Source organism: Triturus cristatus, chromosome 9 (assembly GCF_964204655.1).
Source record: "Triturus cristatus chromosome 9, aTriCri1.1, whole genome shotgun sequence".
NCBI lineage: Eukaryota > Metazoa > Chordata > Amphibia > Caudata > Salamandridae > Triturus > Triturus cristatus.
Window position 1 is genome coordinate 563,633,265 of NC_140592.1, and position 1,153,433 is coordinate 564,786,697.

Sequence of the window (1,153,433 nt, forward strand, 5' to 3'; positions counted from 1 at the left end):
TCACAAAAGAACAACATACACATTGAGCACAAATGCTAAAAGTTTTTGACACTCAAAAAACAGAAGCCAAACATACTACAATTCTTACATCATTTGCAAAAAACACATTCATGCAGAGAAATGAAAAAGATTTACATTGTACAAAAAAAGGTCTCTTACCAACAGGGGTGGGGGAATCATATCGCCCGATGCCCGAACCAAGTTGTTTTTATCGGTGGGCAAGAAGATTTAATGTCTATTTCGTCCGACGGACAAGTAGACATTAAATCACGTAAATGAAACAGGCTGTGAGCACTATGGGGCTCACAGCCAATCAGAGAAGCGTGCCGGGAGCCTTTGGAGGCTTCCGATTGGCTGGCAGCCCATAACTGGGCTCTAGACAGTGATTGGCTGAGGGAGTGAAACGTCACTCAGTCTCTGCAAGTAGGAGTTTGTGGCCGCCGCGAGGTAAAATAAGGCGCACTAGCATAATGCCCGCCATAGCACTCGTAGAGTGTTCAAAAGGGTTATATTTTGCTCAGCTTGCAGATCGCTCCATAATTAGAATAGAACCGGTGTGCCTGCTGTGAGAGACCGTGTGTAACCTTGTGGTTCCAGAAAGCGCGGGCTCTCATCCCTGCTATTGGAGCGTGAGACGGAGCATAAAACGTGGGGGCGCTGAAGCAGAGGGCACAGTAAAGCAGTGCCGCAGTACCGGGGGATCCGCAAATAAATTGACATTCTGCCCCCACTTTTACACGAGGCCCCCGTTGTGTTGCAGGACCCTGCCGCCGCCTCTACCTAGTCCTCCTGTCCCATGGGCACCCGGAGATCACTGCTGCCACCGGCTTCCGATCCTCATTGCTTCGGGGTTGAGTGAGCGAGAGCCGACTGTGGGGTTTTGGAGGGGCTGTGGCCGAAGCGCTAGCAGAGACCACTGTAAACATCACTGGTTTCCACTTCCAGAGAAGCCCGCCAAAGGATCCGGTTTACGCGGCATTTGCATCAACCACGGTAAGGTGGGAAGTCGGATCGGCCTTTCCAGCCTACAGCTCTTCACGCTGCTGCTCCTGTCTTATCGGTTCAGGTAGGAAAGTTCCATCTGTGTGCTTTGAGGCTGCAGCCCTACCCCCTGTCCCCCCAACCCCCTCTTCCACCTGGTGGATATTGCACTTCAACAGAGGCGCAACTACAGCCAAATTTCGGGGGAGGGGCTAAGAAAAAATTTCGGGGGGGCTGAAACTTTAAGCAATAGGCAGAGTGGAGCTGCAGGGGCTCGTAGAAGAGGTGAAACAACAGCAACAGGCCTCATTAACATGGAAATGGTCTTTTAAAGACCTGTGAATTGATCGGGTGCGGCTGTGTGACTGCCCGGGAAGCTGTCTCATCCCGGGCTGCCACACGCGACGGGGGGGGGGGGGCTGAAGCCATGTGAGTCCAATGGGTGTTGCGCGCCTGCACTTCAAAGATTATCGGGTTTCAAGCCTGGCTTGACCATGAACCCACTGAGTTCCTATTATTGGGGCCCAGTCACTGCGTGTTTATTATGGCTTGTGACCTTTTACCAAATCCTCCCAGCACTACGCTGCCTCAGTTTGTAGGGTTTTGAATATTAATATATAGCTGTTAGCAGCACTTTCATTTCAACTTCCCTTCCCCCCCTCCCGTTTTGTGCTGTGCTGTTGATAACATGTCAGGAAAGAGTGTCTTTGTTGCCCATGCTGTTCGGCGTCAGTGCCCTAGCTCCGGGAGCCCCAGAATTCAGTTAATTCCACACCTGAAGTACCAACAGATGTGACCAACCGTTGCTATTGTAGCCGTGCTGTAAGTCATGCCAACTTCGCACGTTTCCATTGCTATGCAGAGAGCTGATTAGAACCCCCGGGGACCCCCTTTCACACCAGATGTGTGACACAGAATTGCCATACTGGGCAATTTCCCTCACAAATGGGCGATATCTTTCCCATTTGTGAGAGAAAATGCTCAATTGGCCGGTGCCTAGTATTTTAGTGTGTATAATTAAGTCCGTTGTACGCATTTCATTTAAGCTGCCGCAGCGCTGCAGTTTCTTTCTTGAGCTGCCAGGATTGCTTAAATGCTAACTTTAACTGTAAAAGGACACTGGATAATTAATAGGTAAAGAGGTTGTCCAGATTATACCACGTTGGTAAAGCGGGGACGAGAGCTTGGATTAGAAGGCGCATTTTCGGACTCTACAACCAAATGTCCCCTCTGCATAACACATTTGATTTACAGTGCAGTGGCGCCAATTTAATAGTGCTACTTAATAAGAAAAATAAATGAATGTGACAGTCCTTGTGTAAATGTAACTGGCGCTCATGTAAAGCGCTCCAATACCTTCAGATCGAATTCGCGCTCTATAAAACCGCAAAAAAATGCCATTCTTTTATTAGCACTCAAAGTCTTATGCAAGCGTATTCAGGCCATATTAAAATTCACATTGATCCATCGGGTGAAGAAAATGAATGTCCTGCATTTTTTAAGTGCGTGCGCACAACCTAACCGTGCAAGTGGCTGTGGGCACAGGCCATCCGCTCAGAGCATGGATACCCCTTTAAAAGCAAGACATTCTTTCCCTCCTTTATTGTGCCCCAAGGTGAGAGAACCGCACAGGGGGTCTGCATTAGGGACTGCATTTCTGCAAGCCTCACCGCCCACGGGTATTTCCACAATATCTGCACACAGCAACAGAAAAGGCGAAACTTGACCCAGGCGAGAACAGGCAGCGCAATGGCTCTATTTCCATTTCAAAAGGTTGAAGCTGTTTTTTCCTCACCTTCTTATCTGTAACTCAGTGGTGTGCTGAACCTTCCCCCACCCCCTCGCTCTGTCAGCTGGAAGAGGGAGTGAGGGCTACAACTGGGCCCCTCTTAGCCTGTCAACCTCAAAATAAAGAGCAATGAAATAATTCTACTTATGTTTGATGTGTGGACGGGAGTAGGTGGGACAAGTGGATTTTACAGGACATGTAGATCTCAGTGGCATTTTGTCCCATGGACAAGTAGATTATTTTGAAAATTCCACACCCCTGTTACCAAACACAAGCAACTACACAAGCAACAGAACCAAAAGTAACGAAACCGCAACCTGGAATAGTCTAAAGAGCTAAAGCTTTCAACTAGAACAAAAAGGGGGAAAAAAAGCATTACAATTGAAATTCACAAAAAATAAAAGAATTAACATTATATCACACTGTCACTGCCCAATTGGTCAATATGCCAGATGGGCCTTCTAATAGGGCTGTGCAAAAATGGGGGTGAACTTGCCCAAGGGATCGGGTGAGCTTGTCTGAGGGCGGGGCAGAAAACAGCAGACAGAAATATGCCCCCCTTGCAAAAGGAATAAATCCCTGGTGCCTAGTAGGGTTTTCTGCCCCCCCCCTCACGCCTAGGGCAAAAAGGCCACAAAAAAAGGGGCAGATCTGTCCAAAGGAGGGGCAGAAATAACAATAACCAAATTTATAAAAAGAATCTGCCCCCTGAGAGCGACCCTTGCTCAAGGGGTCGCTTCCATTTTAATTTCAAATACGTCCCTGGTGTTTAGTGGGGTATTCTGCCCCCCCCCCCCCCCCAGGGACAAAAGCCAAATACACGGGCCAATATGCCCCGGGGGGGGCAGAATACACATTTTATAAAAATTAGGCCCCTGGAAGCGACCCTTCCGCAAGGGGTCGCTTCCATTTTTTTTAAAAAAAGATCCCTGGCTCTAGTGGGCTTTTCTGCCCCCCGGGCCAGAAACGCCAAAAAACCAAGGCAAACAGTCCCCAGGGGGGGCAGAAAAGACTTTTAAAAAATGTGGCCCCTAAGGTGGCAGAAAGCCAAAAATAGGAGCCGAGCTGCAGAGTACACATTTTGTTTTTAAATAAAAGGCCTGGAAGCGACCCTTCCCCAAGGGGTCGCTTCCGTTTTTTAAAAATAAAAATCCCTGGCTCTAGTGGGCTTTTCTGCCCCCCCCCCCCCCCTGGGGCCAGAAACGCCAAAAAAACTTGGTGATCTGGCCCCTGGGGGAGCAGAAAAGTCTTTCTAATATTAGCCCCTTTAAGGAAGCGACCCTTGCCCAAGGAGTCGCTTCCTTTTAATGACAAAATCATCCCTGGTGCCTAGTGGGGGCATTCCTGCAGCACGATCGCGACGCTGTGCGCGATCGTGCTGCAGGAATGCCCTGTATTGAGACATCAGGGGAGAGGAAATACTCTTTCGTCTCCCCCGATGCCTCGATACTTGCAAAAATCACCCCCGCGGCCCCACCGGAGAACAAAACTTACCTCCTCCTGCTGGGACGCCTGGAAGCAAATGGCTTCCAGGCGTCCCAGCGCTTCCTGATGACGTTGGCGCGCGCTGTGCGCGCTGACGTCATGGGGAAGCGTGTGGGGGTAGGGGGTGTTAGCGGAAACTATTCCGCTACATCCCCCTCTGAAGGGGCAAGATCGATGCCCCAGGGGGGAAGTGCCAGCGCTTCCCCCAGGGGTTGTGCTCATGACGGAGCGGTTCCGTCATGAGCACAGCCCAACCAATGCTCATGACGGAACCGCTCCGTCATGAGCATCGAAGGGGTTAACAACAAAATTGTTTTCTATCTCAAACAGTTCAAAAGTTACAAAAAATGCAGCAACACGTCTTGCCGCACATCTTACCGCATGTGGGGAGGTTCTTTGAAAAGCTGGAATAGGCAACTTTCTGTTTCCCACTGCTAAATTTGGGTGTTAAATTAGTACTAATGGGGTGCACCCAGTGCCCAAACAGTGTTACCAAGTTTAAAAATGGCAAAAAAATGAAGTAATACTATTTCAAAATGTGCCGGATTATGCCGCCTAATTTGACTTTTCTTGCCACATAATTTACTCGCCCTGCCACATAATTTAGCCCTCTCTTGCCACATAATTCCAGTTATCCTGATGTTAGGGTAATCCATGGCAGTGATTTTGTTCCTGTTTATATTTCCCATTCTTTACTTAATCTTGCATTCCTCAAGAGTGGTAGCTATATCCAGCATGTGTGTTTCTGTATTTCATTTCACAGCATATTACTCTTGGATGATGCACCCTTTGTACTGAGTCGCCTCCAGGTGTTTATAACAGGCTACAGTTGGGCACTTTGGAGTTGAGGATGCAGGCAGTACACATTTCACACTGTGCCCGTCTGTGGATTAAAAAGGTGTTCAGGTTACATGATCAATCAAAATATGGCCTCTCTGCAGAGCACAAAAAGCAATGGTCATGCATTCTAGTTGTGATTCTATGCAAATGTGTGTGAAGGAGCTACTTATTGGTCAAAACAACAAGGTGAAAGTAAAATATTTATTGTTACTCATTTAGCTTAAACAGCTAACAACCATTGACAAAACCCAGTCGTGGCCGGCATGACTCACAGGTTCATTTTAATTTTATTTTTTTTAAAACTTTCCTGTGTCCTCACTGCTTAGGGGCCTCACATGTTCCTATTCTGCCCCACATATCCTACGACCGGCCCTAATTTACACTATAAAAATACCACATATATATGACAGGCACCACTGCCTACTGGGATGATTTACACACCTGCAGTTAGGACACCATCAAATAGAAAATGAAGGACTGAAAAAAAGACGACCAATCAGAGCAAAAAGTCTTCCCCATTTATTGTGTTTAGGTAACAGCTGAGTACTCCGCTTTTTCAAAAAACTACAGCCACAACGATAAACCTATATCATTAAGGACAACTTCAATACAACTGTATTTTTAACTCTTTAAAAAACACTACACCCACAAACTAGCCGCACCTCGTATTACTTGTTGACTGTGTCTTTGACCCTATACAGCTCTCTGCCGCCTTTCAGCTAGGTTGGCAAAGAATAAATACCACATACAAAATATTTAATAAAAATACACTTTTCTGGAATCAATTTCTGAACATTTGAAGAACGATATAAGGTTTGGAGAGACCTAGGCCTAACCATGCCATCCTGTGAGGCTAATACAAGATTTTTTTCCACTTAAGAGAACTTCAAAATATCTGTATTTATTTAATTAGGGTTATTAGCTATGTTTTTATTGTTTCACTGATATCTGCACCAGGAAACTCCTTCTTACAAAGTCACTTTAACATGCCAGATGACTAATATTCCATAGATGGCACCCTCTGAGATGCTCGTTTCCTATGATGTCACGTTGTATGCTAATTACAGGTGCCTCCCACTTTCTCTTTCAGCCCGGAGCCGCAAAACATCTTAAAACCGAATGTATGTACTATCGACAGACATGGAGAGAAATCGGTCAAAAGTTACAAACTACATCGCCCTGCATGCACTCTGCGCACAGTCAATGACACCTGTGTAATTATTACCACCTGCTTTCATGACTCAGGAATGCAGAAGGAGGTGCCAGGCTCAGGGTAGAGGAGGGAGTGCTCGATCGAGGGGGAGGGGAATCAGAGGAGACAGGAAAAGAGCAGGATCGTAGCTGCAACTGACCATCCCAAAAGCCCCGTTCGGCCCGGTCTGGAGAACACCCTACCGGTGAGTCATTTGTTCGTATCTCCAGTACCGACGGAGTACTCCGGAAGCAGTGACTTTAGGCGATCTACAAACCTTGGTGGGAGATTGTAATGAATCTTCGGCCGTGTACTCGGGAACAGTAGCCGATTTTACAGTGTTTGATTTTCCGTGAACAACTCTACATACTTTTCGTGTACACGTCCCCCCGCCCCCCCCCCCCCCAACTTTTTTATGTGAGCGACGTTTTCCATTCTCGAATATTCCAATATGCGGTTTCTCCGTTCTCGACCTTTTTGAGTGCGCAACTTTTACTTGCACAGCCAATTAATTCTTGCACCTGAAAAGTAACGTGCAGCGTAGCTGGGCAGGTTATGAATTCATGTGTCTCTTTCATGGCTGACAGGTGACTTGTGTCATATTTCTTACCTCTCTGATTAGATGAAATTGAGAGGCCATTAGCTCTGTTGGGGTGTAAATGAAACTTAGGTGGGCAATTGTCTTTAAAGCTACCAGCTGCTACGGTTAGCCGAGAAGACCATGTCCCCAAGATCGTAGTTTCTCAACTTGTTTTTTCTTTTAAAAACCCAATGCATTCTGAGAGTTTAAGTTTAAGTTAGCTTCCGAAAATTCATGTTAAACTAACACACCTGAAACCAATTATTTGTAAAGGAAAAGTAATTGCTTGAAGTATTGCATTCTTTCTGAAAAAAAGTTGCTTAATTTAAAAGCAAACGCAGACGTGGTCTGGTGTCCCCAGCAGGCCACCATCCCTGCGTTACTGCCAATTTCCAATGAGTCGCAAATTGTGACCTGCCTCGTGAATATTGATGAGGCAGGTCAATTACGACCCCGTTGTCGATTGCTAATGTGTCTGAGACACATTAGTACATTTCATTTTGCGAGCCTCTAATTGCGAGTCGCAAAAAAACGCAATTTGAGACTCACAAAATGAAATTGTGGTACATCTGGCCCCAAGCAGCTCACTAAAAGACAGCAAATAATCCAGCCTCGTCCTCAACCTCCCACACAGAACTTGCATCACACCACGTCTCCGGAATCTCCACTGATCCCGATACACAAACGCACTAAACTCAAACTCCTCCCACACACATTCAAGGTACTACACAGCCCAGGACCCACCTATCTGAACAGTTGCATCTTCTTCTTACCAACCACCTAGACACCTCTGCTCCCCAGGACTTCTACTCCACACAAACCCAGAACCAGATCAGGAGGAGCAACGTTCTCTTACATCGCAGCTAAAGTGTGGAGCGGCCTCCCATTCCACATCAGAGCCTCTGCCTTTTCAATTAACCAATCTACCATAGGCAGGGCTAGGCACCCATATTTGCTCAGTGCCAGGATAGGCGTGCGTTCTACAAATACACATAAGTGTGACCTACACAAAGCAAAAAAAAAGCCAACATCATGCTTCAAAATGCTGCCACGGTTGTTCAATTCTATTAACAAAAATGTTCCTTATGAAACTGTTTCCACATTATTTAGAATGTCTCAAACTTGACCCCGATATATAACCAAACTAGACGTATTGAAGTAAAAAATAGTATATTGTACTTTAACACAATTAATGCTTCAGTTCCATCAATATTCTATCGTATCTATTATACATGCAATTAATATATCACCTATATCTCAACACAAAGCAGTACATACATTTGTCAGTATACTAACACTGGCGTAACTCCAGAATCTCACCGTTACACCAGTATCAATTAATTTCAGGGATCTGGAGAAGCGCAATCCTCTTAACAAAAAATGGTTTCAGCAATCCACTGTTCCATTGACTAATTTTATTAACCCCTTCGCTGCGGCGCGAATTCCGCCGCAGCGCTGGGGGGGTGAGGGGTGAGCGCGGCGCCGCCATGCTCATGACGGAACCACGCCGTCATGAGTCGCGAGCTGTGCTCATGACGGCGTAGTTCCGTTACGACTCCGCCCACTCTCTATTTCGCCCGCACAGGTGGGGAATTAGTGCCGCGTGGGAGGAGCGGCCACCAACAGCCACAGCATGCCGGAACCACGCCGTCATAAGCACACGCCGCCCGTGGCTCATGACGGCGTGGTTCCGTCATGAGCACGCAAGGAGTTAACATTCAAAATAATCCAGTGGAACTTCAATACAAAGTATGACATGATATTAAGATGGATGCATTGTCAACGTTTCGGTCTCAAGTGGCCATATAGGTCCGCGAGACCATCCTCAGGACTCTGCGTTACACCTGTAAGTACTGACATAAAACATATCACATATCAATGAGACACAACACTAAAGGTAATTAAATCAATACACCTAAACTAATCTGTGCAGCATCTTCTTACAATGAAAGCATAAAAAAGTGATCACACATCCACCAAATGAAAACCACGGTGTTGTAGCTTAAACTAGATGAATCACAGCCTACAAATCCCAAGCGAAAAATGAAAAATACAAAGTGGGAAGGCAATCTAAGGTACATCATATCCAGTGTCTGAATATAATCCCATTTACAATAGTACACAATCTCTTAAACAGTACCTTGCTTCCACTGTGATGGCTCCACAAAGGATGCCCAATCTAATACATCAGATGCACTTTGAAAGTCAAAAGTATAATGCCCATTAGGTACAATGCAATACACTCTAACAAAAATGCAAAGTCCCTATAAAGGAACTAAGCGGTCTTACCCAAACATGACTTTAACACAGGCTATCCCGTCTAGAAAACCTAAATAAAGGTAATAAAATTACTGCCAATGTCAGTTTTCTGAGTTTCTACAGCTGTCCGTAGCCTAGCAGTTATTTAGACTCTGTTGTGCAGCGTCTGATACAAATCTCCTCTTATCGCTCAGCTGTACTCGCAAGTCGAGATGCGGTAAAGACGCGCGTCTCCGCACTGTCACGCCTCCTACAGCATCACTTGTGCTGCATCCAAATACACAGTGGCCACTTTAACATGGCTAAAGAAAGCTTACAACAACTGCTTGAAATGGGGCAACCTCTTGCCCCCAACCAGACGCACAGCTGAACGCCGCCTTCTTTCGGAAAATACTGCCTAGTGTCAGGTTTCGGATATTCAAACTGTGCCCATCCAGGCCTCTTGAAAGAATACGAATGATGCAAAGTTCATCACCAGCAGCGTTTTATTAAAATCCCAATGCATTTCGGGCTGCGAAGCGCCCTTCATCAGGGGTCACTATGAATGATAATAAAAATAATTACCAATTAATAATCTAAACACAGGTACACATTTTACATTATCTAAAGACACAAGCCAACACTTTTTTGATCAAACACAGTTTCAAATTAGCATTGCAACTCGATATTTTTCATCAATGCAATATTTTGTCAGCACTCCTGTACCTTTTATATTATTTGCATAATGAGCCAATACCTTCACTAAACCATGTCACTAGGTTTTTACCTCCCTTCGTTTGTAAATATCACTTCATTCCCAAACTACCCTCATTCCTCTTTATCTTTCTTGATGCTTTCCTCACTACACTCCCACCCGCTTCTTCTGAAGAAAGGTTACAGACAGTATTCATTCCATATCGGTGCCCAAATTACAAAGTTACAATAACCGAAAGACTTTCAGGACAGAAAAGAAAGTGATATATATCAACTAAAAATGGTTATGTTGACTCAACAGAGCAGTTGACTTCATCAATTATAAAGTGGTATACCTATCATATCTCCTGACCGAAGTCAAGCCTTAAAATACCGTTTAGATATTTAACAGAATCGTCACCAAACCACATTGAGACATTATCTTTCCAAAATATCGATTTCATCTAGGGGAAGGAAGGAAACATAATGTCCTCTAAACTTGTCAAAGTGTGGCCAAAGTATGCCACTCCACATGTTGGTTCAATCCTTTGTCCACTGTCTTGGACGTCCAAATCCGCCTTTCCTCTTTCATTGTTAGTAGGCGATCCACATCTTGTCTGCATCTAGAGCTTTTAACACCCCCGGCCCCAGGACAAACCATTTAATTAGTGGCATGTGCCATGCCTACATAATGGTCAACTAAAGGGACATTAGCCGCTTTGCATCTTTGAATTATTTACTTTTTTACTTCTTGGGTAGTTTTTCCAATGTAATATAATGCACAAGGACATTCAATACAGTAAATATTTTTTTTTAATAGCAGTTAGAATGTTTTCTCAAAACCCATGACTTCTCATTCAATACACAGGATTTCACTACAACTGTAGTGGCACACGCTGAACAATTACCCACACGGGTAATGCTCCACAACTGGCTTTAAGCCCCAAAGTTGATTCAGTGACATAGGTTCTGGTTCATTATAAACCCTCACCCGGTGATCGCTTAAATTTTCACCTCTCTTGAAGGCAAACATAGATCTTTCCCACTTGGTCTGGGTCATGTCTCATAGATGCCAATTTTTTAAAATGGTCTTTATCATGTTTGACTCCATACCAAAGATAGTTACACAGGTTAAGCTCGTCTGTTGTCGATTTTTAACTTGCCGCAAAGAATCTTTATTGTAGTACCAGACTCGTTTCACTAGGTGATATAGATAGCCTCTCGTCGCCATTTTAGACATTAAGACTTTGACTTTAGCAAAAAAATCATCCCTTTTGGTACAGTTGTGTTTAATCCTCAAAAACTGTCCAAAAGGGAGATTATCTCTCCAGTTTCTTGGTTGATGGTTGTGTATTTTAAGTGTATTCCTGGCCGTAGGATTAGTGTGAGTCTATGCACAGTAAACCATGGTCATTCTACATTTTCAAATCCAAAAAGTTTATTGAATGGTTGTTGCATTCAGTGGTAAATTATAAGTTAGTATCCTGTGTATTAATCAATTTGTTCACATGGTGGCCAAAAAGGTTATTATTAAAGATGCATTTTTCTTCAAATGTGGAGACCTAAAGGTTGGCTATGTCTGGGGCCATTGCCAATTGCCCCCATTGCAGCGCCATTTATTTGGGCTAGAATTCTCCATTGAAGAAGAAATAGTTCAGTTCGAAAGCAATCCTTGCACAATTTGCGATGAAACTAGTTGGTACCTTGTGTGGTCGTAATCTAAACTCTAGTGTTCTTTCAATCCCTAACAATGCCTCTGATTGGGGAATATTAGTATCAAGACTTTCAATGTCCATTGTTACAAGAATGACACAATTGGCATCAAAGTTTAAAACCTCTACTTGTGTGATTACCGCAAAGCTAGCTCTAGTGTACGACCTAGTACGTGGAACTAACAGTTTTATGAAAAAAGCAGTGTACTCGGCCAAAGGTTGTAATATGAATTGACATCCTGCAACTAACTATGGGTCGGATCAGAGAGTGTTTCTCATCCTTGTGGATTTTGGAAAGCGTATAAAAACGCTAGTGGGGTGAAGTACTTTTTATTTAGATAATCAAATGCTTTATCGGCTAAGCCAAAAGCCATTGAGGCCCAGTCTAGTCACATTGGCGATCTCATTTTGAATGGAAGTGGTGGGATCTTTCGAGAGTCTCAAATAGAAGTGTGGATTTTGCAACTGTCTCTGCACCTCTGCGTTATAATCTGTTTTGTCCTGTACAATAAAACTGCCCCCCTTATCTGCAGTTTTGATGATTGATTTTTCTACGGTTTGCCTGGGTGATCAAAGCCTCATTCTGTGTTTTTGTGAAGTTGAATTTTACCTATTTTTTAAAAATTTGTTCTACCTCAGTTAAGATCAGATTTTCAAAATGTAACAGCTCCTTAGGCATCAAATTAGCCGGTGTAAAAAAAAATAAAAAATTGAAGGGCAATGTAGACCTGTAGTGTCTGTGCTTAGGATCGTCTGTGTTGTGGAAATTGGGACTATTTCCAAGTTCTTATTGATGGTATCAGTCTAAAACACGTAATACTGATTCCGGGTTTGCCTGAACCCTGGTGTGTATTGGTTCGTGAACCACCCTTGCCTGCTGTGCTTTACTCAGCCTTGTTAGGGTCTTTAGCTCCGTTGTAAAAAACGTTTGGTTTATGGACCTTGTACAAACCCAGGATAAGTTGCCCCACCTGCAGTACTGTCCCTATCTGAGCCTGAAGAGGCAGTATCGGAAAAAGTAAGTCATTTTTGGTCTCCCCATGTATTGTCAGGGTCTTGTTGGTAAAACTCTTTTCTAAGGTAAGGATACCCGTGTCTCTACTGTACTTTCTAATATCTTGTTGCAGTTTATTCGTTTTCTTTAAGATGTTGGTTCTGTGAAACTCAGCCATGGTGATTAAGCCATTTGATATGAAGTCAGCATCAGCCTCATTGGCCTTATTGTGGAATGCCTGGTTAGCAATATTCAGTAACTAGCTGTCAGCTGCAAGAGACTGTCCCAACAACCGAGAACCCTAAACCTGCACATGATAGAGAAGCTGTACACAATGTTTATCAGGCTGCCACAAACTAGCCAAGAAAATGACTATAATGCAACATTAAATGGGCAGTTCAGCACCCAGTCGAATCCTGACTAATATCCATTCTGTGCCAAGCTAATCAAGGCCCCAATGAACCCGTGGATGCCTTCTACGCCCTGTCTCTGAGGAATAAGCAGCACCTCTGAGTTGGACTAGGTGGTTGAAGAAATAGGGGTAGAAAAAATTAAAGGCTGCACCTCACTGCAACAATGCAGATGAATCCTGCATCAATCCAAAATGAAACTAGCAGCCTTGCTTATCCTTGGCAGATCTCAACTGGCAGAGGGTGAAAGCTTTCCTGTCTTGCCCGCTCAATACTATACTGTCGTAACTGTGTCTGAAGAAGGTGTGGCTGTTTGCAGGTTAACCCTCCAGAAACCCAGCTGTGTGTGATTGTGGGACCCCCCCTCCCCACCCCTCCATACAGAGACTGACTAGCAAAAGGCAATATCTGTTTAGCTTGCGGCAAATCATTTCACTAAGGTGTGCTGTTTATTCATCAGCAAGGTGTAGCCGAGAAGTTGTCAGTCTCCTTCCAAGAAGGAAGTCCGGTGCATAGACAGAATCCAGTCCAAAGAGGCACCAGGCGTACGAAGAATCCACCTTCAGTGAAGAGCAAGTTAACAGTGTATCTTCCCAGGGAGGCGGACAAGTTCAAAAGAAATGCTGCCAGTGCAGCAAACTGGATATCCAAGGTTAAAAGCAATGCTTCCAACCATGATACAAAGTAAACATTTAAGGATTTCGAATAAATGCCTAATTGACAAAGGGGCACCAGTGAACATGATATCATGGAGAACTTTTGGCCTTGCCCACTGCTCCAAATCACACATACCAAAGCATACACATACAGCAGCACATGTCCACTGAACATTGCAGGCATGCTCTGTGTAAGAGTGCATTGTCGTACAGTGTTGTGGAGTGGTTTAAAGGGTGTTATATAGAGTAGATTGCCGTAGAGTGCAGTGGCATAGACTAAAGTAGAGTGGTGTGGAGTGGCACAGAGTGGAGAACCTCACCTTACGCAAATGGCGGTTGACATAGCTGTAAAAATCAATTGGGCACAATAGTTTTCAAAAATTTAGTTTAAATCAGGGTATCAACTGAAGTTACATAAAAACTAAAAGTATGTAATTCCCTCAATTCGTCCATGTCTGCCTTCAAAGATATAAGGGCCTCAATTTTGGCATCTTGAGTACAGCAGTGGTGTGTCAGCAATGCATCCGAGGTACTATCAGGACATGAAGGTGTGCTAAACGGGAGTGATGATATTCTAATGTATGCAGCCACTAGCGAAGAAAATTATGTTTGCACATAGGTTTTACGGCATAGGCAAAGTGGGCTCGGGAGCACACAGTTAACCCTTCCTAACTCTCTAGAGTTATAAAATAATTAATTTGTGTACTTCTTTTCTTGCTCCGTCATTCCAGCCCCTGCCTAAGAGAGAGTTAACAAAATATATATCTATGTAATTCTGGTTAGTGTCAGCAAATATTCTAACCTTTTAAAAATTATAGGCAGAGTTCAGCTGCACAGGTCTTTGCCTTTATTTAGTATGTGCGACTTACTGTGCAATATCATTGTGGAGTTGCTGTCTGACGATGCAATTTTTCTGCCACCTAAGCCAGAATACCTGTCGCTCGCAACACAGGCAGTGCAGTAGACAAATGCAAAAACAACAAGTGAAGGACAGAATGCAGAACAATGTCATACATTCACCCCAGTACAGAGATCTGGGCCTAAATCCATCTTTTTTTTGCTCACCATGCCATTCCAGTTTGAACCCAGCCATATGCAAATCAGTCTTGACCCTGTGACTCATGGGAACAGTCGAGCCCGAACAGCCAAGCTAGGTCCTCCCTGGACTGGAAACAAGCATCCTAGGACCGGTTTCGGGGTTTCACCCCTCTTCAGCCAGGATAGCTTGATTCCAGTGACATGGAGAGCACGGGACCCACGTCTGGGCATACCCGTCCCACTCGGGGTGACAAATGCAAAAACAACAAGTGATGGACAGAATGCAGAACAGTGTCATACATTCACCCCAGTACAGACATCTGGGCCTAAATCCATCATTTTTTTGTGCTCCCCATGCCATTCTAGTTTGAACCCAGCCATATGCAAATCAAGTTTTGACCCTGTGCCTCATGGGAACAGTCCAGCCCGAACTGCCAAGCCAGGTCCTACCTGGACTGGAAACAAGCATCCTAGGACCGGTTTCGGTCTGGACTGTTGACCACGAGGCACAGGGTCAAGACTGATTTGCATATGGCTGGGTCCAAACTGGGGTGGCGTAGTGGGCAAAAGAACAATGGATTTAACCCAGATCTTTTGACTGGGGGAGAATGTTTGCATTGTCAGCATTCCGTCCATCATTTGTTTGCTGTATCAACTAAGACTCCATCTATGAGTGCTGAAGTCCTGTCCTTTCAAATACTTCACAACTTACCAAAGCTCAGGTAGAACTTTGACTGGCTTGTGCGGACCAGACACCGCACCTAGGCTGCAATGGTAAAATATGACATAATTTTCCCACATGGTATCGAAGTTCACGTACCTAAAGAGAAAACATATGCCCATCGATAATAAATGTTTACATATGTGTAGATGTCTTTTCTGTTGTACTGTGGTCTGAAACGTTTATAAAAGAAGATTTTTTCACTAACCAACTGTCTGGGGCTGGACTGACCTGCATTTTCAGCCGCGGACACTTTCGCTGCTGGGGCCCTGACGCTGTGTGTTCTCCCCCGTCGCCGTTGCTCGCAACACCGCACGGCCGCCGTGGGGGGAGACTACAGCTCCCAGCCTGCACAGCGGCGACCAGCACCGCCCACTTACTGCCTGAGCGCGCCCGGAGGCGCTTAAACATCAGCTGTTTCCTCCGCGTCGCGGGCGGCGCAGGGCGAAGCCCGGGCAAAGGGCGGGCAGTCTGCGGGCAGGAGGAGGCAGGGCTGGGCCAGCCCCCTGAGAGCTTATAATGGGTAAGCGAAAACATACTGTAACTACAGACCAGGGAGGTAAGAAGGCTAAGGTGCCTAGACACTCTGAGTCCATCATCTCTTACCTCTCATCAGCGGTGGGTGCGCTTACCAAGGAAATTGCAAATGCTGAATTGGAGCTGGGCTTACCCTCTACCTCATTGTCATTGCCTGCACATACGATCAATGCTGCTCCACTTGCCCCACTAGAGCCGGAGGGGCTTATTTTAAAGGCCAACTCAACCGTAACACCCAATGCACCCACTGCGCCCCTTCCACCTGATGACATCAAGGTCCTGGCTTTGCCTGAGACCACACAGCCACGGTCTCAAGACCCTAAAAAAATCTCGAAAAGGAGGAGGAAAGTTGAGGGCAATCTAGCAACAGCCCAAGTGCGAGAGGCTACTCTCGGAGACCAGTTAGAGACATTGTTCACTGCCCGTATCGAGCCCTTATTGTTGGGTATCGCGAAGGACATCGTTGAGACACTGAACACTTGCCTTGCTGGGTTATTGACAAAATGTTCTTTAATTGATAAACTGGTCAAAGACTTCTCCTCAATCTCCCCCCAATTGACAGGGGGAAGTGTGTTACGGGACCTAAGGCCTAGTAATGCTAGGGAAACATCTGATCCTAGTTTGCCCAGTTGCGGGAGGGTCCCAGTTATGGAGGGGGCGGGAAACCCAACAAATAACAGCACTAACCTAAGCCCAGTGCCAGGGGGGACCAAGCTAAGACCTCAAAGGAGGAGCAGTAATCCAAGAAAGATAGTAGCAGATATGGGGCTAAAGGGCTGCAAATTAAACACCGATCTGCCCCCGGAGGCAGCCCCTCTAGTTGCAATCTTCATTGGTGTACCCCCTCTGGCAGAAGGAACGGGTGAATCGGCCTCTGCTTTAATTACAATGGCAAGGTCATGGTGCGTGGAGGCAAGCAGTGGTGGGACCGAAATCGCCAATAAGGTGATATTTGCTAGCAGGGTAGGGTGGATTGGGAAACGAACAAAGAAAGTGCAGGGCGATTGTGTTATCGTTAATTTTGATCGTCCAGACCTGGCTAATAGATTATTCTGGGATGGGTCCGATATCTCGGGGACCGACCGTTTGAGACCTATTCCCCTGGGGTATTTCTACCCGCCCCCACCGCCAGCCCCCGGTTCTTGGGACAACCGCCTAGGGCGAGTTAGAGGGAGTATGTACTCTATAGCGGGCAGTGTAGGCCCAGTGACATTGACACAATATATTCCTGTGAGGGATTCTGGTACCCGGGCAGTTTTGGCCGCACACCCTGTGCATAAAGTTAAGGAAGGCGAGGGTTTGGCTTTGATCAATTCGATTTTCTCCCCTTTCTGACATCGAGGAAATCGATTGACAGCCAGCCCCAGCACAAGTCATTAGCCCTAGAACCCCCACTCCCGGTGAGCCTGAAGTATGTAAACTGATCAGCTGGAATATTGCAGGGGCAAGAGCCAAGAGGGGAGATTTAGCCTAGATCGAGTTTATTAGTGCCCATGACATCATAGCGTGCCAGGAAACCTGGGATACTTTTTCTAATTTTTGGCTAGACTGCTTTATTACCTTTGCTATCCCAGCTGTTCCTAGTATGTCTGGTAGGGCCAAGGGCGGTCTTATGTCCCTCTTTTCTCTGAATCTGAAAGGTACATTTAGGCAGGCTCAAAGTGGTTCATCAAACCTTTTAATTGTAGAATGGGCAGTTTCACCCAACTGCAACGTTCTCATAATTAATTTTTACAATTCCTGGGATAGAGATACGGAAACAGACCACTTAGATTGCTTGGACAATTTCCTCTCTATGTTCAGTCAAAACAATCACACAAACTTTGAGCTGGTTCTATTAGGCGATTTTCATGTTCATCCATGTAGTGACCTGTGCGTGGTAGGAGATCAGGCGGATATGATGGCTATACAGACATCTCATTTCGAGCATTCTAAGGGGGGAGAAGCCCTTGAGGAGCTGCTCGCTAATTAGAACTTGTATGAAGCCGACATTTCGGAGAGCGGGGCAAGAACCGCCACTTATAAAGGATCAATCCCCGGTTCCATACTTGACTATATCTTCCTGACCCCAGGCTTTTTTATCCAGAGTTGTGTCCTATAACGCAATAGTTTCAATTCACAAGCAAAACAAGATTGTGGTCTTGTGGGATGAACGGCTGGACGTCAAGTCTCGCCTCAGTATTCCGGGATCAGCCTTATGCCCTACAGATCAAGGGAGAAGGCTCAAATGGGCGAATGTGGTGCCCGGGAATTTTATGCAGGAATTACTCCCTAAAATAGAGGGGCTAATGGGGATCTGCCAGGAGAAGGGTGCCCCAGCACACAAAGTCATGGGGGCGTTTGAAGGTATTTGTGCGCAAACTTCCGAAGCCCTAATGGTTAAATGCACCCGGGGGGTGGAAAAAACAACATAGGTGGTTTGATGTAAAGTGGTCCAAAGCCCATAAGGCGTTAATGACGGCCCTGAAAAGCAATCCGAGAGATAGGACTGAGATCGCTGAAGCAAGAAAGGTGTATAAGGCCATCATCATGGGGAGAAAGCAAGTTATAAAACAAGCGGCGTGGGAGAAACTAATGTCAAGCGACGTTTTGCGTGACAGTTCTCAGTTTTGGGCCACCGTGAACCAATCCTTTTTCTCAGATGTGGATAATAAGGTAATGGATTGTGTTATCCCGGATGAAAAATGGCTTAACCACTTTAGAATAGTTTATGGTGCTAGTGACTTGGGTACTCTTAATAATCGGTGGGAGCCCCTAGAGTGTGCACCGTTAGTTTTTACTCCAGCTGAGGTGGAGAGGGCAATTTTGGAGACATCCAAAAAGAAAGCCCCTGGGCCAGTTGGGGTCCCGGGTGACTTTTACATGTACTCCCCAAAACTCTGGGCAGGGGTCTTATGCCGTGTTTTCACAGTTGCTAACAGTAATATCTTTCCTAGTAGCTGGGCCACATCAGTCATCGTGCCAATTTTTAAGAAGGGCCAGCGCGATGACCCGGGGTGCTACAGGCCCATTTCCCTCCTAGACTCTGCTATTAAGAACCTAGGCAGTCTTACTCTACCAACTTGGAGAAAATATCGAGAGGAGGGGAGGACTGTCAAATGTACAGTATGGCTTTAGGGAAAAGAGAGGCACTGTGGACCAGTGCTTAAATCTCCATATGCTAATATCTAAATACACAGTTGCCAAGGGACATTGTACCAATTCTGGGGGCATCCCCCCCCCCCTCACTGAGTTCAAAACGGCAGGGAGAGCAGATATATACAAAGAAAACAAAAGCGGCGCCAGCAGGAAACCCTTCTTAAGCCCATTATATGTTTTGATCTTGCATGATAACCCCAGCGAACCTCCCATCAGAACTTGGCACCAAGTGTCTGTGTGTAATTCTATTATAAGACCCAGAATGTGTTGTGGTATTCCAAGATGGGAGAGGAGCTTTCTCCACAGTGTTTGGCAATCCACTTTGGCAAACGCCGTGGAGAAATCAATAAATGCAGTATAAACTGGCATACTTCTTGCAAAAACATACTTCTCTTCAATGGTCTGTACGACCGCAATATTGTCCAGGGTGCCATGGTTCTTTATAGAAACCAGCTTGTTCTGGTGGTAAGATATTCTCGTCATGGGCCCATTGCTGCAGATGGCATAGTATACTTTTTGCGAATAATTTGCCCGAAGCATCCAACAGTGCAATCTGTCTGAAGCTAGTTGGTGAAGTTTTTGGGCCCTTTTTAAACAAAGGGACTGTAATACCCCCCTTTCAAGAGGGGGGAACATTACTCGTTCAAAAACAGTGGCACTAAAAGGGCTCCCCATGCAATTGACTCCTTTTTAATTAGCACAATTGGGATTCCATCTTGCCCCTGTGCGCCGGAGGTTCTGGCGTTCTTTATAAAACCCACTACGTCCTCCCCCAACGGGGGACCATATTCAAGGAAAGAAGACTCCTCTACGCCAAGCGTTACAGAAACTACTGGGCTGTTGTTTTTATATAATAATGAAATATAATCCTCCCACTCCTTTTCTGGGATCGGTATAGGCAGAGCACGCTGCCTTGAATCACAGTATTCCGCAATCAAATGCCAGTACTTTCTTGAATCTTTGTACCTTGTGGCTTCCCTCAACCCAATCCACTTAGCGTCAAACTCCCATCTCTTTTTGCTAAGTTTACGATTGCTTCTTACTTGCTTAAGGTGATTCATTTCCTGCTGTTGACCCATAGAGAATTGTATATGTTGTTTTCGAATTAATCGGTTAATGACTTGATTTAGTGCTTTCATCAAGGACTTACCCTGTTTAGGCAAACGGGGACCAGCGGATTTAGAGCTTAAATTACGTATCTCTTCCATTTGGCCCTCAAAAAACGGTATGATATTAGCGTAAACATCACCCTACTGTTCTATATAAGCCTTCCTCACTATCGAACCTACTTCGGAAATATTTTTTAACGTCCAAAAAGAGTGTCCATTCGCTTTATTGAAAAACCACCATGCCCTGGCTCGAATTTCCCAGATCCATTACAGGTAGCTCAAAGGCCATTGTCAAACCTACTACATTATGCTCACTCCATACCGATGGGAGAACGAATAGATTTTCACAAGCCCCAAACATTTGATACGAAACAACCACATAGTCTGACGTGCTCTGTGTATAATAGGAGTGAAAAGTAAATTGTGCTATTTTATCAACCGGTACCCTCCCATTTAAATTGACCAGATGTGTACTTTTAATGCTATCAAGCAAGGAATACTCCAGTTTGTCTGTTTTTATTTGTATCGGTAGTAAAGATTCTGGAATGTGCCAAATTTCCTCTTTATCCGTGTTGGTATAAATCTCCAGAGCAGAGTTAGAGAGTTTAGCATTTAAATCTCCCACTAATTCCACGAATTGGCATTCTTCCGTGGTAGCTATCTCCTGAATATATAAGAAAAGTGCACTCGACAAATGATCAAAGTTTCTCCCGGGCGGGATATATGTTTGCCACAAGGGGGGAAAAAGCTAAACCTGCCAGAATCTACCAAACATGCAAACTTCAGGCATATAACAAAGATTTGAAGGATGGCAAAAGACCTTCCGGTTCCAGTTGATCAGGTTCATAAGCCAAATGGAGGCCCCCCCCCCCTCCCCCACTAGCATGTCCCCTTTCAGAGCGCTTAGCATTACAAGAGAAAACAAAATAGCCATCACACTCGCACTCTTTACAAGACCAAGTTTCTTGTAAACATATAATTAAAGGGTTCATGGATTTCAAGAAATTCAATTTCCTCTTATGACCCAAACTGGCCATATTCCAAGACCAAAGTAGCCCCCCTCCAGGCTACCTCAAGAGAACACTCCTTTCTGCATCCAGACAGGTGTTATTCAAATCTCTTGCAACCCAGCTCCACTGGGCCGATTCATCTTCTATGTCTGGGAAGCAGCTGCTGCATCTGACACCAGATTTATTAAACCAAACCTTTTATCCAAGGAGACCACGATATTTTTTTGAATTGCCCAATGAATACTCCAAATCGTGGCCCTTCGTATCTAGCGCCACGGAGTTACAACAGCCCTGGAGGCTTTCGGGCAGTGAATGGTGGAACACATAGTGTGATATTTCTCAATTTCTAAAACAGGTGTTCTATCCAGCCCTTGTTGCAGAAAATGCTCACAGGTCTGCATAACCAGATTGGCAACAATCAAAGAGCAAAAGGTAACTCTAGACTAGTAACAGAGTGTCATGTAGGTTAATCTTCACATTTAAAATATCCCTACTTGCTATCTATCCCTACTTGCCTCTATTTCTGAAAAACAGTTAAGGATGACCCTCCTATTTACCGGGAAGGATTCATTATCAAATAGCCAAGTAAAATTCACAATGGGAGATGGAACATTCTGCACCACATTGACTTTCTTTATAGAATCCCTTGAAGATATCCATAAAGTAACCCTATCGCTATGACTAACTACTTGTGCCCCGTCATTGGACTGAATATACGAATGCGACGCAAAGGTGGAGGTTGGGACCTCTAAATTTCTATCAGACAAAGATGTGGTCCCTGTAAGGGTTCTATTTAACCCCATCTGTGTAATACTCGGTGTTTGAGGCCCCACCTTTAGGTTCTCATCTGCCCTGTCCCCAGGAACACCAGACCATATCTGGTGCGTAGGAACCCCCCCCTCCCATTTTCATTTCTCTTCCCAAAGGATCGACCAGCTCGTTAGTCCGGAGAGGATGAGATACTTGAGGGGACTGCAAGGTCAGGTTTGATGGAGATACTACTGTTCTGGAAACCCCCAGTCTCCCAGCCGGTATCATATGCGCTGTGAGTGGGTCCCTTAGAGCCTCCTCATCAGACGGGGGGTTTAGGACATCCCTCATCCATTATAATTTGAGTGTCACTCTGCCTTTGGCGGATCCGTGACAAATGCAAAAACATCTCATCTTTTTATATTTCTTTTTCATATTTTGTGTTTTTAATTTGAGGCTTCCCCTCTTCCCAGCTTTCAACCCTCCTTTCTCTGACCAATTAGGGAGTTGGGCCTGAGAGGTAGATGGATTAGAGACCTCCCCCTCCCCTGCCCGCCCGACGTGACCCCTAGTTTTCTCAGCTTCTTTAGTGCCCCCTTTCTTACCATTATTGAACAAAGGGAAGGGATTTTAGTAAAGACTTTCCCAAAAGGGAACCCAATTTCAACTCCAAAATAGTGTACTTAGACAAAACTCTTCCTTTTCAAGATTACACATAGGTTCAATGGGATGCAATAAATAGAGGTATTCCTGCTTGAACGGAGACGTCTCTCAACTCTCTCAAGGGGACGGATGAAAGTGGCCTGTCATTTACCAGATCTTCCATATGGGGATGTAACACAGGCATAGGTTTGATGGTATCGGGCTTTGTTACCTTTTGCACTTCAAACAACATTACAGAAATCATTTCCATTATATGATCAGAACTTAATACTGATTTCTCTAATAAAGACAAAATAGAATGGAAAAATGTTTTCAATGCAAACAAGATATTCCGAAGGCACACCATCCCTCTCATTTCCCAACTTCAGTTTTGTACAAAGGAGGAATACATCACGGGCAGACTCCAAAGAAGTACCAATCAAATGACTTGTGCTACAGTATAAGAGAGGCAAATATTAACACCAAGGAGAAGAACTTACAAGAGGTTTTGAACCCAGATTTGCAAATAAGTCAGCGTCCGATGAAACAGGTGTAATAACAGTCATAGAGTAACTTTAATCTGTTCAAGAAAATATGTTGCTGGCTCTGTGGGTTAACACGAGTCGGGACCCAGATTTCCACATAAAAAAGCGTCGGATGGCTGCCCACTTACACCATCCTCAGCGCCTACATTTACCTGGGCCCGGACCCCTTCGCAGGACTGGGTTTGACCACCCGCAAGACCAGAAGGGCCTCCCTGTAATTCCACAGCCGACAGGGGAGAAAGCGTTGTTGAGTGAGAGTTGGAGATCAGACCGTCTTGAACCAATGAAACTGCCTCCGGTGCAGTCCGGGGCATCTTTTTGAAAGAAACCAGTGATGGCTGGGTGGGATTTATAGCAGAGTTTCTGTAGATGTTTAGTACTGCTGTACGATCTCCTTGGTTTGAGAGATCGACATGGTGACGAGGAGAGCACACGCCCGGAGCGTAATTTTTTTGATATTACAACAAATACTTGGCACACGTCAATTATTAAAGTACGGTACAATAAGTAGAAATTGCAGAACAAATATAGGACAAATCAATAATCCACAATATACAGCAGATTTTCTTGATATTCTTCACTCATTTAATCCATGTGATTTACTTTTTTTTGTAACTACTTCACGTAGCTGGTCCGAAATGTCAAAGTTCAAAGCCAACATGTGTTTCGTCGCTTTTTGTATTTATGTACATGCGACTTTTTCAAAGCTGGATACGTAAATTGTAATAAAGTTGGAATGTGGTGTAAATTACAAACCACAAAGTAGCAAGGCGTGCGGTGAAACAAATTACAGTTTGAAAATTGCCACAGGGTACGTGTACGGATCCGAAGTTCAGTGTTCAGCACGATATACAAGCAGTTCCTTCTAATCGAATATCTACCACAATTCCACACGACCCGTATGATGTCTGAGGTCCAAGATAACCTTATTGAAAGCTATCCTAGTGGTAACTATGGAGAGCAGCCTTCAGGCTTAATCTTGAAGGAATGTAAAGCAGATTGTTTTACCAGAATATCACCTCCTAAATGATTAAATGAAAGGAGAACCACACAGTGTTTATATAAAAATATGTATTTATTAATATAACACACTCTACTAGTCTCTACACGAGACTAGGGCACAAAGCACACAATACTAAATCAATAGAACATTTGTAAATAGAGACATACACAGCGGGCTCCAGGGGGAGACCGAACCATATACTTAAAGTGGTATAACAACTTCAATAGATACAGGGCCTAGAGCACGTAGAATCGCTGGGACCCCAAGAAACCACCCAGAGGGGTGACACAGGGAGCCCATGGAGGACGGGTGCAGTGAGGAAACAAATGCGTGCTCAGTACAACTCTATGGTAAAGTCACGGTTTAAAATTTACAAGTTAAGGACACTTCTAATAGGACTTCCCATCAGTGAGTACCAAAGTACCTGTGTTACCTATCCCAGTGGAGCCGGGTGCATAGGGGTCAAGTGGTGTCGGAAACCTTCGTCGTTTTCAATGGAGAGCTGCAAAGAAGTCCTGCTGCCAGGAGAGCGAAGAATGTCTGGTGAAATCCAAGCCTGGATTCGAGGTGAGAAGAACCTGAAAGCAGAGGGGACCGAGTCTGGGTCACTTAAGGTGACCAGGGGCTCGGTAGTCGAATGCCCACCGATGTCGAGTGCTTCAGTAGTGAAGAAGGGTTGCTTGACTCTGCACCCACGGGGACCAGGAGATGTCTAGGACGACCAGAGTCCGGAGGTGAGCTGTCCCTCGAAGGATGTCAAGAGCTGAGGGGTCGATGTCCGGCTGGAGCACCAACAAGCCTTGGCAAGTGCAACCCACGCTGTCAGAGGAAACCGGTTATGGTGTGGACCAGCAAGGTCCAGGGGAACTCTCCAAGCAATGGAGAGTCAGGGCACGTCTGGAGCAACCAGGTAAGCCCAAGAATTAGCATGGTGACCCTTGCCAGGAAAATACCAGCCCACGGGACACTCGTGGAGTGGAGGCTGGAAATCTTCAGTGCAAATGCTGCTCGGGGGCGGGACTACACTGAGTCCAAAGCACAGGCTCAGGAATTGTCACATATGCAACTGCAAAAGTACGCAGTGCACAGGGGTTCGGGTTGCACGGTCCCCACGAGAGATACTGGTCTCAGAATAGCTGAGAGGGCAGATCGACCTCGGGGACCTTTGGGAACCCACCTCCTGGGTTGCTGAAATCTTCGTAGTCCTCAGGAGCTCGGGAGAAGCAAACCGGTCCGATGCGTTTAGGTGCCTGCTTGGGCAGGGGAGTAACTCCTTTACTCCAAGGGAGGTTCTTCAGTCGTCCAGCGTCATGCAGGCAGTCAAAGTACTTGGTTTCTTCTTCGCAGAATCTTGTCCAGGTAAAATCTGAAGTCCTGTAGCCAGGTTACCCACTTTATATCCATGGGAAGGGGTTAGAAATATTCTGTGGACCCTCCTAGGGGAGGGTCAGGACAGAAGGGTGGCTACACCCATGTCCTTTGTCCAGTTTTGCACCAGAGCAGGAGCAAATGGCTCCTAGAACTGGTTTGAGTTGGACTATGCACAGGGACATCAAATGTGCCTCCAGTGCAGACTTTCTGGCACTCTGAGTGCACCCACCCAGCCCCAATGCACTAAATCCTGTCTGGGGTGGTTACACCTCCCTGTGACAGATTGCCTATTGTCATGCCTTCCCCTACGCGTGCTTGGCTCAGCAGCAGGAGAGCAGAATCGTGTCTGTGGCTGACAGCATCCATTTTGTCCTGCCCAGGTCGAGAAAGCTGGTACCGGGTATACCAGTGACCCACATATGTCCCTTTAGAAGGGTGGAATCATACCTCCCACGCCAGTTACCTGCATGGAGGTATGATTTCAAGGTGTTTGACACCAAAAACCTGTTTCTAAGCAGCAGTTTTAAAGTTGGCGTTTACCGCGAGGTTATAATGCACTTAAACATATGTCTGGCTGCATCACAGACCACCCTGGAGAATGGTCTCCGAAGACTGCAGAGGGGCTTTGCTCATGCAGGGGCACTCTCTCACGTAAAACCCAGCACCCTGCCTTCAGGATTGTTAAGGCCTGCCATAGGGGTGACTGATCGGTATTTAATTGTAGTGCTTTAAATAGATATAGTGAACCTATATCTTAAGTGGTGCATGCACCAGCTTACGCAGTCTGCTGTAGCAGGCTGGTCGTGTCAATTTGGATGGCCTCTCAGGGGTGGCACAATGCATGCTTCAGCCCAAGGGAGGCCTCTTGGATACCTATGCCCTGGGTACATGGTGTACCATATGCTAGGGACTGATAAGGGTACCCCAGAATCCAATCGGGAGTGTACCTAAAGTACATGCATATCAATTTACAGGAGAAAGCAGATCGACTTGGGTCCTGGATAGCAGGATCCCAGTCAGACTAGGCCAAAAACAGTGTGACATCAGCAAAAAGTGGGGGGTAACCATAAGAAGCGGATACTATTTTCCTACACAACCCCCCCCAAACGTAAGGATATATTTTTTTTTTTTTTTATTTATTTCTTTATTTCGGCCAATTTGGCCATAAAAGACACATGTATATAAAAAAAAAACTGAGAATCATAATAGCATACATGCAGCAACACTTTAAAATAATAAGTTTAAAAATGTAATACAGGAATAAATTTTCATCTCCTCAATTTAAAACACATTTCATTTTAGGAACAGATTTTTATAAGCATATACGGAGGTCCTACTCAGAGTATCTGACCAAGTTTCCTGCGAATAATATACACAGAGTAAAGGAACCTGCTTATGCTAAATACAATAAACTGGGTTGTATTGCTTTTTATAATCCTGTATGCTGTAGAACAGGATCTGGTTCCTAGGAGAGTACACATGGGTTTTAGCCATTTCTTTCGAGCCTTCAGGTAGGCACTACAACCAAACAACATGTGAACCTCATTCTCCGTACAGGAGTTTAAGCACATAGGACAACACCCGCTTTTGTCATTCAGGCCTCCCAGTCTTTTCTGTGACCAGCGTTCTGTATTATAGTTCAGCATAAGGTTCCCATATCTAAACTTCAAGTAAAGGGACTTTGCAATAGGTGGCTCAATTTCATCCAAAAAGGATTCGAAACGGGGTTCGTCCTTAAAGGATAAAAAACCTTGAATTAGAGACCCAACTCTACTTTCATGTACGAGCCTGTCACTCATGTAGGACCAAAAGGCTCGTTTTACTATAGATTTAGAAAAGGCCGGTAAATTGTCAGGATTCTCCCACATTGAGTACAATCCCAGAAGCATGAACCATTTTTTAATATGCACAAGCCACTGAATAGAGTTAAAAGAATCAAGAATCAACAATTCTTGAAGGCCATTTCTGTATTCGAGCAGTTCTGGGGTAGACCATAACCTAACCCAAAACATTAATGGTCTTATAATGGCAAAGTAATCTGTTCTTTTAAAATTCAAATCGAGCTGGAGGGGTATTAAAGGTGTACTATTCGGGACCCTAACAATAGCTCTCATGAATTTATTATCCAAGCCCTGAAAGCTGTCTCTAGCCCAAGGTCCCCATATCTCTGCTCCATACAACACAGCAGATTGAATTTTAAATTTAAAAAGCTCTAAGACAGGGGTTACACTCTTGCTTGTGCTAGCGTTCAGTCTACGTATAATAGGTTTAACGTTGTGGGCATATGATACCTTACTTTTCTCAACTTGGGCCTTCCAACTTAGTTTTGAATCAAGTGCAACGCCCAAATAGGAAAAGTTTTCCACAGTTCCTAATTTCTGGCCATTCAAAGTCAAAAACCCTCTGTCCGGTTTGCTGGGGTTTAATGCCATACATTTCGTTTTATCAGCGTTTATTTCCAGACCCTTGGTCATGCAATAACAGCTAAAGGAGTTTAAGAGTGCCTGGAGTCCTTTCTTGGTCTGGGATATAAGAATGGTGTCGTCCGCAAAGAGCAACGCAGGCACCCTCTCTCCATTAAGCTGCGGGGAATCATTAGTACAACCATTCAAATAGTTGGGAGCATCATTAACAAACAAGGAAAACAAGGTTGGGGCCAAGACACACCCTTGGCGAACCCCACGTTCAATGGGGATGTTACGTGTCAGTTCACCATTTGGACCCCACCTGATGTTTGCATAATTTCCAGCATGCAGCTCAACTATTTGAGCCAAAAGATACCCTGGCAAGCCTACTTCACTTAAGGTCCTCCAGAGCAAGTTGCGAGGGACAAGGTCGAATGCGGCTCTCAGATCTACGAAAGCTACATACAAATGACCTTTCCTAATATGCACGTACTTCCAGATCAAACAACAGAATCTGAATATTTGATCTATGGTACTAGTCTTGCTCCTAAAGCCGGCTTGAAATTTAGAGATTATTTTTGAGTCCTCCAGCCAATCATTAATCCGAAACAGTAAGTGTTTGGCATAGAGTTTTTGCAGGGTGTCCATTAGACTAATTGGTCTATAGTTTGAAGGTACCGATCTGTTCCCCTTTTTAAAGATTAACACAACTTCCGCTGCACGCCAACTATCTGGAAAGCAACAGCTTGTAGACAGAACATTAAATAAACGATTTACATAAGGAGCCCATACTTCGATGTCGTGTTTATAAAGATCCCCCGGTATTTTGTCAGGGCCTGGTGCTTTGCTATTTTTTAGTTCATTAATCGCCCTTATTGTTTCCTCCAGTGTGAAGTCAAGGGGTTCAATAGGAGGGGGGCACCATAATATCTTGTTGTCATCACCATCATATTGTTTATAAAGGGATGTGAAATGGGTCACCCATGTCATTTCATCCAAAAACGTGTCTTTTACAGCTCTGCCTGCATGCCCCTCATTTGCCACCAACCTCCAAAACCCAACATTATCATTAGTTTTTGCAGCAACTAGCATTTCTGACCAAATCGACTCTTCCCATAGTTTTTTTGATGTTTTTTGGGCACACTTATATGCCTCCCTTGCAAGTTTGACTCCTTCTTTTGATTTGCTTTTAATAGCAAGCAAGAGGTTTCTCTTGGCCAACCTGCATGAATGATCGTACCATAGTTTTCCGTGACTTCCCACTCTTATATTTTGTTGCTTTTTCCTTGGCATTTTTGACAAGCAAGTTTTTAGTTCACTGAAGAAAACATTGTGTAGTTCGATAAAGTGATCAAAGTGGACAGGTAAAAAAGATTGTCCAGCTATAGGTCCAAACATTTCCCCAAAGAGAGAGTACACCGATGCTAGGGCCTTGCCATCAGACAAAATATAGGGCCATTTTACTGCACGTCTATTATTATTTATGTGTACATCCTCAAACATTTTGCCATTGGTGGTCTCAGATGATAGAGTAGCTAGGTTGGTAGTAATATCACTAAACATTTGCACATCAATGTAAAGTTCTAAAGGGTAGTGATCACTTTCCTCCCTACTTGCCACTTTTAAATCAATCAAATAATGCCAAAGGTTAAGTGAAACAAGTATGAAATCTAGATTACTATTGGATTTCGCAAAAGTTGGTTGTTTTGTCAGGTCCGAAGGAAGGCGGCCGTTACATGCTCTTAGACCATGATCTGCCGTTAGCCTAAGCAATTGAACGGCCAAAGTGGAACACTTAACAAAGTTTGAGGTTTCAAGCTGGGGAATTTTGTACACCTGGTCCTCATCCTCAAAGACGTCATTAATACCAGAAACCGGTTCGAAATTACAGTTTAGGTCGCCTCCCAAAATTACCGGGGTATCTCCAACTACCTTTTTCAAAAAGAGATCCAGTGTTTCCAAAGTAGGTGAGACCTTGGAATGGGCAAGTGGTCTATTATAGACGTTGACAATGTAACATTCATTTCCATTTGGGGGTACAATTTTTAGGGCCAGAATATCGGGTGTTCCTGTCTCTATAATTTCAACCCTCATAACCAAGGTGATTTTAAGCCATATGATCAACCCCCCTGACGGTCTCCCCCTATCAGACTGAACTGCCTCAGTGCCATAGGTTTTGTATCCGACTCTATGAGGAACATCTATTGCCCATGTTTCTTGCAATAAACAAAGGTCACTAGTATCAACATAATCGGCCCATTCTGGATCCTTAAGATTTTTACCAACACCAGCAATGTTCCAAGACAAAATGAGAAAACGTGGGGTCAGTCTATTACTGGAACAGGTTTGATCATCAAAAGCCGGCATAAGTACCGGCTGATGATGAACATTACCTAACTGTATATCGGCAGTTTGATTCTCTGTCTCAATGACCACATCTCTTACTATAGTATTGGTTCCCCCATCTAGGCAACCCACATCCAGATCGTGACATACTTTATCAGCTGCTAGAGACCTTTCCTTGCTCTGGTGGTAATAAGACTTATTACCTAGTGTACAGTAGGTGTCATATAACTTGGGAATACAATCTGGCATAGTCCCAAGTCAATCGACAGCATCTAGACAACTGAACCTGTTAAAGGTGGGAATACCAGACCACATATTTCGATCTGCCTGTCTAGCCAAGTTGGGTACATAGCCGTGACACTGTTTGACAGTGTTCCAATTGGACCCATATTGTATGGGCCTAGGTGGGGGGTAAAAAAACGATAGAGGCCTGGCTTCAATGGGTGGTGTATCTCCATATGATTTCCATTTGCAAATCTGTTCAACACTATGGGGTTCCTCAAAAGAAATGACTATGCAGTCACCCATAATTGATTTAGCCATGGGTCCTACCCACGGCACCCTACGAACCATGAGGATTTTACTTTTCATATGATTCGGAATGGGTTTATTCGAATTTAACCAATAGATCACTTTATTTTTTAGAGATTGAAAGTTCTCCTCATATTGGTTTTCTAATTCAGGTACCCCTGTAAGAACAATTACAAATGGGCTTGCGTCAGGTGGTAAATCTATATACCCTCCTTTAAAGTTGTTATAAGCATGGCCAGATTGATTGTTTGGCTTATTAGGAACATTGGCAAAAGATCTATCAGTCAAGGATTTATTGCTGACAGGTAGATTAGATGTGGATTTCTGTGGAACAGGGGTGTTGGGGATAGCAGAATGGGTAGTAGCAACATTTGGTAATTGAGGCGTTTTGCTTTGAACATGACCCTTCAGCAGAGATTTGTTAGAGGTATTTGCAGATGACGAGGTCGAGGGAATTATATTTGATGTAACTAATGTATTTGTTATCGATGTTTTATTTGTTCTTTTAACTATTTCCTCTTTTTGCTGCTGTATGCTAGTTGGATTTTTATTCAGAGGTATCACAGGAGCAGTAGCTGGTGCTTGCATAGACACTATGGGTACATCAGTGCAATTGAGACTTAAGCTAGATAGTGTAATAACACTTTTTTCTACCTCAAGCAACTGATTCTCAATGCCAGTTAACCTCACTTCTAATGGCCTGAGTAGTTTCTTAAGCGTATCCCATACCAATTTTAAAAACTCTTCCCTTCCCTCTTCCTGTCCTACCATGTTCAAAGAATTTCTCTGGCCCTCATTGACAGAGTGGTCAGTCATTATGACCGAGTTTTGCTCATCTGTACTAGCATTGACGCTTTGAACAATTAGAGGCGCTTGGTCAGACATATTATTAGCAATACTTACATTGAGTGTTTGCGGGGCCCCCCCTATAATATTTTGGCTAAAGGCTACCTTCGCCTTTTTTCTAGCATACGCAGATATATGTTTCCGTTTTCTCTTATGTTTTAATGATGTCTTAACAGGCACCTGGCTTTTAATCGGGTCTGTTTCCACCAATACCTTTTGCTTCTCACCATTTTTACTACCCACGATATTCCCTATCAGTGGGTCCGAAGATGGAAAGCTTTCAGATACAACACTGACAGAGGGGCCCGAGGGAACAAAGTCTTGATTAATAGAGGGAGTTGTTTCCTCAGCAGTAGAGTGAACCTCGACCAAGGTGATAATTGGTGTGGGGCCAGTAGTGCGCTCAGGCGTTTTTGAGGAGGCAATACTACCTAGAGAGGATTTTTTCCCCAATACTAGTTCGGTAGAGAGCCTCCTTGCAGACTCCAGCTCCAAGGATACTCTGTGCTGGAGTTTAGTAATCTCATTATCAATTGAAAGGGTAGTCCTTGTGATAAAATCATCCAGGGTCCCTGTAGCCTTTTTCACGGATTTGGTAGACTTACTCCTAGTTTCACGGACAGACATTATTTAAACTATAGGTTGTTTAAAATTAAAACACAAGCGCAACTAAACAACGCAAATAAAAAAAATATAACCAAGAGGGATGGCCCGGTCCGGTCTTAATCGGTCTATAACGGCCTAAAACGGCCCTGTCTTTGCCCTGTCTTTGCCCAGTCTTTGCCCAGTCTTTGCCCAGTCTTTGCCCAGTCTTTGCCCAGTCTTTGCCCAGTCTTTGCCCGGTCTTTGCCCGGTCTTTGCCCGGTCTTTGCCCGGTCTTTGCCCGGTCTTTGCCCAGTCTTTGCCCGGTCTTTGCCCAGTCTTTGCCCAGTCTTTGCCCAGTCTTTGCCCAGTCTTTGCCCAGTCTTTGCCCAGTCTTTGCCCAGTCTTTGCCCGGTCTTTGCCCAGTCTTTGCCCAGTCTTTGCCCAGTCTTTGCCCAGTCTTTGCCCAGTCTTAGCCCCGGTCTTTGCCCAGTCTTAGCCCCGGTCTTTGCCCAGTCTTAGCCCCGGTCTTTGCCCAGTCTTAGCCCCGGTCTTTGCCCAGTCTTAGCCCAGTCTTAGCCCCGGTCTTAGCCCCGGTCTTAGCCCCGGTCTTAGCCCCGGTCTTAGCCCCGGTCTTAGCCCCGGTCTTAGCCCCGGTCTTAGCCCCGCGCGCGTCCCGCGTGCGCGTTGCTATCACTGATTATCAGGGAGAAGAACAGGTGGAGGGGGCGGGAAGAGGACCAGCTGCGGCCGATCAGCGCCGCTGAGCACGCTGGTCCTCGCAGACCCGCCTCTGTCCTTGGTGTCAGCTGTAATGTCCCTGAAGGCGCGTTGGTGCTCCAATGCACGAGTGAAAACCAAGGGCTGGATCCCCAACAAGGTCTCTTGCCTGCGAGCGGCTCCCGCTAAGCGGGGGCCGCGAGGCGTGGCGAAGTGGCCAGAAAACGGACAGGCAAACAGGAGCAGCACTCCCAGCAAGGTCAGTGAAGGATATTAAACTAACCTTAACCAGTTGAGTCTTCATGTTCTAAGTGGAACTATCTAGAGAGTCAATCTGCATTGGCATGATTACTCCCAGGTCTATGTTCCACTGTATAGTCCATCCCCTGTAGGGAAATGGACAACCTCAAAAGTTTGGGGGTTTCACCCTTCATCTGTTGTAGCCATAAGAGGGGCTTATGGTCTGTCTGAACAATGTAGTCCGTGACAAAATAGTATGGCCTCAACTTCTTCAGAGCCCAAACCACAGCAAAGGCTTCCTTCTCAATCGCTGACCAACATTGCTCTCTTGGGGGAGGGGGGGACGGGGGGGGGGGGGGTCAGCCTTCTGCTTATAAAAGCTACTGGCTGATCCTGACCCTCTTCATTCAGTTGTTATAACACAGCTCCTACCCCCAACTCAGATGCATCAGTTTGAACAATGAATTGTTTGGACTAGTCAGGACTTTTCAGAATGGGGGCAGTGCACATGGCCTACTTCAGGTCATCAAATGCCTTTTGACAGCTAACAGTCCACTGAACTTTCTTAGGCATTCTTTTGGAAGTTAGATCATTCAAAGGGGTCACTATGGAGCCATAACCTTTGACAAACCTCCTGTAGTACCCAGTCAGGCCCAAGAAAGCTCTGACCCGAGTCAGGGTGGTTGGAGCAACCCAATCCATTATGGTTTGGATTTTGGTCTGCAATGGTTGAACCTGTCCTCCACCTACAAGGTGGTCTAGGTATACAACCTTACTCTGCCCGATCTGGCACTTGGTGGCCTTGATAGTGAGGCCTGCCTTTTGCAGGGCCTCTAGAACATTTCTCAGGTGGACCAGGTGATTCTCCCAGGTACAGCTAAAGACCGCAATATCATAGAGGTAAGCTGCACTATAGGCTTCCAGACTTGTGAGAACTTTATTCACTAGCCTTTGAAATGTGGCAGGTGCATTCTTCAAGCCAAAAGGCATCACCACAAATTGGTAGTGCCCACTAGGGGTTGAAAATTTTGTTTTTGGTTTTGCAGCCTCCGCTAATCTGATTTGCCAGTGATGCAGTGCGGCTATAGCAAAACCTTTACAAATGACACCAACCCAGAAAAACCCTTGCACCACTTGTTCATCGGTGGGGCCCATAACACCGAAACACACATTCACTCAGTTTTTCTAGATCAGTGATAAGTAGACGAGCTGCAAAATATACAATGTACCTTGTTAATATTTTTACCTAAATAATAGCTATATACATTTGACTCTGGAATTGTCGGTTCTAAACATCACGGTACTCCGCTATTTGGGTTGATGGACCAACTAGTAGGAATCAGTTGATGGCGATTAAGTCCAGCTCAATCGCAAATAAAACCTTTAACAATTATTGATCATATCTTTAATTCTAATAACTACAGACTCAGTTTGAGTTGGCATTACATTTTATCTAGATTAATTGAATAAGTAAAGTTTTATTAGACAAAATTATAGACCTTAATTTCATAAGCATTCAAGTAAAGATTGAAATAGAAATGGCAAATTCTCATTACCCTTGTCCTTAGGGCGATGACGAGAATGATTCACCAGAACATGAATCGAAGATCACAGGATAGGTTCCCAAACTGACTGACTGTCCCTCTAACCTTCTCGGACGTATTCCCTCCCAGGATAGAATCCCGCGACGGTCTCGTTCCTTTTCCCCATCAAAGTTCAAAGTCCATATTATCAAAGTCTTTTCAGCATCAGGAAGAAAAATCGTCTCAACAGACAGCGTGTCGTGTTGAATAGCTCGATGTAGAATAAGTGAGTGCGACCACGTCATTGTAAGTACAACTCTTTTATACCCTTTCACTAACTTGCTATACCCCAAATTGAAACCTTTTTAGGGTCTACATTCATTCTGATTGGTCCATTGGAGGGGTGGCGATGGTTACCTCATTGTCCTCCTTGCCTGAACCGGTTCTGCAAATATTACATTCATACAAACTCTTGTGATTCATAAAGTCCAAATATTTTAACTTTGTTAATGTATTTGCAACATTTTTCAGCAGTTATGAATTGGTTCATCTTCTGGAGTTCGAATCTCCCATCCGTTCCCAGGCATTCATGCAGGGATTTTTGGCACAACTCTTGCCTTGGGTCGCTTTTTCCTTGACATCTCTCACTCCCTCATAGGCCACACACTCATGACTGGAACTTCCATTCTTCTCATGCTCGGGGGCCAGCTTTATTCTGCACACGCAATTGCGTCTCTCGACAGTGCCCATTTTCCCAGCGAGGCCTAGCAGGTCCGAACAGAACTAATATGAAAACAACATAGCAGAAATTAGACACAGAAAATAAGACCTTCTGTTTACCACCCACCATTTTAATGACTCGTTTTAGGTGTTCCCTAGCATAAGCGACATTTAAAGCCATTTTACTTACCATCTGCATTCTTTGCCACAATATATTTTACTACAATCAAGATACATGCAATATATTTCTACTTTCTACACGAATCGCAAACCTATGTGAATTTACTTTCACATTTGTAAATAAAATAGATTTTTGCAAATGCCAGTAAGTTTCCCGTGTATAGTGTCTAATTAAAGGTGCATTTAGTGATGAATCCGTGCATTCAGACAGTTAGTATTTTTAAAGTTATGAGGTCATTAACTTCGAAGGGGGTACACATTTTTTTGTGTATTTCCCCTGCTGCATCAATTTCCCCCTTTGGTGATTTTTAATATCACCACAAAAACCATATCTACCAATTTATCAAAATCATGTTTCTTGTCCTTTTTCATTTGTTTAGTTCAAACAATTGTATAATTCTCATTCTGTCTCTCAGACTTGTACGTTTTCTCTTTAAATTCTTCTAATTCAATCTCTCCCGTTTCTCGTGCTCTTTATTTTTCCCATTTTGTCTTTTTACCTTATTTTCTCCTTTTTCTTTTTCTAATACATACACATGCTAATCTCAGCATTGTCATTAATATTACTATTGTCACTGGTATTAATATTTTCCCAACTAATGAACTACCTATTTCTGCAAACCATTTCTTTACTGAGGAAAAACTCTTACCAAGTTTCTCCAGAACACCATCAACCTCCAGTGGGGTAACTTATGCAATTCAGTAATATTCTTTATATCCTTTTGTATATTCTGACTTTTATCAGGAATGTAAGTGCAACGATAAAGTACCTACAGCATTCCACAGACTCCTCCCTCTTTTGCCAAAAGAATATCCAGGGCAAGTCGATTTTTGCATCACCATAGCTCTCATGGCAACCATCTCGGTAGTTACCATCATGAAACCTCCAGCAGTATTAGTTGACAAACTATCTACTATTGTTGACAATTTCCGAATCTTCTATGCATTAAAAGATATACCCACTGCTGGTATCAATGCTCCAAAAATGTCACCTATTATCTCTGAGAAACTTTCCCTTCTTCTACGTGTTAGTGGTTTACCTATCTCATGAGTTCCTTTAGTTCCCCTATCTACATGAAATATCTTTGGAAAGACCAGGCCTAGATAACCTGTTCCGTACGTATGGTCCGGCAACCTATAGTAAGCTTTGTTCCCACAAATAAAATAGATCCCTGGGAATACTAGATCTTTTCCTCCTTTGAATCCCCATCCCCCCTATAATTCTGTATGTATCTCGCAATTCACTAGCACCCCCGAAATAGTTATCATACATAGTGTTCTCTATGAATGCACAATTTTCCTTGTTGAGGCAAATCTAACCCTATTGCTACATTAGTTTCACTCTTATCAGAACTTCCTTCCTCAAAACCCCAAGGTGATGTTTTCATCTTTTCTCCTGTTACTTTTCTTTGAAACCTAACTCTTCTATCCTCTACCATGTCTAAAAATACTTTTTCGTCTTTCTTTAATCTACAAATAAGGTTGTGTCTAAATGCGTATTTTAATGTTCATTCCTTTGTGTCTAAGAAAAATTCTCCAAAAACTTACCAGGCTTCACCTTGTTTAGTTCAGAAACTTTAGCAAAAACATTATCCCTATCAGTATAGTAATATTCTAGTTTTCCTGTCTTATAAAATAAACTAGCCACACACTGCAAGTTATTCCATACGTCAAAGGAAGGTGATGATATGTTACACCCTCTGTTACAGACGCAGGTAACTGCATACAGACATAACAATCCCTAACATCCATTGTCTCTACATATTCATATAAAAGCTTTGTAAAAACATTCTTAGAAAAATCATTTATTGACCTGTCTCTATGAAACTCGGTATTATCTATCAGTGTTGCAGTATCCTTTGTGTTGTCTTATCACCATTTGGTTTATTGTTCATCACAGACGTATTCGTTGCAGTTAATCTAAGTGAAATAACTATTGCTAAAAGGAACCAAATAAGCATCCGTAAACCAGTACAGTAAAAACACATTCTACACCATCTGTGTAGAAAATTACATCTAGATCTTCTATTTTCATTCTCTGCCATGGTAAACTATAATCTAAGATATGTACAGAAAAATGTATCTCTCCACACTCAGAAATATATGGCCTTTGAACCAACTGCCCTTAGCGCACTGTTTTGTCCTTCAAATTTTCTGTAAGTTAATCAGTTTGTCTTTATTCTGGTTTCTTCACTCTTCAGGATGGGTACGGTTCACTTTCACCCTCCTGCTTATGATTTTCGTTTGAGTTCTCTTGACTGCTATCCACCTCTTTGATGTCAGGCAGTGCTATGTAAGTCCATTCAGGTGATTTGTATTTCAAATTGGGTCTTTTTACTCTTTTCGGTCTCTGCAATTGTCCTTTATCCAAATTTCTATGAATTCTTTGACTTATTTCATTCACTTATTCTTCCTTGTCTTTGTTCAAATTTATTATTTTATATCTGTCCTTTACATTCGTTGTGCCAATTGTCTCCTTTTCTTTGCCTTTTTAGTCCAATCTCAGTTTCTTCTTGTTCCACTTTCCAAGTTTCTTTCTTTGTCCTCTCCTTTGTCTTATTTCTTCTTCACTTTCTTCCGATTCTGTTTCAGATCTCACTTCACTTTCTTTAACTCTGAACTTTATGGTCTCTGATTCTTCGTCTGATTTTAGATTTTCTTCTGTTGCTTCAATTCCTTCCGAAGGGATTTCCTCAAAACTTGTACTTGGTTGTTCGACATCACTGTGAAGTATTTCTCTATCTCCTGTTTCAGTATCAATTGTCTGTCTTTCAGAGTTCTCTGTTTGCTTTTCAATGTCCTCAGTTTGTTTTTTGCCAAATTCAGATTGTTCTGCTTCAGATGCCGAACTGGTGTCTGATATTTCTAGATGTCGACGTACAGGCCCGTCTTCAGGATCTGGGACTTTGATTGTATGACTGGCATTAATCCAATTTTTTCACACCTGGACACTTTACCACTGTGGTAGTCACCAGGATCACTGGTATTGGTCTATCCCAGCGAGGAACCAGACAATTTTTTCTTCGGTGGACTTTTATGCGAACCAGTCTCTCGGACCCGGATCATGAGCTGAGTTTCTTTCAAGAGTAATTGCATCCGGTCCAACCTGATGAAACACAGAATGCACCACATCAGCCAATCCTTTGCAACAGTCCAGAATAAGATCATCAGTTGTAGTCAGCAGTTTGTTGACAGGTAAGAATGCTCGTCTCATTACTCGTCCCATTATTATTTCATAGGGACTCAAACCTGTTTTTCTGTCTGGTATGCTCCTCATGTTCATGAGCACAAGAGGTAGGGCATCTGACCATTGAGTCCTGTGGCTAGACACATTTTCCCCAGCCTGTTGATTGTGCCATTTACTTGCTCAACCACCCCAGAAGCCTCTGGTCTGTAGGCACAATGCAGCGTTTGTTGAATGTCTAATACTTCACATATCAGCTGGATAATTTCATTTTGGAAATGACTTCCTCGATCTATTTCTATCATTACTGGAAAACCATATCTAGGAATGAATTCTCTCAGCAGGAGTTTTGCTACAGTAACTCCATCATTCCTTCTTGTCAGATATGCTTCCACCCAACGAGAAAACAAACAGACAACCACCAAGACATACCTCAGTCTGTTACTCGGGGCATTTCAATGAAATCTAGTTGCATTCTGGTAAAAGGACCTCCTTCTCGTCCTATTGTTCCCAAACTCACTACTGTTTTCCTTCCTGGATTCAACTGTTGACATACAAGACATCTCTGATAAAGGCTTTCAGCTATAACTCTAAATGTTGGGTTGTACCAAGTCTGTTTAAAAAGTCTGATCATTGCATCTCTACCTATGTGTGCCTGTCCATGGTACATCCTTGCCATGTTAGAGATCATGCTATCAGGCATAACTGGTCTTTTATCCCTGTAAACCCAAACTCCATCTTCCTCTCTTCGTCTACAACCGATTTTATCCATATATCTTTTTCCTCATCACTTGCTTCTTCCTGCAATTTTCTCACTTCTTCCCACATTTCAACTGTGTTAGTAAACATCAAAGGACATGAAACATGTTCTTTTTCCCTCCGAATCATTGAGGTCGTATGTCTGGCACAATATTGAGCTATTTCGTCAGCAAACTTATTGCCCTCTGTAATGTAGTCACCATTCTTGTGTGCAGCACATTTATTATAATAATCCACATTTGTAAAGCGTGAACAATCACCCGTAAGGGTCTCTAGGCGCTGGGGGCCGTTGGGAAGATTAAGCAAGCTATTGCCCAGAGTCACATGGTGCTGGGCTAATCTGCCGCCGGGGATCGAACCATGATCCCCAGATTCCGGAGTCAGTCGCCCTGGCCACGGCGCCACACCTCACCACTGCAATCCGTTTAGGCAGCTGTATCGCCTCAAGCAACATTTTCACAAACTCACCATTCCTAATTGGAGATCCTGAAGAAGTCATGAATCCCCTCTGGGATCAGATCTGTCCAAAATCATGTACCACTCCGCAGCCATACTGGCTATCCGTGATCACAGTGATTCGGAAATTTCTCCCCAGTTTACAAGCTCGAATCAGAGCAATCAGCTCAGCAATTTGGACTGAACGTATTCCTCTCAAACAAGATGCTTCCATTATGTCTGCCACCGTACATACAGCATACGCAGCACTTAAAATTCCTTCTTTCGTTCTCAAGCATGATCCATCCACAAACATCACCTAATCTGATTCTTCTAGAGGTTCATCTCTGATGTCATGGCGGGGCTTTGTGCAGAATTCAAGTACATCCAAGCAGTTGTGATCGTCATCTTTGACCTCTGCATTTACTGCATCAGGTAATAAAGTGGAAGGATTCACACTTATGCATCTCACAATCGTTACATTGTCTGCACCCAGAATCACCTTCTCATATCTGGTTAATCGACTGTGTCATGAATTGGGTCTTTGTTCTGGTCGGAAGGATTTCAACTAAATGTGGGACATATACCTTTAACGGATATCCCATCACAATGCCTTCACTCTGATCCAGACTCACACAAGTGGCTGCAACTGCTTTTAGACATCCAGGCAATGCTTTTGCTACTGGGTCCAAAACAGCTGAAAAATATGTTATCGGCCGTCTCATTCTTCTATGCCTTTGTACAAATACCGAAAGTGCACATCCGTCTCTTTCACTACAGTACAACTCAAATTCTTTCTCATAATCTGGCATTCCCAACGCTGGGGCTTCACACAACCTGTTTCTCAGTTGGTCAAAAGCTTCCATCTCTTCCTCATTCAAAATATTTTGATCTTTTACATTACTTTTTGTTAATCTCTGTAAGGGTTTTGCAATCAATGAAAACCCATGTATCCACTGTCGGCAGTAACCAACCATTCCGAGAAACATTCTCACCTCTCTGTGTCATTGGGGCTCTCATCCCTTTGATAATCCTGATTCTTTCTGTTGTTACTTTATTCATCCCTTTTTCAAACGTATGACTTCAATATTGTACTACTTTTTGACAGAATTGCAGTTTAGATGGGGACACCTTATACCCTTCTTCTGCCAAATGATTCAATAATGCAATTCTGTCAGTAATACATTCCTCTTTGGTCCTTAATGCCACCAATAGGTCATCAATATACTGGACCATAACAGATTTCTCAGGCATTTACAGACTTTCTAGAGATTTCTTAAGAATCTGATTAAAAATGGAAGGACTTTCAGTATACCCTTGAGAAATTTTGCACCATGCAAAAATACGCTTGCCAAACCGGAAGGCAAATAATGGCTGGCTATCGGGGTGTAATGGAACTGAGAAAAATGCATGGCACAAATCAAGAACTGTGTACCATTCTGCATCATGTGAAATTTGATACAGTATTACAGCAGGGTTTGGTACAATTGAACAACAGGGAACAATTATTTTGTTCACCTTTCTCAGATCCTGTGCTATCCTATAGGTTCCATTAGGCTTTTTCAATCCCATTATAGGTGAATTACATGGGCTACTCACTATTTCTCTCAGAATCCCTTGTTCAATCATCTTCTCAATCACGGGTGTTATTCCTTCAATAATTTCTGTGGAGTATTTGGGTAAATTGCTTCTTCTTTTACAGTAATTTTTACAGGATCAATTCCTTGAATTAGACCTATAGCTTCACCCGTAAAATCCCATACATCAGTCTTCACTGTTCCTTTCAATTCAGTAGGGATTGTCTCTGCATCAAACTCAGGAAATGAATCACAATTTTCTGGTTCAAGTGCTGTCATGGTCACTTTATACAGAACATCGTCATCTGACGTCTGGAAAGCAATACTATCCGGGGTACAGTAGATGGTGCAGTTCATTTTACAAAGGTTATCGCGTTCAAGCAAATTTACGGGACTGTAATCGCACACTTCAAAACAGTGCATGTCTTTAAAGGGACCAATTTCCACCTCCACTGGTTTAGTAAGAGGGGCTTTAATTTGTCTGTTGGAGACACCTACGACTCGGATGAATTCTCCTGAGAGGGGAAGGTTTGGAATTTCAACTGATCTTACAGTAGAATGGGTAGCACCAGTGTCCACAAGGAAAGTAGCATTTACACCTTTCCATCCACAAATGGACCTGACTGATCTACCTCTAGAGTTGCGCCAAGCACGCACTCTTCCTCTCCTAGGCACTGGAATAAGCTTTCAGCCGATTCATTTCCATCCGGACGTATCCAATACTGTGAAACAGCAGCTGCGCGCGGCAATTTTGTTACCTGCTCTCCATAGTAGAATCCTGTCTCTGCTCTGTTTCTTTGAAGATTTACACTCTTTAGGAGAGGTGGCTGCTTCACCAGACTGAGTAACTACCTGTTGCTGTGGCGGTTGTTGATAACCCACCTCATTCTGCACCTGTGGAATGATTTATTTTCAGTATTACCTTTTGGAGGTAATTTTACACTCGTTTTTCCAATGCCCAAATTTTCCGCAATTATGACATGGCCATTTCTTTTTAGCTTATTCTATATTTATCTGACCTTTTCCTTTTACCAATGTTTGGTTTTATTTTAGTTGGCCCTGCTTCATTAATCTGGTTAATTATCTGAGCTTCTTGCTGTTCTGCAACCTTCACCTGTGCCCACATTGCCTTTTCTTTGAGCTTGCGTTGTCTGGCCTCAATGTAATCACTACAATATTTTGCATACCTTAGTACCTCATCCACTGTACTAGACTGCCAACACATGTGCTGCTTAATCATTTCACTTCTCAGGTCTCAGACCATACACAAATAGATATACAAAGTGACTCCTGTCTTTTTCACTCAAACTCTCATACCCACTGTACTGTTTAAAAACTAGAAGCAACCTTTCATAATAAGCGTGCACAGACTCCTTAGATTCCTGAGTTGTTCTATCGATCTTCACCCAATCTGTTTCTCTTGGAAGAATCTTATTTTTCAAAAATGTGATTACCTTCTCATATTTTCTCATTACTTCTAGGCCTGGAGCTCCTGTTTTTGCGTCTCTAGGATATTCTTCCTTTGGCCAACCAATAGTGATTTTACATTCTGTCCACAAATCAGCAGGTACAACAATCTCAAACACTCCAGCCAAATCTTCCCACAATACCTTTGAAACCTTTACAAACCTTTCCACTTGTCTATACCATTCTACAGGCTTTTCTCTCAATCTTGGAAAATCATTTGTAAATGACAATATTTCCTGTCTGGACCATGGTGCATGTACATAACCTCCTCCTGGAATTTCTCTCATTGGGCATTCTACTACTGTTGGTTCTTTTTCTGGGAAAGCTAAAGTTGCTTTATCAGCCATATCTTCTTTTCTCCTTATCCATCTACTTCTCAATCTGTCTACATTTCCCCATTTTCTCAATAACCCAATTAGTTCTTTCATCTGTGTTAACCGTCCTGAAGTGTTCACATTTTCTATATCTTTCTCACTAAAATCTACTCTGTAAAGGTTTCTGTAATCCTCTAACTTTTGCAAAATCTACTCCCAATTCATTTGCTGTTTCTTCCAACTTTTCATGCAAATTCTTAGCTCTCCAAGTAATACTTTTAGATATAAACATCAATTCATCATCCTGATATGTTTTTAACCGATCTGTACCAATAGTTCCTAGAATCAGTTCTTCCATGTTTATTTTTAATCTAACTACATCCAAAGGTTGTGGTTCTGTATCTTTCTTCTGCAAATTCTTGACCCATTCTTTTAATTCTTCCGCCGTTGGACCCACAGGGGTCATATTTAAATCTACTCTATTCACACTTTTCTCTGGTGTTTCAGATTCTGATTCAGCTACAATAGGAATTTTATTTATTGGACTCTGATTTTCTCGTACTTATTGCATGCTAGAATTGAAGGGAATCGTTAAAGAATGTTAATCTATCTTTTGATTTTCAAATCTGGGTATCACTGGACCTATAGTTACTGGTACAGTTACAGCTTCTACATTCTTTGTCAATTCTTTTATCTTTTCAGCCAATTCTTTTGTTGTTCTTGCTAGTTCAGATGCATTATAATTATCGGGTTTTACAGTCTGTGGTATTTTCTGTCTATTAAATTAACTATTTATTTCAGAAAATCGTTCTAAATTTTGATTCATCACAGTTTCCGTTGGCGGTGCATTTGGTGTCGCCACCGCAGAAACCTGTTGATATGGAGGTTTTTTTTTTTAATTTAATGTGTCTTCCAGCAACTCATGATCTGTATCGCTGGCGCCATAGCCACAACTTTCTGGTACTGTATGCTTCTTTTTCTCTGTACACTTTTTCCCTCCAACTGTTCTAGCAGGAAACATACCATCCGTCATATTAGCATACTGCCATCGTCTCATCCTGTCTTAATGACTCCAACCCCATACTCTTCCAGGAACATAACTATCATCCCTTGTACCTCTGTGTGTGTGTGTGTGTGTGTGTGTGTGTGTGTGTGTCTCTCTTTCATACACCCCATCTTCCCATTCACCTACGGCTTTAAACTGTGTCGGTCTAGGTCTCGGTTCAAGCTTCATCATTTTGTTTCTCAAATTTCGTAGTATAGCTGTACTAAACGAACCAGTTTCTGGAAAAGCCAATACGCCATCATTTTGAGTATATTTTGCCTAATTTTCCAACCAAATAAAAGTATGATAAACCTATTTCGTCATCATGTAAGATGCCGGTGTTTTAGGTGGAGAAAGCACTTCTCCCTCTCTCGTTACAATCCTTTTATCTTTCTTAAAAAGTTTCTTGAATTTCATAAACCATGAAGGTTTCTCTATCTCTCGTCCATCATAATATGCTATATTTCACAATTATTTGCCGAAGCAAATTCACACAACTCCTTTATTCTGCTTGATTATTCTGTCCAATCCCAGCGCGACTCACACCAATGTACCAATCAGAAATCTCTTCATACCTCCGCAACTGACCAATTCCAGCGCTGTTCTTGTTGACGTCAGCCCTACTCCTGCTTCTGCTGACCCCCTCCTTTACAAAAATTATCAGCACTGTTTTATAACTCTTTGATTTGACAAAATTGATTAGTTACGACATAAAACACGTTACCATTGTCCGTTTCTCCAAACAAAAGAGATAGTTTATTCAAACATTCAAGAATACTGTTTCATTCGATAAATGTAGCACTTCCCTCTACCTTACCCTTCTCTCAAGCAACAGGTAAACCAGTTTCTCTGGGGATTAAACACATGTGGAGATTATACTGCTCCTGAGAATTAAGGCCAGAGTTTCACAAGAAAACATGTTGCTATTCCACTCAACGCAATTCACACATGAATTTCCCTAACATAACACAGTCCTGTGTTATCGCCAAATTGAAATCAGACAATGCACAATTCCATGCCTGCTCGCTATATTTAGGAACAAATAAATCTGAAATACAGAGGCTACAGAGAGTCCAGAATGCGGCCGTTAGATCTCTCCTGGGCTTGCGTAGAACCTGCTCAGTAACCAGTGCTATTCGTCCCCTTCACTGGCTACCTGTAGCCAGGCGAATTGAGTTTAAGGCACTTTGTTTTGCCTTTAAAATTTTGAAGCTGGCATCCCCTCTTATTTTGTCCGATCTCCTTCTACCTTATATTCCCACACGATCACTCTGGTCTATGGGACAATGTCTAGCAGTGATTCCCCGGGTAAGGAAACCCCGCGCTGGTGGGCGCTCCTTCCGGCATAGAGCGGCCCTGCTGTGGAACTCTCTACCGGTCCACATTCGGGAGCTTACCAATTATCTCCATTTTAGGAAAGCTATCAAGACATTCTTGTTCCCTTCTTCGTAGGCCTTGAGCGTTTTCTGCGTACCGCTCTTCTGTTGCTTAGCACCGGGACGCCTCTTAGCTGAGGCAGCTGTTGCGCTTTATAAAATTGCTTAACATAACATGTGACTTCTCTCGTCACACAAATCCACTTCCTACTTCCTGGAAGCTTCAAAATTCCGACTACATATAACGTGACACAAACTCAACATGGAGTGTTAAACATGGAAATTAATAATCAATAATCCCCTTAGCTGACCTATAGAAACCATAACTCTGCTACCAAGAAAACTGATGCAGCGCGGCTATAACAAAACCTTTACAAATTAGACCAACCCGGGAAAACCCTTGCACCACTTGTTCATCGGCGGGGCCCATAACACTGAAACACACATTCACTCAGTTTTTCTAGATCCATGATAAGTAGACGAGCTGCAAGACATACGGGGTACCTTGTTAATATTTTTACCTAAAATAATTATATACATTATATACATTTTACTCTGGAATTGTCGGTTCTAAACATCAAGGTACTCCGCTATTTGGGTCGATGGACCAACTAGTAGGAATCAGTTGATGGCGATTAAGTCCAGCTCATTCACAATTAAAACCTTTAACATTTATGGATCATAACTTTAATTCTAATAACCACAGAATCAGTTTGAGTTCGCATTACATTTTATCTAGATTCATTGAATAAGTAAAGTTTTATTAGACAAAATTATAGACATTAATTTCATAAGCATTCAAGTAAAGATTGAAATAGAAATGGTAGATACTCATTACCCTTGGCCTTAGGGCAATGACGAGAATGATTCACCAGAACATGAATCGAAGATCACAGGATAGGTTCCCAAAGTGACTGACTGTCCCTCTAACCTCCTCGGACGTATTCCCTCCCAGGATAGAATCCCGCGACGGTCTTGTTCCTTTTCCCCATCAAAGTCCAAATTATCAAAGTCTTTTCAGCATCGGGAAGAAAAATCGTCTCAACAGACAGCGTGTCATGTTGAATAGCTCGATGTAGAATAAACGAGTGCGACCACGTCATTGTAAGCACAACTCTTTTATACCCATTCACTAACTTGCTATACCCCAAATTGAAACCTTTTTAGGGGCTACATTCATTCTGATTGGTCCATTGGAGGGGTGGCGATGGTTACCTCATTGTCCTCCTTGCCTGAACCGGTTCTGCAAATATTACATTCATACAAACTCTCGTGATTCATCAAGTCCAAATATTTTAAGTTTGTTAATGTATTTGCAACATGTTCCAGCAGTTATGAATTGGTTCATCTTCTGGATTTCAAGTCTCCCATCCATTCCCAGGCATTCATGCAGGGATTTTTGGCACAACTCTTGTCTTAGGTCACTTTGTCCTTGACATCTCTCACTCCGGGCCTAGGCCACACACTTGTGACTGGAACTTCCATTCTGCTCATTCGCGGGGGCCATCTTTATTCTGCGCACGCAATCGCGTCTCTCGACGGCGGCCATTTTCTCAGCGAGGCCTAGCGGGTCTGAATGGAACTAATATGAAAACAACATAGCAGAAATTAGACCTAAAAAATAAGCCCTTCTGTTTACCACCCACCATTCTAATGACCCGTTTTAGGTGTTACCTAGCATAAGCGACATTTAAAGCCATTTTACTTCCCATCTGCATTCTTTGCCACAATATATTTGACTACAAACGAGATACATGCAATTTACTTCTACTTTCTACATGAATCACAAACTTCTGTTAATTTAATTTCACATTTGTAAATAAATTAGATTTTTTGCAAATGCCAGTTTCCCGCTTGTTGTGTCTAATTAAAGGTGCATTTATTGATTAATTTGTGCATTCAAACAGTTAGTATTTTTAAAGTTATGAGGTCATTAACTTCGAAGGGGGTACAAAAAAGTTTGTATTTCCCCTGCTCCATCACCATTAACCAGCTGTCGGGTCAAATGTTCTTAAGAACTTGGCTGGGGCCAAAGTATCAATTAGTTCATCTGCCCTTGGAATTGGATGAGCATCAGTCCTAGTGACTGTATTGAGTCCCTGTAGTCAACACAGAACCTCCAACATTTTCTGGACTTCAGTCCTGATACAGTTCCTGATTTAATCTGGTTGCTTGTAAATCTTATTTTTAACAGGCAGACTGTCTCCTGTGTCCACCTCATGTGTAGACCAGGTAGTCTGACTTGGAGTCAGTGAAAACATATGTCTGTACTGATTGAGGACTTTCCTACAATCAGTCTGTTGCTGTTCAATGAGGCTGCCTGCTAAGGCTACTCCAACTGAACCATCATCAGGGATCTGTGAGAGGAGATCAGTGAGTGGATCACTCTTCCTCATGTCCCTCATCAGTAGCCATGAGAAAGCCCATGTCTGCCCTGTCCACATATGGCTTGAGCCTGTTCACATGGAACACCTTGTGGGGGCTCCTGGGAGTTCCAAGGTCCACCAGGTAGGTAACCTCTCCCTTATGCTCAAGAGTATGGGGCCCACTCCACTTGTCTTGGAAAGCTGCTGGGGCCGCAGGCTCCAACACCCATACCTTCTGTCCTGGCTGGTATACAGTCAAAACAGCCTTTTGGTCATGCCAGGCCTTTTGCAATTCCTGGCTAGCCTCTAGGTTTTTGGATGCCTCCTTCATGTATTCAGCCATCCTGGAGCGGAGACCAAGTACATAGTCCGCTATGTCCTGTTTAGGTGGTTTGAGATGTAACTCCCATTCCTCCTTAACCAAACATAAGGGACCCCTAACTGGATGTCCAAACGGAAGTTCAAAAGGGCTGTAACAACCCCCTTCTGAGGAACCTCTCTGTAGGCAAAGAGAAGGCAGGGAAAAAGGATGTCCCATCTGTGCCTAAGCTTTTCAGGGAGACCTTTTATCATGCCCTTGAGGGTTTTGTTGAGTCTCTCAACTAACCCATTGCATTGTGGGTAATAGGGTGTGGTGAATTTGTAATTCACTCCACACTCCTTCCACATAGCATTCAGGTAACCAGACATGAAGTTTGCATCTCTGTCTGATTCTACCTCATTAGGGAAACCCACTCTGGTCGAGTCAAAAGGCCTCCGAGATGGCACTAAATGGACATATTGCACAAGTTATATACATGTTTGTGTGGTTTTATTGCAAGAAATGGAATGGTATAACACTCATACTTAACATTGAAAATGGGTCACGGGTCTCTATGAAATATGTATTTCTTCATCATAATGGCATCTCCAAAAACCACTTGCAGAGATTCCCCATTGTTGAGTGCACTGAGATTATGCCACAATGGTGGACCAGACTTTGTGATAGGGTTGTCAAAATTATGCAGCAAAAGCTATCAAATTTGGATGAAATTACTAATGTGAAGCAGCTGTATGATAGCCATGTTAATTTATGGATAAACTACTCCACTTAAAACTTCAATTCGCCCAAAACTAAAATGGAAAATGTTGTGACTCAGTAAAAAATTAAGAAATAAAAAAGAGAACAGTACTGAACACTCTTGAGCGTCAATCGAACGAATCAGGAATCCCACTAAGCAAAAGCCGCCTTCACAGAATCTACAAATCAATGAAATAAAAAGCAAAAGGAGTTCACTAGTGAAGCAGAATCTGAAATGCCACGTGCCTCAGTATGGAGCTTCTCAAAGTCATGCAATCTAGAATGCACATCAGTGTTGAATCCTCAATCCCAAAACATCTGTAATTTAATGCCTGGGAAACTCGATTGCCAAACCTAAAACACTGGATCTATATCTTGGAATAAAGCTCCTATAATCAAGCTCTCAATCCAAACTAAAAGCAAGAGGATCTCTCCAAAAACGCCCCCCCCACGCTCGAAACCTTGAGGCAGCTGTCACATTTGAAATTGTATGTCCAGGCTCCCCATTGCACCCATGCATGAATCTTGGGGAATATCCTACTGTTCACACTGATTGCAGTAACTGCAGCAAATTTAGTCAACAATTCCTTACCCACAGGGTAATTATAAGTAGAGTTCAAGATATCCTACATTTGACCACTCATTATGGACACCTACCTTAACCCAGAAGACCTAAACAAGTTTGGGCCAATCTAAAATGGATCATTTCCTGGAAACCTAATTGAAAGCTCAACCATCACCCAGATCTCCAAATTCCTTGTAGATAACACATTATCTGACCGACAAAGAGGCTTCCACACATGGAGAGGTAGATTATCTGGGCTGTTCGCCATCTGGGGTGACCTGAAAAATGCAGTGGATTGAAATATGGGAACAGCATTACTTCTGTTAGACCTATCTGTAGCCTTCAACACAGTGAATGACCCTTCCTACTGAACAGACTAAACTAAATTGGTATCAGAAGAAGAATCCTTGTCTGGATCTTCTCCTACCTTAAGGCCAGATCAAACATTATCCCTGTACCACTATTCATTCCCCCGCCAGTCAAAATCTAGGCAGGGGTACCCAAGGCTCTATTTTTCGCCACTACTCTTGAATTTGTGCTTCAGACCAGAACTCATCGGATCCTTTAACCTTACATTCTATAACTGTTCCCTGATACTGTAAAACCTAGCAATGTGAATAGCTATAGACTAGCACACTACTTCTGTGCCATTGAACAATGGATGGTAACGGCCTTAAAGATTTTCACATGTGGTGATTTCACTGACGTAACGAACGTTGAGGGGATCCCCCTGCAAGGTACATGAAGGGGGCCCCTTCTGGATTGAATCCAGAGCTCTCAGGACTGACTACTGTGCTGAGGGGGCCCCCTCAAGCTTGTGGGCCCTCCCCAACAGCGGGGGATGCGGGCCTGTGTTACGCCATTGGGTGACTTGCGGTCCTTGGACTGCCTGACTCCAGAAGCTAACCTATGGGTACCACCACCAACATTAAAAAGAACTGAGAATTTTGAGTTCTCGTTGGCGGGCCTCTGAATGGGCTTTTAGGTTAAATACGTGAACAAAAGTGCATTTCATACCATGGTGGCTTTATAACCTCTTTCCTTGTTTGACCTTCCTGGAGATAATTCAGGCAACTAACTCCCTTGTTAAAACACAATTTTTTTTTTCCGATGCATACAAAGAATTCAGAACTAATGCATGAGACAAATACTACATGTACCTTTACATGACCAAATCTCCCATATCTTAAAAGCCCTTCACTTTTCCCTGATTCCTAAAGATCTTCTTCAACAATCCTCTGCAGCAACTGCAGTTGTGCAGCTTTTCTACAAGCTAAAGCATAAGAGATTCACTCAGAAAAGTATACTGCAATCCAGAATGGCACTGCAGCTAATAGTACCACTATATAAGAAGTAAATTGGGGAGAGGAGTTGGCCTAACGGCTAGGGCGCTCGACCTCGGACCTGGGGAACTGGGTTCGAGTAAGAATGATGGACACTATTGTACCCTACTAATATAATTTTACTCACAAGGGAAAGAAGAGGCCGGAAAGAATGATCAAGTTCTGACTACCATAAAGAGCAACTGAAGAGCAGCACCGGATATGATTTGGAACAGTCGAAACTGATGTGATTTATTGTTAGGCATGTTGTATATTCATGCACATACTATTGATAACCAAATTGCATGATAGCCTGCAAGATCACTTAAATACTATTTGAGCTATCACTTAAATAACCACCTAAACTCCTTAACATTTAGGACCTGCTGTATTGCAGAGTGGATGACGTTCACGTGACTTCCTTTCTGCCTAACATATGAACAAAAACCTGGTAACAGTTCGGAACGCCCCTAAATAACAAGTTGCATGACATACTGTTTCAAACCACATTACAATTGTGTGATAATCCGCATGACCAACTCATTTCTTATACATGGCACCATCTCTAATGTGGCAAGCATCCACTGGGGTAGTGTCTCATCCGTGCTCCAGTGCCATGTTAGAGGTTTTTAGCTCTATATGAAAAGCTTTATCTTACTCTTATATGCATTTGGCATGGAAATTGTTTTTAAACTTCCATGTATCTATTTGGATTTGCTGCTTAATTACACGGTAGAGAAACTGTTGTGTGGGTTTATGCAGGCTGTACTTTAGGACTGGCAGTGCACATGCTATGTGGGGGAAGGCCTATGCTCACCATAAGGCAACTTTTTCTGGTATACCATGGAAAAAGGAAAAGCATTAGAAGGCGCTTTCAGCAGTCTTGCTGTGCTTAGCTACCATCTATGCATGCCCTTGTGGAGCAGAGCACTGGGGCTCTGTCTGAGGAGATAGCCTCTGTTCCGCCATGTATGAGGGCCCCATGAACGAGGGGGAGAGGAGCTGAAAGCATCCGTGATTGTGCGTTCTTGAGGATGAGGGTTAGTTATCCATCACTTCATCAGGCTCCAGATCCCCTGGCCTGTTAGGTGAATATGTCCATGACTCATTTCAAGGAAATGGGGAAGGAGGGTGCAGTATCTTTCTCTTTCAGTTCGTCTGGCACCATTTTCCTGTGCCCCCATAACCACGGACATTATATCTATAACTCATTCTGAAGGCAGAGTGCTGAACCCTTGTAAAGACTGGGCAGTATTATCCATTTGGTCACCAGTTGCCAGAATGTTGTGCCCCTGGGATAAAGTGGGGAGGGTGCTTTTGACTTTCTGGACGTGGACAGCTAGTGTAGGGTCACCAATATAGGTGCTGGTCATTGGCCAAAAGTACTTCGTTATTGGGAATGGTGGAGACCTATTCGAGCCAAAGATCTATTTTGGTGCAGCGTCCATGTGATTTACACACGCGTTCTCATTACCAAGGGATCCTATGTGATGTAATTTGTTAGAAGGTTCAGTTACTCTAGAGTTTAAGGAGAACGCAAACACAGTAGACATGCAGCTTGTGCTTTAAACGTTGAAGGGAGTAAGTTGTCAGCAGACTGTATATATTTAAATATATCAAGCCTGCTGCCTGCAACCCTTGTTTAACATTGAGTTACAGTCCCAATGACATTAAAGTAAACATCTACTCGGGCACTTTTTGCATTGGAATAGGACGGTGAAAAAAGGGAGATTAACCAGCGTTGTGCAGCACTTCTCGCCAAGAAACTCCACACCTATGACTATCCCAGGATGAGTTTTAAAACTATTGAAACAGAGAGTGGTACTATCTTCAGAAGGAAGTGTAGGTGTCCTTGACATCCCGGAATACATAAGGAAATGCGCGTCTGACCTGCTTGCTCTTACACAGTCCCATTACCAATAAAGGAAGTTTGCAAATCAAAATGTAAAACTGGATTGGCCCAATGTAAAGGTAAATTAATTCACATCCAACTACTATAACAAAAGAACAACTGACACTACGAATCAACAAAAATGTATATTAAATATTTTAAAACAACGTGGGTCTCAAGAAAATATTGCGGCCGATATAAAATGTATGCAGGATTTATACGACAATCTAATTGGATATTTTAACAGGATAAAAAAACGAATTAAGGGCAATATACTTTCAACCATATAAAAATACCCGAGGCAAATATAGAAGGCAATGCTGTTCTAGTAACTTTCTTCAATGAGCTTGATGAAGAGTGCTTGAACTAAGTGAGTTCTTTTTTTTTTTTTTTTGAAACCGTTTATTGCAATCTCAAATATATACAGGTACGGGCCTACAACCTTCCGGCCGGCCGCTAAGATGACAGAAATAAATGACATATATACAATAAGGCACTTGGCGTTACAGAGACGCTAAAGCAGGAGGTATCAGCAACGTGGGCCACATGACTGAGCCCACAATACGGTTTCGTTTTATACAACACAACAACATAAAACCACACCCGCAAGGCAACCCGAGAGCGAAAATGACAACATACGCTCCTCAGATGGGGGGACCCCAACCATACACTAAAATCGAAGGAGGGGAAGGGGAATAGGTCTGGGACTGGGAAAACTCTGTGCCCGGGATTGAGGGAGGGGGTCATCTAGGGGGACGGAGCTGGTGAAGCGGGAGGCAACAATGGCGGCTCGCAAATACCCCCGCGGTAGGCGTTCCAGGGGCCCCACACCTTCAGCCACGCCCCAGGCTTACCCCGCGCCACATACACCACCTTCTCTCGGAACATGCACCAATCCATGTGTTCTTTCCAGGCCGACACTGCCGGGGGCCTCTGGGCTCCCCACAGTTGAGCGATGTCACGTTTAGCAATCATATAACCCAGCGTCACCCATCGCGTCTGCGGAACCGAGTAGTCGGTCGGTTCCCACACATTCAGCAGGCATCTCCTCGCTTCAGGCACCAGCACGACATGCGTAACCGCTCGCAGGACCTCATGCACACCACGCCAGAATCGCTCCACCCTCGGACATTCCCACAGAATATGTAAAAAGGTCGCCAATGCACCGCACCCACGCTTACACAGTCCATCCTCGGCATAGCCCATACGCAGAAGCCCTGGCCCCGTCACGTACACCCGGTGAAGTATCTTAAGCTGGACGAAGCGAAGGCGAGCCGGGATGGCCACCTCCTTCGGGGAGGCCACCGCGGAAATCCAGTCCTCGTCGTCCAGCTCCAACCCATCGGCAACCCAAGCCTCGCGGAGCCCAGTCAGTAAGCCCGAGCGGTCATTAATCAACTTCTTGTAGATGAGGGAGATCGTGCTGTCCGGAACGTGGCCATCTAGCACTCTATCCTCCAGGGGGGAGGACTCCGGGATGGAGGCCACGTCTGGGAAGACAGAGCCCAGTGCGTGACGGACCTGCAGATATCGAAAGTATTCACTGCCCTGCAGCTGAAACTCCGCCTGCAGTGTCTCGAAAGTTTTGAATCCTCCCCTCGTCCAGAGGTCCCCCACTGTACTAATGCCTATCGTGTCCCACCTATCGAAGCCCTTCGAGGTCCATAGGGAGCCCAACCTCTCAGACGCATACAACGGTGACGCCCGGGTCAAACGGTCCTTCCATCCCATAGCTGCATTGGCCGCGTGCCATACTCGCACCATGACACGCGTGGGTCCCGTCAGGCGGGAGTCGGGCACGCTAGTGTAGAGCGCTCGATTGTAATCGCCACCGGGCAGGAGCATCTTGTCCATTTCAAATGCCGGGTTTAAGGCGGGCCCGTAGAGGCCGTGATTAATTGCAGCTAATTGGGAGGCCCAGTAATACCGCTTCATATCCGGGAGGGCAATCCCTCCGTCATACCACGGGAGCGTCCACTTTGCCAGGGCTATACGCGGCCTCCCGTCCCAGAACAGGCGGCGCTGCAAACTCTCCACCTCACGGAAGTAACGCGCCGGGACCAGGTCCATCGAGTTCTGGAGGGCGTACAGAAAGCGCGGTAACGACATCATCTTGAACAATGCCGCCCGGCCGAGCGGCGAAAGCGGCAAGCGCCGCCAGCGCGCGACGTCCTCCTTCAAGCGCTGGAGGGGGGGAAGCAAATTCCGCTCGTAGCGGGCCACTGGCTCCAGCGTAATATAAACGCCCAGGTAACGAAACCCCTGCGAGGCAATCTGGATCGAGCAGCCCCGCGGGAGAACAGGAGCCTCCCCGGAAAGCACATAGACACAGGATTTAGCCCAGTTGATGACAAGACCTGAGTTACGGCCGAAGGAGCGCAGAACATCGACCAGGACAATCAGTGATTTACGCGGGGAGGCTAAGTACAACAGGATGTCGTCGGCGTAGAGGGACACGCGGTCCTCATACTCAGGGGTCCAACGGAGACCACGGATAGAGGGGTGCCACCGCAGCCACTCCGCCAGGGGTTCCAAGGCCAGTGCAAACAGGAGCGGCGACAGGGGGCAACCCTGTCGCGTGCCCCGTCCCAGCACGAATGGGGCCGAGACTCGACCATTCACCACCACCTGCGCCAATGGGTCAGAGTACAACAATTTGACCCAGCTGATGAATCCCGGGCCAAATCCAAATTTCGCCAACATCGCCCAGATGTACGGCCACTCGAGCGTGTCAAACGCCATGGTGGCGTCCAAGGATGGCCGGCTCCCGCACGAATGGAACACGCGCGAGCACCCCGTGCAAGCGCCGCAGGTTAAGGGCCGTAGGTTAAGGGCCGTGTTGCGATGGGGAATAAAGCCGGACTGGTCTTGGTGGACCAGATCGCCCACCACGCCGACCAGCCGGTTGGCAAGCACCTTGGCGAGGATTTTAGGCTCCGCATTCAAGAGCGAGATCGGCCGATAGGATGTAACCCGGTCTCGCGGTCTCCCCTCCTTGTGGATAACCACGATGGTAGCTAGACGCTGGTCCGGCGGGAGGGAGCCCCGCGAGTGGGCCGCAAGGAACATCGCGCGGAGGTGAGGTGCCAGTACATCCGGTCGCAGCTTGTACAATTCGATAGGAAGGCCATTCGGGCCCATGGCCTTGCCCGAGGCGACCGAGCGTATGGCGAGGGCGATTTCATCCGAGGTGGGAGCGGCATCCAACGAATCCCTGTCCTCCACTGAAAGCGAGGGCAGCGCGATGTCCCGCAGCAGGGCATGGGAATCCTCCTCCGAGCAGGGAGAGACCGGAGAATATACCTCGCGGAAATAATCCGCGAAGCAAGAAACAATGCCTTCCGGCTCAGTAATTCATACACCATCCATCCTCTCAATCAGCGGGACCACACGACTAGCTCTCTCCTTCTTATCCAACCACGCAATCAGTTTGCCAGCCTTATCACCCACATCGTACAGTCGCCCCTGTTGCTCTCTGCTAAGGCCCCTGGCCGCCTCCGTGACGAGGGCCCTATAGGCCGCCTGTTTAAGGTGTAGAACATGCAGCGCCGCGTCAGTCACCCCACTCCCCAGGCCACCCTCCAATTCAGTAATTTCGGCCTCCACCCGGGTCCCCTCCTCCTGTGCGCGTCTGCGGGCATGGGAGATAAAGGAGAGGGCCTCCCCTCTGAGAACTGTTTTAAAGGCTTCCCACAGGGAGATAGCCGACGGAACGGACCCCACATTCTCCTCAAAATACCGTTGCAATGATTTAATCAGGTCAGCACGAATAGTGGGGTCACGCAGGTACCAAGCATTGATTGGGGCTACCCTGCCCTCTCCCCTCGGGAAGACACCCAAGTGCAGTAGGAGCGGGGAATGATCCGAAATACCCCGCGCCAGATGGCGCACCTCTCCCACCCTCCCAGCATAAGCCGCAGGGACAAGGACATAATCAAGCCGCGAGAGGCTACCATGGGAACCCGAATGGAAGGTGTACTGCAGCTGGGTGGGATGCTTTAAACGCCAGCAGTCCACCAATCCCAGTGTGTCTAAAAGGCCCGCTAACCACGCCTGTGCCCGGGGGAGGTCCCTAGGGGGATGACGATCCATAGTCCCAGAAGCCACCGCATTGAAATCCCCCCCAACCACCAGAAGCCCCCCCGGGAGGTCAAGGAGGAGGCGCCCCAGATCTGCAAAGGTGGTGGACTGTAGCCCCGGTGGGACGTACACAGAGACAAAGACAACTACCTTGCCCTCCATCCTCCCCACCAAGACAGTGTAGCGTCCCCTCTCATCATGGCGCACCTCGTCTATTTCCAACGGGAGCGAGTTCTTCACCATGATGCCCACCCCCCGTGAGCCCGACGTGAAGCCCGAGTGGGCCACCAAGCGATAGCCACGCCGATTCATGGCACAAAAGGAATTACCAAAAAGGTGTGTCTCCTGCAGAAAGACCACATCAGGCGAAATCCGTTTCAGATACTGCAGGACCACACCCCGCTTGATCCTATCACCCAGTCCGTTAACATTCCAGGACAACAATGTCAAATCCCTACCCCCCATCACATAACGAAGCCATCAATTGTCCCCCCCGGAGCATCTCAAAAACAACAATACAATAACGGATTTGCCTTGCGGTAAAAACGAACCACACCCCACCCCACCCCACCCCAACCCACCCAACCCAACAGAACTCCCCCCACCCTGCACCCCTGCATGAGCCCAAACAGCCCCCCCCAAAGTGCAGTGTGCCTGTCGCCCCATAGATAAGAAAACTAACTAGTCCCCCAGAGGAGGAGGGAGATCCCCCCAAGAGACCCCACACGACCTCCACAGGAGGGGAACTTACCCTAACAGTCAATAGTGACAACAACGCTGTCCAGAGCAAGGCCTACCATTAGTCCCTCAGTCCTGATCCGGCGGGCCCTCCCCACCAACCGCACCCCCCCCCACCCCCCCGGCCCCGATCTCCGGGCAAAGTGTCTAGCCAGTCCCCGGCCACCTCGGGTCGATCAAAAAAGTGCGTGTGGCCATCCACCTCCACTCTCAGCTTAGCTGGAAAAAGCATCGCATATTTGAGATTCAGGTCCCTTAGGCGACGTTTAACACCAAGAAAGCTCAGCCTCTGCTTTTGGACTGCCGGAGTGAAGTCAGGATAGAAATTGATGTCCATATTGTCAAGTTTGACCGGCCCTTGTAGCCTGGAAGTCTGTAGGATAGCGTCTCTATCCCGAAAATTGAAGATCCGGGCGATGACCCGGGGGTAACCTTAGGCCTACCCCCGGGGACCCTGTGGGCACGCTCCACCGCAAAGAATTTACTCAGCCCCCGAGGCTGGAGATGGGTGAAAACCAAGTCCTCAACAAATAGATCCGCCGCCTCCGCCTCGCGTCCCTCCGGCACCCCGATAATGCGAACGTTGTTCCTCCGGGCCCGACCCTCGGAATCCTCCAGCCGACGATTCATCAGGGCGCTCGCCTGGCCAAGCCTGCGCACCTCCTGTTGGAGGGCCGCCACGTCCGTTGTGAGGCCCGTGGTAGAGTGGGCCAAAGAGTCGACCCGGTCGTTGGTTTTAGCCAAATCAGCCCTCACGAGGCCCACGTCCACGAGGACCGAGTCAATCTTCTGGGCCAGAGTGTCGAAGCGCTGGTCCACCGAGGCCTTCATCTCGGCGATGGCGCCCATGACGTCTCGGAGGGTCAGGTCCGTGGGCAGAGCGGAAGCATCAGTCGGGCCCGTAGGGGACCTACGCGGCGCCTCTGGGGATCCCTTCCGGAGGGTGTAGCGGTCCATACTGTTGGATTGCTGGGCCGCGCCACGGCGGGTCGATTTTATCTTAGCCCGATAGCCATCTTGTTTTGTGGACATGGTTTCGATCCCCAAGACGAGTCAGTCTCCTCAAGAAAGGGGGGGGCCGACAATCCAGTTCAAGGGGTCCAGGGGGGAGCGACCACCGCTCCGCAGGACGGACCGCAGCTGGCGGACCGGCAGGGCACCCCAGCGAGACCACACCACCGCACACCGCCCCGCGACCCAACCTCGCCTGGCAGCAAGGAGGGCGCGAAAGTGAAAGTGCAGGGTACGCGAGTCACCCAGCCTTGCCCGCCGCTGTTGTTCACTTTGTGTCCGGATCGCCCCACAACTCCAGTACGGGGGGCCCGTGTGGAGAAGGCCGCAAACCTCAATCGATACTCCTGCCGGTGTCCGAGGTCCGATTTAAAAACGGAAAACGGGCGTCACCTCTGCTCGGGCTCACAAATACAGTCCCCTCATCTGGGACAGGATTCTGTCAGGATTTATGCAGGAGGTCGTGGAGGTCCTCGGGAGCCTCGCACCTACGCGGCCATCTTGGTTGCGCGCTAGGCTCCTCCCCCTAACTAAGTGAGTTCTGGTTCACCTAGGGACCTCTGCTGTCCTACCATCCTAAAATACCTATCCTCAGTAACAAATAATCCTCCGAGAAGCCTTCTCAGTAAATCACTAAATGAATGTATTTTGCCAGAAGCGTGGAAGTGACCCCCTTGATTGAAAAACAAGATGAGTATCCTGAATTATTGAAAAATTATACACCTATAGCTCTATTCCCTTTTTCTGCAAATAACCTAGCTGCTCATATAGCGCAAGAAATTTGCAACTACTTACAGATCACTGATTTCATCCTTCCCATGCTGGGTTTTAACTGTTGTACAGTACAGAACAGGTAGTGATGACTGTTTTAGATGATGTTAAGATGGGACAAGGATCAAAGGCGGGAAGCAGCCCTGATATCATTGGATCTACCAGCGGCCTTTGAAACAGCGACCATAAGTTCTTGGTTGACCGTGTGGTGGAAGTAGGATTTCAAGGAAATTCTTTTGAGCTGGTTTAAGTCTTTTTTTCTAACGGAGAGCGTGCAGAGAGTGGGGAAATTCTCTGCGAAGGGAATTACGCAAGAGTGCGGTGTGCAACAAGCCTCATCTATATCCCATGTTTAATTAATCTATTTACTAAACGTTTATTAACAGTTAATCTCTAGAAGCTGTAGAATCTATAACTACGCCAACAACTCACAGTTGGTATTCCACCTTGATGAAACTGCTGCATCACAAAGTATATTTTAAAACGCAATAAGATTCATCACTGCTTAGATGAGCTCCAACCAGCTAAAATTAAATGGAGATAGCCATACCCAACAAAAAGACTAGCTTCTAGAACCAGCTCTATTAGCCCAGCAAATTGGGTCCTGTGGCCACAATTAGTTTCAGCAACAAGCCTAGGTGTCGTCATCCATGGCAAACTAACAAAGCGACCATAAGTAGGATTACTAGTGTCTAAATGCACTGTCTTACTGAAAATACTGAGGAAAATTGCACCACTCCTCTCCTTTTGAGGCATGAATCGTGATAGAGATGGTGTGGATCATTTGCAGACTCGACTGTGGTGAGTGTGTGTGTGAGTGTGTGTGTGTGTGTGTGTGTGTGCCTGCGTCTGCGTCTGTGTGTGTGCCTGACTGTGTGTGTATCTGTGCCTAGTACTTTCCGATTCAAGCTCCAAATAATTCAACTGTGAGACTAGTTTTCAAACTCCCCAGAAATACGTCGCCTCATTGCTAAAAAAATGCCACTGACTGCCAGTGAAGGAACAAATACACCTCAAAAACAGTTGCATTGTTTTTAAAAGCCTTAATGGGTTAGTTGACACCTATGTCTGTGACCAAAAAAAGTGGAAAGGTTACATTCCTACACATAATCGAAGACCTACACATGCTAACTGACTCGTCCTCCCAAAGTTCTGTATGAGTAGATCTGGTGGGTGCAGTTTTCCAATATTGGCTCCCGCAGGCTGGAATGCGCTGTTGAACAAAATCCGACATGAAGCTGATTGAAAATAATTTCAGAAAATTCTAAAGACATGGGTATTTAAGAAAGCCTATTAATTTCAGTGGTTTATCGGACTCCAATTCCGCCTTGCATGGATGTCGAGCAAAGGACCCAAGAAACCGTTGGTGAACGTGCGCTATACAAGTATGATTAACATCACACTTAGGAAAAGTGACATTAAAAAAAAAAACCTCCAGCAGAACAGAGCATCCCAAAATCAATACTTACCCTTAAACATAGAGTGAACGTTCAAGAGGAGTTTTGGTACACACTTGCCAACAGATCATGACAAAAATAAACTGCCAAAGTTGTAGAGACTCAAACCCCTTACGTGGAAACATAATCTTGAAGTGTATTCAGTTTGCCCCTTCACGATAACTGTGAAATCTTGTGACTATCCGCACTAGGAAAAAATACTTTAGTAGTGATGCAATATAATACATGGTATCTACATTATAATGTCTGTGTACTCTTTTTAAACCAGCATGGCAGCGACTGAGGTGAAAGGAAAAAATGCTGCCTTAATACAGTACTATATTGTTAATTTTCACTTGGAGGATGACTTTCAGTAGTTTGTTCTGGAAAAAGTCACTTGGAGACAATGAGATAATATCAAGATGTTTTTTCTGGCTAATGTCTGAAAGTAATGTAGAATGGAGTGAAGGGACATACCAATGAATCTGACAAAATTAGTTTAAGCATGCATACTACTTCTACCATTTGTAGTTTAGACATACAACAAATATGTGATACACTATATGGACACATACTGTGTTCAATGAAACATGGATGTCACACTGCATAATAAAATGTATGGGGGCTGATGGATCCGGCACCACCTGCAGCTTTGTGTGATGTCTAGTTTATATTTGTGGTGCTGACTGTGTCTTTCACATGTATTTCCTAAACAGGCCCTCGTTCTAGCATAGGCACTAATTGAGATGCCACAAATTAAGGGGTGGACATACAGAGGTGAAAAGATTCAAATTCCATCTGATATCTCCAACCTTAGTTCCGGTTCTCTCAACTTTAAAGTCCCTAGAAGGGGTAATTGCCACAAACCAATATAACACCAATGCTGCCATCATCAATCCTAATATTACCAATACCCATAGTAGTAATAGCACCACCACAGCGCTAGCACCAATTCAAAAAAACATACCATCACTCCCATCAATTCAACCAATACTGGTACCACTACCAATCACTAAATATGAGCAATGCCAATAGGTCTTGCTTTAGAGTATCTATCGCTTATTTTCCCAAGAACCCCTTTCTTAATTAATTGACTAATAAATACCATTACACAGTCAATGAGATTATTTCTCCTTTCCTTTACAGATATTAATTGTTTTAGGGCTTGTGTAATAAGCTTATAGGATAAAGTTCCTGTTGTGGTGGGTTTTTTTTTTTTGGTTTTTTTTTATTTTTTTTTACTATTAGCAGTATTTGCATTATCTGTAGAATGCCATATCACTAGTTGCCAAATGAGACAAAAATGTGATAATTGTTCTTGATATGCACTTTCAGAGAGTAATGGGTGGACCCTGGCCCACTGGCTTAATCATTGGCTCTAGGATCCCATCCAAAGTGTCTTAAACATTTGCATAATATTTATAGGGTTTCTGGACCCTTGTTGCACAGTGAACTACAAAACGTTGTATACACAACTATTGAATTAACATGAAGTTTCCACATATTGATTATATTTTAAACTTGAGAAAATCAGGAAAAGATAATCACATACGGACTGGAATTCACAGGAGCGCTTGAATTGCAATGATGACTTTTCTAAGAACAACATGTACATTTATTTTTTAAATCTTTCCGTTTTGTTGAAAAGACTAGTACAACTTCAGGTAATGCACAACCCTCCAAATAGAATAAAAAAAAAAATAGTTCCCTGAATGATCTTTATTTTTCACTGGTTTATCATTCTCAATGCCTGTAGTTTAATGGAGTTACTCCTTATTAGGTCGAGCTTAGCAGCTCGCATGCGCTGTCTGCAAGACCTGCTGTATTCGATAAAGGACTTTGCTCCAGCCTGCTGCTTACTATTGATTCAGGCCAGTGTCGCTCTTCTTTGCTGCCTCCTAACTGGGTTATGCAGCAAAATGTCACTTCCAATTTTCGCCGAGGAGCACTGCCCAACTACAGTTATCTTCTGCTTGCATTCTTAATCTATTGTTGGAGCGAACTCAATTGTTGCAGCGCAGCACACAACGCTTTATCTTCAAGTATGTGGCGTTTCATGCTCTTGTAGGAGTTTTTGGCGCTATTTTCTGCGTTCCACAATGTTCCCTCCACGTTTTGTTCGTAGCTATTTTCGGCTTCAACAAAGATCACGTATTTCAAAATAACTAATGTGACTTCGTTTTTGGGTGCTTTTTTCCACGTTTTGTTCGTAGCTTATTTTCGGCTTCACCAAAGATCACCTATTTTAAGATAACTTGAGATTTTACTGTTTTAGTGCTCTTTTCCACGTTGGATGATGCTTATTCCACGTTTTGTTCATGTTCGTAGCTTATTTTTGCCTTTAACAAAGATTAAGTATTTTAATATAACTACTGTGATTTTACTTTTTCGGTGCTTTGTTCTACGATGCTTCTACCTCGTTTTATTTGCAGCTTAGTTTTGGCTTCAACAAAGATCACCTGTTTTATTATTAAGATTACGACTGTGATTTTTACGATGGGTAGCATTTCATGTGATTTCGAAGAAAGCTGATGTTCCATTGAATTTTAGGTTGTTTCATGCAAGGCTAGAGGGTTTGCTGCTCCTTCCCTGTGTGATCACTTAACTTTGTAATAATTTGTATTTTTTTTTTATCTTGAATTGCTTGTGATATAAATCTGGCAGAAAAATGTATTATTCCTAGTTAATTTCATTTGATTTGCTTTGAATCTTATTTGTTTTAATGTACGGATTATGTCCTTTCTGTGTTTGCTGTGCAGGTTTTCGATGCTGAGTGTTATAACTAATGTTGTTTTGCAAAAAATGATGCGTGTGTATTACTTTTATTACTGTGTTAGTAAAATAGATGTATTATATACTTAACTAATTTGAAGCCAACCCTGAAATAAACATGACTTTGTTCTGCACTCTTCCTTCACACTACGGTTGGTGTAGTGAGTTATTACGTGCTTATCGGAAGTGAGATGTTATTGTTTTTCACTTGCATTTCTGATGTGTAATTGTTTCCAGGTTATTATTTCGTTGAATTTTGCTTTGTTTTGGATTGAGTTTTATTGTTTTACTTGTTGTTTTATAAATGTTTCTGTACTTGCTCTTGTACACTACTTTAAGATTTTGTTCTTGAGGTGTCCGTGGAGAAAGCCGACAATATCTAAGTGTAGGAATGACTAGTAAATTATTACTTTTCAGTGTTTGAATATCTGTATGTTTTTTTGCATCAAAAAAGGCACTTAAGTGAATTAACAAACAAATGTTATAATAAGCTGGTTGAAATCCCTAGGAGTATGTTTGGTTAACGCTTCCTTTTAGATCATGTTACGTTGTTGTACTCGTTGCTTTAATAAATAAAATGTTTGTGGCATGGCTTTGTTAGCTTTACTGTTATGCATGGTTTTAAGATGGTTTTGACCTAAAGCTGCCATTGGAGCAAACCCGGCATTATAATGAATCTTCCTGAGTTACGTGCAAAATCAGAGGGGTTGGTGTGAATACTGTTAGTCCTCATTCATAGAAGGTATTAAAGCGCTTTACATAAACACCAATTACTTTACACAAGGACACATTCATTTTGAGAAGGCACGGGGAGAATACGTGATTTGCCCAGAATCGCAGGATGTTCACAGGGGTGTGGAATTTAATAAAATATCTACTTGTCCGTGAGGCAGGTTACTTCATAAATCTACTTGTCCTGTAACAAAATCCACTTTTCCCTTTTGTGCCATGTAATGCGGTGACAAATTATGGCAGCAATACCCTTGTATAAGAGCTCCGAAATAGCCTCTCTGAATATGCCAGGGCTCCTTCCGTAGCAGGGTATGAATACTATCAATTCCTTTGTTGCCACGTTTTCGCAGATCTACATACTGGCGCTGAAGTCAAGCAACAGTTTCAGGGTTGGAATGCCCTTTTGAGTCTGTGCAAACCTACTAACTTGCATGTTTTAAGGGTTTTCACCAACTCTTCTATAATCTTTATCCATACTGAGAAAGGTTGGATATTTACTCCTGACAATGGCAGATCTAAAACTTCATCCTGGGTTGGGAAAAAAGTGGTTGGAGGGGAAGTAAACTTGCAAACGCTCTGATTTTCGCATCGCATGAGCAAATCTACACATGCATATTTGCTCATGCTAAAATGCAGATCACAAATATTTTCTAGGAGTACTATTTCTTGGCCTGCTTCTGTAAAGTCTTGTGAATTCAGGAAAGTCGTATATCTGCACTTAATGCAAGGACATAAGTGCACTTTTGAGACTTTACTTAATAATTGGCCCCCTAATTAGGTCTGGCGTTAACCATGACCTGTTGTATTTATTAAAATGTGTCTCTGTCAGTTGGCTAGCTTCACTGTGAATGACAGCATTCTGTTCTTTCACAAGGAGCATAATTGACAGTCGTTTTGTTCAGTGCCATGAACGACTGTGGCAATGTGTACTATTTGAGACCGAAACAATTTTTGCTTTTGCCAATGTTTGTTATAATGATGAGGGCCCAGCAGCACCCACACCAATAAGGTTTTACAAAAAACATGCCAAAACAAGTCACGCATTGATAAAACCAAAAAACTGACCAACAATTTCAGACCAATTGGCTTTACCAATGCTTGTGTATTTTTATGTTTCCCATAATCTTATTAAAACTGGTTACAGTGATTTTCCATTATGAATATATTTTTGGGAAATACTAGCATGCATCAACACATTTTACTGAATGATGCTGCAGAAAAACGCTACCTAAAATGTTACAGGAGTTTTGCTAAATGTTTTTGCTTTTTTTGTGAACATTTTTATCTTGAAAGCTAAGAATAATCAATCTTGCTTTCAAGCGTCTTATATATTTGCATCTAATCAGAGTATTCCGGGAGAAATATGCATAGCCTCATAGTGCTAAACAATGAAAGCATGTGCACCCATTTTTATACATTAACCACTGTCAGTAGTAGTCTGAGTTTACAACATGTACTTTGATCGCTCACCCTAATAATGAAGGTTTTGCATTTATGAACGATAAATACAAGTTTGAACAGAGTTAAAACATGGAAACCAATATTACCTTAACTGCAGGCAATGCTTTCCCTGATCCATCATGTGGGACTATAAACTGACAGTTAAAGGGTTTGTGATGTAGGGGGTTGGGCCTACTTGTCCCAAGGACAAAATACACATGAAAACTTGTTGCCCTTGACCCCAAACAATATGTCCCGGGCGTCGGGCTATAGGAATTCCACATCCCTGTTGTTCAGCAGACACTGAGACTCAACTGGTATCCCCAGTTCCAAAGTTGGCTGCTTTGCCCTTTACGCAACATCTTCTTTACATTTTACTGAATGACTACAACAGTGATTTGATGACCGTAGCAGTACTCAATAATAACATGTACTTCATCGGGTAGAAGCCCATTTATAAATAATATCTACGTGCCGCACCATATAAACTTCATATTTTTACTGTATCTCTATTACCACAACTCTCGGCTATACAGTGAAGTGCAATATTATAATAATGGATATGTTGATATAATGGTTGGAATAATCCTCCAAGTGGTTGTCCCAAATTAAAAAAAAAATAATGCACAGAATTGTTTTTATTTCAATTGTGAATTTTGTCCCAGAAATAAACTTAGTGGGTATATTCTTTTAAGAAGTTTCCCATTCCGCATGGATGTTCTTATACATAGTTAGGACCAATTACTCCATGTCTGCTGCCAGCGAATCTTTACTGGAGCTGAGCAGTATCTTTTGTTAACACTTCAAACTATTCAACCCTGTCTCACCACTCCAGACTCTGTCTCTAAATTGGTGTAGTTTAGGGGGAAAAGGTTGCGCCAGAAGGCTTAAATGTGTAATTTAAATCCTTCAGGCTATCATCATGCAAGCCGATCGAAATACGTTTACACCATTTGTTTACAATGAGAAAGAGCAAGAAAGGTGTCTGGAATGGTGTAAAGTTAAAATGGTTTGTAGTTTTATTTCAAGGCATAAATCTACATAGCTGAAAAGCTCTTTATTGGTGCTCCAATCTGCGTACTTGTGTTTTGACATGTACATTTTCCATACATTTCTCCACATCATCTGATGTGAAGCTTCCTGTTGAGACTGGCACTTAGTTCCTAATCGGCTACGTCATTTGTTGCACACACTATCTGTAATCCAAAATAAAATTGGCCTTGATTTCAAGTCCTCTAGACGGTGCTGCTAGCTGCTCCTCCAGTGCAGTCTGTCATTTCTCATTCGAAGACTTTCAGTGCTGCTAACTGCTATTCTGGTCCTGTCTATAATTCTCCAGTGGTAATTCCTCATTCTAAGTCTTCTAGACAGTGCTGCTAGCTGCTTCCCTTGTCCCAGTGGTAATTCCTCATTCTTAGTCCTTAGGCAGTGCTGCAGGTGTGTCTCTGTTTCCAGTGGTAATTACCAATTATTCATTGTCTAGCCAGTGCTGCAGTTGCATCATCCACTACACTCCAAACCCAAAAAATATAGGTAAAATACATTGTCATTTACAACACCAATAGCTCTAACTCTCACAAATGCGAGACCTACTGCATTGCAAATGTTTTATAAAGTGGAAGCTAGTGATGGGAATGGGGAAGAAATCTACAAGCCTGCCAACTAATAGCTAGCTACACATGAATAATAACTGTTTAATAAATCATTGAAGACAACACCCATGAGAGTATATTAATAAACCGTACACATTTTTTTAATTTAAATACTTTTGATGGGTCACAAAACAAGGTAACAAAACCAAAATCCTAGTTCAGAGCTAAGGTCCGGAACAGGTGAAGAGAATTAGGGTGATCCGCCAGAATTCAAAGTTGGTGGACAGTAGAATACCAATTGTAAAATAAGAATAAAAGGTTTGTTGTTCAGTGAAAATAACATATAGAGGTATAGCACAACAACCTTAACATGTATTTCAATATACTAAAACCAATGAATAATTACTGTTGAAGTTCCAATCTAAAAAATTATAATTCTAAATCTCTAATCTGACTTCAGAGGCTCTAAGGTCGGGTTTATAAAAACAGGAATAGATAATCGTGGCCAGTCACTTAATGTGCTTTGTAAACCTTAAGGTTCTTGCTATCTTTTTGGTAAAAACAGGTCATCCAGACATTGCTTTGTTATAGATGTCTGATATTTTACATTCGGACCATAAAGTTGGAGTTAGTTTTTCTACTGGAGACAATCAACAAAGAATTTATATGTACAAGGCTGCATGGTACGAAATGTAATGTGTCTAAGTAAGTAGTTTCTCTCCTTATTTAAGCTGCACCAGTAACATCATAGAGTAATTTCCTCCTTCTCATTCCCACTTAGGCTTCAGCCTCCATAAGTTAAATTGGCAGATTTTTGGGAGAGTCGAACTACCTATTTGTACTGGAAAGAATTGAAACACTTGGGGCCCGATGTACAAAGTATTCATTTTTGAGGTTCCAAATGGCCCGATTGTCAGAACTGGACTGTTTGTGACTTCAAAAATGCTTAGCTGGCTCTTCCCCACATAACCACCATACTCAAACATAAATATACAGCATATCCCTCTATATAGAAGCATTTATTTAGACAATAGATGTGTACCTACATATGTGTATTGCTTTGTATAAACATGTATAATGTTTTTAAATACATAGATCTTTGTTAGTTCTGCTTAACAAATGTACATATTAATTATGGTTCTATTTTATGTTTAACATATATATATATATATATATAGGTGACTGCATAAATTTATTTATTTTCATATTTGATTTGCTTTTAATTTGACACAATAGGACACATCTAAACTCTGCACTCCAGGAAAAGAGGTAAATGCATTGCTGCACTTTTAAATAACACACGTAAAACAGCACTCCCAAAAGACTAGGTGATAAAACAAGACACAGCACTCTTAAGGCGAGGCAAGAAAACAAATTCAGGTGCATTTAAAGTGACACACAAGTTTATTAGTTCAATATTTTTGAAAGAAAGACAAAATATATTGGTTAATGCAGACTCCCAAATATCAAGTAACTTAGGCAAAACAAATAGCATAACGTGTAGCATATATACATGTAGCAAAGAAACTTAGAAATTATATACACAAAGTAAGTAACAGCTCACCGATCGATCTTACAACATCCTGGCCAACTCAAGCTGGACTAGTCCTTCGACAGCCCAGGAAGGAGTTTGATCGGGACTCAAATCCAGAGTCTTTTTGTGGCTGTACGTCTACTCCAAAGATGAGCTCCTAGTTGCCCGCGAAGACTCCCCACCCTTTAATACCTTTACTCAACATGAGGCAAAGGTTCTAGAAACCTCAACCCCTTTCTTCTGTTAGGAAAAACCGAGCTGACCATACTGGTCTGTGTCAAGGACAAGACCGAAGCTGGCCAGGCCTCTGTATTTTGACTCCGAGACAGAGCTGTACAATCCACTGGCAACAACCATCTCTGCCCTGAAAGGTACCAAGCACGCATCCCACACAACATGTTCCAGTCCACTCTGATCGGTGACGAGCGAAAAAAAGTGAAGAGCAAAAACATCCCCTGCCCACTTTGCAGCTATGTGTGACACAAGATGGAGTCAGATATGCAAACTGGAGTCTATGGTCAATATATCATTCGTAATAGCATTACATTCCATCCCTTGACTATTGACTTTCATAACCTACTGGTCTGAAATCAACTACTTTAGGTCGTAGCGTAGATAAGGGATTAGGCACACACTTGATACAACAACATAATGATATTAAGATACATATTGCTAATATTATCTTGCCTAGAGCAGAGCGAACTTTACCAAAATCCGGCAACCACCCAAACAACCAATCCCACCATCCTTTTTATACCCCCTGTTTGACATCTTTAGCTAACTTGTGTAAAGCTTCAATTTGGGACTGAATTGATTTGGAATGATGTGAAAGAATGAAGCAACATATTCCATCAAAATCTGAACATCAGTGATCATGTTTCAAGAGTAAATAATCGATTGCGGCACTGTTCTGTAAGATACCCTTTCTTGCTCCCCACACATCTAATAATAATTCTGCTAAAGCAATGATTTAATATGTTTCACCATCAAACAACCTAATTCACTAACCGTCCTAGAATTTTATAAATGGTTAAGCCTGGAATTCCTAGTAATGAAGCAGCTAAACTAATCTATTTAAACTTCAATAATAAATGAACTTCAGAATCACAACGGTCACTGAGTTGAATAGCTTCTCTCATATTCCGGACATGTGATGTTGGATTTAATGGGAACATCATGAGGCCTAATCTAGTAAAGGTACACGGTCCACCTGTGATATTTGCTGGAATGTACGTGTATGTAACATTACCACAAGAGAATAACCACTCTACAGGCAATTTAACATGCCTGAAATGACTGGCAGCAGATACTACATTTTTACATGTCATATTGTTGTGCATATTTTTACATGTGCTCTCATTTCGATTTTTGCATAGAGTTCGTTGTCCCCACGTCATTTGTGACTCAGTTCCTTCAAGTCCTATTTGAGCGCACATTTACCAGTGTTAATTAGGTCGCAGGTCAAATATAACAAATGTCTCCTTCAGTGATATTGAACATTCGTTATCACTTGTGTTAGATTATTCCAAGTACCATCAGTAGTTTCTGGACAAAATCGGCGCAACTCCTAAGGTGACAGGTGAGTTCTCGCATCATTTTCCTCCACTGCCCTGTCTGCATTTGTGACATTGAATGACTGCAGTTTTCATTGACGGGAGTAGGTATAGCCTCTAGGCACATGGAAATATTATCCATGGTGCTCTTCATTTTTGTCATGCAAAAGTACGACCTGTTGAGGACTGTCTGCAAGACAGGACCACATGCTGTAGGCTCAAGTCTGCAATGCTGTCAACCTTCTCGGTCGGCTGGCCACTTCGGAGTAAGGGACTCCCTCTCCCTCCCGGCACCACTCAAACATGACCAAACACACTCCAGCGAGCACGAGCAGAGCACAGACACGCCATGCTGTGATCTAAAAGAACAAACTGGTATTATTCGTTCTCGCAAGTAACCTTTATCAGCAGGCACATGTTCCCACTTTTCCTGCCCTGGTTTCATAATTAACAGGACGTTGTCCTTTCCGGTTGCAACGCCTGTTCGGGGCAACTATTTGGAGATTCTACCCACACCTTGGCCCCGGGATTCTTGTCAGTGGAGCGAAAGCCTCCTTCCCCGCGCACGGTGAGAAGGGCTGGGGCAGTCCCCTTCTTGCCTATCCCTCTGTATTCTGGCATGATCACTATTTGAGTGACTGTCTCCAGTTTGTATAATCAAATCAACGTCTCCACTGTTCAGTAGGATAGCCTTGATTTCACCTTGCTAGTCCTTATCAATCACCTCCCCCAACAATTAAATTCCTTTTAGAGCCAACCCAGATCGAGGGGCAATCAAACCAAAGTGCTTCGGTGGAATCTGGATTCCCACTCCTGTCTCAATGAGTGCTATATCTTTTGGTTTGAGTCTTTATAGTTTCAAAGCATGTAAATCAAGACCTGCTGCCTCTGGTGTCACCCGGTACTGAGCCAAAGGTCCGGGAGCTATCTCCCAGTAGAGGATTGTATTGGTGGGCACATGAGGCTGAATCTGCAAGGCTGGGGTTAGCATTCGCATCAGGGGTTTCTGCATTTGCAAGGTGTCTATTCAGTTTTTGTAATGCCTTATTCAAATGATCTCTCCAATTTTTCAATGACCCATCAGACAACTTTCTCAACTGATCTTTCAACAATCCATTCATGCGCTCAATTAGACCCGCAGCCTGCGGGTAATAGGGGAATATGAAAGACCCACTCAATGTTGTGTTGTGCACAATAATCCTCCACCAATTTGCCTTTGAAATGAGACCCATTGTCACTTTGAATCTACAGTGGAATTCCGTAATACAAAATCAACAAGTTTAACGTTTTCAATGTGTTCAACTGAGTAGCACGTTTACATGGAAATGCTATCAAATATCCAGGGTATGTGTTTACAGCCGTGCACACATTGATAACCTCGACTAGTTTGCAGGGGCCCAATGTAATCAATCTGCCAGATCTGTGCTGGTAATTTTCCTCTGCCTAGCTGGCCTCTCACTATCTGTGGGACTGGTATATGTTGGGTATGCAGACAAATAGGACATTGTGAGATTGCAGTTTTAATCTGATCTAGCGGAATGTGTATCCCTCCATTCTCTGCCCACCTGCTTGTAATTTTCTCTCCAAAGTGTCTGCACTTCTGATGTGCCAATTTCGCAATCCCAACCAGGTCAGAATCTTGCTTGGCCACCTCGGCCTCCGAAATCTTAACTTTTTCATCTGTGAGGGAATTAAACCAGCAGTCGAGTGAGTTGGTGGAACAGTGAGCATCTACATGATACAAAATAACTGTGCCTTGTGGCAATATGGTCCAGATCTCTTTCCACACTTCCTTACCCCACACTTCTTTGAATGTATCATCCAGTTATGGGCATGCCACGTGGGAAGCCAAGTGGCGAACCCATTGGCAATAGTTCTGCGAACGGACTACTCTTTCCCTCCCCAGTAGTAGTCAACAATTTCTTGGTCACAGGATTGTATGACACTGCTTTCCAGTGCCTTTTAACCCCTTCATACCTAGCTGAACCACCAGTAAACTACACATGCTGTCTGTCTTCTAAAGACAATTCTTCAAATGGCCTACCCCACTTTATAGGAGATTCCTGTATCTCCGGTACATCATGCAACACCTCTGTATCTCCCATTGGGGCTTGTGCCACGTGCTATGCAACACTGCAGTGCCTTTGGGACCTACGCGGGCCCTGTCCTGTATGTGCCATTTCCACTTGATTAATCTAGCTTCTTGTGCATGTCCTATATTGTGAGTCTTGGGTGGAACTCCTGCATTGTAGCAATCTCAGGATTCACAATCACATTGTGCTCTATGGTCAACTGCCCAGTATCCACCAAGGCCCAATAAAATGCAAGCAACTGTCTTTCAAAGGGAGTGTACCGCTCTCCAACATCTGGCAATTTCTTTTTCCAAAATCCTAAAGGCACCCTTGTTTTTCCCTGCTTCTGCCACAGACTGAAACTACCACACAGTCCTTGCACTGTCGCCTTCAGCTCCACATCCCACTCCTGCACTGGCCATGAATCCAAAGCACGATGTATAGCCTCTTTTGCTGATTCAAACGTTATTTGCTGTTGCTCTCCCAATTCAAATGCTTGTTTCTTGCGAGTAACTTTGTACAAAGGGGACACAATCTGATTCAAGTAAGGGATATGCTGTCTCTAAAAACCAAACCATCCAATGAACCTCTGGGCTTCCTTCCTATTTCGTGACACAGCAAATTCTTTGATCTTTTGTCTCACCTGTGGCACCACCTCTCTGTGTCCCTGATGCCATTGAATACCCAAAAACGTCATACTTTGAGAGGGTCCTTGTACCTTTGCCGGATTTATCTCCCACCCTTTACTCTGCAAATGCTCCACAATCTTGTCCAACTGAATCTGTACTTGCTCTTGTCTCTCCCTGTATCATCACGTCAACAATGTAATGGCAAAGCTGTACTCCAGGAACAACTGGTACCTCATCTAAATGCTCCGCCACCAGCCGGTGACAGATAGTAGGACTGTGCAAGTACCCCATTGGCAATTTTTTGAATGTGTACTGCCTACCATTCCATGAGAACTCAAATTCCTCTTGGTTCTCGGGGGCTATTGGTATAGAAAAAAAAGCATTGGCAATATCAGTAGTTGCATACCAAGTCCCAGGATACTTCTGTATTTTCTCAATTAAGGTAACCGTATCTGGGACAGCGGCAGTCAAAGGAGGTATGTGCTTGTTCAATTCGCGATAATTAACTGTCATGCGCCAGCTATTGTTGCTTTTGCACACAGGCCACATGGGATTATTCCAGGCGGTAGTGATTGGAGTTACAACTCCTGCCTAAATCAAGTCCTGTATGGTTGCACTGATCTCCTCATGCTCTCCTGGAATTATTTACTGTTTCAAATAAATTACTTTAGTAGCCTGGGGCACCTTCACTGGAGGGATCGTAAAGGGACCCACCATTACGGCGCAAATTGAAATGTACTATTTGTGAGAAGTTGGCCTGATCTATGCTGTCCACTAGTTATAGTGGACACCCTGTATCAGTCCAAACAACCCCTTATTGGTTATAGGTTAAAGACAACCTTTATTGAAAGCTATCCTAGTGGTAGCTATGGAGAGCAGTCTTCAGGCTAAGTCTTGCAGGTATGTAAAGCAGCTTGTTTTACCAGTCTATAATCTCTTGAGTCACTAAATGAAAGATATCCACACCAGGTGTGTGTGTGTATGTGTGTGTATGTGTATATATATATTCACTTAAAAAACCATAGGTTTCACACATGTTATAGTTAGGTTAGGCGTAATTCTCATTGGTGGTTACATGTTAGTCAACGTTCGAATCGGTCGAAAGCAGGAAGTGTCGGCCGCCATTTTGTTTGTTTTCAGTGCGAGAGTGAAAAAGGAAGGTGGCGAACGTGAAAAGGGGGCAGGGTAGAGAGTTCCTGACCCCCTAGCCTTTGTCAGGGGGTCGCACGGTGAAAAAAAATAAAATAAATACAATTTTAATACGTAGTTTATTGTAAAATAAATATATCAAAAAAATTTATAATACATCAATAAATTGGCATTTAAAAAAACTTACAAATTCACTGAAAAAACCATAGGTTTCACAAATGGTATAGTTAGGTGGATATTTCACTCGTAAAAAACCAATGAAATTCCCCTGTTATAGTTAGTTCAGATAACTATAACTCGCGCGCCCGCAATCCACTGCTCATGACGTCACATATTACATTACTCATGACATGGTCAGTGGCATCACTCATGACATCATCCTTGTGATAGAGTGGCGGTCGCGCGAGTTTAGTTTGAGACAATTGTTTGCCATCCAGTTATCTACTGCTAGCATACACTCTTGAAAACGACCTTCTACATCAGCCTCGTACTCCGGTGTCAGTGATACCACAATTTGAGTGTCGTCGGCGTATGATGTGAGGCCGAAACCAAAGGTGTCTATTATTGGGGCCAGTGCACTAACATAAACATTAAAAAGAGTCGGACTGAGTGAGGACCCTTGCGGGACCCCACAAGGCAATGAAAAGGGATTGGACTGAAAATCTCCGAGGGCAACAATCTGTTTCCTGTCCTCGAGGAATGACCTGAGGAGTTCCCAGGCCTTCCCCTGAATACCACAGGTATTTAGACGGTTCAACAGTATGGAATGGTGAACCGTATCAAATGCTGCGGACAGGTCTAACAGGATTAGTGCCGCCCTCCCTCCCTGATCCACAGCAACCCTGATTTCTTCCGTAGCCTTTATAAGAGCCGATTCCGTACTATGACCAGGTCTGAAACCAAACTGGGTCGGGTCAAGTACTTGGTTCTCATTCAAGAATAGGCTAAGCTGCTTATTCATGATTTTCTCCACCACCTTAGCTGGTAATGGCAGTCTGGAGATTGGCCGAAAGCTACTAGGATCCGTAACTGGGAGCTTAGGCTTTTTTAGGAGTGGCAAGACCGATGCCAGTTTCCATTGACTGGGAAAGAGTCCAGTTGCAAACATGAGGTTAACAATAGTGGTGAGAGATTCCACAATTGGACTCAGTGCCAATTTCACCACTTTTACGGGGCAAGGGTCCAGAGGCGAGCCAGATTTAGCTTCCATAAGGAGCTGTTGAGTTTCCCTAGAAAGTATTGGCCGGAAATTCCAAAATGTCTGGCTAGACACCTTTGTTATTGTGGAAATCTCGGTGCAACTGTCTACTTTCTCAGCCCTAAGGGAGCTAAAGGCCGTATAGATAGATTCAACCTTGGATAAAAAGAACTTGGCCAGGTCTTCACAAAGTTCTTGACTAGGCTGTACTAACACGGGCTTCGGCACGGTAAGGGCAGTCACTGTCTTAAAAAGTTCTTTACTAGAATTTTTAGCGTTCTTAATCTGTACAGCGAAAAATGTTTGTTTGGCTGCCACTATTGCTTGTTTATAGGACTGCAGGTGGACTTTATACATTTTTTTTCTCCTTATCATTATAGTTCCTCCTCCAGCTTCTTTCAGACTGTTTACACTTAAGTTTAAGGTTCCTAAGTTCCTCAGAATACCAAGGGGCTGAGGGTTGTAATCTCATAGGACGAAGAAGTTTGGTTGGCGCTACACTGTCACAGGCTAGCTCCAGCCACCTTGAATATCTTAGACTGGCTTCATTCACTTCAGAAGGAAGTTGTGTTGTGGTCGAGACCAACACTTCGTTAAAGGTGGCTGCATCCACCTTATTCCATGCTCTTCTCTCAACACATTTCTTTGGGCCTAGGTTTTTTCTGGGCGCTTTTGGCAGCAGAATCTCAAATTGGACCGCCGCGTGGTCTGACCATACCAGAGGGAGACAGCCCTTAAAATGTAAGTTCTGATAACTAGAGAAAATCCCATCCAGGGCATGTCCTCCCCTATGCGTGGACCCCACCACCTGTTGTTTCAGGTCGGCGGTCATCATCAGGTCAGTCAATGTCAATGTCAATGTCCATGTCAGGTGCATGAATGATTGACTCACTGTATGTGTTGAAGACAGCATGTGTGCAGGACTGTATGGGTGGATGAGTGTGTGTATGGGTGTGTTAGTGAGTGAATGACTGTCTCAATAGTGTCTCCATGAGTAATTACTTATGTTTTAAACTAGTATATGTGACTATTGTTGTATATATGTGAGAGTGAGAGATTGGAAGAGTTCTTGTATGAATAAGTATGGGTTTCTATAAGTGATTGTTTAAAAGACTAAGTATGTGTACGTTTCTGTAGAAGTAAGTGTGGTGGTGTGTGTATAACTGTATATGCAAGTAAATGGATGTATGATTCTTTATTAGCATGATTGACTATGTGTGTGAGTAACTCTATGGATGAGTGGCGTTGTGTAACAGGATGTACAGGTGTATGAGTACATATGAGTGAGTACATGTATGAGTGACTGTATAGGACTGTTGGTGAATGAGTAGATGTGTATGTGGATCTTAGAATTACAGAAGAGATTGTTGAAACTGGTATTGGAATTTCCAATATTTTTTTTATTTTTTAGTCTATTTTTGAATGTGTGTATCAAAGGTTATATTAGGGTGTGAGGAGGTCTGCCACTCTACCACAAGGATGATGTCATCAGTGATGTCATCAGTGATGTCATTTGAGATGTCATCAGTGATGTCATGAGTGATGTTATATGTGACGTCATCAGCAGTGGATTGCGGGTGCGCGAGATATAATTAGCTTAACTAACTATAACGGGGGAATTTCATTGGTTTTTTACGAGTGAAATGTCCAGCTAACTATAACGTCTGTGAAACCTATGGCTTTTTCACTGAATTTGTATGGTTTTTTAAATGCTAATTCTTATATTTAACGTGTGTGAAACATTTTTATTTTTTTATCTTTGCAAGGTTTTTTACATTTTTTTTTTTTTTTTTTTTGTTTTACTTTATATTCCCTTTAAACACTATGGTAAAATTTAATAAATTCTGCAATATTTAATTTCACCTTTTTTTAACCCCAGGTAAGATATAGTATTATAACATAGTGAATCTTTTTTACAATTTTTATTTTTTATTTTTTTATTTAAGCACGTTTTGCTTTATGTACGTAATATTTCTACTGTTTGCGTATGGTTACGCAATTTGCGTAGACGTCCGTACTGCGTACGCGACGCGTAAGCGCATACGTTACACGCGCGCGCACGTTACGCGGAAGTGTTGGAGCGTGCCTGTTATGCGCGTGTCTTTTATACGCGCATGCGTACTTTTTCCGTAAGCGTAACGTACGCGCACGGTTGGTCATGTGATCAAGAAACAACACTTTTGATTGGTTAAAACTACTTTCAGTTCTAGAACCTTCCTACACCACACCCATTCCCCTCATTTCTGCTTGTGATCCCTTAGGAGAAGGAGCTGAGTTGTCTTCTTGATACGATGGCAGAACAGCAGACCTCTTCTGAGAGTGAGCCTGGTAGCAGCATCATCAGAGAGAGAAGGAGGAAACAAAAGACTTCTTTTGTATGGGAATATTTCACCTATCCAGAGGGGCAGAAAAAGGTAAATGCTCCTTTAGTCACCTGCTCACTTTGTGAGCGTGTCTTATCTAGAGGGAATCCAAGGAAGAAGTATTCCTTTGGAAATCACTCTATGGTTAGACACATTAAGGATAAACATCCCAGGACTTATGCTAGACATACTGGAGAAACATCTCCAGTAAGTCACCCAAGCACACCTGCAGAAGCTCAGCCGAGTACATCTTCGGCAGCTCAGCTGAGCCCTTCCTCTGCGGTGGGAGCATCACCCTTTTCTGGTCCTCTGGATATAAACCCTCGTTTTGGGAGGGTTGCAATGAGGTGCACAACATGTCATGGCCTTATTGTTCATGCGGAGACCAGTGTTTCCCCTCATAAACAATAGGATAGACCAGCACATCTGTGGTCCTTATTAGTATTCCCATTCTTTCTTTCCTCTTTCCCTTTATGAACACAACGGTTCTTTTAAGAGCCAACCTTACCTCTTAACTTTTTTGAAAACATTTTAAATGACTTTTTTTTTTTTTTTTTTTTACCGTGCGCAATTTTTTTTTTTGTTTTTTTTTAAAACAAAAGACTTTTATTCACCCTACAAGGTCCATGAGGGACTACTACAAAAATGAGAAGAGTAGTGAAAAAAAGTGAGCATTAAAGTAAATGTGTGATAATTTCAGAAATTTCACACTTACCTGACAATAATAATTTTAAGAAAAATAAGTGATTTATTTAACTTTCTATAAAGAAGTTAATTTTTCATATTTTTCCTTTCTCAATCTGTAAAAAAAAGAAAGGTATTAATATTTAACAATACATTTTACCCAGACGCCGCCGGTGGTGGCACGTCCGTCTCTCCGGAGCTGTCCCTGCAGGACATCATGGGCGCCATTGATGGCATCAGGGAGACCATCTCCACGCAGTACGAGGCCTTGGCCCGTAAAATCGACACGGTGGCAATCGATGTCACATTAATTCGGGCGGATCTCTCTAAAACCAACGAGAGGGTTCAAGCGCTCGATGTGCGGACTTCTACCCTTGGTGCGGATGTGTTGGACCTGCAGACCGCTCTTGGCGACATCAAGATGGCTAACGATCAGATGGCCCGGCGGCTGGAGGACTTCGAGGGACGAGCCCGACGCAATAACATCCGTGTCATAGGCGTACCGGAGTCCTCCGATAACCGCCCGGTTGATCTCCTGGTTGAGGAACTCATCCTCCAACAGCTGGCCCCCGCTGGCCTAAGTAAGTTCTTTGCCGTGGAGCGGGCCCATCGTGTTCCGGGCGGTCGACCGCGGCCGGGGGCCCCCCCGAGGCCTATTGTAGCCAAACTTTTCCACTATAGAGACAGAGATGCGATTCTGCAGGCCTCACGGGTCCACGGCCCGGTTCGACATGAGAACTCGTCAATTAACTTTTATCCGGACTTCACCCAACTTGTCCAGAAACAGCGGATGGGTTTCCAGGGGGTGAAGCGTCGTCTCCGTGACCTGGGTCTTAAGTACTCTATGCTTTATCCCGCAAAACTTCGAGTGGAACATGAGGGTCGGACTGCCTTTTTTGACTCTCCCGCGACTGTGAGTGACTGGCTGGACTCGCTGCCGGACAGGGGTGACCGGCCTGGGCCATCTGCCGGTACCGAAGGTGACGGGTCCCCTTTGGAGTGACTTTTGGTCCTTGACTTTGCCATTTTGCACTGTTCGGTTGGGTTTTACTTCTTTTGTTCATTTTGTCTCACTATGACCTGTGTGGGGGGCGGGTGGGGACGGGTCCCTTTCCTCCTCCGGGGTCTTTCCGTAGAATGGGGTTAGTAGGGCGACAGGCACACTGCAAGTTGGGGTGGTTTTTTGGACCGCAGGGGTGCAGGGTGGGGGGAGTTGGATTTGGGGGGGGGTTGGGGGGTGGGAGGAGTTGTTTTGATGTGTGTTTTTTGTTTTCAGGGCGAGGTATTGATTTTTGTCCAGTTTCGGGGGCTGTGCTACTGGCTGGGGGACCTTTGATCTACTGGAGGGGATGGGGGGGGACGGGTTGAGGTTGATGTCATGGAACGTCAATGGGTTGGGGGACCGTATCAAGCGGGGTGTTGTGCTGCAGTATTTGCGTCGTCTGGCTCCTGATGTGGTGTTTTTACAGGAGACGCATCTGGTTGGTAATGTTTGTCATGCAATGAACAGGGGGGGGATACCGCCTCGTGGCTCATTCTGGTTTCACCACAGGTTCTAGAGGGGCGGGCATTCTCCTGCGATCCTCACTTCCGTTGGAGATCACCAGGGTAGTCTCGGATGATAGAGGGCGCTATGTGGGTCTGACTGGGAGGTGGGAGGGGCAGTCCCTTTCCTTGGTCTCAGTTTACGTCCCCCCGGGCCTCCAGAATTCCACCTTTTCGGACTTGGGTCGAATGCTGCTTGAACTTCCCGACAGTCTTTTGCTTATGGGCGGGGACTTCAATTCGGTGCTTTCGGGTGACCTGGATCGTCACCCGCCCAGGGCCCTCCCCGCTGCCCAGGCATGGCTCGGCGGACTATTGGAGACCTTCGGTCTGGTAGATAGTTGGAGATTGATGCATCCGACACAATGTCAGTACACCTTTCAATCTGGGGCGCATGGGAGTCTTTCCAGATTAGACTATTTCCTTATGCCCGCGGCCCAGACTGCTCGGATTCGAGAGGTTAGGCACCTGGCGCGGGGTATCTCTGATCATTCCCCGCTGTGGCTGCTCTTTGACACCGGGTCGCGGTCTGCAGGGCGGATCGCTCCCATTAACCCGTGGTACCTGCGAGACCCTACAACTCGCGACAGCTTGGTCAAGTCGATTGACCAATACTTCCTTGAAAACGAGGGGTCGGTGTCGTCCGCAATGTCCCTTTGGGAAGCCTTTAAAACCGTGCTCCGCGGACACGCCCTCTCCCAGATAGTGTTGGCTAAGAAGATCAAGAGTGAGGCAGTGGTGAAGCTGGAGACTGACATCTCGGGGCTGGAGTCGGCCTTGGAGGCGGGTGTCACTCCGGACGGGCTCCATGCCCTCAGCTTGAAGCAGTTTGAATACAGGTCTCTTGTTACTGATGCTGCCAAGACTATGTATAGGGAGCAGCAGGGTAGATTGTATGACGCCGGGGACAAGGCGGGTAAATTGATTGCTTGGCTGGACAAGAAGGAGAGAGTGAATCGTGTGGTCCCGGAGCTTCGGGCCTCGGATGGAGCGTGTGTGACTGAGCCTGGTGAGATTGTGGAGTGTTTCGCTGACCACCTCCGGACCGTGTACTCCCCGGTGACGGATAGGGATGAGGAAGACTCTCGCCTTCTGCTGCGGGATATTGCTATGCCCGGCCTGTCCGTCGAGGACCGTGAACAGCTGGACACCCCCTTGTCCGTTGACGAGATTGCCGCCGCGATTCGGTCCCTTCGCTCTGGCAAGGCTATGGGTCCCAACGGCCTGCCTATTGAGTTGTATAAGTTGCGCCCCGATAAAATCGCGCCTTTCCTCCGTCGTATGTTCCAGGAGTCCCTCGAGACGGGTTCCCTTCCCGCCGACCAGCGTCTGGCTACTATAGTCGTGATCCCCAAGGAAGGTAAGCCACGAGACCGCTGTGCCTCCTACAGGCCTATCTCTCTATTAAACGCCGAGCCTAAGATACTGGCTAAAGTCCTCGCCAATCGTTTGCTGAGCGTTATCTGTGATCTGATCCATCCTGATCAATGCGGCTTCATCCCTCATCGTAACACCGCTCTTAACCTGCGGCGTCTCCACGGCGCCCTCGCTAGGGCGGAGTACCTCTCCGAACCAGCCGTACTGGTTTCTTTGGATGCCACGATGGCCTTTGATACCATCGAGTGGCCATTCCTCTGGGCTGTCCTGACCAAATTCGGCTTTGGGGAGGGATTTCTTGGCTGGGTGAAGCTTCTTTACACTGGACCAATGGCTCAGGTGGTTGTCAATGGGCGGGTCTCCCGGCCTTTCGCGCTCGGTAGGGGTACGAGGCAGGGGTGCCAGTTGTCCCCTCTGCTCTTTGCTCTCGCCTTGGAACCGCTCGCTGCCTGGCTCCGCTGGGAGCCCTCGATCAGAGGGATCCGGTGGGCCCCGGGCTTCGAGGATCGGGTCTCGTTGTACGCGGATGATATTCTTTTGTATCTCACCTCGCCGCGGCAGCCGCTTAATGTTCTCTTTGATGTTCTTACTTCCTTTGGGAGAAATTCGGGTTTGACGATTAACTGGTCTAAATCCTGTGTCTACCCTATTTCTGGTGGCCCTCCTCTCTTGCCGCCTCGGCTTCCGATCCAACTATCTCTGTCCGGCTTTAAATACCTGGGGGTGTACGTCTCGCTGGACCCGGCGGTTCGCTATGAGCAGAACCTCCTGCTTCCACTTCGGCGTTTGAGGGAGGATACGGCTCGGTGGTGTAAGCTGCCCTTGTCCCCGCTTGGACGCGCAGCACTGTTTAAAATGATGTCCCTTCCCAGATTCCTTTATGCACTTCAGAACTCCTTCGACGTCATTCCGGTGGCCTACTTTCGGGAGGTGGAGAGCCTGCAGAGGAGACTGGTATGGGACGGGCGGGCGCGTATCGCTCTGGCAAAGCTTACTCTCCCCTGGTACGACGGGGGCATCGCGCTTCCCGACATTAGAAGGTACTATTGGGCCTCACAGCTATCGGCCATTAACCATGCCACGTATGCGCCTGGCTTGAACCCGGCGTATGAGATGGATAAATTCCTGCTTCCCGGCGGTAACTATAATAGGGCGCTTTACTCCCGCTCGGCTGGAAGGACCCTTACGGGCCCTACTAAGATTGCGGTAAGGATCTGGAAGGCGGCTAATGTAGCCATGGGCTGGAGTGAGCGCTTAACATGTGCCACTCCTTTATTTGCCTCCGACCGACTGGGAAGCCTCTGGAAAACGAAAGGCTTTGAGCGTTGGGACACGATCGGTATTAGCAGAGTGGGAGACCTATGGATCAAGGGCGCGGTTAAAACCTTCGCGGCGCTCCAGAGTGAATACGAGCTTACTGAAAGGGAGTTCTTCCGTTACGCCCAGGTTCGGCATGCCCTGCTCTCGGTCTTTGGGGTAGGGACCAAGGTCCCGGCTTCTTCGCCCCTCGAGGACCGCATCCTCGATGGTCACGTGCCTGACAGCACTATCTCTCTAATTTATAAAAAACTTATTAATAATCGGGCCGACCTCTTGGTGCGTCTTCGGGAGGCATGGACGGGAGATGGGGTGGAGCTGGACGACGAGGACTGGCAGTCCGCACTGTCGTCCCCTAAGGAGGTGGCCATCCCGGCCCGTCTCCGTCTGGTCCAGCTGAAGATTCTCCACCGGGTTTACGTGACGGGTCCCCGTTTGGTTTCGATGGGATTTTCTGACGACGGGCTATGTAAGCGGGGCTGTGGACTTAGTGCCACCTTTCTCCACATCCTTTGGGAGTGCCGCGAGGTGGCGGAATACTGGCGCCGGGTGCATGTGGTAATGGGACAAGTCACCGGGGTCGCTCTGTTGCCGGAGGTGCGTCGCTGTGTTATGAATGTGTGGGAGCCCAATGATTATAACGCGGCTCAGACTCGGTGGGCGGCCCTGGGGAACATGATTGCCAAGAGAGAGATAGCGCAGCTTTGGGGTTCCCAGCGGCCGCCCGCCGTGTCTGTATGGAAGGAGAACATGGACTGGTGCATGTTCAGGGAGAAGACTGTGTATGTGGCTCGTGGTAAACCGGGGGCATGGGGTAGAATCTGGGGGCAATGGAATCAGTATCGGGGAAATATCTGTGCCCCCCCCTGGTGGACACTTCCGAGGTTGCTTTGTCCCCCTGACCCTTGGTCGTTCCTTGCGTATTTGGACTATCCGAGTGTAGACCTGGCTCTCCCGTGACCCCCCCCTGACCTCTCAGTCCTCCTTTCCCTTGACCGCCATCTGGTGGTCGGATGTAGGGTCCCCCTGCTGTAGTCTGATGCCCACTTTATGTCACTACGCCCCGCCTTTTGTTTTTAGTTGTTATTTATGGTAAATGTATGTATCCTGATTCCCTTAGGAGTATCCGGAGCTTCTGTACTGGGCTGGGGACCATGGGTCGGTTGATACTTTAACACTGTGTGATCCGTTTTGATTCTAGCGGCCGGCCCTGGTGGTTGTAGGCCCATGCTTGTATCCTTTTTTCTGTTCAATAAAAACCTTTAAAAAAAAAAAAAAAAAAAAAAAAATACATTTTAGAATACAGTGCACATATTTTCATATTTCAACATTATTTTTTGCCCTTTTTTTGCTGTTTTCAGAATATATTGCATTTTACTGTAAATCGTAAAAGCAATTGCATTCATCACTTAACAGCGGGCAAAAAAAAAAACAATCAGAAAGATTGTTTAAAAAAAGCCCAGAATCTCTTCTCACTAAAACATACCGTAATAGAAATGAAACATTTGCAATATAAATCTCACGTAAGAACAATAACTAATTTCAGTAAATATCGTCTGAAAATTCTGTTGCATAAGCATAATCACCAAAATAATTTGTGTCCAAGAAGTCCACAATGCAAATTATTACCTTTCCGTAAGGCCAAATGGTAATTTTTATAATAATTTTTGATGACATTTCCGATGGTAATCCAATTAAATTGTAATAATGTTTTTTACAGATGTTGCAATTTCTGTCTAAAATTTTGGTTTCAGAAAAATTAAATAGGAATTTGCTAAATCAAAAGGCAAACGTTGCTTGAAAACCAATTCAGAATCCTTACACAGTGTCTGACAGTAATTCCTCTGTGCTCACAGACTCCTGCTGTGATTTTACGCAGAAAATTAAATTTGCTTGCCAATTTCAAAGCACACTTACTACTGTCTTCTGTGTTTTTAGGCAGAAAATGAAATTTGCTTGCCAATTTCTAAGCACACTTACTACTGTTTTTTCCTGCAAGCGTTAATTACTCCAACAGTCGCATACATTTTCATTACAGTTTTCAGACACCTTTAAACAGCACATGTGCAAACAGCTTTTTCAGACCATGAACATGTGTGACCTTGGTGACTGACTACACTCCAGCAAAATAAATCCGCCTTAGTGATGTTGAATGTATTAGCGTTACTCACTGCTACCTGAAACACCAGTCACTTGTGAATACTCAGCATGATTCTACAGGATAAACTGCTGGGTGTGTGCTAACAGTCTGCTTATGCAGACTGTGTATTTTCAGTTGCAAGAGACATATGCATGGTTACTTCTCAAAAGAACCAGAGAGACACGAAATACATCTCTGACAGCAATTCATCTGTGCTCAGACTCATGCAAAAATCACCACATACATCCCCTCTCAAACTCATAACTCACCTTTAAAATTAGTTAGTTGAGAAAGAAATGTGGCACTCAAACAGCAGACTATCAGAGTCAGAATATCAGAGCTGTACACCTCTCTCCTCTGAGCAGAACCAATTAATGGCAATGTTTCCCTCTCTTTTTTCACACATATACATGTTAATTACAAATCTCTGTGCTTCCAACTTTTTTTCAAATGAAATCATACATTTCTATTGGTTGAAAACTTCAACACTTTTCCAAATGTACCCTTCCCCCAACTTGACTTCTGCCTGCTACCATAGCAACAGCTCATGGAACACTGCTGTGAGGAGAGAGGTCAGAAGTTCACCACACAATGTTTCAAATCGAAAGACCAAGAGTGCTTCACCTGTCCAACCTAACAGCAAATCCAAACTATTCTTCTGTGGGAACACAATTTTCTGAACCAATACAAAACATGCTTCTAAAAATGTACACATACAGCCTAGTTTTTAGTGTAGAATGGTGTGAAACAGCCAATGATTTCTTTTTATTTTAAAAAAATATGTATGCCTCCATTTTCAAACTGTCTTTCATTTCATATTGCCATTCTACTGAAAGACACCTTCAGAGTGCATCCAGATCTCCTTGAAAGATGTTTACAGTGTGGATTGTAGGTCACAGCTATGTCTTCTGGAGTGAAAACTTTGCAGAAAAAAGAGGTATGGTGAGAGACCTTGCTTTGCCAAATGTAGACATTAAATGGATTGGTCAGAGAGGGTTAAAGTGGCACCAATTAATGCCTTTGGTGAAAACCTTTCTACATCTCCCACAGCCTAACCTTATTATTGTGCACTGTGGTGGAAATGACCTAGGCACTTTAACTGGTGTAGGTCTGGAAATGCTTATTAAGGACACCTTTGTGCAATTGATGTCGCTTTTTCCTCATTCTGCCTTTGTATATTCTAACATATGCCAAAGGCAAAAGTGGAACTGGTCCAACCAATTTTGTCCGCAGATTGACAAAGCAAGAAAGCACGTCAACAAATCTGTTTCTGCTTTCCTCAGAGACTATGGTATGGGTTCTATATACCACAACAACTTGCGTTACAACATGCAAGACATTTATAGAGGAGACGGTGTACATTTCAATGATGAAGGGAACAGAGTCTTCCTCTTGAACTTTAGACTCTGCATCGGTACTTACTTGTAGGTACCAAAAAACACCAAATGAACACAACGGCTCTTTTTAGAGCCCCCTAATATCTAAACACTTCGGAAAAAAAAAAAAAAAGATTTTTTTTTTTTTACCGTACGCGTACGGTAAGCTTACCGTACGCGCACCCCGCGATTTTTAAAAAAAACATTTAAATGTATTTTTCATACTTTTAAGGCCTTCTTGGACCCCCTAACAAACGCTAGGGGGTCTGCAACTCTCTTCGTTTCCCCCTTTCCACGTTCTCCTCCTTTTTATTATCAGTGTGAGACACACAAAATGGAGGCCGACACTTCCTGATTTCGACCGATTCGAATGTTTACAGTCATGTAACCACCAATCAGAATTGTGCTCGCGCATGGCAGCGTGCGCGTACGGTAAGCTAACCGTAAGCGCTCGGAGCGCGCCTATAGATGTATATATTGATTTAAATGCTATTTTCTCAGCAAAAACTGAACACATTTACACCAGACCTACAAAAGGCACATCCCTGACCTGAGGACTACCTCTTTGCCAAATTTCAAGTAATTCTGTTCAGCCGTTCGGGCTGCAGCTTGGACTAAAGGTCCTATGGACAAATGCATGGGGAAAATGCGTTTTGGGACCCCCCCCTTTTTCTCAGCCCCCGCTTGACGAACCCCCCCCCCCCGAGACTTTCAGGGAAGGAGCGGAGCGGAGGGCCCCACCTATTTTGAAAATTTCGCCAGGATTCGTCAATCTGCGCCAAAGTTATTCAAAATAGAATGTTGCGGATTTCCTATGGAAACACGGTCCTAACTATATATATATATATATATATATATATATATATATATATATATATATATATATATATATATATATATATATATATATATATATATATATATATATATATATTTTTTTTTTTTTTTTTATTTATTACTAAACACACCCTCCTAGTCTCTTTATGAGACTAGAGGTCAAAACACATAAGTTACACTTCAATAATCACAGTAAAATAGCACAAATACACGTCAGGCCCTTGGGGCGAGCCAAACCTTATACTAAAATAGTGGTATAAGAACCACGACTTAACTAGACACAAGGCCTAGAGCCTGTAGAATCGCTGGGACCCCAAAGAACCACCCAAGGTAGTGTCACAGGGGACCCACGGGGGCCGTGTGCTGTGTGTGAACAAAGCCGCGAGCTCCCGTTAGCTTCTGTGGGGAAAGTCGTGGTTAGATTTTTAAAGATTAGGGACACTTAGAAATGAGTCAGGACCAAACCCTTTTGGACTAAGGAAGTTCTAGGAATAGCACCCACAGGAGCACCGGAGTACTTGTGTTACCTCACCCAGGGAAGCCGGGTGCATAGGTGTCTTTTGGTGTCTGGTTGCGTCGTTGATTTCAGTGGGAGCTGGCGAATAAGAGCTGCTGCCGTGAAGATGTGAAGTGTCCGAAGAGATCCAAGCCTGGATCAAAGATGAGAAGAACCTGAAAGCATAGGGGACAGAGTCTGGGTCACTAGCCAGTGACCAGGAAGGTGATGAGCAGATGCCCACCGATGTCGGGTGATTTCAGGTGAAAGAGGTGAAGCTTGACTCTTCAGCCATGAGGATCAGTAGGCGTCGAGGATGACCAGGAGCTGGATTCGAGCTGTCCCACGAAGGATGTCGAGTGCTGCAGCGTCTGTGCCCAGATTGGACCCAACAAGCCTTTGCAACAGCAACCCACACAAACGAGAAAGATGCTTCGGTGCAGACCAGCAAGGTCTGTGGGACTCACCACTTGGTTGGGAGTCAGGGCACGTTTGGAGCAACCAGGGAAGCCCAAGGAAATACAAAGTTACCCCCTCAGAGACCCACCAGTCAACGGACCAGGGAGCGTGAAGGGACCTCGAGACGAAAGGCCGACAATCTTCGGTGGATTCTGTGCACGACTTCAAGAGACGGCGAAGTCCGTGCACTTGCAGGAATGCACAGTGACCAGGAGTTCCGATTCCATGCTACTCACGAGGGCTGCGGGTCTCAGCTTTGCTGGGGACTCGGGTCGACCTCTGAGATGTCTGGAAATCCTCTTCCTGGGCTGCAAATACTTCGGAGTCTGGCGGGAGCTTCGATAATACAGACCGGCTAATTGCTTTGTTGGTTCCTGCCAAGCAGGGGAGTCACTCCTTGAACCGAAGGGAGATTTCTTTAGTCCTCTGGTCTTGAGCAGAGTGTCGAAGGTCCGGAATTCGGCTTCAGAGTTTCGTCCAGGGTAATCTAAAGTCCTAAGGACTGGCGTCGCATACTTATACTAAGGTAGGGGGTTGGACATACTCTGGGGACCCACCTATGGGACGGTTTGGAAAGAGGGGTGGCTACACCGATTTCCTTTGTCCAGTTTCGCCCCAGAGCAGGGGCTGGAAGCCCCTAAACCGGTATGAGCTGGACTATGCACAGGGACACCAAATGTGCCCCCAGTGCAGGACTTCAAAGCACTCAGAGAGTGCTCCCACCCAGCCCCAATACAAATAAGCCTGCCTGGGAGGTGGTTACATCTCCCTGTGACAGGAAACCTATTGTCGAGGCCTCCCCTGCCAGAGTTTCGGTCAGCCGCAGGAGGCCAGACCAGTGTCTGTAGCATCCATTTTGTGATGCCAGGGCTCTATTAAGTTTCTACCGGGTATACCAGTGCTGTCATGTCTCTACCTCTAGAAGTGTGGGATCACACTCCCACACCAGTTACTGGTGTGGGGGTATGATTCCAAGGTGTTTGACACCAAACACATGTTTCCATGCAGCCAGTCCAAAGTTAGCAATAACCGTTTAAGATATAATGCACTTAAGAGTATATGGTCAGGCTGCACTACTGACCACCCCAGAGAAGAGATTCCGAAGGCTGCAGAGGGGCTCAGCTCATGCCTGGGCACCCCCTCACATATAACAAAGCACCCTGCCTTCAGGATTGATAAGGCCTGCCATAGGGGTGACTGATAGGTTTGTATGTGCAGTATATGGTGAGATATAGTGAACGTATAACTCAGTAAGGGGTGTATGCACCATCTTACCCAGGCTGCGGTAGCAGACCTGTGGTGTCATTTTGGGTGGCTTTCCAGGGGTGGCATAATATATGCTTCAGCCCTTGGTAGGCCTCTGGGGTACCTATGCCCTGGGTACATAGTATACCATATACAAGGGACTTATAAGGGCACCTCAGATCCAATCTGAACTGTACCTAAAGTACATTGAATTATTTTAGAGAGGAAGCAGCTAGGCTGGGGCCCTGAATAGCAGGGTCCCAGCCAGACTAAAGTCGAAAAACAGTGAAACGCCAGCAAAAAGTGGGGGTAAACCTGTGAAGCCGATCCTACTCTCCTACACCATTCTGATCCAAATAGGCATTCCCTTCAAGATATCAATTCCAATAATTTATTCAGTGAGGGGCTCAATCGATATAGTGTACTCTCTTTTTTGGTATTCTCCCTATTTTCTGTTAGACCTTTGTCTGCACAGCTGGTGTCTCTTTCCCACCCAAGCCTGTGATTGTGAAATACTGCCCTTTTAACTTTTTCGGATTTCCATATATCGAAGTGGCCTCTGCTCCGGTGTCTACCAGGACTCGGGCCTTCTGAACATTACGATGTTTCCAATTAATTTTCTATGTCAACATACAGTCTTTAGTCTTTGCGAGCCAATCTCTGTACCAGAGCTTGACCTATTTCCTAATCTACTTTAAATCTGTCAACCCTTGCCCAGGTCAAATCTGGGTATAACCTGTCATACTCTCAGGTAACTCCTCCCCCCCCCTCCTGTTCTCACTGAGCCATTCACTTTCTGAATCTCTCCCTTCCTTCGTACTCCAATGGGCAGGTTTCTCACCCTCCTTTTTCTCTTCATCCACCTCTGGCTTTCTTGGCATTTTATATTGTTTACTCACTCTCCTGCTTCCTTCCTTTTTGTCCAACCCTCTTTTCCGATACATCTCCCACAGACTTAGTCTCTTTTCCATCTATCTGCTCTTTCTTGACTCCTTCATTCAACAAAGCCAAAAGCATGTCTCTTCTAGACAGCCTGTTATTGTCTGTAGGAGTCCCAGACCTGGAGGCTCGTTCAGTCTTTATCCTGTCCCCCAACACAGACTGCCTCAATCACCTGCGCCAGATTATTACCAGTCTGGTTAGTTAGCAAAGTCATCATCACCTGTTGGTAAGCAGGGGGAGCCAAACTGATTATTTTATTTTGCACTGACAGTCAACAGTCCATCCATCAACTAGTGTGCATCATCCAGAAAAATAGCAGTTTTCATCAATTCCTCCTTAAGCCTCTGTATAGGATCTCTCAATGTATACCAATGTTTATCATTCACTGGCCAGTTTGACTCTGTCGGGTATTTATGATTGCATCCAACCACTGCCAATTGTAACAAGTTATTTTGATTATTGCCCCTGTAATTCCTAAACTGCCCCTGCACTATATGATCAGTACTGATTGTGCAGAATTTCACTGCATCTTCGTGGTCCAACATTACCCCTGAGGTGCACATATCAAACAGCCGCACCATCCATGCAAGCAGAGATTCTTTGGGTTTTTGTTGGAATCTGTCTAAAATGTCATTAATCTCCTGCTGAGTAAAATCCTCCATAGAATCCATTGGAACCCCGTGTGGAAAATGTGGACCACTCTGTATTTTCCTACGACGTATGGGCTGCGCCTGAACCACTCTGTGTTCTTCCGACTCACCCTGGCCGTTGGCTTGATCACACCCTCCTCCAGGGTTTGTAAACTCTGAAGAATCCCAAATATTCCTGCCCCACGTTCCTGAGTCCCAGTCGATTCCTACCCTTGCAATATCTAAATGCACTTTTCTCTTGTTAACACTTCCCCCCCCTCCTTTTCTTGTACTGGTATTGTGCGATACCTACTGCAGCCTTTTCTGCCAAAGTTTGGTAAGTTACCAACTTATCTTGTAATAGCTTATTCTGACAAGTTAACATCATAGAGGTATTTTTGGCTTCAATCAATTGTTTTTCTATTTTTTCTTGTTCGTGCTGCAGCTAAACACATTTTTCATGCATTTTACGATAAGCACACAAGAGGATCCAGCCTCTTCACCCTAACGTGCTAAGCTCTTTCCCTTTCTCAACAGGCACTTTTTGCAAACATGCAACCCCTTGTGCTGGCTCAGCATCAGCTAAACACACATTCCAATTTTCACTCAGCCCAGAGCAATTAGCCCACTCATGGGCAAGCAAACCATAAGGGGCTACCTCCCACCCAGGTATTTCGATTGGCATCTGGGAATCTGCCTTTGTTTTTCTGAAAATCATTTTTAATATTCAAATCCAGCAAGTGACACCAAAAAATGTTGTGCTTGTAATTTGACACGATAGGACACACCTATACCCTGCACTCCTGAGAGGAGGCAAATGCACTGCTGCACCTCTAAATAGCACATGTAAAACAGCACTCCCAAAAGACAAGGTGATGAAACGAGACCCAGCATTCTTTTAAGGCGATGCAAGAAAACAAATTCATATGTATTTAAAGTGACACGTTTATTCATTCAATATTTTGGGAAGGAAGGGAAAATATATTGGTTAATGCAGACTCCCAAATATTAAGTAACTTTGGGAAAAAACAGAATAACATGTAGTGTGTATATATACATGTAGCAAAGAACTTAGAAATTATATACACAAAGTAACACCTCACCAATCGATCATGCAACATCCTTGATACCTCAAGCTGAAGGAGCCCTTCGACAGTCCAGGAAGGAGTTTGATCAAGACTCAAATCCAGATTCTTTTTTGTGGCAGTACATCTACTCCACAAATGAGCTCATAGCTGCCCTCGAAGAGTCCCCACCTTTTAATACCTTTTAGTCCACGTGAGGCGAAGGTTCTAGAAACCTCGCCCGCTTTCTTCTGTTGTGAAAAACCGAGCTGACCATACTGGTCTGTGTCGAGCTCAAGACAGAAGCTGGCCAGGCCTCTGTATTTTGACTCTGAGACAGAGCTGTACATTCCACTCATTCCGCTGGCAACAACAATCCCTACCCTGAAGGGGACCAAGCACGCATCCAACACATGTTCCAGTCCACTGATCGGTGGGGAGCAAAAACAAGTGAAGAGCAAAAACGTCCCCTCCCCACTTTGCAGCTACGTGCAAGCACAGAAAATGGAGTCTAATGCAAACTGGAGTCAACGGTCAATATATCATTCTTGAATAGCATTACAATGTCATAACTATTTATCTACATTTGATTCACTATTGAATTACAAAAACAAAAATACTTAATAAAAACAAATTAAGTTTAAATACAGCAACACTTGAAAGTTTGAATTTATTAAATACAACTTAAATCTACATATATTCTCTTACATGGACTTGTTTCTCTTTATGTATTACTTTGCTTCTAATTCAGCTTTTCCAATGCACTACCCTATACCTCTCGCAATATATCCTCTACCCTCTCACTCATCCCAAACACCATTTTAATACAATGATCCCCAAAATAACCCTTTCTAGACTCTCACATTTTTTCCTATACCTCTCTTCATATTTCTACTACATCCACTCATCCCAAACCCCATTCAACTACTATGATCCCCAAAATAACCCTTTCTAGACTCTTCCCTCCTCCACCCCCTCCTTGCATCATCTCCTACCTCTTATACTATTCAGATTTCCCAAACAAGCCTTTCTAAACCCTTCCCTCTGATTCTCCCCCACCTCCCCTTTACTCATCCCAATTCTTCTCCTACTGCTATGAGCTCCCCCTCCAAAAGCTAAATACTTCCCTTTTCTATCCCTCCACTATTCTTTTCAATCCAAATAAGACAAACATGTCCACCACTCAAATTGTTTTAATAATTCCCTCTACTAATTGCCCACTAATCCTCTTTGGTTTCCTGAGTTGCTTGCTACTCACTGAAAAAGTGCTTCGATGCTTTGTCAGAGGTAGTAAGCGCTATATAAATACAATTACAATTTGGTAACCCAAATTGCGATTTGGTAACTGGTTTGCAACCTAAAACATATTCTGTATTTGGAAGTGGTGTGTTTAGAACATCCCTTCCAAATACAGAATGGTTGTGCTCTTCATGAATGTTTTGCAACTGAATTCCGTTCGCAGAACATTAACATGGTATCGCCTTTTCAAAGGAGGTGGTAACCCTTTTTCATATAGGGCCCTGTCACCAAGAGTTGTACTCCCCGTGAGTAGAACAAGGACACGGCTAGACGGTATATTTGATTAGTGGTTTTATTAGCGTATACAAGCAATGTCTCGGTCTCTCTCTCTCTTTCTCTCCCTCTCCGTGTGGGCAGGAGCGTCGTTGTCTTCTCCGTTTCCGGGGTCCTCGTCAGGTGGTAGGCCTCCGGTGGACATGCAAGGAAGGGAGAGCAAATATTTAGTGGTCTGTTCCTTTCTTTTAGGGTTGTGAGGGGGAAAAGGTAGTGAGGAGTCACCGGGGTCCGCCACCAAGAACACACGCGGTACAAGAGGAGCTCTGTGAGCTCCCCGATATAACAAAAGCAAGAAAACTATCTCCCTCCCCGTGTGGACATTAAGCCCAGGATCCGGCCCCGTACCTTTCCCAGCCACGCTCCTCCAGGTGCGTGGCAGGGTGAGACGCCATGTAGGTGGCCTCCTGGCTCTGCAGCTCTCTCGTCTCCTCCGGTTCCGACCTCTGAATCTCGTCCTCCGCTCTTCACCTCGCTCTCCGTCTCCCTCGCTCCTCGCTCTCCGACTCCGACTCTTCCTCCGCCTCCTCCTTGGGCTTTCGCGCCGTCTTCCTCGCGGACTTCCGCCTTACGGGGGCCGATTGTCGCTGATTGGTCCGTTGTTCGTGACGACATAGGGGGTGTCTCCTCGGCCGAGGCGAGCCAGCCTGCGTTAAAGGGGCCGCCTGCACCCTGTAGAGGAGGTGTAAAGGTGCCGTCAAAGAGGGTTTTCTCGTAACCCTCCTCTTCTCCTGAGGCCAGGCGACAGGCCCTTTCCCTTTGAAAATGTTAAATATAAAATAACATTTTGGGGGACCAGGCAGTGATCCAAAGAACCACTGCCTACTCCTTTAAAGAAAAAAAAAACTGTTTAAAAGCAATCACAAACCTGGTGGTCTTCTGACCCCAGCAGGTCACCATCCCTTTGTCAGTGAATTCTAGTGTGTTACAAATTGTGACTTACCTCCTCAATCTCCATGAAGTAGGTCTATTTGCGACCCACTACGAATCTCTAATTTGGAAATAAGGGCCAAAATTAACTTTAGTAAATTAGTAATAGCAATTACCAAATAGTGATTCGCACAAAATCGCTCTTTGGTAATCGCTATTACTAATGTTATTACGTCTGGCCCTTGCATTTTAGGTCTCACCCGAGACCGCTTGTGTACTGTCGCTTAAAAAAAGGGCTTAGAACCCTACCTTGACGTACCATTGGTTAACTTCATCGCCATTGTCATTTCGTTATTTCTCATTGATCAGTGTGTGGAGGTTTCTCTTTGTCTTCGCATGTTGCCTGCTCTGTGGAGCATGGGCCAAGTATAGCTTCGTTTGTGGCCAATCTCCTTCCACCAGGCACGTGCATTTGTAGGTACTTTTTTTATATTTACTTCTAGCTCTCCATAAGTGTGCATGTGTTTGCAGGCAGTTTTCCACCCTCTCTGCACTGCTTTGAAAATGTCAGGTGGTTAGAGGCACATTTTCTTGCCTTTCAGATGATGTGAATGGACTGTTTACTCGGGCTGTGCAGGCATCTGATATCTGGAAGGCAGCATTAGAAAGAGTGCAGACTTCACTTTTGAAGCCTCAACTCACTTTAACTATGGATCCGATCCCTCCCACCTTCCTCTAGTTTACATCATGTTGCTTGACCCTCCTGCCCTTCTTCTTCCGTTGTCCATGGTTGTACTTGGAGGTGGACGAGCCCACAAATTAATATGGAGAGCCAGAATTGAGCCATGGTTCGGGCTCTGATCCTTGAGTCTGTGCATGAGTTGAACCCTGAAAATGTCATGTCAGTCATGCAACAAAACACATAAACCATGATAAAGCTTCTTCCAAGTTTGAAAAGAGTATTTTGTTAACATGTGGAAGCTTTGACATTAATAGGGCACATTATAACACTGCACTGAGAAGTACTTCTTAAAAGTGATAGTTTTGTACAGCGGCAGTCTGAGCTCTCATATTCAAAAGTGCGTTTATACTAGATAATGAAGAAAAACGTTTTGGTGAAATAAAAGAATTGCCTAAGATTACACAATTTCAATCAGTTTTTTTTTTTTTCTTTTTTAAATCTTGGTTTCACTCTGTACAAATCCGTGAGTAAACGGGTATCTATTCGCCTTCCCTTATGTTAAGGCTTTGTAATGCATTCTTCTGCAGTTTTTAGAATACATAAACTCAACCTGAAGGTATTGAAGCGCTTTAACATGCGCACTGGTTGCATTACACAAGGTCATAGCATTGTTTATAGGTATAGGGACAGCCCTGCCAAGTACCGCGCATCAGGCGTTAGACTAACGCTTTTCAGTGGGGTGGTCCGCATCACCACACTGAAATGCCAAATCGTGCATTATAGCGCCTCCTCAGCTATCAAGTGGAACGCTGCTATAATGCATGATACTGACTGAAAGCTGTGGGAGCGCATGCTGCTCCCAGCAGGCTAAGGGGGGCTGGCTCGGCTGCTTGCAGTCTGGCTGGCTGCTACTCTGCTACAATGTAACGTGACACCCCAGCACAGCATTATGACTGTGTTGTCATAACCGAGAGTAGAGAATCGCTGAACACAGAATCATGGTAGCGGAGCAAGGCCACAGCATGTTACGTTTATCCTGCTGTAGTTTACAGTTTCTTCTGTGACTGACAAACCGCGGGTCATCCGACAGACTAGTCTTACCTGCTTCGAACTGCGTAGCATTTAACTCTAACGAATAGATAAACTACTGAGAAACTGTTTATGCACCGCAGAGGCACATGCAGAGCCACGACTAGTAAGCATTTTAGAGTTCTTTTCATAAAATATGATGGCGGAGTTAACAGCAGTGTTTCTATCTGGGGTTACCTTACACTTTGCACACTCTTACCCTCTGATTATCGCCCACGAAGGGGAGCCATTCGTATCCGCTATTACCATGCCTGTGTACATTCCAGGGACCTGAGATTGTCCTAAAGGGAGTGAACGGTGAATGGGAACTCTCTTCATGCAGATATAGGCCATCTGAGTTCTGGGACCGTGAACGGCACTTAGACACCATGTTGGGGACACTGAAAGCAGTGCAAGGAGATCTACAGACTTTGTGGTTGGGAACCAGCACCGATATGCCTCAGATTGGGCTAGTATGTTGCATGCGCGATCCTAGGACTCCACCAAGTATACATCACCCCCACAAGAGTACTGTTAGTATGTCTGTCCATGTGACGTTGAGACTGGAGATGTGATGTAGTAGTTGGTTCTCTTTCACACTGTGTCAAGCAGTTTTTCTCCAGTTAGTGCCGTTCCATGTCTGGTGCTTTACAGCAGTTTACATTTTTTGGGAGTTTCTCATTGCTCAAATGGTTGTAATTCCAGTTATTTATGTTACCCTCGTTTTTATTGCTTGGTTTTGTTTGTGAGATAGCGTCACTCCTAGTCCTTGAAATGTCACTTACAATTACACCGAAATTATCAAAATGTCAAACATAGCAATCTGAAACCCTGGCAGCTGTGTAGGGAGGTTAAGTGGTTTGCCCAGAATCGCATGGTGTTGAGCCAATGCTGAAGCTAAAGTCTGGTTCCTGAGTTTTAGTCTGCAGTTCTGGCTGTAGTACAACCCTCTGGCTCAGATCTTACAGCCTGTGCACGAGCCGAGCCCTGAAAATTTGTGTTCTGTTAATCGTACAATAAACCATGTAAAATGTGATACACTTTTTTTGGAGCTTTGAAGAAACTGTATTTCTGTATCATATGCAGCTTTGATATTAATAGGGCGCATTATAGCACTGCATTGAGAAGTACTTATTAAAAGTGAGAGTTTTGTACAGCTGGTAGTTGGAACTCCCATTTTTTAAAAGTGCTTTAATACGCAATAATGAAGAAAAAAAAATGTTTTGGTGAAATAAAATGTTTGCCTAAGGTCACAGAATTTAAGCAGGGAAGCTGCAATTTATCCAGAGTTTCTGGTTTCACCCTGTACGGATCAGCTAATAAATATATAACTATTCGCTTTCCTTATGTTAAGGCTTTTTAAAAAAAAAAATATATATATTTTAAGTAATCCACTTTATTGAAAGTTTTGCGACAGAACACATCTTCACAATAGGGAAAACATTATGCTTACAACAATACAAGGAGACCGATTTATCCTCCATGCATAAAAGCATTTAATTTACACCGACAAGCCATAAGTTACACCATTTCCCCCACGCTCACACATGTTTCTGGGGACCATCCCGAGCTATAAAATTAGGCTTCTCCTGGAGCGCATACCAGTCCTCTCCCCTGTGCCAACGTTTAATCGTAGGTGGTTTCTGCTGTTTCTAAGCGCATGTGACATCTCTCTTGGTGACTAATCGGGTCACCCCCAAAAAGGCCCTCTCCGCTCGCAAACCCCCAAACTCCTCTACCAATCCCAGCAGCACATTATGCGAGGTTAAGTCCAATGGGTGGCCCAGAACCACTGAGAGCACCCGACCCACGCCCTCCCAGAAAGGACGCAGCACCGGGCAATCCCAAGTTACGTGGAAAGTCTGCTGCAGGAAGTGTGCAACATGTGCATGCCCCTGGGCTACTAGCAGACAGGCCCTTGCAGATGCCGTGGGGTGAGGTATGTTTCATGGAAGGTAATGAAATTGAACCATATGCAGTCGCAATGAGATTGCCAGTTCCTGGGGTGCCATACACACCTCTCGCAATTCATCATCGCGAAGGAACTGCGAATTGGTCAGGGCATAGCGATCCTTCAGAATCTGAAACTACACCAAATTGCCCCCCTTGTAGACGTCGCCCAGGTAGGAGATCCCAATTCGATCCCAGGAAACCAAGCCCTCTAAAGCAGAGAGATGGTGGAGCCAAGTTCCCCGCCACAGGGGTGTCCTCCCCGTGAAACGACAGTTCAATTGAATAAGGCAGAGAGACGCTCTGCAGCAGGCAATGGATAGCTGCATAAAGGAGGGCATCATTGACGATAAACGCGCTCCGTATAGATCAAACAGACCATTTAGGCCCACGGAGTAAATCTCCAAATGGTAGGCGGGATCGTCCCATCCTCCAGTGAACCAGTCATTGGTCTGTACTAAATTGGCGGCTAGTTAATAGAGGTACATGTCCGACCTGCCCAGCCTCCGTCAACGGGGAGTCTACGCAAAACTTGAAAGGCTACTTTGCCTGCCTCCCGCTCATAGAACGTTGGTGATACTGCTGCAGATCGGAGCATATAAATTCTCCCTACTTCCACCGACAGAGTAATTCCACAGTCACACGTACATACACTTATCATACGCTAGGGCCCATCACACTGACATTCATTCTATTACTCTATCCGCACTGAATATACGAGAGAAATCTTAAACAATCTGCATCTATAGCGAGGTCAATGCGACCTAAAAGATCTGTCTTGAGTCATGATTTTAAACATTGGAAATACATTTGAATACTCAATAAATGACACAGAATTAACCACCCGACACTGTGATTCAAACAAAAGGGTTATTTATCTAAATTAGTTCAAATGAAAGTCAATCAATAGCAAAATCATTATTCTCATAATTACCTATTCTAGCTAAATGGGTCAGGACAGGTCTCTCAGTAAAGTCTCCCGAGTCGCCGTCCTCTCAATGAGCGTCGATCCTCTCGAGCATAGGTTCAAGAAGAAGTGGCCTTAGACCCTCTCTAGTCTAACAATATTTATAGAAAAACTAACAAATTGAAAGTATAACAAACAAACTCTAAACGTCCGTTGAGCCATTGAGCAGAGCTAGCAGGAAAGGATGTTGACTTGCAACATTTAAAAAAACCTCCGCTCTCAAATCTCAAAAATAAAAACACGGAAGAAGGAAGCTCAAACTAAAAAAGTTACATCCATGAATGCTCTTCCTCGGAATCATAGTGAAGCCAGCGCAAGTTTATCAGAGTTCATTGTGGCTTTTCTTCTTCTCCAAGGGCAGCTGGCAGCAAGCCTGGAGATGCTGTCCTCACGGAAACTTTTAATACAGTCAGAGGCCGAGGTCAGGTGGTTTCCAACCATGTTCAGCGGGGCCTCTCGTCGAATTTTATTTACTCAAATGAAGGCTGTAAATATCGGCCATCTTTGTTTAGGCCAAAACGGACCATCTTAATTAAAAGAAACACAAAACAACGTTACTACATCATAATGATTAAACAGTGTTAATTCCCACTAACACCCTTATGTGTATGTAATTACCTAGCCATCTGCAACACAAATAAGCATTAAAAGCACGTTATTTTAAAGCGCGAACACATTACAAACAGCACTTTAGCCACACATTTAATTAATTCGCTCACCAATTTAGTTCACGTGTTAATAAAGCAACATAAATGCATTCCCGCGTGTAACTCTTTCATTAGTAAAGTTGGTTAACCAGAAACTACAACAAATTGGTATTTAATAATTATCATTAATTTTAATTATGACATATAAACATAAACTGGAGTTTAAATCTCAATAAATTTTCAATAGAAAACTCTGCTCCAGCAATACAAGGTCACATGCATGGATTATAGGCATTGGAAGATTAGTTGAATCGCATGCGGTTGTGCAGACGCTGAGACTCGAACCTGGTGACCCGATTCCATAGTCGGCAACTCTGGCAGTAACTCTCTATGAAATTACACTTTATGTGGTTGCACGAGTCCAAGCTGTCTTGCATTGTTTTACAGGGTTTTTTTTTTCCAGAGCGGTGCCCCCCTCCCTGAGCTGTATGCCAGGTTAAGGTGGGGCCTGGTATCCGTAAATTATGGGTATATCAATAATCAAATAAAGTGTGTGTATATATGTGTGTGTGTGTGTGGATGTATGTATGTATGTATATATATATAAAATTACCTACTGGCAGTAGGTAGTTATAGTTGGCCCCTATTTTCCATAGGAAATCCGCAACATTCTATTTGGAATAACGTTGGCGCCGATTGACGAATCTTTGTAAAATTTTCCAAACTTTTGGCCAGGTCCGGTCCGATCCTGAAAATTTCACGGCCAAGAAAAAAGGGGGGCTCCCAAAACGCGTTTTCCCCCCATGCATTTTCCCATAGGACCTGTTGACGCAGCTACAGCCCGAACTGCTTAACGGAATTACACCAAATTTGGCAAAGAGGTAGTCCTCAGTTCAGACTCGTGCCTTTTGCTTAAATCGTGTAAATCCGTTCAGTAGTTCCTGAGAAAATTAGAGTTAAAAAGATAGATATATCTGGGCGGAGCCTAACCACACATCTCATCGTGAGATCTGATTGGCTGTCAGTACTTCATCCAAGAAGTGTTGGCAGCCATCTTGTGACCAATATACATGACAGCACCTCATTAAAAAGCATTGCAGTTAATAGAAGGTTTTAAGACTAGTTACATAACAAATCATTTGTTGATGGTACCATACTCATTTTATCAATTGTGGTGTGTTCTAAGGTGAGTTTACCATGTGAAAAAGCCTTCTGCTGTGATATCATGAATCATGTTTGAGAGAACTATTTTCACATGCTTTTCTCACAGAGGTTTGGAAGGTGATCTATAAGCTAAACTGAGAGCATAATTTCTGTAAATTCACATTATCTTTCTCAGGCATGTGAGAATGAAGTCTGACATTCTCAGTAAAACATGTACATCCAACAAGGGCCGAGACTGTCAGTTGATTCCTTTGTGTTCTACTGCAGCTTCCCACAGTGTTCTAAAGAACAACTAGAGCGCTACCAGTCCTACTTATGACAAACGTATTGCACACCTGAAGCCATCTTGGTTGGAATAAAGTGGTAACTCTTAAAACATTTAATTTACAAAAGGAACAAAATAAGGGGGTTCATTTTGCCATAGAAATTATGATTAGTGCTGCAGAAAGAAAAATTAGGGCACATTTTGAGTGACTTCTCAAGTCCTCTTCTATTTCATGAAAAAATTCTGACATGCAGACTAAAACATGCACTTTTAATACCAGCAGCAGACTTCCGTTGTTAGCAGTAGCTTTACTACAGTGATCTAATGAGCAACTAGAGTGCTAACATTCCTTATTTATGGCAAATGTGTGACATATCTAAATAACTTATTGATGGAATCAAAGGAAAAAACTGAAAGCATTTCCTACTGAGGAGACTGCAGTAAATGAGGAAATTAGGAAACTTCATAACAAATGAATCTCCCAAGATGGCCGCCAGAGACAAAAACCCAATTGCAGCACAAATATCACCCAGATGTAGCCCACATGTAGCCCAATGACAGAAGTGTGCAAAACACTTATTTTTTGTGTATTTGAAGTTTTATATAGTGCAGACTTGTCAGGTATTGGAGTGCTTTACATGAGCATTGGTTACATCACACAAGATCAAATTCATTTTGGTTGTAGACATGGGGAGATTAAGGGATTTGACCAGAATCACAGAATGTTGAGCTGAAGCAGAAACTCCAACCTGGTTCCCCAGTTGCAAAGTCTGCAGCTCTGGAAGTAACACCACATCCTCTCCCCTAGGTGCAATATTTAATCAAGTGGTCAACTGGATGAAAAAACATAAAGATTATAAATAATATAAAAGTTCTTTGTCGCTATTTGAAAACTCAGAAAATATGTCCTCATTTTAGTTTTTTAGAGCACTAACCATAATTTTGATGCAAATTAGACCCTCTCATATATGTAATTTCTAAAGGAAATGCTCCAGGTATGACCGTTTTGATTACATCAAGATGACGTCAGGCGTTCCACACTTTTGTAATAAATATAGAATGTTAGCAATCTAGTTGGGATACTGTTGAGAGGCAGAGGCCAGGGGCACGGACTCTGAAAATTGAAGGCAGGTAGGAGAGTGCAGAGGCAACAATTTGACCACACTGGGCAGGCAGGAAGGGCAGTGGCAGCACAACAGACTATGGAGGGCAGTGGAAAGGGGGGCAGGGGCAACGCACCAACAATACAGGACTGGCAAGAGAGGCTGTGGCAATATAGTAGACAATTGTGGGCAGAAGGCAGAGGCAGTGGTAGTACAACCATACATGCCAACAGACCCGTTTCAGCCAGGAAACGGCCAATGTTTTTAAGCTCACATGGGCTTTATTTGATCTGTCTCCTATCTACAATCTCCTCTTTTTCAATGTAACTGGGGAAAATCAATACCTCACAGTTTTTTTTCAATATCTCCCTCTTACCAAGTTCAAAATGTTCCCAAGTATGGTACATTGGATCATGGTAGGCAGGAGGAATTGGGGTAGGGACATGGACTCAGATAACAGAGGACAGGAGGGACATGGAGAGATGCACCAAACTGACCCTACAGGGCAGGCATCAGGGTTTGCAGCAGCACAATACACCACATGGGGCATGCGGGACGGGAGTGCAGCACAACAATCCATAGAAAGCAATAGGGAGGGGACAGGACCATGCACAAGGACAACAGAGAACAGAGGGGAAAGAGGCAATGGTAGCTAGCTGACCATAATGGACAGACGGGAGAGAAAGCTGCAGCATAACAGACCATAAAGGGCAGGAGGGACGGATCAGGGGCATTAGAATGAAACCGACAAGCCAGGAGGGAGGGAATAGGGGTCTGCACATGGAAACAGAGGGCTGGGGGCAAGGGGGCAAGGCAGGAGCAGCAAGATGACCATGGAGGTCAGGCAGGATGGGCACTAGAAACAAGACACACCATGGAGAGCAACAATGAGACTATGATGGCATACACGCAGACCATGGAGGGAAGGTGGGAGGGGCCATGGCAGCACAGAAGACCATGCATGGCAAACGGGAGGGTTAGTGGCAGCACAATGGCTATGATGGGCAAGAAGGAGGGTGCAGTGACCGGTTACAGTCATATGACCATGCTAGGCAGGTGGGAGGGGAGTGGCAGCTCAACAGAACACTCAGAATAGATAGGAGTGGCAGGTCCATGGAACATTGTGGGCAAAAAGGATGGAGCAGGGGCATGCACAAAGACATCGGAGGGCAGGGGGAAGGAGAAAAGGGGCAGCAAGCTAAGCACAGAGGCTAAGCAGGAGGTCAATGATGGGCCATAGAATTGGGCAATGGAGGGCAGGAGGAGTGGACTGGTACATCATGCTAAATGGAGGGCAGTGGCAGCACATCAGACCATGCATGGCAGGAGGCTAGTCATGGATTCAGACAACAGAGGATAGGGAGGAGGTGGATGGTGCAGCAAGCTAACTGTTCAGAGAAGGTGGGTATTAGGAACTTTATTGTTTTTAAAATGTGTGTCTGTGCGAACTACTTAAAATATGAACAAGTATGCAGCATAATCTCACTTTTATTCAGGAAGAAGAGGACGTTTGTGACTGTGACTCCAGGCTCACTTGGAAGAAACACCCCCTGACCCTCCACCCCCCATCGCAAAATGTAATGCCCGTGAAAAGGGTAGGTGGACGCAGTGTTATATAAAACATAGTCCTGGGAGCACGATTGAAAATAGATATAGTATGTGGTATAAACTATACACCAAAAAGTGTGATATAAGATGAACCGGGGCGTGAAATATAATATGCAATACATTGTGCGCAATGACAGATTCATTGGAGAGCGCGAGATAGCACAGGCACTAGCGCGTGCTATGCGGTATGCGCCTTGGCGTGTAATATGCACAGGGCAGTGTTGTGTAACCTAACTAGTCTCTAAAGTCGTAATATAAAATATGTGCTGGGGAGTGTAACGTTGCATATGCACTGTGACAAAGATATGGATCCCAGATTGTAATATGTATGGCATAGCGCTGTGCGTTATAACTTGGGCATCGAGGAAGGCACATTAGATGGGGCAATATAACCCGTGCGAAGGCAAGTGTGGTATGACATATTCACGGGGTGGTGTTACAGTGCACATGGGCTAGAGAGTGTCCTAGCATACGCACTAGCTGGTGGAATACAACACAGAGGTGTGTGGCACTCGGCGGGCACTGGTGGGTGTAACACAGCATTGGGCTCAGCCAGGAGCACGCTGTGACTCTCAAGTGAGGTTCGTCTCCTTTCCAGAGAGTTAAATAAAAAGTATTACACATCCGGTGGTGGATGTGTGTTTTATTAACCGTGAGGGGGGTTTCTTGCATAGTTTGGTCGAATTTTTGTCGAATCCCCTTTGAATGGCTTGGGGTGAGTGTGTATAAAATGTGCCCGTCAATAGCTACCCATGTTTTGTATAAATAATCGACAAGGGTGTCTACTTGGAGAGTACCCACCGGCGGGGGCGCCGGGATTCGGCACGGTAGGGTGTCAGACACGTCAGAGCTTCACTAGCGGTGTAAATACATTCCTCGTGGATTCATTGTATGCATAGTCTCCTTTTAATGAATATCACGCAAATCGTCATGGTGATAGGTACATACGATTTGTCCAGCATGTCCTAGGTGTTTCTATAAATATGTATTTTTTGTAAATCACAAAAAACCAAGGCGGGCCCCGGGGGTTGGGGTCCCCGGGGCCATAAGTGGCCTGAGGAGGGGGGCAACGCAGCCCCCCTCCTAAAGAATAAAAAAATAAAATAAAGCCCAGGACCCGGGGGTGGGGTTCCCCGTGCCGATTAAAGCCTTGGGAGGGTCAAATTAATTTTTTTCAACAAAACAAAATTAGGGTGCAGACCCTGGGGGATGGGGTCCCCAGGGCCAATAAATTAGAAAACGAAGGGGTGCCACACAGCCCTCCTTAAAAAAATAAAAAAATAAAAGACCGGCATTGCGCCGGAGGCCACGCCCCCTCCTTGCAGCACTCTGGCAACGCGCCCCCTGGCCAGTTGTAAGTTGGGCAATTAATTCCCCTTCAATACTGAGGGTCCCTGAGAGCCAAATAGCCCAACGGGTATCTCCAGTATGCGCCAGGGAGCTGCGTTGCAGAGAGGTGGTGCAGGCCGTGCCCCTTTATACACCTCTCTGCAATGGCGCTTACTGGACGTACCTAGTGGTCTAGTTGGACCCTAGGGACCCTCAGAATTCAAATGAACTTAATCTCCCAACTAAAAACGGCCACAGGGCGTGTTTACACAGTGGTGAAGGGAGGGGACGGGGCCTGAGTTAACGTGTGCAAACACGCCCTGTGGCGTGTTTTAAGAGGTAGTTTTAATCCCCTGCCCTATTATATACCAGTGGCTTACAGAGGAGGTCATACTAATCACAGGGGGACCCCAACACATAGTGTTCCCTAGTGTATGTTGCTGTTTTCACTGTATTCTGAGTGTATTTTAACATAGCACTGGCTCTAGGACTGGTTAGTCAGACTCCGTTACCACCAGTATCCGTCTGAAAAAGTTGAGGGTACAGGTTGATTTTGCAACAAGGCTTCTTTCTGCTCTTCTGTTTGTTCTTTCTGCACGTTCTCCTTCTTCCTGCACTTTTCTTCATCTTTGAGGACTTCTGTTGCTTCTTTCTGCATTTCTTTTTTGTTCTTTCTGTGCATTTTTTCTTCTTTCTTCACATGTCCTATCTCTATAGACATAGTTAGAAATTAGCATTTAAAAACCTTAGAAATTCATTAAAAAACCATAGGTTTCAGGGGCGTTATAGTTAGCTGGACTTTTCACTCGTGCAAAACCATTGAAATTCCCCCGTTATAGTTAGTTCAACTAACTATAATTCTCGCGCCCGCAATGCACTGCTGATGACATCACATATTACATCACTCATGACATGGTCAGTGACATCACTCATGACATCATCCTTGTGATAGTGTGGCAGACCTCCTCTCCCCCTAATATAACCTTTGATACACACATTCAAAAATAGAAACTAAAATTTTCAAAACAATGGACATACCAATACCAGTTACAACAACCTATTCAGTAATTCTAAGATCCACATACACATACACTCATTCACCAACAGTCCGATGCAGTCACTCATACATGTACTCCCTCATCATATGTACTCATACACCTATACATCCTGTTACACAACGCCACTCATCCATAGTTACTCCCACACATAGTCACTCATGCTAATAAAGAATCAAACTTCCATTTACTTGCATATACAGTTATACACACACCACCACACTTACTTCTACAGAAACTTACACATACTTAGTCTTTTAAACAATCACTTATAGAAACACATACTTGTTCATACAGGAACTCCTTTCAATCTCTCACATATACTCACTTACATACACCAATAGTCACATATACTAGTTTAAAACATATGTAGTTACTCATAAAGACACTATTGAGACAGTCATTCACTCACTAACATACCCATACACACTCATCCACCCATACAGTCCTGCACACATGCGGTCTTCAACACATACAAACAGTGAGTCACTCATTCATGCACCTATGCATTACGTAATACCCCCCACCGAACCATACAGACACTCATACTGATACTCAAAAAACCAACTAATAACCTATATAGACACTCGTGTAGCTACTCGCCAACCCATGCAGCCACTTGTACACAAAGTGAGAGACTGATACAGATATTTACATATTTAAACATTACTCACTAAGCCGTGTATTCACTAAGATACACTTAGTCAGTTATACAATCAATTTTTCAAATCCTCCATTTAGACACTTATAGACCCATTTATTCTTCCATCGACCTTGAGATATACATGTATAAAACATATGTAATTTTCAGAAAAACACACATTCACTGGATGATGTCATCAGTGATGTAATATGTGACGTCCTCAGCAGTGCATTGCGGGCGCTCAAGTTATAGTTAACTGAACTAACTATAACGGGGGAATTTCAATAGTTTTGTACGAGTGAAAAGTCCAGCAAACTATAACGCTCCTGAAACCCATTTTTTTCAGTGAGAATATATATATATATATATATATATATATATATATATATATATATATATATATATATATTCACTGAAAAAACCATAGGTTTCACACATGTTATAGTTAGCGGAAATTTTACTGATAAAAAACCAGTGAAATTGCCCCGTTATAGTTAGTGCTGGCAACTATAACTCACGCGACCGCAATCCTCTGCTGATGCTAATACTGTATTTAGACACTTATTTGCCCATGTCTTCTTCCATACATTTTTAGCTATACATATATTACAAATATTTTTTTTTCATAAAGACACATATGTCATCAGCAGAATGCCACCAAAAGCACAGGGGGTGGGGTAAGTGTGGATAGTGTTTTTTTTATTTTTTATTTTTTACCGTACGCTTACGGTAAGCGTACGGTAAGCGTACTCGGCGAAATTGCCGAAAAAAAAATAAAACCGTTTTTGCTCTTGGGGGATGTTTGGGGACTCCCTCAACATGACTATGTGGGAGGGAGTTGTCAAAACAGCCCCGTAACATGTTTTTGGGCAACATGTTTGATAAACAACACTCAGTGCGAGAGACAAAATGGCGGACGCCGCTTCCTGGTTTCGGCCGATTCGAATGTTTACTAAGATCTAAGAGCCAATCAGAATCGCGCTCGCGCACGCCACCGTACGCTTACGGTAAGCGTACGGTAAGCGGGCTCAGATATATATATTGATTTAAAGGCTATTTTCTCAGAATCTACTGAACAGATTTACACCAAACCTACAAAAGGCACTTCCTTGACCTAGGGACTACCTCTCTGCCAAATTTCTAGTAATTCTGTTCAGCCGTTCGGGCTGTAGCTCGTTCTAAAGGTCCTATGGAAAAATGCATGGGAAAAACGCGTTTTGGGACCCCCCTTTTATCTCAGCCCCCGCTTGACGAATCTCCCCGAGACTTTCAGGGTAGGAGCGGAGCGTAGCGCCCCACCTATTTTGAGAAATTCGCGAGGATTCATCGACCGGCGCCAAAGTTATTCAAAATAGAATGTTGAGGTTTTCCTATGGAAACGTGGTCCTAACTATAACTACCTACTGGCGACCGTCAGTAGGTAATATATATATATATATATATATATATATATATATATATATATACACTTTACTAACAATCGTTGAATAAGTACGCTGGTGACAGTATAATTATTCTGCACCTGTGTTTTCAAACAAACTAGACATGTCCAGAGATACACGCTCTAATGAAAGTGCTTTGTCTCCGGTGAAGGGCCTCTGTCCTTTTGTTCATGTGGCATGATGCAACGGGCATCTCCGTGCCCGCCAGAGGCCGCCCTGCAGGGTCGGGGACTCCTTCGGAGGGGCTTGTGTGGATTAATTTAAGGAGTATGACCCACTCGCTGCATTCTGAAAACCTACTCCGGTAATGTCACTGTGCTAAAAAGATTGCAACGTTGGAAGGGATTTGGTATGGAGGACTTCCGATACCATTCGCTCTGGGGACGGGAGGTTTTGTCCGGGACATTGATTACTCGGCACTAGCTGGCACACTAACAGCCGTGACTGTGTTCCATTTGGATTCATTACATTGTGCAATGCATGGGGCTGCTATCATGAGCAATTGAGAACTTATGCCTGAATAATGTGAACTGTTCGTAATACCAGCAATTACTGTGTGTCCCTGATGCATTCTGGTAGTTTGATGCTCCACAGTCATGTGACTTTTGTACACCTATAAAATGCATGAACTTACGCACTTTGCTTTGAGCTTCCTAATCTGTGACCAAGGCAGACGCCGAAACTAGTTAGATGTTTGGAAGCGGTTGAGCTGCATTGTCCTGGAATAAAGCCCTTTGTCTCCAGTGATGGGCCTCTGTCCTTTTGTTCATGTGGCATGATGTAACGGGCTTCTCCGTGCTCGCAGGAGGCCGCTCTGAAGGGTCGGGGACTCCTTCTTCGGAGGGGCTTGTGTGGAGATAAATATATGCCACGAACCTCGCCTTGGATATCTTCAGAAGAAGAAAACTAGCGTAGACCCAGGTTTGGTGCAATTGTATTTATCCTAACACCCCACCAGCCGCCATGATGCGTTTCGGCAGATCCCTGCCTTGATCACATGACAACATTGCCCCGTGTATACTCCTTTTAAAGTGACAGTGCAATTACTCGGTGCTGGACATAGCAAACCTACTCTGTGGTTACATGCCTCAATGCATATACATATCGTTGGATTAAATACAATATGCTTTATATCATTTTTCGAAAAATACAAAGGCATTTCTTTCTGAGCATACCAAAGAAAATTGTTATTTGGTTGCTATGAGATAAAAACTTTTTCTAACATAAATGCATTATTTTCAATTGCCTCAATCCGAACTATGCGGAGACCTATGAAATCGATAAATTCAAAAGAGGAGTAAAAAGAATAAAAATACTAATACGTGAAGTACAATGAATTATGCAATATAAAATAGATTTGTGTACCCGTGCCCCGGTTATAAAGTGCAAGTGCGAAGAAAAAAAAAAAAAGAAAAAAAAATACCGTATCCATTGCCTTAAATAGTGAAATCCAATTAAATTTTCATTTGGTATTACTATTAGGCGATAAGACATGTGCAAACTACAGCATGTGCAAAATTGAGTTTTTCATGGGGTCATTCCTTAGAGCTTTTGTATATTTAAGACAAAATGATTCCCACAATCATGAATATATTCAGAAATATGTAAATAAATAGTTCAGAAATAAATACATATAAAATCCATAAATATAATTCATTTGTCCTAAAACCCTTAAATAACTTTTCGAATGTTAAAAGGAATTTTGTTCCATTCTAATATAACTCCTATAAAACAGACATTTGATTGTGGAAAAAAAGTGCAAAATTACTGGGACTTATTTCTTATATCAAATATTGATGACATTAGCTATCTATGAAAGTGTATGTATTTAAAACCAGTTTTCCTCTTCAAATTGCTTCACATAAAGGAAAGCCTCAATATTTAAAGATACGTGTACAGATCCTCGCTCATGTTGAGCCCTGTCGGTTGTTTAGTGTCGAGCTCAAGGATATAATGGGTCTCTAATCTTCTTAGCTTCCCTTTTCTATCTCCATCTCTTCTTTGTATAGGAACAGTATCCAATGACATAATACCTAAGATGTTTTAAATTGCTGTTGTGGTGTTCTTTGAAATGCCGCGCTACCGGGTAATTAGGGTCATTGTTAATAATCACCCTAATGTGCTGTAAAACCCGTTTGTGTGCTGCTAGCTTTGTGCTTCCAATATATGCCAGCTTGCGGCTGCATTCTAAGACATACACCGCAAATTCGGTCTTGCATGTAAGATGGAATTTAATCATTTGGGGCTTGTCTCTAAAGGCGGTCAAATATGATGTTCTGTTGTCTCCATATACACATGCCTTACAATTGGAACTTTTAAAGAACCCCTTTCTCGCAGTTAACCACCCTTCTCCATCCTTATGTTCCAGACTACTTTTAACCAGAGCATTGGTTAAGGACGAAATCCCTCACCCACCTTGGGCATCATGCTTCATCATTGGGATTCTCCTCGCGACGGGAAAACCTAGTCCCGCCATGGGCTACAACCCCCTCATTGAGAGGGAGGAGCTCAAGGATGTTTTGTTCCTAACTTTTGGATATACTAAAGCCTGCAATGAGAAGAAATAAATCAGGTTGGGTAAAGGGCGCAGGGCAAAATAATACAAATTGTGAGGAGAATAATATAGCTAACGGGGACAAAATGTAACTTTATTAACTCGTCCTGGGGCCAGGGTTAAAAACAGAGCACCAGCTGGGGTACCATATGCCAACAAGTAGTGGCCGAAAAAAGGTCGTTATTTATACATTACAACAAAAGAATTCATTAGAGCGTGTATCTCTGGACATATCTAGTTTGAAAAAACAGGTGCAGAATAATTCTACTGTCACCAGCGTACTCACTCAACGATTGTTGGTAAAGAAAAAAATAAATATAGAATATATGGGCTGGTTGGAGGAGCTGATACTGAGGAAGCAATTTGATTTAACCTACAGGGAGAAGGTGGTGTCCTGGTTGCGATACATTGACAATTAGATTTTTCTATGGAATGGAACTGTGACGGAAGCTAAGGAATTTATTGCCCAAATCAATGTTAACAATGTCAATCTTACATTTGCATCTTATACAAGTCATGAGAGTGTTTCATTCTTAGATGTTAAGGTCACAGTAGTCAATAACACCATAGCCACTTCCCTTTTCCGCAAAGAAACAGCTGGTAATACCCTGCTACATGCGTCTAGTGCGCATCCCCCACATTTAATCCATAGCATCCCCTATGGGGAGATGCTGCGGCTACGCAGGATTTGTAGTAATTTTTCAGATTTGGAAAGACATCAATCTGAAAGTAAGACACGTTTTCTGCAGCGGGGATACGGCATTAGAGCTATTGATACAGCCATTCGCAAGTCGCGGGCTTTAGCTAGGGACGATCTATTGCTTTAAAAAGAGATCTACCTGAACAGAATCTATGGGAATTGAACCTGTAATCTTGAGAGTAAGAGTCTCAGACCTTAACCATTAGGCCACAGTAACTCTGTACAAAACACCTTCAAAACAGATATATGACATGCAAACCGAAAACCCAACATGTATGAGAGGAGTTTTCACTCTGTGGGGTAATACCTACTTAAAAAGAGATCTAACTGAATAGAATCAATGGACAGGTCTTAAAAAAAAAAAAAAAAAAAGAAAAAAAAAAAACTTATGATACAAATCCTAAAGCTTCCACAGAACCAGTAAGACTGATCTTGACATTTTCTAGACAGGAACAACAATTGCGCAAAATCATTCAGCGCAATTGGCCGATAGTCAAAGAGGACCCTATCATGGGCAGTTCCCTCCCTAGATTTCCCTCAATCACATATAGGAAATCGGTGTCCATGGCCAATGCTTTGGTTAAAAGTAGTCTGGAACATAAGGATGGAGAAGGGTGGTTAACTGTGAGAAAGGGGTGCATGTATTTTTTTTAAAACTCTGCCACAAAGAAATTGGCTACAATAGAATGAGAAATGTGGCAGTTGGTCTATTCTGCCTAATTGGTTGCAAACTGCATGCTAAAATAGCATATGGGGTAAAGGCACATGCTGCAGAGATCGTTGTGTGCCCAGTAAATCACAGGGAACCATTATGGCAAGTTAACATTGGAGGGTAAGGCTTTTGCCGGAGAGATTGGTGTTTTCTGTAGTCCCAGTTTTCAATCAAAGTAGCATAGAGGGTTAATGTGTCTCCTGCAAAACTTGTCATCTAACATGCAGATGACACTTACCTAGCTACATTAAGAATAAGTGGGTTACTGCTTTGAACACAGAGATCCTTTTGTTACTTTTAGTTCATAACTTTGAATCCTTCAAATCTAGCACAGCAAGCTATGAAGAACATGTTACTCCTACACCTTGTAACCTTCACTGTCTTGTATAACACATTCTGTACATTGATTTACACATTTATGATGTATTGTCAATATATGATGTTTACCTGTGATGTAAAGCTCTGACACCCTGCTTTGGAATGAGAAGCGCTGTAAAATAAGAAAATAGTGTATTTAAATTATTTATGTAAATACCGGGACAGACCAAACAATCTGACCTTTTTATAGTGTTTTTTTTTTTAATTTTTTTTTTAAATGTAGCAAACCTCTTTATTTCCTTTTTATTCACATGGAAATTGTAGGAAGGTGGAATCTGACTAATGGTTGCCCCCAACTTTTTGCCTGGTATTTGAGTGGTTTTTGACTAGTCTGGCTGGGATCCTGCTATCCAGGACCCCAGCCTATCTGCTTTCTCCTTAAAACTGATGTGAGTACCCTAGGTACAAACCAATTGGATACTGAGGATACCCTGGCAGTCCCTTGTAGATGGTACCCTAGGTACCCAGGCCATGGGTCCCTCAGTAGGCCTACCAGGGCTGCAGCACTTATTGTGCCACCCTGGGACAGCCATACAAACGGACCCCACCAGACCACTACTGTAGTCTGGGTAAGATGGTGCTAGCACCCCTTACAGGGACATAGGTACCCTATATCCCACCCCATTACAACACATATACTCTCATAGGTCACCCCTATAGCAGGCCTTGCTAATCCTATAAGGCAGGGTGCTGAGGTATGTGTGAGGGGGGACCCCTACCTGAGTAGGGCCCCTCTGCAACCTTCGGAAAATCATTGCTGGGTTGTTTGTAGTGTAGCCATACCATATACTCTTTACCGCATTATAAGTCTATCGCGATAGTGTGATAACTTGAGAATGGCTACACAGAACCATATCGTGTTTGTTGTCAAACATGTATGAATCATACCCCCAGTCCAGCCATGAGCATGAGGGCACGATTCCCCCCTGCTAGAGGGGCGATATGGGAAAAGCGGCAGAATTTAGACACCAATTTAAAAGTCGACACGTAGTACAAAATGGCTACTACCCGCCACCCTCACGACTCTGGCTGGCTGTTGCTGGGGAAAATCCCAGCCTCGCCAGCTGGACAATAGGGCTCCTGTGGCAGGGAGGTGCTAGCACCTCCCCAGACAGGATATGTGGATTGGAACTGGGTGGGTGCACCATATGTTGCCTTTCAGAGTTGCACGTAGGCTGCTACAGCGCCTACTTTCTGCATACACTGCATACACTGCCTGGAACCGGTTCAGGAGCAACCTGCCCATCGCCCAGGCGGGAAACGCACAAAGGGGAGTGGGGTTTCCTAAGCATCCCAGAGGCCAGTGAGTGTGCACAGCAAGTCTGAGCACCGTGGACCGCGTGGGTGCCGAGATTCCCAATACCCCAGGACACCGGCCACCTCTTGCATAGCACACGACCCTGACCAGTGGGGAAGTTGTGCTTTTGCCCATTATTGAGCCAACCACCAAGCAGCAACTGTGCCAAAGATCAGCGGCCTAGCCCCCTCCGGTGGCCCGTGGGCTCCCTTTTACGCACTCCAAATTGCTGCCTCCTGCGGTCCCTTGTATCTCGACTTGTGGGCCCTAGCGGAGGTCAATCTCGACATTTAAGAGTTCCCCTGGTTGCTCCAGGCCTGCTCTACAGTCTCTCCAAAGGAGACCCCTCACAGACCTCATGGGTCTGCACCAGTAGCTGATTTGTTCATCTTGCATGGGTTGCGGTTGCCAAGGCTTAGTGGATCCAATCCGGACACTAACACCGCAGCGACCCTCACCTGACGTGAGACAGTCGCCCTCCAGAAGCTGGCCTTCCTTGAAGCCTCCCGGAGCCCGTGGCTGCAGATCCAAGCTACACCTCTTTCCACTTGAAGCACCCGACATTGAAGGGCTCTTTCCTTTGAGCTCCCTGGTCACTGTGCCGTGACCCAGACTCTGTCCCCTCTGCTTTCAGGTTCTTCTCTTCAAGATCTACAACTTCATTCTTCACGACATCGACGCTTTTGGCTAGCAGCAGTTTTGTACATTTTCCCATTGAAAATCAGCCCGCGACCCGACATCGAAAGCGACCTATGCACCCGGCTTCCCTGGGGCAGGTAACAGTGGTACCTCGGTACTCTCGTGGTAGTGGGCTCCTCAAAAGCTTAACTCTAAGCCCTTGACTTTGAACTCCTGCTAGAAGTGTCCTTCATCTTTTAAAATCAAACCGCGACATTCTCCATATGCTATAATACAGATCCCGATAGCAGCTATTTCCACTGCACGTGCCGCCCCTGGGTCCCTTTCCTCATAACCTGGGGTGGATTCTTAAGGGGCCAGCAATCCTAAATGCCCTAGGCATTGTCTGTAGAATTGTTGTGGTTCTTATACCACTTTTTTAGTATATGGTTTGGTCCCCCCCTGGGGCCCTGTGATTCCAGTGCTATTTATTGTATCTATAAATGCTTGTTTGAATTGTAACTTTACCTCTAGCCTCATAAAGAGACTTGTGGGATTCTGTTTAGAATAAATACATATATTTTATATATATACCTGTGTGGACTACTCTTTCATTTGGTCATTCAAGAGGTTATCTATGGTAAAACAATAAGCTTAACACTTCTTCAAGACTTAGCCTGAAGGCTGCTCTCCACAGCTACCACGAAGGATAGCTTTCTTTAAAGGCTGTCTTTAACCGATCATCAATAAGAGTCGAATTGGACTGGTACAAGGTGTCCCCTATAACTAGGAGACCGCATATGCCAGGCCAACTTCTCACAGAAATCTTCTCTTCCCTTGCCCACCCTGGAAAAATTGATTGAATCTATCCAGGTGTACAGAATTGCATGAGGATAATTGGACATTTTTTCGGGATATACACAAAGTTATAATTCTGTGGGTGTTTATTTTTTTGTCCACATTCGCCTCAGACCACACTGGACAAACGAGCAGTCTGTACCAAAGCTCGATGATGGAAGAGACGTAGGCTGTTGACTTGAAACCAAGGACAACGCTCTGCCTACAGGTACCGTGACAGGCTCGGCTGTCGCTAGCCCCCAAATGAAGGGGGAAGAGGTCACTCTTCCAATCGGCCTGGGTAAGCCTGGCGACTATTATCGTTGGCCTGTCGGTGGAACTGGAAATGCCCAACATAGTCAGAAGAGTACCAAGGAGGCATAATCATAGGACACACAAATCATTTTAAAGATGCCTAAATAGTTGATTAACTCCCTAATGGTCTCACCCGGCTAAGCCCCAGACCATTTTAACAAAGTCCCAGAATGCTGTGTATTTCCTGCTTAAAGTTCTACACAAATCCGTCTTGGATGTCTCAAACAACAAGGTCAACCAGTCAGAGTGCAAGGGGGGTGTGGGATCTACCCATCTTTTGCATATTTGCCTCCTAGCTAACAATATAGCATAAAATAGGAAGGATCTAGCAGAACCTGTCATTTCATTAGATAAGCCAAAAATTATCAAGGCTATATTTATTTGGACTGGGAAGCCTAAAATATCAGCCACAGAATTTCCTACTCCTTCCCAAAAATCTGCTATGGTCGGGCAGTCCTTAAACATATGTACATCTGAGGCTCCCGCCAACCGCATTTTCTATAGCTGACTGGAGGCCCCCTTCACATTTTAGTCCACCTCAGCGGAGATAAGTAGGCCCTGTGTACGGTCAACAAGTGGTTCCTCTTAAGCCAGGCTGGTTTTACAATGGCAAATAAGATCTTAAACGAGGTTTGTCACAAATATTCTCACTGTTCATTTGGTAAGGGATCCCCCCACAATTCTTTGGCCAATATAAATTCTCCGTCTATGGCCTCCTCAATGGTCCAGTACCAAAAGGAAACCTCCATCCTCCCAACCGGTCTGGCCACTAACTGATGTTCCAAGATGGTACCACCTCCTTTGGGGTTTTCAGGGTTTGGGCCCAGCTCTGCATCTGAATGTACTTGAACCTAGAAAGACTCACTTCGACCCTTTCACAGAGTGATGCCCATGACATAAGCGTACCCTTGTGAGCCAAATCCCCCCCCACACCTTCAAACCAGCTGCTCTTAGAGGTAATGCCAAACTATCCTTCAAACACTCTGGTGTGCCTGGAGAGTCCCAAAGAGGGGCCAAACTAGAGAAGCAATTAAGACCGGCAAGGCGCTTGAGACTGGCCCAAGTTCTGGCCATTGCCTGGAGAACTTTAAGATTGAACGTTTTGAAGAATTTCTGTTCTCTAAATTTAAACCAAAAACCCTCCTCAGATAGGCTAGCACCCTTTAACATTGCAGAAAACGTGGCCCCACCCCTGTACTCGCTGGAGTTTTTAACAGCATCCTGGAATGCGACAGCTGAAATGCCCATGCATAATATTGCAAGTCTGGCAGGGCAAGTCCCCCCCCCTTCTCCCTCCGCCGCCTCCACTTCTTCCAGTCGATTCTAGTGGATCTATATGACCAGACAAGAGTTAATAGCCTGCTGGAACTTGTCAATAGCCGGATTGTCAAAATGCAGGGTGATAGAATTGAAAAGTAAGGTTATCTTGGGGAGCACCACCAAATTTGCCCTCCCAAGAATTGTTAAAGGGAGATAGGCCCAGGATTTCATCAATTTCTGGCACTCCCTTGAGCAGCTTCAAGATTAACCCCTGCAGTCTTGGCAATATCCTGGACTATTCCGACTCCCAGATACCGCATAATAGACTTGGTCTGATGTTGGCTCCCCGCGAGATTCCATGTCATGATCTCAGTTTTCGCGGCATTGACCTCGTAACCCGATACCTGCCTGAAGTCCTGTGCCAATCTGATTACAGCCGGGAAAGTCATAGCAAGGTCCACAGAGAATCAAAATATCATCCGCGTACAGGGCCACCTTCCTCTCCCAAGCACCATGCTTGAAAGGCAAAATGCTTGGCTCCTCTCTTAGCCGTTGAGCAAAAGGCTTGATGTACAGGTCGAAGAGGAGAGGAGAAAGAGGGCAGCCCTGCCTAGTCCCTGTGGTGATCTTAAAAGGTCTGGTCAGGTTGCCATTAACCAGAAGTCTGGCTGACTGCTCTTGATAGATCAACTGGATAGCTCGACAAAACTGCCTACCCAAATTAAATTTCTCCATGACTGCCGTCAGGTGAACCCAATTAACCCTGTCGAAAGCCTTAGTGGCATCAAGTGGCATGGCTGCAAGAGGAAGCAAGTGAGTAGAGGCAATATCTATTGCACCCATGAAATCATAGGTGAGGTCGTATAAGTTCCTACCTTTAACAAACCCTTTTCGATCGAAATGAAGGATGTCACCTGCCACAGAGCCCAACCTAGCCACCAGGATCCCGGCAAAGATTTTATAATCTGCGTTCAACAGCAGGCTGGACCTATAAGACCCAAAACTCGCTGTATTCTTACTGGGTTTCAAAATCAGGATGATTGTGGCTGCACCCGAAGAACCTGGGAGCTTAAAGCCTTCAGATAAGACCTCATTAAATAGTTGTGTCCGGGCCGGTACTATCACCTCGCCCAAAGATCTATAGAGCTCTATTGGAAGCCTGCCGGCCCTGCAGATTTCCCTCTCTTGCAGGCAAGAATAGCCTTTTTCACCTCTTCCTGCGTGATATCCTGCTCTAGATCTTCCTGCTGCATAGAGCTCAGGGGGGTGAGCGTGATCCCAGCCAACCACTCGCTAGCCTCCATCTTATCCACAACACGGTCGTCTTGGTATAGATCCTGGAAAAAATCGAAAAATGCGCCTCCTATCTCTTCATCAGAGGACATAGCAGTTACCCTATCAGCGCTGTCTATTTGTTTAATCTGGTTACAAAGCATATCGACTTAGCCTTCCATGCCAAAAGCTCTCCTGCCCCTTCCCCATACTCAAAGGACAAGGTTGCTTGCCTCCCATCTACTCCTAACCCTAGCTTAGAGAATGGTGTCCAACTTCTCCCTTAACTTGCTGAGTTTGGCCAGATCCTCTTGCTCCCCCTCCGAACCGACCCCCTTTTTTCAGATCCAACTCTACTGCCTTCATTTCCACCTCCTTGAGTTTCACCTCCCCTCTGTATTGTTTATTCCTAAAACTCACTCAACTCTTAATGAGGCCCCTTAAAAAAGCCTTTAGAGAGTCCCAAACCACCGCAGTCATAGCCAAGCCTAGATTCACCTTCAGAAATCATTCAGTCTCTTGAGATAAGTAGATCTCTTCTGCCTCAAAGTAAAGTTCGATCCAAGGTCCAGGCTCTGGGATGCTGGGCCTGCACCAGGTCGACATCTATCGAAACCCCAGAATGATCAGACAGATGATAAGTCAGGTATCCAATGTCCTTGACCTTCCCCCTCAGACATTGGCTGACCAGAATATAGTCAATTCTCGACTCACGGCGGTATTAACTATTACAGTAAGATACTCCTAACTGATGGGCCGATCTTTCTCTCCCAATATCGCAGAAGCCGGTTTACTCCATCATAGACTGCAGGTATATCCGGTAGTTAGAAGGAACCCTAGCTCTGCTACATGCCGACTTATCCAATTTAGGATTCAGGACAATATTAAAGTCCCCGGCCATTATAAAAGGGACTGGGTAGTCTAGGAGATGCGAGAAAATGGTTTTAAGAGGGGAAGGGTCGTCTTGGTTAGGGCTGGAATAGCCGACCAAAGTAAGCAGAAAGCCTGTGATAGTTACCTTCAGGATTACCCACCTACCACCTGGGTCAGCCAAAACGTCTAAGACGCAAGCATTAGCTTGTTTTTTAAACAATATAGTGACCCCCCCCCCCCCCCCCCTGATTTCGGCAGTCTGATTTGAGCAAATGAGAGTCCACCCAATTTTCATTTTTAAATATCTCGGTGATCTCTTCCTTGAGGAGATGATTTTCCTGGAGGATGATGACCCGCGCGGGAGAGTCTTTTTTAAGTATTGCAAATGTTTTGCTCTTCTGGACTTCACGTGCAAACCATTAACATTCCGGGACAGGAACGGAGTTATTTTCATGGGGGTTTAAGCCCAAGATCCCTGACATGGTCAAGACACAGAAGGAACCAGCACCAAACCAATCGCAACCTAGCGGCGGCCGTCTGACCAAACACTAAGGTGAATGAGGAAATGTTGTTTTATACCCCTGTACTCTACACCCCACATCCCCCAGCAACCCCCCTACCCAGTTACCTGTAGTCCAGATGCTGCCTCCCGAAGCAGCCACCCCTTCTCTTTATGTGTAGATAAGAAAAAATAAAGTTTGCGCCCAACAAAAAAAAAGAACCCGAAAATCAGTGACTAAATAGTTATCTTTTATCATATCATATCTGAACAGAGAGACAAAGATTAAAAAATCCACAGCCATGGGCTACCCTAAACGGCATATAGATGAATAGACCAAGCCAATGCCAGACCACGGGGATGGCATTCACACGTTAAGGATCCCCTTCCCCATAATTTCGAGCAGCTCATCCGCCTCCTGGGCTGATCTAACATTATGCATTTTGTTCTTGTGCATAACATTTTCAGAGTTGCTGGAAATTTGAGGTGGGCGACTGTTTTAAGTTTTTTAAAGTCATGCAGCTTCCTGCCCAATTCCCATTGTCTATAAAGAGTTACTCTGGTGAGGTCAGAACGAATTTCAAAAGAGAAGTCCGTAGAATTCAGCGATTTCACCTTTAAGGCCATATTGAGGATCTTCTCCTTTAAGGAGTAAGTATGAAAGTTCATGAGGTTTTTCCTCGGCTTTGTTCTGTTCAGATTTCTGCGGAAGGGGGCCCTATGGATTCTCTGAATATCGTTACTTAGAACCTCCTCTGATTCTTCTAGTTGCAAAGATTCTTTCAGCAGTGAAACCATATAAGACTTGAGGTCAGCCCCTTTACTCGCCTCCGGGACATTCAAAATACGCAGATTGCTCCTTTGAGAGTTATTCGTCAACATCTCCAACCTGTCACGAAGAGCCACCTCCTCCCTCTTGAGGGTCTGGATATCACCTTTAGCAGCCCCAAGATGGTCTTTTAACTCTCCGACCGTATTCTCTAAAGTCTGTTGTATTTAAGAGATCCACTTTCCTCTCCGATGACTCGCAGAAGTTCCTAATCTCTCCCTGATGCGCCGCGGATACCGAGAACCCCTTCTTAATCTGACCTTTTTATAGTGCATGCATATCTCTTGTATACAAGGATTGAACAAAGTAAAAGGCATGCCTCTCAAGAATGAGTGTAACAAGCTGTGTGCCTTGTTTCCCCTCCCTTGCATTTGCATCGAGGTGTGAGCTCAGATAGCTCCCATCCAGGATAGTAGAACAAGAGTAGTCCTGATGACCCCTTAAATTCGCCCTTTGTTTTGGGCCTAGCTGGAGTCTGAAATATGAAAGGCACCTCGCCCCTGCAGGTTGCTGCTCAGAACAAAAGCAGACGACGGGCAAGCGCTCCTGAATGTGGCCCAGTGTCTGAAAGTTACCCCTTGACAAGTACAGCAAACTTCAATGGGCCCCAGCTGTACACCCTGTGAAAATAGTGGGTGGACTCGGTCTACCCACGTGTACTCCCGACTTGTGCCTTACCTCTGTTCAATTCAGCTGTTCGATCTCTAAGAAAATTGCCCTTTGTCACAGCTCTGAATGCTGCTGCATCGCATCCTTTACAATCCACTATCACAACATGTTTAATAACGAAACCCAAAACTATGAAAAACCAACAGCATTTTGTCTAGCGCCCCATATCCCAGACAAGGCCAGAATTGTGCAAAATCATCCTCGATGTACACAATTAGAAGTCAAAGATGTGCATCCTCCCTCTCCTCAAGAAAAACTTTTGGGAGGTTAAGTCATGTCGGTATCATGACAGAATACCCTCATTTTCATTCCAAGTCCATTTCTGCATGGAACTATCGAACACGTATCGATTTAAAACTCATTTTGTCTACAGCTTAGTTAAGAGAAACTGGGATATGTTTATTATAGATTTTGCACGTTTCTCTCTAGCGCCTGCATTGCTAGGAGATCTCTGAGCACTGCCCCCAAAAACACAAACACCACTGTGGAGTCTGGATTGCAGACAATTGAAAACATAAGAGATGTGAAAACCTATCATTTACCCCTTCCATTATTTCCATGTTTAATCGTATGAGTATCAATTAATTAAGTAATAACATGGGTTATAAATGTGTGGAAGATCGCATTGTATAATTATACGGTTATCAGCACCTGGAGAAAATGTTTGTATTGAATGGGAATATGCTATAGGCATGTTCACACTCACTGTATTATTGCACATAATCACTGTTGGGACAGAAACGTGCTCTGCATTGTAAAGACATGTAACCTGACGTGAGTGCCCAACTGTACTGTTGTCTGGATCCCAGATGCAGATTTCATTTGTCATGGGCAAACACAGTTCATAACACAGGCCTGTCTCACAGATTGCAGTCTTATATGGACAGGGAGGGGAACCCAAAGTGCTACCCTCATAGTGGTTGAAGTCTACTGCCTTCACCAGACGTTAAGTAGCATTAACACGGTGGTGGCAGCATATCTTGTAGTAATCAGTGGTAGTGAACAGGACCTTTTTAAAGTTCCGCTGCTGTGTGCTTAACTCACTCTTGGCCTACATCGGGTAGATGTGGGGTGCTGCATAGCGCAGGAGATGTGACTCTGCAATAGTTGTATGTGTGTCTGGGGAGGTTGCGGTACAAGGAGGATGCAGTACAAGTGCGAGTGTATGTATGCCTGATGGGAACATGTTACGTGAGCGATGTAGTACTGTGCAGTGTGTGCACAAGAACCACATGTGCGCTTATGTAAAATACATGAAGAGTGAAGAGATGAGCAGCACACACAGTGTGTGCGCTGGCAGTGCATGTGTTTTAAAATCAGCACACCATGGTTGAATATAGGAACGCTTCAGTACTGAACCATGTGCGCAGATTGAGTTTGCATACTGAATGCATGAGTACAGGCAAATGTACACTGTCTGGAGGTATTAGTGCTGGACAGTAAGTGTGTTGAGACTGTACACTGAGTAAATGTGCCTGCAATGGCAGATAGTATGGAGGACCTTAGATTGGGAAGGCCAGGCCTGCCTGATGAAGACAGGAGGAGGAGTGAAACCCCCCATAGATTTATGGATTGTTGCTGGTTGGGGACACACTGGGGAAAAGGGACAAGGCTCCCTTTACAATTCAAAAGACTGCTCTTTGATTCAGTGATAGATCAGAAGAAAGGGACCTAGATACGTCTCGGGAAGGGAGATGGGGCTGACAAGAGAGTCCTAAAGAGTGGGACTGGGGGTCTCGGATTAACCTGTTGATGCCCATTTCCACTGTGGCCGACATTGAGGTGTAAACTCTGGTCACTCCCATGAATTATGTTGTGGACAATCTGCCTGCTGTGACATATCTCTTGCATGAAGAAAGATGAAAAGGAGAGTGTTGCACTTGGTTCTTCCTGTGCATTGTATTTCCCATGGGTTGCTTGGGTTTGGTACATTGCGAACTGACTGCTTGTCATCGTACCTATTTCTTGCGGTACTCTAAAGTGACCCCCTAGACCTAACCCACAACACCCACACATTGATGTCACTGAGCCATGAGCTGGTCACCAAGTGACTCTCATAATGATTCCCTAGGCCCGTACCCTCCTCCCCTGTATGGCTTCAGACCATATGCTGAACAGTTTGAATAAAGCTTATCGTTCAGGTTGCTCAGATTGTTAGGAGTTAGCCAGGGCTCCTGACTAACATGCAATCTAAGGTTCCAGCATAAAAAACAGAGAACCAGCAGTTGAAATCTGAGTTAAGTCAATATGAACCCCAGGGAGGAGCCATGGGGGAGGATTCCTGGAACCATTCCTAAAGTCCATTCACCATGCATACAACACGGTCATTTTTCAGTACCCGCTCCAGACACATCCCCTTATAGATCCGTTGGAAGCCACCCTTTGAATTTGACTGTAACAATACCAAGTCCGGTCCCGTTCCCAGTGCCAGAATGGTTTAATGGTGACCACACTAAATATAGGTTTTTTTATGAATCCATGTCTCCTTCAGTTTCTTCGTCGCCTCGCTGCCTTTCCTGATGATGTGGCCAAGGTAGCTTTTGCTATATCCTATTCAGCTGGTAATGCTGCTACTTGGGCTGTTCCTCTGTTTGAGGACGACAACCCACTATTGTACAACTTCCCAATATTTAAAGAGACCATGCAGAGTCTTTTCACAAAACATACCTTCGCTGTTACTTGCATGCATGAATTCCTGGATTTTAGACCAGGGTCAAAAGATCTTTTAGCTTGCTTGACAAACTTTAATAGGCTTGTTGTGGAGACACATTGGCCAGAAGAGAAAAGAACTTCTCTCTTCTATCGTAGGCTCCTTTTCAAAATTAAAGATATTCTCTCCCAGATCATGGATTCTCCAGAGGATTGCCCAGCATTCATTGACCTTGTGGTCAAACTTGATCACAGATTAGGGGAAAGAGGAGAAAAATCCAATTAGTGACATGCCCGTGTCCTGATGTTCCGAAGTGAGAAGAATGAAAACGTGGAGAGAAAGGCAGTGAGCGTATGCAAATACAAGGGGTTCGTGACACACTTTCCAATGAAGAGAAAGAAAAGAGACAATGTCATTTGTGTCTATATTGCAGAGGGTGGGGGGGACATTTTGCTAGACTGCTGTCAAACCGAAGACCCCTAGTTGACCTTCAAGTCTCTGTCGGAAAATTAGGACGCTCGAAAGGGGGAGAGTGGCACTTAATGTGCGATATCTCACTATTTGGCAAACACTTTATCATAAGTCAACCTAGTAATCTCTACTCGGCTCCTATAAAAACAAGCCCATCTTCCTGGATTCTGGGGCTACAGAGAATTCTTTAGATATCTCCCATGCCAAAGTATTGGGTGTTGTCTTTGGTCTCCAAAGAACATTCAGAACCTGTCAGAACTGTTGATGCATCTGAACTTTGCTCGAGACTCCTCACTTATCGTTTCAATGATGTGGTCATAGTATGTGACAACAAACATTGTGAAACAGTCCAATCTGATTTGATTGGCACCCATTTTGTGGCCGTACTTTGAGTTCCTTCGTTCCAACTTCATAGCCTGCACATTGACTGGTCCTCTCGCACTGTAACCTTGAATTTACAATTTTGCTTATTACACTGCTATCATGAAGGAGTTGATTGGAAAGCCCCGCTTAGCTGTGTAACCTCCATGACTATGGATTCTTCAAACTTATCCTTACAGTACTTGGAATTCCATGATGTGTTTGACAAAGCGAAAGCCACTGCTCTGTCAACTCACCACTGTTTTGACTGTAGAATTCTATACATCCCAGGGGCTGAGTTACCAGCTAGTCGCATCTGTGCCCTGACTGAACCTGAGACTAAACACTAGAAGGAATACCTAGACTAATTGTTAGCCTCTTAATTTATTCATCACTCTTCAGTTCACATTTCCTCTCGACTGTTCTTTGTTCCCAAAAAGAACACAGTGCGGGCCTGAATTCATTTATATAAGGTTGAACTGCAATAAAAATTAAAAAAATACCCACTACCACTCATCCCCATACTACTGGATCAAGTTAAAAACTCTCCCATATACACCAAGCTCGACCTTAGGGGAGCCTACAACTTAATCGGAGTTTGTGAAGGAGATGAGTGGAAGACAGTCTTCCACACTAAATTTGGTCTGTTCGAATACAGTCATGCCTCCTGCAGCTTTTTAAGTTTTTAGCAACAAAATCCTGCTGGATTTTTTGGGATCCATTTTCATCCTGTATATCGTGTTTTATTTTTTTAATTATTTTTTTATATTTTAATCTATACCCAAATAGAAGAACATGTTGTCCATGTCAAAAAGATCCTGCAATGTCTACAAAGTAATCTCTTGTTTGCCAAACGTAAGTGTGTCTTCCACACAACTAGAGTGGAGTTACTAAGGTTCATCCTCTCCCCATCAGATATTCACATGGACCCCAAGAAAATAACTGCTATCCTATACTGGTCAAGTTCCAGTTTAATGAAGTCAAATCATTTCTTGGTTTTGCCAATTTTTACAGGTAGTTCTTCACCAATTTGCCTGACGTAGTAACATCAATCACAAAGCTATTGCGTAAAGGAACTGATTTTGTTGGTCTGATGATTCTTAGCATGCCTTTACCTTATCGAAAAAAGTTCACTTCTGCTCCAATCTGGAAACATGCAGACCCCTCTCGACCCTATTTTGTTGAGGCCGAGTCATCCCAATTTGCAGTGGGCAGAGTATTAACTCAGTGGATGTGACATCCAGTAGAATTGACCCAATAAGTGTTTTGGAGAAAAAGGCTACCAGCTGAGCAGCATTATACTATTGCAGAGATCGAATTTTTAGCTATCAAACTAGCATTTAAAGAATGGAGATACTATCTTTTAGGCTCACCTTGGAAAATACTGATCTATCCTGACTATAAAAATGTACGTTTTTTTTTATTTTTTTTTATAGATATGCCAGGGCACTTGCACCTCAACAGGTGAGATGGGTTGTTTTTTTTTAGGGAATATGCCTATGCAGTCACATACCGCCCAGGCAAGAAGCAAGGCAGATGCAGTTTCACATCTCAATAAGGATACTGTTACGAAACCTGATTGACAGTCTTCTATAGACCCACCAGAAAAAAATGTAGGGTCATTTGGAGGTAAGGAAGATGAGTCTCATGTATTTCTAGAAGTCCTTTCTTTGATCCTTTAAGCCCCATGAGTGGTTGACTGATACTGATCAAAGTATTAAGGATGGCCTATTCTATTGTGCTAACAAGCTATTTGTCCCAACTCCTGAGTTACAACAGAGAGTCTTGGACTGGTGTCACTCCACACTGTTAGCTTGACATCCAGGAGAAGAGACGACAAAACTAACTTGTCAGTAATGGTTTTGGTGGGATGGTGTGGTAAGAGTTGTGCAGACTTTCATTCCATTGTGTCCCACCTGTGCCCGCCAAAACCTCTCTTTCAGCTCTCGCAGGTTTATTACAAACCTTACCCATTCCTCCCACTCCCTGGCACTTCACTAATATGAATTTCATCACAAACATGCAATGGTCTTAACACTATTCTTGTAGTGGTAGACCTTCTGACCAAGATGATCCATTTTATTCCCTTCGAAAAACTACCCACTGCTAAGGAATTAGCTGAAGTGTTAATTTACAAAGTGATTCTTTTACATGGTCTTCCCACTATAATGGTTTCTGATCGTGGTATGGACCACAATTAGTCTCTAAATTCTGGCAAGGAGTCTGCACAGCTCTTCAGATTGATAGTTTGTCCTCTGCTTACCGCCTCAGACAGATGGACTAACGGAACGAACAAATCAGTCCATGGAACAATATTTACGTTGCTCAAGCACCTGTGCCAGCAATTTTGTGCAAGCAGTTCCGTTAGCTGAGTTTGCATACAACAAGAATACACACACTGCGACCAAGGTATCGCCCTTCTTTTCTTTTGGATATCATTCAAAAGCCATTCATTTGCAAATACCTCAAGAATTGACCGCAGTTTCAGCAGTAAAGATTCACCATGAAAATCTTGTTAAAATTTGGACTAAAGCTTACAGGGAAATGCGGCATTCCAAGAAAATTATGAAAATACACGCAGATCTAATTAGTCGACCAGCTCCTCACTACTTAGTTGGTGATCAAGTTTGGATAGCATTTTAAAACTAGCTGTGTCCTGAAAGCTTCAGCTCTGCTATATTGCTCCCTATAAGATTTCCAAAGTCATCAATCCGATGGCCTTAAAGCTGGACTTGCCAAAAAACTTGAAGTGCATTCGGTATTTCATGCTTCCCTCCCGAAGCCCTGTGGTACTTTCTCATATGCAGAACTACCTCCACCGCCTATAGACATTAGGTGGTCATGTTGAGTTTGAGGTTCTTTGCATCTTGGATTCAAAAAGACAAGAGGACAAGCTTTACTATTTCATTGACTGGGTGGGTTATTACCCTGAGTACAGGTCCTGGGAACATGTTCACACCCCTTCCGTAGTGCATAGGTTCCATGCACTCCATCCTGACAGGCATTGTATTTCCCATGGGTTGCTGGGGTTTGAAACATTACGCCTTGGTTGCCTGTCATCGTGCCTATTGCTTGTGGTACTCTAAAGTGACCCCCTAGGCCTTACCCACCACACCCATGCATTGATATCACTGAGTCATGAGCTGGTCACCAAGTGGCTCTCATAATGACCCCCTAGGCGTGAACCCTCCTACCCGGTTTGTCTCCACATGTTACGCTGAACAGTTTGAATAATGCCTATCATTCAGATTCCAGGGGTTAAGCATCTTGTTTCCCTCCCCACCGCCCCCCCCCCACCCATATCTATGTGGCCTTCCATCCTCGATCCTGCGAGACCTGGTGGTCATCTTGGGCAGTGCTCTGTATAAAAGCTGCGCCCTTGCGCTCAGTCTAGCTTGACTTAACTCTGCTACACGGCGAGGTACTACTCCTGGTTCCCACTTCAACTCTCCTCCATTTCTGGATCTGCGGTCCTGCAAAGCAGTCTCTTTAGCCTTCACCTCGGCCTTTGGTTTTTCTCCCACTGATTGCTATGCTGTGGAAAAAGACAAAAAAAAGGTCCGGGCACTGAACCTTTATCTCCAGCAACATGTAAAGGCAACAAATCATTCACAAGACTCTGTATCCTCTGTATTTGCCCGTATGTTTGGATTGAGCATTGACTCTAGTTTCTCCCTAAGCTAGAGTAGAGCCCCAACTCTAATTATTTCCTGCAAGATCAAGTAAAAACTTAACTCTGGTAATGAGAACCTAGTGGAAAACCTTCCAGAACAGAAATTCGAATAAAAATTTGGCAAGTACTTTTAACTTGCCAAAAGCCCATCTGTAATGTCTACAACAGTTTCTGTGGGAGATATCATCCAGGAATGACTGAAATTCCGAACTAAGAATACCTTTGCCTAGCTGTGAAAGAGGCTGAAGGTTTTGTCTTCCCGTTTCTTGCCCTTCCCCCGTCCATACATCCTTCCCACTGGGGAACAGTAGCCAACATTCCTACCAGTCGTAAGTTGAGGGTTGTTCCTTGAGGTACTGGTAGGATCATCTTCAATCGTGCAGATACTGAACCTCAGGTTAGCGGAATCTTGATGGAGAGGTGGCCACTACAAAAAAAACAGAATCCCAACATGAAACTTCAAAGACGCAGACTCTAAATGACATTTAGTGTCTGGAAAAGGACTATCAGAAGGGGAGGTAGAGTCCTCAAAAATCTGCCAAGCAGCTAGGTTGGCTGTGTGAGAAGGGGAAGCAAGACCTTTGCATGTGACTAGTACTTGAGGGTAGAGACCTGCTAGTCTCCCTACTGGCTGAGCGGACATACCCAGGACACCAAGATCACCTGCCCTGGAGCATCCTCGCCTGCCTGCTTGCCAAGACCAGTATACCCTGTGAGTGAGAGGAGAGCTTTAGAGGGAGCAAGGTCCAGTGGGGAGCCCTCCATTCTCTGAGTGATATGTGAGACTCTGCACTGTTCGGGCCATTCCCTGTGTGCAGTATCTGCTCTGCGACCTTCGTAAACTAGAAGGCTATGTTGTTCTGAGCTGGTTCTGAAGCGCTGGACAGGAAGAACCAAGCCACACCACAATGCCGCAGTGGACCTGTGTGCGAGAGGGGGTCACCGGTGAACTGAGTTTGGGCTATTTGAGTAGGACCTATGATTGCTGGGATTTTTAATCCCCCCCCCCCCCCCATCCCCCTATGCCAGGAGGGGCCGCTGTAGGGAGGACATTCGCCTAAGGAGAGTCTGTACCATGATCGGGAGTAAGCGTCCCCAATTTACAATTACCATTGGGGTGAAGCTATCCAATTTCTTATTCTTTGATTAAAATCACTGTGAATCCACTTATTGAAAAAAAAATTTGTATTATTGGTTGTGCTTGCTCTGGAAAACCGAATGTATCAACATGCCATTCTCGCAATTTCATGAAGGTGAAAATATATGAATAAATAAATTCAAAAGTCAACGAAGGTGGATTTACAGTAATTTTATTCAAGATTAAGAAACTGGAAAATTTCTCCCCAATGGGAATCCAGCAGTGCAATTAAGGGAGGCTTCGCCGGGTGGGGGGGGGGGTGGGGGGGGGGGAGGGGGAGAGGGGGGTGGAGCGCTACTTCTAAACTATTTGGACACACCTTGGATCAGAAAGCGATACACTCCTGCATGCCCAGAATCAAATAAACAAAGTTACTACATACACAGTTTAATTTGGAGTGCGTGAGCGACCTCAAAAGTTAAAGATTGTGAGTAGCACAGCAACCCCATACACCAGGAGGGGCTGCTGGTACTACTGTGAAGTAGAGTTTGTCGTTGTCGTACAGGATCCACACTTGGAAGCGCCTGAGGAGAGGGCACTCACTGAACTGCTGAATACTGCCATACCGCTGGAGCAGGTAAGAACATACACTTTTGACAAAGTTCCTGAAAGGTCAGAAGAGAGCACTCCTGATTATGTCCTAATAGTTTGGATTCCCTGAGGCGGCTACCAGTGAATGGGGAATAACCTTGGACACATTACAGGAGGGTACAACATAGATTTGCCTGACAACTACTAAAGCCCCAATCTCAAGGGACATTGTGTTATTGCTTCTGAATGTCTTATTCCTTTGCATGCATAGAATTGGAAATAAAATACTACTTTTTCTTATAAAAGCACGTTTTTGGCAGGACATTGATTTATTGGTCATACTGTTTGCATTTTGAGTTGTGTTCACTGACTTGTATCAACACACTCCTCCTCTTCTCTCCCCCCCCCCCCCCCTCCATTCTGGGATCCTGGACTGCTCAACTACAGCTGCCATTGAGTGCCAAGTACAGAAGGGGTCATTGGTCCAGATGAGCAGAATCCAAAGTAGGTCGGGCCCTGGGACCCCATTAGTTAAAGGCCATAACCTCCATATTTGAGCCGAGTAGCCCCTGCATGGCCTTTGGCCTTTTAAAAGGGGTTCTGACAATCACCCTACCATTAAAGCTTAATTGTGGGGCACCGTCTCTTATTGCTCTTTTTGTAGTATTTGTGAGGTGCAAGGCATTTCTTAGACAAGGTTTCTAGCTAGAGTAGAGGTGCCTAGCGGGAATATCGCAGCCCACATCAGCCCCTGGCAGTTCCTTACACTTACATGTGCTCATGATGGATCAGTGACTAAAAGACGCTTGTCCTTCAAAGGGGCAGCTCACATTGCCCACTGTCCCTTTCTACCTCATCACATACCAGCCACACTTTTCTCGTCAGCCTGCTACCCCTACCCCATCACCCACCTGCTGTTGTAGGTTTGCTTTCACACAATCCAATGTCCATTTGCTTCCCCTTTCCTCCCACCCCCTTACCTTGTCCGTTTGCTTCCCTTGCCCATCCTTCACTCTCTCTGTTATACGTTAACCTCCTAAGTACCTTCCGCCAACCCTCTGTTGTATGTATGCTTCCTTGCTATCTCTTGCACATCAGTTCCCCACCGGCGTCCTTCTCTACCAAAGTTGACTCTTCCCCCCCCTCACCCCCCCACCCCCAAGTGACTTTCTTTTTTATTATTTTTAAAGAATGCATTCGCACTAGCCACATCTTGGTGGTTTTTCTTTTTAATTATTTCTAGCTATCCTGCTGTACAGCGTGGCTTTTCTTGTTTTCTTGTAGATAGTCAAGACTTCAACCCAATGGGGCAGATTTTGTCTTTCAAATGCAAATGCGACAGTCTCACTGCTAATAGCCTATTACTAACACTCGTTATAACAAGCATTTGCAATGCAATAGGTCTCGCAATTGCGAGATTTGGAGCTGTTGGCATTGTAAATGACAATTACTTTTATTTGTGTTTAGAAAAAAAAACTGCAATAGTAAAAGGCATTGTCATTTTTCATATCAATAGGTCATGTAAAGCGCTCTGATATCTTCGGGTCGAGTTTGTTCTATATAAAATTGCTAAAAAAACAAGCATTGAAAATGCTATAGGTCTTGCCTCTTATTAAGTTAAAGTATTTTTGCTTTGCTATACAATACCATTAGCAAAGCAAATGGCTTTAACTTAATCAAAGGCGAGACCTATTGCATTTTCAATGCTTGTTATTTTATTGTGAAGCAGTTTTATAGAGTGCTGTGTGCCTCCTTCTGGTTACTTCAGGCCGCAGAACTAGATGTACCAATGACTAATTTATGTGACACACAACATGTTAATATTGGGCGTTTTCCTTGTTTATGGTAGACCAGGACGCAGTGTTCGAAGGATTGGTTCCCACCAAAAATCCAGCAGCTTTGCTGCTCCAGACATATTAAAATAAATCCCTGACTGTTCCGACATGGGGAGGGGTGGTAGGGGGGGTAAATAAGGCGCAGAGCGAGGGAACCAATGAAAAACAAATACAACCACAAACGGCTGTTACCGAGGAAAGACAGGGCTGCTAACAGGATGCGAGACCAGCCCCTGGAATGTGGGGCTCTGGAACGTGAGAAGAGGCAGACAGAAAGCCGGGAGTGGTTCTCACACCGCGTGGGCGGATGTGAGCTGTGGGTCTTGAAAGCATGTTCAGATGGGAAATTAGATATCGAAAACACCAAACCCAAAAGTTCCCCTGTAACCGGTCTCTGACTGAAGGCTGTGCAACAGATGTGCGCAGGAATGATAGGATATGTAGTCCTCTTTCCATAGCTGCCAAGCTTGCCTTAGTTATGCGTGGACCATTCAGCAATCCTGGTTTTTAGCAAATTTGCTTCTTGCATGCTGATGTTTTAACATCGCACATATAAATGGTATTGTAATTACAATATCAGGAATGCAGAGTGCTACTGGATGGAAGTCCTAGACTGGCTGAAGTTGTCTCCCATGACACTGGTCTGTGTAATAACTATGCAGTCCTTTGGAAATGTTGTGACCAGCACGTGCAAGTGTTGTAAACCAGGCTGCAGGGGATATGGCTGACTAGGAGTTTTGTGAGTTCTCCACCGTACCACTTTACGCAGGCATGGAAATCGTTTAAGTGTGTTTATTAGTTTTTCAAGAAAGAAATCATATGTAAAAAAAGTATGCCACTGAGGTATAATGACATCTTTCCCTGCCTTCCTTCAAGAAACCTCCATCCTTTAAAAATATTGATTATTCTCTTGATTTTAGATTAATATTACCTATAAGGTTAAACCTCAAGCCTTATCATTGAAAAATTAGCATTGAATGTGATCATGAGTACAGGCAATCGGTGTGTTTAACAGGTACATTATCATTATGTGGGACTATCTGAAAGCACCGCGGCATCAACTTCAAACTGGGAAGAGCCTGTGGAGCCATGTGCAGATCAATGACAGACAGTAAGCACGGATCCTCATGCAAGAGTGGATCTTTACGAAAACGACATAGAAACAAGCGCGCGCGCCTCGCGTATGTAGGGTGTGTGGGGGGGTGAAGTTCGGCCGAGAGCAGGCAGCGTTTCCCTTGCGGGAGCGAGCGCGATATTTGCTACCAGATGGCGCCGCTTGCTCCCGCAAGGAAATCGCCAGACGTGCACGCGTTGCCATTCAAAGCAATGCAGCGCATGCACGTTTTTGCCTGCAAAACCGGACCGATTTCTAAAGGTCTCTTCCTATGCAGCGTATGCGCACTGCGTAGGCGAGACCTAAAACAAATGGTGTTCTTCAACAGAGCAATGCAAAGAGCAACAACTAAATGAGTCCTAAGAGACATTGAAAGAAACTAGCACTGGCAAAGCCAATAAGTCTTGCCTATGCAAGATTTATTGGGCCGGTCAATGTTTTTTGTAATGGTATACAGCAGCATGGTTGAAAGTAAAAAAATTATAATTTCATGTTGCGTGCGGCATATCAGCTGCACTGCTGTACAACATGGCTAAAACAAATTGTCAAAGCCAGTAGACCTCGTATAGGTAAGACCTATTTTCTTTGCCGATGCTTGTTAAAATAGGTTTCAGCGAGTACAGACAGCCTCAAGAAATAGGTTCTGTTGCTACAAGTGAATGAATGTATAGAACTATCAGGCTTATCTGTAAATTCCTGTTGCTACAGGCGCTATGTTGGACAGTATTACTGGTGATTAATTAATAGGTTCCTGATGCCTCAGACAGATATGGATACAGTTGTAAAAGACTAAGGAATCAAAGCGTTCTGTTTTTACGCACTGAAGTTTAAAGTATAACTGTAGAAATAATAGGTTTCAGTTGCTATGAGAGGATCCAGGTGTCCACGAGTATCCGAATTAAAGAACATTTCTGTACTAGCAGTAACTGGATGTGTGATTGTGTGAGGATCAGGAAATGAGCAGGAGTTTAGGGTGAGCGGGAACAAGATGAAAGGGATTGGGAGACCTGGACAGTGTGGTAGTTGGGGACCTGCCTCAGTCGCCTTTAGTTCATTTCGCCATCAGCACAGCAGAATGAGTGAAAGGCAGATGCCTCTAGTAAGGACGAAGTGTGCAGGTTCGCTCCCAAGCGGATGCGCCAGTGGTAGCCTGCAAAGCATGGTTTTCTGGGATTTCAGCCTAGTTCTCTTACGATCCGACTTGTTTTGTGCTGAAAAGGGTCAGCAATCAAATAATCTCTTTACAAAAACAAGCACAGTGACCTCTCACTGCACAAAAATGTGGCGTGCACTTTGGAGTAATGCTGATTGCTAAATAAATCTATGCCGTCTCACAAATAAGCTGCAACCCCTAGCCGGACTGGACAGCAAATCGCTTTATCTCTTGGAGGAAGTAATTTAAGTAGCCTCAAGCTGCCCAGTGTGAGAAGTTGGTCTGATATATGCTGTCCACTAGTTCTAGTGGGCACCTTGTATCAGTCCAAACAACCCCTTATGATGAATAGGTTAAAGAGAACCTTTATTGAAAGCTATCCTAGTGGTAGCTATGGAGAGCAGCCTTCAGGCTAAGTCTTGAAGGAATGTAGAGCAGCTTGTTTTACCAGGCTATAATCTCTTGAGTGATCAAATGAAAGGACAACCACACCAGGTATATATTTAAAATGTATGTATTTAAGATAAGACACACCCCTCTAGTCTCTTTATGAGACTGGAGTTCAAAGTACTTAATTTACAAGTTGGCAATCAACAGTAATAGCACAAATACACGTTTGAGCCCTAGGGGCGTACCTAACCATATACCAATAAAGTAGTATAAGAACCACGACTGAACTAGACACAAGGCCTAGAGCCTGGAGAATTGCTGGGACCCCAAGGAACCACCCAAGGTAGTGACACCGGGGGCCGTGTGCATTGTGTAAACACAACCGCGGGTTCCCGTTAGCTTCTATGGGCAATGTCGCGGTTGGAAATTTTAAGATTAGGGACACTTAGAATCGAGTTAGGACCAAATCCTTTTGGACTTAGGAAGTTCTAGGGCTAGCACCCACGGGAGCACCGGAGTACTCTTATTACCTCACCCAGGGAAGCCGGGTGCATAGGTGTCTTTTGGTGTCGGGTCACGTCGTCCATTTCAATGGAAGCTGGCGAAGAAGTGCTGCTGCTGTGAAGAGAAGTGTCCGAAGAGATCCAAGCCTGGATCTAGAATGGAAGGAACCTGAAAGCAGAGTTGACAGTGTCTGGGTCACTTGAGTGACCGAGGGCAGGATGGACCAATGCCCACAGATGTCGGGTGCTTCCGGTGAGTTGATGGGTGTCTTGACTCTTCAGCCACGAGGTCCAGGAGGCGCTGATGATGACCAGGAGCTGGATTCGAGCTGTCCCACGAAGTCTGTCAAGTGCTGCGGTATCGGCAACCAGATTGGACCCAACAAGCCTTGGCAACGGCAAGTTACTGGAAATCAGAGAAAGGACTGCGGTGCAGACCAGCAAGGTCTGAGGGACTCACCCAGCGAGGGTAAGTCTGGGCACGTCTGGAGCAGCCAGGAAAGCCCAATTAGAAGAAGAGTTGCCTTCGTGGGGACCTACTAGCCAACGGGCTAGTGATCGCGAAGGAGCCTCGAGCGGTCACACTGGAAACTGGTCCACGGGTCACTCGTGGAGTGGAGGCCAGCAATCTTCGGTACAGGAGATGCTCAAGGCTGGGGCTACTCGGAGCCCAAAGCACGACTTTGAGGAAGACCAGGAAGATAGTATTGCTGCAAAAGTTCAGTGTCCAGGGGTCACGGTTCCAAGTCCCCCACGATAGCCACGGGCCTCAGCTTTGCTGTGGACTCAGGGTAGCCTCGGGAAAGTCTGGAAATCCACCTCTGGTGATGCAAAGACTTCGGCGTCCGGCGGGAACTTCAGCGAGGCAGACCGGTCAGTTACTTCTTTGGTGCCTGCCAAGCAGGGGAGTCACTCCTTGACCCCAAGGGAGATTTCTTCCGTCTTCTAGTCGAAATAGAAAGTCGAAGGTCCAGGATATCTGTTGCAGAGTTTCGTCCAGGGTAATCCAAAGTCGCAAGGACTGGGGTCCCATACTTCTACAAAGTTTGGGGGTTGGACATACTCTAGGGACCCACCTATGGGAGGATTTGGAAAGAGGGGTGGTTACACCCATTTCCTTTGTCCAGTTTCGCGCCAGAGCAGGAGCAGATAGCCCCTGCACCCGGTTCGAACTGGACTATGCACAGGGACACCGTGTGACCCCAGTGCAGGACTTCAAAGCACCAGAGTGTGCTCCCGCCCAGCCCCAATACACATCTGCCTGTCTGGGGATGTGGTCACACCTCCCTGGGACAGAAAACCTATTGTCCAGGCCTCCCCTGCCGGAGTTTCGGTCAGCAGCAGGAGGCCAGACCCGTGTCTGTGGCAGAGGCATCCATTTTGTGATGCCAGGGCTCTAGAAAGTCCTAGCGGGTTAGACCAGTGTGAACATGTCTCTCCCTCTAGAAGGGTGGAATTCTACCCCCGCCGCTAGAACTGGCAGGGGGTAGTATTCCAAAGCGTTTGACACCAAACACGACATGTTTCCACGCAGCCATCCCAAAGTTAGCATTTACAGCGAGGTTATAATGCCATTAAGAGTATATGGTCAGGCTGCACCACAAACCGCATCGGAGGAGGTACTCCGAACGCTGCAGAGGGGCTCTGCTCATGCAGGGGCACCCTCTCACATAACAACCAAGCACTCTGCCTTCAGGATTGTTAAGGCCTGCCATAGGAGTGGCTTATAGGTTTTATATGTGTGTGCAATGTTAGTGATATAGGTAGCCTATACCACAGTAAGGGGTGCAAGCACACCCTTACCCAAGCTGCAGTAGCAGACCTGTGGTGTCATTTTGGAGTGCTTCCCAGGGGTGGCATAATACATGCTTCAGCCCCTGGTAGGGCTCTGAGGTACCTATGTCCTGGGTACATAGTATACCATATACGAGGGGCTTATAAGGCACTCCAGAATCCAATTAGATATGTACCTAATGTACATGCAAACCATTTTAGAAAGGAAGCAGCTAGGCTGTGGTCCTGATTAGCAGGGCCACAGCCAGACTAGGGTCAAAAACAGTGAGAAACCAGCAAAAAGTGGGGGTACCCATGTGAAGCAGATCCTACACCCAGGCCTCCATTAGTGTACTAGATCAGGCACCTACTGTGTAGAGGCTGCCCTATGACACATGCCAGGAATAAATAACTTGCACATATTGTTTTGCTAACATTGGTTTCAATGGAACAGTATGCTTGAAGCATCAGTGGAACGGTGCAGAATTAAATGGACCTGAGTAAGAGCAAAAGGCTGCTTTATTAGGACAGGTATGCAGCTAAAACTGATTTACCTTCTAACATGTTATCAAAAACTCCATCTCACTAGCAGGGGCGGCTCCTTCGTAATGGCGGAACAGTGTCACCCCACCGCCTAGAGTCAGCAGAAAATAACACAAAGTTATCATTTCATGTATCGCTGTCTGAGCGGTGCAATGAGTATAAGGTGGGGCCAGGCATGGCAGAGAGGAGGAGGAGGACTAGTGTGCACTTATAAGTGCACATGTCAGTTTGGCTGGCCTGTCTTGGGCTGGCCAAACAGACATGAACACTTCTGCTTCTCCAACCCAGCTGTGTTGCACAGCCAGGTTGGCAAAGCCACAGGCTCTGTCTGAGCGGCAAACGAGGCCGCTCAGACCAATTCTGGCGCTGCCGTCATAGCATGCAGCATCTGGATTGGATCGTGAGTCTGTGCTTTGAGGCACATTCTCTTCCGGGCCAGACTAGAGGAGCAATGAGGTGAGTAAAATTGATAACTTACCCCCACACCCTTAATCCTTCTGCCAACATGAACTATCCATCAACAACCCTACAAACATTTCTCCCCATCCCCGTTCATTCCACTCATTGTCCTCCACACATGCCACAACCATCTCTCCCCAGTATTCCTTCCGGCATGGTCTGCCCTGCAAGGCCCCCAACCCTTCTGGCGTAGCTTGAATTCATGCATTTCTGCCACCTGTCCTACAGCGATAATACAGTATTACCAGAAACCAATAAACCCACCCTTAACAACCAGGCTGTCTGCCAATGCACTCAGACATGGGGTGGGAGGAAGGGAACAAAGAAAACCACCTCTTAACTACCTGCCAGGACCGCATCACTCTACCAAGGTGCCCATTGTCCCTTCAAACTCCCTAACTGTCACCTCGACCACACTCCTTTTTCCCGAAGCAGCCAATCCTGACCCCCCTAGTGGCCCGGGACCTCACCACCCACCTGAAGCTCCCTGGGGGTGGGCACCCGATGGATACCACACCTGGGAGCCCCCATCGGGCAGAACGGCACAGAATGAATAAGGCCAGAGCGAGAGCAAAAGGCCATTTTATTAGGACAGGTATGCAGCTAAAACGTTTTACATTACAACCGGTCATCAAAAACCCCATCTCTCTAATACAATTGATAACTACCTCCCCCACCCTTAATTCCCCCCTCAATATGAACAATCCCCCAACAACCCTGGAAATATTCTTTAACATCACAGTTTATTCCACTCACTGTGCCTTACACGTGCCCCTGCAAGGCCCCCAAACCCTTTCAGTCTAGTGTGCATTAATGGATTCCTGCCCCCAGGAAAAAAAACTGTGAAATGAGTTTTTTCTGTCCCCCCACTTCCTTTGTTATACAACACACACAGTGGCTGTCACCCTAATAGCCTTCCAACATCCTTGTGCAGCAGCTGTCACTCAAACAGCCCAATACCCTTTCAGCACCATCTGTTTACTGCCAGATTTGTAGCCAACCAGTCCCTAATTTCCAGCAAGTATAGCTTGTAGGAAAGTGTCCCTTTTAGGTCGAGCCTGTAGCAGCGCTCATGCGCTGCTCTGGCGAGACTTTTAGTAAGGGGCTTCAAAAGCTCACCACACACGCTCATGCGTGTGTGGCCTATTGCTTGCAGTTACCTGCACGGGCGCCATATGTTTTGAATTATCGTGCCCAGACACGGGCGCGATAATTCGAAACATTTGACCTGGTGCTCGCTCTCACGCGCACTACTCGCGGGATACTGCATTCCTTGAATTCCTTATTTTCGTTTCTCACTACCTCTGAGTCGAGCGAAAGACTACAGTTCACCCAGCCAATAGGAGGGCCTGCACAACCAGTCCCCACCGTGAGCTTCAAAACGTAGCAACATGTCTGTCCGCTCGGCCGAATATTTTTTTCCCCCCCCACTTCACTTCTCCCTCCCCATTGTCATGCCCTGCCCTCTGCGTACAAATATTAAGCTTCTTTGAACAAAATGCGCTGATGCAACCCTGCTACTTGACCTTTTCACAATACCCTGACAGATCTGTGCCGCCGCCCACCTTCCTCAATCTGCTTGTACACCTCGACCCTTCCACTCTATGATGGCTGCGCTCTCTTCTTCCTGGTCGCTCGGGGTATCCCTCCCCCCTCACTTCCCACTGACCACTCTCCTTACTGCGGCAGCGTGGATGTTCATCAGATCACCGTGCGTTGATGATTCCTGACAGCTCTGCTCTTTCTATCCGCGACCCACAGGTTTGTCTAGGAGCGAAAGATCGAGCTCATAACCGAATTATCAGCTGATCGGCTCACACACTTCTCCCCGCTCCCTCAGCACGCCTGTCCTGCACCCATCCTGCCCACAGGAGATCACTTCCCACCAGCAGATGTTCACTGTCATTCCGCGAACCGTCCATGAGCCACAGACAGGCCACAGGACTGCCAGCACCTGAGCTGGCTCCGCTGCACTTGGGACTTACGCAGTAAGTCCAAATCCTTTCAGAATTGAAAAATGTGCCCAGTGACCTGCTGTGTCACGCAAGCATAGCACTGACCACTTCAGACACGGAAAAGGCTTAGGATGGCTCGTTTCCCATTGTTTAGCCTTTGATGCATGTTCTAACTAAAAGTGGTCGGAGCACCCACTCTGACGGATATGATAGCCTGGTGCCTTCGTCAATTTGTGTTCTGCCGTACATGCAAACAATATACCTTGCATGGTCAGTACAGAGACTGCGAAGAAAGTGATCAACTGAACCCACAGTGATGAGTGAGAATAAATGAATTTAAATGTAGCCCTGGTGGAGGCGGAAATGAAGACGATGCAACAATATGACAGTGCTCTGAGACAGCTTCTGCTATTTAAAGCACCTTGCAACAAAAAATATTACTCTATTGAAGTCTAGCGACTTAAACACTTATAATGTACCAAAGGTGAGACCTATTGGCTATGCCCATGCTTGTTTGACATGTCACCCCTCACTTTTTGCCCAGTGTTGGATTTCAGCTTTGACTGATGTGCATCTGCTAACCAGGTCCCCAGTGCCAGTGCTCTTTCCCTAAAACAAGGTAACGGTTCAGTTGTTTCTCAACTGGCAAAACCTTCAGCACCCCTGTAAGTCCCTAGTAAATGATACCCCTGGTATATAGGGCATGGGTTGCTCAATAAGGTCCTTTAAGGGCTGCAGCATGTATTGTGCTACCCTAAAGGACCCAGCACCAAACTCGTGCAGCAGCAGTCTTCATGAAATGGTGCACACAAACGTGAAAACATAAGATGGCACACACCTGTGTGCCATGCCCACAGACACTGCATGCACTATGTATGTCACCCCTACAGTAGGCCTTGAAACCCTAAAGCCACATTATATTACGTGTGAAGTAATATTGCATTGAGCAGATATGCCCCTGTGCTGTGTGGTTCAATTGCTAGATAGCACAAGTGAACAGGGTAGACATCTTAAGTATATATATATATATATATATACTGGACACTGGTCATTACTAGTTTCCCAGCTGCATTATGGCTTCACTGAAAACCTATGGTGTTTGGTATTAAACACCTTGTCTTAATAAATCCATACTGATGGCAGTAGTGAGTTAAGATTTCCACCCAGCGGGCACCTTAAAGGTGCTCCCCGAAAACCCACCAGCCTCTTAGAGTGCTGGTTATCTGCTGCCTTTGATATGTGAGCCCAACTTCCCCCAGACATCCACCCCCTGCCCTGAGGCTCATCTGGCACCAGGACAGGTGGGAAAATAGATGTGCAAATTGGCGTGGTGCACTACAAGGCCAGTCACATCCCTAAGGGGGGGGGGGGGGTGGGGCTGCCTGTTGTGCCCCTCGAACGAAGGGTTCCACCATCTTGTTTTTGGTGGTAATAGACATTCTGGGACAGGGTTATGTCCATTCCCCACAGGAAGTCGTCATATTGGAGGTGTAGTGACTCTAAGGGTAAGTAACCCATTTACTACTACCCTTCACTCCCCTTAACACCCCTAAATGTAGTATTTAGGTGGCCCCCTTACACCAGGGACTCGTATTCACCTGACAAGAAAAGAAGCAGGACCAAGAAGAGCCAGAGAAGTGAGAACTCCGGACTACTGTTGGACTTGGGTGTCAAACCCTGCCTGCTCCTGCTGCTGTCCATCCTCCAAAAGCCTCAGAGGGCCTCCAGCATTCCGCCAAGATGTTAGCATCTCCCTTGAAGTGGAGAAGCCACTTCCCTGCAACCGTCAGGCACCAACTGCAGCTTCTGCGTCCATCGACACAGCGGCCGCCCTGGAGGAAGTCACCGTGCTCCAAGAGGTCAGGTCAGTCTCCGCACCTAGAGAGAAGACGCCAGGTCCAACTGGAGATACCCAGCACCAATTCCTGGGGTACCTGACCCCTTGCAGAAACCAAAGCTTGTTTGAGTTGCATTCGAACTCCAACGCCGCAAAGACTGAGCAGCTGACGAGGGACGTTCGCATCGCAGAGGCCAGCACAGAGTAGCCCAGCGGTCTAGTTTTGTCCCCTTTTACAGGTGCAACTGAGAATAGTGGGTGCCTTTTGAAACACAGGCACCTGCTGACCAAATCGCTCTGCACCCGAGCTCCCTGGTCCAGGTACATGACAACCGACGATGCTCCCCTGCTGTAAGGATTCCCACAAACCGAGCCCCGCCTGTTGGAAACACCCTGACTTGTCCCCAAGTACCCCTCTGCAGCCAATTTCTTGGTGCCCCCCCCCCATTCCCTACGGTGTAGCGCGCAAGGCTTCCAAACACTCTAGCACCTCTGCACCCAGATACTCCAGGCCAGGTAAACTAGAACTGCTGGTGGTACTTGGACTGTAGCCCCCGAACACCTTAAGTCCTAAAGAGGACCTCTGAGATTTGTTTGCAGATACCTGTATGCAATAAATTTGTTTCTCCATAGGAAAGCTTTACTGCGTAAAAACTCATCTGAGTGATACTTTTACATACAATAACTGATAAACTGAAAAGTACTTACCCAATTGCGAAGTTCTTGGTGTTAAAATAAATTTAAAAATACCTGTTATTTTTCTAAAATTGGTCTAGAGTTTCTTCTCGAGTGTGTACCTCCATTTATTGCGTATTCAACAAAAACAATAACACTACCCTCAAATAAGTTACAGCTTGCCTACTCTACCACAAAAGAGAGCATTTAGGATTATTAAAATAAGCCCTGAATGCCAATAAGGGTTATCTGGACTTTCTACATAGTAAGTATTTGTTTCATGACGTTTTTATTTGCATTTGTAAATAAAACATAGTGCATTACATAATACAACATGCAGATGGCTCAAGGCAATACTGAGTCAGGCAGAGCAAAAACTCCAAGGGCCATACATTATCTCATGTCCAGCTAACACTGTGGGCCTAAAATGACATATAGAGCACCAGTACTTGATGAAGGCAACCATGTCGTAAGCAGAGGGTAGTGTTGAACGCAAAAATCTCCAATACTGGCATCTTGGAGCGTCGACAGCTTAGAGGCCGGGACAAAGGCCCTAGGACCTCAGACCACGTGTCGGCGTTTTAGGACTCTGGTTCTATTAAGCACATCTGTGCTGCGTCGTTATGGCGTTGTTGTATCTATTAGCTATACATCATGAATCGAAGATTAACAAAGAAGAAACAACCAATGAGAAGGAGGGGAGTGCAGGAAGGGGATAGCGGGGAAGGGTGAGCGAATGTGGTGGGGGGGGGGGAGCGAAATACGGTTGTGACGCCCTACTACCACTATCCAGACCCACCGTATTACTAGAGAGTGCCACTCTGGCTACAACAGGCACCATCTCTGGCAGCATGCGAAATAGGGCTAAAGGCAGTAACAGTGATTTAAGCGTTGGAGGTCAGGGTGTCCAAGTCATGAAGAGTGTCTGAGGGTGATATGCAGTGTAATCAGTCTGTAGGATTCCAAAAGCCCTCTGGGTCAGTGGGGTGAACTACATCGTCAAACAACTGTAGGGCTCAGCGTCTTGGTGGCAGTAATCTAATGTTTTCCAGTTGCCCAAGTGGTCTATCAAAGGCTTCCAAAGCTTCCGGAATTTAGTATCCCAGAGTTGAAGACGCGCCGTGAGCAACTCAATTGCCACAACATGCCATAAGTGGGTCAACCGCATGTTTATGGAAGGCGTTTCTGCTTTCTTACAATAGAGGGCAACAGTTTGTTTTGCAGCACCCAGCATATGGAGGCTGAGATGCTGATCACGGCAGGTCATAGCTCTCAGGTTCACCAGCCTAAGGCCCAGAATGATTGTGAGCGGATCCTCAGGCAATGGATATCCTAGCACCCGTTTAATATGGTTGAGGACTTCTTTCCAATAAGTAGTCAGGAGAGAGCACGTCCACCAAATGTGTATAAAATCCCCTAATGCTGGAGTACAGCGCCAACATAGGGGGGACGCCTTAGGGAACATTTTTTTATGTACCATTGAGTTATTACTTCGTAGGCGGATTCCTGCTGAGGGATGCTATGAAAAGTTTTTGGGATGTCACTCCAGAGCCGCGCCCACTGAGAAGGGGTAACGTCGGTACCAGAAAGGGACTGCCACCGCTGCTGATATGGATGGGGGTCCAAACGCTGTGAGCGCTGGAGCACTTGATATATGTGAGAAACTAGCCCCTTAAAGGTGCCGAAGGTATGTGCCAACCGCTCGAACGGCGTGAAAGGTCGCGTGGCTGCCAGCGCTAAGGAAAAGCTCTTTATCCAGAGCCGGAGCTGGATTTATTGAAATCTGTCCTTCTGTTAGATGGAATTCTTGCTTGCATTGAGCAAAGGTTTTGAGATAGTCTCCCATAAATAAATCCTGTATCGTTCTACAACCGGTTTCTGTCCAATTTGCAAAATGGGGTGGGCGACACGCGGGGGGGGGGACTGCGGGTTGCGAGTAATTGGAGTTTGTGGGGATAGAAAAGAGGTGAGGCCCCTGCGGACTGCCACTTTGGCCCAAATCCCGAGTACCGTTTTAGTAGGGACTGCCATGTAGGCACTACGATGACGCGCCTCCCGAGGCAGCCAAGCGTGATCCCAAAGTGGGCGACAGGTGACCGCCTGATCCATGTGAAACCACACCTTTTCACTCTCCCATCGCTCCCCACTCCAGAATAAAGCAGAGGTTGGACGCCCAATAGTATTCTATCAGATTGGGGCAAGCTAGTCCGCCCCTGTACCGTGGGAGCATTACGATTTTACTAGAAAAACGTGGTTTCTTACTGCCCCATATGAATGCGGTCAGTTCGCGTTGCAGCCCCTGTACTTGGTGTTCTTGGATGGGCGCCGGTAAAGTTTGAAAAAGATAAAGGATCTTCGATAGTATGGACATTTTAACTGTGTTGAGGCTACCTAACCAGGAGAGCGGCATGCCTTTCCACAAGCGTGAATCAGTAATGACTGAGTTTTTATTTTCCTGCCAATTAGCTTGCGACCAGGTGGCTAAATCCAGCGTTAAATTGAGACCGAGATACCTTATAGACCTGGTCGCCCATTGATAAGGAAAGAGTCTGCAGAGTCGTAATTTCCTCATCCGGGATCGTAATATTAAGGGCCCATGATTTTGTGTGGTTAATTTTAAGCCCTGAGGCTTGCTTGTAGGTTTGGAGCAGCGTATGTACCACCGGAAGCATGCGCAATGGATCAGATCAAGTAAGAAGTAAATCATCTGCAAAGAGGGCAATCTTCTGTTCGATGCCCCCAAGAAAAATATCATGAATATCAGGGGACCGGCGCACCATAATGGCGAGGGGCTCCACCACAAAGGCAAACAATAGGTGCGACAGGGGGCAACCCTTCCTGGTGCCCCTGCGGATGGAGAAAGGCTGCGTAAGCTGACCATTAACTCGTACTCTGGCTAGCGGCGAGATATAGGAAGCCATAATACGCGCTGTCGTCAGAGGACCCAGACCCACTTTCTGCAGAACTGCACGAAGAAATACCCAGTCCACCCGATCAAACGCTTTTTCAGCGTCGAGAGAGCAGGCAGGCCGGTATTCTCCAGTGCCTAGCCTTACCAACAAGGTGGGCTACTCGGCGCACATTGTCCGCCCCCTGGCGTTGGTGGATAAACCCCACCTGGTCCGGTTCAATGAGATTGGGCAAGTGAAGGCTGAGCCGTTTGGCAAGGATGTTGGTGTAAAGCTTAAGGTCTGTATTTAGCAGGGCAATGGGGCGGTAGGAGGAGCAGAGTGTGTGGTCCTTCCCAGGTTTTGGGATGAGGGCAATTTCAGCCATCGCCATGTCCAGAGAAGGCCCGACTGATTCCGTAAACGAGTTGAAGAGGCGTAGGAGATATGGTTGCAGTTGCGGCAGAAAGGCGCGATAGAACGAAACCGGGAGCCTGTCGGGGCCAGGTGTTTTACCTAATGGCAGGTCTTTCAGAGCACTGGTTATTTCTTCAAGAGTGATGGACTCTTCCAGGAGCTTGGACTGATACTCACTCGGAGGCTCCCAGACACATGCATCCAGGGGGGTCGATATCAGATCCGGCGCGGGTGGATCACTAGAGTAGAGAGACGCGTAATAGTAATAGAACGTTTGGAGCTTAGCCGATTCTGTGGTAGCCCATGACCCGTCTCCCAGCTTTAGTTTTGCAATGTGAGCTTTGGCCGCCCGCGTTCTCAAGCGACGTGCTAGGACAGTACCTACCCTGTCCCCATCGTCATAGTAGCGCTGCCGTAACGCAAGTAGAGCATGTTCAGCCTTATTTGTTCTATGTACACAAAGCTGGCCTCTGAGGACAGCCAGACGTCTTTTGTGCGTCGCCAAAGGGCGCTCCTGATCCATTTTCTCAAGCGTCATAATTTCACGCATGAGTTTTTCATATAACTGGGCTTCCTGTGCCCTAGCGATGGCTATGAATGTAAGGGTACCGCGTATCTTAGCATTGAATGCGTCCCATAGGACAAGGAGGGAAGTCTCCGGTAGGTCATTAGTTTCGAAATACGATGAGATAGTAGCCTGAAGCTCCTCCCTGTCCACCGGGTCTCTAAGAATATGGGACGGGAACCACCATCTCTTAGGCCGTACCGGGCGGGAAAGACGCTCGTGTAGGAGTAACTCCATGTGCGCATGATCGGAGATCGATATACTGGAGTGAGACGTCGATAGGGTATATTTGATCGGAGAGTGGGACACGAAGAGAAAGTCAATGCGAGAATAGGAGCAGTGGGCATGAGAGTAGTAAGTGTAATCCCGCAGTCCAGGGGGGTGATAGCGCCAGACATCAACCAGTTTAGAGCAGTGAGGGATTTTTTCACTGCTGCGGACATAGCCCCCAGCCCATGAAAGACGCCCCCACAGCGATCTAATTCCGCATCCCATACCAAATTGAAGTCCCCTCCTACTATGAGATCTGAGTTTACCGGCTCTAGGTGTTCCCTCAATATCCTGCGCAAGATGGCGTCCTGACCCTGATTGGGGGCATATGTTAGAGAATGAGTGTGTGGTGCCCTCTCCTGACCACCTTGAGAAGTCTACCCTCAGTGTCCCGAATCACTTTAGTATCTCCCTGAGAGATGCCCGCCCTGCAAAGAATAGCTACCCCTGCTGTCTTAGTGGCTGCCGAGGTCCAGAACTGATCGGGGAAACGTGGGTGAGACATGCGTGGTACGTCAGCCTTGAGGAGGTGGGTCTCTTGCAAGAAAATTATATCGGGTTTTGCAGTAGTAAATACCCCCATATTTGGCGTCTTTTGTTGGGGGAGTCGAGTCCTTTCACATTAAGGGAGATAATCTTCCAACAGGGTACTGTAGTCATCGTCACCAATCGTTAAGCGCAATTGCCACCTCATGACTCTCCCACGCATCAATATACCCCCCCCCCCCCACCTGCCGAGTGGGTGCATAGGGAAGCTAAAGAGAGGGAAAAGAGTGGGAACAGAGAAAATAACTGAAGTACTGTAGCGGCCAACATGGCCAACAAAGCCTATTCCAGTCAAGGGAGTAGCCAGGCCCATCGGCACAAGCTGTCCCGGAGATGTTACTCTCCCAGGAATAGGAGTGGGGGGTCGGTCATCGTGCTGATAGCGAATCCAAATCACTGGGAAACAGCTCCAGGCCGCCACTTCAGAGATGTAGACAAGGCGCCTGATAATGTGACGTCTGGGGCGTAGGGAAGAGGGGTGAAACAACTGCAGGCTGACTAGTCGGAGCTTATCCCGTTATGGGACAGGTGGTAGGCATGTCAACCAGTGCCAAGGTGAGTCATTTGATGACAGACGCTTGTGATCCTGAGGGCGACGGGCCTCCCTCTAAAGATTTTATATGCTGTATGATGTCCTGCTTATCTTGTGATGATCTGCTGCTGTCGGGGTGAAGAAGGGTGCCTGGGGCGGCGTACCGTGGACCATTGAGGTTTCAACGGGACTCTGGGTTTAGCAGGCTGGCACGAAGGGCTGGTCGGCGGGGTGTCCGGAATTTGGAGCAGTTGAGCTGCCTCTCTATAGGATCTCGGCACGCTGCGTTTGGACTCCCATTGGAACATGAGGGCAAAGGGGTGGCCCCTTTTATAGCGGATATTAGGTTCCCGGAGCTTGTCAGTAATGGGTCGGAAGTCCCTCCAGCGCCGAAGGGTCGTGGGAGCCAAGTCCTGAAACAGTTGGATGGGCGTGCCTCTGCACAAAATCTCAGGCTTGTCTCTGGCTGCCTTGAGAATGGCTTTTTTCAACAAAAATGTGGACCCGGGTCAAAATATCAGGGATGAGTCCAGGCCTTCCAGGTGGTCCCAAAACCCTATGTGCATGATCCAGGGTTGGCGGCGAGGCGTCATCTCCTCTGATGTCATGGAGCTGGTCAGCCATGAACGACATTGTCTGCGCCTTCCGCCCCGATTGGAACACCTCGTATGTGTATGTTGTTCCAGCGCCCCCTATTTTCCAAGTCCTCTTGTTTGCTCTGTAGCTCAACATGCTGTTCTTCCAATGTTGCGAGCCGCTGCCATAGATGCTCCTGGTCTTCTGTGCGAGCGTCTAGGGTCTTTTCCAGGTAGTCTACTCGCCCACCCAGTTCCCCCACATCTTTCTGGAGCTCCTTTACACGTGCTTGTACTTCCGTGCGTAGAGACCCGATTTGAGCTCTTGCATAAACCGTGCCATGAAAGCCTGCGTAACCGGCTCGGAGGGGTTTCCAGCCTGGTTTGCTCTACAGGTCCATGACTAGCGTCTTGGGGGTTGCTTGGGGTTCCTTCCTTGTTTTGGAGCGAGTCATGTTTCGGGAGCGCTAATAGATAGCCCAGTAGTGCGCCGGGAAGGGAGCTGCTGCGTCACCGGCCACCTGCTCCCAGCTGCGCCTGGGCTCCCTGGTTATAGGACGCAGAGACGTTGGGAAAGCCGCTGCCGCAGCAGTCGGGCGTTAAGTCCAGGGCGCAGGCGTGGGGCACTGCACTCCAGGAAACCTATGAAGGCCGTTGCCATGAAGACAGAGCGCGAAGGCTTAAGCTCCCTGGAGCCGGAGTAAGGGCAACACAAATCTTTAGCCCTCCGAGCAACTCGGGTCCTCCGGGCAACCAACCGGCTCAACAGTCTCCCCGGGGGGACCGCCGACGCCACCGACCCTCCGCCCCCGGCTCCACCTGTTAGTCTGGCCTTGTTGCTCGAGGTGGGTGCAGAGAGGGCAGACCAGTGCAGAAGGGGCCACAAACTCGCTGCTCGCAGGCAGCCAGAAGTACAGTGCTGAGGTGCCCAGGGGCCCAGCAGTCTGGGTCATGCAACCACGCAGGTGGGGCAGGGCAGCAGAGTAGGGGGGCGCCACCGCCGGGGAGAATACTATGCCCCAGGAGGATCGCAGGCAGGCGGTGTCGCAGGAGGCACAAGGTTCAAAGGGGACCTCCCAGTGGTGGCTTCAATGCCCCCCCCACCTGCATACCTGGCTATGTTTTGGATCATCTCCGCCGGTGACTGGTCAGCACTAGTCGAGCGGAGCCTGCAGAGAGTTAGCAGCCTCGGTCTCTCTCTTCAGTGACAGCACTAGTCTACATCTGCAGGTCCACAGGTCTGGGCTCACTCCAGGCGTCCCCCCGCACTGCCAGTAGGCTGTTTTCGTGAAGCTGCCTGTGGGGCCTCCGAAGTGGACCCCAGAGGGCCCAGTGGTAACCAAGAGGATGGGCGCCCCACAAGCAGCGGTGCAGAAGATGACCCAGCATCGCTGGCTGGCTGACTGCAGGGGTTTCTAGCCACCAGTCACCCCTCAAGGCTCCAGGGTACCCAAGGCAACCAGCACGCCTCTCACGTAGTCACAGGGTAGAGGCGCCGCACACGCTGTCCCGATGTGGCCAAATTCCAGAGGCGAAGCAGTGAAGTCCGCCCCAGCTAGAAGACAGTTTACCAGGGCCCAGCACCCCGCCACGCACCTATCGCTGTCTCAGGTCTCGTCTGTAATAGTGTTCCCAGGGCCAACAGATCACAGGAGGGTCTCTTCAAGGTAGGGCAGATGAGTGCCCAGGACTACCCAACACCAGGGTGGGGAGGTGACGGAGGGCGGCTAAGGGCAGGCAGGCCCAGTCCGATGTCATAAGGTCCTTGGCGGGCCCGCTCCTGCCAACAGGGGGAGTGTAGAAGGCCCGGGTGCCTCGCCGGGGTCTGAGCGCCACAGCTGGGGGAGCCCCCCAACTCTGATCAACCCGGCAGGGGCCTGACGTACAAGGGCCCAAAACATCAACAAGGCCAGTGACCCCCGGATCAGGCACTCCCCAACCGTCAGGGCCAGCGCTCCTCAGCCCACAAAGTCCTACCGGTGGCTTGGCCTTGCTATTGACGGCAGGCTCCAGTCAAGGCCCCTGCTCCGCAGTGTCAGTTACACAGGAGTGCTTCAGCGCGGGCGATGTGAAATGGCGGGCACTCTCCCGCCTAGCGTCACGGGCAGTCTCTCCGCAGGGTGCCGCCAGGAACAGCAGAGAGAGGGCAGCGTAATCCTGGCCCAGCCCTCGCACCACCTCCAGAGGCTCCGGGGCTGCACCACTGATGCTCGCCGTGCCTTGATCGCAGGTGTTTCAGTTTCACTCACGCGGGGCACGCAGAACCCAGCGCTGTAAAATGGCTGCGCTCGCCAAGGATGAAGCCCTCACCCTCTGCCGCTGCACACTCCGCTGTCCGCTGGTCCAGGGAGTCGCCAGGCCCCCAGGAATCGGCCCGGATCTGTTCTGGAAGCAGTCGTCCCCAGGTAAGGCCCCACTGGCGGTATTTGCAGGCTTTAAACGCTAATTTAACCAGTGGTGGCCCGGAGCTCCAAAAGCGCGCATCTCACTCCCTCTATAGCGAGACCACGCCCCCTAAATCTCTTTTTGGTATACTAAAATAAAAAGCCAGCTTCCTACATTGCTCATTCCCCATAAACGATAAGTGTACTCCGTCTTGGCGATAAAACATGAAGTCCTTTTCATGGATGGATGTTCAATCCACCCTATCCCTTTAGCTCTGCAAAAGCATAGCGTCTCCCTATTTACCTTACGCCTAGCCCTCTCCACTGCATTATACTTAAGAGTGCCTCTCCAAACTTTTCTTGCTACTAACGCCGTCCAAAACGCATACGTCCCCACCCACATTCTGCCAATCAACTCGGTATTTTACATTTCTTTCAACAATCCCAAACAGATAGTTATACTAAGTCATTCTCCCCTAAGTGTATCAGCAGTCATCTAAGCATGATCTTACTTGTACGAAATTTGATAAGCATGGCAACAATTGACCCCATTAATCACAAAGAGGAGGACTAGGAGCTAGATAAAGGGCATCAATTGACCCCACAAATTCCTCCCTCCTCCCGCCCCAACATTCGATTTTTATTTCATCTGTACGAAAAGCAAAAATGTTTTCCAAAAGACGATTTTCTGCTTGCTTTGCTACCCATCTAATGAAAGAATGCCAACAATCTATATCGAAAGAATCACCAGCCTGCTTCCCATAACCCCCCCCCCCCCCCACCCTCCTCCACTGCTCTGAATTCTTGCCAGGCCCCGACCGCGCATATCTAACTCAATACTGCATTGAAAATAACCTTGGCCTCTTTCCCTTTTTAGTCCGTCTTAGATCTTCTCAAGTATAACCTCACATTTCCTTTGTACCATTCAACATAATTTACCTTGAAACCACCTTCTTTATTCCTACCAAGCAATTCTGAAACCCGAAAAATAACCTCAACGTGCACAACTTAAACAGTAATATTTCAAACTGAGGAAAAACAAGCTTTGCTGAGACCCCATTTCAAAGGCACCAACAACTTTGTCAGTCTCTGACCCACCCGTCTTTTCGCCTTTGTCCACTCTTGTAACAGACTTTTGCTGATCTTTCCTGCTGAGGGTTCATGACCCCGTAAGGATTTACCATAGAAACGTATGCAAGCCAGTTTTCCTGCAAATGTTGTGGCTGTAATTCAATGTTACTTATAATTAAGTGCACTTCATCATTGTCTGGCTACCATACTCTCCTCCTCTCCTACCAGAACTTCTGCTAGAAAAATTCTTCCCACATGTGTCAGTATGATGATCTGTTGCTTGGTGCAATAGAATTTTTTTTTTATCCTTTGCAAAATTCTCAGTCTCCTAGATTCCAAATTTCCCGTGGTACCTGTCTTCGTCTGATCTGCGTTAAAAATTTAGAAGACCTAACAACTTTTGTACCTGTTGTAGCTGTCATCTGGACACTGTAATCCCCCCTTCTAACGATAACACATCCCTTTGATCATTTTCTGTGGCAACCTGGCTTCCATTTGCACTATATCTAGCTCAATGCCCAGGAAAACAAGGTATATACTGGGGTCTTCAGTTTTTTTTATAGTGCCATTGGCACCCCAAACTCTTACCATGTTTTGAAATGGTGGAATGATGTACTACATACACCTGTATCACCACCTGCAATAAATAAGAAGTAATCCAAGCCAAGTAATGAGTTACCATCTTGTAACCAAATCTGAATGTAAAGCACCATTGCAGGAACTTTCCAAAGGCCTCAAATAATTTGCAGGAAATCACGCAGCCCATGGGTAGCACCTTTAACCTAGAGCTAATTGTCAAATTGAAGACCTAATCCAAAGGATGTACTGGAAGCAATCAGAAGGCTGATTTGATATCACATTTGGCCAGTTCTTAACCAACCCAACAGCATCTCGCCAGGGCCGTAGCCATATCTGCAGAGGTGAATTGTACTGAATTATCCTTCCATGCTATCAATTCATTTACAGATAAGCCTTCAGCCCAAGAAAGATGATCGATCAGCAAGAACTCTCATTCAGCTTTCTTCGGTACTACACCTAGAGGGTATACCAGCAAATCTGATAGTGGCCAAAATGCCAAGGGGCCTGCCATCCTCCCTTCAGAAACCTCTTTTAACAATGTGTCTTCCAAATCCCCCCCCACCCCTGTGGGTGCTTTCTGACTGACTTTAAAAAAAATAAAAAAATCCCCAACCTCTTCTTACTTGGGCCTTCATAACCTAAACAAAAAACCTCTCTAAACCCCCATTCAAAGATTAATGCATCCTTTGTTAGAGTAAAAAGCTAGCCACATACTTAACACTTCAATATTAACTGGAGCAGAAGCCCTAGTTGCCAGGCTGCAACTAACCTTACCTCGGCCGTGACCTTTGAAGCCATAATTTGCCTGTTCCCCAAACCTCCAGCATGCCCCTGAGTTTGCCTGACCTCGACCCCTTCCATGCACCCACCCTCTGCCCCTGAGGTAGGCCACCCAAGAAACTCCTGATATTGCACTGCTAGACCACTCTGTTCCACAATGCTGGCGGTGGACGTGACAGGTGTAAATCGTCCAGTTGAGGAGGAGGACGACGACTATGTTAGTGGGTGGAGCTTGCCAGCAGAGCAGCAAGCAAGCAGCGGAGCATGGGTCATCGGAGGAACGGGACCTCGCGGAGCCCCAGCGAGCTGTTGCTGCTCTTTCGGACCTGTGCTGTGCTGTACCAGTGCGGTCCTGTGCACAAAGTCCTGTGCACTGAGAATCACTGGTGAGAGCGGTGAGAGTAGCAGGAGGGTCCGTCTGGGTGGTTAAAACAAACTCCGAGACTCTTCCAATCCTCGCTCCCTAGCTGGTGCAGGGTAGTGTGTGGCTGATGCAAGAGGCTGAGGGGCGCTCACTCACCAACGCTCACACCGCCACTCACCACCTAGCTGCTCCTCCACAAGTTGCTTTAAACCATATCTCTTTTAAGTATGCCGAGCACTAGATTCTCAAAAAAAACGCAAAATGCCAATGGACTGCCTGACCAGGGGGAAGCCAGGCAAGGCAGCTGAGGAGAGGGGGTTGAATGAATAAAGAAAGAAATGAAAAAAGAGGACACAATACTGGACACCACTCCACTCAGCCTTTTCTACGAACTGATCTTGTTTCTACCATTTATGTGTTCCTCTTATAACCACACACTTAGATACATTGAGGGGTCATTCCGCACACCTTTGCAGCATATGGTTATATAGTTGTGTATTAACCTCTATAATTTAACAGGATGCATACCACCTTATCATTGCTTTTGATGTAATGTAATGCTCGACAACATGTATGGGCTATTTGACATGTACTTCCCATCGAATATATCCGTTTAGATTTTATTATTGTAACATGATGACGAGCAATTTATGTATTCATCTTCATTACACTACTGTAATATGCTGTCATCTTTGTAACAATTTCTATAACTAACAGTACATGTACTATCTTGTGATTGCAATGTATTTTAACATTCACCGTCAGATTAATTGTGTTCACCACTGGACATCAATACCTCATCAGGTATATCTGCGAAATCCCTTGATCCATTACCGCTATCTCCGATTACAACATGATGAATAGTACCACTTCCCAGCTCTTAAGATGCAGATCGGTTGAAACACTCCACACTCCCAAAGGACTCTAGTGCAGAGTAATTCTACCCTTTAGACCCAATCCCTCCCTTCCAGCAGTCCGTTTTTTTTCACACACTCCCTGCTGAGGTCTTCAGACATGTACTCTCTCTTCCCATGTCCTGATGACGCTCTCCGTCAGCGCCTCATTGGACACACCCATTCGGCCCATGCCTTATCAAGGCATTCTGTGAGGGCTCGTGTGTCTCGTTGAGCTCATAGTCATTCTGCTAAGTTAAGCCGTTAGTCTTTTTTCTCACGATTCATCCAGCTGGCTGAGCCTATGCAACGTGAGTTGGCATTGCTGTGTTTTGAGTTTTTAACTTTAAGTTCACCTTCCACGGATCCCCTGCTTGTTGTGTAACCGGTTTCTTTTCCATCTCGCACCCAGATCGCAGCGTTAGAACCTATTCTGCCCACAATACTCGATTGCCCATTATTATGTTCAGTTCAATCCTTGATTTAAGCAATCCCTTTTTCTTTTCCGTCATTCAGTGATTGATCGCGCGCCCCGCTTTCACGGCGTTAGGTTGCCATCACCCTTTTGGCTTTCCCTCGCTCACTGAGCCTCCCACCTTTGGAGCGCCAGCTTTTCCCCATCCTAGCGGCGTCTCCATGCGTGCCTCCCCAACCCCAGGTCATCCGGGACTCATCAGCCCCCTTTTCAATATACCTTTAAATATACCATACTTGCTGTGGCCTTTTACTCATTCTTTGCGCGCACCCGCACTGGCGCTACTTACTACATTTTACATTGACGCTCTAAGTCCACTTGAATTGTCGGTCTATTGTATTACCTTAGTTTCCTTTCTCGACTATGACTAATGAGAACCTCCTGTTCTCTTTTACCGTTCTAGAATTCATGCAATTTGTTCCCACGTTTGCAAGCCATACATGCTGCATACCTAGGACATGAGTAAGTGATCTCATGCTTACCTCTGACATTAACGCTCTTGTTACTGGTATTTGGTGACCAGCAGACATGTACCCCCCCCCCCCCTTTTCCCCTCCCCCTTTTCCCGTAGGAGCTTCATCAAGCCCACATTCCTTATACACACAGCGGAGGTCTCCCGTCAAACATAGTAGGTATTTTCCAAACCTATTAATCAAGTAGCAAACACCACTCCAGGCCGATTGTCCTCACATTGATATTCTTCAATTACTCCTCAGGTGTTCTTTCCAGTCCTGAAGAAGACCCCACTGCAAGGACAACAACCCGTCCTGCCTATAGGGGTCGAAACGTCGACAACCCATATCACACGAACTCCAGCGACATTATTTAAGAATAATTGTCAAATTGAGTTGTGTATCTTCTGGAACATTTGACCTCACTGAGGCTGGAAAAGAATCACACCATGAAATGTTGATGCACTTATGTCACTATAACCCTTTCCCTGTCCCTTACCTTCACGTTACCACTGAACCCCTACCTCTCTCGTTTTTCCTCTTCCACACTGAGAGCACTGCAGCATACTGTATTGAAATTATATTGAGCAATAGCATTGTCTTTGACTGTTAATGCTTTGAATACAATCGCATTTGGGATTCCTTCCCTTTTTTCTAAATTAAATAATTTGGATTTATACCAGATAAATTAATGTTTTGTGTTTTGCTACTATTACCTCTTTGCTTAAAATAGTACGCTACCACGACCTTATGTTATATACTGAACCCAAACAGAGCAACAACTAAGGATTATCAACCAAAAACACGCGTTAAGCATACGCTAAAATACTCCTGAGCAGGAAAACAGCTAAATTATCGCTGTTGAAGCTTGGAGCAGAGCAAGAAGGCGAGATAGCGGGCAAGAGCACCGCTCAACTAACCAGGCGACCCCTCTGCTCATTCCATCAATCGACTTTCATGGCTTACATAACATTTTTCACTGCCACCTCTAGAATAGACAACCAAACAGCCCCAGTAGCGCAGGGAATGCCACAGAAAGAAATATCCTAGGAAAGGGACTGTGCTCAATGCAATCAATGGCTAGCATTGACCAGCAAATGGCAATCAAACAAGAAAGTAAACGGCCAACGGACTACAAAAAAGATGCGGTCAATAAGATGGGGGGAGCAGGAAAAACTCCATCAAAAACCAAACCTAGGGGGGGAGGAGCCTAGCGCGCAACCAAGATGGCCGCGTAGGTGCGAGGCTCCCGAGGACCTCCGCGACCTCCTGCATAAATCCTGACAGAATCCTGTCCCAGATGAGGGGACTGTATTTGTGAGCCCGTGCAGAGGTGACGCCCGTTTTCCGTTTTTAAATCGGACCTCGGACACCGGCAGGAGCATCGATTGAGGTTTGCGGCCTTCTCCACGCCGGCCCCCCGTACTAGAGTTGTGGGGCGATCCGGACACAAAGTGAACAACAGCGGCGGGCAAGGCTGGGTGGCTCGCGTACCCCGCACTTTCACTTTCGCTTTTGCGCCCTCCTTGCTGCCAGGCGAGGTTGGGTTGCGGGGCGGTGTGCGGTGCTGTGGCCTCGTTGGGCTGCCCTGCCGGCCCGCCGGCTGCGATCCGCCCTGAGGAGCGGTGGTCGCCCCCCCCCGGAGCCTTTGAACGGGATTGTCTGCCCCCTTTCTGAGGAGATTGGCTCGATTTGGGGATTGCGACCATGGCCACAAAACAAGATGGCGACCGGGCCAAGGTGAAGTCGACCCGTCGTGGCACGGCCCAACAATCCAATAACATGGACCGCTACACCCTCCAGAAGGGATCTCCAGAGGTGCTGCGTAGGTCCCCCACGGGCCCGACTGATGCTCCTGTTCCGCCCACGGACCTGACCCTCCGGGACGTCATGGGCGCCATCGCCGAGATGAAGGCCTCGGTGGACCAGCGCTTTGACACTCTGGCGCAGAAGATCGACTCGGTCCTCGTGGACGTGGGCCTCGTGAGAGCCGATTTGTCTAAAACAAATGACCGGGTCGATTCTTTGGCCCACTCTACCTCGGGCCTCACAACTGACGTGGCGGCCCTCCAACAGGAGGTGCGCAGGCTTGGCCAGGCGAGCGCCCTGATGAATCGTCGACTGGAGGATTCCGAGGGTCGGGCCCGGAGAAACAACGTCCGCATTATCGGGGTGCCGGAGGGACGAGAGGCGGAGGCAGCGGATCTGTTCGTGGAGGACCTGGTCCTCACCCACCTACAGCCTCGGGGGCTGAGCAAATTCTTTGCAGTGGAGCGGGCCCATAGGGTCCCCGGGGGTAGGCCTAAGATCGGCGCCCCTCCGAGGCCTCTCATCGCCCGGATCTTCAATTTTAGGGACAGAGACGCTATCCTGCAGACTTCTAGGCTCCAAGGGCCAGTCAGACTTGATAACATGGATATTAATTTCTATCCTGACTTTACCCCGGCGGTCCAAAAACAGAGACTAAGCTTTCTGGGTGTCAAACGTCGCCTACGAGACCTGAATCTCAAATATTCTATGCTTTTTCCAGCTAAGCTGAGGGTGGAGGTAGATGGCCGCACGCACTTTTTTGATCGTCCCGAGGCGGCCGGGGACTGGCTGGACACTTTGCCCGGAGATCGGGGCCGGGGGGGAGCGGTTGGTGGGGAGGGCCCGCCGGATCAGGACTAAGGGACTAATGGTAGGCCTTGCTCCGGGCTGTGTTATTGTCACCATTGACTGTTAGGGTAAGTTCCCCTCCTGTGGAGGTCGTGCGGGGTCTCTTGGGGGATCTCCCTCCTCCTCTGGGGGACTAGTTAGTTTTCTTCTATGGGGCGACAGGCACACTGCACTTTGGGGGGGCTGTTTGGGCTCATGCAGGGGTGCAGGGTGGGGGGAGTTCTGTTGGGATGGGTGGGTTGGGGTGGGGTGTGGTTCGTTTCTACCGCAAGGCAAACCCTTTATTGTACTGGTGTTTTTGAGTTGCTCTCGGGGGGACAAATGATGGCTTCTGTATGTGATGGGGGGTAGGGACCTGACTTTGTTGTCCTGGAACGTTAACGGGCTGGGGGATAGGATTAAGCGGGGTGTGGTCCTGCAGTATCTGAAACGGATTTCGCCTGATGTGGTCTTTCTGCAGGAGACACACCTTATTGGTAACTCCTTTTGTGCCATGAATCGACGTGGTTATCGTTTGGTGGCCCACTCGGGCTTTACGTCAGGCTCACGAGGGGTGGGCATTATGATCAAGACCTCGCTCCCGCTAGAAATAGACGAGGTGCGCCATGATGAGAGGGGACGCTACACTGTTTTGGTGGGGAGAATGGAGGGCAAAGTAGTCGTCTTTGTCTCAGTGTACGTCCCACCGGGGTTACAGTCCACCACCTTTGCGGACCTGGGGCGCCTCCTTCTTGACCTTCCGGGGGGGCTTCTGGTGGTTGGGGGGGACTTCAACGCGGTGGTTTCTGGGACTATGGATCGTTATCCCCCTAGGGACCTCCCCCGGGCACAGGCGTGGCTGTCGGGCCTTTTGGACACACTGGGATTGGTAGACTGCTGGCGTTTAAAGCATCCCACTCAGCTGCAGTACACCTTCCATTCGGGTGCCCATGGTAGCCTTTCGCGGCTTGATCATATCCTTGTCCCTGCGGCCTATGCCGGGAGGGTGGGGGAGGTGCGCCATCTGGCGAGGGGCATTTCAGATCACTCCCCGCTCCTGTTGCACTTGTATGTCTTCCCGAGGGGGGAGGGCAGGGTAGCTCCAATCAACGCTTGGTACCTGCGCGACCCCACTATTCGCGCTGACTTGATTAAATCCTTGCAACGGTATTTCGAGGAGAATGTGGGGTCAGTTCTGTCGGCTATCTCCCTGTGGGAGGCTTTCAAGACAGTGCTGAGAGGGGAGGCCCTCTCCTTTATTTCCCATGCCCGGAGGCGCGCACAGGAGGAGGTGACCCGGGTGGAGGCCGAAATTACTGAATTGGAGGGTGATTTGGGGAGTGGGGTGACTGACGCTGCGCTCCACGTTTTGCACCTTAAGCAGGCGGCCTATAGGGCCCTCGTCACGGAGGCGGCCAGGGGCCTCAGCAGAGAGCAACAGGGGCGATTGTATGATGTGGGTGATAAGGCGGGCAAGTTGATTGCGTGGCTGGATAAGAAGGAGAGAGCGAGTCGTGTGGTCCCGCTGATTGAGAGGACGGATGGCGTGCGTGTCATTGAGCCGGAAGGCATCGTTTCTTGCTTCGCGGACTATTTCCGCGAGGTATATTCCCCGGTTTCTCCCTGCTCGGAGGAGGATTCCCATGCCCTGCTGCGTGACATCGCGCTCCCCCTCCCTTTCTGTGGAGGACAGGGAGTCGCTGGATGCCGCCCCCACCTCGGACGAAATCGCCCTCGCCATCCGCTCGGTCGCTTCTGGTAAGGCCATGGGCCCAAACGGCATTCCTATCGAGTTATACAAGCTGCGACCGGATGTACTGGCACCCCACCTCCGCGCAATGTTCCTTGCGGCCCACTCGCGGGGCTCCCTCCCGCCGGACCAGCGTCTGGCTACCATCGTGGTCATCCACAAGGAGGGGAGACCTCGAGATCGGGTCACATCCTATCGGCCTATCTCGCTCTTGAATGCGGAACCTAAAATCCTCGCCAAGGTGCTCGCCAACCGGCTGGTCGGCGTGGTGGGCGACCTGGTCCACCAAGACCAGTCCGGCTTTATCCCCCATCGCAATACGGCTCTTAATCTGCGGCGCCTGCACGGCGTGCTGGCGCGTGTTCCGTTCGTGCGGGAGCCGGCCATCTTGGCGTCTTTGGACGCCACTATGGCGTTTGACACACTCGAGTGGCCGTACATCTGGGCGATGCTGGCGAAGTTTGGCTTCGGGCCGGGTTTTATCAGCTGGGTCAAATTGTTGTACTCGGACCCACTTGCGCAGGTGGTGGTGAATGGTCGAGTCTCGGCCCCATTCGTGCTGGGACGGGGCACGCGCCAGGGTTGCCCCCTGTCGCCGCTCCTGTTTGCACTGGCCTTGGAACCCCTGGCGGAGTGGCTGCGGTGGCACCCCTCTATCCGTGGTCTCCGTTGGACCCCTGAGTATGAGGACCGCGTGTCTCTCTATGCAGACGACATCCTTTTGTACTTAGCCTCCCCGCGCAAATCACTGATTGTCCTGGTCGATGTTCTGCGCTCTTTTGGCCGCAATTCAGGCCTTGTCATCAACTGGGCCAAATCCTGTGTCTATGTGCTTTCCGGGGAGGCTCCTGTCCTCCCGCGGGGCTGTCCGATCCAGATTGCCTCGGAGGGATTTCGATACTTGGGTGTCTACATTACGCTGGACCCGGTGGCCCGCTACGAGCGAAATTTGCTTCCCCCCCTCCAGCGCTTGAAGGAGGACGTCGCGCGCAGGCGGCGCTTGCCACTTTCGCCGCTCGGCCGGGCGGCGTTGTTCAAGATGATGTCACTGCCGCGCTTCCTGTACGCTCTCCAGAACACTATGGACCTGGTCCCAGCGCGCTACTTCCGTGAAGTGGAGGGTCTACAGCGCCGCCTGTTCTGGGATGGGAGGCCGCGTATAGCCTTGGCGAAGTTGACGCTCCCGTGGTACGACGGAGGGATTGCCCTCCCGGATATTAAACGGTATTACTGGGCCTCCCAGTTAGCTGCAATTAATCAGGGCCTCTATGGGCCCGCCCTAAACCCGGCATTTGAAATGGACAAGATGCTCCTGCCCGGTGGCGACTACAATCGAGCGCTCTACGCTAGTGTGCCCGATTCCCGCTTGACGGGACCCACGCGTGTCATGGTGCGAGTATGGCACGCGGCTAATGCAGCTATGGGCTGGAAGGACCGTTTGACCCGGGCGTCACCGCTGTATGCATCTGAGAGGTTGGGCTCTCTGTGGACCTCGAAGGGCTTTGAGCAGTGGGACACTATAGGCATCAGTACAGTGGGGGATCTCTGGACGAGGGGAGGATTTAAAACATTCGAGACGTTGCAGGCGGAGTTTCAGCTGCGGGGCAGTGAATACTTTCGGTACCTGCAGGTCCGTCACGCGCTGGGCTCCGTCTTCCCAGACGTGGCCTCCATCCCGGAGTCCTCCCCCCCTGGAGGATCGAGTGCTAGACGGCCATGTTCCGGACAGCACGATCTCCCTCATTTACAAGAAATTGATAAATGATCGCTCGGGCTTACTGACTGGCCTCCGCGAGGCCTGGGTTGCCGATGGGCTGGAGTTGGACGACGAGGACTGGATTTCCGCGGTGGCCTCTCCGAAGGAGGTGGCCATCCCGGCTCGCCTTCGCTTCGTCCAGCTTAAGATACTCCACCGGGTGTACATGACGGGGCCAAGGCTTCTGCGTATGGGCTATGCTGAGGACGGATTGTGTAAGCGTGGGTGTGGTGCTTCAGCGACCTTTTTGCACATTTTGTGGGAATGCCCGAGGGTGGAGCGATTCTGGCGTGGTGTGCATGAGGTCCTGCGAGCGGTTACGCATGTCGCGCTATTGCCTGAAGCGAGGAGATGTTTGCTGAATGTGTGGGAACCGACCGATTACTCGGTTCCGCAGACGCGATGGGTGACTCTGGGCTATATGGTGGCCAAACGGGACGTTGCACAGCTGTGGGGATCCCAGAGGTCCCCGGCGGTGTCGGCCTGGAAAGAACACATGGATTGGTGCATGTTCCGAGAAAAGGTGGTGTATGTGGCGCGGGGTAAGCCTGGGGCATGGGTGAAGATATGGGGCCCCTGGAACGCCTACCGAGGGGATATCTGCGAGCCGCCGTTGCTGCCTCCCGCTTCCCCAGCTCCATCCCCCTAGTTTACTCCCTCCCTCAGTTCCGAGCACAGTATTCTCCCAGTCCCGGACCTGTTTCCCTTCCCCTCTCGGGGGTTTTCAGTGTATGGTTTGGGGTCCCCCATTTGAGGAGCACGTGCTGCCACTTTTGATCGTGGGTTGCCTTGCGGGTGTGTGTTTATTTATGTTGTTGTGTTGTATAAAATGAAACCGTATTGTGGGCTCAGAGCCATATGGCCCGCGTTGTGGATACCTCCTGCCTTAGTGTCTCTGTAAAGCTAAGTGCCTCATTGTATGTATGTCATTTGTTATCGTCACTTTAGCGGCCGGCCGGAAGGTTGTAGGCCCATACCTGTATATATTTGAGATTGCAATAAACGGTTTCAAAAAAAAAAAAAAAAAAAAAAAAAAAACCAAACCTAGAATTGGAGGTTCTTCCTGCAATCCTAGGAACTGACTTTACTTTATCGGATATAAACTCTTCACTAGGTCTACACCAACTGTTTTGTACAGTATCTAACGAGACACCACAACCACTCAACAGTACTCCAACTAATGCCTCAGTTTACACGGAAAACTGCTCACGATCACCAGAACTCCCATTCTTCAACGTATCACAATCCCCATACAGGCGAGAACTACTGTCTAAAGCCTTCTTCTCACTACAGAGAATTCTGGAATCTATATTGGCCCTCCTTGAAGAACATAGAAAACTCTGACATGATTCTAGAAACGCTAACTGGAAATCTACAATATCTAGTGGCCAAAAAAAGGAAAGAACAATATAATCAAAATTCCAAAAGCATACTAAGTAGCCCAAGAAAACCTGCGACTCAGGAAGAAGAATGCCCAAATACACCATCCTTTGATCATCTCACAGGAAAAACGCAAAAGGCAACACAGAGGGATTCACCCAAAAAAAAAAAGTAAAAAGCAAGCTTATAAATGATGAAGTTTACTCTCCATGCAAATTATTAGAACAAATCAAGATAGAAAGCACCCCTCATCCCGTGATCCATTTTTAAACCGAAGCAGCAGCAAGGAATACTAACTCAAATGCAGAAGAATCAGGAACATGTCTCTATAAATCCTCCAATAATGGAAGAACCCAAGCTTACATTAAAGCCAAAGGAAAAGAGATGCATCATAATGGGTAAGAAAAGCAAAAAAAAAAGAGCAAAGCGAAAAATCTCGAGACGATCGACTAGGAAAGTAAAACTTCCACAACCACCAGAACAAATAGTTCAGGGTAATGAACGAATCATAAAAAAAAATCTAGAGACAACCCAAAACATAGATGAATATTCCCTCTCATTTGAAACCAAAGGGGCACAGGGAAAAAAAATTAAACTCACCGGTGCCAAAATTTTCACTAAAACAGACAAAGGAATGCCAGAACAAAATATATTCAGGGGAAAAATAAATACATTTTTCTACTAAAAACACACATGGAAAGGGAGACCAAACTGTCTCTTGTACTTTGGAATTAATAGAGCTATTGACCTGCGACATAATTCCTCTAAATCGTGGGAAAATATTAAACTTACTTCATAAGATTAATCGACTTCACTCACTCAAAACACTAGAAATAAAATTCGTAGCGTTTCCGAATAAATCGAATCGAACTGTGGCAAATGTGAAGTTTTGGTCCAACGTTATTCCATCTGTCATTTTAAAAGAGAGAGACGTCCTTCACAAAAATGGTTTTGACGTGGCTGAAGTCAAAGCAAAGGCTACAGAGTACAACAGGGTAAAAGATAACAATGAGAGTAAGATCTACTCGCAGCATAATCACGCAAATTGGGCTCCAAACACTCAAATAAGCATACCAGAAGGTTCCTTAATATCGATCAGCGAAGGCGAGCGACGAATCTGGAACCAGGCTCCTCCAAAAATCGAGCCACAACTAAAAGAAAACTCCTGGTCTTGGATATTTTGAAATTTGAACAGCAATAAACAGGGAATCACACCAACACTTCTTTTTTTAGCAGACGTTTAACAATTATCTCCTGGAACATCACTGGGACAAGCAGAGAAAAGCTAGCCCATATCCTAGAAAAGTCCCCATCGATTCTCTTATTGCATGAAACCTTGTCCGTAGACACTTTAACTAAAATTAAAAAAAATGACTGTGTTCGACATCGCAGCTGAGGCCACAAAAAGGAGGCCTTGCATTTCTCCTATAAGTAGAAATCTATTGGGACCTAGAAATCATTGACTTGCATGTACAAAATGCCCCATGCATTAAGATTGAGCATCAGAACAAAAGTATGAATACCATACAGGATTTGCTCAATTTCAATGTTTACATACCGCTGGGACCCCGCAACGACTGTTTGCTAGCAAAAATATTTGAGAAGATTGAAACGGTAATGGCTCATAAAGGCTACCCACCAGTACTAATTGTTGGAGACTTTATTGGGAAAATCTCTACTACTTTACTGGACAGAGAGGGAAAATGTGAAAAAGAGGAAGCCTGTTTTATTCCAAAGCCACTATTCCCAATAAAGATAAAAGCTAATAAACTAGGGAAACTGCTACTCTCTCATGTTACCGCAATGAATGGAGTAATTTTAAATGGTTGAGTAGAAGGGGACATCCCAGCCGCCTATACCAAATTGGGTACTAATAGTATGTCTATCTTAGACTATGTAATCTGTAGCATGGACTTTTTCTAGAAAGTGCAATCATTGAATGTACAGCATATATATGAAAGCTATCACGCACCCTTGTCTCTGAAAATAGAACTCACACTGCAATCTACTACCCCATGGTCATTATGTTCTTTGAATGGTCATGCTAATGTAGATCATAAAAATGGTAGGATCATCTGGAATTCTAAAGCAATTGAGAGAATGAACGTAATCTCTGCTATGCTTCCAGACCCGTTCAATAAAGAAGTAAACCTGATAATGAATTAGGAAGCAACAGTGTCCTTGGTTGTCGCATATCTTCAGGAACGTTCACACAGGCACGAAAAGAGAAGGAGACACTCTAAAGGAATTAACAAAGATTACAAATTAGTAAAATTAAATAGTCTGATTAGATCGCAATTTTTAAACTTCTCAGAGATGAGACAGGAAGAAATAAAAATGAAGAAAAAAATACAACGGAAAAAAGCGAAAAAACAGCAAGAGGAAAAAGACAAAAACTGGATAGACATTCAATTGGCAGTAAAAAGTCAAAACAGTAAAGCATTTTGGAACCTAGCAACCAAACAAATGGGTATCGGGGGAAAAAAATACAAGCACTCCCAGCGTCCACATCGGCCTGGGAAAAATATATCCATAATTTGTATAAACTAAACTCACAGAAGGCGGGGAAATGGGATCAGCAGACTCTGGGGAAGGATCAGTTAAATGCTGTTGCAGTTGCCTCAACAACTAAACAAATAGCTCACTTTATAAAAAGGCTGCAAGATCTACAGCAGCAATGGGACTGGACAAGATCCCGATTAAGGCTCTTCAATCAAATGCGGACGAGTGGAGTACATTTCTATCCCCCCTATTTCTGGTGCAGAGTCCAAATGTGGGGAAAAAAGGGTTTAACTAGACCAATTTCCACGTCAAATGGTCTAAAACAAGGCTGTCTCCTTGCCCCTTTGTTGTTCTCTCTTTATTTAAGTGAGCTACCAGAGTACTTCACCCAAGTTAAAGAAATTCAACCGAAATTAGCACTGACTGACATACATATTTTAATGTCACTGATGACACTGATATTGGATCCGACACCGATAGGTCTCCGAAGAAACTTAAAAGCACTGAGTGCCTTTGCAGAAGACAACTTTTTAGTCCCAAACATCTCGAAAACCAACATTTGACATTTTAGGGGGAAAAAGCGATTCTGACCTTTTCATTGGGGGGGGGGGGGGGGGGGGGGGGAGAACCAGTAGAGACCATCAAAGAATACACTTACTTAGGTCGAATTTTTACCCAAACTTTACAGAGCTCCTCCCACCTACATCACATAGATCGAAAGGCAGATGCCCACGTAGGAGCACTGTTGAGGCTATACTCCTCCTGTGGAAACGGACACTTCCAACCTTTGTTAGAGGTCTATCGTATGAATATCCCTCCCATTCTAACTTGTGGTCTAGAGTATACACGCACAAAAACGTAGAAATTTGTAAAAACGAGAGAAGGGAATTCTCAACGGAAACTGGTAAGAGTAAACCAAGCTGTTCCGGCCCAAGTACTACGCCTCCAACTCTCCTTAGCTACTTTATATGCAAGAGCTATCTTGAATATATTAAGATGGGCATATCATTTTTTACATGCTGACTCTGGTTCTTTAAGGCACATTTTAAAGCTGGAAACTTTCAGAGATTAGTCGTCGCGGTACACTTTTAATATAAATCTTAATACAGCTTTTAACCTGTCTCACTGCACATTAGCACTTTTACAAACTTGGACACCGGCATTTTTAAAGCTCTTTTTTATAGAATGTGACCCCAAGATTAAGCTTTGACCTGGACGTAGAGCACTGTCTCCAATTAAAACACTATACAGAATACGCAAAAAACAGACTATAAATCCCCTGAGAAATACACTTATTTTTCATTAGATCATAGGGTGCGGGGCTGTATTCTTTTACTGAGGTTGGACATCCTCCCTTTTGAAAGATTACATAGCAAAGTGGAATAACTCTGAAAACACAACAGGGCTCTGTGACTTGTGTAAGGGAGGAATACAAGATCTAATTCATGTAATATCGTTCTGTCCTGATCTAACCCTAGTAGAAGCCCGGTGGAGGTAATTAAGGTCTATTAGTATTGGATAGAACGTCTCGTCTACACAAAGTCTAATTAAGCTTTCTAAATCACCACCAGAATAATTTGCCTGTTATCAACTGTGTACATTTTTAAAGAGTTTTTTAAGTTGTTTTAAGGTCTATGATGTTAGCTCAGATACAACGCTACTTTTTCATAAGATCTAACTAAGCTCTGAAAAATCACCATCTGATGAATTTCTCTGTTATTAGTTGTATAATTCTCAAACAAGTTTTTTCTTAAAGCTGTTTTAAAAGCGGACAATGTTTTTACATTATAAATGTTTAAAGCTGATGCTGCGGGCACCATGATCAATGTTTTAAAATTGTTTGTGTATTTGTTGAGGTCTATATCAATTTTAAATAAATGGGAATGTAACCACAATTCATTGTCCACTTCCCCATGGTTTGTCCGGTTTTACCCCCAGCGTTATCCTAAACTCTTCATCATAATGCAACCATGCAAAGCCACCAAAGTCCATATGAGCCTTTCTGACCGTATCCGTATATTTAAATATCGACATTGATTTCTCTGGAAACTTTTCACAATAGACACTATCCTAAATCACAAATGCTGATGTCCATGTGTCAGTTGTTGTAGGCACCCTAGCCTAGATCTCCTTACTAGCTCCTATGCTTCCTTTGTGAAACCTTCTTATGCTTGTACTTCCCAGTGTAACGATTTGTTAACATTTACAAATTCTTCTTTCCATATTTTCTCTTTTGTTTTTGTCATTGGAAAGATGTGCCCCCAGTTACATTGGTACCCCCATTTAAGGTAATGTTTTCAATCCCTTGGAGGGGGGGGGGGGGGAGGAACGGAGCTTGCCTGGCTCTAAGATGGCTGCAAGAGCCCAGAGCTCTGGTGACCCGACAGCAAAATCCTTCAAGGATCCTGCGCCTACGGCTTGAAACTGGACATGAAAGGGGAGTTACGAGGATGCGGAAAGTGTCGGGACTCAGAAAAAGTCACACCGTCTGGTAATCCTCCATAAGAGCCCAAAAGAAATCTGTCCCGGAGCAGAGGCTGGGTTCAACATTGGCCCGCTCAGTAGCCGCCTACTTTGTCACAGACAGTAGCCAGCTCGCGCACAAGCACAGTGCACAAAAAACATTGACGGGAGTGCTGCAGGACTGGGCCTATGCAAGGAGACTGGAGTGGATCGATCTGCTGAGATGGCGAGAGTCGGCGCCCCCCCCCCCCCCCCCTGACACAGGCATACGCAGGCCTTAAGAGGGACCAAGGGGATCAGGGCCTTGGCCAACGGCCGCATTGGTCGACCAACAGCAGGTGTTGCGACCGCCCACAATTGTGACGCAATAGAGGCTTCATCAAAGAGCAACAGCAATGTGGAGAAGACTAACAGCCCTGGACCGGCCAAGAGCTCTGGGATAATAATCCGGCAGTGTCAGCAGGAACTGGGAGGGAGATGCATGCATATATATATATATATATATATATATATATATATATATATATACACACACATTTTTGAATCCACACAGTAGCAGCAATATAAATACTTCAGCACAGAGAAGAGTACGGAGCTGCCTGCGAGGGGCGAGCTGACAAGCTTGCAGCTCGACCCACCACATATAGCGAGCTTGGGAGGGGATGGTGCCTCTCCCATGTGTACACTCAAGGAGCCACTACGCAGAGCGATTGCTGACAAAATAATAGGAACACTACCGGAACTGAATTAAATACACAGGTTGACTCTACTTCCACAACATGGGGAACCCAGATAGAGCGCAAACAAAGTTCCAGTTTGAGGCTTGCAAGGCCCCCAGGGCAAAAGAGGCTGACACAAGGCACAGAGCCTGAATCTGACTCTGCAGACCAGGCGACCGAGCCTGATCCTAAACATATACTCTCGGAAATGCAATGCAGCCTCACAAAAATAGATGAAAAGATCGACGCGTTGTCATTCTGAATGGACAGGATGACGGAGAGACTCGATAAGCACACAAAGGTTGGACGCAGTCGAGAAAAGAGTTTCGGATGCCGAAGATATCATGTTGGTAGATTCTGCAGCACATAAAAAGATGGACAAGGCACTACAACTGCTGTGAGCTAAAATCGAGGATTTGGAAGCACGCTCTTGGAGGAACAACTTGCGTATCATAGGAGTAGCAGAGACACTGCACCTAGAGAACATGGAACTCTTTGAGAAGCTTTTGACCAACATCCTGGGCAGACGCACGTTCTCAGATATCTTCATCGTGAAGCCTGCGCACCGCTCGCTGGCCCCTAGACCTGTTCTAGGAGCTGCCCCTCACCCAATTATAGATCGCCATTTCAACTATCTGGATCGAGATGCAGCGCTCTGTAAGGCACAGGAGCTGATGACTGGAGCTATCTATATGTGATAATTGAAGGACAACAACGAAAGATAGGAGGGCTAAGAACTCTTGTTTATTCTTCCATCTGATGCACGTATACTATCTTTATCTTTGATCCCACACACGGGCGGCTCTTGAGTTCTTCTGTTCCACACCAGAAGAGATTCCCCAGGGCTTCTTGGATTCTTCTTTTCAGAGCCAAAGCAAACTGTAAGGGGCACGTCCATTGAAATAAAGAAAATAAGGAAATTATCTTAGAAACAAGACCTTGTCAAATGTGAGTTTTAAGGGGAGTAGGTGTGAGGGGGTTGAGAAATCACCCGGTTGCACCACCACCAGTGAAGCACATGGCTAACCGGTGTTAGCTGGAAGGTTTTCTCCACGTTTCTGTTAGGGGCTTTCCCGCAACACGCCCCTTCAACCCCCTCCCTTGTCTTGTGTCAGACATTGCTGTATCGGAGATACGTTTTTTAAACAGCCCACGGATATGTCCACATACCTCACTGAGCCATGCTCTTCCAGGAACATGGCTCAAATTCCTGTGTTGCCGAACGGGTCCGGTTCCCTTCTTGGTCCTCCAGTCCGACTGCTGGGTTCCTCGTTCGCCTCTGGACTCTTCTCAGGACTTCCCGAGATGACTATCTTCTTGCTGCTCGGGTTTCGGGCTGTGTGCTCTTCCTCAGTGTTTTCTCATAGTCTTCCAAGTTCGTTGAACACCTTCCCTGGCGAAGGAGGCGGGATAACTCTCCTGCCGCTCTGTCCGGGGTTCCGATATGGTCATGTGATCCTGTCATGTGGGGTGATTCGGTCTCCAGGAAGCTGAGCTGTTTGAAGGTATTGTCAACTTCGTCCATATCCGTATCTGTGGGAGACTGGAAACGGAGGATAGGAGAGACATAAGGGGTAAATGCTTCCTTACTTTCGAGGCGATCAGGCAAGTAGTGACACTGTATATCCTGACTTCACTCAACAAGTGCAAGAAGTAAGATGGCTGTTTGCCCCAGTGAAAAAGGAAATGTGAGAGTTGCAGTTGGACTATAATATGCTGTGCGCGACAAAGCTCAGAGTTCTGGTGGATGGCAAAGCACGTTTTTTCACGGAGCCGAAGCAAGTCCTACATTTCCTGAAGCTATGAGGAGGCAAGGGTAGTAGAAAAAGCTCAGCATGCGGAAATCTAAGCAGATCAGGTGAAGCAACTAGGAGCTGCCTTTCCCCCTAAAACTCAGAACGATGAAGATTTCGGTATTTGGGACTGACTGCGCACTAGCAATCAGAGATGTAGCTCTGATGTCGAACTGAGGTTGGGATGCCACGGAATCTGTACCAGACACAATATGTATAGGTAAGGCTGTTCTGGCGGCAGGGCAACCTGCGTCCCTAAGACTTAAAACATAACTCTCTCTCCTAGAGTACAAATGTTGCTGTCTAGCACACCTCGTAACTCTACTATGGGCAATATCACAGTAACAGAGACCGAATAGAGTGACTTTGGAGAAGGCCACGAGATACTGGGAACGGGGAGAAGCTTACAGCCTGTTGACTTATTATTGGCCTCTCCACCCGGACTTGTGAGTTGCGGACAAGGCTGTACTATAGGGCAGTTAAGCGGTTGGGCCCGAGGTAACAGACACGCAGAGCAGGCAACATCCGCCCCTATGTGTGCACCACGATATGGGACCACAGGATTAGGGTTGTTATGGGACGGTTTAAGGGTGGATTCACTTTGTCGGGAGGGAATGTTTTCCGCATTGCCAAGTTGGGGGGCAATTAACGTGGGAGGGGGTGAATTGGGAATTGTTCATGTTTGTTACCGGCCTGAAAAAAGCGAAAATGGGACAAATTTTACAAGGCAGCATCATAGCATCGCTACACGAAAGAGACCATAATAGACTTGAGCAATCGGGGTGAACAGGATAGCACAGAGAAACCATACCTCAGGCTGCTCACTTGGAATGTGCTCGGTCTCAATGGCCACAGGAAGCTTGGGAAAGTCATAGCTTATCTCAAATGTCACAAGGTAGATGTTGCGGTTCTCCAGGGAACTCCCCTCCCACAGGATAATGAGATGTTGACCAAACCAAGGATGTGGGGGAATTATTACCCTGCAGGATTTACATCCTACGCTCTAGGGGTCCTCATCTGGGCGGAAAACCAGGCGGAGATACACTTGACAGGCATACAAGCTGATATGGGAGATAGATATGTGATAGCCACATGCCAAAAAGATGACCTAGTAGCAGATCTGGTGGAAGTGTATGGGCCCAATAACTGACACGCAGTTTTACCATAACCTCAATGCCAGGCTAATGCAGAGGGGCAAGTGCCTGCAGATTTGGGAAGGGGACTTCAACTGCACGCTGAGCCCAAGCTTGGACCGATCGGAGCCCCCCCCAGACGTAAATCAGCTGCTCCTAAAGCGATACTAGACATCGCAGCTAACTCAGGCCTGGTAGACATATGGAGACACCAGCACCCAAACGAAGGGGGTCTTACTCCTGATCAATCTGCATATGATGCATATACCCGCATAGATTATTGGCTCATATCCAACAGCTTAGCACCCGGGTAGGAAAGTGCAGGCCACTCCTGCTCACTCTTACCCCTCCCCATTCTCATGGAACTAAGACTCCAACCATGCCAGATGGCCCCATTCACTTGTCTCTTTACTCCCTACTTCTTGTTGGACCCGGTCTTTAGAACAGAGATGGGTCAGACAATTAAAAAATTATTCGCACGAAACATAGGTTCTGTCCCTATCTTCGCCGTGGTGTGGGAAACATTTAAGTTATATAAATCGGGGTGGCGCTCTCGAATCACGTGGGAGTCGTGAGGTCCTTAAGGGGTAGGCTCTCGCACCTTTAAAGGGAATTAGCCGATTTAGAGATGTGACACAAGCATACAGAGGATGCCAAGGCGTGGGAAGAAGTTAAAACCAAATTAGCCGAATATCATGACCTAACTAATGACGAGATCAAACACCTTGGTAAGCATTTTATCGCCAGAACGTACGGCATGAGGGGGGAGAGCCTTGGTGCCACCTTAGCGACACAACTCTGACCTAACCGAGAACAAACAGCACTCATAAGCATAACTGATAAAGAGGGGAGTTTAGTCACAGACAGCGAGCGAATAGCTGGATGTCTGCGCTACTACACAGAACTATACTTCTCGTGTGTTGCTTATAACGAAGCCTCCACAACAGAGTACCTGGAGCATATTGAGATGACCTGGCTCACTGCTGAGGACAGATAACATCTCATGGCACCTCAGGACCCCTCTGAGGTCAGGGTGGCGTTAGCTTGTATGCAGGCGGGGAAGGCACCAGGAACGGATAGCCTAACAGTTGCCTTCTATAAGGCTTTCCAAGATCTCCTCATACCACATCTGGTCACTCTCTATGAAGAGTTGGCGGAGAGTGGGATCATGCCACCCACGATGTGCAAGGCTCTATTTGTCGCATTAACCAAGCCAGGTAAGGACCCAGAGAGATGCGCTTCATATAGACCCATGTCCCTGCTAAACGTGGACATCAAGATTTATGCAAAAGTTCTGGCTAACAGGCTGGCCCTCTTGCTGCCAGGTGTTGTGGGCACTGAACAGGCGGGATTTGTTCCAGACAGAACGTTGACATACAATTTAAGGACACTTTAAGACACCATTCAATATATAGACGTGAAGGCTGCGGCAGTGTTTTTGGATGCTGAGAAAGCGTTTGACTCCATGGAGTGGGTGTTCTTGATGGCTGTCCTACGCAGAATGGGGGTGGGAGAGGTATTCCTCAAGCTGACAGCAGTCCTACACAATGGACCTTCTGCCAGAGTGCGGGTGGGGGACATAGTGACTACTCCAATCGTTGTTTGCAGGGGCTCACAGCAGGGATGCCAGCTTTCACCACTCTTATACGCTATAGTTGCGGAGCCCCGGCCTGCATCCTTAAGGGAATATCGCGGGCACAGAGGCAAACGCTTCCCGGACCTCAACTTAATAATATTGGCAAATACTGATGAGACTCTGCTATATGTTTGAGACCTGGATGTAAAGCTATCCCTGGTGCTGAGGTACTAGGTCTGGTTCGGGGGGGGCGGCTATGGGGATTTCGCATTTATTGGGCTAAATCGCTCATATTCCCACTCGCCCCCTCCACGACACAAATGCAGAGTTTCCATTACAGTGGTCATCTGATCCGATCCGGTATCTGGGAATACAGGTACACACCGACCCCACACAAGTATTTAGTGAGAGCTATAGCAAAGAGGTCAAGAAATCAGAAGACGATATCGACAGATTGATCAAATTGCCTTTGTCCATAACTGGGCGTGTGGCGATAAAGAAATTGGTGGTCCTCCCTAGATTTTTATTCCCATTTCAAAATATCCCCGTGTCACTTCCCTGCTCTCTTTTTTCACTACGCTGTGATCCAATCTCCTCCGGCTGACTTGGGTGCGTGGATGTAGCCTAGGGTTAAGTGGAGCACTTTAGTGCTGCCATACAACATGTGGGGACTTAATGCCCCAGATCTGGAGCTTTACTATAGATCGGCACAGGGCTCTGGCACTCCACTGGCTTCAGGACAGACAGGCTTTACCACATTTGCAGAGGCGTTGTCAGCCCTTCTTCCCTTCCCAGACTGTTGTTTTGCGACCCAGCGAGACATCATGGGGTTCTGCACTTACTCAGCTCCACAATACATGCCTGGAAGCAGATACAGGAATTCTATGCTGGCTCCCTGTTATACTCCCCTCACATGAAACTCACCTGGTGTCACTGGTTTCAGCCAAGTCATGAGGGAGGTGTAGTAAGGGTGCGGCACAACCTTGAGTGTTGAAAAAATGAGAGATCTATTTGACCTTGGTGTGGTGAGGGAATTGGACTCCTTCCCGGTAGCCACCACTACTCCTGTGTTACTTAACTAGATACCAGTACTTTAGAGTGAGGCACTCTTTACAACAAGCATTGGAATAGCCAATAGATCTCGCTTTTGGGACCTTATAAGTATTTAGTTATGCAGCACAATATCCTTGGTGCAACAACATCAACTGAAGCATGACTAAACACTGATAAGGTCCCAAAGGCGATACCTATTGGCTATGCCAATGCTTGTTTTCTCAGGAGACGTGTAAAACAAGAATTCAACACTCTTCAATCAATATAAACGAGCTGATAGGTTTCGGAAGCAGGTGATTTCTAAGAGCATACATGTAGGAACTGTAACTTCCCTCGCAGGGAATGGTGTCCTGCTAGCTTCATCTGGTTTAAGGTGGAGGTAATGTTACACTTTTTGCGGTGGAATGGCCGAAGGGCAAAAAATTACATAATACTTCTAAAATCAGCATTGCCAATCATTCCTGTATAACGCAGATGTGGAGAAATCAAATAATGCAACGTAAACAGTTTTATCCTCATTCTGTGTTTTACAGGCTCTGAACAGAATTAATATATTAAAAATAACTGTGAAATTGGATTAGCTTGTCGGCACTTGCATTAGGATTTTATGGCAATGCGCGGATGCATTTAGCAATAAATCCTTTGCTGCTTACTAGAGCCACCATTAAAGGGCAGAGAACCTCATAGCTTTAGGTGGGATGAAATAACTGGGGGGTCTCTCAAAGGGAAATGTCCGATGTAATTAAGAGTGTGCCTTAAAACACACAAGCTAAAAATCTGTGCTTGGCATAGTGTGCCGCCGGACTGGTATTTTGCTGTTTCTGTCATTGCAACCAGATATATAATACAACAAGTAACATTATTCAGAATAGCCATGGCTATTGGCTTCGTCAACAGTTGTTAGTTGCATAAGATCAATAAGCAACAACAGCTTCGTTGAATATATTATTGAAAATGTTTCAGTTTTGAAATGATGAAACTGTAAAGTAACTATAACGAGTATCTTTGAAGTTACTCAAAAGCAGTGAAGAGTGGTACTGTTGCAAAATTAAGATTTCATTTCCACCCTGAGGGTGAAGTCAGGGAAAAAAATGGAGCGCCTGATAGGGACCCGTCTCAGCACAAGAGTACGTTCCAGAAGTTTAAAGTGAAGTTCTGCCGAAAGGGGGGACACATTAAAAACTCTTGAACGTATACAAAGCAGTAACCAGATGCACATGGAAGGTACAGCAGTTTACAGTGAAAGAATCATGGTTAATTTGATTACATTTCTATTGGCCAAGAGTCACTCACACTAACATATGCTGTTGCTATTAATCACAGTTCTACTTATAAATCTAACTGTGCTATTAAACTAGGTGTCGTGAGGCATTAGGTAGTGCTTCACTTGAAGATGATTCTTCCTATTATGTTCACTTTGACCTTTGCACAGAAAACAGTTTCTCGATGCAGCAACCTTAATTGCCAGCCAATACTGTACTGCTAGTGAGAGGAATGGAATTTCAGCTGCAAAAAGATCCAAAAGCACAAGAAACCAGTTAAAGAATCGGTCTCTAGTCTAGAGCAAACCTTTAAGAGAACTGACCAGTATCTGCAAATGAGAAAAATAACGAAAAAGAATTGCCTTCTTTGTTACATAGCACAAGATGATGGTTTAGGTTAACAGATAAAGCTCTTAATATACAGAATATGTTAGTTGACAATAAATTAGGAACATTCCTGAATGGAAGTTCAGCATATCAGTACCGACGGAAAGATGATATACTAAATGTATTCAAAACCGATTGTAGTTTCAAACGTTATATTAAAGGGTGGCTAGTGTCTGACCAGATTTAACTTCGATGAGGCAATAAAAGCAACATAAATTAGGGCTGCTTTATATATGGGAACGTTATATATGACTGGAGCAGCACTTCATGCGCAACCTCAGATATGGCAGCGCAAAGTTGGTGCTGGTTGGTTTTATAGGCTACGTGGCAGCAGTATTCTGGTTATAAACAATGCGTGTACAAAGATTCTCAAGTGCGTGCACACATGACGAGATTTCAAGTGCTCAGTGCTAGAACGGTGTGTTAGTTGGGTGCAGCATACCAATCCATAGCAGTCCATATAGAACTTTGAACGATCAAGTGCAACACAACAATCCGATTTTAAGGTACACAGTCTTATATGCCTTTGAGTTTCAAAATGTTCATTATCTACATGGTAACCCTCCAATGAGGTTAAGTACTGGCCTATGATGTCACAGGAAGAAATCACAGCTGAAAAGAGGGGCCAGGAGAGCAATAAACAAACTAGCCCAAACGTACATAGAACTAATGTTTTGATTCAAGAAAAATTAATAAGATTCTCGTTAGTTACATGCAGAAGCATATTTTCTACGAAAGTGGATCAAGAAAGAGACTTATGAAGACAATACAGAAAGAAGTTACCATACAGGGAAGCCGTAATTGAATTACAGACATAACCGAAGCAACATGCGATACTTTTAAAACAAACCAGCCCGGGAGTTGTGTGCGTGCGCTAAAAGAAAATCTTTAAAAAAGGACGCAAGTGGTGCGTGCACGACGGCAAAAGTGAAAGCAGCTGCAGCGTCACGTCTGGCGAGTGGTGTGCGATGTGCGCGCACCATGACGAGAGAGGAAAGCCAGATGGCGCCTCTGCTCATAATTGCGCACATAACCGCACGCTCTATGCCACACAAAAAGCTGTCGGCTTTTTAAAGCCCACTCACTAAATGTCTCGCCAGAGCAGCGCATGCGCTGGCTCAGGCGAGACCTAAAAACTCCTGGAAGCTGCTGGAACCTCCAGACATAACCGCAGTGTCGGCCCTGATACAAGCAGACTCCAAAGTCCAACTGGTCAAGAAAATATATTCCCAAACGCAGGAAGCACACAGACGAAAATCATAAAGGCAAGACTGGTATGGCAGAGGGACTTAGACAGGACAATAAACGACCGGTGTTGGAAACGCTGTTGTGCAGTAACTCGCAGGGTGTCGCTGAATTATAGGCACAGGTTAATTCATTTCAAGTACATTAATAGAGTATATTACACGCCAGAGAGAGACTGTTCAGGTATGGTTTACACGACACAAAAGAATACGAAAGATGTCACACAGACAACAATGACTTTCTACATGTATCCTAACTCTGCCCAGAGTTTGCTAGGTTTTGGGGAGGGGTGTTCCACGAGCTGGGAAGCATAATAGGCACCAAATCAGAATTAGACCCCATGCTTGCCTTGCTGGGGTACGTCCAAGAGATTGGCATCAGAGATAGGAAATTGGAAACAATTAGCTTGCTTTTGGCCAAGCGTAAAGTTGCAATGCGTTGGGCAAGGGGCTTCAGCCCTACAATAAAGGAATGGCACACAGACATGGTATATTGTAACTCTCAGTCGGATAGCTATAGTGAGTTATTACCGCCTCAGTCGCGCCAAAAACTACTCCAGCCTGTTCCAAAGGTACTTAGTTAGTAAAGAGATGGGGGAGACCGAAGGCAGGCAAGATGGTAACAGAACAGAGACTCCTAAAACACACAAACAGATGAGTAAACCGAATGTGTACAGAAGTTGCGGTGATCCCAATCAAAGGATCGTTGGGGATACAGCCTGGAGCTATGGAGAAGGGAGGGGTGTAGGCTTACACTCCAAGGCTATAAGATGCGTACCTCACCTGAGTGGCAGCTACTAGATGGTCTGGTCTCACAAGATGTCAATTAGGCTTACAACCATATTTTTGTAAATTTATGTATTCGGTTGTTGTGCGCTAAATGATATGTCCTGCTGTAATATGGTCTGTAGTTCGGTTACTTGTCCCGCTCAATAACCAAAATAATAATAAAAAGTTTCAATCTTTCAGATTTGATATTTTCTTCTACCTTTTTTGCATGTATGCTTTAAGCTGTATTCTGTCTTTTTGACCCCTTGTCTCTCAACCTCAATTTTATTTTTCTCTCCATAGTTGTCCACTTTTTCTGAGTCTTATAGTCCTTTATCTACCAGACCTGTACTTACTCCTTTTTCAACCACTACCATATCCTTTTTGTGACTTCTCATTTTCCAACAACCGCACCAACCTTGCTCAATGGCTAAGAGTCTGCTGTTTGTCAGGGATTTCTTATGTCTTTTCTACGTCTTCTTTGGGCCTTCCTCCAACTTCTTTAACACTGCCATGTGATGGTCTTTGTTTACTTCCAACCGTAACACATTACTACTATTAATAGTCCTCCCTTTTTCTCCCCCAGCACTCTGCTTTGGTATATTGAGGTCTTGCCAGTGTGGGCTCCAACTCCTCTTCTTTGCAATCCAACTAAAAACACTTCATCACGCTGCCTTTTATTTTTTTCTCCCATTCGGGCACTCCATCACCCACACCACACCACTTTCAAATGCTGTCCACTCAATTCCATGCATTGTTACATTCTGTTTGTTGTGGTCCTTCTCCTCCCTTGTCTTGGGATGGTTGTGCCAAACCCCTCCCTTTCTTCAGGCGACTGTACCCAGCTCGCTGTAAACCTGACCGGTGGCTGCCCCCTTGCTCTGGACTCGTAACCTAGCATTGTCCCTGTGTTGTCCTGCATGTCGCCCGAACCTGAGGGGGCTGTGATCCTGGATACTTGCATGTCGCTCCTCCTCCTTGTGTTGCTTTAATTGCATTTTTAACAATAAACTCTTTTTTGTCCATGAAGAAAAGTCTGATGTGTGATCACTTTCTTGTCACGCTAAACCTACGTTTTGTTGTAAAATTAGTTTTTCCTCCCAACATTATATTTTTCTTCCTAGGTTGTTCATTGAATTGCTTGTTCAAAATCTTGCCTGTGTTTATTTTTTTTAATTTATTTTTTACCCCAACAAAATTCCTTGAGTCAGTGAGGAAAAATTTTCTTATTCCCATATTTCTGAATGTGCTTCTCACACCAACAGTAGCCTGACTAACAGTAGGCTTTCTGATGCCCCCTCGTATGTTATGCGAGTGGTCACGTCCTTTCTGACGTGCGAGCACTCTGCACCGCTGCCAAGGTTTCAAATCGCTAATGTGTGACATTTTCATAATTTCAGTGTAATTATGAGTGACATTCAAAGACTGAGTGACACTTGGTCGCAAACAAAATCAAGCAATGAAAAGGAGGGAAACACGTAAATATCAGAAATTACACCCATTTGAGCAACAAGAAACTTTGGTTTGGTGTAGACCACAAGGCTTCCCAGGAGGCGTGGCTCCTCCTTCACCACCCCTTGAGCCAACATCTTACAAATGCTGTACAGCTGAGGGGAAATGTATGCTTCCTCAGGCACACTGCTCCCATAGTAACGTCTTGGACCAAACATTGTATGAAACTAGCTTTCCAGATTCCAGAACAGAGCACAGCAATGAATTGCGTATCCACATTTCCCCTGCATCAGCAATGCCAAAATTGCAGCCTGTTGATTTCTCCTGCCTCTGCTGTAGGAGTTGTACGTTTCAGGCTTCCACAGATCCACTGAATGATATGTTTTAATAAAGTTCCTGTTTTGGCTAAGAATTATGTGTTTCATGTGATTATTATGTTTTGGAAAAATTTGTGCAATCCACGTTTGATTTTATCACATGCATCTGCAGAATTATGTGAAAACATTAGGATTGTCTTTTTCAAACTCGCAGTGATGCCCCGTCCAACTGACAACCCTAAATCTGTAGTCTAAATCATGTCTGGCGTACGTTTCCTTCATGGGGGTTTGTGTGGGCTGACAACTTAAAGTTATCCAATTAATAGGCGGCAGGCCGGCCCTAATGAGGTTATGTGCTCTGACAACACACTACATTTTTTAATATGATCGATATTATCAGCGTTGTGTTGCAAATAACGAAAACACTGCAAGTTAAGTAACAACTAGTTGAAGCACCTCTCGGAACTCCAATGCTTGTCCGGGCTGCGGGGGCCTGAAAATAATTTGCTGGCTCCCATAGAATAATTAAGCTCTCCACCGCATGGGCGGCCTGGCCGCGCTTTAGGTGCGAGCTGCACAGTCAGTGGTGCTGGAAGAGTACCGTGACCTGAGCCAGCATGAGCCGAGCACGTTGCAGCACCATGATTGCCATGGCCATCGCCGCCTCTGCATGAGCAGGCAGCCACAGTGCTTCCTGCCAGTCCAGACAGGATTTTGTCACTCAACTCCGCTTCCTACCTCACTCCCCGTGCTCTAACTTGACGTCACGTCTGACCCCCCCCCCCCCCCCCCCACCCCACCTGTGGGAGCAGCCAGCGCAGGTCACAGGCACGCGCTGCCTGGATTTGCCAGCCACAAACTATTTTTGCCGCTGCAGCACTTGCGTGTGAAAGCTGAGACTATGCATTAATATGCACGACAATGCAGTTCAGTGCAATGATGCAGAGCACCACACTGAAATGCGGTAGTCTAACGCCTGATGCGTGGTACTTGGCAGGACTGACTGCTTCCCCTAGCAGCCTTTGATGACTCAGAGTGCTGCTTTAACCTCTCGTCCTTGCTGCCTCTCCCCGCACTGCTTGAGTAGGCTGGCTTCTTACCTGTACCTGATGGGGAGTGAGCCCGGCCCCTACACTCTCCTAGTGTAGTGCTGTCACCACCTGCAACAGGTAAGATATCTCAGACTTCCTCTTCTTGGCCAAGCCGCGAGTCCCCTGCCATACCGCCATTCAGAATTGGCCTACTTTTAATTTTTGTTTGCAGTGAGCATGCCAGCGCGGCAGCTTGCGCCCGGCCTGCCGCTTCCTCCTTTGGGTGTATACGGCTAATATAGGCTTGGAATAAAATGCCTCATTTTATTAAATCCTCTCTCCCCGTATCACAAATTATTATTTTTTTTTAAAGTTTAAAGAAAAGTTTATTGGGTAGAAGTATAAATTATAACAGTGATACAATACAATATATAATAATAATACAGAAATAGAAAAACTGCTATATATAATAAAGAAGGATAAAATAAGAAGGAGAGAAGTGAAAAAGGAAAAATGGAAAAAAGGGGGGGGAGGAGGAGGAAGGAAAGTAAAAAGAGTTAAACATTATAGTAATACAATTGAAAATATTGTTCCAAAAAATATAACTTGTATATCATAGTGAACTCACTACTGCAAACTTAAGTAAATAGTAAGAATAAGCACAAAATATGACCATATTTAATTAACTATAATCTAAGGAGGTTTGGAGACTTCTTCTATAGCAGGAGAATGAGAAGGTAGTGATTTAGCGGATATATCTAGGAAGTTAGTGACAGGTAGCCACAATAAATCACGCTTAATGGCCAATGTAAGCGGGTGAACATAAGCTCTATCTAATCGATGGTAATAACAAACACCATACCACCAGGCCTGAAAAGAAACGTTTGAGGCATTTTTCCATGATTTAGTGATTTGTTGAAAAGCAACAGCTAAAAGTTAATCAATAATGAGAGTATTGAGGGATGTGGAAGAAGACCAAACTTCTGCAACACTACCTAGAAAAATATGAGAAAAAGGGATACGAGTGTGAAATATTTTGTTAATTTGTTGCCAAACCTGAGTCCAAAATTGATGAATAACTGGACAAGTAAATAACATATGTTTAAGATCCGCAACAGGGGCTGGACAAGACCAACAGGTAGAGGGGAAAAAGATGATTAATCTGATGTAATTTGGCAGGAGTGAATAAACGTCTATTGTATATGAAAAATAATGTTTGTGTGGTATTTGCTGCCCTAGAGGATTTCCTCAACTTAGTCCAAACTTTATCCCATATTAAGGTGGAAAAGGAAGCGTCCAAATCAGATTCCCAGCTAAATTCAACTGCAGATTTAATCCGAGGGTGACCCATGAGTCTCAACTTATTATAAATTTGAGAAGCTGAAGTGTTCACTGTTAGGGATGAAACTGGAACCGGAGAAGGAGCAATCTGTGTGGAAGAAGTCAGGAGTTTATCATAAGAACTCTGAGCAGCTAGGGTCAATAATATATATCTAGGATAACAAGAAGAGGGAAGAGAATATCGCGATTGCAATATAGAGAAGGGTAGGCAGGTATCACATAGAAAGAGCCGATGGGTCCATTTAAGACCAAAATTGAACCAATCTTTCCAAAAAAGAGTCCGATTTTTAATCCTAATGTGATTATTATACCAAATCAGCGATTGCAAGAAACGGTTCCGGTCACCTAAACCATCCAGCATAAGAGGATGAAAAATTTTACGAGTATGTTTAAGAATGGGAAGGGAAAGTTTCTGGGGGGTAATAGAGAAGGATACAAATTCATCAAATGAAAAAGGATAAATAAAGTGAGATTCTATCTCTACCCACAAAGGTAAAGACAACAGATCAGTCGTATTTTGAGATAATAATGAAGAAGAATTTTTAAGAAAGAAAGAAGTATGATAAGATGCGAAATTAACTCCACCTAAATGTTTAGGCTGTTTAAGTCTGGAAAAAGCCATCCTAGATTTTTTGTTCTGCCACAGAAATTTTGATAAAATTGTATATATTTTTTTATAGCAGGCTTTGGGAATGTTAACCGGGAGCTTAGATGAGAAAAATAAAATTACAGGGACCAACATCATTTTTATAGAGTCTAGCCTACCCCACCAGGATAAAAACAAGGGGTGCCATCGCACTGTGTAATTAGTTAACGTTGACTGAAGATTCTTAAGATTGAGAGCTACAGTATCTTTAATAGAAGGAGTGAACCATAGACCTAAGTACTTAATCTTAGTAGGACTCCAGTGATAAGATGAAGAAACAAAATCAGCATGAAAACAATATTTATTTAACGTAAGAATTTCGCATTTGTCTACATTGAGTTTGTATCCTGAAACTGAGGAAAAAGAAGAGACTTCTGAAAGAAAAGCCGGTAAAGAGGACTGTGGATTAGAAAGAAATAAAAGAATATCATCAGCATATGCCGAGATTTTTAAATATTTATCTCCATAAGGGAAACCAGTAATATTTTTGTTCATCCGGATTCTAGATAAGAAGGCTTCTAAAGTCAAAATAAACAAAAGGGGAGAAAGAGGACAACCTTGCCTAACACCTCGAGGAAGTGGGAAAGAAGAAGAAACCAGTCCATTAGCTAAAATAAATGATCTTGGAAAAGAGTAAAGTAGCGAAATATAGGAAAGAAATTTAGGACCAAAACCAAACCAAGTAGGAGTCGAAAAGATAAACTGCCATATAACTGTCAAAAGCTTTCTCAGCATCCAAAGCCACGGCTGCTAACGAAGCTGTATGGGAGTGAGATATACTAAGTACATTGAAAAAGAGGCGAGGATTGTCAGAGAGATGGCGACCTTTAATGAAACCACATTGTTCTTTACCAATTAAATGAGGTAGAACATTGTCCAGCCGAAGCGCAAGAATCTTCGCAAAAATTTTATAATCCAAATTGATTAGAGAAATAGGCCTATAATTCTTACATAACGAATGATCTTTACCTTCTTTAGGAAGAAGGCAAATCAGGGCCTTTTGAAATGAACCTTCAGAACTCCAGGAAGAAATGAAAAACAGGAATAACCTAAGTAATTTGGGGATGAGTAAGTTGGAAAAGTGAATGTAAAACTCTATCGTAAAGCCATCCGGACCTGGAGCTTTCCCCTTTTTAAGTGACTGAATAGCGTTGAGAATATCTTTAGTATCTATAACGGACTCTAGAGAGGAGAAATCTACATCTAAAGAAGGAGGAGGAGGAATAGAGGCTAAATATTGATCAATATCAGATGAGAGGGGTGGAGATTCTGGGGTGTATAATGATTTGTAAAAATTGGAGAATTCCAAAAGGATGTCTTCATCTTTATGAAGGACAGTATTCTCTGAAGATATGATAGATTAAATTTTAGTGCGTTCTTTTTTAACTTTGAGATAATGAGCAAGGAGATTACCAGATTTGTTTTGTGCACTATAGTATTTCAAGTCAATAAGGCTTTATTCGACAATAAACATATCTTAAAAGCATCACAAAATTACATTACACATATATACAAAAACAAAGTTTAAAAACATATTTGCATCAAATAAAAGATTAGGTTAGTTGCTCAAATTTGATCACAAATTAACCATAAATTTTAAGATAGATATTAAACATTTTGATCTAGCCTTTTTGTTCTGATGGACCAAGTCCATGATAAAAACTTATAAAGACCACAGACAAACAAAGGTCGTGTATCCGACATTAGAATCCGAAGTGCCTCGTTATGATGCCTAGCACCCAACAATCTACAGATTGGTTTCAGCCAACTTTTCCGTGGAGATATATGCCAGACAGGCAAACAGAATATGGGCAACAGTTTCTACTTTGTCTTTACAGATAGGACAGTATGATGATGTTTGGAATGGGGGTTTCCAGCGGGCAGTAAATGCACACACTGGAAGAATCCCCACCCTAAATTTAAAATACAAAGCCCTATCAACGGGTTTCCGGACAAAGTCTAGATAAGGTTCCCGAAGTGCCACATCCTTAATTTTTAGAAATTCTTCCGTTAGCCTGCCAGGATTTGATTCAGAACTAGCTCTCGATGCAACCCACCTCCAGTACAGCGTTTTAATTGTTGCCTTAGGGGGAGAGGACCTGCTTGACCAGGCTTCGGTTGAACCCAGTTCACCAAGTAAGGATTTAACATCTTTTAGCCATTTTATTTTATGCCAGCCTACAAGTGACATAACCTCTGATAAGCCCTTAGCATAAGCAGCAAGTTCCGGGACACGCCAAAGACGAGCCCACAGGCGCAATGGCCGAAGTTTTGCTAGGTCTTTGATAGAATGACACCCTAGATCAAGCAGCAAGGGTACCATTGGCGTGCTCTGAGGGAGTAGCATAAGGTCCCTTACAAACTGATTTTCCGACTTTACCAACTGATCAATATTATACGTACCCCACAGCTCGGCCCCATAAAGGGCAGAGCTTACACCCTTTGCTTTATGGATGTCAATAACAGGGGCAATTGGTCTAATTGGGGAGGAGCGCTGTTCCTTAAGAAGCGCCCCCGTAACCCTCTTATGACTTAACAACATTTTGGTAAGATGCGGGGACCACTGCATAGTGTCTGATAAGCGTATACCTAAATAATCAAATACTGTGACCCTTTCTAGAGATACATGGTTAAGTACTGGGGGACGCCCAAGTTTTTTGGGAGGATTCAGTACCAGGTATTTGGTCTTGTCTGTGTTTATTACAAGCCCTCGCTTAGTACAAAAGGCCTGGAAAGGCGCGTCAGCTGGCATTGACAACAAATGCTCTACCACTCCATTAACATATAGTGAGAAAAGGGTGGGAGCGAGAACACATCCCTGCGGACCCCTCTTTCCACTGGAATTCTGGTAGTTTTTTGGCCCTCGGTACCCCACCTCACTTGTGCAAATTTACCTTTGTGAAGCCTCACTAAGATTGATAAGATATTTGATTGGATCCCCATATCAGATAACACTCCCCAAAGACGTTCTCGGGGTACAAGGTCAAAGGCAGTCCTCAAATCTATAAACGCGAGGTAAAGGCTGCCCTTGCCTATAAGAACAACTTTCCAGTAGATTAACAATAATCTAAAGGCTTGCTCTATTGTCCCAGTTCCAGCCCGGAACCCTGCTTGGTACTCAGAAAGAATCTTGTGTTCTTCAACCCATTGTAAGATTCTCTTGAGTATCACTTTACCAATGACCTTCTGAGAAGAATCTAATAAGCTAATTGGACGATAATTGGATGGGTAGTCTCTACACCCCTTTTTAAAAATAGGGACGACCTCAGCCCCCTTCCAAGACTCCAGAATGGGGGCACCATTATCAATGGCTACAAGTAGCGTATGAATAAGTTTCCCCCATTTGGACAGGTCAAAACGGAGCAAATCTCCAGGAATGCTGTCCGGGCCAGCTGCCTTTTGGGGCACAATGCGACTAATCTCATTTTCCACTTCCTTCACAGAAAACGGGCACGATGTAATGTCACCTGGGGGTATATAAAAACTGGAAGCATCTAAGTCACTAGCAACACCCTGCTGGGACATATACAATTTGGAAAAATTAGCAACCCATGACTGGGCGGTGATGTTACATGTGATAAAATTGGTATCAGGGCTATTCCTAGCTCTAATAGTTTTCCAAAAAAGGGCTGGGTCCCTCCCTGCACAGGCCTCCTTTAATGATTGCCAATACTGGTCCTCCCACTCCCTTTTAGCATTTGTTATCACCAACTTCTACTCTTTCCTTGCTTGTTGGATCAGAGGTTGTGACTTTGCCTTTACTGCTTTAATTAAAGCGGTCTTCATTTTCCTGCATTTAGAAGTATACCATCTTTGCCCACCCATAAACCTCTTAGTGCCACTCCCAACCCCACCTCGTGTTTGAACCAAAAAGCAGTTTCCCACCATCTTGGTGATGTTCTGGAATACTGCCGTTATCCTTGAAGGATCATAGCGGTCTGAACAGATCACATCCAGCTCATTTTGTGAGACTGCCAACAAGGCTCCTATAGACTGGATTTTCCCTTCATCGGAAACAACTTTGCACCACTTAAGGCGCCTGCCACAATTGGACAAAGTGACTTTTGAGGTGGACATTACTTCAATTGGTGCTATTAAACCAGGTACATTCGGCCATAAGTGCTTTAGGCTCAGGGAAAGAAGATTGTGATCACTGTCTACGGATGGTAATATGGCCATGTCCAACATATACTGCCAGAGTTCAAAGTCGAGGAGAATATAATCAATCCTCGACGAGTGATTCACCCTGTTATATGTATGAGCCCCGGAAGGATCTGAAATAGTACGGCTGTTTGCTGCTCGTAACCCAAACTCCATAGATAATCCATTCAACTGGATGGCCCTTTGTGTCCATTTTTTTATTGGTTGAAGTGTTAATAGGGGTATACCCCTCCTAGTATCATCCACATTAAGATCTAGGATATCGTCTGTCGCAAGGGGCTCAAATGTACAATTGAAATCCCCTGCGACCAAGACTTGTGTATCAGCATAACAACTTCTAAGTTCACTTTCTAACGTTGCTACTACCAGAGATGGGGACCCACCTTTACTTCCCCTTGCATATATATTAAATATGTCAAGGGATTTACCCTTAGTGGGACCTCTAAGAGTAATCCTTAGAATGTCTGGTGAGTTAGATTGTTTTTGTTTGATAATACAGCCCAATGAGATACTAACCCAAATAAGGAGTCCACCCGAAGGGCGACCCTTCCCAGAGGTAGAGCGTACCGCTGGTATAAAAAAGGTTGTATAGCCGACTCTATGATTAGCTTCTAGGGTCCAGGTCTCCTGAAAGATACAAATCTGAAATGTCTCCAGCAAGATATTCCACTCAGGAAGATCTAACTTCCTGGAGATGCCTGCAACATTCCAGCTAACTATCTTAAGTATTGGGTCGGCCACTACTGACTCCTGGGGGCATTTGGTCATTGTACTAGGTAAATTCGTCGACACAGCCACTGATTCTAGTGCCGAAGGCAATGAGGGAAGAATATTCAAAAAAAGGACAGCAATCTGAGCAGCAGATTGGGCTATTGGGGACAAGCTAGTAGCAGTATGATCAACAAATTTGTCCCTATTATTAATTTGCCCAATCTCGGATTCAGGTTTGTTAATTGACACCTCCAACTCGATACCCTGACAGTTATACTCGGTAGTTAGGGGTGCTAGGGCAGGACCAACCCCCAATCTAATTACACTAGAGGGAGATGAGATGGAAGGGACAGGGGATGTCCTTAGAGAGTAAGTCTTATCTTTGGCAAAGGGCAAAGAAAGGGGAGATGCATAGCCACTGGGTCAATACCCAGTATCTCTATTGTGACAACGAGCTATACCTCTACGAGGGGCAGCGGATAGATATATCTCAGAATCCTCTGGAAGCCTTCCCCCGAAGTTTTTACCATTGTTTGAATTAAATTGTTGGTATAGGGGCTGAAGATAAAATTAGCCCAACCCAAATGTGCCAATTCCAGTACCATCATAAGCTTTCTGCTGGTTACTGATGGACCTTGCAACACAAACGTCCCTAAAGTTGACAACAATACAATCCCCTGAAATATCCTTAGCCCTACTCCCCACCCAACCAATTCGTCTAAGAAAAAGAATTTGACCGTCCAGTTGCCTTGAGAGGGGTCTGTTGTTATTAAGCCAGAATGTAGTTTTATTTTTAAGCTCACTAAAAGATTCCAGTTTGCCCGGTGCTAGCCGTGGGACTCCCGTCAAGACAACTACATAAGGCATACAGGCAGGGGGCAAGTTAATATGTGAGGGGGAGGTGTCGACATTATCAGCCAGAGCAGATTTGGAAGATGATCTCGATAAATTTTCCCCCGCCTCGATACAGACTTACAAATGTGACCACCAATTTGGCTAGATATAGGTACACGCCCACAAGCTCCCTTATTCCCCTTGGGCGATGGTTGTGTTGTTAATTTACTACCTATATCATTTTGTGTGGCTAAGACTGGAGAATTACTTCCACACCGGGATTCAGATACATCTTTTTGTTTTGGGGATACGTAGTTGCCAGTTTTTGGGAGGTCCTCCATAGTAGTTCGTTGCTGTACAGCAGTATCAGAATCGCTTTTGGAGTATAATTTAATTAAAGATTTAACTAAGAAGAAATTATCAAGAGTACCTTGTTCCAAACGGTCTAATCGCTCTGTCAGAACTTTAATCCTCTCAAGCACTGGCAATATAAGATACTTCATAATTTGCTCAATGTGGGCAATAGAGAAGATTTCGTTGGCGGCACCTGAAGGACGCTCTGTTTGAATTATCATTAGGCAGCGGAACAATATTAACACTAGATGGTCTACTGCTTACTGGGGCATTACAACATTTTTTGACAATGGCCTCCATCCTTTCCCAAAAGCTTGCATCAGCTAATATGCCACTTCCATTATCTAGAGGGGGCACTATATCGATTACTTTACTATTAGCAGCGTTCACTTCTTTTGACCGATTCTGTTTAGCAGTCACTTTCTTAAGTTTATTGCCACCTTTATTCCCTTTAGCAGGTTTCAAGTTAAGGCATTCCTTATTAGTAACGGGCTGTGACCTTCGCCTAGCCTTTTGCCCTCTAGTGGTCACACACGAACTACCGAGGCTTAAGCTAGGCCATGAATCAGGAACCAAAATTGGGGTTAGCGGGGTCCCCAAACGCCTATTGGCTATAGGATCTACAGCCAAAAAAGAGCTATCCGGAGTAACTTCATTTTGGCGGAAATTAGGTGTTCGTGATAGCCTTGTAGGTAAGGGAAAAAACTCAAGGGATGTGCTATCCATAATAGAAATTGTGTCCTGATTAATCAAGCCTTGATAGTCCCCTGGGAGAGCAACAGAGGATGACACTAACTGCGGATCCTGTAAATTTGGATTAGGCTCCGATACACTTACAAACGGAAAGGGGGGTAGGGAGCTAGGGGGAAGTGAAAGACGGCGTTCTGTACTTTCGGTAGCATTAGCTACCACCCCAATAGTCTTCTGTAGCATGCGGTCTATTGCAGTTAGGCTAGGTAAAGGGGGAATAGGAGCTGCTTTTTGCATTGAGGCGGGAACAGATGATACAAGACGGGGTTTTCCCATATTTTCACTAGTATGCAAATATGGCTACTAGTAACAAACGTGCTATGCTTACAGCAGACACCAGCTAGGCCAACACTGAATAATGCGATGAACAGCACAATAATGTGACTCTCAGGAAACTATAATGCAATTGTTACAATTGTTACCTTAGGTGCTGCTGTCAATAGTATAAGACAATAAGTATATAGCAATGACACTGGCTGCAAGCGCTCAAGTGCGATAGGGACAAAGGGGGTGGCCCAGCCCGGCCTCTCCGGCCCCTAACGGCCACAAACGGCCCCGCCCTTATCCCGGGCTTCTCTCGGCGCGCGACCGCGCAGCGGATGAGTCAGTTAATTAAATAGCAGGGGCAGGAAGAGGATGCATCTGAAGCGAGTTACGGGGCTGCTGGTCCTCGCAGTCCCGTCCACAGCGTCCACCCGCCAGCAGCAGTCAGTGAATTCTGGTATCAGTCTCAGGGCAAGAACTCAGGTAAGAGCACACAGCAGAGTTGAGCAAACACGCAGGACTCCCACAGCGGGGGCCGTGAGAGGTTATATAGCCACAGGCAGCGGGGGCGGGAAGAGGATGCAGCTGAAGCGAGTTACTGGGCTGCTGGTCTTTGCAGTCCCGTCCACCCGCCAGCAGCAGTTAGTGAATTCTGGTATCAGTCCCAGGGCAAGAACTCAGGTAAGAGCACACAGCAGAGTTGAGCAGACACGCAGGACTCCCACAGCGAACGGCTCCCACGAAGCGGGGGCCGTGAGAGGTTATATAGCCACAGGCAGCGGGGGCGGGAAGAGGATGCAGCTGAAGCGAGTTACGGGGCTGCTGGTCCTCCCAGTACCGTCCACCCGCCAGCAGCAGTCAGTGAATTCTGGTATCAGTCCCAGGGCACGAACTCAGGTAAGAGCACACAGCAGGGTTGAGCAAACACGCAGGACTCTCACAGCGACCGGCTCCCGCGAAGCGGGGGCCGTGAGAGGTTATATAGCCACAGGCAGCGGGGGCGGGAAGTGGATGCAGCTGAAGCGAGTTACGGAGCTGCTGGTCCTCGCAGTCCCGTCCTCAGCGTCCACCCGCCAGCAGCAGTCAGTGAATTCTGGTATCAGTCCCAGGGCAAGAACTCGGGTAAGAGCACACAGCAGAGTTGAGCAAACATGCATGACTCCCACAGCGAACGGCACTATAGTATTTAGCGCTAGATTTAAGTAGATATAAATTTGCAGAATCGGTAGAGACCTTATTAAATGAAAGTTTGGCGCTAATGAGTTCTTTTAAGGTAGATTGGTTTTTTGACAAGTAATAAAGGTGTTCCAGATTTTTAATTTGAAGATTAAGTGTCTGAAAGGAGAGAGAAGCCGCACGTCGCTTTTGGGCAACAAAGGATATGATAAAATCTCTAGAGGCAGCTTTAAAGGAATCCCATACAAGTTGAGGAGATAGTTGAGGGGATTCATTTTCTTCGAAAAATAAGGAGGCAAACTCGAGAAAGGCTGGCGTGAATTTAGGATCCAATAAAAGAGTTATTAAATCTCCAGCGTCTAGTGCCTTTAATGGGAGGAAGTAAGTCCAAACTCAAGGAAACCGGGGCATGATCAGAAATTAATATAGAGCCTATGTCTGAATGAGAAATGTGTTGAAGTAAAGCCTTGGAAATAAAGAGGTAGTCTATTCGGGATTGTGAAGAGTGAGCAGGTGAATAATATGTATACTCTTGTACTGTGGGATGACAGATTCTCCAAGAATCTACAAGAGCTCTTTGAGAAATAGTGGAAATGAATTGAGAGTGTATAAAAGAAGGGATAAATTTGGAGTTGGAGTGTCTGTCAATAAAGGGATCTACAACCATATTACAATCCCACCCCCAAATCAAATATTCATCAGTACATTGCATTAAAAGTGAAAGAATTTGGGGCCAAAATGATCTATCCTGTGCAGTGGGAGCATAAACATTAAAAATAGTGAGAGGCATTTTGTTAATCAGTAGGGAAATCACCACCCATCTACCATCAGTCATTATCCTGTCTTATAAGCTGAACATCTAAGCGTTTATGACAGAGAATAACAACGCCATTACGTTTTCCAGAGCCCGGTGATGCAAAAACATGGCCTACCCAGTTCCGTCGTAATTTAGTTATTTCATTATCCTGTACATGAATTTCCTGTAAAAGAGCAATATCCCCCTTTAAATTTGCAATATGTGACAAAACTCGTTGACGTTTGATAGGAGAACCCAAACCTTTAACATTCCAAGAGATAATATTTAACGACATTTGAATCTTATATAAAACTTATTCAAAACATTTCGAAAAAGCAGTTATCCTGCATGCAAGCCAAAACAAGATAAAGAGTGTATCAAAATAAACAATCATTAATGTAAAGAGATAGTAGTGAGAAATACAAAAGATCACGAAACAGCAGAAAAAGTAAGGATACAGAAAAAGATGGTTTAAATGAGAAATATAGCAGACAAGCTGAAAATATAAATGAAACAGGGGAAAAAGGAGAAAAAGAAGGGAAGAGAGAAGATAACGGAAAACAAAAAGACAAAACAAGATTGATAACAAAGGAGAAGACAATATGATAATAGAAAAACATACCACAAAAGAACAATCAGGATGGGGTAGGTGGCACCACATGGAGAAGGTCAGACGCCGGTTGAGAAACCGCAGGACGAGATGCACACGCAGAGCATCATCCAGGCAAAACGAAAAGAAAACGAAAGAAAAGGGGAACACAGAGACTGCAACCTGTTAAAAGGAAAAAATAAGAATAATAATTAACATGGGAAGTGATAACATGAAAGGTGATAACACCAACGCTTTCACACATGACTAAGACAAAAGAGAATCCCAATCAAGGGCAAGCAAGTAACAAACAGTGAACACATGGAGCTAAGACATTCGTATCAAATTATGATTTAGAAGTATCCATAGAGACTCCTCTACAAGAATCCAAACATTTTTGAAGCACATCAGGGTCTTCATAGTTGGTTGTTTTGTTGTTATAAGTTACTTTGAAAAGGCAAGGATGGAATAAGCCATAACGAGCGTTCATGCTGCGAAGGATTGGCCTCATGTTCAAAAACTTCTTGCGACGATCAGCAGTAACTTTGGCATAGTCTTGGGCAAAAAAGAGATTAGAACCATTCCAAGAAATCTTTCCCCTCTGCTTGGCAGCGTGTAAAACTTTAAGAAGGTCCGTATACTCTAGAAAGTACAGAATTACCCCACGAGGTTTCGTTGAGGAAGATGAAGAGCGGGAATTCTGACCCAGACGGTGTGCACGTTGAATATTTAATGTCGGAGCTTCCGGAAAACCAAGAAGAGTTGGAAGAAAAGATTGAAAATAGGATATTGGGTCAGAACCTTCAAATCCTTCAGCCAGGCCATAAATGCGTAGATTACGCCTATTGCGATTTTCTAACTGCTCAACTTGTTGTTTGAGATGGTCGATTTCTCTGTGGATATGAGGAACTTGAGCAGTGAAGTCCTGAACCGAATCAACACGTTTCTCCAGAACATCAACCCTTTGTTCAGTATGAGACCAGTTGTCTTCCAAACTCAGCAAACGAATATTAGTTTCTTCCATATATGGCTTGAGAGCACGAATCTCTTCAAGGATAAGTTCCAACGAAAGAGGCGAGGAAGGATTAGTGGGAGAGGGCGGATTCACTTTTCCTAGGCGTGGAGGAAGCCGAAGACGGTATTTTGGATCCTTGTTTGGAGCCTAGCCTAGTTGTAGAGGAAAAGGAGCCCTTCGTAGGAGCAGAGTCACTAGGAATATCATCCGCGCCATCTTGAAGGATATTAAAAGGATTGAAATCCTCTAATGTAGCATCATTGGATTGCAGAGCGTCCTTACGGGTAGACCGAGATGCTGCCATGACTAAGTCGAGAAAAAGTGTTCCTCAGCAAAATTCGAGTGAGAAAAGTACAGCAATATAAAGTCACTGAAAGCAGAGTAACACACAATGCCACTGTATGTGTTATAAATGCAAAAAAGGAAGGCCGATAACAGTACCAAGCTTCTTATTCAGAAAGCGGTATCACCCACAATAAGCGGACAGTAGCTGAGTGTGAGAGAATAGCATGAGTGCCAATTCAAACTCCAAAACTGAGGGAATCAGTTATTCTCCAGACGCAAAAAGCAGCAAGCCTGAAAGGAGCCACATGACAACATTGCATCCAACAAGGCAGTAGAGGAGCTGTAATAAAGTGCCTTAGACTCTTCGTTTTAGGACCATCCCAGAAGAAAAATGGATTATTTGGAGAGAAACTGCAAAAAATTTGAAAATTTCATTATGAGGAAAAAACAAAATGGCGGCCGCGAGTAAATCGCGACCTTCATGGAGCCGAAAAGTCTTTTACGCTCACCATACGCCATCACAAGTATCCTGGTGACCGGAGCAGCACTTCAAAAGATGCCTGCAGCAGTCCCTGTGCTCCAACGTCGAGCGAAAACAGCCTGGAAGAGCCACGTCACCTCACGGCACCGCGGAGCTCTCAAAATAGGCGGCCATCTCCTAAAGCGCCGAAGCCACGCCCCCTCCTTATCACAACATTTTTAAAGCCTCCCTTACAGCAGCTCCTTTTCTAGCCATTCTACACCTGGTTCGCTGTGAACCCCTTATTGTAAAAAAGTTTTACCTTGTTTAACAAAGACAACCACCTCTGCCAGGACCACAGCACACAACCAATGTGCCCACTGCTGCTTGAAAGTCTCTGTCACCTGAACAACTCTCCTTTTTCCCTGAACAAGCCAATCCTGACAAACTAGGAGGCTTGGACTGCACCACCCACCCAAAGTTTCCCAGGGTGGACATCTGCTGGATTCCATACCTGGAAGCCCCTGTTTGTTTTCTTCCAAACTAAATACAGAGGCAAACTATGTGATGTGCTAGCTGTGGTGGGGGGATCCTCTCGGTGTCTGGCGCAACCCTCCAAATGAAACCAGCTGCCACTGCTGAATGAAAGCAAAAGCAATGAGGGACAAGGAAGCCAACCAATAGTAAGTAATGTGTGGGCTCCAAGCCCTTTTTTAAAGTTTGCTTTTTTCCCTTCAAGGAACAAGACTTGCAAGCGACAGCGCAATGCGCTGTCTCAGGTGAAACCTAAGAACAATGTGCTGGCACCCCTCTTCCTGAGCTCCTCTTCGGGCTAGAGATTGGCGTAAAATTACAGACTAAAGACATCCTTAACAGATCACCCATGCCTCCACGGACAAGGCCCACAAATTAAGTAGTCATGTAAAATACGGTCAGGTGGTCACCCTATCCACCGCCAACTATCTGCTCAAATTAAGCAATAAAAAGAGGGTCTTCAAAGTCACATTGAGCAGTGAAGTGAAAAAGAGCTGTCTTTTTAGCCGTTCTGAAGATTTCTGCTGGCAGCTGGGATAACAGTAAAGTGGGAGATATAATAAGGTTTTTTATTGTGTTGCCTCTGTTAAAAAAAAAAAAGATAATTGCGAGGTTTTCCATCTGTTTGCTAGATATGTTGTTCAAGTAGTCTTCGTACCTCCCTAAATATTGTAGGGGATGTTCACACATTAAGTACCATCCATTTGTAGGTTTCACCTCATTACCACCATGTAACAGCATGTTTAGGGGAGTGGTGTGACAGTTTGGCCAGAGCGACTGACTCCAGAACTCGAGAGTCACAGATTGATCGCCGGCAGCAGCTCCGCATCATATGACTCTGGGCAATAGCTCACTTAATCTCCCCGACGGTCCCCAGCGCCTTGAAATCCTTAAGGGGTTGATATGTTTGCTCTTTACAAATGGGAATTCTTATTCCTTCTATTATTATAAGTGAAGCGTAAGGTTTTGAATTCAAAGTCAGCATTGGCTTCGGTGGCGTCGAAACATTTCTCAAGATCATCCCTATGTTAATATATTAGGTTGATTGTACGTATGTGAAAGTTCCAATGAGTTAAAGGTCCCCTTGGAAGCCTTTTGGCCTCAATTACCTGCAGTACTTCCGTTCTTTTGCGGTAATGTGATCAGAATGCTTCCATGCCTACTACATCCAAAAATAACATTTGTGCCTAGGAGATCTTTGATACTGTCTGTTGCATAATAAGATTAAGTTGGTGGGCGTAACAGTGCACATAATGGGTATTTGGGGACACATCTCTAATTTTTTTCTGTACTCCAAGGCCTCTACTCATTACAGATGCAAAATCATTGCTTTGTGCAATAACTTCTTGTTTTTGAGGCTGCTCTGGAAAAATCAAGTTCAGTTCAAGCAGTATAGCAGAAGTAATGGTTTCTGCACTAGTCTCTTAAATGTGTGAAACCATAGAACCTCTCCACAACTTTACTGTCATTGTCAAGGTTCCAAAAGTCTAATATAGACTGTGTGTTTGTGGCCACATCAGTGGTGTCATCAGCCTGAATAGCCACAAAGTCTGTGTTTTGCACCTGTTGGAAAATATAGCTTCTCATAATTTCTAGCATACACTCGAGGAGTTCATTTTGGTTCATTTTAGAGGTGCTCATAAAGACTGTAGCACTTGCTAAATGTGCTTCCATTTCCTTGTCTATGCTTGCTATTAAATCCGCAAGGCCTCTGAATATACCAGGATGTGAGGAACTTTTAGATTCATCATGCCCTCGTAATGCCAGTTCAAAAGCACCACAAACAAATGCAATCAATTATATCAATTATTTTTGACAACATGGGTCTATTCCTATCAACTGCTTCATTGTGCTTCTGTATTGATTTGCAGTATGCGTCGCTTATGTGGGCTTCAATTGGTGTCTCCCAACATTCCCAGTTTAGTCAGGCTTTCCATATGGATTCTTGTGTGCATGCTTTTTTGTTTTGTCTGACAAATGCTTCAAGTCTGTTACTCCTTTTTTTGTCCAAGGAATGTCACCACCAAACAGCAAGCAGGGGAAGAAGAACAGAGAATTTGTTGAAGTACACCCTATAAGCCAATCGACTTTTGTGTACCAGTTGTTTGTGAATGTATTTTTGTAAGTCTTCCCTCTGTCTTGAGAAATTTGTTGTAGTTTTAGGTTGTGCCGGTCTTGTCCGAATCGTTTTACAGTTAGTGTGTCTTCAAGTCTCAGTTCAGTTCAAAGAATGTGTGTAAGGACACAAGGGACATTATACTCGCACGCAACCAGGGTACTTGCAGTTAATAAACAGAAAACGATGGTTCCTGTGGGCAATCAACAATTAATAAATTATACAAAACATCACAATCTCAATAATCAGAGGTAAAGATGTCGGAGAGAGAAAAAGCATATAACACGAGTTTTATAAGAAATCCAAGTTGTATATAATATAATCACACTTTTTTTTAAATCAGTGCATGGTGCCCCAAGTGAAGGTGAAACCTATATATCAAGGTTGTGACTTTTTGTGATATAAACACAAGGTTTCAACAATTTGTACAAAAACGACCATTACATCAATACATAATGGGTACTAGCAGCCTCCTAGTACAATAGTAGGGGCTGGAAAATGGTTCGCTTCAAGTTGTCGATGTTTCGACCCAACTATCAATATAGAGGTCTCATCAGGCCCTAGCAATGAATGGACACCTGGGAATGACTGTCAGATCGTGTGGTGAGCACCTTGTAGGAGTATAAAAGGGTACTTTCATACGGCCCAGCCGTGCACCTATTGCAGGGAGGGGTACTGGCAGTCAAGAATGCTCATTAATGTGCAGGCCATAATAGATATGAGGGGATGAAAATTCTTATCCAAAGATTGTGTCCAATGCAGAACTGGTAGTCAAAAAGACTGAACAGTTTGAAGGCCTTAACGAAATTGAATAAAAACCATCTGTGTTCAATTTCAGTGTCAATTAAAGAAGTTCAAGGGATAATCCAATAAGGGGTGCTGTCTGGATTAGCTGCTGAAAGAAATAACGCCTGTAGTATTAGGAGAACGGCTTCCGTCAATGTGACGTGTGAGCGGAGACAGACTGGATTAGCTGCCGAAAGAAATCACGCACGTAGTATTAGGAGAACTGCTTCAGACAGCACCCCTTATGGGCTTGAAAGTAGCTGCTCTACAGTATTCGTGGTCTCTTACCAATATTAAAGTTATCTGTCAATAATCAAAGTACAATGTATAAGATTTGGTGCAAAACATCACATTTCTGTATACATACGTATCTTGTGCATTATCGCAATATATCTCCAACAGCACCCCTTTCCACAATATGACTGTTAAAAATATAGCCTTATAGCCTGCTTCCTCAGTATGCCATACTGAAGGCACTGACACTGCTAGAGCAACAGTGAGGGCCTTTAACAAGCCAAGGGATAGTGCCTTTAACAACCGTTACAGCCAGAGGCAGATGGGCTATTATTACATTCCATCCACTGAGGGTACAATATACAAAATTAACGGGAAAATAGAAAGACAGACATTGGAATTATGTTGGAGCAGAAGGCTTACACCAGCCGTTATTACCCCTGAGCCAATTCAGTGTCTTCAATGGAGCTCTCAGCATTCAAATATATCTTTTAATATTGATTACACAGTTCCATGCCTCCATTGATATTGATGTGCACCAACCCCACCCACCACTTAGACCACATGCATAGCCCTAAACTACAATGTAAAAAAATATATATGGCATCAGTTTCCTCCCCTTAAACGCCGGGCTTTGTTGTTGCAAAAGCAGCAAAGGCGGTCAGGGCTTCTTGTTCTTTACCCAGAAATTAGGTAATGCTTGTTGGGCTTTACCAGGTGCTGAAAAGAAAAATATAACAATTTAGTCAACCAAACACTTAAATTATATGCCAAAGTCCAGCAATGCCTGTGAAAGTTATTTTTGTTACGCCGCAGGCCAACTCGCGACCCTTTGGCGCTACCGGTTTCCTCTTCGCCACTGCGGTACAACCTGCGGCTTCCCTCCCTCCTCTTCGGGACCGCTGCGACCCACTGTGGCCATTTCAACGGCGTTGTGGAAAGCACCAGCGACGCCTGTTGGTTTTCGGGCACGCCTCCTACTTGCACAGCGGCCCATCCGCTTCCAGAAGCACCTTGGGACATTACATTCACCTGATGTGGGCGTCTGGTGATCCCCCTTCCTTGGGGGCCATATTGTTGCTCTCCTCTTCACCTTGCTCCCAGAAGGCAATAGGGTAGGGTTACTTACCTTCCTAACATGGTGATCCTTCTGTAATGCTCTTCACTCTTTTCCCTATCCAAGATGGCGACACCTCTGTATATAAGGGATCAGAACCTTTCCTTCCTTGCGTTGAAACACTCCTTTTTCCTGCTGGAGTGTCCTTGCTCCTGTTAGTTCCGTGGCTCCTCTTTTAGTGATTCCTTCCTGCCGTTGACACTTCTTTTCCCAACAATTCTGTTACCCCACTGAAGAATACTGGTCTCCTAAGGTAATGCCTTTGATAAGAAAGGAAGCCTGTACCTCCGTTAACTCCCTCCAAGGCGTACCAAATCACTGCCATACATACGCTGACCTCTTTCAGAAGCCTGCGAACACGACGTTACCTCCTCATAGGGAGTTTGACTGTTCCATTCCATTGGAACCTGGAGCAACAGTACCCTTCGGAAGAGTATATTCTCTCACTGAACCCGAGAAAGAGACTCCCCGACAATACCTTGAGGAAAATCTCCAGAGTGACCTCTTCTTCGATCCTCGTCACCTTCTGGGGCGCCCCTCTTCTTCGTCCCCAAGAAGACCAAAGATCTACGTCCAGGCTTTAATAAAGTCACCATCAAAGACCGCTTTCCATTGATCTTGATTAAGGATATTCTGGAGTCTGTAAGAGGGGCTCAAATGTTCACTAAGTTGTATCTCCGGGGTGCCTATCATCTCCTTTGAATCAAAAACGGGGGTGAGTGGAAAACTGCATTTCGAACCCTGTTAGGAGATTTCAAATACCAAGTTATGCCTTTTGGGGTGACTAACGCCCCTTCCATCTTTCAAAGGTTCATGGACATCATGTTCTCGGATCTCCTAAACCAGATAGTGGTTATATACCTAGATGACATATTGATCTACTCAGCAGCTTCTGAGTTACATCACACACACATCATGCAAGTCCTGGAAAGACCACGCCAAAATACACTCTTCTGTAAACCTGAAAAATGTGAATTTGACATATCCGAGGTGGTATATTTGGGTTACTGAATCAACAAGACAGGAATAGCGATGGATCCTCAAGTTACAGGCTATTTCGGATTGGCCGTCACCTTCGACCATTAAAGAAAGTGTTTCCTAGGTCTGGCAAACTTTTACCGTCAATCATTGACAACTTTGCTCACCAAACCAGCTACATATCCCAAACGTTAAACAAGGAATATCACCGGCAAGGGTTCAAGTGGACCGAAGCTGCCGAACAGGCCTTCCAGTTCCTAAAAAAAAAAAAATAAAGGCCTTCACGCAAGCACCCATTTTACGACACCGTGACACAACAAACACATTTTTTGTGGAGACAGATGCGTCGGACAGAGCTGTTGGTGCCGTCCGCTTCCAACAACAAGACAACGACGGACTGGAACATCCTGTGTTTTACCCGTCACATGTGCTGTCAGACTCTGAAAGGAACTACTCTGTTTTAGAACGTGAACTACTTGGTCTGAAGCTGACCTGTGTGAATGGAGGCAGTTCCTAATGGGAACTAAAGGACCATTCGAAATCAGAACAGACCATAGAAACCTCCAATGTCTCCGTAACATTCAATGCCAAAATAGCCAACAAGCCCGGTGGGCATACCTTTTTAGCCAGTATGACTTTGTCGTCTCCTATATACCAGGATCTCAGAACACTTTGGCAGACGCCTTGTCTCGTTGCTATCCAGAAAGACCTACGCCCCCACAACAGAACATAATCGAGCCACAAAGGATTGTTGCCATGGTTCTATCCTTTCTAGACAGGGTTAATTCTGAATATGTAAATCCATGAACCAAGAAGAATGGCAGAAGCTAGTCAATCTGGTCAAGCAACATAACACACACTACTACCATGGTAGGGCTTTATTTCCTCCCACACAAAAGGTGCAGCTAGAAGCCCTCCAAATATGTCCCGATTCTCCCGTGGCCAGTCATCGTGGTTTCAAGATTACCCTAGAACTTATACTTCGCTCTTTCTGGTGGCCGTCGATTAGAAAAGATACCAAAGTGATTGTGTCATCTTGTCCTGTCTGTGCCCAAGCCAAAACATTGCATCCTAAACCCATGGGATTGCTTCACCCCTACCTGTTCCACCGACTCCATGGCATACCATATCCACCGATTTCATTCCCTCTCTGCCTCCATCTGCAGGTAACCGGGTTATAATGGGATCAATAGATTCTTTCACCGAGATGGCTCTTTTCACTGCCCTTAAACTACCTACTGCAAGAGAACTCTGAAGCATCTTCATACATGAGATATACCGCCTCTATGGCCTGCCACGGGTGATTTGTATTGGATCGAGGCACAAAACAGTTTTGTAAAGCTCTTCATATGGAGGTGGCCTTGTCCTCTGGGTTTCATCCCCAGACCAGTGGCCAAACGGAACATTTAAAACAAGGGTTCGAGCAATACCTCCGCTGTTATTGCAATGCGATTCAGAGCAACTGGTCCTCCTTCCTACCTGCCGGTGTGTCCTCACTCCTGTTGGTTCCATGGCTCCTCTTTTGGTGATTCCTTCCTTCCGTTGGCACTTCTTTTCTTCTTGCACCTTCTGCTTCAGATTGTCTTCCAGTCTTCTCCTGGTTCCCTGTTGGGCCCCTGGTCTTCCTGTGTTTTCTGCCTCCTTGTCTTCTCCTTCATTCTTGGAGTCTCATCATCAGCGTCCGAGTTTTTTTCCCTCTGGGGTTTTCCTCTTGGGACTCCAGCTGGAGGGCACTGGCTACTTAGGCTTTAATTCTCGGCTGCACCGTGGCTACCGGAAGGGGTCTCCCCTATCTCGGCCAAACCAGGACTTACAAGAACCGAAGCCGGGAACTGTCGCAAACCCTCGAGACTGGTAAGAAAGGCCCTGTAACAGAAACATGATGAAAAGGGTTTCCTTTAGAAAGCAAGTTTCAGGTTTTAGTATTGGCAATTCAGTGGTAGGCATTGGCAGTAGTGCTGGTTCCTATTACTCACTATGATTTTGTAATGTGATCAAATGGACCATCATGCTTTACCCAATACCTGCCCATGCACTTCCTCATTCTGGAACAACTGGGCACAAGGTAGTGTGCAGAGTGTTAATATAGCAGAGGGTTGATATGCAAAGGGCGTGTACCATGCAGATCACAAAAGTGTGTACAATGTAGATAGTTCAACAGGCTACTGCTTTTGTCAGAGATGTTTTTGTTGCAGTTTAAAAATGACAAGCATAACATAGTAGAGACTGCAAGGCATAGGTTGGAGCGTTACGATTTTTTGATCCAGTCATTATCCTAATGTTGCTAATAAGGGTTCAAATCATTTGGGTAGAAATGAATTCTTATTAGTAAAGTCAACACAACCACTGTTACGTTTTAAATTATGAGTTTGTGCTGCTCCAGACCAAATAGTCCGTATTCAACTATACTGCCTACAGTATAGATGAAATGTGACTCCTGCATCTGCACCATGTAGTCCTTTTTGGCTTATGTAACATTTACTATTACTACTACTATTTACATTTACCCACCACATCTGATCCTTTGTCTCTGTATAAAGTGTGTGACGGAAAGGGCTCTGAAACCCTGCACTACACAGCATAAAACAAAAGAAATGCATGTGAGTTAGGGGCTATTGGGGAGATGTGAGGCACTGTTGGAGTGTGGTAGTAAGGGAATCTGCGGAGGAGTTTTTTTGCGGAGGGGAGCACGCACCAGCAAACTGGATCGCACCAGGCGCCACCAGCGCTTAAGCCAGCCCTGCTCGCATCCCTACCAGAACATAAGGTAATCGCAGCCACGAGACACCCGCGCCACTATTATTCCATCCACCAAGTGCCCTGAACCATTAGATTAGGAACCCCACAGTGGTTCCCAAACTTTTTCGACCCGGGGCTCCCTTGACCCATTAGCCATTGTCCGTGGCTCCCCACTGTTACTTTTTTTTGGAGGGTGGGAGGATGTAAGCCCGGCCTCTAGAGTACTTGCATTTTTCTCCCTGAAAATAATTGGGATGACGCTTATGAAGGTATTATGATCATATACGCAGAGTATTTCGTATTTCTAAGGCGGCTCCTCTAACAAAATAGTCCTAGTTACATTTCTTTGCCCATGCCTTTTTTAGAGTATCCTCTTAAACTTTTTAATCCCACTTATAGTGCTAGATAGCACCCCTATGCATGTAGGCCCCATTGCCAAAGTGTTTCTACGCTTGAGGAATATTTGCATGCACTTCCATTTCTACCCATGTCATACGTGCCAACACACCCGTCTCAGCAGGGTGACTCACGATTTTTTTTTTTTTAAACGACATACAGCTTTATTTTTGCTGCCTACTCCCTAGAATTACCACCAAATCAATGCAAGCCAAATAAATTCATCAGATTTTTTTTTTTTCGACCCACCCCTTTCTTTCATCTAAATGGTGGCATTATGCTGTATATGGCGTCTTACTTCCCTGTGCACCAGGAGAGAGCAGGCATGTCTAGAAATGTGTGTACTGAAAGAAATGTGTAAAGGAAGTACCTATGGTTCGAGTACAAGTGTCAATACTTAATAATACTTAATATGTTTAATAGACAGGAAAACTGTACTTTCCTGATAACTTGCATTGATGTAAAATGCATTTGGAAAAAAATGAAACTATTAACGAATCTAACAAAATAAATCGGGCATCTTCCGCTTACTTTTGTAGTGTTGGAATGTGGGGATCCGGTGTACTATGGAGGTCAGCTCCCTCGACATGCCACCAATTAAGCACTACGTTTACAGCTTTAGGCACGTCACTTACAAATCATCGACATCATGTGTTTAAGTCTTATTAGTTTAACTGAAGCCAACAGACCCTTCAACATTATGGGCTAGCTATACGACCATTACGTTTAGCGAGTCGCAAATTGCGCAAAATTGCGACTTGCTCAACTTAATGTACAACAGTGTCTCAGACACTGTTTGCGATTCCCAATGGGGTCGAAAATTGCATGCCTCATGAATATTAATCAGGCAGTCTCAATTTGCGACCCAATTGGGAATGGCTAGCACTCCCAGGGATGGTGGCCTGCTGGGGTCGGCAGACCACCATGTCTGTGACTCCTTTTTTTAATAAAGCAGTTTTTTTTTTTTTAAATGCAACCCGTTTTCCTTAAAGGAAAAAGGGATGCATTTAAAACAAAAACAAAAAAAGAAACATTTCCGTTTCATTTTTTAAGTGCAGGCAGTGGTCCCTGGGACCACTGCCTGCTCTTAAAAATATTTGCAAACCCATTCATAAAGGGGAAGGGGTCCCCTGGGGACCCCTTCCGTTTGCGAGTGGCTTACCACCGTTTGACAAGGCTGGTAAACTGCGACAATGGTACATGGCAATTGCACTCGCTATTAGGAAGGGACGCCCTTGGCACACCCCTTCCTGATAGCGAGTCGCTAACCATATTTTGCGAGTTGCCAATAGGTTAGTATATTGGGCAGACATTTTTTTATGTCGCAAAAGGGCCAAATTCTCCTTTGCGACCGCAAAAAACAGTTGTACATCTGCCCCTAAATGCATTAAAGTGCATGGTGCGCGGCTCCCCTGGCTAGGTTTGACGGCTCCCCAGGGAGCCACGGCACACAGTTTGGGAACCACTGGAAAGCACAGCAAGATACACAGTATCCTTGAAGGGACTAGACGAAGCCCACCACAGACAATACCACCTGAGTACTCTGATTACAGTAAAATAATTGAGTAAAGTTATGATTAAAAAATTTACCAAAGACTTCGAGTCTTTTGTAATTTTATAGAATCTTAATTTCAGGATTCCTCCGGTCTCCCCTTGCCGACTTCCTTCCCCTCAAGGGCCGACTTCAGCACTGGTGGCGTGGGGCCTGGAGCCGTCATAAATTAATTAATGCCTGGCCTGGAAGCTCGTGACGTGAGGTGGAGAAATATAGGAGCCTCGGCGAAGCAGACACAGTTACAGTTTCATCACGAGCAGTTGTGCTCCTCCATCTCCGATTTATTGTAGTCAACGTCGAAGGTGTTTTCGTTCGTTTTTGCTCCAGTGCAATTATCCCATTCACAGCAGTACTGCACAATTTCTTTCTTTCTTATGCGAGTGTGCTCATCTTAGTATTTGGACACATGCTGCTTAGTTTACATGACTCATTGTAAACTAAGCGGCAAGCGCTCCAATACTTCTGTCGAGTTTGCGCTATAATATAACTGCATTAAAAAAATTACTCTCTGTGTGACTCGTCGCTCTCTGGCGCCTGATCTGCAGCAAGCCAGCAAAGTCACTTGCTTTGGTTTTGATTTTGAACGCAAATGCAAACTTTCTTTCCAGCAAAGACAGTATGAATTTGCGTTCAAAATCAAAACCGCCGCAACTGCTTGAAGCAAGTGAAGCCAATAATTATTACTTGTCATGATACCCTCACATAATCTAATCCATCCAGTCCCTGTTTGCCCTGATATAAAAAAAAAAATGATAACTTGGGGGGGGGGGGGGGGGGGCGTGGCCAAGATGGCCGAGTGGACACAATCCAAGAGAACTCCGCTAGATTGAAATGAAAACCACGGGGAAAATGGAGTTGGAGTGCCGCTTATGATATGCAACCGAAGCAGTGGACAAGCCAAACAAAACAGCCCCCAGCAGGAGCGAGGAAACCCTGCCAGAATTGCTAGGTGCCGACAGATGGTAGCGGGGCGGGCAGGGAGCAACGCGGTTTCGAAAGGCCACGGCCGTGACTGGCACAGAGCATCGAGCGGTGCCACTTAGTCAACAGGCCCGGTGATTGCCAGCAGGGGACAACAGTTGTGAGCAGGGACAGACAGACTTGCTCCCCCCTCCTGCACAGACGAAGTTCAATGGAGCACCAGCAGAGAGGCCTAAGTGTCTCTCCCTAACCCCGCAAAGCGAGAAACCACCTCTACCCATAGGTGGCCTGGGAAAGAAGGCGGACCACAACCCACAGGTGCACAGACCTGAAGGTGGGTCCCGTGGAGAGCAGTGAGGCATAGGAGGCAGCTGCGAGAGGGGAGGAGGAGAGGCCCTCCGGTAATCGGCCTTGAGCATGTCTGTGCCTGACTCCCAAGATCAAAACACACAAGATGATGGACGGAATGTTGCACATTGGCAAAACATTCACCCCCAGTCACAGATCTGGGTTTAATCCATCGTTATTTTGCTCACCACGCCACCCCAGTTCAGACATGGCCATATGCAAATCAGTCTGACCCTGTGCCTCATGGGAACAGTCCAGCCCGAACTGCCAAGCCATGTCTTTCCTGGAGTGGAATCAAGCATCCTAGGACCGGTTTCGGGGTTTCACCCCTCTTCAGCAAGGATAGCTTGACTCCAGTGCCGTAGTGAGCACGGGACCCACGTCTGGGCATACCCTTCCCACATAGGGCGAACAGCAAAACACACAAGATGATGGACGGCATGTTGCACATTGGCAAAACATTCACCCCCAGTCACAGATCTGGGTTTAATCCATCGTTATTTTGCTCACCACGCCACCCCAGTTCAGACATGGCCATATGCAAATCAGTCTTGACCCTGTGCCTCATGGGAATAGTCCAGCCCCAACTGCCAAGCCATGTCTTTCCTGGACCGGAAAAACAGCATCCTAGGACCGGTTTCGGGGTTTCACCCCTCTTCAGCCAGGATAGCCTGACTTCAGTGGCATAGTGAGCAGACCCTCTATGTGCCCACGTCTGGGCATACTCTTCCCACATAGGGCGAACAGCAAAACGCACAAGATGATGGACGGAATGTTGCACATTGGCAAAACATTCACCCCCAGTCACAGATCTGGGTTTAATCCATCAAAACTGGTCCTAGGATGCTTGTTTCCAGTCCAGGGAGGACCTGGTTGGCAGTTCGGGCTGGACTGTTCCCATTGGGCACAGGGTCAAGACTGATTTGTATATGGCTGGGGCCAAACTGAAATGGCATGGTGAGCAAAAAAACAATGGATTTAGGCCCAGATCTCTGTACTGGGGTGCATGTATGATATTGTTCTGCATTCTGTCCATCAATAGTTATTTTTGCATTTGTCACCCCGAGTGGGACGGGTATGCTCAGACGTGAGTCCCGTGCTCTCCATGCCACTGGAATCAAGCTATCCTGCCTGAAGAGGGGTGAAACCCCGAAACCGGTCCTAGGATGCTTGTTTCCAGTCCAGGTAGGACCTGGCCTGGTAGTTCGGGCTGGACTGTTCCCATTGGGCACAGGGTCAAGACGGATTTGCATATGGCTGGGTCCAAACTGGAATGACATGGTGAGCAACAAAACAATGGATTTAGGCCCAGATCTCTGTACTGGGGTGAATGTATGACCTTGTTCTGCATTCTAACAAACAAATGATGGACTGAATGCTGACAATGCAGACATTCTCCCCCAGTCAAGAGATCTGGGTTAAATCCATCGTTCTTTTGCCCACTACGCCACCCCAGTTTAGACATGGCCATATGCAAATCAGTCTTGACCCTGTGCCTCATGGGAACAGTCCAGCCCGAACTGCCAAGCCATGTCTACCCTGGACCGGAATCAAGCATCCTAGGACCGGTTTCTGGCTATCAGCCGTCATCAGCCAGGATAGCTTGACTCCAGTGGCGTAGTGAGCATGGGTCCCACGTCTGGGAATACCCATCCCACTTAGGGCGAAAAGCGTTACAACAAACAAATGATGGACGGAATGCTGACAATGCAGACATTCTCCCCCAGTCAAGAGATCTGGGTTAAATCCATCGTTCTTTTGCCCACTACGCCACCCCAGTTTAGACATGGCCATATGCAAATCAGTCTTGACCCTGTGCCTCATGGGAACAGTCCAGCCCGAACTGCCAAGCCATGTCTACCCTGGACCGGAATCAAGCATCCTAGGACCGGTTTCTGGCTATCAGCCGTCATCAGCCAGGATAGCTTGACTCCAGTGGCGTAGTGAGCATGGGTCCCACGTCTGGGAATACCCATCCCACTTAGGGCGAAAAGCGTTACAACAAACAAATGATGGACGGAATGCTGACAATGCAGACATTCTCCCCCAGTCAAGAGATCTGGGTTAAATCCATCGTTTTTGCAAAAGAACGATGGATTTAACCCAGATCTCTTGACTGGGGGAGAATGTCTGCATTGTCAGCTTTCCGTCCATCATTTGCTTGTTGTAACATTGTTCTGCATTCTGTCCATCAATAGTTCTTTTTGCATTTGACTCCCAAGATGGCACCGGATCAAGACTCCTAGTGCAGAGCGAAGCGGAGGGGGCACACAGGCAGCGGGATTCAACCCTGTCCCGAGGGTCTACATTTAAGGAAGAGCTTGCTGGCTATTGCGATCTAGAGGGTGAAGAAGCAGCAGGGACCCTGAGCCTCACTGTTCAGGCATGGGGCGGAGGGCCTCACCCTCCACCAAGGGAAAGACCCAAATGGGTCCTGAAGGGTCTAATCACCCCCCCCCCCCCCGGGCAATAACGAGCGACACTGAGCAGCAGGAGGAGGGCGGCAATGTTCAATTGAAAATGTGGGTGGAGAGCAGACCCTATATGTGCCCACAAATAGGAAAAGAACGGTGGCTACGACCGCAACAGGCCACTGCGGAAAGACTGGGTGAAACCCATGGGGGCAGTGGGAACGAAGACCCTACCCGGAGCCAGGGGCCCACACACCAAATTTGATCATGCAGCCATAAATACAGCGCAATCAGAGACCAGCAAAGGACTTAATCAGCAGGGAAAGCATCAAAGTGGGGGACACCAAAACAGATAACTTTCTACCTTCTATAAGGGCCACTTGAAGTTAGACACCGAACGGTGCAGCTGACAAAGATCATCCCGGGGAAGATCTGACCGATCCGGCCTAACGGCCCACACACCCCAGCGTCGCCGTCTGGCCGCCCCTATGCCACCAAAGACGACCCAACAAAGTAAGGTATCCAGCTATTTCACGCCAGCAGAGGCCCGCCATGCAGTGACCATAGCAGAAACCATGGCCTTAACCAAGAAGGACTTTCTCGTCTCCCTACAGGACTTTAAGAAGGAGTTAAGAGATGAATTGAGAACCGACATGAACGCCTCCATTGAAAATCTGAAAGCGGACATCAATGGACGCATGGTTGCGCTTCAAAACGCCGTAGACTCAGTTGGCACGAGAACACTAGACTTGAAAGCCAAAGGACATGAACTGGAGCAACAGGTGCAAAATATGGAAGAAGCGACTTACCACGTGCAAACTCCACTCCAATCCACCACTCTGAACTGCGAAGACCTTGAATACCGATGTTGTAGAGATAATATATGCATAAGAAATCTGGCAGCATCAGTGGAGGACCCGAATTTGGAGAACTTTGTAACATGAATGTTCGCGGAACTCCTAAATGATGCGAAAACGAAAATGAAAATTGAGCACGTCCACCGGGTGGGTCCACAGCTGGAGGGCTCTCAGAATTGCCCCAGAGATGTTCTGGTCAAACTTCACTCATTTCTGGTAAAAGAGGCCATTCACCAAGTAGCACGTAGGGCAGACCATGTTGCCTTCCAGGGCCTGTCATGCACGCTATTTCAAGATATTTCTCCAGCCACACTGCATCCCGGACGCTTGACCACGACGTCCCCCCAAAGGACGCCTACTCAGATAAGCTAACATGAGATACTAGGGATCTATTGGATGGGTGGGTTTGGTAGCGGTACAAATGGGAACTTCACGAAGACCTAGGAACTTGTAACCCACGTGAAATCATTTCTATATGTTTTTTTTATCTTGGGCTTCCCTCTCGTGCTTTTCCTTCAATTTCCTGTGGTCCAAGAGATAATTATAAATAGGCTTAAGCGGACTCGACCATGAACCAATTAGAACAGAAGTAATGTTACAATAACATAAGAATGCTAGCTCATGTTGCAATGTCAAGTTTAAGGGTATCGTTTTGTATTGGTTCATGGAACATCTAAGAAGGGGAAGACAATGGGGAGGGTCAAGAGTTAGTACACAGTTGCACCTTGCACTGGGGGGAGCGTAGACAGCGAAAATGTACAAAATAGCTGAGACAAAATCAGCCAATAATCACACCCCAAGGTAAAAGTATGGTGATCACAACACTCACCTGAAATGTGAAAGGCCTTAATTCCCCCGCAAAATGCCCAGAAATCTGGAAATACGTTACTGATAGGAGAAATTATGTTATAGCCCTCCAGGAAACGCACCTAAAGAAATCAGAAGAGCACAGACTGCGCCATAGACACTACCCCTTAATATACAGATCATCCACAACCTCCAATCATAATAGGGTAGCAATAATGTTCCACAAATCCTTACAGTTCTCACCAATGGGATATAAAGCAGCCTGGGAAGGACAGACAGTAATAGTCAGAGGCTACCTTCAGGGCAGCGTGTGCACATTCGCCACAGTCTATGTCCCGAACACCAATCAAATCCCTTTTCCATTATCCTTTTTAGATACGTTAGGGGGATTTGCAGAAGGGAAAATCATCCTTTTGGGGGACCTTAAACTGACCTGGGTTTACTTTTTATGTAGTTCTCACCCTACTAGACACGACACGGGCAGCTTCTCCAAGACCCTGAAAGAGAAGTTCGAGGAGCTAGGGATGACAGACTCCTGGTGTAGATTCACCCACCAGACAGGGAATATACCTTTTTTTCGCATTCGCACAGAAGCTACTCACGAATAGATTATACCTTTGTAAGTAACACCCTGGTACAGGCCATACGCATGGCCACCATACAACCCATTGCACTCTCAGATCATGCGCCTCTAGAACTGACTCTAAACTGGGCACCCCCCCCCCCCCCTAAATATAGACGATGGTGCTTCCCCCAACTCGCTGACTCGAGACAGATTGTTACGGGATGACCTACGCTCCTCAATAAAATATTACTTCCTTCAAAACAATACAGAGAACAAATCTCCCGCAATTGTGTGGGACGCCTTCAAGTCGGTGATAAGGGGGCAGTGCATTGCCTTGAACTCTACCTTGAACAAACAGAGGGCCACCGAGAGAGAGGCCCTCAAGACTGAACCCGCCACTGCCAAAAAGCTACACAAAGAGACCCCGACACTAGCCCACCAGCGCAAAGTGACAGCATTAAAAGGGAAACTGAACGCCATCTATAGCAATTGAGCAGCGCTTATCCTCCTGAGATTACAACGGATAGGCTACGACCAGGGTAATGAATCCTCCCAAAAATGTGACCCGAGCGTGGCCAGGCCACAACTGCAACAACACGAGGCCAGGATAGGTGGGGTCTGCGTCGTCACTCGCTACCCGAGGGGGGGAGGGACAGCCAGGCTGGCTGTCAGGGTGAACAGCCAAGTAACGCTATAAATGGCAAATCACTGCATGGCTAAACAATAAGCTATTACAGTGATTGGTCATACTCCGTTGGCAGGTAGAGCCTCCCACCCCCCATTGCTCTCATGCTCACAAAACTGCTACTAGAGGCATAGCAAGTGGCAACCACATCTCAGCCAATACAGATGCAGAGCCAGTATTGGCTAGAGCAGGGGTACTCGCCGCTCATTAGGAAACCAGGGGGTGTGGCATGAATCAACCCGCCCTCCTAATGTGCTGCCACAGTTAAGCCTATAGTGCGCATGTCTGGACTGGTCGGAGAGATTCTCAGTTTAAAACCAACATGGGCACAGCTGTGCGCTCGCTCCAGCTCACTACCACCACCACCCTTATGATGCATCCAGCCATCCGAACGACTGAAGCTGCTGCCCTGCCCCCACCCTCTTCAGAGCCGCTGCCTGCCGCGGGCACCGGCCAGCCGCTGGCCCAGAATGTAAAGTGTTACTGCTTGCCTCAGGTTGTGTTTTGCCAGTTACACTACAGCAGTTAGTTATATTAAATGTAGTGATGTAGGGGGCAAGAATTATAGTGGGGTAACGCCCCAGTGCCCTAATGGAGGCACCGCCACTGCACGGAAGCATGCAGAAGAACAGGAGCAACATGAGCAGCACAGAAGTACCTGGGCGAGAAACAGCAACATGAGCGCTGTTGGGTGACTGCAGCACCCGGGTGAGAGCAAGTGAAGCAGTAGGGCACTGTAGATTCCAGGTGAACAAGGGCGATAGAAGCACAGGTGAAATACCAGCACAGGGGGGCCTGGAAGCACATGAGGGTGACAGCTGGAAATCTCAGGGAGTTCTTAAGCAAAAAGCGCTTCTAGCCCTCTGGGCGAAGACTGGTTGTGGCTGGGGTGCACCATGCCTCCTGGTTGTTGATCAGTGAGTGCCCCCCCACCCCTCTTGACTTTTGCTCTTATAACCCTGACAGTAATTAGACTATATTTTGCCTTGCACAAGGTGGGAGTGCCTATTGCATCCTTCATATTTCAAGTGATGGACTTGGTTGTGAAGGACTTTTTGTCTACTGTTACGTACAGCATTTCTAGGGTGTAGTCCTCACATCAACTTCAGGATGGGGAACAGAAAGCTGCTAGGGGCCAAGGACTCGGCCGGCTCCACGAGGGATCCTCTTAGCACATCCTTGGATTCCTTTCTTGCCAGAGAAGTAGGGATGGTGTTGGAACTGGGGGTCTCTAGTTGGCAGAGGTAGTTACCTTTGACCAAATAGGGACCCTTGCTTCTAGTCAGGGTAAGGGGGTACACTCCTAAAATAACCGCTGCTCACCCCCTTGGTAGCTTGGCACGAGCAGACAGGCTTATCTCAGAGGCAGTGTGTAAAGCATTGTGAACACATATAGTAACCCAGTGGCAACACTACAGATGGACACCACACAAGATGTAGTATAAAAATAAGTATTTTTATATAGACTTAACACAAGACCACAAACTACAAAAATCCACAATACTGGACTTTAAAAATGGTAGAATTAGCTTAGTTGTCTTAAGATGTAAAATGCGACACTTTGAGTTCAATTTCGATGCGTAACGCTGTGCAATGAGTGTTGAAGGGAAGGTGATGCGTCGGTTCCTTACACGCAAGAACAGTGATGCGTTGGGTCCCTACTGGTGTGTAGGGGATGCGTCGGTTCTTCTTGGCGTGGGGAGGTGATGCGTCGATTTCTTACTGCGCTTCCGTGGCGATGCGACCCGCAACGCCGTGATGCAATGAAGATCCGGTGCAATGAAACAAAATGGCGTCTTCTCCAATGTCTGTGCGGCGGCTCAACGATTCTTCGGAGCCGCGACAGGTCCTGCGACACGTTTCCCGCTGATGCGGTGGCGTCTGATGCGACGTCGATCCTCTTCTCCAGCGATGCGAGGCGCTTTGGCAATGATGCGACAACTGCAACGGGGACATGCTTTCCCAGCGATGCTGCGGCAGCGACACGCTTCTCCGATGAAGCGGCAGTGTCTGGTGCGATGTCGATCCTCTTCTCCGGCGTTGCGAGGCGCTTTCGCGCTGTGAAGCGAGAGCGGCAGTTCGGTGACACGCTTCTTCGTGCGTCGCGCTTCAAGCTCCTTGCGACACGCAGTCCCTCAGAAAGCCCAACACAACTGCAGGCACTTCCAAAGAACTCTTGGGGAGCTGGTGGGTAAAATCTGTTGCCCCAGAGACTTCAGCAGGAGGCAAGCTCTATCTCAAGCCCTTGGAGATACTTCACAAGTTGAATGAAAGTAGCAAAAAGTCCTTTCTCCTCTCTTTGGCAGTCAGGCAACCACTCCTCAGCAAAGGTTTCTTCTTGTTTCCCAAAAGTGATCTAAAGTTCTGGGGTCTGGGTCTCTCTTTTTATACACAGTTTCTCTTTGTTCTCTGAAGGCAGAGAGGCCTTTACCTAGTCCATACCAGTTCTGGTCAGTCCTGGAGCACTTTGTTGACAAGACTCCTCCTTTCCTTTCACAGTGCAGGCCAGGGACATCAGACGCACCACAGCAGGTGGATCCACGCAAGCCATACCTCCCTGGAATCCCCCGGGTGTCTAGTTTTCAGAAATGTGTGGGTTTGGTAGGTTTCCCTAGGTGGCCGCCGAGCACCGGGCCAAAAACCCAAGTGACCCCCCTTGCAAAACCAGGTTGTTTGGAGATAGGCAATTTTCATGTCGCCTCACTATGTTTTGGGTCCTTGCCTGTCGCGGGTACTTGGGGCTCCCACACGAGTGAGGCACCGTTTTTATCGGGAGACCCGGGGGAACGCTGGGTGGTAGGAAATTTGTGTCAGCCCGGTGATGCCACAACTTTCCCACACAAAAATGTGTGAAAAAGGTGATTTTTTTCAGCTAAATTTGAGATTTGCAGGGCATTCTGGGTAAGGAAACGTTGGGGGATCCACGCAAGCCATACCTCCCTGGAATCCCCCGGGTGTCTAGTTTTCAGAAATGTGTGGGTTTGGTAGGTTTCCCTAGGTGGCCGCCGAGCACCGGGCCAAAAACCCAAGTGACCCCCCTTGCAAAACCAGGTTGTTTGGAGATGGGCAATTTTCATGTCGCCTCACTATGTTTTGGGTCCTTGCCTGTCGCGGGTACTTGGGCCTCCCACACGAGTGAGGCACCGTTTTTATCGGGAGACCCGGGGGAACGCTGGGTGGTAGGAAATTTGTGTCACCCCGGTGATGCCACATCTTTCCCACACAAAAATGTGTGAAAAAGGTGATTTTTTCAGCTAAATTTGAGGTTTGCAGGGCATTCTGGGTAAGGAAACGTTGGGGGATCCACGCAAGCCATACCTCCCTGGAATCCCCCGGGTGTCTAGTTTTCAGAAATGTGTGGGTTTGGTAGGTTTCCCTAGGTGGCCGCCGAGCACCGGGCCAAAAACCCAAGTGACCCCCCTTGCAAAACCAGGTCGTTTGGAGATAGGCAATTTTCATGTCGCCTCACTATGTTTTGGGTCCTTGCCTGTCGCGGTTACTTGGGCCTCCCACACGAGTGAGGCACCGTTTTTATCGTGAGACCCGGGGGAACGCTGGGTGGTAGGAAATTTGTGTCAGTCCGGTGATGCCACAACTTTCCCACACAAAAATGTGTGAAAAAGGTGATTTTTTTCAGCTAAATTTGAGGTTTGCAGGGCATTCTGGGTAAGGAAACGTTGAGGGATCCACGCAAGCCATACCTCCCTGGAATCCCCCGGGTGTCTAGTTTTCAGAAATGTGTGGGTTTGGTAGGTTTCCCTAGGTGGCCGCCGAGCACCGGGCCAAAAAACCCAAGTGACCCCCCTTGCAAAACCAGGTCGTTTGGAGATAGGCAATTTTCATGTCACCTCACTACGTTTTGGGCGCTTGCCTGTCGCGGGTACTTGGGCCTCCCACACGAGTGAGGCACCGTTTTTATCGGGTGACCCGGGGGAACGCTGGGTGGTAGGAAATTTGTGTCAGCCTGGTGATGCCACAACTTTCCCACACACAAATGTGTGAAAAAGGTGATTTTTTTTCAGCTAAATTTGAGGTTTGCAGGGCATTCTGGGTAAGGAAACGTTGGGGGATCCACGCAAGCCATACCTCCCTGCAATTCCCCGGGTGTCTAGTTTTCAGAAATGTGTGGGTTTGGTAGGTTTCCCTAGGTGGCCGCCAAGCACCGGGCCAAAAACCCAAATGACCCCCTTGCAAAACCCGGTTGTTTTGTGATAGGTAATTTTGATGTCTCCTCAATTGGTTTTGGGCCCTTGCCTGACGCGGACACTAGGCCTACCCACGCAAGTGAGGTACCATTTTTCTCGTAAGACTTTGGGGAACGCGGGGTGGGTGGAAATTTGTGGATCCACGCAGATTCCGGAACTTTCCACCACAGAAATGTGGGGAAAATGTGGTTTTTTTGAAAAATTTTTAGGTTTGCAAGGGATTCTGGGTAACAGACCCTGGTGGGAGGCAGTCAAGTCACCCCATCCTGGATTCCCCTGGGTGTCTAGTTTTCAAAAATGTATAGGTTTGCTAGGTTTCCCAAGGTGCCCGCAGAGCTAGGGTTCAAAAACTACAGCTAGACATTTTGCCAAAAAAGGGTCATTTTTCACTGCGAAATTGAGGTGTGACCACGTTGCGTTTTGCGCCGTTTCCTGTCGCGGGCACTATGCCTACCCACACAAGTGAGGTACCATTTTTATCGGGAGACTTAGGGTAATTCAGTTTTGTAAAGGAACTGTTATTATCTATTGACTTTCGATGCATTTCTGCCTTCCAAATGAAAGATATTGTGTATAAAAGAAGTCACTCTAAAAAATGACTGATAATTCTCATGCTAGTATGAGTATTCCCAATTTCAGAAATGTGCAAATATCTATTGTTTCTAAACTCTATATTTTGTTCCCATTTCAGAAATACATAGGTGTCTTTCATACCGATTTTTCCATGTACACATTTTTACAGAATAATTACTATGTACCCGGTACATAATAAAAAACCATTGCAAGTTGCTGCTCAGTTTTTGGCTCTGGGTTCGTCGGGTTCTTGGTGAACCTACAAGTCCTATATATCCCCACAACCAGTAATGTCCAGCGGATGTAATGGTATATTGCTTTCAAAGAGCTGTCATAATTAGACGAAGTTACATGTGAAAACGTTGACACAAAATGCTGTTTTTTTCAACTGATTTTCAATTTATCCTATATTTAACTGTTAGTTTCTATAAGAAAACCTTGATGGATCTACACAAATGACCCATTGCTGAATTCAGAATGTTGTCGTCTTTTTGAAAATGTATAGCTTTCCAGGATCCATTATTGCTTTTGTACCCATTTCTGCCAAAACTGTGTAAAAAATGTTGGGTTTCTAACAAAAGTCTAGTATCCCCGAAAAGCTGGGAAAATGGTGATTTCAACCCCATAAACCCTTTTTTGATAACATTTGCAGGGAAAAACCCAGATGCTTTCATTTGCAGCCCGTTTTTCCCATGTTTCCGAAAAAAAACAAAATTTTGCTGTATTTTGGCTCATTTCTGTAACCCCTCTAGGAGAATCCACAAACCCTGAGTACCTTTAGAATCCCCATGATGTTGGAAGAAAAGGACGCAAGTATGGCGTGGATACCTAATGTGGTCAAAAAGTTACAGGGGCCTAAGCGCGCACTACCCCAAATAGCCAAAAAAAAGGCTTGGCACAGGAGGGGGAAAAGGCCTGGCAGCGAAAGAGTTAAAGGGCACCCTGTAAGCCAATCAGCTTTTGTGTACCAGGCGTTTGAGAATGTACGTTTGGACATTTTTCCTCTGTCCTGAGAAGTTTTCTGTAGGTTTTTCAGGCTGATTAGGTCCTAATTGATTTAAATGTAGTTTCTCTTCAAGTGGCCGTGCCTGGAATGACCTTGTAATCAGCTCTTGTACTGTATTCATGATGCCGATGCTGGCCTTACCAATATATATTAAAGAAACCTTTCAATAATCAAAGTACAACGTATAAGGTGCGGTGCAATAATTTCATATTTCAGTATAAATGCATATATCTTGTGCAGTACCGCAATAAAACTCCAACAGCTCCCCTTTGCACAACAGGACTGCTAAAAATACAGCCTTACTGGCTGCTGCCTCTGTGTGCCATAGTGGTTGCTGAAGGCACTGAAACAGACACTGCTTGAGGGCATTGAACAAGGCAAGGGATAGATAGTGCCTTTAAGAACCGTTATTGCCCAAAGCACAGGGCTAAGGCTATTAGTAAATTCCATCCACTGAGGGTACAATGTTCAGAATGTGCACCCACCCCAACCCCCATGTAGAGTGACCACATACATAGCCCTAACTCCAATATAAAAAAAATATAGCATCAGTTTCCTTACCTTTAACACTGGTGTTTGCTGGGTCGTAGCTGGGGTGAAAGAGCAGCAAAGGAGGTTGTGGCCTCTTGTTCTATGTCGAAAAATTGCCCCAAAATTTGACAATGTTTCAGGTTGTCAGGCTTTACCAGGTGCTGAAAATAAAAAGATAACAATTTATTTTTGAAACACTAGGGTAATCTGAGACTGGGGGAAAAAAACATAACGCTCCAATGTATTCCTTGCAGTTTGCATGCAGCTCTTAGATGACAGTTAATAGCTCACTGTTGTATGTTAGGATTTTAACTTACAAACTGCAAGTAACAAAAGGATCTCTCTGACAAAAGCAGTGACTCACTGACCTATTTACATCCTGTGCATTTTGTGATCTGCATCAGGTACATGTTCTTTGCAGCAGGCACATTAACCTTCTGCGCTACCTTTCCATGAGTCAAAACTTCCACTAGACAAAACTCTGATCTCTCTCTAGGAAGAACATTAACCATCAGCATTATCATACAATTTTTATTTTCTCTCGTCAGGAGGCCGCTTGCTAAAGCGCTCTGCTTCCCTCAGCCCCACACTGTTCAACGCCACATGGCATCCCTTGCTAACATCACCCAGATCCAAAGAAGCAACATCATCTCCTATGCCAATGAAACTTAGCTCATACTTTCCCTCTCTGACAAAACATCCAGCATCCGGAGCACCCTCACTGTCTGCATGTCTGAAGTCACCAGCTAGATGAAGGCCAACTGTCTGAAACTCAACACAGACAAAACTTAAGCGATACTCTCCAGCAAGGGCACAATATGGAACTCGACGTGGTGGTCAGCAGATCTCGGACCCACACCTTGCCCAACCAGCCAAGAACCTAGTAAAAGTGCTGGACAACCAAATTGGAATAACCTGCCAAGTCAACTCAGTCACATCCTTCTGTTTCTACACACTTCAGATCCTCAGAAAAATCTTTAAGTGGTCCTGATCAACGCATGCAGAACTTCACCCAGGCCCCCATCTCCAACAGGTTGGAATAGGGCAATGCACTCTTTGTCAGCACCACCGGCAACTGGCTAGAAGACTAGTACAGACCATATAAAAAGTGGCAGCCAGACGCACACTCCTCCTCCTTGCTCCTCCTCCCACGCACAAATCTCCCCTCACAACTCCGAGACTCCATTGGCTCACTGTACATAAACACGCACTCAAACTCCTCACACACACAAGGCCTTGGACAGCCTAGGGGCACCTCCTACCTTAGGAGCTACATCAAATTCCACACATATACCAGAAATGTCTGCTCGCCAGCCTCCTTCTTGCACATGGAAAGCCAGAGGTGGAGGAGACTCGCACTTTCTTCTAAGTCTCTCCAAAAGTCTGTAAAAAACATCAACCCAAAAGGGAACGAGGGTGCAGAAAGGAACGTGTGAGAGTAATGGAGCTGACCTAATGCCCATTGCTTACATAATTACAAAACAAAAGCAGAATGGTTTAAAAAGACCACGTTTGTGAATACAGAGCCGCAGTATGCATTTTGTTTTCCAATGCACCTAAGTATTTCAGTACCTCCAGGAATAGTGTGCTTTCCCACCTAGGGAAAACATGGTTGTTCAAAGAGCGAGGAGGCAACAAAAGTAGGGCTTCACTGGCAAACACTGTAATGTGGCGCAAATGTGTTTAGGTGTGAATAAATCAACCTGGCCACCTTGCTTTAGCTAGTTAGCTATTTTTCATATTTTGAATGTTTTATTTCTCTCTACCCTGAGGCTGCACTTAGAAATTTAAAAATGTCAGAAAAAGACTACGTTTCCAGCAAGTGTTTTTCGGATCCATTTCACAAGGGACTGGGAGCAAATAAACAAAAGGAGGAAAGAGAAGGTAATACCTGTTTCTTGTAGTCTCGGTTTTTACTACATGTAAAATTCAGAATTTATTTGAAGACACCTTCTTTATGTACCAGCATAACCTGCAATGAAATATCTTGTGTGCAACATATGGGCTTCTAAACATGCCACAGCCAAGAGTGCCGTTTAGGCCCCAGCTGTGTTATGGAGAGCCCTCTCCCCCTCCAAAAACACACAAAAAGCACCGCGAGTACACAATTTTACTGCGTTTTTCACCATTGACTACCACTCCTTTTGCTAAACTCATTGCATACCTATTAAAGTTAAAGCAACGAAAGTTGTCATCCTGTTCTTTGTGAGCAAGATTACCTTTTGATGGGTTTCTGGTGTTGTACTGATATTACATATATACGCTACGTGCTGCATGTGTATCTTAAAATTACCCCACCCCCCAGAAAAAAAAACAGGATAATGGTTGCAATTACAACATCAACAACACTCTTCACTTCTAATTTCAGGACTGAAAAAACAGACCAAATTGTCCGGCAGTGCTGTTCTCTTTTTTGATTTGCCCTTTTTTGACTCTTCTAGGCGCTATTGACGAGCTTTCGGCAGCCTCTGCCTGCCTGTATCTGCACAGGCCTAGGTTAATCTCCCATAGGGGACCGTTACAGACAGAACTGACTGCGAATATTATGACGCGGACGTTACATCACTTATTTTAATTTCATGAGGAGCATTCTGATTAATTGATGAGCCATTAGGTATTCTATTTATGGATATCATTGCATATCACCCAGAAAAATGCGCTGCCTAAATTAGAAGCATAGGATGAGCCGAAGGAATGTCCTAGGTGGCTTACATGGCAGATTGTATCTAGACTAGTGCTAAAGGAAATGTGATTTAAAGACAAATGGCAAAGAAAATCGTATGGCCATAGCCCTGCAGCAGTAACTGCCACCATACATATCTTTTTAAATTCTATGGTGTATCTTTAGAAATATGTTTTATTAATAGGCGTGGATCTCATCATTCTGAATAATGAAGGGTTTACAATTAGTTTGGCGCTGTGCACTTTGATATGCCCCAACCCTGTCTGTGTTCTGTTTATCCATGGCCTACATTTCCCCAGGAAGTCTGAGCATCGACTAACAGGGTGCTTGAGATGTACGTTTTATCGCCAATGCAGTAATAATATTGTCTTTGGATAATACTTAAATTAATTATCATTTCTCTCGGTTGCATTACAGTTCCCTTGAGATAGATATTTCAGGCTTGAAGCGTCTCTTTCAAAATGGCACACAAAGTAAGGCATGCGGCAGTGGACACATTTACTATAACGTAGGACTCACGCTAGGCCTCAAGGCCTGCCATCCGCACAGCTTTGAGTCATCTCTTCGATTTCAACGATGTGTTTATAACACACTTTAATGGAAAATGAACAAAACCTACATGTTATATAGTAGTGGCAAACACGTGAGGGAGTTGAGTCTGCCTGCTGTGCTGCCTGCGAGCCTCAGCCTGGATGTCACCACCACGACAGCCACCATGGGGACAAGCGACTAAGCGAGTGTTTACAACGGGCTGTAATGTTCTATGCAAAAGCAGAAATGGCGGTGATGAGTGCACTTCATTACTCTAACAGCAGGGACGCGCCCGTCGACGTCAGAACGTCAATGTACAGTTATAGGCACAGGGTCGGGGTTCTAGTCCGCCAGGACACGCTGACAACTAACTAAGTACGTTCATCTCAAACCGTAAAGGCAAAATGATTCACAAGTAAAACACGCGCGCACAAACATAACATACATGATGTACCCTCGGCTACGCCCCAATGGACGCACCGCGCCTGCTTTCTTTACATTTCAGTTGAGCTGGACACTTATAAAGAAATGCACTGGAAAAATAGAGGCCTTTCCTTCTTTTCATGCCTGCTTGTCCTTTCTGCTCAATTGAAAGGAAAACCCGTTGCTGCGCTTGCTGTGGATTTGCGACAAGCATGCGTGAAACTTTTTTTTCCTTCCTTCCCCTCTTGGTTACTTTTCAGCAAGAGGGCCTGCTGTGCATTGAGTCTGATTCCCGAGGTGGGTGCACATGACGTCATCTGATCTGATCAGAGCGGCCTCGAATTAGAATAGAGCAAGTAGGTGTAATATTTAAAATTACATTCAGTAGTAGACAGGCTGCTTTTCATTAGGCGCCATGCCATTAGATTAAGCACACAGAGTCAACGTGCTGCTGTGTTCTCAAGCTTTCACCCGGTATCGTCCATCAAGCCTCAGGCTGGCTTCAGCAGGTAGCAAGCTGGTCATGTGGAAGGGGTGCCAAGGCATGACAATGCATTTTAGTGCGGTGGTGTGGACCACCACACTAAAATGTTTGTCCAATCCCTGATGCGTGGTGCTTGGCAGGGCTGAGAGTGCAGACTCGAGGCCGCTATTCAACGGATTCTTGGGCCGGGGATACTGATGTGGTCAACTCGGTGCTACGTAGTAGATAACTGCACTCATTCACGAAAACTCTAATAAAAAAAGAGAGATTTCACTGAATAAAGATATTCCAGGAGTAAGAGCCACAATTTCTCGCTCCCCCAAAGTACCCCCCTGCTCTCTCTTAAACTTGACCTGGGTATAAAGCCGATCAATGACCTGGTGAGACTACGTCCATTGCTTTTTTTGCATAGATTGGCCACCATCCCAGAATTAGCATCGTATGCCACAGCCTTCAGTGAGGTTTTAGCCTTAGACACCAACCATAAGATTAGTTGGATCAAGCATGTAGACAACCTTCGGACATGCATTGGCTTGCCGCAACAGGTCATAGGCCATCCACCAACCTATACTAGGGACCATGAGAAGCAACTTTATTGGGCATGGGTTGACCAGAACAAATGTGTAAAATCCAAACTGGGCTCCTTAGCTGATACCTTTATGGACTTTAAACCCAATTGCTCCCTAGAAAGCTTTTTTGATGTCATCAAGGTCCCAGCCGATAGGAAATTGTACAATCAGGTTAGGCATGGTAGTCTATCTATTAATGCCTTTACTAACTCTTGGATGAACAATACACCTCTACCCAAGGGTTGTCCTTCTTGCGCTTTTCCATACGAATAACTGGCCACGTCCTTTTTGCCTGCCCAGCTCATGTGACACCAAGGAGTAAATGGCTAGCTCCCGTGTGCTGACAACTAGGGACTCAAAACTCTGAGGAGGCCATGCACATTTTAAAATCAGATGCCAGACCCCTGTTTGCCTGTACAACAGCGACATTCTTAAGCCACTGCTGGGCAATTAGAAGGAAGGCACTGTTGAAATCCTCCCCTGGCCCTGATAGATAAAATGGCAATTGTGATGACCCTGCAGCGAGGACTTATTTGTAATCTGAAATGTACGTTTATTAAATTGTATATATTTGTTTTTATGGAATTATACCATGTACTGCAATATGCTGCTGCTGGTTTTTGTATAAGGGTGCTGCTAAGGGGTAAAAGAGCGATAATGCATCTCTTGGGATAATAATTCTGATGACTGTTTTAGGCAATTGCTGCTAATGCACTAGCACTTTATTTATGTGGCCCCGTTTCCCAGTCCTATCTCGCCGGCGACAGAATAATTATGATATGCGATTTAAACCATGTAACCATGTATGCTAGAGTACTTACCATCATGCACTGTGTATTTCTATTGACTGTTTTATAATTAAGAATGTTTTAACTTGATCTCGGTGGCTGTAGCCTTTTATGGCTTCACAAACCGAAATAAAGTGAATTTGATGAATAAACTAACTGCTATCAAACCTAATCTGCGCCATCCAGTTATTTACAGTATGCCCCTCGCTCGATCACTGTAGAAACTTTAACTTGTGTTTCTGCCCTCTTTTTACCATTAATTCACACCACGGTGGGAATCAGTTCATCTATTTACCCTGTCTCTCACAGATTATGCATCCTGTTTTTCCACATTATGCAAATATTACGGGGAATTTGACATTTGCCCCAAGTGTCTTTTGCTCCTGCGTACATCAGCCTAACTTCAGTATGCCGTCCTTGTATTTCCGACATCATCTAGAATGAATAATCATTTGACTTAATTGCTATTGCCAAGATCTGCTCCATGACCACATAGGAGGTTCAGTAGTATTTTCGTTGACCTCTTCCTTCAGGGTTTATCTTGTGTGTTTTGACGCAGGGCTCTAGCTAGACCTGTGCACACATAATCTTTACACTTGCGGAATATGTAGAAATGACACAATTTCATCTTAAGCAATAACATCAATTGTCAAATTAGGCTAGCGCAAATTACACTATTGTGGCCTTTTTACAGTTTTTGCTGCAGAGGATTGGTTTTAACAGAGAAGTTAAAGCAAATATGTCACAGTGAACGTTTTCTCCATCAGCCACCCCCTTTGACAGTATCTTGAGTGACTTTAACATGTGGCAGTAAACAGGAACACAAGTAAGCAGGAAATATGTTCATTGAACACACCGTACATTCAATGAAACCACTGCTGTCGAGCCCTCTGAACAACCGTTCCAATGGACACCAGTGGAATGCTCCCCACGAGAGCGCCAGCTGTGGAACGTCTAACCCCTAAACATTCTCCTACCTTACTAGTACCTGCAACACAACATAACACCTCTTTTCGATATACAAAATAAGTGCTTTACCACATAAGATATAAAAAACACACTTCTATACAGTAAGGAAATAATACAAAATGAAGATAGACTATGCAGTCCATATGGAGTCAACTGCTCCTTAAAGCGGATAAACTTGTATCTCAATTTCCAAGGTAAAACATTTTCTTGAGTTGACTTACGTAGAACCCTGCTTGCTGAAGATTAATTCTACACTCACCTTTGGCCTAGAGACAGATTTGGAGAGGAAGCCATTTCCTCTACACCAGGACATGGTGGCAGATCTGGTTTCCTACTGTGTACATTGACAATCTTCCCAACATTCCACCAATGACCACCTTCAGCTCCCACTGCATTGCCACGCATTCTTTCCACAGACACTGGTTTCCCTGTAATTGGCATCCCCTTTCTTTACAAAAGTGGATTCACACGAAGAAACATCACAAACCTGAAACGCTTGCTGTCTGCTACGCATTTTGAGATCATAACTCAGTTTCTTCTGTCCATCTTCTACCCTGCTGAACATGGCTTTTCTAGCCACACCAGTATCAAACTTGTCATAAATGGATCTGGATAACCAGGCAGGGTAAAGGATAGATGCTGGTGATCGTCCTCTAAGCAAAACAAACCGAGCCACCTTGGTAACGGAGTATAGGGTGGTACGGTAGAACCATGGCATAGACCTTACAGCTTCTTTGATGCTATTTCCATTAGTCTTTGCCCATTTGATACATTCAGTTCCCACTCTGTTCATCCTTTCTCCAAACCATTGGTTTGAGGATGATAGAGCAAATACTTAAGGTGTCCTACCCCAGACTCTTTCAGAAACTTCTCCATTTCAGTACCCACAAATTGAACCCCGTTGTCTGAAATGATATGGTCAGGGGAACGTTCCCTCGTAAAAATGTCTCTCAGAAATATCATAGCATTACCAGCCATGGGAGAAGAAAAAAAAACGTCTGGCCATTCACTGTGATAGTCCATCACATACGCATAATGTTGATGATGGGTTAAAAAATTGAAAGGCCCAACCATGTCAATGCCAACTTTCTCCCATGATCTGTCATGGAACTGAATGGGTTGCAAAGGTGGTGTGATCACTTTAAGGCCCATCTCCGCATTGCTGCACACCACACATTCTTTAATAAAAGCATCTTTGTCTTTGTCCATGGAAGGCCACCAGTAATGAGCTTTGTAATTGTGGAACCTGAATGCCCCTCATGCTCACAGTTTATCAATAGAGGACGGGTGGTCCCATGGGGAACACTTGTCACCCATCATTACAACTCCATCCTCAATAGATAGTTCTTGCAGAAAGGCTGCAGTTCTGAACGTACATTCCTTTTCTGTGGGACAGCCATCACAATAAATTCTTTGACCTGCTCCATAATCACATTCTCCTCACATGTACTCTTCTATTCAGCTTCATGTTAAGCTCTAATTTCCAAAACATCAACATAATCAACAAAACAGTTATCCTTGTCATCTTCAGGATCTATATCCTCAGAGTCACATAAGCTAGCCTAGACAAGTAGTTCTGCTATAACATTGGCTTTTCCTGATTTGTGTACAACTTCAAGATCATACTTCAACAATACAGTGGTGAGCCAGGCTATGCATGGAGTGGTATATTTAACCTTTTCCCCATTCAGAATATAGATGAGAGGTTTGTGATCAGCCTGGAGAACAAATTTCTTCCCCACCTCTTAATTTTTCAATAGCAGGCCAATAGCTTCAAATCTATGGTGGAATGGTTTAAGTCTGGTTCTCGGAGTACCCTGGGCCCATAGTTTAAGATAACCTCACCACTAACGGACCTTTGGGTCAGTACAGCATCCAACCCCTATTCACTAGCATCCACCGTAATTGTACGTAGAATGCTAGGATCATACAAACTTAATTCCCTAGCGTTTGTCATTTCTGACTTCTCCAACGCAAAAGTTTCCTGGCTGCTTTCATCCCACACAAACGGTACATTTTTAAACATATTAGTGTGATTTTTTTTGGTCTTCGACGCAAAACCAGGAATGACATTGAGAAACCAAATTTACACAGACCAATGAAAGAGCACAGCTAATCATTTTTTTTTTTTAAAGATTGGGACATTCCACCACCGCTTTACCGAAACCCGCCCTGGGACAAATATCCTTGCCCGAAATACTCTGACAGGGAAACTCAATATTTATTTTTCCAAAATACACACTTTCTTCACTACCACCCCTTCATCTGCAAAACTCTGGAGTCATTTTAAGCATACTGTCCTGTTCCTCCAACTGCACATCATACTGGAACATCAGAACTCCTTGCACTTACCCAAACAACTGGTGTATAATGCGCTGAAATACTGAGGTAGCAGATGCCTAGCTAAAGGGCAATATGACAAAATTGGAAAGGGACACATGGTGAATTGAATGTGGTATAATGCTTGGAGACTTCTTCTAAAACTACTTGATGATAGGCAAGATCAATTTTTGAAAGACTCAGCCCCCCAGATTTTCCAACAAGTTAGTGATTCTGGGTAAAGGGTGTGGATTAACACACATTTTCATGTTGATGATTCTCAAATCAACACAAAGCCTCCTGTCACCATTGCGTTTGCAGACTACAGCTAATGGTGAGAATCACAAACTAGATTCAACAGGTTTGTTTACACTGTGCTCTCCAACCTGGGTAGCTCTCCTTCCAGATCATTCCTCATACTGAATGGTACAGATCTGGTCTTATGCTTCAACGGGATAGCACCTTGTGTAACATTTATTTCTATTTCATGTATCGACCCTACAATTTTCTCTAACTCTGTAGAAAACACACTAGGAAACTCTTGTTCAATAGGATCAGACAGTTTCTGTATGATGACCAGAATCTGCTCACTCGTGCCAAGTTTAAGCACAAACCAAAGAGACCCTGATGGAACCAACACAATATTAAGGCCTCTTATAGCAACATAAATTTTGCCCTGAATTCTGCCTCACTTCAACTCCAGAATATCTTCAATGAAACCTTCCAACTCAATCATTCGAGACGAGATTTATCCAAAGGGAACAACTTCCTGTCACCCCTCGTTTTATGGAACAATTCAGATGTAATCATTGTAATCTTTGCCCCTCAGTCTACTAAAAGATGCAAGCGCTTGCCACTCACAAAGTCATCAATATACAGGTCTACACATTGGTTGGGTTCCCCACTCACAACTTTATCATTGATAACAACCAGAGTCATGTCCTGGAACTCACTGATGATAAATGTTGATCACCATCACCAAGTATTTTATCCTCTACCACACTGCTCACCTTGGACAGTGCATTATTGCTTTGACATACTTCAGCAAAGTGTCTCACTTCAGAATACTTTTGGCACACAACATTCCTAGCGGGCCACCCCTTGCCTCCTAAACCATGTGGGTAGTTGCCACATCTAAAACCTATATTGCTCTGTTTAAAGAAGCTCTTATTGTTTTTCACATCCTTCCATATTGACAGTCCCCCCCCCACCCCCAAACCATGTTAACTCAGTCTTTCAGCGTGGCTACATTCAAATCCTAAAGGTATATCTGTGCTAATTCCGCACTTCTAGCTACTTAAATGACATCGTTCAAAGAAGGATTGCCCATTGTGAGCAATTTCTGTTGAATAGGTTTGTCCAAGCTGTGACCAATTAACTGAATGCTGATTATTGGGTCTGTAAACATCCAAAATTTACATTGATTGCACACTTTCACTAAAACACTTATATAAGTATCAACGTTCTCACACATTGTTTGTGATTTTCAAAAAAACAAAGTTTTGTAACACCACCAAACTAGGCTGGATGTCAAATCTTCCCTCCAGTTTCTTGACAACTCCTTGATATTCATCCATTCCTTGACCTCTGCTAATGCTATTTCAGAAAGATGTTTGAATACATTCCTACCTTCAAACCCAAAAGAAAGTAATAGTAAAAATGTCTTTCTTTCTGGCCTGAAGCGTGAAGACCCAATTGCCCCCAGATACATTTCAAATACATTGAACCACTGCTTTCACTGAATCATCAGATTACCTGGAGATTCCAAAAACTGTGGAGGTGGGTTCAATGACTGCATACAGTAGGAAACAACCCCCTAAATAAAATAAGGTTTTACCACATACACAATTATAAAACTGGCCCAGAAGTGAATCCACTCTGGCCTGGAAGAGATTAACTGGCCCAAACTCTTAACAAAACTTGGCAGTCAAACCACATATGTATGTGAATGTTACAGTTGATCCATGTAATTAAGAGACTACGACATAAGGTAGCGGTGTGCCTGTCCCCTTCCCTTCATTAATCCTGGACACGCTACTTGAAGAGAATATTTTCAATTGTAGAATCTTTGGTAACTGTACTAGAGATATGTAAAGTAGTTTTATCCCAAAGAGAGATGGCCACTGAATAATGTACCTCCCAAATGATAAAGTTAGACTAGAAGTATGATGACGCGCTGACTGATTATGGCGCCTCCTCGAAGCAAAATGATGACTGTACACATTGCTCGTCTTCGCGCAGGCTAACTCTAATTAAAATGCTGATGAAATGCATGCAACTTATTTCTTGAGGCGATGGAAATTGTTTGCTTGTGGATGCATCACACTGTAATTGCGGTTACAGCAGGCCCAACTCCGCCCAACAGGTTGTGGAGCCTGAACACCTTCTCCGCCCTCTTCAATGTCTCAGATACCCAGCACATGTTAGCAGTCCAGGTTATCGGATAGATATACTTCCACATAACCTGCCAGAAAGACTTCAAGGCACTGCCCACACACAGACTGCTAAGAGATGACTCTCCTCAGCACCACAGCTGCGGGTGTACACAACAGTCTTCCTCCAAGGACAGGCAGTACTCCCATAACTTGGTAGCATATAGATTCGGGTCCCTGTAGAACATCAAACGTCTTGTGTATATTGTGCTGGATCATCGTCCGTCTGCGAAGGCTTTTAGCCAGCCCTAAATGTGTTTCCTTCAAGTCTGAGGCGCAGATAAGAATAGTGTGGGCTTTAGGGGTTTTGGGGTTCCTCTGAAAGGGTACTCCATGAACTGTAATTGACATCTTTTGTTTATTCTTGTTTTGTAGCATCATGCCATTTAATTGATCTGCCATTGTTTGTTAATGGGTTGGCACTTTCCGATCCTTCAGGAACCCATACCACCCACAAGTAGCAGTGAAGTGACATATTCTCCAAGTCCATGTTAGGTCAAAGCCTTCCAGACAATGCAGGTTGTGAAAAGACATCTTGTGGGCATTCTAAAAGCTTCCCTGGGAATGCATTCCTCTCATCTCTTACTATCGGGTTTGCAGTTTGTAACTCACGCTTTCTGGATTTCTGTTTGCTGGCTTTGTTTTAGGTGTCCAGCATGTCGTTGTTGCTCCCGTGGAGCAAAACTTGCTCACCATTGCTCCTTGTATTCTTTCATGAGTTCTCTCTTTCTGTAAACAGGTCTTTAAATGTTCTCTTATCTTGTCATATTTGCATTGTACAGAGACAAAGTTCAAATGTCAAGCTCTGACTTCAGAGGAAGCTAGGTGTTTACTTTTCTTTTTCTGACTTACAATTGAGATGTTTTATGTGACAATCTTGTTGGGTATTGGGAAAGAAAAGTTTTTTTTTCCAGCACACTACAAAATATAAATGCCTGCAAATGAAGTGTGCAAATATATCAGAAGTAGAAAAGCACAAATGAAGCAAATTGTTTTGTAATTCAAAAGTGTGGTGGAAACAATTATTTGAATACGATCAAAACAAATCAGTACACTAGGGGATGCCATTTTCACACATTTGTGTGCTGTATAGTTTTAGCAGTAAAACAGCATGGGCAAATATAATTGTCATTAAAATTAAAAATGTGTTGTCTGTAATGGCAGTGTGCTACCACACTATGCATACTCCCCAAAAGTCTATGCCCCTCCACTCTGTGCCTCTCCACTCTATGCCCCTCCACTCCACCACACTCCATGTCACTGTATGCCACTTCCCATTAGGTCACTCCTCTCTCCTACACAACACTCCATGGCACTTTACTCCACTCTACACCACTCTATTCCATTCTATGCTACGCCACTCCACGTTACTCCCTTGCACTATACAGCTCTCCACTCTCCGCCACTCCACTCTACAACACTTAATCCACTCTACGCCTCTCCACAATAAGCCCCTCCACTAACACTATTTTACTCAACTATACTCTACCTATGTCACTCCACGACATTCTACACCACTCCACTCTACACCACTCCACTTTGACACTCTACTCTACCACACTCTACGCCACTCCACACTATGCCACTCCACAAATTTATTCTACGCCACCCTACTCGCTGACACTTTATTCTACTCTACGCCCCTCCACTCTACGCCCCTCCACTCTAAACCACTCTAAACCACTAAGTTTTCGCCATGCTGAACAGCAGCCATGCTGGAGTACAACATAGCTAAGACATACTGGCAAAGCAATTATCTTTTGCAAAAGCGAGAACTATCGGCTTTGCCAATGCATTCAACCAAACTTCACTGGAAATTTCAGCATACGTTGCGCATAAATCATCAATTAATGCTACAACACATTCAACAGTACTCTGACAATCATCAGAATTAATATTCATAGGCATCCTTGAGAGATACTCTGATCTCATATTTTTATATCCAGGTATATATTACGTAACAAAATATTATTCCTGTAGTGTGGAAAGTAACCAAACAAATTAGCAGAAGCCTTCCCTGTATTGTTATTGTTGAGCATATAAATCAAAGGTTTATGAGCAGTGTAAATGTCAAACTTTGTTCCCCCACAATTTTTACATTTTTCAACTGGCGAACAGCATGCTAATGCTTCAGGTTCAATCGTTTTATAATTAGTTCAGACTAGGGGTTTGGCTACGAGCATCAAGATGGCGGTCTCACTCTAGGAGTGCTTTGGACCCCTCTGTCATCCGCGTAGAGATTCGGGAGCAGGGAATGCCTACGATCACCCAGTTATGACCTGGTGATCCATTCTTACAGGTCTTGCTGCTGATGGCTCTCGATCGACGGGGAGAGCCGCGAACCGGACAGCAGTTGTGGACAAAAAATGGCGGCACACTGAAAGGGTCCAGTCTCCAGTTGCCTGACTCGCACTGCTGAGGTCCCCCGGAGGGATTGGTGGACTCGTGGGGCCTTTGCTGGTCTGCTCCCACCTCATCCCAACTCCGGGGCTTGCACTGTAACTCACGGCTTGGTGAACACTCGGCTGTACTTGCAATAGTGGACCGTGTGGTCGGCCTGCAGACTTGCAGCACAGACAGGCCTGTGCTGCTGATTCCGTGGCGGCTGATGAATAATGGTAACGTAAGGGACCTGAGCGGATGTCTTCATCGAACGTATTCATAGGTGAGGAGGCCAAAATTGGTGGGCGGTGGACCGGACCGCCCCTGTGGCTGAGGGGGGGAGCTGCTAGAGTTGCACAATTTCTGGGTCGAGGGCCTCCATAGAAGAGCCTGGGTCTTGATTGATGCCATCGCAGTCCCTGCCTGGTAGAGTGGAGATGCTCGGGCGGAGCTTCCTTGGCCTTTGGGCTCCCATCTGGCCACTGTATCCCTGGCTGTGCTGCCCTCCCAGGCGTGAACTGTATTGACTGATCAGCTCCCCTCCCTCCACGACCTAGACATTGGCAAAGACAATGTAGTGAAACCACCTCCATCTCAAACCTGCATGTACCAACACACCATGGGTGGTGCCAACACTAGTGATGCCGCTCCATCTAAGACCCTTCTCCCAGAGGGAGATCTCGCCACTATCCTTCAAGCCATACACACATCACAAAACTCTGTAGAGAACAAGATAGGTGAGGTGCGCGTCGACATGGCCCTCATACTGCAAAATCTCCGTAGCCCTTCAACTAGATTTTCAGAGGCCGAATCCCGCCTGCCCACTGTGGAGGATGACGTTGTGACTCTGAAGGTGCAGGTCTTGTGGCTGATGTCCCATACAACTGAACTACGACGCAAAGAAGAAGCCCAAAATCGCGGTTGTCGGAACAACTTTCGCTTTGTGGGCATCCCCGAGGGAGCGAAATCCACACAATCTGTGACCTTCTTGGACGACTGGATCAAGTCCTGGATGCCATCGGACTGCCTTTCAACATGGTTCGTCGTGGAACTGGCCCACTGAGCCCTTACATCTAAGCCACCGCCGGGAGCCCCACACAGACCAATCATTGCCCAGATCCTCAACTTCAAGGACAGGGATGCCATCGTGCAAGAGGTCCGCTCTCATCCTAACCTGTCCTACCAAGGAAGTAAGGTGATTATCTTCCCCGACTACACCAAGTAGGTGAAATCACCGCGTCGATCTTATAATGCAGTCAAACAAAAGCTACGGGCCCTCAAGCTCCAAAACAGACTCCTGTTACCAGCCTGCCTTAGGGTGGTCTTTAATAACAAAAGCCATTTCTTCCACGCCCCCAAGGCGGCGTAGACCTGGGTGACCAAGGAGTGCCGACTCTATCTACAAAACACCGCTCCCTCTTCCCCCTTGCATTCACATGTCCTATCTACAGCAGGTAGGGATGTCAAGCCTCAGAGGAGACACACCCACTCCCATAGAGGGCACTTCTTTGATGCATGTGGTGGCCACGAGGGGCTTGACTGGATCTTCTGAACCTGCCAGACCACTAAGACTCTCGCAAGATCCAGGGTCGGGTCTGAGATGTCCCGCAGGCGATCTTCTACTCCCCCCCCCCCCCCCCCCCCCCCCCAGCTAGCTTGGAAGACACTGACCTTTCCTGGAGCCCACTGATCTGATGAAGGGTCCAATGTTGTGACTGTACCTGACTCCTGAAGCTTTCTAGATCCTGCATTATGGAAGGGTCCACCACTCCGCTTCCAAATCAGTCTGGTTGTTTTTGAGTTTTCTGAGTTAGGGCGACAGATGCTTCCAAAAAAGAAGTATGGGGTGGGGTGTTGGTTGGGAATTTGTTCACTTACAGATCACCCAAAATAGCGATACCTCCTCTCAAGTCCTCAGGACTTGAAAGCCAGGTGCCCGTATACTCCCCAGACAGAAGGACTTACTCTTTAATACGTAGCAAACATGACCTTGCCCCATTTTGAGGGGTAACACCTACAGATTCTTTCATGGAATGTTAACGGGCTCCTAGACTGTGTGAAATGCACTGTGGTCCTAAAGTATTTACAGAGATCCCTCCCTAGCGTCCTTTTGTTGCTAGAAATGCATCTCATGGGAAATCACTGTCCATTCCTCACACGCCAAGGGTATAATAGAGTTTTTAACGCCGGATTCGCACAAGGTTTTCAGGGTGTGGCGATTCTCCTGCGCCACTCCTTCCCTTTCATAGTCGCCTGGGATGTCAAAGACCCTCTGGGAGCTTTGTGGCCCTCACTGGAAGACTACTGGGGGGGAGCTACCCTTAATCTGGTCTCGATCCATGTACCAGCGACCCTTGAGCCCTCTCTCCACGATCCTGAAGACTTGCTGTCATCCTTCCCCCAGGGACTGACCGTGATTGGAGGAGACTTTAATGCAGTACTAATCCCTACATGTGAAGCTATAGGGACCCCCTCACCATGTCAGCGGGTCAGTGCTAAGCGCCTAACGGAGTGGGCATCCAGTCTTGGCCTGTGTGATATGTGGCGAACATGGAATCCCAGACTGTCTCAATACACCCACACCTCCGCGGCCCATCACACTCACTCCTGTATTGATCTGAAATTGAGGCCCGGCCCTGAATGTCGTGTTGCAGCCAATATCCAAATTCTTGCTTGAGGAATCTCTGACCACTCGCCCCTCCTCCTTCGCTTGAGAGGCCCTACAGATGCCCTGCTTCCCATCTGGGGGCTCACTGCCTGGTTTCTGCAAGATAGGATCTATAAACAGGCGGTGGGTGAGGAGTTTAAGCAATATTTTCAATATGAGGGAATGGGCTGCTCTCTGGGTACGCTGTGGACGGCTGGCAAGGCCACAGTCGGAGGCGTTGCTAAAGGGTATCTCAAGAAGAAACACCTGGCTCAAGAGGAGCACCTTTCCCGGCTAAAAGCTCGAGCTCTCAGTCTGGAACAAGCCACTAACACAGCTGACCGCGAACATGTTTTCCGGCAGCTCAAACTCCTGAGTGAAGAAATAGGCCATGTTCCCTAGAGCCGGCTAAGCAGATATGGAGGTCTTCTACGGCCTGAGTATATGGCTGGGAAGACAAAAATGGCAAGCTTCTTTATTGGCTTGCGTCCCGCCCCCTGGCCAACCAGTTGGTCATAGAGATTTTGAATTTGGAGGGGGCGCACCCAGCTTGCTCCTGCTGCCACTGCGCAGACCTTTGCTGATTATTATAAGCGCCTCTATTGAGCGGACTCATCCTTGGGTCCAGACCCTAACCCTCATTTCATACGAGATGTGCAACTTTCATGGCTCCCAGACACCGACGCTCACCTGTTAGACCAGTCCACTTTGCTGGAAGAGATCGGTGCAGCCGTCTCCACAATAGCTACCGGGAAGACGTCTGACCCGGACGGGAACCCGGTGGAGTACTATACAGTGTTTAAAGATATTTTGACACCGCACCTTCACGCTCTCTACAAGGAAGATGTGGAAAAGGGTACTGCATAAAAGGGGGACCCCCTCTAGGGAATATACTTTTAGGCCAGGGAGCAGAGGGGAGCAAAAACCAAAAACACTGACAGTACTTCCTCGTGGCCTCTCTATTCGCTGTGTTCAGAGATTTAATCTCTCCTGGGCTATATAATACAATTCATCACAACAATGACATTCAACAATATAATTGTCACTTTTTTTATTGTTTTATTTGTTCATATATTTTGCATCTTTTCAAGTAGTTTCTTTTTTTCATTTCATATTTTTTTTTAAATAATGTATACAAAAAAACTTTGTTGTTCAACTCAAAAGACAAATACAATTACTCAATTACAATCAATATATATAATACATATTCGCATAGATAAATTTACTACAAAAGGAAAATACCTCCTGGACACACTCACATAAATACTTTCATATCACAGAAACATTCAAACTCATCCACACTCACACATACTTCTTACAACTGCATCTAAACAAAGAGGTTATGAATGACAAAAAAAACTCTATGACCAGATTGAATTTTATGCTCAAAGCACAGGGCTGAACACGGGGTCTACGCGCGTTTCAGTGGTATATGTTGAGTAGTTGGACCACCTTCATTAGGACCTATTCCGATACCCATAAGAAAATCACAGCAACCAGGGGACCTAAAACAACATGAAGAACGTCACTGTTATGAGCCCATATGTTTTACTTATATCATTAATTGATTGGACCACAACATTAAGGTATACAGAACCAAACCACCATTTCTTCTTGCTCCCACAGATGCAATGGGGGCAATGAAGCCATAAGTACCAACATTTATTGAAAAATACACAGTGTAAAGAAATACAAAAGAAGTTAAACAGATTAAGTACATAGAAGAAAACCTACTTGCCAACAACCAATATAGACCTTTTTACAAAGTCTTCACCCTATAGTGCAAAACCACTCATAACAACTAAAGACAAATTCAAATGTGCCAACAAGCACTCCTTAACAAACATGCATAATCAGACCAGTTATAGCAGACCATATCCCCACAATCACAGGGATCAAATAATCACTAAATCAGGATCAGTGGTATCAGTCCGTACGTTCTAATTGGCAGTGGGGATGTCGCACTATTTCTCTAATCAGAAACCAACACTCCTATCTCTATGGACAAAAATTTATGCCATAATTAATGCATTTAAACGAAAAAAAGCCTCTTTAAGTAATGTTTAGTGTTAGTTCCACATATTTTCTTACCAACACAATGTTTTTTTAGTTTTGGATGTGGTATTCACTTCACTCTATTAATTTATATTGACCCATCCGGGGTAAAAACGGGAAACTCTAAACAAAGGGAGAATATTAAAATAGGAATTAAGGACTTCATTAAACTATACATTTAGAACCCCAAACAAATTCCAATAAAAATACTCCAAAATTACAGACCATCAAACTATATAAACAAATTCAGAACCGTTCTTTCCTTGTTACTCAAAAATCAGCCGGCCACGTTTTCATTTTATGATTTTAAAGCTCCTATCGAGATCGTGCACGAAAGTAGAGCTTGCTGAAATGAAAAAAGAAAGAGAGAATGTCCAAATCAGCGTTTCACAACACATATGCCACAATTCCTGTTATACCTCAAATGCCCATACATATGATTCCCAGGGATATGACGCTAAGTAGAGATCACTCACCTCGCTATCCCCTACCATAGATGTATAGAACCTCGGTCTTGGGTGCCCTCACCTGTATAAATGTTTGACCCCACCCAATCATGGCCGGAGTGCATTTACAAAGTATGTCCTCATTTAGTACAGGAATCCTATACTACAGGCAGTCGGAGGTGTCCGTACTAAGGAAGAAACACGCTTCCATTCTCTTTAAAGATATCAGAATGGACTCTGATATCAACTAAAACAAATCACCTACCCCGTTCGTAAGGGTCTAACAAATTACACTAAGACTTACTCTAGTGCAGCTTACATTAGTCAAGATCAACCACATGGCAGGTAACCAATATCGGCCCACCCTAGCGTCTACAAACAATTTGTGCTATGTATTCACATCTCGCGGTCAGTTCAATCCTCCTTTACAGAACGCCCTACGTCTCGGAAACCACTGCGTGTCTATCAAAGTAAGACGTGTAATTTAAATAGCTCCCGCTTCCGGATAATTGGCGCGAAAAACGTTGTGTCCGTACGTGACAACGTTACAGTCATAGCCATAGAAGTGGGACTGCAACAAGAACCAAAACGCAGTCACCATCTTAGTTTACATGTCTTCCCATATTGATGGCGGTAATACATTTCATATGACGAGTCTGCCAGAGTTCTAAACATTGGTCTACATCGGCACAGCAAAATTGCTTAGTTCTAGGTGCCAAGAAAAACTACAAGCGATCAAGGTATATTTATGACTTCTATAAAGTTCTATTTCTCTTATATCAGTATGTTCCAATCGCGCAAAAATCACGCTGTATCCGTGCGTAACAACGTTGTAATGATAGCCATAAAAATAGGACAGTACCAAATACCAACAGGTAGTCGCCATCTATGTTTGCATATCTTCCAATATGAGTGGCGATAATACAAAATTACATCGGACAATTCTGCAAGAGTTCTAAGCATCGGTGTACAAGGGCAAAGCACAGTTCCTTAATTTAAGGTTCCAACAAAAGACTACGGGCAATCAAGGTATATTTATAACTTTTGTGGAGTTCTATTTATCGTATATAAGTATGCGATAGAGAGTGTTTCTAATTCCTCAATATCATCACCCTCATAAGTGGAAGACTAACATCTCCTGGGGTCCAAAGTATCCTGGCACAATTTTTAAAGCTGACTCAACAACAACTGACTTTCTTATCAAATTTCCCACGAATACTTGGAATAGACATCTAGACCAGATGTCACAAGACAAATCACACCCCCTATGACATGCTTCGCCGAAATCAAAACGTTCCCTATGGGTCCTAGTGCCCTATATCTATGGGCCACAAAAAGGGCTCAGATAATGATACACTTGCTATTACAATAACTGCTACAAAAGGACACAGAATTCCAAGAGTAGTCAAAAATCAAGATATCATACTGTGCTATGCCACGTTAAGGCTGCATAACGTACCACGCTATGTCCTCATTCAAGCCCTTCTTGACACTATTCAGCTGGTGAATCCCAAACGTTTCTCGTTTCTTCAATGTTCTCTCTGTTGGTTGCCCTACTTTACTCTGTACCTTTTCTATAATACACCATCTCACATCTGTTTTCGAGTGTTATTCATCCAGGAAATGTTGTACTAACGGTGTATGTGTTCGTCTAGTTTTTATATTTGATGTATGTTCACTGAATCTGAGACTGAATTCGCGACCAGTTTCGCCAATATAGGCCAGGAAACAAGGGCAAAACAGTATATACACAATATTGCTACTCCTACAGTTCGTAAGGTGTCTGAGTTTAACATTTTTATCATTGTAGCTGAAAGTTTCGGTTACTAGTGCTGCATTGCAGACATGACAAGACCCACATTTGTGGTTTCCTAATATCTGCGGTAATCCAGTGATAGTAGTTTGATGCTGAACAGTATGGGATTTATTTCTCGTATGGACTAAAAGGTCTCTAAGATTTGATTCCTTCTATATGCCACTAATGGTAACTGAAGTTGAGTCCCATTCTCATCCGTGTTCAGAATTCTCCAGTTCTTATTGATCACATTTTTTATTTTATAATTCAAAGAGGAATGATTAATAACACATGTGATCTGATCACGAGGTGCCCGTCTGCTACCTTGTAGTAGAGCGTCTTGATCATAATATTTCGCTCTCTTATACACTTGTCTAACTAGGCGGTGGGGATAACCACGATCTAGTAATCGCTTCTTAAAGGCATCTCCACGTTTGTGGAAGTCCTCCATATTCGTACAATTACGCCGGACATAAAGGAATTCCCCAAAGGGAATAGAGTCCTTTTGGCAAGTCGGATGTAAATCATGATACTGAAGTATCGTGTTCCTAGCTGTGGGTTTCCTAAACAAACTTACCTTCAGGCTGCCATCCAATCCAAAAATTGCTATATTCAAAAATTCCACCTGCTGAGAACTAAAATTGGCAGTGAAATTTAGGTTCTTGGCACTGGCATTAAGCCAGAGAATATACTCCCTTAGAGTCTCAACGTTCCCTCTCCAAATGAAAAAAATATCATCAATAAAGCGTTTCCAAACAAAAACATTCTCAAAAAATGGTGCCGCTTCATTAAAAACATTCCTCAACTCCCACTCACCCATATAGGTGTTCGCTAGGCTCGGCGCGCAGGAAGCACCCATACTGGTGCCCTTAGTCTGTTGATATAGGGACCCATTAAAATCAAAGAAGTTATTCAGAAGCACTATTTCCAAGCATTGCAATATGAAACCGTCCGGTCTGTATCCTGGATTTCTCTGGAGTAGAGATGCAACTGACTGTAACGCCTGACATTGAGGAATATTTGTGTATAATGCCTCAATGTCAAGCGTCACCAAATTATCTGTACTCAAATTGAATGGTAAGCCCTCTATCTTCCTAATAATGTGCCCTGTATCACGAATAAAAGAAGCATAGCTTTGTGTTAGCGGGCACAAGAAGGAGTCCACATATTTTGATAGTGGCTCTGTACTAGAACCAATTGTTGAAATAATGGGACGATGTGGTGGGTTCTCCTCATTCTTATGTGTCTTTGGCAGACCATACAAGGCTGGAGTTACGGGACATGACTTATTCAGAAAACTGCACTCTTCCTCACAGATGAGTCCCTCTTCCAATGCTGCATAAGTCACTTCTTGAATGCGTGGGGTTCTAAATGTATAGTTTAATAAAGTCTTTAATTCCTATTTTAATATTCTCCCTTTGTTTAGAGTTTCCTGTTTTTACCCCGGATGGGTCAATATAAATTAATAGAGTGAAGTGAATACCACATCCAAAACAAAACAAAAATTGTGTTGGTAAGGAAATATTTGGAATTAACAATAAACATTACTTAAAGAGGCTTTCTTCGTTTAAATGCATTAATTATGGCATATATCTTTGTCCATAGAGATAAGAGTGTTGGTTTCTGATTAGAGAAATAGTGAGACATCCCCACTGCCAATTAGAACATATGGACTGATGCCACTGATCCTGATTTAGTGATTATTTTATCCCTGTAAGTGATTGTGGTGCTATGGTCTGCTATATCTGGTCTGATTATACATGTTTCAGTTAAGGAGTGTTTGTTGGCACATTTAAATTTGTCTTCAGTTGTTATGAGTGGTTTTGCACTATAGGGTGAAGACTTTGTAAATAAGTTCATATTTGTGGTTGGCAAGTATGTTTTCTTCTATGTACTTAATCTGTTTCACTTCTTTTGTATTTCTTTGCACTGTGTATTTTTCAATAAATGTTGGTACTTATGGCTTCATTGCCCCCATTGGATCTGTGGGAGCAAGAAGAAATGGTGGTTTGGTTCTGTATACCTTAATGTTGTGGTCCAATCAATTAATGATATAAGTAAAAAATATGGGCTCATAACAGTGAAGTTCTTAATGTTGTTTTAGGTCCCCTGGTTGCTGTGATTTTTTTATGGGTATCTGAATAGGTCCTGATGAAGGTTGTCCAACTACTCAACATATACCACTGAATCGCGCAGACCCCGTGTTCAGCCCTGTTTTGAGCATACAATTCAATCTGGTCATAGAGGTTTTTTTGTCATTCACAACCTTTTTCTTGTTCAGATGCAGTTGTAAGAAGTATGTGTGAGTGTGGATGAGTTTGAATGATTTTGTGATATGAAAGTATTTATGTGAGTGTGTCCAGGGGGTATTTTCCTTTTGTAGTAAATTTATCTATGTGAATATGTATTATATATATATTGAATGTAATTGAATAATTGTATTTGTCTTTTGAGTTGGACAACAAAGTTTTTTTGTATATATTAAAAAAAAATATGAAATGAAACAAAAATAACTACTTGAAAAGATGCAAAATATATGAAGAAATGAAACAATAAAAGAAAGTGACAATTATATTGATGAATGTCATTGTTGTGATGAATTGTATTATATAGCCCAGGAGAGATTAAATCTCTGAACACAGCGAAAAGAGAGGCCACGAGGGAGTACTGTCAGTGTTTTTAGATGTGGAGAAGGGTGCCTTTCCAGCAGACATTGACATGGCCAGGATTGTGGTCGTCCCTAAGTCGCACCTTCCTGATCAGACTACCGTCCAATTTCACTCATTAATACCAAAGTAAAAATCCATGCCACCATCCTTGCCACCCATCTCATACCTGTACTCGCCACTCTGATACATCCCGATCAACTTGGCTTTATTCCTCATCGCAGCACGAGGCACTGCTTGGGGCTCCTGCAGGTAGCATTGGTCCATTGTCACCTCCTCTCATCCTACTTGACCGATAGACTTTGAGAAAGCCTTTGATACAGTAGATAGGTGATATTTAGAAGGTGTGCTGCTTAGAGTAGGATTAGGCCCACATTTCCGGGTATTTATATGCATACTTTACTCCAACCTGTCGTCTCGAGTTCTGATAAATGGTGTCTCTCTGACGTCTTCCCTATCCGTCTGGGAACAAGGCAAGGCCGTTCCTTATCTCCCCTTCTCTTTGCCCTAGCGATAGAGCCACTAGTCTGAATTATCTGATGTGATGCGCAACTACAAAGTTGGCAATGGAAAGGCTCTCAAGAAGATTGTATCGCTTTCTACACAGACTATGTTCTTCTCTTCATTGCGGATTCCGCTCACTCAGGCCCCCGTTGCCTCCGCATCCTGCAGCTCTTCGGGGAGGTGTCTGGCCTATCACTTAACCCAGCCAAATCAACTCTGATACCCCTGCACGTCTCTGGTGATTGTGTGGCATGGCAATCCGACATACCAGTAAGGTGCCTTTTGTGGATCTGGTGGTGCTTTATCCGGAACTTACCTAAACCCTCAACCTCTTCTCACTGCTAAAGAAAACCAAAGACGACCTTCGTAAATGGCAGTCCTTTCCCCAGAATCCTGTAGGAAAGATTGCCCTATTCAAAATGATGGTGCTCCTCTGATTTTTGTATGTACTGCAAAATCTGCCTTTGCACCTCCTGCGCCAGTGGTTCCACGCCCTAGACAAAATAGCCACAGCATTTCTTTGGGTTAATTCAAGACCAACCATGGCCCTTTTTTATTGCCAGCGGGTCCCCTATGATGGGCTGGGGACGACTAACCTTTTCCTTTATTATGTTGCAACACGCCTCCTAGTGATTAATGAATGGTTCCCGGGGGGATGGTCTGATCCGACATGTCAACTGGAGTTTGAGGACCTGGGGTTCTCCCAGATCCAAGCAATGTCTATGGCGCTCCGATTTCCCACACTATCCCGGCAGTGACTCGAGCAGTCCTTCTCGCATGACACTCTGCACTTCGATATACTCAATGGGATGCTAAGCTCGCACTAAAGACACCTTTGTGTCTTAGCATTTGGATGAGGAAGGTGGCTGCATTAGAGGGATTCAGGAATTGGATTTACTTGCCATTACGCAACTTGTGGATGTTTGATTGGGGAGACACCTGCAGACCTTTCAAGATCTACAAGGCATGTACTCCCTTAACTCCACTGAATTCTATAAATTGTTACAAGTCCGACACGCTATGACACTCCTCGTCCTAGCCAGCACCACACTTCTGAGTTTAGTCCACTAGAGGCCAAACTCCTTATGGGTGACCTGGGGAAGGGTGGGGTGTCCCAAATCTACTGTTATCTTATCAACAACACCCCAGCCAACTTGGATCATCTGAGGAACTGTTGCGAACGATGATGGGGCCCACTGGAGGAAGAAGTATGGTGGGATACCCTTATGTCCCCAGAGTGATCTTCATCTCAGCCAGCCTGTGGCTGATCCAAATTTACTATCTCCAGTGCGCCTGTCTCACTCCAGTCAGACTGCACCGCGCTGGGTTTCTTTCTGCCCCAACGATGCCCACTCTGTGCAGAAGAGCCCGCTGAATTTTACCACATGAGCTGGTCCTGCACTACTCTCACCAAATACTGGACAGAGTTAGTGAATGAACTGGGTGTAATTCCAGGGTGGGAGGTCCTGCTTATTCCCTTGGTCCTCATACTGGGAGTCCTGGAGGGTCTGGAAAGCTCTTGAGCTGACAAATCATCTCTGGGGATGGCCTCCATGGTGGCTAAACTTGATATAGCAGCCACATGGAAAGACCCGGCCCCCCATCTCCCGCTGACATGAAGGACTTGATTGGTGTGCCACGCAAGAAAAACCTGTATATGAGACAAGAGCGTGTCCAGTCAAGTATGATTGTGTGTGTGGGGCAAGTAGTTGTGCTACGTGGGCTAACAACAATATGTGATGGACACGGCTGTCTCTGGTCTCATCTCTGTCAAACTATAATGCGATTGCAGTTGTAAATGATCTTTAGATAATTGCAAATTGTACTGTATGCCAAAGTGCTATGAACTATTGTGCCATTGTTTTAAAATTCCAATAATGTTAATGATCAAAAAAATTGGTTCAGTCTGAGTGAGAGACCGAGAAGCAAAAGCAATAGTATTCTCTTTGCCACTAACCCATTGACAAAGGACAGCTCCCAACTCTGATCAACTGGTATCCACAGTCAAGAAACATGCTTTCAATACATCTGGTGAACAGTGGGTCTAAGGGAAAACAATATTTATAGACCTGCCCAAGTTCCAATCCCCTAATACTAAACTGAACACAAAAACGGAATCTGGGGGTCTAGTAGCAAAACAGCACGAAAATGATGAGCAAGAAGGAGCCAAAGTGCACTAAACCAACGCTAACCATGAGCAGAGCATGGATAACCATCAATAGTGCTCAGCAAATCGAGCAAATAGTGAGAGAAAGATGACTCTCGTGATCATTAATCTCATTTGGTAATCCAACTGTTGGCAGAGATATATCCCTTGATCATGGGGATTGTCTCGCAAGTTAGAAGCTCTATTGCTCGAGCTGGCTAGTAAAAATTGGCCAGCAGCACACAAGGTGTGAAGGGTACAGAGATAGGAAAAGATCCTATGAAGTGCAGTGCAAAAAAGAAGATTGGTGAAAGCTAAAAAAGGTTATGTAGGAGGGATAATTCTCAATATTCCAAACAGTCTACACACCTTGATTAAAAGAGTGTAACAAGGTTATAGCAGTGTTGACGAATAACTGCTATGTTAAGGTCAACATGTTTCAGCCAGCAGGGTTGACCTGCCTCCGGCTTTCGTCAGGACCTATGTTGCACAAACACCAGCTACTGCAGAAAGACACATTGATAAGTGTGAAAATGTGACTAACATATATAAGGTTGAGAAAGGAGAAAAATACAACCTTCAGTAATCTAAATCCTCTAGATCAAAGGGTGTAGTCATCACCTAAAAAATAAAACAATTAATGCGCCGTGTGCAGCCATCGAAAGTTCTGCTTGATAGATAAGAATTGATGTAACACGATCCTGGATGTTCAACCAGTATCACACTACAGAATAGGAGAAAACTTCTCTCGAACTCAGATTAATTGATAGTACTTTTAACTGATCTCTTTTATAATAATCTTAAATACTAAAAAAATTATAAAATACTCAAAATCATAACACACAGTAAATAAGTGCAAAACTCAATAAATATGTTTTTGTTGTGATTTTTTTCACCCTCGCTATAGAGCGGGGCCCCTTACACACGAGCATGGTGCCCGGGTAGGTGAGGTACAATCCCAGATTATGTGGGGTAAGCAATGCTTTCTTGCTTTATTATTAATGCAAAGTATGACTCTTGCCTTAATTTACAGCACGTTTTTGTTTGATTTGGATGGCTGCACACGGCGCATTAATTGTTTTATTTTTTAGGTGATGACTACACCCTTTGATCTAGAGGATTTAGATTACTGAAGGTTGTATTTTTCTCCTTTCTCAACCTTATATATGTTAGTCACATTTTCACACTTATCAATGTGTCTTTCTGCAGTAGCTGGTGTTTGTGCAACATAGGTCCTGACGAAAGCCGGAGGCAGGTCAACCCTGCTGGCTGAAACATGTTGACCTTAACATAGCAGTTATTCGTCAACACTGCTATAACCTTGTTACACTCTTTTAATCAAGGTGTGTAGACTGTTTGGAATATTGAGAATTATCCCTCCTACATAACCTTTTTTAGCTTTCACCAATCTTCTTTTTTGCACTGCACTTCATAGGATCTTTTCCTATCTCTGTACCCTTCACACCTTGTGTGCTGCTGGCCAATTTTTACTAGCCAGCTCGAGCAATAGAGCTTCTAACTTGCGAGACAATCCCCATGATCAAGGCATATATCTCTGCCAACAGTTGGATTACCAAATGAGATTAATGATCATGAGTCATCTTTCTCTCACTATTTGCTCGATTTGCTGAGCACTATTGATGGTTATCCATGCTCTGCTCATGGTTAGCGTTGGTTTAGTGCACTTTGGCTCCTTCTTGCTCATCATTTTCGTGCTGTTTTGCTACTAGACCCCCAAATTCCGTTTTTGTGTTCAAGAAACATGCTTTACCAGCTACAAACTACACCAAGACTGGAGCCGAAACAATCAAATCCTTAAACTTAAGGAAGGCTTAAAGGGGCTGTACCACAAAAGCATAGCCTTTTATAAAACGTGAATAATATTCACGAAGACCTAAAAATGATCTTGGAGTGTCCTTGTCCTAGGCGAGAAACATCCTGAATCGCCTGCATCAGAGAAAATGTCATTGTGATATCTTGAGCGGAACCCTGTGTACCAAATAATCCATCTGTTGTGTTAAAAATGTTCATTTTTCTCTCCTCCGGGTTATACCAATCTCTTTGAACACTCTTTCCAGAATTAAATTAGGTTTTGATGGTCTCAGCAAAAATTAGCACTTCCTCTTGGAAGGCCTGCACACCAGGAATGCCCAACAAGAGGGTGTTCATAAACTTTTGAAACCCGCTTGCTTCAGAAACCAACCCAAACGACCTGCGCAAAAACTTGTATGTGCCAAAGGGTGTAATACATGTTAAATCTTGCGGATTCTGTGACAAGCAGAATCTGATGCTACGCTGTTCTGAGATCCAACTGAGAAAAGAGTTTAAACCTTCGCAGGTTGGCCAGTAATTCATGTACTTTTGGTAACTGATGATAGTCAGTAACAATATTTTTGTTTAGTGTGCTCCGGTCCACACATAAATGGATCTCACCTATTTTTATTACTTCTCACAATAACAACTGAGCTAATCCACTCTGAAGAGTTGGTGAGCTGAATAACTATTTCAGAACATAACTTATCCAACAGTGTTTTAAGTTATGGTCTAACACTACATGAGACAGCTCTAATGTTATGCACAACAGGAATAGGACCCTTTTTAAGTTTAAAAACCTTTTCAAACTTAGAGATGTTTTTAATTTTGGGGGGAAATAATAGTAGAAAAATTTCCAGTAACACTTACCACACTCAGGTCCTCATCACTCTCAACCCATAAAATGGGTACGTCAGCCACTACAGCAGGGTTATCGGAGCTGGGAACGAGCATTAACCCCAGTCAGGCTAGGTCCTGCCACCTAACAATGTGTCTAGCCATGATGCTGAACAGTAACAGTGCTTCTTCCTAAGCAAGTCACTGTGTCTTCGTAATAGCCCAACATGTCAATATCTTGTTCTCCAAATGCTTTGAGGTGGTTATCTGTTTTGCAGAGAGGATTTTTGTCCCAACTGTCAAAATATAAATGATCTGAAATGATGGTAATAGGTACTCTAACGTCAGCCATATTTGCTAGTTTCTTTTCACCAATTGTTACGTCAAACCAAGGACCTTTAGCTTTTTCAACATTGCTGCCACCAGACTCAATAGTGAGCACCAGTTTAGACATGTCACTGACGAATTGATTATGATCCGACTAAATACTGTTAACCTTGACTGACATTTTTGAATTCCGGCAAACGCTCTGAAAAAGACCACGTTTACCACGTATGTTACATAGTGTAACAGCAGGACACGCTAAACTATTATTCATATGCGTCTTAGATTAACATCTGAAACCAACACCTGTATTCTTTTTGTGGCCAAATTTAGATAATTTATCTTTGTTAGAGATTGCACCCACCGAGTCTGATTCTGAAACTGAATTACCTTTAGGAATCGTGCGTTCGCCAGTTTCAGAAGCTATTAACCTGCTAGATATAATAGATTGCTTAATGTTTTTAGCCATGCCAATAACTTCAGATAAAGTTGGATCTCTACAGCTAAGTAAACATTCCATTATTTTTTTCTTGACTAAAAATTAATCTCTGATATAAATATTCAGAGCAATACCAACATTGCAGGTTGATGCTAATAACCTTAGTGCAGAAATATATTCCTCAATGTTTTTCTTACATCTGAAAAAATTATATCCATCAAGCAATACAATCGGCTCCTCCAAGAATTTGTTAGAAAGTCTTGCAACAGCCTCTAAATACTCATTCCAGGTTCTGAAAAATCGAGGTGGGGCATCTATCTCCGTTAAATTGTCAAATATTTGTTGGCCTTCCCGTTCCAAATGACTAAAAAGTAGAGTGACTTTCTTTTGGGTTCAAAATGATTAGCATCAAGTACAGGTAAATACTTTTCAAAGGTGCAAAACCATTGTTTCCATGTTACTGGAGGCTTCCCTGGATTTTATATGAAGGGTACAATCTGTATCAACTCTGAATGCAAAGCTGTGTAGAATCAAAATGTTACCATAAAGTACAAATAAATAAATCTTACTTCAGTACGCTTTAAACAATTGTTGTCCTATCTTTTTGAGAGAAGCTGTATCAAATACTGTCACCATCAGCAAGCATAATACGAGAACAGGTTACTCTCTCAGAAGTGTTAACATGTGTTTCCACATTTCCATTAGTGAGAGCTAAATACTTCCTGATCCAAAATGACTGCCTATAACTTAAGGTTGAAACGTTGCTTGATGATGTCATACTTTGACAATGTCCCATAGTGCGTTGCATGCCAAGAAAAGTGCGCGCACGATGAGCTTCTCATGAGCACAAACAGCTTTGGGCATGACATGGAGCATGTGTCGGCAATATGCCAGAGAATGTACACAAGACATAATGGACCATGTCCTACACCGCTTCTGTGCCACCGACATAATGGTTACCACCTCAGCTGTGGCACTGGTGTGCCGGGTGTGCAACCGTCACGTCCGTGACACACAACCCAGAAATCCCTATGCTGTTTACAGCTGAAGGATTATCTTTCTTGTATTTCAGCCGCAGGAGCTGGGGAAGAACTTCCCCAGCCTTAAGACGCATTTTATTTTTCAGTCTCAGTGTAATAACGATCGATCAGATGGCAAGCTGATGTCCTTACATTGAAACTGAAATGAGCTGATCGACTCATAACTTTCACTGCTTCAGTTCTCGTGGGGCTATCTCAGCCCCCCAAATTCACACACGGGGGAGGTATCATTGGAAAGGGGAGAATCTCCAATGGTACCCTTCCCTAGTGGATCCCTGCTTGGAAATTACTGAAGAAGGGCGATCTCCAAGCAGGAATCCACACCTAGACACCAGGGAGGGGGAAGCGGAACCTTGGGCAAAGGCTTTTGCTCCTCCCACCAATGTTTTTGGCTAAATTCAGTCTTTCTGCCCCCCCCCCCCGGGGGTTAGATGGAGGCCATAGCCCCCAAGCCAATGCCCCCACCCCCTAAAAGAATGGCCAGTCATTTTGTCTCCCTGGGGAATAGATGGGGCAAAAGCCTCTGATCTGCCATTGGGAGGGGGACAGAAAGCCCACTAGGCATCAGATATGTCTATGGGCATGTTAGGGAGTGGCCCCTTGGGCAGGGGTCGCTCCCCCTTTTTTGTGCACACATTCAGTGTTATTTTAAGTCTCATCTGTCCCAAAGGGGGGCAGAAAATCACTAGACACTAGGGAAAGTTTGTGTGTGAGAGAACTGGATTTCGACTGACGGTCTGTGTGTACTGGCATTTAGCTGGCTGTGTGTGTACCTGCATTTTGCTGGCGGTGTGTGTGGACTAGCGCTTCGCTGACAGTGTGTGGTGGACTGTTGCTTGGCTAACAATCTGCGTGGATGGCACTAGGTTGGCAGTGTGTTCTTGTCTCTTGACTGACAGTGTGCCTGGACTGTCGCTTGGCTGGCTATGCCCGGCCTATCGCTTGGCTGGCTGTGCATGGATGGTGCTTGGATAACGGTGTGCATGGATGGTGCTTGGCTGGCGGTGTGCGTGGACTTTAGCTAGGCTGGTGATGTGTTGGTGTGCATCAATGGTGCTTGGTGATGTGTTGGTGTGGCTTGCTTGTATTTTCTAGCGTTTTATTACCCAGAATTCCTTGCAAACCTCAAATTTAGCTAAAATAAAGTCACATTTGCTTCACATTTCTCTGTGGAAAAGCTGTGGGATCACCCGTGCCGGCACAAATTTCCCACTACTTGGCATTCCCCTCAGTCTCCTGATAAAAAGGACACCTCACATGTGTGGGTGCCCAAAGCAGTCTCATCCTAAAAACGTATATAATGAAAAACTTAGGGGGAACCAAAGTGGGTCCAAAAGGGCAGTTTTTTTAAAATACGTTGCTAGGCTGACTCTGCTTTGGGCGCTCACACAAATGAGGTATCTTTTTTATCGGGCGGGTGAGAGGTAAGCCGGGTGGTGGGACATTTTATGCCGGCGGTGTAATCTCACAACTTTCCCACCCAGAAATGTGAGGAAAGTTTTACTTTTTAGCTACATTTGAGGTTTGCAGGGGATTCTGAGTAAGAAAATGTTGGGGAATTCACGCAAGCCACACCTTCCTGGACTCCTCCGGGTGTCTAGTTTTTAGAAATGTCTGGTTTTAGTAGGTTTACTTAGATGGCTGCTAAGCCTGGGACCAAAATCGCAGGTGACCCCCCTCGCAAAACCAGGTTGTTTTGTGATCCATAATTTTGATGCCTCCACAATACGTTTTTGGCCCTTCCCTGTCGCGGGCACTAGGCCTACCCACAAAAATGAGGTGCCATTATTATTGGGGGACTTGGGGGGGGGGGGGGGATTGAGTGGGTGGGATTGTTTAGTTCCCTGCAGATTCCAGAACTTTCCTCAACAGAAAAGTGAGGAAAATGAGGTACTCTTAGAAAAATTTTGAGGTTCGCAAAGGATTCTGGGTAACAGAACTTGCTGAGAGACACACAAGTCTCCCTATCCTGGATTCCCCTGAATGTCTAGTTTAAAACAAATGTACAGGTTTGCTAGGTTTCGCTAGCTGCCAGCTGCGCTAGAGCCCAAAATCCACAGCTAGGCACATTGCAAAAAAGGGTCAGTTTTCAGTGGAAAAATGTGATGTGTCCATGTTACGTTTTGGGCCATTTCCTGTCGCGAGCACTAGGCCTACCCACACAAGTGAGGTACCATTTGTATCGACAGACTTAGGGGAACACAGAATTCTACAACAAGTGTTATAACCAATTGTCTATGCATTTCTGCCTTCCAAATGTAAGCCAGTATGTAAAAATAGTCCTTTTGAAAAATGCCCTCTAATTCATATGCTAGTATGAGTACCCACAAATTCAGAGATGTGCAAATAACCACTGCTTCTAAACTCCGTTTTGATCCCATTTTGGAAATACATAGGTTTCCTTGATGCCTATTTTTCACAGTTTACCAAATGAATCGAAAGTTGCCTAGCATAGTAGCGGTAAGTTTCAATTCTATTAAGGACACGGAGGCGAGGATTATGCTTTTCTTCCTTCGCTTTATTATCTATGCCAAACACACAGCAGGCAGAAAATCAGTAAAGGTGACTTTTCCTTCAACAACAGCAAGAAAACATCATTTGATCTCAACAGAAACAATCAATTTTGCTCCATAAACATCAACTCCCATCAGTCCATGGGGTAATACAGCAACCAAGTCCTTCTACACTGTCCATAAATCCTAGAAAGCTCCTCCATCTTGTGAAGCTCTCCTCTTTCTTCGTGCAAGTTACGCCTGAACGTTATTGGTCCTGCTTAGCTCCACCATTTCCTGCAATATAAGGAAACTACGTGAGAATATTTCTGGTCACAATCTCAAGACGACTACACCAACATACTTATAATAAAAGCCTTCAATGCGGGTAACCAATCAACCGACAACATTTCAAACCAGATTACTTGCGTTTGTATGGGTGGGTTCGCACCAGCTGTGCAATGGGAGGGATAATCCTCGCCTCCGTGTCCTTAATAGAATTGAAATTTACCATTACTATGCTAGGCAAATTTCGATTCTATGGCAGGACCGGAGGCTCAGATTATGCTAGTTCAAAGCTTACTTACCACCAACTGAGCCACATCCACCACAGGTTTAACGTAAAACCTCTTAAAGGTGGAATCGGAAGACCAATCCGCTGCTCGCATAAGATCTTCCAACCGCACCCCCAGAGAAAAAGCCTTAGAGGCCATCGCGCCCCTGGCCGAATGTGCTCCAAACTGTTTTGTATCAATACCCGCCTCTTGCATGACCCATCTCATCCACCTGGCTATAGTGGGTGAGGAGACAGCTTTGTGCGGTTTTCGTAAGGCAATAAGAAGTTGTTGTTCGCCCGGAGGACGAAATTCAAGAGTCATTTCTTCATACGTCTTTAGACAGTTCACCACACACAGTTTGGGAGCATCCGTAAAAGCTGGATATGAAATTGTCCTCGAGTCTGATTTGGTATGACGACCCGCTGTGAACATAACCCCTTCTGGGGAGAAGACCCTTGCCGTAACGTCCAACGCCCGGACGTCAGAAACCCTGCGACAGGAAACGAAGCATAACAGCATGGCCAGTTTAGCGTAGAGTTCCTTCAAAGCAACGTACTTATTAAGCTGCCAGGATAAGAAAGGATTCAAGACCAAATTGACATCCCAGAGGACCGAAAATCGAGGTTCTGGGGGCAGCGACAGACGGATACCCCGCAAGAGCCGAAAGACTAACGGATGTTCCCCAATCGGGGCCCCATCTACTGGACAATGAGCTGCAGAGATCGCCGAACGGATCGCATTAATAGATCGGTAAGCCAGGTCGTCTGTAGCCAAATCCGCCAGAAAGTTCAACATGGGAACGATGCCTGCGACCACAAGATCCAGATCCGTCGAAGACACCAACGCATCCACTTAGTCCACGCGGACCGATAGAGTTTCGATGTACTATCTGCCCAGGCCTTGGACAAGAGACCTTGAGCCGATCCCGAAAGGCCTGGGAGCAACCAGCGTCTCCTGAAAGCCTCCATGCCATGAGGCGGAGAGATCCCTGGCGAATTAGGTGGTGCCGCTCCTCGTCCGGATTCAGAAGAAGATGAGGAAGGGGGGGGAGTAGGATTGGAAAATCTCAAAGTTCCAGAAGAACTGGAAACCAAACTTGAGACCTCCAATAAGGCGTCACCACCACCAAATCTGGCTCCAGGAACCAGATCCGGGTTGCCGTTCTTACCACCATCGAACGGTGGGAAGGCATAACCCCTCTCTCAACTCCAATCTTGGAGAAACGTGTCCGTGGCCTCCGCCAGTGTATCGGGCCTCCAACTGAAGAAGCGCGGGAGCTGATGGTCGAGACGGGATGCAAAGAGGTCCACCGAGAATGGGCCCCAGAGACCGTTCAACCATTTGAAAACCAGAACATCCAGCTTCCACAGGCTGGAATCCCTCAGATGCCTGGAATGCCAATCCGCCACCTGATTGGCTTGGCCTGGAAGGTACTCTGCCGTCACTGAGACCTGGTGTGCCAAGCAATAATGCAAAAACAGTTGATGGACAGAATGCAGAACAATGTCATACATTCACCCCAGTACAGAGATCTGGGCCTAAATCCATTGTGTTTTTTTGCTCACCATGCCATTCCAGTTTGAACCCAGCCATATGCAAATCAGTCTTGACCCTGTGCCTCATGGGAACAGTCCAGTCCGAACTGCCAAGCCAGGTCCTCCCTGGACTGAAACCAAGCATCCTAGGACCGGTTTCGGGGTTTCACCCCTCTTCAGCCAGGATAGCTTGATTCCAGTGGCATGGAGAGCACGGGATTAGGATGCTTGATTCCGGTCCAGGGAAGACATGGCTTGGCAGTTCGGGCTGGACTGTTCCCATGAGGCACAGGGTCAAGACTGATTTGCATATGGCAATGTCTGAACTGGGGTGGCGTGGTGAGCAAAATAACGATGGATTAAACCCAGATCTGTGACTGGGGGTGAAAGTTTTGCCAATGTGCAACATTCCGTCTATCATCTTGTGTGTTGTGCCAAGCAATACTCCCAAAACTCCTTCGAGATTCGCCAAAGCACGGGACCAGGGACCCCCCCAGTCGATTGACATAACGGACCGCTGAGAAGTTGTCCATCTTCAGCTGTACGCACAAGCTCGCTTGGTGCCTGGTCCAACAGCGGACGTCGAACGAACCCGCCAAAAGCTCCAGGCAGTTGATGTGCAACTTCTGCTCCTCTAACGACCAAACGCCGCCTGTGGAGAATTCTCCACACCGGGCGCCCCATCCGGACCTGTTTGCTTCCGATTCTGTGACTAGGTCCGGAGCTGAGCCAAAGATTGCACGACCATTCCAGGCCTCCATGTGTGTCAACCACCATGACATCTTTTCTTTGGCCTCTTCCGACAGCGGAACTGCTTGATCGTACGATAGCCCCTTCCTGAGGTGATGTACTTTCAGGCGCTGTAAGGCACGATAGTGAAGGGGACCTGGGAAGATTGCCTGGATGGAGGAGGAAAGAAGTCCTACCACCCGGGCAATCTGACGTAGGGAGGTCTGGAGCCTGGAGATGGTCTGTCTTAAAGTGTGACGGATCTTGCGAGATGGGAGACTCAAGGAGGAATGAACGGAATCCACGACGAATCCGAGAAAGACCAGACTGTGAGTTGGTGATGGGACCGACTTCGTCCTGTTGATGACAAACCCAAGGCTTTCCAAGAAGGATACCGTCTGCTGCAACAGACATCAGCTTCTGGGGACACTGTGCCATGAGAAGGATGTTGTCCAAGTACACAATCATCCTTACTCCCTGACCTCTCAAAAACTCTATCACAGGATGAAGAACCTTTGTGAAGCACCAAGGTGCTGAAGAAAGCCCGAATAGAAAGGCGGTGAACTCCTACACCTGGCCCCGCCAGAGGAACTGGAGAAAACGTTGATGGGGAGGATGGACCGGAACTACCAGGTATGCATCCTTGAGGTCCATCCTGACCATCCAATCGTGTGGCAGGAGTACATCCCGAAGAAGATGGATCCCCTCCATCTTGAAATGCCGATAGACCAACCACCCATTGAACTCTTTGAGGTTGATCACCGGACGTCAGCCACCGTCTGTCTTTTCCACCAAAAAGATGTTGCTGAGGAAACCGCTGGGGTGCAGAGTTGATCGACAGATGGACCCTTTCCTGAGCAGAGCGGACACCTCATCTGGGATGGAAAAAGAAATGGGCTTTGGGAGTTCCACCTGAACTGGCTGATCGTAAAGTTCCACGTGAAACCCCTTTACGGTCTACAAGACCCAAGCATCTGATGTAAGCTGCACCCAAGCGTCTTGAAAGGCCGCCAAACGACCCCCAATACGCTCTTGCTCTGCTGGCATGACACTTACCACTTGACCGGCCACCGCCGGAGTTGTTCTTGAAGCCGCCTCAGAAACGTTGACCCCTGGTAGGGTAGAAGTTGTTGTAATTGGCCAAGGAGATGTACTGCCCTCGCCCGGAGCCTTGTCCCTTGTTAGCAGTCTGCTGCCTGCCACGGCCGGTCGCGCAGGCCCTACTGCGACGGCACCTTGGGAAAAACGAGTTTGGAAAACTCTTTTTATACTGGATTGGGCCTTGTCTAATGAAGTAAAAGTGGCTACGATTTTTCCCAATACTTTTACGACGGGGTCCCCAAAGAGGCCCCCTGAGCCACAGCGCCTGCCTCAGAAGATGCTAAGTCGCCCAGTTTTGGATCAAGCTTTATCAACAAGGAACGCCAGGGTTCTGTTGATAGGGCGCAGTTTGCATTCCCCATAAAAATGATTGCCCTCTGCGCCCAGTTGGGCAGCACTTCGGAGGATATGGTAGAATCCGTTACCTTTGCCTCCTCCGCCATATCCTGGATTTTGGTCATCGGGCCTATGGCATCCAAGAGCTTATCCTGGCAGGAGCACCGGGATCGATCTAACCCCTTGCGGGGGTCTTTCACATATCTAGCAAGGAAAGTAGCAATTTTCTAATCCAATTCGGGAGTAAGGGCTACCTTCCCTTCCGACGTGGACACTCCGCTCTGAGACATCCCTGTGCTTCTTTCTCAAGAGGCTTGCGGAGGCGTCCCGCCACAAACTTGGCCACCTTGTCCCCAAGTGCCCAGGCTGCGGAGCGCGGATGCATAATCTCATCCGGGCCCAGCATACCTGTGTCATCCTGAGGCACTGGCAGGAAGCCAAGAACGTGAAGACCCCTCATCGTCGGTATTTGCCGGGGAACCTCCAGCCTGGGACGGGGAAGGAGGAGCAGTAGAAACTGCGGGTTCCGGTGGTGGGGGAGGCGCAGAAGGAGGTGGACCGGACTTTGCCAAGAAGGCATTCCTCAAGCGTTCGAAGGCGTCCTTGTCCACCCCTTGCGCCTCCTCCGCGCCGCCCTCCCTACGTACCTTCTTGGGGGGCGGGGCACCCTCCTCCGTCAAAGGAGCTGGTGCAGGGGGAACGACACCCAAATGAGCCTGTGCTAACTTAGCGCGTTCCGCCACAATGTGGTTGGAAAGGCGCTCTTCCATAGGGGCCACCACCTCGTTAACACACCTGAAAATGGAGCTATCTACGGCTTCAAATAAGTCATCGTCTAGAGGTAAGTATTGTGTCGCCTCCTCCTCCTCATAATAGCTCCCCTGCTCCATCTTGCCCACGGATACCCAGTAGGGAGTGCTTATTAAACTGTAGAAGCTGAAAATTCTCACTATGTGGGCAAACAGCACTTTCTAGATTAATGACAACAGGGAAAGAAAGACACCACAGAAAAAACCTCTTTGGTTAAATCTAAACGTGGACCGGCAGCGCTTAGGTCAAATTGGGGCAGATCAAAGAGCTGCAAAGGTTCCAGCGCAGGCAGGCCGCTGTGGGTGGCACACATACCCCAAGCGCACAGGCCCTCAGATCCTGACAAGGCCTAACCGCCACCCAGCGCGCTGAGCCAAAACGAAGAGTGCACAAACTTGCCCTCAGGCGATTCTCGGAGTCTCAAGACCGCCGTAATACGGACCCCATCGGGCGTAATCAGTGAGAATGCCCAACAAGCATGAATACACACGCGTGCCCCTGAACTAACGGCCCAATACTTCAGAACCGCAATTAGCACTGAAAACAATCAAGCAATTTCCGAGGTAAGGAAAGGGAACTTAACTGGCTGCGCAGCAGCGAAGAAAGAGGAGGGCTTCACAAGATGGAGAAGCTTTCTAGGATTTATGGACAGTGTAGAAGGACTTGGTTGCTGTATTACCCATGGACTGATGGGAGTTGATGTTTATGGAGCAAAATTGATTGTTTCTGTTGAGATTAAATGATGTTTTCTTGCTGCTGATGAAGGAAAAGTCACCTTTACTGCTGTTCTGGCTGCTGTGTGTTTGGCATAGATAATAAAGCGAAGGAAGAAAAGCATAATCTGAGCCTCCGGTCCTGCCGTAGAATAGCTGTTACTCAATGAAAAACCATTGCAAGGTGCTGCTCAGTTATTGGCTCTGGGTACCTCGGGTTCTTTGTGAACCTACAAGCCCTATATATCTCCGCAACCAGAAGGATCCAGCAGACTTAATGGTATATTGCTTTTAAAAATTTGCCATAGTTAGAAGTTACAGGTAAAAACGTAGGCACAAATGGCTATTTTTTGTTTAACTCAATTTCAATATTTATTTATTACGACTGCTACTTTCTATAGGAACACCTTGAAGGATCTACACAAATGACCTTTGCCGAATTCTGTCTATTTTTCAGAAAAGTATAGCTTTCGGGATCCACTATTGGTTTCATACCCATTTTACCAACTGACTGGAAGGAGGTTGAAAGCACAAAAAATAGGAAAAATAGGCTATGTCCCAGTAAAATCCCCAAACTGTAGAACATTTTGTTTTTTTGATAGAAGTCTACCTGGCAACGAAGGGATAAAATGAAGGGATAAAATAAAGGCATAAAAGAACCGCAGGTAAAAGTCTTGCAAAAGTAATTTCCCGTTTCTTGAACTTCACCACCACCACGGTCCAATGAGCTTCCGCACGCATCAGCTGCGGATGTCTGTGGGCTTTAGCCTTTAGGACAGGCTTCTTATCTCCACCAAATGTGGTAAGGATGGTATGATGACACAGAAAAGTAGCTCAGACTTTATTTGTAGATACATATACAGAAGCCCACAACTGCACCTCCTGCTCGGCTGATGTCCAGGAACAACTAACTCAACAGTAATCCAGAACACTGGCAGGGAACAGATGTGGAATCAACTTTGGACAGACACATCCAGCGAGACAAATAAAAACCATAAAAACAAAGAAGGTAGTAATACTGTTAACTAGCTACTTTGTTTTTTAAGACCAGTGCTAATGCTCATTGGATTTATAGCTGTTTGTAGCTTTTGTTATCACTGGCCTTTATCAAGGAAGTCTTAACAATATTTATTTTTGGTGGAGGTTGATTCACCGTTTATTTGTATTTTTGTCCTGTGCGCCGTCTAGTCACTCTCCCAAGATTCTTTTGTTGCAAGGTTCCTCTGCTTACCGGTCATTGCTGATCCAGTACAGTGCTGTCTCTGCTCACTACGGCTGCAGTAGCTTTGCCCAGCTCCTAAATCAGTACAGCTCCCAGCAAGCTTCCATCCGACTCCTCTGCCTGCATTCCGAGGCTATCAAATTATTTGGGCTGTGTCTGCGGGGTGCTGTCAAAGAAGGTAAAATAAAATTGGGATGCATCTGTAGCTTTGTTGCCGGTTGCACTCAATGCTCTTAAAGAGTTATCCCTTTATCATCTTTGGCACAATGTTGCAGTATCTCCTTGTTGTAAACTACGGACCACTTAGCCTAAACTCTGCTTCAGTACGCCAGCGTTAATGGCACCTCACGCTACAGTGGCGCCTGACCAGCAGAAGAATGATTTATGTAAGAATGCTCAAAAGTCCCCTACGATGTTATTTTATTTTGAAATTGCTAATAAAGATTTACAACTCAAAAAAAAGTCTGCTAATCCGGGATGCGGATTTCTGCCTTCATCTCCGTTGTGAAAAACGCTGCTTTCAATACCCGGCTCATAGAATGTTCTGGAGCTCTAGCAGCATGCTGCTTCCCCCTGAGCACCATTTTGTCTCCTCTAGCAGGGAAAACTGTCAAAAGTTCTGTTTTAGTCGCTGTCCACTTTTGTGTGCAGTTCGATCCAAAGATAGTTGTATAGAATGGGTTTGATGGTTTGATTCTGATGCCTCTGATTTATTCTGCCTTCCAGCAGTGGTGTACCCAGAGTGTCTGGGCCCTAGTCCAAGTAAGGAAATACGCCCATTGCAGCTTTTGATCTATAAAATAGAGCACAAATCAGGGTTCAGTGGTACCCTCAGGCCTCTAGGCCTAGTGCCACTGCACCTTCTGACCAAGTGGAAGCTACACTCCTGCCTTCCAGCTCACTGGAAGTCCGTTGCGAACTGTTTATTATTGCTACTCATCAAGAAATTAGTTGTCGTCAGTACTGTAAAAAGTTGTGTGGCCCATGTGTAGTATTCCCTAGTTTTGCAGTAGACATCTATATTGCCTCCTCGGCCATCTTGCTTACCGCCATTTGATAATGAGACCCCCTACCAATATAAAAAGTTCCCCGTCCCCTCCACAATTATTGTTCTTTTGTGTCTGTAGACACTGAAGGTTGAGGGCAGTGCTCTCACTCCTACAAGGTTTTTAGGTCTCGCCTAGGCAGCGCATGCGCGGTCTCTGCTAGACATACTGTATCTGGTACATTGGCTGGAAGAACCTCCCATGTTTTCAATTAGATCCTGTTAATGCCCTTTGTAAATGGCTGCTTTGCATTGGTGAATGCGGTTAATTTGTCCTGCCTTTTGCTGTTCTGGACCCTCCCAGCAACTACCTCTCTTACAAGTGTTCGTCCTTGTTTTTTTTTTTATTTAACGTTTGTTTGTGGCACAATTTGTTTTTCATCAACAGAGCGCCCACTGCCTTTCAGCTGTTAACATGCCGGGTGCCATCTTCACAGCTCTTGTCAGCATAGGAGAGAGTTTCTGCTCTTCACCCTCCTAGCTGCATTCCCACCGCATCCCAACTGCTTCGCGCTGCACTGCCTCTGCCCACTTGTATTTTTTAGGTCTCGGCTAGCAAAGGCTGCGCTTGCGCAGTCTCGCTCGCGAGATTTAATGTTTTCAGAAGTGGGGCTTTACCCCGCCCCTCTTCTCCATTGGCTGGCCTCTTAAATGCTGGTCAGCCATTGGAGAAGAGCTTTGTCTCTCCAAACAAGCCCCGTCTTTTTCCGATTCGGGGGAGTGTTTTTTCACTTCTTTTGCTTTTATGAAGCCCCGCCCCTTTCCGCCTCCTTTACACGTGGTGGGTGTGTTTTTTTTTTTTTTTAGCGTCGGAAGATTCGTCCATTTGTGCGCGGTCGGAGCAGGACGTGGGGTCGCCTCTTCCTTGCTGCTGGATCGGCGTTTCAAGTCCCGTGAGTAAAAGCGTTAAGGTAACAATGTTGTTCCTGCTTGCATTTCACATGGTTCACGGGCGGCTGAGAAGTAACAGGACTCTGTCTTTTCCTTCTTATTTAGAGAAGGAAAATACAGTGTCCGCTTCTGCTCTGCCGCTTCAGCTGCCCCAGCAGTGTTTTGTACAGCGCCTTCAACGCACACAGGGCCGGCTTTAGTGCCTGTGGCGCCCTGTGCGACAATGCTGAAGTGAGAAGACCCCAGGCCTGCTGCTTCGACCGCGCACTAACAAGATGGAGAGGGGACGGGGGTGGCCGCCTCGCTGCTCACTCGCCCCAACCGCCTACCTAGAAAGCTGCATCCTCTCTACACACCCAAGGCCTGCCTTCGTTACCCAAATTCCGGGCCGGATCAGGCAGGAGAGGCCGCATTCATTTTGTTGATTTACTTCTGCGTTGCCTGGCACTGCGCCTTCAGACAGCAGCGGGAAACGCAGCGAAAGTAGGTACGGTTTTCTGTAGACTAAAAACGTGCTTCACACTGCTCCCCTCGTGTGTCTCGGGCAGTCTTGGTGTCAATTTAAAAGAAACTTCACATTCTGAAAGTTGTGCCTTCTGTTGGCTTTGAGTGAATGTACACATATTTTAAGGAAAACCCTTAAACGCTTACAATTCGGGTTAAACATTTGGCTTGAACTGTTTAAGCCGAATACTCTGGAGAAAGAATTGAGACTTCGCTCAAGGCCGTGTGCATGAAGCGCTCTGTTTTGCACCTGGGTCCACGAGGCCCAGCTTGTATCACAGGGTGTTTCCATGGAAACAGGTGTGCAGCGACAAACGGGACAGAAAGAGCACATGAATAGTTTGCAAAAATAATGCTAATTGTAATCGGAACGCTTCGTGGTCTCGTCAAGGCTCTGAAACACTATTTAGAGGTGCGGCCGTACGCGGAAAAGCCAGTCACTTCAACTAAAACTAAAGATCACCACGATCTGCTATTAAATAGGCTTAATTGGTTCTGATTTTTAACTGCTAACCACTGATTTCGGCCAATGTATACATGCCTTACTGCCTGCCTGACCCTAACATGCCTTGAGTGACTTTACAACTTGAACAATTTTTTTCTGTTTGTATCTCTTATGTAACTCATGTAATCCAAAGTCCTTATGTAATGCGACTGGTTCTGTTGTAAAGTGCTCTGACACCTTCGGGTAATGTTCGCGCTGTATAAAATTGCATTCAATAAAAATAAATGCTTCAGCTGCCCCCTCCCCCCCCACTCTTTCATTCTTCCCTCTCTTTATGTCTAGCAGTTCTTCTCTTACTGAACCTTGACTTCAAGATGGGGTTCTCACTCTCTTTCCTCTACTTTCTTTTATTTGCTCCCCTGTGAAATGGATCCAAAAAAGAAAATCATTTTTGCTGGAAATGTCGTATTTTAATTCTAAGGTTTAGCATCTGGAATAAAAGGTTAAAAATATGAAAAATAACTAAATAAAGTAAGACAGTGGTAGCAAACTGGCCAGATTGATTTTATTCACACCCAAATACATTAGCGCCACTTTTACAGAGTTTGCCAGTGAAGCGCTATTTTTCTTTTCTTGTCTTTGTTTTCCCGGGGCTTGCAACTAGTGTACCAATCCTGGAGGTACTGCAAAGTGTGGATTGGAAAACAAAATGTGTACTGCGGCTCTGCGTCCAGGGATGTGGTCTTTTTACCATACTGCTAACGTTTTGTAAGGATATCAGCAATGGACATTGAAATGGGACCATTCAAGGCCCCTTTCAGGCAAAAACACTCACTGATTTCTGAACAGTGAGTGTCAAAGCGTTAAGGTAACAATGTTGTTCCTGCTTGCATTTCACATGGTTTGCTAAACTTTGCATTCCCCTATGAGTGTGTGCTTTTTCCAGGATGATGCTACTTTTTTTTGTAGGCCGCATATTGCTCTTGTCTATTGCCTCATCCAGGTGTTTATAGCCGGCAGCAATTGGGTTTTAGTTGAAGGCAGTGTGAGTTTTTCTCAGTGGGACAATATGGTGTTCAGTGGGGGAGACGATGTGGCACTATGGCCAGAGCTGCTGAATTTGGAACTGGGGAACCAGGTTCAGCCTTAATAACCAGTCCACCAGACGACTCTCCTGAGAGAGCACAATCCCATGCTAGACCTTAGAAGGCTTCGCAAGACCTTAGAAGCGCTGGTGTCTTAGCACCAGCAGGTGGACCCTAGCACTGGCAAGTCTGGGTTAACCTTCAAGGTTTGTCCACCACAATCCATACTGAAGTTCACCTCCAGTTTTGCTGGCAGGCCTATGAAGCAGCACAGCCAAGAACAACAGTGACTCTGTCACTGAGGTCACAGGACCCTTGAGAAGGGCCAGCACTAGGGCAGTGCAACTGGTGTGACCGGGCGCTGACTTTGGGTGGAGACATTATGTTTGCAAGTAAATTAAGGTTTTAAAAGCGCTTGCTGCCTCCTTCCTGGACTCCAGCAATTTTCGGCAACAATAAAAATGTCATGATGACTCTGGTGTTTAATGTTCTTCCTAGAGAGAGATCGGAGTTTTGTCTAGTGGAAGTTTTGACTCCTGGAAAGGTAGCACATAGGGTTAATGTGCCTGCAGCAAAGGACATGTACCATGCAGATCACAAAGTGCACATAATGTAAATAGGTCAGTGGGCTACTGCGTGTGTGTGTGTGTGTAGGTGGCTCTGTGGGTGGCTCTATTTGTGTGTGGGTTGCTCTATGTGTGTGGCTCTGTGTGTGGGTGCAAATGCAATAGGTCTCGCATTTGAGAGTGATTAAGCTATTGACATTGTAAATAACAATGCCGTTTCTTTAAATGTTTTAAAAACAAAAACACAACCAAAAATAATGTCATGAGCAATGCCAATAGCTCTAACTTTAAAAATGCCGAGACCATTGCATTGTAAATGTTTGTTACGTTTCTTTCTGTTTCTTCTGACCAGATGGTGAGGTGCATTTTTTTACAACTGCTGCTTTTTAGGTATGTGTCCTTAAATACCTCTCACAACCTTTTAAGGTGAGGGACTATGGTGGCTGCTTTCTCGTCTTGGGGGTGCATTTTACATATTTTAGACCTTTCATTCTTACATACCACAGAGCACAAACTCTTAAAAGCCTGAGACCAGCGGCAGAGACTTGCAGCGAGTGTGGATTTGCAGCCCAGCCCCTTCCCCCTCCTCACTCCCCTGCCAAGGAGATGCATGCAACAAGGTAAAACAGGCCCGTTTGTTTCTTCTTTATACTGTAATGCCTTGAGGACTGAACATTTCAGATGAGTCATATTCAATTCTGAATGCGTTGCCTAAACAAGAACTAGACTCTCTCAAAGAATCACTTCATCACAATCCTTACACACAACCTTGTTCCATCGTTCCCTCTTCCACGAACAAAGCCAAGCTGAAGCTGCTACAGTGGCAAATGGTGAGTGGTCCTGGGCGTGCATTTCCAGTGCCAGAGAGATCTGTAACTCTATCTCCAGGAGAATGCATGTAATCTTTTGAAATCGCATCTGTAGCAGGAGTCGACATGGCTCAGATTCAAATTACTGAATTCATCCACCTTAACACCATTACTAATAAAGACAACAAGCATTCAACTACACATAATTAAACACAAGGCCACACAATTACATTCCACACAATTCCACAACACACAAATGTACACCACACAATTCCACTACACAAACTATTTCAACATCTCATAATTCTGCACCACACAATTCAAAACATCAATCCACTACATGCCACATATTGACAATTTACTCCACAAACTTCCACTCCATGCCACACAACTCCACTTCACATAATACCACTCCATGCTACATAATTCTGTTACACTCCACGCAAACCAATTCAGCTCCAAATAATTCCACTACACTTATTCATACTCAAAACTACATAATGATACTTCACACCACATATTTACTCTCCACATGTATCCACTCAGCCCAAAAACCCATATTTACACTTAACAGAATTCAACTCTGCAACGTGAGCCAAATTTACACTCCACATATTCCATACCGCATAACATAATGCACTCCACTCCATACCACATAATTATCTTCCACATAAAGTCTGAAGGAGAAGGGGACAAGGGCCGCATTGCTCCCGTTTTTTAGGTCTCACCTAGGCAGCGCATGCGCCAACTTGACCCATATTTACACTCCACATATTTTCACACCATGCAGCACAATTCCAGGCCACACAATTCAACCCCACACAATTCCATACAACACAACATAATGCACTCCATACCACATAATTAAACTCCACATAAATCTACTCCATGCCACATAACATTACACTCCACATCATGGCACATAAATACACTCTACATATTTTCACTCCGTGCCACACAACTGCACACAATTACATTCCACTGCTGAAAATTCCACTCCACGACACATAATTCCACTACACACCACATGCATCCAATCCACACCACACAATTCCACATCATGCCACATAATTCAGCACTGCACCACATAATTCAACACAAAACATGCCACTCCACAACACACAATACCTCTACACAAGTCCACTACACTTAATACCAAGTAATTACTATACACATAATTCCATTGCGCGCACACACACTCATCCAGCATTTCTTATATTGGTTTACTTTAGGTCTTTCAAAGACAACAGTCAGTCAACTTCACATAAATCATCACATCGCCACACAAATGCCCATCACATAATTCCACTACACAAACCATTTCAACATCTCATAATTCTGCACCACACTGGTCAACTGTACATCATTCCACTACATGCCACATAATGAAAACCCATCAAATTCAATTCCACACATTTCCACTCTGCTCCATGCCACATAATTCCACTTCACATAATTGCACTTCATGCAACATAGTTTCATTACACTCCACTCAACACAATTCAACTCCAGATAATTGCACTACAATATTTACACTCCAAACTACATAATTACACTTCACACTACATAATTACACTTCACGCCACATATTTACACACCACATATATCCACTCTGCTACAAAATACATATTTACTCTCAACAATCTTCATCTCCGCAGCGTGCCCCATATTTAAACTCCTTATATTTTCACACCATGCAACACAATTCCAACCAATGCCACACCACACAATTCAACATCACACAATTCCATACCACACAACCTAGACTCCACTCCATACCACATAATTACGCTCCACATAAATCTACTCCATTCCACGTAACACTCCACATACATACACTCTACAGCACATAATGCCACTCTACATATTTTCACTCATTGTCACACAATTTCACACAACACAATTCAACTTCACACGATTCCTTTCCACTGCAGAAAATTCCGCTCCACAACATAGTTCCACCACATACACTCAATACACACCACATAATGCCACATAATTCAGCACCACACCACATAATTCCACACAATACATCTCACTTCACAATAATCAATCAATCAATCAATCAATTTATGAAAAAACAGCACAAGCCGCACCACTCAAAATGTCCAATATAATTTAAATCAGTCCATATCCATGAGGTTTCTTTTCAAAGCAATCTTCTTTATTTTTATTCGTCATATACACATTAAAACATCCAAAACAGCCAAAGCAGCCAACGCGTTTCGTCCACCTCGGGACTTCTTCAGGGCAAAAGGATTGCTGTATTAATCATAGTATTTATTATATCTTTCTCTATTTCAATTGTCATGTAACTGGAAACCTCAATCTGTGTCATTCAAAGGGGTGTGTGCCTCGATTTCAATTTCAAAGAAAGAGATTATTCGCTAAGTAGCTAAAACGAGTCATGTCCTTCCAGCATTGGTCCTATTTAAATTCTATCCAACGGTGCGAGTGGCAGTATCGCTATTTAAGATGCCCAATTCCGCATCTGTTTTAGGAAGAGACGTCACCCCTGTTGGATAGAATTTAAATAGGACCAATGCTGGAAGGACATGACTCGTTTTAGCTACTTAGCGAATAATCTCTTTCTTTGAAATTGAAATCGAGGCACACACCCCTTTGAATGACACAGATTGATGTTTCCAGTTACATGACAATTGAAATAGAGAAAGATATAAAAAATACTATAATTAATACAGCAATCCTTTTGCCCTGAAGAAGTCCCGAGGTGGACGAAACGCGTCGGCTGCTTTGGCTGTTTTGGATGTTTTAATGTGTATATGATGAATAAAAATAAAGAAGATTGCTTTGAAAAGAAACCTCATGGATATGGACTGATTTAAATTATATTGGACATTTTGAGTGGTGCGGCTTGTGCTGTTTTTTCACATTCACTCCAGAACTTGGAATAGCACTGTGTTGGCGGGTGCTAATCAAGTTTGCACACTCATGGTGAATGAAAATATCACCATTAGATAGGATGGGTTAATCCGAAATCCGGTGCTGTCCCAGAGGGATACTGCTAGCTTTGTTTTCTTATAAATCAATCAATTTATATAGCGCGCTACTCACCCGCTAGGGTCTCAAGGCGCTGGGGGGAGGGGTCCGTTACTGCTCGAAAAGCCAGGTCTTGAGTTGCTTCCTGAAGGAGAGATGGTCCTGGGTCAGCCGTAGGTGGATGGGGAGGGAGTTCTATGTCTTGGCCGCCAGGTAGGAGAAGGATCTTCCTCCGGCGGTGGCTCTACGAATGCGTGGTACGGTGGCGAGGGCGAGGCTGGTCGATCGTCGCTGGCGGGTGTGCGTGTAGAAAGTGAGGCGGTTGTTGAGGTACTTAGGGCCCAGGTCGTGGAGAGCCTTGTGTGCGTGGGTGAGGAGTCTGAACGTGATCCTCTTGCTGACGGGGAGCCAGTGCAGGTCTCTCAGGTGGGCAGAGATGTGGTTGTGGCGGGGGATGTCCAGGACGAGTCGTGCGGAGGCGTTCTGTATGCGCTGAAGTCTTTTCTGTAGTTTGTCTGTGGTTCCCGCGTAGAGGGTGTTCCCGTAGTCCAGTCGGCTGGTGACGAGTGCCTGGGTGACCGTCTTCCTGGTTTCGGTGGGGATCCATCGAAAGATCTTTCGGAGCATTCGCAGGGTGTTGAAACAGGATGACGAGACGGCGTTGACTTGTTTGGTCATCGAGAGGGAGCAGTCCAGGATGAAGCCCAGGTTTCGTGCGTGGTCCGTTGGCTTGGGGGTGGTGCTCAGGGCAGGGGGCCACCAGGAGTCGTCCCAGGCGGAGGGGGATGATCCCAGGATGAGGACTTCCGTCTTGTCTGAGTTCAGTTTCAGGCGGCTGTTCTTTATCCACTCGGCGACGTCTTTCATTCCTTTGTGTAGGCTGGCTCTGGCGGTGGCGGGGTCGTTGGTGAGGGAGAGGATCAGATGGGTGTCGTCGGCGTAGGAAATGATGTTAAGGTTGTGTTGGCGTGCGACGGCTGCGAGGGGGCTCATGTAGACGTTGAAGAGGGTGGGGCTGAGCGAGGATCCTTGAGGTACGCCGCAGCTGACTTCGGTGGCCGTGGAACGGAACGGGGGGAGGCGGACTCTCTGGGTTCTTCCGGCGAGGAATGAGATGATCCACTCCAGTGCCTTCTCTTGGATTCCGGTGTTGCTGAGGCGCTGTATTAGTGTGCGGTGGCAAACTGTGTTGAACGCTGCAGAGAGGTCCAGGAGGATGAGGGCAGCTGTTTCCCCGTTGTCGAGCAGGGATCTGATGTCGTCGGCTGCGATGAGGGCAGTCTCGGTGCTGTGGTTGGCTCGGAAACCGGACTGTGAGGGGTCGAGGGATCCGTTCGTCTTGAGGAAGGCGGCGAGCTGTTTGTTGACGGTCTTCTCGATGACTTTGGCAGGAAAAGGGAGGAGCAAGATGGGGCGGAAGTTCTTGAGGTCGGTGGGGTCCGCTGTTGGTTTCTTCAGGAGGGCGCTGAGCTCGGCATGCTTCCAGCTCTCCGGGAAGGTGGCGGTGGTGAAGGAGATGTTGATGATGTCCCGGAGTTGGGGTGCGATGATGGAGTCGGCCTTGTTGAAGACGTGGTGGGAGCAGGGGTCGGTTGGGGATCCGGAGTGGATGGTGTTCATCGTGAGGGTGGTGTCTTCGGTGCTGACCGGGGTCCAGTTGCAGAGGGTGGTGGTGGGGGGCGTTGGTTCGGTGGTTGGGTGCGGGGTCTGTGCGCCGAAGCTGTTGTGTATGTCGGCGATCTTGCGATGGAAGAATGAAGCGAGTGAGTCGCAGAGGTCTTGCGAGGGTGTGATGTCGTTGTTTTCGGCGCTGGGGTTGGAGAGCTCTTTGACGATGCTGAAGAGTTCCTTGCTGTTGTGGGTGTTGTTGTCCAGTCGTTCTTTGAATGTTGTTCTTTTGGTGGTGCGGATCAGCTGGTGGTGTATGCGGGTGGCGTTCTTGAGGGCTGTCATGTTTTCTGTAGTCTGGTCGTGGCGCCAGGCTTTTTCGAGGGTGCGGCAGTTTTTCTTGGATGTTTTGAGTTCATTGGTGAACCACAAGGCTTTCTTGCTGCCGGGTCTGCTGGGTGGGTTCTTCAGAGGTGCGAGGTCGTCGGCACAGTTGGTGAGCCACTGTGTGAAGTTGAGGGCTGTTTCGTTGGGGTCCGTTGCGCTGGCGGGAGGGTTCTGGCTGAGGGAGGTGGTGAGCTGGTCGGCGGTGATTTTGTTCCAGCTCCTGCGGGGAACCTGTTGCGGGTGGTGGTGAGTCGTGGTTCTCCTGAAGTTGAAGTGGACGCAGCTGTGATCAGTCCAATGAAGTCCGGTGGAGTGGCTGAAGGAGATGTGCTTGCTGGAGGAGAAGACTGGGTCAAGCGTGTGGCCGGCGTAGTGGGTAGGGGTGTTCACCAGTTGCTTGAGTCCGAGGTTGGCAAGGTTGTCCAGCAGGGTGGTGGTGTTGCTGTCCTCGTTGTTCTCCAGGTGGAAGTTGAGGTCCCCTAGGAGGATGTAGTCAGAGGAGGTGAGGGCGTGCGGGCTGATGAAGTCTGCGATGGCTTCGCTGAATTGTGTGCGTGGTCCCGGGGGTCTGTAGATGAGAGTGCCTCTGAGGGTGGTCTTGGGATCGGTGTGTATCTGGAAGTGAAGGTGCTCGGCGGCAGTGAGGGTGTCGTCGGAGTTGGTCGTGATGCGGATGGTGTTCCTGTGGACGATGGCGATGCCTCCTCCGGTCTGGTTGACGTGATCCCTCCGGGTGATCTTGTATCCGTCCGGGATGGCTATGGCGATGTTGGGGGCTGAGGAGGCGTTCATCCAGGTTTCCGTGAGGAAGGCGACGTCTGTTGATGTTGTGTCGAGCAGGTTCCAGAGTTCGACGGCGTGTCTGTGGACAGAGCGGGTGTTGAGCAGGATGCACTTGAGGTGGTTGTTGCTGATGCCTGGCCTTACAGGTGCGGTGCAGGTCCGGAGGCAGGTGAAATTGCAGGCTTGGCAGGTGAAGGGTCCGTGGGTGCGTTTCGGGGTGGCTCGGTAGCAGGCGGGGTTCCGGCCGGGTTTAAGTGCGTTGAGGGTGGCGGCAGCGTAAGTCCGTCGTGTGGGCTGGCATCGTCGGGGGCCAGGGGTCCTGGCGCTGGGCGCGGTCTGTAGACGGGCGTAGATGGGCTTGCCTTTGGCGCACAATCGGCGCGCGCGCTGCGCGTGAACGCTGCGTGTACGCGCTTTCCCCGCCATTTATGGCGAAGTGGGAGGGAGGAGCAGCTGGGAGGCGGGAGCGGGGCGGCGAATGGGGAGCGGGAGACAGGAGAAGGGGGCGGGGCTGCAGGAGAGCAGCGGCGGGGAGCACAGGGGGGTTGGAAAGAGCGGGAAAGCGGAGTGGGGGACAGCGAGGGCAAGCCTGGGCAAGCCTGGAGAGCGAGGGCAGGCCTGGGCAAGCCTGGAGAGCGAGGGCAAGCCTGGAGAGCAGGGGCCCTAAGGAGAGGCGGCAGCAAGAGGGCCGAGCAGGCAGCAGAATCCGGGCACACGGGGGCTGTGCGGTACTGTGCTGGGTTGGGGTGGGCTGGTGGAGGTAGTTTGGGCTTGGGAGACCGGGTGGATTTGGGGGGGTGGGCTGCAGGTTTAGATGCTGGGCGCAGGGGGTGGAATGCCTCTTCTTCTTTGGGGGTGAGGGTTTGGAGGTTTGGGCAGGTAAGAGACAAAGGTCACAGAGGTAGAGTGTCTGGGCAGAGGGGGGAACAGGAGAGGCAAGGGTAGGGGGTATGGAGGAAGAGGGTACTGAGGTCTGTGGAGTGTCAGTGGATGCATGTGTGTCGTCTGCTGGTATGTCCATGGTGATGAGTGTGCTGTGTCTCCCCTAAGTGTGTGTGTGTGGGGGGGTTTCTCCTTGTGTCTGTGTGTTTGTGTGCTGCTGGTGGCTGTTGAGGTGTGTGCATGTGTGTGTTTACGTGTGCTTTGGTCAGGTAGGGTAGTTGGGCCAGTGGATGGGGAAAAAGTAGGAGAGGGGAGGGACTTCTGGAGCTGGGCCACTACACAAGTCCACTACACTTACTACCACATAATAACTATCCGCATTATTCCATTGCACACACACTCTATCTGCATTGCTTATATTGGTTCACTTCAGGTCTTTCAGCACAGTTTCCCTACCATAACTTTTCAAAAAATTCAAACTGCAAACACACGCTCTCCTCCTCTTCTTTCTGTGTCTTCTGCGTATACATGCGCAATCTCTTTATGCATATATAACCTTCTCTCCCCATCATTCTCTTTCTCACTTTCTACTAATCTATCTAGACTTTATTCAGAACCTAATATACAAACTACCTATCCCTTTAAATCTTACTTTCTATTTTATACAGCTCACACCTATGTATTTACCATGCCACATATCTCCGATACATAAATGCCCTACACACCACATAATTCCACTACTAAAAATTCCAATGCAAACCACATATTCCACTATAAAACAACATACATCCTCTCCAACTACAAACAAAAAACATAAGTAAAAATCAATCTCATTTACAACGCAAATAGCTCTAACTTTCACAAATGCGAGACCGATTGTATTGCAAATGCTTGTTTGTTTTAGTGGGTTGCTCTTTGATCTTGCTGGCTCATCTTGTTTGGCGACATTTCAACACGTCCTGGAGTTCATAAATTATGGTTTTCTGCTCCGCTGCTTTCCTTCCTTTGGGAATTTTTCTTGTGGCAGAGGCGGCAGATGCAGCACGGCGTCTTGCTGGGCCAGAGATCTTGGAGCAGTGCCTATCTCGTGGCATTTGGAGGAGGCCTCGAGGGGCATGTCTGCACACGTCTGAGTGGTGTCCTGCATGAGGTGTGGGCTTGGTTTGCCTGGAGCGTCTTGAGGATGTTGGTCCTAGTAAGAAGCTGTCATTTGATCATGAGGTGAATTTTCTGGGAGCAGTGTCTGCACACTTTGCGTCTGAGTTTTCCTTTACTATGGTGCTGTTTCCTCCAGCTGGAGATCTACTGTGCCTTTCTCCGGCCAGGGTGGGTATGTTTTAATTGCCATAGCTCCCTGCCTTTACCGGGGGCTATGGCTCAGGGTCATGGTCTTAGCACTCTGGTGTTGGGGTCTTCACTGTTGCAGGGGTTCGTTCCTGTCTGTCCCCTCATGGGGTATTTGGAGGCTTCTGTTCTCTTTTAGACCAGTGATGTGGCCTGTTGGTCTGGGCTGCCGATGTTGAACCTGAGGTAGGAAGTTCAGGTTCCGGCATCAGCGCTGTGTCCGGTGTTTCTGGGCAATTTAGTGTTTCCCTGTACTTCTGGATCATGGGTCTGACCTCATGTTAGCTTGGCATGGTGCTCATAGCCTACACTCGAATGCCCTTGGGCCGTCTTTCACTCAATAAAACTTTATAAGAGACCAAGGAAGTATGGTGCCAGGGGAATAGGAACTAAAGCGGGTGAGGGGTTGGGCGCGAAAAACCCCGGGATGGAAAAGGTGGGTGATCATTCAGGTCATATGATTGAGGAAGCATGTGTAGATCCAACATCAGTCTGTCATTTAGCTCCACCTAATGACTCTGTAACAATTACACAATTTGAAGACCTGATGACAACATTATTGTCCCCGATTGTAGAGAGAGTAAAAGGGTTGGGAGAGAGGTTGGATAGATTTGAACAGGCAACCTTGGATAATTTCTTCTCTCTGAAAACCCTTATCAAACTGCACTCGAAGATCAGGGAGGACGGACAGGGAGGGGATAGTGGCACCCGGATGTTCTCTGCATCCACACAGGCCACACCTACCGCCTCTAATACAGCAAACACTGTAAATATGTTGGCTGTGGCTAATGTACCTGCTGCACAGGTTGCGGATACCTCAGGCAGTACTAGTCATTCAGGCCTAGCACAACCGAGTGCACCTAAGCCTCTTAAAGTCCCGGTAAAGAAGCCCATCCGGGCTGAGCTGCAGGGTAGGAAGGGACCTCTTAAATATAAGGGAACCTCGAATAGGATTGCCAAAGGCAATGGTCACGATCAAGCCCACTCGACCAGAACTTGTACTAACCTCCCCAGAGAAACCCAGCCAGAAGAATCTTCCCCCAAAGCGGCTCCAAGTATTCCACCGGTGAATTTGCCCCCCGAGTGCCACCCGTATGTCGCCATACTTACTAACGTACCCACTTTGAAGGATGATCATTATGAATCCCACCAGGCTTTAAAAAATAAAACCATGCACTGGTTAAAGACCAATAGACCTCTTCCTGGGGTCTAGATGGGTTGATCCTAGGAGTGAGAAGGGTAGGGTGGGTAGGATATGGTCGCAAGCACCTAGAAGGAGATTGTGTGGTGGTAAACTTCAAAGACAATAGGGTTGCTCAAACTATTTGCAATCAAAAGTATGTAATTGGGGGGGGGGGGGGCAAGCATTGGTGTAGTAGATTTAACCTATTTTTACCCTAGGACTACAGCAAATAATAATGGTTTACATTCTGGCGGGGGTTGGAGCAATAACCCTATTTATCCTGAGAATCCTGTTATCCCTCAATTATTCCAACCGGCAGTCTGGCCCGGGTCTTATGGGGGGCCGTCGGGATATTGAACCGACACTTGCCATAGGGTGGCCTTCAGGGACCAAAGCCCAGGTGATGTTCCTGTGCCAAACGAGTCGGTTGATGGCAATGTCTTTCTTCCCTCTCAGTTAGACGAAGCCACTACCCTACCTCAGGACATTAACTCGCTTGCAGGAAGACTAAGTGGGGGCAGTAGATTAAGTCTTATAGATCTGACGGAAGGGGCACCTAACACCGAGCCCCGCAGGGAGCCGGTTGTGGCGGATCCAGACTTTAAGATTTTTAGCTGGAACGTCGCGGGTATCTCAAGGAAGCTGGGACTACCAGACTGGAACATGCTTGTGGAGGGTTACTCCATTTGCATTTTTCAAGAAACATGGTGCAGGGAGCCCTGCCACAAGGTAGGATATTCGACATATTTTGTTCCCGCTGTACCCCCTGTTTCAGGGAAGGGACGCCCTTCGGGCGGTCTCCTCATATGGGTTGATGTCGCTCTCAATTGCCAGGTGGTTCAGCACCCCACCAACTCTCCCGATCTCCTCAATATTACTGTAAAGGGTGCACGGGGTGGCCTCCTCCTGGACATCTTTAATATCTATGCCAGAGGCACGAAGGGTGGTATACCATCGGCCACAATATCCCTATTAGAAGGTCTGCTCAGGCAGCGCCCCAATAAATCTCGCATCTTTGTGGCAGGAGACCTGAATTGTACGTTCGAGCCTTTGGGCCTGGACGATACATTGGGAAGTGGTGAGGAGGACTCCAGGAGGGGGATTCCTGCCCTAGCGCTGCCTCCCATCAAGAGGTGGACCCAAGTGGCGGTACAGATTAATTCCCTCACCATGGAATTTGACCTTAGGGCTGTTAATGGGAGGTCCAAGTCTGACCTAGTGGGTGCTCATACTTACAATAGGCCGAATCATACGTCTAGAATAGATTATATTCTTCTTGACGTAACTCTATGGAGCATCCTGAAGGATATGGAGATCATACCGACAACTGAGAGTGATCATAATCTCCTCTCACTCGCTCTCTTTCCCCAGTGGTTAACTGATAAGGGGGGATTATCATCTTATATAGCTCCAAACCCCCACGAAGTTTTCCCATCCAATTGTGGTAGACGGCTGAAGTGGGCTAAGCTTATGTCCGAAGAGAAAGTGGCAGATATAGGGGCACTTCTGGCTGCAGCACAGTGCAAATTGGAGTCGCTGACCCGATCGCCTGAGGAGATCATGCTGACCTTCTGCGACTTAACTAGGACGCTGAGCAACCTATTTATTCTCCCTAGCATGGCTCCTCGTGCTAACAACAGGAAGTTGCTGCCCAAAACGCAGGGTTGGTTTACAAAAAAATGCAGAGTCAAGAAAAAAGCGCTGGTAGGGGCTGTCAAATCTAAATCCCAGGTTGCAATTAGGCTCGCAAGGAAAGATTACTCCCAGACTTTAAAGGCAGCAAAAAGAGAGGGGGAGGAGAAGTTCTGGGCGAACCTCTTGGCAGCAAGCTTGGACAGGAACGCTAGGGGATTTTGGTGTTTGGTAAGATCCAGGGAAAGGCCTGTTGGCACATTGCTGACATGTAATATCCCAGCTCAGAATTGGTTTAGCCACTTCTTGTCCCTTTATACCCCTGCCGAGGGGGTCCTTAATGACTCCTTTGCTCTGCTGGTCGAGGCAAGGGACACTGAGGTCGATGCCTTTACTGACAGAGAAGTGGAGGTCGTAATCAAGTCCCTGGTCCCCCTAAAAGCTGCTGGGCCTGACGGGATACCCGGCGACTTGTTACGTACCAATCCCAAGCAATGGGGGAAGTTGGTTTCCACTCTATTGAATGCTATTATGGGGGAAGCATCTGTACTTGAATCCTGGAAAGGAGCGGAGGTTGTCCCGATATTCAAGAAGGGATGTCGGGACAACCCCGCTAACTATAGGCCCATAAGCCTTATTGATTCATCCCAAAAGGTGGCAGGGAAGGTAATTCTGGGGAGGATCCTCCAATGGGTGGATGATAATAAGATTCTGTCAGATTTCCAGGCTGGTTTTCGCTCTGGAACCGGGACCATAGAGCAAGCCTTCAGACTGGCACTCCTGCATTGGAAGGTGGTGGTGCTGGGCAAGGGCAGTCTTTATCTGGCCTTTATCGACCTCAAGACTGCCTTTGACCTGGTACCTAGGGAGGAACTGTGGAGGGTCTTGCAGGGTTTGGGGGTGCCTTCTTATATCCTATCACTCCTGATAAAACTACACACAGGCAATTATGCGCAGGTGCGGTGGGGTAAGAATGGGGAGAAAACCGACAGAATTCCAGTGAGTAGGGGTGTCCGCCAGGGATGTGTGTTAGCTCCCGCCCTATTCTCTCTCTATGTGAATGGTGTGGTTGAGTATCTGCTACAAGAACCTGCTGATGCCCCCTCCCTGGCGGGCACTCAGATCCCCACACTGCTCTTTGCAGATGACACCCTCCTCATTGCAAAGGCCACCCCAAGGCCTCCAAAAACTTCTTAACCGCTTCCAGGAGTTTTGTTCCCTTAGGGGATTGGTGATCAATGTTGACAAGACCAAATATTTGATCATGAATCCTCCTGGGAAACTGGGGCGCCCCCCGGTCTTGAACACTGCTCACCTGGAGAGGGTGTCAGAGTTTGACTACCTGGGAATCCGCCTTAGCGACTCTATGAGTTGGACTCCGCACATCCACAAGATGCTCCTTAACCACAAAAGGGTGGGTGGTGTGTTGCTTAGGGAACATCGTTCTTCCACAAAACAATTTATTGCCCCAGTTGTGGAGATTTATAAAGCTAGAGGGGTTAGTGCTGCCTTGTATGGGGCGGAGCTGTGGGGTGCAGGCAATCTCGATGCAAAATCGGAGAGCAAATTTTTGAAAGATCTGATGGCACACCCACAGTTCCAGTGCTGCTGGATCTAGGCTGCAGTTCAATTGCGGACCAAGCTCGACTTCGTCCCTTGCTCCTGTGGGCCCGCTTGTGAAGGGTGCCCGAATTAGCCTCCTATGCGGAGGGACTGTCTGAGGTGATGTTAATGGGGGGCTGGCATAGGATTAAATGGTTGAGGGACGTGTAACATCTTTTGGGGGAGCTGGGCTTAGGTGAAGCTTGGGTTACTCGATCTGCCCCTCCTAAAGCCACTTTAAAGAAATTGTATTGGGATTGGGTTTCGTTTAAACTCACTGTCGATCCACGCCTATGTAAGTCAACTGTAGCCTTTTTGAGGATTAAAGACGTGGTAGCTTACGAACCCTATCTCGACATGATTTCCATTCCTTTTGATAGGGCTTTATATTTTTAATTTAGAGTAGGGATTCTACCTGTTGGTGACCTGATATCCCGGTGGAAATTGTCCCCCCAGTCCTCCCCCTTTTGTGCCCTCTGTTCCACGCGGGTTGAGACGGTGGCACATATTCTTTTTGAATGCCCTGACTATTGCTCTTCCAGGAGGCGCTGGCTCACACCACTTTGCAGACAGTTGGGAACTCGCTATCACACTGTGGCCCTACGTATTTTATTGTCCGACACATCCACTTTGGTGGCTTGTGGTGTGTCTAAATTCTTAAAGTGGACCTGGTTGATTCGTGCAAAAAGGCTTTCCGTATCAATTTAATCCTGGTTTTAACTGTATTAGTTGTATTTATTAAGTTATTGTTTTTTACCTTCTTTTTCTTCTGGGAATGTGTTTTATTTGTTGTTTTTCTTAACTGTTGAACCGCTTTTAAGATATTTTATGTATCGAAATAAAGCCTATCAATCAATTAATCAATCTGACAATTTGCTTGGCATCAGTCTTATAGGGGAATACTGTTTGAGATCTTAGTTTCTCAAGGTGGAGTTGTGTGTTTATGCCTTGCTGTCTCTGCTGCCCTATGCCTGGTGCATTACTCAGAGCCTCGTGGGGTGTTGGCTTTGTTTGGTGCTGCAGTAGCTAATTAATTTTCTTCCATGCCTAAGCTTTGCGGACTTCAGTCCAGTTGGTGGTTGATCTGGATTCTGCATTATCGGCTGAGTCCGTCCCTGTATGATGACTGATGGGTAGTTATTTTCGGGATTGTTCTGGTCGGCCTTGTTCCTCATGTTGGCGTCATTCTGGGCTTGGTGTCGCCACCAGTGGAGGGGGCTGCTGCGGTTCTTTTCCTGCATTTTGCTAAGCCTGCGGCACTGGCTTTGCCATTGTATCCAATGTTTCGGGTAGATCTGACTTCATTTTTTGTTTTGTTTTGCAGAGTTTTATGTAGCGCGAACTTGACCCGAATCCAATCAGGTATCAGAGCACTTTACATAGCACCAGTTACATTACAGGAGGACATACACGTCATCAGTTTGGTTTGCTTCGCAAAATTCATGTTGTTGTGGAATTTCATGATTTGCACCCTTAAATCATTCATATTGAATACAAAAGAGTTATTCTAAGTTTAAAATTGCGAATGCACCTATTTCTTATGATTGTTTCTTGTATGAAATACATTCAAGATTGTGTTTTGATTTATACTATGTTGTCACCCATGAGGACAGATAATTGTAGTAAAACGTTGAAAAATATCCCCTCTTTACAATTGATTCCCTTGTTAGCCATTAACCTAACACCTCTCAATATAGTTTAAACCGAAGCTCAGAAGGGACTATTGGATTGCCCTTTTCACTTAATTACTGATGTGGTTTTCCTGTGATCTTGTATGCTTGTTCTGTGGCAAAAAAAAAAAACGTTGTCAGTCTAGTGTATTTATCCGGAATGCTTTTTAGGTCTTGCCTGGCGTAGGCTGTGCACATTCGCAGTCTCGCTGGCGAGATTTAATGACTTCGGTTATTTTCTGTAAGGGGCATTAAGCCACGCCCCTCTTTTCCATTGGCCAGCGTCACCATTTATGCTAAATGGTGGCCAGCCATTGGAAAGGAGGTGTTTGTGATGTTTTTGCTCGGCTTTCTGAGCCGTCCCATTTGGACATGCTTGTCTGCCTTCCTTCTGCCGTGAAAGCTTTCTTATCTTTATGGGGACATGTGTTTCAAAACACATGGCCCCATAAAGACAAGAAAGCTTTCACGATGGACCGTGCTTGTTTTGGGTTTCTTACGAGCTGGTACTTGTAGTTTTGCAATACCTGCACTGTAGAAAATTAGTGGGAAAATTGATTGCGAAGTTCATTAGAAAAGAAGGCCTATATTATTATAGGAGTTATTCTGACTCTGACCTACAGACTCGCTGTAGTATCGCCAGGAGTACAATTGAAGGACGCGAGTTGCATATTTCAACCCTCATCATATGTCCCCCGGGGGAGGTGGTGGGGGCTTGAGAAGAAGAGCCCACTCGTGCATGCACATCTGCTCCGCGCAGCCAGGCTTCATGAGCTCTTCAGCCGCTGCGTCACTGCGGCAGCACGCATGGGACCGTGAATGGAGTTATGGGAAGCAAGGGTGTTGGGTTCTGGCAGTGACCTCACCCCTGGGCTTCTGGCCATTTCTGAAAGCCGATCTCTTACTCTTCCTTTATGAATCAATTCGGCACATCACATTACCTTCCATGAGAGATGCGGCCAATCCAAGGCCTTGCGCGTGCTGTAAAATCACTCTTCCGCGTTCCTCATTTGCGAGTGAGGTTTTTGACCGACTTCCCACTTGAAACGACCTCCTAGTAAGCCCGTGAGGTGTACCTAATGAAGGCTCCTTGTTGGTGATGAACATAACGCGTTTCTCTGACTCTACCTTTTAAATGAGTCGCCCTAGTTTTGTAAACGGTCGTACACAGGGCACCCTAAATCCATAGGCAGGGAAATATGTTGGTTTCCTATGGGTTGTCGGCAATGGCTGTTCATGTGACAGACGCCGGTGCGTTGTGTTGGTGCTTTGGTAAACCAGCAGGTTAGGACATGTGATGCAGAAGATATATAACGCTGCCTGTTCTCGCCCTCTCTCAGCACTATCGTAACGGGGAGGACCGTGGCATTGATGGATTCAGCAAAGTGCCTTGAGTGAGAAGAGTGCAGCGCCCAGAAGGGTGGCGCTGTTCAGCGTGCCTGCAAGTTTCAACTTTTACAGGCACATTTGTGTATGGGGATAACTAAGGTATAAAGAGTCTGACGAGCTTGTCAGGCCTCTTGCTGGTAGAGCCTGTGCCTATCCGGGTCAAACTTCACGTGTAGGGAAGAGCTCGCCGTAAAGACCCAACTGTGCACTCATTAGTATGAAGGGATGCTAACTAGAAGGCCCATTTACACCAGGGTTCTCCAACGGGTAGCTCTATGTGCCGTCCAACCTTAATAGCTATGAGAGACTCAGGACTTTCTCGTCACGTTTGAGGGAAGGGGGGCATCATTTTGCATTACGCCGCTGGCCAGGGGGCTCTCAAGGGCTTGCTCTTCAGAGTACAGGGCTCTTCGCGTTCCGCTGGCACAGAGCCCTCACTCCAGACTGCACCAGGTCGCCGGTATACCCTCCCAGGAACATGTGTGTGTGCCCTGTTATCCTGCTCTACCCAGGTCCTTGCTTTGTGCCCTTCTCTTCTGTTTAACGGTGTCCTGTGGTTTCTCCTGTCTCTCTTGCCTATCTCTTCCTTGTTCATTTCTTTCCTCCATCCCTCTGTTTCATTTCACTCTCATCCGCCATCTTCTCTTCATATCTTTCTCTTACACCACCCCTCTTTCCCCGCCCCTGTTCTTCTGAGCGCAACCAGACAGACTAACAACCCCGCCAGCCCCCCCACAAGTGCCAGGTTCCCACCACCCGACCCCTCCCTCAGGCTCCCCCACCAGTCACAGGGCGGTCTGTGCTGCTCGTTACCTTGTAGGGCTGAAGCGCTGCTTTTCACACACTTCTGCTAAAATAACAATCATCACCGTCACTTGGGACCACCGCTCGGTGCCATCTGCAAGGAGGCCCAGGGCTGCCCGAGCGCAGATTATGAACACCTTCATGCCCCACTGGCAGGCACTGTGGGACACTTGTTTACTGTTGCTGCTCATGCACTGTGTGGTTCCACTTTAGCTGGTCACGAAGTGTGCGCCCCCTTCCTACCTGCGCGTGAAATGTATGCACCTATCCCAGTTGTTCATGCATCTGTTTTAGCTGTAACGGGGAAATTATATTATGTGACCAGAATCACAGGCTGTAGACCCGGCGCCGAGACTCAAGCCTGGCTCCACAGTTCTAAATAGCTCTATCGTAATGCCTCATCTTCTCCAGTTTGTTTCCGATATTGGTGATAATTCTGTCTTTCAGGAGCAGTGCAGTTGTGCTACCGTGTGCTTTGACTGTGACCCGGCCTGCGGCCACCAATCTAAAACAGAAAGTGCAAGACTGGGTCAATTTACTGCCCGAAAAAACATCTTTAACACTCATATAAGCATTAGAACATTTAGAAGCATGATTTGTATCTCGAGAAGCATGCTTTGCTCATCAAACCGCTTAGCACTCTGGGACTTGTAGTTTAGTATGAAAACAATAACGTGAATGCGAAGAATAAAAAGAGGGCTGGATTAGCAGCTCGCGACTGAACTGGCCTAACTTCAGAGCTTTGCCTAAAATTATAATACCTGTATAGCTGGCAAGTTTTCCCAGGTCCATGAGCGACTAGTTCTGCCAGTTCTGCTGTTTTCCTTAGAACTGTAAAGCGCTCCGATATCTTTTCTAGCTAGCGCTTTATAACACTAAAAAAAGAATATTCTGGGCCATTTTGTCTTGGTTTTATACATGGTTAAATGAGGCTGCAAGTCGCAGAATTGCAAGGAAAACCGGGCCTAGCCTAACATGTCTTTTTTTTTTTTTTTTAAATCACTTTATTAAGTTTTCATGAGAAGGAGCATTGGGTTACAAATTGCATTTATCACATTAACCATATACGCGGTAGGGGAGAAAATGCAGGCGATAGAAGTCAAACCTGTGACTAAATGTTGGAAGTATAGGATTGCAGCCATATATCACCTCTGGATCCCCAGAGGCCCAGCAACCTGGTACAGTGTAGCGTATAGTATACCCATCTCTCAGTAAATCGTACTCATTGGGGGGGCAGAGCCCGTCGAACATTCCCACAACCCCTGAAACTCCCAAACCCACCCTAAACCCATCCCCTATACCAAAACATGCCGCCACTAAAAATCGGTCTGAGTGCCGCAAGGCATTTCCCTAGGGGGAACAGCGGGGGGGGGGAGGAGGAGGAGAGAGGAAGGGAACCACATCCCACGCCCGCAGTTGTGATAGGAAGGCAGCCACACCACGCCACTCACAGGGAGTATTAGATAAGTGGAAATTCCCCAGAGGGCTGGGGGGGGGGGCACAGGAGGTTCGACCCTCCCAACCTGCATGCGGCCTCCATCAGCCGAGATACGTCTTCATTTAATGCCAGGGGACTGGCTCCAACAAACATCAAACCCAACCGTCCACACACATCCCAGCTCACGCAGGGAGACAACGGGGATCCCGGGGGGCGGCCCCCTCAGACCCAACCACCTCCTCCATCTCACCCCTAAACAGCTCCGTTAGGTGCGCCCATTCCAAGGAAATAGGACGCTTTCTCAGCCCCCGGCTCTCCTCGCGGTATAGGGTCTCGCGCTCTGCCACTGCCCATCTCAACACCTCCTCTCCCCAGGTCTCTACCCGCGGCGGAGCACGGGATTTCCAACGCTGCGTTATTAGGCGCTTCGCTAGCGCGAGTGACAGATTGGCAAAACGACGCAATAGTTTCGCCTTAAGGGGGATAGGTAAAAGACCCAATAAACAAGCCTCTGCGACGTCCCAAGAGGGGCGCTCGGTGATTGCACTTAAGATTTGTGTTATCCTACCCCAGTATCCACGCAACTCCGGGCACTGCCACAACATATGCATCAGGTCCGCATCTGACGCCGGGCAGCGAGGACAGGCCGTAATTGCCGCATTGTACATCTTACCCAGCTCATGGGGTGTAAGGTAAGCCCTATGGAGGATAAATAATTGGATCGTTTTCAACCTGCAATTGCAGGACACCTTTCTGGGGTATTCCAGAATAAGGGACCACTCCTTATCACTAAATGCCCGGGACAGCTCTGTTTCCCACCGCAACCTAAGAGGGGCCAAGGAGATCTGTGTGTGTTCCCAGAGTCCCCGGTACAGCCAGCGAACCAGGAAGCGCCCATGGCCTATGATATGCAGGGAGCGTAAGAGGTGAAACGTTGAGGGTTTTGCAGGTGTCGCGCTCCAGTGCGCCCGGATGTACCGGGAGATCGCCGCATGGAGCAGAAACTGGGTATCGGGCACCCTATTCACCCGCACAAAATCCACGTGTGGCATCATACTGCCGTCCTGAAAAAAGGCTCCAAGCGTCTCCACCCCCTGCTGTGTCCAACTCCGTACTCGCCCGGCACTCAGAATTCCCTGCCTCGTAGGAAGACCACACAGCGGTATGTTAGGGGAATAGGGATTGTGAATCTTAGCATATTTACACGCCGATGACCAATAATGAAGTGCTATTTTCAAGAGGGCCGGGGGATCTGATGGTCTAGGGGCACCGGGGCACAACAGCGACTAACGTGCCGCGTGTCAGAAACGCCGGGGTATAGCCAATCTCAAACAGGTTTTTCCCGGCCAGCCAGTATGCCAGCCACTGCAGTTGACCCGCAAGGGCCTAGCCTAACATGTCACTCGAAGGACCTGCTAAACTTAGCAGCAATGTACATGTAAGATGCGTGGCGCTGAGTGAGAGGACAATTTATATATCAGTCACATTGGATCAAAGGGCTTGATGTTCTTTTGATTTTTGTAGTAACTGACTTTAAGTGTTGTGTAGTGTATGTGGCGTTGGTGTGTGCTGCTGGCTTTTAGTGGTTATTTGCTCTGCAGATAAAAGATCTTACAGCTGGCCAACTAAATAGTACAGATGTTATCTTGCCTGGCAGGATGAAGGACTGAGTTGCACCTGCTTGGATTCAAACGTCAGTCCTCGATGGCAGCAGTGCGCGCCTAACCCACTGAGCAGTCTCGCCCGCTGTTCCCAAGGGATTTTCATTTGCATTCCTCCCAGCGAGGTCTTTGAACCCACTGCCCACACACTCCCGGGGAATCCTGCCGGATGCCCTCTCTGCCCCGTGCCAGCAGACCCCCCCCCCCCCCCCCCCCCAAGAGGACATCGCACCTGTGAGAAAATGCTTCTGAAAAAGATAAATGCTTGGCCATCCATCCTCAGCTGTCACACCAAAAATCTAATTACCCACCCGCTCTGAGTGCTTTTAATCTGCTGCTGGCTGTCTGGGGGCAATGGATTCTGAAGGGCGGGTTTGCGACCTGTATGTACCCTGTGCGTCGCTGAATGTGCACAGAACTCGGAGTGGAGACAGGTGTTATCGCATCCAGGGGTGTAGCTTCAATTGGTGCAACAGGTGCAGTGGTACCATTGCCCAGAGCGGCCCTCTAAACACTAATTTTTTGCTGTATTTTATCATTTCTACATTATCCAGGGGCCCATTTTCTTTGTTGTGTAGGGTGAATTACACACTGCCTACATTACTGCTTGCAACCATCTAGCGCCTTGACTCCCAAATTTGTAGGGGGTGTCTGTGGACACTGATTCGCTCCAATGTTGATTGCACCCTTCAATGGTACCTGGTGTTTCCACTGAGCATCTGAGATGTGGGCAGAACATATGCACTGTCATGCCCAAATGTAATTGATATGTTCAAGTAACTTGACAAGGTTTCACAGCGCTTCTTATTATAGCGCCAGGATGCTAGTCTACAAGTGGCAGTGCGCTTTAGAGATGTTCCATTCATTTATTCATTCATGCCTCTTGCCTGAGCTCCTGATATCAGGTGTGATTTAACCTGGCTACGTGCCGCCCCCCCCTGCAGTCACCGACAGACAGTGAGTGACTCCGCCCATTGCAGTGGGAAATCGTCACATCTTTGTAGGGTCGGCAGCTCATTTTCCTGTATGAGAATAAAACCACTGTTTAATGGACACATAGTTCCCACATTGCTTGTCAGAAGAACCGACTCTGCTATACAATACCATTAGCAAAGCAAATGGCTTTAACTTAATCAAAGGCGAGACCTATTGCATTTTCAATGCTTGTTTGTGAATGGAACATAATTAGTTACTTCTCTAGAGAAATACTTTCGGGTACTTTAGGGGCCTTTGTAACGCTGAATCTTTCAGAACTATTTCTGAACCTTTTAGCTTATATTCTGAAACGTGCTGTAAAGTGCATCTTTTTGTCTCTTAGTTTCCAAAAATGTTTTTTAACGTAAGTCTGAAAGGATTTGTATAAGTAAAACCTGCTATTATACGGGAATACTACTACCAGTAGTACCGTAAGCAGATAAACTAATAACAGTGACCCAAAACGTCGTTTCCTTGTTCCGGATAAACTTTGCAGCAGTCCTGCTACGCTTAGTCCGCAGGTGTCAGCGTTTGAGACCCTTTTCAGCATACGAACACAACTGTGAACCCTTTACCATTTCTCGCGTGGGAAAAATGAAACTTTGCTGTTCGTGGGCGAGTTCCTCTGCTGCCGCTTCCTGTTGCTCATTAGAATGATTACCGTCATCATGCTCCCCGTTATAATTAATAACATCAGTGTGGGCTAATGAGTCATTTATTTACCTGGTCATGAAAGCTGGGAGCTCTGGACCAGTAAGTGGTATTTTGTAACTAAAAATGTATGTACTCGCTCTCGTGCCCAGGGTCATCGTTAGAGTAATCAGTCTTTCTTCTATGGTGGTCCCTCTGAAGGTGAATGGCGTATTTTTCTGATCGTTTTCTGTACGAATTACAGGCGGGTCAGGTTGGTCATTTTTACTGAAAAGAATGGGAATAAATTCGAGCGATGAACTCTAAAAGTTGAAAAAGTACCACAGAGAAAATGTAATTTCGTGCTGCTAACTTCATAGGGGTGATTTCGAGACACAGGAAGAAACGTTATGACTTCTCCTATTACATCAGCGCATTATTGAAATCAATTGAATCAAAAGCTGAATTCTCATTGCTGGAATTTTTCACCTATTGTAATTTGTTTCCTTCTGAACTGGTTATCTAATGAGCGATGTGTATTCAGATGAAACATTGTATTGTATTACCTGATAGATACATTGTTTCCATTCTGCACGGTCTGAATTGACTAGCACAGTTGCCCGGATCTTTTTTAAAAAATATTATCAGTATGTTGTAAGCTGTATATTGTAAAGCACAACGTTGGCAACTTGAACGTTTTTCATTACATTATCTGTGTTTGCAGTACGCTTTCTGAAAATGTTTACTTTATCTTAACAGGTTTTGCTGTAACGTATTGTATGCTCTGCTGGTTGTTTTAAGATCATTGCTCGAAATAAACCTTGATTGTGCTTGAAATTGTAAAAAAAAAAAAAATATTTTTTAATTTCTCATGGATCACCACTACATAGTTGACGAAATTGTGCTACTAGAAACGAGTTGTTCTCCTTGGAACTGATGCTTTCTTTCAAATTAACTGAAAGTGCAGCAGTCCTACGTAGGTACCCGTGGCTTTAATGTACCGCCTCCGCTTGTTTTTTTCTTTTTTTGGAAACATAGGTTATTGAGTTTTATATGGCACTGCAATTCAAATTCCACAGACTTTACTCTTTAAGTGAATATTACATTCTAGAGTCCGTAGAACTAACAAAAGTTTGTTGTCTCCCTACCTATCTTTTATTAGGTAAATATAACTTCCTCCTTTCTTCCCCACCATGAGTCGCAACTGAGTATGTTCCTGTCGTATCGATGTCTCTAATTCAAGGTTGAAATTACTGAAGGGGCCTATAAACCTCATCTCGTATCTGGTCATACTCTGTGCTATTCGCCCTCAAGACGTGCAATAAAGGTGCTATAGCTGTCAAGAAGCTTCCGGCTCAGGTGAGCTCCAAAGGGAGGGATCCGATGCGCCATTTTCTGGATCCTTTAAGCTGTTGGCTAGGGTTTGCGAGGCCCTGGCCACCTCAATCGAACCAAACCCCGGTATAGCCTCTCTTAACAGTACTCTCCCCTCATATCCCGCCCAATTTTCCAGTTCCTTATTCCGTGTGGCTACTTGGAGTCCTGCCGGGGCCTTCCAATGCCTCGCTATTTAGCCTTTGGCCAGGAGAAAAGCAAAATCCTGAAATGTGCTCGTAACCTTGGTTTTAGAGGTATGGGGGAACCAGGTCAGTCAGCAATGAGCCGGAGTGCAGGGTATCTCCTTTTCTCTGACTTCAGCTACCACCTTAGTGGTCTCCTCCCAGTAGCTGTCCAAAGCACATGCAGAATTTCAGCTCCCATCTCGCCACACCGCGGGCAAGCCGCATTCACCATATGGAAGTACTTATTAATTCTTACAGGAGTAAGGTACGCCTAGTACAATATGTGGAAGTTAACAAGTTTGAATCTGGCATTTCTAGATGTCTTTGGGATTCTCTCAAGGACAGTAGCTCAAGTCTCTATCTGTTATGGGGACTCCTAGATCCTTTCTTTAGCATGTCCGCAGTGTCTCAAGGGGCCAAAGCATATCCCCGCATGGCTCTGTATAAGCACGGGACTGCTTCAGTCGTACCCTCGGATAGGCTTCTATACTGACAGACCTTATGGTTTCTCAGTTCTGACTAACCTTTTCGCCAATGATGGCGAAAGGCCGAAGTCACTGTTCTGTGAAGCAAGAAGTCCCCCTGTGGGAGATTGAATCTCAAACGGAAATACTCAAAGGGAAGAACCTCTCACTCTTGGAACAAATGTCCTACTTTCGTCGCCTCATCCCATTCTTCTATCCCTCCCCATTTCCCGCTATGAGGCAAGACTTTCAGCATGGTCCTAGGCAAGTCGGGTGAATATGGGGCTTCTGGAGACATCTGTTCCAGCAGCGCCGCATTATGCGGATCTCCTTGAGGTTGTCAATTGCACCGTCCTCAACAGCACCCTAGTTAGTGCGTCCAGGTCTGGGATAAAAGGCCCCACTATTCGACCCTGATTCAGCCGGCCCACCAACCACTGCATGAAAAATTGGACCTGCCCTGCCAAATATTAAGTCTCAAAGTCCGGGACCGACATCCCTCCGTCAGCCGTAGGATGCTTTAGCATGGATTACGCCACTCTCTTTCGACCCAATCCCCAAATAAAGGCTGTGATAAGGGAGTCCAGCTCAACAAAGCGTGCCCTAGGGATTCAAATGAGAAGTGTCACAAAGAAAATGATTAGTTCAGGTTGCACTGCCATCTTCAGTAGAGGTACACTCCCCTCCACCGACAAGAGCAGAGCCTTCCAGAAATCGATATTGGATTGCAGCGACTGAACAGCCAGTCCCACATTCCCCTCAAGCAAATGTCGGGTGGTAAAAAATCTTAACCCCCAAATAAGATAAGGAACGAGGTTACTAATGCAGGGTTCCCAGATCTTCCAGTGGGTTACGGCAACCCCTGTTATCTGGAACCTGGACTTCTGCTAATTGACTTTTAGGCTTGAAAGGTCTCCGAACTCCTCCATCATTCTCCTAGCTCCTGCCAGATCCTTCTAGTATCGCGGAGGAAGATCAACAAATCATCCGCTACAGTGCTATATTATGGCAATAAGCTCCAGTCCGTATAACTCTATATCGACTCCCAGTTCTGGCTACACCTGCCAGGGGTTCCATGGTTAGCGAGAAAAGTAATGGAGACAGGGGCATCCCTGTCTTGTCCCTCTTTCCACACTCTAGCTCTCCAATATTGTGCAGCCCTTACAGACCCTAGCTAGTGGTCCTGTATAAATCAACCGGACCCAAGTTAGGAAGCCTCCTCCCATTTGTATGCGCTCCAGTACCCCATATAGCAAGCATCATTCAAGACTCCAATGTCTTTTCTATATCTATGGCAAAGATAGCTGCCACCTCTTTATCCTAGTCATTGGCTTCCAACAGCAACAACAATCGCCATATAGTGAGAGCAGTGTTTCGGCCTGGAATGAATCCTGCCTGGTTGGGGTGTATCAGTTTAGTAGTATACTGGAGGATTCTAGTGGCTTAGATTCTACTCAATATCTTAAAGTCTAGGTTCAGTATCCACAGAGGCCAATAGTCACTACAGTTATGCAGTGGCTTACCTGGCTTTAGGAGCGGTACTATCAGGGTTTATTGCGGGGAGGCAGCCCGTTGTTCTGGCAGCAGGATAGTTTCACTATTTTAGAGGCCAATTCCTTGACATAGGTGGCGTAGAACTCAACTGTTAGTCGGTCCCCGGGGTCTTACCCCGTGCCAATCCCTTGATTGCCGCTCTAACTTCCTCTATGGTATCTTCTTCTCCAAGAGTGTCCTCCTCCTCAGCTGTGAGGGATGGGAGGGGCAGCAGCATTAGAAAATCTCAGATCTCCCCTTTATCGTGATCAGTAGCACTCCGATAAAGGCCGGCATAATAACTAAAGAAGTGCTGATTGATGTCTTCCTGCCTATACCGTCTGAGTCCCTCCTCATCTTCCATTTCAACTATGGTGAGCCCTCTTTGTTGGGTTGGCTAGCCAAGTTAGTAAGGATCCTGTGTGGTCTCTCGCAGCATGGGCTTCATATAATGTCTGTAGTCAAAGCATCACAACCTATCGACTTGAACTGCTACTCTTTTGTTGCCGTAAATATAGGTCTGCTGTAGGTCAGGCTGCCCCGGTCTCTGCTTCTGTGTCCCTCAATCCCTGTTCTGCCACCTCTACCTCTTTTTACAAAGTGGTCTTGACTCCCATCTACGCCGATGTACACTGGCCCTCAAACTCTGTCTTCAATGTGTCCCACTCCACCTGAGGGTAAGATGCAGTGCCCACATTCTCTGCAGAGTAGCATACAATCTTCTCCCTAATCTCCTCTAGGTTCATCTGGTTGTCTAGGGATTCCGGTTTGAGTCGCCATGTAGGAATGCAGGGTCGGGCCGCAACCCTCTCAGCTGTAACAGGACTCAGTTATGGTCAGACAATGTACCTGCAAAGTATTCTATGTTGTTTGCCAGGCTATGGATGTCTGGGGTGCATAAATATTAGTCCCTTAAGTGGGGTGGCGGGGGAGGGGGGTGATAGCGGTCTACCTGGGGGTCTGCAATGCAGTTAGTCTCCTCCCATAGTTTTTTGAATGAATCAAGTAGGTTGCCAAGGGTCCTGATTGTCTAGTCATAAAGGTGCCCTAGTCAACATTGGGACCATATACATTTATTATGGCCACATCCTGGCCATGTAGTCTGCCTGTCACCACTACACATGAACCCTCCATGTCTATGACATCCCCTGTGTGTTGGAAGGGACCCCCCTCCCTCAGATATGGCATCCCAAGCAGCCGTGAAACCCCAAGATGGCACCTGTTGAACTCCCCGCAGATGCAAAAGGTGACACACTAACTGTGAGGATGGACCAGCCCGAGACTGCAGGCTCGACACTAAGGGAACCATGGGAGACGGAAAGGGTGGAGACACAAGAGGAGAAGGGAGGCGAGACGGAGACACAGGAAGAGAGAGGTGGCTACGGGCTGACAACAGAGCGGACGCCTCGCAGAGACGACCGAGAGGAGAGTCACGGAGAGCAATATACTGCCAACAGGCAACCCTGTTGTATCCTGCAGCCCCGAGAGAGTGATGACGCTGTGATACTTCCTACTGCAGTCCAGGAGAGCTGCAGTTGCAGGCAAGTCCCATTGTGCCACTGTTTTAAAAACTGGTGTGGAGCTGGGAAAACATCGGATACACCCAAACAATAGTGACAAGGGGGGAGGGGAGCACTTCCTTTCACACCCCTTTTGTTTTTCCTTATACATCAGGTGATGACACTGAAGACAGGTGGTTAAACCAAGAGCAGTAAAACAGCTGCAGTTCTGACATTTTTTTTTAGTCATTTCTTTTGAGTACGCCATTGCCCTGGGGAATGCAGATATGTGGCCAAGGGGATCTTGGATTCTAATGCGGAACACCTACCTTTAATTCCGATCTAGGACTGGAAAAGACCGTACAGACTTCGTTTGCTTCATCTTTTCCCCCCTTTTTGTTTTCTTGCCTACCCTACCTGAAATCTTTATGAAGATCTTTATTATTTTTTTTTGGTTCAGGTGCGATTTACGATAAAAATCTAACAATCCTAATACAGGACCTTGGCCTTTCTTAGGAAGACAGCCCCCTTGACCGTCATAGGTTTAGCGACATATGACACCCCCCAGATCCAGATCGGTGTACCTTTAGCATATGATGAGTCGGTTGTATAGTAGGCCTGACCCCTCCATCTGCATTGCAGCTCTGCCCCCTTCTTAGCTAGCTAGTGAGTCTCTTGTAAAATAGCATTGTGAATCCCTCATTGTTCAGTAAGAGAATACCTTATAGCACTTGTACATGGTATGCATCCCCCTGATATTCCAAGAGAGGACCTTCTAAGTGTTAGGGGTATCAATCTATTCAATCCCTGTAAGATCCAGGGTCTGTACCTCCCCATGGTAATTTTCCCCCTGCAGTAAGGTGACCCCTCTAAGCCCTGAACCAATACGCCCCCATGTTGCAACTCATGCCAATCCCCTTAACCAATTCAAACACTTATAAAACTTACAATTTACTGATTCTCATGGGAGCACCCACGACCTACTGTAGAGTGGACGAAAAAGAAGTCCAAGGCCCCGCCACCATGGCGGTTCCACCCACCCAAAGTATACAAACTCAGGAGTTGTGTCAGACTCAGGGGAGAGAGAAGGAAAGCGTTCCCCCTCCCCCTGTGCTTAGCCCAATAGCGCATCTTTCTCCCTCTCAGGGATTCTTGTGCATCAGCCGCGTCTTAAATAATCTTGTTGGATGCTCCTCAGGGTGACTCTAGGGAGGTCTAGGCTGGAGCTACATGAGATGCTACAACCGTTATCAGAGTGAGTCTTGTGCTGCCATCTCAGGCTTCGGCGACACCCCGGTTGGTTCATTGAAGCCACTGCCGTCATCACTTTTCTCCTTTCTTGTTGTTTCTTGGCCCTGGATGGAGCCGCTAAGATGAGGGGTCCGCACCTTTGCCCAGAGCCGGTCCCACACACTTGGAGGTCCCTGCTGGGACCTGGCTATGGGTGCTGATCCATCCAGCTCCAAACCTCCTCTGGGGTATTTAGAATCTGGTTCCACTCGTAGTCACAACCCTAAGCCTCGCCAGGAACATCATTGCGTGCAGGAGCTCCAGTTGTCAGAGTCTCTTCTTTGCATCCAAGTAAGCGGAGTATTGCTGCTGTACCTCTCTGGAGAAGTCTGGGGAAATTCTGACTGTACGGTTCTCCACTTTGAGTGCTCCCCTTTGCTGAGCTTGGTTTAGGATGTGGTTGCGGTCCTTGTATAACAAAAGTCGGGCCACCACTGGCCACGGCTGCAGCCCTGGAAGTGGTGGTTTTTGCAGGCATCTATGAGCTTGCTCGAAAGCGTAGAAGGGAGATGAGCCCTCTATCGCCACTTCCCCTCAAAGCCACTTCTCTAAGTACACCAGTATGTTGTTACCTTCGATTTTCTCAGGCAGACCGACCACCTGATTATTATTTTGACATGTTCTGTTCTCAGTGTCCTCTGCCTTGAGCTTAAGTGTGCGTATCTTCGCTTCCATCGTAGTAAGCCTCTTATTTGCCAAGGTTATAACCGGAGGAATTTCCCCCGGCTGCTTTTCCATCGATTTGACCTATTCTGCTACGCGGTGATGGTCAGCTCTCAGGAGTCCTAGGTCTTCTCTCTGGGTATCTATTTTAGAATCCACCACCTCCCGAGATGCTGTGATTGCTTGTAGGGCCTTGAAGCGTAGGCCCTCCCACCTATGCATTTTGCGAGGTCTAATGGCCATCGGTCTGTGAAGCATTCCCTGCCTCTTCCAGGTGCAGCCCGCTTGTGTCAGTATCTTTTTTAATTGTGGTTTTCTCCATAGTGGTTATGGTAAAGGAAACCCACTTGTATCCTCAACATGCAGGAGAGTGCGACTGCCGCCAGTCTTGAGTGGAGGCTCTTTGGCGTTGGCAGGTGCAGCGCTCTATATTCTGTGGTCCCCCAGGTCTACTCATCGAGTGTGCCTTTAAGACCCCTCTGCAGGTCAGTAGTCTGGATTCAGTGGCATCCACCTCTCGGGGGAAGCCCCCGGACTCACCAACGTGGACTCTGAGCCTTCCCTCCTAGATTCAGTGAGTGCAACAGCCTCACGTCTCCCTTTTTCACTGCTTAGGGCGCTGGGGCCCGCTCTCCCCGCAAGGGCAGAGCTGCACCCCATGGCTGCTCACCATGAGGCCCCTCAGGGCCAGTCCAGTCACACCTCTAATCGGTCCATCTGCCCCCCACTCAATGGTCATTAGCAATTTGAATGCCAAGTGGGTCCTCTCAGGCTAAGAGTGGCAGTTGATGTAGTGGGCTATACTTGGTTGCTCCCCTTAGGTGTTCCTCTGGTTCACTCCACGGGGCCAGTCAGCATCCCCGCTGCAAAGCTGTGCAGTAAGGAAGGGCCCATCCCCGGCCACAGAGCACCCCACCATTGACCCCAGTTCAGGGCACCACCCGCGGCTTCACCCCACAGACACAGCTTGGGCCGTGGGCCCCAATTCCCCAGGTACCAGGCTCTACTCTGCTCCAGGGCAGTCCGCATCCGGCGCCCACCAGCACCAGGCAATTCCTGCGGTCCATGCCGCCAACCAATATCCAGGGCTCAAGTTGGGCGATCCATCAGGCAACAGGGCGGCCCATCCACAAAGAGCACTGCATGAAGGGGACAGGGTCGTAGCCGTCTCCTCACCACTGGCCACAAACTAGGGCACTTCCCCACCAGCACTCTGAGGAGGCAGCCTTCACAGCAGATCTCGGTCTCTATGTGCCCTAACTCCCTAAACCAGTCCAAGGCTCGTGCCACAGCAGATGATCCCCCTCACTGGGCAAATGGCACCCGTCAGCAGGGCTGAGAACCCCAGTCAACGCTCCCTTGCAGCAGATTGGGCAAGCCTAGAGACCCAGGCAGTCACGGGTGCCCTATCGCCGATCACAGTGTGAAGCGCCCTCCTCACCATTGTTTTGTGGGCTTACAACTCAGTACAGGCTGCTGTCTGGGCCTTGGACCAAATCAGGGGATTCTCGCACCAGGGAAATAGCGTTCCGCCACAAGGGCTGAGCACACCAGTCCATACCCCAGTGTTACAGTGCTAGGAAGCCAGGTGCCTCAGGCAGGTGCAGGCGCCCTACTGCAAATCGAGGTGTAAAGCACCCTCCTCACAGTGGTCCCACGGGGTGTCGTCCGACTGCAGGCCGCCTTTCATTCACAGGTATGCACACCATCCATGGACACCGAGCACCCCAGCGCCCCAGACTGCTCGGTCTGTGATCCACGGTCCTCCAGCCCAGCATCTGTCCTCTCCGGTCCACTGGACGGTATCGCTGGTCGCTCAGCCCCCAATGTGGCAGTCAAGGCACTCTCCAAGGGTCTGTCAGCCTAGTTGATGGTAGTGGACGCCATTTTGTTGCTGCTGCCTCGTCGCGCTGGCACAGGCACCCGACTCCAAACCTCTACACCAGTGTGCCCTTTTAGCCTGATAGGAGCAGCTCAGGTGTTGGGGAGGGGCTCTCTGGTCTATTTTACGGCCCCAGAGTCTGCCTCATTTCATCAGGATGCCACTGGGTAGAGTTTCACCAGCAGGAGCACTGTTTAGTGCAGCCTACTCCATCGGCGCCAAGCCACCCCACCCCCCCCCCTCCCCCCCCCCCTCCCCCCACCAACTTCAGTTGTTATTTATGTTGAGAAAGCAGTGTGGAGCCTGTGCATATGTAAGAGGGTAAAATTGCAGACATACTGTTATCTCCCAATCTAAATGGACGCTATTTGTTTTTTGTCAAACCAATTCATTTTTTCTATTCGTTGTACATGTTTTTGGGAAGGAATACAAAGAGTAAAGTCAATATTTTACACGAATATGTCACTTTTTTATTTCTGAAAAATCAAGCAGTTGAGACGCTAATGAAACACTAGCCGACCCATGTGTTGCTAACTCTTTTTTGCAGTGCAAGATATAAAAGGATGGAAAACCGTTTTAGTGCTTCATTTAAAATGTTTTTGAATAACAATCAAGATTAGATGTAAACAGTCTTTTGCTTTACACGTTTCTAACTGAAGAAAGAAACTCCAGGATCAGTCTTTCATTGTCCATGAGTGTATAAATTGCTCAAGTTAGTACCAACAATCATAAATTCGCCTTCACTGAACCGTTCAGTATTTCCACAAAAGAAGGCCCTCGTCTCCTTTATGATGACTCAGGTCGTTCGGTTATAAAGACACTCTTCCTGATGCATAATACAGTGAACTGTCCTTATCCACTTGTCAACATTGGGTAGCTCCTGAGCTATTATACACCTCGCAGCCAGGGACCCTAGTTAATTAATTCTGTGCTATACAAGGGCACTGTAGGGAAACCTTGCATGGTTACATCGGGTTAGATTCCAGGTTCAGACTTTATGCTAAGCTGCTTTAAAGAAAAGTCTTCAGATATCACAAACACGTTAGCAGCGCCACAACACACGTTCCCATGTTCCTATGTAGGAGCTGCACAGCCAAAGAAACGTTGCCCCCCATTTAATGCAAATTTTCTGGAGCGATAAATATTGGATTGGATATCTTCCTCATTAATAGTGAGTCTCTCCTCCCTCATACTTGTCTAATATAGTTTTAAAAATGTTTAGGCACTTATAAGTATCAGAAATGCCTCCTTTACCAGATACAGATTAGTAAAGCGGATCATGCATTTTTAATTTGCCTCACTCCTGTTACTCTGATCATAATAACTTCTTGATTGTAAGTATCCAAGAAAGCAACTTTGGGCTTGAAACCCGTAACGTTAGTTGATGGGTCACTGACACAGGCATTATGTTGCCAATTTTCATTATTTGCCTTAATTCGACAGCCCCCTTTCTGCCCAGACCGTGAAACAAACATTTGTGAACTCTTCAGGCAGATTGGAATTTAACCACAGCAGGAATTGTTCAACTTGAGCTTTATACCTAGTTGAGGATAAATCTGGCAAAACTCTGTTGGTACTTAGGAACTAACCTTTTTGAAAAAAATTGTAACTTTGGAACGGGGTCAAATCTTCATATAAACCATGTTCCTTTGTCATTTGACTATCACACAATTATAAAGTCCCTGTATTCGAGGGTATTGCAGCCTCTTGAAATGCATACTTTGGCAATGAAAATAATCCTCCATTTCCAGGAGGGCGACAACCCATCCAGCTTTCTTTAAATGTGAGCTTGGATTGTCCATACGTCTTTATCTGCTGACTCAGTAAGTATAGGTTTGCTGACACTTTCAGCTTTGTGGGCCCCGATAAGGGCCCCAGTCCTTTAGTTCAGTTCATGAAAAAAATTAGGCTTGATGGGGAGTGCTGAAAAATAAATAAGTGGAAGAATTTTTTCCGACCATGTGTTGGGTTTTGAGTCCGTACTCAAGCAAACAACATCAAGTACTGTTGTGAGTCATTCACAGTAGGGCAGTGTTTACAGCCGTATCTTGGATAATGTATACTCACTAATCATGAATTTGGGGGGATTATTCCAAAATATTCCCACTAGGGGTCGAAGATCTTCTGGTACTTGTGCAGACATCCCTGTAACTGATAGATCAGTGAATCAACCAGGTAGCAGTTGTCCATGCCTCTCAACCATTCTTGTAACTGAGATGTGTACCAGTGCCTGTCACTCTCAGCTAATAGGAAACCCAGGCTTAATAACCTTACAGTTTTGCCCCCGACTATGTCCAATAGGAATGCCATTGGGTCAAGCACCTTGGGAAATACAACCACTTTCAATAGGATGTGTCCCATCTTCTTGATATTCATGAATGACGAGGCATGCCCTCACCATATGTAAGAAATCACCATGGCTTCTGGACACCATTCGCAATTTGACAAGGTGCCTCAGCATGCCCTCCACAGTTTACTGGGTGTATAAAACACTGGTTAGGTATTTGCACTGTGTCAAATGGAATGGATCAATCTCAAAAAAGAGAGTTTCCAGGGACCAGAAAGGACTGGGTGTCAGATATTTATCAAAAAAGATTCCTTTCCTGACGATATCCTTTTGTACCTAGCCTCCCCGCGCAAATCACTGATTGTCCTGGTCGATGTTCTGCGCTCCTTTGGCAGAAATTCTGGCCTTGTCATCAACTGGGCTAAATCCTGTGTCTATGTGCTTTCTGGGGAGGCTCCTGTCCTCCCTCGGGGCTGTCCGATCCAGATTGCCTCGCAGGGATTTCGATACCTGGGGGTCTATATCACGCTGGACCCGGTGGCCCGCTACGAGCGAAACTTGCTTCCCCCCCCTCCAGCGCTTGAAGGAGGACGTCGCGCGCTGGCGGCGCTTGCCGCTTTCGCCGCTTGGCCGGGCGGCATTGTTCAAGATGATGTCATTGCCGCGCTTTTTGTACGCTCTCCAGAACACTATGGACTTGGTCCCGGCGCGCTACTTCCGTGAGGTGGAAAGCTTACAGCGCCGTCTGTTTTGGGACGGGAGGCCGCGTATAGCCCTGGCAAAATTGACGCTCCCGTGGTACGACGGAGGGATTGCCCTCCCGGATATTAAGCGGTATTACTGGGCCTCCCAGTTAGCTGCAATTAATCACGGCTTCTATGGGCCCGCCCTAAACCCGGCATTTGAAATGGACAAAATGCTCCTGCCCGGTGGCGACTACAATCGAGCGCTCTACACTAGCGTGCCCGATTCCCGCTTAACGGGACCCACGCGTGTCATGGTGCGAGTTTGGCACGCGGCTAATGCAGCTATGGGATGGAAGGACCGTTTGACCCGGGCGTCACCGTTGTATGCGTCGGAGAGGCTTGGCTCTTTGTGGACCTCGAAGGGCTTCGAGAGGTGGGACATGATAGGCATCAGTACAGTGGGAGATCTCTGGACGAGGGGAGGATTCAAGACATTCGAGACGCTGCAGGCGGAGTTTCAGCTGCAGGGCAGTGAATACTTTCGCTACCTGCAGGTCCGTCACGCACTGGGTTCCGTCTTCCCAGACGTGGCCTCCATCCCGGAGTCCTCCCCCCTGGAGGATAGAGTGCTAGATGGCCACGTTCCGGACAGCACGATCTCCCTCATTTATAAGAAATTGATAAAAGACCGCTCGGGCTTACTGACTGGCCTCCGCGAGGCTTGGGTTGCCGATGGGCTGGAGTTGGACGACGAGGACTGGATCTCCGCGGTGGCCTCTCCGAAGGAGGTGGCCATCCCGGCTCGCCTTCGCTTCGTCCAGCTTAAGATACTCCACCGGGTGTATATGACGGGGCCAAGGCTTCAGCGTATGGGCTATGCCGAGGATGGATTGTGTAAGCGTGGGTGTGGTGCTTTGGCGACTTTTTTACATATACTGTGGGAGTGTCCGAGGGTGGAGCGCTTCTGGCGTGGTGTGCATGAGGTCCTGCGAGCGGTTACACATGTCGCGCTGTTGCCTGAAGCGAGGAGATGCCTGCTGAATGTGTGGGAACCGACTGATTACTCGGTTCCGCAGACACGATGGGTGACTCTGGGATATATGATAGCTAAACGTGACATTGCTCAGCTGTGGGGATCTCAGAGGCCCCCGGCGGTGTCGGCTTGGAAAGAACATATGGATTGGTGCATGTTCCGAGAAAAGGTGGTATATGTGGCGCGGGGTAAGCCTGGGGCATGGGTGAAGATATGGGGCCCCTGGAACGCTTACCGCGGGGGTATTTGCGAGCCGCCGTTGTTGCCTCCTGCGTCACCAGCTCCATCCCCATAGTTGACCCCCTCCCTCAGCCCTGGGCACATTGTTCTCCCAGTCCTGGATCAGTTTCCCTCCCCCCCTCTGGCTTTCTTTAGATGGTTGGGGTTCCCCACTTGAGGAGCACATGTCGTCATTTTTGATCGTGGGTTGCCTTGCGGGTGTGGTTTTATGTTGTTGTGTTGTAGAAAACGAAACCGTATTGTGGGTTCAGAGTTATGTGGCCCACGTTGTTGATACCTCCTGCTTTATCGTCTATGCAAAGCCAAGTGCCTTATTAGTATGTATGTCATGTGCTTCTGTCACTTTAGCGGCCAGCCGGAAGGTTGTAGGCCCATACTTGTATATATTTGAGATTGCAATAAACGGTTTCAAAAAAAAAAAAAAAAAAAAAAAAGATTCCTTTCTGTGTATTACTCTTTTAGTTGGTGACCATGAGGCCTACACATTTAGATCAATAACCTTTGATTTTTGACTGTGACACTGGACAAATATTATTACTCCAGACTAGAATATACTTTTTGTTACTCTCAAAATTTATTTTTCATAGGAAAACACTTATGTTCAATAAAATCATATTTTAAAATTGCATTCAATATATACTCTGATTGGGTGCTCTGGTACAGTCTTATATATGCTATCTAACAATTCCGTATTACCGTATCTATCTCAGAGTCACACACAGTTCAAATCATGTACTTTCAAAATTGCAAATTAAATACTACACAAATACATTTCATATGCTTTAAAAAGTCCCACTGTCGACGCGTTTCGGTGCATAGGTTACAATAGTAGCACCTTCCTCAGGATGGACGAGAATTTAAAACCAAAGTTTTGTTCTTCTTTTTTAAGTGTAGGGGTTGAAGTCCTTCTGTGGGTGTTCAGGACGACTTTATCACCTCTCAACTTTTGTGATTTTAGACCACTTGCATCATAGTGAGTGGAGTCATAGAATTTTTTAAAAAGTCACGTTGACACATGTTCAATGGTGTCTTAAAGCAGGTACGTCTTTCGATATGCACCGCCTGTATTCAATTTGTTTAGCTGTGCCAATAGGTTTTTCGCCTAATGTTTAAGTTCAGGCTGTCCTTCCCTGCACCTTTTCAAGTGGTGTCCTGATACCAGTTAGAGCCTGCAATATCTTGTGGCAGCCTGAATCTTGACAACGCTGTCTTCTTTTCTTTAAGCGTTGTCAGCCACACTGTAGGTTTTCTTGGGGGTGTTTTTACTTTTACTCCCAACCTTTAAAAATCGGCGAGCCTGCTAGTCACAACGTCTTGCTTCCACCGCAACTGGTCCAAAAATCAAAGGTTATTGATCTAAATGTGTAGGCCTCATGGTCACCAACTAAAAGAGTAATACACAGAAAGGAATCTTTTTTGATAAATATCAAATGGAATGGAGCCTATGCAAGATGGGAACTTCACTAGGTACCATTTTTCCACAGTTAAGCCCTTGCATCTAGTTCCCACTTTTTTTTCAGTGGTCCAAGATCGTTAGAGGCATTTATGATCTGTGTTTTTTAGGCTTGGGCATGCCTTTTGGCCTCAGTATTACCAACTGTGATTTTAGTCTCCAGTGGACTGAAATTGGGACTGAATATGTAGATGGGCTCTGGGGGCATGTTTCAGCTATATGTATTTATATAATTATGATTTTATGAAGCTCGTATTCGGCCATCAACTCAAAGTAAGATTTGATATGGTCACCTTCCAAACCTCTACATAGGTAGAAATACCAATCTGATACTATCCCTTGTACACTGGAGTGCTGCCACCTTTGGCAGCCAATTACCCAACCATGGAGTTTGCCCATCTTCTTGTGAGCACCTGGTGCCAACACAAAAAGGCCACTTGTGCAGCAGGGGTAAAGACTTCTGGCAAGCCACCAATGTACTGCAGCTTCATCACCAGAGAATTCTCTGTCTCTCTCTCTCTCTCTCTCTCTCCAGCCATTCATTTGTCCTACCCAGTAATATGATTCGATGTCTACCATTACTAGTCCTTCATCGTATGTAGTTTGAAAGCATTTGTCAAGAGCAATTCACAGATCTTTGCCTTGCCACAGATAAGACTGTATTGCATCCCTGAGCTTGGGGGTGAGGCAAATCAACAGCTGATATGAGTAACTTTGAAATATGTTCAAAAGCCAGGGCAGGGCCACCACTTTAAAAAGCTTGACACATGGTAAGATTGAATGTAGGAGTCTGCCTCATTCCTGCAGTTCCTTTCTGAGGATTCAATCAAAGGGTTCATATAGTTCTCCCAGGCTGTCAATGGGTTCCTTGTAATTGTGATCCCTAAATATTTAGTGAGAATTTTCCTATCTCATATCAGTTTGCCAGTCCCTAAATAACTGTCTAACTTGTATCAGAATATAAATGGTGGATTTGTCCCTGTTCGCCAGCAGGCCAGAGAACTTTCCAAAGATTTGTAGGATCTTTATCAGACACCAGTTGTTTGACAGAGTCCTGCATGGCTAAACCAAGCGTGCCTCTATCATGCTGCCTAAACCCCGAATGTGTCTGAACAACTTATTCCTTTACCACGCATCCTTTACCACACAATTTTGTGGCAAAGGCATGACTGGTATAGGGTTGTATGGTAAAGATCAAACACTATCCCACCTGCCCTTAGCCTTAACAACTACCTGTCTTCCTGAGCCCAAAAGCTTTTCTGCCCCCCCCAAGCCATAACAACTACCCTGACCCCCCCCCCCTCCTAAAAAGTACCCCACTCCGAGCCCTTAAAACTATCCAGACCCCCTTGGGCACTAAAAAACTATCCCAAGCCCTAAAAGCTACCTTGAACCCCCCTAAATTTTCCCGACCCCCCTGAGCCTTAAAAACTACCTTGACCCCCACCCCTCCAAGCCTTAAAAACGACCCCTTCCCCCGAAAGCATGACCTACCTCACTGTGTCCTCTCCTGAACCTTCATGTTCCTGCCCCCCCAGCTCAGCATCTAGACCATGCATATGCCTTAACCATACATGTGTGTGGTTAAGGCATATGCATGGTTAAGGCAAGCATGGTTGCGCTTGCGTTGGAACGGCACGCGTGGCTCTGTCCATGTTGTTCAGGCAGTTTCCCTCAGACTCTACTCTGACCAACGAGGGTATCTCAAAGACAGGGGGTGGTGATCCCCTTAAAGGCTACCCTGCCATCTTGTAGGCCCTTCATCCAAATCCCTGGACCAGTGGTTCATGTCAGATCTATTGAGCCTGGGGCTTGAGTGCCAGGGTAATCAGGAGAGGTGACAGTGGCCAACCATGTTGTGCACCTTTCTTGGTGTAAAAAGGGGAGGAAGGAATCCCTCCATTTACTTTTACTCAGGCTCTAGGTTTGTCATAGAGGCTTTGACTGCATTTGGCCTGAGTTCATTTTTTGAGAACTAAAAATAAATATTCCTAGTCGGTATTGAATTTTTTAATTTCCGGAATCAATTAAAATTTAAAGTCCAGTACATGACAGCAAATTTTGAACTCTCCTGATATTGTCTAGTAGTTTTCACTAGCATAAAATCATTTGATTCTGGGTGATGTAGGGATCAGATTTACTCATTGTTGCATCATCTGCTCCTCCGCCGGGATCTTTGTCTCAGGGTTAATGAGTGAAATTTGTCTGTTTAACGCACTGTTGCCTCGCGGGTTCCCAGGTTTCAGCACTGCCATGATTGTGGCAGTACAGAGATATCACCTGAAGCGATTTATGAAAATAATCTCTTGTCCTAGTAGTCTTGCTGCGACATGAGAGATTATATTCATACTGCACTTCAGGCAGATTATCAAGATCCCTCACTGCATACAGCCTTTACCCTGCAGACTTGAAGACAGCTATCCCTTCATGTGAATTACTGAAGAGCCACCTTGTGTGGAATCACCTTAGGTCCGATATCTTGCTGAATTGGCTTGAAAATGCCCAAGGCCTGCGTTCCAACCAAGGGGTGGAACACGTGTTGGCTGTATCAAATATTGCATCGCTACAAGAAATACACCAAGAATAAACGAACAAGGCTAAATCTACATTAATTTACATTATTTTGAATTGGTGTCTATCTATTTGTGTACAATGAATTCATTTATTATATTATGAGTGGGTTAAGGGGGGGGCGGGGTCTTCCCACGAAACAATGTGTCAGTACACCACAAAACATTTCCTCATCCATTTAAACCGGCATCCACATGGGTTTTTTGGGTCCACAAGCTTTTACCCTTCCAAAAGAAATAAAAGGAATGGGTCTCCTTTTTACGGTGCCAGTATTGCCAAGCATCTTGAAGACCTACTGCATTTAATCGTTTTCGGAGCAGGGAGGATCAGTGTGTTCGGCTAACTCCACACGTAGGCAGTCTGTATCAGCATCCATAATGTCATTGTGGTCCACCCACACACTCATGATCAGTGTGTGCTGCATGATCCATTCAGATAGGAAATACATGTTACACTTTCCAGGGTGGGAGTGCATAAACAATCAGGGTCCATTTATGGCCATAGCGAGTTCTTTTAAGTTTCAAATCTCCCTTCTTTGTCCAGCTGGGTACTGGCTACCATGAAGGGAAATTACCTTTTGATAAGAATAGCCTGAATCTCGGGTAAGCCAGCCTGGAAGACTCTAGAGTATCCACATTTACCAAAGGAGTGGCATCTAGTGACCAGCAAGTATGTTTCTTGTAACCTCATCACCTCTGGGTGACTCTCTTAATGTATTGTAGCCATGAACACCTTTTTATTTTAATGTTCAGACCATTGGTGTTCAATATAAATGCCTTTCCTTATTGGTCTCACCATGTACAAGTAGTTTTCAGCCTCACATTTGTGAACAGTTTTGAACAACCATCCCCCTAAACCCGCTTCCCATACTTCACTCCAGAAGAGACTGTTACCTAATGCAAACTTTTCACATTACACACTTTTGGCATCACTCCAAAATGGTAGATAATCACCCCCTAGAACTAAAATATTAACTACTAAAAAAAGAGGGGGACAGCGGAAAGAAGCGGCAGATTGAGAACCGGTATAGAACCTCTGACATTCTCGGTATTACACATCATAAAAGCAAGTTTTTAATTTCACCAAGTCAGGTCGAGTAGGTGTTGGTGTCTTTTTATCACAATATCATATTGACCATCTTCTGTAGTTCACCCTGGCTGACCAGTAACTCTGTCCTCAGCCATGTCTGGCATTTAGTACTGTTTTTTTGTGTGGACCTTGTCAGTTCTTGCTGCTGGAAGGTTGAACCGGACTTCCTTCAAGGCCGGCAGCCGTCACGCCCAGAGACCATGCCATGCCTTCTTCTGTTCCTTTGATTGAGGTGTTCCTTCTTTTTTGCCCCAGCGCTGCTGGGTGCTTGTGAAACCTCCACCTTCACACATTTTGCTCTCTTCTCTCCTCCCTCTTCGTATTCCTCCTCCTTTTTTTGTATTCCTCCTTTTTTCCCCTCTCGCCCCCCTCCCGCATTCCTCCCTACTGTTTGTTTTTGTTAATTTACATTGGTAAAGAGCAAAGTAGGTATCGGAGTGCATACACTAGGTAATATTTATTTTGTTTGAACTGGTAGATGATGTGCTTTTTAGGACTCGCCTAGCAGCGCGCATGCGTTGCTCTGCGAGACTTATTGTAAGGGCTTCAAAAAGCTCACCACACACACTCTTGTGCGTGTGTGGCCACGGCGCCATATGTTTTGAATTATCGTGCCCAGACACGGGCGCGATAATTCAAAACCTATGATCTGGTGCTCGCTCTCGCGCGCACCACTCGAGGGACGCTGCATTCCTTGAATTCCTTGTTTCCCTTATGTAGTTCCTTTCGTTAAGCTTCTCTGCCTTCATGTATTGTTCCAATTCTACTTGAAGTGGGCTGTTACCCTCGTGACTGGGCCAGTGCTGTAGAAATATCTTCAATAAATAAACAAGTAAATAAATAAAGTTCTTTCATCCTGAGAATTCGCTACGAGCTGAATGCAAAATGTATTCAACCCATACTTAGAATAAAGCTTTGGAAAGGGCCGTTCTACAAAGGGCAGCTGTTGAATAAGGTAATCAGTGCACCGTGTTAGATCTGTATGTCATGCTCTGTAAGTAAATTGTTCAAATGCAGCATGCCACAGCGCATTGTTGAGCTTATCTGCAAGTAGCATGTCCGAACCATGAGACTACATACTTCAGAGAACATGTCATGTGACTCTCATTAGTTATGTACTTTTTCGGGGCAGATAAGGTAAAGGTCACATGATGGAGGACGCAATCAGTGACACGAAGAGATGTGTGGGCTGACAGTCCCAGTCCCACACTTTTGGGTTGTTCCTGCTCATCTCAGGGCCTGTTCGGGTGATGACATGCCAAAGGAATGTTTTTCCTGCAGCATGCTACAAGCCATCTTGCATCAAGGATGGCGATTTTCTTCTTTTATTGTTCACAAACTGTGTAGAACCAAGTACCAAAGTTGATGGATGGGACAGACTAATTTGAAACTGTAAAGTTACTATTTTTTGGAGCTTCCAGGCCCCCCAGCACATGTTCCGCCCCACGATGTGCACTCCCCCTTCCTGGGAAGATTACACATGTTTTACCATACGAGATCAAAACTCAACACTTGTCTAAAACTCACTATTTTGTTATTAATTCAGATGAGTCTGACAGTCCTTTTGTGACACCCAGTGAGTGGCTGCGAATGCTGTGTTGGAGTCCTGCAAGACATACAGAGATTGGCCCTGGAGAGAGCATGCTGCAGTCCTGTAGACTACTCTCTGTTTTACACATTAATCTTCCCATTTGGAAATTACGCTCATAAAATGTAATAAGGTAATCCCAATGTTATCCTATGGTAGAGGTACCCCTTGCAGTGGTGAAAAAACAAATTTAAATGTTTAAATACACTGCACACTGCCCTCTGGGCTGGCCAGGGCTAACCTATGGGTGACTTGTATACATTAACAAGCAGTGGCATAGCCAATAGGTCTCGCCTTTGGGACCTTATAAGTGTTTAGTTATCCAGCACAATATCCTTGGTGCAACAACATCAAGTGTTGCATGGCTAAACACTTCTAAGGTCCCGAAGGCGAGACCTACTGGCTATGCCAATGCTTGTTTTGTTAGGTGAGGTGGTCAACTTTGGTGTTATTTTGTTCTCGGTATACGCATCTTTAAAAAAATTTTATTAGGTCGACTGAGATCATCATTGATGTTGGCATCCGCCATGCTATGGGCTGTTGGAGAAAGGCATTGCTTGTTCGTTACACATGTTCAATGTTTTTGATGTCTGCTTGTGCTCCTCTGTGCGGTGCTGCACGCTAGCATGCCACCCGTTCGGAATGAGGGCACCCATCTACCTTCGGTTTACCTCCTTTCATTTCAGGAATATGTTCTAGTATTTGTTTGGCATAGTTAAACCGTGTTGTTTGTAGCCTGGTCATGCGCCACACCAGCATCCGGGTGGTATTTTCACAATCAAAGGGCCTTTTCTTTTGCCCTCCGGATATGAACAGCTGCTGCTGCTGCTGCAGATGGGTATGTTTGGTCCAGAGGCTTCCTGTGTTGACAGGATGTGCCTCAATGGCCAGACCTGCCGACCTTGGGACAGGGGAACCAGGTTCCATTCTTGGTGTTGGCTCAACATCCTGTGACTCTAGGCAAATCACTTAATCCACCTTTGCCATTAAAAATAATTACATTGTGTAACGTAACTGGTGCTCGAATGCCTTCCGAACGAACTTGTTCTTAGTTAAGGTCGTAGTATGAGGTCAAGGATGGGGCTGAAATGTATTTTAATGATCTGAAGGAGGGACGGCCCTTTCGTGTTTGAGGCTGACCTATGGATATTGGCTTAAATAGTATTAACGCCCCAGGTCAAACAGGATTACTTTAGAAGCAATCCCAGAGTCATTGGATGATCATCCAACTACTCTAGAAGTCATTTTCACATCATCAGACATCATCAAGCTCTTGAAGTCATCAGCAGAGTTTAGAAACTTGAGCTTGATGACTTGTGGATGACTTGAAAATGAGCATCTGATGACTTCACAAGGTGAGACTATTCCTGATGACTTCAGGAGGATTTAAGAATGAGTATGCGATGACTTCACAAGGTGTGACTATTCCTGATGACTTCGGGAAGACTTAAGAATGAGTATGCGATGACTTCACAAGGTGTGACTATTCCTGATGACTTCAGGAGGATTTAAGAATGAGTATGTGATTACTTCATAAGATCCAATTGTGCTTGATGATTCGAAAATAAACATCCAAATCTCCACAAGCATCATTTCTTCTTAACATGATGAAATTTCTCCTTATGTTTTGAGAATGATTATACTTCTAGTGCAAGAGGTAAACACCCATTACAACTAATCTTTTACCACTACTACCATCACCCCGCATACCATCACAATGCAACTACCATTACTCGGCAATGCCATTACAACGCATGGCATTACAATGCATATGCATTTACCACACATGCTTTTACAACAAAATTTGTTGTAAATGCATGAATGGTAGAAGCATATGTGATTTATATGTAAGTATAAGGTATGTATAGGGTTTGGGTTTTGGAGTGTAGGGTTATATGTTTTGGGGTTCAGGGGTAATTTTAGGGTTAAGGCGTTTGGGGTGCTGGGGTATTTCTAGGGTTCAGGGTGGGTTTAGGTTTTGGGGTGTCTGGGTATTTTTAGGGTTCAGGGTGGGTTTAGATTTTGGGGTGCAGGGGTATTTTTAGGGTTCAGGGTGGGTTTAGGTTTAGGGGTGCAGGTTTATTTTTAGTGGTCAGGAGTAATTTTCGGGTTAAGGGCATGTTTGGGTTTTGGGATGCTGGGGTATTTTTAGGGTTCAGGGTGGGTTTAGGTTTCAGGGTGCAGGGGTATTAGGTTTTGGGGTGCAGGTTTATTTTTAGTTGTCAGGGGTAGTTTTAGGGTTAAGGGCATGTTTGAGTTTTGGGGTGCCCAGGGTATTTTTGGGGTTCAGGGTGGGTTTAGGTTTTGGGGTGCAGGGGTATTTTTAGGGTTCAGGGTCGTTGTAGGTTTTGGGGTGCAGGTTTATTTTTAGTGGTCATGGCTAATTTTAGGGTTAAGGGTATGTTTGGGTTTTGGGGTGCTGGGGTATTTTTAGGGTTCAGGGTGGGTTTAGTTTTTGGTGTGCAGGGGTATGTTTAAGGTTTAGGTTTCGGGGTGCAGGTTTATTTTTAGTGATCCGGGGTAGTTTTAGGGTTAAGGACATGTTTGGGTTTTGGGGTGCCCAGGGTATTTTTGGGGTTCAGGGTGGGTTTAGGTTTTGGGGTGCAGGGGTATTTTTACGGTTCAGGGTCATTTTAGGTTTTGGGGTGCAGGTTTATTTTTAGTGGTTATGGGTAATTTTAGGGTTAAGGGTATGTTTGGGTTTTGGGGTGCTGGGGTATTTTTAGGGTTCAGGGTGGGTTTAGTTTTTGGGGTGCTGGGGTATTTTTAAGTGGCATGGTGGGTTAGGGTTTTGGGGTGTAGGGGAATTTTTAGGGTTCAGGGTGTGTTTGGGTTTAGAGGTGCTGGGGGATTTTTAGGGTTCAGGGTGGCTTTAGGTTTGGGGTGTAGTAGAAAATTTAGGGATCATGGTGTGTTTTGTTTTTGGGGTGCTCAGGGTAATTTTAGTGTACAGGGTTCAGTTTAGGTTTTGGGGTGCTAGGGTAGGTTAAGGGTTCAGGGTGGGTTTGGGGGTGTAGGGGTATTGTTAGTGGTCAGGGTGTGTTTTAGGGTTCAGGGTGGATTTGGGGTGCCAAGGGTAATTTAAGATTTTAGTGGGCATGGGTATTGGGGTGGTATGGGTAATTTAACAATGTTAGGGGTGTTTAGTTATTGGGATAAAAAAGGCCTTTTTTTGTTTTTAGTTTTAAAAAAAAAATAATTAAAATAAAATATATATATACATATCATATTAAAATATATATATATATATTTACCATAAACACTTTTACAAACTTTATGCATTCACCGTGCACGCCTTTGCGTTGTCATGGCATGCGTGGTAAAGGCATAATATGGTCGACCTTGGAGATGGGTATCTGGTTCGAGCCTCGGCAGGGAGGCTGAAAATACTGTGATCCTGGGCATATCACTTAATCTCCCGGAGCCTAACAAAAAAAGAATGTGTCCGTCTGTATTGTGCCTTAATGTAGAATAAAGTACCTGTTTTTTCCATAGGAGTAGCACTGGGTTGGACAATCACATTATTGCATGGCTGGGTGTAGTGTTGAGTGCTGAGCCTGTGTGCCACCAAACTTACCTCCATGAGAAGCCTGTGACTGCTCACCATTGCTACCACCGAGAAGCTAGTGTTGAAAAGGTTGTAGTTTGCCCAGTTTTGCAGAGTCCTAGTAGAATGGGCCCTGGGACAATAGAGTAAAATGACTCCAGCCTACACACAGCCGTGGCCCATAGCCCCTAACTGCTCCATTGCCCATGAATGGGGTTTAACAATCAGATCACATGTCTAATTAAAAATCAATAACATCTTTTCAAAGTCGGCCTCCTTGCCATTAAAACATATTTTGTTGCTTCCCATCTGGCATCTTCACTGAAGCCCTCTTGGACCTTTTTAAGGTTAACCAATCTTTGCTGGATCCTATTAGTCATGCCACCATGGTGATGCCTTCAAAAGCACTAGGAAGAACGTGGCCCTCTTTTATTTCAAAGCAAAATCAACACACACACACAAACACATACACACTGCAAGTCTCATTAAGGGAGACAAGCCCAGAAGCCTCTAGGATATCTCGCTGAGCCAGCTTCCTGATATGTCCATGGCAGGGGTCATCTCAGCACTATCCAACCTGAAATCAGGATTACTCTATAATCCATGTTCTCCCTCTACCTTAAAATAATTGATGCCTGTTCTTGCCCCAACTCGTTGCACTGCTATCAGCTCCTCTTTTAACATGAGCATTGTTAGTCAGCTTTACAAGAAAGGCATCTTCATTTCACTCATGAAGAAAGCTAGCCTGGATCCTAATGAGCTAAAGATTTAGCGCTCCATCAGCCTTTTCCAAGGTCTTGAAACAGCTGGCCAAGTTGCTTCAACATCTTGAATTGCTTAACCCACTATCTTGGATTGGGAATGGTGATATAGGCCTGGTGTACCTCTTCCTGGGAAACTATGGACCCGAGTACACAAGACAACGGGCTTTATTAGACAACTCATGGTTCTGGTGTCCGCTCACAGGAATCTTCCACGCTTGGCATAAAAGATTTTTAAACCTGCTATTACAAGAGGACTGCTAGTCACAATTAATTGTGCAGTGACTGGGCAATGAACCGTCCCCCTTCCATACTGTGAATTTAATTTGCCAAGACTTTAGGCAGTTTTTAGGACTTCATTGGGGGGCAGGCATAGGACCAGCAGAGGACCCGAGGTTTTTCTCTTCAACAGGCACATGAATCCAATGGACTATCCTACCTGTATGTAAGGCTACTGAAATCATGCGACAGGGTAGCACTAAATTATTTGGCACCGTTAACTAAATAATGCGTCAAGAAAAGGTAAATTATGAAGCATGGCGCAGCACATTTTTGTACAGGATTACTTCATTAGTTTGTAATTTATACATATGGTAATACTGTCTGGGCAAACGTTTGACCTCATTAGTACCAGCTTAACAACCAAACACAAAAATAAACAATTTAAAGATGCCCAGTTAACCTTTGCAAAGGGCTTTCCACAAAGTTCTAACACATTGCCACATTTTTAGAAATGTTTGATCCATTTGAGTTATAAAGAAGATTGTTTTTTTTTTAAATCTGCCGATTAATTAGCAAATGATGGATTATTTGGCAAAGGGGAGGAGATGTGGAGGGGATGTGGTCCGTTAGCTGCGCTGCCCACTTTGGTGCAGGAAACCAGGGTTCGAGCCTCGAGGTCGCGTCCACATCCTGTGATTCTGGGCAGGCGCGCAACACCCATTGGACTCAAAGGGCCTCAGCCCCCCCCCCCCCCCCCCCCCCTCGTGTGTGGCCCGGGAGGAGACTAGCTTCCCGGCGCACACATAGCAGCACCCGAGCACTTCACAGGTCTTTAAAAGACCATTTGCATGTTAATGAGGCCTCGCTGTTTCACCCCTTCTAAGAGCCCCTGCAGTTCCACTTTGCCTATGGCTTAAAAGATTCAGCCCCCCCCCCCCCCCCCCCCCCGAAATTTGGCTCTAGTTGCACCTCTGATTCTGGGCAAATCACTTAATCTCCCTGTGCCTGAATATGTAATGTAAATACGGTGCTCATGTACAGCGCTCCAATACCTTCGGGTCCAGTTCGCGCTATATAAAAGATGCAACAAAAAAAAATGCCGCAAATCTATAATTAGCCCAATAAAATGCAGTGACTGCAGAATCGCATGATTCCAGTGGCCCTGCCTATATGCATATTTTTATACATATACCTGTGGCACCTCTGGTATATAAATAATAACAGAACTTTCTATTGAAAGTTTAAAAGCTTTCGAAAAGCAAAATGTGTCACGTTTTAATTGAACTATAGATATCGTAGCAGTGAAATAACAGTCATACCTAATGAGGTTCACGATAGATGTTTAACTCAATATCATTGTTATAGCTTTATGCGGACTGTTAATTATTATACCAAAAACCCTTTCACTCTCATGAAGTGAATATTTCATTAATAGACTTCAAGAGTATAATGGATTATGATTTTGAAAATGTGCATTCTTCTCGCTGCGTTCAGAACGGCAGCGCTGTCTTCTAGCCTTTGAGTTTTCAATAAAGTTGGTTGACAAATGGAAACGGCCTTTCCTGCAACCAACCTTTGTCCGCCTACTGGCCATTTCGGCCAATCAGCAGGAGGATTGTTGTGTCCAGACCTGCAATCAGGCTACTCGACCACAGGCGGCTCGTGTGTTCTTTGTGCTGCTGCTCAAACAAGGGGAAATGCCGATCCTTCCGAGCTGCGCTTACCTTGCTCCAGGACAAGAAATGGCGCTTTCTTTCTCATTTCAGATGCAAACAGAGGAAGGTGCTTGGTTTGAATTCGAGTGTAGCGCTCTGGCAGGAAGGGAATGAGTGTAGTCGCAATAGCAGGGAGAAACAAAGGCAAATAAGGCACTGAATTCCCCTCCCCCCAAGGTGAGAGATTGACCAGGGTTGCACTTTAAGTAGGGGTCGAGGACTCCTCTCTCGGTCTTGTGTTTTTTTTTTTTTTTTGCGTGTTTCCATTCTCTCCGATAACTAATCATTCTCTTTTCACACTCGAGACAAAAATACGCTTTTCATCTTTTTTTTCCTATGCATCTTTCTTCACCTCTCCACCCAGGTTCAACACTTCCCTCTCGTCCCGGTGAAGCTTGCTTTCTTCCTCCTGAACCCTTGCTCTATTTTCCTAATAGTCGTCCTTTATATTACTACTCTTTCAAGTTTGCTCAGGGTCGGACTGGCCTGGTAGTGTCACAACGGCTGATCTGATAGGTCAGAGTGTGGGGCATTATTTAGGCTGTTTTTGGACTGGTTTTGTGGTTCTGGTGGGCCACTGTTTACTGTTGCTTTCCCAGTTAGTACCACATTGCATGCAGCAAGCACAAAGAATGTGGGTCCCAATACACAGTGTAAATAACCTATACAAATGGCTGTACAAGGTCAAAACAGCCCGATTTATAACTGTGGGCCAATTTTTAACTAGCTGATTTACGGGGCCACTTTAATTTTACTGCCTGGGTCTATTTTCTGTTCAAGTCCGGCTCTGCGTCTGCTTTACAAACTGCACACTCCGGACACTTGGTCGCCATCCTCTGCATGCGCTCTCTACTCGCCACATAGACTGTTCATTCGCATTATGTTCCCTATTCTTCAGTGGTGTTCATTGTCAACCCTCTGTTTTACCAGATGCAGGAAGTGTGGGGTTCTTTTGTTTGCAACTCGGTACAGGGAAGATGGGCGGATCAGTGATATGGTGGAGGGGTGGGTGAGTGAAGGGATGCATGGATAGATGAAATAGTGAAAGGATGGATGTAAGAATGGAGTAGTGAAAGGAAGGATGGGTGGATGTGTGAAAGGATGGATGAGTAAGTGAAAGGATGGCTGAATGAAAGAATGGATGGATGGCCAGGTTGAAAGGATGGATGGCTAGGTTGCAAGGAAGGGAGGATAGATGAAGGTAGGGTGAAAGGGTGGATGAGAGTGAAAGGATTGATGGATGAGTCAAAGCATGGATGTGTGAGTGAAAAGGTGGATGGATAGATGCATGGATGAATGAGTGAAACGAATGTAAGAATGGATGATTGAAATGCTGGATTGATGATGGGAGAAAGGCTGCATGAGTGAGTAAAAGGATGCATCGATGAGTCAAAAGATAAATGGATGGATCAGTGAGTGGATGTATGAATGGACTGAGTTAAAGGGTTAATTGGTGGATATATGGATGAGTGAAAGGGAGAATATATGGATAGCTGGATGGAAGGGTGGATGAATAGATCAATGAAAAGGGTGGATGGATGAGGTAGCAAAAGAATGGATGAGTAAAAGTGTAAATGGATGAGTGGAGCAATGTGTGGAAGGGTGAATGGGTGAGTGAAGAGATGGGTGGCTGAATGAAAGGGTGGATTGATGGATAAGTGAAAAGGAAGATGGATGAGTTAAAAGGTAAATGGATGATGGATGGAGGGATGTGTGAGTGAAGAGGTGGATGGATAGATGCATGGATGAATGAGTGAAGGAAAAATGGATGGATGAGTAAAAGGATGGATGGATGGATAGATGAGAGGAAGGCTGGATGGATGAGGGAAATAGTAAATGGAAGGACTAAGTGGATGGATGAATGGATGGGCTAAATGAAACCGTGAATGGATGGATGTATGCATGGATACATGAAGGAAGGGTTGATGGCTGGCTGTATTAAATGGTAGACAGATGATGAGTGAAAGGCTGAATGGATGGATGAATGAGTGAAAGGATGGGTGGATGAGTGAGTGAAAGGGTATATGAATGGATGAGAGGATAGATGGGTGAAAGGGTGGAATGATGAGTGAAAGGATGGATCACTGAGTAAAAGGGTGGATCAGTCAATGAATGAGTGAAAGGGAGGATGGATGGAGTAAAAGGATAGATAGATGAGAAAAGGGTGGATGGATGGAAGTGGGGATAGACAAGTAAAATGATGGATGACTGAGTGAAGGGATAGATATGTTTTGTGGATAGGTTTGAAGATGAATGAATAGGTTTGCATGTAGATGGGTATATGGATGGACGGAATGGTGAAGGACAGAATATTGGATGGAAGACAGAATGTAAGGGTGAAATGATGATAATCAGCAAGTGGATGGAAGAATGAATTGATGAATGGAAAGGTGCTTGGATGCAAGAGACAAGCAAGTCTTTCTGGGATGGTCCCGATGACTTGCTTCACTTGCTTGGTCTCATAAGAGTTTTGGTTCAAAGTGGGGGTGTTTTAATTTTCTGGCTACTCCCTTGCCCATACTCCTGTGTAATTCCACTTTCTAACCTTTTATCTTCAATCTCCACTCACCAAATCCGATCTCTACCATACACATTGTTGTCCACATCAGGCATCTTCTCTATACTGCTCATGTGCTCTCCACCCTCTACAAGCCATTGCCACCCTATTTATCTACTCTTTACACTATAGTTTTTCTCTCCACCGTTCACTTGTTCTCTTCCCTCTGCACACAACTCAATATATCAGATTAAGGAAAGCACAAATGAAGCACATTTTTTGTAATTCTTTGAAGTATGGTGGAAACAAATATTTCAATATGATTTAGAACAATTCAGTACACTAGGAGATTACACTTCCACACATTGTTTTGTGCACTGTATACTTTAAATCAGTAAAACTGTATGCCTTAGCAAATGTAATAGTCATTTAAATTGCAAATTTGTTGACTGTACAGGCAGTGCACCATCACACCAGGCATACTCCACGCTACACCACTCTACTCTGTACAACACCATGCCCCTCCCCTCTACCACACAACCCTCTACCACACACCACTCCACTCCCTTCTACTTTACAACATGCCATTCCACTCTGACAATACACGACATACCACTCTTATACACCCCTCCACTCACGCTCCTATATTTTTTGCAACGACTCTCTACTTTGATACTCCAATCTTTGACACTTCACTATACTCTACACCACTCTACTGCACTCAACAACCCTCTCTGCCACTCCACGACACTGCCACTCTGTTAAACTCCCTCTACGCCACTTTACTCCACTCCATTCTGACTCACTTCTCTGCTCAATGACTCTCCATGCCCCTCCACTATTCAACACTCCACTCTGCAACCCTTTACTCCACTCTACACTACAACAATCTACTGCACTCTATGCAACTCTACTCTACGACCCTCTACGCCACTTCACTCTACAAAACTCTACTCCATTTTATGCCACTCCACCTCACTTTACTGCACCCTACAACACTCTGTGCCATTCCACCCTAGGACACTATCGCTCCACTCTACAACACTCTACTCCACTTTATGCCTCTCTACGCAACTCCCTCATTGTCACTCTTTCCACCATCTGAATGTGTTCTCCATCCTAAACATCCACTGTAACCCTCTCTACCCATTCTCCAAGCCTCACCTCCTCTTTCTGTCATTTGCATTGGCTCGCCATATCCATGATCTATTTCGCCCATCCTCCCTCTGAACATTAGATCTTCTCTCAGTGCACCACATGGGCTTTTAGCCCTCTACTTCCAACACCCACACTGTTTATCCTACTCCCACACAGGATCTCCACCAATGACATACATAAACTGTCTGCCATATACACTCTCTACCCAGCACATTCACACTCTACATCAGCCCTCGTATAGTACTTTGCACATGCTCTCTCCAGCCGCCAATTGTGCTTGTCACCCTGTCATACGCTCTTTACCTTCCAAATAAGTTTCTTACCCTCGTTGGTCTCTTTCCACCCATCACTTGTTATCTTCACCATTTACTTTCTCTTGTCTGCATTCTACAGCCCACATGTTCTATCCATGTTCCACTTCCACTGTTCATATCTACACATAACACCCGATTACTAAACACTGTATATCTGTCCTCCACATGAGTGCTACACTCTGTACATGCGTTCCCTACATTCACACTTTATTTGCATGTTCGCTTTCTACCATCCATAATTGTATTCTACCCAACACTTGCACTGCTTGTGTATGTACATTGTTCACCCTCTGTATCCACCATCTACATCTGTTGTTTATCTCACATATCCAATCTAAGCCTTCTGCATCCACTCTCCAAGTACTGTATCCTCTCTGAACCCTGTACATCTGTTCTCGACACTTGCTCTAGCCACTCCAAACACCACTTCTGCTCTTGGTGCACTACATCCGCTCTCCACCATCTTATCTGCTAAATACAAACCTCACCAACTCCCAGCCCTTTTCATTCTCAAAGCATTATGACCGCTGCTAACACCATTTAAATTCCCTCTGTGGGTATCTTCTAGCCATTAAATTAATCTTCTACATCCACTCTTCTTCCATGATAGGAGCTTTCCACTTCCACTAAACATTTACTGACACGCCACTTCTACTCCTCTATAGCCTCCAAATGCGTACTCTATTTTTCTCTTAGAACTGCTATCTTGCTGCTAGCCCACACTTCAGATATGCTCTTCATAGAAGCTCTCCATATCCAGTCTCAACATCCACTATGCCCTGTTATCTTTACAAGCACTCTTCAAATCATCTGTCCAAATTTACTGCACAACATATTTCACACGCCTTATCCTTACTCTTCTATCCAGTGCTGCACTGTTCTACCATTCACAAACAGTACTCCACTCTATGTATTCGGCCTTAGCATGACACGTATACACCTAAAGTCCCATGCCTTTTTGTTCCACACTACATATGTTAATATCTCCTCTTTGCAGTCGGCATCTGCTATCCACATAGACTTTCCACATGAACATCCTCTCACACCATATAGCTGCAGAGTTCAATATCCATTTGCACTTAAATCCCATTCTTAAACAAAGCGTCAGAACAATAATTAAACTATTTGCCAACTGGGATTTAGAACACTTCACTGCATGGCTTACTAACTACACACATGTAACACTGTGACTATATACAGCTACACAATCCATCACCACGCTCAGTTATAGTACTAAAGACACCTAAGCAATAGCCAAGAGTGCCCATCCAGTGGATACTCTTGGATGTTACGAATTGGGATTACTTCTAAATAATTCCACTGAGTACTGATGAGGGGATGTACCGTAGTGTTTTCCCAATACCCTTGTGTACATTAACTCCAATTGGAAGTTGTCATAAAATCATACTACAGTAATGCATAATAATTCGGAAGATATTAGCAAATCATCCAGTGGTTGTAGACAGTAACCATGAGGTTGTCCTGAAATCATCCGGTAGTATTTCAAACTCATCCTGCACTTGTCAGTTAGTATTCCTTGAGAAGTACAAGATCATCACGCATTTTTAATTGAAGTAATCAGGACACCATCCTGGAGTAATTCACACTCATCCTGCAGTTGTCAATTAGTATTCTTGGAGTTGTAAAGGATCATCACGCATTTTTAATTGAAGTAATCAGGACACCATCCTGGAGTAGTTTTTGTGATTACAGTAAGAGTCATCTCATTTAAATAGTTAGCCCTGTGGGCAGACTTCAGGATGGCTTGGGATGACTTTCCCAGATAATTACAGGAATAGCCTGGCTGAAGTCATCGGATGACGCTAGAATGAGTCCAGGATGATCTTCCTTTTTGACTTGGGGCTTTAGGTTCATCCAACGGAGTGTGTTTCTTCCAGATTGGTGGTAATATGACGCCACTTTACTTCTGTAGTTAGGCAAACGCTCTCCTCCTTTCTGTGAGCTTTAGCGTGGGGCATTTTACACTCCCCACCTCGATGTCCTTGATTTTTCTTTTCATCCACGCCGTCATGTGTCGGTCTTCCAGACAGATACGTTTAGTCATTAGGCCGGGGCACACTGCGGTTGCATGCCTTTCCTCTCATCTGCTACTATGCCAATACTGTCAGCAATATGACTTTTATATGTATTGTTTTCTTTATATGCTTCCATGCCAGGTCACTAGGGTTCTGGCTGCTACTGCATCCGATTGCGCTTTAATGTTTTCCTTTGATTTATAGGCAAACTCATTAACAAATATGGCTACATTAAACATTAGTTTACACTGGCCTAGATGGCGCAGGGGTGAATGTTTAGGATGGGAGCACAGCAATACTTCGCACGTGCGGATTTAATCGCTGGCAGTCACATTTTCGCTTTTTATTATTATGATTCTACTGTTAGTGCATGCTTCCTTTTAGCCACGTGCCTCAGAAAACGCATGCCGCGTGACAATTTGCCTGAGCTGGTAAAGCAATGTCGAATGTACGTTGGTTTTCGATATGCTCTGTCCGGGCTTCCTTAAGAGGTCGTATGCCTTCATGCATTAAAACTCGGATTTGCTTTTTCAGTATTTCATGTGAAACCAAGTGCTCTAACGGGGGCAGGTCAGACGGTATGCGGCTGTTTTAAAAAAAATCAGAATATGTTAAATTATCCGAGCTGTTTTTGAATGCAGTCCTCGACCCCTCCATGGATCGTATAGGCTGTTAAACGATCAAATTAAATATTTTGAATGACATTTCTTAATACAGTTTGAAATTAATTGTAGCTATAACTTCAGATCATGTAATGTGTTCATTGCAGGGTCAGTGTTTGTCTGCTCATTATAACCACACAGACTGCTGAATCATACCTGGGTTCAGGTGAGAGTAGGATCTAGCTGCCACTTAAACACCATATTCATTACCACTCAAGCACTATGGCTAGAAGGTGTAACCCTGACCCTTTCAAGGCTGGGCAAGTAGATCATACAAAGCTAACTCCTACAACCACAAATATTTACACAGTACACTGTGCCATGGTACAGTAGATCAAGCAGAAAGTTTGACGGTTACAGTAGTATTTTCAAAGCCATCCCACGAATGACCTTTTGAAAAAATAAACGGATGGAGAATTAGTTAAAAAAAACATTGCCATTGTCTTGAGCACAAGCAATAGTTAGAGCCACTGGAATTATGCGATTCTACATCCTTGGCTTTTTCACATAATTATGAATTTACCACATAATCCTTCATTATCTGCAGATTTTACAAAAAACATATTTCTCGTTGAAACGGATCAAAAGTTACTAAAACGTGAGTGTGTGGTCTCACATGGTAGAAGGCACCACGAAAAACGATAGTTGGCCATCCTTTATTTGCTTCTTTCTGTATTTGGTTGTAAGCCTGGTAATGGTGAAGAAAAATCTTTGGCAGAGCACAAAGTAATATATTGTAGTTTTTCATATGCATTCTAAAAACAAATTGATAAATCGCCAAAGCATAAAAATTCAGCAGCAATTTCTTGTCAATGACACTCAGTTGTCCAATTTCCTTGTTATCCGCAGATTTTGTAACTATATGCAGTGTGTGGTACAGTCGAAATCATGCAACCTTACATAAATTCTAATATACACAGAGGACGTATGTATTCAACAACAGTCTTTTGAGCCCCAAGAGGGAGCCTGACAAGCGCACTGGAAGTAGAGATTGGGTTACGCGAGCCAACTGTCTATGCGTCTTTTAGAATAATTGATTATTCCATGCTGGCTATACCTTGACATCTCAAACACTACTTTAGGCAGGAGGCAGCCCTTGCTAAGAGTTACCTGTATTTGCATTAGATAGATTTTACATCAGCATTTGCTAACAGGGCATCCCCTTAACTGGCTGACCTGGCTGAGGTATGGAAGGGCGAGCACTGAATGAGATTTGTCAGTGTATTAATGCTGTGCATGGGCCATCACCTAGGAGCGGCCCACTGGTGCAGAAGGGTACACACTGTAGCAACTCTGCTGGAAACCGATTGGTTTACGTAAAGAGACAAAATCGCAACACATTAATCAAATTTAAGGTGTAACCTGCTGCAGAAGGATCTCACAATCTATAATTAAAGATGCATGCTTCATTGTGCAATGCTTTTGACACACCGTCTATTGTCAAGCTGACCATACATGAAGAATTATTCAATGGGCACATAAGTTAAGAAGGATTTTGGTCTTAACATTAAATATGTGACTTAATCAAGGATGAAGATGGGCAACTAAACTCCTGACAGGCTGACAGCTAGTGAACGTTCTCATTGATTCTAAGGCAGCCATAGTAGGTATTGTAGCGCTTTACATGAATACCAGTTGCATTAGATTGTCGTATTTATTTTGTAGGCATGGGTCAATGAAGTGATTTGCCCAGTCCGATTTGCATAGGAATTTGAGCCCACGTAAAGTGTCCCTGGATGTAAACTACACCCTCTCTTGTTGTTTCAACCCTTCCAGTTGGTTGTGTTGCTTGCTCCGCCCGTGCTGTTTTGCTAGTTTAGTACCACACTACTGTAAGGATGTCCTGTTTTCACCAGTGATGCAAATCGCCACTCACTTGCTTTTCTTCTTGCACCTTCTTGCCCAACCCTCATTTCCCTCTGAGATACCTCTCAAATTCAGTATGTAGCTGTATTTTTGCCCTAGTCCAACATGTCTTGTGTACATAGTCCATCGGTAGACAAAACATGCAGACAAAGTTCAGCATGGGTAAAAACTATTTGGAAATTCAATAGGTCCCAAAGGCGATGATGAGGGCCATGAATCTGTATGCAATTGGTTATAAGCTCAGAAACTTATTAGCAAATAGGTGACTCGAAAGGAACACAGTGGACACAGAAGTGGGCCTGCACAAGGGAGACGTAGCTTGCAATGCGTCTGACATGGGAGTAGGAAGTGTGGGGGACATGGGGGATATATCCACCCTTAGATTTTGTAGTGGGAGGGTCAAAAGAATTCCCCCTCTCTGTTCTGTTAGTCGCAGGGCCATTGGCACGTCAAAGCACGACTTACATTGGCTCTGCAATTGACCTGTGACCTTCGCTTTCGATGTGCTACAAACCTCCATGAATATTTTCTCACCTCGCCACTAGGCTGCCTACATTCTGCACTACCAGGACAAAGGGAGAGAGGTAGTTTGTTGATACTGTGTACATTCTGCCTCTCCTCCCTACCTTATTTGACTGTTTGACAGCTACTCAAAGGCTAATGTTTTGTTGAAAGGTCTATTTTGAGCAGTTGAACCTTGCCTGGGAACATAAGAACAATTAGTATCAGGCATAGCCTACAAAACCTTAATCAATTAAGCACACATCTTGCATTACGTTGTGTGTCAGATGTGTTGGTCTGGCCTATTATTTGCACAAATAACAATTTAATAGCCACTATTTTGTCTTATTTCTTTTATAGCACTACTAAACCAAATCCAGGGTGTCGGAACACTTCCATCACACATACACATTGACAATATCATATGTGTGTAAATCAGTTTACAAGATGGTTACGTAAGATAGTAAGGGTTACAAGGTGTAGGAGTTGCATGTCCTTTCTTTCATAGTACACTGTGCAATATTAGAAGGATTAAAATTTGTGAACTGCAAGTAACTAAGGGATCACCGTGTTAAAAGCAAAAACCCACTTACCCATCTACATAAAATAAAAATCAGTCACCTGTGTGTTACATGATCTACTTTGCAGAAGACATATTAACCCTTTATGCTACTTTGATTCAAAACTGGGACTAGACAAAACACCGGTCTCTCCAGCAAGTGCATAAACCTCCAGAGTTATCTTAACATTATTATTATTTCCTGAGATTTACTGGGTTCATAAAGATCTATGCAGCGGTGCCTCAACCGCCTAAGATATTTTAAAATGCAGACTTTGCAACCAATTAAGCGGGGCCGGACTGGCCGTAGCGGGCATCAGGCATTTTCCTGGGAGACTAGAAGGGCGGGGGCCAATTTTGAAGCAGTGAGGGCCGGTTTTGTTACTGGGGGACAGTTTTGCAGCAGTGCTGCGATATCTGCCCCCAATAACAAAAGCAGCAAATAAGTTTCCAGCCTCCCAGGCCAGATGGTGCTTCCCCAGGGGTCAGGCAGCCATCCCCGACAACCCCCCTCCTCTTCCGCCCAGGACTGGTCTGAGAAAATTTCCAGGGCTGCCTTCGGTTCCAAGTCTGGTGCTGCAATTAAGCAGTATCTTGAAAAGAGCTGGGGCCCCTGTATCTAGGATAAACATGCACTGACAGGGAACAATCATTAAAATGTAAAAGCACACACCTGGATACAGTAGTTAACAAATGAAGCAGGCCAAGAAATTCTAGAATTCTAACATACTACCTGGCATTAATTAATAAAACCAATATCCTGCCAGTGTATATTTATTCCATTTCTTTTTTTTCTTTTTTTAAAGTATAAACAAAGTATCAAAAATTCATCAATGCTTCTTTTTTTTTTCTTTTTTCAATCTATACATAAATAAGATTTTTTGTTATACATGATTGATTTCTTGTAAAATGTTATCAAAACATCATTTTGTGTTGTCGAACTTCTTTTTAAAAAAGAGAGAAAAAGACAATATTGTGATGATGTGCAGAGACTGGTGGTATTTTGTGAGACTACGCGCGTTTCGGCATGGCCTTCATCAGAAATCCGTCACAGTGTCACTAAATGAAGTAATAGACAACATCAATGTCCAGCATTAATGTGCCTGCTATTATATTTACGATAAAAATGTTACGCCACAGTGACAGGTAACACCAAAGGATTCCTAGGAGTAAAGTTGTCTCTTATTGTTGTATCAGTGACGATACAAGGGAGAAACAAATCCACCATGAAGAGAGTTGAAGTATAAAGAATGAATAATAAATAATGCGTCCTTGCATGAAGATCTATTGGTGGTTTAGAAATTGTTTAATGAATGCTACACAGCAAAGGAATAGATATACAGAAGAACAAGAGGTGTGCATTCTCAGCGAGTAGATAACGAGCACCTTATAACCCTTGTTATGGACAACTTAATTTGTCCATTACTCCTGCTGTATTAATATTGAAGATCATACCTAATGTTTTGTACCATGATAAAAGGATTAACTATGGGATATAAAGATGCTAATTTTCATGAATAGAGCTTCTCGCAGGATCACTACTTCCTATATAAATCAAAATTGGAGTGGAAGAAGGGAAAAGAAAATCTGGTAAGCACGTTGATATTTACAGGGATAGCCCCCCTGGGTAATAGGCAGGTGACAATTTATAGATGAAATTACCATTAAATCTCAATCTTTTGTTGGAGTCGGCAATCCCCTATTCTTTGTTTCTGGTCTTAGGGTAGGATGGCATTGACTGGTGGATATTACTGCAATTATGCAGAACAGATAAACTGAAAAGTTTCTCCTTGTTGCCAATTTCTTTTTGGCAGAGTTTTAATTAATAAATGTGTAAGTGAAGGCCTAGAGCTTGCATCACTGTTTTGGCACAACTCCGACGCAAAATCTAATTTGCTAAATATTATAATGCGCTCAAATGTACTCATGATAGACCTGTTTAACATATTCAAGGTCTTAGAATCTGCTGTCATTTTTTGTGATATCACTTCCTGTGAAGTCATGGGTTGTGATGTCACATGCGATGTCACGTGCTGTGATATCACTTACATACTGCCTAACTTGGTTAGTGCCCCCCTTTTTTAGGACTTGTGCTATGGTGGGAGAAGTATAATGGAGAACTGGTGTTTGATGTGTTTTTTTAGGCTAGGCATAATATTAAAATGTTATCCATGCCTTATTAAGAGCCCAATGTAACTCCACAGGGATTAGAGTAATGTGATCGAAATTCAGAGGTAAAGACATGTGTCTAATTTGGCATATAGGACAGTTTTCTGTGGCAAGAGGCAGGCTTTTGAGACGCCCACAAGAACGGTGTGCCCGAAGTCCAGTCATGATAGTATTTTTAGTAGAAAAGAGACCAGAATACTTTAATCTTTTCAGGACCCAGAGGTACTAGTTTACCATTCTAAAGATTGTTTATATGGAGGAGTCAAAACATGATGAAGAGCGATGAGACAGCGGGTGAGATTGATGGGAAGTCAGCAATGTCTGAGTCTATGGGGTTTTGCATTTCATTGTCCGGTAATAAAATCCTGGCTGCTGTGCTGAACTATTGCCCTGCCCCCCCTCCTCCCCGGCATGCAGGGGGTTCTGTCTTCCCTGGACAGGTTCCTTTCAAAGTATACGTTGAAATACTTGAATTTCATGGTTCTAGGGGACCTTAATATATATGTGGACGCATCTTCTGACCCTCTTGGTCAACTTCTTTTAGAGCATATGTCATCTTGAGATATGTCACAATTTGTGACTCAGCCCAATCACATCGTGGGACACACCTTAGACACCATTTTTTTCTACCACTCAAGTTTCAGTACTCAACATTAGTCCCCATACTTGGGCTGACAAAGCTCTCATTCACTTCCGTTGGTCACTTAGGAATACAGGAATTCCTTAGGAATGCAGGTTTCACTGTTCTCTACTGCATCGTAGTTGGGCCACTGTCTCTTCTACAGAGTTTATTCTTGCCTAGAGCAAGCACTCTCCACCTATGACTAAGGACATAGAGGTTGGTGTCAGTCAGTCGACTCCTGGCTTACACAGGTGGCTAACCACATCATACCTATTAAACACACAGATGTTAATTCCTCAAGAAAAAGACAGTCAGTCCCTTGGGTTAGTGAGGAGCTTAAAGTGCTTTGTAAGCACTGTGAGGAAATGGATTGAAGATGCCATTACCTTTCTAATGACAAAGTGCTCTACAAGAAAGCTCTAAATGTGCAATTAAGAAAGCTTAGTATGATTTTTATTTTTTGTCTCAAAACAAGTCCTGGGAGATATTTAAAATCGTCAAAAAGTTTAAGCACCCAGAAGCCTTACTTCGGTCTTCAAAACTTTCTCTTAATTTACGTTCCCAATTTTCCAACTTCTTTGACACTAAAATACAAACCATTGTGGAGCCTTTACATCTCCCGGGCGCTGCCTTGATGAGTATCAGTGACCACTGCAGATAGAAATAGTACCCTCTTGGGGCCAATTGCTACAGAAATTTGCCTTGATTTCACTTGAGTCTGCTCTGTCCTTGAGTGCCTGCAAATCTAGGTCACCAGATGACCCCTGTCCTCCTCGAATTGTTGCCGCCAATTGTACGGCCATCAACCCGGTTCTAAACCAGCTTCTAAATCAGTAAATTCAGTTTGCCAACATGCCCAGTGGTTAGAAGCAGGTCAAGTTGATTCCTCTTTTAAGCAAACATTCAGCAGACAAGACCAATCTTGCCAATGTCCTGCCCATTTCTCTGCTGCCATCCATTACCAAGATTTTAGAGAAACTCATACATGAGCTGCACTCTCTTTTTGAGAACAAAATGCGCTTCTTCATCCAAACCTGTAGGGCTTCTGCACAGAGACCACACTGTTGGAGGTCTCAGATACAATTAGGCTAGCGGTAGATCAAGGGAATCAGGTGGCACCGATTGTCCTTGATCTATCCACAGCTTTTGACACTGTCTTACGTTCGACACTACTGGAGCACCTCAAAGACATAGGTGTCTGCGGTTCTGCTTTGGCTTGGCTGCCTTCCTTTTTGACAGACAGGTCCCAGTCCGTATGGGTGGTCCCATTTGCCTCTGATCCTAAGCCATTGGGTTATGGGGTCCCTCAGGGGTCTGCACTAAGCCCCACATTGTTTTTAATGGGCATATGATCTCTTTGGCGCCCCTAATGGAATCCTTTGGAGTACAGACTACATCTTATGCAGATAAGCTACTGCTCCTCAACCTTGACAGAAATTCACCTAATGCACCGTGAAACCTCCACAACTGCTTGACATCTGTTTCTGTGGATGCTCGATAGTGTCCTCCAGTGTAATACTAACAAGACTGAAATTCGGCTCTTTGGGGTCTCCCCGCCCAGCTGGGATTATGACCATTGGCCCAAGGAAGTCCCCCCGTTGCCTCCCCCTACCGTATTAGCATGCAATCTTGGGGTAACATTTGATACTAGTTCTTCTTTCGCCCCCCAGATGGGGGGGAAATAGGCACCTGCTTTGGTCTGCTAAAAGTGTTAAAGTTCTAACTCCTCCCCCTCCAGCCGAAAACAGTGATTCAGGCCTTGATCACCTCAAGGTTGAATTATGCTAACTCTCTGTACTGGGGCCTACCTGCCTATCTCCTGAAGACATTACAGATGGTACAGAATGCTGCTGCCAGGCTTCTACTGCGCTTGGACGCCTCATCAGGGGTAGTAAGCACTATATAAATGCAATTACAATACGACACTACACCTTCCCAAGGAGCCCACATGCAGCCAGGCTAAAGGAACTGCACTGGTTGCCTATAAAAGAATGTCTGAGGTTCAAAGGCTTGGTTCTGTCGCACAAAGCTTTTTACCACAAAGGCCCTCCCCATTTATCAACATTTTCGCACCTTACCAACTAGCTTGGTCTCTTCGGTCATCTAACTCCTTGCTGGAAGTAATTCCTAATTTCATGCGAAAAAAGTGGAGCGGTTTGATGCTTCTCTTATCTGGCTGCCAGGAAGTGAAATAAGCTCCCAGTTCAGTTCCGACCTCCAAGAGACTTATTAAGACCTGACTCTTTGGTTCTGCCTTTAAGTGCCTCTGTTATTTAAGGATCAGACTTGCTACTTAGCGCCGGGACACTCTTTTGAGTAGCTGTTGCGCTTTACAAATCTTTAAATAATTATGTGTAATTGCTTCAGCAGTGTGGGTTGAAATACTTTTTATCCTTGGAGAAGAACAGCATGAATTATCTTTTTGTGGAGTTAGAATACAGAAGTTCTTTAAATGTTGTAAATACACCAAGCATGTCCAATGGTGAAGACATGTTAAGGTAGATTAGGGTGTTGTCTCCATCCAATAATACCTAGATATCTCTTTGCAACAATTACATAACCTGGTGACCATGGGACCTAATGCAAACCTGTAAAATGAGATGCCACTCCACCAGATAGCTCTCCCAAAATCCTTAGCGAACCTTGCTACTCATTAACCTTCCTCAGAATTTTCCAGTCGTCTGTCTGTCACAGGAGGTGACAGAGGGGACATACCTTTACTTAAGATGAGATATAACAAATGTCACTGCCAGCACGTCACATTGTCTTTGCTATTAGTGTTCATGATGGCTCAAGTTAGCACAAAACCATAACTCCAAGGACCGTAATTGAAACATATTTTTTAATTCTGAACACAGTCCGAACACAGAGTACCCCACCGTAGCATGTATGTGTTAGTTTTATAGAATCCTATATGATTGCATGCCTGCCTAGGTTTACACTATCCAAAGGCGAGTAATAGAGCACTTTTTTGCCCAGTGTGGACAGTGATGTTGTTATGCACATATGTTCACATTTTCCACAGTGATACTGTAAAGTTCACATTTGCCAATGTCGGTTAATCTTTTGTAGTGTTCTTCATTGCTTTTTAGGTCGAGCCTAGGCAGCGCATGCGCTGTCTCTTGACATGTTGTATCTTCTTTTGGGGGCTTTCACCATGCCCATCGCACGCTCATCACTTTCATTGGCTCCTTCGGCAGCCTTTCAAAATTCCTTTAGTTTGGTAGGTAAAAGTTTCACTTTGTCCGCCCTGTGGCTGTTTTGTTCCTGCCCTGCAGACTGACCGTTACATGGATGTTTTCACTATGGCCCATATATACTGTTGGCGCACCACATTCTCTTTTGCCTCAGGTTCTTATCTTCATCTCCTGCTTGTGTTCCAAGCTCTGTGCAGCCCGTTGTTGTGTTGAATTTCCTCTCGCCCCCCCCACCTCCCGTTGTCTGGTGACCACTTTCCTCCTCTTCCCCCTTGTCTAAACCCCAGTGTTTTTGTTTTTTAGTGATAAATACTTTTTAAAAATTAGAATACATGGGTCTCTCGCCGCCCCACCTTCCCCCTAGCAAACACGTTTCCTGCTGCCGGTGCTTCCTGTGCTGATTTTAAAAAGCAAAGAGAAATTTGTTTGGGAAGAGGACAGTACCAGCTGATGGAGAGACCAGCCTTGGCACAGGATCATGGTAAGAAACCAGAAAAAAACAGTTGAGGTAGTGACAAACTTTCAAGAATACCAAGCAGGATGAGCTGTGCAACGGAATTACCCATTCATATTTTTTGAAGAAGCAGGAACAGATCAGATTTCTACTTTCTAACTCCACGTTATGCGTACTTATCCTTTTCTAAAATTTGAGAACTCATTGGCCAAATACAGTTCTGATAGACCACTTTGATCCACCCATTCAATGAGATTCTCAAACTGTTAAAGTTTGCATAGAATCCAGAAACATGTAAAAATAGAGAAAAAAAATAGAGACCGGGAAAATTCAAATGCGTGTAATGTTCCCAGGTGTCTTAACAAGTTCATCTATACAGTCTGATCGCTGACTTGGTCATTCAACTGACACACTGATTTATAGTTTACTATGATTTAACACCTCATTTGTACTTACCGCTTCATGTTTCAATTTTTACTTCTTGTACGTGATATTTAAGCCCTCTTTGATCTGGTTTCCGACCACCCTGCCCGTGTCTTTATCCACTTTTGGTATCGCTAGCTATCTCCTCCGATGTTTTGTTAGTATCAAATAATTTCACTTTTATTGGATGGCCTCTTTTTCTGCACCTTACTTTGGATGACCATATGACTCCTTGTAGGGCACACATTCTTAAAAGCAGTAGGGATATAGCTTGTATGCAATTTCCTGTAATGTCACTTTCATGGAGGGATGCAACAGGAGGTGATGTAATAGTTCATGCAAAAGAGAGCTGACCTATTTACAGTCGAGGCTGGGATACAGTTTTTTTTACAAAAGTTTAAACATATGAATACAAGGTATGTATTCATACCTAAACCAAAAATACATGAATACCTTACTATTGCCTGGGAACACTAAATAGGGAATGTTTTAGAGAATAGGAAGTCTTCCTTTTAAGCATAAATAATAAAATAATACTTCAATTTATAAACAGTTAATAGTTTCCATAGTAGTGCGTCCTGCATAAAGGTATTTAAAGTGTAAAAATATGAAATAAATTAATACAGACCTTGAGTAGGAAGTTACTTGCGCTTAACATTATCATTGGTATTTTGAACTACGGAAGCAGGTAGTGGTTATATAACATCTCACGTTAAAGGCAGTTATGTGAGCTACATTAAAATATGCGATGTAGTGCATGTGGTCTGTGATGATGCCTATGTTTGATTAGCGTTCTGGAGTGGCCTCCCGACTGAATGCGCTCTTTATAGGATATCAAATTAATATAGTTGGACAAATGCATGAAAATAACGTTTTTGATTTCAGTTTTACTTTCAATAAATCACACATTTGTTGTCTGCCTACTAGTGTGTTTGAGCATACAAATTGTAATTGCATTTCTATAGCGCTTACTACCCCCGACGAGGCGTTGAAGCGCTTTTTCAGCGAGTAGAACGCAACTCCGGAACCCATAAAGGATTGGTGTTGAGTTAGTATAGTGAAATATGAAAGTAAATTGAGTGGTGGATAGGTTAGTTAGTCAGTTAGTTGGATTCAGAAGGATAGCGCAGGATTAGAAGAGGGGGAAAAGGGTTGCATTTATATAGCGCTTGTTACCCCTGATGGGGTGTTACAGCGCTTATTTCATTGAGTAGCACGCTACTGTAGAACCCATAAGGATTAGTGGTGAATTAGTATAGTGAAATATGAAAGTAATTTGAGTGGCGGCTATTAATCAATTATTTGGATTGAGAAGGACAGCGGAGGGATAGAAAGGGAATAGGTTTGCATTTATATAGCGCTTGTTACCCCTGATGGGTATTGAAGCGCTTTTTTTTGCGAGTAGAATGCTAGTACGGAACCCATTAAATGCGTGAAAATTACATTTTAAACCTTAGTTTTGAACTTGTTAATTACGTTTTTAGGTCTCGCCTAAGCAGCGCTTGCGCTGTCTCTTCGAGACATGCTGTATTCAGGATATGTACATAAAGCTCCGCCTACCTTCCGCCCATCTTTAATTGAGTCCTGTCCTTTGAAAATGGTGGGTTTTCATTGGTTATTAGGCTTTGTAGTCCCTCCTTAGTACCTACATGTCTCCTTTTGTAACGCAAACACAAGGAGATGATGGACTGAATGCTGAAACTTTTCAGACACTCACCCCCAGTCACAGATCTGGGTTGAATCCATCATCATTCTTTAGCTTACTTCGCCACCTCAGTTCAGACCCAGATATATGCAAATCAGTCTTGACCCTGTGCCTCATGGGAACAGTCCAGCCCAAACTGCCAGCCAGGTCTTCCCTGAACCAGCAACAAACATCCTGGGACCTGTTTCTGGGTAACACCCTTCATCAGCCAAGCTAGCTTGAATCCAGTGGCAAACTGAGCAAGGGACCCATGTCTGGACATACCCAGCCAACTTAGGGCAAATAAAGCAAATACAAGGAGATGATGGAATGAGCGCTGAAACTTTTCAGACACTCACCCCCAGTCACAGATCTGGGTTGCATCCAACATCATTCTTTAGCTCACTTCGCCACCTCAGTTCAGACCCAGCTATATGCAAATCAGTCTTGACCCTGTGCCTCATGGGAACAGTCCAGCCCGAACTGCCAAGCCAGGTCTTCCCTGAACCAGAAACAAGCATCCTGGGACTGGTTTCTGGGTAACGCCCTTCGTCAGCCTGGTTAGCTTGAATCCATTGGCAAAGTGAGCAAGGGACCCACTTCTGGGCATACCCTGCCAACTTAGGGCGAATAAAGCAAACACAAGGAGATGATGGGCTGAGCGCTGAACATTACAAACACTCACCCCCAGTCACAGATCTGGGTTGAATCCATCATCATTCTTTAGCCCACTCCGTCCATCATCTCCTTGTGTTTGCTTGGTTCCCCTAAGTTGGCAAGGTATACCCAGACATGGGTCCCTTGCTCACTTTGCCACTGGATTCAAGCTAGCCTGGCTGATAAGGGCCGTTAGCCCGAAACCAGTCCCAGTATGCTTGTTTCTGGTCCAGGGAAGACATGGCTTGGCAGTTCGGTCTGGACTGTTTCCATGAAGCACATGGTCTAGACTGATTTGCATACAGCTGTGTCTGAACTGGGGTGGCATAGTGAGCTAAAAAAGGATGATGGATTCAACCCAGATCTGTGATTGGGGGTGAGTGTTTGTAATGTTCAGCACTCCGTCCCATCATCTCCTTGTGTTTCCTTTGTTCGCCCTAAGTTGGCAGGGTATGCCCAGACGTGGGTCCTTTGCTCACTTTGCCACTGGATTCAAGCTAGCCTGGCTGATTAGGGCTGTTATCCTGAAAATTGTCCCAGGATGCTTGTTTCCGGTCCAGGGAAGACATGGCTTGGCAGTTCGGTCTGGACTGTTCCCATGAGGTACGGGGTCAAGACTGATTTCCATATAGCTCTGTCTGAACTGGGGTGGCAAATGGAGCTAAAAAATGATGATGGATTCAACCCAGATCTGTGACTGGGGGTGAGTGTTTGCAATGTTCAGCACTCCGTCCATCATCTCCTTGTGTTTGCCTCCTTTTGTAACCTCCCATGATGACACCCCCTATTACATTGTTTTGACACCCTAGGTTTTAATTACAACCTCAAGGCACTATTTTCATAAAGGCCTTCAGACCCGACACTCAATTGGTCCTATACATGGTTGGCAGTGGTTACTTTACACCGCTAGCTTGCGGTACTGCACCCACACATCTCACATTTATATGACACTTTCTATAAATTTCCCTTCATCAGCTCCACAAAGAGTACAACCTAATCCGAAATTAATATAATTGTTTTGTCACATTTCAAAGCTATTCATTGTATATATGGACATAGGTATTTGTGGTACTGTCTTGCATGCAATGCATTAGGGGAGTACTATATGTGACCAAACGTTTGATTCTCACTAGGGCCCTCCAGGCGCAGCTTGTGGTACTGCACCAACATATCTATATTAGACATTCTATAAATTTCCCTTCATCAGCTCCACATAGAGTACAACCTAATCCGGAATTTAAAAAAAAAAAATCTTTTGTCACATTTCAAAGCTACTAATTGTATATATAGATTGTACTGTGGTAATGTCTTGCATGCAAGGCATTATGGGTAGGGTGGATTTACCATATCTTCAAAGTTTGATGCTCACTAGGGACCTCGAGGAGCAGCTTGTGTTGCTGGTAGTGCTGGTGCCTTGCTCACTAGTCACCTCTAGGAGCAGCTTGCGGTACTATACCTACAACATCTCACATTTATATTAGACCTTCAATAAATTTCCATTCATCAGCTCTACATAGAGTACAACCTAACCTAATCCGGAATTAATATAATTATTTTATCACATTTCAAAACTACTAATAGTGTATGTGGACATAGCTATGTGAATGTACTCGTGGTACTGTCTTGCATGCAATGCATTATGGGTAGGGTGGATTTACCATATGTTCAAAGTTTATGCTGCTCACTATGGACCTCCAGGAGCAGCTTGCGGTGCTGCACCTAGACAAGCAGTGCTGGTGCCTTGCTTACTAGGGAGCTCTAGGAGCAGCTTGCCGTATTGCACTGAGACATACAATGCTGGTTCCTGGCTCACTGCGCAATCATTTGCAATGCACTAGTTCTCACATTACTGAAAGTACGAGCTGTTGGCGTAGCATTATTACTTGCAGCACCAATACCTCAAACTATCAGTAACGCGAGACCTATTGCATTGCAAATTCTTATTTAAACTGCTTATGTAGAGTAAATGAAATGTCCAGGTACTTTTTTTTTTTTTTTAATTGACCACTTGCTGTTCAATCATTTCTATGTTGCTGATTAGTGGCGGCTCCTATGCTAAGGCAGAGGAGCGTTGCCCCACTGTTTTTTAGCAGCATAAGAAAAATAAAATGCTAATAACTCAGTTATCATTTTATTTTTTCCTTTTTAGTACATGGCAGCCAAGCTTGGTGAGGCGGGGCGGGGCTGACAGAACAGTTGAGGAGTGGTTTGCTCCCACTCCTAAGTGTACATGACTGTTTGGCTGGCCCTCTCTGGCCGACCATAACAGACATGCACACTTACCCTCTTCTGCATGCAGGCTGCATCACAGCCTGGGTGGAGAACATGGCCAGGCCCGCATGCCCTGTCTGAGTACCACACCACGGCGCTCAGACCAATTGCAACATGGCTTTTAAGCATTGTGATTGGCTCAGGGGAGCCTGGGTGCTTCCAGGCTGATTCCTGTTCCTGCCGGCGGGAGGAGGAGAGACGCAGCAAGGAGGACGCCACAAGCAGCTAGGTTGAACTATTTTTTTATTCAACCTCACAAACCACCACCCCCCTGCCGCTGTCCCTCCACCCCCAATCGGTGCTGGCCCCGCTGTTGCTGATGTTCTTTAACAACCTAAGAAGCAGACGCACCTCTTGTCCCCACCATCTCAAGTTAGGGAAGGGTTTATTGTGAGCAGGACGAGATTCAAAGATATTCCAATCATGTGCCATTTTCACAAATAAAGAGGACGCTGCAAGTGTGAAGAAGGATCAAAAATACCCTGAGGCTACATTACAAGCCTACGTGACGTCATGCGCTGTTCGCATGCTCGACCAGATACACTGGTGGGGGTCAACAACATCTGCATTCTATGGCTAAGGGGGAATCGGCAATCCCTCTCTTAAAATAAAGAAGACAAAAAAGGTGGCCCAGTGTAGGGGGAGGGTAATTCACCCTAATGCGTTACCGGGTACCACACGATTCTAATAAGAAGACATTTGTGACTTGTGCAAAGTTCCTGCGCCCTATTCATAAAGGGTATTTGTATATTCCGAAATTACACTGTCCGTATACCAGTGCATTAGGACCAGGGTTTGTGCATTTGCTTTTGTAATGGCTATTCTGCAGATATAAGGGATGCACATATAGCTGTAGCAAATCAGAGCATGCATTTGATTACAGCTGGCCTGACCAATTACAGGAGAAAAGGGGTCAGTTCTGACAGGAGTCACAACTGACCCTTGCCAACTTGCGGAAACATTTTGGTTTTGCTCAGGTCAGAGGTCGAAGAGGGTGTGATCAGAGAGGCACAACGTGCCCATGCTTTTTTAATTTATATACAATTGTTCCCCCTTTTTTTAGGTCTCGTCTAGGCAGCGCTTGCTCTGTCTCTTCGAAACATGCTGTATTCAGGATATGGGCATGAAGCTCTGCCTATGTTCTGCCCATACATTATATTGGTTCCTTGCAGTGTCTTGGAATTATTTTTATTTCATTGGTTTATTATGTGAGTAGTACCCACCTCCCATAAGGACAGCACCTGTTACGTGTATCTTACTCGTCCAGGTTATTTAGAGACCTTTAACTACACTCCTTTGTTTTTGTTGGTTGTTCCTCTACTCCTTAATTGTTCTGTTTACTTCGGTTCTTCATTTATCAATCTTCCCCACCCCTCCCACAACAGTGCTTGACCGCCTCTCCTAGGTCGCTGTTCTGTTTACTTTGCTTCTGGCAGCTTCATTTGCCGTGCCCCCCACCCCTCCCATAACTCCTTGACCTTGCAGTTTTGTTGTTGATGTTTAATTTACGCTTTCACTTTAACAGTTACCAAATATATAAACTCTATTTTTTAAAGCGCCCCAAGCCGCACATTTACTTAAACAATGGCGTCCGAAAACCTTTCTTTATGCGCGGCTTGCCCTATTCACATTCTAAAACATACTTCACTGGCGCCATGCAATTAACTTTTACGTGCACGGCGCCCGGTTTGATATTTGCAGCATGGGCGCTGCGCTTTGTTTGAGCACGGCGCCCGCTTTTATATAAAAGAAAATAGTTTTCAGTAGTTTTTCTGCTGCTGTCTTTCTTTGTGGTTGGCAGGCTTACCCTCCTCGCCCTTTGCCCATCCCTACCACATCGGTGCCGCCCCGTGGCGCTCCCTCCCCATGTCTTTCGAGACATGCAGTATTCAGGATATGGGAATAAATCTCCGCCCACATTCCACCCATCTTTTTAATTGGCTCCTGTCACTGTCCATTGTAAATGGTGGCTTTTCAATGTTCAATAGGCTTAGTAGTCCCTCCTTAGTACTGCTTTTCTCTTCTTGTAACTTCCCATGAAGACACGTGTTACGCTGTATGTTTTATTTGCAGTCTGTGAGCACTACTTTTATAAATGACTTTCTCCCATAGCTGGCGCGATATGCTGTCCTGCAACCGCTTGCTTTTAAAGCAGCACGGCACCTGTGTTTTATTTCATCTCTTTAGCTTTAACAATAGCGGCCACGCCATTAACGTTGCTCAGGCTATAATATGTTTTTGGGAAAGCAGCCACGCTTTATTTTATGGTCTTTTTTTGTAACTGCACCTTGATGGCTTTTCAACAGCGCAGCATGCTTTGTTAAAAAAAAAAAATGTCAGCCCCATATTTCTTTTGGTATGTGCTGCTCACCCACTGCAAGCTCTCAGTGAATCGTGGCGTCCGCGCACTCTCTCAGGTCACAGCTCTTCTTCAACAGTGAGGCACGCTTTATGTTCAAGAAAGGCGGCTGCGCATTTCTTTTGTTATGCGCGGCTCGCCCTCTGGCAACACAGGACTTTGGGAAGGTGGTGGCAGATGGCACGTGATCACCCGTGTGGGTTTTGTTGTTGAGTAGGTTGATGCTTGAGGCGGGGGCATGCACATTTTTTATTTTTTTGAATATCTTTATTTAGTGTTTTAAGGCAGGTAAAGTGACATGCGAACAAGCCTGTCAATGCCCATGCGTCGCCCAACTGGTCCCACATCTGAAGGTATGCGACTAGTCCCTAGCGTACGTAAACAAAGTGGGCTACAAATGTCCATGCGATAAAGGGAAAATGTCCAGCATGAGGCCCATGTAGAATGACAGACTTGAAAAGGGCAATGTCGAAGTCGGCACCTTAACTAAACCCACCTGTTGCTAACCCCCACCCTCCCTCCCTAGCCCAACTCCCCCAACCTCCCCCCCCCCTTTACCGGTGTGCTGCCGCCCCTTGTGGGCAAGAAGATGGAGTGTCCCCTAAACTGTATCCGTTGAGCATGAGACGTCTGTGAGTCGGAATAATCTGAGGTATTTGGGGCATGTGACTTCATTAAATTCAATCGCCAGCAGTGCCAAGAGGGGGCGCCAGACAGTACCGAAGGAGTCCGAGGAGTGGGTCAAGTTAGCGTGTATGCGTTCCACCCCAATAATGTACCACAGTTTGTGTAGCCACCCAGTATGTGTCGGGTGAGTGTGCGTGCCCTATAGCGATAAGATATGCTGTACTGCTGCGCCCATAGCTAGCCCCATTTGTTTCCCCGGATGGATTTCAACGGGAAGGTAAGTGCATTGGGTAACCCTAGCAGAGTATAGACAGGAAAACTGGGTATGGTCGTGTCGAAGTAAGTATCTATATCATCAAGGACTGATGTCCAATAATCTACCACTTCCCTACAGTCCCAAAGGAGATGTGCCAATGTGCCCTCCTCATCACAGCCTCTCCAACAGGTGGGGCTGCGATTCGGGTTAATTTTATTGAGGCGAGCCGGGGTCAGGTGCCAGTAAAGGGCAACCTTAACCGCTGCTTCCTTGCTGGCTGTGTTCCTGGCAGTATGGTTCGCTCTATGGTAGATCTGATGCCACTCCTTTAGTGAAAGGCTTCTCCCTAACTCCGTCTCCCACCGCCGCTGCCCAGCCGAGCGCTCCTCGGTGGCTGGCGGTCGCAGCATTAGATATAATTCAGAAATCAAATGGCATTCAGAGTGCTTCGATAAAAGCCACTTCTCATAGGCCGTAAGGTGTCTACTCACAAGCGGGCGCGTATCAGGGTGAAGTAACCAATGGCGAAGTTGGAAATATTGGAACTTTTTGGGACGCTGAATGCCGTGCCAGCTAGTCAACTCTGCGTATGGGAGGAACCCATCCACATCGAAGAGGTGGCCTGCAGATTTACAGGTCGAGGCTCGCCATTCTGGAAACGCCCTCTTGTCAAATCCCAGAGGGAAGGCCGGATTGTAAAATAGGGGTGTCAGCGGCGAGGGGAAAGATGTAAGTTGCCGTTGGGTCGCCACCGCATCCCACGTCCGCACCACCGAGCGCATGATGGGAGATCTATTGAGATACCTCGGTCTATCTACAGGATTCAGGAACGGTACCTTCCACAATGAAAGACCTGCCATCGCTCTGTCCTGAAATAACCACCTCTTCTCTGACTCAGGTCTACTCCATTCTACAAGATAGCGAAGTTGCGCCGCTCTGTAGTAGGTCAGTAGATGAGGAATCCCCAACCCTCCCTCGTTCGGGGGACGGTAGGCAATATCTCTACGTACCCTCGGGCGCCTCCCCGCTCAGTTGAAACTGAGCAGCTCTCGTTGCAGAGAGTGGATGTGACACATGGGGGGTTCTGCTGGGATCGTCTGAAATATATAAAGTATTTTAGGCAAGATGGACATTTTAACCGCTGCCACACGGCCAAGCAGTGAAAGGGGATAAGACCGCCTCTTGCGAAGAGCACAAGTGACTTGAGAGTGGAGGACGGAGTAATTACGAGCAATTGTTTGGGCGGTGGACGGGGTAAGAGTAATCCCTAAGTAGGGGATTTCAGGCTGAGGGCACAATTCCCCCAAATCCAACGACCGCGGTGTCAGCAGTAGTCTCATTGAGTCCCAGCGGCAGCAGCATGGACTTCCCCACATTAACTTTAAAACCCGAGACTTTACCAAATTCCGTCAGTTCCGGTAGGAATGCTGGGACAGAGCGATGCGGGGTGTCGAGAGTCGCCAAGATGTCGTCCGCGTACAAATTAACCGTATGGCGTTCCCCCCCCGAACGGAATTCCAGAGATGTCGGGGTTATCCCCGGTCCGTTGCGCTAGAGGTTCAATATATAGCGCGAAGAGCAGAGGTGAAAGAGGGCACCCCTGCCTCGTGCTCCGCCGGATGTCGAACGGCCGGGAACTGACCCCATTGACCCGGATCGTCGCTGTGGGTTGATCGTAGCAGCTCGCGACCCAAGCCAAAGTGAGCCAGTGTCTTATCCAAAAAAAAACAGTCCACCCTGTCGAACGCTTTCTCAGCGTCAACTGAAAACAAGATAGCGTCCAGATCCATAAAGTGGGCCTTGTTGATTAAGTACATTAACCGCTTGGTGTTGTCACTACTTTGCCTGTTGGGTATAAAACCTGATTGGTCTGGTTCGATAATACCCAGGCAGGCGGGTACCCAGTCTGGCAGCCAAGACACCCGTAAAGAGCTTTAGGTCCAGATTAAGAATGGAGATCGGGGGAGGAGGAGCCTAGCGCGCAACCAAGATGGCCGCGTAGGTGCGAGGCTCCCGAGGACCACCACGACCTCCTGAATTAATCCTGGCTATATCCTGTCCTTGTTGAGGGGACTGCATCGGTGAACCCGAGCTGAGGCGCCATCCGTTTTTCCTTTTCGAATCGGACCCCGGACACCGGTGGGAGCACCGATTGAAGGTTGCGGCCTTCTCCGCGCTGGCCCCCCGGATTGGAGTAGTGGGGCGATCCGGGGACAAAGCGAACAACAGCGGCGGGCAGGGCTGGGCGACTCGCGTATCCCGTGCTTTCACTTTCGCTTTTGCGCTCTCCTTGCCCTCAAGCGAGGTAGGGTTGCGGAGCGGGGTGCGCTGGTGTGGCCTTGTCCAGGTGCCCGGCTGACCCGCCGGCCGTGAGTCGTCCTGCGGCCCAGTGGTCGCCCTCCCCCCCCCCGGAACCCGTGAACTGGTTTATCGGCCCTTTCGAGGAGATTGGCACGACGGTGGGAGAGCAGGCATGTCCACCAAACAAGATGGCGACCGGGCGAAGGTGAAGACGACCCGCCGCGGCCCGGCGCCTCAATCCAACAGTATGGACCGCTACACCCTCCAGAAGGGATCTCCGGAGACATCGCGCACATCCCCGGCGGGCCCGACGGAGGCATCAGCTCAACCGGTGGATCTGACCCTCCGGGACGTCATGGGCGCCATCGCAGAGATGAAGGCCTCGGTGGACCAGCGCTTCGACACCCTAGCGTAAAAGATAGACTCGGTCCTGGTGGATGTTAGCCTTGTGAGGGCTGACTTGTCCAAAACCAACGACCGGGTCGATTCCCTGGCCCACACCACAACGAGCCTCACGACGGACGTGGTGGCCCTCCAAAAGGAGGTGCGCCGGCTTGGCCAGGCGAGCGTCCTGATGGACCGGCGACTGGAGGATTCCGAGGGTCGGGCCCGGAGGAATAACGTTCGCATTGTGGGAGTGCCGGAGGGACGAGAGGCGGAGGCGGCAGATCTTTTTGTGGAAGAATTGATCCTTACCCATCTTCAGCCCCGGGGGCTGAGTAAGCTTTTTGCGGTGGAACGTGCTCACCGGGTCCCTGGGGGCAGACCTAAGGCCGGTGCCCCGCCGCGGCCTCTCATTGCCCGGATTTTTAACTTTCGGGACAGAGACGCTATCCTGCAGACCTCCAGGCAACAGGGACCGGTCAAGCTTGATAACATGGATGTGCATTTCTACCCAGACTTTACTCCGGCGGTCCAAAAACTGAGATTGAGTTTTCTCGGAGTTAAACGTCGCCTACGGGACCTGAACCTTAAGTACTCAATGCTTTTTCCAGCTAAGCTAAGGGTGGAGGTGGATGGGCGCACGCACTTTTTTGACCGACCCGAGGCGGCTGGGGACTGGTTGGACACTCTGCCTGGAGATCGGGGCCGAGGGGGTGGGGGGGGTGCGGTTGGCGGGGAGGGCCCGCCGGATCAGAACTGAGGGGTGAAGAATAGGCCTTGCTCTGGACAACATTCCTTTACCATTTACTGATCGTTTATGTTCCCCTCCGATGGAGGTCGTGTGGGGTCTGTTGGGGGCTTCCCTCCTCCTCTGGGGGACTAGTTAGTTTTTCATCTATGGGGCGACAGGCACACTGCACTTTGGGGGGGCTGTCTGGGCTCATGCAGGGAGGGGGGAGTTCTGTTGGGATGGGGGGGTGGGGGGGGGTGTGTCGTTTGTTTGCACCGCAAGGCAAGCCCTTTACTGTATTGTTGCTCTCGAGATGCTCTGTGGGGGACGACTGATTGCTTCTACGTATGATGGGGGGTAGGGATTTGACTGTGTTGTCATGGAATGTTAACGGCCTGGGGGACAGGATTAAGCGTGGTGTGGTCCTGCAGTACCTGAAACGTATCTCACCAGATGTTCTCTTCCTGCAGGAGACACACCTTATAGGTAACTCCTTTCATGCCATGAATCGGCGAGGCTATCGTTTGGTGGCCCACTCGGGCTTCACCTCGGGCTCGCGGGGGGTGGGTATCATGATTAAGAACTCGCTCCCGTTGGAGATTGATGAGGTGCGCCATGATGAGAGGGGACGCTACACTGTTCTGGTGGGTAGAATGGAGGGTAGAGTGTTTGTTTTTATATCAGTGTACGTCCCGCCTGGGTTACAATCTACTACATTTGCGGATTTGGGGCGCCTCCTCCTGGACCTCCCGGGTGGCCTGCTGGTGGTTGGGGGGGACTTTAATGCGGTAGTTTCTGGGTCTCTGGATCGCCATCCCCCTAGGGACCTCCCCCGGGCACAGGCCTGGCTGTCCGGCCTTTTAGATACTCTGGGCCTGGTGGATTGCTGGCGACTAAAGCATCCCGCGCAGCGGCAATACACCTTCCACTCGGGTGCCCATGGTAGCCTCTCGCGGCTTGATTACATCCTTGTCCCGGCGGCCTATGCTGGGAGGGTGGGAGAGGTGTGCCATCTGGTGCGGGGCATTTCAGATCACTCCCCGGTACTGTTACATTTCGATGTCTTCCCTAGGGGGGAGGGCAGGGTGGCTCCAATCAATGCTTGGTACTTGCGTGACCCCACTATTCGTGCTGACTTGATCAAATCCTTACAGCGATACTTTGATGAGAATGTGGGGTCTGTCCCTTCGGCCATCTCCCTGTGGGAGGCTTTTAAGGTAGTTCTCAGAGGGGAGGCCCTCTCCTTTATCTCCCATGCCCGGAGGCGCGAGCGGGAGGAGGTAACCCGGGCGGAGGCCGAAATTGCGGAACTGGAGGGTGACCTGGGGAGCGGGGTAACCGATGCCAAGTTGCATGTTCTGCACCTCAAGCAGGCGGCCTATAGGGCCCTCGTCACGGAGGCGGCCAGGGGCCTCAGTAGAGAGCAACAGGGGCGACTGTATGATGTGGGTGATAAGGCTGGTAAATTGATTGCGTGGTTGGACAAGAGGGAGAGAGCGAGTCGTGTGGTTCCTTTGATTGAGGGGATGGATGGTGTGCCTGTCACCGAGCCGGAAGCCATTGTCTCCTGCTTCGCGGATTACTTCCGCGAGGTGTACTCCCCGGTTTCTCCCTGCTCGGAGGAAGATTCCCATGCCCTGCTTCGGGACATCGCGCTGCCCTCCCTTACGGTGGAGGACAGGGATTTGCTGGACGCTCCTCCCACCTCGGACGAAATTGCCCTGGCTATTCGCTCGGTCGCATCCGGCAAGGCCATGGGCCCCAATGGTATCCCCATCGAGCTCTACAAGCTACGACCGGATGTACTGGCGCCCCACCTGCGCGCCATGTTCCTGGCGGCCCACTCGCAGGGTTCCCTCCCGCCGGACCAGCGTCTGGCCACAATCGTGGTGATCCACAAGGAGGGGAGACCCCGTGAGCGGGTTACATCCTATAGGCCTATCTCGCTCTTGAACGCGGAGCCCAAAATCCTCGCCAAAGTACTGGCCAACCGGCTGGTTGGCGTGGTGGGCGATTTGGTCCACCAAGACCAATCTGGCTTTATACCCCATCGCAACATGGCTCTTAATCTGCGACGCTTGCATGGGGTGCTCGCGCGTGTCCCGTTTGTGCGGGAGCCGGCCATCTTGGCATCCTTAGACGCCACCATGGCGTTTGACACGCTTGAATGGCCATACATCTGGGCGATGCTGGCGAAATTTGGATTTGGACCGGGATTCATTAGCTGGGTCAAATTGTTGTATTCGGGCCCATTGGCGCAGGTGGTGGTGAATGGGCGAGTCTCGGCCCCCTTCGCGCTGGGGCGGGGCACGCGTCAGGGTTGCCCCTTGTCACCGCTCCTGTTTGCATTGGCCTTGGAGCCCTTGGCGGAGTGGCTGCGGTGGCACCCCTCCATCCGTGGTCTCCGCTGGACCCCCGAGCATGAGGACCGCGTGTCCCTCTACGCCGATGATATCCTTTTGTATCTCGCCTCCCCGCGTAACTCGCTGATTGTCCTGGTGGATGTTTTGCGCTCCTTCGGTCGTAACTCAGGCCTTGTCATCAACTGGGCGAAATCCTGTGTGTATGTGCTCTCCGGGGAGGCTCCGGCCCTACCACGGGACTGCCCGATCCAGATTGCCTCCCAGGGGTTCCGGTACCTGGGTATATATATTACTCTAGACCCGGAGGCCCGCTACGAGCGGAACTTGCTACCCCCCCTCCAGCGCTTGCGGGAGGACGTTGCGCGCTGGCGGCGTCTTCCGCTTTCGCCGCTTGGCCGAGCGGCCTTGTTTAAGATGATGTCCTTGCCGCGCTTTCTGTATGCGCTTCAGAATACTATGGACTTGGTTCCGGCGCGCTACTTCCGTGAGGTGGAGAGCCTGCAGCGGCGCCTGTTCTGGGACGGGAGGCCGCGTATTGCTCTGGCTAAATTGACGCTCCCGTGGTACGATGGGGGGGTTGCCCTCCCGGACATTAAACGGTATTACTGGGCCTCCCAGCTAGCTGCAATTAATCATGGCCTTTACGGGCCCGCCCTGAACCCGGCATTTGAAATGGACAGGATGCTCTTGCCCGGTGGCGACTACAATCGAGCGCTCTACTCTGGCGCGCCCGACTCCCGTCTGACGGGACCGACGCGTGTCATGGTGCGTGTCTGGCACGCGGCTAATGCAGCGATGGGGTGGAAGGACCGTTTGACCCGGGCGACACCGCTATATGCGTCTGAGAGGTTGGGCTCCCTGTGGACATCGAAGGGCTTCGAGAAGTGGGACACGATCGGAATCAGCACAGTGGGAGATCTCTGGACGAGGGGGGGATTCAAAACTTTTGAGACGCTGCAGACGGAGTTTCAGCTGCAAGGCAGTGAGTACTTTCGGTACTTACAAGTCCGCCACGCGCTGGGCTCCGTCTTCCCGGATGTCGCGTCCATTCCGGAGTCTTCCCCCCTGGAGGACCGAGTGCTGGATGGCCATGTCCCAGACAGCACGATCTCCCTTATATATAAAAAGCTGATCAACGACAGATCGTGCCTGCTGACTAGTCTCCGCGAGGCCTGGGTTGCCGACGGGTTGGAACTGGACGACGAGGACTGGATCTCCGCGGTGGCCTCTCCGAAGGAGGTGGCCATCCCGGCTCGCCTTCGCTTCGTCCAGCTTAAGATCCTCCACCGGGTTTACGTGACGGGGCCAAGGCTTCTACGTATGGGCTTTGCTGGTGACGGATTGTGTAAGCGTGGCTGTGGTGCTTTGGCAACTTTCATGCATATTCTGTGGGAGTGCCCAAAGGTGGAGCGATTCTGGCGTGGTGTGCATGAGGTCCTGCGTGTGGTTACGCGTGTCGCGCTGTTGCCTGAAGCGAGGAGATGCTTGCTGAATGTGTGGGAACCAAATGACTATTCGGTCCCGCAGAAGCGGTGGGTGACTCTGGGATACATGATAGCTAAGCGTGACATTGCTCAATTGTGGGGATCCCAGAGGCCCCCGGCGGTGTTGGCCTGGAAAGAACATATGGATTGGTGTATGTTTCGTGAAAAGGTAGTGTATGTGGCGAGGGGTAAGCCTGGGGCGTGGGTGAAAATCTGGGGCCCCTGGAACGCCTATCGCGGGGGTATTTGTGAGCCGCCACTGCTACCGGCCGCCTCACCAGCTCCGTCCCCCTAGCCGACCCCCTCCCCCAGCCGCGGGCATGTGGTTCCCCTGTCCCTGATCTATTCCCATTCCCCTCTTCAGAGTTTGGCTGCTGGTTGGGATCCCCCACTTAAGGAGCACGGGTCGTCACTTTGGATTGCGGGTTGCCTTGCGGGTGTGGTTTTTTGTGTTGTTCTGTTTTGAAAAAAAGGAAACCGTATTGTGGGCTTGGAGTTATGTGGCCTGCGCTATTGATATCTCCTGATTTACCGATCTGCACCGCCGAGAGACTCTTACTGTAGGTATGTCATATGCTTCTGCCACTCTAGCGGCCGGCCGGATGGTTGTAGGCCCATACCTGTAACCCTTTGTTAACATGTAATAAACGGTTTAAAAAAAAAAAAAAAAAAAAGAATGGAGATCGGGCGATATGCTGCACACTGTGTGGGCTCCTTCCCCGGCTTGGGAATGACCACGATATCGGCTGCCAGCATATCCGCAGGGCTGGAGCCCGGTCCCTCGAAGGAGTTAAATAGGCGGGTTAAAATCAGTGCAAGGGGTTGGCAGAAGGCTTTGTAAAAACCTGCCGAAAACCCATCTGGCCCCGGGGATTTCAGAGGTTTGAGGCGGGAGATTGCGCCCACAACCTCCTCCACCCTAATGGGAGCGTCCAACGCAGCAGACTCATTCAGTGCTATAACCGCCGCCTGGCCAAGGTTGGCCTCCCCGAGTCGTCAACCGTAGGGTCTCTACTATACAAAGTGGCATAAAACTCCTGAAGGGCTTCTGCAATCCGCTCGTCATCTTCAACCCTCTCACCGGCGGAGGTGCTGAGGGCCGCGATTTTGGAACGTTGAGTCTTGGCGCGAAGTTTGCTCACCAGGAGCTTTCCTGTTTTATCGCCCCCGATATAGTAGGAATGTTTAAGTCGTAGGGCGGCGTACTCCGCCCTGCGAAGGTCCAGGCTAGCCAGCTGGGCCCGGGCGGACTTCAGTTGCCGCCACATTCTCTGGGCTCCGGTGCGGCTGTGAACTCTTTCGAGTTCTGCTACCTTGGCCGTCAACTCCGCTCTCTTCACTCTGCGGGATTTGTTATCTGCCGCGAAAATAGCTATTAGTTCCCCGCGCACTACTGCCTTAAGGGCCCCCATAATGCGGTCAAGTATACGTCCCGGAAATCGTTAGTTGTCAAAAAGTCAGTGATGCATTTACGCACCTGCTGGACGACATCGGGACGCTGAAGCAGGGATTCCCGAAGACGCCACCTCCCTTTTGGATGATGCAAAGGGCGGAGATCAAGCGTGACAGTCATGGCGTCATGGTCGGAGAGAGCCGCCGGGACGATTTCAACGGTCTGAACCAGCGCGTTAAGGTCGGACGACCCTATAAAATGATCCAGTCGAGAGTACGCCTGATGTACGTGGGAATAAAAGGAGTATTGCGTGCTATGGGGATGAGCCACCCTCCAAAGATCTATCAGCCCCCTGTTCCGCAACCAATCCCGTCCCTCACTAGAGATCGCTCCTGCATCCCCACGGCGCTGACCCGATCGATCTTGTCCAGAGTCCATGACTAGATTGAGGTCGCCCCCGATTAAAATGTGTCTGTCGTGGTGACAAAGGATTTCAGATAGGGATTCCATGTGGAACGACTCCTGTCAAGCATTGGGAGCATAGAGGGAGCCCACAATAACGGGGACACACCCCACCCAGAGCCTATAGCCCTTTACCTCCACCAATTTGTCCCCAATACCGCCCTGAAAGTGTCTCGCCAACAGTATGGCCACCCCCCCTTCTTATCTGGCATAGAAGAAAAGAACTGGTGGGGAAACGCCCGAGATCGCATCCTATGCCAGTCTTTGGGTAGCAGGTGCGTTTCCTGCTACTCAGGGGCAAATCGAGGCCCCTGAGTTTTCTAAATAGCTCAGAATTGCCCATCTCTTAATGGGGCTATTTAACCCCTTTACGTTAAGGGTGAGAACCTGGGTTGCCATGGGGAACCTTGGAGTTTGTGGAGTGTGTGTCGGCTATGCAACGACCAGTAGTGGCTATGAGAAATCGACCCAGCGACGTCGCCACCAAAGGGCACACCTTCCAAGGTGTGCTCGTTCTCTTTAACCTTCCCCTGGCAGCACACCGGTACCCCCCTCCCTTCCCCTCCGCAACTCCCCGCCCCCCCTAAACCCCCACAGAACAGTGCCAGAGGCCAACCATTGGTCAATATCCCCAGCACGAGCAAAGGACAAATGGAGAGAAAAGAGCTGGGAGAACATGGCATCCGGGCGACCCGGGCTCCACGCCCGCTACCCCCCCCCCCACAGGTGCGAGAGTTTAATGCGTAGTGTGTCTCCCCATATTGAGTTTACGGAGAGTCTGGCCTAGAAGTGTCTCTTGTGACTGCTGCGAGGGCCGAGGCTCTTTCAGTGGTAATCGTGGCGCGGTCCGGCTTCAGTTGTCACAGGCAATCGACGTCCCATCCGCTGTCAGCCATCTCTGGAAGAACGCTGCGACAGCTTAGGAGAAGAGTCTGGAGTGCGTTGAGTAAGGCCAATTAAGTCGGATACATCTTGGAACGAACGGAGTTGGTGCAGTTTACCGTTCCACCTGAAGATTAAGCGGAAGGGGTGGCCCCACGAGTATAGCACTCCATTGGCTTTTAAGAAGGTGGTTGCATCCTTGAAAGCTTTCCGTTTCTGAAGGGTGATGGAGGTCAAGTCCTGGTAAAGAGCTACGGCGTGCCCCTGATACGCAAGTGGTTGTTTTAGGTGAGCCTCCTTTAAAATGCGCTCTTTCAGTGGAAAGTCCGGCAAAAAGGCCAATATGTCTGGTGGGGGAGCCGGAGCCTTTTGCCCCAGGCCCACCCTGTGGGCGCGATCGATGCGAATCTCAAGATCTGGGCCTGCCCCCTGAATGTCCCGAAAGAGTCCCTGAAGATATTCTGTCACATTTGTCCCTTCCGCTTGCAATAGGACGCCCCTCTCGCGGATGTTGTTGCGACGGGATCTATTGTGATGGTCCTCCGCGTGAGCCTGCAGGTCAACCTGCTGATCCCTAAGTCAAAGGATTTCCTGCTGGAGTAGCTCAACTTCGTCAGATTTAGATTGCTCCGCATTTTCTATAGTTGCGACGCGCTCTCCTTCATCCTGTCTAAAGGATTGCGTCGGGGTGGGGGGTGGAACTCCCCCTATCTCCATTCGCTGACCCCTTCACTAGCATGTCTGTCAAGGAGCGGTCCCCCTTTTTCTTTGTGTTGGCCATGATGGTGCCACTAGCGGGACAACTAGATGGCTGCTCAGTGGGGGTAACGATGAAGCCGCTCGCTGGGTCCGCCCTCAGAACCCCCGAAGACGTGATGGGTTCCCAGCCGCCGTATCCAGGCCTCACCAAGGCGGCCCCAAGCAAAGACGAGGAGATGGGTGACTCGAGCTGGGCGCGCCCAGAGTCGTGATCCCAGGCCCGTTGGGTGTCCCCGCCGCCTCAAGCCCACTCCTTGGTCTCCCCCACACTCCTGGGCCCGGAGAGCGTTCCGTGGGCTCCAATCTGCAGCAAACGAACCTCACCTCACTCTAGGCGCGCCAACTCCAGCCACCACGGGGCGATGAGGGAAAGCAACTTGCCAGTCTAGAACTCAGGGCCGCCCCTCCGGGCTAAAGAAGGCGCACCGGGAGCCCACGCCTGCACAGCCTCAAGGCGCCACCTCCGGAGCACAGCGCCAGGTCACAGACAAGCCCCCGGTGGGGAAGTTAGTTGAGGGCCCCACTCAGCCGTCCAAACACACAGCACTGATGAGGGCGGGGGGAGCGTCTGCCAGGAGAGCTGCTGAAACGGATGCCTCTCCACACCGTCGCGAGTTTCCGGTGGGGCCGCGCTCACCACTCTCCGGCCTCGGCAACGATCTCTGCAGACACCGCTCTCCGGACCGTGTCTCGCCTCCCCCAAGCCGCTACCAGGTCCGACCTCCGGTCCGGCGTGAGTCTCTGCCGCCTCCCGCTGGCACCCCAGTCACAGAGCGGGCGCCATTTTGTGGCGGAGCCCCTGGCCCTCCACGGACCGCTTCGGTGGAATCCGCCGCCTAGGAGGCACGTCGCCTCGCTTCGCCAAGTCGCCATGCCCCAGAAGATATGTAGAAGGTATGCTGCCAAATTGGGGGGACTACAAGCACAGAGTAGCCCGGGGCGAAGGGCAGCCGCGGGGAGCCTCGGCATTCCACTTCTCGTCAGGTCGCCATCTTGGCCACGCCCTCGCATGCTCCTTTTTTGAATGATTGGACAGTCAAGAAGCCGGTCAGCTGACTTCTGCACTGCAGCCCAGCGAGCCAGTAACAAAGGGAACCAAGGGTTTTGTATATAGCTTAAGTCTGTTGGGGGGAGAGGAGCAATCCATTTCTCATGCAGGCATAAAGTTGCTGTTCGTGTTCCCATTGGTGCTAGCAGCATTTAAGTTGCAGAGGTATCCGGCAACACCAAAGGCCTCAGAGCGCTTTACAATACCACTATAACATTAAACAAGTATTTGCAGTGAAATAGGTCATTCATTACTGAAAGTTTGAGTTATTGGCTTTGCGTTATTAATTGCAATGCCAATAGCTCAAACTTTCAATAATATGAGACCTTTTGCATTGGAAATGCTTGTTCTTTGTGTAGGCGAGACTACCAGTTTTTCACCAGCATTCAGTTATCTGCCCAGTTTAGAAGAAGTGGTATGTTTGTTTAAAAACAATATGTTGTATTGTGCGACAGCTCCTCCTCAGACAACCTCATATTTTAGTTGCTCACTTCCAAGACAACAGAAGTCGTTTCCCTTGACATGGCTGAGAGTTTCCCTTACTCATTGCTGTTTGTGTTTGAATTATGCTGTGTTTAATGAGAGGAAAAGACAAGGTCTTTACTACAGCCAGTGTGAGGGTGAAACTTTTTATTCTAATTCTGGCTCCCCCTCCATCTTCACCTCCACTCAATGTTGTATGATTCTGGATACATTGTTCAATCTAACGTAGCTTCATGCACTGCTAATCTCTTAGAAAGTGGCTACTTAGAGGCACATATAAAGTCTTTTAGCCTCTCGTTACTTACTATTGCTTGGTTTTATTGTCACCCTTTTTTATGGATGAGCGCATTTCTACACATGCCGGCTTCACTTCGTCTACATGTTTTTGCTTTCTTCCCTGAAGCATGACCCAAGTACTGTTTCTCAATATCTTCTTATCCCAGGCCAACAGTTTTCCTCTACTCAAAAGCTGGTCAAAAGGGAAATATAATTCTTTCTCTTCTTGCTGCTGGATCTCCCTCTTCACACTTACCAAAAGTTGCAGGTATATATATATATATGGGCCCTTGCTATTTAGGTGGGAGGAGCTCAATGGATCATCACTAAGGACTCTGTGTAATGGACTGAGGCATTTGAAAAAGGCTGTAAGCTGAAACCGGTCATGCCGACTTTCTTGAATAAAGCGTCCTGACGAGCCCCGCTGTGTCCCTGTCTTCTGTCCAGGAGGGAGAAGTTGTTTTCATATTTCGCGCACAGCCTGTGGTGCGCCTAAAGGGATCCTTCCTGATAATGTGGTCGTGGAAAACACTGGCGTGTTGAAACTTCGTGTGGAAACCAATTGTGTCCGAGGTATCGGATATCCACGACACCCTACTCACCTGAGGTTACCGATCGCTGCTGCGGAATGCAGTCCAACACTGTGTGGAGAGGCGCATTCATTCAGTTGTGTCTCCAGCCTTGGTGCCGCTTCGTGAGAAAGGTGGGAAGTAGGGGACCCAAGGACGTAAATTCCCCCAGCAAATCCGTTCAAGATTCCTACCGCAGCTCGTAACATTCCAGCCAGGTGTTTGATGGGATCAGTAGTCCGTGGCAAGGGAGTACTGGGCGTCAACACACTAACGAACTGCAGCTGGGCCCTTGCTATTTAGGTGGGAGGAGCTCAATGGATCATCACTAAGGACTCTGTGTAATGGACTGAGGCATTTGAAAAAGGCTGTAAGCCGAAACCGGTCATGCCGACTTTCTTGAATAAAGCGTCCTGACGAGCCCCGCTGTGTCCCTGTCTTCTGTCCAGGAGGGAGAAGTTGTTTTCATATTTCGCGCACAGCCTGTGGTGCGCCTAAAGGGATCCTTCCTGATAATGTGGTCGTGGAAAACACTGGCGTGTTGAAACTTCGTGTGGAAACCAATTGTGTCCGAGGTATCGGATATCCACGACACCCTACTCACCTGAGGTTACCGATCGCTGCTGCGGAATGCAGTCCAACACTGTGTGGAGAGGCGCATTCATTCAGTTGTGTCTCCAGCCTTGGTGCCGCTTCGTGAGAAAGGTGGGAAGTAGGGGACCCAAGGACGTAAATTCCCCCAGCAAATCCGTTCAAGATTCCTACCGCAGCTCGTAACATTCCAGCCAGGTGTTTGATGGGATCAGTAGTCCGTGGCAAGGGAGTACTGGGCGTCAACACACTAACGAACTGCAGCTGGGCCCTTGCTATTTAGGTGGGAGGAGCTCAATGGATCATCACTAAGGACTCTGTGTAATGGACTGAGGCATTTGAAAAAGGCTGTAAGCCGAAACCGGTCATGCCGACTTTCTTGAATAAAGCGTCCTGACGAGCCCCGCTGTGTCCCTGTCTTCTGTCCAGGAGGGAGAAGTTGTTTTCATATTTCGCGCACAGCCTGTGGTGCGCCTAAAGGGATCCTTCCTGATAATGTGGTCGTGGAAAACACTGGCGTGTTGAAACTTCGTGTGGAAACCAATTGTGTCCGAGGTATCGGATATCCACGACACCCTACTCACCTGAGGTTACCGATCGCTGCTGCGGAATGCAGTCCAACACTGTGTGGAGAGGCGCATTCATTCAGTTGTGTCTCCAGCCTTGGTGCCGCTTCGTGAGAAAGGTGGGAAGTAGGGGACCCAAGGACGTAAATTCCCCCAGCAAATCCGTTCAAGATTCCTACCGCAGCTCGTAACATTCCAGCCAGGTGTTTGATGGGATCAGTAGTCCGTGGCAAGGGAGTACTGGGCGTCAACACACTAACGAACTGCAGCTGGGCCCTTGCTATTTAGGTGGGAGGAGCTCAATGGATCATCACTAAGGACTCTGTGTAATGGACTGAGGCATTTGAAAAAGGCTGTAAGCCGAAACCGGTCATGCCGACTTTCTTGAATAAAGCGTCCTGACGAGCCCCGCTGTGTCCCTGTCTTCTGTCCAGGAGGGAGAAGTTGTTTTCATATATATATATATATATATATATATATATATATATATATATGATATTTAGTCATACTAAACACGATGTACATTATTTGTTGCACAAGACCCCAATCAGCCTAAGTGCAGTGCACACATGTCTACAAAGAGGTGGTTAAATACACAAGGCCATAAAGTACCACAGCCACATGGTTGTATCTATAATGCACTATTCCATAAAATATGGGAAATAGTGTTTGACAATGGCAAAGTGAATCAGTTACCCCTCAATGGCTGAATGTTTTCCATTCTGCCAAATCAAGGGCCACAACCCTGGATTCCTTTCCGGCCTTAAGTATGGAACAGGTGGGTCTTGGCCTAAAAAACATCCAATCAGGGTCACCTCTTGACCCTGCACCCCCTCACATTCTCCTCCAGGGAGGGGAGACGGTTTTCCCCACAAAGGCAGAACTCATTTCGCTATCCCTGAGTTCCGGGATAGTGCCAAATAAATGGAAGCACACCATTGTCATGCCCTTGATCAAGAAACCCCTTCTTGATCCTACCACATTGGGGAATTGCCGCCCCATTTCATTGCTCCCCATTCTAGGCAAAATTACGGAAAAACACGTTAATGGCATAATCTCACAATTCCTTGAGGAGAGTAATAATTTGCACCAATCCCAAATGGGGTTTTGCCCTGAACACAGCAGTGAATCCACTCTCCTTTTAGTCACTAAGAAACTTAAATGGTAGGAGTTTGGATTGTCAATTGTGTTTTATGTTGATGACACACAACTGGTAATCTCAGTGTCTGGCGCTATTAACTCTAATCACCTGCAGCTAGTCCCTTGCATGGAAAAAATCGCTAAATGGGTGGCCAACTGCAATCTAAAGCTCAATGTGGAGAAAAACAAGCTAATTTTCCTGGGTAAAGGATCAGCTGGACAGACAACTGGGGTCCCCCACGCACTGAAGCCATTCATTAAGAACTTGGGGATGTGGCTTGACCAGAATCTCTCTATGGGTACCCAAGCTAAAAAACTCTCAGACACCTGCTTCGGTATTCTTCGCCTAATTCGGAAGATCATAGACCTTCTCCCAGATCAGGCGTGGAGAATGGCGATTCATTCGATGGTGGTCTCTAGATTGGACTACAGTAACTCATTGTACCTAGGGGCCCTCAAATACACAGTCAGCAGGTTGCTGGTTGTTCAAAACGCAGCGGCCAGAATCATACTAAAATTTCCCAAGCAGGAGTCCGTGAAAGACTCATTAAGCAAATTACACTGGCTCCCTATTCAAGCGAGGATCAAGTTTAAGGCACTTTGCCTAGCCCTCAGGCTATGCATGGCAGGGGTCCAGCCCTATTACAGTTTCTCGTCTCCCCATATACATCCAACAGGTCCCACAGGTCCTCGCGCGATTTGCTAATGAGCACAACAAGGATAAAGGAGCCAGATGGGGAGGTATATCCTTCACTCATTTGGTCCCAAAACGTTGGAACTCAATGACCATTGAATTGAGACTCTTGAAGGATTTGCATAGTTTCAGGAAGAAACTTAAAACATGACTCTTTCCTTGATTGCCCCTCCACACCGTTGCGTCACCTTCTCCATGCAATCAAAACATGCATCTCTTAATTCTGTAACCTTTGGGCAAATATTGGACTCAAAGGGGCCAGGTACCAATAATCCTCCCCCCCTCACGTCCCAATATTGTAAATTTATACCACAAAGGGCATGTTTTTCCTCTGCACTTCTTAGCATAAAAGCTAATACACCAACCATACATATGCTTCCAGAAAATGATGTCCATATTCGGGCTACCAAACCAGGTCACTCCCTTTTTTGTTAGCAATAACTATTCCCCAAAGATTACTTCACTGTTAATATGCAACTCTCCAAATATCACTTGTAAATAAATCATCATATTAGTTTTGAGCAAGGCCTCCACACCTTTAATCATTGTTTCAATTAAATGCTAAATATTTTGGCTTGAATAATCTTAGCACAATGCATACTTGATAGTTTTGAGCATTTTATAGTTTTTGTTAGCCTCTCATATAACTAGGCTTTCCTGTTTTCAGTTTCTATTTTTGGTAAATTCTGGTGGGGGTTTTTCAGTGTTTTCAAGTGATTTCAATACCTTAAAAAACAGTTGTTATCAGTGGTTACACATTTGTGAGCTACTAAAAACAACAGAAAAAGTGTTTTTCTGGTGTTTATGGAACGTTTTGCTTTTATTATTGCTTGCTTTTTGCACTGATGGAACATGATATATAGACAGTGTACATGTAGTGTATATGAGGTCCAAATGGATTTTTGCAAATTAAACTTATTGTAGTACACCATACAATACTTCTTCAGTGAGTCTCTGGTCATGTGCGCTCGATCTTTCCTTCCCACATAAACTTTTGTGAAAAGGCCCTCTCAACATTGGAACTTGAGAAGGGCAACGCCAAAACAGCCAGTACACAATTTGTTAAATCTGGCCACTGAGATAGCTTTCCATGCCAATACTGGTGCACTTGAAGATTGCGATTCTCAGGGCAGGTTCTGCAACATTTGCATTGAGCTGGGCACTTATGCCCTAAGAGTTATTGAAGCAGTCAAAAATAAAGCAGCACTTTTGAAACTACGGAGGAAATTCCCCTTTACTGAAGGGATCTAGAACTAGTACAGAGTACCACAGTGAGTTTTCATTGACTTCAAATGCCATTGGTGGTGAAGGGACATTTCTATGCATCATTACAAGCCATTTCTCATACATTGTAAAATAAACGTTCCTGAATTGCTCTTCAACATTGCTTTGCTTACCAAGTGGCAAGCACTCTAACATGGAACATGTTGCAGTGCCAAAGTCATTAAAGGTGCCGCCCAGCCTACTCTCAAGGAGCTGGATCACATCTACACCAATTATGCTGAACACTTGGCAGACAAGGGTTTTTTCAGATTCCAGTTTTTTTTATTATGTCTGCTACAGCAGTTATGTTTTCCTGTAAAAATCTAATAATGCAGTAGAGTGCACTTTTTTTTCACATCACTATCAATATGCGACCAAAGATCCTCACATTTCTTGCCGTTGGCATCATCACTCAGCAAAAAGTCTGTAAACGGTTGCCACATGGATAATATAGCATTCATAGCCTCTTGGACTGAGAACCATCAGCTAAGGGACACAGTTGGGATGATTCTTTCTTTGATGCCACACAAAGCACAAAATGATAAATATTTGCGTTTTAGTTCCAGTGCATAAGAAAACAGTGCACCAGAATGGACTAAAAAGTCAATAGCATCCCTCATATACTCTGAATATTGTAAAGATGCTTTCAGCATACCATCTAACAAGTGACAAGGATCTCCTACAAGGAATCACTTCAGCTCGGGTATCAATTTTGACAGGCCATCACACATTGTTTTCATCTACGTAGCTGAATCACAGCAAATACAAACAATATCACTCCAATCTTTGTTGAACTTGGAAAGAACCTTTTTTGCAGAGCATTCCAAGTGAAACTGCATTCCATTTCTTCCAAAAGTCTGGTGTCATGTTTTCACCACTATCCCAGATGCTTGGTGATAGCGCTCTTTATGCATATACTTGTCACTATACTTTGCATTGAATGTTTAAAGCCTGAGGTGTTGGCAATTCACCTACTATCAATACTGACCTACTAGAAACTGTGGGCTGATGTATTAAGGGTTTTTACCCATTCTCTGTGGGTAAATGTGATGCCACATATTAGGAAAGATTTTAATGAAACCAGCCATTTTACCTATCAGTGAAAAATCAAACGCAGCTAAAATATCAAATATGATTTTGATATTTCCTGATTCTCTACAGTTTATAAAATAATTAAACAAGATCTAAAACCTGCTTCTAAACCCTGCATCTTTAGACCAAAGATCACAAAACTGAAAAAAGCAAAAGGAAGAAGAAACAATATTTTAGTGGCATCTCTAAACAACAAAACTCAAGTAGAACAATGTTAGCCCAGATGTACTTACTGCTAGCTTGTGTAGCAAAGTTACATTGTATTGCCCCTTCAGGAAGAAAAAAAATGACTCCTTCATTCTCTTTCTTCTTTTCTTTGAATGGCATTTAGTTTGTGGTTGTGCAGGTGTTATTTCAGTGTTTATATGTTTTCACTAGTGAGGGATATTTCTCTTTCAGTGGGGTTTTATCAGTTATTATAGGTTTAAACCTAAAACCCCACAGCCTACATATAACAAATTTTTTGTTCTTTAGTGCATCCCATGCACTACTCATTTGTGGCTTCATCCCTCTGTATTCATTTGTAAGCTTCACACAAACACTGTTTCTGGTGTTCATTACTAACATCTCATATCTTAGCTTGCTCACACACCTCATTCTGCATATCTCACTATATCTAGCTTGTGTGAGCATCTCCTGTGTCTTGCACAGCAGACTTTTTACATTGGAAAGCCGCTTTCTTCCACACAAACACTGTACATCTCATTTTTGTGGGCATCCCACAATAGGCTAATTCTTATTGCAAATTTATCACATAGGGCTATTCATATTTTGGTGCAAGATAATTCTGTTTGAGTGCACTCTACACTCCTATCATCCAGCTGCAATAGCTCCACATAGATTAGACCAAAAACTTTTTTTATTGTTTTGTATACTTTGCAACACATTAAGGGTTTCTTCGCGCTCCAGCCACAGGAATACAGGCAATAAACTTTTAGTATTTGAACAACTATTTTTGCTCTCCATCTGGTGCCCTACTAAACCAGGGGCTTCCAGAAGGGATCTGACTGACTTAAATACTCAGACACACAGAATCCAATACCATACTATTAGACCTGACTGCCTTCGGGTGGTCTTTCCCCAGACCCTTTGCCTGCTTACCTCCTTTTTGCTGATTTGTTTTGTTGGCCTTAGGACTCTGTACACTTTACCACTGCTATCCAGTGTTAAAGTGCATTTGCTTCTCCCCTAAACATGGTCACATTGGTGTATACACAATTGGCATATTTAATTTACTTGTGAGTACCTTGTACCATGGTATACCATATACCCAGGGCCTGTAAATTAAATGCTACTAGTGGGACTGCAGCACTGATTGTGTCACCCACACAAGTAGCCCTTTAAACATGTCTCAGACCTGCCACTGCAGAGGCTGTGAGTGCAGGTTTATGCCACATCGACTTGGCATTAAAAACCCCTTGCCAAGCCTTAAACTTCTCTTTTATTACACCCCTGCATATCTGACACAGAAACTCGTGATCTCCGGAGGAACCAGAGACCCCCGATCCGCCAGAGATTTCCTGCTCCAACCTGCACGCTTTCGGAAAAAAGAAACTTACAATCGGGCCTTCTCAGGGGCTGCTCCAAGAATATGGAACTCTCTCCCACCTTGACATCAGAAGAATCCCCTCACTGACTCGCTCTACAAAAGGATGCCAAAACCTTCCTTATGGGCAAATTTCTTGTCTAATATTGCCTCAACTACTTTTATGGCATGACCTATGGCGGCCCACTACCTCCCTTCTGACTACCGGGTCACCCGAAACTTCAGAAACTTGGGACCTGGTCAGAATAATTGAAAACGTACTCTGTAAATATGATATCTCGCTTTGAGTAATTGGTTATGTAAATTGTAAATACATGTTCCTCTTTACCCTATTTATTCCTGCACCATACTGCTACTCGAGCTGTAGTTGGTCAATTCTAAATCTGTCTGTATATTGCTTTGCTTTCCTGTACAGCGCTCTGATACCCTAACAGGTCAAGTTTGCGCTCTATAAAACACATAAAATAAAATAAAAAACATAAGTCACCCCTAAGGTAAGCCCTAGATAGTCCATAGGACAGGGTGCTATGTAACTATAAGGTAGGATTTGTACTTTTAAGTCTTGCATGTCCTTGTAGTGAAAACACCTAGATTCGTTTTTTCACTACTGTGGGGCCTACTCCTCTCATAGATTAACTTTGGGTATCCTTTAATACACTCTTAAGCTGTAATTCATGGTTAGAAAGGAGTAGCTGTATCATGTTTTATATTTTTGGAATGGTAATGATAAATCCTCTATACTGGTAAGGTTGGAATTTAGATTAGTATTTTAGATATGCCACTTTTAGAAAGTCGACATTTCTCTGCTCTTACAGCTCTGTGTGCCTATAGCCTTTCTCCAGTACCCTCCAATATTAGTCCAATTGTGTTTTGAGTTTTAGGTTTTTTTCGTCCCACATTTGCTTGGTGCATGAAGATGCAAGATTCAAAAACATGTTTTTTTCACATTTGGTCTAATTACTTTGTGAATGTAAATAACAATGAAAGCATTCTTGCAAACAGTGCCTACATCCCTTACTTTATTAATGTTTCACCATCAAACTATGCGATTGTATTAGTTTAATGCAGCATACGGCTCTCACAGTGGGCAATTTGTACAGGGTCCCTGGAAAGCCCAAAAGGTTTCCCCCCCTCTTCCAGAAATTTAGTGTCTCTTAAGCGCCTGGTGTCTGACTCTGAGTGACTGTGGTTTGCAAGCTGAGCAAAGTAGATTCACGACGGGTTTTAATTATTTATGTTTGCTGCTTTGTAACATAGTTTGTGCAACCGTACAAACAACTCAGGGAACAGCAATTGGGGATAAATTCAACCTTATTAAAAATAACAAATTTAAGGCAAGTTGCTTACATCTAAAAAGAAGCCAGGATATTTTGTTACTTATTAGGAGTATTGGCATTAAAAAACAAATATTTGCGGTTTATTTTAGTGTTGGTTAGACTTGATATTTTGCTTTGGTGGGGAAAAGCATAAGTTTGGTGGAAGAGTGATTTTTAGGTCTCGAATACACAGTGTGCATGCGCTGCATAGGAGGACCTTTAGCCGTCGCTCTGCTGCTATTGGAAGCACATACTCATGCTTGTGGCAGCATCCACCTTGCGGGAACGAGCAGCAGCGCACATGCTAATTGGCTGTTGCTCGCTCCCGCAAGGCGGACGGTGCCACAAGCACAAGTGTGCTTGAAAACAGCTGCTGCTTCTTTGCACGATCACTTTTACGCCCACGTCGCTTTCACGTCCCCGTGGCCAATGCTTGTTTTTTAATTGTTGTTTTCATGCTGTCGCGGACCTCCATCGGCACTTCCTGCCTGTCTACACTCAACCCCTTAGTGTGTACGGCATAGCGAGCAAAGTTGCTAGTTTCTCTGGGAGACCTCTCATTGATTGTTTGAATTGCTCCCACCCCGTTTAGGATCCTGTACACATTCATGATGCAACCATGTAAGCGATGGGCTTGTATTCTGTCCATCGTGTACATGTCTATTAATAAATGTTAACACTCTCGGAGTTGCTCTTGACTTATTTTCAACAGAGCTCCCTCTCTAAATCCCTCGCTCTCTCTCTCCATCAGTGACGCTCTGGGTTGCTGTTGGTTTCAGCTCTATCATTTAGAAGTGCATTTTGGGTAATTACTGTAAGATCCGTGTTACTGTTTTGCACCCGTCTCACAGCAGGAATGGATGTGAACTTAAGAGAGGGCAGCATCTGTTCTAGGCCGGATCCACCAACCATGCTCATTCTCTCCTGTCACTAACTTTGCAGAATGCGCTCACCATTTTCACAGCTCACCCTCATGAACCACGCGTACCTACTGTTTGTCACCACTTCCACGGACCGCACGGACTCGTAGCTGTCACTGAACACTTAAAACTGTTCCACAGAACATGCTCACCCAAACATCTAGTCATCTCCACAAATTGTTTTAACACACTGCGTCACAGAGACTTTCACACACAGCTCCAAGCACCACAACTATACTAACCGCTTTTATCCACATGAAGGTGTTACAAGGATAACATTGTGCAGCGCCATGTGGGCTGTGCGCTTCCAGCATCTTCTGAAGCTCTGCACATTTTAGGGGGAAGTGGCTGGACACCACAGCCCACATCATTTTGTAGAGAAAGGAGTGGAAGTGGGTCTGACCTACACAGCATTCAAGTACCACTGCGATACCTATTGATATGGTATTTAGCATGAAGCAACCCCGCCATAATAGAAGCAGCTCAGAACCTGATGGCCGCTTTGGCAGTGCACACTACTAAACAGCCCTTTAAGAGGTATGAGCTGTATGCCTACCATGGGAGCGGAGACGGAATGGGCCACAAACTAGGCCAGGGCTAATGACGGGGTTCTGAACTGTCCTAGCTGACCGGTCTCATGGTAGTTACTCGAGAAGCCACTTGCTTACTGCGTGACAGGAAACGTGAACGCTACGGTTTCTAAAATCCTCACTTGTTCGCTATTTAATAAATCAATGTTAGCAGTGATTACAAACTATCGTCTTTAATCAATATTGTCTTAGAGGGTAACATTGCGTTTTGCGGAATGCAGCAGCCAAACTATACTTGGAAGTCTAAAAATAAAATGACTATGGCAACGATCGGCCATTTATATCACATGCGTGTGCTCTGCCCAGCTGCTACCAGCTAACAAGCATTGGCATAGCCAATAGGTCTCGCCTTTGGAACCTTATAAGTGTTTAGTCATGCAACAGTTAATGTTGCAGTAAGGATATTGTGCTGCATAACTAAATACTTATAAGGTCCCAAAGGCGAGACCTATTGGCTATGCCACGTGATTAGGCCACCCAATGAAAGGTGGGCCATAAAAGCTGATACTTAGCTTGCCAGAGCAGCTAACAGGTGAGCTATGCCAGCTAGTGGTCCTTCCTTTGGAACTTGCTAGAGGTGGGCAAGCCAACACATTAACAGGAAGAGCCAATCCAAGGGTTTTAGTTGGCACCAAGAAATGGTGCACGACCTGAGCAATGACATTATTTGGCATATAAATCGAGTACAAACATCATGTAAAATATGTCTCTTCAAAATATATATATTTTTGTATTTAACACATGGAAGCCTAAATACATCAGATCATATAACACTTCATTTCACATCAGATTATATCGCCTCATTGAGTCATTTATTAACAGTGGCCTTTCAAACCAGAACTTAAAAGCATTCATGCTCTCCCTATGACAACATTTCTAGTAAACTAAGAAACAAGTCAATTTTCATGTTCTCCCTGTATGTGGCCTAAGTAAATATTATGCAGGAACAACATTATAGCAAATTCATTGAAACAGGACCGTATTTTGTGCAATGCACACAACCTGAATGCACATATTTCACAGTTCTCTCATATGCAATACGAAGGCACAGTGTAATATAATATTTGCACAGGATCACACAGTTTGGTCAAGCAGGTGGCAAGGGATATGATTTTTTTCTTCTTTTGGTTTCAATTGTGCAATTCAACCACTAGATGGGTATCTCTCTCCTGTTTTACATCAAGGTTTAATGCTTTGTCTTTTAAGTCATTGAGAATGAGGTTAGAGTATGGGTAGCAAGCAGTCCCTTGAAACCTTGACTTCGTTTTGAGCTTGAGGGTCCAGGAGAATCTGAAGCAGAGCCAGGCATCTGTCTGGAGTCTTCAGGGGCTCACCCACTTCTAGTTTTTACAGAGTTTTGCCTGAGTTGAGCTTCCAACGCATTTATTAAGCTCCCAGAAATGTGGTGGTTCTTCTTTAATACCCTTACCTTTGTCATATATCATGCTGTATAGTCTGTACTTCGTTTGGTCTAGTACAGCACCTGTAGGCCATAGGCAGTCCAAGAGGATGTATTCTTGTGATTTTTGATAGGCACATCTTCCAGTAGATTTCTCATCTTAAGAATGTCCCTGTAATCGACTTATTGTACAATAAAACTTTATAAAAAAAAAAAAAAAAGAATGTCCCCCTAGGCATTAGTATGCTCTAGAAAATCTTTTCCCAGTAGTAAATTTCTAGGACTGCCAGGTGGCACTATGTGGTTTCAGCCACCACGCCACTCGCTGAACATGACTACACTAGTATATAATAGAGCCTGTCACTGTGTTTTTCTGTGTCTAATTGACATGGTCTTGAGCTCTATCCCAGTGATTCAATGACAAAAGATCATCAGCTTTGACAGTGACTAGGTCAAATGACTCCTTCAGAGGTTCAAGGTTAAAGCCTTTTCACAAATGCTTCAAAAGGATATCTTCCTTCAGATCCATACATATGTGCATATATTATCTTGGCTCTGAGCACAACACCATGGCATGTGATATTTGCTCCCTAATATACTCGGCTAAGGATCTGCTTCTTATAGTTACCCCCACTTTTTGCTGATGTCACTGTTTTCGACTTGGACTGGCTGGGATCTTGCTATCCAGGACCCCAATCTAGCTGCTTTCTCCTCTAAATTGATTGCATGTACTTTAGGTACACTCCAGATTGGATACTGGGGTCCCCTTATCAGTTCCTAGTATATGGTATACTATGTACCCAGAGCATAGGTACCCCAGAGGCCTCTCCGGGGCTGCAGCATGTATTATGCCACCCCTGGGAGACCATTCAAAATGACACAACAGGTCTGCTACAGCAGCCTGTGTAAGGTGGTGCATGCACCCCTTACTTAGATATATGTTCACTATATCTACTCCATATCACTGCACATATAAACCTATCATTCACCCCTAAGGCAGGCCTTATCAATCCTGAAGGCAGGGTGCTGGGTTTTATGTGAGAGTGTGCACCTGCATGCGCAGAGCCCCTCTGCAGCCTTTGGAACCTATATTCCGGGGTTGTTTGTGATGCAGTCAACCATATATACTTAAGTGCATTATAATCTTGTGGTAAATTCTAACTTTAAAACGGCTGTATGGAAACATGTCGTGTTTGGTGTCAAACACCTTGGAATCATACCGGTACACCCGGTAACAGCTTCACAGACCCTGGCATCACAAAATGTATGCTGCCAGCCACAGACATGAGTCTACCCTCCTGCTGCTGGATGAAATTCCGGCAGGGGAAGGCTGGACAATAGGTTTACTGTCACAGGGAGGTGTGACCACCTCCCAGACAGCCTTTAGTGTATTGGGGTTGGGTGGGTGCACTCTGAGACTGCTTTGATGTCTGCACTGGGGGCACATTTAGTGTCCCTGTGCATAGTCCAGCTCAAACTGGTTACATGAGCCATTTGCTCCTGCTCTGGCTCGAAACTCGACAAAGGACATGGGTGTAGCCACCCCTCTCTCCTGACCCTCCCATAGGTGGGTCTGCAGAGTTTGTCCCACCCCTTCCTTGGGTATAAAGTAGGAACCCCTGACTACAGGACTTTAGATTTACCTGGACGAAACTTTGCTACAGAAACCAAGTACTTCGACTATCTACACTACGCTGGATGACTGAAGAATCTCCCTTGGAGTAAAGAAATTACTCCCCTGCAAGGCAGGCACCCTAAACGCATCTGACCGGTCTGCATCTCTCGAGCTCCTGTGGACTTCGAAGATTTCTGAAACACAAGAGGTGGGTTCCCAAGTGTCCCCGAGGTCGACTAGTGCTCTCAGCAAACCTGAGACCTGCAGCCCTCGTGGGGACCGTGCAACCATGCAACCCGTACCCCTGTGCACCGTGTCCAATTGCAGCAGCATATGCTTTTTGGCAATCCCTAAGGCTGTGCTTTGGGCTACTTGTAGTCCAGACCCCGAGCAGTATTTCCACTGAAGATTTCCGGCCTACATCCACAAGTGTTCCGTGGGCTGGAATTTTGTGATTCAGCTTGAGGTCCCTTCGCGATCCCTGATCCGTCGACCTGTGGATCCCTGAGAAGGAAACTTACTTTCAGTGGGCTTTCCTGTTTGATCCAGACGTGCCCTGACACTTCATCGCTTGGGGAGTCCCCAGGACCTTGCTGGTCCTCACCGAAGCATCTTTTCTCTGACCGTTTGGGTTGCAGTTGCCAAGGCTAGTTGGTGTTCAATCCGGACACTGACCCCTCCAGCACTCGACATCCTTCGTGGGACAGCTCACCTGTGGACTTTGGTCGACGTCTCTTGGTCCCCATGGCTGCAGAGTCAAGCTTCACCTCTTCTCACCTGAAACACCCGACATTGGTGGGCATTCGTCTATGGTGCCACTGGTCACTGTGAAGTGACCCAGACTCTGTCCCCCCTGCTTTCAGGTTCTTCCCAGCTCCGATCCAGGCTTGGATCACACCGGACACTTCTCATCTTCCCGGCAGCAGCACTTCTTCGCATCACGCCATTGAAATCAACGAGCATTTCCAACACCACTTGACCCCTATGCACCGGCTCTCCTCGGATAGGCAACACAGATACCTCAGTACTTTCAGGGGTGCTGGCCTTAGAACCTTCTATGTTCCAAAGGGTTTGCTTGAAGTCCTGTTAAGTGTCCTTAATCTTTAAAATTCCAACCGCGACTTTCCCATAGAGTTGTACGGAGCTCGCGCCTGTGTTCTCACACTGCACGCGTTCTCCGTGGGTCCCCTGTGTCACTACCTTGGGGTCCCAGCGATTCTACGTGCTCTAGGCACTGTGTCTAGTCAAGTCGTGGTTGTTATACCACTTTCTTAGTATATGGTTTGGTCTCCCCCTGGAGCCCACTCTGTATTGTGCTATTTACTGTTGTTCTAGTGCTTTAATATTGTGTATCTTGTTCTCTAATCTCATAAAGAGGTTAGAAGAGAGTGTTTAGTAATAAATACATATATTTTATTTATATACCTTGTGTGGTTCTACTTTCATTTGGTCATTCAGGAGGTTATAATCTGGTAAACCACGCTGCTTTACGTTCCTTCAAGACTTAGCCTGAAGGCTGCTCTTCATGGCTACCACTAGGATAGCTTTCAATAAAGGTTGTCTTTAACCTAATCATCAATAAGGGTCGTTTGGACTGGTGCAAGATGCCCACTTTAACTAGTGGACAGCATATACCTGGCCAACTTCTCACAACCGCTCCTCTGTTTGACTCTGACCCGATGAGGCATCGGCAACAACGCTATCGGGCTTTGTGAGTCTTTGACGATCGTCCGACCGTGGCTGTCGACCCGTCCCTCGGCGGTACCTGTTATTCCGCTTCTCCACTGTGCCATCCCTCAAGCCAGTCCCATGCGTCCTCAGGGCTGGAAAAGAACCAGGTTTTCCCCTCCGCTTCGACACGTAGCTTTGCGGGGAACAGCATTGCGTACTTGATCTCTTGCCCACGCACAGCTAGTTTTACCTCTAGAAAGCTGTGGCGTTGTTTCTGCACCCGTAGTGTAAAGTCAGGAAAGAAAGCGATTGAGCTGTTGTCAATTGTGAGTGTCAGGCTTACTTTTGCTGAGTGTATTATGACATCCCGATCTCTAAAGTTGAACAACCGCGCCAGGAGAGGACGGGGCGGAGCTCCTGGCTTCGGCCTGCCATCTGGCACCCTGTGTGCCCTTTCAATCAAAAAGTAGTTGGATAGTCCCTTAGGTTGGAGGTGTTGTAGCACAAGATTCTCAATGTAGAGATCAGCCGCCTGTGCCTCCGCCCGTTCAGGCACACCCAAAATGCGCACGTTGTTGTGGTGCATACAGCCCTCGTAGTCATCGAGCTGGTGCTTTAACAGTTCCTGGTTGGCCTGCAGATCAGAGTCAGTCACTAGGTCTTTGGTAGTGGATTGCACCTCAGAGAGACTCTCGTTAGTCTTGTGCATATCCGCCCAGATCAGGGAGACCTCAGTTGCGACGGTGTCAATGCGGCCCTCTAGGAATGTACGCACCGTAGTGATGGCCGCCAGAATATCCTGCAATGTAGGTTCTGGTGGGCTTTTTGCTTCTGTGGGAGAGGTCTGTGCGTCTCCCTGTCCCTTCTGCCAAGCATATTTTTCCAGCTTCGTCTGGAGCACATTGCTGCCGCCACGGCCGCTCGCCATGTTGTCTTTGGCGCCTCAATCACAGCCGGGCGAGAAGGAGGGGTCCAACTGGCTACTCACTGCCGCCTGCGTATGGAGTCAATTCCAAACTGGCCTGTCGAGTTTCACGAGCCAGATAGTGCCGGGGTCAGCGGTGACTGAAGCGTGCCCTTCAGAGAGGGGGTGCAGAGCTGCAGCACGACCCCAGTGTCCCTGGCGCTTAAAACATTTCTGTCCTGAGTGTGCACTGTGATGCAAGCAGCAATGGTAGCCCTTGGCGGTGGCGCCAGTGCTGCGTCGCTGTGGCTACCCGCGGAGGGCAAGTCCCAAAAGTATGTCCCAGTTACTGAGCACTCCGGCCGGGAGGTGAGCAAGTGGCGCAAGCAGTCATCCAGCAGGACCGGGGGACAACAAAGGGTGCGGCAGAGATCATACCTGGCAGATGATGAGGGGGCAGCCGTGTGTATTCATCCACTCCACGGGCATCCGGCCATGCAACACAGGATGAGGAGCAGTCGGGAGCTGGAGTCCAATCGCCCCCCACAGGCGCCACGCAGCAGTCGGGACCCTTGCAGCCCCCAGCGCCGTCATCGCAGGGAATCCGCGGCAGTAAGCCGCACTCAGCTGCGCGGTATTTGGTTCGGGGGCCAGCGCTGGCTAGGAGATGTTCGGGGCAGCTGGTAGACCTCTGCGCACCTCCCGCTAGGCCCAGTCAGGCCGTTGGCGTATCACACAGGCCGGCTCCGATAGGTCGATATGCGTGCCGCCCACCCGGCACCCAAATCACCGGGGCTTCACTGCCGCTTATCTGGCCGGATCGAAGCGGCCCCCCAAGAAGCACCAGACGGCCGCACTGTAGCCGCAGATCAGTGGATTTGGGCGGCACGTGCCTCGAGGCCACACCTCGGTCCTCCGTAGCACAGCTCGAGTCCAGCTCCGGATCGGCGGCTTTGTTTATCAGATCTGGTCCAAACGCGGCTGGGCGATCCTCCATCCCCCCGGGAACCATCGTCAGCCGTCTCAGGTATTTTTAGTCAGGGCAATACTGGAATGTACGGATCTTTAGGGAGTGTCGTGAGGGAGCTCCGCTAGTGAGCGGCCATTTACCCCGGCAGTGGGCCACGTACCCCCGAGCCAGTGGATTTTTGAAAATGGGAAAAGCTCACTGCCGAAAGTCATAATAAAAGACTTTCATAGTGGATGCATGAATACGTTGATGCACTATAAGAACTGCTGCTTATTTTTAGCTGACACGCACACACCGCTCTTTATTTTAGGGTACTGAAAATTGTGTAAAGTTGTTGAGCTTCTGTCAGTTCTTGGAGGCTCATTCCTCTTTGCTTTTTCTATTTTGATTCCCCAGTCTGCCTATCTAATTGCAGAGGGAATGTTCTTCGGGCGGCAATCTTTGCTATAACAACTAAAAGAGCCATTTTCAAAGTACCTACTCTGGTTGGCCAGGGTTTTCAGGCTGAATATCCTCCCCTACATAAAGAAAGCAAATCTGCAAGTACTTGCCAAAGGCAAGCCCTTCTGCACCTGCCCGTGCCCAATCGGCACCAGAGGCTCGGAACCCTGGCCGATTTTTAAATAATCCCTGCCCTTACTCCCGTGTGAAGTTGTTAATACAGATGGGAAGGTGTCCTTTCGTTAGTCTTCACACTGTTAATCCATCTGGAGGGGATTTTACTTGTAAGCTGTTGCAATCAAAGATTCCTTCTTGGTAAGTAGGAGTCAGGTAGCCAGTTCACACGGGATAACAAGCTGTAGGTTTATTTAAAAAGTTATAGGTTATGTTACAGGCTACAAGTTGCATAGTAAATACCCCACCAGGGACCGCATTCTTACTGCTCATCCCACTCGCTCTAACTGACACTTTTTAAGGCACTCATCAACATTCCATGACAATATACATTGGCTGAGCGGCAGAGAACAGAGTATCTATGGAGGGAATGCATTACAGCTAACTAGGGTGACCAACTGGCATGGGTGCAAATTCAGGACAGTGAGTGTAAAAATTCAGGACAAAAATTCGGGACAGAAGGTCAGAATTTAGGATAAAGATTTGGGACAAATGGTACGTTTTACAGACACATCAGAGGAGATCAACCAATATTACATAAGTAAAAGACAACCAACACAAGCACAAGTCAAAATAAGTTTATATTAGGTTGAGAGAATCTTGCACTCATCTGTTGTGTGTGCGAGTGAAACTTAAACACATGCGTTTGCATATTCAAAAAAAAAAAATGAAGAAAAAGATCAAACTGAAGGCATCTCCGATCTCACATTCCCCCTCTCCCTCATTTAAAAAAACTCTTTATCGGATCAATCATCCCATGGGGATGTGATGTGTAAAAGCTAAGGTGGCTCGGATGACCATGGTAAACATACAAATATTTAACAGCACAAAAGCAGAAACTTTGCACTATTGGAGACAAATAAATAAATAATAAAGGACAATTGTATTTGTACCATTATCACTGCTTGTATGACAGTTTAAGAGGCTAACGGTGGATACACATGGGTAACATGCGCCAAAAAAATCCATATATTTTTTATAAGAATTTTATCAATTTATTTTTGGGGTGACAACTATTGATTCATTTTGGATGTGTTACCATATATTTAAATAAGAAGGGGGAGGTTTTGGTTGTTTTTTGGTGAAAGGCTGCTATTGGCCCATTATCATTCTGTATGTTGGCATTATTATCACATGCTGAATGATAATGGGCCAAGAGCAGCCTGTCACCAAAAAACAACCAAAACCTCCCCCTTCTTATTTAAAAATAGCCAAGATGAAACCTCCACCACCCCAGAGCTTGGCCCTGGTGAGGTGACAGGAGCCCATAAACAAAAGCAGTTTACCATGTCCTGGGCTCTGGCAGGAGGAGGCCCAGCAAATGTCACTGCGCAGAGATTCCCATTATCATTCTGCATGTGATAATTATGCCGACATACAGAATGATAATGGGCCAATAGCAGCCTGTCACCAAAAACAACCAAAACCTCCGCCCTTCTTATTTATATATGGTAACACATCCAAAAAGAATCAATAGTTGTCACCCCAAAAATAAATTGATTACATTCTTATCAAAAATATATGGATTTTTTTATTATTATTAATACAGCATATATCTAAATTAATTACTTCATCTTTCATGTATACAATTACATTCATTTAAATAACACATGATAGATACACAGAAAAGAAGAGCCCACTAACACAATAATGCAACACACTACAAAATAGAACATTCATAAAATCTGTACACACCAACCAACAAGACGAAACAAATTCATGCACTGCACATTAATAAACAACAACAATTACATATATACACCAAAACAATACAATATAATACAGTGGGTTTGAGAATGATATTAAGCTAACGGAACGAAAATGCCGATGCGTGTTTCGGAACACTGAAGTAAATGCACATTTCTTTCTTCAGGGCGTAGGGATCAATATATGTTCAGTAGCAACAGCCATTTGGACATCTAATATGGTCCACCGAATGTATGACACAAGGGGCTCAATTAAAATATATCGCTTAATGAGTCTGATAGGACAACAAGAATATATTTAAGTAAATTACTATCTAAACAATGAATGATGACGGAGCTATAGAGAAACCCAAAGGTAACCCCCGAGTATTATACCGATGTGGTACGATACCAGAAAGTGTGAAGAACATAAGAAAATAGTAGATACCATGATGCCCAAGAAAGCAGAACACATACTTGATAGTGTAAGAAAGTTTAAAACATAAAGATGAAGATAAAGATAAGAATCGACAGAAAAGAAAATAAGATATACAACACTAACATACCTACGTCCAGGCGATGGCTCAAGGACTGGGTGTGAGCAATGTGGGTCCTGCTATATAGCCGGCAAAGCACCCAAAAGGACTGTGACTCAGTCATCTAAATATCTGGGAATTAAAGAGATATTTTGAGGTAAAATGGACAAAAGCCCAACTGAATACTGACTAATCTTAAGTATTACATAGTATGCAGGTTACCGTTAGATTGAGAACTGATGCATGGAGCCTTGAACAGCGGGCTTCTAACAGAAGGCTTCTGGACCTGCTAATGTGGGTAACCCGTCCAGACGTAAAGATACTAGAGAGGTGAAGAGGGAACCGTAAAGACCTACTAATAATACCTGAGTAGATAATACAACCACTTCCAGCAGGCAGACAAAAAAATGGGAAACAAGTTGTTCCCTCCTGAGCTGCCATCCAGATAGGGCTTGGGGCCTTTAAATAAGGAACATAGAATGGAGTACATCTATTTTAGGATCTAGAATGACCTAAAATTAGCTCAGGGGTCTAGATATATACATAAAAAAATGCCCCAACTAGGTAATGAAACTAGTTAAGCCTTAACATTTTGGGCAAGTAAGTCATTAAATAAAAAAAAAACTAGGTGCAAATCGCGGTGTACACATAGTATTATACTGACTGATAATAATGGCTCGGAATGAGACATAAAAGTACATAAAGTACAAACAGGACGCCATCACTTACAAAAGAAAGTCAATCGTGGCGTCACCCCAGGAAATAAATTTACGAGTTATATTGGGTGTTGGTCCTAAGTAGGACCCAGGGGAGCCGGTCCTCACTCCACTGGACTGGATACTCCTCGGCAAATATGGTCTAGGGAAAACCAAGGATAAAATTACTCCAATTGGAAGGGCGAGAACGCTGTAAATAAAGCGACGAAAGAAATACCCAAGCTTAGGTCGAAGAATAATTAGTATGGTTCAAAGCAGGAAACCATGGCGGGAAACAGGAACCGTCCTCGATCGGAAAGGTGTCGGGTGAACAGGAGATAAACACCGGGAATTTATATACATTGGTCAGTCCATGCTGGCAAGAGCAATAGCCTGCACCTGCGTCAGCCAGCGGGGCATGAACAAAATCTAGACCGCGGTGAAGAAAGTGCGTGCATAAATATGAACGCCATCTTGGAATCGGTAGTCGCCAGGCAGGGTCCTGTTTAATAAAAGGGATGGGGCCAGAATAGATGGGACCAGGAATATGTAAGAATGAAAAAACGAGAAAAGGGAAAGATGAAATAATAAAATGATGAAAAAACGACTCCCAATAGATGAGGAGGCGGTGCGCATATACACCGGTGTGTAGAGCATCAATAAAGAATATAACGATGCCGGACAATACTGATAGCTGCCCCCGGTGGGTACGTCGCGAACAATGAAAGCACCCAAAAGGGAAAATTCCAAATATAGGGCAAAAGGAAAAATACACATGACCGATGAAGGGATGAGGGAATAAGAATAAGATGACACAGACTCATTGCAGGTAATAAAAGCTAGATACCTGGGCATAGGATTTTAACAATGCGCCCAATAGTAGCCTGTGCCAGGTCGGGGAGGGGCTGCTGCAGGCAACTGATCACAGCAGGAGCGCGAGCTGGCCCCTGCAGTGAGAGTTACAGAACTCTCAGGCTGCTTGCAGGGGAGCAGCTCGCTCCAAAGTCCGAAATTACGGACAAAAGGCTTCCATAGAAGAAATCCCCACGGACAAGAGGCCTAAATTATGGGCAGTCCTTGAAATTTACGGACTGGTGGTCACCCTACAGCTAACAGCAGGTTATAACATCTCCTTCCCGTTGAAAAATAATAAAAATACACCCAGACAAATAGAAACCCAACAGAGCCATAAAAGACTCTGTCTTAGATAAGTCCTAAAAATTATACAAACCATAAAATTATTCAGACAGGTCAAATAACAAAACCTTCACCACTAGCCCCCCTGCCGAACACACTAGCTGGACCAGGAACATACAGTTAACACAACCTCTACTGCACACATTTGCATATAGGCAGAACCAGGTAAACAAATGGCAGGACCAGGGAAATACACCCCCCCTCCACTGCACACACTTTTGGGAAACGTACTGCATGATACCGCTGTACTGCATACACTTGCAGGATGAGGGAACAAAAATCCCCACACAGGATAACAAGTTGTTGGTTTATTGAAGAAGTTATAGGTTAGGGTACAGGTTACAAGTTGCATAGTAAATACCCAACCAGGAGCAGCATCCTTACTGCTCAGCCCACTCTCTATAACTGACACTGTTACAGGCACTGATCAACATTCCATGACACCACACACTGGCAGAGCAGCAGGGAACAGAGAATCTATGGACAGAATACATGGCAGCTAACAGAAAAGTTACAATGCTTGTGTTATAACCTGTTATTACCCCCATTCCCTCTACAAGATTGCTCCTCTCATTCCTTCAGAAAAATTCCATATGCTTCTTTAGTATTGATTGCCAGTCTAGACATAAATATAAATCTAAACAAAAATTACACATCTTAAATTTTATAAGTGACCATAGACCCTGATGCTGTATTTTGAACTGAGACTTGGCTCAACGACCATGCATTGCTGGATGTAGTAAAGGCTCTTCCAAAGGGCTGTTGCATTAGCAGACAAGATTGTATTGAAAAGAGAAGGTGGTATTGCCAATGCTGAAAAGTTGACTTTGTCATGCAATATTTTAGATCAGGGTGCTAAATTGCCAGGGAATCACTTTTTGCTCAAATTTCAACATAATTTCTCTTTGGTGCTCTGATCTACTGCTCTCTAGGACCTGAGATTAGTTTTTCTAAAGCTCTCTCGGACGCCATTGCACCATGTGCTCTTAAATTCTCTAACTTTAGTTTGCGATCTCCTAAGTATTTCTAAACTAGATCTCAGCCCAGTTTTGATGAAGTGGATGCAGCGGTGAAAGCTTGGATTGTGTGTACCTTAGACAAAGTAATTTCTTTGACAAGACTATCTAAGACAAATTCTAAACCCTCTGCGCCTTGGTTTAACTGCTTGCCCTGAAAAAGCAACGTAAAGTGTTAGATTTGCCTGGTGCAAAAACCTAGAATTCCATCAGTAAAAGGAAATAAGTGAGTTGATCAAACTCTACAAGAGAGCTATAACGAAAGCTTGCTCCATGTTTGCATAACAATTGAAGGAACTTTTAACTCCGCTAAAGAAATGTATTCACTTGTGAAGGTTGTTTGTTGGAACAACGAGTTCAACGACGACTACCTCAACAAACGCAGTCATTACAACGACTGCGTCTTTACCTACGATTTTTTTTTACCATGCATTCCTTCACCACAAAATTTTGTGGTAATGGAATGCATGGTAAACGTAATCCCTCCCACCCCTTAAAAACTAACCCAAACCCCTCCCACTCCCTAAAACTACCCCGTACCTCCCCTACCCCCTAAAAACTGACCTGAACCCCTTTTAAACTAACCCAAACCCCACCACCCCTAAAAACTATCCCATGCCCTTCCCACCACCTAAAAGCTAACCCGAATCCCTCCCAATCCCTAAAAACTAACCCAACCCCCTCACCCCCTTAAAACTACCCCATACCCCCACCACCTAAAAACTAACCCGAATCCCTCCCACCCCCTAAAAACCCGAACCCCCACCCCTAAAAGCTACTCCGTACCCCCGCCCCTAAACACTAACCTGAACCCCTAAAAACTACCACCACCCCTAAACACTACCCTGAACTCCTCCCACTCCCTAAAAAATAACCCAAACCCCTCTTACCTGTCCTTCGCTCCGCTCTCCCTGCCCATCCCGAACACTAGACCGACTTAGCCTTAACCACGCATGTGCATGGTTAAGGCTAAGTCGTTGTTCGGGCAAGTCGTTGTTTGGCTTGCGTGACTCCAGAACTCATTGTTCCGGAGTCGTTCGTCAGGATGTTTCCCCTTGTGAAGTCTGTTAGATACTAAGTCCAAGTCTCCTACGACTGTTTCTTCCGTGGATAGTCGTAATTAATTTAAGGATTTCTTTTTGAGCAAAATCTGCACTATCCACATGAAGTTCCTGGCTGAGGTTCAATGCAGACTCCCTCAAATTGGCGCCCCTAAATTAAGATGTACACTCTTTGTCGACCTTCAGTTCTATTCAGTCAGAGGACTTCTAAAGCCTTGCTGTCTCTCTTACTCTTCTCCCCTCTTGAGCCTGCCCCACCTCATTTTTAATAAGGGTGCGTCTACAATTTATTCTAATTTAGTACATCAACCCAATTTGTCGATTTTGTGGAAACACCCTGTAGTGAGTCCTCTGTTGAAGAAATTCTCCCTTGATCCAGCCAAACTTAAACTACTGTCCTATATCCCTTCTCCAGCTAAGGTAAGAGAAAAACCTGTCACCCTCCAACTTTCTACCTACCTTGAATCTCCCAATCTTCTCCACCATTCCCATGTTATAATCCATATAGGTATCATAATATAGGCCCCAGTAATCTCATTACCCTCACTTATATTCTCTCCCCACATTACACTTGTCACGGTTTACAGGGACTGACCTTTTACCTAGATATTACACTGCATTCAGAACGCGGGTTTTCCCTAGTTCGAAATCTCATACATTATGCAGGAGGATTCTTGGAAGCACTGCAGGATTACCAACTCCTGTATAAAATCTATGTACAAAGTCCATGCCCAACAACATCCTTAGGCCGACACAGTAATACAGCAAGGTGGGACCCCTGGGGAGACCTATGGGTATATATACAACACATCTTGCTAAGATAAGACCGAGGAGACTTAGACTCCCCAGCCGACACACTGACCAGAGACGCTGAGGTTCCTGCACACTCCAGCTTGCAGTGGTCTAACATCCCTTGTGGGGTGTCCAGCTAGAGACCAGGACGGTGTCCCATAGTCTCTCACTTCAGGTAATGGGGATTCTTGGCTTAACACCTACATACATGCTAGGTACACTTAGGTACATCTAGTTAGGGAGGCATTGTAGGAGTACGCCTCTTTTATCATATGTTTTATATATTCATATGTATTCATGATTATAGTAAGATGTTAGAACTATACCATCCATTTACCTTTATCGTACTGCTAATCATTTATATCTTATACTGCCTAACGTTTGTTGCAGCTCATCTATCCTACACCAGAATAACATTGTTCAATAAATTCTTATTGAAAACGCCCAGCCTGTTTATTCTGTATAATTCTCTGAGACAGACTTAGTAAGAACGAGTGACTAAGCGAAAGGGAGTATATTATTTCCACGGTCCTGAGGGATAAGGGTTGTCATGTTCGATGGTTGCCAAGAACTATTCTCTTCTTGGTAAGAGGAGATTCTAGTGTCACTGTGAGTTAGTTGGTACAAAAAGGGCCAACATACCCAGTGGGGGTTATCGGACTTTGTCTGACATCAATCCTACAGTGTATGTTGTCTAAACGCGCAGATCCTGTATATTTCTTATAGGAACTACACGACATGGCTCCGCCAACGTTGGTTGGATACTTATTTAACTGTAGAATCTGAGTGGTTCAGTTGTGCTATTCTTAGAAATCCAGATTTACAAAAAAACAGACGTCTGGAATGGGTAGGCTAAACTCTGCCACAGCTGAGTAGGCGAAAATACTATTTTATTAACTGTTGGTTAATCAAGGTTGAAGGACACAGTGTTCCTAAAATTGTGAGAAACACCTTCTTAGTTCCCTTGGAAAATACTTCCTTTAAACAATGACTGAAGACTCGGATAACGCGGGAGGAGTTGTGCAAAACTAGCACCTCACAAATGACGAGGAAGATGCGAATGCAATTCAGATTGCAGAAAATATTAGAAATGCAGTCACTCTGAAATTGCTTGCGCATGGTTTAACACCTAGGGGTGGCATAGTAGTTTTCGTGATTGAGGCACACGAATCATACAGAACAGAGGTATTTTATTCATGTATACATTCCCAGCAGCAAATGCAAGAACAAAAACCTTTCACTTCTACACATAAGTCGATGCGCCAGCGGAATATTGTCCATATGAGGACATTGAGGTTCCACTCATGTACCAGGAACATTTATACTGGTTTAAAGGGACCCTCCCCCATACAAGAAGAAGAGTGAGACTCGGCCCGCTCGGATGAGAAGGCGCAACATGGCCAATATTAGCAGCCTACACACCACATCCTGACATCGAAACAATGCCAGGTTCAGACCTACTCATACTTCACAAAGAATTAATACAACTTTACAGAAACATGACACGATATGTCATGAGGACACTTACGGTCCAGCCAGCGATGGTAACAACAAATACAGCTCATGTTCAAAACACAGCAACTAAAATTACACCACAAACATTACATGCGGTAATGGGTAAAATGCCCGCAAAACGTGAACAAATGCCATTCTGGATAGCTCAGGAAATCACACAGCTGGAAGCAGTATTCCCAAACGCTAGCCCTTATGAAAAACACAGAATGCTGACAATCTGCTTGCCCATTTGGATAACACCACAGATAGAGGATTGTACCTCTTGGCATAACGTTTTCGCTGCCATATATACCAGAACTCATGGTATACCGTCATTAGCAGTAATACCAGATGTATTAAGACAGATACAAAATGAGTACGGAACATAAGGGATAAAGTTATAAGGTAACTATGCCCAGGTATCAGCCATATATTAGCATATATTAAAGGGGAGGCAGCATCAGTGGCCATCCGCCAACGCCTAAGGGAGTTCAGTCCTTTACAACAGGAGCACGAACTACCCAAAATAATTGAAACTGCGTATGCAGAGTTAGGCAGGGACAGTTTGGGTGGAAACGTGTTAAAACCACAATTGATGGTTAGGCAGGAGGAGGAGACTTTAAAGCAGACACCTACTTCTTCTAAAAAGAAGTGGAACATTAACAAAAAACAAAAAGTTAAAGAAAACAGATCTCAATCCAGAGGTATATCTCCTCCACAGTAGCCCTCCGAAAGGAGGTATAACCTTAGGAATAGGAATAATATTAGGAAACCTGACAGGTATCAGGATACTGATACACATTCCTCTTGTTCCTTTCAGGGTTCATAGAAAAACAGAGAGGGAATGACGGTCAGACAGACAAGAAGAGCGTACAAAGTCTTGAGACAAGCAGAACGCTTAAGGCTATACTTCCAAAAAAAAAGATAAAGCCAAACCAAAACCACAGTTCAAAAATAAGGTTGCAGGTCTAAAGATCAGACATGCCCAGAATTCTGAGGACTCGACTAATGAACGGGGAATGGGCTCTGAAGATGCTAGACTGTGTGGCAGAAGTAACAATAGCTCGCCAGAACCTGATGGAATTTCTGGTGACAGCGGACTTGAATGATTTTTTCACGGTGGAGACGCCTGATACTTGGGTAAGTGTCCCACACAAATTATATGAAATGACACTCCAAATGTAGGGGGACAAATGCTGGACAATAAGAGGTCTCTTTTGGGAGAACCTAACGTTTGGCTATGACATTTTGTTAGCTGAACAAGATTGGCCGCCAGCAATCGTCATGGACTGCTCTAGGGGAGAAACGGTAATTTTACCAGCATTCTCTGATCAAGTTCTCAAGTATTTAAAATATACATATGCGTGAGAGTGGGTGGTAGCCCAAGCCCCAGCCTTATACAAAAATCATGTTCGATGGGATGAGGATTTCAACCCACCACATAATTCCATTAAACAATACTCTAACTGCACAAAGGCAGTATCCAATAAAGCAGGAAGCTAAGAAACAGGTCAGGGAGATCTTGGCTCAACTTGAATACCGAAGAGTAATTGAAAAATGCACCTCTCAAATGAATAACCCTTTGTTTCCCGTATCCAAACCAGACAACACATCGTCTAGTTTTAGATTACAGACATTTAAAAACTTGCACTAAGACGTTTGCAGTTCAAAATGCACACAGTGCCACATTAATGAATAACATTGTGTGGAAAAAATACAAAACATCACTAGATATCTCAAATTGATTGTTTTGCCAAAATATAGCACCTGAGAGCAGATATTTAACCACATTCTCAGCGCTAGGGTCTCAAAGTCAATTATGTTGAAACACCAGGGGTATAAAAACAGCCTGGGTTTTTTTTCCGGCTAGGGTAACTGAATTACTTCAAAATATGGATGAGGAGGCATTGTCGTATGTGGATGATATTTATCTAACATACGATGACATGGAGAAACACTTGAACAGAGTAAATACCATAATTACAAGTTCAATTTTTAAAAAATCGAAGATAGCCCATCTTAACGTCCTATTTCTAGGATATGAGCTTTCAAGTGAAGGAAAAAGCCTGGCAGCTAACTTTTTAGAAAAGTGTGCGCTGCTTCAACCTCCAAAATCATTTAAAAAAACTTACAATCAATCTTGGGATTCTTGAATTTTGGCAGAACATACATTTTGGATTACGCAGAAAGAGTAAAAACCTTTCTACGATTTGATAAAACCTGACTTTTAAAGTAGACAGAGGAACACACAGATACTCTTCATTCCTTACAAGCTGACATGATAGCTTCAAAACACTTACAGACACGCGTAAATGTACGTAACCTAGTGATCTGTATAATTGCGGGTCAATCTGGATACACCTATCTAACATATAATGAAGGTGAGACAGTACCAATAGCGTACAAATCACATTTGTACACAAATGCTGAAATGCGTTTTAAATCAACTGAAAAAATTCTAACAGCGGTACAGACTGCTGTAGTCAGAGAAAGACAACTGGCTCAAGGGAAACATATAATAGTCATTACCCCAGTTCCAGCCTTAGAGGCTGCGACAAAGGCAAGCGTGTCCAACGCTAAAGCCTTACATCCAAGATGGATACAATGGGCTAATTCTCTCACTGCAACAGATGTAGAATACAGGTACGACCCAAATCTAGAAACACAAGCATTTCTGCAATACGAACAAGAATATCCTCTACCAAACTAAATAATGCCTCTAGATCTGTATAAATACATTATTTATACTAACGGTTCTGCGCAACCGACCATAGGGAGCAAACAGCAATACAGCGCCACAAGTTCTATTGTTAAAGGATGCATGCAGGATGGAAAAGGGAACAGCCTTCACAACGTGGCTGTTACATCTCGTTACTGTTACAACGCGGTCGTTACAACGACTGCGTTGTTACAACGCGATGCCTTTACCACGCAAGTCATTAGATTGACTTGCTCTAGATGGCGCTCCAACCAAAGGAATAGTGTAATTTACTATTCCAACACCTTCCCTACTGTTGCACAGGGTGGAGTTGGTATAGTAAATTATAGTATTCCTATGGTTGGAGCCCCATCTAGAGCAAGTCGCTCTAATGACTTGCGTGGTAAAGGTATCGCATTCTAACAACGACCGCATTGTAATGGAACTCGCAGTAAAAGCATGCGTTGTAGCATGCTATATTCGATGGAAAGTTTCACCTGAAATGCACAAAAACACAGTCTCTAGGAGACTGCACGGTGCAGCTGGCAGAACTAAAAGCATTAATACTGGCACTGGTAAATACAGATCGAGAATTCCCCACACTAATCGTGTGTGATTCCTTTTACTGTGTACAGTCATATAATGAAAATCTACATCACTGGGGACAGAATGGGTTTAAAGATGCAAAAGGTGGCACAATTAAGCACAAAACGCTATGGGAACAGGTAGTGGAGTTGAAAAATGAACTACCAAGGACTTGCGTGATACACACATTGAGTCATCAAAGTGATGGCGTTCACATTGGAGGGAATTCATTGGCTGAAGAAGCAGCAAAGGGGGCTGTACGAACGGCTTCCGTAGCTGCAATCACTTGTTCAAAAACAAGGATAGACGGTGAGATAATGGTTGCGATTATTGCTACACGCAATAACACCGCAGTACCGAAAAGATTTCCACTCAAATACTCCTACAAGTTAGATGCGAACAATGTTCCATTTGCTCAAATTCCTGGAGTGTGGGATAGAGTAATACCAAATATGGATCGAAGGTTAGAATTAATCCTAGCAGCACACGAGGGTATAGGTTCTGCACATGCAGGAGTTTCAGCAACTGTTTCTCTACTGAAACAACACAACCGGTGGCCAGGACTAAGAAGGCAGACGAAAGGCTCCACAGTAAATCATTCAGTGCAGACACCATTACTAATATCAGACAAGCTACTCGCGTGTGTTTATTTGGACTACTGCGGCCCATTATAATCTGATGGGGCTTACAAGTATATCATGGTTGCAGTGGATTCCTGCTCTAGGTGTCTATTGTTGTGGCCCCAGCGCTCGGCTGACGCACGAACTGTTATAAAAGATGTGTGAGTCTTTATAGGGACATACGCAATTGGCACATTACCTTCTGATGTGGCCCCGCGTTTAGCTGTAGGGCTTACAAGGAAGCCATGGAAAGTTTGCATGTAGCATTGCGGTACTCCTCTCCGTACCATTCCAAGGGAAATTCGGTTGTCCAGAGGAAAAACCGGAACTTAAAGCAGTCTTTAAAAGCTAGAGTATTAGGCTGTGGTGGAAATTGGGTAAAACATCTGTATGGCGTTTAAAGGGCATTAAATAATCAGCTAAGAAACTCTCTGGGGGGGTCACTTCTTATGAGGTCCTATTTGGGACGAGTATGTGGGTACCTGATCTTGCTCGTGAAGGCACAGTGGCGGATGATAAGCCTTTTGACATCCATAAACGTTTGGCTGTTTTACAGGACCTAAAGGAATCCAGGGCACTAAAAAATAATGTGCAGACCAAAAGGACCGCCCCCAGGGAAGTAAAAACTGTCACGGCAAGACCTGTCTGTATCCCTAAAGTCGGGGATCTGGTCAGAGAGAAAATAGTGGACAAAAAAGAATTTGGGCCCTCCTACAGAAAGCCTGTACCTGTCCAGGCAGTTGAAGGAACAAGAACAGTACTTCTGCCACCTCTTGCCAGTAAAAAGGAGAAAATATTTGTCTCAATCGACCTAATCAAACCACACTATGTGGCGATACTGAATAGGAGGCCGCGTGGACTCCGGAGTAACAGACACCCTCCTCTCACAACTATACAAGAAGTTCAAACAGAAAGACTCATCACGTTTGAAGGGTCACCTGCACTGAATGAAGGATTAAGCAATAATGCAATGGAACTCGTTCCTCTTGAAAATGAAGTTCAAAATGAGAACTCAGCAGAAAGACAAATTTTTATTCGACCAAAACGGATATCCACGTCAACACGCCCCAACAAGAGCAAGCTACAGTTTCCACAAAACCTGCGGAACTACCGAAAATTGATCGAACTGTATCTGGCTATTTCATTGACTTTGATACTTTTTTATTGGATCCAAGTGAACCTGAAACGACGCCAGCCAAAAGAACTCGTCTACAGCAATTTAAAGATTTCCTGAACTTTCTTAAAAAGACTTACCTGGTATCACCTTGGGTGGAACTCTGGGTAACTACCGGGGTACTCTTCTTTATTTTCTGGATAAGCCTAGTAATTGTCTTTAGTATGCTCCTTAATGGAACTTATCTTCGAGAAAGCTCTGCAGCACAAAAAGTGAATGTCATTCTGAAACCACATCTATCATCGCATCGTGAAAAAAGAGACCGATCATCAGTGAACATTACAGCAGTTCCTCTACGGGACTGTATAGTATGGGACAAGGTTGATTTCGATACATTTGGCACGACTGAACTTTTAAAAATACCACATTTATTTAAGATTTCATTAAGTGAAATAATTACCTCCAGTACATTTTCCGATGATTGGGATTATGAAACTGTAAATAATATGTTGTCTGATTTTTAAAAAATCTGCTGCCTTTTCTAATAATGAAATGTTAGAAGACACATCAGACTTTAAAAAAATGTATTGCTATCAACATTATGGTCAGCACTTTCTGCATAAATCCGCTAATCCCAGAAATGTTTTCACATACCACCAACATTGCCCAACACCGCCGAAAAGCAGTTCAAAAATATTTGTACAAAGTTCCCATACTTTTCAGGGTTTAACAAATCAGACCCAGCCTCATATTATTATAAGGTTGCACCAACACCAGCACGGAAAAATATGTTAACAAATACCAAACAGATTTATTCTGCTACATTTATTGCCCAATTGTCTGAACAAGGTTTCGATTTATGGAAAGACACCATAGACTTAAAATCGGTCTGGGGTACTAGGGAATGGCAGATACAGGTAACAGAGGCACTATTTAGAGCATGCCCTATTCCACAGTAAATAATGTTTTTGAATGAAACAGTGCAGCAAACGATCTGTCTTGGATTAGCCAAGAATAAAGATTTGAATACACCTTGGATGCCCACACCATCACACACTGAGGGTACACTAGATGACATCATGCAATACAATAGATTAGACCCCGATTGGAAGGGATGGTTGTTTTGGCCCGTAGACACAAATAACTGTCAGGAAAGATTCTTGGGTAAAACAAAAGGATTTATTACCAATAGATCCACGTTATGTTCAGGGACAACACCCATGGGTAGTGACATCATAAAGTGTTGGGAAGTTATGCCTCGATTGTCTAAAGACCTCAACACTCACACAGGTGAAACAACACTTATCCCTACTTTCAGAGGATGTGGACCTACTGTATCTTTTATTAGGTCCTAGGAAGCCACATCACAAACGTTTTTATTCTGCTGTCTACAATGAGATTTGGAAAATATCCGAACAAGAGGCCACGGAAAGATTACGAGAAATGGATCGTAAAAACCTAGAGAAAGCTCTAGCAGTGGTCGACAATGGGTTAACGACACTAACCTCCAGAATATATTCACTGGGCAACATTGTATCATCTGCTATCGATGTACTAGAACAAGATTTGTCCATATTACAACACGGGCTATCACAATTGCGTTCTATAATGTTGAGCTGGACGCTGCAATCTTTGCACGCAGGCTATGTGCCTAGGCATTTCATGAACAGCACATCCCTGTTTTCCTCGTACTATCGGATGGAAAAACAGATAGAAATTGCACAAAGGGGAGCGAACTATGCAATGCTGTGCATTGAAAAACTGGACAGATTGTCCTTTACAGTGGCAGAGTCACAGTCCACAGAATGGTTAATCCATGGCCACATAACTCTTCCGGTCACTAATTTTCAATTTCAATATTTCCTCTAACAAATGCAGGCAGACAGATATGACGAAATGGGTAGGGAATTCATCAAGGAATATTGGGAATTACTGTACAGATTTTGATGCCGGAGTGGAGGAAAAAAAGTATTTCTAAGCGGTACTAACTGCGAGAATACTTTAAGTGGATGACTTGTATGCAAGGATATAATGCTTCATGGGGCCTGGAACAGTTCAGTAGCGAACTTATCCTGTCACTTAAAGGGTGCCCCAGCTGCTGTGATCACTCCAGTGTTCAGGCTACTTTCAAATATGAGTTAGATGCTGAACGATCAAGGTTGCTGTGGGATGCTTCCAGGCATTGCATATCTGAGTTCCAGGGTTACTTGCTGTTTGCAAGTATTGTTTCCACCAACACATACAGTCTGGGAGCCGCTGTTATGGCCTTCACTAAATGTTTCATTAAAACGGTTTGATACTTTGAGCAGAATGAAAGCCATGCTTATACAGAAACCTGTGCCCTTAACCTCCGCTTGAGAGACTTTTGATCTTCAAGTAGCAAGGTCTTCGGCAGAGATACAGGCACTTATACATACAAATTGCCCTTTCCATCTCGCAGAAATGGTAAATCGTATCTTTAACATGTCTGATACAACATGCATTGTCCACCTATTTAAGACCAAAGGTTCTGGACTATTAAGGACCTTTCAGACAGTCCTCGGAGTTATACCAAACCTAATACACTCCGTATTTGGAAGCATATTTGGAGGGGTGCCATTGATCCTGTTTCTAATAGCAGGTATTCTGATTGTCGTTTTTCTGCTACGCAATGGATGTCCCAGTAACCAAGGAGATGGAAACAGTACTCCTGGAGAGAAAATACAGTGATCGCATGGTACAACTTCTAGGCACACCTTGCCTAAGAGAAATAAGTGCTTCTTGGTTCTTGTAATTTAGACCAGTCTGGATGGATTGCATCTTACCTGTCCTCCGATTTTTTTTGTTTTTTTTGTTTTTTGAAAAACCTTTATTATTCGCAGTTGCATCATCTTACAACGTACATTCACCATCCAAGGTGTCGAATCAGTTAGACAATAAGCACACGTTTCCAGATGGTAGGACACAGCCATTCAGCCGGCAACCCGGAGGTCCGGCGGCGTTGTGCAAGTTGACATTTTTACAGGAATTAGGTGCGTACATTGTTAAAAGGTAGGCCTATGGTGCTTTTCGGTGTTTTGTTGTGGTGTTCCTTATGCGCGTTGTCAGCAACGGAGGATGGCGCTGTGTTCCAGTCCACACCGCGGCTATTCCGGTTGCCACCCAGGCCCTTAGCTTAAGTCGTACAGGACACCGTGGTTACCCCCAAGTGCAAAGGCCTCCGGGCAGCTTAGCGCCAGCGTCGTGCTCATAGTGTAGGCTGGAGCGCGACAAGGACGGTTCGGTATAGCTCACTGTGGCATATATAGCAACACATATATCCAGCGAGTCCAGCTTGCAGCTTCGCAGTTCAAGTCTATGTGTGTGCTACGGGGCGCGCATCCGTCCCTCCAGCGCTGCTCCCCTCAAGCCGCTAAGTGTCTGGGCACACCTGGTATGCAACACAGTGCGCTCTGGGCAAGATCTCTCTGCACTTTCCGGGCGTATCCGTCCCTTGCAGGGAGTGTGCGCCATCGCTGCCTCATCATCAGTAAGCGGGGCACGCTAGGTAGGGTAGCGCCTCGGGGGCGCCGGACGACGCATCCTTCGCCTGTTATCTGCGGGTAGGTAGGGATCCGGTCAGGGAACTTAACCAATAAACAAACTGTTCCCTGTGCATGTGCGGCGATAGGGGGAATCGAGGTTAGGGTCTTAAACTCAGGCGGGGTCGAGGGGAAGGGGGGAGGAGGGAGGAGGGAGGAGGAGATCATTCTGCGTTGGAGCGGGAGGGGGCATCAATTGTCGAGAGGGGCACAGCGGGACCACGCGATATACGCGGGAAGCAGCAGGCCAGAGGGGGGGGGGGAGGGGGCTGTCAGGAAGGCTGGGATCCCACAGCGCCGGTGCCCGCACCCATTTTCTCTATGTATAGGGCGCTCCTCTGCGCTAGAGAGGGAGCGGCTGGGTAAAGTGGAGTGGTCATGCCTTCCCGTCTGGACCCACAGCCGGACACCGTACGCGTTGCTTCAGACTGCGGCAGCAGCGGTCACTGTGCGCACGCTATAGTTGTACAGCGAGAAGTTCCCGGCAGCAGTCTCATGTAGGGTGGAAGTAGGGGGCACCAGGGGCAAGCAGAAGGGGGCGGGAGCTAACTCCGTCGCGGTCTTAGGGTTGTCACTGCCCAACCAGCAAGGGAGCGGCAAACTCCAGAGACTCAGGTTATCCCTCGGTCTTGGCAGGCCACCTGAAACGCTGTGAGGAGGTTATCCCAAAGCTGGGCGATAGGGAACTTCCGGAGCCCCGCAGTTTCCTCACGAAGAAGGACCGCACTCTCCACCCGCGCCCAATTAACGAAGGAGGCTTTCCAATGTCTGATGTGTGGGGGGGCTGCTGCCTTCCAATGCTTAGTGAGCAAGCGTTTGGCCGTGATAAGACCCATGTCCCAAAAGCGTGCCTGCGCTTTGTTATCTTTTGTGCGCTTATACAACCCTAGTATGCATGCTTCCCATGTGTGCGGTAGTCGTCTGTCAGCGCCGCGCGCGAGCAGTGTCAGTACGTCGTCCCAGTATGTCTGTATATCAGGGCAGTGCCATAGCATGTGTAAGAGGTCCGCTCCCGGTAACGAGCACCGCTGGCAAGTTGCGTCTGTCCGCGAGAAGTATCTGTTAATCTTTTCGGGCGTGAGGTATGCGCGCTGGAGTATGTAGTATTGTATAATTTTAAAGCGGGGGTTGCGTGGGATGTTGGTCGGGCCGGCCAGTATCAGTGCCCATTCTTTGTCTGTCCAGTCTCTTCCCCTGTCTGTCGCCCAGCGCTCCCTCAGTGTTAATGTGGATGGTTGCGAGTGCGCCTGCAGTGCCTGTACTAGCCAGTGTATGATGTGCGCACCATTACCCATAACATGCAGGTATTGTATGAAGGTATGCGTCGGAGGTTCCACCGCCATGTCGCCCCAGGAAGTCGTGAGTGTGTGTAAGAGGGAGGCATGCAGGAGGAACTGCCCCGCCAGGTTGACGAATGTGAGTAAGTCGCCATCCGCATACAGATCGCTCAGCGTGTCCACTCCCACTTGTTCCCAGCCAGCCAAGTGGGCCTCTGTGAGCGGCCCCGTCGGGCCAGGCATGCCCAAGAGTGGCAAACTCGGGGCATATGGCGTAGTCGCGCGCGTAAGACGGAGGCACCGCAGGAAACATCTGCGTGCTACCGCCAGGTAAATCTGTGAGGGGCAGGGCGTGCGGGTTATCGGGTGGAACAGCGTATTTATTTGCGTTGGTGTCCAGGCAGCCGCGTGCGAGGCAGTGTCCTCAAGCTGCTTGCCGCTCAGCCATCCCGCCACCCATTGCATCTGTGCCGCGAGGTAGTACAGTTCCATATTAGGGACTGCCAAGCCCCCCGAATCCGTGGGCATGTATAATTTAGCCAGCGCCACTCGCGGTCTCCCCTTGTTCCAGATGAGGCTACGCAACAGCACCTCTAGGTCTCGGAATAGCTTGGTGGGAACATACAGAGGCATGTTCGCAAAATAATAGAGTAAGCGAGGCAGCACTATCATTTTAGTCAGTGCCACGCGACTAGGCACGTTAAGGGGTAAGGTGTTCCAGAAGCCAACTTGTGCTCGGACAGAAGCGATTGCGCGAAGGAGGTTCCCCTCCAGGACGTCTGCTGGGGTTCTGTAGATCCTGATCCCCAAGTAGCGGAAGGTGGTGGGATGCCATTGTAGCCTATCCCCTCCCAGCCGGATGTCGCATTCAGGCGTGTCTGGGCTAAAGGGATAGGCCCCCGACTTGGCCCAATTGACTCTCAGGCCCGATACCTCCTCAAAGGTGCGGAAGATGTCAGTGAGGGAGGCAGGGATGGCAGTTATGTCCCTGACGTACAGCAGCAAGTCATCCGCATACAGTGACACCGCATGCAGACCGTCCGCCAGTGGGATTCCCCATTCCAGCCCGTGCGTCCTGAGAGTCGCGGCCAGGGGTTCCATGGCCAGAGAAAACAGCAATGGCGACAGTGGGCAGCCCTGGCGAGTGCCTCTGCGGACCCGGATGGCAGCTGAGAGGAGGCGGCCCGTACGGACTCGGACTGTCAGCCTGCCATAAAGCAGGTCAATCATAGCACTGTATCCCCCCAGCTGATACTTCTCTGTGACCGCCCTCAGATACGGCCACTCGACTGAGTCGAAGGCCTTCTCCAGGTCCAGTATCAGGCATCCTGCTCTTGGCCACTGCTGCGTGGCGTATTCCTGTACCCGAAAGAGGCGGCGGATGTTGTAGGAAGTGTGGCGTGTGGGGACAAATCCATTTTGGTCTCGGTGCACCAGAGCGGGTACATGAGGGGCCAGCCTCCTGGCTAATGCAGAAGCCAGGATTTTATAATCCGTGTTCAGCAGCGCCAATGGGCGGTAAGAGCCCACCCGTGTGCTATCCTTGCCAGGTTTAAGAATAGAGACCAGCATGGCTTCATTTAACGTTGGGGGTAAAGCGGCATCTTCCGCTGCCGCGTGGTACATTCGCAGTAGTTCCGGGACGAGGATGTCCGAGCCGGCCTTGTAAAGCTCAGCCGGCAGCCCGTCCGGGCCCAGGGTTTTGCCATTTGACAGGTTAAAGATGGCTTCTCGGAGCTCATCTGACTCCAGCGGGGCTCCTAACTCGTCCTGCTGCGCAATAGTCAGTTGCGGCATTTGCAGGGGGGAGAGATAGCCGGCTATATCAGGATGAGGGACTGATAAGCGGGAGCGATACAATGCGTCATAGTGAGCAGTAAAGGCGTCCTGTATGCCAAGTTGCGTGTATACTAGTTCCCCCCCCCCCCCCTCCGCCCGTATGGCCGCCACCGGGGTCGAGCGGGCGTCTTGAGAGATCAGCCACGCTAAAAGTTTGCCTGGTCTGTCGCCAAGGTGATGTGTTCTCGCCGAGTGCGCGGCATAGTTGACGTTTCAGAGTCGCTCCAAGAGGCGCGCATGTTCCGTGTGGGCCTCGTGTAGTGGGTCCCCGTCTCCATCTATAGCCCCCTCCTCTCGTGCAAGTAAGTCCGACTCCAGTCTAGTTAAGTCCCTCTCCAGTTGGTGCCTCACGTGTCCTTGTGCATGCAGGCAGTGGCCCCGGAGCACTACCTTAAAGGCGTCCCACTCCACCTGTGGAGTGGATGCCGTACCGGCATTATCCTCAAAATATTGCGCGGCGTGCGCAAGCAAGGCATCACGGAAAGCCGCGTCCAGTAACAGCGCAGGTTGTAGGCGCCATGTGGGTACGGGAGGGTGCGGGCGGACCCAGGCCATGGACATGAAGTGTGGGTTGTAATCTGAGTGCGTGCGGCCCATGTATTGTGTGTCTGTCACGTGGGGTAGGAGGTCAGTTGATGCCATGAACCGGTCCAGGCGGACATGTAAGTCGTGAGCGCCAGAGTAGTAGGAATATGTCCGTGTCCCCGGGTTGCGCAGCCGCCAAACATCATGTAGATCCAATTGTGCAGCCCATTCCAATAGTGCTTTCGTGGCTCCCCTTGTAGAGGCGTTAGCCGGGGGTGGGAAGGAGCGATCCAGTGTTATATCTAGAGTGCAGTTATAGTCGCCCCCTATTATCCACGAGGTTGCATGCCAAGGTGCCATGGCCGCTGAGAGCCGCGCCAGGAAGCCGCCCTGATCGACATTGGGGGAATAGAGGGACACCAGTGTAATAAGCTGGCCATCTAGCCTGCCCTGCGCAGCTGTATATCTGCCCTCCCGATCCACTACAGTTTCTGTGGTTTCCCAAGGAGTCCCAGGGCGGACCCATATCAGCGTTCCGCGAGCGTATGAGGAATATTCCGTAGCATACAGTTGCCCTCGCCATCTACGGTGCAGTGCCCGCACCTCAGCTCCATTCAAATGGGTTTCTTGGAGCAGCGCTATGTTGATTTTATGCCGCTTTAGGTATGAGTATATATGATAACGTCTAGCCGGTGTGTGCATTCCCCTGACGTTCCAGGTGCATATTTGTACATTAGCCATAGCAGTCGCGTGTGTGCGCGCCTCCCGCACCCCCCCAAGGCGTGGCCGCCAGCCCAAGGGCCCCCCAGGTCCAGCAGTCCGCTCCCACTGTGCAGTGATGTTGAGCGTCGTGCGCGCAGTGTCTTGATCTCCAGCAGGGTAGGAGGATAGGGAAGAAAGGGAATACATAAAGCCTTAACATGGCAACAAAGTCCAAAATACCAAAAGGTCGGCTGCACAACAGTTCGCCGTCCAAACACTCAAGTGAGCTCGTAAACTATACAGTCTTAGGGGGATCTTGTGGGTTATATCGTATCAGTAATCAAAACAGTACAGTCCTGGATACGCCCTGCATCGCTCCCGGGTGAGGTGTGCAAGCCGCTGCGGACCGGTGGACGTCTAGTGTCTGTCGCTCAATGCCGTGGCAGCTGTACGCCCAGTTACCAGTCAATTGCAGGCAAGGGTGCCAGGGGGGGCATGCCCCTCTCTAAGTGGTTCTTGTGGCAGCGGGCCGGCAGTAGAGCACTGTGGGGCACATTTGCGTATCTGCGAAGTGGGTGAATGATTCACGTGTCTATGATTAGAAAATGTACTTACAGTGTCCAGCTCCGTGTTCGAGTCCCCCAGAGCAGCGACGGTGTGGGCGCAGGTAGGCCCGAGGCAGTTCTAGTGGCAGGCGGGGCAGCTAAGCAGGAACTCAGGGAGGCCCGCGCCACGCGGCAGATGGCAGTCCGCCACCGGGTCCCGTCAACCAAAGACATCCACTGTTCGCGGCGTGACCTCTGGGGGTCCCCCAGAGCTCTGTGTATCCGGGATGCCATAGATCGCCTCATCGTCCGTTGAGGACACTGCCGGGCTAGCGCCCGGGCGGAGCGACGGCGCCGGGGAATTGCTGATTGCCGTCACCCTGCGCAGAGCATCTCGCTGTTCCTGTTGAACGAGGTCCACCGGTGGGGAGTGACTCATGGCTCCTCTGACCAGCGGCGGCGTGGGCGACCTGCGGCGGCGCCGCCGTCTTGATCCTCTGGCCCTCTCTGTTGTGGCAGTTCCCGGCGCCCTTCGCGGCGCGTCAGGCATTCCTCCATCCAGCCAGGCCTCCGCTTCCTCGGGGCTCGTGAAGAAATGTGTCTTGTCACGCGCTACCACTCTCAGTTTGGCAGGGAAAAGTAGCGAGTACTTGAGGTCCGCTTCGCGCAGTCTTCTTTTTACTGCCAGGAAGGAATGCCTCTGTCTCTGCACTCGCGCTGTGTAGTCCGGAAAGAACATCACCGCGGCGTTGTCGATGGTGACTTCCCCTAGGTTCCTGGCTTCGCGCAGTATGGCATCTCGATCTCTGAAGTTGAGAACCCGAAGGAGAAACGGTCTAGGGTTAGAGCCCGGGGGGAGCGGTCTCGTGGGCGCACGGTGGGCTCTCTCCACCACAAAGTAGGGGGAAAGCGTGTTGTCTGGCAGCAGGTCTCGTAGCCAGTCCTCAACCCTGCGGGCGGGATCCGCTCCTTCCCATTTCTCCGGAATGCCCACTAGGCGGATGTTATTTCTTCGTGCCCGACCCTCCGCGTCTTCGGCTCGGCCTTCCAAGAGTTCCACTCTGTTCAGGAGATCGTGTACCTTTTTGTCTGTCTGCGCCGCCATTGGCTCGACAACTGCCATTGTGTCTTCCAGCGTCTTTGTGCGATCTTGCAGCTTTTTATGATCGGCTCGGAGGTGGGTTAAGTCTATCGCCACGCCATCGATTCTGGTCTCCAGGGAGGTGCGTGTCTGCTGTAGGGATTCTTCCATCCGTTCCATAGCAGCCAGGACGCTATCCAGCTTCGCCGCTACTTGCTCGGTATCCATCTTGGGCACTGCTTTCACTTGTTTTCCCCTCGCCGTTGCAGTTCCCGGTGCGTGTTCGCACCCCTCTAGGCATGGAGCTGGTGGCGCGTGCAAGGTATTCTCTCCTGCCGCAGAGGGGTGGAGGCCCGTCGCGCGTGGCGAATCACCTCTGCGACGTCGAGGCTGTCGTTGCGGGCCTTGTACCACCTCCAGGGAGAGGGGCGGCTCACACGTCCATTCCAGCGCAGCGCCGGGTTCAGCTGCTCCAAGCCGCCGGGCCGCATGCAATGCGTCGCGGTCGCCGCGGGTCCAGAGGTTCCGAGCAGCGAAGGGTCCAATGGCAGCTAGACGGATGTCTGATGGCTCCTTCCAAAGGGTTGGGTCGCGCTTGCGTCCCCTTTCTACTCCGCATTCGCGCTCTTCCCCCGCAGTGACCAGAGGCGCAGGATTTGTGCTTTGCGGGTCGAAGGGGTCCAGCCAGGTACCCCGGTAGTACCCTCAGTGCCCTCGGGCAGCGGCGACATGGGCTGCTGTGTTCTGCAGTGGTGCAACCCCCGTCCGGAACGAGTCCGCTCCCAGCGTCCAAAGGCTTGCAGGATACTAGGAGGGGAAGAGACTGTCTCAGTTCAACAGGAGCCAGGCCAGAGCGGGGGGGGAGGTGGAGCCTCTGTGTCCCTTCGTAGGTCCTGGGATCCCTATTGTTGTTGTGGAATCCCGCTCTTCCCAAAGGTCATCCCAGCTCGGCGGTAGCTCGAGGGCATCCGCTTATACGCGGCAGTGGCTAGGCACCATCTTCTCTCCGGCTCCACCCTGCCGCTCCCAGGGCCCCAGTCAAACAACTCACTCATAGGCCAGGCGCTGCAGGCTGCGTCCACTTGTCCACTCTAGGTCGTCCCCAGCTCGCCACCGCCGTCGATTAGCTCTTCGTGGGGGAGGGGGGGGGTCCCCAGGCGTCTCCAATCGTAGTGCCAGTCCTGCGGGGGCACCTCCGCAATGGCCGTGGGCCTCCTTTTGTTGCTGCGATATTTCCCCCGTAGGCCGCAGCTCAAGGCCCAGGGAACCGTCTAAAGCCGCGGACTCGCGTAGTCGTTGTCTCCAGGCGCGCGTCCATCAGGGCGGCCTCAGTCTCGTCGTCGGGGTCGGTGCGGGGTCCCACCTCCGATTTGCCCCAAAGTCAGCCAGGGCAGGCAGCAGTTCCCGGAGCAGGTCCGCCGGCAGTATCGGGCCGTGTAAAGGAGTTTTTAGCGGAGAAACGACCCGGGGCAGGGAGGCTCAAGCGGGAGCTCTACCCGGGCACGTCTGTTCTCATCGCGTGCCAAGCCACGCCCCCCCCCCCATCTTACCTGTCCTCCGATGCTGGTTTTGCAGAGAAGAATGCGTGTTGGATCTCTGTCTGACACTCCCATCATGTGCGCAACTGGACGTTGATGATTTACTGGACCCGATAATGGCCCATGTTCTGCAGTGTCCCCAGCGTATTCCCATGTTGATGGCAACATTCCTAGAGCCACCACGGGTAGTATCTGCTCCTGTTGGTATGGACACCGGCTCCTCCTCTGACACCCAGGCCTTGGATGAAGCACAGGCTGCTCCAGCACCGGCTGTGGACAGTACGGAAGATCATCTGTGCTCAATTGACATAATATGCAAGGTGTTACAGGGACCACCAACTGCGGAGGCAAGCAACGAGAATGTTGCATCTACCAGCCAGGACACATAAACATTTGACTCATTAGGCCAGTCGTGTGCTGGGAAAAAATGTGACTTTTTGGAAAACAAACAGAAAAGTGGAACTCTATATCAAAATTACATTCTTGTTGAGAATGCATGGCTTTCAAATGCTTGTAGTAGTGCAAACTATACCTACGGAGATATTAGAGCTATAGCTTGAGTGTCAATTTCCATTTTTTAACCTCTTTTACAATTTTTTTAAAATCTTTTTTAGCGTTTTAAACATTGTTTTTAAGCATAAAAAGAAACTAATGTTTTTTACTATTTGCGTACCAGTATCTCGTCCGCCTAGTAGTACGTGTAGAATTTAACTATGTTGTCCATTTGGAAGAGGAGTGGGTGTTATATTCCATATAGGTATCATAATATAGGCCTCGGTAATCTCATTACTCTTCACCTATATTCTCTCCCTACCTTACACTGTAGTGTAGTTCCTATTTCCCTTATAGGCTCTGCGCATTGGAATAATATACACTATAGTTGTGGCATAGGACTGAGGTCAGTATGCCTCTATCGAGTACATTAAACTTAATTACTTTGTGTGCCAGCTAACTCAGAGGCCACTAGAAACTCCTTGAATAAACAAGAAGGGAGTAGTTTCTGGCAACCGCATGAACATGACAACTTTGTTTCCCTTTAGAATCGGAACATGTCTCAGAATCGTGAAAACAGATAACAGTTTCACTCAATCAATCATGCATGCTTAGTTTCTTCAGAGTTACACAGAAACAGATAGACGGGAGTTTCAATAAAAAGGATTTACTGAACAGTCTTGTTTCTCGTGTAAGAGATATGAGCTGTTACAATCGCAAGACAGTATGTAAGAAATAATACGTACAGCGTAAGCAGCAAGTAGAAATAATACTGCACTAGCATTGTCTTCTAGCTATGACATATATTCATATACACATACATAAATAACATAGGCTAAAAAGCGGATACTCGTCTGATGCTTCTGAATAGTTCTACCCCAGTTTACCTAACCTAAGTGTAGTACAAGGTAAGAAGTAGGTGCTGTATTCTACAGTATGGTAAGCTATAGTTTTGCATATGCCAAGAGTCCCTCTAGGCTCTAGTCGGCTCCATACCTTAGAATGAGAGCGGTGGGAATCTCTTTCCGGGTCACAAACTCTAACACCCCGCGAAGGGAGTCAGAACACTGGAAGCTGGATTCTCTGCGAGCAGGGATGACGGCGTCTGGTCAGTGCTTCAGGCGGGGACTCGAATTCCTTCCGAACTTGCCGTGGCGAGACATATCGAGCTGTGCAGCCGAGCCGTGGTTTGCCATGGTAAGGGAAGGTATATTTATACCTGGAAGGTGCTAAGGAATGTTAGCATTGACGTAAAGTCGGGCAGAGGAAGACGTCCTGAATGAACCCCTAAGGAATAGTAGTTCATGCATAATAGATGAGTTCTTGGAGAAATCAATAATCCTAGATAGGTAAAGTCCCAAAGGCTTGAGGGTCTGGTTTCTAAGAACTTGTTGTGACATTGGAATAGATGGATGTAGGTGACCATGCCTGTATTTGGATAGCATGACTAATGCCTAAATAAGGACTGGGATTCTATGCCTAAATAAGGGCAATGCGAATTGTGCCTATATAAGGACATGATTTAGGAAAACCTATATACGGACATCTAAATCGAAACACAACACCCACTCTACTAACGAATGATCGATAGTACTAAATGCTAAACATTAAAATGCTAAACATAGAAAATTGAGCACCACATGTTGCTAAAAACATTTGTAGAAGCATACAAATTTTTTTTTGCTGGACATGAAACACAAAGCAAAGTTTCATACTAAGCATATGTTAACAGTGGAAGTTAAATGAATGAACAGAAACATATACACATATGATGAAATGGTTCATTATTACAGACGAAAAGATCAAAGCCATTTCATATCATGTTACAAATTAAATTGTTGTGAATAAAAGGTTATATTGTGTCCCTGGAAGTGTTCAAAGAAGTCTGTTCTCTATGAATAGTTCTACTTTAAGCATATTACTTTGCCTTAAAAAGAAATATTTAAAATTTAGAGAAGAGAAAAAAAATAGTATGAAAAGAGTTCCAAGGCTTGTCTTTGTTTTAAAAAATGAAGGCCAAATTCATAGCTTTCCCGGTACACTGTGAGCCGAATCGAAAGTCAGTGTAAGGGGCTGGTGAAAACATGAAATCCTTTATTCCTGTAGGCAAAAGATCGTCTACCGATGTCAGTGATACTTGGAATACCTCGTTTAGAAGATTAACTGCACATAGATGTGAAGCATCGCCAGTAGCAATGTTCCTTTCCGATGTTACCTGTGTGCCCGTTGATCCATCTCGTACCTCAGCAGTAGCATGTTGCGTCTGTGAGATCTCAACTAATGCCGTCATCAGGATTGGTAGCCTCTGGGGACAACACAGAGCGTGGGCCGTTCTTGGGTCCAGCAGAGTATCGATATCCGTTGGCATAACTGATGGGAGTGTTAGAAAGACGTCTAGCACACATTCTTCACCGCATAGCAGGCAGCGTAGAACAGGTAAGATGTAATCTTGCCAGATTGGTCTGAATGACAGAATGTGGTATTTAATTCTCGTAGACGAGGTAAGCCCAAAAGTTGTACTATGCACTCACGACACTTCCTTTCCAGGAGAGCTTTCTCCAAGGTGCTGGGAGTGATGCTGGTGGATTGGCTTGCCATAGCGTAGTAGTAGGAATAAAAACAGGATTCCTGCAACGAGTGCTAGAATTAGCGGCAGACCACCAAACACCGAGTGCACAAAGTTTGGAATGATTCCGAGGACTGCTTGAAAAGGTGTTAACAGTCCTGAACATATGGTCTTAAATACATGCACAATACCGCTCGTATCAGACATGTTTAAGATGCATCCCAACATTTCTGTGAAATGTGTAGGGCAGTTTGTACGTAACAGAGCCTGTATCTCAGCCGAAGTCCTTGCAATTTGTAGATCATAGTTTTCTTAGGCCGCGGTCAAAGGCACGGTTTGTTGTAAAAGAATTACTTTCATTCTGCTTAAAGTATCAATTCGTATAGAAGAGCTGTTCAGTGAAGGCCATAAAGGCGACTCCCTGACTGTGTCTATTTGGGGGAACAAAACTTGCATACAGCAAGTGACCCTGGAGCCAACCGTTACCAGATATGCGATGCCTGGCAAAATGCCACAACAGCTCTTATCATTCAACATGAGGTAACTTCCATTTGAAAGTTGGCCAAACGTTGGATTAATCACAGCTGCTGGTGAACCTTGCAGGTGGCAGGATAAATTTGCAGTAGAACCGCTACAGGCCCCGTGTAAATGAATATCCTGACATATGAGTGAACCGCTCAGTGCATTTTCACAGTGTGTACTGCTAAGAAACACTTCACGCCCCTCACTCCAACATCTGTGTGTGTAAGGTAAATCTGAGGATGTGTTGATGTATTCTTTACCCAACCTTTCATATTTGCCTGCTTGCATTTGTTTGAGGCAATACTGAAAATGGAAAGTTGTAACAGGCAGAGTTATTTTGCCATGAATGATCCATTCTGTAGCTGTTTTTTCTGCTACTGTTAAATGGCAATTTTTCCAGTTTTTCAAAGCTCAGCACTGTATACTTTGCTCCCCTTTGTGCCAGTTCGATCTGTTTATCCATGAGATTGTATTCTGAAAACAGAGATGACGTGTTGATGAAACGCCAAGGCACATAGCCTGCACGCACGTGTTATAGCGTCCAGCCTAATAACAGAATAGAACGTAATTGAGACTGGCCTTGTCGCAGCAGAACCAAATCTTGTTCCACAATGTCTATAGTAGAGGATACAATGTTGCCCAGTGAATATATCCTGGATGACAGTCGTTAACCCATTGTCGACCACAGCGAGAGATTTCTCTAAATTAATACGATCAATTTCTCGTATTCTTTCTGCGGCTTCTGCTTGGGTAACCTTCCATATTTCATTATAAGCAGCATAGATGCCAGCATATATGAAACATTTTTGACGCGGTTTTCTTGGACCTAGCAAGAAATCCCTAAGGTCTGCGTCTATTTTAAGTAAAGATAAGTGTTGTTTCACATCCTCTAGTGTACATTTCTGTAGCCAATCAAGTCATAATTTTCCTATACTGTATGTTGTTACTTACCCCTGGATGCTGTCTTTAAACATAACGTGGGTCTGGCCTATTGATTGTAAAACCCTGTTTTCTGTTCAGGAGTCTTTCTTGACAGATGTTTGTGTCTGTGGGCCAGAGCAACCATTTTTCCCATTCAGGATCTGATCTGTTGTTTTGTAAAATAGTATGTACGCCGACCTCCCCCTGTGTAGTGCTATTACTTGTAGGTGTAGGTATGGACGGTGTGTTCATGTCTTTGATCTTGGCTAACCCAAGGCAAGACGTTTGTTGGACAGTGTCATTCAAAAACATTATTTGATGTGGGATGATGCAGGCTCTAAACAAAGCTTCTATCCCCCGCGCTTGCCAATCTTTTGTACCCCAGACAGATTTTGTGTCAATTGTGTCTTTCCAAAAGTCGAAACCCTGTCTAGACAGTTGGGCAATAAAGGCTGCAGAATAAATCTGTTTTGTATTAGTTAACATATTTTTCGTTCCTGTTTTGTTCATATTTTTAAATAAAAATGTTTCCTGATTGGATGTATTGTACCCTGAAAACTATGGAAACTTAATTGGAAACGTTTTTGAGCTACCCCTCGGTGGTGTAGGACAATGTTCCCATTGGTTATACATAAATACATTTCTAGGTGTTGCAGATCTATGCAAGAAATGATGACCATAGTGGTTGTAACAATAAAGCTGTTCATAGTCTGTTGAACCCTCTAAGTATTCATGGTTTGAGAATGCAGCAGACCTTTCTAGGTCAGCCCTCATGTTATTAACAGTCTCAAAGTCCAATCATCAGAATAGGTACTGGAGGTGATAAAGTCACTTAATGAAATTTTAAATAAGTGTGGAATCTTCAAAAGTTCCGACGGGCCGAATATATCGTAATCCGTTTTCTGGCAAACTATACCATCTTGTATAGGAACGGCTGTGATGTTCACTGCTGACAAGTCTCTTGCTTCACGATGGGATGATTTGTGTGGTTTTAAAAGTAAGTTCACATTTTTACTTTCTGTGTCCAAGTGAATATATCTTCCATTTATCAGCATGCTCAGAGTAATTACTAAAGCTAGCCAAAGCAGAAAGAAAAGTATTCCAGAAATAATCCATAGTTCAATCCATGGTGAAGCCAGATAAGTTTTTTTCAGGAGATGAAAAAAGTCTTGTGCTCGTTCTTTGAAAGTTCTTTTGGCTGGCATCGTTTCCGGTTCACTTGGATCCTCAGAAAACGTATCAAAGTTAATGAAATAGCCAGAGGCAGTTCTGTCAATGGTTGAAATTGCATCAGGATTCGTTGAAATCTCTGGCACCAGTTGATCACGTGTTACGTTGGTGTAAATAGGTGTATCAGGATGAACTGTTATTTGGGTTTCAAGAGGAATGAGTTCCATAGCATTGTTGCTATAGGAGTGCGTCTGCTACTTGGTCGGAGTCCACAAGGCCTACTGCTTCGTGTTGGCCACATAGTGTAGTTTGATGAGGTCGATTGACACAAATCTTTTCTCCTTTTTTCCAGCAAGGGCTGACAGAAGTACTGTTCTTGTTCCTTGGATGGCTAGGGCAGGGTCTGGTTGTCTGTAAGAAGGGCCAAATTCCTTCTTGTCCACGATCTTCTCTCTGACTAGATCCCCAAGCTTTGGGATCCAGACAGGCCTTGCTGGGACGGCTGGAATTTCCCCAGTGGTGGTTGACTTCGGAAACACGTTGCTTTGTTTCGATCTTAGTTCATTTAAGTCCTGTTAAACAGTCAAACAATCTTTGATTTCAGATGGTTTATTTTCCACCACTGTGCCTTTACATTTGAGATCGGAACCCACATGTTTGTCCCAAATAGAACTTCATATGGAGTGACCCCCCTAGAGAACCTCTTGGCAAATTATATAATGAGTGTTGGACCCCATAAAGATGTGTGACCCACCCATCACCCGAACCTAATACCCTAGCTGTTATAGACTGCTTTATGTCCCGGTTTTTCCTTTGCACAACAGAATTTCCCTCAGGATGAAATGGAGAGGAGTACTGCAATGCAACGCCCAAACTGGCCATGGCTTCTTTGTAAGCTTGAGAGCTAAACACATTGCCCTGGTCAGAATGTAGCGTGCCAATTGCGTATGTGCCGATAAAGACTCGTAAATCTTTTATAACAGTTTGAGCGTCAGCTGAGCGCTGAGGCCACATCCATAGGAACCTTGAACACGAATCCACTGTGACCATGATATATTTACAGTTTCCATCCCTTTGCAAAGGACCGCAGTGATCCAGGTAAACACAAGCTAATGGTTTATCTGAAATTAACAAGGGGTCAGCGCAGGACGTTTCACTGTACAGACTTTCATCTGTTGGCATATTTCACATTCCAAAACATAGTTTTTGGTCTGTTTCCTAATGCCGGGCCACCAATATCGTTGTTTTAATATTGATACTGTGGCAGAAACACCTGCATGGGCAGAGGCTAACCCTTCATGTGCTGCTAGGATTAGTCCTAATCTACGTTCCATGTTTGGAATTACCCTATCCCCCACTTCAGGGATTCGAGCAAATGGAACGTTGTTCGCATCAATTATATACGAGTATTTGAGTGGAAATTTTTTAGGTAACACTGCACCACTGCCTTTGCTTGATGCATTGACAGCCAACAATATCTCACGGTCTATTCTCGTTTTTGAACGAGTGATCGCAGCTACGGAAGCTGTTTGCACAGTCCCCTTCACGGCTTCGTCAGCCAATGAATTCCCTGCAACGTGAACGCCATCACGTTGATGACTCAGCGTGTGTATCACGTGAGGGTTTTGTAGTCCGTTTCGCAACTGAACTACTTGTTCCCAAAGCATTTTATGCTTGACTGTGCCACCTTTTGCATCTTTGAAACCATTTTGAAGCCAATTCTGTAAATATTCATTGTATGATTGAACACAGTAAAAAGAATCGCACACTATAAGTGTGGGGAATTCACGCTCCGTATTTTCAAGTGCCAATTTGAATACTTGTAGCTCAGCTCGCTGAGCTGTACAATCTCCTAGAGATTGTGTTTTAGTGATCACTGGTCAGAATTTACCATCATGCATGCGACCTTTAACGATTGCGCACGCTGCACTGTAAGCTTGCTTACTTTCCATAGCGGGTTGTGCTGAACCGTCAGTATAAATTTGTACTGATCAAGAGTGAGAATCTCAGTAGGCGGAGTACATTCATGTTCATATTGCAGGAATGCTTGTGTTTTTAAATAAACATCAAAAACGTATTCAACATCCATTGCAGCAAGAGAATTAACCCATTGTATCCATCTTGGGTGTAAAGCTTTGGCATTTGGAATGCTCGTTTTTGTAACTGCCTCTGAAGCTGGTACCAGAGTTACGACAATAATGCGTTTCCCCTGAGCTAGAGCTCTTTCTTTTGCTACAGCAGTTTGAACGGCTGTCAGACTTTTTTCTGTCGAAGTGAAGCGCATTTCCGCTTGTGTATACAAATGTGATTTGTATGCAATTGGTACTTTTTCACCTTCATTAACAGTTAAGTAGGTGAATCCGCATTGACCAGAAATTATTCGGATTACTAAATTGCGTGTATTTACGCGTGTTTGCAAGTGATTTGTTGCTAACATGTCCGCTTGAAGTGATCGCAGGATACCTGTGTGCTCCTGTGTCCAATTTCTGATTTTGAAATCAAGTTTGATTAATTCGTAGAGAGTTTTAACCCTTTCTGCGTAATTTAGAATGTAATTTCTTCCAAAATTCAGGAAACCTAGAATCAACTAAGTTTTTCAACGTTTTTGCAGGTTGGAGCAGCGCACACTTTTCTAAAAAGTTAGCTGCCAGGCTTTTGCCTTCACTTGAAAGCTCATATCCTAGGAAAAAGATATTGAGATGGGCAATTCTGGATTTTTTAAAGTTGAATTTATAGCCCTCAGAGGCGAAGCCCAGTATAATGGTGTTCACCCTGTTCAAGTGCCTATCCAGGTCATCGTCTGTCAGATAGATGTCATCGACATATGACAATGCCTCGTCATCATAAATTTGTAGTAACTCTGTTACCCTTGCTGAGAATAACCCTGTGCTTTTCTTGAACGCTTGTGGGAGTCGACAAAAAAGACGCTGAGTCCCCATTATTGAGAAAGCTGTCAAGTACCCATTTCAGGTGCTATGTTTTGACAAAAGAAACCATTTGAAATGTCTAATGTGGTTTTATATTTTTTACGCACAATGTTATTCATTAATGCTGTACTGTGTGCATTTTGCACTGCAAATGTCTTAGAACAAGTGTTCAGGTGTCTGTAATCTAAAACTAGACGATATGTGTTGTCTGGTTTGGAAACATGGAACAAAGGATTGTTTATTGATGAGGTGCATGTTTCAATCACCCCTTGGTATTCAAGTTGATCTAAGATCTACCTGACCTGTTTTTTAGCTTTTTGCTTAATTGGGCACTGCCTTTGTGCTGTAGGTTGATTTTTTAACTGTATCTTGTGGTGAGGTGAGTCCTCATCCCATCCTGCATGATTTTTGTATAATGCTGGTGCCTGGGCAACTGCTCATTTCCTGGCATATGTATATTTTAGGTGTATTGGAACATGGTTGGAGAAGACTGGCATAATTATGTCTTCGCCATGTGGGCACTTCCTGACAAATTCTGATGGCCAGTCCTGTTCTGCTAGAAGTATATCATAACCCCTTGAAAGTTTCTGCCAAAAGAGTGCTCTCACTTTTCTTGGTATGTCTCCCTCCATCCGGAGTGTTATTTCATATAAATTTTGTGGAGTACTAACCCTGGTGTCTACAGTCTCAACTGTGATGTACTCATTCAAGTCTACTAGCTCCAGAAGTTCCTTCAGGTTCTGGCGAGCTATTGTTACTTCTTCTGCACTGTCCAGCATTGTCTGAGCCCATTCTCCGTTCTTGAGCTGTGTTCTCAGAATTCTTGGCATGTCTGATCTTCAGACCTGGTACCTTCTTCTTAGTGATTTGAGGTTTTGGTTTGTTTTTCTGAACGTGTTGATCGTCTTTGGACTTCACGCGTTCTTCTTTGTGGTCCTCTTCTTTTGGATGTCTGTGACGATATCTGAAAGGTACGAGAGGAGCGTGTATCAGTATACTGATACCTGTCAGGTTTTCTCAAATTATCCCTATTCCTGAGGTTATACCTCCTTTCAGAGGGCTCCTTTTGAGGAGACCTACTTCGGGATTGAGAACGTTTCTCTTTTCAATGTTTGTTATTTTCCCACTTCTTTTTAGAAGAGGTAGGATTGTGTTTAATAGAGTCCTTCTCAGAACCTTCAGACAGTTGTAGTTTAACTGGTTTTCCACCCAAACTAGCTCTACCTAATCATAGGATTTTTCTATTATTCTGGGTAGTTCTTGTTGATGTTCTATTACATCAAATTCCCTTAAGCGTTGGCGGATTGCCACTGATGCTGCCTCCCCTTTAATATTAGATAATATTATTGTTGAGACCTGGTCGAACTTTTTTTAGTAATTTCATACCTAAATTCAGAGCAGGCTCTGCCCGGTATTCATTTTGAATTTGTTCAGGACATCCGGTATTACCGCCATAGACGGAACACAATGGGTTTTAGTATAGATGGCGGCAAAGACTGTGCCCCAAGTGGTGCAGTCTTCCAGATGTGGTGTGATCCCCATTGGTAAACAGATTGTTAGGATTCTGTGTTTGTCATAAGGGCTAGTATTCGGAAATACTGCTTCGATTTGTGTTATTTTTTGAGCTATCCAGAATGGCGTTTATTCACGTTTTGTGGGCATTTTACCCATGACTGCGTGTAAAGTCTGTGGAGTAATTGTTAGTGTATTCCCCTGGTGAGGGGTTTGATTTGGAATGGTTAATGGTGGTTGGACTGTGAAAGTCCGCATGACATATTGGACTAACTGTCTGTAAATTTGTATTAACTCTTTGAGTTGAGTGAGTAATTCATCGTCTGACATCTCTTCGATATCAGGATGAGGTGTGTAGCCGGCTAGAATCGGCCATGTTGCTCCTGGTCTAACTAGTGGACCGAGCGTTGTAATGTGATTGTAATGTTTTAGGGCGCCTTTAAACCAGAGATTATGCTCCTGGTATGTGAGTGGAATTTCAACATCCTCGAAGGGAATATATTCCTCAGGTGGTTCATCTTCTTTATAGAAGTGAAACAATTTTTATTACTGGATTTGATTCTGGGAATACTATCCATGAATAGAATACCTCTGTCTGAAAAGATTCATGTGCCTCTATCACGAAAACTGCTCTACCACCTCTTGGTGTTAGGCCATGTTTTATACGTTTTAGAGTGATGGCACTCCTTAAATTTGGATGGATGTTTATAACCCCCTCATCGGTTTTATTTAAACCTGTAAGATTAAAAGCAGTTACGACTTGGTCAGTCGCAGCCTCACCGGTCACGGTATTATTATCCCCGTTTTGGGACATTGTTTTTGAAAAATGTAGAACAAGTTTCAAGGAAACAAAGATAAGGTGCACAATATTTTGGAACACTGTATCCTTCAACGTTGAACAAACCAAACAGCTAATACATAGGATTCTCGTCCTACTCAGCTATGGCGAATATTAACCCTACCCACTCCAGACGTCTTATAGAGTATTATGAGTAGGGGTCTCTGAGAAAAGCACGACTGAGTTACTTCAGTATCTAGCGTTAAATTACTGCCTTACGAAACAAGTTGAGCACCATGTAGTGTAGTTCCTATTTCCCTTATAGGCTCTGCGCATTGAAATAATATACACTATAGGTGTATAGGACTGAGGTCAGTATGCCTCTATCGAGTACATTAAACTTAATTACTTTGTGTGCCAGCTAACTCAGAGGACACTAGAAACTCCTTGAATAAACAAGAAGGGAGTAGTTACTGGCAACTGCAGAAACATGACAACTTTGTTTCCCTTTAGAATCAGAACATGTCTCAGAATCGTGGAAACAATAGATAACAGTTTCACTCAGTCAATCGTGCATGCCTAGTTTCTTCAGAGTTACACAGAAATAGATAGACGGGCATTTCAATAAAAATGATTTATTGAACAGTCTTGTTTCTCGTGTAAGAGATATGAGGTGTTACAATCGCAAGACAGTATGCGAGATATAATACGTACAGCGTTAGCAGTAAGTAGAAATAATACTGCACTAGCATTGTCTTCTAGCTATGACATATATTCATATACTCGTACATAAATAACATAGGTTAAAAAGTGGATACTCGTCTGATGCTTCTAAATAGTTCTACCCCAGTGTACCTAACCTAAGTCTAGTACAAGGTAAAAAGTAGGTGCTGTATTCTATAGTATGGTAAGCTATAGTTTTGCATATGCCAAGAGTCCCTCTAGGTTCTAGTCCGCTCCATACCTTAGAATGAGAGAGGTGGGAATCTCTTTCCAGTTCTCAAACTCTAACACCCCGCGAAGGAAGTCAGAACACTGGAAGCTGGATTCTCTGCGAGCAGGGACGACAGTGTCTGGTCAGTGCGTCAGGCAGGGACTCGAATTCCTTCCGAACTTGTCGTGGCGAGCCATATCGACGTGTGCAGCTGAGCAGTGGTTTGCCATGGTAAGGGAAGGTATATTTAAACCTGGAAGGTGCTTAGGAATGTTAGCATTGACGTAAAGTCGGGCAGAGGAAGAAGTCATGAATGAACCCCTAAGGAATAGTAGTTCATACATAATAGATGAGTTCTTGGAGAAATCAATAATCCTAGCTAGGAGGAGCCTAGCGCGCAACCAAGATGGCCGCGTAGGTGCGAGGCTCCCGAGGACCTCCGCGACCTCCTGCATAAATCCTGACAGAATCCTGTCCCAGATGAGGGGACTGTATTTGTGAGCCCGAGCAGAGGTGACACCCGTTTTCCGTTTTTAAATCGGACCTCGGACACCGGCAGGAGCATCGATAGAGGTTTGCGGCCTTCTCCACACCGGCCCCCCGTACTGGAGTTGTGGGGCGATCCGGACACAAAGTGAACAACAGCGGCGGGCGAGGCTGGGTGACTCGCGTGCCCCGCACTTTCACTTTCGCTTTTGCGCCCTCCTTGCTGCCAGGCGAGGTTGGGTTGCGGGGCGGTGTGCGGTGGTGTGGTCTCGTTGGGGTGCCCTGCCGGTCCGCCAGCTGCGGTCCGTCCTGCGGAGCGGTGGTCGCTCCCCCCTGGACCCCTTGAACTGGATTGTCGGCCCCCCCCTTCTCTTGAGGAGACTGACTCGTCTTGGGGATTGAAACCATGTCCACAAAACAAGATGGCGATCGGGCTAAGATAAAATCGACCCGCCGTGGCGCGGCCCATCAATCCAACAGTATGGACCGCTACACCCTCCAGAAGGGATCCCCAGAGGCGCCGCGTAGGTCCCCTATGGGCCCGACTGATGCTTTCGCTCTGCCCACGGACCTGACCCTCCGAGACGTCATGGGCGCCATCGCCGAGATGAAGGCCTCGGTGGACCAGCGCTTCGACACTCTGGCGCAGAAGATTGACTCGGTCCTCGTGGACGTGGGCCTCGTGAGGGCTGATTTGTCTAAAACCAACGACCGGGTCGACTCTTTGGCCCACTCTACCGCGGGCCTCACAACGGACGTGGCGGCCCTCCAACAGGAGGTGCGCAGGCTTGGCCAGGCGAGCGCCCTGATGAATCGTCGGCTGGAGGATTCCGAGGGTCGGGCCCGGAGGAACAACGTCCGCATTATCGGGGTGCCGGAGGGACGCGAGGCGGAGGCGGCGGATCTATTTGTTGAGGACCTGGTTCTCTCCCATCTCCAGCCTCGGGGGCTGAGTAAATTCTTAGCGGTGGAGCGTGCCCACAGGGTCCCCGGGGGTAGGCCTAAGGTTGGAGCCCCTCCGAGGCCTCTCATCGCCCGGATCTTCAATTTTCGGGACAGAGACGCTATCCTACAGTCTTCCAGGCTACAAGGGCCGGTCAAACTTGACAATATGGACATCAATTTCTATCCTGACTTCACTCCGGCAGTCCAAAAGCAGAGACTGAGCTTTCTTGGAGTTAAACGTCGCCTAAGGGACCTGAATCTCAAATATGCGATGCTCTTTCCAGCTAAGCTGAGAGTGGAGGTGGATGGCCACACGCACTTTTTTGATCGTCCCGAGGTGGCCGGGGACTGGCTAGACACTTTGCCCGGAGATCGGGGCCGGGGGGGTGGGGGGGGTGCGGTTGGTGGGGAGGGCCCGCCGGATCAGGACTGAGGGACTAATGGTAGGCCTTGCTCTGGACTGCGTTGTTGTCACTACTGACTGTTAGGGTAAGTTCCCCTCCTGTGGAGGTCGTGTGGGGTCTCTTGGGGGATCTCCCTCCTCCTCTGGGGGACTAGTTAGTTTCTATCTATGGGGCGACAGGCACACTGCACTTTGGGGGGGCTGTTTGGGCTCATGCAGGGGTGCAGGGTGGGGGGAGTTCTGTTGGGTTGGGTGGGTTGGGGTGGGGTGTGGTTCGTTTCTACCGCAAGGCAAACCCGTTATTGTATTGTTGTTTTTGAGATGCTCTGGGGGGGACAATTGATGGCTTCGTTATGTGATGGGGGGTAGGGATTTGACTTTGTTGTCCTGGAACGTTAACGGACTGGGTGATAGGATCAAGCGGGGTGTGGTCCTGCAGTATCTGAAGCGGATTTCGCCTGATGTGGTCTTTCTGCAGGAGACACACCTTATTGGTAACTCCTTTTGTGCCATGAATCGCCGTGGCTTTCGCTTGGTGGCCCACTCTGGCTTCACATCAGGCTCGCGGGGGGTGGGCATTATGGTCAAGACCTCGCTCCCGCTAGAAATTGACGAGGTGCGCCATGATGAGAGGGGACGCTACACTGTCTTGGTGGGGAGGATGGAGGGCAGGGTAGTTGTCTTTGTCTCTGTGTACGTCCCACCGGGGCTACAGTCCACCACCTTTGCAGATCTGGGACGCCTCCTTCTTGACCTCCCGGGGGGGCTTCTGGTGGTTGGGGGGGACTTCAATGCGGTGGCTTCTGGGACTATGGATCGTCATCCCCCTAGGGACCTCCCCCGGGCACAGGCGTGGCTAGCGGGCCTTTTGGACACACTGGGATTGGTGGACTGCTGGCGTTTAAAGCATCCCACCCAGCTGCCGTACACCTTCCATTCGGGTGCCCATGGTAGCCTCTCGCGGCTTGATTATGTCCTTGTCCCTGCGGCCTATGCTGGGAGGGTGGGAGAGGTGCGCCATCTGGCGCGGGGTATTTCAGATCATTCCCCGCTCCTGTTGCACTTGGGTGTCTTCCCGAGGGGAGAGGGCAGGGTAGCTCCAATCAATGCTTGGTACCTGCGTGACCCCACTATTCGTGCTGACCTGATTAAATCATTGCAACGGTATTTTGAGGAGAATGTGGGGTCCGTCCCGTCGGCTATCTCCCTGTGGGAAGCCTTCAAAACAGTTCTCAGAGGGGAAGCCCTCTCCTTTATCTCCCATGCCTGCAGACGCGCACAGGAGGAGGTGACCCGGGTGGAGGCCGAAATTACTGAATTGGAGGGTGGTCTGGGGAGTGGGGTGACTGACGCGGCGCTGCATGTTCTACACCTTAAGCAGGCGGCTTATAGGGCCCTCGTCACGGAGGCGGCCAGGGGCCTTAGCAGAGAGCAACAGGGGCGACTGTACGATGTGGGTGATAAGGCTGGCAAACTGATTGCGTGGTTGGATAAGAAGGAGAGAGCTAGTCGTGTGGTCCCGCTGATTGAGAGGATGGATGGTGTACGTATTACTGAGCCGGAAGGCATTGTTTCTTGCTTCGCGGATTATTTCCGCGAGGTATATTCTCCTGTCTCTCCTTGCTTGGAGGAGGATTCCCATGCCCTGCTGCGGGACATCGCGCTGCCCTCGCTTTCAGTGGAGGACAGGGATTCGTTGGATGCCGCTCCCACCTCGGATGAAATCGCCCTCGCCATACGCTCGGTCGCCTCGGGCAAGGCCATGGGCCCGAATGGCCTTCCTATCGAATTGTATAAGCTGCGACCGGATGTACTGGCACCTCACCTCCGCGCGATGTTCCTTGCGGCCCACTCACGGGGCTCCCTCCCGCCGGACCAGCGTCTAGCTACCATCGTGGTTATCCACAAGGAGGGGAGACCGCGAGACCGGGTTACATCCTATCGGCCGATCTCGCTCTTAAATGCGGAGCCTAAAATCCTCGCCAAGGTGCTTGCCAACCGGCTGGTCGGCGTGGTGGGCGATCTGGTCCACCAAGACCAGTCCGGCTTTATTCCCCATCGCAACACGGCCCTTAACCTGCGGCGCTTGCACGGGGTGCTCGCGCTTGTTCCATTCGTGCGGGAGCCGGCCATCTTGGCGTCCTTGGACGCCACCATGGCGTTTGACACGCTCGAGTGGCCGTACATCTGGGCGATGTTGGCGAAATTTGGATTTGGCCCGGGATTCATCAGCTGGGTCAAATTGTTGTACTCTGACCCATTGGCGCAGGTGGTGGTGAATGGTCGAGTCTCGGCCCCATTCGCGCTGGGACGGGGCACGCGACAGGGTTGCCCCCTGTCGCCGCTCCTGTTTGCACTGGCCTTGGAACCCCTGGCGGAGTGGCTGCGGTGGCACCCTTCTATCCGTGGTCTCCGTTGGACCCCTGAGTATGAGGACCGCGTGTCCCTCTATGCCGACGACATCCTGTTGTACTTAGCCTCCCCGCGTAAATCACTGATTGTCCTGGTCGATGTTCTGCGCTCCTTCGGCCGTAACTCAGGTCTTGTCATCAACTGGGCTAAATCCTGTGTCTATGTGCTTTCCGGGGAGGCTCCTGTTCTCCCGCGGGGCTGCTCGATCCAGATTGCCTCGCAGGGGTTTCGTTACCTGGGCGTCTATATTACGCTGGACCCGGTGGCCCGCTACGAGCGGAATTTGCTTCCCCCCCTCCAGCGCTTGAAGGAGGACGTCGCGCGCTGGCGGCGCTTGCCGCTTTCGCCGCTCGGCCGGGCGGCATTATTCAAGATGATGTCATTACCGCGCTTTCTATACGCTCTCCAGAACTCGATGGACCTGGTCCCGGCGCGCTACTTCCGTGAGGTTGAGAGTTTGCAGCGCCGCCTGTTCTGGGACGGGAGGCCGCGTATAGCCCTGGCAAAGTTGACGCTCCCGTGGTATGACGGAGGGATTGCCCTCCCGGATATTAAGCGGTATTACTGGGCCTCCCAATTAGCTGCAATTAATCACGGCCTTTACGGGCCCGCCTTAAACCCGGCATTTGAAATGGACAAGACGCTCCTGCCCGGTGGCGATTACAATCGAGCGCTCTACACTAGCGTGCCCGATTCCCGCCTGACGGGACCCACGCGTGTCATGGTGCGAGTATGGCACGCGGCCAATGCAGCTATGGGATGGAAGGACCATTGACCCGGGCATCACCGTTGTATGCGTCTGAGAGGTTGGGCTCCCTATGGACCTCGAAGGGCTTCGATAGGTGGGACACGATAGGCATTAGTACAGTGGGGGATCTCTGGACGAGGGGAGGATTCAAAACATTCGAGACACTGCAGGCGGAGTTTCAGCTGCAGAGCAGTGAATACTTTCGATACCTGCAGGTCCGTCACGCACTGGGTTCTGTCTTCCCAGACGTGGCCGCCATTCCGGAGTCCTCCCCACTGGAGGATAGAGTGCTAGATGGCCACGTTCCGGACAGCACGATCTCCCTCATCTACAAGAAGTTGATTAATGACCGCTCGGGCTTACTGATTGGGCTCCGCGAGGCTTGGGTTGCCGATGGGTTGGAGCTGGACGACGAGGACTGGATTTCCGCGGTGGCCTCCCCGAAGGAGGTGGCCATCCCGGCTCGCCTTCGCTTCGTCCAGCTTAAGATACTTCACCGGGTGTACATGACGGGGCCAGGGCTTCTGCGTATGTGCTATGCCGCGGATGGACTGTGTAAGCGTGGGTGCGGTGCATTGGCGACCTTTTTACATATTCTGTGGGAATGTCCGAGGGTGGAGCGATTCTGGCGTGGTGTGCATGAGGTCCTGCGAGCGGTTACGCATGTCGTGCTGGTGCCTGAAGCGAGGAGATGCCTGCTGAATGTGTGGGAACCGACCGACTACTCGGTTCCGCAGACGCGATGGGTGACGCTGGGTTATATGATTGCTAAACGTGACATCGCTCAACTGTGGGGATCCCAGAGGCCCCCGGCAGTGTCGGCCTGGAAAGAACACATGGATTGGTGCATGTTCCGAGAGAAGGTGGTGTATGTGGCGCGGGGTAAGCCTGGGGCGTGGCTGAAGGTGTGGGGCCCCTGGAACGCCTACCGCGGGGGTATTTGCGAGCCGCCGTTGTTGCCTCCCGCTTCACCAGCTCCGTCCCCCTAGATGACCCCCTCCCTCAATCCCGGGCACAGTGTTTTCCCAGTCCCGGACCTATTCCCCTTCCCCTCCTTCGATTTTAGTGTATGGTTGGGGTCCCCCCATTTGAGGAGCATATGTTGTCACTTTCGCTCTCGGGTTGCCTTGCGGGTGTGGTTTTATGTTGTTGTGTTGTATAAAACGAAACCGTATTGTGGGCTCAGAGTCGTGTGGCCCACGTTGTTGATACCTCCTGTTTTAGCGTCGCTGTAACGCCAAGTGCCTTATTGTATATATGTCATTTATTTCTTTCACTTTAGCGGCCGGCCGGAAGGTTGTAGGCCCATACCTGTATATATTTGAGATTGTAATAAACGGTTTCAAAAAAAAAAAAAAAAAAAAAAATCCTAGCAAGGGAAAGTCCCAAAGGCTTAAGGGTCTGGTTTCTAAGAACTTGGTGTGACGTTGGGATGGACGGATGAAAGTGACCATGCCTGTATTTGGATAGCATGGCTAATGCCTAAATAAGGACTGGGATTCGTTGCGTAAATAAGGGCAATGCGAATTGTGCCTATATAAGGACATGATTTAGGAAAACCTATATATGGACATCTAAATCGAAACACAACACTTGTCACGGTTTACAGGGACTGACCTTTTACCTAGATATTTGTCGAGGGGAGAAAGTGAGCCACACGATGTTTGCATGAGGGGTTCATTTTTATTTATTCACTTAGTTGGAGTGAGTACCACAGCTTTATGTTCAACAAGCAAACAAAGAAGGTAAAAAAGGATTGTCTCTCCTCTCAGGGGGGCGGATTAAGTTTCTCCACCATACGGCTCGTCTCTTATAGCCTTTACTCTCCAGGCATAGGTCAGGGCAACCGTGACAGCAGACAATGTTTAACATGTGAAAGAAAAAGAAACAAAAAGGCACGTTTTAGTGCTGTGGTTTTTCGTAATCCACTTCAGAGGGAAAGGGTGTGAGGGACTTGACACCAGAATCTCTAAATCGGGGCTTGTGAAGAGGGGGTCCGTCACCAAGGGTGTGCCGCTGTTGGTTACGTGTATTAGGTAAAGCGCCCAACACGAAATCACTCTTTCGGTGCCCCCAGCCTCCCAGGATCACCGCCCGTCTCCCGAGTCCCTCGCAAGCGCTGACGCACCTGGTCAAGCCACGTCCCTCCAGGGGCGCGGCTGGGCGGGTCACAGGAATGTTGGCCTCCCGGCTTTCCGTCGACAGGGACCGGGAACGTCTTCTCGCTCTCCAGCTCGATCTCCTTCTCCCTGCGTCTTCCTCCTTCCGGGTCTTCTCGCGCTCAGGATCGGCTGGCCACTCCTTATCCGCTGACGACGTTGCGTCACTCCGCCCCCAGATGCTCGTCGTGGATACTTCCGTGTCCGTCTTAAAGGGCCATGTACCTGAAGCAGTAAAGCGTGAGGATCCAGCCAGGGCGGGCTCCCACTCCGAGGGCTGAAAAGGCAAAGAAGGGGTGGCTTCATCATAAAGGCTCGGGGTTGGGCTTGTGTTGTCCGGACTCCGACAATATTACACTGCATTCAGAACGCAGGTGTTCCCTTGTTCGAAATCTCATACATTATGCATGAGGATTCTTGGAAGCACAGCAGGACTACCATCTCATGTATAAAAGGGTACAAAGTTCATGCCCAACGTCATCCTTAGGCCGACACAGTAATACAGCAAGGTATATATACATCACATCTTGCTAAGATAAGACAGAGGAGACTGAGGCTTCACGGCCGACACATTTGACCAGAGACACTGAGGTTCCTGCATGCAGACACCTCAGGTTGCAGTGGTCTAACATCCCTCGCGGGGTGTCCAGCTAGAGACAAGGACAGGGTCCCATAGTCTCTCACTTCAGGTAATTGTGTTGACTAAATCCTAGAGGGATTCTTGGCTTAACACCTACATACATGCTAGGTACACTTAGGTACATCTAGTTAGGGAGGCATTGTGGAGTACAATGTTTGTATCATGTGTTTTATATATTTGTATGTATTCATGATTATAGTAAGACTATAGTTACCTTTATCGTACTGCTAATCATTTATATTGCCTAATGGTTGTTGCAGCTCATCTATTCTATACCAGAATAACAACTTAGTAAGCATGAGTGACTGAGCGAAAGGGAGTATATTGTTTCCACGGTCCTGAGGGATCAGGTTGTCATGTTCGATGGCTGTCAAGAACTATTCTGTCCTTGGAAAGAGGAGATTCTAGAGGCACTGTAAGCTAGTTGGTACAAAAAGGGCCGAAATACCCGGTGGGGGTGATTAATGTTCGTCTGACACCAATCCTACATTGTATGTTGTCTAAACGCACAGATCCTGTATATTTCATATAGGAACTACACGACAGCCAATAGGGCTTTTGTCCTTACCATAGCAGATTCACCACTGTTACACTACTCTGAAGATCTGTGATGGTCCTTAGATCATTGTGGTACCACTGTCGTCATTCTGCTTTATCCGAGAGCTGCTTTTGACATTGTGTCCCATAATTCTTCACTCCAGAGATTATTGGGCTGTGGGATTAACAAGGCATTAAAGGGATTTGTCTCCTTCTTGAAAGTTCATTGCTTTGAAGTTTTGGACAAGCCTTTTTTCTCATCTACCGTGCTAATCTCCTACAGTGTTCCTCTGGAATAGTCCTTGGTTCCTACCCTACTCAACATACATGTCCATCCTTTCAATCAAATGGGTTTGTAAAGCGCCACTGCTCGCCCATGAGGGTCTCAAGGCACTAGGGGGCTGCTGATCCATTTGGGTGCTGGAGTTCAGTCGAAGAGCCAGGTCTTGAGATCCTTCCTGTATTGGGCCAGCGACAGAGATTGTCTGAGGTGGAGAGGAAGGGTGTTCCAGGTCTGGCGGCGAGGTAGAAACGTCTTTCTCCGATTCAAGTCTTGTGGATCTGTGGGACGGTAGCCAGGGCCAGTTGGGCGAAGTAGAGGTGTCTGGTAAGCAGGTGGAATGAGAGGTGGTCGTTCAGATATGCTGGCTCTGCGTCGCTGAGGGCTTTGTAGGTGTGTGTTAGGAGCTTGAAAGTGATTCTTTTGTTGATTGGTAGCCAGTGGTGCTCTTGAAGGTGTTCGGTGATGTGGCTGCAGCAGGGGAGGTTGGGGACTAGTCTGGCTGCAGCATTTTGAAGTTCATTCTGTAGTTTCATGAGGAGTTTCTCAGTGACGCCGGCATAGAATGCGTTGCTGTAGTCGAGCCTGCTGCTGACAGTCTCTCTGGGCTCGGTGGAGATCCATATGAATGTCTTATGAAGCAGGCGAAGCGTGTGGAAGCAGGATGATGATGATGATACAGCGCTGATCTGGTGGTTTATTGTTGGTGTGGAGTCCAGTATGATGCTGAGGTTTTGTGCATGGTCCTTGGAGAGCTCCCAGTGCTGCGGGCAACCTGAGTTGAGCTTGACGCAACTGTCTTGCATCCAGGTGGTAACGGCCTTCATCCCGCTGTGGAAGCGGTTTCTGGTGGCTGTGGGTTCATTGGTGAGGATCAGCTGGGTGTCGTCGGCGTAGGAGACAATTTTGAGTCTGTGGTTCCTGACGATGCGAGCGGAACCATGTAGATGTTAAAAGAAGTTGCAGCTCAGGTAGGAGCCCTGGGGTACTCCGCAGCTAATCTCTGTAGGTTGTGAGAGGAACGGTGGAAGTCTGACTCGCTGGGTTCGACCGGTGAGGAAGGAGTGGAAACAGGACAAGCCCTTGTCAGCAAAGTGGAGTCTCATGATTAGGCTGCAGTGGGAGACAGTGTCTAAAGCAGCCACAAGGTCCAGAGGATGAGGGCTGCAGTTTTGCCCCGGTCGAGGAGGGAGCGGATGTCTTTGGTGGGAAGCGAGGAGTGCGGTCTCGGTGCTGTGGTTTCTTCGGAAGCTGGACTGGGAGATGTGTAGGACATGGTTTGCATCGATGAACTCGGAGAGTTGGGTGTTGATGGGCTTCTCGATGACCTTGGCTGGGAAGGGGAGCAGGGAGTTGGGTCTGCAGGTCTTGAGGTCTGTCGGGTCGGTGGATGGCTTATTCAGCAGGGAGTTGATCTCTGCGTGTTTCCAGTCGTCGGGAATGTGGCATTTTGGTGGAGCAGTTGATGGTGCGGCAAAGCTTGGGGGCGATGTAGGTGGCAGCTCTCTGGAAAATGTGGTTCAGGCATGGGTCTGAGGGGACTCCGGATTGGAGGCTTTTTATGCTCTTGAGTGTGTCATCTGTGGTGAGCTGCGTCCAGTTGAGCAGGATCTGTTGGGGTGTGGCATGGTCGGGTACGGTCGTGTTGGGCGTAGTGGGAGAGTCTTGGGCTTTGAAGCAGTCATAGATGTGCCTGATCTAGTGGTGGAAGAAGATGCCATGATTGTTACTGAGGTATTGGGAGGGTGGGACATCTGTAGTCTTGCTGTTGGGTCTGGCAAACTCCTTGACGATGCGAAGAATTCTTTTCTTTTGTGTGCTTTGGCATTGATTCTGTCTTGGAGGCTGTTTTCTTAGTGATTTTGAGGAGGAGGTGGTGTGCGGTGACTGTGGCTTTGAAGGTTGTGTGGGTTACCGGGGTATTGTTCTTCCATCTCTTCTTGAGTCCTCTACAGGCGTGTCTGGACTCGTGGAGGGCGGGAGTGAACCAGCTGGCTTTCTTGGACTGTTGCTTGCTGGGTGTCTTCTTGAGGGGTGCCAGGGTGTTAGAGCAGTTGGAGATCCATTGCTGGAGGTTCAGTGCTGAGGTGTTGGCATCAGCGTATGTCGGCGGTGTGGTAATGCTAAGGGAGGCGGTGAGATATTCTTCGGTGACCTTGCTCCAGCTGCAGAGGGGGGCGGAGAGAGGTGAGGACAGTGGCAGATATCGTGAACTTCTTTCTTCTGACCCTAATTATGTTTGTAGACAATAGGCAGCTTGTAATCTTGCTGTCACAAGATCATGGTAACAATCCCAGCCAACTGAGGAACTGCCTGTCTGCTGTGTATGGGAGTCTACTGTCTGAAGCTGAATGGCAGAAAGATGGAAGTGATAGTAGTGGGGAATCAGCCTCATCTTTGAACTCATGCCTGGTGGCCAGATTGTTTAGGCCCCTTCCCTGCCCCTATAGCGACAGTGAAAGATTTGGACAACTGGCTGGATGATGGCTTAACTTTTACAGACAAGTTAAGAAGCTGTCAGCCTTATGTTTTAGCCTTCTTAGGAGCCTCATGAAATTAGTAGGCCGTCCTCTCATGCACTCAAAAAACAGTGATCCAGACTAATATTACATCTCACCTGGACTATGGGAATGGTCTTTATTTAGGCATTGCACAGATTCTGTTAAAACGCCTACAAATCATTAAGAATGTAGTGGCTCGCTTGCTTGTGAGTATTCCCAAAGACCAACCTGTTTCCTCTCAGACAGCCGATTCAACTTTCTACTCCTTTCAGGGATTTGAGGTCCTTGAACTTAAGGCTAGCTATTGTGCCTAGGATCAGAAGACATTTTCTGGTTTCTGTCAGCTAAACTTTGGAATGCACTGTGCTCCAACTGCACCTAAGCCCAAACAAAGCTATCTTCAAGAAACAGCTAAAAACATTGCTCTTCTGATTCTGCTTCTGTCAGTGCTGCTGTGTAGATGATTCATCAGCACCGGAAACCCCTTATTTGGTCAGTCATCTGCTGTGTAAATGCAAAATTTAAGCGAATATCTGTGTGTCCTCATTTCTTGACGAGTCACTTTGATTTTAGAAAGTGTAATTCCTTGCTATGCACATCCATCTTAACCAAAAACGACTCTTTGTCAGTAATTTGGCAATGGATTTTAGGATTTTAAAAATATGATGAATGAACCACCTATAAACAGTAGCGGCTGCTACCGACCTGGGGTGGTGGGAGGGAGCGAGCGAGGGGGGAAATAATTAAAAAAAACAAATAGCACCTACCTCTTTACCACCTGTGGCTGCCGCCTCTTTCTCTATCCTCCCAGCAGCAGAAAACACATAGCCTCCCAGAATCCCCTGACCTATCACAACACTGCCTTAGCAGCATTGTGATTGGTCTGAGCTCTGTGGTTCGGCACTCAAACAGGGGCTGGCAGGCTGTTCATGTTCTCCACCCAGGCTGTAATACAGCGTGGGTGGAGAACATGCAGAGTGCGCATGACGCTTTGGCCAGCCTGAGACTGCCGGCCAAAGTGTCATGTGCACTTTAGGTGCTGTCACCACTCCTCCCCCTGTGAAGCGGTAAGTCCAGCCCTACCCACCTGGCTTCAGCTGCAAGCTGTATACAAAAAAAAATGATAATAACAAACATTACTATCATTTTATTATTTGTATTCAGCCTGCAGCTGAAGCAGTGAGGCGACGCTCCTCCGCCTTAGCAAATAAGCATCCACTGCCTATAACATAGGTCAATGCCCAGTTACCTTTACCGAAGTTGGTAGGAGCCTTTAAACAATTGCTACTACTCTCTTTTTATCAAATGTATTGCCCTTAGGTGTTACAATATATCCCAAAAATGTCACAGTAGTAGCATGAAGAACTCCATCTTAGCAAAAAAAGTGTTCCTTTCTTAACCACTGCAATACTGCCTTAAAATATGAAATGTGAGTTTCCAAAGTACAAGATTAAATCAGCATATCATTTAATTGGCCAATACAGTACACAACCAAATATCCTTTCATTATCTCATTGATAAAATACTGAAATGCAGCAGAAGCATTGCAGAGTCCAAAAGGCATGAGTTGATATCTGAGCAATCTAAATCTTAGCACAGAATGCCCATTTTCTATTCATCACCATCATGGACGTTGACTAGATTGTAAGCTTCTTTAAAATGTAACTGCATGAATAATGTTTTATTTCTGATCTATTAGAATGGGTATTAATGATGAGAGGAACGATTCTTATCGTGATTCTATTGAGGGTTCTGTAGTATAGAAGTCTTTTCAGCGTGCACCTTTGCCACTTCACCATATAATAACTCTTAGAAAAATGTAACAACCCACAGTCTTGGAAGAGTTTATAAACAACATTCAAGAAATAGTTTCAAAGTTCTTTCCATCAACAGCACACACTTCTAAAATACTTCTGTGTAGCCCCAGTGTGCTTCAATGCAAATTCACAGGGTAACAAATTGTTCTTAGGAAAGGAAATCCAAAATCCAAACAGGAAGGTCCTGGCTGCATTAATATTGTATCATGATTGCCAGCAAAGAAGCCTTTGGCCACGAGAAAAACTATATAACCAGATATCCAAGATGACCACAGTGTCTCTAAGTTGTGTAAGAGTTGATGTCCTGCTATTCATTGTAGGAAGCTTGCTTAGTATGTTCTCCACATGAAAAGCCCCGGTCCAGGCAACGCTGGCACTCTGCAGGAAACATTGGGATTGTCTTCCCTGATAGAAACTCGGCATGACTGGTTCTGATATATTGCTGCACTGTACTCAGAAAGGTTTGTGCCTAGGACTTGAGGCCATGAGCTAAGATGGTAGTATGCATTGAATTTTTGTGGCATCGCCTAACTTTATCTTTCTTTACATGCTATGCGATCCATGTGCTAGGCCCGAGTCAGTCCACAACAATTGGTATCCATGTATGGATTTAGTGAGCCCAAGTTCAACCCAGACCTGGTGGTTCTGGGCTCAGTTTCCCAGTGCAAATGTCTTGAGCCATTCAGGTGTGTAAGTTGTACCTGAAGCTACTCAGCACTCTAAGTGACAGGCTCGCAATCCTTTTCTCTGTATTTTGAATTGGTTCAGTTCTAGAGTTAACAAGAACATATCCATTCAGTCCTAGGCAACACGGCTGTTCGTGTGAAAGACAGCGAGTCTTCTAAGACCCTCAATGCTGCCTGGTGCAGGGTTCCACCTCTAATTCACTTTGGGTTCGCTATCAAAATAATGAGGCAAGCGTTGGAAACTGGAAGACAAGAAAAAGGTTTATTTCTCATGAGGAGATCACGTCAACTGCAGACACCGGGATGTCTGAGGGAGGTGTTCTGCTGATAACTCCTTTAGCTCTTCCTTTTATACAGGTTTGACACAATGCATTTGTTTCATCAACATGGTTACAAGCTTGGAGTCCCCGCCCCGGGCAGGTTGTCACACAAGCCCAACAGTATTTCTCTTCCCACCCAGGTCAAACAGACAATCTTATCTTGCAGATGTACATTGCTTCAGGGTCTAAAACATGTGAGACCGGCCAGATCTAAGAGTCCGTTCTGTTGATAAAAACAGGTCTCATTGTTGGTAAAAACAAGTCTTGCTGTTTGCAGTGCAATAAATCATGTTGCAAGAGTCTTTTTGGTGTTTGGAACCTGTTTGTGTAACTAGGTGTAGTGAGGGGTAGAGTGTCCAAAGGTTTGCCTGTAAACAGAGATGAGAGGAAAAACGAGTTTGTGGCAGCAAGTGGCGCTGAGGTTTGTTGCGGCAATAGAGTTTCTAGCCCCCAGCACACATACCAGGTCAGTCAGAGGGATGCTAGTAAGGGCAGGGTGAAACAAAGGTGGCCAACAGAGTATAAAATGGCTGTGATAGATTAAAATGACTGTAGCTTATGTGCACATAGAAATTTCCACCAGACAAGATGGCGCAGGCAATGGTCACGATTGTCGTTTTGCTTTTAACAGTGGCCCCTTTGAACATAACTAGCCAGCTTGTCAGTCTATTTCGATCTCCATAATGTCCTGTATCTCTTGATCATACATTACTCTCATTTTTGTTAGCTGAGTGTCCATAGTCTTAGGGTGCATGGTAGTTATACAAAGAGAACACAAAGGTGGTATACAGTGTATACCCAAACAACAACCACATATTGTCAATACTGGGACCAAGAGAATCATTGATATTTTCCAACCCCACTCCTTCAAGATGCCCCAAAGCCAACTTCCATTTGTCCAGGTTTCTGATCCCTGATGAATTTCTGAAGACAGTCTATGGAGATGTTCGATTGCCTCACAGACAGAAGGTGAATTATCAGGAATGTATATACAGCAGCTGGCACCGATGATGCGGCATGCTCCTCCACGGTCCGCTAGTACCACGTCCAGGACCATGCGATTTTGCAGGGTAACCAGACGGACTGCTTGGAGCTCAGCAATGTTGTTGGTGAGGATGCCAGCAGTGATGTTCAGGGCGGTCTCTACCGCTTGGGATAGATGTCTGATGGCTCGGCTGTTTGCCATCGGACTCCATAGCGGGATGAGCCCTTTTGCTGCGTCGAGGAACTGTGATGAGGCAGTGTTTGCTTGATCAGTGTCTTTAGATCGTTTTTCTCGATGATACTCTGCATGGGCTGTGTAGGTTGGTGGCAAAACCAAGGCGATGTAGCACGTGCCCCTCCAGTTTCTTGGGAGCCAGGTGTAGGCTGTGGTTCCGCAAACAAAGTACAAATTGGGTGAGGCGACAAGCGCAGGAGGGTTGGTAGTGTTCAAAGTCCTTACAATGCTACACGTGCTGTGACCTACATTCTTAGTCCCACGGCCTTCAATGCATACAAGGCCAGAGATGTTCACCACAGATAGGGCCACAGTCAGTGTTGCAGCAGTTCTTTTCTTCAGGTAGGAAAATGTGGCTCTGTTAGGATTATTGAACACTTGCATTTCCACTCGTTCTTTGGAGGGGACATTCATCGGGAATGTCGCATTGAAGGTGTGAGGGCAGAAGGGGATGGCTGTGCTTCCTGTTTTGTTTCGCCAGAACTCGTTGTAGAACTGGGCGATTGTTCCGTCGGAAGTGGCATTGTCTTTGTAACTTTCTTGTAGGAGTATCATCCAGGCAAGGCAAGATCCGTGAATAGAAAAGGGCGAAGGGATGAAAGGGATGGAATGTTCAGTGGCATGTGGTAACAGCCCACAGACCCAACAGTTAGTAGTATTGGTGGCAACATTGTGCTGGTGCAACATCTGCACGAAAGAATTATTCCGGAATTCTTTGCGTCGTTCTCGGAGATGTGGCGGTAGTGTTTTTTTCTTGGTGATTGGTTGCATGGTGGGTGACAATGTTCTGTATGCAGGTGCCTTCTCCTCAATGATCCAGAGTGCGACCATTAGCAGGAGACAGGTGAGAAATGCGGCTGCAAGTGCAATTGTCTTTGTGCTGTGCAGGTTAGCAGTCTTGGTGTCTTTGCGTTCGCTTTGCAGGTGTTCAGTTTCTTCCATCATCTTCGAGGAGCTCAACAACTGTTAGGACCACAGACTTTTGTCTGGCGCTTTCCTGGTAGCGTTGTTTGACTGTGCTACCGATCTGAGACCTTGACTCAGTTAGTGGCCTGGTCGTTGGAGCCCCCTCCTTTTCGTCGATCTTAGGTTTTACCCTTTCTTGGATGGCACCGTGGGGTCGGGAAATTCTGATAGTTAGAGGGTGTCTTCTTGTGGGTAGCAACTCAGAGCTGGTCGGTTCTTCGCGAGTACTTCCTCTTGCACCTCCACCCCTTCACAGGTTGCCAGGGTTGGAGGGACTCGCTTGCAATGATGAGCGTCAGCCAGTTTCGTTTTCCTTCCACTCGAAGGACAGTTCGGGTGGTGATCAGGACTTGCCAGGGGCCCGTCCACCTAGGCTCCAGATTTTTCGTTCTTTGGAAGTTGCGAATCAATACCTGGTCGCCTGGCTTTATTTCATGTCCTGGGCCCCTGGATATGTCAGGCAAGGTATTGCTGCACCTGTTGGTGGATAATTGTTAGCTCGTTTGTCAATTTATGCAAATAATCCGACATTAATATGTTCGGGACATCGTTAATGGAGGTGGGTCTTGGTGCCGCCCAAATGCTCATAGGCCTGCCGAATGCCACCTCATACAGGGTCAGTCTGTGTTTGGTTGGGGTGGAGCGCATTGATAGCAATGCCAATGGAAGGGCGTCGGGTCATTTCAACCCGGTCGTGGCAACTATTTTGGCTAGTTTTAATTTCAATGTTGCATTGTGTCTCTCTACCAGGCCCGCTGTTTGGGGGTGGAAGACGGCATGGAACTTTTGTTTTACCCCCCACCCTCTCAGTATGTTCTGTATCACCTCGGCTACGAAGTGGGGGCCGTTGTCGCTCCATAAAATTCTGCAAAGGCCGTATCGGGGGAAGAATTCTTTCAGCAATACTTTTGCAGTGACTAAGGCGGTATTGTTGTGGGTGGGATATGCCTCCACCCATTTGCTAAAAGCGCACACAACCACCAGGACATATTTTAGACCATGGCATCTCTCTAGTTGGATGTAATCCATTTGAAGGATTTCAAAGGGGTGGTCAGGGACTCCAAACCCTCCCCGTGGTACTACTGTCCCCTTCCCTGGGTTGTGTTGTAGGCAGACTATACACTGTTGTACTAGGCGTTTTGCAGATTCTGCTATCTTGACATCATGCCATACTCTGGTGATTAGTTCAATCATGGGGGTGGAGCCTATGTGTGCTGGTAAATGTGCCATGGTCAATATGGGGATGAGGTAGGCATTGGGTAACAGCCATTTATTTCCGTCTTTAGTTCTCCAGCAATCTTCCTCGTCTTTTAGTTCCACCTTTTCCCATTTGGCCAATTCATCTTGTGTGCATGTAGTCTGTGTGTCCCTTACAGTGGTCCTAGCGTCAGTTCTTTGTTCAGCTTGTGACCTGGTCACATACATTCGTGTCATAGTTCTGTGTCCTGCCGTGGCTCGGGCAGTAATGTCTGCTAGTGTATTTCCCTGTCCAATGAGATCAGTCACTTTCCTATGTGCTTGGCATTTTATCACTGCTAACTTCTTGGGGAGGAGGACTCCTTGCGTCAAGGCGGAGATTAAATCTCCATGCAGGATGGGTGTACCGTATGAAGTCAGAAACCCTCTTTCTTTCCGTAAGATCCCAAAATGGTGAACCACCCCGAAGGCATATTGGCTGTCGGTGTATATGTTAACTGTCGTGTCAGTCGCTAGGATACATGCTCGTGTGAGGGCAATGAGTTCTGCAGCCTGGGCTGAACGTTGGGGAATACGGGCCATTTCCAGAACGGTTCGGGCTGTGGTGACAGCGTATGCAGCTGAGGTGGTGCCGTCAGGGAGCTTGATGCACGAACCATCCACCCATAGTTCTCCTTCTGGTTCTAGAAAGGCGGTGTCTCTGAGATCTATTCTACTCTTTGTTCATCGGTTAGTGTCACACAGTCGTGTAGTGGAGTCACGCTAGGATCATTTTCGGGTAGGGGTAACTGTGTGGCTGGATTGAGGGTGGTGCATCGCTTTAGGGTAACTCGTATCCGGTCAGTCGGGCGCTAGTCAAGTGTTGGGTTTTGGTCTGGTTTAGTAGTGTGTCGACTGCATGGGGTACTAAAACAGTGACTGGATTGGAGAACACTATTCCTTCGCTCTGGCGTATTGATACTGCTGCAGCTGCCACAGCGCGCAGGCATGCTGGCAGGGCTCTGGCTACTGGATCGAGGGTGGCAGAGAAATATGCACAAGGGCGTTGTTTGTGACCAATTGATTGTGTTAGGACAGACAATGCACATCCCTCCCTCGCGTGCGTGTAGAGGAAGAATGGTTTGGAGTAATCTGGGGTTCCTAGGACAGGCGCTGAACAAACGGCATTGCGTAGTTCTTTAAAGGCTGACTGGCATTCGGGGGTCCAGGGTAGAGGCGAGGGGATGTCTTTAGCTAGGAGGGAGAGAAGGGGTTTGACAATGAGGCTAAAGTTCGGTAACCACTGTCGGCAAAATGAGGTGAGACCTATCAAAGAGCGGACTTGCTTCTGATCTTTGGGGACAGGGGTGTCTAGAATTGTCTGGATCCTGTCAGGCGTGAGTTTCCTCCCTTCTTTTGATAAAAGGTGACCCAAATAGGTCACTTGTGATTTACAGAACTGCAATTTCTTTCGGGAGACCTTGTGACCATTCCCAGCAAGAAAATTGAGTAGTTTGATGGTGGCTGTGACGGCTATTGGTATGGTGTCTGCTGCTAGAAGGATGTCGTCTACATATCGTATTAGTGCCACTCCATCTGGCAATTGTATGGCGTCCAACTGTCTTTTAAGCGCCTGGCTATAGATGCTTGGGCTCTCAGTGTACCCCTGAGGTGCTCTGCAAAATCTGTATGAACGGGAGTTTAGGGTGAATCCAAATAGATAGCGGCTGTCCTCGTGTATAGGTATGGAAAAGAATGTGTTTTTGAGATCAACTACAGTGAAGGTGGTGGCAGTGGAGGGGATTCAAGTCAAAATTGTCGTGATGTCGGAAACTACTGGGTATTGTGGCACTACGATTTTGTTTATCTCCCGCAGGTCAATGATGAATCGGTAGGCTTTTCCGTCTCCCTATCTCTTTACAATCGGTAGTATGGGACTGTTACAAACGTTGCTCACTACTTCCTCTACCACCCCTGCCTCTACCAAAGAGTGTATGATCTCTGTCAGTGCATTCTCACCCTCTGGTGATATTTTGTACTGCGGTACTTTCGGTAGGGTTGCGTCCTGTCGTAGTGTTACGTCGTCATTCCTCCTACGTCTGAATCAGCCCTAGCCCATAAGTGTGATGGCAAAGTGTCCAGTAGGGATGCGTCAGTCTCGGAGATGGGAAACATGTGCTGAGAAGGGTTCTCTCTATGGCGCTGGGGGTTGTCATACAGTATGACACGCACTCCGTCTGATGAGCATCTGATAGTCGCATGGAAGTGTTTCAGAAGGTCGAGACCCATAATGGCATCTGGGGTGTTAGAAGAGAGGAGGAATGTCGTCTCGACGCTATTGTTGTCAAGGTTAAAAGGGATCAGTCGGGACAAAGGGTTGGTGGAGGGCGTCCTGTCAAATCCTATTGAGGTCACATGTGAGCCTGACAAGGTTGCCCTTGGAATCAGTTGTTTGGATAGTTTACTACGTGTTGCTCCAGTGTCTACCAAAAATGGCAATTTTGTGCCCAGGACCTTAGCTGTAACATCAGGGCCTTGCTGGTCAACATAGAGCTCGACTGGATCCCTCCCTTGCCCCTGGCTGTCCTATGCAAAATCGTATGTATTGTCATAATCTGTCTGTTGGTACTGATTCTGTTTGGGATGGTCAAATGCGTTCACTCTTCCTGGCCTTTCTTTGTTTGCTTCACTCGCATACCCTCTCCCACGTCCTCTTCCTCTCTGTCCACTTGCTATTTCGCTCGCCCCCTGCCCCTACCAGCTCCTAACAAAGCCGGGCATTGGGTTTTTCAGTGTCCATATTCTTTGCAAAATGCACATTGATCCTGGCCTAGGTCTTGGCGTCCTACATATGAAGTCGATGAATTGTTTCTAGGTGGCTGTACTCTAGGGGTATTCTGCTGGTATCCTCCCTTATATTGCTCCCTTCCTGTATTCGCCCCCTGGAGTTGTGCCATCATCACCCTTTCCTTCAAGTCCTTCTTTTTCCTTTCTGTAGCCCTGTCATTTTCGTTTCTCTGAAGCTCATAGTACTGGGCCATTTGGAGAATGGCCACCGGTTTAGATGCTGCCCAACTACTTTCACTGGCTTGTAATTTCTGGGATACATCTGGCAGTAGTCCTTTGACATAGTTCTGCACAAATAAGTGGTGTCCGGTTGCGGTGGACATGTCTTGTCCACTGTAATCGGAGAACACCGTTTCAAATCTGGAGAAATACTCTGAGACATCATCTTGTGGTTTCTGGCGGCACGCGGTTACTATGGACCAGTCTATCTTTTTCTCTGGGATCAGCGTTTTCACTTTCTGCACTATTTTGTCAGGGAGGTCCAATATTGCTTTAACCGGTTTTTGACCAGGGTTCTGCTGTTTATCTAGTGTGTTGAGTTGTTCCCAGGTATGACCAAGCAGTTTGGTATGGTCTATTTTCCTAATCTGTTTCCACACATCTGCTGGCAAACATAACCCGAAGAACAAGTCTATGTCGGCAAGTGTCATTATTGTTGATCCCAGAGCGGTGCCTAGCTCGGTGTAAAAGGCGGTGTTTTTTTTTTCGTAAATCCGGTAAATATTTACGGAACGTCAAAATGTCCTGTCTGTCCCATGGCTGATACACCCAATTGTAGACCACCCTTCCTTTAGCGTCTTGATGGTTCATATCGTCCTGAGTCCCTTGTCCTCTAGGAGGTACCCAATAAGGGGCAGCTTCTTTTATCGGCATCATGCTATCTGGTTTTTCCACCGGGGGTCCTGCTATCTTAGATGTCCTGTCCTTATCTATCCGTCCTTGTTCAACAAGGTGACGGCATACTTCCAGTGTGGATGAAAAGAGTTCTGTAACATCGTTATCACCTTCATCTCCGGTGTCTACTTTCCTATAGAGAGCCACTAGTCGCTCAGGCCCTACATCTTGGTACTGCTCTTCATATGCAGTAAGAGTGTGGTAACAGAGACGTACAATAAAGTATTGTTTGTGTTTTTCAACATAGGAGTTGCATATGTCAGTTACATGCTCTTCTGTCTCCTTCCTATCTATGAGGGATTTAACTATTTTATCAATGCCTGCTTGCTCATTTGTACTTAATCGCGGGACCCTGGGCGCTCCTTTTTCTTTTGATCCTACCTCTACTACTGTATCCTTTGATGAGTCATTTGGTGTGTGTGACTCGGTGGGAGCAGAGGCGGTGGAGACTGAGGCCATCGTGTCACCTCCGGCTATATTTTAGGGGTCCTGGCGTTGTACTACGTGATGAGTAGGGGCGTAAATGGGTGGCAAGTATATAATTGGGGGACTTAACAATAAATCATCATCTACCCTTTGTTTTGCCGGTAACTCGGGGTAAAGAGTCAAGGGCGTTCTAACAGGGCATTGACCTGATATTTTTGATTCCTGTTCCTTTTTATCAATTTCCTTTTCTTTTAGTTTTTCTTCTAACCTTTTACAGGCTTGGTAAGCTGATTTTCGCGTTTCTTTATCTTGTCTAGCTTCGTCTCTTTTCTTTGGGCTGCCTCTTTTCGCCATAAACCAAAACTGTCAAACATGGCTGGTCTAGTTTTCTTTTTATGGAGAGCTAATTCTAACGTTTCTATTTTAGCGGGATCAAAAGATCCCGTCAGTGGCCACTGATTTACCCGGTCCTTCCTAGTGTATTTATGCCATAGTTTGCTATAAGCTACGGTGGCTAATCCATACTTTACGTACATGTCCTTATTAGGGGTGCCTGCCGGCGGCGCCGGCTGACTGACCTCTAACAAACGGTCCGGTCCAAAACAATTGCAATCAAACAATCTAGAGAAAACAGGCATGACGTATTTATCGGTCAAAATGAATATCTCAGTCAAGCAATTTAGACAAAAAGTCTGCACTACCTGTCCTTCGCTGTCTGCAAAGAGAGAGAATATTCCTATTCTTCGTTGTTTGCAAGCAGGGAATGTCTCCAATAACTCAATAAAAAAGGAATACTAGTATTTCAATCAAACTATTCAATCAATCAATTTGTCGTTTTTTTCACGACCTTACCCGGACCGTGTGGACAGTTCTTCGTCTTCCCCTTCCAGCGCCTGGTTGTCCTCTCACTCCAACAATCAATGCGGCGTTCCTCTAAGGTCCCAGTCAGGACCGCAGGTCACTCGAGAGAGGTCTGTTCGGAACCGGTGAAGTTTAGTCAATCGGCAGCCAGACGAGGGCCTTCTCAGGCAGGTATACCCCAATCGTTTAGTCGTTCACTCCGTCGTTAGGACCTCTCTATCGGACTCACGTGTCGCTGATGGGCCCTCACGTTTGAGCGCCAATTGTGAAAGACAGCGAGTCTTCTAAGACCCTCAATGCTGCCTGGTGCAGGGTTCCACCTCTAATTCACTTTGGGTTCGCTATCAAAATAATGAGGCAAGCGCTGGAAACTGGAAGACAAGAAAAAGGTTTATTTTTCATGAGGAGATCACGTCAACTGCAGACACCAGGATGTCTGAGGGAGGTGTTCTGCTGATAACTCCTTTGGCTCTTCCTTTTATACAGGTTTGACACAATGCATTTGTTTCATCAACATGGTTACACAAGCTTGGAGTCCCCGCCCCGGGCAGGTTGTCACACAGGCCCAACAGTATTTCTCTTCCCACCCAGGTCAAACAGACAATCTTATCTTGCAGCTGGACCTTGCTTCAGGGTCTGAAACATGTGAGACCGGCCAGATCGAAGAGTCTGTTCTGTTGATAAAAACAGGTCCCATTGTTGGTAAAAACAAGTCTTGCTGTATGCAGTGCAATAAATCATGTTGCAAGAGTCTTTTTGGTGTTTGGAACCGGTTTGTGTAACTAGGTGTAGTGAGGGGTAGAGTGTCCAAAGGTTTGCCTGTAAACAGAGATGAGAGGAAAAACGAGTTTGTGGCAGCAAGTGGCGCTGAGGTTTGTTGCGGCAATAGAGTTTCTAGCCCCCAGCACAGATACCAGGTCGGTCAGAGGGATGCTAGTAAGGGCAGGGTGAAACAAAGGTGGCCAACAGAGTACAAAATGGCTGTGATAGATTAAAATGACTGTAGCTTATGTGCACATAGAAATTTCCACCAGACAAGATGGCACAGGTAATGTTCACGATTGTCGTTTTGCTTTTAACATTCGGTCTTGTGCCATTCTTCTGAGCTTGTCCTGTCTTCAAGGTTACATGTGGTACCGTATTGTGTTTGCCACTGAACAGTCACTTAATCCAGCCCTAGAGCTGTATGACCCTGTGATCAGTCACAAGAACAATTAGGCAAAGAGGTGTCCGGTTATGTATCCTAAGCCAGCCAACCCCTTGAGCCATCCAATCTGTTAAATAAGACTGTCCATCCCATAGCCAATCCTAAGCCATCAAATCTTCAAAGTGGGAGGCTCTTGATCTATAAACTATTTTTGGACGTCGATTAGAATTGGATGCACGTTGGCAGAGAGCTATGAATCAGTAGGTGTTTGTGATTGAAAAATAAAAATCAGTGCCTGTCATACATCTGCCTGCTGACAGGGTATGTAGAATTGATTCAGGGCGAGATAGGGCTGGCTTGCAGGTAACTTGATTTATTATCTGGTGCTTTACTACAACATGTTCCTTTGAAGTAATGGTCTGCTTCTTTTCCCTTTCCAGGTCCGGAATCAGGAGTTCTCAGGATAAAGAAAACACAGGTAAGTCATCTATTATTTCCTGCGGTTTCTAATACCTACATCTTCTCCCTAGTGTACACATAAACAGGAGTGCAGGGGGTTTTCATGAATCGGTGTTCATATGGATTTGTGCTCAGACAGAACTTACATGGTTTTACTGGATGCCACTAGTTGTTGTGGTTTAAATAATACAGGTGGTTCACCCCCTTTTTTTTGGCACTCGTGTAGCTCCCTCCAACCCCATTCTCCCTCCAAACCCAAGCCTGCATTCTGGCATGCACCTGCGTTAACCATGCACCTCCAGGTGTGTGGCTGGGACCGTGGGCACACTGGCAGCTCACTCCATTGTCTGGATCCTTCCCAGCATGGGAGTTGACAGGTCTTCCTCATCAGAGCAGTCCGGTGATTACATCGGAGGGTCCCTAAACGTCAGGCGGCTTCTCTTCCTTTGATTCCGGTGCAGCGTTCGCTTAGGTTTGTTCTAGGTGTGTGTCTCCTCTGCATTCCTCTCTTGTCGTGTACATGTCTTCTGAGTCTGACTGCACAGTCAAATAGGAATCTGTCCTCCAGGGCCAAAGATAGAGTCCCGCTCTTTCCTGTTCCGTGGCCTAGTCTTAAAGAGACAGTACTCAGTTGTACCCTGTGAAAGGATGAAAAACTGATGCTTTGGTGCTTGTATAGAATGGAAGGGTCAAGGTACTGGGTCATATAAGCCCTCCTCCTTGTCACACATCCCCTCCCTAGGATTTTCCCAATTGTGGAAAAGGGAAAAACAGGAGAGGTAATTGTCGTTGCCCTGTTCCTTGCCTTTTTCTATGTCGTACCTTAAACTGGAAAGGTGACCGGGACAAAAACCATTGGAGGATCCTGGCATTATTCCCCTTATTCTGATGAAGCCAGGTAAAGTGAGCATGATCTAAATACAGTACAAAGGGCCTTCCCTCCAGGTAGTAACAGAGTATCTTAATTCCCCATTTAAGGACAAGACATTCCTTCTCGGTGGTAGGGTATATCCATTCCTGAGGGAACAACTTCCTACTGATATAGACAATAGGACGTTCATTTCCCTCCTGGGCCAGCTGAGATCAGACCATCCCAATCCTGACATTGGAAGCATCGGTTTGTAGACAAATATTTTGGTGAAATCAGGTGACTTCAGGACAGGGCATATGGTGAGGGCAGTTTACACCTTCTGGAAGGCAACAAGCGCCGAGGGAGGGGCATGTTTGAAAACCAAAGGGGATATTATTTCTTTCAACAAATCCATAAGGGGAGCAAACAACTCAGAGTACTGGGAAATGAATCTCCTATAGTACCCCAGGAGACCTAAAAAGCTCTGATTTCTCATTTTAGGGTTGGGAAGGGAGTTTCCGTTCTAGTATTGACTTTTTTCAACTGAGGCTCTGTAACTCCTTCCCTGTGAGAATAACCCAGGTAACTGACTTTCTGGTGTGCAAATTTGGATTTCTTAGCATTCATGAGTAAATAGGCTTGTTGTAGCTCAGGTAGGATTAACTGGAGATGTCTTAGGTGTTCTGACCAGGTCTTACTATACACAACATCATCCGGATAGGCTGACGTATACCCTTGGATTAAGTTGGAGCAGGGGGTTCAGGAGTCTCTGGAGGGTGACCGGAGCGCCCCAGGGGGTGGGCCTAACCATTTTGTGAGAGATTAACATGGTAAATATATTCCTTCTTAGAAGAAGGACCTAACTGGTAGGTAATTCGACCTAATATTTTAGTGATCTCGTAAGGGCCTTGCCAGTCTGCTCTCATCTTAGTGTTGGAGGTAGGTAGAAGGACTGGGACGCAATCTCCAGCAGCATGTTTCCTCCATTTGTTTTCCCTTGCCATAGAAAAACTTTTGTTTTTGTCGACTTTTCTCCAGTTTTTCCTAAGCCCTCAACTTGCCTATACGGGACTTGAGTTGGTTGTTAAAATTGTTGTGTACTTTCCACTAATCAGCAGCAACTGCACGTTTGTAGGCAAACTTAGGATGGTGCCAGGCTGATTCCATGCACCCCTGTAGGGTATGTTGTCTCCTGGACCAGCTATCTAGCAGTGCCTCCATTAGCCCTACCTAAACCTGAGCAGGGAGCGAACAGTTCTGACACCCACTGAACATGACAACTCCATTTCTCAGGAACCATGGTGACAGACTTCAAAATTGTACTCAGTCACCAATGCTTCCTTGTACTCAGAGAAATATACAAAGAATACAAGGGAGGGGCGATTTCAATATTTATTGAACCATAGTGATTCTTGTTTGGAAGATAGGGGCTGCAATGATTAATAGACAAAAACAGACAAACATTATGAGTGTCAAAACAGTGACTAAAACAAATAGTTCAACCATCTTGTGGTGACCGCTTATATATGCATACATACACAGTAAATAAACCATTTGGCATATTCTTATGGTGCAGAACTCTAACCTATGTGTCTAAGGTGCACATGCATGTTTTGCCAAGGAATTCCCTTCCTGATGATCTAATCCCATTACCTGGTGGGTAAGAGTGTAGGACCCTGTTTTGGACACCCCTCACGGAGATGTCAGTCAGCTGCTAGGAGACAGCTTCAGCATGCAGGGACCCCTCAAAGTCAGCAGAAGTGTCACCTTTGATTATGTTAGGAAACAAAAGGTTATATCTAGAAAACGGTATACTTGCCTTGAGCCGAGTTTGTGATCAGGCTACCATTGTTCGTGTTTCACAGATAGCTGCGTTGCCATATGGGCGTAAGAATAAACACATCTATGTCAGGCACGTGAGAGCCTTGTCCCTAATGCCATGGCAAGAGTAATAGTGTTCTCATGAAGTGCTCCATGTCAGCAGGGTCGGTGTTGTCAAGAAACTAGTCAAAGAGTCATAAATGCAAATGTATGTCATAAGTCGATGGGGCAAAGAGAAGGCAACTTTAGGAAAGGACTATGTACATGTAAAATGGCACTAATTCCTATCAGGCCTAACTCTGGCACATGACTCCCACTCCTCGTATAAATGTCGGCTAAGAAGTTATCTGAAGCAAACTAATATCACCACCAAAAGTACATCAGCATACATATAAAAATGCTAAAAGTGTATATGAAAAAGTGATGATAAAAAAAAATAGCATTAAAAATCAGGCACTCAATCTATTTGGAGGCCCAAAGCATAAGGAAAGCCATATGCTTTAAAAATATAAAAGCATTAAAATGAGAGGCAATTTAAAACCAATTTGGAAGTTGAAAATAGTCCGAATAAAAAGTTCCTACCCCACGGAGACACCAAAAATGAAACCTCTTTCGGCATCGAAACTTTCCGCACCAAAAACTCATTCCACACCAGCACCGAAGTCCTTGGTGCCGGAACTGAAAAATGTTCCTCTGATGCTGCAGGATCTGATTTTCGACGCCCCAACACCCAAATCAGACCCAAAACTAAAGGAACTCTATATAAATCCACATACAGGACGTGTCTTTAATAAACCACCTTAGAAGCACAATCCTGAGTCAGTGGACACACCATATCATATTCCTTTGAAGAGGTAGAATGTAGGTACGAACTCATCTCCTACTCCTCTTCCTCCACTAAGTTCCCCCGCACCATCTTCCCCACCATTGGAGCATTTACTCATTACACCAACTAACTCTCCACCACCTGATGATGATGATGATGATAATGGAGATGGGGGAGAATATTTTACCAATAGATCACTTGAAGGATTACAACACTGATTCACCCACAGATAATGATCCAGATCTTTACCCTGCAAAGCCTTTTCCTCCTGACGACAATGTAGGATATCTAGAATTACTCGCTAGAGCTGCAGAATATCATGGGGTACAGGTACACAAGGAATCACAAGAGGAAGATTTCCTATTTGAAACGCTCAGTAGCACACAAAAGGCTAGCCACACGTTACCTATGCTTAAAGGTATGTTGAGACATGCTGCTGAAATCTTTAAAGATCCAATGCATGCTCGCATTCTCACCCCCAGAATTGATAAAAAAATATAAGCCTGCTCCCTCAGATCCAGTCTATATTAAAGGACAGCTACCACTAAACTCCTTGGTGGTCTCTAATGCCCGTAAACGGGCCAATTCAGACTACAGAGGATGCTCTCTCTCCCGAAAAAGAGTCAAGACTATTAGACTACTCCGGTAAATGAGTAGCCACACAAGCAGCAAATCATTGGCGCATTAGCAACACCCAGGCCCTGCTAGCCAGATATGATAGGACACACTGAGATGAAATGGAGCAATTGCTACAACACCTTTCAGATGACCACAAAGCAAAAGCCCAGGATTTATACCAGGAAGGGAAAACTCGAATCCAATTCCTCAATTAGATGCGCTTTAGATGCTGCAGACACCGCAGTTAGAGAGATCAACATTAGTGTGTTATTAAGGAGACATGCATGGTTAAAGATTTCTGGCTTCAAACCCGAAGTACAACAATCTATTTTAAATACTCCTTTTGACAAGAAACATCTCTGCAAGCCCGAGGTAGATATACTCATCAGAAAAAATGAAAAAAGACACAGAATTAGCCAAGTCTATGGGAAGCTCTGCAGTCTCCCTCTAATCGGGGCTCCTTTTGTCGCTCCTTCTACCATGGAGGGTCGTAAACAATGTCCTCAGACAATACTGCCGCCTCCTACAAAGGCAACAATCAGTCTTCCTCTACAAGGGGCTTCTTTAGAGGAGGATACAGAGGCAACAACAACAAAGGTTGAGGCAGTGGCTTCACACCACGTAATTCCCCCTCCCCAGCAAGCAGTGACTTGCTTACACTTCCCACTGATTATTTAACACCTGTCGGGTACGTCTTCTACAATTCATCCCCATTTGGCAATCTATCACCACAGACAAATGGGTGTTAGGAATTATCCAACATGGTTATTGCCAGGAGCTTACCAACATTCCTCTAAACATTCCACCACTTTCTCACAAAATGACACCAGAACATTTACATCTACTTCAGCAAGAGGTCCAATCTCTCCTGTCCAAAGGAGCCATAGAACCTGTGCTGTGACAACATCAAGGGACAGGCGTGTAGTCCCTGTACTTTCTCATCCCTGAAAAGGACGGCTCCTTGAGACCTATTCTAGACCTCCGAGAACTAAACCTCTGCATATTTTCAGAGCATTTCCACATGGTGTCACTTCAACAAGGGCTCTCACTTCTACAGCAGGGTGATTTTGTCTACTCTAGATGTAAAAGACGCATATTTCCACATTTCAATTCATCCCGCTCATCGCAAATACCTCACATTCATAATAGCGGGTCATCATTACTAATTCAAAGTACTACCGTTTGGAGTCACCACGGCTCCCAGGGTATTTACCAAATGCCTGGCAGTCGTTGCAGCCCATGAGAGAAGACAACACATCCACGTCTTCCCATAACTGGACGACTGGCTCATCAAAGCCAGCACTTACCAAATGTGTTTCCACCAAATTCTAACCACTCTTCACTTACTTCACCAACTAGGGTTCACAGTGAAAGCGTTAAAGTCTCATCTACAGCCTTCCAACACACACTTATCTGGGAGCTACCATATATGCTTAAAGAGCTCTAGCCACTCCCAATACAGCCAGAATTCACAGTATTCAGTCCCTTCTCACTCCGTTTCGGCCCAACAGATCTTTACCAGCAGGAGTATTTATGCAACTGCTAGGAATGATGGCATCATGCATCGCAATTGTTCCCCACGCAAGACTTCACATGCATCCCCTTCAAGAATGCTTAGCAAGTCAATGGAACCTGTCGCGAGGTCAGTTGACCGATCTAGTGTTGGTAGATGGCCGTACCCATTGCTCTCTGCAGTGGTGGACCCCAAAAAATGATCCAAAGGGCAGCCTTTTCTCGACCCAGTTCCACAGACAGTGCTAACAGCAGACGCATCGCTCACTGGTTGGGGCACTCACCTACAGACACACACAATCCAAGGATTATGGAGGCTAAAGTATAGGCGTCTCCATATTAATCACCTGGAACTACTAGCAATGTTTCTAGTGCTTAGAACTTTTCAAACTCACCTAATAGGGAAAGCTGTCCTAGTACACACAGACAACATGACAGCTGTGTACTATATACAGAAACAAGGTGGGACACACACTTTCCAACTCTCACGCCTAGCACAAGCCATTTGGAAATGGGCTATACACAAAATGTATCTCCTGGAAAACATCTTCCAGGAGTAAACAATCAGATTGCAACCCTTCTCAGACAGAGACAGCAAATCCATGAGTAGGAACTTCATCCAGAGATTCTTCTTCCCTATCTTCAAGAATAGGATTTCCTCACATAGACCTGTTTGCCACGGCTCAAAATGCCCAAGCTTCGCCTCTAGGTTCCCACACCCGCTCTCTAGAGGCAATGCCCTATGGATGATTTGGTCAGGGATATTTTCCTACATTTTTCCACCTCTCCCACTCATTCCCCTGGTAGTTCGGAAGCTCAGACAAACATCCCTCAAACTGATTCTCATAGCTCCCATATGGGCACGTCAACCTTGGTTCACCACCCTGCTGGAGCTCTGGGTAGTTCCACACCAAAAGCTGCATCTCAACTCCAGTCTCCTCACTGAGAGCCATGGAGAAATCAGGCACCCAAATCCCCAAGAACTCCACCTAGCGATTTGGCTCCTGAAGTCAGAGTTTGGTTATTTACAATTACCACCAGACTGTATGAATATCATAAAGGAGGCTAGAAAACCTACTACTAGGGCATGTTATGCAGCAAGATGGAAACTGTGTGTTATTTATTGCAACAATAACAATATTGATCCCCTTGATGCTTCAGTGCAAAACATCATCTGTTATCTCTTTCACTTACAGCAATCTGGATTAGCCTACACATCCATTTGATTGCATTTAGCAGCAGTAGCTGCATACTTACAAAACTGACAACCCTTATCTCTATTCAGAGTACCCGTGATTTAAGCCTTTGTGGAAGGACTAAAAAGAGTAATACAACCAAGAGTTCCACCTGCACCAGTATGAAACTTAAACATAGTCATTACAAGGCTAATGGGTCCATCGTTTTAACCAGTGCACAAGTGTCAACTACAATTTCTCTCAGGGAAGGTTGCTCTTCTCATTGCAATCACTTCCTTAAGGAGAGTTGATGAACTCCAGGGACTAACTGTACAAGAACCTTTCTTTTAACTTCACAAAGACAAAGTGGTTCTTCGAACCAATCCCAATATTGTTCCTAAAGTAGTTTCTGCTTTTTCAAATAAATCAATCGGTTGAGTTACCCATGTTCTTTCCTCAACCTAATTCTGTAGCAGAACAAGCTCTACACACACTACATTTTAGAAGAGCTTTACTATATTATGTGGAAAGAACAAAAGATTTGTGTTGCTTTTTCGCCACCACACAAAGGCAATGCCATATCTAAATCAGGCATTGCAAGATGGCTCATGAAATGTATCCAAACATATGTGAAAGCGAGAAGAGCCTTGACAATACTCCCTAGAGCCCATTCCACCTGCAAAATAAGGGCTACTATGGCCTTCTTGCAGAATATTTCCCTAGCTGACATCTGTAAGGCAGCAACATGGTCTACAATGCACACATTCACCAAACAACATTGTGTAGATGTGTTAGTGAGGCAACAAGCTAATGTAGGCTAGGCAGTACTTAAAACACTCTTTCAAACAACTGCAACAGCTACAGGTTAGCCACTGCTTTGGGAGTGTACTGCTGTATAGTCTATGCAAAGCATGTGATCTACAGCTCACATGCCTCGAACGGAAATAGTTACTTACCCACCCGGGTACCTATACCTGTTGCAGTTTCTTACTTGCATGCATACATACGCATGGACATCTTTATTCTACACTTACTAACTCCATTATCGCCCTCTGTGGGAAAACAATCTAACAATGGAGTTGATGCCCATGCGCTCTATCACCAAAAGGAGTCACTCCCCCCCAACTTCGTGACTGGAAAGACTTCTTCAAAGAAAAACAATTTGCAAAAATCCGGACCTAACACTAGATGGCAGGAGTATGCAGAGCATGTGAATTTACAGCTCTACATGCCAAAAACAGATGCTTTTCTGGGTAAGTAACATTTTGATTTCTTTGCAGGTGAAGGTGCAGCCAGTATTAGTCCTAGTCTGTGATCACTGTTTGGAATTATTCTATCCCCCCCCCCCTCCTGAAATCTGAGCATACGGAATGTTTTTTGTGCATCTGACTTGTACTTGAATGGAAAGCCTTTCGGCAGATGTGTCGTTGCGTGTAGCATTGGCGGCCACCATGATGTTTCTGTCTATTCTGGCACTTAAACAAGTTATCGCAGCGACCGTGGCAGTGCAAACTGTTGCCTTTGCGGCTTCATCAGCCAATAAATTCCCTGCAGCGTGCACACCAACGTGTTGATGATTCAATGTATGTATATCATGAGCCCATGGAAAGCATTCTTTCAGCTTTGCCACCTGTTCCCAAAGCAACTTGTGCTTCACTGTGCAGCCTTTCGAATCCCTAAATCTGTTTGGACTCCAAAAATGAAAATACTCATTATGACTGTACACAGTAATACGAATCAATTCAATTAGCTTTATACGATTTCTTGTTTAAAATCATAAAAGCAAACATATAAAAACATTATTCCAACATTTTCTAGCTACAAAAATGAATCTCAGTAATGTTGTATATTTACCAACTATAAAAACATTTGTAAAAAGTTTTTACAAATGGTGAAAATTAAAATAGCAAATTTTCATCAAAGCAATTAAGATATGTGCAGAAATAGCATATATCAATGACACTACGATTCCCATTTAACTCTGTTATGATTTGGAGCAACATTAGATCTTAAAAAATAATTTCTAATATGGCACTACAAAAGATAACCAGCTATTAATATATTAGGCTCCAAAAATCGATACAAATAAATAGGAACGTATCAGGATAGAAGATAGTCTTATACCAGCCATATTATTTTCTTTCATATACCAGATCATCATATAGAGTAAGTGTTTTCCTAAGAGTGATGGCACTTCTAATAAAAGATGAAACGATAAAACAAATAAAATCTGTCTCGAGCCTACACAAAAAAGCATAAGCATCCTTAGAGACAAAAATTCCTTTGATGATGATAAAGGTGTAGAAAGCCTTTCCTTACTGTATTATAAAATGTTCAAAACAAAATAATGTGCATTGTACATTGTGTGTTGGAATGTCTACACAGACACTTGGGGAGGTTTTTAGAGCACACCTCTCTATTTGGGATTGCCACAATATGATATAAACGTAGTTTTGTGAGGTAAAATCATATTTGTAAAGGATACGTGGGCCCCCTCGGTGGCCGCCTGGAAAAATGGCCTGGACTAATGCAAGGGGCTGGAGCAGCCCATCTTTGTGGCCCGGGGATGTCCGCGTAAGCATTATAAAATATGGAAGCGGTGGGCGGACTATAGGGGCCTGTGGCTGGAGCCTCCGATTGCAACAGAGGATATTCCAGTGGAATGAGGGTAGAGACAGGGTGGTTGGGACTGGCAGCGGGGGGTGGGAGGTTGCCTGGGGTGTGTGTGCTAAGATTGGTATTGTCTTTCTTCAGTTCTGGTATTTTGTCTATTTCTTTCCTTTTTGGTCCTCTGTTATCGGCGGGTGGGCGGTCCTCAGTGGGAGTTGCGCAACTCAGGGAGGGGGCTGTGGGGGGGAGTTGGGGTGAGTGGGGTCGACATCCGCAGCGACACTCAACGTCAAAGATTTTGGCTTCTTTGTTTGTTTATAAAAAGGTCAATTGCGGTCATGCAAATGTATAACTGGATACTGCAGTGGCCTCTGGGGTACAGAGCCCTGCGTTTATTGTGCAAATTGACAATAAAGTTTGTTCTTAAAAAAAAATCATATTTGTACATCTGTTACCATCACAAGATAATCCTGCAAGCCATACTGCACGGGCTCTTACAAATATTTGGTTACTGTTACCTTTTGTCTTTCTTTACATTCTCTCTCTATTGCTCGATTGTTAGTAAAAATGACCTTAAGTTATTACCTACCGTACTGTAAAATACTAACTAGACTTTCTGTGGTGATATTATCGTCAATCTCCATAATTATTCTGTTCACATGAGCTAGCCAAGGGATTTTATTGTGATGCTCAAGAGTAAGACAGTCAATTACTTATCTTGAGAATTTCGTACCTTCTTTACTCCAAATACTGTACTAGTCATTTATAGCACTCACATCTATAATTTTATCAAGGTAAGTTATATTCAATTCTTTGAGTGACACTGGCAGGTATTGTACGGGAGACAGCAAGGAGCCTGCACAAAAACGAATTTTCCTAGGTTTGCAGTATACTATGTTGCATCATACCCCAGAGAGTTGCCCCATATGTTACAGTTGGAAACCATTTACTTATATAGAGCTGCAACATTTCTCGTATGGTTTTATTACCGATTTTGGTTGCAAACCTAAACATGGCCTCAAGTGACATTGTACATTTTTGCTTAGCCAGATCAAGCTGTACTATCCAGTATCCAGAGCATGAAAAAAGAACACCCTTATAGGAGAAGGTCTGTACTTCTTCCAATTTGTGGTCCCCCACAAACTAGGTTTTCTTCTTCACACTTCCTCTTCCACACACTATAGTATAGGTCTTACAAATATTGATCTGAAGGTCTTTTTGCTCCATATTTACGACAAATCCATTGACCAGCTTTTGTAGACCATTTGCGGTTCTAGACAGTAGGACCGCACTGTCCGCATATAGGAGCACAGGGGTGAAACGGGATCCTACTCTACATGTGACAGCAGCTAATCCTTGTAGCTTACTGTCTAACCCATTTACATAGAGGGAGAAGAGGGTAGGGGCTAAGACACACCCTTGCCTTATTCCTCTTGTGACTCTGAAGCTGGGGGTACACTCTCCCTCTACCCCGTATCTTACACTGAATGTTAATGAGGTATCATCTGGGAGAGATATGAAACGATGTCCATGGGGGCACCCATTTCGATCAGGGTCTTCCATAAATTGTTATGATTTACCAAATCAAAAGAACTTGATAAATTGGCAAAACAGAGATGAGTATGTCCCTGTTTTGCCAATGTGTACTTACTGGTTATTCACTGAAAAAACCATAGGTTTCAGGGGCGTTATAGTTAGCTGGACTTTTCACTCGTACAAAACCATTGAAATTCCCCCGTTATAGTTAGTTCAGCTAACTATAACTCGCGCGCCCACAATGCACTGCTGATGACGTCACATATTACAACACTCATGACATGGTCAGTGACATCACTCATGACATCACTGATGACATCTCAAATGACATCACTGATGACATCATCCAGTGAATGTGTGTTTTTCTGAAAATTACATACGTTTTATATATGTATATCTCAAGGTCGATGGAAGAGTAAATGGGTATATAAGTGTCTAAATGGATGATTTGTTTTTGAAAAATTGATTGTATAACTGACTGATTAAGTGTATCTTAGTGAATACATGGCTTAGTGAGTAATGTTTAAATATGTAAATATCTGTATCAGTCTCTCACTTTGTGTATAAGTGGCTGCATGGGTTGATGAGTAGCTACATGAGTGTCTATATAGGTTATTAGTTGGTTTTTTGAGTATCAGTATGAGTGTCTGAGTGTCTGTATGGTTCCGTGCGAGGTATTACATAATGCATAGGTGCATGAATGAGTGACTCACTGTTTGTATGTGTTGAAGACAGCATGTGTGCAGGACTGTATGGGTGGATGAGTGTGTGCATGGGTGTGTTAGTGAGTGAATGACTGTCTCAATAGTGTCTTTATGAGTACCTACATATGTTTTAAACTAGTATATGTGACTATTGGTGTATATAGTGAGCATATGTGAGAGTGAGAGATTGGAAGAGTTTCTGTATGAATAAGTATGTGTTTCTATAAGTGATTGTTTAAAAGACTAAGTATGTGTAAGTTTATGTAGAAGTACGTGTGGTGGTGTGTGTATAACTGTATATGCAAGTAAATGGATGTTTGATTCTTTATTAGCATGAGTGACTGTGTGTGAGTAACTCTATGGAACTCTTTGAATGTGTGTATCAAAGGTTATATTGGGGGAGAGGAGGTCTGCCACTCTATCACAAGGATGATGTCATCAGTGATGTCATTTGAGATGTCATCAGTGATGTCATGGGTGATGTCACTGACCATGTCATGAGTGATGTAATATGTGACGTCATCAGCAGTGCATTGCGGGCTAGTTATAGTTAGCTGAGCTAACTATAACAGGGGAATTTCAATGGTTTTGTACGAGTGAAAAGTCCAGCTAACTATAACGGCCCTGAAACCTATGGTTTTTTCAGTGAATTTTTAAGGTTTTTTAAATGCTAATTCCTAACTATAACGTGCCTGAAACCTATGGTTTGTTCAGTGAAATTCAAAGGTTTTTTTAAATGCTAATTTCTAACTATGCCTACAGAGATAGGAATTGTGAAGAAAGAAGAAAAAAAGCTCAGAAAGAAAAAAAAGAAATGCAGAAAGAAGTAACAGAAGTCCTCAAAGACGAAGAAAAGTGCAGGAAGAAGGATAACGTGCAGAAAGAACAAACAGAAGAGCAGAAAGAAGCCTTGTTGCAAAATCATCCTGTACCCTCAACTTTTTTAGACGGGTACTGTTGGTAACTGGGTCTGACTAACCAGTCCTAGAGCCAGTGCTATGTTAAAAGATACTCGGAATACAGTGAAAACACCTACATACACTAGGGAACACTATGCGTTGGGGTCCCCCTGTGATTAGCATGACCTCCTCTGTAAGCCCCTAGTATATAATAGGGCAAGGGATTAAAACTACCTCTTAAAACGCGCCACAGGGCGTGTTTCCACACGTCACCTCAGGGCCGTCCCCTCCCTTCCCCACTGTGTAAACACGCCCTGTGGCCATTTTAAGTTGGGAGATTAAGTCCCCTTTAATCCTGAGGGTCCCTAGGGTCCAACTAGCCCACTAGGTACGTCCAGTAAGCGTCATTGCAGAGAGGTGTAAAAAGGGGCACGGCCTGCACCACCTCTCTGCAACGCAGAGCAGTGGCGCTTACTGGAAGCACCTTGTGGGCTAGTTGGCCCCCAGGGTCCCTCAGGATTGAAAGGGAATTATTTCCCCAACTTAAAACGCGCCACAGGGCGTGTTTGCACACGTCACCTCAGGCCCCGTCCCCTCCCTTCACCACTGTGTAAACGCACCCTGTGGCCGTTCTAAGTTGAGAGATTAAGTCCCCTTGAATCCTAAGGGTCCCTAGGGTCAAACTAGCCCACTTGGTACCTCCAGTAAGTGCCACAGAGCTGTGTTGCATAGAGGTGTAAAAAGGGGCGTGGCCTCAGAACACCTGTCTGCAACGCAGCTCACTGGCGCATACTGGAGATACCTGTTGGGCTAGTTGGCCCTCAGTATTGAAGGGGAATTAATTGGCCAGGGGGCGCGTTTGCAGAGTGCTGCAAGGAGGGGGCGTGATGCCGGTCTTTTATTTATTTTATTTTTTTAAGAAGGAGGGCTGTGTGGCTCCCCTTCTTTTTCAAATTTATTGGCTCTGGGGACCCCATCCCCCAGGGCCTCCACCCTAATTTTTTTTGTTGAAAAAAATTAATTTGGAAGAGGGCCGCGTGGCCCCCCTCCCAAGGCCTTGGTCGGCCCCGGGGACCGCCTTTTTCTTTTTTAATTCCTTAGTAGGGGGGCTGCGCTGCCCCCCTCCTCAGGCCACTTATGGCCCCAGGGACCCCATGCCCCGGGGCCGGCCTTTGTTTTTTATTACTTTAAAAAATATATATTTATAGAAACACCTAGGACATGCTGGACAAACCGTATGTACCTATCACCATGACGATTTTCGTGATATTCTTTAAAAGGCGACTATGCATACAATGAATCCACGTGGAATGTATTTACACCGATAGTGAAGCTCTGACGTGTCTGACGCCCTACCGTGCCTAATCCCGGTGCCCCCGGCGGTGGGTACTCTCCAAGTAGACACCCTTGTCGTTTATCTATACAAACATGGGTAGCTATTGACGGGCACATTGAATACACACGCACACCAAGCCATTCAAAGGGGATTCGACAAAAATTCGACCAAACTATGCAAGAAACCCCCTTCACGGTTAATAAAACACACATCCACCGCCGGATGTGTAATACTTTTTATTTTACTCGCTGGAAAGGAGACAAACCTCACTTGAGAGTCACAGCGTGCTCCTGACTGAGCCCAATGCTGTGTTACACCCACCAATGCCCGCCGAGTGCCACACACCTCTGTGTTGTATTCCACCCGCTAGTGCGTATGCTATGACACGCTCTAGCCCATGTGCACTGTAACACCACCCTGTGAATATGTCATGCCACACTTGCACAGGTTATATTGCCCCATTGTAGTGAATCAGCCACTTTTGTGGTCTGACACCCTATGATGACCCTCAATCACCACCATTCTGTAATGACTTAAGTTTGTTCTGTCTTTTAGTGGAATAGTCTTTCCAAGAATAGAAGGTATGGGATGTTGAGGTGCAGTCTTGTGGGTGGTGGTGCACACATGTGCTCAATGTTGTATACTGAGGGATTAAGTGTATAATGTTATTTGGGTTAGGTGAATTATGACTTTGACCTATTGGCTTTGACATGGTCTAATGTAATTCTGCCTTCTGACTTTACCTTGCTTCAAACTTTTCTGTGTGTACAGTGGTGCTTGTAAGTTGTGTGGATGAGAATTATAGGTGCTCCTTTGACATGGTCTCATGTCATCTTGCTTTTCAATTCCATCTTGCTTTGGGCCTTTGTGTGCATGGCTTAACTAACTCTGAAGCCATTTTCTGTGCCTGCACGAAGCTGCAAAGTGGGTTGGGCATGGTCTGCTCTTTCCTCCTGTTTTTCGCATTTTACTGACTAGCGAGAACTGGTTCTTATCAGAGGAATGTACATGGTTTGACTTTTAGTCATAACAGGGGCCTGATCAACCCTTGCTCTGACCTTGAAGCAAGCTGGTACGGGCTCTCATGAGAACTAGGGGGCGTGGCTTGCTAGAAGCTTCGCTGTGTTTTGAATGTGTATTAAAAAGGGGAGTCTACACTGGCTTGGTGGAAGTTCATCCGTGGAGCAGACGTGCTGTCATGGAAAAAGTGGTGTCACCTCTGAGCTTTCACCCGGTTCAAGCAATGGACTCCCCTTGAGCAAAGCGGGGTGAAATGATGGAGCATTAGGTGAGGTGTCTCTGCTACTAACTGTCTCTTGATTCTTTTCTGAATTCTTTCCTTTCCTTCTTATTTTCTGATTCTTATATCCATACATCTATATATTTATATATATATATATATATATATTTGCCTTGATTGTATGTTCAATCATATTATTGATATGTTAGAGTCTGCTATGATAGGTGCATTTGGCTTACTGTGTGGTGCTATTTACAAATAAATACATCCCAGATATACCAATTCGTCTTTTCCTTGGCCAAGTATTCTGTTGTAGAAGGATGGGTGAATTCCCTTCTAGCAGGTAATTGTGTTATAGGAAGTTGGTCTACTCCTAACAAGTGATGCGCAAATTATTGTTTTCTTGCCTTGCCTTTGGGGGAGTGTTGAAAGTTTGCCCACCTTAGGAAGTGCTGTGTATATGTTATATTCCATAAGTTTGGAACTGATATTCTCTCCCTGGGAAAGTGACGGTACATTCCTTGGTCCAGGGGAAATCTAAGGTTTGTCATTACACCCATCTAACGTGCCTTCCTTGATGCCTATGTTATAACGCACAGCGCTATGGCATACATATTACAATCTGGGATCCATATCTTTGTCACAGTGCATATGCAACGTTACACTCCCCAGCACGTATTTTATATTACAACTTTAGAGACTAGTTAGGTTACTCAACACTGCCCTGTGCATATTTCACTCCTAGGCGCATATCGCATAGCATGCGCTAGTGCCTGTGCTATCTCGTGCTCTCCAATGAATCTGTCATTGCGCACAATGTATTGCATATTATATTTCACGCCCCGGTTCATCTTATATCACACTTTTTGGTGCATAGTTTATACCATATACTAGATCTAGTTTTCATTTCAATCGCGCTCTCAGAACTATGTTCTATATAACACTGCGTCCACCTACCCTTTTCACAGGCATTACATTTTGCGATGGGGGGTGGAGGGTCAGGGGTTGTTTCTGCCAAGTGAGCCCGAAGTCACAGTCGCAAACGTCCTCTTCTTCCTGAATAAAAGTGAGATTATGCTGCATACTTGTTCATATTTTAAGTAGTTCGCACAAACACACATTTTAAAAACAATAAAGTTCCTAATACCGACCTTCTCTGAACAGTTAGCTTGCTGCCCCATCCACCTCCTCCCTATCCTCTGTTGTCTGAATCCATGGTCTAGCCTCCTCCCTCCTGCCATGCATGGTCTGATGTGCTGCCACTGCCCTCCATTTAGCATGATGTACCAGTCCACTCCTCCTGCCCTCCATTGCCCAATTCTATGGCCCATCATTGACCTCCTGCTTAGCCTCTGTGCTTAGCTTGCTGCTCCTATTCTCCTTCCCCCTGCTCTCCGATGTCTTTGTGCATGCCCCTGCTCCATCCTTTTTGCCCACCATGTTCCATGGACCTGCCACTCCTATCTACTCTGAGTGTTCTGTTGAGCTGCCACTCCCCTCCCACCTGCCTAGCATTGTCAGATGACTGTAACCTGCCACCTCCACCCTGCCTGTCCACTTGCCATACCCCTATCCCCTTCCTCCTGTCCTCCATGGTCCATTTTACTGCCACACCCTTCTGCCCTCCCTGGTCTGTTGTGCTGCAACTGCTCCTCCTGCCTGCCCCGCACGGTCTGTTCTCAGGCCCCTTCCCCTGAACTCTCTTGTCTGTGCCCAGGTCCTGACCCTCCCTGCTATCCTCCATGGTCCTTTGTGCATGCTCCTGCACCCTCCTTCTTGCCCATCATAGCCATTTTGCTGCCACTAACCCTCCCGCTTGCCATACATGGTCTTCTGTGCTGCCATGGCCCCTCCCACCTTCCCTGTGTGGTCAGCTAGCTGCCCCTGACCCCCTCCCACCTTCCCTCCATGGTCTGTGTGTATGTCATCATAGTCTCACTGTTGCTCTCCATGGTGTGTCTTGATTCTAGTGCCCATCCTGCCTGACCTCCATGGTCATCTTGCTGCTCCTGCCCTGCCCCCTTGCCCCCAGCCCTCTGTTTCCATGTGCAGACCCCTATTCCCTCCCTCCTGGCTTGTCTGTTCCATTGTAATGCCCCTGATCCGTCCCTCCTGCCCTTTATGGTCTGTTATGCTGCAGCTTTCTCTCCTGTCTGTCCATTATGGTCAGCTAGCTACCATTGCCTCTTTCCCCTCTGTTCTCTGTTGTCCATGTGCATGGTCCTGTCCCCTCCCTATTGCTTTCTATGGATTGTTGTGCTGCACTCCCATCCCGCATGCCCTGTGTGGTGTATTGTGCTGCTGCAAACCCTGATGCCTACCCTGTAGGGTCAGTTTGGTGCACCTCTCCATGTCCCTCCTGTCCTCTGTTATCCAAGTCCATGTCCCTACCCCAATTCCTCCTGCCTACCATGATCCAATGTACCATACTTGCGAACATTTTGAACTTGGTAAGAGGGAGATTTTGAAAAAAAAATGGGGTATTGATATTCCCCTTTGAGTTACATTGAAAAAGAGGAGATTGTAGACAGGACACAGATCAAATAAAGCCCATTTGAGCTTAAAAACATTGAACGTTTCCTGGCTGAAACGGGTCTATTGGCATGTATGGTTGTACTACCACTGCCTCTTCCTTCTGCCCACAATGGTCTATTATATTGCCACAGCCTCTCTTGCCAGTCCTGTATTGTTGGTTTATTGCCCCTGCCCCCCTTTCCTCTGCCCTCCATAATCTGTTGTGCTGCCACTGCCCTTCCTGCCTGCCCAGTGTGGTCAAATTGTTGCCTCTGCACTCTCCTACCTGCCTTCAATTTTCAGAGTCCGTGCCCCTGGCCTCTGCCTCTCAACGGTATCCCAATGAACAACTAGATTGCTAACATTCTATATTTATTACAAAAGTGTGGAACGCCTGACGTCATCTTGATGTAATCAAAACTGTAATACCTGGAGCATTTCCTTTAGAAATTACATATGTGAGAGGGTCTTATTTGCATCAAAATTATGGTTATTGATTCCCTGACTGTTGTGTTAACAGGAGCTTGTTTTTCTTGGATTTTGAAAAAGGAGAGAACGGAGGGAGTAATCTTAATTTTCACTGCTTGTTTACTTAGCGCAGATTTAGAGGATGAGGAGGTGGTAATTCATCCCACCCCCCCCCCCCACCCCCCCGTTCTGATATAACCCCTGCTTATCTCCCATCTTGATGATTTTAGGGATAGTTGGAATTAAAACCCGGCTCTTTCGTGTTGTGCTTTCTGTGTCAAAATGTCTACTCCTTAGACAGTAAATGGTTCCTTGGCCCTGTATCCCTCCCTTGTTTAAATCACCAGGGAAGAGGTGTTTTTGTCCCTTTTTCCCTTTCAGGGCAGCTGTCTGGGTTAAGCGCTCTATAGGGCGAGTTCACTTCTCTTACCTCTCCCCCTGCTGCTTACCGGAGTCATGCATGCCTTCTCTTTCTCTTTTTTCCCCTCGCCGCTGTGATTCCCTAAGTGTCTCTGGCAGTTATCCCAGCCGCTTGCAGGTCCTCGAGAGACCATTCCGGCAGAGGCTCTCCGTCCTCAGTGCAGCTCTTCAGCTGCTTCCGCCCACACTCAAAATCCATGTGCACGCGTCCTCGCGGTCTTTTCCTGGCCCTCCCGGCAGCAATACTGCTCTTTAGCTGCTATCGCCCGCAAGCCGACTTCATGCGCGTGCATCCTCGTGGTCTCTTCCCGGTCCTCCCGGAGCCGTAGACTCGCCACCAACCACACCATGGTGAACTCGCTTTCTCACCCTGGGGAATCTCTCTGCAGTCAGGTGTAAATTTTAACCTTACTAGCTCCTTGCTATGTCCTCACTTCTGGTGAAATTATTGAAGGGAGCCGCTTTGAGGGAAAATACGTCGGATCAGTTTCATGTTTCTACCTTGAGAGGATCGGCACTCCTGACCGGACTGCTCCACCAGCCGCCATGTTCTCCCTGGCTCAAAGACCAAATGGTGTCTTACAGACTGTAAGACTGCACTAGCACCAAAGTCCTGAAGAATCAGATTTCCTCCTTGTCAAGGACATGGTAATTAATAATCGAGCATCAGTTCTGTAATTCCTATGCTGTGTAAATAACAGTTGTTATGGCTAATTTTCTTGTGCTCTATGATCCGCTCTACCCCTTCTAATCTTAGGCACTTTCTTTTATCAAAAGACACTCCGCATTCATAGACCGTGTGGGCACTGGGGCAGTAGGTACAGAATATGTAATGAGTCTCACATAGCGTAATGGTTTGATACACCTGTTGTAGAGAACATGTGTAACCTGAGGCCACCATAGTAAGGATAACGTAGCCTTTCATCCTTCTACTTGTATAAGGTTTATTTTTTTGGAGAAGGGTTCTGATTTTGTGAGTACTGCTGCAGAAACTTGCCCCTGGTGTAAGTTCCTTTAAATTCAGGCTGACAAGGGAGGCGTGTGGTAGAGGTGTGTGAAATTTGCATACATTTTCTTCTGCATGATCCTGTGAAAATTCAGGAAAATTACATGAAATTAAGCGCAATTATGCGAAATGCAAATCTGTATTTTTTTGTTTCGTAATTCTTTATTGTAAACATTTAAGATGTATAAATACATAAATATATAAAAGTGCTGCATACGATTATGGGCTCACAAGGGTCTATTGTCAATAAAAATATCACTATACTACAAAGGAGAGAGAATTACACAAAATAAATAAGAGGAGAGACAAAAAAAAGGGGTCATATAAAAGACAAGAAACCGATCATGGGAGAAAAGGGTATAGTGTATAGTATGTTTGGAAGTTTATAACCCTCGTTATATATAGTCATGGAAAAATTTAGACAGAATGGAACATGAATATTAGTATGAATAGGGAGAGCATAGTTGAATCTGTGGAGCATTAAATATGTAAGATGAGATGAACATTGAAGATAATGGGGACTAATCTAAGTCATAAATAAATAAATAAATAAATAGATAAGTAAATAAATATATAGATAAATAAATGTATGAGGACGAATGAGAATAGACTCCTTACCTGGATAAGGAAAGAGTGAAAGAAAGAGGAAACTGGGGAAAAGGAACAGAGGTAGGAAGGAAGAAGGAAGTGAAGATAAAGGTGAAAGATGCTTATACAATGCAAGAAAAGAAAGAACGGATGGAGGAGTGGGGGGAAAAGAAAAAAGTAAAGAAGAAAGGGAAGAGGGAGAAGCAGAAGGGGAGGAACATTCAGGGGTCTCGGAGAAAAGGAGCCCACACTTGTTGGAAAACGTCCTCAATCAATCAGGTGTTTAAGCGCGACTACTCACCCGTAAGGGTCTCAAGGCTCTTGATATCGATATATTACACATTCATGGGATGGACATTTGCAGAGTATATGGGGGAGGTCACATTTGACTCCAGAACACCTCCAACACTTTGAATGTGGCAGTAATCCTGCTTTTTGCTGTTTCAAAGGTGTCCAGTACTAATCATGCAAAGTTATGAAAATGCTTCCCGAGTTCTCTTGTAAAAAGCTTTCAATACGTCCGACCAGACATCTTCTTCAATGGTAATGCGTAAGCGCTCCTACCATTTCTCACGTACAGCTTTAAGAAGTGGCTGTTAATATAAGTGATGAGTTAAACACAATACAGACCTGACATCGCTCCTTTAGGTCATCTCCAAATAAGGAGATATTCTAATATTGGCAAGGAATCTAATGGCCAGGAGAGAGGACCCAAACACCGCCTCAGGCAATGCTGTAGTTGCAAGTGCAGTGAAGACTGGTGTAATGAACGACCAAACTCCTCACAAAGGAAATCAAAGGATTTTAACCCTCCATTTAGTATGACCTGATCAAGTGCCTGAATTTCTCTCGATTTCCAACTGGGCCAGTGAAGCGCATGACCATTTATTCGAATACTCTCATTACCCCAAAGTGGAGCTTTATAGTGCAAACGGTAAGCAACCTGTAAAAGACAATGTGCTCAATGCCATGGTTGGTATGTGGCTTGAATCACCGGGTGCGGAGGGGAAGATTGTGGGTTACGAGTTCCATACAGAAATTCAAGCTCATCATTTTAAGTAGAGAATGTTCAGTTGCAACCCATTGTGGAGGGTCTGTTGTACCTGGACGTAGATAAACTAGTTGCGAGAGATGCAGGGCTAAAGAATAATGTTCCAAAGATGGGATACCCAGACCACCATGGGAGCGGCGAGCCATTAATTTGGCAGCACCTTAACAAGAACGCATAGATCCCTAGACAAAAGACTGAGAACGGGCATCTACTAGATGCAGTATAAATAAAGGAACTACAATCAGAAGCATTCCAAGTACATAAGGAAAGCGAGGTAGAGTGATCATCCTTATGGCCTGTACTCTTCCCCAGATTGAAAACCCTAAGAGAGACCATTTAGCAAAATCAGTTTCCATTTGCGTTATAAGTGGTGAGTAGTTGTCTCAGACCATCTCTACCAAACCTCGGTTGACCAAAATTCCCAGATATTTTAGTTGCGACAATATCCAACAAAAAAGGTATCCATCAATTGATGCTTTTATAGTACCGGAAGAGAGAGAAAGAGCCTCACTTTTATCCCAGTTTACCTTATAACAGGAAAATAAAGCTGGTAAAGAGTGAGGGAGATCCTTTAAAGTAAGGAGAATGTCATCCGCATATAAATATAATTTAGATTCACCCTCCGCTGTAGGTATATCCTGTATCCGTGGTGAGTGGCGAATAAGTGAGGCAAGGGGTTCTATCACTAGCAGAAATAAAAGGGGAGAAAGTTGACAACCTTAGCAGGTAACCCTTCGGATTGGAATAGGGTCTGAAAGAAATCCATCACAATTGACCTGAGCTAATGCTTTATCATATAGTAGGCGAACCTTAGAAATAAACTGATCACCTAGGCCAAAGCGTTTCATGGTAGCAAAGAGATAACCCCAGTCAATACGGTCAAACGCCTTTTCTGCGTCCAATGAAAGAGACACAGTATCTTCCGTTATCTCTTTTGCAGTCCATTAAGTATGAGACAATGTTTAAAGCTGGTTCCTACAGTAACATCCTGAGACAAAACCAACCTGTGAATGATGTATGAGAGATGGAATGACTTTGCATGTCATGCCGCTAAGATACTTGCCAGAATTTTAACATTTCCATATATAAGTGAGATGGGACGGTGGCTACCACAAGCAAGCTAATCCTTGCCTGGTTTAGGGATAACCGCAATCAATGCCCTATTAGAAATAGGACCAAGCGTGTCTGTCTGAACAGCCTCATGAAAGGCAGAATATAGAGTATAAATTGTTTCTTCCCCAGACCATTTATAAAACTCCGCAGGAAAACCCTCTTCTCCTGAAGATTCATGATAAGGAAGTTTGGCGATGGCTGCAGCAATTTCTTCTTTGCTAATGTCACTGCCAGGTAATTCTCCACCCTCATCTGTGAGGCAAGGGAAGTCAATATCTGCAAAATAGACAACTAATTGATCCTCAGTTACTGAAGTTTCAGGGGTTTCAAGCTTTTTATAAAAAGATGCAAAAGTATTTACTATTTCTTGTGACTTCGTAAGAATTACACCTGCTTCTGTTCGTATTGCAGGGATCGCCATGGCTGCCTCGTGCTTTTATGGCTGTGCTGCAAGTAATCGGCCTGCTTTCTCCCCTTGTTCCTAATGTCAATCTTTCAGACGTTGAAGAGCATACTCAGCTTTGGAAGTATATAGGTTGTTAAGCGCCATTTTGGCGAGTTTTAGATAACGGCAGTTGTGTACTGTGGGACGAGATGAATATAGATGTGTAAGAGAAGTAATGTGAGCCTCTAGTTCAATATGACGAAGGGATATCGACTTATTGTCGCCCCTCCTGTTTGCGCTTGCGATGGAGCCGCTGGCGGCGACGTTTCACAAGGAACTGGCGGATGGCATCCCACTGGGAGATGCGACGCACCAGGTGTCCCTCTATGCGGACGACCTGCTGGTTTTTATCAGAGACGTATCTTGTGTTCCTGCTGGGCTGGAGCGTATCCTGAGCGAATTTGAAGCGCTCTCGGGGCTCCGGGTAAATGCAGCCAAGTCCTGCCTGTATGCATTTGGAGCAGACACTCCGGATCCGGGTTATCGCCTTGGGGGAGTACAGGTGCAGTGGCAGCCGGACACCTTTTGCTATCTGGGAATCCAGATATACCGTCAACCGACAGATCTTGTTGAGGGCAATCTGGGAAGAGCCGTATCTGCGATCAGGGCTCAGATGAAGTTCTGGAGTACACTTTCCCTCTCGGTCACCGGCCGAATAGCGTTGGTTAAGATGGTAATTTTGCCCCGTCTACTGTACTATTTCGCCAATTTGCCTCTATACGTCCCGACGTCCTTTTTTACGGGCTTGACGCGTTCCCTCCGAGACTTTATATGGGGAACTGCGCGGCACAGGGTCGCACTACCCAAATTGTATCTCCCCATAGGTCAGGGAGGACTTGCAATGCCGTGTTTTGAGCATTACTACCTGGCAGCGCAGCTGCAGTGGATAGCTCGTTGGCTAGCGGACAGAAGCCGTGACGACACGGCGACGGCGGCGGACCCTCCGCTGTCGTTGGCTGAGCTACTTAGGATTTTTCACCCGGCGGCAGATGTGATGAGACCGGCGCCGCTGCTGTTGGTGGTGGCATACAAATGTTACCGTAGGTGTCTCCGTCTTACTCGATCTAGGATTCCCTATGCACCGGCCATACCTTTGGAAGGCTCCCCTAGTGGGCGGGGAGTGCTTGGGGCTGTGGAGCTGAGGGACTGGAATGCAGCTGATATCTGTACCTTAGAGGACCTTTACCGAGATGGGGCTCTCCTCCCATTCGCAACCCTTGCGGAAGAGACAGGGCTAGCCCAAGGCCAGTTTCTCCGACATCGGGCCCTGGTGGAGACACTGGCGGGCCACTGGGGAGACCTACGGGAGGAACCAGAACAACACTTAGTGGTACAATATCTCCATGTTATGGGGCGGGGGAGACACCGGATTAAATGGTTTTTGGCGGCGCTACGAACGCACGCGGCGTTGAGTGTGGGGTCGTTGCGCGGAAAATGGGAGACGGATCTTGCTCGCCCCATGTCCGATAAGGAATGGGAAAAGGTGCTACAGGGTCCGAAAAGAGTGCCTAGGAACATGAGATTTCGCCAAATACAATTCTTCATTTTACACAGGGCATACCTCACACCGGCAACCATCAACAGATACTTCCGTCGTACAGATGCATGCTGCCCCCGCTGTGCGGAGCCGGACTTTGGCTTAATTCATATGCTATGGGGCTGCCCAGTATTGAGCGCCTACTGGCAGGCAATACGGGAGGCGCTCCGCAAGTGCACAGGACGGGATTTTCCCTCTGAGTGGTCTATTTATTTGCTGCACCTTTTCCATAGACCGCCCTCTGCAAAAGTTGCCTCTAGATTTATAGATTTGGGGATTGTAGTGGCGAAGAGGCTCCTCACTAAGCGCTGGAAGGCAGACACCCGCCCGCATGTGAAGGCATGGCGTGGCTCATTCCTAGTCTGGGCAAAGGCGGAGGAGGTGGCCCTCCGGAGGGAGGAAACATTGGGACTCCGGATGACACCCATCACATCCCAGTGGGGGGTGATGATGCAATCCCTGCTGCAATTGGGCGTAGCTGATACGGAGGACAATGGAGGTGGGCTGAGGGAGCTGCATTAGTCGACAAGGGGCTGGCTTGCCTGGTGGAGTATCACGGCACAGGGTGCTACAGCTTTGATGCAATTGGTAAGACACAGGAACACATATGCCATTGTCTGCGCAACACTCTAAATGGGGGATGCGGGGGCTGGGGGGGAGAGACCCGGTAGGGGGTGGGGGGGGGGCATCTAGACACATGTTGAGAGCTGCTGTTGTTCTTGTAGATGTTGCTCTGTAGGGGAGACAGCTCCCCGACTGCAGAGATTGGTTATTAATAAAATAATTGGTTATCTGTTTGTTGGAATCACTGAAGGGAACGAACATAACACTAAGGCTGCTACTTTATAGTCCCCGCATGGGGTAAGACTTCAAAACCTGCGGTGCTTCAGTAATTGTACTCACTGCCAAGGAGGCCTTTAATATAAGACAGACTTGAACACTGCCCCCACCGTTGCAGATCATTGCAGTTGACTATATAACATCATGTATATATGTTGTGCGTTAATTGTAACCGTGCACTAAACTGCTCCATAACGTGATATATACTTATTGGTGCAAAATTCAATAAACAGATTTCTAAATAAATAAGGATCAGATTTAAAAGTAGAAGGGGGATACGGGAAAGAAAGAAGTATCATAAAGGTGTAGTGTGAAAGAAGAAAGGAGAAGGAGAAGAAAAAGAAGAAAGTCTATGCTATATGAAATGAGAAAGCATCAGATGTAAAGTACAATCAAACAAGCTTTGCATAACATAGTAATAGCAATTAAATATTAAATATAATCATAGTTAAGTATTATGACAGCTAAATAATGTAATAGTTAAATGTTGACACAGTAAAATATTGCAATAGTTAATTAGTTAAAAATTAGCGGAGTGGAATAGTATCATAGTTAAGTAATATCATGAATACTTGCTAAATAGAGGGGAAAAAAGGGGCAAGGAAAAGTGTAAGAAGGAATCAAAGAAGGAAGAGCATTATAGAGCATGTTATATAAAACAAGTATGCAGAAATTTGAATATATCAAGTGCGGGAGTATGCGAACCATGGTATAAAAAATCGGATTTTAAAAGTAGAAGGGGGATAGTAGAAAGAAAGAAGTATCATAAAAGTGTAGCATTAAGGAAGATGGAGGAGGAGATCAAAGAAGAAGTAGAAGGAGGGAGAAAAAGATGAAAGTGAATGTCATGAAATTATCATATATAGAGTACAATCAAACAAGTTTTGCATAACCTACTAATGGCAATTAAAAATAAAAAATAATCATAGTTAAGTATTTCAACAATTAAATAATGTAATAGTTAAATATTAAGACCGTTAAATATTACCATATTTAAACATTTCCGCAGTTAAATATTACCATAGTTAAATAATATCAAAAATACTTGCTAAACAGAGAAAGAAAGGGAGTGAAAGGTTTGAGAAGGGATCAAAAGAGGTAGAACATTATAGTGCATGTGGTATATAACACGTAAACAGAAATTAGAGTATATAACCAGCCATCTTAAATCAGGTCATATGAAATGTATAATACTAAGAGTTCAAGCAAACTTGTTTTGGAAAACGCTGTGAGGACAATAAGATGTTATCATAGGTACATTTTGGAAAGAAAAACAGGATAAAATAGGAACAATATAAAGCAAGTAATGCATAACAATGTGAGCAAGTGTTCAGGTACTCATCGAATCGTCGTCTTTGGCTGGCAGCAGGCCAGTAAACTTTCCTCAACTTATCAGTGTAGGGAGGTAGAACACTCAACCAGAATACTGAACAAACCCTCCTCGGATGAAGGAGAAGGGTCACTGGAGGAGAGCATGGTAATGCATGACAAATTAACGAATATTTGGGAGCTCATCTAATCATAGTCTTCACGTCAAGGCAATTAACTTCCATCTTCTCCTTAGTTTAGGGGAGTCCATCAATCAGCCACAGTTCAAGACACCCCTTTCTCAGATGAAGGGGTTTTTAGAGGAGAGCTCGATTTGTCCCGGTCTCTTTCCTTTGTAAGGGTAGCTCCTGCCTGAAGGGCCTGTGCACTATCTCCCATAGAACATATAGGTCAATCTAGGTCTCGTGCTCTACTCTGGGAATGGCTTGGGTTACGTCGGGTCTCACCAAAGGACATCGTAGACTTCAATGATAGAAATTGGGATCGGAACTCTGGTAGAGATGCCGCACATTCCATATTTTGAGGAGAAAGATTGTCCAGGAAATGACAAAGGTCTTCTGGATCAAAGACCTCCTTGGATAACCCATCTCTGGTGATCCTTAAATGCACAGGCTTGAAAAGGCCATATTTGATATCCAGTTGACGAAGACGTAGTATAATAGAGAGAAAAGCTTTGCGACGGTTATTATTTTCTTTCGAAAAATCCGCAGCCATTCTGATCTCATGACCTTCAAATTTATATGGTCCACGAGAATGAGCCACTGTGATCAATTTGCGGGCCTGTTCATGTCGTAGGGAGCAAAAAATGAGCGGGCATGGTCATATATTTTTCTCTGTGTTGGGTGGTCCAAAGTGATGGGCTCTCTGCATTTCCAATGGTGGTTCAAAAGTGAGACCTGTGAGCCTTGGAAGAGTTTTTTTGAGAAAGGATTTGGCATCCAAACCTTCTATTTTTCCGGAAATCCAAAAAGGCGGACGTTGTCTCGACGGCTTCTGTCTTCCAGATCTACTACTTTGCTCCTGAGGAAGAGAAGATCTTGGTCTTGGTCTGGTATAGCATCAAGGTGGTTCTCTACCGCTACCATCCGCATAGTTAGACCATCCATCTGGCTCTGGAATCCAGCAATATCTGCATGAATGGATTTGGTTTCAGTCGTTAGAGCAGATATGGACATTTGCATATTTTCCAGTCGTTGTCCTATAGGAGAGATTTCCTGGAGTATCCACACCATAGTAGAGTCAGATGATGATAACATCATAGGGTTAAGATGGTTTGATGTTGAGGAAGTACATCTGAAGTAGAACTACCCTGACTTGGAGCTTCTGAAAAAAGGAGTTTCTTTGCAGGTTTTCCATTCAGCTTACCAGAAGGCATCTTCAATTTCTCAGCGTCAGTCCTCTGTTGTGGAAATGTTACTCTCTGTAAGTGTCTTTTATGCAGCAATCAGTGGGCATAAGGATATGTGGAGCAAACCAGTTGTAGTAGTATCTTTAATCCTGATTTACAACAGTACTAAAAAGTGGTTCAGCTAGGTGAAGGGATCCAGTATTTACTTTGAAGATGACTGAAGTACACACCTCGAATATAGGAGATTTCTGGACATTCCGGCTATACCGTATTTTATTCCAAAAATGCGTGTGATATGGCGTGTCTCCGATTAGAGAATTTGGTCATATCATAGAGAGGACTGCTGAAGAGCAGCAGATAGCAATTTTATTTGATGCTTTTGGGAGGAAGCTCAAGTCCATCATTCGATGTTGCTTTTATGTATTGGGGAACCCCAGTGGGTCCCTCTTCCTCATCTAAAATGCTTATCACAGAAGGTCAATCCGATCACAGAGGTATAAGCTAGGCAGCAGGTGTGGAGGATAGTAGTAGTATGATAATAATATGTAAGATGCTAATGTAGTATTCAGGCCTTCTCAGGGATCGTCTAGTATGCATCTCCACAATAGGATAGCCACCAAGTTCATTAGGAAAAAAAAGCATCTGTGAATAATGTACCTGTTCACTCACATTGTCAAGGCAAAGACTCCGTGGTGCAGGAGGGAGAGCAATGACTGATGTAGTAGGTCACATATCTGTCAAAGTCTCTAGTTGGTAACAGACTCTTCACAGGAAGGATCATCAGTAGCCATCAATCTCAGCACTTATCCAGGGTCAGAATCAGCATTGTATAAACCTGATAGGAAACTCTGCGATCTGCAATGGGACAGGGCTGACCTCTATGAATCAGGCAGGCCACCTCAGATATTTTTTTTTAGTGCAGCCAGGTAACCTCTGCTTCTATAGTACTGTTCATTAATTGAGATAATGTAAAGCGGAAGTGGTATGTCACAGGACGCTACCAATGCTATTAGTCCTGTAATTAAGGAGGAATAGGTAGAGCAAGGTCCGCCTACAACAGTAAGAGACTATAAACCACTCTAGTATGATGCAAGGGGGAAAGCATCTACATCAAACAGTGCACAGTATTCCAGAATGGGTGGATCCCCTCCTGGTCACCAGTGTAGCAAACCCATAGCTGTAATTTAATAATTAATAATTATGGTTCAATAGTTAAATACAGCAGTGCAAATTCAAGGCTCCACACACTATTGTGCTGACAGAGTGACAAAAGGACAGGCAAGGGCTCTGCTCTGCTCTGGAGCAGCTTGAGTCATTGGTTTCAGTGTAGCAGGCAGCTCATAAATTCTACCCACGCTCCTCATATCTGATGGGAGCATGTATCGAAACTAAGGTTTCTGAGGTAAAAAAGGTAAAACTAAACAGCATGTGCTGACTCACCGTCAGAAGGAGTAGAAGTTCACCTCAGGGCCATCAGCAACAGTAAAACAGGAGTCCAGATTCGCCTTAGGTGACTCTCCTCTTCAGTTCTGTTCCCGTGTCATGGGAAACGGTCTTGCGCCTGTCACCCGGGCTCGCTCAACTCTCGGTAAAAACTCTTAACTGGAGTCGCTATGCAGTATGGGATATGACGTCGCCTCTCCCCCAGTCTCTCCGCCGGTCAAAAAGCGGGTCACGAGTCGATGTCTGGTCCTCAAAAAGCTCTTGCCATCGTCAAGGGCTCCTCACAACCCAGAGCTCGGGAATGAAGCGACCATCTTTTCACGCAGCCAGACCACGTCCCCCGCAAATATGTAATTTAATGCAATATTTTCAAACAAAAGGCATCCTTCCATCCATTTTCATCACGTGACCAGTGACACATTTGGTACTAAAAAATAACGTGAAAAAGCCAGTTTCCATGAAAAATAGACACTCACTGCCTGTTCACATTGTTCCTGCGCTATAATTGTGGCATGAACTGTGGTGTAATTATGCGAAGTGGCATAATTACCTAATGTCAGGAATTTTGCGTAACAAACAATGCTAAATACCAAAAATCATGTGAATTACTCCAGTGCAATTTAAATTTCACCCAGGCCTAGTCTTTAGCACTTTCCTTTCACTGTATCAGAGGCAGCTGGTTAATAAATAATATCCCAGCCTTTTCTTGTTAATGCTCTACCGCTTGCTAGTTTGTTACCCTCTCAAAGGTTTTGACTGCCTTCCTCCAAGCAACCCTTTCCTCATTCGTGAAGTAGCTTAGAAGGCTATGAGCAGGAGTTCTGTGGACCTTTTTGCAAGCAAGGAACATGGGCTTCTTTAGCACCTTGTAGAACACTAAAATACAGCCTTAGTTGCTGACCAGATGCATATAATGGGAGTCCATGACCATTATGCAAGCAAGGAAAGCATACCTTTACCATGGGATTGGTAGCAGAAACATCCATAATTGGCTTTCCTAGAGCGCTCCACAATTCTGTGCAGCATTGTCATTGCCTCTGCTGCACTCTTAATAACTAAACCCGTAAGTGGGAGCATCAAAATCCCTGGGCCTCAGTCCTGCTGCACCATAGTACCACTACACCCGCAGTGGTTGGTTGCTAAAAACTTTATTTTGTTCGCTTCTCTGCACCTTTTAGCATCACAGGCTGATAAAAACGTCCACTTATTGTGCTTGTCTAAGAAGAGCAATGAAAACTGCAAACTGGGCTAAAGTTGAGGATATATCACAGAGAAAAAGCGAGCGCTCCAGGGAACAATACATTTTGATCAGGAGGTGATGGATTCATAGCAATGCCACTGGACAGGCCAAATGTAATGTGTATCAAATACTGGGAATGCAAATATGGAATGGGTACTTGGCCACTGGGCGGAACAATTTTCCATGTATATGTGTGTGTGTTTGTATATATATTCACTGAAAAAAACATAGGTTTCAGGTACATTATAGTTCGAAATTAGCATTTAAAAAATCTTAGAAATTCACTGAAAAAACCATAGGTTTCAGGGACGTTATAGTTAGCTTGACATTTCACTCTTACAAAACCTTAGAAATTCCACTGTTATAGTTAGTTCAGCCAACTATAACTCGCGCACCTGCAATGCACTGCTCATGACGTCACATATTACATCATTCATGACATGGTCGGTGATATCACTGATGACATCTCTGATGACATCACTGATGACATCTCAAAAGACATCACTGATGACACAGTGACTGTGTGTTTCTGTAAAGTTTAAATATGTTTTATATATATTCCAAGGTGTATTGAAGAATGAGTGGGTGTATAAGTGTCTGGATGGAGGATTTAGTAGGTGCGTGACTGACTGTATAAGTGAGTGATTAAATGTGGTCTTACTGAATGCATGGGTTAGCGACTAAACTGTGTGAATGTCTGTATCAGTCTTTCTGTTGTGCAAGCTGCTGCATGGGTTGGTCAGAAGCTACATGAGTGTCTATATAGGTTATTGATTGGTTGTCTGAGTATTTTTGGGGGAGATTGTGTGTGGAGGGGTGGGAGATGTGTGACTGCATAGATGTGTGAGTGGTTGATTCACTTGGTGTATGGGTTCAAGAGTACATGTGGTAACAGCTGTATGGGTGTGTGAGTGTGTGTATGGTTGTGTTGATGAGTGAATGGATATCTCAGTGGTACATGTCCAAGTAACTACATATGTAAAAGACCGTGTATGTGAGAGTTGAAGTATATAAATGACTCTACATGATGGTCAGTGATTGTGAGACTGGCTGTATGGATGAGTGTGAACTTGTATCACTGATTATATAAGAGAGTAAGTATGCGTTAGTATCTGTACGAATAAGTGAGGTGGTGTGTGTATAATTCTATAGGTGAGTGTGATTGATTCTTAGCATGACTGACTAGGTGTGTGAGTGGCGGTGTGTGTGTGTCTGTATAGGTGTATGAGTGCATATGATAGTGTTGTATTGATGAGTGACTGCATGTATGAGTGATTGTATGGATGAATGAGTGGATGTGTGTAGACCTAGGAATCAGTGAGTGCATATGTAGTAACTGGTATTGGTGTGTCAATGATTTAGAAAATGGTAGTCTGTATTTTACAGTGGGTGTATCAAAGGTTATATTAGAGCAGAGGTCTTCAAACTTTTGTAGGTTGAGCCCCCCCGGCTGAATTTTTTTAGATGTTGGGCCCCCCACTACCTGACAGAAATTTCTGGAATCTGGTACAGTACATAATCGACCGCCACGCGCATATCACGGGCCATATCCAGCAAATAATGTTCAACAAAATAAGAGTGTTTAGTAAACTGCAGGTTTGTGAGTGGGTGTGGTGAAATGACAGAGGCTTATTATATAGCTCAAAACACAATTTTCCAAGATACAATGTGTGCAAATTGTTTTTACTAGGATGCTTTATTTTACACATGACATAGATTAATAATAACACCACCAACATAAATGTGACGGGTGTGCCTGTTTTTAGCCACATAGACTGTCAATCTGTGGATGGATTTTTGCTACTGCCATCCTCAGGTTGTGCTCCACATCCAGTCTTGAACGGTACTAACAGGCACATGCATCAAAGCAAAAACCGATCGCAAACGGGCAGATTCTCAGAATCTGCCCCTTTGCGACCGGTATTTTTGCATTTGGGATGCATGATCCCAAATGCAAAAATCGCAATTTAAGTAATCTCTAAATTGCGATTACTTAAATAGCAATTGCATTTAAGGAATCTCAAATTGAGATTCTTTAAATGCAATGCATTAAAGTTAAAAAATTAGCGAGTTCGCTAATGGGGGGAGCAAATTACCATGAAGTTGAACTTCATGGTAATTTGCAAAAACTTTGAAAAATGCACTTTTGTGCATTTTTCAAAGTTTCATGTTGCGCACACACATGCCCTTAGGGCATGTGTGTGTGCAACATATACGCACAGATCAATTTCAAGAGTGCAATAGGGTGTCATTTTGATACCCTTGCACCCTTGAAATTGCATGAGCAATTCGCGAGTACCTACTGGTACTCGCAAATTGCTCATGCAATCTCCAGTTCATTCCTATGGGCCTGGAGGCCCATAGGAATGAATGGGACGGCATTCCTTAATTGCGACCCGCAATTTGCGAGTCGCAATTAAGAAATGTGTAGGAATCGCTATTTTTATAGCGATTCCTACATGCATAGGCTTTTGCAATTCCTTAATTGCGATTCCTTAATAATCGCAATTAAGGAATTGCAATAGCCTACGTTGATGCATGTGCCAGTTAGTCTTTATTACCGCAAGTGCTGAGAACCCGATCTCACATAAATAGGATGAGCTGAAAGGCAAGAGAGTTTTGATAGCAGTTTCTCTCAAAGCTGAACATTCTGCAGACATTTTCAGCCAAAACAGTGACTGTAAGGGAGACCGTGTTATCAGATTTTTCGAGCACTCCCTAGTTCAGAGTTGGTACACGAGAAACCATTCTTCTCTAGAAACCATTAAAAAATGTTTTAGGCAGCACTATAATGGGATAATTGCCCACCAACCAGTTATGGCTCCGAAGAGACAGGTGAAAGTCCAAAGAGAGGGCGCTGAACGAACACCTAATTGAGAATTCCTTAGTGGTACGATAAGTTGCTTGCCTGAAACAGTGGGGGTTTAGGACATGTCGGGCTATGTTTAAAAAAAAAAAAGTAGAACTGATAATAAATTAATGATGTTGACTATTTTACTTCAGAGCAATGTTGTCTGATAGACTTTGTGGTGGCAGGAACATGTTAAGAATTTTGGGTGCCCTGGGCCAATACTATTTTGGGGGCCCCTGTTCAGAACAGCTTTGAGATTAAATGATTCACTTTAAGCTCTGCCATACCCTCTTTAGCCAGGGTACTAACGGTGCACAGGCGCTATGGTCGAAATTCTAAAAGTGTATACATCTAATATTCAGAGATAGTGATGTGTGTTTTCACTGTTGTAACAAAGCAGCAGCCCACTAATTTTACAGCGAATAATATCTGGGAAATCCTCGTTTTTCTCATATGTGAGGACCCGTTTTAATCTAAAATAAACTTTTTTATGGTTGTTGCATGAGGAAAAAAACATTTCTCTGCAAATAGTAATAAACTGTATTTACAAGAATCTGAATTATTTCAGGCCAATAGGGCAAAAACAGAACTGCCTCTATCAAGAGGCCCCCTGAAAGGCTGGATTGCAGTGCATGTAAATATGTATTTTTGTAATTTAAGACGAAAACTGTGATGGGGCACGACATGCCCATACTTGGGTACAGGGGCGCAACTAGACCAGAACTTCGGGTGGGGGCTAACACTCCCATCCAGTGCTGGCCCTAGCACTGGTCACACACAGTGCAACGGTCTGTTTTGGTGCCCCTTCCCCCATTTCCTCCTTCTCCATGAATTTCCTCACTACCACTCACCAACAATGCACCCCATCTCTCTATAGCACCTTTCTGGCAAACATTTAATTTTTTTATAGCACTACTCATTGTTTACTCACAGTCAGTTCAGTGATCTGCTTGGTACATGTTCTTTGTAGCAGGCACATTAAACCTCTGCACTGTGTGGGTGGCAGGAGTGCCCATGTGATGGCATGGTGAGCCATGCAACAGTGTGAGAGTAGGGTAAGAGGAGCGACTGCAGGGTGATTGAGGTGACCATATGAATTTCAGTGCGGATGTAAGTGCAGAGTGGGACGATTGAATGTATGGTTAATGATGGGCTTATTTGAGCGAGATTGCAGATTGAGCAGTGAGGGGGACAGGTTAGTGAAGTATCACATGAGTGCAGGTTGAGTAGTATGCTCGTGTGACTGCAGGGTGAGGTACAGGGTGAACAGCGCAAGTGCATTGTGAGTGCAGAGTGATCACTGTGAATTCAGGGTGAGCGGATGAATGGTGTGAGTGCATCGGGACCAGTGTGAGGGCATTGTGATCGCTGTGAGTGCAGAGTGAGTGTGAAAGCAGTGGCGGCTCCTCCATTGGGGCATGGGAGCGTCACCCACTGCTTTCTCGCAGTGCAGTGCGCGAAGCAGAAACATAAAAAGGTAAAACTACCATTTTATATTTCTGCTTCTTGCACTGCGAGAAAGCAGAAGTGCCTGGAGTGCCTGGTTGTGGGAGGGAGGGTGGGCGGTCCTGCTCGAGGGCAGGGGGGGAGTGGCATGCCCACTGTTGTGGGTCCTCACTGCTTTGGTAGGCCCTGGGGCCGGCCAAAGCAGTCATACGCACTCTCCCTTTCCCCTTTGTAGGCTGCTGCATGCAACCTACATAGAGAAAATGGCCAGGCTGGGGCGCTCTCCACTGCACCTTACCAATCACAATGCTGCTATTGCGATTGTGATTGGTGGAGGGAAGGGAAGCTGCCTGTGGGTGGCTTACTGGCTTTCCTGAGGATAGCTGCAGGAAACGCAGGACAGAGGGAGGCAGGAGCTGAGACGGCGCAGACGGTGAGTGCTGTTATTTTATTTTAAATTGTTGTGGTGAGCTTTGCTGGGAGAGCTTTAGGACAGAGGGGTATAACCCTGAACCATTCCCCCGCTCCCCATATCTTTCTGCCCCAAGGTAGCGGGTTGCTTAGGAGTGGAGTAAGTGGGTGGAATCATGTGCAGGCCGCTGTCTCTTTCCACCCCTGATCACTGGCACCGAGTAGCTGCACCCGTGGCTGTGGGTCAGGTTGACGGCTGGTTTATGGATACTTGAATGGGATCAGGCAGCAGGTCATAGCAAGTATGACTGGAGTGGAGCTGCAGCAAATGATAAACTCGTGTTCGGGGTAAGTGCATTTAAACGTTTAACTACGTTAAATTAGTCCGAGTATTGGAAAGCGCCACAAAGAAATGAACATTTTCTAAAATAGGGGATCACTTTTCTGAACATGCTGAGTTAATGTCATCTAGCGCGCTGCATTAGTTTTATGCCACAACGTAAATCCAATGCAGCACACTGTGTGATTGAATCAAATTTTTCTGTTGTATTTTTTTTGGGGGGGGGGGGGGTCGGGGAGGCACTCGGCTCGCCACTGTTTTACAGCACAGTTCTGCAATCTGCCTAAGCCTCGTGTTTGTGGTTCACTGTCTGACTGTCTGCTGAAAGCCTGATCTCTAGCAGTCACAGCCTGATCAGGAGAGGTGGGTGAGTTAGACACAGTGCACCAAGGCCGCCTTTTAGAGAGTGTGTGCCGCACGGCGCTTTAGTCCCTAGCAGTTCAACCGGACACCTGTGCCCCCCTCAGCCTCTCAGCACACGTGGATGGGAGGTGATAGTTTATTTTAATCTGGTGGAGGGGGCTGAAGAACAACCTCCGACCAGATCTGATTAAACAGTAATTTGCAAATCGCACTCCTTGTTACTAGCTGCTTTACTCTACTTTGGACCGTGGCTTCTAGGCACTAAATATATTTTCACATTTGAATCCTTATTCTCCTAAAAATGACAACACTCATTATGTACAGTGTGAGGTTGCAACGACGAGGCAGTCATTTCAGCTGCAATGGGAGGCAAGGAGTCTCCTCTGATATGAAATCGAACACAAAGGAACAGGAGGACTGTCTGTTCGTTTGCTTTCGGTTTTAGCAGAGGAGACCCTGCCTCCCACTGCAGCTGAAGCATTCCAGCTCTACCAATTAACCCCCTCCTGGGAAGGTTAACTGAGCTCTTTACATGACAAAAGCACACATCCTGCCTTATCTATTTCCCCTCCCTCCCCTCAACAACCGTCTGTTACTTACTGTGACTTGATTTGCGATGGTGGACAGTAAAATACCAACTAAGGTAAGATTTTAGTGTGGAGTGTGAGCCCCCCCTGAGATGGTGTCGCGCCCCCCTGGGGGGGCGCGCTCCACAGATTGAAGAACTCTGTATTAGAGTGTGAGGAGGTGCATCAGATTTTCACATGGATGATGTCATCAGTGATGTCACTGACCATGTCATGAATGATGTAATATGTGACGTCATGAGCAGTGCATTGCGGGTGTGCGAGTTATAGTTAGCTGAACTAACGGTGGAATTTCTATGGTTTTGTAAGAGTGAAATGTCCAGCTAACTATAACGTCCATGAAATGTATGGTTTTTTTCAGTGAATTTCCAACGTTTTTTAAAATGCTAATTTCTAACTATAACGTACCTGAAACCTATGTTTTTTTCAGTGAATTTCAATGTTTTTTTTAAGTGCTAATTTCTAACTATGACATCCCCATTAAGTCTCCTTGAATCCTGAAGGTCCCTGGAGGCCAAGTAGCCCACCAGGTACATCCAGTAAGCGCAACAGACCTGTTTTTCAGAGAGGTGTTCTGAGGCTAAGCCTCTTTTTACACCACACTGCAAACCGGGCTTCTGGCGCACTGCTGCTCAGAGGATGAAGTCCATTTGTGTCTTGAGGTCCTCAGGACACAAGAGGACCTCATCGCTCCACCAGCAGTGCACCAGAAGCCACGTTTCCAGAGTGGTGTAAAAAGGGGCGTGGCGTCGGAGCACCTCTCTGCAACGCAGCCCTGTGGCGTTTACAAGAGGTACCTAGTGGACTAGTTGGCCCCCAGAGACCCTCAGGATTGAAGGGGAATTAATCCTCCAAGTTACAACACGTCACAGGGCGCGTTTGCACACTTGTCAAATCAGGCCACGCCCCCTCCCTGCATCACTGTGTAAACGCGCCCCCTGGTGCATTGTAAATTTGGGGATTACATCCCCTTGAGTCCTGAGGGTCCCTGGGGTCCAACTAGCCCACCAGGTACCTCCAGTAAGCGCCACAGAGCTGCGTTGCAGAGTGGTGTAAAAAGGGGCGTGGCATCAGACCACCTCTCTGCAAGGCAGCCCTGTGGTGCATACTGGAGGTACCTGGTGGGCAATTTGGCCCCCAGGGACCCCCAGTATTGAAGGGGAATTAATTCCCCAACTTGAACCGCGCCACAGGGCGTGTTTGCAGAGTGTTGCTGGGAGGGGGAGGGGCCTCAGGCATGATGCTGGTCTTTTTTTTTAATTTATTTATTTTAGAAGGGGGGCTGTGTGGCCCCCCTTCTTTTTCCTTTTTTTTGCTCCCTGGGGATCCCATCCCCCGGGGCATGGCCACATACATTTATTTTTTTAAGGAGGGGGGCTGCATAGCCCCCCTCCTGAGGTCTCTATTGGCCCTGGGGACCCCACCCCCCGGGGCCTACCTTTATTTATTTTTGTATTTGTTTTTTTAGTCTTGGCGGAGGGGGCACGCGTGGCCCCCCTCATGGGCCAGTTCTAGTCCTGGGGACACCATCCCCTGGGGCTGGTCCTATCCGTTGGGGACTGTGGTGGGAGCCCCAATGCCCCCACGGTCCCGCTGGCTCCCTGCCTCCTGCGGTAGCTGGCATTGCTTCTCCACATGGGGAGCTGCTGACATGCAGCTCCCTGTGTGGAAAAGCAATCTGCTTTGGACTTTGGAGGTGAGAGCAGGTTTCCCTGCTCTCGCTTCCAAAATCCAAAGCAATAGAGGTCAGAAATTAAATTAATTTCCGTGCTTTATTTTAATGAGGCCCCCGGCTGGGCCAGGTCCTGGGGGCAATGCCAAAATGAAATAGCGGGGGCACGTGCCCCCCCCCTCCCCGCAGGATGAAGTCCACTTGTGTCCTGAGGACCTCAGGACACAAGTGGACTTCATTCTCCAAGCAGCAGTGCGCCAGAAGCTGCATTTGCAGAGTGGTGTAAAAAGGGGCATAGCCTTGGACCACCTCTCTGCAATCCAGCTGAGTGGCGCTTAGTGGAGGTACCTGATGGGCTAGTTGGCCCCCAGGGACCCTCAGTATTCGAGGGGACTTAATCCCCCAACTTAGAACGCGCCATCGGGCGCATTTGCAGAGTGGTGGAGAAAGGCGGTGTGGCCTCCTCTCAGCAATCCCACTGTGTGGGGCTTATTGGAGGTAAGAGGTAGGCTAGTTGGCCCCTAAAGGACCCCCAGCAGCGAAGGGGACTTCAATCCCCATCCAAGAGCGCTCCAGGGAGCGCGTTTGTAGAGTGGTGGGAAGAGGGGGCGTGGCCTGCTCTTCAAACTTAGCAAATGCTGCTGTGTGGGACTTACTGGAGGTAATAGGAGGGGTAGTTGGCACCCAAGGATGTCCCTGGGGGCCAACTACCCCTCTTGTTACCTCCAGTAAGTCCCGCACAGTGGGATTGCTAAGACATCTTCGGAGGCCGTGCCCCCCTTGCTCCACCATTCTGTAAACGCGCCTCCTGGCAGACTACGGGATGGGGGATGAAGTCCAATTTACTCCTGAGGGACTTTGGGGGCCAAGAAGCCCTACTGGTACCTCCTGTAAGCCCTACGCACCGAAATACCTGAGCACTGGTCGGAGGCCCAACACCCTTTCTCCACCACTCTGCAAACGAGACTACTAGTTAAAGAAGTGTTTGCAATGTAATAGGTTTCGCATTTGCAAGAATTAGAGCTATTGGCGTTGTAAATGCAAAAGTTTTTGGGAGTGGAGTAGATGTACGTTGTGTGTAGTGGAATTAAGTGATATGTTGTGCAGTGAAATTATGTGGATAGAAAGTATGTGGTATTTAGTGTATAGGAATTATGTAGAATGGGATTATGTGTTATGGAGAGTAATTATGTGGTATGGTAGTCTGTGTTGTGGAGTGGTAACCTCAGGTTTAGTCTTCCTCGTTTCCATAGAAGCTCAACTATGAACTCAGTGAGACAAAGAAAGATGGAATCACTGAGGAGCACTTGTGGATCTAGTCAGAGGTATGAGCAGGGCCACTAGAGTTATGTGACTATTTGGCTGCACCGACTTTCGCACAATTATACATTTTCTGCATTAGCCACATAATTAATCATCTGTACCCTAATCTGCATATTTGAACAAAAAATGCCTTGTTTCTAGCTGAAACGAGTCAAACGTTACCAAAAATGCAGCGACAAGTGTTACAGCGTGGTGGAAGGCCCTTTGCAAACCTAGAATGGTCACCTATTACTTATTGCTAAATGTGGGAGTTACATTGGTACTAATGGTGTGCAAGCCACTCTTGCTTCCCTCTGCGCCTCTCTTGCCTCTTTCTGCATTTCTGTTGCTTCGTTCTACACCTCTGTTGCTTCTTTCAGCAATTCTCTTGCCTCTTTGTGCACTTCTCTTGCCTGTTTCTGCACCTCTCTTGCCTCTTTTTGCACCTCTGTAGGCTCTTTCTGCACCTCACTTGCTCCTTTCTACACCTCTCATTCCTCTTTCTGCACCCCTGTTGCTTCATTCTGCACTTTCCATGCTTCTTTCTGCACCTGTCTTGCTTCTTTCTGCACCCCTGTTGTCCCTTTATGCATCTCTTTTGCCTCTTTCTGCACTTTCTTGCCTTTTTCTGCACCTCTCTTCCCTCTTTCTGCACCTCTGTTGTCTTTCTGCACTAACGGCTAGGGCGGTCGACATAGAATCTAGGGAACTGGGTTCGAGTCTCGGCAAAGACGCTGAACATCCTGTGATTCTGGGCAAATCACTTAATCTCCCCGTGCCTAAAATGAATGTAATGCAACTGGTGCTATATAAAGAGCTCAGATACCCGATTTGGGTCAAGTTCGCGCTATATAAAACTCTGTTTTAAAAAAAAAAACTCGTCTTCCCTCTTTCTGTACCTTTCCTGCCTGTTTTTCCATCTCACTTGCCTCTTTCTGCTCTTTTCTTGCTTCTTACTACACGTCTGTTGCTTCTTTCAGCAATTCTCCTGCCTCTTTGTGTACTTCTCATGCCTGTTTCTGCACCGCTCTTGCCTCTTTTTGCACCTCTGTTGGCTCTTTCTGCACCTCACGTGCTCCTTTCTACACTTCTTTTGCCTCTTTCTACACCCTTTGTTGCTTCATTCTGCACTTTCCATGCTTCTGTCTGCACCTGTCTTGCTTCTTTCTTCACCCCTTTTGTCCCTTTATGCATCTCTTTTGCCTCTTTCTGTACTTTCCTTGCCTTTTTCTGCACCTCTCTTCCCTCTTTCTGCATGTCTGTTGCCTCTTTCTGCACCGCATTTGCTTCTTTCTGCACCTCTGTTGTCTCATTCTGCACACGTCTTCCCTCTTTCTGTACCTTTCCTGCCTATTATTCCATCTCACTTGCCTCTTTCAGCACTTTTCTTGCTTCTTTCTACACCTGTTGCTTCTTTCAGCAATTATCTTGCCTCTTTCTGCACTTCTCTTGCTTGTTTCTGCACCTCTCTTGCCTCTTTGTGCACCTCTGTTGGCTGTTTCTGCACCTCACTTGCTCATTTCTACACTTCTCTTGCCTCTTTCTGCACCCCTGTTGCTTCATTCTGCACTTTCCATGCTTCTTTCTGCACCTGTCTTGCTTCATTCTGCACCCCTGTTGTGCCTTTATGCATCTCTTTTGCCTTTCTGTACTTCGTTTGCCTTTTTCTGCACCTCTCTTCCCTCTTTCCTCACGTCTGTTGCCTCTTTCTGCACCTCATTTGCTTCTTTCTGCACCCCTATTGTCCCTTTATGTACCTCTTTTTCCACTTTTCTTGTCCTTTTCTGCACCTCTCTTCGCTCTTTCTGGACGTCTGTTGTCTTTCTGCACCTCATTTGCTTCTTTCTGCACCCCGGTTGTCTCTTTCTGCACTCGTCTTCCCTCTTTCTGTACCTTTCCTGCCTGTTTTTGCATCTCACTTGCCTCTTTCTGCACTTTTCTTGCTTCTTTCTACACCTGTTGCTTCATCAGCAATTCTATTGCCTCTATGCACTTCGGTTGCCTGTTTCTGCTTTTCTCTTGCCTCTTTCTGCACCCCTGTTGCTTCATTCTGCACTTTCCATGCTTCTTTCTGCACCTGTCTTGCTTCTTTCAGCACCCCAGTTGTCTCTTTATGTACCTCTTTTGCTTCTTTCTGCACCTCTGTTGTCTCTTTCTGCACTTGTCTTCCCTCTTTCTGTACCTTTCCTGCCTGTTTTTCCATCTCACTTGCCTCTTTCTGCACTTTTCTTGCTTTTTTCAATACCTCTGCTGCTTCTTTCAGCAATTCTCTTTCCTCTTTGTGCACTTCTCTTGCCTGTTTCTGCACCTCTCTTGCCTCTTTTTGCACCTCTGTTGGCTCTTTCGGCACATCACTTGCTCCTTTCTACACTTCTCTTGCCTCTTTCTGCACCCCTATTGCTTCATTCTGCACTTTTCATGCTTCTTTCTGCACCAGTCTTGCTTCTTACTGCACCCATTGTCTCTTTATGTACCTGTTTCTGCACTTTTCTTGCCTTTTTCTGCACCTCTCTTCCCTCTTTCTGCATGTCTGTTGCCTCTTTCTGCACCTCATTTGCTTCTTTCTGCACCTCTGTTGTCTCTTTCTGCACTCATCTTCTCTCTTTATTTACCTTTCCTGCCTGTTTTTGCATCTCACTTGCATCTCTCTGCACCCCTATTGCTACATTCTGCACTTTCCATGCTTCTTTCTGCACCTGTCTTGCCACAGGTTTCAGGGACGTTATAGTTAGTTGGACATTTCACTCGTACATAACAAGAGAAATTTGGCCGTTATAGTTAGTTCAGCTAACTATAACTCGCGCCCCCGCAATGCACTGCTGATGCCGTCACATATTACTGAATTCATGACATGGTCAGTGACATCACTGATGACATCTCAAATGACATCACTGACGACATCATCCGTGTGATAATCTGATGCACCTCCTCATACCCTAATATAACCTTTGATACACGCACTCTGATATTCAGACAACCATTTTCGAAACCATAGACACACCAATGCCAGTTAGTGCATACCCACTCACTAATTCCTAGGTCTACGCACACATCCACTCATTCACCCATACAGTCATTCATTGTATTGTATTGTAATTGCATTTATATAGCGCTTACTACCCCTGACGAGGTGTCGAATCGCTTTTTCGCCGAGTAGCACGCTACTCTGGGACCCATAGAGCATTCGTGTTGAATTAGTATATTGAAACATGCAAGTAAATTTTAAGTGGTGGATAGGTTAGTCAGTTATTTGGATTCAGAAGGATAGCAGAAGGATAGAAGAGGGAAAGAAAGGGTTGTATTTATATAGCGCTTGTTACCCCTGATGGGGAGTTGAAGCACGCTACTCTGGAAACCCATAAAGGATTAGTGCTGAATTAGTATGGTGAAATATATAAGTAATTTGAGTGATGGATATTAGTCAGTTATTTGGAGTGAGAAGGGTAGCGGAGGGATAAAAGGGAAGAAATGTTTGCATTCATGTAGCACCTGTTACCCCTGATGGGTGTTGAAACGCTTTTCTGGTGAGTAGGACGCTACTCCCGAACCCATAAAGGATTAGTGTTGAAAATTAGTATAGTGAAGTATGAAGTAATTTGAGTGGTGGATATGTTATTCAGTTATTTGGATAGAGAAGGGTAGGTTGTGAGACAGAAGAGGGAAGGAGATTTGTATTTATGTAGCGCTTGCTATCCCTTGATGGGGTTTTGAAGCGCTTTATTGGTGAGTAGCACGCTACTCTGGAACCCATAAGTATTACTGTTGAATTAGTATGGCGAAACATGAAAGTAATTTGAGTGGTGGATATGTTAGTCAGTTATTTGGATAGAGAAGGGTTGTGGAGGGGTAGAAAAGGGAAAAAGGTTTGCATTTATAGAGTACTGGTAACCCTGATGGGGTGTTGAATTAGTATAGTGAAATATGGAATTTGAGAAGTGAACATGTTAGTCTGTTATTTTGATTGAAAAGGATGGTGAAGGGACAGAAGAGTGAGCTTTTTTTTTTTTTTTTTTTTTTTTTTTTTTAGGTCATAGCAGTAGGAGGAGGCTTTTGGATGAGTAAAAAGGGGTTTTTGAGGAGAAGAGTCAGAGGGAAGAGTTTAGAAAGGTATGTTTTGGGGGATCAGTATAGTAAAAGGAGGTGTCAGATGATGCAAGGAGGGGTAGAGTAGGAGAGAGTCTAGAAAGAGTTATTTTGGGGACCATAGGATGTAGAGGATATATTGATAGATGTATAGGATGAGAGATAGGGTAATGCATTGGAAAGAGTAGTAGAAAGAAGTTTGAGATAAGTCAGAAGGTTGGGCCAGAGGATATATTGAGAGAAGTATAGGCTGAGAAATAGGGTAGTGCATTTGAAATGCTAAATAAGAAGAAAGTGATAAAAATATAAATCCATAAGTACATTGAAAGTATATAGATGCATAAATGAGGTAAGTATATTTAGATTAAAGATATTGATAGAGGTACAGGATGAGAAATAGGGTAGTGCATTGGATATGCTTTTTCAGGAGAAAAGTAATAGACACACAAATCCAAGTACTTGGAAGGTAAATAGATGTACAATGGAAGTAAGTACATGTAGACCAAAGATGATTTTTATTTATTTATTTACAAAAACCCAATTATTCTACATGTTTATACAAAGCAATACACAAAGATAGGTACATATCTATAGTGAAAATAAATGCTTCTATACAGAGGAATATGCTGTACATTTCAGTTTGCGTATGGTGCTTACGTGGGAAAGAGACAATTTTTGAGTAGTTTTCTGAAGATAAGGTGGTTGTCGGCGGATCTTATGTTGGGGGTAAAGAGTTCCATAGTTTGGCTGCTTGAACAGAGAAGGATGTGCCACCCATGTTTTTTTTCTTGGATCTTGGGATTTTGAGGCGAGATGCCCCTTTAGAGCGTAGGTTCCTTTGTTGAATGTGTTTGGTGATTTTTATCCTGATGAAGAGCGGTCCCATTCCATGTATTGCTTTGTGGGTGATACAAAGTAGCTTGAACGTGGATTTTCTGGCAACCGGTAACCAATGCAGGGCTTTCAAGGCAGGTGAGATGTGGTCTCGCGGTTTGATCTGCAAGAGTAGTCTGGCAGCAGAGTTCTGAATCCGTTGTAGTCTTTTCATGGTCGTTAATGGTGATCTGTGGTAGAGGCTATTGGCGTAATCAAGTTTGTACAGAACAAGGGAGATGGTAGCTTGGACCTTGTGTGGAAATCCCATATAAGGGAAAGTTCGTTCCAGCGTTTTTATAGTGACAAAGCTTGATCTTGCTAATTTGTCCACTTGGGCATTCATTGACAGCTTGGAGTCCATGGTCATTCCGAGGTTTCTTTCTTCCTTCGATACTTTAGGTGGTGATCCAAGTTCATCAGGCCAGGCGGCAAGCGGGTCATAATGTTTCCAATCGCCACATGTGAGTATTTTCATTTTTGAAGCATTCAATTTGAGATGGCTCCAAGTCATCCACTGATCCACGGCTCTGAGACAACTGAAAATTGGGGATTTTTCAATGTCTTTGGGGCATTGCAGTTGAAGGAGTATTTGCGTGTCATCTGCATAGTTATAGCATGTGAGGTGATATTGATTGAACAGTACCTATCACGACTTCATGTAGATGTTGAAAAGCATGGGCGAGATGATAGAACCTTGAGGGACTTTTTAAATTTTTTTTATCACAACCTGGAAGAGGGACAGGATAACTAGATAGTAGAAAGTTTGTGTGGGGGAAATATACAAGAGTGATGAAAACTGCCCTCACACACAGCAAGCTGTGTCATGCTTCATCATAGGGCTGCTAACACACCTCCGCGCAGACCAACGCTGGAGGTGGAGCAATAGGGAGAGGGAAGACAATACAACATAAATTGAGAGGAACGGGATCACATGTGAGAAAATGTGCAGATATAGTGGTTTAAAACTGGTCTCAGGGAGTCCCTATTACAATTTTAATACTGGGTACCCTGTCCAGATAAAAAATGGACTGGTGGATGCTGGGTTGGGGAGCTTATAATGAGACAACGACTCCTCCACTTTGCAGAACCGTCGACATGTTTCAGCCGGCAAAATGTACTACCCCAGCTTTCATCAGGACCCTCAGCAATATGACCCCTTTTGGTACTGACCCTACCTTCTTCTGAACCAGGAGTAAAGGACAAGCCACCCTACTGAGTCACTGCTCAGTTTAAATGTGGTTGTGCCCCTTGCTCTCCGAGAGGAACCTGTAAAAGAATTAGAATAAAAACAGGCAAAGTGCTGTGCCCTTCGTGCAAAACTCAATACAAAACATCACAGTGTTTCGCCCCCCTACACACACATACTAAACCAAACATTCGATATTGTCAGCTCAGGTCCTCAAGAAGGTAGGGACCTGGCGGTGTGTTACTAGAAAATTGATCGGTCTTACCATTTGTAAAAGTAATCAAAAACTCACAAGGAGTTATAGTTAAATCACGTTGTTTAAAAACAAGATATATACATTGTGGGTATCAAAGCTGGGAGACACACATTAAGCCATTGTTGTCCTTTCTGTTGCACTTACCGAGTTCATTTAAAATCTAGACTTGAACTGGTGGGGGAGTGAGGACAGCTCCCTATAGTCACACTCTGTTGTACAAGGCGGAATGAGAGATGGTTAAGCATAGAAAATACTAATGAAATAGGGTGTGATCGATTTTAAGATAAAGATATATCGATATATCATAGATGGCTTCCTGTCCCTTAAGTTATAAATGCCCAAGTGGTATAGTTTGTCCTGGGGGCCTCCGGAGAGGAGTGGAGGTTGCCGTGTTTAAAAATCACCTGTGTCAGCCGTTATCAAGTTTTAGTCGTGTCTTCTACTGAATGGTTTGACAAGCATGAAGACTGCTGTGAGTCGTCCCTCCAATCCCTCACTTACTTCGTCAAGGGTAGCTGTGGCCCAAACCTTTTGTCTCTCCCTGCGCCGTGTAGAATTGCGTGACGGTGCTGCCAGGGCTCCCGTTATCTGTGACTGGCTCCGCCCACATTTGCGTGAGGACCCCACGTCACCGACGTTCCCCGGGAGAAATATAAACTAGCGCGCTACCTTTCTTATGATTATCATTGCATATTTGGGGCACTAATCTTTAGTCGATTATGAACCTCGTACACCCGTGGTGACTGATATGCTAAGTGAGTATACCCAGCGATACAGTCAAGAGTTGGTAAATATTATACGTGGAGCTACACGGTATGTTTCCTCGTGAGTATCAGCTGTTTCCGGCTCCACCGACAAACGTGTCACCACCCCTCGTGATAGCCATCACTCAGTGAATGCTAAAAACACAGGTAAAATCATTATTGCGATTTCCATACCTTTGCGGCCTCAAGTATGAGCATGGCGAGTGCATTGGGGCTTTATTGCAGGTGGGATTCCAGTAGATAAAAGTGATTGTTCTCTTATTGGTGGCAAAGCTCTCCCAATCTATGAGGTTACTGAGCGTGCCAAACTATCATTTACGGCTGACTGGGGAAACAAGTTAAGGATTTAACTCTGATTGCTACTCATGGGTCGGAACAGAGTAAGATCAGAGACAACTCCTCCATAAAGTTTTACCCTTATTTAAGGACAAGGTTATGTAGGTGTCGGTAGTCAATCATCAGGTGTACTGTAACGGGATACGTATGCTTTATGGATTCTGGAGACTATTCCAGGGGATGTCGTCATTCAACCCCCTGGAGTGGCTGCCAACTCTGTAAATCCATTTTTGTTACCTTGTAAAGAGGGCCCTCTCTGGGTTTCCCATGTTCATGTTCAGGTTGGGTTTGTCTGACAGTCCAGAAGAAATCCTCGGCCGAGTGGTTCTTCTCTTTGTAGTGGTTGGTGAGTCCGCTCACAGTCCGTTGGCATCTGAACGTTGACCTGTTCCGTGATCCTTGATTTTCACCCATCTGGTCTCCATCCCAATATAAATGAGATCACAGGGGCATCTCAACATGGAGATAACGTGGGTGGAGTTACACTTAGTGTGCCTCCTTTGTTCCCAAGGGTGAGTCAACCCGACGTTCACTGTTTTTGTATTGGCTGTCAGGTGGCACACATCGCACATCCCGCATCTCGTGTGGCCAGTCACTGGGGGGAGGATCCAGGTCAATCTTCCTTCATCCGTCCCATCCTGTCTAGGTTGTGGGTTTCTAGGTCTAGTATGGACCAACATGTCTTTAATGTTTTGGCTCCTCTTAAATGAGAACAGGGGCTTTTCAAGTTGTAATCCATTGGAGTTTAGAATCTTCCAATTCCGTGTGATGATCTTTTGGATGCTGCTAGAGGCAGTATTAAATGTGGTGACACATACTGTTCTCTCAGTAGTTGGTTTTTTGATTGATTCCAGGAGAGCATCACGGTGGCAGTTGCTCGCTCTTTTGTGAGCCCTCTTGATGGTCGGTGACGGATAGTTCCTTTGTAGGAGTTTCTTTTGTAAAGTATCTGCTTCCAACCTGTAGTCCACTAAACTAGAACTGTTACGTCGGAGGTGTAAGAACTGCTCCGCCAGGAGATTTTCCCTGAGTGATTTGAGGTGAAAGCTTTTAAACGAAAGCAGGCTGTTCTTGTCCGTTGGTTTATGGAACATTTTTCTCTGCAGACCACCCTCAGCTGGAAAGAACGTCAGATCCAGGAAAGGAAGGCTCTCTTTGGTGAATGCTTAATGAGATGCCCTGGGTGATTCATTCCCCGGTGTTTGATTTGATCAACACTGCAACCTTCTAATCTATTCACTTCACCGCTGAATTAATGCGGACCGCCACCTGAGGGGCTGTAATCCTGACTTCACTTCATCATAGGTTGTTCCTCCCCTCCCCCCCCCCCCCCCTGTCCTGAGGAAGACCCGCCTGCAGAGGATATAAACTACCCTCCATGTGCCAGGCTCGAAACGTCAACACTCTCCCTCAAAGGGCCTGTACCCAACTTCACCTTAACCCAGTCTCATCACAGATGAATAAACTCTGTGCGCCACCAGGAAACCGCAAACACTTGTAAATCCAAGAAAGACAGGCCCAATTGTAAAAACTGGTGTTATTGTAAACCACAATCAGTTTACTAAGGACATTACTAAGTGAAATTGATTGTTTAGATTTATCCGTTTTGATTTCCCTCCCTTTACATCTGTTGTAATTCACAAGCACTCTTTTTCTCACACTCCCCTTGAAGCAACCCTTTCTTCTGTTTTGAAGCATTATTTACAGTGATCGGTTATAAGTGTGAAATTAAACAGTCACTATTGGAGCTATTTTTGGTGCTTGTGTGTCTGTTTGAGGATATATATTTAATTGAATTGAGAATGAATTGGAGTACATTTGGATGCAATTTGATTTCTATATGTACCATGCATATACATTTTGACTTAATGAATACCGTAAAGTCAACTAGAAACAGTCTAGGACCATTGTTTTCTATACTATTATGGGTCACCCCGTTATTTCATAATGGTGGAGAAAGGGGCTGGGCCTCCAACCAATGCTCAGGAATTCCACTGCATAGGACTTAAAAGAGATACCAAGAGGGGTTCTTGGCCCCCATTTGCTTTTAGGGTTATTAACTGATTACTGTTTTATGAGTATCGTTCAATCCTTGACAAAGCCATTCAGCTTGCCTTATATATTGATGTGGTGACCCCTTGACATAGCTAATAGGCCTGCCTTTTATAATTATGTAAAGTGTGGGTAAACCAGATCCCCGCCTGGTGCTAACCTCCTATAAATCCTAGTTACCCTCTAGGGTAAATTATGTACAAAAAAATTAAAACGAACACTTAGGAGATAATAGGATATGCATTTGAAAGTTCTTGTATATATAACAACGTTTATCAGCAAAATTGTAGTACATATTATGTATATATTAATAAATCAGAGTCAAGAACAATTTGACCATTAATTCTTCGAAATTTAGTCACCCAACTTCCCAACAACATATTCTTCATAATCAACCTATGTTTCGCAGACTCCCTGCTTTTTCAAGACTAGTGGAAAAAGCATACATAAAAACAAGTATTTTAAGAATGTTTTGTTCTTTTGCGAATCATGAGACAGATTTTTTCATATTAGGATGATTTTCTACATCAGTACTCCCTAGATTTTTTTCAATTGCAACCCTAGGTTTACAGATTTTCTCGTCGTACATAATGTGTATATTGTACATATCAATTGTATCCCAATAATGATATTCATTTAACAATTGACATGACAGGAACTGAAAAACTATGAGTGAAAGAGAAGGAAAAAAATATCAAAAACACATTAACATTGGAAGGAAAGGAACTTGGATATTGTAAAGGAATGACGTGGAGAACAATGCATGTCTGCATCAACAGACTTATCTAAGACAATAAGTGTCATCAACTATTATGTCGGGTGTAACCCTGATCACATCTTGAATGCTGTTACCAGTTTGTGTCAATGTATCCCTTTGACTGCACATAAAGCCGTCATGTTACACCATATAGTATCTTTAATTGCTCACACTCACCCGGCCATCCCTATTGTCCAATCACTGAGCTGAAAACCATGTTTATATTCTAAAAACAGCGCCTGTGGATTTTCAATCGACGTCAATCACCCAAAATTCTCAAGAACTGCTGAGAGCCTATAAAATAATTTGTTCACTGCATCATATGGAAAGAGAAATGAAAATCCTTTTCTCATGACAGCCAAGGGAACACATCTCACCTCAATTAATCTTTGCTTCAACAAGAGTCTACATACAGTATTCTGAATCGCCAAATTAGGAGCAATTTAGAGTTCCTTCTCAAGTCAGTTAGTATGCCTGAAAGGATAATCCAACAATTTTATACTTAATACCTCAATCTTACAGCAACATTATCTCACAAGGAACTCAGCCTTCTTTGTAATAAACGAGACCCACAGTATTACATTTCATACATATACTATTAACATTTTTCAAAAAGCAGTTGGATCCAATTTCAAAGGAACACTATCTCCAATAGAGTACAGTGCTATCAACAAACATTTGGCAAGGCCCATAATCCATTAGCTTCGTACCACTTTTTCAGCTCATCATATCATTCTGAGGGTCACCCTTCACACAGAACCCGACTGAACGGACCACCAATTTAAGGGTTTAGAAGATTTTTCGTTCCTATTCATATTTAATAAGTGATGTATAATGTCAGAATTTGTACTATATGTTGTTCTAATAGCCGCTCATATGTAAAATGCTGTAAAAACGAGCAACTGCTTCTTTTATTCATTTGACTTCTCGATAACTCTCATGTTTTCTATGCCTCTTTTAATAACCTGGTAACTAGAAGCAAATGATACACACATAACTTGTTATGTATATTGTGTAGACTATATATAGGCCTATTGAGATACGGTTATCTAACCTTTAGAAACTCTGTGTCCATTTAGAATTTTATTGAAATTTGAAGATTTGGCGTTAATACCCAACATTGTTGAATCACATTGCACTTTGTTTTAGTGGTTTGGAATGTTCTTGTTGGAATCACGCGAGGCCCGTGTTGACAGACTTCCAGGCATTTGAAATAATGAGGCAAACGGGGAGTCAGGTTTGCAAATGCTAGTAGTCAAAGGGGATCCCCATGAAGGGTGACTGTCTGAATGATTTTTTGAGCCTAAAAAGTGGTAAGAATCTACATTATCGGCATAACAATGTTTGCTGGTAATATTCTTCTCTATGGACAATCTGTTTAATTTGTAACTGGGTCCAGCTGCTGTGAACAAATATGTATGGAATTGTAATACTGTGGGTCTTTGCTAATTTTCGCTCTAAGGTTGAGGTATTGGGTATAAAAAATGATGATTAACATTATAGAGATACTAAGTGAAGTGAGGAGGAACTCTAAATTGCTCCTAATTTGGAGATTCAGAACATTGTTTTGTTTTTTTGTCCTCCTCTCACCATATAGCCTCTGCAAATATAAGCCAGAACCTGAAGACTGAAGTGCTTCATTGTTCATTGGATCAGCCCTCCCGTACGTTACCAGAAGGTTTCTGGCCAGCTTCTATCTTAGGTACGGTGACAGCGGCGGAGTCGGCCCGTAACCTGGGGATTGTGTTCGAGCCGGGGCTGCAACTAAATGCCTCGGTGAATAAGACCATAGCTACGTGCATGGGCCTGCTTCGAGCCCTACGCAAAATCTTGCCGTTGCTCCCCCCACAGGCTCGAATAGAGGTGGTGCGCAGTACTATACTCAGTAGGTTAGACTACTGTAACGCACTACTTCTGGGGGCACCTAAGTCCTTAGTAGGTAGGCTGCAGAGGGTTCAAAACATGGCGGCCAAACTGGCTTTAGATCGACCTCGCTCTGCATCTTCTTCAGAAGCTTTGTCTGACCTCCATTGGCTGCCTGTTCAGCAGCGTATTCTCTTTAAAGCTGCCTGTGTTGTGTTCAGAGCGCTGCATGGGCTGGGACCGCTGCCACTTCAACACCTTTTTTCGTGGTACCAGGCTGCTAGACCTCTAAGATCCTCCTCGGCTTTTTTTACCATAGTCCCTAAATTTGTTAGAGTGAGGATGGGTGGTCGTGCCTTTGGTTTTACAGCAGCTAAGCTGTGGAATACTCTCCCTCTGTTGCTCAGGAGTAAGCAAGAATTCCCCTCCTTTAAAAGGGAGCTAAAGACCTATCTCTTTCCAAAGTAATGTAGTGTATCGGATCTGATGACTCACCTATGGTCCAGCGCCAGGATACCCTTGGGGTGACAGTTGCGCTCAACAAGAATTTAATACATACATACATACATCCTTCCAACCTGGGGACCCTGGGGTTCTACAATAGCATTGACTGTATGCCTGGCCAGGCCAGCTTCTTCGTGTAAGGCTTGGTGTAATCATTGGACTCAGGGGCGTTGAATCAGTCTCATTTCTCTGCCCCATATTAGGAACTGTGACCAGGTGTCACATCCATTATCGTTCAATTGACCCAAGTCCAAGCGGGCCATGCCCAATGAGGCCCTCAGCCAATTCTCATATAACGAGGGCCGTGGATCCTTCCATAGCTTACAAATCTCCCTCCGAGCAATAAGAATCAAATTCAAAAGTAGACCTTTTTGTGTTATCGACAACAAGCTCATCATATTGTTGTCGATGCCAAATATTACTATGGATAGATTCAAATTGATCTTAACTTTAAAAATAGCACCAAGTGCGCATTCCGCATTCTGCCAAAACCCCTTTGGCATATCGCATTCAAAAAATATATGTAGATCGTCCGCCGGGGAGAATTCGCACCTTGGGCATTTAGAGGAAGATGAAGGGGCAAATTTAGCTATTTTCATGGTGGTATAATATAATCAATTAATTACATAAAAGTGGTTCTTTTTTAACGAGGCAGGTTTAACCAACTTATATAATATCTGGAGGGAAGATTCATACAGGTCGATGGCAGTGGATTCCAGGGCTGACGTGTTCCAGACTACATAATGTGGGGGAAGATCTATGTCATTGGCGTCTGAAAACTTCTTATACCAATACCCCACCTCCTTTTTGATGGGATTCACATTCTGACATCGGAGCTCAACTTCCCAGTTTCCACCGATAGAATCTTTCTCTGCTGTAAAACAGGAGGCAAGTTGTAAATATTTAAATCTTGAGGAAGAACTTCCTGTTTTAGATCTCAATACCTCCCAGGGGTGTACACCATCTGACGATATAAGATCGGACAAGATCAGGATACCGGCCTTCTTAATAGGCAACGCAAGGCTATCCTCAAGACAAGCGGGTAACCCGGGGGAATCCCAGATAGGAGCAAAATCCGAATAGTAACCGATCCCCCATTTTTTCCTGACCCTATACCATACAATCTGAAAGAAACACGTTAGTTAGATTCCTCACCTTAGAATATCCCCAGGCGTCAGACTGGATCCGGAAGATTTTTCGTCAGCAATACCCCTTGCGCGTCGCTAGGCGTCGTCTGCGGCTCCGCGTCCGTCGTCGGCGTCGTGCGCCGGAATGACGTCGTCGGAGTACTTAAACGCCGCCCTCGCGCGCTGACGTCAGTTCTTCTTTTTTCCGTGCCAGTAAGCGCAGATCCGGGAGAGCTACCCCTTTAGTCAATTTTTGACTAACTTTTTGATCCTTTTTGATCCTGTCTATCGACACCGGTGCCGGTAGGATGCCTGGGTTTAAAGCCTGTACGGACTGTAGCCGATTGATGTCGGTTACGGACCATCACCGCCGGTGCCTGTACTGTTTGGGCCTCGACCACGACGCAGAGTCGTGCTCGGACTGTAAGGCCCTGACCTCGAAGGCTAGACGGGAGCGGTCCCGTAAGCTTCTCGAGATTCGCCACTCGGCTCCGCGCGCCTCTCGATCCCGGTCAAGGAGGAGGTCCAAGGATCGGTCGCGGAGCCGCAGCCGACGTCACCATCGGTCGTCGGGATCAAAGTCTTCGGGTAAGTCGAAGCATTCCAAGAAGTCCAAGAGACGACATCGCTCTTCGGACTCCCCTCGCCGGTCGCGCGACTCGGTCGAGGGTCAGGGTGGTTCCACCCCCGCGGCTCCGGCGGAGCCGCAGGCGCCGCGTCCGTCCCCATACCCTCCGGTCCCTGGGACTAACGCGACGCCGGCGGAAGTCAGTGCCTTCCTCTCGGCCATGAGGAACCTGGCTCCGCCGTCGGCGCCCGCTGGTGCGCCTTCGGGCCCCGCGGACCCGACTGGGCTGCCTTGCCAGCCGGCGGCTCCGGCCCCGGCGCCGTTGACGGCTCCGGCCTCGACGCCGCAAGCGCCCGAGGGACCCGTTCTCGAGTCCCCGTCGACGCCGGTCAACCTGGTCACTCCTCCACCGGCGTCGACTCCGGTTCCACCCCCGACGCCGACGTCGACTCCGCTCGACGCCGTGCCCCAGTTTAGTCCCGGTCCGGGCCCGGCGCCGGTCCGGCCTCGATGGACGCCGAGATCGACGCCGCTAGAGACACATTTTGTCTACCGCCCGGCTCCGTTACTTTCTCCTCTACACCAGGAGTCGGATGATGGGGACTACTGGGAGGGATCCGAGGATCCTATGGCCCATCAGGCCCTCTCCGGACACTGGATTCATCTCTCCTCCGACTGTGGCTTCGGAGGAGGGTGCTGCTTTCTCCGTGGTGCTGCGCAAGGCGGCCGCAGCCCTTTGGCTCGAGCTACCTGCCGTGGCTGTGAGGACGAACGTCCTCACTGAGGTGCTTCAATCTGCAGCAAGCTCCACTGAGCCTCTGCTGCCGTTCAATGAAGCCCTCACTGACGTTCTCCAGGGCACCTGGTCCAAGCCCTCCACAGTTCCTCCTGTGGACAGGAACGTTGCCAGGCGCCACCGCCCTGCTCCGGGCGACCCCAGTTTTCTGTCCCAACACCCTACCCCTGAGAGCCTGGTTATCCAGGCCTCCACCTCCCAATCCTCTTTCCCGACCGCCCCGCCGGACCGGGATTCCAAGAGACTGGAGCAGTTTGGCAAGAAACTGTTCTCATCCCTTAGTTTGGGCCTGCGGTCTTTGAACACCGCTTGTCTCTTGGACCGTTATTCCCACTCTCTGTGGGATGCGGTGGAGGACGCGCTGCCCCTGTGTCCGGAGGAGGTCCGGACACGACTTACCCAGGCTCTGGCCGATGGGAGGGATGCCGCGCGACATGCCATACGTTGTGGGCTTGACACCACGGACTCGCTGGGTAGGGCCATTTCCACCACTGTGGCGCTTCGACGTCACGCCTGGCTGCGGTCCACGTCGTTTTCCGGCGATGTCCAGAGCACTCTCATGGACATGCCGTTTGATGGCACTCGCCTGTTTGGCGAGAAGGCGGACAGTGCGCTGAACCGCTTTAAGGACTCCCGGGCTACGGCCAAGTCCTTGGGCCTCTCGGCCCCACGGTCGCAATCTTCCGCTTTTCGCCCCTTTCGTGGCCAAGGAAGGGGTGCCTCCTCACGTGCGCCTAGCCACCAGCCGCAGAACCAACCTGCGCGCGGTCGCGGACGTGGTTTCCGCCGAGGCGGATCTGGAGGACGACGAGGTCAGCCCACATCCACCCCGGCAGCATCCGCCTCAAAGCCTTCCTAGTCCGAGCTTTCAGGCCCATTCCACGCCAGTGGGCGGCAGAGTTCGCCATCACCTGCTCCACTGGCGGTCCATCACATCGGACAGGTGGGTGCTGCAAATCGTCCGAAGGGGCTACTCCCTCCCCTTCGAGACGACCCCTCCAGCCATGCCACCGCAGCACCACCGTATCTCGGGGGATCACTTGCATCTTCTCCGCGAGGAGGTTTCCGCCCTCTTGGCCAAGGGGGCCGTCGAGCGCGTTCCGAGCCCAGAAGTAGGTCGTGGTTGTTATTCCCACTACTTTCTGGTTCCCAAGAAGGGCAAAGGGGGCCTCCGCCCTATCTTTGACCTTCGGAACGTCAATGCCTTCCTCCGGAAGGAAAGGTTCAAGATGTTGACTTTGGCTCAGGTTCTAGCTGCCCTAGACCCCGGAGACTGGATGGTAGCGTTGGACTTGCAGGACGCTTATTTCCACATCCCCGTCCTGCCGGCCCACCGGCGTTACCTGCGGTTCACGGTGGGCCAAGAGCACTTTCAGTTTACCGTGCTCCCCTTCGGCCTCACCAGTGCCCCTCGGGTGTTCACGAAAGTGATGGCGGTGGTCGCAGCTCATCTGCGCAGATCAGGGGTTCCAGTCTTCCCCTATCTCGACGACTGGTTGTTGAAGGCGGGCTCGCCCCAGACAGTCGTCTCCCACCTCCAGACTACGGCGGATCTCCTGCATTTGCTGGGGTTTTCCATCAACGTGCCGAAGTCACACCTGAGTCCCTCTCAGAAGCTCCTCTTCATTGGAGCGGTTCTCGATTCGGCGCAGTTCCGGGTCTATCCACCGGAACAGCGGGTCCGGGATATACAGGCCCTGATTCCCATCTTTCGGCCTCTATCCTGGGTTTCGGTCAGGCTAGTGTTGCGGCTTCTGGGGCTGATGGCCTCCTGCATCCTACTAGTGCATCACGCCAGGCGGCGCATGCGGGCTCTGCAGTGGGACCTGAAGTTTCAGTGGGCCCAGCATCACGGCAACCTGTCCGACCATGTCTTGATCTCGGAGGGCACTGCACAGCAGTTGCAGTGGTGGCTCACGGACCGCGATTGGGTCATGGGCAGAAGCCTCTCCCTTCCCCAACCGGAGCATGTCGTAGTGACGGATGCGTCCCTCCTGGGATGGGGTGGCCATATGGGAGAGGCGGAGATCAGAGGCCTCTGGTCTCCGGCGGAGTCTCGTCTCCACATCAACCTGTTGGAGTTGAGGGCGATCCGACTTGCACTGAAAGCCTTCCTTCCCTCTGTCAGGGGCAGTGTCGTGCAGGTGTTCACGGACAACACCACCGCCATGTGGTATTGCAACAAACAGGGCGGGGTGGGGTCGTGGACCCTTTGTCAGGAGGCTCTGCGCCTCTGGACGTGGCTGGAACACCAGGGCGTCACCCTAGTGGTTCAACATCTGGCGGGCTCTCTGAACGCCAGAGCGGACGAACTCAGCCGCCGGTGCATGATGGATCACGAATGGCGTCTGAACTCCGAAGTGGCGCAAGGTCTCTTTCAGCAGTGGGGAGAGCCTTGGTTAGATCTATTCGCCACCGAAGAGAACGCGCAATGTCAGCAGTTCTGCGCGTTGGAATTTCCAAGGCGGCACTCGCTCGGCGACGCTTTTCGTCACGAGTGGAGTTGCGGTCTGTTGTACGCCTTTCCGCCTATACCACTTCTGCCCAGAGTGCTGAAGAAGATCAGGCACGACCGGGCCCAAGTCATCTTGGTGGCTCCGGATTGGGCACGAAGATACTGGTATCCCGAGCTACTCAGTATGTTGACCGATCCCCCGATACGTCTGCCCCTTCGGGAGGATCTTCTGTCGCAGCAGCAGGGGACGGTCCTCCACCCGAACCTGTCCAGCCTCCACCTCCATGCGTGGAGATTGAGCGGCGGCAGTTGATGCCATTCGACTTGCCTCCTGAAGTCTGTGATATCATTCTGGCAGCCAGGCGTCCCTCCACAAAGACGGTATACGCCTGCCGGTGGAACAAATTTGTGGCATGGTGCACAGCAAAGGCTGTGGATCCCCTTTCCGCCCCTCTTTCTGAGGTTCTCCTCTCTCTTCTTTCTCTGGCCCGGCAGGGCTCTGCCCTGGGCACCCTGAAAGGTTATCTTGCTGCCATCTCTGCCTTCTTGCGGCTTCCTGATCAGCCTTCTCTTTTCAAGTCCCCTGTGGTTACACGCTTTCTAAAAGGCATTACTCACACGTTCCCTCCTGTCCCTTTTGTAATGCCTCAGTGGGACTTGAATCTGGTCTTGACATTCCTGATGTGCGCTCCCTTCGAGCCTCTTCACAATTGTCCTCTTTGTCTTCTGACTCTTAAGACTGCTTTTCTGGTAGCCATCACCTCGGCTAGACGGGTGAGTGAGCTCCAGGCTTTATCTTCAAAGCCTCCTTTTCTGTCTGTTCATCCGGACAAGGTTGTCCTTCGGCCTCGTCCCTCCTTTCTTCCGAAAGTGGTGACTCCATTTCATCTTGGGCAGTCTGTCACCTTGCCCACCTTCTTTCCGCCTCCGCATCCTTCCAAAGAGGAAGAGAGGCTCCACCGTCTGGACCCAAAACGTGCGCTCTCCTTTTATTTGGACCGCACAAAGCAGTTCCGGGTGGACGACCAACTTTTCGTTGGATACGTGGGTGCTAAGAAGGGGAAAGCTGTGCACAAACGGACCATCTCTCGGTGGGTCGTTTTGTGCATCAAAATTTGTTACTCTTTGGCAAAAAAGGACCCTCCTGTTGGGCTGCGCGCCCATTCTACTCGGGCCACAGCGGCTACTACTGCCTTGGGACGGGGAGTCCCTTTGCAGGACATCTGTCAGGCGGCGACGTGGGCTTCGCTACACACGTTTGCCAGGCATTATTGCCTTGACAGCCAAGTCCGGAGGGATGGCTTCTTTGGCCGTTCTGTCCTCCAGGACTTTCTGGTCTGATCTTGGTTCGCAGACCCACCACCGGGGATGGTATTGCTTGGGTATCTATTCTAAGGTGAGGAATCTAACTAACGTGTTTCTTTCAGATGAACAAGTTACTTACCTTCGGTAACGATGTATCTGTAAGAAACATTAGTTAGTTAGATTCCTCACCGACCCACCCATCCTCCCCGTTCTGCGAACTGACATCTAGGGTTAAGGTTATCCTTTTCAGGCCCCTAGATTTTAATTTTGGCACCAGTGTCGGTCTTTGCATGGCTCTGCGTTCCTGGCGCGGAAGGCTATGTACAAGAACTGACGTCAGCGCGCGAGGGCGGCGTCTAAGTACTCCGACGACGTCATTCCGGCGCACGACGCCGACGACGGACGCGGAGCCGCAGACGACGCCTAGCGACGCGCAAGGGGTATTGCTGACGAAAAATCTTCCGGATCCAGTCTGACGCCTGGGGATATTCTAAGGTGAGGAATCTAACTAACTAATGTTTCTTACAGATACATCGTTACCGAAGGTAAGTAACTTGTTCTTTAAGGCTGCTTTTAGAACTTTAAGGCGAACCTTCTTAAAGAACCTTGGAGCCCCGAACTTATATAAGAAGCCCTCTCCTCCTCCCTCAAAGATAACCATTTCATTTAATAACTTCTCCCAATTGGATCCCCCCGTAGTAACAAGTAGTGCCCAAATGTTTTTAAACTGAAAAGCAAAAGAATACCAAAGTATATCGGGGAGGGCAAGGCCCCCTTTCAGAACCTTGCGTCTTAATTTCTTCCATGAGAGCCTAGCGGATTTATTGGACCAAATAAAGCTACCAATTTTACCTTGGATTTTACTTGTATCTCTACATGGAAAATCAAGGGGGATGGTACTGAAAAGATAAGTTAGTTTTGGTAAGATGACCATTTTTACGAGATTTTCCCTGCCGTATATTGTCAAAGGCAAGTTTTTCCATCTTAGGAAGAGGCGATCGATCTCCTTAGACACCTTCTTTAGGTTGACCTTGGCGATATCATCTAAGTTTTTAACTATGGTTATTTCAAGATATCTAAATTCCTTGCTTATTTTACCAACCAAATTGTTGACATTCCAATACATTACCTCTGTCTTTGAGGAGTTGGCAAGATAACCTTAATATGAGTCAAATTCCTCCAAGAGGGCTTCGACTCTAGGAAGTACCTCAACAGGATTATCGGTATACAGCAGCAAGTCATCCGCATAAAGAGCTAACTTGCTGCTATATAGACGGACACAAAAGGGGAGGATTGAATCATCCAATCTTATAGCTTGGGCAAGAGGCTCTATATATAGATCGAAAAGTAAGGGCGAGATGGGACAACCCTGCCTCGTTCCCCTCATTATATTGTAGCTTGATGTTAACATACCGTTTAACAAAATCACTGCTGAGGCACCCTGGTAACAGTTAATCAGTGTCTGTATAAATATTGAACCAAATCCCATTATCTTTAGAGTTTCCCACAGGAAGGCCCAGCACACACGGTCGAACGCCTTGGCGGCGTCAAATGCCGCCACTGCAAGGGGCTCTGACCGAGCCACTGCTAAATCAATACTACCAATTAGCTGTAGGGTCTGTTCCTGAATAGACCTTCCCGGAATGAAACCCTTTTTGGTCCGTGTTTATCAGGTGCGGGCTGGCTTGACCAATCTCCCTGCCAGAATGCTCATAAAGATCTTATAGTCGTCATTGAGCAGGGAGATTGGTCTATATGAATCTGCTTTAAGAGGATCCTTTCCTGGCTTTAGGATAAGGACGATTGTAGGATTCCAGGAATTCGGGACCCTACCTTCTGGGCTATAAACATAGTTGAATAATTCACACAGCCTTGGAGCCAATTCGTCCTGGAGGATTTTATACATCTCACCTGGGAGGGCATCAGTCCCCGCAGCCTTGTTGTTCTTGATCTTTTTGATATGCATTTTTATTTCACTCACTGTAATGGGGGCATCGAGTGAGGCTCGACTGCCCTCAGTTAAAACAGGCAATTCTTTACGCCGCAGCCACTTTTGGATATTCTCTGGGCTGGGGGTGATCTCTTCCCTGTAAAGATCAGGAAACAGGGAAAGGAGACACCTTTGCATGTCTTCCAATTTACAGGAGGTCGCCCCACTCTCATCAATGGTTAATTCACTTATGTTATTCTTAGCTCTATCTGCCCGCACCTTCCAAGCTAGAAGAGCCCCCGCCTTTTCGCCATATTCATAATGCTGCATGTTACAAGCTGACCATTGGGCTTTTACTTTAAGTTCCAATTTCCCCCTATATATTTCTGACGGAGGCTGTCTAGGTCGTTATTAACTTGTACCAACTTTTCGGTAGACATCTGGGGACTACTCAGCCTTTCATCTTCCAACTTACTTATCTCTCTTTCCAGATTTTGAAATTCCAATGACTCTTCCCTATTTTTGGAGCAGGTCAAACTATGAATCTGACCGCGAATACTAGCTTTAAAAGCATCCCAGACAAAGTCTAAGGAGGTCGAACCGATATTAAGGGAAAAATAATCTATTGTAGAGACTTTAAGTGCGCTAATTATCTCGACATTGGTAAGCATTGCCCTTTTCAGAGTTCATCTGGTTCTAAGGCGTTGCCTGCCACCTACATAGGAAAAGAAGATCGGGGCATGATCAGAAAGGATGCTAGGTAAAATAGAAATATCACCGATATTTTCTAAACCCAACCTATCAGTTAGAATATAGTCAATCCGCAAAGAATGACCATATTTTTTACTGAAGAAAGTAAAACCTGTTTTATCATCCTTCTTGGCCCTCCAAACATCAGCCAGCCAAGATCATGAATCATATTGACCATTGCTCGGCGAGAACGTGGGGCTCCAACATGATACCTATAATTAGATCTGTCCCTTAAGGGATTAAGAAGAACATTAAAATCGCCTCTAATTATTATTGCGGTAGTGGTTTCTATTAGTTTAGCCTGCACTTTACAAATGTATGCCGAATCATCAACATTTGGGCCATAGAATGATACTATAGTTAATTCCATACCCCCTATTTCAATCTGTGCTATAATCCATCTCCCAGACTGATCTGAGGAGACTGATTTAATATTACTTTTTGCCCCTGATCTAATTAAAATTGCGACCACCCCCCTTGTTATGTGAAACCTGTTCTGAAGAGCAAAAATTTTCTATCCAACGGTATTTACCGAAGATGGTCCTACATTCCAAATGACTCGGGTGAGTCTCTTGAAGAAGGCAAACCTGAGCGGCTGATTGTTCAAGATATTTCATAACCCGTCCTTGCCAACGTGGACATCTGAGCCCATTGATATTCCATGAAATAAATTTGATTTTACTACTCATTAAGGCTGCAATTTCTGCCCATTAACAATACAACATATGAACCATCTAAGGATGACTTAGTTTCTAAAACAAATGTGAGATTGAGGATATTTTTTTGATTTTCTCCCAATGCAGCCCCACCCGTACTCCCCCCTCCCTCCCTCCACCCATCTCAGCCCCTGTGCCCCCCCTTACTACCCCGGGAAACCCTCCCGAATCCTCCGGACATATGCCCTATGGGCAAGCTCCCCACAATGATATCAAAGACAATTATACATGTAAAAAAAAAACACAATCCTCCATAGGGTACCCAGTGAGATAATCTTTATAATGGTGATTACATTGGTACCCACCCCCTTAGCCTACCTATACCCCACTACCGCTCTTAATTTTATCGATAAGGGCATCCACCTCCTCAATCTGTCGCATATTATACATGTGGTTGTTCCACATAATTCGGAGCGATGCCGGAAATCTCAGTTGAACCTTAGCCCCCAGTGAGTTCAGAGTTGTCATTCTTTTACCCAACTCCCACTGTTTTGTTGCAGTGATATACGATATGTCAGACCTGATAGAGAAAGAGAATGTACTAGAAAAAGAGTTACATTTAACCACACCAGCTCTGAAGGCCAGAGATAAAAAAAAATTCCTTTAAGGAATATGTAAGGAAGTTCACCAGAATTTTTCTTGGCTTTGGTTTTGCAAGATTCCTCTTATATGGATCCCGATAGGCTCGCTGGATGTCCTGAGCCAAATCGAGTTCGGGAGAATCTTTAAGAATTGTATCCTTTAAAAGGAAAATCACAAAATTTTTAATGTCTCCTCCCTCCAAATCCTCAGGAACATTTAATATTTTTAAGTTATTTTTTCTAGCATGGTTCTCAAGACGCTCTGTCGTCTTTCAATTCCCTGTTTTGATGGACTAATTTGTCCACTTCCACTGAGGAACAAAGCAATACTTCCTTTATTTTGGGGATTTCAAGTTCCAATACATCAGTTCTTTGCGATACCACTTTGATTTTTTGGGCTAATATCTCACATGAAGATTGAATTGTGGCTTGGTTGGTTTCAGAGATGGTAAATCTTCTCCCAATATCCTCCCTTAATGCCAGCAAAATATCCGCTAATGATCCAACCCCCACAACATTGGAGGGTTCCTTTTTTGATAAATCTGGTGGGTCAGGAGGATCACATAGATCAGAGGCTGAAGATGATGGTACCAGCGCCATATCTACCGTCACCATTTTTTCCGGTTTTCCCATCCCTTTATCTTGATTCCCTTGGTTTTGTAAGGCCGAGTACCTATTTACTAAGCCGATGGAGGGGTGGATGGTCGCCTGTTGCTCGACTAATGCACTTGGTTCATTCATTGCTCCAGGCAGGGGCAGCGACACAGTAGAGGACAGAGAGGACGGCAAGATGTCTTCTTGAGGTGGGGGTGGATTCTGCTGATTAACTTTCTGTGTGCTTGAAGATGCCATTTTTTAATTTAGTCCCTTATCTGCCGTGGTGGATAATACTTTGTAAAAAGACTTCAGAGAAGGGGTTACTCTAACTTTGGAGGATAGAGCTTTCTTACCCCTTCCCCTCCCTCTTCCACTCCCTGGGGAAATATTCTCCGTAGTAGCACTTCACTTGCCCTGCCTAGCAGTGGCCCTTACTTCTGCGACTGGGGGAGAGGCGCGAGTATAGTTTGTGGAATCAGAGCCTGTATCGAATTTCGCGGTCCTATTGCTCAAAGTATACCGGCACACAGTTGGTTTGAGGCTCTGCTGTAGGCTAGCACTACGGAGGGTACTACACATGAGACTGCTCTCCCTATTATCCATACAACTTTGAGGGCCCACCTGCCAAAGAGTAGTCTAAGCCGCCTTTACCGAATTCGCCTGGACAACGTTGTCTTCATCAAAAACCTCCAGAGCAGTCCTAACAGGCTCCATCAGACCCAAGATACCTGACACACTCCTATACACACTCCCGCTCCCCGGTAACTCCAATGTCTCACTTCCACTTCCACCTGGGGCAGCGCCAAGAAAAAAACGATCTCCCACCTCACCTCGGCTCCCTGCTGCCATCCATCTCGTCCGCTCACTGCCCACGACCCTGCCGTACTCGCAGGTGCTAACTCTGCCACAATGCGCCCTGAACTGCAGGCAGAGAATCCGCCGCCTCCACTCCCGCACCGCGCCAACGGCCCACAGAGGCGAGAGCGGCAAGAGTTCCGGGGGCGGCACACTGCTCCGAACCACACACACCATCCGCAACCAGGGGGGCTAACACCGAAGACACCGTGCAAAAAAAGTGAGTATCTCCTTTTGTCAACCCTCGCGGCAGCCGGCAAGGGTAAAAACTTCACAATCAATACGTATAGATGTTAATGTAAAAAAAAGGGAAGTAGGGGGGCTCCACCGCCAAATATAGTCTAAAAGGTAATTTTTCTGCCTCTGAAGAGCTCGCGGGATCCCATGGGGGCCGGTAACACGCGTCAGGGGAGCTTGCCCGCAGCCGTTTTGCTTCCGGCTGCCATGTTTCCTCCATTTAGATTCAGTACATTGTGTGCATACTGTTATTGTAGCAAAGGTTATCTGAGGTAAGATGTAATAGGCTGTGAAAAGATCTTATGTTTTTTACAGGCACTGAGCAATTCTTGAGAAATTAGTGATTGTGTTTTGATTGAAAATCCACCTGATCAGTTTTTATTATTCAGATATGGTCTTTGAGCCACTGGTTGGACAATAGGGATGGACAGGGTGAGTATACGCGATTATTGATACTATGTGTAAGATGATGGTTTTATGTGCAATTGAAGGGATACTTTGAAACAAATGTAACACCAACATTAATGGTGTGATCTGGGCTTCACTTGACATAATAATTGATGCTATTAATACTTTTTTTAGTGATTCTCCAGGCCTTTTATTTATTATATTCTCCTGGTTTCTTCCCTTTAAATGTTAATAATTTTAATATATATTTTTCCTTTTTCTCCTTCACTCATACGTTTTCAATTCATGTAATTTCGATTGTTTCAATGAACGTTATTGGGATTCAGTAGACAGACCTGCCTTGTATACTGATGTGATCACCCCTTAAAGCCAGTAGGCCTGCCTTGTTTAAAATGGCACCCCCAAATTGTGATGTTGCACCTGGTATAGGTGAGAGGCATTGTGAATATGAGGTTCATAGCGCACTGCAGTGAAATGTAGTGGTTTCATCAAAGTTATTTCCAGATACCTTGTGTATATATAGAGGGTATAATAAATGTACTTTTCCTTTTATAAGAAAAAACACTGACTGGACAATAATTTGACTGTTGCGCACAAGCGAATTGGGGTTGCTAGCCCTTGCCACCTATGATGAGAAGGCCTCAGACTGCTCTGTTTTGCTCCTCAGTCACAATTAAGTGCTATAATGAAATAATTGATTCCCAGTAAAGAGGGAATTGTGGAGCTCTTACTTGTAATAAGATCTTACAGTATGTTAAAAACAAACCTTAGAAATTCACTGAAAATAATAAAGGTTAAAACGACTTTCTAGTTAGGTAACAATGTTGGTCATGGTGTTAAGTGTTAACCCCAAAAAGCCAGATATTCTCCAGTTACAGGTCAGGGAGCTAACTAGACCGTGCATCCCTTGCCATGCACTGCTTATGACCTCACATATTACCTCAGTCCTGACATGTTTGAGGACATCATCCAATGAGTGGTACAGTTTGGTCTACACATATCACACTGAAAGTTATTTTGTAAGCTGCATGTAGAGCAAAAGTTATTTTCCCTTCATATTGCTAATGAGTGTAAGCATTTGCACCATCAAATGGTGAGATGTGGCATAATAGCCGGAGCTGCCACCTATGGGCCTGGGGAACCAGGTTCGATTCTCGATGTCAGCCTCCGCATCCTGTGGTTACCAGCAAATCACTTTATCTCCCAGCGCCTAAAAAATCGGAAAAATGAATGTGTTCTTGTTTAATGTAACTGGTGCGCATGTGAAGCGCTCCAACACCTTTGGGAGGCGAGGTTCACACGATCAGTGGCGGCTGGCATGTCCCAAGGGTGGTGAGGGGGGCACATAAAAAACAAGCATTTGCAATGCAATAGGTCTCGCATTTACGCGAGTTTGAGCTATTGACAATGGCAAATTACAATGCCTTTTATTTTTGTTTTAGTTGTAAAACATAAATATAAGGCATTGTCACTTGCAATGTCGATAGCACAAACTTGCGTAAATGCGAGACCTATTGCATTGCAAATGCTTGTCTGCTTCAGCAACTAACCCTCCCCTCTCCCCCACCCCCCAAAAAAGAAAGTTTCAAATAAGATAAGTAGATTGTATTAAAACAGCCTTTGAAGTATTGTGGTTAACAGCCTGTTTGGTTTCTGCTTGTGAGGGGGTATTGCCTTACATTCTAGGCCCCATCAATCACAGAGCAGATTAGGACATCAGGCACCGCCAGACCTCGGTTAATGCAGAGTAAATACTCGGGGAGCAGATTGCGTTGGCAGAAGGGCCGTCCATGTGGGGCTTCTACAAGCAGGCGAGTCACAGGTAGTCTGCCCACCAGAGCATGAAGTGACACTAGGAGTGACTCGGGAATGCCCCCCCGCCCGCACACACACACACATACTATTCCTTTTTGCAGTTAATAATAATCTCAAAGACGTGGCTATCAGTGATGCAGAGAGTGCAGGGGCACCTGTTCACCCGAGTGTGAGCGGCCTTCTGCACCTAATTATGGTTTGAATTGTACTACGCAGCTGGGGGCAGGGTGGCCCACGTTACTTGAGGTGCCGCGACACCCTTGCTATGCGCACAGGCAAAGGTACACTATGTCCAGATTTGTTAAAAGTTGTTTCATGAAAATACTGCTGCAACCTCTGTTGCGAAGATGCGAATTCCGATGTAATCGAAAGCACCAAAATGAACAGGATTGCAGAGACATGAGTACATGTCGAAAACTAAACACGCACCTATGCGACCTGTAAGGTCTGCATTTAATGTGTGAGCCTGCACCCTTCAGCAACACACCACAAACACCCCGTTCTCTGGCAGTGCTTTGCCTACAAACACTGCGAATACCTTTAAAAGAGTTTTTTTTGGGGGGGGGGGGGGTAGATGATGGGTAGTTCAAAACTCCTGGGCACCCTGTAAATATGGCCGGCGGGAGCTGGGGGGTAGTAGGTGGTCTGGAGTGGTGAAAAACGAACAGTAGGAAGAGGGGGCAGGGTGCTAAAAAACAGATTATGGACAGAATCATAGGGAACTAGAGAAAGATGAGAGAAAGTTAGGGAGAGAACGGGAGGCAGACAAAGAGAGAAAGCAAAACAAAGACAGAGCCAGGCAGGGAGAAAGAGACAGGGAGAGGCAGACTAAGAGCTAAGAAGAGAGCGCTACAGAGAGAACCTAAGAAAATACTGAGAAAGAAAACAAGCGCGCACTGAAGCTGACGAAGTAGGAGGGGGAGTGGGGGCGGGCACGCAGGCTGCCAAATGGTGCGATGAATCACGGCTAAAGTGAAAGCAAACAAGTGGTTGCAGGACTCCAAATGGTGCGCGCGCCCGGACGGGTCACATGCACTGTAGTTGGAGGCCTGCAAAGCCACTGTTTGCACTTCCAAAACGCGCTTACTATAAGTCTCGCCAGAGCAGCGCTAAAGCGCTGGTCAGGCGAGACCTAAAAACAAAGGCACTTACCTTTTCTACGAGCCCAACCTCCTCTTAGATCTTTCTGTCCTCGAGGCAGACAGGCTCCCGACTCCCAAGGCAATCCTGGTGCTGCTCTCTTTTTAAAAAATGTTTATTTTTATTTATTAGACTCGGAGCATTTACAAATTGTTGTTGTACACAAATACCATCATTTACACAATTCATATCTCGTAAAGACGGTAATACATTAAATAGCATTATTAAGAACAGACTTAGTTAATAGTTTCTACAATACAAGACAATGATATCGCCGCTACCTTTAGCCTGAAACATTTCCACTCTAGGTGCGAGCCATGGATCATTCCTTCATTTAGTATTTATTATTAAAAATAAATAATTATTATGGTTTCATAAAAAATGACCCAGTTGATCTGCTGCGTGGTCTATTTTTCCTTTCCAATCTATAATGGGGGACCAGATCTTTTTCCCCAGCTTCCTGGCTCTTCTGCCCCTACATTCATAGAGAGGCATCTCCTGTTTATATATAGCCAGCAGTCGAGCTAACCAGGCCTGAAATGGGGGGGGGTCATCCGAGTCCTTCCACCTGGCAGCGATTGATATCCTAGCGACCGCTACTGAGATGAATATAAACTAAGTCTGTATTGTATTAAGACTCATACTATTATCGTTCCTCAGAATCATAAGAGTTGGGGTAAATTCGACCCTGAGCCCGAACAGTCCTTCCCAGAATAGTTCCATCCCACTTTTAAAGGGTATTAGTTTAGCACAATCATAAAACATGTGGGTCAAAGTGGCTGGACCTTCTAAACATCTAGGGCCCTCATCATCTGTTCTTTTTCCCCATTCAAAGAGTTTAGCTGGTGTAAAGTATAAATTAAATAATGTTTTAAAATGTTGCGCCTTCAGGCTCGCTGATAAAAAATAGTTTTGTGGCTAATGCCAAAGCGTTATCTACATCAACATCCGAGTCACCAAGCTTCTTAGCCCAACTTGTCTCAGTTTTTTCAAGATCTGGGAGGTTTTCTAAAATAATACTATAAATATCTTTAATTTTACATTCATCACGGATGATTACCTCCATCAGAGATATTTTTTCAGTATTTATAACCTCCCTGGTGTTATTTAAAATTTCTCTGATTTGCATATATTTAAAAACACTGAGTTTCTGAGATACCAAATTTTTGCTGTAAAGTGTTAAAAGGAAGTAGCTGGCCTCGGTGGAATATATCTCCTATCACTGTTAAACCACTGCGCTCCCACTGTCTGCCCATTAAGTCATAGAATGGCTTAGGAAAGACAGAGGAGCGCCACAGGGAAGTATAACTGTTATATTTAGGGAAATTCATAACTTTACATATTTTATTCCATATCTTCCATGCATAGAGTATAGTTTTAAAGCGTACTTTTTTAATAATAACTTTGCTCCAATTGCCGCAACAAAAACCCACCAGCCCTTTTTCCCAAGACAAGTTCATATATTGTTGGAAGCATGTTATAGCTCTGCTGATCTGTCCCTTCCTCATTTTCCAACAGGAGTAAAATACGCATTTGTTGTATAATGGCCGCCCAGTAGTACAATTTAATATTAGGCAGTAGAGAGAGATACTTCATAGACCGCCTCACCTTACCATACTGCCAAATAAAGTTGATAATTATAGCTTCAAGGGTCTTTAATATTATTTCATCAATAACCACTGGTAACGATCGAAAGAAATATAAAACCTTAGGCAGCATGGTCATCTTTAAGACATTAGTCCTACCAATAATTGATAAATGCAGCCCATTTATCGGTTTTACATCATCTGATATTTTCTCCATTAAAGAGTCAAAATTTATTTTTGCTATGGTGCTTATTTTGGGGCTGATGCGGACTCCTAGATACACAGCTGAATTGACACATCGAGGATCTTGAAAAATAAGATTCTCTGTACAAATGATCTGTGTTCTGCTTTTATTCAGAGAATAGCCTAAAATCTTGCCAAAATCTTCAGCCATAATTTCTATTTCCCTGATTGCTCCTTCGGGATCTGTGGTGACGACAGCAGTGTCGTCAGCATAAGAGAGGACCTTAGTCTCGTGCCCTTGGTTGATTATAGGCCTTATTATATGATTATTTATGATCTTTTCGATCAGGGGGTTTATATAGAGCCCGAATAGAATGGGGGAACACAGACAACCCTGCGGAGTCCCCCTCACAACCCTTATCACATCTGACTCCTCTCCCATTATTTGAAGCTGAGCATATGGAGAGGAGTACATGGCTTTAATAGCAGTGATTACATGGGGAACAAACCCCTTTAATGCTAATATCTCTTATAAGAACCTCCAATCCACTCGATCAAAGGCCTTCTCTGCATCGAGTAGAGCCATAGCCATCCGACCACCGGCTGCGATGTCGAACAGAGTTCTTGCCCGCCTTATATGGTCCGTGGTGCCCCTGCCGGGGTTAAACCCATGTTGCCATGGAGATACTAGATGAGCTATGACCCTACACAACGGAGTTGCCAAGATTTTAGAGTAGATCTTGGCATCTGTATTTATCAGCGAGATCGGTCTATATGAGGCTGGGTCATCCGGTGCTGCTCTCACAAGAGCCTTTGCTTTCTCTAATCAGCTGTGTTAAGACAGTTGGGCTAGCGAGGTTTAAAAGGTGCATGCCCAGCTGGCCATCGCAAGACGGCCAGCCAAAGAGTCATGCACATTTTAGACTAGTGAGCACAAAGCTCCCTGCTGCCACTCAGGAGCAATGTCCCCACCTCGTCCTGATGCTCAGTTTGGGATGGGTCAGTTGTTGAAAACTAAAATGATGATAAATATATTTATTACCATGTTATTTTTCAGCTCTGGTTTGGAGCTTTTGTTTGTGGGGCAATGCTCCTCCTCTCAAATGGAAGAGCCGCCACTGCACACGATGTAAGACTGCCAAAAAAAGGGACTAAACCAGACGCCTCTCTTTAACTATTTGTAGAGCCTTTAAAAATACATTATGCCTCAAATAACTAAGAACCCACCGCCTCCCCTCATATGTTTAACCCTCTGGTTTCATACCTGCTTTAATATCTCAATGCTCATTTACTTCAGTCTGCTCTTCAGAAAAGGGTTTTAATTCCACAGTTATTATTCCAACAAAATGGTGTTCATGAGTGCCTCACTTTTGTCTTGAATACAAAATGTTAGTGCTCCAGTTGTTTATTAGAACTATGTGGTGACTCTACAGTTGAGTACTAGGGAGTTAATTGGTTGACTGCTGCTGGTGTTGGAAGTGCATGCTTGTCTCTTCATGTCAGATTGTTTTACTGATATGTATGAGGAACATGCTTGAGAACTCCTAGAAAATGTGGTCTCATTTTAGCTTTGTAGGGCACTAGCTAACTTCTATCACAAAAAGAACCCCCTATTGTTTTATTTACAACAGTATTCCTTGTAGTATATATAATAAGCACGCATAACGTAATCATGCAGTATAGTCCTGTATTGCGATCAAAGTGTTCTGATAGCGTCCTCATATTACCATCAAGATTTTCTGGTAACGTCTTAAACTAAGAGGCTGAAGGCGGAGTCCTTTGCAAATGTTACCCAAGCTATTGAATGGCAACATAAGACCATTTTGCAAATTACTCATTATATGTTTCTTTAATATGCGTTTTTAGTTTCAGGCAGTGAGCTCGTAAAATGTGTTATTTTTCCAAACAGGTAAATGTTTTTTAAAAACAGTGACATATTGGACCATTCTGTTGGTTCTTTGTAGAAAAAGAACAAATACTTAATTGTTTGATAAAGAAAGTAACATTTTTAGAAAACAGCACACTTGGCTTTGGAAAGGAAAAAAATCCGGAAGGGAGAAATTGTGGAAGCTGTTCTCTTCCAGGTGCAGCTCACGACAGTTTGGAATTGGAATGATCACGTTTTGTTTACCTTTCATTAATAAAATAATTATGAAATAATGGTAATGTTGTGAGAGGGCTTTAGGTCAGTCAATATATTTACATTTTACAGGGACTTGTGAAATATTTTCGGATTTTCACCGATCTTTCTGAAGTATGGGTTTTGAAATCACTGCGTCATGTGCAATAAATGCCCCCAAACATTTAATATAAAAATAATCTGATTTAGAGAATCTTATGAGGGAAGAAGTTTGTGTGCAAAGTCTATTTAAGGAGACTTTAAGCAGTTCCTGACATCTTGCAGAGTGCTGTCGGTTGTTGCTCAACTGCATAACTAGGTTTAAACTGTGTAATAATCTCCATACATATCACCGCTCATCTTCCATATGTCCGACACCCAGCACTGATGAGAATACTCCTTGCTCAACAAATTTGTCAGTTTTTTCTTCTAAAACTTGATGCGTCTGAATCTGAACTGGTTCAGTTGCCTTGGGAGAAAATGTGGTTTTCGGGGGTTTCTGACGCAGTCTTCAAGTTTCAAGTTTATTATTATTTGCTTTGTTACTCAAAACCATTGCAACATTTTGAAATAGCCAATAGAACTGATGTTGTACCCCAGTAAAACCATTAAAACACATACTAAAAATGCAGTAAAGTGGTTAAAATAGTTCATGTGACCATTAAAATGAATCATTGCTTTGCAGAGTAAAGTGCAGTACGGTCAATTAATGCATTACTAAAGCCAAAAATACGCATAGTAGGGTGCCGTATAGTGCATACATGTTTGGCAGTGACAGCTAATGAGTTTGGCACCTGCTGAGATTTTATGCATTAAAAAGGTACTCTTTTCTTACTTCAACAAAGAGATGCGGCGACCAGCTTGCGGGCCAATGGCTCCACAGGCAACTTATTACTAATGTTGCTGAAGATGGGTTGTCATTTTAGGCATTTTTTGTTCAGCCAGCGTGAGAAATTTTAACCGTTCTGCAGCTCAGTTATGTGGCCCCCGGGTCAAAGCATGCCAGCACAGCTTGCTTCCTGGTGCGAATTCCTTTTTTCTTGAAGGGGGCCTTAAACAGCTGTGACCCCTCTTGCTGCAGCTCCTTGCATGTGCAGATTAAGTGCTGAACATCTCCTTGTTCTGTGTCACACAGCCTGCAGATGCTTTGGGTTGTTGCCCTCAGCCAAGGTGGAAGGTGGTGAGTGCATGGAAGAATGCCCAATGTATGCCTTAGGAATTTTATTTTTATTGGTTTAGGATAACCCTGATTGAAGTATTTTTGAGGTGCGAGTTTATATGGTAATTTCGGATCATCCAGGTGTGAGATCTGGCCGAGAATGTTGCCTTGTCCTCCACCAGTGGGAGTTGTTTTATGCATTTCCAAACCAGTTTTTTAAAAGTTAAATGATGACGTTGTGTTTTCCAGAGTTCGGAGTGCCTGGTGGTTTCCAGAGATTCCTGTAGGTAGTTTCTTGCGGGGGATGTTTCCCTGTGCTGGAGCTCTTGCCAAAGCAGTTGATTTAGGGTGTTTGAGGGGGCAGTTCTGATCTTGTTCCAGAAAATAATGTAAGCTCCATGCCTGGCCTGGGATTGTTGTATTAAGCCGAACTGCAGCCTTATTTGAGCTGGTGAGGTGAAGGGTGGAAGGCAAAACCTAGTTCTGTATGCTTTAACCAGCGTGCTGTCCAGTAAGTTGGCATCTCTTCCCCCTCATTGCTTTGCTTCCATAGGTTATCATAGCAAGTAGTTTGGCTTGAGCTACCTTCAGGAGCAAGCTCGGTGTAGGCCCATCAATTTATTTGCAAGATTTTTCATCAATATTGCTATGACCAACCCTCTCCTTCCTATTCCTTCTTTTTGGCGAGCGAAGGTCCCTTTTTTATCAATGATCACTCCTAGGTACTTGTATTTGGGTGTTGGTTCAAGCTGTGTGTCTCCCAAGTGCCATCTCCTCTGCCAATTTCTTTTGTTATTTATTGTCATTGTCTGTGTCTTACTAAGGGTAATTTTTAAGTTGTTCTCTGTGGCATTGTTCTGCATTTCTGTGAGTAGATGTTGGAGACTGACATAGATATGGCTAAGCAGCACTATGTCATCTGCCTACATAAGATTGGTCAATATTTTGTTTCCTAGCCTATGTGTGTGTGAGTTACAGGTGTTAAGAGCTTGCGGAAAGTCAGCCATGAATAGTTTAAACAGGGTTGGTGAAAGCATGCAACCCTGCTTTAAACCTTTGGTTGTAGGGACTTTTGAGGAGAGGTGAGTCCCACTGCCCAGTTACACCTGAACGCAGTTGTCTGTATGAAGAAGTGACAAGATGTTTAAAATGGCCTGTGGGATTCCCCAGCGCGCCAGGTTCCCCCACAGTCTGCCCCTCTCAACGTTATCAAATGCAGCGCTAAAATTGATGAAGCATAGATGTAGTAGAAGGTTAGCTGTCTTAGCTGCGTCGATGAGTAGGGAGACTGCAAGGATGTTTGTTGTTGTGCCAGCCGTTTTGCGAAAGGTTGAGGGATCCTCTAAAACAGTGCCCACAAAATATTTTGCTTCATTGTCGATCAGTGCTACCATCCAGTAGTTGCTTGGCCGGGCCTTGTTGCCTTCTTTATGTATCGGAACCATTGTCGAGCCCTTCCATGATTCTGGTAGTCTGCTTAGTAGCCTAACCTCCAGGAAAAGAGGTTGCAGGATGTCTGCCTAGTCAAGCTTTGAACAGTGCCGGTGGAATGCCATTCCGTCCCGGAGACCCTTCTTTTCTCCCTTTTGCGATCTGCTTTTTTATTAGGAGTGACGGTGAGTTGCTGGCCTCACAAGCCGGTGTGAGGTTTGTGTCTGGCATGTTCGGCACTGACGTCTCCTTGTGGCCCGCTCCCAAGTGATCTTCTTTTGGCCATCTGTTAATGTCCTGTATGCCAGTGCCTCCCATTTGGTCGTTAAAATGCTTAGTTAGAAATTCAACCCAAATTTCTTCTGTAGTAGGGGATCTTTGTGATAGTCCTAATCTAGTGAATAGTCCCGCCCATGTGCGGGGACCCCGGAGCAATAAAAAATAATCTCTTAAGGTGTCAAATCATGCAGACCTGCATCCACCTTTAAGAGAGAATTTAATTTAAAGACAGATAATGCAGCCTATATCCACAGGCTACACTGCCCAGTACTTCAACTAGAAAATTCCACCAACATCCACAAACACACTGCCTGTCCAGCTTTTCTCCACAAGGGAAAAAACCCTGCCTCTACCAGCAAAAGCCTCTGGAATGATAGAGAGGAAGGAATGGACAGACAAGCCCCATAGGCTGCCATTATGTGGCTCAGAACAGGATACTGTGCCTTTAAGAAAACTTTCCAGAACTTTCCCAGTATCCCAGAATGCACAGCAGGTCCCTTTTGTTTTCAGTTCTTTTTTCCGGCTCCTGCTAGCAGGACCCTGGAGCATTGAGCTCTCCCTTTTCAAGGGTTATTTAGGTCTCGCCTGCGAACGCAGCGCGGAGCGCTGCTTTTGGCGAGATCTATTGTTGCTGACTTGCCTCGGAAGGGGGACAGGAGATGTGCACGCGCAGGCTCTTAGCGGATTTGAATTGGTGTACGCGCTTACAGCCACGCGGCGTGCACATCTCCTGTCCCCCTTCCGACCACATGTCAGCCCACGCAGCGCGAAGCGCTGCTGTCGCCAAGGACGCTGTGCCTCGATCAGGCACCAACAATAGCCCACACGGAACCCCCCAGCCCTTCTTCACTCACCGGGCTGCTCTTCTGGGGGGGGGCTCCTCCTCGCGGCTGCAGCACTTCTCTTGCGGGGCTTCCCTGCACTCCCGGGAGCCCCATGCTGCCGTGGGCAGCCTCGTCCGCCGCAGTCTTCACCCGGGCCCCCTCCTGGGACCCGGGGCTTCGCTCCACTCCGGTCGCCACCGCGGGGCTCCCCCTTCAGCATGGGAGCCCCGCGTTAGCATGGTACGCCGTCTCTCTTCCTGCCGGAGCAGGCCGCGCCCACGTCCCGGGCAAGGGCGCCTGACTTCCGGCTTGTTTGTTATTATTGTTGTGGTTAACCCGCTTCGGGAGCAGCTGTCAGGAGGAGGAAAAGGGCTCGGTCTCCCACTCTGAGGTGCTTTATTTAATCTTCTCCAGTCAGGCTCCTTTATTGCTTCTCACGTTGTAGTTTTGCTGCCTGGCTCAGAACTCTGACGGTGTGGCCACTGTTTGGATGCATGCTTGTACTTTCCATACAGTTTGCCTTCTGCAGTCGCCTTATCCGAAGATGCTTTGTTTTCATGTAGGTCACGCCTCATTTTTATTCACTATTTAGGCCAATACATACGCACTTGGTGTATCAGATCTCTCTGATCAAAATGTAGGTGATTGCGGCATTAGGAAAGCTCCTTTAAATGTCCATGCCCTGTCACTTGGTTAAACTTGGATTAATGCATTTGATGACTGTCTCCATGAATCTAGAACCATATCTTTTTCATTTATACCGATTTTGCTTTTAGTCGTTATGTAGCAGTGTGCTGTAAACAATACACGTTGGTGTTATCTAAATTAAATGTTTGATTAATTTAACGTACACTACACCGTTTATCGACCGCCGCATTGAAGACTCGATTTGGCCTTGCTGTGTTTGACTGCTGCACGCAATGCAATAGGTCTCGCATTTACGCGAGTTTAAGCTATTGCCGTCATAAATAACAATGTCTTGTATTTATGTTTTCAAAACCAATACCAAAATAAAAGGCATAGCCATTTACAATGCCAATAGCTCAAACTTGCGTAACTGCGAGACCTATTGCATTGCAAATGCTTGTTTTTACTTTTCAAGTGATTTAGAAGTGTTAGTAAAGTCCTTGCCTTCTGGTGTTGTCAGCATGCCTGGCTTGTTCGACAAGTGTCCTGATTGTGAAAGGAAAAAGGCTAAGTCAGACCCACACAGGGTGTGCATCGTCTGCCTTCCCCAGTCCCACGTGCCTGAGGAGTGTGAGATCTGCCGCTCTTTTTCAGCCAGGACCCTGAGAGAGAGGATGAAGATCAGGCTCCAGGTCCTGGAGGACAGAAGACTGAAGGCACGAGGTGGGTCTGGAGGGGCTGATTCTGCCCATGCTGAGGCCTCTGGGGGGCTCCCCAGGGGCAGGAAGACCAGCAAGCGTCCCCACTCCCCGTCGACGTCGAAGGCATCGACGGCGGCGTCGAGAGGGATGACTACGGTCTGTTCGCCATCTCCCCAGGGCTCTGGGGAGAAGCGGCGTCGACGATCGGCGTCGAAGGAGCTGAACAGGCCACCGTCGACGACATCGGCATCTTCTGCGACGACGCCGTCGACGTCGTCGTCAAGCCATCGGCGTCGTGATCAGGCCCGGAATCGGCGCTCGCCGTCGAGGGGAGAGCGCCATTCGCCTTCGGCGAAGAGAAGAAGAGCAGATCGACGTCACGCAGATCGACGTCACGCAGATCGACGTCACGCAGATCGACGTCACGCAGATCGACGTCAAGACGATTGCCGTTGAGGAGATCGACGTCGAGAAGAAGATCGACGTCACGAAGATCGACGTCACGAAGATCGACGTCACGAAGATCGACGTCGCGAAGATCGACGTCGCGAAGATCGACGTCGAGGCGGCGGTCACCGTCATGGCGGCGGCCGACGTCGAGGAGGCGGTCGACGTCGAGACGGCGCAGGGGGAGCCCTGACGCCAGGAGTAAGAGGGGAATGGAGTCACCGGGATCGGGGTACTCCGTGGTGTATACACCTCCTCGGAACCCTACGCCATCGCCACCTCCGCCTCCACCACCACGACCACCGACTCCTCCTCCACCACCACTGCCACCACCACCTGCGTCACCACCTCCGTCACCACCTCCACCTCCCCCTCCTCGTTCTATACCACCTCGCACTCCGTTGGGGCCGCCTGCAGTTCCGCCGAGGTCGGTCTCCCTGCCCAGGTATCCGACTCTGCCGCAGGGGACGCCGAGGCCGTGACATCCACGGTCGCCGGGCCCGGCTAGACTGGCGGACAGGCCGAAGCCGAGGAGGTCGCGCTCCCGTTCCGTCAGGAGGAGAAGGTCGCGGAGCCATAGGAGGTCGTCGTCGTCGACATCAGGACGGCGCCATAGGAGGCACAGGTCCAGGTCACACACACGGTCCTCGGCCAGGGATTTCTCACCGATGCTGTCGGACTCACCGGGGACTAGGGTGTCTCCTGTGGACGATCTAGTCTCCTTCCAGGAGGTGCTGCTGAGGGGGGCAGCCAAGTTGGGAATCACGGTGACGGTGCCGACACCCACGACGTCCGTGATATTTGAGACTCTACACAAAAAACACCTGTCTCTCCCCCTGCTGCCTCTAGTGCCGGGACTGGTGGAGCCCGCGTTGGAGTTGTTCCTCACTCCCGTGGTGACGAAATCCACCCCCTCACGGCTCCTGAAAAAGTAGCGGTGACGAAATCCACCCCCTCACGGCTCCTGAAAAAGTATCGGGCCCCGGACTCGGACCCTGCCTTTTTAAGGATGGACCCGAAGCCGGACTCTGTCATCGTGACGGCGGCGAGGAAACAGCATGCGACCGCACCTTCATCGACGGTTCCGCCCGACAAGGAAAGCCGCTGGCTGGACTCGGCGGGCAGGAAGGTGTGTGGGACCGCGTCTACCACCATGAAGGCGGCGAGTGCGGGGGCGCTGTTGGGACATTACGACCGGGCCCTGTGGGAGTCCCTCCAACAGTGTGCGGACTTGCTGCCCCGGGACAGGAAGGAGGACTTCCTGGAGACGGTGCGAGAGGGTATGCTGGTTTCGAACCAGGTCATCAGTGCGGCAGCGGATGTCTCCTTGTTGGCGGCGCACTCCTACTGTCATGGCGTCCACCAGAGGCGTCACTCTTGGCTGCGCCTGACGTCGCTCAAGCCAGAGGCTCAGCACAGAGTAGCCAATCTGCCCTTCTCGGGGGAGACCCTGTTTGGTAAACATGTGGATGATAAGATGGCCCGCATGAAGGCGGAGGCGGAGACCCTGACGGCTGTCGGGTTGGAGAAGGCCGAGAAGAAGAAGCGCCCGTTCCAGAGACGGTTCGGGTCTACGGGCAGAGGGCGTGTGCAGGGTTCGGGACAGCAGCAGCACCAACAGCAGCAGTTCCGGAAACCCTTCCCGAAACGCCAGAGGGGTAGAGGAGGCCAGCAGGCCGCTACTACTACCAAGGGCCCGTCCGGGTCTCGGCCCTGAGCGACTACTTCCCCTGCAACCGTTACCCACTCGAGTGGGGGGAAGCATTCAATTTTTTCCGGCAGAGTGGAGAAAAATTACTCAAGACAAGTGGGTGCTGAATATTGTTTGCAATGGATACAGTCTTCGGTTTATTAGCCCGCCTCCAGCGATTCCGCCGGTAAGCTCTCAGTTTCAGCTGCGAGAGCTCCAGGCGGAGGCAGACATCTTGTTGAGAAAAAAGGCGGTAGAAGAGGTACCTCTGTCTCAAAGGGGAAGAGGTCTGTACTCTCGGTTCTTCCTCGTTCGCAAGAAGGACAAGAACGAGTTCAGGCCCATTCTGGATTTGCGACAGGCAAACAAGTGGATTCGCAGAGAGAAGTTTCGCATGCTATCGTTGCATCAGATTTACCCTCCGCTGCAACGGGGAGACTGTCTCTGTGCCATAGATCTACAGGATGCGTACTTCCATGTGCTCATTGCACGGAAGCACAGGAAGTTCCTGCGATTCCAAGTCGGCGCCAATCACTATCAATTCACAGTACTGCCATTCGGGCTAAAGCCTGCGCCCAGGACCTTCTCGAAGTGCATGGCGGTGGTGGCGGCAAACCTGCGGAGGAACAAGGTGTCTGTCTACCCGTACCTGGACGATTGGTTGATCAAGGCCTCATCCTTCTCGGAAGCGCAAGAACACTTCCGGTGGACGTGCGCTCTTTTGCACAAGCTGGGGTTACACGTCAACATGTCCAAATAGGTCCCGACTCCGGTCCAGTGCATACAGTACTTGGTAGCCTCCATCGATACGCGGTCAGCAAGCGTGTCTCCTTCGGAGGAGAGACGGTTATCACTCCTTCGGAAGGCTCAGGACCTCAGGACTGCTCCATCGACGACAGTGAGGAAGGTGTCTTCGCTGCTGGGATCGATGGCCTCCTGTATCTTCCTCACGCCTCACACACGGCTGCACATGAGACCACTGCAGGAGTGCTTGGAGGATCAGTGGGATCAGAAGACAGGTTCTTGGGACGACAAGATACGGCTGTCTCTACATGCTCTTCAGTCTCTGAAGTGGTGGTGTTCGGCGGAGAACCTCCTCAGGGGGGTTCCCTTCCACAAGGACATTCCCACGAAGAGTGTCGTGACGGATGCGTCTCTCCAAGGCTGGGGAGCGCATTCCGGGGAATTGCAGATTCAAGGACAGTGGTCCCCGTTGGAGTCGACGTACCACATAAATTTCCTGGAACTCAGAGCTGTCTTCCTGGCGTTGAAGGCCTTCCTTCCATCCTTCCAGACCAACTCGCTGCTGATACAGACGGACAATACAACCACTATGTATTACCTCAACAAGCAGGGGGGGTCGAGATCGCGCACTCTGTCGCAGGAGGCGCAGGCGATCTGGCACTGGCTTCTGGCCCGAGGACTGACGATTACGGCCACGCATCTGCCAGGGGTGCAGAATGTTCAGGCGGACGCACTGAGCAGACTGATTCAGGAAAACCACGAATGGGTCATAAACGACGAAGTACTAGGAGAAGTCTTCGCAAGGTGGGGGACTCCAGACGTAGATCTGTTCGCCACCGCCGAAGACAGCAAATGCCGAGACTTCGCATCCAGGTACTACCAGCGGGGGACGCTGGGGAATGCGCTATGGATCGACTGGTCGAACAGCTTTCTGTACGCTTTTCCACCCATTCCCCTGATTCCGGCGGTGCTCATCAAACTGTCCCAGTCAGGGGCTCGGATGATCCTGATTGCTCCGGAATGGCCCAGACAGTGGTGGTTCACGGACCTACTTCACCGGTTGCTCCTTCCTCACATAGGCTGCCGTGCAGGCCGGACCTTCTCACGAAGTTCGGGGGGCAGATGGTGCACCCCAACCTCTCGTCTTTGAGTTTGGCGGCATGGCTCCTGAGAGAGTGCAATATGGTCATTTGAATCTACCAGAAGATTGTATGGACATACTGAAGGAGTCTAAACGGCCTTCCACTAGGACGTCCTAGGCCTACAAGTGGAAGAGGTTCTGTATCTGGTGCAAGTCCAAGAGCTTTGACCCTACGACATGTAAGGAAGATGTCATCCTTCCATATCTTTTACATTTGGCGCAGTCCGGCCTTAATTTCCATTCCATTAAGGTTCATTTGGCTGCTTTGACTGCTTACAGGAATCCCTTCGCAGACTTCCTTCTTTCAGATCCCTGTGGTCAAGGATTTTTTGGAAGCCTTGAAGAAAGTGTTTCCTCCTGTCAGACTTCCCTCGCCTTCCTGGGACTTGAATGTGGTGCTGTCCAGACTGATGAAGGAGCCTTTTGAACCCATTCACAAGGCTTCGTTGCAGCACCTATCTTGGAAGGCGGAGTTCCTAGTGGCCATTACATCGGCCCGCAGGGTGAGTGAACTTCAGGCATTGTTGTCAAGAACCTTGTACTGTATTTCACGCTGCTAAGGTTGTTATGCGTACTCACCCTAAATTTCTTCCTAAGGTTATTTCTGATTTTCATGTCAACCAGACCATAACTTTACCTACGTTCTTTCAGAATCCCTCTTCGCCAGCGGAAAGGTCTCTCCATTCCCTGGATGTTCGGAGGGTGTTGAAGTTTTATCTTGATAAGACCAAGGAAATTCGTAGGTCAGACCAATTGTTTATTAATTATGGATCAGTCAGGACCGGTCTCGCGACCTCTAAGCAGTCCATCTCTCGGTGGATTTTGTCCTGCATACAATTGTGTTATCAAAAGGCTAATAAGACCTTAGGGGGTAAACCTAAGGCTCATTCCACCAGGAGCAAAGCGGCCACGACTGCTTTGCTGCGTAATGTTCCGATTGCAGATATATGCAAGGCGGCCACTTGGAAGTCGGTCCATACCTTTTCTGCGCATTACTGTCTGGACGTGGATGCCAGGGCGGATGCTCAGGTTGGGCAGGCTTCGCTGCGAAATCTGTTCGCACAGTAGTGGTATTGTTTTGTATCTTCTCCACCGCCGTTTTTGTGTGGGGATGGGCTTGCCATTCTATTCACTAGATTATGACTATACACAGAGATCCTTTACTACAGAAGGAGTAGTTTCTTTTCTGTAACTCCAGTTCTGTAGTAGGGGTATCTCTGTGATAGTCATAAGCGCCCGCCCTCCTCCCCGGTGGAGAGATGATTATTCATATAAGGAATGCTACAGGTCTGGCGTGCTACGCCTTCAAAAAGAACTGAAAGTAAAAGGGACCTGCTGTGCACTCTGGGATACTAGGAACGTTCTGGAAAGTTTTCTTAAAGGCACAGTATCCTGTTCTGAGCCACATAATGGCAGTGGGGCTTGAATGTCCATTCCTTCCTCTCTATCATTCCAGAGGCTTTTGCTGGTAGAGGCAGGGTTTTTTCCCTTGTGGAGAAAAGCTGGATAGGCAGTGCTGTTTGTGGATGTTGGTGGAATTCTAGTTGAAGTACTGGACAGTGTAGCCTGTGGATATAGGCTGCATTATCTGTCTTTAAATTAAATTCTCTCTTAAAGGTGGCTGCAGGTCTGCATGATTTGACACCTTAAGAGATTATTTTTTATTGCTCCGGGGTCCCTGCACATGGGCGGGACTATTCACTAGATTATGACTATCACAGAGATACCCCTACTACAGAACTGGAGTTACAGAAAAGAAACTACTCCTTCTGAGATCTGCAACAAAATTCCCTCATTATGAGGATGGATTATGTCGTTCACCGTTTTCCAGAAGGGGGTGCTGTCATTATGGTTTAGCGTTACAACAAACAAATGATGGACGGAATGCTGACAATGCAGACATTCTCCCCCAGTCAAGAGATCTGGGTTAAATCCATCGTTCTTTTGCCCACTACACCACCCCAGTTTAGACATGGCCATATGCAAATCAGTCTTGACCCTGTGCCTCATGGGAACAGTCCAGCCCGAACTGCCAAGCCATGTCTTCCCTGGACCGGAATCAAGCATCCTAGGACCGGTTTCTGGCTATCAGCCGTCATCAGCCAGGATAGCTTGACTCCAGTCATTATGGTTTAGGTCATGAAAAAGTTTTGCCCAAGTTGCATTATCTTGCTCTTTAATTTCCATTTTCAGTTTTTTAGGTCTCGCCTAGCGATGCAGCGCATGCGCTGCTAGCGCCTTGACGAGACCTATTGTTGTCGGTTTGGTGGGCGAAGGGGGACAGGACATGTGCACTTGCCTGGACAGCCAATGTAAACGCGCACAGCGTCTCCTCTCTGGCGATGTTAGCTTTCACGCGCTCCCACTGCGCTCTCACTTTCGCAAGCTAGATTTAGCTTTCACTTTCACTGCGGCGCTGACTTCACACAAGGCAGACACATACATTTCAAAGCACAAGCATATGAAGATCTTTTTTCCCCACGCGTATTCTTTTCACATTTCAGATTTTGCATCCTCTACGCACATACAAACAACACCATATAACCTGCACATGAAAACATGTACCCTAGTTGGTGGTCTGTATCTCTAGACATGCTTTCTTTCCTTGTTGCAGACTTGGAAAGTTGTTTGTCGATTCCCGCTGAGGGTCGACCAACTGTCCGCCATCACATTTGCCTGCTGCTAAAATGGTTCACTTTATGCCACGGAGGCGTGGTCGGTGTATGGCGTGGATGGTGGGTCCACGCGGGAGGGGTGTGTACAGAGACTACACAGGAATACAACTCTGTGTTTAGGAGGCATTTCAAGTAAATCTTTCTCAGCACCAGTGGCTTGGAGGCTATGATCTGTTGCAGATTTTCCAGCAGCTTCTGCTCCACACTAAAGCATTAAATACAGCCTCTTGCAGTGGGCACCATGCAGAGTGCCACTGCATCCGTGCACTGCAGTACTCTGCTAGAGGCACAGGTGACGGCCAGGATGGCTTCTTTCCCCCACAGTTCTTGTTCAACATTTTTACCAAGTGCTTTGTGCAGACAATGTAGTTTCACTTGACAGCACTTCACACGCCTTGCTTGGTATGACGAGGGTCAATGAAAGAAAAAAAACAAGCATTTGCAATGCAATAGGTCTCGCATTTGCCAGAGTTTGTGCTATTGGCATTGTAAATGGCAATGCATTTAATTTGTGTTTTGAAAACCTACAAGCGATGCGTAAACACGCACTTTGTACTTATAGCCATTGCTTACGAGAAGCCAGGCTGGCAGTAAAAGAGGCGCAGTTACTGCCAGGCTTGCTTCTAGTAAGCAATAACTGTGCACTGCTTGCAGGTTTTTCAAAACACATATATAAAAGGTATTGTCATTTACAATGCCAAAAAAACTCTCGCAAATGCAAGACCTATTGCATTGCAAATGCTTGTTGAGTGAAGTCCTTTGATTCCTCAAAAGTGACCGGGTGCTTGAGGCCCCTGGGTGTCTTCTAGGCATACTTTAAGGTGCTGTTTATTGATTTTTTGAGGAACTTGAGGCGGTCTCTCTCTTTTTTTTTTTTAACACACTTTATTGATGACCTCTTTGAATGGTACACAACATAAATCTTTAAGCCAAGTCATTTTTAACTATAAGCAGCTAAATTGGAGCAGCGTACAGACATTGTGACAATAACATTCCTGGAACAGGCACAACCTATTACCACATGTAACAGAATACGGATAGTACGTACGCAATGATAGTTACATTATCGGAAGTGAGCATTTAGTGCCTTAATTCGTATGCCAAAGAACAACAATGTCTGTCCACTCCCCAAAACCATCCCCCCCTCCCTAACCCTCCCATTCCCTCTCCTGGTCGTGTCTATACTGATGATGGGTAAGTCAATTAGGTTATCATTAGTCTTATGGCCTCGAAATATATACACTCTTGTCCAGTTGTTCTGGAAATACCTCCAGTGAAGCATGTCAAAGAAGGGGGGGGGGGGGAGAGAGTCGGATCTGAGCCAGCCCTGCTGTTTCACTGGGTTTGGGACTCCCGCGTTATTGTAAAGTCCATGGAGGCCAGTTGTTGTAGCATGGTTTCCCATTCTATCGAGATGGGTTTCTTTCGATGTCCCCTATCTTCCTCTCGGCGTAGAGCAATCCCCTCAGCTCGTCCCCATTGAAGCAGCTCCGTTTGCCATATAGACAGTGTCGGGCACCTGGGGGATTTCCATCTAGCGGTCAAGGCCCTGGCCGCCAGTATAAAAGCCAGATCTAGGAATTTCAACAGTGCCTTTTGTGTATCTGATCTTTTGCGTACTCCAACCAGGCAGTGTAGTACATCAGTGGGAACAGGGAGATGGGTGATTGTATGTAAAGTTTGGCAAACCTCCCCAAAGTAATTTGTCAGACAAGAGCATGACCACATCATGTGCAGAAAGTCAGCGTCATCCTCTTTGCAGCGCGGGCAGCAGTGCGGGGAATGCGGGAACATGCAGTGGAGCCTCTTAGGGGTAAGGTATGCTCTATGAAGGATCATGGATTGGATACATTTTAGTTTTGCATTCCGTGACACTCGTTTCGGATGTTCAAGCATACAGACCCAAGCTTTATCAGTCAGGTCAGTATGGGCGTCCATCGACCAGCATGTTCTAAGAGTTGTGAGGGAGGTCGCCGCATGTGTGCAGATACCGGTGTATAGCCACCGTACTAGGTGTCCCCCAGAGCCCATGTAGTAGAGAAGGTGTACTAGACTATGTTTCGGCGGCTCTACGCGTTGCGGCGCCCAGGTATTTTTAATAAAGTGTGTCACCGTGGCATGTAGGAAATACAGTTGGGGTGGAGTCTCGGTGGCTTGTATAAACGAGGCGTAGTTTAGTAGAGCCCCTTCCTCAAAAAATTTCCCAATCTCCTCCACTCCACAGTCTGCCCACTCTCTTGTTCTGGCCCTAGTAAGGGGACCCTGTGGTGTTGGAATACCCAATAGCGGAATATTAGGAGAATAAGACGCTATGATGGAGGTGTATGTTAGGGCTCTCTTCCAGCATTGGAGGGCGACCTTTAACAGAGGGGGCAGTCCCTAGGGATTTTGCTTTAGGTAGTAGCAGCGTGTGTAGGCCGCCCCTGTCCACTCTGTACGGTGCAAACCCTATTTCTTGTAGGTTCTGTCCTGCAGCCCAGTAGGGTAGCCATTGGAGCTGGCTCGCCAAGTAATATCCCCGGAAATCGGGCACTCCCAAACCCCCACTCTGGGTCCCCAACTGTAACTTCTGTAGACCAACCCGTCGGCGTCCCGCTCCCCAAATAAGGTATATGAGAAGGGTGTTAAGTGTGTTGAAAATGTGCTGTGGGAGGACCACTGGTAAATTCACGAAATAGTAAAGCAAGCGGGGTAACATTACCATCTTAGAGATGGCAATCCGTCCCATGATCGATAATGGTAAGGAGGTCCAAAAAGTAATACTGGCTCTCAGTGATGTAATGGTGCGCATGATGTTGTCGTCAATCTGATCTGCTTGTGTCCTGTATATGTATACACCCAGATATTTGAAGGTGATAAGGGCCACCGGCAGCATGTATTCTCCGAACCTCAGTTGGGAAATATCCGGGGTGTCGTGAAAGAAATAGGCTGTTGACTTCCAGGGGTTTATGGTTAAACCAGATAAATGCGCAAATGTATCAAATATCTCAGGGAGCGGGGCGTTATCAGCCGAGAGGCTCCGTAGGAACAATAAAATGTTGTCTGCATATACAGACAACAAATGGTCCGTGCCCTCCAAAGGAATGCCCAGTTTGTCCGCTGAGCCTCTCAGCGCCAACGTCAGTGGTTCTAGAGCCAGCACGAACAAGAGAGGGGAGAGGGGGCACCCCTGTCTCGTGCCCCTATGGATAGCATATTCTTCCGAAATGTACTGACCAGATCGCGCCCTGGCAGTGGGCAACGTGTAAAGTAGCCTCACCCATTTGAGGAAGGAGTCTGGGAACCCAAACCGCTTCAGTACTGCGAACAGGAAGTGCCAGCAAAGTGAATCAAAAGCCTGTCGAAGGTCTAGCGCTATAAAACCGGCCAAGGGACAGTCAGCGGGAGTGGCAGTCATGACATAATGCAGTCTCCTGATGTTCAGGGAGGTGCTTCGATTCGGTAAGAAGCCGCATTGATCGTAATAAATAAGCTTATGAATGAATGGTTGGATCCGGTTAGCCAGAGCTTTGCTCAGAATTTTGTACTCTGTTGCCAGCAAGGACAGGGGCCTGTAATTTGCCATTTCAGTACTATCCCGGCCTGGCTTCGGTATGGACGTAACCAGCGCCTGGATAGTAGATCGCGGTAGACGGCCAGTCTTAAAAGCCGTTTTATATACAGAGTCCAGCATGGGCACCAGGCACTCCGAGTAGGTCTGATAGAATTGGACCGGCAGGCCGTCAAGTCCGGGCGCTTTATTACTGTTTAGGCCTTTAATTGCCGCTCTGATTTCCATTTGCGTAATGGGGCCATCGATAGTGGCACGTATATAATTTGAGATCACGGGAAAGGGAAGATCCCACAAGAAGTCCGTAATTAAGTGTTCCTCCACCGATGGCGGAGCGGCATAGAGTGTTGCAAGGTAGGAGTGAAAAGCTACATTGATTTCTTGTTGTGTATGTACTAGTCGGCCCTCAGGTGTGCGTACATTAGTGATAACCGGCGTTTCTGGTTTGTCCCTAATCAATCGAGCTAATAAAGGTCCGGATCTATCCGCCTCAGAGGGTTTACGTCTAATAAATGAGCTGTAGTCCATTGTTCTCAAGGATTCCATGGTGGACGCGTGATCTATATGAGCCTCCTGCAGCGCCGTACGTTTATCCAGATCAGTCACGGCCTCTTTCTCCAGCCCATTCAGGCGTTGTTCTATGTCTCTTAACCGTTGATGTATCTCCTGCCTGGCTCCTACCAGCTGCCCAATGGCCGCCCCCGTATTACTACTTTCATGGCGTCCCAGTCAACCAGATTTGATGAGGCTGTATTCCAATTTTCGGCTCGATAATTAGCGAGGGCGGTAACTAGGTGTGTACGAAAGGGAGCATCCTCCAGGAGCTGTGGCTGCAGCGACCAGGTGGGGACCCGGGTGGGCACCCTCCCCCAAGCCAGCGTCCGTGTAAGAGGGAAGTGGTCCGAGCAGGTTTTGGCCAAGTAAGTGGAATGCTGTGTTCGAGTGAGGAAAGAGCTAGAGCCCAGGAACCTATCAATCCTTGTGTGTAGGTCGTGTACATGCAAATAGAAGGAGTATTCCCTGTAAGTAGGGTAGAGGCAGCGCCAAATATCAACCAGATTCCACCTCGCAACCCATGTCTGGGACTGTGTAGCCATCCTCTTCGTGTTAGCGCCTGGCGGGGGGGGTGTGATCTATCTAAAGCAGTGTCTAACACGGCATTCCAGTCTCCTCCTAGTATCCAAGGGATACCATCCCAGTCCGTCAGTGCCTCCCCCAGACGCTGAAAAAACAGCTCCTGTTCAAAATTTGGGGCGTAGATGCTGCCCAAAATTACTGGGGAGCCATCAAGGGTGCCTTTTACTAGCATGTATCGTCCCTGGTCATCCATCCTATGTTCAACTTCCAGAAACGGAACCCCATGTCTGACCCAGATAGTGGCGCCTCTAGCAAAAGCAGAATAAGTTGTAGAGTATAATTGTCTCCTCTATTTCTTGCGTAGTTTGTGAGTTTCGGACTCGACAAGGTGGGATTATTGTAGGAATGCGATGTGGATTTTGTGACGAAGGAGGTATACGTGGATGCGGTGACGCTTCTGTATTGCCCCCAGCCCTCGCACATTCCAGGTGAGCAACGTGTAGATCCCTATATTATGAGTAGATTTCGACCTATATATTGTATTACTGTTCTATACTCGGAAGATTTGTATTTTGTGACCGACCAGGAGACCCTTATTCCCAACCTAACAACAAACCATGGCGCAGCGCCAGAACCACACTGTGCCCAACGATAGAACATAAACAAGAAAAAACATATCACGTTGCATACGCGGCTGGGGAGATAGCTAACCCCCATCCAGATCTGAACTGGAAGCTGGCGGTTACTCCAGCGGCTCAACGGTCTTGTACCCCCGGGGGAAGGACTTAGTGGCAAAAATAATTAAAAGTCGTGCAACCAGCCCTCGGACCTTTAGCATACAGAAACAACTGTGGACCATGTTAGCAACAAGGCAGACCGGACCAGACCCACAAAGCCCGGCCTCAGCAAAATTGTAGAGGCAGAGTATCCCCCACTGCCTTAAGTGAGCCCGTAGAACAGGATTAAGAGTATGATCCCAAGCATTTCAACATACAGAGTGGCATGGCCCATTGTATGCGGGAAGTCAAGTTCCACTTCTAGGCGGACGTTCGATCAGCCCTGACCAAGGACAATACAAAATATTGCAAACTTTTAACATTACGGTTTCAGGCATCTAGGACGTCGTCCGCAGTGCGAGGGGTCACTGATGGGAACAAGTTCGGGCTATGTTCAGAGTCTGAGTGGTGCACACTGTCTGCAGAGTCAGTGTGCAGCTTGTTAGAGTTTTCGCGGAACGTTCCCACCATCGCAACCGCATCGTCTTGGTCCCGTCGTTGCTGCTCACGCGTAGGTCCCACACCGCCATCACTCTGAGGCGACAGTTGGGGTCTGGGTGAAACACTTACGGAGCTTAGGTCCGAATGTCGCAGAGGATTGTTCGATCTGCCGCCTTGGCTGGGGCCGATCGCCATCACCTCCATCCACTCCTCGGCATCCGCTGGGCTCTCGAAAAAGTGGGACTTGCCATCGTAGACAATCTTCAGTCGGGCAGGAAACAGAAGTGCGAATTTAAGGTGCGCCTTTTGTAATTTCCTTTTTACCGCTTGATACGATGATCTTTGACGTTGCACCATAACCGTGTAATCTGGATAAAGCGATATGCACTGGTTCTCAAAATGCACGGTAAATTTTTCTCTGGCCTTTTGTAAAAGTAGATCACGATCGCGGTAATTAAGGATCTTTACTATCAGAGGGCGAGGCAACCCAGTCGGAATCCGGTGGGCGCGTTCCACGCAGAAGAAATCCGAAAGTCCCGTCGGTGCAATATGGTCTCTGAACCACTTCTCCATAAACTCAGTTGCCTTATCCCCTTCGCTGCGTTCCGGCAGACCAATAACACGTATATTATTGCGTCGACTGCGGCTTTCCGCATCCTCCACACGATCTTGTAGTCTCGACATTTGTTGTTGTAGGTCTTTAATAGTGGAAGAAAGGGTTTCAACCTTCGGAGTAAGGTCCAGAAGTGTCCTGTCCTGATCTTTGACCTTATCAGACAATGTGCCATGATCCGCTCGAAGGAGAGTAAGGCCAGTGGTGAGGGTTCCAATTTGTGTCTCTAGAGCCGTTCTGGAGTCTCGAATTTCCTTCAGGATAAGGTCTAGTTTATCCGGGGCCCCTGTTATTTGCTCCTCATAGCCCCCAGGCCAGGCGTCCCGTTGACGTGCAATAGCAGGGGTCCCGACTGACTTCGGTCTCGGTGCTCCACTGGTGGTTTCGTCCGGGTCCTGCCCATGTTATGACTGCTGGGCTCGGGGCCAGACCGCTCCCAACGTGTCCCCAAGGTGGTCCCAGGATTCGTCCGGTGTTATCAGCGATACATCCCCGTAGTCCCCTCCAGGTCCCAGGCAAGACACCCCAGGCACAGGTGCTTCCAACCTGGGAAGAAAACGGCGGGGCGGCCTCCGTGAGCGCACGAGAGAAGGCCGGAAGCTTCACAATCGGAGCAGAGGGGGAGGCCAGGTATAAGCCACACACGACATCCAGCTATGTCTGGGGAGCTTGAGTGTCTCCACCGCCCCAGGAAGGGAAGTCCGTCTGTCACCCGGAGCCGCACCCTCACCACTCCTCTCACAGCACGGCAGTGTCCCCAGTTCACATAGCTACCGCGGACTCACGCGGCTGTCCCACGCGCAGGACCAGGCAGAGCTCAAGCCCAGGGGCAGGGGGCTCTCCTTCAGTATTCCAGAGACCCTTCACCAGCACCGTCACAGCCTCAGCATATGTGCCGTCGTACCTTCGTGCAGGCTCCGGACGGTCCGCTGGGCCCTGCGTGTCTCCTCCGCGCCGTCCTTCCTCACACATTTCAGAATGGGGGCGGATAGGCCATGACGTTTTCCGCCAGTCCGGCACAGCTGCCGGGCACCCGCGTGGAACCGCGGCCGGCGGTACGAGGAAGACACCAAGGAAGTCGGTCACGTCAGCCAGGGGCCCACCTCGCGTCGGGGTTAGGTTCGCTCTGCTCCACAGCCCGTCCGGCACCCGGGCCGCCACGCCAGCCCAGCTCGCGGCTTCCATCGTCCTCCAGGCCCCACGGCTCCGCAGTCATTCCCAGGGGTCATTTCATGCCCTAAAAGCGGCAATTGGGTCCCGGGCATCGGGGTCAATGTGGAAGGTCGTCGTGGCAGCCGCACGGCAGGTATTGCCTCCTTATCCCCCGGGAGGACCGGAGCTCTACTAGATCACGTCCGCCATTTTGGGCGGTCAGCCACGCCCCCCCTTGAGGCGGTCTCTCTGTGCTTTCTGGATCTTATTTCTTCATCTTTAGGCCTGGGAGTGAATTCTTTTGTTTGAGGGAGCAGCCTGACTTCTAGTAATGTGGCTGTAAAATGTTCCCAATGGGATATTTGGTCTTTTAAGATTGTCGCTTGTGATTTGAAGAGTTTAATTGCAGCTTCTGACAGGGATTTTGCATTGGATGCTGTGCATTTGATCCTCCTTAGGTTTGAGGTATAGATGGGCCCCAGGGCTAGTTCTCGCTGGATAGGGATGGGTGCAGTGGCTATTAGCAGCATTTTTAGTGGACAGTGGTTGCTCTCTTACTTGTCCCCCATTCTGAACCCCAAGATGTGTGGAAACAGTGAGAGGCTTGCAAACGTACATGGAGCTTGTTGTGGGAGAGTAGTAAGATGGAACAGGAGGCGAGTCTTCGGGGAATCTGCCATTGAGTGCTCTGAGGTTTAGGTGTTCTAAATCTTCCAGGAGGCGGGTTTACTTGCGACTCTTGCTTCCGTATGTTGGTGCGCATTGGGGGTTGGAATATTGTAAATTGCAGATTGCATGCAAACCTCCTCTCCCACAGATGTACCAAAGAGATATTGATTTAGGTCACCAGACAGGATAAAGTTTGAGATTTCCATCTCAGTTGCATACTTTGTTACTTAGTCGGTTAGCCTTTTTGAGTGTTTCGCTTTTTATTTTGGGTGAATGTATGTGTTGATTAAAACCACGTCTGTTTGTTCGCCCTGGAGGGAGATCGTGAGCTTGACTGCTGTGGTAGCTGCTGAAAAAGAGCCCACAGACGCTGCCGATGTTATGCTCGTCATAGATGCATAAGTTGCCAGCCCCCCCGTGCGGTGTCAAAATTTGCCTCCCTCTGTGGCCGATGTGGGGAAGCACATGAAACCCTGGCTGTGGTGCGGGTCGGTGAGCCAAGTTTCCTGCAGCATGATTATATCGAAGGCCTTGTTGTATTGCAGGAAGTCCAGATCCTCAATTTTTGTAGATAGACCATTAATGTTCCACGAGTATAGGCGGAGTGGGGTTTCCTTTGCTCTTCTGCTGCCTTTGTTCTGTGTGAAACGTCATTACACCACCGCAGAGGTGGTTATGGTCCGGGTGATTGGCCAAGTATATGAAGATCTGCTCCGAGAAGCTGGTGCTGCCCAAGCTCTATCTTGTAGGTCTGCCAACACATTAGCCCTCTGTTGTGGAGATCTTCCCAGTGCCCCTCTGAGCACAGAATTTGTGTGATCGTGTGATTATGTGAATTCAGGACTTAAGTTGCAGGCTAAGAGGGGTTTGTTGATTTCCATGTGGCCTTAGTTGCCTCTGGCATTGAAGGATTTGCTGTATGGATGAACTCTATATAGAGTGAGTCAGTTGAACTCAGGCCTGCAAGAATTGGATTGCCTGCAATAGCCTTATGATGTTACCTGTGTTCAGAGTATCCTGGTGGCCTTTGGAAATATACATAGGGTAAAAAAGCATGACCCATGTTTCCTGCTTCATGGTACTTGGTTGTTGTATTGCCAGTGGTTGGTCAATAACTGAAGCCGTTATTGCAGGTTGGCGGGGGAGGCTAATTACTTCCTTTGGCCGTGTTTCTGCTCCCTTGATCGTTGATCTTGCATTCCATGGCTTTGTGTTGGTTGTTGTTGGCCCAGAGCATGCCTGCTTTGAGGCTTGCGTGCTGTTTTGTGCCTCCTGGGCTATGTGCTGCCAGCTGAAGCAGCTGTTAGTCAGTGAGGCCTGGTTTCCCTCATTGAGCGGTGTGTCCCAATTCGGCCTTGTTTTGTTATCTGTGCATTCTCCTCTGCGCCCATTACTTAGGTTCTTGTGTGTTGCTTTTCCCGTTGTAGCTGCCGGCACTTGCTCCCCAGAATGTTCTTCCATTACAGTTGGCTGTCGAGGCTGTTCTGGGATTGAGTTTTGTGGGGGGCCCTCCAGTAAGATACAAGCTTTGCGGCGACTGTTGGCAGCTGCCCTGACTGGACTTTTTGAGTAGAGACTTAGCTGTGTTCCCCTGTCCCTTTTCTTTCCCGTTTTCCGTGTGTACCCAGTCTATATTCAGTGTGGGTAAGATGCCTCCTTGTTCTGCTAGGTTGTTAGAGCTGTTGGGAGGCCGCAGGGCCTTGTTTTGTTTGCTTAATTTGCCTTGCTTGGTGTCCAATTGTGTGTGTTGTCTGGAGAAGATGGGAAAGTAGGCTGTTGAGTTTGGGGTGATTTTCCAATAGCACCCTTTCCTTTTCTGTTGACGACGTTGTTTGGAGTTTAGCTTGGGGACTTGAGCTTCTTCTAGGAGATCTGTCATCGATTCGGTGCACACTCCTTCTTCACCAGGCGCTGCTGTCGTGTCAGAACCCTCCTGCGGGTTGCAATGAAATGACTCCCTATTTGTCAGATTTGCTTGTTGGCCGTTGGCCATGCCCCATGTGGTTTGAAAATTATCTGGAAGCTTGCTTGTGAATCCAGAGGTTCCGTTCCTCGTATGCTTTAGCATGCTGTTTAGCATTGAAGGAAGAGTGGATAGTTTGTCAACTATGTGGCTGCAGCTAAGTTGGGCGTCGGATTGAGCACTCTTGATTGGGCTGTTTAAATCCCCAATTTCCTATCAATGCCTACCGTAAGGAGTGCCAAGGTATTCAGTAGTGAAAGCTGAATGTCCATCTTTTCAGACAGGTATTGGAGTGCTTCGTCGGCCAGTTGTAAAGTGTTTAGGAGAAAGGCCCAGGTGCTGCTGGCTTGTTCATTGGGGGTCACACCCCCCCTTGGACTCGTTTTAAGTCAGATCCCTGGACGGTTGGCTAAGGCTGTGGGAGGTCAGTTGGAACTCCCTGGGCGGATGCTCCCTCTGTAGCTGGTCTGGCGAGTGGGTAGCGAGCATGTTCTCCCATTCTTGTGTGTTCAATTAGGAGATGATTGCCTTCCCCTCCTCTTGCTGAATTGGGTCGGGAGTCCCTTTGAGTATCCCGCCTGAGTAGAGTGGCGGCCAGGTTTGTGCAGACAGTGGTGCTGTGGTTGATGCATTTGTGTTTATTGCCCGTGGTGTCGATGCGGGGATACTATTCGTGCTGTTAACCATGATCGGTGTGAGGCTGAGAGCGATGTCCAGAACTTTTTCTGCCAGAGATCCACTCCCCGTGCCACCTATGGCATCGCTGTTGTCTTTTGTCATGGCGGCGCTAGCCTCTGTGCCGAGCCCTGGCAGTGGGGTCTGCATGTTTCTTTTGTGGTTGGGTTCTTCTTGTGAGAGATCCTCTTGTGAGAGACCCTGTGGGACAAAAACTTCTTTTGGGGGAGGCGTTGGGCACACAGGTCCCTGTCTGTAGCCGGAGGTGGTGCTAGTGCTGCTGCTCGGTCCGAAGCTGGATTTATTAGGGGTCCAGGCTTGTTTTGGGCTTGTTGCCATGTTTGTGGTTGTTGATCAGATGGTATAGGGTTTCCTGGGTGCTCTGGTAGCCAGGTTGGGAGCAGATTTTTTTTGCATTGATAGGCATGTCCCTTTGTATCCCCGGCTGTTCAGAGCAAGACGTGCAAGGGGATCTCCTGGGGCAGCATGCCTCTTGAGTCGTTAGGCAGAATTTTAGGGTGTGCTGGTTTATCGTTGCATTTGCCGTTGCGTTGCTGGGCACTAGTGGGCTCTTTGGATCCTTAGCACCCTGGCGGGGCTCCTGTGGTGGTAGTGTGAGTGAAGCAGGCAGCTGAGACTGTAGGGGTAGCAGGGGGGTCTGCAGACCTTTGAGGGTGGCGTTACTTGAGCAGAGAACAGAACCTGCATCCCTTAGAAAGCTGAATTTTGTATTGATTTTCAGTCGGTTTGAATGAGTTAAATGCGTTAAGCCGCTTGATGCTGCCATGTCTCTTTATTCCTGGTCTGTTGCAATTAGTTGTGATTCGGCGCTGTGCTGTGCACTAGGGCATGAGTTTTGTCTCCTTACTTTTCTCCCCCTGCCCTGGGGAGAATGGCCACCCTGGTTCTCCCTGACCTCATCTGCGTCCGACGGACATGGGTGTGTAGTGCTGGGGGTTACTGGTGGTTGTTGCTTTCAGAGGCCGCTGGGTCCTGGACCTCTGCGCCAAGGACTTAAATTCTTGGGACTTGACAGGGCTTTTGCAAACTTGTGGAGCCGTGATTGTAATTGAGAGAGGGGAGTAGACCAGATTTTGTTGGTATAATTAGTTAGGCGCAGTCCTTATTCCCCCTGGAAGATCGGCACCGTGGGACCGCAGGATCTGAAGGGCTGCTGCTGTTGTCCTGCCGATGTCCTCTGTTACCTTTTTTTCTGCCCCCCCCCCCCCCCCCCCCCCCACTCCCTGCCAGACAGCTCTGGCTCAGCTGTTGGAGTATACTGTCTAGGTAGCCAGGCTGACCGTGAGGCTGTCCAAGGAGCTAAGGGGCTGGTGCGACAGCCTACCGGCCTGTGTAGGTGGGGGCTGAGGCTGTGCTGCTGGTGTTCCTAGGAGGTCAGGCACTTGTCCCAGGAATGAGGCTGCTTGTGTTTCAAGGTCAGGCACTTATCAGGCACTTGTCCCAGGGTTAAGCTGGGCTGGTTCACAGGACACTTGGGTGGGAGATTAGTGCGGGAGGCCTGCCCCCCACCCGCTGCTCCTCCTGCCCCCCCCCCCCTGCTCCTCCTGCCCCCCCCTCTGCTCCTCCTGCCCCCCCCCTCTGCTCCTCCTGCCCCCCCCCTCTGCTCCTCCTGCCCCCCCCCCCTCTGCTCCTCCTGCCCCCCCCGCTCCTCCTGCCCCCCTGCCCCCCCCTCACCTGTTGCTCCATCTGCCTTTCCCTTGCTAGCTCGGCCGGGCTCGATGCCTGGTGTTATTGGGCCATTACTGGGCGGTGATTAGGTGGTGAATAGGCTTCTCAGCTAGGAGGGGTGGGGAAGGGAGCCCTAGCGGGAGCGCTCAAGATCACCGCAAGCCACGCCCAGCCTGGCCGGGCTGCTTCCACTGGAGTCCCGGGCTCGCTCTTGGCAGTGGAGAGTAGTCCCCTGCACTCAGGCCCCGTGCCTTGGCACCGTTTCCTGCTCCCGTACAGAGTTTCAGCTATTTCCGCTTGGGAACGGCACAGCACGGAAACACGGCTCGGCGCCTGTGGCACCCTTGCTGAGTTTCCGATTCTCTGCTTCCGCGACAGGATTCTCCATTCTCCTGATAGGTAGAGAATTCAATAGGACGCAGTCTTCACGTTTCACAATCTCCTCTTTTATTTCGACCACCTTTGCACTTTCTCTCCATCTGATGAATGTCCTGTGTTTTGGACGCTGGTGGGTAATGACTGCCTTGAGTGCAATGTAGCGCCTTTGAGATCTTTGCGTAGGACAGCTGGCCTAAATAGGGATGTACCCTGATTTACGACTTCTTGTATAAGAATGGAGCTTATGGGAAGAGGGTACATAAAGAAGGATTGTAAAGATCATGCTGCTACCGTTTCTGTTAACAATTTATTCTGCAAGGTTTTTTTCTCAGTCATTTTTGCAGAACGTGTTCCAAGACCTTGCACCCGTTTTTCTTGTTAGACTGCAAACATTTTTACAGCTGTAAAAGATTTGGGTTGGGACTTGTGTTGTAATCATTTTGTGGCCATAAGTGGTGATATAAGAAGGGCAGGGACGAATAGCCAGTAACAAGCAGTTCTTTTGTGTTGTTCCGTACACACCATAAACCTAATTGAAACTATTACATAACCATTCTCTTTCTAAACCAAAATACCAAACAATGTTGTGCAATTTGACAGCAACCATGAGCCACAGGGCGTGTTTCTGGCATCCTGCGAGTATGAGGAGTTGGGAAAGGAGAGATGTTGTGAAGAGGGTTGGTGAGGAGGCCGGGTGCTGATGGCTTGTCCTTTCCGTGCCATCTTTGCAGGGTGTTCCAGAAAGGAGTCATGATTTAGATTTAGATTTCTGCCCCCACACCCATGTGGTATGAATTGAATACAAAAGAAATTCAGGGATCAAAGTGAATGCCACCCAGTTCTATTGTACTAATCCACGTTTCAAAACAGTCTTCCTCCATTTATGTATGGACCCAGGTGTCACATTGTGGAAATTGAGGCAACATCACGGTGCAAATTTAAAATAGAGGGTGCTCCTGGTACATCCGTACTCCCCCGAAAGGACAGTATAACAGAGCTAAAGTTCAGTTGTCACTGGTCAGGTCTTTTGTGCTGTAACTGGATGCCTTACAGCATAAGGGCACCACTCCATCTAATGTATTGCTACGCTAACGTGAATTCACTGAATTGAGATCCAGAGTCTATCTCCCCCCCTTTCAATTCCCACCTTTTTGCTCTCTGTATGATGGAAACTGAAGTCATCGATAAACTATGAGACCTGTCTTCGACAGGTGAGTGCAGTGTTATAACAAAAGAGGATATGTTTACAGTTTTCTATAATCTAGTGGTTTATTACCTTGTCACTGTGTAACAGAGACAGAAAGACACTCCAACACCTCAGCCTTTGTCCAGTACCCATGATGAAAAATAGTTTTGAATGGGTACATTCTTCATATATGAAGTCAGTGAGGTAGCACATAAGGTGCAGTTAGTATGCGGTGTCTGTTCCATACCACTTTGTAAGGGTTTAGCAAGATGAAAAAGGCAGGGAGCGGGTGGTATTTTGTCTCAAAATATTTTTATTTCAAAGCACACAAAGTTTGAGTCTCAAACCTAAATTGTCCCTCTTTTTCTTTCTTTTCTCTTCCTCTAGGATCCGCGGAGGTTCCTCTTCTCCCTTCTGCCCAACGGTACTTGTGGCTCGGTAAGAAATACAGCTCTCCCTATTTTCTAGCTTTTTTTTAATTTGAAAAGGAGTGGGAAATTTCACCCAACACACTATATAAAAAAAGAAAAATAATCTTCCAGCAGTGATATAAGGGTTCCAGTTAATGGTCGTACTTGTTGCCTAATACTGCATGTTTAGGTCTCGCCTGACCCAGCGCATGCGCTGGTCTGGCGAGACTTATTGAGAGGGCTCCAAAAAGTGCTACCAGGCCGGCCTAGAGCCACAGTGCATGTGCGGGGGCGCGCGCGCCGCGCTTTACCGCCATTACTTTCGGTTTCACGGCCGCTTTGATGTTTGATCGTGATCGCGATCACTTTCACTTTCGCGGCCGCTTTGCATAGCCAATAGGTCTCGCTTTTGGGACCTTATAAGTATTTAGTTATGCAACTGTTGCATGGCTAAACACTTATAAGGTCCCAAAGGCGAGACCTATTGGCTATGCCAATGCTTGTTTTCTTTTCCCTTTTCCCCCTTTGTTTGGGGCTTGCTTGTCCTTTCCTCCCGCCTCCCCGTCAGGCTCCGTAAGCGAGTGCGTAACTGGGAGAGCCACGCTCCTCCAGGAACATGGCGGAACACTTCCCACACCATCGGCTTCCTTAAACTTCCCCGGCTTCGGCCTAAGACTCGGCAATGGGCGTCTCTTGGTTCGTCGAGGACGGATATGGCGAGTTCCTCCGATGGGGTTTGTCGGTCGCTGTTCCTCCCAAAAGGGTTACTCTGGTCTTTTCCTCGACGTTTGTTCGCTTACAGCTTTATTTCCGCACTCTAAACGTTTTCGTTTCTCTCTCCCTTTCCGGGTTTTTGAAAATCCTCCAGACGACGGAAGATTGTCATTGGTTCGTTGGTCTCTGTAACGTAATGAAGAAAGTCCAGCTCCTTAAAAGGACCATCTTCTATGTGATCTGATCCTTTCTTGAGGATGACGGTATGTGATCGTGGGGCTGTGAATAAAGGAGAGGAGTAATGTAATGAGGGAATTGATCACCTTCCTCCTGCTTCTCATTTACGTCATGGAGTGGATCCGCCACTTCGTGACACACCCCTTGTGACTTTTGCTGAATGGGAAAATGGGGAATACGGGAGAAGAAGTCCATGTTCCCATTGTAGGAGCCTTTACGGTGCCTAACTTCAAACACAAATGGCCGGAGTGAGAGGAACCAGCGAAGGATACAAGGGTTATTACCCTTTTGCGGCTCATCCGCAACAAGGGGGCATGATCTCTGTATGTTATCAGGAGACACTTCCAAATAATACTGCAACTTTTCCACAGCCCATTTGAAGGCAAGACACGTTTTCAATTACAGGATAGTTCCGTTCCCGGGGAAACAGTTTGCGACTGATAAATAATAATAATGGAGACCTCAATACCCTTCTTGGATAGCTGTGATAAAACTGCTCTCAGCCCGGTTTTGGAGGCGTCTGTCTGCAGGATAAAGGGTTTGCTGAAGTTGGGGGATACCATATTGGGACTAGAGGTTATGGCTTTCTTGAGCTCTTGGAATGCTTCTTGTACGACTCGTGATGGTTTAACGATGTCTTTTATTTTCACCTCCTTCTTTTGGAGATCGGTTAGGGGTCCTGCAATCTGGGAGTATGCGGGCACAAACCTCCGGTAGTATCCCAATAACCTTAGGAAAGCTCACTTCCTTCTTGGTGGTGGGGGGAGGGATGTTTCAGGATAGCCTTTATATTTTCTTGTTGGGGTTCTATTGCACCATCGCCTCAGACATATCCCAGTTATTTGACTTTGCTGAAACCCATTCTCAATTTCTTTTTGTTGACATGCAACCCTGCAGTTTTACAGCCTTAAAAACCTGCTGACCATGGGTGAAATGTTGTTTCAATGATGGACTAAATATCACAATTGTATTGCCTTGCCCACTTGCGTAATCTAAACTTACGCACACCGCTTACTTACACAGAAACTCCAACACTCCTCTGGAGGTAAAATGAGCTTTATTAGTATCGTAGACAAGGGCAATAAGTCACTGAAGCTAGTAAGTTCCTAGGCACCAAGTGAAACAATGAATACACCACATTATATATATACAGATATGCGATCTTGAATATAGATACATATATAAACAGTTAATGTACAAAACACCTCACCAGATGCATCTGCACCGGAGTCTTCAACATCCCTGGCCAAGCACCGAAAACACCAAGTCGGGAACCCTGTAGAGACTGGGGCACAGGAAGTAATCTCTCCGGGCACCAAAGTCGTCCCGCGAGAGCGTCCACTCCAAGACTGAGTTCCTGAGCTCCACCTCACGGACACCGCTTTTTATAGTTAAATCAACATGTTCGAGAACCCTCTAGCAGGCGTTCTCGCCCATCCATCCATCATAGGTGCTGGCCGCATCTCTGCGTCAGACCCACCCATACAGACCTGGCCAGATTCTGCTTGGGTGCGCCGAGGCAAAAGACATTCCTTTCCCTATCTCCGGCCTTGGAGAGACTTGCACAGCGCATCCTCCCTATGTCCTAGAGATAAGCATAGAATGCACAAAAACAGGCTCAAGGCACAAAGTAACCTCACGAGGTATGTCTTGCACCAGCTCGTACTGGTTTACGTGAAAAACATGTTTGTTACTGCTAAAGTGTAACTACAGGTCAGAGCAGCACAAATTGGAAATGCAGTACAACAAAATGGAAGACCAAAGCATCACATGGAATCGAGGTCAATATGCAGTTTAGCACGTGTAACGTGTAAAATGGCAAATGCAATACATTCCACCCCTTGACCCTCGATTCACCCATCATATCCCATTGGTCTAAATACTATAGATCTGGGACGAAGAAGGGAGAGAAGATTAGGAATACATTGAATACAACAGCATAATGAAATAGAAACACCAATAATCACTACGATAACACCCAGGATATAACGAAGCTGTCCAAAATTAGGTAGCCACCCAAACAACCAATCCCACCATCCTTGATCAACATTTTGGGTAACCCCTTTCACTAAATCTTTTAAAGCATTAATATGTGCATGGATAGATGTAGAATGATCACATAAATTGAAACAACAGAGCCCATCAAAGTCCTCGCAACCGTGGTTGTGTTTCAACAACAAATAATCCACAGCTGCCCTATTCTGCAAAACAGCTTTCCTCGTTCCTTGAACATCTAATAGCAAATTAGCTAAAGCGGCAGAAGTATGATTGAGATTCTTCGCAATTAAACAGGCAAGTTTAGCAATAGTTCTTGCATTATAAACGGACAGTCCTGGCACTCCTACAATGGAAATAGCCAAACTAGTATACTCTGCCCTGGAAAGCAAGTCAATGTTAGAATCACAATCCTCAGGTAATTGAACAGCAGCTCTCGGGGAGCGAGTATGTGTGATAGACTGCAGAGGAAAAAGCATAAGACTTAATCGTGATAAGGCACAAGGTCCTCCAGTTATATTAGCTGGTATGTAAGTGTATGAAATATTGCCACACGAAAAAAAGCCATCCCTTAGATAATTTCACATGGTTAACATGGCTAGCGGCTAATACTGTATGATTACAGACCATATGATTGGTAACATTACTGCAAAAGCTATCATGTCGTGACTGACCTAATGTTTGTTGATCAGTGGTCAATTGTGTGCTTTTCTCTAATTTCAATTGGGCACACTTGCCAATTTTGGCAGGGTCACAAGTTAGTTGATAGCAAACGTCTCCAGTAGTGATGTTGTAGGTAACAATACTGGTCATGTTCCTCCAGAGATTATCTGTAACCTCCGGGCAAAAACGACAGTACTCCTAAAGACTCAGATGTGTTTGAACATCAGTTTCCTCCACTACCCCATCAAAGTTAGTTTGGTTGAAGATGTGCAGAAGCACACATGCAGGGGTAGGTACGGCAACGAGACACGTGGATATCATATCAGCTGTACTCTGAAGATTTCTCATACAGAAGTGGGAAGTGTTCAGCACATTCTCGGCCAAGTAGGTCCAGATGTTATCTGGTTGCTGCAACAATGCTGTCATCCGACTCGGGCGGTTGATCGCCTTCGGCATCCCCGGGCCCTCCCGGACCCCTCCGGACACGCCCAAACACAGACCACACAGCGCAAGCATCGCAGCGGCAAGCCATACTGTGATCTAGAAACAGAAAACAAACTGGTATAATCACTCTCGTAAATAACATTTTTCAGCAGGTACATTTTCCCACTTTTCCTGTCCGGGTCTCATGATGACACGGATATTATCCTTTCCTTTAGCGATTAAGTCTGCAGGTTCAGGAGGTTTGTTTGGGGACTCAACCCATACTTTCGCCCCTGGGTTCTTGTCAGTAGATCCGAACCCGCCCTTTCCTCGCACAGTTAGAAGGGCTGGGGCCGTCCCCTTCATGACATTTCCTCCATAAACCGGCATGATGACCATTTGGGCAACTCGGTCACCGGGTTGCACAATCAGATCATTGTCTCCACTGTTCAGCAGAATAACTTTGATCTCCCCCTGGTAATCGGCATCGACCACCCCTCCCAAAACCTGGATGCCTTTAAGGGCAAGCCCAGATCGAGGAGCGATCAGTCCGAAATGCTCTGGGAGAATTTGAACTCCAATTCCTGTCTCAATCAAGGTAATGTCTCGTGGTTGCAGTCGATAGACTTTCAGGGCATGTAAATCAAGACCAGCAGCTTCTGGTGTGGCACGATATGGAGCTAGAGCTCCGGGAGCTGTCTCCCAGTACAGAATCGTATTTGTGGCCACATGGGGCTTGATCTGCAAAGCTGGGGTCAACATGCGCATCAAAGGAGTTTCTGCATTAGCAAGGGGTCGGTTGTTCAAAATTTGCAATGCATCAGACAAGTGATCCCTCCACCCCTTCAATGACCCATCAGACAACTTTTTCAACTGCTCTTTCAACAAGCCATTCATTCTCTCAATCAAACCCGCTGCCTGTGGGTAGTAGGGTATGTGATAGATCCACTCAATGTTATGCTGCACACAAAAATCTTGCACCATCTTTCCTTTAAAGTGTGACCCATTGTCACTCTGGACCTGCAAAGGAATTCCGTAATACAAAATCAACAAATTCAAAGTTTTCAGAGTGTTAGACTGGGTTGCTCTTTTGCATGGAAAGGCGATGAGATAGCCAGAATAGGTATCCACCACCGTGCAGGCATACTTACATCCTCGACTCATTGGCATTGGCCCGATGAAATCAATTTGCCATATTTGCCCTGGCAACTTCCCTCTGCCTAGCTGGCCTCTCACTACCTGTGGAACCGGTCTGTGTTGGGTATGCTGACAAACGGGACAGTGAATGATCGCAGTTTTAATCAAATCTAGGGGAATATGCATCCCTTTACTTTCTGCCCACCTGCTAGTGGCTCGCTCGCCCAAATGTCCGCTTTTCTGATGCGCCCATTTAGCCATGCCCACCAAGTCAGAATCCTGCGTCGCCACCTCAGCTTCACGAATCTTCGCTTCTTGGTCTGCAAAGGAATTGCACCAACGCTCTAGTGAGTCAGTCGGGCAATGAGCATCAACATGATAAACTGTGACTGTACTCTGGGACAACAATTCCCAAATCTCCTGCCACAACTCTTTTCCCCAAACCTCCCTATTGTGAATCATCCAATTATGAGCATGCCATGTGGGAAGCCAAGTGGCTAACCCATTGGCCGTGGACCATGAATCAGTATAAATGTGACATGTACCAGGGAGCTCTTGCTTTAAAGCCTGGTAAACTGCGTACAATTCTGCAAACTGACTACTTCTTCCCTCTCCAGTAGTCGACAGCAACTTTTTGGTCACAGGATTGTATGACACCGCCTTCCAATGTCTCTTGGTCTCCACATATCTGGCTGAGCCATCTGTAAACCACACATGCTTTTTGTCCTCCGCGGACAACTCTGAGAATGGCCCGCCCCATTTCACTGGGGACTCTTGCACTTTGGGTACATCTTGCAACATTTCTGCATCTGCTACTGGAGTTTGCGCCACTTGCTCATGCAGCACTGCGGTACCTTTAGGACCCACTCGTGCCCTGTCTTGTATGTACCACTTCCACTTTATGACGCTAGCCTCCTGTGCATGCCCAATCCTGTGTGTCTTGGGTGAGCTCATCACCCATTGCATGATAGGAATTTCAGGTCTCAAAAACACATTGTGTCCCAAGGTCAATTGCTCGGTATCCACCAGAGCCCAATAACATGCCAACAACTGCTTTTCGAAAGGAGTGTACCGCTCTCCAGCATCAGGTAGTTTCTTTGTCCAAAACCCTAGGGGCACCTTCTGTCTCCCCTGTTTTTGCCACAGGCTCCAGGTCGCATACTGATCCTGGACTGTTACATTCAAATCAATACTTCCCTCTCGTATGGGCCATAGATCCAGAGCACGCTGTATAGCCTCTTTCGCTGACTCAAATGCCTGTTGCTGGGCCTCCCCCCACTCAAACTCATGCTTCTTCCGTGTAACCTTGTACAGAGGGGCCAAGATCTGACTCAAATGGGGAATATGCTGTCTCCAAAAACCAAACAATCCAATGAAGCGCTGCGCCTCCTTCCTGTTTCGCGGCACTGCATACTCCTTGATATTTTGCCTTACTTGTGGCAGCACCTCTCTATGCCCCTGATGCCACTGAATACCCCAAAACTTCACACTTTGGGAGGGTCCCTGCACCTTCTCTGGGTTAATCACCCACCCTTTGCTCTGCAAATGCTCTGCAAATGCTCTACAATTCTGTCTAGCTGAGCTTGCACCTGTTCTTGGGACTCTCCTTGAATCAACACGTCATCAATATAATGACAAAGCTGTACTCCAGGAATGAATGACACCTCATCCAAATGCTCTGCCACCAACCGGTGACAGATTGTAGGGCTATGTAGGTACCCTTGAGGCAAAGATTGAAAAGTGAATTGTCTACCATACCACGAGAAGGAGAATTGCTCCTGGGACTCGGGGGCAATTGGAATTGTGAAAAAAGCATTGGCAATATCAATTGCCGCATACCATGTCCCATTGTGTTTCTGAATTTTCTCAATCAAAGTGATGGTGTCGGGGACCGCGGCTGTCAATGGGGGCGTATGCTTATTCAGCTCGCGGTAATCAACAGTCATACGCCAGCTTCCATCCGGTTTGCGCACGGGCCACACAGGGTTATTCCACGCCGTGGTAACCGGTCTGACCACCCCCGCCTCCACCAAGTCCCGTATGGTTGCGGTGATCTCATCATGTCCCCCTGGGATCCTGTACTGCTTCATGTGCACCACTTTCGTTGCTTGGGGCACCTTCACTGGGGGAATCTTCAAGCGCCCCACCCTCACAGCAGCCACAGAGAGGTACTGCTTTGACCCAAACTGATAGCATCCGTCATCTAAATATAGGGTAAGGGTGGGCGTAGTTCGCGAAGTAGCACTTCGCGGAGCTACGCAAAGTGAAGTTCGCACTACGCGAGCTTCGCGTAGCACTTCGCGAACTGCGAAGTAACATGTTCGCACTGTGCAAGATGTTGTTTTCAATGATTGCACAGTGCGGACAAGCAACCGGCACTGTGCAATCATTGAAAATGGCATCTTGCACAGTGCGAGCTGTAGTTTTCTGCTGCTCGAGTAGATTTTTACTCGAGCTGCAGCTTTCTCAACGCGAACTGGTAGTTTCTCATCGCGAGCGGTCGCGAGCATACGCGACCCCTCGCAATGAGAAACCTGACCTTCTCGCGTTGGGAATCTCGCCGGGAGGTTTATTTTCCATGCTCGCGATCGCGAACAAGGAAAAAGTCTCGCCAGGATGTCATTTTGCTTGCTCGCGGTCGCCAACTTGACGTTGAGGACCGCGAGCAAGCAAAAATGACCGCAGCACTACGCAACACTACGCTACGCGTGTTCGCACTGTGCTACGTGCAGTTCGCGTAGCGCGAAGTAGCGCGAACTTCGCAAACTACGCGAGCGTAGCGTAGTGCTTCGCCCAGGCCTAATATAGGGTCATACCTTTCAAAATGTCAATACCAATAATGTACTCTGGAATGGGCACGATCAATCTGAATTACCGTTTGCACTGCTGGTGTCTCCTGTCCACCCAAACCCGTGATAGTAAAATACTGTCCTTTAAATTTTCGTGGATTGCCATGTATCAATGTGGCCTCCGCTCCGGTGTCTACTAAAGCTCGCACCTCCTGAACGTTTCTATTTTTCCAATAGATCTCAACCCTCACATGTGGTCTATTATCTTTGTGAGCCCATCCCTGCACCGGAGCTTGGCCCATTTCCTAATCTAACTTTCGCCTGCGCAGCTCTGCATCTGCCCGGCGCAGGTCCCGGCGCAGATCTGAATACAATGTCGGGTAATCCTTAGGGAACAACTCCTCCTCTTCCCGATTCCCATCTGAATCTGTGCAATCTCGGTCCCAACCTTTCTCTTTTGTCACACTCACATGAGATTCCCTCTCTCTCTCTCCACACCTGCCTTGTCATGCTTTTCCTCAAGCTCTGCTTCCCTACGACTTACTTTCTTGTTATCTTTTCTATTCACATGCCTACTCCCCTCCTTTTTATCCAGTCCTCGCTTACGGTACGTTTCCCACATGCTTTTGGTTTCAATACCATCAATCTCACTCCTCGACACCCCATCCTTTAACAGCGCCAAAAACATATCACGTCGGGTTACTCGGTTGTTATCAGTGCGGGACTCTGAGCGCGAAGCCCTGTCTGGCTTATTCCATTCCCTAAGCTCTCCCAGCTCACGAACTGCCTCGACTACTTCTCCTACGGAATTACCAGTTTGATTGATCAACAGAGTCATTATCACCGCTTTGTATGCAGGGGGTGCCAAACGAATGATTTTGTTCCGCACTGACACAGTCATTCTCTGACCCATCAAATCATACGCCTCACCTATAAGGATTGCCAGCTTCATTCCCTCCTCCTTAATTCTCTGCGAGGCATCTCGTAGGGTAAACCATGGTTTTTCATTCCCAGGCCAATCTGAATCTGTGGGGTACTTATGAGTACATCCCTGTGCGGCTAGCTGCAACAGGGTAATTTGGTCATCACTATTGTAATTCCGAAAATGTCCCTGCACAGTGGGATCAGTACTGAGAGTACAAAATTTGGCAGCATCTCCACTGTCTAACATTACTCCAGAAGCGCCTTGATCATAAAGGCGCACCATCCAAGTTAACAGTGCCTCGCCAGGCTTCTGTCTAAATCTCTCTAAAACATCACTAATCTCCTGTTGGGTAAAATCCTCCAGACTATTTAACATAATTCCCTGCGGGTTATGTGGACCGGACTGAAGTTTCCGTCTTAGAATGGGCTGCACTTCCACTCTCTTACTATTATTTACCTCCTCCTCCCTTTCTTTCTGTAAAGGCTGCTCTCCATCTGAGGAGAATTCTGATGATTCCCAGATGTTAGAGTCCCAGGTGGATGGATCAAAATCTAAGCCTGCTTTGGCAATCGCTAAATGGACTTTTCGCTTACTCACTCTACCCCTCCTTTTCTATTATCTGTATTCAGCGACACGGACTGCAGCCCGTTCTGCTATAGTCTGATATGTTTCTAATTTGTCTTGTAATAGCTTATTCTGACAGGAAAGCATCGTAGACATATTCTTAGCTTCAACGAGTTGTTTTTCTAAGCTTAACTGTTCCTGCTGCAGAGATAAGCATTTGTCAAAAACTTGACGGTAGGCATGCAACAGAGCCCAACCTCGGCGGCTCACGGTATATAATTCTTTACCTTTTTCTATAGGAACTTTCCGTAAACAATTTAAAACATCTTCTGGCGTTGCTTCGCCCAAACAGTCAAACCAGCTCTCACTTAATCCTGTTCTTTTAGAATACTCACGCGGAGTACGGCGTCGCCTCCCATCCAGGAATTTGCATGGGGGCAAAAGGAATTTCACTTGGTGCCAAGGAACCAAAACCACCTTTCGTCTTTTTAAACATGTTCCTCCCCACGTAATTTACGAATCCTGCCACCGACTACGCCAAAATGTATTGCCTTGCCCACTTGCGTAATCTAAACTTACGCACACCACTTACTTACACAGAAACTCCAACACTCCTCTGGAGGTAAAATGAGCTTTATTAGTATCGTAGACAAGGGCAATAAGTCACTGAAGCTAGTAAGTTCCTAGGCACCAAGTGAAACAATGAATACACCACACTATATATATACAGATATGAGATCTTGAATATAGATACATATATAAACAGTTAATGTACAAAACACCTCACCAGATGCATCTGCACCGGAGCCTTCAACATCCCTGGCCAAGCACCGAAAACACCAAGTCTGGAACCCTGTAGAGACTGGGGCACAGGAAGTAATCTCTCCGGGCACCAAAGTCGTCCCGCGAGTGCGTCCACTCCAAGACTGAGTTCCTGAGCTCCACCTCACGGACACCGCTTTTTATAGTTAAATCAACACGTTCGAGAACCCTCTAGCAGGCGTTCTCGCCCATCCATCCATCATAGGTGCTGGCCGCATCTCTGCGTCAGACCCACCCATACAGACCTGGCCAGATTCTGCTTGGGTGCGTCGAGGCAAAAGACATTCCTTTCCCTATCTCCGGCCTTGGAGAGCCTTGCACAGCCTTGCACAGCGCATCCTCCCTATGTCCTAGAGATAAGCATAGAATGCACAAAAACAGGCTCAAGGCACAAAGTAACCTCACGAGGTATGTCTTGCACCAGCTCGTACTGGTTTACGTGAAAAACATGTTTGTTACTGCTAAAGTGTAACTACAGGTCAGAGCAGCACAAAATGGAAATGCAGTACAACAAAATGGAAGACCAGAGCATCACATGGAATCGAGGTCAATATGCAGTTTAGCATGTGTAACGTGTAAAATGGCAAATGCAATACACACAATATCGTCTAGATAGGCTAAGGAGTTTGGTGATTGTAGAGTACCTTGTTCATCAGCCTCTGAAAGGTGGCTGGGGCTCCGTGTAGGCCAAACTGAAGTACTGTGAATTCATATAAGCCATTTGGGGTGGCGAAGGCGGTCTTTTCCTGATCTTGTTATCTGACTGAGTAGCTCTTCATGAGGTCTAGGGTTGATATGTACTGGGCTTCTCCTAATTTCTCAATTAGCTTATCGATTCTGGTAGAGGGTAGGAATCAAATTTTGATATAGAATTGACGGCCCTGAAGTCAATGCAGAACCTTATTGATCCGTGTGGCTTTGGGAACAACAGTATGGGAGAAGACCAATTGCTCTGTGAGGGTTTTATGACCCCCATTTTTAACATGTTGGCTACCTCAGTGGTAATGGCTTGTCTCCTTGAGGCAGGTATCCGGTAGAGTCGTTGATTTATTACTTCATCTGGAGGGGTGACAAAGGTATGTTCTACCAAGGTTGTCCTGTCCAGGAAATTAGAGAACATAGAAGAAAAGGGGCGTAACACTTCCTGCAGAGGTGACTTCTGTTCTATGGTAAGGGCGTCGTTTATAACCAGCTGATCCAGAGTGGAAGGTTCGGGGTTGGGCTTAGGGAGGATTAGGTGGGTGGTTTTTGGAAGGGGACCTAACCATTTCAGTCCCTTTAGAGGTTTTAATGGGGACCTCTGCTAAAGGGTAACTTTTTATATCGCCATGGACACACCGTATGGACACTTGATTTCTAGGAATGAATTTGGTCTCTTCTACTAATCCTCCTTGGATGACCAACTGACGACACCCTAAGTCTAGTAGGGCTGTGTCCTCTTTTTTTTATTCACCAGGACACTTACGTAGAAGCAAGATCCTAACTCTTCTGCGCGACGTGATGCTGTTTTTAACTAGTCTGACTGGGATCTTGCTAATCAGGAACCCAGTATATCTGCTTTCTCCCTAAATGTTTCAGTTCATTAGTTAGGTACGGCCCAGATTGGATACTGAGATACCCTGGTCAGTCCCTAGTATATGGTACCCATGTACCCAGGGCATAGGTACCCAAGAGGTCCCCCATGGGCTGAAGCATGTATTATGCCACCCATGGGAGACCATTCAAATTGGAACTAAAGGCCTGCCATTTCAGCCTGTGGAAGTTGGTACTTGCACCCAATACTAAAGATATAGGATTTCTATATCTTGGGTCACAGCACTTAAAACCTATAAGTCACCCCTAGAGCAGGCCTTTACAATCCTTAGGGCAGGGTGCTTGGTTCTAAGTAAGAGGGTGCCCCTGCATGAGCAGGACACCCCTGCAGCCTACGGAGTCCATTCTCCCCGGTTGTCAGTGAAGCAGCCATATACTATATAGAGGGGCACCGGGTAATTACGAGATGACCACCTCGAAACTGGCTGCAACAAATCTTATAATGTTTGGTATCAAACATGTTCGACTCATATCCCCACTCCATAAACGGTGTGGGAGGTATGATTCCAAGCACTGGAAGAGCCCTCCGTTCGGTTCTCAGTTTTCCCGGCACCAGCCTTCTTGACCCGAACAGCACAAAATGGTTGCTGCTGACCAGAGACACATTTCTGCCCTCCTGCTGCTGAGCCAATCTCTAGCAGAGGAAGGTGGAACAATAGGCATCCTACCACAGGGAGGTGTGACCACCTCCTAGACAGGATTTAGTGTATTAGGGCTGGGTGGGTGCACATGCCAGTGCCAGAAAGTCTGCATGAGGGGCACATTTGGTGTTCCTGTGCATAGTCCAGTTTAAACCAGTCCTGGGAGCAGTTGGTTCCCGTCCTGGAGCAAAACTGGACAAAGGACATTGCAGTAAACTCCCCCCTGTCCAGACCCTACCCTGGGAGGGTCCCCTGAATCGTCCCAACCTTTTCCCTAGGGTACTTAAGGGCTTACCTGGGTAAAGGTCCCTGGATTCATTGTAGGACAAGATTAAATTCCAATACCACTTCAACTAAGACCATCTGGAACTCTGGACTTCGTAAGGGCCCGACTTCATCCCACTGCTTGTCTGCTGCATCATCTGTGACCTGACCGTACTTCATACAGAAACCCTCCACGGCCTGTGAAGCATCAAAGACCCTTAAAGGAACCTCCCTTGAAGTCAAGGAGCCACTTCCCTGCATTCACAGGCACCTCAACACTGCTGACTGATCTGCTGATCCCAAGCTCCTGCGGCCTCCGAAGGGTTCAACAACACAGTTGGTAGTTTTCTATGTCCCTCGAGGCCTGAACTGTCCTCTCGCAGAGTTTGAGGCCAGTATCCCTCGTGGGAGCTGCAACAACCAAACCCCTGTGCACTGCATACTTTTGCAAATGCAAAGGCTTGTTGGCAACTTTGCAAAAAGTGTATCGGGCTCCAAGAAGCTCCAACCTCTGGCAATTTGTTCCATCAAGATCTTCAGCCACATCGCATCGTGGCCTGTTGCTTTGGTAAGCTGCCCGATGTCCGCCTGTGACTCCAATGCCTTCGGCCTGTGGGTCCTGTGGAGAGTCATCTATGACTTAATTGGGCTCCCCTGATTGCTCGGGCCTGCCCTGACTCTCCTGCTTTTGGTGAGTCTCCTGCGCCTTGCTGGTCCCAACTTTGTGCTTTCTTGACTTCCTGCATTTGCCAAGTCTTGTTGGTGCTCCTGCCGGACACAGACCCCTCAGCAGTCAACATCCTTTGTGGGACAGCTCATATCTGGCTCCTGGTCGTCCTCCGCATCCGTTGTTTCCCACAGCTGCAGAGTCAGCTACATAATCCCTGAAGCACCCGACATCGGAGGGCATTCGTCTTCCAAGTCTCCTGGTCACTCCTGAGTGACTTAGACTCTGGCCTCTCTGCTTTCAGGTACTGTTCTTCAAGAATCCACATTTGGATTCCTGCAGACACTTTCTCCTCTTCCAGCAGCAGCACTTTCCTGAAGTCCTCCATTGGGTTAGACGGCGGTTTCATACACCACTTCACCCCTATGCACCCAGCTTCCCTGGTGTAGGTAACGTGGGTACTAGGGTATCCATGAGTGGGGTGGCTCTCCAACCTTGTCTTCCATGGGGATTCTTCAAGGTCTATTGGGAAGGGTCCTTAATCTTTAAAAATCCAACTGCGACTTACATGTAGAGTTGTACGGAGCAAGCGGTAGTGTTCCTACAGTGCACACGCTCTCCGTGGAGTTCCTTGGGTCCCCAGAGATTCTACGTCCTCTCGGCCTTGTCTTGACTCTAGTTGTGGTTCTTATATCACTTTCTTAGTATATGGTTTGGTCCCCCCCTGGGGCCCACTGTGTATTAGTGCAATTTATTGTGATTTTTGTGCTAAAGTATTGTGTGCTTTGTGTCTATCGCCGTGTTGGAGATACTGTAACATGCTAGATAGTGTTCTATAATAAATACACATTTTTATAAATACCTTGTGTGGTTCTTTTTCATTTAATCTATACTATAAGATTGCATTCTGGTAAAACAAGCTGCTTTACACTCCTTCAAAACTATGCCTGAAGGCTGCTCTCCACAGCTACCACTTGGAGAGCTTTCTAAGGTTATCTAAGATCTCTTAAATCACCATAAGGGTTGTCTGGACTGGTGCATGGTGCCCAATTTCATTAGTGGACATCATATACCAGGCCAGCTTCTCACATTCTGTGTATAAGATAGACTTTGAGAGATAGCTGACGTCCATCGGTTCCTCCGTTGTTTTCTTGTGGGGGCAAAACTAAGCAATATGTCCCCAGTCCGCACAATAGAATCATTGTGGTCCTCTGGATAGAAGGGTTTCAGGGTTAATGTTCTGGGGATTTACTGGTTCAGGAATAGGCTTGGGGTTCCTCCTCTATTTTCCCAGCTCCAGTAATGGAACAATTAGGTTTATCAGTTTCCCAAGGGCAAGACCTGGGTTGGGCTCGTGCGAAGGTTGTGGCCATGTCTACGGCTTGTTCCAAGGTTCGGTGAGTGTGCTGCAGTAGCCAACATTGAGTGGAAAAAGGCAGAACCTCTAAATATTGCTCTAAATAAATGAGGGCCATTATCTCCTCCTTGCTATTTTCCTGGGGCTTAAGCCACTTGTCTGTGGCTGTTTTTAGTTTTTAAAAAAAGAGCCGTAGGTTATCTCCAGAAGATCCTCTTTCTTTTTCGAATTTGACACTATAGGCTTCAGGATCAATACCTAAGTGATCCAAGATAATTCCTTTGATTTCTGCGTATGGGACACTACCAGCAACGTTGGCTACCTGTTACGCAGCTTTGGCCTCCCCGGTTAGGAGTGGAGCTAGGAAAAATTGCCATTTTGCTACTGGCCATCTACAGGCTTTGGCAGCTCTTTCAAAATTCAGTAGGAAGGCGTCTGGGTCTTCCCCCTGTATGTACTTCTGGAGTGCTATGTTCGAAAATCCGGTGGGTCCTCTCTGGGGATCCTGAAGTTGGGTAGTTAATTGAACTTGATCCTCCACTACCTTATGTATGTACTCTACTTGTTGGGACATAGAATGCGTGAACAAGTCTTGGTCGGTCTGTGCCGAAGTCATTTGCCTTTCTAGGGCCTATTCCAGCTTCTCCTGCCCTTTTATTAACTTCTGAATAAGGTTCTCCATAGTCCTAGTCTAATGGAGGGTTGCCCGCGCTCTCCACTACATGTAAGGGATTAGCGAGTTAAAAAGGGCAGGGAGTAGGTGGCGTTTTGTCTCACACTTTATTTATTTCATAGCAGACATAGTTTGGGTCTCAAAAATAAATTGTTCATCTTTTTATTTCTTTTCTCATTCTCAAGGGTCCGCGGAGGTTCCTCTTCTCCCTCTTGCCCAACGGCGCTTGTGCCTTCGGAAAGAAATACAGAGCCAGGTAAGTGTTTCAGCTGTCCTTACTTTCCTGCTTTTTAAGGGAAAGAGGGGTGGGGAATTTCACCGGACACACAAAAAAAAGAGAAATAATTTTCCAGCAGTGATATAAGGGTTCCAGTTAATGGTCGTACTTGTTGCCAAATACCGCATGTTTTTTTCCCCTTGCCCCCTTTGGTTTAGGACTTGCTTGTCCTTTCCTCCTGCCTCTGCGTATGGCCCCGGAAGCGATGCGTACCTGGGAGAGCCATGCTCCTCCAGGTACGTGGTAGGACACTTCGCAACACCGCCAGCCTTCTTTAAATTCTCCGGCTTTGGCTGATGACTCTGCATTAGGCGTCTCTTTGTTCGTCGAGGACTGATACAGTGGGTCTTTTCTTCTGAGTTCCTCCGATGGGGATTTTCGGTCGCTGTTCTTCCCAAATGGGTCGCATGGGTCTCTTCCTCGACGTTTGTCCGCTGGCAGGTTTAGCTCAGCGCGCTGAACGTTTTCATTTCTCTCTCCCTTTCCCGGTTTTTGAAAATCCTCCCGACAAGGGGAGATTGTTATTGGTTCGTAGGTCTCCGTGACATAATGAAGGAAGTCCTGTTCCTTAAAGAGACAGTCTTCTGCGTGATCTGATTCCTTTTCAAGGATGACAGTATGTGATTTGTGGGACCAGGGCTTTAAGTGGGCCGGGTCTCGCCGGGTCTGAGCACCGGCAGTTTTTTTAAGGGGGCACCGAAACGGGTCTCTATCGGGCTCTGTTTTGTGCCCTGGCACAGGCGTTCCGTTTTTTTTCGAGCGTTATAGGGGAAGGGAAATCCGTTAAAGAGAGTCGTTTTCTCTCTGGATTTCCCTTCTCTTTTTGAAACTCAGGAGCAGCAACATTGTGGTGGTGTCACCAGGACTTTACGTGGAAGCTTTTTCAATATTATATACAAGCCACAGTTGCTGCTTATTTATCTTATGCAACTAACAACCATTGACAAGGCCAATAGTCCTGACTTGTTGTAGATATGATGTTACTTGTTGTATCATATATCTGGATGCAATGACAGAAATAAGCTTAATACCGGCACACTATGCTAAACACAGATTTCTAGCTTGCGTAGTTTTAAGCCACGCCCTTAATTACATTGGCCACACCCCCTTGAGAGACCCCCAGTTTTTTCATCCCACTTAAAGCCCTGTGTGGGACTGTGAATAAAGGAAAGGGGTAATGTAATGAGGTAATTGATCACCTTACTCCTCCTTCTCGATTACGTCATGGAGTGTATCCGCCACTGCGTGGCACACTTTGAGAGTAAATTCATGTTATTTAAGCTCACAAAATTATATTCTGTTTTCAGACAAAGAAACTAGAACAAAACACTGAGGGCATTATAACGGCGAGGAGCCTGAAATCTACAATATACACATGTAGTGGATAGAAAAAAACATACACCTGTTACATTCAGATGTATGTACCATATATGTAACCCTCATGCATTTAGGTGTGAAGTGGCATTCACTCATATCCCAGAATGTTCTGTCTTTTAATAGTTATATTCAGTTTTAAAGATTTTTCCCGTTGGATAGGACATACTCACATTTAAACAGTCTTGGAAATTTACAGGGCCAAGTGTATTCCCTTAGTAAGTTACGGATGCGGAATATGGGGATATGGACGGGTAACCCACTCCAGGTAGCAGAAAATAAATTTCTAAGAGGATTACTAGGGGTCTCGCAAAGTGTTCCCTCCGAAATTGTTCATAGGGAGCTTGACTTAGACTTTCCTTTTGATCAGCTATGCATTGGCCCCTTAAAACTTTGGAAATCAATCTGGTTAAAGGAGGAACTTAGTTTTAGTAGGACGATTTTGCAGGATTGTCTATCATTGGAAAATCCTTTTTTGATCCCATGGCCAGCATATGTGGCCTGCAATCTGCGTGCCCTAGGGTGGTCCGATTTGTATGACAATCTTTCTGTTTTAACTCGTGTGGTGGGCAAAAAGGTTGAATTTGCATGTAGGGACAAGTTGGCATCTGATCACAAGGATTTGGCACTAACGAAACATACTATGCGACATGCTATATTAGTGCAAACCATCAGCCATATTGAACCGTATTTAACTTGGAATATGACACGCTACCAACGTCACTTATTGACCCATTTCAGGCTGAATTTCTTTCCACCCCTCATTGACTTTCATTATGATTGTTTCTCTAACTCAGACCTGCCCCTTTGCGAATGTGACAATACAACGGTTAATGACACTTTACATATCACTATGTTTTGCCCAAAATATAATAATCTGCGGCATAAATTCCTGTTTCCTATCCTAAGGCCAATTAATTTTAACCAAGTCAGGTCTGCTCTGTTGTTTTTACAGTTCTTAAACTCGCCTTCTGTTTGCTTTTATCTTGTGCTTTTTTTGATGGGGGTTTTAAAACATAAAAGAGTAGGATTTTGATTACTGTAAGCTAATTTTAACAAAAAAAGAAATTAAATGCTGAAGAACCATTTTTATATGAATTTTTCATAATATGTTATTCCCCTTGATTAAAACTGAAGGAAGCAGGGCTCTTAGTTAATGTCATTGATAATATTTTTAATAATTTTTAAAAATGTTTTTAAAGCTGTATTGGTTATAATGTTGTGTGGTATTATGTGCTTTTATGATTTGTTTTTGCAAAAATTGAAAAAGCTTTATTGATGATTGTGTGTATAGTATGTGTATAATTCTCTTCACGTTGTAACCCTTTGGTTTGTGGAAAGGTGCCTTGTCCTCCACTCCTGGAATATGGTAATGACAGGATAAACTCTATAGTCTATCAAGTCCAACCTTCTAGAAATGCTGTGGTATAACACAGACCAAATGTAATTGTGGTTGATTAAATGAGAGTCTTATCTGCATAGTGTAAGTGTAAGGTTCTCCTGAATCATAGCATGCTCGCTACTGGTTAGTATGGCAGACAGAAAGCAAGTATTATTTAATCTTCTCTCTATGCACAGTGAAACATTGAGACAGACTGGTCTCATGGTTTATCTAGCTTCTTTCCACCTTTAATGTGACAGATGTTAACTCTTGGTATAACTGATTTATCATGGCAGCTCCCACCATAAGTAGGAGTTATTCTTACATCACGGTAGTGGGCATACCACATTGAGACTTGTCGGCTGAGAGACAAAGATGCTGTCAGAAAAAATATGTGGTATAACAATAGATGGCACTGCAGGTTACACCCATTTCCCTCATTCGCTCTATGGGGATAATCTGAATGATATTCTGTTCATGAATTGTATACTCTATCATTACCTGTAGATTGTACCTTTAATGGGAGAGGGGCACATACTATTATAGATTATATGCTAGCACTAAACGGGTATTTACCTAGAGTTAAGAGTTTATAAAACACATAATAACCTCTTAAGTGACCACTATCCACAGAGCATAAGCCTTAACTAATGGTTTCTCCCTAAAGTAGTCCAAAGTTGATCCTGTCAATTTTACCAAGCAGCTTGTGGGTAAGCATTACAAAGCTTTTTTAACCTGCCTGGACCATATTGTGGATAATGTCAAGACCCTAGAAGCCTTCCAATTGATTACAACAGGGATTAACAAGCATTGAAAATGCAATCGGTCTCGCCTTTGATTAAGTTAAAGCCATTTGCTTTGCTAATGGTATTATATAGCAAAGCAAATGGCTTTAACTTAATAAAAGGCGAGGCCTATTGCATTTTTAATGCTTGTGTTACAACCTCTGATCAAAGATATCCATCAACGCAGCCTTTTATTTTTAAGCGACAAAGAAAACACGTAGTTAGCAGCGTGGTAATGGGTGATACCAAACAAATGAATATCTGAGTGCCAATAAATGGTGTTTTAGTAACAAAGTGATATTTATAGCGCTAAGAAGGAGCAGAATTGATATATGTAGTGCCTATGTACGCATATTAGTATTATATTGCTTTAATGATATATGGGCGAGTCATAGCGCATGTATGCTCTTTCTTAGTATCCAAATATCAGATTACGATTTATTATTAATGATGAAAATAATAATGCTAATAATATAAAACATGGGTGCCTTATATCGCACGTTGCACTTTCTTAGCACTACAAATATCAGGATTATTATTACTCATAATACTAATAATGATAAACTGCTTAATTCATGCCAACATTTATTGGGAAAGCCAGGCAGGCAGACGCGGATGACTCCGAGTGAGGAGGCCCCCATTTTGACAAACAGTAATTCTTACATCATGAGAGAAAGGACGACACAACAAATGCAGCATTTACAAGCATTCGGGGGAGGGGTTTGGGGCTTTTGAGTGGGCCTGTAAAATAGTCGGACATACCAGTAAGTGTGGGCACCCACACATTGTTAAAGACGTTTAGTCTAGGCGCTAGGACAGCAGGCAGACATCGGGGCTTAGACGTGGCATGCTAAGGGAAATTACTGTCCCTGGGTGGCAGCGAGGAGGGGTTATTTGTTTACGCCTTCCTCCTCCACTGCAAACTGCTAGACAGTTCATCTCTAGGCTCTGGGACATGTATATCTCGCACTGCAGAAAAACCGGTTCGGGAAAACTCATAGGTGAGTTAAAAACAACTTCTCAAGCACAGGGGAAACTCCATCATTGCGTTAAACTCATCACACAATAGCAGGCGACGAAACTTACTGCCCTTTTATGTGCCTGTTTATTTTGCATTTATGAATGTATATTAATTTTTAATTCATCTTCTAAAGCGCATTTTGTCTTACATGTGGCGAGAGCTCGTTTTATATAGGGTTGAACTGTTATTGTCTTCTTTACAAGGGAATGCGGTCAAAGTATGCAGTTTTAACGAGCCTGCCAATACATCGATATTATCTTGCTTGGTTTGCCGTTATTATGTATTTATTGTTCGCTAATTACAATTCAGATCTAAGCGCCAGCATGAACATAATACGTTTCTTGTCTGGCGCTCAGTTAAGTACCCGAGTCCCCCATTTCGAAGTGCGCTTCTCACCCCCACCCGTGGTCGCCCATTTGAGCTAAAAACCGATCAAAAAATTTACCGAGGAACAAACAGATAAAGTGATTAATCCAGGATCACACGTTTTGATTAAGTGTCTGGAAGCAGAACTCTGATCTTTTGTCGGAACAATTCCGCGTGTGCGGGAATGGCGATGGCAGAGGGGGTGGAGTCTCGCCACACCTGGCTGAGCTGCTACGGCACGGTCTGCTTTCACTTTCGTCCTTCGCAAAGCTTTCTTGTCTTTATGGGGCCATATGTTTGAAACACATGGCCCCATAAAGATAAGAAAAGCTTTTACCATAAACGTAAAGCAACCGAGCCAGTCCTACTGGGACGGCTCTTAAAGAGAAAACTGTACGTCACTAGACGCTCTTTTCCAATGGCTGGCCACCGTTTAGCATAAACGGTGACGCCAGCCAATGGAAAAGAGGGGTGTGGCTTAAAGCCCACTAGAGAAATCTACCCTAACACATTAAATCTCGCCAGCGAGACTGCGCATGTCTGCGCAGTCTACGCCAGGCGAGACCTAAAAAGGGCTTATTGGAAAAGTGAATAACAGAAACATGGATGGTTTGACACAAGATGCACCAAGGCATATAAGAACTTGAATTATGCGCTACACAAGCCATCGAAATCCAAGCAAGAAATAAAAACATGTAGATTGGAGTATAAACTAGCCCTTAGAGAACATGAGAGAGGATATATGGAGGGCCCTGCAAGAAGTCACTTTGGTTAGAGATAACGTGTTTTGGCGGGCAGTAAATGCCCCCTTTATGAGTCCTCAAGATATCCCAACTATAGAGATTGCGATCAGTGATGAGGAATGGGTGAACCACTTCTCTAACATGTACAAGCTTCCAGTAGGGAATACATGAACTTCTAGTTCCCCAATATCTACAAGGGTCCCCCCCCCCCCCCAAAACTGCCAATAAACCTTCAGTTTAACATAGAATAGTTTACTCTAGTGTTAGAAGCAAGTAAAGGGGGGAAAGCATCTGGACACGACAGTATACCAGTAGACCTTTTTAAAGCTAATATTGCTCCTTGGAGCTCACTACTGACACAAGTTATGGCAGCATGTTGATTGGTTTTATTGATACCTGGTCAGAATCACTTTTAGTATGATATATAAGAAAGGTGACTGCCATAATCCTACTTGTACTGGACTCATTGGTCAAGGTGGCAGGATGTGTTGTACTAAACAAGCTTCAGGACTAGGATGAAGCCAATGAATTTTTATCCGAGCTGCAATTTGGCCTTCGACCAGGTCTTGGTACATTTGAGCAGGGACTTCATTTGTACCTAGTAAGTGGGAAATATATGTTGGCCAAACAGGGTAGGCAGTTTTTGGTATTTGTCGACTTATCATTGGCCTTTGATTGTGTGGAGCACAACAAATTGTGGACCATAATGGCTGATCTAGGCGTTGAGCCACCACTACTAGAATACCTGAGACATCTATATACTGGCATTAAGGCAAGTGTTCGATATGGGGCTAAGGGTGAGTGCACCACATCATTCAACATAGAGATAGTGGTAAGACATGGATGTATTTTGGCACCCTTTCTTTTTACATTATGCAACAAAAGTATGGGCACACACTGTCTGATCAGTGCCCGGACCTACAACAAATTGGACTTCACCGAATACCTGCCCTCCTCTATGCTGATGATGCAATGCTTATGCCACGCACACAGATGGGGCCCCAACCAATGTTCCCTTTAATTTTGTTCCTCTGTATAGGGCAAAGAAGGGTGTTTGTGCACCACAGCTAAGGTTACGTGCAGTGACATGCAGCAAATCCCTACGCAAGCAAATGCTGTGTATGAGCTACCAAGTGCTTATTGTGCGTTTTGATTTGATTCCAATTACCCTCTAAGTCGTCAAAGGGAGGCAAACATCTTTAAATTCATTTGTAGGCTTGTCAGTCACCTCTAGTGGTTTCTGGACTTAAACATTAGCATATATAAAATCCACCTGCGTGGAATCAATTGAAGAAATGACAGCACTCTACTACTTGTTCAATTTCAGAAGCTCTCAAGCTCTAGTCGGCCCTCCTGGAATGAGTAAGGGTAATCAACAATTGTCAAGATTGCCAAAAAGCAAAATTAACTGCTCCCTTAGCAAAGGTCCATCAGGTGCAGGTGACAGGATGTAACAGGAGGTGTAGGCAACCCAATGTACTATTTCTCACTCACATTCACTTCCATGCATAAATGCTCCTACAGACTGACTGCATCTCATTGGAGCACACCTTCAACCTCACTTATGACACTAAACCTACTACATTTAGGTCAGTGCAAACACACACTCTGCCAGTTATACCGCACTACAACAACTTTTCATACTCATCCAGAAAATTCTTTGGGGCCTCCTGAGGGTTATCGTTTGCTGTACAATTCTACAGTACAATAATATATCATAAAACACTTGTCTTCAATTTGATCAATTTAATGAGATCACTTGAAAATTAAGGTGCATTTCTATGGAACAAATGTGGTTTAGGGTATTAAACATCCATGAGGGCCTAGAATAATTAAGGAGACACAGATTTAGACTATAAATATGGGTGCAAACCTTAACTGGGAGATAGTGTATTGCTCTACAGGCTGAGACATGATCCAGCTTCATCAAGCCCTTTGCTGATGTTCTGTCCCGCATGAAGACATAGCTGTACAAAACAAACAACTGGTATTCCATTGGAAAGACTGTCTCAGGCAGTCCGAGATGAACAATAAGCAACAGTATCAACCACAGACTCAGCGACTAACCACTGACAGATTTGGTGTTCCAATCTCAATGCCCTGTCATTATTACTTTGTCTCTGTCATTGGCTCAATTTGGGTACTAAATGCTGTAAAAGAAGACCTTCACAGGAGCCTTCAAACGTTTAGCAGCAGAGTGGTGTGGGCATACAACACCACACAATATAGGCCTCCCCGTTTTGCTAAATGATATGCTCTTGGGTAATCACTATTTCGATGTTTTCTTCTGTTACCATTTTACCAAATTTGATAGTACTTAGAATCAGCCTAAAGGTTGCTAATACGTGCAGGGCCGAACTGGGAACCAAAACCCGCCCTGGCAAAGTGCTCGCCCCCCGCAAAGGGTTAATTACCCGAAATGCATCAGATTAATACCAATATCCAGTCATCATAAGTTATATAAAAAATTGGATTTAATACCTTAAAAAATTGGATTTAATACTTTGAAAACGAAAAGTATTTATAATGAGAACTTCAATAAAGCAGCAATTGAACCTCACCCGAGAGTTGAGTTTAATTTGAGGAGCCTCACATGGACCAACCGTAGTGCCCTTGGGGAACACATGGCTTCATATTATGAACAGCCGAAATCCCTAGAACACATCATCAGAAAAGATCCTAAAATAGAGTGTATGGTGCTACTGGAGACTCTTAGATTATCCTCAAAACTATTAAAGCCAAGTGTTTGTAATAATCAAATTATCTTGGTCACTTAGGATAACCATATATATATATTTGTTTTTAAATTTGTTTATTGAGCAGCTTGCAGAGCAATACACAAGCCCCACTGAGGAGCCAACAATACCAGCATTGCATAGTTCAATACAAACCATTTTGGTTCCAAAAGTTGCATCAGTAGTTATAATACAAAACATAGAACAATCAACTCCTGAAAACACAAGCGAACCCTTCCCCCCCCACCCCCACCTTCCCCCCGGCACTTTGAGTGATGTTACATCGTATAGTTGTTGGATCCTAATCACTGTAGACACACATGTGAGATAACTCGTGTAAATAGTTCCAATTACATTAATTCCCAATAAGGCACAAAAAAGAATGCATGACTCAATAAATACACTGTCAGTGGGGCCCCAGAAGTCTTTGGGTCGTGATGTCTCGGGTAGGTCCTCCGCATAGGCCTCCAGCTGTTCCCTACAATAAGTTAGGTCTCGGATCAATTTCTGGACTGTGGGTGTCCTCTTCGCGCCTCAACACTGTGCGACAGCTCGCTTGGCCAGTAGTGTCGTGACAGCAACCAATCGCTGATTGCAAGGTTTCAGATACTTCACTTTACCCAGAAGGCATACCTCTGGTACACATCGCACATGTTCTAACACAACATCCGTCAGCACGCTCGCAACCCTAGCCCAAAATGCAGCTATCCCTGCACACTGCTATGCTAGGTGCAAAAAATCGGCGTCAGCCTGTCCGAACTGCACACAACAAGACTTGTCACGCAGTCCAAATTCCCGCAGTTGCATTGGAGTGTGGTATAACTGGTGTAAACATTTTAAATGAATAATGAGGAGATTGTAGTTCGCCGTGAGGCGCACAGTTAACGCACAGCAGAATTTCCAATGATCTGGTGACAAGGTGGACACCAGCCCTGCATTCCATTTGAGATATGAAGGGTGTTCATCCGGCTCCATCTCAAGTAGTGACGCATCATATAGCTTAGTTATCAGACCCTTACGCACCTCTCCAGCTTGCACCGCCTGCAGTGCTCGCAATGTCTGTGGCTCAGCTGGATAATTAAGGTAGATAGCTCTGACCGCTTGACCCACCCTCACGTATGTAAAACCCAGCATCAAGCCATGAGTCCGACCCGCCTGTACATTTTGCAAGGAGCGGAACTGGCCCTGTTTGTACAGGTCACCCATCTGCGTAACCCCAACAACAGTCCACGGAGTCACCTCTTGGGATGATTCTGTTGGACGCAGAAAAAGCATTTTACAGGGTCTCCTGGAGGTTTCTGTGGTCTGTTCTCTAATGGAAGGGGATATTTTTAGATTCTATCCAAGCTATACAGGCACTGTATGTATTACCTGAATCATGTATTCGAATATCTGGACAAGAATCCAATATGTTTAGCATAAGTAGAGGCACCAGGCAGGACTGTCCCTGTTCCCCATTGCTATTTTCATTATATATAGATCCTTTTCTCAATAAATTGGAGGCTAGTCTAAACATTAAAGGCATAAAGGCTAACAATAGTGAGTATAAATCATTGGCTTATTCTGACGATATTTCGATATTCACGACCGATATTAGGACTGCCCCCCCCGGCAGTGAAGGACCTAGCTGAACAATTTGGTGCTGTTTCGGGTTATAAATTAAACATCGACAAAACACTGATCCTGCATACGGATATAGGGCTCCCGACAGATATTTTAACGGTTCCTGTAGCTGCTTATTTGGGAGTGAAGATATCCGCATCAGTGGAGGGTATACCAGAGCTAAATATTTTCCCAGTGATCAGTGAGGTTAATAAGACATTGGAGAGATTGGATCATTTACGCCTTTCTATGTATGGTCGAAGTAACGTAATTAAGATGACGATCTTCCTGAAGTTTTTGTATCTGTTCCGGACTATACCTCTGGAAATTCCATTATCTTGTATTGTTAAAGCAGAAAGAGCATGTTTTAGATTCTTATGGGGATATCGCAGATTTAGAAGGGCCAGCAAATGGAGGAGGCTACCATGACTGAGGGGCGTCCGGGGTGTATCCAGTCTTCTTCTGTATCACTGGGCAACTCTCTTACAACACATGGGGATATTGTTTGTAGGGGCAAAGGCGAAAGTTCCGCTGACTGCTGTCCCAACCATCTATGAAATTGCCTTGGGGGATGAAGCCAGGCAATGCTTAGTAAAGATCTTAGAGCCGAGCTACTATAAAAAGACAACATTTAAAATAGTTCAGTCGGCCTACTCAATCTGGCGAAAGATTCGTCGTAGGTTTAGAATTCCCAATATTAATGCATAGACTCCTTTTTAGTCTTATGCCCTGCTACCATCTATATTTCAAGATCATACCATTTTCAGGTGGTTGAATTTAGGAATTAATACAGTAGAGGATGTCTGTTCGGATGGCCAAATCGTCTCTTTTACTCATTTGCAAGAGAAGTTTGGTCTTTCTCGTAATGATTTTTTTGAGTTTTTGTAGATCAGGAGTTTTTTGGGTAAAACTGCGTTACGGCTGGTTATAAATGTGTAAAATCGCTTTGATAGATATAATAGGGAATAGAGATCGGATTGGGGTAATATATCATAAGTTATTGGAAGGCCTTACTGATGACCTGAGTGTTCAGAATATTAGGTGGGAGAAGAAGTTTGGAATATAATCTGTGGATCTAGAGGGGTCTCTGGAGTTGGCTAATAAAATTGTAACAACAGGAAGCTTGAGGACCCAACATTTTATGTCTGTTCTTGATTTATATTATAAAGGTTTCTAAATGGGGGGGCTCACGGGGCAGCTCGTGTAGCAGGTGTGGGACTTGGGATGCTGATACCATACACATGTTTTTTGCTTGTCCTAGTTTAGCTAAATATCTACAGGACATTGAATCCTTTATTAATTCGGTTCCCGATATAACAGTAATTTTAACACCTGATTTAATTATTTTGGGATTGGAAGGACATTCGGTAGTTAATGCCCAGACTAGCTCGGAGGTTGGATTTGTGTTCTTAGCAATGGCTATCGTGAGACTATGTATAACTTCTCAATGGATTAGCCCTGATCCTCCCACATTTAGTAATTGGCGCGCTAGGTTATTAGCTGTATATAATATGGAATCCGCTGTATATAGATTGAAAGGCCGCAGGAGGTGTGAAATGGGTAGGAAAATCTGGGCCCCAATTACCAGATGGCTGGAGTAAAACAAGCTATGACTGTGGGCTTGCCCCATAATGTTTTTCTTTTCTCTCCTTTTTCTCTCTTATTCCCTTTGGGCCATTTTTCTTTCTCACATGCAATGATCTTTTCTGTTTTATTTGTTTAAATGCTACATTATGGCCATTTGAATGAATGTCTGGGAGGATATCACAGAATTGAACATGTATTTTTAGTAATGTATGTGCCATGACAATTTGTACAAGCATTTAAAAAAAAAAAAAAAAAACCCCGACAACCTTCAGTGCACGTTGAGCGGAGTGCTCCTGTGCCGCCGAGATGTCTGGATGTGCCGCTATTGGTAACGTCGGGGCATATAGGTAATCCAGCTATGCCCTCTTGGCAAGGGCCTGCCAGGCCCAGGCAGTACACTGCACAGGGTTAATTTCTGTCCTGGGGCCCCTGCCTCCACCTGAAAGGGCTGCCGCCACAAGTGGCAGCGGGAGTATTGCATCGGACTCAATCGCCATATGGGGCCGAAACAGTTGCGGGAAAAAACAATAATGCACAAATTGTACCTGTGCGCACAGATAATATAAGCGCATATTGGGTACCTCAAAGCCACTGCGGTCAAATGGCTGTACGAGAGTATTCCAACTGCATCAAGGCTTCTTGCCCCCCCCCCCCCCAAACAAATGACAGCAGGGCTGACTGGAGCATCTTGAATAGAGAGATATTTAGACGGATGGGAATATTCACAAACAAATATAGTAATTTAGGTAAGATAGACATTTCTGTCACCGCAATGCGATCAGCAAGCGACAGGGGTTGCCGGACCCACCGTTCAGCCTTGTCTGTAATCTGTGTGATAGCACAACCATAGTTCATAGAAATTACCTGATAAGGGTCTCTCTGCAGACATATTCCCAGGTATTTCACCGGGTCCACGTCAGAGGGAAGTCCATCTCAACCACACAAGTGCCCGCCGTTAATGGAAACAGCGTCGACTTAGCCCAGTTGATCCCTAGTCCTGAGCAGCCCTCAAATTTAACATATTCGCGGAGCAACTCCGGAAGGTAGGTTGCAGGCTCGCGAATATATAGTAGCATGTTGTCGGCATACAGCGAGACCATGAGCGGTCACTGCCTGAAGCGCAATGCATGCCGCTGGTGAAGTTTTCAAGCAAGAGGCTCCAATGCCAACGCGAAAAGCATTCGGTGACTGGGGTATCCCTGCCGTGTACCCCTGCCAATAGGGAAGGCCGACGACACCCAGCCATTGACCAGAACTCTGGCCACGGGTTCGGTATATAGAACCCTGATCCACTGGAGGAAGAACTGGGGAAGGCCCATTCGTGTGAGTACAGTGAACATATAATCCCACTGAAGGCAATCAAAGGCGTTTGCTGCATCAAGCAGCACCTCAAATGCCTGAAAATCTGGGTCAAAATAATGTAGGTTGGCGAAAAGCGTGCACAGATTATGTGTGGTTGACCTGGCAGGCACAAACCCTGATTGGTCAGGGAGCACCAGCAAGGGGACAAGAGGCTGTAGCCTGAGAGCGATCATCTTTGCTAATATCTTTGCATCGATATTAATAATTGAGAGAGGCCTATAGGAATCACAACGATTAGCAGCCTTATCAGGCTTTAACAGCATAACCAGGATGGCTTCTTTCAAAGAAGGCGGGAGACGTCCAGTGTCATACGCCTCCGCATAAGCCACCAGGAGTCTGGGGGCCAGATCATCCAAATAGGTCTTATAAAACTCACTAGGGAGCCCGTCCAATCCAGCAGCCTTACATGTGGGGAGGGACATAATAGCAAGCTTTACGTCCTCCACATCAAATGGTTGTGTAAGATATTCCCTATGATCCAAGGATAGCCATACAAGCGCAATGTCATCCAGATAGGAGTGTATGTCCTCTGGCTGTACCGTGGCCTTGTTTTCGTAGAGTTTGGCATAGAAATCAAGTATGGTCCCACTAATCGTGGGTGTGGTGTAATGGGCTGCCCCCACATCATCAAGCATCTCTGTGATATACTCCTGACTACGTGGAACAGCTAACTTCTGCCCAAGCGAGCAGCTGGGCCTGCCCCCTCCCCATAATATCTAGCCTTACTACGTCGGGACCTATGAACCAACTGTTGATCAACAGTATCGTTATGTTCAGTCACTAACTCACGGATCGCGGATAATGTTGCTGTAGAAGGGTCTTTCTCATAGGCGCGTTCTAAGTTGGAGATTTCTGCAGCTAATTTATGTCTCTCAAGATACCTGCCTGCGCCCCCATACAGACACCCTTAATAGTCACCTTAAATGCTTCCCACAGGACACCAGCGCTGTCAACCGAGCCTGCATTCTCCCTAAAAAAAATTTGAATGGCCTCCCCAAAATGGTGCCTAAAAACTGAGTCAGTTAATGAGGATGGCTGCAATTGCCATGTAAACGTAGGTCTCTTGCATGCTGGTACCTGCAGCTCCAGAAGCACAGGAGAATGATCCGAAAGCTTCCGAGCCATATGGCTAACCTTAACCGCCCAAGTACAAGCAGCCTCAGTAACAAGCCAGAAATCCAGGCGGGACCACGTCCCATGTACAGAGGAAACAAAAGTACTCCCACAAACCCCAGGATGCCGCAATCGCCAAACATCATGCAAACTTCCTGCGTCCATCAGTCCCAGCAACATCTCAGAAGCCTGCTTAGACCGTGTCATCCCACTACCCAAACGGTCCACAGCATCATCCAGACATACATTAAAGTCGCCACCCCAGAGTATCTCCGCAGCGGGAAACCCCAAGATGCGGCGCCAGACATCCTTAAAGAAGGCAGGATCATCAATGTTCGGTCCATACACATTCACCAAAAGCACACTTGCTCCACCCAGCTGGCCATGCACAAGTGCCATTCGGGCTAGGTCATCTGTTTCGGCTAGAGTGACCGTAAATGGAAGCCCCCGTTTAACCAGGATCATCACTCCCCATGCATAGCTGGAATATGAGGATGCTACTCGCACCCTTGCCCACCGACCACCCACATTTTTCTCCGACAATTTTGTGAGGTGTCTTTCCTGTAAGTAGGCTATCTGGATGTCCATCCTGTCCAGATTAGTCAAAACAGACCGAATCTTTTTGGGAGTGTTCAAACCGCGAACATTCCAGGTCAGGAACTTCACTTTACTACTCATTGGATCGATATAACATTAAAAACTTTGCAGTTGGATATATCAGAAACATGTGTCCACAATCACCGGAAAAACGAGGAATGCCACTGTACCACAGAGAGAAAGTGCCGGCATTCCCACCCTCACCCTCCACCCCCCAGTCCCCCATCCACTTCAGCGTCCCCAACTCGCTAAAGCCATCCCAACCCTGTCTATCCCATCCCCAACAAAGAAAAAACGAAGCAAAGCATAGATTGGGTTCTCCCATTTGGGGGGCGTCAGAGTACTACTAGTCTCCCATCGAGTAGGAGGTGGCTCAGCAAAACTAGTATCTGTGCCTGATACAATCAAGTAGATTACATTACAAAGTATTCGTGCATACGTAAGAAGGCTTGACAGGGTCCACCTGCAAAAAAGGAAGACATGTAAGTGTCATAGCATTGCACAGATCAAGGAAAGTTAAACCTAGAAAAACCGTATAGCGGGTCATACTACATGAGATTATCCCACAATGCTACTGTTCTTCATTGTCCGGAGTCTGGGATTTGCACAGACTCCTCTTCAGATGTTTAGCATGCTCCAGAGCCGCCTTGGGATTAGTAAAAATTTCGAGTCTTCATCAGGGCCTATCCGCAAGCGGGCAGGATTGAACATCGCGTAAGGAACCCCTTTGGATTGTAAAAACTTTTTGACAGCCCCGAACTCCCTCCGCGCAGCCTGAATAGTGACCGTAAAATCAGGGAAGAACGAGAGTGAGTTGCCCTGAAGTACAATAGTGCCCTTGTCTCTAGCCATGCGCAAAATAACATCCCGGTCCCTATAATTCAACAATCGCGCAATAATCTGGCGGGGTGGAGCGCCTGGGACCGGCCTCGCTGCAAGGGAGTGGTGAGCCCGCTCAGTAATAAACATGGTGGAAAGTTGGTCAGGACCAAAAATGTCCTTAATCAAATTTTCCACGAATGTCTCCATTTTGCCCACATTTGTTGATTCTGGCAGCCCTATAATTCGAATATTATTACGCCGGTAATGGGCTTCTAAGTCTTCATTCCTGGCCTGAATAAGGTATAGGACCTTCTCCATATTAAGTGTCTTCCCAGCGACCTCACTCAGACCATCCTCTGTCGCAGACACCCGCTGCTCAACTTCTCCCATATGGGTGTTTTGCTTCTTGAGCTGCACCCATGTGATCTAGGCGGTGATTCACAGCCGCCATAGTACCCTCTATAGATTGGAGGCTACATTGCATGGCAAATAGTGTTGTCTCGATAGTGGAGGGCCCCCCATCCTGAGCGTCTGCCTCCGAATCAGAGGCTGCCTTTTGTAGAATTTTGGTGGATTTGCACGCCTCAAACGTGAGGCGAGGTTGAGACTTTTCAGCCCTCCCTATATTGTCCGCAGCTAGAGCCAGGCTATCTAATAGGGAGTGGAGATGAAGAGGAAACCCCTCAGATGTGCACCACCCAGGCCTCGGGATCAGTATATATAGGGCACTTGCAGCAACCAGTCTAGCGGATCCACTGGCATGCAAATAGAAGAAGTGCCAACCACCTGCACACCACCCACACCAGGAGGGCTAGGAGAGTGAGAGCACCATCACAGTTCAAGGTACCAACAATAGCCCACCTATGCAAAAGCAGCACGTGGCGCAGGCCCCCAACAGCAGGGCCTCCAACAGTCACAATAAAGCAGAGAAATAGGGGCCTCCGCAGTTTTGGAAGCGTAGAGCGAAGCGGTGCACTAGGGCCCAGCAACAAAGGTAATCCAGCAGAGAACTGCGCAGCAAGGCCCAGGCCCGGACAATCCCAACACAGCAGAGCACAGCACAGGCACCAACTTGCCAAATTACACAAAGGGCAGGCCCAACAGTCTCAGGGTGCACGTTATCAGCTTAGTGCCTCATGGTATACTGTGTGTGGAGTAGTTTGCATATATAGAACAAGGCCCCAAGCATAGAAGTAAAAGTAAAAGGGGTCCAACGAGACACTCAACAGACTGCCAGGGAGTTCCACGAGACAACACACATATGGGAGGGAGCAGCCCAGGCAGCAAGAAAGGGCAGTGGTAATCACACCACGTTCTTGCGGTAGGCAGCAATCACAATGCAGGCTGAGGTGAGCCGGCAGTAGCAGTGAGACCCACACGCAGTTGCAGGCCCCCAGGCGATGACCGGTTGCACCGGGGAAGCAGTGTATTAGGGACAGTCTAAAGCAACCGGTCGCAGCATGGGGCAAGATCAATGGAGATGGATCGCCGTAGGTACTCCAGACATGACATCAGCAGCAGAGGCAGATATTCCCACGTCGCAGTGCAGCAGCGCCCCATACAAATGCGGCCCGTGAGCCCCGCACGCGCCGGCACCGAGCGGTGGCTCACAGGCTGCGGCCCACACCAGGCCCGCATCCGCAGAAACAGGCCCGAACCGGGCCGTGCCTCACTCACCACCACCAGCACTGGGCGCACAGGAATCACCGCAAGGCCCCTCTGCCGCTCACTCAGGCCAGTCCGTTCCGAAAGGCCCCCTCCACCGCCTCCGGCCGAAGCTCTTCTCCTGACGTCAGGGCCCCAGCACTTCTCCACCATGCGTCTCCCACCGCTTCAGCTCCTCAGGTAGCAGGCGAACTCCCACTGGCTGCGGGGGATGCAAACCTCCGGATTCAAACGCCGACCTCAAGGCTTCGCGGGCGCTGCCATGTTTGCAGGCACTCAGCCGGGACCGATCACGCTCGAGTTGCGGTAGTTGCAGCGGTCGCAGGCAGTCAAAACTTTACCCAATGCAGGCAGGATATCTTTACACGCGTGATGCGTTTGTTGTAGCGCCTAGATGTCGGTGCTCAGCCGGGCAGAGCCTCACTAGAGGGCAGCCATTTTTCCGTGCGCCCTCTAGCGCCCCCTCATATATAACCATATTTACAAGTCCTGATGGGGACACAGGACATATTTGTTTTAGCACGTTTTAGATTGGGCATTTTCCACCTACTAACATGCTTTCCTTAGATAAATGACTGGTCACATTGTCTTTGTAAGTGTCCCTGTGATGGTATGTCACAGCAGACAACATTTCATGTTGTGTTCTTTTGTACTTTTTATGAAAAACAGCTAAAGATTTAGGTTTGACTGATTTTAAGGTCGCTTGGGGATAGGCAATGTCGTCCAGCATTTTTACTTCTACAGTCTGTACTCTAAAGAGAAATTTTGGAATTGAGCCCTCACTAATTTATTTATTTCCCTATTTAAATGTATTGCTAAATCCGGATATGGTCTCCACCGGATAGGTAAATAATTAGTCTTACAGGCAGAAATCAGAGTTTTTATACAGGGTCCATGTGATACCATTGGGTCTGGCAGAGAAAGATGACGCTCTCCCACTAATATTGTCAATGTCTCTTTTAACTTAAAAGATGCCTTGGTATTCCAATACATTCTGCCGTTTGATTTTTTTTTTTTTTTTTAAAGCTTCTGATTTATCTTTAAAATTCCAAGGGCCCACTTTAATTATGCTCACGTATATGTCACAGGAGATCAGTATATGATCGCAATAAGTATTATCTTACACTTCCATATGTGACAGCCTATTAAAAGTGACAGCTGAAACAATTATGTAATCAATGATATATTGCCCACAGAGATGGATTTAAGAGTAACCTTCACTGGGGTGCAAACCTCTTTTATCTGCCCGACTATTGTTAGGAAAAATAGCTGGAGGAATTTAAAAGCTTTCTCTTTCAGAGCATTTGCAAACAACCTTAAACTGTGGGCTGTAGCTTTTGCATCCAAATCACCAACCAATACTAAATGTGTGCAATCTTCTGCTGCCATAGTAGTAGAGATAAAATCATACAGATCCTTCAACAGGTGAGAATGAGTGGTGCCAAATGGATCACTTGGCTTTGCCATGTAAATTTCTGGTGTAGTTCGCTGGGGATGATTCATTTGTGGGATTGACTGGAATGCATTAGCAAGAATATTGCCACTGTGAAAGCGAAGTACTGGGCATTTGTAGAAGACAGGTATGTGACTAATAGATCGGGGGCGTCTGACTACTGAGTTTTTAAATATCAAACCCATTCTTGGGTTTGAGCCTCTTTATGACCAGATCTCACCACCTACTGTAAAAAGTAACTATGTGAGATTCAGATTTGGCTGTTTACTCTTAAGGTCATTTAATGTATGGGAAACAAACACCGATACAACTGCATGCCCAGCTTGTGATTATGTACTAGAGACAGTGGAACATGTCCTTTTTTTCTGCAATGAATATCATTTTCATTGGAAAAAATTGATTCGGCCCATTTGTTGTAAGTTGGGAATCAGACAATATAGGGTGGCACTGAGGATGAAAGGATGTGGCCTTACGGCTAGAGCTGTCGACTTTGAAGCTGGGGAATCAGGTTTGAGCCTCGGCGTCGGCGCAACATCCTGTGATTCTGGGCAAATCACTTAATATCCCTGTGCCTACCAAAAATGAATGTGTCCATGTGTAACGTAACTGGTGCTCATGTAAAGTGCTCCAATACCTTTGTGCCGAGTTTGCGCTATATAAATCTGCAAAAAAAAGATATTGAAATCTGATACCACACTACTTATTGTATTTGCTGTAAGCAGATTTCTGTTGAGTGTCTGGTTCAGCTGCCAGAAGTTCCTGTCCCAGGTTGTTCGCGAGGTTCCAGCCTTAACTGAATTGCAAGTGTAGCCAGGATCTAAATGATTGCCAACCTAGGAATGCCTATGGAGGAATGTTGATGTTCTGAGATGGACAATAGCTTCTGATTATGAGTTGCAATTGTTTGAAAATAAATTGAATACTATTATATTAATATCTGGTAGCATGGATGATTGGTTAATGAGGCATCTAGTACTTTTTAGACTTGATAATGTAATATAGATATGTTTTAATTTATGGATGTTTTTATATTGTTCATATGACTGCATAAAAATGCAACATTGGCGACGTCACTGTATAGCAGATATATTGCTGTATATTGACCGATAGAAAATTAATAATCTTGTACCAGCCAATTTTTGATGTACCATGAATACGCAGGTCTGACGTGAAGATGAAAGTTACCTTGCACATTCTGGTCGATAAGCAGACACTGTTTTCGACAAACCTATTTTATTATTGTATATATCAATGGCATTTTAATGATTATCAATTTTTTTAAATATGTTAACGTATTTATTACTGTGCACTTTAATGGTCGTGTGACCGAATAAAGTTAAACTGAGTGGATTCTGGAGGGATGTAAGCATTTACAATTAATAGTGAACCAATACTTTCATGATTCTCATTAAATCCTATTTTAACAGCCTGGATTAAATTAGAAATATATCTTTGTATAGCCATCTGAAATTAGTACTGAGCTATATGGCTATACCTCCTTTCGCATGTCCTCTCTTAACAGGGAATGCAGGATGGCTAAACACAATATATTCTTTCACTAACCAATTCTTTACAATCCAAAATTCTTAAATACACACTATGAGTTCTTATTTTTTTCAAGAATACCAATTTATTTCTATCAGTGAAATTAATTAATTTAAGACCCTGTGATCCGTCGTCGTGGAACCGCCGAGACTCACAGATGGCCGCACTCTTTTCTCCACCTACTCGCGTCAAGAGCAGTCTAGTTTTCCAGACGCACATCAGCATGATGTCTGCAGCTAGACCAGTGGGAGGCCGGCTGGAGGTTACGCGGCTGGATGACCAGCAAATTTAGATAGACCATTGACCCGGATGACGTGGTGAAGGAAGTGAAGTAAGAAAGCGACGGTGAACCGGAGAGGGAGGGCGACTAAGCGAGAAACTGGAGCAGGAAGACTAAAGCGGACGGGACACACCGACCCTACCAGAAGGCTGCGGTATACTCCTCGAGGGAGCGAAGGGTTTCCAGGCGGCTACACGCACCTGCCCAGTAGGCAAAGGACACCGAGAAGCCTCTTGCCACAACCCCAGAGGGCCGTGGTTTTAGGCAAGTACCATTTTTTGGGTACTTCTCACTAAAGCAGTAGTGGGAGGGAAGGCCACGGGGCACTCCTATGAGAGACAGTCCTGAATTTCATCAGGACATAAAATAGTGTAATCAGTGACACCAGAGCACGAAGTGTGGCTACCTAGAGCATAAAGCACACAGGTGTGGTGACGGGGAAAGCAGAGCGAGCACAGGCACTAAACTGACATCCACTTCTTTACCCCGAGGGACTATTGATTCAGAACAAGAAGAGGAGTGCCTTGGTAGCTCCCTAAACTGAGAACAAGAAGAATGGGAAAGTTAGTTGTCTGACACAAACCGTTTCGCCCGACCTTACCCAAACCTGATAAGTTTTTTCTATTGGTAAAACAAACACCCCAAATTAAACCTTCTACCCATAAAGAATTTCCACTGAGAGTTTTCAATTGCATGACCACAGACCCTTACTAGGAGCAATTTGTTTCCTTTAACCCTATAGAGCTGTTAGAATTCACTGCCCCGCAACCCAGCTCCATTTCCTGTCTTCCTCTTCTGGAGCCAGGAGTTGTTTATTCTCTCTCTCTGGAAGAAGAGAGACTCTCCTACCTCCTTCTCCAAACGAGACCCCCATTTTACATTCCCTCACAAATTGAGGGGCATCTTTGGGAGAAAGCCCAGAATAGCAGTTGACCTGGCCATTAAGACCATTGAGATTATATGAGTTGATTTTAGTGGCTCGCTCCATCTTTGGCCCAAGAACATCAATACCACGACAGTGCAACTTGTTGCTGTTCAAGATTACTAAATTAGAAATCACCTTGTAACAAAGTCACTCTAGCCCCTCCATTCCTACTGTGATCTAAAACTGGAACCAGTGCAAGGTCACTAATCTGTACCATTTGGAGGTCGGGGATACCAGAAAAACAACCAAATAGGAAAGACCTCTTCAAATACAACTTCTGATGAAAGTGGAGAAAAATTCTAAAGACCAAGGTTCTAATAACAGATGATTAGATTAAATATCCCTGCCAAGGCCTCTCCCATTAGGATTATAAATAACCATTACCATTATTGACTTTATTACAATCTCAAAGATTCAAAAAAGTACATCGCAGCACAGGTTCCATAAGAAATACATAAAATCCTTAAAGACAATTTCATAAAAATGTTACACTACACAAGATACAGCAATTCATTTTCCTATTGATACAGAGTCATACATAAAAATAAATATCTAAAAAAGTTCATTGCATTAACTTTCCCCGCCTGATCCACAGAGCATAGAAAAAGCGAGAAATACCATTAATCTGCGGGTATCTGTAGACAATAGCCTCAAAATTTCAAGGTTAGGACCCGGACCAAGAGCTCTGCATAAGGGTATTATCCATTTCTTTCTCAATAGGGCATAAAAGGGACAGAAAAAGAGTGAATGAACAATAGATTCTGCGCAAGCTTTACACGCAGAGCATAGATCAGCTACTGGGGGACACATGCACCACCTAGAGCAGAAAAGATTAGTGGGTAGGTCTTGTATCTAAACTTTAGAAAAAGCTTGTGTGCCAGCCGAGGGGTAATTTCCTCTATTGATGTTTCAAACCGTTGAACACTATTAAAGGATAGAAAATCTTTTGTTAGACCTGAGAAATGTTCTGTCAATTCCATTTGGAGTATTTTTTCCCAGTATATTTTTTTAAACTTCTCCCTCGAGATGCTACTCATAGTTTCTGGGCTAGACCAGAAGCTTTCCATCCCTAGTCTCCCCAATAGATTACGCAGGCAAGAAAACCACCTTATTGATTCAGACTGGGGGAGTCTTAAGAGATCCTTCAAGGCATCACGGTAGGGATCCAACTCTTCTGTTGTCCACAGCCTAAACCAAAACGATAAACTTTTATAATTTACTTTATGCTTTAGTTGTTTGTGAGCAATGTCGAAGTAGAAGGGAATCAGGGGGGAACTGACAGGAAGGTCAACCAATGATCTAAGAAAACGATTTTCTACTGTAGTTTAGGAAACTTGGGTACTCGAGCCCCAGAGCTCAGCACATACAGTACCCCGCCCAAAACCTTAGTGTTATAAATTTCGAGGGCTGGCGCGATTTGCCTAGATACAGTCCTCTTATGAATTTTATTTATGTGTGCACATTGTTGGATTATAAATAACATTATCCCCCATTATAGATGAAAATAATGTGGGATTGGGGTTTAAATTAGAAGTAGGAGACACCGTTACTGGGCTAGAAACAGTCTTGCTCTTTTCCCTACTATAGGGCGAACCTGCCTGAGTGTTGAAGTCCTTGCAACTATAATTTGAGGCAGCATTCGCTTGGCATGACATATTTAAGTTGGAGCCACAGTGATAATGTTGGGACAGACATGCACTTTTAGAAGGACCAGATTTATTAAAAGATTTAGCAAGAGGAGAAGTAGCTTTTGTCAACTAGAGTTCTTTGGTCAAAAATTAAACATTTTGTTAGGGACAGAATAGAATCCAAAATGTGATCAGAATTGGTCACAGATTTCTCCATCAGAGCCAATATTGAGGACAAGACTCTTTCTAGACCTTGCAGAAAATACAACAACAAATCCTTGTTCCCCGGATGGTTACATAGTGAATGTGGATTCAAACACAATGCTGGAGTGACTGACACCCTTGAATTTATGAAGGAATTTCCACAGTGTGTACTGCTAAAAAGCTGCTTCGTGATAGAGGGACTGATAAGTGTACCCATCATGTTTTCCACTGGATCTGAAGATTGTAGGATATCAGTGAATAGTCTAGATGTCTGGGCTCCATTAGTGGCAAGATCAATGTCAACTTCTTCCCTGGTTATAGCTCTTGGCTGGTTCAAGTAATCTCCGAGTGTATTAAAGATTTGGTTTGTCCTAGGTAGTGTTTCAACTTCCACCTCAGATTTTTTAATGGGCAGTTTGGACCTATTCTCCATTGCGGCCACTTCATTTGTTCCTGTCTCTGTTTTAGAAAAAAGGTGGAAATAGTATTAAAATCTATTAGGGTGTTTTTTTTGCAATGCCTTCTATCTCAGGGGGTTAACATCAGTCTTTTATCAAGCTCTTATGAAGACCAACATCCCAGAGCGCAACGTCTTGGCAGTCTTACCTTGATCCTCAGCAACTGACCATATGCCCAAATGGGCTCAATTTCGTCAGACTCCTTCCTGGCTGACGCTACCAAAGACCAGATTCATCCAAAGATTAATACTCGGTTAGCTAAAAGCTGAGGCAAATTGGAAAGATATCAAATTATTCACAATGCTTCTCACTCTGACTCTCACTGAGCAGTCTATACTCTATTAGAGCCACTCGGGGGCACGAAAGCAAAAAGTGGGGAGAGGGAGTGCGGCAGTGAGCCCACTGCAGGAGCAAGCTTCACCGAACTAATGTCGGCCACTTTTGCGCGTGCTATGGGGAGGAAAAACGGCTCTGAACCTCACCTGCTCTCCCAAGACCACTCACACAGTCTCTAAGGCCTCACTGATTTTCCACAGTCTCTCTATACCTCATACCATGTTCATATTCCACTCGGAGTCCAGCAGAAGAGGCTTTATATTGGCCTTTATTAGTTAGCAGCTCCTCATCCCTAGTACACTGCTATTGACACCACACGAGGCCCCCATATCGCCATATAAACTGGCGAAAACCTCTGATGCCACTGAGCTGGGACCCTTCCGGAATAAATAGCGCTGGAAACAATCAGTCGTAGAGGCCCTGTTCAGCCAAGACACAAAAGCACTAGAGCGCCGGCTCCGCTCCCGGAACTGCCACTTCTCCACACAGCGGTCAATACAGCCCGGACCCGGAAACTCCAAAGTGCTGGCCGATTCAGCCGGGACACGGGACGTGGAAGCACCTTAACACCCGCCCTCTCCCAGTGCTACCACTCTCCTACACAGCGTACTCACAAAACCACATGACGGATCACTTCCACAGACACAGCATGCCTTCGGATCCAATTGCACCAGCAGCTGTCCATATGGCTTCCTCATATGCACACATATGCGGATAGCAACTCAAGTGCTTTGATTTCTTGGCAGCCACTATTTGAGATACCAAGGGAGTAGTCACTTTTACTGTCTCTACTATTCCAGCGGCATTTAACTTCTCAAGTCCTTGTTCTACCTGAGTTGATACGTGGAACGGAACTCTTCTGTGTGGAAGCTCAAAGGGATGGATGGAAGGATCAATGTGGAGTTTCACAGATTTGTCCTTCAGACACTGAATGCCTTTGAATATTTCTGTAAACTCTTCCAGATTTACTTTGACTCCAAACTGTTGCACACCAAATACAAATGTGATCACCTTCAAGGGTGCTGCTGCACAGCAGCTGGCCAACATGGTCCCTTTTCAATTGGTTTCAAAGAAACGTGCAGTGATAGATTCATTTTGTTTCATGACTGTGGTCAAACACACTCCTGCTAGGTCAATGGGGATGGAGCTGCCATTTGCATAGATCTGTGGGGAAGTTTTCTTTAGTGCCTCAGTTAGACGAAAGTTCTGATAGTTGGCTCTGGAAATAATACATACAGTGGATTGAGTGTCTGTGAGACTAGTCACAGGGTGTCCCTGAATGTACAGCTCGCACTTTGGGTAAGATCACCTTTAAGTCAACGTTGGATTATCAGTCACTGAATTGAGGTGGTCTTAGTCTGGTGATACCATATAATTCTTAGTCTGGTGATACCATACATATGTCACCTCTAAGGTAGGCCGTAGGAAGCCCATAGGACAGGTTGCTAGGTAGCTAAAATGTAGGATATATAATTATAAGTTTTATGTGTCCTGATAGTAGATAACTTCTAAATTATTTTTTCACTACTGTGAAGCCTAACCTTCTCATCGGTTAACATTGAGGATTTCTTATTACATCTAATAAGTATAAATCCTGATTAAGGAGGAGTAGAACTGTCATGTTTAGTAACTATGGACTTGTACTATAAACCCTCTTCTGTGGTAAAGTTGGATTTATTATTGCAACTTTAAAAATGACTCTTATAGAAAGTTGGCATTTTTGGGCTCTTAAACTGTGTGCTTTGCTGGCTGTCTCCAATACACATCTGGGGTGAGTGACAGCTGGGCCTTGTGCATTCCCTCTAGTCAACCACACACAGAAGAAGCTTAGATGTATCTGATATGCCATTCACATCCTGATGGGTTATCCTGGGTAGGATGGGAGGCAGGAGTTGACACACCTGAATAGGCGGTGTCCTGCTTCCTCACAAAGGATTGCTTAACCCCCTGTAGTGAGTCTGGAGCCAGGGCAGAGAGGGAGGATCTCTGTGCACTTCAAAGCCTCGTTTTAAATTCTCTCCCACTTCAAACGCACCACTGGGTATATTAATGGACTTCCAACCCTGCCAAATCAGTACACTTCGCGGCTTGAGGACTTTCTACCAGGAAGGACTGCTGTGCTGCTGAAAGGACTGTCACTCTGCTGGACTCCTGCTCTGCTGCCCAATGCCCTCCGTGTCTGGGAGTGAGGAGGACTGGACCCTCATCTCTACATCCCCAGAACCAAAGTGACTCCAATGGCTTGCCTCCTGTTTCGAAGTATCAGGGACATCAAAGACTGCCAACAATCCTGCTACCGGACCCGGACTCTGCCAACTGTGAGTCTTACACTGTCAAGTGGTGCCAATCCAGTCCTTGGCCCTTGAAAGTGTGTTTTTCTGTGCTGTACTTGCAAAATCTGCACATCGCCATAGTTGTGCCGGTCGGAACTGACGCATCTCCCCTCAACGCCGATGCATTGCCACTGCCGCCGAGGATGAAGACACCGCATCGCTCGTCGACAATGTATTGCCTACATCCAGCGCGGCTCGATGACTACACATCCCCGATTTGTGCGGCTCGATGATGACGCATTGCCTATATCCTAAGGATCGGAACCAACGCATCGCCTCCTTGCTCCACCCATCTCACCCTCGACTTTGGTGCATCCTCCAATAAGGTACTTTTTCAGCAGGACAAGGTTGGTCCCTGTATCGGACCTTTGCTCCATCGGAGGCCCAGCGAACTTTTGAATTTGACCCAGTGAAGCGCGACCAGATAGCCTTGGTTGCGCTTTATGCTTTTCAGCAGAATATTTGCAGAAATTCTTTAAAAATTCATAACTCCGATTCTACTTATTGGATTTTTGTCATTTTAGTCTGGTTTTGTTCAATAAAGTAAGCTCTATTTTTCTATCCAGGTGTAGTGTCTTTTTGTGTGCTGTTTCCACTGTTTTAGTTTAAGTGTTTTGCACAAATACTTTACACATTGCCTCTTACGTTAAGCCTCACTGCTCTGTGCCAAGCTACCAGAAGGTGATCACAGGTTAATTTATGCTGTGTATCTGACTTACCCTGACCAGGATTGTGGTTCCTGCTTGGACAGGGTGCATTCCTGAACCAACCAGAAACCCAATTTCTAACAGACTGGTACAGGAGACAGGGGTCTGGAGGGTCAAACTCCTCATCATCACTTTGTAGTGTCAGGCTTCTGGCCCGGTGCAGGTTGCTCCACATGGACAGCTAGATATTCTACTTGATGAGAAACTGATTAATGCACTGCACACACAACTGCTCCTAGCTGGGATGTACCGTTTATTTATATCCATTATGGTGACCTAGGGAATGTACCAAATGCACATTTGTGAGTGGGGAGGGGGAGAACCATGGGTGCTTGTAACCTATTGAAAATGAAACAAGTCTGATATTATTTCATTTTACGCAACACTGACTTCTAAGCAAAGCTGAAATACATTCAAATTATTATTTCCAGCTCTTCTCAGCAAGAATGCTATACGCTTACTGGGCCAATACCACCAACTTTTGTCGGGCTACATTGTAATAGAGCAGTGCAGGACATCTCAGCAGGGGGGGGCTTCGCCTGTAATTTAGCTTAAACAAAACTTATGACAGTAAAGTACAGGGTGTTCCAAGAGGGACAGTATAAAGTTTAACCACCACTTCTCAGGAGGAGGATGTCCTGCTTTTAATTGGAGAACATTGGTTCATCATATAAAAGAAGGGTATTGTAATTGTATTTATATAGTGCTTACTACCCCTGACAAGGCGTCAAATCACTTTTTGGCGAGTATCACGCTACTCCGGTACCCAAAAGAATTAGTAGTAGATTTGCTTTGGAAAATATGAGTTAATTTGAACGGTAGACATGTGAGTCCGCTAGTTGTCTTGAATAGGATAATGGAAAGATAGAAGAGGGAAGAGTCTAGATAGTGTTACTCCATATAAAGGAAACCATGCACAGACCCGTTCCTCCTTATTGTAGCACTGTGTTTTAGTAACACAATTGATTTTGGATGAACTCATAATCTTATTAACAATACAGTAATTTAGTTACTCATGCAGCAACGAATATCACAATCAGTTGTGCAACAATACTCCAAAATACACTTTAATTGTTGTTTACTCTAATTAAATCCCAATTATTTGGATGCAGCATCCCATGCAAATCTATAGAGAGCCATTGTGCCTTGCCCTTTGTTGCTCTGCTGAGGTTTCTGTTGTTTTTCTCTCACTGAACTTGAAAAGCGGGTGAGCCCAATGAGGGTTCTCCCTATTTCATGGATTAAGACCCATAGTCGTGCTTAACATGAGGGGGCAGCAGAAATGTATCCCTCCTTGAGAATGTGTTTGCGTCACTCCCTAATTGGGCTTTGTGGATCTGATGGTAATGGAAGATTGATCATTAATGAAGGGTAGGCTCCATGTTCTTTTTCAGTCTTCCTCAACAAGGACCATTTACATCCACAGATGTGAGATATATTTGGAAGATGCATATAAACGTTTCTGTAGGTTGTGAGTGTGAAGTCTCTATATGCATTACATAGAGCACATGGTGGAGTCCATTTTGGGATTGTGCATCAGTCAACCTAAAATGGCAAAAAAGTCCTTGTGCCAGGCAGGCCAGGTTTTGTTAGCCAGGGTACCCATTATAATAAAACGAATATTTTCACGCCTAAGACCTACAGGTGTATTTGAATTTGCTGCAGTCCCTCTTCCAGAGTGCTACTCGCTCCCCTTCCTGCCTCAGCTGCATCTCTGTGAGATGTGGCCTGCTACGTGAGACCCAATGCATATTCGACCTGGGCTGTCTAGAACCGGGCCAAGGGTAACTCCTGTTGTTCATGGCCTCTGCATTCACTGATCAAACATTTGAACATTGCAATAGAGCGCATTTATCCGTTGGCTTCATAAATACTGGCCATTTTGACCAGTACTTTGTTCTAGAATATCAGCATAGGAAGGATCTGCACACCAGCGTAGTTCTGTGGGTGCAGGTTTAAGTCTTGCCTAACTTTATCTTCCTGTTAGACTTGTGACCGGTCTGACCTGCATACCAGTTAAAGTGCCACTGGAGTGCCTTGCTAAGAGAGAGCCATGCCTGCTTTTTAAAAGTTGAGTCAGTGATTGGTCTCCGCCACTCGAACATGAGCCACAGACCTGCTGTTCAGGAGAACAGCCAGCACTTAATCTGTGCCGCCTGGGACCCAGAGGAGAAGTTGTCGCCTATGGCATTTGTTGGTGAGCCTTCTTTTTTCCAGACCATGTCTAGCCTACAGTCAAGCTTGTGTTTATCATCCAGTTGAACAAACAAGCCTTGAGGAACACCTTAAATCCAGCCCTTGACCTGGGGAGTCAGGAAATAAGGATAGGAGGTCCCCTTGAGTCCAGAACAGTTGACCAAATCAAAATCCATTCAGCGGTTTCAGAAATATTTGCTTTTGGGCTCCTGGTCACTTGTCTCCAGCTTTTTCCTGGTAAGAGAGTGTAGTATTCTCATGTTATGCAATAATATTCCCTTTCACCTTGTTCCTAGCTGCTCAGCCCGTGTGAGTGTTCTGCGTAGAATGTTAGTGTGATTGACATGTATGGAAGGCTTGGGTGCCTGGTGTGAGTTAGTCAGTTGAAAGATGAGCTGAGCAGCAGGAGGCTGCTCCTGGTGGGGCTTGCTGTAAATACTTCTTAAGGACTTAATAAACGACATGAAGGGATACTTACCAGCCTGGGGGCATCGTCGTGCAGCCTCTGCTGCCTCCGTGAGGTGAACGGCTGGTTTCTTCAGTTCCTGGCTGTGAGGGGAACGGCCCAACAAAACTACATCCCCCAGAGGCACTCGCCTTCCCGCACCTGACATCGCGCCGGGGGGGCGCGATAAAAGCACAGCGGCCCTCCCGCAGCGCGGGACGCGCGTGGGCGTGCCCGGGCTAAGCCCGGGCCAAAGGCAGGCCCATCTGAGATCGGAAGAGGCTGGGCTGGGCCACCCCTCTAACTTCAACTATGGGTAAGCAGAAACAATTATGCACCCAAGACCAGGGGGGTCTAAAAGCAAAAATACCAAGAAAGTCGGTGTCTATTATTTCATATTTAACCTCGGCGGTGGGAGCCTTAAGCAAGGAGATAGCTAATGCGGAAAAAGAACTGGGTTTGGAAACGATCCAAGACTTGAGGGAGGGTATTGTTATAACTGAGTCTTCGACTAATATACCCGTTCCCCTGGAGCCAAGGGTGTTGATAAATACACCGATAGTTGGGACTGATGTGCCTAATCATGAGGTTGTGTTGATTGGGGGCAAGGAGGACGTGGATGGTGCAACCAAAGATCTTGACTTGAAAAGGGTATCAAAGGGGTTGACCCTGGGGCCTCCCGGGAAAAAAGAGGGCCAGTAGAAAAACTAATAAACGGGACAAAGGCTTGAAAAAGTGTATTGCTATGCAAGAGAATACTGTGGATGAGGATCCTCAACTAATACTGCGGAAGCTGGTGGAGGACTTATTTACATCGTGGCTAGAATCTACACTTACTAGCAGTGCTAAAGATATAATTGACACTCTTAATATCTGTGTTGCGGGCATTCTGAATAAATGCGAGCGCATTGACTCCTTCTTAAGTAAACTGGGAATTCCGCATGATATACCTAGTCTAACTACGTTACCCAAGGCACAGTCAGAAATCAGGCCTTATACTAGTAAGAATTACCCGGGTAGTCAATCCCAACCCCAATCATGGGCTGATTCATCCCCTGTTAGAACTGTGGCAGCCCAGGACTCCGCGGAAGGGGTGGGGATACCCAGCCATACTGTCCAGAGACTTCCAAATCTATCAGTTAATGGCACGACTTTGGCCACTAAGGTGAACACAGCTTTACAAGAGAGGATGATATAACCAAATTGCTGTAGACTTAACCTTCGCCCAGAAGCCACCCCTTTGGCGGCGGTTCTTGTAGGGTACCCCCACTTAGTGATCATGACAATGAATCCACCCTGGCTTTATTACGAAAAACTAAAAATTGCTGCGACCAACAATGTTTTGGAAATGCCGAGATTTCCTCTAACATTATAATGGCTAGACGGGTGGGGTGGGGTGGGTTGGTAATCGTCCCAAGCAGGTAGACGGTGATTGCATTATCGTTAATTTTAACAAACGGAATATAGCCGATAGGTTGTTTTGGGATGCTTCTGAGCTGGAGAGGGGGGGTATTAGGGCTTTGTCGTTAGGTTTCTTTTATCCCCCAGTAAGACGTCCAAATGTACCTGTTAGTCCCCAGTTTGAGGCATATACAAAGAGGCCCCATCAGACCTTTAATTACCGCTCTCGAATTACAGAGCCTGTGTCTCGACCAGTAAGTTCTTGCTGGAGAGATGCACCAGCATCACAATTATTACCCTTGTCATCAGGGCTCGAAGGAGCTGGTCTAGCTCTAACAAATAGATTTTTCCCACTTTCCCAGCTGGACGAGAATGATTGACTGGAGATACCCAAAGATTGCTAACCTGCACTCAGCCACAATGTTCAGGTCGTGGATATAAAAACTGTTCCCAATTGCAAGATCATTAGTTGGAATATTGCGGGTCTTAGATCCAAAAGAGATGACCCAAGATGGCTGAATTTTATAAAAACAATGATATAATTGGTCTACAGGAAACGTGGGAAAAGACGATCAACTTTTGGTTGGATGGGTGTAATACTCACTGCACACCTGCACGTCCTGTTCCGGCAGGGAGAGCAAAAGGGGGCCTAGTGCTCCTCTTTTCACTAAAGCTAAAAGGGTCTATAAAGAGGCTGGAGGCGGGCTCCCACAATTGATTGATAGTAGAATTAACCACTCCTAATTAACCTAAATTATTAATTGTTAACTTCTATAACTCTGGGTAAAGTGATTTTAGAAATCAACATCTATGTTATTTGAAATATTTTTTAGAAGATTAAAGGCAGAAGCAATCCACTTTTTATCATACTATAATTATGGGTGATTTTAATATTCATTTGTGTGATCTGAATTGTCATGTTGTTGATCATCTAGGGCCTGCCTATTCAGTGACACCACACTTTGAGCACACGCAACAGGGGAAGGGTTTGGAGGACCTTCTGGCAGGAGCTGATCTCTTTGAACCCAGCTTTAATGATCGTTCTGATCGGCTCCCCACATTTAAGGCCAAGGAGAGGGACACCATTATTGATTATATATTTTGTCCCCCATGATGCTAGCCAGGGTAGTGTTTTATAACGTCAGGTTGTCACCCTTTAGTGACCACAATCCAGTGGTCCTAGAGTTAGATAAATATTGCGGTTTTCTGGGGATAGCGGGTAAGAAATCGGGTGCTAACTGTGTAGTGACAAGCGACCAGGGGAGGAGACTAAAATGGTCTAATATAGTACCTGAATCCTTTTTTGCTGATGTATGCGAAAAGGCCAAAGAAAATATCGCAAAATGTGTAGATTATACCACCCCAAGGGCTGAGGTTCTTAGAGCCTTTGAAGATATTTGTAGAGATATAGCATCTGACCTGACTGTTATAACCAAACCCAGATTAAAAGTGGGAGAAAGGTGGTTCGATAACAACTGCTCGCGGGCCCACCAAAATCTAGTCCAGGCTTTGAAAAATAAACCTCGAGATCGGGAACTAATTGTCAGCCTAAGGAAGCAGTATAAGTTAGCGATACATACACAGAAAAATGAGATTAAGGAAGAGGCCTGTAACGCACCTTTTTTTTCTGACACAGAAAATGATGCCCTGGAAACTAACATCACAGAGGGGCAGTGGCTTGCTCACTTTGAGGCAATCTACGGATCTAATATGGTTTTGGACCCCTCAATAGAAACTCAGTGACTTACCCTTGTTGGTTTTTAAAGAGGAGGATATTGAAAGGGCGATATAGAGACATCCAGTAATAAATCACCAGGCCCGACTGTGTTCCAGCAGACCTTTTTAAATGTGACCCTAAATTCTGGGCTAAGATTTTAGCTAATGTTTTTAATGCATCCTGGTCCTTGTCGACAATTATACCAGTTTTTAAAAAGGGACAGAGAGGGGATCCACGGTGTTATAGACCAATATCATTGATTGACTTTGCAGTTAAAATACTAGGCAAAGTGATCTTAGCTAAAGCCACGGACTGGGTGGACGACAATGAGGTTTTATCGAACCTACAGTATGGTTTTAGAAAAGGCAGAAGCACCATGGATCAGTGCCTTAATTTACATCTATTAAAAGGCAAATATGCTATAGCTAAAGAAGGTTCCTTGCAGCTGGCTTTTATGGACCTCTCCTCAGCATTCGATCTGGTTAACAGATCGAAGCTGTGGACTATTTTGCTTGATATGGGCATCGATTGTTCCCTAGTTTACTTCTTGGCAGATTTACATCGGGACCTTTCAGCAACAGTTAGGGTTATTCAGGAAGGCAAATGCACAAGGCAATTTAGATCGGGTAGAGGCGTTCGTGAGGGATGTATACTGGCGCCACTACTTTTTACTCTTTATATCAATGCATTAGATAAGACCTTAGATCAGGCAAGCTTGGACATTCCGCGTGTAGGAGAACGGACTATTCCGGTTCTTCTATACGCGGATGATGCTGTGTTACTAGCTCGTACTGCTATAGGCCTCCAGAGGCTCCTGGATGCCTTTGGGGAATATATGCAGTCATTGGACTTGATAGTGAACATCTCGAAATCACATGTCATGACTATAGGCCTAAGAAACAGAAAAGCAAAATCTTTTATCTGTAATGGAGCTGAGGTGTCCAGGGTGAACTCTTTTACATACTTGGGGGTCCTATTCGATGATAGATGTTCCTGGGTTCCCCAACAGAAAGCTAAAAAAAATGCAGTGCTTAGATCAACAACAGCTCTCCTAGGATTCTCACAGCGCTTGGGGGCTAGGCCATTTGAAGCTATGCTTAATATTTATAGATCTAAATGCCTGGCTATTGCTAGGTATGGCTCAGCCATTTGGGGTTATAAACAGTTGAAAGGGGTACAGACGGCTGAAAACAGATTTTTGCTTACCCTCTTGTCTGTACCCCAATAGACCCCAACTTTTGCTATCCATCAGGAACTGGGGCAGGGGTATGTGACTGATTTGCTGAGAACAGCTTCGTTGGTCTGTTGGCTTAAAACTTGGCTTAATCCTGATATAACCCTGAACCATCAGATTTTGCAGGATTGCTTTACTCTGGAAAAAGCTAGTAGCATCCCGTGGTTGGCCTATGTTAAGTTGATGTTTCTTAAACTGGGACGCCCCGAACTTTTTAATGCCCCGGAAGGGATTAAAAAAGAAGATGTTAAATGGGTTAAATCTCAATTTTTGAATATGACGATGGAACGGGAAGAGCTGGAGCTACAAAAACCCCTTGTCAGGACTCACTATCTGACAAAATCCTCTCCATTAATTGAGCCTTATTTGAGAATAGTGACTGAGCCTTTCCATCATTGGCTCCTGACTAGGTTTTGTTTCAATTTAATTCACTTCTCTATGGGCAATCTCCCGGGGTGGTGTAAACCAAAGGACTTAGGCCCTTGTCAGTGCGATAATTTTTCACCACAGGGCACACTGCACTTTATGATGTTTTGTGACTTTTACAATGAAATTCGCAGAAGGTGTTTAGTCCCCCTATTGAGGGGAAAGGGCTTCATACAGGTCAGACCAGCGTTACTTTATCTGCAAATGCTTGATAACACATGGAACATCTTTAATATCGCTAGTTTTCTTGCTGAAGCTGTACGCCTTAGGAAAAGAAGATACCCTATGCTTAACGATGCATGATCTTATCTATTTTATACCTTAATGAAATTTTGTCTTTACCTGATTTTTTCTCTTAGCCTTGATTTGATGAACTATACAATTGGTGCAGATGTTTTTCTTTTTAACCTCGCTCATATGTATTTATTCGAAAAATTAGATTCAGTTTATTGTATATTGTGTATTGTATTTTTATCCTGCAATGTACTTTTATAATTTTAAATAATCGAATAAAGTGGTTTGACTGACTGACTGAATGACTGAAGTACATCTCGGTCTCGTCTCCTATGTCCCTTGTACACATGGGACCAGCCCACTACAGAGAGGTAGCCAGAGTACATGCTCCTAACTTGTGGACACAAAATTCCAGCTGCCACCAGTGGTTTCAAAATGATAAGTTCTTTAGGCCACTTGAATATTTTGTAGCATAGTACAGGGCTTTTGCAGCAATGGCACAGAACCACCTTTAGTCCCCCAACGTCTAGTCCATGAACTGGTGGACTTCAATGGATTGTGACCAGGCACGTGGGACTGAACGGTGCCCCAGACACTTCTAAAGTGACCATTGTAGTACGCCATCCTTGCACGATCTCTTCAGACATTTTTCGACTGGTTTGTGGGCATCACTTTGGGCCAGAGAGGTTTCCTGGCATTTGTTCCAAAACCTTGTTTACATTTCTACACCAGCAACTGAAACTCCTGTTTGTGGTGCGTAAAGTAAGGATACATTGTGAAGATTAGCAGTACGAACCATTACTTCATTTCAATAGTATCTTTTACAAGACTGTGAAACTAGCTTCTCTGTGTTGTGTCCTTGCGGAAGTACCTGTGCCAAATCTAAAGACCTGAACTCATAAGCATGCTTTGACCGGGGCGAAACCGCAGCCCTCATCCTACTGGACCTAAGGTTGCAGGACGATAGGATTCTAAGGACGACAACTTCGCAAAACTGAAGGACCTTATCATGGCTCCTTAAGCAGTATCCACGGGAGATTTAGCTTGCTGGTGACTGTACGTATCTTTACTTGGCTCGAATGACAAGAGACATTCATTACTTCTGGATCTAAGAACCGGTGTTTCTAAAATTCTTTGGTGCATTCTTTGCCAAACTCTACAATACCACGTCTGGTTCATGGAATCTGTATACTCAACAGAATTTTGAAGGTTGTAAACGGCCCCATCACAGCATAATATGTTTTACTACAGACTTGAAGATAAATAAAGCCACGATTCTTGCAGACTCATCGAATCACTCCCTGGGGACCTCGGAGATATATAGGGGATTGGGCCTACCATAGCCATTGCCAACATTTATGCGAACATCATATCTGAAGCCTTGAGGAAGTCACGGTGGTGACGAAACGCGTGTTGGCTGTTTCAGAGAGAACACTCTACGTGTCAAAACTTAGCAATCATAAGAACTGCAAGATTTGGGACATACATGTTAACAAGGGATATATTCTTCTCTGTCTGATGTTCTGTTCAAGTTTTGATGCAATATGCTAAGATGAAATGCTCTGTGCTTAAAAACCATTGAAACAAACTCACAGCATATACTTGTTGGTTTTCTGATATTCCGCATGTGAATTGGTTCTTCTCTCTATGACTTGGTACTTGTAGTGTGTATGATTAATTTCTAACGAATGTGTATTGCGTATAAATTAGTTGAGTGCCGGGGTCTTCCCCTTTTGCTTCTATTACAGACCATGTATGGCCTGTCTAACTGATATCCTTGGTAGTGGGATATCTGACCTCGATTGGCACCTTCCTCATATTCTGTTTCAATTGGATATATTTATTGTATTGAACTGCCCCACTATCTGAATTAAATAGCTCAAGTGATTGTGCGACTCATTATCCACCACTACCTTGTGTATGAACTATATCCTACTGGACCTCTCTGCCACCTCCGACATCGTCTCCCACCGCACCCTAATCATGAGAGTCTACAATGCCGGCATCTGTGACAAGGCACCAGACTAGATCCACTCCGTACACAGCGAGGCCGACTACCCCCATTCCTCTCAGAACCTACAGAGATCAGCTGCGGATGGCCCCAGGGTTGCTCCCTGAGCCCAACCCTCTTAAACGTCTACATGGACCCCCTTGCAGCCATCATCCAAAGCCACGGACTCAACATAGTCTCCTACACTGATGACACCCAGCTGATCCTCTCCCTCACCAACGAACCCATAGCCACTGGAATCAACTTTCACAGCAGGATGAAGGCAGTTGCTACCTGGATGAAAGAGATCTGCCTCAAGTTCAACTCGGACAAGAACAAAGTACTCATCTTCTGGGACGACTCCTGGTGGCCCACAGCACTGGGAACCCCTACGGACCTCTTACGCAACCTCAAATTCATACTTGACTCCTTGCTCACAGTGAACCGCCAAATCAACACAGTAACCTAATCCTGCTTCCTTAGGCTCAGCCTGCTTCGAAAGACATTCAGATGGATCCCCACAGAAGCCAGAAAGATGGTCACCCACACACTCATCAATTGCAGTCTACTACAGCAACACACTCTATGCTGGCGTCACACAGAAACCGCTACGGAAACTACAGAACATTCAAAACGCCACAGCCAGACTGGTCCTTGACATTCCCCACTGGAGCCACTTCACACAATACCTTCGACAACTCCACAGGCTCCCAGTCAGCATGAGAATCACCTTCAAGCGCCTCACACATAGCTACAAAGCCCTCCACGACGCAGGACCAGCATATCTGAACCACCTCCTCTCATTCCCACATAGCCGCCAGACAACTCCACTCTGCCCAACTTGCCCTGGCCTCCATCCCTAGGATCCACAAGACCAGAACTGGAGACAGATCCTTCTCCTACCTCACCATCAAAACCTGGAACACCCTGCCCCTCCACCTCCGGTAATCCACATCGTTGACCCAACTCAAGACCTCAAGACCTGACTCTTCGAATTGACCTCCACACCCTGTTGGATCCGAAGCCCCCCCATACGCCTAGCGCCTTGAGACCCTCACGGGTGAGTAGCCGCGCTATACAAACCCTTGATTGATTGATAAGCATGCTTGCTCTGTTGTCTCATTTTAAACAAATGGTGATAGGCCTGTGAGCTGGTGATTGCAAACATTTTCATATGCTAACATTTGCCAGTAACATCAGCAATACATGTAGTGCTTGGTTCATAAGTGCTATATCATGTGAGGTCAGCTGTCTGGCTGGGAAAAAATTAGAGTTCTTGATTTGTTTGGTCAACTTTATTTCATGGGCAGTATTTAGTTAGGCAGTATTTAGTTCTATGTATATTAATTTATTTGTATAAAGGAAATCAAGAACTGGAATTTCAGTAATTGAGAGTGTTTTTCTCCAAAGGTCAGACTGCATCAGTGTCTCCCAGGTGACTGAATTAGTAGTTGTGACAGAGTTATAATGTTTGACCATCGATTCTTGTGTTGCACACAAAATGCCATACTTAAAGTGGATCTTTCTTGGATCACGTTACTTTCCTCCAAGTTTCATGCTGCATTCAAACTGCTCTAAAAATGTAGCACACTTGAGACTCAAATCTGAGTAACAGTTCCTGTTATTCATTCTGTTGATGAATTTTGTAGTTTAATATTTGGGTGGACATTAATGTTTTTAACATGTGTCGCTTTAGGTATCATCAATCAATAAGCACTTATAAAAGTACAATAAAAAGAAAACATCAATAAATATAATACCATAAAATTGTCTAAAAATGTAAGATATAGGAGGGCTGATCTTGCTTGGTTAAAATTCAAAGGCACCAGGAGTGCGCGTATATACTTTTGTCACAAATTGGCCTATTTAGGGCAGATTAAAACAATATGTAAAGTGTCTAGTGCAGAGAACTGATCACATGTGCAAATGGGAGCATCGTGTGGCTTATGCCATCCAGCTACTAGTTGAGGGAACATATTCAAACGAAAATTAGTTAGAAGTTTTCTGTGGTAACCGGCATATCCTATGTTAAATAAAATTCCATTTTATCTATAGATTTCACCATGGCATAATGTGTCCAGCAGTGCTTGTGCTGTGAGTCTATAGTTCTCCCTTCATGGGTATACACCTGAAATGCCCTCTCAACTCCTACAATATCTGATTTTGAGATTAGCTCTGGGGAATTAAAGAGATGAGATATCCCTAAATTTGCCATGGTAGTTTTTATACACCTAAGCCAGGATATACGCGAGCTATGGTCCAAGTGCAGACAGTCTCTCAGTATTCCGCTATTAAATTCGAACTCTTTTTTGGTCCAAATCGAACACCATAAAAGTAAGGGGCGCAGGCAAATATAGTCAGCTATATAGCCTGCACCTATCTCATCGTGTACTATTTCTGCCGGAAATTCTGTGGCATTCGTAACAATTTCCTTAAATATTTATTTTCTGCCATTTGTATAGAAGTAGAAGATTTGTAGACACAAATCTCCGCTCCAAAGGCTACAGTTGGAACACAATTGGCATTATAATGATATAATATAGACTTCATATGACTTTAGCCTAAACGCCTGGAAAAAGCATCATGCTAAAGGCAACCCTATTAACGAATTGTGTGTGAGATTTCAATAATGGGTCACAGGACAAGTTATCCTCCAGTAGTATAACTAAATCGCTAAACTTGTCTACCTTACCCATGTTGTTGTCCTTTATTTTTGTTTTTGTTTGAATATCTTTATTAGTACATTTTTTTTTTAATTTCCTGGTACAATATATCCATTGTCAAGCATCCATAAGCGTCACTTTCCTTATAACATCTCTTCTTCTATGACACTGTGTAAAGAAATCAGTGTATGTCCTTCACATAAACTTGGTGTCATTGGTAACTACAGTGTATGGATGCTCATCCAGTTGTTAATTGTCTTGGGCATTGACAGCCCGCACATTCTCTCATCTCCAATCGAGCGCCAGGATAAAAGTGTGTAGTATGCCTATTTCCGACAGTTATCCATAGTGCGACAGAGGCAAGAAATTTAAATCAAAATAAATGAAAAGTAAGCGACACTCATATGAAAAGGCTATTCATTGTGGATCGCAACTGTTAAAGTATACCTTAAAACATGTCTAGAATAAACAGATCCATATATAAACATAAATGTCGCATCTACTCACAAGATATCTCTTTTCTCTTTTTGACATTCAACCAAATTCTTTTAATAACCAATAGTAAATCTAAACAAACAAGAAAAGTCAATATGCCGAGGGAATATGTGTCTAATACCTGGTGTGTCTTTTTTGGTGTTGCCATGCCTAGATTAGTGTGTCATTTTTTAGCGTGGACTGCTACTGCTATTGCCTATGCGGGCGTGTGGCCGTCAGGGTTACGTCTGCTTCCGTTTAACATCTTCAAGGAATGCGAGGCTTGGTCTGATCCAACCACTGTGGTTGGGATAGCATACAGGTGCAGCACATCCTCTACTTTCTGGTGATACATCAAGTATTAGGCCCTACCTACTGTGCCGGCGGTGGCCGCAGGAGCGCACGAGCGTTCTGAGCATATCATCCTAGGTCTGTGCAATAGAATTCTTCCTCGACCCCGCCGTTTCTTCTCTGTGTAGGGTGGTGCTCTCTGCCTGCGCCCACACTTCTAGGGACTTCTTCCATTGTAATATCTCTGGCGGATCCTTGTGTTTCCATCGTTTGGTTATGAGCCGTTTTGCCGCTATGAGTCCTAGGTCTCAAAATCAGATGCCCACTCTGTGTTTTATTTCTTCTGTAAAACCCCAGGACACAGACCTCCCAATTGGCATGTATTTCCATGTTAGTGCAGGTAGTGAGCATTTCCAATATCTCACGCCAGTAAGTGTGAAGCTTAGGGCAAGACCACAGCATATGTAACAGGTTAGCACCCAAGAGGCGGCACCGCGGGCATTCAGAGGTGTTGATATTAAAATATTTGTTAATTTTATCTGGTGAAAGATACGCCCTATGTAATATATATGTTTGTATTAGTTTGAATCTTGAGTTGACTCGTTCCCAGTCTTTATCTGTCCAGGGGCGGCCTCGGTCTTCAGTCCAATATGCACGAAGCCTCTGTAGCGGCTTCAATGTATGACTGAGAAGGGCTTGCACAAGCCAGTGTATTATATGCAACCCCTCCCCCATCACATGCAGATATTGCAAGAATTGATGCACCGGCGATTCATTTGTGATATCCCCCCATGCTAGAGTAAGCGTCCGTGTAATAGTTGCATATGTGAGAAATTGACCCCTTGGTAAACCAGTATCTGCTGTTAGTATCTCAAAAGTCAACAAGGTACCATCTACGTATAGATCTCCAAGTGTCTCCACTCCCGCCTCAATCCACGGCATTAATGTCATGTCAGTTATAGAATCTCTGCCCCTAGGCGTCCCTATAAGTGGTAGTTTCGGTGCATATGGGAGTGTGTCTTTCGTGAGATGGAGGCTCCTCCTGTAGCATCTGTGTGCCAGTTCGATATATCTGCGTCGGTCGGGGAACTTTTGCCAGTGGGTGAAACAATCTGCAGATCTGATTCTGGGTCCAGATTGTTGTCTCCGTCGCCATGTCCGTTAGATTTTTCCCGCTTAGCCACTTCGCGACCCACTGTAGTTGTGCGGCTATGTAGTAGAGCTCCAGATTTGGTACTGCCAGCCCTCCACTTTCCGAGGGTGCGTATAGTTTCTGTAGTGCAATTCGGGGGCGCCCAGTGTTCCAGATCAAGCCTCGGATTAACCCCTCCAAGTCTCTAAACAGTCTAACCGGGACATATACTGGAAGATTTGCAAAATTATAGGAGTCTAGGCAATACTATCATTTTTATTATTGCGCTGTGCTCTTATAGAGGAAATGGCTCGAACCAGATTACCCTCCAGCACATCACCCGGGGATCTGTATGTGTGTGTGTATATATATATATATATATATATATATATATACACCTAGGTATCTGAACGTAGTTGGATACCAGTTTAGCGCAGTCCCGTTAATTACTATATCTGCCTCGGTCACATTCTTACGGAAAGAGTAGGCGCCTGACTTGGCCCAGTTTACCCTAAGGCCCGAAACTGCTTCAAACCTACGGAACAATGCTGAAATTGCCGGCGGCACAGCATGCAAGTCTCTTATATATAATAACAAATCGACAGCATATAGTGACACTGCGTGTAATCTGTCGCTTAAAGGGATGCCCCAATCCGCGCCACCCTCTCGGAGGAGAGCTGCCAAAGGCTCCATAGCCAGAGAAAAGAGCAGCGGGGACAAGGGGCATCCCTGCCTAGTACCTCGTCTCACCCTTATTTCGTCCGACAGGAGCTTGCCCGTGCGGACTCTCACTGTTGGGCGTTGATACAGTAATTGCACTAATTGTAGATATTCATCTCCTAGCTCATACTTGCGCAGAACTGCCGCTAGATAAGGCCATTCCAGCGAGTCAAAGGCCTTCTCCAGGTCTAATATCGGGCAGCCAGACCTAGGCCAGGTCTCCGCTGCATATCTCTGAATTCTAAACAACCTGCGAATTTTGAAGGAAGTGCTTCTGTTGGGAACAAATCCATTCTGATCTGCGTGTGCCAGAGTCGGCACAAACGGGCTATACGCTTGGCAAGAGGGGAGGCAAGGATTTTGTAATCTGTGTTTAACAGAGCTAGTGGGCGATAAGAGCCCAAATTCTCAGGGTTTCTGCCAGGTTTCAATAGTGAGACCAGTGTGGCTTCATTTTGTGTGGGTGTGAGAGTTGCACGTTCCAGAGCCGCCTCATAAACCCGCAGCAGTTCTGGTATTAGCACATCTGAGTATGCCTTATAAAATTCAGCTGGCAGTCCATCAGGGCCCGGCGTCTTGCCATTTGAAAGCACATAAATGCTGTCTCTTATTTCCTCCAAAAGCAGAGGGGCACCCAAATCCTCCCGCTGATGGTCTGATAGCTGCGGCAGCGTTGTGGTGGATAAGAAGTCTTGTATGTCGGTGTCCGTGGCTATCGAGCAGGACCTGTATACTGCGATGTAGTGTTCCACAAAAGCGCAATGTATGTCCTTCTGGGTATGTACCTCAACCCCCTGTGTTGTTTGTATTGTCGTCACGGGCGTGGTCGCCACGTCTTGTCGTATCAGCCACGTCAGCAACCTACCAGGTTTGTCTCCCATATGATGTGTGCACGCAGAGTGGGCTGCATAGTTTAAATTGCGGAGTCGATCGAGCAATCCCGAGTGTTCTTCTCCAAGGTTCTCTAGAGGTACAGCATTGCCTTCCAGCGCTGTGTTCTCCTCTCGGAGCAGTGCATTTTCTAGGCGTGTCAGATCTGCCTCCAGTTGCCTCCGCATGCCCGCCTGTGCTCCAAGGCAGTCCCCCCTGATGATAACTTTGAATGCATCCCACTCTGTCTGAGGGGTCGTGGCTGTGCCGGTGTTATCCCCAAAGTATCGTGTGATGTTGGCCGCGAACAGGTTTTGAAAAGGTGCATCTAATAGCAAGTCTGGTTGTAATCGCCAGGTCGGAACCGGCGGATGAGGTTGTTGCCATAACAGCTCTATTATATGTGGTTTATGGTCAGAGTGCGTCCTTCCCAAGTAATAAACTGCTGATATGTGGGGTAGCAATGCGTCCGTGAGCATGTAGCGATCCAATCGCACATGCAAGCCGTGAGCCCCTGAGTAATAGGAATATATCCTGTCCTGGGGGTGGCGGTGTCTCCAAGTGTCTTTCAGGCGCCACTGCGTTGCCCAATTGTTCAGCGCCTTCATAGCAAGATATGTACTTGTGCTCGGGAGGGTCGGAAATGACCGATCTAGTGAGATGTCAAGTACACTTTTGTAATCTCCCCCTAGTAACATTGGAGTGTCATGCCATTGCGCCAGGAGATGTAATATCCTATCAAAGAATGCAGCCTGCTCTGTGTTTTGGGCGTATAGTGATGCAATTACTATATCTCGGCCATCCAGTGTGCCCTTAATGATCACATATCTCCACTCCTGGTCTATCAGCGACTGTGTGACCTGAAGCGGAACCCCCGACCTCACCCATATTAATGCACCTCGCGCAAAAGCTGAGTATCCCGAGGCAAACAGTTGTCCTCGCCAGCGGCGATGTAATCGCTGCGTCTCCACTTTGGCCATGTGTGTCTCCTGCAATAGAGCTATTTGTATATGATGCCTTTTAAGGTATGAATAGATCTGATACCTGCGTGATGGCGAATGCATACCCCTCACATTCCATGTACCTATCTTAAATGAAGACATAGGCCCTGCGACACCTCCAATTAATATTTGCCTGTAGCAGCCCTACTAACACTTGCATAAAGTATGACTTAGTTTGGCACGTCCTATCTAGCCCGCTGTCTTGCAGCATGAGACATTGCATGGTTCCACTCATAGCATCTGACATTGCATAAAAAAAACAATAATACAAAAATATAAATATAACTAATACCAAAAGGGCGAAAGTGCAATTAGCAATCGTCCAAACTTCCAATTGGAGATAACAGTCAAAATGATCCAGGGGGTTGCACTTCGTGCTGCTTCTCTATTTTACCCACAGTACGTGCGTCTGGCCCCCCAGAGGCTCCCCAACAGCAGGTAGACTTACCATACAGACGAGGTGGACCGTCTACACTAGTGTAGGTATGCTCCCCAATGGGAGCGCATGCATTTACGCCCTCTGCGTACAATCAAAACCTATTGGACCAAGGCATAACTCTGCTCCAGTCACTTCTGTAAGTGGACCAAGAAGGGCTCCAGCGCCACACCTCACGATCTTTAACAGTGCTGCCTTTAGCGTGTCCCCACCCAGCTACCTCAATACCTCAGTTCGTGTGTCATTCAAATGCAGGGTCCTACAGTGGTCACATAAGGAGGTCCGCCATCTGCATTGTCGTTCATTTGAGTCTTGCGATTCCGGCATGCCATATATCTGTTCATCATCACTATACATGTCCCTCTGACTGGAGCCAGACGCGCTGCCCGTCGCCAGTGAGCCGCCGATCGCTGCCGCCTGCAGGGCTTCTCGCTGTCCACTCAGGATCAGCTCCGGGCGGGGGCCCACCGGTGGTGAAGGCGGTGTCCTCCTTCCTGTAGATCTATGCTCTCTCCGGCGGAGACAAAATGGGTCTCTCCGTTTTGGCAGTGCCGCCGTTGCAGCGCTATCCTGAGGCCTCTCACCTGTGAATGTGTCCAGCCAGTCCTCCGCTCCTTCCGGCGTATCAAAAAAGTGTGTTTTGTCGTTAGCGACCACCCGCAGGCGGGCCGGGAATAACAGAGAGTATTTCAAGTCATTTTGCCGGAGGCGTTTCTTCACTGCCATGAATGAAAGTCTGTCGATGCACCTGAATGGTATAATCCGGAAAAAACATTATTTTATGATGGTCAATTTGGACATCTTGGAGCTTCCTGGCTTCCTGCAGTATGGAGTCGCGGTCTTGATAGTTAAGGATTCAAAGGAGCAGGGGTCGGCACCCTATGAGCGCGTTCTATGACAGTGTGGTGAAAGGGATCCCTCCAGCAGTAGATCTCTGAGCCAAGTTTCCACATGTAAGGCTGGCTCTTTCCCTTCCCAGCGTTCCGGAACACCTACCACCCGCACATTGTTGCGCTGCGCCCGGCCCTCGGCATCCTCAGCTCTGCCTTCCAGGAACTCCACTTGTTTCAGCAAGTCTTGTATATGTTTATCTGATTGTACCACCTGCGGTTTGATGTTGGCGAGTGCAGATTGCAAAGCAGTGGTTCGGTCCGTTAATTTCCGATGGTCTGCATGTAAGTGGGTGAGGTCAATAGCTACCTTGTTGATTTTAGATTCCTGGGAGGTGCGGGTATGATTCATAGTCTCTTCCAGCCGTTTCACCACCGCGAGCACCGAATCCAGCTTGTTCGCCGTTTGATCCATGTGCCCCTGCTTGGTCATCTTGGACTTAGTTGGTGGCGGCAGGGTCTGCGTGCCCCCTGCTCCGGTCCGCGTCCGGGTGCCCTCCGACATCAGAGGTAGTGACAATACACCTATGCAGCTTTACACCCCGGATGATCCCACCACAATGTCTCCAGGACCCAATAGGTACTGCAGTCTTTGGTGTATGAACAGCAAGTTGTGTCCCTCAAACAACCAACGGGTCCAGTCTGTCTCACGCCAGGGGCCGCGCCACAGCACACACCAAGGGTTCCCAGGCGATCGTACGCCGTCCCGAGATCTCAAGCAGGGCTCAACCTCCTGTTCGGCCACAGACTGTGCCCATACAGTAACTCAATCCCCATCACTACTCACAGGGGCCGCCTCACGACACCCAGGGATAGAAGTTCTTAACAGTAGTGTGCAGCAGGTCGCCTCATGAAAACCGGGGGAGCACTGTTGATCAGTCCGGTTAACTTATCTCTGTCTTTGTCGCCTTGAGGGACAGGTGAACCAAGGGACCCCAGAGTAGTCACAGAATATTAATATTTTAGCTGGGTCCCAGTCGTGTTCCTCCGACCATCAGCGTACACATGTGTGGGTAACAAGACGCAAACATCCGTTGCCTCTTAGTGTCCAGTGGGGGGGGGGGGCTCACTGTTTTCCAGCGCTTCGTGTGTGCTCAGTGCGCTCAATCTGTGTCACATCACATCCCAGCAACAGGGGAGCTCTCCATCTAAAGCGCCTCAGGCCCCAGCAGTGCCCTCAACACAGGCAGCGCCCGCCTGCGCCACGTCTCCTCGTTTCCCGCATCAGCATATGGCACACCTGATGGGATTCGGAGCCGCGAACCACTCAAGCGGCACCACTCTGCCCCGGTCTTGATGCAGCGCGGAGTGCAAAATCCCTCCCTACTGTCACGGACTAAAGATCTTACATACACACACTATCCATACATTCGCTGGTGGGACCCATAACACCAACATACACTCACCATCAGTCCGTGCAAGAGGCGATTATCCTTCCAAGTGCTGAATAATGAGGGAGGAAGATACCACTTCTACCCTAATGAGCAACAAACCTGCAAACCCTTCTTATACTCATTAGGCCCTAGATTCCACATTTGGTATTACCCTCATAACCGGGACGGATCTGTTAGTTGTAGTTTAAGTGAAATTCTAATATTTTAATTAACCTTTTCATTAACACATTTCAATGAATAAACAACCCAACTCATTTCTGTGGATGTTCAAATCCAATTTATATTAATATTGCAGATTAAAATCATTCATTTGATCAAGTTGCCATTCATATTTACCTATTCTGGCTAAAGTCGTCCTCTATGTCAAATTTTTCAGTCTCGCAAATCTATGCCCATCAATTTTAGCAGATTCAGTTCATCAGGAGTTTGGGCATTGTTGGAAAACCACTCCCACACTAGAAGGGGTGGTGGTGGACCTCCCGAACACACTGTGGTAGCTTGGCTCGAGTGGTCAGGAAACAGGCGCAGTGCTAAGCATACAATATACCCATACAATAACCATGCGTGCATCCGTTCCAAAAACGACTCTACACCGTAAAAATTATGAAAATATTCTTTCTTTATCTTTTTCTCTTAGTTGCTGATTGGAAAAATGAATAGGTCAATCACAATATACAAATTTTAAATAGTGCAGGTCAAATAAATATTATCTGAAGATTCAATAAATAGGGATGATCATAAATACAAGGGACATAAATATCAGTGCAGGTAATACAGGCAATTAAATATTTTGAGGCAATAAATACTGTACCAATAAATATTGTACACCATCAAGTCCTGTGGACCTATAAATATAGTGAAGCAATAAATAGGTAAAAAACTCAATAAATACAGTACCCCCAATAAATAATTAAAAGTATACAGCAACACTCATGTAATCAGATGACTTTTCAATTCCTAAGGGCTGATTTGGCCCAGGCACAGCTTGTAGGGTTGTGGAAGGCTTGAGGGGGGGGCTACTCCCTGGCTGGGACAAGGCTGAGGCCTAAACTGAGGTAGATCAAAGGGGGGAATACCAGTGCCCTGGCTTTCTCTCTCCACACAACCTCTCTAGGTTAGTCCCAGTTCACCCTAGGCACAGTCAGGTTGGTTTCAGCACCTCCCTAGCCCCTTAGAGCAGTCTCTCAGGTCTCCACAGGGCCTTAGGCGCCCTCTACTCCACTTACTGCCCTTTTTCTGATGTTCCGACGCCGCTGGAGTCGTGTCGACGCCGTGAGGCGGTTCCGGTTCGGTCTCGGCGGCCTCGGCACAATGTCAGTTCTTTGACGACGCCGGTAGGCGGTTCCGGTCCGATGTCGGTGGCCTCGGTTCGATCTCGACCTCCGATTCGACGGCGTCGGGCAGTCTCTTCACGATGTCGACTTCGGGCGGCTCCGGTCCGATGGCGCTCTCGGCTCCGATGACGTCGGCCGGCCTGGCCTCGATGTCGACTTCCGGCGACTCCGGGGTGCGATCCTCACCCCCGACCTCCGGTGCTCCTCCACACAGGTTCCGGGCGACTCCGGAGTGCGATCCTCACTCCCGACCTCCGGTGCTCCTCTACCTCGGTCTCCGACGACTCCGGAGGGCGGACTTCACTCCTCCGATGACGCCGCTCGCTCGACCTCGGTTCACTTCCTCCTCGACCTCTGGTATTCCTCACGACCTCCGTCGGCGCCCTCTCACGACCTCAGGCGGCTCCGGGTACGACGTCTGCTACTTCAGTCAGCGCCGCTTCTCCACCTCGGGCTCCAGGTCTTCAGGCTACTCGACGCCGGACTCCAGGGAAACCAGTTCTCAGGTCAGAATCTTGCTGTTTTCTTGGTTCTAAGGCCTGTTCCTGCTGTCCAGGTCCTTAGGATAAGTTTCTTCTGTCTTCTTCCCACACAGGGCTATAGGCTGGGATCCATCAGTAGGGACAAGTATCAAGGGTGGGTTTATGGACCCCACTCCAGGCACAAGTTTCCACCCCTGCTGCTTCACTCCTTCCTCCTTCACTGTTGTGCTCCTCTCTCTTCACCAGTCAGGTGCCAACTGCCAGCTCCAACTGCCAACACTCTGTCTTAACCTCCCAACATTCTAAACCGCCTCCAACTGTCACAGAGTTCTGGAATGTTCTGGAAGGTGCTGGTAGGTTCCAGTGGATGCTGGTGATGTCACAGGTGGCCACCATTTTGTGCTCCAGGCCCTCAGACAGAAGTTTCAGGGTTAGCTAAAATGGCTCCCTGAATCTGTAGCAACACGAAAAAGTCTGGTGGTTCCCAAAAAGGAAAAATTCAAACAGGGTTTGAGGCAAAAGTGGGACAAAATAAATAATGATGAGGAGGGACCACCCAAAGGGCTGACAGGTCTAACACGCGTCCCCCCCAGCTGAAAGTAGGGAGAGCTACCCAACCCCTTGGGAGTTCTCATCACTAAGGCGGAAATACCTTGAGAGACCGTCTGCATTGGCGTGGTCCACTCCAGGCCGATGTTCCACCTGAAAGTCCATCCCCTGTAGGGAAATAGACCACCTCAACAACTTGGGATTCTCCCCCTTCATCTGCATCAGCCAGCGAAGGGGTCTGTGGTCGGTCTGAACCAGGAAGTGCGAGCCAAACAGGTATGGCCGCAACTTCTTCAGAGCCCATACCACTGCAAAGGCTTCACGCTCTATTGCACTCCACTTCTGTTCCCTGGGAAGTAGTCTCCTGGATAGGAAGACCACGGGTTGATCCAGGCCCTCTTCGTTGAGTTGCGATAACACTGCCCCAATGCCATGTTCTGATGCATCTGTCTGGACAATGAACCTCTTGGAAAAGTCTGGGGCCCTTAAGACCGGGGCCTCGCACATGGCTTTCTTCAATTTCTCAAAGGCTTGCTGACAAGCCTCCGTCCAGACTACCCGTCGAGGTTGTTTCTTGGACGTGAGCTCCGTGAGGGGGGCTACGATGGTACCGTACCCCTTCACGAAGCGGCGGTAATATCCCGTGAGGCCCAAAAATGCTCGGACCTCAGTCTGTGTCTTGGGGGGTTCCCAGGCCATGATGGCCTCGATCTTCGCCTGGAGGGGTTGCACCGCTCCCCTACCCACCAAGTGTCCAAGGTACACTACCGACCCCTGCCCGATCTGGCACTTGCTGGCCTTGATCGTCAATCCAGCTTGTCTCAGGGCCTGGAGAACAGCTTGCAGGTGACGCAAGTGATCCTCCCAGCTGTTACTGAAGACGGCTATGTCATCCAGATAAGCAGCAGAGAAACTCTCCATTCCGGTGAGGATCTGGTTTACCAGGCGCTGAAACGTGGCAGGTGCGTTCTTGAGCCCAAAGGGCATCACACAGAACTGGTAGTGGCCATTGGGCGTGGAGAAGGCTGACCTTTCCCTTGCTCCATCAGTCAAAGAGATCTGCCAGTACCCCGAAGTAAGGTCAAAGGTACTTAGATATTGGGCAGCTCCCAGCCGGTCAATCAATTCATCCGCCCTAGGGATCGGATGAGCATCAGTTTTTGTCACTGAATTCAGTCCCCGGTAGTCCACACAGAACCTCAGTTCTGGTTGGGCACCCGGTGGTGCAGCTTTTGGTACTAACACCACCGGACTAGACCAGGGGCTGCTAGAAGGTTCAATCACTCCTAGCTCCAGCATCTTAGTGACTTCACTATGAATGCTGGCCTTCACCTTGTCTGACATCCGGTAGATCTTGGACTTCACAGGTGGGCTGTCTCCTGTGTCCACGTCATGGACGCACAGGTGAGTCCTACCCGGGACAAGGGAGAACAACGAAGAGTACTGCCCCAGGACCTGGCGACAGTCCTCCTGCTGTTCAGGAGTTAGAGATGGGGAGAGAATCACTCCCTCCACCGACCCATCCTTTTCTTGAGACGCAAACAGATCAGGGAGAGGCTCGCTTTCCACGTCCTCTCCTCCGTCAGTCACCATCATCAAGATGACTTCGGGCCTCTCGTGGTGGGGTTTGAGGCGGTTGGCATGCAGCACCCGCAGGGGCTGACGAGGGGTCTTCAGGTCCACCAAGTAGGTAGCCTTACCCTTCTTCTCCAACACCTCAAAGGGTCCTGACCAGCGATCCTGGAGGGCACTAAGCTCTCCTGGTTCGATCACCCACACCTTCTGGCCAGGCTCCAACTCCACCGGGTGAGCGTTGTGGTCATACCACGCCTTCATCACTGCTTGGCTGGCTTCCAAGTTGTCAGAAGCTTGCTTCCACAACTTAGCCATTTGGCTCCGGAAGGCCAGCATGTAGCTCACCACATCCTGGGGGAGCTTTCTGGGAGTTCTTTCCCATCCGTCTCTCACCAGGTTGAGAGGTCCACGTACAGGGTGCCCATACAGAAGCTCGAAGGGGCTGAAGCCCACTCCCTTCTGTGGCACTTCCCTGTAGGAAAAAAGTAAACAGGGTAGGAGGACGTCCCATTTCCTCCGCAGGCTTTCAGGCAGACTTCTGATCATGCCTTTTAAGGTTTTGTTAAACCTTTCCACCAGACCATTGGTCTGGGGGTGGTAAGGAGTTGTGAACCGGTAGGTCACTCCACACTCCTTCCACATCGCCCGCATGTACGCTGACATGAAGTTGGTCCCCCTGTCGGACACAACTTCCTTGGGAAAACCCACTCGGGTAAAGATTCCCATCAGGGCCCTAGCCACAACAGGTGCTGTTATGGTCCTCAGAGGTATTGCCTCTGGGTACCGTGTGGCATGATCCACCAGAACCAGGATAAACCTGTGACCAGCTGTAGTCGGTGGATCTAACGGACCCACAATGTCGATGCCCACCCTTTCAAAGGGGGTGCTAACGACAGGAAGTGGTTCCAGGGGAGCTTTCAGCTTCACCCCTGTTTTCCCACTGGCTTGGCAAGACACACATGTCCGGCAGTAGGTATCGGACGACACTTTCATCTGAGGCCAATAAAAGTGTGGGACAAGACGGGCGAAGGTCTTGTCTTGCCCCAGGTGTCCTGCCAATGGTATCTCGTGAGCCAACTCTAAAAGGAAGGCTCGATAACGTTGAGGGACTACCAAGGCTCGTGACGATCCATGTAGGGGTGCCTTGGGTTCACTGTAGAGGAGGCCATCCTCCCAGTAAACACTGTAGTTCCCTTCAACGTTCCCTGCTGCCTGGGCTTCGGCCTGTCGCCTCAGCCCCTCAAGGGTAGGGCACTCCCTCTGGCCCTGGCAGAATTCCTCCCTGGACGGGCCTCCCTCCACGTGCCACTCGGCCGGGATGGGTAAGTCCTCCAGGTTGGTAACGTCCCCCTCCGCAGACTCCTGGCTCACCACCTCCGGTGGCCTATCCGTCCTACGGGGTGGAGACGCCGAGGCAGGCTCCTCCTGTCCTCGGTTCTTCCCTTGACTGGCAGCTGGCTGGGCCTTTGTTCCAGGCTCCAGCCGGAATGAACTCCCTCTTCGGGTAGTCTCGGACCTTGTGCTAACACAGGCCCAGTCAGGTGTACCCAGCATCTCGTGTGAGTCCGGTATTCCACCTCCTTCCAAGCGTTGTGCTCCATGTCATTCCCCAGCAGACAATCGACTGGCACGGCAGGGCTTACGGCAACTCGAAGTGAACCTGCAACCCCCCCCCATTCAAAGGGAACCTCGGCCACGGGATAGTGGCCTGTTCTGCCGTCAGCCATCGCGGCTGGGTGGAGTACATCGGGAATTACCTGCTCTGGAGACACCAGCTGGCTACGCACCATAGTCATACTGGCTCCTGTGTCTCTCAGAGCCTCCCCTCTTTGGCCGTTGATGGTGATCCACTGCCCATACTTTGCGGTATTTGCGGGCACCTGGATCTTAGGAACCATCTCCCGTTCTCCCAGGGACACTAAAGTGACACCCGCCCACTCCCTTCCCTTAGTTAAGGGCATCTCCTCCCCGAGCACTACACTAGCTACTCCGGGGGGCTTTCCTCCAGTGGGAGGGGGTGATCGTTTCTGACACTTCGGATCTCCTTTATAGTGTCCAACGCCACCGCACTCGTAGCAATGGACAACCCTTGGCTGCTGACTCTGGCCAGGATTAGGGTTTCTGGGTGGGTTAGCCTTAGAGGTAAATCCTGTTCCCTTCCCTTGGAAGTTATTTTGGGGGCCTTTGGAGAACTCCTTTTTCTTTTCCCCTCCCTCTTTCTTCTGGGGGGCGCCCTGTCCGGCCTTTTGAGTATCCCCTCCAGTCCCCCTTGTGGACACCCGGGTACTAGCCCAAATGTCCGCCTCCTCAGCAAGCTTCCGGGGACTGGTCAGCTTGCTATCCACCAGGTGTTGCCGCAGTTCAGGGAAACATTTCTCGAGTAGGTGTTCCTTCAGTACTAGGTCAAACAGCTCCTCGTAGTTCCTTACTTCACTGCCCTGAATCCAACCTTCCAGTGCCTTCTTTGCATAGTCCAGGAAGTCCACCCAATTCTGTGTGCCCAGTTTGTGACTACCCCTGAACTTCTGTCTGTACTTTTCAGGTGTTAGTCCAAACTTTCTGATGAGCGCCAGTTTCATGGTGGGGTAGTGGGTCTGCTCATCCTCTTCGAGGGCCAATAAAGCATCCCTACCAGCTGGAGGCATGTACCTATACAATCCTCCTCCCCAATACTTCACTGGAACCCCATGGGCCCTCAACGAGACCTCATAGGCTGCTAGCCACTTGGCGATGTCGTCACCCGCCCCATAGCTAGCTACTATGTCCTTTGGCAGGTAAGGTTTGGATTCCCTGGTGATTTCTTGGTCTTTGCTGCCACCATTAGGAACAGTTGGTGCCCCAATTCTTAGGATCTGAAGCTCTATCTCTTTCAGTCTTATCTCATGAGCCATCTTCTCTTTCTCCGTCTCATGAGCCAACCTCTGTTCCTCCTTCTCCTTCTCCAGCTTTGCTAAATCCCATGTGAGCTGTCTTTTCTCTCTCCGATCTGCTAACTCCACGCTGGATAAGCCCCCGCTAGAGACAGTGCTGCCCTTCCTAGAAAGTGTCCTGGGCCCTGCTGACAGGTTCCCCACCTCAGGTTGGTACATCTCAGCCCCCTCGGGGTCAGGCTCTCCATCCCTGTCTTCCTCCTCAGCCTTGCTTTCTCGGCGTGCCTCCCCCCAAGCCCTTAAGCTGGTTTGGAGTGCACCCTTCTTTGCTCCTGGGGGACAGTACACCCCCTCCCGCTGGCAAAACTCCCTGAGTTGGGCCACAGTGTACGTTTCTAGATCTTCCAGTACAAACTCCATCTTGCCCACTCAGGTTAGAGGACAGGTTTTGTGCAGTAACAATGCAGGGGGGTACCTTTAGTAATACCTCCTCCCACCACCAGAGTAAATTTGGAAAAAACAAAAACCCACAATTAGGAAGGCCGCTGTGAGAAAACTCCCGGTGTAGGCCTATGGACTACCCACAGTTATTGTTGAGTATATGTAGGCACAGCTCTATCCCACCGCTGCCACCAATTTATGTTGGAAAACCACTCCCACACTAGAAGGGGTGGTGGTGGACCTCCCGAACACACTGTGGTAGCTTGGCTCGAGTGGTCAGGAAACAGGCGCAGTGCTAAGCATACAATATACCCATACAATAACCATGCGTGCATCCGTTCCAAAAACGACTCTACACCGTAAAAATTATGAAAATATTCTTTCTTTATCTTTTTCTCTTAGTTGCTGATTGGAAAAATGAATAGGTCAATCACAATATACAAATTTTAAATAGTGCAGGTCAAATAAATATTATCTGAAGATTCAATAAATAGGGATGATCATAAATACAAGGGACATAAATATCAGTGCAGGTAATACAGGCAATTAAATATTTTGAGGCAATAAATACTGTACCAATAAATATTGTACACCATCAAGTCCTGTGGACCTATAAATATAGTGAAGCAATAAATAGGTAAACTCAATAAATACAGTACCCCCAATAAATAATTAAAAGTATACAGCAACACTCATGTAATCAGATGACTTTTCAATTCCTAAGGGCTGATTTGGCCCAGGCACAGCTTGTAGGGTTGTGGAAGGCTTGAGGGGGGGGCTACTCCCTGGCTGGGACAAGGCTGAGGCCTAAACTGAGGTAGATCAAAGGGGGGAATACCAGTGCCCTGGCTTTCTCTCTCCACACAACCTCTCTAGGTTAGTCCCAGTTCACCCCAGGCACAGTCAGGTTGGTTTCAGCACCTCCCTAGCCCCTTAGAGCAGTCTCTCAGGTCTCCACAGGGCCTTAGGCGCCCTCTACTCCACTTACTGCCCTTTTTCTGATGTTCCGACGCCGCTGGAGTCGTGTCGACGCCGTGAGGCGGTTCCGGTTCGGTCTCGGCGGCCTCGGCACAATGTCAGTTCTTTGACGACGCCGGTAGGCGGTTCCGGTCCGATGTCGGTGGCCTCGGTTCGATCTCGACCTCCGATTCGACGGCGTCGGGCAGTCTCTTCACGATGTCGACTTCGGGCGGCTCCGGTCCGATGGCGCTCTCGGCTCCGATGACGTCGGCCGGCCTGGCCTCGATGTCGACTTCCGGCGACTCCGGGGTGCGATCCTCACCCCCGACCTCCGGTGCTCCTCCACACAGGTTCCGGGCGACTCCGGAGTGCGATCCTCACTCCCGACCTCCGGTGCTCCTCTACCTCGGTCTCCGACGACTCCGGAGGGCGGACTTCACTCCTCCGATGACGCCGCTCGCTCGACCTCGGTTCACTTCCTCCTCGACCTCTGGTATTCCTCACGACCTCCGTCGGCGCCCTCTCACGACCTCAGGCGGCTCCGGGTACGACGTCTGCTACTTCAGTCAGCGCCGCTTCTCCACCTCGGGCTCCAGGTCTTCAGGCTACTCGACGCCGGACTCCAGGGAAACCAGTTCTCAGGTCAGAATCTTGCTGTTTTCTTGGTTCTAAGGCCTGTTCCTGCTGTCCAGGTCCTTAGGATAAGTTTCTTCTGTCTTCTTCCCACACAGGGCTATAGGCTGGGATCCATCAGTAGGGACAAGTATCAAGGGTGGGTTTATGGACCCCACTCCAGGCACAAGTTTCCACCCCTGCTGCTTCACTCCTTTCTCCTTCACTGTTGTGCTCCTCTCTCTTCACCAGTCAGGTGCCAACTGCCAGCTCCAACTGCCAACACTCTGTCTTAACCTCCCAACATTCTAAACCGCCTCCAACTGTCACAGAGTTCTGGAATGTTCTGGAAGGTGCTGGTAGGTTCCAGTGGATGCTGGTGATGTCACAGGTGGCCACCATTTTGTGCTCCAGGCCCTCAGACAGAAGTTTCAGGGTTAGCTAAAATGGCTCCCTGAATCTGTAGCAACACGAAAAAGTCTGGTGGTTCCCAAAAAGGAAAAATTCAAACAGGGTTTGAGGCAAAAGTGGGACAAAATAAATAATGATGAGGAGGGACCACCCAAAGGGCTGACAGGTCTAACAGGCATTAATTCAGTCCGTCAAAGATTCAGGCTAACAGCTGTCCTGCAGTGTCACCGTCCTCTCCGTCAGCATATCATCAGGAATCGAAGGAGCGACATCGAATCGATCTAATTACCTCTCTATTCTACCATAATTTATAGTAAAATCAATGTTAAAAAGTATCAAAGTTTGGGCATCCGAGTTCGCTGATTGGACGATCAGGGATCATCCTTTTGGTTTCTCACGAAAGTGTCTTTTGGGTTATGACCCTTGTCAGTTCCGGTTCACACAACAGTCTTTGTTCGGAAAACTTGGACGACGTCCCAGACTGTCCTTGAAAGGTACATGTTCATCTGGGGTCAGGTCCAGGCCACTGTGTATCTGTTGTCAGCGCAGGCGCACTTCACCTAAGCCTTGTTCAGCGTTGGCAGTCGGGTTAGGCACCAAAGTCAGCCATCTTTCGGCAGGCCAAAATGGTCAACTTAAGCAAAGAAACACAAAAACGTAATTAATACATAGAAATTACTAATTAAATGTTATTCCCTCGCTAACACCCATATGTGTGTGTATTTATCTAGCCAAAAGCAACACTCAATGCGATTTATACTTACTAAATAAAGCACGAATCACAATTACATCACCAAAGCGACATATATCATGCAATGTTCTAATTATCTATCATTAGTATGCGTACGAAATTTAGTTCACGTAATTAATTAGGCCATGCAGATGCAAATCCCACGTATATTTCAGTCATTAATAAGGTTGATTAATTATTTCCACATCACTCCAAACCATTAGTACGATTATAATTAATTAATTAATCTAATTAATAAAACGACATGCACAATGGGGTGGGTATACAAAATTTTGCATAACCCGCTCCAGCAGTCTCACCTAGTCACTTATTCTCAAGCAGTCTCGCGGCAGGGGATCAGGCACTCGCTATGCCCCAGAAGGCAGTCCGGGCATTACTGCCGCACTCAGCTCTCCGCACTCTATGTACCTGTCAGTGGGCAGTCCCAGGCCGCAGCAACGGAGACAGGTGGGGCACAGAATTAGGGTCTCTGGTAAGGCACTTAACGGCTAGTGGCGAGGCAGCAGCCGCTTCCGAAATCCACCGCTTCCCATCTACCTCAGCCACGCCATCCTCTGCGGCCCCGTGGGCGGGGCCAGTCCTCTGGCTCGCGTAGTTGTAGTCTCCCCAATCACCATCACGGGGCGCGCGGCCCCCTGAGCCGCACACCGTACATCAGGGCCCAGGCAGGCAAGAATTCACCGCACCGCTCCGGGACAGCCTCCTGAGACCAGTCTCCCACGCGGCATCAGCAGGAGGGACCTCCAGCACATGTCATACAGGGGGTCTTCGTGGGTGATTGCAGGGGCCCCTCCCCGTGCTCTCTCGCAGCTAGCATGACAATTATGCCGCCTCGTGGGTGAAACAGAGCTCTAGTGTACACTGGCAGTTCCCCCCCCCCGCCTCCGCCCGCAGTGAGAGGTCGCACTCACCGGGGGTGTCCAGCGTACCCGGCGGGGCCCCAGGTAGGGTCAACACTCCGGTCAGTGCAGCAGGCAATCCAGGAGATTCTATGCCGCAACGTGCCAGCGGCGCCTCGACGCACCAGGCAATGTGGAGGCAGCGTCGGTCCGGGCGAGTTACTTTCCTTTTCGCCCGACGATATCAGGCTCTCCGCCCGGGTGCAGAAAGACAGCGGAGAGTAGCGGGAGGCCCTACTCCAACCACACGAAGGTCACGCAGTTCCCCCAAGTCTACTGGTGGAGCTGTCACCACGGGGGGGCTGCGGCAGCTACCTCCGGCCTAGCTCCTTTCGAGCCGCGCCATTTTCCATGGCCTTGTGGGCGGGGACCAGCCACGGGCTCTCGTAGCCGGCCTCGCCTGCTCACCGGCCGCCCGCCGATGTGAAAGTCACGATGCAGCGTGCGGGGTCCGAGCAGGGCAAGATCTTCAGCGGAGCTTCAGGGTACACATTTGTAAGCACAGGCTTATTCTGGATCCCTCCGGATGTCCGCAATCGGAGTTCGGTGCCTGGTGAGGGGAGCCTCCGGCAGAGCTCTACCCCGGCACGTCTGCAGCCATTGCCGTCGTAGCCATGCCCCCATGTTGTTGTCCTTTAATATATGGGTTTTAGTCTTGGTACCTTTAGGTCCTATGGTGATGGTATATGATTTAGAATAATTAATTTTAAGACCCAGATTTTCCATAAAAACGACATAATAAAAGTTGCAGGCCATTGGCTGTACAGGTGATAAGAACTGAATCATCCGCATATAAAAAGGCTGGAACCGTTCTTTATCCTATCCTCAAAACATCTTCGCAATGTTCCCTTAAAAACTGGTCTAATCTATTGATACATAAAATGAAAAGAAGTGGAGCTACAATAGAATTCTGCTGGACCCCTTTCCCTAACCAAAAGTACTCAGTGCATTCTCCGTATGGGCCAGATCTTACAGATGGTTCAAGCTACAAGTGCAAATAATGCAAAAATGCCACTAAGGCCTCCTCCACCCCATGTCCCTCAGCACAGCCCACAGCTTAGACCTCACCACTGTATCAAAGGCTGTGCTGAGGTCCATGAAGGTTAAATGTATACTTTCCTTTTTACCCACAGTGTATTTATTAATTAAAAAATATAAATTCAAATTCGGTTCTATAGTGTCTCGTCCTGACCTAAATCCATACTGAATGTCTGACAGTATATTGTTATTATTAGCCCAATCTGTTAGACGCTTCAACAAGACCCTACCCAGCACTTTTACTTCTGTGTCTATCAATTAAATATGACGATAGCAGACTGGATCGTCTCGATTCCCTTTTTTGAAAATGGGAACTATAACTGATTGCTTCCAAGAAAAGGGAATGTGACCCCATGCTGCTACATTCAGATGTTGGGTGAAAAGGTCCCCTGGAACCCCATCTGGGCCCGGTGCCTTCCCTGATGACCATTCCATTATGCTTTCCTTCACCTCTTTGTTTTTTTTTTTTTAATTTGTTGTTTAAAATATCTTTATTGGTCTTTTTCATATTATTCCACTGCCTTACAAAACATGACAAAGCAAAATTGTGAAGAATACAATATACATCCGCATGCAATCGTCATCATAAGAACATTATAATAAGATAGCTGCTCCTACTACCGCAGCACGATTTCTCAATGCTTTCCCTCACCTCTTCTAGCGCAAGATAGACAGCGGGTCCTTTAACAAGACAGTGAGGCATATTAGTTGGGGGAAATTCATCCCAGAGGACTTTCTAAGGAATTTGGTCCAGAAAAACAGACGTGAATTTGAAGTGTGTCTAAATGTTGCCGCTTTGGTTATTTTATTCCTTACTCTTGCCCTCAATAGTGCTTTCAGGTTGTTTGTATGTTGGTCTTGAAATCATATCAAAAAATGAAATAATAACTGAAAGTGCTTCTTTTTATAAAAATATTTGGTAATTCCTTTCAGTGTGTCCTCTTTGTGAACGTAGAGCATGGACCAGAGAAGGCTTGTTTTAATGGGTCGTATGCCTAAGACAGCAGGTCCTGTGGGCCCCAGCTGTGCTGCATTACCTTGATGAAAAAAAGAAACTTAATTGATGGACGGAATGCAGAACAAATCAAAACATTCACCCCCAAGCAAGAGATCTGGGTTAAATCCATCATTTTTTTGCTCACCATGCCACCCCAGTTTAGACCTGGCCATGTGCAAATCAGTCTTGACCCTGTGCCTCATGGGAACAGTCCAGCCTGAACTGCCAAGCCAGGTCCTCCCTGGACTGGAAACAAGCATCCTAGGACCGGTTTCGGGGTTTCACCCCTCTTCAGCCAGCATAGCTTGATTCCAGTGGCAGAGTGAGCCCAGGACCCACTTAAGGCTAAGGCTAGTAAGTAACTGATCATTAATCTTTTCTCAAGTTAATGCTGGAAAGATTCCTATGTAGATGAGTTGTTAAACAATTCATTCTATTGAATATATTTAATCATTACTTTTGTGTTCAATGTAATGTTTTTCCAACAGTCTCGGTTGCTGTATGACCCTAGAGAATGGAGTGGGAAAAGGATGTATTGAGACTGGTTGGTGAATTTCTGGGGAAGCTGATAACTTTCAGAGTGATTATCAATTTGGATAGTAGTAATTTTATTTAAAATGGATGCAGAAATAAAAGTATAGTCCAGCACTGCTAGCCTTGTGTTCAAAATGTGTGTGTAGAACATAAGCTGATTTTCGGGGAACCTGCCAATTAAAGTGTGGAAACCCATACTTTCATGGCCAGGAAGAAACATTCTCACCAGTTTCTCCCATTTGAGCCCTAATGGCCTAGGAAGGAATTGCCCTCCCAAGCATCGAATTTATTATTGTGGCATTCTCAAAGTGGGTTAAATGTCAGATTTAGATTGAAATCTCTCCTAATAATCAGAGGGATAACAGCATGGGTGAGCAATAGTTCTGTCAAATAGTCTTCTATCTTATTGACATTTTTAGACATATCTTTTGCAGTAGGGTTAACATATACATTTGACAAAATGATAGAGCCTGAATGAGAGCCAAAATTCCATTTGTCAATACTAATGGTTAAGAAATTGGGGAATATTTTATGTAACTAACCCTTTGATTAATACATATATAAAAAGATCGCCCTTTGCATGCCTTTTATTTTTCGTTCTTTCCACAAGTACACATAATTCTGAATTAGCCCTCTATTGGTAGTTCTTGTTCTATGTTTCTTGGATGCAGATAATGTTATGAAGGTTAAGAAGGCATTGCTTCACAAACGGAACAGATTTTTTCCCATGCCAGTCACATTCCAAGACAGAGTAGTCACTTGCCTTTTAGGTTCTTTGTACCAAGTGCGTTGGGGGATGCAATGAACAAGTGCAGTCACTTTCTCGAGGTTTCAGAGAGAGCAGTTGCGATCCAGCCGCAGTCATCTCTTTGAGCTTTGCTTGAGTATATAATGCACAACGTCTTCCCTGCAAATTTGACCATGAAATTATAAGTGGACTGATGATGGTGGATTGAGAAAGCTGATCTGAGTAAACAGCATTTTTTTAGCATTTATAATTTGGGGTAGGATGTTAACTTTGGCAGTGCTTGGTACCAAGATGCACTTTCCTAGTTTTGTAGAAACATGTGTTGAGAAGAGAGCCTTGTGGGTTTTCACCAGGATTCCCCTTTCTTCAAAGATATGCTTCTGGAGTATTAAGCTAGCTGCTTCTTCCGTTGTCACTAACCACCACGGCTTCTGTTTTTTTTTCTAAGCAGATGAAATTGTATTGTTGCAATATTGGCGATATTGCCTCCATTCGAAATGTGTGTTGCCTTTGGAAATGTATTTTGGAAGGAAGATTGTTATAAATTTGGGATTTTTGCCAGTATTCATTAAAGCAGAATCTATGGTGCTGCTTCCTGCCAAATTTGAAATTGCGGCCCTTTCATTTTAACGTAGATGCTGATTTATCTCCAGGAATATATTTTCATTGTTGGCTGTGACAAAGGGTGACACATTACCACATATCTGGTTGTTATCAGTGGTTATTGAGTGCTTGATGAAAGATCTGCTGTCTTGGGGGAAAGAAGTAGGTGATTCTTTTGTGAGGGATTGATGATTACAAGTGAGTTCCATTAGTTCACTCGGCCCTTTTGCTTCAGGAGAAGTGACCATGTGTCTTTGTAATTGTGGAACAAGTTTCTTCTGCTGCTTGGGTGGGTTTTAACTCTTTGAGAGTGATAGAAGGTTCTGTTTTTTTGTGCTGTAGTCATCAATGATTTGAATATCGGAAAGAATTTTGCTAAATCCGCATTTTGTCTATTTTTTTGTCCTGCCACCTTTGTTTCATTTTCTTAACCTTCCTTTTGCATTTGAACTTAGTAGGAGGGTTCATTTTCTCGAGCAACGATGGAAAAGTTGTATTGATTTGCTCCTTTTCGTCAATGCTATCAAATGTATTGTTTGAAAGCTCAATAAAATTAGTGTTTGAGTTTAGGGATACAATGGAAGATAGAGCTGCATGGATTTCGGCACAGTGAATTATCAGGTTACTGTTTGGACACTCGAGGGCACAATTGAAGACTTGGGTATTACGAGGTTTGTTGACAACGGAGCTTCTGGTTTTTTTTTTTTTTTGACAACAAACTTTATTGGCATTTGTAAGGACACCGGGGAATTTGTCCCCATACACGGTACCAAGATGAAGAAAAGAACAGTGAGAAGTGGCATCCTTGTTCAGCCCCCCCCTGGTCTGCAGAACATCAGACCCCCAAACCCTCCCCCCCCACCCGCACATCACACCCGCCCACGGTCCAACACAGATATGCAATATTTCCTATCCGCATGAGCTCCATATTCCGATTACTCATCCACAATGCATAGGGCCCGGGGCCCCGAAGGGGGACCCACCGGGGCTCTGATTAGCCTCTCTATTGGGTCCAATGGCACTGCATCCCCCCGCACAGACGACACAATACCCCAATATCGCGCCCATCTCTTCCAGACTTGGAGCTTCTGTTTTTTAAGTAGTTTGTTTAGAAAAAACTTTCCAGGTGGTAGTTTTTTAGAGCTTTAACTTACTGAACTAAATTGCTGACAATCTATGAAATAGTGGTTAATTTCTTTGAAAGGAGAAAACATAAACAATCCTGAGATGGTGTGGGGATTTACTTCTGTGTATTTATTAATACTTCTTGAATTATTGTATTTGGACAGTCAAGGCAGAGATCGAATGCCGACATGTATTTTGCTAAGGTTTCTAATAGAGATATTTGTATATCGAAATTATTTGATTGCAATTCGTGTGTCTTGGCTGTAGCACAGAGTGTGGTGAATAGTCGTCTCCAAGTCTCCTGTCCAATGTTCATTAGTGGATTTGCTTCTGCGGAAGGAGTATCATGCTGGCCCATAAAAGTCATTTGCTGCCCTTGGTCTAATTTCACTGTAATTTTCAGATTTATGAAAGATTTTTCTCATTTGTTTTTAAATAGGTGCCTCATTAAGAATGAGATTAAGAGTTGTGTGCATTGAGGGTTGGTGTTCAGGATTTTTACGTTGTGTATTCTCCCTGAGCCTGGAGCATTGGTGCCCTGAAGCATTTCATGTTTAGTCCAAATGAGCAGGATACATTGGCTCTGATCCCCCTAGGCGGGGTTGATGATGGAGACACATTTACTGCTACGAATTTGTAATTCCAGTGAGACTCCCTGAGGATGGAATAGTTGTCGGGAGTCTGAAACAAGATAGTAAATCTTTCATGTGCAGAGTTGATTTTGCTCTACTGGTGGCAGCAGTTTAAAGGCTTGTTGACATTTTTTTCATTTGTTCTTTATTGCTCCCTGTTTTTGTGGCTCGTATACTCGAATTTAGATGCACTAAACTATCTCTAAAGTCTGTTTATTGGTAAGCCAATATGTAGACTGAATGAGTCTTAGTCTCAGACTAAGGTCTGCTTTGATCAAAGCAAGATCCCAATGAACATTTCACCCAGGCAGCTTTGTAACTGCCTCATGCTATAAAGCATTTGCTACATATCTGCCTCCAATAATGGCTGGCACTGCTCCTCCAAGTAAATGTTTTCCATTTCCTGTACGTGACATGATCTATAATTTTCAGATTTTTATATAATTTCTATCATTTTCTGAGCTATTGCACCTTTCAAAAAGTTGTAATGGGAATAAAATGCTATCTTTTACTAACTTTCTCCAAGTTAGCATGATGGGTAATCTGCATGTCCGCTGTACATTTTACGGCTATTCATTTGTGAATAATCATCGCAAAAAGCTTCACTAAACAATGCTGTACTGTAAAACCATAACACCATTCTCTAATTAACTTGTGTAATCGGCCCCCTCGGCCATACATGCCACATTAGCCCCCCTCAGTGACTTTTGTAAGGTGTGTTGTGCAGTAAATTGGCCGTAGTTTATTATGCATACAAAACATACCATCTCATGTCACCTCTTGCAGGCAGGAAGACCATTGTAAGACAAACTTAGCATTATGATTTCACTGATAAACATAATTTGTAATCTTTCTCGTTTCTGGGAAGGGGATGTCTTTGCCTCTCGTCTCTTACTCTGTAGATTTCTGGGTTCAGCTGGATACGGTCTGTCAATCTGGTCAATGCACCTGGCCCCTTTGCTAGGATTTTGGGCTGCAAGTACTGAGTCTGTGTTACCTTGCTGGCCGGAGGTTTCCCTTGGGTCCTTTTTGTAGTCGTTTACCACCTACCCCTCAACCCTCTCAGGGTCTGGCGACTGTGATTCTGCCTCTTCTGGTTCTAGATGTTGGGTGGGTGGCACCAATTTCTTCCGGGGCGCACAAGATGGCCAGGTACTACTTCACAGTTTGCCTCTGTGTTGGAAGCTCACCTTTGGTGCCTCCTTTATCTGTGTCCCCCCGCCTTTACAATTGGCTTATTTGTAGGTCACCAGCCGTACTTGTCCAACCTAGGTGCTAACTCAAGTTGGGCTGACATTCATGCCTCTACGTTTCTTCATCTACTTCGTCCCAGGCTTCCCCTTTGGTGTGCTTTACCTGCTCCTTCCACTATTCCCTGCTAGTTTCTGGGCCTGCCCAAGTTTTCCACATGCCCCTTTGCCGGACTTGTCCTGGAACCTCAACCAGGTCAAGGCCACAGCTGTACAGAGCCAGCTACATCAGCTCGGCCTACACATTTTACTTACTTTAAGGGTGAGAACCCAACCTGCTGTGCCACTCTCTTATGTTGTCAGTAACAGCAATCATGCCCTCCTTCACATATACTGCGGACTGGCTTCCACCTGTTTTCTTTCATGTCTCTTACTGTGATGATGTTAAACTTTAAAATGCAACTTAGTTCGTGCCTCCTTGGCCTTGTTCCCCGTCAAGTTGTACCAATCATTTCCTGTATATTATTATTTGTTGAGTGACGCACTATGTACTGCCACGAGTTCCATGTGTACTTGATCTAACACACTGCATTGGCTCGAGGTTATAGTGTGCTTAATGCAGATGGAACGTAGGAATGTTGTGATGCAGTTTGGGCGCTGGTATTGCATGCAGTGTTTGTTTCCTGAGAACTCATTTTCTCCTGGAACTAACACCTATAAATGCCTATGGTAGGTGTTTGCTGATGGCACGGCTCCAGAAAGAGCCAGGCTCCCTTTCTTCACTCCTCTGCTGAAGATGAGATTTCCGCAGGGAATTATCCAACCCACTAACCTGTCATTATTCACGAGCTGTTGAGGACTCCACCCAGTGCTTCAAGCTCATTAGAGAGCACGTCTTATGCCGCAGTGGGACATTTTTGAAGTGAGAGTGTGAGGGTGAAAGAAGCAGGAGCAGTTCGAATTACCCTTGTATAGACTTTTTAGAGCTGTTGATTCTCATCTGCGGAACTGAGAACTGAGGTGTCCTACCATGGTGCAAACCTTCACGGGATCAGGGGGGCCCAAGCGGTCTCGTTATGGGAGCATAAATTCCCTGGTGATGCCAAACCACATGCGGACTAAAGTCTGGTAAGTGAAAGGGAGTGTTCTGCTGAGTGGTTAAGAAGAGGGTCCCTATTCAAGGTGTATGATGGCAGCTTTTGCTGCAAGACACCTGTTCCCTGATTTACAGACTTGGTTTGTGATCAATAGGAGAACATGCCTCTAGAAAGGCTGCTGAACAGACTTTCCTTTTTCAGTTTTTTGCTTGTATTTCTGTTTCATCACCAGTTCATAAATTTAAATATACTTTGCTGTCTGATGAGGGTAATGCTATGTTGGCTGGATGATTGTGATCACAAACTAGAGCGAAGGACCAGATAAAATGCTGCTTAGGAAGATCCACCCATGAAGCTTTTGAATGCACTGCGACGTTTGTGTAAACAGCACCATAAATAACTGGAAGTGCAGAGGAGATCGCAGATCTTTACTGTGATTTCTCCTTCTAATTCATAGATGGCAGCTGACCCAGTAGTGCAAAATTAGTGTGCGCAGAGGGTCGGTGCTATTTATCTCATGGTAGCAGTGCTGCAGTCCTGTGTGTTGTGCATATGGTGTATAAAAGGAAGAGCAATACGTGTCAGAGTCCTAAAAAAATGCACTGCAATGCGTGAGATCCCAGTGTGCACACATGGTAGTGAATGTTACAAAATGTGTTCTTTATGAATGTGTGTTGGGTTGGTGCCCAGATAACGCTCTGAGAATAACTGAGTGGTATTGTTATGAGTCCTTGGGTGAGAATTCACATATATCAACAGTAACTTACTGTTACTCTCTTGAAGTGAAAAACGGGTTTGAAATCACGAGATGATGCAATGAACCTCAAAAAGAGTGCCTTCTTTTATATGTTGTGTGTCAATGTACAAACCAGGTAATTCCCACTGTTTTCTAATGCTGTTCCATAAAGGTGTGTCAAAACTTTAAAGACAAATGCAAAACGAGGAAATATAAACATATGCATGTATAGAAAGGTTGTAAAACGGATAGTACTATTTATAAAATGCATATATATTGAGTATGAAGTGGTAAAATGAAGTGTAACTGTATATATGTTTTGAATCCTGTAAATCTTGCACTCCCTCCTAATTGCTTACCTCCCTTACAGTGCACATTTCCTCCCAGTATCCGTGCTGCATTCCTGCAGGCTCCCAGTCACCAAAGCCTGCTGGGAGTCATTTCCTATTCTGGGTGTAATATGATAGTGTTTTTGCCTTGGACGCATGGTTATGGCATTCTAAGAGCTCCTCAGTCTTTATGAGCTCTTCTCAGAAGTACCATTGTGCCATGGATGCCTTCAGAGTGCTAAGAAATGTGCCCATGCTTCCAGGACAGCCATTCTATAATAAGTAGTGGTTACTATTATGCCATTGATCCCCGCAAGATGTCAGGAATGGCTACCATTTGGTCATAACTAGCATTATGCCTGAGATAGGCACCATCATACAATGGATGCCCATAATATGCCAAGAATTAACATACTTAATCCCAAGAGTGGCACAATCACACCATAGATGCCCACCGTGTGCCACAAATGTCCCCCATTCTGCCAGAATCAGCATGAATGACCACAGTATGAGGGAATGTCCTAGCTCCCAAGCAACCCTGAGCCCTCCTCTCACACCTGCCCAGACCCCTTAAGGATTTGCTGGGTGAACCCCAAAACATTCACCTCCATTTTGTGAGCTACAGTTTCCCTATGCCCAAGATTTCAGTGAACCAAGGACCAGGAAGTGGTAAGAAGGCAGACTTTGTGCTGTCTCTTTACTGAAATTTAAAAGTGATTTTCCTATATCAGTGAATGCATCATTTCACCTGTTTTGCTTGTGGTTGTTACAGTTTATAAATTGAAATTTTTACCTGCCTGTGATTGCATCATTTGTCACCTGTTTTGTTTAAAAATCTGAAGATTTACTTGCCAGTGACTCTCATTTTACCTGTTGCATTGTAGGCTTTGCAGTCCAAAATCTGATTTATTTGCAAAATTGCCAGTGACAACCAGATTTCCCTCCTAGTTTCTACCTTGATCTGTGCTCAGACCAGTGTGTTAAGCAATCCACCCACAACTTCCATTTTGTCGTAGCAAGTGAATGAAACCAGATTAACTCCCCCCTCCCCCCTTTGAAACAGATATTAAACATCAGAGACAGAACAGATGGTGCTTTGAGACCGCAGTCATCTGCTGTCAGTTGTTTAAACTGTGTTTGGGAGGGGATTGTAACATTAATTTTTTGGCTAGGTAAGCGAGTTGTTTTACGTGTTGGAAAGGCAATATTGCTAGAGGGCAAAGTTTTTAGGCCCTTGCCTGCAGAACTCAAGAGTGTGGATTGAATCTATCTGGCACCTAGGAGATTTTGAATTAAGGAGCTGCTTCCAGCCCAATGCCCAGCAAACACTGCCTGAGGTCGCAGGCACCTTATATAGGCTGCTATTGGAAGTTACATGTGTGCACTGATTGGTGGCTGTATATGGTTTTTCTATTGGATTTGGGTTAGTGCCCTCATTGGTTGAGTATTTAAGGGTGCTGATTGGTTCCTGCCTGGGTCACTGATTCTATTGACGTAGGGCTTAGTGATTTGATTGGTTTAGGGTTTCTGATTGGTTCCTGGGGCTAGGCTTTCTATTGAACGTATGGCTTAGGGTTTCCTGCTAGATAGGCTGCTGGGAACAGGTTTGGGACTAGGGCTGGGGCTATGCTTTCTATTGGACGTAGGGCTTAGGGTTTCATGCCTGATTGGCTGCTGGGACTATGGCTGTGATTGGCTATAAGAGGCTGCTGTCCAATTGGTTCTAGGGCTTAGGGCTAGTGTTGTGATTGGTTAGGGCTAGGATTCCCATTGGCCGAAGGGGTCACCTGATTACTAGGGCTATTTGAGGCCAGGTTTCATGGCGTCTCAGCCCAGGCATCGAGGCGGAGGGCAGAGAGGACAAGGGCAATTGCCTGATTGAGACTGGTTGCTATTAGTGCCTTAAATGCTGCCCACTTTCATATACACCAACCCCACCTCATCCACAATCAGAGTAACACACTCACAGTAAATGTACTCCACTCATTTACTGCAAACCAACCCAAGACAAAGTTCAATGTCAGCACCCACTACAAAACTCCAGAAATCAAACCTATATACACCCTTCTTTCTCAGCTACCACACATTTGCTCCATAACCTACAAACAGTACATTACTCTATCCAATACCACTAACCCATCCTCTCATCACTAACACAACCCAAATCCTCACCATACTTTACTATATCCCATCCAGACACACACTCTTTGCTCTAATTACTCCTAACAGACCCCTTTTTTTCTCTAACAAACCTATACTCAGCCTTCCACCATTTCTCTGACCAACACCCTCCTCTTCTTTCTACCACAGTAACACAACCCCACAACACTTACACTCCACTACACAAATTACATCTTGCAGCAATCATATCTAAGACAAACACTCTTAACTCTACTTCATCCCCTCTTACACACAACATACACTCTGTTCACAAACGCATCACTACCCCTTAACCATACAACTTCCCCTCACAAACAATACTATTCAAACAAATCCATCTCATAAAACAAATCCATCAGTACCTCGTTTCACTACTTCGCAAAAACAGAACCCTTCACGCACACCAGCGCAACAAAATCTCTCATGTGCAACACCTCATAATACTTTCCGTCACAAACTATAGAAATACACACACCTTTCAGACTACCCAAATGAACAAACTCCAATGCCAAGCCTTCTCTCTTCACCCACACCTAACATTTATACAGCAACACAGCAACTCTTTTAACCGTCACTTGATCAACTAGACAATTTAGAACCTTACATGACCCACATGCTGCACCACCACCCCTAACTCATACACTTTCTGCCCCTAAACAGATGCAAACAAAATAAGCAACATGCCACACCTCACAACTTCGTTTCTCTGTGTCCACTGCACAACAAGGTTACACTACAAAAACAACACAGCTCACCAACTCACTTTCAACCACCGTCTCCACCACTTACACACACAGACCCGTCAAATGTGTTTTAAGCCTGCTGGATGAGGAACACGATACAAAACAGCTACATGATTGCTATCCTCATACAGCTAATACCAAAGCCAAGGACACACCTGTTACAAGCGCACAAACTACTGCTCACTATTTTACAAAACAAAGTCACACTATTATCAAAGCACGTTCTCTAAACAGTCTACTAATACATGTTTGATCGCTCTTTAAAAGCAAACATCACATCTACGACCTTCTCACTGACTTAAAACCTGACATACTATTCATAACTGAATCATGGTTGGGCGATAATATGGCTCCACTCCTGCGTGAAGCCATTCCTCTAGGCTATCAAACTATCACCCAAAATTGTATAGACAAAAGTGGAGGTGGCCTAGCTGTTGTATTCAGACAAACATTACATATCACTAAAGCTGACGACATCCCCATAAAAGATTGGGAGGCTTTTTTCACCAGATACCATCCTACACCATCTTCCTTCTGTAACTTCTTTCTCCTTTACAGACCTCCACCTAGCATTGCAACATTCCCAGATACACTTCTAGACATGGTTTCAAACCTGATAACACTACACTCCAACTTATGCATTCTGGGTGACCTCAACATTTGGTTTGACAAACCCCAAATGCCCCATCCGAAAACAATCAACGCTGGCCTAGACGCACTGAACCTGCATCAGATCGTCCACAAACCCACACACATCGCTGGACACATCCTAGATGTCATTTTTGCAAATACAGAACTATTCACAGCAGCATTCACCCAGATGTCACAATTCACTGAAGATAATGCCATACTTTCAAACTTTGAAACTGGATTCCGTACAGGAAGAGGCAAAGAATCTGCCCTTGTTGCCATCTGGGATGACCTTAAGAACACAGTTGACCATAACGGGGATGCTGCACTACTTCTCTTGGACCTCTTAGCTGCCTTTGACATGGTTGATTATGACACTCTGATACAAAGACTCTACAGAACTAATGTCATCCATACCCCCCTTTCTCGTCCAAACCATACTTCACAAAAGCAGGGGTCCCTAAAGGTTCTATCATCTAGTCCATTCTTTTCAACATCTACATGAAGTCATTACCGGCACTGAATAATCAATGTCACCTCATGTGCACAAAACCTGTGTTGTAAACGTCTGGAGCAGAACTGGAGGAAAGAAAATAAAGTCACGGAGAAAAATATCTATAAACAAAGCCTCAAGATATACAAACAGTTACTTTTCAAGACAAAGAAGGGGTTCTTTGCTAACCAAATTAATTTAGCAAAAAACTCAGCCAAAGAGCTCTTCAAAACAGTAACTAGCCTGGCGCATCCTCGCCCAGCGAATATCTTAATGAGCCAGGGATTATGCGACAAAATCGCCAAGTTTTTCTTGGAAAAAGTTGAGGCTATCTTTTCAACATTCAAAGTACCAACAACGGTCAGGACAGTGGACTCAACAGAGGGTCATAGTTTTGATAAGTTTGCACCACTATCTGTTATGGACACTCATATTCTTTTAATATCGACAAAATCAGGATCCCCATATGATCCGTGTCCTGTTGCGGTGTCGAGACTGGCCCCGGAACCGATAGTAAGGACACTTACCTCACTATTTAACGCAATGTTTCTAGACGGGTATTTTCCTAAATCCTGGAAATTGCATCAATATTACCACTGCTTAAAAAACCTAAGATGGACCCTAAGGACCCGAACAGTTTCCGACCCATCTCACGTCTCCCACTCCCAGCTAAACTGGTTGAGAGAGAAATGAATGCACAATTGAGTTCTTATCTGAAAGAAACTCATGCCCTGGATCCTACTCAATATGGTTTTAGGGAGGGGCACAGCACGGAGTCTGCGCGCCTAAAATCTACGGAAGAGATCAGGGCAGCTCTAGATCAGGGAGGCAAGGCCGCTATGATTATGTTGGACCTTTCCGCAGCTTTTGATACAGTCCATCATGATTTATTGATGGACCGGTTGCGGGATTGCGGAGTCCATGGTAAAGCATGGAAACTCCTGAAGTCCTTCCTCTCGGACAGATCGCAAACTGTCTCTTTAGGCAAATTTTGCTCCAAACCTTTTTCTCTGCCTTGTGGAATCCCATAGGGGTCGTCCATGAGCCCCACACTCTTTAATGTGTGCGTGTCCTCCTTGGCCCCCCTCATTGACTCCTTTGGCTTTTGCCTCACCTCCTACGTGGACGACACACAAACTGTGGTGCCGCTGCTTCCAGGGCAGGAAAATTGACTAGGTAAATGATTCCATGACTGTATGGAAGCAGTGGGGAGGTGGATGTCTCAAAATTGTCTGAAACTCAACTCCAGTAAAACGGAGGTGACCTTGTTTGGGAATGATCCCAGCTTTTGGAGCCCAAGCTGGTGGCTGGTTTCTGTGGGTTCTCTCCCGACACCCACTAGGAAAGTAAAAACTTGGGAGTCTTTATAGACGACAGACTCAATTTTGGTGACCAAGTCAATGCAGTAGTATCGGCCACATCATATGACCTTAGAACATGCACCCCAAAAAAAATTCTGCCCTTTTTGCCAAAGGAGAGTCAGCGGACGGTGATTACATCACTAACCATGGCTAGGCTAGACTATTGTAAAAGTCTTTACCTGAACACCCAGGTACCCTTTCTGCACAAACTCCAATTACTGCAGAACGTGGCCGCTAGACTGCTTTCCGGCACATCTAAATTTGCATCGGTCTCTAGTGAAATCCGGAGACTCCACTGGTTGCCCTTCAAGAAACGAGTACAGTTTAAATCCCTCTGTATGGTACACAAAGCCCTACAAGGCATAGGACCAGATCATTTAAAGAGGCAATTCCAGTGGTATGTGCCAGAAAGACCACTCCGCTCCATGGGAGCAAAACTGGTGACTGTACCACGCACAAAAAAAGCCAGTTGGGGTGGGAGACTTTTTTTGCATGTGCGGCAAAGGCTTGGAATGACCTCCTCTTCCATCTGAGGAGCATTTCTGACTTACCGGTATTCAGGAAGTCCTCAAAACTTTGCTTTTTTGATTGATTGATTGGTAACCCAGTCATGAATCATATTTCCTTCAGAGGAATGTAGCTAGCGCCTGGACACCCTAGGGTAACAGTTGCGCTTAACAAGTTTCTCTAACATAACATAACATATGCAGATGACACGCAACTACTCCTTCAACTGGAATGCCCCAAAGATATTGGAAAAACTACAATTTTCAGTTGTCTCCGAGCCCTGGATCAATGGATGACATGAAGCCATCTCAAATTGAATGCTTCCAAAACAGAAATACTCTTGTGTGGCAATTGGAAAAGTTGTGACCCGCTCACTGCTTGGCCTGATGATCTGGGAACACCGCCTTAAGTATCCAAGGAAGTAAGAAACCTCAGAATGATCATGGACTCCAAGCTATCAATGCATGCCCAAGACAAACTCGCACGATTAAGCTTTGTTACTATAAAAACTCTGCGAATAATATTCCCCCATCTGGGATTTCCACACAAGGTCCATGCTACCATCTCTCATGTTGTGTCCAAACGAAATTACCGTAATAGCCTCTACCACGGATCACCTTTAACAACTATAAAAAGACTACAACTGATTCAGAACTCGGCTGCCAGACTGCTCTTAGATATAACGCAGCAAGACCACACCTTCCCTGCCTTGAAAGCCCTCATTGGTTACCAGTTGCCAGAAGATCCACGTTCAAGCTGCTTTGTATTACCCACAAAGCGATAAGTGGAACAGGATCGCTCTTCATCAGGAATAAAATCACCAAACAAATTCAACAAACGAACCTCGCTCTAGAGAGACACCTCGCCTCAAAATCCCAACGTACAGGAAAAAAAACATGGGGGCACATCCTTCTCTGTTCAAGCATCCAAATTATGGAACTCTTTACCCCCCAACATAAGATCCTCGGATAACCACCCGATCTTCAGAAAACTATTTAAGAATTGGCTCTTCCCCACAAAACTACCATACGCAAACAGAATTATACAGCATATCCCTCTGTATATAAGGATTTATTTGGACTATAGATATGTACCTCTTTATGTGTATTACTTAGTATAAACATGTATAATAATTGTTTTTACAAAATATAGATATTCGTTAGTTATGCTTAACAAATGTACATATTACTGATAGTTACATTATTCTATATTTTTAACATGTATATAAGTGACTGCATAAAGAAGTACATCTTTTATCATAACTATTTATCCAAAATTGCTTCACTATTGAATTAAAATAATTTAAAGTACAACACTTGAAACCTGGAGTTTATTAAATGCATCTTTAATCTACATATACTACCTTCCATATGCAAATATATACCTTCCATGTACTTATCTATCTATATAATTATCGCTTTTCTTCTAATTCAGCATATGCAATGCACTACCCTATTTCTCATCCTATCCCGATCTCAATATATCCTCTACTTACACTCTCCTACTCATCTCAAACCTCATTCTACAACTCTTTCCAATGCACTACCCTATTTTTCACCCTATACCTCTATCAATATATCCTCTACTCTCTCATTCATCCCAACCCCATACCACAGCTATGACCAAATAGCCCTTTCTAAACTCTTCCCTCCTCTACCCCTCCTTGCATCATTTCATACCTCTTTTACTATTCAGATCTCCCAAAACAAGTCTTTCTAAACCGTTACCTCTGACTTTTCCCCCTCCCCTTTACTCATACAATGACCCCTCTTACTGCTATGAACTCCAAAAAAGATTCAAGGACCCTTCCCTCTTCTATCCTGCCTTCCCACTTCTATGTCTCCACTATTAATTTTCAATCCAAATAACAGACTAACATGTCCATCACACAAACTAATTGCATATTTCCCTATACTAATTCACCGCTAATCCTTTATGGGTTCCAGTTTAGGATGATACTCACCGAAAAGCACTTCAACACCTCATCAGGGGTAGCAAGCCCTATATAAATGCAAACCTTTTCCCTCTTCTCCACTATCCTTCTCAATCCAAATAAATGACTAACATATCCACACTTAAATTACTGTAATTTTTTTTGGGGGGGGAAGTTTTTTTTATAGCGCTAACTAGACCCAAAGGTATCAGAGTGCTTTACTTGAGGGCCAGTTGCTCTATAGACAGACACAATCCAAATAACTAACATCCTCTACACAAATTACTTTCATATTTCACTATACTAATGCACCGGTTTTGGAATAGCGTGCTACTTATCACGAAAGTGCTTCAACGCCTCATCAGGGGTAGTAAACGCTATGTAAATGCAATTACAATACAATACAACTACCAACATACCAGTGTCAGCAATTAACTAGGGCTAAGCCTCATGTCATGGATGCCCACAAGTTGCCCCATAATGCCAGGCCCAGCATTTTATATGGGGTGGTTATCTTGCCCTGGATGCCCACAAGTTTACCACTGTTATGCGAGGAGGAGTTTTTAACATGGGATGGCCAAAATGTTCATACACATTCACATACATGCGCAGAAACACAAAAATCTAGATATTTTTTATACTTAACATTAGCATCCTAACTTATACTGGTGTTCTTATTCAGGATACCTGTACTGAAAAGGTGGAGAAGGGGAAGGCAAGTTCTTCCATAGTGGAATTTTTGGGGTGAGAAAGGTTGTAGGTGTTCTCAGATGGGGTAGGGGCAGAAGTGCCCAATGATGGGTGCAACTCTATTCTGGTGCAGGAATTTATTTTTCCATCTCTTTTTCTACTCCTGCTAAAAGTGAAGCAGCAGTGTTTATTTATCATTACAATGCAGGGGAGGCACTAACATCAGCCAAATCAGCTTTATGAAAGACCTGCAACTAACATAGAATAGAGATTTGTAGTAAAAACGGGGAGAAAGAGCAAATGTTAGAACAGCAGGCCATGTACCTCGCACTATGTTGTCAAATACTATAGAGTCTGTTTTGGGTGGCCAGTAGTCCTGCCACCCAAGGGTGTGGGTCATAATCATTAATGAACTTTATAGTGGTTGACTAGCAAGCATATTGGTACACTGAAATGCTAGTACTTTTCATAAGAGCCAGTTGCACATTTTGGTATCACCCCATGCATGTTAAATGAGCTACATCAAGATCAAATATCATGCCCCATCCGTATAAAACCCTGACCCGTAGGTTCGATTTCCAATTGAGAAAGCTGGAATGACCACAATCCACCATTCCCATAAACCATTAACTTATTAATTTCTTATTGCACCAATCAACCAGAGACAGCCAACCAAAACTTTGCTATCCTGAACCACGAACCCAGGGAGAAGGCCCTGAAAAAGTAGGTGGTTGGCTCATCAGTGACTAATTATATTGTTTTGTCTTAGAAAGAGATGTTAGCTTACTAACTATCCTTCAGTTGAAGAGGAATGATTCTATTTTCCAGTCTAAGCAGAGGGAGAAACTCTGCTAGATATACATTCTATATTCAAGCAGTCATTCAGTCTTTATTGACAATGGAGCATTTTTTTGTCACAAAATAAACATTACAATACAATGCGACATAACACAAGAAGTAAGATAAAAAGGAACGAGTAAAATACTAGTTCATAAAAATAGTTGAAACAGCGTAGTACATTTTGAATAACTATCACTTTTCTTTCTGCCATAACAGGAGCAAGTTGACACTCTTTGGATCCTCAAATGATAAATGGGGGAATGTAGTAATCTAAAATATGAAGATACCTCCCCTGTGCCATTTTAGAGCCAATTGAGCATTCAAAATGCACAATGCAGTGTATCGGGAGAACGGGGATAGATTGTTTGATTTCTTTATTAAAGAATATGCAGGTAATTTCAACAATCTGTAACATTTCTTATTTGGGAACACTTTGTGCATAATTTATGGGGAGCCTGTAAAAGGGGACAATCACAACCTAAATGGCTTTATTCAGTGTGATTGATTTTTATGAATGCCCTCTTCACATGCCCTATGCATTCGCTCTTACATATGGGCACCAGTGTTTTCTTAAAATCATAAGTGGACCTGAATAAGAGAACTTTTGTAAGAGTTTCATAAATCACTTGGACATCCGCAAAGCAGAGACGATTCAGTTTCTTTCCTGGCACCTGACTTAGCTGTGATTGGAAATGTGCAGAATCTGACCATTAAAAACAGTCTTTGTGTGTGTTTCATAACCATAACCTATTTATGCAAGCAAATATATGTACAGTATTCCAGCTTGTATATACACCACGCATTTATGTCTACAATTTTTTAGCCTGTTAATGCAAAAAAGTACATTCTTGCCATGCAATAACACATAAACATGTATATTAAAGAATGCTTAATACACAGTCACAAACAATCCTCTTGAGTCCAGGACCGAGAAGCGGCACTGGTGCGCGTTGTGATAGAGGAGCCCCGTCAAAATTCAAAGTCGCTTCCGATGGTGCCACTGCAATACACAGAGCATGGACTCGTCTCCGATTCAATTCAGAAAGAACATTAATTCATAAATCCTGCTTAATGTTGTATTTTAATCCATGAACAAACCCAACGCGTTTCGGCGTCACCCACGCCTTGATCACTGGTAGGGCAGGTTTAGAAACTTAACATTTGAAGGTGAGTATACAACATTGAGAAAGGACACATACCATTAAACAGTTCATGGTTGCAAAAACAAGGCAGATCTCTTCGAATGTATAAACTGCATTGCACTGAATGTTTAAAATATACAGTTCTTGCCTGCAAGTACATAGAGAGCAATATCCAGGCAACATAGCCCAGTTATATATTCATAAATCATCCATATAAATAAATTGAACTCCTCCTTCTGCAATGTTGGCAGGCCAAAAGTACAGAAATACTTAAGGAAATAGGACAAAAATTCATTATTGCACAAACGCACCCTAATGTAATGTTATTTCCTAAATCGGGAAGTAACTCCTGATGGTTATACCAATATAATACACCCCAATGGGTTAATTCTGTATTGGCTATAACTAAATTCACCTGATTCTGTATAATCGCCCAACTTAAAACCGAGTTAGGGGTTGCAGCTCAATACTATAAGTCAAAAATAATAAAAATATTTATAACAAAATTTGATTACAAAATAGAATGAAAATAGAATTAGTAAGCAAATTGGCCCCAGTGGGCAAATATCCTTTATAAAATGGATTTTGCATAGAGCAACAGCATAATAATACTGTTCACGGTCAGGCACAATTCAGCTCCTGTCGGCAAAATGCGTGTAACCACAGGTAACTCCGCATATGGTAAAATCAACAATTCATAAGTAGGGTAAATAATCAATGTAATCATTGTTAATGTAATGCCCTACTCCTAGGCTGATTGAGGTTACATCCTGCAGCATTCCAAGACTTGGGGGAAGGGAGATTCATTGCATGCAGTGCTCCCTATATGTACCGCATATTGTTAACCGTCTGACGACAGATCCTATGTGAACCAAACAGAACACATAAACCTGTTAAAACCAACATTTACAATTTGAGTTGAAAAACAATTCATTGAGGAGTTAAATCGGTAATTTCAAAATAGTAAATAACCTATTAATGCAAAGGAATGGTATATAGGATGAAAGGAGTAGGCAGCAGAAACAGAGAGGAAAAAACGGAGAAAAAAGAGAAAAGAAAAGAGAGAGAGAAAGATCCTAAATCAAACATTATAACCAGATCCAGAGAAAGAACAGGAAGGGAGAAGAAACAGAAAAAGAAAAGGAAAATTCTGATTAAACCGGGTGTTACAGACCAGAAAATTAAAATAAAGAGGATGAGAACCAGATGAGACAGAAATTAATGTGTTCAAATTACATATTGAACAGTACATCTGAATTGTGCACCACTTATTGTTACATTTGTCATCTATTTATTTAAGAAGTGCATTAATCTCCTTAATTTCAAGATATGTTATATTTTCACGACAACGTTGCGCTTGCCGAGGAGAAACCGAGAATACCACTTGTTTTTCACAAAGTATAAAACAAATATATAGACATATATTACCTAAAGTTTGAGTCTAGCTGTTTAGTAATATATTATTTTAACATTCCCCTTTGTATTCATTTGTCAAAAAAACTACATCAAAATCACATTTTCCTTCTTCACAGCAACACCGGAGATCGCAATGACATCAGTAGTCATGAATACACATGCCAAAGTTTAAAACGGATACATAGACATATTTTCCAAATTAATTTCAGTGCTACAGGTGAATTCACATTGTTCACAATTATTGTTCCATTTATAACTTAAACCAAATGATTCATTGATATTCACATCCTCTTCCTCAAATAGTTGTAGCATTACTATTAAAACTTCTTGAGCATCCTGCTGAACATTTTGAGAAAACACTACTAATCCAGTTTTAGACTTACACTTTTAGACCTTTCTGCAGCACTGTTGGTGGTAACTTGCCTGTATTTGGCTCCATACAGACTATAGCCTGAAATGCTTGTATACTTTAGAAAAGGATAAAGATTTAAAACCTAGAAGTGGTTTTGGAATACAAACCAGGATTGACTTGTTATGCATAGCTCTAGCTGGCATTTTATTATCCTCTAATTTATTGTAACAGTACTTTATATATATATCTTACTGTGTGGAGAAGACAGAGTAAAGCGTTCCTCTACAAATAAGAACACAGCAAATTTTTGCCGGTTATCATTATATTCTTTTTCACTTTCTACATTCAACTCAACAGTCCATGTTTCAATCTTGTAGTGAGTGTGTGAAAAACATATACAAAGTACTCTGGTTTTTCAGAGCACACTGTGTTAAATTTTGTAATCTAGTCTTCAAAGCTATCAACTACAATGCCTGTGTCCTGTTCTAACTCCTCCTGTTGTTAACTCTTCATTTTCCATAGAGTCCTGTTCTGGACTCAAGAAACGAAACTGCACATCATCACAAACCTTTTCTACCCCTGCCACAATGCCATAGAAGAGTGTTCTATTCATTTCTTCTAAACATAAAGTAGCAATTTTAACATGATATACCTCTTAACTAAACTTCGCCTTGTTGAGAGGTGTACAGCTTACATCCTGAAATTATGAAAGGTGCTTAGTAACACTATCTTTGATAAACAATGTACTGAGTGTCCCTCCAAATTTGTATGCTTTCTAACTTTGCAAGAATCCAATCCTTGTAAAGTACTTATTTTGTGTTTTAAACTTCACCTTAGATAGATATGTAGAAATGTTCTTAGTATATCAATGGATTACTGTCAAATACTGCAAACACTATTATACCATTTGTATACAGGGCCTGACTATGCCTTGCCTGTACCTCTTCTGCAGTAACTTGTTCTACATTTCTAGATACCATCACCTTTTTTGCTATAGGAGTGGCATTCTTCATTTCATAACATTTTACTCTTCCATCAATAGCATAAACTAATGTGTTATCCTGGAGACAGCTTTCTTCATTAAAGAAAGGCTCTATAGTAGAAGTATGTATCCAGTTGCCACTAAACCCTGTTCAAAAGCTAATCCTATTGACTAATCTTTTCTGCTGGTTTTGTCTCCTTATGTACAACACTATTTTATCAAGAGTCTTCAATATCTTTATAATCAAAATGAAAAGCTTCCTTTTCAAAGCAAAGGCCTTATCAACTCCTCCTTCACATTTTTCTTTCTGTTTCAGTGCCTCTCTCCTTCTTCAATACCTCTTCATATTCCTCCATACATTTACAGCCACTCTACTTCGAAACTTCTTGCCTCTGATTTGCTTAAACTGCTACTGTCTCCTGGTTAAGGTGTGTCTATCTTTGTTACATTCTTTCCTGTTCTTGTATTATAGATTCTGTCCACTCTTCTTGTTTCTCATAGTTTGGCTTTTATTTACATTATTTTTAAATCTTTGCATGTGTCCAAATATATTTTTAAGAAATGACTTTGTCCTCTAATCAGTGGCTGTTTTTTCTTTCACTGCTCTTTCTGCATTTTTCCCTTTTTGTGTATCAGTTCTGCAGAGATACTGTATTTGCTTCTGTTGCTTTTTCCTCTGAACTTTTGCATGCATTCTAACTGTAGTTATGTATATATTGTACTGTAAAAAAAAGTATATTTCAATGTTTACTGTAGCCAGCATACCAACTACTTTACTTCTGACTTACACATCAGAATCAGAAACCGCTTTATTCGATTTTAAAAACAAAACCATAAAAGCACACATTAAAACAGTTCATTCGTAATACATCATGATTAATAAACAATTTATCCTTAACAAACCGATTTTTTCGTTAAAAATGACCTAATTCATGGAAGTCCTAAATCTAATAATGGTTTTAAGGAACATTGACACCGAGGTCATGAGCAATTCATCATCTAACATTTGTAGTCTGATCAGTGCCACTCTACATTGTCTCAGGCCAAGTTTTTTTAAGACAGGAAGTAAAATACCTTTCCTTGGTTCTGAGTAAAATTTACAAAAGAGAATACAATGAAGGGAGGATTGAGCGGAAACCAGATCACAAGGGCAGGGAATTAATTCTTTTGACCAACAATTCATCTCAGGGAAGGTAACTAATCTAAAAAAGGTATCTACCCTGAAGCGAGTCAATAACATACGGGAATAGGAGCTAGGCACTGTCGTCAAATATGGCTGAATACCTCGATTTTGTATAAGTAAGTAGTTAGCCATAACGGTGCTCTTACATTTCTCTATCTGCCAGCGTTTTTCTGCTAAGAGTTGCAGGCACGTTTCCTTGAACTTCTTCCTTGACAAACCTGCCATACTATTTGGTATATCAAAAAATTCCTGGCATCTCATATCCACAAGGAATTTTTTTTATATATTTGAGCCAGGAAATCTTTGTCGCCCCGTCAAGACTTAAGCAATCCCTAATTATATCCCTATTCAAACCTGTCTCATTTGAGGACCAAACTTTGTGCCACAATAGAATGGGATCCACTTTAATAAGATCCATGATGTATGGTAGGCCTAGCTCTTGATGGCATACATAAGAAGAGGTGGACCCGGGCACTGCCAGTAGATAGCGAAGAAAAGCATTCTGACAAAGCTGTATACTGGAATTGTTTGCTATCCCCCAAATCCCTGCACCATATAGCGCCGTGGTTACACATTTAGATTTATAAATGTCTATTAGGACTGGTACTGGGCGTCCTCCCACCTTGTTAGCAAAATTTTTAACAGCCCCAATTGCTCGTGAAAACGCTAATTTTCTTGTTTCACCTGCTACTGTCCAGGAGCCCTTTTTTTCAAAATTGATCCCTAAATAGGAGAAAGTGTTTACGGTCTCAATTTTTGTGTTGGATAAAAAAGAATTACAGATAATATTCTTATTTTTAGTACAACACATATTAAAGGTTTTACTTATATTAATCTTTAAGCCCCTAATTCCCATGTAATCAGAAAAATTATTAATCGATCTCTGGAGGCCCACTTGAGTCCGGGCCATGATCACGGCATCCTCTGCGTATAAAAGAATGGGGATATAAGTTTCCAATTTTAGGATAATCTTGTATGTCTTCCAGGAGATGAGAGGCTACCGAATTAATGTATAAATTAAACAGGAATGGAGCGAATATGCAGCCTTGTCTCACACCCTTTCCTATTGGAAATTTAGAAGTACAATCCCCCTTGTCCCCATAACGTACCCTGGCACCTGCCCCTCGATATAATTCTCTAATAAATATTAGAAGGTTTGGGTCCACTCCCATTTCCTGCATTGTTAGCCAAAGTTTGTTATGATTAAGACAATCAAAGGCCGAGTTTAGATCCACAAACGTAAGAAATAAGCTTTCATTTTTTGCCTCAACATACTTGGCTACTAGAAGTGCTAAATTCAAGCCTTGCTCAATTGTTCCCAAACCTTCCCTAAAACCATATTGAAACTGTGAGAGAATGCCTCTATCTTCAGCCCATAATTGCAATTTGTTGAGTATGACTCTCCCAGCAACCTTCATAAGCGAATCCAGTAAGGAAATCGTTCTATAGCATTTTGGGTCATTACGATCACCTTTCTTAAAAATAGGAACCACGATGGCTTCCTGCCAAGTGGGTGGAAATCCTATTTTGCTAAAGCTGTTTAAGACATTAGTTAAAAGCGGGGCCCATAACTTAGTATTGGCCTTAAAGATGTCTACGGGAATTCCATCTAGGCCCGGGGCCTTCCCGGCCACACTCTTGTCGATGGCTATCTGGACATCCTCCAGTAAAAATTCAACATTTATTGGGTAAAGTACAGACTCCTGTCCTGTTAAGTTCAGCCCCTTCTCTGAGACTACCACGGTATCTGCTTGATAGAGCTCCTCAAAGTAAGTCACCCATGACTCTTCTGTAATGGCTACCTCAATAGAATCTGTTAGATTGTCATTAAAAAAGGGAGCATTTACCGCTCTCCAGAAGGCAATGTTATCTTTTAACTGGCAGGCTTTCTGTAAGGTCTGCCATGCTTCCTGTTTAATCTGTTTTTTCCTATTTTTCACTGCCCGTTGGTAGGCAGATCTAGCAGATCTGACTTCAGCCATGACCCTAGGGTCTCGTTTTAGCTGTATCATTAAACAGGCATGAGTCTTGCTACACTCCCTGTCAAACCACCTCTTCGTCCTACTCGCCCCGGATTTCTGCGGTTTTAAAAGTAACTTTCGTATTTCTTCAGTGATACTAAGAAATGCATCATGGACATTGGAGGGACCGTCGTTCTCAGAGAGACAGGTAATAAATTCCAACTCTTTGGAACGAATTAGATTTCTTAAAAAAGCCACAGGTTCCACTTTGTCCCATTTTAGGGTGTAACCGTTCTTCCTAGCAAGTCCCAACCTATAGTTATATACGTTTTGAACTGTTGTATTCGACTTGCTATTACCCCCCGCAATAATAAAGGACATACTAAGTGGCAAGTGGTCGCTTATTGCTATCTCACATGTTTCAAACGAGCAGATGTGGCTAGAATACCGTTTGGATACTAGCATAAAATCAATAACTGATTTACAACCCCTTCCTATAAATGTGGTGTTAAAAGGGACTGGAGGAGAGCAGAGTTTGTTTACAAAACCCAGGTCCAAACAAAAAAGTATTTCATTTAGATAATTTCCCAGAAGCGTGTGGGAAAAATGTGCCGAGGGGACATCCTCAACCTCCCCCAACCCACAGATATTTAGATTACTAAATGGACATAGAAAGGAATTGAAATCGCCCGTCCAGATCACACAGGTATCAGGTGGTTGTTTTCCATCCATGTTTTTAAGAGTCTCAAATAATTCTTTAAAAGTCGGGGCCCATGCATCTCTCGGGATGTTATTGTAAAAATTTATCAGGGTTGTGTTTTGTTTACCCCCAAACGTAATTGACAATATATGGTAAAAGACAGAAACAGAAGAAAAATGAATTTTGGTTTCTTTTAAGCAGTTTTATACATAAGTACAAAGGCCTCCTTTGTTTCTCCCTCTTGTCGTGTAAGATGCCGGAGTGTGAAAGGTACGATAACCGTTCATATGAATAGGGTCCATCGTCCAACATTCCTGTAAACATATAATCGAGAACTGATGTAAGAAAGAAATACAGTTTATATCCCCTAGCCTGGCGGACAGCCCTGCGACGTTCCAAGTCAGGAGTGCAAAATCAGGAACTCTGTCAGCAACTTTAGATGGTCTCACGTTGGAAATTTCAAGGGGAACCCCTCTTTCAGAGAATCCTTTTGGGGTTTCAAACAGTGAAAGGTAATTATTTTTCTCTCCATCCTCGGTAATAGGGGAGGTATTTTCAGACTTATCCTGAGGAGCAATCGACAGTTGGACTGGCGAAATACCAGAGGGTACATTGTAATCACTAACTTGATTTAACCCAACCTTAATTACCACCTCCCGTGTAATTTCGGATGCAATAGGTTTTGGGGGTAGTCAATCAACCATATCTAGGCATCTATATCTGTTTGTTCTCGGGAAGGCCTCTAGCCAACCCTGATCAACTGGGGCCATCCTACATCTTTGGAAATCAGTGTTTGTTTTACCCCTCCCTACCTCTTCCCAAATACTATTATTTGTTTGATAAGGATTAAAACCATAAAAGTAACCAAGGGGAAGTGGCCTAATTCTTGTATTAGGCAAAAATGGCCGTACCTGCTGCATATATTTTACAGCCTGTGTATCCTTGAAGTTAACAACAATGCAGTCCCCAGGTATATCTTTGTTCCCCTTACCCATCCAACTGACTCTCCGGGCAAACAAGATTTTACTATGTATATAGGGGGAGTGGCTGATTAGTATTGAGCCAGTGCATTGTTTTATTCTTCAGCTCATGGTATGTTTCAGTGGTATTTTTTTCCACAACAGGGACCCCTGCCAATACGATAACATACGGAGAAGATTCTGGCGGTAAATCTAAATTAGGTAACAGGGAAACTCTATTGTTATTGCAAGCGGATCTATTTTCCAACTCATTAGGATTCAGTGCCATGCCACAATTTGCTTTTGCATTAGCATCGGAAAGTTTTTGAAGAGGCTTTTCTCTTATAAATAGGTCTTTGAGTCCATTAACATCTGAGGGGTTTTTAATGCATGAAATATCCTCTCCATTGACCCGATGTGCTCCCTTCAAAGGTTCTGAAGAAGGGATCAGGGGCGCAAGAGTTTTCCCCGTGGGCTTACTTGCCTGATTGCCAAGGGAAAGCTGTTCGAAGGGCTCTCTTAATAAGCCTGTCTTCAGCATTTGGTTAAGTTCAAAATTAGACAGAGCAATTTGTTCAAGTTTCTTAACCCCTTGAGTGCCCCGCCCTTTCCCCGCCCTGTGCCGGCCCTTTCATTAGTGGGTGGGGTTCATGACGAGATAGTCTCGTCATGGGCACAGCGCAACCGCGGCCCATGACGAGACCATCTCGTCCTGGGCACTCAAGAGGTTAAGGCGCTCTTCTATCAAATTAAGTCTATCCAGGATAGGGCGAGTTGCGAGAGCAAGAAGTTCCCCTATTTTTGAGCAAAGACCGTCGTCCTTTAGTCAGAGATTGATCGGCGGCACCTGATAAATTACTGGATGCCAATTTAATATTTTTAGTTTTCATCAATCTCAGTTGACTGCCCTTTTTTCCCCGCTGGACAGGCTTCTGTTTTGGTTTGGCTCCTAAATTTTGACCCGAGGAAGAGATGGTGGCCTCAGTAACAGCATGTAATTGTGCTCGGGTGGATACACCTTCTGTTTGATTGACCATAACGTCTGCCGTAGTGGTTGCAAGCCTAGCGGTACTTCTACCTTCCTTACCGCTCTTGCTTTCCAGAATTAAATCCGTGCAGACATCATCACTATCATCCTCATTAACCGTGGAGTCAAGTAGGGTAGGATTTTTTGTATTTGCCTTGGGTGTAGCAGACAGTGCGATTTTGCCCAAAGATGAACGTTTGAGAAAGAGGGTCTAGGGAAAGACGACGCTCTGTAAGATCAATTTCACGTTCAAGAAGGGTAGCAGCTCTTACAATGAAATTGTCCAACGTGCCTGCCATAGTAGTACCAACTATAGCGCTTTTACCTCTAGTCATTCCACCCGCCATTGACATGCTACCTACTTCTGGCAGAATTCACTTGTTCACAATCTGTGTCCGGAGCGGAAATGTGCAGAGGATGGCCCAGCCCAGTCTCTTAGGTCTCGAACGGGCTCAAACGGGCCCGCCCTTGGCCCGGGCTTCGCCCAGCACGTCCCGCGCAGCGGCTGGTGCCTGTATGTATAGTGACGTTGGAGGCGGGGCGGGAAGAGGAACCAGCTGAAGTTGGTGTGGACTGCTGGTCCTCGCAGTCCCACACCCGCCAAAGTCCGTAGAAAGCAAAGACACGTCAGCCAGCAGCTGCGAGCGGCTCCCGCGAAGCGGGGGCCGCGAGCCGCTTTGAAGCACCAGGGAGGCGGGGCGGGAAGAGGAACCAGCTGAAGTTGGTGTGGACTGCTGGTCCTCGCAGTCCCACACCCGGCAAAGACTGTAGAAAGCAAAGACACCTCAGCCAGCAGCTGCGAGCGGCACCCACATAATACAATAACTGTTTTTATGTTATGTTGCAGTTTTGAATCTTAAGATGAACCTAGCTATATAACTTCATGCACTCAATTCAATATACCAAATCCAAAGCAAAACGCAAAACTTTATTTATTAGTTACCTTTTAACATTATAGCACCCTTTCCTACAACATAGCTGCACAATTTCTTAGTTCTCACTTAAACATGGTTAAAGACCAGTTTATCCCTTCTGTAGTACCTTTTAAAATAAACATCAACCAAAGTGTAGAAGTACATACAGTGTCTCAACACTGTAAATCTGAAAACACAGCATAAGACCTATTTGTGTGCCTCTCTACCACTGCGCAACTGGTATGTTTACTATCTCAGTACTTTTCTACTTAAATGTATCACATTTAAAGTTTGCCAAACGGTCCATATAAAAATCTGCACAATAATCTCTATCAGAGCATAAAGCTCACTGATTCTTCAGAGTACATGCGAAGAGTGTGTGACGGGTTCAATATATATTTCACCAGATGGTTCTCAAAGACTAAATATTCCTCACTAAAATTTATAAATTCATTTATTTATGGTTGAATACATGAATACTCCCTGGATGATTGAATGGGTGCATAGGTAGTGCATAGGTGATTCCTTGAGTATACAGGCAGTGCCAGGATGATTCCCTGAGTATGTGAGAACTCCATGGGTTCTTCCATATCTGCATAGTTACTGCCTGCATGTTTGCATGAGTATATCACTACTATCTAGGTGTTTGGATGAGTAGTGCCTGAATAATTTGGAAAGTGCATCACTAATGCCTCGATCATTCAATGCATGAATTGGTTGGATGATTAAATGAGTGCCACTCTAGTGCCTGGATGATTGCAGGAGTACATGCATAGTATATAGGTGATTTATAGAGTGCATGAATAGTGCATATGGGATTGTTTTTGTGCATACATAGCACCTGGCCGATTGGATGAGAGAATGAGTAGCGTTTCAGTGATTGCATGAGTACCTGGCTGCTGCCAATGTGTTTTGTTTGAGTGAACAGGTAATGCATGGGTGCTTGTATAAGTACATGGGTAGTGCCTGGATAATTGATTTAGTGCATCAGTGGTGCCTGGCTGATTAGATGAGTGCATGACTAGTGTCTGAACGATTGCATTAGTCTATTGTTAAAGTTTGAGTGATTGCATGAAAGCAAGTGTATTACTGGTGTGATTGTATTAGTGCAACAGTATTGCCTCAGTAATTGAATGAGTGCATAGGTACTGGATGGGTGATAGGTTCACTGCAATGGTACTGCCTGCATAATTGGATGAGTGCACCGGTTGTTCCGCAGTATATCAATGAGTGCATAAGTTGTAAGTGGGTGTTTGGATGAGTGCATGGGTTATGCATGGGTGTTTGAATGACTGCATAGGTTCAGCCTTGGTGATTGTATAAGTGAATGATTAGTGCCTGGGGGATTGGTTGAATGCAGGGGTAGTGCCTGCATAGTTCAATGACTACATAATTAGTGCCTGCATGATTGCAAGATAGCATATGTGGTGTCTGGGTAATTGATTAAGTGCGTAGACAGTGCGTCAGTGTTTTGATGAATGCCTTGGTAGTTACTGACTGATTAGATGAGTGCCAGAGTAGTGCCTGGCTTACTGTGAAAGTACCTCCTTTGTTGTTAGAAACATAGCAGTTGTGACTATATCTATGACTCATTAAATCCTCCAGTCAGTATGAAACTACCTGTTTTAGTGTATCTATCCTTCTCTAGTGAGCTATGTGTTAAGTCTAAATATCCCATTTGATATAAAATTCGATACATGGCTCTCTAGGAGCATACATTAATCTGTTACTCATGCAGATGCATCAGTACGTTTCTAAACTGAAAACAACAATTCTCACTTTTTCAAAGCACAAAACCTTTTCTTAATGGCATACCTACATCATTTCCCAAATATTGCTTGTCTTTAAAACATATATTGAGCATATCTCAAAGAAAAGTTACACACCAAGTGAAGCTAGCACAGGAACTCTGAAGAGATATTTTGCACTATTAATCTCCTCAATTTTAAACAGAACATGCTTAAAGAAATGCACCACACTCACAAAAATACATATTTTCAACAACCTTAAAGAACATAGATCACTATGTTAACATATATGTGAGATCAGATGCATATACCGCTTCATGCCATCTTTCCAAACATATATAGTTCTTTACATCTTTAATTAAACTCAAGATTCTCATTGTACATATAACTATCTGCTACCAGAAAAACCATATCTCCCCATCTAAACATATGCAAACCAGTCACGTAAGTGTAAAAACACATTGACAAACACTTTCCTAATACATACCTAACCAGTATTACTGCCTTACAATTCATATACAGGTGCAGCACATTTTCTTATCTTTTATTCATGACTACACTAATAATGTGACTAAAAGTACTATAGTTCCCAGAATGCAAATACCATAGATCAGTCTGTTCTGCGCAAGATGCTTAGACATTTAGAACATTGTTATTTTTAAAGGCAGTGCTCATGGTAACTTTCAACATTGCTAACATCTTAAACACACATCCTCTGCCAGATACAGTTCATCTGATATATTTTTTTTCACATTACTGTGATACTCTTTTTTTTTTTTTTATCAAACTGCCATATACATCTTCATTTTTTAATTTATTAAACAGTTATATACATACCATTGAATTGTTTGTAGATTATATTGTTGTTTTATCTCTTTCTGGATAGTTTTGACACTGTTAAGATTTGTAGAAACTAAGCATATGAATGGTACACCACTCTCATAGAAGGCAACTCTAAAATGTCCACCTCGCGAACTTTCCACCATGATCATGAGAAAGGTAGCAAATGAAATCATGTCTTTCATTTTAGACTACTGTATCTCCACTTGTTAATGGTTAGCATCTGTTAACCCGAGGTTCGGTCTCCATGTGTTCACGAAGTTTTCACAATGGTCTCGGAGTAACCGCGAAACAAAACTGGAGTTGAAACCGATATTTAGCTTCAGTTTAAAAAAATGTATATACTGTACAGCAGTTTATTATAAAGTCCTGAGTTGGAAATTGAAGTTTACCAATACTTAAATTGCCATACCTCCTCAACTTTAAAAAAACAGTTTTCTGTCTCCTTAACACCCTTCCACCCCAATACGCTCTTAGCTCAGTGTACCCAGCAACCCAGTGGCACCAGTAGGTCACAAATTCACAGCACATTCTAGAAGGAACATGCTACTTCAAAAACAGATACGGCAGATGAGGATTACTTCACGATTCAAAAGCATATCCATATCTGTATTACATTTTTTTTTTAAACAACCAATGATAGGCCTTCTTGCTAATGCATCCAACACACTAGCTAATTTTATTCACTTAGAAGCTGACAGCATCTAATGAAATATATCTTTTTTCTAAACCTCCATTTTAACTGCTTTTCATTCGGAAAACTACCTAATTTCATCTCCCGTGTTCTCCTGACTGCTATTGCTCCTTCACTTCAAAATGCTTAAAGTGTGGATTGTGGGCCACAGCTATGTCTATTGGACTAGAGAGGGTGCAAAAAAGAGAGGTATTGAGAGGAACTTGTGTTTGCCAAATGTGGATATTAGTTGGTTTGCCGAGAGAGTCACAAAGTTTAATATGTTAACACACAGTGATTGAGGTAGAGCTGGAAATCCTAACGAAGGATACCTTTGCTGAACTGATGTTGCTTTTCTCTCAATGGAAGCGGTCAAATCAATTCTGTCCTCAAATTGAGAAAGCTAGGAAATATGTTAATAAAATGGTTTATGCTTTCCTCACAGACCATAACATGGGCTCTATCTTTAACAACAATCTGCGTTTTAACATGCGTGGGATATATAGAGGTGATGGAGTTGACTTTACAGACTAAGAGAACAGGGTGTTTCTAAGCAACCTGAAACTCTGCATATAATCTTATCTGTAACACTCTCAACACAAAGCCTCTTGTCAGAGCCACCCAAAACATTGTTCATTTTCTTGTAAGATTGTTGTGAGTGTTTGAAATTCACGACAACGTTGCGCTCACCACGATCACGTCGCGAAATCCCAAAACGAAAGCAGACATTCAACGACCACCACCAAATTAAAACATTTTAACTTAAAGTAATTCTGACTATTAGAATACACACATTACTAACTTAAAGAACATGTTTGTACACATATATTTGTAGTAACTTTAAAAACAACTGTGTTGGAACCCCACTTCCTGTTTTCACAATGACGCTGATAGTCACAAGGACTTCCGTAATCATGACCATTGCGCCTTCTTTAAGAGGTGTTTAACACATACATGCACACATTTGACAGTATTTTAGACACTTGGGATCTATTACTGCACTGTTTAAAGTCATATTATTTATATGGGGAGTTTGTACAAAAACAATTGTTTAAAGCAATTCTCCATGTTCGCGAATACTCAAGAGTATCACAAAGACGTCAAAAACTGCGATGATAATGCCTTTTTTATTAAAGTGTAAAACACATATATGCAGGTATTTTACAGTATTTTAGATATTAGGGGTTTATTAGTGCACTGTTTAAGATCATAATTTTTCATGGTGGCTTGTATAAAATTAATCTTTTAAATTCGATCTCCCGTTTTTGTGGTGATGCCAGGCATTGTGGATATGTCGATACCCACGATGGTACACAGCTGGTGGTCATAGTGACGTCACATATATTGTGTGTGATTATAAAAAAATCCATTTTGGACACAACTTGTGTCACTAATATCCCCATTTGTCGAACATGGGGTCCGAGTACCTCTACCCTGACTCCTTAAGTCACTTTTAAAAAATTGTTCAGCCACGGGAACCGTCCCTCAGTACATAAAATGGTGGGCGCATCTTTCTGTTCAGGTTGCATCCAGCCAATCTCAGCATACCCGTTGGCGCGCTTTCGCTATTCACCTCAAACACTGTTATATTCCATATAGGTGCCCCGATATAGGCCAGGGTAACATCACACCCTTTCACCTATATTCGTCCCTACACTTCATACATAACAGGCTGCTAGGACTGACCCTTTACCTAGTTTCAGCACTGCCTACAGAATGTGGGATTATCCCTGAACAATAGCCTCATACATTATGCATGAGTATCCTTGGATTTTTGGAAACTTAGCAGGACTACCATCTTCTGTATAATAACTATGTACAAGGTTCATTCCCGACGTCATCCTAAGTCTGACAGTGGTACAGCAAGGTAGAACCCCTGGGGATACCTTTGGGTATATAAACATCACATCTTGCTGAGCTAGAGAGAGGAGATCACAACTTCCATGCCGACACACTGACGCGAGATGCTGAGGTTCCTGCATGAAGATACTCCAGCTCGCAGTGGTCTGAAAATCCCTTGCGGGGTGTCCAACTCGAGACCAAGATGGGGTCCTACAGTCTCTCACTTCAGGTAATGGGGTTGACTTTATCCTAGAGAGATTCTTGGCTTAACACCTACACACATGCTAGGTACACTTATGTACATCTAGTTAGGATTACATCGTCGGAGTACACATTTTTATTGTCATGTATTTTATATACTTGCCTATGTTCATGATTATAGCAGAATGCTAGAAATGTACTATCCTTGCACCTTCTAATTGTTTCTAATTATTTATATGTTACTGTCTAGTGGTTGTTTCAGCACACCTATTTTACACTAGAATGACGCATGTTCAATAAATACTTATTGAAAAACTTCCATATTGTTTATTCTGTGTATCTCTCTGAGACTAAGTGAGCACGAGTGACTGAGTGAAAAGTATTGCACTGTTTCCATGATTCTGAGGGATCAGGGTTGTCATATTCGATAGTTGCCAAGAAATTTTCTTTACTTGGTAATAGGACTTTCTAGTGGCACTGTGAGCTAGCTGGTATACAGGCCAACATACTCGGTGGGGGTGCCTGGAATCAGTCTGGACACCAAGCCCACAGTGTAGGTTGTCTAAACGTGCCGATCCTGTACAGGTTTTATAGGAACTACACAAGAACACGACGCGATGCACCCGCGATCATCGCGAAACCGGCGCAACTTTCTGTTAAGGTTGCGCCTAGCCAATCAGAGCGAAAACACTGCAAAACATCCGTGACCAGAGATATAACTATATTGTCCAGATTTAATTTCTCAAAAACTACTGAACCAATTTGCACCAAATAACAGAAAGCACAATCTGCATAACATCTACCTTTCTGCTCAAATTTGGTATAATTCCGTCCAGCGGTTTGAGCTGTAGGTTCGACAGCCATTCCTATGTGAGTCAACATTTCAAACATACCCTTATTTCATGCAACTATTGCTCAGTCCCCACTGCACGGATCAGGCCCAAACTTTCCATGACACACACAAACTTCTTCTACACTTTTCTCGGAAAAGTTCATGAAGATGGGTCAAACAACGCAAAAGTTATAGGCAAGTCAAAAAACGCTTTTCCTATGGAAACTAGGTCCTAACTAGAACTACCTACTGGCGACTGTCAGTAGGTGATATATACACACACCTCTCGCCAAATTAATACAACTGCTGTATCGTGTCAAATGCGCACTATGGGGGATGTGTGTGGTTCTCTATCCAGGGATCTCATTAGTTTGGGCTCATGTTCTGTGTTTATTGGTGCTCCGAAGGGGCTCTTGATTTTATGAATATTATACAAATTCAGCAAGTAAATTGGATCCTATCACACAGACATGAAAGGAACTTTTGAAAGTTATCTTATCACCATACTAGGAAGAGTTTAGCTTTTAAGTGAAATGAGAGGTGAGCTTGGTCACCATATTCAACATGGATTGGCAAATGCATTTGGAGTGTCCTTCATTGAGAATTCAATAATCATTTAGTTTGCAAATGTATAGCAAAAACATGGGGCAAGAATATTAAAATACAGGAGTAGCACAGCAACACAAACCCAGGTACTGACGTGTACTCTGCTGTAGCGCCACTGTGCCCATTTGTTTAACAAACCCTTTATCTCTTAGCACTACACTTCGGGTTCATTTACTTGGCCCTCCGATGGATCTTGCTTCGTGCTGAGGAGTCGGACATAGGGGATCCAATTCAGTTCCAATGAGGACTAGGAATTGGGTACCGGACGTACAAACCCGTAATTAGATTAATGTATATCACCTGTGCAAGTAAACTGTTATGCTAGACTAAATCTTCTAAAGAAATTCTGTCAGGTCAAGATGATACAATCCAATAAGTTAAAGCTATGCCGAATAACAACATTAGTATCTGCGTCCAGAGATCTCTTTATTGGAATTCTCTTCCCTCATTAATAACCCAATTGTAATTATTAGAGACAAACTATGGAGGGACAGAACCAGGATATAGTGAAGTTAGATATCTATCCTAATTATAAAAGCAGTGAATGCACTAATATCAGGCACTTTAAGTCTAAGAAGTGCAGAATAATCAAATAAATTTGAGGATAACATTCGTTACCAAACCTCTGGAAAAGTTCAGGAAGGGACATGAGCCATAACCGCTCGGAGGTACTCTCCCATGAGGGAAAGAAGTCCGGGAATAGCGCACACAGCTTATGCGTCAGCCGACAGGAAAACCAATAGAGTCTGCAAGGAAGTTTCAAAAGCAAGGAGAAGCAACAAGACCTCTCTCTCCAAGAGTGCGCAAGCTAGACTGTCCTTTCGTCACATCAACTTATAATATAATTCTTAAGTTCCGGGGTGACACCTCCTATGTCACCTCATCTGATCAGACCACTAAGTCCACTATTCAGTTCGTATAGCGTGATTGTCATGCAGCATAAAAAGTCCCCTTATAGCAGAAAGGTGGTGATCATCACGTAAGCTGTCAAACCATCCTGTGTATTACATTCAAACAATAGTCCTTTTGTAAAAGCTTGAGTGAGTTCAAGAGGACAGTTTCCCATGGCAGATGTTCCCAAAGTACCTTAGAACAGCTTGACATAGTAATAGAAGGTTTATTTAAAGAGGGGTTGATCTTAATTGGTGGCGATTTGAATTGCCACTTTGAACCAATCAAAGACCTTGATGACTCCTATGAACGGGAAGTAGATGAGATTTGGGCAATCCCTGAGATTAATAGCCCCCTGGCTCGTGCATGGTCAGCTTTGGCCCTACAAATAAAAGCTTTGACCCTTAAATACTCTCTTCGGGCCTGTAATGGCCGTTTTAATTCTGATACCCCTGATAAATGCACCTACAATAGAATTGGACATGAGTCAATCTTGGACTACGTCCTGATTGAATGCAAGGGCTGGTCTATGATTGCTGATTTTATTATACTTCCTAGGCATGATAGTGACCATAATGCCCTAACAGTATCTCTACCATGTCATATACATAGTGGCCACACTGAGCCAGAATATTCAATCAGGCAGTATTTATTTCTCTCCAATAATAAGAGGAAGGTAAAGTGGTCACAGGTGGAGAGGTGTGACAAAAATATGGTCACACTATATGAGAGTATAATTCCTGATTTTGAGCAATTGTATGACCACCTGGATGCTAGTATTAGCCCTGATCTATTTTCCAAAGTTGGAGCTGTGAATGATAATATTTTTTGTAAACTAAGGCAGGTATTTAGTAAAGCAAATCCTACCTCTAATAGGGGTTACAAAAAAGTGGTGACTTGGTTTGATAAAAGCTGTGCCGAAGCCAAAAAAGCCCTCATCGCAGCGATTAAAGATAGGTCCCAAACCAATATTAAATTAGCTAGGGCCCAATACAAAAAGAGCATTATTGCGGCCAAGACAACATGGGGTATAGCACAGTGGGACAAAATGAAAAGTGCCCTTGAATGTAAGGATGTGAAGGGCTTTTGAAACTTGGTTGCTACTGGATCTAGTGAAGGGCGGACACCCCTGGAACCCAATATTGCGGCTGAAAGCTGGGTCCTTCACTACCGGGCCCTTTATTCTCTGGAGCCTGATAGTGCAGTTTATATAAGTCCAATACCTAATAGTGCCCACAGTTTAGAACTAGATCCTCCCCTGATTTCTATCAAAGAGGTAGAAACCTCTATTGATAGAATTATTCCAGGAAAAGCGCCAGGTCTAGATTATGTCCCGGGCGAACTCTTTAAGAGAGAGAGCCTAAAATTTGGGGTCCATTTTTATGTGTGATTTTTAACAATATTTTACTTGGGATGGATATACCTGAATCTTGGCTAGGGGCAGAGGTTATCCCTATATTCAAAAAAGGCTCCCCACTTCTCCCATGTAATTATAGGCCAATTAGTTTGCTTGACGTCACGCAAAAGGTCTTCTCCAGAATTATCATAGATCGAGCCCAAACCTGGCTAGAGGAAAACGAAATTCTGTCCCATCTCCAGGCTGGGTTTAGATCGAAAATTTCAACATTAGATCAGGTATTTAGGCTCCAGCTCCTCTACTGGAAAACGGTGGAGGTAGAAAGGGGGAGTCTCTATCTGGTCTTTGTTGATTTGAGAAGTGCCTTCGACATGGTACCTAGAAAAGCACTCTGGAGGGTGCTGCGGGAGCTGGGGCTTCCCCCCTACCTCCTTGAGACAATAAAACGCCTCCATGGGAACTATGCAAGAGTGAGATATGGGAAAAATGGGGATCTTACCAATTCTATCCCAGTAAAGAGGGGAGTGAGACAGGGGTGTGTCTTAGCTCCTACACTTTTCTGCATATACATCAACGGTCTGGTGCACGCCCTGCGCCAATGCGAGAACATTGATGCACCTAGGTTGGCGCAGGGTCTTGTACCGGCGTTGATGTTTGCAGACGACACACTCCTTCTCTCTAAATCCCCTATGGGGCTCCAGAGGATTTTGGACGGGTTTTTAAGCTTTTGCAAGGATCGCGGTTTAGACATCAATGTACAAAAGACTAAATATATGGTCTTTAATCCGCGAAAATACACCCATCCTGGTCCTCACCTGAAAGGAGTTCCTTTAGAAAGAGTTCAGGAATTTGAGTATCTGGGGGTGACCTTAAATGAAAAAATGCTCTCGGCCACCCAATTAACCAAGGCCAATCTCAAATTAATCCAAACTTCAGGGGGTGTAGCAAAATTTTTTAAGAACACACATTACAAACCACTAAGTCCCGTGATAGAAATTTATAAAACCCAGATAAGAAGTGCTACTCTATATGGTGCCGAGATTTGGGGACATTCTACAACTAACTCTATTACAATCACCGAGAACAAGTTTCTCAGGCGGTTAGTTGGGCTACCACAGAGCACTCCCTTGCGCCTAGATCTTGGCGTAAGACCTATCACTAAAGAGGCTGGTTGTAGGCCTCTCCTTTACTGGAGAAGGATTTGGACAGCCCCGGAACTAGTGTCATTTAAAAATGAGCTGATTGAGATCCTTAGTACCCCTGGGAGTGGGAGATATCCGTGGCTTGCATACATTAAAAAATATCTAATTCTCATAGGCCTTGGCGATTTATGGGATAATCCAAGTGTCACTTGTTTTAATGTCACACGTAAAAAACTGATTGAAAGGTACTGGGAGGTGCATATGAGTGATATGAATACAGGTACCAGATCTGGGCCCATGTCTTTTACATTTTTAGAGTTTAAATGTATATATGCCCTGGAACCAGTCCTTGATGTGATCCAACCCACTCTCGCCAGGAAACTTTTTCTGCAGTTCCGTCATGGATGTCTCCCGCTCCATGCTGTGACGAATAAATGGTCCAACGGTACAGATAAGGGTTGCCCTGCATGTTTAGCTAATGAAGAAACTGATTTACATGTTCTGTTTTTTTGTGAAGGCTATTGTAAAATTCGACGGAGTGAGCTCATAAATTTATGTAGGAATTTGGGCTCTTCACGTTGTATGGAAGTTTATAGACTGCTAAAAACAAATACTGATCTTTCTATTGTCTATGCAGTATCCAGATTTTTATATCTCATGTGGTGCATCAGGGCAAATCTTCTGAAAGAGAAATAATTTTTTACTTATTCTTAAAACTTGTAAATATTTTAAACTTGTTTTTTATTTAATGACTTGTAAAATGGATTTTGTACATTGATGTCTCTTTTATGGCTTATGCCGAAATAAAGATATATTGACTGACTGACAAAGTAGCGAAATTGTTGCAAGCAGTCCTCATATGCCAATGGAAACTCTCCCCATGAGACCTAGTTTCTCTTCACATTGCAAGTTTACGAAGACTTTTCATGAGAACAGAATCAAGCAAAGTACTAAAATGCAGGCCTAAATTAAATTTGGTACATGAAATATGGAATATAAAATAATGGAAATATACATTTCATTTAGAACTTTTGGGACCTTATATATTTCTTTCAACTTATTTGCACTCATAAAGCTATTTAGTTACATTGTAAATAGTATGTGCAACTATGACATATTACAGCATTTTCAAAGTACCAACGTGTAAAATTATTTTTTTTAAAACATAAATTAATATTGTTTCTAGTAATTTCCTAAAAGTTTCAGAGCACTGGGTTTTAGCATAAACGTGCAGCACTCTTTTCTCACTTGCTGCACAATTTCACATATGCAAAATATAGAGTTTAGAATGAGACTCCTCAACAGCACGCATAATATACTCTAGATTACATTTGTTTTCATTCATTCTTCACACATCATTTCATAAATGTAAAGAAGAAAATGTCCTAACTATGTGAATTTATCACTTAACATCTTCTATTGCATTATGGAACGATACACCAATACTAGTAAATAGAATACATTCTATGTTATTCAGATGACTACATTTAATCTAATTTCTCATCTGCATGCTTTTATGATGCAGTAACTAAGTTGTCTCAAGATTTTACTCCTGTTTCCTCAACGTATGGTTAGTTCAATTGGTGCACGTTTGTCAACTTTTCTCCCAAATGTGACATCGATTTTGGGTCAGTCAAAAAGGTTCAGCAGCTTATCTGCTTTATCAACTCCTTTAGAGGTGGCTGGGTACGTGTTTAGGCAAAATGCTGTTATTTACAGTTTAATACCATCAGTGGATGAAGTATGCTGACGCAGTGACCTGTTCCGTGGTAGGTGGGTGCAAAAGTGAATAACACTTGAAAAGGATAAAAGTGAAAGACCCTGCTGTAATGTCTTGCGAGTTAAAATTAAAGATGACGGGACCCTTTAGGTTCCTTACTGAATCTGAAGAACAGTGATGTAAGTGCGTGGGTGATAGAATTAATGATGTAGAATGTTCAGTTAATGGTTACACGCTGAGGAATAAAGACGTGTAATACTAAGCTGTGTCTATGGCGTGATCCTTTGCAATGTGCCTGGGCTGCGGAGGACACTACAACTGGCGATAAGATAGGCGATTACAAAAACCCTGCAACCTGAAGAACCGAGAGTGCTCTCCTGGAGGGGTTGCCGTGGTCACGCAAACTGCTCGTGTGTTCCACGTGTGCATCAGTCGAATTGAAAATCGGCAGGTCGCGTGTGTAGAGTCAAAGCCCCACTCCAGCCAGTGCAAGGCCTGTGAAGAAAGTGAAGGCATTACAGAAAGTTTGTCATCTGCTTGAAATTTGCTGGTAAAGGTGAGACAAGAGGTACTGCGGCATAACTCAATACTGTACAGAACATTAACATTAAAGAGACAACCAGGAAGAGAGAAGGGCTATAGGCAGTGGTAGCCGAGTGCAGGAAAGCTCTAAAAAGGAGATTCATTTCTGACACAAAGAAACACTTAAGGCAGTAGAATCTAGGTACAAGGCAAAGAAGTGAGCAGGATGAAAACCCGTGCAAGAAACAAAGCTGCTACTCTCTGCCAAAGAGGAAGACCGTGCCTCACAACCAGATATCTGGCGCGATGACCCAAATGTCAGCACGCGGCTAGTGCTTGATGAAGGTGCCAGTCCAAGTGGGCAGCAGATGCTGCAGAAACGAGCTCCACTCCTGACAGCAGAAGGTTCCACAGACTATGATGCTACCACGTTACTCAAACCACCTCCTCTCTTTTATACTGCCAAAAAGCAAAATATTGACGATAAATGAACTGCCTGGATCGAAAACGTTGATGATTTCATTGATACGCTGAAAGAAGTAAATGGCAAGAAGATCATTAAGTATCTGAAGAATTTGGTGGGTGAAGGAGTAAAAAAAAGTGATAAAGAAAATAGCATACAGTGGTGAAGTAACGTACTGTCAAATCAAAGAGGTGCTGAACAGTAAGTTCAATCCAATGCCAAATGTTGATTATGAAAGATAGATCTTTAACCAAGAAAGGCAGAAAGCTGGCAAAACAATGAATGAGTTTGTAGAAAGACTTGATTCACTCATCAAGCATTGCAAATTCAACAAGTTCAATGATTTTTAACACAGACTTTGAGTTTTCAAAGGGAAAAAGAATATTAGAGTAGCATCATATGTTGGTATGACAATCTGTTTACAGTATAGATAGTATCTTTGCAATCAGTGGTTTGCTCCTCGTATAGAAGAGAGCTCAGCAAATCTAGTTGTCTGCATCTGAATGCTTGAAAAGCTGAAAAAAAACAATGAACAATATCCATCCCACCCCCAACCTGTTAACTGTGTCAACGAGTTCAGTGATGAAAAGGCCATGCGTCTCAGTATAATAGATGCTTGTTTCTCCGATTCCTTCAGACAACGAATACTGAAAGAGACACTGAGCTTGGAGCAAGTACTCATGGCTGCCAGAGCGGAAGAAAGAGCTGACAGACAATTAGGTAACATGGAGGCCAGAACGGCCCAAAATATAGTGTGAAAAGTAAGTTAAGATACAAGTAGAAGAGCCATAAAGTAATGCCTCCAAAGAAAATCAAGTTGTGTTTTCAACGTGGATTTTCCTTTCCGCATGAAGACGATGTCCCGCCATTGGACAGATATGCATAGAATACTGGAAAGAGAACCATTTTGTAACGCTTTGCAAAGCGAGAAAATGATAAAGTGCGTCACATCAAGAAACAAAATGAAGGAAAGATCAAGTGTCTTGCATTGCGAAAACAAAATGGATGCCAGAAAGTTTCAGAGACGTTCCAACCATGCCCACAAGCCCAAGCATCAGTTGAGGCAAGTAGAAACGATGTCGATTGTCATCAAATTACTTGTCTAAAAGTTGGTCACCTTCATTATCAAGCGACAGTGAGGAAGATTGGAGTGTGATGTCAGTGTTGACCACTGGATGGCGTGTGCATGTAGGATTAGCTTATTGCTTGGAAGAATGCTGGTCAAAGCTGGATCCACAAGTTAAAGAGTAAAATTAATTTGGACACTGTCCCAAAATCACACTGAAAGTGAATGGGTGCTACATACCTTTTTATTATAGACAGTGGCGTGTCCATAAACATTATGCCAGAGGAAAAGTATTATGAACTGTCTCCAGTACCCCGTTTAATGTCGTCGAAAACCAAAGTGAATACAAGGGTTGCTTCAACACCACTGCAAATTCGAGGTTTATTCACAGCAACTGTGAAGCATAAAAAGATGAAAGTAAAAGCACCAATTCATGTCCTGCAAAGCACTTCATCAAGTGCATGTTTCAGTACTGCTGCAGACATGGGGCTGATTTTTGTAAACTACAATGTCAAATCCTATCGAGAGATAATGAATCAGTTTTCCTCCTTGTTTCATGGACTAGGATGACTTAAGACCATGAAAGTGCAACTTCTCATAAATGAGGACATCTGTCCTGTTGCTCAACGACATTGGCAAATTGCCTTTTATTTACAAGAGGCTGTTGAGAAAAAACTTGACACTATTAAAGCAGGACATTGAGCGATCCACTGGTCCAACACCATGGATCACCCATAATGTTAGTTTCGAAAAAGGATAGTGGAGGAGACGCTCTCATCTGCATTGCTATGCACCAAGCGAACAAGGTGATTTGAAACAGAACAGCATCCAGGTCCATACATTGCTGACATGATTGAGTAGCTGAATGGAGCTAAAGTCTTTCCCCACCTTGATTTGAACAAAGTCTATCACCTACTTGAACTTGAGGAAAATTGCAGGTACATTACTAGCTTTTCAACTGAAGTACATTTATTCGATATAAAAGCTTATGTTTTGGAGTGTCATCAGCTGTAGAACTCTTTCCGAATGTCATTTGGCTCATAATACAACCAGTCAGAAATGCTTTTAATTACAGTGATATCATACTAGCATTTGGGGCCACACCAAAGGAGCATAAAGCTCTTACACAAGTGTGTCGTATACTTGCCGAAGCCGTTCTCACTTAAAATGCGGCAAACTGTGAGTTTCATAATACCAAACTCAAATTCTTTTCTGATGGGGGAATGACTCCAAGTATTTCTCACCATTTTCAGAAATCCTAAAGCCAAGATGCCCCCCTGTATTTGAGAGGTGAGGGGTTACGATTGCAGGAGTAGGATTATACCATTGTGCATCGTCCAGGAAACTTATGTTAACTTCATCGTGAAGTCCAGTACTCCTGCTGCCAAATCGATGGGCCAAATCATTGACCACTGACAGATTTGCTAATACTCAAAGACATTGTTACGTATCAATTGTGGCGAAAATATACTTGACCCCTTCATAATTACCCTAAAAACCAGCAATTCAAAAATGTACAGGAAGAACTTCGTTATCCCAGAAGGCATCATCTTACAAGGGTCGAGAATTGTCATACCAGATAGTCTGAGACAAGTTGTTAAACTGGCCCATGAGGGACATCGTGGAGTTGTTGCTACTAAACGAGTTCTATGAGACAGAGTGTGGTTCCCTCAGCTTGATGAAAGAGGAGTTACTGGCATGTCAGTTGTGCGACTGCTTGTCATCCAAAACAACCCCGCATCTGTTGAACATGTCTTACCTTCCAAAGCATGCATGGGAGAAGATTTCTATAGATTTCTTTGGACCCCTTGACAATGGACATCTACTAGCAATTTTTGTTGAATATTCCCGTTTTCCACTTGTGGAATATTTGTTGTCAACTACTCGTGACAGTCATTGAGAGATTAGAAAGTATTTTTGCAACATGGTGTAATCCTTGGATTTTGAAATCTGACAACGGCGCGCCTGTCAATAGTCGAGAACTTAAAGATTTTCTCACTCATCTAAATGTCAGGCATTAGAAAAGCCACATCCCTCTGGCCACAGGAGAATGGTGTTGTCGAGAAATTTATGAGCACCCTCGAGAATAATGTTCGTAGCGCTCTGTAGGAAAATTATGAATAAACAAGATCACCAAGCAGCGTCGGAAAGAACATTACTGTCCACATAGGTAAGTTCCACCAATGCTTACAATGTTGGCTCCTTCCTGAAACCACCACCATTTGATACAGCCAAAAAGCTGAATATAGGCGACTGATGGACTGTTTAAATAGAGACATTTGATTTAGTTCATGCGCTTGAAGAAACAGAGAACAAGATGACCAAATACCTTGATAATCTAGCTGGTGAAGGTGTGAAAAGTCAGAAACAAAGTGCCTCGAGTTGGCAAAATTGAATACCGTCAAATTAAAGAAGCCTTGAATCTCCAGTTCAATCCAATGCTAAATATAGATTACAAAAGGTACATTTCTAGTCAAGAACTACAGAAAAAATTGTGAAAAAATAGACAAATTTGTTGAGAGACTGGATACACTAATCAAACACTGGAAGTTCAATTAATTCATTTATGAGGAAACTATACACCTCAGAGTTATTGACTGATGCCTGTCAGATCCATTCAGATGACGAATGCTGAGAGAAACTCTTACTCGGGAGCAAGTTCAAATGGCTACCAGAGCTGAAGAGTGTGTCGATGGACAAGCTGCAAAAAAAGACCTCAGTAGATGACCCATAAACCAGGTTGAGAACTGGGTAGATCAATTGTAGCAATCAACAATGTCTCAACAGGTAACGTTTGAATAGGCAGATTTACAAAGTAAAACACGTAAATTACAGTTGCATGGAAAAAAGGAAGACACAAGATTTGTATGAAATATGTACTGCCATCTGTATTTTGAAAATTCGATATACATCAATAGTTACAGCAGCCCTATTTCCAACATGTGTACACACGTACTCTTTCAAGAAGTGATCGGTGCAATTGACACGTGAAATAACGTGAAAAACATCTGGAAAACGGCCCTGGAGATTTTAAGAAAATGGTTACAAAACAGAATATTTGAAGTACAAAAATGAAACCACAATTTTTTTTTTTTTTTTAATTTCAAATATTTTTTATTAAGGAAACAGAGACAATACAATAACTCTTCCGTGTACCAAGATCAAAATAGTCATGTCATATGTACAAATACGAAAAAATAAATGAGTGACAAGACAATAAATGAAGAATAAAACACCAATCCAGCTCGTATCAACAAATACAGGTACATTCCCATTACATTGCTTCATGTGTGGCGCGCAGCGCCCCGGGACTCGATGGGTCAGTCACACCTCACCCAACCACAACCCCACGCAGAGGGACAGACAAAGTATACCTCTCAGGGTGGTTCGTAATGAAAGGAGGATGCATCCAATGATCTCCAAAGCTTTTTGTTTGAAGGGCTCCAGGTAGAAGCCTGAAGCGCCGGATTACTAGACCCCCTCAGGAAAGATAACCACTCCTGCCAGATTTTAAAGCTCACTTCAGACGCATTTTTCCATTTGCAAAGAATCACTTTACATGCCATTGTTAGCATTAAGTCCATCAATTGGCGATCTTGGTCAGTTGTTATTTGTGGGTCCAGTGCCCCCAGAATGACGTAAACAAATTCCTGTACAGGTGTTATCTTAAAAACATGGGAAATGCAATTGTAAGTTGTATGGCCACCCTGACCTATGATCGACCCTTTTAGGACAAGAGCTAACGACACGGGAGTTATTATGCTGGTTGTTTATTGCAGGTAAAGGGTATGGTTGTTTAGGGGTAACTGATAAAGTCCATCAAAAGAAAGGGGAAACAGAAGTCCGTGAATATATAAAGACAAAGCAACAGGTCCGGTAACCGCTTCTGCAGGTCCCTCTGGTGTGAGCAACTTCAGGTCAGTTCCTTGAGAGGTCCTCAGGTTTGTTTTGGCGTCCCCGGGAGATAAAGGAAACACAGAAAGAACCACCCGTCAGTAACAAAGTCTTGACTCTCGTGACTGTGTGATTCACCCACCACCTATGCATCTATTCACCAGGGTTTGTGAGGAAGGGAAATGTGAGGAGCAGGACGGACCTAACTAGTGCCCGCTTTTACTGGCTCTCCCCGCTTTCGCCCTCCCAGTCCAGCGTTTAAAAGAGTTCAGGAAAGACACTGACCTGGAGCTACAGTCCTCCAGGACCGTAGCATTGGGTGTCTCGGCGTCCTGGCTCTCCGAGGGACGACTGGACACGGTAGCGGTACCAGCTGGGGCCTCGCCGCCCGTCGCGTCTTCCTCTCTGCTACTTCGGCTCTGCTGTTCGGTCCTCTGTTCTCTCTCTGGATTCGTCACTCCTTCGCTCTCCGCCGTCTTCTCCAACTTCCCCTTCGCTTCCTCCCTTTTTGTCTCCACCTCGCTCGCGTCTCTCGTCTTCGTGCGGGGCGTCACATCCGCCCCTACCTGGAAGACTAGACCGCCACCGCCACTGCCCTCCGCTTGGAATTCGGACGTCGCCATCTTGAAGGGCACGGGAACGGCGTTTCCGGCACTGTCCGTATCACACTGCCTTTCTCCCCGGGATGGCCGATCGGGCCATTCAGTGACAGGGAATCGGGAGAGGTAGTCCGCATTGCCTTGCAAACGCCCGGGAATATGTATAGTCTGAAACGAAAAGGGTTGTAATGCTAAGAACCATCTCAGTATTTTGGCATTGGTGTCTTTATTGGTGGCTAACCAGGTCAGAGGTGCATGGTCCGTTAGGAGAAAGAAATGTCGTCCCGACAGGTAATATTGTAGTGATTCTATGGCCCACTTAATGGCCAAGCATTCTTTCTCCATGGTGGCATATCGGGTTTCCCTGGGGAATAATTTCCGACTCAAAAATAATATGGGTTGTAAGAACCCTTGAGTATTTGGTTGAGAAAGTACAGCCCCTATCCCTCTATCCGAGGCGTCGGTTTGTAGTACAAAGGACTTATTGAAGTCCGGACAGGACAGAACCGGGGCACTACACAGGGCAGTCTTTAGTGCGCTGAAACTGTCTTCCTGCCTCCTTCCCCATTCTATTTTGGTCTTGCTGTTTTTGTTCTGCAGGAGGTCCGTGAGGGGGCTCGCCAGCTCGGAGAATTGTGGGACGAACCTGCGATAGTAACCCGCCAGTCCCAAAAAAGCTCTAACCTCTTTTTTTGTAGAAGGGCGGGGAATCTTTTGTATAGCTTCTAATTTGTTGTGTTGTGGCAGGATCGAGCCCTCTCTGATAGTGTAGCCCAAGTATTCGATTTGGTGTGTTCCTAGAGTGGTCTTCTTTGGATTTAGAGTAAGACCCGCTTGCCTCAAGGTTTTAAAAACGTTATTGAGATGAGCTAAATGTGTGTCCCAGTCGGGGCTATACACCACTATGTCGTCTAAATAGGCGACAGCGTAGTCCCGGTGTGTTCTCAATAGAACGTCCATAAGCCTCTGAAACGTTGCAGGTGCTCCGTGGAGACCAAACGGCATCACCTTAAATTGATAGAGTCCGGACGGGGTTGAAAATGCAGTCTTTTCCTTGGCTGATTCTGTTAACGGAATCTGCCAATAACCTTTTGTCAGGTCGATGGTGGACATGACTCGTGCCCCACCCAACCTCTCGATTAATTTGTCCACCCGGGGCATTGGGTAATTGTCGAATTTGGAGTGGGCGTTCACCTGGCGGAAGTCTATGCAAAAGCGAAGACTTCCGTCCGGTTTGGGCACTAATACAATGGGTGACCGCCATGGACTGTGAGACGGTTCGATTATGTCCGCCTGGAGCATGGACTCTACTTCTACTTCTACGGCTTCTCTCCTAGCCTGTGGTATCCTGTATGGTTTGAGGTTCACCACTATTCCTTCCTGTGTAACGATGTCATGTGATACTATTGAGGTACGTCCTGGGCTCCCCGAACTTAACCCTGGGTGTTGACTCAACAGATCACATACTTGTGCTCTTTGTTTGGGAGTTGTTTTAGATCCCATCTGTGGCATGTCTTCTCTGGACATCCCCTCCCTTTCCATGCATATTTCTAATGGTTTATTGAGGGTCACTTGACACACCGGTTGTATCCCTTTATCCTCTCCGGTACAGGCCTGTTTCTCCTCCCACTTCTTTAAAAGGTTTATATGGTATGTTTGCCCTTGGTTGTTAGTGTGGGGTATCGCTATTCTGTAAGAAACCGGAGTGACCCTCTGGGTCACGCTATAGGGGCCTTGCCACGTTGCCAACAGTTTCTTATCTGAAGAGGGCAACAGAATCAACACCTTATCTCCCACTTTCAACTCCCTCATTCGGCTGGCACGATCATACTGTTCTTTTTGGTTAGCCTGTGCTTTCTCCATATTTTGATGGACAGTGTCCCATAGAGTCGCTAAGGTTTCCTTCAAGGTGTGTACATAACTTAACACGGGTTTCCCTTCGTCCTCCTCTTCCGTCCACTGTTCCGCGGCCATGTCTAATAGAGTGCGAGGTGTACGTCCAAACAGGAGTTCGAAAGGACTGAATCCTGTGGATTTTTGTACGTGTGTTCTGATGGCAAATAGTACCAAAGGTAACTTCCGGTCCCAGTCCCTTCCGGTGTCCCCAATTAGTTTCTTTAGGATAGTCTTGATGGTTCGGTTGTACCGTTCCACCAGACCATCCGTTTGTGGGTGGTACACTGAGGTTCGGATTTGGCGTACCCCTAGTATTTTACAGATGTCTTTCATCAGTCTGGCCATAAAAGGGGTTCCCTGGTCCGTTAACAGTTCTAACGGGAAACCTACTCGAGAAAAGAATGATACCATGGCCTGGGCTACGGCTGTAGTGGTCATGCTGGTGAGGGGTATAGCCTCGGGGTAGCGAGTTGCATAGTCCACCAAGACTAAAATATACTGGTGTCCCCTTGCTGATCTAATAAGGGGACCCACTAGATCCATGCCTACCCGCTGGAAGGGAATGTCAATGATGGGTAACGGACACAGAGGTACCTTTTTGTCTTTGGAAGGGTTGATCATTTGGCATTTGGGACAAGCTGCACAAAATCGAGCGGTTTCTTGATATACCCCTGGCCAATAAAACCGTTCTAACAGGTATTTCAGGGTGTGTTCTTGGCCATAATGACCCCCTCCCGTCTGACTGTGTGCTAACTGTAGGGCCTGTTCTCTAAATGCTATCGGTATCAACAATTGATCACACCTCCGTCCAGGACCACCAACGGCTCTATAAAGCAGACCTTTTTTTATAAAAAAATATGGGCCTACCTTGTTGGGGTCAACTTCCTGAACGTGCTTCCAGGCTTGTACCAAGGTGCTGTCATCTTTCTGTGCCGCTCGAAAGCTGCGGGCAGGAGTATTGATGTCATCTGGGGAAGAAAGCATACATGAAAACATACCAGGATTGGTCAGAGCGTAGTTTTCTCTGTCCCTTCTTTTCTCGCTACGGGATTTTTTTTCTCTGTCTTGGGGCTGGGATATAGGTTCGGTACGGAACGGGGCCTCGTGTAGCCAGTCCTGTTCGTCTCCCGATTGCATGATCCCGGCTAAATATTCATGGAAAAGGGGAAGGTCGGTACCTAACAATACTTTTTCGGGTAACCCAGGTACTATTCCCACTTTTCTCACTTGGGGGTATCCGTCTATTTCTAGTAAGACTTCAGCTAAGGGATAGGACCGTACATCGCCATGAACACAGGAGACTAACACCGTTTCTCCCTCACACTCTTTTGCTCCCTGAAGGATTTCTTTGGCCACGACTGTATGGTGACAACCCGTATCTAATAAAGCGTCAATAGGTCTCCCATTTATCCTAACACCTTTCTTGTATCTCTGTCTAGTGCCTCCTGTTAGTAACACCCTTCCTCGGGACCACCCGACCTCCATGGGCTCGGGGTGATCGGTGTTCAAGGGACAATTCCGAGCTATGTGCCCCCACTCAGCACACCGAAAACACTGAGGGCCTAGATGTGCTGACGTTGGTTTTGGAGTGGATTTGGGAACTGGTTTTGCAATGGACAAGGGTCGTCTGTCTCCTTCACTGGTGGATTTGGTAGGGGTTTTAAGGGAAGTCATCGGAACTCTAGGGTTTTGAGCTTTAAAGTCCGGTGATCTGTGGTATGCACACGCAAGTTCAATGGCTGTTTGTTGAGTCAAGGCCGGATGCTGTTTCAGCCAGGCTCTCGTATTATATGGTAGAGCTTCCAAGTATTGTTCTAAGAACACTTTCTCTACCACCTCCTCTACTGAGGCCGTGCTGGGTTGAAGCCATCGTGTCCCCAAATCTTTAATGCGGTAGAATAAGGCTCGAGGATTGTCACCAGTCACCCATTTTTCTTTGCGAAACCGGGCTCTATAATATTCGTGATCACATCCCAGTCGTTCCAAAATGGCCCTTTTTATGTCTTGATAGGGGGTCACACCAGCGGGGTTGGCCGCTTGGTAGGCTGCCTGCAATTCGCCTGACAACAGTGGGGCGATGTACTGACCCCACCGCTCTGGGGGCCAAGCAGCAGTAGTAGCTACTCTTTCAAAGTTCGTAAAGAAATAGTCAGGGTCCTCCCCTTCTTGGAATTTCTGTAGTACACTCCCAGGGACGTGCGGATGCACCCTGGTGTGGGCTATCACATCCGTAAGTCTTAGTATAGCTGTGTCTTGCACCTGTTGGTTGTTTGTTAATAGCGACGCCTGGTCGGTCATGGCCTTCTGAAATGACTCCCTTTCCTTCTGTGCATTTAGATTTTGTTGTTCCAGGACTAGTTGCAAGTGTCGCTGACCCTCAGCTAGCTGTGTGATAATGTCCTGTAGGGTCACGGGTTGTGTCATCTTCAAGCCTCAGATGAGATCCCACTTCTGACACCACTGTAAGTTGTATGGCCACCCTGACCTATGATCGACCCTTTTAGGACAAGAGCTAACGACACGGGAGTTATTATGCTGGTTGTTTATTGCAGGTAAAGGGTATGGTTGTTTAGGGGTAACTGATAAAGTCCATCAAAAGAAAGGGGAAACAGAAGTCCGTGAATATATAAAGACAAAGCAACAGGTCCGGTAACCGCTTCTGCAGGTCCCTCTGGTGTGAGCAACTTCAGGTCAGTTCCTTGAGAGGTCCTCAGGTTTGTTTTGGCGTCCCCGGGAGATAAAGGAAACACAGAAAGAACCACCCGTCAGTAACAAAGTCTTGACTCTCGTGACTGTGTGATTCACCCACCACCTATGCATCTATTCACCAGGGTTTGTGAGGAAGGGAAATGTGAGGAGCAGGACGGACCTAACTAGTGCCCGCTTTTACTGGCTCTCCCCGCTTTCGCCCTCCCAGTCCAGCGTTTAAAAGAGTTCAGGAAAGACACTGACCTGGAGCTACAGTCCTCCAGGACCGTAGCATTGGGTGTCTCGGCGTCCTGGCTCTCCGAGGGACGACTGGACACGGTAGCGGTACCAGCTGGGGCCTCGCCGCCCGTCGCGTCTTCCTCTCTGCTACTTCGGCTCTGCTGTTCGGTCCTCTGTTCTCTCTCTGGATTCGTCACTCCTTCGCTCTCCGCCGTCTTCTCCAACTTCCCCTTCGCTTCCTCTTCCTCCCTTTTTGTCTCCACCTCGCTCGCGTCTCTCGTCTTCGTGCGGGGCGTCACATCCGCCCCTACCTGGAAGACTAGACCGCCACCGCCACTGCCCTCCGCTTGGAATTCGGACGTCGCCATCTTGAAGGGCACGGGAACGGCGTTTCCGGCACTGTCCATATCACAGCAATCGAATATTCTCCCCCAATAATCCCCTAATGAAGAACAGGAGAAAAGCATATGCGCAAGATCCCCAGTACCTGACTGACAATTCCAGCACACAGGGGAATCTCTTAATTTACATCTGAAAAGCCTGTCGGGTGTCCAATAGGCCCTGTTGAGAAGCATATATTTCGTCTGGAATAGAATGGGTGAGACTTTATGTGTGAGAGCTAACTTATGAATCACCTCCCAGTCAAAGGATATGCCTGATGGATTTGGCTCCGCTTCCCATACGCTTTCCACTCTTTTGTGTTTTTTCATGGGTAGGGGCAACAACAATTTATATATCTTCGACACAAAGTGACCATCATGTATTAATCGTGGAATATGCTGTATTAGCCAAGGGACATAAGGAGAGAAGCTGTTCGCTGTCAGAATCGATTTAAGTTTTAGGAAATCATAAAAATCCATCGGGATAAGATCATGCCTACGCTGTAAGGTCGAGAATGGCAGAGGAACCCCATCCTCATACAAGTCCTTCACCAAGTTAATGCCCTTCTTGGACCATGACTCCCAGAATATACTACTACCCTTAAGTTTAAGATGTGCATTCCTCCACAGGGACATATACAAAGATCTGGCGACTGTCAAGTTTGTTTTATGTGTTTGATCGAGTCTAAGTAAGGCCCTTCTAGTATTAAGCATGATGTACTTAGAGTGAGGAAGGTGTGACAGGTCCATCGTAAGGAGGGCCTCCAAAGGCGCGTGATCCACCAGTGCCTCCTCAATATTTATCCATAGTGGTGTGTATGTAGGGGATTTTAACAGCCACTGAGCGCCCTGTTTGCACAGAAACGCTGTCTGATAGCACCTGAAGGAGGGGAGACCGAGACCGCCTTTATCTTTTGCTAATTGTAACTTCTTCAGAGAGACTCTGGCCTTCTTGCCCTGCCACAGAAAATTCCCAAACACCTGATCCACCTTAGTAAGAAAAGCATTAGAGAACGTCATAGGGAGCATACTGGCCAGATAATTGACCAACGGAGTCGACATCATTTTAAGCGTCTCTGCTCTACCCCACCAGGAGAGAAACTTTGGTGACCAACCGTCTAGTAATGTAGAAATCTTTTTCAAGGTCAAGTCTTCATTTACTTTCAGCGTGGAGATCAGGTCCTTGTCGAAATCCAGCCCAAGATATTTAAAGCACCGCGGTTGCCATGTAAGCCCAGAGTCTCCAATAATCCCCTTATCCCCAACACTGTTCAAAAGTTTGACCTCCGTTTTATCTTTGTTGAGTTTGTATCCAGATACTCTGGAAAAATCTTCAATGTCAGCCATGAGGGCCGGAATCGCTTCATCCGCTCTCTCCGACATTATCAGCACATCGTCCGCATAAGCCGTTAATTTTATAGTGCAATCACCAAACGGTATACCGGCTATATTTGGGTCATGCCTTATATGATATAAGAACGGTTCAATCGCCAACAGAAAGAGTGAAGGAGACAGGGGGCAACCCTGTCTCGTGCCTTGTTGTAAGCGGAAAGAAGAGGAAAAGGATCCACCAGCCCTAACACGCGCCGAAGGGCAGCAGTAGAGGGACATTACCAGTTTAGTGAATGACTCTCCTAGATTGAATTTACAGAGAACAGCAAGGGAGGAAGGACCAATCCACCTTATCGAATGCTTTTTCAGCATCCAGTGTTATTGCTGCAGTCGGTGTGTCTAAGAGTTTCGCCTTTTCTAGTACATGTGCCAGAATTCTTGTGTTGTCACTGGACAAACGATTCTTAAGGAAACCAGCTTGGGATGGGTGGATCAACTTCGGGAGAACCCCCTGCAGACGGGCGGAAAGTATCATGGCCAGGAGTTTGCAATCAATATTAATCAATGAGATCGGTCTATAATTTTTCGGTAGCGAGGGGTCTTTCCCATCTTTAGGAAGTACAGCAATTATGGCCTCAGCCAAAGTACCTCTAACTTCACCAGATTTATTAATACCTTGGAATAACTGTAGGAGGGGGTCGACCAAAAGGGAGGGGAAAGTTTTATAAAATTTTGCCGTGAATCCGTCAGGGCCAGGGGCTTTCCCAACCTTTAAGCGTTTAATCGCAGCCTCTATTTCTACAGAGCTAATTGGACCATTAAGATTGACCCGATCCTCTTCCGAAAGCTGTGGGAGATCACACGCATCTAAGTATTCCTTAATTCTAGGTTCCTCCACCGCTTCATTTTTTGCATAGAGGTCCTCATAGAAAACTCTAAACACCTCCGTTATTTTGTCAGGATCTGAGTGCGAGTGCCCAGAAGCATCCTTAATAACACTAATAGAGTTCTTCTGAACCTTGAACTTTAAGTATGAGGCGAGGGACTTACCTGCCTTATTAGACTCACAAAGCTTAAATCGCCTGCCCTTGTCAAGCCAGACTCCCGCCCTCTCACTAACTATTTTATTATAGTCATATTTTATTCGCCAACGCAGCAAGAGACATCTCATCCCTATCTTTTAGATGTTTAATCTCTAGATTTCTAATGTCCATCTCCAAAGCCTCCAACTTCTCATTATAAGATTTATTCATCTAAGACCTAATTTTGATGCACACTCCCCTTATAGTACTTTTTAGAGCCTCCCACCTAATGAGATCGGACGTGTCCCCTTGTTTATTAATCTGAAGGTATGATGATATCGCCTCCTGTACAGTGGCCCGGTGCTTGTCACTAGTTAGGATTTCATCATTCAGCCTCCAAGCTGTCTGACGAGAGGATGGTTTAACATTCGTGATCGTTAATGAAATGCACGAATGATCCGATAATACCCGGGGCTCAATGGTTGTAGAGTCTAATCTAGGAACGCCATTCTGTGTGATAAGGAGGAAGTCAATCCGGGAATATGAGTCGTGTGGTGGAGAGTAGAAAGTATAATCCCTCTCCGTGGGATTCTGGAGTCTCCATGTATCTACCAAGTGGAAGCGCTTACACATACTAAGAAAAGCTTTATGAGCTTTCGTTGATTTAAAGATGCATCGTGAATCTCTATCTAAAATTGCATCTATTGGAAGATTGAAATCCCCAGCTACTATGTGCAACGCATTATCCGGGATAGTTTCAAGGTGTTTATTCAGTTTGTCCCAAAAGACCAGATCGCTAGTGTTGCGTGCGTACACGCTAGTGACCTAGAACTCTGTATTATCCTTACTCATCTTGGCCGTGACCCATCTACCATCTGCACTAGCTTCAGACGATAAAACCTCCACCTTAGATTTCTTCGCAACAAGTATCAGGACACCATTCTTTTTATTCACAGCCTCTGCACCCACCACCTCATTATAAAATTTATTTCTCAGGTGGTAAAACTGCTTTGCCTCAAGCTTCGTCTCCTGGAGCAAAACGATATCACCCTTCAGTCTTTTAACATAATCTAATATCTTCTGTCTCTTCACAGGCTGGTTCAGGCCCTTAACGTTGAGCGACAGTACCTTCAGTCTGTCCAAACTACATGCTCCCACCGGCGAGCTAAGTGAGTTATTTATCATCAGGAGGTTGCATCATCATCACATCAAATACATACTTCACAGTGTAATCGCAATTAAAGCCGCAGTAAAGCCCAGTACCCCCCACACCCACAAGAAGCAAGAAGATGGAGACCATGCAAGCCGGAACAACCAACAATAAAAGTAAAAAACAAAGAACACATACCTCTATCCCACAAACCCCCAGCCCCCCACCCTTCCCACCCCAACTGAACGAGTTAGACATGGTGACTGGAAAGAGAATGCATCGGAAACCCCCCCGTGCATAGCTTGTACTGAGAGATAAGAACCATGGACCAGAGGAACTATCCCCCTTAGATTAAGGCCTGTTACAACCCTTTAGGCATCAACACCCCCCCACCAGCGCATCTTACGGGCACCTCATCAACCATTCAGACCAGTCGTTTAAGCACCCCGTCAATCGCTACCAACCCACTTAATAAACCTGTGGAACATTATGCATAACCATTAACTATCTTGGCCCAGTAAACTGAAACTCCTCTATTCAAAAGGTAATAATTCTAAAACATATCACATGGCTAGGTATCCTAAGCATCTGCAACTGCATACTGCCAATAAAACTGTTTTGGAAAGAGCCCGGAGGCAGGGAATATGCCCTAGGCAGCCTGCCCCATCAAGTAGCATTAGACAGTACATAGCTGTGTTCACTTATAACCTGAGGCTGAAGCCTGCGCTGCTGCCCCCAATGAGGCACTTGTATCCATGTCCTGATCGTTCGGACCATCAAGCATGCGTTTCAATTTCAAAGGATCAGAGAAGAAATGAGGAGACCCGTGGATCAATACACGGTACTTTGCAGGGCCAGCAAACCCATACTGGAAGCCCCTTTTCTTTAGCATTGGTCGCAGTGCCAAGAACGCTTTCCTAACCTCCACCGTCTCTTTACTGTAGTCCTGTGAGACGTACACCTTGACCGATTTCCATAAAATATGGTTGTTTTTCCTCATGAAGTCAAGAATCTGTTCCACATGTTGATATCGTAATGGCTTGCACACAATCGCTCTGGGCCCTTTCTGGTTTTTACTTATCTTGCCTGGTACTCTATGAGCCCTATCAAACTCCAGTGGATGGTGAAAGGACAGATTAGTAGCCTGGGAGAACCAAGACTCCAGGAAAGCCCCGCAGCTAGCATGCTGATCCTCCGACCCCTCCGGAAGGCCAAAAATGCGTAGGTTCCCCAGTCTGTTCCTGTCTTCCAATTCCGCCAGTTTCCGCATAGTTTGATCCGATGATATGCATAAGCGGTTGATGGCTGCACACGACTTTACTTCTAGATCCTCAAGCCTGCTGATCCTCGACTCTGCCTCCACCAATTTTGCATTGGTTTCACGATTATCCTGCCTGATAGCCGCCACCTCATCTTTAGTAGCCTTAGCTAGCTCCCTAACTTCATCCAGCTTATTAAGTATCAGTTCCATCGGATCGGGATTACCTTTCGCTCCCTTGCTGGGTGAACTAGGATTTGATTGATCAGATTTGAGCCTCTTCATGCTTTTCATCGATTCTTTACTATCAGCCATGGTAGACCGTCGAGTAGATACCTTTGGCAAACAGAAAGTCCCAAAGTACTTCAGCCTACTCCAGTGGAGTATCTCTTGGTAGCCGTTCCCTCTGCCGACTAAAATGGCGCCTTCCCGTCTTCTAGCAATGTGATTGGAGGATCTCAGAACATGGCGCTCGTGTTACCCACCAAGCGCAGGGTGCGTGATCACATCATGGAAACCAGTGCAGACGAACAGGGAATGGCCGCGCCTCCACTCGTCGGGACCATGGTGCAAGGCAAAAGATTGCAGGCGAGATCACCCAGTGGCAGGGAAGTCATGCAGGCTCAGAGCAACACAATCGCAGACAAGAAGTGGAACTCCGTATTCACTCTGTAGGCCTAGCTCCACCCTGGAGGGAGCCGTCTAATCCATGCGTTCTGCCACGATGCCATATACACCATCATCATTTTTACACAGGCAGCACTGAAGGTAATAGAATCAGCCTCACAACTCAACAGCTCACAGCATCAGGGTAGGCACACATCCCTCGCGGAATGCGGATAGCTCGATATGCTCAAGCGCCCCACAGACTCTGCAGCAGAAGCTTGAGGGCTCTCCTTTTATGTCGCGGTAGCCGCCATTTTGTCAATGCGACATCCATCAACGATTGTTAATCGCGCTGCGCAGCTCCTCCGCCTCACCCTAGATGCGCTCCTGCGCATACACCGGCTGAGTTCCGATAGCCGTCACACTTGGCCTCGATCCACTCCGGCAACCGCCCTGCCTCCGACACCTCTCCCGTCACGCGGTCCCGTAATCTGCCGAAGTCCTCACAGGCATCGGACGGATCGCGTAAGGCTGCGGCCGAGCCGCTTCCCATCAGCAAAACGGCTCCAAACTTCTCCTCTCAGGCCTCCTCACCTTCCGATCACTTTTTCCGCCATCCGTTGCTGGAGAGGAGCGGTGAGGCCCGTTCCTCTGCCCTCATTCGTTCAACGCACGGGCAGAGAGAATCACCGAGCCGCCATCTCCTTCGGCGTCCAAACCACGCCCCATGAATCCACAATTATAACCCCTTCAGTGCTCATGATGGAATGGTTCCGTCATGAGCACAAGTTCTAGTGTGTTCATGACGGAAGCATTCCGTCATGAGCACATGCTCAGGAAATCTCTCTGCTGTAAACAGCAGAGGGATTTCCCTTTTTTTTTTTTCTGGGGAGGTGGGGAAGGGCTTCCCAACCTCCCCAGGCCGCTATTTGTATTTCATTGAAATGACGATCGCATGCATGGCGCGCTATCGTCATTACAATGAAATCTAAACTGAAACTTAGTTTCAGTTAATCAGTTTCAGGGCTTGTGGGGCTATCTCAGTCAGTCTTCCTGCCCCCCCCCCAGGGGTCTGTCAGACGGGGCAGTAGCCTCAAATCTGCCCCCCCCCCCCCAGGGGAGCAGAAATCCCGCTAAAAACCAGGGATTTTTTTATTTTATTGATGGTGTGGGGGCTGTCCAAAAAGGGCATGCCAATGTGCCCACCCCCCCAGAGAAATGTCAGTCTTTCTGCCCACCCAGGGGTCAGACGGAGCAGTAGCCCCCAATCTGCCCCCCCGGGGGGGGCAGAAAGCCCATTAGACACAGGGATTTTTTTTTTATATTGACGTTGGGGTGGGGTTGCCCAAAAAGGGCATGGCAATGCCCCCACCCCCCTCTAGAGATATGGGGGGATGGGGGAAGGAGCCCCCAATCTGCCCCCTAGGGGGGGCAGAAAGCCCACTAGAAACCAGCGATTTTTTTTTTTTGATTTTTTTTTTTTATAATGTTGGGGTGGGGCTGCCCAGAATGGGCATGATAATGCCCCCACCCCAAAAACAATTACCATAATCTTTCTGCCCCTCCCCGGAGGCATATGGGGGCAATAGCCCCTTATCTGCCCCCCCCCGGGGGCAGATAAGGCTACTAGGTCTCAGTATTTATTTATTTTTAATTCAGGGGTGAGGTCAACCCAGAATGGGCATGCCAGTGCTCACCTCTCCCCCTTAAAATGCCACAGTCTTTCTGCCATTCCCCCGTGGGGCAGATTGGGTCAGTGGCCCCTGATCTGCCAGGGGGGCAGAAAGCTCAATAGGCGCCAGCGATTACTCTGGCTTTTTTTATGCGTGAGGGTGGGGCTGCCCAGAACGGGCATACCAATGCCCCCACCACCAATAAAATAGCCACAGTCATTCTGCCCCTCTTGGGGGCAAATCGGGGTAACCCTCCCCCCGCCCCCTGATTTCCTCCCAGGGCGGCAGAAAGCAATGTGCCTACCAGTGGATCTTGGGCCCTAGTGCAGCCGGCACATAGGAAAACGTAGCAAACCTGTACATTTTTGAAAACTAGACACCCAGGGGAATCTAGGATGAGGTGACTTGTGTGCCTTGCAAACCTCAAACTTAGTTAAAAAAACACTTTTTCCTCACAATTCTGTGATGGAAAGTTCTGGGATCTGCGTGGATCCACAAAATTCCACCCATGCCGCATTACCCAAAGTCTTCCGAGAAAAATGGTACCTCACTTGTGCGGGTAGGCCTTGTGCCCGTGATAGGAAATGGCCCAAAACGCAACGTGGACACACCAAATTTTCATAGTGAAAACTGACACTTTTTTTGCAAAAGTGCCTAGCTGTCAATTTTGAACCCTAGCTCTGCCGGCACCTAGGGAAATCTAGCAAACCTATACATTTTTGAAAACTAGAGTGAGGTACCATTTTTATCAGGAGACCTGGGGGAATGCTGGGTGGGAGGAAATTTGTGGATCCACACAGATTCCAGAACTTTCCCACACAGATATTTGAGAAAAAAGTGATTTTTTTCAGCGACATTTTATGTTTGCAAGGGACATTAGGTAGGAGAATGTTGGGGGACCTACGCAAGCCATACCTCGCTGGACTCCCCCGGGTGTCTAGTTTGCAGAAATGTGTGGGTTTGGTAGGTTTCCCTAGATGGCCGCCGAGCCCCGGGCCAAAAACTCATGGGACCCCCTTGCAAAACCAGGTTGGTTTGTGATAGGTAATTTTGATGTTGCCTCAATAGTTTTTGGGCCCTTGCCTGTCGCGGGTACTTGACCCACCGACGCAAGTAAGGTACCATTTTTCTCAAAACACTTTGGGGAACGGGCGTTGGGTGGAGATTCCAGAACTTTCCACCAAAGAAATGTGAGGAAAATGGTTTTTTTGACAATTTTTTTAGGTTTGTAAGGGATTCTGGGTAACAGAACCTAGTGAGAGCCAGTCAAGTCACCCCATCCTGGATTCCCCTGGGTGTCTAGTTTTCAAACATGTATAGGTTTGCTAGGGTTCCCTAGGTGCCGGCAGAGCTAGGGTTAAAAAACAACAGCTAGGCACTTTGCAAAAAAAGGGTCATTTTTCATTGTGAAAATGTGGTGGGTCCACATTGTGTTTTGGGCCGTTTCCTGTTGCATCAAGCGAACAAGGCAATTAAAAGAGAACCACATCCAGGTCCACACATCGCTGACATGATAACCCAATTGAATGGTGCAGAGGTCTTCTCTCGCCTCACTTTGAATACAGGATATCATCAGTTGGAATTGAGGAGAGTTGCAGGTATATTACAGCCTTTTCTACACACATTGGTCTGTTTCAATACAAAAGACTAAGTTTCGGTGTGTCATCTGTAGAACTGTGTCAAGATGACATTCGACATAACATACAGCCTGTCATAAATGCATTTAATTACAGTGATGACATATTGTTTTTCGGAGCTACACAGAATGAGCATGATAAATCTCTCACTCAAGTGTGCCGTTTACTTGCGAATGCAGGTTTGTCTATGAATGCTGACTGTGGTCACACCTTCCTTCCCGTGGATAGACATACCCAGTTGTAGGTCAGTTTCTTTTTCCTTTCTTTGTTACTTTTCTAAACTGTTTCTTTCCCACAGTCACTGCCTTAGTGGCACCAAAAGGTACACCTGTTTTAGTATCACTTCCTCTTCTTCTCTCTGGCTTGTCAATACTCATCAGGGTTCTCTCTCCCTTTTTCGACTCTTCCCCCTTACTCTCCCGGTCCAGAGATGAGACGTTTGTAATGTGGCCCTCTAAAACAAATCGGATGCCAATTTTGAAAAAAAAATCCTGGCTTTCTTCCTAGAGAGCTCTCTCTAGTACCTCCACTGAATCCATGAAACACAAAGTACCCGTCACCCACACATGTTTCACTACCACCACTGGTTTCTTTAATCGAATGTGACCCTTAGTCAAGATGAGCTTCTTCCCAAGTCCCTCCACATAGTCAAGCGCTGAACGTATGATTATGTGCTTCCATGCATCCAAGAGCTGATCGTATGGTTTAGCGCCTTCCTACCCCTCCTGGGTCACAGAGTCTGGAGTCAAAGCATCCGCCTGTACTCTGGGACTACTGCACTCGAGGGGAGTATTATTACAGTGGTCTCCCTGCCCTAGCCGTGTTCTGATATCACTCTTTCTGCTCCTCTCCCCTCATTACACGCGGTCCCCTCCTCCCTGCAGGCCTCTCCGTCCGCCCCCATCTTTTGTTCGTCTCCTACTCGTACCACCAACAAGTTGCTCGCCTTGCTATTGTATGCCGGTCCTGCCTTTACATTGCTGACAGCATCATGAGGCACAGGACGCCCTCTGGTGTGGCTAGGGTGCTAGCGTTTGTGTCAGGTCGTGTTGCGCCGACCGGTCCTCAGGAGCGGGTTGATGATCGAGGGGTCCACCTCTTGATCTAACCAAGCCTGATTGCCTTAATGGCACAGGTCAGCGGAAGGATCAAGCGAGGAACGGAAAGGAAGGGAATGCCAGGGAGGGAGATCTGTAACAACAAAAAGAACAGGGCATACACCAGTAAGAATCACCATAAACATATACAAGGAGCGATACTGTTTCTTGGACCTGTAATCTCCCCCTTGCCCCTATACCTGTAAAGGAAAATAACATCCATTCATATCATGGCGATGGTAACGTAAAGTTGAAGGTGGGTTGAACTGGGAACAGACTGTGCTTGTGGTGGGAGGTGTTTCTGTGGCAATGACAAATGAACAAGGTCAACCCCCACAACAGTACCCTTCTCTGCACAATGTGAATCTAATGCAGGAACCAGGACCTACCCTCCACTCGACTCCACCGTGCTTCACAGGGGTAGAGCGTAGCCCTCTACCACTCGTGAGAACCCCTGTTAAGATAGAGTCGTAAGGTACACCAGTTAGACAATAAGATACTGCTTTAATCACTGTATGCCCCAACAAGCAGACACCACACTCCTCACTCGAGTCCAAGCACTAATGACAACGTAAGCTGTACCCAGTGGTACGTGAAATCAAGAGGTGGCAAAGCGCCACGGAGCTTCCTTAAGATGGAGCTCTCTGGTTGCACAAAACCGTGCACGAGATTCAAGGTTTGATTCAGGCTAAGCGCCCCACCCCGCCGGCCGACAAAGCAGGCCGATCAAATCCCTGGTGAGAGCCTCGCTCTCCCCGCCTGCCGATAAATGCAGGCCGAACAAATCCACAAGTTCACCACGAATGCCTTCGTAGGAGCACCCGCTCAACTACGGAGGTTTGAATAAGCAGTCGGTGCAAGCACCCTTACCATACTCTAGGCTGCTGTCTGGTAACAAGGATCGGACAAGAAGATGCATCCACACGGGAGAATTTCCGACATCGGGAGGCCGGTGACTTCCTGTTTTATGCGCCCGGGCGCGTAGTCTCGCAAGACGCGCAACGCCTCATGGGAATTGTCGGGCGGCTCCGTGTGCGCGCGTCAGTGTCGCGCTGCCAGCGCTCGTCGCGGGAGGGGGGTTCATGACAGGTCGTCTGCCCAGAGCGGCCATGTTGGAAGTCCCGGGCGCTGCAGTCTCCGGACTACATGGACAAATTTGAGTTCCATAAGACAAAGATACAATTCTTTGGCCATATCTTTTCTGAAGGGGGCATGACACCCGATCCAGCTAAAGTGCAAGCGTTGTCAACTGCCAGTCCCCCACAAGATGTTTCCATGTTACGTTCATTCCTTGGCATGGCCAGCTATTGCTCTAGATATATGCAAGACTTTGCCACCGCAATTGCTTCGCTGAGGAATTTGATGAAAAAGAATGTTTCATTTCATTGGTTTTCATAAATGTGAGCAAAGCTTCAAGAAGATCAAACATGTTATTGAGAATGCTACTGAAATGACATACTTAGATTGAAAGCTTCATACAGAGGTTGTTGTTGATGCTAGGCCAGTCTGGTGAAGCGCAACCCTGGCACAGTGGACACCCAAATGCGTGAAGGCACATTGTGGCGTATGCAAGTAGAAGTCTTTCCAAACTGAACATGCTTATTCATAACCTCAGAATTTATTTTTAGCAGTGGCTTGGGCTTGTGAACATTTCCAAATATTCTTATATGGAAAGCGTTTCATGCTCGTGACATGTAATCAAGCGTTGTTGACCATCTTTGGCAATCCAAAGGCCAAGGTGCCTCCTTGCATTGAACGTTGGGGTCTACGATTACAAGAATGCAACTACACAATTGCGCACCGTCCAGGAAAGATCAAAACCCTGCTGATTACTTCTCACAAGTGCTTCGACAGTGCCATGGTACCCCTTTAAGACAGCTGAAGCCTACATAAATTTCATTGTGAAATCCAGTACACCAGCTGCCATGTTGTTGGAACAAATTGTCACTGTCACGAGTCAAGATAGTGACATGTTAAAACTGAAAGGCATTATTGCACAAGAGTCTTGGAACAAGGACACCCAACCTCTACCCAGTGACAGTGAGTACCAAAGTTTAAAAATGTCAAAGATGAACTGTCTGTTACTCAGGAAGGCATTATTTTGGAAGGTTCGAGAATTGTTATTTCAGAGAGTCTGCAACAACAGATAATTGAAGTAGCCAATGAAGGACATAGTGGAATTGTTGCCACAAAACGAGCTCTCCAAGACCGAGTCTGGTTTCCCCATCTTGATGAGAATGTTGAAAGAGAATTGAAGGGCTGTCATCTATCCAACTGCCTTTCATCGAAAACTACTCAACACACTTTAAACATGTCAGAGTTGCCAAAGCATGCATGGGTAAAGAATTGCTGTTGACTTCTTTTGTCCTCTTGACAATGGACATGACCTGATGGTGATTGTTGATGAATACTCCTTTTTTCTATTGATAAAAGATCTCTCGTCCATCACTCAAGAAAGTCATTGAGAGATTAGACAGCATCTTCGCGACATGGGTTGTTCCTGTGATCTTAAAATCTGACAATGGTCCACATTTCAACATTCGAGAATTTAGAAATTTTCTCAGTCATCTTAATGTGAAGCATCAGAAGAGCACACCTCTTTGAGTCCAGGCCAGTGGCCTTGTCAAACATGTCATGACTACTCTTAAGAAAGCTGTTCAGCGTGCTGTTCTGGACAAGTTTGACCTTTAAAAGGTTTTTTAATTCTACTATTCAAGCTTACCGTTCGACCCCTCACTCGATCACAGGTGAAAGCCCTGCAACCTTCATGTTCAGGAGAGCCATGACGACCAAGTTACCTTAACGGACCACCACAAGATCACTGAGGAAGAAATCGGTGTAAAAGACTTGGATCAGAAAAGAAAAATGAAGGCCTATGCAGACAAGCACAGATATGCAAAAGACGTCACTTTCACTAGAAGAAATTGAATGCTTGCCCTTCAGTCAAGAAAACAGACATCTGATGCTCCTTTCGATGCTGAGCTCTGTCATGTTGTGACCAGTAAAGGACACACGGTGACTACCCAATGTCCTGGGAAGTCAATTATGTGGGATTCCTCATATTTCCAACGTATGGCTCCTCGCTTGTCAGGCACTGATGTCAGTGTAGAGGCTGATGGGATCCAGAGCTGGGGAGTAAAGACGCACTCCGTTTTAAAGCTCCCGTCATCACAGACCTGCAACATATGGGGTCACAGAATAATCAATCAATCAATCAAGAAATTTGTATAGCGTGCTACTCACCCGGAGGGTCTCAAGGCGCTTGGGGGGGGTGGAGGGGGGGGGTGTCTGTTACTGCTCGAACAGCCAGGTCTTGAGTTGCTTCCTGAAGGAGAGGTGGTGTTGGGTCAGACGAAGGTGGATGGGGAGGGAGTTCCACGTCTTGGCTGCAAGGTAGGAGAAGGATCTTCCTCCCATGGTGGCTTTTCGGATGCGTGGAACGGCGGCGAGGGCGTGGCTGGTCGATCGTAGCTGACGGGTGGGAGTGTAGTAGGTCAGGCGGTTGTTGAGGTACCTGGGGCCCAGGTCGTGGAGGGCCTTGTGTGTGTGAGTGAGGAGTCGGAACGTGATTCTCTTGCTGACGTGGAGACAGTGGAGGTCTCTCAGGTGTCCGGAGATGTGGCTGTGTCGGGGGATGTCCAGTATGAGTCGTGCGGAGGCGTTCTGGATGCGTTGGGAGTCTTTTCTGAAGTTTGGTTGTGGTTCCGGTGTAGTCCAGTCGGCTGGTGACAAGGGCCTGGGTGACCGTCTTCCTGGTTTCGGTGGGGATCCAACGCAAGATCTTACGGAGCATGCGCAGGATGTTAAAACATGATGATGAGACGGATTTGACTTGTCTGGTCATTGAGAGGGAGGAGTCCAGGATGAATCCCAGGTTGCGTGCGTGGTCCGTTGGTTTGGGTGCGCTGCCAAGGGCCGGGGGCCACCATGAGTCGTTCCATGCAGAGGGTGAAGATCCGAGGATGAGGACTTCCGTCTTGTCTGAGTTCAGTTTCAGGCGGCTGTTCATCATCCATTCGGCTACGTCTTTCATCCCTTCGTGTAGGTTGGTTCTGGCGGTGGCTGGGTCGTTGGTGAGGGAGAGGATCAGCTGGGTGTCGTCGGCGTAGGAGATGATGTTGAGGTTGTGTTGGCGTGCGATGGCCGTGAGGGGGCTCATGTAGACGTTGAAGAGGGTGGGGCTGAGTGATGATCCGTGTGGTATGCCGCAGATGACTTCGGTGGCCTCGGATCTGAACGGGGGGAGGCGGACTCTCTGGGTTCTTCCTGCGAGGAACGAGATGATCCATTCTAGAGCCTTCTCTTGGATTCCGATGTTGCTGAGGCGCTGCACTAGGGTGCGGTGGCAGACCGTATTGAACGCTGCGGAGTGGTCCAGGAGGATGAGGGCCGCTGTTTCCCCGTTGTCGAGCAGGACTCGGATGTCGTCAGTGGCTGTGATGAGGGCGGTCTCGGTGCTGTGGTTGGCTCGGAAGCCGGACTGCGAGTGGTCGAGGAATCCGTTCGTCTCGAGGAAGGCGGCGAGCTGTCTGTTGACGGTCTTCTCGATGACTTTGGCAGGAAACGGGAGGAGCGAGATGGGGCGGTAGTTCTTGAGGTCGGTGGGGTCTGCTGATGGCTTCTTCAGGAGGGCGCTGAGTTTGGCATGCTTCCAGCTCTCCGGGAAGGTGGCGGTGTTGAAGGAGCAGTTGATGATGTCCCGGAGTTGGGGTGCGATGACGGAGTCTGCCTTGTTGAAGACGTGGTGGGGGCATGGGTCGGTTGGTGATCCGGAGTGGACAGTGTTCATCGTGTGGATGGTGTCTTTGGTGCTGACTGAGGTCCAGGCGCGGAGGGTGGTGGTGGGGGGCGTTGGTTCAGTGGTTGGGTGCGTGGTCTGTGCGCCGAAGCTGTTGTGTATGTCGGCGATCTTGCTGTGGAAGAACGAGGCGAGCGAGTCGCAGAGTTCTTGCGAGGGGGTGATGTCGTTGGTTCCGGCGCTGGTGTTGGAGAGCTCTTTGACGATGCTGAAGAGTTCCTTGCTGTTGTGTGCGTTGTTGTCTAGTCGTTCCTTGAATGCTGTCTTCTTGGTGGTGTGGATCAGCTGGTGGTGTTTGCGGGTGGCATGCTTGAGGGCAGTCATGTAGTCTGTAATCGGGTCTTTGCGCCAGGCTTTCTCGAGGGTACAGCAGTTCTTCTTGGAGTTCTTGAGATCGTCATTGAACCAGGAGACTTTCTTGCTGCCGGGTCTGCTGGGATGGTTTTTCAGGGGTGCCAGGTCATTGGCGCAGTTGGTGATCCACTGTGTGAGGTTGTTGGCTGCCTGGTTGGGGTTCGTTGAGCTTGCGGGAGGATTCTGGTACAGGGATGTGGTGAGCTGGTCGGTGGTGATCTTGTTCCAGCTCCTGCGGGGAACCTGTTGCGGGTGGTGGTGAGTCGTGGTCCTTCTGAAGCTGAAGTGGACGCAGCTGTGGTCTGTCCAGTGGAGTCCGGTGGAGTAGCCGAAGGAGACGTACTTGCTGGAGAAGAAGACTTGGTCAAGCGTGTGGCCGGCGTAGTGGGTGGGGGTGTTCACCAGTTGCTTGTGTCCGAGGTTGGCGAGGTTGTCCAGCAGGGTGGTGGTGTTGTTGTCGTTGTTGTTCTCCAGGTTGAAGTTGTTGAGGTCCCCTAGGAGGATGTAGTCAGCGGAGGAGAGGGCGTGTGGGCTAATGAAGTCTGCGATGTCTTCGCTGAATTGCGTGCGAGGTCCTGGGGGTCTGTAGATGAGGGTGCCTCTGAGGGTGGTCTTGGGGTCAGTGTGGATCTGGAAGTGAAGATGTTCGGCGGCTGTGATGGTGTCCTCGGAGCTGGTTGTGATGCGGATGGTGATCTTGTGGACGATGGCGATGCCTCCTTCTGTCTGGTTGACGCGGTCCCTCCGGGTGATCTTGTATCCGTCGGCGATGGCGATGGCGATGTCGGGCGCAGAGGAGGCGTTCATCCAGGTTTCCGTGAGGAAGGCGACGTCTGGAGATGTGGTGTCGAGTAGGTTCCAGAGTTCCACGGCGTGCCTGTGGACGGAGCGGGTGTTGAGCAGGATGCAGTTCAGGTGGTTGCTGTGGTGCTCGGCTTGGCGGGTGTGGGTGCGGTGCGGGTCCGGATGCAGGAGAACTTGCAGGATTGGCAGGTGAAGGGTCCGTGGGTGCGTCTCGGGGTGGCTCGGTAGCAGCCGGGGGTCCCGCCGGTGTTGAGTGCGTTGAGGGTGGCGGCGTCGTAAGTCCGACGGGGGCCAGGGGTTCTGGCGCTGGGCGCGGTCCAGGCGTGGACGGGTGCAGACGGGCTTGCCTTTGGCGCGCCTTCGGCGCACAATCGGCGCGCCCGCTGCGCGCATCTGCTGCGCGGTTGCTCCGGGGGCGACATAAGAGGGGAGGAGGGGTCAGCTGGGAGGCGGGATGGAAGAATCCAATGGGTGTGGGGGGGCGGGGCCGCACGGGAGGCAGCGGCAGGAAAAACGGGGCTGAGGAGCCCGGAGGACGAACCTCTCACTCGGGGGTACAGGAAAGAGAATGGGGCGGGCAGGCACACGGGCACTCAGGCAGTCCAGGCGGGGGAACAGAAAAAAGAAAATGGGGCAGGCAGGCACACGGGGGCACTCAGTCCAGGCGCAGGCAGTCCAGGCGGTGCTCGAGCAGGGTAGGAGAGCGCCGATCTGGAGGGAGGAGCTGGAGGCAAGAAGACTGGCAGGCGGAGCAGCAGCGGTGGGGAAGTGACCTACCTGAGGGTTAGGGTCACTGTCTCTGCCGCGCTGCGGACACCTTAAGAGGGGAGGAGGGGTCAGCTGGGAGGCGGGAGGGAAGAATCCAATGGGTGTGGGGGGGGCGGGGCCGCACGGGAGGCAGCGGCGGGAAAAACGGGGCTGAGGAGCCCGGCGGACGAACCACTCACTCGGGGGTACAGGAGAGAGAATGGGGCGGGCAGGCACACGGGCACTCAGGCAGTCCAGGCAGGGGTACAGAAAAAAGAAAATGGGGCAGGCAGGCACATGGGGGCACTCAGTCCAGGCGCAGGCACTCCAGGCGGCGCTCGAGCAGGGTAGGAGAGCGCCGATCTGGAGGGAGGAGCTGGAGGCAAGAAGACTGGCAGGCGGAGCAGCAGCGGTGGGGAAGTGACCTACCCGAGGGTTAAGGTCCTAGAATACTAGGATAATCGTACCTAGCATTCATTTGCAAAGCTGGTAACTATTGTATCCCCTCACGTTTAGAACCAGCATTGCGGTAGTGTTGGAATTTAGATACTCTCTCTGAAACTATCGGTCCTGACGAATTGCCACAAGACCAGTTAGGGGCTACCATAGGCCAGTAACATGTCGACCTTCGACACCACACATGCCCTTTAGGACCATTGTATCCGGTTAGGGATCCTTGTTTTTAGTTAGGTTAGTGAACCCTAGGAACAAAATTTAGGCAATAGGGTTGCCCTAAACCTATTTTAGACACCACTTTTCACTCACTATACTATCTATTCCACACACCCACATGCACCTAACCGCTTCTTCCAAATTATCACCGCCAAAGAGTCTCTTTGCGGGTGCCCGTCGGGCATTGCAGCCCCAGCCTGACGAGGAGCAGGCCCAATGATGAAGCATGACTTCCTTCGGGGTGTGTGAGGGCACTTTTTCTCAGACCTGAACACACACACTTGCACTTATGAACTGCTTATCAATCCGATATAATTAGTTCACGTTTGGGAGTATGTGTGCAGGACCTGTTTAAACAGCTCCCGGTTCCTCCCTTTTGGAGAAATGTAGAGACTGGGTCAGAAAGGACAAGTGAAAACCCCCCTGACTACTGCTGTTCCAAATTGCCAATGCAGGTCTTGGACACTTCTATACTGTCTCCAGTTTCTGAAAAACTGTCAGGATGTGTGATCAAAGCGCCGCAAAGACTATTAAAGAGCTTTGATTGTGTATATATTTGTAGTTTTTTTTTTTTTTTTTTTTAATTTAAGGTACGGGGAGATGTAGTTTCGTTTGAGTTAGCAATGATGGAACCCTTATGCTTCCTGATGGACTCTGTAAAACTGTGGTGCAAGCCTTAGAGTGTAGCGAAGTGAATGCAGGTTTAGAATGTTGAGTTTGTGTTTTAAAAGCAGAAGAATAAAGACATGTTATTCTAAGCTCTGTTAGTGGCATAGTCATTAGCGGGTACCCAGGCTGGGGAGGGCGCTACACCACTCACAACCAGAACTCACTCAGATATATAGCGGAGTATTTTCTCAGTACGCACTGTACATGAGTACTTTGTTGAATGCAAAATAAACTACAGAGACCGAACACCCTGGAAAAAGCCAACACTCTTAGGCAATACAAGTGTAAGTACAAAGTGCAATTTAAACCTGAACAACATCTCTGCTCCCACGCAGTGTCTGCTTGTGGAACACTGGAGGGAAAAAAATAATTCTGTTCCTGAATAGTTAATGATGAGCTTGACCTGTTCAAGGCTGAGGTGGAAGGTGGGATTGCCTCCTGTGTTGTGAGCAGAAAGGAGCGACAGACAGACTAGGGAGCTGAGGACAGGAATGGGAAGTCTTAATGAAAAAATTAAATCGGACACAGGATTTGCTGCAAGTGCTCCAGCTGAGTTAACTGCAGCTGCACATGGCAGGAGATGGCTTGCATAATCTCTTGTTCAAAAGCCTGAAGTAGGTCAAAAGGAAGTTCACTTTTGTGGGTGGGGATGAAACCAGAGCAAGTGCCAAAGACTACAGAGTGAAGCAGTAATACTGGGAAACACCTCAAAAGAAAGCAATTATCTGCCCAGCTACCTTTTCGTTGTCTTTCACTGTTAGCCTAGAGGCTCCTCCCAGTTGGTAATGTGTTGCTTTAACCAATGAAAAATGCGTAATGGCTTTTGTGAGACTGGTCTTTCTTTTGATTGTTTTTGGCACAAGCAATTTTCAGTCTGTTTATAGGCATGCCACTAGGAAAGCATACACTAATCCTCCCTTTCCTACAGTTCCTAACTTTTGGCCCAGTCTTCAGGTATGCCTTAGCCCACCACCTACCAACATTCCCATTTTCAATTCTTGTTGGAAATTTGTTTTTAAATTGTTAGTTTAGATTTAGGGGTTTGCAGGGTACATTTTCAAATCTGATACTACAAAATGCTTTGATTTAATTTCCTCTTAAGATTATGCCAGCCAATCACATCGTTACATAAATGGGGAGCAGATTGACCACATTCTCTGCTCAGGGACATTGGTAGAATGCGGGAGCGAGAGGAAATATTTTGCTGGTGACACACCAGCCAGAATACTGCCATCTCATACACACCCAGCAGCGACTCCTCTGGTATGGCGGAGAAGCATCGCTCCCCCTTCCTTCCCCCCCATCAGCAGCTGCAAAAATTGAAAAATAAAATAATGGTAAAACAGTTTTATTATCATTTTATTTTTCTTCACTGAACCAAGCCTTGGCAGCAGGGCCATACTCACCCAGGACTACAGCAAGAACAGAAGATTAGTGGTGGGCACTGCTGTCAGTGCATATGTCGTTTTGGCTGTCTCTCTCAGGACGGCAAAACCGACATGCGCACTGACATCTCTCCAACCTGAACAGCATTGCCTTGTGGAGTGAACTGCAGGCGCAGCCTCCCAGTCCCCGAGGGAGCAGAAAACCAGCCCGCTCAGTCCAATTCCATCGCTTATCTCACCTGTATTAGAGAAAGGCTGGGATTGACCGTAGAGGAATCTGGGTCTGGGAGCCTCAGCCTGTGCATATCAGTCAGCAGAAGAGTGGTGAGTGGTAGCCAGGTACGTTTTTTGATTTTCTTTTCGCGCTGCCTTACCACTTTCACCTGATGCCATCCGCTACTGTACACACCATGAAGACAAAGACATCCCCCATGTAGCAGATAGAGTAGTAGCAACAAGGCGAGGTACTTTCACTGAGGCTGAAATCACTGGGGTTTTGTGGGTCCAGCAAGGGACAGGGCAGCTGATAGCACTGTGGATGATCCTACGACGCAGGCAGGTCAGCACCCACCTCGGCGGGCGACTTCATGCTTTATTGCAATCCTAAGGTCAGTTTTTCTAAGGATGGGGTAGACAAGAAGCTTGGTGGACTCTGTTTGGCCGGGATATGAGGGGACAGTAGGAAAAGAAAACTTAAAAGGCAGGGACATCAGGGGTAAATCTAATGGACATGTTTAAATGAGGAGAGACCTGGAAGCTTGCAACAGAAAGGAGCACGTGGGAAAGACACATCAAGGAGTAGGAATGCCGCTGTACGTTGTGCACATGGGCAGCAACTGGTGGGTGAGAATGAATTCAGGAGACAGGTAGGGGAGCCAAGGTTAGTAGAGAGCTTTTGAAAAGGAAAGCTTTTGGAAAGGGGTATGATGCAAAAAAAATGGGTGTAACAAGTGCGGTACAGCATGACCTACCTATCAGAGAAAAGGCAGGTGACTTTAGAAGGAAGATGAGGTTGGTGTGCCACCACACACGGAGAAGGATAAATAGTAGATTAGAAGCATTTATTAGGGTAGTAATTAAAGTGGGAAGGTGAAAGGAAGATACAGTACCTCTGCCCCCACACTACAACCGCAAACTTAAGTGTGGTTAGAGTTTGCTTTTGTGCTGCCCTTTAGGAGATAAACCCAATGTACCCAGATCAGGAGTTGTATTGAACTCAGGAGTGTTGCTTGGTCAGTAAGATTTGGAGGAGGCAGCTTCAGTTTTTCCAACAATAACCCAGGCACAAAATGTTGAAAAAACATTAAGCTACTAGCAAGGCGCATGAGAGGGGCTTAAGGGGCAGTGGAGAGGGAGAGGAATGTAGCTTCGTAAGTGGGGGAAAACAATATTTTGTAAACAAACCTAATTTTTGAAGACTTTCAAAACAGAAAGAGAGAAGGTGTGTGGGCCTTTGTTTCTTTGATGGATAACTTTCTGGTGAAATTCGACATACCACTCACCGTACCTGACTGAAAGCATCTGCACCCAACTATTTACCAGATAATACCTTTATTTTTGGGGTGAAACATCCCAAACACCCCCCCCCCCCCCCCAAGCTACATCCTTTATCGTTCTAATGATTTTCTGTAGCGCTTTCCTTCCCCTGGGTGAGTACCCAAAGTGCTTAGTAGATGAGAGGCAAAAGAGGGTTTAGCGCTGCAGTCCTTAGATTTTAGATGGGTGATGCTGATGGAGCGAGACAGGTGAGGGAAATGAGAGAAGTGCAGCCTAGAAAGCTTGAAGGGCCTGTTGCGTCGTGGGTCCTGGGCCCACATGCTGATAATAAGGACACAGACACATGGTAGTGATATACTGGAACTGGCCACGAGCACGTGCACTTGGGCCCTTTTATTAATAGGCTCACGTCACTCGTGACGCCTGTGATGGATGGGTGTGGGGTGCATGTGTGTCCACTCCCCCAAGGGAGTGGTTAACAAACTCCGTGTCTGCTGAGACACTAGAATATGTCCAGCAGGACACAACATTCCTCCCAAATTCTAATTACAACAAAGCAATCACTAGTCCAACCTGTAGGGATAAATAACATTCAAATAAGCACCACAGGGTCCATCAGCCTCACGAGTCGGGCAGCGAGAATACTGCAGACATGGGCTGGTGATGGACTGCAGCAGGACACTCTTCGCTGGCACTCATAATTTAACCTGAGTGGTTCAGGACATGACTTCTGGCTTGGAGATGTCAGCTGCATCCCAGCAGCATACCGACGAAACCATGTCTCTAGGTTCAACGTTGCTCCACTCCGGTGACATTGAGGATAGTCTGTGGTGGGGGTTTAACAGTTCATTATAACAGGGTGTGTCGAGAGCATGGCTGGAGTCCATGGTGAAAGCTCACAAAGGTGTTCCTGGATCGACTGAAGTCTCTGTTAGACTACTTTGCTGTATCTGGTAAACTGTCGGTGGGGCTATTTCTAGTCCAACTCTACCGCCGGGGCAGCCCTTTTGCCGGGGTTGCCGCGGGACTGATTGTGGGCTGTGCTGGGGCTGCGTGTGTGCCGACTGGGGGCAGCTGCAAAATCACCGAGGAGCCAGCACCGAGTTGCTCGCACAACCCTCAGGGGTGGATGAGCCTTGGTCAAGACATGCTCTCGCTGTGGCAGTTCAGGTGTAAGCCAGGTTTGCCGGTAGTCTCTGGGTCTTCTTGTCGGCGGGTGTGGCACCACTGTGGGACTCCAATCCATCAGTACTATGGAGATGGTAGTGCTTGACGCGTTTGACGAGGACTGGTGTGATGGCATTGCCAGCCGTGTGGTGAATCTGGACACCAGTTAGTGATAACTTGCCTTGATGGTTGCAGGCCTTCATTCTTGAGTCGACCACCTGGAGTGGGGGTCGCCAGGTGCCTCCATTTCCTTTGGGGAGGCAGTTACATCCATGCACTTGGTCTTCTTGGGCTACTAGGACGTTGGTGACAGTGGCGTGATGGACATACGAAGAAATGTGAGGCATGAGACTCGGTTCGCACAGGCTTGTGGCTTACTCTCGGTCTCCCGCTGGGCGGTCGCCAGTTCATTCTCCGGTTGTCATCCCCTTCACTTGCTGTTTGTTAGACCTGTCAGCCCTGGGGTGGTCTTCCCCTACATTTCTTTGCCTTCTATTGGACCCATATTTTTGTTGGACATTAGGACTCTGGGCCCCTTACCACTGCTAAACAGTGCTGAGGTGCAGGTGCTCTCCCTTTAAAACATGGTGACATTAGAGGATCAGCTACAGGCCTGCTACTGCAGTGAGGCCTACCCTTCATTTACATACTGGTAGTCTGCATGTTCTGGGACTTTTTGCTACTGTAGCCTTTTGTCCCTGGTTGACAGACAGGTAGGGAAGGGAACAACCCAGAGCCTCCTGGATTTTTCCAGTGATTTCCAACCCCTGGATTCTTCCAGAAGGTGCCACCCCTCCCGGTGACCTGACTTTAGGGTATATTAGGGAGGGTTCTGGCCACACATCCCTGTTACACTACTGGACCAACGTTGCCCCTGAAGACGCTGTGGTGAAGCATTGTGCCTGTGAAATCACTGCTGCTAGCCCGGACGGGGCAAGTTACTGGGAACACCGCTGCGGCACTGTGCGCGGGTGTCTGCACTCTACGGCCGGACTTGAAAACTGCATCCGTGTTTGCAGCTGGACTGGATTGGGAAGCCCAGGCGCGTCATAGCGAGAGCCGCGCTGGGATTGTTGCTGGCGTCGGGAGGGATCCTCCGCATTGAGGGAGCATCCTAGCGAGAGCCGCTCTGGGATTGGTGCCGGTGTGGAGTCGCTCAGCAATGGAGAGCGTCATCGGGGGAAGCCTCCCGGCTCCACCGCTGCCTGAGGGAGTGGCGTGGAAACTGCACGGAAGCGACGCCCAGCTACCGGAAGACTCCCGTCAACCAGCTGCTGCTGGAGTGACTGCCTGCCCCAGGTAACGGTCCACGTGGGGTGAGGCGGGAGACCGTGTGGGCGGTGGTGTGAGGATCGGGACTGCCCCAATTGAACAAGGCTGCCGGGGGCCATGGACATATAATATTGGGCCTGAAACCATTTAAATCCCAGTCTGTCAGCGCCACACCGATCGGGCCTGAGAGGGCTTAAACCTACATTAATTCTGACGCCACAATACCGATTTGGCCTGATAGTCATTACGGACCACCACCCTTCCTCAGACTGCTTCTCCCAGAGCCCGTATCAGCCGTGGGAACCCAGTGTTAAATAACTCATGATTGGGGGCTGATCTGGACAGTTCCAGCACACAGTTTTCTTTGATTATGCCTACTTGAGACTGGATGGGTGATTTCCCATGAACACTGGCCTAAAAAGTTCCCCAGAAAGACTTTCTGAGCCTGGAGAGACGGTTACTACCAGCCTATTTTGGAACAGAGCCCACAGACTCATTTCCCTTGATGCTACTTGCCTTAAAGACCTTATTACTGAAAGCCTCTGATTTTCTATATGAGGAATCTACTATTTTGGGGATCTTGCATACGTTTCAGATAAAGACCCTTATGTTTTCTATGTAAAAACTGGTGTGGTGTCCTTTGATGAGTGCTTTTACTGTGTCACTGTTGGTGTATGTTGCGCAAATACTCTACACATTGCCTCCTGCGTTCCGCCTACCTGCTTTGCGCCAGGCTACCCTTTCGGAAGCGGTGGTCCCTACTTGGACTAGGGTGCATACCCCTGCCAACTAGAGACCCCGGTTCTAACACTATTGGTGTGTCAGGATGCGCTCATTTAGCAGCTCAGGTTCTCTTCAGCGTCCTGCCCGGACACTCCCGACTTCCCCTCCGGAACTTGGTTGGTTGTTCGATTCTTGGTGTAGACCCTCCGGTCACACTTCCACATTTCCTGCTGAGTGCGGTTTCATGCACAAGGCAATGATGATGTAGTTGCCATTGGACCTGGACAACATGTGGTGACGACCTTCTGGGAGAGGAGGTTCCTGGAGGTTCCTTCACCTCAGGCATATGCGGTCAGGAGCAGGGATGCCGTCCAACTTATACTGCCGACACTCTGGGATGGATGGTCACACTGGGAAGCGTTGGGGAGAGACATTGGTCACGCTTGCTGCGGCTTACGTTTCGTTCTCCCATGGGGCTGTTTCCAGGGACGTCAGTCCGCCTTGGTGGCTGTCTGGTGTCTCTGGGTGTGCTCTTGGCTTGCGGTTGTACGAGTCCTTTGTGATTCTCCTTTTGTTCTCTCCAGTGCACCTGTATTTGTCCGGTTCTTCATGGTGACAGGATTGTTTATCTTCTTATCAATTCTTCTGGGTGCAATAGTATGCACTTTCTTCCAACTAGGCCAACCGGGCCTATCAATTTTAACAGTTTCTGGATCATGCAGGCAAGACCTCCAGTCGCTCTTCTTCCCGAGTGCTGGGTGGCATACACCCACTTGACTTCTGCTTGTCTTCAGGGATTTCCACGTGGGTCCGCTGCATGGATGGCAGGTTCCTCTTCGCTCAAGGGCTTCGTGCTGGGGCCTCGAGCTTGCGTCGTCTTGGCGCCTGCCCATATCTCCATGCAGGCATGCTCAGTGTGGTCGGTCACTTTGTGTGACGTGCTCCATGTTTGCATGCAAACATGGCATCCAGCCATGTGTGGATTGTCCTTGGAGCACAGGTTGCAGTGGTAGCTTGCCACGTGGAGTGTGCAACTCTCCTTTTGCCTGTCTGGGATCACTGGCGACTCCTTCTTGAGGCAGTGTGAGGGAGTACACTCTTGTCTTCGGCCCACTGTGAGGCTGCTTGTGCAGTAGAGATGTGGAGGCTCTTCTTGCTGCCTTGAGCCTTGCTTCTTTTCTGTGGAGAGGTTTCTCTCTCCTGGGCGTTTGCCCGTGCTGACACTCTTCTGATCACACACATTGCACACTTTGGCGGTGCTCTGGTTCCTTCTTCTGGGCGCCCTCTTCTGACGCTTTGCGTGTTTGCACGTTCTGCTTGCGTCTCACGGTTTTCATGAGGATTGCTTGGTGCCTTCGGTCCTATGACATTTGCTGTGCTTTGCATGGTAGCTTGTCTTTCTGCCATTCAGGCCCACCAAGGCTATTCCCCCCCCTTCTTTTCATGGGAATGCTGCATAGTTGGTTTTTTAGGTTTGGGCTACTTGCGTGTTATTTGCTTGATTGTCCTCCTAGCAGCTTTATTGGTGGGTGTTACTTCAGGAGAGTTGGCCTTCTAAGCTGATTTTCTTTAGAATCAAACTCATTCCGGGCAAAAGCATCAGCCGTGCACCCAGTCAACATTCTGCCGCTCTTATCACTGGTGGCCATGTGACTCGAAGTGGTAATCTATGGCCCTACTGTGCTTACTCCCTTCATTACCCTTTGAGACTGCAGGGCTTACTGTAAACCTGCCATGACTCCCTGTTCCTCTTTGCAATCTGGTGAGGGCAGTTGCAGCAGGTAACAGTCTCTTCAGGCGGTGGCTGCAGGTGGCCACTGGAGGGTGTCCTGTGCCCTTGCGCCTGTCTTGGCTCTTTACTCTTCCAGGCGCTGTACGGGTGTTCCAATGGACAGCAGCAGCTCTTGTGAGTTCTATGTGGTTGGGTGCAATGGCAGAGAGCGCTTTCCCCCATGTATTTCGTTGGCAAAGGCACAGTGGGCTGTATACTGTTGTTTAGGCACTGTGCTGCTTGTATTTGGCCTAGAATGAACGAACCTTTGAGCCTCTCTTTGCCGAGGGTTAGCCTTCAAACAGCACAGTACCACCATTGGCTGCTAGGTGGCACTGTTATCGTCCTCGCGCTCTGCCAGAGGGCCAGGGGGATGCGAGAGGGCCTTTCCCTTTATTTTTTACGGCAGCCTTTGTCATGTTAGCTCCGCTGGGCTGGACCCGCCGATGTCGGGCCTCGAGACCCCTCAGTTGCTCAGCAGCTGCGAGGCGGCAGGCGTATTTCTAAGCTGCAAGCATGGTGGTGTCTGTTCATAATTTCATTTTCAGAGCAGATGGCGGAAAGCTGCACCATCGACGGACATCTCAGCAGGTAGGAGGGCACTTCTTGTGCCACGGTGGCATGTGTAGCGCTTGCTCTGCACTGGGGTAGCGGCAACACGGCAGCCTCGGGACACTGTTCTTCGCCGTCACCACCTCCTTATTACCTGCTTACACCACAGGTAGGGTAGGTTCCGCCATGCACTGTGGGAGGCGAAGTCACACAGGCACTGCCAGCTCCTTGTTCGTGTCGGGAGGCAGCTGCTGGTAGCTTTTGCCCCTGAGGGCATGCCGGTGTTCACCCCTATGCACAGGGGTGGCAGGGCTGCTTTGTCGGCCCTGTGTCTCTCCGAACACAGCAGCGGGTTCATGCAGGCACCAGGTATGTGCTTGCAGCTCTCCGTAGTTGAGGGCCACGCAAGGGGTGCGAGTGGCAAACAGGGGTTACAGATGCTGGCGCTACAGGGCGGCTCCACCTGTTGGAACTCTCCCTTGGTCGTGGCTTCTCTACACGATGTGCCAGAGTCACTACCCTTTTCTGCCTGGACTACTGCATTACGGGCCACGTCTTCCTTGCCGGCTCAGGTTTGCTCCCTCCAGAGGATGTGTCGTTCCCAATGGACACTGAAAGCTTCTGCATACCCCTCTCACCTGCAGGCACCTCAGCCACGATATTGGCGTCTTTCCGCACTCACCGAGCTCTTCAGGGGTGAGGGTTGTTCGGGCAATGAATCACATCGCAGTCTGATGGGAGTTAGAAGGTCGCTTTTATTTAGCAACAAACCAAACAGAATCATAATGCAATCAATAACTTTCAATGAAAAATACCCCGCCCCCGCCACCGCTCCATGATACCCCAAGAAAAATCCCCAAGCCGATCCCCCCAATGAAATTTCCCCCAATGAAATTTCCCCCATATCGATCCCCCAAGAGATCTCCCCCATACATTTTTCCCCCCACATAGATCCCCATTTCTCCCCCACCTGGAACCTCTACCCCATCCCCTTATCTCTGTTTCCCTTCTGTCCTAAGCTATTCTGCCTGCCCCAACCCTTCCTACCTGCCTCAATCCCGACCCAATCTGCCACCAGGGAAAAACCCTGTGAAGGTGTTTTTCCTGAACCCCCCCCCACTTTTTTATTTTATTTTATTTTTTTAATGTTTGGAAATGAATGATAATCAGATATCATGCTACAGCACTTCCCCAAAAATCATAGAATCATCATTGCAAGAATAACCAGAAATTCTTTAATATCATATATGTCCCCCAAACAAGAAGGAAAGCCGCTTATGCAAACCTTCAACCCCACGGACGCAGTCCCAAAATATAAGATAACTTATCTTTGATATTTACAATGTACAATTCATTTGCAGTGAAAGTTAAATGTACCCCATCTGATCTGAAAAATTGAAAGTCATCTTTACTGATGTCATCATGTGCCAACCATGAAATGTCATTGATGAGGCAGTACTGCCGTAGTTGTCTGTTAAATTTACGCCGGGCTCTGTCGATGGCAGAAAACTTCTCGGGCCCCTCCAAACCCACCTTGGTACAAGTGCAGTAAAAACAATTTTCGTATAGGGCCAAGAAAGCACTATTTTGGCTAAGTCAGCTTTAACCTCCAGAAGAAGTCCCAGGCCAGACAACTGTAATAAATCATTTTTGCACAAATTAATTAATAACACCTTGGTTAAAGGCTTTGAAGAAGCTAACTAGTTTAAACTGGGTAACAGTTGACCCCACTTCATCCCACTCGTACCAAACCATAAACTGTCCTTGTCTTCAAAACTAAAACCTACATTTGCACCATAGTGGCAGCTGTCTGCTTGTTTGCCTGCCCATCTGACGAAAGAGTGTCCTACAATCCATACATTCGCCATGGATGGTGATGAAGGTATGTGGGGACCCAGAAAGAGATACATATTAACAAAAGCGAAATGGATGTTTAACAATCATTAAAATTTCTAACATATTTCAAACAACAATTAGATGACCAACGGCCGAGCCTATGCAGCTGTTGTAAAGAGAAACCCCTCCTGGCGGATTTAGCCCTATTGCCAACAAAGATTTCCTCAGTACCGCCAAAAGCTGAGAAGCAGTCAGCTCAGAGTCATCCTGGTGTTGACAAATGCAGTTGCTATTAGGATAATGAGGAAATTCTTGAAATTTTAACCAGGCAAACCATGGGCATAGCGGACCGCTAAGTTTCTGCAATGCCACAGTAGCCCCTTTACCTCTTTGATCTGTTGGGATGACTCTAAAGGAATTCTTAGTGAATCTGATGATGTAGATACATTTGAATATCTGAGACCTTGAATAAATGGCTTTCCTAAAAGTTTAGATACTCTAAAGGCACCAAAAAATAACCATAACATGCAAAGTGTAAAGAGCGCAACTTCAAACTTGGAATAGCAAAGTGTGGGCAACGTTGTTATCCTCCAACTTCCAATAAGTCAAGAGAAATAGGCTTGCGCAGTATTGTCCCACGTTTCTTTACCTTGGACCAACCTAACTAAATTCTTCTACCCAACTCTCCCAAAGACAGGTCATAACCCCAAAAACATTTTCCGTAAAAGGATATTCCTGATAGCTTTCCTGCAATGGTGGCAGCTGCTATGCCCTTTTCAATGTTGTTCAGCACAAAACGCAGAATGTCATCATTATGTAGTAAAGAGCCTGCATGATCATTGTTACGACAAGCCGCACCTGACTATAGAAATTCCGCCCATGCCCTCCTGTAAGCTAAGCGTGTGCTGATAGCCAGAGAGTGCTCCACCAACATCCTAATCGTCAGTCTGCTAGCAGCCATAGCTCCTGAGGAATTGGAGTCTTTTCTGGATCTGCTGTGGGTGCCAAACCACGGAATCTCTGCCACTGGTAACGATAATGCATCCACTATATTATTATCCATACCAGGGAATATGCTTCACTCTAAAAGTTATATTCAACATCAAGCAACTCAGCATGAACTTCTGCAATAACTGAAGCAGGCGTTTATCCCTTGCTTTCTGACCACTGACCACATCAACCACGGTCCTGTTATCAACATGAAAGAGCACAGATTTGTTAGCTAGGAACTTACCCCAGACTGACAAAGCTACTATTAAGGGAAAAAAATCCAAAAATGCGATACTGCACTTCTCAATGACCCAGTGCTGAGGCCAAGTTTCAGCACACCATTTCCCATCCCAGAAAAGACCAAAACCGTTAGATCCTGAAGCATCAGAAAATATCTGTATAGACCACAAAAATTGTTTGTCCACGGACCTAATAGGAACACCATTAAAATTTTCCAGGAAAATCAACCAGACCTCAAAATCCGCTCTCATGTGAAGAGATACTCTGACCCTGTGATGTGGTAATGACACGCCAGCCATGGCAAAACCCAGTCTCCTGCAAAACGACCTCCCAGCTTTTACTACTCTGCAGGCAAAATTCAAATGTCCCAACAACCGTTGCATCTCAAATAGAGTCAGTTTTCGTGCTGCCTTAGCATAATTTAGCAACTGCACGATTTCTTGCACTTTGCCCTTTGGTAACCTAGATTCAATTTTTTCTGTATCAATTTCTATGCCTAGAAATATTAGACAAGTTTCTGGTCCCTCTGTTTTCTCTGTCGCCAACGGAACACCTAATTCCTGCATCACAGTTTGGAAAAATTGGAGGGCCTTACCACATAAACGTGAGCCCTTTTTACCAACAAAAAGAAAATCATCCAAATAATGCGACACTTGCATGTAGCCTGACCTGAATGAGAAAAGCCATTGTAAAAAAGAACTGAAATCTTCAAACAGTTGACAGGAGACTGCGCATCCCATAGGTAACACTTTGTCAACAAAGAAATGTCCTTGGAAATGAATGCCCAGTAACTCGAAGTCTTGGGGATGTACCGGAAGCAACCTAAAAGCTGATTTTATATCACACTTTGCCAACTCCGCTCCTGAGCCGGCCTTTTGAACTAAATCTTGAGCTACATCCACTGAGGCAAATTGCACTACAGTATCCTCTTTGGCTATGAAATCGTTTACCGATAGTCCTTGAGGCCAAGACAGATGTTGAATCATACGAAGTTCTACCTGCGTCTTCTTGGGAACCACTCCTAAAGGAGAAACAATAAGATTGGGAAGGGGCCAAGAAAAGAAGGGGCTGGCTATCCTACCTTCAGCAATTTCAGAGCATAACTTGTTAGCAATAACTTGTGGGAATTGCTTTGCAGATTTTAAATTTTGTGCAAACCTACGTTGCCTAGGACCCTGATAACCGAGTTTGAAACCTTCTTTAAACCCCCACTCCAATTTTAAAGCTTTCTCCCTGGGAGGGTAAAATTTAAGCCACTTACATAAGTTGGGAATATCAATTGGTGTAACTGCCTTTGAAAGGAGGCTGGACAGGGGCGCCTCTTCCTCTGCCGTGACCTGTATAAAAGCTGGAGGTTTGTTTGCTAAAACATTGTAATACGGCATGCTTACCGCCGCATTTTGAACATTCGTGCCTGTATTTGCATGGATACTTCTGACAGAAGCCCCTCTTGAAATTCCAGCATGCACCCGTGGCATTAGCTGTGTTCGTAGCCCATGACTCCACCCCTCCCGGAGTGGGTCTATTAAGAAAGGGCCGGGGGGTAACAGCCAATCTGCTGGCAGTATGCAATGCAGGAGGAGGCCTCTGGGGATACATCTACTGGACCCACAACTCGTTATCTACCTCGCCCCAGGGTTTTTCGGGAACTAACACTAAACAAGCTCGGAACTCCTCGTCATAGTGTAACCATGCAAAGCCTCCAAATTCTGCCTGAGCCTTTCTAATAGTATCCAAATATTTTAAAAGTGAGACCGAACGGTCCGAAAACTGTTCACAGTAAACACTTGCAAAAATCAGAAAGGCTGAGGTCCAGGAATCAATGTTAGTGGGAACCCTGGGTCTCCTCGCTAGCTCCCATGCCTCCTCCCTGGAACCTTCTTTAGATTGAAGCTCTCTATGTAGTAGTTTAAAAACATCTACAAATTCCCCGCTCCAAATCTCATCTTTAGTATGCTTACTTAAATGTGAACCCAAGGGCATGGACAACCCCATATAAGGTAACCTCTTTAAACTTGTAGTTTTTTCTTTTGCATCCTTTTCTTCCTGAGAAAATGAGCCAGACACCTTATCTGGAACTGTATCTGTTTTAGGAGATACCTGCTCCTGCAAACTTGCAAATTCGCAATGACAACAGACCTTACCACCTGTGATTGACTCAGGAACTGTGATTGCTTTACCTTTTTTAACATTAAATAAAGAACTACAATCACCAATTTTCCCACCTGTTTGAAGGGGATTGTCCAATGCTGCGTGATTCCTTGTATGTATTACTTCCGAGGCCTTGGAAAAATGCTCTAGCCGCTTCCAACTCCTTTCGGATTCTTGCGTCTCTAAAAGATCAGCTTGAGAAATATGATTAACAAGCCCCCCCTGTTTGGAAGGAAAACAGTCATTAGAAAGGTTCTCTTGATTAGGGATCTCACCCTCCTCCAGTTCTGATAAGTCGTCATCATCATTATCATAAGAGCTCTGCGCGGCACCACTACCTGAAGGCCTAGCCCCATCCCCAACACCACCATCGAAAACCCTCCAGTTCACCGCTTTTTTAAACTGTGAGAGCCTATAATCAGGTAAGGAATTTGGAAAAATCTCTTCAACAGCTTTTTCCCGCGTGGAAAGAGGCGAGCAAGACGCTTGAAACTTGCTCAATGGCTGTCAGCAGCACCAGCTGCCCTTTTGCAGCATTGTCGAAGTGTCAGCCTGCAAGCCGCTACTACTTGCAGACAGGTGGGGTCCTTGAAAGTTACCAGGCACCGCGTGTAAAGGTGAGCAATACGCTGGAAACTCGCTGCACCTGATGCCCTTCTGCAATCTGTACGCAGGGTTGGCCTGCAAGCCACCACTACTTGCAGACCAGTGAGGTTCAGGCACTGCAAGACTGCCTTTATTTTCCCCCCCATCCAAACCCACCCACCCGCACCAGTAGGCTCACTCGCTGACCTAAAGCGGCTAACGTCTGCTCCGCCAACATCAGAAGTAGAACAAACAGCCTTTTTTAATTCCCTGACAGGAAAAGCCAAATAAGTCAAACCAGAAGACACAACAGGAGCACTATTCTCTTCAACCCTTGCAATGGGAACATTTGGGAAACTTGGACCATTCGCTGATAAATTACTGGTATCGGAAGACATGGCGGGAGAAAGAGGCCGGTTACAAGAAACCTAATTCTCAACTGTTGATAATAACATTTTTGTATTAAAAATAGGAATATCGGAGGAGCCAAGATGGCGACCGGGACGGCAGCGTAGATTCCCGGCTCCGTGAACCTCCGCATCCCGCACGGATATCCTGCTTGAGATCCTTATTCTGCGCTACGAGATCGTGTTCGTGAACGAAAGTGGCAACCGATTGTGTGACTCCGAGGTCTCTGACTGCCGTACGACCGGAGAAATCAGCGGTTGAACTCTGCGGCCCGTGCGGTCCCGAAGCCGGGACCTCGAGTGGACGCCTTGGCCGGGTGGCAGTTGAACAACAGCGGCCTGTGGTGACTGGGTGGAGTCGGTCCACCGAAGTGGAGCTCCCTTCGGCCTGTATTTTGCTGCGGCCGCTCCCCCCTGCTGAACGTTGCGGACTGAGGACATGCCCGGGTGTGCAATTCTCGGACTCCGTGGCGCTTGCCCCCTGCCTTTGATGGTGAGCTGCCCAGATGCCGTCCCTGGCTCGCCCTGATCCTTGCGGGCTGCTCCCGGCTTTTCGCGGGAGCTGGTCCGTGGCGGAGACGACTGTTGCCCGTGACCGCGCAACGGCTGAATCTGTGCCTGCCCCAGGATCCCTGTCTTCAGCGACGTGGACCTTGAGGAGTTGTTCCCGGGGTCCTGGCCCAACTACGAGTCGGGCCTTCCCAGCGGCCATTTTGTCGCGATGCAGCCTACCATCCTGTCCGCTGGGACGCAACGAGACTGGGGGTGTGTGACTTTCGGGAGTGTGGCGGAGCGAGCGGAGGGAGCTGCTCTGGGATACGGCGACCTCCTGGAGGCCCTTGGTGCCCTTCATTACTCCTTGGCTCATGGCGCCGGGGTCCTGGAGGGGAAGCTAGATGTTGTGGTAACAGCGTTGGGACAGTGGCGGCATGCTGGTCCACAGGTACACAGTGGCTTTCCACACTGCACACAAGAGGAAGATGTTGCGGCCCCCCCCGCGATTAGTGTACAGCCGTACACTCCGGACAATATGCTACCGTGTGGTCGGCTAACTGTGGACTTGATTTGTTCCGGAGGTATCGGACCTGAGCGGAAGAGGGTGGCCTTGTCCCGTGTGCGGTCTCCGGCGGCCCAGGGACAATTCCAGCAACGTGTGTCTCATTTGGCTGATTCAGCCTGTCTGGACCTTGTGTGCAGTGCAGATCCTGGGGCGACACTGGAAAAGACGCCCCTCCATGAAGCGGTCTGTGCGGATGCTCAGAGACTTCCACCCCATCTGTGTGCGGCGCTTCCCGACTGTTTTTGGACACTCCTGTACCTTGGGACATCGGACATGGTGCTGGGTCGAGGGACAGACATGGGCAGAATCGTAAAAAGCGGTCAAGGCTGAGGCTGATCCTTCGGGGGTGGTCACCTAGTAGACAGGCGGACTCATGGTTGCGCGCTCTCGTGGTTATTCGCATGGTTGGTGTATAATGCTCCCCATTCCCCCCCCCCCTTTTTTTGATATGGTCGATTTGGTGCTGCTAATCGTTTGCTGGGGGGAGACTTCACCGTGCAGGAGGGAGAAGCCGGGGGTATGTTTTTAAGGCCCTCCTCCAGTTTATTATATCCTTTCCGCCCCCCCGTCTGGGGGGGCTCTTTCTCACTCTCTTTTTCCCTGTCTCTTCTATATTTCGGGTCTAGTTCCAGGGCGACAGGCACACTGCTGGGGGGTGGGGCCATACTCATTCGCAGAGGTGCAGGGTGGGGGGATGGGGGAGGGGACGCTTTAGTCTTTATCTCTTTTTCCATGGCCTCCGTTTTCTTTTCTGTTTCCTTTTGCTTTCTTTTTCTGGGATCAGTGCGATACACCACCCTGATTGTGAATCGTTTGCTCTTCATGTGTGCCACAGTTTCCGGGGGGTTCGTTGGGCTTGAGGTATGGGGACCTGTAGGCGCAACTATCTTTGATATTTCTCCTCATCCGTACTTTCCCGCGCCTGCGCCATTGATTTAATGTAGTGCTGCTTATTGGTTACGTCTCTTATCCTTGCCCCTTCTCGCTGTTTGGAAATTGTTTGGCACCTGATCCTACTGTTTTGTCTTATCATAAAATGGAAAACCCTTTCTCTCCTGGTGTCCTACCTACGCGGCTCATTGGCCGGACTATATTGGATTGAAGACTTTGCTCTCCGAGGTGCCGCCTGTGTTGACATTTGCTATCATTATCCTGGTTACTTAGCGGCCGGCCCCGGGGGGTTGTAGGCCCATGCGTGTAAATGATTGAAACATCAATAAAGGTTTTTCAAAAAAAAAAAAAAGAAAATAGGAATATCATGTCTCACAGACTGTTCTCCAGAAACATTTTTCATAACATTGCCAGAATCGCATAACTGAACGTCGCCACTAGGTGGCGCCAACACCTCACTATTAACAGTGTCAACAACTTCAGACATCTTGGATATCCCTTTAAGAAAAACAGGTTTCCTAACCCCTCTACCCCTCACTGAGTGTGTGCGAGCCCTCCCCTGCCTTTCACCACAACAGGAGGAGCTGAATGCTGTAAGGATGTAAGCAGGGGAGCCTCCCTAGATAATTTATTCAAAGACTTAATTTTTTTCTTCAGGAACCACTTCAGGGGAGCTGTCTGACAATGTGCAGGCAATAACTGCAGCAGACACACCTTCAGAGGAAGCCCTCCTTTTAAGGGTTAATCCAGTCCAAACTTGATTCAAAACACCAGAGGCCAATAAATCATGCCTCCCTGCTTGGCACAACACTCTAAGCGCCTCCCTGACTTTTTCAGCTGCTTCAGCCATCGTAAAAAGCCTGTTAAAAGCCTCCCAGAGCGCAAATAAAACCACAGGGGCGGCGCAAAACGAGCGCGCCTCCTGCCTACCTGCCTCCTGGACCTCCAACTGGCATTAATTAGAACGCGGCGTTTGAAAACGCCACGTTCTAAAGCAGGCACCTGCCTGCGCGTGCTCGGTCCTGAAGCTGCCCGGGGGTGGACATTCTTTGAATGCCATCCCCAAGCCCCCATTTTTCTCCTCGTGTAGCGAGGAGAGGCAACGTGGAGGCACCTACAAGCTTGGTGCTGCTATGACGCTTCTCTCCCCGTGTATTATGTACGGCATGAATCTGCCGTCAGCATGTGTAGGGGTGCTGCATAGTCCGCCTCACGAGGAATAGGTGGGTGGCATTCATCTCGCATGCGGGATCAGACCTGCCTCATCGCCAATGTTGTGTCGTGGGCCCTGAGCGCACATGCTGCTAATAAGGACACAGACACATGGTAGTGGTATACTGAAACTGGCCACAAGCACGTGCACCCGGACCCTTTAATTCACAGGTTCACGTCACTCGTGATGTCTGTGATGGATGTGCTGGGGTGCATGTGTGTCCACTCCCCCCAAGGGAGTGGTTAACAAACTCGGTGTCTGCTGAGACACTAGAACGTGTCCAGCAGGAAACAAAATTACATACGTGCTTAGACAGCATTCCCAAGCAATGTGTACATGTTAGAACAATTTCTAGAAAATCAACTCCTTTGAAAGCAAATTGTTCCTAAATTGTAATTGGAATTTTATTTATATAATTTCCCCAGACGAGACATTGAAGTTCTTTTTGGCGAGTAGCACTCTACTTCGAAACACAAGGTGGATTACTGGTGGATAACTATAGGGAAATGCAAGTTGTTGATTGGAGCGGTGGACATGAGTCTGTTAGTTGGATTGAATAGGATAAAGGAGGTATAGAGGAGGGAAGAGTCCAGAAAGGGTTAGTTGGGAGATCGTAGTAGTAAATGAGGTTTAGGATGAGTGAAGTTTTATAAAGTGGTTTAGTCAACAGTGCAAGCTTAACCCTCATAGTACAGGTATAAATAGGAAAAGTCAACCTCCTCACAGAACCGGTTCTGCATGGCAGAAATAAAACACGCTTCCCGCCTTCAGAGAAGACCGCAGCCATGCAACTTGCTGTTCCCAGCAGAACGGGTACAGCCCAACAGCAGTACTTGAAGCTTCCATTGTTCACAGAACATACCCAATTAAGGCATCAGCAGCATGTGGGTCTCACACAGATCTCTGGAGCAGGTGCTTAATCGATATTGATGAGTGCATAATTAGGTTTGTGAGTGAATGTGTGAGAGCAGCCACTACTTAATATCAACTAACATTTCATTTTTTAGCACCCTCGGGTCACTTCTTCACTCCCTCGCAGCACTGTCAGTGATGTGGGTCAAGTCCTGATGTGATCACTCTGATCCTGCTGTCTCCGCTGCAATTTCTATTGTCATATCCTGCAATCTTGCGGCTGTCACTGCCTGTAGATCCCATTGATGCTTTCCATGTGCACATTTCACATGAAACTGTAAAACTCATAGGCTGAGGACTTCTTGTACCCACACAGAAACCTCCTCTATTGAGTGAATGGGGCAGGGATAGAGGCTAGGGTCCTATAGGGCCATTTAAAGGTAAGGTGACAGAACCACAAATGAACTTCTATGCTGTACTCCTCATGCCTGCCTCCAATGCTATTTCTGATCTGCATATTGCCTACCTGTTTGTTCCTTCTCACTCGCGCTCTATCCTTTCTCAGTCCTTATGCTCCCTTCCTCTTCCCTGGCTGCTCACTCCCTACTATTCACCTCCTGGACTGACATTTATCTTTTTAATGTGTTCTCATCTACCTCCTGATTCGTCTTCATGTCTTCTTACCCTTGCATCAACGCATTAATTCTCACCTGACTTCTCTACGGTTCTCTTTCTTCCCATCCTCCTTACTCTTTGATCCTACTCCCATACATACTGTCACATTCTTCTCACTTTGTCTACCCCCAATCATTTCTCGCTACCGCATCTTCTTCTACTTCCTATCTCTTCCTGCTATCTTCCTCTCCATCACCTACAGCTTCAGCCAGAAATCCTACACCCTTGGTAAGTTCAAATCTTTCTGTAATACCCCTCATAGCAGTTGTGGCTCATTTGCTGCTTGTATGTGAAATATGACCATTATAAAGAACGGGGTGACCCAAAGTAGTCCAGGACCTGGGTATTATATGGTACAAAAGACAATGGTCCTGAACCTTTATTTCCAAAAATGAATTAATCTAGGATTATGATTTAGCGTATTAGAATAATCAACATAAAAAGTGCAACAAAAGACCCAAAAAAATAATAATACTGGGTCACCATATATTTATTAAAGCAATTTTGGTGAAGGCCAGATAGTACAAAATACAAATAGCAATTTCAAAAAAGGTTGTTCCAGAGGGAGACGTGCAGTGAAACAATCGACAGAAGGTATATAGAGATTTCAATATGTCAATTGCAAAAGAGAAAGGGGGGACCGGTTGTAAATCACCGTCCTTAAGTAACCTGGCCCAGTTATATTCATACAAGATTATTTTGTCAATTCTCACTAGAAATCAATTCTAGGATGGCACGTGAAGGAACAAACAAGGAGGGTCCAGGTTAAGTTAATGAGGCGTCGACGTTTGGCCAAAAGGGGGGTAATTGATTCCTCGGCCGTGCGGATCTTCATCAGGACTGATCTGGGCAACCCATCAATTCTGAATGAGGACAGGAGTCCATGGTTCCTTTAATGAATCCAACAGGGGTGCGTCTCCAGCGTAATCTTCACACTTAGTCAAAATCAATCTGTCCGGTATCCAAATGTTTAATGCGATTTCCAGCAACTATCAGGAATCGTGAGTTCAGTTCACACCGGGAAAAAGGGCACAAGCGTCTTGACTGGCCGCGGAGTCAAGACGCTTGTGCCCTTTTTTCCGGTGTGAACTGAACTCACGATTCCTGATAGTTGCTGGAAATCGCATTAAACATTTGGATACCGGACAGATTGATTTTGACAAAGTGTGAAGATTACGCTGGAGACGCACCCCTGTTGGATTCATTAAAGGAACCATGGACTCCTGTCCTCCTTCAGAATTGATGGGTTGCCCAGATCAGTCCTGATGAAGATCCGCACGGCCGAGGAATCAATTACCCCCCTTTTGGCCACAAGTCGGATCGAAACGTCGACGCCTCATTAACTTAACCTGGACCCTCCTTGTTTGTTCCTTCACGTGCCATCCTAGAATTGATTTCTAGTGAGAATTGACAAAATAATCTTGTATGAATGTAACTGGGCCAGGTTACTTAAGGACGGTGATTTACAACCGGTCCCCCCTTTCTGTTTTGCAATTGACATATTGAAATCTCTATATACCTTCTGTCGATTGATTCTTCTTCATCACTTCACTCTTGAGCACTCTGTTTCACTGCACGTCTCCCTCTGGAGCAACCTTTTTTGAAATTGCTATTTGTATTTTGTACTATCTGGCCTTCACCAAAATTGCTTTAATAAATATATGGTGACCCAGTATTATTATTATTTTTTTGGGTCTTTTGTTGCACTTTTTATGTTGATTATTCTAATACACTAAATCATAATCCTTGATTAATTCATTTTTGGAAATCTAGGTTCAGGACCATTGTCTTTTGTACCACCACTGTATGTGAAATATGACATCCTCCTGTTAGTGTGCCTCTAGACAGCCACCTAGTATTCCCTTCCCACCCCATACTGCTTTCTTCTCTGTTTCACTCATGGTGTCGCTTTCTCAAGTCAAATCTCTTGCTCTTTTCTATTTTTTCTCCTTCCTCCTCTTAAAAGTATGCATCTTACCCCTTTCACTTTCTCAATCACACCCTCTCTTACTTACCCTCCTATCTTATACCTTTTCTTGTACGCCTAATCTGTCGCCATCCTTTCACCTGTCTCTTTCTCCCCCCTTTCCTCCAAGACAGACCTGACAGGCACAGTTGGGTAATATCAACTTGGAGGATTTGGTGATCATGCCTGAAGAGAAAATCTCATGCACGATTGTAGACTTAAATTAATGTAGTGACGCTTTCAGGACGAAATATTGATATTCATTTGTGAAAGAGAACCAGATTGACATTTGGGACTGCTTAAAAAATGCTGGACTTCTTTGGTTTTCCACCTATTGAGAAGCAGCCCAGTCACCTCTAAAGTACCTACTCTGAAGTTAAACATGCACTTGCCAAACTCAAAGTTTTGAATGGATGTGCAGAGGAATCCTTGCAATACCACCCTCAGTGATACTGGAGGCTGTCATATTAGATGGCACTGCGCAGTGAAAGGGAAGTGAATGTATTGTTAAATACGCATTTGCGCAGGCAATAGGTCTGGCCTTCGCTGGTGCAAGTGAATTTTACATTTTTATGCTAACAAAAACCACAACATGAAATGGAAAAACATGGTTGATCTATGCTCGCAATACAAATAAATCTTAATTTAAAAAACATTCACTGATGTTGCCCAGCTTCGCTCCCCCATCCTGCCAATTGATGGCCCGTTCAGGCACACCCAAGCCCTCTATTGTGTGGCTGTCAGGGAGGAATAAACAAAGTCTAGTTGTCAACTTAAACGAGTCATGTGACCCGAAAACAGGATGCAGTTACCAAAATGAAATTCTCAAAATTGTAACTTAAAATCAGACACAAAACACCTGTTCCCACTCAACACTTAGCACTTATTAAATGCAAAAAGGCAACCAAGTGTCATCCTGTGAGAGAGGTTGACCTCACAGTAGTGAACAACGAATTTAGGTTTTTTTCACTACAAGGACATGTACAACATGAAAACACATGCCAACTTTTTAAATACACGGCACTCTGCCCTATGGGCTATTTAGGGCCTACCCTAGGGGTGACTTATATGTATTGGAAAAGAAGGTTTAGGCCTGGCAAAAGGTTTATTTTGCCAGGTCGATTTGGCAGTTTCAAACTACACACACAGGCTGCAGTGGCAGCCTGAGATATGTTTAAACATCTGCTTAAGTGGGTGGCACAATGAGTGCTGCATGCCCCTTAGTAGAATTTAATTTACAGGCCCTGGGTACATGTAATACCACTGTAGGGGTATACAAGTAAATTAAATGTGCCATTTTGATGTAAGCCAATGTTATTATGTTTAAAGGAAAGCGCACAAGCACTTTAGCACTGGTTAGCAGTGGTAAAGTGTGCAGAGTCCAAAAATGAAGTGAGCAAAAACAGAAGGCTGGAAGGCAAAAAGTTGGGGAGAAAACACTGCCAGATATGTTTGGTCCAATAGCTATGTTCCTCTTGTTTTATTGATAGTGACATGGAGTTTGGATATTTATAATCTATACCTCCGTGGCACAAGAGGGAAAACGTCAAGGGTGTTGGATACCTTGGTTAGCCTTATAGAAACTAAATCGTGTAACAGAGACTTGATTGTTGCAGGAGACTTCAATGTCACATTTGAACCCCTACTAGATCCTGATCTAGAAAGTGGCCTTGATCCCGAAGAGGATAGTTTATGGGGCATCCCAGCACTCTTACTCTCTCCCATTAAAAGATGGTCACCGGTAGCAGTGCAGGTAAATGCACTCTGCCTCGAGAGGGGCCTAAGGGCCCTGAATGGTAGGACCCCAGGGGATAGGATGGGATCTTCCACCTTTGACAATGGCCGCTCAATGAGCAGGATAGATTATGTGCTCTGTGGATTGAGCATGTGGTGCAAACTTATTGATATGGTGGTCGAGATAAGATTAGAGAGCGACCACAATCCTATTTGTGTCTCCCACAGTTGGTGGGGGAGAGATCATTCGAGATGTGAGGAGACACCTATGGTTTCCAGTAGATGTGTTGTGTCCAATGACATGCGGAGGTTAAAGTGGTCCCAGGTAATGACCAATCCCACGACCATTGCCAGTATTGACACTGAGCTTACCGCAACCATTTTGAGGTTGGAGGACGCTTCGAATGACAAAGGAAATAGTGACCAAGTTACCAGAATACATGAATCCTTCTTCAAAGGCCTGCGCGTTTTTTTTCTCAAACCACTCAATAAGGGCAATAAGCCACTGCGCAAGCAACTGAGGTGGTATGATAATGAATGTAAACGCGCTAGAAGTACTCTTTCACTAGCTGTCTCTAGCGGAAACAAGGTATACATTCAGCAAGCCAGGTCCTCGTATAAGAAGTGTATAGATAAAGCTAAGAAAAGATGGGACGAATCTTTTTGGCTAGATCTGAAGGAGGCTTGTTATGCCAGGGACACTAGACTGTTCTGGAATGTGATCAAGTGGAACAGAGGTGGCTCCCCCGAAAAACCTTCAAACCATGTCACCCAAGAAGATTGGCTGGGGTATTTTAAACCCCAATACGCATGTGACCCCCTCTATAGTTGCCTGAGGACAACCCCATATGTTTTCTATTCGCTTGGCCCTTTTAGTCCTAAGGACGTTTTAGCTGCTTTGGCTCGTGTAGCCGCCGGGCGGGCACCAGGGGCAGATGGGGTCCCATCTGACCTTTTTCTTAACAACAAGATACCCTGGAGTAAGTATATTGCTCTCCTGGCCAATGCTGTGGCTGAAGGTGCCCCGGTACCTAAATCGGGGGGGGGGGTGCTATTATAATTCCTATTCACAAAAAGGGAGATAAAACCCTTCCAGGAAACTATAGGCCTATTAGCCTTATTGATACTATCCAAAAAGTTATTGGGAGGATGGTATTGAATGAGTTACTGGTCTGGATCGAAGATAATCAGATCCTTTCTAATCTCCAAGCAGGCTTTAGAAAATTTACCAGCACCGTGGACCAGGTGTTCCGCTTTGAACAACTGCTTTGGAAGACAGTCACGTTAGGCAAAGGCAGTCTCTATGTCACTTTCGTAGATCTAAGAGCTGCCTTTGACCTCGTCCCTTGTGAACAACTGTGGTGGGTACTAGCAAAACGTGGCCTTCCTATGGAACTCCTGACTTTAATCAGGAGGCTCCACGAACCTAATTTTGCCAAAATACAGTGGGGAGGCTTGGGGGACACAACCCCCGAGTTTCAAGTCGAGCGTGGTGTGCGCAAAGGGTGTGCCATGGCGCCTACACTCTTCTCTTTGTATATTAATGGCATAGTTGACTATATGCTTCAAACTAGCACCGATGCTCCAAAGTTGGCTGGAGTCCCTACCCCAATATTAATGTTTGCCGACGACACCCTTATAGTATCAAAAACTCTGAGTGGCATGCAAAGGGCTTTGAAAGTCTTTGAAGACTTTTGTAACAAACATGGTCTGGAGGTCAATGTGACCAAGACCAAGCTCAAGACATTCAACCCGCACTCAAGCTATAGAACAGGTAAACTTACAATGAATGGCCAAGTCCTCGAGGTGGTAAATAACTTTGCCTATTTGGGCATCCACGTGTCAGACAACAATAAGTGGAATAGACACCTGGAGATTTCTGCGTTGAAACTCTCACAGATCACGGGAACATTGATCAAAGAGCATAAAAAATCATCCACCAAGCCGGTCAAGCCCGTGCTCCAGGTTTACGAGGCAAAGGCCCTTAGTGCAGTGTTGTATGGGGCAGAGCTCTGGGGTTTTGACGTATTATCGACTCTTACAGTTGTTGAAAACACATTTTTTCGCTGTATAACAGGTCTCCCACAAAGCACACCTTTGGTCCCACTGCGCTATGACCTAGGAAGAAAGGCCCTCAAGGATTTGGCCAAACTCCGTCCAGTTCTATACTGGAGGAGATTGTGGACTACGCCAGAGCTTCGGCCATATGCAATGGGTATCATGGATGTAATGCAGGCCGACAAGTTTCATAAGATAGGGTAGCTTAGGAATCTACGGGATACTTTGGCAGATTTGGGACTGACAGATTTATGGAGCGACCCCGCTACTGCTGCCTTTCCCGCTAAGAAGCTTTTGAAAACGCTTTATTGGGAGAAGGTAGATCATAGGGTGTGGAGTGACTCTGCCCCCTCTTCGCCCTTTTTTAAAGTTGCAAGAGGCATTCGTCAGGGGTGCGTCCTGGCTCCGTTTTTATTTTCACTTTTTATAAATGAAATTGATTTAATTTTAAGTAAATTGCCTTCAGATGCCCCTGTGATTGAAGGAAGCGTTACCCCTGTTTTATTATACGCAGATGATGCGGTTCTTTTATCACGAACACAGAATGGCCTTCAACGTTTAATAGACAGATTTGTGTTATTCACCAAAGACAGGAAGCTGATAATCAATAAAACTAAGACCTTCGTTATGACCTGTGGAAAGAGGGTAAAATCTAACACTTCATTTTTTATCGACAAAGTTAAAATACAACGGGTCAACAGTTTCTGTTATTTGGGGATAACATTCTCAGGGGATGGGAAATGGAAGAATGAGGACGAGAACATAAGGTTAAAGATGAGCAGAAACACCAGTAGTATTTTTAGATTTTCGGCCAAATTAGGGCAAAGAAGAACGAAAGATATGTTGGCGATTTACAAAGCTAGGTGTATACCATCTGCCTTATATGGGGCAGGAGTATGGGGACATCATTCTGTTATTAGCCTACAGAATGACGAGAACAAATTCTTGAAGAAACTGTTATGTGCCCCCTCCTCCGTCCCTAATATTTTAACTCATATGGAAGCCGGTATTGACTTTATCATGGACCTAGCTGCCTTACGCCCATTGTTACTCTGGCGCTCTATTTGGTCCAAAACCGAGACGTTATTCACCCAAGCAATCATCAAGGATTGTATGAAACTCGATCACTCGTCTCGGATACCATGGCTTAGATACATTTACTACTGGTTTGACTTTCTGTTTGATTGTAACATTCGTCTGAACCCTGAAGCAGCTGCATTAATACCCAAAAAAGTCATTAAATTGAGGTTCCTGGCACATAAGAATGCTGCCAGAGAGAATAAGACTAAGAGTTTAATAACTGTTGCCTCCTAGCTTGATTTAGATTTAAGGAGAGGTTTCCAGACATATCTCTCGACTGTGACTCGTAACTCCCACAGATTCGTCCTTACCCGCTTAAGGTTAGGGATTGTACATCTTTTAGTCTCATTCCCGGTCATGAAGACCAAATCAAGCATGCTGTGCCCTTGTGATAACATCTCAAAACAAAGCTGCTGTCATTTTTTATTGTTTTGTAAATTTTACAGTTATTTTAGGAAATTTTATTTAAAACCTATCCTTTTAAAACACAAGATACGTTCGACTAAATCAGCAATGAAGTTTTTAACATCCCTGGAAAGCCCTGACACCTGTTTTTTTGTGGCATCTTATGTGCTCAAATGCATAAATATAAGGAAGTCTATAGTCAGCATCGAATAGTAATTCTTGTTATGTGTTTTGTACACCTAGGTATTGTCCAGACTTTTCTTATGCATTTGTAGCTCAATGATTTTTGAATGATGAATTACTGGACCCGTTTTAGGATCTGCATTCTTTGCACATTTGCACATACTAGACACTTTTATGGAACATGCACTTTGTTAAAAATATAACGTAGATGTTTGTAGATAAATTAGACTAATTTTGCACTGTTTACGGTGGTATTATGCACTTTAACAATGTTGATACATTGTTCTCAGTCATGTCTAGTGTATAATGTATTTATTGGATGTTATGTATTTTATGTGTTTTGATCTGCTTATATGGTTGTATTTTACATACCGAATAAAGCTTTTGAATTGAATTGAATCCCAGACGACGGTGGCTCACTCCTTTGTGCAAATTATTGGGCACAAGGAGTTCTGCTGTCGCTGTTAGGATTTTAAGCACAAGCACTTTTCCAGTCCACTCAATCGCCTTAGCTAAATACCTGGGATGGGCATGGTCCTTAAGATGTAACGTTATACGGGGAACAGAGGCGCCGCCTTTATAGGGTTCTATCCTGGGACGCTATATTGTCCAGTTGTTTTATCTTCTTTCTTTTAATACTTTGCTTCATCTGTAGTCAACTGATATGTTTAATTCTCAATTTAAAACTGTTTTTTAATATTTATTGCAAAATTCTGTATAGTCTTAGTGAATTGGATTTTATACTCTTGTCTTGTGTATATGTTTGTTTGTGTCTTGTATGAATTACTTTTAATTCGAATAAAGACTATGATGATGATGATGGTTAGAGAAAGGGGTTGGGTGTTATAGTTTTTTAGCCTGATTATCAGGTTGTCACTGGATTATGGGGAGGATTTCTATAACACTTTATAGCTGTAGTACATTTTCCCCTTTAGTAGATGCTGTTGTGCCTCTGAAGGCAGCCTTAGGACAGGCAGTGGGAGCCTGGGTCCCTAAACGTCTTATTCATGTTACACGGTGGGATGTGTTTGATAGTGTGTCTCAATGCTACACACATTACCCTTTCCCTGTTATCTGAGGCACTCTGCCCTAGCGAGGGAGAGGAGTTGCTTTAGCCTAGCATTGTGCGGTCCTTCCATTGCCCCGTCATTCCTCTTTCCTGGCCATAGGTAAAGAGCTAACATTAGTTTATTTCTCATATTATTGTACAGTCTCCTCACCCAAGATGGCAATTACTTTGCTTTGTGGGGATGGGTCTTTGTCAGTCTAGTCCACAAATAGTCTTTGACTTCTTCATCCTGGAGTTCAGAAATCTCTCCAAGCCTACCGATTTGGATACAGAAAACGGAAATTTACAGCAGTATGCCCTTTAGGTTCTAAACAGTTTTTTTTACTGTATTTTTACTTTGTCGTTTTAGGACAAACAAACAGCACGGCTTCTTGTTACCAATTTTTAAAGACAGAAAAAATGGGCTTTGGCTTCACCCAAAGGACTAATATTGTCTCATCTCATGTGTTTGGCTGTTGTTTGAATCATTCAACCTTCTGTGGAGTGCTAGTATAGTAAAGTGTAACGAACTATTTTAAATCTCAAAAATATACTTCCATATCACACATTAAATTATTTATCTCTTAGAGACGTAAAAACAATATTTTTATGTTGTTTTCCACTGCAGCAGCCTTTCCGTTATTGCTTTTGTTGGGAGTCAAACTGCAAGCCATATCTATTGGCATTGCCTATAATTAGTACTCTTGGACCAATCGCAAGTCTCTTTTTCATGAAAACCTCACTCGTACTCCCTGCACCAGTGAGACCTTTCCATTCTTAAACTTTTCAACCACATTCTGCCTTACAAAAGAGCACAGGCAAGGGTTGATGTGAAAGACTGCAGTCATGCTGATACTCAGGGCTTTAAGTGGGCCGGGTCTGTCGGCGTCTGAGCACCGGCAGGTATTTTCCGGGGGCCTCCAAACGGGTCTGTATCGGGCTCTATTTACGGGCCTCGCAGAGGTAGTCCGTTTTTTTTTTTTTCTTGAACTGCAGTGAGAGCATGCACATTGATGTGTGCATGCTCGGATGTCATGTGAAGATGACAAGTGGAATGTATTCTTTAATGGCACAAGGACCCCATGAAGAGGCGCAACTAAAGACAAATTTCGGCGGGGGGGGGGGCTACTAAAAATTTCGGGGGGGGGGCTGATTCTTCCAGCAATATGCAGAGTAGAGCTGCAGGGGCTCTAAGAAGGGGTGAAAAACAACACAGCCTCGTTAACAAGTAATTGGTCTTTTTAGAGACCTGTGAAGTACTCTGGTGAGGCTGTGTGTGTGCCTAGGAAGCAGTCTCCGCCGGGCTGACACACACGACGGGGGGCCGGAGGGAGTTTTTGCCTTGAATTCTGAGCTACATCACCTTCAGCTGCTGCAATCACAATTTACGGCTTTCAACCAATCAGAGCATGAAATTCACTGAACATTATTCTCTGCCATAACCCCTGAGGTGCTGATTGCGTCCTGCACTTACATTATAAAGCAGAATAAAAGGGTTTACAACTTTTACCAGTCCTCTCCGGATGTCTACAGTCTGTCTAGTAAGGAGGGGCCGGCTTCTTGGGGTGCTTCTCGCTTGTTCTGGAGGACCTGGAATCTATCTGGCTGGTCCAGTCACCATGGGTGTGGGAGGGGAGATTTACTGTCTGCATCAATGTGTAATTGGGGGTGGTGACCGCTAATATAGAGGCTGAAATAGACCCCATCCCTCAGTGTACTGTAAACGCTGCAGGTGGACTAACGGGAAACTGAGTACGATTAGAACTGATCAGCTTCCAGCTGCTTATTGAGTCTGGAATGACTGTCAGCCAAGGTCGGATTGATAAGACAGGCACTCAGGCAGGGAGGGATGGGCCGGTGACTGAGGGCCAGTTGTGAGCCGGTCTTTTAGATGCCATGTTGGCCCTTTTGGTGTCTTTCCGTATCATTCAGCTGTCCTACGCGGCCCGAAGGGGGCCTGAACAGCCTCGCTGGGGACAGTGGTCTCTGCTCCTCTCTCCCACCCAGATAGAGGCCCACACTGTTCTTCCCTGTCCTCTGCCGGGCCGGCTTGTTCATGTGCGGGACACTGGTCCCTACTGCCATGACGTCATGCCATGTGAGCTGCGCTGTAGGAGGACTCTGTGGCATGTTTTGACGGGGTGATGGCTTCGATAAAACTCACCCCTGTGAAGCCGCATTGCCTTCTGGGAGCAGTGCTTCTAGTACACTCAGCCTCATGCGAAGCCACCCTTTACGGGAGGTGTCTGCCTGGGCATTTCCCGGGATGACGACACCGGTCTTGGGGTACTGGGGAGGGTGTATGGCGTTATCCATATATAGCCTTAATGGAATAAGGAGGGGAGAGAGCGAGCCTGGGCGGGGAATTCCAAATCTGATGACACTCCGAGGAGTCCTAGAGCTGATGGCTTGTCAGAACAGGGGGTACTGCTACACTAGTTATCTTTATTTAGACCACGCCCCTACTTAGGCCACACACCCTTTGAGGTTTGCCCCGCCCCTTTTAGAGCACCCCCAGTCCCGTCCCCCCCCCCCCGCCCCCCCCCCCCCCCCCCCACTTAAAGCCCTGCTAATACTTCTGATGACTCGGGCTGAAATCCTGTCTAGGTATCCTCTTGCGGTAACCAGAATGTTGTGCTCCAATCTTGCTATCTGTTTACCCCACCGACTGATGCTTTGTTTGCATGGCCACAGCAATTCCTGGGTCGACGTGAACTTAGAGTTGCATCTAAAGCAAACTCCCCTCGGTTGTTGCTGCTCTCAGCCACAGGGCTCCAGTTATTGTCACATCACAAGTATTAGATGTGGTCTTCCTAAGCATAGATAATACCAGCAACCTGACTCATTAAAATATAAAGCTTACTGTCAATACCCAAAACTGCAGTTAGTTCACCTTCATCGGGAGAGCTATTCTTTGCTCTGATCTTGTACAAGTTAAATGCAGGTCTAAGACTTCTTAAATGCAAATTCACTTTTAATATAATTCTTTCCACTTACCTGTGGTGAAAATGTATCAAATGAGTTCATTGGATATTCCTCGTTACATGGCAAGGGTTGAGTATGCTGTCAAAAGCTGCATGCATGGAGACTCATGTATGTAAACCTAATGATAACCTTAACAGTATTATCTCGATTTGTAGACCCTAAACTGGCAATTGATATTTATTGCCTTTCAAAAACTAGTCTTTGTTTTTTAAAGCATAATTCTCGTAAGCTATATTATTTCAATAGGAGGGTCTGCTGCTTGTCCCCATTCCAACTTGTCCAGAGCGGATTTAGCTTCCCCCATAACCCCAACAAGAATGCAGGTTCCCCTTTGCTTAAAAAAAAAAACAGTAAAAGACTTTCAGTATGCAAAAGTCACAACTATAAATTTTTGTCAGCATTTGTAAGATATGAGGGCCATTTCTTATCACCACGAAGTGTGCCTCTTCTTTGGGGTTGTTGTGAGATTTAGTTCTTGTCTCCAGAAGTTATCTCAGCGCTCCATCACAGTGCTGGAGCCAGAGCTGTGGGAAAGCATCTATCCTCCTCTATTTCCTTCATTGTAGGCGAAACCTTGTGTGCTCTTAGCTTCCTGGTAGCCTCCCCTTGTGGCAGGAGCTCTACTGGGCCCTACCTTCCAGCTCTAACAGTAAACTCAGTTTCCCCCTCTCATTGCTTCTCCTGTATATTGTTTCCAAACTAGTGATTCTTGGCATAAGGCCGCATTGGAATAGTATAATCTTACATTCAATCAAGATATTATACCAATTACTGATCGGTGTATGAAAAGTGGTATGCGGTCATTTTGTTTTACCTTTTGCCCGGAATCGGATTTAAAATGAATCTCCAATACAGTATACATAGATTGAATTTGGGTCCACCCTTTGCTCCTGATTGAATGCCTTATTGTCTATTTCAGTTGCATGCTTAGGACTCAAATACTTTTCTAGCTATCTTTTTTTGTCCTGTCCCTGGAGCGTTACCTATTTAAAATCCCTTTGACTGGATGACTTGTATACTTCCACTGCTGATGTCAGGAAAATGGTTTCTTTTATTTTTATCACTCAATGGAATTGCATATCCTGCATTGCTCTCCTTTTGAACCCGCTTGGTCCCATCACATTCCTTCTTCCTCCCACCTTCGTGTCTCTTGCTCCACCAACACTCCCACTTCTACTTGAGTTTTAATTTCTATTTTTCTTATAATTTTCAGAACTTTTGTTGAAAAAAAAACACTTTATTTGAAGCCTTGGCTGCTGCCTTCTGCTTCTGAGCTACTGGTTTCTTTTTTTGTATTCTGGTGCAGTTTTGTTGTTGTTTACTTTACTGCACAAAATCGGCTTTTGGCCATATAACGGTAAATTTAAAAGCAAAACGTCAAAATGGGCGATGTAGCGCAATGATGCAGGTGCATTTGTTACATCACCACTCTCACACTACCAGCCATCTTGGTCTGATTTTTTTGTTTGAGAAAATCAATTCCATGAAGGCCCCCTTTGCATATGCGCATTCTTCGTGAAGCGCCGGTCACCATCTTGGAATTTGTTTTCTCAAACAAAAAGCATTCCAGGTTGGCGTCAGGTGCATGTTTATGCATTGTAACGTGCAAGTGGCCCCAATATATATATATATATATATATATATCTGATGGCACGAAGTAAAGCAAGTGAGCCTGAGTCACCCTAGAAGAGCTTATTGTCTGTTCCATCCATCCAGTCACACATGCCATCCTTTCACACCTGCATCCATCTGACTTTCCATTCACTCATCCTTTCACCCACTCATCAGCCGCTCACTCATTCCTCATTTCTATCTCCCTTTCTACCTTCTTTTTACCCTTCCTTACTTTACCTTTCCTTCTAGCTTTCCTTTCAACCCATCATTACAGCGTCAATTATGAGCCTTTGTTTGTCCTGCTGCAAACAAAAGAGGCCCATAAAGAAAGCCACTCCGCTGCAGCTGCTAAAGCAGGGGGTTCACAATGCCTCTGAGCAAAACTCACATTTTAAAGACACGAACTGTTGGTTTTGCCAGTGCTTATTTTACCTTCCTACTGTCTCACTTCTATTAACCTACTAGGCAAATATTTCTTTCATGTTTGCACCGTGTTGCTTGGGGGTATCCATCTTTTATTTATTGCACTTTTATTGAATTTTATGTTGATCTGCTCTTAACTCAGAAGTTTCAACTGCTTACCCTTACGCACTTCTGCTAATTTTCCCCTTCAGGTTTTTCTGCCCTTGTATCTCTCACTCTTTTTTCCTGTAGCAGTCTTTTTCGGGCATTGTTAATCAAGCTAGAACCTCTGCATAGTCTTCTGAGATTAACTTCTTTCTTCATGCTACCACATGATAATGCATATCTCTAGTCAAGTCAAGTCAAAAGAAGCTTTATTCAAAATCACGCCGTGAATCATATATTGCCACAAAACTATAACAATTATCGTGGTTAAAAATCAGTTAAAAGATAATAAAAGCACAGGACAAAAAAACAACTGTAGATAAAAAAAGATATCCCCTCTAATCAATAAGGTTTCTACAGCTGTTTCCTACATCTTATGACAGCCCGTAAGAACCGTGACAATGCAGCACATATGTACAAATTTGGAAGCAATTGGAGATAAATAAAGGCTGGTAGACATTGTACAAATCCAAGTTCTTTCAACAAAGGCTTAATAAAACATTTTCTTAGGCCTGAATAAAATTTGCAAAAAAGAGAATATAAATGGTACTCTGCATAGAAATATTATCGCATAGGCATTTCTCAGGGTCATGCAACCAGTTATTGATGGTGGGAAAGCTGGTAAATGATGGAATATGACCAGCCGACATTGGGTCAGCACAAATCTGTGACACGGATTTTACACGTTAACTAAATAAAATTGCATATTATAGCTGGTCAGAATCATCTGGTTCTTCAAAAGGTTTTGTAATCTCTATGAATAGCCTCCATTCCTTTAGTAGTGATAGACATTTCAATTTAAGAGCTTTGCTTTGGATGCTAATCAAGAGCTCAGGGTGATCAAAAAACTTGGGGTGGCAAATATGGACCAAAAGGTCATTCACGAATCTGAGCCAGGGCATTTTAAATGCGGAAGTGGATCTAAGGCAGTCCTCTATGATGGAACAGTTGAACACTGTGTTATCAGAGGACCAGCTCTTGTGCCATTTTAAAACTGGCTGAATCTTGATCACGTGTGCTAGATAAGGAACTCCCAGTTCGGAGTGGCAAATGAAAGTTGAGCAGCTTTTCAGGAGGGCAAGGAGGTTCCTTAAGAATGCATTTTCTGCTAGTTGGATTAAATTGGCATTCACATATCCTCAAAGCTCAGAGCCGTACGTGGTGGTTGGTCTGCATTTGGCCTTATAGATGGTCATGGCTCTGGAAGGCACTCAGACATTGAGGTTTCTATTGTGTTTATTACCACATCATCATTAAGTTGATTCATTCAGAAACCAAAAGGTGCCAGACAAGTCTAGCGTAACAGTCTACTAGGAGTGCAGTGTAACATAGCAAGTTTGGCTCCTGCTGTGGAGTTCAGGCCAAAATGTTGATAGTAGCCCACCAACTAGGAATATTTGTGTGAGAAATTGGTTTTCTGAGCAGGCTGAAGCAGTAAACATTTTTCAAGTGTCTCTTGGCGCTGTGAAAACTCCTTTAGCTTAAAGTTAAGTTCTAATTACAGCATGGTTTATGCTATAGATTAACCTGTGTTTGTGTGTATATGTGTGTGTATGTATGTATATATATATATATATATATATGTGTTTTCCACAAATTTCCCCAGAGATGAGGCCGCACTCCTCCACAGGTCAGTGACATCACTTTTAATTCATAACAGGCTGATTCACACTCCGTAATGGTGCCCCCCTGGCCTGACGCGTTTCAAGGACTCAATCCTCTTCCTCAGAGGCCAGAACACAAACTGCCACATTTGCGTGCGTCTGCACTGTCCCATGTTAAATCATTAGTTGCTTGTAATTAGCCTCAGGTGTGCTGCTTTCCCAATGCTTCCTGGGACCTGCAGTCCATCAATGCACATTTTATCCCTCTGGTGGGCTTGGCGCTCGTGTCATTTTTCAGGGGCCAATTCACAGCTCTCTATTAAGCCCCCGAGTGAGACGCAGTCCGTTAAAATTAGAAACCTGCTTCGCCGTTCACAAAGAAAAGTTCCTTGCTCAGACCCAACTAGATTCCCGGGTGGTGCGTCGCCTCCACGGCCTGGAAGCGCCGTGATTAAATGTTTTCCACAAATTTCCCCAGAGATGAGGCCGCACTCCTCCACAGGTCAGTGACATCACTTTTAATTCATAACAGGCTGATTCACACTCCGTAATGGTGCCCCCCTGGCCTGACGCGTTTCAAGGACTCAATCCTCTTCCTCAGAGGCCATATATATATATATTACCTACTGGTGGTCGCCAGTAGGTAGTTATAGTTAGGACCTATTTTCCATAGGAAATCCGCAACATTCTATTCCCAATAAGTCTGGCGCCGGTTGACAAATCCTCGTGAAATTTTCCAAACTTTTGGCCAGCTCCCACCGCTCCTACCCTGAAAGTTTGCGGTGATCCGTCAAGCAGGGGCCGTGAAAAGAAAGGGGTCCTAAAACGCGTTTTCCCCATGCAATTTCCCATAGGATCTGTTGTCGCAGCTACAGCCCGAACCGCTGAACGGAATGACACCAAATTTGGCAGAGAGGTAGTCCCCAGTTCGGACTCGTGCCTTTTGCCTATATGGTGTGAATCTGTTCAGTAGTTCCTGAGAAAATTAGGGTAAAAAAGTTAGTGATGTCTATGGCCGGGGAGGATCCGCGGACCCTACCCGCTCCGTAAGCGCACCCTCCCTGAACCGAGCGCGCACCCTCCCGATCGCGCGCTGAATGCTAATTGGCTGTCGAGTGTCTCTCTACATTCGAAACCAGGAACTGTTGGCGGCCATTTTCTGCCTCGGTAGAAGCGAGGCTGAAGAAGCAAGAGGAATAAGTGTGTAAAACATTTAAAGGGGGCAGAGTGGAAATACTCTGACCCTCTAGAGGTGCTTAGGGGGTCCCAGAAGGGGGCCCCCTTTTTAAAAAAAAAAAATACGGCGAAATGCGCGCATCCTATCGCGTTGGATGCACGGATTCTCTCGCGGTGGGTGCGCGGATCCACGGCAATGTTTTTTTGAAAAACGACAAGAAATTATTGGTTGTATGACAACTTTCTACACTGAAAGGTAGGGTGTATATTTATGTTTTTTAAAGGTATGATTGTTATTGGTTAACAAAAACAGATTGTAAGGAACATTATATATGATAAGCTGATATGTTGATATGTTGAAAAGTCAAGCACACTTCCTGTCTTGTGTAGGAACATTGTGTGCTGAACTTGTGACCTGTGAGCTCAGTGCAGTGTTCCATGACCTGATTCTTTGGTAATAGGCAGAAGGCAGATTGGGGGAAGGGTTGAAATGTATTTCAGTTGGAAAGGGTTGAAATGTTTAACCAATAGAAATGTGTTTGCTTTTGAGTTAATGTGTGAAGGATTGTGATTTGATGTTTACATGTATATGTGTGGAAAATGAAAGGGAAACTTTTCCATTCTTTGCTTTTGCTGAGAGGTGCACAGTGCAGAGATTCTGTAAAAGAAAATATGGTGAGTGATTGATATACTTTTAAATCTACAAAATAACTTGAAAGATGAGTTTTTTAATTGTGAGGGGATGTATGTAGACTATTTTGATTTTAATCAGACTAATGTATTTTTCCTGCTAAAGTGTAGGGAGTATTTTTTTCTTTACAATCTTATTGACAATGTGTGTGCATGTGGAAACCATTCTGTGATAAGCATTTGTGTTTTTCATGTGTTGGTAGAAAGATAACTGTGCTGTTTTTATATTTTGGTAGAATTAGAAACCAGTCATTGTTTATGAATTTGTGAAATGAGTTATGTTTCTATACTAAAATGTAGTACTACTTCTAGATGAAGAAATGTGTTTTGGTATAGTGCAAGGGATAGTGTTGTTTGTCTAGAATCACACAGTGAGTCTGTGTGCATTTGGGAACCACTGTGAGAGAAGCGTTTGGTAACATCGTGTATTTGCTGACAGATAAATGTTTTAAAACATGTCATGTTGTCAAATTTTAGTAGCATTAGAAGACAGTTATGGCTTATGCTTTCATTAAATGAGTCAGGCATTGACAGTAAATTGCAGTCGTGAAATATATAGATTGTGTGCAGTTCCCTTACCACTTGCACTGTAGTGAATGAGTTTTGGTAAACTCCTAGGGATAGTGGTGCTCGTCTAGAATCACACTGTGAGTTAGTGTGTATTTGGCATCAGTGTGAGAGAAGCATTTGGTAACATCATGTATTTACTTACAGATAACTGTTTTAAAACCTGTCATGTTGTGAAGTTTTAGTAGCATTATAATCCAGTCTTTGCTTATGCGTTGATTAAATGAGTCATGCTTTGACACTGATGTGCTGTACTTAAATATGTAGATTGTGTGCAGTACCATTAACTCTTCCAGACAAGTGAATGAGTTTTGGTAGACTCCTAGGATAGTGTTGCTTGTCTAAAATCACACTGTGAGTCTGTGTGCATTTGGGTAAGGATTGTGAGAGAAGCATTTGGTAACATCGTGTATTTGCTGACATATACCTGTTTTAAAACCTGTCATGTTGTGAAGTTTTAGTAGCATTAGAAGCCGGTCTTTGCTTATGCTTTGATTAAATGAGTCAGGCTTTGACATAAAAGTGCAGTCCTGAAATATGAAGATTCTGTGCAGTTCGCTTACCACTTCCACAGTAGTGAATGATTTTTGGTAAACTCCTAGGTATAGTGGTTGTTGTCTAGAATCACACTGTGAGTCTGTGTGCATTTGAGAACCACTGTGAGGGAAGCATTTGGTAACATCGTGTATTTGCTGACGGATAACTAATTTCAAACCTCTCATGTTGTCAAATTTTAGTAGCATTAGAAGCTAGTTTTTGCTTATGCATTGATAAAATGAGTCAGGGTTTGACACTAAGGTGCAGTATCATGTACTATTCTGTTCACTGTGGCAGAACTGAAAATTTAAAAGTTTTACCTAAGCACTGTCCTAGAAGTAGTCTGATTATTTAGTCAGTTTCTAAGTACCAAATAGACTGCTTCAAATGTCTATGCAGTATGCATGTAGTGTTCTAACATACTATACACTTGTCTTTTACACCTTCAATTCCCTAGTCAGTATCCATACACTTCCAGGAAACATCCTGTCACTTCCTTTGCAGTCCTCTAGAGACCCATTCAACAGCATGTACTAATCCATTCACTGTGCCAGAACCCAAACACTTATAAATTCACAAAGACACTCTCTTTCCAGTACTCTAATGATTCAGTCACTGCCTAAGTATTCATGCACTGAGCCAGGTCTTAGCACATGGACTTCTTCAAACCCCTATCCACTATACAGGCAGTCCTCTAAGCACCTACACACTTGTCTTTCACACCTTCAATTCCCCAGTCAGTATCCGTTCACTTCCAGCAAACACCCTGTCACTCCATTTGCACTCCTCTAGTGACCCATTCAGCATCATGTACTAATCCATTCACAGTGCCAAACCCTAATAAATTCACCCAGGCACTCTCCTTGCAGTACTCTAATCATTCAGTCAGTACCCAAGTACGCATCCAGTGACCCAGGCCTTAGTATGTGGACTGCTTCAAACCCTTATCCACTATGCATGCAGTCCTCTAACCACCTACACAATTGTCTTTCTCACCTTCAATTCCCTAGTCAGTATCCATACACTTCCAGGAAATACCCTGTCACTCCCTTTGCAGTCCTCTAGTGACCCATTCAGCACCATGTACTAATCCATTCACTGTGCCAAAACCCAAACACTTATAAATTCACTAAGCAACTGTCCTTGCAGTACTCTAATCATTCAGTCAGTGCCTAAGTATTCATACACTGAGCCAGGCCTTAGCACATGGACTGCTTCAAATGCCTATCCAGTATGCATGCAGTCCTCTAACCACCTACACAGTTGTCTTTCACACCTTCAATTCCCTAGTTAGTATTCATACACTTCTAGCAAACACCCTGTCACTCACCCAGTGTGTCTCCTTATAGTACTGTAATCATTTAGTCAGTTAGCATGTAGTCTTTTAGTGAGGTAGGCTTTAGGGCATGAACTGCTTCAAAGTAGTATGCACTATGCATGTAGTGTTTTAACCATCGTCACACTTGTGGTTCAGGGCTATAGTTTCTTAGTCAGTATTTATATAAAATGTGTTTATACAGTAATGGAATAGTATAAATTTGAAAGTTATTAATATACATTTATTTGTGATTCTTTTTTACAGATACAGAACAGGAGTGTTTCTCATCTGTTTGCACTCTTCTCGTGCAAGATTGTTTGGATGAAGGGTCCTTAGTTGTTTCATTGTACTTGCTGTGCCGCACGAGTATTTTTTGTTAGGATCCCCTCGTAACAGAACTCTTTGGCAAATCTTGCGAATGAAGAAGGTGGCATTGGTCTTTGTTTGCCCCTTGGAAAAAGTTAAAAATGTCTTCACCACTGAAGAAAAATGTTGTGGGCGTCGTGCCTTCTGCAAAAGAATTTCCTCAGATTCGGTAAATATTTTAAAGCGGCAACATTTACAGTTTTTGTAAGTTAAACTTATAAAATTTTGTTAGCTGTATGCATTTGATATATCTGTGATTTGTTTCTTGTGGTATTTTGTTGAGAATACCATATTGTTTTTTTTTTTTAACAATCTTTCTGATTTTGCTGGTCTGTCGACATCCGTGGTTCCCACAGGAGTGTTCCGCCTTGTTGTTTTGTATTATTGTTGTTACATTTTGTTTATTAGTTTATTGTTTATATTTATGTTAATAAAAAAATTAAGTTTGAAACTAGTTTATCGTTTATATATTTATTATTATAAAAAATAAAGTTTGAAAAAAAAATTAATAATGTTTTTGGTTGGTCTCTTAACTGCTGTGTGACTCTTTCTTGTTCTTATTACTGTTATTTGATGGAGTCCACCATGGTGTTAAATTTTGGGGCACTTATCGCTGGAATACTGGTGATATATGCAGTTTGCACCAACTTGTGAATAGTGTGTTAGATTTATCTCAACTTTACTTCCGTTGAAGTGCTGATAATGAAATGGAGAGTAGCCGCTCCCGTGCAAAAAGGCACGAGGTGCACCTTTGCGATTTATTCTAAATACTAAAATCCTGTATTGTATTGCACTGAGGTATTGGCTGCACTTACAGTGTACACACAAAATCTATTAAGAAATGGCATTGTATTTATATTGATTGGGAATAGTGCATCACGTGCTGGATCTTGACGAGATACACTGCTCAGTTAGTAAATTGTTGTGCACACGAAAAACATCACATCACAACTTTCACACCAATTGCAATGCAAAACAAATTCCGTCGATAAGACACGTTAGCACCGGGGATTTTACACCTGCTTTCTGCTGGTGTTAAGCAGGACAACTACCTGCACCATGAAAGGGAACACAGCCAAGAGCCACACCAGAACACCCACAGGTGCCATAGAGTCAATGAGCATGATACAGGGATACCCATGAGGGCCAGAAGACTCATCTCAACAACTCCAGGACCGCCAGTGCCCCCCAAACCCACATCTTAGTAAGTGTGTCCCTGTGGTCATTGTCTTAGCATCATAGGCACGAGCCCTGCAACATCACATTGTGCTGTCACCTCAGCGTTGGCAGTGAGCTTGGATGTGTAGCTACGTACGCATCCTCCTGCATGCACAACTGGCGTGTGCTGGTCTGTCGTTCACAGGTCAGTGCAGGGCTGTGCCTATCCGGCAAGGCGAACGGGGTGTCTCGGACATGTCCGTGTACAGGAAGTGCGGAAAGTGTGTCTCTGTGTTCTGGTGTGGCCTGTTACAAGAGCCGCAGCAGTCGATGTTGTAAAGTGGCATGCACCACCTCCAAACGGCACTGTGATGTTGTAGTTGGAATGTAGCAGGACATGCGCAAATAGGCATTACAATGGCGTGCCGTACAAGTGCACGAGATACAACAGCTCACCGTACAAAAGTGTGGGGGCTCGTGGGAGGGAGGAGCAGGCGTTTGGCAACATAACACACAGTGAACTCGACCATGTGCCACATGCTGGGCATCTCATCCATGATGACCACGGTCTCAGACATCCCACAACTCCAACGACTGACCTTTGTACACATCCTGTATGAATGCAGCGTGGTTTTAACTTCTATGCTCGTTCAGTGGTGTGATGTTGGCAGGTTGTGCGACTTTTGCTCCTTGTTGGTGTGTTTCATTTTGGCCATTGTTAGTCTATATGTGTGTTGTACTTAATTGTGCATGTATGCCATTCTGCCCATCTCCCCCACTCCCTGCTTCTTCCTCTTCCTAGTGCTGTCATGTCTATAGTTTTGTTGCTGCACACATAAATACATGTAAAGAATAAATTACAATAGTTCCTTGATTATTTTAGGTTTCAAAACTTCTCTATTGGTTTCTTTTTAATTTTCTATATGAACCGTTTTTTTAAATATTCAACAACACATAGAAGTCAGAAGTGCAACGTATTCTATCAACACACTTTCTAGAAAATTCTACAATACATGCAGGTTAAAAGTTCATAAATTTTTAGAAACTTTACGATATTTTTTTGTAACATTTTCTTGAACATTTAACGACACATGCAGGTTAAAAGTTGACGATTGTTTTAAGTTCGAACAGTGCCTTCCAAATGCAAGTAGCAGGTGTGGTTGAGCTGAGCAAATTTTATCCTATGATATGTACTCCATGTTGAAACTGCTTTTTCTTAACCAATCACAAAGATGCTTTTCCTCAAAACTAATGTGCACCCTACTTTTAAAAAAGAATGCTTTTCATGATATCTTCAGAGATAAGTTATAGATAGGAATTAGCATTTAAAAAACCTTTGAAATTCACTGAAAAAAACAAAGGCTTCAGGGGCGTTATAGTTAGCTGGACATTTCCCTTGTAGAAAACCCTAGAAATTCCCCTGTTATAGTTAGTTCAGCTAACTATAACTTGCGCCCCCGCAATGCACTGCTGATGACGTCACATATTGCATCACTCATGACATGGTCAGTGACATCACTGATGACATCACTGATGACGTCATCCAGTGACTGTGTGTTTCTGTAAAGTTTAAATATATTTTATATATTTGTAGTGAAAGAACCTGTGGAAGAATGAGTGGGTGTACAAGTGTGTGAATGGATGATTTTCTAGGTGCGTAACTGACTCTGTGAGTCATTAAATGTATCTTACTGCAGACTAGTGACTAAACTGTGTGAATGTCTGTATGTGTCTGTGTGTAGGTGTTTAAGTGGCTGCATGGTTTTGTGAATACCTATATGAGTGTCTCTATGGGTTATTGATTGGTTGTCTGAGTATCGGTATGGGTGCCTGAGTGTTTGTGTGGGTAGGGTGTGTGTGACTCTATGCATAGATGTGTGAGTGGGTGATTCTATGGGTGCATGGTTTTAAGAGTGCATCTGTGATGGACTGTATGGTTGGGTGAGTGTATGTATGGGTGTGTTAGGGATTGAATGTATATCTCAGTGGTACATGTGTGACTAACTACATATGTGAAAGGCAGTATACATGTGTGTAAGAGTATATAAGTGGGTATATGTGAGTGTGTGATTGTGAGAGTGGCTGTATGGATGAGTGTGTGCTTGTATAAATGATTGTATAAGAGCGTAAGAATGTGGTACTATTTTATGAGTAAGTGAACTTGAGTGTGTTTAACTGTATAGGTGAGTAAATTCGACTGTGTTTAATTACTTGCACGACTGACTAGGTGTGTCTGTACCTCAATGAATGATTGGTTATGACCAAAAGGACCTGAGAGGCGACTGTGTCGTACTAAGCTTTAGGTCCCCCTTACTGGTAGAACGCATCCTGGAGCAGGCAACACACCTTGCTTTCTCCAAGGATGAGATTCTAATCCTACCTTTAGGCTACTTTTATAGACCAGTGAGGGCAATACCCCTTATGCCACAACGTGCCCCTCTTTGTGTCCCTCTAATAGGATCACAGCCAATCAGGTTAATCAATCGCTTTGCTGCATTGTCCACTCTGGAGGAAAACGATTGACAGGGGGATAATTTAGTGTTGACCTCCCCTGTTATAAACGGGAGTTTAATGCGTGTCTGCCGGGAGCCACTTCACCCCCTGCAATCCTTGGCACAAGCCAATGAATCTGCCCCTTCTGCTACCCCCGTACACATGAGCATACCTTTTGTCTGCCCTATTACTGACCCCACTTTGGAGTCACGGCTAATGAACCTGCCAAATGCTAATGTCAACTTATCTTTTTCTTCCTGGAATATAGCCGGTCTCCATTCCAAACTGGCCTCTCCTGACTGGGTGGAGTTTGTAGACCAGGTTGATATTTGGTGTTTCCAGGGAACATGGGCAGTGGACCCGATTTTTCGTGTAGGGTACGTAAACTTCCATAAAGCAGCCATGAGGGGTATCAGAGGTAGATCGGTGGGTGGATTGTCAATTTGGGTACGCCAATGTGAGGGCATAGAAGTAAGTGAAGTCCCCACGGATAGTCCCGACATATTGGCCATACATGTTTCCTCTACTAAGGGCCTTAATATTTACATATTTAACATCTATCTTAGGGGAGTTCCCGGTGGAAAATGTCCCCCCCCTGCTTTTGTATTGGACCAAATACTACGGAATTTACCTAGAGCTGGTCATAGGGTGGTGGCTGGTGATTTTAATGTCTGTTTCGAACCACTTGGTTCCGACGATGGGTCTCTTACTGAGGCTGAGGACTCAGTGTGGGGTATTCCCCAACTAGAATTAAACCCTATTAGCAAATGGTCACAAATAGCCCTTTTTTTAAAGGGGCTCTGTTTGGAAATGGGGCTGCGGGCTGTCAATGGAAGAACCACCTCCGATAGGGTTGGCAATTTTACCTTTGATAATGGCAGAAGTAGGAGTAGAATTGACTACATCCTAGTAAATTGTGAGCTTTGGGCAGATGTCATCGAAATGGTGGTGACGGACAGGTTAGAAAGTGATCACAACCCTCTGATGCTGTCCCTATCCGATAGTAGTTTTTCAGGATGCTCTACGGATGATGTACGCTCTCAGCACGCGCAAGCCACCTTGTCAAATGATTTGAGAAGGGTTCGCTGGCCCAAGATTGCCCCTGACCCGTCTGCCCGGGCTGCTATTAGGGAGTTGGTTAACGTCGCCCTGTTTAAATTGTCCAGCTGTGACCCAAAGGAGGAGTTCATTAATTGTATTCCAGCCATTCACTGTGAACTATTTACGGCCCTTAAAAACTTTTTTATAAAAAATGTCCCAACCACTGTTAAACCTATTAGTCGGCGGGAAAACACGTGGTTTGATGCAGGGTGTAGAAAGTCACGTAAAGCTTTAATCCAAGCTATCAAATTAAGGGAGCCCATAATGATCAGGAGTTGTAGAGCCGCATATAAATCTGCACAAAGGTCAGCAAAGTTAAACTGGGATGAATCCCGCTGGCGTGAGCTATTTGAGGCTTGTGAGGGAAGAAACATGTGCCACTTTTGGCAAGTCCTAAAATGGGGTAGAAACCCGCAGGCTATGATTCCTGCCAATCATGTTGCACCTGCCCAGTGGGTTAGTTATTTTGAAAATCAATTCAAGTCCTCAGATACAACCCGAAATGCCCCGCCGTTTCTTAGCGACGCAGGCGTTTTAGAGTTTACCTGTAGTGAGATGACTCTAATTTTGAAATCTCTCCCCATTGGTAAAGCCCCAGGTCCCGACTGCATACCTGCCGATTTATTTAAACAGGACCTGGATTTATGGGTACCCTATCTAACATACTTAGCTAATGCCCTGACTAGTGGTGCGTCGGCTCCAGAATCGTGGTCTGGGGCTGAAATCCTGCCAATTTATAAGAAGGGCGATCGTTCAGCCCCTGCCAACTATCGCCCAATTAGCCTCATAGATGCGGCCCAAAAAATTACTGCTCGGTTGTTGCTGGGCCGCATTACCAGTTGGATTTCTGATAATGATGTCTTGACGCCCTTTCAGGCTGGGTTCCGGACACATGTCTGAACCATAGACCAAGCCCTTAGGTTCACACTTTTATATTGGAAGGAAGTCCACTTAGGGGGGGGGGGTATGCTCTTTGCAGCATTTTTGGACTTAAGGTCTGCATTTGATCTGGTGCCAAGACCTAAACTGTGGGAGGTCCTTCGGGAGATGGGTATGCCGGCCGAATATTTGAGGCTCTTAGTTAAGCTGCACACCAACACATATGCCCGGGTTAGATGGGGTAAGCCTGGGGAAGTGACCATGAGATTTGAAGTGTCTAAAGGGGTCAGACAAGGGTGTGTTCTGGCCCCTACACTGTTCTCCTTGTTTATTAATGGCGTAATTAGCTACTTTTCTGATTGCCCGACTGATGCCCCCTCGTTGGCAGGAATGAAAGTCCCCTTGCTCATGTTCGCGGACGATACGCTCCTCATTTCAAAAACTAGACAGGGGCTCCAACTGGCCCTTTCTAGGTTTGAGTTATTCTGCTGCGAACATGAGCTCGAGGTCAACGTGGTGAAGACCAAATTTATGGTCCTCCGAGGCCCACGCCCCGTTAAAGCCAGAGTTGACATGGGTGGTGTAAGGCTGGAACAGACCCCCACATTTACATATTTGGGGGTCACCTTTAGTGACAACTTAAGCTGGGGGCTTCAGATAGAATTGCTTAGCTTAAAACACTCACAATTAGGTGGTGCTCTACTAAAGGAACACAGGCAATCCTGCACAAAACCCATTGCACCCGTGATACAAATTTATGGGTCTAAAATCCTCCCTGCAGTTATGTACGGAGCTGAGTTATGGGGGTTTAGTAAACTGGACTCCCTGAGGGTGGCCCAAAACAATTTTTGGAGGTCATTGACAGGGCTACCCCCCTCTACCCCGCGCATCCCCCTATTATTCGACCTGGGATGTCAACCCATTGAGGACATGATCCGGTATAGGCCCGTGGCGTTTTGGCGACGCCTATGGACTACCCCGGAGTTATCCCTTTATGCTAAGGCGCTGCACGAGGTAAAGGATATGAGGGGCTCCCATAGAATTTGTTGGCTCTCAGAAATCAAACTAATACTGACAGAAATGGGCATGGGTGACCTGTGGTCCAACCCTGCGACGGCTGTCTTTCCCCCCAAAAAAACCTTTAGGGAAGCCTACTGGCTATGGGCCTCACATAAACGACACACTCTTGCTACTGGTAGCTCCTTAACCACAATCTATCTGTCTATTAAGGATCAACCAGCTCTTGAAGCATATTGGGATATAATTACCAAAAAGCTGGATCGTAAATTATACCACCAATTCAGAATTGGTACCCTCCCTCTTTGCTCCTTTACCTCTAGCTGGTCATTAAATGGCACAGATAATTGCCCTAGTTGCAAAAACTTGGTTGAAACAGTAGACCACTTTTTATTCGTATGCCCAGCTTATTATCTTCCTAGACGAGTCTGGTTGCGACCTGTGTGTCGTGAACTAGGTGTTAGATCAGCCCAGGCCGCTAGAAGGATTTTAAAGTCTGACACAAGCTCTCTTGTGGTCACCGGCTTAGCCAAATACATTAGTTGGGCGTGGCTTCTTCGGAAAACATGAAATCTCACCATTGGTCATATATATTTAAGCGTAGCATTAAGCCCTTTTGTAGATGAGGTCAAGTCGATGTTATATGTAATGTTTAATACTTTTTTATCACAATTTTAACATGATATTTATTAAATTGATTTTATTTACTCAATGTAATAATTTTTACATCATTTTTAACTTTATTGTTGTATTTTAATATGTCTTTTAAGATGAAATATTCGAAATAAAGACTATTCTGACTTGACTTGACTTGACTTGAATGATTGGCGGTGTGTGAGTGTTTATATAGGTGTATAAATGCATATGATAGTCTTGTACGGAGTGACTAAGTATGAGTGACTGTACAGGTGAGTGAGTGGAGGTGTATGTAGACCTAAGAGTTAATGATTGGGTATTTAGTTATTGGTATTGGAGTATCTATGGTTTTCAAAATGCCCGCCTGAAATTTTGAGTCGGTGTATCAAAGGTTAAATTAGGGTGTGAGAAGATGCAGTAATTTATCACATGGATGATGTCATCAGTGATGTCATTTGAGATGTCATCAGTGATGTCACTGACCATGTCATGAGTGATGTAATATGTGACATCATCAGCTGTGCATTGCGTGGGCGCAAGTTATAGTTAGCTGAACTAACTATAACAGGGGAATTTTTAGGGTTTTGTAAAACGGAAATGTCCAGCTAACTATAACGCCCCAGAAACCTTTGGTTTTTTCAGTGAATATATATATATATACATATATTTATATATATATATATATATATATATATATATATATATATATATATATAAAAACACAAGTTTCAGGGACGTTATAGTTAGGCTGACATGTCACTCATACAAAACCAGAGAAATTCATCTGTTATAGTTAGCTGAGCCAACTATAACTCACGCCCCCGCAATGCACTGCTGATGACATCACATATTACATCACTCATGACATGGTCAGTGACATCATTGATTACATCACTGTTGGCATCTCAAATGACATCAATGATGAAATCACTGATGACATCATCCAGTGACTTAGTGTTTCTAAAAAGTGTAAGAATTTTAAATATATTTATACGCTATATATTTATACGCCAAGGTGTATTGAAGAATCAGTGAGTACATGACTGATTGTATAAGTGAGAGATTAAACGTGTCTTAGTGAATGCACGGGTGAATGACTAATTTGTGTGAACGGCTGTAGCAGTACGCAGTTGGTGTGTAAGTGGCTGCATGGGTTGGTGAGTAGCTACATGATTGTCTATATGGGTTAATGATTGGTTGTCTGAGTACATGTATGGGTGTCTGAGTGTCTGTGTGGGGGTGGGTGACTCCCTGCATGGATGTGTGAGTGGGTGTATGGGTTCATGAGTACATGTGCGAGGGGCTGTATGGGTGAGTGAGTGTACGTATGACTGTGTTGGTGAGTGAATGGATATCTCAGTGGTATATGTTTGAGTGACTACATATGTGAAAGGCAGTATATGTGAGTGTTGGAGTATATAAGTGACTAAATGTGAAATTGAGTGATTGTGAGAGTGGCTGTATGGATGAGTGTGTGCTTGTCAGTGATTGTAGAAGAGAGTAAGTATGTTTTAGTATATGTATGAATAAGTGAGATGGTGTGTGTATAACTGTATACGTGTATAAATGGCACTATGATTGATTTTTTGGGCGACTGGGTGCCTGAGTAGCTCTATGGGTGAGTGGCAGTGTGTGAGTGTCTGTATGGTTATATGAGTGCATATGTCAGTGGCTGTATTGATGGGTGACTGTGTGTATGAGTGACTGTATGGGTTAGAGAGTGGATGTATGTGTAGACCTATGAATCAGTGAGTGGGTATGTACTAACTGGTATTGGTGTGTGTATGATTTTGAGAATGGTAGTCTGTTTTTTAGAGTGGGTGTGTGAAAGGTTATATTAGGATGCATCAGATATTAAGTGGATGATGTCATCTGTGATGTTATCAGTGATGGCACTGCCCATTTCATGAGTGATGTAATATGTGACATCAGCAGTGCATTGCGGGGCGTGAGTTATAGTTAGCTCAGCTAACCATAACAGATGAAGTTCTCTGGTATTGTACGAGTAACATGTCAGCCTAACTATAACGTCCATGAAACCTGTGGATTTTTTTAGTGAATTTCTAAGGTTTTTTTAAATGATAATTTCCAACTATGCCTACATAGGTAGGCCATGAACAGAAAGAGGAAGAAAGGCGCAGACAGAAGCAAGATAAGTGCAGACAGAGGGAAGAGGGGTGCAGAAAGAGGCAAGATAGGTGCAGAAAGAGGCAAGAGGTGCAGAAAGAGGCAAGTAAGGTCCAGAAAGAGGCAAGAGGTGCAGAAAGAGGCAACAGAAATGTAGAAAAAACAGAGGTGTAGAAAGAGGCAAGAGAACTGCAGAAAGAGGCAAGAGAATTACAGAAAGAGGCAATAGAGTTGCGGAAACAGCAGAGAGGTTCAGAAATAGGAAACAGGGGTGCAGACGGAGGCAAGAGAGGTGTAGACAGAGGCAAGAAAGGTGCAGACAGAGGCAAGAGAGGTGCAGAAAGAGCAAAGAAGGGTGCAGAAAGAAGCAAGAGAAGTGCAGAATGAAGCAAAAAAAGTGCAGAATGAAGCAAGAAAAGTGCAGAATGAAGCAAGAAAAGTGCAGAATGAAGCAAGAAAAGTGCAGAAAGAAGCTACAGAGGTTCTGAAAGAGGCAAGAGGGGAGCTTAAAAAGAGGCAAGGGAAGTGCATAAAGAGGCAAGGGAAGTGCAGAAAGAGGCAAGAGGGGTGCTGAAATAGGCAACAGAAGTGCAGAAAGAAGCAACATAGGTGCAGAAATAAGGACCAGAGGTGCAGAAAGAGGCAAGAGAAGTGCAGAAATAAGCAACAAAGGTGTAGAAAGGGGCAAGACAGGTGCTTAAAAAAGCCAGAAAAGTACAGAAAGATACAATGGGGTTGCAGAAAGAGGGGTGCATAAAGAGGCACGATAAGTGCATAAAGTAGCAACAGAGGTGCATAAACAGGTAAAAAGGTGCGGAAATAGGGAACAGGGGTGCAGACAGGCAAGGGAGGTGCAGACCGAGGTAAGAGAGATGCAGACAGGCAAGAGGGGTACAGAAAGAGGCGAGAGGTGCAGAAAGAGGCAAGAGGGGCGCATAATTGTGCAAGAGAGGTGCAGAAGGAAGCCAGAGCAGTGCAGGAAGAATCAACAGAGGTGCAGAAAGAGTCATGAGGAGTGCAGAAAGAGCTAACGAAAGTGCAGAAAGAAGCAAAAGAGGTGCAGAAAGATGCAAGATAACTGCAGAAAGAGGCGAGAGGTGCAGAAATAGCGAAGAAGGGTGTAGCAAGAGGCAGGAGGAGTGCAGACAGAAGCAAGAGATGTGCAAAAAGAAGCAAGAGAAGTACAGAAAGAAGCAACATAGGTGCCGAAATAGGGAACAGAGGTGCAGAAAAAGGCAAGAGAGGTACAGAAAGAGGGAACAGGGGTACATAAAGAGGCAAGAGAAGTGCAGAAAGAAGCAACAAAGGTGCCTAAAGGCAGGAGAGGTGCAGAAACAGGCAGGAGAGGTGCAGAAGGAAGCAAGAGAGGTGCTGAAAAAGTAAGAAAAGTGCAGAAAGATACAATGGGGGTGCAGAAAGAAGCAAATGGGGTGCAGAAAAAGGCAAGATCAGTGCAGAAAGAAGCAACAGAGGTACAGAAAGAGGCAAGAGAGGTGCAGAAGCAGGTAAAAAGGTGCAGAAATAGGGAACAGGTGCAGAAAGAGGCAAGAGAGGTGCAGAAAGAGGCAAGAGAGGTGCAGAAAGAGGTAAGAGGTGCACAAAGAGGTAAAACGTACACAGAGCGAAGAAGGGTGCAGAAAGAGGCAGGAGAAGTCCAGAAAGAAGCAAGAGGTGCAGAAAGAGGGAACAAAGGTGTAGAAAGAGGCAAGAAGGGCAGAAACGAAGGAGAGGTGTAGAAAGAAGCAAGAGAGGTGCTGAAAAAAGCAAGAAAAGTGCAGAAAGATACAACGGAGGTGCAGAAAGAAGCAAAGAGGGGTGCAGAAGAAGGCAAGAAAAGTGCAGAAAGAAGCAACAGGTGGAGGAAGAATCAAGAGAGGTGCAGAAACAGGTAAAAAGGTACAGAAATAGGGAACAGGGGTGCAGACAGAGGCAAGAGAGGCTCGGGAAGAGGGATGCAAAACAAGGTAAGAGGGGTGTAGAAATGTACAAGAGCGGTACAGAAAGAAGCAAGAGCAGTGGAGAAAGACGCAAGAGGGGTGCAGAAAGAGGCAGGAGACGTGCAGAAAGAAGCAACAGAGGTACTGAAAGAGGCAAGGGAAGTGCAGAAAGAGGCAAGAGAAGTGCGGAAAGAGGGAACAGGGGTGCAGAAGGAGGCAAGAGAACTGCAGAAAGAAGCAACAAAGGTGCAGAAAGAGGCAAGAGAAGTGCAGAAACAGGAAGGAGAGGTGTAGAAAGAAGCAAGAGAGGTGCTGAAAAAAGCAATAAAAGTGCAGAAAGATACAATGGAGGTGCAGAAAGAAGCAAAGAGGGGTGCAGAAAGAGGCAAGAAAAGTGCAGAAAGAAGCGACAGGTGGAGGAAGAATCAAGAGAGGTGCAGAAACAGGTAAAAGGTACAGAAATAGGGAACAGGGGTGCAGACAGAGGCAAGAGAGGCTCAGGAAGAGGGGTGCAGAACAAGGTAAGAGGGGTGTAGAAATGGACAAGAGAGGTACAGAAAGAAGCAAGAGCAGTGGAGAAAGTCGCAAGAGGGGTGCAAAAAGAGGCAACAGAAGTGCAGAAAGAAGCAAAAGAGGCACAGAAAGAGGCAAAAGAACTGCAGAAAGAGACAAGAGAACTGCAGAAAGAGGCAAGAGAGGTGCACAAAGAGAGAATAAGGGTGCAGAAAGAGGCAAGAGGGGGCTGCAAGAAACAAGAGATATACTGAAAAAAGCAAGAGAAGTGCATAAAGAACCAACGGAGGTGCAGGAAGAAGCAAGAGGGGTGCAGAAAGAGCCAAGAGAAGTTCAGAAAGAAGCAAGAGAGGTGCAGAAAGATGCACCAGAGGTGCTGAAAGAGGCAAGGGAAGTGCAGAAAGAGACACGAGAAGTGCAGAATGAAGCAACATAGGTGCAGAAAGAGGCAAGAGAGGTACAGAAAGAGGGAACAGGGGTGCAGAAGGACACGAGAAGTGCAGAAAGAAGCAAAGGTGCAGAAAGAGGCAAGAGAAGTGCAGAAACAGGCAGGAGAGGTCTAGAAAGAGGCAAGAGTGGTGCTGAACAAAGAAAGAAGTGCAGAAAGATATAATGGAGGTGCAGAAAGAAGCAAAGAGGGGTGCTGAAAGAGGCAAGATAAGTGCAGAAAGAAGCAATAGGGGTGGAGGAAAAAACAAGAGAGGTGCAGAAACAGGTAAAAAGGTACAGTAATAGGGAACAGGGGTGCAGACAGAGGCAAGAGAGGCTCAGAAAGAGGGAAGGGGTGCAAAACGAGGTAAGAGGGGTGTAGAAATTTACAAGAGAGGTATAGAAAGAAGCAAGAGCAATGCAGACAGAACCAACAGAGGTAGAGAAAGGCGCAAGAGGGGTGCAAAAATAGGCAACAGAAGTACAGAAAGAAGCAAAAGAGGCACAGAAAGAGGCAAGAGAACTCAGAAAGAGGCAAGAGAGGTACACAAAGAGGGAAGAAGGGTGCAGAAAGAGGCAAGAGGGGGCAGCAAGAAGCCAGAGAGATACTGAAAAAAGCAAGAGAAGTGCATAAAGAACCAACGGAGGGGCAGGAAGAAGCAAGAGGGGTGCAGACATTTGCCAAGAGGGGTGCAGACATTTGCCAAGAGGGGTTCAGACATTTGCAAGAGGGGTGCCGACATTTGCAAGATGGGGCTGCAAGAGGGGTACAGAAAGAAGCAAGAGCAGTGCAGAAAGGACCACCAGAGGTGCGGAAAGAGGCAAAAGGGGTGCTGAAAGAAGCAACAGAGGTGCTGAAAGAGGCAAGAGGGGTGTAAAAAGAGGCAAGAGGGGTGCAGAAAGCAGCAACAGAGGTCCAGAAAGAGGCAACAGAGGTCCAGAAAGAGGCAACAGAGGTGCAGAAACAGGCAGGAGAGGTGCAGAAAGAGGTAACGGGGGTGCGGAAAGAGGCAAGAGAGGTACAGAAAGAAGCAAAAGGTGCAGCAAGAAGCAAAAGAGGTGCGGAAAGAGGCAAGAGAACTGGAGAAAGAGGCGAGAGGTGCAGAAAGAGGCAAGAGGGTACAAAAGAAGCAAGAGAGATACTGAAAAAAGCAAGAGAAGTGCATAAAGAACCAACGGAGGTGCAGGAAGAAGCAAGAGGGGTGCAGAAAGAGCCAAGAGAAGTTCAGAAAGAGGCAAGAGAGGTGCAGAAAGATGCACCAGAGGTGCTGAAAGAGACACGAGAAGTGCAGAATGAAGCAACATAGGTGCAGAAAGAGGCAAGAGAGGTATAGAAAGAGGGAACAGGGGTGCAGAAGGACACAAGAGAAGTGCAGAAAGAAGCAAAGGTGCAGAAAGAGGCAAGAGAAGTGCAGAAAGAGACCAGAGAACTGCAGAAAGAGGCAAGAGAGGTACACAAAGAGGGAAGAAGGGTGCAGAAAGAGGCAAGGGGGGCAGCAAGAAGCCAGAGAGATACTGAAAAAAGCAAGAGAAGTGCATAAAGAACCAACGGAGGGGCAGGAAGAAGCAAGAGGGGTGCAGACATTTGCCAAGAGGGGTTCAGACATTTGCAAGAGGGGTGCCGACATTTGCAAGAGGGGTGCCGACATTTGCAAGATGGGGCTGCAAGAGGGGTACAAAAAGAAGCAAGAGCAGTGCAGAAAGGACCACCAGAGGTGCGGAAAGAGGCAAAAGTGGTGCTGAAAGAAGCAACAGAGGTGCTGAAAGAGGCAAGAGGGGTGTAAAAAGAGGCAAGAGGGGTGCAGAAAGCAGCAACAGAGGTCCAGAAAGAGGCAACAGAGGTCCAGAAAGAAGCAAAAGGTGCAGCAAGAAGCAAAAGAGGTGCAGCAAGAAGCAAAAGAGGTGCGGAAAGAGGCAAGAGAACTGGAGAAAGAGGCGAGAGGTGCAGAAAGAGGGAAGAAGGGTGCAGAAAGAGGCAAGAGGGTACAAAAGAAGCAAGAGAGGTACTGAAAAAAAGCAAGAGAAGTGTATAAAGAACCAATGGAGGTGCAGGAAGAGGCAAGAGGGGTGCAGAAAGAGGCTAGAGAAGTGCAGAAAGAAGCAACAGATGTGCAGAAATAGGGAAGAGAAGTGCAGAAAGAGGCAAGAGAGGTGCAGAAAGAGGCAAGAGAGGTTGTAGGAAGGTGGAATCTGACTGCATGTGCCCCCACTTTTTTCCTGGTGTTTGAATGGTTTTTGACTAGTCTGGCTGGGATCCTGCTATCCAGGACCCCAGCCTATCTGCTTACTCCCTTAAGTGACATGGAGTGCATATTAGATGCACTAGTGATTGGATACTGTGGTACCTTATGAGCCCCTAGTATATGGTACCTTAGGTACCAAGGGCATAGGTAATTCACAGGCCTACCAGGGGCTGAAGCATGTATTATGCCACCCCTGGGAAGCAGACTTAATCTTACACCACAGGCCTGCTACTGCAGCCTGGGTGAGGTAGTGTTAGCACTCCTCACTGTGGTATAGGTTCCCTATATCTCACCTTACACACACATATAAGCCTATCAGTCACCCCTAAGGCAGGCCCTATCAATCCTGAGGGCAGGGTGCTTGGTTTACATGTGAGGGGGTGCCTCTGCATGAGCAGGGCCACTCTGCAGCTGGCAGAGTCTATTCTCGATGGCTGTTTGTGGATGCGGTTAAACCATATACTCTTAAGTGCATTATAACCTAGCGGTAAATGCTAACTTTGGGATGGCTGCATCAAAACATGTTGTGTTTGGTGTCAAACAACTTGGAATCATACCCCCACACCAGTAACTGGTGTGGAAGTATGATCCCACCCTTCTAGAGGGATAGACATGTACCTACTGTGGAAACACGGTAGAAATCTGAAAGAGCCTGGCATCACAAAATGGATGCCACCAGCACAGACACTGGGCTACCCTCCTGCTGCTGACTGAAACTCGCAGTGGAGGAGGCCCAACAATAGGCATCCTGTCACAGGGAGGTGTCACCACCTTGCAGACAGGATTTTGTGTATTGGGGCTGGGTGGGTGCACTCCTAGAGTGCTTTGAAGTCCTGCACTGGGGGAGCAGTAGGCACCTCTGTGCATATGCCAGCTCAAACCGGTTCAGGGGTTACCTGCCCCTGCTCTGGCGCGAAACTGGACAAAGGGAAGTGGGTGTAACTACCCACTCCCCTGCCCCTCCCAGAGGAGTGGTCATAGAGCTAGTCCCTCCCTTTCCTTTAGTATAAGATAGGGAACCCTTGCCATTGCAAACTAGATATCCCAGGACGATGCTCTACAAGAAGAATCCTGGACCTTCGACGTTCCACTACCTTTGGAAGACTGAAGAATCTCTCTTGGAGTCAAGGAGTGACTCCCCTGCTTGGCAGGCAGCAAAACTTTGAATCAACGGTCGCAAACTTTCCCGCTCCCGCCGGAGTCCGAAGTCCCTGCAGCCCCGGAAGTGGATTTCCTGACTTCTCGACGGCCATTGTGAGTCCCCAGCAAACCTGAGGCAAGTGGACCCCACGAGTGACGAGGAACAGCAATACCCGGATACCGTGCACTATTGTCGAGTGCAACCCCTTCACGACGTTCTACGAACTTGTGCATTACAAGCCTCCAGCAGGATTTCCCTCGAAAATCAGAGGCCTACCTCGTCCCGAGTGACCGTGGGCTACTGTGAAGCGAATCCTCACGAGGCGTCTTCGTGATCCCTTGCCAGCTGGCTTGTGGGTCCCCTGAAGACTTTCTCATCGAACCAAAGGGCTCCCGTGGTTGCTCCAGGCCTGCCCGGACTTACCCTCGCTGGGTGAGTCCCACAGACCTTGCTGGTCTGCACCGCTTACTTCCTTTACATTCCACGAGACTTGCTGTTGCCAAGGCTTGTTGGCTCCAATCCGGTTGCCAACACCTCAGTAAGCTGCAGACTTCGTGGGACACTCCGAATCCAAATCCTGGTCATCGTCGAAGCCTCCTTGACCTCGTGGCTGAAGAGTCAAGACAGCCGTGAATCACCTGAAATCACCCGACTAACGTGGGCATCCATCTTCCTGGCCCCGGGTCACTGGCAAGTGACTGTGAACACTGTCCCTTCTGCTTTCAGGTCTTCCTTCTTCTGAATCCAGTCTTGGATTCCACCGGACACTTCTCCAGTCTCCACAAGCAGCAAATCTTCTTCGGCTTCCATTGAAAACGACGCCGCGACCCAACACCAAAAGACACCTATGCACCCGGCTTCCCTGGGTGAGGTACCTCGTGCACTCCGGCGCTCCTGTGGGTGTTGGCCCTCGAAGTACTTACCTTGTAAGTGGCTTGCTTGTAGACTCTCCCGAAGTACCCTAAAATTTTAAAAATCCAACCGCGACTTGCTCCATTGAAATCAATAGGGAACCCGCGGCTGTGTTCTCACACTGCACGCGTCTCCCGTGGGTCCTTTACTTACCTGCCTTGGGTGGATTAGTGAGGCCCCAGCAATTCTAAAGGCCCTAGACCTTGTCCCCTTGCAAGTCGACATTCCTAAACCTCTCTTTTAGTATATGGTCTGGTGCGCCCCTAGGGCCCCAGCCATAAAAGTGCTTAATTTGTTGTGAAACATTGATTTGTGCATATGTTCCTGACTTCTAATCTCATAGAGAGATTAGTAGAGTGTGTCTAGAAATAAATACATATATATTTGATATATATACCTGTGTGGTGTCCTTTCATTTGGTAATTCCTCTGAGACTTAGCCTGAAGGCTGCTCTCCACAACTACCATAAGAGTCGAGTTTGACTGGTGCAAGGTGGCCACTTTAACTAGTGACCAGCATATGCCAGGCCAACTTCTCACGGTACGGCTAGCCCCTGGTTGTAGGAAAATGGGTGTTTTAGGGGCAGTGAAGACCGTTCTCACGCAACAACCACAATCCTTGTCAGGATGAACCACAAAAGTCACTAAATTAACCTGTTCTTAATGCTCTGGTAACTTGGCACAAAAGCAGTCAGACTTAACTTGTAGGCACTGTGCAAGTATTTATGCAGCACTCGAACCGTAATAAAGTGAAAACACGAAATAAGAAAATCCCACACCAATTTAGAAAACAGAGTGAATTGTAATAAATAAAATGGTACCAGAACAACAAAAATCCAATCAGTAGAACCGGAGATATTCAATTTTAAAGTTTCAGTCAAGTATAGTGCCTCAAAGCACAAAGGGCCATCTGGTCTTGCTAGACTAGGGGAAAATCACAATTTTAGGCCGAAAGCTATGGAATTCAGGCAGGATTCAGAGACCATGTTAGTCTTGTTGGAAAAAAGTTAAATACTCAAAGTCCGGTATGAAGAGTCCAGTTTGGTGTGGAGGAGGGAGCGAAGAGAGCGTTGGGGATAGTCGTCATTGGAGTGTGAAAAACCGGTGTTGTGTCGCCGACAGACGTCGCTGTAAAACGAAGATCCGGACTGGCTATGCAGATGATCGTTGCTGGAGATTCGCATTGGAGGTCACCGCAGGCTGTCTTTGCTGAAGTGCAAAGTGCAGACCTTGCATTGCGGGTCATCGTTGGTGGTTGCTATGGCGCAGAGTCTGGTTCACCAGAGCTTTGCCCTGGCGGTCACTGCGGGTGATAATCTCGGTGTGAGCAGTCCTAATCGTGGTTGCGAAGAGCTCATAACTACAGGATTTTTAATTTTCTTCTAGAGGAGTGCACCCTGATGCTAGCTAAGGGTCCGGGACGGGGGAAGGCACCTCTTGGGGATCAGGGACTCACTCTCCCTGAGGCCATTAGAAGGCCGGTCTAGTTGGAGGTCCAGGCAGGTCCAGTTTTAGCAGTCAACTAGGCAGTTGCAGGGAGGCCTTTGGAGCTTGTTGTGTCCCTAGAGTTTAGAACAAGGGGTAGGCCAACTGACCCTTGGAGTAACTCTGGTATTCTTGAGAACAAGGAGATGGTCCTCTATCCTTCAAGCAGAAACACCAACCTCAAGCGGCAGGGCAGTCATTCAGAATTCTACCACAGGTCCAGAAGTGTAAAGAAGAGTGGGTCTGAGGGTCTAATATTCATGCCTGGTACTACTCTTTGAAGAGGGAGAAACTTCTAGGCCTTTCTACATCTGGTTTTGGAAATGTCCTTCTTCCCAGGCTCCAAGAGGTCTAGGGTGACAAGACTGGAGTCAAGTTCTTTGTGAGTGTGCTGGAGGCAGCCCCTTTGAAATGTAAGTGGGACAGGTATTAGCTCCACCCCTCCCAGCCTGACAATATGACCTATCCTGTCAGTATCTAGTCCCCCTTTCTCTCACTGTCCTGGAGGAATATACAAAGGCCAACTGTCAACTACATCCAGTCATGTGACCCTGGACACAGGCTGTGGGCACCAAATAGTCAGGACAAGAAAATGCCAACTTTCTAAAAGTTACATTTTCAAAAATGTGACTTAAAATCTGACTTTACCTTTAAAAAGGATTTTAAATTAAAATTCTTTTACAAGACCAAACATGACATTTCTACCAGTTCCCAGTCTAATGTTGTCACTTATTACATTTAATAAGTTAAACCAGTGTTATTCTACGGCAGAGGTAGACCTCACAGTAGTGAAAAACTAACATAGGAGTTTTTCACTACCAGGACATTTAAAATGTAAATAATTGAGTCTTTCTTTTTAAATACAATGTACCCTCCCCTAAGGGCTGTTTAGGGCCTACCGTAGAGGTGACTTGTATGTATTAGAAAATTGATGTTTAGGCTTGGCAAAATGTTTATTTTGCCAAGCCAGTTTGGCAGTTAAAACTGTACATAGGCAGAAATGGCAAGTCTTTGACATGTTTTAAAAGGCTACCTCACTAAGTGGCATAATAAGTGCTGCAGGCCCACTAGTAGCTTTTGATTTATATACCCTGGGTACTGTAGTACCACTTTACTAGGGACATGTACGTAAATTAAAGGTGCCCATTGGGTGTAAGCCAATTTTGCCATATGCACTTTTAATCACTGGTTAGCAATGGTAAAGCGCACAATACTAATGCCAACAAAAACTAAATTCATAAGACAGGAAGGGTGAAGGCAAAAATTCTGGGGTTGACCCTGCCAAGTCCAACACTGGTATGCTGGAGCAGTGTTTGAGGTTCAGGGCGGTCAGCAGTAACACATTGAGAGTGAATCTCAGGGCACCCTTACTGTATTTTTTAGGATCTTTTCTTCATTTTGTGATACATCACTCAAATGGAAACAGAAGTATGGCTGCTGCTTTTGATATCACTATGAGATCTGAAAGGCCAGAAGCGGATATGAAAACAGTAATGAGTAAAAAGATGTTTTATCACTGCAGCAGAAGAGAGAGAGTGGTGCAAATAATAAGTATTTTTGAATGTACATCGTTTTTGGGTGTTTATGTAACATGAAGCCTGAATATGGAAGAACATATTAATTCTGTCGCACAAAGGGCCTTCTACACTGTTAACCACATAAAAAAAACTCAAACCTTTTATCTCCTTTGAGAACTTGAAGACTGTAATCCAATCCCTTGTTCTATCCAAGATGGACTACTGCAACGCAACAATCATGGGCATTCCAAAAACCTACCTTCTGCCAATGAAGTCCACACGCTCTGATCTCTGTAGAGTTGATTCAAAAACATCACTCCCACCCTCAAACTCAACTGGCTACCAATGGAAGCAAGAAGTATATTCAAAACGGCCAAAGGTCTCCACTCTGGTAATCCCACCTACCTCGCTAACAAACTCACTAAAGCTGGCCAAAAAAAGATCACTACGAAGCTCCATCACCCTTTCCAAATTCAAGAAAGCTGAGTTTTTTACTCGATCCTTCTCCGGTAACAGCCTGAGAATTAGGAATGCTGTTCCTAAAGAACTGTGACACAACTAATCCTACCTTCACTTAAAGAAAATAAATCGTAAAACTGTCTCTGATCAATAAATTCCTAAACTAATACACCTAAACTACCCTGCCTGACCTACCAAATACACAGTTTAACAAACTCACTGATCCCTCCAAATCACCTAATTGCCCTAAATGTAATGCACAGGATGCAGACTTTTCTCAAGTGGCTTGATCCTGTCCCTAGGTCCTGCCATTCTGGGTGGAGATATTTCAAACGATAGCAAAAATAATTGCTGCTCCTCTCATCCCCTCTCCACGACTGGGACTGTTGGGCCTGGTCAACCGTATTAAGCCTTGATACCGTAGATTCGTAGCCATTGCCTTGATGCTTGCAAAAAGAGAAATAGCAGTCCATTGGGGGGCAAAAATCAGACACACGAAAAAGGCATGGGCACGCAGCATGGCCTATTGCAGCTTACAAACTGAGACTTATGCCATGCTTCAGCCCCCTACCTCAAGACCAAAAGTCTATCACACATACTTACAACAGACCCCTGACACATCCTGAGCTAACTCACCAAGTACGCATGCAATCCCCGTGAGCGTAGAAGCTGGATCAATCCCTGATGGTGATCGAAGTCCTGATGCAGTAACACCACTCCCTCTTCCATTGCCACGGCACATATCCCAGCAGATGAATGCCAATACGCTTTTACCACACTGGCTTGACTAATCGCTCAGCAACCATGTTGTATGGAACCCCCTTCCCCCTCACTTCCCCCCAATGGTTCAGATGGTTGTATAGGATTATTATTTTTCTTTTTTGAGTTGTATAGTATAATTGTATTGCTTTATGTTTCTTTTTCAGTGTCTTTTTATTATTGAAGTCTGTATGTTGGTCTCTCTTTATTTTCAATAAAATATTTTTTTTAAAACAAACAAAAAGACAACTCACTGATCACTCTGAACTTGATCTCGACCCCTCCTCTGGATTCCCCACTACCGCCATATATTGTACTAATATTTGCTCTCCTCCTTTATCCTTACTCTGTAAACGAGCCCTGTTTTCATGCTTCTTGCACTATATTATGTCTTTTTCTCTATATTGTATGACTCTTTGCTGTGCCTACTGTAAACAATGCAAATGTGATTCTTGTAAAACTGTTTGCTATGGTTATAGCTCTTGTAATCAATATTTATGTAATTCTTGTAACGCTCTGATACCCTCTGGGTCTAGTTCGGACTATAAAAAAAACTCAAAACAATGATGTACCACACTTCCACCTTGCATTACATTTAAAATGCTTTATGTAAGCTGATTCTTCATGAGCTCAATGTTATGCCCTGAAAAAACAAAAGGAGAGAAAAATGTTATGGTTAGCTTTGGTTATAAGACCTTAACAAAAACAAAACACAGGAAAAATCAGGCCTCACTCTGACCTGCCTTTCCAACCTTCTCTGAGTTACCAACCCACACTATGCGCCAACCGTTGTTTTCTTGGTGAATTTGTTTTTTTAATCATATACTACATTGAACTGTGCCTTGTGTCTAACCTCCTGTTTATAGGCAACTCCCCCTGTCCACCGCCTCTAACATAGAGTCTTAAGATAGGCCAGGGTATGCACCCAACCCTTTCTGCTTTTAATTTTTTTTATTGTTCTCGGATTGTTATATATGAACCTTTACAGGCTTGACTTGTGGACCTATGTTGGACCTTCCGAGGGGTTGGCAAACCTGGTTTCAGATTCATTGAACCTGCAAATGTCCCAGCATAAGCCTCTGAAGCTAGCTATGGATGTGCTATCCCTTGCCAATGAACTTTCTACCAAATTTGCAGGACTCCACCAGAATCTGTGGTTCTCAGTGCTGCCCTTGGGCTAGCTAATCCAGCCTTAAGACCTACGAAACCCTCTGCAAAATTGGCATTTAATCGGGTACAGCCTGTGGGTCCCGCTACATGAGCCTGGGGGTCATGGCATGCTCACTCTGCCTTCCTCTGTGCCCTTTCATTTTTTTATTCTGTACTGGGGGGCTGTGTCTATGAACCTGGTAATGCCCCGGTTACTTACCGGTAATCTTCATTACTCTGAGTATAGTCTTCCTCGCCACATGATTAATGAAGTGAGCTTCAGATCCACACCAGAACCCGCCAAAGTAAGCCTCCCATCCCTTCCCAACATGGCCGACCCCATCACCCTTGACCTCTATAGGAGGAGGGCTGGCCCAACCCTCAGCCTGAGAATTACCAAGCATAAACATGAAGCCGATAGCAACACAGGGAGGGAGGTATGGGAACTCATATGGCGAGGAAGACTATACTCGAAGTAATGAAGATTACCGGTAAGTAACCGGGGCATTACCTCCTGGTAAGTCTTCCTCACCACATGATTAACGAAGTGAGCACATACCAAAGCCAAGCGGCTTCATGGAAACTCACAAGAAACCAACAGACCAGAAGGGGATGCCAAAGAAGCAGGGCAAACCCAAAAAACACAGACGAGTGGAAGGAACCACCCAAGAGAGAGGCAACCACGAGCAGGAAGAATCGGCCTGGGACAGAGGGACAACAGGAGGGCCGAAAACCCGGACCCCCGAGACCCGTAAGGCCGCCAGAAAATCCGCCAGAACCAACGACCAAAGGAGGACAGAGAAGGCACGGAACCAGACAATACTGAGCCAAAAGCAAGAACAAACTGGCACCACAACTGAAAGAGGCAGGCTGGCCCAAACACACCAAGACTGCCCTATGGACAGCTAAAAGTGAAATGGAAGCAAAAACCCCAGACTCCAGAACTGAAGCAAAAGAGGGCAACACCACCACAGAGACAACAAGATGCCATAGCAGCCAAAAGACGCAGTCCGACTCAAACACAGCAACACTGCACGTCGGACCACCAACACCGAGAGAACAGAAACCACCCCAAATCCATTGATCGGAGGGAAAGAAAGAAACAAAACCTATCAGGCCCAGCGGACAACTAAGAGAACCGAGGAACCAGAAGCAACCAAAGCGGACCGGCAGGAGCCGCAAGAACAGAGGAGAGCGCAGAAAGGAATCCTGCACCCCATCTGACCAGCAGGAATGAAGGCCAACAAAACACCATCAACAGGGTGAAAAACAGGCAGGCCACGCACCCCAGCAGCCCAAAGGACTCCCCGGAAGGGAGCACAACACCAGCGAAAGGACCCAGGAAGGCACAAGGCAAAAAACAGCCCCCGGAAGCCACAGTAACGACCCTGAAGCAACCCGGCCACCAAAGGAACCAAAGCGGCCAACAGCAGAAAGCGGAAAGCCCGCAAGGACGCCCAAGAAGGAGCAAAAACAGAAGGGACCAGGCCCAAGGCCCAAGGCCCAGCCCCCAGAAAGGAAAGTGAAGGCCCACCACAGGTCCACTATGCACAAGGAAGCATATAGCACCTGGCAGCATGGGGAACGCTACACGAATGAGCGTGACATCCCCGCGGAGGGGCCAAGCAAACCGACCCTGCAGCGTCTCACTTGTAGAAAACGAGCCGACGAAAGCGAGAACCCAGGAGGCCACTCAGTCAGCCACTAACCAGGCCCGACCCGGCTGAACAACAGAGAGCCGACAATAAAAAGGAGGGTACAGGGAGGCAAGGCCACAGGCAGAAACACACCAAAGTGAGAATGATAGAAGAGCCGGGCGAAACGAGCCCAAAGCGAACACCTCCAGGGAGCAACCCCGAGCCCGCAGGCACCAGCACCCAGAGCCAGGGACAAAGAAGAAGAGGACACAAAATTCCGTCAGGAAGGGAGGGCCCCGCAATGGGGAAGGAAGAACCGGGAGAGCCCAGCACTCCCGGACAACCAACACCCACAGCAGCGGAAACCAAGGGAGAAGAACCCAGGTGAGTACCACCAACAGGTCAAACGCCCCATCCAGGCCAAACGAGCCCAGAACCCGGGTAAGCAAAGGGAACAGAGGAAAAGCGCCAAGCCGGGAGCCCGGACGAGGAAGCTAAAAGAGCCACCACCAGGGACCCAAACCGAGCCTGGAACAAAAGGAACCCGGCTGCTCATAGGAAGAAGGAAGCCACGGGAGAGGAACTGTCCCGAGTGACAACCCCCGGACCCCAGCCAAGGCCAGAACAAACGAGCCAAAAAACCAAAGGGAGCAAACCCAGCAACCCCCCTGGATAAACGAGGCAGGGGAAAAAAACGCCCAGGCCAGAAACAAGAAACCCCGGCAGGGCAAGGGCAAACCCCAGACAAGCCAAGAAACGGGCAACAGAATCCAGACGAGAAACCCATCAGCAGGGGGACCAACCGACCCCGCCCCAATCAGGAACCCAAGCACGCCCCCCAGCCCCACAGCCTGGAAAAGGCCGCAACCACCCGGGAAGGAGATACCAGTAAAGGAAGACCATAGGCCGCACCTGCAGACAGGGTGGAAAGGGAGCCGAGTGCTCAACCCGCGACCTAGAGGAAGGGGAAGAGGATGGACGCCACCAACCCAGACCGGACCGAAGCCGTGGAGCACAACCACTGGCATATCGGAACCGTGGGCAGGGCAAGAGAAAGTACACCCACAGGAACAAGTGAAGAGGAGTATTAATCAGAACCCAGGATGGCCCAGTAGCACAGAGACCCACCGTACAGGATGAGCCCCTAAGAGAAGGACGATGCAAAGCACTGCCCGCCAACAAGGCACAAAAACACTCGACACACACCCCGCAGAGGATCCCGACCAAGGAAGACAACCCCAACATGAACACCAGTAGGGCAGAGGGAAAACCAAGGGGGACCGCCAGGAATCGGAAGAGCACCAGGACCCTACCCGAAAACAGGAAACGGACGAACCAGCCCTGCCTGAGACGAACGTTGGAGACAGCCCAGAGCGACAACGGGGCAGCTTGGCAGCGTGGCAGTAGGCAGGACCCACGGAACCGCGACAGAGGCCACCCAGGATGGAAGGAGAGGCAACAGACGGCCCCCAACAGAGCCCCAACGGCCAGGAACCGAGGAGAAGCATGACATGGACGGGGGCGTAGCAGCTGCTTGTCGAGCCAGGAATCAGGAAGAGAAAGGGGTGCCATGGCCGTGGCCCCGGACAAGAAAGGGCAAGCCCTGCAGAAGCGGAAGCAACACCCACATGGTGACCACAGAAGCAGCCCAGAGAAGGATGGACAGGCGCCAACAGCAGCCCGCCCCCATCAGACATGCAGCCGGCAACAGCCCACGGAATCCCCAGGTGGACGCTCAACCAGGGACCAACCAGGCCAGACCCCGCACATCAATGGAGAGCCGGCGGGAATAGGAGTTTACTGGACGGAAGGACCGCAGGCCCAAAGCCCGGAAGGGAAGAAGGAGTAAGGACAAATACAGCAAACAAAACAAATCTGTGGCCCGCAATACCCTCCTAAAGGTACACAAAACACCAGTACATGAACACACAACCCACAGGGCAAATGGTCAAAGTATGTGCTACCACCAGTACATTAATGGCAAATTATACAGCTCTACAATTAAGTGCGTATTACTACCCCATGGAACCCCTCTTGGCAACCTTAGAATAAAGAAAGATTGCGAAAACACCTGGAAGGGACCAATGCTGTGTTATGCAGTGCATGTTATAAAGTATGTATGGCTCCTTGATGCTGCTTCAAATAATCACTAATCCGCACTACAAAACTTGTCAACAATGACCAGCAGGTAATAAAGACAAAGAATTATAGCAACAAAAGTAGTACGTAGAGGACCAACTTACACAATGCTAAAATTTGTAATTTGCCAGTTACACACTGCGCTTAGAAGCAGGTCCGATAACACTAGTCTATAATGGGGGGAACCAATGATAAAACTGCACCCAGATTGGAAAAAAAAATCACTACCATTATCCAATGAAAGCTGCGAGGCAAACACAGACCTACCACTGCAACTGGTGTCTGAGACCCCTCCAGGAATTGTAAAACATATATATATATATATATATTCACTGAAAAAACCATAGGTTTCACACACGTTATAGTTAGGAAATAGCATTTAAAAAACCTTGCTAATTCACTGAAAAAACCATAGGTTTCACACATGTTATAGTTAGCTGGACATTTTACTGATAAAAAACCAATGAAATTCCCCCGTTATAGTTACTGTAGGCAACTATAACTCACGCGACCGCAATCCTCTGCTGATGCTAATACTGTATTTAGACACTTATTTGCCCATATCTTCTTCCATTAAATTTTAGCTATACATATATTACAAATATTTTTTTTTCATAAAGACACATATGTCATCAGCAGAGGATTACGGTCGCGTGAGTTATAGTTGCCTACAGTAACTATAACGGGGGAATTTCATTGGTTTTTTATCAGTAAAATGTCCAGCTAACTATAACATGTGTGAAACCTATGGTTTTTTCAGTGAATTAGCAAGGTTTTTTAAATGCTATTTCCTAACTATAACGTGTGTGAAACCTATGGTTTTTTCAGTGAATTTGTACGGTTTTTTAAATGCTAAGTTACTTTACGCCATTTGTGGCGTGCGCTCCCACTTAACGCAGTTCGTTCCGTGCACGGTTTTTATCAACTTTAATAAGCCCTGTACATTTGGTGGCCTTCGCCCACCAAAAGCACCGGGGGTGAGGTCAATGTGGATAGTGTTTTTTTTATTTCGATTTTATAATTTCATGTTGCCAAAATTACGTTTTTTTCCTCTATTAATAAGCCCTGCACATTTGGTGGCCTGCGGCCACCAAAAGCACAGGGGGTGGGGTAAGTGTGGATAGTGTTTTTTTTATTTTTATTTTTTTACCGTAAGCGTACGGTAAGCTTACGGTAAGCGTACGGTAAGCGTACGGTAAGCGTACCCCGCGAATTGCCGAAAAAAAAATAAAACCGTTTTTGCTCTTGGGGGATGTTTGGGGACTCCCTCAACATGACTATGTGGGAGGGAGTTGTCAAAACAGCCCCGTAACATGTTTTTGGCCATCATGTTTGATAAACAACACTCAGTGCGAGAGACAAAATGGCGGACGCCGCTTCCTGGTTTCGGCCGATTCGAATGTTTACTAAGATCTAAGAGCCAATCAGAATCGCGCTCGCGCACGCCACCGTAAGCTTACGGTAAGCGTACGGTAAGCGTACGGTAAGCGTACCGTAAGCGGGCTCAGATATATATATTGATTTAAAGGCTATTTTCTCAGAATCTACTGAACAGATTTACACCAAACCTACAAAAGGCACTTCCTTGACCTAGGGACTACCTCTCTGCCAAATTTCTAGTAATTCTGTTCAGCCGTTCGGGCTGTAGCTCGTTCTAAAGGTCCTATGGAAAAATGCATGGGAAAAACGCGTTTTGGGACCCCCCTTTTATCTCAGCCCCCGCTTGACGAATCCCCCCGAGACTTTCAGGGTAGGAGCGGAGCGTAGCGCCCCACCTATTTTGAGAAATTCGCGAGGATTCGTCGACCGGCGCCAAAGTTATTCAAAATAGAATGTTGAGGTTTTCCTATGGAAACGTGGTCCTAACTATAACTACCTACTGGCGACCGCCAGTAGGTAATATATATATATTACCTACTGGCGGTCGCCAGTAGGTAGTTATAGTTAGGACCACGTTTCCATAGGAAAACCTCAACATTCTATTTTGAATAACTTTGGCGCCGGTCGACGAATCCTCGCGAATTTCTCAAAATAGGTGGGGCGCTACGCTCCGCTCCTACCCTGAAAGTCTCGGGGGGATCCGTCAAGCGGGGGCTGAGATAAAAGGGGGGTCCCAAAACGCGTTTTTCCCATGCATTTTTCCATAGGACCTTTAGAACGAGCTACAGCCCGAACGGCTGAACAGAATTACTAGAAATTTGGCAGAGAGGTAGTCCCTAGGTCAAGGAAGTGCCTTTTGTAGGTTTGGTGTAAATCTGTTCAGTAGATTCTGAGAAAATAGCCTTTAAATCAATATATATATCTGAGCCCGCTTACGGTACGCTTACCGTACGCTTACGGTAAGCGTACGGTGGCGTGCGCGAGCGCGATTCTGATTGGCTCTTAGATCTTAGTAAACATTCGAATCGGCCGAAACCAGGAAGCGGCGGCCGCCATTTTGTGTATTTCACTCTGAAAAAAAAGAGTGAAAACAAGGAAAGGGGGCAATGAGGAGAGTTACAGACCCCCTAACATTTGTAAGGGGGTCAAAGAAGGACAGAAAAGTACAAAGAAAACATTTATTGATTTTAAAAAAAATCACGGGGTACGCGTACGGTAAGCTTACGGTAAGCGTACGGTAGGAAAAAAAAAAAAAAAAATGAAAATCAGATTTAAGTGTTTAGATATTAGGGGGCTCTAAAAAGAGCCGTTGTCTTTATGAAATGATTTTTTAGTGGTACCTACAAGTAAGTACCGATGCAGAGTCTAAGGTTCAAGAGGAAGACTCTGTTCCCTTCATCATTGAAGTGCACACCATCTCCTCTATAAATGTCTTGCATGTCATAACGCAAGTTGTTGTGGTAAATGGCACCCATACCATAGTCACGGAGGAAAGCAGAAACAGATTTGTTGACGTGCTTTCTTGCTTTGTCATCGCACTGCGTGCCCACCGTGCGTGCACGGCACTAACTGCGTAAAGTGGGCGCGCGGTGCGCGAAGCGCACCGCGTGCTCACTGTGCGCGCGCGGTGCGCGAAGCGCACCGTGCGCGCACGGAACGAACTGCGTTAAGTGGGCGCGCACGCCACGAATGGCGTAAAGTAACTTAGCATTTAAAAAACCGTACAAATTCACTGAAAAAACCATAGGTTTCACACACGTTATAGTTAGGAATTAGCATTTAAAAAACCTTGCAAATTCACTGAAAAAACCATAGGTTTCACACATGTTATAGTTAGCTGAAATTTTACTGATAAAAAACCAATGAAATTCCCCCGTTATAGTTAGTGCAGGCAACTATAACTCACGCGACCGCAATCTTCTGCTGATGACATATGTGTCTTTATGAAAAAAAAATATTTGTAATATATGTATAGCTAAAAATGTATGGAAGAAGACATGGGCAAATAAGTGTCTAAATACAGTATTAGCATCAGCAGAGGATTGCGGTCGCGTGAGTTATAGTTGCCTGCACTAACTATAACGGGGGAATTTCATTGGTTTTTTATCAGTAAAATTTCCGCTAACTATAACATGTGTGAAACCTATGGTTTTTTCAGTGAATATATATATATATATATATATATATATATATATATATATACTCACTGAAAAAACCATAGGTTTCAGGCCTGATATAGTTAGGAATTAGCATTTAAAAAACCTTAGAAATTCACTGAAAAAACAATAGGTTTTAGGGGTGTTATAGTTAGCTGGACATTTCACTCGAACAAAACCATTGAAATTCCTCCGATATAGTTAGTTGTACTAACTACATCTCGCGCGCCCGCAATCCACTGCTGATGATGTCACATATTACATCATTCATGACATGGTCAGTGACATCACTGATGACATTTCAAATGATATCACTGATGACATCATCCAGTGAATGTGGTTTGGTTCGTTATTTAAATATGTATTATCTATATAGCAATTTGCATTGAATAATGAGTGGATATATAAATATAAATATCTGGATGGAGGATTTAGTAGCAGGTGATTTACTGTTTACTTGACTAATTTATAGTGTCTCACTAAATATACTGGATAGTGACTAAACTGTGTGAATATCTGTATCACTTTGTCAGTTGTTGTGTAAACTGCTGCACTAGTTGGTTACTAGCTACGTGAAAGTCTATATTATTTATTGATTAGTTAACTGAGTATTTGTATGGGAGAGTGAATGTGTGTGTGGTTCGGTTGGAGTTGGGTGACTGCCCAAATATGTGTGAATAGTTGATTCAGTAGGTATATGAAGTTAAAACGACATGTTATCACAGTTGTTTGGGTGAGTGAATGTCTTTATGGGTGTGGTGATGAGCAAATATATGTCTCAATGGTACATGTCCAACAAACTAGAAAAATAAAAGCCAGTGTATGTGTCAGTTGTTGTATATAAATAAGTATACATAAGACTCAATGATTGTATGAGTGACTGTATGGATAACTGTATAGTTGTAATAGTGATTTTATAACACACTAAGTATGAGCTATCATCCATATGAATGAGTGAATCTATAGGTAAGTGATTAGATGTGTGTATAGATCTAGGAATCACTGAGTGGGTGTTTAGAAACTTGTATTGGTGTGTCAATGGTCTTAAATCTGGCACTCTGTATTTTGCAGTGAGTGATGAAAGGTTATACTAGTGTATGATGAGGTGTATCTGATTGTCACGTGGATGATGTCATCAGTGATGTCATTTGAGATGTCATCAGTGATGTCACTGACCATGTCATGAATGATGTAATATGTGACATCATCAGCAGTGGATTGCGGGCGAGCGAGATGTAGTTAGTACAACTAATTATATTGGATGAATTTCAATGGTTTTGTTCAAGTAAAATGTCCAGCTAACTAGAACACCCCTAAAACCTATTGTTTTTTCAGTGAATTTATAAGGTTTTTTAAATGCTAATTCCTAACTATATCAGGCCTGAGAACCTATGGTTTTTTCAGTGAATTTCTAAGGTTTTTTAAATGCTAATTCCTAACTATATCAGGCCTGAAACCTTTGGTTTTTTCAGTGAATTTCAAAGGTTTTGTAAATGACAATTTTAATGTATTAATTGCTATACTGATTTTTTTGATACTGATTTACTACATTTTTTAAACTGTTTATTTTTAGATATTTTATTTTTTAATTACATTATACATTACAATACAAAATATACTTTCTCAGAATGAATTACTTTAGTTTAAATACTTTGCAAATAGGCAATAGACTTTTAAGTACAGTAGTTACAGTTGTTGCAATGGGCAACACAATTTCAAACAAAAAGCAAATTTGAGCTCAATGTGAATTTCTAGTCAAATGCAATTAGTTACTTTATGGATTACTTTTCTGACCACAGGACTGGATCCTAGATTCAGTCCTTGGACATCTCCTGTAAACAGTTGAGTAAAAGCGTTTTGGTTACAGTAGTAATTTTTAAGGATTATTATTGTATTTTAAAAGTTGACACTTCGAAAAAATTTCACATAGAATCACCAATGTTATCCTATGGCAGAAAATTCACTTAGCAGGTAAGTAGTGTTATCGTTACTTTTTCTTACTCAGTGGTGGATCCTGGATCCAGCATTGGCCAATCTCCTGTAAACAGTTGAAAGAATGTGTTTAAATCATACAGACGATTTTTTAGGAATATTTTTAGTTTGGGAAAATAGACACTTAGAAACTTTTCTGGTGAAAACCATACAATGGATTCCTATGGAAGGAAATACAAGTTACTGGTAAGTACGCTTAGACTTACGTTTCAGGGTCAGTACTGGGCTAAAAGATGCAGCACTGGGTGCTCTCCTGATAACAGGTGAGTAAATCGGAATTCGTAGTTCGGCTGATTTTAGAGGAATATTTGTACGTTTCAAAAATGGACACTTAGAAACTTTTCTGGTGAAAACCACACAATGGATTCCTATGGAAGGAAATACAAGTTACTGGTAAGTACGCATAGAAATACTTTTCAGGGTCAGTGCTGGGCTAAAAGATGCAGCACTGGGTTCTCTCCTGATAACAGGTGAGTAAATCGAAATTCGTAGTTCGGCTGATTTTAGAGGATTATTTGGACAATGGTGAAGGAAGGGGGCGGGGCCTGAGGTGATGTGTGCAAACACGCCCTGTGGTGCGTTTTAAGTTGGGGAATTAATTCCTCTTCAATCCTGAGGTTCCCTGGGGGCCAACTAGCCCACCAGGTACCTCCAGTATGTGCCAGGGAGCTGCATTGCAGAGAGGTGTTCAGAGGCCACGCCCCTTTTTGCAACACTCTGCAACGTAGCTCCGTGGCGCTTACTGGAGGTACCTGGTGGGCTAGTTGGCCCCTAGGGGACCTCTGGATTGAAGAGGAATTAATGTTTGCACACATCACCTCAGGCCCCACCCCCTACCTGCACCACTGTGCAAACGCGCCCCATGGCATGTTTTAAGTTGGGGGATTAAGTCCCCTTGAATCCTAAGGTCCCCTGGCGGCTCACTAGGCCACCAGGTACCTCCAGTAAGTGCCATGGAGCTGCGTTGCAGAGAGGTGTAAAAAGGGGCGTGGCCTCATTACACCTCTCTGCAACGCAGCCCCCTGGCGCATACTGGAGGTTCCTGGTAGGCTAGTTGGCCCCCAGGGACCCCCAGTATTCAAGGTGAATTAGTTCCCCCTCTGCAAACGCGCTAGGGGAGCGTTTGCAGAGTGGTGTAAGGAGGGAGCGTGGCCTCCGGCCCGATCCGGTCTTTTTTTTTTTTCCTCTGTTCTTTAGAAGGGGGGCTGTGTAGCCCCCTTTCTTTTTCGATTTTTTTGGCCCTGGGGACCCCATTCCCCAGGGCCTGCCCCCAATTTGGATTTAAAAAAAAAAAGAAATCGGGAAGGGGGCCGCGTGACCCCCTCCCGAGGCTATAATTTGCCCCAGTGGACCCAATCCCCCGGGGCCGGCCATTGTTTTTTTTGTTTTTTTTAATTGTGGAGGGGGCCACGTGGCCCCCCTCCCAGGCCACTTATGGCCCGGGGACCCCATCCCCCGGGCCTGGCCTCCATTGGGGGCCGTGGGGGGGTCCCCAATCCCCCCACGGTCCCAGACAGCTCCCCGCGTCCTGCGGGAGCCGGCATTGCTTTTCCACATGGGGAGCAGCTAACATGCTGCTCCCCATGTGGAAAAGCAATCGGGTTTGCTTCATTGAAGCGAGAGCAGGTTTCCCTGCTCTCGCTTCAATGAAGCAAAGTAGTTTGCAATGACAGAGTGGGAGCCGCGAGGCTCCCGCCCTGTCACTGCAAACTACAGTGTCCCGCGGGTGGGCACCCCGGACACTGCAGGAGCCGGCCCCTGGGGGGTGGCGGTACCCAGGGCCTATACAAGGCTCCAGGAGGGGGACCGCGTGGCCCCCCTCCCACATTGACAAGTTGCCCCAGGGGGTGGCGGTCCCCGGGGCTGGGGGGCCGTGAGCCCCCCCTGATATACAATGTTCGAGCCCCTGGGGGTGGCGGTCCCCGGGGCAGTGTGGGGGGAATTGAGACCCCCCCCACACTTTTTTTTTTATTCTGCCCCCTGGAATTGGCCCCCTGGGGGCAAATTAGCATATTCAGCGCCGGAGCCCACGCTGAAATTTTTTTTTTTCCAGCTGAAATTCGCGCTGAGTGCGCGAATCTCGCCGATTTTTGTTTTTAAAAAAAATCTTTTTTTGGCCCTTGGGGTCCTTGTTGGACCCCCTGAGCAGGCCTAGGGTGTCAGGGTGTTTCTACCCTGCCCCCTTTTTGCGTTTTTCACGTTTGTTTTTTAGGTTTCTTGTGCCTCGGTTCTATGGAGGCACAAGATGGCTGCCAACACTTCCTGATCTGGAGTGTTGACAGCCAATTAGAATACAGCTCGTGCACGGCAGGGTGCGCGCTGGGTGCGCATAGGGTGCGCAGATCCTCCGAGGCCACAGATATATATGTACTTTTAACTCTAATTTTCTCAGGAACTACTGAACGGATTTACACCATTTAAGCAAAAGGCACGAGTCTGAACTGAGGACTACCTCTTTGACAAATTTGGTGTAATTCCGTTCAGCAGTTCGGGCTGTAGCTGCGGCTCAAGGTCCTATGGGAAAATGCATGGGGGAAATGTGTTTTGGGACCCCCCTTTTTTCTTGTCCCCCGCTTGATGAACCACTGTGAAATTTTTAGGATAGGAGTGGACCAGAGCTGGCCAAAAGTTTGGAAAATTTCGCGAAGATCCGTCAATCTGCGCCAACGTTATTCCAAATAGTATGTTGCGGATTTCCTATGGAAAATAGATCCTAACTATATCTACCTACTGGCAACCGCCAGTAGGTAATATATATATATATATATATATATATATATATATATAGCTTATCTACTGGCGGTCGCTAGTAGATAGTTGTAGTTAGGACCTAGTTTCCATAGGAAAAGCGTTTTTTGTTTTCCCAATAACTTTGGCGCCGGTTGACGAATCTTCATGAAATTTCCAAAACTCGTGGGGCGCTCCGGTCAGCTCCTATCTTGAAAGTTTCGGGGTGATTCGGTAAGCGGGGGCCAAGAAAAAAGGGGGGGTCCCAAAACGTGTTTTCTCCATAGGAAACTTTAGACACGACTACAGCCCGAACTGCTGAACGGAATTACACCAAATTTGGCAAAAAGGTAGCCCTTGGTTCAGAAAGAGACCTTTTTTTCAAAAGGTGTAAATCCGTTCAGTAGTTCCTGAGAAATTAAAAAAATAGAGGTCAAAAAATCTATTTCCCATAGGAAACTTTAGACACGGTTACAGCTGAAACTGCTGAACGGAATTACACCAAATCTGGCAAAAAAGGTAGCCCTTGGTACAGAAGGAGTCCTTTTTTTAAATGGTGTAAATCCGTTCAGTAGTTGCTGAGAAAATCAAAAAATAAAAATATCGATATATAGAGGCACGGTGGATCCGCGCACCCTGCCGATCACAAGCTGCATTCTAATTGGCTGTCAACACTTCATATAGTGTTGGCAGCCATCTTGTCTCCTGTGCTTCGTTTAATTGAAGCCCCGGGGTGGGCCAGGTCCCAGGGGCAGTAATCCCCCCCCCACACTGCCCCAGGGAGGGCCACCCCCCGGAGCTACGTTGCAGAGTAGTGTAAAAAGGGGCGTGACCTGGCCACCTCACTGCAACGCAGCGCAGTGGCGCTCACTGGAGGTACCTGGTGGGCTAGTTGACCCCCAGGGACCCTCCGGATTGATGAGGAATTAATTCCACAACTAAAATGCGCCACAGGGCGTGTTTGCTCACATGTCACCTCAGGCCCCGCCCCCTCCCTTCACCACTGTGCAAACACGCCCCGTGTTCCTGCCTTGCAGCACAGGGCCACCACGACCCAAAAACAATGATTTGTAAGAGTCCGAAACGTGACCGCAGCAGAAGAGCCGAGCAAATTCGAGAGCTCCAAATAGTACTCGCTCGCTTTCACTGCCAGCTTTAAACCAGGTTTTCAGTCTTGCTGCGAGAGAAGAACGTAGTGCGTGGGTGCAAGACACCTCAAACAAACCCCATACAATGAAAGCCAGGTGTTTGAATATGAAAGTTCTAAAAAAGCGGAGCCGCGCAGCAGCTCGCGCTGGCCACCAGCCCCTCGGGACTGAAACAGCGTAGGCCACAACCAGCCACAGACTGAACGAACCACAGACCTGCACAATGGCATAAAAGAGGTGAAACAAAAAGAAGCCACGAGTGACCGGCTGCACCTGAGGGGATCAGCCGCACGGGAAGCCGGACAAGCCCGGCCCCGCCCATCAGCGGCTGGGCCATCATCGCGGTCGCAAGCGGCCCCCCGTCCCATAGAAGACCAGTGGGAAATTCCCGCAGGAGAGGGAAGAGGACCGCCAGGGAGATTATCGCGGAAGGAACAAGCCTGCGCCGGGAACTGCACTCGCCCCGGTATCAAGCAGGTAAGCCCTTTAGCTGCTAGGAGCTCGGAGAAACCAAAGAGAAGAGGAGCCCCGCTGCAGCCTGTGCCGAACGCCAGCCCCACGGGACTGACACAGCGTCGGCTGCAGCGAGGCCCCTGCGGACGTCACCCAGGGCTGATAACCTGCAATCATAAAAATGGGGGCGCGGCCGAGGATCGTTGGACGGTCCGCCGGGCCCCCTCTCCCAATACCCTTGCCAAATGTCCACCTCTCGCAGGGATGCCCTCCAGCCTGAAGGACCCGGAGACTCTGGGAAAGCCGCCTGCGCCCCTTCTCTGTGACAAAAAAATAACTCCCAGATCCAAGGAACACCGGGTGGCCTGGGCACAGACAATGTCCCATAACTATCGTCAACACGGCTGGGGGGGTCAGAAGGGGCCATTAGGCAGAGCCCCAGACAACCCGTCTGCCCCCCCTGTAAATCCTTGGCTCTCGGCTGGGGGAGGTCAGAAGGGGCCATTAGGCAGAGCCCCAGACCACCCGGCCGCCCCCCCTGTAAACCCTTGGCTTGCTAAGGCAGAGCCTAACCAGCTCTGAAGGATATTGGGGGAAGGAAGAGGGGAGGTCCTAGATCCCTAGGGCCCACTAGAGCAAAACCACCAACCATGGACCCATGTTCCTGCTACAGCAGGAACCACTTACCTGACAGCGCATCTGGAGAATCATTGTGCCCAGAACTAAAAAAAAAACAGCCTGAGGGTTGGGCCAGCCCTCCTCTTATAGAGGTCAAGCGTGATAGGGGTCGGCCATGTTGGGAAGGATGGAAGGCATGGGAGGCTAACTTTTGCTTTGGAGGGTTCTTGTGTGGAGCTGAAGCTCACTTCATTAATCATGTGGTGAGGAAGACTTACGAGGAGGTAATGGTGGTCACAACATTTTTCCTAATGTTGCAGTCAGCCAATTAGAGAGCTTTAGTAGGCACCCTCATTCAGTCGCATTTGAGTATTTTTCTATTTTATTTTAAGAGCTTATTTTATTTTAAGAGCTTGGGACAGCGAAGGCCTACACATTTACAGTTCAAATATCCCTACAATGTAACTTTTTCTTGCCCAAATCAGGACACTATTTAAATGCTACTCTCTTAAAAACTTCTAAACTGATTTCCAGCAAATGAAGTTAGAGCACTTCCTAGAGGAAAGGTGTGCTTGCATGCCAGGTTTGATGTAATTCCGTCGATCTGTTTTTCCTGTATTGAGGAGCTAAGAATCCTATAAGAATTAAAATGAGAACTGTCACTTGGGACCATCGTCACTTTTTTGGCCCACTCTTGAGTGATCTGCATAAAACTTGCCATGAAGAACCTAAAATTGGTTCCATTTCTTTTGGAAAATTCGTGCAGATTCGCCGTTAGCACAATAATAAAAAAAAAGCCTATTCTACAGAAATTCTGACTTTACCATAGCTACATATGCGCAAGTGCCGCTCGTGTAATGTGCACTGACATGCAAGGTGCCGCCTATGCTGAACATGCAGGGGAGGGATCATAATTAAAACGAGACGAATGTCCCTGAAACAGGAGAAAATGTACAGTTGATATGCTATCCAGGCGTAGCTTTAGAAATGCAGAGTATAGGACGCACAAGGTGTGCCGCAGTTTCTGGGGCCTGTTCGGTGTCTTGCGTGGCACGAGCTAAGCTTGTTGTTTCCATGTGCGCGGATCTTTAATGCCAGGGTGGGGGAGCTATTACAGAGGCGTGGTAACGTAGCATTGGCGTTCGCTGTAGTTGTGCTGTAAATGTTAGGAAGGCAGATAATGGATAGTTGTGAACGAAATACTTTACAAAGGGAAGTCCGTGTTGCCTTCCTTTTCGGCACAAGATTAGCACAAATTGCAGTTCGGTGTATCATACCTTTGCATTGAAACGTTTTCCAGAATCTGGCAAATGTGAGAAAGTAGTTGCACTCTATGCAGCTCTTGTTTTCTATAAACTATTTAAGTGTACCGTCTACAGGTAAAGTGAACAGTGTTTCTATCCGCTTCACATATCTAAATATATTACTAGCTGGGTGAACCTAATAACTGTAGATCTATGTGTAACTATATCTATTGCAAGTATACATATATTCTAGCCATGTAGCTATATTGTGCAACTGTGCACAATGTTTCATTGTACTACAGTAATCCGCACTATGTAACTATCCTAACTCCAACTACACAAAAGCATTATATAACTATTTGCATTGACATTTAATTGAGTCTTGAGAATTCCGACCAGAAATGTACAGATTCTGGAGAAATCGAGGTGAACGTTGAATAGTAGGACTACAGCAATAAGAGGCATTCCAAACCAAAACAGTCAACAATATCTAACCCATTACTGTAAGTAGAGCGGTCGAAGTGAATAGGGATACGACGTTCCCAAGCTTTCTTAATTTGGTCAAAACGGTTCCCATACTTTGTGTTAAAAAATCAACCGCCTTGTTGCATTGCTTAGGTTGAAATGGCAGAAGAAGGGACTCGTTTTCTATGTGAAGTGTGAGCATTGCATTTTCTATGCAGTTACCTGTAGGTGAAAGGGCAACAAAAAAAGTTACATAATAGTTTGTTTTGTTTACCCACTTCTCTGACCCCGCCCCCACATTTACTTACCCCGCCCTCACATTCACTAACCCCGCCCTCATTGTACACAGGATCATAAACTTTATTTTTAGGGGTACTCACTCTAGACACATTGACTTGAATTTGCTAATTCTGTACCACCTGTGGTTCCCTAACCCCCTCCCCATCTAGTGTCTGCCCTCCCCACCTTTTAGAACTGTTAATTTCACACCTACTCAGAGTGCCTAACCTTCACGTAACCCCAGTAGTATTTCGATGTGTGCAGAGGTGTAGTTACAAATGGTGTAGTGGGTGAGGTGCCATTGGAGCCCGGAGGTACCGCATGTGATGTGGTCACCGCCATTTCCCAGAAGGGGTAGCGATTGACTGCCCGGTGTATATATAATCGGGTGCTAATTGTTTGCTTATTAGGGGTGGGGCTTATTGATTAAATAAGACGCCTGGTGTGGCCAGGATATTGAACAGTCCACATCCTGTGTTTTGGCTTTAATGACCTTTCGACGCAACATTTTGGCGACAACGGCGGGTGTTCCTGTGTGTCCTGCTTTTCCTTCCTGCTGTTTCCTGGATCCTTGCCCTCTTATTGCTGCTGGTGGCGCCCTCTCATTGCTGCTGGTGGTGTCCTTGTGCCCGCGGTGTCTCGTTTTCTCTTGAGAGCTGTGCCTGGCTTTCTGGGTTCTTTGTGTCAATGTTCGGCAGCCCCGGCTGTTCCTGGGGGCGTGGCTTACTGGTGGCTACGTGCAGCGTGCTGCTGTGGACCAGGTGGCTTGTGTGGGCGTTCTGTTGACCTGTGGAGCGAGAGCGAGGAGGTTCCCCGGCTGCTCTCATTGCTGATGCCTGGCGATTTGTGGTGTCCTGCTGGATGTGGAGGTCGTTTTGCTCCGCTGCTGGTGCCCCGTGTCGTCCCCTGAGCCCCTGAGGTGAGAGGGGCATCTATTCGGGCTGTGTGGGGTTTGTGCCTGCACTGTGCCTGGATCCTGGTGCTGGGATCTTTTAAGCCCTGGCAAGTGTTGCTGAGTTTGGCCTTTGGATTCTGGTGGCCATCTCCTTGGTCTCAGGTGGTGCCTGTGTGTGGTGCCCTGATCTGTGTTCCGTTGGGTCGTCATGTCGGCCATCCCTCCGGTGGAGAATTTTCTGTTGGATGGTCCTCCGTCAGCTCAGGCGGCCCGCTGGAAGGAGTTGGTGGACCGTTTTGATACCTATTTTGATGCCATTGACCTGGAGGAGGAATGGCGACGCCAAATGTTGCTGCATCTGGGGGGCGCAGCCATTCACCGATTGGGGAGGTCGGTGGTTGAAGGTGGACCACCGCATACCTATTGTACCTTGAAGCAAGCCCTTACCGCCCATTTTGAGCCGCTGGACAATCCAGATTACGAGCGGTTCTTGTTGCGTCAGGCCCGGCAGTTGCCTGATGAGTCTGTGGACACTTTCTATGCCCGTCTACGTGAATTGGCCAGCACCTGGACGTTACCCAATGCTGCGGATGAGATCAGGACCCAATTTATCCAAGGCTGTTATTCTAGTAAATTATGTGAAGCTATCCTGCAGGTGCTGGGCATACCTATGGCTAATATGTTGACCCGGGGCAGGTCTAAGGAACTTTCGAAGGTGCGAGCGGCCCATATGGAGGCAGCTCTCCAGCACGTGGTGAAGGTGGAGCCGGTTAATGCTGTTTCGGCCCGAGTCTCTGACAAGAAAACTGCAGAGTTGGGGGAAAGTGGAACGACCACGGCACTGTTATGGTTGTGGGGGTCCTTTTCCTCATTAAGGGACGTGTCCTGCTACTGGGAAGAGGTGCTCCAACTGCAGCAAGTTCAACCATTTTGCGAAGATGTGTCGCTCTGCCCCTGCACGAGGTTCTGTCCCTGTGTCGTCTGCCCAGGTGTATGTTGCTGCTCAGTTGCCGGCAGAAGGAGACATTGATGAGGAGGTGGATGGGACTATACATGTCATCCATTCTCTGCAGCTTGGGAGTTTGGTACCAAAAGGCATTCCAAAATGTCATGTGATGGTAGACGGTCACCCGGTCCCTGCCTTGATTGACACGGGTGCTTCGATATATGTGATGGCCAAATCGTTGATGATGACACTGACGATTTCTCCTATTTTGAGTTCGACCACTACAAAGGTTTTTGCCTATGGGGCCTCTGATCCCCTTCCTTTGGCAGGTGTTTTTACTGCTGAGGTGACGCATGGTTCTCATGTTATAAAGACACGGATATAGGTCACAAAAGGGGGGCAAGGGATGTTGTTGAGCTGTCGGATAGCGGAGAGATTACAGTTGGTCACTTTCGCTTTGAGTGTGCATCAATGGAACATGGAGGATTTGTTGACCCAGTTTTTGCCGTTGTTTAACGGAATTGGCTGTTTGAAAGGTTGTATGATCAAGCTTCATATCGATGACTCCATCTAGCCAGTGGCATTACGTCACAGGAGAGTGGCCTTCCATCTTCGGCCGATGGTGGAAGCAGAACTGGTGAAACTGGAGATGGCGGACATCATTGAACGGGTGGATGGTCCAACTCCCTGGGTGTCGTCCCCTATTGTGGTAGCTCGTAAACCTAAGCAGCCTGGTAGGTCCGCATTTGTGTGGACTTGTGGTTGCCTTATCTTGCGATTAAACGTAAACGGCACCTCACCCCTACTGTGGACGATATCGTGGTGGAAGTGAGTGGGTCACGGTGGTTTTCCAAAATGAATCCTTGTGCTGGTTACCATCAGTTGATGCTTGACCCTGCTTCCCGTGCGATCACCACGTTTTCTACACATGTGGGTTTGCGGAGGTATAAGCGTTTGAGTTTTGGAGTCTCTAGTGCGGCAGAAGTTTTTCTGGACACGATCCGTGGGGTTCTTTCTGGACTGGATGGTGTGATCAATATCAGTGATGACATCTTGGTGCATGCCCCTACTTTGGATGAGCATTTCATTCGTCTTCGGAATGTGTTTCAGCGGCTACTGGATCATGGATTTACGCTTCATAAGGAAAAATGTGAGTTCTTGAAATCTGACATTTCGTTTTTCGGATACCGTTTTTCGCAGGAAGGTGTGTCACCGGACCCTTTGAAAGTGCGAGATATTCAGACTGCTCCTGCTCCAGTTAATGAGTCTGGTGTACGGAGTTTCATGGGGATGGTGAACTATTGTGGCCGTTTTATCAGCAATCTGACTGATTTGACGGCTCCTTTGCGAGAACTTACTAAGTCCAACGTTGCATGAAACCGGGGTCCAGAGCAGGAATCTGCTTTTCAGGTCACTAAGCAGGCCTTCTCCACTGATACCACTCTGGTGTATTTCAATCCTGCACTGGACTCTGAATTGCCAGTGGATGCTAGTCCCAGTGGCTTAGGGGCTGTGATTTCTCAGCGACAGAGTACTGGGGTGGTGGATCTGACCCATTTGGCTCACCAAGGGGCTGTGAAAACCAAGTCCAGATTGAGAAGCAAAGTGTGGTTTCCGGGATTGGATGCCTTGGTAGTGAACACTGTGTTACGTTGTGCGCTCTGTCAGGCTGCTGGGGCTGGTGACTCTCCAGCTCCTATTCTTACGGAGGACATTCCCTCATTTCCTTGGCAGCGAGCAAGTGCTGATTTCGGAAGTTTATCGGATGGGCATCATATGCTGGCGGTTATTGATGACTTCTCTAAATACCCTGAGGTTGAGTTATTGGACACTACCACCGCTTGTCGCACTATTCCTTTGTTTGAAAAGATCATGGCAACACATGGCTTGTTCACTGAGCTTCGTACTGATAATGGTCCTCCTTTTTTCAAGCCAGGACTTTGCGAATTATTTACAATCTAGGGGTGTTCGTCATCGAAAAATCACTGCTTTATGGCCTCAGGCAAATGGGGAGGCTGAACGTTTTATGCGTACCCTTAATAAAGCCATTAGGATTGCTGTGGCCGACCGCCAAGACTTGGACTGTGCTATATATACTCTCTTGAGGGAATATTGGATGACCCCTCATTCCACTACGAAGGTCAGTCCGATGTACTTGTGTATGAATCGGCCTATGGGTGATTTCATCTCTCAGATGGAGGCAGTGTCTGCCAAACATGCATTTGTAGCAGATGAGCTACGGAATCGAAAGCTATTTATTTATTTGAATTATTTAAACAGTTTTATATAGCGCTGGCTAGACCCGTAGGTCTCAAAACACTTTACATAAGGTCGACAATGTCACAACAATGATAACAATTACATGTTACATCAAATATAAGAGACACATTAGAGGGAGAGAAGGATAGACAAGTAGAGAGGGAAGGGAGGAGAGAAGGGGAGTGAGAAGGGAGAGGACGAGGGGGACGATGGAATAAAAGACAAAGGGAAAGTCGGCCCAAAGACCAATGGGTAGGTGATGGCCGAGGAGGTAATCCAAAGCCAGTCTCCCCTATAGCTCTCAAGGAAGCTCCAACGGGCATCGGACAGACAGATGGATAGAAAGGAGACAAGGAAAAAGCAGAACGGCAGAAATATGATGAAGGGGGGGTGGGCGAGACAGGGAGAAGGAGAGAAACTGTGCCCAATGTCCGGCTGGGCAGGTGACGGTCAGGGGATGAACCAGGGCTGATCTCCTCATTAGCTGAACAGAGCAGCTCCACCGGGCGTCGGACATAATGCTCAGACTCCGCTGTCAGAATAGGGATCGAGTGTACTCAGGGAATGTCAGAATAGTGTGGGGGGGGAGCCATGGTCCGAGAGAATTCCAGACGTCCTCTTGAGGTCAGGCACAGTCCTGGGAGGGTTGTGTAAGTAAAAATTCAGTTCAGCAAGGGGGAAAAAGTCACCACTGGTGGCCATGTTGGGGCCAGGCATCCTGGGACCCTTTGCCACACCGTGAGTGTGCCGAGTATGACAGTAGTTTACAGGGCAGGGGAGGCCAGTCTCCCAGTAGTACTTAAAAATGAAACAAGCGCTCCTTTCAATTAACTGTCAGCATCAGCGCAAATGGATTAAAAACGCCCGGACTTCAATGACGTGGTAGCGCGCCCCTTCAAGGTTGGTGAGACACAGGGAGCTCCCAGCAGTCTACTCACCCCCTCAAGACTCTTTGTCACTCGCCGGTAAGCTCTCCGGTGTGCACGTCTCCCGTCTGTCTTATTGCCTGCACCCCTCCCTTCCTCCTTCTTATGGCCTCCTAAGTGTCCTAGGAAGCGCGCTGGCTCACCTCCTATGTTTGCTTCAGCCACTCTTTTGGCTGTGATGCTGGCCTGATCGGTGCTCCCCTCACCTGTATATAATTTGTGCCTGAGTCAGCTTCGGGCAGTTTGACTCTCCCAGGACCTGATTGTGTCTGATGTCATATGGGGCCATGTATTTGTCTTGTCCCCTTTGCTTACGGTCTCTGCTACCAGCGCTGTTCACTTGGCCGTTCCGCCGCCGTCTCAGCCTCATTCTCGCCAGCCTCGGGTACTTGGCCACATACCAGTCCTTCCTTCTGTGCTGGTCGTGCGGCGGTTGCTCTCCGGGCTTATGCACTATGATTTCCACCGCTGCTCAGCAGTTTCACTCGGCACCTGGGTCCGTCCGACATCTCTCTATCCGCGCCTGTGACGGAGCTGGGCTAGCCCCGTTGCGTTCAGTGGGCCCCGCCCTTCAATCATGATGGTCTTGCGCCTTGATTCCGGGAGCTTGGGAATCTGAGTAGACGATCCGGCGCCAAATGGATAGCTCTCCTCTCGGTTCTTCTTTTGCGGCGACTTAATGCTGCCAGGGACCAGGCTCCTTGCCAGATATTTGGGCACGGACGGGAGCCTCTCTACCCTGCGGACATCTTGGTGATGACAATACGAAGAAAGCTAAAGAATGATAACGTGGCTGTCAGGCGTGGTGCAAAACCCAGTTCTTTTAGAGTGGGAGATGCTGTGATGGTGAGGAATCGGCATCCAAGAGGGAAGTTTAGTTTGCCTTTTGAGCCTGAGCCATGGATCGTTCAGTCTGTTCATGGGACTAAATTTACTGCGGTGAGGCATGGAGTGAGCATCTCTCAGAATGTGTTGTTTCTTTAAAACCTACTGGGCTCCTGCAGGCGCTCTGTGACTGAACGCGTGGCACCACCAGATAATGAGTCTTGTTTCTGATGGGGAGTCCACGGATGGTGTGGACCTGGGAAGCGGGAGGCCGTCTCCTGTTCCGGTGCTGGACGATGACCTTCCGGGGGGGGGGGGGTCGTGTAGTGCCTGGTCACCACACCTTTCCCCTCCTGGATACAGCTTGCAGACAGTGTGGTGTATTTTCATCTGCCATGCCACCTTGTGTGGGTCCGGAGTGTGATCTGCTGCCGCAGCCTCCTGAGACTCAGGTGCCTGAGTCTGGTTCCCAGCGAAGGGGTGTTGAAAGATACCAGCTTCGGCCTTGTCCTGCTAGGTCTTCGAGACTAAAGAACTATGTGACCTATTAAGGTGGACTCGGGACTCGTTTTGCTATGTTCTATGGTTTTTAGGGTTTTTGTGTTGTGGTGGGTTTTTTGTTTTATCTGTTTGTGTTTTTGTATTTTATTATTTAGTTTGGGGAGTAGTGTGATGTGGTCACCGCCATTTCCCGGAAAGGGGGGTGTTGGACTGCCCGGTGTATATATAATCAGGTGCTAATTGTTTGCTCATTGGGGGTGTGGCTTATTGATTAAATAAAAGACGCCTGGTGTGGCCAGGATATTGAACAGCCCACTTCCTGTGTTTTGGCTTTACTGACCTTTCGACAGAACACCGCAGTTATAGCTACATTTTACTGTCTAAGCTGGATGGGGTACATTTTACCTTTCTTGCATTCGCGCCCATTGCACCCTTGCTACGCCACTGGATGTTTGAACCTGAAGTCCGTGTTTTGGCCTGCCCTTCCTTCATGGCTAGAGAGGTTTCTCTGTTTTCAAAGTGACAGACTGGAGATCCCTTGCAGATGTATTTTTTGTAGTTCGTTGTAGCACATAAACTCGAACAAGGCGCACGTTCTTTCCGCATAGTAAAAGCTGCCCTTCAACATTTCCCAAAAAAAAACTTGGGGTGAGGCACATCCTAAGGCCATCTGCCCATACTCGATCCTGAACAGTTTTCCTTTATCCCCCCTTCCCCTCCTGCGCCCCAGAACTTTTTGCTGCTGTGCACATTGGAGGGGTTTGGGAAAATGTAGCTCTGTCCGAATGTTGATTGCGTGTGAAGTCACTAGTTACGATCAGAGGGTGAGTGGGTTGTAATAATGTCTGGCCTGTGCTCTCATCCCACACGCCCTCTGGCTAACTGTTAAGCTCAAGGTCCAATAATCCTCTGACTGTCAGTGTAACTCGTTGGCCGCTGTCGCTGGCCAACCTTCTCGTCTGAGCCCACGGACCGCTGGAACATGACTGACTCCGTTTTTAAACCCTCAGCACATGCGTTCGATTACCCAGGTGAAGGTTCCGTGGGCTGTGAGAGGCTCCGTAGGTTGGCCACAATAGTTTGAGAGACTCCAATGTTTGCCGTCACAGCAGCACTCTGACCAATAGACCATTGAGTTGTGTATTGCAGAGTGGTCTTGTGACACGAACACACCCATATAAAGGTAGAACTTTCATATTTCTAGAAAGTTGGCTCTGGGCTAAAGGTAAACAAAGCAGACTGGTCAGCGTGCTGGGAGCTCACCGTTCCGAGGCAGCTGTGCGGAGCTGCGCACCTTCTCAGGTATTTCCTCCTGCTGACTCAGTCTGCCCCGCCTGTCCCTGCCGGGGCGGGAGGAGGGCCACCGGCTGTGCTCCTGGGGAAGCTCTTTAAAAGCTGGGATTCAATCTTCCTTCCAGGTTCATGTCCGACAGAGCAGGCACGCGGGGTCCTGTCGCAGCGCCTAGACACTGTTTAGCAGTATAAAACACTATATACCACTGTTGTTAACCTGCTCATAGAACAGGGGATCATCCTTTCCGGTCGGCGTGTTTTTAATGCACGTGCCTGGTCGATTGCCTCGTTCTTCGCTCTTGTGACCAGTGAAGTTATCTCAGATTTCATGCCGCTTGTTGTGGCTCGCGCTCGAATCTTAACATTTTAGGGGTGCAGTTGGATCTTGGACTCGTTGTTTGCTATTTAATTTTGACATGGAGGTGCTTATTCTCCCAAGGTCGAAGCTCCTGAGCTGGAAGACATCCACCATCGAGGCGCTGGATCGCAACTTCCGAAAGATGGCCGGGGAGCAGATGAGCGGGTCCCAGTCCATGATGAATCTCAACTTTCAGTGTAAGTGCTGGCTCTGGGATGTACGTGGGAGAAATGTTCCTCAGGTAGGATGTTACGATATGATGTATGGGGGAAAGTCTGGAGAGGGATTCTTAAAGTGGACGGGAACGGATCAGGATATATGATAGGAAACCAGATGGGGTGTCGGCAGGGGCGCAACACCACCCCTGCCAGACCCTGTGGCGCAGCCCCCCACCCAAACATACCTTATGAACCCCCAACTAGGGTGACCAAACGTCCCGGATTTACCCGGACAGTTCCGGTTTTTCATCAGCTTTCCCGGCCGATTTCGGCAATTTTGGCTCATGTCTCGGTTTTTAGAGGAGGTCGACTGAAAACTGTGAGAGACACTTTTGTGGTTGTTCTAACGCTGTGCTAGTTAGCAGCTGTTATAAGTAAGCAGTTTGATCAATATGTATGATGTTGCTTCTAGAAATGACATTTTATGTATTTTCTTAATGCATCTGCTGTGATCCAATGTTGATTAGAGCTGTCATTGTGCGCCATTCCATGGATGAAAAATGTAGCCCTTCTAATCTTTTTCCAAAATGTCCCGCTTTTCGGTTCTCAAGATCTGGTCACCCTACTCCCAACCCTTCAGGAAGCCTCTATTCATGACCCCAAGGTCAACGATTATCTGAGATATGGGAGACTAAGGGGCCCCTCGTTACATTCTGCAGGGTGCCCCTCCATTTTACGCTGCACCACTGTGTCGAACCGATATGAACACGTTATAAAAATGTGAGTGGTGGGGAAAAGAGGTCAGAATATGAGATAACTAGACCCAACGGAAGTAATGCTGAGGGGTAAGATCGCAAAATGCTATCAGGAGCTGTCAGAAGTAAAAAAAAAAAAAAAAACGCAATGTATGATACTGGTCGGAGGTTTGGGAGCCAAGGTGTGTTGTAATTAGAATGCAGAAGCTTGTGTGTAAGAAGTCACAGTGTGTATCTTGAAGTGGGGATAAATTGTGATGCTAGGAGATACTATCGCAAACTAGGATCAGAGAGTTAACCGGCATATAACAAGTGAAACATTTCTGAAAAATGTAAGGTCTGAGAACAAATTTACAGCCTTAAGTTGGGTGGGGGACGGTGAGCCAGCTAACCATCGCCTGCCTTATTTTACAAGGCAGGTATTGCTCCCCAGGGGAAGCGAATCTGCTTATTCTAAGCTTGGGAGAGAAGGGCGCAGCACGCTCGACAACAGCACGTGTGTGGCAGGATAGGTGGGACGCATGTCACTAATCTGAGAGCCGCGTGAAGCGCCCTGCCTGCCTCCCGGCAGGGAGTGAAAGAGGATTGGATCACTTGGGCGAGTGCCCCGGAAAAAGGAGTACTGAGGCGGCCTGAAGAAGCCAAACCGGATCAGGGAGCACGGGCAGATTAACTCATTCCTGCCCTGACTGCCAGAAGCAGCAGCCTCTGGACAGTACCCAGCCCATGCCATGATGTGCTGCTGGCCAAGGCGCAGGTGTCTGTGCCGTAGGCCAGATCTCTTTGAAGGGTGGGTGCCCATAGGGAACCTCATCTCCCAGGGGGTGTAGAATGGCACCCAAGGCAAGTAAACAAGGATTGTAAGCAGTTTAGTCTGCATCATTGATAGCAAGAGGGGCCCTGCTGTTGCAGGACTTTAATACAGACAGCTCTGTGTGCCCCTTGAAGACTGGGGCCTGGGCTCAGCTCGCCCACGCCAAAGTCCGGCCCTGGAGCCAGGTGACCATCGCCTGCCTTATTTTACAAGGCAGGTAGATATGTATGCGGAGCGGGCGCCTCTGTTTAATGAAGAACAGGGTCCCAATTCTTGGGCTATAAATGTACAGCTTCGGCACCACTTTATTGAACTCGAAGAATAGCCCTTCCTATAGGGAGAAGTTTGGGTTTGCGTATAGCGCACTTATAAGCGCCAGTCTTTTTTGTGAGCTAGAAAAGTTTTGTGAAGTAAAATCAAGAAACTCTTTTTAGTACAGGAGCAGAAAAAAAATTAGATTCAATTGACATTTTTTAAACAATTAGTTAAAGTAATTAATTTCAAACGCTCATATTGGAGTATATATAATATTACTTTAAGAACATCTATGAGGTTTAGCGATATATTAACAACAGATATACTTATGACTATAAAAAAGAATACTGTAATTAAATAGAAACTTTTAGAGTCATGTAAACTTGCTACAACCTTGAGAAGTTTCCTTAAAAAGAACTTGGCATTCCGGTGCCATTTATGGACTGGTCATTCTTCCACTCTTTCATTTCCCTGGTGGACTGCAGATTTCAGGGTAGTGTAGGCGGCTATGATCAAGGCATCCCCCCGTGGCCCTTTCTATCCGCAGTCTGCGGAACAGTTGAATATTTTTGCCAGATCCGAGTTTGAATTCCAGTCCGGCCCTGGGCAGTTAGTCACAGGTCGGGTTTCGGGAGTGAAATGACCAAGACATGGGATTATTCTACGGGTGAGACTAGTTCAGCAGTTGTGCTTGCCATGACTGAAGGGTTAATACAAAGGTACATATAAGTTGTATAGAAATACCTAGGTACACGCGCACTATGATACGTAATAGAAGGTCAAAGACACTGTTACACGTCAGAGTGTAAAAGCACCCTCATAGAGGTAGGTAGTACTGATGCAGCCAGTCAACATTATTACACAGGCTGTTAGAAAGCACCCAAAGGCAATCCGTGATCGGAAGCCTAGGAGCAAACATAGCTCGTAGGAGACCATATCAGAGTAAACAGGAGTGCAGGCAGACCTTGGTGTCACCTGTATACCTTACCAGCTCAGCTAGGATGCACTGCCCAAGAGGATTGCATGCTAGCCCTTTTGAGGAATTTCTGGGTAAATATGGCATCACAAGCTTCTCTTACACTGATGCCAGCTACAAATAGCATTCTGTTGGTATGTCACCATGGCAGGCCCGTGCTAGCCCTCTAACTGTAGCGTCATCTTATCTCTACAGCCTTTGCCACACAGAACATCGACGAGAAACAGATGGAGCTGGACATGGCGGCTGCCAAGATGGACAATCTTACGAAAGAGCTGGAGAGTATCTGGTCCGACAACTCCCGTTCGGCCTCGAGTCCTGTTCCGGGCAAGGTAAGTCTGACATCCAATCAGGGGCTTTGTCAGACGTGGAGCTCCCTCTGGGATGCGCAGTTCCGGTGTGGGCTGGCACTGACCTCAGTGGCGGGAAGGGCTTCCTCTCATCTCCTCGCCCCTTGCTGGCAGTGCTCCCATCAGGAGGAGTCTCTCCATACCCCTGTACTGTTAAATGTTCTTCTGAAGGTTACAACAATGCGTATGCTCTTGACATGTTACCGTAGCCAAATAATTTTCTCTGGTATCAACATGTGTGAAAGTTCTGCAAGAAATATGTATAAAAAATGTGATAAAGTTCTGTGTCAGGCCTTCCAGTAAATTGGATTTTCCCACGAGAAGGTTCCTTGCAAATATGACAGAGCTGAGAAGCTTTTTGGAGCTTGCCGTGTTTAACTCTTTGATAAAAGTAAGATACTATCCATTTCAACAATCTTCAACATCAGACAGGCACTTCTTTGAGTTGTGAATGTGATGATGGGATAAGTTTGAGGAACGGGCTTGACTGGCTCCTTAAAAGACTTGGGAAACCAATTTTGATCCTTTTTGCCCTCTCCATGTTGCTGCTTTCATAGCTCTGTCATTTGAGGAAGCACAAGGTTATCACCCACGCACTTTCTGCTTGCTCCCTAAACTGTTATGTGATTCACTTTAGTACACTTCAGATTGGATACTGGTGTACCCTTGTCAGTCCCTAGTATATGGTAACCATGTACCCAGGGCATAGGTACCCCAGAGGTCTCCCATGGGCTGCAGCATGTATTATGCCACCCATGAGAGACCATGCAAAATGGAACCACAGGCCTGACATTGCAGCCTGTGTAAGTTGGTACATGCACCACTTACTAAATGTATAGGTTTACTATATCTAAGGGTCACTGCACTTAAAACCTATAAGTCACCCCTAAAGCAGGCCTTTACAATCCTGAGGGCAGGGTGCCAGGTTCTAAGTGAGAGAGTGCCTCTGCATGAGCAGAACACCCCTGCAGCCTTCGGAGTCCATTCTCCCGGGTTTTCAGTGAAGCAGCCATATACTAATGTAGAGGGGTATTATGTGACGCGTGATGGCTATCGCGAAAATGACTGCAACTAACCTCATCGTGTTTGGTGTCAAACATGTTGGAATCATACCCCCACACCGGTAACCGGTAAATACATATTTTTATAACTACTGTGTTGTTCTCTTTTCATTTAATCTATACTATAAAATTGCATTTTGGTAAAACAAACTGCTTTACACTCATTCAAGACTAAGCCTGAAGGTTGCTCTCCACAGCTACCACTTGGATAGCTTTCTAAAGGTTGTCTGAGACCTCCTAAATCACCATAAGGGTTGTCTAGACTGGTACAAGGTGCCCGCTTTAATTAGTGGACATCCTATACCCGGCCAGCTTCTCACAAGAGGGCATTGTAACTAACATTTTAGTATTGTAAATTGTAATAACAGACAAGGAACAGGCTGCAGCTTCCCTTTCCACTGAAAAGCAGCACACATAAAGTTAGTGTTTGTGCTGTGAGCTAAGTTTACAGGATATTGCTGGAACTTGTGGAGGTCTTGGGCTTCTTCAGCAAACCTTAGCCCTGGCCTTCAATGACCATGTTGTGAAGTCCGAGTACAGGCCCTCCACTGTATTTTAAAACTGGCTTTGGCACGCCCAATCTTAGCCAGGTAGAAATAAGTTGACTTGCAATAAATAGGCAGAGAGGCCCGCTTCCAGCACTGTACATCAGTAGCGTCCGTGGAGGGAGTGCCGCGGGGCGGGGTGGGGGAGGGGCCGACCGGATTAATGTAAGTAAATAAATGAATAAAATTAAATTCATTGCGTGCGCTGAAGCGCCAAATGCGTTTCATCGCGCGCAATGACATTCGTTTTATTCATTTATTTACTTACATTACTCCGGTCGGCCATGAGCTGGAGTTTACTACCCCCCACCCTGCCCCTCCCCCGCCTCACCACCCCGCGGCACTCTCTCCACGGGCCTCTACTGCTGTACATGTTTGGATATAACCTCAGTCAAGCCTCTGGAAGTGTTGTTTCTAGATGCATGGCTTTGACAAGCACACAAAATCATGTATGAACAGTACGATTCATAGTGTAAGGCCATTTATTTCGGTAATGACAAATGGTAAAATTTGCAGATGAGACTTGATGGGTAGCTTTGCTGGAAAGACCCAAGCCTTTAGAAGCTGGTACTACAAGAGGACGCAGCTGCCTCCTGCGTGAAGCTATAACGTTGGTGTAACAGGATTTAAAGCTGCTCTAAGTCTGTCAAATCTCTGGACCGTTTCGCTAGCCTATGGCGTCAGCTAGTATGATTTGCGTGGCATCTGGGATCGCACTGTGGTCAATAGGAGCCTTTTAATCCTAGCTGCAATGCCACAACTTGTTGATTAGTCAACACTGGTGACATCACCACACCTCTGCTCTAAAATATCATGGCAACCCCAACAAATAACATGTTACATCGGTAGGCCCAATTCTCTGTATAGCAAACTGATGCACAATTGTTTTAACTCGTGTTTTTAAAGAGAAATCGCACCCATTCCATACAGGACAGACCCTTCACAGTGCTGCTTTATTGGGGCAGCTAATTTTATATGCCACTGTATCAGGATTCGATGATAGCGCTACTCTTAATTCCATCTCAGAAAGCATGGCCTCAATCCAACGCTCTCCATTTTGAACTACAACCACAATTGAGAACACATACAACATTAGGAGAGCCTCTCCGAAAACCTGCTATCAAACAGGTGGAGCTGGTTTAAATACAAACCTAAGCACAAATGGTAATTGTTAAACCACATTGTTCTTTGCTCCAGAATGGACATATACCGCTGGGACGAGAACTACAGGTTCCCTTCCCATCTAGCCACAAAAAAGTTGCGAAACTAGAGCTGTCGTCAAGTACACGCCCCCAGAGTCCATCTGCGTTTGGGTAGGAGCCCCGCCCGTGGGCTGGGTAGAAAGTAATAAAACTGATGATTTTATAAAATTTTAATTTCAAACTAAAACCATGTACTCGTTTTTTTCTTGCCATACTTCCATCTCATGGAAATCCTTTTACACATTGTTTCAGTTTTTTTGTGTAAAGACATAGAATAGATTTATGCTTTGCGTGTTGCAAATCAATGGGCCCCAATAACGCTTTTTATCGGCACAGCAATCCTAAATCTTAATTTGTAGATACATTATTGCAGTACAAATAATCAAACGGGATTTTATTTCACTGTGCTAATGACATCTGTGTTGTGGTTCAGTACGCTGCTCAATAACTTTTACTTATGAAAAACAGTTTGGCATGGATCATATGTGCAGATCTAGAGACTAGTGTGCTGTGCGTTTATTACCAGCTCTGAATGTGGTGAGCGGCCATCAGTCAAGAGAAGCAAAACGTCCAGTGGATCAGTCATGATGTTTATCCGCTCTATCAAGTACGGTTGATGCCACACCGTTTGGCATATGTAGCAGCAATAAGCAAATGTATTTGACTATATTAAGAGCACATGTGGTTAAGCCATGTAGATAAAATCACAATAAGTAAAGCTTTTGAGAGCCCCCCCCCCCCCAAAGCTGTTTTCTTCTATCAACTTACTCTAAAATGTTAACTGTGAGACAATACAGGACTGATTCCCCAAGTGACTTAACTGGCCTGAGCGATAATATGGAATTTGACCATTGCACTGTGGTAATAAATGAGTGAATGTGTATTTATTAATGCGCTTGTTCGAATTAACGTGTTATTTAGCCCTGTGTATTTTCACTGATATGGCATAAGCAAGGTAATCAATGTGTACAAAGGCTGTTGGGGGGGGGCTTCAGCACCCCGTATTAACATAATTAATCCCTTCACAGAAAGGGTCGTAAAAGCATGGAACAATCTTGCAGCATTAATGGTGGGAGATTACGCATAGGGTACTCCCGCCAGCAATCAGCGAAATCTGAAGATGGGATGGGCTGCAGATATTATTCCTACCATCTATATACAAAGCCACCGCTTGTTGTGGTAGGTCCATATCATCATCTACATTACTCTCTCCCCTCGCACTAACATCCACCTACACCCTTTTTACATGGAGCTTAGCACTTCTTGGGAAGGAAAAGTTCAGGCAACGATGAAACAAAGGAACTGAGCCCATGATAGGAAGAAGACCGGCACCAGAGTACAGGTAGAGAGCCAATGACTCGGCCAACCACAGCTTTGGGTCCCCTATGATTAACTTTACAGAGCCAAGCCAGCGCACTGACCCTCTCTTCTCTAATTCAATTTTATTACAATACTAAAACCAGTGCCATCCCTTCAAACAATGCTGCGCAAACAAATTATGGACAGAATGCTGAACAAATCAAATATTCACCCCCAGTCAAGAGATCTAGGTTAATTCTATTGTCCTTTTGTTCAACATGCCTCCCCAGTTTGGACCCAGCCATATGCAAATCATTCTTTACCCGGCTCCTCATGGAAACAGTCCAGCCCGAACTGCCAAGCCATGTCCTCCCTGGACCAGAAACAAGCATCCTGGGACCAGTGTCGGGGTATCACCCTTCATCAGCCAGACTAGCTTGAATCCAGTGGCACAGCGAGCAAAGGTCTCACGCCTGGGCTTACTCATCCCACTTAGGGCGAGAAATGCTGCACAAACAAATGATGAACGGAATGTTGAACAAATCAAAGATTCCCCCCGTCAAGAGTTCTGGGTTAAATCCTTTCTTTTGCTCAACGTGCCACCCCAGTTTGGACCCAGCCATATGAAAATCAGTCTTGACCCTACTCCTCATGGGAAGAGTCCACCCCAAACTGCCAAGACCGGTCCTCCCTGGTAGCTCAGCACATCTCAGGAAGGAACAGTTGAGGCAGCGTTGAAACAAAGGAACTGAGCCCCTGGTAGGAAGAATACTGGCACTAAGGTACAGGTAGTGAGCCGATGACTCTGTCAACCACAGCTTTAGGTCCCCTATGAATGACTTTACAGAGCCGAGCTAGCGCACTGTCCCTCTCTTCTCGAATTACATTTTAGTACAAAACTAAAATTAGTGTCATCCTTTAAACTGATACACATGGTTAGATGGCGCCCACCCACTATTTTCACAGGGTGGACACCATCTTAGCCAGGTAGTTTGAGTCCCACTGAACTAGCAGCCAGGGAGTTTGAGCTCCAGTGAAATTTGCTAAACTTGTCCTGGCACATTCAGCAGTGCCTGTAGTTAACTGCTTTCTGTTCTGACAGCAACATGCAGACATAAGATTTTCTTTTAAAGTCAAAGCCAAACAGACAGCACAGATTGCTAAAGACATATTGGGTTCATTCAGAAAGTTTCCCTGGGAATACATCCCGCCCGTTGCTTACTATTGGCATTGTAGTTTGTAACTCACATTTTGGCTTTCTTTTTGCTGGTTTCATTTGTTTTAGGCTGTTCAGGTTCAGCTTGACCCACCCAAGGAACACACTACCTCTAAACAGGCCTGTAAATAATATTCCGTTGTGGCTCAGTCACTCACACAGCTACTAATACACCTACACCGACACTCATCACTGGCACACCCATTCAGCCACTAACATACCGACTCACAGACCTACACAGCTACTTTCTCTCATACACCCAAAAACTACCCGCTCACCCACTTACAGATCCACACAGCCAATCACACACCCACTCACAGACCCATACAGCTACTCACAAAACTGGTCACACACCCACACAGCTACTCACACACCCACTAACAGACCCATACAGCCACTCTCACTCACAGACCCATACAGCCACTCAGTCACACACTCACTCACCGACCTATGCAGCCACTCTCATGCCCAGTCTCAAAGGTTACAGGTTACATTTAGGAAATAAAATAAAGGTTACACGGATGTTATAGTTGGGAAATAACATACAAAAAAACCTAGAAACTCAATAAAAATAACCATAGGTTACAGAGACATTATAGTTAAGTTCAGATTTCTCTCATTAAAAAAAAAAGCAAAGTTCAGCAATTCTAGTTATCTGAGCTAACTATAAATTACGCCCTCCGCAATGCACTACTTATGACCTCACATATTACATCACTCTTGGCATGGTTAGTGACATCACTGATCACATAACTGCTGGCTTCTCAAATGACAAAAGACGCACAGTTGATGGACGGAATGCATAGCAAGTCAAATGTGCACCCCAGTCAAAAGATCTGGGTTAAATCCATTGTTCTGACCTCACTAATGACATCATCCACAGAATCACTGACACACCCACTCATAAACCCACTCACACATCCACTTACAGACCCATACAACCACTCGCACACCCACATACATACCCAAACAAACACTCACGCTCTCACAACCACCCACACAACCACTCTCAAACCCACGCAACCACCCTCGCACCCACCCATGCAACCACTCACACACACCCATGCAACCACTCACACCCATGCAACCATTCACACAAACCCATTCAACCACTCACACACCCACTAAAGCACTCACAAAACCATTCATAGACCCATACAGTCACTCACATACCCAGTGACAGACGTATACAGCCACTCACACACCCAGTGACAGATCCATACAGCCACTCACACAACCATACAGCCACTCATACACCCACTCACACTCTGATACAATCACAAAACCATTCAGCTGAAATGTTTTAGAAACAGTATCACTCAGTAGTACAGAAAGAATAGTAATTTAAATTATACTGTAGCTTAGTATATAACTTTAAGTCTCACAAACGTTACCAAACACACTCACCGGATGATGTCATCAGTGATGTCATTTGAGATGTCACAAGTGATGTAATCAGGGAGTCACTGACCATGTCATAAATGGTGTAATATGATAATACAAGTGAAATCTGAGCCTAACTATAACGTTCCTGTAACCTTTGTTTTTTTCAGTTAATGTCTAAGGTTTTTAAAATTGTATTTCCTAACTATAACATCTCTATAACCTTTGGTTTTTTTCAGTGAATTTTTAGGTTTAAAAAAATTATATTTCCTAACAATAACGTCCCGGTAACCTTTGTTTTTTAAGTGATTTTGTAAGGTTTTTTTAAATTCTATTTCCTAAGTATAACTTGCAACCTTTTAGAGTGAGTGTGTGACTGAGTGCTTGCGTGTCTCAGTGGGTGTGTGAGTGTGTGAATGTCTCAATGGGTTTGTGAGAGTGGTTGTGTGTGTCTAAATGGGTCTGTGAGGGGGTGTGTGAGTGTCTAAATGGGTGTGTGACTGGATGTGTGAGTGCCTGAGTGGGTCTGTGAGTGTCTGGGTGGGTTTGTGAGTGCATTCATGAGTGTCAGTCAGTCTGTGAGTGACTGCATGAGTGGGTCTGTGAGGGGGTGCATGTGTCTCCGAGTGGGTCTGTGAGTGGGTGTGAGAGTTCCTAAGTAGATTGTGAGTGGGTGAGAGTATGAGTGATTCTGCAAGTGGGTGCATGGGTATCTGACTGGGTGTGAGAGTGTCTGAGTTGTGGCATAACTAGATGCATGAGTGACTGGCTGTATCCTGCTTGTTCTCTGCTCAGTTTCTGACTCTTTTTTTTTAAATCTTCTTTTATTATAAAGCTTAGAACCAAAAGCACACGATATATCGCCATCATATACATTTAGTACATTATCACATATGACATTCCTTTAACAGTGACTCAAAATCAAACCTCCCAACTTAGAATTCACTGACCTCCCTGTGGTTCATCCCCCCCTCAAGGTCATTGTCATCTCCATCAACGCCCACGTCTTCCATCACTCTTGACGGTGCACATATGTACCCCCTGAACTTATTCCAGTTCCCACATACCCTGCTCCATTTCTGTGGACAACCACGACTGATGTATACCGTTTTCTCCGCCACCATAGCTGAGTCCATATCCTAACACCAAGCTTTAAGTGTTGGCGAGTCTGCTGCTCCCCATTTTTGTGCAATATTACGTTTTGCAAACATGATCCCCAGTGTGGCCCAATTTTGCGCTGTGCGGGTGAGATCATTTGGCTCCCAAATATTTAATAAACATCTCCTAGGCTTAGGTATAAGTGACGCATCCTCCGCCTGTGAAATTGTTCACATCACCTTAACCCAGTACTCCTTGACCTTCGGGCATTGCCACATGGTATGATAAAACGTGCCCTCCTCCCCACATCGCCTCAAGCAGTATGGGTATGATGCAGAACCTATTTTGTGTAACAGGAGCCTCGTGTACTAGGTCCGATGCAGTATTTTAAGCTGCACTAATCTGAGTTTTGAAGGTATTCCTGCCTCTCTCGGGGACACCAGCGCCTCCTGCCACTCTGTGTTATCAAGGACTCCCACATCTCGGGACCATTTTTCACGAAGCCTCTTGGTAGGGTCAGGTAAGTTGTTAATTAGCTTTTGGTATGTGAGAGAGGTAGCCCGTCTGTGCATGCAATCTGTCAGCAATCTATCCTCCAGAAGGCTTGCCTCTGGGATCTCAGCGCCTGGCGTCAGGGCCGCCTGAAGCGCGTGCCTCACCTGCATGTACCTAAAGACCTCAGCAGTTGACAACTCATCCTGCTGTTGGAGACGCTCGAACGTGATTACTTTTCCCTCATGCCACATGTCTCCCACTGTGGAGATACCAATTGTTTCCCAGCGTGTGAACCCCTTACAGCTCCGGTGGCTCCCCAGCCTATTCGCATCCCAGAGCGGAGTAAGTTTTGTTATGACCCCCCTGCCAGCCCAGTTTGGTGTGCGCTGTGTGCCATAACATAACTGTGTCTTGTGGGCCCTATTAAGGAGGCGGTTTGCTTCTTGTTATAAAGAGCTGACAGCATACCTTCTGTTCCCAGTCCCGATCTGTCTGCCTTAAAGGCAGGGTCCGTCTGAGGGGCATGTATCCACTGATTAATTACTTTCAATTGCGCAGCCCAATAATATAACTGTATGCTTGGGAGTGCTATCCCTCCATCATACCAGCTCTTAACCAATTTATCCTGCGCAATACGTGCTGGTTTGTTCCCCACAGTAGAATGGCGACCTGTGTTGCTATCATTGTAAAGTAGCTGTGTGGCACTGGAAATGGCGTATTCTCCAGTGCATATAGGAAGCGAGGGAGTGCCATCATTTTAAAAGGCGCAGCCTTACCCAGCAGCGACAGTGGTAGCGTTCCCCAATGCGCCGCATCCCTTTTCAGACGCTCCAATGGGGGTGCCAGGTTCCGTTTAAAAAAGGTATCTGGATCAGATGTTATATATATACCTAGGTATTTAAACGTGTCCACTTCAAGTTGTAGTGGGCAGTCTTCTGGGAGCTGAGGCGATGGAGCATATAGGACAAACATGATCAATTTAGACCAATTTATAGTGTATCCGGAATCCCTAGCAAAGATTTCACAAATATTTAGGAGTACCGATATTGAACTCCTGGGCAAGGTCATATACAGTAGAACATCATCCGCATATAGGGAGATGCGGTCCTCCCACTCTTCCGCCCATCGGATTCCTCGGATCACCGGCTCCCACCGAATCCACGCCGCCAGCGGTTCCAATACATGGGCGAACAGTAGTGGCGACAGAGGGCACCCTTGACGCGTGCCTCTTGTCAGCGGAAAGTTCCCGGATATATGACCATTTGGCGTCACATGCGCTACCGGTTTAGTATATAAGAGACGGATCCAAGCACAAAATTTAGGGCTAAAGCCCAAGTGCCGAAGCACTGCGAGTAGGAAGGTCCATTCAACCATATCAAATGCCATTCGGGCGTCTAGCGAGAGTATGACCGCTGGCTCCTGAATGTACGGGACACGGGCCATCACCCCATGAAGGCGCCGTAGGTTTAGTGCTGTGCTTCTGCTTGGCATGAAACTGGATTGGTCCGGATGTACTAGTGACGTCAAATGTGGCGCCAGCCTGAGCGCAAGTAGCTTCGCAAGAATTTTAGCCTCTGCGTTAATTAATGATATCGGGCGATATGAAGTACACTCCTCGGTCGGGGGGCTTGCCAGTTTTCGGAATTGTTATTATAGCTGCTGTTCGCTGATCCAGCGGGAGCTCCCCCGCCTGCAAACTATCATTATACATGTTTAACAGGTGTGGGGCCACAGTCCCAGCCACCGTCTTATACAGTTCTATTGGTATACCATTTGGGCCAACCGCCTTCCCTGACTGCAGTGAGCCAATCGCCACCTTCAGTTCTTCTACCGTGAGATCGGCCTCCAGCTCTCGAACCGCCTCCGGTGTGAGTTTGGGCATGTCAATGTCCTTTATGTATGACATTGTTTCATCCACAGTCATCACTGAGGACGCCTCATACACCTGCTGATAATGTTGCGCTTAGGTGCCCACTATCGCTTCTGGGTCTGTCGTCTCCTGCCCCTCCCGCAGTCCGAGTCTTGCTATCCATTTTTTCGCCCGCTCCCTTTTACCCAGCCACGCCAAGAGCTTACCGGCTTTATCACCTATGTCATGAACCCTGTGTTGTGTAGCCCGCCATTGCAGCTTAGTAGTCTCCCTGAGAAACTCCCTGTATTGTTGCTGCACCAGACGCAATTTCTGAGAATTCGCCGGTGTTGGGCTATTGGTGTGCTGAGCCTCGGCGTTATGTAGTTCTTGCTCTAGGTTCTGCAATTCCTGTTGTTTTTCCCCGTTTATGCCCTGCGATAGAGGCAATTGCTTGCCCTCTTATAACTGCTTTGTAAGCCTCCCACAGAGAGGTCGGAGAGCCAACGAGTGGGCATTTTCTTGGAAGAAGTGTTGTGTCGACTCAACACTAGCTTTTCGGATCTTAGGAACCTGCAAATAACCCGGGAAAATAGGATATACGCGCTGCCTCATTCTATGGCGATATGTGTATGTCAATAACATTGGTGAATGGTCCGAGATACCTCTAGGACGAATCTCTACCTTATCTACGTTTTCTAAACTATCCGCGCTGGCAAAGAAATAATCTATTCTCGACAGGCTGTCAGGAACCCCAGAATAGAAGGTGAACTGTCGCGTTGTGGGGTGGTGACTTCTCCAGATGTCAGTAAGTCCCAGCGCGTCTAGAAAACTCCCAAGGCGCGAACTGCTTTTGTGGTAATCCCGTACAGGGTATCTGTATATAGACCCATCAGTGATTGCATCGAATTCCCCCCCCCCCCCGATCAACAGCTCTCCGTCCGGAAGGTGTTCTGCTTGGGTTTTCGGATCAGATAGAACCCGCTCATCAGAGCCTCTCTAACCCAGCCAGAACGTTACCCTCTCCCTAGGGCCTCTTCACAACAAGTAACCACAGATATATACCACCTAAGGACAGGGAATTCCTACTATATATATATATATATATATATATATATATATATATCTAGACCTCTTATAATACAAGTGGCGGACTCGCGATCCCAGACGGACCCAGGACTTCCTACCCAGACGGCAGCCTCAGCCTCGCGGTCCCAGACGGACCCAGGACTTCCTACCCAAACGGCAGCCTCAGCCTCGCGGTCCCAGACGGACCCAGGACTTCCTACCCAGACGGCAGCCTCAGCTTCGCGGTCCCAGACGGACCCAGGACTTCCTACCCAGACGGCAGCCTCAGCCTCGCGGTCCCAGACGGACCCAGGACTTCCTACCCAGACGGCAGCCTCAGCCTCGCAGTCCCAGGCGGACCCAGGACTTCCTGCCCAGACGGCAGCCTCAGCCTCGCGGTCCCAGACGGACCCAGGACTTCCTACCCAGACGGCAGCCTCAGCCTCGCGGTCCCAGACGGACCCAGGACTTCCTACCCAGACGGCAGCCTCAGCCTCGCGGTCCCAGACGGACCCAGGACTTCCTGCCCAGACGGCAGCCTCAGTACAAGTTCATCCTATGATTACCATAAGATACAACAAGGGAATCAGTTTTACTATTTATCAGATCACACAAGAACTGCCAGTTTGAGCACAACCTGTTCTCTGGTTCGAGGGGCTCCTCTCTCCCTTATTCAGTTACCACTTACCTGATCAGGGTTAACATCTGTTCATGTCAAGTCAGAGCTGACTAGAAGAATAGGCTACCCTCTTATACAAGAACACGCAGCACATGTTGATTCACTACAAATTGGGTATTTTATTACTCATTACATACGCAATCACATAACATTACTATGTAACACATAACCTGCAAAGAAAAGTGAAAGATTAGGTTGTACACTCTAATAAGAAAGGGGTCGACATCACCTTAGTCGTGTGTAGCCTGCACTCAATGGTCATCTAGGTTCCCTTCTCGTCTGTGCCTCGGCTCGCCTGGAAGTCACACCTCCGCAGTCACGGATCTGTTCCCTTCTCCCTTCTCCGAGTCACTGGGACCTCTTCCTCATCGGCTACTCTCTCCTCTCTGGCTATTCTGCTAGAAGAGTATCTGTCTCTCGGTTTTTCTCCGCCTTCAAGTTTGTCATCTGTCTTCCCTGGAATAAGTAGTAGCTTTACTGCTAACGGCTAGATGCCGCCTACGGGCTGAAGTAAGTGCACCGTATCTGCCTCAGACTTTCACTAATATAGAGGTGCATTTCCTCATGGAAAATTCCGGCCCGTAACCTGCCGCCCACCAAATTCTTGTACCTCCCCGTACCAAGGACACGTTCCCAGCCGGCCGGCCTGATGTAGTGTCTTCGGCATGAAGAAAAATACAATCCTTCGATAAGGGCTGGCCTGAACCGGTTCTCTCCAAGCGAATAACACCTCATAACTAAAACATCACCCTTAACCTAGAAGCATCTCAAGCTGCCGGAGCAGAAAGAAAGATGGAGTCTCTCCCGTTTGAGGCCTACCAGGCCTGAATTCAGCACGGCTCCATGAAATACCCTCACTACAGGACAGGTTATCCCTAATACTAACGAATCTATCCCCTAGGATATGTGTGCAATCCCTGATCTATGGGGAAGAACACAGGATCATGTCGAAGTGCCTAGTAAATAGGCTCCATTCACTACTCTAACCCTTAGACTTGGATGGTAAGAGACTGAAGTCATACTAATCACCCGTCAACACAATAGGGCCGGGAAAATCGAGCAGTACAGAAGGTCAAGCAGAAAGTCACTTGGAGCCGGGAAGTTTCTTACTTTTTACGCCCCTATCTGACCATTATTTAGCCTCTTTCTGCTCATTGCTGACCTTTACTTTGCATCTTCCCCTCATTTCTGACCTTTATTTTGCCTCTTTCTGCTGATGGTGGCCGCTAGTTTGCCTCTTTCTGCTGATTTCTGATCTCTATTTGGCCTCTTACTGCTCTTTGCTGATCTCTATTTTGCCTCTTTCTGCTTGTTGTTGACCTCTAGTTTGCTTGTTGACAGCCTATATTTTCCTTCTTTCTGCTCGTTGCTGACCTTAATTTTGCTCTTTTTTGCTCTTTATTCTGCCTCTTGCTGCTCGTATCTGACCTTTATTTTGCCGCCTCCTGCTCGTTGCTGATCTCTATTTTACCTTTTTCTGTTTGTTGCTGATCTTTATTCTGCCTCTTTTTGCTAGTCTCTCACCTTTATTCTGCTTCTTGCTGCTCATTTCTGACCTTTAATCTGCCTTTTTCTGTTCATTTCCGCAGGAGCCTTGAATTGCTTTCACACTTAGGGAGCTGCTAAAGATGCAGTTCTCTATGTGTGTGAAAGCAATTTGTCTGTTTCCCTGCTCGCTTGACAGCGGGTAGTGAAACAGACAAAAGCTCCGCTTCCAGCAGGTGAGGGTATTTTCACAGTGCTCGCTTGCTGAAAGCAGAGTGTTTGCGGTGACTTGGTGGGAGCTGTTAAAGCTTCTGCCAAGCCACAGCACACAGCTATGTACTGGGGGTGGGCACCCTGGGACATTGCAGGAGCCTGCTCTGGGAGAAGGGGGGGGGGGTGACGATCCCCAGGGCTATCTATGGCTCCAGGAGGGGGGACGCTTGTCCCCTTATTTTGAATGAATTGCCCCAGGGAGGTGGCGGTCCCCAATGCTGTAGGAGTGCATTGCGTGCCCCCGGCATTACTTTATAACATTTACCCCGGGGTAGTGACAGTCCCTGGGGCACGGGGGGTGCCACATGGGCACCCCTGCATACATAAAAAGCAATGCCCCCGGGAGGTGGCTCTCCCTGGGGCTTTCATAAGCCCTAGGAGGGGGACTCTGGGCGCCCCTCTCCTATTTTTATTGTGTGCCTCAGGGACCCGGCCCACTCGTGGGCTATTTAAAAGCAATCTTTTTCCCAGCAAATTCGTGATTATTGTGAATACACAGCAATAATTTCTTTTATGCTTTTAAGCTGTGGAAGGATCCCAGGGAGACCCCCAGACCAAGACTTGGCGTTCAGGGTATTCCTACCCTGCCCCCTTTTATTTTTTGTATTTTTGGGGTGAGACCTGGCTAAAGACGAGTCACAAGATGACTGCCAACACTTCCTGGTTGCAGTATTGGCATCCAATCAGACTTCTGCATTTCCCTGCACGAGCTCGTTATTATTCGTGAAATCTTCACGGCCACATACATCACTAACGGTATCCTCTAAATTTCTCAACAACTACTGAACGGATTTACACAAAATAACAAAAAGCACAATCTGCGTAACCAAATCTACCTGCCAAATTTGGTGTAATTCTGTCCAGCGGTTTGGGCTGGAGACGTGTTCAAAGGTTCTATGGGAATTAACATGGAAAAGCATACTTTTTTGATACCCCTTTTTCTCGGCCCCCTCTTGACGGATCACCTGGAAACTTTCCATGCGCAACAAGAATCACTGGCACACTTTCTATGGAAGGTTTTGTGAAGATTCGTCAAACGGTGCCAAAGATATAAGCAATTCAAAAATGTTATTCCTATGGAAACATGGTCCTAACTATAACTACCTACTGGCGACCGCCAGTAGGTTATGTATATAGAAGTATGTATGTGTGTGGGTTTTATATTCACTGAAAAAAAACATTTCAGGAACATTATAGTTAGGTTCATATTTAACACACACATAATCATAGAAATTCAGCAATTGTAGTTATATCAAGTCACTATAACTCCTGTCCTAAGGTAACTATAACTTGCGCCCTCGCCATGCAAAGTTTTCTCATCAATCATTTCACTGCAAATGTTGCAGTGATATCATAGATGATGTAATGAGTGATGTAATATGTGGGGTAATTAGCAATGCTTAGAGAGGTTGTGAGTTAGTTACCTTAGGGCAGGAGTTATAGTTACTTGAGATAACTATTAATAGTGAATTTCCATGGCTTTGTGTAAGTAAAACATGAACCTAACCATAACACTCCTGTAACCTTTGGTTTTATCAGTGAATTTAATTTTTTTTAATGTTGGTTCCAACTATAACATCCCTGTAACCTTTCGTTTTTTTAGTGAATTTCACCATTTTTGTTTTAATGTAAACTGTACTATAATTTGACCCATAAGGTCAATATACTAATATACATTTTCACAAGCTTACAAATACATTTTATTCCCACATTCATTCTTATTATATATTTTAAAACTAAAAATGATAAAAATAAGTGTACTTATGTAGGATTTCTATAAATGTAATGCGACTCGCTAGCCGCTGCGCGGGACGCGAGCGGGACGCCCTGGACGAAGCCCGGAGAAAGGGCGGACAGTCCGGGACAGGAGGGGGCTGGAGGAGGCTGGGTTGGAGTCAGCTGTATGTAGGCACAGCCACAAGGTACTTTGACATTCCAATAGCCCTGGTTAAAATCGTCGTGCTATTGTTGTGTTAACATTTGTGACCTGTAGGTAGCCTCTAGCTGGTGGGTGCGATAACCATTGGGTTGTGTCTATAATGTCGAAAGTTAAAAACGCTATTGTGTCGACGACTATGGACAACTATTTCGTTAAAATGGTAGATAAGATCAACCAAGAACGCAGAAAGTCTTTGGGGCGTGTGGACCCCCCTATCATTCCCTCCCCTACTTCTTCTGTATCCGTCCCCTCGACTAACTCTCCTAAGGCTATTATTAATTCCACAAATCCGGACAAATCTATTTTGGTGGTGCCTCGAGACCAAGTTCAACTTGATGGTCTAAATTCGGGGGTTGCTATCGACTCAGAATTACGTTTGGCTGGTCATGTTGATTCTCCATTGCCATGACCTACGGCAACAAGATCGCAGCGAGCCCCACGGGGTTGTAGGAATACTACAAAGAATGTTCAATCTAAGCGGGGGATGAGTCGAATAAACAAGAAAGTGATTCTACCCCCATCTAGTGGTGAGGGAAATTCTAATGTAGCTTTGGCCCCTACCCCGGCCACCTTAGATGGAGAGTTATTTGATCTTTTGATCAGCACCCTTGAAACCAAGTTCGACTTGATCGTTAAACCCCTTCTGATCAAGTTGAACACGGTTAATGCAGAGGTTGTAAGATTAGGAGGTTTGTTAGAATCATTTATGAAGCCCAGTACCGGCGAATATGTTAAGGATAAGGTAGCAGGAGGCCCTAATTCTAAGAATGCAAATGAGATTCCTACAACGGTTATGCCTAATATTCCTATGTCTCCTTCTGGTGGCACTTGTGAGAAGGGACCTACTGGGTCTACCCCCCGTTGAGTATAGGATGTAATTCTTCGTCTAATGTTGTTTTAGGGAACCAGGTGACACAAAGCTCTGGGATAGTTAAAAATAATGCTAATTCCCAGCCTGACTTACCACCGGACTGTGCACCCTACGTGGCAGTTCTCACTAATGTACCCCCGGTTAGAGAGAGTGGTCAAAATAATTCTTATAGTGAATCGCATGCCTCCTTGAAAAACAAGACAGTGGATTGGCTCCATAGGGAGTGTGGTTTCCCAGTAGCCCTAGCTGACGAAATCATATGTACCAGAAGAGTCAATTGGATTGGTAGCTCGCGCAAGAATTGTGTTGGCGACTGTATAGTTGTCAACTTTAGAAACCCTCACCTTGCCTCCACCGTTCTGAGTAAAGGTAGTTCCCTCCCCTACCGTGGTCAAGGGATTTATCTTCGTTCCCTTGGTTATTTTTATAGGCATTTGTATAACCAGATTAATACTGATCATGAGAGGGTGGGGACAAGAGATTTAAACTTGTTTACTACCTTTAATGTAGCAACATCCAATAGATTCCAGTCTCTGAGCGGTCTGGATTCTAACGATTGACTGGGTACCGACCAGGCGAACATAAGGGAAGAAGATGTTTCTTTTGAAGGTTTGGGAGGTGAGGTTAATCTAGGGGTAGTTGACCTAGTGGGACCAGGAGTTAACAGTAGTCCTGTGGATGATATTATTAAGGATAACAGATGCCGCGAAGGTGTGAGCCTGGGCTTCGACGACGGGGGTGGAACTTCTTCTTTGATTAGTGTTTCGCACAATCATTGTGGCCCAATTCCTTTGAGTCCAATGCACACTAAAAACTCTAACCCCCGGATATGTTCTATTGGTAGTTGGAATGTAGCAGGTATTTCCTCTAAGGATGCCTGTTTGGGTTGGCGGGAGTTTATCAAAGTTTTTAATATTATATGCTTTCAAGAGACCTGGTGTATGGACCAAATTAATTACAATGGGTACGTTTCCTACCATTTACCAGCTGTGGCATCCCTTTCGGGTAGGGCAAAAGGAGGGCTTCTGGTTTTGATTTCAGTGGATGTGCCCATTGTGGTAAAAAAACATATTTTGGTTGGGGTCCATTCCCAGATATTATGGCTTTATCAGGAGCATGGGAGAAACGTTCTTTTAATAAATTTTTATAATAATGTTTTTGATAACACTAGGCATCAGGTTGTGTTAGCACTAGAGACTGCCCTGGCTGATATTCTAATGGAGTATGATATTGTTTTTGATTATATTTGGGTGGGAGATTTTAATATTGCTGTCTGTCCACTTTCCTCTCAAAGGGTTTGTGGTTATAATGATAGTCTAGGAGATGAAGTTCCCCATTTCCCACATAATAAATACGGAGAAGCCCTGAACAAAATCCTAACCACCTATGATATGGAAATCCTGGTTAATGCTAAAAATGATTTTGGAGATTTAATCCCTACCTTTAGGGGAAGGAATGCAAATACTGTAATTGATTTTATTTGCATATCCTCCAGTCTTAGTCCTTGGTGTTTGACTCCGGTGGTCGTGGATAATGCACTTAGCGACCACAATTGTATCACCATTGAGACTTTTTTATGGAAGGTGAAGCAGGGCTCTAACACGTGTACCATTGTTAATATTGAACCGCACCGACCTAATGGAACCAGGATTAGATGGAAAGGGGATAAAGCGGAGCTTGTGTCAAACTCCATTGTTGCAAGTTGTCTGGTAGAAATTTCTGCCATTTTAGAAAGTAAGGTGGTTACTGATCAAGTTGTGCATAATTTTATCAAAATTAATCATTTTATTGATAACAAGTTTACGAAACATGGAAAGGCTAAGGTATCCAAACAAAAGGGGTGGTTTGACCATGCCAGTACTATTGCATTGAAGGGGCTTAAAGATGCTCTGCGAGCTAAGCCAAGAGATAACAGCTTGGTTAGAGACTTGAGAGCCACCTACCAGGCTGCAGTTAAGAACAGGAAGGCCGAATTAAGGCAGGAAGCCTGGGATAAACTTGATCTGGCAGCAGTCACCTCAGATTCTTCTTTATTTTGGGATACGGTTAATAGTCCGTTCCTAAAGGATGACAAGATGCCCGAATTAACGGCTAATGTAAGTGAGGCGAACTGGGTTTCCCATTTCTCAGAGATCTTTGATTCAGTAAGACAGAGGGGTGGCCAGGAAGATGATTGGCCTATCATACCTCTGAATATCTCTATAGCCGAAGTACTGGGAAGTATCACCTTAAGTAACGGCGGAAAGGCCCAGGGTCCCGACGGGGTGCCTATTGACCTGTATAAATTAGCCCCCGAGTTGTGGGGCCCATTGTTTTTTTTTTTAAACCGTTTATTACAGAATCCAAAAAATATACAATGATGGGCCTACAACCTTCAGGCCGGCCGCTAGCAAGCAGAAGGAGCATGTGATACAGACAATAGCACGCATGCTGCGGCAGAGGGAAAGTCACAGGAGTTGGAAGAAGCGTTGGCAGCCACACCATCCGGACCCCACATAACGGTTTCTTTTTAATATAAATAACAACAAAAAACAAATCCGCAAGGCAACCCACAATCGAAAACAGCAGCATGTGCTCCCCGAGGAGGGGGGCCCCACTAGTCCATAGGAGTATCGAGGGGGGGAAAAGGTCAGGACGGGGACTAAGTAGACTCATTGCCCAGAACCGGGAAGACAAACTGGCTAAGGAGACGGGGCCGGTGACGGATCGGGCAATAACGGCGGGGAACAGATTCCCCCACGGTAGGCGTTCCAGGGGCCCCATACTTTCACCCATGTCCCAGGCTTACCTCTCGCAACATACACCACCTTTTCCCGAAACATGCACCAATCCATGTTATCCTTCCACGCCGAGACAGTCTGCAACCTCTGGGAACCCCACAGTTGAGCAATGTCACGTTTGGCCACCATATATCCCAGAGTCACGTGGGGCCCATTGTTGACTAAAGTTTTTAATGCGGCAATATGTAAAGGAGTCCCACCTACTTGGGAGGAATCCATCATTATTCCGATTTATAAGAAGGGAGACAGGGGTGATGCGAAGAATTATCGTCCAATCTCCCTATTCGATTCCTCTGTAAAAATCATGAGCAGGGTGCTTTTGGTCAGGTTGGAAGAGTGGGCCGATTCTAACAACATTTTGGCCAATTGCCAATATGGTTTTAGGAAGGGTCAAGGGACTATTGAGCAATGTCTCAACCTCGACCTCCTAATCGAAGTATACGAAGGCCAAGAAAGGCTCTCTATCTCTGCTTTGCAGATTTGAGCAGCGCCTTCGATATGGTGGACCATAGTATATTATGGGCCAAATATAAGACAAGGGTGTGTTCTTGCACCCCTTCTCTTTACCCTCTTTATAAATGAAGTTGATTCAGTCCTAAAAACAGTGGTGGCAGATGCCCCGAATATTAATGATTTTAAGGTCCCGGTTTTACTTTATGCAGATGATGCCGTGATTTTATCTAGGACGCCTATAGGCTTACAACGTCTGATGGATAAGTTTTCTATGTTCATCCAGGATAGGAAACTATTGATTAATAAATCCAAAACCCACATTTTGGAATGCGGTTTGGGTTCCAAAAAACCAAATTCCTATTTTATTGATGGGCATAAAGTGCAAACGGTGAATTCCTTTAACCTCTTCAGTGCCCATGACGAGATAGTCTTGTCATGGAGCACGGTTGCACTGTGCCCATGACAAGACTATCTCGTCATGAACCCCACCCACTAGTGCACGCCCGGCACAAGAGGGGGAAAGGGCGTGGCACTGAAGGGGTTAACTATCTTGGCATTAATTTTACCAAGAACGGCTGCTGGTCTAGTGAGATTACTTATGTCCGGGCCAAGATGGCCAAATGTGCCAACGGGGTGTTCAAGTTTGCCAGTAAAATTGGGGATAAGCGGATCAAAGACATGTTAACAATTTATCAAATGAGATGTCTTTTGATTGCTCTTTATGGTGCTGGAGTATGGGGCCATTATTCGGCCCGAAGTCTCCAAGTAGAGGAAAATCTTTTTCTAAAGAGACTTTTGTGCCTACCTATATCCGCCTCTAACGAATTGACGCATAGAGAGCTTGGGATACAATATCTTTTAGACCAAATTACTTCAAGACCTCTAATGTTATGGCGCGCTATCTGGTCCAAGGAAGAGACATCGTTAAATAGAGCAATCATTAGTGATTGTTTTCTAACTGATGACCACATGAAGATTCCCTGGATCAAATTTGTAGTCAATAGCTTCTCAGAGATTTATGGATTTGACATTAGAAAGGATATGCACATTGCTTCTAGTCTGTCAAAGGGTGAGATGAAGCTCATTTTTATGAGCCATAAATCTGAGCGGCGGGAGATGTTGGGTGGCCATTCTTCTACTGGTTTGGTCTATGGAAGGTATAGTGAGACTGTTGGCTACCAACCATATCTGAGCTACGTTAACAGAGTTTCCCACCGCTTCGTATTAACCAGATTAAGGTTGGGGATTGTGCACCATCTGGTAGCTTTCCCCATCATTAAAAAATATCCGATTGGCCCTTGCCTATGTGATCACTCATCTGCACAAAGCACTATGCACTTTTTACTGTTTTGTAAATTCTATGGTAACCTTCGTTCAGTCTTCCTAAAGCCCATTTTCTTAAAGTATGGTACACGTAATGTCCATGATTCAATGAAGTTGTTTTTTTAACCTAAATCCTGATGTCTGTTTTTTTACTGCAACCTTTCTCCTACAAGCGATCAAAGTTAGGAACAGTATGATATTTTAATGGTTTTTTAAACTTGTATTTGATCTGTATTTATGATAATTGGTTATTTTGATTTTGTTTTTTTTGATGTTTGTATGCATGTGCTTTTATGAACTTTGTGTTAAGCTCCGAATAAAGCTTTATGAATTGAATTGAATTGTAATGCAACAAGTTTTTCTTTTTTTTAAATTCATTTTATGGATCTGCAGATCAGTTGCTAATCCTTGGACAAATAAGGGTTCACCTACCAGTTATACCACACACATTCAATTCCAAAATAACACATTTAATACAAACATATGCTTTTGCAATTTCTATAAATGTATCTCTATCTGTGTGTGAGTGACTGTGTAGGTGGCTGTATGGGTGGGTATGTGGGTAGGTATGTGAGTGGTTGTGTGGGTATGTGAGTGGCTGTGTGAGTGGGTGTCTGAGTGGTTGGGATCTTACGAAGGAGGCGGAGCGTGTGGAAGCTGGACTACAAGACGGTGTTGAGTTGGCAGTTGATTAGGAGCAAGGAGGGCAGGATGATGCCGAGGTTTCATACGTGGTCCATGCGTGTGGGGGGATACAGAGTGCTGCGGGCCACCAAGTGTTATGTTTCGATTTAGATGCCCGTACATAGGTTTCCATGAATCATGTCCTTATATAGGCACAATTCGCGTTGCCCTTATTTAGGCATTGTATCCCAGTCCTTATTTAAGCATTTGCCATGCTATCCAAATACAGGCATGGTCACCTACATCCGTCCATCCCACGTCACAACGAGTTCTTAGAAACCAGACCCTTAAGCCATCGGGACTTTCCCTAGCTAGGATTATTGATTTCTCCAAGAACTCATCTATTATGCATGAACTACTATTCCTTAGGGGTTCATCCATGAAGTCTTCCTCTGCCCGACTTTGTCAGTGCAAGCATTCCTAAATACCTTCCAGGTATAAATGTCTTCCCTTACCATGGCAAACCCCGGCACGACTTGACTGCACGGTTCGCCACGGCAAGTTCGGAAGAGACCATATCCCGGTCTGACGCACTGACCAGACGCTTTCATCCCTGCTCACAGAGAATCCAGCTTCCAGTGTTCTGACTCCCTTCGCGAGGTGTTAGAGTTTGAGACCTGGAAAGAGATTCCCACCTCTCTCAATCTAAAGGTATGGAGCTGACTAGAACCTAGAGGGACTCTTGGCATACAAAACTTAGTATATACCATACTATAGAAAACAGCACCTACTCTTACCTCGTACTACACTTAGGTTAGGTACACTGGGGTAGAACTATTTAGAAGCATCAGACGAGTATTCACTTTTTAGCCTGTGTTATTTATGTATGTATATATGAATATATGTCATAGCTAAAAGACAATGGTAGTGCAGTATTATTTCTTCTTACTGCTTATGTAGAAATCAAAAACCTTTTAAGGGGTTCACTGATGCACCTGGTCCTTAAACCAACAAAGAAGAGATTGGCATGGAAGCTGGAATAGTAAAACACAAGTTTATTAACCTCACATGAGGGAGACTGACCTCACATGAGGGAGACTGCGTCAATACGGTACCCTCAGGCCACTGTAATGAGACAGTCTAAGGAGTACAGAGAACATGGGTCTTATATACACATTTATTGCATAGTCAGAATGTGACCAAGGGGAGGTACTGGCACATACAAGAATAGTTATTGACTAATATGGGTATACAAAAATTGCTTGCTCAACAAAGTGGGAGGAGAGACATTTCTCCTTACATCAGTTAAAACAACCTGACAGTTAAACGCTAAGAGCAGGTGCATTCTGGCAGCTACAGGTCTTTCTGAGCATGTTCAAGGCCCTGGCTCAGTGCTGAAAGAGTTAACTAGATCACATGACACAAGCAGAATACAAGGGCAGGCAATAGTGAAGAGGGAGAAAGCACATGGAGAGCACATGGCTAACTAAAATGGCTGCCAAAAACAAAATGGCTTCAGCTGATGCTAACAGCTATTGCAGCTAGTTTCCACACTTACGCTGTGCATATTATATTTTGTTTACTGTCTAACGATTGTAACCGCTCACATCTCTTACACGAGAAACAAGACTGTTCAATAAACCCTTTTATTGAAACACCCGTCTATCTATTTCTGTGTAACTCTGAAGAAACTAAGCATGCACGATTGACTTGAGTGAAACTGTTATCTATTGTTTCCACGATTCTGAGACACGTTCCAATTCTAAGGGAAACAAAGTCGTCATGTTTATGCGGTTGTCGGAAACTAATCCCTTCTTGTTCATTCGAGAAGTTTCTAGTGACCTCTGAGTTAGCTGGCACACACAAGTAACTAAGTTTAATGTACTCGATAGGAACATACTGACCGTAGTCCTATACAAAAACTATAGTGTATATTATTCCAATGCGCAGAGCCTATAAGGGAAATAGGAACTACACTACACAAGATTCGTCCCATGTGGAGGGGGGAGCCCAGGAGAAGGACTTCACTCTTGTCTAAGTTAAGCTTGAGGCAGCTTTTACACACAAGCAGAGCTGGCCTTTGCACAGATATCGCCCTGGGGAGAACCAAAGTTGGCACTCCTTAATCCCTCACTTTTCATCCTAGTTGTATCCTGTAACTTGAGATATACAAGGGGCAAACTGTTATCTCCATTAATTTAGCAATAATGCATTTTCTTTGCATCCTAATAGTTGAAGTCATGTATTTATAGTGAGGAGTAACAAACTGCAATAGCTAGAATACAAACAGAAACAGTAGAATTAAATAACATACTACTAATTGAGCAGGAGAGGCTCCTCCGGTAAGGTGGAGGAGCGTCGCCCCACTAACAAAATTGCCCCTAGATAAGGAGAAATAAAATAGTAGTAAACTTCATTAATTACCATTTTATTTTTCCAAACCCCTACCTGAGCCGAACGTCAGGACGGGGGGTGAGGGGAGGGCCTTTCTGGTTTCTGCTGCTCCCAAAACGTATGCCCAGACGTGGGTCCCGTGCTCACTACGCCACTGGAGTCAAGTTATCCTGGCTGATGACGGCTGATAGCCAGAAACCGGTCCTAGGATGCTTGATTCCGGTCCAGGGAAGACATGGCTTGGCAGTTCGGGCTGGACTGTTCCCATGAGGCACAGGGTCAAGACTGATTTGCATATGGCCATGTCTGAACTGGGGTGGCGTAGTGGGCAAAAGAACGATGGATTTAACCCAGATCTCTTGACTGGGGGAGAATGTCTGCATTGTCAGCATTCCGTCCATCATTTGTTTGTTGTAACGCTTTTCGCCCTAAGTGGGATGGGTATGCCCAGACCTTGGTCCCGTGCTCACTACGCCACTGGAGTCAAGCTATCCTGGCTGATGACGGCTGATAGCCAGAAACCGGTCCTAGGATGCTTGATTCCGGTCCAGGGAAGACATGGCTTGGCAGTTCGGGCTGGACTGTTCCCATGAGGCACAGGGTCAAGACTGATTTGCATATGGCCATGTCTGAACTGGGGTGGCGTAGTGGGCAAAAGAACGATGGATTTAACCCAGATCTCTTGACTGGGGGAGAATGTACGCATTGTCAGTATTCCGTCCATCATTTGTTTGTTGTAACGCTTTTCGCCCTAAGTGGGATGGGTATGCCCAGACGTGGGTCCCGTGCTCACTACGCCACTGGAGTCAAGCTATCCTGGCTGATGACGGCTGATAGCCAGAAACCGGTCCTAGGATGCTTGATTCCGTTCCAGGGAAGACATGGCTTGGCAGTTCGGGCTGGACTGTTCCCATGAGGCACAGGGTCAAGACTGATTTGCATATGGCCATGTCTGAACTGGGGTGGCGTAGTGGGCAAAAGAACGATGGATTTAACCCAGATCTTTTGACTGGGGGAGAATGTCTACATTGTCAGCATTCCGTCCATCATTTGTTTGTTGTAACGCTTTTCGCCCTAAGTGGAATGGGTATGCCCAGACGTGGGTCCCGTGCTCACTACGCCACTGGAGTCAAGCTATCCTGGCTGATGACGGCTGATAGCCAGAAACCGGTCCTAGGATGCTTGATTCCGGTCCAGGGAAGACATGGCTTGGCAGTTCGGGCTGGACTGTTCCCATGAGGCTCAGGGTCAAGACTGATTTGCATATGGCCATGTCTGAACTGGGGTGGCGTAGTGGGCAAAAGAACGATGGATTTAACCCAGATCTTTTGACTGGGGGAGAATGTCTGCATTGTCAGCATTCCGTCCATCATTTGTTTGTTGTAACGCCCAAAAAGGCAGCAGCAGAAAGCAGTAATAGGCAGGGTACTTGGGTTTAAACTATGCATGTCTTTTTGGACGGCCATCATGTGACGGCCTGCCAGACATGAGTAGTTTAATCCTCTCTAACCCAGCTGTCTTAAGACAGTTGGGTTAGAGCCTGCATAGGGCTCTAGAGCCTTCGAGAGCAGTGAGAGATGCCGCTCCCTCCAATCCTGCCTCTGCTTTCATGCTGCAGCTTCCTGGTCCAGTCGCTTGGAACCTGATTGCCTGCCTGGACCAGAGCGAGGAGGACGTCGCGCCATGATCCAAGGTATGTGTATTTTTATTTTGTTTGTTAATAGCTTATTTTTTCCCACCTGCCCCTCTGTGGCTGGCATGTAAGGAGGGTATCCTTACATGCCAGCCCCCACTGTAATCGAGTCACACAGTAGTTGCATATTTGTCAGAATTATGTGACCAGAAAGATGCAAGATGTTTCATATTTAGAAAACAATAATTAGAATGTAGTGTTATACCTTGTCAGTGAACTGCTTCCTTTCTCGCACATCTCCACCTGTTAGCTGCGGCCCCTGACCCTTGCAGGTCTGCAAATTTGAGGCCCTGTGGGGAGCCTCTCTGCTTTGCCCTCTCTGCTTTCTGTCTTTCTGATCTCTTTTTCCTTCCTTTCTTCTTTTCTGCTTTCTGTCACTTTTTTGTCGTTTTCTTTCTCTTTTGTCTCTTTTCACTTTTTTCTCCTTTTTCCTTGCGTTTCCCTGCCACTGCTCTTCCCCAGCAGCCCTGCTCCCTTCAGCGCAACTTTTGTGCCTCCCAGCTGGCTAGCCCTCCCATTAACTCTAACTAATGGCGATCGCGTCAAAGGCACGCCAAAGGCAAGCCCGTCTGTGCCCTTCCACACCTGGACTGCGCAAAGAGTCACAGCCCTGGTTCTCAGGCCATCCACTGCTATGACTCAAGCAACCTCCATGCCCTCAACACCGGACGCCGCACCGCCTGCCGCTAAGCATCGCCAAATATACCCATGGCCCTTATTCCCGTTGATACTGCAGCTGCACCTCCACCTCCACCTATTACCACACACCAGCCCCACCCACTGCACGACTGACAAATACCGGACCTGACCACCTCAGCTGTGTCCTGCTCAACACACATTCTGGGACCTACTCGACTGTCTACCCCGACATCGCCTTCCTCACGGAAACCTCGAAGAACTCTGCCTCTGCCCTGGACATCGCCCCCACCATCCTGGGCGGCTACAAGATCATTCACAAAGACCGCATCAACAAACCAGGTGGAGGCATCACCATTGTACATAAAAGCACCCTCCACCTCACCACCCGTTCGGACGACAACTCAACCAACATGGAGCCCCTCCACATCCAGGTCTAGACCAACCCGAACGCCACACTCCACTGCATCTTCATCTACAGACCCCCGGGACTCCGTCCACCATTCAGTGATTCCATCATCGACTTCATTGCACGACAAGAACACCTCGTTCCTGCTGGAGAACCTTGCCACCATCTCCAAATAACTGGTCCCCTCCCCAACCCACTCAGGGGATAGACGCTCGACCCCACCTTCTCCACTAGCGACAGCATCACCTGCCGCCACTCCTCCGAGCTCCTTTGGGCCGGCTACCACTGCGTCCACTTCTCCTTCACCAAACCCATCACACACCACCATGCCCACCGCTACCCTCACAGAAGTTGGAACAAGGTCACCGAAGAGCAGCTCACCAGCTCCCTCAGCAAAACCCCACTACTGACATCCACTGACGCAATTTATTTATTTATTTCTAAAGTTTTTTTTACAAGTAAAAATGAAAAAGTTTACAGCGGCACATTAACATCGCACAGTGTACAAAATCATTAGTTGTTACAAAGCGTCCACACTTCATGTGACACAAGAATATAGCAACACTTCCAGGGGCTTAACGGCAGCGCTGGCCAGGGGCCCTCTGTACCTGCTCCTCAACCTGCACAACATTGGCCATTAATAGCATTACATCACACAACAACCTACCGGGCAAGAGACCACCCATAATACCTTGCAGACCTCCCACCAGATTATCAAGGTTAAGCAGGGCCCTCACCTTCAGTCTATCCCGTTTCCTTCCCAACTAGATACTGCTGGTAAAGACCCCAGAAATTCTTAGGACGGCTCTGGGGAGGTAATAAATGTGAAAAGAGCAACTTATGGACAAAATGCAGAACAATGTCATACATTCACCCCAGTCCAGAGATCTGGGCCTGAATCCATCGTTTTGTGCTCACCATGCTGTTTCAATTTGGACCCAGCCATATTCAAATCAGTCTTGACCCTGCGCCCAGTGGGAGCAGTCCAGCCCGAACTGCCAGGCCAGGTCCTCCCTGTACTGAAAACAAGCATCCTAGGACCGGTTTCACTCATCAGCCAGGATAGCCTGACTCCAGTGGCACGGAGAGCACGGGACCCACATCTGGGCATACCCGTCCCACTCAGGGTGACAAATGCAAAAAGAACAACTGATGGACATAATGCAGAACAAGGTCATACATTCACCCCAGTACAGAGATCTGGGCCTAAATCTATCGTTTTTTTGCTCACCATGCCATTCCATTTTGGACCTAGCCATATGCAAATCAGTCTTGACCCTGCGCCCAATGTGAACAGTTCAGCCAGAACTGCCAGGCCACGTCCCCCCTGGACTGAAAACAAGAATCCTAGGACCGGATTTGGGGTTTCACCACTCATCGGCCAGGATAGCTTGACTCCAGTGGCATGGAGAGCATGGAGATGTGTGACTAGGGGAGAGTGGGGGTGAGTGTCTGAAAAGTTTCTGCGCTCTGTCCATCATCTCCTTGTGTATGCTTTGTTCGCCCTAAGTTGGCAGGGTATGCCCAGACATGGGTCCCTTGCTAACTTTGCCACTGGATTCAAGCTAGCCTGGCTGATGAGGGCAGTTAGCCCGAAACTGGTCCCAGGATGCTTGTTTCCGGTCCAGGGAAGACATGTCTTGGCAGTTTGGTCTGGACTGTTCCCATTAGGCACAGTGTCAAGACTCATTTGCATATAGCTGTGTCTGGACTGGGGTTGCGAAGTAGCTAAAGAACGATGATGAATTCAACCCAGATCTATGACTGGGGGTGAGTGTCTGAAAAGTTTTGGGTCTCCATCCTTCATCTCCTTGTGTTTGCTGGGGAGGTAATAAGTCATTATAAAATTAAACTTGTGTTACAATACATCATATCTTTGGACCAGTCTGCTACTGATGGCGCCGGTCCACGCGCCCAGCACATCGTGATCCTACACTTAGCAAGCAACAATCCCATGTCTGTTAATCGGTGCATCTCTTTCTGCAATTTCCCAGTGTAACTAAGCAAGGCCAGTAGCGGGTCCATTGATCGCGAAAGGCCCGTGATTTCACTCACTGTTTGAAAGATCTGTTCCCAGTACTTCACAATCCCTGGACATGACCAGGCAATATGCAAAAACCCAGCCGAACCAGCTCTGCACGCTAACATTCCGCAGTGTCCCACAGGCCATATCAAAACAACCTCTCCGGTGTATAATAAACTCTGTTAAGAAATTTAAAGTGGATAAGGCAATGCCTTCCATTTAGGGAGACATGCTGTGTAACTTCACAGCAGTACCGCCAAGTAGTGTCATCAAGAGCTACCTCCAAATCAGTCTGCCATTCCAATCTAGCTTTAGAAAAGTGGTTTCTTCAATAGTCCTGTTTTATGTCATAGATGATAGAAACAATCTTTTTGGGGAAGGTGGCGCGCAGGAGGTGAGACAGATACTAATTCAGGCTCAGTAGCGGCTCATAGTGGGAGTGCTGCGGGGCGGTAGGGTGAGATGGGGGAGGGGCAGGGTGGGAGATAGTAAACTCCGGCATACGGCCGACTGGAGGGAAGTACATAAAAAAATAAAGCGAATTGCATTGCGCGCCCTGCAATGCCATTTGCATTTCAGCGCGCGCAATGTAATTTGTTTTATTTATCATTTATGTACTTACCTCGGGTCAGCCGTATGCCGGAGTTTACTACCCCCCACCCTGCCCCTCCCTGCCCCGCCTCACCGCTCTCAGCACTCCCACTACGAGCCGATACTATTCAGGCTGCTCAGACATCTCGTCGCCCAGTAGTTCACGAAGAGGATGTCTCACCCTGTGAAAGTGAAACCGAGCTAGTGGCATATAGTCTTGCCTCTCGGTCTCAATCTCAGCCCACGCGCGGGCTTTGCCCTCAGAGAGCAGGTCGCCAATCTTGGCGATATCAAGTGTCGCAAGAGCCTGCACCACCTCCCTTTTCCCGCAGACTGGCAACCAGTGACACCACTCTTTCGGAGTCAGGGACCCTGCCAGCCTGCCTCTTCAATAAATTCTGCCAGGCATGCGCTACTGAGTTGACGGAGTTCAGAATACTAGTCCTCCTGGAGGGAGTCTTGAACAGCAGCAGTGGGAGAGGAGAAGGCGCCTCCGCCACCTTTTCGATCTGCAAGTGCAGGAGTTCCAGTCCATCATGAATCCAGTGGTAAGCATGTGAGCACTGTGCCACTCTGTAATATAACTCTAGAGCCTGGGCCCCAAAGCCCCCTATAGAGTAGGGCAACGTGAGTATATCCCACTTGACATGAGGATGCTTCCCTGCCCAGGCCATCTCACTAAAAGGGAATGAATTAGCTTAAACATATGCCCAGGGAGCACCATTGGGATATTTAAGAATAAGAATAAAAATATGGGGAGTACCACCATTTTCATAAGGGATATGCATCCCAATAAGGACAAGGGTAAGCTGATCCACCTCCTCCTCTAACCTAGAGATCGCTTTGCTATATGTTTCACTGAGAACCAACTCAGTCTGTATGGACCTGTATGCCCAGATAACAGACCGGGTCTGAAATCCACTGGAGGGTTAGTCTACTTTGATGTAGACCATAGCTGGAGACCAGGGATCTCTAACATGCAGAAGCGTGCTGTCTGCGTAAGCTGACATGATAAAGTTACATTTAGGGAACCGAATCCCCCTGTGACCAAGGTATTCCCTTAGGGCGCATGCAAGAGGCTCAGCCACTAAGGCGTATAGCAGTGGGGACAATGGGCAACCTTGCCGGGTGCCCCTCAAACTTTTGACCGTGCCTATGTCGCCAACTCTAGCAACAGGGGAGTTAAATAGCACTGCCACCAGTTTAAAAAATACTTCTCCCACCCCCATGCGTTTCACCACAGCATAAATAAAGGTCCACTCAACAGAATCAAAAGCCTTTTCTGCATCCAGAAAGACTGCAGCAGCTGTAATCTCAGGCTTGACATGCTGTATTGTGCAGAACTCAGTTCTAAAATTGTATGACAAGTTGCACTTCGATACAAATCCCGACTGCTCCAGCCCCACCAAAAGCGGCACCAGCAGGCCAAGCCGATTAGCTAATATTTTTGCACAGAGCTTAGTATCAACGTTCAGGTGTGATAGAGTCCTGAAGGACGAACATTCATTCAGGGGTTTACCCGGTTTTAATAATGTTACTATAAGAGCTTCTGTCATTGAGGGGGGCATCATCCCATCTTCCCCATCTCTTCAAAGAGAGTGATCAGGTGCAGGATGAGCAGTTCCTTACATTCTTTGTAAAATGCCACAGGAGCACTCCCGACTAGCATTGGGTTGAGGTTGGGTACAACAAGCACCTCGCTTGGGTCAAACGGCTTCATTAGGTGTTCCCTATGCTAGTGAGTCAGCCATGGTATCTGAATATGTTCTAAATACTCTAGAATTACTGCCACGTCAGCCTCTGCCCTAGAACGATACAATTCTGAGTAATAATGGCTGAATCTGCTATCTCAGCAAGTTCGCTCAACAGCTCACAGCTCCATCACAAATCCTGTCTCCCTCCTATCACACAGCAGAGCAGCCAGCACTGCACCCTGTCTCTCTCCCTCCCCGTATGTCCTAACGACTGCATATTTCCCCATGTGTTTTACTTCGCTATCTGCGACCTCATGATACTCCTCAAGAGCACTTTTCAAGTCTTACGACGCATGGACATCACTGCCAGCAAGTATAGCCTGCTCTATGCCCGCAAATCGTTCCTCTAAAACCACCAATCTCCTCCTGATTGATCGGAGGACCCCAGAATGCTTAGACATAGCCACCTACCTAATGAAAATTTTAAAAGTCTCCCAGAATGTGGAAACCTGCCTGATAAAGCCGATATTCGTGTCAAAAAGCTCTCTATGGCCTCAGCCAACTCAGACTTGAAGACACTATCCAGCAGGGAGTATGGAGGGAACCTCCATGTGAAGGGAACAGGTTTCTTCCTCGGGCTCTCAGTGTCCAACAGTAATGGGGAGTGATCAGAAATTGAATGGGAAGTATCGTTCAGGCGCACACCTGCAGAAACAGAGATCTAGAGATAAAGCAATAATCAATTCTTGTGTGCAGGTCATGCTGGCCGAATAATGGGTGAAACCCCCCACTCCCGGAGAGCGCTCCCTACAGACATCCAGGAGATCCAGCTGAGTAGCAGTATCACATATAGCTCTAGCCGCTGTCGAGGGATGTCGCATGGGGCCCCCGGAGCAATCCAGTGTCGGTTCCAAAACACAATTTAAATCACCCCCCCACACACACAGCTGCTGCAGAGCAGCTTTCGCACGCATGCGTTCAAGTAGATCGTGCTAAAACTGTGAATTGTCATAGCTAGGCCCATAAACGTTGATCATATGCAAATCAACCCCCTTCCCATAGCACCGTGAGATCACATATCTGCCACCTGGGTCCGCCTCAAGTGCCTCTAGCCTAGCGCGATCCCTGATCTCGGGTTGACGCAGGTGAGTACCCCCTAGCGTGTGTAGTGAACCACGCTGCATGGAAGAGGCCGTGTAATCGCCTGGGCGTGAGCATATTACTGCCTATGGGCAAATGGGTCTCCAGCTGTAAACAGAATTTTCTAAAATCGTTGAGGCCCCTAGCATTCCAGGTTAGCAGGCGAACTCTGTTACCACTACCCTGCGCCATAGCAAAGTACCCCTGTCAGATCTGAACAGCCTGCACCAGTCTTGTGCCTCCAAATCCCTCCCAGGAGGCTGCGTAATTCCTGAATATCATATATGTACTGTGCGCCCACTTTAAAACAAATGACAACATTCCCCCCGCAAACCCCAACTTGGCATAGACAATGCTTCTCCCAACCCTCCATAGACAATTGTACTCTAACGCCAGCTACAACATCAAAATAACAGTTCCGCCATATCACCATACAGCGGGTAACACACAGGGGCGGAAGTTACCAGCAATGCACTTAAATTTGTAGGAGCAAAGTGAGAAAACGTAGCCATCTGTTCAGATTTTGTCCATCCAATCAAGATCAGTTAGCTGGGCCCCAAGAGAGTTAAGTTAGTCCATCGTATACCATCATATAGGACCCCCTAAAAGGCCAAAGTGATCCAACAGCGACTGATGGTGCGGGCAATGTCACAGTCTATGTTCCATCGCTGCTGATAGCAACATCAAACAGTCATTGCTGGTGCGCCCCAGCAGACCCCCGGCCGCCAGGCAGCTACAGCCATCAATTAGGCACCACAGTCAGCAAAACATGTATAACATAACTGTAGGGGCGAACATAAGAGGGCAAGTGCACAAACATACCAGTCTTACTCTTCCAGGTCGCCTCGGCCTGCTCCTCCGACGATCGCTTCTGGGCATCAATCTTGGTGTATTCTTTGAGGACCTTCTGTAGAGACTTAGGGTCCGTATATATTCTTGATTTACCGCTCATAATGACCCGGAGTTTGGCCGGATACAGCATAGCGTACTCAAAGCTGTGCTCCCTCAAGGTGCACACTGCCACCTCGCCTCCTGCACCTTCATGGTAAAATCCGGAAAATGTGAGCGCGATGATCCCTCAAACTGCAGATCGCGTAATTCCCTCTCTCGTTTCAGTGCAGCGTCATGACTCTGTAATTGAGCAGTTTAGCAATCACAGGGCGAGGTGGAGCGCCAGGCGGAGGCCTAGGGCTCAGGGAACAATGTGCACATTCCACGATGAACATAGCAGAGAATAAGTCCTGGCCCAGTAGAGTCACCAATAGCTGCTCAACAAAAATCTCCTTATTGCCCATAGCCGTAGTTTCAGGAAGGCCCGTAATGCGAAAATGACAGTCCCCTGACCTGGCCTCCAAATCCTCCGCCTTGTCCTGCAGGGCCATGAGTAGCTTCCCCATCTGCTTCTGCGTGTTGTATGTCTCCATTTGGGCGTCTTCTACCTTGCACACCCGTCTCTCCGCCATGTCTAGGCGCTCCGCATGTTTGTCAATGCGCTCAGACATACGGTCCATCCGATAGGCTAGGGAGGCGATTTTCCCATCTATGGTGGTAAAGCTCTTTTGCATGACAGTCAGCATTTGGCAGATATCCCCTTCAAGCTCTTCAGTAGTGTCCTTCTGCTCAACAACTGCCATGCCTGCTTCTCCCTCCCTGTGCCTCGAGTTATGCTTCTCAAACTGCAGCTTAGACTGGGACTTGTCCACCTTGCCCATGGTCTCCCAAGGCCTAGCAAGCTCAGCAAAGACCACCGGTTCTCCCAGATCGCAATGATAAGCCCCCCTCCAGCCAGAGGGGTACAGGGCAGTACTCCATCCTCAGTGCAGCTTGTCACAGATAACTGTGATGACCCACAGCGAATTAAGTGGCAGTGTAAAGCAAGGGAGCAGTAGTCTAAAGGAGAGCCGTCCTCCCAACAGTCATGACAGCACCGCAGGTATTCTGGGCCTGTAGGGAGGCTGGGGCTTCACGTGCAAATCTCTCATCCCAGAGGGCTCAGCAAACTCCCCTACTCCACACCACCCTCTATCGGAGCGATCGCGCCCCAATCTCCAGAAGGAGATAGCCATCACCAGTATCCGGGTGTCGTGCACGACCCCAAGTTGCAATCCGCCTCAATCCCTGGGGCATCAATCTCCCAGTCGCTCCTTCTCCACCCTAACTCAGGGTGCAGGCGTGCTCACCAAGTCCCCACGCGCAGCTCTCCGTGGTGACTCAGCATAAAACGCCCGGCTCCGCACTCGGTAGGCCCCAGGCTGCGCTGCACTCTAGGCCAGTCTGTGCAGTCTTCGGTCCATACCGGGCTGTGCAGCACTGCCCCCGCCAGACCCAGCTGGCCAAGTCCGGTGTACTCACTGCATTGTGATGATTCCTGGTTTTGGGCTCCAGGACTTACAGGCGCCGTGGGGAGCATTGCAGTCTCGCCGCAGCTGCAGGCCAAGCCGTGTCCACCCGCTAGGCCTCCAACAGTCGAGCCCCAATGCCACCCATCGACCGCACGACTAGCAGCAATAAAGGCACCATCAGGAAGGGCCCACCAGGCGCTTTAAGCGGTGACGTGCATTGAGCGAGTAATCCACAGAAGTACCAGGATGCTGTAAGGATAGTGTAGAGGGCTTACGGAGCACACTCAGCAGCGGCCATCTTGTAGCCAGGCAAACTCCGCCCCCACATCCACAGACGCTAATACCTCAGCACACAACCTCTTCTGATGGATATCCAACTGCGCCTACACACTGGCTCCCCTAAAGAAAGCCACAGGCAAGCGATACTCCAAGAAAGCCAGCTGGTTCTCTCTCGCCATTCATGAGTCCAGACGCACCTACAGACGGCTCGAGAAGAGATGGAAGAGAGCAGCAAGACGCCCGAAGCCCACTCAGCCTTCAAAATCGCTGTCACTGCACACCACCACCTCATTAGAACAACAAAGAACGCAGCCCTACAAGAAAGGATCAAACCTAACTCACTCACTAGCAAAGAACTTTTTGCCGTGGTTAAAGAATGCACCAAAACCAGTACAGAGACAGCAGACATCCCACTCTCCCAAGACTTCTACAGCAACCTCGGCACCATCTTCCACCACAGGATTAAGGCGCTATACGAAAGCTTCGACAGCCTCAATACCCAAGACCCTCTCACCCCACCCACAACCACAGCACCCAATAACACCGGACCCCAGCAGACACTGCTGAGCTGGACCCCCCGTACCGCCGACCACACCCTCAAGATCATGAAGAGAATCCACTCAGGAGCAACCTCGGACCCCTGCCTGCATCACATCACATGTTCAACAGAGCCGGCACATCCATCACCCTGAACTCTACCGCACCATCAACTGCTGCATCAACTCCGCGACCTTACCGGAATTCTGTAAACCTGCAGAGATCAACCCTTTGCGGAAGAAACCCTTTGCTGACCCGACGAACCTCAAGAACTTCAGATCCTTCTCTCTGCTCCCCATCCCCGGCAAGATCTTTGAGAAGGCCATCAATGCCCAACTCTCTGAGTTAATCGAAGCAAACCACATCCTGGACCACTCCCAAACCAGCTTCCAAAGCAACCACAGCATCCAGACTGCCCTCCTTTCCCCCACATACAATGTCCGTGCCAGTGCTTTAAATGGGAAAAAATAAGTGCAGGTACTCCATTAAAATAGAGGTGTGGCAAGTGGGTGGGGCTAGGGGCGGGGCTAAGGGCAAAATATGACCATACATAATGAATTCTGTACCAGTTGCAACACATATCAAAACACACGAGAAATGCGTTTGTCAATAAAACAGATGAACTCATTACACATAATGAAAGACATGATGGCACTTTCACCCGAATGGTCGCTGCGCACCTGATTGACAGTACTGGGTCTGTTTAGAGACCCTGTCCTGTTAATCACTGCGTGACACAAGCCCTCTCAAACCCCTGCGGTTTGGGGACATTCAAATGGGTGCTGCTGGAATCTTCAACAGCAACTTTGCAAAAGGATACTTCACGGCTCGGTTAATTACAAGCTCCAAGGAAGCAGAGCGGCATCTGTCCAGCACTGGAGGAGAAACCTAACCTGAGCCTGCCCTGCCGTGGATCAGGGTACCGGTACTCTCCCTGGCTACCAAGAAGTGCCGCTACTGACAGCATAAAAAATCGGAAGTGCCGGTACTCAGTACCGGTGAGTACAGGCCCATTTAAAGCACTGGTCCGCACCCTCCTCGACAGAGGCGAAACCTCAGCCCTCATCCTCCTGAACTTTTCGTCCACCTTCGATATCGTCTGCCACCACAACTTATGCACAACACTCCACGACGCTGACATCCCCAACAAAGCCCTAGAATGGATACCCTCCTTCCTCACCAGCCGAACACAGAGTGTATGACTACCACCGTTACACTCTGAACCCACAGAGGTCATCTGCGGAGTGCCTCAGTGCTCCTCCTTGAGCCCCACCTTCTTAAACATCTACATGCCCCTCTCACAACCATTGTCAGGAACCACGGAATCAACATCGTCTCCTAAGCTAATGACACCCAGCTGATTCTCTCCCTCACCAACGAACCCGCAGTCCCAAGAACAACTTCCACAACAGGATGAAGGTTGTTGCCACCTGTATGAAGAACAGCTGCCTCAGGCTCATCTCAGAGAAGACCGAAGTCATCATCCTGGGCTCCCCCCCTCGCCCACCTGGGTTGGCTCCTGGTGACCCACAGGACTCGGAACCCCCCAGAACAACAGCCCACGCACAAAACCTTGGCATCATCCTGGACTCCTCGCTAACAATGAATCGCCAGATCAACGCAGTCTCATCATGCTTCCACATGCTATGCCTGCTACGAGAGCTCTTCAAATGGATTTCCACAGAGTCCAGAAAGACAGTCACCAACGCACTCATCAGCAGCAGACTCGATTCAGGCATCACACTCTATGCCGGCATTACCCAGAAATTCCTCAAGAAACTGCAGAACATTTGGAACGCCTCCGCCAGACTCATCCTCAACATCCACAGCCACATCATCGGCCACCTGAAAGACCTCTACTAGCTAGCAGTCAACAAAAGAATCATTTTCCGGCTTCTCATACATGACTACAAAGCCATACACTATGCTGGACCTGCGTACCTTAACCACTGCCTCGCATTTCAAAGACCCACCAGAGACCTCCGCTCCGCCCAACTGGCCCTGGCCACTGTCCCACGTATCTGCAAGACCACAGCCAGAGGAAGATCCTTCTACCTTGCAGTAAAGACCTGGAACACCCTTCCTCTCCACCTCAGGCAATCACCGTCACTTGCTTAATTCAGGAAGGACCTCAGGACCTGGCTCTTCGACTGAACCAAAGTGCCTTCGGTGGATCAGCAGTAACTCCTCCTCCCCCACCCAAGCACCTTGAGAGCCTTACCGGCGAGTAATCGTGCTTTACAAACCACCCAATTGATTGATTGATTGTTTGTTATAGAGATTCAGCTGCTCCTAAATAAGTTCTTCACTCCCCAGCTGTCTCCTGTAAGCCCATTTTTTGACCCATGCTGCTACTAAGTAAAATTTTACCACGGGGTGGGCAGTGTAGTATTGAGGGTCGGACCATTGATTTCAGTCAGATTTCAGCTCATTACACAAACTTGCTCACTCATCCCCTATACTCACCTGAATCACCCACAGCTCAGCCTCTTCCTGCAGGTGCCAAAATGTAAATGAGGTGGGATAGAGGGTGAGGTGATAGGAGAGGGAGCGCAATTTATTGGGGCGCATGCAACCTGCACAAGACAAAAAGAACGATGAAACACAATGTGGACTGAATCACTGGAGCCCAAAGCGAGACTGCAGGGCTGCATGACCTGCATGAAGACCGCTCCCTGCGCCCCTCTGAACGTCGACGCCATGGGCCTAGCTCGCTCATGCTCAAGGCTGGCACTGCAGACAAGTTATGCACTTAAACGACGCTAACCCCCCATGTGTTTGGGATACTTTGTTAGTATGCCTCTCCCTTGAGCCAACTGCGTCTTTTGAAGACTCGTGGCTTTGTTGTGGGCTTTGCTTTTAATCTCCGGTTTGCGATGCCCAATTCACGTGCATTTTTCTTTACACAGAGCCACCCTAGGCGGAGGTTTCTGGGTGGAACGGATGGCGGCTAACCACAATATTGTATTAGAAGTTCAGATTGTTTTTATGAGTTTGTAATTTTGTTCGAGTTACATAACAAAGGGCGTCGCTCAGTCGAACGTGATAAGTCACGTGTAGCGCATCGAAGAGCAGGCGTCCTTCTGGTATTTCTTGGCTTTGCTCTTCTCGGACTCGACGCTGTGACTCATGTTCTCACGGGCTCTGATCAAGGGCTGGCCTAGCAGCGCAATGGTAAACGAAGCTTCTGCTGGAACAAAGGCATACCTATGCATGCTTCCTTTGTGGGGTACTTGAGAGATGGTATTGCCTAATTAGACCTTTCCCACGTGTTGGAGTATTTCAGCTTCTCTTGATGAGTAACCACCGTGGTGACAACAACTGCGGACTGCATGTTCTTGTGTTTGTGACGGGATTTTTATTTTAAGAATCGGAGGAATTAACACATGCACAAAACTGCACTTAACACAGCAACCCAGGGAACAGAAGATACACTGTTAAAAATACACCTGGTGCCACCTTTCTACCCGAGCACAGTCGCACGGGGCACTGCCCTACCAAGCTTGATTTTTTTGGCAGCATTTGCAGCCACATTAGTTTAGTGCCTGCACAGATCTATTTAGTTCACTACAGATTGTTTTAGAAATCTATAAATAGGCTTCAGTGCTGTACGAGAACCGGTACGTAATTTTTTTCCCAAAAGGACCTCGATTTTGACAGTCTTAAACAGCCAAAGTGTACACTGTGACTGGCTACAATTCATGTTTTACTGTTCGGCGAAGGTAGAACATCATTATTCAGCATCAAAATGCTAAATTTTAAGTTTGCTGTGACCTACAGATTTTTTTGGGTATTTGGGACGGGAGTGCAAAAAAAAGATAATAAGGGGAAATACTGCATGATAAACACTATTTAAAAAATGTTAATAGCAGAAAGGCTATGTGTGAAGTCCATTTCAGCAAGCACTGTCAATGCCAGTTAGTCTGGCTTTATTGTGCTGCATCTTGCACTTTAAAAAGACACACTACTGACCCAGCACTTAAAAGGACCGAGTATTTCACTTATTGTCTACTGACAACTGGAGTGAATACCGAGCATCTAATTGGTCTGGAGCGATGTGACATGGGCACCACCAAGAAGAGTACATGGAAAGAGGAACAAAGCATGCGAGAGGGCACTAAGGGCTGAAGCCAAGAGCCGAGCTACTCGGGACAAGTGCCTTGAACCCTAAAATGTCTTAAACAAGATTCATTTTCCTACTAGTAATCTGTGGAGGATAAATCTCTCTGAGGTAAATTAAGTAACACACGTAGCAGCTACCTGTAGCACAATCTGAAGGCGACACATACGATATTTAAGTGAGCCAAGCAAGATTACAGTCCTGAAATCCAAATAGGATTAGATATCTGCCTGGATTGCCAGCCTTCTCCCTTCAACTAAGGGGCAAGCAGCAATTTTTCTAATGCTCCCCAAAATGGGGTAGTGTGTACTAGATATCTTGTTGCCACGCAGACAGAAGGTAAGATCAACCCTGATAGTAAAACCATCATTTTTGTTCATAGTAATATGGCTGGGAGTGGGCCAAGAGCCACTGACAGAGGTCAAGGGTCAAGGATGATCACCCTAAAACCAATACCTCAGCTTTATTTGCATTAATCTTCACAAGGCTACTGATTGTTAGATATGCAACTGAAGCAAGACATTCCCAATGTTTAAGGGGAAAGTCAGTGTTACTGCCACCTTTTTGCATCATTAATTGAATATCAACAGTATGGGTAAAAAAGTAAAGTCAAAAAAACAACTTGACCTTGCAGATATGGATCGAGCTTTTGATTCACTAAGCTGGGAGTATTTATTTGCCCTCCTCCGCAGATTGAATCTAGGACCCCGCATTCTCTCCTATCTGACTTCACTCTACACTGACATAACGGCGTCGGTGCGCGTGGCGGGTTCTGTCTCGTCAGTCTTTCCCTTTGGTCGGGGCACCAGACAGGGCTGCCCCCCTGTCACCATATTTGTTCGCCCTGGCAATGGAACCTCTGGCCGCATGGGTGCGTATTGATGCGCAAGTGGCTGGGCTTGAATGGGCCAACGGACTGTCGGATTGTTTAGCCCTATATGCGGACGATGTGCTGTTTTTCCTTACGCAGCTGGATAGTACTGGCCCGCTGTTGCTGCGTATCATGCAGGTGTTCGGGGAGACTACTGGCCTTTATATGAATGAGCGAAAGTCTACCCTTTGGGTCCTGGGTGGAGGGGCGGACCCTGGTGCCTGGGCCTCTGCGGTTGAGGTGGTACGTGGGGGGCTGAAATATCTGAGCGTGTTTCTCTCAGACGCGCGGTTGACCGCCTGGGAAGGGAACGTGGTGCCGGTGTGGAACAGGGTGCGTGAAGATCTTAAAGTTTGTTCCCACATGCCCCTGTCTATATATGGTCGCTCAGCCATCTTCAAAATGGTTTCACTTCCTCGCCTGCTTTATCAGTTGCAAAATCATCCATATCCTATTCCTCCGGGTTGGTTCCGCCAGGGTTGGGCCAGTTTCTATGGGGCGGGGGGGGTTGTCAGGGTGGCTCTTCATACTTGTTTTAAATCCACGTATTGTGGGGGACTTGCTACTTCGGACATTCTATTGTACTATAGGGCCTCACATCTGTTGGTTTTCAATGAATGGTGGTATGGCGATCGGTCAGACCTGGACTATGCCTTGGAGCGATATTTGATGGGGGAATCACTCGTTACATATGATCCTCTACTCTGCGCCCCTGCGGCGCTCTCTACCGAGTGTGACACAGCTGGTGTTTCGGGTTTGGCGGCAAGCATTGCGGAGGATGGGATGGTGGAACCGCCTAACTTGAGAGACGCCGCTATGGCGCAATGGACGTCTGCCGCAGCTGGCGGCCTTGCCTGGCTTCCAAGATTGGGATGCGATCGGGATCTCCACCCTGGGGAATGTTATGAGGGGGCCCGTCCTGAAATAGTTTCAGGGCTTGCAGAAGGACTTTCAAATGCCGCGTACTCAATTTTTTAAATATTTGCAATTTCGGCATGCTCTCTCCCCTAGCCTGGTGGGCCTGGAGGAGTTAGCTGAATTTAGTCCGATAGAGGCGAAAGTTTTCATGGGGGATCTGCATGACCATAAAATCTCTAGGATCTACTAGTCCCTGGTTACACACTGCTCTTCTTCCTTGCAGCGTCTCCACGGGGCATGGGAGGAGGATGTGGGCCCGCTCGAGGAGGAGGACTGGACGGAGGCCCTGGCCTCCCAGCGCGGGGCGGCTATCGCTATGAGCCTTCGACTCATTCAGTTTAAATATCTCCATCGGATCTATTTTACCAGAGTCAGACTGCACAGGGCTGGTTTAGTGGCATCCCCGAAATGTCTCTGCTGCCTGCATGAAGAGGGTACGCTGCTGCATACTATATGGGATTGTTCCGCACTCGCTAGGTTTTGGAGGGTGTACTGGCATGCCTCTCAGAGGTCCTGGGTTGGGATCTCCCACGTTCCCTTAAATTAGTACGCCTGCATGTAATGGATGATATAGGGGGTAACATCTACAAGCGCCACCTGATGCTCCTGGGTTTCACCCTTGCCAAGCGCAACATTTCTAAGACCTGGAAGGCTACTGCCACACCATCTGTTTTGGTATGGAAGGCGGGACTGGATTTCTGTATGGGCCTCGAGGCCTCCATCTTTGTAGCACTGGGATGCCCTCGTAAACATTATAAAATCTGGAAGCGCTGGGCAGACTACAGGGGCTTGGAATTGGAGCCCATTCCAGAGCAGGGATTGTGTGGGTTGTAGTCTTTTCCACCCTTGTCTTGGACGTGCCTTCATTATACGTGTATTGGGCGGTGGGGTGTCTCTTGGACATATTTCATAGCAACTGTAGAACTGGTGCTCCGATCATACCTGCTAATTTTGCTGGGTTGCCTCTGCGATGGGGTGTGGGGTGTTATTTGTTTTGTTGTATAATATAGCTGTATTTCATATGCACGCCTCTTCATTATTTTGGTATTATATGAGAAAACTGTCAAAGTCAAGATATTGTCTATTAATGCTTTGGAAGACTCTGGGATACAGAGCTCAGCTGTATGTGCATTTGACTAATAAAATTTGTTTAAAAAAAAAAAAAAAAGAACAACTTGATTTAATTCCTCAGTTTTTCAATTTGAAGTGTTCCATAAAATGCACATTAATTCTTAACCAATGTCCAGTGTTTTGTTTACTTTTAAAAAGAAAAATAACTTAAATGCATAAACAACCACACACTAAACGTAAACTTAAAAATATACATAATGAAATTAAGACCTCTCTAGCACCACCTGAACTACAGATCTGCTTAAGAAGCAGTTTTAGGGGTAAACAGAGGATAGACCTTCTGTGTGGTGCCAGGCAAGGAGTTCACAATAGGATGTTATTTTTACCGTAGTTGTCACAGAGTTCTCAATGTAAAAGCGATAGGTTTTCTGCTTTCCTTGTTCTTACGCGCTCCTACTACAACTGATATTTGGGTTACTGACTAATTTTTAAAGCTTGTGTTTTTATCTACCAATGTTGTTTTTAAACATCTTACCCATCTAGTTTTTATGTGTATGTGTTCTGTGCCTTTTAAGACATGCTTTTAGTCATTTATGCATTGTGTTGCCGTAGTGAAATAATCTTTATTAGTATCGCCTGGTAAATTGGCTAGACAGTGTTAGTTTCACTTACTTATCAGTCAATAGCTCCCCCAGTGTTCCGAACAAGCCTTGTTCCACCGCGGCAGGTGCCGATTGCGGCGAGGGCTTTGGAGGACAGGAAACACTTGGCATTGACTTCCGGGTCATAGGGGGCATCCGGTGTGTGCGCGCCAGTTTCCTGTGGTATTCTCTACTTAGGCAGGATGCTGGTGTGGACGCGCAACGGGTGTGCCGCTGGCGAGCCAAAGGCAAGCCCGTCCACGCCTAAACCGGGCTCAGGGCCACAACCCCTGTCCGATCCATATCAAATAAGGGGCCTAGACTTACCTACTCTAAAAACGCACTTTTGAGTCTCAATAGGCCTATTGAGACTCCCACTGGTCCTCAACTTGATCTATTCAAGGAGCCCAAATCATGCTTGTACTGCTCCTCAAAATTTCTTTTTAGGAATGCAAAAGCTTGCATTAGTGTGAAACAGGTTCACCCCCAACAAGCACCTTTACCCAAAACGTTCTCAGGCCTGCTTATTAACACAAGGTCTCTTATCAAACATATTTTAGAATTTGCAGAGCTATTGACAACTCACAAGATTGACATGGCATTTGTTACTGAAACTTGGGCGGACAGTACTCCCGATTTCGAACTGTTCCTAGCTATCCCATCAGGATTCACAATAATCAGAAATGACAGACAAGACAAACAGGGAGGAGGCTTAGAAATCATTCTTAATGACACTATGACAATAAAGAGTTCCACCACAGGACGTTGTACTGACTGTGAACTGCTATCCTTCAAAATCACTAAGTGATAACTATATGTTCAAAGAAATGTTATTGTACAGACCTCCTGGTGCGAAAAATAGATTCGCAGAAATTATTAGCCCTGTTATAGAATAGAGTATTGAATCAGAGGATTTTTCAATATTAGGTGATTTTAACTACCATTTAGAAAACCTAGAAGACCACAACACAGTTTCCATTGTGGCTATGATGGCTAGTGCCTCGCTGAAACAGAAGGTCAAGCATTCCACGCACGAAGCTGGTCATACTATAGCTGGACTTTTCACATCGAATCCTCATCTAAAAATCCAAGAAATGTTCTCAATCGCCTGGTCAGACCATATAGCCATATTGTTTGCAGTAACCAACACACATCATATCCCCCGCCCCCATAACTCTCATAGGACACAAAAAGGGCGCAACTGCAGGAATATCGACCCCCAGTTGCGGCAATCTGTTATGGCATCCTCAAAGCCTTACCTCACATCCTGTTGCCTTGTTTGCCTCGGAAGTTTCACCAACTGGATTGAAACTGCAGTAAACACATTAGCCCCGGAAAAAAGCTTCACTACCATGTGTAAGAAAAACTCTGAACCGTGGTTCTGTGACGCGTTGCGTGCACAATAACAACTTTTTAGAGAGTCAGAGGGACGGTGGAGAAGGCAGTACATTGCAGCTGATAAAATATCACATGCTCAGACACTGACTGACTATAAAAAATATGATTCTGGAAAAAAAATAACTATTTTTCAGAGATAATTCTGTAGGCAGGCAATTCTAGCAAAGTAGTCTTTGTAACATTAAAGACGCTAGTCAAATCACCGGAGATATCAAAAGGGGACAGCAGTGTGTAAATCTGTAACCAACTTGCAAGGTTTTTCAAGGACAAAGTGCAGACCGCCTATAACTCCCTCACAGATAAGGGCATTAATAGTGCAGACAACACTCTAACAAAAACACTCCCCTGTTCTGATAAAGTTCTGGCATCTTTAGATCCTTGGAATACAGGACAAATATCCCAGGTAGTCAGATTACTAAAGTCCGGAGCACTCACTGACCCATGCACCCCCCAAAATATTTCCGATGGCACCAGGTATCATCAGTGAACAACTCCGCATACTCTTCAAATAAATAATTTGCTCTGGCATTTTCCTTGACTCTTGGAAATTGGTATCGATTTTTCCCCTTATAAAAAACCTAATCTGGATCCCAGCGAGACTAGCAATTATAGACTATTGCTAGGATCCCATACCCAGCTAAAGTCCTGGAAAAAATCCTAAACACACAATTAACAGCCTTTAGTTCCTCGGTGGACCGGTTAGATTCATCACAATATGGCTTCAGACAGGGGCACAGTACGGAAACTGCTCTGGTTAAGGCAGCAGAGGAGCTCCAAGCAATACTTGAGTCGGGTGCCAAAGCCGCCCTGATACTTTTGGATCTATCGACGGCTTTTGAAACCGTGAGTCTTGATATCCTAATCGGAAGGCTCATAGAGGCAGGAGTTAAGGACTCTGCCCTCAATCTGATTAAATCATATCTGAACAATAGATTTCACTATGTGCAGATTGGCGATTCATGCTCAGAACAGTTTATGCTTCCTTGTGGGGTGCCACAGGGCTCATCGTTGAGCCCCACATTGTTCAACTTGTATGTGAGCCCCTTGGCTGACATCAGGCAGTTCGGCTTCTCATTGGTTTCCTACGCGGACGACACTCAAATAGTGGTGTCCATTTCATGCAATTTGGAGGAAACTGCGGACCGTTTTAATCAGTGTATGTTCCATGTAGACCAATGGATGAGCGCGAACTGACTAAAGCTGGACGTAGGAAAAACAAGGTTCTCCTGCTGGGCTCCGATATCTCTTTTTGGTCGCAGAGGTGGTGGCCTGCCGGCATGGGTGATCTTCCAGTACCAGTCGGTAAAGTGAGGAATTTGGGTATCATCTTCGATGATAAACTGCAGTTTCATCATCAGATTAATAAGGTCTCATCTTTGGTCCTCCTGACGTTAAAGACAATCAGGAAAGTTTGCACTTTTATCCCCCCTAAAGCAGTAAAAACACTGGTGACCATTCTAGCCTTGGCCAGACTCATTTACGGAAATGCATTGTATGCGGGCCTTCAAAAACAGCATCTGCTCAAACTCCAGCGGGCACAGAATGCAGTCGCCAGATTGCTGTTAGACATCCCTAAATTCCAGTCTATATCCCAAGTGTAGGAGAGTGGCATCGACTGCATAGTTGCCCCCAACCTTTTGCTGATGTTTTTGTTGTTTTATGACTCTAGCCAGGCTGCTTCCTCTGTTAAACGATCTGAGTACCTTAGGTACAACCCAATTGGATGCTGAGGATGCCCTGACAGTCCCTTGTAGATGGTACCCAGGGCATGGGTCCCTCAGTAGGCCTACCAGGGCTGCAGCACTTATTTTGCCACCCTGGGACAGCCATACAAACTGACACCACCAGACCACTGCTGCAGTCTGGGTAAGGTGGTGCTAGCACCCCTTACAGGGATATAGGTACCCTATATCCCACCCCATTACAACACATATACTCTCATAGGACACCCCTATAGCAGGCCTTGGTAATCCTACAAGGCAGGGTGCTGAGGTATGTGTGAGGGGGGACCCCTACATGAGTAGGGCCTCTCTGCAACCCTCGTAAAATCATTGCTGGGTTGTTTGTAGTGTAGCCATACCATATACTCTTAACAGCATTATAAGTCTATCGCGATAGCGTGATAACTTGAGAATGGCTACACAGAACCATATCGTGTTTGGTGTCAAACATGTAGGAATCATACCCACAGTCCAGTCATGGGCATGAGGGTTCGATTTTCCCCCCTGCTAGAGGGGCGATATGGGAAAAGCTGTAGATTTCGGACACCAATTTAAAAGTGCACAAGTAACACAAAATGGCTACTGCCCGCCACCTACACGACCTTGGCTGGCTGTTGCTGGGAAAAACCCCAGCCTCGCCAGCTGGACAATAGGGCTCCTGTGGCAAGGAGGTGCTAGCATCTCCCCAGACAGGATAATGTGGATTGGAACAGGGTGGGTGCACCAAATGTCCTTTCAGAGTTGCACGTAGGCAGCTGCAGAAGCCTCATTCTGCATACACCGCTTGGAACCGGTTCAGGGGCATCCTGCCCCTCGCCCAGGCGGGAAACACACAAAGGGGAGAGGGTGTAGGCACCCTTTCCCGCCTCACCTCTCATTGGTGGACACTACTCTGGACACTCCCCTAATCTTGGGGATAAAGGTGAATAACGTGGCCCCAGAGCCTCAGATTAATCTTGAACTTTACAGTCTTGACCTTCGACTTGCTGCTGCCCAGCTGACGGAAGAAATCTTCCTTGGGATAAAGGAGTTATCCCCCTGCTTGGCAGGCACCTGAAACACTGCAAGTGACCCGGTTGGAACTTCGCGGCTCTCACGAACTTCGACGACTTCCAGAAACCTTGAGGTGGGTTTCCAGCGCATCCCAGAGGCCAGTGTGTGTGCTCAACGAGTTTGGGCACCGTGGACAGCGTGGGTGCCGAGATCCCCAATACCCCAGGACACGGGCCACCTCTTGCGTAGCACACGACCCTGACCAGTGGGGAAGTTGTGCTTTGGCCAGTTTTCGAGCCAACCACTCTACAGCAATTGTGCCATAGACCAGAGCCCTAGCCCCCTCCGGTGGCCCGTGGGTGCCCTTTTACGCACTCCAAATTGCCGCCCCCCGCGGTCCCTTGTCTCTCGACTTGTGGGCCCTAGCGGAGGTCTATCTCTACAATCAAGAGTTCCCCTGGTTGCTCCAGGCCTGCTCTACAGTCTCCTTGAAGGAGACCTCTCCCAGACCTCGTGGGTCTGCACTGTAGCAGATTTGTTCATTCTTCGTGGGTTGTGGTTGCCAAGGCTTAGTGGATCCAATCCGGACACTAACACCGCAGCGACCCTCATCCGACGTGGGACAGTCGCCCTCCTGAAGCTGGCCTTCCTTGAAGCCTCCCGGAGCCTGTGGCTGCAGATCCAAGCTACACCACTTTCCACCTGAAGCATCCGACATCGAAGGGCTCTTTGCTTTGAGCCTCCTGGTCACTTTGCCGTGACCCAGACTCTGTCCCCTCTGCTTTCAGGTTCTTCTCTACAATCTTCACATCTTTGATCTTCACGGCATCATCAACGCTTTTGGCTAGCAGAACTTTTGACTATTTTCCCATTGAAAATCAGCCCGCGACCCGACAGCAGAAACGACCTATGCACCCAGCTTCCCTGGGGCAGGTAACAGTGGTACCTCGGCACTCTCGTGGTAGTGGGCTCTTCAAAAGCTTAAGTCTAAAGTTTTAACTTTGTACTCCTGCTAGAAGTATTTTTAAACTGTTTATTTCCAACCGCGACATTCTCCATACGCTGTAATAGAGATCCCGATAGCAGCTACTTACACTGCACGCGCCTCCCGTGGGTCCCCTTCCTCATAACCTGGGGTGGATTCTTAAGGGGCCAGCGATCCTGAATGTCCTAGGCATTGCCTGTAGAATTGTCGTGGTTCTTATACCACTTTTTTAGGTTTGGTCCCCCCCTGGGGCCCAATGTTAATAGTGCTATTTATTGTGTCTATCAATGCTTGTTTGATATTGTAACTTTGCCACAGCTTCATAAAGAAACTGTGGGATTCTGTCTAGAATAAATACATATATTTTATATATATACCTGTGTGGGCTACTCTTTCATTTGGTTATTCAAGAGGTTATTATGGTAAAACAATAAGCTTAATACTCCTTCAAGACTTAGCCTGAAGGCGGCTCTCCACAGCTACCACTAGGATAGCTTTCTTTAAAGGTTGTCTTAAACCTATCATCAATAAGAGTCTAATTGGACTGGTGCAAGGTGTCCCTATAACTAGGAGACAGCATATGCCAGGCCAACTTCTCACGCCAAGGCTTAAGAAAACTTCACTGGCTCCAAGTGAAAAAGCGGATAGATTTCAAATCCCTATGCTTAGCTTATAAAGCTCTGCATGGGACTGGTCCCTCGTACCTGAAACAACACTTCATCTGGTACCATCCTGCAAGAAACTTAAGATCATCGCCACGCAAACTCCTCCAAACCCCAAATTTAAAAAAGCTCATTGGGGAGGTAGAAGCTTTGTTTTGGGCACAGTGAAACTATGTAACTCACTTCCGATAGACATTAAGAACAGCCCTACGTTACTCTCCTTTAGAAAAATCACTAAAAACCTGGCGGTTTTCCAACTAAAGTTCAATCGTTTCTGTAAATTCCGGCAAACCTTTCCGCATAGCACCTAGATGCCTTCGAGCATTCATGTGCAATATACATTTTAAAATCAAATTAAAACTATTCTCTATTGCGCTTTTCAGAGAGTTAACAAGGTCTCTTCCTAGCACACTTGTCAAAGAGTTCATAATGTAAAACATGTTTCATAGAGTATTGAAGCAGAGGAGTTTCGTGCTGTCCCAAGTTGCTGTTGTGCGCTTGAAACTCAGAACTGAGTAACACACAATTAATCAACGTCCAACCACTGCTTATATTTGAAAAAGAAAAGTACTTCAATGCTAAATAGCTAAAAACTATACTCCAAATTACAAATACTTAGAAGATTTCAGGTGTAATTACAAATTGTGAACCCCTTATGGGGTTTCACAGGTTAATAAAGGTGCAAATCCTATATCCTAAAAAAAGATCATAGGGATACCTAACCCTGTAAATTCAGTCGGCTCCTTTTATCTGTGAAATATTATGTGGTAATGTGCGCACCACCTGGCTTTAATCATAAAAACTAGCAGTGATCCTCTATGAACTTACTGGAAAAATGAAGCTTTTCACAATAAAACATGGGGGTTTTGCCTAAAGAGACCCCTCAAGTATCTTATGCAGCCCCAAAGTATATACTGAGAGTAACCTAGTCTCCCTCTGAGAGACCACTATTATGTACTGTGGCCAGACATAACAAAGGCCCTCTATATTTAAACCCCTCCCTACTGCGTTTGTTAGCGAGTTTACAATATAAAACAGTTTACTATTATGTATCACATAGTTCAAAATGTAAAGCCCCATTCTTTGGTGTTTGTCATGGCCCTCACAACGTAAAATCCTTTCCTATTGTATTTGACAGAAAACACACAATGTAAAACTCCTTGCTGTTGCTTTTTTTCAGACAGTTTACAATGTAAAACTCCTTCCTGTTGCATTTGTCAGAGGGTTCACATTGTAGAGCCCGTCGTATGGTGTTTAGAAAGTTTTCAATGTAAATACCCTTCCTACTAAGAGTAACTGACTGGTGTTTGTATCGATGGGAGGCTATAGCCATTTTTCCTGATATTGGGAGTCTATATTATACAGTGCATATTGCCAGGATGAATCTGGGACTCCTTTATCAAGAGTTGAAAAGACTGAGTATGAAGGAACTGAAATCCTGAAGAAGCAAATTAATTTCGTGAAACACGTGTTGGCTTGGCTGTTCTGTACCACTACTATGTGAAGTGAATTTTGTGATCAAGCATATGATGTACTTCAAATGTTACTTCTACCAAAGTTGAAGACAACTTTTTCATGTCTGAACAATAATATTGCATGGACACTTATGATGCAAAGCGTGTGTTTTTTCTCAGTGCATACCCTAACCCTTCCTACTATATTTGTCAGAGTTCACATTGTAAAACCCTTTCTTGTTTTACTTGAGAAATCTGGTTTAGGAGGACCCATGGCAATAGGAAGTTACTAGCCCTAATAGTGTCAATGTAAGTCTTGAACCTCTGATGTCTTAGGGCCTTTGGACCACAGAACTTTAAACTGTGGGCCAAGTGCCCTTTGTAACACTTGTTTCTAAAGATAACTCTGTAGAGCAGTACAAGACTGACTCTGTGAGGTGCTGTGGGCTACAAACTCAGAATACAGCAACACGCAACATTAAAACTCAATAAATTAGTCTCTAGCCTCTGCCTTTTAGGTCGAAGCCTACCAGACATCGCAGTTATCTGGTTTGCTAGCGAAGACTTGTGGGCATTCTGAAAGCTTCCATCAGAATGCATTCCACCCTTTGCTGGCCATGGGCTTTGTGGTTTGTAATTCACATTTGCTTGCTTTCAATTTGCTAGCTTTATTTGCATACCTGTCAACTTGAAGAACAATCTCACCATGTGAGAAGGGGGCAGGGCCTCGTACAGAGAAGTACCTATGGGGCACTTTTGAACCACACCCTGCCCCCAAGCCGCCTCCCCCCCTCAAAAATAAAACCTTGCTGGTGCTCCTACCGATGTCCTGTGGTGTTTTCACACCCCTTAATGGGCGTCGGCAGTTCACAGCTTTGGAAAACATGTTGGAATACCACTATTTACAGTGGTTTTCAGCTTGTTTTTCCTGCCACTGTGTGATATTGGCTTCTCACCAGGAAAAAGTGTGATGGGATCCAATATTGTTTGTCGCACGGTGGCACTGTGTGAGCAGGCAGGTATGTATTTGTTTTAGGACATCCAGCTTGAGTTTGTCTGACCGGTGGAGCATTGCTTGTTTACTGCTGTATCCTTCAGAGTGCTCGTTTTCTCTAAACAGGTCTTTACATCTTGTTCTTATCTAGTCACATTTGCTGCTGTACATACTAACACAGCGATAAAAAATAAGGCTCTGTCTTCTGATGGAACTTGGTGTTTTCTTTCTCTGACTTCAGAGTGAAAGATTTTATGTGACAATCTTGCTGGGAAAGGCTTTTGTCTAGCACACAAAAATTAACTGTGCTCATTTCTAAATATATCAGGATAAGGAAAGTACAAATGCAGTTTAGTTTGCAATTCTGAATTTTTGAATGCGATCAAAACACATCAATACACTAGGTGATGACATTTCCACAATTTCTTTGTGCGCTATATAGGTTTATCATTAAAACTGTATGTTTGTGCAAATGTAATGGTCACATAAATTGAAAATGTGTTGTCTTTAATAGCAGTGCGCTACCACACAATGCATACGCCACACTACGTCACTCTACACCACTCCACTATACAACACTGTACTCCACTCTATGACCCTGCACTCTACGCCACACCACTACATTTTACCACATTCCACAACATTCCACTCCACCTCCCTCCAAAAAACTCTACGGCACTCCACGCCACAACATGCCACTCCACTCGATGCCTCTCCACTCAGAGACCCTCCACTCCACTCTACCACAATATACCCCTCTCCACTCCAGTCAACCCCACTCCAATCTAGTCTACCACACTCCAATCTACCTCACCCCAATCTACCTCACCCCACTCCACCCCAATCTATCCCACTCAACTTCACTCCAATCTGCTCAACTCCACTCTGCCCCACTCCCTCACTCCACCCAAATCAACACCATTTCACTCTACTCTACTCCAATCCACCCTACAGCAGTCTACCACAATTCTCCCCACTCTACACCAATTCACCTCATTGTAACCAACTCCACTCCAATCTACGCGACTCCACTCCAATCTACCCCACACCTATCTACCCCAGTCTACACCACTCAAATCTAGCACAATCTACCCCACTCCAGTCTACCACAATCTACCACATTCTACTCCAGTCTACTCCACTGCAATCCACCCAATGTACTCCACTCTACCCCAGTCTACACCATTCTCCTCTACCCCAATCTACCCACTCCACTGTTCCTTAATCTACCCCACTCCAATCTAACCAACTTTAATCTGCCCCCTCCATTCCAATCTAACCCACTCCACCCCAATCTACTCCACTCCAATCTACACCACTCAAATCTACCACCATCTACCCCACTTAACTCCACTCCTGTCTACCCCACTGCAATCCACTCAGTATACTCCACTCTACCCCAATCTACTCACTCCACTCTCTCACAATCTACCCCACTCCACTCAAGTTTAACACACTCCACCGCAATCTACCCCAATCCACCCCAATCCAATTTACACCACTCAAATCTACCACAGTCTACCCCACTCCAATCTACCCCGCTACAGTCCACCCAGTCTACTCCTCTCTACCCCACTCCTCTGTACCCCAATCTACCCACTCCACTCTCCCAAAATCTACCCCACTCCAAATTACCTCACTCCAATCCATACTCCACCACAACTACCCCAATCCACCGACTCAAATTTACTCCACCCAAGTCTATCTCACTCCAATATACACCACTCAATTCTACAACAAATTACCCCACTCTACTCTCCATCAATCTACCCCACTCCAATCTAACACACTCCAACACAATCTACCCCACCCCAATCTACCCTACTCCAATCTACACCACTCCACTGTACCCCAGTCCACCCTAATCTTCCAGACTCCACTCTACCCCACTCCACCCAAATCTATCTGACTTCACTCCAGTCTACCTCACTCTACTCTACTCTACCACAATCCAAACCTCTTTATTCCAATCTACCCTACTCCAATCTACCCCACTCCAGTCTACCTCACTCCAGTCTATCCACTCCACTGAAATCTACTCCACTCCATTCCAATCTACCACACCCCAATCCACCCCAATCTATTCTACCCTACTGTACTCGACTCCACTCCACTCTACCACACTCCACCTCAATTTACTTCACCCTGCTATACCCAACTCCACTCCAATCTACCCTACTCCACTCCACCATCTCCTGTCTACCATACTCCACTCCAGTCTACTCCACTCTAATCTGCCCCAGACTACCCCACTGCATTCCACCCAATCTACCCTTCTATCTCAGTCTGCCCCACTCCACTGTACCCTGGTCTACCTACTCTACTCTCCCATTATCTACCCCACTCTCAATCTATCCCACTCTCATTCTACCCCACTCCACTATAACCCACTACATCACAATCTACCCTAATCTACTCCAGTCTACCCCACTCCAATCTACACCATTCCATTCCAATCTACCCCACTCCACACTACCCCAGTCTACACCACTCCACTCTACACCACTCCACTCTACCCCAGTCCACCCCACTCAACTCTATCCCCCTCCAATCTACTCCACTACAGTCTTCCTTATTCTACCCCACTCTGGTCTACCCCAACCTACCCTCCTCCACTCCAATCTAACCCACTTCACCCCACGCCACTAATGCTTAGCCAGTCTGAACAGCAGCCACACTGCTGTACAACATGGTTAAAACACATTGCCAAAGTCAATAGCTCTTGCATAGGTCAGACCTATTGGCTTGCCAATGTTTGTTCTTTAAAATGGAAAAGTAAGTTTACTGCGCACACCTAAATACTATAATCAAAATGAAAAATATTAACAAGAGTTCATGAGAAATTGCAAGTTAGAACCACTCCTTTAGAGGCTTCACAGACTAATAAAGGTGCAAATCATTTCTTCTAAAGAAGTATCGCATGGGGTCAACTAATCCTGTAAATGTAGTCTGCTCTCATTATCTGTTAGGTGACAATTTGTACACTGGCAGACTCAAATCATAAAAACAAGAATTGAGGTCTGCTGCTTTTACCACCACATCTAAAAATCAATAAAGTAAGCCTGTGGTCTTTGCCTAGAGAGATTCATAACACTGTAGGCAGAGCCCAAGTATACTTTTACATGGATATTACCTCCTTTTCTGAAGACACCAAGGGCCTGGTTCACAAAGGGAACTTGTACTTTTGAGTACATCTGCACTTTTGAGTAAATTTACTACTTTTCGGTATTCACAAACTCTGAGAGTAAGTTACTACTAAAAAGAAACATTAGTAAGTCCAGCAGTACACATGGCCAGCCACTGGTACTGCAACACCCTCCCATAGAAAACTTTGGAGGTAGGGAATCAACATAAACCTCTAGAGGAAATAATGTCAAATTACATTATTTAAAAATAGAAATAGAAATTAATGTTATACAGGCATATAAAAATAGTTTATATGTATTATTTAATTATAAAATATTTGATTAACCTAATTTGAATTTAGTTATGTTGTTTAAATTCAAAATAGGTTATTACACATTTTATAATTAAATATTAAATATGTACTATTTATATATTTTTAACATGAATTTATATTGATTTATATTTGTCTATTTCATTAACATGATTTCCTATGGGATTTTATATTAACTCCCTACCTCCATTATTTTCTGTGGGTGTTGCAGTACTAGTGGTTGGCCCTGTGTAGTGCTGGACTTACTACTAAAGTGTAAGTTACTATAAAAGGGCAGGTTGTGCGTACTGAAAAGTGGCAAACGTACTAAAAAATGTAAACATACTGCAAAAATGCAGTTTGTGAATCAGACACCAAACATTTTGTGTGGCCGGGTCTAAAAAGATATGTATCTCTATTTGTAGTGTAGTTCCTATATCCCCGATAGGCTCTGCGCATTGGAATAACATACACTGTAGATTTGACATAGGACTAAGGTCAGTATGTCTCTATCGAGTATATTAAACTTAATTACTTGTGCGTGCCAGATAACTCAGAAGTCAATAGAAACATCTCGAATATACAAGAAGGGATTAGTCTCTGAAAACCGCATAAACATGACAACTTTGTTTCCTTTTAGAATCGGAACAGTCTCAGAATCGTGGAAACAATAGATAACAGTTTCGCTCAGTCAATCGTGCATGCTTCGTTTCTACAGAGTTGCACAGAAATAGAGAGACAGGCGTTCCAATAAAAAGGGTTTATTGAACAGTCTTATTTCTTGGAGAAATCAATATTCAATCTGAGGGAAATTCCTAAAGGCTTAAGGGTCTGGTTTTCCAAGAATTCGTGTGACGTGGATGGATGGATGTAGGTGGCCATGCCTGTATTTGGTTTGTACGGACAATGTCTAAATAAGAGCCGGATTTCTATGTCCTAATAAGGGCAATGTGAATTGTACCTATAGAAGGGCATAAATCGGGAAACCTATATACGGAATCTAATTCTGTACACAACATATTGATTCGTATATATATTGGTCATGTGATCAAGGCTGTTCTACCGGCCGAAACGCGTCATGGCGGACTGAATTGGTGGCAATAAACATCTTGCACGAACTCTGGGTCTATGCTCGTTTTTTTCAGAATTTGGAATAAAGCTGGAGCAAAGCTTTGTGATATTCTACTGGCGGTTGCCAGTAGATAGTTATAGTTAGGACCTTGTTTCTATTCAAAAAGCGTTTTTTCTTTTCCCAATAACTTTGGCGCCAGTTGACTAATCTTCGCAAAATGTTCGAAACGTTGGTCTCGCTCCAGTCAGTTCCTATCCTGAAAGTTTCGCGGTGATTCGCCAAGCGGGGGCCGAGAAAAAAGGGGGGTCCCAAAACGTGTTTTCTCCATGTTAATTCTCATAGGAAATTTTAGACACGACTACAGCCCGAACTGCTGAACCGAATTACACCAAATTTGGCAAGAAGGTAGCCCTTGGTTCAGAAAGAGACCTTTTTTTTAATGGTTTAAATTCATTCAGTAGTTTCTGAGAAATTCAAAAAATAGAGGTCGGAAAATCATTTTTCCCATAGGAAACTTTAGACACGGTTACAGCCAAAACTGCCGAACGGAATTACACCAAATTTGACAAAAAGGTAGTGCTTCGTTCAGAAAGCGCAGTTTTTTTAAAATGGTGTAAATCCATTCAGTAGTTTTCGAGATATTAAAGGGAAAAAACCTTTATATATCTGGGCGGGACCTAACTACACAAGCACGAGCTTTGCTCTAATTGGCTGCCAACACTTCAATCCAGGAAGTGTTGGCAGCCATCTTGGTGCAATGTTTTTTAGGTCTTGCCTAGCGACGCAGCGCATGTTCTGCGCACTACACAAACACCACTGCACTGCCTTAAACCCTAAAACACTACCCCAGCACGACCCCCTATATGGCACGAACACCACTGCACTGCCCTAAATCCTAAAACAATACCCCAAGCATGACCCCCTACACTGCCCGAACACCACTGCACTGCCCTAAACCCTGCAACACCACCCCCAGCATGACCCCCTACACTGCCCGAACACCACTGCACTGCCCTAAACCCTGAAACACCACCCCCAGCACGACCCCCTACACTGCCCGAACTCCATCGCACTGCCCTAAACCCTGAAACACCATCCCCAGCTCGACCCTCTACAATGCTCGAACACCACTGCACTGCCCTAAACCCTGAAACACCACCCCCAGCAAGACCCCCTACACTGCCCGAACACCACTGCCCAGCCCTAAATCCTGAAACACCACCCCCAGCACGACCCCCTACTCTGCCCGAACACCACTGCTCTACCTTAAACCCTAAAACACCACCCCCAGTACGACCCCCTACACTGCCCGAACACCACTGCTCTGCCCTACACCCTGAAACACCACCCCCAGCCATCGTATAGGGTGCGCGAAGGGTGCACGACTTCTGTATAATATTTTAAAAATAATAATGAATATAGTTTTCCTAACTAAAAATTATTAAAAAAATTAAAAATATATATGTATGTGTGCATATATATATATATATATATATATTCACTGAAAAAACCATAGGTTTCAGGCACGTTATAGTTAGGAATCAGCATTTAAAAAACCTTAGAAATTCACTGAAGAAACCATAGGTTTCAGGGGTGTTATAGTTAGCTTGACTTTTCACTCGTACGAAACCATTGAAATTCCCCCGTAATAGTTAGTTCAGCTAACTATAACTCGCGCGCCCGCAATGCACTGCTGATGACGTCACATATTACATCACTCATGACATGGTCAGTGACATCACTCATGACATCACTGATGACATCTCAAATGACATCACTGATGACATCACTGATAACATCATCCAGTGAATGTGTGTTTTCTGAAAATTACATATGTTTTATATACGTATATCTCAAGGTCGATGGAAGAGTAAATGGGTATATAACCGTCTAAATGGATGATAGGTTTTTGAAAAATTGATTGTATAACTGACTGATTAAGTGTATCTTAGTGAATACATGGCTCAGTGAGTAATGTTTAAATATGTAAATATCTGTATCAGTCTCTCACTTTGTGTATAAGTGGCTGCATGAGTTGGTGAGTAGCTACATGAGTGTCTATATAGGTTATTAGTTGTTTTTTTGAGTATCAGTATGAGTGTCTGAGTGTCTGTATGGTTTGGTGGGGGGTATTGCATAGTGCATAGGTGCATGAATGAGTGACTCACTGTTAGTATGTGTTGAAGACGGCATGTGTGCAGGACTTTATGGGTGGATGAGTGTGTGCATGGGTGTGTTAGTGAGTGAATGACTGTCTTAATAGTGTCTTTATGAGTAACTACATATGTTTTAAACTAGTATATGTGACTATTGGTGTATATAATTGAGTATATGTGAGAGTGAGAGATTGGAAGAGTTCCTGTATGAATAAGTATGTGTTTCTATAAGTGATTGTTTAAAAGACTAAGTATGTGTAAGTTTCTGTAGAAGTAAGTGTGGTGGTGTGTGTATTACTGTATATGCAAGTAAATGGATGTTTGATTCTTTATTAGCATGAATGACTGTGTGTGAGTAACTCTATGGATGAGTGGCGTTGTGTAACAGGATGTATAGGTGTATGAGTACATATGATGAGTGAGTACATGTATGAGTGACTGTATAGGACTGTTGGTGAATGAGTGGATGTGTATGTGGATCTTAGAATTACTGAATAGGTTGTTGTAACTGGTATTGGTATGTCCATTGTTTTGAAAATTTTAGTTTCTATTTTTGAATGTGTGTATCAAAGGTTATATTAGGGGGAGAGGAGGTCTGCCACTCTATCACAAGGATGATGTCATCAGTGATGTCATGAGTGATGTCATGAGTGATGTCACTGACCATGTCATGAGTGATGTAATATGTGACGTCATCAGCAGTGCATTGCGGGCGCGCGAGTTATAGTTAGCTGAACTAACTATAACGGGGGAATTTCAATGGTTTTGTACGAGTGAAAAGTCCAGCTGACTATAACACCCCTGAAACCTATGGTTTCTTCAGTCAATTTCTAAGGTTTTTTAAATGCTAATTCCTAACTATAACGTGCCTGAAACCTATGTTTTTTTCAGTGAATTTCAAAGGTTTTTTAAATGCTAATTTCTAACTATGCCTACAGAGATAGGAATTGTGAAGAAAGAAGAAAAAACGCACAGAAAGGAAAAAAAAGATTTGCAGAAAGAAGCAACAGAAGTCCTCAAATACGAAGAAAAGTGCAGGAAGAACGATAACGATCAGAAAGAACAAACAGAAGAGCAGAAAGAAGCCTTGTTGCAAAATCATCCTTTACCCTCAACTTTTTGAGACGGATACTGTTGGTAACTGAGTCTGACTAACCAGTCCTAGAGCCAGTGCTATGTTAAAAGCCACTCAGAATATAGTGAAAACACCTACATGCACTAGGGAACACTATGCGTTGGGGTCCCCCTGTGCTTAGCATGACCTCCTCTGTAAGCCCCTAGTATATAATAGGGCAGGGGATTAAAACTACCTCTTAAAACGCGCCACAGGGCGTGTTTGCACACGTCACCTCAGGCCCCGTCCCCTCCCTTCCCCACTGTGTAAACACGCCCTGTGGGCGTTTTAAGTTGGGAAATTTAAGTCCCCTTGAATCCTGAGGGTCCCTAGGGTCAAACTAGCCCACTAGGTACCTCCAGTAAGCGCCACAGAGCTGCGTTGCATAGAGGTGTAAAAAGGGGCGTGGCCTCAGAACACCTGTCTGCAACGCAGCTCCCTGGCGCATACTGGAGCTACCTGTTGGGCTAGTTGGCCCTCAGGGACCCTCAGTATTGAAGGGGAATTAATTCCCCAACTTACAACTGGCCAGGGGGCGCGTTTTCAGAGTGCTGCAAGGAGGGGGCGTGGCCTCCAGCACGATGCCGGTCTTTTATTTATTTTATTTTTTTAAGAAGGAGGCCTGTGTGGCCCCCCTTCTTTTTCTAATTTATTGGCCCTGGGGACCCCATCCCCCAGGGCCTGCATCCTAATTTTTTAGCCAGTAGGTAATATATAAAAAAAAACATAGGATTGAGGTACATTAGACTTACAAAGGCTGTATGTTTAAATTTTTAAAAGCATGTTTTGTATTGGTTCAGAAAAATGTGTTCCCACAGAAGATTACTTTGGATATGCTGTTAGGTTTGAAAAGTCAAGCACTCTTGCTCTTTGGATTAGAAACATTGTGTGCTGAGCTTCTGACCTCTCTGCTCACACCAGTGTCCCATGATCTGTTGCGATGGTAGCAGGCAGAAGTCATGTTGGGGGTAGGAATCATTTGGAAAGGGTTGAAATTTGCAACCAATAGAAATGTGCGTTTCCATTTAAAAAAATGTGGGAAGCAATGTGATTTGAAGTTAACATGTATATGTGTGAAAAAAGAGAGGGACATTTTGCCATTTAGTGGTTTTGGTGAGAGGAGTACAGCTCAGAGATTCTGACTCTGATAATCTGCTGTGTGAGTGGCACATTTCTTTCTCAACTAACTACTTTTAAAGGTGAGTTATGAATTTGAGAGGGGATGTATGTGGTGTATTTTGATATAAATAATAGAAATGTGTTTCTTCTTTTAAAGTTGTGTTTTACATTTTATGTTTTGGAAGATATTTAACTGCCTTGAACTTGTAAGATATTATGGAGTATGTCTTCACCATAAGTTAAGGTGTACTGTTATCACCCAGGATTACTGTTTTGTGCCTAGAATCACACCATGAGTCTGTGTGCACACAGGAATTGTTGTCAGAGATTTAATTCGTGTTGCTCTTGTTCTGTAAGACTTGCACTCGTAGGAAAGGGGCAGCTTGTTTTCTTGAACTGTGATGGTTAGCATTCAGCACAAATCACTATCTCACAAATGAGACAAATGCTAACACATTTGAAAACAACAGGGTAGATTTTCCTTCCACTCCTGCAATGGGTGAGGTAGTTCCTACATGTTCAAAACTCCAATTAACCCTTACCACAGGTGATCTTACATACATCTCTGCAGTCTTTATGCAGTTGTGTAAGCGTCCATGCAGATCACTCTTGCACCTGACAATACACAGTCTCCAGAAACACACTCTTAGCACACAGGCAGCTGTTTCTCCTGCACGCCCATGCTTACTATTCAGCACTGTGTGGTATTTCAGATAGCAGTGTGTAATGCTAACACATTCAACATCACCAAGGCTCATTTCCTTTGCTCTAGTCTAATCACTCACCCAGGTTCCACATGCTCATGGTCTCAAGTAGCTGTTAGGACATGTGCTCTTTTCTGCCTCTCTAAACTATATGGAAAATGTGTCAGGCTGTTACAGTAAATATCACTTGCTCTACCACAGTATTAAATGTGCTTTGAAATTGCCAATCAAATATCGTTTTCTGCCTAGAATCACACCATGAGTCTGTGTGCACACAGGAATTGTTGTCAGAGATTTAATTTGTGTTGCTCTTGTTCTGTAAGACTTGCACTCGTAGGAAAGGGGCAGCTTGTTTTCTTGAACTGTGATGGTTAGCATACAGCACACATCACCATCTCACAGATGAGAGGCAAATGCTAACACATTTGAAAACAACAGGGTAGATTTTCCTTCCACTCCTGCAATGGGTGAGGTAGTTCCTACATGTTCATAAGCCCAATTAACCCTTACCACAGGTGATCTTACATACATCTCTGCAGTCTTCATGCAGTTGTGCAAGCGTCCATGCAGACCTCTCTTGCACCTGACAATACACAGTCTCCAGAAACACACTCTTAGCACACAGCCAGCAGCTTCTCCTGCACTCCAATGCTTACTATTCAGCACTGTGTGGTATTTCAGATATCAGTGTGTAACGCTAACACATTCAACATCACCAAGCCTCATTTCCTTTGCTCTAGTCTAATCACTCACCCAGGTTCCACATGCTCATGGTCTCAAGCTGCTGTTAGGACATGTGCTCTTTCTGCCTCTCTAAACTATAAGGAAAATGTGTCAGGCTGTTACAGTAATTCTGTAGTTGGGGATCTCTGTGTATAGTCAAAATCTAGTGAATAGTCCCGCCCATTTGCGCGGACCCCTGAGCAATAAAAATAATCTCTTAAGTTGTCAAGTCATGCAGACCTGCATCCACACTTAAGAGAGAATTTCCAAAGACAGATAATGCAGCCTATATCCACAGGCTACACTGTCCAGTACTTCAACTAGAAATAATTCCACCAGCAACCAATAACAGCACTGCCTGTCCAGCTTTTTCCATAGAGAAAGAAACCTGCTTCTTCCAGCAAAAGCCTCTGGAATGATAGAGAGGAAGGAATGGACAGACAAGCCCCATAGGCTGCCATTATGTGGCTCAGAACAGGATACTGTGCCTTTTAAGAAAACTTTCCAGAACTTTTCCAGTATCCCAGAATGCACAGCAGGTCCCTGTTACTTTCAGTTCTTTTTTCCGGCTCCTGCTAGCAGGACCCTGGAGCATTGAGCTCTCCCTTTTCAAGGGTTTATTGGTGTTTTTTGTCAATTTTTCAAGAGTTTAGTGTTCTGGTGCTGTCAACATGCCTGGCTTGTTCGACAAGTGCCCAGAGTGCGATAGAAAGAAGGCTAAGTCAGATCCACACAAGGTGTGTATAGACTGCCTTCCCCAGTCCCATGTGCCTGAGGAGTGTGATATCTGCCACTCGTTCTCAGCCAGGACCCTGAGGGAAAGAATGAAGATCAGGCTCCAAGTCCTGGAGGACAGAAGGCTGAAGGCACAAGGTGGGTCTGGAGGGGCTGATTCTGCCCATGCTGAGGCCGCTGGGGGGCTCCCCAGGGGCAGGAAGACCGGCAAGCGCTCCCATTCTCCACCGGCGTCGATGACGTCGACTAAGGCGTCGAGAGGGATGACCACGGTGTGTTCACCGTCCCCCCAGGGCTCTGGGGAGAAGCGACGTCGACGTACGACGTCGAGGGAAATGATCGGACCACCGTCGACGACTTCGGCGTCGACGCCGTCAACGTCTCCGTCGAAGCATCGACGTTGAGATCAGGCCCGGCGTCGGCGCTCACCGTCGAGGGGAGGTCGCCGTCGGCGAAGAGGAGGCGTTCACCGTCGAGGCGTTCGCCGTCGACGTCGAGGAGACTATCGACGTCACGGAGGCGATCGACGTCACGGAGGCGATCGACGTCACGGAGGCGATCGACGTCACGGAGGCGATCGACGTCACGGAGGCGATCGACGTCACGGAGGCGATCGACGTCACGGAGGCGATCGACGTCACGGAGGCGATCGACGTCACGGAGGCGATCGACGTCACGGAGGCGATCGACGTCACGGAGGCGGTCGACGTCGAGGAGACGGTCGACGTCGAGGAGGCGATCGACGTCGAGGAGGCGATCGACGTCACGGAGACGGTCGACGTCACGGAGACGGTCGACGTCACGGAGACGGTCGACGTCGAGGAGACGGTCGACGTCGAGGAGGCGATCGACATCGAGGAGACGATCGCCGTCACGGAGACGGTCGACGTCGAAGAAGGATTCATCGACGTCGAGGAGGCGCAGGGGGCGCCCGGACACCAGGAGTCCCTCGACGGAGTCCCCGGGATCGGGGTACTCAGTGGTCTATACGCCGCCTCCTCCTCCACCACCACCGCTGACGCCACCACCGCCAACTCCTCCTCCTCCTCCTCCTCCTCCTCCTCCTCCTCCGGCGATTCCGCCTCGCAGGCCTTTGGGCCCACCACCGGTTCCGACGCGATCGGTCTCATTGCCACGGTATCCGACGCCGCCGCAGGGGACGCCTCAGCCACGGCGCCAGGGTAAGCCACGGTCGCCGGGCCCGGCGAGGCTGGCGGACAGACCGAAGCCAAGAAGATCGCGCTCCCGCTCCGGACGGAGAGGGAGATCGCGGAGCCGTGGGCGTTCGTCCTCAACATCGAGACGGCGCCACAGGAGGCGCAGATCCAGATCGTGCACTCTATCATCGGCCAGAGACTTCTCTCCGACGCTGTCGGACTCACCCGGGACGAGGGTGTCGCCGGTTGACGATCTGGTCTCCTTCCAGGAGGTACTGCTGAGGGGTGCAGCCAAGTTGGGAATCACGGTGACGGTGCCGACACCTACGACGTCCGTGATATTCGAGACGCTGCACAAAAAGCACCTGTTGTGAGAAGTTGGCCTGATGTATGATGTCACTAGTTATAGTGTACACCTTATATCAGTCCAAATACCCTTATGGTGATTGGTTGTAAAGTCAACCTTATAGACCAGCTATCCTAGTGGTAGCATGGACAAGAGCAGTCTTAGGCTAAACTCTGAATGGCATGTGAAGCCAGCTGTGATACCATATATAATCCCTTGAATACCAAATGAAAGGACACCACAACAGATATATATATAAAATAAAGTGTATTTATTCTAAGCAAACCCTCAGCACTCTTTATGAGTTTAGAGGTAAGTACAACACAGTCTTATTAATGCATACAGTAAGTCACACAGGTAAGTAATACAGTTAGGCCCTAGGGGCCACGCAAACCATATACTAAATAAGTGGTATAAGAACCACTGTCACGGAAATAGAATAGGCCTAGGCCTAGGGAATCGCTGGGGCTACACTACACTAGCGTTAGTTAGGAAGTGGGAGGCCCACGGGATTCGTGTGCAGAGTGGAAACACTCACGCGTAATGCGTAAAAGTCAATAGCAATGTTACAGTTTAGAAATAGATAGATTTAGGACACTTCCGGAGTAGCTAGGAAGTTGAGACTTGAAAACTAGACACTAGGATAGTCACTATTCTGATGAGCACCGGAGTACCCAAGTTACCTAGCCCACAGGCTGCGGGTGCATAGGGGTGAAGATGCGTCGTTTTCGTCGTCGACTCCTATGGATGCCTGAAGAAAGATGCTGACAGGCAGTCAGGGGAGAGTGTCCGGTGGATCCCAAGGCTGGGATCAAGAAGAGAAGAAACCTGCAAGCAGAAGGGACAGAGTCAAGGTCACTAGCCAGTGACCACGTGGAACCAGGAAGGAACCAGGCGATGTCGTGAAGAGTTGCAGGTGAAGGTGAAGCTTGTCGCTGCAGCCAGGAGGACCAGGAAGCGTCGAGGACGACCAGGACCAGGAGGCGAGCTGTCCCCACGAAGGCTCTTGCTGTCGGCGGCGTCGAAGTTGGACTAGGACTCACCAAGCCTTGGCAAGCGAAACCCACGAAGAACAAGGGACTTGCTTCTGGTGCAGACCAGGAAGGTCTGGGGTGCTTCTTCTTTGCAGAGAAGCGGGAGCCAGTCTGGAGGAGCCAAACCAGCGCAGAAGATTTCAGGGAGCGTCGTCACAGAGGCCACTAGCCAGCGGGCAAGCAACCGGACAGACGCGGCAAGCAGGAAAATGCTGAAGGGCCCCACGCAGGACTCGTGGAGTGTGGGGGGCTGATCTTCGGTGCAGATGGTGCTTGGGGTTGGGGCTTCTCAATCCCCGGTGCACAACTTCGAGGGTACCTCAGAAGCTGCGCTGTAAGTTACTAGCCACTTTTCCCAGGTAGCCGGTCCCACGTCGCTAGTCGCCTCCACGGATCTCAGCTCTGCTGCAGATGTGGATGAGGGTCGGAGAAGTCTGGAAATCAAGGCTCTGGTCGGGCTCTGCAGTCGGTTCCTCGTCGAACGTTTCACAAAGCAAAGGGTAGTCACTTGATGGTGCCTGTTTGCACAGGGTAGCCACTCCTTGGCTACAAGGGAGATTCTTCAGTCTTCTTCTTTCGTCGAATGTCGAAGGTCCAGAGTTTCTGTTCAGTTTTGCAGGTTCAGGATAATCTAAAGTCTTGAGGCCCAACTCCCACTCTTATACTAATCTGGGGGGCTGGGATACCTGCTAGGTCACGCCTTATGGGTGGGACCTGGGAGGGGGTGGTTACACCCACTTCCCTTTGTCCAGTTTCGCGCCAGAGCTGGGGCTGGAGTGCCCCAGCGCCGGTTTGAACTGGACTATGCAAGGAACACCTTGTGTGCCCCAGGCATGTCTCATTCCTTTCAGCCCACCCTGCCCCAATACACTAAAGGCTGTCTGGGGAGGTGCTAGCACCTCCCCAAGCAGGAAACCTATTGTCCAGGCTTCCCTGGCTGGGATCACTCCCAGCTGCAGGAGGTCAGACTTGTGTCGTGGCAGCAGCATCCATTTTGTGATGCTGAGGCTTTGGTCAGAGGCTAACAGTTGAAGTATGATTTTAACATGTCTTTCCCTCTAGAAGGGGGGAATAATATTCTCATGTCCAGAAATGGCATGGGGGTATTATTCCCGAGTGTTAGACACCTTACACGACATGTTTTGATAAAGCCAAACCATAGTTACCATAACCGTCTAAGATTATAAGGTACTTTAAGAGTATATGGTAGGCTATATCATAGAACAGCTATAAGGACATGGTTCCGAAAGCTGCAGACAGGCTCAGCTCATGCTAGAGCACCATCTCACATGTTACCAAGCACTCTGCCTCCAGGATTGTCAAGGCCTGCCATAGGAGTGACTGATAGGTACACATGTGTCTATATGTAAGTTAGGTATAGGAATACTACACCTAAGCAAGGGGTGATTACACGACCTTGCCCCAGCTGAGTGATCAGCCAGTTGTGTCAAAATGGAAGGCCAGGCCAGGGGTGGCACAATACATGCTGCAGCCCCTGGTAGGCCTAGGGTACACCTATGCCCTGGGTACCTAGGGTACACTGTACAGGGGCCAATAAGGTGATCCTATCCAAATGGGTTATGCACCTAAAGTACATAGTATTAATTTAGAGAGAGAACAGCAGGGCTGTGGGTCTGATTAGCAGGCCCACAGCCACATCTAAGTCGTAAACCAGTAAAGCAAAAGCAAAAAGTGGGGGTGAACATAGAAAGCAGACCCTACTCTCCTACACAACCCCCCCCCCAAACTTAGGGACATTAAACTAACCTTGACCAGTTGAGTCTTCATGTTCTAAGTGGAAATATCTGGAAAGTCCATCTGCATTGGCATGGTCAGTCCCAGGTCTATGTTCCACTGTGAAGTCCATCCCCTGTAGGGAAATGGACCACCTAAGAAGTTTGGGATTTTCACCCTTCATCTGATTTAGCCACAAGAGGGGCTTATGGTCTGTCTGAATCTTGAAGTGAGTGCCAAACAAGTATGGCCTCAGCTTCTTCAGGGCCCAAACCACAGCAAAGGCCTCCCTCTCAATAGCTGACCAACGTTTCTCTCTAGGGGTCAGCCTTCTACTTATAAAAGCAATGGGCTGGTCTTGACCATCTACATTCAGTTGTGAAAGAACAGCTCCCACACCTAACTCAGAAGCATCTGTCTGGACAATGAACTCTTTGGAGTAGTCTGGACTTTTCAGAATAGGTGCACTGCACATGGCCTGCTTCAGGTCATCAAATGCTTTTTGACAGCTTGCTGTCCACTGAACTTTCTTTGGCATCTTCTTGGAGGTCAAGTCATTAAGTGGTGTCACTATGGACCCATAGTTCTTAACAAACTTTCTGTAGTACCCAGACAGGCCCAAGAAAGCTCTGACCTGAGTCTGGGTAGTTGGAGGAGCCCAGTCCTTTATGGTCTGGATCTTGCTCTCCAGTGGTTGAACCTGACCCCCACCAACTAGGTGGCCCAGGTATACAACCTTGCTCTGCCCTATCTGGCACTTAGTGGCCTTGATAGTGAGGCCTGCCTTTTGCAGGGCCTCTAAAACATTCCTCAGGTGGACCAGGTGATCCTCCCAGGTGGAGCTAAAGACAGCAATATCATCAAGATAAGCTGCACAATAATCATCCAACCCAGTAAGGACTTGATTCACCAGCCTTTGGAAAGTGGCAGGTGCATTCTTCAAACCAAAGGGCATTACCACAAATTGATAATGTCCTCCTGGGGTCGAGAAAGCAGTTTTGGCCTTTGCACTCTCAGCTAGTCTGATTTGCCAGTAGCCTGCTGTTAGGTCAAATGTGCTCAAAAACTTAGCAGCTGCCAGTCTGTCAATGAGCTCATCTGCCCTAGGTATTGGGTGGGCATCTGTCCTAGTGACAGCATTGAGACCTCTGTAATCCACGCAAAACCTCATCTCTCTCTTACCATCTTGGGTGTGAGGTTTTGGCACAAGGACTACAGGACTAGCCCAAGGGCTCTCTGAAGGTTCAATGACTCCCAGCTCCAACATCTTTTGTACCTCAACTTTTATGCAGTCCCTGACATGGTCAGGTTGCCTGTAGATTTTACTCTTCACAGGCAGACTGTCACCAGTGTCCACCTCATGGGTGCACCAGTTTGTCTGACTTGGGGTCAGAGAGAACATATGTCTGTAGGCCTGCAGAACTTGCCTGCAGTCCTGTTGCTGATGGACAGTGAGGCTGTCAGAAAAGACCACACCATCAACTGAGCCATCATCAGGGTTCTGAGTCAACAGGTCTGGGAGAGGGTCACTCTCTTCCTCCTGCCCCTCATCTGTAGCCATGAGTAGCCCCATGTCTGCCCTGTCAACATATGCCTTCAATCTGTTGACATGAAGCACCCTGTGGGGGCTTCTGGGAGTCCCAAGGTCCACCAAGTAGGTGACTTCTCCCTTTTTCTCAACAATAGTGTGGGGTCCAGACCATTTGTCTTGGAGTGCTGCTGGGGCCACTGGCTCCAACACCCACACTTTCTGCCCTGGCTGGTAAACAGTCAGTACAGCCTTTTGGTCATGCCAAGCTTTTTGGAGTTCTTGGCTTGCCTCAAGGTTTTTAGAAGCCTTCTTCATATACTCTGCCATCCTGGAGCGGAGACCAAGTACATAATCCACTATGTCTAGTTTGGGTTGTCTGAGAGGTCTCTCCCATCCTTCCTTCACCAAACACAGGGGTCCTCTTACAGGATGCCCAAACAAAAGCTCAAAAGGGCTGTAGCCAACTCCCTTTTGTGGGACCTCTCTGTAAGCAAACAGAAGGCAGGGTAAAAGGATGTCCCATCTTCGCCTAAGCTTGTCTGGTAATCCTTTTATCATTCCCTTTAGGGTCTTGTTGAATCTCTCAACAAGCCCATTGCACTGTGGGTGATAGGGTGTGGTGAACTTATAGTTAACACCACACTCCTTCCACATTGCAGTCAAGTATCCTGACATAAAGTTGGCACCTCTGTCAGAAATGACCTCCTTTGGAAAGCCCACTCTGGAGAATACTCCAAGCAGGGCCCTTGCCACAACAGGAGCTGTTGTGGTCCTCAGGGGAATTGCTTCTGGGTACCTGGTGGCATGGTCCACTATCACCAGTATGAATCTGTGCCCAGATGCTGTTTGTGGGTCCATTGGTCCTACAATATCTATGCCCACTCTTTCAAAGGGGACCCCCACCACAGGTAGTGGTATGAGGGGGGCCTTTGTGGTGCCACCTGATTTGCCACTGGCTTGGCAGGTGACACAGGAGCGACAAAACTCCTTAGTATCTTCTGACATATGGGGCCAGTGAAAGTGAGGGACAAGCCTGTCCCAAGTCTTGTTCTGGCCTAAATGTCCTGCAAGGGGAATATCATGGGCCAAGGTTAGAAGGAAGCCTCTGAACTTCAGTGGTATGACCAACCTCCTGGATGCACCAGGCTTGGGGTCTCTAGCCTCTGAGTACAGTAGCCCTTCATCCCAATACACTCTATGGGTACCTTGAGCATTCCCTGCAGCCTCAGCAGCAGCCAGCTGTCTGAGGGGTTCAAGAGAGGGGCAGTCTAATTGAGCCTGCCTCAGATCTGCCCTTGAAGGTCCCCCTGTCCCAAGAAACTCAACCTGATCAGGTTCAAGTTCTTCTAGGACAGTTCCTTCAGGGCTCTCAGAATCATCCTCCTGGGAGGGCTGATCCACCACCTGAGGCAGGGGGGAAGGCACAGCCTTAACCCTACTGCTCTTTCTCTTGGATTGTGACTGGTCCATAGTTTCAGGATCCAGCACTTGTTCAGTGTTGCACTTTTTGGCCTGTGACCTGGTCACAGCAAGGACATGTGCATCTATCCCCAGCATTTCTGCATGGGTCCTATACTCCACTTCAGACCAAACTGAAGTTTCAAGATCATTGCCCAGTAAACACTCTACAGGAAGGTCTGAACTAACAACAACTTTCTTGAGGCCAGTTACCCCTCCCCAGGAGAAGTTAACAATAGCCACACTATGGGAGGTAGTGGCATTGCTAGCGTTGGTCACTAGGTAATTCTCACCTAGTATGATCTGTCCAGGGTCCACAAAAGCAGGTGTCACCATTGTGACACTAGCCCCAGTGTCCCTGTAGGCCTGAGCCATTCTTTGGTTGATAAAAGGTGTCTGTCTGTACTTGCCCAGGTTACTGGGGCCTACAGTAGAGGACAAAGCTAAGTCCCCATCACAGATCAGGACAGCCTGAGTAGGTATTCTGACTAGGCCAGAATCCTCCTCAGTTCCCAGGGTTAACCCTACTACACCCTTTTGCTGGGAACCACCACTTACAGCTGAACTAGGGGGTACAGTTGCCTTAGGGGCAATGGTGGCTGGGGGCTTATCCTTTTTGGTGCACTCACTAAACCAATGTGAGGTAGACTTACAATAGTTGCACCATGGTTTCTTTTGGCCTTCCTTCTTCTTATCCTTTTTGGAACCACCCTCCCCCTGAGCCTTTTGGGGGCCTGGTGAAGACTTCTGGTCTTTTTGTTTCTGCTCATTACCCTTCTGGTCTGCCTTTTTCTGATCACCGCCCTGGTTCTGGTTTTTCTGCTTAACTCTAGTCCTGACCCATCTATCTGCCTTCTTTCCCAATTCTTGGGGAGAAGTCAGATCAGAATCAATCAGGTGTTGATGCAATAGCTGGTTTTGACAGTTGTTAAGTATTTGTTCTCTCATGATCAAATTATACAATCCTGTATAGTCCTTAACCTTACTTCCCAATAGCCAGCCTTCCAGAGCCTTAGTGGCACAATCTACAAAGTCAGTCCAGTCCTGAGTCTGTGTCTTCTGGGTATCCCTGAACAACAACCTGTATTGTTCAGTGGTTAGGCCAAACCCATCAATCAGAGCACTCTTCAGGACAGTGTAATTATCTGCATCCTCATCACTAACTGTGAGGAGCTTGTCTCTTCCTTTCTCAGAGAAGGAGAGCCACAAGATAGCTGCCCACTGACTTTGGGGTACCTGCTGTACTTTGCAAGCTCTCTCCAAAGCAGTTATCCATTTGTGGATGTCATCCCCACACTTGTAGGGAGGGACAATCTTGCTCAGGTTTCTATTATCATAGTGCCTGTCTCTATCTCTAGGAATGTTGCTGCCACCAGTGGGTTCTAACCCACTTAACTTTTGTTCTCTAGCCAGAGCAAGCTTTTCTTTGGCAAGGGCAAGTTCTTCCCTCTGAATCCTCAGATTAGCCTCCCTCATTCTGGCTGCATGCTCCTTTCTCTCAGGTGAAGTCATTCCCCTGTGAGAGGAAGCATTAGAGATGTTAGAGACATGGGAGTGGATGGATTCCCTTGAAGGGGATCTGTCCCTCCTGTTTCTCTGTGAATGTCTACTTGTGGGTCTGTATGGGGGGACCCCATGCAAACTCCCATGTAAACTTAAGTTAGCCTGGCTAAGTCTCCTTACTTGGCTCTGGCTGTCTACCTCCCCATCTGAAGCCCCATCTGACTCCTCTGTGGTGGGTAGACCCTCCTCTGTGCCTAGGGCACCTTCCTGTGATGCCCTCTGAGCATCATACTCCTCTAGGAGTTGTCTTAACTGAAGGAGGGTAGGGTTTGCACCCTGTTTTATTCCTCTGGAGGTACACAATTGTCTCATCTCCTGGAATGTTAAGGTATCATACCTAGAGGGGGTCTTCTGCAGACCTGCCCCTCCTGAGAGAGCATCTACTTGATCTCCTCCCAGAGGCATGATCTAGTGAGGGTGTGGTGTGTGCACCTACCTACACTAGTTGTATCTACTAAACCTTTCTAGTAGTTGTAGTCAGGGTGTGTTATTCCCTTCAACCTACAACTACAAAGTCCAGTAGGACTTAAGTATAATAATCTATGTTATATGTACCTAGACAATATCTGTGTGATCTTTCAATTTAGTATCTCAAGATTACAATGGTATTACAACAGCAAGCTCAGATCCCAACCGCTGCTCACCAATGTGAGAAGTTGGCCTGATGTATGATGTCACTAGTTATAGTGTACACCTTATATCAGTCCAAATACCCTTATGGTGATTGGTTGTAAAGTCAACCTTATAGACCAGCTATCCTAGTGGTAGCATGGACAAGAGCAGTCTTAGGCTAAACTCTGAATGGCATGTGAAGCCAGCTGTGATACCATATATAATCCCTTGAATACCAAATGAAAGGACACCACAACAGATATATATATAAAATAAAGTGTATTTATTCTAAGCAAACCCTCAGCACTCTTTATGAGTTTAGAGGTAAGTACAACACAGTCTTATTAATGCATACAGTAAGTCACACAGGTAAGTAATACAGTTAGGCCCTAGGGGCCACGCAAACCATATACTAAATAAGTGGTATAAGAACCACTGTCACGGAAATAGAATAGGCCTAGGCCTAGGGAATCGCTGGGGCTACACTACACTAGCGTTAGTTAGGAAGTGGGAGGCCCACGGGATTCGTGTGCAGAGTGGAAACACTCACGCGTAATGCGTAAAAGTCAATAGCAATGTTACAGTTTAGAAATAGATAGATTTAGGACACTTCCGGAGTAGCTAGGAAGTTGAGACTTGAAAACTAGACACTAGGATAGTCACTATTCTGATGAGCACCGGAGTACCCAAGTTACCTAGCCCACAGGCTGCGGGTGCATAGGGGTGAAGATGCGTCGTTTTCGTCGTCGACTCCTATGGATGCCTGAAGAAAGATGCTGACAGGCAGTCAGGGGAGAGTGTCCGGTGGATCCCAAGGCTGGGATCAAGAAGAGAAGAAACCTGCAAGCAGAAGGGACAGAGTCAAGGTCACTAGCCAGTGACCACGTGGAACCAGGAAGGAACCAGGCGATGTCGTGAAGAGTTGCAGGTGAAGGTGAAGCTTGTCGCTGCAGCCAGGAGGACCAGGAAGCGTCGAGGACGACCAGGACCAGGAGGCGAGCTGTCCCCACGAAGGCTCTTGCTGTCGGCGGCGTCGAAGTTGGACTAGGACTCACCAAGCCTTGGCAAGCGAAACCCACGAAGAACAAGGGACTTGCTTCTGGTGCAGACCAGGAAGGTCTGGGGTGCTTCTTCTTTGCAGAGAAGCGGGAGCCAGTCTGGAGGAGCCAAACCAGCGCAGAAGATTTCAGGGAGCGTCGTCACAGAGGCCACTAGCCAGCGGGCAAGCAACCGGACAGACGCGGCAAGCAGGAAAATGCTGAAGGGCCCCACGCAGGACTCGTGGAGTGTGGGGGGCTGATCTTCGGTGCAGATGGTGCTTGGGGTTGGGGCTTCTCAATCCCCGGTGCACAACTTCGAGGGTACCTCAGAAGCTGCGCTGTAAGTTACTAGCCACTTTTCCCAGGTAGCCGGTCCCACGTCGCTCGTCGCCTCCACGGATCTCAGCTCTGCTGCAGATGTGGATGAGGGTCGGAGAAGTCTGGAAATCAAGGCTCTGGTCGGGCTCTGCAGTCGGTTCCTCGTCGAACGTTTCACAAAGCAAAGGGTAGTCACTTGATGGTGCCTGTTTGCACAGGGTAGCCACTCCTTGGCTACAAGGGAGATTCTTCAGTCTTCTTCTTTCGTCGAATGTCGAAGGTCCAGAGTTTCTGTTCAGTTTTGCAGGTTCAGGATAATCTAAAGTCTTGAGGCCCAACTCCCACTCTTATACTAATCTGGGGGGCTGGGATACCTGCTAGGTCACGCCTTATGGGTGGGACCTGGGAGGGGGTGGTTACACCCACTTCCCTTTGTCCAGTTTCGCGCCAGAGCTGGGGCTGGAGTGCCCCAGCGCCGGTTTGAACTGGACTATGCAAGGAACACCTTGTGTGCCCCAGGCATGTCTCATTCCTTTCAGCCCACCCTGCCCCAATACACTAAAGGCTGTCTGGGGAGGTGCTAGCACCTCCCCAAGCAGGAAACCTATTGTCCAGGCTTCCCTGGCTGGGATCACTCCCAGCTGCAGGAGGTCAGACTTGTGTCGTGGCAGCAGCATCCATTTTGTGATGCTGAGGCTTTGGTCAGAGGCTAACAGTTGAAGTATGATTTTAACATGTCTTTCCCTCTAGAAGGGGGGAATAATATTCTCATGTCCAGAAATGGCATGGGGGTATTATTCCCGAGTGTTAGACACCTTACACGACATGTTTTGATAAAGCCAAACCATAGTTACCATAACCGTCTAAGATTATAAGGTACTTTAAGAGTATATGGTAGGCTATATCATAGAACAGCTATAAGGACATGGTTCCGAAAGCTGCAGACAGGCTCAGCTCATGCTAGAGCACCATCTCACATGTTACCAAGCACTCTGCCTCCAGGATTGTCAAGGCCTGCCATAGGAGTGACTGATAGGTACACATGTGTCTATATGTAAGTTAGGTATAGGAATACTACACCTAAGCAAGGGGTGATTACACGACCTTGCCCCAGCTGAGTGATCAGCCAGTTGTGTCAAAATGGAAGGCCAGGCCAGGGGTGGCACAATACATGCTGCAGCCCCTGGTAGGCCTAGGGTACACCTATGCCCTGGGTACCTAGGGTACACTGTACAGGGGCCAATAAGGTGATCCTATCCAAATGGGTTATGCACCTAAAGTACATAGTATTTTAATTTAGAGAGAGAACAGCAGGGCTGTGGGTCTGATTATCAGGCCCACAGCCACATCTAAGTCGTAAACCAGTAAAGCAAAAGCAAAAAGTGGGGGTGAACATAGAAAGCAGACCCTACTCTCCTACACCTGTCTCGCCCCCTGCTGCATCTCGTCCCGGGACTGGTGGAGCCAGCTATGGAGTTGTTGTTCCTCACTCCGGCAGTGACGAAATCCACACCCTCCCGGCTTATGAAGAAATATCGGGCTCCGGACTCTGACCCGACCTTTTTGAGGACGGACCCTAAGCCAGATTCAGTCATTGTGTCGGCGGCGAGGAAGCAGCATGCTACCACCCCCTCATCCACAGTCCCGCCCGACAAGGAAAGCCGCTGGCTGGATTCAGCAGGCAGGAAGGTTTGTGGTACGGCTGCCACCACCATGAAGGCGGCAAGTGCCGGGGCCCTGTTGGGGCGTTACGACCGGGCTCTGTGGGAGTCTCTCCAGCAGTATGCGGAGCTGCTATCTCGTGACAAGAGGGAATACTTCTTGGAGACTCTGCGCGAGGGGATGCTAGTCTCCAACCAGGTGATCAGTGCGGCAGCGGATGTGTCCCTGCTGGCGGCGCATGGGTACTGTCATGGAGTCCACCAACAGCGGCACGCGTGGCTTCGCCTCACCTCGCTCAAGCCGGAGGCTCAGCAGAGAGTGGCCAATCTACCTTTCTCGGGGGAAACCCTGTTCGGGCAACATGCGGACGACAAGATGGCCCGCATGAAGACGGAGGCGGAGACCCTGACGGTTGTCGGTTTGGAAAAGCCAGAAAAGAAGAAACACCCCTTCCAGAGACGGTTCGGGTCTGCACGCAGAGGGCGTGGGCAGGCCTCGGGACAGCAGCAGCACCAGCAGCAGCAGTTCCGTAAACCCTTCCAGAAACGCCAGAAGGGTAGAGGGGGCCAGCAGTCCGCTCCGGCTACCAAGGGCACTGCCGGGTCGCGGCCCTGAGCATTTACTTCCCCTGCAACCGTTACCCACTCCAGTGGGGGGAAGCATTCAATTTTTTCCGGCAGAGTGGAGAAAAATTACTCCGGACAAGTGGGTGCTGAATATTGTTTGCAATGGATACAGTCTTCGATTAATCAGCCCTCCTCAAGCGATTCCGCCGGTAAGCTCGCGGTATCCACTGCGAGAGCTCCAGGCGGAGGCAGACATCCTGTTAAGGAAAAAGGCGGTGGAAGACGTACCTCTGTCTCAAAGGGGAAGAGGTCTGTACTCTCGTTTCTTCCTGGTTTGCAAGAAGGACAAGAACGAGTTCAGGCCCATTCTGGATTTGCGGCAAGCAAACAAATGGATTCGCAAAGAGAAGTTTCGCATGCTGTCGTTGCATCAGATTTACCCTCAGCTGCAACAGGGAGACTGGCTCTGTGCCATAGACTTACAGGATGCGTACTTCCATGTGCCCATTGCACGGAAACACAGGAAGTTCCTGCGATTCCAAGTCTGCGCCAATCATTATCAATACACAGTACTGCCATTCGGGCTAAAGTCTGCCCCAAGGACCTTCTCGAAGTGCATGGCAGTGGTAGCGGCGCACCTACGAAGGAACAAGGTGTTTGTCTACCCGTACCTGGACGACTGGTTGATCAAGGCCTCATCTTTTTCGGAAGCGCAGGCGCACTTCCGGAGGACGTGCGTTCTCGTGAACAAGCTGGGGTTACACGTCAACATGTCCAAATCTGTCCCGACTCCGGTCCAGTGCATACAGTACTTGGGGGGCCTCCATCGATACACGGTCAGCAAGCGTGTCTCCTTCGGAGGAGAGATGGTTAGCGCTCCTTCGGAAGGCTCAGGACCTCATGGCCGCTCCATCGGCGACAGTGAGGAAGGTGTCTTCGCTGCTGGGGTCGATGGCCTCCTGTATCTTCCTCACGCCGCACGCACGGCTGCACATGCGACCACTGCAGGAGTGCTTGGAGGATCAATGGGATCAGAGAACAGGTTCTTGGGACGACAAGATCCGGCTGTCTCTACATGCTCATCAGTCTCTGAAATGGTGGTGTGCGGCGGAGAATCTCCTCAGGGGGGTTCCCTTCCACAAGGACATTCCCGAGACGACTATCGTGACGGATGCGTCTCTCCAAGGTTGGGGAGCGCACTCCGGAGACTTACAGATACAAGGAAAGTGGTCCCCGTTGGAGTCGACGTACCACATCAATTTCCTGGAACTCAGAGCCGTGTACCTGGCGTTGAAGGCCTTTCATCCGTCCTTCCAGACCACCCCGTTGCTGATACAGAAGGACAATACAACCACGATGTATTACCTCAACAAGCAAGGGGGGTCGCGATCGCGCACTCTGTCGCAGGAGGTGCAGGCGATCTGGCGCTGGCTTCTGGCCCGCGGATTGATGATCACGGCCACGCATCTGCCGGGGGTGCAGAATTTTCAGGCGGACGCGCTGAGCAGGCTGCTTCAGGAGAACCACGCATCCAGGTACTACCAGAAGGGGACGCTGGGGAATGCGCTATGGATCGACTGGTCGAACAGCTTTCTGTACGCTTTTCCACCCATTCCCCTGATTCCGGCAGTGCTCATCTAACTGTCCCAAGTCCAGGGCGCGGATGATCCTGATTGCCCCGGAATGTCCCAGGCAGTGGTGGTTCACGGATCTGCTTCACCGGTCTCTCCTTCCTCACATGCGGTTGCCGTGCAGGCCGGACCTTCTCACGAAGTTCGGGGGGGTGGATGGTGTATCCCAACCTCTCGTCTTTGAGTTTGGCGGCATGGCTCCTGAGATAGTGCAATATGGCCATTTGAATCTACCAGAAGATTGTATGGGCATACTGAAGGAGGCTAAACGTCCTTCCACTAGGACTTCCTATGCTTACAAGTGGAAGAGATTCTGCATCTGGTGCAAATCCAAGAACTTTGACCCGACAACATGTAAGGAAGATGTCATCCTTCCATATCTTTTACATTTGGCACAGTCTGGCCTTAATTTCCACTCCATTAAGGTTCATCTCGCTGCTTTGACTGCTTACAGGAAATGCCCTTCACAGACTTCCTTCTTTCAGATCCCTGTGGTCAAGGATTTTTTGGAAGGCTTGAAGAAGGTGTTCCCTCCGGTCAGACTTCCCTCGCCTTCCTGGGAATTGAATGTGGTGCTGTCCAGATTGATGAAGGAGCCTTTTGAACCTATTCACAAGGCTTCGTTGCAGCACCTGTCCTGGAAGGCGGCGTTCCTGGTGGCCATTACATCGGCCCGCAGGGTGAGTGAACTTCAGGCGTTGTGTTGCCGAGAACCTTATACTGTATTTCATGCTGCTAAGGTTGTTATGCGTACTCACCCTAAATTTCTTCCTAAGGTTATATCTGATTTTCATGTCAACCAGACCATAACTTTACCTACGTTTTTTCAGAATCCCTCTTCTCCAGCGGAAAGGTCTCTACATTCCCTGGACGTGAGGAGGGTGTTGAAGTTTTATCTTGATAAGACCAAAGATATTCGTAGGTCAGACCAATTGTTTATCAATTATGGATTAGTCAGGACCGGTCTTGCTACCTCCAAACAGTCCATCTCTCGGTGGATTGTGTCCTGTATACAGTTGTGTTACCAAAAGGCTAATAAGACCTTAGGGGGTAAACCTAAGGCTCATTCCACCAGGGGCAAAGCTGCCACGACTGCTTTGCTGCGTAATGTTCCGATTGCAGAAATCTGCAAGGCGGCCACTTGGAAGTCGGTCCATACCTTTGCTGCGCATTACTGTCTGGACGCGGATGCCAGGGCAGATGCTCAGGTTGGGCAGGCTTCGCTGCGAAATTTGTTCGCACAGTAGTGGTATTATTTTATAATCTTCTCCACCGCCGTTTTTGTGTGGGGATGGGCTTGCCATTCTATTCACTAGATTATGACTATACACAGAGATCCCCTACTACAGAAGGAGTAGTTTCTTTTCTGTAACTCCAGTTCTGTAGTAGGGGTATCTCTGTTATAGTCATAAGTGCCCGCCCTCCTCCCCGGTGGAGAGATGAATGTTAAATGTAAGGAATGCTACAGGTCTGGCGTGCTACGCCTTCAAAAAGAACTGAAAGTAAAAGGGACCTGCTTAACTATTCACAAATCTCAAGGATTAACTGTAGATAGTGCTTTTGTAAACATTGGATCTAGTGTGTTTAAAGAAGGTATGGCATATGTTGCTTTGTCACGAGTGAAAAAATTATCTGGTTTGTTCATGATAGACTTTGATGACTCAAAAGTTAGTGCTGATGCAAATTGTGTAAAGGAGTATAATAGATTAAGAAGAAGCTATGCTCCTAATTTAGGTCAGTATCCTGTGTTTGAAAAACGTGTTTGTCGGAAAAGGAGAATTGAGAATATCTGTAATGAGGATGTACAGAAGAGAAAACAAAAGGAGAGTGATGTGATTGCAAGCAAAAAGAAAAAGGACAATGTTGAAGAGGTTGTTGGTTGTCATTTTGAAAATAGCTCTGGTGTCAACTGCTACGCTAATGTAGTGCTGAATGTTGTATTTTATCTTGAAATTTTGCAAGAGCAGATAATACTAAATCATGAAAAAAGATTTTGTTCTCTGCTGAGTTTCCTTTATGAGAAGTTGAGTAATGATAAAACTAAAATAGAAAGTGCTTCTGATGTTAGAAATCTTTTAGAGGTATGTTCTGGATGTACACAGTTTACACAAAATGTCCAGCAAGATGCACAGGAATTCTTAATGTATATGCTTATGGTACTGGAAGATGAAGGGGTAGAAATAGAAAATAGTTTGGTCTCTCTTATAAATGGGAGCATTGTTGTGAAAACTGTATGAACACATGCAGCACTAATGTTGATTCTGAAAGGTTCATACATTTAACATCACCAGAGAGTTAATCAGTGACTTTTAGTAAATTAGTTAAAGATGCAAATCACAAAATGGAATGTTCTCAATGTAAATCAGAAATGTTATCAACGTTATTTTTATAGAAATATGGACAGTATATAATTTTAATGATGCAACGTTGTAGAGCTGATGGAACAAAATTGGACACTTTAATAAAGAAGTTTGTAGGAAATCAATTATCAATATCAGGAAACACTTTTGTTGCAGTTGCAATAATTTTCCATGATGGACCTTCTATAACTTCTGGTCATTACACAGTTTATCTAAAATGTGAAAAAGGCTGGACACTGTGTAATGATTCTCAATTGATTTTCAAGCAACGTTTGCCTTAATTTTTCTAAAACCAAATTTTAGATACAAATTGCAGCATCTGAGGAAACCATTATTTCGATTTTATAGGATTACCATTGGATATTTCACCTAAAAAGGGTTTAAAAATTACCATTTGGCCTCATGGAAAGGTAAATGTTTCTATTGTGGACTTCTTTGACAGATATTATTTTGGTGTATGTGTTTAAGCAACAAGATTTACAGACGTTATTTATTGCAAATAGTTATTGTTCTTAGAAGATATTTGTAATATATATGTTACATTTCTATCAAGGTATGTTTTACTGAGGATAGATTCAGTCCTTTTTTAAACAATCTTTCAGATTGTTTATTTTTTTGCCCGCAGTTAAGTGATGAATGCAATTGATATCACTATTTTCAGTGAAATTCAATATATTCTGAAAACAGCAAAAAAAGGGCAAAAATTACTTTGTTAAATATGAAAATATGTGTACTGTATTCTAAAATGTATTGTGAAATATTACTACTTTTTTTCTTTTTTTTCAGATCTAGAAAGAAAATTTAGGAAATTGAATCCATTTTTCTTGTAATTAAAAAAACCCATTTATTTCTAATTAAGTTATTTTGTTGGTCAGGTAAGTTTAAAATATCTGTATTTCTCACCCCTTCACTTTCATGCTCCCTTTTCTTCACTTCTCCTCACTCTGCTTTTCTCATTCCCCTTCCCTCTCTCTTCTTCTTTTACTGCTCTTTCGTAACGCCCTCACTCCTTCTCTACTACTCCCCTAGGTTTACTGCCTCCATCACTATTTTTTCAACCATGTTTCTCTCCCTGTCTCCATATGTCTCAGTCATTCTAACTGCCTTACTCCTTCTCAGTTCCTTGCTCTCTGTCTCTGTTTCTGTCTCTCTCCCTTTGTCTGTCTTACCCTTAATTTCCTTAACATCTCTGTTTCTACCACTCCTCCTCTCTCCATCACTCATTTTCCATCTATGTTAATTTTAACCTTCTCCGTCATTCTCCTTCCCTCACCTTCCCTAACTGTCACTATCCTTTACTCATAGTCACTCCTATTCTCCTACTTCACTTCCTCCTGTCTGTATCTCACACCCCTTCATCTTTTCGCATTCTTTCCTTCACTCTCCCTCACTCTCCTTTGCTCATTGAAATCCTGACTCCCTTTCTCTAACTCCAGTTTCCTAAATCCCTCCATCCCCTCACTCCCCATCTGTCACTTTCCCTTACCCCCTTTTCTAATCTTCATACCCCTTATCTCACCATCACTCCACTTCTCTTACTTTCAATCCTTTTACCCTGCTGTACTTCATCCGATTCATCTGTTACTCGCTTTTCCTATCTCCGTCCCTTACTCCCCTTTTCTCACTCCCCCTCCATCACTCTCCATTACTCCCTGCCATTCCCTTACTCATTCACTCTTCTTACCTGTATCCTCTACCCTTAGTCCTTTTGTTGCAGTGAGTCTTTCACTTCCCTTTCATGACTGATCATACTTTCCTTTTCTCACTCATTCTGTCTGTCCTTTCCTCCTCTTCACTCAGTCATTTCAATCATTTCAATCATTCATGTATACACTACACATTCATTCAATAAAATTACGACACAGTATATTAGGAATATAGCTCTTCTTGGAGAAGTGAAGTGAGTTCTGAAAAGAACTGTTTTTTGTGTCTTTTTGTTTTGTCTTTTTTTTTTTTTTAGAGCACCCAAAAAAAACTGGTAATGAAAAACTGTTCAACAGGACCAAAAAAAAGAAAAAAATTATGGGCTGGAGCATGTGTGCTGCTGTATTCTGTTTTCAATCAAGTTTATACTGCTCTCACCGTAGCAAAGAATAGCATTGCACACATTGCAATGTATGTGCACCTTCTGGAAAAGGGGGCGGATGTCCAGTGGACTGGTACACGGTGAATCTGCGGCCGCAGATGATGTGCTCGGCTGAGCAGGTGGAGGGTTGTCCCTTAGGGCTCTAGTTGTTTCTCGAGCATAACGTACAAGATGCACTGTCTTGAAGTGTCTCAGCATTGAATAAATACTAAAGGAGTATTTCTTGCTGGGATCTCCTCTAGATAAGACACTTCCACAAATAGTGCATGCCACCTTCGGCGCATTCACCTTCTTTTGGCCCTCTGGAAAGGTGAAGTAATTCCAGATGAAAGAGTGTTTTTGTTTGCTCTTCCTTGGTGGTTCTACAAAGGTCTCCTCCTCACTCCCTGAAGTTGACTGCTGTTCTGCCATTTTCAAGTAAGATTTCACTCGAGTAGCTGTTCAGCTCCTTGTCCCAGGAAATAAGAAGAAATATTAAGGGGAGTGGGTGTGGTGTTTGAAGATTCTGGAATAGAAACTACTATGAACCAATGAAAAGTGTTGTTTCGTAATCACATGACTTGCCGTGCGCGCACGGTCTCGCACGTATACGCGCACCGTGCGCGCACGCATGCGCGCACGGTGCACGCATGCATCAGAAATGAATTACTTTTAACCCGATTTCTAAAACATGAAAAGGAGGCAGGAAAGACACTCCCTGACGCCCTAGACCTTCTCAGGGGGTCCCTAAAGGCCCTCGTGAATCAAAAAAACCCATTTTGTTTAATAAAAAAAATTGCCGGTGCACGCGCGGTGCTCGCACGCATGCGCGCACGGTGCACGCACGCATGCGCGCACGGTGCACGCACGCATCAGAAATGAATTACTTTTAACCCGATTTCTAAAACATAAAAAGGAGGCAGGGAAGACACTCCCTGACCCCCTAGACCTTCTCAGAGGGTCCCTAAAGGACCTCGTAAATCAAATAAAACCATTTCCTTTAATAAAAAAAATTGCCGGTGCGCGCACCGTGAAAAACCCTTAAAAAAAAAAACATTTTAAACTGTTTATAAGTTTATAGAAGATATTAACTATGCTGTTCAACTTTATCCAAATAAAAAAAAAAGAGCTGAGCCATTCCATATTACAGGATACAGTCAATCTATAACTATATACATAGGTAGTTTATTGTAAAATATATAAAAAATATAATAATACATAGATAAATTAGCATTTACAAAACCTTACAAATTCACTAAAAAAAACGATAGGTTTCACACACATTATAGTTAGAAATTAGCATTTAAAAAACCTTGCAAATTCACTGAAAAAACCATAGGTTTCACACACGTTATAGTTAGGAATTAGCATTTAAAAAACCTTGCAAATTCACTGAAAAAACCATAGGTTTCACACACTTTATAGTTAGGAATTAGCATTTAAAAAACCTTGCAAATTCACTGAAAAAACCATAGGTTTCACACATGTTATAGTTAGCTGGACATTTCACTCGTACAAAACCATTAAAATTCCCCTGCTATAGTTAGTTCAGCTAACTATAACTCGCGCGACCGCAATCCACTGCTGATGTCACACATCACTCATGACCTGGTCAGTGACATCACTCATGACATCACTGATGACATCATCCTTGTGTAAGAGTGGCAGACCTCCTCTTATCCGAATATAAACTTTGATACACACATTGAAAAATACAAACTAAAGTTTTGAAAACTATAGAGATACCAATACCAGTTAACCTATTCAGTAATTCCAAAATCTACATACGCATCCACTCATTCATCAACACTTCTATATAGTCACTCATACATGTAATCAGTCATCATATGTACTCATACACCTATACATCCTGTTACACACCCACACTCATACATAGTTACTCACACACATACTCACACATGCAAATAAACATCCATTTACTTGCATATACAGCTATACACACACCACTACACTAACTTCTACAGAAACGTACACATACTTACTCTCTTAAACAATCACTTATAGAAACACATACTTATTTATACAGGAACTCTTACAATCTCTCACTCTAATATATCCTCACTTATATACATCAATACTCACATATACTAGTTCAAAACATATGGACTTACTCATAAAGACACTATTGAGACAGTCATTCACTCTCTTACTCACCCACACACACACTCATCCACCCATACTGTCCTGCTCACATACTGTCTTCAAAACACATACAGTGAGTCACTCATTCATGCATCCATACGCTAAGTAACATCCCCCACTGAACCATACAGACACTCGTACTGACACTCTAAAAACAAACTAATAACCCATATACACACTCGTGTAGCTACTCACCAACCTATGCAGCCACTTATACACAAAGTGAGACACTGATACAGATATTTAAATATTTAAACATTACTCGCATATACTTGTATTCACTAAGATACTGTTAATAAGTCAGTTATACAATTAATTTTACAAAAAAAAACATCCATTTAGACACTTATTTACCCATTTATTCTTCCATTAACCTTTAGATATACATATATAAAAAATATTTATTTTTCAGAAAGACACATATTCACTGGATGATGTCATCAGTGATGTCATCAGTGATGTCATTTGAGATGTCATCAGTGATGTCATGAGTGATGTCACTGACCATGTCATGAGTGATGTAATATGTGACGTCATCAGCAGTGGATTGCGGTTGCGCGAGTTATAGTTAGCTGAACTAACTATAACGGGGGAACTTCAATGGTTTTGTACGAGTGAAATGTCCAGCTAACTATAACATGTGTGAAACCTATGGTTTTTTTCAGTGAATTTTTATATATATATATATATGAAACAACCAACACGTAAAACGTGTAAAGCGAAGAGCACTCGAAGCAAAATCCAGGGACAATGTTTCTTAAAGCATAGATGCTTTATTTAGCAAGTTCCCCCCACCGCAATTCCCCCGAAACGCTGACAGACGCGTTTCGCCGACTGGCTTTTTCAATGTCAGTTTCCTTTGCATACAGCGGGCACATTTAAACTTGAATCACATATCACATGACAAAAATATTGGCATAGAAGATGGACTAGCAGCGACATTGTTCGTAAATTCATGGCGGCCATCTTATAACGACAAATATAGCCAAGTAAAGTGCCTTACATTAATGCAAACAATACATATAAAAGTTAAAATTAAAAGTTGGACGACAGTGCAGTGTGGCAAATAACTCTTTTTGTATTTTCATGTCAAAGAGATTAGGGAGAGACACGTAAATGCAGAATGGCAATGTTCCAAGCTCATATATATTACCATATATAGATTTCGATGTGTTCTCAATACACCTAAACACCTTATATGTTGCTTCAGATTAGTGTCATGAGGGGCAAAGAGACAAACAAATAACAGTATTATTATTTTTAATTTATAAACATAATTCATCTGTGTCTCGTGTTGCAAATAAGCCCCCCCTTTTGGGCATCTCATCCGTTTTGCCTGGTCATCTGCTTATATGTGACAATAGAGCCCTGAATGGGCATAAAGCCAACTACTGAGAGAGAGTACTCATGTTACTTGGGCCATAAAACAGAAAATAAGAAAACAGATTTTAATTATTTTTGTTTAGGAATAGATTTTAAAGCGGCAGACCCAAAAAGAGAGGGTATCTAAGATGTATTTTAAGAAGTACCCTTGTAATCTAAGTATATTATCTACCTCATAAGTGAACCCATAGTTCCTCATCGTTGTTAAGCCCTATAGGGGTCTTGGTCTGGAGATCTATTATGTAGGTTGACTCTAGAATACGAAGTGTTCGTACTCTATCACCACCTCTCTCCGACTTGCCAACTTGATCAAGACAATAAAATTTTAATAGGTCACGGTTGCTTTGATGGTACTGTTCAAAGTGTCGGGCAACCGGATATGCTGGGTCTTTATTAGTAATTCCCTGCATGTGTTCCAAAATACGTTTTTTAGTGGGGTGTATGGTGCTCCCTATGTATCTTTTGGCACATGGACAAGTGAGGCAATAAACAGTGAAGTCTGAGTTGCAGTTGAGGAAAAGTTTTATCTTGCGTATAGGTCTAGAGTCATTGGGTCTGCCTAAGTATGTAGTTGTTTTTTCACTAAATTTACAGGCTTTGCAGTGGTTGCAGGGATAAAATCCTGCAAGACCTATCCTGTTTTTGATTTTGGGGACTGGATCAAAGTGACTATGGACAAGGTAGTCACCTATTGACAGGCTACGCTTATAAGTTATTACTGGGCGTGCCGGTAACTTTTTTTTGAGGATGTTGTCCGTTTGTAGAATGTGCCAGTTTTTCTTGAAGATCTGCATTACCTGACTGGACTTCTCATTAAAGTTGGTTATCATCCTAACCTGACCTTCATCTGATTCAGTGGGTTTCTTGGTAATTAATAGATCTTTTCTATTAATATCTTTGATTTTAGTTTCAGCTATGGAAAGGTCAGCGATCCTGTAACCTCTTTCCCTGAATCTCTTGGTGGCTTCTGTTTTGACCTGATCATAGTCTTGTTCTTTAGAACAGTTTCTTTTGAGGCGTAGGAATTCCCCGAATGGTATGTTTTTTATGGTGCTGCGTGGGTGGTGGCTGTCAGCATGCAACACAGTGTTGCCTGCTGTAGGCTTCCTAAAGAGTTTAGTAGAAAGTATGCCATTGTCTACATAAATCTCAAGATCCAGATATGTAACTGGCTTGTTACTGATTTCCCCTGTGAATCTTAAGTTAAGTTCGTTCATGTTTAGAGAAGCCACAAATTCCTCAGCCGAGGTGCAGCTGCCACGCCAAATTATAAAAAGATCATCTATGTATCGGGCCCAAAGAGCGATCTTTTCCACCCAACATTCATTGGCCTCGCCCCAGGCCACGTGCTTCTCCCACCAGCCCACGAAAAGATTTGCGTAGCTGGGGGCGAAGCACGTTCCCATCGCAGTCCCCCGCAATTGTCGGTACAGTTTTCCTGCAAAGGTAAAAATGTTATTCGTGAGACAGAAAGTAATCATTTGTATCAGCATCTTATTGTGTTGGTAATACTTGATGGGTCTTTTGTTCAGAAACCAATCAATAGCAGTAATGCCATTCTTTTTTTTTTTTTAAAGATTTTATTGTGCATAAAAAGGGTTACAAACACGGGCCTACAACCACCAGGGCCGGCCGCTAGTAGTCGAAGTGTTCCAGCATATCAGAAAACAATGGCTGGCCCGCAGGGGCTCCGCACTATCACAGTAAATCAGACTGCACATAAAGGAAATCAGAATACACACTTTTAGTATAAATAACCACAAAAAAGAAAAATACAAAAATACAACAAACAAGGCGAAACAACTTATGAAGGGCGGCGAATACCAGCCGGGGGAGTCAACACCCAACCACCCGAGGGCGGTCAATAAAAGAAGACCTGAGAGGGAGGGGGGGGCCACGAGAGAACCAAATCTGTACTCCGAAGTACGAGATGTACAAGGAACCCTCAAGGATCAGGGGGACGAGGCAACCCCGGACGTATCTACCAAAGGGGGAGCACAGATAGACCCACGATACGCGTTCCACTGCCCCCAAATTTTACCCCAAGCCCCCGGTTTACCACGGGCCACATACACCGTTTTCTCCCTGAACATGCACCAGTCCATGTTTTCCTTCCAGACGGACACGGTGGGAGGCCGCTGGGAACCCCAAAGCTGCGCAATATCTCTCTTTGCAATCATGTTCCCCAAGGCCGCCCACCGAGCCTGAGCCGCATTGCAGTCATTGGGCTCCCATACATTCAGCACACAACGACGCACCTCCGGCAGCAGAGCGACCCCGGTGACTCGTCTCATAATATCATGCACCCGGCGCCAGTATTCCGCCACCTCGCGGCATTCCCATAGGATATGGAGAAAAGTAGCACTGAGCCCGCAGCCACGCTTACAGAGTCCGTCGTCTGAAAACCCCATCGAGACCAGGCGGGGGCCCGTCACATATACACGATGGAGAATCTTAAGCCGGACCAGGCGGAGACGGGCCGGGATGGCCACCTCCTTAGGGGATGACAGTGCAGTCTGCCAGTCCTCATCGTCCAGCTCCACCCCATCTCCCGTCCATGCCTCCCGAAGACGCACCAAGAGGTCAGCCCGATTGTTTATCAGTTTTTTGTAAATCAGGGAGATAGTACTGTCGGGGACGTGACCGTCGAGTATGCGGTCCTCGAGAGGCGAAGAAGAAGGGACCGTGGTCCCCTCCCCAAAGACCGAAAGCAGGGCGTGCCGAACCTGTGCATAACGGAAGAACTCTCTGTCACTAAGCTCATACTCGCGCTGAAGCGCCGCGAAGGATTTAACCGCACCTTTAACCCACAGGTCCCCCACTCTGCTGATGCCGATCGTATCCCAGCGCTCGAAGCCTTTCGTTGTCCAGAGGCTTCCCAAGCGGTCTGAGTCGAATAGAGGAGTGGCGCACGTTAAACGCTCACTCCAGCCCATCGCAACGTTAGCCGCCTTCCATACACGGACCGCAATCCTGGTAGGGCCCGTAAGGGCCCTACCAGCAGACCGCGAGTAAAGCGCTCTGTTATAGTTACCGCCGGGGAGCAGGAATTTATCCATCTCATATGCCGGGTTCGAACCAGGAGCGTACGTAGCATGATTAATGGCAGACAGCTGGGAGGCCCAATAGTACCGTCTAATATCAGGAAGCGCGATGCCCCCGTCATACCAGGAAAGAGTCAGCTTGGCCAAAGCGATACGCGATCGCCCGTCCCAAACCAGTCTCCTCTGCAAACTCTCCACCTCCCTAAAGTAGGCCGCAGGAATGACATCGAAGGAGTTCTGGAGTGCATAAAGGAATCTGGGAAGGGACATCATTTTAAACAGCGCCGCGCGACCAAGCGGAGACAAGGGCAGCTTACACCACCGAGCCGTATCTGCCCTCAAACGCCGGAGTGGAGACAGGAGATTCTGCTCATAGCGGACCGCCGGATCCAACGAAACGTACACCCCCAGGTATTTAAAGCCGGACTGAGATATTTGGAGCGGAAGCCGAGGCGGCAAGAGAGGAAGACCACCAGAGATAGGATACACACAAGATTTGGACCAGTTGATTATCAGACCCGAGTTTTTCCCGAAGGAAGTAAGGACATCAAAGAGAACATTGAGCGACTTCCGCGGTGAGGTGAGATACAAGAGAATATCATCCGCGTACAATGAAACCCGATCCTCGAAGCCCGGGGCCCACCGGAGCCCTCTAATCGAGGGCTCCCAACGGAGCCAGGCAGCGAGCGGCTCCAGGGCGAGAGCAAAGAGCAGCGGGGACAACGGGCACCCCTGCCTAGTTCCCCTCCCGAGAGTGAAAGGCCGAGAAACCCGCCCATTGACAACCACCTGAGCCATTGGTCCAGCATAAAGGAGCTTCACCCAGCCAAGGAACCCCTCCCCAAACCCAAACTTCGCCAAGACGGCCCAAAGAAATGGCCATTCAATGGTATCAAAGGCCATCGTGGCGTCTAGGGAAACCAATATGGCCGGTTCAGCAAAGTACTCGGCCCTAGCAAGGACGCCGTGCAGACGCCGTAAGTTGAGAGCGGTATTACGATGTGGGATGAAGCCACATTGATCCGGATGTATCAAGTCACATATAACGCTCAGCAAGCGATTAGCGAGGACCTTAGCAAGGATTTTGGGTTCGGCATTCAGCAGGGTAATAGGCCTATAGGAGGCACAGCGGTCACGTGGCTTACCCTCCTTGGGAATCACTACTATAGTAGCCAGACGCTGGTCGTCAGGAAGGGAACCCCTCTCGAGCGATTCCTGAAACATATGACGGAGGAAAGGCGCGATTTTATCCGGGCGCAACTTATATAGTTCAATCGGCAGGCCGTTGGGGCCCATAGCCTTGCCCGAGCGGAGGGAGCGAATCGCAGTAGCTATCTCTTCGACAGACAAAGGGGCATCCATCAGCTCGCGGTCCTCGACGGATAAGCCGGGCAGGGCAATATCCCGAAGCAGAAGACGAGAGTCGTCCTCATCTCTATCGGACACCGGGGAGTACACTGCACGGAGGTGGTCAGCAAAACACTCAACAATCTCACCAGGCTCAGTCACACACACTCCATCCGACACCCGAAGCTCCGGGACCACACGATTCACTCTCTCCTTCTTGTCCAACCAGGCAATCAGCTTACCCGCCTTGTCTCCGGCGTCATAAAACCTGCCCTGCTGCTCCCTATATATAGTCTTGGCAGCATCAGTGACGAGAGACTTATATTCAAACTGCTTCAGGCTGAGGGCATGCAGCCCATCCGGGGTGACACCCGCCTCCAAGGCTGCCTCCAGCCCCGATATTTCAGTCTCCAGCGTCACAACCGCCTCTCTCTTGACCCCCTTGGCCTCCACTATCTGGGACAGGGCATGCCCGCGGAGCATTGCTTTGAAAGCTTCCCACAGGGACACCGAGGACAACACCGACCCCTCATTCTCAGAAAAATATTGATCAATCGACTTAATCAGGCTATCACGGATCTTGGGGTCTCGCAGGTACCAAGGGTTAATAGGAGCGATCCGCCCAGCGGACCGCGACCCGGTGTCAAAAAGCAACCACAGTGGGGAATGATCAGAAATACCCCTGGCCAGGTGTTTGACCTCTCGAATCCGAGCAGCCTGGGCCGCGGGCATAAGGAAATAATCCAGTCTGGAGAGACTCCCATGGGCCCCAGAGTGAAAGGTGTACTGACACTGTGTCGGATGCATTAACCTCCAACAGTCCACCAGACCGAAGGTCTCCAGGAGCCCGCCCAGCCACGCCTGGGCAGCAGGGAGGGCCCTGGGCGGATGACGGTCCAGGTCACCCGAGACAACCGAATTAAAGTCCCCACCCATAAGCAAAAGACTGTCAGGAAGCCCAAGCAACATACGACCCAAGTCTGAGAAGGTGGAGTTCTGGAGGCCCGGGGGAACATAGACCGAGATCAAGGAAAGGGACTGCCCCTCCCACCTCCCAGTCAGAGCCACATAGCGCCCTCTATCGTCTGGGACCACCCTGGTGATCTCCAACGGAAGTGAAGCTCGCAAGAGAATGCCCACCCCTCTCGAACCAGTGGTGAAACCAGAGTGGGCCACAAGTCGATATCCCCCCCTGTTCATAGCCCGACAAACATTGCCAACCAGATGCGTCTCCTGTAAGAACACCACATCAGGAGTCAGACGACGCAGATATTGCAGCACAACACCCCGTTTGATACGGTCCCCCAATCCATTGACGTTCCAAGACATCAATCTCAACCCGTCCCCCCCCATCCCATCCAGTAGATCAAGGGCCCCCTAGCAAAGAGCTCAACACCCAAGGATGAACCATAGCCAATACTTCGCCTTGAAAACAAAAAACACAAATGCAAACAACCCCACCCACCCACCAACCCCCCCCAAACTCCAACACCCCCCACCCTGCACCCCTGCGGTCCAAAAAACCACCCCAACTTGCAGTGTGCCTGTCGCCCTACAAACCCCATTCTACGAAAAGACCCCGGAGGAGGGAAGGGACCCGTGCCCGCACCGCTCCCCACACACAACATAGTGAAACAAAATGCACAAAAGAAGTAGAACCCAGCCGAACAGTACAACCTGGCAGAGTCCGGGACCATAAGTCACTCCAAAGGAGACCCACCACCCTCGGTACCGGCAGAGGGCCCAGTCCGGTCACCCCGGTCTGGCAGCGAATCCAGCCAGTCACTCACAGTCACAGGAGAGTCAAAAAAGGTAGTCCGATCTTCATGTTCCACTCGGAGCCTTGCAGGATAAAGCATAAAGTACTTGAGACCGAGGTCCCGGAGACGCCGCTTCACCCCCTGGAAGCCCATCCGCTGTTTCTGGACAAGTTGGGTGAAGTCCGGGAAAAAGTTAATGGACGAGTTCTCATGTCGGACCGGGCCATGAACCCGTGAGGCCTGCAGAATCGCGTCTCGGTCTCTGTAATGGAAAAGTCTCGCAACGATAGGCCTCGGGGGGGCACCCGGTCGCGGCCGGCCACCTGGGACTCGATGGGCCCGCTCCACAGCGAAAAACGTACTCAGGCCAGCGGGAGCAAGATGTTCGAGGATGAGCTCCTCGACCAGGAGATCAACCGGGCGGTTATCGGAGGTTTCCGGAACGCCTATGACGCGGATGTTATTGCGGCGGGCCCGTCCCTCGAAGTCTTCCAGCCGCCGGGCCATCAGATCATTGGCCGACTTGAGATCGCCGAGAGTGGCCTGCAGGTCAGACACGTCCGTACCAAGGGAGGACGTCCGCACATCCAGCGATTGAACCCTCTCGTTGGTCTTAGAGCGATCCGCCCGGATTAGCGCAATGTCAGTGGCCACCGTGTCGATTTTACGGGCCAGGGCCTCGTACTGTGTAGCGATGGTCTCTCTGATGCCCTTAATGGCGCCCATGATGTCCTGCAGGGACAGATCCGGAGAAACGGACGGGCCACCACTGGTGTCCTCCGGGGGGACATTGGCTGTCCCGGGGGATCCTTTACCCTGAGTGTAGCGGTCCATGTTGTTCGTCTGGACCGGTCCCCCACGTAGGGATGTCTTGGTCTTACGCCTCTCGGGGTCTCCCTTGCCTCCCATGAGAACATCGATCGCCGAAGGGGACCACCGAGGAAGCGTCGAGGTGGCACAGGCCAGGCAGGCGCGTGTCGCACCACAGGCCGCAATATGGCGGAGCGAAGGGACCACCGTCAATGAGCACACTGGCAGCAGACGAAGCCACCGGCATCAAGCGAAGGCAAAATGGAAGCCCAGTCGCACCAAGCAAGTCCACAGTCCAGCCCCTCAAAGACCAAAAGTGAAACCGAAAGTGATGTGACGGCCACTGGCACCGCTCCGCTGCCGTTGTTGTTCAACTACGCCCCGGCTCCACAGATCACCCTCGCATCGGGCACAGCCGTAGGGTGGGCCTCAAAAGTTCAAACCACCATAACTCCGGATTGCCAGGTCCGATTTGATTTCCGAAAGGAGTTTAGTGTTCAGCCAGCATTCGTCTCCCAGATTCCATCAACCGAGTCAGGATAGATTCAGGATAAATTCCGAGGAGCAGCGAGGGTCCGGGGAGCCCTGTGCTCACGCGACCATCTTGGATGCACGCTAGGCTCCTCCTCCAGTAATGCCATTCTTATGGTCAATACAGGTGTATAGACTTGTGATGTCCAAGGTTATAAGTAGCATATCTGCTTCCCAGGCAGTACCTTCAATGAGTCTTAAAAAGTCTTGTGTGTCCTTGATATAGGAGGCCAAGTCTTTAACTAGTGGAGCCAAAAATAAGTCTATATAGATAGATGTACTTTCCAACAGACTGTTGATAGACGCCACTATGGGTCTGCCAGGGGGGTTGGTTACACTTTTGTGCACCTTAGGAAGATGGTAAAAAGTTGGAATCATAGGTGTTTCACATCTCAGGAATAAGAATTCGTCTTGGTTCAACAGGCCATCAGCTTTCCAGGTTTGCAAAAGATTGTGATATGTGTCGATGCTTTCAAAATAGACTGTTCTAGATATTGGCATATAACAGTCCTTATCATTAAGTTGTCGCATCGCTTCTTCCTGGTACTGATCTTTATTAAAAACCACCATGTTTCCTCCTTTATCCGAAGGTTTGATTTCAATGGTTTGATCTTTCTCTAAAGATTTTAGGGCCTCCCAGTGTTTCCTAGGGATGTTGTAGCGACGCTACAAAAAACAAAAAAAAAAAATATATATATATATATATATATATATATATATATATATATATATATATTTGTACCAATCATGGCAAGGGATGGGCTTGATGCATTTAATGAACATGTGGTCAATCAAATTAAAAAACTTAAACACAGAGTCAATAGCCCGGACAGGAAGTATACCAATAAAGAAAGAAAATATTACCAACTCATTGCAAAATTACAAAAGGAAGACATTGTTGTCAGGAATTCAGACAAGGGGGGAAATATTGTTTTATGGTCTATGGAGGAATATCTCAAAGAGGCTTACACCCAACTCAATGATGAACAATGTTACAGGAAGAGCACTCCCGCCAAATACAAGAGCACACAGGAAGTGCTGGCCAAATATCTGCTGGCATGGAAAGGCCTGGGATTATTGAGTGGGGATGAGTACAAATTCCTCAAAAGAGAACATCCTACGATTCCATGTATATATTTCATACCTAAAGTACATAAAAACATGAATAAACCCCCTGGCAGACCAATCATTGCCGCTTGCGATGGACCACTGGAAAATCTATCTAAATATATAGACTACTTTCTGCAGCCATATATGAGGAATTTAAAATCATATATTCAGGATACGTGTGATTTTTTAAACAAAATTAAAAATCTAGAATGGAGCACAGATTACTTACTGATAACCTTAGATGTGTGCTCACTATACACATGTATACGTAATAAGGATGGCTTGAGAGCAGTAGAGTATTTTCTCAGTAGCAGATCCATCGTGTATGCTCAACACACAAAAATGCTTTTGGACATGTTATTATTCAGTCTTGACAACAATCTCTTCCTCTTCAATGGACAAATGTACCAACAAACGCAGGGTGTAGCCATGGGGGCCAGTTTTTCTCCCAGCTATGCCTGCATTTTTATGGGCTGGTGGGAGGAGCTGGTCCTCATGCGACAATATGAATACACCTATAACAACAATGTTATTTGTTGGTTCAGATTTATTGATGATTTGTTTATTGTTTGGAGGGGAACTGAGAGGGAAGCTGTTGAATTAATTGATCAGATCAATAATAATGATATTAATTTAAAATTTACTCATACCATCAGTAAACAAACAGTGTCCTTTCTAGATGTGCAGATAACAGTAGAAAATAGCGGTTTAACCACTACATTATTTCGAAAGCCCACTGCAGGGAACACTATCCTCCATGCATCAAGTGCTCACCCTCCTCACTTAATTAAAAGCATTCCATACGGGGAAATGCTACGTATTCGGAGAATATGTAGCAGTGAGGAGGAAATGAAAATTAAACAGCAGGAGAGCCGTACCAGGTTCCTAGCTAGAGGATATAATGTAGGAGTGGTTGACGCAGCCATCAGAAGGTCACGTTCCAAGGCAAGAGAGGAACTTTTAATTTACAGGGCCAATCGTCCTGAGCAAAGGGTCAATACTTCCGCCCAACCGGTTAGATTGATTCTGTCATACTCTAAACAGGAAAGGCAGATCAGAAATATCATTAGGCGGAATTGGCATTTTATACAAGATGACCCGGTGATAGGAGACAATATGCTTACTAATCCCTCCATCACTTATAGGAAAACAAAAAGTCTGGGTAACAAATTAACAAACAACAGTCAGGATGTGAGTCGCAAGGATATGTGGCTCACTGCTAGAAAGAGTTTTTTCAAGTGTTCTACTTGTAAGGCGTGCAAATTCGGTAACAACGCAAAAACATATACTACAGCATTCTCACCCAAGATCCGGGAGATCAAGCAACATCTTACGTGCAAAACGGAATTTGCAGTATATGTTTTGGAATGCAGTTGCCATCTGAAGTATATAGGGAGTACAAGATTAGCTGCACACAAGAGAATATTGCAGCATATACGAGCGATCATTAACAAAGATCAAAACTATCCAGTCGCAAGACACTTCCAAACCTTTCATGACAGTGATCCTAATCATTTAAAATATTTTGTCATAGAGGCTATCCCGGTCACCAAAAGGGGAGGGGACAGAGAAGCGAAGCTTAGGCGGCTAGAAACTCATTATATACTAGAATTTGACTGTAAGCACCCAAGAGGACTAAATGCAACCGAAGACCTCTATACTTATTTGTAATCTCCTACTGTACTAGAAAAATGGATTGTACCTGAAATAAGGAATTTGTGAATTATTTGCTATGTACCTTTGGCCCTGTCTATTTATAGGATATCTTATTGCTCTTAAATCAATATTTATTGTATTTTAAACTTTTTAGACTTACATTTTAGACATATGGTTTTAATACTTTTTATGTCTACTGTTTGTTCTGATGGTTTATAGATCAAGGTTATCATATGATATAGCAAAACACCAGCCTGATCATCCTGATTCCCCTATTAGCAACGCTATTGGCATGTATGTAAAAATATCAATTCCTCTTGTTTTATATATTTTTATTGGCTCATCAGAACCGATCAGCACTTTCTGCACTTTTTTCTATTATTGAGTGCCTCTGGTTTGCATCAATGAATTTACAATTTGTAAATATGGGAATTTAATGCAATGATTATTTATCAATGCGCCTCTCTATTGTATTCAACATTGAAGCCCTTAATACAGACAATTGTCTTCAAATTGCAACCGAGGCAGTACTCAAGAAGTAGTTTATACAGATAAACGGCAAGTAGATTCCAATCACTCACTTAATAATTCTTTTTCACAATCACACATGTAAGTAGGAATAGAACGACTGAAAATTTTTCCACGAAGGTTATTTACTTATCTGTATTTAAACAGTTATTTGTAAATGCCACAATGATTGAGAATAGTCCTATAAGGGTTATTTACCGCTTTGTATTTAAACAGTTAAATTGTGAATGCCATCAATGTTTTAATTGTTATAATTGCCTTCATGGGTATGTATGATATGTACTAAGGAGGTATTTTACCAATATTGCTTTTCATTGTATTCTCACAAATAAGTCTACAGTACATGAACTACATATGTGGATCCTCATTAACAGGATACAAGTTCAGTCTTTTTTCATTGTCTATCAACTTAAACATGTGTGATAGGTTGGTTTTGGAAGCACTAGCACATTAAATATTGAGAACAAATCTCTGAACATTGTCATGTGATCAAGGCCGCTTTTGACGGCTGAAACGCGTAATGGCAGACAAGGAGAAATAAAAATCTTTGAATCACACAACGAGGTCCACGTTCGTTCTTGTTTTTCTTGGAAGAAACGTGTGAGCGAAGCAAGCTCATATATATATATATATATATATATATATATCAGAAAAAGTCTCTCCAATACCCACAGAGAGAGGACGAGAAGCACTCTACTGCCAGCATATTTTTATTTCAAGACAGGACATCAAACAGGAATGCCCCCCGACGCGTTTCGATATGTTCATCTTACTCATGGGGTAAAGCGGCAGTTCAAACCATGTGTGCTTAGCGACTCATTTTTTATACTTTTCAAGCAGACGACCAATGATATTCAACTCTCATGCGAATTACGTTCCCAGCGCATTGTGGTCCCAATAGTCTCTTGAGCACAGCGCTAAGCACACATATTGTAAAACCCAAGTGGGATCACCTCTTTAATGTCCATATGAATTTCCCAAGTCTTGCAGTCCCGAATGCAGCGTTACATCAAAGCTGCCAGGCCCTCTACGCAGACAATCTGCGATGGCTCCATCCGTCCGTAATTAATCCAGGCGGTGAGTGCCATGATTATCGAGGTGGTGCTGTCTCATGGCGGCGTCGGGCTACGTCGTCAATAATATCAGAAAAAGTCTCTCCAATACCCACAGAGAGAGGACGAGAAGCACTCTACTGCCAGCATATTTTTATTTCAAGACAGGACATCAAACAGGAATGCCCCCCGACGCGTTTCGATATGTTCATCTTACTCATGGGGTAAAGCGGCAGTTCAAACCATGTGTGCTTAGCGACTCATTTTTTATACTTTTCAAGCAGACGACCAATGATATTCAACTCTCATGCGAATTACGTTCCCAGCGCGTTGTGGTCCCAATAGTCTCTTGAGCACAGCGCTAAGCACACATATTGTAAAACCCAAGTGGGATCACCTCTTTAATGTCCATATGAATTTCCCAAGTCTTGCAGTCCCGAATGCAGCGTTACATCAAAGCTGCCAGGCCCTCTACGCAGACAATCTGCGATGGCTCCATCCGTCCGTAATTAATCCAGGCGGTGAGTGCCATGATTATCGAGGTGGTGCTGTCTCATGGCGGCGTCGGGCTACGTCGTCAATAATATCAGAAAAAGTCTCTCCAATACCCACAGAGAGAGGACGAGAAGCACTCTACTGCCAGCATATTTTTATTTCAAGACAGGACATCAAACAGGAATGCCCCCCGACGCGTTTCGATATGTTCATCTTACTCATGGGGTAAAGCGGCAGTTCAAACCATGTGTGCTTAGCGACTCATTTTTTATACTTTTCAAGCAGACGACCAATGATATTCAACTCTCATGCGAATTACGTTCCCAGCGCATTGTGGGTATTGGAGAGACTTTTTCTGATATATATATATATATATATATATATATATATATATATATATATATATATATATATATATATACATACATACATACATACAGTTTTGATGCCTGAGTTGCCGTTGTGTCCCAACGCACAGGTACGGACCGCTTAAAATTCTACAGAGATGAAAGAAAAGCCGCTTCAAACAGCCGGGGTAGCTTCTCAGTATAATTTATTTAGCCATAGTAAAAACCAGACAAGTGTCCGCCCTAGATATATATATACACTCAGCTTGTGAGATGGAGTTTTCTTGTATTCAGTACCGGAGGAGCTTCGCCGGTATCAGCAGACCCCTCCTCCACGAAGGGCCGAGCGGAAAAGCCCAAGGCCCCCGAGCAGCGAAGAAACCCCCAGCCGTAACAGAGGGAGACGAAGAACCGTGTCGGAGGACCAGTTGTCGTCGGAACCCCCTGGTAGGTAGGGGCAGTGCACTGACTCGGTGAAGGAGTTGCCACACGGATCGTACACGGGAGTGCCCGAGGGGATTCATAGTGGCAGCGGGAACATAATAATTTAGACGCCATGTTCGCCGATGCGCTTCGAGGCAGGGAAGCTGCAGCATGCACAATGTTCGAGGATTCCCCCAGCAATGTGGCAGTAACGCCAGCACAAGACAGTGCAGTGAGGGGGGATAATACCAGTTTAAAGGAACAATTCAGGAAGCTGGAGAAAACCATGCGCGCCGAACAGGCGAAATGGTGGGAGCACAAATCATTATCCCGTTATTTGGAGGTTGGTAGGATCCCGAGGGGATTAAGAATCATGCTGGCCCCAAGTTATGAGAAACCTGATCCTGCGATGCTAACTGAATGGGCCACTGTCAATTTGGATTCCTCTAGACGGTTGGTTGAAGTTCTGGTTAAATATGCCATCAGTGATCCGCAGCTCATCAGGCATTGACCGATCGCGCCTTCATCCCATGTCTCCTACATTGCACCGAGGTATCTCCCGTATGTGCACCCTCTACCGACCTCTATAACCGTTAAGGCATTCTAACATGGGCAATTTAACTGTGTAGTCCTGATGATGATCCGAAATCCCTCAGATAAGGATCGAAACGTCGTCGACTGTGTTGCCTACCTTACACATTTAGAAACTGTGTATACAATACATTGTGAAGGTGGCAAAATCTGTATTAAGATGTTTCACTACTTTTTATCAAACGAAACATCATTATAATTGCCTGAATTTGTTTCACAATTGTATGTCCTCCTGATATGTAAGTCGCTGGATACAGGCTTGTGTCCCACTATAACTGGACTTACATCCCTTGAATTGCTGATAATTATTCCTACTTATTAAAGCTCCCAGGTCCGGCTGGACACTGGCAAATATAGTACCAACCTTGGCTATATTTATTATATGTGCAAATATTTTCTGTTTTCAGGGACCATTGTCTCCTGTAATACTTGACTTCCCAAGGTCCCTGTCATATTACTTTGGGTGCCCTTGTCCTCTTGTTTACACAGTGATCATGCGGCATTGCAGAAAGAAATAGAGGACATGGAAAAGATAATTGCGGAATTTGAAGACACATCAGAGAAAATTAAATACAGGGATGAAATGATTGCACGCTTGCGTAGAGATGAGGAGGTGATCAAAAAACGGAAAACCTTCAAGTTCCAAAGGGACAAATCTGACTATGAACAAGGGCGAGTGTTTACGTTTGCCAAAAAATATGACGCAGTTAAAGCTGGTGTATTGGCAAAAGGTCCCAAGATTCACCCGCGAGCGGATGAGGAACTTGCATCCTCATTAACAACCGACCTCAGCTCAATCGTTGATAGTGAATCAGATGGTGAACAACTGAAATCCAATGCGGGATTGGGGTTTTAACGAGCGTCGCTTGCTCAGGAAATCAGTTGCATGCGACAGGATCGGAAACAAACCCTGAGACCTCGTGTCCCCATTGTCTCAGCCACGCAAGCGACAAAAACAGGAACAACAAAAAGCGCCGGTCAAGGCGCCGTCAAAACCGCAAGCACAAACGGTGGCAGCAAAAAATCAAACAGGGGATGGAAACGCAGATAACCAGCACTAATCCAGCCACCAATAAGTCTGTAGTCAACCTAACTAATATCAATCTTACACAGGAGGAAACCAACATCCTTGCTCTAGGGTTATCATACAGCCCTAAGGCGGATTTCAAATATTCAGAGACAAGGATTGATATTTACAAGTTTGTGCGTAAGTTGAAACTGCGCAAATTCTTTGCCCTCCAAGGTCCAATGAATGCACCTGAGGAACAATTACAGGGCTTGGTTGACGCTGGAAATGAACACAATAATCTTGATGCTGAACGTGGGAATTGAGTCCACCACCAGTAACTGAAAGCCTCCAGTTTGCTGGCGTGGTGCTCCTTAAAGTGGCGTGCCACCGGGTAAGTCAAGTCCTTATTGGTAATTGCTCGCATGTGCTGGAGTACCCGCTTATGAACCTGCAGCTTGGTACTACCAACGTACCGCAGGCCACAGGAGCACTCCAGCACATATAAATCCATCCTACAGTTGAGATATTTGGAGATTGGGACAGGTTCTGGAAGGAATGGAGTCAAATATGTTCTACAGTTCACTCCAGGTCTGCATGCTTTGCAAGAATTGGAGCGAAAAAACCCTTTTCTTGCTGTTAACCAGGATTTAGACTGACTTAGTTCAGGACTGCTGCTCACCAGCAAATTGCTCATTGAGCGTGCTTTCCTAAAAGCAATCTTGGGTTTCTTCGATAGTTGATTACCTAACACTGGGTCAGCATGGATTAATGACCAATTTTTGTTAATAATTTTGCGCAAAGATTTATGTTGTGCACTAAATGTTAGTATAATCCGTGTATCCTCAGTGGTGCCAACTATTGGATCGTGTACTGGGGTTGCTTTTGGTGCCAGTGCCATCATTCTGGTTATGTTATTAACTTTCAGCACTGCTCTAGAGAGTATAGATTCAGAATACCCTCTCTCCCTGAATTGGTCCCTGCAATCACATTGTGCTTTAAAAAAAGTCAGCCTCAGTGCTACAGATGCGTCGCATTCTTAGCATTTCACCAAATGTTGTAGGTGATGGCTAAATGCATGTAGCACTGTGTTCCCCGCAGTGTCCTTTCTGTGTAGTCTAGTTTGGAGTTGGTTATTGCAAACAAATATTTCAACATCTAAAAAGAAGACTGACTTATTGCTGGTTTCAAAAGTAAACTGCAGGTTCAAATCATTGATGTTAATTGCTACAAGGAACTGTCGGGCACTACATTCATCCCCCCGCCATATCAAAAACAAATCATCAATAAATCTGTACCAGCAAATGATACTGGATTCCATGATTGCGTGGTATTTGGCCATGAGGACCCTCTCCTCCCAGTAACCCATATGCAAACATGCGTAACTGGGAGAAAAACAAGCCCCCATGGCCACCCCACGCGTTTGCTGGTATACCTGATGTTGGAACAGAAAGCAGTTGTTCTCTAAACACATAGAAATCATAGTAAGCAACATCTTATTATGAGAGTACATTCCCATGGGTCTACGGTTTAGATAGTATTCACAGGCCCTGACCCCATCCAAATTTTGAATACTGGTGTAAAGGGTCGTGACATCCATAGAGATGAGTAACAGATCTTGACTCCATGGAACATTGACCACCTTCCTCAGAAAGTCCCCAGTGTCCTGTATATAAGATGGGAGACTTTTCACATGTTCTTGTAGAAAGTGATCAACATACTTTGACACATTCTCCAACAGGCTACCCCTGGCTGAGATGGGCCTGTCCATTCTTTTATGTATTTTCGGGATGAAATAATTAACTGGAGCAATAGGGTGGTCAACTTTCAGAAATCTGAATTCATCCATTGAAATCAAACCTGCCGATTTCCAAGCTAGTAACTTACTGTAACAGTCCTGACGTGCTGCATTCATCATTTGGTGAGAACTCAATTTATAGCAGTTACGATTATTGAGGTGAGCAAGGGCTTCTTCCATGTACTGGTCCCTGGGCCATAGGACCACATTTCCGCCCTTGTCCGATTGTCGCACTATGATTTGATGAGGGATTTACAACAGCTTCAAAATGAGCAAGCAGGAGTCATGGGAGATGTGAGCTGCACACCTCTGAGTAAATCAATGACTAAAACTCCCTTTAGACCTAAATCCACCTTTTATCCCCTCATGTTGAAAGATAAGCTGGATTCATTCAGTGAAAAGGTTGCGACAGATCTTAAGAGCCTGTATTCTATGACGGCCAGGGCACCGAGGAAATACAGTAAACATGACAATCAGTATTTCCAACTTATGCAGAAACTAAGAACTAATAATAATGTCATAGTGCGACAATCGGACAAGGGCGGAAATGTGGTCCTATGGCCCAGGGACCAGTACATGGAAGAAGCCCTTGCTCACCTCAATAATCGTAACTGCTATAAATTGAGTTCTCACCAAATGATGAATGCAGCACGTCAGGACTGTTACAGTAAGTTACTAGCTTGGAAATCGGCAGGTTTGATTTCAATGGATGAATTCAGATTTCTGAAAGTTGACCACCCTATTGCTCCAGTTAATTATTTCATCCCGAAAATACATAAAAGAATGGACAGGCCCATCTCAGCCAGGGGTAGCCTGTTGGAGAATGTGTCAAAGTATGTTGATCACTTTCTACAAGAACATGTGAAAAGTCTCCCATCTTATATACAGGACACTGGGGACTTTCTGAGGAAGGTGGTCAATGTTCCATGGAGTCAAGATCTGTTACTCCTCTCTATGGATGTCACGACCCTTTACACCAGTATTCAAAATTTGGATGGGGTCAGGGCCTGTGAATACTATCTAAACCGTAGACCCATGGGAATGTACTCTCATAATAAGATGTTGCTTACTATGATTTCTATGTGTTTAGAGAACAACTGCTTTCTGTTCCAACATCAGGTATACCAGCAAACGCGTGGGGTGGCCATGGGGCTTGTTTTTCTCCCAGTTACGCATGTTTGCATATGGGTTACTGGGAGGAGAGGGTCCTCATGGCCAAATACCACGCAATCATGGAATCCAGTATCATTTGCTGGTACAGATTTATTGATGATTTGTTTTTGATATGGCGGGGGGATGAATGTAGTGCCCGACAGTTCCTTGTAGCAATTAACATCAATGATTTGAACCTGCAGTTTACTTTTGAAACCAGCAATAAGTCAGTCTTCTTTTTAGATGTTGAAATATTTGTTTGCAATAACCAACTCCAAACTAGACTACACAGAAAGGACACTGCGGGGAACACAGTGCTACATGCATTTAGCCATCACCCACAACATTTGGTGAAATGCTAAGAATGCGACGCATCTGTAGCACTGAGGCTGACTTTTTTTAAAGCACAATGTGATTGCAGGGACCGATTCAGGGAGAGAGGGTATTCTGAATCTATACTCTCTAGAGCAGTGCTGAAAGTTAATAACATAACCAGAATTATGGCACTGGCACCAAAAGCAACCCCAGTACACGATCCAATAGTTGGCACCACTGAGGATACACGGATTATACTAACATTTAGTGCACAACATAAATCTTTGCGCAAAATTATTAACAAAAATTGGTCATTAATCCATGCTGACCCAGTGTTAGGTAATCAACTATCGAAGAAACCCAAGATTGCTTTTAGGAAAGCACGCTCAATGAGCAATTTGCTGGTGAGCAGCAGTCCTGAACTAAGTCAGTCTAAATCCTGGTTAACAGCAAGAAAAGGGTTTTTTCGCTCCAATTCTTGCAAAGCATGCAGACCTGGAGTGAACTGTAGAACATATTTGACTCCATTCCTTCCAGAACCTGTCCCAATCTCCAAATATCTCAACTGTAGGATGGATTTATATGTGCTGGAGTGCTCCTGTGGCCTGCGGTACGTTGGTAGTACCAAGCTGCAGGTTCATAAGCGGGTACTCCAGCACATGCGAGCAATTACCAATAAGGACTTGACTTACCCGGTGGCACGCCACTTTAAGGAGCACCACGCCAGCAAACTGGAGGCTTTCAGTTACTGGTGGTGGACTCAATTCCCACGTCGAGAAGGGCAGGCAACCGGGAGGTCGCACTCAGGAGATTGGAAACCGAGTATATTCTTGAGTTGGATAGCAAGAGTCCCTGAGGATTGAATTCGAGCGAGGACTTTTACACTCATTTATAGACTGGTTACTTATTACTCAAACATTGTGTGCAGGATCATAGAACTTTAACAAGTTCTAGTTATATGCTGCTATTTCCCTGTTTTGTAAGTAACACTAAATTTTAACAAAGTTTTTTACACACACTTTTTACACATAGGGTTTATGTCTTTATAAAAAAATAATAATAAATTGTACTGTATATTTATTAACAATAGATGTCACGGATGTGACCTCCAGTTATGGATATGCACACTTGCACGAATTTGCACAATTTGCACAGTCACTTTATTACAGCAAGGGTTTCAATAGAAGGGCTCCGTGTGGGCCGTATTACGAAAAAAGCAACCTGTCTTGTTTACATAATCTAATTGGGAAGAACTACTTTCTTCTCTTTATTTTTGAATGGAAATTTTGAAAAACAATTATTACGGTGATATTAAATTGCATTATGCAGATCAATAGGTTAAATCTAACGACCTATACGCCATATGTTTTTACAATGAGCATTTGTTTATTTATATTTTTTTAAACAAAATTTCCCCGTTTTTAACCCCTTCAGTGCCCATGACGAGCTGGACTCGTCATGGGCTGCGGTGGCGCTGTGCCCATGACGAGTCCAGCTCGTCATGAACTCCGCCCGCTAATACAAAGCGCGGCACTGGGCGGGGAAAGGGGCGGGCATGCAAGGGGTTAATAATGCAACTGTAAACAGTATTAAGCTGGAAATACAATGTATTTATACAGTAATTACAAATGTGTGGGGTAGAGCTCTGTGAAGACAGACTAGCATTGAACATGTTGCGTGATTGTTTATTTCTATGATTTATTCCTTGTCGCACATGTGACTCACCCAAGCGAATATAATTGGTAAACCCGTTGTGTTGCGCATCATGTGACCAAGGCATGTGACGGGCTGAAACGCGTAATGGCGGCGGTGGTGTCTTTTATATTTAAATAAATTATTGGATTCTTTCACCGCACCTTGGGTCTGCTTCCGTTTTTTGAGGACCCCTCTTCAGCTTGTGAGACGGAGTTTTTATATATATATATATATATATATATATATTCACTGAAAAAACCATAGGTTTCACACATATTATAGTTAGCTGGACATTTCACTCGTAAAAAACCAATGAAATTCCCCCGTTATAGTTAGTGCAGGCAACTATAACTCACGCGACCGCAATCCTCTGCTGATGCTAATACTGTATTTAGACACTTATTTGCCCATGTCTTCTTCCATTAAATTTTAGCTATACATATATTACAAATATTTTTTTTTCATAAAGACACATATGTCATCAGCAGAGGATTGCGGTCGCGTGAGTTATAGTTGCCTGCACTAACAATAACGGGGGAATTTCATTGGTTTTTTACGAGTGAAATGTCCAGCTATCTATAATATGTGTGAAACCTATGGTTTTTTCAGTGAATTGGCAAGGTTTTTTAAATGCTAATTCCTAACTATAACGTGTGTGAAACCTATGGTTTTTTAAACAGCTCTTTTTAGAGCTCCCTAATATCTAAACTCTTAAATCTGCTTTTCATTTATTTATTTTTATTTTTTTTACCGTACGCTTACCGTAAGCTTACCGTACGCGTACCCCGTGATTTTTTTTAAAATCAATAAATGTTTTTTTTGTACTTTTCTGTCCTTCTTTGACCCCCTTACAAATGTTAGGGGGTCTGTAACTCTCCTCATTGCCCCCTTTCCTTGTTTTCACTCTTTTTTTTCAGAGTGAAATACACAAAATGGCGGCCGCCGCTTCCTGGTTTCGACCGATTCGAATGTTTACTAAGATCTAAGAGCCAATCAGAATCGCGCTCGCGCACGCCACCGTACGCTTACCGTAAGCGTACGGTAAGCGTACCGTAAGCGGGCTCAGATATATATATTGATTTAAAGGCTATTTTCTCAGAATCTACTGAACAGATTTACACCAAACCTACAAAAGGCACTTCCTTGACCTAGGGACTACCTCTCTGCCAAATTTTGAGTAATTCTGTTCAGCCGTTCGGGCTGTAGCTCGTTCTAAAGGTCCTATGGAAAAATGCATGGGAAAAATGCGTTTTGGGACCCCCCTTTTATCTCAGCCCCCGCTTGACGGATCCCCCCGAGACTTTCAGGGTAGGAGCGGAGCGTAGCGCCCCACCTATTTTGAGAAATTCGCGAGGATTCGTCGACCGGCGCCAAAGTTATTCAAAATAGAATGTTGAGGTTTTCCTATGGAAACGTGGTCCTAACTATAACTACCTACTGGCGACCGCCAGTAGGTAATAGATATATAGATATATAGATATATATATCAAATCCACCTTCCGTAGTACCAGCCGGTACTACTAAAAGACACGGACACGAATATGCTGGTGCAGAAAATAGTGCTCAGTTTATTTCTCCACAAACATGATTCGGTTCAGACGCGTTTCGACCGTCACAGCGGTCTTGATCACATATATATATATATATATATATGTTAAACCCATTCTTATTGCATTTGTAAAATAATTCACAACATAAACTCCTTCCTATTGCCTGTGTCAAAGTTCACAGTATAAATCTTCTTTCTATTGCATTTCTCCGATGGTTCACAATCTAAAGGCCCTGTGTATGGTGTTTGTAAAAGGAGTTCAGAATATAAAACTTCTTACTGTTGTGTTTGTAATAGAGTTCAAAATGTACAGCCACTCTATTTTTTTTGGTGGGGGGGGGACTGGGGGGGAACTGGGGGGGGGGGGGGGGAACTGTTCCATAGAAACTTATTCGATTAAACTTGCTGTTTACAATAAATAATTTGAGCCTACTGCATTTGTCATAACCTTTCATAGTTGGGGACGCTGTTGAGCCCACAGGAAGATGGCCCTGCTGTAGCGTTGCTCTGCCGGACGGGAACGCAATCCAACAAAAATCGTCTGCTCAGAACACAGGGAATGCATAGAAACCCCAGCCCCGCATAAAGTGGGAGGAAAAGAACTGCTGACTCACCAGCTCTGCGGCGAAGGTGAAGACCCAGGCCAACCTTCTGCAAATGGAGGACGCTAATGGCTGCTCGTGAAGGGAGATCGGATTTGCGGGACCGAGGTGAGGTTTCGACGCTGCTCTGGGTCCCCAGAGACACTGCCGGGACCTGCGACGGACCTGAGGGACCCCAGTTGGAAAGAACCTGCGGCGACCCCCCCCCCCCCCCAACATGGCTGATATAATCAAAGAACTAGACTGCTTGCAAGGCCTAACAAGAGGAGGTGCCGGGAGACTGGGGTTGAGAAAACGTACAACCACGAGGGAACCCGCAATAATAAAATTGCTCTACCTGTGCCGAAAGGAGCCTGACCCTGCGCGGCGGTTAGTGAACTACAAGCCCAGGTGGCAGATATAACGTGGAAAACCCAAGAGTGCATAACAGGGGTCCAAGTGCCTGGTACTACACGGGCGCTGGTCACCCAGTGGAGGTGAACAGAGAAAAGAAGGCCTCCCTGCCCCAACCAATAAAGAGATGGCAGCCACTCGAGAGGCGCCCTCCTGGCCCATGTGGGAGCTCCATTACGGACAGCCGCGCTGCTCAGGCCAACCGCTACTAGAGGTACACGGTGGAAGCAGCACAAAGACGCAAAGGACAATAACTCCAGGTGAGGGGCCCACAGCAACATCTTTGCCTAAATAAAAATAACCAAAATGGTACGCGCACAAGTAAAGTAACGTCCTTCTGGAGCCCTGCAGTGAGCTAAGTGAAGCAGCACATTAATATAAACCACCCTGTCTCTCAAGATGGGGAAAACGGACAGGCAACATACTTGCCTCACTTTTGAAGCAAAAAAAAGCTCCCAAGATTACGCACTATGCTAATTTGGACTCTGAACAGGACCATCCTTCGCAGGCAAGCGAGTCATTGTTCCGCTTTACCACTTTCGTTTGGACTCAGACGCCAGGACGCTTACACTTGTCGGAACGGAGTAAGTTTGATATTAGTTTAACTTGGGATGGTTATCCCCAAAAAGCTTGACAGACGTGGTTGCTTGATATGCAGGAGATTATTAATATGTGCATTTGGATTTGTTTTTTGTTTTTTTCGATAGGTCTTGGATGGCACACACACGTGTTTCCAAGTGATTAATAAGGAACCCTGTCCTCTGAGATATGTAAGTCCTCTTTTTTAGGGTAATATATGGTGTTTGTTGACACTTGGTGTTCGATATCGGTATAGTTATATTAGAATGATTTGTTTCTCATACGTTTTAGGTAATTATGATTATTTGCTGTTCGTTTTTGTACTGGCGTCATTTACCTGGATTAAATCCTGTTTTAAATGAGGTAAGCTGAATATTTGTTGACTGCGACTAAAGTTTGGGACAACTGGTGCGCTTTAGCGGCTTTTGGGCTCGTGATTTGGGTCCTGTGAGTATGGTGAACAGTATTCTGATAGTTTGTGCATCTTTTTCTTCTTTTAGAATTTTGAATACAAATTTAGCTCCAGCCTGTGTATCGACAAGGCTGTTAGTTGAATAAGCCGTATTCTGGTCTACCTTATTGAATTCATATACTTTCTGTGGTGGATTATTTCCTGTTCATTTTGGGTAAGATGAGTTTGTCATGAATTTTTTATCTATGATTGTGTATGTCACATGTTATCGTTAGGAATTGTCCGGTTTTGGGTTCCCTCATTTTTTCACATGATTGGTCTATTTTCTTTCTTTTGGTCTCCACGAGTGTTGGGTGCTTTTTTCTTTTTTTCTTTTCTTTTAATTGAAGGAAAGGCTGATTTTATGACTCTGAGATTATAATGTTTTTTGTTTTGCTCTTAAATATTTGTTTGTATCATTTCCAGCCCTGAAGAGTCAGAGTTTTACATTTACTCTGATGAAATATGTGTCGGCTGGCTGTTTTTGCTCTTGTTTGATGACCTATTAAAGAAAATACAAAGATTGCTATGCTGAAGTATCTTCATGTCAAATTCAAGACACACTAACTTTGTGTAACTGATTATTGTATGAGTGCACGGGACTTGCCCTATTCGTTTATGTGTTGGATTTTTCTTCACTGATTGAGGGGTTTTAGGGTCTTCCCCTCCCTGTTAGCACCGTACCCGATTTTTCCACTGTTAAACCTATTGCGTATATTTGGGTAGAGCACCACTTTCTTCCTGTACATAAAAACCCTTTCTTTTGTATACAAAAGCGAGTCATTGGAAGCCACACTGCAGGCCATGCAGCAGAGTCCGCAATCAATTGACAGGAGAATATACACTTTCAATATCCGAATAGACAAGATGACTTCCAAGCTAGAAAAACAAGACCGCAGACTCACCGAAGACACCATCCAAGAATTGACCCAAAAACAGCAAAATATGGACCAGGTACTAGTCGTCATCCAAGCCAAAAATGAGGACTTGGAGGCGCAGTTGCGCCTTAACAACCTGCGCATAATAGGTGTTCCCAACTCTACCAACATGGGCTGGATGGAAAACTATGTGGAGGAAATGCCGAGGAGTGTCTTTAGCAGTGAGGAACTGTTGGAAGTGTTTATAGTAGAACAGGCACTTAGATTCCTACAGGCACGACCCCCTCCTTGGGCCCCACCGTGTCCGATTCTAGCTAAACTATAGAGACGGGCACGGTGTTATATCCCTTCTGTGAGCGGGGAACTATCAAATTTGATGGCAATAAACTGTCCTTTTACCCTGATTACACTGTTGCGGTGCAAACAACACAACGTGAATTTGGGCAGAAAAAAAGAAGCTGCAATCATTGTGCCTGAAATACGATAAACTAATATCCAGCTTGCCTGAGAGTGGAACAGGACGGCCGTCCTATCATACTCCGTGCTCCTGAAGCAGCAATGGAGTTCATCAAGAAAATTGGGAGGCCACAGGCTCTCTCCTCGAACGAAGGGGCAGATGATTGTGGACCCCCACCTCAGAGACTGAACAATATCCATGAACTGTATGAACAGATAAGTGAAATCAAGGGGGAATATGGGTGGACTATACAGATGCTGCAAAGTGGCACTATGTTAAAATTCCCCGCTGCACAGCAGAAATGCAGGGAGGATACATGGGTCAGAGATACGTATGGTACTCATCCTCATCTAAAGGACTAGGAACGATGTCCAGGGTCCCACTTACAATATTCCCGGCCCCCTTCGTACCAAAGATGGGTAAAGTGCCCCCCCCCCCCCCAACGAGGGTAGACCCCCACCTAATTTGAATGTTTTTCATGTCGCGGTCTTTTGCGAACCTATGACATTCTGTTGTTTAAAAGTATTTGTTTTGTGCTGGGTATGGCTTTGGCACATTCCTTTTGCCAGAGTGGGCGGGGGGATGGGATTGTTATTGTTGATATGTTATAGTCATCCCGAGTACATCTATCTTTACACTACAGCACACTTGAACACAACCAGATCTGAGAAATACCACCCTTGTAGCCGGACACAACAATGGGATTTTAAATGATCAATAGAACGCAAACCCTCAATCTAGTCACATGGAATGTAAGCGGGCTAAAAAAAACAAGAAAGTCAGTCAGGTCTTCGCATACCTAAACAGGTACCAGATAGATATTGCGCTCATTCAGGAGACGCACCTTACACCACAAACATATCGGAACACGATGGGTATACGAAAGAGTGGCATCCTCATACTCCTCTTACTCAAGGGGGTACTCACCCTGATCTGTAAGGGAATCTCCTTCACAACTATACACTCCGAAACTGATGACCAAGGGAGATTCATTATATGGCAAGGGAACTGTAGAGCCACAACACTCACCCTTATAAATCTGTATGGTCCCAATGTGGACTATCCCGAGCTTTTCACCACAATATATAATAAACTATATAAACTACAACCTTCTACCATTATATGGGCAGGAGATTTCAATTTCCCACTAGATCCGGCTAGAGACGGGTGTGGAAATCAAGTAAATCCAATCAAACAAGCAAGCAGGGTACTCAAAGAGGGAATGTTGGGCTGGGAATTCCGTGACATCTGGTGTCTTCACAACTCTGGGAAAACCGAGAGAACATACATGTCGACTGCACACAATATGTGGTCCCAACTAGACTACTGGTTGATAACCCATAAAGTGAATAACTGGGCAAGTGGGGTCAAGCACTTGCCCAAAACGCTATCTGACCATTCCCCAGTGCTATTGTCATTGACCCTGCCCACTGACACCCCAAGAACGTTCCAGTGGAGATTGCAGGCCTCAGCCTTTACAGATGCAATTTATAGGGATGGAATAAAGACGGCTAGTACACAATACTTCAAGGAAAATGAGGGATCTGTAGACTCAGTGAAGGTACTGTGGGAGGCTTTCAAGGTCACCATATGGGCTGCATGCATCGGCCTCAGGGCTGATGTCCTATCGTCACTACATGCTAGAATGTCCTAACTAGAAACACAGCTCCGGACGTTCGAGAGAGTAAACGAAGTGGATCCTAAACCTCAAACACTGGCAGATATCAGAACACATCTTCAAGAGTACACAGAGACCGCGCATCAAGAGTTTCGCTTTCTATCAAAAAGATGGGAGGCAAGGGCGTACAGGAAGGGAGGGAGACCGGGTCACAGTCTAGCCACCAAGGTAAAAGGGCCTTGCGATATTCCCCACATCCAAACCCTTAGCACACATGATGGCACGTGGCTGCATGACTCCCAGGAAATACTTAAAAACTTTGTGGACTATTATGCGGACCTGTATGGGGGCCGACGGTCTGCCACGGTGTGCGAAATAAATGCAAACTTAAACGACACAGCGTTAGCATGGCTATCACCAGGGCAGAGGGGGTACATGGTGCAGCTAATAACAGAAGAGGAGGTGGGCGATGCTATCCGTTCCTTACCTAATGTCAAGTCGTCTGGCAGCAAAGGAATTCCAAGCGAATTCTACAAAGCCTTCCCAGATCGCTTGATACCCCATTTATTGGCTATGTATCAAGAGGCGTACAATAAACAATATCTCTTCCCCCCCCCCCCCCCCCATGCGAAGCGATATTTATATCACTATCGAAACCCGGTAAGGCCCTCGAGTAAGTGGATTCATACCGCCCGCTGTCTCTAATTAATGCAGACGTAAAGATACTGGCAAAGATCATTGCATCGAGGATTCAGCCGCTGTTACAAGCCTTGGTGCTACTGGACCAAGCAGGTTTTATACCTTCGAGGTCCACCACACATAACCTCCATACACTATTCGCGGTTATTCATCAAATAAACCCCTCATTGCCTGCGATGGCAGTCTTTTTAGACGCTGCCAAGACGTTTGATCCCATGCAATGGCCATAGATGTTCATGGTCTTGGCCAGGATGGGAATTCTGCAAGCAATCTTGAACTGGATCCAATTGCTGTACACAAACCCGGTCGCCCGGGTCCGGGTCAGTGGTATAATACCAGAGCCAGTTAGCATATGCAGAGGAACACGGCAGGGATGCCCACTGTCCCCAATCTTATTTGCTCTTGCTCTAGAACCTCTGGCCTGCATCATATGACAAAAGCACTCATCTGCAGCCCTGGGCTTCCGGCAACGGCCTCTCATGATCTCACTATATGCGGATGACATGGTGGTCTATATTGGAGATCCGGGCACACACGTGGAACCTACGCTAAGGGAATATATCAAATTCGAGTGGCACTCTGGATTGACTATCAATTGGAACAAATCATTGGTGTTCCCTCTAACCCCGATAACCACACCTCACACAATAGAGTGTCCGTTTGAGTGGTGTACGAAGTCACTAAAATACCTGGGTGTTTGGATAAGCAGGGACCCTGAAGAAGTCATACGACTAAACTATGGCACTGCCATTATGAAACTACAGGATCAAATAGCACGCTCGATCAGGCCCTCTCTGTCCCTTGCCGACAGACTGGCAATAATGAAGATGGTCATCCTGCCCAAATTTTTATATTTGTCAACATCCCCATTCCCCTAACGCTAGATTTTTTTTTGACACTGCAGTCTTGCATGACAACCCTTGCCTGGGCAAGCAAACAACCCAGGATAAGGTGGCAGACACTCACACGCACCTACGCGCAGGGGGGGTTCGATGCCCCAGATTTATACTTATACTATCTACGTGCCCATGCCCACTTTGCTCACTACTGGTATCATGCCCAAAGATACATTGCATTCTTCAGAGTCACACAGAAATAGATAGACGTGCGTTTCAATAAAAGGGATTTATTGAACAGTCTTGTTTCTCGTGTAAGAGATATGAGCTGTTATTATCGCAAGACAGTATGCGAGATATAAAACGTACAGTGTAAGCAGTAAGAAGAAATAATACTGCAACAGCATTGTCTTTTAGCTATGACATATATTTCATATACACATACATAAATAACACAGGCTAAAAGTGAATACTCGTCTGATGCTTCTAAATAGTTCTACCCCAGTGTACCTAACCTAAGTGTAGTACGAGGTAAGAGTAGGTGCTTTTTTCTATAGTATGGTATATACTAAGTTTTGTATGCCAAGAGTCCCTCTAGGTTCTAGTCAGCTCCATACCTTTAGATTGAGAGAGGTAGGAATCTCTTTCCGGGTCTCAAACTCTAACACCCCGCGAAGGGAGTCAGAACACTGGAAGCTGGATTCTCTGCGAGCAGGGATGACAGCGTCTGGTCAGTGCGTCAGGCCAGGATATGGTTTCTTCCGAACTTGCCGTGGCGAACCGTGCAGTCAAGTCGTGCTGAGTCGTGTCGTGGTTTGCCATGGTAAAGGGAAGGCATATTTATACCTGGAAGGTGCTTTGGAATGCTAGCATTGACGTAAAGTCGGGCAGAGGAAGACGTCATGAATGAACTCCTAAGGAATAGTAGTTCATGCATAATAGATGAGTTCTTGGAGAAATCAATAATCCTAGCTAGGGAAAGTCTTGGTTTCTAAGAACTCGTTGTGACGTGGGATGGACGGATGTAGACGACCATGCCTGTATTTTGTTAGCATGGCTAATGCCTAAATAAGGACTGGAATTCTATGCCTAAATAAGGGCAATGCGAATTATGCCTATATAAGGACATGATTCAGGGAAACCTATGTACGGGCATCTAAATCGAAACACAACACATGTTGCGGGCTACTAGATAAACTCACTTTAAATTGCAACCTAAATATTTTTCATTTTAAATACTTACAGCAGGCCTACTATATACCCCCAGCAACTTTATAAATATGGGTTATGTCAAGATTCGAAATGTAAAAGATGTGGGGACTCATAGGCAGGTTTCCTCCATCTTTCATGGACTTGCAGCCCAAAAGCGCAATACTGGAAACAGATAACACAGATAATGACGGAAATGGTGGGAATCAGAATTCGATGCTCCCCAGATGTCTGTTTACTAGGTCTTCTCAAGTCTATACCAAGCTCACAGTGAATACTTGTGGCTGTAGCTCAGTTACTGACCAAACGCAGAGTATCTATTTGCTGGGGTGGGAAAAAGGTACCAAAACAGACAGAGTGGATGCGAGATCTGGTCTAACGCAAAACACAGCTCGAAACATACGCAGAAGAACTGCCTAAAGCATCAAAGCCAAAATACTTTTGGGCCCCATACGTGTCGTATCTGCTATCCTCAAATAGGGAAACAGAAGACTGATCGTAAAGTATGTTCCCAATGTGGGGAGTAGCTTAACATCGTCTGGAGGGTGTGGCGCTGTTTTCTGAATAGGGTTGATAGTTCCTTTGCTAGTTTCTTCTAGGGGGGATAGTAGTATTAAGATGTATTACACATGTTATGCCCGTCTACAATGCAAGCACTATACGTATAGTTAAATGTACATTGTACTGACGTGTACCTGTTATATAAAAATGTTAATAAAAAATAAAAAAAACTTTCATAGTTAACTGATCTGACATATGGCCTCCTACATGACGTTTTGCAATGAACTAAGCTTGTCACTATAAGCAACCCGGGTCTACCATATTTTGCATCATTTGTGTACTAAAGCACTCTTTTTCTGCTGAAGCACAACTGCTGCTCAATTAAATTCAGTAAAGAGGAGGATCAACATGTAGGTGAAGGCAAAGCGCCTTTCACAGTAGTGCCTCTAAAGTTGTACTGAACTATAGTGCATTGTGCTGCAAATGCAGTCTGAGGAGTGGCTACTTGATGATTAAACATGAAGTAAAACATTATGCTACACCTTGGTGTGTTTGAAGTATTGTGTTCCCCTCTGTTTTCGGTGTTATTGCCTCTTTGCCATAATTGCCATCTGCATATTCATTTTTAACGTTGAAAGTCTGTTTTCTCTGTTCTTGCTTCTAGGACAGCAGGTACAATGCTGGAACGCTGGACTCCCAAGACCAGAATAAGTTGAGCTTGTCTAGCACATCTCTCTCACCTTCTCTGTCACAGCTGCCCACTCGCAAGATCATGTCCTCCAATGGAGGTGAAAATTATGTGCCATCTCTGAGCCGCCCAGGCCCACTCCCTCCCTCCTTGAGCATCCCTGCTTCTACCCACAACTTGCCACTTGGTTCACCTGTGCAGCTGAGTCCCTTACCTATTAAAAACACACTGAGCCGCAGTGTTTCTCCTTGTCCCAGGGTGTACCTACAGCCAGAGCCGAAGCCACTAGTGGACCGACCACAGTCGCCTAGGCCAATGAGTAACTCTCCAACCTATGAGAGCCTTACCATAAGCCAGCAAGGGCGCTCCTCTTCCCCCCGCCCACTTCACATGCGGTCCATTGCACCAGTGGATCACAATGCTGCCCTCCGCCCTGCTATGGGTAGTCTGTATGATTACCCTCCCTACTCTGGCCAACCTGGCAGGATAGCTTCTCCCCGACCCATTAGTACTCCTACTGAGATTCCAGTTGTGCAACAGGCCTTCTTCGGAGAACGGATGCAGGCCCCTCGACCAACTGTCCATCAGGGCTATGAGAATACACAAGTCTTCGGCTCCGCGCTGAACGCTGGCTTGAGCGCCTTTGCACCGTTCCTCTCGCCTGGTAAGCGTAAGTTGCAGTCCACTGCTTTTGTTGAAAAGTTATGAAGTTGAACAGCCATGCAATGTGTCCAGGGTAGTGGTAAGACGGAGCTCCAGGGTATCTGTAAAACAGAGAGCCATGGCAGAGGTATAGCAGAGCTGCATGGCAGGGTTGCCCAGCAGATCTTCATGGCAGGGGTATGGCAGAGCTAAATGCAGAGGTGAGACAACTATTTTACGGATATGTGAGCAAGCTGCCAGGCACTATGTGGTAGAGCTGTACAGCAGAATTTTGGGCAGTGCTGTACCTCAGAGATATGGCAGAGCTAAATGCAGAGGTAAGACATAACTGTTTGGCAGATATGTGGGCGAGCTGGCAGGCACTTATGTGGTACAGCTGTACATCAGATTTGTGGGCAGAACTGTACTGCAGAGGTATGGCAGAGGTAAATGGTAGAGGTAAGACACAGCTCTTTGACGGATGAATACTGAGCTGCAGAAGTACAGTAGAGATGTACAGCAGAGGTATGGTAGAATTGTATAGGGGTATGATAGAGACTTACAGCAGAAGTATGCGAGTGCTTCATGGAAGAGTTATAGCACATGTATGGCCGAGTTCCAGGACAGAGGTAAGGCATTGATCCAGGGCAGGGGGAATTCTGAGGTCCAGCGCAGCAGCCAGGAATTTCTCCTGCAAAGTAGTAAGACAGATCTGTGAGACAGATATGGATGTGGACCAGGACATATGTAAGGTAGAGCTCCTGGTCCGATTACAGAGATTTCAGCTTTAGCCCGGAGACAAAATACAATTTGAAAAGGTTGGTGCAAGGCAGACTTCATGACCTTAGAAGTTAAAGATGAAGCTTAGGAAGCAAAGTCCTTGAACGAACTCAAAATCTTAGGTTCTAATTGGTGTTGGAGTCAAAAGTTCGAAGACTGAGCGTATACGTCTTCAGCATAGCTTGATTTTGGTCCCAACACTGATCTTAAGCTTAAAAGTGGGATATGGTTTTAAGTGTATATTTCAAAAATAAACGTGGCTTTGAAAAGTCCAGGAGGAACTAGAATGTAATTGGCTTAGGAAGAGGTTGAGCATAGTGCTGCAAGAATTAGCATAAGCCGTGGGGTCCAAGACTAAGAATCAGTTGATAAGTGCACAGTGTTACACAAAAGCAGAGGCTGAACATAGTTTTCTCAGAGATCCAAGGCAAAGCTTGAGCATAGAGACACTCAAAAGATATTGGGCAAAAAACTGAAAGGACACCAGTATGTGCAGATTTCCTAGCTCTAATCTGAGTTGAAAGCCAAGCGGAGTACAATAGAGCTTTTCATGACAGAGTTAGAGTGAATTGGTCCTTGTTGATGCACAACATGCAGAAACTTGGAGAAAGTGGTACAGTCAGTGCTCACACCTGTGTCTCATTTATTTGCCCAATTCACACCAACTAGTTGGACTGGGAGAAGTGTAGTACCTCAATGGATCTGTCTCTACTTATTAAATTTCACACATTAAGATGAAGCTGTAAACATTCTCAATAAGAATGACAGACAATAGCTAAAGTTTAAAATGTTCCTTAAAGAATATAAGTGCAAAAATTGATTAGATGGATCATCAATCAGTTATGCATTTTGGCATATAAATCTTAAGGACAAGAAAAACTCAGTAAAGTTCTATGGAAAATCCAGCATCAATTCACCTTCTATGAAAGGGAAATGGGAAGGGTCACAAACAGAAAATGCAGGTCTTTTTTATAGGACTTTAAACAGGATTTCATAGATTCACTAGACCAATACATAGTTCTCAGGGCATGCACCAATGGGAAACGACCAAGAAGAAACATTTTACTACAGAATGCATTTGAATATTCTGTCCTATTTCTACTACCATAGATTCATATGTTTACAGAGTCTATTCAGTGACATGACTTAATACATGGTGTGGAATTCATTCTGGGATATATACATTGTCTTTGATTAGGTACATCGCATTCAGTGCGACTGGGAAAGTCTCCATCTTTCAGTGTAAAACCCACAATTTTTTATTGCAGCAAGGAAAGCAACAGCGATCCCGTGATGCATTACAATGACAAATCCAAACTGTAAGAGAGCACAATTTGACTTAAGTTAGCTCAAGCTTGATTGCTCGTTAACTAAACACTACAAACCAATACTACCAACAGTAACATATCCAATAACCCACCTCTGAAGATTTCTAAATCATCACATTCATGTATTTATCACAACACAGTTGTCATCATTTTATGATTCATCTGCTTGGATCCTTCCATTGCCTTCATGGTATCATAATGTTCACTCTGCATCTTTTCAACCTTTACATCAACTTTCTCTTTCTTCCACTCGTTGCTGACTGCTTCTTCGTCCCACATTTTAACCCACCATTCGGTAAAATTGCTTTACAAAGTTTTATAAAGAAACGCACACATGCAATGCAAATTAGTATGACTAAAAGAGGTGTCATAAGCAATTTTAGTATTCTTCCACCTCCTAACCATTCACCTATCTTAGCAAGTCCTTTTCCAATAGACCTGATTATGTCACGATTCCTTCCAAGAACCTCTGTCTTCTAATTTATTTAGTCCACAGGTAATGTTAGTGATGTTGACTACATAACTATCAAATGCTAGAAATTGGGTCTCTAGTTGACAGAGGTATGCACCCTGTCCAAGTAGGGACCACAAGCCTAGTTAAGGTAGGTCACAGCACAGCCTAAATTATCCTATACATACCCTCTAGCAGCTTGACACAGGGCTGTCAGGCCTAACCTAAAAGGCAATTTGTAAAGTATTTGTCCAACACCTCATACAATAACATAGTAAAAAAAACACAAATAGACTCCACATCAGGTTAGAAAATACAATATGATTTTATAAATAAAACAAGATGAAAACAACAAAAAATCCATCAAGTAGAAGTCAAGATACAAATTTTTAAAGAGTAAATGTCAAAATAGTGCTTAGAAACAATAAACGCTTAAATGGGTTGTCTGGTCGTGCTAGACCGGCGCAAAGTCAAAAGTTCAGGCAGACCACAATGGAGTGCGGGCCAGATACAGGGACCCGGTTGAGCCCACTGAACAAAAGTACCTTGAGCCGAAATGCGTCGGTGTAGAGCCATTAAGTGGACGAGATACATCAATTTCCTTCATGCAACTGCGGCAATGCTGTGGTTCCGGATGCAAGGCACCGGGACAGGATACGATGTGCGGCTGCTGCTCCTACAATAGGCAATGCGTCGATTCTGATAGCAATGCACTGGTTTTGCTCAACACAACTACGAGAATGCGCTAGTTCCAACACGCACAAAGGAGAAGATCCGCCAGTTCCGATGAGGATGCGTGGATTCTGGATGAAGCAGCACCTTAGGCCTCATTTCCAAGGGTCCAGGACTGGGGTGGCACCACTTGGCTGGGTAGACTCGCAGCTTGCAGAGGTCAGGTGCAGGTGGTTCAAGCCTTTGATATCCCTGAAACTTGGGAACAGGAGGCAAACCAGCAAGCCCTTGGAGTCACTCTGGGTTCAAGTGATGCAGGTTCAGTCCTCACCCAGGCAGGAGAACAGCAGGGCAGCTCAGCAACGCAAGAGCACAGCAAGGCAGAGTTTAGAAAAGCAGCAGTACAGCAGTGGCAGACCATTCAGCAACACAGCAGCTCTTCTTCCTGGCAGAGTTGTCAAAGGTCTAGAAGTGTACTGATCTGGTACTGCCAGGGGTGCCTTTGAAAAGGAGGAGACTTCAAAGAAAGCTTTGAAGTATACAGAGGGTCTCCCTACCTGCCCTGGCTCCAGACACACTTCAGGGGGGTTATCAATCCTTTGTGTGGTGACAGGACACTGCCCTTTGAGGTGTAAGTGTCAGCTCCTCCCTCCCACCCTGATCAGGATGGCCCACCTGCATGCAGATGACCACTCAGGCACACCTACCCTTCCTTTGTGTGTGGTCATCTAGAGAGAATGTAGGCAGCTAATTATATTGTTTTATACTTATTTTGAAAAGTCTTTAGAAAATGTGCCGATTGTGAAGGGATACAATATGTATTTGGGGTCTATTAAACATGCTTATCGTTTTTCCAAAGCTTTTAAAAGAAGGGATCAGCGTGAGTATATGATGACATTCTTTACCTCTGTGACTAACGCAATTGCTACTAACCAAAGCATGCAACACCTAACTTTCAAAACTAGCAAGGATGATGGAAATGTTCTAGATTAATTAAACAAACGAATAAGGCATGATGGAGAGCAGGAGACCCAGAACGTTGATCCGCAACACACTACTGGAAAGAGTAGAGGGGATCTAGAGGATCCGAATCAAAGGTTGAGCATTGATATCCCCACAAAAGGAACATTGTGTATGATAGGCGAATGGGACTGTTGAGATAGTGGGTTGGAACAAATGTGAGCATAGCTACCTAGTTAGTGTAAGGAATTTTGTTGAATTAGAGGCAAGTAACAAAGGTATATATCATGTGTGTAGTAAGTCTGCTTATTTCCAGTTGCCACACAATTGGATAGTTGCTATGCAGCTTTAGTCTGTCTTAAAATCTATCAAACTAATGATATAGATTCACAACTTGATCGCTAGCAGGCACAGCTTTAAGCAGATACTCAGCAATATTTTTGGAGTTTTAATATCCTCAGTGGGAGTAGTGCTAAATTATGTTAAGATTAGGAAATTGTCAACCCTAGTTGATAGGCTAGCTACTACTACAGCAGGTGCATTAACTATCATTAAATAAAGAATTGCTTGCTATGAGAGCCATGATAATACAAATTGGCTCGCCTTAGACATGCTTGTCGCAAAGGATGGTGGAGTTTGCAAGGTAATTAAAGCTAGAGAATGCTATGCTTATTTCTAATATAATCAGTTTGATAGTGTTGGAAAAGGCCCTTTCTGCGAGGTCACCCCAAAATTTTTGACTTCCTCTTTTTTTATTCCTCATTTTTGTTGACATTACAGTTTGCGTAGATTCAGACCTTTTATTGTCTTTAACTCATGGAGGTTCGTTAGTGTCAGTCAGACATTCGTTAGATTCAGTGTCAATCCTGGTGAAGTATGTCCAATCTGGACCTGAATATATGTGATTTGCCTTTCTCTCCCTTTTGGATCTCTTGGGAATTACCAAGTCAAGACACTTGTTATCCGTATCTTGTCATTCTGAATGTTGTTGTTCCTCTGACTTACTAACTTCTTTTAAAATATCTAGTCTCTTAGTTGTCAACAGTCTCTTTCATATGGTCCTAATTTTTGGCCACTCTTTTTCCATGGATGCCAGATTCTCAGAGGTATTTCTGCTTTCTGACTCAGATACGCTTTCAGAGGTGGGATTTTCTAGCTCCATACCACACTCTGATTCTGGTGCACTTGTTTCAGTCAGATTTGATTCAGCTCACCACAAGTTCCCACTATCTTTGCGAATGAGCACTCTCAGTCTAGAGTCTGCATGGTTGATCCGAAGTGTGATACTGACATTCTGCTCTGACTGCTGTAGGTGTTCTTCTCTGTAAGACTGGGAATTTTTAGACTAGCTTTCCTCTCCAGATGCTTCGGAAACCTCAAACCTGGGAGGACTTGAGGAATTAGTGGATGTTGGCTCTGCTTTGTCCTCTGCTGGTCTCACACTTTTGGTATAAGAGGCAGGTATCCAGTTCACCAGTCCTGCACACTTCACAGCCGTGTTGGTAACCAAGATCACTTGGTATGGGCCTCTCCAACATTCCTCCAGGCAGCTGCAGCCTGTGCAGGTGAAAGCGGTGGGCTGTGTTGGGGGGGAGGGGATACGAGAGACAACCACGAGGGAAAATTATTTATTTATTTCATTTTCCCTCATGGATGTCTGTCAAATCCCCCCCCCCCCCCCAACTTGGCCCCACTGACCTACCGCCCATACCTGAACTGGCCACGGCTGCCTCCAGGCACATGACTTGTGAACGTGCTTCTTCACGTGAACCCAATCACCATAGATCAGGTCATGACATGGCGTCTCTCGTCCTTCTGGATTGGTGACATCAACCTAGTTGGGGATAGAGCGTACCATGTCAGCCAATCCCTTGCAGTATTCGCGGGCCAGATCATCTGTAATATTCACAAGTGCAGCAGCTGGAACAGAGGGTATTCTCATGGCTCTGCCCATCACCCTTCATGAGGAAATAGTACTGTTCGCTTGCACAGCGTGCTTTGAATGCTCATCCATACATAGGGAAGTGCATCTGGCCTTTTGAGATATGTTGATGTACACATTTTTGTCAATTTTGCTTTAATTGTCCCATTCAATCTTTCAACCATACCTGAATCTTCTGGTCTTGAACTACAATGGAATCTTTGGTCTATCCCTAATGTCGTACAGAGCATCACCTCGTTCTTGAAGTGGGTTCCTTGATCTGATTCAAGATGTACTGGCATCCTCAAAACTCAATAGCATGTCCCACAATAGTAGGTTGGCACCTGTCAGACTGTAACACCTCCTATTGGGATAGGACTACACCCAACGTGAGAATAGACATACAATTACAAGGATATACCTCTTCTGGTTGCATTGGGGTATCTCCCAAAAAATCAATCTGGAGACGGTTGAAGAGACCATCAGACTTCTTTATGTGGCTCGTGGTCACTTCAACCTTCTTGCTCACTTTGCGCTTCTGGCAAATCACACAACTCTGGCACTGGTTTTCTACGATCACACAAAAGTGAGGATTATGCCAGTTCTGCCTAAATGTCATCACAATCCCTTCTTGGCATGTGTTGGCCTATGAATGTGTCTCATCATGGCCGACAACATTTAACCCGGAGGTACTGGCTTTTTCTCAGTCGATACCCAGATGTCACTAGCATCCTTCACACATCCCATTCTTTCCTATCTTGCCTTTTCAATTTCAGGAACTGTATGCTGCAATTCCCTAAACCCATTGAAAGTTTGCACAGTGTTTAATAGCAGGTTTCCCTCAACACTGCATGGTTCATCCATATGAAGAGTGCTGGACTCAAGAGCGTAAGATCGAGCAATCTCATCCTCATAGCGGTTGCCTCTAGGTACAAAGTCATCACCACTTTCATGTGCAGCACACTTCATCACAGCAATTTCTTTCAACAACTGAAGGGCTTCCAACACGTTTGAGACCAACAGTTCTTCTTTTGATGAAAGAAGAACCAACAGAGGAATCCTCTCTGACCACATTTGGCCAAAGTCATGCACCACGCCGATTCCATACTTGCTATCAGTGTAAATGGTGACTTGTATGCATTCTGAAGTGCAACAAGCTCCAGTAAGGGCAATCAGTTCCGCTAATTGTGTAGAAGTTACATGACACAGGTAGGATGCTACCACAACCCCACATGTTGCAAACAGCATATGCAGCTCTTGAAATGCTGATGTGTCTCTCAAACAAGAGGCATCAACAAACATGGTGTGGCCAGATTTTATAAGGGGGACATTCAGTATATCTGGTCCCACGTTTGTGCATAACTCGGTGACATTTATCCAGTCATGATCAAACTCACATTCCTCTTAAGTTGGCAATAAAGAAGCAGGGTTTAGTGTATTACACCTCCTCAAAGAAACATTGTCAGCAGCCAAATTTGGTCTCTCATAGTGACTTAAGTAACTGTTGGTCAAATGCTGAATTTAAGTGCGAGTCAGAAGAATCTGAGTGGAATGGAGCACCATAACGGTGATTGGGTTACCCATCAGGATTTCTTCTGTTTGCTGAATGCTCAGACTGCAGCTGCTGTCATGTGGCCCGTGGGAACATTGTCGTCTCCCCTAAGCATGAACACGCTGCAGACTCCTCTGCTTTGCACACGTTTCTACATGAGCTTATTTTGCACATGTTTCTTTTGCTATTATCACATGAGAACCCACTGCTGTGTTCACGCTTTACAGCTTCCTGGGATTTACTCTGAACATTGCGAACCAGATCGAACAACAATGCCCCTTGTCATTCTGTTCTGGCCAGGCCCGAGCACCTAGACAAAACATACAGATGCAGCTGTTGTTTGTGAATACGTACTTTGGTCTTATTGGAATACACGGATAGGTAGCACCCACTTGGAGCCGGACCTTTCCAGGGAGCAGAGCATGACAGCACCTGTGATGTAGAACTGCCATCTGTAGACTGATGTACGGGGTCTGCGGATAACACCCAGAGATCTTCTAATATATAATCATCCTGTGTCTGTGCAAGGGGAGGGAGGTTAGGCTAATCTGTCTCTCACCATGATAGCTCCTTTTATGATCTATGGATTACTTGCTATGCTGTGCTATGCTGACCGTATTTATTTTTATGCATTTTTCGGCTTATTGTGGCACGCATACTGCATATTAGAGCACATTAGTTAAAAAAAAATATTTTAGGTTCATGTATCTGTCATAGCTTATTGTGGACAAGTACAAGAGTGTGTCTTGTAACTGCGAATCCCTGCAACACTGTGACTGCTTTGAGACAACCAGGCAATGCTACAGCTACTGGATCAAGAGTTGCAGAGAAGTAGGCAACTGGTAGTTTAGCCTCTCCATGGGTCTGTGTCAACACAGGCAAAGCACACCCATCTCCCTCATGGCAAGAGTATGAGCTCCTTGGTGTAGTCTGGCATTCCAAGGGGGGGGGTGCAATGCAAAGTCCATTTATAAGCTCCTGAAAGGCTTCCATGCTCTTGTTATCTCTTAGTACCAGGTCATTTACATCAGCATTTGTCAGCCTCACTAAAAGCTTCGCCACAAGGGAAAAGTTTGGGATCCATTGTCTGCAATAGCCAACTATACCCAAGAGCATTCTCATTTCTCTCTGTGTGGTCAGAAATGTCATCTTAAGGACAGTTTCAGTGTGCTCATGAAACATTCTCATGACTCCCTTCTTGAGCTGATGTCCCAGGTACTTAACTTCCTTCAGACAGTACTTCAGCTTCCCTAGGGAAACCTTATGCCAATTGTTGGAAGTTGGATTATTAGTAGGGGCAAGTGTGCACCTACTACTAGCAATAAGGCCACCAACACAATATAAGGCCCAGACATGGTCTCAATAAAGTATTCCCTTGCTCAACCCTTGGTATCTGGCAACGAGTAGGCAGGCTTCCCTTAGGAAACAGGTGTGTAAAGCATTTAAAAACTCCAATACATTAAGTGAGATTACACACAATAAAAATCCAACCCCAATTTATAAAAATAGGAAAACAAAATGTCTTTAAAATGATACCAAAATGACAAAAATTCAAATTGGGGAACCAGAGATATGAATTTTGAAAGAATAACCCTTTCTGTGCTCAAAAAATGATAGCACCAAATTGGGACGTCGAATCGTTCTTGACAGGGACAAAGTTAAAGTTTGATGCCTACCGTGATGGAGCCCTGGTCGGATACACTAAGCGAGAGGCCTCGGTCAAACTTTTACCTTCGCACTTAGAAACTTTTTTGGAGGATTTTTTCTCCACATCGAGCGAGCCTCTCCAGCAGGCAAGATTTGCAGTGGCTTTATCGGCTTGGTTCAACTGGAGGCCCCGGTCAACTCCAGGAAGTATTGAGCTCCGCAGCTTTCAGCGGGACAAACCTGAAATCCAGGACAGGTCATGCTTCAATGTAGTCTGCTCCACGAAAGCCGACTACATGGAGCTTTATCCGAAAGTAGCTCCAAACATCTGGAACTTCTTCCTGAAGGTCCCCTTGAGGGTTTACAATGTCCAATACACAAATCCAAGGTTCCAGAGTCTGAGTTGCTTCTCAGAAGTTGGGGCTGCAGTTGCCACAATGCACCTGGCCAAATCCTTAAAATTCAAGATGGAAAAACGTTATCCTCGGTGTTAAGATCTGGCTAATCCAACCTACTGGTGTGGCTCATTTCCCTTAACACTCCCAAACCCCCTGCAAATTCCATTCCTGGGGCTCCCACCTAGTTCGGGGTTACAGGGAGAGGGGTTAAGCCTGGCTTGCAACCTTACTGTCCTGCAATCTCTGAAGACCAGTTTATTTACCCAGTCCCCTTCTTGGCCTGTTCTCTGCAGCTGTAGATCTCCCCCCACTAGCTAGCCATTTGTCTCTATACAGGCCACTTATTACCTCATCAAAGCAGTTTGGCTCAGCCAGCAAGACTGACCAATCCGGAGAGTCTGCTAGAGGCTGGAATTTGGCTCACATAAAATAAAGTTCTATACTTTTTTTCTGTTTTAGTTATGACCAATTCAACGGTGGCAAGTTTGACTAATCATTAACAATCTTTTACGTCCTTGAAATATTATTTTAGCTCACTCCAGTCAATAGTTGTACTTTATTCAAGTATTCTCATGTTAGCCTATGGAGCTAAAATGTACAACGGGGTAAAACTAAATTGGCAGTTTGTCCCTCACAAGGGCGTATAAAACATCTTTTACAATGTCTGTGCTTATTTTTAGATGGCGCCATACCTTGGGGACACTTGGGTAGACCTTAGGGGTGACTTGTATGTAAAAATAAAGTTGTTTACTACTTTGGAAATACCTTCAAATCCAAAGTCGAATTTGCATATAACTTCAGTTTAAAAGCAGCTTCAAAGCAGGACTGACTTTTAAAATGACAGCAGGCAACACAGCGGTGCACACCTAAGTGCGGGAAATTTGCTGGGCCTCTAAACCTACGTGCCCTAACATATACTAGGGACTTACAGGTAGGTTGTCAGTGGCAATTGTAATACCACTCAATTTGCATATACCTTTTTAATCGGAGCACTGGCCCTGGACCTGGCTAGCAGAGCTCGGAGCACAGTTGAAGTCCGTTACCACCAGTACCAGTCAAAAAATGGGGGCGATCAGGGCAAAAGGGATTACTTCCTCACACCCATTCTAAGCAAGATGGTTGAGTAGGTCCATAGTGGCCTGCCTACAAGCTTCTTACGTCATCGAAAGCGACAAGTGGGTTGTCAATGTATTGAATTATGGTTGAACTGCATAGTAACTGTAGGGTCTCTAAATTCTTCTTGAGTATGTGTTTGAAATATTATGGGCTCTCTGTATACCCCTGAGCAGCGCAACACCACCGCATTTTCTCTTGGAATCTAAAAGTGGAGAGAAGTTGTCTCTATTTGTGTAGGTAGACAGAAAAGAATGCTTGACATAGGTTAACAACTATGATCCATTCCACCTCCGAGGGAATTTGGAATAGGATTACAACAGTTTTTCGGTACCACAAAGTAGCATGGAATGACTATTTGGTTTATTTTTCCAAAATTCTGAACTATCCTCTATTTCTCATTCGCTTTTTGCAAGGCCATAATCTGAGAGTTCCATGGACTTCCAATTACGTCCTTGAGAATTCCCTGTTCTATCATAATTTCAATTACAGGGGTTTTATCCTGCAATGGCTTCTGTAGTCATTTTGTAAGGACGTGTCTGAGGAAACACTGCATTGACCTGAGAGTCATCTTTAGAGGTTTAGCACCCTTATTCAACTAATATCCTTTCCTGTAAAATCCTATACATCATCTCTGACCAATTCCTTTAGCTCTGGATGCAAGTGTTCCTTGGAGAGCACTGGGTATAATCTGACTACAGATTTCAGTGCATGCAATTTGAACTCTGCATCAGCTGCTTGAATTTTCAATCCTACTCTGTCGGGAGTGCAATATATTGCACAGTTAAATTTACACAGTAGGTCCATCCCCAATAAATTTATGGCACTTGAGTCGACAAACTGATGATGCTCTTTGATAGCCCCAACTTTGTCGTGGACTGTGGCTGAGACCTGAGTCATATGCTCCTGATTTGGGATGCCTACCACTTTGACTTCTTTTCCTGAGGGGAGCGAGGGTTAGGTTCGGGACCTCAAATATCCGAGCAGTTGAACAAGTGGCCCCTGTGTCTTATCAGAAAATACACAGGGTGTCCATTGATCTCTCCATCGACATATGGGCCAGTCTGACCCACCTCTAAGTCTGCACCAAGCATGTACTCTTCCTCCTCCCGCGAGCACAGTCATTGGACCTGTTTGAACTCTGTGAAACTTCCCACAATGATGGGAATTGTAGCAGACTGGAATGTAAATGAGCTGGGCTGAGCTTGGTTACTGGGTTGGAACTGCGTATTCCCTCTTTGCATCTGTATGGCCACAAGTGGATTTTTATGTCAAACCTGGCTTCTGCATTCATGAGGATGTCCTAGGCAATTTTGGTACCAGGAGACGTTCTCCCTGCATTGCAAAATTTGAGGCTTGAGCATCGATCATTGCTCAGTCAGGGTTATATCTGTATTCTCGCATCCGGGTGGCCAACTTTGTTGTGAATGTGATGAGAGGTAATCTTCTTTGAAGCGAATATGTTGGTTCCCAACATATTTCCTCATCACCTTCCTATTTCCTGGGTATTTCCTCCATAAGATACGAGGCCTCCCTGCTTGTTTAATCCTACACTGAGATCAAGGTCTAGCTCTGGACTACACATTTTTAACCCTTACATGCCTCTATTCTGCACCAGATGGGTCTGTACAACCAAAAACGTTTCCTTCAACCCTCTTAGTTTAGCATCAAACATGTTGCTGCAATATTTTGCATACTGTAAACTTTCGCCTACAGGCTAACTTTGCCAGCATGATCTGATTACTGATTGTGGGTTGTAGTCCTTGCACAAACGAGGCAAGGGACCCTCCCATGTTCTCTCTTAGTGGGTCTTTTAGACTGCTAAGCACCCTATACACCTGCATTAATCTCTCAAAGCATGCATTTACAGATTGTGTGCGCTCTTAGGATGTTTGGAAAATCTTGGGCCAATTAATTTCCTTTTGTGGTACCTAAGTCTTAAGGTGAGCAATGACTGCATCATATTTAGTTTTAACCAATAGCGATGGTGCATTTATATTTGGTACTCTTATCTTGATGATCTTTAGCAATTTTTTTCTTTGTGTCAGATCAAACCTGCATTCATCTGCCACTTTCTCCATTCTCACACTCATTCTTACTGTAATGTCCCAAGAAATCTAATCCTGCATTTCCCTTTGCAGTCTCTTCCAATTCAGTCTTCAGTTGGGTTCTCTGAGAAGTCTTTTCTGTGAGTAGCAGGGTGATCTGTGGAGTCATGTTGGTCATAGTGCTTCCTATAACAGGAGTTCCTAAGGCCTCTTTCTGTGGAGTAGCTGAACCTAACATACCGAATACATCTATAGATTTCGGAGGGATACTCAGAAGGGTATACTTCTGTGAGATGATTGAAGTAATGGGGGAGATACTCATGTTAGCTGATGATTGTGTCTTACTGAAGGCAGCAGGTGTCGAGGTCTGGATAGCGGGTGAGTTGGTAGTATCAGTGTAACATGGGGGTGCGCTAGCATCCGGAGGGGTTGTAGTGACTGCACCGTTTTCAGCAACTAACCATGCGGTAGCACCTGGTGCCTGTGCTGCATTATACGGGGTGATCTTATTCTAAGGAGTTCATCTATGAAGATGTCATCCTCCTCACTCTTTACTTCTGTCTCATGCCTCAATTTCTTTTTGTTAGTACGTTTTATCTTCTCTCCATCAGAGGGCAAGCTCACAATGTTTCAATCACTTCCTCATGCTGTACTCTTAGTCAGGAATAAGCCTTTCCACAGACCCTTAACCCTTTCTGCACTGCGTGGATTTTCGCGCTGTGAGGGCCCCCGGCCGTCCTCTACACACGCCCATCGTGATGTCAGACGGCCGGGGCCGTCCGAAGCACACAAGGGGTTAATGCAAATTTATTTCTGCTTCTTTTTGTTTGCAACCTGTTCTCAGAGATTCAGGGCCAAAAACTGTGTGGTTCTTGGCTGAGGTTTTAAGTCATACATTCTCCTTCTCAAGTTCTTTATTCTTGGTATGTGGAAAATGTCACTTAGTGGAAACCATAATTCCCCAGCCTGCGCTGTGTATTCGTGCCATTTGCTGAGCCGCATGTGGTTGTAACCCTTCTTTGCCGGCATTTCCCTAGCTGGAGTGCCTTCAGATGGAAATTCCTCTTTCTTTTTTGCATTGTTCCCTTTTTTCAAAAAGGATTTGCCATTCTGTCAATGTTCTTAGTCACTCCTTGTTCCAATCCCTTGCACTCTCTACACTGCTGAGCTCACGATCTTCCTGCCAATACCAGCGCATCTCAGTCAAAGTTCACCCTATTGCAGCACTGCTTTGACGTTCACCAGCCAATCTTTGCATGGCACCTTATGTTGTAAGCACCATTATACTGCCAGCTTCTCCTGAAATCTTTCTAATTTTCTCACTGTCATTTGTCTGCTCCTTCTTAAACGGAAATCTCTACAAGACAGAGGACATTATTTACTTTCACACAAAACCAAACTCTCAACCTGTGGGCGTCTACCTTACCAGCATGCTCACCCCATGCACCAAGGAATGAACAGCCACTAAGTTTGTTTACTACATTTGCACAATAAAAATGTTACGTCCCTATCTTGGTGTGACTGCTAACACTTACAACACACCTCACCTTAGCAGATAATTACAATAACTTGACAAATCAAACTGCGGTACCTGTCTACAACTTTATGGCTTACACATAGGCAATTCACACACTGTAGCTCTCAAAAGTCGAAAAAGATAGTCTAAAATACAATAACTGCCACAAGTCCAAGAACTAATGCCTCATTATAGTTAAATTCAGACTCCGTCCACCACATTTCACCACATGTCAAACTAAAAATCCCACCATGCATTGCTTTGCCTCGTTTCTCATTCAGCTTCTGCACACCTACAAATCCCTATTGATAATCACGTCACTCTTTCCCCAGTTACCGAAACAACCACCTCATCACCCCACAATCTCCAGGAACCAGGATTGGATTGGGTCTTTTTCAATCTGCAGGCAAAACCGCCTGAACCATGAAGGTGCATTGATCGGTTCTATGCTCAATATACCTCATCCAACTGAGTCCAGTCAGTACGGGATGACTCCACTCAGAACCATCACCTCTGCTATTAGATCTATCCGCACCCATTCCTGTGTCTCATTTACTTGTCCAATGCAGGCCAACTACTTGAACCGGGAGCAGTGTAGTCCCTAATAGAGTTTGGTGCTCCCAGATGGGCCCTTTTCTACCTATTAAATCTCAGACATTAAAGTGATGCTGTAAACATTTTCAATAAGAATGACAGACAGGAGCTAAAGTTTAAAAGTTTACTCAAAGAATACAAGTACAGAAATACATAGGCTGACTCATTAATCAGTTAAGCATATTGTCATATAAATCATAGGTACAAAAAGAAGTCTGTAAAGTTCTAAGGAAAATCCAGCATAGATTCCACTTTTAAGAAAGGGAAAGGCAAAGCTCACAAACAGAAAATACAGGTCTCTTCATAGGACTTTAGACAAAAGATTTCGTACATTCACTACACCAGTACATGGTTATCAGGGCATGCACCAATGAGAAACAAACAAGAATAAACATTTTACTACAGAATAAGCGTGAACATTCTCTCATAGTTCTAAGTTTGAAACAGAAGTTCCCAGTGTCTATTCAGGTGATACGACTTAATACATAGTATGTAATTCAGTCTGGGACAGCTAGCTTGTCCTTGATTAGGTACATCACGTTTAATAATGTGGTCTTTGGCTTGGAAGAATCGGTGCCTTTTGTAAAATCCCACAATACTTTATTGCAGCAAGGAACACAACAACAATCACATTATACATTACAATGTCATTTCCAAAATGGTAGAAGCACAATTTGACCTAAGTTAGCATATGCTTCTCAAGGTGGAAGGGGGTGGGTCTGCAGGGGGACTGTGAGACGACTTGGGCCGGCACAGATTGTGTTCAGCAATGGTGGACTGGTAATATTGCAGTATATTCTTTAGTACATTTTGGTATCTACAACTTTAAAACATGCATTTCTTATAGTTAGGGTTGTAAAATGTATACTTAAAACTTCAATAAAGAAATTCGATTAAAAAGAAAGTTTGGATAAGCTTGATTTCTCATGCACTAAAAACTACCAATAAACACTACTTACAGAAACAGATCCCACAGTACTGAGTATGTGTTTTGGAGTTTCTGATTGCTTTCTAACTTCTACATCTCGCCGTAGATGACCAGGCAGCAATGAGAAGGAGGAGCCAGAAGAGCTGGAATGAGTCTGATCTGGACGTGGCCTACGAAAAAAAGCATTCCCCGCATGCAGGCTATGAACGTAAGCCAAATAACAGTACATCATTCATTGGCAATTGAACTGATCTTCTCTGGCACATGTTGGGGTGAGGCAAGACCTCCGAGCCCTTCTAATTATGCTTTAATAGACATTATATCAGCAGAAGCTCGACCCTGATGTGTTGAGAAACAACAAGTGTGGCTTGTTGGCATTTTGTTGAAGTCACTTTCTAATGCATCTAGCACTGAATGTACGACGGAACAACGCATGCCTTTATCACGCAGACTTTGCAACATATTGCTTTTGTCACGCAAGTCTTCCCCCCTGCATATGCCTATACTACGCATGCCTTACAAATGCCCTTACCATCCAATACCTTTACCCACTTTTGAAACCTAAAAACACCCCAACCAATACCCCCTACCTACCCCAGACCCTAAAAACACCCTTACCACCCAATACCCTTACCCACGCCTAAAATTAAAAGCACCCTTACCTCCCAATACTCTTACCTACCCCTAAACCCTAAAAACACCCTTACCATATATATATATATATATATATATATATATATTCACTGAAAAACCTTGCAAATTCACTTAAAAAACCATAGGTTTCACACAAGCTGTACATTTCACTCGTAAAAAACCAATGAAATTCCACGTTATAGTTAGATCAGGTAACTATAACTTGCGCGACCGCAATGCACTGCTGATGACGTCACATATTACATCACTTATGACATGGTCAGTGACATCACTCATGACATCAATGATGACATCTGAAATGACACATTGTGCATTGCGGTCGTGCAAGTTATAGTTACCTGATCTAACTATAACGTGGAATTTCATTGGTTCATTGGCTAACTATAACTTGTGTGAAACCTATGGTTTTTTAAGTGAATTTGCAAGGTTTTTTAAATGCTAATTCCTAACTATAACGTGTGTGAAACCTATGGTTTTTTCAGTGAATTTGTACGGTTTTTTAAATGCTAAGTTATGTATTTATTTTTAATTTCGCGCACCGAGCGCCCACGTTGCGCATTTCGTACCGTGCACGCCTCGCCATTTTTTACAAAATATCAATTGTTTTTTTCTCCCTTGGTGGTCCTTAGATCGCTATATTAAATGTGATTGTTAATTCTTTTTTTTTTTTTTTTTTTACCGTACGCGTACGGTAAGCTTACCGTACGCGTACTCCGCGATTTTTTTTAAAAATTATTAAATTTATTTTTCATACTTTTTGGTCCTTCGTGAACCCCCTGACGAACGCTAGGGGGTCTGCAACTCTCTTCGTTGCCCCCTTTTCATGTTATCAACCTTTGTTTTTCAGTGCGAGAGACAGAAAATGGCAGCCAATACTTTCTGATTTCGACCGATTCGAATGTTTACAGTCATGTAACCACCAATCAGAATTGAGCTCGCGCACGGCACCGTACGCGTACGGTAAGCTTACCGTAAGCGCACGGAGCGCGCTTACAGATATATATATTGATTTAAATGCTATTTTCTCAGGACCTACTGAACAGATTTACACCAGACCTGCAAAAGGCACATCCCTGACCTGAGGACTACCTCTCTGCCCAATTTCAAGTAATTCTGTTCAGCCGTTCGGGCTGTAGCTCGGACTAAAGGTCCTATGGAAAAATGCATGGGGAAAACGCGTTTTGGGACCCCCCTTTTTTCTCAGCCCCCGCTTGACGAATCACCCCGAGACTTTCAGGGTAGGAGCGGAGCGTAGCGCCCCATTAGTTTTGAAAAATTCGCGAGGATTCGTCAACCGGCGCCAAAGTTATTCCAAATAGAATGTTGCGGATTTCCTATGGAAACACGGTCCTAACTATAACTATCTACTGGCGACCGCCAGTAGATTATTTATATATATATATATATATATATATATATATATATATATTCGAGGCATATGAGCTGCAGATTACAGACTGTGCATAGATCGCCATCTGGTGTTGGGCCCGGATGTTTGCACTTGTTTTTGTCGAGGATGACTGCGGTGGAAGATGTGGGTCTCGTAGCACGGCGGTTTCTGTAACAGCCAGCATGGGATCTGTGTTTTTTGCCAGCAAGAAATGCCTTGCCCGGAAGACTGACACCAGCTGGTAATTGGGCACTGCAGACGCCAACGCCGATGCGGTGAGGTGGCTCTGGCGCTATCAATTTTGCTGATGGGTCCCCCTCAATCCCGAGGTTGTACTTTAATGAAAGTTATTTTATGTTGGCAGTTATTGCGGTGATTTGACATTTGCCTTCGCCTTGGAATGAATTATTTTGTGACCCTGCAATATACAGCTGCAGTCATTTGTCCTGTTAATTATCCTACCATACAGCTGCATTATGGGATATGGAGTTTCAAGCGCTCTACAGACTTGGAGTTGCAAGTATACTCTTCGTCTGCAAGCATAATCCCGTCATTAGACCATAATTATCCGGTCCCGCAGCACGATGAACATTAGCGCTTTAGTATTCTAATTATGGCAGAAATTATCTTGATTCTGCAGTTTGGATCGGAGGTCATGCCTGCATAGACTTGGCATTTGCCTGGGTGAACTTTACATAGCATCGGCAGTAACTATAAGACACAAATTATAACGGCTGACATTTTCTTCTTTTTAACAATTATTTTTTTTATGATTAATGTTTAAAATGACAAGACAGGATTACGAGTTTGGTGATGTACCTTTAAATGTCCGCAGTAATCCCATCGTGACAAATGTTTTATGTCATTTCTATGATTGATTAATTTATGCTGTCTGCATTTTTCGGTATTATAAGCAAACGAAAATGCAAGCATTGTATGTAATACTTATTTTTATTGTTATGCCTTACCTGTGTTAGTGCCGATTTTCGGCTGTGGACAGCATCTACATGACGCACTTGGGCCGTTAGTGGAACACATACATTATAGTATGTTTTCTATGTTTATACATCAGTCAAGTGGGAAGGGCCTTATAAGTGAAGCATTATAGCATACCAAATTAGATTGACAAAGGCCTCTTGAAGGCTGAAACGCGTCTCTCCTGGTGCTTGGGATTGAGGGCGACAATTAAATAAAGCTATGCCGAATCCTGAACCACTTGTGTCCGTGCTTCCTTCCATGGTGTCGCCGTGGGAGGTGGATTGTTTGTTTGTTCATATATATATATATATATTCGAAGCATATGAGCTGCAGATTACACACTGTGCATAGATCGCCATCTGGTGTTGGGCCCGGATGTTTACACTTGTTTTTGTCTTGGAAAGTCTTTTGAAGTCACGAGGTATAGTGCGCATGGGCATCGGCTCCATCCTCAAATAGTTTTTTTCCGCCATCGGGCTCGGATGTGTTCTTGCGTTCCAGTTTGGAACCGTTAATGGTTTTCTCTTTCGAAGCGCAATCCGACCCTTCTTGACGGTATTGTTTCCATCGCGTTTTCCAATCACACGCGACCCTTCAACTTCGAAGTCTTCGATTCCAGTCGTCGACGAAGGTCTTTGGGGGCTTCCTGGGCCTCATCTCCGGCTCATGGAAAGGACGCCATTCAAAAAGTGTCCTCGATGTGGGTCGAAGTTTCCCCACACCGACCTACATAAGGTGTGCAACCTCTGACTCTCACCGGAGCACGAGGCCAGAGACTGTCCAGCTTGCACCTCCTTCTGCTCCAAAAAGACCATCCGGGACCGACGAGCTCGAAGAACAATGGTGCGCTCGTCATCCTCGATCCCCGACGACCTCTTTTAAGAGGGCATCGATGTTCCGGAGCAGGTTCGGGTCGAGGAAGCCATCATCAGCGCCTCCGAAGCAGATGATTCCGACGTCGAAGACATCACTCCAGCTCAAAGGGCCGTGAGTACAGACATCAACCCCGACCCTCACCCCCCCTCGACACTCTCAAAAAAGGCTTCGGTACCACCTCCTCCTTCGGGCCCAGATGCACACTGCTTCCCATGCCCCGCCTTCGGGCCCGGTAAAGAAGCCTATTAAGCCTGTAGGCGACTCGAGCTCGAGTCCGCCTACCCTCGGTACCGAAAAACAAACTCAGGCACCGAAGAAGGCAGCGTCCTCATCCACGCCGACTGCTGCTTCCACATCAAAGCACTCTGCGTCGAAGGCTAGCACCAGTTACTCGGCACCGACAACACCCTCGGAGCCGACTAAAAAACACCCACCAAAAGGCCCCGATTCTTCCAAGCCAAAGACCTCGGAACCGAAAAAACAGCAACCGGTTCCAATTCATAAAGATACTTCAAAACTACATGGTTTCAAGCCTAGAACCGCTACAGAGTCAACGCCGAAAAATCTTCCGGCACCGAAGCCCTCGACTCCGAAGGATCTGTCTCCCACAGATGAACTGTTTAGTCCAGATCCTACCCAAAAGACTCTAATGAAAGATCATAAGACTGGTCATTTAATGCTTAGCATCAAGAAAAGACCCCTGGAAACGCCTGCGCCCGCACCGCCACCAAAGAAGAGAGACTTTGCTGCCTGTCCTCCTCCCCCACCACACCGCTCTCCCACACCATCACCTACCCCAATAGATGATGATGACAAAACCTCAGATGATGCACGGGGAGGTGCGGACGATCAACCCCTTGGGGACCCCACCTCTACTGGCTCCCCTGACCCCTGGGATGATTAGTGTCCCAGATGTCCCTTACACCCCACAGGAAGATATTTATCCCTCCAGAGGACAATATCGGACTCAACCAGCTCCTTCACAGAGCTGCCCAATACCACGGGGTTGCCCTGCATACAGACCCAGTAGAGGAGGATTTTCTTATGGACACCTTCGATACCACACAAAGGTCCACCTCAACACTGCCCATGCTTAAAGGGGTCATTAAGCACGCACCAGAGATCTTTAAAGACCCAGTTAGAGCTCGAGTCATCAACCCGAGAATAGAAAAGAAGTTTAAAGCTGCTCCCACTGACTCCCTAGTAGTCTCTAATGCAAGGAAGAGAGCAAATTCCCAAACATCAGGTGACGCACCACCACCAGACAAGGAATCAAAACTCCTAGACGCCTCTGGCAAACGCACAGCGTCACAGGCAGCAAACATTTGGCGCATTGCTAATACCCAAGCGCTACTAGCCAGGTATGACAGGGCACATTATGATGAGCTTCAGTCCATAATGCAGCACCTCCCTGACAAATATAAAAACAGAGCCAGTGAACTCATCCCAGAGGGTAAAACCATCACTAACATCTCCATCCGGTGTGCCCTAGATGTAGCAGATACTGCCTCAAGGGCAATAAACACCAGTGTCCTTTTGCGCAGGCATGCCTGGTTACGCATATCAGGTTTTAAACCTGAGGTCCAGAGTTCTATACTCAATCAGCCTTTTGATGAGCAACACCTATTTGGCCCCAATGTAGACGTATCCCTTGAGAAAATGAAAAAGGATACAGACACTGCCAAATCTATGGGAGCCTTGCAATCGCAAGCTCCCAGGCGGTCCTTTCGTCACTCATCCTTCAGAAGCACCCATCGAGGCTACTCCTCTGATAGCCCCTCCACCTCTTACAAAGCTCCCACCCAATCCACCTTTACTAGAGGTTACCAAAGGGGTGGTTACAGGGGGAACAACAGCAAAGGCAGAGGCAAAAACAGCAACTCCCGCCCTGCCTCCACCCCTACCCCATGACTTCCCTCCACTTCCCCCCGACCATTCCACTCCAGTCGGGGAAGACTCCACCAATTTCTCCCTGCCTGGGCAAACATCACTTCAGACAGGTGGGTCCAGCAAATAATTCAATCAGGCTACTGTCTCGAACTAACATCTACCCCCCAACCATACCACCCAAACACCGTCCAATGTCACAAGAACATCTGTTACTATTAAAGCAGGAGGTAATCTCCCTCCTACAAAAAAGTGCAATAGAACCAGTTCCCCTGCACCAACGAAACAAGGGAGTTTACTCATACCAAAGAAGGACGGATCTCTAAGGCCTATTTTAGCCCTCAGACCCCTAAACCTATACATACACTCAGATCACTTTCACATGGTCTCACTTCAGCAGGTCCTCCCTCTGCTTTCCCAGGGCAACGTCCTTGCTACTCTAGACCTCAAGGACACCTATTTCCCCATTTCCATTCACAGCGCTCACAGAAAATATCTCAGATTTGTAGCGGACAGTCAGCACTATCAATTCAAAGTACTCCCATTTGGAGTCACCACAGCACCAAGAATGTTTACCAAGTGCCTAGCAGTGGTGGCAGCACACCTAAGAAGACCACACATCCATGTCTTCCCATATCTAGATGACTGGCTCATAAAAGCCAAATCATACAATCAGTGTGTACAACACACTCACGACACTATTCAACAACTTCACGACCTGGGTTTCACAATAAATCATGCCAACTCCCAGCTGCAACCGTCCCACACACAATACCTCGGTGCCACAAAAGACACCTCAAGAGCGCTAGCCTATCCCAGTCCCGCCAGGATAGCGAGCATGCAAGCTGTTCTGACCAGATTCCAACCGCAACACTCGCTTCCAGCTCGAGTGTTCATGCAACTCATAGGGATGATGGCCTCTTGAATATTCATAGTGCCTCATGCAAGACTCCAGATGCATCCTCTCCAAGAGTGCTTAGCACGCCAATGGAACCAGGCTCAATGTCAGCTAACAGATCTGGTGTTGTTAGACAGTCGTACCCATCGCTCTCTGCAGTGGTTGAACGCCAAGACCATTTCCAAAGGGCGACCGTTCCTCGAGCCAGTTCCTCAAATAGTCTCAACAGCGGACGCCTCGCTCTCCGGCTGGGGAGCTCACCTACAACATCACACCATGCAGGGCAGGTGGACACCTCAACAAAAGCTACTCCACATCAACCACCTGGAGTTACTAGCCATATTCCTAGCCTTAAAAGCATTTCAAAAACAAATATCAGGCAAGACTGTCTTAGTCCGCACCGGCAACATGACAGCCATGTATTATATCCAAAAACAAGGTGAGACACACTCTCTGCAGCTCTGTCAGCTCGCACAGAGCATATGGAGGTGGGCTATACCTCAGAATATTTTTCTCCTAGCCCAACATGTCCCAGGAGTCCAAAACACAATAGCTGATCTGTTAGGCCGTCAAACACAACAAATCCACAAGTGGAAACTTCATCCACAAGTTCTTCGCCGCCAGGTATCCTCACCCATTGTCCAAAGGCAATGCGATATGGATGAACTGGTCAGGCAGATTTGCGTACGCTTTTCCGCCTCTCCCACTCATTCCGCTAGTGGTGCGCAAACTACAGCAACACTCATCGTAGTTGCTCCAACTTGGGCCAGACAACCATGTTACATCACACTGCTGGAACTCTCCGTAGTTCGGCACCAAAAATTACACCTCTCTCCACGCCTCTTAACCCAGAACCATGGAGAGATCAACAACCACACCTAGGCCCAGCTCAGCTCAACGTAGCTATCTGGCTCCTGAAGTCCTAGAATTCGGTTACCTTAACCTTCCTCCTGACTGTATGAACGTCATCAAAGAAGCTAGACGGCCTACCACTAGAGCATGCTATGCAGCCAAGTGGAAAAGATTTGTGATATACTGCCATAACAACAACACTGATCCCCTAGATGTGTCTATCCAACACATCATAGGCTACTTACTACACCTCCAAAAATGCAACTTAGCCTACACGTCTATCAGACTGCATCTTGCTGCCATAGCAGCATATCTACAAAATAAACAACAGCTCTCACTTTTCAGAGTACCTGCCATAAAGGCCTTTATGGAGGGACTTGAGAATAATTCCCCCCAGAGTACCACCTTCGCCTGTGTGGAATTTAAACATCGTTCTCACAAGACTAATGGGGCCTCCATTTGAACCTCTACATAAATGCGAGCTACAATTCTTAACATGGAAAACTGCTTTCCTAGTAGCCATTACTTCTCTACGAAGAGTTAGTGAACTGCAAGCACTAACCATTCAAGAACCCTTTCTGCAGATGCATCTTAATAAGGTTGTTCTCCGAACTTATCCTAAATTCCTCCCTAAAGTCATTTCTCCCTTTCACCTCAATCAATCTGTGGAGCTGCCCGTATTCATCTCGCAGCCACAAACAGTCGCAGAAAGAGCTCTTCACACCTTAGATGTCAATAGAGCACTACTGTACTACATAGAGAGAACACAACCTTTTCGTAAGACCAAACAACTATTTGTGTCTTTCTCACCACCACACAAGGGCAACCCCATATCAAAATCTGAGATAGCTAGGTGGATTGTCAAATGCATACAGATTTGTTACCACAAAGCAAAACTTACATTATCTGTTCCTCCTAAAGCCCACTCTATACGAAAGATAGGGGCTTCAATGGCATTTTTAGGGAACATTCCCTTAGATGACATCTGCAGAGCAGCTACATGTTCTACACCGCACACATTCACAAAACACTATTGTGTCTGTGCAAACTAAACAACAACCTAGTGTGGGCCAGGCTGTACTCAAAACACTATTTCAAACTACTGCAACAGATACTGGTGGTCGCCGCTAGGAGGGTATACTGCTATACAATCTATGCACAGTGTGTAATCTGCAGCTCATATTCCTCGAACGGAATATGCTACTTACCAGTATGCATCTGTTCTTGGCATGTAGAGCTGCAGATCTACACACGCCTCCCCGGCTACCTTTATCTGTTCCAGTATTATCTTACTTAGATACAGCATACATGGGCATCTTTCCTGTTTCTTACTAAGCTCCATCATTTTCTTGCTGGCGAAAAACAATCTGAGGATGGAGCCGATGCCCATGCGCACTATGATCCAAAGGAGGAGTTGCATACCTCGTGACTTCCAAAGACTTTCCAAGACAAAAACAAGTGCAAACATCCGGGCCCAACACCAGATGACGATCTATGCACAGTGTGTAGATCTGCAGCTCTACATGCCAAGAACAGATGCATACTAGTAAGTAGCATATTCCATATATATTCACTGAAAAAAACATAGGTTTCAGGAACGTTATAGTTAGTTGGACATTTCACTCGTACAAAACCATAGAAATGCCGGCGTTATAGTTAGTTCAGCTAACTATAACTTGCGCCCCCGCAATGCACTGCTGATGGCGTCACATATTCCATCATTCATGACATCGTCAGTGACATCACTGATGACATCACTGATGATATCTCAAATGACATCACTGATGACATCATCCAGTGACTCTGTGTGTTTATAAAGTTTAAATATATTTTATATATACGTGAAGGTGTATTGACGAATGAGTGGGTGTATAAGTGTCTGGATGAAGGATTTAGTAGGTGCATGACTGACTGTATAAGTGAGTGATTAAATGTGTCTTACTGAATGCATGGGTTAGTGACTAAAGTGTGTGAAAGTGTGTATCCCTTTGTCTCTTGTTGTGTAAGCTGTTGCATGGGTTAGTGAGTAGCTGCATCAGTGTCTATATGGTTATTGAATGGCTGCCTGAGTATTTGTATGGCTGCCTGAGTGTGTGTGAGTGGGTGGGGGGGTGCGAGTGTGTCCATTGTTGTGTGAGTGGTTGATTCACTGGGTATATGTGTACAAGAGGGCATGCGAAAACAGCTGTATGGGTGTGTTAGTGTGTGAATGGATGTCTCAGTGGTACATGCGCAAGTGACTACATATGTAAAAGGCAGTATATGTGAGTGACGGTGTTATAATCCGGGTTCTCTGGTTGACACAGGTAGGTACTTGTGTCAAGCAGGGAACCTTTCCTCCAGTCAGTGTAGGGGGGTACACTCCAACAATAACCCCTGCTCACCCTCTAGGTAGCTTGGCGTGAGCAGACAGGGCCTATCTCAGAGCGTTTAGGTTAGGCATTTGTGAACACACACACAGTAACTCAGTGACAACCCCACAAATGGACTCCACACTGGGATATATAAAAAATAACACTTTATATATATATATATATATAGATTAGGCTTAGCACAAGACCAGATAACGTTTAAACGGCCCACAATACTTATTAGACAAAGAGTTCTTGGGTTTAGCGTAGTTTTAAAGTTCTGTACGCTTCGTTCCTTTCCGTACGCTTCGTACGTGGTAAAAACTGCTTGGGAACGGGTCTCACGCGCACTGTAGGCGCTTCGGGATGAAGCGTACACCCTACGGTGCGAACAGGCACAGTACCTTTATCTTTTGGTGAGTTCGTCACGGATGCTGCGCTGACATCAAGCGCGATGTACGGTGCGTTGTCCTCCTGGTGCGGTGCGTACTACGGTACGTTGGACCTTGGGCGTGCAGGGCTTCAGGGGACGGTGCGTAGGTACGGTGCTTTAAATATTCGTCGCGGCGTTCGCGCCGTACCGGGAGTTCGGCACTCTTGAGTTGAAGTGCTGGACACAGGCGAAAAATACGCTCCGCTCGGGGGAGACATACGTGACTACCGTACGCACCGCAGCCTTCCCAAAGCAGGGGAAAGGAGCGTACGCTGGGCAGTACGGTTCGTAGGGGATAGAAGCAATTACGGTTCGCAGTCCTTCTGTTACGGTGCGAGCTACGGCTCGTAGGGGCCTGTTAGTCAACGCGACTAACAGGCCCCTACGAGCCGTAGCTCAGGCCGGACGATACCTTCCTTTGCGGTGCGAGCTACGACTCGTAGAGGGGCCTCAGATGCTTTGTTCGGGCCGGACAGCGGGATACCAGCTTGCAGGGGGTACGCTGCGATAAGCGAGGCGTGCGCAGCAGTTCGAGTCGAAGATGTGGGGAAAACGGTCCGTTTTCCAAGGCGATCTCACGGCGGTGAAGTCCACTGGTCCTGGGACTTCGTTCAGGGGGCAAGCTCACTCACAAGCCCTCGGAGATCTCTCAGCACAAGTCAAATAAAAGTTTCTTGAGTCTTTTCTTCCTCTTCTTCAGCAGCAAGGCAACCATTGCAGGCTAATCCCCCAGGTCAGGGACAGTACTCCTCCATGCAGCTTTTCCAGTTCCTTCAGGTCGGACAGAGGTTTCTTCTTAGTAGGACAGGATCTAGTTTCTTAGGGGCAGGGCTCCTACATTTATACCACAAATCCTTTGTTCTCCCAGGCCAGGGGGGCCCTTGCCTAGTTCAGTCCAGTTCTGGAGCACTTTGTTGATGCGATGCAGGCTTCTTCTTTCAGGGTGCAGGGCAGAGCCATCAGACGCTCCACAGGGGGCGGAGCCAGCATTGTGGTGGCAGAGCACAGCCCTATTCAGAGTCCAGGTGTACTCCTCCCACCCATCTACCTGCCAATCTTCCTATTCACCACCAGGCTACCTAGCCCTGTCCATCTGGGTTTCCCCAGCCCTGTCACTCACACAAGTCAGACAGCAGATACACATCACGCAGAGGCGGGCTGAAATGGTTAGGTAAGCTAAAGGCCAACTTTCTAAAAGTGGCATTTGCAAACGCAGAATATTAAAATAAACCTTACTAAAAGATGTACCTTATTATTCTGAGTTCAGGCATAGTAAACTCGATTTTCTACCATGTTCCCTGGGTCTGTTAGGATCATATGATGTAACAATCTTAACAGCCCATTCTGGCCTATGAGAACAGGGTAGCCTTACAATAGTGAAAAACGAAGATGGCTGTAATTCACTATTAGGACATGCCACACACATCAGGGCTTGTCCTACCTTATGCTACAATGCACCCTGCCCTTGGGCTTACCATAGGGGTGACTAACATGAAGTTAAGGGAAGGTTTAGGGACTGGCAAGTGGGTGCACTTGCTAGTCAGCATGTCAGTACCAGACTGCACGCAGGTTCTGTAATGGCAGACCTAGACACATTTTACCAGGCCGCTTCTGTGGGTGGCACAACCAGTGCTGCAAGCCCACCAGCGGCATTTGTATTTACACGCCCTGGCACTCCTGGTGCACTTTACTGGGGTCTGATAGTAAACCAAATAAGCCAATCATGGAATCCAACCAACATATACATTTTACCTAGGGAGCACTTGCACGGTGGCACTGGTTGGCAGTGGCACAGTGCTCTGAGCGGCCAACACCATAAAAACACATGAGGCACAGCGACAAAAAAGTGGAAGGGAGACTCACGCCAAGGTGCCAGGTCTAACAGACGATATATATAAATAACTATATGTGAGAGTCCGTGATTGTGACAGTGGCTGCATGGATAAGTGTGTATTTGTATCAGTAATTCTATAAGAGAGTAATTATGTGTTAGTATCTGTATGAATAAGTCAGGTGGTGTATATAATTGTATAGGTGAGTAAATGGAAGTATAATTGATTCTTTGCATGACTGACTAGGTGTGTGAGTAACTCTGGATATGTGGCGGTGTGTGAGTGTCTGTATAGGTGTATAAGTGCATATGATAGTGTTGTATTGATGAGTGACTGCAAGTATGAGTGACTGTATGGGTGAATGAGTGGATGTGTGTGTAGACCTAGGAATCCGTCAGTGCGTATTTAGTTACTGGTATTGATGTGTCTATTGTTTCGAAAATGATAGTCTGTATTTTAGAGTTGGTGTATCAAAGGTTATATTCAGGTGTGAGGAGGTGCAGCAGATTTTCACGTGGATGATGTCATCAGTGAAGTCATTTGTGATGTCATCAGTGATGCCACTGACCATGTCATGAATGATGTAATATGTGACATCATCAGCAGTGCATTGCGGGCGCGCAAGTTATAGTTGGCAAATGAAAATGCTGCCTCCTGATAGGTTCATTGTCAGCAGTCTTCCCAGGCATTCTGGTAAATGTAGTGTAGCGCTTTAATAAAACCCCTGGATGGTTGCCGTTGTCACACACAGTCACAGATGCCAATCCTGAATGGGCCTCAAATTCTGCCGAGTCTTTATTTCCGGCGCTGGTCCCTTCGGTAACACTGGGCACAATTTCCCAGTTATGTAATATGTGACGTCATCAGTAGTGCATTGCGGGGGCGCGAGTTATAGTTGGGTCTACTAACTATAACGGCCGAATTTCTATGGTTTTGTACGTGTGAAATCTCCAACTATAACGTCCCTGAAACCTATGGTTTTTTCAGTGAATTTCTAAGGTTTTTTAAATGCTAATTTCTAACTATAATGTCCCTGAAACCTATGTTTTTTTCAGTGACTATATATATATATATATATGTGTGAACAACATCTAGCTCTCACAGAAACATCCATTATAACAGGCACGGACTTCAGGCTGTCAGGATAAGGCATTAATTTAATGTCATAGGTCACCCTCAACCCATGAGACGAGACGCTTTTCGGCTTACTAGAAGCCTTTATCAATCTGTTTGGCGCCAAAACTTACAGCATTATATATAGACCATCCCCTTTGAAAGGTATACATAGACAGAGAAAACATACTGTCAAGTATGTAACAAAAATATGCAACCGATATGGCATATGAAAGCTCTCAGCAACTACCTGTCCGCAAAGTTGCAGGTAAAGATAATTGTTAATAAATTGCATAATGCAACTATAAATTGACAAAATGTACCATTGCCATTTTTTTTTTGAAAACGTATTTTTATTGCAGAATTAAGTGTGAGAACTCCATAATAACTTCCCATGCCCACAATGTGTCCCAAAGGCTCGCATCCTTGTAACACTTTACACAGCCATTCAGCCCACATCCCGGAGGCTGGGCGGCACAACATTACTGGCCCCTAAATATCATAACCAGACTGACCCCATCGAGCAGGTAAATTTCCCATGGCAACAGCTGCTTTTCTCCCATCCTCCTCAGTCCCCGGTTGTCCGTCAATATATCCGCACCACACCCCGAAAACTCCCCCCCCCCCCTCCCGCCCACCCAATACTGCTGGCAGGGGCCCCTATCATGAAATCTAGCTTACTATTGCTACTGCTACCGGATATTCGCCTATAGCCTCCCGGCCTCATGGAGCCCTTCCCTCTCGGTCCTCTTGCTCAGTGCTGTCCAGCCGGTAATCTTTCAGAGCCTGTACTATCTGCTCCCATGCCCTCACCCAGTCCAGCCCCTTCTCATCCCCTGCCCTGGTCGCCTGACGCCTCCTCAGTACACTTTCACAGCTCGCCCACTTCTGCAACTCAGCCATCCATCTCCCATATGACGGGCCCTCCCGCGATTTCCAGTGCCACGTAATTTCTCTCTGGGCCAGCAGGAGGCCCAAGTCAATGAACTTACTGGTCACTTTCGTCTTCGCCGTGTGTGGGAACCAGAGCAATAAGCAGGCCGCCATATCAAACTCCACCTCCCGGTCCGTGACAGCATTCAGAAGCTCCCCTACCTCAGCCCAATACGTCCCTAGCCGGGGGCACCCCCATAAGAGGTGATCGAGCTCCGCTCCAAGTTCCAGACATCTCGGGCACGCCGCATCCTGTACCTTAAAATACCGTTTTATCCTTCCCGGGGTCAGATAAGCCCTATGCAGTACAAAGAAATGCACCTGCTGGAAGCGGGCGTTCCTACTCCCTTTCCATGTTCTCCTTAGAATCTGACTCCATACCGTGTCCGGGATGGGTTTTCCTATACTACTCTCCCACTTCTCCTTCAACGCCGCGAGCGGTTCCAACCCCTCTCGTAGCAGCCTGGAAGGGATGCAGGTGACCGCCTTAACTCTCCCTGCCGCCATCACCACGTACTGGCAGGTCTGAACCACCGCGGGCTCCACCAGGCCCTCCCTCCAGTACCGCTGTACCGCCGCGCACACCGCCGCGTGTAACAGGTAACTCCCATCCGGGAGGCCAAACTGTTTCTGCAGCACCCCAAATGGCGCCAACGCCCCGTCCACATACAGATCTCCCACCATTTGCAATCCCAGCTCTTCCCACTCCGCGAGCGGTGACCAATCGCCACCATGCGGCAACGCTGTCAGCATCCCCAGCGGAATCTCTGGCGCGTACGGGTGCACCGCCTTCGCTCTCCTCATGCTTCTGCGCCAACACTGTCGGAGTGTCCTCTCCTCTACGGTGAGGTCTCGTAAGCCCAGCGTCTGGTTCAGGACTATGTAGGATAAAACATGTCTCTGGATCCCGGAGTCCCTCTCATGCTCAGGGCCTCTAAAGACTCTAGCGACATTTTGCGTCAGTACCTGTAGCTGCGCCGCCAGGTAGTACAATTCGAAATCGGGGACCGCCAATCCGCCGTCAAGTTTGGGTCGCACCAAGGTCTCCAAGGCCACCCGCCGCCGTCCGCCCCCCCACAGGAAGCCGACCACCAGCGATCTCAGCTCCGCAAAGATGCGCTGGGGGATCCAGATCGGCAGGGTGCGGAAATAATAAAGCAGCCGCGGCAGGGCCACCATTTTCAACAGGGCCACCCGGCCCAGTACCGACAACGGGAGGGAGGCCCAAAAGGACATGCATCCCTTCAGGGCCCGTATTCCCCGACCTATGTTGCCCTCCAGCAGGTCCCCAACGTCCCGGTAAATCCTGACCCCCAAGTAGGTGAAGCACGTGGCCTCCCACGCCACCTCCTCCGTGAGTGGGGGGTACGGGACATCTGCCCGCAGCGGGAAGACACAAGTCTTGTTCCAATTAACCCGGAGGCCCGACAGTTCCCCAAAGCCCGACAGCAGTTCCATAGCCCTCCCCAGGGCCTCCTCCGAGTCCTCGAGATACAGCAAAAGATCGTCTGCGTACAATGAGATATAGTGCGTCGTCTCCCCTCTCCGGACCCCGCCAAAACTTGCCCCCGTCCTTGCCCGCATTGCCAACGGTTCCATCGCCAGGGCAAACAACAGGGGAGACAACGAACAGCCCTGTCTCGTACCCCTGCTCACCGGGTACTCCGAGGAAACCACCGATCCCAGTCGCACCCGGGCTGAAGCCGAGGAATAAAGGACCCTCGTCCACCGCCCAAATCCATCCCCCAGGCCCATTCGCTCCAGCACCGCATCGAGGTAGCCCCACTCTAAGCAGTCGAAGGCCTTCTCGATATCTACGGAGAGCACTGCCGGCTTCTGGGCAGGGTCCCAGACACTGTCCACTATGCGGACCAGGCGCCGAATATTCATGGCTGTGCTCCTAGTGGGGATAAATCCAGCCTGGTCCTCATGCACCAGCCGGGTCATGTGTGGTAGCAATCTAGTAGCCAAGATGCGGCTCAATATTTTATAGTCGACCGTCAGCATGGATAGTGGCCCATACGAGGTCACATCCGAGGCGTCCCGACCCGGTTTCAGCAGCGGCACCACGAGCGCCTCCCTCAGCGACTTAGGTAATCTCCCCACCGTCAAGGCCTCCGCATAGACCTGCAAGAGCCTGGGCACTAGTACATCGACATATTGAACATAAAATTCAATCGGCAGCCCATCCACCCCCGGCGTTTTGTTTCTGGCCATATGTTTGATAGCTACCCTGATTTCCGAGAGCGTGATGGGTCCCCCCAGTTCCTTCGCCGTCTCGGCCTCCAGTCTCGGGAGAGGAGTAGTCCCCAGGAAGTCGGCCACTGGGGGGCTCCCCGCCGGCTCTCATAAAGGCCCGTATAATAAGCCCGAAAGCGCTCTAGGACCGCCGTTTGCGTGTACACTACCTCCCCCGTCTCAGTGCCTATACTCATTACCGGGCAACCCCTGGGTTCGGGATTAGCAATCCTGGCCAGGAGCGTCCCCACCTTGTCCCTCTCCGCATGCACTCTCGCAGCATACAACTTGTAATCGAAACACCTCAGGCGCTCCGTCTCAGTCGCCACCAGCTCCTTCGCCTCTAGCAGTCTGTCTTGCAACTCCGGTCGCTCAGGCCTGCGCCGCTCCAAATCCCTCAACAACCCCTCCGCCTTCGCCAGGTCAGCTAGGACAGTCGCCCTCACACTCGGAAACCGGCCCATGCAAACTCCTCTGACCACCACCTTCATGGCATCCCATTCAATCGCTCTCGTGGCAGTCGATCCTTCATTCTCTCCAAAGTATCGTTCAATGCCCTGCAGTACCGTATCCCTAAACACCGGATCTTCTAATGTTTCTGGACGCAACCTCCACGTCGGTATTGCCGACCTTTGCCTCTGCCATTGCAGCGTCAGCAACAACGGATTATGATCGGATACAGTTCTCGTTAAGTACTCCGTATGTGCCATTTTGGAAGCCAACGACCCACTACACAGAATGGAGTCTATCCTGACATGTAGCGCGTGTAAAGCGGAAAAAAAGGAGTAGTCCCTATCGCCAGGGTGCTGCTCCCGCCACACATCCACCAGTCCCCACCTCTCCTACCAGTCCGCCCTGTGCGCCGCTAACCGGCGCACCGGGGAGTCCGCCAGCGGCGGATGCGATCTATCTAACTCCACATCCGTTATCGAATTAAAGTCCCCTCCTATCAGAATGGGGCCCGCCAGGAAGTGCGCCAGCGTTCCCGTCAGGCCGGCAAAGAAGCGCGCCTGTTCCACATTAGGTGCATGGATGCTACACAGTACCACATCCTGGCCATATAACCGCCCCTCCACCACCACATATCGACCTTCAGGGTCTACCAACTGATTCGTAGCCTGGAATGGGACCCCCGCTCTCACCCACACCAACACTCCCCTGGCAAACGCCGAGTACGTGGTGCCAAACACCTGACCATGCCATCTCCTCTGCAGCGCGGCATGTTCTTGCTTAGTTAAATGCGTTTCCTGCAAGAAGGCTATTTGGATGCCTCGCCTCACTAGCTGGGCATGCACTTTATACCTCCTCGTCATAGTCCGAAGCCCTCGGACATTCCACGTGAGGCATTTCAGATTAGGTAACGTCCCCATTGTAGCCATTTCTCAGCCAATGAACCAGCGCCCAGTGGGCACCCCCAACCAAGCAGTAGAACCCCTTAACCAAAACATCCCAACAAACTCCCCCCTCCCCTCTCCCCAGAACAGGACCCAATAACACCATATCAGCCCCCATCCAAACCAAGAACCCACCAAACATTCCCGACTCTGTGGTCGTCCCCACAGAAAGCCTTAAGGGCCACAAGGGGTTGCCTCAGAGCCGACCCAGACCGGGCCCAGCCCTCGCCCCCAGCCCAGGACCCCACATATCCATCAGCACAGTACCTTCCAGTTCGCAGAACGCCCGGGCGCTCCACCGGGGTCAGAGCCCCCAGAAAGGCCCCCCCCCCCCTCCCAGCGTCAGCCATTGAAGAGTCCATCCGCCGTCTGTGGGGTGACCGCCGGCCTCCCCGAGCTTTCCACCTCCGAAAGTTCACCGCCTGATTGTCCACCATCGTCACCAGTGTCCGAGCCCACCGACATCCGTTCTTGCGGGGATCCCGTGAGGATCGCCGTGGCCTCCAGCGCCCCCCGCCTGTCCTCCGCCAGCTGGTCCTCCCGTAACCCTCTCCTGAGGTTATCACGTTTGCGGATGCGTTGGGATTTCCGCACTTGAGTCGGCCGGCGCCTCTCCCTCGCGCCTTTCCCCTTGCGGTCCGTGCCAGCGCGATGCAGCTCGAGCCATGCCCCCGCTTCATCCGGAGTCTGAAAGAAGTGGGTTGCGTCGCCCACAATCACCCTTAATTTCGCCGGGAAAAGCAGGGAATACTGTAGCCCCTCGGCCCTCAGTTCCTTCTTCACTGCCAGAAAAGAAGCCCTATGCTTCTGGACCTCCTGCGTGTAGTCGGGGAACACCGTCACCGGGCTATTCGCCACCTGAAAGGGGCCCTCCGATCGCGCCCTCTGGATCAACAAATCTCTGTCCCTGTAATGCAAGAGTCTGACCAGCATCGGCCGGGGCGGGCGGCCCGGCGGCGGTGGGCGGGCCGGAACCCTGTGCGCCCGCTCCAGGGAGAAGAAGGGGGAGAGCCCCTCCGGGGCCACCACTGTTTTGAACCAATTCTCCATGTACGCCACCGCATCCTTCCCTTCACTGTTTTCCGGGAGGCCCACCACCCGTACATTGTTCCTGCGATTGCGGCCTTCGGCATCCTCCGCCCGTCTCTCCAGCATTGCCAAGCGGCCCAGGACGTCGGCGAGTTTGTGGTCCGCGGCCGCTACTGCAGGGCCGAGCTCCTGTAGCTTCATCTCATTGTCCTTAACTCGATCCGACAATTTGGCATGGTCCGCCCTCAAGAGACCCAGTCCAGTGGCGACCTGCGCAATGTCGTTGTGCAGGGCCTCCTTAGTGGCCGTGATCGCCTCAAGAATACTGTCCAGCCGTGCGTTCAGGCGCCGTTCCTGCGCCGAGCCCTCCGAGTCACCCTGGGCACCGCCATCCGCGGCCGACTCCGCGCCCGGCATCTGTGGCGCAGCACCCCGATTTGCCATCTGCTCGGCGGGGATCCCCCCTCAAGAGGGCCGTGGGGGGGGCCCCCACCCAACCGCTCCGAAGTCCGCCGTCCTGCGCGGCCGCTACACCCGACGGCCGCTGCAATCGCAGCCCGTGCGCTGCCTTCGGACTGCCAGAGGGCCCCTCCACGTCCGGCTCCCCTCGCTCCCACTTCGGCAGCTCTGGCCAGGGCCGTTGTTCGCCACTCTAGATCCCTCCGTCTGATGTCCCACTGCTAGTCAGGCCAGAGCGAGCCGTCCTGCGGGGTCAACACTGTGGTCCTGGGGTGCAGCACTCCGCCGTCCCCCTCGCCTTCCCTGCTCTCCGTCGGGCGCCGCGCCAGCCCAGGCGGCCGTCGCTCTCCACGCGGGGGGAGGGGCAGCTCCGTCAACTCGCTCCCCACTCGGGACCGGGGGCCTAGCCCCCAGCTCTCAGTCCCAGGGGCACCCGATAGCCGCCGTCGTCCCGTTCAGCCGAGGCCGTCCCCGTCACCCTCCGGTCACGTTCCTCCGTCGTCCTCCTCAGAGCTCCGAGGTCGGGGCCGCCGCCATCTTGCCCGCTGATTACTGCGCTCCGGATCTGCGGCCTCGGGCTCTACACCGTCCTCCGCAGTCTCCCTGCTTGCAGCCCCAGCAGCCCCGGCGCTCCGCACCGGCAGTCCGTGCAGCCGATAGCCCCTCTCGGTAGATTATCAGGAGTATTGGCGGGATCAGGCTCGGAGCTGCAGGCTCACGCCGCCATCCCGATCGGCGTCCAAGCCACGCCCCCCAAAATGTACCATTGCCATAACGAGCATAACTAAAATTGGACTGCATACACTACTTTTATAACTTCAACACTCAAGGGAAAATATATACATTTAAATGCGATGCCAAACATTTTATCTCGTGTCACCTGAATTATTAAAACGAAATATATAAATGTGTTAAAACTGCGTGCTGCTGAAAGTCACTAAATTGTCAAAATAAAAAACAGCCTCTGACCTGGGATGTCTGCTGAGGTTCCTGGCAAATCCTCCCAGTTTACGACCTCTGACATCTGCACGGAAGCAGTCTTAACTTCAATCTTGTTGCGAATACCACTTTCCCTTAGCAAATATCGAAAGGCATTGGGACAAAATAATGGTAGTTATCCCACGGGATCAGATTAAACACCATTTGTGAACTAAATGACTTTAATGTCAAACTCCAAGCGCGTGCTTGAAAACCAAAGAGACTACCAATCCCATAATATATATATATCCACTTCTACACTTTACCTGAACTATAATTACCATTTCGTTCTAAAGGCATGTGTGGTAAGGGCACTGTGTGGTAAGTACCATGTTGTAAAGGCGGTTTCCCCAAGCACCTCATAACCTGTACACATTTACAGGTAGTTGGGAATAAGTTGCACACAGGTGGGTATTTATAGAACTGTCAGGGCAACATCAGAGGGAGCTTGCACTTCAGGGCATTACTGGGGGAAGCACGTGCTACGGTCATACTGACATAATGAGGCTGGGGGAGTCCCCATGATATGGTGATTAAATAGAGGTGGGTGAGCCAACAAATTAACAGGGAGCAAGGAACTGGTTAGGCTCTTAAAATCATGTACACAAGCTAGACCATGAACACATCTGGCCTGTATATCGCGCAACAAACACCATGTAAAAGATAAGTCTGTTCAAAATTCCAAAAGTGTATTTATATAACGTGCAAATATTTTGCCTCAGTGCATCAAAATATATTACTGCATTGAGAAGAATTTATTAAATGATACATTTTAAACATGAACTTGGCAACATTATTTCTTCCTTCCCTGATGACAATCCCATTAAGGAACTAGCAGTCACGTTAGACTCAATTTGGTCAATCGGACAAACTGGATTTGATCCTATTTTCTTCTGGTTTGCATTGTTCAAGTCAGTGTCTAGATGGGTATTTCTTTCTCTCTTTTGTTTCACATCAAAGGTTAATGCTTGGTCTTTGTTTTTAGCTTATAAGGTTAATGCCTGGTTGGCAAGCAGAACAGTTGTGTAATGCAAAATGATTGCCCCCTCTGCAGAATTTGATGAGAGGCCCCTGATTCTCCCAAATGTCACAGATATTCATTGCAAAAAGAACAATTGATGGACAGAATGCTGATCAATGTCAAACATTCACCCCAATACCAAGATCTGGGCCTAAATTCATCATTGTTCTGTTCCTCATGCCATTCCAGTTTAAACCAGCCATATGTAAATCGGTCTTGACCCTGCTCCCCATGGGAGCGGTCCAGCACTTACTGCCAGGTCAGGTCCTCCTTGGATCAGAAAAAAGGCATCCCGGGACCGGTTCCAGGGTTTCACCCCTCATTGTTCTTTTTGCAATTGTCACCCCGAGTTGATCGGGTATGCCCAGACGTGGGTCCTGTGCTCTCCATGCAACTGAAGTCAAGCCAGCCTGGCTGATGAGGGGGTGAAACCTCGAAACTAGAACCGGGATACTTGTTTCTGGTCCAGGGAGGACCTGGCGTCGAGGAAGGTCAGATTGAAGGGATTACACATTGTATTCCACTTGATGTACGAAGCGCCTCCATCCTTCCCTTCCTTGTCGCCCCAAGCAACCACCCACATCGATAAATTGGGCGCTGTGATCCTATCTAGCTGTCTGTTGGCAGAAGTTTTGTATGTCTGAGAGATTGCTGGTCTGTGGCCGAGGACACTTGTTTGCCCAAATATCAGAACACTTAACTCTTACGTTCTCTGAAATCTACAGGTGGTGACCCCAATGCCAGCTTCCGAGCTCAGACTGTGCCTATGTCTGGTCCATGGAGAGAATCCAGTCTCGATGCAGCAGCGGTGTCCAGCAAGGTCAGTCAGGGAGGGTTGTTTGTTGGGGAGAGACTGGGGCTCCTTACATTCCATGCGCTCTGAGTGTGAGCAGTTTGGCAGACATGTTCTTGTGTTTTTAGATGAAAAGTTGTCAAGCTACTCCAGGGTAAGAATAATGACTCACTCTCGTGTTACTGTTTTGAAAGCCGAAAGGCGGCCGTTCTATATCAGAAGTGTAACCTATTTCTCTGGGCAGATGCGTAGCCTTCATTACTGCAGCTGGCGCAGTGGTGCTGGAGCCTGTGGGTGTGAGTAGCCCACTACCCCCAATTATCGGTGCCCTTTACTTCCCAATCAGGGGAAGAAGGTCATTTAACTTATTGTTTTTTCGAACCCAAGCACCTTTGGCCACAAGTGTGCTGCCTTGATTCAGCCCTTAAATAGTGTACTGGACTCGAGCAGCAGCAGCAGCCGCCACTTGGCTTCCTGACATTTCTCTAAGAGAGTCAAAGGCAGATTCGGGGTAAAGTGAAGTTTCGATCAGCAGCACCCCCCACAAAACAGTAGGCGGTATCAAACCCTACTCTACCCAGCTGGTGTGCCACAGGTACAGGCCTGTTCGGGAAATTGTCGATTAGCTTTTACTCTCTTTCTAGGCCTCGTATGGGAAATGGTCAGGGCGCTATCTTGGTGGGAGTATAGGAAACCTAAGCAAAATAAATTAAGATGCGTAGGTGGAAAAGCCCAGCTGGCAGCTCAGATATCATAGGAAAATAGCTGCAAAGGAATATCGTGTGTGCTTGCACAAAAAACCTTGATAAATGATATTAGTGTTATGCACGTCTTAGGCCCACATCACAGAATCCACTGCTAGGCGATCCAGCGGGAATTTCCCAAAAATATAAATGAACAAACATCACCTAAGTTACCCTAACTTTGCTAAGGTATGAAAGGACAATCGTTACTACAAGTATACAATCAAGTAGGTAAAAGAAATAAAAATAGAATCTGTGTACCCACTTAGTAAAAGCTCTGAAGTTTAAAACATTCTCGACCTATTTGTAAGCTGTAGAACCCACTAAATTAGTTTGTATAAAAAAAATCTACCTTCTGTGTAAGGTGCCCCTCCTAAAGTGCTATCCCCTCTCTGTAAATAAGAATGACCCTTCATGCTACTAATAAAATGTCCGCATGGCCATGTTTTTAAACATTTACATCAAATCTCTAGCACAGAGTGTTGCATATTTTAGCTCCGAAATAGAGAAGAAACTGTCCCTACCAGCTCCGAAATTGGTATGTAGAATTGTTAATGAATACTAGGGAACCGAGCCCAAGTTCTTTGTTGGCTGATATCTGGAAATGTTGCTTTTAAAATATTTAGGACCAGTATTTATCCTTTTCCATTAAATGTGTGCTTGCACCTGTACAAATTTAATTTTTTGTAGCTGGTTCTGTTCTTGGTATCTTGGAGAAAACTGTTGGGGACACTCTGAACCTTTTATGATCTCGAAAGACCAATGTAATAGGCTGATATACCAACAAAATGTCTGTAGCACACGTGCATAAACTACTATATATCAATATTTTAAAGTCCGCTACACGATTACGTTTATTCATGTTAACAAAGATTTTATCTTCCTGATGAAAAAAAATGAGTACACATCCGCCCAAATCGGGTAATTCATATTCGTGCCATCTGCAACAAAACCCAAATAAAATGTCAGACGAATAGCCCATTTTCCCCAAGCTCTTGTTAAACTCCCGTTATAAACAGCCTGTAAGCGTACATGTAATCTTCATTTTTCTTACCCCACATTAATTGCCTGCTTTGTAATCCCTCCTTCTTCCCGTGATGCCTTGCTGGTTTGTTTTTTTTACCACCAGGAACACTTTAGCCTGAGACTGCGGTTTTTGGGTGGATGCAAGAACGTGCAGATCCTTAAACCAATGTGCCATGCTGGATGTTCTTGAGGTAGTTTTCCCCACTGCCTCGTTGCTGGTTTCACCCACGGCGGCAGCCTATAATTGTCAAGGTGCAGAACTGGCCATGTATAGGTGTACCCTCTTCTTGCTGCTTCTCAAGTTACTGCGTATAAAGTAGTGCATGGGATGAGCCAGGCGAGAAGAACCCTGAGCTCCATTTGTGGCTGTTGTGAATGGAAATCATAGCACATTTGCCCTGAAGTTGTGAATTGTGCCTTGGGGTTTGATTAGATTTTTCTTTTCCATGCTATAATCAGTCTTTTTTCTGTTTAGGATGATCATTATGGACAGAACAGTTTTTCCACGCTACCTAGAAACTACAAATACAATCCTGCCACAGGTGACAGGCGGATTGACCCCAGTGTATGGAGATCCCATTCAGGGGCTGTCCCAGGCACACTGCCCAGGAACTGGCAGACCCAGCAGCCTATCTCGAGGATCCCCATTCCACCTTCGAGCCCTCAAGGTGGGCTTCCCAAGCAGCAGAAGCCAATACCTCTTTCGATGATCTTCAGACTGCAGAATGCCTTCTGGGAGCAGAGGACCCCATACTCCATGGGCAACATCCAAGGGCCTCCTGGTGCCCCGACCCTTGGGAAGCTGCAGCAGTCTCAGCCTCACACTGCTCAAGCTCAGAGTCCTATGAGGTCATGGTCCACGTCTGATGGTAAGTGCTCATTAATCTTTGGGCAGAAGAAATAGAATGGATGCATTCAGAATATGTTCTGCTTTTCGCTGCACCAGAATTCCTGTGCTTGATTATGCTCTGTTGACCATTTAATCTTGTGTAATTCATAACATCTCCTAGCACCACTTTTAGAAATATGTTAACCCTAATTATATGCACTCAGTACAGAAAACCTTATTTATTGATACATTAGATGAAACCCATATACGGATGGACATTAATCTTATGGGTTAAATTATGCCCCTGCACAGGGTGACATTCAACATCTAAGGGCTGAATTTTGGATCCTACAGAATAGACATACAAAGGTAGTGAAAAAGCCAAAGAAAATTGAGAGAGAGAAACAGAGACAAGACACATACGTTAATTCACCAGTGTTGTCAAACTGTTCATACCTTATTATGAATGCCCAGTTTTATCTTGGAAGTTAGGGCTGTGGAAGGTTGTAGGTAGAAATGTATAGATGTGAACAGGGGCTCAAAAATTAGTATGTCAGATTCTTTAGTTTCATGCCATTAAAGTTTTGTTATACCCTGGTGAAGGATGTCCCATGCTTTGTTGCTGGACTATATTATTTTTCCATCAGGAAGTGGAAAGGTATCGACTTTGGAAAGAGCCCAGGAGCTGCAAAGGATGCCCCCAGGTCTGCCAGAAGCTGGAGAGCTGGAGCATGAGCTGTCAATATTTCTGCCCACCAGTGACTCACAGATAGAGGAGGTTCCACGTCCTCTTAGTCCCACGCGTCTCCAGCCAATGCTGCCACCAGAGGCCCAAAAGATGCCAGAGATGGATGAAATCCGTAGAGTCTTAGCAGATATCCCCAGACCTCTGAAGAGGCGAGGGTCCATGGAGCAGAGCGTGGCTGTTCCCCAGCCAGCCAGCAAGAAACAGTATCAGCAGATTATGAGCCGTCTCTTCCGCCGCTCTACTCCCAAGGAAACAGTGAGCCTTGTAGGGGAAGGAGCTCCACAAATGGAGATGCCAGTCATCATTGAAGGATCAGAAACAAAGGTGGGCGCCACCATAGCCCAGGAAAGGTCCCCATCACCCTCTTCACCAGCACTGTTGATTGCACCCACCACTCCAATCTCGAAGTCACCCAGTCTGGTAAGTTGAGTGGAAGTGATATTGGGAATTTCTGTCTTAAGGGTTCTATCCCGTCTGGGTGTTGTAATGTCCAATAGAGAAGAACGGAAATGCATTCATTCGGGGCAATGGAATCAAGGGAGTAAGATGGTTTGGAATAACAAAGGCAGCTAGCTACTTTACTCTTAAATCTAACAGCGAGATGTCCCATCAGAGTAGGGTTGTGCTCCATTAATGGTGAATAGTGTAAGCCTTTGATTCAGTCGAAATATATTAGAACAATATTCCTATGTAGCAAGGTGTAGTGTTCATGGTAAAGTGTGTGTATGTATATACTCAGGTGGGCAGGTTATTCTGGCACATCCACACCGTTAGTGGTAAAGTATATGACAGGCACTGTGTTTCCAGTGCAGTCTTGCATTCTACATCTCAGTGTGGGAGTAGGTCTTTTACGACTAAGTTCGTTCGGAAACTGTGATGGGAGTCATGTTTTCGTGTGCGAGGATGTAAGAAGACTACATGCATAGGAGTATGCCTTTCATCTAGTTGCGCAAGTTCTGTGAGCATCTTCAGAGAAGAAATCATTGGACAAATTTGGTTTCTCACTAAGACCCCCAGAGTTTATTGTTTTTTATGTACCACACTCTGACGAGACTCACCTCGGTTTCCCCACATTTTTTGAAAGCAGGAAATAAGATCTGTTTTGAAGAAACACTCCTCCCCAATGAAGACTCGTACGAGGAGGGCACGACTGAACCCGCTGGTGCTACTGCTAGACGCTGCACTTACTGGCGAGCTTGATGTTGTCCAGCAAGCTGTGAAAGAGGTAAACACCGAATCCTCTAACTCACTTACCACAGTCTACTCTGCATGGCAGGCTTACATCATCATCTGTACTAAAGGTTGGAAGCTGATTAGGCTGCAGAAATCTAGTATCATTGAATACTATATAATTAATAAACTAAAGGTCCCGTGCTTAGATATCATCAAGACGTAATTGCACCTACCTGAACAACTTCATAGGAAGGATATTCGGTTCCCATCAGATAAATCTAATTGGGGGGGGGGGGCATTTTTGCAGCATGAATCATGTATACTGTGCATTGTGGGGTGTGCTGTGGGATACTGGACTATGTCTGTGACCTCTCATTTGGTCATAACAGGTACTACTGTTTACCACTTATGCAAAGGCCCTAAGTACTGTTGCATTCCAAAATGGTAACCACGTTACTTCATTTCTACAGTTTACTCTGTAACAGCAGTGAATTAAGCAGTAACTCTAGGAGGTGGTGAGGTCTTTGGAACTTAAATGAGATTATATCAGCAATGAAATACCTTAAAACACGCAGCAACATTGTAGTAATCACACCAAACTAAGGTAGGTTCAGGTTGATTTTTTTATAAAGGCTACACGGTAGACAGGTCTTCACAGCAAGCTTTCCATCCAGCTCCAACCGCCCACATTCTTTAAACAATACACTCCTAACAGTAATGCTACCTGGCAACACTAGAACTTCAGGGAGAGAATGGAAAGATAGCAAAGAACTCCCTTCTTCCATCACTATGCATGAACACAACATATGGACATTAAATTATCCTCCTTCCTCATAAACAAAAAAACCAAAACAAACTAAAATGCAGTGCACAACACCAACCCAAGTTTAAACATGAAACCTTCTGGGAATGACTCTGGTTCTAGAGCTTCTTCTAACGGAAACCCCTCTGGAGTCACCCACAACTTCGGTTTCGCCTGCACTCTCCTGATTAACCTTCCTCTTTACCGTAAAAGTTCTGCCCACATTCCACCATTTTCCACCTTCAATCTGGATAGCATTTCTCCCAACCTTTACCACAGTAATCGGAGCACCAAACTTGTCCAAACCCTTTTTCACATGGACAGGTGACCTAATCAGCATCAAATAACCCACAACCACAGTAACAGTCTTGACTCCTTTCTTTTGATCGAAACAACACTTCTGTTTAGTCTGTTTTTCCAACCTATTCTCTTTCACAGTATCCATAAGACTCTCCACATCAGACTGACTTGATCCACTTGTTCATCCATTCTGGTTTAATACTTGTGTTGGCTCTCCTTCCCCTCAATACTTCAAATAGAGAAATCTTGGTCGTGAAGTGAGGGGTACCATTGTCCAAAACCAGCACCTCAGGAAAACCCCTCTCTGGTGCAAACCTCCTTGAGAAACAACACTAGGCTGGATGCACTGGGGTCCTTTACCCATCTTGACTTCTGGCCACTTAGATGCATAATCTACCAGCACAAAAATACAGCGGGAAACTCCGGGTAAGGACTTGAAAGGACCCATAATATCTAAACCAACCTTGACCCACAGCCCTGAAGGACAATCATTGGGAAGTAGGGGCGGTGTGGCCACTTTCAAACTTTTGTCTGCCAAACCACACACTACACAATTCTCCACTGCATCACTGATCTTAGCATCAATGCTAGGCCACCAAAAGGTCTAGCGGATGCCACGTTTGGTGAAGGTTGCTCCCAGATGACCTTCTTGGGCCTTGTGATGATGTCCCTCCCAATACCATGAGGAGGAATACGTTTATCTGAGCTTAGCTACAGCCCATCTTTTAAGGATATTTCCTCTTCAACCTTCCAATAAGGTTGTAGAAGCAGAGAGAAGACTTTCTCCCTGGGCCAACCCGTTCTGACTAGATCGCAAACCTGCTGTAAAACCACATCCTGCCTTAGTGCATTCATCCAATTCTCCTTCGAGCAAAGGTTAAGGTCTGATAATTACAGGGCATCTACGAAAAAATCTTCAGTCTTCTTCGCATAGTTCATGAAATCCCTGTCCATCAGCTTTATCACTGCTCAAAGGGAACTAGGAAAAAAATCAGCCCTTCCATTCCTACCACCAGAGATATGAATGACAACAAATTGATATTGCATCAACCGAGAAGCCATTCTCATTATCCTTGGTGTACAACACTTGTTATTACCTGTGCTCAGAAGATTGACCAATGGTTTGTAATCTGTCCGCAGCAGAAAACGTCTACTCCATACATAGGGGAAAACTTCTCCACTGCCCATAGACAAGCCAACAGCTCCCTTACAATCACAGGATACTGTAACTAATTTTGAGAATTTTGTGTCAAATCTGTACTCAGTCCAACTTGGCTAGCGTCTACAGTTATGCAACATGTAAAATCAGGGTCATAAGTCTTGAGAGCTTTACTCTCGTTCAAACGCAGCTTGACTTGCTGGAAGGCTGAAGCACACTCATTGAACCACTCAAAATGTACTTCTTTCCTGAGTAGATAGCCAACAGGGCATACAATGGTAGCAAAATCTGTAATAAAGCGCGAGTAAAACTGGAAGAGACCCAACAGTGACTTCACACCTGTCTTGTCAATAGGTGTAGTGGCACCAACAGTGGGATCTAAAAGAGCTTTCCTAGGTCTAATGCCTTCTTTAGAAATGAGATGACCCAGATATTCCACCTCTTCACATAACTTACATTTTTCAATCTTAAGCACAACACCATGCTTCTCAAAAATATCGAAGACCCTGCACAAAATACTGTCATGTGACTGAGCATCTTTTACATGAATCAGAACATCGTCTTGAAAGACCAACACACCTTCCACAGAGCCTAACAAATTTTGCATTACTCTCTGAAATACCTAGGCAGCGGATGCCTAACCGAACGGCATCCGTTTGTACTCAAAAGTTCCTGAAGGGAAAACAAAAGCTGTCGAGGTTCGCGAATCAGGATGTCATTCAATCTGGTGATAAGCACTAGCGAGATTCAGCTTTGAGAAATACTTAGAACCTCTGATGCACGCAAACACTTCACAAATCTTGGGACGAGGATGTGAATCCACTCAGATTTCTTTATTAAGAGACATCAAATCAACACACACACACGTGATTTTCCGCACCTCTTGTGTGCTACCACCAAGGGAGACAACCACAAGGATGACTCGGTGGGTTTGATGAGCCCCTGATCACACAAAGACCTTAGTTCTTTGTCCACTAAACGGGATACCCCTCAGTTTGTTTTTCACAGGTGAAGCGCCATCTTTCACAATAAGTTTATGTTTGAAACCAGGTATTTTACCTAGACCTTCACCAAAAACTGAGGGAAATATGTTCTTCCACTTGTACCCCACCTCATCACAATCAACCACTAAAACCTGCTCCTTGGCATCTGGTCTCAGAACCATACAGAACACCCCCTGCTGAAGCCACCCTAAAATATTTAATACTTTGAGGGCAATGTAAACTTTACCTTCGATCCTCCTTCCTTTGATCACAAGTACATCCGCAATATAACCAAGAAGTTCAATTCTGCACACTTCATAGGAAACCGGTCTGATGGCAAGAATACCCTATCGCCCCAAGTTTCCTCGAATAGCTTCTGGGTAATCATCGTAATTCTGGCACCCGAATCAATGAACAAATTAAAAACTGTGCCCCCAACAGTCACCTCAACAATGGGATCAACACATGGTCAACACATGGTCTGGCCGTGCACACCCTGGAACAACAAGTGGAACGTTGGATTAAGCTTCCCCTATTACTAGCGGGGAGGGTAGCGATTATAAAAATTGTTGTTTTAAATTTTTATATCTGTTTCAAAACATTCTCATGCCCAATAGTTTTTTTTAGTACACTCCGCACACATCTTATCCGGCTGGTTTGGGGTGGGAAGAGAGCCAGAGTCAGCTGGGACACCTTGACACTACCATACGATAGAGCTGGGTTGGGGGTTCCAAATTTTCAGATTTATTTTTTGGCGGCTCAATGTAGTTATGCACACTCGTGGTATCATACGGATGCGCGAATCCCGTATTTAAAGTTAGAAGCGGACCTAGTAAGCCCGACCCAATACTACCCAAAGGGTTCCCTAAAGACCCAAAAGACATCCATACAGTGTCCACTACTAGCTGGGCATGGAGGAAACTTGCACGGCTAACAGGAGGCCACAAGTTATATTCCTCTGTGCTCCCCTTGCTTAACAACCCTTGTCTACCCGCCACCACAGAGAAACTAGTACAACACACTCTCGCTACATATTCTCTGGATACTTGTGGTGAGTTGTTCCCAAACTGACACATTTTCCATTGCTCAGAAGTTATTAGATTTAGTGAAGCCTCATTTATGGACCGCTTCCTACTAAATAGGCTCCGTTGCTCGCTTTGGTCCTTGTTACCGGAGTTCCCTATTGAACTAGAGTCATTCCCACCCTTGACGCTGGTAATCTCTTATGCTGGGGGGGTGCGTTTAACTTCCAAGTTATATAGGGCCTGCATGCAACTTATGCCCACCGGGATGACAAAATTTGCGAGATCTGGGAACAAGACTTGGAACATCCCATAGAAGACTCCCATTGGTCATACTGTTGTACCCAAATAAAAGAAGTATCTCTAAATAGCCACCACAAGTTGATTCATTTTAAATTCTTGTGGAAAGCCTAAATGTCCCCTGCCAAACTTAACTCGATTGACCCATCTATGTTGTATAACTGCCCCAGATGCAAAGCACATAATGCTGACTTTGTCCACATGACCTAGACTTGTGAGAAGATTAGAGTGTTTTGGAGATCAGTATTTGTGCTCCTCTCTAGGATGACACATCTGGACCTATTCCCTACACCAGAAGTGGCCCTACTAGGCTATGTTAAGAACATTCCCAAAACATTGCGTCGTTACACTTCTCTCGCGCTACTACTGGCTAAACAAGAGATTGCACTACACTGGGGAGATAAATTTACGCCCACCACCAAGGCATGGCTGAACAGTCTCGTTTATTGTAATACTAATGGGGAATTGTTTGCGTCTACACTACCTGTCACATCACGGCCCAAAGGCATCTGGGGACCCTTAAAGGACTATTTACAGGAATTAGAGTCTGCTTCCTCTCGACCTCCTCCTGGAGTTGTCCCCACCGATGTGGATTGAATCTGCCTCCCGGCATGGCCATCCAAACTGGATAATTGTAAAGGAGCCAATTGGTGCTTAGATAACTCATAAATTGCTGGATTGTAATGCCGCTATATTTAGGTTTACACTGACTGGTGATTTGGTATTGATTTGTAATGTATCTACTTTCAATGTATGTCCTGTTAAGCAATGTTTGTAATTGTCCACAGGCAACAGATTCGCTCTCCAAATTGTGGTAAACTGTAGATGAATGGAAAATGTTAAATAAAGTTAAAAAAAAATAAACAATGGGATCAACACAGTGTGGGAGATTGCCCTCAATAGGTTTAACTCCATCTGCCAACAAACCCACTTGAACATCCGTCACAGCCGAAACAACCTCTGAGTCAGATTCATAATCCGACTCCACCACTCATGCCACAATTGTCTTTTGGCTCTTTTTCTTTAGAGATACCTTGGCAAAATGTCCAGTTTTCGTGCAATAATTGCACACCAAGTAGGCTGCGGGACATCTTCCCCCCTTTGGAGTGTGAAGGATTACCACAACGAAAACACATTGTTTTGAAACTGGTGTTCTCAACTTCACACTTACTTTTGACATTAGCAGGCATTCCATTACAAAAATCTCTTGGTTTCAACTTTCCACTCCCAAGCACAACATATACAGGCTCAAGAACTTTATCATCTAACTCTTTCAACTAAATTTGGTAAATTTCAATACTTTTGGCCACTTTGATAGTTTTGTCCAGTGATGGGTTTCCCATAGATAACAATTCTTGCCTGATTTGTTTGTCTTTACACTTGGAACATCTCAAATTGACAAACTGATGCCAGCCTATGTAACACCGATACATAAGCATCAACATCTTCACCCACGTCCTGTTTTCTTTAAAAAAATGTATTCCTAAGGACCATGAGACTAAGTTGTTTGTCAAACCTAGTCTTAAGCTTGGTAATGGTGTCTTGGTAGTCATCTATGATATCACCGTCTTGATCTATTACTTCAGTAGATGTTTGAATATAGATCTCCCCTCAGAACCCAAAGAGTGTAGCATCAGACATTTCTTTCGTTCAGCACTGTATCTTGAAGCACCAATAGCCCCGAGGTAGGTTTCAAATGCGTCGAACCCTACCTCCCATCTAACTAGAGGTTTGCCAGGATTGTCTAAAAATGAGGGAGGAGGGCAACAGCTTGCATGGTACACATGGTGTTAAATAAAGAAATAGACTATACTGGTAGCAAATGTAGATCCTATAAAATGATAGTGCCTTGCAGTACTTATAGAAAGGTTATAAGGGGATAAAGAGGACCGTCACAACTATAGGTACTCTTGGAAAATGTTTACAGTGGTTGGAAATTAGTGTGCAAATCACTGATCCGCGCCGACCAAAAATGTGTCAGGAGAACAATTTCAGAGATGTATGGTTTCCTAAGACTGACGTGAAAAGAAGTGTGAGAATCACTGATCTGCGGGGAACAGAAAACAAGTGTACATAAAACAGTGATAGAAATCACTGTGATCCGCTAGCTTGCCAAGAAGGTGTGTGGATCACTGTGATGATTTTACTCAGAATGAACACAACTAGAGCTGTGCGAATCACCGTGATCCGCCTACTCGTAGTGAGTAGCATCAAAGCCTGACGGGGAGACCCAGGAGCTGCGTGATGACATATACGAGTGTGGGACAATGGTGTGCGAATCCCCATGATCCGCCTTCTAAGAGGTTAGCCGGGAGAACACAGCAGCTGTGTGCCGTCACAAGAGAAACTGTTGCCAGGATACTCTGCTGGAAACAATAGTGTGGTGACGTCGGGCGCACAGCCCAGGCAAGACGTGGAGGGCCTCCGAGTGATGGGAGACGTTGCATGTGTCGTAGGACGCACAGGCCAGGCACGGCGAGCGGGACAGATATTGCGAGGAGGAGCGTGCGTCGCTGCCAATCCCACAGGACTGCCGCGCGGTCTCCTGCCACGAGATATCGCTTGTAAAACTCACGTGCGGGTCCACACTGCACCCCAAAATCCATAAAATGGCACATGTAGAAAGGTTGAAAACAGCTGACCCGAGTCCTCTTGGCAAGCGGATACAGCGCTGGGGAGAGCAAAGGAAGTCTCCGATGAAGTGCTGTCGATCTGTATGTCGCATTGAGTGCTGCAGCTGAAAGGGAGAGTACAACACACCGCGTAGTTGTGGCGAGGGTGGGAAAGAGCTGTGGGGTGATCTGGAAATCAGGTGGAGCTTGAATCAGAGAATTAAAAGAAATTTGACAGCTTGAAGATTGCTGCACGCGTCGGATTCGAGGTGTAGCTAACTCGTCGCCATATTTTGTAGTAATCACTCCGGAAGAAGGTAGGTTTAAGTTGATTTATTATAAAGGCTACACGGTAGACAGAACTTCACAGCCAGCTTCCCATCCAGCTCAAACCGCCCACAGCCTTTAAACAATACATTCCTAACATTAAGGCTACCTGGTAACACTAAAACTTCAGGGAGAGAATGGACAGAGGGAGTGAACTTGAATCTGGACATACATATCCAATGGGTCTTTAAAGACAGAGCTGAAAGATCTATTTCAGCAGCACTGCACTTTGAAAATTACTTAACTCCCTTTGTCTCACCTTGTGTGCTCAGACTGCTTTACATTTTAAACATGTTTCATCAATTAGAAAGATGTAAACATGCTCGGCCAAACCTAGCCTTCCAATAATGGTAGTCAGATTTATCTTCCTTGTGTGATCTATGGAAATTTGTTACTGTGTGGCTACCGTCATAAAACGGACATTTATTGACACTGTATTAGCCCTCTGACACAATGTTGGTATGGTATCGTACTATTTAAACCTGCTAATAAATACATAAATTACATAATTGTTATACAAAAGTGAACTTTAACCGAGGCTTTAAGTAGTTCAGTGGTTCTGTCAGTAATTGACCCACAGAGTCGAGAAGGATGTGTACTGCTTTAATTAAATGAAGCACACAAAAGGTGATGGGTGGAGTGCTTGCAGTTTGTCTAACCACTGGCAATCGCTCGAGGTAGCATCCCAACCCATTGTTATATTGCTTACCATGTGTGAAAGTAGGATCTCTTTCCTGGTTACCCCCACTTTTTGCTGGTGTCAGTATGTTTTTTGACTAGTCTGGCTAGGACCCTGCTAATCCGGAATCCAGCCACTGTGCTTCCTCCCTAAATTTGACATGGTAAGTACTTTGGTACCTCCACAATTGGCTACTGGTGTACCATTCTAAGTCCCTAGTATATGGTACTAAGGTACCCAGGGCATAGGTACACCAGGGGTCTCCCAAGGGCTTCAGCATGTATTATGCCGCCCATGAGAGACCACTCAAACTGTGACTACAGCCATTTTGATACATACAGTAACCATGCTTCATTCCGCCATGGCTAACTATATAGTGGCTTGGCCGAACCTGGGCATGTTTGGCATCAAACATTTTGGAATCCTACCCCAACACCATTAAAGGTGTTGGAGATATGATTACATGTACTGGGGCCTCTTCTGGGAAGCCCCCAGTACTGCCGGTAACAGCCTTCTGCCCTCTTGCTCAGCTCGAGCAGGGTAAGGTAAAACAATAGATGTTCGAGGCATATGAGCTGCAGATTACACACTGTGCATAGATCGCCATCTGGTGTTGGGCCCGGTTGTTGCAGTTGTTTTTCTCTTGGAAAGTCTTTGGAAGTCAAGAGGTATGTGACTCCTCCTTTGGATCATATTGCGCATGGGCTTTGGCTCCATCCTCAGATTGTTTTTTTCCGCCATCCGGCTCGGATGTGTTCTTCGCGCTCCAGCTCGGAACCGTTCCGGTTTTCCTGTTCGGCGCGCAATCCTCCCCTCTTCGACGGTATTGTCTCGATCGCGTTTCTCCAACACTCGACGCGACTCTCAACAATCTAAGTATTCGATTCCGGTCGTCGACAAAAGCCTTCGGGCCTACCTGGGCCCCGGTCCTGGCTGATGGAAAGGACTCCATTTAAGAAGTGTCCTCGATGTAAGTCGAAGTTTCCCCACACCAATCTCCATGAGGTGTGCAACCTCTGCCTCTCCCCAGAACATGAGGCAAGGGACTGTCCAGTTTGCGCCTCCTTCCAATCGAAGAAGACGATCCGGGACAGACGAACAAGGAGAACAATGGCTAACTCGTCGACTTCGATCCCAGACGACATATTTGAAGAAGGCGTCGATGTCCCGGAACAGCACACCGAAGAAGGCCTCGTCAGCGCCTCCAAAGCTGACGACTCCGACATCGAGGACATCACTCCGGAACAGAGGGGCATGAGTACAGACGTCGACCCCGACCCTAAACCCCCCTCCACGCCATTCAAAAAGGCTTCGGTCACGCCTTCGCCTTCAGGCCTAGGTATGCACCAAAAGACTGCTTCCCATACCTCGCTTTCGGGCCCGGTTAAGAAGCCCATCAAGCCTTCAGGCAGCTCAGGCTCGAGCCAGCCTACCCTCGGTGCCGAGAAAACCTCATCGGCACCGACACCGAAAAAGAAAACGCCCCTTTCCTCGTCCGCGCCGAGCTTGACAACAAAGCTCTTGGCGCTGAAGACTAGCACCGGCTCCTCGGCACCGATGACACCCTCGGAGCCGAGCAAGAAGCCAAAAAGCCTCGACTCCCAGACCTCGAAGCCGAAAGCCACCTCAGAACCGAGGAAGTCAAAAGACACTGCTAAGCCCCACGGTTCAAAACCAAGAACCAGTGCTGAATCGATGCCGAAAAAACCCACGGCTCCGACACTATCGGCACCGAAGGATCTGCTCCTTACAGACGAACTGTTTCGACCCGATCCTTACCAAAAAACCCTCGTAAAGGATCCAAAGACTGGCCATTTGTCGTTTAGCACCAGAAAAAGATCACTGGACAAGCCTGCACCAGCTCCACCACCAAAAAGGAGAGACTTTGCCACCTCCCCTTTGAGGATTCATTCACCTCCTCCTCCCCCTCCTCCCCCTCCTCCCCCTCCTCCCCCTCCTCCCCCCCCTCCTCCTCCTCCTCCTCCCCCACCACATCATTCTCCTACACCATCTCCAGATGGAGAAGTGTGACTCCATGATTAGAGCGGCAGACCCTGATGCAGAGGTCTAGCCCGCGACCAGGGTTGAATTCCCCACCTCGGCGGATCTTGGGCTCAAAAATTCCACGGACCTGATAATTCTCGCCTCGGTGCTATTCCAATCATGGAGTCCCACTCTGCAACTCTGAGCAATAGCTTGCTTAATCTCCACAACGGCCCCCACAACGCTAAGGATGCCTGGCCTCCTCCTTGGGGGTGCCCAGGAGTGGACGCCTCACAGGGAAAGCCAGGATGGGTTCCACAGCGGTATTCGTACAAGCGCCTTGAGACCCTTGCGGTTGAGTAGTGCGCTATACAAGTATCAATTTACATTTACAGATAAAGATGATGATGATGACATTATACACAACACAGGGGACGGGGCGGACAACCAACCAACAGGGGACCCTACTCCTACAGGCTCCCCAGACCCATGGGACGACTACAACATCTCAGACGTCCCTAACATCCCACAGGACGATCTTTACTCTTCCAGACCCTCCTCCCCAGAGGACACCATGGGCTTTAACCAGCTACTCCATAGAGCTGCCCACTACCACGGGGTTGATCTCCACACAGATCCCGTAGAGGAGGACTTCCTCTTAGATACATTCGACACTACGCAGAGGTCCACCTCAATGCTGCCGATGCTTAAGGGAGTTCTTAAGCATGCACCAGAGGTTTTTAAAGTCCCAGTTAGAGCCAGGGTCATTAACCCACGAATTGAGAAAAAGAATAAATCCGCCTCAACAGACCCACCCTATATTAAAGGCCCTGCACCACTAGACTCCCTAGTAGTCTCCAATGCCAGGAAACGTGCCAATTCCCAGGCATCAGGTGAAGCTCCACCGCCAGATAAGGAGTCTAAACTCCTAGACGCCTATGGCAAACGGACAGCGTCCCAGGCGGCCAACATCTGGCGTATCGCTAACACACAAGCGCTCCTAGCCAGATATGACAGGGCACATTATGAGGAGGTGGAGGCAATCATGCAACACCTCCCTGACAAATATAAACATAAAGCCAATGAATTGATTCAAGAGGGTAAAACCATCACAAACACTTCCATCCGTTGTGCCCTCGATGCAGCTGAGACCGCCTCCAGGGCAATAGATACCAGCACCCTTCTGCGTAGGCATGCCTGGCTACGCATCTCAGGGTTCAAACCTGAGGTTCAACGTTCCATCCTCAACCATCCCTCAGTTGAGAAACATCTGTTTGGTCCTAGTGTCGATATAGCCCTCGAAAAAATGAAGGAGGACACAGACACAGCAAAATCTATGGGAGCCTTACAGTCGCAAGCTCCCAGGCGCTCCTTTTGCCGTTCCTCCTTTAGAAGCAATACCAGAGGCTACTCCTCCGACAGCGCCTCCACTTCCTACAAAACCCCTACCCAATCCACCTTCACTAGGGGTTATCAAAGAGGCAGTTACAGAGGTAACAATAACAAAGGCAGAGGCAAAACTAACACCTCCCTCTCTGCCTCCACCCCCACCCAGTGACTTCCCTCCACTTCCCCCAGACTATTCCACTCCAGTCGGGGGCAGACTCCACAATTTCCTTCCTGTCCGGGATACCATCACCTCAGACAGATGGGTGCAACAAATAATCCAATCGGGCTACTGTCTAGAGCTAACATCTACCCCCCAACCATTCCACCCAAACAGCGCCCAATGTCACAGGAACATTTGTCACTTCTGAAGCAGGAGGTAATCTCCCTCCTACAAAAAAATGCAATAGAACCAGTTTGTGCCCACCAACAAAACAAGGGAGTCTACTCCCTATATTTTCTCATACCAAAGAAGGAGGGCTCTCTCAGGCCCATTCTGGACCTCAGACCCCTAAACCAATACATACACTCTGACCATTTTCACATGGTCATACTCCAGCAGGTGCTTCCTCTGCTCTCCCAAAACGACTTCCTAACCACCATAGACCTCAAGGACGCCTATTTCCACATTCCCGTTCACACCGCTCACAGGAAGTTTCTCAGATTCGTAGTGGACGGTCACCACTACCAATTCAAAGTACTCCCCTTCGGAGTCACCACAGCGTCACAAGTGTTTACCAAGTGCCTAGCAGTAGTGGTAGCACACCTGAGAAGACAACACATCCACGTCTTCCCATATCTAGACGACTGGCTTATAAAAGCCAGCTCATACAGCCAGTGTGTACAACACACTCACGCCACTATCCAACTACTTCACGACCTGGACTTCACAGTAAACTACGCCAAGTCCCATCTGCATCCCTTCCACGTACAACAATACCTCGGTGCCACCATAGACACCTCAAAAGCGTTAGCCTACCCCAGCCCTGCCAGGATAGCAAGCATACAAACTCTTCGCGCCAAATTTCAACCTCAACACTCTCTTCCAGCCCGAGTGTTTATGCAACTTATATGGATGATGGCCTCTTGCATATTCATAGTACCTCATGCAAGACTCCAGATGCGTCCTATCCAAGAGTGCCTAGCATGCCAATGGGATCAGGCTCAAGGTCAACTAACAGATCTGGCGTTGGTAGACGGTTGTGCCCATCGCACTTTGCAGTGGTGGACCACCAAAAACCTTTCCAAAGGGCGACCGTTCCTAGAGCCAGTTCCACAAATAGTTCTAACAGCGGACGCATCGCTCTCCGGCCGGGGAGCTCATCTACTACATCACACCATGCAGGGTAGGTGGACACCTCAACAAAAGTTACTCCACATCAACCATCTGGAGTTACTGGCCATATTTCTAGCCCTGAAAGCCTTTCAAACACACGTCTCAGGCAAGGCTGTCTTAGTCCGCACAGACAACATGACAGCATTGTACTACATCCAAAAACAGGGCGGCACACACTCTCTGCAGCTCTCTCAGCTAGCACAGACCATATGGAGGTGGGCCATACCTCAAAACATTTTTCTCCTAGCACAACATGTCCCAGGAGTCCAAAACACCATTGCAGATCTGTTGAGCCGTCAAATTCAACAAATTCACGAGTGGGAACTTCATCCACAAGTTCTTCAACCATTCTTTCAAATGTGGGGGCAACCACAAATAGACCTCTTCGCCACCCACGAAAACGCCAAATGCCCAAGCTTCGCCTCCAGATATCCACACCCATTGTCCAAAGGCAATGCGATCTGGATGAACTGGTCAGGCAGATTTGCGTATTCTTTTCCGCCTCTCCCGCTCATTCCATTAGTGGTGCGCAAACTACAGCAACATTCCCTAACTCTCATCCTAGTTGCTCCAACTTGGGCCAGACAACCGTGGTACACCACATTGCTGGAACTCTCCGTAGTTCCGCACAAAAATTACACCTCTCTCCACGCCTCTTAACCAAGAACCATGGAGAGATCAGACACCCGGACCCAGCTCAGCTCAACCTTGCGATCTGGCTCCTGAAATCCTAGAATTTGGTTACCTTAATCTTCCCCCTGACTGTATGAACGTCATTAAAGAAGCTAGACGACCTACCACTAGAGCTTGCTATGCAGCCAAGTGGAAACGTTTCGTGATTTATTGTCACAACAATAATGTCAATCCCTTAGATGTGTCTATCCAACACATCATAGGCTACTTACTACACCTACAAAGATGCAACCTAGCCTACACGTCGATTAGACTACACCTTGCTGCCATAGCAGCGTATCTACAAAATAGACAACATCTTTCACTCTTTAGAGTAACTGCCATAATCCAAAATTCCTTCCTAAAGTCATTTCTCCCTTTTACCTCAATCATTCTGTGGAACTGCCCGTATTCCTCTCTCAGCCACAAGCCATTGCAGAAAGAGCTCTACACACCCTAGACGTCAAAAGAGCTTTACTCTACTACATCGAGAGAACACAACCCTTTCGCAAGACCAAACAACTATTCGTGTCTTTTCACCACCACACAAAGGCAACCCCATCTCCAAATCTGGGATAGCTAGGTGGATTGTTAAATGCATACAGATTTGCTACCACAAAGCAAAACGAACACTATCTGTTCCCCCAAAAGCCCACTCTACACGTAAGATAGGGGCTTCCATGGCATTTTTAGGGAACATCCCCTTAGATATCTGCAAAGCAGCTACATGGTCTACACTGCACACTTTCACTAAACACTATTGTGTAGATGTGCAAACTAAGCAACAAGCTAGTGTGGGCCAGGCTGTCCTCAAAACACTGTTTCAAACAACTGCAACAGATACTGGTGGTCGCCGCTAGGAGGGGGTACTGCTACACAATCTATGAGTGTGTAATCTGCAGCTCATATGCCTCGAACTGAATATGCTACTTACCAGTATGCATCTGTTCTTGGCATGTAGAGCTGCAGATCTACACACGCCCACCCGCCTCCCCGGCTACCTTTATCTGTTCCAGTTTTATCTTATTTAGATACAGCACACATGGGCATCTTTCCTGTTTCTTACAAAGCTCCATCATTTCCCCGCTGGCGAAAAACAATCTGAGAATGGAGCCGAAGCCCATGCGCAATATGATCCAAAGAAGGAGTCACATACCTTGTGACTTCCAAAGACTTTCCAAGAGAAAAACTGCAACATCCGGGCCCAACACCAGATGGCGATCTATGCACAGTGTGTAGATCTGCAGCTCTACATGCCAAGAACAGATGCATACTGGTAAGTAGCATATTCCTTCCTGTCACGGTGAGGTGTGACCACCTCCCAGACAGGGCTTAGTGTGTGGAACAAGACTCAAGCCTAAAACCACGTCACACTTCGCTCATCTGGACACTTGGACTATGCTGGACTTTGCCTGAAACCGAGACTGCATCAAGGAAGGCTCCTGCTGCTCCTGGTCTCGTTGTTCTGCAAGTCTTCTTCGTCGTCTGTGTCTGCACTTCTTCCAGGATCTTCAACAGACCAGTGGGCATCAAGGGCACCCAAAGTAATCTCCCTCGGAGTGAAGGAGTCACTCCTCTGAATCTGCAGGCACTGCAACAAAGCTGACCAGTCTGCTTCTCCTGACGTGCCACGGGCTTCAAAAAGCTCAGCAACACAGTGGCTGCAACTTCCACAAGGCCTGCACTGTCTTCGTCCCTCGTTGGAACTGCTGGGACTGAACCCCTGTGCACCGTGTAGATTTGCCGCTGCCAAGGCATGTTTGCTCTGCACTCCAGAGAACTTCAGACTACAAGACTCATCAGCCTCCAGCATCTCTTCCTTCCATGATCAGCATCCTCTGAACCGTGGGCCTTCTTTGGTGAGCTGCTCGCGGATCTCTTTCGACTCCTGTGCCTTTTACCTGTGGGTCCCCTCGAGGGTCTTCTCCAGCTTGCTGTGGGCCTCCTCTGACTCTCCTGCACTTGGTATCGTTTTCCACGTCTGTTGCTGCTGCCAAGGCTTGTTGGTGCTCCCGCCAGACACCGATCTACTTCCGACATAGGACAGCTCCTTAACCGCTCCTGGTCTTCCTCCGCATCGCCTGGTCCTCACAGTTGCAGCGACAAGGTCACAGTCATCACTCCTGCATCTTCCGTCATCGGTGGGCATTACTCTTCCATGCCTCCTGGTCACCTCTGAGTGGCAAAGACTGTTTCCTCTGCTTGCAGGTTCTTCTCTTCAAGGATCCACCCCTGGATTCCACCAGACTCTTGCATAGTCTTCGCTAAGTGGCATCTTTACTGAAGTCCTCCATTGTGGTCTACTGTGGTTTCCGACATCACTTCGCACCTATGCACCCTTCTTCCCTGCTGTAGGTATCCTGGTTCCCTGGGGTATCCACGGGTGGGGTGCCTCTCCAACCTTCTGTCTTCCACAGGGTTTCTTCAGGGTCCACTGGGAAGGGTTATTCGTCAAAACTGCAACCACAACTTTCCCGTTGACTTCTATTGAGTAGGCGGTCCTGGGTACTTACCTTGGGTGGTTCCTTCGGAGTTCAATGGTCCAAATCCCAAACTACTGTCTAGGTTCACTGTCCACTTTCTTAGTATATGGTCTGGTCTCCCCATGGAGACCAATGTGTGTTGTGCTTACTTACCTGTTTGCATTTGAAGTATTGTGTGTATTTGTGCTGATATCTCCAGGTAGGAGATATACCAATGTGTCAGTGTGTGTTGTGTAATAAATAGACATGTTTTTATATATACACTGTGTGGTTCTTTTTTCGTTTATCCTACACTATATGATTATTTCTGGTAAAACGAGCTGCGTAATACTCCTTCTGGACTAAGCCTGAAGGCTGCTCTCCACAGCTACCACTTAGCTTTCTGTGGTTGTCGAAGACCACTAAAATCACCATAATGGTTGTCTGGATTAGTGTGTTGCAGGGATTCTGCCCAAGAACAGAATTATGCATAGGATTATGGGACCGCAGTGCGCAGGGACTGAGTCATCCTACCACCTTAGTACCCATGAACCCAAGACCGACTAGCTATACTGTCTCACTTGCCTTCTTACTCACTCACAGAGAAACAAGTGAATAAACACCCTAGAATACAACACTCACGACTCACGGCTGCAAGACACACCCTTTCGCTCGCACTCTTGTACCTGTCCACAATAAGATCTGACAGAGACATGAAACAGTTTAAAATATTTAACTAACGTGCCCTAACATGCTGTATACGGGCCACAACAAGCTGGAAAATGCATAATACAAATACAGTCAACATAGCAGCTAGACCATATATCATGAAGGGAGATGTCATCGGTGCTGTCTCGCTCTTCTACCTGGAAAGGTCCCCCTCCAAGTCGGTCTTCCCTATGCATGTATCCCCCTAATACCAAAGTATGATTTTCAAACAACAGTTGCATTGGTATGTTTTGTCTAGGTGCCAGGGCCTTACCTGGACAAAATAACAAACAACATTGTTTACTGACCTTGCTCACAATGCTCAGACCAAATTTCAGGAACTGGCAGAGAATGCACACAGCAGACAGTTCTCATGTGAAAGGACAAACAAAGTATTTGCAAGAATAAAGCTATGTAGTAACTTGTGCAAAGCAGCGTAATGTCTGCAGAGCTCATGCTAACTTAGTGAAGACGACAATGTCCCCCTGGGCCATGTGACAAGTGCAATGTGCTTCACTTGAATAAGTGTGCACCATATACTAAGCCAGCCTCCTACACCATGCCTTTAATTAAGGCTAGCCATTATAATGATCCACAGCACATTGTTAGAACCCCCACCATGCATTTATATGAACATTCAGTGGAATGCACAGAATGCATTTTATAAGGAATGGGTATACAGAAGAAACTACACATCAATCTGTTTTATAAAGCTGATCAATCGTAACTATGTACAATAAACCTTTTGACATACCTTGTATCACAAAATACTCATTTTTAGGTTTCGCCTGCAACAGCACATTCACTCTTGCTTGCAAGAGGTATTGTATACAACGAGGGGCTTGCAGCTCACCCATGGCTTACCATCCGTTAGCGTCATTGTCACTCGCAGTTTCTGCCTCATAATTGGGCAGAGCATGCCAGCTGACTTCCTCTTCTTCCACCGGAGCTTGGACCAAGCACAGATTGCTTCAGGTTGTTTAGCGTCCTTCACTCATTGGGCTTTGACTCGGGTACTATTTTTTTGTGTGTCGCGTCTTCCCCCTCACATCCCACACCTTTGTTTTCATATAATCTGGTAGTTGCATCAGGAGGTTACTTATTGGATGCTTTGGTTCCAGGTGTCCTTTACACAACAATAGGAGTCGGTTTCTTCAAAGGTGGTTGTAGAAAGTCATGTGGCAGCCCTGCCAAGTAGTACGTAACAGGTGTTAGACTAACGCAGTTCAGTGTGGTGGTCCGCATCACCGCACTGAAAAGGAAAGTCACGAATAATAGTGCCTCATCAGCTTCCAAACTGGAGCACTATTAGCACCACTGACAAACTGGCTGGCTCCGCAGTGCTTGCACCAGGCGTGGGAGCTGGGTCAACTCACTCTGGACTGGCTTAGGCAGTGCACAAACAATGTAACCTTTTCACCCGTAGCATCAGATTCACTGATGTCACTAGTCGAGTCAGTGATGATTTGCCCAGTAGGCTGGCCCGGGCGCACGCGACACGTGCAGGCGGCAGGCAGTTATTTTAAGCAGTGCACGCCACATTGTTTTGCTGTGCGGCCGTGATGATCTGCCGCGACCTGGATTGCGGCTGGTGTTGTGGTGCCCCAGCAGGCAACTGCACTGCACTGCAGCAGCCATGAAAATGATTCAGCGCTATTCATTGAGTCCTGAACCATGGCAGCTGCGTGCTGCCTTGAAAGGGGAGTCGTCACTGGTGGGCTGGCCCTTACCGCTCATGGCGTTGCGTGTGTCAGGTCCCCACAACACTTACTGTTTATTTGTGGAGTAATCCCGCAGAGACGACATGGATAATGCCCTACGGCTTCTAGACACGGCTGAATGCTAACTAGGCTGAAGAGGGGACCGGGGAGGCAACCAAAGTAGGGTGTAAGCAGCGTAGAAGGATGCTGGGAGTGATCTGCCCTCGGATCCTCTTGGGGTCTTGTGGTGGACACCGCCTAAGGGATGGAGCAGATGGGTAGCATACACGCCAGACACAGGTAACAAGGATAAGTGACAAAAAATAATTTCTGCATGCTGAGATTTTAAGCCAGTGCTTACAATGTGTATACTAAAACTACAAGTCTTAGAATGCAATCTACTGCTAGCCAAAAAGGCAGCACTAGTTATTTGTCTCACTCCTGAGATAGGGGTTATTTATCAGCTGTGCACTGACACCAATATCTTTATTGACCTTTACTTCTAGTCAACGTTTAACATAAGGTGTATTGTAAGGTTCTGGATAAGGTTCTTGTTTACTGTAAGGTACTTGATAAGTCTTTTAATTTTAGTCAGATATTTGTGTACAGAATGTATGGTGATGCGTCAGCACAGGTTTGGAAATTTGGTGGTATCCCTTATTTGGAGTATTTTGTGCGGTATGGTATTCTAGCAGAGGGATTATTTTAGAAGTATTCAGCCACCTTTATGGCTTTTTTTGTTGGACAATGGTATGCCCTAGTTTGTTACAAACCAGTGTCCTCTGTGAGCGACCCATCAGCTGGTTTTAACACCATAAGAAGGATATATTGTTTCCAGCTGTTTCCTTGTTGTTTTGAGCAGTCAGGCTATAGTAGTGAATGCTTTCACATCATGAAAACTGGAGTGAAATAAAGACCATAATAATAATGAAAAACTTAAAATGTCATTGATTTTATTATATTGGAGAGCTAGGAAGCGGCTGAGCTAAAGTGAACCGTTTTCGAAATAATTACTGCCTGTGTGCCTCAGCCTGTTACTCTCCTAAGTTAAGCTTACCTAGTTCTTCAGCAGGGCTGGGCAGCGCTCCGAGTTGGGAGGTCAGCTGACTGTAGTGACAGTAGTTATGATAATTAATTGCTAGCTGAGATCATCTGCTCTGCATCCTCTCTTATCCTGTTTGGTACAGTCAGGTTCTAAGTGTCCATCCATTTTTGGTGCTTTGCAGCAGTTTTAGGATCTTCCTAGAGTTTCTCGTTGCTCAAATGTGTGTAATTTCTGCTATTCATATTTCCTTTGTCTTCATTGCTTGATTTTACTTACGGGATAGTGTCGCTCATAGTCGTTGAATGTCACTCATAATTAAAGTGAAATTATGAAAATGTCACACCTCGCAATCTGAAACCTTGGCAGCTATGATGTGGATAAGTAAAGTGCTTCTGTACAAGGCGTAAACATATATTATATCCCAAGAGAGATACAGGAAGTAGGGAAAGCAACCACATCGGAAAGGTGACCGTGATTGAATATTGGTTTCTGTCTTTCTTCTGAACACGTTTATACAGTAACTACAGCTAACTAAAACGCACCTTGTCGTTTTGTTAGGAATGGGCTTGTTTTCTGTTTATCTCTACAAAATGAGCTGCACAAGCCCTGTCCGTGGCTAGGCAGTGGGAGGCCCACGGGATTCAGGTGCAGAGTGGAAACACTCACGCGTAATGCGTTAAAGTCGATAGAAATAGTAGTATTTAGAATTAAAGAGTTTTAGGACACTTCGGAAGGAACTAGGAGTTAGAGACTTGGAAACTAGACACTAGGATAGTCAATACCCTTGTGAGCACCGAAGTACTAAAGTTACCTAGCCCACGGGCTGCGGGTGCATAGGTGTGAACTTGCATCGGGTTGTAATCAGGAAGGAGGATACCTGCAAGCAGAGGGGAAAGAGTCTAGGTCACCTGCCAGGAGCCGGGAAGGAACCAGGCGATGTCGTGAAACTGCAGGTGAAGAGGTGAAGCTTGTCGCAGCAGCCACGGGTACCAGGAGGCGTCGAGGACGGCCAGGACCAGGAGGCGAGCTGTCCCACGAAGGCTCTTGCTGTCGGCGGCATCGATGTCGAGTTAGGACCCAACAAGCCTTGGCAAGCGTAACCCACGCAGGAAGGAGGACTTGCTTCTGTCGCAGACCAGGGAGGTCTGGGGTGCTTCCCTTTCACAGGGGAGCGAGTGCCAGTCTGGAGGAGCCGGACCAGCAAAGCAAAGTTGAAGGTTCGTCGTCACAGAGGTCGCTAGCCAACGGGCCAACAACCGGACAACACGTCGAGCAACTCAGGTGCAGAAGGGCCCCACGCAGAACACGTGAAGTGTGGGGAGCTGATCTTATTTGCAGATGGTGTTCGGGATTGGGGCTTCTCAATTCCCCAAGCACAGCCTCGAGGAAGCCTCAGAAGTCGCGCTAGTCAGTTACTAGCCACTTTTCCCAAGTCGCCGGTCCCACGTCCCTCGTCGCCTCCACGGATCTCAGCTTTGCTGTAGATGTGGATCTGGTTCAGAGGTGTCTGGAAGTCACGGCGCTGGTCAGTCTCTGCAGTCGTCCCTCGTAGGATCAGTCGCAAAGCAAGCAGCGGTCGCTGGATGGTGCTTGGTTGCCCAGGGTGGTCACTCCTTGGCCACAAGGGAGATTCTTCAGTCTTCTTCCGTAGTCGAATGTCGAAGGTCCAGAGTTTCTGTTCAAGATGCAGGTTCAGGATAATCTAAAGTCCTAGGGACTCAGCTCCCACTCTTATACTAATCTGGGGGGCTGGGTTACCTGCTAGGTCCCTCCTATGAGTGGGACCAAGGAGGGGGGTGGTTATACCCCCTTCCCTTTGTCCAGTTTCGCGCCAGGACTGGGGCTGAAGTGCCCCAGCACCGGTTTGAACTGGACTATGCATGGGACACCTTGTGTGCCCCAGGCAGTGTCTCGTTTCATTCATCCCTCCCTGTCCCAATACACTAAGGCCTGTCTAGGGTGGTGCTAGCACCTCCCAAGGCAGGAAACCTATTGTCCAAGCCTCCCTCGCTGGAAGGCCTCCCAGCAGCAGGAGGTCAGACTCGTGTCTGTGGCAGCAGCGTCCATTTTGTGACTCTGGGGCTCTGGTTAACTTTAATCGGGTAGTAGGTCCTCAACATGTCTTCTCCCTCTAGAAGGGAGGAATACTATCCTCACCGCCAGAAATGGTGTGGGGGTAGTATTCCAAAGTGTTAGACACCTTACACGACATGTTTTGATAAAGCCAAACCATAGTTACCATAACCGTTTAAGATTATAAGGCACTTTAAGAGTATATGGTAGGCGATATCATAGAACAGCTATAAGGACATGGTTCCGAAAGCTGCAGACAGGCTCAGCTCATGCTAGAGCACCATCTCACATGTTACCAAGCACTCTGCCTTCAGGATTGTTAAGGCCTGCCACCATGTGTCTATATATAAGGTAGGTAAAGGAATACAATACCTAAGCAAGGGGGGATTACACGACCTTGCCCTAGCTGAGTGGTCAGCCAGTTGTTTCATAATGGAAGGCCAGCCATGGGTCGCATAATATATGCTGCAGCCCCTGGTAGGCCTAGGGTATACCTATGCCCTGGGTACCTAAGGTACACTGTACAGGGTCCAAAAAGGTGATCCTTACCAATTGGGTTATGCACCTAAAGTCTCTGGGCTGTGGGTCTGATTAGCAGGCCCACAGCCACATCTAAGTCGAAAACCAGTGAAGCAAAAGCAAAAAGTGGGGGTGAACATAGAAAGCAGACCCTACTCTCCTACAGTCACTCTCTGATCTTAGACCCATTTTGTATGAGGTCACTAGATGTAGTAGTGAAAGAGACACCAGGTGTAATCTATTAGTGAGCTCCCTGATTGAGAGTAAAACGAGAAGGCTGGGGGGATGTCACCTTTAGTGCAGCTGTTAAGAGCTCGTAGCCCCAGGTGCTTTCGTTTCTCAAGCAGGGCCAGGCCCATCTGTTCCTTTCTTCCTGTGTGAAGTTGGGTTCGTATTTGAATGGCCCACACCCGTTGCTGGGCCTCTATGATTTTGCTGCTGGTGGTTTGACCTAACAAATTCATATTGAAGTCCTCTGTAACTATCAGTGGAGTACTTGGGTATTGCCCTTCTAAGCCAATTAGCTCCATGCGATCTTTCTTTGTTGGTGGCACATAGAGATTTCTCAGCCTTAGCTGCTGTTCCTTTCCCTTGACTGTGATTGATAAATGCAATATCTGAAGTCTATCATGATCTATTGTTTCTGTCGTGCACCTTATCTTGAGCGTGCTTGATTTGTATACTCCTAGACCATCTTTCCTGCGCCCAAATTTAGCATCTCTGGTGGCCTAAGTTAGAAACCTGAGTAAATCCAGTAATTGGTATTGGTTCTGATGCCCAAGTCTCCTGGAGCACAATTATGGAGAATGAATCAAGGGAACTCGGCATGTCAGGATCGCTGATTTTGGGCTTCAGGCCTGAATGTTCCAGGAGCAGAGCCTTAGGTTGGGGGCCATCTGGTTCGTACCGGCCTCCAAGGCATTAGATCAGTCTGTTGCAGGCCGTCGATTGAATACACCTGCAACCCACCACCATTTGTTCCTAGTGGGCTCAATTCCCGGTTGATCCGGTGGGCAGGTGAGCAGGTCGTCTCATTTTCCTTGGTTGTTCCGCTTGGGAGAGGTACTGATTACATTCCTGAGGACCGAGTTTGGTACAGATAAGGACGTGGGTTTTTCTAACAGAGTGCCTTTTGCCAATGTGAAGGGTTGCGGGTACCCTGATTCAAGATTGATTTCTACTAGGATCCCCCAGACCATGAACTGTTTGCTTTCATCCATTATTTTTTTATTAGTTCCAGGTGACCCTGGTGGAGTTGCTATATTGCCCCGGGTCAGCGTTGATAACCTGAACAAATTCTGTTCTAGCTGAAGAGACCCCTGCTAAAGTGTGGATGTGCCTCCGGATTCTCAGTAGATTCCCTCAGTTTAGGATATCTTCATGTCCCTGTGAGCGGTATTTTGGACGAAACAGGGTGGTACTTCTAGACCTTTGGGGGTTTTCTTTGGTGTCCTGATCGAAGCCTGAAGCCTTTGGTGGTCAGCTGGGAGTGGGATGCCTGTGGTATTCTCCCCAGGCCTGGCTGGCCCGCTCTCAGCTCTTTTAATCCCCTCTGTGGTGTGCGAGTTAAGAGATGAATCATCGCCCAGAGCCCTTTGGCGAGGGGTGTTCCCCCATCCTGCTATTTGAGACCATCCTGGTTAGTCCGAGTGGTCTACTGCTGGATCTTTTGCGTGTATTCTCTGAGTCTTGGTTATGAGGCTCCCTGTTATCTCCGCCCCCCTGAGAGGGATTGATCTCTGACCTGATATTGCTTTCCAGCATTAATAGGGGTGATGGTATAATTGGACCTGGCTTGATGTGCCTTGCAAAGGTAATGGTGTTTTCAATTGTTTCTTGAAAGGCAGTTCCTTTAGAGTCTGTTGAGTCATGGAGAGACTTTTTTGTGGTTTCTGGGTCTCTGGTCATGTTTTCAATTGCTCTGCCTTCGACCTCATTTTGGATGGCAAAGTTCCTTCCTTGTTGTGGGGTGCCTTCCATGGGAGCTATTGTCCCAGAAGTCTTAATTGGATCGATCAATAAGTTTGTGGTTGCTGTGGTTTTTGCTCCTTTGCTCCCCTTGAGCTCTTTTCACCAATTGAGGTCTTGTGCAGCTGGTGCCCGCCTCCCTGGAGATCCTTCAGGTGATTTTTCTCTGCTAGGATCCCCAAAGCTTGTTCTGTTTTGGGTGTGGTTCATTAGCCACGTTGTTTTGAGGACATTTTTGGTCCGAGATTTCCTTTTTTTTACTCCTTTTTGATTTTATCCTGTTTTCAGTGTTGCCAGAATTTCGATTGTCCCACTTTTTTTAGATGACTTATTTTACTGGAGATTTATTGTGCTACTTGTGATCCCAGTATTTGACTTACAGGTAGGTTCAGGCAGTTTCTTTGTTACGTGACCTTCATGAGCAGGACTGCTTTTGATGGGAGGCACCTGTTTCCGTTAGTCCTCATCAATGCCATTGGATTTGTGTCTGGGTTTGGCTCGGTGTCTTTATGTTGTTGTGTAACTTCTCCGCCTGTGGTTGTAACATTCCCCATGTTTACGTTGTTAGAAGCTTTTAAGTCCTCCAGGACCTTATCGAGGACTTTAGGTAATGAGCTTCGTTTCTCCGGGATTGGGGAGTGTATGCACTTTGGGCTGAGTTCCATTGTGTTAACTTGTGCTCTCTTGATCAGGTTATTCAAGTTGACAATTTTCAAGCAGATCCCTGACACAGAAGTTGCAACGGTGTTGAGCACCTCAATTTGTATGTCCATTTTAAGTGAGTGATACGTTAGTGCATTGCCCATTGACTGAATTGTTTTTAACAGAGGGGGCCAAGTGCCATTATCCGGGTGTTTCTTTCTTTTCATCAGGTGTTGGGTGCAAGCTCCCCTGTGTAGAGACGACTCCATTTGACTTGTCGACACCTCACGTTTGACTTTCAGTCCAATTAGTGTCTGTTGTATAGACTGTCAGGAGGGCATTCGATTCGTCCTGTGTTAGATTTGAATAGTTTGTTTCTGCTTTTAGCTTAGTAACCTGTTTAGAGTGTTTGTGGTAATGGTTGATGTCTCCCATTTCTTACTGCCTGTTATAGGACATGTTCCATCCATGGTTGTTCCTTGGCTAAGATCATGTGTAAAATTAAGGGGTCTTTGACCTGCGCCTTTCCCCAGTCCCGGTGCTGCGAGAGGGATTTGTATGGGTTTTGTCCTTGGTCTTCAGGGGATGGCTGTGTGAGCATATTTGTGATGGCCTGCTACTGCTGGACTGGAATGGCCGGCCCCCTTGAAGTGCCCATTCTTTGCTATTGAAATTTAGACTGGTCTTGCACCAAGGGCTTTTGGTTGAGGCTGCTGCTGGATTGGCAGGGTGATCTATGGGACATTCATGTTGGCTCAAGTTTGCTCTGCCAGCACTAATTAAGATGTTTTGTTTAACAGTTCAGGCTAGATCTTGGTTATTGCCTCCAGTCTGTGTTGTCATTTGGTCTTTACCCTGTATGAGGATTTTCGGTGTGAGTGGGACCGAAAGCCCGTTAGTTTGCAGGATGGCTAAAAGATGACTGCGCCAGCATCTTTTAGAAGTGGAAACTTTGCTGTGATCTTTAGTTGGTCATTCGTGGAACTTAGCGTTCTGGATTCATTGACATGGACAAGCGGAGTCGTGCATGTGCTTGTTTTTGTCCGTTTGTTGCTCTGTTTTGGTATCCTTCTCAGTTTACCTGATCTCATGTTGATTTCCTGCTCCTTAGATAGGCTAGGGTTGATTGAGTTAAATTGGAGCTTTTGTTGAAGCCTGTGTTGAGGCTTTACTTCCTGTGTTGGAAACTCACGTGCTATTGTAAACATATGTCGGCCTATGTGGATGCCTCCTGTCATTTGCACTTGGGTTAAGGAAGATTCCCTTTTCGATGGGGGCTAGTTGGCAGATTAAGTGGTGTTGAAAGGCCCCTTTTCCTTATTTTTGTTCCTTGTTGTTTATTGTGGCCAGGACATCTTCCGGCCTCAACAGGATAATTTGTTTGTGTTTCAAGCCTTACCGTGGAATTCTAGGATTGCTGCTGAAGCTTGTCCTTGCTTTCCCTTGGTTGCCCTTGAAGTTGCAACTGGCGAAGGTCCCTTGATGTTTTTTGGGGCTGTTTGCCCCGTCCGTGCGCTTGCTCATGCCTCCTCTCACCCATTGGCCTACCGGCCGTGCTTCTTTGGTCCTTAGTTTCCTGAACCTGCAGCACTTGTGTGGGGTTAGTTGCAGATTCGGGGGGGGTCTGATTTTCAGGGGGGGCTCCCGCTTTAAAGCCCTGCATCACTTCTCAGCTGTGGCACAATGAGAGCTTGAAGACGAGGCTGAAGAGCTGGGCGGCGTGGGCAGGGGTGTGCAGATGTGGGGAGATCGGCAGGTCCTGGAGTTATAATGGCCAGGGAGCAGGAGCAGGAGGGCAGAGGGTAGTGAAGGGGGTTGCCCAACCGCTGATCAAGCAGCACTGGCCTATCACCGTCCCGAGAACCTAGCCTGTCTGCTCGCCGTGCTCTGGGGTGGCTGCTCCGTCTGGCCTCGTCTTCGGTAGCAGCCTCCTTCTGGTGTGCCTGGGTGCCATGCGATGTGACCGGCGCTTGAGTGGTAGGGAGGGCTGGACCGACCCGGCTTGGCCTCTAGTGAACAGGGGCCAATGAGTCGTCCCTCAGGCCACGCCGGCACCAGCCACAGTCAGCAGACCGCTCCTGCTTGCTCCGCACCGCCCCACGCTGCATCTCCGCAGGCCATGCCCCACGCCCACGAAAGCTTGCAGAGAGAAAAAACATACATATATTCATTCCACCAGTTTTTTTCCACAGTGTATGCTCACGGTGCCACTGTGTGACGCACTATGTCGGCTCCCATCACCCAGAGAGAAGCCGATATCACTATGTGACAGAGAAAACGAGCTGGAAATGTTCAGCTTGTGTTCCGGAACTGCCAACTTCCTATATTCAGGGTTGTTTTTGGAGGATGGTTCTTGGGGGCAGGCCAGGGTGGGGGCAAAAGTGCCTCTTAGATACTTCTCGGAATTAGGCCCTGCCCCCTCATCACATGGTGAAATGTTTGTTAAAATTGGCAGTTATGACTCTCGCTATGCCGTACCAATAGCCCCAGCAGCACTGTGCACAGGCAGCAGCTGAGAGCTCTTTACTGTGTCCGTAGTGGTGGGGACTCCATGTACTTTGAAGGGGATGCCCTCTAGTTTCGTTACATCACTGGTTTGCATTGGTATGTCACTGGTTCTCCGTTGCCAAAGAGCTTTGAAAACAGTGCCTGCAGCATATCCCTAAATCTTACCAAAAGTAATAAAAGGTGGCTTACATTGCCAAGCATGTGCGTAGCTGCTTCTTGCCGCGTGTCATGCGTGACCTAAACCTTACTAGCCAATGTCTTCTCTTCTACCAAAAGTAATAAAAGAAGGCTTACATAGTCAAGGATTTCCGTATCTGCTTGTGGCCGCATGTCATGCGTGACGACTTTAACCATTCCTGATTTCTAGCCGATGGCATTTACAACACTGGGATTTTTAGGCCTATGCATATGATGCTAAAAGTAAAACTCCAAATTTCACCAAGCATAGTGCTGTTTGCTTAATGTCTAAGGCTGGCTGAGGGTTTCACACATAACATGCGAACACTTGGCAGCTGCAGTTCTGCTTTGAGGTCTTTTATAAGACGTAGACTTCAATGGATAACTTTTTTTAGGGTAACCAGACCGATCAACGTTCCCAGGCCATATTTTTTCCAGTACTGGGCTCAATTTAACGAGTCATTGTATTCTAGGAGTTGCAGTCTTGGTTCGCTTCAATTGCATTAACCCGCCTTATAAAATGGTTTACTAAAGAAAGAACCTACACCTGAAAAAAATGGTGTCCAGATGACAGAGACCCAATTAGTCAACCTACCAGTACACAACGCAAAACACTATCCGTTTTTCCGTATCTTCCTTCCAATGTATTGCTAGCAATCTACTCCATCAGGGTACATGATGAAATTCAATTCTAATAAAATGCTGGTCCTGGGGGAGCTAGAGGTCGTGCAACTAAGATGGCAGCACTCGTGTGAGGCTCTGGCAGCCTGGGTATAATTATCCGTCATCATCCTGCTTTTGAAAGAAGAAACATTGGCTGAGCACCAAAAATAACGCATCGGAGTGAGCCTGGGGCAGGTAACTGCGATCGGATGGCGCGGAGCCCTGCCGATCGACCGATCGAGAAACAGCACATCCCGCTCCGCCACTGTGAGGGCGCGGCTGTGCGGCCTCGGACATACGCAGCCAGGAGAAACCCCGGGGCGCGTCGCTGGGGCATAGCGGTGCAAGCCTCCTCTCTCCCTGAGAACTTGAGAGCTGCGCAGTTGGCTGCGACATCTCTCGCCTTGTGGACTGATGGAGGCTGTGACCGAGAGAGCGGAGAGCGCCCGCCTTCCATCTCAACTTGCAGAAACGCACAGCGGAGATGCTGCGGATCAGTCGTACTGTGGAGCGCTATTGGGGGATATACGATGCCAGGAGCGAAGTGGGCTGCGAGGAAGGAACAAACCAGCTGTGAAGTGACATAAGCTATCATTGTGGGGGAGCAGGCCTAGCAGAGGCCTAAATGAAGACGTAGGGGGGGCCTACTGAGCAGCTGAACTGAGCACATTGCTCTAAATAGCTAAGTACTTGCAAAGAGGCAACACTAGCACTGGGGGCATTGAGCCCACCAGAGGATTGTGAAACACTCTCCCCCACACCAAGAGAGCATGAATAGCAGATGGCAACTGATGGGCCCCACCCGCGACTCACCTCCATACTGAGGCCTGCTGAGAACATACAGGCGATTGTCCAGACACTAACGCTGCCCTCATATTTCAGATAGAAGGATTATTACCATTGCTGCATATTACATATCTTGACAGACCTCGCAGGGGACTTGAGGTCCCCCAACCTTGGAGTGATGCCTCTGCCTGTCCGCTACTGTGCCCACGATTAGAGAACCTTTAGCATTGTCGAGTGCATAGCTGAACTGGGTGAATACAACATAGCGACCAAGCTGCACTTTGCGCCGAAACGCCTGCAGTGTCACTATCTACTCACAGGAGGACCTAAGGAGAAGAGAACATTTTGATTCTCTGGACCCCCCAGGACATCTCACAGCCAGAGCAGCCCTGTGGCGAAACTATAGACCTTTAAGTCTATTGAGACTCCTACGAAAGAGGGTGGATAGGCTGTGATTGCACACGATCGGCAAAACGGACCCAAAGCAGCAGAAAGTGACCTTCGAAGCCCACAGAACGCCGAGACACCAGAGCGATTTTGAACAACATACCGAAGACATGCCACCCTCAGAAGACGACTTAAAAGCACTGCTTGTTACTTTGAAACATAGCTTAATCTCTATAGAAGCTAAAATGGACACTATGTGCAACAGACTTGATCTAATGGCTTGAAAACATGACGCGCAGATTGAAGAAGCAGAGCACAGAACCTCAGACTTGGAGGACACGGTGACCTCTTCGGGGAAGCAGATGGCAAAAATGGACAAACTACTAGAGGTCATAGCAGCTAAGGACGAAGACCTTGAGGCGCGCTCCCGACGCAACAACATCTCCATTTGGGCTTCCAGAGGGTGCCTACACTGGCAAAATGGAGGAATAAATGGAGAAGATGCTACGCAGACTCTTTGGCCCGGAGACCTTCTTGAGCCTATTGGTGGTTGAGAAGGCGCACCGCTCTCTGGGTCCCAGACCTCACCCTGGGGCACAAGCTAGACCTATCATTCCCAAACATTTGAACTACAGAGACCGAGACATGGCTCTGCGGTTAGCGAGAGCGAAATTACCTTTAACCTACGATGGGCATACGGTGGCTTTATATCCGGACTTTACCATTGCTGCCCAGGAGGCCAGAAAGAAGTCTGTACTGGTGAAGCGGAAGCTCATGCAAGCACATATAGATTATGCTATGTTGTATCCTGCACGCCTGCGAATCACTCATCAGGGGAAGCAGCACTTTTACACCAATCCGCAGTAGGTGGAGGACTACCTGCAGAAACTGAAGAAACAAAGATCCAATCTCGAAACTAGTGACCCAGAAACTGGATATCCTCTCAGATGTCGGACAACAATTGACTGCGTCTTGTGAGGAAAATGCTATGAGCAGCGAAACCTGGAGACGAGGAGTCAAGATGAGGTGCTTACCAAACTGACCAAAGACTCAGTGTGATCTATATAAGCATAGAACGATCTACCTTAAGGTATATGATAGAATAACTTTACTATTGAGAATGAGTGAGCGCCCGGCTCCCTCTGAACTCCACACCACAGAGGAGGGATAGCGGGTGGACGCGCCCTCTGACGTTAACCCACAGGGTGAGCCTTGAGTTTAAGTTAGTCGTTAATGGGAACACGTTTACAAAATGTTTTTTTGGGTAGGGTGGTAGGGAATGTTCTTTCACGACAGGTTTGGAATGTCGGTGTGGGTGGGGGAAGGGGAAGGGGTTTGTTTGAATACCTAGCAGCACGACACATAGCTGTTATAGAACTTCAGAACGGCATACAAGACATATTCACTGACATATTGTACGACACTCACAGAGCTGCCCACTGCGTAGTTGACAGGAGGGAGCACACTCCTTCTGGACAGAGAATAAGGGACATATCAATCCTACCAAATGTCTAACCCTGGTACGAACCCCCAGCTACGCCGACTGACCTGGAACATCCGGAGGCTGGGTGACCCAAGAAAGCGCAGGCAAATAACAGCATACCTCGATAGACACTCTATTCAAATAGCGATGCCCCAGGAGACCCATCTAAAACCCAAGAAACCGCAAAGATTTGTGGCTAAGTGGGCGGGCTATAGCTGCTTTGCATCCTACTCCACTTACTGGCGGGGCACGGTCATACTAGTCCGCAAAAACACTCCATATGTACCTGCAGGAGAGGTATCGGACCCGCAGGGCTGGTACAACCTGATGTGGGGTGCGCTTGCATCACATTCGGTGACACTGGTCAGCTGTTAAGGTCCTAATATAGATGAACCCATGTTCTTTGCTACACTATTGGGGGAAATTGTAGATATCGGCTCTACACACTTGCTGTGGGGTGGAGATTTAAATATCACTCTGAATCCGCCACTAGATAGGTGTAATTCGCAACCACACCACTACACCCGGTCCCAACGTCAAATGAGGGACATCTTTACAGAGTGAGTCTTCTAGATGCCTGGAGATAGATGCATCGGGGAGGAGGGAGGGCACTTGCCGCTCGGCCATGCACAAGACCTGGTCGCAGCTGGACTACTGGGTGATCGCTAGGGGACTTAGCACATGGATAACCGGAGTGGAGCACTTAGCATACACCTACTCCGATCACTCCACTGTACTTATGTGCATATCGCCACCAATCGCACACACTCCATACATAAACTGGAGCATGAAGCCCACCCTTCTGTTAGAACCGGCGTTCTGAGCCGAAATGGATCAAGAAATACAAGAATTCTTTCAACAAAATCTGGGTTTGGTTGAGCACGTGACGACGAAATGGGAGGCATTCAAAGTCACGGTCCGGGGGCTGAGCATTGCAAAGGGGGGGGGGGGGGGGGGGGAGTACTTGGAGACTTGCGACAGATACTCACTCGATTAGAGAACAAACTCAAGCGTATTGAAGAGGACATATCACGGTCACCATCCCCGCAGAAATATATTGAGCTTAGGGATAAGATAACTGAATACTGTGAGGAATCAGACAGGGAGTGCCGATTTAGAGGGACATATTTCAAAGTCCGGCGCTATGGGGAGGGTGCGAGGCCAGGGAAAGCTCTAGCCGAGACTATACGGAAACCCAGATTTTCGAGTTACGTGTTAGAGGTACAGACACTAGAAGGAGGCAGTGTAAAAAACACAACAGATATCCTTCAAACATTCAAAACCTTTTATACCGCGCTATATACGTCGGCTAGACAGAAGCTGATATCCTTACAGCAGTACCTGGAGCGGATCGCCCTGGAGGGGTTGGGGAACTCGTAGAGGGAGTTTATCTCCATTGAGTTCGAACTAGATGAAATAAGAACTACCATAATGCAACTCCGTTCTGGCAGGGCCCCTGGGCCTGACGGCCTACATGCAGACATTTACAAGTCATACATAGGGTACCTAGAGCCAATACTTAAACATGTATTTGATGAAGCCTTGGAATTAGGGGAGCTGCCACCATCCATAAGAGAGGCCACCATAATCTCCATACTTAAACCCGGAAAGCCAGCAGATAAATGCGATTCGTACCGGCCTCTCTCCATGATCAACTACAATGTTAAAATATTGGCTAAAATATTTGCGAACCGGCTAAGTCTCCTCATGAAGGCGTTAGTGCTGCCTGATCAGGCGGGTTTTGTGCCAGGATGCACTACCTGCGCACTCTATTCGCAGCAATACAGGACATATACCCTGACTTAGAGGCAGCAGCGGTATTCCTCGATGCCACCAAGGCATTCGACTCGATGGAATGGGACTACCTGTTTGGCATACTGGGGCAAATGGGGATGCTAGAATGCTTCCTGGCCTGGATACGGCTGCTATATACGCGGCCACGTACAAGGGTCATAATAAATGACGCCAGCTCACCCTGGATCGAGATCACAAGGGGAACCCGACAGGGATGCCCACTGTCGACGCTTTTATTCGCCTTGGCTGTTGAGTCCATGGCCACTAGACTCAGGCAGCTACATCTGCGAGTGGGCTCTTGAATACCCAACATGACATGTATTAGTTTCGCTATATGTGCGAGAACCCCAGACCAGCCTTAAGCTGATATTGCAGGAGTTTATAGTGTTTGGTGAGTTATCAGGAATTAAATTAAATTGGGCGAAATCTCAGATGTTCCCGCTAACCGATGCCGTGCGTCCTTGTCCCTTCGACTACCCCATTGAATGGTGAAATTAAGTATCTGGGAATAACAATAACTAGAGATGGCACGGAACTCTTGCGTGATAATTATAGGAGGACGATAGAACATATCCCGTAATCTGTGGGGAGATGGATAGCGCTGCCCCTATCCATGGCGGGAAGAATCTCCCTAATGAAGATGGTGATCCTACCCAAGTTATTGTACTTATTCATTAATATCCCCCTCCCACCGGGACCTTCCTTAAAACTTAGATAATATGCCTCGCATAGGGAGGGCGGCAACCCAGACTGAAGTGGGAAACTTTGATGCTGCTGCCATTTCACAAGGGGGCTATGAGGCCCCTAACTTTGAATTATATTATTTAAGCGCGCATTATGCGACCTATTGGTTCAATCCACCTCCCTTTATGCCACACTTGGCAATAGAACAATATTACATGCAGCCCACCCCACAATCTGGATTTATAGCAACACAAATGCAGATGCGCAAACTGAATATAGAAATGATTTACTCTCTGCTGCTCCCAGCGATCCACCATCCTGCCCTAGAGGTTACACAAGAAGTGCAATGCCGTCAACTTCTCACTAGAACGAATATAGCCACATGGGGCGATTTCTATACAGGCGGCACGTTTCGCACCAAAGAACAGTTCTTTGCAAATGGGAAACCCAAACCGATAAATGTATTCATTTATCTTAGGCTGAGACAGAGCGTAAGAGCTGCAACCCCTTCCTACCCTGATGAACCCCCTATGATGGGCCCTTTACTTTGCCTCCTGCAGAGCACGAGCTCCGCTCATGTAGTTTACATGTAATGTTCCTTTGATGGGAAGAGGAAGTTTCTGAGGTGGGAGTATCAGGCAAGTGACACTACTCAGGCTCCCTCTGTGCGAGTCTTCATGGAGAATCCCTCATTACTTCCATCACCTAACCCCTGACTCTGCAGCGCACTCCCTTACAGGCTTGATTATCCACTACTCCTCTCCAGTGCACCTTATCTCACAGCTGACCTTGGGCCCCAGCCCCATATCAGGCACCATCGGGCTCCACTTTCATTTTTCCCAGTAAAAACATTAGTAAAATCACCTTCAAACTTAAAACATTGAATATAGCAGTAAATATAATTAGCACGCACTTTAAAGTATGTTCCACAGTCGCCCTTATGACCCGACTGCTAATTAAACAAAAACGGAAAGGCCATGACAGGGCCGGCTTCAGCGCTGATGTGAAAGTCTTTTTTGGCGCCGCACCAATAACCTCTTTCTCCGTAAATAACCTTTACAACCACCTTCCAACAGTGCCCCTCATCCCTCCATGGACCCCCCTATTGCCCTCCTCCTCGGACTCTCTCACTCCCACACGCCACAAGTGCCCCTCATCTCCCCATAGCCCCTCCCCCTCATGACCTCCTCCTCGGATTCCCTCACTGCCACCTTCCAGCAGTGCCCCTCATCTCTCCCTAGCTCCCCCCTCCACCCCATGACCTCTTCCTCGGATTCCCTCACTGCCACCCTCCACCAGTGCCCCTCATCGCTCCATAGCCCCTCCCCCTAATGACCTCCTTCTCGGATTCCCTCACTGCCACCCTCCAACAGTGCCCCTCATCTTTACGTAGCCCCTCTCATATGCATTTCATTTGTTGTACAGCGCTACTCATATCAGTGTAGTGTGTGTCAGTACTTTACACCACGCACACATTATACAGAGACAATGAATCATACAAGTATGTAAATCAGTCTACAGGGAATGTTACATAAGCCAATGAGGATTACAAGGTGTATGAATCACATGTCATCCATACTGGTGGGCAAGTATATTTTAAGAGGGTTTGGTCTGGAGAAACACAACCTTAGGATTTAAAGAGTATTCCATGATGGTCAGCTTTGCTGATAAAAATGTATATCTGCCCAAACATACTCATTTTAGAAACATTAGAATAATGAAAGACTGGGGAAGTTCTAACTATATCACAAAAAAAGAAAGCGAAGTTCTAACTATACCATTCATGTTTGTATGCAGCTCTTTGGTGACAGTTCATTGGTCACTGTCCTATGTTTGGATTGTAACTTCTGAACTGCAAGTAACACAAGGATCTCTGTGACAAAGGCAGTAACCCACTGAGCTCCCACATAAAATACAGTTCATCTGCATGTAAAAACTACTAACAGACAAATGATTGCTCTCCAGCAGGATCATTAATCAACAGCGTTATCTGGGCATTTTGTATTGTCTTATTGTCCTGCATCAGCCATGATAATGATAAAAACTGTAAATGAAGCACTCACGAAGTATGTGTTCTGCTGGGCCTGTGCAAGTTTTAAAAAGAAAAACATATAGTAACACATTCTCTTACCTACTTCATTAGTCAAACTTTGTGTCACAGCCTGATGGAATAAGCCGCTGCAGGGGTCAGGAAAGGTGAATAGGAATAAACAAACTTATTTTCTCCTGCGCTGCATAGAAAAAGAAATATCCACGTAGCAGAACATTGTGGCCTTTGCCATGTGGAGATGAAGGGGTGAAACAATAAACAAAGCCTTGTTAACATGTAAATGGTCCTTTAAAGACCTGTGAATTTAAAGTTTGCATTGGAGATCTCCTCCTATGACAAGAACAGACATTGATATATGCAGAACTACTGCCCTCAGCGTCGAGGCCAAGAGATATTTAGGACCCACTGCATGCATACCTGCTTTTTAGGTCTCGCCTGACCCAGCACATGCGCTGGTCTGGCGAGACTTATTGAGAGGGCTCCAAAAAGTGCTACCAGGCCAGCCTAGAGCTACAGTGCATGTGCGCCGCGCTTGGCCACGATTACTTTCACGGCTGCTTTGATGTGCGATCGCGATCACTTTCGCGGCCGCTTGGCATAGCTCTCGCTTTTGGGACCTTATAAGTATTTAGTTATGCAACTGTTGCATGGCTAAACACTTACAAGGTCCCAAAGGCGAGACCTATTGGCTATGCCAATGCTTTTTTTTGTTGTTGCATATTTATATAGCGCGAACTCGACCCGAAGGTATTGGAGCGCTGTACATGAGCACCGTATTTACATTACATATTCAGGCATGGGGAGATTAAGTGATTTGCCCAGAATCACAGATGTGGACGCAACCCCAAGGCTCGAACCCTGGTTTCTAGCACCAAAGTCGTCAGTCTAGCCGAGGGACCACATCCTCTCCTTACAAATCCGGAGGAGACTAGTGATACTATGAAGCTCCTCACCTCCAGCGATTAGATCAGAGGAACCAGGCATTACCAAACTCGGAACATACACACTCAGAATGCATGTAATCTCCCCCTCCCCTCACGGGAAAACAGCTAAAAACAAACACAACACGTGCTCCCTGAAACTTGAGGCTAGAGGGTAATAGGAGAATATACACCCCTGGACTACATCACTATTGCCGCGCGAGTCGGCCCCGCACCGCCATTACACATACTCTGCCGAGACTGTTCTGAGCGGTGATCTCCCCAAAATGGAAGAAACAGGCAGGTGTTCATTTATGTATGCTAATGTTCATGGAACTCTTTGAAATGGTAATATCCTACGTTTCTAATGTACGCTGTAATGCGGAAATATTAATAAAATAAATTATAAAAACAAATGCTGGCCCTGGCAGCAAGTGTTGCCACTTTCACATATGTAATAGCAAGACTTCTAGGCTTTGTCAATGCATGTTTTAATGGGTAACAAGATTCTGTCCTGGCATGACTCCGGCTTAAATCCATAATCGGAGATGGACTAGAATACCAGATTTGATGCTATGGAGATTCAAGCCATTCTGAAACCCGCAGAGCTTGCACTGGAGTTTATTGGAAACGCCATTAGTGGCCCTTAAAAACTTGTATGTGCATAGACGAACGTGCTGCCGGAAAGTCTTGCTTTGCACTTAATAAGAGTATAAGGATGAAAAACGCACAACTATCAAGTGACCAAAAATGCCACCCTACCTGATGCAGGCGCCAACCCTGCTCCCTCGAAATGCTGCGAATGATGCTCTGTGGCCTTTTTGCAAGTGTTCAAGCAATACTTTCAGACGCGCTGCTGACACACACAGAGCTTGCAGTGCAACGGGGTGGAAACTGAAGCAGGAGGTTTCATATTTTGTGTACCCCCTTTGCAGTGAATGGACATTTTCCTGTCCGCGCATAGCCATCAAAGCACTCTTGCGACATCAAGTCCTTTAAAACTTTCTGGGGATCCTCAAAAGTCTGGCCACGCAGAGCCTTGTTTCTCGTGGCCACTCCTTCACTCAAGCCAGCATTTGCAAAGCCTTCCATCAATTGGACATTGTTCGATGCCCTCCTGGCCTGCTCCTCTCCACAGAAGAGGCAGTATGGCTTCGGGTAGCGGGACATGTAACAGCAGAATTGTTACTGCGCTCCAAGGAACGGGAGAGAAAAGGTGCCCTGTCTTTGGCAAATATTTCTCCAGGCTGGGGGAGACAACGTACAAGTACTGGAAAGCTGTGCGACGAAATTATCTTTCTATGGTAGTGCACCATGGCACCCCAGCCAGCCACATGGTTGCAAAGTATCACACAGCCCAACACAAAGGGGCGAGGAGCCATGTACTGGTAAACAGAAGTTGACAGTTGGGGAAGCAGTTGTGCATATTCGAAGCCAACACCTCTACAGAATTCATTGTGTCGCCAACAGCATGCAAGATGTCTCTTCCACACAGGACAAAGGCAACTTGTCCTGTGGGGAACCACAGTTCTGCAGGCACTCACCTTACAGCCCATATGACATCGTTCACACTGCGAACGGTTTGGGTGTCACTCATTTGTGTAACATGGTACTCGCACACACATTATGAGGGTGAGGAGGGCAGAAATGGTGGCACTGAATCGATTGTGACGGGGAGGGCTTTCAGCTGTCTTCCTTTCCTCCTTGTGTACGTGAAAATTCACGTTACCATCAAATATACCATCAGCCTCTCCATAATCTGCCATGAAGATACAGTAGCTACCCTGTACTATGCTTGGCGATGCCATAGGGATGCACCAACTGGCGAATAAAATTCAAAATTCTGTTGCTGAAAGTAAGCAAAAATTATTGGTCACGTTCCACTGGGGGATTAACAGGGCATCAATAAAAAGTGAAAACAGGGCCATGATGGGCCAGATTTCCATCCATGCAAGATTTTCATACGTACAAAGACGAAAGACGTAGGAAAGGGACATGCTGGTCCTAAGGACAGATCTCACCAACATGAACAATTTAATAGGAAGGAAGAAAGACGCTTGGATTGAGGAAACATGATATGCTGGGGTATGTACTATTACTTCTGAAGTTGTGGTTTTCTGAAACTGCAAAACGGGGTTCCAATGAACAAATCACATTAAGCTTTGATGAAAAAGTATTAAATCAGTATTTAACCACTTTTCCCCTCTTCTTATCCCCCCAGATGAATGACCCCAGTCAGGCCAATGACGAGGGCATCACAGCTCTACACAATGCCATCTGTGGCGCAAACTATGAAATTGTGGATTTCCTAATTGACATTGGAGTAAATGTGAACTCTCCAGACAGCCATGGATGGTGAGCAACTGCATTATAGGTTTCCCTAGACACCCTGCATTCCCGTCAAGGATTAGTATGTCCCATCATGGTCATTTTCCTCCTGCCAATCTATTTATATTCCAGAGGTCTCCTTGACCCCTTCAAAAGCTTTTTTGTCACATGTAACATTACTAGGAAAGAAAAAGAATTCCAACACGTTCCTTAACTACACCAAACCAAATGCAAACAAATGCAAGAATAATTCCAGGAGCCCTTTTACCCCTTTCAGGTTTGGGGTTGGTAGTTTAGGATCTCAGTCCTTGGAGTGGCTCTCATTCCTCTCTTTACTTTACGCCTTCTTATGATCACAGGTGAAGAACCCATAGTTGTGTGGGGTTCCTTTTGCTTACTATATATAAAGTCCGGGGCAAGCCATGAAAGGAAAGTTGTTTTTCTTTCCTCACTTTTTAACCATCCTCTCCTCTCTTACTTCTGTTCTAGGACCCCCTTGCACTGTGCAGCCTCCTGTAATGACACTAATATTTGCATGGCATTAGTGAAACATGGCGCCGCCATATTTTCTATGACGTTCAGTGATGGTACGATGGCAGTCGAGAAGTGTGACCCTTACCGAGACGGATATAAAGAGTGCAGCTCATATTTGTCAGGTAAGAGAATGGAGAGAGAGAGCTTCATTCAGAAGTCTGACGAAACTGGGTGTGTTGGGGCTCTGGTGCACCCAAATAATTCACGTGGGTGCTTTGTTGCCTTTATAGTGCACATTTATGTTCTTTTGAAATTACATCAGGTTCCTGCATCCACAAAGTAACCCAATCTAAGTGATGGGTGTAAGGCGCAGGTATGGGTACTGGGCACACTGTGCCATAGGACTCAAGCTGCACCTCACCGATGAGGCCTAAGTAGGCCAAAAGCTGGCTGTGCTTGCTTGTGTGTCTGTCCCAGGCAGACTTGGCTGTTCGGTCAAGGTTCACTAGTTCCAGTTGGAGCAGATTAGACAGAGTTTATGCAGCCTGGCCATTGTGTAGTGTTTCAGTGGATGAAAAATTATGCACTAGAATATGGCCCATGCAGTCACTGGTGGGTGAGCATTATTTAAGCATTCCTTCCATTACTTTGTTGTTTCTTCCTCCTACCACAAATCACCTTCCAGCTGCTCTTATTGTTTCCATTGTTACTCTGTTTAATTCATGGCTTTCCTATTCTGCCTTACTCCCTGCCCCTTATCTTCCTGACTTTTCATTCTCTCCAAGTAAGGCACGTTTATCCTTTGAAGTTGTGTTAACTCTTTTGCATGTCTATGTTCTTCCTAGAAGTGGAACAGAGCATGGGGCTGGTGAATAATGGAATTGTTTATGCACTGTGGGATCACATCACAGAAGAAAGTGATGAATTGTCCTTCCGCCAGGGTGATACTGTCACCGTCCTCCGCCGTGATGAACAGGATGAACCTGAATGGTGGTGGGCATCCCTGTACGGGCGGGAAGGATACATTCCAAAAAACTACTTTGGGGTAAGAATCTTAAAGATTATTAGTAATGTACCCTATGTGATAGATTTGTGAATAGAAAGTAACCCTAATAACTGGAGAGTTTATTAGATGGGGCATATACGCAGGAGAACTGGAGATGAAGTTTAGGGAGCTTGTGTTCTATGTCTTGAGTGAAGACCCTTCTGTCATTGTTATAAACTGCAGGTAGCTCACAATCATGCTTAATCTAAGAAGCCTCCATCAGATACAGTCCGAGTTTGTGCATTTTAAGATGAGTGAGGGCAAGAACAGTGTTAGCACCCTATAGTGGGAGTAGGTGTTCCCAAATGTGAGATGTAATGCAGGATAAGCGGCATACCTATGCCTTCAGTGTGCACGGGATGGTGGTCATAGCAAGTATTTCTGCTTTTCAGTTACAACTGATACAATCCAACTAAAGGGGATATTTGCTTTTCATTGTAAATCGAAAACACTGAATTTGTCCGTGCTTATTCTGATTTGGTGCCCTCTTGCATAAGTGCAGGCTTTATAGTAAGCATTTTTCTGTGGTAGAAGATCGGCTATGTCCCACTTGGGGCCAAGGTAAATCACCCCATAAGCCCTTGTAACTGTTCCCCAAGCCAGTGAGCCCATGGAACTACTTCTATTTCCCGTCCCTGCCGTTTCGAAGTCTCATCTAACGTTAACTCCTCTGTTCTCCGCAATCTGGTGTGTGGTGGCGAGCACGCCCACAGCTGAACTCTGAGCAAGCTATTAGGCCATGGCAAGAAACACCATCATGATATTATGAGTGTGGACCATAAAGTGCTGCACCTAACACTTCTATTCGTAGACTTACACCCTGATGGGGTCTAAGAAGCATGTGACTAGGAGCAGCAATATCCTGCCCAGAATGGTCTTTGGCCGTATCATGAACAACTTCATCTTCCATGTGCAGGATCAGAAAGCATATGTATACAAATTTTGCGGAAAATGCACTCTACAGCACATACAATAACTTAGAAATCTGGGTGTAAGTACATGGCCTTGTAGGCAGCATAGCTAGGAAACACAGAGGCAACCACTACACTGTGTTTCCAAGCTGTGCCGTCTGCAGCACATCTTCTAAATCATACTTTTCCCGAATAATTGTATTTGTTGCAGACACTGCAACTTCAGAAAAAACTGGTGTATGTATACCGTCTGGGCCCGCTCAGGGGCACAGAAAGGGTTTGTGATGAGGCCCCAGGATTACAAGATTTCATTATCACCATATCCAATATCAAAGTTTGGCCCTAATGGGACCAAAACCTGTTTAGAGACATTGCAGAATCACCTGCTCAAACTACTGTGAGTGCATTAAATGTCAAAATATTAAGCTGTGCTTGGTTTTTCCCTACAAGACGAATTTCTCCTCCACGGCTTAAAATGTCTTTACTACCTCAACTGTTTTTTATACAGCATCACAATTGGATGTCACAAAAATTCATATGGCCAACAGTATATTAATCCCCATAGTAGGCTTCTTCAGTTTGTCCAGGGGAGCAGGAAGAGTCCCAGTGTCAGACAAAAATAATATTTTTATTAGCCTTGACCTTCCTTGAAATCTTGCGATAGGTAAATAAATGTGCAAGATGACACTGGGATGCAGTAGCATCTATTTCATAAACCTCATGACTTGTGTAGAAAATCTTATATCAGCTGATCATTGTCATTTAAGTGAAGAAAACAGCAGTAGGTACTTTAAATGGCTGCCATTAACTTATATGTACTACAGCCAAATGTTTTTCAGGGGAAACGGCCTTTAGAACTCGGGCTGAGCCACGAGTGCCCTCTCACCGCAAGCGTAGCAATGCTTGCCTGAACCATGCATCTGACTTAACCATGCATATGCGTGGTTAAGGCAGACAGCGGTCTAGTGTCCCAATGGGCGGGGAGAGGAAGAGGAAGCGTCGGAACAAGAAGCTCCGGACGCACACAGGAAAGTGGGGCTGGGCCCGGGTTTGGGAGGGGTAGTTTTTAGGGGTGGGGGCAGTTTTAGGGCTCAGGGGCAGTTTTAGGGCTCAGGGTGGGGTAGTTTTTGGAAGGGGGTAGGAATTTAGGGCTCAGGGCGGGGGGGGCTGGAATACTTTTTAGGGCTCGGGCTGGGTTTGGGGAGTAGTTCTTAGGGGTGGGGTCGTTTTAGGGTTCAGGACGGGGGGTCAGGGCAGTCTTTTTAAAAGGGGGCAGGTTTTTAAGGCTCAAGGAGGAGGTAGGGGGTCGAAATAGTTTTCAGGTATGGGTTTGAAGGATGGATTTTTTAGCGGTGGGGTCGGTTTTAGGGCTCGGGGAGGGCAGGGCAGTGTTTTTAAAGGGGATCAGGGTTTTAGGCCTCAGGGCGTGTGATGGGAAAGGGGTAGGTTTAAGGGCAGCGTGGGGGTACATTATAGGGCGGGGACGCTGGGGTAGGGTAGTTTTTGGTAGGTGCAGGGTTTTAGGCCACAGTGTGGGGTTAGGGGAAGAGGTAGTTTTGAGGGCAGGGTGGGGGTAGGTTTTAGGCATCGGGGCGGGGGGAGGCGAGGTTGGGAAATAGTATTTTAGGGCTTAGGATGGGGGGGTGTCAGGGTAGTGGTGATCTTTACAACGCATATCCCCTTACCAATAATGCCTTTACAACAAATCTTTGTAAGCACTAAAAAAAAGAATTGTAATTTGTTTTCAGCGCAAACAATGTAAACATTGATAACCACTGATTTTTATACGTTTTAGAAACCCTGGAAAACGCTATAGCCGTGTACATTGTAAGAAAGCCAATATGTCTGCAGGGTACTGTGAGAGTGCTGTACTCTACATTGTAAGTCTACTTAGACCAAGGCAGTCTATATTTGTCAACCTTGATAAGCCTTGCCTACATTAAATGGTGAGTTTGCCCATGAGTCTGTTGTGTCCTTCAGCATACTCCATCACTGACTTCTTTTATATTATATATTCTTGCGTCTGGTCAGTGTTTGGTTGCGAGTCCTGGATTTTCCAAGATACTCCAGGCACTTTGGCTGGCTCATAGCATTCATTCCCAAGTTCCATAAATTCACTACCTCCTAGCTGCATGCTCCCCCTCAATTTTGCGTGGAAGCAGTAGGGAATAGATATCATCAATCTCTTAACCAGAACGATTTCCAATTACACAGACCAACCCGTCTTGCTTATTCCGTTTTACAGATGCAGCCAATATTGGGCACCAACATATGTAGGTACTTACTCAAGGTCCCTCAGCACTTATGACAGGAGCTACATTACTTTAGCCTGGTTTTCTGAAATTCAGCCATTGCCTGCAAATTTTAGCATAGAGATCCGGGTAAGATGTCTTTTGCTGGAGGTCTAAATCAAATGGTTAAAGCAGTCTATGGAATCTTCTCTTTGTAGAAACAGCGCAACACATTAAGGTAAGGAATGCTTTATTGTTCCAACATAGAGAAGATTCCACCTAGTAGAAAAGCCTGGCCAAATCACCCCATTAGAATCTTACTTTCATTCTGCCTTCCCATTCCATCTTAAAATTTAAGTCCTAAGGTTCATACCAGTGTTCCCATAAAGATACCACCAGGTATAGGAGGAACTGGTGATGAGCTATACTACTAACCTAATTGGAGTTTTTTAAATTCTTTTTTAAAATAAAACGTGACCACCATCTTCTGTATTCTCTTGCGCTGCCAGTATTGCACCTAACTAGTAAAACAAGCATTGGCATAGCCAATAGGTCTCGCTTTTGGGACCTTATAAGTAGTTAGTTATGCAGCACAATATCCTTGGTGCAATAACATCAACTGTTGCATGGCTAAAAACCTATAAGGTCCCCAAGGCGAGACCTATGCTTGTTTTTAAAGGCCTAGCATGCAGTTTTAAATGTGGGCTGGTAAGAAAGGTGCCAACCCGAGGGGCAAGGTCTAGAGAGAAATAAGATAGGAAGAGAGGTGAGTTATAACTGGGGGCAGAGAAAAACTCAACTCTTAGGTCTTGTTTACAATATAAATGCTCAGTCACACAGACGATTACATAGCTCAAGGTCCCTTAAAATTTGTCCTTTCGTAAATAAGCCGTCATATGCACCCGGAGGTATCAACAAACGTTTGCACAGTAACAACACCAGCCAGATTCAACTGGATTTCAGCACCCAATACATTCTTCAAAGGCGATTTCTTCCCCTACACAGTAAAGAGTTACGGACATTCGACACAAGAGGATGTACCAGGGAGTATACTGGATTTGGGGGATTCAGCTGTCCACTACTTACACGGCCAATTCAGCCTAAACAACCGTTCTCTGTTGCGGATAGTTTTTAACGGATGCCTTTTGTTGTATGTAGTTTCGAAACTTCCAGGTGGCATAACAACCAATGTCACAGTCCAACACTTTCTGCAAGTCGTCTGGAAGTGGATGGTACTGCTTAAATGTAAGAGGGCCTAGGATTGTAGCATTGAAGTCACACCAGCCAATCCTAGTGCACGCCACAGAATTTCGAAGTGCTGGTTGGCTGTGGAGTCCGCACGTGCCCTTTTTTCGAGCTGTCCTCTCTTACAATCGTTGGGCGCTGTAGATGTATTTCTGTTTTAAGGGTCGTCTGAACTAGATTGTAAATGTATGTCTCGTGCATGCCAAACTAAGCTGCGGACACACATGATGTTCTTTATGAGCTGGAAGAAAGGGGAGACGTGTTTAAATGGGAGGACTGGTCAGTACGGGTGAGCAAGCAAATTTATAGGGACTACAGAGCCGAGGGTTTAGGTTGATCGTAAGAGCACGATCCAACCCATCAAAATCTTTTGGCAGATAAATCGTACAGCTAAAATCACTTTTGCATAGGATAAAGATGTCAAGCGTATTTCTTTATAACGCAAGAACGGTTCATTTTAGGTCATCGTCTTGTTACATTGAGTGCCTTTATTTAGAATTGCTGTGTACGCGAGTGGTGTCTCGCCAGAGCAGCGCATGCGTTGGCTCAGACAAGACCTAAAAAACAGAGGGGTTGCTGGTGACCAAATGAAAAATGATTCAGCAGACTGCGAGTTCTTTTCCATTCAGTCTTACAGTCAGAGGCGAACACTTTCATCATACCCAGAGTATCTTTGTTCCATGCACCATTTAGTTTGCATGTCCTTAGTATTGTATGCTCTGATAAGCTACTCAAATACCCTGCTGCACAAATGAACAGTGTATCTAGAGTGAGAGGAGATCGCTCTCTTTTCAAACTTCAAATTTCCTGACCATGTGATCATCGTGATATGATTTGTCCTGGATACAATCTGACATTCTTAGTATTATCTGAGTATTATCTGTCCACATGCTCTCAGCCCAATATTCTTTTTAAAAGGACAGTGAATTGGTAGTTATACATTTCATTTACATAGAATTCATGTTCTTTTTAAGTGATTTTGGGAGTTTGGGGGAATGAGCCTAGGGGGGTTGAGAGGATGCAAATACATTTCTACAAAACTAGACTTCAGAATAAGATGAGGGGAGTTTCTGCCACACCACTGATGTTTTGATTTTTGTTCCTTCTCTCCCCTTCTAGCTCTTTCCCAGAGTCCGAGCACACCGCTCTCCCTAAGGATTCCGTTAACCCCCTCTAAGAAGATGGCATGGAATCTATATTGCTACCTGAGAAGTTTGCAGACCCTAAAGACCCTGACATACCCTCCAAGAAGATGGCTTAGTGGGGCAGAGCACATTTGACAATTTAACGCTGGGAAGCAATGCACTGCTCCATGACATTGGAGAAGATTAAATGATAGGGCAAGATCTTTACCTTCTGAACTTCCCATGGATGTCACATTAGTGGTATAAGCAGCTTCTCATGCTCTCTGCTGCTCCTCTTTTAAGTCTTGCAATACCCATCATTTGGCACACAACAGTGTTGTGGATGAGGAGATAATGTCACCCTGCGAGAGACTGCTGCTGATGCTTTGCACCACTAATTTGTAAGAACTAAACTGAAATAGAATAGGCTAGCCTGGCTTACTTTTTCACAGTAAAAACAGCAATATTTTGGGGTGGAATTGCAGGGGTTAGAGCATAATACAAGAGTAACAACCGAAACATTGCACTGCTGTGTCAGAGTGCGTAATATTTGACACACACTAGTTAAACTCCTGAATGACGAGAGAGCGTGAAATTGAGCTTCATCTGGAGTTTCGAGAGCAAGGCACTAGTGTGGGACAATAGTAAAACTTCTATATGAGTACAGATCAATAGCAAAAGGTAGAAGTATAATTTTTGTGAGAGTTGGTGTATCACCATAGCATGAAACAGAAGTATCGTAGAGAAAAGATGGCCAGATTCTTATTTTTGCGTGATGTTCAAAAATATATATCTGAATTTAAGCCAAAAGGATTTGTGCCACATACTGAAAAGGACTGAAATCCAGCCAGCAAGAAATACATCTACTGTGTCAAGGCTGGATAATTCATGATGGTTACTGCGTAATTACATTCAGGTATAAATTGCCATGTGTTAATTTAGGTGAAATATTTCCCTTTGCACAATACTTATTGATAAGATGTATACAGCGCACAAACCATATTCCTATTGGTGTTCTTAGTAGCCTAAACAGTGGTACTCATGTTCTGACCTAGAAAAATATGAGGCTCTATTTGCACTGTCCCGACTGAAGTCAAACATTTTGCAGGGCAGTTGATTATTTGACAGACCTATCTTACAGGTTGTACTTTGGTGTATTCACTTTCTTCAGTCACAGAAGAATTGCATTGTAAATCATTAGATCCTCACATGACTTTTGTTTGCAATACACTCCAGTAACAACCCTGTGCAAACGTGCCAACAGATGTAGACCTACAAGACTTTCATTATCATGCCATTCTGCCTGATATTCTAACCACTGAAGACAGTTAAATATATATGAATAAGAATGGTGTAACAATCATATCTAAAAGAGTAATTTTTCACGCCTTTTGTAGTAATCTCATGCCTCTAATGAGTGGTGCCCTATTCTCCCCTACTTCACATTATGGATAAGCCATGCACGCACATGACTGTATTTGAGTTTTAACTTTAGAGCTACAAATTTAGAGAAAGACGGGTAACTTTTGTGTTGCAGCTATCTGTCTAAAGCTTCCTGAATTGCCAATTAAAGTACTGTGTTGTCTGTTGTATAGATCATATTTGCTGCTTAGCATTGGTATCACTTGATGTTTATCCACGCTAATGAGCAAAGATGGCCATTCTTGGATGTCCTTTGATTGCTCTTCACACAAATGTCGCAGCAGGACACAATGCCACATTGCTCCTATTCATTGTCTTCTAATTATTTGCAAGTAATATTCTAGAATATACATGCTCTGAATGTTCAATTAACTCAAGAACACTCAGCCCAGGGTCTAAGCTTTGATTGTAACCCCAGCTTCCCTTTGGAGCCAACATGTGCATTAACCATTATTGGTGGGGCCGACAAGCCCTACTTAATTGAAAGATATCCCAAAGGCCCTTCCCACCCACGTTAGTATCCAGAAGTTCTAAACACAGGTCAGCCCTGAATTATGGTCATCTCCAGCTACTGTCCACCCACCCCCTCCCTACCAATGGTATTTCCATCCATATCAGAGGACCTTTTGGTATTGTGCCACCATCCAAAGCTTCCTTCTGTATGTATTTTACTGCTTGAACAATAATTCTAGCTTTATCCTTTGGTTTTGATTTTCGTTTCATCTCTACTTTTTTATTGTTTGTATGCATTTTGTCTTGATTTTCTTTCTTTTTTATTATTAAACGTTGGTAAAATGTATTTTTTTGTACTTTTAATAGATAAGTTCTGTGAAAGCAAACATGTTAATGTAGAATATCCTAATAAATCTTGGATTTTGTTTTTTAAACCAGCATTTGCACAATCAATAAGTTTGGCCTTTTAAAGTTTTTTAAATTACTGCTACACTGAATGGCACATTTGGGTGTGTGTATCCTTGAATACCAGAATGGTATGAAGAATGGATGGTTGACTGAGAACAAGGATAACTAAGTGGTTGATTAAATGCGTGAATGGATAATGGACCAAAGGAGTGCATATGTATACATAACTGCAAGTGTTGAAGAGGGCGAATAAGTGCTTAGAAATGTTTACATAACCTGGAAGCATAGCTTGTTGTCAAGCGTTAGACGTATGCTTCCTCTGTTCCTCAATAATGCGACCCAGAGTGCTGCAGAGATCCATGTGATACATACAGCGTATGTTTAAAATTGCTCAATCTTTGTGATGTATGAGCCTCTAAAAAGCCGAAGTCTTGTGGGTCATATTTAATAGAGATATTTATTTTCCCAAAAATAAAACTTGTGGTTAAGGTAACCTTGTGGTCTTTATACTTTGACATGTATGTTAACTTGTGCTTGGAACAACTGAAGCAGAACCACGCCTTCATTCATTCATACCCTCTAACATTACCTTCTTCGGTGAATTTCCTTGATAGCAGTCTGCTTCAAGCTAAGTGGGCTGCGAATTATCCTGAATTTATTTTATTTATTTATTTAACCATTTGTAGAGCGCATGGTTACACCACCAGTGTGTCCCCGTGCTGAAACGTTTCCCCAGGTTTTGCTAAAAATATCCATTACAGAATTTAATAATTTCATATATGAAATTCTACATTATCACACCATTTAAATTTATAATTGACATTGGCATAAATCCAAAAGGAAAACATTTGCAATAAGACGGCAAACAGGTACACAAATTATTATGCTGCTTAACCTCAGGAAATGATATAACAACTATGACCAAAAGTGAGCTTTGTTAGAAATAGACAGCTCAAGAAAACATCACCTCCAGTGTTGGTTACTCAGAAAAAATTAGGTGCCAATGTATTAGCATCCATTTATTTATCTGTACTCTGCCCTTGCCTTCGAAAGTCATATACTTAATATTCTTTTTTCTTAAGCTTAACTATTTAAACATAATCATACATATCTTTTTACATTTACAGGCATCTTTTGTCAAGATTACTTTATCTTCATTTTTTCCAAAATTAAGTGGTCCAAACACTTTGTTCTATCAAATTATTTCCAGTTTCATTTATTGAAATATCACAAAGCTACAATATAGTCAGTGTGTGTTGTTCCAGACATCTGAACGTCTTCAGGGCTGCAATTCATATATACAAACTTAATGTAAATATCCATATAAAAAAATAATATACCCTCAATGCAAAAATCAAACTAGATCCTACTTTAGAATTAAAAAATCCATTGACTAATTAAAACGTTTTCCATACAGTACTGAGATTTTCTTAAAATGGTAAGTCACAATCCTATTGCAACGATTCAGTGAGCACCATCTGTGACACAAAACAACTTCACCCAATAGCCCTCTAAGAAAGAAGAGAAAGATGAGCATTTTATTAGTTTACTGCAACAGAAAAGTCACATTATTATGATTCAAATGCAAATATAAAAAGAACAATTGATGGACAGAATGCAGAACAATGTCCTACATTCACCCGAGTTCAGAGATATGGGCCTAAATCCATCTTTTTTTTGCTCACCATGCCATTCCAGTTTGAACCCAGCCATATGCAAATCAGTCTTGACCCTGTGCCTCATGGGAACAGTCCAGCCCAAACTGCCAGGCCAAGTCCTCCATGGACTGGAAACAAGCATCCTAGGACTGGTTTCGGGGTTTCACCCCTCTTCAGCCCGGATAGATTGACTCTAGTGGATTGGAGAGCATGGGACCCATGTCTGGGCATACCCGTCCCATTCGGGGTGACAAAATGCAAAAAGAACAGTTGAGGGACAGATTGCAGAACAATGTCATACATTCACCCCAGAACAGGATTCTGGGCCTAAATCCATGTTTTGTTTGCTCAGAATGCCATTCCAGTTTGAACCCAGCCATATGCAAATCAGTCTTGAACCTGTGCCTCATGGGAACAGTTCAACCCGAACTGCCAGGCCAAGTCCTCCCTGGACTGGAAACAAGCATCCTAGGACCGGTTTCAGGGTTTCACCCCTCATCAGCCAGGATAGCTTGACTCCAGTGGCATGGAGAGCACAGGACCCACGTATGGGCATACCCATCCCACTCGGGGTGACAAATGCAAAAAGAACAATTGATGGACAGAGTGCAGAACAATTAAACACTCACACAGAAGGGGGCCCCTAAGTCTGATGGCTGGCAGAGGGAGCAGGGGAAGAAGAAAATTAACAATACAAAAAACACCACTCTGCCCAGAAATTACTTGAACTGGTGCTAAGAAGTCACTGGTAGAAAGAACAAGGTCCTAGAAACCAATGGCCCTCCGAATTAAGATATATTCAATTGAGTAGAGAAAAATATATATTTATTTACATTATTTAGTCAGCACAGTACAGTACAAAAGACATAAAAGGATGACCGGCCCCACGTCTACAACGATAGTACTTCCTTGGGCGATGCTCCCCTGGGCCGAGGCTGTACATGCACGCAGATCAACTGATTGAAGACCCCGTGAACAAAGCAGGAAATACGCCGGCTGCCAATGTGCCCCCGGTGAATAAGTGCACTTTTGTTGTACGGACATTCTTTGACCAGTGCCCACACACTTCTGGTGAGGCGGGAAAACCGACAGGCCGCGCGTGGAGTGAGGTCCTGCGGAGAGGCAGCGGAGACTACCGACCAACGCTATATTATTCGGACAACGATGGGGGGCAGAGGTCCACGCACGACCTCTCAGGTGAAGCTAGATAACTACATATATGCAAGAGACTTCCCTGCTCTGCCGGAATGCACAGATGTAACGGACAAGGCCCCAGATGGCGAAGGAGTGGGTAAAGTAACGCTGGAAGATATCATGACTGCTCTCACTAAAGTGCAGTCGACGGTGGGTTTCATTTCCACTGATGTCTGTTTTTTGAGGGCTGACTTTCAAAAAATGACCGCCAGGGTGACAGAGCTGGAGCACATGACGAAATCCCTGTCTAAAGACTCAGCCGCACTGCTTCAAAAGGTCAGCCACCTGGAAGCAGAAAACAGACTTATGGCGGCAAAGCTAGATGACCAGGAAGGGCGCTCCCGCCGCAATAACGTCAGAACCACGGGCATTCCCGAAAGCAAAGGGAGGCCAGCCATGGACCTTTATATTGAGGATCTCAAAAAAACTAGACTCCAACCCAGAGGACTCTCAACCTTTTTCTCCGTGGAAAGAGCACACAGGGTACCAGGGGGTAGGCCCAAGCCTGGGGCGCCCCCAGACCAATCCTGGCCCACATTTTCAACTTCCGCGATAGAGATGCCAGACTACAAACGGCGAGAGTGGCTCCGCCACTACGCATTCAAAACTCGGTGGTGTCCTTCTTCCCAGACTACACGGCGGTGGTTACTAAACATCGCAGGAGCTTCCTTGAAATAAAGAAAGAACTTAGACGGGGGGGAACTACCTTGCTCCATGCTATTTCCGGCGAAGCTGCGGGTGGTAGCGGATGGAAAGACATGGTTATCGACACACCGGAGGAAGCCCGCGACTGGCTCGAAGGATGGAGGCGAGTGGAGGGGTCCAGACGGTCGGAGAGATGCCAACAGCAGCGGAGCAAGGAAGCTGACTCCGGAGACCGAAGAAAAGAGCAGGAGGAAGACGGTGCGCAACGGTCAGAGGCCGAGGAATGATGACCAGTGATAGTACACAATTGGGACTCACCAAAACTAGGTGACGATTAAACGGCTTGTGCATGTATGTGAAGAGGACTTCATCACAGAAGGGGCTTGGAGAACCTGATTTTCCCCCCCTGCCTGGGGGTGAATCAAAGACCACGGCAGTAGAATTGCCGAAAAGATGCAGTAGAACTTTGTTGAAAGATCGTCTTTGGGGTGGGGATAGAATACGGCTTTCCGCGGACTTCTCACCCCCTACACGCAAGTACTGTTCATGGGATTGTGTATTAAGCACTCTGCAATGTTGGGGTGGCGGGTAGTTTTGATTTCGTCTAGCAGGGAGGCAGGGAGGGGGGTGGAAGGACTGGGATTGTTTTTATGGTTATGTTTTTTCTTTATTTCAGTTTCTAGAAAGGCACTCTTAGACACTGGTGGACACATACACTGCGCATATGATTCCGTAGCACTACTTCTACACTATGCCAGCTATGACAGCACAGGACACACTAGACCCTGATCCGAGGACGTTTCCCATTTCCCAAGTAGCTCCCCTGCCCTTGATTACATGGAACGTACATGGCCTGGGGGACAAAATAAAGAGAGGCTTAGTTTTACAATGCTTAACCTCTTCTGTGTCCATGACGAGATAGTCTCGTCATGGAGCACGGTCGCGCTGTGCCCATGACGAGACTATCTCGTCATGAAACCCGCCCACTAAGGAAACGCCCGGCACAGGAGGGGGAAAGGGCGTGGCACCGAAGGGGTTATAACGGTGGTCCTGTTGCAAGAGACGCATCTCACCGGTACCACGTGTAAGGCGTTAGACAGGTGGGGGTTTAAAATGATTGCACACTCTGAGTTCTCTTCTGGCTCAAGGGGTGTGGATATCCTAGTCAGAAAACAGTCACCACTAATAATGCATAAAACAAAGACAGACGACTACGGTCGCTTCGCGGCCATTGTAGGTCAATGGGAGGGGCGAGCTATCAATATAGTGTCAGTTTATATTCCCCTAGCCCTTCATGCTGTAACGCTCCCGGCTCTTCGTGACTTTTTACTTGACCTTCCGGAGGGGGAACTGCTGATTGGGGGAGACTTTAATGCAACTATAGATGGGACCCTAGACCGATACCCCGCGAGGATACACACAACTGGCGTTTCTTGCCTTGAGAACTTTTTAGAAGCGCTTGGGCTCACTGACATATGGAGAAGTCGCCACCCCACAGCACGAAAATTCACTTTCCACTCTGGGGTTCATAATAGCCTATCTAGAATAGATTACTTTCTCGCTTCCGCAGATAGTTTGAGAAATGTTGAAAATATAGGGATTAGGCCCAGAGGTAGCTCTCCAGTGCTGTTAACATACACATATCGCCACAGGGTGCGGCAGCGTGTTTATCCCATATAGCCTGGTTATCTGCAGGTCCCCAAGATCAAGAAAGCTATCATTACGGCGACACAGCACTACTTTCAAGAAAATGTTCTGTTGGTCCGCTCCCCAACTACCCTGTGGGAGGCCTACAAAACTGTCCTCAGAGAGCCGGCCATTGCTTCTACTACAGGTCATAAGCAGGAAACACAGCAGGAACTGCATGCTATAGAGTTAGAGCTACATAACGCTGATTCCCAACACACCAATAACCCAACGCCTGCTACATCCCAGCATTTGCGTCTTAAACAACAACAGCACAGGGAGTATCTTAGGGAAGCGACTAAGCTGCGACTGACGACCACACAACATAGGGTATACGAAATCGGGACAAGGCCGGAAAACTTCTGGCATGGCTCGATAAAAGGAAGCAAGGGAAACAATGGATAGCACGGATCCGGACGGGGGAAGGTCAGGTGACGACTGACCCGCGGGAAATAGTACACACACTAGCACAACACTTTCAGCAGGTATATACGTCATTATCCGCTATGACTGTGGAAGAGGCACTGACGTACATAAAGGATATTGGTATGCCCAAACTCACATCGGAGGCGGCCCTTACGCTTGAGGCCGATCTTACGGTCGAAGAGCTGCAAGTGGCGATCGGTTCACTGCAATCTGGGAAGACAGTAGGACCAAATGGTATACCTATTGAACTCTATAAAAAGACGGCTGGGATCATTGCCCTACACCTGCTGCATATGTATTCCGATAGTCTGCAGGCGGGTGAACTCCCACTAGACCAACGATTAGCCATCATAGTGGCGATCCCTAAACCTGGAAAGGCCCCTGAAGAATGTACCTCGTATCGCCCAATATCTTTAATCAATGCAGGGGCTAAAATTCTTGAGAAACTCCTTGCGATTAGACTGACGCTGCACCTTACGACCCTGATACATCCGGACCAGTCCGATTTCATGCCGGGCAGAAACACGGCTCTGAACTTGAGACGCCTGCACAGTGTGAGGGCCTGTATCCCATATATTCAGGAACCAGCTGTCATACTCTCCCTGGATGCACAAATGGCGTTCGATATGGTTGAATGGCCCTTCCTATTCGCTGTGCTTACTCACTTGGGCTTTGGCCCATAAATTCTGCACATGGCTACGTCTACTATGTACTAAACCGGTGGCCAATGGTCATATTTCTGGAGGGCATCTGGATACACCATAAATTGGTCCAAATCGATCCTGTTTGTCTTACATGGCCCACCACCTAAACTCCCAACAGACTGCCCACTACAGATCGCAGAAGACGCATTTAAATATTTACCAACCAACCCAGATAACTTCTTCAAAAGAAATCTCGTGCCTCCCTTGGAACGTTTACAAAGGTATGCGATACATTGAGGAACACTACCACTGACACTGCTGGGAAAGGCAGCACTTTTTAAAATGATGGCGCTCCCTCGATTCCTGTACGCACTGGAAAATACACCGTTCCCAGTGCCACCAAGTTACTTCAAAATGATAGCAGCTCAGGTTTCTAGTCTGCTGTGGGGGAACAAACCAGCACGCATAGCGCAGGACAAGTTGGTTAAGGGGTGGTATGACGGTGGAATAGCACTCCCAAACATACAATTATACTATTGGGCAGCTCAGTTGAAAGTCGTTAATCAATGGATACATGCCCCACAAGCGGACCCTGCACTCAAAGCAGACAGATGTGGATTAGGAGCAGAAGGTATGCTGTCTGCCCTTTATAACAAGAAGCAAGCCACCTCGTTAATAGGGCCCACAAAACATACAGTTACCATATGGCATACAGCACATACTAAATTGGGTTGGCATGGGGTTATAACCCAACTCACTCCTCTTTGGGATACGCAGCGATTGGGAAGGCTTAGGAATTGTAAGGGGTTCGCTCAAAGGGGCGCAATTGGCATATCCACGGTGGGCGACATGTGGCGCAAAGGAGAAGTAATCACATTCAAACGTCTTAAACAACACTATGAGCTGGCACCCTCCGAAATCTTTCGATATATGCAGATAAAACATGCACTGCAAGCTGCCTTGATACCTGGTACCGATATCTCGGAGGCCACTCCCCTAGAAGATAGGCTACTGACAGACTGTATGCATAAACGGGCTACCTCTCTCACCTACCGAAAACGAATTAACAACTTGCCTGATCCTACTGTGACACTCGGGGAAAAATGGTCCCGTGATGTGGGGGAACTTGACGACACCGACTGGCAGGAGGTACTAGCTTCCTCGCGGGAGGTGGGAATACCTTCAAAACTCAGGTTGGTGCAGCTCAAAATACTACATCGAGCCTACTACACTAGGCTCACCCTTTACAGGATGGGTACAACATCGCACCCGTATTGCCTAAGACGATGTGGGGAGAATGATACATTTTACCATACACTGTGGCAATGAGAACAATATCAATAAGGTGATGAGAACAATATCACAGGCAGAGGAAGTGTCATTGGTGCCTGAACCCAAGAGATGTTTGCTAAATGTTTGGGAATCGAATGACCTTAATCGTCCAGCACAGAAGTGGGCCACATTGGGGATAATGGTCGCAAAACGTAATATCGCACAAAAATGGGGCTTGGCAGAATTGCATGCATGGTGCAAAGATATGGACATAGCTATGGTGGCCGAGAGAACGGTGTTCGTCAGTCATGGTTGTCCTCGAAAGTGGAGCAGGATTTGGGGGGGCCTGGAATAAATTCAGGGGATACATATGTGAGCCACCAGGGGTGCAGGTGGAAGAGGGCACTGATGATGAACATGAGGAAGGGGTAGGGGATTAAAATAAAGGGGGCTATTAATTACTATACTGGGATGATTTCCTATAAGCCAATGTTACAGGAATGTTCAATGCTGAAATGCAATGTATGTGTATACTATCTGAACGATTTGTGCCTTGAGTATAATGAATATAATAAAAAGAATTAAAAAAAAAGGATAAACCCATTAAAACTAGAGAAGGAATTCTTATCCCTCCCCAGAAAACGCGGCATCCTACACGATGATGGAGAGGGGCTATCATACCTGTGTATGGTTAGAAAATTGGATAGAATCTACAAAAGATGATGGAATATTAGCTTTCCCAGAGTTTGGAACATTTAATGGGAGAATCTTACATAACTTACACACTTGAATGAATGAATTAGAACCTAGACCGACTCAGTACGAAGCTTTAGAAGAGTGGGAAACTGAAGCATTTGAGCATGATAGATCACGAAGTAACAGAAACCTAAGTAGATATTATCCAAAATTTCCCAGTGAAACCCGAGATAGTCAGAAGAAACACTGGAGACAAGCCATGGTGGCTCAAGGATTATATCCTGTATTGATGGCAGAGGAGCAGACAGGAGGAAAATGCACAGAGAAAACAAAACATTTAACAATTACAGGTAGTGGAGACTCAGAAGAGGATTATTTACAAGATATTTTAATGAAAAATCCTCCACCTTATCAAGAAAGACCTAACAGAACTACCCCGAGTGCCCCAGTTCTAGAAACACCTTTAGTTCCACACGTAGTACATGAGAAAACAATGGAGAGGGTACTTCAAGAAAGAGAAAGGGAAGCGATAAATAAGAATAGAAGCAAATTAATACAGAAAAGAACTCAGTTAAACAACCATCCTGAAGCACTGACTATACCAGTGACTATAGGTCTTGTTGTCCCATTGTATGGGGATAAATCAAATTGTCCTAAGACACCTGTCATGACTACTCCCATCATTGAACCTAGAAAAGAAAAAATAATAATTGATGACCAAGTCAGTGAGTCAGTGATTTCATTCATGGAATTAACGATAAGAGGACAAATAAATGACACACCCAGAAGAGTCACACCAGTTTGCTCGCAAGACGTACGAATAGAGACATTCACAGGGATGAAAAGTGCCACAATAGTAACCCCAGAAGAAATAGAAAGATGGGCACAAGAAATAGAGAAAACAAATCCACCACCGAAAATATTGGACCAATCGATCGACATCCAAATATTTGATTAAAGAAACAGAGAAGGCTGAAAGATTGTACCCAATGAGAGAGGTTCCAGGAGGGGGATATGTACATGTCCCATGGGCCCGACAGGATATTTTATAATTTACTAATGATTTCCCTAAATTGAGAGAAAAGCCAGTGGAATGGTAAAGGCAAGTTGAGAGGTTTGTGAAGGTTTCAAAGGTTTTGTTGAAAGATCTGGATGGTTTATTTGACATAGTGGTGCCTGCTGATCTGTGGACAGAATGTAAAATTACAGTTGATTGGCCAAGTGATGAATCCCTGAGAGATGAAAAGACAGGAGCCCCGTCAGAATAGGTTAATAAGAAGTATCACCAAGTAATCACTTTCCTAAAAGAGAAAATTCCACCAAAAGAAACATATTGGATAAAGATAGATAGAACAACCCAGGAGAAAGATGAGTCCATACATGCTTACTATGAGCGCTTTTTACAGGTGTTCAAGCAGTATAGTGGATTTGAAAGTATTGGAGATAAGGACATGACTCATTTTGTGTACAGATTTCTGTCAGGGTTAAGGCAAAATATATCCCAAATGATTAGGCAGCACATGCTGTGCTGGCAAGCGAAGCCCATAGATGAAATCCTCAAGTATGCAAAATACTGTGGAGATGAGAGGAGAAAGTGATGTGGGCCCAAGTGAAATTAGCATAACAGCAAGAACTCCAGCTACAGAATCAGACGGGAAATACAGGAAGGGGGCAAAGTAATGGTGAGAATGACAGGGGTAAACTAAAAGGGCAATTAAGCAGAGAAGAGGCAATGGGGGGCGTGGCTAGCAGCCGGAGATGGCGGACGTCTAGAAGACGAGCTCCGGGTTGGGGGCTGCAAAATCCTGTAATTGCACACATTTCTAGGCGCTGCGGCAGTATCCGACTCCCGGGCTCTGCCGATGGAGGCTGGGGAGCTGTCCGGTGTTCCCGAGGCTGCTGAATGACTCGCCACCGCCGGCTGAGACGCTGTTGCCGGCAGCGTGCAGATCCGGGCCTGGTGTGGTGGAAGCGGGCTGCGGCCGCGGAGCTGTGGTGAGGGTCAGGCCTGTGAACGTGGTGCGGAGTGCGGCGTTGGCCGGCAATAGACCCCCCCGGTCTGCGGCTTGGTTGCGGAGCGGATGGTGAGCGGACTACGCAGTGCCTGCCTGCCGATCATCGGCTACTGCAAGCGAGGGCTTCCCTGAGGGACGGCCGAGGTGTCCAGCGTGCCTGCACCCGCTCTGGGGCCCTGAATTGTGGAGGAGCGGTGTTCGGCCTGGCGGGCCCCCCCCAGGCGGAGGTACCTCTGAGCACGCTGCGTATCCTGCGACCTGAGGCGACCCTGCAGGAGTGCTGGCCCTGGGATTTCTTCGCGCCAGGGCTCGTGAGTGGTGGTCCGGAGGCCCTGGGGCGCTTGTGACATACTCCTGGTGAACTACTGTACTGGGGCGACGGCGAGGGGCTCCCCGCGGATACCGCTGATTGCTCGTGGATGGGTGCGACTGCTGGTGGCCCCAGGTGTTGCTGTAGGGGTCCGAGAAGAGCCATCTGCTGGGTGACGACCAACATTGACGGAGGCTGCCGTAGCGACCCTGGAGCCCGTGAGTAAACACCCACTTGGACGACTTGGCTGGCCTGACGATTGGTGTGGTGCTGCTGCGGGGGATACTGAGTGGGGATGGCGCCGGCGAGTCCCGTGTCGGCGGCCCTCATCGCGCCGCATATCGATGGCAAGCCGGCGTAACAGCGGGCCGATGGACCACTCTTGGGGGACTGCTTGTAGTGGTGGTTGACTGAGCTTGGCGCCTGAAACCCTGCCTGTGAGAGAACAGTAGCGGGCGTGCCACAGAGAAGCCCCAAAACCAGGAAGACTTTGGAGGCCCCGGATAGCCTAACATTCTGTTGTGTAGCTCTTTTCTCACACCGCCCTCAGTACTAGATTACCGAACCTACATGCTGCCCTGCCCGCCTGGTGGGGACTGGCGTCTGGTCCGGGGGAGGCTGTGGAGGTGCGCTTGGGGGCTTGGATCGTTGCCCTTCCCTCTGCCTACCGCAGGATATAGCTCCTGGAGCGGGAATTAGTGTGGACGCGCTCGGACATCCCGGTTTGCTGCCTCCCTTCCGCCTAGGCAACGTTATGGGCAGGGTCAAGCCCAGGGCACCTGTGCGCCCGTCCAGTGTGTGCACTATGTCACGTCCCCCGGTTTGCGCTGACAATCGCCTGGACCGATCATCAAGTGGGGAATTGCCAGCTAAGAGATCAGGGACACTCGTTCGGCGCTGGAAGGCCAATTGGGAGCGATATCTGTCGACCTGAACCTCCTGAAAGATGACCACCGGAAGCTGGTGGACAAGGTGCGACACACGAACCAGACGGTGGAGCCCCTGGTATCACAGGTGGCAACTCACACCGAACAGCTCACCCGTATGCGCCAGGAGATCGATGCCCTACAGGCACGTGCTGACGACGCGGAAGGGTTCGCGCGCCGCAACAACCTCCGGATAGTGGGATACCCGGAGGGTGTGGAGGGCCCGTACCCCACGATCCATATTAAAAAATGGCTGAAAACGGTGGAGGCCCCTACTTGTCTCTCCCCCCACTTTACTGTGGAAAGGGCGCATCGGGTCCCTCCGCCGGGAGCCAACCCCCGCCCTATACTAGCACGTATCCTCAATTATAGGGATCATGACCACCTCCTGCGCGCTGCCCGGGACAGTGGCCCGCTGCGTGTAGATAACACCCCCGTCCTAATCTTCCCGGACTACACACAAGCGGTGCAGCGGATGCGCTTCTCCTTTATCGAAGAGAAGGCGCGGGTCCGCGCAGCGGGCCTCGCCTTTGCGCTGCTTTTCCCAGCCAAATTGAAAGTGGTCCATCAACAGAGGTCTCTCTTTTTCGACACACCGGACAGTGCATGGGACTGGCTAGACAGAAACTTCCCGAAGGTTCTCCCGGCTAGGAGGCTGGATTCTACAGTGCCGCGATCGCAGAGACCCCCACAACGGCGGAAAAAGACTATGCTAACGCAGAGCACGTCCTCCAGCGTTCCACCGCAGCAGCAAATCCGGGAGGGCCAACGTGAGGCACTGTGCTCGGCCTCCTCCTTTCACTCCACCCAGCCTGCGATCAGTACTAGCCCATCCCCAGGAAACTCTATGGACTCTGACACGGAGGGAAGTGTAACGCTGTTCCCTTCGGACTCCACTCACCTTAGCAAGAACCTCTAGAGAGCCTACCGGGCTGATATTCTGGCTTTTGTTTCTTATTGTGAGGCTTGCTCTCCGGAGGTGCGCTTGGGAGTGTACACCCCTTCACTGTTCATCGATGGCATCTCCTATGCACTTTGCCCACCTCAGTGGGACATTGGATCAAATTGTGTAATCCGGTCATGTATGGATAGTTCCCCGGCCCGCCCTGTTTTGGGCGCTTCCACGATTTGCACACGTTACTGATATCTCAGTGTGTCATTAACCTATTCCCCCATTAGGCGATAGCACTGGTTTAGGTTCTGTAGTTATGTTCTGTTTACAGTTTGGTCGGACGCGGTTGGGGTGTTGGACCCAGTATTGGATAACAAGTTTTTTTTTTACATGGTTGCCACATGGTCTGGGGGGTGGGGCAGGGGGGTTGGGGTTGGGTGGGAGGTGGTGGGGGGCTGGGGGGAGCGGGGGGGTTGTCTCCTGCCACGATGACGGCCCCTAGGTCATATGTTTTTATATCCTGGAATGTGAGGGGCATGGGCTCCATTAAAAAACGCCACAGAGTAGTAGCCCAGTTGCACCGTCGCAAGGCTCAGATAGTATGTTTTCAAGAAACCCACCTGTTACATACCGAATCCCTGAAATTGCAAAAACGTTGGAGGGGTCAATTATATGCCACTTCATACTCCGCCTTTTCTAGAGGGGCTGCAGTGTGGCTCCACACAGGGGTCCCCTTTTCCTTGTTAGAAAGCCGGGTTGACGATCAGGGTAGATATGTGTTGTTGCGGGGTCTACTAGATGGCTCGCCTGTGGTGCTGGGCTCCTTGTACGCCCCTAATGTGGATCATGCACAATTCCTTTCCCGGGTCTCCGTAGCCTTATCTGACTGGAGTGATTGCCCATGGTTGCTTGGTGGAGATTTGAATGCTGTCTTTGATGTTGAGCTGGATCGATCTCACCCTCCCTTGGCTGGTGCTGCTGCGCGGGCCCGAGCTGCGGCCCTGGGTCAATGGGCACGGGGTTGGAATCTGCTAGATCTTTGGAGATCGCAACACCCGGTGGCTAAGGAGTATTCCTTTTATTCTTATCCTCATCAATTGCATACACGCCTGGATTACTTCTTGGGCTCGCCGACATTGTCCTTTGCGATTTCCCATTGCACTTACTTGGGCAAAACCCTATCCGATCACAACCCCATCGAACTGTGCCTTGGGTGGGGCCGGTCCCCAGCGCCGATACCGACTTGGAGGATGCAGCCACTTCAGTTAGAGGACCAGGTCTTCCAATACACCTTGCAAAGGGCGATCACCACATATTTTACTGTTAATGAAGGCACCGCCTCGACACGCTCCATAGAATGGGAAGCCTTTAAGGTGTCTATACGGGGGGTGTCCCTAGGTTCCCTGGTGGGGGCCCGTAGGGAGGTGGTCCGGGACCTGACGGAATTAGAGGCTGCGTTCCAGGAACAGGAAGTAGAGGCCCAACGGGACGAACAGGCTGAGGAATCCTTACAGGCGGCCAGAGTAAAATATGCGGAGGCTCTGGAGCGTCTTCGTTTATTAGATTACAGGGCGTACACTCAGCGCACACATTCGGAGGCTGATAGGGCGGGCCCATTACTGGCGCGACTAATTGCCCCCCCCGACCTGCCCGACTCCCATCCTGGCCATTAATACCGGGAAACACGGACAGGTCCAAACCCAATTGGGGATAAACTTGGCGTTCCGGACCCATTATGAGTCACTCTATGGGGCACACCCAACGCCAGGCACAGATGCTGTAACTGAGTTTCTGTCGCAGGCGAACTTACCAGTGCTCTCTGCGGCAGAGATCCACGACTTAAAAGCACCAATTACTCCGGCCGAGATTAGAGTAGCTCTCAAGTCCCTAGCCCGGGGAAAGACCCCTGGTTCTGATGGGTTGCCCATCGAATTTTACTCCGCTTCTCTTTCCTATTGATCCTTAAACTACACCAACTCTATATGACATCACTCGCAGAAGGGAGGCTGCCCCCTACCACTCGGGAGGCGATCGTCACTTCCCTCCTAAAGCCAGATAAGGATCCCTTAGATATGACATCCTATAGGCCTTTATCGCTCCTCAACACAGAATATAAAATTCTTAGTAAACTCCTTGCTAACGCCTTCTTCCACTCCTTTCGCGACTGATCCATACAGACCAATGTGGTTTTGTCCCACGACGGAGTACATCGCTGAATCTTAGGCGCTTTCATGCCATCTTGCACGCCTCAGGGCTCCGCCCGGAGGGCGCGGGGTGTTTAAGAGGTAAAGTCAGGGAAAAATAATGACAGTAAAGGTGTGCATAAGATATGTGAACCAACCATAGACAAAGAGCCCTTAATTTGCAATGCAAATGATATTGTCATGTAACAACAATTTAACAAAACCACTAGTCAACTTACACGTGATATTTATTTTCCTCTTTTTTATTTATATTTTAAATGGGTTTTTTGGGTAAATGAATAAATATTCTATTTCTTTCTTTGTATCAAAATTGTTACATGTTTTGTTAATACACAAAAATATGCAAGGGCATGAGACATAAATATTCAAAAAAGGTTATGACAATATCTTTTTCACAAAATTGTTCACAAGACTAACAAAATTACAAAAACACAAACATTTGACAACACCTAATTAATAATGGTGGTTTGTTAATGATGATTATCTTCACAGTTATAGACACGAGAAAATATGACAACAACCAATTGATAATGACGACTATTGATGATAATTGTCTCCACAACGCGTTTCGGCATGTGCCTTCATCAGGTGTCCACTCTTTACAAATTTGCTACATGGGAAGACAAACACTTGATTGATAAGTCAATCCACAGAAACACAAGTTGGTCCACAAATTAAACATATAGCACACATGTATAGATATAACTGATACTGGGTGGTAAGGGATTCCAGTGCAGTTGGCCATGAAGAACATCTGATTACCAAACCCAATGTGAAAAGAACAGTATACAAGAATAATAATAAATATATGAAAGGAGAATAGCACCTAACACCCGTGAAAGCAGAAATAAAAATAGAAGTGAAAATATACCCGGGATTATGAGCCAAATGAAGATAAAAAATAAAAATAAAGGACTCGAGAGTGAACCAGAATAAAAGAAATATAAGACAAGCCAAGTTTACCTTAATGTCGACTTTACATAAGCAGAAATGAGACTAATAGCACTATGAAGCATAAATGATCACCCAGAACTGGGGTCCAAACTGATAAAAGAAACTAGTGAAAAGAAAAAAACAGGATAAGGTAATAAGACAAGTGTTCTAGATTATATCTAAATGTTACTTGTACAAACTCCATGAACAGGGATATACCTTAAACCAGTTGATAATCTAAATTATCGCTCGAATTGCAATCATGGATTGCTAAATGTGCACATAACGGAATTTATCAAGCTGTCTTGAATATATAACACGATGAGTAAATACTTGGAGTATTGTTCCTCCTACACAGAAAAAAGAGAAGAAGAAACCTATGTGTAGGTAAATGGTCTTAAATACGATAGAATGCTTTATATGAATGTAATGTCTGTTTTGACAAACAATAAAAAATAACCTTGTGGCAATACTTCAGGTAAGGAATTGATACCGAATTTTGAATCCGTTCTAAAGGCTAGTGACTGATTGCAATATGCTTACTTTAGTCCTTGAATAAAATGCAACTGAAAAAGTGAAATAAAAGATATGTCAGAAATGATATCTATAGTCCATAAAATCCAAAGCATGTACAGCATGCTGGCATAAGCTCCCCTAATTCCAAACACGTCTACATAATTAAATGCATGAAGTTACGTAAATTTTACATCAGCGTTCTGTAGTATGCGCAGTATTCGCAAGCCTAACTACCCAATATTGCTTATTCTGACTGTGATGATGATTATAAGAATACGCAACAAGACAGAGAGAAAATTACAAGACACAGAGAGAAAATTGCTCCAAATGAGGGTTAGCAACAGATAATATATTTAAAGTAGGTTATATATAATTTTCGCATTCTCATGCTTAATCACGTTGCCAATGTGTCTATAGAAATACACAACAGAACACATGCATAGATGTAAAATAAACATGCATGTAGCGCTTTCTACATAACCTTAATGAGACCAAAATTAATCCGTGAGACACTCGCCGAATAATAGACTCCTACAGATACCCTGATGTGAATGAGTGCCAACCCAATCGAATTGTACTAGAGCTGAGCAAACAATTGAAACTCAAACGCTAGATTAATAACGGATCTTAAAAAAGGGAAGAAAAAGATTTTTTGAATACCAAAGAGAAAATAATATGAAATGACCCTAAGGCATTAAATATACCAACTGAAAACGCAACAGGATGGAGCATTAATTTCACTTACTTTCCGAGGACGAGTGATCGCATCAGTTCTGGCGCGAAGCTAATTCACTAGCGCCGATCTATATTTAAACGTACTCGACGCAATGGGCGTGTACCAGACGTCAGACAGTCAGGTGAGCAGGTATGGGAAAGGAAAGGGGACTGGTGAATGAACCGGTTACTATTATATGGTTGACGCCATGTTGGAAAGGGGACTGGCATGAAAAGAATAAAATAATGACCCGTAACGTGTAAACTAATAATAATAAGAAGTGCTAATAATATGAATGCGATACACCATAATGAATAACGTTTATAGTATCAAACTAATGCCTGTGGTGCTGGGCTCCTTGTACGCCCCTAATGTGGATCATGCACAATTCCTTTCCCGGGTCTCTGTAGCCTTATCTGACTTGAGTGATTGCCCATGGTTGCTTGGTGGAGATTTGAATGCTGTCTTTGATGTTGAGCTGGATCGATCTCACCCTCCCTTGGCTGGTGCTGCTGCGCGGGCCCGAGCTGCGGCCCTGGGTCAATGGGCACGGGGTTGGAATCTGCTAGATTACTTCTTGGGCTCGCCGACATTGTCCTTTGCAATTTCCCTTTGCACTTACTTGGGCAAAACCCTATCCGATCACAACCCCATCGAACTGTGCCTTGGGTGGGGCTGGTCCCCAGCACCGATACCGACTTGGAGGATGCAGCCACTTCAGTTAGAGGACCAGGTCTTCCAATACACCTTGCAAAGGGCGATCACCACATATTTTACTGTTAATGAAGGCACCGCCTCGACACGCTCCATAGAATGGGAAGCCTTTAAGGTGTCTATACGGGGAGTGTCCCTAGGTTCCCTGGTGGGGGCCCGTAGGGAGGTGGTCCGGGACCTGACTGAATTAGAGGCTGCGTTCCAGGAACAGGAAGTAGAGGCCCAACGGGACGAACAGGCTGAGGAATCCTTACAGGCTGCCAGAGTAAAATATGCGGAGGCTCTGGAGCATCTTCATTTATTAGATTACAGGGTGTACACTCAGCGCACACATTCGGAGGCTGATAGGGCGGGCCCATTACTGGCGCGACTAATTGCCCCCCGACCTGCCCGACTCCCATCCTGGCCATTAATACCGGGCAACACGGACAGGTCCAAACCCAATTGGGGATAAACTTGGCGTTCCGGACCCATTATGAGACACTTTATGGGGCACACCCAACGCCAGGCACAGATGCTGTAACTGAGTTTCTGTCGCAGGCGAGCTTACCAGTGCTCTCTGCGGCAGAGATCCACGACTTAAAAGCACCAATTACTCCGGCCGAGATTAGAGTAGCTCTCAAGTCCCTAGCCTGGGGAAAGACCCCTGGTTCTGATGGGTTGCCCATCGAATTTTACTCCGCCTCCTCTTCCCTATTGATCCCTAAACTACACCAACTCTATATGACATCACTCGCAGAAGGGAGGCTGGCCCCTACCACTCGGGAGGCGATCGTCACTTCCCTCCTAAAGCCAGATAAGGATCCCTTAGATATGACATCCTATAGGCCTCTATCGCTCCTCAACACAGAATATAAAATTCTTAGTAAACTCCTTGCTAACGCCTTCTTCCACTCCTTTCGCGACTGATCCATACAGACCAATGTGGTTTTGTCCCACGACGGAGTACATCGCTGAATCTTAGGCGCTTTCATGCCATCTTGCACGCCTCAGGGCTCCGCCCGAAGGGCGCGGGGTGGTTATCCTTGGATATATCGCAGGCCTTTGATACGCTCAGCTGGTCTTATATGTTGGAAGTATTGGGAAAAATGGGCGCTCCCCCAGAACTATGTGCCTGGATTCAGCTGCTCTACACCGCCCCCACGGCCAGGGCGAAGACAGGCTCGATTATCTCCTCAGCCTACCCCATCTTTCGGGGTACACGCCAGGGTTGTCCACTATCACCTATATTGTTCGTCTTGGCGCTTGAACCGTTAGCCCAGAATCTCAGGCGAGCCATGGTTCCCCATGGCATCCTGATGGAAGGCGTCTTGCATTCGGTCTCGCTTTACGCAGACGATATGCTGTTGTACTTTCGTGATCTCCAGGCCGACATGGGGGAGGTGGCGGATCTTTTTCTCCGCTTCGGGTAGATCTCCGGATTGCACCTCAATGCTTCCAAGTCTGTAGCCTATTCTTTCAGTGGCACGCTCGCAGCTCCGGAGCTCCATTTCGGGCCCTTGTCCTTCAGAGTGGCGCCAGTCACCTTTAGGTACTTGGGGATTAATATCTTTCGTTCCGTGCCGGATGTCATTGCAGGCAACCTGGTGCGCACCATCTCTTCCATACGCTCCCAAATTGCATTTTGGAACACATTGCCCCTCACCATAGCGGGGCGGGTAGCGATATCCAAGATGGTAATGTTGCCTCGCCTGCTTTACTATTTCGTCAACGTCCCGGTGGCATATCCCGCTTGGATCTTTCGTGAGTTGGATGCACTGCTGATCTCGCTGATCTGGGGTCTGGGGAGACATAGGGTTGCGTTAGCTAAGATGCGGTTACCGAGTGGAGCTGGAGACATGGGAGCACCCGACTTTAGGGCATACTGTATTGCTGGCCAGCTGAAGTGGTTGGCCTACTGGCTGGCCGGAAAAACCTGTTTGAAATTGGCTATACCCCGACCCAACTGGCACGAGGTGCCTTGCAATCGCTGTTGTGCCCCGGCGCCCCTAAGCCATTAGACCCACCGGCCCTGCTGAGGATAGCGCTCCATTACTAGACAAGGGCATGTAAATATGCTAAAATCCAAAATCCATATTCTCCCAACATGCCGCTGTGTGGCCTCCCCACGAGGCAGGGAATTCTGTGCGCCGGGCAAGTACGCCCATGGACACAACAGGGGGTGGAAACCATAGTAGCCTTTTTTCAGGAGGGCAGGTTGATGTCCCACGGTAGATTTTGTGGGGTCAACGGGATACCCGACACCCAGTTTCTGCTCCACGCTGCGATCTCTCTGTATATTCGGACACAATGGCAGGCGACACCTGTAGAGCCCTCCACATTCCACCTTTTGTGATCCCTCCAGATAATGGGCCATGGACGATTTCTGGTTCGATGGTTTTACCGGGGCCTTCGGGAGGACACACAGGACACGGTGGGAAACAGATTTGTCCCGGACATTTAGTGATAAAGAGTGGGCCTATATATTGGAGTACCCTAAAAAAGTATCCCGCAACTGCAGATTGAAAACTATTCAATTGTTTGTCCTCCACAGGGCGTACCTTACTCCCATACACTGAGTAAGATGTACAATACAGCGGTTGCGACCTGTCCTCGCTGCCTGGCACCGGACGCCGACCTGTTACACATGCTGTGGCTCTGCCCGGAACTGCGGGGATACTGGGGTAGGATAACACACGTCTTAAGCACGATTGCCGAACGCCCCTCCTGGGGCACAGCAGAGGCTTGTTTATTGGGTCTTTTACCGCTCCCCCTTAAAGCGAAACAGCTGCGCCGTTTCGCCAACCTGGCATTAATGCTAGCAAAACGCCTGATAACACAGCGTTGGAAGTTTCGCACACCGCCACGTGTAGAGGCATGGGGAGAAGAGGTGTTGAGATGGTCGGTGGCAGAGCGAGAGGCGCTGTATCGTGAGGAAAGTCGGGGGCTGCGCAAGCGTCTTATATCCCTGGAATGGGCACATCTGGCAGAACTGTTTAAGAGCGAGGTGGAGGGGGGGCTGTGGTGACCAACCCCCGGAGTTCCCCCGCATAAGCTGTAGTGCATGTTGACGGATGTGGGTTGCGATAGCTGAGAGCGAGAATCTGTCTCCTGGCTCTGAGTGGTGTAGTGTTTCGGGTGGTTAAGACCGCTTCCTGGTGGGTGGTAGTCGCTGTGGGGGGGGGCTCACCCCCCCCCACACTTCATGGGGGGGTTCTTGTTTATCCATTTAGTTCCCCCTCTCTTACTGCACTGATCGACCTCCTTCCTTCCCCTGCCGCACGCTTGGGGTGGGGTTGCCCTCTCCTCCGGTCCCCTCCCCCAGGAGTATGCTCTATGGCCCCCAGACTAAGAATTCTTTCTTTGTGGCATGGTTGGTTACGGAGGGTGGGTTCAGGGTGGGATTGGGAGCTGTGGGACAGTTGAGCGGACACCGCTCCCCTCGAATACAATAGCTTGAAGGCTGGGAATGTAGTACACAACAATGTGCTTGACTGGTGACCTTCCTAGCTGTCTTGGGACATTATCGGAATGTATCGTAGACAATACTACATTTTGTACAGATTGCGCACAATGCCTGAATTGTATCCTATGCCTTCTACATAATTAATGTGTTCACTGCAATGTGTAATACGATGTACCTTCACATGAAAAAGCTTAATAAAGTTTGTTAAAGAAAAGAAAAAAAAAAGCAGAGAAGAGGCTAAGAAAAAGTTTCCCTGTCATGGGTGGGGAAAGTTGGGACATTGGAAAAACGAGTGTAAAAATATACAGAATAATAATGGCCCAAATCAAAATTTAAATCCACAGACGCAGAATGAGGTGATAATGAGCAACCGCAGCAGGTTATAAACCTACAGAGTCAATTGCCACCTGCCCCTATGCCAAATTTTGTGAGTCAAGCCAAGTTCAGTACTGACACAGGATTTCAAGAAGGAAATGGTTAGAAACATTTTGTAACATCGCAGTTTCTTTTGCACAATTCTTATTTTGATGATAGCACCTTATGACGGTGCCTGAGGGGGGGAGGAAGAGGAGTGCGTACTTGGCGCATCCTTGCCGGTAGATCAGCCAGGTCCATATATTGATGGTAAGGTGAAAGGAAATGACATTACCTTTTTGTTGGCACTGGTGCTACCCATTCTACAGCAGACATCCCAAACCTACCCCTCTTGGGAGAAGCGATCCAAGTAATGGTCGTTTCTAATAAACAAATTAGAACCCCTATTACAAAAGCAATGGAGGTATGTATTGGCAAATTCAAAGAGATGCTTACATTTGTAGTGTGTGACTCCAGTCCTGTGAACTTATTAGGAAGGGATCTACTGTGCAAAAGGAATTGCACTATCTTTTGCACACCGGATGGTGTTGCAATCCAGGCCCCAGACGAAGACGGAATATACAAAATCATGCTAGCCATACAGAAGTAGATGAATTATTTTCCGGGATGACAAAAGATGAGTTACCAAAGGAGGTCAAAACAACAGTAAATCCTGAAGTGTGGGATTTTACAGGGAAAGAAGTGGGATTAATGAAAAATGTAGATTCCGTGAAAGTGACTATAAAAGAAGGTGCAGCAGTTTACCCAAATACTCGACAATACAAAATGAGTCCTGAAATAAAAGCTGGTGTTGCAGCAGAAATTGGTTGAACAAGGCATTCTAAAAGAAATAATGAGTAGTCCCTGTAATTCGCCTATATTGGCATTAAGAAACCTAACGGAGGGGGCGTGGCTTGACGCGCGACCAAGATGGCTGCAACCCTGTAAAGCTCCGTCTCGTCGGTGCCCTTATCCTGCGATTTCTCCTGCAAGGGGCCCCTCCTAGGAGCTGTGAGCCGGGGCAGAGGTGGCCCATTCACCCCCGACAAATCGGCGTGACGATCGGCACGCGCAGTCCCTGAGCGGCGGCCCGCGACCGTCTGCGAGCTGCGACCGGCGGCTGTGAGGTGGGGCTGGAGCTCCGCTGCCGGCCGTGCACCCTACCTCACACCGTGGCTTGCTGAGTGCTCCCTGGGACGCGGCGGTTGAGACGCCGGAAGTGGCGGCACGGCGGCGCGGCGGCGATTGTGGCTCAGAAGGGACGCCGTAGGTCTGCAGAGGTCTGTGCCCAGTGCGCACGCCGTGAGGTGCCGGCGCCTGGACGATAAGTGAAGCGGGCGGTGACCCGCGCTAAGGGTGCTGGAAGCAGTCGGCCCTGGACGGAGGTCTTCTTGGATGGGCACGCTGGGAGCGGGATATGCCAGACGCTCCAGCCGGAGGCGCTCAACAGTCCTGAACCCACCAGTGCATGGTCGCCTTGAGGGTCGTGCTCCTTGGTGCGGCGCCCGGCTGCCTACCCCGCGGAGACAGTGGCGGACGTGGGGAATGCCTGCACCCCTGGACGCTCGACCCCCGTGGGGGAACACTGTGGAGGTAACAGGGAGACCAGAACGTGGGGCGCTGCGTGGCGCCCACGGATAGCGGCCATTTTGCTGTCACCCCCACTGCAGACGCTGGGAGCGAGACGACCTGTGACGGGTCATTGCTGGAGGCTGACTGGCGGTATCCCGACGCTCATCTACAGACAGCGGAGTGGGGGCCCCAGCTGTGCCTCGCTGCGAGGTGAGGTGCCAGCAGAGCCCGGGTCCCCGAGCGTGGAGGTCCATGCGTGAGGGAGTGGGGGCGTGGAGGACCACGGAGAAGCTTGGCGAGTGGCCTCTGGGGGCCGCGGCGGTCCTGTACCCAGGGAAAGTCGTGGAGTACGTCGCCCGATCAGAGGCCGCCCAGCTGCCCAAGTTCGACTTGGACACTTCCCCCCTTTTGGCGCTGCGGCCCCACGAGTGTGGCAGTGGGCATGAGACGGCAGCGACTTTGGAGAGGAGAGACCCGCTGCAGCTGGGCTAATCTTGTCCACTGGCTGCCTAGACTGCGGGCGGATGCCCACTGCGCAGCAGCTGGTCATGGGCCGGCTACACAATGCCCCGAGGGACAGCCAGGCACCGGCGGCCAACCCGGGCCACGTCTCGGCGCCTGGAGACCCTGGCACGACCCCACACACTGAACTGCTGGCAGCTAAGCTGGATTCGGTGCTGGCCGCAGTGGAGCAGATCGGCTCCTCGCTCGAGCAGACGAGATCATCGCTGGAGGCCCGCATCGATAAGGTCACGGTTGACTTCACATTGCTTCAAGCGGACCACTGCAAGGGGCAAACTCTTCAGGAAATGCAACCTGTCGTAACAACCCACACAGCCGCCCTCCAAGACCTAATTGACCACGTCCATGCCTTGGAAGACCGAGTGGACAATGCCGAAGGGCGTTCTCGGCGCAGCAATGTGCGAGTGGTGGGCCTGCCAGAGGGCGAGGAGGGGCGACAGCCGGAGCACTATGTGGAAGAATGGCTGCGTAATTTGATAGGGCCTGAGAAACTCTTGCCGCACTTCGTGGTGGAACGAGCCCACAGGGTCCCAACGCAGAGGCCCAGCCCAGGGTCCCGACCTCGACCCTTCCTGTTTAAGCTCCTTAACTCCCGGGACAGAGATGTGGTGCTCTGCGAGACCAGGAGGATTGGCGACATCACCGTTGGCAGCGGGCAGGTGCACTTCTTCCTGGACTATACCGCCTTGGTGCAGAAACGCCGCAGTAACTATCTGGCGGTAAAGCGCCGCCTGCGTCAACTGGAGATGCTGTATGCCCTACTGTTCCCCTCACGTCTGCAGGTGGTTACCACTGATGGCACCCGCTTTTTCGATACCCCATCCGCGGTCTGGGACTGGTTGGAAGAAACTGGGCGCAGTAATGGCCAGCGACCGCAGAGTTTGGAGACAGCCTCGCAGCGCGGCAGGAGGTCTCGGCGACGCAAGGGGAAAGGACACCGACGAGAGGAGGGACGGGGACTGGGGGTGGCTCCCAGCCCGGAGAGGAGTAGAATGGAACGACGAGAAGCACTAGCAGCGGTGGCCACCCTTGGGTCCCCGGACAGTAAGAGAGGAGAGACTGCCCGGGAGCGGGGAGACCTGATGACCAGCGGCTCATCTTCCCCGTCCACCGTGATCTCGGATGACCAGCTGATGCCACTGGTCACCCCACAAACATCGGACCAAGTAATGTGCGAGAGCAAGGGGGAGGCTGGGGTCATCGCAAAGTGTAATCCCCAGAGGCGGGTTCTGAAGCCCGCAGACTGACACCTCTTGGTTCAAGCTCGTGTGGACATCGGAGTGGTGAGCTATGGACAGGAGGGGGCTTGTTATTGGATCTCTGGGGGGTCGGCAGGGAAGGAGAGATGGGGAGGCGGCCTGGCTCATGTTCCCCTGCGGCGGGGTGGGCACCCGAGATGATGTATGTTCGCACCCGTAAGATTCTGTTGCGGGGGTCCCACACTCCCCAAGCTTGCGCTGCGCCACGGTTCCGGGAGTCCCTTGCACCACATATACACAGGCACCTTTGTAGGGGAGCACCCACGCACAGCGACTACAACTCGCCTGCCCCGTTAGCCGCAATTGGGCTTAGTTACGCTTTGTGAGCATTGCCTCATGTTTTGGACGAATACCCGTAGAGGGGTTCGCCCTGGTGGTCACTTTGGCCTGTTTGGCTTGTTTATGCACACAGTTCCATGTTTGTGCGTTGTTATTTTGATGGGTTTATATTGCAGCTCACTAAATAGTCAAGTGAAGGCCCTCCGCTCCCCGCCCTGGAGGGGCGCCCCTAGCCCCCGCCACAGATTTACACTTAGGATTTCCGCATGGCCGTTACAAATGTAGTCACATGGAATGTTCGGGGTATGCATACGCCGGCGTGTAGATACTCAGTCTATGCATACCTGCAGCGACACGCAGTGGCCATAGCTCTCCTGCAGGAAACACACATGACGCCGAGGGAACTAGGCAGGCTGCGCGCGCGCTGGAGGGGGCAGGTGTATGGCACTACATGTTCGGCGCACGCTAGAGGCACGCTGATATGGGTGAGGGCGGAACCCCGTTTGTCTGTTTGAAGGTGCTGGTAGACCCGGGTGGGAGGTACACCCTAGTACAAGGGAGAATTGATGGGCAGCAAGTGCTACTGGGGTCCCTTTATGCGCCGAATGTAGAACAGCCCTCCTACCTGACCAGTCTGTCGGCAGTACTGGTGCCATTCGCTGGCCTTCCCTGGCTCCTGGGGGGAGACTTTAATTCCGTACTTGATTTACACATGGACCGGTCCTTCCCGCCCCTGCGGGGCACACAGGTGGGGTCGAACGCCAGAGCCATGACCACCTGGTTGTCGCACTGGACTCTGATTGACCTGTGGCGGAATGCCCACCCGGACGACCGCGTGTACTCATACTACTCAGCGGTTCACGGCCTCCATGTCCGGTTGGACAGGGTGGTGGGCACCCATTCGGTGCTTCCGTGGGTGATTCGTGCGGAATACATGGGCCGGACGCACTCGGACCACAACCCCCTCATCCTGGGGCTTCGGTGGCAGCCTGATAGGCCTCCGGTTCCGACATGGCGCCTTCAGATGGTGGCCCTGGAGGATTCGGAGTTCCGAGCCTCCCTGGGCACAGCGATTGAACAGTATTTTGACCTTAATGAGGGCTCCACTGACAGCGAGCTGATAGAATGGGACGCCCATAAAGTATATATTAGGGGGCACTGTTTGGGCGCGACGTGGAATATTCGAAAGCAGCTGGCAAGTGCTCTTGCTGCCCTGGAGTCCCGCCTCCTCTCGTGCGAATTGCGCGGGGAAGGTGGGGGTACGGACTCGAGTCGCTTGCTGGAACTCCGGGCACGCCATGCCGAACTCCTAGACCGGCTCCGCTGCCTTAAATATGCGGCTCACTCGGCCCGGGTGCATGCTGCGTCAGATAGGGCCGGGCGACTCCTGGCTTGGCTGATTAGACAGGAGACTGCTCGTACCCCAATAATCGCCATTGCTGGTCCTGATGGCGCACTGGTCCATACACAATGGGAAATTCACCAGGCGTTCACGGCGCACTATACCTCTCTGTACCGGTCAACGGGAAGGAGGCGAGCGTGTGACCTAGATGAGTTCTTGGAAACGGTGGAATTACACAGAGGAGCATCATGCATCCCTTGAGTGCCCCCCCACAATAGACGAGATAGGGGATGCCATCTCCTCTCTAGCTACGGGGAAGGCGCCGGGGCCGGACGGGCTTCCGGCGGAATATTACAAATCCTACCGAGAGTCACTGATCCCAAAACTCCACAGCCTTTACTTGACCGCCCTAGAGGACGGCACTCTAACAGAATCGTTGAAGGAGGCCTATCTGATTTCTCTACTTAAGCCAGGACGAGACGCCACTCAGCTGGGGTCCTATCGCCCGCTCGCCCTGCTCAACACAGACTATAAAATCCTGGCCAAGATACTGGCGGAGAGGCTGGCGCCAGTGGTGCCCATGCTGGTGCACAGCGATCAAAATGGCTTTGTGCTCAAACGCAGCACCTCTCTTAACTTGCGGCGTTTTTTTCGAGTAATGGCGGAGAGTGCCCGACATTGGCCCAGAGCAGGCTGTCTGGTCTTGGACCTGGAGAAAGCCTTCGATTGTCTGAAATGGGGGTACCTGATGACGACGCTGTCGCGATTCGGACTGGGGCTTGGCTTTCTCCAGCTAGCGGCTCTTCTGTACAAGGGCCCTACGGTGCGAGTGCGCACTGGTCCATATATCTCGGACCCCATCAAAGTCGGCCGTGGCACTAGACAGGGATGTCCACTGTCACCCCTCCTGTTTGCGCTTGCAATGGAGCCGTTGGCGGCGACGCTCCGTAGGGACTTGGCAGATGGCATCCCGCTGGGAGATGCGACACACCAGGTGTCCCTTTATGCGGATGACCTCCTAGTATTTGTTAGGGACGTGTCTTCTATCCCTGCGGGGCTGGAACCTATCCTGTCCACCTTCAAACAGCTCTCGGGACTCCGAGTGAATGCAGCCAAATCCTGCCTATATGCATTCAGAGACGACACTCAAGACCCTGATTACCACCTCGGCGGGGTACGGGTACAGTGGCGGCCGGACACCTTTCACTATTTAGGTGTCCAGATCTATCGCCAGCCAGCGGATTTGGTGGAGGGTAACCTGGGACGAGCCGTGACAGCGATCAGGACTAAGATGGCATTCTGGAGCACACTTGCCCTCTCGGTCACCGGCCGAATAGCGCTAGTCAAAATGGTAGTACTGCCTCGTCTGTTGTACTACTTTGCCAATCTGCCGTTGTACATACCGGCGTCCTTCTTCACGAACTTCACGCGCTCCCTCCGAGACTTTGGATGGGGAGCGGCGCGCCACAGGGTGGCACTGCCCAAGCTGTGTCTCCCCGTGGGCCAGGGCGGGCTCGCGATGCCATGTCTTGAGCATTACTACTTGGCAGCACAGTTGCAATGGGTGGCCCGGTGGCTGGCGGACAGATGTCGTGAGGACACTGCGACGGCGGGGAGCCCTCCGCTGGCGTTGGCTGAGCTCCTTCGGATCTTTCATCCGACGACTGGTGCTCTGCGGCCTAAGCCACTGCTGTTAGTGGTGGCGTGTAAATGCTACCGTAGAAGTCTCCAGCTTACCAGTACCAGGCTCCCTTACGCCCCGGCTATACCCTTGGAGGGCTCCCCTTGTGGGCAGGGCACGCTTGGGGCTGCGGAGCTGAGGGACTGGCATGCGGCTGATATCCACACTTTGGAGGACCTATACCATGAGGGAGGCCTTCTGCCATTCGCGACCCTTGCGGAGGAGACGGGGCTGGCACAGGGCCAGTTCCTCCGCCATCGGGCACTGATAGAGACGCTGGCAGGTCACTGGGGAGACTTACGGGAGGAGCCGGAACAGCACTTAGTGGTGCAATATCTATTGTCATGGGCCGAGGGGGGCACCTGATTAAATGGTTCGCCGCGGCCTTGCGAGCGCATGCGGCGCCGAGCCTAGGGGCATTGCGCGAGAAGTGGGAGGTGGACCTTGCCCGCCCTATGGCGGATAAAGAATGGGAGAGGGCGCTACAGGGGCCGAAGAGGGTGCCCAGAAATATGAGATTCCGCCAAATACAGTTTTTCGTCCTGCATAGGGCCTACCTTACGCCGGCTGTCATTAATAGATATTTCCATCGCGTGGATGCATGCTGCCCCCATTGCACGGAGGTTGATGCTGACCTGGTTCACATGCTGTGAGGTTGCCCGGAACTGAACACATACTGGCAGACAATACACGGGGTGCTCCGCAGGTGCACGGGGCGGGAGCTTCCCTCTGAGTGGACTACTTACTTGTTGCACCTCTTTCATAGGCCACCCCGGCTAAGGTTGCCTCTCGTTTTATAGACCTGGGGATCATAGTGGCGAAGCGACTTATCACTAAGCGCTGGAAGGCAGATGCTGCGCCGCATGTGCGGGCATGGCGCGGCTCTTTTCTTGTCTGGGCAAAGGCGGAGGAGGTGGCACTTCGGCGGGAGGAAACACTGGGTGACCCTGGCAGGGGACAGTGGTGAGCTGCAGGAGCTACGGTAGACGCTAGGGGGCTGTCTGACCTGATGGGGTGTCACGACGCTGGGTATAACTACTTTGACACCGATGACAGTGCATGCCGCGGCTCGGATAATAGTAAACCAGGTACTCCTGGAGGCGGGGCTGGGGGAAGGAACCTGACAGGAGAGGGGTGTGGAGGGAGGGGCTTCTGGAATAAAAACTGAGAGCTGCTGTTAGATGTTGTTTTAGTTGCTACGCTGTGGAGGGTACAGCTACCCAGTTGCAGAATGGGGAGTTTAGCACTGTTTGAATATCTGTTTGGGGGTGCACTGGGAAACGTACGCATTTGGCGACAGAGACGCCGGTATGATGATCTCCACAAGTGCTGAGATCGCAAAACCACGCGTGGTGATAGATTTATTCATAGCCTCACAGTTTGCAACTTTGGACAATGCTACATGCCACTCATTTGGTATAACATGTTCAGACTGTATGCGATGTGTCCTGAGCCTTTACCATACCATGGATGTAACTATGCTCTCTGCCAATATGAGATGTACTGTATGATGCTAACTGCACACTTAATAAACAGATTTCTAAATAAATTAAGAAACCTAACGGAAAATATAGGGTAGTAAAAGATGTACGCAAGATAAACAAGATTGTTGTGCCATGTTGCCCTATAGTACCTAACCCTGCGGTGATTTTGTACCAGATACCATGGAAGGCAGGATGGTTTACAGTCATTGATTTATGCCATGCCTTTTTCTCTATTCCATTGCATCCTGATAGTCAGTTTTTATTTTCTTTCAAATTTGAGTATCATATTTATGTTTGGAATTGCGTTCCTCAAGGGTATACTGAGAGCCCTTAGTTTTTTAATCAAATTTTGAAAAAGTGTCTTGAAACATTAGTGCTGCCTAGGAAGTCAGTCTTGGTACAGTATATTGATGATCTGCTGGTCGCATCGAAAACAAGGGATGACTGTGTTACTGATTCCATTCCTTTATTGAACCATCTAGCCAAAGGTGGACCTAAAGTGTCCCCAGAGAAATTACAGTTTTGCCAAACAGCAGTTAAATACTTGGGACATCAGATAGAGCGAGGACTAAGTAAAGTGACCTCTGAAAGAATAAAAATAATAAGTCAAATGAAATTGCCACAAAACCAAAAAGAAATAAGGATGTTCCTCGGTGTCGTAGGATATTGCAGACAATGGATTTTAGGGTTTTTCCTATTGGCAAAAGCCCTGATACAAATGACAAAGAAGCGAGTAAAAGACCGAATAGAATGGGATGATCAAAGCATGGAAGCCTTCGTAAAATTCCGAAAATGTTTGTGCGAAGCACCTGCTTTAGGTATACCTGACTATTCAAAAGAATTTGCATTGTTCTGTTGTGAGAGAGATAATTGTGCACTCTGTCTTAACACAGAAACATGGTCTAATGCGACGTCTGTTGGCATATTTGTCTGCTACCTTGGACCCTGTAGCATCTGCATTGCCTGGTTGTCTAAAAGCTATAGCCGCAACGTGCATGAGTTTGGAACAGAGCGATTCCATTGTGATGGGACACCCTGTAAAAGTGTATGTCCCACATGCAGTTGTAATTCTTTTAACTAGAACCCAAACCCAGTATCTTACCCCTATTAGAATGACAAAATACGAGAGGATTATACTAGGAGCTGAAAACGTGACCATAGTCGGATGTACTGTCCTTAACCCAGCTACCTTGTTATCAGATCCATACAATGAGGAGGTGAAGGATGAAGTCGAACATGAATGTCTTGACGTGACAGAACTCGGTACCAAACCTCGTCCTGACATACAGGAGGCACCCTTGGAGAATGCTGAACATGACCTCTTTGTAGATGGATCGTGTATGCGCCACGAGGAGGGTGGACTAAGTGTTGCTTATGCTGTTTGTACATTGGCAGGAATAGTTGAAGCATCCTATTTATCAGGAGTCAAGTCTGCACAAGTAGCCGAATTGATAGATTTAATTAAAGCTTGCAAAAATGAGAAAAATTGGAGAGTAACCATTTACACTGATAGTCTGTATGGTTACGGGGTTGTGCACGACTTTGGCCAGCTCTGGATGCAAAGAGACTTCTTGACTTCTTCATGGTCTCCCATTAAAAATTGAAATTTTGTGAAAGAAATGCTTGAAGCAATACAATTGCCAAAAGGAGTGGCAGTGGTCAAGTGTGCTGCGCATCAGTCAGGAAATGACCTTGTGATGGCAGGTAAGCGATATGCTGACCAGGTTGCCCAACACTGCGCCAAATATAAAATAGCAGTGAACAAGAAATTTGAAACATGTGAATTCAGCTGCCAACTTATGCTACTTTCAGGATTATAAATATGGAAAGATGTAGGAGAACTTCAAGATGAGGTGGAAACCAGAGAAAGAGAGGCGTAGGAGAAAATTGGTTGTCAGAGAAGGGCAGAATACGGTGTATGGGTTTGCTCAGATGGCAGACCAGTAATGCCAGACTGTATGCTCGCACCAATGGCTAGGATGTATCATGGAGACACCCACATAGGCAGAGATACTATGATTAGACTTTTCCGACAAGATTGGTTTAATGCAAAGTTCAGGAATGTTGCCGCGAGTCTTTGCCAGAGATGCTTAACCTGTCAACAAATAAACCCAGGCAAGAATACGATAGTCAGTATGGGAAGGATTGGAAAGGCGGAAGGTCCATTTGTAAGATTTCAAATAGATTTCATTCAGTTACCTGTTTGTCGAGGTTTGAAATATGTACTTGTCGTAGTTTGTTTATTTTCAAAGTGGGTGGAAGCATACCCCACCAGAAGAAATGAAAGCTTGACAGTGGCCAAACTCCTATTGAGAGAACTCATTCCTAGATTCGATTTTCCAGTAACTATTAAATCAGACAGAGGGTCTTATTTTAATAATGAAATAATTCAATTAATTTGTGAAGCATTTAAAATTGAACAAAAACTGCACTGCGCATACTGCCCAGAGGCTTCTGGAATGATAGAACAATTGAATGGCACAATTAAGTCAAGGTGGGAAAGGTGTGTGCATCCACCCCAATGGACTGGCCTGATGCTTTACCTCCTTGTTCTGATGGAACTCAGAAGTATTCCAGACAAGAATACTGGATTGAGTCTCCATGAAATACTCATGGGAAGAGCAATGAGACAGGCATGCATACCAGGACACAAGCTGTTGAATATATCCGATGATTTGGTGCTAGAATATTGCAAAGAGTTGGCTGACCAAGTGCGTTATATCTCTCACCAGGTTGGAGAAAACGCAGTCGCCAGGCAGCCGAACCAAGCACATGATCTGAACCCTGGTGATTGGGTGGTTGTGAAGAATCACACTCAAGAATCGTGCCTAGCACCAAGGTGGAAAAGCCACATCAGGTTATATTGGTTACAACGACAGCAGTAAAATGTGAAGATTTGCCTAATTGGATACATGCAAGCCATACCAAAAGAGTACCAGCACCTGACAAGGAGGGACCTCAACTGACTCAGCAGTTGGGGATGCTGAAGGTTGTACAGCTGAAGGATCCAGAATAACAGAACCTGAAGTAGCTGACCAAGAACAAACAAGCACCAGTCAGGATGATTGGATCCCAATAGTAGAAATACCTGAAGTAATTGTAAGAACAAGAAGCCAAGCCAGATTAGTTAGTCAGGAAAAGAGTGAGGACCAGATAGGAGCAGAAGAACGCGCTCAGAAAAGTGAAAATACTACAGTTAGGGAACCTGAGCAGGAACAGTCAAGGAGAGAACAATCTACTCAGACAGAAGAAACTGATACCACAGCTCTTGAGTCTGAGGAGGGACAGATAGGCTTAGAAGAACGCATTCAGGCGGCAGAAAACCATAGTGCAGTAAGACTTGATCAGGACCAGACAGGAAAAGGAAAACGAGTTCAGGTAAAAGAAGGAGAAAAACAAATTGAATTAAAACCTGAACATGGTCAGATTAGGGAAGAAGAACGCATCCAGGCAGATGATACTAAGGCAATAAGCCCTGGACAAGGTCAAATAGAGAGAGATTCTGAAGATGAAAATAACCAAGTTGTGCCACAAACCCATGAAAACAAAAGAAAACTTGATGAAAGTGAGCGTGCAGTGCAAGCCAAAAGAATCAGAAAAGGCGATAATCGGCCTAGTGTTACAAAGAAAGTGCGATACCGACTCAAAACAATAAGTGAGGAACGGCCCATATAAACGAAGTAGCCAGTCAGTCTGAACCACAAATTGAAAACATCAAATGAAGAAGCCCAAGATTGAAAAGACTGAATAATAAATTCAAAGGTCCTGAATGGCCGTACGTTATTCTTGAAGACTTCGAGAATCTGGAAATAAACGAAGGAGGTTATGAAGAATTAAAGGCAGAGAAAATTGATGAAGAAGTGAGACCAACCTGAAAGAAAATTTGTTAACCCAGAAATACCATCGCAGATTAAAAATTCTGAATTAAAGAAGAGAAATCTTCTTATCCAAAAGAAAACGGCTGACAATAGAACTGCTGGAAAACCGAGATGAAATTGTATAAAGAAATGTTGTAGAATATGTATATGTAGCAGAATGTTAGTACTTGTAATTTGGTTAGCACTAACAGTTGCCATTCCTTATATAATGGATACAGTAGAAAAGAATAACATGCACACATATGAGAAAATAGCTAACACTAAAAGAAATAGGGTAGCCTTAGAAGCACCAGATGAGAATAAGACAAGACGAGACAAAATAGATTTAGAAGCACCAGATGAGTTGGACATATCACACACTGTGACAGACAATGACACTGCTTTAAATTTATTTACAAAGTTATTAGTACAGTATGTGGACACTATGGAAGTTAGTGATTGTTATGTGTGTATGAAGTTACCAACATCAGTAGCAGAAGGTGTGACATATCATATTCCATTAACATATGGTATATCTTGTAGTGTACTAGCAAGTTTATTTTATAGAACAGGAAAACTACAATATTATTATTCTAATGTAGATGTGATCTTTTCCGAGGTTCCTATGCGAAAGAACATGAACCCAGTTCTTAGTACTAAAGACGCACAGTTTATGGGAGAATATTTTCTAACAATGAAGACAATAGATATAGCTGAAGCACATAAGCACAATTTAACATGTAAATTACACGAAGAAGAAAATATATTTTTGAGTTTAGTTGAGCAAAGGGGACAGGACTTCTAGAGAAGGGCTTCTGAACCGAAATCACAGATACCTCAGTGGGCTGAGAAAGACGAAATTTATAAAACTGGCAAGACTCATGCTGCTATGTCCCTGGACTTTGAAAAGAAAGGGAAGATCTGCCTCCATAGATTAAAGACTGAATATAACAATGTATTTATTGGTTCCAGTGAATGTAAGCATAATTTCTTGGTTATTGGGGGATGGGGACTAAAAGGTGGAACCGATCCAGTATTTCCTGAAATTTATTATGTATGTGGCAATAAAGCTTATTTCAGTTTGCCTGATCATTGGTACGGGAGTTGCTATTTTGGAATAATCTTTACAAAAGTCTATCATGTAAAAAGAGTCACGGGAAGCTCTGAAGACGCAAAGGAAATAACACATATAAAAACAGCTTGTGTTTCTGAAATAGTAGGTGAAATTTTTGGTGCATTGATACCTTAAGTGGGAGTAATTCTGAATTCTCGTAAGATTTGTCAGCTTTCTACAGTAGTGGATCGGTTATCTACTGACACTGCTGGAGGGTTCTTAATGATCAATATAGAATTGTTTGCAATCAGATCTATGGTTTTGCAAAATCGACTTGCTCTTGATATATTATTGGGAAAAGAGGGCGGAGTCTGTAAAATGTTGAAAGCGCAACATTGTTGCACTTACATTCCTGAAATGTGTTGAAATTGGAGGATATATTAAATATATTACGAAACTAGAAGAAAAATTGAAACCACTGGAAGTTGACCATGTATGGAAAAAATTAATAAATAGCATTTCTACTATAGGTAGTTTGTTTTCTAATATAGGTAAAGGTATTTTAGGTCAAATAATAATGCCAATAATGGGAATAACATTATTAGTTTTAGCAATTATGTTTTGGCACAAATGTTGCAAGAAACAAAGGAGTATGGAGTGAATGAGAAGGGAAAGAAGAGAAAATACGAAGAAATACAGCTGGAAGAAATAAAGGAAGATTTTTACAAAAGAATGAAAGGGTTACAGTACAAAAGGGAAAAAGTAAGAAATTAAAGAGTTGAAGAAGAAAATGAAATGGAAAAGTGCTAAAAGTTGGCATCTGAATTAGTAGTAGAAATTGGTGACTGCATAAAATGCCATCAGAGAGGGAATTGATGGAGCAAGGTTTCGTAAAGAAGAAACTTGCTCGGATGCAATCCCCTCAAATAACGTATAAAACCATAATCAATCGGTTTGTGAATAGTTATATCGCATTACACACATTATACTGTATCTAGGGGATGCTTGCCTATGTGTATTAATAACAAGTAACCCGAGTGTCCTAAAATGGCCAACAAAACGATGGAATTTCACTGCGCATGCGTCTACTGCATCTACGTAGTATGACGTTTTCTGTGCTTGGAGGGAAAACTTTGCAGCTGCGCGATAGCTTCTAAAATGGCTGCTTGAAACTCACATGTTAATGCGCATGCTTTGCTTTAACTAAACCTTGCAAGTGCTACTAAATTGCTAATGCGAAAGATATATATAAGTAAATGGGAATAGAGTAATAATACGTGGTATACAGTGAATTCATTTATTTTCGTATTCTACCATGTCTTTCTCTGACTTTATTATTAGTTCGTATTTGGGCCGAGGAAGGTGACTGAAATTCCTACCCCACCTGACCTATGAGCAAGCGCGCTAAACCCTGCCTGGAACTATGATGACACAGTTGAAACCCAGCCAAGGTCAAACTGGCAAGAATCTCTTGGGAACTTAACCCATCGACCTGGACAGAGGAAACAAAAATTACAATTTATATAAAATGTATTGATCATAATGTGAATTGCTGGTGGGAATAAACCTTTGGGAAAGTAAATTAAGGGGCGGGAACATTGAACAATGAAGGTAAACTAAAATATTACATTTAGCATGGTGTGATGAACTCACCTCCTTGCCCTGTCCAATCAGAAATAGGGGATTTAGCGATATTGAAACATTTGGGGGTGGTACACGAACACAGAATAGTATAATTGAGGAAGGTTAGTTAGTTAGATGCCACTGACCCGTCACAGACCCGACACAGATGCTGCCACAGATTCTGTCAGAGACGCTGTCTCAGACCCTGCAGATGCCAGAGATACTGCTCGAGAGACCGAAATATTGATCGATAATCCAATCTAGAAGGGGAATCACGAAAGAAAATCGAGGAGAGGAGTGCCAGAGAGGGGTGCGATGCTGGCGATGCACTTAGAAGAGGTCACCTTCCCGGTCCTGAACCTGTCCTGATCCTTTGTCTTCCACCTGTCCTGGTGGACTCTATCGGACTCATTTCCAAGGAGTTGGGTTCATCTATCATCTTAGGTAAATATAATTCTGTGAAATCTGTCTTTGTACCTGCTCTCTGTTTCCTCCCTCTTCAGGTACTGTCATAACAATACATTAATGAGGCTTATATTGAACTAAACTTGAATTTGTTCCTGAATGAAACCGATGTTGATATGTATTTGATCTTTGACTCACAAAATTTCGATTAGATAAAACGTTTTAAAACTCTTTTGAGTCTGTGGTTATTGGAGAGAGCCTTAAATGTTATTTCTACCTATTCTACTAACTACTTGATTCATTGACCAGAGGAAATTTATTGTCAAGGAGATTTGGATAGGTAAGATTTGGGTAAAGATAACAAATCTTGTAGGTAAACAAAATTGACTCCGGCGGTACTACTAGATTATTTATATGAATGTTTATGGGCCCAGGTGAGTATATGGTATGTGAGTAACTCAAGCTGGTAATCCACTGGCTCACCCCTATGTTATTGAATGGTTATCCAATGAGCTGGCACACTGACCCTTACCAACTATTTTGTGTGGGGATCTGAATATTATTCGACCGAGTAATTGAGATATGGGAGAACATCAAAAACATATAGGTCGGAAACCCAAAGTGTATCGTGCCCTTAAAGATATCTGCAGGGATCATGGATTATGTGATGTGTGGAGTAAGAAGAGACCTTTAGAGCATGGTTATACGTATTATTCAGTGCCACGTCAATTGCATGCTCGATTAGATTACTTTTTGATGTCAAATGTATTTACATAACACTGTGAAAATTGAGTGATACCGTTGTCTCTTATCGGATCATAATCCCCTAGTATTGGAGGTTCAGGGAATTGAGATTAAAATTAAAACCTTGTGGAGCTTCGAGGGAGCCCTGATGGTAAACAAGGACTACTGTAGACATATGAAAAATTGGATCCCTACATTTTTTAAAGAGAATTCTGGAACTGTTTTAATTGGTGTGGTTTGGGACATGCTGAAGAGGGTGACTTGTGGTTTTCTCTGAACCGTGGGAAGGAGGAAAAATGAATCATTCCAGTTAAACAAGACATTTTAGCCGCAGCAGAAGAAAATATGGTTATGGGATTCTAACAGGGAAGAGAAGTGGGGGAGGCCCAACTAGAGAGAATTTCTGCAAGGGCAGCTTAAAATGAGACCTTTGCAAATAGGCCAGCAGATAAGCGAATGGTATGAAAAGAAAAAAAACATGAGTGTAGCGAACAAGTAGGGCATCATTTGACTGTGAGAACAAGACAGAAAAGCACGGCTAGTGAAGTGTGAGAAATTAAAAATACCATACATGGATTAGTCTTCGACTCTGTTAAGATTAGGGCTGCCTTCCAGACTTATTATCAACATTTATACTCTGAAAGTACTTAAAGTGATACCGAGCAAATAGCTGACTTTCTTAAGGCAGTACCTTTAAATAAATCAACTAGAGAAGAGATTTATTCCGCTATGATTAGTCTCCCCTCTGGTAAGGTCGATCCCCTCGCAATTTTATAGAACGTTTGCAGCCCAATTTAAAGAACATATGACAATATTATTTAGCCACATTTATTGCAGAGCTCCCCCCCCATCCCAGGGTCCTGGTCTATGGCCAAAATTGCTGTTTTTCCAAAAAAGAATTAACCTGTTGTAGAACTTGAATCATATCGCCCAATAACTTTAATTAATGGAGATTCAAAATCTATTCCAAAGCCTTAGCCGTATGGCTAGCGCAGGTGATTCCAAATATAGGGCCGGATGTACGACCATTTTATTTTGCGCCTTGCAATTTGTGACTAATTGCGAGCCGCAAAATAACATGTACAACAGTGTGTTGAACACTGTTTGCGATTCCCAATGTGGTCGCAAATTGCAAGGCTCATTAATTTAATGAGCCTCTCGCAATATGCAAGCCCATTGGGAATAACAGGCCCTCCCAGGGATGGTCGCCTGCTCGGCTCAGCAGACCACCATGTCTGCGACTGCTTTGAAATAAAGCAGTTTTTTTTAAATGCAGCCCATTTTCCTTAAAGCAAAATGGGGTGCATTTTTAAAAAAAAAACGTTTTCTTTTCATTTTTTAAGGGCAGGCAGTGGTCCCTGGGACCATTGCCTTCAGTTAAAAAATATTTCTGCATGCATTTCCAAAGGGGAAGGGGTCCCCTGGGGACCCCTTCTCATTTGCGAATGCATTACCCCCTACTTGAAGTAGGTGGTAATTGTGAGTGTTCTGCGACCGCAATTGAAAAACATTACTGCATGGTTTTGAGACTCGCTATTTGGAAGGGAATGCGCCCCTTCCAAATAGCGAGTTGCAAAACCTATTTAGCGAGTCGCAAATAAATTGTGACTTGCTAAATAGGCTTTGTACATGGCCCATGATGTTTTTGCATGCCCAAACGGGTTCGCAAACCCTTTGCGCATGCAAAAACGGGCCGTACATCCGGCCCATAGTCTCTAATCCACAACATGACTTCATTTCTAGCATGGACACCACAACTCGTACTAGGAGAGTTCTCTCTCTTTTCAATGCAGTGCAATTGTCAGGGAACCCTATGGCTTTGATTCTGGTCGACACAGAAAAGTCTTTTGATAGGATCTCCAGGGACTATCGTTGGGAGACAATGAAAACAATTGGTATCGGACCAGGGTTTATACAGGCAACAAAAGCTCTGCATTATAAGCCTGTAGCTAATAGCTTTGTTTCGGGTGATACAACTGAACGATTTGAGATCTTGTGGGGGACACAACAAGGATGTCCGTGCTCTCCGCTTTTATTTGCAATATAAATCCCACTGGTTATAGCGCAAGGATAGGAAACTAAAATCTTAGCATATGCAGATGACATTGCTCTTGTGACCCCCATATTAGAAATAGCCCTTAAAATAATTGAGAAAGAAGCATTACAATTTGGGGAGATCTCAGGATACTCAGTGAACAAAGAACAAAGACCAGACCCAAATTGTTACTAATAACAAGATATTAATGGTAGACAACCGAGTGGTAAAAAAATGCGGTTTATCTTGGTGTTAGAAATACAGCCAATTTAGGTGAAATTATTAAAGAAAATTTGTATCCTCTTATTGGAAAGACCGAAAATTAACTTGCTAGACTGAATAATTTACACCTTACAATAGTAGGAAGATGTAACATAATCAAGATAATCTTTTTTTCTAAAATTGTATTTCTTTAAAGCTTTCCTTAGAATTTTCAAATTATTGGTTGGAGATATTTGATGGTATATTTACAAGGTTACTTTGGGCTTACTCCAAACCTAGAAGGGCACTGAAATATCTTGCTGTTCCGAAAGAGATGGGTTGGTGGGCTTTACCAAATCTCAAGCTGTATTATTGGGCTACCATGTTACAGTACAACACTATTCTATTTCGGGAGCTACTTACTAGTGAAGCGCACAAATGTATCCCCTCCACATATGAGTTGTTAATTGGCAGAGAAGTCTGGGGCTGCCTGTCTGGGCAGCTTGAGCTTAGCTATTATAAAAAAGTGCAATTCAAGTGCCTTCTGAGTGCTTAAAAGGTATGGGCGTCGGTTCGCAGACTGATGAAATTAGGTAGGTTGAACTTCTCTACGCCTCTCCGGGATAATTGGAATCTACCAGAGATCTTAAGGGAACAGTGTATACAAAGGTGGATTAAAGCGGGGCTGTGTAGAATAGGTGTATTTTATCGGCATTGTAGAATTTGACGATCTTAAAAAAAAAAATGTTTGGTATCAGTCAAAAGGAATTTTTTAAGTATCTTAAAATAAGAGATTATCTACAACGTAAAGGGGGTGGTCCCGCAGGTTTTTCAGACATGAGTTTTGCTAGAGAAATTAATTGCGCAGAGTAAAAGTAGTATTGGAACATTATATCATCTGTTGAACTCCCAAATGAAAGATTATCTTGGAAAGTATTCCTTAAAAACTTACAATAACGGAAACTGACTTTTTTAGAGCTTTTACATTATCTCAAACTGTTTTGTCAACAAATTTGCAAGCGCAGTTTTAAAAGACTTGTTTTCTATTATATTACACACCATCTAGGATTGCGAAATGGGGTGCTGGCAAAGTGACTAGGTGTCCCCGGTGTGCTTTTTTTTAGTGCAGACATAGTACATATGTTTGCTTTATGTAGTACCTTATTCCCTTTGAAAAAAATAAATCACAAGCTTTTTGTACTCCAAACTGGAGTTAAAAGTTTATTTAACTCCAACATTGATTCTATTAGGAATCCAAAAAGAAGAAATGGTATAGCACTCAGAGTACTCTGTGTCTTGATATCTTTAGATTAACTATCGCCTGCGCATAACTGGACTTAACCCTTCATCGTTTAAACAATGGCTGGCCTGTTTATTTTCAGTTTATAATCTAGAAAAACGTATGCTAGAAAAGGTAATCAGGCAAGATAAAAAGGATTAAATATCTGGGCGCCTCTAACCAAGTGGCTGAGGTGATCCATTACTTTTGGGAGCTTAGGTCCCCTGGAGAGGCACATGAAAACCTTTACTTTAGCACTTTAAATTACATGAAAACAGGATCCAATGGATCAACTGATAAACCGAGATTTAAGATGTATTAGTATGTAAATGAAATTAAGCTATCTTTCTTGTTATTTATGTGCTATATATTACATGTTAACAGATGGTTCTTTGCTACCCTTGAGCATGTGGGGTTGGGAGGGTGAGGTGGATGTTTAGTATGTATTTATTGAAAATGTGCAATCAAAATGGTTAATTTATCCAAAAAAACTAAACAATTTACTGTCTAAGTAAACAAGGGATGCAATAACATTTACATTGACATTGAAGACAGCCTGGCTTCACCTGCCCTTATTTGTCTCCTTCACTTTTAGCACACACTTTTCACAAAAGTAAGTCAGACCTACTGACTTTGTAACAGCATTTCATAATAAACATATTAAACATGGAACATGACATAATGTTTCGCAATGAAATAATAAAGCTTACAGTTGATATCATTGGCTTGTCACTACTAGCTTGACACCATAACCAACTCAGGCTTACTGAAGTGGACATAGTCTGTCAACCATCATGCATGCAGTTCTAAAATTACAAATATGGACAAAATAACTGTTGGCAAAACAATATACAAACCCTCTCAAAAGGGCCTAACAAGGGTTCTCACCTTGAAGATCTACCACCAGACTTTATCAGAGTGAGTGACCAACACCAAAACACTTGCTTAGTGTAAAATCTGTGAGATTTCATGTACCATAGTTCCATTTTACAGGCTGTAACACGGTGTGATAATTATTCACTGTTAAAGGCTCATTGGCTTTTCACAATAAATAAGCCAGGCCTACAGCCTTTGACATCAATGTAAAAATAAGCAGAGTAAGTCTATAACCTTGATCATTAGCTTCCAGTCATAACTAACTCAGTCCTGTTCTAAGTGTAAGCTTCCAAACAAGGCATCCATCGGCATACAATCCTACAATTACAAATGTATACAAAATTGGAGTTGAAAAGCAAAATACTCGTTTATTAAGGGACTAAAGGATTATCATAGTTAAAATAATCTTCTATCTTGACTGTTTGTCACAGGGCATTACCTACAGCAAAACCCTTTCATACCACAGTAATCTGAGATTTCATGTTACAAATACCTCTCTGCAGACTTTAATACAGAGTAATAACAATCTACCCTTAAATTTCTATTGACTTTAACACATGCTATTCACAATCAATACATTTAGCCTACTGCCTTTCTCTTAACTTTTTATTATGAACAGCTCAGGCCTACATCCTTGATCATTGGCTTGCCATCATAATTAATAAAATCCAAGCATTCTCACAAGATAAAAAGTGCAATACAAGCACTCTTTTTCAATTGAAGCATGCCATGTCCGCCAAATCAAATGCTGTAATCAAGGGCATTAACATATCAATGGAGCATAAGCCTTCCTCTCTGTAGTGCTTCTTAAAGCCCTCTTTCTGCTGATCACATAAGTTATATTGACACCTCCCCTCAAGCCAGATCTAATATATATATATTCATATTCATATGTTTACATACCATATTCACGGCTGTGATTGGATGTAAAAAGGTGTACTTTGCACATCACACTTTCCACTTTATATTTAACCACAAGAGGATGTCGGGGCCCACTGGGGCGGACATTTAAGAATTTTATGCATGTAATGAGTTCTCAATGTTGCAATAACTCGGTTAATGTTCCCTAGAGTTGTTGATATTATCTTTTGACATTTAAGTCTAAACTGAAGTGATGACAACCAAGCTATATATGTTTAACTGTGTACCCTAGAAGTGGATTGGATTCGCAATTATGCTGCCAACTCTATGAGGATAAATGGTTTTAAATGACATAACGTTTTAGCTGAGGATTTTTTAGCATTTTTATGGTATTTTATCAATGCTATCATTTTATCCATGAATATGTATATATTTATATATTTATTTATGCATGTATTTACCGAGTTCAGCACTATTTTGCACACTGATATTTATCATTGTACTGTATTGCGTTGTATTTTGCACATGTATGGAAACACATTACTAATGCGAGGACAATCTGTTTTCTATGTCCATTAATTCCTGTGGGAGTGTTTCAAACACAAGTTTTTGCGCACTAGCACTTTAAAAGAAGAAAAAACTCTCCGTTAGCGTATCATGTGATCAAGGCCTCCGCGAGGCTGAAACGCGTAATGGCGATGGTGCAGGGCATTCAAAAATAAATCTTTGAACATGCACAAAAATCTGGGTCTATCTCCGTATTGTGGAATGGATGTTGGTGACGGAGGAATGGAAATATATATATATATATATATATATATCACCAAAACCGATTTCCTTCTGCTGAAGTAACCAGGAGGGACACAGCGGGTATACCAGGGAACAGAACTTTATTAAAAGCAATCGCATGATGCGTTTCAGCGTAATGCCTTTATCAAATGCCATAAACCAACAAGTTCCCTCACCAGCTGCTTTTAAATGTTCACTTCTACTGCGTCGGTAGCGACAGTCCAGTTGAACCGCATTCACTTAATGAGATTCCACCACAGTCTGCGTCGGCAAACAACAGTTCCCAGCAAGCACTTCCCTGGCTTGCTCGGTAAGTTTCCCATCGCGGCTCGATCCTGTAGTGAGCGCTGGAAGGTGACAGGTATGCAGAGCGTGGAAAGCACACTTTAGGTAAAAAAACAAAGTTGCTGCTAAAATAGTCTCCTCCTTGGTCCCCAACGCCCAGCCGCATGAGCCAATGTCCATGGTGCCCTGAGACTTTGAAATAGTATTCTTGGCCTCTCTGTGAAATCACAGACTGTAACTACAGTGGAGCAACATTGTCCTATATATTACAGCCAAGAACTCTCCGAACCTCCACAGCAGCGCAACAGCAGCGGCGAACAGAGGGAAACACGAAGATATCTAAAAAGCTGGCTTTGTATAAGTATATACAGTTGTAGAAGTGCATTAAAAAAAAGTATGGGAACTGTCCTTCCCAGAGGACTGGAAACACTCTGAAGTGAGGCCTCTCCTGAAAAAACCACCCTCAGATTGCATGGACTCAACAACATCTATGCCAACGACACCTCGCTCATGCTCTCGTTGTCAGAAAACCCATTTACCACTAAATCCAAATTTCACAGATGCATGATGAACGTTGCAGAGTGGATGAAGAACAACTGTCTCAAACTTAACACAGACAAGACAGAAGTCTTTATCTTTGGGAACAACGCCACGCCATGGAACAACGCATGGTGGCCCATGGACCTCGGCCCACCTCCCGACCCAACAGACCACGACTGCAGCCTTGGCATCATCCTGGATAGCAAGCTATCCATGAAGACACAAGTCAGCACATTCTCATCTGCCTGCTTCCATTCCCTTCGCATGCTCCTCAAGATTTTCAGGTGACTCCCAGTCAACACCAGAAGCACCGTCACGCAGGCCTTCGTTACCAGCAGACTGGACTAGGGAAACACACTCTACGTAGGTATCAATGCACGCTTCCTGAAGGGACTCCAATTCAAAACTCAGAGGCAAGACTCATACTTGACCTCCCCAGAAGTACCCACATCACACCCATCTCAAGAAACTACAGTCGCTTCCGATTCAGAACAGATGCCAGTTCAAGATGCTGATCCATGCTACAAGGCCCTAGGGCCAGCATACATCAACAAACGCCTGACCGACCAGACACCTCCAATCCACTTTTCTCACAGAACCCCACTGATCCGTCAAACCATTGCTCCTTCTCGCACCTGGCAGCCAAGGCATGGAATAACTTCCCCCTGCACCTCAGGACCGCACCGTCACTCCATCAATTCAGGAAATAACTAAGGAGCTAGATGTTTAAATGATCAAATCACCAGGCAGCAGCCAACATCTCCAGCGCTCTAAGACCCTCATGGGTGATTTCCTGATCTTTATAAATATTTGATTGATGCTGCATGCAATGGGGGCGGTGTCAGTGAGCATGGGGGCAGGGTCAAAGGTATGCTACAGTCCGTGTCAGTGTCAGGAAGCTAAAATAATGCGCTGCTTAAATTAAAAATAATGCGCTGCTTAAATTAAAAATACATTTTAAAAAATGATACTCAGTAGGAAATGTACTATTGTACATTATGAAACCTCTATTAGTTAATGCACTGCAGAGGTCTGTGTGTAACCAGAGAGCTACATAATTAAATCTTGGTTGGTGGGGGGAGGAGCCAAGATGGCGACCGGGATGGCAGCGTAGGCTCCCGGCTCCGTGAATCTCCGCATCCCGCACAGATATCCTGCATGAGATCCTCAGCCTGCGCTACGTGCCTGTGTTGGTGATTGAGAGCGGCAACCGATCGTGTGATCCTGAAGCTTCTAGCGGCGGTACCGCCCGAGAAATGTTCATTTGAAGTTTGCGGCCTGTGCGGCCCTGGAGCCGGGACCTCGGGTGGACAACATGGCCGGGCGGCAGTTCAACAACATCGGCCATTGGTGACCGGGTGGAGTCGGAATACCGAAGCGGCGCGAATATTGGCCTGAATCTCGCTGTGGTCGCTCCTATCACCGAGAATAGCGTGACGGGTGCATACCCGGGGTGACGATTCCAGGGGTTATCGGCGATCGCCTGGACCCTCGCCAGTGGACTGATCGGACGCGGCCTGTGGCTCGTCCCGATTTGCGCGGGCTGCTCCCGGTTTTCGCAGACACTGGCCCAGGGGGAGAACGACTGTCACCTGTGACCACACACTGGATACACTTTTTGCCTGCCTCCGGACCCTTGTTTCCAGTGACATGGAACTTGATGCGCTTGTGCCTGAGACCCGGTCCCCATCTGGGGTGGCCCTGCCCTGCGGCCATCTTGATACGATGGACTCTATCATCCTGTACACTGGGTCGCAGCAAGATTGGGAGTGTGTGGCGCAGAGGAGCGTAGCGGAGCGAGCGCGGGGGGCCGTGCTGGGGTACGGTGACCTTCTCGATGCTCTCGGAGCCCTTCATTCCGCCCTGGTTCACGGCGCCCGGGCTTTGGGGAGGAAGCTTGATGGTATTGCGTCAGCGTCGGAACAATTGCGGTCGGCCTGTCCCCAGGTACATAAGGCTCTGTCTCACCTTCCACAGGAGGAAAGTACCGTGACCGCCTCTGTGAATAAGGGACAGATGGAAACTTTGGACACTGTGGCAGCGTGTGGTCGGCAGGCTGTGGGGTCGGTCTGTTCCGGAGGTTTTGGACTTGGGCGGAAGGTGGTGGCTTTGTCCCACGCGCAGCCTCCGGCGATCCAGGCAATCTTCACGCAATGGTCGATGACTGTGTTGGTGTTCCGAAAGGTCCTCCCCACATGTGTGTGTCCCTTCCTGGTCTTCTTTGGACGCTCCTCTTCCTTGTAACCTTGGACATTATAATGGGTCGATGGGTCTGCATTGGTGGATTCGCAAGGATAAGGCTGATCCTTCAGAGGTTGTCATTTAATAGGCGGGCGGGCTTGGGGGTTGTGTGCTTTCACGATGTAACTAATAGTGTAGTCGGTGAATAATGCTCCCCATTTCTCTTAGATATGGCCGAACTTTTGCTGTTTACTGTTTGCGTTGGGGAGGAAGATGTTGTGCGGGAGGGAGAAGCCGGGGGCATGGTTGAAGGCCCTCCTCCAGTTTATTATTACTCTCTCCCCTTTTCTGTTAGGGGGGGTTTCCTCTCTTTCCCCTTTTTCTCTGTTTCTTCTATATTTCGGGTCTGGTTCTGGGGCGACAGGCACGCTGCGGGGGGGGGGGGCCGTAGTCATCTGCAGAGGTGCAGGGTGGGGGGTTGAGGGAGGGGCTTCTATAGTCCTTTACTTTGTTTCTATGGCCTTCTTTTTCTTCTCTTATTCTTCTTTGTCTTTCTTTTCTGGGGTCAGTGCGGTAGGTTTCCTTCGTGGCCAATCATTGTTTTTCATTTGCGCCCCATTTCCGTGGGGTTTTATGGGTCCTAGGGCAGGAGACTGCAGGCGCAAACGGCTCGTGATATCCCTCCACATCCTGAACCTCCTGTTTCAGCGCCATTGACTTGATAGATTGCTATTTATTGTTGACGTTCACTATTCCGCCTGCCATTTTTCGCTGCTGAGAACTTGATTGGCACCTGATCCTTCTATCCTTTACTGTAAAATGAAAACCTTTTATATCCTGGTTTCCCTCTTGGGCTGTTCAGTGGATAAGAGAATACTAGCATGGAGAATCTGCTTCCCGAGGTGCTGCATGTGACTCGAATCTGCTTGCTGTTACTTCCACTGCTTAGCGGCCGGCCCCGAGGGTTGTAGGCCCATACTTGTCTTTATTTGCAATGTCAATAAAGGTTTTTCAAAAAAAAAAAAAAAATCTTGGTTGGTGCAGTGGAGAATAGTGACTTGTGTATTTTTACTGCTACGAGGTCACAGCATGTGATGGAAAGCACTGTTAATATGTAAGCAATTATTTAAACTTGCATTACACACAGTGTAAGATAGCCTGCTACAAAATGTGGAAAATGTTTTAAGATGAAATGGTGCTTCCAAAATCTAGATGTGAGTAATTTCCAGACTGTATGTGATGCAATTTAACTTACATAATTGTCCCTTCAACACCTCACCAGGGGTAGTAAGCGCAATATAAATACTTACAATTAAAATCATGCTCTTCACAGCTTAGTTGTTAACTCTTTGCACTGTCACTCAAAAAGAATAAGTCTTTGTTATCACAAAGCTTGGAGTGATTCAATTAATTAAAGCCAGTACAGGCTCCCAACCATCCTTTACATTGTGCAGATTACCCTTTACAATTGCAGATTAACTTGAAGCGCAGATTTGAATTTCTTTCAGGCAAGCAGGTACCCTGGCAGGAAGGCATGGTTAGCTGTCTGCCCGGCTATGGTTTCACAGCACAGGAGACTCCCGGAATGACACTTCAGCTGAAACAGTTAAACTATCAGAATTAACCGTCCCTGGACAGTTGCCTTTTTACAAAAAGTAGGGGAACGTTTTTTCATAAATCAAAAAAGTTGGGGCACATCGTTCCACTCCAATCCCGCCCGCTTCAACTTCTGCATTTATATTGTCTCAAGTTCTTTAGCCTTGTACGCTGATCTAGTAAATGAGGAAAGTAAGGCTACCTTGGTTCTGTTGGCCGATAGCTGGGTGCATCAGAGCGTTCAAATTCTCACTAATCTTAGCCCTCAAGCCTTGGAGTAGGAGTGTAAGACGTACATGTTCATTTGGAAGATGGATTATTTAACAAGCATTGGCAAACTAAACCCAAGGGTAAGGGCCTCTCATCTAGACCTACTAATGATGCTGCCGACCTACTAATGATGCTGCCACTCCCCCTATCTCTCTCCCTCATGTCGGATTGGTGCAAATCCTCCCAATATGTTCTCCAATCAGATCAAATCCAGAGATAGTATCTCCCCTAGTGCTGTCAGAGAACTTCCCTCCACCCCCCGACCTCTAGCATCCGCCAATAAGTCTACGCCGCAGCCCCCTGCTTCCTATCCCCACTACTCACCCTCTCGCCTAGTAACTATCAATCACCTCGCCCTAAGCTCACCTATCTTTCCCCGCAACAGTCCCAGAACCCCCCCAATGAGCTCCCCTAGCCCTCTTCCCTCCCCTCCTCCCAGTAACCAAGCCTTAGGGGGTTCGAGCTCCCCCACCTGGCCTCCCGCTCCTGCCGCCAGACCTGGTCCTGACCCCCTGGGCCCTCACCCGCTAGTACAACCTACACCCTTGGACTTTGAAACCCTGAACACTAGAGCATCCATCATAGTTCAGAGAATCCAGAAAGCCCTATTAGACTTGAAGCACATTCTTCTCCTCAGTGAACACTCTATTGCCACCCTCAAGCCCTCCCTTAACTCAGTCCTTCCCCTGCTCACCATACCCACTCTCCAACCCATGCCGCTGGCCAGCAGACACCTTCGCCCTCGCAAACATCCCAAATACCTTTCGGAGGAGGAAACTCAAGCCCTCCTCTCATCCTACATGACCTCCCCTGGCACTCCCGTCCCCTTCTTACAACACTTGTCCTGATGCCCCACTCTTGCCTCCTTATTAACTGCCGTTCAGCTGTGAGACATGCCTCCGACATCGCTGGCCTAATCCTAAGCCATAAAAGTGATGTAGCTATCCTAACCGAGGCGTGGCTCAATGAATCTTCCTCCCCTTACCTTGATTTACTGGTCCCACCAAACTATAACATCATTAGACTTGATAGACAAGTAATAAAAGGGGAAGGCATTGCATGCATCTACCGCTCAGACCTCCTTGTCACAGAACTCCATGCAGAACCCACGGACTCCTGCGAATATCTTGCCCTCTCCATTAGTAACAACTCTACTCAGTTATGCAAATTGCACATCTTCTACCACCCCCCAGGCAAGAACAACACATTCATGGATCTCCTCAAGAAAATCATTACTGCTAAGGTCTCCCCCATTCTAATGACATTTTCCTCTGGGAATTTAATCTGCATTTGAATGACCCCAATGACTCCCAGGTCAATGCTGTCAAAGCCTTCCTCGCTGACCAATCACTCACCCAGGCCTGCACCCTGCCAACCCACTCAAAAGGCTCCACGTTGGATTGGATCATCGCCAAGGCAGCGGCGGTCAGGCTGAATTAAATTTATCCATGCGACTGGTCAGACCACCATGCCATCACCTTCCTAATACCTGACTGCCGCATGAAAAGACCTGGGCAACCGGTGAAATCTGAAACGTTGGCTCAGAGACACTAAGAACTTTGACCTCGAGAAGCTGACTGCTCGCTGCGAGAACGACCTACATCCCCCACTACTCTAAGGTCAACCACCTCACAGAGCACTACAACTCGACTATGTCCAACATATTGGATGATCTGATCCTGTTAAAGCTCAAAAGGTCCCAAATCAAAGTCAAAAACCCCTGGTTCAGCGGACACCTCAATAGCGAAAGAAGAGCTCTCCGACTCAAAGAAAGAAACTGGAGACAGCACCCCTCAGCCTCCCTACTTAAATTTCTCCGTCTGACCAGAAATACCTACAACAAGAACATCCTCACATCCAAAAACTGGATAACGCCAATAACAGACCCTGCAAACTCTTCAAAATAGTCAAACTTCAATCAAACAAACTAGCGAAGTCATCCACAGAAACTACAAAATCCCTAATAACCTGTGATGAGTTCTCCTTCTTTACAACCAAAATGAATTTGCTAGGGAACAAACCTAATGCCACCTCAAACTTCCCTCCTCCTCTTACCGCGACTCATCTCTCCTCTCCTCCCCCCCAGGCAACACCCTAAAACAAAGCTCACTGGTCCAGCTTCGAACTATATGATGACCATTCCATCTCGAAAATTCTATCCTCCTTAAAACCAAATACCCAATTCAATGACCCTCTCTACCTGCCAACTGATTAGCAGCGACCTCCCTACTCATCGCTCCTATTTGGACTACAATTATCAACGCTTCCCTTCTCCAAGGGTCCATACCTGACTCCCTGAAAACCGGGCAAGTCATTCCCATCCTAAAAGAACCGACTCTGAATTCATCAATTCCAGGCAGCTTCAGACCAATTTCTAATATTCCTCTTCTTGCAAAAGTACTGGAGAAATGTGTGCAGCTACAACTAAGCCAACATATTGTTAATTTCAAATTGCTTGACGATTTCCAATCTGGGTTCAGGCCTGGGTACAGCACTGAAACTACTATTCTTCTCATTGTTGATGATGCTCTCCAAGCCCTTGACCAAGGCAAAACCTGTCTCATGGTCCTTCTGAATCTTTCTTCGGTATTCGACACAGTCAACCACGAGAAACTTCTCAAACGCCTCGAACACAGGATGGGTCTAGGAGGTACCGTTATCAAATGGTTTGATTCCTTCCTCCAGAACCGCACCCAGAGATTCTTAGTCAACAGCAACCTATCTGCTCCTTCCCCGATATAAATTGGTGTCCCTCAAGGCTCTACTCTGTCCCCTACCCTCTTCAATCTCTACCTTGAACCATTAGCTGAAATTCTTCGCACGGCCAACATCTCCTTCCACATGTACGCCGATGATACCCAGATATACATCAAAATCTCTTCTCTTTAGGAGATTACCCATCTAAATGATGCCCTAAAACTGACTTTTCAATGGCTCGCCAACAACCAGCTCAAACTGAATGCCCAAAAAACAGAATCTGGAACTCGCTACCATCCTCCATCAGAAGAATACCTTCTCTGTCAAGCTTCAAAAAGGAAGCTAAAACCTTCCTAATGAGCAAATTCCTCCAATAACTCTTTTGTCGCGCATACCGCCTTTTATCATGGCTTTTGTTTCTGTGCATAATCTCCTGTACTGCTCGGCCCTCTCTGTGTACCAATTTTCACTCCTTTAAATGTTCTGCCTGTTCTCTCTGCCATTTGTTATCATTTGTCCCCTCGTATACAATTGCTGGTTTTCCCTTTTTATCTCTGACATGTCGCTCGCTGATTTTGGTACTGCACTGATTATTGTATATATCTCTGTTCTTGTCCTATTGTGTTCAATTCCCTAACCCCCATTCCTTGTATTTTGCCTATGCCTAACCTGTATGTAACATGTTTATCCCTGTAAAGCGCTCTGATACAGATCACGTTTGTGCTCTATAAAACCTCAAATAAATAAAAAATAAATAAATAAAATAGGCTTGGTGTTGGCTGTCAGCCTTTTGTGTTTGGCGTGCTTGTTTTATTTTGTCATGATCTTTGTAAAACGTTATTGTTGGGGGAGTTGCTAGTCACTCACCAGTTTATTTAACAAAAATTCGAAAAGCAAAAGTATTTTATGGTCTTAAAAGGCATACATTGCCATAGTAGTCCTTGACAATGATTTGTGCTACATTCTGTAAGGATGTGTTTCTTCTGAAAGAGCAGAATGCTGCCACTCACCGTGAAGTTAGCCAATGACTGAAGTGGGCAGACCCATGCTGTATTGGGTGGAAGAAAAATAAATTTGAATAGAACAAACCAACAGATGAAGACATAATTGGGTTACCCAGCGTTTGTGGGGTAGCACATATGCCAGGCAGAAAAACAGCACATGCAGATCAGTTTCAGCCGTTAGTTTACAACTAGGGCACACACTCGAAGTCTCCGGAGCCCATGAACTGGTGTACTCTGCCAAAGGTAAATTCCCCCATCTAAATTGCGCATATAGTTTCCTTGCCATAGGTGGCTGGATTGCATCCAGAAAGGGTTCCTTCATGTACACCTCCTTTACTTGCAAAAACTCCCTTGTCAACCTGCCCTCTTTAGCATACTCCTGTAAAGACAGCAGGTTGGATTGCCTAAAATGTTTTACAAGGTCCACCCTGGAAATCATGGGACAGGATAGCTCAGGTGATGTCCAAAGCTCTGGTCTCCCAAGCCTATTCGAAAGGCTTCTAATATGGGCCAACCAAGGTGTTTTACTAGGATTGAGTCTGGGGAGGAGCTCCTTCAGCTCTTCTTTAAATGCATTCAGCTCGGGAGTTACCCATAACCTCCGCCAAAAGTAATTATCATAAGCAGTGTTATATCTACTGATGCTTAATTTCCCTCTCTGAGGCCAATCCAAAGCCTTTGCGGGATTTGTTCCTCCCTTTAAATGGTTTTCCTTTTCAGCATCCCAAAATGTTGCTTCCATCTTTTCCCCAGATACTTTTCTTTGCATCTTAATTCTCCTCTCCTCTACCATGTTCAAGAAGGTTTTTTCTTCTTTCCTCAGACTACAAGTAAGATTATTCTTAAACACTTCTTCTAAAGTTAATTCCCTAGTTTCTAAGAAAAATTCACCTAAAATTCTACCAGGAATCACCTTGTTTAGTTCGGGGACTACAGGTATCTGTGAGAAAACATCATCTACATCAGTATAATAGTATTCTAATTTCCCTATTCTATAGAACAAGCTTGCTAATACACTACAAGTTATCCCATATGTCAAAGGAAGGTGATGATAGGTGACACCTTCTGACACCAATGCAGGTAACTGCAAACAAACATAACAGTCTCTAACTTCCATAGTCTTTACATATTCGTACAGCAACTTTGAAAAAACATTATTAGAAAAATCATTTATAGACTTATCCTTATGGAAATCTGTTTTGTCTACCAGTTTAGTAACATGAGTATCATAAATCTCTCCTCTATTAGTCCTGATGTCTGTGTGGTTTTCTACCCTTTCAAACGTTACTTTAACTGAAACCACTATTGCTAATATGATCCACACAAGCATTAGTAATCCTGTACAACAAAAACACATTTTACACTATCTTCGGAGAAACGCACATGTAGGTTTTCTACCTTCTGTGTTTGCCATTTCGGAAATGATCAGTGTATTTTGACTTAGCCTCTTTTCATTCACAATTTAATTTTGTCTAAACCTAAGGCTTTGAATGCCTACTTGGTTCTTTCAGTTACGTGTCTTGTCTAGTGTTTTAATTCTTAGCGTCTTTTCTTTGTCACTTCAATCTGTGCATGGATCGTCTTTGACTCTGTTTTCACAATCTTGGTTCAGAACTTCCTGATCATCTGTCTCTTCTCTGATATCAGATAAGATAACTCTCAGGATTTCCGAATCTTCTTCTTATTCAACCACTTCCTGTACAGACACTCCTAGACTTCCTTGGCTGTCTGCTTCCTCTTGTATATCAGGAAGTGCCACATATGTCCACTCTGGTGACTTGTACTTCTGGTTTGGTTTCTTTATCCTCTTTGCTCCTTTCAAGTGTGCCTGATCAGTGTCTTCTAATTTCGCTTGACTTCATTCACTTGTTCAGCGTTAGAAGATTTTATTCTCTTTAGTCGGTATCTCGCTCTTTTAAGTTTATCAGGCCAAATTTCCTCTTTCGACGGTCTCTTCAACCTGTTCCCCTTCTCACCTTACTCTGTTTTCCAAGCTCTTTTCCTCAAAGTTCATCCTCCTTGGCTTTCTCCTTCACTTTCTTCAGATTCCGTATCGGTTTGACTTTTACTTTCTTTGGATTTTATTCTCAGGACCTCAGGTTCACTATCTACGTTTATCCCTCCTCGTGTTTCTTCCACGCAGTCTTCCTGCTGACTAATTGTCCCTTTTTCTACCTGGATGTGTGTCGTCCCTACACCTCCTCGGGGGTCTTCCACAATAATCTTACCCTCACTCTCTGTATGTTATTCCTCACCTTCTATGTCTATAATTTCAGGCGGAATTTCTCTGGTGCTTGTACTTGGTGGTTCAATATCGAAAATTTCTTGTTCAGTTTCTTCAATATTTTCTTTTATCCTTTCTTGTATTCCCACCTGTTCAGTCTCTGATTCGGAGCTAGTGTCGGAAATTTCCAGTCGTCTCCTTAGTGGTATATTCTCCGGCTCCGCAACTTGGCTCAAATCCGCTTCTCCCGTTCTTGAGGTTTGTCTTGTTCTTGTTTCTTCTGATTCTGACTCAGAACTGGTATTAGACTCTTCCAAATACTCTTCCTCCGGTCTATTTATAGGACCAGGGACTCGAAGAGTATGACTAGCATGAATCCAATTCTTTACCTTGGCACACTTCACAGCAGTCATCGTGGTCAGAATCACTTGACGGGGTTTCCCCAAGCGTGGGACCAGACAATTTCTCCTTCTATGTACTTCGATTCGTACCCAGTCTCCAGGACTCAAATCCTGGGCTGGCTTCTTTTCAAGGGTGGTTGCATCTGGTCCAACCTGATGAAACACAGAATGAACAGTATCAGCCAACCCCTTGCAATAATCTAAAACGAAGTCATCAGATATAGGCAGTAGTTTGTTGACAGGAATGAAAACTTGCCTCATTGCTCTACCCATAATAATTTGATGGGGGCTTAGACCAGTGCTCCTATCAGGAATCGACCTAATAGTCATGAGCACAAGAGGCAAGACATCTGGCCATTTTAGACCTGTGGCCAAACACATTTTTTCCAATCTGTTTTTAATGGTGCCATTCATTTGTTCCACTACTCCAGAACAATATGGGCGATAGGCACAATGTAGTTTCTGTTGTACATTCAATGCTTCACAAATCAATTTTATAATTTCATTCTGGAAATGCTTTCCTCTATCTGATTCAATCGTTACTGGGAAACCAAATCTAGGAATGAATTCTCTCAATAGGAGTTTCGCTACAGTAACTCCATCGCTCCTTCTGGTCGGGTAAGATTCTACCCAACGTGAAAACAGGCAGACAATTACTAGGACATATCTTAGCTGATTACATGGGGGCATTTCAATGAACTCAATCTGCATTCTGGTGAAAGGACCTCCCTCCCGTCATATAGTTCCCAAACTCACCACCGTTTTTCTTCCTGGATTATATTGCTGACATCTTTGACAAAGGCCCTCAGCTGCAAGCCGGAACTTGGCCGTATACCAGGTCTGTTTGAAAAGTCTAATCATGGCATCCCTACCTATATGTGCATGTCCATGGTACATCCATGACATGGTAGAGATCATGCTATCAGGCATTACTGGTCTTCCATCACAATAAACCCAAACCCTCTCTACCTCGCGTGGTGCACATCCTGATTGTATCCACGTTTTCTTTTCCTCCTCTCCTGCCTCTTCCTATAACTGCCTCCCCTCATCCCAGGTACTGACAGTGTTAATAAAAAGCAAGGGACATGAGTTCATTTCCTTTTCCCGATTCCGATTCAAGGAATTTTGGCTCCGCGTACAATACGGCGCTATGTCATTTGCAAATTTGTTGCCCGCTGACACGTAATCTGTACTCTTTGAATGGGCGATACAATTTAACAACTGCAATTTGCTTAGGCAGCTGCATCGCCGCTAGGAAATTTCACACCACTTCAGCGTTTGATTGGAGTTCCACTCGACGTCAAGAACCCTCTCTGGGACCAAATCTGTCCAAAATCATGCACCACTCCAAACCCATACTGACTATCAGTAACCACAGTGACTTGTAGGTTCTTTCCCTACTTGCATGCTCAGATCAGTGCAAACAATTCAGCAACCTGAGCTGATTTGACTCCTTTCAGGCAAGACGCTTCCAACACAGCCGCTACAGTACATACTGCAGAATTCCCTCTCCAGTTCTCAGACATGACCCATCCACAAACATCACATAGTCACTTTCTTTCAGAGGCACATCTTTTATGTCCGGACGCGGCTTAGTGCAAAAATCAAGCACTTCCAAGCAGTCATGATCCACATCATCCTTCACTTCCACATTCACAGCATCAGGTAGCAATGTTGATGGATTTACATTAAGACACCTTACAAGGCTCACATTTGTAGCACCCAGAATGACCTTTTCATATTTAGTCAGACGACTATGCGTCATAAATTGTGTGCGGCTTCTTGTCAAAAGGATTGCAACATCATGGGGAACAAACACTCTCACAGGATATCCCATCACAATTCCTTCACTCTGCTCCAGACTCTTACAGGTAGAAGCCACTGCTTTCAAGCAACCAAGCAAAGCTACAGCTGCAGGATCTAGTACAGCCAAAAAGTATGCAACTGGTCATCTTAATTTTCCATGCCTTTGTACTAACACAGAGAGTGCACATCCATCTCTCTCACTGCAATAGAGCTTGAAATCCTTTTCGTAATCAGGCTTTCCAAGAGCTGGTGCTTCACACTAGCTGTCTCTCAGTTGTCTAAAAGCCTTCATCTCCTCTTTATTTAATTCAAGGGGATCTTTCACATCACTTTTTGTCAAGCGTCCCAAAGCTGCTGATCCACTGGTGACAATATCCCACCATCCCAAGAAACATTCTCACTTTCTCTGAGTCATTGGTGCTCTCATTCCTTTTATTATTCTGATCCTGTCTGCAGTCACTTTCCTTAGGCCTTTCTCAATCTTATGACCTAAGTATTGTACTTCCTTTTTACAAAATTTTAATTTTGATGAGGATACCTTGAGTCCTCTATCCGCCAAATGATTCAACAATGCAACTGTGTCCACCACACATGCCTCTCGTGTCTTCGATGCCACCAATAGGTCATCGATGTATTGCACGAGCACTGAACTTTCGGGCATTTTCAAATCTTCTAGGGACTTCTTTAGAATCTGATTAAATATTGATGGACTTTCTGTATACCCCTGTGGGATACAGGACCATGACAAAGTACGTTCGCCAAACCGAAACGCAAACATTTGTTGGCTATTGGGGAACAATGGGATAGAAAAGAAAGCATGACACAGGTCGATGACTGTGTACCATTTCGCATCATGGGGAATCTGATATAGGATTACTGAAAGGTTTGGTACTATGGGGCAGCAGGGAACAACAATTTTATTCACTTTTCTCAAATCTTGTATTATCCTGAAAGTTCCGTTAGGCTTCTTTAAACCCGTGATCGGAGAATTACATGGACTACTCAGTCAGAAAACACTTTATTCGATTAATTAAAATCATAAAAGTACAGATTTCATACAATAATAAAAAAGACAAACAAAGTCATGAGATATACCAACAATATTTACATCATATCCACAAAGTTAAAAATGACATTCCTAAAAACAAACATTAAAAGGTCACTCAAGAATTGCACACATTAGGAAGAATTTTTGATTTGCAGCGCACAGCTGCCGCCAGGAAATTTGCCACACTAAATATAATGCGAGTACTGCTCAGCTGCAGAAGAAATAACAAGGCAGGTCTAACTTGTACGAAGCTGGCTTCCTTCAAAATTAGGAGAAAATATTTTTTCCGGCTTGCAGAGTAAAACTCACAGAGCATGATAAAATGCAATGTATCTTGAAAAGAAAAATTATCACAGTGGCATGGCCTACTACGCTCAGGTCTACCCCAGGACGGATAAAAACCAAGTGAATACTGAATCAAATTGAATCTAAATCTCAACAATAAAAATCTATGATGTGGATTAGAGACAATGCTTAGATACGGTTCCAGCGAAGGAGATAGGAGAAGCATAAAGTGCGCTCTAACACATGGTTTTAAAAGTTCCCTCTCTTCATGATCCAATTTAACCCTATCTATAAAAGACTGCTTAATCCAGGTTATGTCTGCCTTCACAATGTGTGATGGGGATAAAAAGAGCTCAGGACGCCCAAGACGGGAAAACGCCACTCTGACGTACTCCAGCCAGGGTATTCTTTTAGCAAGGTCCATAGCTAAGATGTCATTGAGAATCAGATGGTTGAGAGTAATTTCCTGATTTAGCCAGGTTTTCACCCAACACATCAGTGGGGCCATCTCCAGCTTGTCGGTGACATAACCCAAACCAACCTCCGAATGAATAGAAAAAACAGGAGTCGATTGGGGGACTGAGAGCAAGTGTCTCAAAAATCTATTTTCAACCACTTGGATCATATCCTGCTTAACATAGCCCCACAGTGCCGCACCATAAGTAGCAATAGCCAAACATTTCGAAGTATACACTTTCAGCAGGGCCTCCACTGGTCTTGCCCCCAATCTTTTGGCAAAGCTCAGCAGCGCAGAGGTAGACCTGGCTACAGAATTACTTTTGAGCTTGATTTGCGGGGCCCAAGTACCATTCTCGTCAAAGAGGACACCTAAATAGCAGAAAACCTTTACTCTCGTGATCTCTTCCCCGTTACAAAAAAAGGATCTAGATTTCATCTTTTTACCCTGTTTCCCCACCACCATAAAATGAGATTTCTTTATATTCACCTTAAAATCTAAGGCAGACATAAAGGCGCCAAAAGCATCCAACAGTTTCTGAAGCCCCACACCGGTGCGAGCCAAGAGGATGGCGTCGTCCGCGTATAGGAGGACCGGTATAACTAGATCCCCCACACGCGGCGCATCCGTCCTCGGGATCCCCAGGGCCCTTTCCAGGCCATTAATATAGATGGTAAAGAGGAGTGGGGCAAGGATACACCCCTGCCTCACCCCTCTCTCTGACCTAAAGTGCTTAGTGCGTTTTCCGTCCTGAGTGACCCTCACAGAGGCAGAAAGGTCCTGATGAAGAACTGCTAAAAAACTTACTAGGGGAGGGTCAATACCCAAATCCAGCATAATAGATCATAGCTTTGACCGATTTACTAGGTCAAAAGCAGAAGACAGGTCCATAAAAGCCATAAAAAGGGACCCGTCCTTCGCCACCGTATATTTACTAATTAAAAGCTGAAGATTAAGACATTGATCCAGGGTCCCCCTATTAGCTCTAAACCCATACTGCAGATTAGACACGAATGCCCCGACTGTCTAAGGCATCCCTAAGTTTCAGAAGTAAGACCCTGCCCAAAATCTTCACAGCAGAGTCTAACAGGGAAATAGGTCTATAGCAGGAGGGGTCTCCACGATTGCCCTTTTTAAAAATTGGGATAATTACCGCCGTAGCCCACGAAGCGGGGAACCTGTAACCAGAAACAGCATTAAAAACATTTGCTAAAATCCTTGCCCATAGGTTAGGAGAGGAGCCATATAGGTCTGCTGGCACACAGTCAGGGCCCGGCGCCTTGTTTCTGGCAGAATCCTTAATGGCTCTCTCCACATCCAAGAGATCAAAGAAAAAACAAGGCAAGGAATGGGGTTCTAAGATGGTGTTGCTACTTGAGGGACTTGGATCACCCGCCCCATACATGTTACTAAAATGGTCAAACCATTGCTCGTCCGGGATAACGCAATCCAAGTCAGTGCCCTCGTTGCCCGAGAAAAAAGGGAGATTAACTGTTGCCCAGAACTTACCACTGTCCCGAAGGACATCAATAGATAGAAGGTTGTCCCAGGCCTCTAATTTTATTGCCTTTTTCCGTTTGGCGAATTACATGGACTACTCATTATTTCTCTCAAAATTCCTTGTTCAATCATCTTGTCTATTACAGGCGTCACTCCTGCAATTATTTCTGGTGTCAGTTTATACTGGGGAATATTCGGGTAGTTTACACCTTCCTTTACAGTTATTTTCACAGGATCTACTCTTTTCATCAACCCCATATCTTCTCCTGTGAAATCCCATACCTCTAGTTTCACTGTTTTTTTCAATTCCTGAGGCAATTCCTCTGGATCAAATACAACAAATGCCTCAGTGGTTTCAGATTCCACATTTGCCATTGTCATTCTATACAGTACATCCTCATCAGGAGTTTCAAAAGCTATGCCATCAGGGGTACAGAAGAAAGTGCAATTCATTTTGCACAACAAATCTCTCCCTAACAAATTCACGGGGCTAGTGTCACATACGACAAATCGATGCATGTCGGTGAATTTCCCTATTTTAACTTTAACAGGATCAGTAAGATAAGTTTTTATCTATTTGAGACTCCAACTACTTGGATTGTGTCACCAGAGAAAGGAAGATTTTTAACAGCTGATCTAACAGTTGAACGAGTAGCACCAGTATCTACTAGGAAAGTGATATTTTCATCATTTACCTTTCCATCCACAAAGGGTCCTGTCTGGTCTACCTCTAGAGTTGCGCCAAGTACGCACTCCTCTTCCTTTCCTAGCCACTGTCAATAATTCTCTTCTGACTCACTCTCATCGCGCTGCAGCCAATACTGCGAAACACCACTAGCACGCGGTAGCTTCGTTACCTTTTCGTCGGTGTACAATCCTATCTCATTACTATATCTCTGAGGATTTACGCTCTGTGGAAAGGGTGTCTTTGGCACCTGACACAGTTGGGTAACAACCTGCTGCTGTCGCGGTGGTTGACAACTCACCTCATTCTGCACCTGCAGATTCAATGATGCATTATCACCATTAGCCCTCGGGGGAAATTTATACTCGGATTTCCAATGCCCTAATTTTCCGCAATTATGACATGGCCATTTCTTTTTTGCTTCCTCTAAGCTAATTTGTCCCTTTCCTTTTCCAATATTAGGTTTTTGTCTAGCTTGGCCCATGCCATTAGATTGCTCAATCAGCTGGGCTTCTTGTCTCTCCGCTACCTTAACTTGTGCCCACATTGCCTTCTCTTTCAGTATGAGTTGTTTGGCTTCGATTACCTCACTAAAATATTTGGCATGTCGTAACACTTCATCTATCTTTTTATTCTGCCAATCCACTGTATGCTGTTCGATCATTTCGCGTACCTCAGGTCTTAAGCCATAGACAAATCGATATACAAAATGACTTAAACGCTTCTCACTTAATTTCTCATCACCACTGTATTACTTAAAAGCTAACAGTAACCTTTCATAGTTAGCATGAACAGATTCTTTAAGCTCTTGGTGAGTTCTATCAATTTTTTTTTTGATAATCAAATTTTTATTAATGTTTTGCAAAACAGTTTCTTTTGGCGGCACTTTATTTTTCAAAAAGGTAATTACCTGTTCATATTTCCTCATTACCTCTGGATCAGGGCTCCCGTCTTAGGATCCCTAGGGTACCCTTGAGTTGGCCTACCTATTGTAATTTTACATTCTGCCCATAAATCTACAGGTACAATTATATCATAAAGACCATTCAGATCCATCCACAACACTTTCGACAATTTAACAAACCTTTCTACCTGTCGGTACCATTCAATTGGTTTTTCTCTTAAGCTCGGGAAATCATTGGTAAATGACAAAATATCCTGCCTAGTCCAGGGAACAGGTACATAACCCCCTCCTGGGATCTCCCTCATGGGACACTCAGTTACTACTGGCTCCTTTTCTCTTATCGGAAATGCCAAAAAAGCCTTATCTGTCGTATCCTCTCTCTTTCGGAACCAACTACTTTTCCACCCATCTACATCACCCCATTTCCTTAACAAGGCAATCCGTTCTTTAATTTGAGACAATCTTCCCGCAGTATTCAGATTTTCAATATCCTTTTCAGAAAAATCTACTCTATATGGTTTCTGTAATGATCTTATTTTCTCAAAGTCAATACCCATTTCACCCGCTGTCTCTTCCAGTTTCTCATGCAAACTCCTCACTCTCCAAGTTATACTTTTGCAGAGAAACATTAGCTCCTCGTCCTGATATGCTTTTCATTTTTCAGTTGGAATAGTCCCTACTATTAATCCTTCCAAGGTTACTTTCAATTTTGCCACATCTAAAGGTTGAGGTTCTGTATCTTTTCGCTGTAAACTTCTTAACCAATCACTTAATTCTTCAGAAGTGGGACCTACAGGGATTGTTTCACTTCTTATTCTATCCGTATTTCCCTCTGGGGTTTCTGTTGCCGATTCTGTTGTCATCAGTGTCTTACTTGCTGGACTTTGATTTACAGTCAGATTTTTAGGAGTACTTAAACCTGATGCTCCTGACATATTTTCCCATGCATTTCCTCCAGATCCACTTCTTTCTGTCTCGATTTATTTACTACAATTGTAGGGAACTGTTAAACAATGCTCACTATCTTTCTGTTTATCAAAGACAGGCATCACCGGCCCTATAGTTACAGGTACCGTCACTGCTTCCATATTTTTGGTTAATTCTCTAATTTTCTCAGTTAATTCCAGAGTGGTTCTAGCTAGTTCAACCGAATTTTCAATTCCAGTCCTGACAGGTTGTGACATGTCAGAGTCTCTAAATGGATTAATTTTTCCTAAATCAGGTGGCGTTTGCTCAAGGTTTTTATTTAGCATGGTTTCTTTCACTGGCGCACTCGGCGTCAGCAACGCAGAATTTGGTTGATACGGGGGAGGATTTTTATAAAACATGTCCTCTAGCACTTCATCCTTCGATTCACTCACACCATATTTATAACCTTCTGACCCTGTAGTGTTTCTCTTTTCTGTACACTTTCTGCCACTTGTCTCTTCAGTATTTCTCAAAGGAAACATGCCTTCAGTCATGTTTGCATTCCGCCATCTTCTCATTGTGTCATCATGACTTTCCTGCCCACACTGTCTACCAAGCATGTAATTATACCTTCTTCCACTCCGATGCCTTTCCCTTTAATACATCTCTTCTTCCCATTCCGTCAAAGCCTCGAACTGAGTAGGTCTAGGTCTCGGTTCTAACCTCATCATTAGTTCTCTTAAGTTTCTTAATACAGCCAAACTAAACAAACCACTTTCTGGAAACGCTAGATCTCCATCCTCTTTTGTATACTTTGCCCAATTCTCTAGCCAAATACATGTATGGTACCCATATTTCGCTACCATAAAAGATGCAGGCGATTTCGGTGGAGGAAGTATATGTCCTTCCCTAGTCACAATCAGCTTATCCCTTTTAAATAGATTTTTAATTTTCCCAAACCATGATTTTTTCTCTTTCTCAGGTGGATCGTAGTACATCATTTTTATTTTTCCTAGTTCTGAATCACTAGACTTTTCAAATCACTTCCGTTGCGACTATTCCGTATGCTCTCCAATCCTAGTGCGACTCACACTAACGCACCAATCCTGTGCATCTACGTCACACTGGCAAATTCTCCACTCCTAGCGTGGCTCACACCAACACACCAATCCGTAAAAGCTTTTTCTCTCTACAGCTGGCCAATCCCAGCGCGGTCTTTCTGACGTCAGTTTTTCTCGCTACTCCTGCTTCTGCTGACCCCTCCTTTACAAAATGTTATTGGCAATGTTTTTTACGTTTTCTTTAATCAAAATGTGTTAGAAACAACATAAAACACCACCATTGACTGTTTTGCTAAACCAAAGAGATAGTTTTGTTCATTTACACAAGAATTCTGTATTTCAAGTAGGCAGCGCTTACCTCTACCCTACCACAGAATTATTCCGTCTCGCCGATAAAGTAGCACTTCCCTCTACCTTACCCTTCTAACAAGCAAAAAGGCTAACCGTTTCTCTGGGGATAAAACACACGTGGAGACTACAATGCTCCTGAGAATTAAGGCCAGAGTTTCACGAGAGAACCTGTTGCTATTTCACTCACGCACATTCACACGGAAAATGTCCCTACCGATAACACATGACGATGTTATCAACTCCAAAACCAGACAATGCGTTGTGTGACTTCACTTGCCACACATTTCCCCGTCTACATACAGGGCAACCAGACAATGCACTGTGCGACTTCACTTGCCACACATTTCCCCGTCTTCATACAGGGCAACCAACTTCCTACGTCCCGGAAGTCTTTAAAACAATTGACAACATAAAATGCAACACAACTCAACATAAAGTGTTAAAACATAAATCAATAATCAGCAAACCAATGCAATAAACCCATTACTAATCACCAAACTAGCCAAAAATAACCATAACCCTGCTACCAGAAAACTGCTCCAGCGGAAAAGAGCAAATTTACATATTCCCCTATGTCACAGACTCGTCACCTCACGAACTCATTCATACATTCATTCATTGGTGGCGCCCATAACACCAAAACTCGTACGTCTCACTCGAATCTGCGCACAGGAGAAAAAGAAGCGCTGAACATGTGGGGGTACCTTGTTACCTATCAGAAGTTATTCCTTTACATTATATGCATTTGGACCAATTAGTTGGACTGGTTGATGGTGATTTAGAACCAGCTTAAACACATGTAAAGCTTCGGAACCATTCGGTTAACATTCAATACCTTACTAAAGAATCACAAATTCCTTTCTTATTAATCAATTTTTGTTTATCTAATTTAGTTCACTCTGTATTGGTATATTCAGGATTACAGTTCAAATAATTTCTCTATATAAGAGACTTCTAATCTTTGATCTTTAACATAAAATTGACATAACATTAATATTGACCTAATTTTGAACATTGGCGACCTTCCAACCACCCCGAATATTATTCCAGTCTCTGCGACAATCGCCAGAAGAACCCATCAACCCACAGCAATAATCAAAACCCTTCAGATGGAATCGTCCTCTTGTAATCAAATAAAACCCAGGTAAACCAGGAAATCTTCTTCAGCTTGACGCAGTCCCCACGAATCAGCCAAATGACCGGATGATCGAACCAACGAACCAACAACCCAACCCTTCCATATCCCTGACTTTTTATACCCTTTTTTTCTCCTTACTTTTAGGTCAATGTGCAACAATTTAGGGGTAGAAAGTGTTCTGATTGGCTAAACCCTTTGCAACTTGCAAGTCTCCTGAATGTTCCCAGGTTTGGTTTTGGTAATTCACAGGCAAAAGTTCTGAAGTAACAACTTGCAAGCCTTCTTGCACAGGTCCTTCATTGTCCCCTCGGTCATTCACACTATTCTTCATCTTGGCAGTCCTCCATGTTCCTACCCTTGACAAGGAACACTTCGGTTCACGTTGGAGGTCGCTTGGAGATCTCCAGAGCCATCCCATTCTGCACAGTAGACATCGCGCTCACATGACGGTGGCAACTTCAGAACTCCATCTTAAGTACTGTGGTCTAGTAGGCCCGAATGCCAACTTAAGCAAAAACAAACATAATAGTAGTTAAAATATAGAAATGAAGATTCTAATGTTTATGTTTAAACCCACACTAATCCCAATATATATTAGTATTTTCCTAGCTTGTAGCAACATTTAAAGCAATAATACTCACCATTCTGCAGCACTGGAAGCACAAACCATCACAAAAGCAACATGAATCATGCAATTCTCTATTTCACCACATTCTAAAGTTAGTTTGCGTACCACAGATAATCATTTCATTATTGGCCATACAATTAGCATTTTAGTCCCACGTGTATCTCGTGTTTATTAAGGTGCAGATGTTGATTAGTCATGCCTCTTTACACTAATTAGTACAAGTTAATATTTAGAATGATTACGTAATTAAATTTCATGCAAAATAGAGGAGGTATATAAAATTTTGCTTTACCTGCTCCATCGCTAACATGTTTGGTGTTTCCCCCACATAACTCGAAGGCCTTAAATTGTCACTCAGTTAGGCCTAGCAATGCGTTTATTTTCAGTTCCACGCACTGTGTGAGCCAGCTAATTGTCAAGCATGTAATCTGTAGAGTTACAAATGACTCTGCTGAACCTCCTGCTTGGGGCTACTGAAGACAGTATCTCTTATTAAACGCACACAGGGGCTACTCACGCGGATTGGCCAGACTGCATTGTGTTAGCCTGGCTCCTCATGGAGTCTCTGTGCTAGGGCACACTGAGTAGAAAGCGGAGCACCCCTTCACAAACTTTGCAAGTCACCTAGAAGAGCTCATGATGGAAACACCTGACTCAACCTTCTGACAGTTGCAGATCAGTCCTCAGTTCCAGCCTGCCCCAAGCACCAAATAAAGAACCCCAGAGTGTCCAGGACAGGTCCCGGTGGTGGCTCTGCAGTGTGGCGCCGGTGTATCCTCTCTACACGATATTCAGTCTTTTGGCTGGCATGAGTACTGAGTCTGCAGGCACTGCTTACTGACAGTTTGAGGCCAATGATTTCAGGAAAGCCGAAGACCGAGAATAGCACGCAACGTTTTCATTAGACAGTCAGGAAAAGCGTGAAAAACCTGCTCCCCTTTTCTGCCAACCCAAACCGAGGCAGCGATGGCCTGGCACCACTACTGTGTTGTTCACTTATTAACTGTCCACCTCCTCCAGGTCTCCAGAGGCAGTTGCGGCAGAAAATTGGCAAACATTCTGAGAAAGCAGTTGCTATATCCAAGAATGCAATACAGCTACCTTCCAAAGTTAGAATGCCAGTTGCTTGAAAGGAATTTTTCAGGCGACGGGAGATTGTATCAGATCCAGTATTCACAAGAAAATATGTAAATTTTGAGCCAGGGACTGCAAGGACTCAATGCTTACGAAAGGCAAATGAACATCAAGTGACCAGATCTGATGAACAATAAAAAGCGAGCTGATAAAGGTGAAACATTAAACCTTCCTCAATAAATACTCTACCAAGCCAGAAAATCAAAGTGAATTCTAAATCATTGGTATCCTGTGGAAAATGAACCAGAATTGAAGAAACCGTTGAAAAAACGTGAATTTCTTATTAATAAAACACATTTGAAGGTTATGATTACTAAAGCTGAGATAATACAATTCAAACAAGCTACCTTAAAAAAGGTAAGAAAGGCACATATCCCTGTTTATACTGTGTACATTGGGGTAATAATATAAAAGGTCCGTACATTTATCATCATTCAACAGGAGAGAAAACTGTCCTGAAACAATTTACCACATGATGCTAAACAATGCATATACTTGCTAAAATGGCATTTAGGTAAAGCCTAAGTAGGTAAACCAGAGGCAAGGCTCTGCTTCTCTGAACACAAGAGCAATATCAGAGACTCCATTAAAAAAGCCCCCATGGCTGTACATTGGGTGAAATATTGGCACAAGATTTATCAGCTACAATTCCAAAGTCTAGAAAAAAAACAGTGGCGTCTTCGAGAGGAGGAGGGGTAGAAATTGCTATAAAAACAATATTACCGGATACACCAATTGAACACACTTCACCTGATTGGGCTCAATGACAAAGATGATACGAAATGGTTCATTTATTTGTTATACAGGTAAGCATGAAAGCCTGTATGCAGTGTGTCAAAGAACGTCTTGGTTTTAACTTAACATTCTATGGCAGTTGAATTTTAATTGTCTTATATTTTATTGCTAATTAGTTTCATTATCGATATATTTTTATGCAATCCTGTTATTTCTAGTGACCATTGTTTGTAACAACTACAATGCGAGAGACTAATTCTAACTGATATGATCACCTTGTAATGTCTTTTCTTGCAATTGAAATTGATGCGCCTGAAGTAAAAGTACTTTTAGGCATTCATAGCTGTCTTTTACTTACATAATGCACGTTTGACTCAGACATGCTACTATTAGTTCAGACTAACACAACGTACAAAGGTTGATTCTCAGAATACATTATGAAGGCACGCATTTCAGAGTTAGAACCTATGAAAAAAAGCATTGTCAAAGTCAATAGGTCTCGCCTATGCAAGAACTATTAGCTTTGATGTTGTACACCAGCGTGGCTGCTGCTGTTCAGCATTGCTAAAAGTTAGTGGGATGAAGGAGAGTGGAGTGTTGTAAAGTAAAGTGTAGTGTGATGTAAAGGCATAGAGAGCCGTGTAGTGGCGTAGAGGGTTGTAGAGTTGAGTGGCATAGAGTGTAGTGGTGTAGAGGGTTGTGAAGTGTCTAGGAGAGAGTTGATTGGAGTGGAGTAGACTTGTGGAGTGGCCTAGAGTGTCTGGAGTGCTGTAGAGCAGAGTTGAGTGGTATAGAGGGTGTTGAGTAGAGTGGAGTACAGTGTTGTAGAATAGAGTGACATAGAGTACAGTAGATTGTCGTAGAGTGGCACAGAGTGGAGTAATGCAAGAGTGATATGGCATAGAGTGCAGAAGACTGGTATAGAGTTGAGTGGCATAGAGTGGAGTCTAGTGGCGTGGAATGTAACAGTGGAGTGGTACGTCATAGACTAGAGCGGAGTATAGTGGCATTGAGTGGTGTAGAGGGAGTTGTGTAGAGCGTCATAGAGTAGTGTTGTAGAGTGGCATAGAAGGTAGTAGATTGTCAGAGTGGAGTAGAGGGTAATGGAGAGTGGACTAGAGTGAAGTGGCGTGAAGTACAGTGGTGCCGAGCAGATTGACATACAGTGGATGCATGGGATTTTGTGGATCCATGCAGATTCCAGAACTTTCCATAACAGAAATGTGAGGAAAATGTTTTGGTTTTTTTACAAAGTTTGAGGTTTGCAAGGGATTCTGGGTAACAGAACCTGTGAAAAGGCACACAAGTCAACCCATCCTGGACTCCCGTTGGTGTCTAGTTTAAAAAAAATATAGAGGTTTGCTAGGTTTCCCTCGGTGCCGGCTAAGCTAGGGGCCAAAATCCATAGGTAGGCACATTGCGACAAAAAAGTAATTGCCTAGCAGTGGGCTTTCTGCCAGCCTGGGGGGGGGGGGGGAGTTGCCCCGATATGCCCCCAAGTGGGCTAGAAACACTGTGGCAATTTTTTGTGGGGGGTGGGGGCATTAGTATGCCCATTCTGGACAGCCCCCACCACCACGTATAAAAAAGCCAGCGTAATTGCTGCCGCTTAGTGGGCTCACTGCCACCCCTGTGGGGGCCGATCAGAGGCTACTGCCTCCTGGAGGGGTAGAAATACTGTGTCATTTTTTGGGGGGGTGAGGGATTTGGCATGCCCATTCTGGGCAACTCCCACCCCTGAATAATAAAAAAAAAAAAAATCCCTGATGCCTAGTGGGCTTTCTGCCCCCTCCCCAGGGGGCAGATAAGGGTCTATTGCCTCCTCCTACCTCCTGGTGGGGGGAGAAAGACTGTGGCCCTTTTTTGGGGTGGGGACATTGGCATTTCCATTCTGGGCAGCCCCCACCCCATGTATAAAAAAAAAAAAATCCCTGGTGCCTAATGGGCTTTCGGCCCACAGGGGGCAGATCAGGAGCTACTGCCCCTGGAGTGGGGGGGGGGGCAGAAAGGCTGATGCAATTTTCTGGGGTAGTGGCCACCCCTAAATCAAATTTAAAAACAACCCCTGGTTTCTAGTGGGCTTTCTGCCCTCCCCGGGGGGGCAGGTTGGGGGCCACTTCCCCCATCTGCCCCCCAGGTGGGGGAAGAAAGACTGTATTGCACAAAAATATTTGGGAGGAGCAAAGACCCTTACCTAAAGGGGTCACTCCCCCATCCCTGGTATCTAGTGGGTGGATCCCTGCTTGGGGATCGCCCTCCTGGGGATCCACTAGGGGAGATTCTCCCCTTTCCAACGATACCTCTCCCGTCTTTCCATGTGTTTGTGGGAACGAGATAGCCCCCGAGCACATAGGAAGTGAAACTGAAATGAGCCTAAAGGCTCATTTGAGTTTCAGTTTCTATGAAATGATGTCAGCACGACGTGCGGGCTGATCTTCATTTCACAGAATCCAGGGGGAGAGCATTAGGAGCTGGAGAAGCTCTGCCCCAGCTCCCGACGCAGTTGGGGAGAAAAGGAAATCCCCCTGGTGCCTGCACCAGAGGGATTCCCTGTGACATGTGCGAGGTGGGCCGGGGGCCGTCCGACGCACACGAACACTGTGAGAGCATAGAAGGGGTTACATTTACCTATGAATCAGTCCCCATGGTCTGTAAACTAAATACTATAAGTGGGCTGCTGCACACCTTGTGCCACCCACTAAAGGAGCTTTTTAAAACATGTCTTAGGCCTGCCACTGAAGCCTGCAGTGCAGTTTTAAACTGTTGTTTTGACCTGACAAAATCAACCTTTTGCTAGGCCTAAACTTTCCTTTTTTAAGTCACCCCTAAAATGCGCCCTAACGGTTCATAGGCCAGGGTGCATGGTGTTAAAAAAGCAGGACATGTAAGTTTAAGTTCTACATATGCTGGAATGGAAAAACTCTAAAAGTAGTTTTTCACTGGTGTAAGGCATCTCTCCCAAAGACTAACACTGGGTTTCCTTATTACTGTTAGTAAGTGCTAACTTCAGTTTGGGGCCAGATAGAGAAATGCTGCTTACACTCAAATTAATTGTAATTTAAAATACTCTTTCTTGATAAAGTCGGATTTTAAGTCACTGTTCTAAAAATGACACTTTTAGAATGTTTAAAGTATACAAACAAGTGATGAATGGAATGCTTGAATAAATCTCAGCCGTTGGTAATTACTCGGGCCGCATTCCAGTCCATCATTATTTTGCACACCATGCCACCTCAGTTTGGACCCAGCCAGATGCAAATCATTCTTGACCCAGCTCCAGTGGGAACAGTCCAGCCCGAACTGCCAAGCCAGGTCCTCCGTGAACCGGAACACCAGCAACCCAGGATCAGTTGCGCCCAGTTGAGGTGCTGCAGATCGGCGCATATAAATTCTCCCTACTTCCACGGACAGAGTAAATCCACAGTCACACGCACATACTCTCATCATACGCTAGGGCCCATCACACTAACATTCACAACTATTACTCTATCCGCACTGAATATATGAGAGAAAACCTAAACCAATCTGCATCTAATGCAAGGTCAATGCGACCTTAAAGATATGTCTTGAGTCATGATTTTAAACATAGGAAATACATGTGGAACTCAATAAATGACAAAGAAATAACCACCCGACACTGGAATTCAAACAAAAGGATTGTTTATCTAAATTAGTTCAAATGAAAGTCAATCATTAGCAAAATCATTATTTCATAGTTACCTATTCTAGCTAAATGGGTCAGGATAGGTCTCCCAGTAAAGTCTCCCGAGTCGCCGTCCTCTCAATCAGCGTCGATCCTCTCGAGCATAGGTTCGGGAAGAAGTGGCCTTAGACCCTCTCTAGTCTAACAATATTTATAGTAAAACTAACAAAAATAAAAGTAACAAACAATCTCTAAACGTCCGTTGAGCCGCTAAGCAGAGCGAGCAAGAAAGGATGTTGATTTGCAACATTTAGAAAACCTCCGCTCAGAAAAATCACAAAAATAAAAAACACGGAAGAAGGAAACTCAAACTGAAAAATGAAACATCCATGAATGCTTTTCCTCGGAACCATAGTGAAGCCACCGCAAGTTTATCAGAGTTCATTGTGGCTTTATTCTTTTCCAAGGGCAATTGGCAGCAAGCCTGGAGCTGCTGTCCTCACAGAAACTTTTAATACAAACAGAGGCTGTGGTCAGGTGACTTCCAACCATGTTCAGCGAGGCCTCTTGTCAAATTTCAATCACTCGAGTGCAGGCTGTAAATAGCGGCCATCTTGGTTTAGGCCAAAACGGACCATCTTAATTAAAAGAAATACAAAACAACGTTAATACATTGTAATGATAATACAGTGTTGATACCCACTAATACCCTTATGTATATGCAATTATCTAGCCTTCTGCGACACAAAGAAGCATTAAAGCACGTTATTTTAAAGCGCAAACACAAAACAAATAGCACTTTTGCGACACCTATTTAATTAATTTGCACACCAACTTAGTTCACGTGTTAATTAAAGCAACATAAATGCATTCCCGCGTGTAATTTCTCTCATTAGTAATGTTGCTTAATCAAGAACTTTAACAAAATTAGTAATTAATGATTAATTATCAGTAATTTTAATCATGACATACAAACAAAACTGGAGTTTAAATCTCAATAAATTTTCAATAGAAAACCCTGCTCCAGCAATCCCCCCTTTGGTGATATATATCACCACAAAAATCAACCCAAAAAAAAAAATGTAGTCCCCATTATTAGTAGAAATTGAAATGTCTGTTTTCTTTATGACACTACACACCAGACTCTCTTTCATCATCCCTCTTCAACTCCAAGTAAACACTCTCCCTCAATTCTTCTAATTCTATTTCTTGTGGGTCTCTCTTTGACCTCTTTTGTTTCTTTTCAGTATTCTGCCTAATTATTTTCTTTTTCCCTCCCCTGTTTTTACAACACAAACACCCTAATCTAAGTATCAATAAAGCAACAATCACACATGTCAAAGGAAATAATATCTTACCAATAATGGTACTACCTATTTTAACAATAAAACTCTTAACAGCAAGTAACTTATTAGCCATTTTAGTCCAGATACTTTCAGCTTCCAGTGGTACTAATTCTTCATGCAAATCAGTAATATTTTTGATATAGACCTTTAGATCTCTGCTTTCATCAGGAATGTAAGTGCAACAATGTTGAACTTTCAGTATTCCACAAACTCCACCCTCTTTGGCCAATAGAATATCAAGGGCAAGTCGATTTTGCATAGACATGGCACGTACGGCAATCATCTCCGTATTTACCAAAAGAAACCCTCCAGCGGTACTTGTCGATAAGCGATCCACCACTGTTGACAGTTTCCGAATTCCATATGCATTTAATGAAATTCCCACTGCTGGAATTAAAGCTCCAAAAATATCACCTACAATTTCTGACCAAGTTTCTCTCTTAAAGCGTGTTAGTAGATTAATCTGTTCTACATCTTCTATCTTATCTATATGGAAAATCTTTGGAAAGACCAGGCCAACATAACACGTGCCATACCAATGGTCAGGCAACCTGTAATAAGCCTTATTCCCACAAATATAATACACTCCCGGGAAAACTGGATCTTCTCCTCCCTTGAATCCCCATCCTGTTGCAATAAAGTATGTATCATGGCACTCACTAGTCCCAACAAAATAGCTATCATATTGGGATTTCCTTCTGGTAATGCACAGTTTACCCTTCTGTGGTGCATCTAAAGCAACAGTTGGACTGGCCCCATTCCTCAACTCCTTTCCCATCTCAATATCCCATAATGTCTCACTCACTTTAAATTTCCCTGCCTTTTCATGCATGCTCACTCTCACTGGTTCAGTTTCTCTCTACCATGTCTAGGAAAGCCTTTTCTTCTTCTTTCAAACTGCAAGTTAAATTGTTTCTAAAAATGTAATCTAATGTTAATTCTTCTGTCTCAATAAAAATCTCACCAAAAACGTTAGCTTCTTTAGCTGGATTCAGCTTTCTATTCATAGGCAATTGCCCAAAAATGTTATCTTTGTTAGACATCTCATAATCTATTTTCCCTAGCAAATAAAAAACACTACTTAACACACTACATGAAATTCCATACGTAGCTGGTAAATGATGATAAGTAACACCCTCTGAAACAGATGCAGGTTATTGCATACAAACGTAGCAATCCCTAACTTCCATTGTCTTTACATATTCGTACAACAACTTTGAAAAAACATTGCTAGAAAAATCATTAATCGACCTATCTTTATGTATGTAAACGTTACTAATTCTAGTTGGAATTACTTTTTGTGAACTCTTCTCTATGTTAGTCACATTCTCAGCATGTATTCCAAAAGTATCTATTGTAACTCTAAATGTAACTAATAAAGCTAGTATACCCCATAATAGCATTAATAATCCTGTGCAGCAGCAGCACATTCTACACCATCTTTTCAGAAAGGCACATCTACTTTTATTATTCTCTGTGTTAGCCATTTTACTACTTTGGCAGTGTCTTTTGACTTAGCCTCTACTACTCCACTACTGAATTTCTAGAACTCCAGATTATTTCAAGCAGCTAATTTCAGATTTTCTTCTTTTCACTCCTCTCCAAGTGACTCCTTCAGTTCACTCAATTTGGATTTTCATCACTTTTCACTTCTTCTTCAGCAACATCAAACTGTATCAGATCTTCAACATCCTGAGCATCTGACTCTTCTCCAATGTCAGTCAAGATAACTTTCAGGATTCCAACAGCTTTCTCCTCCTCAACCACTCCTCGTAAGGTCTCCTCTGGATTTCCTTGACTTTCTGCCTCTTCTCCTTCAGACAGTGCCACGTACGTCCATTCCGGTGACCTATACTTATGGTTAGGTTTTCTGATTCTCTTGATCTCCTCTGGTTCTTTTGAGACCTTTTCTTTCTCACCTTTTGCTTGATTCTGACTAGACACCTCGTTCACCTGTTCAGCTTTCAATGAACTTGAACTTGCACTTGCTCGTGTCAGTCTGTACCTCAGCCTCTTTATCCTGTTAGGCCAAAGATCTCCTCTTACAACCCTTTTTGGTCTCACTTCTTTACTATTTCTTTCTCCGATCCAAGTTCTCTTTCTCAGAACTCGACCCTCTGTTTTCTCATTCTCACTTTCATCTGATTCTGTTTCATTTGCCTCTTGTCCATGAACAATTTTCTTTTGCTCCACAGTCTTTTCCACCACCGATTGAGATTTCCCTACTTCTGTCCCTCCTCGGGTCTCCGACACGCAATCTTCTTGCTGTCTACTTGTCCCTTCACCTAGCTTATCAGGAATGTTCCCTACACCTCCTCGGGGGTCTTCCGCAATCTGTCCCTCTCTATCTTCTTCTGACCCTACTTCTTCAGGAGTAATCTCAGGTGTATTTTCAACCTCTTCATCTGATTCAGGTGTAGTCTCTGTGGATTTGTTCTTTTCTCTTCTTTCTTCACCACTCGTTGTTGGAACTTCAGGCACTCTTACAGAATCCGATCTCTCCTCTGAAACCCTCAATGTTTCTCCTGAAGCCTCTCTTGGAAAGAAAAAAGAATCACCTGACTCTCTTTCTCCTTCCCCCCTTTCAGGGTTCTTTTTTCTTCTCACTGGTTCAGTTTCTGCATCATCACTGGAATCTGACTCTTCAAAATACTCCTTCCCAGTCCCATCCTTTGGATTTGGAACTATGACTTGCATGAACCCAGTTCTTTACACCAGCACACTTTACTGCAGTTGTCGTAGTCAGAATAACTTGTCTTGGCCTTCCCCACCTTGGAACCAAGCAATTTCTTCTTCTGTGCACTTTTATCCTCACCCAGTCCCCTGGACTCAGATCATGGGCTTGCTTCTTTTCAAGTGTGGTGGCGTCTTCTCCAACCTGGTGAAACACAGAATGAACTGCGTCAGCCAGACCTTTACAGTAATCCAAAATCATGTCATCAGTTATTGTCATCAATTTGTTGACAGGCACGAAAGCATGTCTCATGGCACGGCCCATCAATATTTCATGTGGACTCAACCCTGTGGTTCTATCTGGAGTAGACCTAATAGTCATTAGCACTAGAGGCAAGACATCAGGCCATTTCATTCCAGTGGCTAAACACATCTTACCAATTCGGTTTTTGATTGTGCCGTTCATCTGTTCAACAACACCAGAAGCCTCTGGTCTGTATGCACAATGTAGCTTCTGCTGTATGCTCAATGCTTCACAAATTAAACCCATGAGCTCATTGTAGAAGTGTCCACCTCTGTCTGACTCAATTGTCACTGGGAACCCGTACCTAGGAATCAACTCTCTTAACAGTAACTTTGCCACTGTTATTCCATCATTTCTCCTAGTCGGATAGGCCTCCACCCATCTTGAGAACAAACAGACTACCACTAGAACATACCTCAATCTGTTCACTTGGGGCATTTCAATGAAATCAATTTGCATTCTGGTAAAAGGACCTCCTTCTCTGCCTATTGTTCCTAGACTCACCACTGTCTTCTTTCCAGTATTGAACTGCTGACAAATCAAACATCTCTGACAGATGCTCTCTGCAATCAGCCTGAACTTTGCATTGTACCAGGTTTGTTTAAAGGACCTAATCATTGCGTCCCTCCCCAGATGTCCCTGGCTATGATACATCCTTGCCATTGTTGACAACATGCTATTTGGCATGACTGGTCTTCCATCTCTATAGATCCAAACATGATCTGTCTCTCTTGGGGCACACCCTGCCTTAATCCAATCTCTCATTTCCTCATCTCCTGCTTCATCCTGCAACTGTTTCACTTCATCCCACGTTTCTAGGACATTAGTAAACATCACAGAACAAAAAGACATTTCCCTCTCTCGTCCCCGGTTAATCGAATGATTGTTCTTTGCACAATACTGTGCTATGTCATTGGCAAAACGATTACCAAGGGTAACAAAATCATCTCCTTGTCCATGAGCAGCATATTTTACAACTGCTAGTTCTTTAGGCAGCTGTATCGCCTCAAGCAACTTCCCAATCACTTCAGCATTCTTTATTGGAGTCCCACTCGACGTCAAGAAACCTCTCTGTAGCCAAAGTTGGCCAAAATCATGAACCACTCCAAATCCATACTGACTATCAGTCATCACAGTCACTCTCAGATTCTTCCCAATCTTGCAAGCTTTCGTCAATACCACCAATTCAGCCGCTTGAGCAGATCTAACTCCTTTCAAAGACGAAGCCTCCATAACTTCTGAAACTTTGCACACTGCATATGCTGCACTAAGCACACCCTCATCAGTTCTCAGACATGATCCATCCACAAACAACACATGATCACTCTCAGGTAATGGCAAATCTCTTATATCTGGTCTGGGTTTTGTGCAGTAATCAAGCACATCCAAACAATCATGATCAACTTCATCTCCCACACTCACATTTTCAGCATCTGGCAAGAGTGTTGCTGGATTCACATTTACACATCTCTCAAGAGTCACATTCGATGCTCCCAGAATGATTTTTTCATATTTAGTCAGCCGACTGTGTGACATATATTGAGTCCTGCTTCTTGTCAAAAGAATTGCCACATCATGAGGTACGAATACCCTTACAGGATATCCCATTATTATACCCTCACTCTGTTCCAAGCTTCTGCATGTAGCAGCTACTGCTTTCAGGCAACCTGGCAAACCCACAGCTACGGGGTCAAGTGTTGATGAGAAGTACGCAATCGGCCTTCTCAGTTGTCCATGTTTCTGAATCAACACTGAAAGTGCACAACCATTTCTCTCACTGCAGTACAACTCAAACTCCTTTTCATAATCTGGCATTCCCAAAGCAGGAGCTTCACACATTCTGCTCTTCAACTCCTCAAATGCTGCCATTTGTTCTGCATCCAGTTCCAATGGGTCTCTCACCTCACTTTTGGTCAACTTAATCAGTGGCTTCGCTATCAGGGAGAAATTATTTATCCACTGACGACAATAACCCACCATCCCCAGAAACATCCTCACTTCTCTCTGGGTCATTGGGGCTCTCATTCCTCTGATAATCTTGATCCTGTCATCGGTCACCTTTCTCAGACCCTTTTCAATATTGTGTCCAAGATAATGCACCTCTTTCTTGCAAAATTGCAATTTGGCTGGAGATACCTTTAACCCTCCATCTGCCAAATGATTCAGTAAAGCTATGGTATCTACTTCACAAGCCTCACGTGTCTTCGATGCCACAAGTAGGTCATCGGTGTACTGCACTAGTACTGAGCTTTCAGGCATGATCAAACTCTCCAATGATTTCTTCAATAACTGATTGAATATCGATGGACTCTCTGTATACCCCTGTGGGATACGACACCATGCTAAAATACGCTGTCCAAACCGAAATGCAAAAATCGGCTGGCTGTCATGATGCAATGGAATTGAAAAGAAAGCATGACACAAATCAATCACCGGGGTTATTCCCTCAATTATTTCTGGTGTTAGTCTGTACTGTGGGATATTAGGATAAACAATTCCCTCTTTCACTGAAATCTTCACTGGATCTACATTATTCATCATGCCCACATCTTCTCCAGTAAAATCCCAAACTGCTGTTTTCACTGTGTGTCTCAACTCTTGAGGTAAATCATCTGGATTAAACACAGCATATGTACCAACAATCTCACTCTCTCTATTATCTAGAGTCATCCTGTACAAAACATCCTCATCTGGTGTCTCAAAAGCTATTCCATCCGGAGTACAGAAAATTGTGCAATTCATCTTACACAATAAGTCCCTACCTAACAAGTTCACTGGACTAGTGTCACAGACTACAAATCTGTGCATGTCTGAAAATTTCCCTATTCCTACCCTTACTGGTTCAGTAAGACGAGTCTTAATCTGTGTATTTGCTACACCAACCACTTGGATTGCTTCGTCCGAGAGAGGAAAATTTCTTATATCTGCTGACCTGACAGTTGATCTCGTCGCTCCTGTGTCTACCAAAAAAGTAACTCTCCCCATTTATTTTCCCATCTACAAATGGTCCTGCCTGGTCTATTTCTAGAGTTGCACCAAGTATGCACTCTTCCTCCTCTCTTCGGCACCGTCAATAATCCCCTTCAGACTCACTCCCCTCATTCTTTAACCAGTGCTGCTCTACCGGGTTAGTACGTCTCGGTTTGTTTACCTGCTCATCATTGTAGAATCCCGAGTCCTGGTTATATTTTTGGGACCCTCTATTTTGCGGCAAGGGCGGCTTTGGCTCTTGACTCTGCTGTCTGACAACCTTCTGCTGTTGTTGCTGATGATTACACCCCTCGTTCTGCACCTGTTGATTCAATGATTTATTCTCATTACTCACTAATGGTGGATTGGTACACTCGGATCTCCAATGCCCCAATTGTCCACAGTTGTGACAAGGGAACTTTTTCTTCGCTTCTTCTAGATTCCCCTTTCCCTTTCCTGTACCATATCTGGGCCTATTTCCTGGATTGTTTGCTTGTTCCACCAGCTGTGCTTCTTGTCTTTCTGCAACTTTCACCTGTGCCCACATTGCCTTTTCTTTCAGCTTTCTCTGCTTTGCCTCAATCTCATCACTGAAGTACTTTGCATGTCTCAGGATTTCATCAATCTTTTTACTCTGCCAGTCAACTGTGTGCTCACGAATCCTTTCACTGATTTCAGGTCTCAAGCCATATACAAACCTGTATACAAAATGACTCAAATCCTTATCACCCAGGTGTTCATCTCCACTGAACTGTTTAAAAGCCAGTATCAGGCTTTCATAAAAAGCATGAACTGATTCTTTTGCTTCCTGATGTGTTCGATCTATCTTTACCCAGTCTGTCTCTTTCGGGGGTACTTTATTCTTCAGGAACACAATAACCTGCTCATACTTCCTCATGACCTCTGGGTCTGGAGCGCCTGTTTTCGGATCTCTTGGGTACTCCTTAGCAGGCCAATCTACAACTATTTTACATTCTGCCCACAAGTCTGCTGGAACAATTATATCAAACAGACTATTCAGGTCAATCCACAGCACTTTTGACAATTTCACAAACCTGTCTACCTGCCTATACCACTCGACGGGCTTTTCTCTCAGTCGAGGGAAATCATTCGTAAATGACAAAATATCCTGTCTAGTCCATGGGACATGTACATATCCTCCTCCAGGAATCTCTCTCATAGGATAAGCATCCACTGTTTTTTCTTTTTCTCTCATGGGAAAAGCTGAGTAAGTCCTGTCCACTGAGTCTTCCCTTTTCTTGTACCATCTATCCTTCCACTTTTCCACATCACCCCATTTTCGCAATAAGGCAATCATTTCCTTAATCTGCCCTGTTCTGCCAACACCATTTAGATTTTCAATGTCTTTATCCGAGAAATCCATCCTGTAAGACTTCTGCAAAGCTTTCACCTTATCCATGTCAACTCCTAGTTCACTCCCTATTGCTTTTAACCTATCATGTGTACTCTTAACCCTCCAGGTAATACTTTTGCACATGAATAACAACTCTCCATCATTATGGTTTTTCAATATTTCTGTAGGAATTGTTCCTGCAATAAGCTCTTCCAATTCTATGCGCAACCTGGCTACATCAATTGCCTGTGAATCTTTATCCTTCTTTTGAAGAACTTTCAACCAATCATTCAAATCCTCAGCTGTTATTTCTGTAGACTTTTTCACTGCACCCACTTGTTCTGCCATCCTCTGTGGTTCCAAAATTGATCCTCCTAAACAACCAGCATTCAATCCTGAATTAGGCTGTACATCTGATCCTCCACTACATGTGTCATGTCTTGACTGTCTCAAATTATTTTCTCCCATCCTCATTCCTGATTCCTCCAAAGAACAAGAACCAACCAAACCATTTCCAACATAGGGAACTGTCAAACCATTTTCACCCATTCTTTGCTTATCAAAAATAGGCACAACCGGACCTATGGTTACAGGCACTGTAACAGCTTCTAGATTTTTCGTCAGCTCTCTAATTTTCTCAGTCAGCTCAGATGTAGTTCTGGCTAATTCTCTTGTTTTCTCATCACCAATTAGATTCTCTCTCTCTCGCTCTCTCTCTCTTTCCCTCTCCGTGAAAGAGCTACCACTTTTCAAATCAGGTGTCACAATTTCTGTTTTAACAATTCGCAAAGTATCTCTGATAGGAGTAGCAACTGGCGTTCTCTCTTCTGGTTCTGGTCTATATGGAGGTGGTCTCTTATAGATCATGTCATCCAAGACCTCATCTTCATAATCATTAGCCCCATACCTTCTCACTTCTGCATCAGGCACCTTTTCCGTACCCTTACTCTCTTCCGTCTCTTCAACAGTTCTCATAGGATATAATCCCTCTGACATACTAGCATCTCGCCATCTCCTCATTCGATCATGATGAGTTTCACGATCATATTTCCTCCCAAAAATATACCTATAATTGCCTCCACTCCTCTGCTTTTCTCGCTCATGCACCTCATCTTCCCATTCCACCAACGCCTCGAACTGTGTCGGCCTTGGTCTAGGCTCTAGACACATCATCTTTTCCTGTAAATTTCTCAACACGGCCAGATTAAATGAACCATGTTCTGGGAACGCTAAAACACCATCCTCCTTAGTGTACTTAGCCCAGTTGTCTAACCATATACAGGTATGATACCCATATTTCGCAACCATGAAGGATGCAGGAGTTCTTGTCGGAGGTAGCAATTCGCCTTCTCTAGTTATTATGTTTTTATCCTTGTCGAACCACCTTTTTATTTTACCGAACAAGGATTTCTTTTTCTTCTCCTCCGGTTGATAATACATTTTAACGATTACCACTATTCTCTAGACCACAGCTTTCCAAACTTTTCAAGTTGGTGACACACCTTTTAGAGAATCTTCAAGTAGGGACACGGTAATGCGAGCGAGCGCAGCGAGCGAGCCCAAACCACATCAGGGGGGTCCGGGGGGGTTCTCCCCCCGCGAAAATTTTGACAAAATAGTGGCCAAATGGTGCATTTCCAAGCAAATTTGAGAAAGCAGGAAGGTTAATAAAGCAATTGTGAAGCTGTTCTAACAAAGACAGTGACTGGCAAAACTGGGTGTAAGCAAGATTAGGTTTGTGCCTGAAACAAGAATATAATCATGCACACATTGACACATTCCCCAGTGATTTACGGCACAAAAAGGTGGGGGGGGGGGCACGCACTGCCAACCCTTTCAACCATGCACAAAGTCCACCTGTTGCCTTGCTGAATATGAGTTATACAAAAATCCGTTCAGGAAGGGGATATTGCGAGTGGTAAAACTATCATTCAACCTATCAGCCTGTCTCGGCGCATTGAACTCAGGTGGGACCGCTTTCCTCATTGCAGCGTGCCAAAAGGCAACAGAAAATAAGACAAGTGATATGTTTTTCCATTCAGTACTTTCAGGTAAAAATAACCGGATATAAGACAGAAGGATAAATACTTACATGCCATATAAATTGCAACTATATCAAAATGTATGGGGACACAACATATCTCACGAAAACCTTTCATTGATTTTTAAACTGAACTGATTTTTAAAAGAAAAAAATAAGATTTGTAATATAACACACATATATTCCCAAAACATGTTGTCCTTTATGAGTAACAATATAAATATGTGCAAGAATGAAAAACTTTGAATAAAAACAACAGCACTTACTATTTTATTGAGATGAATGAGGTGGATAGGATGAACACAGCTGGTCAATATTTCGCATTTCGGCATTAAGCATTTTCATGGGTTTCAACATTTGGTAAGTAATGATGAAGGTTCTCTCCGAGCAATGTTAAATGGTCAACAATCAGGGGGCTGATATCACATTTCAGCAGGCACTTAGCAGTTTTGGAAAACCTTTCAAAATTTCCTCCTTGCGCTTTGCTTTTCCAAATTGCTCTTTTGTCTCTCATAGCACAAGAATTACAAAATTTGAATAAAAACCAACAGCACTTGTCTTACTATTTTAATGAGAAATATGAGGCTGATAGGATGAAACTGGAAGAATTCGCGTCTCTGGGAAAGACGCAACTTAAACAAGATTTGAGCGAAAAAATGACCCCTGAAGAAATGACCAAAACTCTTGAAAACATCAATGGTCAACTTGACAAGTATCAAACTGAAATTAATGAAACAAAACTACGGAAATTCAAGAGAGACACCGTTGATTATAAGCTGGGAGAGGTGTATACATGGGCAGACGTATATGCTACACGCAGACAGCAAAGACCTTATAACCGGTCTACGGATGGCGAAACAACTTCATCTGACGACTCACAAACGCAACCCAGGAGACCTATGTCCAAACAAACAACGGGTCTAAGCAATAATCAACCATCTACCTCTACTGAAACCCCCAATGAATCAGTTCCTTTTTTAGGAAGAGGCTCATCCGCACGAGACGAACCAGGAGGTCCCAACGTAAGAACAAAAGACACGCCTATAGCGAAATCAACAAGGAGCCAGAGAACCTAGTTATTAACATCTCCAAAATAGCTCTAACACCTCAACAAATTCAAACACTGCAAAAGGGGTCTTCTTTTGTACCTACTTATAACACCAACAATTTGGAAACTCAAGTCAACTTGTTCAAGTTCATGCGAAACCTTCGACTTAAACATTTTTTTACCAACGTCATCGAACCCACCACTACTCAAGACAAAGGAACACTTATGGACTTACGTCCAAAAAGTAAATTCATGGCCCCTACAAGTCATAAAATTCTAGATAATTTTGAATTGATTGTAGGAAAAGAGCTAACCCAACTTTGTTCTGAACAACAACCTAAAGTTAGTAACCTGTCCACTAAAGAACATAACACCATCCAACAACTATCAAGAGACAAAAACATCACATTTTGCAAAGCGGACAAAGGCGGGGCTCTTGTTATTTTGGATACTTCTTTTTACATCGACAACGTGGAAAGTCATGTAAACGATTCTAACACCTATCAAAAACTTATGTCTGACCCCACCACAGAATTCTCCCTTATTTTGTCAACCATCATCAACAAGGCATTACAATTTGGTACCATCAACGACAGAGACAAACGTTTCCTCTTAGTAGAACATCCTAATGTTCCGTATCTGTACATGATACCAAAGATTCATAAAAATCTGGAGAAACCACCATTCAGACCGATTGTCTCCACCAGGAACTCAATTCATGAACCTATTGGTAAATATCTTGATAGACATCTGCAACCGCTAGTTCAATCTATGTCTACGTACTTGAAGGACGCTACAGACTTTCTTAACAAACTCAATCACATCCAGATTCAGGAATCCGATCAGCTCCTTTTATGCACCATTGACGTCAAGTCTTTGTACACTTCTATCCCTCACAATCTGGGTATACAGGCCATTGAATCTTTTCTGATTGACACTGATCAAGATGAGGACATGAAAATTTTCTTACTCGAGCTGATGCACTTCACTTTGTATCACAGCTATTTCACGTGGAACAATAACTACTATATTCAACTCTCCGGAACATCCATGGGAAATTGCGCTGCTCCAGCATACGCTAATCTTTTCATGCACCGTTTTGAACTTGATCACATACTAACACAGGAGGCTTGGTCAAAAAACTTACTGATGTTCAACAGGTATATTGACGACATCTTCCTAATTTGGAAAGGTTCCAAGATGGAATTACTATCCCTCATCACCCAACTCAACACCATAAATGAACGCATTCAATTCACCCATGAAATCAACCACAATCAGATCACCTTTCTGGATGTTGACATTTCCATATCTAACCATCAATTCATTACATCTGTGTTTACCAAAAGCACTGATCGCAATAACTTATTACATTTTTCCAGCTTTCATCAAAAATCACTCAAAAAACACTTACCATATTCCCAACTCTTGAGAATTAAACGCATTTCGTCTTCGGATGAGATCTATCAAGAACAAAGCCTTCGTCTTATTGACAAATTCAGGAAAAGAGCATACCCTGATCCCATCCTTCAAGAAGCTGTGGTAAGAGCAGAAACCAAAAATCGGAGAGAACTTCTACACCCTCAAGTTTCTACTACTCCTAAGGACTCACGTACAGTTTTTGTATCCAAATACTCTAGACAAAGTCAAAAAATCAAAACCACCATCCGAAAATACTGGCCGCTGTTACAATCTGAGCCTGACTTTAAAGGCATCTTTAATGAGTTGCCTATCTTTGCCTACCAAAGAACACATAATTTACAGCAACTACTTAACAAGAACCCTCCAGACTCCGCAAAAACATTTAAAGGCACCATCCCTTGTTTAAATTGTGGCGGCTGTAATAACATCATTAAGGGTACGACCTTCATGCATCCCTCTAAAGGCACACCCATCAAACTCAGGGTTACAGCTACATGCGACAGCAACAACGTAGTGTACCTGCTCAAATGCCCGTGTGGACTCCCTTATGTGGGCAAAACAGAAAGAAAAATGAAAACGAGACTCATTGAGCACAAAAGTAACATCAGAACTAAGAACATCAAATCAACTGTCGCAAAACACTACATGGAGAACAATCATAACTGCAGCCAACTTAGATTCCTGATTCTGGAACAAGTCAAAACGCAAAGAGGCAAAGACAATGGAGCTGTGTTATTACAGCGTGAACTTTACTGGATTCACAAATTGAACTCAGTTTACCCATATGGGCTCAATGAACGCTTTGAATACAGCTGTTTCCTGTAATTATGATCCTGTACCCTCTTATGCAATTTTGTCGCTGTACCTCTCTCAACCTTTACCCCTCCACTATTTTCATTCTTCGTTTTTCCTTTTACTCAAATTTATATGTAACTTGTTTTTTTCATTTTCCATTATTTTCTTTTTTTCACTCACGTATTTTATTTCCCATCCTGATATTCTCTTTAATATTCGTAATTTTCACCGTCGTATTATTTTTGTCTTTACATTCAGTCTCTCGTTTCTACTTACGTTAGTCTTTCCTTTAACTCTATTAACCACGTGACCAACTTGCGCGTTTTTTTTTTGGGTTTACTACTTCCTATTTTGGACTTACTACTTCCGGGTTACACATATTTAGTTCCGTGTTTCAGGTGGCTTAGTTTCAATCATTCCGAGGAGATTTCTTCACCGCTCACACGTTTGTGGCCAATCAGGTATTGATCTGTTCGCTTATAGCCTGGGGATTACCTTCTGTTGCACTTGTTAACTACACGCTTTGTCTCTACGACCGGCACTTACGCCACTCGAAGTATGTTGCATGCATCACTTCTCGGTAAATCTTTACTCACGTCGTGAAAACCGACATTTGCCTTTCTCCAGTTCTGTTCACATCTTGCTTAACGGGTTACCCCACCCTTCGACTCTATTTTTGTTTTACTGCACTGATCACCGATCTCTGTGCCTTTATTAATTCACCGCTCTCACCCCGTTTTATAACCGTCACTCTAGTTCCGTTGATTTTTTGTATTCAGTATACGTCCTGGATCTTTGGCTTACGTCCTCTTCCATCTACTTTTTTTCGTAGAATTCCCCCTGACGAAGGGCATGTCCCGAAATGCATCGGGGATATCTGTAAATAATTGGCTTAACATTCCCTGATGGATATACCATAATTTTGTGGTCTCAAACCACCATTACGTCAGCATGAATCATAAAATACAATGTGAATATCATATGAACCTAATATGAATTAAAAAGTACAAACTCACGAAACATCGTTCGCATTACTTTATTAAAGCGGCTCCTCCGCTACAGAGTGCTATTGTGAGGTCGTCTTTCCCAGAGACGCGAATTCTTCCAGTTTGATCCACACCTCTTCGATTAGGAGGTGGTCTCACCAGCACCTTAAAATTTTCAAACAGATACGACCCAACTAACTTCATCCACCTGTGAGTGCAACCGTCCTATCCATATTTCTAATTTGATCCCTCTAATCGACACGGTTGGCACCCGAATAACCTTCAACATGTCCTACGATGATATCGCCAAACTCACCGCAAACAAAGCAGAAACTTTTGGTTTTTCATCTGAAGAGACAAGCAGGATTTACGCCCTAATCCAGGACCCAGAATGCCTCACCACTAATACCGCTTCAACACAATCGATTATCAGACAGCTTCTATTCACAGCAAAACGAGAGATTAATCAGAGACTGCATGCTAGTACCCTTATTCGCTACCACAAAGTTCAACGCATACCTAGAGGATTACGCATCCCATTGAAGTCAACCCTTTGCAAAAACAACACGAGGTTCACTGAGCGCTGGTACGCCATTCTAAATAAGTGTTCTTTAGACCTTATCCTTCTGATAGTTGAAGAACTATCTATTCTTCTTGAAGAACTGGACAAAGAAGTTACGCAACTTAAACAAGATTTGAGCGAAAAAATGACCCCTGAAGAAATGACCAAAACTCTTGAAGACATCAATGGTCAACTTGACAAGTATCAAACTGAAATTAATGAAACAAAACTACGGAAATTCAAGAGAGACACCGTTGATTATAAGCTGGGAGAGGTGTATACATGGGCAGACGTATATGCTACACGCAGACAGCAAAGACCTTATAACCGGTCTACGGATGGCGAAACAACTTCATCTGACGACTCACAAACGCAACCCAGGAGACCTATGTCCAAACAAACAACGGGTCTAAGCAATAATGAATCAGTTCCTTTTTTAGGAAGAGGCTCATCCGCACGAGACGAACCAGGAGGTCCCAACGTAAGAACAAAAGACACGCCTATAGCGAAATCAACAAGGAGCCAGAGAACCTAGTTATTAACATCTCCAAAATAGCTCTAACACCTCAACAAATTCAAACACTGCAAAAGGGGTCTTCTTTTGTACCTACTTATAACACCAACAATTTGGAAACTCAAGTCAACTTGTTCAAGTTCATGCGAAACCTTCGACTTAAACATTTTTTTACCAACGTCATCGAACCCACCACTACTCAAGACAAAGGAACACTTATGGACTTACGTCCAAAAAGTAAATTCATGGCCCCTACAAGTCATAAAATTCTAGATAATTTTGAATTGATTGTAGGAAAAGAGCTAACCCAACTTTGTTCTGAACAACAACCTAAAGTTAGTAACCTGTCCACTAAAGAACATAACACCATCCAACAACTATCAAGAGACAAAAACATCACATTTTGCAAAGCGGACAAAGGCGGGGCTCTTGTTATTTTGGATACTTCTTTTTACATCGACAACGTGGAAAGTCATGTAAACGATTCTAACACCTATCAAAAACTTATGTCTGACCCCACCACAGAATTCTCCCTTATTTTGTCAACCATCATCAACAAGGCATTACAATTTGGTACCATCAACGACAGAGACAAACGTTTCCTCTTAGTAGAACATCCTAATGTTCCGTATCTGTACATGATACCAAAGATTCATAAAAATCTGGAGAAACCACCATTCAGACCGATTGTCTCCACCAGGAACTCAATTCATGAACCTATTGGTAAATATCTTGATAGACATCTGCAACCGCTAGTTCAATCTATGTCTACGTACTTGAAGGACACTACAGACTTTCTTAACAAACTCAATCACATCCAGATTCAGGAATCCGATCAGCTCCTTTTATGCACCATTGACGTCAAGTCTTTGTACACTTCTATCCCTCACAATCTGGGTATACAGGCCATTGAATCTTTTCTGATTGACACTGATCAAGATGAGGACATGAAAATTTTCTTACTCGAGCTGATGCACTTCACTTTGTATCACAGCTATTTCACGTGGAACAATAACTACTATATTCAACTCTCCGGAACATCCATGGGAAATTGCGCTGCTCCAGCATACGCTAATCTTTTCATGCACCGTTTTGAACTTGATCACATACTAACACAGGAGGCTTGGTCAAAAAACTTACTGATGTTCAACAGGTATATTGACGACATCTTCCTAATTTGGAAAGGTTCCAAGATGGAATTACTATCCCTCATCACCCAACTCAACACCATAAATGAACGCATTCAATTCACCCATGAAATCAACCACAATCAGATCACCTTTCTGGATGTTGACATTTCCATATCTAACCATCAATTCATTACATCTGTGTTTACCAAAAGCACTGATCGCAATAACTTATTACATTTTTCCAGCTTTCATCAAAAATCACTCAAAAAACACTTACCATATTCCCAACTCTTGAGAATTAAACGCATTTCGTCTTCGGATGAGATCTATCAAGAACAAAGCCTTCGTCTTATTGACAAATTCAGGAAAAGAGCATACCCTGATCCCATCCTTCAAGAAGCTGTGGTAAGAGCAGAAACCAAAAATCGGAGAGAACTTCTACACCCTCAAGTTTCTACTACTCCTAAGGACTCACGTACAGTTTTTGTATCCAAATACTCTAGACAAAGTCAAAAAATCAAAACCACCATCCGAAAATACTGGCCGCTGTTACAATCTGAGCCTGACTTTAAAGGCATCTTTAATGAGTTGCCTATCTTTGCCTACCAAAGAACACATAATTTACAGCAACTACTTAACAAGAACCCTCCAGACTCCGCAAAAACATTTAAAGGCACCATCCCTTGTTTAAATTGTGGCGGCTGTAATAACATCATTAAGGGTACGACCTTCATGCATCCCTCTAAAGGCACACCCATCAAACTCAGGGTTACAGCTACATGCGACAGCAACAACGTAGTGTACCTGCTCAAATGCCCGTGTGGACTCCCTTATGTGGGCAAAACAGAAAGAAAAATGAAAACGAGACTCATTGAGCACAAAAGTAACATCAGAACTAAGAACATCAAATCAACTGTCGCAAAACACTACATGGAGAACAATCATAACTGCAGCCAACTTAGATTCCTGATTCTGGAACAAGTCAAAACGCAAAGAGGCAAAGACAATGGAGCTGTGTTATTACAGCGTGAACTTTACTGGATTCACAAATTGAACTCAGTTTACCCATATGGGCTCAATGAACGCTTTGAATACAGCTGTTTCCTGTAATTATGATCCTGTACCCTCTTATGCAATTTTGTCGCTGTACCTCTCTCAACCTTTACCCCTCCACTATTTTCATTCTTCGTTTTTCCTTTTACTCAAATTTATATGTAACTTGTTTTTTTCATTTTCCATTATTTTCTTTTTTTCACTCACGTATTTTATTTCCCATCCTGATATTCTCTTTAATATTCGTAATTTTCACCGTCGTATTATTTTTGTCTTTACATTCAGTCTCTCGTTTCTACTTACGTTAGTCTTTCCTTTAACTCTATTAACCACGTGACCAACTTGCGCGTTTTTTTTTTTGGGTTTACTACTTCCTATTTTGGACTTACTACTTCCGGGTTACACATATTTAGTTCCGTGTTTCAGGTGGCTTAGTTTCACTCATTCCGAGGAGATTTCTTCACCGCTCACACGTTTGTGGCCAATCAGGTATTGATCTGTTCGCTTATAGCCTGGGGATTACCTTCTGTTGCACTTGTTAACTACACGCTTTGTCTCTACGACCGGCACTTACGCCACTCGAAGTATGTTGCATGCATCACTTCTCGGTAAATCTTTACTCACGTCGTGAAAACCGACATTTGCCTTTCTCCAGTTCTGTTCACATCTTGCTTAACGGGTTACCCCACCCTTCGACTCTATTTTTGTTTTACTGCACTGATCACCGATCTCTGTGCCTTTATTAATTCACCGCTCTCACCCCGTTTTATAACCGTCACTCTAGTTCCGTTGATTTTTTGTATTCAGTATACGTCCTGGATCTTTGGCTTACGTCCTCTTCCATCTACTTTTTTTCGTAGAATTCCCCCTGACGAAGGGCATGTCCCGAAATGCATCGGGGATATCTGTAAATAATTGGCTTAACATTCCCTGATGGATATACCATAATTTTGTGGTCTCAAACCACCATTACGTCAGCATGAATCATAAAATACAATGTGAATATCATATGAACCTAATATGAATTAAAAAGTACAAACTCACGAAACATCGTTCGCATTACTTTATTAAAGCGGCTCCTCCGCTACAGAGTGCTATTGTGAGGTCGTCTTTCCCAGAGACGCGAATTCTTCCAGTTTGATCCACACCTCTTCGATTAGGAGGTGGTCTCACCAGCACCTTAAAATTTTCAAACAGATACGACCTAACTAACTTCATCCACCTGTGAGTGCAACCGTCCTATCCATATTTCTAAGCTGATAGGATGAACACAGCTGGTCAATATTTGGTTGAATATTTGATAAAGACACTCGCATTTCATCATCAAGCATTTTCAAGCACCCACGTTTCAGTGTCTTTAAGTTTGTCATCGTTGAAAAGGATACTTCACAAATGTATGTAGTAGAAAACTGCAAGAGAATATGTAACGCTTTTTTACCTATGTTTGGATGCATTTTTGTAACACGAATCCAAAAGCTGTCTAAATCACCCTCTGCATGCATCATGAACATACTTCGATCATTTTTTATTTCAGCTAATTCTTCTTCTTCAATTAGTGAAAAGTTCCCAGTTGCAAGAAATGGATTTCTGATCCAATCATAGTCTTGGATTTCAACATTTGGAAAGTAATGAGAAACTTTCTCTCCCAGCAATGTTAAATGGTCAACAATCAGCGGGCTGATCTCATTTTTCAGCTGGCACTCATCAGTTTTGGAAAACATTTCAAAACTGCCTTCTTTCACTTTCCTTTCCCAAATTTTTACTTTGTCTCTGAAAGCACAAATTTTATCTACTGCTGTTAAGATATTTTCTCCTATTCCTTGCATACTGGTGTTAATTTTATTCAAATGTTCAAATATGTCAGCAAGATATGCCAATTTTGTGCACCAAAGTTTGTCTTGAATTAGATCGCAGAATTCGTGTTGCTGATTTTCCTCAAAAAGCTTCAGCATCATTTCCCGTAATTCGTATACACGACAAAGCACGCGACCTCTTGAGAGCCAACGAACGTCTGTGTGCAGTAGGAGCTTTTTAAACCTTGCCCCCATTTGTTCACAAATATGAGCAAATATTCGTGATTTAAGAGGTCTGCTTTTAATGTAATTGACCATTTGAATCACTTTGTCCATAACTTTTCTTAATTCATTTCCAATGGTTTGCGCGACTAGTGCCTCACGATGTAAAAAGCAATGAGTAAATATGATATTTGCATTTTCTGTCTTTGCTAAAGCTATAAAACCTTTTGTTGAGCCGACCATTGAGGGTGCACCATCCGTGCATATCCCAACACAATTTAACCAGCGCAAATTATTTTCCTTCATGAAGCAATCTAAAGATGTAAATATATCCTCACCTCTAGTTCTCAAGGGAAGTTCTAGGAAACACAGGAATTGCTCAATAATTCTGTCACTATGAATGAAACGTATAAAAACCAGTAATTGAGCTAACCCACTGACATCCATAGATTCGTCTAATTGCAATGTAAAGACCATATTATCGTCTTGGAAAATATCCTTCATTTGTAACTTAACGTTAGCAGACATATCTTGAATACGTCTTCCAATTGTGTTATCTGCCAAAGGGATTTTATTAACTTCCATCTCAAATTCTGGCCCAAACATTGTTCGAACAATAGCACAGCAAGATTGCCTTATGGTGGTTTCGGCAACAGTGTGTGGTTCCTTGTTTTTGGCAATTATTTGAGCAACCAAGTAACTTGCCTTTTGAGCTTTCTCTGATGTCTTCATTCTCTTTGTGAATGATGCAGACTGCTTCCTTGTAGATTTAGAAAGCTCAATAAAGTATTCTTCTGGTTTTTCTGACAAATGGCTGTGTTTTGTGGTAAAATGTCGTTTTAACTTATTTGGTACCATACTTTCATTTGCAAGTATTTCCCCACAAACTAAACACTGGGGGCAAGGATGGTTTTCATTACCAGAAAATGTGAACCCCAGTTTCATATAAGCTTTGTTATATAAACGAGGATTGGAGATTTTCCCCTTACACTTCTTACGTGCTGAGACAGACCGCTCAGTTGATTCTTGGGTACTTTGTTCAATAGCTGCTACATGTTGTTCTTCGCAAACGCCATCTTCACCAGCTTTTCGCTTCCTAATTATAAACTTATCCATTTGGAGTTTGTTTGCCTTCCGGGAATATGAAGAAATGTGGAAATCTAGAGATAGGAAGAACATGAGACACGGAGTTTAACATTCTTACGCCTTGCTTACAGTCCTCATTCTCTCTAGTATCCTTGAGTAGTAGACAATCATGTGAAATCAGAGCTCACAGCATAGGGGTGACAGAAGTAATAACTGCATTGACGCTGGCTTTGAGAGACTCAGGATGCCAAGTGAGCTGTCCCGAACCCACAATTGTATTCCATCCTTTATCAGAAGGCCCTTACATTTCCATGCCATGGTCTTCCCCGCCAAACTAGATTGCTTACTTTCCTAAAAAACAATTTGTCTCATTTTTAAACTACCTATTTGAACAGGAAGCAATCAAGAGATAATCACATAAACAACCACATATTCTTCCGCTATGATCCTGAAGCCTTTTTGACTGGATCAGAGACAGGCAAACTAAATGAGGTAGCAGTGCGGCACGCGGAAAACATGACATTGAAGGTGGAAGAGCCACGCCAACATTGCCCACGGGAAATTGTAATTAAGTTGGAGAACCATGTTTCTGAAACCTCAAAAATGGTTAGGAAATCAAAGTGTTGCCCGAGCTGTGTTGTCATCTTTCAATAATCTAGTTCTAATCTAGTCAATAATATCAAAGGACTTAAGATTGGTCTAGAAAACAACGAAGCAAACACAAGGAGATGATGGACGGAGCGCTGAAACTTTACAGACACTGACCCCCAGTCACAGATCTGGGTTTAATCCATAATCATTCTTTAGCTCACTGTGCCACCTCAGTTCAGACCCAGCTATATGACAATGAATTTACACTGGAAGAGCAAGCAGTAAACACAAAGCTGGAATCTCAACCAATTTTGAAAGTCAGAAATATAAACAAAGCATTTACTTAACAGCAAAAAAAAAAAAAAAACAGCTTGCTTGAAACGTGACTTTCGGAATGTACAAACAACCAGAGTGCAACACTACCTTGATGGCTAACTGACCAACTCTAGTTTTACAGTTATATACACAAACATCAGAGAAGAAAAGTGATGTGAGCTGGCAGGTTGCTCAGTGATTGTTGCCATTGTGCCCAGGATTTTGATTAGTGATTGCAATCCTGCATTCAACTATGGTGGCAGCTCTCCAGGCAAGGGAGCTTCATGTATGTGGTTGGTTGTGAATAAACTCTATTTCCCCTGTTGCAGTTGCATGAAGTTTACTTCAGTAGCACAGAAAATTAAATTAAACTGATCCACTGAATTAAATTCGAAATGCTCCTCGTTTTCCATTCTGGGCTCCAGGAAGCACACGCAGAAGTGATTTCGCTACAGCAAAGTGCCACGCAGAAGAGTGTATTTCTTGGCAGTGGGGCATGTCTCCCACTGCGCGACGCAAGGACTTTATTTTCTGAAAGGTGCCTAATTACTTACTGCTGGGTTACAGTGGCTTCAGGGCAGCCATGGTTTTAGACCAGAGGCTCCACTGACCCATATTCATTTGTGCTCATGGAGGGGGGCTGTTAATTTCGTGCAATATCAGCAAACCACCTACATTAAAACCAAGTACACAAGGAAAGGGCACGTGTTAAGGGAATAAAGTTCATGTGTTAAACATCTGTTTTGGGGGGGGAAAAAAGACTATGAAGTTGCAAATAAAATACAGTGCTTTGTCAGGAGCTGTTCAGAAATGAAACACACCACGAGCGGCTCAGGAAACAAATATAATTACAGTGTTTGTTTTTAGCATTCAAAATATGCTCATTACGTATGCTACCAAACACTTAGGAATACTAAGCATTAGCTACTCTGAGTCAAACTCATGGTCCATTTCTTTAAATTTGACCTGTACTAAGGTGCTGCCAGCACGAATGTGAAGAAAGACCACGTTACTGTAATATGCAAGGTTCTGTTGTTAAAAGTGATATTGCCGCTTTGCATAGTAAGAGTCTTGGTTTTGTTTATCAAATCAAATATAAATGCTGCAATTTAAAAACAATGGCAATGATCTCATTCATCTCACAGCCCTAAACTCCAATGGCAAGTAACTTTACATCCCTGCACAATTACCGCCGTGATTAGTCTCTCTCGTTGACTTTATCAGAACACCCTGCCAGGCTCCATCCTTTGATTACGGAGAGAGGGTTGAAACACTTTTCTGGGAAAAACGTCGACCTGACCACGGATTCTCTCACTAGCACCCTTTAACAGTGATCAAGCCTCCATAACCACACTCTCTCAGATGCATTGAATTAGTTATATAGCGCCACTCATACCAGTGTAGGGTGTCCGAGCACTTTGCATCACACACACATAACACAGAGACACTCAATCAAACGTGTGTAAATCAGTGCATAGGAAATGTTACATAAGCCAAAGGACTAAAAGTGTAGGAGTCACATGTCATCCATACTGGTAGGCAGTATAGTTTAAGAGTGCTTAGTGTGCAGAAGCACAAACGCACAGTCGAAAAAGAAACAGCATAGTTAGGAGTTTTTGTTTAATAATATGAAATCGATTTCTCGCCAAATCAACCCTTTTTGCTACATTAATCAATGTTCTAATAATGTATACTTTGCAGTGTGTATGCAGTTCTAGGATGAAAGTTAATAGCTCACTATTCTATATTAGGACTTTGTTATAAATTGCAAGTAACAAAAGGATGCCTCTTTTGAAAGCAGTAACCTGCTGATCTGTTTACATCACACGCACTCTGTAATCTACTTGGTACACGTTCTTTGCAGCAGGCATATTAACCCTCTGCACTAACTTCACATAGGTCAAAACCTCAACTATACAAAATGCTGATCTCTCTCCAGGAAGATAATTAATCACGAGTTTTCTTGACATTTATGTGAGGCCTGGTAATTGCCGGTGGAAAGAAACGCTGCAACAGGTGCTTCAAAAGCATAATAAACTTTCCAATACGGCGCCCCTAGGAAGCCAGCACCCGGTACGGTGGCACCTGTCGCACCGCCCTAAAGCCGGCCCTGCTGGGTTCCCTTTCCACACTTCAAGTTAAAATCGGAAGAATGTAGAAAATTCCCGGAGACTCGTTATGTATTTTATTTGTGGCTTTACAATTACATTTCAAAGGCTAAAAAAAGCTGGATTTGCATCGTTAGCTCGAGAATGATAAAATACCCAGGAGCCAAGCAGCTTTGACCTGCATAAATCTACGCTGGAGGGGGTGGGGGTCGTTCGGTCTTTAAATCAACTATAATTACAGGGTGTTCTGAAATCTGACCCACTTGCAATCCCGGGAGGCCTAAATGGAGTTTCAAAATAACAAAGATTTCACTTACCGAGTGCCTGGGGAACAGAGGCAGCTCCGTGGTGTCTCTGTGAAAAAGGGAACAAGGCCTCACGCTCGCCTAACGCTTCTTCTTCCTCTCCGTACGTCGTCGCTGTACTGTACTGCGTCACTGCATGCAAGCTGGATTAGCCTGAATATGCCGGCCGACGTCATCGCAGCGCGACACACCCACACACTAGAGGCGACACAGCACTGTGTCGGGACACACACTTTGGAAAGCACTGCTCTAGACCCTTCCGCAACTGTACGATCTTTTGTCCAATAACAGCGCGACTCACACCAACGCACCAATCCTGGAGCGTCTACGTCACCCTGTACTCCTTCCAATCCCTGCGCGGCTCACACCAACGCACCAATCCCAGCGCGAGCACTGTTCTAATCCACTGTCCAATCACAGCGCGGTCTGTCTCTGACTCCCTGACGTCAGTAGTCGCTGCAGACGCTTCTTCTCCTGTCACTCGTCTACCCCTCCTTTACAAAGCCTTCTCAGTAGACTTCGTTTCAGATTCTACAAAATATATTAGTTACAACATATAAACATCTCCATTGTCTGCTTCGCTAACCATAGAATAGTAAAGAAAATTCTTTCTCACAAGAATCCCGCTTCTCTCTAGAACAGCGCTTACCTCTGCTCCACTACGGAATTATTACTTTCGTTGACACAGTAGCACATCCCTCTACTCTGCCCTTCTAGCATGCATCCATTAACTGTTTCCTCCAGGAATGCTCCAAAAGAGTCTCACAATCAACTAAATGCTCATACATTCACGCACTTTCACACCAGGAAATGTAGTACATCCACACAGAATCCTGCCCTTCCCGAGAACAGCGAACAGTCTGTCCCACTACAGAATTATAACACACGTTAACCAAGCAGCGCTTACCTCTGCCCAGTCCTTCAGACAAGCTCAGAGAATACCTATTACTTCTCCAGCAGTAAGCTTTAACGGCAAACCTTACGGATCCCTGGGACTTAAGACCAGAGTTTCACAGATAACCTTCGCTACCATACGCACCCCTTTTATACTGAAAATATGTCTCTAATAGTAACACACGACGATGTCACGGATTCCGAACCCAGACAATGTGACGCGCAACTTCAATTGTCACACGTTTTTCCTGCATACATACAGGTAATTCCAACAATCCCGTCTTTCCCGAGAGCAGCACTCACTTCCCTCTGCCCTACTACGGAACTGTCACCAGCTCCCCACGTTCCAGAAGCCGTACACACTACATAGAACTCAATACGACGACTTCAACATATAGTATTAGTACATATATCAACATCAATCAATAAATCAATTAATCAAAAGCCTATGTACAAGCAATCTATCTGATCAAGACAATAATCTAACCATCATACTGCTACCAGGAAACTGCTGCAGATCGGCGCATATAAATTCTCCCTACTTCCACTGACAGAGTAAATCCACAGTCACACGCACATACTCTCATCATACGCTAGGGCCCATCACACTAACATTCACAACTATTACTCTATCCGCACTGAATATATGAGAGAAAACCTAAACCAATCTGCATCTAATGCGAGGTCAATGCGACCTTAAAGATATGCCTTGAGTCATGATTTTAAACATAGGAAATACATTTGGAACTCAATAAATGACAAAGAAATAACCACCCGACACTGGAATTCAAACAAAAGGATTGTTTATCTAAATTAGTTCAAATGAAAGTCAATCATTAGCAAAATCATTATTTCATAGTTACCTATTCTAGCTAAATGGGTCAGGACAGGTCTCCCAGTAAAGTCTCCCGAGTCGCCGTCCTCTCAATCAGCGTCGATCCTCTCGAGCATAGGTTCGGGAAGAAGTGGCCTTAGACCCTCTCTAGTCTAACAATATTTATAGTAAAACTAACAAAAATAAAAGTAACAAACAATCTCTAAACGTCCGTTGAGCCGCTAAGCAGAGCGAGCAAGAAAGGATGTTGATTTGCAACATTTAGAAAACCTCCGCTCAGAAAAATCACAAAAATAAAAAACACGGAAGAAGGAAACTCAAACTGAAAAATGAAACTTGTGGCTTTATTCTTTTCCAAGGGCAATTGGCAGCAAGCCTGGAGCTGCTGTCCTCACGGAAACTTTTAATACAAACAGAGACTGTGGTCAGGTGACTTCCAACCATGTTCAGCGAGGCCTTTTGTCAAATTTCAATCACTCGAGTGCAGGCTGTAAATAGCGGCCATCTTGGTTTAGGCCAAAACGGACCATCTTAATTAAAAGAAATACAAAACAACGTTAATACATTGTAATGATGATACAGTGTTGATACCCACTAATACCCTTATGTGTATGCAATTATCTAGCCTTCTGCGACACAAAGAAGCATTGCAGCACGTTATTTTAAAGCGCAAACACAAAACAAATAGCACTTTTGCGACACCTATTTAATTAATTTGCACACCAACTTAGTTCACGTGTTAATTAAAGCAACATAAATGCATTCCCGCGTGTAATTTCTCTCATTAGTAATGTTGATTAATCAAGAACTTTAACAAAATTAGTAATTAATGATTAATTATCAGTAATTTTAATCATGACATACAAACAAAACTGGAGTTTAAATCTCAATAAATTTTCAATAGAAAACTCTGCTCCAGCAGAGGTCATCAGACAGGCATATCTTGGTTTCAGTGCAGTGTGCACTGGAACCACATCTGGGCATGCCTGTTCTACTTGGGACAAAACGCTAAAGGATACAAAAAAAGTGTTGGATGGAATGCTTGAATAAATCTAAGCCACTTGTAATTACTTGGGCAGACATAGAGACAAAAAGGCCTTGGGTGAAGAGGGTGTTGCTTTCCTGAGCAGGACATCCTGGGGTGTTGTACTCCACCTACTCAGCCTTCCTGAGCTTCAAAGTGTAGCCTCAAGGCTTGCCCATCCCCTTCCTGACTTCTATGGGCTGCCTGCCCTGCCACTGACAAACTTGGCTCACACCTAGCCCTTTGTTACCCTAGAGAGTCTAGAGCCAAACACAGGAAGGTGGGAAAGTTAGACAATGGGGACATCCCCTACCCACTGAGGATAAAAGTGGGACATTCAGAACCTCTCATCAGAAAATTCCTGGACCGGTGGAAGATTCAGAATGACTGCCCGTAGATGGAAGAATGAACATGCTTTCCTTGATCCTAGGATCCCCAGAAGTGACTCCAAGGGTCAGTTGACTGAACTCCTGTTTGAGCTAAAGGGGCACAACAAGCTTCCAGGGGCCTAACCGAAGCTTTCCAACTGACCAGCACCAACTGGACGTACCTAGGCCCTGCCGCTGGGCTCTGCTGGACTGAGTCCTGATCCCCAAGGGTTGCCCACCACGTCCTTGACCCTTGGCTGGCATCAGTGAGTACTTCTGAAGAAAAGGTGAAGCTACAGAAGGTTTGGGCTCCTCGTGACCGCGAAGTGACCTCTCCACTCAGAGAATTTACCGATCTAGTCAACTTCCATTGTGAAGCTCCAGTAGGACCGGCTCTTCGTGTCGACAGTGTCAACAAACTTTGACTGCTAATGCGAATCTCCAGCGACGATCGGTTCCTTGTGCTGCAGCAGCGACCATCCCCGATGCCTGACCTGCCCCTCGGACCGATAACCTCCTCCTCGCGGGCCATGCCAACGCGGACAGCATTTTTTGCATGGACTAGAGATGGTAATTCTCCAGCTGGACTAACCTAGTCCCTTTGTCCAACCCATGCTCCATTGCGGTCAGCCTGAACTTGTGACTTCCCCCAGTCCAGCGTGACCAGATGACCACTATGGGTGGTTTGTGCTAGGCACTATTTTCACCAAATATTTCAACACTCATATCTCTGGTTTTACTGATTGTGTTTTTGTTGTTTTGCTGTCATTTTGCTTATAAAATGATAACCAATTTATCTGACTTGTTTAAGGTTTTTCTTGTGTTATCACTTTATTACTGTTAAAGGCAATGCGTAAAGTATTTATGCAGCACTCAAAGTTAAGCCTACTGGCTTTTTTACCCAGCTACTAGAAGGTTAAGCACAGGTTAGTTTAGTGACTTTTGTAGTTCACCCTGACAAGGATGGTTTATTTGAGTGAGTTTTCCACCCTTCTCAACTAATAACCCGATTTTTTAAACTATTACTGAGCAGAGAGTAGTTTTTTTTCCAAAGTCTTACATGCTTCATTAGTTCGGTAGATTGCCTACCGGTTTGTGTTTCTGCATTTGAAATATAACTAGTGAGTTTCATAAAGAACACTGAGTATATATATTCCCCATAACAAGTGAGGAAGAAAGGAGACTCAGATTCGCAGAGAAAATATGGAGGCATGAACCCTCATCAAGGCATCAAAAACATCTAAGAGACATGACAAAAAGTAAAATAAAAGCTAATATGGAATGCCAAAGCTTTATTCATCAGATCCCAACTAAGCAACACCAGAAAGGGATCAGGCAAACTCTTCAAAATGATCAAACAATAAACTGGCACAAGCAATTCAACCGCAGTCAAAAAGACATCCTCAGAGAATTGGAAAATATTCTCTAGATTCTCGATGAGAAAATAATGAAAAGCAAAAACTAATTTTCTATCGACAGAGTTATGGTCCAGGATTTGGGTATCCGCACACATACCGCAGAATGGGAAATAACAGCCAAGGAGGGGGCGCAAACTTGCCACCATCCCATTAAGACCAAAAATGAGGCAACTAGGAGCTACTTCAGAACTCTCAATTAAAACAAGATCCTTAGGATCATAGCATCAATGAAACCAACCTCTCATTTCAATGTCCCAATCCTGTCAGCAGTCATAAACGCTATCAGCCAATTCTTCCTCCCTGTCTGGAAAATGATTGTAAAGTCCTGGCTTACCCATGGCACAATCACAGGACTATTGAAAATGGGCCAAGTGACTCCTTCTGAAAAAATCAGGCACTGACTTGATGAGTTTTAATATTTTCCATCTAGAGTCAAACATCCCCTTCCTCATGAAACTGTCTGAAAAGTATGTACAAACTGAACTCTGGCAACACATTGAGCAGTTCAATTTGCTTGTTGAGTTAAAATTGTGATTCATACCAGGACACAGCACAGAAACAGCCATCAACCTCACACACAAAATCCTGGACCAGAAAAGTCCTCCTACTCAACTTACTTGATGTTGCCTCAGCATTTAAAACAGTCAATCACACAAATATTTTAGAGTTACTAGAACACAGATTGTGGCTGTTAGAAAATGTTCTTGAATGGTTTACCTCATTTCTACAAAAATGATCTCAACTGATAAAATTAGGTTGCTCACTATCACATGCTTCACTAGTTAGACTTAGAGACCCTCAAGGATCCATCATCTTCAACGTTTACATGAATTACTCGCAGAGATCCTTAACAAGCGAATCTCGCATACCACGTGTACACAGATGACACTCAGCTGTATTTGAAGATGTCCTCGCTAGAGGATCATCCAACTAAATGACACACCAGTAAAAACCCAGTCCTGGCTGGCACTAAACCACCGCAAATTGAAGCGCCTAAAACGAATTTCTACTCATCTCCCCACACCACAGCTCGCCTTCCCAATAATAGATCAACCACCTCGACACCCTAAAATGACATCCCATTATCACTAAATCTACAAAATCCCATGGGATAAACCTTGATAAGAATCTCTGCACCAGTTCATCCACACCCAATACGTTTCTTAATCTTAAACTACTCAAGAACGTCAAACCATTTATACTGACAACAGACTTCAAGATGACATTTCAATACCTAGTTGTAGCCAATGTAGAATTTGGGAGTGCTGCCTTAACTGGATTACAAAAATTACATAATGCACCGCTCAAGGTAACCCTTAATGCAACAGTGAGATTGATAGGATTGAGATGTTTTGACTATATCACACCCTTGCTCAAATCTATGCAATGGCTCCCCTTCATAGCCAGAATCCAGCTGAAGATAGCTTGCCTGATTCACAAAGCCATGCACTCTTGTAACTAGCACAAAAGCTCACAATCTCAGGAGGCAGAGCTTCCTTGAGAGCACCAGCTCCCCTTGGCTTCAACCTCTTAGATTCAGGAAAAAGAAGTCATAAGCATCTATCTTCTTCAGATCTGCACTGAGAATATGGAACTCTCTCCCGTCTATGCTTTCGTCAAACCTATTGCTTTTAAAAGGCTGTTACTTGAACAGTTTCTTGCTATACTCGTCTGGGTCATGATAGATGCCTGGACAGCTTCTGTTTCGTAGACCAATAAGCTAAACATAATGTTATGGCTTTTCTCTGTATAGCTCTATGAACCTAAAATGATATGTAACATATGATGTTTTTTTACCTTTTTCGTCCTTTGATATCCTTGGGTCTTGTTCGCTCTAAATAAAACACTCCAAATAAATACGTGCACAATAATGCACAAAATGCATTGGGAACGAAGAACAATTATGAAGTGGGAGTGCGCAACCTAATTACCAATAAGTAAAAGTGATAAAAATGTAGATGTCTCCATCGCTATGGATACTGAACAGCTTATCATGCTAGATTTACTAGAGTCTAGAGGAGCGGCAATATTGTTTATTTGAAACCTTCCACTAAAGGTAGATACATTATTATCACAGGAACCCAACACAATGCACCTATTGCATTATTTACACTTTATGCACCCCCAAACCCATTTGCATTGTTCTTAGCCATATCAGTAGACGTCCTAAGGGTAGCCCTTACAGGACTGACCGTTATAGGGGGTGATTTCTGCTGATGAACTATGATCTAGTTAGAGTAGGAGCACCATTAATAGCTCATTTTACATCTCTACTCCTAGTGACAGTCTCAAAAGCAAAGAGACTGAGCGATGTATGATGTCACAACTACCCAGATGTCATTGAACACTCTTTGTTTTCAGGTGCACACAGGTCTTTCTCCCACTTTGCCTACTACTTCGTTCCCACCAGTGACGTGCACTTAATAGGCATGATCTGTCTGCATGTTCGCAGACTGCGTGACGATTCACCCTTAAAGATTTGGATACACAGTCAAACCCCAAAAACTCATACACAATGGAAATTAAGTCCTTGGTGACGGACTAAGACGAAATACAAAGTCACACCTCACTGACCTTGTCTGCGTGTGTTGCTCCCCCGCTGCGCAGATCCACCTAATAGTGGTCTGCCCCCCCTGTGCCCGAGTCCTGAGTTTGAGGCCCTCCTTCACCTGCAGGCTCCCTCTTGTGCCTCATCCCTAGTGGTCCAGTGGTACGTTTAGTCTGCCTTTATGTATTTCTTTCTGTATTTCTCTACTGTAGTCTCTTTCTGTGCTATTTCTTTTAATTTCTCCTTCTTTGAGCTTCCTGCCTTAGCTACTGCCTGCCCCTTTGGCCCCACCCCCTCCAAGCATTGCTTCCTGCCTCCCAGCTGACCAATATCTCCCCACCACTACTTAATGGCGACTGCTGGAGCACCAAAGGCAAACCCATCTGCACCCATCTTTGCCAGGACCGAGCCCAGTACCAGGGATCCTGGTTCCCGTGGCCCCCACCACTACGAAGCCAGCACCCTCCATGCACTCAATCCCAGACGCTTCACTGCCTGCCGCCATCTCGTGTCTCCTAAGGACAACCAGGGCCCATTCATCTGCCACAACTGTTCCTTCTCCTGCCTCTGCACACCAGACCCACTGACGGCACGACCCTCGAGAACAGGACCCAACCACCTCAGCTGCATACTACTCAACACCCGCTCCCTCAGAAGACATGACGTAGAGATCTGGGACCTGCTTGACTCCATCTCCCCCCTACGTGGCCTTCCTCATGGAAACATGGATGAGCCCCACCTCAGCCCCCGACATCGCAACCGCCATCCCCAACGGCTACAAAATCATCCATAAGGACCGCGCCAACCCACCGGGAGGAGGCATCGTCATCGTACACACAAACAACCTCCACCTAACAGCCAGCTCCGACGACCACTCACCCGACATGGGACAACTCCACTTCAAGATCCAGACCAACCCAGACACCACCCTCTGTGGCACCCTAGTCTAAAGACCCCCCGGACCCAGCCCCCCTTCAGCAAAGCCATAGCCGACTTCATCTCTTACCATGCTCTTGCCTCAATAGACTACATCCTCTTTGGTGACCCCAATTTCTACCTGGAAAACCTTGTTGACCACAGCACCTGATCCCTACTGGAGAACGTCGCCACAATTGGACTAAAGCAACTGGTGACTTCTCCAACCCATTCAGCAGGACACGCGCTCGACCCCCTCTTCTCCGCAAGCAACATCTCCATCAGCCAAACCTCCAAGCTACATTGCACTGACCACCACTGAGTCCACTTCTCCTTCATCAAACCCACCGTACACAACCACAGCCACTGCCATCTTCGCAGAAGCTGGAATAAAGTCACCAAACACAAGCTGACCACCTCTCTCAGCAAAATCCCACCACCGACATCCATGGGCGCCAATGCCTCAGCACGCAACCTCCACCATTGGATCTCCAACTGTATCAACACACTGGCTCCCCTAAGTAAACCCTCAAGCAGGAAGCCCTCCAAGAAAGCCAGCTGGCTCCCTCCTGCCCTCCAAGAATCCAGGAGCACCTGCAGATAGCTCAGGGAAAAAATGGATGAGCAGCAAGATCTTGGTAGACCTCGCAGGCTTCAAAACTGCCATCACCACACACCACCACATCAGAACAACAAAGAAAACAGCCATACAGGATCGCATCAACACCAACACACACAACAGCAAAGAATCCTTCACCGTGGTTAAAGAATTAGCCAAACCCAGCATGGAGACAGCAGACATTCCCACCTCCAAAGACCTCTACGACAACTTCGCCACCTCCTTCAATCGCAAGATCAAGGAGATCTACGACAGCTTCGCAACCCAAGACTTATCCACCCCACCTGCAGCCACTGCACTCAGTGGCACCAGACCCTAGCAGACCCTGCCCAATAAAACCACCCTCACCTCTGATGACACCCTCAGAATCATGAAGAGCAGCCTCTCTGGTGGCCCCCGAATCCCTGCCCTCACCACATCTTCTACAGAGCCAGCACCTTCATCGCCCCGAACTCTACTGCAGCATTAACTGCTTCATTGAGTCCATCACCTTCCCCGATGACGCTGAGATCAACCCCCTGTTGAAGAAACCATCTGCCGACCTAACAAACCTCAAGAACTACAGACCCAGCTCTCTTCTCCCCTTCCCAGCCAAGGTCATCAAGAAAGCCATCAATGCTCAACTCTGAGTTCATCGAAGCGAACCACATCCTGGACCTCTCCCAACCTTGCTTCTGAAGCAACCACAGCTTGACCAAGGAGGAACTGCAGCCCTCATCCTTCTGGACCTCTGGGCCTACTTCGACACCGTCTCCTGTTATCTCCTCTGCGTAAGACTCCACGACGCTAGCATCAGCGACAAGGCCCTAAAATGGATCTGCTCCTTCCTCCCCGTCTGTTAGACCTGTCAGCCCTAGGGTGGTCTTTCCCGGTGTTTTTGCCCTTGCCTAATTTTTTCCACCCTCTTTTTCGTTGGCTCTCCGAGCGCCTTTCCATTACTAATCAGTGTTAAGGTGCAGGTGCTCTCTTCCCCCAATATGGCTGCCACAGGCCCCTGCTACTGCGGAGTGGCCTTTTTAGTAGCACCCTAGTTGCCAGGAGCTGGCTGGGACCCTACACCATTGTTGCGACACCAGCCCGCCTTTTTTCTCCTATAGCTAGAGGGGGGAAGCTCCTGGAACTTGCTGGAACCTTCTAGAAGAAGGGTGGGGTTTACTTTTGCCGCCTTAGAGAGTGGTCACCCGACCTAGGGATACTTAAGGAAAGGAAGGAACATTTATAGTCAGTTGGGGCGACGCAGACCTGGGGGAACCTACGCAGGAGTTTTAGGCGGTAGGGCCTAGTCAGGGACCTATGCCACTGAAAGTGACAGGGCTTAGGTGCTGCCTTTTAAGTTGAGTGAGGGATCCTGAACTAGCCCACTGATCTGGCCCAGCGGGAGGGGAACCCAGGGACAACCTACCAAGCCTGACTGAGAACTCCCTTCAGTCACCAACTCAATCTACTCCTGCCCCGGGGTGATCCATCGTGGGTCTGCTGGGTCCCCTACTGCCCGGAACGGGCCCCCCACATCGGCCGATGGCCGCAGATGCTCTTGCCGGTGGAGGGGCTAACCGTAAGCCATCACCAGAAGTAGGTTTGGGGAAGAAAAAGGGGGGGGGGCTGTGTATCGCCGGAGCTCGGAAGACGGCCTCCTTCCGCCGTGACTCTCGAACCTCGGATCTCCGACCCTGGTTACTACCCTAGGTCAAGACTCTGACTTAAGACTGTGCTTAGCGCGGGGATTTCGTGCCCTAATTAGCGCTGTGAAAATTTGCCATGTCTAGCGCCTCGATGAATTAAATGGTTAGCGCTTTCGATTTGGACTATGCTCTGATTTAACGCTGTGATGACCTGACATGGCTATAGTGCTCTGAGTCCTTGCCCAGTTTAGCGCTTCAGGGAAATACAATGTTTAGCGCTTCAGTGATAGGCAATGTTTCACGCTCTAAGGAATTACCCAGTTAGCGCGTTAATGAATTGCTATGTGCAGCGCTCTGCTTAAAATGTCATGTTGGATGCTTTAATGAATTGCTATGTGCAGCGCTCTGCTTAAAATTCCATGTTGGATGCTTTAATGAATTGCTTTGTGCAGCGCTAGGCTTAGATGCCATGTTTGAAGCGCTAATGAATTGCCCTGTGCAGCGCTCTGCGTAAATGCTGTGTTTGACGCTCTCCAGGATCGCCAGGTGCCGCGCTTTGATTCACTGCCAGGTTTTGATGTTTTAATGAACTGCCAAATCTATTTCTACTGCACTGCTTGGATCCTAATGTTGATCTAGATAAAGCTTATTGGTTTTATTCAACCTACCGGTGTGGTGTCAATTATTGCGTGCGTTCCCTGTCTCAGTGGATGTGTGCGCTGTATGGTCACTTTACACATAAGCCTTTAGGTGCCTACCTGCTCGCGCCACGCTACCGCCATAGGGTCTGGTGACCCCCGGTCCTACATTGTTGGCGAGCGGTGAGATAAGGACCTGTGACTATACAGCACCCTCCAGTGAGACGGAGGGCGCCGCAATTAGACGCCTATTGTGTATTGTATTTCTGAATCAATTGACCCCCACTGTCTAGACTGAGTGTGTGGACTCCTGGTTAGCCCAACACGGTTACTCACATCCTAGTATTTTTTTTGCCTTGATGTCTGGGTCCCCACCTGTCACAATAGAGTTCCAGTTAGCCAACCTTGAGGGGTATACAGCAAGGCAGCTGAGAGAATTCGGGCAGGGGATAGGGGTGCCTGGGGTGCGGAGAGCCAAAGGACCGGAACTCCGTGCAGCCTTGAGGGCATGGGTAGAGGCCCACCCAGAGGGTAGAGCGGATGGGGGACAGGAGGGGCAGGGTGCACCTCAGGAGGAGAGCGCGCAGGAGGAGCTAGACCTGCTCAATGTTGAGGTTTCTGAAAACTTGCCACCAGGGAGACGTTCCGGGGCAAGCAGTAGTGCAGGGTCTAGGAGGAGTGCATCGCCAGAAGAGTATGAGGACAGGAGGAAGGAAAGGCAGTTGAAGTGGGAGCTGGCCAAGCTAGAACACGAAAGGCAAAATAGACGATTAGCGATGGAGGAGAAGAAGCTGGCGCACGAGCTTCAGCTTAAAGAGTTGGAGCTGCAAGCTCTACAGTTGAATGCGTCAGGTAATGATAATGGTGGCAGCGTACCAAAGGCTCAACAGGAGCCAAAATGTTATCTACCCAAGGATGTGATTGCCAGTTACACGGTGGGGGATGACATCGCCAAATGGCTGGAGGCGTATGAGGTGGCCTTGAAAGCCCATGGGGTACCTGAAAGCAACTGGGGGGGTGGCCTGTATCGCTACATACCTCCCAATGTCAGGGACACCCTTTTGTACCTAGCAAAGGCGGATCAGGTCAGGTATGCCCCCATGAAAGAGGCGCTACTTAAAAAGTTTGGCCTCAACCCTGAAAGGTATCGGCAGAAGTTCCGTGGCAGCCATAAGCTGTCCACGCAAAATTGGGTGGATTTTTTTGATTATGCCCATAAGGCTCTAGATGGTTGGGTGCGTGGCAGCAAGGTGCATGATTACTAGGGCTTGTACAATCTAATTCAATTCAATTCAAATAGACTTTATTCGGATTTCAAAAACCATCCATAAAAGCACAAAGTAAATTTTAAAAATACACATATAATACTGCAATTTTGGGCCACAACTTATCATTTACAAATATAATTTATAAAAACAGCAATGAAAACTCAAATGGCCTTTATACTGTACAATGCATAAAACCACCTTAAATACAATATATAGCAGTGTATAGCAAAGGATAAACATAGGTATTATGAAAACAAGACAAATGCGTTATAACACATTAGGTTAGTGCAGATCATGTTTTAAAGTGCAAAGTGCATATCTTGGTATAAAATTAATCAATTCTCAAGGACCTGCGTGAGCATACAATAGCATTAAGAAAATTGCTAACTCTAAAAATTAATTCATCAGATCCCAACATTAAAAAATGTCTATAAGCATGATTGAGATCGGTCAAATCGTGTTTTCTACAATAGGGGTTAAATAGTGCCTTGTAAACTTCATGTAAAAACCACAGCCAAAGATAAAGTGTAACATACTCTGGGTTCCACCATGGTCACATGGGCAATTTAATTTTTCCAGATTTTTAATGTAACCCAATGGAAAACAGATAAGATTAATAATACTCCGGTCCCTGAATCTGAAGAGTAAGGTCCTCTTCCATCTGCCCAATTTTTTACGTAAATAGGGCTGAGGTAACATCGAGAATTCAAGAGATGATTCCTGGATTTGTAAATAATTGATAGTAGATGGTTTCACAAAATCTACTCTTTCCCTCTCTTTGTGGTAATGCTGATAGAGTGCCCTTCTCACTAAATTTTTGTGGGAGCCATCAATCTGGTCGGGGTATGTAAAAAGATGACCATAAGGCTCTAGATGGTTGGGTGCGTGGCAGCGAGGTGCATGATTACGAGGGCTTGTACAATCTGTTTTTGAGAGAGCACCTCTTGGATAAGTGTTTTCCGGAGCTGCGCCAACATCTGGTGGACCGCAAGATGACTGATCCCCGTGAGCTTGCGGAGGAGGCGGACATTTGGGTTAGCACCCGGGTGTCTCACAAGGGCCCCGGGAGAGATGGCACGAAAGGCGGACAGGGTTTCCCCCAGAAGAAAGAGGAGGGAGATAAAAAGGTGGAGTTCTCCCGAGGCCCACAAACTAGACAGTTTGGGTAAGGAGTAGGGACCCCACCTCAGTCCAATACCCCAAAGCCCACTTACCCTGACAAGAGTCAGCAGCCAAGGATTGTGCGGTGCTATGAATGTGGGGAGATTGGACACTACAAGGGCGATCCTCAGTGTCGCAAAAGACCCCCAGCCCCAACGGGCGGGAAGAGCCCCGGGGTGGCTAGCGTAGCGCTTGGGGTGGAGCTGCCCCTAGATAGGGAAGGGGAGTGGACAGGCCTGACCCTGGTTTTACTCAGGGATAGAGAGATGGTCCCAGTGGTGTCCCTACCCCCGAACACTGCTAAGTACCAGCAGAGGGTGAGAGTTAACGGGGAGGAGGTGGAGGCACTGAGGGACAAAGGTGCCAGCATGACCACCGTAGTGAGGCGGCTGGTGTCCCCTGAGCAGGTGATCCCTGAGGAGATCCATCCGGCCGTGTTGGCTGACGGCAGTGTGAGTCACTATCCAGTGTCTCGAGTTCCCTTTGAGTGGGGAGGAGTCAAAGGCCTATTGAGAGTTGCGGTGAGCCCTGCCTTGCCTGTGGGGTGCTTACTAGGGAACGATCTAGAGCACACCGACTGGAAAGATGTGGAATTTCGAGCCCACACTGAGATTCCGGGGTTACCAGGATGGGCTTGCGTGGTCACGAGGTCCATGGCTGCCCGGCATGGAACTCAACCCGGGTTGGAGCCTGGGATAATGGCCCAACCCAAGGCCGATTTTGGAGAGGAGAATGTGGTGTAGGACATGCCCCGTGTGATGGATGGGGAGCCCGCGGAGGTACCCCCGGAGTCCGCGGAGGTGGATGTTGTTCCCGTGGGGGACTTGCCGACCCTTGCCGACTGGCATGTGGAAGGAGGGCCTACCCGGGAGGAATTCTGTCAGGCGCAGAGGGAGTGCCCCACGCTTGATGGCATGCTGCGGCAGGCCGAAGCCCAAGCGGCCAATCAGGAGACTGGCGGTTGTCACGTGTATTGGTATAAGGTTCCGGTGCATGGATCTTCTAGGGCCTTAGTGGTCCCCCAATGCTACCGGGCCTTCCTGTTGGAATTGGCGCACAAAATACCCTTAGCCGGACACCTGGGCCAGGACAAAACCTTTGCGCGGTTGGTCCCACATTTTTCTTGGCCCAGGATGAGAGTTGCCTCTGACACCTATTGTAAGAACTGTAAGTCTTGCCAGGCGAGTGGCAAGACTGGGACTAAACTGAAGGTCCCTTTGGAACCGCTCCCGGTGGTCAGGACCCCTTTTGAGCGGGTCGGAATAGACATTGTTGGGCCGTTGGACCCTCCGACCTCAGCGGGACACCGGTTCATTTTGGAATTAGTGGACCACGCCACTCGGTACCCGGAGGCTATTCCTCTGAGGACCATCACTGCACCGGTGGTGGCGCGGGCCCTGTTGGGGATTTTTACCCAAGTGGGATTCCCCAAGGTCGTGGTGTCAGACAGGGGCACGAATTTCATGTCGGCCTACATGCAGGCCATGTGGAAGGAGTGTGGAGTGACCTATCGGTTCTCCACCCCTTACCACCCCCAGACTAACGGGCTCGTAGAGCGCTTTAACAAAACTCTAAAAGGGATGATCCGGAGCCTGCCAGAGGACTTGAGGCGGAAGTGGGACATCCTCCTCCCTTGCCTGCTGTTCTCCTACCGTGAGGTGCCGCAGAAGGGAGTCGGGTTCAGCCCTTTTGAGCTGCTCCATGGCCATCCCGTTAGGGGGCCCCACAGCCTGGTGAAGGAGGGGTGGGAGAAGACTTCGAAGAAGCTTCCCCGTGATGTTGTCAGCTAAATGCTGGCATTCCGCAGCCAGATGGCCAAGCTGTGGAAGGCAGCCTCAGATAATCTGGAGGCTAGCCAAGCCGTCATGAAGGAGTGGTATGACCGCAACGCTCGGACGGTGGAGTTGGACGCTGGACAGAAGGTGTGGGTCATGGAGCCTGGGGAGCTTAGTGCCCTCCAGGACCGGTGGACAGGTCCGTACGAAATTGTGGAGCGACGAGGCCAGACTACCTATGTCGTTGACTTGAAGACCCCCCGACAGCTCCATCGGGTGCTCCACGTCAACCGCCTGAAGCCGCACCATGAGCGATCTGAGCTTGCTCTCCTCATGGTGACGGATGGGAGCGAGGAGGAAGAGAGTGAGACTCTTCCTGACCTTCTGGCGGCCCAGGAGAAGGATGGATCGGTGGAGGGCGTGATCCTCTCCCCATCCTTGACCCCAGAGCAACAGAGGGACTGCCGCCAGGTGTTGGGGCAGTACGCCTCGTTGTTCTCCCTCACGCCTGGAATCACTCATTTGTGTACACAGGAGACAGCCCACCGGTAAAGAACAAGTCTTACCGGCTATCTGACCGAGTGAAGAACAGCATCCTGAGTGAGGTGGCGAAAATGCTGGAGCTGGGGGTGATCGAACCTTCCAGCAGCCCGAGGGCTAGTCTGGTGGTGTTGGTGCCGAAAGCGGCCCCACCGGGCACCACACCAGAACTGAGGTTCTGTGTGGACTACAGGGGATTGAACTCTGTCACGAAGACAGACGCTCACCCGATCCCATGAGCAGACGAGCTGGTGGACCAGCTCGGAGCAGCCCGGTACCTCAGCACCATCGATTTGACGTCAGGGTACTGGCAAATTGCCATGGCCAATGGAGCAAGGGAGAAAACAGCATTCTCCACCCCGAGGGTCACTTCCAATTCAGAGTGATGCCCTTCGGGCTCAAGAATGCTCCGGCCACTTTCCAGCGGTTGGTGAACCAGGTGCTATCTGGCCTGGAGTCCTTCTCAGCGGCATATCTGGATGACATAGCTGTCTTCAGTAGCACCTGGGAGGACCATCTGCAGCACCTCCAGGAGGTACTGCAGGCTCTGCAACGTGCTGGTCTGACTATCAAGGCCAGCAAGTGCCAGATTGGACAGGGATCTGTCGTTTACCTAGGACACCTGGTGGGCGGGGGTAAGGTGCAACCCCTCCAGGCCAAAATTGAAACCATCATGGCCTGGGAGCCCCCCAAGACCCAAACTGAGGTCCGAGCTTTCCTCGGCCTCACTGGGTATTACCGCCGTTTTGTCAAGGGATATAGTACCATCGTAGCCCCCTTGACAGAATTGACGTCCAAGAACTAGCCACGAAAAGTAATCTGGACGGCTGCTTGCCAAGAGGCATTCGAGACTCTGAAGCACGCGATGTGCACCACCCCGGTGCTTGCAACACCTGACTTCTCAAAAGAATTCATCGTGCAGATGGACGCCTCTGAGCACGGCATAGGTGCGGTGCTCTCGCAACTCAACAACGATGGCCAAGATCAACCTGTGGCCTTTATCTCCAGAAGACTCCTCCCTCGGGAACAACGGTGGAGCACCATCAAGCGAGAAGCCTTCGCGGTGGTCTGGGCTTTGAAGAAGTTGAGGCCATACCTCTTTGGCTCTCACTTCCTGGTTCAGACGGACCACCGACCCCTTCGCTGGCTCATGCAGATGAGAGGCAAAAATCCCAAGTTGCTAAGGTGGTCCATTTCCCTACAGGGGATGGACTTTCGGGTGGAACATTGGCCCGGAGTTGACCACGCCAATGCTGACGGTCTCTCCCGGTTTTTCCGCCTTAGTGACGAGAACTCCCTAGAGGTTGGGTAGCTCTCCCCTCTTTCGGCTGGGGGGGACGTGTTTTAGACCTGTCAGCCCTAGGGTGGTCTTTCCCTGTGTTTTTGCCCTTGCCTCATTTTTTCCACCCTCTTTTTCGTTGGCCTTAGGTCTCCGAGCGCCTTTCCATTGCTAATCAGTGTTAAGGTGCAGGTGCTCTCTTCCCCCAATATGGCTGCCACAGGCCCCTGCTACTGCAGAGTGGCCTTTTTAGTAGCACCCTAGTTGCCAGGAGCTGGCTGGGACCCTACAACATTGTTGCGACACCAGCCTGCCTTTTTTCTCCTATAGCTAGAGAGGGGAAGCTCCTGGAACTTGCTGGAACCTTCTAGAAGAAGGGTGGGGTTTACTTTTGCCGCCTTAGAGAGTGGTCACCTGACTTAGGGATACTTAAGGAAAGGAGGGAACATTTTTAGTCAGTTGGGGCGACGCAGAGCTGGGGGAACCTACTCAGGAGTTTTAGGCGGTAGGGCCTAGTCAGGGACCTATGCCACTGAAAGTGAAAGGGCTTAGGTGCTGCCTTTTAAGTTGAGTGAGGAATCCTGAACTAGCCCACTGATCTGGCCCAGCGGGAGGGGAACCCAGGGACAACCTACCAAGCCTGACTGAGAACTCCCTTCAGTCACCAACTCAATCTACCCCTCCCCCGGGGTGATCCATCGTGGGTCTGCTGGGTCCCCTACTGCCCGGAACGGGCCCCCCACATCGGATGCTCTTGCCCGGTGGAGGGGCTAACCGTAAGCCATCACCAGAAGTAGGTTTGGGGAAGAAAAAGGGGGGGGTGCTGTGTATCGCCGGAGCTTGGCAGACAGCCTCCTCCCACCGTGACTCTCGAACCTCGGATCTCCGACCCTGGTTACTACCCTAGGTCAAGACTCTGACTTAAGACTGTGCTTAGCGCGGGGATTTCGTGCCCTAATTAGCGCTGTGAAAACTTGCCATGTCTAGCGCCTCGATGAATTAAATGGTTAGCGCTTTCGATTTGGGCTATGCTCTGATTTAACGCTGTGATGACCTGACATGGCTATAGTGCCCTGAGTCCTTGCCCAGTTTAGCGCTTCAAGGAAATACAATGTTTAGCGCTTCAGTGATAGGCAATGTTTCACGCTCTAAGGAATTACCCAGTTAGCGCGTTAATGAATTGCTATGTGCAGCGCTCTGCTTAAAATGTCATGTTGTCAAAATGATACAAACGGTTCTGTCGGGTAAACAATATTACTTCTAGAAAAAACCTTCATTTGTTTGCTTATACGAACACACATAGAGACCATAAATAGTTTTCAAAACGGCTTTATGAATTGCATCATTCATAGATAACTAATTGCAATGGCTGTCAAAAATTAAATGTGAAACATATTTGTGACAAAGTGACATATAGTGCTCAGTGCTGTGGTGAAAAGTGCGTAATATATACAGTGTGACTTATGGAGGTATTGATAATTTACAGAGGCCAGTTAAGCGAATATTTGACAGCCATTGCAATTAGTTATCTATGAATGATGCAATTCATAAAGCCGTTTTGAAAACTATTTATGGTCTCTATGTGTGTTCGTATAAGCAAACAAATGAAGTTTTTTTCTAGAAGTAATATTGTTTACCCGACAGAACCGTTTGTATCATTTTGATAATCTGCCCAGGTTCTGAGGGATACTGGGTTACCCCATTTTGATATTATTAAAATGTCATGTTGGATGCTTAAATGAATTGCTATGTGCAGCGCTCTGCTTAAAATGCCATGTTGGATGCTTTAATGAATTGCTTTGTGCAGCGCTAGGCTTAGATGCCATGTTTGAAGCGCTAATGAATTGCCCTGTGCAGCGCTCTGCGTAAATGCTGTGTTTGACGCTCTCCAGGATCGCCAGGTGCCGCGCTTTGATTCACTGCCATGTTTTGATGTTTTAATGAACTGCCAAATCTATTTCTACTGCACTGCTTGGATCCTAATGTTGATCTAGATAAAGCTGATTGGTTTTATTCAACCTACCGGTGTGGTGTCAATTATTGCGTGCGTTCCCTGTCTCGGTGGATGTGTGTGCTGTATGGTCACTTTACACGTAAGCCTTTGGGTGCCTACCTGCTCGGGCCACGCTACCCCCATAGGGCCTGGTGACCCCAGGTCCTACACCGTCTGAAAGCAGACATTCAGAAGTCCACCGTTCCTCTCAGAACCAACAGTGATCAACTGCGGAGTGCCCTAGGTATGCTCCCTGAGCCCAGTCGCGGCCCTTGCAGGTAAGAGCTGCGGTGCGGGGGAGAGGTGGGGTTAAGTCAACAGATGAGGGTAAAGAAAAAGAAAACAACTTACTTTGCGTGGCGATGCAGCGAGCGCAAGGTAAGTGTTTTTTCTTTTTTTAAATTTTATTTTCCCTCATTGTCTGTTGACTTCCCACCATCCCCCGCTCCACCCCACCACTCTTACCTGCAACAGTTGCGACTGCCTGAGCCCCACCCTCTTCAACATCTACATGGTCCTGGTTGCAGCCATTGTCAGAAGCCACGGACTCAACATCACCTCCTACGCCGACACCCAGCTGATTATCTCCCTCACAGACAAACCCACAACCGCCATGCGCAAGTTCCACAGTGTGATAAAGGCAGTCGCCACCTGGATGAAGGACAACTGCCTCAAGCTTAACTTCGACAAGACTGAAGTCCTCATCCAGGAATCCAACCCCTCTGCATGGAACGATTCCTGGTGGCCTGCAGCGCTCTGGACCCCCACACACACACACCAACGGACCACGCACGGAACCTCAGCATCACCCTGGACTCCTCGCTCTTAATCAATGCCGTCTCATCCCCTTGCTTCCACATGCTTTGCCTGCTTTGGAAGATTTTCAAGTGGATCCCACCGAGTACAGGAAAATGGTCACCCAAGCGCTTTTCAGCAGCAGATTAAACTATGGCAACGCACTCTATGCTGACACCACCAAAAAAAAACGAAATAAACTACAGAACACCTCCACCAGACTCCTCCTGAATATCCCCCGTCGCAGCCACATCACCGGTCACCTTAGAGACCTCTACTGGCTCCTGATCTACAAAAGAATTTCCTTCATAGCCCAATTAGGGGCATCACCATTTCCTGAGTCATACGTCTATATAGGCATGTGACCGCTTTAAAACTTCCTGCTGCCGTTACTATGTATTAGCACCCCAGTGATATCAGCTGTTCAATGAGGCCTCTCTGCCAATGTTTACGGAGGGCCGCTGTGAGTGCAGAGTGCAGTAAAAAGTCCCCGCTGTGCAAAATCATAACGGTCCTGCAAGTCGCTAAAGGGGAGCATAGATCCATCTTCATATAAGTTCCCTACAGTGGCCAGACCCTTCTCTCTCCAACTCATTAATCCTCTCCAGGTACCCCCATGAGGCAGTGCCTCGCAGAAGGCTACTGCGATGTCTGGTGCATATAGGACGTCAATCTGTACCCGTCTTAGACTCCTATTCCAACACTGCGTCACTACTTTAAGGTCCCCTGGCAGGTCTCGGGTTCGAACAGGCAACTTCAGCACAGTTTGGGAGAGAACTCGGAGCGCTGTAGAACTATCCCTCACAGCTCCCATCCCTCGGAGCCTAGCCGCAATCATCTTCGTGAGCCACTGCAATTGAGCTGCTAGGTAATAGGCCTCAAAATCGGGCACTGCTAGGCCTCCCTCCGATCGCGATCGCATTAGATCTGTCAGCGCCACTCTCCTTCTACCGGTACCCCATAAGAATCCCGTGACCATGGTCTTAAGTTGGGTAAAATGTTGCGTTGGAATCCAAACCGGTAGGGTCCCAAAGTAGTACAGCAGTTTTGGGAGGGTTACCATCTTAAGTAAAGCGACTCGTCCAGCTACTGACAGCGGGAGTGCCCCCCAAAAGTTGAAGCTGCCCTTCATTCTCTTTATTGCTCTACCTATGTTGCCCTCCAGCAGGTCCCCCGGCGTATGATATATTTGTGTCCCTAAGTATGTCAGACATCTATACTCCCATTTCACCCCAGCAGTCTCTTGTGGGCCATCCTTATCACTAATTGTCAAGAAAAGGCAGGATTTCGTCCAATTTACCCGAAGCCCCGTTACCCTGCAAAGGTCATAGAGCAGATCTTTTGCTCCACGGAGCACGTCACTCGAATTTACCAGGAAGATTAACAGGTCGTCCGCATAGAGGGCAATATGATGAATCTGACCATGCACCTGTAGGCCTCAATAGTGTTAACCTGTCCTAGCCTTAGCTGCCAGTGGGTCCACTGCCAGAGCAAATAGGAGGGGGGATAGTGGGCATCCTGCCTGGTTCCCCGATGTATTTTACAGACGTCTGAGATCAGTCCACCTGTCTTAACCCTCGCCGTGGAGTGCTTGTATAGCAGAGCTGTCCATTTTATGAATTTTTCCCCAAGCCCAAATGTATTCATCACCTGAAACAAGTAAGGCCATTCAAGACTATCAAATGCCTTTTCAATGTCCACTGCAAAGACAGCGGCCAGGTCCTTCGAATAGGTGTCCGCTTCTAGGATCCGCAGTAATCGTCGAACATTAATAGCCGTATTTCTTGTCGGGATTAACCCTGACTGATCCTTATGGACTAATGCAGTCATATAGGGAAGAAGATGGGTGGCTAAAATATGGCTCAGGATCTTATAGTCCGTGTTAAGCATGGAAAGCGGGCGATATGCTGACCTGTCCCAAGCCGGTTTCCCAGGCTTCAGTAGTGGAATAATAACAGCCTCCCGAGTCGTTGCAGGGAGCTGTCCTAATTGGTTTGCAGCATTTTATAGTGTGACTAATCCAGGGGCTAACTGTTCAGTGTACATAAGGGAAAATTCAATCGGTAGGTCATCTGTCCCTGGTGTCTGGTTCCTAGCCATGTATTTAATAGCGTCCCACTCCACTAAGGAAGACGTCGCCGTGCCAGCATTTTCTTGGAAATACCGAGCTTCGGTCGTACCCACTGTTGCACAAAAGACTTGGTCTTCTAAAACTGCAGGACATAGGCGCCATGTAGGTATTTTAGGCCTTGTGCGAGTCCACTGCACTCGCAGTGGGAGAGGATTATGATCGTACAATGTTCTGGTGAGGTATTCACTATTCTGCACTCCAGCATGTACATCCGGTGAACATAAAATCGCATCCAGACTAACATGAAGTTCATGCAGGGCAGAAAAAAAGAATAGTCCCGGACCCCGGGATGCTGAGCCCTCCAAGAATCTATCATCCCCCATTGTTCCTGCCAACTGCTGCTAGCTTCGGCTATCTTATGAATGGGTGCGTGAGAGAGCGGCAGGTGAGAGCGATCCAGGACAGTATCAGAAATGCAATTAAAATCCCCCACAAACATAACCAAGTCTGTGGGAAGGGGCACCAATTTCCCAGAGAGCTGCGACAAAAAGGCAGGCTGCTCTGTATTAGGAGCATATATGCTTCCTAACATTATGTCTTTGCCATCCAGTGTCCCGGTGACCACCACTTACCTGCCTTCTGGGTCCATAATTTGATGAATGCATTTGAATGGCACATTCGCCCGTACCCAGATCAGCACCCCCCTAGCGAATGCAGAATAATTAGTATAAAACACTTAGCCTCACCAGCGGCACTGTAGAGCCGCTCCTTCCTGCGCCTGTATGCGAGTCTCCTGAAGTAGTGCAATCTGAACATCCCTGTGAACTAGATATGCATGTACTTTATAACGCCGCAACAACTGCGAGGGGCTATCACGGAATTCTTTCGTATAAACCAACCACAGGATACTTCTCCCTTGAATAATTGCGACGCTTTCAAGGCGGTCGTAAGGGGGAAATGTATGGAGCTTACCTCCGCTCTAAACAAACAGAGAGCCAAGGAGAGGGAAGCTTTGGAGGCGGAGCTGGAGGTTGCTGAAAAGGAACACAAACACAACCCTTCTCGCCCCCTACTACTCAAAATGAGTGCCTTAAGGGGGAAAGTGAAAGCAATCTATGCTAATAGAGCCGAGTATACCCTTTTGCGGATGTGCCATGTTTCTTATGCACAGGGCAACAAGATAGGGTCTCATCTTGCATGTCAGTTACGGGAAAAGAGAGAGAAAGAGTACATGGGGGTATAGTGGACTCCAGGGGAATCCTAATGTACGCCGACAAGTACAAGGCAAAAGCCTTTGGAAACTTCTACAATGAGCTGAACACTAGAGAGCACCTCGATGTGGCGGCACAACGCCGCTTGTTACAGTTGCTTAAGCTTCCACAGGTTCCCCCAGACCTGGAATGAAAATCTTATGCCCCCATCACAGAGCAGGAGGTGGAAAAGGCGATTGTGGCACTGAAACCTAATAAATCCTTGGGGCCTGACGGCCAACTTTTACAAAACATTTGCGTCGGACATCATCTCACAGCTTACAAAAGTATTTAATGCAATGGCGGTGGGCTCGGTAGCCTCGCAATCAATGGCGGAAGCCGTTATTTCTGTCATCCACAAGCCTGGAAAAAATCCACAAAATTGCACCTCGTATAGGCCCATAGGGCACCTGGACGCTAAATGATACTCCTCGATTTTGGCGGCGAGGCTAGAGGACCTGTTACCAAGCTTTATCCACCCTGATCAATCCGGCTTCATAAAGGGCAGACAGACTCAACAACATCTGTAGGACCCTTCAGTTGATCAAGAAAGCATCCAAATTTATGATACCCGCGGGTGTGGTGGGTCTGGATGCTGAGAAGGCATTTGACAGGGTGGATTGGGCATTTCTCTTTCTCACGCTCGAAAACTTTGGGTTCGGCAAGCCATTCATAGATATGGTCAGGGCTTATCACGCGCCTCCGCGCTCCTTAGTCCAGGTCAACGGGATTAGCTCGGCCCTCTTCTCTGTAGAGACGGGGACAAGAGAGGGCTGCCCGCTCTCACCTCTGGGTTTTGCTCTGGGCATAGAACCTTTGGCGCTTCGAGTACGGGTGGCAGCAGATATCTGAGGTATTCCCTTTGGGGGCGAGGAACATAAGCTGTCACTTTTTGCTGACGATGTGTTGTTATCCCTCACCTCGCCTGCACAACCACTACAAGCACTACAGGGGGAACTGTTGGACTTTGAGGCGGTGTCGGGCTTTAAAATAAACTTGACAAAGTCATTCATCCTGAACCTCACACTCCCGGAGGGCGAAATCGCTAGGCTGAGGGAGCTCACCTCGTTGCAATGGGTGAAGCATTCATTAAATTACCTGGGTGTACATTTAACTCCCAGACTGGAAGGCTTATTTAAAGCTAACTATCCCCCACTTTTGCTTCAAATCCAACAGGATCTCAAACATTGGAAGCCTCTCTTTATATTATGGTTGGGACGCATCCATGCTATAAAAATGACTGTCCTACACAATCTGTTATATCTGTTCCAGGTCTTACCAATATACTTAGAGCGGAGGTTCCTGCCCAGATTACGGACTCTCATTATACGTTTTATATGGCAAAACGGCAGCGCGCGGCTTACCTTTCAAACACTACGACGTCTGAGAAACGAGGGAGGGGTGGCGCTTCCAGACTTTGAGCTATATTTTAAAGCCGCTTAGTCAAGAAGTCTGACAGAATGGTCCAGGAGAGAATCCGAAAAGCATTGGTTACACATGGACAGGGCAATAATGGGTAGAACGATCTGGAATGTGATATGGAAGCCTAAGGAAGATAGACCACCAAACGTATACCTTAGTACCCCCACAAGCACCACACTCAAGGTCTGGGATGAAGTGCCCAGGGAACGGGAGTGGTCCTCATTTCCCTTGCCCTACATTTCCCTTGCCCTACCATTTTAACCCAGAATTCCCCCCAGCGCTCCACGAGGGACCATTTGATGTCTGGAGGGAAGGAGGGTTCCTTATGCTCTCCAACCTATTACATAATTATGATATCCTAACGTTTGACAGTTGCTAGGCAAATTTTAACATTCCGCCAAGTGAACACTTTCATTACCTTCAACTTAAACATTTGGCACTACAACCACAGGTCCGGGAGGCTGCAACACGAGAGAAGATACCAATAGAGAAATTCGTACAGAGGGTGGGCTCAATGAGGGGATTGATTTCCTTTCTATACAATCTTCTTCTCACTACCACACACGCACCGAGACCACGATACATGCAGACATGGGACCAGTGGGCAGGGAGAGAGATCTCAGAGGTAGAGTGGAAGCAACTGTGGAGGGACATGGCCAAAGATAACCATTCATTAGATCTAAGGGAAGCACCATAAAAGATTCTCTTTGTTTGGTACCTATATCCTAATAAACTAAAAAGATCTTCCCAGAGACATCAGCTTTGTGCTGGAGGGGATGCAGTCTCTTAGGGGATTTCTGTCATATTTTGTGGGATTGCCCCATAATACGTCCCTTTTGGGTGGAAATCCTATTGCATATAAAGGATATGCTTGCATACCCTACTCCAACAATCATGGAGGGTGCCTCGCTAGTTTTAAGAGGTCCAGAGCTAGAGTACCAAGCCAAAGCGGATAGGGCCATTATGGGGGCTTGCTTGGGTGCAGCCAAGATAGCATTAGCAGCGGCCTGAAAAAAAAGAAAGCGCTGGCACTTTCACAGTGGCATTCTCGCCTCTGGAAGATTCTGACCATGGAAAGGATGGCGAATATCTTTAGGGATGAGTATAAAAACTTTGATTATAAATGGTGCCTGCTTGTCGCCTATCTGACAAAGGGTCTCCCCTTAGCGGTCTGTCCACCTTCACTACGTGATATGCTCTTGTTTCTGTTTTAGTTGAGAGTCGTGGGAGCACCCGGCAAGGCCAGCCAATCACCGGTAATGCACAGAATGACGATGGTCACATATATTAGACCTAGAGACCAATACTCGCAATTTCTACTATTTGTCCTCTATATGTTCTTTTATTTGGGGAGGGAGGTGTGGGCTGGGTGGGGGACATAATGTTATTGGGACTGTTTGATACATTTCTCTTGTAAAGTCAGGATGAGCGAGCATGTAAAGAAGAGGTTGGGCCAATCCCCTCATTGCTAGAAACTGTAATTTCGTTAGATTGACCTCCTATCAGGTGCTATTTCTTTGGCAATGTGAAATGCAGCCATCCTGTATTTGGTTAAAATGCTTAATAAAAAGAACCTTGAAGAAAAGGCTTTCCTCTCCTGGGACTAGTTAGTTTTTACTATTGACACATGTGAGACTTGGCCCTAATTCCAGCAGATATACTCACTTGGTATATAATGGAGTATTTGTCGGGGAATGAGGAAGGGTTGACCAATGTCACCACTGTTTAACACCCTAGCTTTTAAAGCTTTATTGAAAAAACTAAGACAGATCCAACAAATCATAAGAATCAGATAGTCTGACGGGTTGTAAGAAAAAGTGTTGTTGTATGTTGATGATGTCTAAATTTACTTGAGTAACCCAAGCACATCAGGACGAAACTTTAAATCATTTGAGAATACCAGTCTGGATTAAATGTGAACCAGAATGATACCTCGCGGTCCAGCTACTGATGACTCAACTTGGGCACAAGAAAATGAAATACTGACCAATGCCCTTTACTTTAAGTATCGATGCATACAAGCAGTTAAACTGCAATGATAGCCAGAGTTGAAAATATACAGCCTGTACTAGAAACTATACGAAAAGACCAACACCACTGGCCCACTCTTCTGGTCTCGCTCTGCTCCTGGTGGTGTCATTCATGTATCTATCTTACTTGAACTCAACCCTCTCCTAACAAAGCTATGTGTCTGTGCATTACTACCACTTATCTTGTGTTACAAGATGTCCTTCCAATGCTTTCTTATCAATGAGATCCTTTATATGGCAGGGTGAACCTCCTAGAGCTGCTTTGGCTAAATGCTTTAAATCCACCTACGAGGGTGGTCTTGGCATGGTCAACCCCTTATTCTATTACCAACCAGAAAATCTGTTTACAATCAATTATTGGATATATTGCCCAGCATGTATTTGGCATATAGAACAGAATTATGGGCTCTGGGCAACAGTCACCTCCTGCATTACCTCTATGGGGGAAAACTCCCTTCTGTCACTAAAATAGTGTTTGACTCCTGGATCTCATTCATGTAGATTCTATGGACCAAAAAATTACTGGTGAAACCCTGCTCTGGCTGGGGAACCAGTTACCTCAAATAGTTGCATTAAATTGCTTAAAAGAGTGGTACCACTTGGGCATCTAGACTTTATAGCATAATAAGAACAAACACAATATAATCCTTGGATAAATTACATGACTAGTTTGGTCTTGAAAACTTCCAGTTCTTTTATTACTGCAATTGAGTCATGCCATGACACCACATCTCACCAACATTGAAAAAAAAATACAGGCTCCACCCTACTTGAAGCCGAACTGATTATGATTCAAAAGCCATTAAAGGAAAGAACATCAGCAGTCTACTAACCTCTCACCCTAAACAGCCCAGATGCTTTTGATAAATGGAAACCGGTGTCTGAGGTGGATTTGAGTCTACAGGAAAATGAGGAGAGGACTTTTGCTATGGTGGCACGTAGAGAGGTTGTGATATCCTCCTGATATACAATTTAAATAGCTAAATCAAATACTCCAATTCCGTAACGCGTATAGCGGATGCACCGTAACCCTAATGCGACATGCTTGAGAAGTCAAACTGAGGAGGGTGAATTTCGGCACACAACGTGTAAGGGTAGAATTATCCGTCCCTTCTGAGAGGCCATAACCAACATATTACACCGGATCCTGGGGCTCCTGATCGACCTTAACCCTCTTTCTGGAGGGCCATGAAGACACCATTCCTAACCACTCAGGATGGCCCATCAATAACAATTGCTATCTCGGAGGAGGAATGGATTGGGTATTTCTCACAGGTATATAATGGCATTGATATTTCCTGTACTGCATCTGACGATTATTTAGAAAGCAATTATCCTAATGATGACTTATATTTCACTTTAGATTAAGTGAATAGAGCTCTACATTTGAGTAACATTGGAAAAGCACCTGGTCCTGACGGTATCCCTGTAGACTTGTTTTAATCGAATATTCCATTATGGGGGCCTATTATAACGCAGGTCATTAATGCCAGCTGCCAAACTCAATTACCAGAGACTCGGGGAGTGTCAATAATAGTTCCCGTTTTCAAAAAAGGGGACCGCCATAACCCGGGTTGCTATAGACCAATCTCCTTATTAGATTCCAAAGGTGAAAGTGGTGGGCCACGTGATTTTAGAGCGCCTGCAGGATTGGGCAGAAGAAAACCATATTTTCTCAGACTTACAATATGGCTTTCGCAAGGGGCTCGGAACAACAGAGCATTGTCTAAACCTGGCCCTGCTCATAGGAAAGTAAACCAAGGCAAAAAAGGGCAGATTGTATATGGTTTTCGTAGACTTAACTGCGGCCTTTGATTCTGTGAAGCACGCAAGACTGTGGGAGGTCCTCGAGGATCTGAGAGTAGAGCCCAAAATTATTGCTTTTCTAAGGAACCTTTATAGCAGAGCGTCAGCTAGTGTGCGCTTTGGACGAGGGGGGAACGTACGGCTACCTTTACTGTTAGAAGGGGGTTGAGACAGGGTTGTGTGCTGGCCCCCTTTCTTTTTAATTTGTATACTAATGGGTTAGGGGAAGCATTAGTAAGAACTACACATGACCTTCCATAAGTTGCAGGCCGACCCATCCCGGCACTCCTCTATGCGGATAACGCAGTTTTGTTGGCAAGAACCCAAATTGCTCTCCAAAGGGTCCTTAATGGATATTCTGTTTCTATGAAGGATTTAGGCCTCAGCATTAATATTTCTAAGACATACGTAATGAGATGTGGCCAAGGGACCATGAGAGCGAAAGATATTTTCATAGAGGGACAGAAGCTAATTACAACTAAGAACTTTTCATATTTGGGTGTATTGTTCAATCAAAACGAATCATGGGTTCAAATAATAACTGCAAAAAAATTGATGTTTATCCGGTCATCCAATGCCCTGGTAACCTTTTCTAAGAAATTGGGTCAGAAACCTCCTGGGGAGTTGATACAAATTTACAAAGCAAAGTGCATTACAAAAGCAATGTACGGAGCTGGGGTGTGGGGCCTAGCAAATACCACGCAGCTGCAACAAGTTGAGAATTATTTTTTAAGATTTATCTTATCTGTTCCCCCTAGTACCTCATCTTTTGTTTGCCATGAAAAATTGGGTCTGTCTTTTATTTCTGACTTAATTAAAATAGAACCAATACTGTTGTGGCATAGTATCTGGTCTAAGGAGCAGACACAGTTAAACAGGGATATTTTAGATGACTGTCTTAAATTAGACGGAGCCTTAAAGATACCATGGATTAGATTTGTTTGTGATTTTGTGAATGATTTAGGGCATCCAAAATATTTTTACGACCCGAGTTCCTTACAGATGATTTCAAGGGAAGCATTAAACAAGCATTGGCATAGCCAATAGGTCTCACCTTTGGGACCTTATAAGTATTTCGTTATCCAGCACAATATCCTTGCAACATCAACTGTTGCATGGCTAAACACTTATAAGGTCCCAAAGGCGAGACCTATTGGCTATGCCAATGCTTGTTACTTTAGTACACATGCTCACCGTACAAGTCCTCATTAGTTTATTTTTGCAATTATAAATAGCGCGGACATGGCCCAAAGAAATCACAGCGCTTGTACGTTTCTGAGCAACTTGTTTAATGGACCACGTCACACCCAGAAAGTGCAACTCCCCTCCTCCCTCTAGACGGTCATTTCCTTTTACGCCCACATTCCCCACCTCCTTGCGCACGATTCCCGAAGACATCCTTTCCCAGCTACCGCCCTTTGGGCAGCAAAGGAGACTGCAATAACGGCTCGCTGAAGACATGACGTCACAGCCTCACGTGAATTATTCAGCAATTTTAAATGGAAATATTGTATGCGAACGGACTAACTGTATAAAGCGAACCTGTGACATCATTCCTGAAAGGAAACCGGTTTGTGTAATTGGCTTGGTGATTTTCAAATTTTTGGGAGTTAGCGCAGATTATTTTGGGAGTTAACCTGTTATACCGTACGAAAACCTCAAATTAAGAAGTTTCCGACTATTCTTTTACCAAGCGCTCGCCATGACGTTTTTTTTCCCCTTTTTCTGCGGTCCCAGGCCTCACCTGCTAAAAGGTTTCTTATCTTTATGGGGTCATGTGTTTGGCCCCATAAAGATAAGAAACCTTTTACGCCAGCAGTAAGTCAGGGCAGTCAGTCCAAGGTGGACGGCAGAAAGCGAGAAAAGAGTACGTCACACAGAGCTCTTTCCCAATGGCTGGCCACCGTTTAGCATAAACGGTGACGCCAGCCAATGGAAAAGAGGGGCGGGGCTTAACGCCCTTTACTAAAAAATCCCCATTTCATTAAATCTCGCCAGCGAGACTGCGCATGCGCGCAGCCTACGCAAGGCGAGACCTAAAAAGGAGGGCCTTCACATGCTGGAAGGGGTCAGACTGTCTGGTGAACAATTGAAGCCCACTGTTAACCAACATCAATCTATATTAACTACATTCGGCATGGAGCCATACTTGTCATTTGTCCCTTTAACTTATAATAGAATATTATTGCCCAGATTTAGGCTGAATATGTTTCATAGACTGGTGACTTAACCTAAAATGAACGATTGGTCAAGGCAGCTTCCTTTGTGTCCTTGTGACAACCAATCATTTCAGTCTACCATTCATTCTGTCCTTTTCTGCAAATTTTATTCAGAGCCACGGAAAGTGTGGCTAATTCCACTCTTAAAAACCCAGGGGTTAAGGCAATGTCGCCCTGCTTATTTAAAACTTCAGCTGATGGATAATGAACATGTAGTATGGAGGCTTGCTATGTTTTTAAAGAGTGTACTCCGTGTAAGGAAAAGTCTAACTATTACAGATGAATTTTCATTTCTTTCTAATCGTTTTTAAAAGCCTTTCTTCATGTGTTTTACTTATGTACGCGTTTGTTTTACAAAACCGTTGCTGTTCCTTAATTCTCTTTTGATTGTAAAGCGATATATATTTTCTTCTGTGCTTTTATGATTGTAAATTCATAACAGTCGAATAAAGCTTTTTTGATTGATTGAGTATGATTCAAAAGCCATTAAAGGGACGAACATCAGCAGTCTACTAACCTCTCACCCTAAAGAGCCCAGATGCTTTTGATGAATGGAAACCGGTGTCTGAGGTGGATGTGAGTCTATAGGAAAATTATGAGAGGACTTTTGCTATGGTGGCACGCAGAGAGGCTGTGATATCCTCCTGATTTACAATTTAAATAGCTAAATCAAATACTCCAATTCCGTAACGCGTGTAGCGGATGCACCGTAACCCTAATGCGACATGCTTGAGAAGTCAAATTGAGGAGGGTGAATTTCGGCACACAACGTGTAAGGGTGGAATTATCCATCCCTTCTGAGAGGCCATAACCAACATATTACACCAGATCCTGGGGCTCGTGATCGACCTTAATCCAAAAATAGCCATTTTAAATATCATACCACGTGAGGTTACCCTTTCTGTCCCCCCTTCTTCTTCTATTCATATTATTGAGTCTAATGAGGATGATAGGTGTCCAATCCTCCATGTCTTCAATCAGATGGCTTGTAGAGTGCAACTACTCACCAGTAAGGGTCTCAAGGTGCTGGGAGGTGAAGGGGGGGTTGACTGCTGTCTGAATTGAGGCAGTGACGGTGATTGGAGATGGTGGGTGTTGCAGGTCTTTGCTGCGAGGTAGGCGAAGGATCCACCGACCGTGGTCTTGCGGATACGTGGAATGGTAGCCATGGCCAGTTGAGCGGAGACCGTGTTGATTTAGTGGCTCATGGTGAGCGAGGAGTCCAGGATGATTCTAAGGTTTCGTGCGTGGTATGTGGGTCTAGGGAGGGGTTCCAGGTGCTCCTGGCCACCAGGAGTTTTCCCAGGTGGAGGGGGTGGAACCCATGATAAGGACTTCAGTCTTCTCTGAGTTGAGTTGAGGCAGATGTTCTTTATCCAGGTGGCGACAGCCTTCATCCCGTCATGGAAGTTGTTCTTGACAACTGTGGGTTCATTGGCTAGTGAGAGAGAAACAGCTGGGTGTCGTCGGCATAGGAGACGATGTTGAGTCTATGGTTCCATGGTGAGTAGGGCTCCATGGTAAGTGGGGCTCAGAAAGAAACCCTGAGGCACTCCACAGTTGATCTCTGGGAGTTCAGAGTGGAACAGTAGTAGTCTGACTGTGTGTTTGGCCAGTGAGGAAGGAGCGGATCCATTCCAGGGCTTTGTCGCGTATGCCGGAGCCGTGGTGTCTTATGCATAGGGTGCGGTGGAAGACGGTATTGAATGCCGCCTAGAGGTCCAGAAGGATGAGTGCTGTAGTTTTGCCTTGGTCAAGGAGGATGCAGACGTCGTCTGTAGCAGCGCGGAGGGCGGTCTTGGTGCTGTGGTGGCTTTGGAAGCTGGATTGGGAGAAGTCCAGGATGTGGTTCGCTTTGATGAACTAGGAGAGTTGGGCATTGACAGCCTTGTCGATGACCTTGGCTGAGAAAGAGAGATGTGCCTGAAGTTCTTGATGTCCTTCGGGTTGGCAGATGGTTTCTTCAGCAAGGGGTTGATCTTTGCATGTTTCCAGTCTTCCGGGAAAGTGGCAGAGTTGATTGAACAGTTGATGTTGCGGCAGAGTTCAGAAGCAATGATAGTGCCGGCTTTGTTGAAGATGTTGTGCTGGCAGGGGTCTGAGGGTGCTCCGGAGTGGATGCTGTTCATGATCTAGAGGGTGACGTACGTGGTTAAGTCGGAATGTGGCTCGTCTTGCATCAAAATTACTGCTAACCGATTGGTTAATGCTTATAAAATAATTTGAAGTGCTTTTGTTTCAGGAAACATGGCTAGTGGAAGACATGTCAGTTGATGGCTTTGACTGTTATTTTGTTCCAGCAATAGTCTTTCTCTGGGGGGGCTGCTAGGGGATTGGCCATTTGGCTGTAATTAGCTTTGGGGGTGCATGTTAAGTCCATCCCATTAATAATAATAGCTTTTAAGTGCTAAAATTCAAGAAGCAATTGTTTTTATATTTCATTAACGTTTATAATAATGATTTCTGTAATACCCCAACACAATATTTACACAGGTTTTTGAGCATATGATGGAAATACAAAATGTTGTGGCAGTCAATGGTCTATCACCTGCATTTTGCCTGGTAGGAGACTTTAACGCTAAATTGGGTATAGATAATATCCATACAGTTCTTTGTAGCACAGTGAAAGAGTAAAGCCATAATAGAGATATTTCTGGTATCGATGCTCGAGGAGCAGAGCTAAAGAATCTTTTGGATTTGGTGACTTTTTTAAATGTAATGGATGTTGCTGGCTCCAGCTAACAAGCGATACCTACATATAGGGGTAGAGGGCACCCTGCCACGAAAGATTATTCCTTTGTAACATCTAATTTGGTTGATCTTGTGTTACTGGGGAGAGTGCTGGCCTCTACTTTAGGGGACCATAACCCTCTTGAGATTTTACTTCCTCTACCTTATAAGTATGCCTTAAGTGTGGGGCATCCAGCTTACATATAAACACTGATGGCCAGGGCTGGACTGGGAACGCAAACCAGCCCTGGTAATTAAGTCTGCCTGGCCCCGGGGGAGTTGGGGGGCAGGGTGTTCATGGGAAACACTGCTGCTGCTTTTGGTATGGGCTGATATTGCAGCATTGCTGCAAAACCGGCCCCCTGTTCCAAAACTGGCCCCCACCGGTCCAAAACCGGCCCACACCCTTCCAGCCCTCTGGGAAAACGCTCGATGCCCACTACGGTCAGTCCGGCTGTGCTTGTAGCCTCAGACTGAAATGGAGAGCTATCGACCAAGCCCAACTCTTCTACACTATAGTTTGCGAAAATATGGCCTTGTTGAAGTTTGCTTGGATAATGACGGTGCGAATCATGGCGTGATTTGGGTTTTCACTCACTTGTGCCTAAATATTAAGAGCAAGTTGCTTTATACCCCACAAGTTAAATGCTTTAAACCTAGATGGTTTGATCAGAAATGTTCAATGGCTAATCACAATTTAAGAAAGGCATTTACATCTATCCCGAGGGATCCCAAAGCAGTGGCTGCATGCCGTAAAGGCCACTGCAAGTAGGAAATGGGCAATGTTGCAAAATCAGTGGGACTCGCATGCACTATATGCGCCTAAAAAAAAAACGCAATCTAGGGGGGAGTGGCCAAGATGGCGGACGGGAGAGACGTGCCTTAGTGTCTCCGCTCCTCGCTGCAGGGTCTGGCTGCCTGACAAGGTCAGAAACAGCAATTGAGCATCTGGGGAGAGCGGGCTGGAGCGTGGAAGCGGCGGAGATTATCTGCGCCCCCGTGGCTTCCTCCGGGTCGAGTGGCGTCCCCCTGAAGGCAGCGACCCCCGGAGGGCCTACAATCGAGGGCGTTGATGACACATTGACGACCTAGACCTGCGGCTCCAGTGAGAGAGAGAGCCGAGGGACTGCAAGGGTGCCGGTGTAACTCAGCACAGCCAGCGACGGGGGAAGGCCTATCTGCCTGGTAGCGCCCCCCCAGATTCAAGGAGCCTCGTGCCGCAGTGATGCTGAATGATGACTCCGGCAAGGAGCGCAGGGCCGCGGCTACAGCCTGACCGCTACGGAGCACATCTGCGGCTTTCCCTGGACCCCTTGCACGCTCAAACCTGGAGCATACCCAGATGAAAGGCGGCAGCAGCAAGGGGTAAATGGCGGTGCAGGCAGTGGCTAAACATCAGACGAGAGTAACAGGGCAGCCTTCAAATTGGGCGCAAACGGGATCCCTCCCAACAGGATGGCGAGGCTTCTGAGCTGCAAGGCAGGAGGGCCTCCACGAAAGAGCAACGGCAGTGAGATGTGGTCCACAGCAGAGCGCGGAAAAGAAGCCTGGGGGTAACCCCTTGTGGCAACATCCTGACATTTTAGCTGGTAGTAGGGGGCTCAGATTAGAGTCAGACTTGCCCTCCTGCTGGTGCAAGGAGACCTTGAGCAGTAGTATCAGAGGAGGGCGTGGGGCTGCCACTGCTGTTTTCCTGGCGGGAACCACCTTGACAACTCTCCCTGGGCCTGGAGTGCGTCCCAGCACAGACGAGGACCTAACGGTCTGGCCAAAAGGTGAGAACCCCAGGAAGAAGATCGGGGCCCGGGTAGCAAAAAGTCCCAGTCTGTGCAAATGGCAGGAATAGGCGAAGGGTTCCCCTGGCACCCTCCAACCTGAGCACTGCAGCCTGAGGGTGATATGGCAACCTTAACCCATACCCAGATCAGCCCTGAAAAGCTCAAAGAGTGAGCCCCAATGGGACCCAGCATGGGGTGGACTGTAGAAGGGCCATATAAAGGAGGAAGCAAAGAAAAGGGTCTCGCTACCAGGAGCAACACGGTGGGGGCTGCTTGTGGTACAGAGAAACATCAGCCCAAGAGCCTTACCATAGGAGCCGAACAGCACAATCCTTAAGCGCCTCTCACCTGCAAGGTGCAATAACTTTTGCAAATCCCTCCTTAAGAAGAACCAGGCCCTGCGGCTACAAGTTGATCGCTGGTGGCGGCCCTCCCCCAGTGGCGGTGGTAAGACTCTCTCGGCCCCTTGTCAGTAGCAACCCTGCTTGGGACCTGAAGTTGCGGCAGGAGGCACTGGCCTCCACACAGTACCTACTAGTTTGGAAACTGCAATTTCCCTTGGCCCCGGAGCGAAGGCCATTGGGGGTCTCTGCTGGCTCTTAGAATGATGACAGCAAGAGCGAAAAAAGACTGTAATTTAAAAGACATGCAGCTGAAAACCGTGGGGACCTCTGGGGGGGACGCACCCCTGAGAGAGACTGAGGGGACATCAGGGCCCGCGGAAGAACCAATCACTCGTCCTTATCTGGAATCGCTCTTGTCCTCCCTGCGAGAGGACCTTCCATCCTTCAAGAAAGAAGTTTGGTTTTTTCAACAAATTTTATTACGTTTTTCGTATTTCGATAAATCATCGATACATTACAATATCATAGATACATGACAAATTACAGTTATGAGAAGAGAGTATGAAAAGGGCTTTGGTAGCCTTCTTTTGTACAAAAGCAGAAATGAAATATATTATGTAACAGCCACTTCATCACATGCCCAACAGTCCAATACTCTAGCAAGTGCTATGAACTTTTGCTGTACCATTTATCATTGTCTGTCGTATGTACGTAAACTACATCTTTACATATCACTAACAATTAGTAAATTAACCTCTTTCTTAAACACGCCCTCCCCCCTCCCACTAGTCCTATATACATTTATGATGTCGGCTTATTTGTACTGACCCGGTTGTGGCTCATTACAATACATCTTGCAATAATCGTACATCTTGTTCCAGTCTGTTCGGGTTAGGGTCTCTGTCCTATGGGCCCTATTGTGTATTACTAACGGCACTATTAAGATGTATGTCCAATACTTTACAGGTTTCCAGCATAACATCCCATTCTAGTGCTATTGGAATTTTTCGCAGGCCTCTCACCTCCTCCACTCTCTGCCCCAGCGGGTTAATTCGCTGTGCCATATGTGTTCAGTGGGTGGTGTCTTTGACTTCCATCGCATAGTGATGGCCCGTGTTGCTAAGATAGGCGCCAGATTTACAAATCGATTTTGTGCTTTGTGTTTGGCCGTGTCTTTATGCAAGCCTAGAATAAATTCCTCTATAGTATTATGTATCTCCCAGAGTGTGATCGCTTTTGTAAGACGCCTGACAGAGTCACAGAACCCTCGTATGCGTGGGCAGGACCATAGCATGTGTGTGAGGTCAGCACCTTCTGTATTGCACCTGGGGCAGTGATGCTGTGTCTGTGGAAACATTTTGTCTAATTTGTGGGGGTAAGATAAGCTCTATGGAGGATCATGGTTTGTATAAATTTAAATTTCGCATTTCTTGATATCTTTTTGGGATGTTCTACGATTTTCGCCCATTCCTTATCTTCTAGAGCCCTCCCTATGTCCTCTGCCCAGGCATTACGCAGTGCGGTTAGATCAACCTTTGTGTGGGAACGTATCCCCACATATAACCACTTGATAAGATGTCCACCTCTGCCCATGTAGTAAAGTGTTTTGACTAGTTCATGTGTAGGGGGTTCCTGCCCCTGTGGGGCCCATTGGGCTCTGATGTATTGTGTCAATGCAGCATGTAATAAATACAAGTGGGCAGGTGCTCCCGTCTGTCTAACAAAATGATCATGATCCAATAGTATCCCGTCATTGAATAAGTCAGCCACCGTGCTGATCCCTTCGTCTAACCAAGGTGTTATCCTACGCTTTGGTATTTGTCCACCCAACAGTGATATTCCCAGTAATGGGATATTACCGGCATAAGCAGGAGGCGTGCTTGTAGATTGTAATGCCGCTTTCCAGAACTGTAATGCTGTGCGTAGCAAAGGAGGGAGATGTTGTGGGGTTTTGCTTCAGGGCAGTAACAGGGCATGTAAGGCTTCTCGGTCTATATCCTGTTCCGTGAATGCTATCTCTCGTAAATTACATCCAGTAGTCCAGAAGGACAACCATTGTAGTTGACATGCGTAATAGTACGCTCTGAGGTCGGGTACACCCAAACCCCCTCCATTTGTGCTGAGTTGTAATTTTTTTAGACTTATTATCCTTCAAGAAAGAAGTTGCGCAAGAATTAAAAGAAACCAGACGACACCTAAACGGGCTGGGCGAAAGGGTATCCACGTTCGAGGACCATGAAGGAAGCAGGGACGAATGAATTGAACAACTTCAGCAAGAGATCCTGCGACCTTAAAGATCAAAACCTGGACCTCCAGGCTCACACAGAGGACTTAGAGAACAGATCCCGCCGGAACAACATACAAATCTGGGGCGCTACATCCGGATCAGAGGGATCTGATATCACATCAAAACTGCAGGGTCTATTCAATTCTGGAGGAGGGCCCTGAGGTGACAATTCAACTGGACAGAACCCATAGAATAGGACCTGCATGCTCTGTCAAGGCTCCACCACCAAGCATACTCACACATGTATCCACGACTTTTCACTGAAAGAGAGAATCCTCCAGAAAGCCTCAGACAAAACACCAGTGCTGTACCACGGGGGCCACTTAGTTCATTATCAAGACCTCGCAGCATCAATCCTCCAAAAGCGGAAAGACTTTCGTCCTATAACCGCACATCTCCGAGCAGCGGGATGCGCTACTCCTGGGGTCACCCATTCCGCATCATTTTTCATCATGCTGGAAGGCTTCATCAAATTAGATCCATGGAAGAGGCACATCGAGTATTGACTTTGGAGGGGGACACTTCCGATCCTGCGTGCCATAGCGGTGAGGACCCTGGGGGCTCCATTCTTCTCCACTAGGTTTTTGGGTCATTTTTTTCTTCGTATTTTTGGGGGCCGGACCTGATAATGGTATATGCGCATCACCTACCCCAATACTTTCTAATAGAGTCAAACATACTACGGCAACATGTTTGGTTCGTCCGTTCTAAATATGTAACCTCCACATAGCCCGCTCGACTCCAACACGATGTCGCACAAAGTAAATATACTCACATTAAATGTCAAAGGCCTTAACCCCCCCCCCCCCCCGAAGCGAAGCTTCATACTATCTTACTTGGAAAAATCAAGGGCGGAGATATGCCTATTACAGGAGACCCATCTCCTTCCCAGAGACGAACAGAGGCTCCACAGAGGCTCCACTCTAAACACTTTCCACATCAATATTTCTCTTCCCAAGCGAATAAAACAGCAGGAGTGGCCATTTTAATCTCCTGACATTTTAATGGCAAGGTTATTGCTAAAGAAGCTGAAATAAAGGGCAGACTATTGGCATACTCCCTACGAATCGGCGAAGACCTAATCACAATAGCTTCCATATACTCGCCCAATGAGAGACAAGAGGACTTCTTAAACAAGCGGTTACAGAGACTCTAGGAGCACCAGGCTGACTGATGCTGCTGGGGGGAGACTTAAACCTTGTCTTTGACAACATCTTGGACAGATCAGCTCAGCGACATGGGCAGAGGGGGGTGCTTTCCGAAAGGGGTAGCAACTGGCTCACTAGCAGAGGACTCATAGAAATCTGGAGGAATACGCATGGGCAGACTTGAGACTAGACATTCTATTCCTTTGCAAAGAAAACCTACGCCAGGTTGGATTACTTCTTGGGTTCTAGAGACTTAGTAACAAAGGTAAAAGACGTTGCCATAGAGCCCAGATCATTGTCCATTCAGAAGTGACCATCACTATTGATCTCCCTAGCCATAGACTAGGTCCGAGAATATGGAGCCTGCGAGGCAGCCTCCTACACTGCCCGGCTAATGTTGAGCGACTGACTAAAATGATCACTGAATACCTGACTAATATTGACAATCTAAATACCGCGGTTTCCATGGCTGGGATGCGCTAAAGGCGGTGGTGAGGGGAGAACGGATAGCCTCATCGTCGGCAGAAAACAAAGAGCGTAGGGAAAAAAGAGAGGACCTCTCCTGTCAGGTGGCAGAACTTGAACACATCCATAAATGCACGGGGCCACTAGGGTATGAAGACAGCTGGAGTCAGGTAGAACTCAATTAGCAGATCTGGATATAGATAGGGCTTAATACTCGTCACTTCACCTAAAACATCACTTTTACATCAGGGGGGAATAGGGCGGGGCGCCTTCTTGCTAAAAGGCTGCGCATTAAAGCCAGGAATAGAGAGTCCGGGAGGTGGTGGCTCTGAGGGTCAGGTCCAGACAGAAGACCCGCTCATTGCAAATATTTTTAGGGAGTACTACAACCACCTATATACGGGACAGAATCTGTGGCCGGAGGACATTCAAACGTATCTTCAGGAGGGGCACACATCCTCTAGCTCCCCCGAACAGAGGGACGAGCTGGACAGCCCAATTAAGCTAGAGGAGGTTATCTCCTGTATAGCTAAGCTAAAGCTCTCCAAATCTTTGGGGCCAGACGGCTTTCCCGCCATCTTTTATAAAAAGATTTGCCACATTTTGGCACCACTTCCTACTCAGCTGTTTAACACCCTTGGTACTTCAGAAACAGCCCCCCTCTATGAAAATGGCCTCTATCAAGGTAATCCCTTAACCAGGGAAAGACAAAACTCAATGCTCCTCCTACAGGCTGATCTCCCTTTTGAATGTCGACTTTAAAATCCTTACTGGCATTTTGGCGGCGTGTCTCAAATCCTTACTCCCGGGTTTGATCACTCCAGACCAGGCAGGGTTCATCCCACAACATCAATATGGGGACAACATACGAAGAGTACTCCACCTGATAGACAAAGCTCAGAGACACAGCCAGGAAAGCATCCTTCTCTCTGTCGACGCTGAAAGAGCGTTTGACAGAGTCCAGTGACCTTACTTAGAGGCCACCCTGGGGCACTTTGGCTTGGGTGACAGATTCAGGCAGTGGATCGCTAGTTTATATGACGGACCTACAGCAGCGATCCGGGTGAACGGTTACTCTTCCCCCCACTCACAATCAACAGAGGCACCAGACAAGGGTGTCCGTTGTCACTGTTGTTGTTCGCCCTCTACATGGAGCCTCTGTCTCATAGAGTTTGCTCCCACCCAGATATCAAAGGAATCCAATTTGATGGCGAGGCCCATACTAGTAGCTTATATGCGGATGACGTTCTTGCCACGCTAGAGTCCCCAGCTACATCCCTGCCAGCCTTCCTCAACAAACTGGAGGCATTTGGACGAGTGGCAGGGTTTAAAATAAATATCCAAAAATCACAAGCACTAAATTTAACAATGCTACAACAGACACTAACCTTACTCCAACAGGCCTTTCCCTCCAGTGGGCTACTTCTCACATTCGGTACTTAGGGATACTGATGGCCCCCTAGATGTCTGAGACGGTGATTCTCAACTATCGCACACTACTCCCACAGATACGAGCCGAGCTACGGCGCTGGCGGCAACTTACTCTCTTCTGGTTAGGGTGGAAAGCGGCGGTGAAAATGGCAATCCTCCCCAAAATCTTATACCTTTTCCAGACACTGCTGTTGCCCCCCCCCCCCCCCATCTCCATTCCATTAAGACACTTCAAACCGATATAAGTCACTTTATCTGGGCTGATAAGCGTCCTAGACTCAAAAAGGAGTTGGTCTATAGGCCCCCCATGGAGGGAGTATTGGGAGTCCCTGACCTTGTGCGCTACTTTCAGGCTTCGCAGTTAAGAGCCTTCGTCGAATGGTCACAGGCGGAGTCCAGGAAACATTGGTTATTTATGGAAAAGGCATTAGCCGCTCAGCCCTTATGGAGAATCCCTTTCCTCCAAAAGGAAGCGCGCCCTCCTAACCTATATCTGTCATCCATCACTGGGTCCCCACTAAAGGCCTGGGATAAGGTGGCAACCCGTAGACAACTTACGTCCTTCTCCCCTCCACTAATCCCCATAGTAGGGAATCCCGACTTCTCCCCGGCCCTCGCAGATCCCGGATTCTCTTGATGGTCTCAACCTGGGTGCAGATCAGTGGGACACCTATTTGATAAGGAAGGTCCCGTCCCTTTCGACTCCTTCCGTCAAGATTTTAACCTACCCGAAATGAGAGATAGCACTACATCCAGATACGGCACTGGGTGATGCAACCTACAATTAGACCCGGCGCTCAATGTCTCCTCACTCAATACAATCAATGGTTGCTATCCACCGCGACAAACTCACGTCTCATCACACACCTCTACAAGCTTTTGACACTGGAACTCCCATCAATGAAATAACCGGGTCAATGGCAGTGGGAGTAGGAGATTGGGAGGGACTTGACTACAAAGGAATGGGATGAGATATACTATTGCGCTCGACATACGGCTTGTAATGCCCCGGGGATCGAAACGGCCACGAAAATCACAACATACTGGTACCTCAAGCCCAGCAGACTGCATAAATTCACTCCATCCGAGTCACCAAACCGTTGACGTCAATGCGGCGCCCCAGGCACGCTAACACATATACTATGGGAATGCCCTATATTGACAACATATTGGTCCCAGGTCCGGGATGACATTGATACTCATCTTGACACCGATCTCCCCTTATTCCCGGCTTATATCCTTTTAGGGATTCCTAACACTCTTAACTTCCCCCTGCTATCTCACAGAGGTAGGCAGATAGGCCTCACTCTATTACCAGCGCTGCAGAAACTTCTTGTACACTGGGGTACCCAAACTCCCCCAACACACTTGGGCTGGCTGCAGAGGCTTTGGTACATAATGGGGATGGAGCCTATTAGTCTTACATTGAAAGATCAAAGCTGGTCATTCCCAAAAATCTGGAAGCCCTTCTTAGCTCTATTGTCGACACAATTCTGAGAACTAACCTGTCCCAAGTATCTTCTTCGTTTGTCTGACCCGGACAGAGCAATAACACATATCCCTTACCAAGAGAATTGGGCGGCAGGACTCGCTTTTGCATGTTCCCCATCATGATTTTATTGGTGTAACCAGGTCCGGGAGGGTTGGGTGAGGGGCGGAGGGAGTTTTTGAGGTTTGAATATTATTGCTGTTATCATAGAAGGTGGTACTTCCACCGGTTGTATATGATGTTTTTTTCTGAAAATAATAAAGACATTCTAAAACTAAAAAACAGCAATCTATTTTGGTGCGAGGTATCTGCATTAAGGAGAGCGAGCTAACCGGTAACAGCATTAACATGTGACATTGCTAGTGTTACTTGGGAAGCACACTTTTCTAAAATCTACACAGGTGTTGGCAACCCTAGTATGGAAGATGTAAGGGGCTACTGTAATGATATGTTGTCTCCTTAGAGGAAGTGGAGGATGCAATCGCTCAAAGTTTGGGTGGCAAGACACACGGACTTGTCCTAATATATCTTTTTAGGCACTCTGAGTTCTGGGCTCCCTTGTTAGCAAATGTTTTTAATGGTCTGACTCACTTCCCACGACCAGAATCTTGGTCAACATCTATCATCGTGCCAATTTCTAATGAATATGACTTTTCCTTCTAGTCAATGGTTCTCCTTTGCCCACACTTTTGTACTCAGATGATGCAGTTTTAATGGCGCAAACGCCTAATGCTTTACAACGATTGGTGCAGGGTTTTGTTTTATGGACACTTTGGACTTCCAAACACATTTAAAAAAATCTTTTATCTTATCAGGGCTTGTGGCCCAAAGAAACATCACTTATCTTTTATTTCTGCAGGCAATAATAAAAAGTTATTACAGGTCAGCACTTTCTCTTATCTGGGATTATCATTTGCAGCTTCAGGCTCATGGGCTCCCAAGGTAGCGCAAAGTAGGTAAAACAAACAAAACCTATTGTCGTTTTATTCTCTTTACCGCAACCAAGGGATGGGGGAGCTCTCTCTCCTTTAGTGCAAATATACAAAACACAGTTTTTGCCTTCAGCCATATATGGCGCTGGTGTGGGGGGTTTTCAGAAATGCATCCCAGTCCAGCAGGAGGAAAACGGATTCTGTAGTGAGGCCCTCATGGCACCTATTTCGTCTTCTACTTATATTTGTCGTAGAAAAATAGGTATCCATATATTGAGGATTACATTAAGACCCAACCGCCGCTATTATGGCTTGCCAATTGGAAAAATGACAAAGTGTGCCTAACCGGGCATATCATTAAGGATTGCCTTAAATGTAAGAAGGGGATTGAGATTACATGGTTAGCTAGTTTAAGATCCACATTTTGTTCTGTTATCTTAGAGCGGATTTTTGTTGACCCACTCAGCAACTTAGATATTAATAAAAAACAGTTACAGCATTTAATATATATTCAGGCAAACTCCAACAGATTGCGCAAGGAAATTATGAAGGAGAGCGTGGCCACTTATATGTTGTCAGCCCCCCAGATACCATAGCGATGTATTTGACCAGAGTAAAAGGGTGGTGGGAACAAAGTCTTTTGATTCAATGTAGGGCTGGTACAGCGAAATATGTAATGGTTCCCATTGGGTTTTAACATCCATCTGGACTCTTTGCCATGTCCTTGTGATGGCAATTCTGGACAATCACTGTTGCATTTTATGTTTTTTTGTGGGTTTAATCTTATGTTTTCTAAACATTTTCTAGTTCCATTGAAAGGAATCAAAGCCCTAATTTAGATTTAGGACCTAATTATTCTTCTTACCTGTCACTTGCCCACAAACTGTGAAATATTATGTAAAGACAGAAAAACTGTAAAATGCTGTTTAAACGTGCATATTAAAGTTGCACAATTGTATCTGGAAATAACCTACAGTCTGCTTTCAAAAAAAGGTCTAAATGCGGTCTGGTTTAAGTGTTTTTTCCTTTTCATTGTATTCGGGCTGAGAAGCGTCCTGTCTAGAATATTTAACAGGAAATTCAAAGCAGCAAGAATGTTTCTATTGTAATCTGTAAATTTGACGTGAGAAGCCATGAACACAGGAAAGAGCTGTTCTTGAAATAAATATATGTAATCTGGGTGTGACATAACGGATTTTTCTATTGTGAACATTGTATTAAATATGAATCTAGGCCAAAATTAGTATTATAACAGACATAGCCGAATAAAAACAGCTAACCCCCAACGATCCCAACTCAGACCGGCGCTAGTGACGGTGTCCCCATTCCACCCCCCATCTTGTCTTCCCCAGTAACCTTGTCCAGCATGACAGATAGGTTCCCCCTACAACGGCACTTATCATTTTCTCCATTGATAGTGATGCGAAATAACACATGCATGAAACATGAAATATGAAACAACGCGACCACACCCGATTGTAGACTCCAGTATCTACCCTGGAACCACGTTTCTCCCCTCAGGTTGTCCCCTCATATGTTCCTCCTAAACCCTCTGGAGTGCCTGGAGTAGACCTTCCCATTGAGCAGCTATTGGTTCCTTCCTTAGTCCCAACGTTTCCTCCCTTCTAATGGCGGTCCCCTCTGCCCTAGCCCAGGCATAGAGCGAGTGTCTCCACACCTGCACGTGGGGAGGGTCCTGCGCCTTCCATCTTTTGGTGAGCAACCGTTTGGCAACCTCTATTCCCAGATCCAGAAACCGTTCGGACAACTAATTTAATTGTGCACGATTTGAGGAGGATGACAGACGCCCGTTGAGACGAAATATCTGTTTTTTGGACGACAGGGGTACCGGTCTGGGGGACGTCTGCAGCGACCAGTTAAGGCAGGAAAAAAGGGCGATCGTCGAATCCTTTTGTATTGATCCACAACTGTTACAAACGGAGATGTGTATTTAGTCAATCCTGGCAGACCTTTGTTTAGGAATCGTCAGAGAGGGAGAGAGACAATTAAATGTGTTTTGTTGATCCTGACAGACCTTTTGTTTAGGAATCGTCAGAGAAATAGATGTTTCTTTAGTTAAACTTGGCAGACTGTTTTTCTTTTAAGCTGTTTGAACAATGAAGGTTTCCCGCTCCACCGAGGGAGCCTCGGGCTTTTCAGCGCCTCCGGGCGCGTAGGAAGTGTCGTCGGCCGCTAAGGTACCTGGGAGCTGTAGTCTCCCCCTGCTCACAGCCGCGCGGTGGAAAAGCGGCAGCAGGGGAGACAAACAGCGTTGGACCCCCAGTAGCGGCGAAAGAGCAGGCGAGTACGTGGCGGGCCCCACGGGTGATAAGCTATGAAGGTTTCCCGCTCCACCGTGGGGTCCTGCCACATACTCGCCTGCTCTTTTGCCGCTACTGGGGGTCCAACGCTGTTTGTCTCCCCTGCTGCCGCTTTTCCTCCGCGCGGCTGTGAGCAGGGGGAGACTACAGCTCCCAGGTACCTTAGCGGCGGACGACGCTTCCTACGCGCCCGGAGGCGCTGAAAAGCCCGAGGCTTCCTCCGCGTCGCGGGACGCGCGCGGGCGAAGCCGGACGAAGCCCGGACAAAGGGCGGGCCGTCTGTGGCCGTCCGGGGACGGAGGAGGACGGGACTGGCCACCCCCTTTTTTCATCTGCATGTGGATGTGACACTGACAAGGCAACGCCCAGAAAGGTACTGTTGTGATTAAGATCCTATCTGCTGACCCATTCAGGGTTGAAATTCAGCTATACACCTGTCTTTTGCCCGATAGTGTTTGGTTTTTCGTTATATTTGTACAATATCTTTTGTGCTGTCAACTGTAAAAATGATTAATCGGGGCAAAAAACTTAAAACTAAAACCCCAGCTACACGGTCATATACTAAGTTGCTGACAGCAGGGGGGGCGTGGCCAACCGGGCAGCGAGATGGCCGCTCTGTGAGTGAGCTCCGCCGGCTGCACCCAGTAATCCTGTAAAAATCCTGTACCGGACACACACGGCGTCCCGTTCTGCACACCAGTTGGCGGCGGAAGCCCCGGTGCCTCACCGATCGGACTCTGGCGGTTGCCGGATGTGGGGGAGCTGAGTTATGCGCCTGGATGTCCTAGCCAGTCGTCATAGAGTCGGCAGCCTGCCGCCTTGGAGCCTGAGGCGGGCGCGGGCGGCTACTGTGGCCCGCGGAGTGGGGGGCCTGAGGGCAGACGCCGGGGCGCGACTTATCAGCCGAGCTGCGCGAGCGGAGCACCCCGGAACAGCACTGGTGGGCCACTAGAGTGCTGGGGCTGCGGCACCGGTCTCCCTATATCCGTCTGCCGCGAGCGTGGACACAGAGATCTCCATCGGGCCTGGTTTGGGAGAGCCCTGCAGGCGAGGCCGCCATTTTGAGTGGGAGCTCGGCGGTTGGATGGCGGCTGTACGCGGAGGCGATCTACCCTATCGGGCCTAGGAACGGCCCCGAAATGAAGCACTCACGTTGCGGAGAAAGCCTGTAAATTGCTGTTGTGGACACAAACAGACGGTTGCTGCCGGAGGGTGCCCTCCCGAGATCTGCGACCTGACGGTGAGAGCGGGGGGCGCGGGTGCGGCATTCCCCCTTGGTTGGCGACTGGCTCTGGGGAGCGGCGCCTGTGCGGGGGGACCGCGCGGCGCCCGTCCCTGCCCCGCTGTGGGTGAGATCGTGACATTTCTGAAACGTGCTCCTGGTTGCAGCCAGGGCTGCGCATATTGGGGATCTCTGCTGAATGTGCTCCGCCTGTCCTATCGCTGGAGACATCACTGGTGTAATCGCCATGACAGACACGCAACTCTTATACCTACGGTACATTGGCTGGGAGCAGTGCCTTGCGAACGCCTAACATAGCCGGGACGACACGGAGGCGCCCCTGATTCCCTCCTGAGGACGGCGCCTACGCCATGTAGCATGAGTGCTGTGCTGCGCAGCGTCATTCTACTGGATGCGGGAGACACGGCGGGCATATTCACCAACTGCAGGCTGACCGAACCTGCGGACACCAATGTGAGTTGTATAACCAGGGAGCAGCGGGGCTGGGACCTAGGCCTCGAGGGGCACTTGTATGTGGGTGCACCAGGGACGGCACTGCGATACTGTACACTGATAATTGGTCCTGCAGGGGTGTGGACGCTGCTGACCTGCCGCGGCGCACAAAGCCGAGTCTGTGACACTGGGCGTTGAGTCATCTGCGTCTTCCTGGACGGGCCTGGTGGCCGAGAGAGGAGGGGATCTGCCGCTGACACACATCCCATTGAGGAGTCTAGTTGAACCTGGGGCTGCGCCCGGCGATCTTGGTGGCCCTGTTGTGGCTAGGCAGGGAAAGTGTGGAGAGGGAGGTGAACCGCTGGGGCGCCGGGTGCTGCCTTTGACGCTGCCGTAGGGATAGGCAGCTCTTGAGCATTGGTAAACAGCTAGGCCTAAAGTGTAATCCTGCAAGTGGTCACGCCTGGGGTGCCGCAATGGGGGGGAAAAATTATGCTAGGCAGCCCAAACTCTCTTTTGAACAAAAGCGCCAGGCCAAACAACACGCAGCGGTCCTGGAGTCGGCGGAGTCGTCCTTGCAGGGCACTGACTCGGACGTTGACTTCAGGGCTCTGATGCTGGAGGTCAGATCGAGCCTCAAGAGCATCGATACCAAGCTGGACGCCATGTCCTCACAACTGGAATCGGTTAAAAAGCAGGTGGACACTCACGAAACCAGGCTGGACTGCCTGGAAAACAGGCACACTGAGTGCTGCGAGTTCCAACAAGATACCAAACGAACTCTTACAACTGTAGAAAAGGAGCTGGAGTTCCTCCGGGCTAAGACAGATGATTTGGAAGCACGCTCTCGACGATCCAACATTCGTATAACAGGCATTCCGGAGACGACGAACACTGGCAAAATGGAGGTGTATGTGTCCGACCTGCTTCACGAACTCTTTGACCCTGCGCTCTCACAGGTATTCACGGTCGAAAGGGCGCACAGATCGCTTGGGAAAAAGCCGCCGGTGGGAGCGGCGCCGCGCCCCATTCTTGTTAAGATACTGAATTTCCAGGACAGAGACCTTATCTTGCGCCTGGCTCGAGAAAAAGGTAAAATCACGCACAGGGGCAACAGCATCTCCTTCTACCCTGACTTTACGCCTTTGGTGCAGGCCGCCCGGAAAGAATTCTTGCCTGCCAAAAAGCTGCTACTTCAAGCAGGCGTCCAGTACTCACTGCTATATCCTGCAAAATTGAGGGTGTCGCATGAAGGCACCACACATCATTTCACAGATGCCAAATCGGCACTGAAGTTTGCAAAACATATTTGTATTGCTGGGGCGAGAAAGGGGTCACCAAGAGTAGGGGAAGGAGACGGACATCTGAGTGACAATGACTGATCACATTGTGAATGTGCGGAGTGTAATATACCCATAGGCTGTCTCCCTCGGATGGTCAGATCGAAGCTCCCCTCAACCCAAAGTTGCCCATGTGGCCTGTTTTTTTATTCCGGGAGGGTGCGGAGATGTTGCTCCTGTTCTTGGTGATTTGTTGCTGGAATAAGCTAACAGTGTGAGGCTATGCCGGGGTGCGGGTTGTGAACTGTGTGTAATGGCCAACGCTGATGCTGTGAATGGACTGTTATAGTGCAGCCACCCTGTGCAAACGGGGGTGTACGCTTGGAGCACCACGCCCCCATGGGGTGTCTCCCACTGTGTTTGTGTTTAGTGTGCCAACACGTTATGCGTGTATTTGGAGGGGATTTGCCACAACCTGATTGGGGGGTTGGTGCGGGTGGGGGGGGTTGGGAAGTTTCAAGTTACTCATGTATTGGTACGATGGAAATGGTTTCTTACAACGTGTCAGGGTTATGCTCTATCCTTGTACAGGGTGCACATCCCGGTTGGTGGATACTACGATGTACAGCAGCATAGTCCATATTACGCGGAGCGGGAGGTGAGATGATGGGCGCTAGGATATTGACATGGAACATTAGAGGCCTCGGGGACTACAAAAAGGCTAGATTGATGCATGGGTTCCTCTCTAGGCATAATGTAGATATATGCTTCCTCCAGGAAACACATATTAACTCCACTCCATCACCTAGACTGAAACACTCACGGTGGGCACGGGTATACTCCGCCATTTACTCTAACTACTCTAGAGGGGTGGCGATCCTCATTCGCAGTGGGCTAGACTGGAAAGAACACCGCACTATATTGGACAAAGAGGGTAGATACGTTATAACACATGGCACACTTCAGGGGAGAACACTGGTGCTGGTGGCCGTATACGGCCCTAATGTAGATGACCCAGAATTCTTCAGGGCTGTATGGGCCCAGATCACGTTACTAGATTGTTCGACAGTTATCCTGGGTGGAGACTTCAACGTGGTGCTAAATGATGCGTTGGATCGTAGAGGCGCAGGGGGGCCTACGCATACTAGAGCCCGTCAGGCTATCTTGGATATTATGGAAGAGGGGCTGTTGGCGGATGTGTGGAGATCTAGGCACCCCAATGTCACTGTGGGGACATGCATAACGAGTCAACATGCAGCTTGGTCTCGCCTGGACTACTGGCTAGTGTCACCTGATGTGGCTTCCTGGGTGGTGGGGGTGGACATTCAGGCCAGGTCGCTCTCAGATCACGCCCCTTGCTTATTGGAGATAAAAGTGCCTGATGCCCCTACTCGTGCATTCTCCTGGCGTTTACCCCCTCATGCGCTTACCGACTCCGCCTTCACTGAAGAAATCAGGGCAGACATTGAGGAATATTTTGCAGACAACGCGGGGTCAGTGTCCACCGAGGCCGTCCTGTGGGACGCGTTTAAGGTGGTGGTCCGTGGCCAGTGCATCTCAAGACAGGCGGGCGTCCTAAAAGCAATCCGCCAGACTCTAGGCAAATTGGAGAAGGAGCTACAAGAGTTAGACGTGCACTTCTGCAATGACCCTTCACCCGAGTTAGCGGTACAGATGAAGGCCAAACTGCTGGCATTCAGAGAAGAGGCACAGCGTGAGGTGATATTCCTAGGCAAGCACGCAGAGGCACGTACATACGGGGAGGGGGACAGACCGAGCAGAACCCTAGCGCGGCTCCTATCTCCACGCGCACAGTCAAACTATATACACTCCATTAGAAACAGAGAGGGGACACTCATTGTTGGGCAGGAAGCAGTTCTTAGCACATTTGCAGAGTTTTACTCGACTCTATATACCTCAAGACAGGCTACCGCTCCGGAATCCCTAGACGGTTTCCTGGACTCAATAGCCATAGTATGGTTTAACGACTTCCACCGTCGGTATATGGATGTCCCATTTACTGCCAAGGATATAGCTCAGGTAATAACGAGTATGCCCGCAAACAAGGCCCCGGGCCCAGATGGTCTGACGACAGCCTTTTACAAGGCCTATGTTGGAGAACTGGCCCCCAGACTCCACTCTGTCTTTGCCGAGGCCCTGGAGACTGGCTCCCTACCCGACTCGATGCGCGAAGCATTAATAATAACGCTGCTAAAGCCGGACAAGGATTGCCAGGTGTTGGACTCGTACCGTCCCTTATCCCTAATTAACGTTGATGTTAAAATTTACGCTAAAATCATCGCGGACCGACTGCAGCCCTTGCTCTCCATGGTGGCACTGCCCGATCAATCTGGGTTTATCCCTGGCCGAGCCACGTCGCACAACCTTAGAACGATATTTTCAATATTACACTACTTACATCCTTCCATACAGGCGGCGGTAATTTTTTTAGACGCTACGAAAGCGTTTGATTCGCTGGAGTGGCCCTACCTTTTTAGGATTCTTGGTAGGATGGGTTTTAGCCCCCTCTTCATCAACTTGATTAGACTGCTATACGATGCGCCCAGGGCGCGAGTGCGTGTGAACGGACTGGTATCCAAGCCATTTGCCATCTCCCGCGGGACTAGGCAGGGTTGCCCCCTATCCCCATTACTCTTTGCTATAGCCATGGAGCCTCTTGCGGCTAGGGTCAGACAACATCACACAGCGAGGGGCATTGGATTCAGCTCTCGCAGCCTGCTGATTTCCCTATATGCGGATGATGTCACGCTGTATGTCACCAACCCCGCCGAGAACTTAAACCCATTGTTGAGGGAGTTCATCCGTTTCGAAGGTCTAGCAAGGGTATCCATCAACTGGTCCAAGTCTGTCGCGTTCCCTTTGACAGATACCACATCGGAAGTGCTATCTGATTATTCCCTACGCTGGGAAGCTGACTCCGTCAAATACTTGGGGGTCTGGATCAGCCGCAACCTGAACTATCTCTGGACTCTGAATTTTGGCAGGGCGGTAGACTGGCTGGAAGGGAAGATAGAACTTTGGAACAGGCTCCCCCTGTCTTTGGTCGCGAGAATAGCCTTAGCAAAAATGGGGGTCCTTCCCAAATTCTTATATCTATTCGTAAACCTTCCAATACCCCTGACTGCGCACTTTCACGCCCGGGTGCGATCACTGCTGTTGACGCTGGTCTGGGCTGGTGGTCAGGCGAGAGCATCTTGGGCGCTGCTTACACTCCCGTTGAGGCAGGGTGGACTGGGGGCCCCCGATATGCAACTGTACTCGCTATGTGCGCAAGCACAATTTCTACATTTTTGGCTTTTTCCCACCCCTTGTCAGCCACATGTTGCGGTGGAATTGGCTGCCGCGGCTCCATTGCCGCTGAGTGTGGCACTGTACGGGAGGGCGCCTCGTCCATCAAAAGATGTGGACACAGTGGCCATGCTCAGATGGACATGGCGGGAATTACAGAGGAGGGCAAAACTCCCACTTCTTTATGCGCCGGCCATTCCCCTGCGAGGCAATCCAATGATGCCCTGCCTACAGGATAGCGGGGGTGACGTCACTATTAGGGGGGAGCCCCTGCACACTTTCGCTGACATCTACCCCAAGGGCACCTTCAGGGATCCCGGTTCTGGAGGGGCGGACCCACCCGAGTCCTTTTCTGACCTCTTCACTTACTATAAGCTCAAAGAATCCTGTAAAGCACTGTGGCCTCAGTTTCCAGAAGAACCCCCACAGCTCCAGGCGCTACAAAACTTGCTCTCGAGGGCATCTCCAAAAAAACTTGTGTCCCGGTTATACAACTGTATGCTGGAACAGTCCCCTGTCGTTGTACCTTCTTCCATGCATGCATGGAATGCGGAATTGGAAGATCCCTTGTCTGAAGACCAGTGGACCTTCTGCTGTAGACAGCTAACGGAACTATCGCCTAATTACAGGTTGCGACTGGTGCATTTCAAGTTTTTACACAGATACTATCGTACACCAAAGTCGTTGCACCGCATGGGTCTTAGGGAAGACGATACGTGCTGGAAATGCAGATCCGAAAATGCCTCTTTTATGCATGTTGCATGGAGCTGCCCGAGGCTCGAGGAGTACTGGTCAAACATTTTTATGGCTATTAATCAAATTTTACTCAGAGCCGATACGCCAACTCCACACCGCGGGTTGTTGGGGTACGTTCAAGATACTACACCGAAGAATAGGAAACTACATGCGCTATTGCTCCTTTATGCTGAGACAGGTGGCGGTGCGCTGGGGTCGTAGATCACTGCCAAAAGTCTCTGAGTGGGTGAAGGATGTGACGTATGGTAACACACAACTCGAGCGCTATTGGGAAATGATGCCAGCTGCTTCCCGGCCCAGAGACATCTGGGAGCCTTTCCTGCAGTGGTCGCGAGAAAGAGCAAGCTCCCCTAAGTCCACACATTCGATGTCTGGAGAGGTCTCTGATGATATGGGTTGACGCTGTCGGGCGGGAGGCTGCGCTCGCCTGTGCCGCTGGGCCCTGTGCACTTTCACATTTCATTGATATCCTCTGAGGGTGGTGGGATTTAGTTTGTGCCTCGTTGTCTGGGGGGTGTACTGCCAAGACATGCCTGACCCGGAGTCCGGATTCCACTGTGCGTAGTCCTGCGCCTCTTGCAATGTACCGCAGTCAGGTCTATATGTGTATTTTTTTGCTGCTGTGTACAAATACTAACTCTGGGATATTTCCTTCGTAGGTGTTGACCCTCTATTGCTAGAGAAATCAGTTTTTTTTTTCTATGATGCTTTCCGTTTGTACCATCGTTTGTTTTGTTTATGTTCATCTAAAAGTGGATTTGGGTGTAAAAGAAAATCGATATTTGTGTACATGATATTTTACAGTGTCAGATTGGTTTTGAGTTCGCATGTGTTTGATGACGCCGTGAACGTACGCAACTGTAATGTCATTGATTTGCTAACCTGAATAAACAAATTTTTAAAAAAAACATTTAAAAAAAGTTGCTGACAGCAGACCCTCAACCTCTACCTACCTTGACCGCCATTGATAAAATGCTGCAACAGACCATTGGTGTTGTGGCGAATGCCATCGAGAATACAGAGAGAAGGTTATCTATTACACCATCGTTATGTATGTCAACTCAGGGAAGAGATACTTCGACTACTTTTACTGATGCGTTGGAGGTTAGCTCCTATATGACCTCATCATATGTAGATTTGCCCTGTAGCCAGATGCCTGTAGAAGTTCCTATAGACCCCCAAGATCGCCCAATTACTTTGACCCCCCCCCTCCTGAGGAAAGGCTAGATGTATGTAAACCTTGCCCTAGGAACAAGAGAGCAAATATCCTAAATAAATCGGGCAAAAATAAGCTTACAAACCACGATCTGGTGACCCCGTCTAGTAACTTAGCTGATTCATCATCAGGAATACCATGCTGGGTCGCTAATATGGTTTCGGACTTACAAGCATCTTTGGAACGGACCATTGTCACCCAACTCAAGCCCCTGGTATCAAAACTTGACAAACTCATTTCCATCATGAACACTAGGGGGGGGAGGGACAATTGAGTCAGTTAAATCACGAAGAACCCCTGCACCCCTTGCTACTGAAGCTTTATTACAAAATGCTCCCTGTAACATAATAGCTGGAAATAATAGTCCCCCAGTACAGATTACCAACGTAGGAGCCATGTTAGGTACTCAAAAACCCACACCTGTTCCACCGCAAGCCTTACTTAGTACTGGTTTCCAGAAACAGAGTAGTCAAACTGCAAGAAATCTGGCAAGTGCCACAGACAAAATTCCTACTAAGGCAAAGGAAGGTGAAAAGGGGGATAAAATTAATTCATTATTGAAAAGTAATGCAATATTAAGATCTACCTCCCAACAGTTGCCAACAATTAATTTACCCCCTGAAGGCCAACCATATGTAGTAGCACTTGTAGGAGTACCACCCCTAAGTGAGGGGAAAAGAGAAAGGGAGGATGAGCTTAAAAACAAGTGCATCCAGTGGCTCACGGTAAATAGACCCTTGCCAGCGAATGCTTCAGGCGAAATCCTGCTGGCCAGAAGAGTGGGTTGGATTGGGAGGGACCCAAAGACAGTAGCAGGTGACGTAATAATTTTGAATTTTAGGGATGTCTCCGTTGTAGAGTATATTTGTAATACTCCTCCCTATAGGCAAAACACTCAAATATATCCACTGCATCTCTCATATTTTTATCCTACCCCTAAGTTTGGAATCATACCGCCCCAGAGTCAGGTTTGATAACAGGGGGTGCCACCTTCCATCCCACAACCCGGAAAATGGGGGGACATTTAGGGAAGGTAGGCCTACCCATGCCCCCCTCTTTCCGCTACAACCGCATTGGAATAGGTTTAGCTTATTGGAAGAGGTGGACAGACTCAGATCAGGAGGAAATCCAATCCCAGAAGTCACCAATGAAGCCCCTAGTAAGGTAGGGACAATAGAGGGAAATGTTTTATCATCAACCTCCAGGGAGGACTCAAAAACTGACCAGATACCTGTGGAAAGGACTAGCATTAGAGGGAGTACGGCAATTGAGGGCTCTGAAAGTTTGGTCGAAGGTTGCCTAAAACTGGTCTCATGGAACATAGCCGGCCTAAAAAACAAGTTACATACTCCGGAGTGGGCCGCATTTATGGCAAAGCATGATATCTGCCTAATGCAAGAGACTTGGGCACTGGAAAAGAGTTCCAGCCCGACTTTTGCTACTTTTGATATTTTGGCAGTGTCCGCAGGTAAAGGCCGCCCATCCGGTGGATTATCAATCTGGATAGGTACACATCTGGGAATCCAGGCAACACAAATTCAAACAAAATCCCTGGATATCCAGTGTGTTTTATTAAAACCTCCAAGTAACCCATCAGTAGCATTAATAAATGTTTACTTGAGACCAACTAGAAATGGCCAAGAATCAGACACAATCAAAGATTTGGGCTCTTTTATTTTGGGGTTAGACCCTTCTACCGCTATAATTCTTGGCGGGGACTTCAACTGCCAATTCGAACCACTGGGAAGTGTCGAGCTGGGCGAACAGGATGAAGTAGATGTGCTATGGCACATCCCGGATCCTAACATCGCCCCAGTTAGAGCATGGACACCCTTGGTGCTACAAGTAAAATTCCTCTCCCTTGCAACATCCTTGCGGGCTTGCAATGGGAGAGTGGACCCTGACCGCCCAGCAACAGAAACATTTAATCGGGCAAATAAAATATCCATCATTGATTATGTAATGGTGGATGCCAAAAATTGGGATAAGTTGAAGGAATTTAGAATAGTAAAAAGACACGACAGTGACCATAATGCCCTGGTCTTAACTTTTAATCCAGGGTCTTTTGGATTAACTAATCCTGACCCCAAATTGGCTATGGCAATGCCCCCCCTCGTACTGACTAATAACAGAAGGAGGGTGAAATGGCCTCATCTCGCAGAGTCACCTTCACAGCTTGCAAAAATTTATCACATTGCAATACCCCTTATAGCCCAGATGGGTGAATCAACTGGACAACTGCAGGCATTGGAAATACATAAACAACTAGCTATGGTTTTAGGGGATGTTTTTAATCCCGTAGGCAGAACCAAGAGGTGTGTGCTGAAAACCCACCCCTGGTTTAATGACGCCTACAGGAAATCAAAAAAGGAGCTTCTTGCAGCAATTAAATCAAAAAATAAAGTGAATATTAGGGCTACTAGGCAGATGTATAAGAAGGAACTGTCTAGCGGCAAGAAAGAATGGGAAGAAGCTAGGTGGAAAAAATTGAGGGATGCCCTAGTGTCAAAGGATGCTAAACTATTTTGGGCATTGGTAAACTCTGTCACGAGAGATAGCGGGGAATCTTTTTTTACCAAATATTGCTTCCCCAGTGTGGGAGGCACATTTCGCCGCACTTTACACTTCTCCTTTGGTTGTTATACCTGAATATCCGAATAGGGCTACGATACTACAACAAGATGATCCTCTCTGTACTCCCCCGGCCCTAGACCTCCCGCACGAGTATCGACTGCGAGGGGCCTCAGACTGGGGAGATCAGACAGGTCATTCGGACGCCGGGTGAGGCTGGCCTCTGGAAGTGTTGAGAGTATCTCAGTCAAGGAAGTCGAATCTGCAATTGCTAGGCAGCTCCCTAATAAAGCACCAGGCCTTGATAGGGTACCAGGTGATCTCTTTCGTTCCCAACCAAAAATTTGGGCACCGTACCTAGCCGTATTGTTTAATGCGGTATTGCTGGGAGCTAAATTGCCGGACACCTGGGCAGGAGCCGAGATTGTTCCCATTTTCAAAAAGGGCTGCCCCTTAGTCCCCTCAAACTATAGGCCGATAAGTCTTTTGGATACCACCCAGAAACATATGGGCCGGATCCTTCTGGATAGAATACTTAGGTGGGTGGATGAGAATGAAGTAATAACTACTCTTCAGGCTGGTTTTAGATCTGGGATTTCAACCCTGGACCAGCTCTTTAGGCTACAGGTCCTTTATTGGAAGACTAAGTATTGAGGGTGGTAGCCTCTACTTGGTCTTCGTAGATTTACGGGCCGCCTTTGACCTTGTGCCCAGGGAAAATCTATGGAGGGTCTTGAAAGAACTAGACCTTCCGCCTTACCTATTAGACGTCCTGAAGTGCTTCCACGAAGGGAATTATGCCCAGGTCAGATGCGGGAAGAATAGGGAACTATCGGCCCGTTTCCCTGTAACTAGAGGAGTGCGTCAGGGCTGCGTTCTGGCCCCTACGCTCTTTAGCCTCTACATAAATGGTCTGGTGCGTGAGTTAGATATTGTTAGGGATAGTGATGCCCCTTGGCTGGCATCCGGACGGGTGCCTGCTTTGATGTTCGCAGACGACACCTTACTGTTGTCTTGAACTTCTACAGGCATCCAGAGGGTACTGGACGGTTTTGTATCATTTTGCGCTTCGCGGGGACTTGAGATCAACCTAGAAAAAACGAAGTTTATGATCTTCGGTCCCCCGAAACGCACCCGCCCCAGCCCAGTCCTAAATGGTACCCCACTTGAAAGGGTTAGAACTTTTGTATATCTGGGTGTTACCCTGACTGAAGATTTCGGCTGGGGCCCCCAGGTAACCAAATCTGCCCTGAGGCTTACACAGATAGCGGGAGGTATTAGTAAGTTTCAGAGAACAACCCAATTTAAGCCAGTTTCCCCAGTCCTTGAAATTTATGGCGCCCAAGCTAGACGTGCCGCAATGTATGGCGCAGAACTTTGGGGCCATACGTGTATATCGAGCCTCTCCAAGGTTGAGCACGCATTTATTAGGAACTTGTTAGGGCTCCCCCAGAGCACTCCGCTTATACCTTTGAGATTAGATCTAGGTCTAGAGTCTATCTCAGAACTCCTAGCGACTCGACCTCTTTTGTATTGGAGAAGGCTGTGGACAGCACCTGAACTTAGTGACTATAGAGCTGAGTTCTCTGCAATTTGGGGCCAGCTGAAGAGTAGAAATATACCCTGGCTCTCCCACATTAAAGCTGTTGTACACCAAATAGGCTTACCTCAATTATGGGAGACCCCAGAAGAAAGTTGCCCAGCGGTGCGGAGAACTGAGCTGCTGGCTCTACTCAGACAGCACAATTTAAGTTTGCTGCATCGCTCGCCAGTAATGGGTAGGTTGACCATAGAATTTCTGCAAATAAAACTTGTGCCCAGAAGAGAGGAATTCTTAGATTTAATTCAACCCCCCATGGCAAAAAAGTTATATATACAATTAAGGCATGGTTGCCTCCCGATTGGGGCAATGATTTGCAAATGGGCTGGACGAGGAGAGGGAATTTGCCCAGTCTGTAATGAAAGTAAAGAAGATATGATTCATGTTTTATTCTTCTGCCCTGCCTATAGTGCAATACGTAGATCCTGGTTGGCACCATTGTGTAGAAATCTGGGCCTAAAACAATGTACCCAAGCCTGTAGGATTCTAAGATATGACACCTCACCTCCCATTGTGTTTTCTGTCTCTCGTTTTTTATATGGTATGTGGCGGAGGAGGTCTGCCATGATTAATTGTTCTTAATATTGATAAATTGAATTGTTTGTCATTCTTCCTTGATATCCTGTTTAATAACCTTTTAAATTTAGGTGTTTAAATATTTATGTATTTTATCTTGTATGTATATATTTTATCTGTGCTTTTATGGTCTCCGACCGAAATAAAGTTACCAAGAAGTTTTTCTTTTTTCTTTCCCTTGGGGAATTATTAGAGAAATAGGAATTATATAAGAAGTTTATCCTGACAGTTTGAATTAGGAAAAAGTCAGAGAAAGAGAAAAAGTTGACATTTTGTATTAATATGTTATGCAAGTTGTTTTTCTAAACAAAATATATATATATATTATCTACTGGCGGTCGCCAGTAGATAGTTATAGTTAGGACCGAGTTTCCATAGGAAATCTCAAAATTCTATTTTGAATAACTTTGGCGCCGATTGACTTATCTTCGTGAAATTTTCAAAACTAATGGGGCGCTCCGCTCAGCTCCTACCCTGAAAGTCTCGGGGTGTTTCGTCAAGCGGGGGCTGAGAAAAAGGGGGGGTCCCAAAACACGTTTTCCCCATGGATTTTTCCATAGGGACTTTAGTCGCAGCTACAGCCTGAACGGCTTAACATAATTATGTGAAATTTGGCAGAGAAGTAGCCATAAGGTCCATGAAGTGCCTTTTGCAGGTCTGGTGTAAATCTGTTCAGTATTTCCTGAGAAAAAAGCATTTAAAACAATATATATATCTGTAAGCGCGCAGCGTACGCGCTGGGTGCGCGCACTCGGCACTGCGCGAGCGCACTTCTGATTGGTTGTAAGAAGTAAGTAAACATTCTAATCAGTGGAAATCAGGAAGCGGCGGCCGCCATTTTGTCTCTCACATAAAGAGGGGGTGAGAAACAAAGGGGGAGAACGTGAAAAGGGGGCAGAGTGGGGAGACATTGACCCACTAGGCATTGTAAGGGGGTCAAAGTAGGACCTTGTAGGGCTAAAAAAAAAATTATATTTGGAAAAAAAATATCGCCGAGTGCGCGCACCCGAAAAAAAACTTTTATAAAAAAAGAATAAAAAAATCGCATTTAAGTGTTTAGATATAAGGTGTCTCTAAAAAGAGCCCTTGTGTTTATTGTGTGTTTTTTGGTAACTACAAGTAAGTACCGATGCAGAGTCTAAAGTTCAAGAGGAAGACTCTGTTGCCTTCATCAGTGAAGTGTACACCATCTCCTCTATAAATGTCTTGCATGTTGTAACGCAAGTTGTTGTGGTATATAGAACCCATACCATAGTCTCTGAAGAAAGCAGAAATAGATTTGTTTACGTGCTTCCTTGCTTTGTCAATCTGTGGACAAAATTGGTTGGACCAGTTCCACTTTTGCCTTTGGCATATATTAGAATATACAAAGGCAGTTTGTGGAAAAAGCGACATCAATTGCACAAAGGTGTCCTTAATAAGCATTTCCAGACCTACCCCAGTTAGAGTGCCTAGGTCATTACCACCACAGTGCACAATAAAAAGGTTAGGCTGTGGGAGATGTAGAAAGGTTTTCACCAAAGGCATTAATTGGTGCCACTTTAACCCTCTCTGACCAATCCATTTAATGTCTACATTTGGCAAAGCAAGGTTTCTCACCATACCTCTTTTTTCTGCAAACTTTTCACTCCAGAAGACATAGCTGTGACCTACAATCCACACTGTGAACATCTTCCAAGGAGATCTGGATGCACTCAGGAGGTGTCTTTCAGTAGAAAGGCAATATGAAATGAAAGACAGTTGAAAAATGGAGGCATACATACTTTTTTTTATAAAAAGAACTCATTGGCAGATTCAAACCATTTTACAGTTAAAACTAGGCTGTATGTTTAAATTTTTAAAAGCATGTTTTGTATTGGTTCAGAAAAATGTGTTCCCACAGAACATTACTATGGATTTGCTGTTAGGTTTGAAAAGTCAAGCACTCTTGCTCTTTGGATTAGAAACATTGTGTGATGAACTTCTGACCTCTCTCCTCACAGCAGTGTTCCATGAGCTGTTGCTATGGTAGCAGGCAGAAGTCAAGTTGGGGGAAGGGTACATTTGGAAAGGGGTTGAAGTTTTCAACCAATAGAAATGTGTGATTTCATTTGAAAAAAAGTGGGAAGCACTGAGATTTCAAATTAACATGTATATGTGTGAAAAAAGAGAGGGAAACATTGCCATTTACTGGTTCTGGAGAGATGAGAGAGGTGTAGAGCTCTGATATTCTGATTCTGATAGTCTGCTGTTTGAGTGGCACATTTCTTAAATAACTAACTAATTTTAAAGGTGAGTTATGAGTTTGAGAGGGAAAGTATGTGGTGATTTTCGAGATAAATATTAGAATTGTGAATCTTCTTCAAAAGTTATGTTTTACATTTTGAGGTTTGGGAGATATTTAACTGTCTTGAACTTGTAAGATATTATGGAGTATGTTTTCACCATAAGTTAATGTGTACTGGTAACAATGAGGAATACTGTTTTGTGCCTACCATCAAACCATGAGTCTGTGTGCAGAGAAGAATTGTTGACAGAGATTTAATTTGTGTTGCTGTTGAAAAGTAAGACTTGCAGTTGAAAGAAAAGGACAGCTTCTTTTTAATTGTGATGGTTAGGATTTAGCAGAAATCACTTTGAAAGAAAAGAGGAAAATGGCAACACATTTGAAATTAGCATTAGTTCTGTAAGAATTGCAGTCCCAGGAAAGGGGCAGCCTGTGTTTTGTGCCTACCAACACAGCATGAGTCTGTGTGCATATAGGAATTGTTGTCTGAGATTTAATTTGTGAAGTTGTTGTTCTGTAAGAATTGCAGACCCAGGAAAGGGGCAGTCTGTCTTCAAAATACAAATTAACTCTTACAACACATGCACTGTTACATACATCACAGCAGTCTTCATGCAGTTTTGAAAGTCTCTTTGCTCATCTGTCTTGCACCAGACAATACACAGTCTCCAGAAACACACTCTTGGCACACACGCAGCAGCTTCTCCAACACTCCCATGCGTAGTACTCAGCTCTGTGTGCTGTTTCAGATAGCACTGTGTAACGCAAACACATTCAACGTCACCAAGGCTCATTTCCTTTGCTCTAGTGTAGTCACTCACCCAGGTTGCACATACTCATGGTATGAAAAAGCAGTAAGGACATGTGCTCTTTTCTGCCTCTGTAATCTACAAGGAAAATGTGTCAGGCTGTAATAGTAATTATCACTTGCTCTACCACAGTAGTAAATGTGCTTTGAAATTGCCAATCAAATTCTGTTTTCTGCTTAGAATCACACCATAAGGCTGTGTGCGTATAGGAATTGTGGCCAGAGATGTAATTTGTGTTGCAGTTGTTCTGTAAAACATGCACTTGCAGGAAAGGGACAGCTTGTTTTCTTCAAATGTGGTGGTTAGCACTCAGCAGAAAACAGTAAAACGCAAATGAGAGTCAAAAGCTAAAACATTTGAAACCAACAGGGTAAATTTCCCTTTCAAAATAGCAAAGGCACAGGTAGTTGCCATATGTTCAAAACTGAAAATAACCCTTAGCACACATGCACTGTTACATACATCCCAGCAGTCTTCATGCAGTTTTGGAAGTCTCTTTGCTCATCTGTCTTGCACCAGACAATACACAGGTGCCGATTACGATCCTGTAAAAACCGGATACGAACCGTCGGACGGAGCATATTCTCCGTCCGACGCGTACCCGGTCGTCAAAATATACAACCATGGAATTACGATTCGCACGGAAACACCATTTCCGTACGAATCGTACAAAACCCCGACCGACGAAAATAAACATACAAATGCGATCCGGGAAAGCGCCGACGTGACGTCGGGACGCACGCAGCCTGCCATTCACGAACCAGGAATTACGATTCGCACCGACGTCATCCCGCACGGAGAATATTTTCCGGCTGCCAAAAACTGCCGGGAAATCAGTACGACACAAACCAGGAGTACCTGTACGCGACGGACAGACATGGACCCGAACCTACGTGTCATCCCGGCCCTCATAGCAGTCGACCTCCTCTACAGGTTTGGACGCAGACGCCGCAGAAGGTCAGAACAACAAAGGGGGGGGGGGGTGGCAGGACCAGGGGCAGGCCACAAATCCCCCACAAAAGTCACACAGCACACATGCCCTGGACATACCTGACCCTCAGGCCCTGGTCACTACGAGGGGGTGGGGGCGTGTCCAGCAAAGCCAGCGACGGCCACAACGGAAGTGCTTGACGACGCGAACCGGCAACACAACAATACAGGTACGTCCCGTACCCACGCCTTAAGAGCGTGGGTACGAGTCGTACCACGCCCACACCTAAGTCACCCCAACAATGGCGGGACGGCTCGTACCCACGTGGCAAAGGCCTGGGTACGGCCCGCACAAGCATTCTACAGCGTGGGTACAGATATGTACGGACCGTACCCCCACCCGCGCATGCATGGAGCGTACCCCCCACCCCAACAGTGTAAGTACGACCCGTACCCTCACTCGCGTATGCATGGAGCGTACCCCCCACCCCAACAGTGTAAGTACGACCCGTACCCTCACCCGCATACGTATGGAGCGTACCCCCATGCCAACAGTGTACGTACGGACCGTACCCCCACCCCAACAGTGTAAGTACGACCCGTACCCCACCCGCGTACGTATGGAGCGTACCCCCCATGCCAACAGTGTACGTACGGACCGTACCCCCACCCCGTATGCATGGAGCGTACCCCCACCGCCACCGTGTATGTACGACCCGTACCCTCACCCGCGTATGTATGGAGCGTACCCCCACCCCAACCATGTATGTACGACCCGTACCCTCACCCGCGTATGTATGGAGCGTACCCCCACCCCAACCGCGTATGTATGGAGCGTACCCCCACCCCAACCGTGGATGTACGGACCGTACCCCCACCCCAACCGTGGATGTACGGACCGTACTCCCACCCCAACAGTGTAAGTATGACCCGTACCCCCATGGAGCGAACCCACACACGTGTATGTTCTAAGCGTACATATTGTTAAATAGGAGGGGTGTGTGCAGAGTCCTCCCAGCAGTGCCCAGACACAGGAGGGGTGGGTGCAGAGTCCTCCCAGCAGTGCCCAGATGCAGGAGGGGTGTGTGCAGAGTCCTCCCAGCAGTGCCCAGATGCAGGAGGGGTGTGTGCCTATCACTCCCAGCAGTGCCCAGAGACAGGAGGGGTGTGTGCCTATCACTCCCAGCAGTGCCCAGAGACAGGAGGGGTGTGTGCAGAGTCCTCCCAGCAGTGCCCAGACACAGGAGGGGTGTGTGCAGAGTCCTCCCAGCAGTGCCCAGACGCAGGAGGGGTGTGTGCCTATCACTCCCAGCAGTGCCCAGAGACAGGAGGGGTGTGTGCCTATCACTCCCAGCAGTGCCCAGAGACAGGAGGGGTGTGTGCAGAGTCCTCCCAGCAGTGCCCAGACACAGGAGGGGTGGGTGCAGAGTCCTCCCAGCAGTGCCCAGACGCAGGAGGGGTGTGTGCCTATCACTCCCAGCAGTGCCCAGAGACAGGAGGGGTGTGTGCCTATCACTCCCAGCAGTGCCCAGAGCGGCCACGTGGAGAAAGTGCCAGCCTAGATAACCTTGTGAAGGAGTGACTACACACAGACCAGGGAACACATTGCAAGGAGGGGAAGGGAGGCAGGAGAGCACAGCTATACAGTGGGTAACTGGATCTGCACAGCACCTTTAAACCCTGGCAGTGTATCCATGCAACTGTGCACTTACAAATGCTGGTGAAACACAACAAGCACACATGTACCTACCCCCTTCCTGCTGCTGCATCTCCTGTAAGCGCCTCTCCAAGTCTGGAAAGACCACCGGCAGCACACGCTTGTGGATGTGGATCAGTCGGCGGCGCCCGCGGTTCTTATGGCTCTCAGGTGAGTCCCCCAGCAGGACCCGTGCAATCCTCCGCGTCCAGCACCGGATATCCTGCCAGCGTTTCCTCACCTGGGACAGGTGCCGCTTCCGACCATCCGCACTCCTCACGGCGCTGACGGCGGTCAGCCATATCTGCTCCTTGGCAGAGGCGCCTACCTGTGAGGATGAACAAGTGACACTACATCAATACACCTGGCACATGTCACAGAGACACATATTTGAACACATTTGCTGTTTACAACAAGGCATAGTATGCATCCAACGCATTGCACCTTTGTCATAGGGACATGATCCTCTGGGGAAGGGCAAAAGCAGTACGTGCCATTGAAAGTACACAGGTGGAATGAGGGCAACTACACAATCAATGATCCAGGCTCACACTGTGCATCACAAGCTACACCAGGATCATGTGCAGCACATCTAAGCAGTCACATGCCACAGGCCACTGACGCTACCGCAGCAGAGTACACAGACACACACAGGCACAGGACATTCACCTGCCATTGCCAAATGCAGCGACAAACCTCACTCTGCACATGTGCCACTAGACTGGGGGGGCTCGCAGGTGTGGGGCTGGCTCTGCACGTCAGACACACAGCACTGCTCCCTGCTCACATCACATGTCCAGGGTATATCCATCCCTCATGCAGCTGGGGTGCTACACTCCACATATGCACCCACCCACATGACAGGGGAATTACACACACACCGATGTCCAGGGTATGAACACATCATGTGGACACTCTCAGCACAGGTACACAGAACTAACACACATCTGTGGGTACAGTCACCTGTCACACTGGGCTGACCACATAATCACATGAGGACTGTAGAGGCAACATTCCCAGGAGGATAAGACAGGCAGAATGTGGCATGCACCATGCAGTGATTGTCACAGTAAACACGATGCAAGTGAGGACGGCAGACATGCACCACTGCATGCTCTGGCTGGGAGACATCAGGCATTCCCCCCCTGGGACCCCCCCTACAGTACATAGCATGTGTGAGACACCTGGACACAATGCCAGAAGTCACAGTCACAAAAAAGGGACACAGTCTGTGCCAGTGGACTCTGCACTCACCTGATACCCTGATCGCCCATACAGCAGGGGGTACTGTGGGAGGATCACATCCAGCAAAGCCAGGTTCTCCTCCAGGGTGAAGGGCTGTGACCTCTCCACAGACCTTGACATGGTTCCAGGGAATCAGTAGCAGCAGCTGGGTCATGGAATCCAGAGTTGTGCAGGCAAGTGCTCCCTTATGGGACCTGGCTGCCTTATATCTGCCTTGCTGGCCTGTTTCATGCACAGGAGTACAGAGTGATTGGTCACTCACATTTGCATCCTATGTTTCCTCCAATCCCTTCAAACCTAGCACAGTCAGTGGGTTCTTATTGTGTTTTTTTCTTCAGCATGATGTCAACCCCACAAACACATTTCAACAAAGTAGATTCATTCCAACTGACTTCTGCTGTGCACCTTCCAGAACAAATTCAAACTTTAAACTTGGTCTCCATGACAACCAGCATGCATGTAGGCCTTAATACTTGTCCCTCATGTGTCCCCTATGTAATTTGGAGCTTCACACACAGGTACGGTGCGTTCCGGGGCCCTAGGGCACCCCAAATGCATAGCAACGGCCCGTACAGGCGTGTGTACGGTCCGTACCACTATGAGTACGCATACGTACAGCAGTGTTCCATGAGCTGTTGCTATGGTAGCAGGCAGAAGTCAAGTTGGGGGAAGGGTACATTTGGAAAGGGGTTGAAGTTTTCAACCAATAGAAATGTGTGATTTCATTTGAAAAAAAGTGGGAAGCACTGAGATTTCAAATTAACATGTATATGTGTGAAAAAAGAGAGGGAAACATTGCCATTTACTGGTTCTGGAGAGATGAGAGAGGTGTAGAGCTCTGATATTCTGATTCTGATAGTCTGCTGTTTGAGTGGCACATTTCTTAAACAACTAACTAATTTTAAAGGTGAGTTATGAGTTTGAGAGGGAAAGTATGTGGTGATTTTCGAGATAAATATTAGAATTGTGAATCTTCTTCAAAAGTTATGTTTTACATTTTGAGGTTTGGGAGATATTTAACTGTCTTGAACTTGTAAGATATTATGGAGTATGTTTTCACCATAAGTTAATGTGTACTGGTAACAATGAGGAATACTGTTTTGTGCCTACCATCAAACCATGAGTCTGTGTGCAGAGAAGAATTGTTGACAGAGATTTAATTTGTGTTGCTGTTGAAAAGTAAGACTTGCAGTTGAAAGAAAAGGACAGCTTCTTTTTAATTGTGATGGTTAGGATTTAGCAGAAATCACTTTGAAAGAAAAGAGGAAAATGGCAACACATTTGAAATTAGCATTAGTTCTGTAAGAATTGCAGTCCCAGGAAAGGGGCAGCCTGTGTTTTGTGCCTACCAACACAGCATGAGTCTGTGTGCATATAGGAATTGTTGTCTGAGATTTAATTTGTGAAGTTGTTGTTCTGTAAGAATTGCAGACCCAGGAAAGGGGCAGTCTGTCTTCAAAATACAAATTAACTCTTACAACACATGCACTGTTACATACATCACAGCAGTCTTCATGCAGTTTTGAAAGTCTCTTTGCTCATCTGTCTTGCACCAGACAATACACAGTCTCCAGAAACACACTCTTGGCACACACGCAGCAGCTTCTCCAACACTCCCATGCGTAGTACTCAGCTCTGTGTGCTGTTTCAGATAGCACTGTGTAACGCAAACACATTCAACGTCACCAAGGCTCATTTCCTTTGCTCTAGTGTAGTCACTCACCCAGGTTGCACATACTCATGGTATGAAAAAGCAGTAAGGACATGTGCTCTTTTCTGCCTCTGTAATCTACAAGGAAAATGTGTCAGGCTGTAATAGTAATTATCACTTGCTCTACCACAGTAGTAAATGTGCTTTGAAATTGCCAATCAAATTCTGTTTTCTGCTTAGAATCACACCATAAGGCTGTGTGCGTATAGGAATTGTGGCCAGAGATGTAATTTGTGTTGCAGTTGTTCTGTAAAACATGCACTTGCAGGAAAGGGACAGCTTGTTTTCTTCAAATGTGGTGGTTAGCACTCAGCAGAAAACAGTAAAACGCAAATGAGAGTCAAAAGCTAAAACATTTGAAACCAACAGGGTAAATTTCCCTTTCAAAATAGCAAAGGCACAGGTAGTTGCCATATGTTCAAAACTGAAAATAACCCTTAGCACACATGCACTGTTACATACATCCCAGCAGTCTTCATGCAGTTTTGGAAGTCTCTTTGCTCATCTGTCTTGCACCAGACAATACACAGGTGCCGATTACGATCCTGTAAAAACCGGATACGAACCGTCGGACGGAGCATATTCTCCGTCCGACGCGTACCCGGTCGTCAAAATATACAACCATGGAATTACGATTCGCACGGAAACACCATTTCCGTACGAATCGTACAAAACCCCGACCGACGAAAATAAACATACAAATGCGATCCGGGAAAGCGCCGACGTGACGTCGGGACGCACGCAGCCTGCCATTCACGAACCAGGAATTACGATTCGCACCGACGTCATCCCGCACGGAGAATATTTTCCGGCTGCCAAAAACTGCCGGGAAATCAGTACGACACAAACCAGGAGTACCTGTACGCGACGGACAGACATGGACCCGAACCTACGTGTCATCCCGGCCCTCATAGCAGTCGACCTCCTCTACAGGTTTGGACGCAGACGCCGCAGAAGGTCAGAACAACAAAGGGGGGGGGGGGTGGCAGGACCAGGGGCAGGCCACAAATCCCCCACAAAAGTCACACAGCACACATGCCCTGGACATACCTGACCCTCAGGCCCTGGTCACTACGAGGGGGTGGGGGCGTGTCCAGCAAAGCCAGCGACGGCCACAACGGAAGTGCTTGACGACGCGAACCGGCAACACAACAATACAGGTACGTCCCGTACCCACGCCTTAAGAGCGTGGGTACGAGTCGTACCACGCCCACACCTAAGTCACCCCAACAATGGCGGGACGGCTCGTACCCACGTGGCAAAGGCCTGGGTACGGCCCGCACAAGCATTCTACAGCGTGGGTACAGATATGTACGGACCGTACCCCCACCCGCGTATGCATGGAGCGTACCCCCCACCCCAACAGTGTAAGTACGACCCGTACCCTCACTCGCGTATGCATGGAGCGTACCCCCACCCCAACAGTGTAAGTACGACCCGTACCCTCACCCGCATACGTATGGAGCGTACCCCCATGCCAACCGTGTACGTACGGACCGTACCCCCACCCCAACAGTGTAAGTACGACCCGTACCCCACCCGCGTACATATGGAGCGTACCCCCCATGCCAACAGTGTACGTACGGACCGTACCCCCACCCCGTATGCATGGAGCGTACCCCCACCGCCACCGTGTATGTACGACCCGTACCCTCACCCGCGTATGTATGGAGCGTACCCCCACCCCAACCATGTATGTACGACCCGTACCCTCACCCGCGTATGTATGGAGCGTACCCCCACCCCAACCGCGTATGTATGGAGCGTACCCCCACCCCAACCGTGGATGTACGGACCGTACCCCCACCCCAACCGTGGATGTACGGACCGTACTCCCACCCCAACAGTGTAAGTACGACCCGTACCCCCATGGAGCGAACCCACACACGTGTATGTTCTAAGCGTACATATTGTTAAATAGGAGGGGTGTGTGCAGAGTCCTCCCAGCAGTGCCCAGACACAGGAGGGGTGGGTGCAGAGTCCTCCCAGCAGTGCCCAGACGCAGGAGGGGTGTGTGCAGAGTCCTCCCAGCAGTGCCCAGATGCAGGAGGGGTGTGTGCCTATCACTCCCAGCAGTGCCCAGAGACAGGAGGGGTGTGTGCCTATCACTCCCAGCAGTGCCCAGAGACAGGAGGGGTGTGTGCAGAGTCCTCCCAGCAGTGCCCAGACACAGGAGGGGTGTGTGCAGAGTCCTCCCAGCAGTGCCCAGACACAGGAGGGGTGGGTGCAGAGTCCTCCCAGCAGTTCCCAGACGCAGGAGGGGTGTGTGCCTATCACTCCCAGCAGTGCCCAGAGACAGGAGGGGTGTGTGCCTATCACTCCCAGCAGTGCCCAGAGACAGGAGGGGTGTGTGCAGAGTCCTCCCAGCAGTGCCCAGACACAGGAGGGGTGTGTGCAGAGTCCTCCCAGCAGTGCCCAGACACAGGAGGGGTGGGTGCAGAGTCCTCCCAGCAGTGCCCAGACGCAGGAGGGGTGTGTGCCTATCACTCCCAGCAGTGCCCAGAGACAGGAGGGGTGTGTGCCTATCACTCCCAGCAGTGCCCAGACACAGGAGGGGTGTGTGCCTATCACTCCCAGCAGTGCCCAGACACAGGAGGGGTGGGTGCAGAGTCCTCCCAACAGTGCCCAGACACAGGAGGGGTGGGTGCAGATTCCTCCCAGCAGTGCCCAGACACAGGAGGGGTGTGTGCCTATCACTCCCAGCAGTGCCCAGACACAGGAGGGGTGGGTGCAGAGTCCTCCCAGCAGTGCCCAGACGCAGGAGGGGTGTGTGCCTATCACTCCCAGCAGTGCCCAGAGACAGGAGGGGTGTGTGCCTATCACTCCCAGCAGTGCCCAGAGACAGGAGGGGTGTGTGCAGAGTCCTCCCAGCAGTGCCCAGACACAGGAGGGGTGTGTGCAGAGTCCTCCCAGCAGTGCCCAGACGCAGGAGGGGTGTGTGCCTATCACTCCCAGCAGTGCCCAGAGACAGGAGGGGTGTGTGCAGAGTCCTCCCAGCAGTGCCCAGAGACAGGAGGGGTGTGTGCAGAGTCGTCCCAGCAGTGCCCAGACACAGGAGGGGTGTGTGCAGAGTCCTCCCAGCAGTGCCCAGACACAGGAGGGGTGGGTGCAGAGTCCTCCCAGCAGTGCCCAGACGCAGGAGGGGTGTGTGCCTATCACTCCCAGCAGTGCCCAGAGACAGGAGGGGTGTGTGCCTATCACTCCCAGCAGTGCCCAGAGACAGGAGGGGTGTGTGCAGAGTCCTCCCAGCAGTGCCCAGACACAGGAGGGGTGTGTGCAGAGTCCTCCCAGCAGTGCCCAGACGCAGGAGGGGTGGGTGCAGAGTCCTCCTAGCAGTGCCCAGATGCAGGAGGGGTGTGTGCCTATCACTCCCAGCAGTGCCCAGAGACAGGAGGGGTGTGTGCCTATCACTCCCAGCAGTGCCCAGAGACAGGAGGAGTGGGTGCAGAGTCCTCCCAGCAGTGCCCAGACACAGGAGGGGTGGGTGCAGAGTCCTCCCAGCAGTGCCCAGACACAGGAGGGGTGGGTGCAGATTCCTCCCAGCAGTGCCCAGACACAGGAGGGGTGGGTGCCTAACACTCACAGCAGTGCCCATGGAACGCAAAGGGTGGAGTAGCCACAGATACCATGCCCACAAATTTATGTCAGGTGCACAAAGACCCTGCAGTACATGTACCACATGTGTGCGAGGCTGGGAGTATACGCATGCATAGCGCTGAAAAGAAAACATGTCCACATGAAGTCATGTCAATAGTCCACATACACAAGTACAATGACTACCAAGGATGCCACGAATGATGCAGGTGGAGACATTGCTCAGCATGCATGTGCAAAGTTGAAGGAGTCCGTCACACACCCAGCTAATGTACACACAGCTCAGCGCTAAATATTGGGAACACCCTGCAGGGAAGATGTCAGGGTACACAGAGGAAGGAATACACCTTTGGACAATGTCACCATGCAGCAACTGCTTACATGAACAGAGAAACCTAGCTAACACCGTGTGATGGCACACAGATCCCAGGGTCCCCCCTATGACCAGCACACTACTACATTTCCCACACACCCAACACATGAACACCACCCAAAACCATGTAGCAGCCCCACCAACAGCAATACCAGCAAAGCAGTAGTGTTCCAAGGGGAAAAAAATAAATTGCTTTATTCAGCATGAACCAAAAAATCTTGTCTGTAGGAAGTTCAATATTTACAAAGCCCATAGGGCAGTCCACAAGTCACAGCTGGATGGGGGACACAGTGGGATGCGTGTCCCCTAGCTTGCCTGCACAGTTAGATTCCGTCGTCTTCCACAGGGGTGAGGGCATCATGTGGGGGGGAAGAACCAGGCACCGCAGGGACAGGAGGGCGAAGGGTAGGCGTCGTGGGTGCAGGGATGGAGGACTCCACCACAGGGGGTGGGGCAGGGCCAAAGGCGGAGGCCAGGATCTCGCTGCACACCTTAGCAAGGTCCTCCAGGGAATACCCTGCACCCGAAGGAACCACAGGCCCCAAGGGGGGGGGGGGGTCAGAGGGATGGGTCGCAGCGCCACTGGGGGAGGGTGTAGACAGGGGGGGGGACCCAACCACCCTGACCGGGGACTCCCTTGACCGCTTGCGGGGTGGTGTCACTGTGGGGCTCAGGGACAGAGCGGCCATGAAGGAGTCTTTGTGTGAGATGTGGCCAGGAGAGCTGAGGGGAGGGGATTTGGAGGGAGTGGATTTTGTGGAATGCGGACTCCCACTCTGGCTGCGTGTCTTACGTTTGCCCCCCGACCCAGTGGGTGTGCCTACTTCACCCTGTGTGTGCGTGCCAGGAGGTGTGCGGGTGACCTTCCCTGCTGGTGTGGTGCCTGTGTCCGTCGTGGTGGGTGCATGCGGACGTCTGGGTGTACGTGGGACAGGCATGGGAGTGGGAGGTGTGGATGGGGCAGGGGTAGGGGGTTGGACGTAGCGCTGCAGGAGACCCACTGCTGCAGTCAGTGTCGAGTCTATCGACCTCAGCAAGCTGCGTTGGTCAGCCTGATATGAGTGAATGCCCTCCAAGTATGCCTCCATCTTGTTGAGGACCTGGCTGTGGCCATGGAGGACATTAAGGATCGCAGCCTGACCAACCTGCAACTGCCGCTGGATGTCCACAGACTCGGCATTGGTGGCAGCAGTGGAGACAGGGGCAGGGGGTGCGGTGCCTGGCAGGAAGGAGACATGTGGTGACCGGGCACGTTGGGAAGGGACACGAGCAAGTGGGAGGCGGCTGATGGCAATGGAGGGGGAGGGGTGCGATGTTATGCCGCTGTCAGATGGTGGTGCAGCCTCCGCCCACTCGGAGAGATCATCCTCGGACCCGTCCGCTTCATATTCGGTGGTGCCAGTGGACAGGTCCTCGGCCTCACTCTCCTCCACCTCTGTACCACTCAATGTGCCAGCCACGATGTCAACGCTGGCACTGGTGCTCGGTCCCTCCGCTCTGTCTGTGCTCATGTCTCCCTCCGTGTCCCCCGACGATGCTGTGGGCAAGGTGAAGAGACAGCAATTAATCACACACCTGTATACATATGTCACATGAGTCCAATCTACATAGGTTACAGTGCATAGCCTGAAAAGAAAGATCAGTAACATCTACAAAACAAGGTACAGATGTAGGGCATGCAACACACAGTTGGTTGACCCACCATGCCACTGAAAAACTATGGAGAGCATGACACAATAGCAAATGACATGAAATGGATTTTGACAGAGGAGCCAGGCCCTGGGGACAATCCAGCACTGCATCTGCACCACACAGCGTTGCCGAAAATAGGGATGAGCAGGGACCATATCCATGAACTTGAGGCACATGCTGCATTGGTAATACTGAAAACATGCCCAACATGACTGGCTCACTGCACCTTGAGTGTATGTCCAGACAAACATCACACACTGGCCAGACCTAGCAAGGAGACATCAGGATTTGACATGTAGGCTTTGCTCGCACCAACCACCCCCTACATGAGACAATTTGTTGAGACACAGGAAGCACTTACATCTCTTAGTCTGGGTGAAATACACAGGGGCTGCATAAATGCAAGATTGGACGCCAAATACCCAAGGTGCGCCTGTCCAAATAATCATGTACAAATGGGCATCATCAGATGATTGTAACAAGACACACAGGCACTGGCCAACGTGAGTATGAACCAGGAAAATCAGGTCAGGCTGTACAGTGGACACTTGTACTACATTTCACGTCAATATACATGGTGCCAGGGGACAATGGCACAGAGCACAACCTATGCTGTAGACACAGAGTGTCCACGTTTTTTGATGACACACATGACACCTAGGAAAATATGCCCCAGGGGACAGTAGTGGCAACACAGCTCCATGGTCCTGAATGGGAATGACTGCAACACACGCCACCATCCCTGCACTATGCGTATCGCACACTCATGCACATCATGTCACAGGCCACAACATAGGACATGCGCACTGTAAGGCATGACACTTGTGAGACTAACTCCCATGTCTGGACTCTGCATCAGTGCCAACTGACATGGAACCCACATGTACTGAGCTGGACAGGGCACAGGCAAGGTCCCAAAACCTGTTACACACCACCCCCACACATGATGCTACAGGCATAGTTCACGTGGAGAAAGTGCCAGCCTAGATAACCTTGTGAAGGAGTGACTACACACAGACCAGGGAACACATTGCAAGGAGGGGAAGGGAGGCAGGAGAGCACAGCTATACAGTGGGTAACTGGATCTGCACAGCACCTTTAAACCCTGGCAGTGTATCCATGCAACTGTGCACTTACAAATGCTGGTGAAACACAACAAGCACACATGTACCTACCCCCTTCCTGCTGCTGCATCTCCTGTAAGCGCCTCTCCAAGTCTGGAAAGACCACCGGCAGCACACGCTTGTGGATGTGGATTAGTCGGCGGCGCCCGCGGTTCTTATGGCTCTCAGGTGAGTCCCCCAGCAGGACCCGTGCGATCCTCCGCGTCCAGCACCGGATATCCTGCCAGCGTTTCCTCACCTGGGACAGGTGCCGCTTCCGACCATCCGCACTCCTCACGGCGCTGACGGCGGTCAGCCATATCTGCTCCTTGGCAGAGGCGCCTACCTGTGAGGATGAACAAGTGACACTACATCAATACACCTGGCACATGTCACAGAGACACATATTCGAACACATTTGCTGTTTACAACAAGGCATAGTATGCATCCAACGCATTGCACCTTTGTCATAGGGACATGATCCTCTGGGGAAGGGCAAAAGCAGTACGTGCCATTGAAAGTACACAGGTGGAATGAGGGCAACTACACAATCAATGATCCAGGCTCACACTGTGCATCACAAGCTACACCAGGATCATGTGCAGCACATCTAAGCAGTCACATGCCACAGGCCACTGACGCTACCGCAGCAGAGTACACAGACACACACAGGCACAGGACATTCACCTGCCATTGCCAAATGCAGCGACAAACCTCACTCTGCACATGTGCCACTAGACTGGGGGGGCTCGCAGGTGTGGGGCTGGCTCTGCACGTCAGACACACAGCACTGCTCCCTGCTCACATCACATGTCCAGGGTATATCCATCCCTCATGCAGCTGGGGTGCTACACTCCACATATGCACCCACCCACATGACAGGGGAATTACACACACACCGATGTCCAGGGTATGAACACATCATGTGGACACTCTCAGCACAGGTACACAGAACTAACACACATCTGTGGGTACAGTCACCTGTCACACTGGGCTGACCACATAATCACATGAGGACTGTAGAGGCAACATTCCCAGGAGGATAAGACAGGCAGAATGTGGCATGCACCATGCAGTGATTGTCACAGTAAACACGATGCAAGTGAGGACGGCAGACATGCACCACTGCATGCTCTGGCTGGGAGACATCAGGCATTCCCCCCCTGGGACCCCCCCCTACAGTACATAGCATGTGTGAGACACCTGGACACAATGCCAGAAGTCACAGTCACAAAAAAGGGACACAGTCTGTGCCAGTGGACTCTGCACTCACCTGATACCCTGATCGCCCATACAGCAGGGGGTACTGTGGGAGGATCACATCCAGCAAAGCCAGGTTCTCCTCCAGGGTGAAGGGCTGTGACCTCTCCACAGACCTTGACATGGTTCCAGGGAATCAGTAGCAGCAGCTGGGTCATGGAATCCAGAGTTGTGCAGGCAAGTGCTCCTTTATGGAACCTGGCTGCCTTATATCTGCCTTGCTGGCCTGTTTCATGCACAGGAGTACAGAGTGATTGGTCACTCACATTTGCATCCTATGTTTCCTCCAATCCCTTCAAACCTAGCACAGTCAGTGGGTTCTTATTGTGTTTTTTTCTTCAGCATGATGTCAACCCCACAAACACATTTCAACAAAGTAGATTCATTCCAACTGACTTCTGCTGTGCACCTTCCAGAACAAATTCAAACTTTAAACTTGGTCTCCATGACAACCAGCATGCATGTAGGCCTTAATACTTGTCCCTCATGTGTCCCCTATGTAATTTGGAGCTTCACACACAGGTACGGTGCGTTCCGGGGCCCTAGGGCACCCCAAATGCATAGCAACGGCCCGTACAGGCGTGTGTACGGTCCGTACCACTATGAGTACGCATACGCAAGAACACCCATAGTGGTACGGCCCGTACACGCGTGCGTATGTTCACTATCACTATGGGTGTCCTCGCGTATGCGTACTCATAGTGGTACGGCCCGTACACACGCCTGTACGCTCACTATCACTATGGGTGTCCTCGCGTATGCGTACTCGTAGTGGTACGACCCGTACACACGCCTGTACGCTCACTATCACTATGGGTGTCCTCGCGTATGCGTACTCGTAGTGATAGTGAGCGTACAGGCGTGTGTACGGGCCGTACCACTACGAGTACGCATACGCGAGGACACCCATAGTGATAGTGAGCGTACAGGCGTGTGTACGGGACGTACCACTACGAGTACGCATACGCGAGGACACCCATAGTGATAGTGAACGTACAGGCGTGTGTATTGGCCGTACCACTACGAGTACGCATACGCGCGGACACCCATAGTGATAGTGAACGTACGCACGCGTGTACGGGCCGTACCACTATGGGTGTTCTTGCGTATGCGTACTCATAGTGGTACGGACCGTACACATGCCTGTACGCTCACCATCACTATGGGTACACATACGGCAGCACTCCCATAGTGATACGGGAACGTACACAGGCCCTCTTAGCAGAAGTACGGTGGTTTTCACACATCACAGTGGTGACAGGCAGCACACAGGAAGGAATAGGGCTGACATACTTGTCCATGGATGGACATCAAGGCATTGTCTGGGCAGTACTACATGTGTGGGGCACAGGTGTGAAAGGCTGTGATGTGGCACATTACTCCTGAGTGGAGAAGGCACCAGATGTATGATGAGATGTGTACACATGTAATGTGTGACGGTGCAATGTGTGCCAGGCATGCCCTTGACTCCTTTGACATGTGTGCATGTCGTACTGCACACTTGGGATGAGCGTCACTGGCATGGCACGGACACCAACACACGGAAGTGTCCCCTGAGGCCCGGTACAGGGGTTACCACACCTGACATGTCACTACCCACGGTGCACGATGTGACTATGTCATGTATGTGTGGGGGGTTCCCATTAGGTTGATGTTGGAGCTCCCTCAAAAGCTGCAGCTGTTGCAGCAACCAACATGTGTCTGTGTGTAGATTGACATTGCACACTGTTCCGCACACCATGCCACATGTGGTATCGGATGTGAGGTGTGTATGTATGCATGGGACACGGAGTAGCGTAACAAGGACATGTCTGCATCCTCTCTATGAATGTGTGGTGAGTCATGACATGTACACCTTAATGGCAAGGTGTGTGGGCTGTCCTAGTGTAATGTCATGTGACCTGTGGCTCTAGTGTTCCGCTACCAGTCTCTGCAATCGACATCCTACTTCTGCTGATGTGTGGATGTATGTCACTCCTGTGTTGCGTCTGGCTGTTCACTTACACTGGGACACAGCTAATCCCATGCCATGGCATGTGGAGGTTCACAATCTCCGTGTGTAGCTGGGTCTTGGTAGGAGTGTCACCTGGCAGCCATACGTGTCCAGGGCATGTGGCACATACCTGACTCCGTATGTAGCATATGTGTATAGACAGATTAACATGTGCTCAGTACAAATAAATTGTTGTTGTGGTGCACTCACTCTTCCTTGTCACTTCCAAATTACTGCAGAGCGCCGCCTCTTCCCCGACCAATTCCGGACTTGGCTGCCATGCGGGAGAATGACTGTATCCGGTGCTACCGCTTCCCCCAACGGTTGATTCTGGAGTTGACGGCGAGACTGGCACCACACCTGCTACCGCTGCACAGGTATCCTACGGCACTGACACCCAAGCTGAAGGTAATGACAGCCCTACATTTTCTAGCCACGGGTACCTTTCAAAATACCATAGCTCATGTTGGTGGCATGTCCCAGAGCATGTTCTGCCGTGTGCTGCATGATTTCTTAGAGGCCATGTTGATTCACCTGGATGACTTCATCCATTTTCCTACCCCTGAAATGTTGACTGGGGTCAAGCGTGGATTCTATGCCCTGGGAGGGATGCCCCATGTCATTGGGTCCATAGATGGGACACATGTGGCTTTGGTACCACCACAGGCACAGGAGGTAGCGTACCGGAATCGCAAGCACTACCACTCCATCAATGCCCTTGTGGTGTGTCTGTCCAACATGGTGATTTCACATGTCTGTGCTCGTTTTCCAGGATCAGCACATGATGCCTACATCATGAGGCGTAGCAGGGTACCTGAAATGATGACGCAGCTGCGCAACGAACGAGCATGTGTTGTTGGTGGGTACACTCTATCTGTCCTGTATTTTGCGTAGACTTCCAGCACGACCGCTTCTCCTGTCCTACTTATGTCCATGTGCTTTCCATGTAGGGGACGCTGGCTATCCCAACATGCCATGGCTGATCACACCTCTCCGCAACCCCATCACGCCGGCCCAGCTCCGCTACAACACCGCCCATGGCCGGACAAGGCGAGTGATAGAGAGGACGTTTGGCCTCCTGAAGAGCCGATTCAGATGCCTCCACAAGACCGGCGGCGCCCTCCCATATGCCCCGGCGAAGGTCTGCAAAATCTTCATGGTCTGCTGCATGCTGCACAACATGGCAGTTGAGAAAGCTGTGCCACTCATCCTGGATCAAGATGACCAGGACCATCCACCCGTGGAGGACGAAGGGCTTGGCAATGGGGCTAGTGATGTGGAGGATGTGGAGCCGCAAGAGGACATCCGGACTCGGCTCATACGCGACTTCTTTGCTTAGTGGTGAGTACCAGTGTCTGAGTGTGCACGCATTGGTCCCCGTGTGGCATGTGTTGCGATGTGTGTCTCCACCTGCATGTATGGCACGTGAGTCAGAGGTGTGTGTGGATGTGTCACTGGAGTGATGGTGTCAGTGATGGGTGTATTTCCCCAGTCCTAATTGTGACCTAGCATGTTGTCATCCATACATGTGTCGAGTACATGCACATGCAAGTGGCTGTGCTTTTTGTGGCTGACTTCTTGTGTGTCTCTCTTCCCCAGGTACTTGCGCATGCCGTCTGCTGGTTGCATTGTTGTGGCACTGCTATTCCTCATGGACACGTCATCGTGTGCTGACTCAGCGTTACAGGCACGGACACGTTTGGAAGTCTCCTTAGGGTAAGGGATGCATCAGGGGTGTATTGGGTGTGGCAGTTGTTCACGATGTATGCACACTGCCCCTGTCGATGTTTGGTTCCTCTGCAGACATGTTGCATCACCATGGTACACATTACATGCAGCTGGGTACACCTGAATAGATGGTCAGACTTGTTGACAGTCATCAGTGATGGGATTGTGGAATGTGATGATGGCATCAATGTGTGTAACACTGCCCTCGGACACATACGGTTTGCATTGGCTTGACATGCTGTGGGACTTCCACATCAGCGGATCAATGGTGTATGGCAGGCTCTCCGTGAGCAGCAGGGGGTGTTTAGCTGTTAGCCGACACTTGTGTGCCAGTTCCATGGCTATCACGCATTTGTGCTGCAGAAGGGGGGTGCCAGTGTTGGACCCACATGTTACTCCACATGAACTGTTCATGTGTACTCCGAGTTGCCTCTGCAATCCCGAATACATGACTAATAAAGGTGTCCCTATGCCTCCAAGGTGCCTCTTCTCAGTCAATGCTGGTGTGTTGCCACGGTGCATCCGGCATGTCTGGCATGGTTTTCCGTGATAGTGGCTATGTGTCTATGTGTAGAGTAGCAAGATGCAAGCTGTTTGTGTGGGATTAGACTGTGTATTGTGCATGATGTCCATGACTGTGTGGGTATTGTGACATGTGCCATCCCCATGCATCCAACGTTGGCCAGGCCACCATTCTCTGCATCCACCTGACTCAAGCTTGCAGGACATGGTTCTGCCACCTGTCTAAACATACCTGGGTGCCCCCCAGGACACTCGACATGATCCCTGACCTCTGCGCATGACTGTTGCTGTACTCAATATGTCTGTCGGCACGGTTGTGCGGCCACCCCCTCATCTGGTTGGGCCCATCACGGGTGTGTATGGTGCTCCATGTCTGTCTTGCCTAATACACTGTGACCCGTGTGTCCTGTGCCAGACTCAGGCCCCAGGGTGTGGATGGTTGAAGTCAAAAGAGAACTCAGGCATGTTTAGACTTTACAAGACACATGCAAGACAATAATGCAACCAGCAGGCATCTTCTCTTCATGGTGTGACTTTTTATTTTAGTGGGGGGGGGGTTTGACATGAGGGGCTTTCCGGGTGTGTGGAATCCAAAGTTCACTAGGGGAGTTGGTGTCCTTGCCATTAGAAATCCTCAGAGTCCATGCCACAGTCAACATTGGTCAGACAGTGACCAGCAAGGCCATGTGGCAGAGAATGTCTTTTGATGCTGTGCTGCTGTTGCTCCAGTGGGCCAGGTGCCAGGCCAGGTGTCCTGGGAGATGGTGCTGTTGCGCCGACCCTCACGGTCTTTTCCGTGGACGACCCGCCCTCCTGCGGGGACCCTCAGAAGCAGGCCGTGACGATGTTTGGGATGCTCCATCGGATGTTTCCTCTTCCTCCTCCTGATCCCTCCCTGTGGGTGGTGATGTTCTACGCCTTCTGGCACAGGGAGGGTTGCCTATGTAGTCGGCCATCCGACGGAGTGTACTGTTAATTCCCGTGAACACCGTCACGAGCTCAGCCTGTCTGTCCTCCATCCTCCGTTGGTGTTGCAGTAGACAGGCATGTTGCTCCGCATGTTGCTGGGCCTGCTGGGTCTTGATCCCCTCGAGGATGGACACAACCTGGGCCATGCCCGTGGTGTCCTGCCGGTATGTGTCCAGGATGTTTCGGACATGGGAATATACCGGTTCCCCAGCCAAATGGTCAGGCTGGCGCCTCCGCCGTCCTCCACTCCCACCACCCCTGCCCACTTGCACCTGGCCTGCCCTTGTGGGCACATCGGGTCTCCGGGACCCCTGAGGGGTAGCATTGGCGTTGTCGCCTGCCTCCTCCTGGGTGCCCGGGACACCGTGTCCCTCCTGGCCAGCCTGGCTGCTTTGTGGTGGTGGGGCAGGGATCCTGGGTGTCTCCTGGGATGTGGCAGGAGTGGGGGTGGTGGTTGGCCCCGTTGTACCCGACGCAGGTGCTGCAGGTTGTTGGACACCAGAGGGGCCAGGTTGGTCGGGGTCGTCCACAGAGTGGTGAGAGTCGTCGCTGCCGGTGGGATCGGCATCCCGCCGAGCCGGGTCCTGTGAGTCTTCCCCCCCAGTGTTGGGGGGTGATCCACGACGTTGACCTGTGTGTGAGAGAGACAATGTTAATTTTGTTCCATGCAACATCCATGTTTCATTAGTTTCAAAGTTGGAACATTTCCTCTGGGAATTTGGATCTGTCTTGCATTCCACTCACAGTGCACTTGTGCATGGGTATGTCCCTTGGGCACAGCTTTGGCGACTTTACCTATGTGTGGCACAGTCTTACTTGCTGCGTCAAGTGTGACTGCAGTCAGCAGTGGAGTGGGCAGATGTGGCGAGCCGTGCATTGGCGCCTTCTGTGTAGCACTGTACATGGGCACATGAAGTTGTTCCACACACTTATATGATGCAGGTAGCTGTCGTTGTGCTCGTGCACAGGTTGTGACATGGCCCTGTGTTTTGCCATGGAGGAGAGGGGGGGTGCTGCCACTGGCCACCCTTGTCTACATGCACGCAGTCCACCTGCTGACGAGCAGACATTCCCACACACCACAAGGCTGATTTGCTCTCCCTGTGTGTCCCTTTCTCGCTCCCCCTCTGTCCCCCTCTCCCTCCCTCTGTGTGTCAGCCTCCTCCCTCTGTCCGCCTCCCTGTGTCTCCCTCCCTCTCTGTCCCCCTCTCCCTCCCTCTGTGTGTCGGCCTCCTCCCTCTGTCCGCCTCCCTGTGTCTCCCTCCCTCTCTGTCCCCCTCTCCCTCCCTCTGTGTGTCGGCCTCCTCCCTCTGTCCGTCTTCCTGTGTCTCCCTCCCTCTCTGTCCCCCTCTCCCTCCCTCTGTGTGTCGGCCTCCTCCCTCTGTCCGTCTTCCTGTCTCTCGCTCCCTCTCTGTCCCCCTCTCCCTCCCTCTGTGTGTCGGCCTCCTCCCTCTGTCCGTCTTCCTGTGTCTCCCTCCCTCTCTGTCCCCCTCTCCCTCCCTCTGTGTGTCGGCCTCCTCCCTCTGTCCGTCTTCCTGTGTCTCCCTCCCTCTCTGTCCCCCTCTCCCTCCCTCTGTGTGTCAGCCTCCTCCCTCTGTCCGTCTCCATGTGTCTCCCTCCCTCTCTCTCCCCCTCTCCCTCCCTCTGTGTGTCACCCTCTGTCACCTCAGCCCAGCTTCCTAGGCACACACTTTTTGCAGATCTTTGACTGGCCCTTGGCTTGTTGATGTGAGTTTGTTTCTGATCAGCAGGCACCCATTGGGTGTAGTGTCTGTGTCTGCGCTGCTGCTGTGGTGGTGTGTGCTGCCACTCTTTCACAGTGTTGGCTGTTCATTAGCTGCTGTCATGTGCAAAAAGTGCCGTCACCCCCATGTGTTGATGCAAGGCGTGTGCCATTTCCTGGCAAGTCTTTCCTGTGTGGGGACACACTGTTTGTCTGGCTGTGACCTAGGCCATATGGGCAGAGGGCATTGTTGTCTGCTTCTGAGTTGCACTATGTGATTTTTGGGGCCCACACTACCGCCATCCGGGTTACCGTGTCTTGTGTTGGTGTTTTCTGTGGCCTGTGACTTGACATTGTCCAGCTGGGTGCATGGGGCATGGTGGCATGTGCGTGTTCATGGAGTGTGGTTGAGTCATGCAATAGCTTGGGGTGGTTGCGTGCCTGTTTGTGAGTTTGGTTGTGGATGACGTTCCCCCCATGTGAGGTGAGTTGTTTGTGTACTCACCCGGGTCTCGGAGTCCGTCTAATCCGTCCACTGCCTCCACCGGCAGTATGGCCATCACCCTCTCCTCCCAGGGATGGTAGTGTAGGGGTCTGCGGGACGGCCCTCCTCCAGTGACGTTGGCCTGGTTGTGTTCATCCGTCATCTTGGCTCGGACCCTCCTCCGCAGATCGTACCACCTGGCTTGGCATTCCTGCTTGTTCCTTCTGGTGTCTGCAACAGCATTCACAGCATCGACGATGGTCTGCCACATGGCTGTTTTTGCTGAAATGCTGGTCTGTCTGACCAATGTTCCAAAGAGGTGTGGCTCGACTCTGAGGATTTCATCGACAAGGACCTCCAACTCTCGGCTAGTGAACTTTGGATTCTTGTTAGTGGGCATGGTGAGGGGTGTGGGTGTGGATGGTGGGGGGTGTGTGTGTGGATGGTTGTGGGTGTGTGGGTGTGGTTGTGCAGGTGTGTGTGTGAATGTGATGAGGGGGTGTTTGTGAAGGTGTGTGTGTGAAGGTGTGCAAGTGTAATGTGTGGTTAAGGTTCTAGTATGGTGCTGTAGGTTGTCTGTGGGGTCTGGCAGCAGTGAGTCTGTTGCAAAGGCTCATGGTTTGTGTGTGTGGGCCCTTTTTATTGGTCCATTGGTGGGTGTGGCTGTGTTTGAACTTTGGGTGGGTGTGTTATAAGGAGTGGTTGTGTTTTGGGCCTCTGTTTTGGATTTTGGCAGTTGCAGGTCAGTGATTGTGTTGTTTTTGAGCTTGTTGGACATGTTTAGTGGCTTTGTGCCATTCGAATGGTGTATTCTTGTGTTGTTTTGCTTTGTCCTGGTTGTGTATGTGCGTTTTTAACGTGTGTACGGGCATTTTGTCGTACAGTGCTGTCCTTGTGTCTGGCTTGGTACGACTCGTACATGCGCGATGTTGTGTGAAGGTGCTGGTGTTGGGGCCTGGGGTACGCTCCATACGTCCGCGGGTGAGAGTACGGGTCATACATACACGGTTGGGGGTACGACACGTACACTGGTGTACATGCACGGGTGGGGGTACGACTCGAACGTACACGGGTGTACATACACGGGGGTACGACACGTACACGGGTGTACATACACGGGGGGTATAACACGTACACGTCTGTCCATACCCGGGGGGACGACACGAACGTACACGGGTGTAAATACGGGGGGGTACGACACGAACGTACAGGGGGGGTGCGACACGTACACGGGTGTACATACACGGGGGGTACGACACGTACACGGGTGTACATACACGGGGGTACGACACGTACACGGGTGTACATACACGGGGGTAGGACACGTACACGGGGGTACATACACGGGGGGGTACGACACGTACACGGGTGTACCTACACCTGGGGGGGGGGGACACGTACACGGCTGTCCATACCCGGGGGGACGTCACGAACGTACACGGGTGTAAATACGGGGGGGGGGGGGGGTACGACACGAACGTACACGGGGGGGTAGGACACGTACACGGGGGTACATACACGGGGGTACGACACATACACGGGTGTACATACACGGGGGGACGACACGAACGTACACGGGTGTAAATACGGGGGGTACGACACGAACGTACACGGGGGGGGTACGACACGTACACGGGTGTACATACACGGGGGTAGGACACGTACACGGGGGTACATACACGGGGGTACGACACGTACACGGGTGTACATACACGGGGGTACGACACGTACATGGGTGTACATACACGGGTGGGGGTGTACATACACGGGGGGTACGTCTCGAACGTACGGGGGCTGGGGGGAGTGTTGGGCGCCTATGCAGGCACATGTCTCCATGGTTGCTATGGGAGTTCGGTACGGACGGTGTTTTTTCCATACGGTTGTAACATCGGACGCACGGGATGGATCGTGATTCCGCGGTCGGACTTCACTTTTCACATTTGTACGGTAAATCGTCCGAGGACGTGTCGGACACATTTTCCGACCCGAGGACGTGTGGGGAATTATTCCCAATGCGATTCGTATGGTCTTTTTCCCATGCGAATCGTAATTGGCAGTTTGTACGGCACTTGTACGATTCGTACGGGAAAAAGACCGGATACGAGTCATACGGGGAACATTTTTACCGGATCGTGATCGGCACCTAAGTCTCCAGAAACACACTCTTGGCACACACGCAGCAGCTTCTCCAACACTCTCATGCGTAGTACTCAGCTCTGTGTGCTGTTTCAGATTGCACTGTGTAACGCAAACACATTCAACGTCACCAAGGCTCATTTCCTTTGCTCTAGTGTAGTCACTCACCCAGGTTGCACATGCTCATGGTATGAAAAAGCAGTAAGGACATGTGCTCTTTTCTGCCTCTGTAATCTACAAGGAAAATGTGTCAGGCTGTAACAGTAATTATCACTTGCTCTACCACAGTAGTAAATGTGCTTTGAAATTGCCAATCAAATTCTGTTTTCTGCTTAGAATCACACCATAAGGCTGTGTGCGCACAGGAATTGTGGCCAGAGATGTAATTTGTGTTGCAGTTGTTCTGTAAAACATGCACTTGCAGGAAAGGGACAGCTTGTTTTCTTCAAATGTGGTGGTTAGCACTCAGCAGAAAACAGTAAAACGCAAATGAGAGGCAAAAGCTAAAACATTTGAAACCAACAGGGTAGATTTCCCTTTCAAAATAGCAAAGGCACAGGTAGTTGCCATATGTTCAAAACTGAAATTAACCCCTAGCACACATGCACTGTTACATACATCCCAGCAGTCTTCATGTAGTTTTGGAAGTCTCTTTGCTCATCTGTCTTGCACCAGACAATACACAGTCTCCAGAAACACACTCTTGGCACACACGCAGCAGCTTCTCCAACACTCCCATGCGTAGTACTCAGCTCTGTGTGCTGTTTCAGATTGCACTGTGTAATGCAAACACATTCAACGTCACCAAGGCTCATTTCCTTTGCTCTAGTGTAGTCACTCACCCAGGTTGCACATGCTCATGGTATGAAAAAGCGGTAAGGACATGTGCTCTTTTCTGCCTCTGTAATCTACAAGGACAATGTGTCAGGCTGTAACAGTAATTATCACTTGCTCTACCACAGTAGTAAATGTGCTTTGAAATTGCCAATCAAATTCTGTTTTCTGCTTAGAATCACACCATAAGGCTGTGTGCGCACAGGAATTGTGGCCAGAGATGTAATTTGTGTTGCAGTTGTTCTGTAAAACATGCACTTGCAGGAAAGGGACAGCTTGTTTTCTTCAAATGTGGTGGTTAGCACTCAGCAGAAAACAGTAAAACGCAAATGAGAGGCAAAAGCTAAAACATTTGACACCAACAGGGTAGATTTCCCTTTCAAAATAGCAAAGGCACAGGTAGTTGCCATATGTTCAAAACTGAAATTAACCCTTAGCACACATGCACTGTTACATACATCCCAGCAGTCTTCATGCAGTTTTGGAAGTCTCTTTGCTCATCTGTCTTGCACCAGACAATACACAGTCTCCAGAAACACACTCTTGGCACACACGCAGCAGCTTCTCCAACACTCCCTTGCGTAGTACTCAGCTCTGTGTGCTGTTTCAGATTGCACTGTGTAACGCAAACACATTCAACGTCACCAAGGCTCATTTCCTTTGCTCTAGTGTAGTCACTCACCCAGGTTGCACATGCTCATGGTATGAAAAAGCAGTAAGGACATGTGCTCTTTTCTGCCTCTGTAATCTACAAGGACAATGTGTCAGGCTGTAACAGTAATTATCACTTGCTCTACCACAGTAGTAAATGTGCTTTGAAATTGCCAATCAAATTCTGTTTTCTGCTTAGAATCACACCATAAGGCTGTGTGCGCACAGGAATTGTGGCCAGAGATGTAATTTGTGTTGCAGTTGTTCTGTAAAACATGCACTTGCAGGAAAGGGACAGCTTGTTTTCTTCAAATGTGGTGGTTAGCACTCAGCAGAAAACAGTAAAACGCAAATGAGAGGCAAAAGCTAAAACATTTGAAACCAACAGGGTAGATTTCCCTTTCAAAATAGCAAAGGCACAGGTAGTTGCCATATGTTCAAAACTGAAATTAACCCTTAGCACACATGCACTGTTACATACATCCCAGCAGTCTTCATGCAGTTTTGGAAGTCTCTTTGCTCATCTATCTTGCACCAGACAATACACAGTCTCCAGAAACACACTCTTGGCACACACGCAGCAGCTTCTCCAACACTCTCATGCGTAGTACTCAGCTCTGTGTGCTGTTTCAGATAGCACTGTGTAACGCAAACACATTCAACGTCACCAAGGCTCATTTATTTTGCTCTAGTGTAGTCACTCACCCAGGTTGCACATGCTCATGGTATGATAAAGCAGTAAGGACATGTGCTCTTTTCTGCCTCTGTAATCTACAAGGAAAATGTGTCAGGCTGTAACAGTAATTATCACTTGCTCTACCACAGTAGTAAATGTGCTTTGAAATTGCCAATCAAATTCTGTTTTCTGCTTAGAATCACACCATAAGGCTGTGTGCGCACAGGAATTGTGTCCAGAGATGTAATTTGTGTTGCAGTTGTTCTGTAAAACATGCACTTGCAGGAAAGGGACAGCTTGTTTTCTTCAAATGTGGTGGTTAGCACTCAGCAGAAAACAGTAAAACGCAAATGAGAGGCAAAAGCTAAAACATTTGAAACCAACAGGGTAGATTTCCCTTTCAAAATAGCAAAGGCACAGGTAGTTGCCATATGTTCAAAACTGAAATTAACCCTTAGCACACATGCACTGTTACATACATCCCAGCAGTCTTCATGCAGTTTTGGAAGTCTCTTTGCTCATCTGTCTTGCACCAGACAATACACAGTCTCCAGAAACACACTCTTGGCACACACGCAGCAGCTTCTCCAACACTCCCATGCGTAGTACTCAGCTCTGTGTGCTGTTTCAGATTGCACTGTGTAACGCAAACACATTCAACGTCACCAAGGCTCATTTCCTTTGCTCTAGTGTAGTCACTCACCCAGGATGCACATGCTCATGGTATGAAAAAGCAGTAAGGACATGTGCTCTTTTCTGCCTCTGTAATCTACAAGGAAAATGTGTCAGGCTGTAACAGTAATTATCACTTGCTCTACCACAGTAGTAAATGTGCTTTGAAATTGCCAATCAAATTCTGTTTTCTGCTTAGAATCACACCATAAGGCTGTGTGCGCAAAGGAATTGTGGCCAGAGATGTAATTTGTGTTGCAGTTGTTCTGTAAAACATGCACTTGCAGGAAAGGGACAGCTTGTTTTCTTCAAATGTGGTGGTTAGCACTCAGCAGAAAACAGTAAAACGCAAATGAGAGGCAAAAGCTAAAACATTTGAAACCAACAGGGTAGATTTCCCTTTCAAAATAGCAAAGGCACAGGTAGTTGCCATATGTTCAAAACTGAAATTAACCCTTAGCACACATGCACTGTTACATACATCCCAGCAGTCTTCATGCAGTTTTGGAAGTCTCTTTGCTCATCTGTCTTGCACCAGACAATACACAGTCTCCAGAAACACACTCTTTGCACACACGCAGCAGCTTCTCCAACACTCCCATGCGTAGTACTCAGCTCTGTGTGCTGTTTCAGATTGCACTGTGTAACGCAAACACATTCAACGTCAACAAGGCTCATTTCCTTTGCTCTAGTGTAGTCACTCACCCAGGTTGCACATGCTCATGGTATGAAAAAGCAGTAAGGACATGTGCTCTTTTCTGCCTCTGTAATCTACAAGGACAATGTGTCAGGCTGTAACAGTAATTATCACTTGCTCTACCACAGTAGTAAATGTGCTTTGAAATTGCCAATCAAATTCTGTTTTCTGCTTAGAATCACACCATAAGGCTGTGTGCGCACAGGAATTGTGGCCAGAGATGTAATTTGTGTTGCAGTTGTTCTGTAAAACATGCACTTGCAGGAAAGGGACAGCTTGTTTTCTTCAAATGTGGTGGTTAGCACTCAGCAGAAAACAGTAAAAGGCAAATGAGGCAAAAGCTAAAACATTTGAAACCAACAGGGTAGATTTCCCTTTCAAAATAGCAAAGGCACAGGTAGTTGCCATATGTACAAAACTGAAAATAACCCTTAGCACACATGCACTGTTACATACATCCCAGCAGTCTTCATGCAGTTTTGGAAGTCTCTTTGCTCATCTATCTTGCACCAGATAATACACAGTCTCCAGAAACACACTCTTGTCTCACACGCAGCAGCTTCTCCAACACTCCCATGCGTAGTACTCAGCTCTGTGTGCTGTTTCAGATAGCACTGTGTAACGCAAACACATTCAACGTCACCAAGGCTCATTTATTTTGCTCTAGTGTAGTCACTCACCCAGGTTGCACATGCTCATGGTATGAAAAAGCAGTAAGGACATGTGCTCTTTTCTGCCTCTGTAATCTACAAGGAAAATGTGTCAGGCTGTAACAGTAATTATCACTTGCTCTACCACAGTAGTAAATGTGCTTTGAAATTGCCAATCAAATTCTGTTTTTTGCTTAGAATCACACCATAAGGCTGTGTGCGCACAGGAATTGTGGCCAGAGATGTAATTTGTGTTGCAGTTGTTCTGTAAAACATGCACTTGCAGGAAAGGGACAGCTTGTTTTCTTCAAATGTGGTGGTTAGCACTCAGCAGAAAACACTAAAACGCAAATGAGAGGCAAAAGCGAAAACATTTGAGACCAACAGGGTAGATTTCCCTTTCAAAATAGCAAAGGCACAGGTAGTTGCATATGTTCAAAACTGAAATTAACCCTTAGCACACATGCACTGTTACATACATCCCAGCAGTCTTCATGCAGTTTTGGAAGTCTCTTTGCTCATCTGTCTTGCACCAGACAATACACAGTCTCCAGAAACACACTCTTTGCACACACGCAGCAGCTTCTCCAACACTCCCATGCGTAGTACTCAGCTCTGTGTGCTGTTTCAGATTGCACTGTGTAACGCAAACACATTCAACGTCAACAAGGCTCATTTCCTTTGCTCTAGTGTAGTCACTCACCCAGGTTGCACATGCTCATGGTATGCAAAAGCAGTAAGGACATGTGCTCTTTTCTGCCTCTCTAATCTACAAGGAAAATGTGCCAGGCTGTAACAGTAATTATCACTTGCTCTACCACAGTAGTAAATGTGCTTTGAAATTGCCAATCAAATTCTGTTTTCTGCTTAGAATCACACCATAAGGCTGTGTGCGCACAGGAATTGTAGCCAGAGATGTAATTTGTGTTGCAGTTGTTCTGTAAAACATGCACTTGCAGGAAAGGGACAGCTTGTTTTCTTCAAATGTGGTGGTTAGCACTCAGCAGAAAACACTAAAACGCAAATGAGAGGCAAAAGCTAAAACATTTTAAATTATTGAAAAGCTAAAAATTTTTTTTAATTAATTCTAATTACAAAAAGGTATTTTTTAAACAGTTTCTTGCAGGTATTGCTGAGCAACAGTGAAAAAATGCCGCTCGCAGGCGCGGACTACGTATTTTTAATATAAACTATTTTACTTGCCATCAATCTTGTCCTTGTGGAGCTGCTTCTGAAAATAGTGGTGGAATCCTGACGACCGCGGACATTTGAGGCTGTTCTTGCGCTGGGACTGCGAGGCCCAGGGTGCCCTGTTCTACAGTGATTCAACGCACCTGTTCCTCTTCCCGGCCACACCTCCCCGCTGTCCTGCTATAAAACGCCTCGCGGCCCCCGCTTCGCGGGCGCCGCTCGCAGGCGCGGACAACGTATTTTTAATATAAACTATTTTACTTGCCATCAATCTTGTCCTTGTGGAGCTGCTTCTGAAAATAGTGGTGGAATCCTGACGACCGCGGACATTTGAGGCTGTTCTTGCGCTGGGACTGCGAGGCCCAGGGTGCCCTGTTCTACAGTGATTCAACGCACCTGTTCCTCTTCCCGGCCACACCTCCCCGCTGTCCTGCTATAAAACGCCTCGGGGCCCCCGCTTCGCGGGCGCCGCTCGCAGGCGCGGACTACGTACTTTTTTTTTTTTTGCGAAGAACAAACATTGTTTAATGACCTCACATGCCCCCATAATTCCAAAATCTATTTGTTACTTCACATAGTAGACATCTGAAACTGAACCAAGCACTGAGACTGCAAACGATGCAGGTATATTCCGCCCCCCGTGTCAATCTATAGTGGTTCATAAATGTGTGTGGGGAAGCCCAAGTGGCTGCATTACAATTATCTTCAATCGATGCCCCTTTGAAAGATGCCTAGGAGGTAGATATACCTCTTGTAGACCTACTTTCAGTCTGATCCACCACCTCTGTACCCTGAGAATCTTATGGTAGCAACATTGATTAATCTTGCTACTCAGAGTAGAGTTAAAAGGTTTGAAACCACTTCCAACAGGACCAGATGCAACAAACGAGGTATCAACCTTCCAGATCGCTTCCATTCTTACCAAGTAGATCAAAGGGCACTTTAAAAACCCAAAAAATGCAACAGGGATTCTTTCTCAGTCTGAGGTTCGGGGTAAACACCAGGAAAACAATACCCCTGCAACATTGTATTTTATTATATTTTTTATTCGAAACCGTTAGCACACAATAAAATACAAACAAGGGCCTACAACCACCAGGGCCGGCCGCTATAGAGCCCGGGGGCCCGCAATGTAACGCCACACAATCCGTCGAACCATAGGCAAGGCGCCCGGCAGTTCGTAAGCACATATAACAGGCCGTGGCCGTAGGCCAGGAGCAATTGAAAACAACAGTTTCATTTTGTATTAAATATAAAACACACTCAAGGCAATGAGAGTCCGAAGTAGCAGCGTGCTCTTCCCGGGACGGGGAATAACATATAGTGTCGAAAGCAGTTCCTGTCCGGAAGCTGTAGAGGGGGGCAATGGGAAAACAAAGCATGGAGCACACCTCAAGCCCTCCCGCGGAACGTGCGGCTAGGGGGTCAGAGCAATATCGACCTCTAATGGCAGAGGCGGGGTGCAGATACGTCCCCGATATAGATTCCACGGACCCCATACCCTAGTCCATTTCCCTGGCTTGCCTCTCGCCACATACGCCGTCTTTTCCCTAAACATACACCAGTCCATATTCTCCTTCCATACGTCAATCGTGGGCGGCCTCGGGGAGCCCCATAGCTGTGCAATGTTACGCTTAGCCACCATGTACCCCAAGGTCACCCACTGCGTCTGTGCCGCATTACAATCATTCGGTTCCCAGACATTCAACAAACACCTCCTAGCCTCTGGCAACAGGGCCACATGCGTGACCCCCTCCATTACGGTGTGGATACCGTTCCAGAATCGCACAACCTCCGAACATTCCCACAAAATATGAAGAAACGTGCCCGGCAGGCCACATCCACGCTTACACAATCCATCCATCGAATAACCCATACGCAGCAAACCGGGCCCTGTGACATACACTCTATGGAGGATCTTCAGCTGTACAAACCGTAGGCGGGCCGGGATCGCCACCTCTTTCGGGGAGGCCACCGCCGATACCCAGTCCTCATCATCCAATTCCAAGCCATCGCCCGTCCACGCCTCCCTCAAACGGAGCAGCAAGTCCGCACGATCGTTAATGAGTTTCTTATAAATCAGGGAAATAGTGCTGTCGGGCACATAGCCATCCAACACTCTATCCTTCAGTGGGGAATACTCGGGGATAGCAGTAGCATCCGGAAAGACCGAACAAAGTGCATGGTAGACTTGGGCATACCGGAAGTACTCTCTATCGTTTAATTTATATTCAATTTTAAGCATTTCGAACGTTTTGAAAGCTCCCTTCGCCCACAGATCACCCACCTTACATATACCAATCATATCCCATTTCTCAAAGCCTTTCGATCTCCACAAACAGCCCAACCGCCCAGAAGCATACAACGGCGTCGCCCGAGTCAAGCGATCCCTCCACCCCATCGCAGCATTCGCCGCATGCCACACGTGCACCGCCACCCGCGTGGGTCCCGTCAACCGCATGTCCTGGGTCACCGAGTACAGCGCCCTATTATAGTCTCCACCCGGAAGCAGGAGTTTATCCATCTCAAAGGCCGGGTTGAAGGCAGGACCATATATCCCGTGGTTCACCGCCGCCAACTGAGACGCCCAATAGTATCGTTTAATATCGGGGAGGGCGACCCCCCCATCATACCAAGGGAGCGTCAACTTGGCGAGAGCAATCCGCGGCCGCCCGTCCCAAAACAGTTGGCGCTGAAGACCCTCCACCTCCCGGAAATAACGGGCCGGCACGACATCAAGAGTATTTTGCAAGGCATACAAGAAACGAGGCAGCGACATCATTTTAAACAATGCCGCCCGTCCGAGCGGCGAGAGCGGAAGTCGTCGCCATCTCGCTACGTCGGCCTTCAATCGCTGGAGGGGAGGTAGAAGGTTTCGCTCATAGCGAACCGCGGGGTCCAGTGAGATAAAGATTCCCAAATATTTGAACCCCAGGGTAACAATCTGAGCTGGGCAACCCCGCGGCAGCAGGGGGGCATCCCCCGAGAGGACGTAGACGCACGACTTGGCCCAGTTGATGACCAGGCCAGAGTTGCGGCCAAAAGAATTCAGCACGTCCACCAATACAATTAGCGACTGCCGGGGAGACGTGAGATACAGAAGGATATCATCCGCGTAAAGGGAGACACGGTCTTCGAATTCAGGCGTCCATCTAATGCCTCGCAACGACGGCTCCCAACGCAACCAGGCGGCGAGAGGCTCCAAAGAAAGTGCAAAGAGAAGGGGTGATAGCGGACACCCCTGCCGCGTACCTCTCCCCAGTGCGAAGGGAGCCGACACCCTACCATTCACTACCACCTGAGCCAGTGGGTCAGCGTATAGTAATTTTACCCAACCAATAAACTCCGGGCCGAACCCAAATTTCGCCAACACGGCCCAAATATATGGCCACTCCAAAGTGTCGAATGCCATAGTAGCATCCAAAGATGCCAAGATGGCCGGCTCACGTATGAATTCCGCTCTAGCAAGCACGCCGTGTAACCGCCTCAGATTTAGAGCGGTATTCCGATGGGGTATAAAACCAGACTGATCCTGATGAATCAAGTCGCCCACGACCCGAACCAGTCGGTTAGCCAACACTTTAGCCAGAATTTTGGGTTCTGCGTTCAACAGAGAAATGGGCCTATAGGAGGCGCAGCGATCTCGCGGCTTCCCCTCTTTGTGGATCACAACTATGCTGGCGAGGCGTTGGTCAGAGGGGAGGAAGCCCGCCGCACGGGCCGCCAAAAACATGTCTCGAAGATATGGTGCTATCTTATCGGGACGCAACTTGTAGAGTTCGATGGGAAGACCATTGGGACCCACCGCTTTACCCGAAGCAATCGAACGAGTGGCCAAAGCGATCTCATCTGACGACAACGTCGCCTCCATCAACACCGCGTCTGCCTCCGATAGGGTTGGCAATGTGATGTCTCTAAGCAGGCTATGGGAATCCTCCTCCGATCGCGACGAGACCGGAGAGTATACTCCGCGGAAATGAGCTGCGAAGCAGTCAACGATCTCGACCGGGTCAGTCACACGCACTCCATCACTCCCCTCCACAACGGGCACCACCCTGCTAGCTCTCTCCCTCCTATCCAACCAAGCGATCAGTTTTCCGGCCTTATCCGACTACGTACTTTTAATATAAACTATTTTACTTGCCATCAATCTTGTCCTTGTGGAGCTGCTTCTGAAAATAGTGGTGGAATCCTGACGACCGCGGACATTTGAGGCTGTTCTTGCGCTGGGACTGCGAGGCCCAGGGTGCCCTGTTCTACAGTGATTCAACGCACCTGTTCCTCTTCCCGGCCACACCTCCCGCCGCTATATATCTGACAGCTGGCCACGCGTGAGCAGGACGCGTGCGGGGCGTAGTCCGGGGCAAAGCCCGGGCAAAGGGAATGGCATCTGGAGTTGTGGGAAAGGGGAGGAAGTCTCTTACTGGGTCTGGAGTTGTTGGCACACTTGATAATTTCATCACGAGGGCCTCCTCTCTTTTACAGAGAGAAATCGAGTTCACCGAAAAAAGGCTCTCTTTAGACCAAGTCTTCACTAAAAGGTCTTCTTTGGGAAAGATTGCAACAGTGTTGTCACCAACCAATAATTGCACGCCCAGCCATGCCGTCAATGGCAGCTCATTGATAGCCTCAGCTTTGATCCATAATATTAATACCCCTACTGAGCGTGAAGAGCCTGTTGATCAGGCCCCAAGTTCCTCTCCAAATACTGTGGGGTTCACTAGATCTGGCCAATCGATCCGTTCAGAAGTAACTAATGCCACTTCGGCAAAACAGAGTGCCAGACGTAAGCGGAGTGCCACAGTCTTGACCAACAAAAGATCGACATATTGTAAGCGGTCCAAACCTGGAGCCATAAATTGTGCAGTCAACACTGAACCTGTTAATTCGGTATCACAAAGTACCGAGTGCAACCTGGCCATGGAAGTTGGAGGAGAATTCTGGACTAGACTTGAGCAGCTACTTACTGCTACATGCCTCCCAATGTATAATAGACTGGATGAAATAGAAAAAAAACAATCGGCTTTTGAACTGCGGTTTGCTGGTGCTTTGGGGGAAACTGAGCCTAATTCACGGGAGGGCATTAATACCAATACTAATTTTTCTTTTTTTGTAACGAACTCTGTTGAACCAACTGTTTCTGTATCCAAATCCCCTAGCTTGAGATTAGGAGCTGCAGTTCACTCTACTTCGCTGCGCGACAGGTCTGGCACCATTGCTCAAATAGCCTCTGATAGCCCTGTGCCATTAACTGTAACCACAAATGCCGCGAGTAGGGGCAATTCTGCTACCACAAACATATCTGTTGAACCGAGCACTAATAATGCACCTCAAGATATCCCCAGTTGCCCAAATAATGATATCCAAACGAAACCCAAGCTAACCGGTCTGGACCTTCCCCCTGCATCAGTCCCCTTTGTGGTGGTACTTACAGGGGTTCCTACTCTAGACAAGGGCATAAAGGAGGATTTCATTATGCTTAAGAATAAGTGTATCCATTGGCTGAACTGTCATAAACCCCTCCCCAAAGGGTGTAGGAGCGAAATTCTTTTTGCAAGACGGCTAGATTGGGTGGGACATAGAACTAAAAACCTACAGGGTGACTGCGTTGTAATTAACTTTAGAAACCCCAGAACAGTTAGTTACATCTGTAATACGCAGTCACGCACCCAAGGCAGATCTGAAACATCCATTAAAGCCCTTCCACTAACCTATTTCTACCCGGGTCCATCTCAACTAGGCTGTGAAGTATCTGGGAGGAGCGGGGCGATGAGATCAGGTTGGGACCAGGTGGGCTTTTTTCCCCATCGTTTTAAGGAAACACAAGCTGACATGCAATTTTGCCCACCCGCTCTTGAATCCTTTTTTCATTTTAACAACTTTAGTGTGCTAGATGAGGTGGACTGACGTTTGGACCCCGGTGCTTCTACCATCTTGACTGGGGCTGAGAAAGAGCTTAATAACATCAAGCTAGCCAGGGAGGTTAACTGTCTCTGCCCGGAGCCCCCTCCTGTTGTACATATACCTAAGTCTAGGGTAGTCTGTCCCCTGGATTGCTCTATTGCACACTTGGAAGATTCCCCTGTATTCCCTTTGCCGGGGGGGCAGGTACAGGGAAATGGCAGGGTTAATCTAGGTAAGGAAGGTTCTTCTTCCAGTGACTCCCCCACTAAACGAGAGCTCAAGGTTGATGTCAATCTCATCTCTTGAAATGTAGCGGGTCTAAAGAACAAACAGATTTGTATAGAATGGGGTGACTTCATGGACACTTTTGATATCTGTCTGCTACAAGAGACATGGGCCATGGAAAACTATCAGCGAGATGGGTTTGCCTCCTTTGGCATTCTTGCCTCCTCTAGTGGCAGGGGGAGACCTTCTGGAGGTCTCAGTACCTGGGTTGCAACCCACCTGGGCGCAACAGCCAGGCAACTTCGAACGGGATCTGACGACATCCTATGTGTTTTATTAGACTTGCCTGGGAATAAACACCTAGTCCTTTTAAATGTCTATTCAAGACCCTCCCTAGGAGGAGGTGAATCTAAGGTCATCACAGCCTTGAATGATTTTATCTTGACTTAAGATCCAGAATACTCTGTTATAGTAGTCGGTGATTTTAATTGTCAATGAGCCACTTAGTCTCTCAGTCCAAAATGACCCTGTGGCAGAAGACACACATTTAAACATCCCAGAATCTATGATTCCTCCGGTTAGAGCTTGGACCCCACTAGTGTTGCAAATTCTTTCTCTTACCCTCTCCCTTTCGTTGAGGGCTTGCAATGGCAGATTCAAATCTGACCAGCCTGGTCAAACCACCTTCAACAGAGTTGGACATCTGTCGATTTTGGATTATATCCTGATCGATACCAAATCGTGGGACAAGGTCTTGGACTTTAGGGTGGTCGCTCGTGAAGATAGTGATCACAACGCTCTCACCCTGAAGTTAAAACCAGACCACTGGGGATTTGTAACTTATGTTAGTGGGGTGCTTCCTCCTCCGCAACCCTTAATTCTCCACAATAATAAACGGAGAGTGAGATGGTCAAGCATTTTTACGTGCCCTGAGAAATTGGCAGAAACATATAGATCGGCGCTTCCATGTCTTAACGAAATGGCTGAAGTCGTCCTGAATTGCTCTTCTACTGAAAGTTTATCTAGTCCTGTTACCATCCATACCCAGCTATCCACGAAACTCTTGGATGTTTTCTCTCGATCTGAGGTTCCCAAGGCCCATGTGGCCAATAAACATTCCTGGTATACCTCCGAGTGCAGGAAACTTAAAGCTGAGTTGATCCTGGCTATAAAAGCAAAAGATAAATCCAGGACTAAATTAGTCCGTGCCCAATATAAACAACAGATTGATAGGGCAAGGAAGTCCTGGGAAGATGACAAGTGGGAGGAGCTAAGATTATCTTTACAGCACAAGGACTTTAGGACCTTTTGGGCCATTGTTAGCAAGGGAAAGAAAGATTCTGACACCATTATTGGTTCTAACATAGCTCCTGCAGTATGGGAAGGGCATTTCGGGGGTTTATATTCCACAACAAATTGCAATTTATCCTCTTTAACTGATTCTTTTCCCAACACAACCTCTTGTGCTGATCTTATCCCACGAATTAAGATTAAAGAGGTCGAAAATGCCATTCTCATGCTCATACCTAACAAAGCACCAGGCCTGGACAAAATTCCAGGCGACCTTTTTAGGTCTGAACCTACGATTTGGGCGCCTTATCTATGTGCCTTATTTAATTCCATTTTATATGGTGCAGAACCTCCATTAACATGGCGAGGGGCCGAGATAGTGCCTATTCATAAAAAAGGTTGCCCTTTACAGCCTTCGAATTATCGCCCGATAAGCCTAATTGATACGACTCAAAAATTATTCGGGCGTATAATTCTGAATAGACTACAGGCTTGGGAAGAAGAAAATAACATACTAAGTACCTTGCAGGCTGGCTTCAGGAAGGGTACTTCAACCCTGGACCAGATCTTTCGCCTCCAGGTTATATTCTGGAAGTCTGTGAGTGTAGAGGGTGGCAGCCTCTACCTCATTCTTGTTGATCTAAGATCAGCATTTGATCTGGTTCCGAGAGAAAAGCTCTGGACCGTGCTGCAGATGCTTAATGTTCCCTCATACCTTTTAGATGTTTTGAAAAATCTACATACGGCCAACTTTGCCCAGGTCAGATGTGGAAAGTATGGTGAACTTTCCGAACGCTTTCCTGTTAGCCGAGGGGTACGACAAGGATGTGTGCTGGCACCTACGCTGTTTTGCCTATACATCAATGGGCTCATAAAACATCTTTTAGCTCTAAAAGACACTGATGTCCCCAGGCTTGCCACGGGCAAGGTACCAGCTTTAATGTTTGCTGACGACACCCTGTTGTTATCACGTACCCCCATGGGAATCCAGCGCATTTTAGATGGCTTCGTAGACTTCTGTAGTGACTGGGGTCTTGAGATTAACCTAGCCAAAACTAAATTTATGATCC

The 1,153,433-nt window shown here is 46.2% G+C and overlaps 1 protein-coding gene and 1 pseudogene across 8 annotated transcripts; one reads left to right on the forward strand and one right to left on the reverse strand.

The window, feature by feature from the left end:
* The first annotated feature begins 6,357 nt into the window (after positions 1 to 6,357).
* PPP1R13L (protein phosphatase 1 regulatory subunit 13 like) lies at positions 6,358 to 959,759 on the forward strand. Of its 7 annotated transcripts, none has more exons than XM_085625573.1 (16): positions 6,358 to 6,492; positions 423,902 to 423,939; positions 521,481 to 521,531; positions 537,153 to 537,223; positions 750,547 to 750,662; positions 753,619 to 753,755; positions 868,761 to 869,448; positions 885,441 to 885,542; positions 907,376 to 907,470; positions 909,688 to 910,081; positions 910,689 to 911,209; positions 911,874 to 912,014; positions 950,314 to 950,447; positions 950,910 to 951,076; positions 951,740 to 951,939; positions 957,446 to 959,759. In XM_085625573.1, exons 5-16 carry the CDS (start codon positions 750,608 to 750,610, stop codon positions 957,479 to 957,481), a joined length of 2,670 nt encoding a protein of 889 aa, XP_085481699.1. In that variant the 5' UTR covers positions 6,358 to 6,492; positions 423,902 to 423,939; positions 521,481 to 521,531; positions 537,153 to 537,223; positions 750,547 to 750,607; the 3' UTR covers positions 957,482 to 959,759. The 7 variants fall into 7 exon arrangements, with proteins under 7 accessions (XP_085481699.1, XP_085481703.1, XP_085481701.1 ...); XM_085625577.1 differs by having other exon boundaries at positions 911,877 to 912,014; XM_085625575.1 differs by lacking the exon at positions 521,481 to 521,531.
* Positions 524,223 to 531,845, reverse strand: LOC146798292 (uncharacterized; annotated as a pseudogene). Its single transcript, XR_014969142.1, has 2 exons — positions 531,738 to 531,845; positions 524,223 to 525,652 (listed from the first exon to the last, which is right to left on the reverse strand). The product of XR_014969142.1 is annotated as an uncharacterized LOC146798292 (transcript).
* Positions 959,760 to 1,153,433: the final 193,674 nt, after the last annotated feature.

Coding starts and splice junctions, on each gene's coding strand:
- PPP1R13L (XM_085625571.1), top strand. CDS start 602,562: ATGGTGCAAACCTTCACGGGATCAGGGGGGCCCAAGCGGTCTCGTTAT. Junction 753,756..868,760: donor CGAGTCCTGTTCCGGGCAAG/GTAAGTCTGACA, acceptor TCTTGCTTCTAG/GACAGCAGGTACAATGCTGG. Junction 950,448..950,909: donor TCTCCAGACAGCCATGGATG/GTGAGCAACTGC, acceptor CTTCTGTTCTAG/GACCCCCTTGCACTGTGCAG.